We start from the raw sequence: 1,137,580 nt of genomic DNA on the forward strand, positions 1-1,137,580 counted from the left end.
ATATCCCGATTAATGAAAGTTCAAAGGTTAACATTTTACTCATAGTCCTGGATTCAGAAGTGGTCACAGATTTCTGGACTGTTTAGCAACATTTGAACTGGACCCCAAGTTCCAGAGTTCAATCTGTTTACATTCTCACACAGTATTTTACCAAGCCACATTCTTAACTGAGAGTCCAGAAGGAGCCTGCTTAGAGTTGAGGCAGTCAAGCTGGGACTTGCACTTGCAGTATAAGCTGTGCACTGCCATAGCAGCAACGCACACAGTGCTGAGTAGAGAGGACTTATCAATTACGATACATATAGGATCACTTTGGGCCTCCACTTAGCAAATGATTGTAATTACCTGGGTTCTGCCTAATAGTGCTTGTTAAAGGATTTATTTGAAAGATATTTGTGGCAGATAAACATTCTGCATAGTTTTCAAGAAAGAAATCAAATCATACAGATGCAAAGGCATGGCTGATATTAAAACATGCTGGGGCCCCCCCAATGTTGGGTCCCCTTACCTTGGGTTCTCTAGTTCCTGCGCCTTTTGTACCATGGCCACCTCTTGAGTCCTTTTGTTCTTCCTTCCCCCACTCCAGGTTTTGGAACTTTTCCCCCTACCTAGGTCTCTCTCACTGTTCCCATCCCTTTCCCTATATCATTTCTCCCTGTTCTTTTCTTCCTGTTCTGTTTTTAAATTCTCTAAGCCCCACTCATGGTCCATCCCCCATTTCTTCTTCATCCCATGGAATCTTCATTGGTTGCCTTCATCCCTCCTTACCCCTCTGCCCTAGTAAGACAGATTCTCAGGTCATACTCTTCCCTTCTAGTATTTCCTCCCCCCCCCCACCCCTGCCCACACACTCTATGGCCCTTTTCCATATCCTTTGTTATACCTTCATCACCTCCATGGCTCTTTCTTGGATCTCTTCCTTCCAATCGACTACTTTGTTTCCCCCCCACCCCCATAATGTCTTCCTAGGTCTTTCCCCTTCCTCTTCTCTCTTTCCAATGACCTAATCTCAGGTCATCTCTGTCATCCTCCTTCCCCCCCCCCCCCCCCCCCCCCCAACCAAGGCCCAATAGCACTGGCTGTATTGGAGAAAGTCAGCATGCAGCCTGTGAGCTGGTGCAAACTCCCAGGCCTCACTCCTCATACAGCTTCCTAGGTAACAGGAAAACTGCAAGGAGCAAGGTGAATGTATATCACAGATCATGCTTTGATATTCTTTCATTTTGCTGTTACCTGTCTCCCTTACCCCTGGGTTTTGCCTGCCTTGGCTTCAGGTAGGCATGAAAGCACAAGGATAATTGCCTTGGTTGCAATTCCCTAATGCTGGCTTTGTGTGATCATAGATTCTCCATTAATGCCCATGGTTCCCTACCCAAGCTGGCATTCCAAAGGTTAGCCACATGACTTTCATTCATGCGCCTTTTATTTACTTTCTAGAGCCCTCTAGCCAACGTACATTTATCCTAGCTCAGAGCAGAAGTAACTTTGTGATTTCTGTTTTAGCCGGGCAGCTTCTATTATATATTTCAGGGGTAAATTTTCAATTTTATTTCTTCTCATGAAAAGTTGTGAGTTGAGCTGTGCAGCCTCCTTTCCTTTAATTTTTTTTGTATTTGATTCAAATTGAATACAGGATTGGACAAGCATGCATTTGTGGGCCCTCCTTACCTCCATTTACTTGTTTTCTCAGCCACCTTCCCATGAGTCATATTCACGTTTCCAGGTTCAGGTTTATTAAGTTTGAATAACTGCCCAAAGAAAAAAAATCTATCAAGGTGAAGACCCATCTCTTTAACAAGGCATACTACAAAGATGATCTCCTCCACATATATCCAGAACTGTCTTATAATATTTGCTTGTTATACCACTATCATGCTTTATCATTGTCATGTTACCCAAGATCCTTCTGTAATACTAAATGTCTATTTTCTTAAATATTTCCACTGTCCATGATGTATTGTAAGCCACATTGAGCCTGCAAAGCGATGGGAAAATGTGGGATACAAATGCAATAAATAAATAAAAATAAATACATACAGATATATTAGGGACACACATCAGCAGAAAAGAACTCCAACATCATGACATGATAGAGAAGAAAGAGTACTGTCTACTTCCAATGCTGCCAGATCCCAGCCCATAGTACCACACCAGCTGACTCGACCGAGCATAAGAACCAAGCAGGTCAAGGATCAACATGAAAAACTTCTCAGAAAAAAAAAAATGTGTTTTAAGCAATTTCTTAAATGCGGGCAAAGAAGATTCAAACGAAAGGACATCAGAAGCTGGTTCCAGAGCTCAGGACTCATCACATTAAACATTGAATTCCTACAAGTCATCAAACAGACTTGGTGGAAGGACAGCAAGCTCTCCAACTCCAATCCCCACTCCCAGATCTTAATCATGATCTTTCTCTGACATTTTACCTCTCCCGAAGTAGCAAGGAAAAGGACAGAGCCTACCTATGGGCATGGCAGCAGCAATATCTGGGAATGAACATGGGGACTAGGCAACCTCATGCTCTGAATGGAGTGGCTTAATAGAGCTAGAGAGCTGCTTAACCAATTCCAGAAGGGAAATCTTAGGCCAGTCCTGATTTCTAAGAACCCTATCCTGGTTTATTATTAAACCTGTAGCACTGAGTCCAACCAATAGAGATCTTTCCATTGATCTCAGGAGGAAGGTGGAGATCCGGTTAGGTACCCCAGACACACTAACGGCATAGGGGTTACAGCGGTAGAAACACCCTCATGAGGTGCTTTGATCTCTGATCACTGGACGGGAATAGGAGATGATATCTTTCTGCCTATATTTACATGCTATTTATACTGTTCCTTTCTGCACTCGTTTTCCACGGTGAGGGCCTCTGACCATTCTGTGGTAGCAAATACAGGCACTAGTGTGGTGCTAATGGCCTCTGGTGCTCACATTTGCTTCTGAGCATTGAGGCCTTAGTATATGCACAGGTACATTTGTACCAGTGAACTTCTCCATTCCAGCATACATTTTCAAAGGGAAACTTTGAGGCTGTCCCCACTAGTCACAGAAACATACATACACACATGCACTCTTACTCTTTAGACAGGTACACACACACATGCTGTTATTCTTCAGACATAGATATATGCACATTCATGTACTTTCACACTTTAGACATTCATATGCATTCTCATATTCTTCAGGCATATACATACACACACACATTGATATTCTTGTTCTTCATATTATTACTGCTGCCAGAATTTTGTGAGATTGAGGAGCGCAGAATTTGCACAGAATTCCCCAGTCGTGCAGAATTCAGTATTTCTGGGCAGAATCTGCACTCTTCCCCGCCCGACGCTACTGCTCGACCCCCACACCTGTTGCCACCTGTTTTCTGCACTCTCTCTTGCTGCCCGCTTGCCTGACCCCCCCCCCCCCCACTTGCTGCCGCTCAATGATGATGCCCGAGCCCCCCTGCCCACTGCTGCCACTGCCTAACCCTCCGCCCAGCTACCTGATCACAAAATGCCCTGGTGGTCTAAGTGGCCTTTTCACTGCCCCACTGCTGCCACCACTCTTAATTTTGCTGCTGTGCTTTTTCAAAATGGCCACTGAGAGCAGTAATCTTGTGAAACTATTGCTTGAAATCTTGGCGGCCATTTGAAAAAAGCACAGCACCAGCGAGAGAGCAGTGGCAGTGGGGCAGGAAAGAATGGGGGGTTTTCCTGCCCCAAAGAGATTCTTCCAGTGCAGCTCCTCCTACATCACAGGTGAGTAAGGGGGTGACTACAGGAGGTGCTGTATAAAAAAAGGGAGGATGCTGTGGGTGACTGTAAACATAAGGGATGCTGTGGGTGGTAGGGGCTGCAAAAGAAAGAAGAATGCTAAGTGTGGGGGGAGGGATGGGCTGCAAAAAAGGGGAATGCTATGTGTGGGGGAGGAGGATAAAAAAGGGGGGATGCTGTGGGTGGAAGGGGGCTGCAAAAAGTATTGGTAATATTGATTAAATGATATCAAACTTGCAGAATTTGCAAATTTTGTATGCAGAATTTGGGGGTTTTTTGGCGCAGAATGGAAGGCCGCTTCCCCCGCTGTACCCCACAGCAGCAAATAACTTTGCTGGCGGGGGTTCCCAATCCCTGCAAGTCGAAGCCGCCTTCAGCGCCGGTCTCTGGCGCCACCGCGTTTGCTGCCCTGCTCTTTCTTCCTCCTGACGTCCTGAGCATGCTCAGTTTCACTTAAAGGAACGTGCAGGACATCAGGAGGAAGAAAGAGCACAGGGCAGGAAACACGGCGTGCCACAGACCAGCGCTGAAGAAGGCTTCGGCTGGCAGGAGTTGGGGACCCCCACCAGCAAAACCATGGGCCCGGACGAAATTTGGGAGAGCCCAGGCCCCTGTGGCCCCAGCTAGCTATGCCACTGGCCCCTCCCTGTGTCCAGCTTATTGCTTTCCTCCCATTCCTCACACCCCAGGGCCTGCATCTCTCTCTCTCTCTCTCTCTCTCTCCCCCTTACCCTCCCCCCCCCCAGCACTCTGTGGTTCTAGTGTTCCTCAGAGCTCCAAACTTGCTGTCTTCATTGGCCGTGATTAAACAGGGCTGCTTCCAGCTGGTCCAGGGGCTTTCTCTCTGCTGCATCCTGCCCACATAGAAACAGGAGGATGTGACATAGGGAAGGAACTTGAGGCCAGCCAGAAGCAGCCTAGTTTAATCATGCAAGTTTGCAGAACCGGGGGTGGGGGGATAGGGAGGTAGATGGGGAAAGATGCTAGCAGTGTAAAATGTTTTGTACATTTTGGGATCTTGCCAGGTATTTGTGACCTGGATTGGCCACTGTTGGAAACAGGATGCTGGGCTTGATGGACCTTTGGTCTTTCCCACTATGGCAATACTTATGTACCTGTGGGAGGGAGGGGAAAGGAGAGCAAAACTTGCCTGAGCCTCCACTGCTGCTCCTAATGCAGTGTTCTTCACTACAAGGTCTGCGCCAGTGTCAAAAAAACAAAACAATGACAGCGGGGACAGTCCCAGAGGTGTCCCTGAGGGCCATCATTCTCCCATTGAAGAACACTATCCTAGACATTTCCCATTTCAAATACTGAGGATTTTCTAGGTCCCTGATGGCGAACCTATGACACGCGTGTCAGTACTGACACGCGGCCGCATGTGGCCGCATACAGAGAAGCAGCGGCATTCTCCGGGGCGGATCGCCGATGCGCCCCCCCCCCAGGTGCAGCGCGACCTCCCCCCCCCCGGCGAAATCACCCCCCCCCCCGGTGCATGTTTACCCGCTGGGGGGGTGCCGTGTGCGCTCCTATTGGCTCCCTCCGAGTCCTCCGCTTGTTCCCTCCCTGCTGCTCCCTCTGCCCCGGCTCCTGCACGGCCGTTAGGGGATCTTTGACCTCACTTCCGGCCGGCGGAGCAGAGAGCAGCAGAATGCCGTGGGGGACGCATCTCTGGGGGCCCTGTGATCGCCATTACCACATAACCACAGCAACCATCATCCAATCTACTGTTCTGGGGTGTCGTGGATTTCTAATAGCTACGTCTTGCAAGGTTCCGCGTTAGGAGTTACGGATCAAGAAAGGGATCTGGGTGTCGTCGATGATACGCTGAAACCTTCTGCTCAGTGTGCTGCTGCGGCTAGGAAAGCGAATAGAATGTTGGGTGTTATTAGAAAGGGTATGGAGTCCAGGTGTGCGGATGTTATAATGCCGTTGTATCGCTCCATGGTGCGACCGCACCTGGAGTATTGTGTTCAGTACTGGTCTCCGTATCTCAAAAAAGATATAGTAGAATTGGAAAAGGTACAGCGAAGGGCGACGAAAATGATAGTGGGGATGGGACGACTTTCCTATGAAGAGAGGCTGAGAAGGCTAGGGCTTTTCAGCTTGGAGAAGAGACGGCTGAGGGGAGATATGATAGAAGTGTATAAAATAATGAGTGGAATGGATCGGGTGGATGTGAAGCGACTGTTCACGCTATCCAAAAATACTAGGACTAGAGGGCATGAGTTGAAGCTACAGTGTGGTAAATTTAAAACGAATAGGAGAAAATTTTTCTTCACCCAACGTGTAATTAGACTCTGGAATTCGTTGCCGGAGAACGTGGTACGGGCGGTTAGCTTGACGGAGTTTAAAAAGGGGTTAGATAGATTCCTAAAGGACAAGTCCATAGACCGCTATTAAATGGACTTGGAAAAATTCCGCATTTTTAGGTATAACTTGTCTGGAATGTTTTTACGTTTGGGGAGCGTGCCAGGTGCCCTTGACCTGGATTGGCCACTGTCGGTGACAGGATGCTGGGCTAGATGGACCTTTGGTCTTTCCCAGTATGGCACTACTTATGTACTTATGTACATCATTACTGAGATAGGTGAGGGGGAGGCTGGGAGAGGCGAGGGCATGTGCTATGGGTGCCGTTTCCCGCCATTAGAAATAGCGGCAGCCATCTTAATTTACATAAGGTGGTCAGTTAGGCTAGTTAACCCCTAATTGCCTGCAGGGCTAACAGGCTATCTATAATTCTATCTTCTGTCACTGCCCCCCTGATGGAGAGCCCAAAAAATAAAAAACCAAGGTTAAGTAAAGGAAGTGGTAGTAGCAGTAGCCGACCCTTTCAAGAGACATGGACCGAGATGTATGGCATTATAGAAAAAAATGGCAGATCATTTTGCGTTCTATGTACTGAAACGGTAGTAAGCAGAACGTGGAATATAAATAGACATTTTGAAACTAATCATTCCCAGCTCTTGAAAAAAAGTGAGGATGAAAGGAAAGAATACATTTCCAGGCAGCTACACTTTTATAAGAGCCAATCTAATTCCATCCTTAAATTTGTAAAAGGTTCTACAAATTTAACATCTGCAAGTTTGAGCATTGCTCACTCCATAGCTCAGCATGGAAAAGCACTCAGTGAGGGAGAATTTATTAAAGAAACTCCTAAGATGTGCACCAGTTCTATTTCACGATATGCAGAATAAAGATGCAATTATTAAGAGAATATCTGAGTTTACCACTCAGTAGAAATATCAATTGAAGATTTAGCCAATGAAATTCAGCAACAAAAAAGTCACTAATAGGCAGATTAGTTAAAGAATTCCCCCTCCCCCTCACTTATCTTAGTTCACGGCACCCCACACAAGTTAAATAATATCAAGACCAACAAAAGAAACCGACTGACAGATGAACAAAGAAGTCACTAAGCAGGTAAGTTAAATAATTAGTTTTTGGTTTATTAAATACAGTTATATATTACAATTATACATTTTTGTTATTTAAACTATAAATATCGCAAAATTATGTTTTTTTTTCTCGAAGTGACACACCACCCGAGTTATGCTCGGTTTTTTTGGCGAATTTTGACACACCAAGCTCAAAAGGTTGCCCATCACTGTTCTAGGTGCTATTATGTTCCTAACAATATAGTTTCTTTTGGTGTGGAGAAAGAAGAGCTGGCGCAGATTGTGTCACCAGATAGCCTTAATTTAACTGAGTTCTTGGAAACTTCACAATAGGAAGTGTCTATGAGGGCTACTTTAGTTGTTTCTTTTCAATCTGAGGAAGAAAACATACTGAAAAAAAAAAAACCTTCATATTCTATGGCCAGTGAATTCGGATATATCTAGAGTAACACATATCAAAGTCTCATGTCTTAGCTGCAGGTGTCTCCTTTTTTCCATGTTTACTACTACTACTACTTAACATTTCTAGAGCGCTACTAGGTGTTACGCCTCTGTGCTTTCCTCGCCCTCTGGTGGCCAGAACGGGTGGCTGCTATGGACCATCACCCGTTCCAGATTTCTGCTCGGTCCAGTCCGGATCTTCCAGGCTGCCAGGTTTGCTTGTGTGGTTTGAGCCTGCACAGCACCCGTAGTTGCCTAGTGATTGCTGCAGCTGAGTTCCAGGTGCTGCTGGGCTTATTAGTCTTTTGGAATCTCTCTGCAGTTGCCTTTGCATTGCGTCTTAGGCCCTGGTATGTGGGTGCTTGTGCACTTCTGCCTGAGAGACTTTGGACCTGTTTCCTGCCTTTTGAACCTTTGCCTGGACTTTGCTTTGCTTGCCACCTGCCTTTTGAACTTTTGCCTGGACCTGTCTTCTGCTTGCTGGCTGACCGCCTGGAGACCTTGCCTGGATTTGCCGGTATGTCTGTTCTGCCTTGCTTCTGGTGTGGGGTGGTTTTGCCTGCCGCTGCCGCTTCTCGGCGGTGGCCCAAGGGCTCACAAACCTAGGTTCCAGCCTATAAACGTGACACTAGGGTTATGCAGCGCTGTACAGTTTAACAAAAAACAAAAGTCTCTACTCAAAGGAGCTTACAATCTAATGGGTGAAATGTCAAATTGGGGCAGTCTAGATTTCCTGAATAGAGGTATGGTGGTTAGGTGCTGAAGGCGACATTGAAGAGGTGGGCTTTGAGCAAGGCTTTGAAGATGGGCACGGAGGGGGCCTGGCATATGTGCTCAGGGAGTTTATTCCAGGCATGGGGTGAGGCGAGGCAGAAAGGGCGGAGCCTGGAGTTGGCGGTGGTGGAGAAGGGTACTGAAAGGAGGGATTTGTCTTGAGAGCGGAGGTTACGGGTAGGAATGTAAGGGTAGATGAGGGTAGAGAGGTAAGGAGGGGCTGCAGATCGAGTGCATTTGTAGGTTAATAGGAGAAGCTTAAACTGTATGCGGTACCTGATCGGAAGCCAGTGAAGTGACTTGAGGAGAGGGGTGATTTGAGTGTATCGGTCCAGGCAGAAGATAAGATGTGCAGCAGAGTTCTGAACGGACTGAAGGGGGGATAGATGGCAAAGTGGGAGGCCAGTGAGGAGTAGGTTACAGTAGTCAAGGCGAGAGGTAGTGAGCCTCTGAAAGAATACAAAGTGAGAAGCAGTTTGGGTAATTTTTTTTAGCTGAAAATTATCTTCTGCTCAGTAGATAAAAGTATGTACATCAATTTCAGAGCACATGTGCTTGCAGAAAAGGGACAGGGCAAGGGGAAGCAGTAGGTAGGAAGGTATGCTCAGATTTCCTATTGGTTGGACCACTTGGTTTACTTCTCTAGGGCTTGCCTCTGATGAAAGCAATGATTAAAATCAGTGCACTCGTACTGAAACTCTGATGAGTGAGAAATATATATATACTAGTAAAAAGGCCCGTTTCTGACACAAATGAAACGGGCGCTAGCAAGGTTTTCCTCGGAGTGTGTATGTTTGGGAGAGTGTATGTGAGAGTGACTGTTTGAGAGTCAGAGTGAGTGTGTGAGAGAGAGAGTGAGTCTCTCCCTGAGCCCTGCCCTCCCAATCCATGGCCATCCATGTTTCTCTGTCACCTGCCCCCTCCATTCATCCCTATCCTGCATTTCCCCTCTCTGCCTGAGGCCTGCCCTGCAATCCATATCCATCCATGCCCATCTGTCCCCTCCATTCATCCCTATCCAGCAATTCCCCTCTCCCTGAGTCCTGGCCTTCCAATCCATGCCCATCCATGCTCCTCTGTCCCCTGCCCCCTCCATTCATCCATGTCCAGCAATTCCCCTCTCTCCATGGGCACTGCCCCCTCCATTCATCCCTATCCAGCATTTCCCCTCTCTGCCTGAGGCCTGCCCTGCAATCCATATCCATCCATGCCCATCTGTCCCCTCCATTCATCCCTATCCAGCAAGTCCCCTCTCCCTGAGTCCTGCCCTTCCAATCCATGCCCATCCATGCTCCTCTGTCACCTGGCCCCTCCATTCATCCCTATCCAGCAATTGCCCTCTCTGCCTGAGGCCTGCCCTGCAATCCATATCCATCCATGCCCATCTGTCCCCTCTATTCATCCCTATCCAGCAATTTCCCTCTCTCCCTGAGACCTGCCCTCCCAATCCATGCCCATCCATGCTCCTCTGTCCCTTGCCCCCTCCATTCATCCCTTTTCAGCAATTTCCCTCTTTCCCTGAGCCCTGCCCTCCCAATCCATGCTCCTCTGTCCCCTGCTGCCTCCATTCATCCTTTTCCAGCAAGTCCCCTCTCTCCCTTCCATGGCCCCCCCTCGCATCCATGCTCCTCTCTCTCCCATGTCCCAGCCTGGCCCGCCCTCTTCTCCCCCCCCCTTCGCATCCATGCCCCCCCCTTCGCATCCATGCCCCCCCCCTTCGCATCCATGCATCCCTTTTTTGTTTTTTTTTATTCTTTTTAACTTTATCTCCGTGGCGTTTCCAGCAGCGAAGCGTCAGGGAAGGAGGCGGCGCTCCCGACGTCTAGCTTTCCCTTCACTGTGTTCCGCCTTTTTTTGAAGGCGGAACACAGCGAAGGGAAGGCTAGACGTCGGGAGCGCCGCCTCCTTCCCTGACGCTTCGCTTCCGGATTTGTTTGTTTAGACGCGAGGGCGAGGCAGAGACGGCTGGGTGGCTTCACACCACGAACGCCAAGAACCCTACAGCCAGGGACTCAGGGAGTGACGTCAGATGGCTTCAGAACGTTGTCCTCATTAGAACGTTCACGGTGCGTTTTATTATATTAGATATATAATTCATGACATTTCTATCCCACATTTTCCCATACAATTTCAAGTTCAATGTGGCTAACAAACTAAAAAGAAATCATTACAAAATATGAAACAAAATACATAAACCCACACATATCAATAAGGAAAGAATCGTAAATACATAAAGAATTCAATAATAAAGCATAATGGGGAGATTAGGCACCAGGATCAATTGACAGACATTTTTTGAAAAGGAAAGATTTCAAAAACTTACGAAAAACAAAATAATCAGGTTGGGATCTTATATTTTTCGGCAAGGAATTCCACCATTTAGTACCTTGGTATGAAAAAGTAGCTGAATACATCTATCTATCAAGTAGATGCGTGTGTGTGTGTTTGTTTGTCTGTCTGTGTCTGAACTCCTCTGGCCCCCGAAGAGCTATGGCCACCAAACCTGGCATGCAGACTCTACCCACCGTTGCCAAGGTTATTGTTTAGTTTGAAGTGATTCGGTTCATGGAGGCACTCGGGAGGGGGAGCAATACCTTTATCCATTAAATGAATAGGCTGCAGGTCGGAAAGTTCTTTCTTGCTGTTGCTAAGCGACAAACTGCTTGGGACAGGGTGAGGGCTCAGAGAATGATGGGGAGAAACAAGGACAGCAGCTGTGTAGTTGTCCCTCTCTCATTCTTTAATACTCTCTTCTGTAACAATTTCAGTACAAGGGAGGTTCAGAGAGCCAAACGACAGTCACTTGCTACTAAAAGGAACAACTAATTAAGAAAATCAACCTAAAAAAATTGATCTGAAAAGAAAAGTTAGTGCTAGGTAGAGATTCATTCTCCATATTTTCTGACTTAAGGGAGTATTAAACTCACTGTCAATGGCACCCTTTCTGTAATAGTTTCTGAAGCCCCACATTATCGGGACCCGTACTCAGGATGAGACCATCCGCCCAGAGCCGATCCCAAGTATCAGATGCTACCAGATTGAGATCTCCTCCAGGGAGTATGGAAATCGTCATCTACCCAGACACCCTTTCTATCAGTGTACGTAAGAAATCCAACTGCTTATGATTGGGGACATAGGCATACACCAAACAACATGTACAAGTGCCCACTATTATCTCCACCGCCACCCCCCCCCCCCCCCCCTGCACAGAGTCATCCTTTCAGGAGCACAGGATTCTACCTTTAAACTTTTTATGTAGCAAAAGAGTACCCCAGCACTCTTAGTGGTCCCAAAGGAATTAAAAACTTTTCCCACCCAGGGCACACGAAAAAATCTACTATCTTGAACCACCAGGTGAGTCTCCTGTATGAAGAAAATATCTGCTGCCATGTTACTCAATTCCCTCAAAACTCTCTTCCTCTTGTGTGCCCCCTGCATGCCTCTAACATTGTAAGATGTCAAGGTAAACAGAACCTCCCTGTTATGATTCTGCCGGTTTGGCAGGGGAAGGGAGTGGACTTCATTCCTGATTGGCTGTCAGGGTTTGTACTTGTTATGTCTGTGCTCTCCTCGGCCCCTGGTGGCCAGAACCGGTGGCTGCTATGGACTATCACCCGTTCCAGACTTCAGGCCAGGCCAGTCCGGTCCGGATCTTCCAGGCTGGCAGACTTGTCTGTCTTGTTTGACCCTGCACAGCTCCCATAGTTGCCTGGTGATTGCTGCAACTGAGCCTCAGCTGCTGCTGGGCTTATTAGCCATTTGGAAACTCTCTGCCTCTGCCTTTGCATCGTCTAAGGTTCCTGGTATGTTGGTGCTTTGTGCTCTTCTGCCTAGTCTGGTTTTAGTTTCTTGCCTGATTCTGCTGTTAGCCCTGACCCGGCTTGTTTCCTGGTTTTCTGTACTGCCTGCTGCTTGCCCCGACCCGGCTTGTACCTTGGTTTATTCTACGGTTCAGTGTCTAGCTCTAGGTTGTCTGTGTTTCTGTTTCAGTGACTGCCTGGCAGCTTTTAGTCCTGTGTTTGTCTGTCAGTACTTGTTCCCTTTGTCAGTGGCTGCTTGCAGCTTTCAGTCCTGTCCTTTCACTTTCTTTTCCCTGCCTTGCTGCCCATGTTTATTCCTTTTCCCTCTGACCCTCAGTCCCTGTGCTGCCTGGCTGTTATCCAGTCCTGCCCTGTCCTATAAGTCCTGCCGGACGCCAGCAGCCAGAGGCTCAACTCCTGGTGAAAGGTGGCCATGTGTAGGTGAAGCCTAACTGGTTATCAGAGTTCTGCCTTGCCTCCAGTGTGGGGTGGTTTTGCCTGCCGCTCCTCGGCAGTGGCCCAAGGGCTCACAACCCAGTTTCCTGCTTTGAAAGCGTGACAGTACTGACGTCAGGGGGTAGTACTTTAGCCTGCATGCCTCTTCTTTCCCTGCTTTGGCGTTACATTTCTTTGTGACTAAAAGCCGGTGCAGGTCTCTGCCAGTACGTTGTAATGTGCTCTGGCTTTGATTTGTGTTTTCCTGTTCAGGGATTCTTTTCCTTCCCCTTTGTTTGCGTTAGCTGGTTACAGCGTGTGTGTGTGTGTGTGTGTGTGTGTGTGTGTGTGTGTGTAATCAGTTCTTGACTCCAGCTGGGCTTTCCCTCGCTGCTTGCAGTTCTCTGTGGGAAGCCAGCTGCTTGTTTGTTCAGTGGGGGGCTGGGCTCTTGTTCAGCAGGCTGCCGACTCAGCAGGCTGCTGGTCGGCAGCTTTCTCCCTGGTTGTTTGTTTACTTAAGGATCTGTCTCCCTCGTGTTCCTGCTTGCTGGCTTAGTAAGTGTAACCCCCTGTGTACTGTGGCTCTGCCTCTGTCTTCTGGGTATTCTGTCAGAGGTTTCCTTTCTCTTTTACTGTGTCTTTTCTCTGGTATTTGGTTGGGGCTTAGGTTACCCTTTTGTTTGCTGCTCCTGTCTCTGGCTTGTGGGGTTGGTGTGTTCATTCTCCCCTCTGCCCTGGGGTGGGGGTCCCGGGCTGCGGGGTCCCCGGGTCAGGGGGGTCTTTTGGGCTGTTGTCTCCACATCCACCTGTGGTTACAGGGGCTTTCCTGTATTAGTTACCCTGCCCTGCGCCAGTCCCCTGGGAGGGTGTGGCCCCGCTCTGGTTCTTTTCCCCTGCCCTGTGGCTGATGTACAGCGTGTGGCTGGCACCTCGGGGTACTGGGGGGACTTCTGGGTTCCTTTCTTCCCCTCCCTGGGTGTGTCTGGGTTCCAGTTCGGCTGTGAGGCCCATTTGTATGCCTATTTCCCTTTCTTCCTGAGGTGCTGGGGGAAGGGGCAGGCTAGGGGTTTGGGTAGTTGGGGCGTGCAGTGGGGGATCGGTCTCCCCCCGGCCTTGGTCTGCGATCTGCGGGCTTCGGCCGGGGCTCAAGGGCTCATGACCAACCCAACGGATTACACTCCCTCATGGTACCGGACAGCTGGCAAAGTATAGACCCGCGAGGGAGAACGAATGACCAACGAGAAGCAGGCAAGAGGGGACGGCGCACCCTAGCAGCCCAACCGTAAGACCAGAGACTCGGGCATCCATGCCTCACCTTAGTCAAGGTGGAGACCCGCGTGGCGGCGAGGAAAAGGCGAGCGACCAACGGGTAGAGGCAGGAGGAGACGGAGCATCCTTACAAATGACCACAAGACCAGAGGTGCACATGTTAGCATAACACTAAAATATATCATAAATAGCAGATCATAGACTCACATGCTTTGTTTGAATACACAGGATGGCGGCCGATTAGGGGTAATAGAAACAGAGACTACTACTACTTAACATTTATAAAGCGCTACTAGTGTCATGCAGCGCTGTACAATTTTTAAACAATATATTTTTTTTTTGCTTCCTTGCTCACAATGGTCTAGAAAGACTCACTCTCACTCCTGCCTATTAAACCTCCTGAAGCTGCTCATAGGTTGCATGCTTTGTTTTGAGTGTTCTGGATGATGGATGCACAAGGTGGGGGAAACAAAGATTAAGCAAATTGACTTCCTGCTCACGGTGGACTGGATAGGCTAACTTTCTCCCCAGTCTATCAAACCTCCATCGATGCTGAAACTGCTTAATATTGGCACCGCTTAATGTTGTTTTTGCTTATAATTGTTACTGCCTGATGCTGACACTGCTTAATACTGGCACCGCTCAATGTTGTTACTGCTTATTATTGTTACTGCCTAATGCTGACACTGCTTAATGCTGATACCTCTCGATGTTAAGACTGCCTAATGCAGACACTGCTTGAAACTACATTACTCACTAACTAATGTTCATACTACTGATGTTGACACTGTCTCATGCTGATATTGCTTGATGTTCATACAAAATCTCATTCACTAACACCCTCAGGCACAACCAAGTAACGTGAACCGTAGCCAACATGAATACCAACAAATTGCTCATGATAATTTACTTCCTCCCCCTAATCTACCACGCATGGACTACTCCCAACATAAACAACAATCTACCTACAGTACACAAACCCTATAGACAATCCATTCATAGCTCACATGACCAAAAGAATAACAATCAACTAAAAGGAAAAACACATACATATGGAAATAACCAACAGAAAGGGAAGAGAGGACCCAACAAAACCAGATACCAAGAAAACAGACAACTAATAAAAATCAACACATCTTGGTCCCAAACCGAACCTTACCATTTAATCCAAATGGGGTACGTAAACGCCAGATCAGTAGTAAATAAAACAGGATTATAACAGACTGGATCACTACAAACAATCTTGACCTCCTATTCATTACCGAAACCTGGATCCACAACCTTTAAAGACCCCATAGATTTATGCCCACCAGGATGCAAAATTACCCACTGGACAAGAAACGGAAAAAGAGGAGGAGGAATAGCCATAATATACAAATCCGAGTTCACCATCACAACCACAGCTGAAACCATTCTGCCACAACTTGAAATCGCATCGGTAAGAATTAATCACTAAAATCTTCAGGAACACCTTAACGTAATCCTACTCTACAGACCGCCAGGCAACTGGCAAGATTCCCAATCACACTTTACGGACTTTATCTCAAACACATGTCAATACCTCAAACCTTATCATAATAGGAGATATCAACCTGCACCTTGAAGATCTTACCTCAAACGCCCAAGAATGCAAAGAGTTCCTACAACTGTGGGATCTTCACGAACCAAACACACAACCAACTCACACTAAAGGACACACACTACTACTACTACTACTACTACTACTTACTACTACTTAACATTTCTAAAGCACTACCAGGGTCACGCAGCGCTGTACAATTTAACAAGAAAGGACAGTCCGTGCTCAAAGGAGCTTACAATCTAAAGGACAAAGTATGCAGTCAATCAAATTGGGGCAGTCTAGGTTTCCTGAATAGAGGTAAATGGTTATGTGCCGAAAGCTACATTGAAGAGGTGGGCTTTGAGCAAGGATTTGAAGATGGGCAGGGAGGGGGCTTGGCGTGTGGGCTCAGGAAGTTTATTCCAAGCATAGGGTGAGGTGAGGCAGAAAGGGGGAGCCTGGATTTGGCGGTGGTGGAGAAGGGTACTGATAGGAGGGATTTGTCCTGTGAGCGAAGCTTACGGGTAGGAGCATAAGGGGAGATGAGGGTAGAGAGGTAATGAGGGGCTGCAGATTGAGTGCATTTGTAGGTCAGTAGGAGAAGTTTGAACTGTATGCGGTATCTGATCGGGAGCCAGTGAAGTGACTTGAGGAGACATCATCACGCACAAATTCGATCCCGACTCAAACCTTATACTAACAGATACAAAATGGACACCTGTACCGTGGTCAGACCATTATAAAGTGTACATCTCCCTCCAATGGCGAACGAAAGACACAATCAACAAACTAGAACGAAATACCTACACCACAAGAGGAAAAATAGACCCGGTAATATTCTGGCAACAGATCTACCACAACGGATGGTCAATGAAGGCAGATACAAACCAATTCCTCCTAGAATGGGACGAAAGATGCAGATCAATATTAGACAATATTGCCCCAACTCAAACTAGAATTTCACACAGAAAGAACTCAATACCATGGTTCAATGAAGAACTGAAAAAAATTAAAACACAAGTGAGAAGGTTAGAACGTGCGTGGAAAAAAAGAAAGACGACCCCATACTCAATGCCTGGAAACAACTTCAAAGAAAATATAAATATACCATAAGACAAACAAAAAGACTATATTACAAAACTGAAATTGGACCAAATTACAAGGACACACATAAACTCTTCCAACTCGTGAATAAACTACTAGATACCACACCAGTCACAACCAACAGCAAAGATACACCAGGAACAGATAATCTCGCGAGATATTTCAATGAGAAAATCATACAACTACGACTTAAAATACCTGTCAGCACCATTGATTACGCCACACTCCTTGATTGTCTAGACCCAGACCCTGGTGTATACCCAGCAGACAGAACCTGGACCAACTTTGAGATATTATCGGAGGATCTCATCTCCCAAACGCTCAAAAGATTCGCCAAATCTCAGTGCAAGTAGACATATGTCCAAACAATCTTATGACATTTGCCCCTCAACAATTCACAACAGACCTAACGAATCATGTGAACTATATGCTACAAAATGGACTTTTCCCAAAGGAGAAAGGAAACATCCTACTCACCCCCATACCCAAAGACGCAAAAAAAATGCTAGTGAACTAACCAACTACAGGCCAGTAGCATCCATTTCCTTAATAACCAAACTAATGGAAGGGATGGTGACCAAACAACTCACAAACTACTTAAACACATTTTCAATACTACACGACTCCCAGTCAGGATTTCGGTCTAACCACAGTACCGAAACAGTACTAGTTACTCTCATTAATAAGTTCAAACAAACGATTGCAACTGGCAAGAACATACTACTTCTACAATTTGACATGTCTAGCGCCTTCGACATGGTTGATCATGGAATACTATTACATATCCTCGAGTACTTCGGAATTGGAGGCAGCGTTCTCAGTTGGTTCAAGGGGTTCCTAACCTCATGATCATACCAAGTGACATCTAGCTCGACTACATCAGCCACATGGATACCTGAATGCGGAGTTCCACAGGGATCCCCCCTCTCACCGACCTTATTCAACCTAATGATGATACCCTTGGCCAAATTACTATCAAACCAAAACCTCAACCCATATATATACGCAGACAATGTAACGATTTACATCCCATTTAAACAAGATTTAAAGGAAATTTCCAATGATATCAACCAAAGCCTACATATCATGCATTCATGGGCGGATGCATTTCAACTGAAACTCAATGCAGAAAAAACCCAATGCCTAATCCTCATCTCTCAACACAACACAAACAAATTCACCACCATTACCACATCAAAACTGAACCTTCCAATTTCGAATACCCTAAAAATTATTGGAGTTACCATTGATCGACAACTAACTCTTGAGAGTCATGCGAAAAACACAACTAAGAAGATGTTCCACTCAATGTGGAAACTAAAAAGAGTAAGACCTTTCTTCCCAAGGACCGACTTCCGCAATCTGGTACAATCAATGGTACTCAGTTATCTAGTCTACTGCAACGCACTCTACGCTGGCTGCAAAAAGCAAATAATCAAGAAACTTCAAACAGCTCAGAACACAGCAGCTAGACTCATATTCGGTAAAACAAAATATGAAAGTGCGAAACCCCTACGAGAAAAGCTACACTGGCTCCCACTTAAAGAACGCATTACATTCAAAATATGTACCCTAGCTCACAAAATCATTCACGGAGATGCCCCAGCCTACACGTCAGACCTGATAGACTTACCACCCAGGAATGCTAAAAAATCATCCCGCACATTCCTCAATCTTCACTTCCCCAACTGTAAAGGTCTAAAATACAAACTAACGCATGCCTCTACTTTTTCCTACTTGAGCACACAATTCTGGAACACGCTGCCGCACAGCCTGAATATGATCTATGAACTAACTAACTTCTGCAAACTACTGATGACCCATCTCTTTAACAAGGCATACCACAAAGATCAACAAATGTGAACTCCTACAAATATACCCAGAATTGTCTTACAGCATTGCTTGTCACACTACTATCTTATTTCATCATTATCATGTTAAACAAGATCCTTATGTAATACTAAATGTATATTCTCTTATATATTTCCAACATTCATGATGTATTGTTAGCCACATTGAGCCTGCAAAGAGGTGGGAAAATGTGGGATACAAATGCAATAAAAAATAATAATGTTAACCGAAATCAGCATATAAAAAAGTAGGGAGACAAAGGAAAACCAACTGAATTTTGTCACAGTAGAGAAGTCCTAAAGGGAAATTAGGGATACATGTCACAAATAGTGAAAAAAAACATGAGAGGATTGTGAGATAAACAACAAGCAACAACTTATATACATTAATGAAATGCACTAGCCGGGTCAATAGAGTCCAGGCGCAAATGAGGACAGCCAACGACTTGGGAGCCCTCATTGCTGGTAAAAACAATGTCCTCGACCTGCTTAAGATAGAACCACCTGGGCTAACCTGCCAGAGAAGCAATATCAAATCACTCTCCCTAGCTGGCGTGTTAGATCATGGATTACAACACTTGAGGCTACAGGAATGTCAGCACACTCCAAACCACAGGATGAAGGCACTAAAGTATCGTACACCGAAAAGACAAAAAGAGGGGTAAGTCTCAAGTCTGTCATAATGGAGGAGACTCCCAACCTATCGGGAGACAGAAAAATAAAATTTCTTTTAGTATTATTATTACTATTATTAACAGTCATCCCGTCCTCTACCATTGCCATGTAGAGAGAAAAAAAAAAAAAATCAGCATTTTACCCTGCCCCACTGCTAGCAAGAAATGACATTCTCATTCAAAGCCCCAAAGGCATTTAAGCTATGCGGAATAACACTCCTTTACAATTCCAAACAGCTTATTAACTTTTTAAACTCATTAATTTATTGAAATATACTTTTGTAATTTAATTATATTTTTCAAGATAAATTACCAGGTACATGAGTATCTTTATGAGATGGTGATTGTATATCGATGGATTGTACACATGGATTCTACTAGACAGATATATATTTCTATATATATATATTTTTTTTATTATTTATTTTATTATATATATATTTTTAATCCTTTAATAATATATATAAGAACTCATTTACCAAATTCTGAGTATTGTGCCATTTTCCATGTATTTATAACCATATTTATGATATTTATAAAATTAGATTTCAATCAAATATTGTTTTTCAATACATTCTCAAATGCCAGTTACATAATATAAATTTTATATTAGTACTTTACGTAAAATTTTTAGAAATATGAGTATAGTTATCAAGCCTGTATTTTAATGTACAAATTACTTTTATTTATGTATTAGATATGTTATATACCTGTTCGTCCTCAATTATATATATATATATATATATATATATTTAAAACATTTTTCAAAAATATTTATAGTTCTTGTAATCAAAGTTTATATATTTTTCTGTTTTTAATATAAAATTTTTAATGTTGTTTTAATAAAATCTTTTTAGACTCCTGAGGCAGGCCTGTGGCCGAAACATAGTACTGTGTCGAGTCTACAATAAAGTTTGCTTCGTGAATATCATCTCAGTCTCTAAGTCCTGAAGTCATTGGTCCGCTTCCCCACTTTGTTTTCTTACATCTTCGCTCGTGGGATTTAGCATTCATCCACTTCTGTGGAAAGTCTACCCCGGAAAGAAGAAGACAGCATGGAAGTTTAGGAAGAAAGGTGAAAATTTGGGTGGGAAAGGAGAGCAACCCCCAAATTCCATAAAGATGGGCACCCAACGTTATGCTTCATATACAATTTATAGAATAAGATCAGTTGCATGTGCAACTTAATTCAATAATTGGCAGTTAATTGGAGCCAACAGCCAATTATTAGCTATAATTGGCCATTTCTATTTAGGCAGTGAGACTTCTTGAAAATGGCTGCCGAGACTTCAGGCTGTCTCGACAGCCATTTTCAAGAAGCAGTGGCAGAGGGTAGGTGAGCAGTAGCGGGCAGGTAATTGTGGGGTTCTTTCCTGCCCTGAAGAGGCCGTTGAACCACCAGTGATGTTACGGTAGGTTTGGGGAATTTGGATGGAGTCATGTGTGGGTATGTAGAGCGAGGGGGCTGTACAAAAGGTGGATGGAGTATGGGTGTAGGGAGAGGGGGCTGGAAAAAAGATTGGTGATGGGGATATAGTGGGTGAACGACCAGGGGAAAATACAGCACATGGATAGAAGGGGATGGAGAGGAGAGGGGTGTCGTGGCCCTGAGGGCACTCGGGTGTAGGTGAGCTCTCGAGTTCTCCCGAGCTCTATGAGGCCCAGGAAATAACCGCGCACCCCGAATCTTCACCTGCGGCGACCGCCGTTCACCGAGGGTTGAGCCCTCAGCTGCGGGCGGCCAGCAGGACTGCTGGAACCACGGGGCGACGGCTGGCCTGGCTGGCTATGGATACAGAGTCTTGGGTAACGCGGCTTAACCGGACGGTTCGCTGACAACAGGAACAAACGCAGTCTTGGAACTAGCTAGCGGAGCGGCTAGCCGGCTTGAGAACAAAACACAGTCTTGGAAGGGGCTAGCAGGACGGCTAGCAGACTTGAACCAAACACAGTCTTGGAAATGGCTAGCAGGACGGCTAGCAGCCTTGAGAACCAAACACAGTCTTGGAAATGGCTAGCAGGACGGCTAGCAGACTTGAACCAAACACAGTCTTGGAAATGGCTAGCAGGACGGCTAGCAGACTTGAGAACCAAACACAGTCTTGGAAATGGCTAGCAGGACGGCTAGCAGACTTGAACCAAACACAGTCTTGGAAATGGCTAGCAGGACGGCTAGCAGACTTGAGAACCAAACACAGTCTTGGAAATGGCTAGCAGGACGGCTAGCAGACTTGAACCAAACACAGTCTTGGAAATGGCTAGCAGGACGGCTAGCAGACTTGAGAACCAAACACAGTCTTGGAAATGGCTAGCAGGACAGCTAGCAGACTGGAACCAAACACAGTCTTGGAAATGGCTAGCAGGACGGCTAGCAGACTTGAGAACCAAACACAATCTTGGAAGGAGCTAGCAGGACGGCTGGCAGTCACGAGGCACGAACACCGTCTTGGAAACCGCTAGCTCGAGGGCTCCGAACAAGGAAACGGAAGCATCGGTTCCCCTCCGTGCTTCCGTTTAAATCCCCCGCTTGTTCTGGCTGGGGAACCGCTGGGCCAATCCTCTCCGCCCCAGCCGGTAACGGGGACCGGATTGGTCTCTCCGTCCAATGGGCGGAGTTCCTCTGACGATGCGCCAATCCGGCGCAAGTGGGCGGAGCCTCCTCGCTGGTCCTGCCACAGCGAGGAGGACGCTGACGCCGGCGCCGCCATCTTGTCCGGCGGATCCCTTTCCCCGAGACCGGCGCTAGTTCCCCTGGGTCACCGGCCTCGGGGCAACCAGCCGTCGCGGCGATCCTCGGGGCAACCTTCCCCCGTCGGCCCGTGCTCCCCGGACGCCCCAGCCCCCCGCTCCGATTCGCGGGGCGCCAGGTAAGGGCCCGGAACGGGACAAGGGGGACATGCTACTAGTGAATGGGAGGAAAAGGAAAGGGGGACATGTTGCTCATGGATGTTTGTTTTTTTTGGAACTGTACATATTTTTAAATTTTATATTTAGACTAGTAAAAAAGACCCGTTTCTGACAAATGAAACGGGCGCTAGCAAGGTTTTCCTCGGAGTGTGTATGTTTGCGAGAGTGTATGTGCGAGTGTGTGTGTGAGAATGAGAGTGTGTGCAAGTGCGTATGTGGGAGAGAGTGTGTGTTTCACACAGATACAATGTGTGCGAGAGAGAGTGTGTGAGACACAGACTCTCTGTGAGACTGAGTGTATGAGACCAAGAGAGTGTGTGAGTGACTGTGTGACACATAGAGAGTGAATGTGATACAGTGTGAGACATAGAGTGTGAGAGAGCAGGGCCGCCGAGAGAATGGCCCGGGACAAGGCCGCCCCCGGACCCCTGCCCCCGCCCCCACTGCCACCCCCCAGATTGTTGCCACCCCCCTGAGGGGGCCCAGTGCCACAGTCCTACCCGCCTCCGCCACCAGGCCGGGCCCCTTCCACCCGAACCCCCGCCAGCAGAAGTGCTGTCTTCTGACTCCGGCGTGCGCGGCCCACACAGACGCGCTCCTCTCAGCAGGACGTCAAACGCACAGAAGCCCTGCAGCGTACAGCGAAGATCAGCTGAGAGGAACGAGTCTATGTGGGCCGCGCACGCCGGAGATGAGTCAGAAGATAGCACTTCTGCTGGCGGGGGTTCAGGTGGAAGGGGCCCGGTGGCGGGTGGGACTGCGGCGCCAGGCCCCCCTTGGAGGCCCGGGTCCCGGGAATTTTGTCCTCCCTGTCCCCCCCCCCCCCTCGGTGGCCCTGTGTGAGAGACAGTGTGTGAGAGAGAGATGTGTGTGTGTGGGTGTGACAGAGATACCTCCCCCCTCCACTCTCTGGTGTCAGGCCCCCCCCCCCCCTTCTCTCTCTGGTGTCTGAGCCTTACTGTGCAGGACACTGAGCTCTGGCTGTGCTTCAAGGAACTGACCAATCCTATTTAATAGAATGCACCTCCAACATTCTGAAGCCGAGAAACCTCATGTGGTTGGTCACTTCTGCTTGTGACAACCCGGAAGTACTCGAGGGCGGAGCTTACAGAGATGGAGCCTGAGCACGGTTGCCAGATGGGCGGTTTTCCTGCCCAATTGGGCGGTTTTTTGCCCGCGGCGGGTTGCGGTTTTTTGGGCTCGTTTTGTTTTTTCTGTGCGGGTTTTGGGGCGGTTTTTCGGCCGGCGGGGGGTGGGGCTAATGGCGACAGAGGCGGGTTTTGTGATGTTTTGGGCGGGGTTTGCTGACGTATTGGGCGGGGCAATGACGGCAGGGGCGGGGTGATGACAGAAGGGGTGGGGCTGATGACGGCGGGGGCGGGGGTGATGACGGAAGGGGCGGGGTTGATGACGGCGGAGGTGGGGTGTGTGCGGGTTTTGGGCGGTTTTGTGTGGGAATTTTTTTTTTTTTTTTTTAATTTGGCGAGCCTGAGCCTGAGCCTGAGCTTCAGAAGCTTCAAACCCTTCACTGAAGCCACAGAGTCAGCTTCAGAACGTTGAGGTTGGTTTTTATTATATAGGAAGAGCACAGAAGAAAATGAATTTCTGTTACTTTTACTAGTATTTTCATTGCTTATAGAATCTGGCTATAGTATTCTATAGCAGCAGTTTGGCCTAAATTTCAGCACCATTTTTTTTTAATTTCTATCTAAATACACAAGTGCATGAATGACAGTTAAAGGGGGAGGAATGAGTGTGTGTAGCTTCCTAATCCGTGCCCCTCTCCCTCCAAAAATGAGAAATAAACTTTCCTTAAATGAAAATACTGAATTGTGCTTTTTTTTTTTTAACCACTTGTATCAAACCTTGTTATTCCCACAGAGCTGGAATTGAGGGGAGGAGGTGTAAGGAGAAGAAACATTTATCACGGTGCATTAAAGAGGAGGAAGGAAGATAGTTACTCGGCTTCACATGTAAATACTGTCCATTAACTGCGGGCTCTGACTTTTCACTTCACAGCCTGGGAGAAAGACTCCTGCAGAAATGGGCGGGAGTGGAGGAGGAGGGAAGAAGGGCCGACACTAGTTACTTTCTTAATTCCCAAGGAAACGGGACGCCGCTGCACCTCAGAAAGGCAGTGCACTGTTGGTTCTGGGACTCTGGAGAGGAGTTAGTTTTAGAAACTTCAGGAGAGGGTAGACCACACACACTACCATTGTGAATAGTAAAAGGGCTAATTAATGCAGAAACATTCGCTTAGGGGTTTTGAAGCCTGGAAAGCGGTATAGTTGCAAAAAAAAAAAAAAAAAAACGTAGCGGGAGGAAGGAATCACGTAAACATAATAACCCTCTCCGAGTGGGTAAAGCTTGTATGTGGTGCAAAGTGCTTGCCGGGAGTAGGTGGGAATTAAAGTTAAGAAAAATATATGTTTTTTTTCTATGCTAAGTGAATCTTGCATCAACAACTTCCCTGCTTTTCTTTCCTATCCACCATTGAAAAATTGTGAGAATGGAGGAGGAAGAGGAGGCTGTGCGTGTTCCTAGTTTTTCAGAGGATGAAAGGGTGCAGTTCGTAGGAAATCGGTTGCAACACTTACTGAAACTCAAAGCAGATAAATGGAGTACATTTATTGAAACAGAGGAAAACCAGAAAAATGTAGCGGAGTTTTTTGAAAAGAGCGACCTGGCTTTCATGGCATTTTGTATCACATCCGCAGGACTTTTAATAGCAACGCGGGAGGTAAGTGATGACCCTTTAGTTGTTTTATGTGGCAAAAATTGTGGTGCAGATTTACAGAATGCTGTGGAAACGTAATGCTTTGGACTTTATCCTCTAATGTTTTCCCAAAAAGGGCACACTGACGCATTTCATATCTTTTTGGTGTATGCGCCTAATGAAACAGAGAATTATTTAGATACTCCGAGTCCTACTTGATTTATGTTAATTCAGTGACGGACCACGGTTTCCGGCTTGTCTTTAAGTTCCTCGCGTCCGCCTGTTTGTTTAATTCCCAATGAATCCTATTAAGTAGGCTACTACTATAGGCAAGGGTTTGCCTGTTTACTTTGGGGGTAGTGAGGAATATTAGACGGACAGCACTTTCAGACTTTTTCAAACCCCACCCCCAACTCAATTTGGCTGGATAGGGAGTGATGAAATTACTACTTTTTTTTTTAACTACCACTCGCCCACTCTTGCCCCATTTTCTCTCTGGTCTAGGGGTAGATGGTAGCTCAAAAAAAAAAAAAAGCTCTTGGGGAGGAAGTCTCTCGTCCTCCCCACCCACCACTGAGCCTGAGAAATAGGTAAAAGCCGGATCCACCACATTCCAACTTAAATTGGGTCCATGCATCTGTGGATCTGGAGGATGTGACCTTTGAGCTGCCAGACAGGGCCGTGCCTAGGGTCTCTGGCGCCCCCCCCCCCCTGTGTGGCGCAAGTTGGCAAGGCTTACAAGTCTTTCTTGCGAAATACTTGATCACAAATAATTTTTTGGATTTTTAACCGTGAAAATGATCGCTCACCACTTGTCACACTGACAGGAATTGTCAGCAATAGTCTTGGAAAACAAATTGCTATACATTGCAAAATAAGATAGCAGATGAAAATTCTCAAAGTGGACATATTCCAAACACTAAAATGAAAATAAAATGATTTTTCTACCTTTGTTGTCTGGTGACTTTGTTTTTCTATCCATATTGGTCCGAGTCTCTGATTCTGCTGCTCTCTATCTGTTCTCTTAACTCCATTTCCAGGGCTTCCTTTCCATGTATTTCTTTACTTTCCTCCTTTCTTCTTCATTTCTTGCCCTACATCCATAAGTAAAAGCTGTGTCCTCCTCTGTGGAATTGACTGGAGGAGGTATAAAGTGGATCCAGCTTTTGCCTATTTTCTCCATCCATGTGCAGTTTTTCTCCTCTCTCTTCCCTGTCCCTCATCTCCATCCATGTGCAGTTTTTCTCCTCTCTTCCATTTCCCTCATCTCCATCCATGTGCATCTTCTTTTTTCTTTCCTCACCTCCATCCATTCAAGACCAGCATTTCTCCTCTCTCCCCTGAACCACATAAAAGCCAGAAACTGTGCAATCTCTGCAGCACTGTTTCAGGCTTGGGCAGACCCAAGTGGGCCTTACAGTCATTCCCTTCTGTCATTCTCCATATCTTTCTCACCCAGACTAAGCAGTATATCATCTTTAACTACCAATAGGGTGAGCAGATGCCTTTTTGCCAGGTCATAAAGAACAGAAGCCAGCGCTGGATTCTTTTTTAAGTTGTTTCTCAAAGGCACTTTCTGCACAGACATAAAAAGGTTAATAAATAAAAACAAACAAACAAACAAACAAACAAAATCCATAACCTAAAAACAAACACAAAAAAAGCACTGACTCTAAAGTTTAGCAATTTAATTAAAGCAAAATGTATTTTCACATATCACAAACTCTTCCTATCCAAGCAGAATGTTTTATATTTATTTATTGCATTTGTATCCCACATTTTCCCACCTCTTTGCAGGCTCAATGTGGCTTACAATACATCATGAATGGTGGAGATATATAAGAAATAAACATTTAGTAATTACACACAAAACATTTAGTAATTACACACAAAAAAAGCAATCAGATTTTCACTTACCAGCTCTTCACAGCTAAACTTCCTCTTTGAACCTACTGTTTGAACCATCAGCTAATGAAATGGCTTTTAGCTGTAGATATCTCAGGTTACCTGATAAGATAATTATGCACACATCATTGCAGTCATGCCGTCCTTTCACTGTACATGCTAAAAAAAAACTTTGAACCACTTACAGATTTTAACAAACAATTACACTATTTATTTTTATTTCTCCCCAGTCTCACTTGCACACCTCCCTCCAAACCTGTTCTCTTTAATTTGAATGTTGTTCACTTCAAACTCACCCCGAATGAGAAGTTGTTCCCACACCAAAGACATATATAACACTGGTTGTAGTCTTTTAAGCAACTTCAGCAGAGGTGTCTGCCTCAATTAGCACTGCTGGGCTGCCTTCACTTTCTGACGCAGAGAGGGAAGGGCAGGGGAAAGAGGAGAATCACAACTTCAGGTAAAAGATTTTGCAAGTGAACGGAGCGACGTACTCCAGAGGTCGGTGCCCCTCTGCGGTGCTTACCCCGCTTACTATGTTGGCCCTGCTGCCAGAGCCTCCCAATGGAGAGAATAGGATTCAGAAGACCTGACTTCCTTTTCTTCTATTTTAAAAGCCACTAGGGAAGAAAAGGGAGCCAGATCCTCTGGATCACACTTGACAGATTGTGTGTAGCTCTGGTGACTTGATCCTCTGGATCCCGTACTTTGCAGCTGGATGATCTGAGGCATATCCAGCAGCTCAAAAGCCACAATCCAGAAATCCACCAAAGCACGGAACCAATCTAAGGTGGAATGTGGTGGATCCAGCTTTTATGCAGTCCCCTGTGCCTGTAATTTGGCATCAGATAGTTAGTTATAGAAGTTGTTTACATTACTACTATTAAACATTTCTATAGCGCTACTAGACTTACGCAGTGCTGTACAAATTAACATGAAAAGACAGTCCCTGCTCAACAGAGCTTACAATCTAAATTGGACAGACGAACAGACAGCTAGTGGTAGGGGTGTTGAGTAAGAGAGTCATGGTTAGGAGTCGAAAGCAGTAGCAAAGAGGATGTCTCTGGGCCATTGTAGACTTTATAAAAATATTTAAATGTTTTTGTTGGTAAGGTTTCTATGTAAAAATAGATGATTATTTTTTGTGTTAATTAGGGATCCTTTGAAGGTACAAAAATGTTGTGTTTATCATTGTGTCTTGGGTACTATTGCGGGGCACCTTTTCCAGTGGATTTGAATACATGTCAGGTAGTTCTGTACAGAATTGCACAAAAACATAGTGGAGGGACTAAGGCAGACCACAGGAAGTGAGAGTACTATGGAAGTACTGCTTTGCTATTTATCTTTTAGATTTAGATTTATTATTTATAACCCACCTTTACCCAAGGTGGGGTGCATCATGGGTGTCTTATAAGGCCCAGATGCACAAAACCTAACAAGCCAGCAGTGTGGTTTTTACACTGGTTCTAGCTAGTTTAGCTAGCAGAGTACAGCGAGACATGCACAAAAGGATTCTCCGAGGTCTTTTCCTTTCATGGTAGCAGCTAATGAAAATTGTAAGCAAAGTCATTATAATGAGCTAATTACTAAACAAATGTGCATGCAAAGCGATGCACACGAGCAGCCCCTACCTTTACTGTGGAAAATTTAGCAGGAGGTGTGGAACTTTCGGTCCTGTCAGTTCTTCACTGTCCCAGGTAGGAGAAAGGGAGAAACAAGTCATGCCAGAGCTTTTCTCAAATTTGTTTCTTTCCCCTGATGGCAGGTGCCAATTTTTCCCAGCAGTGGGGAAGCAGGGAGAACGCTGGAGCCCCAACACAAGTCGCTGCTCCAGTCCGTAAGGAAGACACCAGAGCCCCAACACTGGTCTGCAAATCAACTGCTGCTCCAGGCTGCTGGGAAGATGCCCTCTAGCATACACACACAAAAAAGACCGGCTTTCATACACACAGCTTCTTTGAGGTATGAAAGCCATATACCGCTCTGAGCATGTGCAGAGCAACCACGCTTAGCGATGGACTGTTCTGTGCATGCTCAGCTGGCTGACTAGCTTGCCCCCTATCACATGCAAATGAGCTGTTCACAAAAGCCGTGAGTAGCTGATTTCCATATGATTCACTTTGGGAATTACTCTGTATTTCCAAATCAGTAATTTTTACCGAGGTGGAAATAGAGTGATTCATTATGGGGACCTTTGTGCATCTGGGTATAAGTGATTATTGGTTAAAACATAAATTCTTAAGCCCTAATAATTTTATAGAGCTAGTGAGTATAGGAGCATTCTAGAGTTTACTTAAGGCAGCTGAATACTTATCACACTTCCCACAAGAGCTTATAATCTAAAGTCAGGGTTTTTCACTGAATTCAATGGGGATGTCCTGAAAACCTGGACTGGCTGGGTGTGCCCTGAGGACTGGGTTGAAAACCTCCTATTTAAGTGGATACCTTTTGTCAACAGAAGATAGTGACTTGCCCAAGGAGTGTCGGTGGCAAAAGGGAAACTTGAATCCTGACTTTCCTAGTTTTCAGCCCTTTCTTCAACTATTAAGCAACTTCCTTTCCTACTTTCTCTCCTGTTCTGACAATACACCTCATTTTTGTCCTGCAACATTCTCTACTTTTCCAATGTTCAGACCTTCCTTACACACCACACCCATGTCTCTAAATAACTGAGTCAATGAGAAATAGTGATTCACCAAAGGTTAAAATGACAACTAGTTTGAGATGTGGAATTTGACCTCTTGATTCCCTTGGTTCTCAGCCTATTGATCTAACCAGATGAAGCATTCTCTTACTAGTTTTCTTCTTTTACCAAAATGTTTTGTCAGCTGTGTATGGCTTCTTTATAACTTTTTAGTGTGTTCTAAGACGGTATTTGCTTCTCTTTTTATAAATGGGATTGGTGTTTACTCCATTTTGGAGGCCATAAGTACATAAATAATGCCAAACTGGGAAAAGACCAAGGGTCCATCGAGCCCAGCATCCTGTCCACGACAGCGGCCAATCCAGGCCAAGGACACCTGGCAAGCTTCCCACTGCGTGGCCTGATTACATTTCCAGTGTACAGTGGTTTGTATACAGTCAAAAACAGCAAACCCTTCCTATTGTCCCCAATCCCTCCCAGCCACCTCTTTAAAAATTCTTACCTATAGTTTTTAGGATCCTTCTTCTCACAGCATAGTAGGCTGGATCAATAACTTCCAGCGTGTAACAGAATTAGATTTAAAATTATTATTACCTATTGGGTGCTCTCTATTGATTAGTCAGATTACCTAGCTGATTGGCTCACTCCTTATGCTAGTTCACAGGTCATTGGTTCTTCCCTTGGTAACATTTTGTCTGTCCCTTTCCCATCTAGCACATGTCTTGAAGGTACTCTATTCTGCTTATTTTGGCCCTCTTTATGGTACTTGTTGCTGGCCCATCTAAGGACTGTCACAAACAGAAGGCAAGTTGCTCCACTGGAGGAAAAACGCCATCCATCTAAGGACTGAAACTTTGTCCCAAATTTAGTATTGCGATAAAAACTTGTCTATTCTGGTATGCTTTTGGTGGTTGATCACTGTGAGTGGTCCCAATTATGCTGTAATGTTTTTCTTGGTCCTTCTTCCAATTTATTCTTTTCCTCTATTCCATTTTCCTGATGTTTCATTTTTTTTCTACAATTGGATCTCAGTTTATACACCACTTTAGCAAACTATAGAAGCATATTTTCAAAGCACTTAGACTTACAAAATTCCATAGTAATCTATGGAACTTTGTAAGTCTAAGTGCTTTGAAAATGAGCCCCTATCTGAACTATAACCAGAGATGGGTAGTAACGAAGTACTTGTATTTTGTTACAGTACTTAAGTACAATTGGCAGTACTTTTTATGTGTAACGAGTTACATTTTTCTTGCCATACTTTTTACTTGTGACTCGTGTTACAAGTAAGCTGTACTTTTGTACTTAGTAGCGAAGTACAAGTTTAGAAAGTATAAAAAAAAAAGTGTTTTCCATACTTATGCTTCTCCCCCTCTACAGGAGATGTCAGATCCGGCTTCCAGCTGATTGGGTCAATCAGATGCAAGCCAGTGTCTGACATTACTTGGAAACCCTAGTCTACCCCCCCCCCCCCAGTATTATTGGCCATGGAAGTGTACCATTGACCTCTCACCAACCCAGAGACGCTGATTGAAACGAGGAGGAAGTGGTACTTATGCGCTAAGTCATCACATGTGCACACTGTGTTCATTGAAGTTCTGCTTCTGCAGCCTGACCAAGTTGCCCATAACGCCTCCTTTAGTGCTGCTAACTTATTTATTTATTTGGATTTTGCTCACACCTTTTTCATTAGTAGCTCAAGGTGAGTTACATTCAGGTACTCAGGATATTTCTGTGTGCCAGGTGGGCCCACAATCTAAGTTTGTACCTGAGGCAATGGAGGGTTAAGTGACTTGCCCAAGATTACAAGGATCAGCAGTGGGATTTGAACTGGCCACCTCCTGGATTTCAAGACCAGTGCTCTAACCACTAGGCCACTTCTCTCCAGCTACCAGGGCTGCAGGACTTGGTGTAGCTCCTTGGCAAAGATGGGCCGGCTCTGCAAGTCTACAATCAAGCTGCAGGGAAAGCCTCCCCGGAACTAAGCCCCCTCTGCCTGGGCTGATGTAGGCTTACATTGTCTGGCACACGTATGGGCCAGCAGCATCAGAGGTCACCTGATATGCTTGTGGGGACCTCCACATCCAGCTGATCAAATTTTCTAGGGACTTCCACATCCAGCCAGCAGGTAGTAGTACTGCTCGCTTGCTGCCTGTGACAGTAGCATTAGTCACTGCTAATAACTAGCAGTTAGCTAGCTCTGTCTCGGAGTCTTCACTGTGTCTGCTGTGCACTCTGTAGCAGTACATGGTCAGGTGTATTATTTTTTGCTACAGCAAGCTAAGCAATCAGCCCACCACTGAGCCAAGAGAGAGCTGACCAGATATTTGCAGGTACCATTCCCCAGCTTGTCTGACCACTTTAGAGTTGCAGAGAAGGTGAGGAGGAGAAGTGGAGAGGAAGCAGTGGGTACAGGTGGCTTGTCACTTTGTTCTCTTGGATAGGGTTTCCCTTTCCCATTCCCAGTCCAACCTTTTCTTGCTGGTTTCCCACACGGAAGACTATCATGAAGGTAATTAAGACAAAATGTACACTTGTACATGTACAATTGTAAAATTAATCTACTCTTAAAAATGTTATGTATATACTATTAAAAATGTTTACAGTGGCAGTCATTTGAAAATGTAAAACACAAAACTCCTTCCCCACCCTCTGACAAATTTAACAAGCTTGTTAAAAAGGTGTTAATTTAAATTTGTAATTTAATTTATTAAGTTTCTTTTCCATTGTACCCACAGAGATCTTGACAGATTACAAGTTGATAGGTACATAACAATACAGTATTGCCTGTATACTAGGTTATGTGGTTCAACTTATTAAGGATACTTTTTACTTTGTAGTAAAAAAGTAGTTTTAAGAGCTGTACTTTTTTTTTTTTAGTTTTACTTATATTCTTTTCAGATAAGACTTTTTTTTCTACTTTGACTTCACTACTTTAGAAGCCAGTACTTTTATTTTTTATTTAAATACTTTTAAAAAGTAACAACCCCATCTCTGACTATAGCAATTAGAGATCCCTGAATACAAAGGACAGAAGATCTTCACTGAATCACCTTTATCCCCTTTGTTCTGTGTAGTCATCATGCTTCAGTTTTATTTCGCTGTGAATTCGAAGGGCACATACATACACTCGCGATTACATAAACAGGCTTCTAACCAGCCAATGCATTCCTAAACTTTTAAGGGGCTGGGTGGAGGGGGTCTGCCAAGAGGTGACAGGAAGACTTGTATGGCCTAAAACTTTTAATATGCGCCATATATCCACTCCTAATCCAGTGTCATGTTTCTTCTAGTTTTATGCAGTGCACACTGGCATTTCTTTCTCTTGTGCAATTTAATGATCTGTTTCAGCCATGTGATGCTCTGTAGTTGTGAGCAAGCATGGTTTGAACAGATCCGTGAACTGCACTGAAAGAGGGTCTGCAAATGCATGCTACAAGGAGTTAGATGACCTAATTGTCACTGTTGCCTCCAGGAGTAAAGGAGACAAAAGGAACCAGGCCATAGGACAGTGTGTGCTTCAGGGATGGCAGAGACTATGGAATTAGGGGATGTGAGTGGTAGGAGAGGGAGGGACATATGCAGGAACTTGGTGATTAGGTGGGGTTTGTGGATGGGGTGAGGGCAAAGAAGATGTGAGGATTTAGAGGTTAAGTAGGAAAGTGAAAGAGCATAGACTTAAAGCAGTGTTTTCCAAACTGTGCGCTGCGGCATAGTCACAGAGGTGCCGTGCCGTGGGGAGAGATGGGAGTTCATCCTTAAGGTGCCACACATCATGCACAGGTTAGGTAGGAAAGTGAAGGAACATGGACTTAAAGCAGTGTTTCCCAAACTGTGCGCTGTAGGCATAGTCACAGGGGTGCCATGGGGAAAGATGGGAGTTCATCCTTACAGTGTCACACACCATGCATATGCTGCATTTAATCTTGGGCCCCGCCACTGCCAGAGTTTGGAGCTCTACAAAGTACTTTTTATTTTTGTGACTGCCTGCTTTATCTGCCATTCCTGCTTTAACAGATCTGAGGCAGCGATTTACACATTCTGTCTTCCACTACCCCAGGGGGGAGGGGGAGGGGTAGGAAGTGGCAGGCAGCATGTGTGAACTGCTTCCTTGGATTTGTTAAAGCAGGAGTGGTGTGGGAATCACTGCTGCTGTTGTGCTGCAGAATTCAAACCGCGAAAAAGTTCATGCAGGAAGGGGAAAAAAAACACTAGCAGTGTGAGACCCATTAATTTATTAATAACAGATAATAGTACAACCCTTGGAAGTGCTTCTAGTTTCTAATTTTAAAAATCAATTGGAGTGGAGGAGTGGCCTAGTGGTTAGGGTGGTGGACTTAGGAACTGAGTTCGATTCCCACTTCAGGCACAGGCAGCTCCTTGTGACTCTGGGCAAGTCACTTAATCCTTCATTGCCCCATGTAAGCCGCATTGAGCCTGCCATGAGTGGGAAAGCGCGGGGTACAAATGTAACAAAAAAAAATTCAGTCATTCCACTGGATGGAGCACATTAAGATTAGATAATTCTGCATTAGTGATGTGATCTTAACAAGTTGAACCAGTTTAATATCCAGTCTTCCACTATCTGTATCTTAAGGAGTCTTTTTATCATTTTGTGCTGCCGGCACTGAAAGTTTAATACAGTGTGCATTCTGGGACTGTAGTTTGCAAGACTACAAATTCATACATGCAGCAGGATAAAATTTGCAGCCGGTTGGCAACCCTAAATACAACAATTCCAAAGCAACAGGCAGGCTATTGAGAAGCTTGGTGATGTTTTATAGAATCTGCACACCCTCAGGTAGGGACTTTCTTTCATGGAGAGGAGTTGGAGATAATGGTAAGCCAGCAGAGCCCTCCTCTTCAGAAAACGGAATCTCAGTGAAAGCTTTGAATGAGAGGGCTCCTTTACATGCAGGGAACATGAGAATCCTGTAAAAGTGGTGTGATACCCATCCTCCACCAGTTGACCCAAGTGGGACTGCCCCTGAGCTGCCTACTTCCAGCATTGGGGCTCCTGGGCTTCCACAGGAAATCATGTTGCCTTTCTCCTGTGCTCAGCTCCAGGCTCTTTTTCATTCTCCTCTCTCTAGCTAAGCTCTGGTGGTAAGTGGACAAGATATAGCAAACAGTTGAGGGGAGGGGGAGATGTTGGACATAGGGGTGAAGGGAGAGAGGGAGAAATATTGTACATGTGTGACTGGGGGGAGTATGGAGAGCTGTGTGGGTGGGAGGTGGAGACCAGTGTGGCTAGGGGAGGGGGGGGGTGCCGCGAAAATTTGCTCAGACACTAAGGGGGCCATGAACTGAAAACATTTGGGAACCACTGTCTTAAAACAATGGGTGAGAGAGTGAGTGAGGACTTGGTGATTGGGTGAGAAGAGAAAATGGGGTTTATAGCAGGGACTAAATGGAGACTCAGGAATTTGATGACTGGATGAGAGGCAGGGCCAGTGTTTGGGGGGGGGGGGGTGGCAAACAGGGCAGTTGCCCTGAGCCCCCAAACCTGCCTCAAGCTGAAAAAGGCATGGGCTAAAGACCAGTTTTGAGGCCCCTTCCCCAGTTTCTGCCCTGGGTCTTTGAATGCAGTGGCATAGCTATGGGGAGCCTTGGGGGCCCAGGCCACCCCATTCCATCCTCAGGTCCCCCACAACCCTGGTGGCCAGTCAAGTGCCTGTGTTTTGGGCACTACTGGCTACCCTCCCACTCCCTGCACCGCTGTCCTTCAATTTTCCAGGCCGCTGGTATTGGGTTTTTCTGATGTTGAGCTAGCTTCGCTTGGTCGGATGCCTCTTTGGCAGTTTTGGGACTGCAGCGGGCTTTCTTATTCCCACTGTGCTGAAGAACTACTTTGCTACATTCCACAAGTATCTGGATTTATCTGATGCTCTAAGGAATGAAAAATTATATCTTACCTGATAATTTTCTTAAGAGGTCGTCGTCCCCCAAAATGAGACACCAGTTCCCTTCACTGGCATCACTCTATAAACAAAAATCAAATAGCAAGCTACCATATCGAGGGACCTTATCTATCTTCCCCTGCTCATTATATAATGTGCTGCCGATCATAAGACAAAAGAACAAATCAAAACAAAATGTTTGTTTACTCACAGCTTCCCGATTGCAGGCATATATTCTAAAGAGCTACTTGTCAATAACACCTATGTCCCGACAGAAAGAAAATGCAGCAGAATTGCCCAAAGCATCGTCTACAATATAAATTTCCAGGGCGTCATCTGCATCATTTTCATAGTTCAGGTCAGCAAGTCCATCCGATCTGTCTATAATTAATAGAACAAACTCTCGAACCACAATTCAGGTCTCAGCCTCTGATGTCATAGTTGCCTCCGGCAGCACATTGAGAAAATCCTGCACAGCGATTATGTTATCAAAAACTAATTCTTATTGTCATAGTTCAGTTAAGCTGTGCAGGGTACTGTTATGTAAACCGACTCTTCTGCCCCACCAGTTGGCCCCATACAGGTGCAAAACTACGTCTCTGTGCTGTGACCTTGGCGGAGTAGTCTTGGAAACACAATATTTTGCAGTTATTATATAGTAAAGTCTTACCCCCTCTTAACACTTGCATTATTGAAACTTTGTGTGCATAGTTGAGGATGCAACAAATAACGACCCTAGGTCGAGAGGACCCCGTCGAATGCTGACCCAATCTATGTGCCCTCTCAATGCGTAATGGTCCATACTGCATGGGTAGTTGTAGGCCACAAAACAACTTGGTCTCCAGGAACTCGATTAGCTCCCTCTCTGCTACAGATTCAGGAATACCAATTAACCGAAGGTTGTTTCTCCTGGACCTATTTTTCAGGTCCTCCATTTTGTCCTCATAGCTCGAAACCCGTTGTTGCAGTTTGGCACATGTATCCTCTAGAATTTTCACTTGATCTTCCACGTCACTCATGTGTTGCTGCTGACATTGCAAATCTCAGTGAATTTCAACAAACTGATCCTGAAGCCATTCCAATTTGGTATCAATCGGCTGCAGGCGTCTATCTAAAATAGGTTCCATAGCCGCCGTCACCTCTGCTGCCACTTCTGTTACCCAGGCTGAGCTCAGTCCCACGGCGGCGGGGCTTGCTGGTGCTGCCATTTTGTCTTCTCCACCTCGGTTGGCAGCGGGAAGGGAGGGGGGTGTCCGGCAATGGCGGGGGGGGGGGGACTAAAATGTGCCCTCTCCCTCTGGCTCTGGCCCCCCCTACCGCCGGAGTCCAGATACGCCCCTGGTGTGGATCCATAGGAGTTTGACTTGTCTGGCTTTTTCAATAGGAAGCATATTGTAGTTCTGTATATTCACTGCTGTCTTTCTGAAGGTACAGTTACTGATATTTTTTTGTTCAGAATTGGTGCTGTTAAGCTTGCTACATAGACTCTGAGAAGCTTCTTTGCAGGATTTAGTGTTTCTTCACAAAATAATTTGGTAGACGATCCTTTATTGTTTGCTCCTTGGTAAGGAGAAAGGGGATGGAAGGAACACTGTCAGGAACTCCAGGGACATGAAATGGTTAATGTTGGCTTCAAAAAGGAGAGAAAGCAGTAGAACCAGAGGAAGGGCAAAAAGACTTATAAAATGCCTTATTGTTTATTTATTTATTTGTTGCATTTGTATCCCACATTATCTCACCTCTTTGCAGGCTCAATGTGGCTTACAATACATCATGAATAGTAGGAATACATGAGGAAGTGTACATTTAGTAATGACAGAAGTGTTTTTGGTACATGATAATGATATATAGGAGAAGTATAAGAATTAAGGAGAATGTACATTTAGTAATAACAAAAGATTTTTTTGGGGATGACATGATACTGAGAAAAAAAAGATGATAGTAGTTTGACAAGCAAATATGATTGGGGCATTTCTGGATATATGTATAGAGTTCGTTTGTTGATCATTGTTGTATGCCTTGTTGAAGAGGTGGGTCTTCAGTAGACTTCGGAAGTTAACTTGTTCATAGGTCATTTTTAGGTTTCGCGGCAACGCATTCCAGAATTGTGTGCTCAGGTATGAAAAGGTTGACTCATGCATTAGTTTGAATTTAAGACCTTTACAATTTGGGAAGTGAAGATTAAGGAATGTACGGGATGATTTTTTAGCATTCCTGGGTGGTAAGTCTATCAGATCTGTCATGTAGGCTGGTGCTTCTCCGTGAATGATTTTGTGAACTAAGGTGCAAATTTTGAACGTGATACGTTCTTCGACTGGGAGCCAGTGCAGTTTTTCTCGTAGAGGTTTGGTGCTTTCGTATTTTGTTTTATCGAATATGAGTCTAGCTGCCGTATTCTGGGCTGTCTGAAGTTTCTTCGTTATTTGTTTTTTGCAGCCAGCGTAGAGTGCATTGCAGTAGTCTAGATGACTGAGTACCATTGATTGTACCAGGTTGCGGAAGACATCTTCTTGGTTATGTTTTTCGCGTGACTCTCAAGTGTGAGGTGTTGGTCAATGGTAACCCCAAGAATTTTTAGGGTGTCTGAAACTGGAAGATTCAGTTTTGGTGTATTAATGGTGGTGAATTTGTTCGTGTTGTATTGTGAGGTGAGTATTAGGCATTGGGTTTTTTCTGCATTGAGTTTCAACTTGAATGCATCCGCCCATGTGTGCATGATGTTGAGGCTTTGGTTGATGTCATTGGAACTTTCCTTTAGATCTTGTTTAAATGGAATGTAGATCATTACGTCGTCTGCATATATGTATAGGTTAAGGTTTTGATTTGATAGTAGTTTCGCCAATGGTATCATCATTAAGTTGAATAGGGTCGGTGAGAGGGGGGATCCTTGTGGAACACCACATTCAGGTATCCATGTAGCTGATGTAGTTGAATTAGATGTTACTTGGTATGATCGTGTGGTTAGGAAACCTTTGAACCAGTTGAGAACATTTCCTCCGATTCCAAAGTATTCGAGGATATGTAGTAGTATTCCATGATCAACCATATCGAAGGCGCTTGACATGTCGAATTGTAGCAGTAATATGTTCTTGCCAGTTGCAGTCATTTGTTTAAATTTATTCATGAGAGTAACTAATACTGTTTCCGTGCTGTGGTTAGACCGAAATCCTGACTGGGAGTCATGTAGTATCGAGAATTTGTCTAAATAATTTGTGAGTTGTTTGGTTACCATCCCTTCTGTCAGTTTGGTTATTAAGGGTATGGATGCTACTGGTCTGTAATTGGTTAGTTCACTGGCATTCTTCTTTGCGTCTTTGGGAATAGGAGTGAGCAGAATGTTTCCTTTTTCCTTCGGAAAGAGTCCATTTTGTAGCATATAGTTTAGGTGATTCGTGAGGTCTATTATGAATTGATGAGGGGCAGGTGTCATGAGATTGTTTGGGCATATATCTAATTTGCAATGAGATTTGGCAAATCTTTTGAGCGTTTGGGAGATAAGATCCTCCGATATTATCTCGAAGTTGGTCCAGGTTCTGTCTGCTGGATATACATCAGGGTCTGGATCTAGACAGTCAAGGAGTGCGGCATAATCGGTGGTGCTGGTTGGTATTTTAAGTTGCAGTTGTATAATTTTCTCGTTAAAGTATTTCACGAGATTGTCTGCTCCTGGTATGTCTTTATTGTTGGTTGTGATTGGTATGGTACCTAGTAATTTGTTCACGAGTTGGAAGAGTTTGTGTGTGTCTTTGTAGTTCGGTCCGATTTCGTTTTTATTTTATTTATTTTAAGTTGTATTATTAAAATATTTGTTGTAAAGTTGAGGGATATGTTTCACTGCAGTAATTATTTTCCAGGATACTGTGATGCGTGTTGAGTGGTTGACCAGAATCAAGTCTACTATAATGGAAAAGTTTGTTATGGGATAATGCAACTTCATTTAAAAATGTCAGTGTTTCCAAGACTTCCATAAGTGTGCATGTGGTTTATGTTGGTGCAGGACAGACTGTTTACTTAGAAATCCATTATTAAGTGCACTCTTAAGGCATTATTTAGGAGTATACCAAGCACTACTCACACCTATATGCCTAGTGCCCCCCCCCCCCATGTTAACTCTGGGCCCTCCCTGAATGTCAGGTCTGGCTACACCCCTGCTTGAATGTCTATCACCAGCTCTGATCAGAGGTATGAGAGGGAGTTTGCTAAATAGGTTAAACAGTGTGAGACTGAATGCAATAGGATGAACTATGATTCCATAGCATCTCTCCAGACTAGCATAGATAGGTTATGCACTCTGACCTGCAAGTGAAGACTAATGATTTTGGTTATAACCATGCTGTGCAGTCTCCAGAAGCCAGTTATCAGTCTTCAGGAGGTGGTGGACACCTGCACACTTGTGCAGTCCCTGTCAGCTATAGGGTGTTAGGTGTTTGAGGTTAGGTTTCCCAAAATTAAAAACAAAAAATATTTAGGAAGATGTTCTAATAAGGTTCCCTCTCAGGGCTGGTGTATTTTCTGAACACTGGACAGGAGTTGAGGGGTGTCACACCTGAGTGGTCAAGTCCCTTCCCCCATTCCCCCATGTTCTCTTTGGGGACTAGTTTCTGTCTGCCTTGTCTGAGCTCCTTTACCTGTTGGTAGGTAGACAGCCAGCCTGGAGCGTTAGTGGAGTGTGCTTCACAGTTTACAGTTCAGAGCTTGTGCTACTTGGGATCTACCTCTCCTCGCAGTTCCTTCTTCCCTGCATGGTTGCTGTCTGCTCTGGGCAGTTTCTCAAGTCAGTGGAGTGCTTGTGTTATGTGCTGAGTGGCCGTGATGAATCTTGAAAATTTTAAAAAGTGCTGTCTGTCTGGGGTGGATGTGGCGAGGACTTGCAGATTTGTGTCTCCTGCATGGCAGCTGTCTCGGGGGATTCTGAGAACGTGCTTGGGTCCTGCGGGGATGCTACTGAAGTGAGTGTTTGTAGCATGCAGGAGGTGGTGGGAACTGCCACCATCTTGTCTCCCACAGCTGCCTCAGAACAGCCGCCGCATCTAAAGCCCTTGTTGGGTCCAGCTGATAGTGGCCATGATAAGGGCCTCTTGCCATTGATTTATCATCTGAGTTCATTAGGTATTTTGCATGCAGCAGAAGGGGGTCCAGGTTGAATTTGTTCAGGGAGAGGGCTGCCTCACCTGGCTGAGCAGGTTCTGGGGGTCCTCGGGGGGGGGGGGGGGTCTTGTCCCTTTCCCCCTGCTCCAAGCGCCAGTATCTGGTGTTCTTGGGCATGGGTTCTTCCCTGTCAGAATGGGTGTTGGGAGAGGCAGAGGACGTTTCTCGGGACGATCTGGAGGTGGCTAAGGAGAATGCTTGGATGGAGGACTCGCCGCCGGGAGAGGGATATGTCTGTGGTTCATGTTTTCCACATAGATGAATTGCAGGATCTCATCAGCCAGGTATCTTTGGTTTTACATTTTGAGGAAGATGCCAAGTCTGCTCCGCTCACGTGGATCCTTTGCTGAAGGGGATTTGTTAGTCCTCATGATCCTTTCCTATGCATCAGGACATTTGTATGATGTTCAGGTGTAGTGGAATTCTCCTGATGCCCCATTTCGGGGTGCCGAGGTCTATGATCCTTTTGTATCCTCTCCCAGGATAGAGAGGTTCTCCGTCCACTGGTGTTGACGCGGTGGTGGAATACGGTACCAGTGGATGGCAGGATGGCATTATGGGACCCTCAGGACCACAAGCTGGAGGTCTTGCTCAAACAGAATTTTGATCTCACTTCTCTGGCGGCTCAGGTAGTTATCTGCGGTGGTTTAGTTGCTAGGGCTTGTTTTAGATGGTCAGAGTCTATGTTGGACAGGATTTCAGATGATTTACCTTTAGTGGATCAGGAGCTAGTGAAACTTGAAATGGTGTCTTCTTTTCTTTCTGATGCCCTGTATGATCTCCTTAGGGCATTGGCCAAATAAATGGCCCTGAGTGTGGCAGCTAGGAGATCCTTGTGGTTGTGAGGCTGGTAGGCAGCCTCTAAGTCAAAGCTGGGTAAGTTTCCATTCAGGGCTTTCCTGTTGTTTGGTAAAGAATTGGACAAACGTGACAAGAATCTAGGAGAGACTAAAGTACCTTGGCTCCCGGGGGACTGGCCAAAGACTGCTGGAAGGGGTTCTTTGGGTAAAGGCAAATTTTGGGATGATTGGTATGAAAAGTATTGTGCAGGCAGTGGCAGCCAGTGCAGTAAATATTTTCAGCGCATGCAGTCCTTTTGTGGGGGTCACAAAGGGGATTGGGACTCAGGTCCGGCCACTTCCCTCCTTGGATGCTCTTCCCAATGAAGGTGGTGGTGGTAGTGGGGGGGGGGGGGGGGTCCACACTCCAGTAGCTGTGGGACTACTAATAATACTATTATTTCTATAGCACTACTAGGTATACGCAGCGCTGTACACTGAACACATAAGAGACGGTCCCTGCTCAACAGAGCTTACAATCTAATCAAGACAGACAAACAGGACAAATAAGGGATAAGGGAATTACATAAAGTGGGAATGATAAAACATGGATACTGAACAAATTAATTGAAGTTAGGAGTTAAAAGCAGCCTCAAAAAGGTGGGCCTTTAGCCTAGATTTGAAGACGACTGGAGCTTGATGTACTGATTCAGGACGTATATTCCAGGCATATGGTGCAGCAAGATAAAAGGAATGGTGTCTGGAGTTGGCAGTGGAGGAGAAGGTTACAGATAAGAGAGATTTACCTAATGAACGGAGCTCTCGTTGAGGAATGTAGAGAGAGAGACTAGTGGAGAGGTACTGAGGAGCTTTAGAGTGAATGCACTTGTAAGTCAGTAAGAGGGGTTTGAATTGTATGTGGAAACGGATAAGGAGCCAGTGAAGTGACTTTGAGGAGAAGGAGCCAATGAAGTGACTTTGAGGAGAGGGATAATATGAGCATAGCGACACTGGCAGACGTTGTGCAGCAGAATTTTGAGCAGATTGAAGGGGAGAGAGATGGCATAGTGGGAGACCTGTGAGAAGCAAATTGCAGTAGTCCTAAGCGAGAGGTGATAAGAGTATGGATAAAGGTTTTGATAGTGTGCTCAGAAAGGAAGGGACAAATTTGGTGATATAGAAACTACAGGTTTTTCCAGTCTGTTGGATATGTGCAGAGACAGAGAGAGGAGTCAAAGGACCCCAAGCTTACAAACTGATGAGACAGGGAGGGTGAGAGTGTTATCCATAGAGATAGAGAATGGGGAAGAGGAGAGGGGGCTTAGAGGGAGAGATAAGAAGCTTAGTCTTGGCCATGTTTAGTTTCAGATGGCGGTGAGCTATCCAGGCAGCAATGTCAGACAGGCAGGCTGAGACTTGGGCCTGGATTTCTTCTGAAATTTGTGGTGTAGAGAGGTAGAACTAGGAGTCATCATCATAAAGGTGATACTGAAAACCATGGGATGAGATCAGAGCACCAATCGAAGAAGTATAGATAGAGGCAGGGCCGGTCTTAGGCCGAGGTGACCGAGACGGCCGCATAGGGCCTCGTGCTTAAGGGGGCCCCGCGTGGCACGCCTCAACTCTGCTTCCAGGCCCGCCCATCCAAGCCTGTCGCTGCCTTTTCTCCCGCAGCTCCGGCCGTCCGGGAGGCAGCAATCAACGTTGCTTGCCAGTGCCTCTGTGCCTGCCCTGAAATTGTGCTTCTCCCCAGGCTCCACCCTGCTCTTTTTTTCACTCGTCGCACAGCGCTGCCATTCACACAGGCAGCTCCCCTCCCCTCTGCCGCGTCCATCCGGCCCTACTAAACAGTGCATCAGAGAGGGACGCGGCAGAAGGGAGGAGAGCGGAGCTGCCTGTGTGAATGGCAGCGCTGTGCGACTACCTGCCCAACTCAATCTCGCAGGTGACTGAAGCGAAAATTAGGAAAGACACTTGATTGATTGCCGATCGCATTGTCAGGTCCGCGGAGATGGCCCCTGCCTTTTGCACTCCCTGCCTGGGATCCGACCTATTGGAGGCTGGGTTGTTGTCGGCTCGGCCCGGGAGGATACATTTGGGAGAGCTCCACGCTCTACGCCCAGGAGATTGCCTTCTGGAAGCTCTGCATTCCGCGCTCCACGCCTCGAGGCCAAGCCCGGCCTGAGAGGAGCTCACCAGGTTTGGAGAGTTGCGGTCGCGGAGGCTCGGTTCTGGGCGCGCAGGGCCTGCGGCGTGGTGGTCTTTCCTGCTTCCACGCCATAGCGCGCGATGAGTGGCTCCGATGGTGAGCCGGAATGTGATCTGCGACGGGTTCGGCGATAACATCCACCCTACTACTACTGATACTACTTTACATTTCTAGAGCGCTACTAGGGTTACGCAGCGCTGTACAATTTAACAAAGAGAGACAGTCCCTGCTCAAAGAGCTTACAATCTAATAGACAAGTGAACGGTCGGTCCGATAGGGGCAGTCAAATTGGGGCAGTCTGGATTCACTGAACGGTAAGGGTTAGGTGCCGAACGCAGCATTGAAGAGGTGGGCTTTAAGCAAAGACTTGAAGACGGGCAGGGAGGCGTAAGGGCTCAGGAACGTTGTTCCAAGCATAGGGTGAGGCGAGGCAGAATGAGCGGAGCCTGGAGTTGGCGGTGGTGGAGAAGGGTACTGAGAGGAGGGATTTATCCTGTGAACGGGAACGTAAGGGGAGATGAGGGTAGAAAGATAGTGAGGGGCAGCAGACTGAGTGCATTTGTAGGTAAGAAGGAGAAGCTTGAATTGAATGCGGTATCTGATCGGAAGCCAGTGAAGTGACCTGAGGAGAGGGGTGATATGAGTATATCGGTTCTGGCGGAATATGAGACGTGCAGCAGAGTTCTGAACAGATTGAAGGGGGGATAGATGGCTAAGTGGGAGGCCGGTGAGGAGTAAGTTGCAGTAGTCAAGGCGAGAGGTAATGAGAGCGTGGACGAGAGTTCAGGTGGTGTGTTCAGAGAGGAAAGGGCGAATTTTGCTGATGTTAAAGAGGAAGAAGTCTTGGCTATCTGCTGGATATGCGCAGAGAAGGAGAGAGAGGAGTCAAAACTGACTCCGAGGTTGCGGGCAGATGAGACAGGGAGGATGAGGGTGTTATCAACTGAGATAGAAAGTGGAGGAAGAGAAGTGGGTTTTGGTGGAAAGATGATAAGCTGTTACCCGCTGTTGACCATCTCCCACGTGCAAGTCACCCGCGCTTGCCCTCACCCCTCTACTAACGGCACCCGCAGTTTTCTTCTCTATAAGCAGCTGTTCGATCCATCACTGCTGCGCTTTAAAAATCTAATCTAACAAGCAATCAGATCGCTCTGATAACCTCGCTGAATTTTGCTCTCTCCCAAAATTCAACATCCAGTACTGTTTTTGTCCTATCAGAGAAATCTTTGTTCTTATACCTGTTTCTTCTGCACTCTGGTTCCTGCACTAGTACTACTAGAGGAATCTCTGCTTCCTGATTCGGAATATTACCTTCTCCTAACATCCAGCACTGTATTTGCCTGGCCAGACAAATCTTTGCTCCAGTACCTGTTTCTCCTGCACTCTGATTCCTGAACTACCATCAGAGGAATCTCTGTTTCCTGATTCTGAATATTACTTTCTCCTATCATCCAGCACTGTATTGTCTTGCCAAAGGAATCTCTGTCTTCTGCACTTGAATATTGCATTCTGTTCCTGTACTGTTACCTGCTGAAACTTTGTTCCCTGCACCTGAATACTGCCTTCTCCAATTGTTCAAAACTGTATTACCTTACCAGAGGAATTCACTTGAATTATTGCTGTTATTTACTTAACTACCATTTGCTTTATTTGCAGACAATTGTGCTTAGTAGTTGCTATTGAGATCCATTTGAAATCTCCATTTGATTATAACTGCATTAAAAATTATCTAATCATAACTAGGACCAACCACCATAACACACCTATCAATTAACCTCACATAAATCCTGACTGATACCAAAATTGAAATACTAAACTGCTTCTTATAATCTACTCCTTATCCATGATACATCTCATATTAACCACACCCCTTACTGTCTCCAAGAGCATACCTACATTACTCAATACTAATACCTCACCTACCAATATTTTATCTTACCAAAATAAATGTAACCAGATTAATGGAAGATCCACTACACGAAGACAAAATCAATATAAAGGAAAGAAAGGACCAAACATACCTAAAATACAAGATAATAATCAAATACAATTTTAATACCTTGGGGTGGAGCTAGGGTGGGGGGGGGGGGCTAGGGTAGGTGGAGCTAGGTGGGGTGGGGCTAGGATGGGGCCCCACCAAGTTGGTCTGCACAGGGCCCTGCATTTACTAAGACCGGCCCTGGATAGAGGTCCCAAGACAGATCCCTGAGGTACACCAACTGATGGTGGGATAGAAGTGGAGGAGGATCCACTAGAGCATACACTAAAAGTGCGATATGAGAGATCAGAAGAAAACCAGGAAAGAACAGAGCAGTGGCGTAGCAAGGGCGGGGTGGTGGGGGCGGTCCGCCCCGGGTGTCAGCAGGTGGGGGGGGGGGGGGGGTGCTCCGCTCCCGCTGCTCCCACCCTGCCTTAAAAAAAAAAAAATTTGTGAAGCGGAGTCGCAGGCAGGCAGCACCTCGTGTCTGCCCTGCTTGTAAAAGAAGTAAATCTTCTCGTTGTCCTCGGGCCTTTCTTCACTTTGTCCCGCCCTCATAGGAAGTTAACTCAGAAGAGGGCGGGACAGTGAAGAAAGGCCCGAAGAGGACAAGAAGATTTACTTCTTTTACAAGCAGGGCAGATGCGAGGTGCTGCCTGCCTGCAGAGATGCTGGTTGCCGACGTTTCAAAGACTGTAAGGAAACCTGGATTTCTTTCTGTCTAGATTTGTATTATGCACAAGTTTAATGGCTTTAGTGTTGTATGTGTTCGCTTGGAGACGAAAGAGCTAATGAGACAAGTGAACTTTCTGAGACCCATTGTTTTATAAGGATTGGAGGTGCTGATTGAATGCAGTAGAAAAGCCCCTTCCCCCTCCAAAAAGAGCTGCTCCTGGGCCATAAATAATTCCACCTTAAATGTAGAAGCCCAAAGCTGACAGACTGATTACAAGAAAACTTAACCCTTGTGACTAGTGGTTTTTTTTTTTAAGGCAGGGTGGGAGCAGGAGAAGAGAGCTGTCTCTGGATGGAGCTCACTGGTAGGCAGGTCAGGTCGGGGTGGGGGGTTCTCAGTTAGGAGAGGAGAGGGGTGTTGTGGGGGTTCCCAGATGGGGAGGGAAGGGGTGGGGTGGCTGGATCTGGGGGCTGAAAAAAGGAGCAGAGAGAGGGGCCAGATCCTGGATGGAAGGGGGAATGAAAGGGAGGGCAGACCCTGGATGGATGGGAGAGGGAGGGCAAATGGTGGATTGAAGGAGCAGAGAGAAAGGGCAGACAGTGAATGGAAGGGGGAGAGAGATAGGGCAGACAGGGGCAGAAGTAGATGGAAGGAGCAGGGAGAGAGGGCAGACACTGGATGGCAGAGAGAGAACTAAGACAGATGCTGGATGTAAGGAAGACAGTGAAAAGAAGATGAGGAAAGCAGAAACCAGAGACAACAAACTGTAAATAAAATATATTTTTATTTTTTTGCTGCTCACTGTAGTGTTTAAGATGCTTTCCTTTTCCTTGTGTGATTCGTAGAAATGACTGCTTATGGTATGGTAGAATTGCTCTATAGGTCCTGAGTGTTTTGTATTCTTGGCATGCCTAGTACTAGATTTTGGAGGGGGGTGTTAAAAAATGACCGGCCCCAGGTGTCAACTACCCTAGCTACGCTACTGGAACAGAGCACTGAAATTCAAGTGAGGACAGCGTATCAAGGAGTAGGTGGTGGTCAACAGTGTCAAAAGCAGCAGACAGATCGAGAAGGATGAGGCTAGAATAGAGTCCTTTGGATCTGGCCAGGACAGGTCATTGGAGACGTTTGTTTCATTTGAATGTAGAGGCTGAAAGCAGGTCTGAATTCTGACTGAGAAGACAAATTTCTGTGCACCAGGTCTTTGACTGCTAGCTGTGTTTTATCTATTTTCGTCTATTTTGGAGAATCAACTTACTATTAGGTATATGTGCCCAGTGGGACCCTAATAATCAGTGTTGTATAGTAACGAAATAAAAGTAATGCATTAGTACTTAAGTAAACATTTCATTACTTTTACTTGTTACAGAGTACAAGACGAGCATGAGCACTTTTACTTGTAACAAAGTATTATCTGAGCCAGTTTTAAGTACCTTTACCTCGGTACATGCTGCTTCGTTACGAGCATGGGTGGGACGCAGCAGAGAGAAGGCGCTATAACCCACTGGAGGTTTGTCTGTTCACTCTGGGACCTCACAGCCTGCCCGAGGTTGTTTGAGCCAACCGCTGTGGCTCTGTCCTTACTCTACTGGAGTGTGGAGACGGCCTATCTTGATCTTCAGTTGTTCACTACTGTGGCTTCGCATTGCCCCCCCCCCCCCCCACCAAAAAAAAGCTTTGAGCAGGCAGGTAACTACAGGTGGGCCCTTCTCCCCTGCCTTGTTTCCTGATGCTCAAGAGTCTGGAGCCTCCTCTACAGCTGCAGTGAAGAGGCACTGTGAAGAGCCAACTTGGGCCTCCTTTCCATTACTGCACCACAGATCAGGGCCTCATCGGGGACAGGAAAGCCCAAGTTAAAAAAAAAAAGTTTTATGTATAGTGCTGGTGGGCTTTACCAGCCAAGGTTAAAAAAAAAAAAGTTTTATTCCTTAGCGTCCCTCCGGACTGGTCCAGTAACTGACTCATGGGTTATGTACTCCTTCCTTCCAGCAGGTGGAGACTGAGAATTCTGAATCTCTAGAGCCTATAAGAGTCCTATATAACTAGCCTTAGATTCAGTAAACTCAGTCTCCAGCAAGTGGAAGGAGGTGAGCCTTTAGTCTCTCTCCCTCCTACCCTTCCTCTACAAAATACTTGAGCGTGCCGTTCACAGCCGCTGCCTTGATTTTCTCTCTTCTTATGCCATCCTCGATCCACTTCAATCCAGTTTTCGCCCTCTACACTCGACAGAAACAGCACTCTCTAAAGTCTGTAATGACCTGTTCCTTGCCAAATCGAGAGGCCACTACTCCATCCTCATCCTCCTCGATCTATCCGCCGCTTTTGACACTGTCAATCATGATTTACTCCTTGCCACACTGTCCTCATTTGGGTTCCAGGGCTCTGTCCTATCCTGGTTCTCCTCCTATCTCTTCCACCGCACCTTCAGAGTTCACTCTCATGGATCTTCCTCCACCCCCATCCCGCTATCTGTTGGTGTTCCCCAGGGATCTGTCCTTGGACCCCTTCTCTTCTCAATCTACACCTCTTCCCTGGGCTCCCTGATCACATCTCATGGCTTCCAGTATCATCTCTATGCTGATGACAGCCAGCTGTATCTCTCCACACCAGACATCACCGCGGAGACCCAGGCAAAGGTATCGGCCTGCTTATCCGACATTGCTGCCTGGATGTCCAACCGCCACTTGAAACTGAACATGTCCAAGTCCGAGCTCATCGTCTTTTCACCAAAACCCACTTCTCCTCTTCCTCCACTTTCTATCTCAGTTGATAACACCCTCTCATCTGCCCGCAACCTGGGAGTCATCTTCGACTCATCCCTCTCCTTCTCTGCGCATATCCAGCAGATAGCCAAGACCTGTCGCTTCTTCCTCTTCAACATCAGCAAAATTCGCCCTTTCCTCTCTGAGCACACTACCCGAACTCTCGTCCACGCTCTCATTACCTCTCGCCTTGACTACTGCAACTTACTCCTCACTGGCCTCCCACTTAGCCATCTATCCCCCCTTCAATCTGTTCAGAACTCTGCTGCACGTCTTATATTCCGCCAGAACCGATATACTCATATCACCCCTCTCCTCAGGTCACTTCACTGGCTTCCAATCAGATACTGCATTCAGTTCAAGCTTCTCCTTCTTATCTACAAACGCACTCAGTCTGCTGCCCCTCACTACCTCTCTACCCTCATCTCCCCTTACGTTCCCGCCTGAAACCTCCATTCACAGGACAAATCCCTCCTCTCAGTCCCCTTCTCCACCACCGCCAACTCCAGGCTCCGCTCATTCTGCCTCGCCTCACCCTATGCCTGGAACAACCTTCCGGAGCCCTTACGCCAAGCCCCCTCCCTGCCCATCTTCAAGTCTTTGCTTAAAGCCCACCTCTTCAATGCTGCTTTCGACACCTAACTCTTACCTTTCAGGAAATCCAGACTGCCCCAATTTGACTGCCCCTATCGGACTGACTGTTCACTTGTCCTTTAGATTGTAAGCTCTTTGAGCATGGACTGTCCTTTTATGTTAAATTGTACAGCGCTGCGTAACCCTAGTAGCGCTTTAGAAATGTTAAGTAGTAGTAGTAGTTTTTTCTATTTAAATCTTTTAAAGGGGATTTGGTTGAGGCTGTGTTTGTTCTTCTTTTTCCCTGTGCCCTGGGTAGACTTTGTTGTGACTGGGTGCAGTGCACACTGCAGTCAGCCTTGGGGTGTTACACGCGGGGGGTAACCGGGTCCCTCCCCCTCAATACCTCCTGGAGTCCCGATATTATTTTATTATTTTCTTGGGGGACTGCTCAGCCTCTTCGGAGGAAGAGCATTGCAGCATCCGGAGAGGCAGCCTGTTCTAATTTGAAAAAAAAAAAAAAAAAAAAGGAACGAATTTCAGCACTAGAATCAGCAGAGGGCCGGTTTCTAGTGGACAACAGCTCTAGGACTGGGTAGTTTTAGGCTGTTGCCAGTTGGAATGCGGTTTAGTTGCTGTGGGTACTTAAGGTCCGGACCTGCGGCATGGCTGAGAAGCTGTGCCGGTGTCAGGTGTGTCAGCGCCAGGGGGGTGGGCTCTTCCGGCGCTTGCAAGTACTGCACCGCCGTTCAAACAGCTGATTCGCCAGGTCCGGCGGTTCTTTCGGGTTCGGCAGGTTCGGGGGAGGCTTCGGGTGCGGCGGCGGTCCGGCCCCATTCCTCAGACTTGGCTCGCGCTCCCGTTTTGGCGGGAACGGCGGCCATTTTGAATGATTCAACTGCTGGGGAGGAACGGCCTGTAGTTATTTCTGAGGCAAACTCGGCTGCAGGTCTTCAGTGTTCTGGATTTCAGGAGGGAGGTTTTCCTCCAGAATTTGTTGTTCAAATGTACCAGGCCTTCCTTCTCAAGTAGTCTGGTGCTCATTTGCTTCCTTCTGCTTCTCCAGGGAATCCTCCACCTATCCGTATCCCTGTTAAGAGAGGTAGAGAGGCACTGTGGACTAGGTTTGGGGGTCTTGAGGAAGATCAGACCTCGGACCAGGATTTGGATATGCCTGCTTTGGAGGATATGGAGTTTTTAGAGGATTCGCAGTTGGAGGATTCTACTCCTGCAGAGGCAGATTCTTTTTTTCCACGAGAAGATCCTTCGGTGGTCCGTATTTTTCATAAAGATGACCTTCAGGAGTTAATTTCTTTGGTGGCGGGCACTCTACATTTTGAGGAAGATCTCCCCGCTGTTCCTTTGGTGTGCAAGGTTGATTTATTGGTTAAGGGCATTAGACGCTTGGGGAAGACTTTCCGTATGCATCAGGATATTAGGGATATTATTCAGGCTCAGTGAGATTTCCCGGATGCTCCGTTTCGCTTGGCTAGGTCAATGGTTTGGCTTTATCCAGTTCCTGAAGAGGATAGATCCCTTCTGAAGGTGCCTGTGGTAGATGCTGTAGTATCGGCGGTGACTAAGCGCAATACTGTTCCGGTTGATGGTGGTACTGCTCTTCGGGATGTGCAAGAGCGTAGGCTTGATGCGCTTTTGAAGATTTCTTTTGATGTCTCCTCTCTGTCGGTGTAGGTGGCCATTTGTGGTTTTTTGGTAGCTAGAGCCTGTTTTCGTTGGGCTGAGCGAGTTTTGGACAGATCTTCTGATGACATCTCGGCGATTGATTCGGAGGAAATGGCTAAGATTGAGACGGGTTCAGAATTTTTGGCGGATGCTTTGTATGATTTGTTGAGGGCGTCATCTAAGTCTGTGGCCCTTTCAGTGGCAGCTCGTAGGTCTTTGTGGCTGAGAGGCTGGTCTACGGATGCAGCATCTAAGTCTAAGTTAAGTTCCTGTTTCGGGGTTCTTTTCTGTTTGGCCCTGAGTTAGATAAGCTTGTCAATAGTTTGGGAGATACTAAGGCCCCTCGTCTGCCAGAGGATCGTCCTAGGGCTTCTCAGCGTTATTCTGGATTTAGTCGGGGTTGAGGATGGGATTTCCGTCACTTTAGGGCTGTCAGAGCTGTACAGCCGCAGCGATCTCGTTTCTTTCAGAGGAATCAGTCCTTTCTTGGGTTCCGTAGGGAAGGTAAAGATTCCTTCTCTTCCACTTAGTCCTCTTCCCGTCCAGCCCAATGAAGGTGCGAGGGCCTTGCCTCTGGTTCCAGTGGGAGCTCATTTAGCTCTCTTCTTTCAGAGGTGGGTCCAAATCACTTCAGATCAGTGGGTCTTAGAGGTTATTCGAGACGGGTATGCCTTAGAATTTGCTCGTCCTCTCTCCGATGCCTTTCTGGAGTCTCCCTGCCATTCTCAGCTAAAAGCAGGGGCGGTGCGGGACACTCTGTTAAGGCTTCTCCAGCTGCAGGCGGTTTGCCCAGTACCTCCATCCAAACTCAAGCAAGGTCGTTATTCGATTTATTTTGTAGTTCTAAAGAAAGAAGGTTCCTTCCGGCCAATTTTGGATCTCAAGGCGGTCAATCAATCGCTTCGGGTTCCCAGTTTTCGGATGGAAACTTTGCGCTCAGTGATAGTGGCAGTCAGGACGGGAGAGTTCCTTCCCGCTTTGAATCTGACGGAGGCTTATCTGCATATTCCCATTTGGGCAGCGCATCAGCGTTTTCTCCGATTTACAGTTCTGGGACAGCACTTTCAGTTCCGCGCCCTTCCCTTTGGTTTAGCCACGGCGCCGCGTACTTTCACCAAGGTCATGGCAGTCGTAGCGGCACTCAGACGGGGGAGGGCATTTTGGTTCATCCTTATCTGGACGACTGGTTGATTCGCGCAAAATCGTATCAAGAGAGCCTTCAAGTCACGAATCGAGTGGTCCAGCTTCTGCAGTCTCTTGATTGGGTGGTCAATTCTGTCAAGAGCCGGTTGGTGCTGTCACAAACCCTGGAATATTTGGGAGTCGTGTTTGATATGGCGCAGGGTCACTTTTTTCTTCCCCAGACAAGGATTCTAAAGATCCAATCTTAGATTTCAGCTTTGTTGCGCAGCCAGATTCCATGTGCTCGAGATTATTTGCAGGTGTTGGGCTCCATGGCAGCATCGATAGAGGCGGTTCCTTGGGCCAGGGCGCACATGCGCAGTCTTCAGTCATCTCTCCTCTCCCGGTGGTCTCCTCAGACGGAGTCAGTACACGTGAGGTTACCTTTGCGAATGCCAGAGCGCAGCAGCTTGTACTGGTGGTTGAGGACGTCCAGTTTGATCAAGGGCATGCCGTTAGATCAGCCCAGCTGGACAGTGCTAACTACGGATGCCAGTCTCAAAGGCTGGGGTGCCCATTGCCTGGGACAGTTTGTTCAAGGTCAATGGTCTCAGTCGGAGACATCCTTCTCGATCAATCTCCTGGAAACCAGGGCTATCAGGCTAGCTCTGGTGGCGTTCTCTTCCCTACTGAAGGGCAGGTCGGTTCACTTTCTTTTGGACACTGCGACCGCCGTAGCTGATGTCAATCGATAGGGAGAAACGAGGAGTTGCATTCTACATCTGGAATCATCGAGAATTGGCAACGGATAAGGACCTTACATGTAAAGCTGTCTTTTTGGTGGCGATTTCCTCAGCTCGGCTCATTTCTGAACTGCAGGCCTTGTCTTCTAGAGATCCCTTTTTGCAGTTTCCAGATTCAGGGGTCTCGATTCAGATGGTTCCTTCCTTTCTTCCAAAGGTTGTTTCCGAATTCCATCTCAATCAGACTCTGTTTCTCTTATCGTGTAGGAAAGAGGATTTTCCAGGGGAGTTTGTATCCCTTCGGCTGTTGGATGTCTGAAGGGTGCTTTTGCGTTACCTTCAGGTCACCAATGATTTTCGGGGATCAGACCACTTCTTTGTCCTTCTTTCGGGGCTGCGGAAAGGTGAGGCAGCCTCCAAAGCCTCTGTAGCGTGTTGGATTAAGGAGGCCATTGCATCAGCGTATTTGTCACAAGGTCGAGAGCCATCCTTGACTCTACGAGCTCATTCTACTCGAGCACAGGCGACGTCCTGGGCGGGGACCTCTACTCTTCATGTGGATGAAATTTGTCGAGCAGCTACTTGGGCATCTCGGCATACTTTTGTTAAACACTATCGCTTGGATGTTGCCTCTGCGGAAGATGCGAGTTTCGGGGCTCAGGTCTTTGCGTGGGGGATGTTGCCTTCCCGCCCTTCTTAGGGTAGACTTTGGTACATCCCACCAGTTCCTGGATTCATCTGCTGTTTGTGACAAGGAAGGTAAAATTAGGTCTTACCTGATAATTTTCTTTCCTTTAGCAACAGCAGATGAATCCAGGATCCTTCCCGTTAGCCGACTATTAGTTCCGCTGCTCTACTCTTTTTTTTTTTTTTTTTCTCTAATGCAGATTCAGTCAGATATGAGAAATAAATAAAAAGAAGAATCTCTGCTTCGTCAGATTTTGTTGCAGCTTCAGTTCCATAGTTGCAGTTTTTCTAGTTGGTTCTCTTTTATTATAGTGAGGATGGGTTTTACGTTAAAATTATTGAGTTGATTGGCCTACTTCTACTGTGTTTGAAAGACATATACTAACTGATAGAGGGGCTGGCAGTCTGCTTTACTCCCAAGAGTTGTGTTATCTCTATCTCCACCTGCTGGTAGATGGACACAACCCACCAGTTCCTGGATTCATCTGCTGTTGCTAAAGGAAAGAAAATTATCAGGTAAAACCTAATTTTACCTTCATCTGTTTAGTGATCTGTCTTTAACTTCATGGCCAATGAAGGGATACCCCTGTAAGGAGCTCCTGACGACTGGGTCGGATTCTGCCAAACAGGACCCGGCTTTTCTTTGCTGGAAGGGTGCTGATGCGGGAGAGGGGACCCTCATGAGGCTTACCGAGAGTCCGCTGAGTGGCACCGCATCCATTTCTAGCCTGAGCAGAGAGGTGAGTCACCTACCTGTTGTGCAATGGCGGCTGACTAGGAGTTCAGCACCCACCGCGCTCTATGAACCCAAGCCTCTGGGCTCCCGATGGAGGAGAGCCAGAGCTCTAAATCGTGAGAATTGGAGCAGCCTCGCCGCGCCCTGGAGTGCTCCAGCCCGGTGGCAGAATGGCAGAGGCATATCTCTACAGTGAACCTATCGAGCCAGCAGCGTGAACCAGGCCAACGACAGCATCACTGAGACTCGACATGGGTGGACCTTCCGACCGGGGAGAGGGAGTGCAGAGAGTGCTGCGAACATCAGCTGGCCATGGTACTGGGCTGAAACCCGACACCTAGCCCGGATCCTGGTGCTGGACCTGAGCCGGCGACCAGAACCCTAAGTAACCAGAACGTGCTGAACGGGTCCACAGGGCGTGACAGAACCAGATGCCTAGAGTAGGGAGACATGACCACAAGTCGGCCAATCCATGACGAACTACCTTCCTGGTTCGTTCTAGCCATTTTGAGAGAAAGCAGCTGTGCAGTCGTGGTCTGGATGGTCTGGCAGCCTGGAAGGGGAGTCTGTGACTGAGCAAGGAACTCACAACGAACCGCAGAATAGCCACGAGACAATCGCAGGTGGGCAGCAAGTCCACAGAGTCTGGCAGCGGGAGCCGGTCTGGACTGGTGGCAGAGCCTCTTCTGTGGACCACAGCGGACGTGGCTTGTGGGAGATCTAAATGTTGGGACTGATGTCAGGAGATCTCCAATGCCTCGGACAGGAGTGGCTCTAATCCCATAGCCAACACAGAACTACAGAAAAGCAGAAAATAAATGTTAAAGACGGGAAGGTAACTCCAGGCAAAGAATGAAACCAAGCACCTACACTCCAGTACTGAGGCAAGTCAACTTCAGTTAAAGAATGAATCCAAACACCACCTGATCTCACACTCGTACACTCTGTATGACTAATTTACTCTGCCTGGACAACACCAAATCGTCCCATGATGAAGTGGCCTCTAATATTCTACTTGGCCCTTTAGGGCTTCTTAATGAGCAACCTACCTGAAGGTGCTGGCACTAAACAGTAATCTATGATTTACCCAGAAAACCCAAGACCCACTAATAGACACCATTTAGAGAGCCCTGACACCTGGTTACAGAGCTCCATGCCCGCAACTGTCCATAGGCCACTCATCAAGCCCAACATTCGACCCAAAACATGATTTCTTCTGAACCTGACCAAACAACCCTCATGCTTAGATCACATGGCCCAAACCAATTCCTTCACCAGCAATCTACATCAATGCAAGATTTGTGGTGAACAAGACCTTATTAATAAGGGAATTATTAGAATCGTTCAATCTAGGCTTCTTGTTTATATCTGAACCATGACTCGCAGAAGTCAGTAGCACGATACTACCCCACCTATACCCAACTGGATATGACATTCTCCAAGACTAAACAAAAAAAGGAGGAGGTCTGGCACTCATTTATAAGAGCTTTCTACACATATCCTTAGTTAGTACAGGGGTGTTCCCAGAATTGGAATACATACTATGCAAATTCCATGACAACTTTATTGAAGATACCGTACATGAAACAAATGCCCGACACAGGCCGTGTTTCGCCCAACAATAGGGCTGCGTCAGGGGTATCAAATTCTCTGTTAGAACAAATATATATGAAGTCTTCTTCATAAAAAACCAGCTTGAGCAGCACAAAATAGCATATCCTGTACAACGCCAGAAAATCGGTGAATAGTCTGCTAACAAAAGCCGCAAAAACTAAGCTAATAACCACCAGAGGGAAAATCAATGAATCCAACTTCTAGAATGAGCTAAAAAAAAAAATCTCCCTTACCCTTGAAAGTCCCACACAAGAATCTGTAAAATCAGAATGGGACTCCAAAGTCAAAACGGTCTTGGGTAAAATAGCACCAATTACTACCAAAAAGGTTAAAGCAACTAAAAAATCACCCTAGTTCTCAGAAGAGCTGTCACAATGAAAACAAAAATGTTGAAACCTTGAAAATAAATGGAGAAAAAGCAAATCTAGAGATGACAGATCCAATTGGAAAATCTCCTTCTGTCACTACAAACAAAAAGTAACCAACTTCAAGCGAGAATACTACAGCACCCTAGTGGCCAGGATACCCTTGACATTAAAAAAAAAACTATTCATCCTAGTTAGGAGCTTCATCTCCATCCACTGTCCTGATAAAGAGCAACAAACATGTCCCTCCGCTCAAGATCTAGCTGACTACTTTGAAAGCAATGTCAACTTCAAAAGCAAGGTCAATTAAATTAGAGTTGACCTAGCCAAATATAATCCAAAAGAAAAAAAAACTTAAAAGACCATGAGGGGCATTTTCGAACTGGGACGCCCATCTTTAAGGGCGTCCATCTCTGAGTATGTCACTGCAAAGGGACGGGGCATCCCGTATTATCGAAACAAGATGGGCGTCCATCTTTTGTTTTGATAATACAGTCAGGGCCGCCCAAATCTCAACATTTAGGTCGACCTAAGAGATGGCCGACCTAAATGTTGAGATGGTCGACCTTAGAGAGAAGGATGCCCATCTCCCGATTTGTGTTGGAAGATGGGCGTCCCTCTCTTTCGATTATGCCGCTGCATGTTTTAGGAGTCAACTGTACCCTAGATTCAAGTCAGGGAATTAAAGTAAACCAACTATGAGATTCCTTCTGACCACTATCAACTGAAGTCGTAAAATCGCTACTACTAAAATGCTCATGCTCACATTGCTTCCTTGACCATTGTCCAGAATTCTTGTTCCAAACCACCCAACAGAGGTGGTTCAATGGTTAACAGACTGCCTCAGTGGGCTACTTAATTCTGGCTCTCTTCCTCCAGGTATGGGCAAGATCATTCTCACACCACTAATAAAGAGTTCAAGGTTAGACACAGCCTCTGCAGCAAATTATCGCCCAGTGGCGAGTATACCACTCTTTACAAAAATGCTTGAATCATATGTTAGTAAACAATTTTCCAAATATCTGGACACATTGTCTACACTACACTAGTACCAGTTCGGATTCAGATCCACATCCACACACAGCACTGAAACCCCTGCTCTTAATACTAACAATGTACGTCAAACAACACCTATGCAAAGGAGATCAGGTACTACTACTTCAGTTTGATATCTTAACAGTGTTCGACACAGTGGGTATTTCAGCAGTGTTCGACACAGTGGATCATGTACTACTACTACTACTTAACATTTCTAGAGCGCTACTAGGGTTACGCAGCGCTGTACAAATTAACACTAAGGACGGTCCCTGCTCAGAAGAGGCTACAATCTAAAGGACGAAATGTCAAATTGGGGTAGTCTAGATTTCCTGAGTAGAGGTGTTGTGATTAGGTGCTGAAAGCGACATTGAAGAGGTGGGCTTTGAGCAATGATTTGAAGATGGGTAGGGAGGGGGCCTGGCGTATGGGCTCAGGGAGTTTGTTCCAAGCATGGGGTGAGGCGAAGCAGAAAGGGCGGAGCCTAGAGTTGGCGGTGGTGGAGAAGGGTACTGAAAGGAGGGATTTGTCTTGAGAGCGGAGGTTATGGGTAGGTACGTAAGGGGAGATGAGTGTAGAGAGGTAAGGAGGGGCTGCAGATCGAGTGCATTTGTAGGTTAGTAGGAGAAGCTTGAACTGTATGCGGTATCTGATCGGAAGCCAGTGAAGTGACTTGAGGAGAGGGGTGATATGAGTATATCGGCCAAGGCGGAAGATAAGACGTGCGGCAGAGTTCTGGATGGACTGAAGGGGGGATAGGTGGCTAAGTGGGAGGCCGGTGAGGAGTAGGTTGCAGTAGTCAAGGCGAGAGGTAATGAGAGAGTGGATGAGAGTTCGGGTGGTGTGCTCAGAGAGGAAGGGGCGAATTTTGCTAATGTTATAGAGGAAGAAGCGACAGGTCTTGGCTATCTGCTGGATATGCGCAGAGAAGGAGAGGGAGGAGTCGAAGATGACACCGAGGTTACGGGCAGATGAGATGGGGATGATGAGGGTGTTATCAACTGAGGTAGAGAGTGAAGGGAGAGGAGAAGTGGGTTTGGGTGGGAAAACAATAAGTTCAGTCTTGGCCATGTTCAGTTTCAAGTGGCGGTTGGACATCCAGGCAGCAATGTTGGATAAGCAGGCCGATACTTTGGCCTGGGTTTCCGCAGTGATATCTGGTGTGGAGAGATACAGCTGGGTGTTGTCGGCATAAAGATGATAGTGGAAACCATGAGATGAGATCAGGGAGCCTAAGGAAGCGGTGTAGATTGAAAAAAGAAGGGGCCCAAGGACAGATCCCTGAGGAACTCCAACAGAGAGCGGGATAGGGGAGGAGGACGAACCATGAGAATGTACTCTGAAGGTACGATGGGAGAGATAAGAGGAGAACCAGGAGAGGACATAGCCCTGGAACCCAAAGGAGGACAGTGTGTCAAGAAGTAGGTTGTGATTGACAGTATCAAAAGCGGCGGATAGGTTGAGTAGGATGAGGATGGAGTAGTGACCGTTTGGATTTGGCGAGGAACAGGTCATTGCAGACTTTAGATAGTGCCATTTCTGTCGAGTGTAGGGGGCAAAAGCCGGATTGAAGCGGATCGAGGATGGCATGAGAGGAGAGAATGTCTGAATCAGATTGGAATAACTGGACCAGTCCTCAAATGGTTCAGCGAATTCCTCTCAAACCGAAGCTACTTAGTGAAACACAACAAAAACCTTTCCAAATACTGGATTCTGAAATGTGGAGTTCCTCAAGGGTCCCCGCTTTCCGCTGTCTTGTTTAACTTCTTCATGTCCTCCCTTAGCTATACACCTGGGTACAGGAGAACTATTACTATCATGTGCGGATAACATCATGCTCCTTCTACCTCTGACATCCTCACACCAAGATCCGACCCGATTGGCAACAATCAGATTGCACACTATTCAGACCTGGACCCTGGCAAACAAACTGAAATTGAACATCCAAAAGATGAAGATTGGTTCTGAAACCAAGGAGCTGAGGTCCCAACTTCAAGAACACTACCCAAAAACATCACCTTCCCAGTTGAATCAGAAGCCAGAGTCCTGGAGTCATCCTTGACTCCTCCTTATCATTCATACCCCATATTTTTTATTTATTTTATTGCATTTGTATCCCACATTATCCCACCTTTTTGCAGGCTCAATGTGGCTTACAATTCATCATGGATACTGAAAATAGAAGAGAATATACATTTGGTTTTACAGAGGGTTTTGGGTTACATGGTGGTGAAATACATGATAGTGTTAAAGCAAAAGATAGTATAGAACATTTCTGGATAAATTTAAAGATTGTACAGTTACAAGTGTTGATCTTTGTGATATATCTTGTTGAAGAGAGAGGTTTTCAATAGTTTGCGGAAATTGGTCAATTCATAGACAGTTTTCAGGTTACGTGGCAACGCGTTCCAGACCTGCGTGCTCATATAGAAAAAGGTAGATGCGTGCATTAATTTGTATTTCAGGCCTTTACACTTGGGAGGATGAAGATTGAGGAAAGTGCGAGAAGATTTTTTTGAGTTTCTGGGTGGAAGTTCTATTAGGTCTGACATGTAGGCTGGGGCTTCACCATGGATGATTTTATGGACTAAGGTACAAAGTTTGAACGTGATGCGTTCTTTGAGTGGGAGCCAGTGTAGTTTTTCTCGTAGGGGTTTTGCACTTTTGTATTTTGCTTTGCCGAATATTAGTCTGGCTGCCGTGTTCTGGGCTGTTAGGAGTTTTTTAAGAATTTGCTCTTTGCAGCCAGCGTAGACAATAGTTACAATAGTCCAGATGACTGAGTACCAATGATTGTACCAGGTTGCGGAAGACATTCCTTGGAAAAAATGGTCTAACTCTTTTTAGTTTCCACATTGAATGAAACATCTTTTTAGTTATGTTTTTCGCATGATTCTCAAGTGTTAGGTGTCGGTCAATGGTGACTTCAAGAATTATCAACCAACTATGGAAGAAAACAATAAGTACATAAGTATTGCCATACTGGGAAAGACCAGAGGTCCATCGAGCCCAGCATCCTGTTTCCAACAGTGGCCAATCCAGGTCACAATTACCCGGCAAGATCCCAAAAATGTACAAAACATTTTATACTGCTTATTCCATTAATAGTTTAAAATGTTTAAAATGAGGCAACTTCGTCTAATCAGGTCACTCTTTGATCAAAAAGCCTTTGCGATACTGGTACAAATGCTTATCCAATGCACCTGGACTACTGCAATGCCTATTTCTTGGCATTAAGAGCAAACACACACACACACACAAAATTACAGATCATACAGAACATAGTGGCAAAACTAATTTTCAAACTGAATAGGTACACTAGTGTCTCACCTAACCTTACAAAAGTGCACTGGCTACCAATAGCTGAAAGAACTAAGTTTAAAGTTGCCTACCTAATCTTTCAGATTCTTTAAGGTGCAACTTCTGCACTCCTCATCAACATCTCATCTATTTGAATTGCTCACTCCAGACTAAAAGAACAATTGATCCTAGCCCACTGATTCACAAGGGAGTCCTATCCCAGAAGATCTTTAACTAGCTCTTCTTGGTTGCAGGGATCCCATTATGGAATACACTCCCTCTATCGGAGCAGAGAATAACTACCTCAGCTTCTGGAAGAAGCAAAAAAACCTTCTTCTGCAATATAATCGCTGATCATTGATCCCCTAAGAGCTTTAGAAATATCTAATTTAGCACAGACTATAGTCTTACCATATAATGCTTTATAACACTCTAACCACTTAGAATGTATTCACCCAATGTTTTAATTATAAATCTGTGACTGTTGTCCCACTATTGTTGTAAACTGCACTGAACCCTAAATGGGATATTAGAGGTATAAAAGAGCTAAATTGAATTGAAATTTTCCTTGTCTTATCCTATAATTCTTATTCCTGGCTTTTCTCATTTGCCTTACGGATCCAGCCATCTGTGTGCAGTTACAATTTTGATAGGTGCATCCCATACCTCTAGTTTACTTTTGTGACCTAATGTTTGCACAGATATGTTACTGTTTATTAGTAGGGTGGATGTCCTTTGTCTTCAGCCTTGCCCTTATGTATTCCATGTACCAAGATAGAAGCCATAAAATAGTATGTGATACAGAAGGTACAGTTTGATTATTTAATCTTATGTCTAGGGTTTCTGATCCTAAGTGTCTGTAGTTTTAAGAGTTTATCTTTGAGGTGAATAGATACTTTCCCAAGGTCGCAAAAATTAGACTTTTTTTTTTTTTTTGGTGTATATGTGCTGTTCTGGCTGTCTACCTCTTTCTCCCACTCTAACCCTGGCATCAGCACCCTTCTACTTTTCACAGTGGTGGAAGCTTGTGCTTTTGCTCCTGTTGTGCTTGGCTTCCACTAAAGGATTCAAAATGCAAAAATACTACAAGGGCTGCTTCTTGTACCTTAAACAGTCTGTGAAGAAATAGAATTCAGTGGAAGTAAAGGTACAACTTCACAATGCTGCAGTGGTCCGCATTGATGATGCCTCTTGTTGTAATGGCAGCTGCTGAGTGATATCAGAGGAAGGGTGGTGGTGTTTTGTTTGTTTTTTTTGTTTTTGAGTGGGTTAGATTGTATCTGGAATCTCCAAATTAATCTTTGGGAGTGGTTTGTTGGGGTTTTCCCAGAATCTCTATTTATATCCCATGTTCTATTTGTATTTTGAAATTGGATATTAATTGGTATTTTATCATTTTGTTGTGCTAATATATATTCTTTTTCCATTTAGGTTCCTCGTGATATAAAAAATAAAGTCGTTTATGTTATGAAGAATAAGGCCGAATGTATTGGAAATGACAATTACAAAAGAAATCTTATATTTGGAGTATTGTCTGGTGCACCACTTGAGCATGTGACTGCTGTTATAGAGGAGGTAATGTACCATTTTGATGTAATGGATTCCTTTTGAACAACATGCATAAAGAACTTTCTGTCATTTGTGAGCAGAAGAAGACATTTTAAAGGTTTCTTGAACAACAATGTGCTACTTATAATTCATGGAAGTAAATAGTTGTTTTAAAAGGATGTGTGCTTGGTGTTATGCTTTTGCAGACACATGATACAGGGAATCTGTATCAGGTTCCTGCGCTTGATATTAAGTTCAGCTGCAGATTTTTATTTTATTCCATATTGATGTAAGCATTTTTGGCTCATAGCTTGTTTTATTTTCTGTTGCTTTTTAATTGGTACAGTTTGTTTATTTGTATGCAACTGGCCTTTCCTACACTTGCTACATATACACACTGCTGTGTGTCTTGATAGAGATTTACAAGTAAATAACACTCTGAAAATGACTGATTTAGCACAAGTTGGTAGCTTTTTTTTTATAACCCTTCAGAATTCAAGTACCTTGAAATGCATAAAATATGTCTTCCTCCTGCTTGGGTCAGTAAAAACTGGTTATATTGGCTAAAAGCTCTGATTTGGAAATTTTTAAATGCTTGTAGGGATAGGAGGTTTGCAAGGAAGTGCTATTTTTTTGTGTCTACTGGCAATGTTTCTCAATATTTTAAGCAGCAAATACACCTGAACTTGTGATAATTTTCCTTCAGGGAGCTCTCATTGAGTTTGAGTTATACAGCATACCAGAGGCATAGCCAAAACTGTCATTTTGGGAAGGCCCAGAGTTAAGATGGGTTGGCCTTCCAAAACTCCTCCCCCCCCCCCTTTGTCTTGCATCTCTGCCCCCAGATCAACCATTTGACCCCTGCCTTCAGCCTGGCAGCTCTCCTCCCCCCACTCCACCTCAGCACCTTCGCTGGCAGTAGCAGCAATGAACATCCACTACCTGTGCAGGCTCCACAGGCTTCCCTTTGTTGCTTCTCACCAGAAAGGAAACGGGAAGTGACATCAGCGAGGGTAATATGTGGTAGAAAGAAGCCTGCGGGGTGTGCACAGACAATGGATGTGCATCATTGCTGCTGCTGGCAAAGGTGCAGAAGTACAGCAGGGAGAAGGGGTTTGGGTGGGGGAGGGGTGGAGAAGTGTTGCTGGGCCATGGGTGGGGGGTGGGCTAATGCAGGATCCAGGAGTGGAGGGAGAGTGAGAGAGGTGGCTGCCGCTGAACTATTTTGGGAGGCACATAGTGTGGGCCTGTGCCCACCCAGGCCCACCTGTACCTATGCCACTGCAGCACACAAACATCCACCCTAGTCTTGTGAGATTGAGTGAACTGTGAAGAAGTTTGGGCACAATGCAGATCAGCTTACTGAGCCACATAATACTGGAAGAAAACAGAATAGCTGTCCAGAGGCAGTGCCTGCAGCAAGGCTCTGGAAAGGTCAGGGAGCATTAAAAAACCAGGAAGAGATGCAGCATGGAGGGATTGGGGACAGGATGATGGTGGTAGTCTGGAAGGGAGAGGCTGGTTGGATTTGAGACTGATTGGGATAGGGTTGGGGGAGAAAAGATGGAGCTGAGGGAGAAAATCTGATGAATCAAATAATGTTGTTTACACTTATTGCTCTGAATGCACCTGAGCAGCTGGACTGGCTCCAGCATTGAAGAGGACTTCACACCCCACCCCATCCATTACCTAGGGCTCTGGCTACAATTCATTTTTTCCTTAGCGTCCCTCTGGACCAGCCCACAATGTAACTGATGGTTTGTGCACGCCTTCCAGCAGGTGGAGACTGAGAAAAAAACTGTGACTCTAGAGAGAGCCAATAAGAGCCCTTGGCAACAAGAGAAAGATCCAGTAATCTCAGTCTCCAGCAGGTGGAAGGTGGTGAGCCCTTCAGTCTCATTCTGTATATTATATTTATGTTCTATTATATTCTTTATATTTTTTTCTATTTCTTGCTGTAATTCTTTTAGTTGGTTTTAATTTATTTCTTCTGTGCATCCGGATATATATATATATATATATTATATAAACCTGTTATTTAGAGGCAAAGGACTGTGGGGGTCTCTTAGCGCCTCGGGGGTGTCAAACTCGGGTGGCCGGGTCCCTCCCCCCATGTTCTCCCTGGTATTCTTTTAAGCTGTGCTTGAGTTAAAAAAAATAATAAGAGGAAATCTCAGCACAAAAAGGCAGTTTCCTCAAGCTCTTCAGGGGAAGAGCTTTTGAGGCAGGGAGAGGCAGCCACGAAAACAAAACCAAAAATTTAAGCTTTGATTTTGGTTCTCTGCCCTTTACTTTCTCTTTAAACGAGCAAGACAGCTTCTGTTTTCTCTCTGTGACGGTTTGCTGTTGTTTTTTCTGGCTCCTGTTTTGGTTCGCAGTTGGCTTAGGCAGATGTGATGGCAGAGAAGCTCCGCTGCTGTTCAGTCTGTCAGTGGCAGGGAGTTGGCTCGAGCGGTGCTTGTAAGTTTTGCACCGCGGTAGATGCTTCGTCTGACCAGGGAGCAGGGGCTGTAAAAATGTTGGTGCCGTTAGTGGGGGGGGGGGGGGGGGGGGGGGTCCGATTCAGCAGTTTTAAGTGTGGTCGGGTCAGCCTTGTTGGCAGCGCCAATTTCGGCGGGAAACGCCGCCATTTTGTCTTCCCCTCTAAATGCTGCATCCCTGCCTGCTTTACCGGCCTCTCTACTGGCTTTGCCTCAGACTCCTGTTTCTTCAGCAGGTGAAGGTGGCTTCCCGCCTGACTTTGTGGTACAAATGTACTAAACTTTTTTATTGCACAAAGCTGCTCCAGGAGAGGCTTCAGTGAAGAGGTCTCAGGAGGGCCAAGCAGCGGCTGCTAAGCGGCCCAGGCAGTTTTGGGATTTAGAAGAGGATTTTTCTTCTGATTTGGACCAGGAAATGCCATCCTTGGAGAAGATATAGGTGTTTCTGGAAGGTCATTTTCTTGAGGACCTCGGCCAGCTGGAAGAAGGTGTGGAGCCTCTCCCTTTGGGGGAGGATCCCTCAGTGGTGAGAAATTTTCATAAAGATGACCTGCAGGAGCTTATTTCTCAGGTTTCCACAACCTTACGATTTGAGGAGCAGGAGACTCCAGTGGCGGAGTCCAGAAAGTTATTCGTAGGCCAGGTAAGACTTTTCCAATGCATCAGGATATTAGGGACATCATTCAGGCACAGTAGGAGGTGCCGGATTCTGCCTTTCATCTTGCCACATCCATGCTTAGGCTTTATCCTGTTCTGGTTTTAGACAAGGATCTTTTATGCCCTCCAGTGGTGGATGCCGTAGTGTCTGCAGTCACTAAACGAAATACGGTTCCCGTGGATGGCGGGACGGCTTTGAGGGATGTCCAGGATTGCCGTATAGAATCCTGGCGTCGGCATTCAAAAAAGAGAGAGAGCAGGTGCCTTTAAATACAACTAAAGATCAGACAAAAGATGGCAAATCAATAGTGTCAAGCTCTAAGCATCATGCAAATAGGAACAACAAACATACTCTGAAATGTCTATATGCAAATGCTTGGAGTCTAAGAAATAAGATGGGAGAGTTGGAATATATTGCACTAAATGAAAAATTGGACATAATAGGCATTACTGAGACCTGGTGGAAGGAGGATAACCAGTGGGACATTGTCATACCGGGGTACAAAGTATATTGTAGTGATAGGCTGGACCGGACTGGTGGAGGGGTAGCATTGTATATTAATGAGAGTCTTGACTCAGATAGATTACAAATTCAGCAGGACACAAATCACACCTTTGAATCATTTTGGGTTGAAATTCCATCTATAAAAGGGAAAAGGACGGTGATAGGAGTGTACTACCATCCGCCTTGCCAGGATGAGCAGGTAGATGCAGAAATTATAAAAGAAATCAGAGACGCAAACAAAACGGGCAATGCGATAATAATGGGTGACTTCAATTACCCAAGTATAGACTGGGTAAATGTAACATCGGGACACACTAGAGAGATACAATTCCTTGATGAAATCATGGACAGCTTTATGGAGCAGCTGGTGCAGGAGCCGACGAGAGAAGGAAAAATTCTAGACTTGGTCCTTAGTGGAGCGCATGATCTGGTGAGGGACGTTATGGTACTGGGGCCGCTTGATAACAGTGATCATAATATGATCAGTTTTGATATCAACCTTGAAGTAACTATACATAGGAAGTCAAATACATTAGCGTTTAACTTTAAAAAAGGAGACTATGATAGAATGAGAAGAACGGTAAAAAAAAAAAAACTTAAAGAGGGGCAACTGAGAGAGTAAAAACTGTACAACAGGCGTGGATGCTGTTCAAAAGTACCATCCTGGAGGCCCAGGCCAAACATATTCCGCAAATTAGAAAAGAAAGACGGAAATCCAAGAGACAGCCGGCATGGTTGAAAAGTGAGGTGAAGGAAGCTATTAGGGCTAAAAGAAACACTTTCAGAAAATGGAAGAAGGAACCATCTGAAAATAAAAAGAAGCAAATGCAAGGCGCAGATAAAGAAGGCCAAGAGGGATTACAAAAAAAAGATAGCATTAGAGGCAAAAAACATTGTAATTAAACTCTGGAATTCTTTGCCAGAGAACGTAGTGAAGGTGGTAGCTTGGCAGAGTTTAAAAAGGGGTTGGACGGTTTCCTAAAGGACAAGTCCATAGACCGCTACTAAATGGACTTGGGGAAAAATCCACAATTTCGGGAATAACATGTATAAAATGTTTGTACGTTTGGGTAGCTTGCCAGGTGCCCTTGACCTGGATTGGCCGTTGTCGGGGACAGGATGCTGGGCTCGATGGACCTTTGTTCTTTTCCCAGTATGGCATTACTTATGTACTTGTGTACTAATAGTTTTGATGTTTCTGCTCTGGCAGTGCAGGCTGCTATCTGTGGTTCTTTAGTAGCGAGAGCCTGTTTTCATTGGTCTGAAAAGGGCTTGTACCATTCTTCTGATGATTTTTTCAGCGATAGATGCCAAAGTGGCGAAGTTGGAAATGGGTTTGACCTTTTTGGCAGATGCTCTCTACGACTTGCTTCGGGCCTCTTCTAAGTCTATGGCTCTTTGCGCTGCGGCCCGTCGCTCTCTTTGGCTTCATGGCTGGTCTGCGGATGCGGGCTCTTAAGTCCAAGCTTAGTAAATTTCCTTTTAAGGGTTCTTTTCTCTTGGGCAATGAGTTGGATTAGCTGCTGCGTAGCATAGGTGAGGCTAAAGTTCCGAGGCTTCCTCATTCTCCTCACCAGTTTGCCCTCGGGGATAGGCGGCACCTGATTTGTCTCCTAATCGCTGGGGATTGCCAACCTGCAGCTCACCCCAAGAGGCTCATCTCCCCAGACATAACTGCTGACACCTCAGAGACCCCCTCTGTAGTGAAGAAATTCTCTCTACACAGGTAGCAGTGTAACTGTAGTACCATTGGGTCTCTGCATGCACTGCAAGCCAAACCACCACAAGGGTGGAGGTACACAAATTCCTACGAAAAGTAGAATCTGAGGAAAGGGGGAGTAGGAGGAGTAGGCTCTTGAGCAACACCAGTAGGCGACATAGATAGGAACAATCTCTTTATTTAAATATACACTCGACTCAACACAGCCGTGTTTCGGCGCTACAGACGCCTTCTTCAGGAGTCTATGAAATAAAACCAAACAATGGTAATATAACAAACATGCAGAACAAAAAGTAAAATAAATGTAGAACGTTAAATGTGTGATAAACATAAATTCCATGTAGAATTAAAAATTAATAAAAACATTTTTTATAAAAAAAATTATTAGTATTGCAGAAATGCTATAATATATATACAAATATACATATATATACATACATACATATATATATACATATACACATATACATACACATACATATAAAATCCATACATGTAAAAATACATATACTCAAACATACATGCATATATAGTTTTCAAATGTATAATAAATACTTAAATTATTAAAAATATTAGATTATATATAACATACGATAAAGGTGTTGTATATTACCAATCAAAGAAGGATGACATCTAAAAATTAGCAGAAAAAAACATCAAAATGAAGTATAACGAAAAAACTCAAAATACAGTGAAATAAATAAATAAAACACACTTACAACCAATTATAAATAATATATGATATATATGATGTAACCATATAAGTTAAGTATCATAGATAAACTGACCTTGTGATATATAGACATACGAATATTAAGCTCAAAGAGAATGAAAGCAAGGCTTCTGCTACAATTGTAATCCTATAGATAAAGCAGAAAACGCTCCGTTATTTATGGCAACATGGCAGGCTTAAAGAATATGTTTTGAATATATATGTATAAAAAGGGTGTATATGCATATATCAGAAAATCAATGCATAAAGTTTAGTATCAAACAATACCTGCACACATCCTATCCACAAATACACCAATATTTCAAAAAAGTCTCGAGAAATTTTTTTTATATAATATGGCACAAATGTTGAAAAACACTAATTTATAAAAATAATTTAGTGAGCACACAGGACCTCCGTTATTCTGTGCTCAGAAAGGATATAAATATGATAAAAATAATTAAATAAAAGAGTCTGTGATGCGAATACCCAAAATAGATGGTGCAGATTTTATCCTGTGCTGTTTAAAACTAAACATCATAATAGAAATACAAAGACAAAGAATCCACTCTTTAGATGTATAGTCGCAGGATAAGTAAACTGTAATGAAGGACTTACCACTGCCGATGCAGGAAAAAAGCTCAGCGTATTCAATTGCACTTCTGTGAAGTCAAAAGGGGCGTGTTCACAGTAAGTCCGTTTTATAAAAGAAAAAGCCCGCCAAAAGGAGCAATCAGCTGTGCAGGCTCAAAGTATAATGAGTAGCACTCAGTATGACGTATCTAGTTTGAAAAAAACCCATCAAAGACAGTATAATTTTAAAATGTAAAACTGATGCACCAGTACTATGGATAAAGAGAGTGACAAACAAAATGGATATATCATTTCAAAATGCCAAAAGATAAAAATAAAAATGAAAAAATTAAAATAAAATAAATAACACTGACTTACTGTGAACACGCCCCTTTTGACTTCACAGAAGTGCAATTGAATACGCTGAGCTTTTTTCCTGCATCGGCAGTGGTAAGTCCTTCATTACAGTTTACTTATCCTGCGACTATACATCTAAAGAGTGGATTCTTTGTCTTTGTATTTCTATTATGATGTTTAGTTTTAAACAGCACAGGATAAAATCTGCACCATCTATTTTGGGTATTCGCATCACAGACTCTTTTATTTAATTATTTTTATCATATTTACAGTGGGGGAAATAAGTATTTGATCCCTTGCTGATTTTGTAAGTTTGCCCACTGACAAAGACATGAGCAGCCCATAATTGAAGGGTAGGTTATTGGTAACAGTGAGAGATAGCACATCACAAATTAAATCCGGAAAATCACATTGTGGAAAGTATATGAATTTATTTGCATTCTGCAGAGGGAAATAAGTATTTGATCCCCCACCAACCAGTAAGAGATCTGGCCCCTACAGACCAGGTAGATGCTCCAAATCAACTCGTTACCTGCATGACAGACAGCTGTCGGCAATGGTCACCTGTATGAAAGACACCTGTCCACAGACTCAGTGAATCAGTCAGACTCTAACCTCTACAAAATGGCCAAGAGCAAGGAGCTGTCTAAGGATGTCAGGGACAAGATCATACACCTGCACAAGGCTGGAATGGGCTACAAAACCATCAGTAAGACGCTGGGCGAGAAGGAGACAACTGTTGGTGCCATAGTAAGAAAATGGAAGAAGTACAAAATGACTGTCAATCGACAAAGATCTGGGGCTCCACGCAAAATCTCACCTCGTGGGTATCCTTGATCATGAGGAAGGTTAGAAATCAGCCTACAACTACAAGGGGGGAACTTGTCAATGATCTCAAGGCAGCTGGGACCACTGTCACCACGAAAACCATTGGTAACACATTACGACATAACGGATTGCAATCCTGCAGTGCCCGCAAGGTCCCCCTGCTCCGGAAGGCACATGTGACGGCCCGTCTGAAGTTTGCCAGTGAACACCTGGATGATGCCGAGAGTGATTGGGAGAAGGTGCTGTGGTCAGATGAGACAAAAATTGAGCTCTTTGGCATGAACTCAACTCGCCGTGTTTGGAGGAAGAGAAATGCTGCCTATGACCCAAAGAACACCGTCCCCACTGTCAAGCATGGAGGTGGAAATGTTATGTTTTGGGGGTGTTTCTCTGCTAAGGGCACAGGACTACTTCACCGCATCAATGGGAGAATGGATGGGGCCATGTACCGTACAATTCTGAGTGACAACCTCCTTCCCTCCGCCAGGGCCTTAAAAATGGGTCGTGGCTGGGTCTTCCAGCATGACAATGACCCAAAACATACAGCCAAGGCAACAAAGGAGTGGCTCAGGAAGAAGCACATTAGGGTCATGGAGTGGCCTAGCCAGTCACCAGACCTTAATCCCATTGAAAACTTATGGAGGGAGCTGAAGCTGCGAGTTGCCAAGCGACAGCCCAGAACTCTTAATGATTTAGAGATGATCTGCAAAGAGGAGTGGACCAAAATTCCTCCTGACATGTGTGCAAACCTCATCATCAACTACAGAAGACGTCTGACCGCTGTGCTTGCCAACAAGGGTTTTGCCACCAAGTATTAGGTCTTGTTTGCCAGAGGGATCAAATACTTATTTCCCTCTGCAGAATGCAAATAAATTCATATACTTTCCACAATGTGATTTTCCGGATTTAATTTGTGATGTGCTATCTCTCACTGTTACCAATAACCTACCCTTCAATTATGGGCTGCTCATGTCTTTGTCAGTGGGCAAACTTACAAAATCAGCAAGGGATCAAATACTTATTTCCCCCACTGTATATCCTTTCTGAGCACAGAATAACGGAGGTCCTGTGTGCTCACTAAATTATTTTTATAAATTAGTGTTTTTCAACATTTGTGCCATATTATATAAAAAAATTTTCTCGAGACTTTTTTGAAATATTGGTGTATTTGTGGATAGGATGTGTGCAGGTATTGTTTGATACTAAACTTTATGCATTGATTTTCTGATATATGCATATACACCCTTTTTATACATATATATTCAAAACATATTCTTTAAGCCTGCCATGTTGCCATAAATAACGGAGCGTTTTCTGCTTTATCTATAGGATTACAATTGTAGCAGAAGCCTTGCTTTCATTCTCTTTGAGCTTAATATTCGTATGTCTATATATCACAAGGTCAGTTTATCTATGATACTTAACTTATATGGTTACATCATATATATCATATATTATTTATAATTGGTTGTAAGTGTGTTTTATTTATTTATTTCACTGTATTTTGAGTTTTTTCGTTATACTTCATTTTGATGTTTTTTCTGCTAATTTTTAGATGTCATCCTTCTTTGATTGGTAATATACAACACCTTTATCGTATGTTATATATAATCTAATATTTTTAATAATTTAAGTATTTATTATACATTTGAAAACTATATATGCATGTATGTTTGAGTATATGTATTTTTACATGTATGGATTTTATATGTATGTGTATGTATATGTATATGTGTATATATATATATATGTATGTATATATGTATGTATGTATATATATGTATATTTGTATATATATTATAGCATTTCTGCAATACTAATAATAATTTTTTTTATAAAAAATGTTTTTATTTTTTAATTCTACATGGAATTTATGTTTATCACACATTTAACGTTCTACATTTATTTTACTTTTTGTTCTGCATGTTTGTTATATTACCATTGTTTGGTTTTATTTCATAGACTCCTGAAGAAGGCGTCTGTAGCGCCGAAACACGGCTGTGTTGAGTCGAGTGTATATTTAAATAAAGAGATTGTTCCTATCTACGTCGCCTACTGGTGTTGCTCAAGAGCCTACTCCTACTCCCCTTTTCCTCAGACCCCAAACAAATGAAACAGCCTTCAGTCCCTCCATCCTCCACAGATAATTCTACTCTTGATATCAGTCTTGGAGCCATGCTGTAGCACTTGCTCACTGTGGAAATTTGACTCTCTTGCGGCATATGCGGGGCACTAATGTGGTAATTCTCTCCACATGTGTCCCCCTGCTTTGGGTGTGGTCTCTATCCTCATATTCCCCCTCCTCACCGGAAGACCCCCCCCCCCTTTGGGATGTGGAGATGTGTAGATGCTCCCTGCTGACATAATGGGAGCTTAGCTTGAACTTCCTTCTCTTCTTGTGCCTTCTCCTGCCAGTGAGAATTGCTGCCATATTACTCGGACCCTGTTTTGCCCAGTTCAGTCCCAGAAAGTACTTGTAGTTCGATGCAGAACCCTCTGAGAGGATCTCCCAACCTGTCTCAGTTCTCTCTGGCATATCAGATGTCTCAGTTTGTAATCCACTGTGTATCAATATCTAAACTCTAAAACATTTGAAAAAAGTCTATTTCTCCCTAAAGCCACTGGATGGGAATTAAACCTTTTGCCCCACATTGGGTGCTGTTTATGTAACCCTGGTCTGCAGATAACAAGGCTCTGGGGACCAGCCTCACTCTGAGTCTTGGCTAGACATGAGCAGGGCTGGGGACATAAGTTCTGAGTTTGGTTAGGGCGCAGGCCAAGGCTGGAGATGTCTCTAGTAAGTTGGAGGGCTTCCCACCCACCTTCCAAGAATTCACTCCAACAAAATTAGTTCACACAGAGAGGTAAAGCAACAAAAGCTTTACTGATCCAACAATCTGATAATAATCCATATTGGAAAGATTTTAGCCAACTTATGTATACTGTTTATAGTTCTGTCAGTGTTTGCTATTACAGATGTCTTAATTCACTTTGTCTGCCCCATCCCAGACCCCTTGGAGTTGTCAGATGCCAGATACTATTTTGTGCAATAAATTACTTTAATTCAAAATTCTAGTGTGCAATATCATCATCACTCTTAAGACTTGAAACATCTGAGGAAACTATTAATCATCTTGCATTGCATATCATGTAACATTTATAATATATTTTCCTGAATTTTTTTCCTGTAAATTTCCTAAGTGGTGTGAGTTTAGCGTGGAAACCCATACACCGTGATTATACCATTTTACCACTCATTAAAAAACCTCACCACCAGGGAATCTACATTATGTTTCAGGGCCCTTATGCCCTGTTCTTGCTCTTACAATGACATTTGGGTTTTCATGTCTGAAGGAATTTTTGATATCAGGTCAGTCAATAGCTATTCTCATTGGTCTCCCTTCTTTATTCTCAATGAAGAGTGCTTCTTAATTTTCCTTGGTTGTCATAGATGTAGATAGGGAACACAGTGGGTATTTTTTAGCCCCTGATAGCTTTCATCCTATATTTCCTTCTCAGGATATTCAACTCCTCCAGGACTTCCATTGCAGGGGCGTAGTCAGACACCCAATTTTGGGTGGGCCTGGGCCCAAGATGGGTGGGCAGAAGAACTCCACCCTGTCCCACAAGTGATTTGGTCTCTCCCTCTCTCGTTTGCATGCCATATGGTCTCTCAACATCCCCCCTCCCACGTATACCTTTTAAATAGCAGATTTTCACCGGCAGCAAGCAGCAACTAATACACACTGCTCATGTTGACCCAACAGTCTTCCCTTTGATGCAACTTCCTGTTTCTGCATAGGCGGGAATACATCAGTGCGAATAGTATGTATCAGTCGCTGCTCGCTTAAGGCGAAGATCTGCTATTTACAAGGTATGCAGGAGGGACACTTGTTGGGAGTTTTTGGCTGATGGGGCTTGGGGATCCCTGCCAGCCACATCATAGGTGTGCTGCTACTAGGTGGGCCTAAGCCCAAAGTGGGTGGGCCCAGGCCCACCCTTGGCTATGCTACTGTTCCATTGTAGTTGCAATATTCCCTTCATAGATGTGCCTTAGTCTTAGGATAGTGCCTTAGCCTTAGGATAATGCCTTCAAAGACTCTTTCGAGGAAAATATCAGTTGGGTTTGTTTCTTGGTCTGTGTATCTCTTCCATGGTCTTATCAATGCTATTTTCTGTTATTCCTTCTTATCATGGGACTCACATCCTTCTCTTCCATCCATACCTTTTGTCTTTCCAGAGCCCTTCTGATTGCTCTTGGTTCTCTCTACTAGGTACCACTGAAAAGGACCTCGAAGGCTAATTCAGTTTGTCTCTCTCTGTGAGTTTACTAGACTGCAGAGATTAATGATGGATTTATTTGCAAAATTCTTTTTCTTTTTTGAGTGTTTAGATCTTAGTCCTGCCCTATGTTGGGAACACGGCTGTGCTACATCCCTTTGTCTGGACTGGTCTGTTAGGATTCTATGGAAGTTATGTCTTACCTGGTAATATGCTTTCCTTTAGTCCTATCAGACCAGTCCAGAATCTCTACAAGCAAGTTTGTCCTTCGACTACCTGAGACTGGAAAAGACTTACATTAAGAGCAGAGATTCCAGAATATTCCTTACTGAGTTAGGTAGAGGAAATATTTTAGTGATCCTGCTATGTAAGTAACATTTATTCCTTAGCTGCTAACTTTTTTTTTTCTACTTTCTATGTAGAAGAGCATTACAGCTGTGCCCATAGCCTCATCATGGCAATAGAGCAGAGTTTTGGGATGCTGAAAACACAGCTTCACTCGGAATCACAAAAGAAGCTTCCTTCCCTTAATGCAAGCTAAGCTGTGAGTCTCTGTGTTCTCACAACCCTGCTAACAGCCACCATTTTCCATTCCTAGTTGACCTATCTCTGGAGTAAGAAAATGGGATCTCAGAGCCAGCTGAGGATTTTTTTTCCCTTCAAATCCAGAAAGCTGTATTTGTGATAAAGCCCGATGAGAGCTCTAGGGGATATAGAGAAATGTGCAGTGTTACTAGAGCATATATTACTTGTACATCTGTTTTCACAGCCCATTAAGTTTGTGATGCCATGTGCTTTCTTTTCCACCCTTTCAGTTTACTGTTAAAGGTGCCACAAGCCATGGCAGCTACCTTTTATTTTTCTGTTGCTGCATTGCCTTACTTCAAGCCTTTCTGAAATGTCAGCGTATCTAATCATTGGATTGAGGGGGGGGGGGGGGGGGGTCTTGCTGTTTTGTTTTAAGAGAGGCGTGCTGTCATCTGACCTGCTGCTGTTACACCTTTATAGAGTGGAATGCTATTAAGCAATTTAATGGGAAAATAGCATGTAGACCTGCATAAAACAATGCATACCATAACTGAGCCTTCCAAGTCACTATGGTTATTGTTTGGCATAAATTGAAGCTTTCTGAAAGTGCATTCATGCTTCTTTGGTTCCTATGGCCGCACAACTATTTGAGAGGCCATTTAAATGAGATCAAATGGAAATAAAATGTGAGCAAGTGTTTTTTTTAGATTCTTTCCCTTTCGCTCTTCATGCCATAAGCATGCACCAAGTATTCTTGCACCGTATTTCTGATGTTACTGATATCAGCAACACAACTTTTTATCAGAAAAATTCTTGTATAGTGTAAAGAAGCTGATAATTGTCACATATTGGAAAGAGGGGGCTGGCCTTAAACCCAGAATGAAGGTGTGACTTTTCTGAGATGGATAGTTTTTCTGGATACAAAACTTCATTCACCCGAAGCCTGCAAATATCTTTGGCTTTACATATAAGAAGCTTAGGTGAAGCAAGTTTCGTATCCCTTTGTGTCTGTGCTATCCTGCCCTTAGCCGCCAGGGTGCACCATCTGGCATATAACGCATGCACTTAAAGGCATATATATACTTTGCATGTTTTATACTAATTTTGTGTATTCAGTCTCATGTCCTTTGTTAACTCTGCACTGCCAAGAACATCAGGGGAATGAACCATGAAATCAACAAAAGATTTCTGCAAGATGTTTTGCATAGTGTGTACTAGCAGCAAACACATTCCACTTCCTCACCACACTCCTGGAGCCCTGTGGACCTCTGTAGCAGCAAGAGCTATAGCCATGTGATTGCAAGCAGCCAGAACCAGAAGGAAGGATACCAATATGCTGTGTGATTTGGGCCTGCACTGGCCATAAAGGGAACTGGGAGCTGTCGGACTGGTAGAATGTAAGGGGGTGGGAGTGGAGATTGAAGACAGATGGTATTAGGGCTAGTCTGGGGAAAATAGGAGTGATAGAAAATTAAAAGGACAATAACTTGGCAAGGAGAATTTTAAATTGCAAGCTCACTAGGGACAGAGAAAGTACCTGTATGTAATATGTAAACCACTTTGGTTGCACCATAGGCAGTATATTAAGAATATAATAAATATAAACACAGTGTGGCGGAGAGAAATAATGATGAGTAGAGTAAAGGTATAGAGGGAGTTATACACATTCTGCTACAAATGTTTTACAGGTTGTAGCTAGTCCATATTTGCCAAATTTTCAGTGTTTCAGAATTGATATCCCCACTCAAAGTTATATAGTGCTGCTATGTGGCACTGATTTGTAGTGCCAGTAGTAATAATAGTTAATATATGGTTACTTCAAAAAAGAAACTGTCACGGAACTCACAAATCACTTCAAAACAAGATGCTGTACAAAAAAAATTCAAGTGCTTCCAAACTCTTTAAACCTATCCAGAAAAATATAGGTAAAAATAAGGAGGAAAAGACCTCAAAAGCCTTAAGTGCTTGGTGACAATGCACAGACCATTTAGCATAAACAGGCATATGTTTCATCATTGGTCAGAAAAACCTCCTTATCTATTCCAATTATTTGTTTATTTTCACTCATTTCCATTTATCTATTTTATTTTCTCTTTTCATATTATTCTTTACTGAATGCTCTGCTCAAAACAGATTGTTGTATAAACATTAACAGCAGATTTTCTCTGCTTCTGATGAGGACCCATTTCGTCCACTGACTTTCTCAAGGGAGGCTCAACATTAACGTGCCGACATACCATCTGTAAAAATAAGAAAAAGAAAAAAAAAACATACCGTATTTTTCGGACTATAAGACGCACCGGGCCATAAGACGCAGCTAGGTTTTAGAGGAGGGAAATAGGAAAATTTTTTTTTTCCTTTTTCCCAACTCTAAAACCTAGGTGCTCCGGTGCGTCTTGTCCGAATCCCGCCCTCCCTCCGGCCCTGTCACCACTTCTCCCTACTCACGCGATCTTCCCTGGTGGTCTAGTGACGTCGGGGCAGGAAAGAGTCCCCTCTTTCCTGCCCAGCGCGCTGCTCTCCATCCTCCTGTATGCAGCCTGACGGTCTCGGCGAGATTCAAAATGGCCGCCGAGAATTGAAGTCTCGGCGGCCATTTTGAATCTCGCCAAGACCGTCAGGCTGCATACAGGAGGTTGGAGAGCAGTGCGCTGGGCAGGAAAGAGGAGGCTTTTTCCTGCCCCGACGTCACTAGACCACCAGGGAAGATCGCGTGAGTAGGGAGAAGTCTACCTTCGGACTATAAGACACACCCCCCATTTTCCTCCCAAATTTTGGGGGAAAAAGTGCGTCTTATAGTCCGAAAAATACGGTAATTATAAAAACATAAAGCTACAAGAAGAAATCAGGCAGAACTAGGAAATGTTCTTACTCGCTACTGTTCTAAGAGATCTGCTCGGTATCCTTTTTCTAACATGGCACTGGACGCTTAATATAATGCTTGAAAAAGCCCCAACTGATCAGATCCCAACTACGGAAAGCCACAAAGGAAAAAAGAGCTCATAAAAACGCAGCCCACTCTGTAGATGTATTGAGACTATTGGCTTAGAACATCGCTGTATAAAGTTATAGCACTTTATTAGACTAGCAATACATTTCCCTTTTCTCTGATGAGAACAGGATAAGAAAAAGATGGCAATTCTTAATTTAACATTTTTGTTGTAACTTTTTAGTATTCTCTTCTGTGTTTCCTTTGTTGTTTTTTATCTATTTTGTTTTTGAGCCAAGAACAAATTTACTGTGGAGTGTTGGATTATACATGATTTTGAAATAAATAAGCTTTGTGTATTCAGATGGAATATACAACACCTACATCACTTTATCCAGTAGTGATATAGATATACATGTTTTTCCTGTGCATTTGCTTTCTGTTTCTGAATTGCAGGAAACCACTAGACCCCATGCTGTATGAGCTTCCATGGCTGTCTCTGTTTAGCTACCACCATTCCTTCTCACTAGCTTTTTCCACCCTGGAATGCTCAGTGCCTCATGCCCTTGCTTCTGCTGCTGACATGCAATTGATATCCCCATCCTCCTTCTCCACTGCTTACGTGATTTCAGGTAATTGTTACTACTACTACTACTACTCATTTCTATAGCGCCTACTCCTTCCTTCTCCTTTCCCACTACTGAATTAGAGTAAAAAAGTAATGTTTTCTTATCTTGCTGGACTAGTCTAGATGCAAGGTTATGCACCCTTGCCAGCAGTGACAACATAACAGCTATAATAATTATTTATTTTTAATTTCTTATAATTTTTATTTACTGAGATTTATTAATCGCTTTTATGAAGAGGCTCACCCAAGGTGGTGTACAACAGGTCCAGTTTAACATCAACCTTACAATTTTATAACAATAGTAAAATGACCAAACTTGTAAATGTGATGTCAGTATAATACAAATAATACTATAATAGACTGTATGATATATATATATATATATTATATATCACCTGAAAGCTATTAAAGTGGGATGCATTCAGTAGGTGTTTTTCTGTCCCTAGACGGCTCACAATCTAAGATTGTACTTGAGGCAATGGAAGATTAACTGACTTGTTTAGGCTTACAAGGAGTTGCGGTGGGATTTGGATCAGGCTTTCCTAGTTCTCAGTCTACTGCTCTACCCAGTGGTGTGCTGGTAAATTTTTAACAACAGGCTCTCTCCCCGGTCCACCTCGGCGCCCCCTCACAAAAAAAATTGCAGAGCTGGCTATACCCGGGGGGGGCAGCTGCCAACACATTACTCTCTCCAGGAAAAAAAATTAAATGATCCCAGGTTCCAATCTAATTCATATTTAATATGGGATAAAATGCCATAAATAAGTAAATAGACATAAACTTTTAACGTTCAGCACCTGATTCTCAAAGTGGATATATTCCAAACACTATAATGAAAATAAAATTATTTTTTTCTACCTTTGTTGTCTGGTGACTTTGTTTCTCTGATCATGCTGGTCCAGTATCTGATTCTGCTGCTCTCTATCTGTTCCCTTGATTCCATTTCCAGGGCTTCCTTTCCATTTATTTCTTTTCTTTCCTCCTTTCTTCTTCATTTCTGGTCCTCCGCATACTTGACTGTACAGTGGATCCAGCTTCTGCCTATTTTCTCCATCCATGTGCAGTTTCTCTCCTCACTTCCTTTTCCCTCATCTAATCTCCTTCCTCTATCTTCCCTCCATGTCCAGCATTTCTTCTCTCTCCCTTCCCTCCCTCCATCCATGTCCAGAATTTCTCTTGCTCTTCCCGCCATCCATGTCCTGAAACTCTCCTCTCTCCCCTGCCCCTCTCTATCCATCCATACCCAGCAATTCTCTTCTCTCCCCTGCCCCCTCTGCCCAGCAATTCTCTCCTCTGCCCATCCATGCCCAGCAATTCTCTCCCCTGCCTCCCTCTGCCCATCCATGCCCAGCAGTTCTCTCCCCTGCCTCCCTCTGCCCATCCATGCCCAGCAAATCTCTCCCCTGCCTCCCTCTGCCCATCCATGCCCAGCAATTCTCTCCCCTGTCCCCCTCTGCCCACCCATGCTCAGCAGGTCTCTTCCCTGCCCCCCTCTACCCACCCATGCTCAGCAAGTCTCTCCCCTGCCCCCCTCTACCCACCCATGCCCAGCAGGTCTCTCCCCTGCCCCCCTCTACCCATCCAGCGATTCTCCTCCCTCCCCTGCCGCTCTGAAGCATGTCCAAAGATGTCCTTCGCTCCCACCCTCCCCTCCTGCTCCCCTCCGTCTTTTTTGAATTACCTCCGTCGAAGCGCCGCCATTTAAAGCCCTGCTGCGTGCTGGCTGGCCGTCTCCAGGCTTCCCCTGCTTGATTCGGATGATGTTCGTGCCTTAGTCCCGCCTTCGCGAAAAAAGGAAATGACGTCAGAATGAAGGCGGGACTAAGGCACGAACATCATCCGAATCAAGCAAGGGAAGCCTGGAGACGGCCAGCCAGCACGCAGCAGGGCTTTAAATGGCGGCGCTTCGACGGAGGTAATTAAAAAAAGACGGAGGAGGCGAAGGACATGGTTGTACATGCTTCGGAGTGGCAGGGGAGGTAAGCATGGCCAGTGATGGCGCCCTCCTGCCATGCTTACCTCCCGCAATGGAGCCGGCTCGCCCCCAACAACAACCGGCTCGCAAGAGCTGTCAAAATTTAACAAGCGGCTCTTGCGAGCCGGCTCCAGCACACCACTGGCTCTACCCATTAGAGTACTCCATTCCATTAGTTGTTGCAGTCCTGGAACTTGCTGGTATTCTCTCTCTCCAGCAGATGATGGCATATGCTAGACAGATGCAGTCAGGGGTAAGGATAGGTTCTGGTGCCACCTTGCATTTCTCAGTCAAGCCCACTCGCTCCAGGAAGATGGTGGACCCTAATCCCTTGATTGAGCTGCAGGCTCCTGGTCCATTGAAGGAAGTTCAGTGGCCTAGCCCTGGCTGGTACTCTCTTCATCCTGGGTCCAAATTTGGATTTTATATGAGGTTGACCCTGGGACTTCTCCCCCTTTCTGGTTCCTCTTGGGCTAACCAGTGCATAAAGTTTGAGTATTAAAACAGAACAAAACTAACAACCAAGTAGTAGCAGTGAGAGGCCTAATGGTGCTTGGAGGGAGTCAGTACGAGTCTGCTGTGGCAGACAAGGTAAGGGGGAGTCCGCCTGAGGCCCCGATCATGCTGGGCAGCGGATGTAATGTGGGAGTGTGGGAGCTAGCATAAATTTATTTATTTTTATTATTTTTATTTGTTACATTTGTATCCCAAATTTTCCCACCTATTTGTAGGCTCAATGTGGCTTACATAGTACCGGAGAGGCATTTGCAGACTCCGGTGAGAGCAAATACAAAGTGATGTTATGGTAAGATTAAGTTTTTCCGTTTCGTACTTTAGTTTTGTTGTGTTGCAGGGGTCAGGCATTTACGTTGTATCGGTGGGGTATGCCTTTTTGAACAGGTTAGTTTTTAGTGATTGCCAGAAGTTTAGGTGGTCGTATGTTGTTTTCAAGGCTTTTGGTAGTGCGTTTCACAATTGTATGCTTATGTAGGAAAAGCTGGATGTGTAAGTTGATTTGTATTTAAGTCCTTTGCAGCTTGGGTAGTGCAGATTTGGATATGATCGTGTTGATTCTGATGTGTTTCTAGTTGGTAAGTCAATCAAGTGTGTCATGTTTCTCGGGGCTTCACCGAAGATAATTTTGTGGACCAGGGTGCAGATTTTGAAGGCAATGCGTTCTTTGATTGGGAGCCAGTGTAGTTTTTTGCGGAGGGGTTTTGCGCTTTCAAATCGTGTTTTTCTGAATATAAGCCTAGTTGCCATGTTTTGAGCGGTCTGGAGTTTCTTTAATGTTTGTTCTTTGCATGCTACATAAATTCCATTACAGTAGTCTACATGGCTTAACACCATTGATTGTATCAGGTTGCGGAATGTATCCCTCGGAAAGAATTGTTTCAGGCATTTGAGTTTCCACATTGAGTGGAACATTTTCTTTGTTGTGGATGCCGCTTAGCTCTCTAGTGTTAAGTTGCGGTCTATTGTGACTCCGAGGATTTTCAGGCTGTCTGATATAGGAAGGGTGTAGTCGGGGGTGTTGATGTTTGCAGGGTTGTTCGCGCTGTGTTGGGATGAGAGGATGAGACAGTGAGTTTTTTCTTTATTGAGTTTTAGTTGAAATGCATTTGCCCATGAGTCCATGATGTTCAAGCTGAGCTTGATTTCATTGGTGATTTCTGTCAGATTGGTATTGTACGGAATGTGTGTTATGACATCGTCTGCATATATTTTATTTATTTATAGCATTTATATCCCACATTTTTCCACCCATGAGCAGGCTCAATGTGGCTTACACCAGTCTGCAAAAACATACATCAACTCAGCAAACAATCAAAATCAATGAAGTAAAGAGATTAGCGAGTAACAGCAAAGGAGAGGAAAAGGAGAAAGAGTAATAGAGTTCAATATGTCATAGCGACTGCAGCAGTTCAGAAATTAGAGATGCTAGGTGGGTCTGTAGTGTAAGCTTTCCCAAATAATAGGGTCTTTAGAGATTTTTTGAAGGCCAAATGATCTTGAATAGATTTTACAGATTTTGGTAATCCATTCCACGAGTGAGCGCTAACATAAGGAAAGGTGGATGCATAGGCGGTGTTATACTTGATGCCACAGCAGGCTGGGTAGTGAAGGTTCAAGTACGTACGTGATGTTCTGTAAGAGTTCCTAGGTGGTAAGCTGATAAGGGCATCTATATATGCTGGAGCTTAACCGTAGAGAATTTTATGCACCAGGACGCAAACTTTAAAAGTTATCCGGTCCTTGATAGGAAGCCAATGCAGTTTCTCACGCAGTGGTCTTGAACTTTCAAACCTCGATTTACCATAAATCAGTCTAACAGTTGTGTTCTGGGTGGTTTGAAGTTTCTTATGAAGCAGAGCTTTGCACCTTGCGTATATACCATTGCAGTAATCAAGGTGACTTAAGACTAATGAGCGAACTAAATTGCGGAATACGGTTTAATACGTTTCCGTTTCCAAAGTGAGAAGAATACTTTCCTAGTGGTGGAGTTTGTTTGCTGCTCCAGCGTTAAGTTTCTATCGACCATTACACCTAATAGTTGTAGAGTCTCTGAGATTGGTAGGGAAAGTTCAGGAGTGACTAAGGTGGTTGACTTGAACTTATTATAAAGAGAGGCAGGGAAAGTTCAGGAGTGACTAAGGTGGTTGGCTTGAACTTATTATAAAGAGAGGAGAGTATAAGGCAATGAGTTTTCTCAGTGTTGAGTTTTAATTTAAATGAGTTAGCCCAAGCAAGCACGGTGTGTAGACCAAGTCTGATTTCCTTGTCTATTTCGCTTAGATATATGGAAGGATTAAGGTCTTGGTAGGATAAGGACTTGGCTAGTGGGGTCATCATTAGGTTGAAAAGTATCGGTGATAGCGGTGATCCTTGTGGTACTCCACAGTCTGCTTTCCATGGTGGTGATATTCTTGAGTTTGATTTTACTTGGTATGTTCTTGTGGTTAGGAAGCCCTTGATCCAGTTGAGTATGTTTCCACCAATCCCGAATTTATCTAGTAATCTTATTAATATGTTGTGGTTTACCATGTCGCATGCACTGGACATATTGAATTGGAGGAGAAGGATATTTTTGCCTTTTACTATTTCCTGTTTGAATTTGGCTAGGAGAGTGATTAGTACTGTTTCAGTACTGTGGAGGGGGCAAAACTCTGACTGTGATTCGTGCAGTATTGAGTGTTTGTTTATGTAATTTGTAAGTTGTTTGGTTACCATGCTTTCCATCAGTTTGCCAGCGGGATCGATGCTACTGGATGGTAGTTAGTGATTTCATTTGTTTTTTCTTGGTATCTTTTGGTATCGGTGTGAGTAGAATATTGCCATTTTCCTTAGGGAAGAGACCTTGCTGGAGCATGTAATTTAGGTGGGATGTGAGGTCTCCTATGAAGCGGTTAGGGGTGGATTTCATTAGGTAGCTGGGACAGATATCTAGTTTACAGTCCGCCTTATTTTCGAAAGTGATGGGCACCCAGATTTCGACCCAAATCGGGAGATGGGCGCCTCTCTCCCGTGGGCGCCCAAATCGGTATAATCGAAAGCCGATTTTGGGCGTCTTCAACTGCAATCTGTCACGGAAACGGGCAAAGTTGATGGGGGCGTGTCAGAGACGTAGTAAAGGCGGGACTGGGGCGTGGTTATCGGCCGAGGAGAGATGGGCACCCTCGGCCGATAATCGGAGAAAGAAAGGCGTTTTATCATGAATTTGGGTCATTTTTTTGGACCCTTTTTTTCACGAACAAGTACCCTAAATGACCACATGACCACCGGAGGGAATTGGGGATGATCACCCCTGACTCCCCCAGTGGTCACTAACCCCCTCCCACCATAAAATAACAAACTTTAAGAACTTTTTTCCCTAGCCTGTATGCCACCCTCAAATTCCATACCCAGCTCCATCACAGCAGTATGCAGGTCCCTGGAGCAGTTGTTAGTGGGTGCAGTGCACTTCAGGCAGGTGGACCCAGGCCCCCCCCCCCACCTGTTACACTTGTGCTGATAAATGGGAGCCCTCCAAACCGCCCAAAAACCCACTGTACCCACATGTAGGTGCCCCCCTTCAGCCATAAGGGCTGTGGTAATGGTGTAGAGTTGTGGGCAGTGGGTTTTAGGGGGGGATTTGAGGGGCTCAGCACCCAAGGGGTGGGAGCTATGGACTTGGGAGGTATTTAATTTTTTTTTTTACTTTTTACAAGTGCCCCTAGGGTGCCTGGTTGGTGTCCTGGCATGTGAGGGGGACCAGTGCACTACAAATCCTGGCCCCTCCCATGACCCAATGCCTTGGATTTGTTCATTTTTCTATTATCGCTAGAAAATGAAACCGCCCAGCTCAAATCCGCACAAATCCGATGCAGTTGCCCGGCACAAGCCATATTATCGAAAAAAAAAGATGGACGCCCATTTTTTAAAAAAAATACGGTCTGTCCCGCCCCTTCACTTAGCCGTTCGCGGACATAGACGCCCATGGAGATGGACGTTCGCGTTCAATTATGCCCCTCCACGTGTGTTGGAGAACCTGCTGATCGCCTGGGTGACTGTTTCGACAGTGAGGGGGGCGAAGTTTAACCAAGTCCGATCAGCCGGGTATTCTCCAGTGGTTGGATCCAGCTCATCAAAGAAGTCTTCGATGTCAGTGGTGATCTGAGGTAGCGTGTTGCGCAGGTTCACGATTTTTTTGTTGAAATACTTTGCAAGTTCATCTGCAGATGGGATGTCTGTGTTCACTGTAGTGACTTGGTTGGTGTCTAGGAGCTTGTTCACCAGTTGGTATAGTTTCTTTTTGTCTTTGTAATCTGTCCCTATTTTAGTTTTATAGAATGATCTTTTGGTCTGTCTTGTTGCGTATTTGTATTTTCTTTGTATTTGTTTCCATGTGTTAAGTGTATGCTCATCTTTTGTTTTCCTCCATGCCCGTTTGAGTTTCATGGTGTGTGTTTTTAGTTTTTTCAGTTCTTCGTTGAACCATGATATCAATTTGTGTTTGCGTGAGGTTCTAATTTGTAAGGGTGCTATTTCGTCTTGTATGCTTTTGCATCTTTTATCCCATTCTATGAGGTAGTTAATGGAGTCAGTTTGTGTTGACCATTCGTTATTGTATATCAGTTGCCAGAATGTTTTCATGTCTACTTGACCTCTTGTGCTGTAGGTTGTGTGTTCTTGTTTTCGTGTCTACTTGACCTCTTGTGCTGTTGGTTGTGAGCCCTTCTTCCACCAGTGTAGGGACAGATTTAGTTTATAATGGTCGGTCCAAGGTGTTTCTGTCCATTTGATATCAGTTATTGTTAAGTTTTTGTCTGTTGAACGTTTGTGTGAGATGAGATCAAGTGTGTGCCCTTTTTCGTGGGTTGCTTGCATTTATGGCCATTTGAGATCCCATAAGTGGAGGAATTCCTTACATTCTTGTGCGCTGACTGAGCCTAGGTCTTCCAAGTGAAGGTTGATGTTGGAGTTGGTTGCACATGTGCTTGAGATGAAGTCCGTGAAGTTAGTCTGGCCTTCGTTCCAGTTACCTGGAGGTTTGTAAAACAGGACACAGTTCAGGTGATCGTGTAGAGTTTTGTTGTGGATTCTAATTGAGGCAATTTCTAGTTGAGGTGTTATGGACTCGGCAGTGGTTTCGGTGGTGAAATAGGATCGATAGATTAGTGCTATGCCTCCATCTCTTTTTTTTTCTTTCCTGGTCCAGTGTGTGATTTTGTATCCTGGGGGGCAAAGGTCTAGAATTATAGTGTCCTTTTGGTCATGGATCCAGGTTTCGCTGATGAAGAGTAGGTCAAGGTTTTCTGACATGATCCAGTCTGTTAGTATTGCTGTTTTATTTACAGCGGATCTGGCGTTGATGTAGCCCACCAGGATTGTTTGGAATGGGTCTTCTGTGTTTGGTGATGTGTGGACTTTTAATAGTTGACGTTTCTTTGTTACAGTGGGTTTGTTTGGACCCTTCTTTCCCTTCTGTTGTGATTGTCTGAATGTTAGTGTTCTTCTTTTGTTCAAGTGGTTACCGGTTTGATGAGGTGTGGTGTGTCTGATTAATCTTTGATGATTGTGTAGTATGGGCATGATATTACTTTCTGCAAGTGGGGTGATCAGTGCTAGGTGGATCAGTGTTAAGGAGTAGATTATTAGGAGTAATTTGGGGGTATTCATTTTGGTTTCTATTCCCTGTGGCTACTACTAAGACAGTGTTCTAATGATTGGATGCGTGATAGGACTTTATTCTTGGTATGGAATCTGGTGGTGTAATCTTGTGTGTAAGTTTAGCTAGCCTTTCATCTGCAGAGATCAGTATTGGGTCTGGTTTTAGTGATAAGTTAAAGAGCAGGGGAGCTGGGGGGGGGGGGAGAGTAGCTCTGAATCAGGGTCCTCCTTTGCTTTATCTCACAGCAACTGATGTTTCACACCCTCCAAGTCCTAGCCCAGGGATGCTCCAGCCCCTGTTTCTAGTTTTGTCTGGAGACAGAGGGGAGGCAGAGAGAGGGGGGCATTACAGAGTACTTTCAAGGTTGTTAATAGGAAGGTGTCACAATATGTAGCTGGCTGTCTTTGATTGCTGGCTGGCTGGCTCAGAGGGAGAGGTTATTCATGGTCAGGGAAAGGTACTTGGAAGACAATGGTAGGGTACTTAGCTTAATTGCTCTTTGGAATGTGTTAGGCAAGGAATGCTAGCACTTGACTACTGGTTTTAGGCTTCACAGGATCTTTCACAGAGTCATGTACATTTTAGCAGTCTTGCTTCTCCAACTAAGAGCTCTCTTTTGTGCAGACCAGTTAACTTTAGGTTGATTTAATCAGAGTCGCAAGATCAATTTATCCTTTCAATTAGATCAACCAGCACAAATCCGCACTCCTCACAAGCCCAACATCCCCAGTATAATCATATGCAGTGCAGGAGGCTCCTTCAAAGGCACATTGAAAGTGTCCTTTGCTCCCCGAACAGTCACTTAGGGGTAGATGCACTAAAAAAATGAGCCATTAACATGGGTTTTAAACTGGTTCAAGCCAGTTCAAGGAGCAAGTAGTAAACCGTGCCATGCACAAAAGGGCATTGTCCTGTCACGGTAGCAGCTAACGAAAAAGGAATGCAAATGATCCAAAAGCTATTATAATGAGATGCACTAAGGTATTACGGTCCCCTTACCGTGGAAAACTTAATGAGAGGTCTGCACCTCTCGTTAGGCTAGGGCTGCTGTGAACAGGACCCATGGAGACCAGTGGGAAAGCGCCTAACACCCATCTAAAAAAAAAAAAAAAAAACAAGCTGCGTGTCCCAAGTGCTCGTGAGGGACTTTTACATTAAAAAAAAAAAGTTATGGCACCTTCGCTATGCCTGTGGCTGTCCCTGCGCCTCCCTGTGCTGCCCGGGAAAAGGAAGACGCCGTGCCGCTCATCTCCCTCCACAGCCTTCTACAGGAAGGCTCCGGGGGTTCCTCCCTTCTGTGATCCCGGCTCAGCCGCCACCCCTGAGAGCCCACCCCAGGCAAGAAAAGTGCAGGAGAGCACAGTTGAGGATGTCCACGTCTTCAACTCCCATCCATCTTCCGCCCCTAGGTCTCTCTCAGTCAATCACAGCGCGTTCTGTGATTGGCTGAGAGAGACCTAGGGGCAGAAGATGGACTGAGTTGAAGATGTGGACGATGGATGTCCTCAACTGTGCTCTCCTGCACTTTTCTTGCCTGGGGTGGGCTCTCAGGGGTGGCGGCTGAGCCGGGATCATGCAAGGGAGGAACATCAGAGCCTCTTCCTTTTCCCGGGTGGCGCAGGGACGGCCACAGGTATAGCGAAGGTGCCATAACTTAAAAAAAAAAAAAATTTTAAGTCCCTCACGAGCACTTGGGACACGCAGCTTGTTCTTTTTTTTTTTTTTAGATGGGTGTTAGGCGCTTTTTGGACGTATTAGGCATGTGCAGACCAGCCAGCTTAATGCTTGGCTGCTCTGCGCGTGCGCGACTGGCTGACTGGCTTCCGAGGGAATAGAGAATGCAAGTGAGCTACAACGAGCAGCTCATTTGCATTCCCTTTCCTTGATGCATTCCCGTTGCTTACCGATTCGCTAAGGAATCGGTAAGCAATGGACATTAACGATTGTTTTAGTGCATCTTCCCCTTAGTCTCTACTTTAGTTTTTTATTGCCAGGCTCTTCAGACCTTGTCAGCTGCGAAGTCTTGGCATCCCGAGACACAGTAGGCAGTCAACACTTACTCTGATTCCCCAAATTAAAGCAACCTTCAAAAGCTGCTTCTATAGTCTACTCACGGTCAGATGTTCAGAGTGCTGGTAACCCCATTTATTGCCATGCAATTTGGAGAAGAACCAGGTCATTTGGCAGTTTGGTTGGGGGGGGGGGGCAGTGTGATTCCTAATTGTTTTTCCCCAAGCCGCAGGGTGGTCTAAACAGTTCCCATGAGTGGGGATTGTTTTATGAGTGGAGAGTGTTTTGTACTGGCAGAAACATTAGCCATATTGAGGGACAGACTAGCAGCTGCAGCATGCCTCCTGTCAGTTGCTATTCTCTTCGAGTGAGGCAAGGGGTCGTCCGGCGGTGTGGTGCACCTGATCCATTGCTGGCATGACTTTCCCATAGTGGCCTTCTCTCCCAGGAGCTTATGTCTTTACTCCAAAATGCCTTTGCAATTTGTCATGATGCAGACTAGCAGCCTTCTGTTGTTCTGGGCCTTGGTGGTAGAAGCCCTTTCGATACCTTAGTAGGTGTGGTTAGCTAGTTCTAAGGAACAGGCTGGGTACCCTACAGTCCACTTGTATGGTAGTGAAAGCTCTGGATGAGGAATAGGATGAGGATATATCTGTGGGCAGCCCCCTCTGGTGACACTCACTGGAGGAGGGAAAGTTCTCCCCAACAGAGAGAGAGAGAGAGAGAGAATCTGTGGTCATTCATCTATTCCAGCAGGTCAGCCCCACTCTTCTCCATCAATGATCCTGATCTGCTCTACATGGAACCATAGGAGCCAACTTTTCAAAATGGGTCCTCTCTTGAGGCATTTTCATTTTCTTCCAGGATGCAGGTGATCCCTAAGCCTCCAAAAGCTTTAAGATTGTTGTTGCATGTTGGGATGATTGTTCCTGATAATGCAATGCTGGAGCCAGGATCCCAGATGGAGGGACCTGGTGTCTGCCTGAAAACAATGCCAAGGAATAGTCAGCTGGCTCACTTCGGTGTACAAGAAAGATTGGGGGGGGGGGGGGGGGGAATTCTTGCAGTTGGAAGCATCAAGTTTGTTTCACTGGTTCAGAATAATACTACATAAGTACATAAGTAATGCCACACTGGGAAAAGACCAAGGGTCCATCGAGCCCAGCATCCTGTCCACGACAGCAGCCAATCCAGGCCAAGGGCACCTGGCAAGCTTCCCAAACATACATACATTCTATACATGTTATTCCTGGAATTGTGGATTTTTCCCAAGTCCATTTAGTAGTGGTTTATGGATTTGTCCTTTAGGAAACCGTCTAACCCCTTTTTAAACTCTGCCAAGCTAACTGCCTTCACCACGTACTCCGGCAACGAATTCCAGAGTTTATTTATGTGTTGGGTGAAGAAACATTTTCTCAGATTTGTTTTAAATTTACTACACTGTAGTTTCATCGCATGCCCCCCCTAGTCCTAGTATTTTTGGAAAGCGTGAACACACGCTTCACATCCACCTATAATAAGTGCTATCCTGACTCTGTGATAGGTGCTACTGCCTAGGTAAAGCACCTTTTAGTGTTTTCATTTGGAGAGTATGTGGGACACAATTCAGTGTGGATAAGTGCAAAGTGATTCCCATAGGGAAATATTAATCCAGATTATAGGTATACCATGCTGGGTTACCACAATAGGGAATGAATATAAGCATTATTGAAATTCTCAATTCGATGTGCTGTGGTGATCAAAAAAGCAAATATCTAAGTATTAAGAAAGAAATGATCACACAATAAGTATTGTATTTGTTTCTGGTTGCCCCATCAGAAAAAAATATAGATCAATCTCTCTTCTGTAGACCTAGAAGATTCAGAGAAGAGCAACAAAATGATAAAGGGGATGGAAAATTACCCTTACGGAAAAAGACTAAAGAGGGAAGGGCTCTTCAGCTTGGATAAAACTGCTGAGAGGAGGTATAGGTCTATAAAATCATGAGGAGTAAAAGGAGTGATTGGTTATCCTTTCAAACAGTGTTATGACTGGGTGGGGGGGGGGGGGGGGGGGAAGGGAGGGAGAGGAAGGAGCATTCCATGGAGGCAATAGGTATCACTTTTAAGATTAGTTGGGAAAAAATATTTTGTTACAACACAGTCAAGCTGCACAAATTTATGCCAAAGAAGTAATGAAAGCAAGGTAACACAGCTGGGTTTTATGTTTAACACTTTTTTATTAAAGGTAACAAACAAGTACAGATTGACACATCAATGGCATACATATACCTCTGGTCATATTATTCAGTGCTTCTGAATGTTAAATATTGATCACAAACTTTTATAACAACCCCCTCCCCTTCCTTCCTTCCCATCTCTATATAACTGGTAAACATACATCTACCCTCCCCCCTCCCTCCACATTACCCACAAAGACAATATATATGTGCCCGCGACTGGCTAGTTCCTAAAGAAAAGTATTAGTTCTTCACCTTTCATCTACCTGTGTAAGCAACATCTTTAGAATGCAATCACATATCCAGTCGTTTAAAACCGTTAGTCTTACTCCCCTCCCCCCTATTATCCTGCCCACCCTCCCAATCCTGCATGCGTACTCCAATCACTAATGCTCTATACTCTCTGGGGTTTCCCATGGAAGACTTTTCAGGACTTGACTACGTGCTCTTGGGGACACTTTATTTAAGTATTGCTTTCCATATAGCCAAAAATCTCAACTGTCGTTTAGGCGAGAGTCTTGCCCTCCGAGATTCCCATAGCATGAGTTGGTGTAGCTTATTCCTCCAATACCAATATGAGGGAGGTCTGTCCGATAGCCAGTGGTTGAGAATACATTTTTTCCCTACTAAACATGACTTGCTTAGGAATCAGCTGGGTTTTAAAAGGGTTTATAAAAATAGATGGGAGTAAGGTTCATAAACCACTATTAGCCAGGTAGATGTAGGCAAGCTACTATCAGCATGACACAGTGCTGGTCAGTAAACCTACACACAATTCACTTAACCAAAGGTGGCCTGACCAAGGCTTCTAGGAAGTATTACAAAATCAGAAACACTTATTCTACTGATATCTGTCTCTGTGTATTATTTTGCTATACCCACTGCCTCTGGGAAGTGGACCTAGGACCAACTAAATTCGTCTGAGAATCTTCACATACTCTAGGCAATGAACCTAATCCAGAGGACTCGGACCTGACATCCTACTTAGAATATTTATTACACACTGCTTATCCATGGATATAAACAATAACAGAATGTACCCTTTGGGATCCTACTGGATGCTGGGCTCGAAGGATGCTTTAGTCTCCAGTATGACACTTAAAATGTTCTTCTTTTTCTGTTGAAAAGCAGGATTGAATCAGTCATGCAAGTGGGTGATGTCATTGCATGCCATCATGACAAAACAGCTGACCCAGAACTTAATATAAAGTTCTGAGCATGTGCAGCCCTTCTCCATGCAGTTGTCTCTTCTTCTTGGTTTTCTATTTTCTGCTCTGCTGAATAGATATGAAAAGAGCTCTCCTGAAATTTTTGTGAGGTTACCTCTACGTATTTCAACATTGTTCTGTGCCATCATTCTTCAAACATCTCCATTTCTTTTTTTACAAAGAGAGAGAGAAAAGAATTTACCATGTCACTTAAGTCAGGTTTTCAACTATGTGGCCAAAAGATCCAGAACTTTGCTGCTACACTTTTAAGTGTCTGATCTGCCTGAGTTCCCACATAATTAAGCAGACTGCAAACACTGTACTTCCATTTTTACCACAAACCAGGAAAAATTCCCTCAAACATCTTTGTACTACTAAGAAGCTGAAAGGAGGTTTCTTTAAGTGTGAAAAGAAGAGACAAAGGTCTGTACATAGATCAGCTTAATTTGCATACTTGAGATTCCTTGGTGAACTGCCTTTAACCTCCTGGTGCAGTGATTATAAGAGTCCAGCTGCAAGAGATGTCTGTGAGATACTAATTAAACTGGCATGCATGTGGATCCTCGGTTTTCAGGGCTAAAGTGCAGCCATCTTCTGAGTGTCCATGCAGGCCTGAGGGAAATGAATCATCTTCAACCCCTTCCAAATTGTGTCTAGTGGGAGTCCTGCCTATGACCCACCCATGTTCCGCCTATTTGTATATCTCCAATACATGCTATGCAAGATAAGTACGTATTTACAGAATAGTGCTTATGTGGAATATTAGCATATATGTGTGTATGTGCACACATATTCACCAATATCCTAGTATTTGAAACATGCACAAATGTTAGCACCTAGTTTATAAAACCTCCTTTTTAGTGTTTTCCTGCCTCAAAAACTGGCTTCTGCAGCATCCTCAGAAAGCCTAGCTCCATCCCTCAAAGATGAAACAATTCTTCAACAGAGTTTAGGCTTTACATAGTAATATAGTAAGTGACAGCAGATAAATACTTGAATGGTCCATCCAGTCTGCCAGCAGACACACTCATTATCAAATTGGTCTTATAGCCAATAGGATTTCATTCATAGGGGCAGTTGTGGACACAATACAAACCAAAGTTTCTCTGCTAGTGAGCAGTTTGCAGTCTCTAATGCTTCATATTCACAACCTTTAAACTTCCAAAGTGGTTTTGGTAGATGGGGGAAGCAAAATGCCCTAAGGCCTTTACTGGATGACTCTGCAACCCTCTTCAAATACTTAAAAGCCCTGAAAAAAGTCCACGCAAGGGATGTTATTATGTATATATTAGGCATACCCCTAAAAGTGAAGCATATATTGGACCAAAAGCAAAAAAAAAAAAAAAAACACCCCAAAAACAACAACAACAAAACAGGCAATTGGTAAAGGTCCAATAGTTTCTTAAAACTTGGTATTGATTAGGTTTATTTCCCCATATCCTTGTAATCCTTTTCTAGGGCCCTGGGAGAATCCCCTCCTTTATTTATTATTATTGTTATTATTATTATTATTATTAACTTCACTGTCTCCAAGCTGATTTCCTTAGACTCATCAATCTCCTCAATTTTTCTCTCTTCCTGTAAAATACTGTGACAGGTACATTGCTTCAAAAAAAAAAATCAGCTCTGTAGAACCTAGACCGAATTCATTCGGTATCTGTGCCATTGGATTTTCAGTAAGAAGAAAGTTATTCCTCAATAAATGCCTCTTTGGGGGAAGTAGAATGCAGGGGAACAGTTAACATCTCTTAATAGGAAAAAATCATTAAAAACACTTCATCAAAAAAATCTGTGCATGCTTGGGATGCATTACAGGTTCAAGTCCTTTAAAATCAGAAATGTCCAGCTTCTTCCATCCACCCTTTTGCAATGGCAAAATCAGATGCATGAATTTCTGAGGATGGAAAGACTTCCCATGGAAGAGAGGGGAGACAAGCTAAAAAGAAATTTCTCAGAGTATAGACACCTTATTTGGGTACATTGACAATGCCAATTTGATCTGATATATTGAACAATTTGGAAGCTTAATGATATTTCACATGGGAGTGATGAAGTTTGATTTGGGTACTGTGCAACAGAGATAACTTTGGGTGTTGATACTTTTTTTTTTTTGGGGGGGGGGCGAGGAAAGGAAGGGAATAACTGACTTGTTGAATGTTATATGTTTATAATACTGGAATATGTTTGAGTTCAATCATTTTAAGGCAGATTTGTATATGTATTCTCATTTAACCATAAAAACAAACTGGACTGCCCAGGTGTTGTTGAGATGAGATATACCTAGTTGGTATCACTTATCTCCTGAGGAATACTCAAAACGCCCCCAGAAGAACTCTCCAGACACTTGGTGACTTGGTACCTGCAGGCCTCTGATGCGTATTGAGCCAAAAATCTCCACTCTCTTTTCTTCACACCCTCTTCAGATCCTGTCCTCTTCTCCTTATCTTGGGCTATCCCTAGCAAGCCTAGTGAAAAAGCTCTTTTTTTTTTTCAAGTCTAGCCAGCTATCGGAGAAGTTTGTCCTTTTGCTTATCCTCAAGCCTTCTGAGCTCTCCTGGGCTCCCTTCACCAATTCAGGAAAGCATGGGACAGGCATGTGGAATCACTTAGGGAAAGGAGGAGATAGTGGATGTTGTGGATTGGCAGACTGGCTGGGCCATTTGGCCTTCTTCTGCTGTCATGTTTCTATCTCTCCACCAAGGAACTCTCCATGCCCCTAGATACTGGGCCTGGAGAGACTAGGGGGAAGAGTAACCTAATAGTTAGTGCAATGGGCTAAAAATCCAGGAAACTGGGTTCATTTCCCACTGTGACTCCTTGTGACCCTGGGCAAGTCATTTAATCCTCCATTGCCCCATGTATAGAAACTTAGATTGTGAGCTCACTAGGGACAGAGAAAATGCCTGCGTACAATAAATGTATACCACATTGATTGTACCACAGAAAGGAGGTATGTCAAATCCATAACCCTTTACATGCCCTTGTATCCTTTACTCCAATATCTGGCTCAAGAACCATCTTGAGGAGGAGAAAAGCAGGACTTCCTCTGTGCAACGATTGGCTGTCCTGCACTTTTACTGGCAGTTTTCTTGGAAACCATGGCATTGCAAGACGCGGTTTAATTGTGTTTGCTTCCCTGTATCTCATTGGATTGATTTCCCGCATCCGAGCTGACTAATGAAGTCTGTGTGCTGTGGCGCTTCTATATGATTTTCTTATGATTGTGTTTGCTTGGTGATTGAGGAACATTATCTTATATTTGTGTATCTTTCAAGAGTTCTCATTCAAATTGACCCCCGACACAGGTGTACATATGCTGAAACACGGCCCATGTCGGGTCTATTCATTCAAGGATTTTTGATTGTTCCACTCTTGAAGGCCCTTTTGGGTTTTTTTTTCTTCCTGTTTGTGTACTTCTGAACCCTCTCTTCTGCTACCTGACATAAGAAGAGGAGCATGCTTAGTGTGTTTTCTAAACTGAATTCCATATGCTAGTGATATAAATCGGGACAGTTAATTTCCATATTCCAAAGTGACAAAGCCATGAATGTTGTAATGAACCTGATTATATGAGGATTCTTTGTGTTTTTCTGAGAACTACAGGATCTGTGCAATGTGGTGCAGATGTCAATGAATAAACTGCTATATATATATATATATTTTTTTTTTTAATAAATCTCAGTTTGGGTGATTTGCACCCAAATTACCTGTCTTATAGTAATTTATGCTAAATTTAATGTTGAACCAATGTTAAACATACAGAACTCCATGGCTCCTTATGCCCAGTTAGCAGGCTTATAGAAGTTTACATGGATTCTTAGCCTTTGTTGTGCAGAACCAACAGGAACTGAATGCAGTGAAGTGTTTTCAAAGTTAATATTCCTTTTCAACCTTCCCACCCATTGTCTTTTCAGGTTTTAGTGCCAGTCCTTTCAAACAGAAATAATCACAAATCTTGGCCACATTTCATCTCACAAGATATGGTGCACCATGTGGAGAACATGAGGAGTAAGATGCATGTTTTGAAAGGCTTAATGTCTGGACAAACGCTTCTCCCTATTCCCACAGTTGCTGCAAAGATTGACTTGAATCAACATTACTCTGACAAGTAAGGAATGATGACAGTATACATATGTTTTGGCTGGCGTATTTGTTAAAAAAAAAAAGGGAATAGGGTGATATAATCTTACGGATAATTGCATTGTAACATTCATTATTGCTTGGTATGTTCTATTGTTTCACTTGTGTTTGAGTAATTATATTAATTTTTATTTTTCACATTTCTACACTATCTTTGCCATAGTAGTTGATAAACATTCTCATTTATCCTTTAATATTAAGTAAGTCTAAATGTTTAGTCCCCCAATAGAATAGATTGGACATCTTTATTTAAGTATTATGAAGTCAATATTTAAAGCAATTTGACAGGGCAGGAGAGGCTCTTTGAGGGTTAAATCACTTGTGCTGGGCTCTGCCACTGTTCCAACCCTTCCATTTTATCACCATCTGTGGTGTTAGGAAAGCTCCCACTGGCAGGTTTACCATATGGCTCCAGAAAAAGGAGGACAGATTGAGCCAGTCCAGGTTTTACTTCCACTTCTTTCAATGGAAGTAAAATCTGGACTGGCTCCATCTGTCCTCTTTTGTTCTGGAGCCATATGGTAACCCAGCTCCTTCCAATTCCATAGGCCTCCTCCTGACTCTTCTCAGTAGTACTCTATCCTCTGCAATTGCCAGTGGAAAACTCCATACCCTCTGGGCTGAGGCAATTTTGTATTTAAATATTTTTTTGTATGGCTCCAGGTGAACTGGAGCTTCTCCTCCTCCCCCAGGTTATTGATCTGTCTCAGAGAGGGGCCATATGGTACCTGGAAAAAAAATGGAACCCCCAGCATTTCCCCAAATAACCCAAAAATGTCCTACTGCAGCAGACGTTTCTGCCTAAAATTCAAGACATTGCCAAATCATTTATAATTCCTTGTCATCAGCAGCAGATGAATCCATTAACTGATGGGTTGTATCCGCCTACCAGCAGGTGGAGATAGAGAACACTGAAAAACCACAGTGACCCTTGGACGGCTAGCCCCCAACTGCCTTAAGTATTTCTCTATCTCCCAGCAGGTGTGGACGTAGCTTGATGAGCTCCTGGATTTCAGACTGCCTGGGGTGGATCCTGTGCTTTGCCAGTTGAGCAGGAGTGTTGTGACTGGTGGTGCCCACTTTAAAGGCATATAGGTTCGCCCTTTCCCTGCCTTACCCATTCCCCAGGCCTCCCGGAGTCCCTCTGTTGCTGCCTGCCTCCAACTTTCCTCACAGCGTTAAAAAAAAAAAAGAGCGCGCTTTTACTGCGTGGCTGTTCTGAGGCTTTTTCCAGAGATTCTGGTTCAGTGCAGCTTGACTGGAGCTCGTTGACTCGATCTTCTGAGGTGAGAGTGGTGCCCAGCTCCTCCGGGGATGTCCTGCGGACGCCGTTCTGAACGGGGTAAGTTTTGGTGCGAAGCCGCCATTTTATTGCCATATTTCCGTCCAGTCAGGTGATGGCTGCTGAGGGAGTTAAGCGCTGCTCCCGTTATGGTAAACGCAGATCAGCAGCGGGGCTGTGTAAAACGTGCTCCTTAGACGCTCATGCTAGTATGAGCATGGCGAGCCATGTTTCTTCCCGCTCGATGGAGCTGGCAGCGGGCACCATTTTGGAAGCACTGCATGTCTCGACCCTTGCGGTTGCGGAGGAGTCTGAGTGCAGGGGGACACCTCGTTTAGAGGCTGCCAGAGGAGCTCCTACATCTGTTTCTCCTAATTCGGAGGCGGAGGGTCAGGATGAGTTTTTCTCCCCTGAGTTTGTGCTTTTAATGCATAAGGCTTTCATGCTGAAAAGAACTCTGCCGCAGGTGTCGGACACTGCATTGCATCCTCGGTTCCCTCCGGGTGTTGAGGCCCCCGGGATGGCTTCAGATGCTATCTCCTCCCCCGAGCGTTGAAAACACGCTAAACATAGGTAAATTCCCTATCTGAAAGTGGCGCATATGCTTTTCCTCCCCCCGTGGTCGGGCTGTGTGGAGTCTGAGGGGTCTGGCAAGCCCTCAGGGATGGATGATTCAGAGGAAGGTGCCTGTTTGCCACTGGATTTGGATGATCCCAGTGCGGTCCGAATTTTCCACCGTGACGAGCTGCCAGCTCTCATTACTGACGTCTTGCAGGCCCTCTCGAATGATGATCCTGCTGAAGGCGAGGCCTCCTCTGTTAATCTTAGGATGGCGAGTACTAAGAAGCCTACTCGGGCCTTTCCGGTGCATGACTCCATCCAAGAGCTTATTTCTGCTCAATGGTCTGACCCCGATGGGCCTTTGAAAGTGGCCAGGGCTATGGGTCAGCTTTACGCTCTGAGTGAGGAGCACTTGGCCCCTTTGGGGATGCCTAAAGTGGATGCGTTGGTCACGGCGGTGTCAAAAAAGACCACTCTCCCAGTAGAGGAAGGGGTTGATTTGAAAGACATGCAGGACCGACGGCTGGAGTCCGCGCTGAAGCGGTCCTTTGAAATTGCGGGCCTTGCCTTGAGGGCATCTATTTGCAGTTCCTATGCAGCCCGGGCATGTCTTTCCTGGCTACAGCAGGCGATGGAACAGCCCGCCGATGGTGCAGGCACCCTTTCTGAAGTTGCCCCGTGGATGGAGTCGGCCCTGTCATTTTTGGCTGACGCCCTTTATGATCTGGTCAGAGCTTCGGCTAAACAGATGTCTGTGGCAGTGTCTGCCCACCGCCTTCTTTGGCTGCGGCATTGGGCGGCTGACATGGCTTCTAAGCAAAGGCTGGTGAGGTTACCTTTTCGGGGCCTCCTGTTATTTGGAGAGGAATTGGAGAAGATTGTGAAAGACCTGGGGGACTCTAAACCCCAGCAGTTACCTGAGGATAGGCCGAGGCCTTCTTCCAAGGTTTCTGTGTTTCCCTCTTCTTCCAGACCTCGCTTCCGTGAAGCTCGCAGGTATCACCCGGGGCACTCTGCTGGGTTTTCTCAACATGCCCATTTTCAGCAGAGGAACTCCTTTCGCTCGGACAAACGTTCCGCAGGGGCTGGTTCAAGGCCAGGAGTTCAGGGGCATCCTCCACAATGATGGGACACCGGTCCACGCCTCCATGCCTGCAATAGGAGGACGCCTTTCCCTCTTTCTAGAGGAGTGGACCAAGATTACCTCGGATCAGTGGGTCCTGGACCTGATCAGAGAAGGTTACCGACTGGAATTTGGTGCCCCGGTGAGAGACGTGTTTGTGGAGTCCTGATGCGGCACTGCTGTAAAACAGGCGGCGGTAGAGGAGATCTTACAAGTCTTGCTGCACCTCGGAGCGGTGATCCCGATGCCTCCCGCTGAACGCAGCTGTGGCCGCTATTCCATTAATTTTGTCGTGCCTAGAAAAGGCGGGTTTTTCAGACTGATCCTCAACTTACGAAGAGTCGACGAGGCCCTCAGAGTACAACATTTTCGCATGGAAACCCTGCGCTCCATCATTGCGGCGGCACAGCCAGGAGAGTTTCTCACGTCTCTGGACCTAAAAGAAGCATATTTGCACATTCCTATCTGGCCACCACACCAGCGGTTCCTCCGCTTTGGGGTGTTGGGAAAACATTTCCAGTTTTGGGCCTTGCCTTTCGGCCTAGCCACAGCTCCCCGTACCTTTTCCAAGGTAATGGTGGTCGTAGCTGCCTGTCTTAGGCGAAAGGGTATCCGAGTTTACCCTTATCTCGACGACTGGCTCATCAGAGCGGATTCGGCAACCAAGAGTCGTCTTGCCACATACAGAGTGGTTACAGTCCTGCAGGCGCTAGGTTGGGTGGTCAATATATCCAAAAGTCACCTGACCCCCCCCCCTCTCAGTCTCTCGAGTATTTGGGAGTCCGGTTCGACACGGCCTCAGGGTTTGTCTTTCTCCCCGACCAAAGGCGGTGCAAGCTTCAGAATCGGGTCCGTCGGCTCCTGCGGATGCCTCGCCCGCGAGCTTGGGACTTTGTCCAGCGGCTGGGGTCAATGACGGCCACCTTGGAGGTGGTTCCTTGGGCGAGAGTGCATATGAGGCCTCTGCAGATTGCCCTGCTTCAACAATGGTCTCCGATGTCCCAGGAATATCAACGCAGACTAACGTTGCTCCCTGCGGCCCGGCTCAGTATGGAGTGGTGGCTCTCCGACAGGATGCTGCGCCAAGGAATGCCTCTTGCGCTTCTTGGTGCCTGGTGATAACAGATGCCAGCCTTTTGGGCTGGGGAGCACATTGCCAAGGAAGCTATGCTCAGGGTCTGTGGACTCCTGTGGAAGCGGGGGTGGTCCATCAATCGCTTGGAACTGAAAAGACTCTGAAGGGGCTTGCTGTCCAGGTCTTGACAGACAACATGACAGCGGTGGCATACATAAATCGTCAGAGAGGCACTCAGTGCAGGACCCTGGCCGTGGAGGCTGCTCAGATTTGCCACTGGGCCGAACTACATCTGCAGCTTCTGTCGGCAGCTCACATAGCAGGTCAGAGGAACGTGCAAGCCGATTTTCTCAGCAGGCATCAAATCGACCTGGCGGAATGGGAACTGGCAGAAGAAGTTTTTCTTCAGATTTGTGCCAAATGGGGGACTCCCGGAATGGATCTTTTGGCGTCAAGTGCAAACGCCAAAGTCCCTCGCTTTTTCAGCAGAAGGAGAGATCCTCACTCCTTGGCCCTTGATAGGGCAAGTCCTACTGCGGATTCGACAGCACCGAGGTCTGGTGATTCTCATCGCTCCAGATTGGCCAAGGCGTCCGTGGTATGCAGATCTCCGCCGGATGCTGGTGGACGCTCCTGTTCATTTGCTCCTGGTGCCGAACCTGTTGGTTCAGGGTCCGGTGTCTATGGAGGATCTCTGCCGATTTGGTCTTACGACCTGGCTATTGAGAGGGTGCAATTGAGAGACAAGGGCTACTCTAACTAGGCCATCTCCACTCTCTCTTGCAGGCCCGCAAGCGGTCCACCTCCGCAGCTTATGCTCGGATCTGGCGCAAGTTTGAGGCGTGGGGTGTTTCAAAGGTGATCACACCCACGCGGGCTACAGTCTCGACAGTGCTGGACTTTTTGCAGGAGGGCTTATAAAAAGGCCTGGCTTACAATTCCCTGCGGGTGCAAGTGGCAGCATTATCATGCTATCGAGGGAAAGTCGCTGGCTTGTCCCTTGCTGCTCAACCGGACATTGCCCGATTTCTCAGAGGGGTGCTTAGGCTCCGTCCTCCCGTCCAGTTGCCCTGTCCGGCTTGGAACCTGGGGATGGTTTTGAAGGCTCTGCAGTGTTCGCCCTTCGAGCCGCTTAAGCGAGCTTCGGAGAAGGATATGACTCACAAGACTGTCTTTTTGGTGGCCATTACATCGTCTAGACGCATGTCTGAGTTGCAGGCGCTGTCCTGTCGGGACCCTTTTCTGCAATTCTCGGAGTCCGGAGTAACGGTACGTACAGTGCCTTCCTTCCTGCCTAAAGTGGTTTCAGCGTTTCACCTGAACCAGCCCATTTTTCTTCCTTCCTTTTCTAGGGAAGAGTTCCCGGACTCCTTTGGGCAGTTACATCTTTTGGATGTCCGCAGGACGCTATTGCAGTATCTACAGATGTCAAGTGACTTCAGGACTTCTGATCGCCTTTTTGTCTTGGTGTCAGGTCCTCGGCATGGAGGCCTGGCGTCTAAGGCCACTATAGTCTGTTGGCTCAAGGAAGTCATTTTTTCTGCGTATCTGCTTTCAGGTCGGTCTCTGCCTGAAGCGTTTAAGGCGCATTCCATGAGAGCGATTTCCTCCTCGTGGGCTGAAACGGGTGCACTCTCTCTTCAAGAGATCTGTAGTGCGGCTACTTGGGCTTCTCAGCTCTCATTTGTCCGGCATTACAGGCTGGATGTTGCAGCAAAGCAGGATGCTATTTTTGGAGCACAAGTGCTTGCTCGCGGTGTGGCCTGTTCCCACCCTATTTAGGGAGTGCTTTTGTACATCCCATCAGTTAATGGATTCATCTGCTGCTGATGATAAGGAAGGGAAAATTAGGTTCTTACCTTGGTAATTTTCTTTCCTTTAGTCACAGCAGATGAATCCATGATCCCTCCCTGCCTGACTTTGTTTTTTGTTCAGATCTTTTATGCAGATATAAATCTCATTGGGAGAAGTTGGAAACCAGTTCTCAGAATTTCTACATGATGTTCTACTACAGGAGGTTGAGATCGTCCCTCCTTTGTATGGTTATTGCTCCTGTTCTGGAGCGTTTGTTCGCTGTGAGGAAAGTTTATGTTGTTATACCTTTATGGTTAACTCTGCTTTGGAAATCTCAAATACTGAAGGCAGTTGGGGACTAGCTGTCCAAGGGTCACTGTGGTTTTTCAGTGTTCTCTATCTCCACCTGCTGGTAGGTGGATACAACCCATCAGTTAATGGATTCATCTGCTGTGACTAAAGGAAAGAAAATTACCAAGGTAAGAACCTAATTTTCCCATATATTAAATAGCACCGGTCCCAGTACAGATCCCTGTGGCACTCCATTTACCCTCTTCCATTGAGTGAAATGACCATTTAACCCTACCCTCTGTTTTCTGTCCAATAACTTTCTTAGATACATAAAGACCACTAGTAAGAGACGATCTTATTTTCTCTACCTTATCAATAAAGTAACTGGCTAATGTTTCTGCTGAAGGATGTTGTATTTCTGAAGCTTCAGTCTCTCAATCTCTGTTCTGACTTGCCATTGACGTTCTGTGTTATCTGACAATTTTAAAATAAATAGTTTCTTTTGTGTATTTTTCTTATTGTCAACCTGTTGCTTTTATATAAAATTGGCTCTGATTCTTCCAGGCAGGACTGTGATAGGATAGTTCTCCATGCATTTGAGTCTGTGATAATTCAGTGGGCTCAGCAGATAAGGGACGTTGTGAGAAAAGATTCTTCCCAGCTGCTGCACCAAGGACTCCATCTGGGTCCTGAAACTGAGCTCAATTTCTGGAAAACCAGAAAAGACAACCTCTTAAATATACATGAACAGGCGAGTTATTCCCAGGATTTTAACTGTACAATAATGTTGTCGTGGGTCTTTTTAAGGAAGTCCAAAAGGGTCCTTTTACTAAGCGGTGGTGAGCCCCAGTGCATGCTTACTGTAGCTTAGAATAGCTTACCATGGGAAGCGCTGAGGCATCCTGCTGTAAGTTCGAAATAGATGTGCACTACCTGTGCACAAAAAATATATTTAAAAATTTTTGTTGGACGTGGCATGTCAGGGGGACAGAGTGGGCGCTCCTGCGCTAATCAGCATGTCCACATTGCCACCTACAAAATACATGTAGGTAAGTGCTCACGTGGTAATCTTTATTAATGACTTTGTCCTAGTGACAACATACCGTGTGGGGAAAATTTGAAAATCGGCCATTTTTCTGCTGTGGTAAAAATGGCCTTAGCATGGGGAACAACCCACGTAAGGGCACAATAAGGCCACTTTCTACCGCAGCTTAGTAAAAGAACCCCTGAATGAAATACTAAATGAGATGTATTCCTATACTTAAATACACAAACAGTGGTTGCTTTATTTTCATCTGAATATTTACTCCATAATGAAAAAAATATTATATTTCATTGATGGAAATGCTGTTTTTGGATGTTCTGCAAATGACTTGCAGGAATGTCCAGTATTACATAGAATTTGTAGGCTTGCCGTTACCAAAATATTCCAACCTTTATTTGATTACAAAACATACACAGCTTAATAGAGTCTCTTAAAAATATTTTTTCTCTTATAAAACAAGAATATTATGCATATGTTTATTTGCTGTGCAGAGAAACATGTCATGCCTATCTCTTTCTATATATTCTGAGCAACCTTAACATGAGGAAATTTCCAGTGGCGTTCCTAGGGGGGCTGACACCCGGGGCGGATCGCCGATGCGCCCCGCCCCCCGGGTGCAGCACCCCCCCGGATGCAGCGCGATCCCCCCAGCGAAAGGACACCCCCCCCGCGAAAGACCCCCCGCTAGGGGGGGGTCCGTGCGCGCGCCTGTCCTTCATTTGTTCCATGCTCCCGCTCTGCCCCGGAACAGGTTCCTGTTCCAGGGCAGAGGGAGCATGGAACGAACGACGGACAGGTGCGCGCGGCACCCCCCCAGCGGCGTGCACCCGGGGCGGACCGCACCCACCGCCCCCCCTAGGAACGCCACTGGAAATTTCTATCTGGCTAATTGATAAAATATGTTTCATTATCAAAACAGTGATTGTGCCATTGTGAATAAAGACCTTGTTCAGGAAGACACTCATTGTGAGAGGACTTTTTGTTGGATCCACTGTTTGTTTTACCCTATTGGTTTTCCTGTGGAGAGCTCACCTTCTGTGGGTGTTTGCTTCGTTGAACAAATACATTGACATACAGTACTGATATGCAAGGCCCTCTTTCTGCTATAAGTTGATTGTAGTGGTTGGAATGGTAGATGAGTGATGGAAGTCGACAGGTCCACACCTTGCTTTCTACCCTACAAAAAAAGTTTTCATCCTTTCCTAAAATTCATTGTTTAGGTAGGAAAACAAAAAAAGCACACAAAGGGCCTCCAAGACAGGGACAATCAAAAGTTCTTTAATTCAAAGAAGACCCAACACAGGCCATGTGTCGGCGAAAATCCGCCTGTGTCAGGGGTCAATAGAATGTCCAGAGCTCCTTAATGAATGTTGAGTCAAATTCTTAAAAAGCAATACATAGAAGTATTTCTTCAAATAAATATCAGCGTGTATGCGGACAGCAATAGCAACTGCCCTAGCTGTGCCGAGTTGTATAAGAAATGCTGTCGCTTACTAAAAAACGACCAAACCGACGGCATTTCTTATACAGTTGGCACATCCTAGGGCATTCGCTATTGCTGTCCGCATACACACTGATATTTACTTGAAGAGATACTTCTATGTATTGCTTTTAAAGGATTTGACTGCAACGTTCATTAAGGAGCTCTGGACATTCTGTTGACCCCTGGCACAGGCGGATTTTCACCAAAACATGGCCTGTGTCTGGTCTTCTTTGAATAAAGAACTTTTGATTGTCCCAGTCTTGAAGGCCCTTGAGTGCTTTTCTTGTTTTGCTTTGGTCGGTGTACCCTTGATCCCTCTCTTTTTCTTTTTTATGTTGTTTGAATAGGAAAATAACCCAATGTTTCTTAAAATGCTTTATAGTTTTTTACTTGATACTTTTTTCTCTCTTTTTGCCATTCTAGCTCCAGGCTCCAGTTATTCAGGAAATGGCTATATCACTAAAGGATAAACAAAGTAGCTATTACCCCACATTCAAGAATATTTTCAAAGAAGTAGAAAATGGTAAAATGTTGTCGTCGTCCCCCCCCCCCTATTCTCTCTTGTGTTCGGTTATATATGTAATGAGGCATTTGTAATATACTAATTACTGCGGTGATTTGGAGAATTTAATATGTTCCATCTTACACTGCAGTGCACTATGCAGGGGCCTACTTAGGAGCGGGTACTCCAGAGTATTACTCAGTGTTATAGAGGATGCATTGCTGAGGCCTCTGTTATATATCTTTTTAAAATAACCTCACAAAATTGCTGAAATCATGGCTAAAATTGAGCACCTGCATAGTGCTGGCAGTTGTGCCTGAGGGACATTGACACTTATGGCTGAGCTTGGTAGGAGTTCTGGCCATTGGAGGAGGAGATCTTCAGCTGGTGGGACTCTGCGATCCCTGCCAGCTAAGGTATATATATTTTGAGTTGTCAAGGGGGAGGGTGGGGCAGGGGTGGAGGGAAAAATTTGTGCCCACCCACTTTGGGCTCATTCCTACCCAATATTGGTGGTCTGGCTATGCTACTGGTGCCGAGAGAAGTCAGAAGGAGAGTTCATACCTACAGAAGGGTGAGGATGCCCCTTCCCCCAGATAAAAGAGCAATGAGAATTTGCCTGGTCCTGGACTTCTGTTTTCCAGTAGGTATTTTGTGGATATTCCGATTATGAAAACAAAAAAGCTCTGGGAAAGTGGTGGTTCACATTTCTTCTATTGAATCTTCAATGGGCTGCAACTAGGATATATATGTGAGAGATTGTATATATGTATATAAAATTAGAACATTATCAAGTCTGGTCTATTCAATCTTATTTATTGTTTAGAAAACAACTGAAATCTATTCTCTGATACTCACCTTGTTTGATATTATATAATGTTGTTTTATAATTCCATCTAAATTAGATGTTTCTTATCTTCTAATCCCCGATGAATCCTATTGGAGATATGGTGGAATATAAGCTATAAATAGAACAGAGTGGGTAGAGGAAGACAGAGGCAGTTCATTAGAAACTAATGGAAATGGTGCAGGGTCTGTTCCCAAAGAAATATGAGAAAAGATCTGGCAACCTAAATATGTATATGGTACAGGAGAGGAGGAACAAGAGGAGATATCATATTAAAATTTATTTACTGCCTTTTTGAAGAAATTCATGGAAGGGAGTGTGCATACTACTTAACTGGATATAGATAATTTACAATTATAATGGTACAATCAATATTAAATGTTCCGATATCGGCAAGGTAAATGTTGTAATAGGCGCATTAAGGCCTTTATATTAGAAGCATTCCCATGTCTAAATGGCAGCATTTAAAAGTCTGGAGAGGCCTTAGGAGGCAGACTTGGGAGCAAGGTCAGGAAATACTGCACCATTGTGGAAAGTTGGTAGATGCCTAGAATGTGCTTCTGGAGGAGGTGTTGGGGAGAAAGAGTAAGGAGTTAAATTAAAAAAATGGAGTAGGGGTAACCTGCATTGAGGGGAAGTAGCAACCTTAATTAAAAGCAATGGGGGAGAAGTAAATCTGTAGAGAGTGGCAGTTAAAACCGTATCATCTACTACCTGTCATCTACTACCTAATGGACTGAGTAAAAAAAAGTTTTTCACATCCACTCCCTTTTGAAATCGTCCCTCAACACTACTTCTTAAACCACACTTTTGCTTGTAAGAAGAGGGAAAACAAAGTGGAATTTTGCTGTGTTCTCCATAAGCCTCCTACTTTTTTGTGTGTGTGTGTTGGAGGGGTGAGAGGGGCACGGAGACAGCAGGGTCATTAGTTGTATACTTGAGCATTTAAAAGCTCTTTACTTGGAACTGCCATTTTTAGAGTAGCACAGTTAGGGCTAGAATTGCTAAGGAATGTTTTCCACTGTGGATAATACATAAGAGAAATCCCCTGCAAAGAAAGCCTGTAATACAAAAAGCTGTCAAAATACAAAAATGTACATGCATTATTCCCATGTAACTGCCTTACTGACAGAGGGGCCGATGCAGAAAGCTTCCTGTGTGGTTACTGTGGGTTTAATACTGTTTTAACATAGGATAACAAATGCAGAAAAAGTTTTATTGCAAGTGTTAACTCATACGGAAATCCTGACTGCACACTGCATTTAAATAAATTCAAATGCAGATGCATTTTTCAAGATGGTGGTGGCAAAGGAAAGAGCCAAGTGGACATCGTTCTTAGCTTTTAAGGTATGATAGAAGGGGATACCTGGGGGAGGGGTCAGAGGGTGCCACTAGACACTAGGGATTATATTTTACAGTTGGGGAAATGGAGTTTGGTCAGAATAAATGCTGGTGGCTTCGCACTAGTTTGTTTTTAAAATGTTATCCTTCCTATCAATGTTTGAGCCAGTCACATGGCACTGATAGGAGGGGTGACATTTTGCAATGAGCTGTGGATTACTGCCCTGATTTTAATGCTGTAGTAATTTGCATGATCATTGCTTATAGTATGTCACCTTAGTTTTTGAGTGAAAATTTCGTGGTAGATCTGTGCGCTGAGTTGGCTCTACTGCAAAGTTTTTTGCGTCAACTCCTAAGAGTTGCTCCTGCCTCTGGTTTGCAAATTGTGTACCAGTGTTGTGTGTTTGAAAGTTGTTCTACATACCAAATAAACTTAAATATAAACCAAGATATTTTGACCCCTCAAAAAAAGGCCAAAAATTGCATCTCTGTTTATATTTGAAGCTTCCTGTGGTGTCTGGCATTTCGTCCCATCTCCCTTCCCCTATGGTGTCCAATATTCCTCCTCTCTCCTCTCCTCCCCTCTCTTTCCTTTCCCTTCCCATCCCCTTTGTGGTGTCCCTCCTCTACTGCCTCCTCAAACAAAAAGAGCACCTTCATCTGCTCTCTCTCATCCCCGTCCCCTGAACTGAGGAAGGAACCTCCCCCCCCCCACCAGCCTATAGTATAGTCCTGGTGGTCTAGTGGAGAGTTGAGGCAGGAGCGATCCTCTCTTACTCCTGCCCATGCTGTCTTTCTGACAAAATGGTTGCCATGACTTCAGTGGCAATCTTGTAGCAGCTGTTTTTGGGTTGGAGCCAGTGCGGGCAGGACTTCCTTTATTGGGGAGGAGGGGAAGGAGGAAGTGGGCGCTCTTTTGGTTTAGGGGAGGGAGTGAAGAGAATGGAAAGGAAGGGGAGAAATGTCTGAGACCATGGGGGAGGGGAGGAGAGAGAAGTGCTTGAATATATGTTTATATTTGAGTTAACATTTCCTCCTCCCCCATTTTGGGGGGGGGGGGGGGGAAATGTTATCTCAGTGTATATTTGGATGAGTTTATCTGAATATATACAGTAATCGAAAAGGAAAACCATTATGATTTTTATCCTTTCATAAAAATATTCTTATTTGTATTTGTGAATGAAGTTATTTTTTTACTTCATGTCCAATTTTCTCAGTTCTGTTTCTTCTTTTTCTCAAGCACTTATTGAAGCTGAAAATGTTGAGTTGTATCTGAGACCACTGAGACGTCATATTGAGTTTCTTCAGGAGTCTGCATTCCCACAGATAGACACTTTAATTCCACCTTTGTTTCACACCATATGCCTGATTTGGAGTCACTCCAAGTTTTACAGCATTCCTGCGCGGATTATAGTTCTTCTGCTCAAGTTTTGCAACCTGATGATTGACCAGGTAGCCATGAATAGGATTGGCAATGTTCAAATATCAGTAAATAAGGACAAGTTAGTATGTATTTATATTAGCAGTAAGAAATGAATTCCTTCAAGTTAGTTTTGTGTAACAAAATTGTTTTGATAGTGTTTGTATTTGTTTTACGGTCAGTTCTTGAGCATTGTTAAATGACTGTGATGGTCAAGATGCAATTTAAATTCTTGCAGGAGATCTTTGAAGGTGCTAGTTTTATTGCAAATGAAATAGGTGGTTCTTTGTCTAAAGATGAAATGGTACTCTTTAAAAATACAGTACAGCAGAGCTTTCTTTGCAAAGTGTTTTTTCTTGAAGAGAGATCGTTTTATTTTTTTTTTCTGATCAATTTAACAATAGCTATTCTCTTTATCAAGTCACAATTATGATGATAAAATATACTGTATCAAAAAGAAAGAGATGTATTCTCAGACTTCTAATCACCCTTTGTTCTTTTATTAATTTTTACTTTTTCAAATGCTATATATTGTACTAGATATGCAGTATTTTTTTTCATCATTAGTCTGAGCTGTCACTATCGGCAAAATAATTCAGAAGATGAGTGTATGCTGATGAAAATATTACACTGCATATAAACTGTATTTTACCTTCATACGTGGAATAAATATGCAAACTGATCTGCTACTGGCATTTGAGAATTACTTACTCAAATGTATTCATGACTTTGTCAACCAGCACTGTCTGACTGCCCTCTTCACAGTGTCTCAAATCAAAGTAATTGCTTGACAAATCAAAAAATTCAATAAATAGAAATAAAACAAAAGAGAGGAAAATAAGGTGATACCTTTTTTAGACTAAGTACATTTTTGACAAGCTTTTCAAGGCAGAATCACCTTCAGGTCAGTTATGAGCAAGAGATGACTATATTAAAATATGTATATATATCATGAAATGTGAAAAGCATTCTTGAGGGAGAGGTAGTGATTGTGGGGCAGGGGTTATGCAAACACATAGGTTATATATCAAGGGTTGCAGCTTCCTTAATAGTGATAAATATAGACAAACATAAGGCAATTTAATAAGATCTGAGCAAGCCAAATGGTATAAAAGACTGTTTCTTCCTTTAGTGATTGTGGGTAACTTTAATCAGATGATGGATTCCCAACTTGATTGACCACACGGGGGGGGGGGGGGGGGGGGGGGGCAGTAGATTTGGGGTCAGCTAAGGGTCTTCCCTTTTTATGCTCTTCCCTGATGCTACTGAACTCATGGTGTCTTTTTTTTTTTTTTGTTACTCTCCACCCGGGCGCACACGTGCTATTTGCGTATGCACCGCTCCCAGCTCACCTGCAACACCAGAAGTGCCACGGCTGTCCCTGCTGGTTTGCCTCCTGCTTTCTCCACAGTACTGGTGAATGGCATGTGTCACCCTGCTGCCCGCTGGCTTTCTATGTTATTTTAACTTTGTAGTTTGGGTTCTTTTAATCTGATGTGTTTGTATTTATTTTTTTTTATTTCCCATTCTTTTCATAATAATTAAAAATAAATACAAACACATCAGATTAAAAGAACCCAAACTACAAAGTTAAAATAACATAGTCTATGCATAAGGTAAGGGTAAGGCTTTTCTGATTTTGTTTTATTTTTAACAACCTACTCATTTTTTTTTCTGTCTCCAAGCTTTGTAGGGGCCTAGGTACTGAAGATACTGCATTGGGGTTTCTGCAGTTTTTGATACTGCAGTGGTAAGGAAGTAAATAACAAAGGAATTCAGGGATGAGCTCAGGGTTGCAAACTGAATTAGAAACCTATTATCCCATGTAAATATAGAGAAAAAAATGTGTTTAAATTACCTTTTTTCTGGCATTGAGAGGGTGCCAGAGGCTCCGGGAAGCAGGGGAAGGGGTGTGAGGGCCCAGTGGTGCAGGCTGCCTGTTCTGGGAGGGGCTGGAAGCCAAGAGGAGAGAGAACTTTTGCCCCTGCAAACCCGGAAGTTCCTTGGGCTGTGGGTCATGACTGTATTTGAGGTTATGGGGCAGTCCCAAAGCTGGAGGGAGGTGGGAAAGAAAGCCAGCGGGCAGCAGGGTGACACATGCCATTCACCAGTACTGTGGAGAAAGCAGGAGGCAAACCAGCAGGGACAGCCGTGGCACTTCTGGTGTTGCAGGTGAGCTGGGAGCGGTGCATACGCAAATAGCACGTGTGCGCCCGGGTGGAGAGTAACAAAAAAAAAAAAAAAGACACCATGAGTTCAGTAGCATCAGGGAAGAGCATAAAAAGGGAAGACCCTTAGCTGACCCCAAATCTACTGCCCCCCCCCCCCCCCCCCCCGTGTGGTCAATCAAGTTGGGAATCCATCATCTGATTAAAGTTACCCACAATCACTAAAGGAAGAAACATATCCTATAAGCCCAAGTTATACAAAATTTTAAAGAAAGCATGTTCGTAGGTGTTTGAAGCATACACCACTAACAAATGAAACTCCTGATCCTGCCATTTCACTTGAAGCAATAAATATCACCCCTATGAATTTCTTTTAACAAACTGAATACAGCTAAGCCATTTTTTTATAAACTAGGACTACCACTCGACCTTTCTTACAGTTAGTAGACGAGTAAAGAATATCATCCACCCACCCACCACTTAGGCAGTTTTTGGTGTTCATGATCAGTCAGTTTTGTCTCCTAGAGACAAGCAATATCAGCCCCGTGGTGTTTCAACTGCTCAAGGATTTTACTCTTTAATAGGAGAAGTAATTCCAGATACCAAGAAAGGAGCCAAAGACTTAGGTTAGGCATCAATACTCGGGCAACCAACAACTCTATACAAAACTATGCCATATCTTTTGCATAAAGCCATTGCACAACAGAAACACTACAGGGCCACAGACAGTCAGAACAAGCACTGTATAGCCCATAGATGATCAATACAGAGGCAGTCGATAATATATGCCCCCCTACCCTCCGCCTCCTCTTCACTCCCTTCCACCCATGTAACCCCCAGAACCCACATTGCAACACAGCAGCTATCCCAATGACACCTCAAGGGAAGGTGCTGATCTCATATCTTGCCCACTAGTACCCCCTTCCCCGGCCACCTCATAGCCATACAACCACCAACTAAACATACAAACTCAAGTAACTGTGCAAGTACATTAATCATATTACCAGTGAAAGAGAATATAACACAATTTACTACATCTGAGCACTAGGAATCAGAAGCTGCTAAAACAACTTCAAAAATATTAAACCCTAGATTAGGGCAAGGTCAGAATCCTTGTGCATATCCATTGTAATGCGAAAGATGTTTAAGGCTCTGGTGCAAGTTGGTTAATCTAGTCAGCAGCCGCCTTAGTCGAATCAGACAAGCCACCGGCTCTCATAGCAGACTTTTAAAATAGTAGGGTAAAGTAACATAAATCGCATATGCCACTCACTCAATTTCACACACAAGGGTGGGTCTTTGTATTTCTCAATAAACGTCACTAAGTAGTCCCGAAAAATTTGCACTGGCACATCTTCATATTTAATTTCATCCCACTTGCACTTATAACACTGCAACAATTCCACTTTCTGGGGACAGTGTTGAAACTGAGCAATAATCGGCCATGGACACTATTCCCCATTCCGTTTGCAGCCTAACTGGTGTGTTCTAGCAATACAAATGGCGCTCTCCACAGCAACTTGAAGAAGTGTTAGCCACTCGCTGAGAGGCTCCAAAATGTGCTGGTCCAAAATTGTTTCTGGAAATCCGAACCTCAAATTCTCTCACCTCGAACAGTTTTTGAGGATTTCTAGTTTCTTCATGCTGATGGAACAAGTTTCTTTGGAGCCATGAGCTCCTGCTCTTTCGAATGGGCGCCATCTTCGAGGTCTGAGACTTGAACCTCGAGTTCTGTAGCGTGGGTCGAGACATCTTGAATCAGCTGCTGCATTCTGGCCATTTGCTCTGACAGGTTGGTGAATCTCAGTTGAAGTGCCTGCATAACTGATGCAGTCAGCTGTGTGCTGTAAGTGCATCCACCAACAGCCATGGGGACACGGGGCTGGCTCCACCATCCTTTCTTCCATTTGGCTTCCCTCGATCTTTATCTTTCTGCTGAGATTTTGTTGCCATCGGATCCGCAGTTTTAACCAAATATCCATACAGTTCACAAAAGGCCACAATATGGTTGGTTTCTAGAATAATGCTGCCTTCAGATTTTATTTTATTTATTTATTGCATTTGTATCCCACATTTTCCCACCTTTTTGCGGGCTCGGTGTGGCTTGCAATAGGATATGAATAATAGAAATACATTTATTACAACTTGGTTATGGATTACATTGTGCAGAGTTGTGCGAGACATTCGAATATCAATTAGGAATATGACAATGGGACATCAACATAGAAATATTGGAAGGAGACAATGGGAAGCTAAAGGGCAGTGTTAGACAAAGACATATGGTGTACATAGTTCCGTGGAAAAGTGTATGATTGACTGGATTGCGGGATGAGGGATCAGAAGTGGATGTATGTTGCATTGATGAACAGTGAGTATGGACTCTATGTGTTTTGGCTCTTTCCGTAAGTTTGTTCAAACAGGTGAGTCTTCAGTAGTTTACGGAAGGAAGCTTGATCGTTAATCACTCTTAGGTTGCGCGGTAGTGTATTCCAAGCCTGCGTGCTCATGTGGGAAAAGGTTGACGCGTGTAGCGTCTTGTATTTCAGGCCCTTGCAAGTGGGGAAGTGGAGGTTGAGGTGTGTTCGGGATGATCTTTTAGCGTTTCTGGGTGGTAGGTCTATTAAATCAGACATGTACGCTGGGGCTTCGCCGTAAATGATCTTATGGACTAGTGTGCAAACTTTAAAAGTAACGCGTTCCTTAAGTGGATGCCAATGTAATTTCTCTCGTAGTGGTTTTGCCCTTTCATATCTTGGTTTTCCGAAGATGAGCCTGGCTGCTGTGTTTTGGGCTGTTTGGAGTTTCCTCAGTATTTGCTCTTTGCAGCCCGCATATAGTGAGTTGCAGTAATCCAGGTGGCTGAGGACGAGAATCTTGGGAAGAATGGTCTTATCCTTTTCAATTTCCACATGCAGTAGAACATCTTCTTGGTTGTGGTGTTTGCATGGGTTTCGAGTGTTAAGTGGCGGTCGATAGTGACTCCAAGGATTTTTAGCGTTTCTGAGACTGGGAGGTTTAGGGTTGGTGTGTTTATCGCGTTGAATTCATTTGTGTTGTATTGGGAGGTGAGTATCAGGCATTGGGTTTTTTCTGCGTTTAATTTCAGGCGGAATGCATCTGCCCATGTGTTCATGATGTGTAGACTTCGATTGATTTCGTTGGAGATTTCTTTGGTGTCTTGTTTGAATGGGATGTATATTGTCACATCGTCGGCGTATATATATGGGTTGAGGTTATGGTTTGATAGGAGATTTGCTAAAGGGATCATCATTAGGTTGAATATAGTTGGTGAGAGAGGTGATCCTTGTGGGACTCCACATTCAGGTGTCCATGCCTTGGACGTGGTTGAATTTGATGTGACTTGATACGAACGCAGGGTTAGGAACCCCTTGAACCAGTTCAGGACATTTCCTCCTATGCCAAAGTATTCAAGTATGTGTAGTAGGATTCCATGGTCAACCATGTCGAAGGCGCTTGACATGTCAAATTGTAGGAGGAGTATATTGTTGCCAGTTGCAATTATTTGTTTGAATTTGGTCATGAGGGTGACTAATACTGTTTCTGTGCTGTGATTCGAACGGAATTCTGATTGGGCATCATGGAGTATTGAATGTTTGTCTAGATAGTTTGTGAGTTGTTTAGTTACCATACCTTCAGTTATCTTGGTTATTAGTGGTATGGATGCTATTGGCCTGTAGTTGGTTATTTCGCTCGTGTTTTTCTTTGTATCTTTAGGAATTGGGGTGAGTAAGATTTTTCCTTTTTCTTTTGGGAAGAGTCCATTTTGTAGCATGTGGTTTATATGGTTTGTTAGGTCTATTATGAATTGTTGAGGAACAGATTTCATGAGGCTATTTGGGCATATGTCTAGTTTGCAGTTGGATTTGGCATATCTTTTGAGAGTTTTCAAGATGAGGTCTTCTGACAGTAGTTCAAATTCGGTCCAGGTTCTGTCTGCTGGGTGTGTTCCTTCTTCTGGATCTAGACAGTCTAGAAGAGTGGTGTATTCTGTAGGGCTGGCGGGTATTTTGTGTCGTAATAGTATAATTTTCTCCTTGAAGTATGTCGCAAGGTTGTCAACACTTGGTGTATCTTTGCCGTTGGTTGTAACTGGTGTGGTGTCTAACAGTTTGTTCACGAGGTTGAAGAGTTTATGTGTGTCTTTGTAGTTTGGTCCTATTAATGTTTTGTAGTGTAGTCTTTTTGTCTGTTTTATGGTATATTTGTATTTTCTCCGAAGTAGTTTCCAGTCGTTTCGTGTTTGTTCGTCTCTCTTTTTGTTCCAAGCTCGTTCTAGTCTCCTGACTTGTGTTTTTAGTTTTTTCAGCTCTTCGGTGAACCATGGATTTGCATTTTTCCTGTGTGATGTTCTAGTTTGGACTGGGGCGATTTTGTCTAATGTTCTTGTGCTTATATCGTCCCATTCTTGGAGGAATTGGATGGTGTCAGCATTTGTAGTCCATTCGTTCTGGTAGATCTGTTGCCAGAATGTTGTGGGGTCTATTTTTCCTCTCGTTGTGTAGGTTGTTCGCTCATGTTTATTGTTCGTGTTTAGTTGTGTTTTTCGCCAGCAAAGAGTGACATTTGCTTTATGGTGGTCTGACCATAATGTAGGTGTCCATGTTGTGTTAGCGAGTATGATAGTTGAGTCCGGTTCGAATCTATTCGTTATGGTATCTAGTGTGTGTCCTTTTTCGTGAGTTGGTTGTATGTTAGGTGTTTGCAGATCCCAGAGTTTTAGGAATTCTTTGAATTCTCGTGTACTTGGTAAGGTGTCATCTTCTAGGTGTAAGTTGATGTCGCCTAGTATGAGGATGTTTGAGGCTGATACGCAGGTATTCGAGATGAAATCCATGAGTTGTGTTTGGGCGTCTTGCCATTTTCCTGGTGGCCTGTAGAATAGGATTGTGTTGAGGTGTCCTATTAGGCTTGGATGGTTGATTCTAGTCGATGCAATTTCAAGTTGTGGTGAGGTGGATTCGCCCGTGATTGTGATGGTGAATTCAGGTTTGTATATAATAGCTATAGATAACATGGCGCCGTGCCCCGATGGGCATGCGTCCGGGGCCGGCAGGATGCTAGCGGGGCGGGCACGTTCCCGCCGTCCAAGGGCACCCCGCCGATAGGGGAGGAGAGTAGAAGGGGTTAAAAACCCCTGGGCGAAGCCCGGACGTCCTCTTCTGGCGTCCGGGCACCAGTCTGCACCCAGCCCCCCCTCCCCGGTTTTTTTTAATGCGAATTGTACCTGTATATTATTGTCGCAGCTTTGGCGGGGGAGGCCTCCGAACAACCCAGGCAGCACTCGACCTGCTTTGCTCACAGCATCACATGATCTCAGACTTTTTAACATATTTATGAATTTTCTAGAGATGGAATTAACTAGTGAGGTAATTAAATTTGCTGATGACATAAAGTTATTAAGTCGCAAGAGGATTGTGAAAAATTGCAAGAGGACCTTACGAGATTGGGCATCCAAATGGCAGATGACGTTTAATGTCAGCAAGGTCAAAGTGATGCACGTGGGAAAGAGGAACCCAAACTATAGCTACGTGTGAGGCAGGGTTCTACATTAGGAGCTGCTGCCCAGGAAAAGGATCTAGGTGTCATTGTTGATGATACGTTGAAAACCTCTGCTCATTGTGCAGCAGTGGCTAAGAAAGCAAATAGAATGTTAGGAATTAATATGAAAAGAATGGGAAAACAAAAATGGGAAATAAAAAAAAATAAATACAAACACATCAGATTAAAAGAACCCAAACTACAAAGTTAAAATAACATAGTCTATGCATAAGGTAAGGGTAAGGCTTTTCTGATTTTGTTTTATTTTTAACAACCTACTCATTTTTTTCTGTCTCCAAGCTTTGTAGGGGCTTAGGTACTGAAGATACTGCATTGGGGTTTCTGCAGTTTTTGATACTGCAGTGGTAAGGAAGTAAATAACAAAGGAATTCAGGGATGAGCTCAGGGTTGCAAACTGAATTAGAAACCTATTATCCCATGTAAATATAGAGAAAAAATGTGTTTAAATTACCTTTTTTCTGGCATTGAGAGGGTGCCAGAGGCTCCGGGAAGCAGGGGAAGGGGTGTGAGGGCCCAGTGGTGCAGGCTGCCTGTTCTGGGAGGGGCTGGAAGCCAAGAGGAGAGAGAACTTCAGCTTGAAAAAGAGATGGCTGAGTGGAGATATTATAGAGGTCTATATAATACTGAGTGGAATGGAATAGGTAGACGTGAATTGCTTGTTTACTCTTTCCAAAAATACTAGGACTAAGGGGCACGCTATGAAGCTACTAAGTGGTAATTTTGAAACCAGAGAAAATATTTTTTCATTCAATATATAATTAAACTCTGGACTTTGTTGCCAGAGAATGTGGTAAAAGCAGTTACCTTTGCAGTATTTAAAAAAGGTTTGGATAATTTCCTAAAAGAAAAGTCCATAAGCCATTATTAAGATAGACTTGGGAAAATTCATTGCTTATTTCTAGGATAAGCAGCATAAAATCTGTTTTACTGTTCTGGGATCTTGCCAGGTACTTGTAACCTGGATTGACTACTGTTGGAAATGGAATACTGGGCTTGATGGATCTTCCTTCTCTCCCAGTATTCTTATGTTCTTATGGTCATATGATCTAATAGGGAAGGAGAGGAGGTGGGAGCCCCCAGATTAGCATGAAAATAGTACCAATCACGGGTTAGGAGTGGGCAGGACCTGTGGAAAACACCGGGCAGTTCAAATATGCCTGTCTGGAGAGAGGGCTGTAGGCAGACCCCAGCGAGAAGGCTAATGGAGAGAAGAAGGCCTGGGCAAGAGTAGGGGGAGACTGCTGGTAGATAGGCCCAGGGGAGGAAGCAAGCAAGCCTTGGCAGACAGCAGGCATCAGCAAGAGGAGCTGCAAACAAGCCTTGGGGCAGAAGAAAGATTGCTGCAGGCTGGCCCCCTTGGGGGAGGGGGGGAGGGAGAGAGAGAGCTGACAAGCATGAGAGAGGAGCTGCAAGCAGGCCTGAAGAGCTGGTGAGTCCTAAGGCAGGTCTGGGAAGAGAAGAGTGCTGGTGTGTGGGCCCTGCAGGTCTGGGAATTACTGAATAGGGCTTGGAGGGGAGGCAGCGGGTGCAGAGAGGAGCGAGTCAGGCACAGAGAAGAGAGAGAGCTGGTCTGAGCTGTGCAGAGTGGAACAGGGTGTGCTGGACTGGAGAGAAGCCAGAGGGAAGCCATGCGGTTGGGGCCGCAAACCTGTGGAAGGAGCCTGAACCCCAAGAGTGAAGCTCAACCCTTAAGAGAGCAGGCCAACCGTTAATGCCTGTACCCAAGACTTCAACTGTGAGTGCCGACTCTGAAGAGAGAGAGAGAGCATCTGTGTCCGAGCCCTTGCCCTGAGGAAGGGAGAGACCACCCGAGAGTGCCTATCCTGAAGAGAAAGAGCCTTTCTTGAAAGAAGATCCTGTCTTAGTGCCTGTATGTAGGTGTCTGTCTCTGAGAAGCCAGCCTTAAGTACCTGCACCCTAGGAACCCAACCTAAATTCCTGCCAGTGTGAGCTGTGGGATTTAGAAGTATGTGCATAAAGGAACAAGAAGAAAGAAGCACGTGCATGGGGGGAGGGGTTAGATATGGATTCCCTTGCTTATCTTTTTATTTACATCTAGTTAGTTATACACGGCTTTCCTCACCAAAAGAAGACACTGACGAAAACTAGAGTGGACACTGTTTATATGGGACAGAAAGATAAACAAGAAATGAAATAAAAGTGGGAGGGCGACCAAGGATTCCAAAGACAGAAAGGATATATAATAATAAAGATGTTTATTGAGGTATAAAGACTCGACACAACGTCGTGTTTCGGCCGTTAGGCCTGCATCAGGAGTGTATAATCAAATTTTGAATACATAAATTATAAAAACAATATAAAAGTAGACAACATATATATACGTTTAAATATTTAAAATTAATTTTATAATTATAATTTTATAATTATTATATAAAAACGTATGTATAATAATAACAAATTAGATGCATTTAAGAATGATAAACACACATGAGAACAGGGAGCCAGGGTTTTCTTGTTTTTGAGTTTGTTGAGATAGTGTAGTAGGTTCCTTCACTGAAGAGCTGACCACCTTTGAGACGGGACAGAAACCAACCACCAAAGTTACCCAACGCAAGAGAACGGTGAGCTAGCAAAGATAAGTACTACGATTTCTATAGCGTCTGCACACACAGACTGAATAACAATAATAAAGCACTTCATCTGTCATTGAAGTATAAGTTTGAGCTGTATTGCACAAGTAGAGTTTAATTAAGAGTAATAGTGTGTGAAGATTTACTTTTACTTTAACTGTGAACATTGAGATTTATTACTGTGATATCCTTGAGTCTATTCAAACATAAATATCTTAGAATACTGACTGAAATTTTAACATCTATTATCCATTTAGGACACGTGTTACATATTTTTATGTATCAAACTTACTGTCCCATAATAAATAACATATTTTCTCCTTATCAAATCCTTTGGCTGAGTGCAGTTTATTTGGGGAACCCGTTTGGACTGTGACAGTTCTGTAAGTGCAAGTGTAATATACTACACCACCACTAGGAGGGTTTACACTTATATACAACAAAGGATAGTGGTAAATGGAATTTCCTCTATGGAAGGAAGAGTGATCAGTGAGGTCCATCAGGAATTTGTTGTGGGGTCCAAATATTTTCATTTCTTTATTATATTTCCCTTTGGTCTCTTTTGAAGGATGTATGTATTTTCTCTGTAAGTATCATCTCATATGGTTTATTTTATAGATATTTTGATTCCATTTCTCTCAACTGCCTTTAACCTATGTATATCCTATTGGGTATATGTCCTCCAGAACTAAACAAATTCTAGATGAGGTCTACACAGATCCAGTCACTTCCCCTTTTCTAGTGAGTATACCTTTCCCTATGGGCCATAACATTACTCTGGCTTGGGCCCCCACCTCATCACGCTGTAATTATCAGTCTTGTCAATCTCGCTGTGTGTCCCTATGATGCATACTGCTTTATCTTTCATTCTCACCTCCATTTTGGATTTTCTTTCATGGTTTTCTTTACCACAGATACATGGTATCTTATCTATCAAGCACTATGACCTCCTTTCAGCTTACATGGATCACTTTTTGTTCTCTTTGCTCCCTCATGTGTTTGTACTCTCTTGCAATCCGAATCATGTGTGAAAAAACAGGCTTTTCCTTCTAACTCCTTATTGTTCAGAACTGGCTCTGGGTCAAATCCTCCATGCACCTCCTCTAATCAGCATACTTTCCTCAGACACCATTTTATTTACCACTAGCCTTCATTGTGTATCAGGCAATAGGTTTCTAATCCAGTCCATAATTCTATAACCCATCCCTCAACTTATTTCTTTATCAAGAACTCTGATGAAACCCCAGGGCCTAGCACCTTCAAGCCCTGTAGAAATCAAAATAAGTAGATTCTGAAATGAAAGCTGTGGGACAACTGAGGGCACTCAGTTATATATATTTTTTGTTTTTGTTTGTTATGTTAAATCTCAGGCTATAAATTATCTCTCACCTGAAGATCTTCTTAAAGGAGAGCCTGAAGAAACTTTGGAGCATGTTCGAATATCAGTAGATGTCTTCAGGACCTTCAAACATTCATTTTTTAGCCATCGAGAAAACCTGCCAAAATATTTTACCAACAGCAAGGAATGTAAGCCTTGGGATTTCCACTCTCAAATGGTATTTGAGAGATTTGACAAATTTCTCAACCGCTTTATGAAGATCAAGGTATTTATTATTAACAGTTCTGTATGTTTATATACCTTGTTTACTGTAGAATATTCTAAAAATCTAACACTCTCATTTGCTTACATAGTAAATTTACAGTGTGTCACAGGTAGTTACAATGAATGCTAAATGTCAAATTGTTTAACTCCTTATTTTAATTATTGCCTAATAATTTAAATTATATTTCCAATATTTTAATTATATAACAGTTAGTTATTGTCAAATTGAATTTATTTCCTCAGGAAAGATCAAGAGTTCAGGCCTTTATCTTTTAAGTAATAGAAAACAGAACAGACCAGGAGTCCAGAAAATCCTTTATTAAGAGACCTAAAATGGCCATGTTTCACTGAAATGGCTGCATCAGGGGTTTGACATAACACTAATAAACATACAAATCAAAAAGAATATACAGAAATATGAATCATAAGTATGGTGAATGAATTCTAATTGCGTGCAAGCAAACATACAAAAAAACTCTTAAAATCTAACACATAAATGTAAGCTCACAAACAATACTTAAAAGCATATAGTCATGAAAATGCAATCCTAAAAGTATTTAAACTCTGTTAAAACTAATATCCTAAATCAAAGTGATTTAACAATATAGAAATGTGAAGCCAGTAAAGAGATATTATAAATGAATGGAAAAATATTCAACTCCAATGTGCAGACCTTATGTACATAATGAAACTATGTGGTGAGATGAGCAATGTTTGAATCATAATGACTGCATATAAAACCAAACATAATATAAATTCAAAGGGACACATACCTAACCAGGGGTAAAAGCAGTTCCTTAGCGCAGGCAGCAGATGAATCCATCAACTGGTGGGTTGTATCCATCTACCAGCAGGTGGAGGTAGAGATCACTGATTTAAGTGAGTGGTATTGGACGACCAGCCCCTCTGTAAGCTAGTATATCTCTATCTCCAGCAGGTAGTGGACGTCTCCTTGCCAGCTCCTGGATTCTTCTGCTTGAGACTTCTGGGCTAGTTTTGGCTAGCCAGTTGTGTGTAGAGGCGATTGGCTTCTATGCCATCCTTGGGGCATGCTTCTTTTGGGGTCTTCCTCACCCTGTGTCCCCCTTGTAATTCCCTGTCTGTTTGCTGTTTCCTTCCTTACCATTTAAAAAAAAAAAAAAAAAAGGTGAGAAACAGCTTCAGTACTTGTGCTGCAGCTTTTGCTGTTTAAAAAAAAAAAAAAAGACCTAAGGGAAGACTATTTTGATTTTGGCTGAAGGGAGCAGGAACACAGACGCTGTGTGTTGATCAGCTGTGCTCTCATGTTGTTCTATTCCAGCAGACGCTGGGTGAGTGCCTTTAAATTTATTTCTTGTGGAGAGTGCGTCAGGATGGCAGCTAAAGTAGCTAAGCACTGCTTCCGATGCGGCAAAAAGAGATCCGCATCGGGTTTGTGTGTGGCAGGCTGCTCGAAGTCGGGGCCGGCTGAGGCTGCCCCCGACACGGAGCCTTCGGTTTCCCGCGCTGCTACGTGTGCCATTTTGTCTTCTTCTGACACGGCTCCCGCCAGTCAGCTGATGGAGGTTCCAGAGCCTTTGTCGTCGGCGGATTCGTAGTGTGTTTCTCCTGCGTTGGTGCATCTGTCTGGGGAAACTCTTTTGGTGCCTGGGGGATCTGGGGATATGTTCTCCCCAGAATTTGTTCTTTTATTAGATCAGGCATATCTTTTAAAGAAGACTCCCTCACTGCCTTCTTCCCAGGGGCCTTTGCTGACATTAAATCCATCAGGAGCAGGGTTTGAGCCCATCCTCTCCTCGGTCCCTGATTCTCTCCCTCCTAAGAGAAGAAGAACGGCCTCTATGTCTGAGGGGGCATCTTTGGGCCCCGGTTCCCCGTTCCTTCTCTTGCTGTCTTGTCAGGGGACTCTCTTGCCCTTCTAGGACAGATGATTTTGCGGAGGGTGATTTGAAGCAGGATGAGCCTGATGACCCTACGGCTGTCTGGGTTTTCCATAAGGATGAGCTTACCTCTCTGATTGCTAATGTGTTGGCAGCTTTAGATATTGCAGATCCGGAACCTCAGGCTTCCTCGGTCAATCTTAAGATGCAAGCCTTCTAAGACATTTCCAGTTCATGAGGCTATTCAAGAGTTGATTTCAGCTCAGTGGTCCGATCCTGAGGGGACTTGTGGCCAAGGCAGTGTCTCGCCTTTTTCCGGTGGTTTCGAATCAGGCGGACAAGTATGTTCTCTATACTGTAGATGCTTTGGTAACGGCAGTTACCAAAAAGACGACCCTTCTGATAGAAGGGGGGGGGGGGGGGGTAACGCTGAGGGATATGCAGGACCGTCGTTTTGAGTCCTCTTTGAAACGTTCCTTTGAAATGTCGGCTTTGGCTCTTCAGACATCAATTTGTAGCTTGTATTCAGCCAGGGCATGTCTTAGTTGGCTTCATCAGGCACAGCAGCATGACCTGGATGAGGGTCCGAGTTTGCAGTCTGTTTCTGCACTTTTGGAATCAGGATTAGCTTATTTAGCTGATTCTCTTCATGACCTAGTTCGCTCGTCAGCTAAGCTTATGTCTCTTTCAATTTCTTCCCACCGTTTGTTGTGGTTACGCCATTGGGCGGCAGATTTGGCTTCTAAGCAAAGACTCTGCTTCCTTTCCGAGGCAAGCTTCTCTTTGGGGAAGATTTGGAAAAGATTAAGGATTTAGGTGACTCTAAGGGTCAACGTTTCCCAAAGGACAGCGCTCGGTCGACTCTGAGGACTTCTGCGTCTTCTGCTTCTCGGCCTTGGTTTAGAGAGGTTCGGCATTATCGGCCAGGTCAGCCTTCTGCTAACTTCCAGTGAAACCGCTTCCAGCAGCGTTCTTCCTTTTGGAATGATAAACGTACTGCAGCCTCCTCTAAACGCACAGGTGTTTCAGGGCGTCCTTCGCAATGATGGGGCGATGGTCCACTCTTCAGTTACAGAAATTGGCGGTCGGCTGACCCTTTTTTACAAAGAGTGGGCCAAAATTACTTCAGACCAATGGGTATTAGATATTATCAGAGAAGGTTACAAGCTAGAGTTTTCTTCTCCCGTTGGAGACGCTTTTGTGAAATCCCGTTATCTCTCCATGTCCAAATGGGTAGCAGTCGAAGCCACTATCTGTTCTCTCCTGGAGATTGGGGCAGTGGTTCCTATTCCGCTTTCCGAAATTCGCACGGGTCGTTATTCCATTTATTTCGTGGTTCCTCGAAAAGGAGGTTCTTTTCGGCCCATTCTCGATCTCCGCAGGATAAATCAGTTCTTGAGGGTTCAGCATTTTCACATGGAAACTTTGCGGTCAGTGATAGCTGCGGTTCAGCCAGGAGAGTTTCTCATGGCTCTGTATCTCAAGGAGGCATATCTTCATATCCCCATTTGGCAGCAACATCAGCGTTTTCTCCGCTTTGCCATTTTAGGACGTCATTTCCAATTCCGAGCACTTCCCTTTGGCCTGGCCACTGCTCCTTGGACGTTCTCCAAAGTCCATGGTGGTGGTAGCTGCGTTCTCGAGGAAAGAGGGGATCAGGTTTCATCCCTATCTCAATGACTGGTTGATTTGAGCGGATTCGGCTCTAGAGAGCCGCAAGGCGAGTCATTTGTCTGTTGCAGTCGTCGGGCTAGGTTATTAATTTTCCCAAGAGTTATCTGATTCCATCTCAGCAGTAAGCTACCTGAGTGTTCGCTTCAATACTGTGCTGGGTCGTGTCTTCCTCCCGGACGAGCGGGTGCTCAAGCTTCGTTCTCAGATTGCCAGTATCCTCAAGTTGACCTGTCCCCGGGCTTGGGATTGCGTTCAGGTTCTGGGTTCAATGGCAGCGACCTTGGAGGTTGTTCCTTGGGCCAGAGCTCACATGAGGCCACTTCAGTTGTCTCTGCGCAGGTGGTCTCCAGTCTCTCAGGATTATCAGTGCCGTCTCCCTTGGCTTTCCAGGGCGCGACGCAGTTTGACATGGTGGCTTCACAGTCTCCACTTGCGGAAGGGAATTTCTCTGGCAGTTCCGCAGTGGATTATAGTACTCTCAGATGCCAGCCTCTCGGGTTGGAGGGCTCTTTGTCTACAATGTTATGCCCAGGGGACTTGGTCAGCGACCGAGGTGGGCGGAGGCTCATCTGCAGTGCCTGTCGGCGGCTCACATTGCGGGTATCAGCAATGTACAAGCAGATTTCCTCAGTCGACACACCCTAGATCCAGCAGAGTGGGAGTTGTCGGTGGTGGTGTTTCAATAGATCTGTCGGAAGTAGGGAACTCCGACCATGGACCTCATGGCGACACAGAAAAACTCCAAGCTACCTCTTTTCTTCAGCAGAAGGAAAGAACCCAAGTCTGCAGGTCTCAACACTCTTCTTCAACCTTGGCCAGAGAACGCTCTTCTTTATGTGTTTCCTCCTTTTTTTTTGTTACATTTGTACCCCGCGCTTTCCCACTCATGGCAGGCTCAATGCGGCTTAAGAGGGTTAAGTGACTTGCCCAAAGACACAAGGAGCTGCCTGTGCCGGGAATCGAACTCAGTTCCTCAGTTCCCCAGGACCAAAGTCCACCACCCTAACCACTAGGCCACTCCTCCACTCCTTGGCTCTTGATCGGAAGGGTTCGTCTCAGGATTGCTCGACATCCCGGCCGGGTCATTCTGGTGGCTCCAGATTGGCCTTGGTGTCCCTGGTATGCAGATCTGGTACGGCTCCTAGTGGAGTCTCCTTTCCAACTGCCAGTCTTGTCAGATCTTCTTCATCAGGGGCCAGTAAACATGGAGGATCCTTACCACTTTGGTCTTATGGCCTGGCTATTGAACGGTCGCGGTTGAGAAAAAAGGGCTATTCTGATGTCATAGTTACTCTTTTGCATGCTTGTAAGCGGGCCACTTCTACAGCGTATGCCCGGGCTTGGCGCACTTTTGTGGCATGGTGTGAAGCCCGCACATGGTCTCCCTTTCAAGCGTCTGTGGCTCAGCTCTTAGCATTTTTGCAAGATGGTCTACAGAAAGGTTTGGCCTATGGTTCGCTTCAGGTTCAGGTGGCAGTCCTAGCGTGTTTTCGAGGGAGGGTGTCAGGTTCCTCCTTAGTGGTGCATCCAGACATGGTACGGTTTTTGTATGGGGCTCGTCATCTCCACCCCCCCCCCCCCCCCCTTTGCAGCAACCTTGTCCATCTTGGAACCTTAATTTGGTTCTTAGGGCGTTGCAAGGCTCTCCTTTTGAGCCGTTGCGTAGGGCTTCCGATAAAGATCTCACTGCTTCAGCGCATAGAATATCCGAGATTCAAGCCCTTTCATATCGGGATCCTTTTTTGCAGTTTTCAGAGACGGGTGTCACGTTGCGAACTGTGCCTTCTTTTTTGCCAAAGGTTGTTTTGGCTTTTCATCTCAATCAGCCTCTTTTCCTCCCTTCCTTTAGGGTAGTGGATTTTCCTGTGGCTTTTCGGAGTCTTCATCTTTTGGATGTGCGTCGCTTTCTTATTCGTTATTTGGCGATGTCTAATGATGTCTGGAAGACAGATCATTTGTTTGTGCTTCTTCAGGGTTCTCGTCGTGGCCAGGCAGCTTCAAAGCTGACTATTGCGAGATGGCTTAAGGAAGCTATTTCTTCAGCATATTTGTTGGCTGGGCGCAGCTTGCCGGAACCCTTACATGCTCATTCTACTAGAGTGCAGGCGACTTCATGGGCGGAGTCTTCGGTCTTGTCCTTACAAGAAATTTGTCGGGCGGCTACTTGGGCCTCCGTTCATTCCTTTAGTAAGCATTATAGAGTGGATGTAGCTGCCAGATCTGATGCTTCTTTTGGTACGGCGGTCTTGTCAAGGGGGACGAAGGTTTCCTGCCCTATCTAGAGACTGCTTTGGTACATCCCGCCAGTTGATGGATTCATCTGCTGCCTGTGCTAAGGAAGGTAAAATTATGTTCTTACCTGATAATTTTCTTTCCTTTAGCTGCAGCAGATGAATCCAGCATCCCTCCCTAACTTACTATCGCTTTGTTTCTCTAGGCACTCTGTGTGTTTTTGTTGTTCCTGTTTGTTCCAGTTCTTTTGTATTTTGCAGTTTCAAACACAAGTTTCAAAATGTAGAAACAGTTTCATCTTTACTCGAATATACTCTGGTTCTGTTGTTGTTGTTTCTCATCCTATTGTGAGGAAGGTTTTTTCTACTTCATGGACCTACCTTTGCTTTGTGATGAGACATATACTAGTCAGTGATCTCTATTGCCACCTGCTGGTAGATGGACACAACCCACTAGTTACCAAGGGGTGGGGGCGGTCCGCCTCGGGTGCTCGCCGCGGGGGGGGGGGGGGGGGGGGTGCCGGTCACCTGTCGGCTCTTCATTTTCATGCTCCCTCTGCCCCAGAACAGGTTACTTCCTGTTCCGGGGCAGAGGGAGCATGAAAACGAAGAGCCGGCAGGCGTGCGGCATCCCCCCCCCCCAGTGGCGTGCACCCGGGGGGGGGGGGGGTTCTTTCGCCGGGGGATCGGGGGTTCTTTCGCCCGGGGGGGGCGCTGCACCCGGGGGGCGGGGCGCATCGGCGATCCGCCCTGGGTGTCAGCCCCCCTAAGAACGCTACTGGGTAAGAACATAATTTTACCTTCTTCCCCTAGCCAGTAAATGTATATCCAAAATAGCCTAAAAATAGGAGGCAATAGAATAAAACGGAATCAATAAGCAGACATTTCAAGATATCTTAAAAAAAAAAAAAGGAGTGGAGGAATGAATCATACTCATATTCAGCAGTTATCTGAAAAAAAAATATGAGGCAGGGCAGCAGCTTGTCTCCTTTGTCCCACAATTGAATCTGTCATATTGGGTTCACAGACATAGTTTCATTATGTACATAAGGTGTGCACATTGGAGCCAAATATTTTTGCATTCATTTATAATATCTCTTTACTAGCTTCACATTTTTATGTTGTTAAATCACTTTGATATATGATATTGATTTTATCAAAGTTTAAATACTTTTAGGATTGTGTTTTCATGACCATATGATTTTTAAGTATTGTTTGTTTGCTTACACTTATGTTTGTTTGCATGCATGCAATTAGAATTCATTCACCATAATTATGATTACTATTTCTGTATATTCATTTTTTATTTTATTTATTTATTTTATTTTTGTTACATTTGTACTCCGCGCTTGCCCACTCATAGCAGGTTCAATGCGGCTTACATATTATATACAGGTACTTATTTGTACCTGGGGCAATGGAGGGTTAAGTGACTTGCCCAGAGTCACAAGGAGCTGCCTTTGCCTGCAGTGAGAATCGAACCCAGTTCCCCAGGACCAAAGTCCACCACGCTAACTACTGTATGTTTATTTATTAGTGTTATGTCAAATCCCTGACGCAGCTAATTCAGCGAAATGTGGCTATGTCAGGTGTCTGTTAAAGGATTTTCCTGACTCCTGGTCTGCTCTGCTTTCTGCTTCTTACTGTCTGCTGTGGACCTGCCAAGCCTCTTCTTTTTGGTACTCTTTTTATCTTTTAAGTTACAGTTTTCTAGATTTTCAATGCTATTGAGCTGGATTTACCAAGGCTTTTCTTTCATTTTTGGTTTTACTGTGAGGAAAGAAAAAATTGAATCAGGCCCTAAAAGTTTTAAAAAGAAAAACTCTTAGACAACCATTAATTTTACCCCCACCTCCTTCAATATACTTACCTTTGTTTGTATGCATAAATAAATAAATATATAAATTGCAGAATGTAAGGTGAGATTTGCTGTAATAGTATCTTCAATATGGGGCCCTTTTACTAAGCTGCTCTAGTAAATAGGTTTATCGTGTCCTAACACGGGTCTTTCCCACATGCTAAGCCCATGAACAGCATGGCCGTAAAGAGGCATTTTTTGGGGTTGTGCGCTAATGTTAGCATTAGTGCATGGCCATGTAACAACATTTGACATGGAAGTTCTTATCACATCTTATTTAGGAGGCACTAAGGGCTCCCACATTATGGAAATGCTAACCAGTTAGTGCATTAGTGATGTCGGCATGCTAGATTGGTCCTATTTTATATTATCTTCTCCAGGTCATTTAAGGGGGCCTTTTATTTATTTATTTATTTATTTATTTTATTTAGAAAGTCTTGATATTCCAGAGAGGACCTGCCAGTTTTCTTTTATGTGTGGTTTGCAGCATAACCAATATAAAAAAGGAGGAGGGAAAGATAGAAAGAAAGAAAGAAAGAAAGAAGGTGAGATGAGTCGGAAGAGGGGGAAAAGAGGACAGGGGAGAGAAAGTGAAAGTAGGGGAAAAGAGAAGGAGAGGGCTGAGAAAGTGAAGATAGTTAACCTGTAGTAGGTATTTTCTGAGGACAGCAGGCCAGTTGTTCTCTCATGTGGGTATCATCATCTGTGTTGCATGGTGCTGAACGCTTTCACAGCATATATAGCTTTAAGAGCACGGGCCAGTGTCCCCATTGCTCATGTGTGAGTACCTTCCCACCCATCGTGAGAGCGCAGGACCAGCTATACAAAAACAACTCGAAGGGGAGGTGGGAAGGTATGTAGAATGACTGGCTTAATGTCCTCGGAGAATACCTGCTACAGGTTAAGTATCTTTACTTTCTCCGAGGACAAACAGGCCATGCAATACTCACACATGGGAATTCCTAGCTGCCAGGCTCACTGAAAACAACAATAGTAGGACAATTGGAAGTTGCAACAGTGAGTTCAAAATACTAATCTTGAATATTTTTACTGCTATAATTGCCTATTGCTCATGTTTGATCTATTCTTACTGTACACCGCCTTGAGTGAATTCCTTGAAAAAGGCGGTAAATAAATCCTAATAAATAAATAAATAGATGAATAGGGCTTCCACATCCATGCTCCACCGCTGACACGCTCCTTCCCCCAAACCCCCAAAATCATAAATACCATGCACTTAGCAAAGCTAATGCAGAATGCTTTAGCACATCCTGTGTTAGGCCATTTTTCCAGCGTTAAGCTCGCATTAGCACTTAATGCAGCTTGGTATAATGCCCCATGTTAATTGATAGTATCATAATCTTTATATTGTATAACCAACTTGAGCTTGTGGTTTTTCTTTTTCTGTTATAAAGTGGAACGTCATATTTTTTTTCTCTATAACCCCTCCATCCGTTTTTTATTCACAAGATCTTTTTCTTCCTTATGTAGGGAGTTTTTTTGTTACTTGTGGATGTTTTTTCGGAAAGGAGGAGGAGCCCATGATACAGGCCAATTCAGTGGAGTCCTAATTAATGGTTCCCTGGGCTATTGAGGCTAGTTTATAAAGTATATGATATATATCAGTAGTGTGCAATTTCTCACAGAGTGTATAGCAAAAGAGCATTCATGAGTTTTTTGATATATGTTTAGTGCACTCTAGACAATTGAAGATATTTCCATTTTCTCTATAACTGCAAAATACTCAATACATTTATAAATATGTTGCTTTTCTTGCTTAAAAAGTCAGCTTTGCCGTTTACTTTAGGACATATTTGGAACAATTATGGAATTTCAAAGGTTAGAGAAACTGGAGTTTGGCGGTGACAGGGGCAAAGCACTGAATGAGAAGGTCTCTCATCTGAATGAGGAGTTCATAGGAAGCTGTAAAGTTTTCCAGGAGAGCACATACAACCCTTTGGATTTCAACAGTATGGTAATATTGCTCTGTTCTTATTTATATTTAACTATGTATCAGCAGTTGCCTTGAGATACAACATTTGTTTACTATTGTTTTATATACTAATTAGCAACTGTACTAGGAAAATTGTCTTGAAAATGTAGAATATGATTTTCTTGAGAGAGAAATGACCAGCGGATTGAATTTGGTATTCTTTAAGCTGAAATGCAGCCGAAATTAGAGCATGAAAACTTTCCCTCATCTGTTCTTATTGAAATTATCTTCTAAAGGGTCATGGATTTGATATGCTATCTTTCTGTAGATACAACCAAAGCAATTTACATATTTTTCTGTTCCTAGTGGACTCACAATCTAAGTTTTGTAACTGGGGCAATGGAGGGTTAAGTGACTTGCCCAGGGTCACAAGGAGCTTCAGTTGGAATTGAACCCAGTATTTTTTTGAGGGGTGGAGGGTAGTTTTAATAACTTGTGCATACTATTGCAAAGGAAAAATGGAACATTAAGGCAGGAAACAAATGCTGAAGTTTGAATACCTTTTTAATTTATAGACAATTTTGCTCTTACGGAGGGCCTGTCTGTACATCCTGCATGCATATGATTATTTGTTCATATAAACTATGCATAGATAAAGCTGAGAAGAGGGGTAGGAAATGGCAGAGAAGTCGGGCCCTCTTGCCTCAATATGATCAGGGCAATGATGGAACAAAAGTCAGTGCTATAGAGACTCCAACCCCTGTAACCAAATACAAAAGGAAGCCTGCAGTACAATAATCAGTATATCTTCATCAGGGATCCAACCCTCACCAACAAAAGAGGAGGCAGTTTGTTTCAGTAACATTCTTCAATGTGCTGTCGGTATGAAAGAGTTGACTAGCTGAAAAAGGTGATAGGAAGTTTGAAGAAAGGAGTAAATGCAAGGGGTTGTCCCCTTCTTTTGTGATGTATACCCCCTAGGTAGTTTATATGGTGACCTCTCCCCCCACTTTCATATTTGTCTAGTTGCACTATAATTAATGCCCCCACCTCCATTCAGTCACATACACACCCGCAGACTCTACCTCCTCTTTTTGAAATCTCTGAAATCGTATCTATTTAAAATATATTTACTGTAACTTTTGTATCTTTATGTTCCAGTGAAATCTCCTGAGTGTAATCTGCTTTGGTCCATAATAGGAGTTGACGGACTATAAATGACACATTACGTTACACCCATGCTCATGTACAAGCCATGCTGCTCCATGCTGCCACCCTGCACTTATGATACCCAACATTTCTCCCACTCCTACAGCCATGTGGCCACTCAATGCCATATTCACACACCCCACACCAATGCCTCTCATTCTGTCATTGAATTTTATCTTTAAAGAATGCTTAGAGCATATATGTTTCAACTTGCTGCACTCTAGTTGTATTTCTTGTTGTCTTAGATTTTTATTTTCATATATTATAGGACATCTCTACACAATACTTGCCATTGAATTAATATTTGTCATTTTTATTTCTGGAAAATTAATATTTTGTAATTAATATTTTGTTAAGCTTTCTTTGTGTTTATTTTTCATAATTTTATTTATTTATTTTTTTGTTACATTTGTATCCCACATTTTCCCACATATTTCTAGGCTCAATGTGGCTTACATAGTACCAGAGGGCGTTAACACTCATTACATGTACATATTAAAGGAGAGCTTTTCCTAGAAATTTAATTTTCCCAGTATTAACTACCATTTAAAAATGTTCTTAAAAAGTTAATTAAAATGCAGCCTTGGTCACTTCTGGCAAATTGTAGGTTGTTGTCACAACCTATCATTTACAATGCCTGGAAGAAAATAATTCAACTCTCGAGACCTTCTAGTTTTGTATTCTTGATTCTGTTCCCAATATGTTGGTAGAAAATTCTTTACACTTAATGAAATGCTATAGCTTGTCTTTTGCTTCAACATCAAGTTCGTTAGAGTCAACTGCAGCATCAACTCTGTTTGACATATGTTTATTATTTTTCAAAGCACATTTCCTAGCAAACACTCAATAGTTGCCTTTTTCACACCTTGTTGTTCAGTAAACAAAAATCTAGTAGTAAATTCCAGCAGTTTGTTCTTGCACCCTTGCTTATCTTTCATTTTATTTTTTTATCAGGATGAGGCAGTGCCCAGTCACGAGCAGGAGAAGGGGGGTCATAGCATCTCATGCAAAATATATCTGGATTCAGTATATTTAGAAGTAAAATACCATAACTTGGAGATCTCTGCATTCAGATGTTAAGATCCATGTTTGTTTGTTTGTTTTTTTAGTAATACATTTTTACGTTTTCTGAAGATCATAGAATACAGAAAGAAAAATAAAACAGAACCACACAAGTGCAAAAATGAGCAAACAATAAGGGAAATGCACATATAGGACATACTTGACTTCTACCTAATGTCAGACTAAGAACAGCAACAGCAGATAAATACCAAGTAGAACATTCAATCCCTGTGAGTATAAACCAAGACCATACTATCCATATCAGCAAACAGGCATTAAACACGTGGAGGTGCATAATCAACGGGGCGCCCAAGTTTTCCTGAGGGCGTCCCCACAAAGGAGTGGGGAAACCCGTATTATCGAAACAAGATGGGCATCCATCTTTTGTTTCGATAATACGGTTGGGGACGCCCAAATCTCAACATTTAGGTCGACCTTAGAGATGGTCGACATAAATGATGAGATGGTCGACCTTAGAGATGGTCATCCCCGGTTTTTGGCGATAATGGAAACCGAGGATGACCATCTCAAAAATGACCAAATCCAACTCATTTAGTCATGGGAGGAGCCAGCATTTGTAGTGCATTGGTCCCCCTGACATGCCAGGACACCAATCGGGCACCCTAGGGGGCACTGCAGTGGACTAACTGATGCACTAACTGAACGGAAAAAGCCCTTCCCTACCGATCCCTTAGGACATGTATGCATGAAGGAAATCGCATGCAAATGAGCTGCTCACTGTTAGCTCATTTGCATACGATTTCCTTCCTAAGGAGGGGAAGCCAGACAAGCTGCTTGTATAATAGCAGTCTACAAACTTTAAAAAAACACAAGTCCAGGTGAAAACGTCCAAGTGCTCGTCAGGGATATCTTTTTATTTTTTTAGTATTGGTGAAGGACGTCCAAGTGTTAGGCGCCTTCGCTATGCCTCCGTCCCTGCGACGGGCAGTTGAGGACATCCAAAATGTGGATGTTTCTGTGAGAAGGACATCCATGCCTTTGCTATGCCTCCGACACCCCCTTTATTTATTTATTTATTTGGAGTTAAAAGCAGCATAAAAAAGGTGGGCTTTTAGCTTAGATTTGAAGACGGCCAGAGATGGAGCTTGACATACCGACTCAGGAAGTCTATTCCAGGCATATGGTGCAGCAAGGTAAAAGGAACGAAGTCTGGAGTTAGCAGTGGAGGAGAAGGGTGCAGATAAGAGAGATTTACCCAGTGAACAGAGTTCCTGGGTAGGAATGTAGAGAGAGATGAGAGTGGAGAGGTACTGAGGAGCTGCAGAGTGAATGCACTTATAGGTCAATAAGAGGAGTTTGAACTGTATGTGGAAACGAATAGGAAGCCAGTGAAGTGACTTGAGGAGAGGGCTAATATGAGCATAATGACACTGGCAGAATATTAGTCGTGCAGCAGAATTTTGAACAGATTGAAGAGGAGCGAGAGATGGCTAAGTGGGAGACCTGTGAGAAGTAAGTTGCAATAGTCTAAGGGAGAGGTGATAAGAGTGTGGATGAGGGTTCTGGTAGTGTGCTCAGAAAGGAAAGGGTGAATTTTGGTGATATTATACAGAAAGAAACGACAGGTTTTAGCAGTCTGCTGAATATGTGCAGAGAAGGAGAAGGAGGAGTTGAAGATGATCCCAAGGTTACGAGTTGATGAGACAGGAAGGATGAGAGTGTTATCCACAGAAATAGAGAATGGGGGAGGAGGAGAGGTTGGTTTAGGGGAAAAGATAAGCTCAGTCTTGGTCATGTTTAGTTTCAGATGGCTGTGAGACATCCAGGCAGCAATGTCAGACAGGCAGGCAGATACTTTGGCCTGTATTTTGGCTGAGATTTCTGGTGTGGCGAGGTAGATCAGGGAGTCATCAGCGTAAAGATGATAGTGAAAACCATGGGATGAGATCAGAGTACCAAGGGAAGAAGTATAGATGGAGAAAAGAAGAGGTCCCAGGACAGATCCCTGAGGTACACCAACTGACAGTGGGATAGAAGTAGAGGAGGATCCACTAGAGTATACACTAAAGGTATGCTGGGAGAGATAAGAAAACCAGGAAAGAACAGAGCCCTGAAAGCCAAGTGAAGACAGCGTATCAAGGAGTAAGCTGTGATCAACAGTGTCAAAAGCAGCAGATAGATCAAGAAGGATGAGGATAGAATAGAGACCTTTGGATCTGGCCAAGAACAGATCATTGGAGACTTTAGCAAGCACTGTTTCGGTTGAATGAAGGGGGCAAAAGCAAGATTGAAGTGGATCAAGAATAGCTTGAGATGAAAGAAAGTCAAGGCAACGGCGGTGAATAGCACGTTCAAGTATCTTGGATAGGAAAGGGAGGAGGGAGATGGAGCGATAGTTGGAAGGACAGGTAGGGTCCAATGAAGGTTTTTTTAAGGAGTGGTGTGACTAAGGCATGTTTGAAGGCATCAGGAACAGTCGCAGTGGACAGTGAAAGATTGAGGATATGACAGATAAAAGGGATGACAGTAGGAGAGATAGTGTTAAGTAGATTGGTGGGAATAGGATCAGAAGAGCAGGTAGTTAGTTTCAAGGAGGAAATAAGATGTGTAGTTTCCTCTTCAGTGATTTCAGAAAAGGAAGAAAAGGAGGGGTTAGAGGGTTGAGACAATGGACTAAGGGAAGGAGAGGTGGAGGTGACCTGGTTGAGAATTCAAGTTTAATCTTGTGAACCTTATCATGAAAGTACTCAGCCAGAGTCTGGGGGGAAAGTGAAGGCGGTGGGGGGGGGGGGGGGGGGGGGGGTGGAGGTGAAGGCACTTTGAGGAGAGAGTTTGAGCCAAGAAAATTTGTCAACTGGATGTGATAGTCCTGTTTGGCAAGTAAAAGAGCAGACTGGAAGGAGGTCAGCAAGAATTTGAAATGTATGAAGTTCGCATGGGCACGGGATTTCAGCCAAAGGCATTCGGCAGAGCGGGCGCAGGAACGTAGGTAGCAGATTCTAGAGGTCAGCCAAGGCTGGGGTTTGGTACGTTTTACAGAACGGGGAATGGGAGCAGCAAGAGTATCCAGAGCAGAGGAGAGAATAGTATTATAGAAAGAGACAGCCACATTGACAGACTTGGATAACATAGTGGTAGAGAAGAGATTTGAAACACTGGAGGACAGAGTACAAGGGTCAATAGCCCGAAGATTCCTAAATGTATTGGTTAAGATTGGACAGGACTGGGGAGGAGGGTGTTTAAGTGTGAAAGTTATCAGATGATGGTCAGAGAGGGGAAGAGTTGAGGCACAGAAACTGGAGAGTGAGCAGTTTGAGAAGAGGATAAGATCAAGACAGTGGCCATTCTGGTGAGTGGGGGCAGTGGAGCACAGTTGAAGATTGAAAGAGGATGTTAAAGCAAGAAACTAAGAAGCATAAGAGTCAGAGGGATCATTAGCATGAATGTTAAAATCCTCAAGAATGAGGGAAGGAAATGAAGGTACAAGAAAGAAGGAAAGCCAGGCATCAAAGTCAGTGAGAAAGGAAGAAAGGGACTTATCAGGCGGTCGATAAATGAGGGCTACTCGGAGAGGCAGAGGAGCAAATAGATGGAGTGGACTTCGAAGGAAGAAAAACAGTGAGACTGAGGTGGAAGAGTGGAGGAGTGGTCTAGTGGTTAGGGTGGTGGACTTTGGTCCTGGGGAACTGAGGAACTAAGTTCAATTCCCACTTCAGGCACAGGCAGCTCCTTGTCACTCTGGGCAAGTTACTTAACCCTCCATTGCCCCATATAAGCCGCATTGAGCCTGTCATGAGTGGGAAAGCGCGGGGTACAAAAGTAACAACAAAAAAAAAGAAGAGGTTGAAATCTACAAGAGGGTGAAAAGAGTAGCCCGACACCACCTCTGCGGCCAACCGGGCAAGGAGTGTGGGAGAAAAGATAACCTCCATGGCATAGGGCCGTGACTGAAACAGAGTCTTCAGGGTAAAGCCAAGTTTCAGTTAGGGCAAGCAGATGGAGAGTACGAGAGATAAAGAGGTCATGGATGTAGGAAAGTTTGTTACGGACAGAGCAGGCATTCCACAGAGCGCAAGAGAAAGGCAGGGAAGAAGGGGGGAGGAAAGGAACAGAAATTAGATTGGAGATATCATGGTGTGACCTGCACAAATAGGATGAGAGCTGATGTGGAGGACCAGGATTGGGATTAATGTTCCCAGTGGAGAGCAGGAGAAGGCGCAAGAGAGTACGGAGAAGAGTAGGAGAGGTATGACGACAGCAACGAAGGTGAGATGTAGTCAGATAGAAAGGAGATGGAAGGAAGGAAATGTTGAAGGTTAAGAGCTGAGAAAAAGGAATAGGAAAAAAGAGATGGTGAGATGATGAATACAGAGGATGGACAATGTGTTCCTGCAGTGTACAGTGGTTTCAGATGGAGAAACAGATTAGGAAGGGACAGTACCAAGAAGAAAAAGTGTACTGGAGCCATAAGTAGTAACTGGGAGAAAAATAAATATAAAGAGAAAAATGCCCCGTGCGCCATCAGGCACGCGGCACCTAGAGCGGAGGCCCTGAGTGGATCGGAGTGGACCTGGGAGTCACCCCGGAGAAGGCTGTAAAGGATATGCAGATGAGCTGCAAGTCCTCCACAGCACCTGAAAGGCAGCCGGTGGTAGAGCTGGGCACCTCTCAGCCAAGGAAAGGCTTACCAGGGGTTAGGCCGAAGCCAGCATTCCTCCCCTGAGGTTCACCTGATCCTAGCCAAAAAGCACCTGGAAATCCTGGGCACCTGGAGCGAGGGCCCTGGGAAGATCGGGGTGGACCTGGGAGTCACCCCGGATACAGCTGTGAGGATATGCAGAAGGGCTGCAAGTCCTCCACAGCACTTGGTGGGAGCACTGGGCACCTAGAGTGGAGGCCCTGAGTGGGTCGGAGTGGACTTGGGAGTCACCCCGGAGAAGGCTGTAAAGGATATGCAGATGAGCTGCAAGTCCTCCACAGCACCTCTCAGCCGAGGAAAGGCTTCCACTCCCTTGAAATTTGGCCATCGCTGTGGGGGGGGGGGGGGGGGGGGGGGGAGTTCAGGACGTCCAAAATGTTTGAAAGAAGGATGTCCACGCCTTCACTATGTCTCCGCTGACACACACACCTTCCCCCCCCCCCCCCCCCCCCCCCCCCCCCCAGGGACCTGCATACTGCTGCGATGGACCTGAGTATGATATTTGAGGCTGGAAAAAAAGTTTTTAAAGTTTTTTTTTTTTTTTTTCACGGTGTGAGGGAGTTAGTTACCACTGGGGGAGTCAGGGGAGGTCATCCCCGATTCCCTGTGGTGGTCATCTGGTCAGTTTGGGCACCTTTATGAGGCTTGGTCGTAAGAAAAAATGGACAAAGTAAAGTGGGCCAAGTTGTTCATCAGGGACGCCCTTCTTTTTTCCATTATCGCTCGAGAATGCCCATCTGTTAGGCACGCCCCAGTCCCTCCTTCACTACACCTCCGACATGCCCCCAGGAACTTTGGTCATCCCCACGACGGGTAGCAGTTCGGGAAACGCCCAAAATCAGCTTTCAATTATCCCGATTTGGGCGACGCTGGGAGAAGGACGCCCATCTCCCAATTTGTGTCGAAAGATGGGCGCCCTTCTCTTTCGAAAATAAGCCTGATAATCACATAAACAAAGGGAAAAATGATTTAATCACAAGGGCTACCACAATATTGCAAATATGAAAAGGATAGTGAGCCTGATCATTCTGCCAGATGATATTCAAATTTGGTATCCATACTCACATAATTCTACCAAAGATGAGCAGCTATTTTTCCAATGCATCAGGATCACTTTAACATTAAGGCATCAAAAAGAGATTTAAACTCCTTTGAGAAATTTTTGAAAAATAGGCATTATTTTGTTGTTAAGGATGGTGTAGGTTCTTATACATGGAAATCTTGTGGGGTCCCACAGGGTTCTCCTATTTCCTCACATCTATATGTGCTCACTTGGATATATTATACTGGAGACTGGTGTGAAACTTCTGTTGTATGCTGAAGATACCTTTTGTGTTGATTCATGTGGATTTTTCTCGAGATGTTATTCCAAGATTAATAATTGCATAGAGAAAATTAGCTGTCAGGCCTGTTCTTTCAATCTCGAATAAGGTTAAGACAAAAGTTGTACATATGTTAATATTCTGTGTTTATTCCTTGTTCTGACAGCACTCAATTGACAATAAATAAAACCCCAAAAGTTCTTGGGGTTATTTTGGACAGCATCTTGACTATGAATGCGTAGATTAAACATTCATCTCAGAAAACATTTTTCAAGTTAAAACAACTTTGTTTAGTCCGTTCTTATTTTATTTCCAATCATTTCAAAGTATTGGTGCAACTGTTCGTTTTGTCAGTTAGATTACTGCAATTCTTTGTACATTGGTATCACTCAATGGCAGATGCAAAGATTACAGTTGATTCACCCTGGTCTTTTGTAATTGCTGTGGACATGAAAGTATCAGGATGCTGGGGAGCAGAATGGTGCAACTTTCATTTTAACCCTCTCCGATCCAACTCCTTTCCCTGGGACCATATTTAAAAGTGGCACCATGACCCTGCCCTTCACTTCTGGGTATTCACCCACTGTCATCTGCACCCCTCTCCTTTGCCCACTTGCCTTTCACAGTGTCTTGGGCCCCAACACATAGCAGCAAGGGCACAACCCAAGCGGATATACCTCTACTACCACTGCCATGGACCCCTGCTTTCCACCTCTGCCTGAAGCTTTTCTGCAGCAGGAGGAATTAAGGCGACGCTCCATGACTGCCAACTGACTCCACTTTTGCTTTTACCACCCCTCCAAGGACCCACACTGCTGCTGTCTCTTGCTTCTGTAGTCCTGCTTCCTGTTAGTCACAACAGGCCCCAAATCCTGCCTACAAAGTCATCCTCAATTTAAAGATGCACAAGGAACTCTTCCAGAACTGGACCCTGTTTATTGTATTTTATATGCACTGTGTTATCCCAATGTTGTATTGTTTTTGTTCTTTCTGTGTACTGCTCAGGAATAAGTGGTTTATAAAGTCCAGATTAGATTAGTCCCTACAGCCCTTAACAATTTGCTTGCTTTCATCTATAGCTGCTACTAGAATTTGAATCTGAAAAGCTTAGGAGCTAACAGATAGCAACAGGTCATCAGGGGCAATCTATACTAGTCCTGGTTGTACTTTCACTGTGTGACAATAAACCCGTCATTGGCAAAATTGGCAGTTGGAGCATATGGGATGAAGGGAGATGGAGTAAGTGAACTTTTATTTAAACAAAGAAAACAAAAATAATTTGTGAAAAAAATGCAACACATTTTAAAATTGTATATGCATTATTAGTTATCTGCAGTGGAACTTTTTTGTTGTTTTCATATTTGTTTTTCTTTTAAGAAGTGTTTTGTTTCAGGTATTCTCTTTGTCAGTGTATGCTATTGCTTTGCATGAACAAAGTAAGAATAATGTGCACTTTTGATAATAAACACAATTTTTTTTCTATTCCATTTTTGAAATCTATATGAAAAGACAAAGGATATGTCATTGATATTTCTTACATCACTTCAAAATTGTTTGCACATTCCTAGTGTGCATGTGTGAATATGAGTTTAAAACGTAATGTACATTTTATTTGATAAAAACCTGATCTTAAGGTACAAGAGTGAAAATCTAGCTGTTGAACAGAAGCATGGGAAACCAAAAAAAAAAATGAATGTGCAACAGTTAAAAACTGACAAAATTCCTGAGGCAAGACAAGTAAACTATAATGGACCACACTCACTCAGGCGATCTGACATGTGGAGGGGCATAATTGAACGGGGCGCCCAAGTTTTCCTGAGGGCGTCCTCACAGGACATCCCTGCGAAGGGGTGGGGAAACCTGTATTATCGAAACAAGATGGGCGTCCATCTTTCATTTCGATAATACGGTCGTGGACGCCCAAATCTCAACATTTAGGTTGCCCGTAGAGATGGTCGTCCCCGATTTTCGGCGATAATGGAAACCGAGGACGCCCATCTCAGAAAAGACCAAATCCAAGCCATTTGGCCGTGGGAGGAGCCAGCATTCGTAGTGCACTTGTCCCCCCTCACATGCCAGGACACCAACCGTGCACCCTAGGGGGCACTGCAGTGGGCTTCAGAAAAAGTTCCCAGGTGCATAGCTCCCTTACCCTGTGTGCTCAGTCCGCCAAAACCCACTCCCCATAACTGTACAACACTACCATAGCCCTAAGGGGTGAAGTGGGGTACCTAGATGTGGGTACAGTGGGTTTGTGGTGGGTTTTGAAGGGCTCACATTTACCTCCAGAAGTGTAACAGGTAGGGGGGATGGGCCTGGGTCTGCCTGCCTGAAGTGCATTGCAGTACCCACTAAAAACTGCTCCAGGGACCTGTAGGGAGCTGGATATGACATTTGTGGCTGGCATAGAGGCTGGCAAAAAATATTTTTAAAGTTTTTTTTTTTTAAGGGTGGGAGGGGGTTAGTGACCACTGGGGGAATAAGGGGAGGTCATCCCTGATTCCTTCTGGTGGTCATCTGGTCAGTTCGGGTACCTTTTTGTGGCTTGGTCGCAAGAAAAAATGGACCAAGTAAAGTTGGCCAAGTGTTCGTCAGGGACGCCCTTCTTTTTTCCATTATTGGCTGAGGACGCCCATGTGTTAAGCACGCCCCAGTCCAGCCTTTGCTACGCTTCCGACATGCCCCCGGGAACTTTGGTTGTCCCCGCAATGGAAAGCAGTTGGGGACGCCCAAAATCGGCTTTCGATTATGCCAACTTGGACGACCCTGGGAGAAGGACGCCCATCTTCCGATTTTTGTCAAAAGATGGGCGTCCTCTTTCGAAAATAAGCCTGATAGTATATATATTTGCATGCATCTATATATCAATCTGTATAATTTACAATGTGATGAAAATACCTGCTGGCCAGTTTTGAATTTTTAAAAGCACTGATCTGAGAAATGAGAGAATAATAAAATTTGAAATATATCAGTGGGTTAAAAAGTTAGGGGATGTGGATATGTCTCTCCCTTTGTGCTATCCACTTCCCTCTTTCACATACTCCATGTTCCTCACCATCCCTCCTGCACTATCCCCTTCCATGCCCATTCATCCTCCCTTTTGCACTATCTCCCATTTCCTCCCTTCTATCTCTCCCATTGCCTTCCCTTCCACCCTCTGCCACACCCTTGCATTCCCCTCCCATTCCCTTCTCCCTTTGCACTCTACCCCTCCACTGCTATTCCTCCCCCGCATTCCTTCCCTCCCTTCCTCCTTGTACTCTCCAAAATCTGTTCCCCCATTCCCACAGCTTCCTATCCTTTGATGCTCCTTGGTGATTATGGCTCTAATCCTTTTCCTCTGCTTGTGTGTGTGTGTGTGTGGGGGGGGGGGGGGGGGGGGGGGGGGTTGAGTCCCTGTCAGCATTCTGTGCTTTTCTTTGTGACTCTTCCAGTGTTATTTGGGTAGAGGGGCCTGCACTCTGATTCTGGCTTCATATTCATGCTGATTCTGTATGCATCTGTTTGTTTCTGCAAGCACAAACAAATGTGTACAAACGAATGGGTAGACAAATGGAAATGAAATACTTGAGAAATACCGCTTTTTAAATTTCCTGTTACTTTTGTTGAGAAGGGATTAGTATACAATATATAGAACATAATGTAGTACCCACTTGTGGGTGTCTCTGTGTATGAGCATGACCTGCCTGAAGTCCCTCCTTAGGAAGGCTGCTTTGGTCCCTGAATGCTTGGCTTCTGGTGCCTCTCTCTTCTCCCTCCAGGAAAACTCAGACAAATATGACTGTGAACAAGGCTGGCTGGGAGTATTTAAAAGTTTATTCAGCTTATACAGTTCTAGGTTTATGGTAAGTGCCAGTAGTGTGCAATTAATCAGTGGCAATAATAAACTCTATGTAACATAACCATTTAACGAACAGCAAGCATCTTTTATACAGTATGTTCCTATAAAAGATCAGTTAATCATTCCAATAATTGGTAGTACCTTTCCCAACATAACATTACCAGCTAAATAAGGAACCCTGGTATCACACCCCCATATCCCATTACCTATTTTCCGCACCATTCTCCTTCCCCACCATACTCCAAGTCTAGGCCAAAATGCAACTGGACTGATGACTGCTGCTGGAAGTTATGGGAGTATCTGTGGTGCCTGGTCTATTTCTGCAACTCTTTGGCTGGTCCCACACTGTTGCCAGGCTTCCATCCCCTCTTGGAGTGGTTGCTGCTCAACCACCTCTTAGCTGCTAAACTTTCCTCCTACCTGGAGGGGATGCTTCCTTATTGCTTCTCTACTGAAGTACCTTGCTACCTGGGGCCATCCGTTTGCCTCTCAGCTGTTGCAGCCTCTGTCCTTGGGTTGTGTTCTTAATCCCACCATTGCACCTGAGCTATATGGGGCTATCTGCCACTGTACCCCTCTTTTTGCCAGCTTTGCCACCACTACCACCCTACCTCCTAGGGTGTATACACCAGATGCTGCCTCTCTGTCCTTGAAGCCTATCCTAGAAACTGGCTCCACCAGGCATCTCTTTGCTGCTTCAGTGCCTCCTCCAGGCACCTCTCTGCTGCTGTTCCTCAGAATCTGGCAGGATCTTCCTTTTTGGGAGGAGTATCTCTGCTAGGTTTAAGACTGTTTCTCTAGTTCTTTGTAAACAAAGGTTTTATTGACTCTAGATCTTTATGATTCCTGCTCAGAGAGAGCATATGAACTGTAGTTCAGTTCACCAACCAGGAAGGCACCGTATTTATTTATTTAAAAGAAATTTGATATACTGCCTTAACTAACCACTAGATCTAGGTGGTGTACAATAAAAGCAATAACAGCAATCTCATGAAAAAGAAAGAAAAGAACTACAAAATGAGATGGGAAAGGATGCATTCATCACTATCCACCAAAAAGGCAAAAATCAGGCAGAGACTATGGATTTTCATGTATTCTCAAATTTTTTTTGTTACATTTGTACCCCGCACTTTCCCCACTCATAGCAGGTTCAATGCAGCTTACATATTATATACAGGTACTTATTTGTATCTGGGGCAATGGAGGGTTAAGTGACTTGCCCAGAGTCTTTCAGTGCAGTTTTAAAGTTTTTCAATGAATGTTCAACCCTGACAGCCAAAGGAAGAGAGTTCCAAAAGAAAGGGGTGGAAAAAAAAAGAAGGCATGGTGACAATTCTGAAGCCAGGTACTGGGGCAAAATCCTATTCTTTCTGGTTGTAGTTCTGCCTTCCCCATGAGTATAGTACACTCCTGTCACCTTCTCACAAAAATGCATTCAAGTATTTTATTTTATTTATTTGTTACATTTGTATCCCACATTTTCCCACCTATTTGTAGGCTCAATGTGGCTTACATAGTGCCAGAGATATATTTGCAGACTCCGGAGTAAACAAATACAAGGTGATGTTGTGGGAGGAATAGAGTTCATGTTGTAGGACCACATAAAGGAATCGTACAACGGAAGAGTTTTGTGATGGCCATTATGAACTTTGGTGGTGGTGTGTCGCTGAGTTCAGGCATTTATGTTGGGTCGGTAGGGTATGCCTTTTTAAACAGGTAGATCTTAAGTGATTTTCTGAAGTGTAAGTGGTCGTATGTGGTTTTTAAGCCTTTTGGTAGTGCGTTCCACAGTTGTGTGCTGATGTATGAAAAATTGGATGCATAAGTTGATTTGTATTTGAGTCCTTTGCAGCTTGGGTAGTGGAGATTTAGGTACATTCGTGTTGATTCGGATGTGTTTCTTGTTGGGAGGTCGATCAAATCTGTCATATATACCGGTGCTTCACTGTAGATAATTTTGTGGACCATAGTGCAGATTTTGAAGGTGATGCATTCTTTGGGAGCCAGTGTAGTTTTTTGCGGAGGGGTTTTGCGCTTTCAAATCTTGTTTTTCCAAAGATGAGTCTTGCTGCCGTGTTTTGAGCAGTCTGAAGTTTCTTTTAAGGTTTGCACTTTGCATCCCACATAAATTCCATTGCAATAGTCTGCATGGCTTAGTACCATTGATTGTATCAGGCTGCGAAATGTTTCCCTCGGGAAGAATTGTTTCACGCGTTTGAGTTTCCACATCGAGTAGAACATTTTCGTTGTTGTGAATTTTGCTTGGCTCTCTAGAGTTATGTTGCGTTCCAGTGTAACGCTGAGGATTTTCAGGCTGTCTGAGACCGGGAGGGTGTGGTCTGGGGTGTTGATAGTTGTGGGACTGGCCTTGGTGTGTTGGGATGAAAGGATGAGACAATGGGTTTTTTCTTTGTTGAGTTTTAGTTGAAATGCATTTGCCCAAGAGTCCATGGTATTCAAGCCGATCTTGAGTTCGTTAGCGATTTCTGTCGGTGTAGATCTGTAAGGAATGTATATAGTGACATTGTCTGCATAGATGATAGGGATAAGGTCTTGGCTAGTGGGGCCATCATTAGGTTGAAGAGGATCGGCGATAGTGGTGATCCTTCCACGGTGGTGATATGCTTGTTTTTGACTTTACTTGATATGTTCTTGTGCATAAAGAAGCTCTTGATCCAGCTGAGTATGTTGCCAGCAATCCCGAATTTGCCGAGTAATCTTATTAATATGTTATGGTTTACCATGTCGAATGCACTAGACATGTCAAATTGGAGGAGAAGGATGTTGTTGCCTATTGCAATTTCCTGCTTGAATTTGGCTAGGAAAGTGAGTAGTACTGTTTCTGTGCTGTGTAACAGGCGAAAACCAGATTGTGATTCATGTAGAATTGAGAATTTGTTTATATAGTCTGTTAGTTGTTTGGCTACCATGCTTTCCATCAGTTTGACTAACAACAGGATGGATGCTACTGGTCGGTAGTTGGTGATTTCATTTGCTTTTTTGTGGTGTCTTTTGGTATTGGGACTTTATAAGTATAAATATGCTCATCCTTCAACTTTGCGTGATGATATTCATGTGTAAATAATAATGGTGTGATTTCTTCCCATCAGTGAAAGACATTAATTTGCATGTTCCACCCCCGCAGTTCCCTTTAGTCTGGGCACATTAGTTGTCGATGTACCTACTGATGTATCATTACAGCTTGCACTGACAGTTAATTTCAGCTTTCATCAACATCCCTTTGTCTCTCCCAAGAGGTTATTCCAGCAGAATAATCCTTCATCTCCCCACAATTGCTAGGGGGAGTGGAAGGGGGAGAGGGTTTCAGTAGCAAATTTTCAATAGTAATATTTCAAACTTTTTCGAAAATGTCTAGCTTACCAGTTCATCTTTTATGAATAAAGCTTCATTTTAATGCATAGTTAGTTATTATTGAATTATTGAATTGGAAATTTCAGTTTGGGTTTTCTTTCTCTATATTTGGGGGGGGGGGGGGAATGCAAAACTCTATTTTCTCTACTTCTGCCTCTCACCCTACCTCCAGTGGTGGTAATATTTTGATACCTTCTCCATCAACTAGGAAGGATGCTGTTGGGAAGAACTATAATTAAATCAAATTTGAAAGTACACTGTGAGAATAAAAAGGGTAAACAGAAGTAAATGAAGAAGGTACCTTAAAACCATATGCATTATTCATAGTCAACAAACATGGGCCAGGTGTAAGCTGGAGCACATAGTTTTTTGACCCTGCAGTTTCCTCTTTGCTCTTTTGTTTTTTGAACTGAATTGGAACCACAGATGGGATACGGTACCAGAAACATCCATCCACAACTACCCAGGAATCTTTCCCCAAGTTTAATATCCTCTGCTCTTCCCCCAACATACCTAAAAGCTGACATATTAAAGTACAAATAGTTTTTACAAAAGAGCACAACATGTGAAAAAATTTTGGAAATTTTGATACTCTCTGCTTTTTAGTGCATTAGGTCTTGGTGCAAAAGATTCACAAAATTCTGCTAGTCTATAGGAAGCTATAATAATTTATATTCTGACCTCAGAAGTGACTGTTTCCACATGAGGTACTTTGCCCCGTGCTTCGATTTAATCGTCATTGGTCAGTTCTTGTTCTTCTTTAAAACATTCTTTTTTTATTCTAATTTTAGTAACTAGTAAGAGCTTATCTGAAAAGGACCCCGGCTGACCTGGGCCATGTTTCGCTCTGCTATAGCAGAATAGTAAGAACTAGCTCTGACGCAGCAGAGCGAAACATTGCCCATGTTGGCCGTGGTTCTTTTCAGAGAAGTTCTGACTAGTTACACATTGAAATGATTAGAACTAAATTGACTGAAATTAGAATAAAAAAGAATGTTTTAAAGAAACAAGAATAGACCAATGATGATTAAATCGAAGCACGGGACAAAGTTCCTCATGTGGAAAGAGCCGCTTCAGAGGTCAGAATATCAATAGAAATCAAACAAAATAAAACATGGAAAAGAAAATAAGATGATACCTTTTTTATTGGACATAACTTAATACATTTCTTGATTAGCTTTCAAAGGTTGCCCTTCTTCCTCAGATCGGAAATAAGCAAATGTGCTAGCTGACAGTGTATATAAGTGAAAACATTCAAGCATTACTATGACAGTCTGACAGGGTGGGAGGATGGGGGTGGGTAGGAGGTATGCATGGGGACATCAAAGCATATCATTGATATTCTAACAGGATGGGTGTGGATAGGGGAGGGTGATCAACAGAGACTTACAGCTTTATGGTCAGAATATAAATTATTATAGTGTTGTATGCTATAGTGCCTGCTTTATAATTTTGGAGCGTTGGGATATGTGATTTGTTGATAACCCCCCCCCCCCCCCCGCCTTTACATGAAGTTGTAGTGGCCTATACAAGTTATTTGATTAGTCTGTATAGGAGGTAATTTTAGAAGCAATCTATATGTAGAAATAGTGGCATCTACTTATGTTGATTGCTTACATATATATGGCAATTTTAGAACACTGATATTTTTGCAAGTTAGATGGCTGTGATGCAGTGATCAAGTAGGTGCTTTTCGAGTGTGCACTTTCCATTTCACAGGTATTTCTTAAGAAATTTCTGCATCAGCTTTTCCACCAGCTCCAAGGCATGTGCAAATGCTGCCTACCTGCTTGTTTAAACTGCAAAAATATGCAAAACAGATCATTATAAAAACTGGCAAACAAAAAGGTATTTGCAGACCAGGTATTTTTGTTTCAGCTGACACAGTAGCAAATATTTGTGTGAAAGCTTGCTACTTAGCTTATTTGCATGGGTGGCTAACATTCATGTGAGAAGCCCAAGAACTTGAGGGCAAAATGTAGATTAGTACATTGGCTCTTAGTCTTGTCATTTCACTAAGGGTCTCGAACTAGGGCCTATGCATTAGATTCCTTCTGAAACCCTATATTATGGGCCTGAATCTGACTAGTAAGCATCATCCTTAAGCAGTGAATATGACTTCCTCCCTCTGGGGGCTGTAACTGCTGCCTCCACAGCATCCTCAGGTGACCTGGGCAGTGAGGACTCAAGTTGGGGTTCGAAATAAGGATCTTCCACCTAATGCAGCTGGCTATTCCCAAGAGTATGCCTCAATCAACATTATTTTGAGGACATGGGATATGTTTCTTCTCAAGCCATACAGTATAGGGCTGGATATGACACTCAAAATTTGGCACTGAAGAAAACTAATGCTAAGTGGAATTCTATAAAGGACGTGCGCCCCTTATAGAATTGTACTTAGCACTGATTCCCGCACCTAACCTTAGGCACCAGACTTGCGCCTGCTGAAACCTGGTGTAAATGCTGGTGCCCAAGTTAGGTGTGCTGAGGCCGTATTCTGTAATTCCATGTGCAACCTTTCAGAATGCCCTGACAAGCCCGTGGTCACGTCCCCTTTTGAGTTATGCTCTACTAGAGTTAGGTACCAAGCCTTAAAGAATAGCATGTAGCCAGATGGAGGTGAAAATTTTAATGAATGCCAATTAATATCAATAATTGGTTGCTAGCACTCAATTATTGCTGTTAATTAGCTCATTACTCAATTTGTGTGGTTAATTCTGGGTGCCACATATAGAATCAGGGGGATAGTGTATTTAGTTTATATTATGGACTTTATTTATTGTCAGGGCTGGCTGTAAACGAACTAGTGCCCTGTGTGAAGACTGAAATTGGCATCCCAATTCTCCTTTTCAGTAGCAGCTCTAGCACAGTGACTTTCTCTTCCCATGCCCAGAATCTTCATCTCTATCTTTCCAGCATTCAGCCTAGCACTATTGTCTCCCCTTCTCCCATATAATGTGGAAAGGAGCAGTGGGAAGGGTGGCATGCATGGCGGTGCTGCTTTTTGGTGCAGTGTTGTAATAATCCGGTGCAGGACAGTTAAAACATTTTTAATCGAGTTATTCAATATCATCAGCTGTTCATGAAAAATGTCTTTTTTTTATTTTTATTTAACAGGAATTTGAAAAAGACTACATTGATTTTAAGGACAAAATATTGGATTTTGACCGACAGCTTGGTTCAATCCTTTGCTTAGCCTTCAATGACTGTTCTGGTTTGGAAGCTGTATTCAAGGTATGATGATTGTTGATAGTTTTTGTCTTTAGTAAGAATACAGTGTAACAAATTATGCTGCTTTCTATCCAGAGTTTAGTTTTGTGGCTGTTTTTATACTTAAAAAGTCTTTTTATTTTTGGTTTGTGGTGTCATAGTATTTCCTGTATTTTTGTGGTCACCTCTAATTTATTTGAGTTGCCAACCAAGTCATACGTGACTCCATTCTAGGTATACCTGTTCTTATGTCCCAGGGTAGTATAGTTCCTGGACCAAATCCTAGTGGTTAGTGCAGTGGACTTTGATCCTGGGAAACTGGGTTTGATTCCCACTGCAGCTCCTTGTGACTCTGGGAAAGTCACTTTACCCTCCATTGCCCCAGGTACAAATAAGTACCTGTATATACTATGTAAACCACTTTGAATGTAGTTGCAAAAACCACAGAAAGGCAGTATGTCAAGTCCCGTTCCCCTTCCCCACCAAGGCAACTACAGCCCCCAGAGGGAAGAAATCAGGTGCTTACCAATTACTCAAAAGAGCAGCCTGGCATGCCCTGTTGAGATTGGTGTCCACCTTTTGTTGTAGCCCTGGTCAGTGGAAAAATGACTTAAATCCTGAAAAGATATTGTGTTGGGGGCATAGGAGCCAACTTTTCAAAATTATTGGGGGTGCTAAGCCCAGTAGAAATAACCCCTCCCTGGATACATACAAGGAATTTTCTCAATATTGAGGGTGCTCAAGCACCCATAGAGCCGGCTCCTATGGTCGGGGGTTAAAAACGCAATCATCATCATCATCAGCAGTAGCCTAAAGGACTATTTCTTTTTTAATGGTAATATAAAGGGCAATTCTGTAACCTACACATCTACATTTATGTGTGCGTTATGCTTGTTTTGTGTTTAGAATACTAGCACTTATATGCATATGTGTATACATACCTGCATTAGTGGTAGCAGGGTACCTAAGAGCTATTCTGCAAATTCCCGCTTAACTTACAGAGCAGGTATTTGCATACACAGGAATGGGACAGAGATGGGGTTCCCACATGTGCATAACTTACAGAATACTATAAGTTACATATATCCTTGCTACATTTAGGCACTCACACTTAACACCAGTTCTATGGCTTATGATATTATAGTTTCCACTGTAGAATAGGCACCTAATATCCAGCTTATGAGCCCCTAAATGGAAGCTCTGAATTGTCCCCCCTAATGCTTCTCAGTAGTATAGAGAATTTTCTTTTACAGTAGGCAGAAATCAGTTGTATTGGGGTTTGATTTTTACCACATTATTGCAAATGTATTTTTATGTTCAGAGGGAACATGCAAGGAGAGGACTGGAGGCAGGTGGGCTCTAGCCAAAATTACGATATGCATTGCACATTTTTAAATTACAAGATATAACACTTGTTCTACATGGCTTTGAGTCTTACCTTGAAAGGCAGTATATTAAGTCCCTAATAAACATTAACAGTACAAAAAAATTATCATTCCACAATAAGTATGAAAGAAAAAGACTACTGTAAATGAAACCACTTAGCCTTCCTCACAAAAGAAGCCACCAGTAGCTTCTTCTCTGTACTCTACAGAGATATCTCAACTACGTATGCCTTCAATTGAATCTAATCCTGCTATCCCTGAAGTTGCTCAGGATGCAGCTCTCCTAGTGCAGCTTTTTCAAAAGATACTGCAACAACCTTTATTTTAACCTTCAATTTCTCAAGGCTTAACAAATCCTATGCCCTTCAAACTTCACCTATGCTCATTCCTCTACCACGTGATCGATCTTCAGTACCTTCTGTTAGCCCAAAGAGTCCAGTAGACAGCCCTCAGTGGCAGGATTTTTCTCTTCAAGGATCTCTTGACTTACTCCTTGGATAAAGAACAGGAACAACCTTCTGTATCACATGGAGATCATCCTACCCCTTGCACTAGCAAGGTATTACCTATAGATACTGATACCGCAAAAGAAGACATTCCCTTGGAGGATATTACTTCTGATTTAATCAAATGATATTAAAAGACCTAGCTGTGGAGGCAGAAACCAGTAATATATATACAGGAAATACTTAAGCAGTTATGAAGGCTATTAATACCCCCAAGGATCCAATTGCAGTATCAGTCCATACCATTTTTTACAGGGTTTGCAGTCAAACATATGGCAAAACCCCTTTTCTGCTCAACCAATCTCTAAGTGCCTTGACAATAAGCATAAGGTGCAGTCAGCGCCAGGGTTTGAGAAGCCTCAATTACCACACTATTTGGTAGTCATTGAGGCAGTTTCCAAATAAGGCTAAATATTCCAAATCTTCCTCATAGTTACCCTTCCAAGGACCACAAAGCCTTGGACACAGTGGAGTGCAAAGGTTTTTTCTGTAGCTATGTTAGTAGCTGCTCACCAGCTCCAGATTTTACATTTTCAGCATTCCCAACTTTATCAAGCACTAGATTCTGTAGCATCTAACTCGAATATTTACTTCCTTTTTTTGAATAAGATAGAAGAATCCCACATTTAATCTCATTCATAAAACTTATGATATTTATGATACTACCCCTTGAATTGCAGCAGTGGCTATTGCAGCCAGAAGGGTTGCTTGACATAGAGCCTCTGGACTCAAGATCTACACGATCATTTAGTGGACACACCTTGTCAAGGGGACAATTTATTGGGAGACACTGGGCCAAATGGTATACATCCCAAGGCACTGAGAGACCTCAAAAATGATCTACTATTAGTGAACCATAACCTGTCATTAAAATTGTCTGTGGCATCTAAAAATTAGAAAATGGCTGGTGCAATGCAAGTTTTTAAAAAGGGTTCCAGGGGTGATCTGGGAAATGACAAAATTATAGAAAACAATTAGAAGAATAAAATTATCAAACACATACACAAATGTGGTTTTTGAAGATGTGAATAAACCTGTGGATAAAAGTGAGTCAGTTGATGTGGTGTATCTAGTCTAGATTTTCATAAAGCTTTTGACAATGTCCTTCATCAAAGACTCCTGAAAAAATTAAAAAGCCATTCTATAGGAGACAATGCTCTGTTGAGAATTGGTTAAAAGAGAAAAAACAGGGTAGGGTTAAATGACCAATTCTGTCAATGGAGGAAGGTGAATAGTAGGGTGATCTATACTAGTACTAATGCTATTTAAGATATTTATAACTGATCTGGAAATGGGAATGACAAGAGAGGTGAAGGTGATTAAATTTGCAGAAGACACATAACTATTCAAAGTTAAATTACATTCAGACTGTGAGAAAATGCAGGGAGGACCTTAGAACGTTGGAAGACTGGGCATCCAAAAGGTGGATGAAATTTCATGTGGACACGTGCAAAGAGCTACACATTGGGAGAATATACTTGATGCTAGGTTCACATTGGGAGTCACCCTGCAAGAGAAAGATCTAGGTGTCATTCTGGGCAATAATTTGAAATCCTCCTCTTAGTATATAGCAGCAACCAAAAAAGCAAGCAGAATGTTAGGAATGATTAGGAATGGAATAGAGAATAAGACACAAAATATTATAATGCCTCTGTATTATTTTGTTGGGTGACCTCACATTGTGTGCAGTTTTGGTTGCCGCATCTCAAAACAGATACAGCAGAATCAGAAAAGTTGCAAAGAAAGGTGACAAAAATCATTCAAGGCATAGAGCTCCTCTCATATGAGGAAAGGCTTGAGAGGTTAGGGCTCTTCAGCTTGGAGAACAGATTGCTGCAGGGGGGTGGGGGGATATGGTACAGGTCTACAAAATCCTGAGTGGAGTAAAACAGGTAAATGTGTACCAATTGCTTATTCTTTCAAAAAGTACAAGGACTACGGGACACCCCATGAAATTCCATGGTAATACCTTTAAAAGAAATAGAAGAAAACATTTTTTTCACTTAACAAATAGTTAAGGTTTGGAACTCATTGCCAGAGGATGTGGTAAATGCAGTTAGCTTATCTGGGTTTAAAAAAGATTTGGACAAGTTCCTGGAGGAAAAGTTTGTAAATTGCTATTAAGGTAGGCTCAGGGAAAGCAACTTAATTCTCCATGAAGGTTGGTAGCATAGAACCTTGTTCCTCTTTGGGATTCTGCCAGGTAATTGTGATTTGGATTTGCCACTGTTGGAAGCAAGATATTTGGCTAGTTGGACCTTCGGTCTGACCCAGTAAGGCAATTCTTATTTTCTTATGTTCTCTGGCTATAATTCCTCTGCTGTCCTTCCTCCAAGCTGAAGAGTTCTATCCATTTTAGCCTTCCCCTTGTTCATTTTGTTGACCCTTCTCTGTACCTTATCTATTTTGAGATACAGAGGCCGGAATTGCACACAGTACTCGAGTGGTTGCACCGTGGAGTGATATGGAGGCATTATGAATCTTTTTGTTTTCACTATTCCTTTTTTAATAATTACAAATATCTGTTTGATTTTATGACTTCACCTCCACACACTCAACAGAAGCTTTCAACATATTGTCCACAATAACACTTAAGGAGTCCTATGGGCCCTGCTTCAGATAACTCGAGCTAAGCTTTATAAAAGACCCCCTTATTTTCCTGGATGGTGACTCATTATGTGGAACCTAGCATCATGTAACTATAATTTGGGTTATTCTTCACAATACACGTTACTTTGCACTTGTTGTCCACATTAAATTTCATTAGACATTTAGAAGAAGTTGACAGTTTTAAACCAGTATAATCATTGATGGCAATGGACCTGACAAATTTAAGAGAAAAGGTGGAAAAATTGGAGAATGTTGAGAGGAGTAGGAATTTATGTTTGTTGACTTTTCTCCGTTTGTCAACTATTTCACAATGTTTCGGCAATATATGGAAGACCCAGGAACCAATAAGGGATTAAAGGTCTTTATTGAGCCATAAATCTGATACCCAACATGGCCATATTTCGAATCGCCTTCATCTGGTGTAAAACAGTTCTATAATAGTAATGCTAAGTCAATACACTTACTGATAGTGGTTTTGCATTTTCTTCTAAGCAGTCAAGGTAAAACTCACCTGATACGTCATCATGGAAATAGTGATGTAGTCAGGGTGGATTCTTGGAAGCACCATGTAAGGAATAGGAGACAGACGTGAAACCGGTAGGAAGGTTTCAACTGCTATGATGAGGATAAGGCTGAAAAATCAGAAGAGGGAGAGCAAACCTGATGTGTCAAGGAGATTGAAAGAAGTAGGAGTATATTAGGGAGGTTCAGTAGGGATAAAGAGAAGACTCGAGGCTTGGAGGCAACAGAAGGGATGGAAAGGAGAGAACATGGCTAGATACAGCCACAGTGAGGCAGAATGGAGGAGGGAGGATAAGGATATGAAGAAAGGATGTAAGGGGCTACAAGGCATCATTGTTGAGAGGGAAAGGAGTGAGTTGCTGGCATCACTAAGATTCTCATGAAGGTTGAAGGAAGAGGACAGAAGTCTTCATTGTCATCGGACTTGGGAGGGTATTTATTTGCATTTAGCTGAAGATGTCTGTTTTACCCACTTTTTAATAGATGAAAAGTAACATTACCTTTTTTTCCCCAACAGTTATTGGCCATGTCTGGTTACTTTCTGGAAAGATCTGTTGTTATGGACAGTTTTAGTCCAAATTACATCATTTTATTACAGATGTTTGATGAAGAACTAGATAAATGCAAGCAATTGTATGATGAGCACCTTAAAATGGTATGTAGTGAAGAAGAAATTCAGTGGGTTTTTTTTTTACAACTATCCTCAGTTTGAAACTTTTAAAGAAGTCTTTTCTTCCTTGCTTATTATTTATGTATTGAGTTGGGATAAACTTTCTAAAAGATCTGTAATTCGGAGCATAAAGTGGATTGTTTCATCTCTCCATTCACCTTATGCGGGACAGCTTATATGGCTAGCATCAAGTGAAAATCCATCTAAAGGGCCTGATATTATCCATATAGTAAAAAGGTAGACAGAGAGCATGTGGCAAAAATGATCTGGATAGGGATGAAATTCAAGTGCTGTCTGGCTAAGTTATATGCTAAATGGATAGTGTCTATTGTGACTGTATTACATGTATATAAAGCTCCACTCAATGTACAAATTTAGCTTAAACACCAGAATTGAAAACTATCCCCAGATAAGCAACCGAAAATAAAATGTATGCGATATGAGGAGGATTGCTACAACATTAAAATTGCTTGCTGAGAGTTTGAAATTCTCTTGCATTTTCTTATAACTAACATGCAGGTGAAAACTGGGAGTGAAATAATAAACAAGAACATGCCATTAACCTCAGGAAATCTGAAGTGGGCAAAACAGCTTAAAGAACGCATACAGATATTTTGGTCAAATTTCTCATTTATTCACCATCCGTAAGTTTCCAATTCAGTTCTTTCATAACAGAAATGTTCACCCAACCTGATTTTTATTTTGCTATGGTCTTTCTGAAGCAATCATAGGAGCCAGCTTTGTGGGTGTTGTGGGTGCTCATGCAACCCTAATATTGAGCAAACTCCAGGGAGGAGTAATTTCTGTTGGGTTTAGCATCCCCAATGGTTTAGAAAAGTTAGCTCCTATGGAGCCAGTTGACACTCTGTCATGGGCCGTCATTTGTTTGCTTCTCTTGGTATGAAAAATAAAGACTCCTAAACTTTTTACATTCCTGTTTGTATGAATTAGCATTAGCAGTGCATATCTCACTATAACTAATGTTGACTGGTATAAGTTACAAAATGTATGCAGTGTACCAGATAGTTCCATGCCATTGGGCATGAGTGGGGAACTAGTCACTGCATCCAAGGTCTTGTAGTTTGTTTCTTTAAGAAAAGCAGAATTACAGGTTCATTAATCAAATGAGGAAACACAGGACACACTGTTGTACGTTTCTAGGATTGATCTCTTTAGATTTGGAGATGAATGCTAGACTTTTTTTATCTGTGATATGGCAAGTTTTTAACTTATGATTCTGCGAGGACAAGCAGGACATTAGTTCTTACAGTTGGGTGATGTCATCTGACGGAGCCCTGGTGTAGATGTTACCCAGCACTCTATAGCTTTAAGAGGCTTTTGGCAGTGTTCCACCACACATGCATGAGTGCCTTCTTGCTCTGTGTGTGCACACAGGACCATTAGTCTTTGTTTTTCTGCAGAGCAGAGTGGTCGCATTTCTGTGAGACCTCCTCAGTGCTTTTATTTTGATAACTTTTGAAGTGCCTTCATCATGAGCGGTACCCTTTGTTCTTCATAATTTTCTTTCTACCCCCCCTTTTTCCCTGCCCAATCTAGTTTTTGCTTAGTTTTACAATAGTTTTAAGATTTTATTTCTTCAGCTCGAGTATTTTCAGTGAGGTCTCCTGTTTTCCCTCACCACTGAGTCATTTGATTTAGCCTCAGCTGTTGTCTCCCCAATGACCCAGAAGACCCCAGTGGTTTCAAGAGATTTGCCAAATGTAACAGTCATTTCTAGTTCAGACCCCCACAATTGATGTTTAGGGTGTCTAGGCCCTGATCATGATGCCTCTGACACAGAAAAGGACACAGAAGGTGAGGCAGGTCCAGCAAGAGAGACATTTTGGGCCCTTCAAGTTTGGTCCATTGACTTTGACATCAGAAGCATCAGTTCCTATGGATGCTGGAGCTGCATTGAACATAGAGAGTGCACCGCCATCCAGGAAATTGTCACCTGCCTTGATATCAGGCACTGGTAAAAGGCCCCAGCATTGATTTGAATCAAACCCAACACCAAGGACATGTTCAGGTTTGACATTGTCCTCTTCAGCACTGAAGGATCGAGATGCTATGCACTGGGCGAAGGCCAAAAATAATCGGCATTGGTCCTCTCTGAGGCACGGTGCCAGGATCTCTGGGGCATCAGCATTGCCGGCACCTGAGAAGTGTCAATTCCAGGAAAAGCACACCCTATCTATGGTTGCAGTGCTGACGTACCAGACTCCTTGTGGCCAGGATTTCGCTTCTGATTCCATATGGGCAATTTCTCAAGTTGTCTTCAAACCAGCACAGTCCCAGCCTTTTTTGATGCCTATCCTTGAGGAATGGATCTGAACAATGCTCCAGGAAGAACTGGGGTACCTCCTGGGGCATGGTGCAGAGGCATCGAGAACTCTTGCACCAGCCATGGAGTCGCTCCAGCCCATGTTGGAAGCTCATGCCCTGCCTGTTAAGCAGTTGTTAACACTGGTGCCTCACCACCAACCAATACAGTGATTCTCTCTCTACATGAGAGGAGGACGTTGCCCTGGAGTATTGGGTACAATCTACACCTCACTTCCCATCATTGAGGCTTGGACCTGCTTCCATTAGACTGAGGCAGGTGGAGACTCAGATGTCCTGCAGTGAGTATTTTGCTGAGTCTGACAGACTGCTCCTGGGCTTCTGAGGAAGAGCCTGAGTATTTCTCAGTAGAGAGGTCCTTAGGTGTTCCCTCAGATCCCTCCCCTCCACAGGACAGAAGAAAGTCCCCACTACAAATCAAAGTAGGGTTTACACAAAAGTAGCACACATGAGTTGTCTTGTTGGGCAGACTGGATGGATCGTGCAGGTCTTTTTCTGCCGTCATCTACTATACTATAAGCGTTGCCATACTGGGACAGACTGAAGGTTCATCAAGCCCAGTATCCTGTTTCTAACAGTGGCCAATCCAGGTCACAAGTACCTGGTAAGATCCCAGAACAGTAAAACAGATTTTATGCTGCTTATCCTAGAAATAAGCAGTGGATTTTCCCAAGTCCATCTTAACAATGGCTTAAGGACTTTTCTTTTAGGAAATTAGCCAAACTTTTTTTAAAATCCTGCTAAGCTAAATGCTTTTACCACATTTTCTGATCACGAATTCCAGAGCTTAATTACACATTGAGTGAAGAAATATTTTCTCTGGTCAATGTGTGCCCCCTAGTTCTATTGTTTTTTGAAAAAGTAATCAAGCAACTTACTTCTACCCATTCCACTCCACTCAGTATTTTATAGACCTCTATCATACCTCCCCTCAGCCGTCTGTTCTCCAAGCTGAAGAGTCCTAACTGCTTTAGCCTTTCCTCATGGAGAAGTCATCCTTTCCCTTTATCATTTTTGTCACCCTTCTCTGTACCTTTTCTAATTCTGCTATATCTTTTTTGAGATGAAGTGACCAGAATTTTACACAGTATTCGAGGTGCAGTCGCACAATGGAATTACACAAAGGCATTATAACATTGTCATTTTTGTTTTCCATTCCTTTCCTAATAATTCCTAACATTGTATTTTCTTTCTTAGCCGCAACTGCACACCAAGCAGAAGGTTTCAATGTATGATCAACGATGACACCTACATCCTTTTCCTGGGCGGTGATTCCTAATGTGGAACCTTGCATCGCATAGCTATAGTTTGGGTTCCTCTTTCCCACATGCATCACTTTGCATTTGTTCACATTATACGGCAACTGCCATTTGGATGCCCAATCTCCCAGTCTTGTAAGGTCCTCTTGCAATTTTTCACAATCTTCTTGATTTAAGAACTCTGAATAACTTTGTGGTATCAGCAAATTTAGTTACCTCACTAGTTATATCTATCTCTTGATCATTTATAAATATGTTAAAAGCAGCAGTCCCAAAACACCTAAAAAGGTAGACTCTACATATAGAATCGAGAAGGCTCAATTGCCCCATCACTCCATGGTGGTGAAATCTGCTCTCAAAAGAACCAGGCACTCCAAGACTCATGCCTCGGTTCCCCCGGGCAGAGTCTAGGACTCTAGACCCTTTTGGGAGGAAGATTTTTCAGGCCTTGATGCTTGTTTCCTGCATCCGATTCCACTAGCTGTACACAAGCCTGTACTTGAAATCCTTGATGTCCAGTGTGCTCGACTTTGCGAATACCCTCCTACTGGAGCAGGCCACAGAGTTTCACCAGATGGCTAGTTAGCAGAAGGAGTGCAGAAAACATTTGGTTGGGGGTACTTTTGATTCTTTTGATGTGGCACCCTGTCTCTCTGCTTCAGGTGTGGGAATGCATAGATCTTCGTGCCTCCGTGTTTCTAACCTCGAACCTGTGGTTCAGGAAAGGCTGTAGTAAGTCCCCTGCTGAGGTGACAGTCTTTTTTGAGGACAAGGTGGAAGAGGTTGCTGACCTCATCAAAAAGCATATGGATACCATCAAATCCCTGACTTGGCTGGCGCTTCTTGCGTTCTCCACATCCCCGGGGTTTTCGGGAGAGTATTGAAGGAGATTCCCACTACTCTCAAAGGCATAGGCTTATCTCTTCTCATCCTCAGCAACAATCCTAGGCCCATTGCTCCCATCGGCAACAGCAGTGGGCTGTGAAACCTCAGCAAGCTCCCCAGTCAAAGCAAAGGGTGGGCTTTTGACTGGATCCAGAAGAGCATAGCCATAATAAGTGTCAGTCCTGGATGACCTATGAATGGGAGGGAGGCTGAATTTTTTTTACAAGAAAGGTGGTTCCTTGTAACCTCAGGTCAGTGGGTTCTTCAAATAGACTGGGTTGGTTACATACTCAATTGGAGGAGCAAACCTCCAAATTGCCCTTCTGAGAGCGACATTCTGCAGCTCTCAGCACAGGGAAGTGCTCACAGAAGCACTCTCCTCCATTCTCAAGGCCCATGAGGTCGAGCCTGAACCACTAGGGGATGAAAGAAAGGGATTCTATTCCAAGTCCTTCCTTGAGGCCAAGAAAACAGGAGTATTTCATCCCATCCTCAACCTAAGGGCTCTGAATAAATATTTGCTCAAAGAAGAGTTCAGGATGACTTCCCTGGACTCCCTTCTACCCATGATTCAGAAAAATGATTGGCAATGTTTTCTGGACTTAAAAGGATGCTTACACCCATATTCAGATACTTCCAAGCCATAGAAAGTATCACAGATTACAAGTAGAGAAACACCACTACCAGTGCTGCATCCTGCCATTTGGCCTTGTGTCTGGCTGCCCCCAGAGCTTTCACGAAATGCTTTGCCATAGTCACAGTGATGCTACGCAGATTACTTTGATGATTTACTGGTCAAGAGTACATCAAAGGAAGGAGCTCAAGAGTCCATAGAGAAGATTATTCTGGTGTTGGAAACTACCCCAATTCCCATCTGCTTTCAGTTCAATGTTTGGAGTACCTAGGAGCCCTGCCAGTCATGCTGGAAGCTTGAGCGTACTTGCCTCTGGCATGTACAGATATCCTCGTGGCCATCGCAGCTGAGGTTCAGAGCAGCTGGCAGGTCACAACTCGGCAAATGCTGATCATAATGGGCCACATGGCCTCCACTGTGCATGTCACTCCCATGACTCACCTCCATTTGAGGGGCACCCAATGGACCCTTGCTTCTCAGTGGTGTCAGGCCATGGAGAACCTTGCAGATGGCATCTTTGTTACCCCTGATTTGGCCCAGTCACTTCTCTGGTGACCACCTAAACTTCCGGAACATGCTAAAAACCACTCTGTTCAAAAAGGCATACTCCCTGATCCATCTTAAAAGACTGACCTTGGCTACACAAGAAAACCAAAGCACGTATGATCACAACATTACTCTTCCGCTTTACGACTCGTATTGTAGCTTTGCCATATAAATTTCATCCTACCAAAACAGCACAATATATTTGTTCACACCGTAAACGCCTTTCTGGCACTACGTAAGCCACATTGAGCCTGCAAATAGGTGGGAAAATGTGGGATACAAATGTAACAAATAAATAAATGATTCAGTCCAATTTGATTCTGAGACTCTCATTCCAAATTCTACCAACTCAAAAGGTGCTGACAATAGGGTACACCCAACCTGGGGTGGGGAGTCCATGTAGAGGGACTTCACACTCGGAGACTGTTAGGTTCTCAGGTTCAAAACACGCAGGCACGGACTCTGGAGTAATCGTGAGCCCTTGGGCTGCTGACGAGGAGAGGCAGCAGCAGGCAAAATCCACCAACCAACCCTGGGTTAGAATGCACCGGACTGGTACGCACTGAACTGGAACACACTGGACAGGAACACATGGAACTGGACCTAGGCTTCACCTACACTTAGCCGCCGTTCCCTGGGGGTTGAGTCCCCAGGGGTTGAGTCCCTGGGTGCAGGCTGCCGGCAGGGCTTGGAGGAAAACTGGTACTGGAACTAGCAGGCAGGAACACCAGAGAACTCACACTAGGAGGGACACTAAACAAGCCAGACCACAACAGGGTTCAGGATAGAAATCAGGATACAGGATTTCCAAACAGACCGGACTGGAAGGAAACTGAAAGCAAGCAGGGCAGACAGGGTTCAGAAGTGCCCACAGGCACCTAGACAAAAGCAAGGCAGACAGGGGTTCAGAATTGCCCACAGGCACCTAGACAAAAGCAAGGCAGACAGGAGTTCAGGGTACTCAGACAGGAGGGAAAGGAAGCCAAAATTAGGATTCAGAAGTGCAACCAGGCACCCAGAGAAGAGCAAAGCAGAAGTGCTAACTGCACCAGGAATACAGGGTTTTCAGACAGGAGGGAAAGGGAGCCAACAGGACTGGAATCAGGATAGGATTCAAGGCAGAAGTGCTAACACCACCAGACACTAACCTGGACCTTTGGTGTTTGCAAAGGCCCTGAATGGAAGAACACCACTTCCTTATCAAGGGACTGACTGATGATGTCACAGCTACAGGACTCAGGCAGCAAGCATACTGAAGCACAGAGAGGCTCAACACACACAAGTGCAGTATAGTGGAGTAATGAGAGCCACGCTGGAAGCAGCCGGCACACAGAGGCAGAGCTAACTCAGGCAACACACACAGGTGCAGTATAGTGAAGCAATTAGAACCATGCTGGGAGCAGCCAGCAAACAGAGACAGAGCTAACTCAAGAAGGACAGACAGAAGCCAGCTAAGAAGCTGACCACCAGAAATAAGGTAAGTTTGAGAGGGGTCACGACCACAATCGTAACAGAGACCTTGGTCTGCTCAGAAAACCGAGTGTGATATGGAACACTCTAAAGGCTTTCAGAGATTGGCTACTGAACCAAATTATTCTAATTCAGACAGACAGCTAGGTTGCAATGTTTCATGGCAACAAGCAGGGGGGGGGGGGGGGTACAGTATTCTAACCCTTGTGTCAGGAAGCGGTCGGGATGTGGCTGTTCCAAGCCACTTAGCTGGTGGGAAAACAGAACAGTCTGGCAGACAGACTGAGCAGGATGATGCAACCACACAAGTGGTCTCTCAACATGGGTGTTGCCCAAAACATCTTCTGAGGGTGGAGCACCCTCTCAGTGGATCTTTCTACTCATCTTATTAACAAGGTCCTTTGGTTCCACTCCAGACTTAGGTCATGTGACAGCCTAACTTCGGATGCCTTTCCTCCTACATGCATACCCTCCAATCCCTCTTATAGTGAAAACTCTGCTGAAATTCAAGCAGGACTGAGGTACCATGAACCTTGTAGCACCTTATTGGCTGAGGCAAATATGGTACTCTCTTCTAGAGTTTTCCTCCGAAGAACTGTGGAGACTGGACTGCTTTCCAACTTTCATCACTCAGAACGAGGGGTCTCTTCTGCATCCCATCCTGGTCCTCACAGCCTGGATGTTGAGAATGTAAAATTTGCACCTCTGCATCTGCCTGAGGGTGTCTCCAAAGTCCTTTTGCCTTTCAGGAAGATTCCACCAAGAGGTTTTATACTTTTACATGGAGGAGGTTTGCCATCTGGTATGAGAGCAGGGCCCTAGACCCTTTCACTTGCCCTACACAAAACCTGCTTGAATCCCTCCTGCACCTAAGGGTTCACCTCAGTGCAATCAATGCTTATCACCATGAGGTAAGCCCATCTCTGTACAGCCTCTAGTTGTTTGATTCATGAGAGGTTTGTTGTTGACAAAACTGCCTGTCAAACCTCCAGCAGTGTCATGGGACTTCAACGTTGTCCGTACCCAGTGATGAAAGCTCCTTATGAGTCACTTGACTCCTGTCATGGTGTTCACTTCAGCTCGCAGAGTCCGTGAGCTTCAGGTCTTAGTAGCTGATCCACATTACACAAGATTTCAGCATAACAGAGTAGTTCTTAGCAAAATTGGGAAGCAAAGCCAGTGCTGGGCAGACTTCTATATTCTGTGCCCTGAAAATGGCAAAGACAAATCAAGATAAGTGTACATATGTAGTGTTACATCAAACCTTATACTATGAGTTTATCTTGTTGAGCAGACTGGATGGGTCATACAGGTCCTTTATCTGTCGTCATCTACTATGTTACTTGAAGCTAGGGTCCACCTTATGAGTCAGCACCCAAGAAAATGAACTAGGTGTCATTGTAGACAATAGGATGAAATCTGCTTAGTGTGCGGAGGCGACAAAAAAGCAAACAGGATGCTAGGAATTATAATAATGAGATCATAAACAAGATCAAGAATATTATAATGCTTTTAATTCTGATCACCGTATCTCAAAAAAGATATAGCGGAATTAGAAAAGGTGCAAAGAAGAGCGACCAAAATTATAAAGGAGATAGAACTCCTTTCATATGAGGAAAAGCTAAAGAGGTTAGGGCTCTTCTGGAAAAGAGATGGCTGAGGTGGGGGGGGGGGGGGGGGGGTGATTGAGGTAAACAAGAATGGGTAAAAGTGAATCGATTTCTTTACTCTTTCAAATATTACAAAGACCAGGGGACACTCAAATAAATTACATGGAAATACCTTTAAAACAAATAGGAGGAATATTTTTCACTCAACAAATAGTTAAGCTCTGGAACTCTTTGCCAAAGGATGTGGTAACAGCGGTTAGCATATCTGGGTTTTAAAAAGGTTTGGATAAGTCCCTTGAGGGAAAGTCCATAGTCTGCTATTGAGATAGACATGGGGAGACCACTGCTTGCCCTGGGATTGGTAGTATGGAGGGTTTCTGCCAGGTACTTGTGACCTGGATTGTCCACTGTTGGAAGCAGTATACTGAGCTAAATGGACCATTGGTCTGACCCAGTTTGGCTATTCTTCTTATGTTACTATGGGGTTCATTTTCAAACCACTTAGACTTACAAAGTTTGGTAGGTTACACCAAGGCAGGCCAGCTCTGGAGGGTCTTGTTGCGGTTCATAATGTCAGAGCCATGGCTGCTTCAGTAGCCCACTTGAGATCAACCTCCTTTCAGGAGATTAATAGAGCTGCAACGTGATCTTCAGTCCATACATTAACATCTTATTACTGCCTGGAGCAGCATACCTGACACTACAGCTGGTTTGGTCAGACAATTGTGTAGAATTTGTTTGGTGTCTAGAATCCAACTCCATTCTCCTGGGCCTATTTTTTTCTGTTCCAGGCTGCACCTCCACAACAGTTTGTGTATAATTTCAGTTTGATTGGTTCTGGTTGACCTTGCCGTTGCCCTGTTATTCTTGCATTATTGTTTTTGGTGAGCCTGGTAGCTAGGGATTCCCAATTGTAAGAATTAATGTCCTACTTGTCCTTGGAGAAAGCGAAGTTACTCACATGTAGAAGGTACATGTACAAGTACAGCAGGACATGTATTCTTACATCCCTCCCTCATCCCCCTAGAGTTGAATTCTTTTTGATGTGGTATCTTGCGCACTCACAGTGGGTGGGAAGACACTCGTGCACGTGCAGTGGGATGCTGCCAAAAGCCTCTTAAATCTATAGAGTGCTGGGTAGCATCCGCACCAGGGCTCCATCAGATGATGTCACTCAATTGTAAGAATACACGTCTTGCTGTCCTCAGAGATCATCTTCTATAGGTAAGGAACTTCTCTTCTTGCTAGCTTTGCATTACTCAATGAGACTACTTTCATAAAATTTAACAAAGGGCTTCTAGGAGCCTTCTCCATTATCAAGCAGTTAGAGGGCAATTCTATAATGGTGCCTAGGATAAGAGGGCGAATGGGCATCTATTTCAAACCAATTATATAAAGAAAGTGACAGAAAACACTTACATTTAAGGCATGATCACTTACACCAGGCATAAAGTTGGTGTAAATGCTTGCACCAAGATGTTAGCCAGCATACACAGAAGTTATAGAATACTATAATTTATGCCTGTATTTGCATGCTTTTGCCAAACTATGCCCATGTGCATGGCCATCAAATCATGGCATACATTTCTGCTAGTTGGTGCCCTGAAAGAGATCACTTATGTGTGTAATTGAACAGGATACCTTGATTTATGTGTGTTCTTGTTGCCTGAAGCTAAGCAGCTTTTAAGTGGTGCCAAGATATCATTATAGAATTGGTGCTCAGTGCATGGCATCGAGTTGCCTAAGTTGAGGCACCAATTTATAGAATTGCCCCCACTGCATACAGCAAATAATGAGATCTATAAATATATGTTACAGCTTATTTCTTTTACTCATTCTCGAATGAGTGAATTCACTTGTATTACTGGTGTTACTGTAGATGTTGGATTTTTTTTTTCATTTTCAGACATATTTTTTCTCAAAGATTTGTATCTAGAAGAATCACTTATTTAGGTTTTATTTTAAAGTTTTTCATAAGTTTCTTTTCTAGAGGTCCTTGAGAAACTGAACCAATCTTACATGCTCACTGTGGTGATTGTAAAGGACTCAACTTTATTTATTCATTTGGATTTAATTTATGCCTTTTTATTGGAAGCTTAAGGCGTGTTGCATTTAATTTTAATCTTAATTTAAAATTTCTGGAAACAGATTGTGTTTTAGGAAACTTTGTGATGTCAACTATGTAATCCGCTTGATAGATATTTTTGTGAATTGGTCATCCCAGTTGAGGTATTAAAGGATTAAAAAGTGGAGTAGGCAGTGGCTGTTAATATTTTGTATTTATTTATTTGGGTTTTCTCGTACTTTTAATATTATTACTCTAGTATTGTAAGCTATTCTATGTAATATCTGAAAATTACCTTGAGGTTTTTTTTTGAGCAGGCAATTAAAAATGGAAATATGAGTAAATAAAAAAGGTACTTATATTCCACACCTCCAAAAAGAGTTTGATGGGTATTATAATAAAGCAAAGGAAAAAAATCTTCCCAGCATCTCGCATACAGTTTAAAACTACATGCATTTATTATTTTTGTTGTTGTTACATTTGTACCCCGCGCTGGTATAATAATTTTTAAATAAAGATAAATTAAGACACTGTCAACCCTTAATAACCCATTACCTCAACCATCTGACTCTATCAAGTAATAATTTGCTGAAAAAGCTATGTTTTCAGTTGTTTTGAAACATGAAATTAGATTCTGTTCACAAGGCATGTAGAAGACTCTGCCATCTCTTTGGTGCGAGTATAATTTTATAGTTAACTTAGGTCTACATTCACTGGCTGCTGGAATGTGCAAACGCCATTAATAGGTGAATGTAATGGACAGATTGGCCGGTAAAGAACAATATATTTGCTCAGGTAAGTTGGGCCCAGCCTCCAAAAGAGGCTTATAAACAGTAATCAGTAGTTAAACGCTTTTAAGTGAATTGAAAGCCACCACAATTGAACAAACAATGGGGTGGACTTCTCTGAACTTTTACCTCCAGTGAAAAGCTTTGCAGCAGTAGTTGAAGCCTTGTATTTAGTTTCTTTGGCAGGCCTAGGTACACCAGGCAACAGTAATTCGGGCAGACTAGAATGATCGCCTGCATTACCGAACAAGATGGAAGAAAAAAAGAGTGTGATCAAATACAGTAAGGTTAAGTAAATAAATGATCTTTGCGCAACCACCCCAATTTGTTTCTCCAGTGTGACATTTTTTTACCAGGAGATTTGTACATCTGTATCTCTGGGAGACTTAATTGGCATCTGCTCATCTACACCTCCCATCCACTGAGTGAAAGTTTTCCAAAACAAAAATACAGCCGACCATAAGTAAACTCTAAGAAGCTTGTTAATTGGGTCAACACCTGGATATCATAAGGATACAAAAAGTAGGGCAACCCCAAGTCATCCAAAAGTCTGTCTAACGAGATATGAAACCTGTGGGACCACAACACATTGGGGTCCTTTTACCAATCTGGGGGAAAAAGGGCCCTGTGCTAGCAACAGGGGCGGTTTTTCTCGCACGCCAGGGCTCTTTTTACCGCAGCAGGTAAAAAGACCCCAGGCACACATGGCCATGCGACAGGGAGCCCTTACTGCCATCTGTTGAGGTGGCGATAAGGGCTCCCGCGGTAACCAGGCAGCGTGCGGCGATGTCCGATTACCACCAGGTTACCGCCATGCAAGCCATTTCTGGGGGTTTTGTTTCTCCCCTGGAAATAGCATGCGCTCAGGGGTGGGACTACTGCTGGTGGCTACATTGGGCTGGCAGTAGTCCCGGAAGAGCGAGTGGCAAGCCCACGTTGGGCTTACCGCTGCTCGTAAAAGGGTCTCAATGTTCCTAGAGAAATTCTATTCCTAGAAAAATTCTGTGCTACTACACAATGCAGAATTCTACACTTGCACAAAATTTTGCACAGGGATTGACACAAGAGGAGGAAGAAGAGAGGAGCTATACAGGTTGTTCATTACTCAAGTCTGACTGGTGAAAGTAAACCTTGAAGATGTGGAGGGACATTTTTGAAAGGGATGCCCATGTTTTGATTTGGACGTCCTCGCAAAACATCCCAATCCAGGGGCGGGGAAACACGTATTTTCAAAACAAGATAGATGTCCAGCTTTTGTTTTGATAATACGGTCAGGGACGTCCAAATCCTGAAATTCGGTTGTCCCTAGATTTGGACGTCCCTAGACATGGATGTTTCTGAATTTCGGCGGTTCTCAAAACCAAGGATGTCCATCTCAGAAACAAAAAAATGTAAGCCATTTGGTTGTGAGAGGAGCCAGCATTTCTAGTGCACTGGTCCCCCTGACATGCCAGGACAGCAACCAGGCACCCTAGGGGGGCACTACACTAGACTTCATAAATTGCTCCCAGGTACATAGCTCCCTTACCTTGTGTGCTGAGCCCCCCAAACCACCCCTAAAACCCACTACCCTCAACTACACACCACTACAATAGCCCTTACGGGTGAGGGGGGGCACCTAGATGTGGGTACAGTGGTTTGTGGTGGGTTTTGGAGGGCTCGCTGTTTTCTCCACAAACGTAACAGGTAGGGGGGGGGGGGTATGGGCCTGGGTCTGCCTGTCTGAAGTGCACTGCACCTACTAAAACTGCTCCAGGGACCTGCATACTGCTGTGATAGACCTGAGTATGACCTCTGAGGCTGGAAGAGGCTGGCAATCAATATTTTAAAATATATATCTTTTCAGGGTGGGAGAGGTTAGTGACCACTAGGGGAGTAAAGGGAGGTCATCCCCGATTCCCTCTGGTGGTCATATGGTCATTTTGGGCACCTTTTTGTGCCTTGGTGGTAAGAAAAACAAGACCAGGTGAAAACGTCCAAGTGTTCGTCAGGGACGTCCTTGATTTTTTCGATTATGGGTGATGGACGTCCAAGTGTTAGGTGCGCCCAAGTCCCGCCTTTGCTACACTTCCGACACACCCCCTTGAACTCTGGCCGTCCCTGTGATGGAAAGCAGTTGGGGACGTCCAAAATCGGCTTTCGATTATACTGATTTGGACGTTTCTGTGAGGACGTCCATCTTCCGATTTGTGTCGAAAGATGGGCATCCTTCTCTTTTGGAAATGAGCCCAATAGTGTCCCAAAGTATTCAAAATCATCAGTCAGAACCACGGCAGCAGCCACTTTCCTCCTGTAGTCCTGATAAGTGCTAGAGGGAAGCCGGGGAAGAGGGCATGTTTGGGGTTTATTCTTTGGCAGCTGAGGTAGGGGGTGATATACAGATACTAGCCACCTGAAGCTGTACACCACAAAGTCAGAGGTTAGTAAGGGGCCATGCTGAATACCTATATTCTTTGGTCTTTTTGAACAATAAAAATACTGAAGCTTAGAGAGTGTGGCATTCTAATCTGGCAAACTTTTTCCACATTATTGTCCTTTTCAGTTGTGATTTCCCTCTTATTGATGCACTTTGCCATTGAGACTTCATTGTAAATTGTATCAGAGGTCGATCACATCTGTGATAAAGGGGATGGGACGAGTAGAGAAGATAAAGGAGTAGTATATGAAGCCTGGAGATAGACTGTGACTTAAGATGGTGCATCCTTTATTAAAAATAAAATAAAAAGCAAATCATAGATCCTTTTCTTTACCTCTTTTTTTTTTTCTTCCCCTCTTCTGTTCATAAAGATTGGCAATGTAAGGCAACAGCTGATATTTCTGAGATTCCTTCTGGCTTTTCAATTGGTAAAAGTTCTCTTGGCCCTTCACAAAACTTTGGCTCTACAAACAGGAAGGCAGTTAATCATCTCCATCCATCTCTTTCAATAATTTCTCATGGTTTTCTTCTTTCCATAGTGCTCCTTGAGAAATGGTTTTGATATGCAGGTATAAGCTCTTGACTGTGTTTTATTTAGCGGTGAACCCATAACTGCATGTTTATAAAAAGTGGGGCAATCCCAGTTCATCCAAAGCTCTGACTAACGATACCAGGAAAATATTAAACAAATTGGTGAGAGATATGAAACCTGTGGGACTACAACAGAATCAAATGTGTGTTTTTTTTTTTTAACTGTTTTCCTTTATATAATTAAAGAAACTAAGACTTGGTGTTTTTCTGTTTTTGTAGAAGCTTGGAAGGTGCAGAAGCTGCTATAGTTTATCAGAAATATGTGGAGATGTTGACCTTACTTGACCAGTATGAAGATGAGGTCTATGAAGAATGGATAGCTCAGGTTGATGAAGTTTGCCAATTTAATTTAGATCAATCGCTGATTAAATGTAATCCCCAAGATGGGCTATTGAGTATAAATTTTGACTCCAAGGTATGATTTGTTTCTTGCATTAAGCCTATATGTAATTTGGGTTTTTTCAGATTGCAGACAGGTAACAGATTATTGGTAATAGAAACCAATGTTCTCCATTTATCTGTAGGTAAAGTATAAGCCGAGTGTGTGTTTTGTCACCTTTGTATCTTTTCTCATGGTGTCATGCTACCCTAGAGTCTTTCTAGAGGAACTGCCTCTGAACATAGAGAGTTTCTATGCCATGTTTCAAGGGTAGTGCTTTTCCGTGTGTAAAGACTGTTTTACACGTAAAAAAGAGTTTTAATAGAATTGGGTGACCATATATGCATGTAAAAAAGTATTCCACAGAGCAGAAGGAAAGCCAGAAACCTCATGGGTAAATCCCCAATAGGAAGGAAGTACAGTGAGGACGGGAAAGACTAGAAACCAGAGTCCAGAGGATGTAAAAAAATCCTTTTAATTTTATTCAACAAATCATACGAAATGGAGGCAGTCCTTGTTGCTGTCAATCAACTGGAAAAATAAGACTCAACACAACCGTGTATGGACATGGAAAATATGAACTTACTTTTATGTGATCTATGTGTGTTTGTTCCCATGGTTATATTTATTTTATTTATTTAGATTTTGCTCACACCTTTTTCATTAGTAGCTCAAGGTGAGTTACATTCAGGTACACTGGATATTTCTCTGTTATAGTTCCATGCACAATATTATATTTTTTTTCAGAGCAGGTGTAAATTTTTGAATAGGCATTTACACACCATTGTGGCTGATTTTGAGAGCCTGTTTTTATAAAGGCAGATAGGTGTCTTTGTGGCCTTTATAAAATGAGTGCCTCTTGGACTTTTCACCTAAGCATCACCTAGCTCAAGAAGACTATATACTGTATATGTGTGAATGAAGACTCGATGTTAGAATAACTTGATGTCTATTTTGAGATGTCATCCGAGGTGATAGATAAAATTAGATGGTGTATTTTTATGGGGGTGTACTGCTCTCTTGGTGAGCAAGTGTGAGAAAGCAAATGTAGTTTTCTGTCACCAGTGCCAGTAAGATTTGAAATGGTAAGAAGAAATGAAAGATTTTATATCACTAGAAAGATTGAGGAAATATCTAGCATCATAGTTTTAAAATGTTTTGAATAAAGTAGGATGATTTTTGTTTTTATTTATTAATTTTTATTTTTCGAGGACAAGCAGGCCAGTTGTATTCTCACATTTGGATGATGTCATCCGACAGAGCCCGGTGCAGATACTGGCTAGCGAGATGAATGTAGAAATTTCTAGCAGCATCCCAACACACATGTGCTGGTGCCTTCCTGCCCGATGTGTGAGTGCAGGACCCTCAGTCTTCGTATTGCCACAGAGCAGGGAAGATGTGTTATTGTCTCTGTGTGTTTTTTTCTACTTTAGCAGTACCTTCCCATGTGGGTATTTTTGTTTCTTTTGCAATTATTTTATCTTTCCTCTTTATTTTAGTCTGTGACTTTTAATTTTTTTAGTATTATCAGCTCTTCGAGTTTCCATTCTTTTCTGTGAGTTGCTATGCCTATTTAGGCTGGATCGCCGACCTGAATTTGAACGCTGCCTTTTTTCATGGTTCACAGTTCAGGAGTTTAAGTTTTCCACAGTTCTTTTCTCAATGTCCAAGAAGACCTCCAGTGGCTTCAAAATCAGGTGATTTCTGTGAGAGCCTACACTCTTGGTGCATCAGGTGCCTTGGGCCTGACCATGAGCCTAACTCTTGTTCCTTTTTTTCAAATGCAGTTGACGACACAGAGGGCATGGAAGGTTCAGCAGGTGAGACTTTTTGGTTCCTCGAAGGCCAATCCAGCGACACTGGCACCGGAAGCATTGACTTTGATGGCTGCTAAGACTTTGACAACCACTGGGAGTGCACCAGCATCGAGAAGGTCTCCACCTCTCTTGACATTGGGCACTGAAAGTAGGCCTCTGGACCGGTCAGCATCGGACCTGACACTGAGGGAGCATACGGGTTCAATGTCATCTTCATTTACACCGAAGGACCGCGATGCTAAGTGCTGGGGGAAGCCCAAGAAGTATAAGCATCAGTCCTCTTCGATGCACAGAGCTCCGAGGCAGCGACATTACTGGTACCCGGGAGGAGCGTTCCCCCTCTTTGTTAGAGATGCTGGTGAGGAGGTCTCCAAGCAGCCAGGTTCCTTCTTCCAGCTCAGCATTGACATCTTCTCAGGCTGCCTCTGTCCCAGCTCCTCCGCCTTTGTCGATGCCTTCTTTTAATGAATGGTATTGAGCCATGCTCAGGGAGGAGCTGGCATAGACACTGCAGTTGCAATCCACTCAGGCATCGAGGGCGCTTGCTCCAACTGCGGATCAGCTCCAGATTTTTCCTGAGGCTCCATCCATGTTGTGGAGAGATCCTCGGTGCCCGTGCTTTGAAGAGTGTCAACATCGACCCATGCAATACTGCTCTCGACATTGGGGTAGGAAGCTTCCCTGAAGGTCTGTACCTCAGCACTCTTCGGATCGTGGACATGGTTCCATTGAGCTGGGGCAGGAACAGACTCACTCAGTCTGGTTTGAGTACAGTGAAGAGTCTGACTGGGATTGCTCAAGGGACTCAGAAGAGGACCCTCATTACTTCTCGGAGGAGGAGTTTTATGGGGTAACTTCTGATCCCTCCCCACTTCAAGAGAGATGTAAATCTCCACCTGAGGGTCTGTCTTTCACTGGTTTTGTCAGGACTTGGCTTTAGCTATTACATTTAAGTTGGAGATGGAGAAGGAACCCAGGGCAGAGATGTTGTCTGTTCTGGACTGAGTTGCCTCCTAAGGAAGGGGGTCACAGTATCATTGCACCCTATCTTTAAAGATGCACTGATGAAGAACTGGGAATCTCCCCTCTCAGTGCAGGTCACACCTAAGAAGGTGGATATACAGTATCATATCTAGAAGGCTCCTATATTCGAGAGGGCACAACTGCCTCATCACTCTCTGGTTGTCAAATCCCCCTCAAAAGAGTTAGGAACTCCAGGAGTCATGCCTCGGCTCCCCCAGGTAGAGGTGCTCAGACACTAGACTCGTTTGGGAGGAAGACGTTTTAGGCCTCAATGTTTATTGCCTGCATCTAGTCCTACCAGCTCTACATGAGCCGTTACTTGAAATCTTAGCTTCGCGGTACATTTAATCTTGCGGATTCTTTCCCTCAGGAGCAGGGCGCAGAGCTTCACCAGTTGGACAATAAGCAGCTGGAGTGAAGGAAATACCTGGCCAGGGACACTTATGATTTTTTGATATTGCATCCAGACATCCAGACTCTCCACCATGTGTGTGGGGATGCACAGACTCTCATGGCTGTGTGTCTCTTACCTAGAATCAGCAGTTAAGGAGATGTTTGTGGATGTACCTTGCCGAGGAGACAATCATTTTAGGGACAAGGTGGAGGAGGTCACTGACCTCATAAAAAAGCAGTCTGATACCATACAGTCCCTGTCTCAGCAGCCTCCAGCAGCAGCCTCTTCTAGGAGGTTTTCGAGTGGGCCTGGGCGGTGACCCTACTACTCTCAAAGGCATAGGTTTCCACCTCCTTCTCACTCTGCATTTAACCCCCAGGCACATCATTCTTGGCCTCGCCAGTCCCGACCTCAGAAGACCCAGCCAGCTCCCTGTTGAAGCAAGGGATGAGCTTTTGACTTGCTCTAGACAAATTTGACTGTGGGACTACCATTCCAAATTTCACCACCTCAGAAGGTGTTAACGGGTGTTAACAGATGACTCCAACTTGGGATGGGAATCTCATGTGGATGGGCTTCACATCCAGAGTATTTGTTTTGCTCAGGGAACAACTTACCATAGCAACTTCCTCAGGTTCAGGGCTATTTGGAATCCTCTAAAGGTTTTCGGAGGTCTGCTACAGAACCAAATTATTCTCATTCAAATGGACAACCAGGTTGCAATGTGAACAAGCAGGAGAGGTACAGGATCCTACCTTTGTTTCAGGAGGCAGTAGGAATGTGGCAGTGGGCTGTCCTTCATAGAATGGTCCTCTGAGCCACATACCTTGCAGGAAAGGACAACTAATATCTCAATATAGGCATAGCCCGCAAGATCTTCCCTTAGTGGATCTTTTTGCCACTCATCTCAACAACAAGATCCCACAGTTATGTTCCAGGCTTAGATCACATGGCAGACTAGCGTCGGATGCCTTTCTCCTACTTTGGGAGGGGAGGATCTTCTGTATGTGTATCCTCCAATACCTCTCATAGAGAAGACTTTCCTGAAACTGAAGCAAGACCAGAGCGCTATGATCCTAATTGGCCCTTACTGACCGAGATAGATCTGGTTTCCTTTTCTGGAGTTATCCTCTGAAAATCCATGGTGATTGGAATGTTTTCTGACCCTTATTATGCAGAATGAGGGTTTTCTTCTGCATCCCAGCCTCTAATCCCTGGCCCTCATGGCTTGGATGTTGAGAGCATAGAATTAGAATTCTTAGATTTCCCAGAGGGTGTCTCTCGCATCTTGCTGGCTTCCAGGAAATACTCCCCTAAGAGTTGTTACTCATTTAAGTGGAGAAGGTTTGCCGTTTGGTGTGAGAACAAGACTTTAGATCCCTTCACTTGTCCTACACATAAACTGCATGAATATCTCTATTCTATCCTCATCCTTCTCGATCTATCTGCTGCTTTTGACACTGCTGATCACAGCCTATTCCTTGATACGCTGTCCTCACTTGGATTTCAGGGCTCTGTTCTTTCCTGGTTTTCTTCTTATCTCTCCCAGCGTACCTTTAATGTATACTCTAGTGGATCCTCCTCTACTTCTACCCCACTGTCAGTTGGTGTACCTCAGGGACCTGTCCTGGGACCTCTTCCTTTCTCCATCTGTACTTCTTCCTTTGGTACTCTGATCTCTTCCCAAGGTTTTCAGTATCATCTTTACACTGATGACTCCCAGATCTACCTCTCCACACCAGAAATCTCAGCCAAAATACAGGCCAAAGTATCAGCCTGCCTGTCTGACATTGCTGCCTGGATGTCTCAGCGCCATTTGAAACTAAACATGACCAAGACTGAGCTTCTTATCTTTCCCCCTAAACCAGTCTCTCCTCCTCCCCCATTCTCTGTTTCTGTGGATAACACTCTCATCCTTCCTGTCTCATCAGCTCGTAACCTTGGGGTCATCTTCGACTCCTCCCTCTCCTTCTACACATATTCAGCAGACTGCTAAAACCTGTCGTTTCTTTCTCTATAATAGCAGCAAAATTCGCCCTTTCCTTTCTGAGTACACTACCAGAACCCTCATCCACACTCTTATCACCTCTCGCTTAGACTATTGCAACTTGCTTCTCACAGGTCTCCCACTTAGCCATCTCTCTCCCCTTCAATCTGTTCAAAATTCTGCTGCACGACTAATATTCTGCCAGGGTCATTATGCTCAAATTAGCCCTCTTCTCAAGTCACTTCACTGGCTTCCTATCCGTTTCTGCATACAGTTCAAACTCCTCTTATTGACCTATAAGTGCATTCACTCTGCAGCTCCTAAGTACCTCTCCACTCTCATCTCTCCCTTCATTCCTCCCCGGGAACTCCGTTCACTGGGTAAATCCTCTTATCTGCACCCTTCTCCTCCACTGCTAACTCCAGACTCCGTTCCTTTTATCTTGCTGCACCATATGCCTGGAATAGACTTCCTGAGTCGGTATGTCAAGCTCCATCTCTGGCCGTCTTCAAATCTAAGCTAAAAGCCCACCTTTTTGATGCTGCTTTTAACTCCTAACCCTTATTCACTTGTTCAGAACCGTTATTTTATCATCCTCACTTTAATATTCCCTTATCTCTTGTTTGCCCTGTTTGTCTGTCCTAATTAGATTATAAGCTTTATTGAGCAGGGACTCTCTTCATGTTCAAGTGTACAGCGCTGCGTACATCTAGTAGCGCTTTAGAAATGATTAGTAGTAGTAGTAGTGCTTTGAGCAGGATACCCGATGTGACAGCCGGTTCAGTCAGACAGTCCTGCAGAATTTGTTCAGTGTCTAGAATCCAACTCCACCCCCTAGGCCCAGTTTTCTTTGGTTCCAGGCTGCACCTTCACAATTAGTATATAAATGTTCAGGTTAATTGACTTTGAGGCCTCAACATTTTAAGTCCCTATTATCCTAGCATTATTATTTTCGATGAGCCTGGTAGCTTGGGATTCCCAGATGTGAGAATACAACTGGCCTGCTTGTCCTTGGAGAAAGTGAAGTTACTCACCTGCAGCAGGTATTTTCTAAGGACAGCAGGCCAAGTATCCTCACATACCCTCCCACCTCCCCTTGGAGTTGTATTCTTTAGCTATTTTACATGACCAGGCAGGAAGGCACCAGTGCATGCGCAGTGGGATGCTGCTATAAATTTTTACTTTCATCTCGCTACTCAGTGTCTGCACTGGGCTCCATCAGATGTCGTCATCCAGATGTGAGAATACTTGGCCTACTGGCCTCAGAGAGCATCTACTACAGGTGGTTAACGTTCCTTTTCTGTCATATGACAGTTTGTAAAGATGTTCTTAGTGTGAAGGGCAATCTATTTTGTACCTGTGAGTTGTGTTGAGTTGTTAGCTACTACCTAATTTTACCTGAAACATTGCTGGCTGCAACATAGCTGGGTAGATTTAAACAGTTGTCTTTGAACATAGGTATCTCCAGATAGCTCTAAAATTTAACATTAGCTCACAAAGTCCCTCCTTTGACCATGGTCAACTAAATCCATTAAATGAAAAAATTTCCCCACAGAGCTACTAAATAAAGCCACCTTAAAAATGATAATTCCATGAGGCCTGGTTAACAGCTTATTTGGCAGCTTTGATCCATTTGAAATTGTTCTGATAGTTTAAAACTTTCTGCATTTGATGAATAAATATTTGTGCTGGCAAATATTTCATGCCAAAGTACTGCAACATGTTAACTAAAATTGGAAATTAGAATTTGTGAGCGACAGACTGGCTATGCTTGCTGCAGAAGCTGTTGCAGCATTTTTATGAAAGTTTTACAATAACTACAAGACAAACATCTTAAACAGAAATTTTCCAATTCATGAAGTATCAAAATTATTATCATCTCTTATATACCGCATATAAGTAATCAAGGAAAAGACAAAAAGTCTAATCAGAAAGGAAATGTGGAAAACCTAGACCACTATAGAGAGAGTAAATCTGAAGAATTAACATACCCCAGAGAGGAAACTAGGAACATTTACAAGGGGAAAGCAAAACTGTTCCTATAGACATAGTATAGCTCTCAACACAATATAACTCAGGTCTTGCTAGATGTAACATGATTGGTTCCGTCCTATTTTGAATACAAATATGCAACTGAGATGGTAGATTATGCATTTACATGGAAAACAGAGAAAAAATTCATTTTCACCCAAGGAGAATGCTTTCAAGGCAGAAATTCTTCCTGGATTTTCTTACACACATCAGGATATATATGCATTTTAGAGCCAAGACATTCAGCATTCTGATAGTGGAAATAAAAATGCAAAATGGATTCCTTGTCCTGAGCAAAAGCAAAGCAAACTACTAGTAAATTCCAGAAGTCCAGTCATATCCAAAGATGTTCCAGATTCTCTCCAGATCTTGTATCGTCAAAACACAGTAAATATTTTTCAAAGGGGGCATAGAGGAATCAGGAAATGTCAATACTTCCCTCAAATACCTATAAAAAGACCTTTAGGAGATAAATCAAAGCATGAGGAAAATTTAATACCCCAATGTCTAGCAACATTTTCCCTTGTTCTGAATCTTCCTATGTATAACAGACTTATCCACTACTAGTGTGGATTGAACTCCTTTGATATTTTTAACCTCTTGCTCCAAAGCCTCAACCTTCTGGGAAGTAGCAGGGGTCAAGTACTCCTCAGCTTGAGATTTATCAATCAATCAATTGAGAAGAAAACTGAGCAAAAAATGAACAGACCTGATGAATAGAAGCCACCATGTTCCAAATCTCCTCAATTGTTATGTCACTTGGTCTTATCAGTCAAATTACCTTCAGTAGAGAAGGCATGGCAGCATGCACATCCATCTGCCCAACATCATTTTCTCCCTCTAACAAGCTCTGCTGTTCCAGGGCTTAAAACGTAGCCAGGTACACTGCTTCCTAAACTTGCAACACATCACTTCCTGCCATGGAATCATCATGGAGCCACATTCCTCCAGGAATAGCAAGAGATTCTTGCTCCACTTCTAGGTTGGGAACGTTCAGGCTCTGCAAAGCCTCACTGCCTAAAGGAGAACCTCTCTCTGGCTGGCTCCCCACATCGCAGGTACACCTGGAGTCTGATTGAAGCTGACAAAACCCCAAACCAAAAGCTGAAGTGGGTGTCAAGGTAGGAGGAGAATCCAGACCTTGCCTTTACTCTTCGGCATGGTATAAAGGTAAAAGTCGCTGAGTAAATTAACTTTTCAAAGCACTTTGGTGGAGCTGCTGCACAGTATGGCAGTCAGCCAAGCATCTTGGATCCCCTTTTTGCTGCAAAATTTTTAATGTGGATATTTTTCCTGTGATAAGTTGCAGGGCCTGTGTGTCCTCTGCAAAATGGTGTGATGTTTCAAAATACTACAGTTAAACTGGTTGTAGGATTTTAGACCTTTTCTATTAATATGACCAAATATCACCAGAGTAATGATATAAAAGCAATCATTATAATGACTGTTTTGTTTGATCTACTAAACTATTTTAAAAATCTTTATACATGTATTATGCTTGAATTGTTGTTCAAATATCCTCTATTTGGTAAATGTTAGCTTTATAGAAGTCTGAGTTATCCTGATTACCCAGATTGTAAGTGCTGTGCATTGCCTTGTGATAGACTCCTTGTTTGATTCCCAGGCTGGAAACTATGTAAAAGGATAATGTATAGAAAAAATACCCACAAATAGTGCAAATGAACTCGTAAAGGACAGTTCTATAAAGGGGCACCTAATTGGAGCCTATTCTATAAAGGAAAGTAGATGCCTACTTTACTTTGTAGAATACTAGCATAACTAGGTACATATGTGCATATGTGTTTAGGCACAAACACATCAGCCATTGAGATGGTGTGAATGCTCACACCTTGATTCTGGAAATGTGTATAACTTATGGTATTCTATAAGTTACATGCATGCATGCCTCATCCAGACTCCACTTATATGAATACTCACCTGCAAACTCTCAAAGATGTGTGTGTAGTTAGCGTGCTGTGTGGCTGGATTTTTGGTATAAGCAGAGAAAAGAGCAGATTCAAATGTAAGGTCCAAACAGCAAGATTATTAATACAAACACAACGGGTTCCATGGTTCAATACTCAGCAACCCTGCATGCTTCTCAGTCTACTTCCAAAGAACTTGATTACAGGGAGTTGTTTGGAAGTACACTGAGAAGCATGCAGCAAGGCTGAGTAAATTTACTAGTGAAGCTGGGAGTTCTAAGCTTTTTACTCCAGTTTTTTGGGGGGTATTTTACCCCCGAGAAAGTCCTTGAAAGGGCAAAACGTGGACACATTGGGTTTGTATTAATAAACTTGCTGTCTGGACTTTATATTTGGATCTGATATTTTCTCTACAGCGCCTCTCAAGTATTCTGTGGATTTTTTGCATATACATACATACTACTACTACTATTTATCATTTCTATAGTGCTACTAGACTTATGCAGTGCAGTACAGTACACTTGAGCATGAAGAGACAGTTTCTGCTCGACAGAGCTTACAATCTAATCAAGACAGACAAACAGGACAAATAAAGGATAAAGGAATTACTTAAGGTGGGAATGGTAAAACAGACATGGGTACTGAACAAGTGAACAGGAGTTAGGAGTTAAAAGCAGCCTAAAAAAGGTGGGGCTGTTAACCTAGATTTGAAGATGGGCAGAGCTGGAGCTTGACATACTGACTCAGGAAGTCTATTCCAGGCATATGGTGCAGCAAGATGGGAACGTAGTCTGGAGTTGGCAGTGGAGGAGAAGGATACAGATGAGAGATTTACCTGATGAATGGAGTTCCCGAAGAGGAGTGTAGGGAGAGATAAGAGTGGAGAGGTACTGCGAGGCTGCAGAGTAAATGCACTTGTAAGTTAATAAGAGGAGTTTGAACTGTATGCAGACATGGACAGGGGGCCAATGAAGTGACTTGAGGAGAGGGATAATATAAGCATAGGGACACTGGTGGAATTTAAGCAGAAGTTTGAACAGATTGAAGGGGAGAGAGATGGCTTAGCAGGAGACCTGTGAGAAGCAAGTTGCAGTAGTCTAAGTGAGACTTGATGAGAGTGTGGATAAGGGTTTTGATAGTATGCTCAGAAAGGAAGGGACAGTTTTTGGTGATGATATAGAGAAGGAAATGACAGGTTTTAGCAGTTTGTTGGATATTTTTAGAAAAAAAGAGAGTGGAGTCAAAGATGATCCCAAGGTGACAAGCTGATGAGACAAGGAGGATGAGAGTGTTATCCATAGAGATAGAGAATGGGGGAAGAGGAGAGGTGGGTTTAAGGGGAAAGATAAGAAACTCAGTCTTGGCCATGTTTAGTTTCAGATGGTGGTGAGATATCCAGGCAGCACCTTCTTTATAGAATTGCCCCATATTGGCAGATCCTTACCTGCTTCCAGTTAATCTGGAGAAAAAAAAAAGCTGTCAGATCAATAAAATAAAAGCCATTCTATTAACCTAACACTTGTGAGGTTCTTGATGCATAGCTCTTCCCTGAGTAATATATCACAAGTCAAAAACATTGCTTTTTATTGCAGCTTGTTGCTATATTAAGGGAGGTGAAATATCTTCAGATGTTGAATCAATCAAACATTCCAGAGGTGGCTATAAACATGTTTGAAAAGAAAGACACTTTTTTAAAGGTTTGTAAGCATGTTCCATGTTTTCTTTGGGCTTTGTTAACAAAAAGTGCAATGTATATTAAATCCAAATAATAATATTTTTGTTTAACAGCATTTATCAATGATTGGCTGATTTTTTTCCATAGCTGAGCTAGTATCTTACTTGTGGTATGACTTTGCTTCAAGTTGAAAACATGAGAGATGTGTATGATTTGCTTGCCTTAATAGGTATGTGTTAATGCAAGCTTATCCAAATTCAGTTCTCAAGGGCTGAAAACGGGCCATTTTTCAGGATATCCCTAATGAGCATGTATGAGGATTTTCATTCCCACTGCATCTATTGTATGCAGATCACTGTCATGCATATTGTAAATTCTATCTATTGGCCCGCTTTGCGCACCAGGAGTACCCTTTTCCAAGGACAAAGGGTCTGCGCTTCCATTATCTGTTGGGCTGCCTGCCTAAATTCTCTTGAAAGTCCATCCCAGTAATATTCCTGGTGTACAACTGACTCTAAGATAAGGCCCATGATCATGGTCTTATGTCTATCAGGATCTAAATGAATCATTAGTTATCTGTGTACCCAAATGTATTCTATTAAAATGTAACAGTATTTTGTACAGGCAATGAGTGTCAATTGTATTTTCTAATTTCGTTGGTAGAATAAAAAGGAAATAAGGAATAGACAGAAATTAAGACAAACATAGTTTTAGGAAGATAAGTATAATTTATTTCTTACCCAAACACAAGTCTTCAAGTTGGTACAAATTACAGATTCAGTCTGACAGCTCACCCCGAGTAGGGTCTTCAGTTCGGTACCGATTCTGGAAGTAACCGGACAGAACTTCGCTGCTTTCAAGGCGTTGGGGACGGACTCCGAAATTAAGCCCAAATCACCCTTCTTTTATACTCTCTTCTCTCAATAGAAGTCTATGGCTGGACCTATTTTGGGACCTGTTTTTTTTTCAACTATTTCTCAATTTCTGTGGTTAAACTGTCGTGTCCTGCCATCTGTTGTTCTGTACCCAACTCTTTCCGTTCCAGCTATTGCAAGTTATTTCGCAATTTCCTCTTTTGTCAACATGTTTTTCTCTTCTGCCAGAACATCTTATTCTTAGCATATCAGTTTCACTTCCCCTTTTTCTATTATCTTATGATCTAAGTTTCATCTTATAGAAAGACAAACTCCATTTTAATAAGTGCTACATTCAATTTGTACCTGATTTTGTTCTATAAGGCCATTAGTAGGTTATCAGGCCTAGGCAGTGCTTTTCAGCTGTACAAAGCTATGTAGTTTGGCCTGCCACTATTCCAGTGGATAGATCTTAGGGTATAACACATATTAACTTGCAGGAAAAGCAAGTCCATGCTCAGCCAGTCATAGATTTTTAAACCTAGCTGGTATGTTTACAGCCTGAGTCCTAAAATCTGGCCTTCCACCCTTTCGGTGGGCATCCAGTGAGGGCCTCTTGCTGTAGTATAATTATACATTCCCCACTTGTCACCCCCTCTGGAGAGGGGTGACACAAAGCTCGTCAAGCTTGTCATCATCCATTCCAGAAGGTGGTAAGCTATCAAACGAGAGGGGGAGTTTTGGTCTTACAAATTGTTAGAAGGTATGGTGCAAGATAGGAAACTTCATTCTCAGGTGATATATTATTTGGGCATATGGAATTCCCTTTATATTACTCAATCCCTTGGGCCTTAATCTTGATGTTACCCCTCTTGAGGCTAACTCAAACCTGTAGTGAGAGAGGTTTTATGAATGGGACAAATCCATGAGTTCATCTGCAAAATCTCATGAAGTATAGGTATGTGGGTAATAGCAATTTCAGGTGGATCATACTAATAAATACTTTCAGGTCTTGCTATGACTTCTATTGCATCTGTTGCATAGTACATGGGGAGATAATCTAATGTATCTATCTCAGTGGTCCTCGGAAGGAACAGTGGTTTTGATTAAGCATTGTTATGGTGGCTCAACAAATATATGGTTAGTACTCAGATTGCAGGCTGTTTTAGGTTGTAGGTATTCAGAATCCTTAAACAAGTATGAGGTTGTCATATCCAGCAAAAAGGGTCAATCCTAGGAAAATTTATATTAACAAAGGTCATGCATGGATATTGACATATGCATAATGACCTGGAAGTATGGGAAGCATTTTATATATCCGTTACCCCACTTGGAGCTTAGTCAAACCTACAGAAAGACATGCAGCTTAAGTAAGCCTATACCAAAGTTAAACAATTGCATAACAGGTTGATACAAGCAGGGTTTATACCTGCATTACATAAACAGAAATAACGGGGAAACTCTTAGAAAAACAATTAGAACAATAAAGGAAATAATAGGAAAATAAAAATAAAACCTTTTCAATATATATAGACAGGATTGCTGCTAAACTGGAAAATAAAACAAAATATGAATCTATAATGTCCATAAACAGCAACAGTTAATCTCAAATGAAGTATCAGTTCTGAACTCTCTTTCATCGATCATGGTTGAGGCGGTGGAAGCGCTGAAGAATCTGGACGGAGATCTGGAAGATCTAACAGGGCTGGATTTTCATGGTTGGCCTGCTGAAGGAAGTGGCTGGTCTTGAGATGGTTAGGCTGGTAACATCAGGTTCTGCGACTGAGTATATCTTTCACATGGACCCAAGACTTGTGGTCCAGTAGTTTGCAAGGTGTAAAGATCATTGCCACAACCTTAGGGGATCTAACATCATTTGGGCCTGGATAGATCTTGAAGACGTATTTATGGTGTACAAACTTGGATCTTTCCATGTCTTTATTCTAGGCATATACCATCAAGTCCATCAAGAGTCAGAGGCTGGCAAAGGAATAAGCAAAATAACTGTATGCCTGAATGATACATTGCTATATCTTGGTGGGCATAATCAGTGTGAATTGAATAAGCAAAAATAATATATAAATGTCAAGAGAAATGAAAGACAATGTAAACATGGAGAAATCAGTGCTAATTAAGTGCAAAAACAAAAGGGAAACCATAAGGGTTAAATAATGAAAAGCCAATTTTCATAAATAGCAATAGTATATATAAAATTATATCTCCTGTTTGGTAGGGGTCAATTGCAACCCTCTTAATACTAGAAATTGGGATGTGCATAATATATCCCCACTTCTGGCTTGCATAACGTGCGAGACAGATTGGTAATTTTAACGAACACATGATCAAAATAACAATGGTTAAGTATATGGAACAAAAAAAGTACAAAAACTAACAATAAAAATTTAGAGATGATGGTAAATGTTCAAGTTATTGATGTATGGAGGGCAATGTGTTGCCATCTATCGCCAATAGATATGGAATCTTCACCTGCGATGACTAACATTCACCAAGGGTTGAGCCCTCAGCTGCAGGAGGCCAGCAGGACTTACGAGCTAGACGATTCAGAAAGAAGGGTAGAGGCCAAAGCTTCTTGCAACTCCAGTAAGTGGAGAGCCTATCTCTTTCGCTCATGGACCAATCGATGTATCTGTTGAAACTCACACTCAATAATGTCTCGTATCTCACACCGGGTAATGTTGGGGTCTGTGCATCTGTCCTTTAATGTAGCGATTCTTTGCTGCAACATAGCCTTCAGATCAGACACATTATCGGGTAGCTCTTCTTTGCTAGCAGTCGTCTCCTCGGTGAGGGACGTCAACAGAATTCCTGTATCCATCTGGGGAAAGGAAAAACTTAAACAGTGCAATTTATGTGGTTAATTTATTGGAAGAAATCATAATGCTAGGAGGCGTCATGAAGAACCATTGCGTAAATACAAGAATTAGACAAGGGGTTAGGAGGCGGGTCGTGGGTATAAATGGGGGCCAGGGAGGAGGATATGAGGGAAAATCGGAAGGAGGAAAATAAAAAAAAATTATGTAAGAGGAGAGCATCAGAGAAGAGGGCAGGGAAAGAAAAAACAAAATAAAAAGGTGCAAGAGTCGGTAGAGCATCAGAGAGGAGGGCCGTGAGGTGTATCCCTACTATGGTGTGTCCCCAAAACAAAAAAGTATCGAAAATGAAAAATTAAAAAAAATTAAAAAATGGAAAAAAAAAACACTCTGAAGGGTGTAAGATAAAAATAGGCTTAATAAAAAAAAATAAAAATAAAACCAAATATGATACATCTGAATTGCAGCAAGGCATATTCAGAAGGCAATGCCAGAAAAAGGTTCCTTGAAAAAGACAAATGAAAAAAAACATTCAAAAGTTATTGACCTTCACATAGAGTTTAAGTAACCCTTTTTCAATCAGACAAAGAAGTAGGAAGAAGCATATCGCTTCAAGACAAAATCACCACGTGGCAAGAGTTAGTTGAAGCAAGGTGTTAGTTAAATACACAAAGCATACTGTTTTAAATAGAAAGGAATCAGAAAGTGGAGTGTATAATTTTCCCAATTTATGTCTGAAAGCTTCACCAATTCTCAGTCGAAGAATACTACAAAATCTATGATCAGCGCAAAATGTTCCCCCAAATGGCCAGTTCAAGGGAATATTTCTCGCATTTATTCCATATAACGAATAATGGTTATTAAATATTTCTTCTTTCTTAGACAAGGAAATAATGAAAAGCTTTCAGATATCACACATACCATAGAGAGATTTCAAAAATGAAGGCTTTATATTCATGAAAAAACTAAAGAAGTGAATGTAAACAGCGTAACAGTTAAAGCAGAAAACATTTTAACAATGAGCAATACACAGCTTTTATTTAAAAGGGATCCCGTATAAAGTAAAATGGCATAAATAAGTCAGTTCAGGTATATATAAAAAAACATAAAATGAATATCCTCTGGGGATCGCTCATCCCTGCAGTTGATAAGAACTCCCCAGGGAAGGTATGCATAGAAACAAATAAATAACTTGCTGACTTAGTTAGGTCATTTGTATGGTACCATAAATATACACTTGCTATTAAACCTAGAGGAATATAAAATAAAGACATGTTACCTGTAATGGAAACAGAAACATCAAACCAACACATATACAGAGAAATGGTTACCGGATACTAAATGAGGAGCCGAGTAGTTTTGAGTAACTGAGAGCAACAAAATCAAATCGTGTTCGGATTACGCCTAGTCATTATGGGGTGGGTAATATTGATCCCTAAATCTGTGGTCACTGCGGACGGTGTTGATCCGGGTTCCATAAAGGGAATGACTGCCGTTCAGGGGGATTTTGACGGATCTGCGATTTTCTAAATCTATATGGCTGTGTCTGAAGACATTCAGCAGCATAATGACCGTATTGTTGGCAGCGATAACAGAGCACATCAGGATAGCGATCAGGGCTAGGCCAGGAACGATAGTCTCGTTGTCGCCTAGTATCTCCAAGAGGGCCCCTTGGGGGACCTCGCTGGGGTTGAGAGCGACGACCTCTTTCTTCAGGGTAATCAATTCTACGGTCTGGGCGGTAGGGCCGTGGGCCCTGATTTCGGGTGTTATTGTCATAGCGTTGATCAGCATACATAACAATAACAGGGGGAGAAGTGTTAGGAGTATTGGTATTGGTGTCAGAGCTCTTAGAGGCTCTTTTCTCTTTGAGATCTTCAGTCTGTAGCACCTCCAAGTTAGTGTGTACTGTCTTACGATGTTGGGCTTCATTTTGCTTGCTTTTAATAAGTCGTCTGCAATGATGAAGGATGTGTTCACGAATTTTAGGCCATTTTTCTAATTGGAGACCCACGGTGTTCTCTAACTTAAGTTTAATTTCTGAAGGTAAGGTTCCCTTCAGTAAATGGTAGAATACTGGGAGGGCATTATCAGAGTCAAATTTTTCCTCTGTTTCTTCCTTATAGAGGTCTTGGAGTCTGAGTAAATAGGCCTCAATAGGCTCTGAATCCATTTCCCATCTTTGGGAAGTGATAACCGAAAAGTCTTTAAGGGTCGGATACATGGTCCGGATTTCCTGGAATACTTTGGTCTGAATTTCTGTCAAAGGGTTGCCATCATACTGAGTATCGGTGGCAAATTTTGCATAGCCCGATTGAGTGAATATGTCAGTGATACTAGCGTGTGGGGTTCTGCCCAGGAGCGCTTTCATATCACCTACTGATAGAGTAGTCCCCAGGGTTATGTCCTGTAATTTCTTTAACCAGCGGTTACCTCCCTGTGCAATATCCGGGAGCTGTAGTATGAGGCTATTCAATTCAACAGCTGAAAGTGGGGTGTATTCCGTATGAGGGACACCACCTGACATTTTATTCAGCAGGGGAAAAAGTTTCACTGATTTAAGGAGATCAATCGAGGTGGTTGGGGGAAACTGATTCTCATACTTTTTCCAAACCTGAAGACCTTGGATTAGATAGAGGGTTGTTTTCTGATCCCAATGGGGGTCGGGGTGGTCATAAATTAGATCTCTTACAAGTGAAAGCTTGTCAGAACGTAAGGATCCTTCACGTGGGAAGAGAGCGGACTGGGGCTGGAGCGCCTCAGACCATCCTGCGAGATTATCAACCCATGGGTGAACGTAATGCCATGAATTCTCATGCAAAGCCACATATTGGGCAGGTGTGCTAGGCGGACTAGATAAGATAGGGTCTGTACTGATATTCAAACTTGTAGGGTGTGGGGAATTGTCAATAACCGCAAGGCAGCGGCTAGATCCTTCATCAGTAAGATAACTGTGAGGATGGCGCTGTCTAGTATGATGAGAAATAACATCATGTTGTTGAGGAAACTCAGATTTTGGTGCAACAGATACCACGGTGTCCGGGGTATCAGGGTGCGGTTGCGTTGTCAGGGACTTGTGTAAGGAACGAAGTCCTTCTGAAACAAACGCGAGGCCATCTCCCATACTAGCCAATGTGTGATCGTATTGTTCTTCCGAGGGGACTGGGGTATTAGGTAACGTGAAACGAGGTGAATCGTCTGCAAGGGAAGGGATTACTTCACTATCTGAAAAAGAGGAGAAATGGAACATCGGAGGAGGCTCGTTTCGAATATCCTCTATGTCCGATTTTGTGGGGAGTTGTTGTTTTAAAACTTCCCATGCTTCGTCTAATGGGGAGAGTCTAACCTTCGGTCGCTCCTTATTAGCTGGTTTGGCTGGGAGTACCAAGGGACGCATTGGCCGTGCACCTAACGTGTCCCATCTAGGAGGAATAGAACACTGAGGTTCTAGAATGGGCATTGAAGGGTTCACTGGAGCAGGGGGTGGTTTAATGAAACCCCGATCATAGAGTTCCTGACAAATAGCCCGTGTCTGTGTAGCAGGACTACATGGAATGAAACCCATCTGTCGTAATTGAGACAGGATAGACTGTAGGGATTCAGCTGGCAAGGGACCAGTTTGGACAGAAGAGTCCAAAGGTAGTGGTGGAGGTGATGTCTGAGTTGTGTGTCCCATATGTGGGTAGGTAGTCGTTTGGGTGGTCATGTGTGAAGTCAACCCGGATCCTAGGCTAGGGTAGGTGGAGGTCTGGGCAGCTACGTCAATTTGACTGATAGCAGGGTACTGGACGGTGGCCGGAACTGATGGGTTCGGGACACAAGGATATTGCTCAATAATGGGAGGGGGTATCTCCATCTCATAGCCTCCAAGAGTACGATATACATGAGGCGGTGGTGGGGTTAGCGTCTGGGTTGTTGCTTGCATCGTTGGAGCAGAGGTAACAGTGGGTAATTGGGCCGAAATCAGGGCTACTGGTTGGGCCACTGGGATTGTTGAAGGGGTTAAAGGCGTCTGAGTTTGTACTGACCCCTGAGATATTGGAATTGAGTTTTTTTGTGATGAGGGAAGAGATAGATCAACAACACCGGCGATGTGCACGGTAGTAGGTGGGTCAAATATCATAGGAGCAGGAGATACTGCAGGCAGCGGGGGTGTCACTGTCTGAGATCCCTGAGAAATCTGTAGCTGAGGATTTGTGTCAGGTTTATCACAATATCCTGGGGGTATTGGGGTATATCCCACTGCACATGGTAACAACTTGGTAGTACTTGCAGCAGTAGCAGCATCATAAGGTGGTGGAGCTGTAGGTGCTACAGGATCTTGATAGGGGGCTTGATCGGTATCTGACTTACCCAGAGCTCTATCGTGCTGGTTTCGTGCAATAAGTATGAATTTGTTAATGGCAGCTAAATGTTTATCCCTAGATTTTCCCGTTTTGTTGGACTCATTGTAGCAGACCAAGGCTTGGAGTTTGCCCTGATCAAATGAGCCCCTTGATGGCCATTCCAGTCCTTGATCCTTAGCGGACCAAGCGGTATGCCAGGTTTGACATAACCGGGTAAGTTCTTTTCTATCAGCGGGAAAGAAATTAAGGACTCTTTCCAAGGGAGTAGGGGACGAGGAAGTGGGCATAGTGGGATCAGAAATAAGGGGAAGACAATTCACATAGGAACTCATAGAAGAGTGTATTCAATATAATGCAATATCTACAAGTGAGATGGTTCAAATCAAAATGCTGAGGTCTATAACAGGGGCAACTAAACTACAGCAAGAGGCCCTCACTGGATGCCCACCGAAAGGGTGGAAGGCCAGATTTTAGGACTCAGGCTGTAAAAATACCAGCTAGGTTTAAAAATCTATGACTGGCTGAGCATGGACTTGCTTTTCCTGCAAGTTAATATGTGTTATACCCTAAGATCTATCCACTGGAATAGTGGCAGGCCAAACTACATAGCTTTGTACAGCTGAAAAGCACTGCCTAGGCCTGATAACCTACTAATGGCCTTATAGAACAAAATCAGGTACAAATTGAATGTAGCACTTATTAAAATGGAGTTTGTCTTTCTATAAGATGAAACTTAGATCATAAGATAATAGAATAAGATGTTCTGGCAGAAGAGAAAAACATGTTGACAAAAGAGGAAATTGCGAAATAACTTGCAATAGCTGGAACGGAAAGAGTTGGGTACAGAACAACAGATGGCAGGACACGACAGTTTAACCACAGAAATTGAGAAATAGTTGAAAAAAAACAGGTCCCAAAATAGGTCCAGCCATAGACTTCTATTGAGAGAAGAGAGTATAAAAGAAGGGTGATTTGGGCTTAATTTCGGAGTCCGTCCCCAACGCCTTGAAAGCAGCGAAGTTCTGTCCGGTTACTTCCAGAATCGGTACCGAACTGAAGACCCTACTCGGGGTGAGCTGTCAGACTGAATCTGTAATTTGTACCAACTTGAAGACTTGTGTTTGGGTAAGAAATAAATTATACTTATCTTCCTAAAACTATGTTTGTCTTAATTTCTGTCTATTCCTTATTTCCTTTTTATTCTACCAACGAAATTAGAAATACAATTGACACTCATTGCCTGTACAAAATACTGTTACATTTTAATAGAATACATTTGGGTACACAGATAACTAATGATTCATTTAGATCCTGATAGACATAAGACCATGATCATGGGCCTTATCTTAGAGTCAGTTGTACACCAGGAATATTACTGGGATGGACTTTCAAGAGAATTTAGGCAGGCAGCCCAACAGATAATGGAAGCGCAGACCCTTTGTCCTTGGAAAAGGGTACTCCTGGTGCGCAAAGCGGGCCAATAGATAGAATTTACATTTGGTGACCCCCGATCGCTGATAACACTGACCTTTTGCCCGCCCGCGCTAATTTTTGCACACAGAGGGGATTAATCTATGTGTTCAAAAATTTCTTTCCTGTCTTTCCATTTTCTTCTCTGTTCTTTTTCTGCCCCTCTCTTCTGTCCTTCCTTTGATTTGTGAGGTGTGTGCACGTGAACGTTTGGTGTATGATTGGCGCATAATTACGCGGCCAGGAGACTGCGATCGTGTTTATGCTGTGAGTATTTTTCACGCTCAATTCTTTGGATCAGTCTTTATGCTGGCATTCTTGCCTAATGATCCTTTGATTTTGGCCGTTTTTCTGTTGCTTCCAATTCCTATTCCCATCCTCTCCATCCTTCTCCCTTTCCTACCTCTGTCCAAGCCCTCATTCACTGCTCATTGCAGTTCTTGGACAGTACACTCCATCTGCCCTCCTGTATGTCCTGCGCTCTCAACTAGGATATCTCTCTGTCCTGATTGCCCTCCCCTATTGCCCTGTTTTATTACCCCCCTCCTTTTCGTCTCACTTGCCTATTCTGGCTCTCTTCGTACTTACTCTGATCCCTGTTCTCTCTCACTGCAGTTCTCTGACATCATTCCGGTCTGCGTCTTTTCTGCACCTAATCGCTCTTTTTCTCAGCGCTGCACTTAAACCTCCGATTCTGCTTCTACCTTGTAAGAAATTGTCCCGCACTGTCTCTGTGAATTGCTGTATTATCTTTTCTTCTTCCCTTCCCCCGTTTTCTGACACTTTGAACAGTTGAACTTAGAGACGGGTTTCGTTTTCCCTCTATAATTTTTTATGCTGCAAAACACAGACTGGTAGATCTTATCGCAACCCACAATGTGGTTCTGCATTTTTAACCTTGACTTTTCTGTGTGACCACACATGGCTCGCTTAGCTTCCTTTCTCTCTCTATTTCCTCTCTGTTACAGAAACCCTTACATTTCAGATTCTGTCTTTTTACAGCTTTGCTCTAAAACCCTTTTGTTACTATTGCGGTACATCCTTTTGTAATATGATTTGGTTTCCTGCCATTACAGTTAAACTACATCTGTATAATGGTTTTTCTAATTACTTTTACTTATAGGATTAATTAAGGGAACATTTACCTAATAATCCGTACTTGCATGCGTGGCCCCCCCTTAGGTTTTTGTTCTGTTATGGTCCAGTCAAAAGAGGGTGGTTTTCACTCCGGTATTTGGTTTTTGCCATTGTCTTTATGTGACATGATTAATATGCATATATTTCCTATACTTGTAGCATTTCCGGATGCAAGCTACATATGAAACCACAAAATTTGTTTTGCCGTTAAGAAGCTGGTGTTTTTAACCTTATGCCAGTTTAACCTATATCCCACTAACCTTTCTCCCTACTATAGTTTTCTGCATGTGCTATGCTGCTCATTTTTTTATTCCTGCTTTCCTAGCCATCCCTGTGTTATCTCCATCTCTCCTTATTCTTTGTCCTCCTCTCAAGGCAACTGTCCCTGTGTTTTAGGGCCGTCCATTGTTTTTTTTTCCTGTTCTGCTTCATGTCTATCTGTCTGTAGATCTTGCACTCAGTAAGACCCAGGATTTCCTCTCTAGTGTCTCACGCCACTGCTTTCTCACTGCTTTTGGGATTTATTTCTGCCCGAATCACATTTTTCTATATCCTTAGCTTCTCCATTTATAAATGCGTGTAATGAATTCCTTCTTAGATTTTGATGGTCGCCAGACCTCTCTTAAGAGAAATGAAGCTGTCTCGAATGCCTTTCTTTCTCTCTACTTCCTCGCTTATATCTTTATGATTATGTCACAGTTTTCGTTCATCCCTTGACCTTTACTTTCTAACCCTTTGGATATAATGCTATAGTGTCTGCCCTTTTAATGCATTTTCCTTCTAAAAATGGGTTTTCAATTGTGCTAAGTTTGATTGTTCAGCTTCTATAACAGAGGAAGGCTCAAGAGAATGCCAAAACAAAATACTTCTTAGCACATAAATTCAGTTGTAATCGTCTAGGAAGCCTTAGTCCGGAAACTAAAAATTAACCCTTACTTTACAGAATCAAGTGATATACTGGTAGTAATGAAATTTAGATTGCCGTTATTTTAAAGACACAGTAGAAGACATTAAAAATTTTTTTGCTTTGAAGGAGTTGCCGTATCAAGTGTAGAATTGACAGCTTTTATATGAACACAGAATGATTACGGCGGTCTATCTGAGCAAGTAAAATAGCAACGTAGTTAGATTTGTCATACTTCCTCACACATTAACTCCCTGCTTCCTTACATAATAGTTTCTAAGAACTTCTATATGTTTGATTTGATAAAATCCTATCCTGATTAATTATACCAGCATAAAGTTTTTATGTGCTGTTTAGTCCTATTTTCAGTAGCCGTAATGTCCGATGCTTGCAGTGAGCACTAAACTCAAATTAAGCACAGGAAGCACACTTCCCTTCTGGTTTTTATTTTCCTTTTCCTTTAACATCTGCATCAACATTAAATCCTTTTAACAATCTTCTGTAAACCCGTATATATCTTAACCACAATGTTTCCTCAGACTGTGCTGACTTCCTAGCCATGCTGAAACGGAATCTTATTCACAGATATGTGTTTTCTGCCTATGGATAGAACGGTAACTTTTCACCCCCCCTTCCCTCAAATGCTAAGCCTGTTCTGTTCGTCATCATTAAGCATTGTATTTGGACTGCTTGATTCAATATGTTATAACACAGCCTTATTAAGGAACCATATTCAGAGCTGTAAAAGCATTTCAGTACAAGGGCCGTATAGCTGGAAACTGACAGAACAATAACTTATGTGCTTTTTCCAAATGATTGCTAGTCCTGATCTGACTCTAAATAATTCTATAGCTACCGGAAACTACAGGAAACCACAGATAATTTATCTGACTTTGAATATAAGTGCATAGTTTCCCCGTAGCCACTTTTAGCTACACTTCCGGGTTTACTTTTCTCTGCATTAATCCCGTCTCTGCCACTTTCGACACCTTTCTGTCATACTCACTATATATGCAACTATTACTACGCTCTAAGTCTTCTACCTTTGTATTTTGTCTTTGCTAAAAGTCCTAAAAGTCCTGCACCGATCCTGACAGTAAGCTGCCGTTGTTACCGCTTCTCAGAGTGAATTTGTCACTTTTTCTGTACCCCCTCACTCCTGTCACAGCTTTGGCTGTAAGACTGTTAAACTTATCTCACTTCCACCTATACTTTCTCCTTGCAAAAGGTCTCTTGTCCATTATACAGCATTCTCCTGTCCCCTGTCTCTGTGACTTGTTTTTCTAAGCTATCTGGACTTCAGAAGCATGCTCTTCTCCTTCATGTACTGTCAGTGCTTTATACTATAACTTATGGCTGGCTGTCAAACTATACGGCCATCTTCCGGTCTGATTAATGCTTTCTCTTCTCCTTTTACAGTTGTAATTTTGCATTTGTACTTGTCCTAGAAGCTTTTATCACACCTTTTCAATTTACAATTTGTTTTGGGACAATTTCATACTTTTAATTAATAATGCTTAAGGTTTGTCATTTATTTTCCTATTTGAAATTTGCTTTTGGTTATTTCTAGCTTATGTAATCGGTTCTGTATTCACTTTTGAATTAAGGGTTCCTGTTGTTGACAATGCCAGCCGATGTTTCTTTCTCCCTAGCTCTGCATAATTTCATATATAATTGCTGAGGTTTTCCTGAATTTGTAGTTTGAAATGGGTATTCATTGTGACATAATTAGGAAACATGCCTTTACAGTTTGCTGTTTAGACACTATATAGATTATTTCCTGCTCTTGTTATAAGCTAGGCGTTATGCTGTCCCCGCCCATCCTCTTCTATTGCTTGTACTATATATGGACATTTTACTGTTTGTGTTATACGGCACTAGATATGAGGAGATCTTATTCACTCTCTAGATAAGATTCTCATATACTTTGCATTTCCGATACTCATATAGTTCTGGTTTCTTGTGCTCTGTTTTAATGAAAGAAATATAAGTTACCGCCCCAGCACCCTACTATCGTGTTAGTTTTTTTCAGGATGCTTTTTAATACTTTTTAATCATCGGTGAGCCTGACTATATTATAACGTTATCTGCAGGAAATACTGCGCTTCCTCGCTTGCGTTGTGGTTTTCGTCCTCCGAGTGCATACAGCCTGCACTGGCTTATTTTAAACACTTGCAGTAATGACTTATGTTATAATGTTTCCGGATGAATATTTCCACGTCCTGAGAATGACAATCGCTTTTAAATAATATGGTTCTATAAAGAGTTAAATTGTGTAAGTCTTTATAACAAGTTTGATATGAACTAGGATGCAACACAGAAAGTCACATGAAATTACAATGGATTATTGTTACATTAACAGTTAGATAACCCCTTATATAACTTATATGATAGTGGAAGTATTCTGAACTATAGAGAAACATTTCTTTGCTTCTACATTAATAGATATGCATATAAAATAAGTTTTACCTTTCCGGTTGAGAAGATGATGGCTGCGTGCCATGAGAATACAGCGTTGTTTCACTTCAGTTATTTCCTGTTGGTCCTTTATAACCCAACCTTCTCTTTCCTTCTAATGCTGCAGCTGTTCTGTTTGTCATCATTTAGACATATCATTTCAGTCACTGACTAGTATGTATGTTTTATGCCGTATCATTGGAAGTTCTTGATGTAAGAATCACATGTTTTAATTTGTTCTTTTTCCCCTTTCACCTGTTTAGCCACAAAAGCTTCCTGCCATTGCATTCGGGTTTATTTTATTTACTATGTCCCTTTTCTGAGTGTATATTTATGGGTATGAGCTTGTCATCTTTACACCACGATTCTGGTGTCCTGTTTCAAAATTTATTGATTTATATGCTTCTCTTATATTTAATATGTCTTTGTTAATATACATTTTCTTGCCTTTTGTTGAAATCGGTGTTTCCTTTCACTGGCTTGTTGGATGGAAAATTCTATTTTCCATTGCTGCATGACAAGTGATGTCTTTGGCATTTTTAGTTCTGGCTAATGTGTTCCAACTAATGACTTTTTTGTGACTGTGCCTTCCCCGAAGAGCTTACATTTGTTTTGTTTTGCCTTGGAATATTTCGTCTTTCTCTCTATTTTTCTACCACTTCTATAGTAATTTTCAGGGGCTTTTCCCTGGAACATACTATACTTTCTTATATACCAGTGTCACGCTATAACTATTGGGTTTGATATCGATGCCTGGGGCTTACATCCATCGAAGGTGGATGACGGTATCGCAATTATTAGATTTTAAGCAGAACCCCATTCTATTTTTGGAATGGCCTGCATTCACTGAATTGGACTATTGCCCATATAGAAGTTACCGGTACAGATGCGCGCTGGGGATATACAGAGACGTCTAAAATCCTTTAGTTGCAAATTTAGACAGGTTGACTGGGGCCCTAAATTTTTGTTCTCTTCTAGACGAATATTTAAGCATCTATTGGGGGTTAGCGACAAAATGGCGAGTGTATTCCCATATATGGCGAGTGTATTCCCATATTTCTAACCGGCGAAAACCAATTAGATCGCTGCCCTTTAATTTTAGAGAACTTATTTTCGCTGTTCGCTAAAATCTTTTTTTTGGAGTTTTTGCTTCCCCCACTTTTGGGGTTTTCAATATGGCGAGTGTTATCCCATATCCAAATTCATGGCGAGTGTTATCCCATGTGCGATCCCAGGCGAGTGTAGTCCCATCACATGGCGAGTGTTATCCCATGTCAAAATTCATGGCGAGTGTTATCCCATGGTCAATTTCTATAGAAGCATACTCTGGAGGGCAGTATTTTTAGAGTAGGTTATATATAGTAAGTGACACAACTGACTCCTGCACTATTCTCATGTTCATGGCTATCATTTCTTTGTTAATATAACCTGCGGCAAAAGCATTGAGCTTTCCGCCAATTAGTAATTTATGTTTTAGGTTCCGCCAATGGGACGCTCTTGAAGACGCGTGAGTATAAGTGTTTTTGTTATACGCATGATGCATGTTCTTTTGTTTAGATAATTTTCCCGTGCATGGTTTATTATCATTAGGGATATTCTGTAAACCTGGTCTGCATGCAGCCCTCGAGGAGTGAACTTGGACATGCCTGTGTTAATGAGATGGTTATGATGTTTAGAAGTGCCCTGATGGTTAGATAATAACTTTAAATCCTCAGTTCCACTGTGAAAAATTCATCACTGTGGGCTATGGGACAAGAATTAAGTGAGAAGTTTGAGAGTGCAGTTAAAGTGAAAGCACAGAGAAAAGTCCAATTAGTAAAGGAAACACAGTATTAAAAAAAAAAAAAAACAAGATAGATGTTTTTCCTTTTTGAAAATGACCTTCTTTCCTATTCAGATTTTGGATTTTTTTTTTTTTTGCAAAACGTCCAAAGTTGGACTTAGATGTCATAAATACCCCTCATAGTAATCTATGGAACTTTGTAAGTCTAAGTGTTTTGAAAATAATCCCCTTAAATAAGCTTGTAGCACAGCTTAATTTGCTACACTATCATAAGCAATACCATTTGTCTAAGCACCCTTCTGTAGTTTTGAATACTTAATTTATAATTTTCCACATTTTATTCTTTTTTGTTGCCAAATTTTATTTTATGGGATCAGCTTCTGAGAGGCCTTGAACTCATGATTCAGTGGTACAACAAGATCAAGCGGACAGTTCTGGAAGTGGAATGCCCTTTGATTGAAGATGACATGAAGATTATTAGTGAGCAGCTGAAGGAGGCAGAGGAATCCCTTACGTGGAAGGAGGCAAACTGCTGGGATTATATTGTCAGAGTGAAAAACCTTGTGCATGACCTGGAGCAGCGATTTCAGCAGTCAAAAGATAATGTGTCTGTAGTGCAGCAAATAATGATGAGATGGACAGAGCAAAGCTTGTTCTCTAGAAAAGATAACCGAAAGGACGCCTTGTTGAATTTGGAGGATAAAGGGGATAGAGTTGCCAAGAAATACAAATTGATACAAGAGGATGGCTACAAGATTCAGAAACTTGTAGAGGTAATGTCATATTTTTCTTTCAGTTGTTCCTGAGCAGGTAATGAAGTGCACGTTTCTTTAAACTGAATTGCTGTTTAGCTGCTTTGTATCTAATAAGAGTGCTACTTTGCTGATAGTCTTCAGAAGTCCATTCATATATCATACTAATACGCATAAAGCATGAATATAGGGGAAACATCTGAAGAATGGACTTTGAGAATTTAAAGTGTAGCAGGTGTACAATAACAAAAGGTGCAAAGAGCTATGCCAAACAACCATAACATACCTAAAAAGAAAAACAAACTGAGAGAGCGCCTAAATGAGGAAAACTAACACAAAAATTGATAATTTATGTAATGGTTTATGGTTTTAGTCACTTACTATACCGCTTTCTATGAGTCACATCAAAGCAGTTTACAAAAAAAGAAAAATACAAAATAAAACATAAAGAAAAAAAGAAGACTGGGAATTTCCTGTTCTTAGGTCTCATATTCATACCTCTATTCACAAAGATGCATTTTCTTACAGAAAGTATTCATTATTTTGTCAAAGGGTACTATCAGGATGTGCCATCTGTCCAATATCAACAGCTGAATACAGCACCATTTCAGTCCATGAATGTTACTCCTGCAGGAAGACACTTGTTCAGCTCAAGATTCAGTAGGTCTTTATGTTCTTCAGCCTCTAAACCACTTAAAAGTATAAAGTTCAATGCTCTTATTCCTCAGTAGTAGTCAAGTTGGCAATGAAGTAGGTTGAATAATATAGAGAAGTTTCTAATAGGTCACTTGGTAAATATTCCTGCATTTTGGATCATTTATGCAAAAAGCATTCCCAGATGCACTGCAGCTCATGAACTCTAAATGATTCATAATACACGCACTGTTTTCCAAATAGTGCAAGAGTTTCATCCAGTCTGTCTTCCCATTTGCAGTGTAGATTGTCAGTAATCTGCATTCCTCCCAGGTCTATCTCGACTCACTTGGGCCTCAATCTCCTGTTACGCTTGCACTCAACAAGCCACTTGCCAGGTGCTGGAGAGGTTTGCAGTCCATCTATATATTCCTCCTAGCAAACTCCTAAGTGACTCCCAGGTTCACCTGACCCACTGAGAGTTCTGCTCCTGTTACCTGTATTCCATCCAGCCACTTGCCAGTAGTATTTTCTTTTCTCCAGCGCTTTCTCTTCCTGATACTGACTTTCACCAATCTCAAACCACTATGTTCCTCGACCACAATGCCCATTCTCTATTTTCATCCTCTCACCAGCTATTTTATCTTCTACCCTCTCTTCTGCTCTTAAGCTTTGATATGTTTCTTTTCATTCAGCATCTCCATTCTCTGAGCATATCTCCTCCTCATCATTGTTGTCGCACGTTTTCTACGCTTCTCTGTATTCTCCTGTCACCAATTCCAATCCTGGCCCTCCAAGGCTACTCTCACCCCTCCTATGCAGATCTAATTACAACCCCTCCAAACTTATTCCTATTACTCTCCTTTCTCCATAATTATAGTTTGCCTGCTTTGTTCGCAGAGATAAGTTCTCAGGTTAGTGGCAGAGGATGGAGAACTGAAGGAACTTCCCTCATCCTCTCAGATTTGCATTTATTAGCTTTCTGTCTCCCCCCCCCCCCCCCCCAAAAAAAAAAATGTAACCTATCTTTCATGCAAACTCGCGCTCACACACACTATCATTTTTGCCACCAGCCTCAACCTTCCTACCTGTTGAGTTGTAGATGCCACAGGATAATAACATAGTATATTTTCAAGCCTTTTTATTTCTTAATATATTCTTATCTTCCTTTATATTTATATTTTGTTTAAATTTATTTTCATTTTTCTGGCCTTTCCATATTAATTCATTTTTTATCCTCATTCCTCTCCCCTCTGATTTCTAAGTTTCTGTTATTCATTTTATTCTCTCAGCATTTCTTCTAGATTTTTCTATCTTGTCATCTTTCTTTTGCTTTTGGTCACACTTTCACCCTTCCCCACTTCCCCTTATCTTTCACATGTTTCTTGTATCTCCTGTTCCACCCGTCCCTCCTTGCTTCTGTTGTCAGTGACATCTTCTCCCTCCTTCCTTCTTTCTCTAGTTTTGCCCTTACCACTCATCTCTCTCCTTTTCCTCTCCCTCACCCTCCCTCTCCTGTCCTTACTCATCGCTCTTCCTTCCACCTTCTCTCCCTCCTTTATCTCCTCCTCCTCCACCTAAACCCTGCCCTCATTCTTCTCCCATCTGTCATTTTTCCTTTTCTTCCCCCTCCCCACACACTGTCTCTCTCTCTCTCTTGCAATTTTCTCCTGCTCCATCCCTCCCAGCACTCTTTCACCTTCCCTGACACATTATCTCTGTCCTCCCTATCTTTCCACATGCTGTCTGTCTCCCCTTCCCGCCAAGCACACTCTCCTTTTTCCTCAATCACCCAGTACTCTCTATCCCTCCTGGTACATTCTGCTTACTCACCAGTTTCCAATTTGTCAGACCATATATTTAATATGTGGGGACCCAAAGTCAACAAAGTATATATGTTGTCCCAAACAGTAGTCTTTTAAAATGAAATTTTCAACTTCTATATAATGACATTTCAAAACTTCTCCATATCAATATCAATGAGTGCAATCAATACATTCTTTTTATTTATGCAGTTTTTAAATACTTAGGTTTTTTTAAGGGGATCTTCAGAATCTACTGCAGCTCACACCATATGAACACATGTTCTTTTGACATAATGGTTGTGGCGCAAATCGTCGCTGATCCACTTGTTTTGTAATTTTTAAATGGCTTCTGCACACTTTTAGTTTCATTGTAAACATTATCACTTATCTTTTAGCTGGCAGCAAGATTTCAACTCAGGAGAACCTCCGCCGACTTGGCCAGGTTTCGAAAAACTTCCTCAGGGAAGAGGTTCTCTATAAACACAGAAATATCATAGCACTATTATAATTACACACTTGCTAACCACCCCTATCAAAATTTTCAAATATAATAGCTCTCACAGCTGCATAAGCGTCATGCTCCTGTATAAGAAGAAAAATGGCCGTGGCGTCTCAGCACGGGCTTGTGATTTAAATAGCTTACACCTGGTAATGAAACCACACAATACGATTGGACCATCAAGCTTATCCCATCAGCCAATCAGATCAGAGACCACCAGTCAATTTCAGAATTAAGTCCTGCAGGTTGAAGGGACTGTAGTTGAAAAATCCAGCGCTGCTCCTTATAGTTTAAGAGTTGCCTAGCATTCCCACCCTCCCACCCTAACTGGACACAGTCAAGAATTCTCCATTTAATCTCATTTAACTGATGATGAAAATCCAGCCAATGTTGGACTAATGGCACTGTGAGGACCTGATTCTTAATCCTAGATCTATGTTCATTGAGACGAGCCTTAACAGGACGACTTGATCGCCCTATATAAACGTTTTGACAAGGACATATAATCGCATAAACTACATTACTAGTTACACAGTTACTAGCATTTGAGACCCAAGATGGCTATGCGTTTTCAGGAAAGAGGCTACCCCAGACCGACTGTCAAAAAAGCCTACCTAAGAGCAAACTTTTCTCAGAGAGATTTGCTATTGCAGTACCAGTCCAAACCGGAAGAGGAAAAGTTAACACTCATAATTCCATATTCTCCTTTAAGCTCCAGAATCAATAGAAGTATTAATCTCCATTGGAGGATTCTACAAGTTTGATTGCTTTTTAGATCATCCTATCTGTGCTTTCAAACGTAATAAAACTATAGGAGAAATGCTTACCTATAAGCGTTTGGATTATAATAAAGACTCTTCAGATGTTTTGGGTCATTTCAAATGTGGATCCTGCCAATGGTGTGATCTGACCATTGAGGGGCCTATGTGGCAATATCCTGCTACCTTACGTCTTATCTACAATTCCCAGCAGCCCCTGAGGGAGAGACACAGTAGAGCCAGGGACTACAATTCCCGGCAGCCCCTGGGGGAGACACAGGGTAGAGCAGGTAAGAGCGGTTCACACTACCAGTCCCAGAAGACTAAGGGGAAAGAGGAGACTCTGAGCAAGTTCAATCAGGGGAATGAGGAGCAGCTGGGAGAGAGGAGTGTAGAAGAACCCATGGATTGGCAATCAGGGGGTAGTGGAGAGAGAGGGAGAAAGGAGAGCCTGGAAGGGGGAGCCCATGGATATCTCTGCTCTTGCTAAAGGTAGAGAATTAAGAGGGCAGATGGCAGCCTGGTTCTCTGGCTTAATGCAGGAAGGGAAAAGGTGGCTGCATCAGAGGAGGGATTGAGGAATGAATGTTTCAACCTGGGTCGTGTGGGTGGTTGTCAGCAGTTGGTGCGGACAGTGAAAGGGTGGTACCCTTATACTCCCTTGGCCTGTTAGTAGGTGGGTAGGGGAAAAGAAGGTTGAAGTGGAAGAGAGATTCTTAGGGTTTGTGCTGTGATAGAAGTGAACTGTTTGAATTGGGGGTTTGCAACAGGACTTTCTCCCTCATCAGGAAAACTGAGGAAGCGAGAGAGAAGGGGGAGACGGGAGAGTCCCACTGCTCCCCTCCCCTTTTGAGGGGGGAATGGGAAGGGAAATGGGGAGGGATTGTTTCAGAGGGAGTTTGAGGCTGAGGGGTGGTGGAATCCGGGAAACACTGAGGGACCACACCCACCTAGGAGCTGTAGTCCCAAGTCATGGGACAACTAAGAGGAATAATCCTCCAGCCTGTAAACGCTAAGAGGCTGAGCGAGATTACCCTGGCTGTGGATTTCAATATAGCCCTTCCTGTGGGCTGGTAGATTACAAAGGACCTTGTGAAATTCCGAGCCATTGAGCTCTGAGGGTAAAAGAGAAAAACTTCCAGACTGTGAAAGAGCAGAGATGTGACCGTATCATGTGGCCCCCATGGATGTGATGTTTACAATATTCTAATGCTTCTGTATTTTTTTTATGTTGTGACTACACCTTGCGTTTTGTGTGCAATTCTAGTCACTATCTCAAAAAGATACAGCAAATTAGATTGGTAGCATGGAATCTCGCCAGGTACTTGTTTTCTAGATTGACCACTAGAACATTTATGTTCATAAATGCTCTGGTTAGCTGCAGAATGAAGGACTGCTTATTTGTTAAAGCATATTTCACCTATTAAATTTCTTAGACTGTGCAATACAGCATAAAAGTCAGTCAAACCAATAACAAAACAGAACATATCCTAGGACACAACCAGTAGACCTACAATGTTTTAGATAAAGGCCAGTGTTTCCTAAAAGTCAAAAGATGGGTCTCAAGCTACAACTCAATGGGTAATGAATTCCACAGAGAGGGTGCAGCATTAAAGAGGGAAGGGAAAGGGAAGGGGAAATGGGACTTGATATACCACCTTTCTGAGGTTTTTTTGTAACTACAATCAAAGCGGTTTACATATGTTCAGGTACTTATTTTGTGCCAGGGGCAATGGAGGGTTAAGTGACTTGCCCAGAGTCACAAGGAGCTGTAGTGGGAATTGAACTCAGTTCCCCAGGATCAAAGTCCACTGCACTAACCACTAGTCTACTCCTCCAGCGTGCTACGCAGTGCATTCCAGTTGCAAATAAGCTTGCCTTTATCCTGAGCTTGCAGCAAACCAGTGCTCCCCAAAAGGCTTCTATTTTATTGTACCCATAAAATGAAACATATTATGGAACCAGTTCTCATTTTCAGTTTCTAGAAAACAGGTTTATTTATTTATGTATACATTTATTTATGTTGTGCTCAAATGCACAGTGGTGGTCAAGTAAGTTACACATTGAAGATATTTTATAAATCTATTGCTCCAGGTAAAATATTTCTTATAGAGGCTTTTTGAAAGTTGCCAACCCTCTATGCAAGTGGCAGTACAGTACACGTGGTTTTCCATGTTAAATGTACTTTTGCCTGCATACAATGAAGGTGTTCTTGGCTGAGGATTGGGGGTGGTGAATGGCTATGTTGGCAAAGCAATAATGCATGTAGTTTTTTTCTCTGAAAATAGTACCTGTAGAAAAGTAAATGCTGGTCCATTTTCTCTGCAAATTTTTGCTGGTACATGTGGTAATAATCAATAATTGACATAAAACTACATGCATTAGTACTGGTGTGGAAATTTTAACTATGGTCTTCAAAAGAACATCTTGTTTGAATTCCAAGGGCAAGAGTCAGACCTGTGGAGAATGTATGTCCTCAAGTGTTAGTTTCTTAGTAAATTTCTGTGTTCAGTCTCAGAAGTGAGAGTGCCTTACCTACAGTTGGTGGAGTAGGAACAACTTAATTGTTCACTCCTGCGTGCTTGTAGAAGGGAAGGCATATTATGTAGGATGAGAGATCTAACTTTCCTGCTAATATCTGTGAACAGTTTTCAAGATCTGTTAGAATGCAAGTGTCTGAAATACATTTCATTCAGTACTGTCAAGGAGTACTGAAGTATACTGAAATGTTTTCTATTAGGAACTCTTAGGTAAAGTACTGAATATGGCAACAGTTACTAATCAATACATTATGTTGCAGGTGAACATGAAGCTTCTGAAAGCTGATTCAACTTTTGATTCCTGGAAGAGTTATGCAGAGTACATGGATGACATTGTGGTTGATGGCTTCTTTAACACAATATTGTGCTCTTTAGACTTTTTCTTGGAAAACACAGAAAGGTCTTTGAAACCTGCTCCATTATTTGAGGCACAAATGATTCTCAGTGCTTCTGAGATTATTTTTAAACCATCACTAGACAAAGAAACTGGTGATGGTTTCTATGACCTTGTAGAGGAACTTTTAGGCAACATTTTTAAAATGTCTGCCCAGGTTAAACGAGTAGCAGTACATCTGGAAGCAGAAAACTACCAGGTATTTTACTATGATTCTTCGTAACTACTGTAGCTAGGTTAATACTGTGTGGTAAACATGTATTCTTTCTGCTACAATGACAGCAGGCCAAAAATGTCCCTTTTCTGCACTAGCTGGCTGTTGCCACGGAGTGATCAATTTTATGCTGTGTTAAATCTTATATCCTAGGGTGCACGGGTAGAGGAATAATAAGTAGAAAGGAGGTGACAATAATGTTATATGTTGGTGAGACCTTACCTGGAATGTTGTGAAATTTTGAAGGCTATGACCTCCAACAGGATATAGTACAGACTGGAGATGGTCCAGAAGAGGGCTATCAAAATAGTACATGGTTAGCACCAAAGTCTCTTTCTCTACGTTTTTCTCTCTATATATAGATAGATGATAGATATGTATATGTTTCACAATTGGGAGTAGAGGGGAAGGAGAACAAGATTAAAAAGTAGCAGTAATCTAAAGAAAGTATTTTGAATATTGGGAAGATTGATCTGTGGGAGGTGAATGAGACAGAATGGATCTTGAATTAATCTGTAGGATTTCTGGTGATGTATCATCTTCTGGGGAGGGATGAGGAGCAAATAGGTATGCTACTTTAGTAACATAGTAAACGACAGTAGATAAAGACCTTTCCTTGTCATCAGCAACAGATGAGTTTATCAATTATGAGTCTATCAATTATCAATTCTATCAACCTGGAAACCAATTACCATCTTAGCACATCCCAACTGACCTTGTCGTTAAGCTAGCAAACTGTTCCTAACTTCCCCTTTTCACCATTCAGGTACAATTTGGTTTCAAATGTATGAAGCACAGAAATTCTTGACCCAAGAATTAATACAAATTTAAATATCCATTAAAGTTATCCTAATTACACTGGACCATTCTGTATGCATGTACTTATCATCTAAAAGCTTGTAACAAAGTTCACAATATAATTCTTAAGCTGCCTTGTACAGCTATGTCTCTTGGCATAAAAAAACAGAATCATGCTCAATTGAATTTTCTGGAAATGGAGGTCTCCAAATTTGAAAACTCACATATCATTTCTGGGCACCACACTTTCCCATCATCAGAATTACTAAAGCTCAAGTATGAGTTCAACAATCTCAGTAGTCACTAAGCCCAAACGGATATGATGCAACAATGTTCAAGTCATTATATTTCAGCCAATAAATTGGGTGGTTTATTAGCCAGATATTTGGCTAATCATAAACAATGCACAAGAATTGCCTCTATCATTAACGGCTCTGGTCAAGCTCTCCAGAATGACTCTTCAAAGATTTATATACTTCATCTCTTCCTGGTCTTTTTAAAGAAGTAGACGATTTTTGTTTTGTTTTAATGTAATTGTTCATTTTGATATGTTTTTATGCATTTGTAAGTAACTTGTTCCTTGCCTAATTAATAGGTGGGTTATAAATGTTGAAATAAAATAAATGATTTATACGTCTACCACATCCTACTATGTCAGACTCTCTAAATGAAAGATGAAGAAGCAGACGTGGTGGAATATGAAGTTATAAGTCTGTATTGTAGAGAGCAGGTTAAAGGACGCTCGACATAGCCATGTTTCGCCCAGTTGGGCTGCTTCATGGGCGGAACGCTTTCTCATCTGCTTTTTATAACTCTCAAAATGTCTTGTTGGGTGTTCCTATGATAGAGGAAGAAATAAAACTTGACATTAAATCTCTTGCAACTCGTAAATCACCTGGGCCTGATGGTTGTCCTACTGAATTTTTAAAAAAGTTTTTAGTTCTGCTTTGTCTCCCATATTATGCAATGTATTTGCCTATCTTAGATCTCATTCATTTGACCAAGGCAGATTTACAGAAGCACAGATCTTTGCTCTTCCTAAGCCTGGAAGAGATCATTCCAAGGTTGCCAATTATAGACCAATCTCCCTTCTGAATCTGGACTGTAAAATTTTAGCTAAAGTTCTTTCCTCTCATCTTGAAAAGCAGTAGGTCACCTCAACCATCCAGATCAGGTAGGCTTCATGAAAAGACACTTCAAACTGTTACACATAAATAATATACACATAAGTAAAATTATCTTTCACTCATGTAGACTTTATGTGGGAACATAAATGGCCAAAGATTCACTTAGGTCCTAGAAGACAGAAAGTTGTGGTCATGGGAATTAGATTTGAACTGCGCCTTCTGTCACCCCCCCTACACCTCCGTGTCCGAAGGCACTCCTTTGGACCCCTTTTCACCTCACCGTGGAAAGGGGTTCCGCGGAGGTCTAGAGAGGGGTGGATAAACAGACTCCTCAAAAAACATTAATTATTATCTAAGTATTCTGCCAAAATTGGCTCCCTCTTCTTTTTATAAAAATCTTGAGAAAAAAAATTCTAAATATCTTTTGCACAACAAAACCCTTCGAATTGCTTTAAATATGTTAAAAGCTGCCAGAATTGATGGAGGGGTATGTTTCCCAGACTTTTTTTCTTGTTGCTGCTGCTATTCATTATGGGGCTATGTGGATGACCCATTCTGATATCAATCAGGATGATGCTGCTTGGCTCAAAATTGAAGCTGATATGCTACTGTTTCATGTCCTGTCTCATGTAGGAATTAAGGGATGTTTTTTTATGTTATACAAACCATATATATACCCAATCTTGGGCATCTTTGTTAATAAATGGATTTTGTATGGACTCCTTTTTGTATAGAATGGGGTACATATCAGGGTTGTTCTCTTTCACCCCTATTGTTTCTTTTGACATTGGAACCCCTGCTGTGAGCAAAGGTAAGCTCCTCGTTCCGTTAAGCAGCAGCCCCTGTTATTAATGCCAACAGGATACTCCCTTCACTCCACAAGTCCTGGCAGGGAGTATGGGCAACCAAAGACCTTGTGCGCTGCTGGTTCACTGGTTTTATTCCCATCCAACCCACCCTCCTATGTATAACCTAAACTTCATAACTTTACACAACTCCAACAGCATATTGTAACATAGAACGTTTTCCTAACTCCACCCCTTACAGTGGAGGGCTAATGACCCTGATTTTCACAGGGTCCTCAACCCCCAAGCACACTATCACACACCAAACTTCTCCCCGATGATAGGCAGGGCCATCGTCCTTTAGTAATCCCCTGGGGAACTTCAAGACCTTACTCCATTTCCCCAGGGAGTTACACATGTAAAATGAAACTCCACCTGTGCTCAACTCACACTCTGCCCCAAACATGCTCACATATGGGTTACATGAAAGCATGCATCTTCTTGTCTCTGCATGTACTTTTCGTATGTAAACCCTGAAGTTTTGTATGTGTGTAAAAAAAAAAAAAAAGCCTCTATGTGTGAAAAATTCTTTATAAAATCTGCTCCATACTATGTGTTTATATATATATGTAATAGAAACTTGCGTTAGGCATCTGTGTAGTTACAAAAAACAAAATTATTTTCTCTGTGTTTATCTAGGGTGATATGGATGGCATGATAGACCTTTCTGAGATTCGTCAGGAGATTATGGCCCGAGTGACAGAAGTCATCGATAAAGCTTTGGAGTATAGGAATTCCTTTGACCCTTATGCTTACCTCTGGGCTGATGACAGGGCAGAGTTCATGAAGCAGTTTCTGTTATATGGCCACATTTTCACTCCAGAAGAAGCAGAAACTCATTCTGACGCTGGAGTGCCTGAATTTCCCCCTACCATTGAACAGTTCAAAGAGCAGGCAAGAAAAAAAAAAACACTATGCATGAGTCATAATTAACTTAAACCAAAGTGAAATTTTGAGTAAATTGTCTTTTCTGTTCATTGTAGATTGATATTTATGAGAACCTTTACATTCAGATGAGCAAGTCTGAAGATTTCAAAGTCTTTGAAAGCTGGTTTAGGGTGGATCTGAAGCCTTTCAAAATGAGTTTGTTAAACATAATTAAGAAATGGAGTTGGATGTTTAAAGTGCACCTCATGAGATATGTTATTGACAGGTAATTTATCAATTAGATTTTAAAATATATCATCTTGACATGTTTTTCTTTCTAATGGCCAATGAAAGTAATCTTCTTTTGATTAGAGGAAAATGTTTAATAGGATTATGGAGGATCGTTTACCTTAACTTTCTATAACAATAGTGTTGCCTGTAACTGGATTCAAAATTTCTAGGTGAGGAATTTAGATTAAAGAATTCTCTCTCTGCAAGCACTTTTTTCCAAGGTCCAGATCTCTCCTATCCCCACCACCCAAATCCAGACGTACCCTATTCATATTTAGAGTGCGTTCTTGTTATTCATGCGATCAGTATTTGCTGTTTCATGCATCCTTGGGGATGTAAATAAAGACTGCAATTTGCTAGTTGCACCACTTTGTTCACATATTTGCGGACATGCAATTTCAAAACATGAACTCTACTCTGCCACAACATCACTCTGTATTTGTTCATACCGATATTGGCGATCGCCTGTACGGTAACATGTAAGCCACATTGAGCCTGCAAATAGGTGAGAAAATGTGGGATACAAATATAACAAATAAATAAAACAGCCTTCTTATGCTTTCACTTTCGTGTTTTTGGTGTTTGCTTCTGGAAATGTTCAGCAAGCATCCAGGAAGTGAGTTGCAAGCTTCCAATCATAAGAGAAAGAAACATGTTTGTTTTTGTTAAGTTTTGTCCCATGCAGGAACCTTAACCCTATATATCCCATAGGAATAATTATTCACTTTCTGTGATTTTGTGGAAACATAGGTATAGCTGGAACTAACCCCTATTTTCCCATAGGGACATTGTTTCAGTATTTGTGAATTCATGGTTTGCAATGTTTTCTATGAATCATATCATTGCCATTAGCGAGAATGCACGGTAAAAGAAAATGGTTGCAGGAGGTCCAGGAAGTGCTTAGAAGAGTTATTGAAACAAAATGAAAAGCACACCTTTTTTTTTTTTTAAAGTTTATGCTCTGTCTTTGTTTCTTTTTGTGGCTTCCTTATTAGGTGTGGTAGTGACAGTGGCAGTAATGATAGAACAGCCAACTCAGAAATACCAGTTTCTCCTTTGTCATCTGTGGGGAAAACTAGCGAAGTATATGCCTGGGCTGAGTATCACAGCTCTTCTTAGAGAATGTGGTATATTTTTAAAGAAAACTTAAGGAAGTCATTTGCTAACAGCATTTAGCGTACACTGCCACAGGGCCCATAAAAATAAAAGGGGTCCTGTAGTACATAATGTGCATTAACCTATAGTATATGATCCTTTAAGTCATTTTGGGGTGCTTCCTGGGCCCTCATAGGCTTTTCTTTTAAAGGCAAAAAGAGGGTAGAGAGATTTGTGGGGAAAGGGATTCTCTGAAGGCAAAAATGTTTCCCGCAACTAACTATTATTGAATAAAACTCATAGCATGTATAAGAGGAACTCTGAATTGTCAATTATGTTTTAAGTCAGTCTAATCACTAGTTTTGTTAATAACATAATCTAATATTGCATCACATTTGTTCAGTGTACTCTGCGTGCTATATTCCTGGATACATTTTTTTCTTTGCTATAATTAAATCTCTATAGATTGAACACATTCAAGTGTTTAGTAGTACAGACTGCATTTTAAAATACTCTCTCTGCGCAGGGGAATGTAATGGGAATGTAGTTGAGAATCAGCTACCAGCAGAGATTAAAAAAAAAAAAAAAAACGCTTCAGGCTTGCTACATTATATAATGTTGTGTATAATTAGTAGGCAAGCATAGTTTTAGGATGTTACAAAATTTTATGATTTAAGAAGCAAAATATAAAATACATTTTTGTGTAAATGTTTAGACACTCCTTGTAAAATTAATGTTTTCATAGTTCCTGCTTGGTCCATAGTTAAACAGGACATCTTTCTGCAAATTTTAATGCATCGTTATATTTGCTGTTTTATTTATTGATTAACAAATGCAGATCAAGAACATGGTTAAAAAGGCAGGTGCAAATATTTGGACACACTTTCAATGGAGGGGTAGCCTAATGGTTAGTACAGTGAGCTGAGATCCTGGGAAACTGGGCTCATTTTCCACTGCAGCTGCTTGTGACCCTGGGCAAGTCACTTAGTCCACAACAGAAATAGGTTGGAGAGGGCCCAATGTCAAGAGATCAGTTACCACACACAAGGGTAAGATGCTCCAAAAAACTTTAATCAGGACCCAACACGGTCCGTGTTTCGGCTATATCAGCCTTCCTCAGGGGTCAATCAATTGGGATTCAGCAATACATCAACTGAAGGAGCATTTAATAATCAATTAGTAATGATCACAAAAACCTTGACAAGCACTCCATATAACGCACACCGACAAAGTCATCAGCGTCTTGTTTTTCACCATGCTGTTTCTTGAATTTTATGTTGTTCCTCTCCTTCCATCTTTCCAACCACCCAACAGTGGCTTTGAATTCAGTTAGTCCAAGACTTTCAGCTAGCTGGTTAGCTTTCTCCATAAGCAGTGGACCACTGACAGGAAACTGTCTGCTCCTGACTCGAGAAACCCACCGAAGAAGAGCATCTTCTAACTCCTCAGCTTTTCTTGCCGGTTTTCGTTTCCGTTGTGGATTTGTATTGTTTTGCCAGTCTTCCAGAAGCCAGTCTTTCTGCTTCAAGACACGTGAAATTTGACTGGGATTGACACCATGTTCTTTAGCAATATATGTTTGACTTTGTTTGTTTTCTAATTTTTTAATAGCCTCTATTCGTTCAGCCAGTGTCTAAGTCTTACAGTTCTGCCGCGACGACGACGACCCCAGTGTACACTAACAACATTCTTTCGCTTATTCTGCCTGTGGCAGCTAAAGGGGTGGTAAATTTGAAATCTTGTTGGTTGTCATGTGCCAATCGACTTCCATATCCCATGCGCGTGCTTATGCAGAGTCTTTCCTGCAGAGGAGCGGTCTTAAACCATGCATATAAGCGAATCTTGCACTTATCAGTGGTTCGCTAAACTGAAGTTTGCCCGCATAGGAATAGATGGTGCCAGAAATGGGACCGAAGTACGACATGCAGTTAAACAGAGCATGCGCTTATCCGATGTGCACTTAAACGGAGTGCACTGTATATATATATATATATATATATATATATATATATATTTGAAGTAATACCATGCAGATGTCATTTTTCATTGAAATGTACTATTTGACTAAGAGTTCCTAAACTTTTTTGTACAACTGTATGTAGACTGATGTTAATTTTTTCTAATTGTTACAGTTTGACTGATCTAGAAGAGTTTATAAAAGTGACAGATGCAGGACTTCAAAAGAAGGTAAATGAAGGGGACTATAATGGACTTCTAGAGATAATGGGACACCTTCTGGCTGTGAGAGACAGACATCAAGCTACGGATGACCTGTTTGAACCATTGAAGGAGACGATTACTCTGCTAGAAAGCTATGGGCAAAAAATGCCTGAACATATTTACATACAGTTAGAGGTAAGATTAAAATATTAAATTACTATTGATGGTCCACTCTTAAAATTGAGATATTGTCTACACAACTCAAATTGATTACTGAATAAGGGATTGCTATGGATAGCCCTGAAAATGTTGCAGCATTTAGAAAATACACTTGCCAGATTGCTGGTTGATGCTTTAAGGAATGATCATGTCACTCCATTCTTATTTGAGTTACATTGACTATCTGTAACCATTGTTCATAAGTGCTTTTTACATAAGCAATCCTAAATACTCAACTGAATTCCTGTTTTGCTTTGATCCTGTTAGGGTCTTGAGGGCATCCCAACAAATGTTGCTGATTATCTTATCAGTTTCTTCAGTCAGATTATTGTATATATGGAATAAGGTATTCAGTTGTTTTACATGAAAACTATGGAACCCTGTCTCCTTGGAAGTACTGATCAGAGTGAACATTTAGGGACCCTTTTACTAAAGCATAGTGTGTGCACTAAGGGAGTCATTTACTAAGCGGTGGTAAGCCCAACACGGGTTTACTGCTCGCTAAACTGGAAGTACCACCACCGCTGGGTTAGTGCAGGAACCCTTACCGCCACCTGAATGGGTGGTGGTAAGTAATCCCTCCTGCCGTGACTGCGTGGCAAGTGCTTCACTTGCCACACATCCATTTTTTAAATAACCCCCCCCCCCCCCCCAGCCATTTACCAGCTGCAGTAAAAGGGGGCCTCACTGTGCGCCAAAAACACGTGTTGACACTGCAGGCTGTCTTTTGCTGCAGCTTAGTAAAAGGAACTCTAAATGCTAAGAAGTTAATAAATATAAAATGGTTTCTTAGCATTTAGCGTGTTTGAATTCCATTAGCGCACATTAAGCTTTAGTAAAAGGGCCCCTTAGTTATTTAGAAAAAAAAAAGGTTAAGATTTGGCTTTTTACACATCTAGTTGTCATTTTTGGATTTTTCAGACTATTAGAGTTTGTTTTCTATTATGTGTTTCATTTTTGTTTTTTTTATTATTTTACTTTGGTTATATTTATATTGTAATAACATAAAAACAGATTATTAAATCTTAATAAGCAAGTAATGAAGACTACTTACACCCAGGAGTTTTCTTTCTGAAATTAAAAAGTTTATTTTATTAAAATAGTTCAGAGTATAAGCATGCTGAAAGTATTATTAGTCAGTAAGTGGAATTAGGAATACAAGTGGTAACAATTCACCACTGCTGTAAGTTATGTGGGCCCAAAATTTTGGAACTCTATTCCTGCCGATATCAAATCTGAATCTTCTTTTGTTAAATTTAAAACCACCGTCTTTTCTAATTGTTATATCCTTCCTCTTCTTGATTGTTTGTGTGCCTATATGTGTGTGCCTTCCCTCCCCTGGCACAGTGTGACTATGATTAGTATTATGTAAACCACGTAAAGGCCAGTTCCTGTCATGGGCGGTATATTAAATGCTTGAAAATAAATAAATAAGGAATAAAACTTGTAATGAATCCAAATAATTGTTTAAGGTTAGAAAGCCATTCAAATCTACTAATATTTTCTTATAATTTACAATACCAGTGTGATTATAGTATACTAGTAAAAAAGGCCCGTTTCCGAAACCAATGAAACGGGCGCTAGCATGTGGCTTTTTTTTATGTGTGTGTATGTGTCACAGAGTTATTTTGTGTGTGTGAGTGTGTGTGTGTGTTAGGGTGGGGTGTGTGTGCAGGTTGTTGATGTGTCTTTTTTTTTTTTTTGGTTTGTTTTTTGCTTGGGGGGTTGGGGGATGTTCTGTGCTGGCAAAGTGGGATGGATTGGTGTGGCTTAGAGGGTGTGTTTCTGTTGTATTGTATGTGTGTGGTTTTGTCTGTCAAGGAGGTTTGTGGAGGGGGGTGTTTCTGTTGGTGAAATGGGGGGGGTCAGCCTTTGCTGAGTGGTGGATTGTTTTTTCCGGGGTTTTTTTTTTTTTGTGTTGTGCTGAGGCAGCAGTGTTGTTTTAGATGGGTGGAAGGTAGAGGAGCACGTTCTTGGTCTTTCGGGTTTTTTTAGCCGTTTCAGGGCTGCTGTAGGGGAACGCTGGAAGAGAAATGTGCTGTGGGAAGCAGCGCCATCTTTTTCCTTTGGGCTGGGGTTCTCTGCATCCTGGAGGAGGGAGATGGCTTGCCTGAGGACTGGGATGGTTGTTTTAAGTTGGCGGAAGGGAGAGTAGCACGGTCTCAGGCCGTCGAGGGGTGATCCGGTATGTTTGGTCCATTTCAGGCCGGCTGCAGGGGAATGCTGGAACATTTATGCGCTGCGGGAAGCAGCGCCGTCTTTTTCCGGGTGCTCGGGGAATCCCTGAGGTGGGAGACGGCTTGCCTGAGGCTGGGGATGGTTGGGCACGTCCTTGGCCGCTTTGGCAAAAGGGGAAGAGGAAGGGGGTGGGGAGTTACCTGCAGCCGCGTGTGAAAACGGGTATTCTTTGTTTGTTTTGTATTATTAGTTTGCCTTTCGAATGATGGAGGTGGTGCATCGGTGTGCGGTTGTTTCGTTAGTTTGGCAGCCAGTCTCCTGCGATTCCTAGGCAGGGAAGGAGTACTCCTCCCCCTTCCTTGGTTGCTGTTTGCTGCTGGCTGGGTCGCGGGTAATCCTTCCAGCTAGGCTGCAGCTTGTCCTGTTCGCCCACGTCCCAGATGGTGAGAGGCACGCTGTTCTCCGGCTCCACTGACTCCACGTCAAGCGAACCCAAATATAGTCTGTGCTATAGGCCCTCCGGCACTCTTCAGTACCGGCATTAGGCATTTAAAAATCCCCCCCCCCCCCCCCCCCGGTCTATTTTTGCACATACTCACAGCAGGAATATTCTTCTCTCGTTCAAGCGGTGGTTCTGTGCTCTCCGTGCTGCACAGATAATGAGCCGTTCTGCTGGTGAATGCTCCTCCCTTATTGCCACGTAGTTTCCTCTGTTAGGTCCGTCTTACTTCACCTAGCGTTGCCTGGGAACGGTTTTGTGATGGTCCTTTTTGTTTCAGAACGTTGAGGGTGTTTTTTCTGATTGGTCCGTCATGCGAGGGCGGGGCAGAGAGACATGGTCAGTGTTGTGGCTTCACCACCATGAACTGACGAACCCTTCAGGGAGTGACTGAGTGACTTCAGAATGTTGTCTTCAGAACGTTGAGGATGAGTTTTATTATAGTAGATATTTATATAGAAATTAAACTTTTTTCATTCAGTTGTCTCAGAATATATAACTAGAAATAAGATTTCATAATAGTGGTATATAAGTTATTAAAGTAACAAGGAGGGTCATTTTTGATATGACGTCTAAATCTGAATTTGGGCGTTTTACACAAAACGTCCAAATTCTGAACAGGAAAGAAGGTAATTTTCAAAAAAGAAAAACGTCTATTTTTTTTTCAAAAATACTATGGATGTTTTGTGATTTGGTTGTTTTCTTTGGTCCATTTTGGAAAAAAAATGTCCAAGTGCAAACCTTACAAAATCAAGCCATTGGGATGTAGGAGGAGCCAGCATTTTTAGTAGACTGGTCTCCCTGACATCCCAGGACAGCAGTAGAGCACTCTAGGGGGCACTGCACTGGACTTCATAAAATGCTCCAAGGTACATATCTGACCATTGCTCCCTTACTTTGTCTGCTGTCCCCCCAAAACCCACTACCCCCAACTGTACACCACTACCATAGCCCTTATGGGTGAAGGGGGCACCTATATGTGGGTACAGTGGGTTTCTGGTGAATTTTGGAGGGCTTGCAGTTTCCTCCACAGTTGTAGCAGGTAGGGAGAGGTAGGAGGCTGGGTCCACCTGTCTGCAGTGCACTGCACCCTCTACTAGACTACTCCAGGGACCTGCATGCTCTTCTGATTGGCCTGAGTATAACATCTGAGGGTGGCACAAAGGCTGGCAAGTAATGTTTTTCATCACATTTTGGGGGTGGGGGTGGGAGGGGTTAGTGACCACTGAGGGAATAAGGGAGGTCTGCATTTGGACGTGTTTTATCACAAGAATGTCCAAATCAGTATTTTCTGAACCTATTTTTAGACGTTTTTCTATAAAGTCCATCAGAGGTCCATCCAAATCTCAAGGGGGCGTGTTCAGTGCAGGACTTGGGCGTTCCTAAGACTTAGATGTTTTTCAGCCATAATGGAACAAAACAAAAACGTCCAGGACTAAAACTTAGATGTTTTGAGCTAGACCTGTTTTTATTACAAATAAGGCACAAAAAAGTGCCCTAAATGACCAGATAACGACTGGAGGGAATCAGCAATGACTTCCCCTTATACCCTTCCAATTTCCTAAGGTCTTCCTGCAATATTTCATAGTCCGCATGTGTTTTAACAACCTTCAATAGTTTTGTATCATCTGCAGATTTAATCACCTCACTCGTCGTCCCAATTTCCATATCATTTATAAATATGTTAAATAGTATTTGGTCCCAGTACAGATCCCTGTGTAACTCCACTCTCCTCCATTGAGAGAAATTACCATTTAACCCTACCCTCTGTTTTCTGTCCATTTACCAATTCCTAATCCACACCAGAACCTTTCCTTCTATCCCATGACTCTTTTTTTTTTTCCTCAGGAGTCTCTCATGACGAACTTTACCAAAAGCTTTCTGAAAATCTAGATACACTACATCACCCAGCTCACCTTTATCCACGTGTTTATTCAAGCCTTCAAAGAAATGAAGGAAGTTGGTGAGGCAAGACTTCCCTCGGCTGAACCCATGCTGACTCTGTCCCATTAAATCATGTTTGTCTACGTGTTGTGTAATTTTAATCTTTATAATAGTTTCCACTATTTTGCCCAGCACCGACATCAAGCTTACCAGTCTATAATTTCCCGGATCACCCCTAGAACCCTTTTTAAAAATCAGCATCACATTGGCAACCCTCCAATCTTCAGGTATTAAGGATGATTTTAACAGTTTACATGTTACTAACAGCAGATCAGCAATTTCAAGCTTGAGTTCTTTGAGTACCCTTGGATGTATGCCATCCAGTCCAGGTGATTTAGTACTCTTTAATTTGTCAATTTGGCTCAGTACATCTTCCAGGTTCACCGATATTTCTTTCAATTCCTCCGCATCATCACCCTTGAAAACTATTTCCAGTACAGGCAGATCTCTTACATCTTCTTCCGTAAAGTCAGAAGCGAAGAATTCATTCTGTTTCTTCGCTATGGCCTTGTCCTCTCTGAACATCCATTTTGCTCCTTCTTCATCTAACAGTCCCACGAATCTCATTGAATTCTTTGACTGGGTGACTGGAGAATTAAATCAGGGATGTGATATAGACGTAATCTACCTAGATTTCAGCAAGGCTTTTGACACGGTTCCCCACAGGAGGCTCTTGAACAAACTGGACAGGCTGAAGATAGGACCTGAAGTGGTGAACTGGATTAGGAACTGGTTGACGGACAGACACCAGAGGGTGGTGGTAAATGGAATTTGCTCGAAGGAGGGAAAGGTGAGTGTAGTGGAGTGCCTCAGGGATCAGTGCTGGGACTGATTCTGTTCAATATATTTGTGACTGACATTGCTGAAGGGTTAGAAGGTAAAGTTTGCCTTTTTGTGGATGATACTAAGATTTGTAACAGAGTGGACACCCGGGAGGGGGTGGAAAACATGAAAAAGGATCTGCGGAAGCTAGAAGAATGGTCTAAGGTTTGGCAATTAGAATTCAATGCGAAGAAATGCAAAGTGATGCACTTGGAGTAGAAATCCACGGGAGACGTATGTGTTAGGCGGGGAGAGTCTGATAGGTACCGACGTGGAGAGGGATCTTGGGGTGATAGTATCCGAGGATCTGAAGGCGACGAAACAGTGTGACAAGGCGGTGGCCATAAGTAGAAGGTTGCTAGGCTGTATAGAGAGGGGAGTGACCAGCAGAAGAAAAGAGGTTTTAATGCCCCTGTATAAGTCGTTGGTGAGGCCCCACTTGGAGTATTGTGTTCAGTTTTGGAGGCCGTATCTTGCTAAGGATGTAAAAAGAATTGAAGCGGTGCAAAGAAAAGCTACGAGAATGGTACAGGATTTGCGTTACAAGACGTATGAGGAGAGACTTGCTGACCTGAACATGTATACCCTGGAGGAAAGGAGAAACGGGTGATATGATACAGACGTTCAAATATCTGAAAGGTATTAATCCGCAAACTAACCTTTTCTGGCGATGGGAAGGCGGTAGAACTAGAGGGCACGATATGAGATTGAAGGGGGGCAGACTCAAGAAAAATGTCAGGAAGTATTTTTTCACGGAGAGAGTGGTGGATGCTTGGAATGCTCTCCCACGGGAGGTGGTGGAGAGGAAAACGGTAACGGAATTCAAGCATGTGTGGGATAAACATAAAGGAATCCTGTTCCGAGGGAATGGATCCTCAGAAGCTTAGCTGAGATTGGGTGGCAGAGCCGGTGGTGGGAGGCAGGGCTGGTGGTTGGGAGGCGAGGATATTGCTGGGCAGACTTATACGGTCTGTCCCAGAGCCGGTGGTTAGGAGGCAGGGATAGTGCTGGGCTTCTTTTCTTCGTTTGGGTAATTTTTCCATTTTTTTGAAGGACAATCTTTTGGTTGTAATGGTCTCTTACTTCACCTTTTAACTATGCTGGTAGACGTTTTCTCTTCTTTCCTCCTTTGCAAATACATGGAATGCATATGGACTATGCTTCCAAGATGGCATTTTTGAATAACGTCCATGCCTGATTGAGTATCCTAACCTTTGCAGCTGATCCTTTTAGTTTTTTTAACCATTTTCCTCATTTTATTATAGTCGCCCTTTTGAAAATTAAATGTAGATACAGTAGATTTATTTTGCGGGTTCATCCCAGATAGTGGCTCAAACTTAATCATGTTATGTTCACTGTTTCCCAGGGGACTCAACACTACCACTTTTCGCACTATGCCTTGCATGCCACCAAAGACCAGATCCAAAATGGCTTCCCCTGTCATCGGTTCCTGGACCAGCTGCTCCAAGAAGCAGTCATTTATTACATCTAGAAATTTTATCTCCCTAGCACTCCCTGATGTAACATTTATCTAGTCAATATCGGGGTAATTGAAATCACCCATTATTATAGCATTGCCCAATTTCCAGCTTTCCTAATTTCTGTAAACAATCGAACAGCACAACTGGCTTTTCTTTCTCCCGTTTAGTCCCTGCAGCAGGAATGCTCCCTGTATGCTGCGGTCTGATGCAATTTCAGTGGATCCAACCAAAGTAACTGCATTCTCCTCCCACAGCTGTATTCCAAACCACTCCAGTATTACACAATTTGGTGCAGGGCCACCTCTGGAGCTAGAGGGAACAACCCTGGTTCTGGCCCTCCTCTTTCCCATGTTGGAACACTGGTGATTCCCCACAAAATTCAAACACACAACAAGGGTGCAGGAGCTCACTGCTGTGCATCAGACTCAAATGCCATCTTGGCACCTAGCATGTTTTTCTTTCATTGCTGCAGTGTTTTGGAATGCTAAGCCCTTGAATTTATGCACCGAAGATTCTTATTTGAGATTTAAGTCAGCCCTAAAGATACCTGTTTTTGAATAGGCTTTCTACACTCCTTATTGTCTGGCCTCTCTCACATTGGGTGAAGGGATCTAGGAGTGGATGGCATAGGTTCCTTTACTAATCTAGCTTTTCCTTTTCTATGTGATTTGGCATTCCCTTCTTTCTGTGTATTTTGAATTGTCATAATGAATTTGTAAACCACTCTGCTGTCTTTTACAAAGGGTGGTATATTAAACCTAATAAACCATAAACCAATTGACAGTCTGCTTCTTATATGTCATAGGAGATAGGGAGTTTCTCAGATGTTCAATTTGCACTGCACTTTGCTTCTTGAAAAATTATGATAATGGCTCTGATGTTCATATATCTTGTTTCCAGAACAGGTATCTGTCAATCAGTTCTCACAAACTGAGCAGGTGGCACTTTAGCACTCTCCTTTCAGTCCAAACCATACACAGTTGACCAGTTATTCAAGAAAGAGTGGAATGTATTATGACCACAGCATTCTACAATTTATATCTATGGATACATTCACAATAGCAAGCAATTTGCATCATGTATACATTTTACAATAATAAACAAGTATATGACTCGGTTTCTATCTAGAGCATTTGGGGCAAGTGGCCTAGCCTTTTGAGCCATACAGCGCTCTCTCTCTTTCTGCCATAATCATGAGATATGCTACAGTGGTGGTAATATTAGCCCAAACTGACCACAATTGTAAATTTTGTTCAGCTGGAATATTAAGTCTGTCCTAATAGATGCTTTCTGCATTGGGTAAGGAATTCACTTAGACACCCCACCATACCCAGGGCACCTGGTCTAAGACCAAAAGACCACTATATATTAATCACTTTATAGTTGTGGGAAGAGGGATTTAGATTTGTTAGGAGCTGGACAATATTCTGGGGAAGGGGAAGTTCATTCTGAAGAAGATGGGCTCTACCTGAACTGGGATGGAACCAAGCTGTTTAAGAAGGAAGTAAGAGCAGTTTTTAAACTGTAACTTGGGGGAGTGCATAGTTCCAGATTAAGATATTTTTGAACAACATAATCAACCCATAATCAACCAGGGAAGTTAAGGCATCTTGATAGGTTGCAATAAAGGCAGAAGTGATCCAGGTGTGTTTAATCTCTATCTGGTCTTCCTTTAATGATTTCAGACTATTTTTGTCAGCTGATAAGCAGGTTGTTAATACAAACAAGAAACAGACTTTGAGATGTCTGTAATCAAATGGTAGAAGCCTAAAAAATAAGATGGGAGAGTTAAAAGTAAATAGTACTAAATGAAGATGTAGATATAATTGGCATCTCAGCAAAAGAAACTAACCAGTGGGACACAGGTACTGGGGTACAAATGATATCACAATAATAAGGTGGATCAAATTGGAGGAGGGGTGACATTATGTATATTAAAAGGAATTGAGTCCAACAGATTAAATATTCTGCAGGAAACAGATTGCAATGTGGAAACTTTATGGATAGAAATTCCATGTGTGAAGGGAAAGAGAATAGTGGTGGGGGTGCACTATAATCTCACACCTGTAATAAAGGTGCTCATTTTCAAAAGAGAAAAACATCTGGAAAAACCATGAAGTGGCAGAAGGCCTTTTTTTTGCCAAAACATCTAAGTTGCAGTTTTCAAAACTGATTTGAGATGTTTTCTCTGTGGTTCATCCAAATTTCAAGTGAGTGTGTTTGGAGTGTTTGGGTGAGGCTCATGCGTTCCCAAAAGTTAGACATTTTTCACCCATAATGGAACAAAACCAGAACCTCTGGGGCACATATTGAGACGGTTTAGTCTACACATAGTAACATAGTAGATGACGGCAGAAAACGACCTGTATGGTCCATCCAGTCTGCCCAACAAGATAAAGTCATATGTGCTACTTTTTGTGTATACCTTACCTTGATTTGTATCTGCCATTTTCTTGCCCAGCACTAGCCCCGCCTCCCAGTCTCGGCTAAGCTTCTGAGGATCCATTCCTTCTGAACAGGAAGTTACCAAAAGATGCCCTAAATGATCAGATGACCACTGTGGAAATTAAGATATGACCCCTCCCCTTAAATCCCCCAGTGGTCACTGACCCCTCTGACCTCGTAAAGACGTGACACTGACAGTACACACCAGGTTCTATGACACCTTCAGATATGATGGCCATTCTTATTAGAGCAGCATGCTGGTCCCAGGAGTAGGCTAGTGGTTGGTGCAGTGGAATGTAGAGAAGGGGACAGCTCTATCTCACTCTAACTGGTACACTTGTGGTGGAAAGTATGAACCTACCATACCTTACATATGTGACACCTGAAGGCTTGAGGACTATTATAGTGATACACAGAGAGGTACAGTTGTGTTTTTTCTGTTCCAGGAGGGCTCACAATACAATATAAGGGGGTTACAGTAAAAGTTGTACCTGGGACCTTTTATTTGAAGTGCACTGCAGTGCCCCCTAGGCTGCCCACTGCTTTGCTGGGAAGTCTGTTTGGCCAGTCTACTAAAAATACTGGCCCCCGGACATCCCAATGGCTTGTTTTTGTGCACTTTTCCCTAGGACTTTTTTTTCTCCAAAAATGGTATCTAAAGAAAGATGCACTGAACACAAAAACATCTAGAAAATGATGATTTTCAAAACAAAAATATAGACATTTTCTGGTTCAAAATTCTATTTGTCACTCAATTTTTGGGCATTTTTCACAAAACATCCCAAATCAGACTTAGACATCCTATCGAAGATTCCCCTTTATGTCAATAAACCAACAACATTAGGTCAAGGCGCACCCCTGCGGTGCTTACCCCACTTACCATATCGGCACGGCCCTGTCTGGGTTTTCATTTCCAGTATTTACTGCCAATACCTGCTGTTTACTGCTATCTAAATTAATTGAACAGTGGAGTGCCACAGGGATCAGTACTGGGACCAGTGGTATTTAACATATTTATAAATGATACTATATGATGGCTAGGAGAATTGGGGTTGATAACATAAAGTAATGTATCTCAGCACTGAGAATTTAGCCACCTTGAATATGAATCTTACCCTGATTAGTTCAAATGAAGATTGTGTGTTAGTTTGTATTTTTGTTTTTAGTTTATGTTAAAAATTGACAAAGATACACAAATTCTTATTTTCATTTGTTCTTTTAGGAATTACCAGGAAAATGGGAGAACACCAAGAAAATTGCTGTGTCCATTAAGCATGAAGTTGCTCCTCTTCAAACTGTGGAAGTTTCACTCATCAGAAAAAAATGTGTTGCATTTGATGTAAGAGGATAAAAGTTCTTAAAAAGAAATGAATGTGTATGTGTAAAAGATAAAGTATGAGTTTTGGAGCTTCAGATAAAGCAGCACTGGATACAGGAGTCATGAACACATGATTCTTGCACCACATTTTGTAAGGCTGTGACTGAGCGTGGGGCTGACTGTGCTGGTCTTTTTGTTTGTGTCTTTTAGTACAGTGTCATCTGAAGTAGAATTTATAACCAATATTTCTTTCAACAGCTAAAGCAGAGAAAATTCAGAGAAAGGTTTAGGATGAATGCTCCCTTTTGCTTTGAAGCAGAAAAGCCATATGCGCTCCTAGATAAGGTAAGGAAACATTCTTGGAAATACATTTACTAAGAGGTCATTCATATCTGATGTTGGCATATGCCGAGATTCTTTTATTTGGTATATTTAAAAATAAAAATGAAGGTAACTCCTATTAAATCTTCTGATGAAACACTGACATTTTTCATTTTCAAGCTAGTACTACGTTTCTACATTCGTTATCTGCTTAACAATATTGTTTCTGTCTCTGGGTTCTGTAAAGCATTGTTTCTTGACCTTTTAGGTAGCAAGTTCCCCCACACTTAAAATTTTCTTATACTCCCGGTAGGAGGGGTTAACTTAATGCTGTGCAAGGTGTAGAGTGCAAATTTTTAAAATCTCAGTTTTGAGAGAGGAAGAGGTAACCTGATCGAGAGAGAGCGAGAGAGAAGATGGATGAGAATACACAGGTGCTTCCCCCTCCTCAAACCTCACAACAACAATAGACTTGACAGCCTCAGCATAACATCTATCTACTTAAGTACTTAAGTGTTGCCATACTGGGACAGACCAAAGGTCCATCAAGTCCAGTATCCTGTTTCCAATAGTGACCAATCCAGGTCACAAGTACCTGGCAAGATCCCAAAACAGTGCATTACATTTTATGCTGTTTAATCCCAGTAGTGGATTTTCCCAAGTCCATTTTAATAATGCCTTATGGACTTTTCTTTTAGGAAGCTATCCAAACCTTTTTAAAACTCTGCTAAGCTAATTGCTTTTACCACATTCTTTGGCAACAAATTCCAGAGTTTAATTACACGTTGAGTGAAGAAATATTTTCTCCAATTCGTTTTAAGTTTACTACTTTGTAGTTTCATTGTATGCCCCCTAGTCCTAATATTTTTGGAACATAGTAGATGACGGCAGAAAAAGACCTGCACGGTCCATCCAGTCTGCCCAATAAGATAAACTCATATGTGCTACTTTTTGTGTATACCTTACCTTGATTTGTATCTGCCATTTTCAGGGCACAGACTGTAGAAGTCTTGCCCAGCACTAGCCCCGCCTCCCAAATACCAGCTCCACCTCCCAATCTCGGCTAAGCTTCTGAGGATCCGTTCCTTCTGAACAGGATTCCTTTATGTTTATCCCACGCATGTTTGAATTCCGTTACTGTTTTCATCTCCACCACCTCCCGCGGGAGGGCATCCCAAGTATCTACCACTCTCTCTGTGAAAAAATACTTCCTGACATTTTTCTTGAGTCTGCCTAGCGATTCACGTCTACCCGTTCCACTCTACTCTGTATTTTATGTACGTCTATCATATCTCCCCTCAGCCATCTTTTCTCCAAGCTGAAGAGCCCAAGCCATTTCAGCCTTTCCTCATGGGGAAGTTGTCCCATCCCCTTTATCATTTTCATCGCCCTTCTCTGTACCTTTTATTCCACTATATCTTTTTTTGAGATGCAGCGACCAGAATAGCACACAGTATTCAAGGTGCGATTGCATCATGGAGCAATACATAGGCATTATAACATCCTTGTTTTTATTTTCCATTCCTTTCCTATTAATGCCTAACATTCTATTTGCTTTCTTTTCTGCTGCAGCACACTGAGCAGAGGATTTCAAAGTATCATCAGCGATGACTCCTAGATCCTTTTTCTGGTCGGTGACTCCTAACGTGGAACCTTGCATCACATAGCAATAGTTTGGGTTCCTCTTTCCCACATGCATCACTTTGCACTTGCTCACATTAAACGTCATCTGCCATTTAGATGCCCAGTCTCATGAGGTCCTCTTGTAATTTTTCACAATCCTCTTGCGATTTAACAACTTTGAATAACTTTGTGTCATCAGTAAATTTAATTACCTCACTAGTTACTCCCATCTCTAGATCATTTATAAATGTATTAAAAAGCAGCGGTCCCAGCACAGACCCCTGGGGAACTCCACTATCTACCCTTCTCCATTAAGAATACTGACCATTTAACCCTACTCTCTGTTTTCTATCCTTTAACCAGTTCTTAATAGTCAATAGGACACTAACTCCTATCCCATGACTCTCCAGTTTCTTCTGGAGTCTTTCATGAGGTACTTTGTCAAACGTCTTTTGAAAATCCAGATACACAATATCAATTGGCTCGCCTTTACCCACATGTTTGTTCACCCCTTCAAAGAAATGTACTAGATTAGTGAGGCAAGATTTCCCTTCATTAAATCCATGTTGGCTTTGTCTCATTAATCTACGCTTTTGAATATGCTCTGTAATTTTGTTCTTTATAATAGTCTCTACCATTTTGCCTGCACCGACGTCAGCTCACCGGTCTGTAATTTCCCGGATCACCTATGGAACCCTTTTTAAAAAATCGGTGTTACAGTGGCCACCCTCCAATATTCCGGTACCATGCTTGATTTTAATGATAAATTACATATTACTAACAGTAGTTCAGATCATTTTTCAATTCTATCAACACCCTGGGATATATACCATTCGGTCTTGGCGATTTGGTACTCTTCAGCTTGTCAAATTGCCCCATTACATCTTCCAGGCTTACAGACTGATACAGTTTCTCTGACTCATCAGCATTGAATACCATTTCTGGCACCGGTATATCTCCCACATCTTCCTCGGCGAATCTCTCTGCTAAGGCCTTGTCTTCCCTGGTTGCCCCTTTTACCCCTTGGTTATCTAGCAGTCCGACCAATTCTTTTGCTGGCTTCTTGCTTTTAATATACCTATATGCACTTTTGCCTCCAATTCAGTCTTCTTTTCAAAGTCTCTCTTTGCCTTCCTTATCAGCGCTTATCTGTACAAAATATATCACGCAGCACCAGGAATTGGGATTACAGTTAGGGGCAACCATTTACACCAATGAAACCTTGGTATAAATCCCCGCGTCATCCCCTTTATTCAGTAACAATGCAGGTAAATTAAAGGAATGCCCCTGATCCATCCATGACCTTCCCATGGTGGCGGCATCCCCTTTTTGGATCCACTCATAAAATTTATGTGCACAAATTTGAATTAAATTCAATTAGCACCAGTAATTGCTTGTTAAAATATCAATTATCAGTGCTAATTGGCCTATTATTCAGTTCAATTGCATGCACAAATTGGGCACGTGCCCAAATTTGTGCATGCAATTTTTAGTGGCTTTTATAGAATTTGGGGGTTAGTGGCCAGCAGAGTGGACTTTGATCTTAGCTCATGAGTCACCAAGTATGTGTTCTCAGCTGGGCATTCAGTTTCTGGTGGGATAGTTCAGTAATATGAGATATATATCATTGACAGAAAAAGTGATTTTGCACCTGCTGCTTGTGCTCTACACTAGCATCCTCCTCATACTGACTAGGTCACAAACGCCTCTGGGTGAGTCTCCTGTTCACCAATTATCTCCAGTGTTTTCTAGGTTACTGGAGCCACACTCCCAGTGGTCCCACAGGTCCAAGAAAGCACTTACAGACCTAACACACAAACTACTAGGATTCTGTATCAGTCCAGACAAACAGGGTGAACAAACAATTATGTTTATTCTCTTAAAAAAATATTGAACAGTGGAACAAAATAGTGCAGTTGGCAAACAATAATAGGTAACTGAAATATGGATCAATTATAACACTAACTAAACACTTGCATACATCCTAAAAAGTACCATTGGAAGATCAGGGCATATATCTGTTCACAGAGGTTCAGCAAAAAAATATGTCTCTCTCCCTCTGCCAGTCTGAAACTGAAGCAACTGCCAGCATCTGCTGGGTAATTTCAAAACTCCAGGCCAATCAGAACCCAGAGCAGTCAAGTTTCAAATAAAAACTGGTTACATCACTGCAAGGCACTTCCTATTATCTGTGTGCCAAATAAAAGAAAGAAAAGTTAGTTCTTTGTAACATCTTTAAGCATAAACATGCACAATCTCTGTCCAAACAGGAGAAATATATTTCAGACGTATTTAAGACAGGAAAGTATCCAATACATTTTACAGGCTTAAAACACACTGTTTCTTCACAGTCTCCTTTTCCCAAGTCTCTTTTTCACTCAGGTTTCTCTTTATTGTGCTATCCCAAGTCTTTTTCCTCTCCTTTCCAAGTGTCCTACCTACCACCACACCACCACCATCACCACTTCATGCAGCATTCCTTTCAACTTCCTATTCCATCTTATTGTTCCCCTTCTTTTTCCGATAGCATCAGCCAGTCTTGCCATTAGCTGTTGTAGCAGTTGCTCTGAATTCTCCATTGGCCTGTATTTCTGTTCACTGAGATTTCAGTTCATCTCTTTTATTCATTAATCATTTCCTATTCTGAAGTCAGTTGCCGGCGAGTAAAATAAAATACATAATGTGAAAACATTACAGAGACTATGACTAATAATCTGAAGAAACATATCAGTCCAGGATTAATTCAAATCAGTGATCAAGAAGAACCTAAAACATATATCAGGCAGTCATATAGCCTTTGATGGGACTGAAACCAAAGCTTTTGAAGAGGACCTCAGTTGACTAGATGGAATATACTCATTAAGGGTTTTCAAATAAAGCATGTGGATCTTTCCTAGAGCTTTATAGATCAGAATGGCTGTGTTAAATTTAGCTCTCCATTTGCTAGGAAGCAAGTGGATACTGCACAACACTGGTGAAGTATAGGTCTGTAATAAAGGCTGCACAGAAGGTGACTGCAGCAAATGTATGAAGGATTTAGGGAGCCTGAGGTAAAGTGCATTGTAGGAACCAATGAAGTACTAATGCCTATGGTATAGGCCCAAGCCCACTTGCAATAGAGGACTCAAGCGTCACCCTGGCTTCTGTTTGTAGAATGTTGTTCTGACCAAAGCCTTGTTTTAAGCAGCCATTGACAGTTTTGAGTCAATGACAACTCTCAAGGACTTCAGGAGAAAAGTATAATTAAAACTATTCAGATGTGTGCAGGAATACCTGAAATAGTAGAATGTGTAAGAAGAACTTCAGTTTTTGTCAAGCTTAAGACAGTTTTATGTTTTTTTACTTGCCAGTCAGTTGTTGATCATGGTAGTATAATCAATCAGTGGAACTTGTACATCAGAACTGGATTGGAAAAGAAATAATAATTGAATATCATCAGCATATGGCTTATATTGAATTCTTATTGTCAATAGTTTTGCTAGAGTTTTCGGAATAAATGTTAGAGAACTCAGGAAAGCACAGCGCCCGGAGGAATATTATAGAACAGTGCTTCTTGCTGGGCACTCTTCACCATCCATAATGGTTGGAACAGAAAGGCCAAACTAGGTCTCTATATTAGTCCCTATGTCCAGATCAGTTAGACTAGTGTTTCCCAAGTCCAGCCCTGGAGTACCCCTTGCCAGTCAGGTTTTCAGGATATCCACAATAAATATGCATGAACTTGATTTGCATACAATGCCTCCATTATATGCAAATCTCTTTCATGCATATTCATTGTGGATATCCTGAAAACCTGACTGGCAAGGGGCACTCCAGGACTGGACTTGGGAAACACTGAGTTAGACAGTCCAATAAGGTGTGATGTTAATGGTATCTAAAACTGATGAGATCCTTAAGGCCACAAGCAGATGATGTTTGATTTATCAAATCTTTAAATGTCTGTAATGGAAAGCATTAAAGTCTCAGAATTATGGTTTTCTGAAAACCTTACCCATAGTGATCCAAGAGAGCAAATTCATCTAGCTAATCCTAGAGCTGAAAGAGAACAAATTGTTCAATTTGCTTTCCTAGAAAAAGAAAATTAGAAATAAGAAAATAGCTGCTATGATCAGTACAGTCAGTAAGGAATGTCTTATTTAGGATGGGTCAAATGGTAGCTTTCTTTAATAAAGAAGGGCAAACATTTTTTTTAAGGAAGTGTTGATTATGCATACTAAAGAGTCATCAACTATGTTTTTAGTTGTTTTGATATGCACTGTAGTTCAGACTCTCATGAGATCTGAGAAGCAGATCAGCACTGCACTGCAAAATAAATAGAACTGCGAAGAAGAGCAAAGTGATGCACTTAGGGTGTAGAAATCCAAAAGAGCAGTATGTGATAGGGGTTGAGAGACTAACGGGCTCATTTTCAAAGCACTTAGCCTCCCCAAAGTTCCATAGAAACCTATGGAACTTAGCCTCCCAAAGTGCTTTGAAAATATGCCTGTAAGTAAGCACTGGGCCTTCAGGAATGAGAAAAATGCAGTCCTTTATTTATGATGAAAACCCGACACGGGCCGATGTTTGAACAGCTCGTAAATAGAACGCCTTCAACCGCATAAACCGCCAAAAGGCGTTCTATTTACGAGCTGTTCAAACATCGGGAAATATAACCTGATTGTTTATCATCTTTATCAACTAGCTAATTAGCTGACCTAGAAGAGCTCTTTGACCCCTGATGCAGGCGTTTGTACGCCGAAATACGGCCCGTGTCGGGTTTTCATCATAAATAAAGGACTGCATTTTTCTCATTCCTGAAGGCCCAGTGTTTACTTTGTTTGTTTGTTTGGTTGCTTTTGTATGCTGTTTTCCCTCTTTTTTGTGACTGTAGGGGTTGAGAGACTGACATGCGCAGATCAGGAGATAGACCTTGTGATGATAGTGTCTGAGGACCTCAAGGCAGTGAAACAATGTGACAAGTTGGTGCCTCTTGCTTGAAGAATGATAGGCTGCATAGAGAGAGGCATAACTAGCAGAAGAAATGAGGTGTTGATGTCCCTGTACAAGTCATTGGTGAGGCCCCACTTGGAGTATTGTTTTCAGTCTTGGAGGCCATATCTCTTCAAGGACATAAAAAGACTTGAGGCGGTTCAGAGGAAGGCGACAAAAATTTCAGAGGGTGTATGCCATAAGATGTATGAGAAGAGACTGGAGGACTTGAATATGTATACGCTAGAGGAAAGGAGAGAGAGGTGATATATAGACATTTAAGTACTTGAAAGGTATTCATATACAAACAAAACTCTTCCAGAGACTTAGGGGCAGTAGAACTAGAGGACATGAATTGAGGTTGCATGGAACAAGATTTAGGAGTAATGTCAGGAAATACTTTTTCACAGTGAGGCTAGTTAATGCCTGGAATGCCCTTCCAGGAGAGGTGATGCATGGGATAGACACAGGGAATGCCTAAATAGAAAGAGGATGGAAACACAACATGGCTATTGAGTTATATTGAGGTAAATAATATTGTATAGGTCCTCCACAAAATGTGTGTAGCTATTTTAGTTCAAGTACTCCCTGTGACCGTTAAAGACTTTTAGAGGAAAAGGCCTCGAGAAACCCCATGACGCAAAGTAAAGGTCACTCGGTTGAACTTCCTCATTATCGGCCAGAAAAACCTTTAAATTCTGTTGTCTGAAAGCTAAATAGTAATGTTAAACAAACTTAGCTTGATTAGAAGTAGATCTCTGTGTTCTCTTTGAGCATTTATGACCGTGATCAACGACAGCCAGCATTTCGAATTCTGCTTCAGGATCACTGGACAAATTCGCACTCATTACTGATGGCGGATATCACAGAGACCGTCAGTGATATCCGCCGTCAGTAATGAGCGCGAATTTGTCCAGTGATCCTGAAGCAGAATTCGAAATGCTGGCTGTCGTTGATCAAGGTCATAAATGCTCAAAGAGCATGAAATAGATGTTTACAAAATCAAAAGTGGTGGGCATAGGATAGGGAATAGTCCAGTAGTAATAGGACTAGGGTACAGTCCATGAAACAAACTAGTATAGATTTAAAACTAATTCTAAAAAGTGGGGGTTTTTTCAGTCAAGGGTCCAAACTGGTAAAGGAGCTGGTTTATTTTTTTTTTTTAAACAGTTTGGATGTGTTTCTAGTGCAGGAGAACTTCATGTGTGCATGAAATTTTGTTTGCTTGTGGAGAAAAAACTAGAGTGTCAGCCTCTGCAACTTGCAGCAGTTTTCATCTCTATCTTTGCCCTGTGTCTCCTGTTCCATTCCCTCACTGGTAGAGATATCCAGGAAGCAATACATTTGACCTACTGCTGCTTCCTCTTCTACCATCTTCCCTATGAAGTCAGAATTGCATGGGGCATGTAACAGTTGTAGTTTCAGAGGAAAGCTGGCAGTTAAGGAGAACAGCTTGAATAATTTTTCTTCCTGGATAGAGAGGACCTCAAGGGGGAAAATTAATATGATGCCAGGGCAGGTAGGATAGGAAGGTAAAACCAGTTGGGTAAGTTTTCAACTCCTGACACTGTGATTTTGATGCAGAGATTTTTATATTTAGTACTTTTGCTTCTTTTTTTTTTTTTTTGTATCCTTTTCTTTCAATGCTATTCCACCGATATTTCTTTGAGTGGTTTGGTAGGAGCAGACTGTTTAATTTCCCCTTCAGTTATGGCACCAGACCTGCCGATCCCTGTCTGGTGGGGTCAGCGACCTCTGCCCAAAACTTATGAGTGCCCTAATAGGGTCAGATGTCTCACCTGTTGCAATAAAGTTCTTTCCACAGCACATAATTTTACTCAAGAATTATCTTTTGCAAGCCTCAACTGTCACGCATTAAAGCACAAAACTTCACTTATTCAGGAACTAGTTCTGAAGAGTCACCTTGATTTTCTTTGTCTTACCAAAACTTGGCTACTGCCTGGAGAGGAAGCATACCTATTTTCAAGTCTCTCTGTGAACTTTTCAACACATTATTTAACATGGGTGGACAAACGAGACGGAGGTATGGTAATTATGTTTACATCATCACTTCAGGTCAGAGAAATCTCCTCCCATGGTCTGTCTTTCCCTGAAATACTTTTGGTAGAAGTGGCAACTAATCCGCAGTTTTATATTCTTCTTTATTACTGCTCTCCTTCACTCAAAACTGAAGATTGGGGTAGGGCTTATCAATCTATAGCAGAAGCCTCAGTAAAGTAACCCAATCTTCTAGTTCTTAGAGATTTCGATATTCATGTAGACAATCTATCATATCCACGTACCAGGGGTTTTATTTCTCTAATAGAAGACCTAGGTCTTGTTTAACATGTGGTAGGATCAGCTCATTCTGATGATCATACATTAGATTTAGTAATGCCAGGCCCTAGTTCAAGGTTTAAGGTGTCATTGCCAAGAACTCTTCCACTTTCATGGACAGATCACTTTTGTGATTTCAAACTAGTAAATAAGGCCCGTTTCTGACACAAATGAAATGGGCGCTAGCAAGGTTTTCCTCTGAGTGTGTATGTTTGAGAGAGTGTGTGTGAGAGTGACTGGGTGTGTGAGAGAGAGAGAGAGAGAGTGAATGTGCGAGTGTGTGTGTGTGAAAGAGAGAGAGAATGAGTCTGGGTGCGAGTGTGTCTGTGAGAGAGAGAGAGTGTGTGTGTGAGAATGAGAGTGTGTGTGTTTCATGGGCGTAGACTGGGGGGGTGAGAGGGGGCAGTGCCCCCCCAAACGATGAAGACGACTTAATCTACTTTCCCGCAGTGGCGAACGGGCGGGCGACGCGTAAAAGCAGTAAGCAAGCAGCCAGGCTCGACTTCCTGAATCCTGCCCTCTCAGCGTCCCCGCCCGCCTGAAAGGAAATGACATCAGAGGAGGGCGGGATGCAGAGAGGGCAGGATTCAGGAAGTCGAGCCTGGCTGCTTGCTTGCTGCTTTTACGCGTCGCCCGCTGTGTCCTGGGACTCCCGCGCGTGTTGTTGACGGTTGGTGAGGGAGCGCGAGGTGGAGCAGGAATAGAGTTTTTTTGTACCGAGTGAGGCGATGGCGGTCAGTGGAGACAAGAGTCAGCGGTTTCTTCATTAGTGGAGAGTCTACAAACGTGGTGCTGAGATATCCATGGCAGTGCATCATAGGAGTACTGAAATCATTGCTGATGAGGTGGAAGTGGTGAAAAACGAAATGATCAGACAACAAAAGGTAGAAAAAAGTATTTTATTCAGAATTTAATTGGAATATGTCAGCTTTTGGAAATGTGCATCTGTGGTATGGGAAAGGGGGTGGGGAAATACTAGTGAAGAGGGAGTGCTGGGTAAGGAGGAAAGAAGGAAGGAAGGGAGAAAGAGCTGGCTTTTTTGGGAATAACCATAATGTATATGTATGAGATATTTCATACATATTCATTATGGTTATTCCCCAAAAAAAGCCAGCTCTTGCTCCCTTCCTTCCCTCCTCCATATTAGCATAATTTGCATATACAAATATGCAAATGAATATGCTAATATGCCCCGCCCCTTCCTTTGCCCCCCCCCAAATGAAACAGTCAAACTACGCCTATGGTGTGTTTGAATGAGAGTGTGTGCGTGTGCGTATGAGACACAGTGACTGTGTGAGAGAGAGTGTGTTTCACACAGATAGAGTGTGTGTGAGACAGTGTGAGAGAGTATATGTGCAATACACAGACTCTCTGTGAGACTGAGAGTGTGTGAGAGTGACTGTGTGACACATAGAGAGTGAATGTGATACAGTGTGAGACATAGTGTGAGAGACTGTGTGAGAGAGAGAAAGACACTGACTGTGAGAGAGTGTGTGTGTGACAGAGATACCTCCCCCTTCCCTCTGTGGTCTGAGGACCCCCCTCCCCCTCTGGACTGAGGACCTCCTCCCCCCTCTGGTCTCAGGATCCCCTCCCACTCTGCATTCCCCTCCCCTGTGGTCTCAGGACCCCTTGCCTCTCCACCCCTCTGCGTGGTTGGCAGCACCGTGCGAGTGTGTGTGTGTGTGTGTGACAGAGAGTGAGACTGGGTGTGAGTGTGTCTGTGAGAGAGAGAGAGAGTGTGTGTGATTGTCCTCTCTCCCCTGGCCCCCCCTCCAGCCACCCAGTGATTCTCGTCTCCCCTGCCCCCCCTCCAGCCACTCAGCTATTTTCCTGTCTCCCCTGCCACCCTCCAGCCACCCAGCGATTCTCCTGTATCCCCTGCCCCCCCTCGAGCCATGCAGCGATTCTCCTCTCTCCCCTGCCCCCCTCCAGCCACCCAGCCCCCATCCAGCGATTGTCCTGTGTCCCCTGTCCCCCCTCCAGCCACCCTGCAATTCTCCTCTGTCCCCTGCCCCCCCAGCCACCCAGCGTTTGTACTGTGTCCCCAGATTAGCTCCGTCGAAGCGGTGGCATTATTGAAAGCCCTGGCCATCCACGGAGTCAGCTTCAGAACGTTGGAGGTGAGTTCGTTCCCTCAGTCCTGCCTTCTGATTACCTGCCCTCGACGTCATCACGTTTTAACGTGAGGGCGGGGCAGAGAGAGATGTGACACTGTTACGAACCCTTCACTGAAGCCACAGAGTCAGCTTCAGAACGTTGGAGGCGCTTTTTATTATAGTAGATTACCCGCCCTCGACGTCATAACGTTTTGACGCGAGAGCAGGGCAGACAGAGATGGTGAATCGGTTACACACCTACGAACTTATGAACCCTTCACTGAAGCCACAGAGTCAGCTTCAGAACGTTGAGGGCACTTTTTATTATAGTAGATTTCTGTCATATCCTCTCCTTTGTCCTTATCTTCTGAAGGTTACTGGTCAAAATGTCTTAGATGCATTGACCCTCTGGTACTTCCCCTTTTACAGGAGTCCTTCCCAGATGATTTCTTTGAGCTAGAACTTGGAGAACAGGTCTGTACCTGGCACTCTTCAAAAAAAAAAAAAAAAATAAAAAAAACGAACATTTTTGGACAGGGTAGCTCCGTTCAAATGTATTAAAAAAACATACTAATAAACATCAGCTTGGTTCCACCCTGGCTTACATACTTGTAGACGACAGGTAAGAAGAGCATAACACCTTTGGCACAAACATAAATCAGATAATTATGTCACAGTGCCGAGAACTCCAGCAATTTTATTTAGCCCAGATCCGTCTAGCAAAGAAAAATTTCTACTGTAAATAAATTCAAAAGGCAGCGAATTCGACTAAATAGCTCTTTCGAATTTTCAATAATCTGACATCCACCCCAACAGAGAACAAATCTGCTGTGCCCATTCCCTCAGAAAATTTAGAATTGCACTTTATTTTGAAGATAGAGAAGCTTAGAGCTCCTTTTTTTCCTATATCAAAATCTACGGTTACTAACAGCCTGACTCTATACGTGCCCTTCTCAGCTCTGACTGCATTATGGATAGCTTCCCACTCAAACATCGATTTCCCAGCTTCTCAATAGACTTAATGCTGGGCAGACTTATACGGTCTGTGCCAGAGCCAGTGGTTGGGAGGTGGGGATAGTGCTGGGCAGACTTATACGGTCTGTGCCCTGAAGAGCATAGGTACAAATCAAAGTAGGGTATACACAAAAAGTAGCACACATGAGTTGTCTTGTTGGGCAGACTGGATGGACCGTGCAGGTCTTTTTCTGCCGTCATCTACTATGTTACTATCCTGCTTATAATCGAAATAGAAAAACGCCTATATTGTGACCCAAATCGGGAGATAGACGTTTATCTCACAAAAACGAATAAAGCGGTATAATCGAAAGCCGAATTTGGACGTTTTCAACTGCACTCCGTCGCGGATGCGGACAAAGTTGATGGGGGCGTGTCGAAGGCGTGGTGAAGGCGGAACTGGGGCATGGTTATCGGCCGATCAGAGATGGGCGCCTTTCGCCAATAATGGAAAAAAACTATGCGTTTTTAGCGAGAATTTAGGGCACTTTTCCTGGACCCAATTTTTCCACGAATAAGGCCCCAAAAAGTGCCCTAAATGACCAGATGACCACTGGAGGGAATCAGGGATGACCTCCCCTGACTCCCCCAGTGGTCACAAACCCCCTCCCACCACAAAATATGCCGTTTCACAACTTTTTATTTTCACCCTCAAACGTCATACCCACCTCCCTGGCAGCAGTATGTAGGTCACTGGAGCAGTTATTAGGGGATGCAGTGGACTTCAGGCAGGTGGACCCAGGCCCATCCCCCCCACCTGTTACACTTGTGCTGATAAATGGGAGCCCTCCAAACCCCCCCCCCAAACCCACTGTACCCACATGTAGGTGCCCCCCTTCACCCCTTAGGGCTATAGTAATGGTGTAGACTTTTGTGGGCAGTGGGTTTTGAGGGGGATTTGGGGGGCTCAACACCCAAAGGGAAGGGTGCTATGCACCTGGGAGCTGTTTTACCTTGTTTTTTTTTTTTTGTAAAAGTGCCCCCTAGGGTGCCCGGTTGGTGTCCTGGCATGTGAGGGGGACCAGTGCACTACGAATCCTGGCCCCTCCCACGAATAAATGTCTTGGAGTTTTTCGTTTTTGAGCTGGGCGCTTTCGGTTTCCATTATCGCTGAAAAACAAAAACGCCCAGCTCAACAAAAGATAAACGTCCATGTTTTTCGAAAATACGCTTCGGTCCGCCCCTTCACGGACCCGTTCTCGGAGATAAACGCCCATGGAGATAGACGTTTCCGTTCGATTATGCCCCTTTGTGTGACCTCTTGTTCTTTAGACCCAATTCCATCAGCTTGGCTAAGACAGCCTATTTTGGGTACATAAGTGTTGCCATACTAGGACAGACCAAAGGTCCATCAAGCTCAGTATCCTGTTTCCAACTGTGGCCAATCCAGGTCACAAGTACCTGGCAAGATCCCAAAACAGTACAATACATTTTATGCTGCTTATCCCAGAAATAAGCAGTGGATTTTCCCAAGTGCATTTTAATAATGGCTTATGGACTTTTCTTTTAGGAAGCCAAGCAAAACCTTTTAAAACCCCGCTAAGCTAACTGCTTTTACTACATTCTATGGCAACAAATTCCAGAGTTTAATTACACGTTGAGTGAAGAAATATTTTCTCCGATTTGTTTTAAATTTACTACTTTGTAGCTTCATTGCATGCCCCATAGTCCACTGATATGGTATTGGTGGGGCAGGAGCCACTGGAAATTGTTCTTGTTTCATTTGGAAGGAACCCTCAATGGATGGGATGATGTGAGCTGGGGTTGGGTGGGTAGAAGGATGCTGTCAAGACTAGAGTGCTTTTATGTTTTCAGTTTTGTGGGGTTGAGAACCTGACACTGGTAGAAAATGTAAATGTAAATTTGTTTTGTTTTTCTTTTGTTTCTATAAGGAAGCCAAAAAAAAAAAAGAAACGTTATTGACATTTTCTGTTTGCTTTGAAATGAAAGCTAATTTCTTAATCTTCAGAATTATATGGTTATTCTCAAGGAAAACAGATTTCCTGCAGTGTGGTGAAATACTTACTCAATAATAAGGTTTCTTAAAGGTGAAAAAGGTCAATCATAATATAAAAATATAAAAAAAACATAAGTGAAGAAGTTCTTGGTTGGAGGGGAAAAAGTATAAATACAAATAAATGTAAGGAAAAATCCAAAAACGGAATAATTTGGAATTATAATGTAACTGCACTTTATTAGAACCACATATTTTGATCTGAATATCAGCTGGTAATTGGTGTCTACACCTGCTGTTTTGAGAGGCAATCCAGAGAGGGTAATTGTGAGTTATATGTTAATAAAAGGCCACTCTGCTTTGAACTGAGTCACTATCCGCCTTATTTTCAAAAGAGAAAGACGCCCATATTTCGACCCAAATCGGGAGATGGGCGTCTTTCTCCTGTGGGCGCCCAAATTGGTATATTGAAAGCCAATTTTGGGCGTCTTCAACTGCAATCTGTCGAGGAAACGGCCAAAGTTGACGGGGGCGTGTCGGAGGCATGGTGAAGGCAGGACTGGGGCGTGTTTATCGGCCGAGGAGAGATGGGCGTCCTCGGCCGATAATCGAAAAAAGAAAGGCGTTTTTAGCGCGAATTTGGGTCATTTTTTGGACCCTTTTTTTTTCACGAACAAGTCCCAAAAAAGTGCCCTAAATGACCAGATGACCACCGGAGGAAATCAGGGATGACCACCCCTGACTCCCCCAGTGGTCACTAACCCCCTCCCACCCAAAAAAAAAACCAACTTTAAAAACTTTTTTTCCCAGCCTGTATGCCAGCCTCAAATGTCATACCCAGCTCCATCACAGCAGTATGCAGGTCCCTGGAGCAGTTGTTAGTGGGTGTAGTGGACTTCAGCCAGGTGGACCCAGGCCCATACCCCCCCTACCTGTTACACTTGTGGTGGTAAATGGGAGCCCTTCAAACCGCCCCCAAAACCCACTGTACCCACATCTAGGTGCCCCCCTTCAGCCATATGTGCTATGGTAATGGTGTAGAGTTGTGGGGAGTGGGTTTTGGGGGGATTTGGGGGGGCTCAGCATCCAAGGGAAGGGAGCTATGGACTTCAGAGGTAGTTAACTTTTTTGTTTTAATTGTTACAAGTGCCCCCTAGGGTGCCCGGTTGGTGTCCTGGCATGTGAGGGGGACCAGTGCACTACGAATCCTGGCCCCTCCCATGACCCAATGCCTTGGATTTAGTCGTTTTTGAGCTGGGCGCCTTCGGTTTCCATTATCGCTGAAAAAACGATATCGCCCAGCTCAAATCCGCACAAATCCGATGCATTTAGCTGGCACAAACTGTATTATCGGAAAAAAGATGGATGCCCATTTTTTTCAAAAATACGGTTTGTCCCACCCCTTCACGTACCCGTTCTCAGAGATAGACGCCCATGGAGATGGGCGTTCGTGTTTGATTATGCCCCTCCACGAGTTAAGCTCAAACACACCTCCAATGAACTGCCCTGCTTACTGGTAAACCAGTATCTCCTAATGAAAAATGACCACATTTCTAAGTTGGACGCATCCCATCTTCACTTGCTGCATTCTTGCCTTGTTTCGTGACTTTTTAGATATGCTGGTCTCTGTATAAAAACCCCAAAAAAGTGCTTAAATGTGAAAATGGCTGTTTCATCCACTAAAGGCAAACCAAGACCTGAAGACCTTGGAAGAAGAAATGCTACATATGCAGGAGTCTGCAAATCTCTTTGAAGTGGCAATTCCCGATTACAAGCAAATAAAACAGTGTCGCAGGGAAATAAAACTTCTCAAGGGATTATGGGATATGATTTCATTTGTTAAGGTAAGAGGCTTGTATATTTTAAGTAAAATATTATAAACCTGAAGAATGTGCTTAATTTTGTTGCGCTACTTTCAAAACATGATTTATATGTGTTATTCTATTGAGACAACTAAACAGCCACGATAGGGGTCCTTAACCTTTTTTGATTCACACCTCTTTAACTGATCAGTGAAACTGTTGCACCTTCTTCTGTAACCAAGCGTCCACTATTGAGTACTGACAGCTACATATGCCCCTTTTAGCCGCTAACAGTGCTAACTGCTAACATGTCGCTTAATTACAGTTGTACACAGTTATACTACCAATAACTGACCTAATAACTGCCTTCACTCTTTCTAGCTTCAATAAATTGCCTTAGATTTCAGGACTCTTCTCCACACCGCATTTGACCTCTTCTGCACCCCTTGGGAGTGTGGGTAACACTGCTTAAGAACCCTTGAGTTTCATTTCCCTTTATTAATATTTATATGCTGCCCTTATCCAGAGCGGTGCACAGATAAACATACATAAGAAAAGAAAACATTATAAAAACTCAACACTTCAAAATAGGCATGCTTGCATTATGCTGTGTCCTCCAGCTATCAAAGTTACTGTTTAACCTGCAACACCAGATGCTGTTTCAGTAATTTCTTAAACAATCCTAAATTCTTTTGAGCCCTAAGGGGTCCAGGAAGTTTATTCCATGCTGTCATTCCTGCTATAGAAAAAGCTCTTCTCCTCCTTAGCAAGATACTATAGCAACAGCCACTTAGATGGTTTGGGCTCCTACAAGGAGTGGATGTACAGTGCATACCAAGGCAAGCCAGGAACTGGAAACCAGAAGGGAAAGAAGAGGCCAAGGAAGGTCAAGACAGATTTAGCATCAAACAGTTGAAAAGGATCTCACTTTCAACTGGTCAGAAGCAGTTGATGAATCACAAAAACAACAAGTGTGGAAGATGCATCTGTATGTATGCCTTATGTACCAACTGGTTCAAGAGGGCATGATAAATAAATCTGTTGCACTTAATAGTTATATTTAAATACAAGAATAGTAACAACCATGGCTTTTGTTATGGCTAACCCTTGCACTGAAATGCCTCTGGTACACGTCTTTCAGCTAAAACACTCAGAGGCAGTTCTATAAATTGATGCCTCCAGTTAGGCATGCCAATGCTGTGCACTGAGCACCAGTTCTGTAACCGCATCTGTGCACCAAGATGATGTTAGAGAATACTAGTATAAACCTGAATTGGCATGCTTAAATTTAGATGTAACCACTTACACCAGTTAAATGGCAAGAGTAAATTGGTGTGCCTAAGTGCGCCATACAAAACATATAACTTACATTATTCTATAAGTTCTGAGAATATATTGGAAGCATACCCATGCCCCTCCCATGCTCTGCTCATGTGTGTGCTCCCTTGCAGTTACACACTATGGCACTTATGTGCTATGTTATAGAATAGCATGTAGTGCACAAATGCACATACAGTGGTGGAAATAAGTATTTGATCCCTTGCTGATTTTGTAAGTTTGCCCACTGACAAAGACATGAGCAGCCCATAATTGAAGGGTAGGTTATTGGTAACAGTGAGAGATAGCACATCACAAATTAAATCCGGAAAATCACATTGTGGAAAGTATATGAATTTATTTGCATTCTGCAGAGGGAAATAAGTATTTGATCCCCCACCAACCAGTAAGAGATCTGGCCCCTACAGACCAGGTAGATGCTCCAAATCAACTCGTTACCTGCATGACAGACAGCTGTCGGCAATGGTCACCTGTATGAAAGACACCTGTCCACAGACTCAGTGAATCAGTCAGACTCTAACCTCTACAAAATGGCCAAGAGCAAGGAGCTGTCTAAGGATGTCAGGGACAAGATCATACACCTGCACAAGGCTGGAATGGGCTACAAAACCATCAGTAAGACGCTGGGCGAGAAGGAGACAACTGTTGGTGCCATAGTAAGAAAATGGAAGAAGTACAAAATGACTGTCAATCGACAAAGATCTGGGGCTCCACGCAAAATCTCACCTCGTGGGGTATCCTTGATCATGAGGAAGGTTAGAAATCAGCCTACAACTACAAGGGGGGAACTTGTCAATGATCTCAAGGCAGCTGGGACCACTGTCACCACGAAAACCATTGGTAACACATTACGACATAACGGATTGCAATCCTGCAGTGCCCGCAAGGTCCCCCTGCTCCGGAAGGCACATGTGACGGCCCGTCTGAAGTTTGCCAGTGAACACCTGGATGATGCCGAGAGTGATTGGGAGAAGGTGCTGTGGTCAGATGAGACAAAAATTGAGCTCTTTGGCATGAACTCAACTCGCCGTGTTTGGAGGAAGAGAAATGCTGCCTATGACCCAAAGAACACCGTCCCCACTGTCAAGCATGGAGGTGGAAATGTTATGTTTTGGGGGTGTTTCTCTGCTAAGGGCACAGGACTACTTCACCGCATCAATGGGAGAATGGATGGGGCCATGTACCGTACAATTCTGAGTGACAACCTCCTTCCCTCCGCCAGGGCCTTAAAAATGGGTCGTGGCTGGGTCTTCCAGCACGACAATGACCCAAAACATACAGCCAAGGCAACAAAGGAGTGGCTCAGGAAGAAGCACATTAGGGTCATGGAGTGGCCTAGCCAGTCACCAGACCTTAATCCCATTGAAAACTTATGGAGGGAGCTGAAGCTGCGAGTTGCCAAGCGACAGCCCAGAACTCTTAATGATTTAGAGATGATCTGCAAAGAGGAGTGGACCAAAATTCCTCCTGACATGTGTGCAAACCTCATCATCAACTACAGAAGACGTCTGACCGCTGTGCTTGCCAACAAGGGTTTTGCCACCAAGTATTAGGTCTTGTTTGCCAGAGGGATTAAATACTTATTTCCCTCTGCAGAATGCAAATAAATTCATATACTTTCCACAATGTGATTTTCCGGATTTAATTTGTGATGTGCTATCTCTCACTGTTACCAATAACCTACCCTTCAATTATGGGCTGCTCATGTCTTTGTCAGTGGGCAAACTTACAAAATCAGCAAGGGATCAAATACTTATTTCCACCACTGTAAGTGGCACTTTTCTTTGCATTTACACGCTCAGTTATAAAATTGCCTTCAATCTTTAACTTGCTTGCATTAATCCTGCATTAAATGTTATTTTAAAAACATACAGGAGTGGTGAATATGGGATGAAAGTACAGTCATCTTTTAGACATTGAATTCATTTCTCCATAATGGGGAGTATATAGCACTACCTGCTGTTAGTCCTGATGAGATGTTAGAATTCTAGCAAATGTGGATTCAAATTAATACTTTCAAAGACTAATAACCAGTTAATTGTATCTATCTGATACTAGTGTAATTTCCTCTGAACATCTTGATCCCTGTTGTGGGAATTCCTAGATGTAACGGAAAGACAAAGAATGAAGGAAATAATAGCAGCTACACCTTACTGGAGAGGAGCATTCTCAAAATACTTAAATACATTTTTTATAAACCATAATAAACACACAAAGAAATATAAAAACACCAGTTAAAACTCAAAATACCTGACATGGCTATGTTTTTCCTCATGCCTGCCTCAGTAGTATAATAAAACTTGTATATACATGGTGTCTGGAAAAAATGGGACCCCTAACATAGTTTCAAAATACTTTACAATTGTTTAAACATTTAATATGACCTTAAAAACTTTAGCATAATGGGTTTTTTTCTTAGTTAATTCATAATTTGTGTTCAGAGTGTTTTCCTTCAGCCTTCACACATTTACAGAGTCTTTGACACCACTGATTGATAGCTTCATCAATTACTCGCTGGTCAAGTTTGTCCCAGGCAGCCAGTATTCATTGGTGTAGGTCTAAGACATCTGTTATTTTTGTTCTGTAAAATTTCTCTTCCATTGCTCACCAGATTTTGTAATCAAACAGATTTAGATCTAGACTGTTTAGAGGTGTCGGGTCGTTTTTATACAATAAAGCAATAAAGATTGAAATATCTTATATTTTCAAATGTTCAGTCAAATACATAACTTTCATGCATTAATGGTGAGAAATTGAAGACAGCCAATTTATGCCAGTGATATACCTTTTACCTGTGGAAATTATTGTCCTCTAAAAGCAATATTTGAGTGGTATTTTCAGTTTCTTCCAAATCTGGGGTCCCTTCATGATGCTAGTTTGCTTTCACATGAAGCAAGCAAGCTTCACTTTGACTAGTAATGAATGTTATAAATGCCAATTTTGATGGGCAACATCAAAGAACACTGGACTTATCTGGAAGTTTATCTAATTTGAGCTTTATAGCAGGGGCGTATCTGGAATCCGGCGGTAGGGGGGGCCACAGCCAGAGAGGGGGGGCACATTTTTGCCCCCCCCCCCCCCCCCCCCCCGCCGCCGCCGCCGCCTCTCTCCACCCCCTCCCCGCAGTCAACCCTCCCCCGCTGCTTACTTTTGCTGGCGCCCGAGGTCCGACCCGCAATCTCCGTTTTTCGTCTTCCTCCGTGGCCATGCTTCCGGGAAGTAACGCTGCAGTGCTGATTCGTTGAATCCAGTTCGACGTCTGACGTCAGACGCCGAACTGGATTCAACGAATCAGCACTGCAGCATTACTTCCCGGAAGCATGGCCACGGAGGAAGACGAAAAACGGAGATTGCGGGTCGGACCTCGGCGCCAGCAAAAGTAAGCAGCGGGGGAGGGTTGACGGCGGGGAGGGGGGCCAGGGCGAAATCTGCGGGGGCCCAGGCCCCTGTGGCCCCACGCAGATACGCCCCTGCTTTATAGTGAGATAGAGACTTGCAGGTCTCCTCATTGATCAAACAAGTCTCTTCTGTTATCCAGCAGAGTCCTTTCTGCAAATACTGGTCATAAGATTTGCTGTGCTTGCCATTACAGAGCAGCATTGATGAGTGGACTGAAACTCGGTGGAGACAGATCAATGTAGAACAAATGGATGTGGAGCTCAGAAGATTTGTCAAGGTAGGTTACACAATTATCTTCCTGAGGCACCTCTCCTGTCAGGTTGATCTGCATTTTGGTTGCTTTATACCTTTTGTCATTTCAAATTCAAATTAACTCTGTTTCCAAACAAGGCCTGTAAGTTAGACAGAGCCCATTTGTATACAGTCATTATAGTTGAACTGATTTGAATACTCCTGGTTAAAGAATCAAGCTGTTTCTATTGGGTAAAATGAATTTGAAGCAAAGGTCTAAACATTTCCAACATGAAGCTGACAAAAGATCTCTGGGATAAAGATATCTAAAGTGTAAAGTACATATATACACTGGAGGAAAACCTGTTTCAGTCTGTTACGTGACTGGGTGTGAGGAGAATATGATCCTTAGCACAAAACAAAAACAGTGGAGTGGCTCAGCAAGAACAAAGACCTGTCTTTGTGTAGCCCATTCAAAGTACTGACCTGAATCCAGTAGAAAATCTGTGGCAAATTTCGAAGGCTGCACTCCACAGATAATTAGTTTAAAAGATTTTGAGTGATTCTGCCAAGAAAAATGGGAAAGACTGCATCATGCCATTGTGTGAAGTTGGTAGATAACATAGGACTCAGTATGTGACGCAGTGGCGATCCTAGGTCGGCTGCCACCTGGGGTGGATCACCGCTGTGCCCCCCCCCCCCCCCCGGGTGCAGCAGCGTCCGTCCCCCCAGGGTGCAGCACGACACCCCCTCCCCCCGGCGCATCATCCCCCCCCCCCCCCCCCCCGGGTGCATTCTTGGCTGCTGGAGGGTGCAGAGAGCAGCCGCGCACCTGTCGGCTCCACTGACTCCCTGCTCCCTCTGCCCCAGAACAGGAAGTAACCTGTTCCGGGGCAGAGGGAGCAGGGAACCAGCGGAGCCGACAGGCGTGCAGCTGCACTCTGCACCCTCCAGCAGCGTGCACCCGGGGCGGACCGCCCCCACCGCCTCCGCCCTTGCCACTGCCATGATATGACATCTAAAAAAAATTGGCAAAATGTACCTAGGTGTATTCTATGTGGAGGGGCATAATCGAACGGGGCGTCCAAGTTATCATGAGGGTGTCCTCGCAGGATGGCCCCGTAAAGAGGCGGGGCAACCCGTATTATGGTCATCCTTAGGTTGTTTTTGAGATGGTCGTCCACGGTTTTCGGTGAAAATGGAAACCGAGGACGCCCATCTCAAAAACGATAAAATCCAAGCTATTTGGTCATGGGAGGAGCCACCATTCATAGTGCACTGGTCCCCCTGACATGCCAGGACACCAACCGGGCACCCTAGGGGGCACTGCAGTGGACTTCACAAATTGCTCCCAGTCCCTTACCTTCGATGCTGAGCCCTCCAAACCCTCCCCCAAAACCCACTCCCCACAACTGTACACAACTACCATAGCCCTAAGGGGTGAAGGGGGGCACCTACATGTGGGTACAGTGGGTTTTTGGGTTTGGAGGGCTCAACATTTACCACCACAAGTGTAACAGGTGGGGGGGGGATGGGCCTGGGTCCGTCTTCCTGAAGTGCACTGCACCCAGTGGTGTTCCGTGCTTGGCTGACACCCGGGGGCGGATCGCCGCTGCGCGCACCGGATGCAGTGCAACATGCCGCCCCCCCCTCCGGCGTGGAACGGCACCCCCCCTGGCGTCGGCATCCACCCCCCGGTGTGGACCCTAAACCCCCCCCCCCCCCCGGCGCAGCGCCTCTCACTTCCCCCGACAGTCCCCACCTTCTTACCAGCTGAGCTCCGGCCGGCACCTCCAATCTGCAGCGCTGCTGCTGACTTTAAATGAAGAAAACCGTCTCGTCGTTGGCCCTTCACTCACTGAGTCCCGCCCTTGAGGAAATAGGAAGTTATATCAGAGGGCGGGACTCAGTAGTGAAGGGCCAACGACGAGACGGTTTTCTTCATTTAAAGTCAGCAGCAGTGCTGCAGATTGGAGGTGCCGGCCGGAGCTCAGCTGGTAAGCAGGTGGGGACTGTCGGGGGGGAGTGAGAGGCGCTGCGCCGGGGGGGGGGGGACGGAGCACCCCCCCCACCCGTTGACACCCGGGGCGGACCGCCCCCACCGCCCCGCCCTTGCTACGCCACTGACTGCACCCACTAAAAACTTGCTCCAGGTACCTGCATACTGCTGTGATGGAGCTGGGTATAATATTTGAGGCTGGCATAGAGGCTGTAAAAAATGTTTTTTTTTTGGGTGGGAGGGGGTTGGTGACCACTGGGGGAGTAAGGGGTCATCTGGTCAGTTTGGGCACCTTTTCGAGGCTTGATAGTAAAAAAAAAATGGACCAAGTAAAGTCAGCCAAATGCTCGTCACAGACGCCCTTCTTTTTTCCACTGTCGGCCGAGGATGCCCATCTCTAAATCACGCCACAGTCCCGCCTTCAGTACGGTGCCGACGTCCCCGTGAATTTTGGTCATCCCCGTGACGGAAAGCAGTTGAGGACACCCAAAATCGGCTTTCGATTATGTCGATTTGGGCAGCCCTGAGAGAAGGACGGAAGATGGGCATCCTTCTCTTTCGAAAATTCACCTGAAAATGTGCCTAAATTTAGGCTTACTTTATAGAATAATCCTAAATTTCGGGGATTTATAGAATATACCAAGCGCCCATATGCACAACTAAATTTGGTCACGGGCAACTACTGGAAGAAGAGGAAAAGACTCGAGTATATTACCCAGTCAATAAAGGCAGGTTATAAAACTTTGTTTAGATAATCAAGTGGAACAAGGAATACTAGAAAGGAAATAACATTAGTGGAGAAGAGTATAAGAGGAAAGCCAATATATTAAACAGATATTTTGGAATAAATCAGGGGGATAAACAAGGGCCCATCCACTTTAGGCTCAGGCCCACCCAACAGTGGTGTACCCTTGCTGTAGCTGGTGGGGATCCCCAGGACCCACCAGCTGAAGGCATTTTCCGAAGATGCCCAGAACTCCCCTCACCCAAGTACGGTGTTCCTCAGCCTCGATACCAGAGCTTGCGCATGCTCAGTTCACGCTCAAGAACTGAGCATGCAGAAGGTGCTGGCTTCAGCAGGTCAGAGGTCTTGGTGACACTTCTCATTCCATGCTGCTTTTGTAATCTGTGAAGTTATCTTTGTGTTCGCTAATTTAGCAAGCACAGCTTCCCTTAAGGCTGTGTCTAGTTTTTCAGGGCATGTGGCTGGAGTGCTCTCCCTTACGGTATGGTCATGGCCAGGAGAGTAGAACCAACAGACAAAATTTAAACCTGCGCTCTCCAATTTATATGTTCTGAATCTTCCCTCTAGATTCGATTCTCCTATTTTTTTTTTTTTTTTTTTTAGAGTTTCCACCAGTTGACACTTCCATTTCCTCTTATCGTTGACAGGCTCTTTGAGCAACAGAATATACCTTCTTTTAGTTACCAATGATGTCTTCACACTTCCCAAGTATATTACCATTGGTGGACCCTGAGAGATTTTTCCTTTATGCTTTTGTGCTAAAAAAGGAATAGGAAAACATTTTCTGGTGATCAACTACATGCAGGTGTTCTGTAAGAAGTGTATTTCTGGAGAATGTTAATGAATTCTTGCGTTTCTCATAGAACAGCTGTAGCTGGGTCACCAGAAAAATAATGGGGACAGCAGTATCAGAACCAGGCCCGGCTCTAGGACAAATGGCAACTCCATGACCTGTATGTGTATGTCTGCAGTTGCTTGTGGGTGGTTGCCCAATACGTTGTCTTGTAACATTTTATACTAACATATTCTATGTTCCTGATTTATACCCATAGGTGCCAGCTCTGTGGTGGCTTCAGCACCCCCAATATTGAGCAAACTCCTTGACTGTGTCCAGGGAGAAGTAATTTCCATTGTGTTTAGCACCCCAATTATTTTGAGAAGTTGGTTCCTATGTTTATACCTTTAGGGTATATGAAGGTTTCTCTTATATCTTATGTACTCCATGAAACACAGAACAAAACAGGCACAATCCTCCCACACTTTCCCCCGATGATCAATGATAATAATGCACTTAAATTTGCATGTTGTTAGCGTTGATCATTGGGAATTTAATTCCCCACTCTGTTCCGGTGCTATTTTTAAGGCATTGTGTGCTTAAGTTATACAATACCGCTGAGTGCACAGCTAGCACTTTTGTGCATAACTATAACAGTCCTTTTAGGCTGTCTGGAACACGACACCTCTACCATTCTAGCTCTGGAGTCTGAAAAGAAGTGACAGAACTGCGTTCCAGGTTGTTCCCCCAGAAATTAATATTTGCCTCCAGCACACAGAGGAAATTCTGTATATAGCGTTTGGAAAATCCGCATGGGGCATTTTGGCTACCTTTTCTGATCTGTAGTGGAGTTTCCCTCCAGGACGATCCAAACATTGGAAACTATTCTTAAGCTGTTGAAATGACTGGTCAATGATGCTGCGAGTAGTCCAATGTCTATTGTTGTACTTCTTAGACATAAACTATAGTCAACATCAGGGAACCAGTTTCCAATAAAGGAGAATCCTATAAGTATAAACACTTGGAAACAGATGATAAAGTAAGCAAATACATCAGTGTGTAAGGAGGAAAAACCTCAAGAAGCACCTTTTCCCACTAACAAGGCGGGTAAAAGGGCTAGGGCTTCTTCATCATCGGAAAAACCTCCTGGGGTTCTTAGCTTCAAAACATCAAAAAATATAAACTCACTACTTAATTGAGCTTTTGCAGATGTTGAAAAAATAAAGGAGGTACTTAGCTTAACTGCAAAGACCTTAATCTTCTCTAGGACTCCTTCGTTACTCAGACCGTGGTCAACGTTGGCCTCCGTTTCGCCACTGCTGCATCAGAACCTCCGGTCTAGTATTACTCCGTTCAGACTGCTGACGGACACATGAAGTACTTCCTCAGGCGGCTGAGGGGTGATATGATAGAAGTCTACAAAATAATGAGCGGAGTAGAGCGGACAGATGTGAAGCATTTGTTTACACTTTCAAACAATAATAGAACCAGGGGACACGAGATGAAGCTAGAATATGGTAGATTAAAAAACAAATAAGAGAGAGTTTTTCTTTACTCAGCATGTAGTTGGACTCTGAAACTCGTTGCCGGAGAATGTGGTGGCAGCAGCTGGCCTTACGGAGTTTAAGGGAGGTTTGGACAGATTCCTGAAGGAAAAGTCCACTGAACATTATTAATTTTTTTTTGTGGTGGTGGTGGGGGGGTTTGCCAGGTTCTTGAAGCCTGGATTGGCTGCTATCAGAGACAGGATGCTGGGCTTGATGGACCCTTGGTCTTTTCCCAATATGGCAGTGCTTATGTACTGCAATTTGGGGTTAGACGGTGGGGTCATGAGCCAGGTTCATTGGGGATATCCACTGTCACCTGTAGGGGGAAGCAGAATGGGGAAAAAGGGTGTCTATAGGCTGGTCTGCTGACTTTTGTTTGGGGGGAGGTGGAATTGTGCAGGCACCTGGAGGGGGAGGGAGTGTATAGAGGGTTGGGGAGGGGGACCCTGTAGCACTTACCTAGGAGCCAGCTGCTAGTGATCTCCCCTCGGTCAAACCTCTACTAGATCCCAGAATGCTGGCGGATGTAGGAGTCATGAGTTGAGCCTGCGTACCATGCACAAACGTCCACAATATCTCCTGGGAGTCACACACAACCTGCATATTCATGGAATGGAAGGCTTTGCAATTTCATTAGGTTGCCTCGTGTGCCTGGGGTGGGGTCTGAATGCAACGTGTGTGCCGTCGATGATGCTTGTGACTGAGGGGAAGCAGTCTATGGCGTAATACTCTGCCATGTTGTTCTGGAGGGGCTTGGGGGGTAATGGAGAAGCTGATCTAGTCGGAGGTGTGGGTAAGGAGGGCGTTAAGGTGAGGCAGTTTGAGATGGTGGGTATAATGGGGGTTTTGTGGGCTTGGGGACAGTGAGTGGTGGGAGGGGGACAAGATACAGAGGGAAGAGGTAGTTGTGGCTAGAGAGAAGGTGAGACACAGAGGAGGCACATCAGGGAATGTAAGGGTGAAAAGGTTCAGACTAGGGCAAACAGACAAATGGTAACACAGCACTCAACAACTCTCAACTTTCTCTCAGACTAGCACTCTCTCCACTCTCCAACTCCACAAATTCAAAAATGGGTCTAAAGACAGCTTTCCTCTTAACCTAGACACTTTCAGGTATAATTCAGTACGTTTTTCTTCCTGCTATTGGGAAAGCGTTTGCTATCTGTTATGTGCTGGAGATGTTCGTTCTGCAAGACCGACCAAGTCATGCTTCCAAATCGCCCCCTCTGGAGACGTCCTGATATAAATGTATTAGAGATTTAGACTGTTCTTTTCTTTGATTATACACTTTGGACGTTTTACTGTGAGAAAAACATTCATCCACTTTGTGAGCCATTTTTTTTTAGATGTTTTTTCTCTTTCGAAAGTGAACCCCCATAGGCTCTGTTTAAGAACTTTAATTAATAGTATTCAATTGTTGCAAAATACAGCGGTTCAACTGACATTTTCAGTCTCTAGATATGAATCGGCTGTTCCACTTCTGAAGAAGCTGCATTGGCTTCCTGTGGAGGCCAGAGCCCAAGTCAAGCTTTGCTGTCTTATGTATAAGATTCTTAATGTCCTAGCGCCTTTCTGTCTTTGTGACTGGGCTAGTGTACTTCGTATTCATTCTCCTTACAGCACTCACAATTTGATGCATTTATATTTTCCATCTGTTAGACAATTGAAATTTAGGTCTATATTTAATTCTGTTCATTATCAGTCTGTGGTATTGTGGAATTCTCTACCATTGGGAATCCGAACAAATCCAGGTTATTTGATGTTCCAAAAAACTTTAAAAACATGGTTATTTGAAAAGTACTTTTGGTCCAATTAATACGTGCTATTTTGAAATATGTAATTCCTGGACTTTGTCCAGTCTCTTTTTACTGTAATCTGCGCTGAACTGATTAGGTATATGTAGACTAAAAAAAAAAAACACCCCAACAAATCACATCTCGAGTAGGATAAAGGTTTCAAAGATTTCACCTCTAATATATTACTCTTATAAGGCTTACAATGAAGCTGGCTAGTTCAAAAACACTACCTTTCTCATTCACAAATAACTGTAATCTTCTGCACAGCTCTTGTAAAGTTTATGGTAAAGCTGAAAGTAGGGGCATATTTGTGTTTTCTTAACTCTAGAAACAGACAACAAAAGGAAGAGCATTTATCTTATGGGAGGATTTATGCCATACAGAAGTGTAAATCACGGAAGAGATGACTCCTCCCTCACCATTACAGCAGCAGTGTGTATGTGTATATATGTCTAAAGAGCAAGAGTACATGCATGTGTGAGTGACTGAAGAGGGAGAGTGTGTAGGCATGTTTGTGTGACCTTGGGGCTCATTTTCAAAGTACTTAGACTTACAAAGTTCCATAAGTTACTATGGAGTTTGTAAGTCTAAGTTTAGAAGATAACAGGAAAGGGGAGCTATACATATCTGGCAGGCATCAATATAGTATCAGAAGCTCACATTTTCCATACAATGAGAAGGTCAAGCACTAAGTTCCATATGAAGTTGAAGAGCGTGCTTAAAAAGAATGTAGGTAAAACACATCTTCATTGAGATGATGGATACCTAGAACGAACTTTCACTAGAGGTTGTAGGAGCTGGGATAGTTACAAAGAGACCACTGACTGGGCAAGCGAGAGAGTATGCCATGCATTAAAGTATGATCTACAGCAACACATTAAGCAGGCACAAGGAGCATGCTAGATAAACCACATGGTGCTTATCTGTGGACATTGTATAGTTTCTAGTTCGAGTGTAATTTATTATTTTCAGACAACAGCCTCTGTCAGAATTAGGGCATCAGAAGAGAACTTTGTGAAGAATGAACACAGGCTTTCTGCTGGTAGCCTTCTGTACACACTGGGCATCATATCCAAGTTCATATAGGATAGATATTAGTTAGAAGTTGAGGCAAAATCGCAAATGGGGGGAGGGAATGCAACATGTAAAATGTCAGTTGAAGTCTTGTGGTGGTGTTGGTAGTTTTTGACTAAGAATAACTAGTGATAATTTGAAGTTGTGTTGGTGATACTAAGCATAATCTTTTTCATGTTTTGGCAGGAAATGTTGTCATTGGAGAAGGAAGTTCGTCCTTGGGATGCCTACAAAGGTTTGGATTCGACAGTGAAGAATTTGATGACATCATTGAGAGCAGTAACAGAATTACAGAATCCTGCAATCAGAGATCGGCACTGGCATCAACTAATGAAGGCAACAGGCGTCAGTATACAATGGCCTCTCTTTATATACAGTCCTTTTCAAATGAATTGCAGCAATATGATAAAATTAGGGTAGAAAATTAAAAATTCCTTGATCTAATCAGGGACTTTATTTTTACCCCAGCTTTATTGAACTGCAGAGATCCAGTAATTGCTACTGCTGCTGCTACTGCATTTAGTAATGGGGCAAACAGCAGAGGCAACCACCACAGGTAAAAGTGTACCCAACTGCAGAGGTCAAGATGAACAAAAATCAGCCTTGTCTTTCAAGTCCTTTAATACTGATGGCTAACAATCTTTAATGTAGAACATTTTCTGGTGGGACTTGTTAAGGTATAGATAAAATCTATAATCACTTTTTTTTTTTTTCAAATATTATACTTTGTTGTTTATAGATGCCCTGAGGTTTTATGAATTGTTGCCCCTGGCACAATAATAAAAGTCTTGAAAAACCCACAGGTGCTTTTAGTTCACTTTTAACTCTGCCGTTGTGCACACTACATTTACGGGCCCTTTTACAGAGCAGCGGTAAGCCCAACGTGGGCTTACTGCTTGCACTTTCGGGACTATCGCCTGCCCAATGCGGAAATAGCTTGCATGGCGATAACCCAGCGGTAATTGCCTGTATAAAGTAGGCTTGTAATAGGTGTCATTTTGGACTTTAACATTGGCATCCTGATATAAAATTAGCCCCAAACTGAACTTTAAAAAACTGTAATCTGGTTTAAAAATTGTTACAATGGTTTGTTGAAAAAAAAAGAAGCTAGCTCGAAGGTAAATCATTATGCATGAATAGTAATCATAACTTCTAATTATATTCTTTCAACATGCTTATTAACAGCCGTGTATTGAAATGAGAGATAATAGACCTGATCAGCTGTTGCACATATGCACATGCAGTTAAGACATTAACATGCTTTAAAAGTGCAAAGATAAAAGTCAACATTAGAGGATTTTGGAGGATGGAATAGATATGGTAAAGGGGGAGGAGTCTGGATATAAATAGAAGGGAAGACGAGAGGAGAAATAGATATTGAAACAAAAAATAAGCAGTAGAACATATTCCTGTAATCCAGAGGAATATAGATTCTGAGTTTCTTTTACTTAGATTTTTTAAGGAAATTGTAGGAGGGGAAACCTGTCATGACAGTAGACAATTAAAGAGACTGCATTTATGAATTTTTTAAAGACATTCCTTTACATATGGTGTGATGATCCCCTCAGTCTTCAGACCACTGTGCTCCTTAGGCAACCGAGCAGCTGCCTGTATTTCCAGTTTAGCAATTTCTATAACGCCAAGTCAAGGCACCCAACAGATCCAGTCCAGGTTTTCTCTTTTATTTGACCCAAAATATTTCCATGCTTTTAGGCAACAATGCAAGAAGTCAAAACCAAAAGCATAATCCAATAAACAAAAGGTTAACAGCTTCCATAGTTCCAAAACATTTCAAGGAAAACCTCCTTCAGCAATACCTTCTTGGGGTCCCAGGTCTTTCACCACATTTTCTATCAGTCGGGACTTAGACAGATTCCTCACTTCCAACCTACCTTTAGGGAATACTTGACTCTGGTCCAGCTTATACTTCAGGGTCCTCACTGCCCCTGGTTAGGTAGCCAATTTACTCTCTCCCAGCTGGTCAAGTCTTGGGGAGTTCCCTCCTCTCTTCCTTCTCATCTTACCTCCTCTTCCTTCCTCTCCTTCCTTCCTTCCTCTGTTTGTCTGCAAAACCTTTTTCTAGAGCAAAGGACTGTCAGGTGCTTCTAGAACTCTGCCCTTCTCCTCCCCCCCCAGGGTATGACATCACCAGCCCTCATTTCTATGGGGTATAGGGCTGGACTACAATTCCCAGAAGGCCTAGCACCATTCCCTAGGCTCTAGCTACTGTGCAGTCAGGAAGCCTATTTGCCCCTCTCCCACTGATTACAGACATATAGCTTTCTCCTATTACATGAGCATTCCCTTGCTTCTCTCAGGAAGGAATTCTTTACAAACCATTCTCTGAGGATTCCCTGATAGACGTGAAGATTAGCTTCTCTCCCTTCCTGTGGAGAACACGAAAATCCTACACTCTGCTTTGGGCAACAGACACACAGCCCCAGACCCTCCCACTCTTGGTCATTCTTTCCAGGTAAGAGCTTGTATTCTTATGGCTCACCTCCTACTTAGTCCTAAGGTTTCCCTTACAGATTCTGAGGGAAACCACCTGTTCCATTAAGGCAGCACCACTCCAGGTTTTGAGCTGGTGCTCCTAATGCCTTCTGGGACCTTTAGTAGGGCTTTTGCCCACTCTTGTGACAAGCCTTTGCTACTGCCTTGTCACAATGGCCACACACAGACATGTGTTCAAAATGCAAACAGTGTATCAAAGACATTCAAGACTTTTTTGTTCACCTGCTTTGGAAATACTAAAGAGATTATGTCTGATACTATTTTATCTTAAGGACTTCCCTGGCCATAGATTTTGGGTAACTTGAATTTGAATAAAAATGTAATTTTTACTTTCTAGTACAGTCAGTTATGAAATAAGTTAAATAGTCCAGGTAGATATTCTTTCTAGAATTTCCCTTTTATTAGCACTTGGATTGAGTAATACTACACAAGCAGTATGTTTAAACGGGGCATTACCTGCAGATATCATAAAAGCAACTTGGGAGTATACGCAGGTCCTGTCTGGTGTGTAGGATGAAAGTGAAGGCTGTGTGGGTGATTAACTGGCGCACAGAGGGTGGCCAGCAGGGCTTGTAGTAATACCAAATAACTATGGCTGGAGCCCAGATGCAGCTGTTTCCAGATTACTATTAGAAATCAAGCAACAAAGAGATATTCTTTCACTATTGGAAATACATTGTTTGCGGACTTAGAGGCACACTTACTATTGGAGAAAAAAGGGAAAAAAGAGTACCGGCCTGCCTTACAGAAAAACTGGATTTGGGACCCTCTGACTATAGGGAAAAGCTAGACACCAGAAGATGTAATAATTTTTATCATAGTGCTGATTAATATTTGGAACTCTTGGAAGAGCACACAGCTGTTACTGTTTTAATGCAGAAAGTATGTTCAAGTGGGCTTGCACAGCCTTTGAACCACAGTAGACTTGACCCCGATATAAGAACAAAAGGATTTTAAAGATCACTAATCCTTTGGCTGGCTGTCTTTGTGGACGCTGTCTCTCTTGCCCTCATACAATAACATTGAACTTTTTTATGATCTCTATAGAGGCTAAAATAAAATACTCAGAAACCTTAACAAAGTTTTGCATTCCTCCCTCAACTTCAGGGATTATTGTAGCCACCATGTCAGATTCTCTGGTCTGAAGGAGGCCTCTCCCAGTGTTCTGGCTCTGGAGGTTCTCATAACTAAAGTGGACATAATGGAGTTACTGAAACAGATGAAGCTGCTGATGTAAACAAGGAGATGGTGCAGAAAGAAAACAATGCTGTGTCTGAACTTATGTCACAACTGTGGCCATGCCCATGTTTCCAGACTGTCTTCTTCCTTTGGTGGTCAGTTTCTGCGGCTTCTTCAGACTTTTCCCTGTTTCTCATGCCATATTCCAGAGATTATTCTAGCCCTGCTTTGATGATCCAGCTTCCAAGCCTCACTTCCGAGTCATCCAAGCCAGACTGACCGCAGGAAAACCGCCCAACCCACAACTGTGATGGTAAAAACCACCCAATTAACCGCAACTTTTAAAAAAACGTGGTGGGTCGCGGGAAACCTCCCAATTCCACAGTTTTACTGCAGAATTAGCAACTTTGGTGCGTGCCGCAGGCATTTAAGTATTGCTGGATCCTGCCTCCCATGGCCTTCTATTGGTTCTATTGGACCAATAGAAGGGTGAGCAGAGTGACTGCGGGAATACTGCCCAACCTGTGACCGCGGCGGTAAAAACCGCCCAATTAACCATGACCCATGACTTTCAAAAAAAAAAAATCCATGGTGGGTTGCGGTGATTGGCAACTTTGATCCAAGCCTCACTCTTAACGCCCCAGTAGCCGAGCCTCAGTCTGGTATTTGTGTGCTTCAAGCCTCATTCTTGAGGGCATGACATCATCAGTGAGGGCTCTTAAGGAACAATGGGACATTCAAACTTTGCCTTTGCAACAGAGGTCTTCTAGAGTGTTCTAGTATTTGTGTGTGTATGTTGCACTTCTGATTTTCTGCCTTGCTTTGTGCCCTGTTTTTTTTTTGCCTTGCCTTGAGTCTTGCCTTGTTTACCTTGCCTTGTGCTCTGCCTTGCCAAGTTTGTACCTTGTTCCTTCACCCTGTTCCTGCCTATCTTTGCTTCTGATTCATACTGTTTAGTCCTGTTCCTGGGTTCCGCTCCAGTCCAGCTTCCAAGCTCCAGTTCTAACCTAGGTGATTCACCTGCTGCTATCCAGTCTTTGGGAGCAGCCCAAGGGATCACATTCCTTGAGTTCATAACAACTTAAATCTGAGATGAAACTGTGGGAAACAAATTGACGCCACTACTTTGCTGCAGTCAAAGATGCATCAGCTGGAGTTAATGAGTGAAACAGGATGATATGGAAAACTATAAGAGCAGATGTAGGGTCCAATATTCAGCTGGCGGTGGTCAGCGTTTTGCTGACTACTGCTGGCATTATGCCCAGATATTCCATATTAAGCTATGTCCGGGCTTTGACATTGAATTTCTGGGTTTGTGGAGCCAGCTAAAGCATAGCTGGTTAAGTGCAATATTCAGTATTTAACCGGCTATAGGGTACCACATAAAGATAGGACTGACTTTTATGCGGTTACCTTAGCCAGTTAAGTGCTGACTCCACTCCCAGAACACCCTCAAAATAGCCAGTTTTTAAATAGGTGCTAACTGGACATTTTCAGCGGCACTATCCATTTAAGTGCCACTGAAAATGTCTGTTAGCCTTGAGCAAGTAATTTAACAGGCAATTTCTGGCCAGTTAAATCACTTTAAATATCGACCCAACTATGTCAGAATTTTTGATGATATGGAGGAAAAAGAGGAGGATGTATTAAAAAATGTAGAAGGACTATGTCATCCGTGCATTCCAGAGGAGAAAGATATGAAGATTTATATACAGAGAGCAGACAGAATACAACTACAAACATGCAGCTCCTGGGCCAGGGATTAGTTGCCTAATCATAGCTTGCTTTCATTTTTTTTGAGGACAAGCAATGGCTCGTGTCTGCTATCGGAGACAAGGATATAGTGAAATATAAGGGAGAGTCTGTAAAAATGTATAGAAACTTGTCCTATTGAATATTACAATTAAGGAAAAGTTTCAGATCCCCGATATAAATTTTGAGATCTAAAGACATCAAATATGAATAGACATTCCCTTTTGCTATGCCTTTTTATTAGGTTAAGCAAGTGCATCTGCCAAATCTGTAAGAATTCACCAACGGGTTGAAGCCCTAGGGAATAAAAGGTTTCCATTCCCACTAAACATCAAAGTGAGAGAATTGGATTGGTTTCTGAACACCCCCAAACAACGGAAGGTTTCTAAGAGACATAGAGGTTCCTGGGACACAGCCAGGCTGGACTTTGATCCTGATGTAACAGAGCCAACTTGAAGATTCATTTTCCTCTTGCATTGGTTGGGCCAAGCTATGGATAATTTATTGTGGCGCATTGATTAATAGAAAAGTGTAGGGACAAAATAGGGGTAGGGGGTTACACTTTCTCTTTGCACTATCCCCTTGTGTCTTCAGAGACACACCTGTTGGTCAACCTTTTTTAACTATCTTGTTTTTCTTTTGGTTGTAGGAGAGTGCAGGGTTTTCTGAATGGGGAGGGAAGATAGGGAAGATATACCCCTGGATTCTATAAAGGGTGCCCAAATTTGACAGCAGTCCAGAGAAGTGCACACAACGTAATTGATTGATGAGCCAGTTAACATTAATAATTGGATGCTAGACATCAGTTATTGATGTTAATTGGCACAAATTAAGGGTTGCTTGTGCATCTGGATACATGCTATTCTATAAGCCTGGGCACTCAAATGCCATATTGCGCACAGCAAAAGGAGGCGTGGCCATGGGAGGGGCATGGGCATCTCAGGGACAGTCTCCAAAGATGTGCGCAATGTGTGAGAATTCTAAGGGAACCGTGCCCAACTTGTGTACCAGGATTTACGCCAGATTTAAACTATTGTAAATCCTGGTGCACAAAACTGGATATGGGAATCCCTGCTAGGTACTATTCTGTAAAGGGCACTCGTCCTGCCATTTACTGAGTCTGGCCCATAGTGAGTTTTATATGTGAGGATGAGTGGTTGGGATGGGTAAGGAGTATGTTGAGCATTTTATGGAAGGTTGATGGGTAATAAATATCTTGGAATGTCCATGAGCTTAATAGTTCCATTAAAAGGAAACTGGTTATGGAACACTTGAAGAGTATGAAAGCCTCTGTTGTATTTTTATTTTTTTTAATTAGAGACTCACCTGTTACTGAACACAACAAGTTTCAGAAAGGTTGCATTTCACAATATTTTACCTTTTTTCACCACAAATAGAAAAGAGTTGCAGTTCTGATAGCTAAGCATACATTTTATTTTTCCTCAAAAGATAAGGAGAGATGTTATATTATCTTAGTTGGCTATCTTAATGACATTAAAATCACTTTATTTAATGTGCATAGGCCCCCAGAGGACCTCACATGCTAAATAATTTTTTATGACTCTGAAAGTAAAGGCACAAGGTGCACTCTATTTAAAAGGAGACATGAATTGTAGTTTAACAGCTATGCATAGATCTAAGGAGAGAGTCCCTAGCCACTCTGTAATTAAGCTGTTAAAATTGTCTCTATAAGAGGTGCACTTGATGGATATCTGATGAGAGAATCATTAGTTGACTATCTCATGGGTCCTCTTCCAGAAGTGATGATTTGTTTATCCCAGAGGAAATATCCTACATGGTATGTGATACTAAAATTAAAAACATAATTTCAGATCATCCTCTGATAGTTTTAACAATACCAGGGACTGGAGTGAAACCAGGGTCATATAGGTGGTCTATGAACAGGCAACTATTAAGTAATCCAAAATTTGTGGAGACTTCTAGTAAGGGATGAGAAGAGTATCTTAGGTTTAAAACTAATGACAAGCATATTTTTAGAGTCTGAGATGCTGCTAAAACATCCCTTAGGGGACATATTACTTCTCTTTCTGTGACCATAACTAGATAAAGAAGAGCAGAAGTGAAAGATTGCTAGTCTGCTGATCCACCATTTAAAAAAAAATCTCACGATAATAAAAGCATCACAGAATTAATAAAACTCAGAAATTGAGTGAAATATAAATAGGGAAAGTGGCTTTTCCCCTCAAGGCTACTAGAAAATACTTTTATGAGCAAGCCAATAAAACAAACAAATTATTACTTTGGCAACTGCAGAGGAGGCACCGTGAGGGGAAAGTCAGTAAAAATGTTTTATTAATAATTATGTATTTCAACATTCAGAACACATAAACAAGTAGAAATTCACTCTGAAACAGAGTATATCCCCCCTCCAACGCAACATAACAAATAATCCCCCAGAAGCACTCTTCTTAACCCAACCTCCCCTCCCCCTTCTACAAAGCTCTTCCCCCCCCCCCCCCCCCCTCAATGAACCAATGATGAAAACCTATAAGATGCACCTTGGTTTCTTTAGTGCACTCCATCTTCCCGCCTCTTCCCCCCCTATCCCTCAAACTGTCCATTGCATTAGTTTCTCCCAATCCATCCAATGCTTTGTATAACATCCTTTACATTGGTTCAGTAAGATGCTCCATCTCAAGTAAAAGTTCCATTCAGAGTTGCCAATCCTGTAGGGCTGGTGTCTTTGACTGCTTCCATTTAGCTGCAATAACACACTTCACTGCAGCTAAGCCTAGACACATGATACGCCGTTGCCAGCTGTACCCTGTTTGATTGTTAAGTCCCAACAAACAAGCTTGAGGAGAGGCAGGGAAGGCTTCCCCCAGACCCTTCCTTAATATCAGAACCACCCCCTTCCAAAAAGGTTGTAGAGAGGTACAAGACCACCAAAAATATAAAAATGTTCATTTTACTACCCCCACTTCTCCAACAATGGTCTGATGCCCCAGGAAACATAGCCTTCAGTTTGACAGGGGTATAATACCATTGAATGAAAACCTTGTACACATTTTCCTAGACCAATACTCAAGAAGAGGCTTTTTTTTACCTCCAGGAAAATATCCTGCCATTGTCTCGCAGTGAAAAGAATGCCTAAGTCCCATTCTCCATGTCAACATGAAGGCATGCTTAAAAAATTTGAACCCCTGAAATATTTATACATAACTGAGAGGGGTCTTGGCACCCTTCCCAACATTAACTACAGGTTCTCAAGGTGTTTCCGGTCTTCTGGGTTCTTCCTCGTCCACCCTTGTTTGGATATAAAATGTCTCATTTGCATACTTGGGAAGAAATCTCTAGCTGGTAACTGGTACTGTTCAGGCAAACTCGGAAAATCAATTACCTCCCCATTAGCCAACTGCCTAAATCTAATCAGCCCTCACTATTCCAAACTAAGAAAGGCTTGTCTATTTGTCTATCTCTAACCCCCCCCATACACACTATGAACTATATAGAAGCCAATGTAGAGACCCGCCCAACTGATTTCGAGTATGTACTGCTGGAGACCCACAGCAAGTGCTTCAGGCAGAGAGAGGGAAATAATTGTTAGGTTCACAAGGCAGAAACTAGATTCGTGAGCCCTTGGACCACTGCCGAGGAGCGGCAGTGGCAGGCAAAACCACCCCCAAACCAGAGACAAGGTAGAACAGGACTGGAACCCTGGACTGGAGTTGCAGCTGAGGCAAACAAGCTGAAACAGGCAGAGCAGGAACAACTAGACTTCACCTGCGCTTGACCGCTCTTCCCCAGGAGTTGAGCCCCTGGGTGCAGGCAGCCGGCAGGACTTACAGGACAGGGCAGGGACTGGATACCAACAGGATACACACAGGGTCTAGAATATACAAGGGAGGCTAGGCAGAATACTAGACTAGGACTCTCAGACAAACAATACCACACTAGGTATGTCACTTACACCAATGGTAAAGTCATTAAAATTGTAGATGTGAAAGGAGATTCTTTCAGCTCTCTCAAACTGATAGCATATAAAATTGTCCAGTTTTATTCTCAACTTTACTTCACAGATATCTGCTTCACAAGAACACATTTCAAATTGGTTAAATAGAACCTGAGGTAGCATCCTTCCTTGGTCATCCTTTTAATCTGAATGAAGAAGAAGAGGCTATATTAAGTTTGAAGAATAAGGCCATTGGGCCAGGTGGCTTCCCTGCAGAGGTGGCAGCCCTGATTTTAGTAGATGTGTATAATGAGATTATATATTGTGAGACTTTGGCAGGAAAGTATATAGAGAAAAATTTCACTAACTACCTGATGTTGTCTTGTAATGTGCTAAAATGGTAGCAAAGAATCTGTTGGCACTCAATGTGTGGTGGCTAGATTTGGAAAAGTTTGCATATACCTACTAAACCAGAATGGTTTACTCTAAATTGTGGACATAGCTTCACTGGAAAAATGTACTGCAGAAATTAAGGATAAGGTCCCACAATTCAATAAAGCCAGGAAACCATTATATATATTTTTAAAAAATCTCAACTGGTTATAGGAAGGGGTCTATATTACTAGATGTAATTTAGAGGGTAGTTATGGAGTGTGTGGGTATTATATCCATTCTTCCCATTTCTTCACTACTTGTTTGCAACTGAGTTGGTGGGTGATTCTTCCTGTTTGTTTTTGTCTTGTTCCCCTTGCTCGACATCGATGTTGAGTGAGACAGTGTAAGGAAAACACTTGGCCATTTCAGAATTACAGTGATAAATGTTACCCTGTCGCCAAGACCCTGAAGCAGCCACAGCGCGAAACGCTGGCCATTGTTGGCTTGGGGACGCTTAATAGGGTGCAGACCATTCGATGCAGCACGATGAGATTTCATCGCTGTTAGCAGATATCACTGGGAAAATAATTGTGCACGATGAGATCCCATCGCCACTAGCGAATACCACGGAAAAGATAAGTGATGGTATTTCTCAGCTTTACAGCATATTATAGCATATTGTAGATAGCATATCGTAGCAGTCGGATTGATTGCATGTTTTTTTAATAGTAATATTCTTTGGTGCAATCATATATTTTTTTGGAGCAATTATTAAGAGAGATTACTTATGAACACACAATTTGGTGCAATCCTGGAAGGTTTTTTGGTGGCCAATGATGAAGAGTTGATCGTATTGATCTGTTTAGCTCTAGAGGATTGGACCTTGGCCTGGATTGGCCGCTGTCATGGACAGGATGCTGGGCTCGATGGACCTTTGGTCTTTTCCAAGTGTGGCATTACTTATGTACTTATATAATGTCCTGGAGCTCTTTGAGACCTTTTTACTTCCTAGTCTACAGTAATGACATGATGCCATAACTGCTACCTTATGTTAAGCATACATGGTATATATTTTTTGTCTGTGGAAAACTGGTTGCATATATTGTAAGAAATTAATTGTTTCCACACCCAATTTGTGAGCTGTTTTAAAAATACATTATTATTTCCTAACGTGCCTTTCACATGGGGCAAGCCATCAGGGACCAGGGATTCCCGTTTCCTGAGTAGTAGTTTTCTTTTTGATAGTAGTATGTGCTGCAGTAATTCGGCACACAAGGGAAACTGTCATATCTGTTTTTCTCTTTCTCTAATGCTACCTCTTTCTTTCATTGCTTGATATTAATCTTATGGACTTGTAGGGTAGCAACATATAGGTTGATGTTGATATTATTTTGGGGGTTTTGTTTTTTGCTTGCTGATGTAAATAGCACCTAGTTAAACTGTAGAAACGGCTAATAAAAATTGTTTGAAATAAAAATAATTACAGGATTCTGATGGTTATTCACCTGCACTACATTGTTGTTAAAGCAGCCCTTCTTTTCGGCACAAGATAAACATCTCTGGCGTGCTAAGATGTAAATATTTCCCGATTTTTCTGGAGCCAGCCAGGTGCCAGGATGTCCTTTGTAGCTACGCCTCGAAAGATGTTTGGTATGAGAGGAAAAGGTTTGGCTGTAATTTCTGGCTGTGTGTCAACAATTGGTGACTGAGTTTTTGCCAGGAAAACTCTATGGGAACAGGCTAGAAGCAGGTAGGATCCATGCTTGGTTATCTGAGGCTTGCTGTATATGAGAACAGCACTAGAGGAGTTCTCTGTGGTTTCCCTGTTAGAGTTATTGTGATACTTGGTGGAGCTGAGGAAGCCTGAAAGAGGATTCTGGGCAAAGCTAACATATTTTCTATAAAGAGCCTAGTGCTCGTAAGTGGGATGTATACTGCTGGGCTCTTGAGTGATTCTTGGATCTTCTACTTCCCCTTGAAGGCCTTTTGGCCATTGCAGAAAGGTGAGGGAACGCTTGTGGTTTTTTTTTCATCTGGGCTGGTGAATTATATAACCTCCATGCTTTTGGTTTTTTTTTCACCAATGGAACAAAAAGTAGCCTTGCGAGCCAGCCAGGAGTTGAACCTAGAATCTTCTGATCCGTAGTCAGATGCGTTATCCATTGCGCCACTGGCCCATTTGCTTTGGAGTTGCCAGCTGTTTTACAAGGCCAGAGAAGGGCACAACATGAAGCTGCCCTTCCCTCCAGTGATGTGTTTCTACAGGGAATTGTGAACAGCTTCCTTTTGCTTATCTCTGTTATGGATGGCTAGCATGCAACCCACTCATGGGATGCTGTTGACCAGGGGCTGGAAGCTGGCCTACTAGGCAATCCCTTTGAAAAGTGAAGTGTATGATTTTCTAGCACTGTGTGCTTCCTGGGTGGAGGATAATGCCTTAACACAAAATGCATCAGAAGGTTTTGAAAAGATGATCATTTCTTCCCCTAAATTGGAATGTTTTGCACGGAGTGATTCATTTCCTAGATACTTCTTGGTGGGATCCATATAAATCCATGCTGAAGAAGAGGTGTTGACCATGACATGGCCATTCTTCTATAAAGTCAATTATAATAATTTTCCGGGCTGCATCTTTGTAAAATGTGAGCAGAAGTCCTGCAGAAAGCTCACCTAAAATAAAGTCATGGATATTTACACCTGCTCAGGAACAGGTATAAATATACATGAAGTACACATGTAAACACCTTAATTCTGTATATAGCACTCAAAATTGCATACACAAATTTAGGTGCACATCTAAATTGTGCATGCAAGTAAATTGCTTGATGAGCCAATTAGCGCCGATAATTAGACACCCACTATTGCGTGCAGTGTTATAGAATTGGGGGGGATCTATGCCTAATTTAGCATGGAGATTTATACCAGGATACAGTTGGTATAAATCCGCACACCCAAAATCGGGCATAGATTCCTATGCTAAGCGCTAGTCCATAAATGGCGCCCAACTTGGAGTACTGTTTATAGAATAGCAGCACACATTATTTTGGCTCCAAATTATGGGTGCCATTTATAAATTTGAGTCCACTTTGTGACATTGCCCAAAATACCCATACGTGGGCCACATACAAGCAAACACATTCTGGTCATTGTATGCAATTTTATAAGAGCCATTCTGAAGGTAATTCTATAAAGGGTGCCAATTTTTAGGCACCAAGCTGGCACCTTTATGGAGCCTAATGTAAAAATAATAGTGGGTTCCTACTTTCCCTTACAGAGTACTAAAGTAGCAGGGTAAATAAATGCTTATTTATTAGGATTTATTTACTGCCTTTTTGAAGGAATTCATTCAAGGCGGTGTACAGTAAGAATAGATCAAACATGAGCAATAGACAATTACAGCAGTAAAAATATTCAAAAACAATACAAAGTATGGCATGATATACTATTTACAATGTCAACACAATACATAATAGAACATTATATTTTAGATGTGACACTTACAACATTAATAGAGCTGGTGTAAATGCTTATATCTAGATTGCTAAAAAAGCACGTGCAAATTGTGGCATTCTGTAACTTACGTGTATAATTGTGCACCCCCAACTGGACTCTGCCCATGTGCATGCCCACCTTCAAACTATGCACCAGTGCATTTAGTCACCATTTTATAGAACAACACATAGCCAGAATATCAGCATTTACACATGTTTGTGCCTGGCATTCTGGTCACTTTTGCCTGTTGTTGGCACCTTTCAATTATCCCCTTTATGTATACTGTCATATATGCGTGAAAGTGCCTTTATAAAAGTACACGCCATTTAATGGGTTCCATGTTGTATGAATGAAGGGATAGGAGGATGAAATCAGCTTCAGTTGGCTGTCAATTTAGAGTAAAAGAGAGGAAGTGGTAGTGATATGAAATTAGCAGCTCAGGTGAGTATTTGCTAGCAGGAGAAGACAGGTCAGCAGTCTTTGCCTGTGCTTAGGTAAGCGGAAACATTATCAACATCTTTGCTGGGAGGGGGAGAATAAGAACTTTTTTATTAGTGCTTAGAGAGAAGCATCACTTCAGTGTCGATGAGTGTTGGCCAGGAGAAGAGGGGTTTGTGGCACCGTGGCTGACAGTAAGGGCAGGAGATGTGAGAGAATAAGCATAGGTGAACTTACACAGGGCTTCTTCCTATTTTGTCAAAAAGATACCTACATGAATATATATTAAGCAACAAGAATGCACTTCTACTACAAAATAATGGTTAAATATAATTTTCCTGAATAGTGATTTAAATAATAATTTAAATGGATTTGTAGGCACAATACAGACAGCACTCTTTTTGGGGGTGTTATTGGGGTACCTGATACTTAGTATAAATTCTGAAAGAAATGGGTCCCAGGCAAGACTAATATTAGAGAATGAAGTGTCAGGTGCAAATGTATTCCCCTTATTCTTAGATCCAAGCCCACTGTGCCAAAATAATAGAAGGAACTAACTCCATACCCATGTATTATAAAAATAGGCAATTATTTTATTTACAATAGCAGCAAACATGATATAAGAAAGGCAGGAATTAAGACAGAAATAATTGAGTAAACGCACATAAATCCCTAACTAGACTCTGACATACAAAGAGTCACTCTAACTGACAGAGCACTAATACAAAGGTACATGGCTATACAATCTGATGCAGTCCTACAGATGTCAGCGTGTCCCTCAGATGGTCAGGCTGATCCTACGCAGATCTGCTCCTCAGGGTGGGATGTTTGACACAGCAGCCCCTAACTCTGATAAGAGCCCCTTTTTATAGAGAAATTCCAAGCTGTAGCTATACTGCTGACATACTTTCTGTTCTTGTTGTAACATAAACAGAGCATTGTGATACCCCATTCTTATGACTTAAGGGTCACGTGATTGTGTCACCCCATTCAGGGGCACCTTGACTATGAGCCATGGTTGCATAAACAATGTACAGCTTTGCCAACCACAGTGTGTCTCCAAGAGCCCATGTCTGTCCTACCCATGACATCAATTCTGATAACAACCTTGTTGTCTTGGAACATTGGAAACCTTATCAGCAGCTTCTCTTCATACTCAGAGTCCCAGCTTCAAGAAACAACAAGCTTTAACTCAGATGAGATGTCTGAGTTTGCAGACTTAATCAGGTTAACAATGCTGGATAGTGCCATTTATTTATAAATCCATATAGGTACACACAGGACTGTGCCTAGTGCTTCAGTAGTGCTTGCTGTGCCCCTACAGATTTAAAAGCAACATCAGGAAATACTTATTCACAGAAAGGGTGGTGGATGCCTGGAATGCCACCCTAATGGAAATTGTGGCAAAAAAAAAAAACAGTGACAGAATTCAAAAAGGCATGCAGTAAACACAGAGTATATCTGTATAGCAGGAGGATAGGATCAAATCATAACAAATGACTTTTATACTTCAAAAAAATATAGAGGGGTGTAACCTACATGGACTGGCAGGTATGATTATAAATAAAGGCAAAGAGGAGGTAGCCTGCATGTATGCAGAGAGCAGCAGGCATTACTAGCCACCTTGATGGGCAGACTGGATGGATCATGCTGGTCTTAGGGTTTCTTTCTTTCTTATGCAGCAATATTTTATTTTTGTTCAACAGGTCAGGTTTTCAGTGAGTGAAGAGACAACTTTGGCTGACCTACTGGGTTTACAGCTACATAAAGTGGAAGATGAAGTTCGAAATATTGTAGACAAAGCAGTAAAGGAGATGGGTACAGAAAAGGTGGGTGAATCTTTCTCACTGCAGTCCATTGCTGACTTGTATCTTTCTTTAGAATTGATACTTGAACAGGATTATTTTAGGTTCCATAAGTTGTTAAAAACCTGGTTATTTCATAAATGTGTAACTTAGGGGTCCTTTTAATAAGGCACACTAACAGATTTAGCACGCACTAATAATTAACGTACGCTAAATGATGATACGTCTTTAAGAATATAATGGGCATCTTAGCACTTTGCACAAGCTAAATGCGTTAGTGCACCTTAGTAAAAGGACCCCTTGGTGTCAGTTGGGCTATATTTGTTAGAGTGATGTAAGCATTTCTATGTTGCAAACCATCTGGAGCCATTGCCTGTGTATAAAATCTATGTAATGCTATTACTATTACTTAGGGTCATATATCTGTAATCCTAGAGTTCAAGTACTTGCAAATAAAAATAGTTCTAATTAGTATTCATTAGTTTCATTAACTGAAGCATGTTCTACTCATACATTTCATTGTGGGTGTGCATTTCTACCCGGATAAATATATATTATTTAAACATTATCTGTTTCCCAACAAATAGATGTGAATTGTTCAATTTTTTTTTCTGCTGATTTTAATTAGATTCTTGCAGAGATCAGTCAGATATGGCTTACCATGGAATTTTCTTATGAACTGCACCATAGGACAGGCACACCTTTGCTAAACTCTGATGAACAATTGTTTGAAACTTTGGATAACAATCAAGTAAGTTTTGCTCTTTAAACACCTGATAATGTTTTTGTACCATACTGAATCATCTTTTAACCTTCTGGCATTACATCTTCTATGTCCATGCTGCTAATTCTTTAACAGTGTATATACTGTGTGCCTGATATTCGGCAGGCAGCGTGTGTGCTGTCTACCGCCGGGATTAAATCCGGATATTCAATGACTGGCCATTTCTGGAGATTGGCAGTGAATATCCAGGTTTTATTTTGGCCGCTAAAAAATTAACCGGCTATGCCAATTTTCAGCATTAACCGGCTAACTTGTTAGCGGTCAAAAATAGGCCTGCTATTTAAGTGGCCTGTTTTGACTGCTCAACCTAGCTGATTTGGTGCTGAATATCCGTGCCTAACTGGATTTGTTGTGCAATATAGCTGGTTACCTAGCCACTAACCAGGTTATTCAACAGGCGAGAACCAACTATCTCCCACTGAATATCCGCGGTTAGGCACTCAAACACCATTTAACCGTCCAGGAGCCGTTCCTAGCTGGTTAAATAGTTTTGAATATCAGAGTATGTGTGAATAAACATGTCAATCATAAGAGCCTCTGCTCTATGAGTACCAGTGAATGCAGAGCACCCCCAATATTGAACAGGCTCCTTCATTGTGTCCAGGGAGGGGTAATTTATATTGTGTTGAGCACTTCCCATCATTTTGGAATATTGGTGCCTGTGATGTTGATCGTTTTTATGCATGACTATATAATTGCTTCATATGTTGGTTGAGAGGAAGTTCTGCCAGACTTCGTTACAAAATATTCTCATGCAAAAAGATTGCACAAGTAACCAGTGGCATTATATGATCCTGTTTGTGTTCACTGCTTTACTACAGTGAACCTCATTGCTATTTATAAAGCAGGTTATAAGTAAAACTTAGTAGTGCCTGGGCTGGCTCAAGGGATTGCCTTTTTAAAATTTATTTATTAGGCTTTTACCGCCTTTTTGAAGGAATTTACTCAAGGTGGTGTACAGCAAGAATAAGTCAAACATAAGCAGTAAACAATTACAGCAGTAAAAATATTCAAATAACAGTATAAAGTATGGCATAGTATGCTGCATTACAATGTCAATATAATATGCAATCAAACATTTTAATAGACAGCATGGAGTGTAAGCAAAGATAGAACGTATAGTTAAATAAGAGTAACAGGAGTAAGAAAATATGGGAACAGTGAAAGAAAGTGGGACATGAGGTGAGAATAGCGTTTGAATATTATCTTAGCTGGTGTCACTCCTTGTGTGTGTGACAAGCCAAGTTAGTTACTTCTTCTATTAAAGGCCTGGTTGAAGAGCCAAGCTTTTACCTACTTTTGGCTCAAAATGGAGTTTGTCAGCTGAATAATGTAGTATGGCTGCTTGCTCTGTTGGTTCACTTGGATACTTAAATTAAGGTCAACCAAAATGTTCTATGAAATACCTTTTCATTAGGCTTTTCCTTGTCGTCATATCAGACCAGTCTAGACTAATGGGTTATGTCCATCTACCAGTAGATGGAGACAAATAAAATACAGTAGAACCCTGTTATAACACACCCCGCAATAACACAAATCCATTTATTAAGCGATCGTGTCTTGGCTCCCTTTTGTTTAAAACTTACATTTCCTCTGTCAGCAATGCCCTTTCTCCACGCCTGCTTGAAAACTACTCCAACCCATATCTAGCTATGCTGGGGTGGAGCCCACCTCCTATCCTGCATGAAAACCATTCCAGCCAATGTCTAGCTACTCCGGGGTAGAGTCTACCCCTTTCCCTGCATGAAAACCATTCCAGCCAATGTTTAGCTGTGCCGAGGTAGAGCCAACCACCTTCCTTGCATGAAATCCATTCCAGCCAATGTCTAGCTACACCGAGGTGGGCCTAGGCCCATCCCTGGGATGAGCTCTGTCTGTGCCAGTATGAAAACAGGTTCAGGTGGACTCTGTATACATGGCTTAAGTTCCTCCCGGTGCTGGTGTCAAAACCACCTCGGGTGGACTCTTATTTGCGGCTTAGGCTGCACCCGGTGCCAGTGTGAAAACAACCTCAGGTTGGACTCTTTCAATGTGCTTTTGCTGCTGTTTATGCCAGTGTGAAAACAACCTTGTGTGGACTTTATATATGAGGCTTTGGCTGCACACGATGCCGGTGTGAAAACAACCTCGGCTGGACTCTGTATACACGGCTTAGGCCACACCCAGTGCCAGTGTGAAAACAACCTTGGGTGGATTCTTTCAATGTGGCTTTTGCTGCTTCCACTGCCGGTGTGAAAACAATCTCATGTGGACTCTGTATCCGCAGCTTTGGCTGCACCCAGCGCTGGTGTGAAAACAATCTCGGATGGATGCTGTCTACAACTTGTGGTGAGCTCTATCCATGGAGAAATCATCTCATAAGCAGAAGTCTTTTACTACTCAAGAAAAGTTATCTGAACTTAATCAACTGAATGATGATGATAATGTTTCTCCTGCTCCTGCACCAAAAGTGTCAGAGGCTTTAGAGCAACTTGAGGCAAGTTTGAGATGGCTAGAAATTCAGGATGTGGACAGCATCAAAATGTTTCAGCTACAAAACATTCTTGATTTTGCAAGAAGCTAACATTTTGCATTAAGAATACAGACCACACTAGATAAGTTCCTGTACAGTATTGTATGTTTCAATAATGTTGTGTATACAGTAGTTCAGCCATAATGCTCAATGCTGTGTGAATGCCTCGGTTTGTAGCAAATACATCTTTTTGCAACAGATCAATTTTTGCTTCATTTATGTTCATGTTCCATTGACCCTGATATGACATGACCCCACATTTAATGCAATGATATTTTGTGGATTCCAAACATCACGTTATAACAGGGTTCAACTGTTGTTCTCGTGATTCGCTCCTTAAGGGTATCTTGCAGCCTGGAATGTTCAGTATTTTTCTCTGTCTCCAAGCAGTTGGTTGATGGACCATGCAGCTCCTCTATGGTGGGAACAACCTTATGGGCATCACTTGTGAGTTCCGTTTGATCTGGTTACTTTGTTTGCATTTTAATTTCAACTTTCATAGCGGTGATTCCACAACAACCTGTTGGTTCTCGGGCCACACTTCCTGCTGGCAGTGTCTTGTGTTTTGTTTTCCAGAGTTATAATTACTTAAGCACTTACATACGCCATTCTGATTGGATGTGATTTTATGTTTGCTCTTCCATTTTGGCATAGCTAAGCTGTATTTGCTTACAAAATCACTGTGTTGCTCTGAGTGTCTCATCTGCATTTCTGGCTATGTTGCATGTCCCTCTGGCCACACAGTGTAGTCCCACCTATATCTGCTCAGCACTTCTCCACCTTGAGCTGCCCATCTCAGTTCTGTCCTTCAAGTAGTGTTCAGCTCCATCTTTAACTCTGGGGGTAGATCTCAAGTTCTTCTCGGCATAAACACTGTGGCTGCATATCAGCTGTAGTTCAAAGGTCCATCTCTAGGGAGAGCTTGCCCCATCTCTGAATATAGAGCTTGACATCATCTTGGAAAGTAGAATGAATGGGAGTAGAGGGCATCTCTGGAGCACACCTTCATTTTGGCTTCTGCTCCCCATTTCCTTTTCTGATTGTAGATTGTTTCCATTTCAGTCTGTGGGGTGCAGCTCCATTTCAGTCAGAAGAGCATTGCTCTGCCTTTGTCAGCTACATTTGACTTCAGATTATGGCCCACATTTAGATATAGTATTCTGCTCTGGATCTATGCATAGGGCATAGCTCTGTCCTAAGTTACTAGCTCAGCTGTGTCTTTCACTACAGAGCAAGGAGGTAGAGGAAAAAACTGGCCGAAGAACAAGCATCAGCATCTAGCCTTGCTGGAAAGGAGTACCAGATAAAGGCTGTTAAGTGGGACTTAGATAAGGTCAGGGGTGAGCTGCAACACTTACAAAAGGAACCTGTTTAATTTCAGCTTAGGAAACTTAAACAATACCCTGAACATAGCAATACACTGGGGAGAATGCTAGCCCAAAAACTTAAAAAGAAGCAAGATGACACGACTATCACTAAAGATAGTAATACAGGACAGCTCCTGTTTACAGAGGAGAGGATTCATAAGAGATTCTTGGAGTTTTATATACATCTATATTCCAAGGACTCTACAATCCATCTGGAGAGGATTTCTATATATCTAGAGGAGGTACAGCTTCCCCAACTCTCTAGGAGATTAGAGACCAACTAAATTCCCCAATCTCTATGACTGAAATATTTTCTGTTATTAAGATTCTGCCATTGGTGAAAGCCCACGGCTTAGATGGTTTTATCAATGGATTTTATAAGGCATTTGGGGAGCAGGTGGCGGGATTAATGACCAGGGTGTTTAACGCCCTATGGTCTGGGAAAATCGTGCCTCCAGCCATGAATACAGCAGGTATTACAATCCTGTGTAAGCCTGGAAGAGACGAGACTTGCTGCGGGTCATATCACCTGACTTCTTTAATGAATGTGGATCTTAAGATCATGGCCAAGATCCTTGCTAATAGATTGGTTCCTCAGATCCCCTTTTTGATAAACCAAGTTCAAGTTGGTTTTATACTGGGATGACAAATGATGGACAATATGAAATGAGTTATTAATTTGAATGGGCTGTCCTAAATGTGCCCTCCATTCTGATCGCAGTCAGTACTGAGAAAGCGTTTGACTGGGTTCATTGGGATTTTATGTTGGAGGTGCTTAAAAAGGTGGGAGTCGGTCAAGCTTTTATCACCTAGTTGGCCACTTTATACACAAACCCAGAAGCACACATTAAAATTAATGGGCCATATACTAGCAGTCAAATTGGAGACAGGGGGACAGGCACATGATGGGGTGTTCTTTGTCACCAGTGTTATTTGCCCAGATCATGGAACCCTTTGCTCAGCATATCAGAGATACTGCAGAGATAGGCAGATTTCCCATAGGCCCACAACACCACAAAATGTCTTTATTCGCGGATGATGTGATACTATCAGTGTCTAATCCACAGCGCTTCCTGCCTGAGATCCTCAGCGAGATTGTGCGGTTCAGTATTGGGGTTTAAAGCCAATATAAATAAAACTGAGGCACTTAATATAATATTAGAGGAGCAGATTTGGTCAGTAAAAGAGATTTGTCCTTTTAAATGGGTTAAATCGCACCTGACATACTTAGGAATAAAGATTTCAAACAACCTGACCTCCCTCTATAATCTTAATTACAAACTGCTGATTAAAAAGCTTCAGGAGGACATGAGGATTGGAGTAGGGGTACGTTCTCATGGATGGGTAGAACGGCAATTATAAAGATGAAACTTTTGCCCAGGTTGCTCTACCTTTTTCATGCTCTTCCTATACCCATTAGCAAGAAAACCCTCTCCCAGTGGCAAAAGATGATCAAGGTTTTAATTGAGGTGGGAGGGAGGGAAGGCTCCATATAATTAAAACAGCTTTGTATATGCATAAAAAGTTGGGGGGGATTCCAGATTTGGGGAGTTATCTGGTCACCCGAGTGAGACATGTTTGGGACTGGCGAGAGGGTTTGAGTCCCAAACCCTTTGCCCAGCTAGAACACTATTACACGCCTAGGGCTTAGTTATCTGATCTCCTCTGGGGTGTGGCTGTGGGGGGAAGTAAGACTCAAATAAAGTACTGCTTATGTTGCCCATATTATTCAGCAATGGAGAGGCCTCAGGTACTGTCTAGAAGGCTCCAACAGGGTGTCAGGGCTCACCTTTTTGGTCGCACTCTTTGATACTATCCAGCTTATTTTCGAAAGAGAAAAACGCCTATAGTGCGACCTAAATCGGGAGATAGACGTTTGTCTCGCAAAGGCGCCCAAATCGGTATAATCGAAAGCCGATTTTGGGCGTTTCCAACTGCACTCCGTCGCGGAAACGAATAAAGTTGACGGGGGCGTGTCGGAGGCATGGTGGAGGCGGAACTGGGGCGTGGTTATCAGCCGAGGAGAGATGGGTGTCTTTAGCTGATGATCGGAAAAAAAAAGGAGTTTTTACTGCGATTTTGGGTCACTTTTTTTTGGACCCTTTTTTTTCACGAACAAGTCCCAAAAAAGTGCTCTAACTGCCCAGATGACCACTGGAGGGAATCGGGGATGACCTCTCCGGACTCCCCCAGTGGTCACTAACCCCCTCCCACCAAAAAAAACCCCACTTTAAAAACTTTTTTTCCCAGCCTGTATGCCAGCCTCAAATGCCGTACCCACCTCCATGACAGCAGAATGTGTTCGATCCTGTCACAGCCTTTCCCTGGGTCAGATGTGGCTCTTGGGTGCAGTACAGGGTCACATCAGCATTGCATTGTGGTGGGTGTAGGGTATTGGGCTCCGTGATTTCATTAGCTTGTGTTACAGTCTCACGATGTTGGTAGTTGGTAGGCTCTTCTCCCATGGTGCTTTTCCCCCTGCCTACTGGGTCAGAGTGTGCCCTGTTGTGTTTCCTGTTGTAGTCCATGCGGTAGTGGCCATTTTTGTAAGCCAGTTTTAGTTCCCTTTCCTGTGTTAGCCATGTTAGACAACTTAGTTCTTCCCTTGAATGTGGCTGAAAAGAGGGCATTGTACAGCATTCTACCAGCTCTGACCTACTGCTCATCTCAGTACCAGGGAGACTCGTTGCCAGTGGGGCACAACCTCTGATCTGCAGTTAACTGTGAGTAAGCGTGCTTATTCCAATAAAGGACGTTTTCGGAGAGATTAGTCTTCAGGTGTCAACTGGTGTGCCAATGTTATATAGCAGCAACAAGTCCTAGAGGCCTGCGTGTATGCAGGTCCCTGGAGCACTTTTAGTGGGTACCGCAGTGCACTTCAGCCAGGTGGCCCCAGGCCCACCCCCCCCCCCACCTGTAACACTTGTGCTGGTAAATGGGAGGCCTCCAAAACCCACTGTACCCACATGTAGGTGCCCCCTTCACCCCTAAGAGCTATGATAGTGTTGTACATTTGTGGGTAGTGGGTTTTGGGGGAGGGGGTTGGGAGCTCAGCAACCGTGGTAAGGAAGCTATGCATGTGGGAGCTTTTTCTGAAGTCCACCGCACTGACCTAGGGTGCCCAGTTGGTGTCCTGGCATATCAGGGGGGCAAGTGCACTACGAATCGTGGCCCCTCCCACGACCAAATGGCTCGGATTAGGACGTTTTTGTGCTGGGCGTTTTTAGTTTCCATTATCGCTAAAAAAAACAAACGCCCAGCTCAAAAACGTCCATTTTTTCGAAAATACGGTTCGGCCCGCCCCTTCACGGGCCTGTTCTCGGAGATAAACGCCCATGGAGATAGGCGTTTCCGTTCGATTATGCCCCTCCACGGCACCTGAGCAAGCAATTGTTATGAGGCAGTGGAGGGCGCAAGGCATATCCACTATATCCCAACTCTTACACAGGGCCAGATGAAAGCTTTCGACCATTTACAGAGGGACTTTGACTTGCATAATCTGGATCTCAATAGCTCTCCAAATAAGGATATTAAAGCTAAAGAACCTGATGCCTTAGAAACCTTATGGGCAAAACTCTCCTCAGTGAAGGGCCTGATTTCAGCTTTGTATAAAATTATAAAGGGCAATAGATTCAATAAACTTTCATATATGCTTCAGTGGGAAAGTGATCTTCAGCAAACCTTTGAGATCAGTCAATGGCAGGCAGCTGTCATGATGGGTACAAAAACTAATATTTGTGCCCACCAGAGGGAAAATAACTTGAAAGTACTCATAAGATGGTACCTAAACTCTGAACAGATAAGCAGGTTCAGGTTGGGTGGAGACGGGTCTTGTTGGCGAGGATGTCAGGCAAGGGGCTCGTATTTCAATATGTGGTGGTCATGTGCCATTCTTCACCTCTTTTGGGAGCAAGTAATAATGATCACTAAAAAGGTAATAGATGCACCATTGTTTACCAGCACTATGCTTATTGTATATGTGATTGGGGAGTTATCCACCTTATGTGCAGAAGGTTATTGCTAACTGTTTTTAGCAGCTAAATGTTCCATAGCAAGAGAATGGAAATCTACTGTGCCCCCATCTGTAATAGACCGGTATTCAAGATTAAGATTTGTTCTCTCAATTGAACAGCTCACAGCATACAGGAAGAATACAATGGACAAATTTCGGAGAAGCAGTCCTTACTTCAACTACATTTGGACTCTAGATGATGGATGGTAGCTCTTCATGGTTTGTTTGAAACTTATTGTAGCTTCTGTATTGGTTCTTGTTGTACTAGCAACTCCTTGTGACTATGGGAAAGTCATTTAACCCTCCATTGCCCCAGGTACAAAAACTTAGATTGTGAGCCTTCTAGGGACAGAGAAAGTACCTGCATATTAATGTGTACAGTGCTGCATACATCTAGTAGTGCTATAGAAGTGATTAGTAGTAGCAAGATCAGGGTGACATAAAACATCTGGGAAAAAAATGGAAGCCACATAATTCTTACCCCCATTAAAAGTGACGTACTGGCCACCTGCAACAGGCAACCATTGTTTGGGGTCAGCCAACTTGATACTACAGTGAGGACATCAGGTCACTACTGTTTCTATAGAGGTGCTTTGCATACATTTGCACTTCATATTGTATACAATACATCAGAGACATGTAAGATTGCGTCACTCTCTGATAGACTTTGTACAACAGTTGGACTGACAGTCTTTGCTTATTACTAATCCATGTCTTTTAATGGACATTGTTATTACATTTGATTTTATTAAAGAATTATTGACCTATCACTATTAATCAGATGACATGAGATGGAGGGGGATTGGGGTTTTGTGGATACAATGCATGTTTACATTTAACTCATAAAAACTGCTATACTGTGTTAGACCAAATGTCTAGGATGGTCATGTATCATCTGTTAGGTGTGTTCCGACTGAAAAAAGGTTGAGAGCTACTGTTGTAGACATATTTCCCTTTATTGTTGTAGGAGGGAAAAGTTGATGTCTAGGAAAATCATTCTAAACTTTTGGACCACTTTTTGTCTACTTTGGGCATCCAACAAATAGGAATATCACTCCTTTATTATCTGCAGTAATTGAACAGCCTCAGTCATTCCTGACTGTGGCAAAGCCTGGAAACCCTTTCTTACAGTCAAAAACCTCTTTTAAAATTCTAAGGACTCAGCAATTTGACATTCTCTGCTTGCAAAAAACTCTCAGCCTTTTTCTTACCCTTTGAAATCTGGATCAAGATTCAAACTATGTCTTCTGAACCCAGAGAAAGCATGATTTTTTGCTGTCGACTGAGTAACAGAATGGTTATTAAATTTGGCCTTGGTCTTGACTTCCTGTGGGAACCAAAATAAGAAACAGAAGGAAAACAAAAATAATAGAGTGCTTGGATCAGCCTTCCTCTGAAGAGAGGATAAATGAGTTATGGCTTTCCAACTTGGAGAAGAGAAGGCTGATAGAAGATATGACAGAGATCTTTAAAATTGTGAGTGGGATAGAATGAGTAGATAGGGAATGGTCATCTACCCATTCAATTAGTACTAAGCCTAAAGGATTCTCCATGAAACTAATAGGCAGTACACTTAAAACAAATCCAAGAAATTGTTTTTCATTCAGCACTTAATCAAGAAGTGGAATTTGTGGCTGGAAGATGTGATCGAAGCAGTTGTTGTATCTGATTTAAAACAGATTGGGACGGGTTCCTGGAGGAAACATTTATGTAGATTACTATTAGCCATACAGATTTGGGAAAGCCATTGTTCATTTCTGAGTGTGAGCAATAAGAAATAAATCTACTCTTTGGTTCCTCCTCTTAATAGTGACCTGGATTGGCTGTTGTCAGAACAGGATACTGAGCTTGATGAACCTTTGATCTGATCCAAGTGTGGCATATCTTATGTTCTTATGTATTGTGATCTGAAAAAAAAAAGAATTGGTGAGACAGTTTTTTTTCTTTCTTGGAACTTCTCTGAGGACCCCCTCAATGAATGTGAATGGTTTAGAGTGTGAAGAAGAATTTTAAGGTGATTCAGCCGTCCTTGACCTTTGTCAGTATCTCGCCTATGAGGAGAGTCTCTTCTGTACATAGATGATTGCAGGGGTAGACTTGGACCTGGAGGCCTAAACCTTCAACCATCCATGCCTTCAGGCATAAGTCCTACCAATGAAACCTCTTCAACATTTTAACAAAATAATATTAAATATTAAAAAGTCAGTGGTGTACACAGATGAGTACCATACCTGGATGTTAATTAATGCAATATGAGATGTATACAACATCATTTGTTTTGATGTTGTATACATCTCATATTGCATGAATTGACTTTTTAATATTTAATGCTTTTTTGTTGTTGTTAAAATGTTGTTGAAGTATACTTTACAATTTGCATTTGGTTCTGTATGGTTTATCTTTTAGCTTATTTAATGTTAGTTAAACCATTTGTCTATCATGCTTTTAATGTATTAGTTTTGATGTATTTTTATATATTAATGTACTCTTTTATTTATATGTCTTAGATGTTTTTTAACCCCTGGTGCAGGCCTACGAGTCGAAAAACTGTCTGTGTCGAGTCATTTGTGCTGTGAATATGAAAGATTTCTGCCACCCATCGCTCACTTTCCTGTGTGTTGTTTGTGCTCCAGTATTTGTGAAGTGTGTTGTCCTTGGTTTTAGTACATAAGTACATAAGTACATAAGTAGTGCCATACTGGGAAAGACCAAAGGTCCATCTAGCCCAGCATCCTGTCACCGACAGTGGCCAATCCAGGTCAAGGGCACCTGGCACGCTCCCCAAACGTAAAAACATTCCAGGCAAGAGTTGAAAGAACACATTTATATTAGTTACAGACAGAAACTTCTTTTTTTCAGAGGTATTTGGGTATATGGGCTTTCATTTGGTTGGTCCATGTGCATGAAAAGGTACTGTTAATTTTTTTAATATTTAGTTTTTGTTTAATTGGTTATAGGTGTGTTAATATTATCTTCTGTCCATATTTTATGGTAGTTTCTGATAGGCTAATATTGTATGTGTTATCTTTTTTTTTTTTAATTATAATTTTTATTGGCAAGAGCAATGCACACATACATCAACTGTCAGAAGATACAATGGTATTATCACACAACATCAAATGTAAATTCCACCTAAAGGTTACACAACCCTTAAAACACATTCTTCTCGTTTGATATTGGACCGGAACATAGTCAAGTAGGAACTTGGGGGGCAAAAAGGGGGATGACATTGGTGAGCTTAGACGTGGAAAAAGCGTTTGTATGTGTTATCTTATGACTATTTGTAAGCTGCATAGAATGGTCTGGTACCAGTTTTGCAGAGTCATATGGAACAAATCAATGAATACATTCATGGTGTATCTAGGATTTTACACAACTTTTAGTGGTCAAGTATTCATTGTACTCAGAGGATGAATTTTTTTCTTTGTGATATATAGGCACTGTTCACCCATACTTCATTTTTTGATCCTTTAGGTGCAGTTACAGGCCATTTTACAGAGCAAATATGTGGAACATTTCATTGAACAAGTCACCTGCTGGCAAAAGATATTAAATATTACTGATGCAGTTATTTTTATTTGGATGGAAGTTCAGCGTACTTGGTCCCATCTAGAGAGCATCTTCATTGGCTCTGAAGATATCAGGAAACAACTTCCTGAAGATGCAAAAAGGTTTGATGGAATTAATGTAGATTTCAAGGTAAGAGCAGATTGGTTATGTTGACCATTATTTTAGGAACAAATCCACGTGCAAATAACAGCATTTACATATTTAAGCACTAAATTCAGAATGCTGCTATTTACACATGGAGATTTATACTATACAGAGATTTCAAGTAAATGTGGTTTGGGTCTGGCTTGGGTGGGAATAAAATCTATACCCATGTTTCCTATTTTACGAAGGGAATAATATGTGTGGAGAAAAATGTCTATATTGGGTTTTGTACCACCTCAAAGGTTTGTACAAGTTTTACAAAAGTGCTCATTTTGATCAGGGCTTTACATGAGGAAGTCTTCTTAATCTGATGTAGTTTTTGTCCACCTGCAGAATGAAACCAAGTTTAAAATGCTATGTCACTATTTAACTGGTGGCTCTTACACATATAGATTACTAAATGGACCAGCTACATGTGGAAATTATAAAACCCACACTTCCACGTGAAAGTACCAGCGCATGGGTCCATACTATTCATTTTTTTCAACACGTAGTTTTTAAAAAAATGGCTGCTTCCACTGCATGTGCTGGCACATACACAAGCAAGCCAGCAGGTATTGAGAAAAGGCTCTGTGCCACAAATCCTTTTCTAAAAAACAGTTGGAGATTGAGCACATCCTGACACAGACATCTCAATTCCAGTTTCTGCTTTCTATGTAAAATGGGGCTCTAAGGGGGTCATTCTTTGAAATACATGGTAACATGTACATGCTGGTTGCATGTGTAAATGATTAGAATAATGGCATGTACATGTGTATGGGTGTAAGTGCCAAAAAAAACCTATCTAAGCACTATTCTGTAAACACATATCTTACATATCTGTATTTTAGAGGTTGGTGTACACATAGGTGAGCCTCACTTGTGCTTATAATTTATAGAATACTTTGTTTGACATGCATCTGCAGCATTTAGGTGCACACACTTAAAAAGGAAAGTAGGCACCTACTTTCTTTTATAGAAAAGACACCTAGGGGGTCATTTACTTAGGCAAGCTGGCGTTTTTAGCGCGCGTTAAAAATAGGTGTGCGTTAAATGCTAAAGATGCCAACGTATTCCTGTGGGCATCTTTTGCGTTTAGCGCGCGTCTATTTTTAACACGCGCTATAAATGCCAGCGTGTCTAAGTAAAAGACCCTCCTAAATATAGATGACAGGTATTGAATTACCCCTAAATGTTTAAAGGGCCCTTTTACTAAGCTGTAGTAAACATTAACATATATTTACTGCAAGTTAAAAATAACTATTATGGGGCGCGCCTGGGCTTCCCTTGGTAGTTTTTCCATATGCGCGCACTACCCATGCGCTAAAAAAGTAAAACGTATTTTACAGAACTGGGGCTGTGTTTCAGGGCAGAGAGTAGGCGCAGCTGTGCTAATTGGTTAGCGCATGGGCATTGCTGCATACTAACTGATTAGCATGTGAGCCCTGGCTGCCTACAAAATAGTGTCAGTAAGTGCTCATGTGATAATGGCCACACACTAATGGGAAAATTAGTGTGTGGCCTTTATTGCAGAAATAGGAAATTTGGTCATTTACCAGCACTGAAAGTGTCCTTAGTGTTCGGGGAAAGACTCAGCTGGGGATAGCACAGGCTACTTTTTAGCGCTGCTTAGTAAAAGGGATCCTAAATGACTATTGTGTCCACGTCAATTGTGCTTTATAGTTTCAGTAAATCATGATGACAGTTTTTAATCTAAATTGTACAGGTGACAGACATTCAAGCAGTATGACCTAAACAGTATGACCAAAATTTCGTGTGTGTGTATATATATATATATATATATATATATATATATATATATATATATATATATATATAATTATATATTTTAAAAATACATTAAAATGAAGAGTGTAGTCACAGCTTGTGCTCAGTTACTCGATGAGTACTATGAGATTAATAATGTCTGCATATATTTATTATTTAGTTTCCTTTTATTTTTCATTTTGGTTGCCCTACTGAAGTTAGGAAACAAATTTAATTAAAATAGTTTTCTTTTTTCCTTTACCATTTTCCTATATCTTCCATTAATTCTTGGATCCTTTATTTATTTATTTGCTGCATTTGTATCCCACATTTTCCCACCTATTTGCAGGCTCAATGTGGCTTACAATGTTCCTTCATGGCAATTGCCACTCCAGAATAAAAGGTACAATTATCATTTCATAGTGTGCATGGATGACATGATAGATAATTCTGTGGACTTGAATTAGTCATCATAATTATTCCATTCTTTATATATATATATATATATATATTTATTTTTTTTCTGTACTGGGTTACTGCATACTTTACTGTAGAATTTATTATAGTGCTTGGTTTAGTACTGTTAAATTGTATAACTAAAATCATTCTTTTTATAATCTACAGGAGCTAATGTTTGAGACCGCTGAAACAAAAAATGTGTTAGAAGCCACAAACAGGCCTAACCTGTATGAAAAACTTGAAACTCTGCAGCAAAGGTAAACAGTAACCTATACAATTATTTTATCTGTCAAAAGTAATGTGTAAAAAGAATTAGGGCCCTGTTTGCTAACCTGCACTAGAGGCGTGTTAGTGTCTTTAGCTCACGCTAACTTTGTAGGCACCCACAATATTCCTATGGGTGCCTACACAGCGCGTGCGAATTTTGTGCACGTGCACGTGCTAAAAGCGCTAGCACACCTTAGTAAACAGGGCCCTTAATGTGATGCACACTGGAGTTAAGATCAATGTACACTCAAAATGTTTGATTCTCTTATATTTCTATAAGCATGAATTAAATAACAGCAAAAAATGATATTCCAGTCTACTTATGATGGGTCTCTGACCTATCGTTTGGATGAGGAGGGGACAGCATCAGGTGCTGGTACTGAATTTGGCCCCTTTTCTCCTACTACTAATGGGATCACCTCATCCCTTGCCCCTCAGAATAAGCAAACTAAGTATTTATTTATTGCATTTGTATCCCACATTTTCCCACCTTTCTGCGGGCTCAGTGTGGCTTACAATACGATATGAATGATGGAAATACAATTTGTTACAACTTGGTTATGGATTACATTGTGAAGAGTTATACAAGACAATCACAGTGTTGTTAAGGAATATAAACACTGGAACCAAACATTGGAAGGAGACAGTGGGAGGTTAAAAGGGCATTATGTATGGTATACATATTTCTGTGAGTAAAGGTATGAGTGAGGTGAGACTACGGGGGATGAGAGTTCAGAAGTGGATGTATTGATGCTTTAGTGAACAGTGAGTGTGGACTTTATGTGTTTTGCTTCTTTCCGTAAATTTTTTCAAAAAGATGGGTCTTCAATAATTTGCGGAAGGAGGTTTGCTCGTGGATCGTTCTCAGTGTGTTCCAGAACTGCGTGCCCACTTGAGAAAAGGTTGACGCGTGTAGCGTCTTGTATTTTACGCCCTTGCAATTAGGGAAGTGGAGGTTGAGGAAGGTTCGGGATGATCTTTTGACGTTTCTGGGTGGTAGGTCTATTAATTCAGACATGTAGGCTGGAGCTTCGCCGTGAATGATTTTGTGGATTAATGTGCATACTTTAAAAGTAATGCGTTCCTTGAGTGGAAGCCAGTGTAGCTTCTCTCGTAAGGGTTTTGCACTTTCATATTTTGGTTTTCCGAAGATGAGTCTGGCTGCTGTATTCTGGGCTGTTTGAAGTTTCCTCAGTATTTGCTCTTTGCAACCTGCGTATAGTGAGTTGCAGTAATCCAGATGGCTTAATACGAGGGATTTCACTAGGCAGCGAAAGACGGATCTTGGGAAGAATGGTCTTATTCTTTTCAGTTTCCACATGCAGTAGAACATTTTTTTGGTTGTATTGTTTGCATGAGTTTCGAGTGTTAAGTGGCGGTCGATAGTGACTCCAAGGATTTTTAGCGTTTCTGAGATTGGAAGGTTTAATTTTGGTGTGTTTATAGCGGTAAATTTGTTCGTGTTGTATTGGGAGGTGAGTATCAGGCATTGAGTTTTTTCTGCATTTAATTTCAGACGAAATGCATTTGCCCATGTGTTCATGATGTGTAGACTTTGATTGATTTCGTTATAGATTTCTTTGATGTCCTGTTTGAAAGGGATGTATATTGTTACATCATCGGCGTATATATATGGGTTGAGGTTATGGTTTGATAGGAGTTTTGCCAAAGGGATCATCATTAGGTTGAAAATAGTTGGTGAGAGGGGTGATCCTTGTGGTACTCCACATTCAGGTGTCCATGCATTAGATGTGGTTGAATTTGATGTAACTTGATACGAACGCTGTGTTAGGAACCCCTTGAACCAGTTCAGGACATTTCCTCCAATGCCAAAATATTCAAGTATGTGTAATAGGATTCCGTGGTCAACCATATCGAAGGCACTTGACATGTCAAATTGTGGGAGGAGTATATTGTTTCCAGTTGCTATTATTTGTTTAAATTTTGTCATAAGGGTGACTAAGACTGTTTCTGTGCTATGATTTGATCGGAATCCTGATTGGGCATCATGCAGTATTGAGTGTTTGTTTAGGTAGTTTGTGAGATGTTTTGTTACCATTCCTTCAGTTATTTTGGTTATTAGTGGTATGGATGCTACTGGTCTGTAGTTGGTTATTTCGCTCGTGCTTTTCTTTGTGTGTTTAGGAATTGGGGTGAGTAAGATTTTTCCTTTTTCTTTTGGGAAAAGTCCGTTTTGTAGCATGAAGTTTACGTGGCTCGTTAGGTCTATTATGAGTTGTTGAGGAGCAGATTTCATGAGGTTATTTGGGCACTGAGGGCTCAGTTAGCACTTATGCACATAATTGTACACTTACCCATCTAAGTTCTAGTATCCTGTAAATTTTCAAGTGTAATCTGCACATTACAGAATGAAGGGGCTAAAGGAGACACTAACTGTTGTTCTTATGATATCTACCCAATCTTTGTAGTACAATATTTCCTTCCTCCTGATTTGATACTGCTTTGTATACTGTCATATTTTTAGATAAGAATATAAGAATAGCCATACTGAGTCAGACAAGCGGTCCATCTAGCCCAGTATCCTGTTTCCAACAGTTGCCAATCCAGGTCACAAATACCTGGCAGAAACCCAAAGAGTAGCAGCATTTCATGCTACCAATCCCAGGGCAAGTTCCCCATATCTGTCTCAATAGCAGACCATGGACCTTTCGTCCAGGAACTTGCCCGAACCATTTTTAAGCCCAGATACGCTACATCCTCTGGAAAAGAGTTCCAGAGCTTAACTGTTAGTTGGGTGAAAAAAGATTTCCTACTATTTGTATTAAAAGTATTTCCATGTAAGTTATTGAGTGTCCCCTAGTCTTTGTACTTTTTGAAAGAAATTGCTTCTACCCGTTGTACACTACTCAGGATTTTGTAAACCTCAATCATATCTCCCCTCAGCCATCTCTTTTCCATGCTGAAGAACCCTAACCTCTTTAGCCTTTTCTTATATGGGAGGAGTTCCGTACCCTTTATCATTTTGGTCGTTTTTCTTTGAACCTTTTCTAATTCCGCTATATATATATATATATATATATAATTTTAGATACAGTGACCAGAACTGAAAGCAATACTCACGATGAGGTCACACCATGGAGTAATGCAAAGGCATTATAATATTCTCAGTCTTATTTTGAATCCCTTTCCTAATAATACCTAGCATCCTCTTTTGCTTTTTTGTCTGCTGCCACACACTGGGCAGAAGATTTCAGCCTATTGTCTACAACAACCCAGAGATCTTTTTTTTTTTTTGGGAGGGGGGTGCTGACCCCCTCAAGATGGACACTAGCATCAGGTAACTATGATTTGAATTATTCTTTTTCATGTGCATCACTTTGCATTTGTCCACATTAAATTTCATTTGCCATTTGGATGGCCAGTCTTCCAATTTCCTAAGGTCTTCCTGTTATTTTTCACAGTCCACACGTTTTAATAACCTTGAATAGTTTTATGTCTTCTGCAAATTTAATCACCTCACTTGTCGTTCTGATTTCCAGATCATTTATAAATATGTTAAATAGCACCGGTCCCAGTACAGATCCCTGTGGCACTCCACTATTCACCCCCCTCCATTGAGAGAAATGGCAACTCTACCCTCTGCTTTCTGTCCAATAACCAGTTCCTAATCCACAACAGAATATTGCCTCCTATCCCATGACTTTTTAATTTTCTCAGGAGTCTCATGAGGAACTTTATCAAACGCTTTCTGAAAATCTAGATACACTACATCAACCAGCTCACCTTTATCCACATGTTTATTCACGCCTTCAAAGAAATGAGGCATATTGGTGAGACAAGGCTTCCCATTGGCTGAAACTATGCTGACTCTGTCTCATTAAACCATGTATATTTATGGGTTCTGTAATTTTATTCTTCTTCATAATAGGTTCCACTATTTTACTCAGCACTAACGTCAAGCTTTCTGGGCTATAATTTGCAGGATCGCCCTTTGAACCCTTTTAAAAATTGGCGTCACATTGGCCACCTTCCAATCTTCATGTACTATGGACGACTTTAACGACAGATTAAAGATTACCAACAGCAAATCAGCAATTTCATGTTTGAGTTCTTTCAGTACCCTTGGATGCATGCCATCCAGTCCATGTGATTTACTACTCTTTAATTTGTGGATTTGGCTTAGTACGTCTTCCAAGTTCACCAAGATTTCTTTCAGTTCCTCCACATCATCACTCTTGAAAACCATTTCTGATACAAGTAGATCTCTTACATCTTCTTCCGTAAAGACTGAAGCAAAGAATTAATTCAGTTTCTCCGCTGTGGCCTTGTCCTCCCTGAGTGCCCCCTTTGCTCCTTCATGATCTAACAGTCCCATAGATTCCCTTGCAGGCTTTCTGCTTCTGATATACCTGAAAAAGTTGTTACTGCAAGTCTTTGCCTCTGCTGCAAGTTTCTCTTAATATTCTCTTTTAGCCTTCTTTATCAGTGCTTTTCACCTAGCTTGCCAGTGCTTATGTTGCTTCTTATTTTTTTCATTTGGGTCCTTTTTCCATTCTTTAAAGGACATTCTTTTGGCTCTAATAGTCTCTTCCGTGTCACCTTTTAACCATGCTGGCTGTCATTTTCTCTTCTTTCCACCTTTATAAATACATGGAATGCATCTGGTCTGGGCTTCCAAGCTGGTATTTTTAAACAATGTCCATGCCTGATTTAATGTCCTACCTTTTGCAGCTGATCTTTTAGCTTATTTTTAACCATTTTTCTCATTTTATCATAGTCACCCTTTTGAAAATTAAATCCTGCTACAGTAGATTTCCTTTGTGGCTTCATCTTGTACATGTTATGATCACTGTTTCCCAGTGGACCCCACACCGTTACCTCTCATACTATACCCTGCATGCCACCAAGGACTAGATCTAAAATGGCTCCTCTTTTCTGTTACTGGACCAGTTGCTCCAAGAAGGAGTCGTTTATTACATCTAGGAATTTTATCTCCCTGGCGCTCCCTGATGTAACATTATCCAGTCAATATTGAGGTTATTGAATTCACTGAACCACAAAAAGGAATAGTAGAATACTATCACCGTTTGCAACAAAATTCTACTTTGGTATAACCCAGTATTGGAGGTGCACACTCACTAGTATTCATGAAAATGTGGAGAAAAAAAAGACTTCAGAAACCATAAAGAGTACTCATTGTGCAAGGACAACCCTTCAGTTTTAGAGTACTCCTATTCTTCAATCACTAGTCTTCACACAAAAAACTCCATTCTTCTTATTCATGAATAAGAAGAGTGGAGTTTTTTTTTGTGAAGACTAGTGATTGAAGAATAGGAGTACTCTAAAACTGAAGGGTTGTCCTTGCACAATGAGTACTCTTTATGGTTTCTGAAGTCTTTTTTTTCTCCACATTTTCATGAATACTAGTGAGTGTGCACCTCCAATACTGGTTATACCAAAGTAGAATTTTGTTACAAACGGTTATTGAATTCACCCATTATTATAGCGTTGCTCAATTTGCCAGCTTTACTAATTTCTGTAAACATTTCTTCATCTGTTTGTTCATTCTGTCCTGGCAGACGGTAGTACAGCCCTACAAGAATACTCCTCTTCACACATGGAATTTCTATCCATAATGGTTCCACGCTGCTATCTGTTTTATGTAGAATGTTCAGCTTGTTTGACTCAATTCTCTTTTTAACATATAGCGCAACGCCCCTCCAATTTGATACCCTTTATCGTTGCGATATAATTTGTACCCTGTTAACACAGTGTCTCATTGATTGTCTTTCTTCCACCAAATCTCTGAGATGCCAGTTATATCTACCACACCATTTAGTGCTATTCACTCTTACCCTTCTATCTTATTTTTTAGGCTTCTGGAATTTGTCTACTGGCACTTCAAATTGTGTTTTCTCCTTGCATCTACAAGCTGCTTTGAACTTGATGGGGATAATTTGCATCCTTAGTCTGTTCTCCCATTAGACACTCCTGCTGTACTAGGTCTCGGGGCTTGTCTTCATAGGAAAGAAGAGGCCTTAACTTAAGGAAATTATTAGGGGGGGGTCATGCTAAGGGCAGTTTTGAAACTTCCAGGAAAGGAATGTTTGTCTATATGTGTTGAAAGTTAAGCTTTCTTACATTTTGAAAAAGTTGATGTTTTCATTTAAGAAAATAATTTGGAGACTGAACAATTTTTAAGACTATTGATAAGTTAAATATGTGGATATATAAATTATGTTTTGATTATTTTTCATTTTAGACTCTTTCTTTGTGAGAAAGCTTTGGCTGAATACCTAGAAACTAAGCGCTTGGCTTTTCCTCGATTCTATTTTATTTCTTCAGCAGACTTGCTTGATATTCTTTCCAAAGGAACTCATCCTGAAAAGGTTAGTTTTCTTTTGAGTTCTTATTGTGGTTGACCTGAATACAAGTCACATGGAATGGCATTTTAGAAAGGACATGCCATGAGAAATTTCAGTGTCCAAGCCTCTTATAAAATAGGAGCTGGCTGCACATCCAAACCCTTCCATGTCCAGAAGGAGCAGCAATTATAGAAAGCTGGACATGGGCTACAGAAAAAATACTTCCCACCCTTGCTTATGCATGGGAGCAGGTTTCTGAAATCACCACTCCCTTAACAAAGGCAGCCCCAATCCTGATGGAATATCCCAAACCATCTCTGATATCACCAACCCATCTCCTGACATAAGCAGACTCCTCTCCCGACAAGAACAGATCCCCTCCTTGGAGCCCCCACATGTGGGCACAGGCTCAACACGTTGCATCCTCCTCCATTCCCCTCATTGCCCAAGGCCCCAAAAATCAGCATGGAGCTCCAAGCCCCCTACCCCTACCCTCCTGGCACATTTCCTGGGCTTATTGGGAGTCCCTGGTGTCTAGTTGGGCAGGAACAATGCCCACCTACTCCTGCCTCTTGGTCTCTGGAATCCAAAATGGCAGCCAAGATCGCTAGTGGTAGCACCACATTATTACTGCTAGGGGTTAGACTTTTTACCCACATATGGAAGCCTGTCTTCTAGAGGTGGTATTGCAATATTACTGCTAGATTTTTCGATGGCCATTTTGGATCCTGGAGGCCATGATATGGAGGTGAGTGGGCATCGCTCCACCCCCACTAGACACCCTGGTAAGCCTGGATACTGTGTACGGCCCCCGGCTGATTTTTGTAGGCCTTGGGCCCTGACTGGAATGAGGGAGGTTGCCATGTATGAAGCTTGTGTCCACTTGTGGGGGTCTCCTGGGAGAGAGCTCTGTTCCTGCTAGGAGTGGGGGGTCTTTTGATGTCAGAGGGAGAGGTAGGGTGATGGCAGTTGTTTAAAGCGGGGAGAGCTCTGAAATTGTAGGCCCAAAATGTTGGGATTTAGTGCAGACCCTGAAAACAGAGACTTGGGGCTGGTGTAAATTTGACATCTAGGTTTTCCAGTGCAGGAGTGGATTCTGTATGTGAAATAGGGAATGCATATCTGTATTGTCATCCCTCCCAGACAATTTCCTTTCCTTGTCCTCCCCATACCCATTGCCATTTAGAAATAGTGAGCTTCCACACATCTGAAGAGCTCCTGTTTTGAAATGGCATTTAAACATCCCTGTGTCTTCTGATGTTTAAAGGCTGTCATTTAGATATGTGGATGTTTCCAAAATAACCATCTTCATCTCTTAGAAGATAAAATAGAAAGTTATTTTACCAGTGTTCTTTATGTAGTCAGCTGCTGTTGTCACACTGAGAAGCTTTATACATATTTGTTTCCTTTTAGAATTTTGTGTTGCTCCCTGCTAAAGAAGAATCTGTTTTGATTAAAGTAAAATGTCATATAGAAGAATGGTAGCAAAAACTTGACCCTAAGTATTGCAAGGTGATTTCTACAAAGCTAGCATAAAGGCCTGAAGAAAAAGATAGGTAAAATGGGAATCTGTACATATAGATTCAGTTCCATGACCTCTCCCAGTGCACTCCTGTCTTTGCCTCTGAGACAGGAGTAGCCTTCTGGAGGTCTCCTGAAGGGTGGACCCTTGAGAAAGCTTTTCCTCCCCTCCCCCCCCAGGCAGAACCCCAGTCAAGAAAAACTCTGGCTGCCAAATAAGTATTAGACTTAATAAATGTTTATTCAAATTGCCAAAAAAGCCAATCAGTAATCATTGAAATATTAAAAATTAAAATCCCAATAGAGTGTAATATGTAGCAAATAAAACAGAGTTTTCCCTGGGAGCTATCAATACATCCACCTGCTAGTGTAGACACACTGAGGCTCCCCATCCTTAGTTCTGTTTCCTCTTATATACCTTTTCTTCCTTTCTTTTTTATCTTAATTACCCTTCCTACGTAATGAATATGCATCTTTCCAGAGCATTCTATTTCCTTTTATGGTAAATCCTGTTCCAGCACTTTCTACTATCTTCCAACTCTTTTCATTGGTTCCCTTATTGCATGGACAGTTTAAGGCATGTCATGTACATAAGCATAAGTTTTTTTTATTAGATAATGGTTGACCTATGTCCCAGTTATGCTTAGTCACCATGATAGTTCCCACACCCTCTTGCTGAAGCTACAATTTCACCCAAACCCACTTACTTCTCCTTTTGATTGTTTATTTGGATATTGCAGGTGTCTTTAGTCTTAGGAGTCTCTGGCTCTTGGTTGCTTCACAAGTTAACATAGGTCAAATTTCAAACCACAAATTTCTACAGCCTTAGAAGGGTAGTGATCAGAAAAAACAGATTTATAGCTGTCTTGCAATTTCAGGTCTGCTCCCAGCTCAAGAAATACAAGATGGCTATACTAAAATAAAAACTAGAAATATGGAGGGTTTGCACCTTGCCATGGCATCTGGGATATACATCTGCCACTGAGAATCCATTATATCCAGGGCACAGATTAAATACGCCTGTACTTTTGGCATCAGGTAAAAGTATATTCACTATTATGTGTACTTTTACCTACATAGAGGACAGTTCTACAATGGGGCATCTTCATTAATGTGCTCTGGTAAAGCAGGATGTGGGCCTATTCTGTATGGACATTCTGGCACTCAAGTGTCCTTATAGAATACTAGCATAATATTCAGACATGTCTACATTTAGAGCACCCCTGCCCCCATTTACCACTAGCCATAGATCTGTCGTAAATGTGGACACCTAAATGTAACAGACATGGGGGTAACATACAGTATTCTGTAAATTGCCTGTTTAAATATTAGTCCCACTTATGGCCTACCCATGAGAAGAAAGAGATAGAAGGAGCCAAACCCACAAGTAAGGATGATGTAAAAATGGGCTCAATTTATTATCCAAATATAAAACAAAAAACAGTCTTCTAGGAACAAAATCCAATGTCATTGAACATAAAGATGAATCCATGAGAATGCCTCCCTTACAAATAAGTGCTATGCCATTTGAGTGATGCACTCAGCCAACTGGAACTCTGCTTGAGTGCTTATCCATCTCCAGGAAGTACCTACCAGCTATTTCCATCTATTGTGTCACAACTGCACCCAATCAACCCTGTTATTTCCATCTGTCCTGTCACAGCTGCTGGTAGTTCAGTGATTGGCCCCATCCCCTGGTGACATCACTGTATCTCCAGCATCTTCTCTGTAGCCCTATTTCAGCATGCCTTTTCTCAGTTGTGCCATCTAAGGGGTGTATATTGCCCCTTAGTGGGCAACTTTTGGGCAATTCTGAGGTAAGTTCTACCATCATCGCTGGCTTATGTTAAGATTAATATTTTACTTGGAAGTAGGGATAGATCATTTACTAGATATTACAGAGAAAGCCTATTCAATTCCAGTAAATAACACCATCATTCCATATTAAGAACTATCATTGATTAAGGCTACCTTTTTGTTGCCAACTCATCAATTGCCTTTCATGATCTCAACCCATAGAAACAATTATATGACATAGGAAAAAGAATGTTATTTCAAGAAAAAATGGTGAGGTACAACTTTCTTATATCAGCTGCTGAAAGATTTATACTATCAATGTTATAAAGGTTTATTACTAGTTCCATGTTTTTATGCAAATGCTAGATCTTTATGTAACCATTCTCACATAGTTAATGATTGGATCACAGAAAATCAACCAGGCTTATTTTTTTATTACCGAATCTTGGTTTTGTTTACAAGATGACCTGGTTTTACTGGGTCTTTTTCCTTCAAGTTATGACGTTGTACACCAACCATACCCACGTTGTTGAGGAGAGATTGCTATTTTTTACAAGGATTGTTTAAATGTTTCAAGTTTCTAGTGTGAAAAATTGACCAGTCAAAAACTGGCTGATCTTTTTCCAAACAAAGGTAATTAATTTGTGTGCCATAATCAAAACTAATACAACAGAATTTACAGATCTTAAATTACCTTTCAATTCTGATTCTTCTTCATCCCCTGCTGACTTGAGCTGAGTAGATTTTGTTGTATTCACTATTTTGGATATTCATACTTTAACTTGTTTCTCAAGCTTTCAATATTCCTTAGATATTTGCCCTTCCTATCTGTACAAATCAGCTCCTTCAGAATTCATAAATCAGTTACATGATTCTCTATAAGAATTGTTTCAACATGGCTTATTTCCAGTTTCCTTGGGTAATATTCTGACACCTATTTTAAAAGGTCCCACTAAGGATATTCTGGAACTTCTCTAATTATAGGCCAATAGCTGAAATTCCATTTACAAAAATAACTGAACTCATTATAGCCCATCAATTAACTGCTTATTTAGATGATGATAATATCCTTTCCTCTATACAATCTGCATTCCGTAGAGTTTTCAGTACTGAAACTCTATTAGGGACTTTTCTAGCAGAAATACAAATACAGATAGCCCAAGTTTATCAAATGCTGCTATTACAATTCGACCTATCTGTGGCATTTCATTTGATTGCTCATGACTTAATGCTGTATCTACTTGAATCTATTGGCATTTCAGGAAAAAATTCTAAATTGGTTCTCTGGTTTCCTTTGTGAGGGATTGTATTCTGTAACATGGGATAATGTCATTTCTGAAAGGGAGGATGATGTGTGGACTCCCCTCAGGGTTCCCTACTCTTCTCAATCCTTTTTAACTTGGCAATGGCTACTTTTGGAAGGACACTGTCAGAAAAAAAGAATATCGTATTTTATCTTTGCAGATGATATTACATTACTGATTCCTTTTAGCTCTTCTCTCCAAACTATTGGACTTCATATGCAAACCTGTTTTTCCTTGGTAGAGGAGTGGGCAACCATAGCCCGTTTTAAGTTAAATAACGATAAAAACAAATTGATCTTTTTTGGCCCTACTTCTATATCTATACCTTTAGCTAAAATGTATTTAAATGGGATGAAATTTGATCTTGAACCATCTTTATATCTACTGTGAGTTATTTTTGATTCTCATCTAACAATGAAAGCCCAACTAAATAAACTGATACAGTTTTTTTTTAATAAATTGAGAGTACTTAAGTGAGTAAAACATTGCTTTAAATCTGAACATATGATACTTTTGACTAATTATTCTTTCTATATTTGACTATTGTGGAGGAGTAGCCTAGTGGTTAGTGCAGTGGACTTTGATCGTGGGGAACTGAGTTTGATTCCCACTGCAGCTCCTTATGACTCTGGGCAAGTCACTTAACCCTCCTTTGCCCCGGTACAAAATAAGTACCTGAGTATATGTAAACCACTTTGGATGTAGTTGCAAAAACCTCAGAAAGGCAGTGTATCAAGTCCCATTTTCCTTTCCCCTTTTATGTGTTGGCTGTTCTGAAAACTTTTTAATCCATTTCAAATCTTGCAGAGTGCTGTTGCTACACTGATTTTTGGTGCAAGATGTTGTGAAAGGATTACTCCTCTCTTGGTTAAACTTCACTGGCTTCCAATTTGTGCATGTTGTTTATTCAAATTTTGCACTATAGTTTTCAGGTTAATTCAAGGTGAAGCTCCAGCCAATTTTTCGCACCTATATTTTCCTACAAGTGCACATGCTAGAAGACAATTCTTACTGCTTTATCCCCCTATAAATAAGATATGGTCTAAATGATATTTTACTGCTTCCCTCCTCCATTAGGCAGTTAAATCTTGGAACTATCTACCTTTGTTCATATGGCAAGAATACTGTTATTTAAGATTCCGGAAGTTGTTAAAGTCCCATTTATTTGCCTAGTCTATTTTAAAACTCTTTTTTTTTTCTATATATACCTGCTAATATCAGATATGAATGTTCTCTTTCTTGATGCTTATTGTTGATGCTAAAGACGAGGCTCAATTTACATAGACACAATATTAAACATTCCAATGTCAACTAGGATGCCACTTCTGTGGGACAGCACTTTACAAAACCAGAACACTGCATCAATGATCTTATGGTAAGAATACGAAAAGGAAATTTTAAGAAAATTCAGGAACGTAATACCTTTGAAGTCAAAATGATGAAATATTTTGACACCCACCAGAGAGGACTTAAAGGTCTGGTCTTTCTGTCCCACTATAAACCATAAAATTATACTGCTTTGTCACTCTCTTATCAGCCATTCATCTCTCCCTGTCTTTCACCCACCCGGCTCTCCCTGTTTCTCATCTAACCCACCCCACCCTCTTCCTGTGAGACTGTCATTGGAATGCTTTTGTGTTTTACTTATTTCGGATCTGAAGAAGAAGGGTTACCTTTAAAGCTAATCAAAAAATGTATTAGTCAAATAAAAAAAGGTATCATCTTATTTTCTTTTCTATATTTTGATATATTTTTATTTATTACCTCTAAAAGTGGACTAATATGGCTACGACACCACTTTACTCATTGATGCTTATTGTAATCCACACTAAACCATTTGGTAATATGCAGCATAGAAGTTCCAGATATTGTATTGAATACCAATTAGACACCCTACTGGCATTTGCACAGATAAATTTACACTTAGGCTTGTAAATATCTTAATTCTATACATTTCAGCATGCATTTGGCACATATATGTAAGTGACTTGTTATAGTGTTCAAAAGTACAGTACATCTGTACACAACTTTGCACCCATGAGAAATGCATAGAAGATGAAATACATCTTAATTACATTTCTTCTCTATAATTCCTAAGGGACAATTTTGAGTTATATATTGAGAGGAAACTGTAAATGAATTAAATAAATTCTCCCCAAAATGCATAAAAATATATCAGCTGATATTCAGTTCTACTTAACCAGCCACAAAGGCTCCCGGTCAGTTATCTAGCTAACTGCTAATATTCTGCAGGAGGTAGTCCGTTATCTATGCTGAATATTCACAGGTTAGTGTGATATAGCCAGCTATCCATGAATATTCAAGCAGTGGTTGGTTGTTTGTTGGCCAAATCGGACCACCTAAGAAGCAGTCTTATCTTTGGCTACTATAAACTTAACCAGTCAGCAGTGAATATTCACTTAGTTGGTTAAGTTTGAGCCAGCCAAATAAAACCCTGGATATTCAATGCCCGTCACAGTCCGGTATTGAATATCAGGGGTCAGCACCGATTGTGGCACTCATGCAGGCTGCCTCCCACGGTCTGAATATCGGGCCCACTGTCTTTTGAACATGGTACATGATGATTAACATACACATGTGGCAAATTAAATTATGTAGGGGTTGTTCTCCATAGTGGAGGAGTGGCCTAGTGGTTAGGGTGGTGGACTTTGGTCCTGAGGAACTGAGATCGATTCCCACTTCAGGCACAGGCAGCTCCTTGTGACTCTGGGCAAGTCACTTAACCCTCCATTGCCCCATGTAAGCTGCATTGAGCCTGCCATGAGTGGGAAAGCGCGGGTACAAATGTACCAAAAAAAAAAAAAATTATATACAGAAATTATTTTCATGGATGATGAACGAAGGACTGTATTTTCAGAACATGTGAATGGCAAAGATATAAAATGACAAATGATGTTTTGCTGAAAAAAATGAGATACAATTTTTTTTTTCTTATGACATGCTAGAGAAGTTAAATTTTGCTTACAAATAGAAAAAAATATTGTTTTTTGTGGGCTGGGGTTGTGTTGGGAAACATCTAGAGGGGCATAATCGAATGCGGACGCCCATCTCCATGGGCGACTATCTCCAAGGATGGGTACGTGAAGGGGTGGGACAGACTGTATTTTCGAAAAAGATGGGCGTCCATCTTTTGTTTCAATAATACGGTTGGGGCCAGGCAAATGCATCAGATTTGGGCGGATTTGAGCTGGGCAGTATTGGTTTTCAGAGATAATGGAAACCGAAGCCGCCCAGCTCAAAAACGAACACATCCAAGGCATTTGGTCATGGGAGGGGCCAGGATTCGTAGTGCACTGGTCCCCCTCACATGCCAGTACACCAACTGGGCACCCTAGGGGACACTTGTAAAAAGTAAAAAAAATACAGTAAAATACCTCCCCAAGTCCATAGCTCCCTTCCCTTGGGTGCTGAGCCCCCCAAATCCCCCAAAGCCTTGCAGGGCTTCGTTCTGTTTCTGTGAGTCTGACATCCTGCACGTTGTATGTGCAGGACGTCAGACTGAGAAACCAAACGAAGGAAGAAGACTTCGGCTGGCGGGGGGATGGGGTCCCCCGCCAGCAAAGGTAGGCGACGGTGGGCAGGGGGTCGAGAGGGTCATCGGCAGGGGGGGTCAAAGTTGTTGGAGGTGTCGGCAATGGCGGGGGAGGTGTCAGCAATGGCGGGGGGGGGGGGGCGGCGGTGGCGGGGGGGGGGCTAAAATGTGCCCCCTCACCTTGGCTCTGGACCCCCCTACCGCTGAAGTCTGGCTATGCCCCTGGGTTAAAGTGGGTAAAAGCGAGTCATAGGTGTAACATGAATGGAATGGAGGAGTGGCCGGGTGTAACAGCTAGCATGTGGGTTAGTACTGCACACTAGTTATCACAGCTGCTACTAGGGCAGCTGCTCTTAACACTATCTCAAGATTCTGGTAGCTTCATACAACAAAGCATGATTCTGCTAGCAAGGGACATGGCAGTCAGCTAGAGCCTGGTCCTGCTGTTTGTTGACTGCACGTGTGGTGGACAGTATGCTCTGTTTGATAGTAGTTTTGAACTTCCCTAGCTCTGTTGCCCAAATTGACTGGCATTGACAAGTTCACAGATATCACATGAGTAAAGCGGCATGATTCTCAAATGGTTTTTGAATTTGGTATATATATCTACACTTCTGATTGGTCACGAGACGTATGCTTTTATAAAATAAGCACTTCGGCAAAATCATAAATGCAGAATGGGGTCAAAACAGGGACTCTTATCAATATCTATACCCACAGTCCACTTCAGTCTAATAAAGTAGCATTTTAGAGCGTTCTCTGTGTTTGTATGTGTGCGTGTATATATATATATATATTTTTTTTTTTTCTTTTTTTTTTTTAAATTTTTAATAGGATCATCAGAGTTATGTAGCCTTTCAAAGCTTACTTCTTCTCAAAAGCAATAGGCTATAATATTCTTCCATTGATCCTTCTTTTTCATTTTAAACATCATTCATTGCTCCAAAAATAATTCAGTTTATCTTATGCAGAAAACAGGAACCCAATATGAATTCGTGTTTCACCAAACTGGCTTTTTCAAGGGAATTATTCCCTCCACTTCAATTCACAGTTTGATAATTGCACCAGTCATATCTCTTCTGTCCCATTTTAAAGGAATAACAGAGCATGCTTATCTGTGCCCTTTTCCTTCACTGCCAGCTCTAGACTATGTTCATCTACCTCATTGTTCCATACGCCTGGAAAAGGCTTTCTGACTTGGGCGTGTTCTGCTCCCTTCTCTGCTCTTATTCAAATCCAGGCTAAAAGACCTCCTTTAAAGGTTATTTTTATATCTTAACCCTTTATTCTCCAGTTAATACCCATGTTGTTTTAGTCAAATCCTATAATAAATATAGCTTATATACATATATCACCTGCATTTTTATGAACAACCATTTCTGTACATAAACCACTTTTTTTTTTCTCATAAGTTAATTTTATAAAGTCATTTTCATGCATCGTTCCAGCAGGTGTAAAAGTATGCATGTCAACATGACTGTGCATACTGTGACATTTGGTGTATACAGGAGTGAGGTTTGTGCAGAGTTCAGCCAGAGTTCACAAATTCATTTGTAGATTATAAAATATAATTTTTCTGCATACTGAAATAATCTATGTGAAGGCATTTACAAATTTCCATATAGGCATGATTTCTGACACTTACCCTAATAATTTATAAAGACAAATAGATCTTATAAAGTAGCTTGACCCCTAGAGGTAGTACTGCAATACTGTCACTATGGATTGCCAGCATCATTTTGAATGTAGCAGAGGCAGGAGTGACTGGAGATCAGTCTGACCTGTATTCACTATCATCAGGTAGGCCCCCGGGGGGGGGGGGGGGAGGGAGTGGAGCATATGGGAAGGTGGGAATTTTTGGGGAGATATGTGATGGGGAGCTTTGGGGTGGCATCAGTTGTAGAGGTGGAAAATTAATGCCTAGCCCCTTTAAGAAGCAACCCTAGAGAACTGGGACATGATTTATCAACCCAGTGCTCCTGGCTAGGAAAACTTATCCGGGAGTGACGCAGCTTGTGGTGTTCACTACAAGCTGTGTTATTCAATTTCAATAGTAATGAAGTATTTTTCATTTGCATGTTTTGCATCTCATTACTTTGTATCCCACAATAACTTAGCATGTGTTATGGTAATATAACATACATTGTTGCTGTTTAATGTGCGTTATGGAGCAAATAACACATATTTTATGGCTGTAGCATGCCTTAATGTTCTGTCGTTATCAAGACAATGTATTGGATTCCTGTAGTCGATTGTCTACAGGCAAGCAGACCCAAAGAGTAACTGAGATAGAAGGTACCTAAATGTAATGATGGTCTTCATTTACTGATTAAACTGTGTTTTGGTGGGTTTTTGAGATGCTTTCCTCCAGCTTCCTATTGGTAACACTGGTAACTGTACTTGGCCTTTATCTGCTGGGGGGGGGGGGGGGGGGGGGAATGAATCCTGGTAATATTGAGAAGGGGTATTTATTCTAGAGTTAATAATTCAAGCAGGAATAGGTACTATAAATTGTTTTTCATAAGGACAGATCAAGTGCTTTATTTATGTTTTGCAGTCAGACAGATAATTGTTTCTTTTTTCTCAAGAGACTGAACAACTAATCCCTGACAAACTGTTTTTTTAAAATGCTTTTTCATAACACATTGTATTTGTCGTGTTTCACTGAATGAAATGGCACTATAGAAGACAGTGCACTTTACAAAATTAAAACTGTAACTGAACAGCTTTTGGCTCCCAAGTCCATAGCTCCCTTCCCTTTTATTGTGTTGTCTAGTGTTTTGAGAAGCACTGTTTTTTTTTTATCATTCCTCCAGACAAGTCCAGATGCTTGAGTTTATGTTCTCACATCACTACTTAAGTTTCCTGTACAGCCAGTGGCCAGTCAATATTTCTCATTCTCCAGCAGGTGGTAGGAAGACCTATTCTGTACAGCCTGAGCTTGGTGTGGTAGGATTTGATTTTGTTTTTTATGTGAGAAATTTCATTAAAAAAAAAAAGTGTAGTTTAATTACTGTACTGTAGGATTAGTGGCTGAAGCTGGTTTTCTGTCCTGAGTGGAGCCATGGGGGTGTTATACTTTGAGAGTCCCAGGTCCTCATCTGCCCTCCCACCTCCCTCCCTTAGCCCAGTAAAATATTATTTGGGGGTTTTGAGACTGTTTTGTGCCTCAGTCATTTTCCCCACATGTAGGGAAGTGTCCGTGAGTGCCTGTATTGTGGCTGCAACAGACAACTTAAAAAAAAAAAAAATCAAAATTAGTTGAATATGCAGTTACTCTCAAATTACAGGAGTTTGTGGATGTCAACAATTTATTGTCTCTGTCTAAAAAGGAATATAGTTTAGAGACTGTGCTGGTTGCCCTTTTAATGGAATTAAAACTGACTGTAGATGGTAATAATAAAGGCAGTCATACTAATTAGCTGCTTTTGATCTAATACGTCATGTTGCTAGCGAGGTTAAGGTTTCTGGGCATTGAAGATATTGTTTTAAAATGATTTGAAACTTTGTGACCTTCATTTAAGAGTTACAAAGGGTTCTACCTCTTTAGATTTATGGTTAATGGATTTCAGTATTCTGCAAGGTTCCCCAGTCTCACCTATATTCATTAGGAGATAAAGATGGTAGGATTGACCCACTTTTCTTACACAGATAGTTTTCAGATTTATGTCTCATAAATTGATTCAATTAGGAACTCATATGCAATATTGAAGAATATCTCTGGATGATTGATAATCATCTTAAAACAAATACTGATAAAATAAAAAACTTTGTGAATGAGAGGTTCTGGGAAATGACCCCTGGAAAAAGGACGAACAGTGGGTCAAATTAGATTTTCAACCAAAATTCATAGCAGTCCTTTTACTAAGCTGCTCTAAAAAGTGGCCTTCGTGTGTCTTTAAATGGGTCTTTTCCACACACTAGGGCCACTTATAGTACAGCTGGAAAATGGCCAATTTTTCCATTTTCTGAATTAATATGCACTAATATTCACAATAATACACTTTTCTGTGAAATTGAATGACTGGCAAATTTAAACTACTTAGTTCACAATAATCTTGCACAGAGGATGACAGTAAAAAAGGTTAAAATGGGAAAAAAGCCTCAGAACCCCACCTATATTCCTTAAATAATAGGATTTAATGGGTATTGTTCTCATAGGCATAAAATACCTTCCATATCTAACCATTCAGGCTCTATGCAATGCTTCTAAGGATTGATAATCTTTAAAAAGTGTCTATTACCAACTACAAGGTGTTACCTTAGGATCTGACGGAGACTTTGAAAATCCAGATTAAAGCCATTACAAAACAAGTGCTTGAGTCCGGTTTCCTGACTAAGGGCCAGATGCACTAAACTTAACAAGCTATCAAAGTGGTTTTTAAACTAGTTCTACCCAGTTTAGCGCGCAAGTAGTAAACCGGGACATGCACAAAAGGGTTCACCGAGCCATTTTCCTGTCACGGTAGCAGCTAACGAAAACAGAATGCAGAGTTACTATAATGAGCTAATTACTATTATAATGTGAATGTGATCCAATGCACTACAGTTTCCGACCCCATGCACAAAAGCAGTCCCCACCTTTACAGTGGAAATTTTAACGGGAGGTCTGGACTTCATTATCGCAGGTAGGAGAAGGGGAGAAACAAGACAGGGTAGATGGAGCACAAAAAAAACAGTATACCAGCTTACACGCGGTTTCTTTGCATGTACGAAAGCCATGCCATATGTTTCTTTTTCAAATGACATTTTACTGGTAAGAAATTGGGGGGGGGGGGGCAGTACCGAAATGTAAAGCATAAAAGTAATGGTGACTTACTAAAAATGCAAGGAAGACATGGGTCCATCAAAGAAACAGCGTCTGTGGGAAACGGGCTTGGTTCCACCCCTAGCTGTTACTGCTGCTTCCTTCTATTGGCCAGATGACATCCTAGAACACCCATCTCCCTGAAGATGGACTCTCATTGGCTGGATGCTGTCCCAACTCCTCCTCCCTGCAGGGCTTCCCTGATGACATCACTTTAGAGCTGTGAACTGATTTGATCCGAACTTCCTGGTGTCCCCCTCCACAGAGAGGGGCTAAACCAATTGGACAGCATCAGCCTGGGATGTCCCACCCAATCACTACTGGAGGGGGACACCATGAATGGAGTGCTAAATTCTGTGCTGAGGGTTCAGAATTGAGAATCTGAAACGGACAGAAGTAACCACAATATATTGAACTAATAGAGTAAGAGTAAGAGCATAAAATTGTCAGCCCACGGACATACATACTTGAAGTGGAAGCGTCTGAAGATTCAAAATGGCGCCTGAGTGTCAACGTACTAACAACTGTTTTAAATACTGTGTGCGATTATGACGAAATGAATGATTGGTGGAAATTAATAAAAAAATGATGCCAATCAATGGAGTTATTGAGCCCATTTGGTTGTACCGTGTCGAGTTCAAAGATCCACTTGGCCTTCCTTCTGAATAATCTTAATTTTGTGGTTCCCACCTCTGTGAAAGGTTTCGATCCGATCAATAGCGAAGCACCGCAAGTCTTTGAACCTATGATTGTTTGCAATGCAGTGCTCCACTAAAGGTTCCTTGATTGCTGATCTTTGCTTTCCTGACTACAAGCGTTTCTTAGCTTTTCCAGATACTGTCATCTTTCTTCCTCTTTCTGCTATCTCTTGTAGTTTAAAGAGGAAGACAGGTGACAATATCTAGAAAAGCTAGTAGGTTAGCTATTGAGAATACCCTGGTTGTTTCTGCTTTGAATTAGGATTCAAACGTAAAATGTGAACCTCCCACTAATCTGAAAATCAGACACAATATTATGTTAAAGCATAAAATAGAAAAAGTATATTCCTCACTACCAATCAGCTCTACTCACCTAATTTGGGCCTCAACTTCAGTGTAAGACCTATGTTCCTATATGTATTCTGATCTGTCTGGATATACTCTGGATATCCTGGTTCCTCAGTTCTGTCTGACTTTGACTCTTAAACTGCCAGATGGACTTGTGGCTTGTCAAAACACTCTGTCTCTCCACCAGCAATAAAAAAGTATTACAGCCAGCTTCTGATTCTAGTGCCCGGTCCTTGCTAGAAGAGAATTTTAATAGGGTTGTAATCTCTAGTGCCTGTGCCCCAGTCAAAGAGCCTAAAATTAGGAAACCCCATAAAATACCTACAGTCATTATTAGCTGAGGATGAATCCTTGAAATAAATATTTTCTTCCCCACCAGTTCCAGCTTTTAAGCAATCATCAACACTGAAACAAAAACAAAAATTAAGTGTTGTGCTCTAAAGGATAAAAATGGCAGAAACCCTTACAAGAAAGGAGATAATTTTAGAAAGTTCTAATTTGATGTTACTTTCTTTTAGGTCACACGTCATCTTGTCAAACTCTTTGATAACATTGCTGATCTTAGGTTTCAAGAAAACAGCCAAGAGGAAACCACAAAGGTTGCACTGGGAATGTACAGCAAAGAAAAAGAATATGTACCATTCCAAGCAAACTTTAGATGCTTTGGACAGGTAATATCTTATGTGTTTACATTTTCCCTGAATGGAATTTTCCCCATCATTTATTTATTTATTTATTTATTTATTTGTTGCTTATATCCCACATTTTCCCACTCGTGCAGGCTCAATGTGGCTTACAGTAAGTTAAATAAAAGTACAAACTTAAAGGTTATGCAAGCATCTAACAGAGTGAACTAGATAGGGAAGGGGACAAAGGATACATTAATCAACATTGTAAGTTGAGGAGTAAGTCTTAGCAAAGAGGAATGTCTTTAACAACTTCTTAAAAAGGCCATGGTCTTCTTGAGTTTTAAGGTGATGAGGTAACAAATTCCAGTGTTTGGGACTCCAGTAACGGAAGGACGAGGCAAAGATTTTCTTGTACTTTACTCCCTTACAGGTCGGAAAATGGAGGTAGAGATAGGACAGAGCAGCAGGGTTGGCATGTTTTTAGTGGTACCATTATAAAGGATAACTGGCTTCTAAGCTTTTGAGTGGGCTGGTTAAGTGAAAAGAAAGTGATTTTATATCTAACATGATAAGAAAAGAGTGGCATATGGAAGGTATTTTTGAATTAAAGTGAAATTCAGTTCACCTATAAAATCAGTCTTGCAACTGTTGAACTTCATGTTTTGGTAGTGTTGGATCTTTTTTTTCCATGCTTAAATTGCATTCATTTTCTGCTGTTTTATATATTTTCCCAAAATAATTGTTGTTCTGAATTGTACTTCTTTGTTGTAAAGGATAAGAAGTTATATCTTGGTTTAACTCAAGTTACTTTCCAGATGTGCAGCTGAGGTATTTGCTTCCCACATGCAAAACTTTTGATTCTTAGGATTATTTCTCCAGCCATACTTGCTCAGGTTCAATGAGAATGAAATGTTTAAAGACAGGTAACACTAGTGCACACATGTTAATTCTGATTTAAGTTTTAATGTCAGCTAAATGGCATTTGAAAATTGCCCACCTTCCCTACTGATAGAAATACCTCTTGTTGTTTCTTTGAATTTGTGTAGTCATTAGGATATATTTTGACTTGATTGCAGCTGCTCTATGCCATTCTTTCCCCTCCTCCCCAAGAGGTGACTGCCTAGTCCTGCCTTGTCTCAGTCAGTTCATCCATATGCATAGGTTTGTTTGGGCATGTGTACCAATTGCTCTGTGAATTCCCATTTTTTACACTATGTAAACCACTTAGATGTCCTTTCATGACTTAGGTTGTATCAAGTAAACATGAAACACAGTTATGGTTAAAAGCTGGAAGAGAAGAGGAGGCAGGAGCATGAAAGTAATGGAATGGTGGAATGGTGCCTACAAGTGGTGCCTACTTGTCTTTATAAACTTGTTCTAAAATAGGCACCTGAAACGCATTTATACTAGATTCCTCCTTCTAAAATGACCCTCTAGGAGGAGCCTACAGGTTAGAGCACCAGTCTTGACATCCAGAGGTGGCCGGTACAAATCCTAGTGCTGCTGCTTGTGATTTTGGGCAAGTCACTTAACCCTCCATTTCCTCAGGTACAAAATTAGATTGTGAGTCATCTAGGAACTGAGAAATACCCAGTGTATTTGAATGGAACTCACCTTGAGCCACTACTGGAAAAGGTGTGAGCAAAATCCAAATAAATAAATACATTTTATAAATCTTTTTCAGTTGTAAAACACCTCTTATAAAATTAGGCCACCACTAAAAGTACACAAGGTGTAAGCAGGCGCATGCCTGGAGGGAGGAGTTTGGATAGAGCGCAGGTGGAGTTGTGATTCACACGTGTTTTTTATGCTCTAATATTTACTGCTGCTCCTAAGCAGGACTAAATATTTACACCTTCAATTAGGTGCAATTCCTGCAGGATGTTATGCTAGAATTTTATAAAGACACAAGGGTACATATGTGCATGTATAAAATTAAATGCCCTATTGTCCAGTTAATTTAGATGTCCTGTTACATGTTCTATGTTTAATATTTATTTGATATAAATCAAGCCATTAAAATACATCTGATCAGTTTACGTGGAAGGGCATAATTGAACGGGGCACCCAAGTTTTCACGAGGGCGTCCTCGCAGGACGGCCCCGCAAAGGGTCTGGGAAACCCATATTATCGAAACAAGATGGACGTCCATCTTTCATTTCGATAATACGGTTGGGGACGCCCAAATCTCAACATTTAGGTCGACCTTAGAGATGGTCATTCCCAGTTTTCAGCCATAATGGAAACCAAGGATGCCCATCTCAAAAATGACCAAATCCAAGCCCTTTGGTAGTCGGAAGAGCCAGAATTCATAGAGCACTGGTCCCCCTGACATGCCAGGACACTAATCGGGCACCCTAGGGGGGCACTGCAGTGGACTTCACAAATTGCTTCCAGGTGCTGAGCCCCCCAACACCCACTCCCCACAACTGTACACCACTACTATAGCCCTTAGGGATGAAGGGGAGCACCTACACGTGGGTACAGTGGGTTCCTGGTGGGTTTTGGAGGGCTCACATTTACCACCACAAGTGTAACAGGTAGGAGGGGAATGGGCCTGGTTCTGCCTGCCTGAAGTGCACTGCACCCACTAAAACTGCTCTAGGGAACTGCATACTGCTGTCATGGAGCTGGGTATGACATTTGAGGATGGCAAAAAATATTTAAAACGTTTTTTTAGGGTGGGAGGGGGTTGGTGACCACTGGGGGAGTAAGGGGATGTCATCCCTGATTCCCTCCGGTGGTCATCTGGTCAGTTCAGGCACCTTTTCAAGGCTTGGTCCCAAGAAAAAATGAACCAAGTAAAGTTGGCCAAGTGCTTGTCAGGGACGCCCTTCTTTTTTCCATTATCAGCTGAGGACGCCCATCTCTTAATCAAGCCCCAGTCCCGCCTTCGCTACGGTGCCGACATGCCCCCGTGAACTTTGGTCATCCCCGCGACGGAAAGCAGTTGAGGACGCCCAAAATCAGCTTTCGATTATGCCGATTTGGGCAACCCTGAAAGAAGGACGCCTATCTCCCGATTTGTGTTGGAAGATGGGCGCCCTTCTCTTTCGAAAATAAGCCTGATAGTGTAAAAAATAGAGAATCACAGAGTAATGAGTACATATAAACAAAGACAGGTGCAAAAGTTCATTGGACAGACGAGCCTGAGAAGGAGAAAATAAGCATAAGGCTTGTCATAAAATCTCCCTAAACTAGTTTACTAATATCCTGATTTTAATGGATGTTGTTGTCTTTGTCTGTGACATTATTGTAGGGGAATGAAAATCATCACCAATAACAGGTTTGTCTCATCCTCTGCAGAAATATTGTATTGATATGAGTAATCCACCTTGATGTTTATACCTTGTCATTCAGGGGAGACCCAGGCAGTTTGTCCTCTCTCAGTAGCACTTATATTCTCAAACTGACATTATGCTTTTTTCTAAATTCACTTGTAATTGCTTCTTATTACCTACACATACTTTATATATATTTCAGACAGCATTCTGCTCACCGATATTTCATGTAAGTTGGGTTTCTAGTAACCTTTATGAGCATAATATTTGTAAAGCCTGTAACTTCACTGCAAGAAAACTGATTGGTTAAATCCCCTTCCTTAGAAATGATGTGTACAGATTTGTAAGTACAGAAGTAGGTGGAAGTGAGAGAGGTGGGGGGCTATAAGGAGATGTTGGCTATCAGATATTAGAGGAAAAGAGAGTGAAGCCTCTTTTCATCAGATAGAAAAGACAAGAAGTTATTTCTCCCTTTCCCCGCCACCATCATCTTTGAGGAAAGAATCTTTGTAACTTTAAAATTGTAAGTATTAGAAACCTTGGATTGATCTGGTATACTGCTGTCTGGGAGCAGATGTCTGTAGTAAGCTATTCTGGGTGAGGGGACATAATCTGAGTGCTTCAGATACCCATGGCATAATCATCATGTTGACTTTGAGTGGACTGGAAAGTGGAAGGTACTTAGAAGATTGCTGTTTATTCAGCATATGAGAAAGTGTAAAGGACAGTGGCAAGGAGATATCAAGGGTTGTTCTGACAACTTTGCAGTAAAGATGAAGGGTATAAGGAATTGTCTATTCAGGAGCAACTTGGGTAGATTTTAAAACCACTGCAAGCATTTTCTCTTCCTCAGGAGTAATGTCTCCAAAAAGGTTAGTTTTTCATATATATAATAACCAAAGCAAACCCTATTCTTAAGCTAGGAAATGCTGGAGATGACCTCAGTCTCAAATTTACTAGTAATACTTATTTTAATACTTGTGCGAAAGAGAGCTGCCTTCTGGACTTTATAAGCTCTAATATGTATGTACAACTTTGCTGCAAATTAAGCTAAACAACAATTTTAGATTAGCCTTTGCTATAAATTATTTGATGAAGGACAAGCTTTTCTACTTTGAAAAATAACCCAGTATCTCCTCTCATGGCAAGTAGAGAGACTGGGCTATATGAACCAAACATGAATTCTATATTTTACATAATTGTAAGGGGATACCTCAGAAACCACTGAGTGGCCTAGTGGTTAGGGTGGTGGACTTTGGTCCTGGGGAACTGAGGAACTGAGTTCAATTCCCACTTCAGACACAGGCAGCTCCTTGTGACTCTGGGCAAGTCACTTAACCCTCCATTGCCCCATGTAAGCCGCATTGAGCCTGCCATGAGTGGGAAAGCGCGGGGTACAAATGTAACAAAATAATACATAAATATAGTTAAAGTGGAAAAGGGTTTTATATTCTTTAGCAGTCACACAGCTTAATTTTGTGAAATTTGTACATTTATCTTAGACTCTTAACATAGTTCTTATATAGTTTTTGATGATGCATCTTATTCTTTTATTCCCCTCCCCCAAAAGGTTGAGCGTTGGTTAAAAGGTTTAGAAGAAGCCATGTGTGAAACAGTACGTCACCACATCTCAGAAGCTGTGGCTACTTATGAGGAAAAAAACAGGGAACACTGGATTTTTGATTACCCAGCTCAGGTTGCACTTACAGGCTCGCAGATCTGGTGGACAACAGATGTAGGAATTGCTTTTGAGAGACTTGAAGAAGGTTTTGAATCTGCCCTGAAGGATTACAATAAGAAACAGGTACTTTGCCATGGACATGGAATGGGTTACTCTTTGAGAGCTATTTCAGTTCATTGAATCTTACTTATAGAATTGTCTAGAAGCACATTCTTACCTGGTCTTTCAAAGTACATAGTAACATAGTAGATGACGACAGAGAAAGACCTGTAAAGTCCATCCAGTCTGCCCAACAAGATAAACTCATATGTGCTACTTTATGTGTAAACATGACCTTGATTTGTAATCAGCCATTTTCAGGGCATAGACCATAGAAGTCTGGCCATCACTAGCCCCGCCTCCCAACCACTAGCCCTGCCTCTCAACCACTAGCCCCGCCTGCCACCACCGGTGCTGCCTCCCAATCTCCGCTAAGCTTCTGAGGATCCATTCCTGCTGAACAGGATTCCTTTATGTTTATCCCACTCATTTTTGAATTCCGTTACTGTTTTCATCTCCATCACCTCCCGCGGGAGGGCATTCCAAGTATAATCCACCATCTCTCTATTTAATGGTTCTTATTTTTTGTTGTTTTTGAACTTGTCAGTGTACTCTTATTCTTTTGAGTGTCTGCATAATTTGACCTTCCCTCTGTTGGTTACAGTGCAGTAAACCTTCGTTCTTAACTACCTAGGGATTTTCCTCCTTTTTATAATGTCCTCCATCTAGTTCAGCCATCACAGTGACTGCCGCCTTCTGGAACATCATCCGCCTCATTCTATAACCTTAGCACTTAAATGTAAGCATCATGTGTGCCCCAAGATTATAGAATACTAGCCATTCAAGTGCATGAGTGCCAGTTTGGTGCTAAACAGTATTCTGCAAACTTAGCACACAACCTGCATAGGGGGCAATTCTATAAAGAGCGCTAAATATTAGGTGCCCAAAATCTAGGTGTTAAGCTAGTATTCTATAATAGCAAATTTGTGTGCTTTTTCTTTCCTAGAATACTAGCGTAAATCAGCAAATTGGTGCCTAAATGCAGGTGCACGATGCACGCTTGCTTTATGGCAGGTGCAAATGGGCACGCCTAAATACAGAAGATACGGTAGCCAATAAAATGTGCACTAAACCATTTGGAACATCCATGATCTAACCATGCCCCTCCCATGTGAATGGCCCCTTTGCAGTTACATGCTAGAACCCATAGGTACCAAGTTATAGAAGGGAAAGGGAAATGGAACTTGATATACTGCCTTTATGAGGTTTTTGCAACTACATTCAAAGTGGTTTACATATATTCAGGTACTTATTTTGTACCAGGGGCAATGGAGGGGTAAGTGACTTGCCCAGAGTCACAAGGAGCTGCAGTGGGCATTGAACTCAGTTCCCCATGATCAAAGTCCACTGCACTAACCACTAGGCTACTCCTCCTAAGTGTACTTAGGTGCCTAATTGCCATTTCACCCTATTTTGGTTCATAATTTCTGTTTGAGTGCCAAATTAGGTCCCTAATTGGTGCCTAACTTTTGGCACATTATATAGAATAAGGGGGATAACATGCAAATGCAAGGGAACTTAAACATGGGTGGAACGTGTGAATCCTGTACCTATACACGTTTAGATTTGCACCTGCCTTTTATATGACGTTAGTGCCAATATGTTGGTGGGCAAATGTGGACTTATACTGTATTTCATGACAGAATCTGGGTGTCCAGATTGCATTTCAGAATTTGAGCTCAACACCCTGAATTTTGGCACCCAAATTTGGACAATCTGTGTTGAATTGCCCCCAATCTCCACCACTAGGAGTTGCTGTTATAGTGGGGTGTGATGGCAGAGGCTCACTTTTACCCAGGAACTGTAAGGACTGTCTCCATAGCATCCCTGAGCCATGCTTGGGAGTTGAACCCAAATCTTCAGCATGGAAGTGTACAGCATTGCCATTCCCAGTAAATCTTCTTTTAAGAATCTCCAAATGTTCATTTACAGCATCATTTCTTGCACTGTAATGCAATTTAATGACTTTGTAATTGCCATTCCAGTAACTGCTCATAGCATTACAATACATTTTTTAAAGCCATTTCTGTAGATTAAACAGAGATGTATTCACGGAAATGGCTATCTGAAAACTACCCATGCAGTATGTGAGTAAAAGTGCACGTGGATATTGGAACTTTCAAAGGTATGCATGTTTCAGCCAGAAAAAGTACTTGCCAGAGTAATGATGCACAAGTCCATAAGTGCTTTTTCCTGAGGCACTTTTCCCCCAGGAATAATTCCTGGAAGACTTTACATCAATGTGGGCAATTTGAAAATTGTTTTCATACAGGTCAGTTCTCAAACTAATACTGAGTGGATTAGATACCTGGTTAATTTTCAGCTAAACTTCTGTAGCTTTGTTTTCTGCCAAAGAATCAGCTGGTCAAAATTTGACTGGCGAGAATGAACATACTGCTGTAGTCCCATGAGATGAACACTAGCAGGGGCATAATCAAAAGAGAAGGGCGCCCATCTTTCGAGACAAATCGGGAGATGGGCGTCCTTCTCTCAGGGTCGCCCAGATCGGCATAATCAAAAGCCGATTTTGGGCATCCTCAACTGCTTTCCGTCGCGGAGACAACCAAAGTTCACGGGGCCATGTCGGCAGCGTAGCGAAGGCGGGACGGGGGCATGGTTAAGAGAATGGGCATCCTCGGCTGATAATGGAAAAAAAGAAGGGCATCCTTGACGAGCATTTGGCCGACTTTGCTTGGTCCCTTTTTTTTTTACGACCAAGGCTCAAAAAGGTGCCCGAACTGACCAGATGACCACTGGGGGGAATCGGGGATGACCTCACCTTACTCCCCCAGTGGTCACCAACCCCCTCCCACCCAAAAAAAAATTTTAAAAAAACATTTTTTGCCAGCCTCTATGCCAGCCTCAAATGTCACACCCAGCTCCATGACAGCAGTATGCAGGTCCCTAGAGCAGTTTTTAGTGGGTGCAGTGCACCTCAGACAGGCGGACCCAGGCCGATCCCCCCACCTCTTACACTTGTGGTGGTAAATATGAGCCCTCCAAAACCCACCCGAAACCCACTGTACCCACATGTAGGTGCCCCCCTTCATCCCTAAGGGCTATGGTAGTGGTGTACGGTTGTGGGGAGTGGGTTTTGGGGTGCTCAGCACCTATGCCAGCACCTATGCCACCTATGCCAGTTCCAAGGAAAGGGAGCTATGCACCTGGGAGCAATTTGTGAAGTCCACTGCAGAGCCCCCTAGGGTGCCCGGTTGGTGTCCTGGCATGTGAGGAGGACCAGTGCACTACAAATGCTGGCACCTCCCACTACCAAATGCCTTGGATCTGGTCGTTTTTGAGATGGGCGTCCTCGGTTTCCATTATCGGCGAAAACTGAGGACGCCCATCTCTAAGGATGGCCATCTATCTCAACATATAGGTCAACCATCTCTAAGGTCGACCTAAATGTTGACATTTGGGCATCCCCGACCGTATTATCAAAATGAAAGGTGGATGCCCATCTTGTTTCGATAATACGGGATGCCCTGCCCATTCGCCGGGACGTCCTTAGAGATAGGCACCCTTAGAGATGGTCGTCCCTGTTTGATTATGCCCGTCCACGGGTTATAGCGGCCATTTTGTATCCCAGTGCAGTACCAGGCGGCAACACTGGACCACGATGGAAATCCTACGTAGGTCCCAGGTATAGATTGGGGGAGTGAGGGTAATGCCTAGGAGAGGATAGGACTTGTTCACAGGGGCAGTGTTTGAACAGGCTGATTGCCTGCTGAGAGCACTGTCAGGTGGGGGGGGGGGGGGGGGCTGTAAGTTGTGGGCACTGATGGGGGTGTTAGAAATATGTGGCCATCGCCCAGGGGCTGTTAGAAATGTGTGGGCATTGTCGGGGGGGGGGGGGGGGTCATCAGATGCATTGGAGGACATGGATTCATAGGATGGAGGGTAGAGGAGCACCGCTGTGTCAATGGCATTTCAGCTATGGACATTTTTTTTGTCTGGGTCGGCACCACATTAGTTGCTGTGGCAGATAATGCAGGTGCTCCCACACTCTCTACCACTGCGTGTAGCTCTATGCTGTGTGGTAACTTTCTGCCTTGTACAGTAAATGCAAGGCAGATGGTGGCCATGCCCCCCTGCTTGTACCGCACAGCCTTTGCATTTACTACATGGTAACATAGTAGATGACGGCAGAAAAAGACCTGCACGGTCCATCCAGTCTGCCCAACAAGATAACTCATATGTGCTACTTTTTGTGTATATCTTACCTTGATTTGTATCTGTCTTTTTCAGGGCACAGACTGTATAAGTCTGCCCAGCACTAGCCCCGCCTCCCAACCACCAGCCCCTTGATTCATGTCTGTCTTTTTCAGGGCACAGACCGTATAAGTCTGCCCAGCACTAACCCCGCCTCCCAACCACCAGCCCCACCTCTGCCATCCAATCTCCGCTAAGCTCCTGAGGATCCCTTCCTTCCGAACAGGATTCCTTTATGTTTATCCCACGCAAGTTTGAATTCCGTTACCGTTTTCATCTCCACCACCTCCCGCGGGAGAGCATTCCAAACATCCACCACTCTTTCCGTGAAAAAATACTTCCTGACATTTTTCTTGAGTCTGCCCCCCTTCAATCTCATTTCATGTCCTCTAGTTCTACCTGTGCAATAAGTGCAAAAGCTGTTTGGTAGAAAAGCCCCTAAGTATGCAAAGTCATTTATTCCACAAGTTTGATTTAGCCTTGAAAATGAAGGGGCTGGTTAGTAACTTTTTTTTGCATTTTTTTTACTTTTATTTTTACATAGTGGTTTACCTTTCAGTTATGGGATTGGGGAAGGGTTAGTGGAGCTTGCAGTTTCTTAAAATGTTCATAGCTGAGAGAGGTTTCAGAAGTCCTGCCCAATTATTTTCACTTATAACTGTTTAGATGGAAAAAGAAAGGGGGTTGAGACTGGACCACTCTTTAGCACTTAGATTTGGCCAAATAGGTTAGGTTGAAAATTAACCCCAACTTAACTGTTTTCCCAGAACTTGAGAGATAAATGTAACAACCTGGTGAAATGTTGGTTGCTGAGTGTAGTAATGTTTCAAAGCTTTGATCTGACTGTTGCCTATTCTGTTTGAAAATTATTATTAAAATAACCACAATACAAAAACCAATTTTTGATATGACATCCAAATCTGATTTTTGGATGTTTTTGGGGGGGGGGGGAGTCCAAAAATCCAGTGCCAAACGTGGTCATTTTCAAACCAGAAAAACATTGGTCTTTTTGGTTCGAAAATCGCCCTATTTTAGACTTTTTTTGTGCTCAGTTTGACTTTCTTTAAGGGCCAATTTCAATTAAAAAACATTGAAGGGAAAAATGCACAAAAACAAGCCATTGGGATTTCTAGGGGCCAGCAGTCTTACTAGACTGACTGGCCACACAAACATCCCAGCAGAGCACTGGGGCAGCCTAGGAGGCACTGCATTGAACTTCACATAAAAGGTCCCAGGTGCATACAGATGTGATTATTAAAAGTTTTGGGGATGATTTTCAGCCAGTGATGACAGTGAGAACTCCTGTATTTGATAGGCACTTTTGCCAAGGAGGAATCTGTTGAGGTGTTTCCTCCCTTTTAAAAGAAATATTGGGAAAAAAAAATATATATATATATCAAATATAAGTGCTCACTGTAGAAAGGATTATTTTGATTGTTTTGGATATACAGTGGTGGAAATAAGTATTTGATCCCTTGCTGATTTTGTAAGTTTGCCCACTGACAAAGACATGAGCAGCCCATAATTGAAGGGTAGGTTATTGGTAACAGTGAGAGATAGCACATCACAAATTAAATCCGGAAAATCACATTGTGGAAAGTATATGAATTTATTTGCATTCTGCAGAGGGAAATAAGTATTTGATCCCCCACCAACCAGTAAGAGATCTGGCCCCTACAGACCAGGTAGATGCTCCAAATCAACTCGTTACCTGCATGACAGACAGCTGTCGGCAATGGTCACCTGTATGAAAGACACCTGTCCACAGACTCAGTGAATCAGTCAGACTCTAACCTCTACAAAATGGCCAAGAGCAAGGAGCTGTCTAAGGATGTCAGGGACAAGATCATACACCTGCACAAGGCTGGAATGGGCTACAAAACCATCAGTAAGACGCTGGGCGAGAAGGAGACAACTGTTGGTGCCATAGTAAGAAAATGGAAGAAGTACAAAATGACTGTCAATCGACAAAGATCTGGGGCTCCACGCAAAATCTCACCTCGTGGGGTATCCTTGATCATGAGGAAGGTTAGAAATCAGCCTACAACTACAAAGGGGGAACTTGTCAATGATCTCAAGGCAGCTGGGACCACTGTCACCACGAAAACCATTGGTAACACATTACGACATAACGGATTGCAATCCTGCAGTGCCCGCAAGGTCCCCCTGCTCCGGAAGGCACATGTGACGGCCCGTCTGAAGTTTGCCAGTGAACACCTGGATGATGCCAAGAGTGATTGGGAGAAGGTGCTGTGGTCAGATGAGACAAAAATTGAGCTCTTTGGCATGAACTCAACTCGCCGTGTTTGGAGGAAGAGAAATGCTGCCTATGACCCAAAGAACACCGCCCCCACTGTCAAGCATGGAGGTGGAAATGTTATGTTTTGGGGGTGTTTCTCTGCTAAGGGCACAGGACTACTTCACCGCATCAATGGGAGAATGGATGGGGCCATGTACCGTACAATTCTGAGTGACAACCTCCTTCCCTCCGCCAGGGCCTTAAAAATGGGTCGTGGCTGGGTCTTCCAGCACGACAATGACCCAAAACATACAGCCAAGGCAACAAAGGAGTGGCTCAGGAAGAAGCACATTAGGGTCATGGAGTGGCCTAGCCAGTCACCAGACCTTAATCCCATTGAAAACTTATGGAGGGAGCTGAAGCTGCGAGTTGCCAAGCGACAGCCCAGAACTCTTAATGATTTAGAGATGATCTGCAAAGAGGAGTGGACCAAAATTCCTCCTGACATGTGTGCAAACCTCATCATCAACTACAGAAGACGTCTGACCGCTGTGCTTGCCAACAAGGGTTTTGCCACCAAGTATTAGGTCTTGTTTGCCAGAGGGATTAAATACTTATTTCCCTCTGCAGAATGCAAATAAATTCATATACTTTCCACAATGTGATTTTCCGGATTTAATTTGTGATGTGCTATCTCTCACTGTTACCAATAACCTACCCTTCAATTATGGGCTGCTCATGTCTTTGTCAGTGGGCAAACTTACAAAATCAGCAAGGGATCAAATACTTATTTCCACCACTGTATGTTATCTTCTTTTTGTCCCTATTTTTTGTAGTTGACCCCACAGTGTGTTAACAGTCCATCCACCATCCTAAAATTAATATAGAAATACCATACAAAACCAGTAGAACAGTTTCATTGTGTTTACATCTTCACAGATGTGTTCTAGTATTACTAATGGGGTAACTTCTATAGCATCTCTACTCCGTTGTTCATAAGGTTAGAGAAGACTTCTCCTGAATATTCAGACCTTTCTGTTTTGTTTTTGTCTGGATCACTGCTCAAAGCAGACCCTCCGTTTCTTTTGTTTTCTAATCTGCACCTCCCAGTATGAGGTGTATTTGTTTCTTAGGGCCTGTTGGAATATTTGCAGTCTTGCCTTTTCATAAGTAGGACTTTTGTTGTTTGAATCTGGGAGTTAGGGCTGTTACGATATTTAATCTCTTTCATGTACAGTATGAGAAACTGATTGATGTACCATCTGGGATGTGGCTGATCCTGGATTCTGTTTTGCATAGGTGCAGTATCTGGCTGTAAAATCCTTCTTGAACAAATAAGGCACATTTATTATAGAGCTAGGGAGGTTTTTTCAGGAGGAAAGAAGTCTTCTTCTCTATGGAAGATTTTAGCTGCAGAGCATCAAATTTGGATAAACTAGAATGACTGAACATCTTCATTAGGATTCAAGTTTTTTTTCAGCAGATTAACCTGACAGATGTTTACCAGAAACACTTCCCATAGGAACCAGGTTTCTGTTTTGTCAGGGGATCAACCTGGAGTATAATTAATAAATTATATGTTAGAAAGCATGATACAAATAGGTTTGTCATCATTAGACTGCAGGCCCAAATTCAGGCAGTTCAGCAAGTCTAGGCAAAGAAGGCTGGAAATGCAAAATTCTACACCATAATCTGTAACTGTGAGGGGTCACTTTAGTCAGCCTTTAGCATCTGAAATAATTCTGTCCTTATGTGTCTGAAGGCCAAGTGTAATGGTCAGAAGTTATGTAAAGTAGTATAACAGTTAGAATGAAAGATGACAAAAAAAAAAAAAAAAACAAGGTAGGACTAAAACTGATATGATTTCAGTTGTTTTCAAAATTGAGAGTGTCAGATAAAAGGGGAAAATGTAAATGTGCAGTGAAGCAAATGTCTGACAGTATGTACACAGATAACAAATAACAAAAACTACAGTTTGATGTACAGGTTTTACAAAATTTATTTACGCAATCTTTCCATTAATACATTTGTAATAAATAGATATGTATTACCCAATATTTGCAAGAGGATTGTGAAAAATTGCAAGAGGACCTTACAAGGCTCGGAGACTGGGCATCCCAATAGCAGATGATGTTTAATGTGAGCAAATGCGAAATGAAGCATGTGGTAAAGAGGAACCCAAACTATAGTTACATGATGCAAGATTCTACATTGGGAGTCACTGCCCAGGAAAAGGATCTAGGTGCCATCATTGATGATGCATTGATACCCTCTTCTCAGTGTGCAGCAGCGGTTAAGAAAGCAAATAGAATATTAGAAATTAATAGGAAAGGAATGGAGAACAAAACTGAGAATATTATAATGCCTTTGTATTGCTCCATGGTGCGACCGTAGCTTGAATACTGTGTACAGTTCTGTTTACCGCATCTCAAAAAATTATAGCTGAAAAGTACAGAGAAGGCGTGACAAAAATGATAAATGGGATGGGGTGACTTTCCTAAGAGAAAAGGCTAAAGAGGCTAAGGCTTTTCAGCTTGAAGAAGAAACAGCTGAGGGGAGATATAACAGAGGTCTATAAAATACTGAGTGGAGTGGAATGGGTAGACATGCAATGAAGCTACCAAGTAGAGTGTGTGTGTGGGGAGGGAGGGAGGGAACGGAGCAAGATGGCTGACTTGAGAATCTGCTCTGTGTCCTACCTTATTTCCTGGTGCTATTATGCCTTCTAAATGTAAGGGGAAGGTGAGGTTTTATCCCCCCAAAGTCACCTCCACCATGTTGGCCAACAGAAACTGGATTCATTCATGCTGAAATGAGCGTGGAATCCCAGCTCAACATGGGACACAGGGAGAGTCCCAGCTTTCGGGAGAAACATCTTTGTCCTTCTCTAACCAGGTTCTCCCGCTATTTTGACAGTCGCAGATCGTGGAATTGGCAGTGGAGATCCCGAAGAAATCAGTGGTCTCTTCAGTAGCCATTGTGGGGGATTCTTCCGGTTCTGGTGCCGTCATTGGTCTATGGGTGGTGGTTGCAGGAGATGGAGAAAACCCACCTGGAGACATATCAACTACATTTCCATTTTTGCCGGTTAGTGGCATGGCCCTAGAGTAAGATTTTCACGTTTCTTCAGGGAAGGCTCCTCCTATTGTGGGTGCTTCCAATAGGTTTACATTGGAGACCTTGGATGAGGCTCTGGTGTGTTTAGAGTCTTCCATGCAGTGCTGTTCTCTGGAACTTTCTCTGGAACTTTCTTCTTTGGTACAATCAATACAGAAATTGGCTCAAGCACACGAAGGTAATGTTAGAGAATTTTAAGATCAAGTTAACTTATTAAAGGAAGTGTCTGGGAAAATTAAAGAAGGACAAGTTGCCATTATTAAAGATAAAGAAGTGTTAAATAGAAGAATGGAGAATTTGGAAGATTAAGTTTAACATCTTAATCTTCTGTGTTAAATTTTCTTATAATTGGTGAGGTTTCACCATTGGAAACTTTTAAAAGATAGCTTCTTCGTCATCAGCAGCAGATGAATCCATTAACTGATGGGTTATGTCCGCCTACCAGCAGGTGGAGATAGAGAACACTGAAAAACCATAGTGCTCTATGGACGGCTATCTCCATTTGCCTTCAGTATTGCTCTATCTCCCAGCAGGTGTGGACGTAGCTTGATCAGCTCCTGGAAAACTTCTGCCTGGAGTGGCTCCTGTGCTTTTGCCAGTTGAAGCAGGGGTGTTGTGGCTGGTGGTGTCCACTTTGAAGGCATATAGGTTCGCCCTTTCCCTGCCTTACCCGTCCCCCTGCCTACCGGAGTACCTCTGTTGCTGCCTGCCTCCAACTTTCCTCACAGCTTTAAAAAAAAAAAAAGGAATACGCATTGGTTCTGTGTGGCTATTCTGAGGCTATTTTCCACGTGCAGCTTGACTGGAGCTCGTTTGACTCGGTATTTTGAGGTGAGAGTGGTGCCCTGCTCCTCCAGGGAGGTCCCGCAGACGCCGTTCTGATCGGGGTAAGTTTTGGCGCAAAGCCGCCATTTTACTTATATAATTCCGTCCGATCGGATGATGGCTGCTGAAGCAGTTAAACGCTGCTCCCATTGTGGTAAACATAGATCAGCAGCGGGGCTCTGTGAGGCATGCTCTTTAGACGCTAGAGCTGGTACGAGCATGGCGAGCGATGATTCTTCCCACTCAATGGAGCTGGCAGCAGGCGCCATTTTGGAAGCGCCGCACGCCTCGACCCTCGCTGTTGCAGAGGAGTCTGTAGCTGTGGTTGTGGCTTCCCCAATACGTTCCATATTGGAGAGGGTCCGAACCAGAAGTCAGCACACAATGCTTAAAAACTGCACCAAACTGAAATTTCGTGAGTGGTAAGCCATCAGAGTGAGCCAACCAAAACAAAGCTGTCTCAGGCCAAAGGGGAAAGAGCCCTGCGCACATTGCCGTGGACGTGTGGTTAAATCCAAAACCCTCTGCAGTATATACTTCTGAACCCCTTCCTAATTGATCCATCTTTGAATGATGGATATATAAACATACTTTATCCTCTTCAACATAAACATCACTTTTCAGCAACTCCATCTCGCCATGATCTCTCTTATGAGCAGCCACCAGCCCACTCACTTAAAGGCCCCATGAAAGGCAAAGGGAAAAGCCACTTGAAATAAATGAGTTTTAAACTCAGAATTACAAACTGACTACAGCTGCGAATAGTTGCATCAAACCCTCATGCAAGATGGGAGCCCTAGCTTCCACATACAAATAACCCTGCACCAATTTGCGCACCATAGTCTGAAGTGAGGGCCCTCCAACCCTTCTATTTGCAAAAGAAATGTACACTAGTCAAAGCCTGGGCTACATCATGTCCAGACCACTGAGAATGAAAAGCATAAGCCATAAAATTTAGAAGCATAGACTGATGAATAGAAACCAATTCTCTTCACCCATACTCAGCCAAAAATTGCTTAAACTTCTTCCATCCCTCTTCATAATACTTCCATGTACTCTTTGTTAAGGAGGCTCAGAGTAACATCTTCAATGAAGAGGAATTGTATTCCAAATATCATCTGGCATCTTGGTCAGTCGCTCGTACTCTTCGGATGCCAAAACTTGAAATCGTGGTCACTGAAAACGAGACAGTCAGCAATTTCATTAACACCACACCCACCCCCCCCCCCCCCCCCCCCCGGGGTGTGTTTAGCAGACAAGGAGGCATATTTTCAAAGCACATAGACTTACAAAATTACATGGAGGAGCATTTTCGAAAGAAACGTCTAAGTTGGAATTTGGAAGTCTTTGTAAAACGTCCAAATTTGGAGGCGTGGAAAAGGTCATTTTCGAAAAAAGATGGACGTCCATCTTTCATTTCGAAAATACCAAGGACGCCCTTAGATTTGAACATCTTTGATTTCGGCGATTTTCTAAACCAAGGATGTCCGAGTCTAAAACGTCTAAATGCAAGCCATTTAGATGTGGGAGGAGCCAGCATTTGTAGTACACTGGTCCCCCTGACATTCCAGGACAGCATTGGGGCACCCTAGGGGGCACTCTAGTGGACTTCATAAAATGCTCCCAGGTACATAGCTCCCTTACCTTGTGTGCTGAGCCCCCCCCAAAACCCACTACCCCAACTGTACACCACTACCATAGCCCTTACGGGTGAAAGGGGGCACCTAAATGTGGGTACAGAGGGTTTCTGGTGGGTTTTGGAGGGCTTGCTGTTTCCTCCACAAATGTAACAGGTAAGGGGGGTATGGGCCTGGGCCCACCTGTCTGAAGTGCATTGCACCCACTAAAACTGCTCCAGGGACCTGCATGCGGTGCCGGCCAAAATGGTAGAGACTATTGTTAAGAACAAAATTACAGAGCATATTCAAAAGCATGGATTAATGAGACAAAGTCAACATGGATTTAGTGAAGGGAAACCTTGCCTCACCAATCTACTACATTTCTTTGAAGGGGTGAACAAACATGTGGATAAAGGTGAGCCGGTTGATATTGTGTATCTGGATTTTCAGAAGGCGTTTGGCTAAGTACCTCATGAAAGACTAAAGAGGAAATTGGAGATTCATGGGATAGGAGGTAGTGTTCTATTGTGGATTAAAAACTGGTTAAAAGATAGAAAACAGAGAGTAGGGTTAAATGGTCAGTATTCTCAATGGAGAAGGGTAGTTAGTGGGGTTCCCCAGGGCTCTGTGCTGGGACCGCTGCTTTTTAAGATATTTATAAATGACCTAGAGATGGGAGTAACTAGTGAGGTAATTAAATTTGCTGATGACACAAAGTTATTCAAAGTCGTTAAATCGCAGGAGGATTGTGAAAAATTACAAGCGGACCTTATGAGACTGGGAGACTGGGCGTCTAAATGGCAGATGACGTTTAATGTGAGCAAGTGCAAAGTGATGCATGTGGGAAACAGGAACCCGAATTATAGCTATGTCATGCAAGGTTCCATGTTAGGAATCACAGACCAAGAAAGGGATCTAGGTGTCGTCGTTGATGATACTTTGAAACCTTCTGCTCAGTGCGCTGCTGCGGCTAAGAAAGCAAATAGAATGTTAGGTATTATTAGGAAAGGAATGGAAAACAAAAATGAGGATATTATAATGCCTTTGTATCGCTCCATGGTGCGACCGCACCTTCAATATTGTGTTCAATTCTGGTCGCCGCATCTCAAAAAAGATATAGTGGAATAAGAAAAGGTGCAGAGAAGGGCGACGAAAATGATAAGGGGGATGGGTCGACTTCCCTATGAGGAAAGGCTAAAGTGGCTAGGGCTCTTCAGCTTGGAGAAAAGGCGGCTGAGGGGAGATATGATAGAGGTCTATAAAATAATGAGTGGAGTTGAATGGGTAGATGTGAAGCATCTGTTTACGCTTTCCAAAAATACTAGGACTAGGGGGCATGCGATGAAGTTACAATGTAGTAAATTTAAAACGAATCGGAGAAGATTTTTCTTCACTCAACGTGTAATTAAACTCTGGAATTCGTTGCCAGAGAATGTGGTAAAGGCGGGGTAGCATAGCGGAGTTTTAAAAAGGTTTGGACGGCTTCCTAAAGGAAAAATCCATAGACCGTTATTAAATGGACTTGGGGAAAATCCACTATTTCTGGGATAAGCAGTATAAAATGTTTTGTACATTTTTGGGATCTTGCCGGGTATTTGTCACCTGGATTGGCCACTGTTGGAAACAGGATGCTGGGCTCGGTGGACCTTTGGTCTTTCCCAGTGTGGTAATACTTATGTACTTATGTCATGGACCTGAGTATGACATCTGAGGCTGGCATAGAGCCTATCAATCAATATTTTTAATGATGTTTTTTGAAGATGGGAGGGGGTTAGTGACCACTGGGAGAGTAAGGGGAGGTCATCCCCAATTCCCTCAGGTGGTCATCTGGTCATTTCAGGCACCTTTTTGTGCCTTATTCACAATAACAAGTCCGAGTGAAAACGTCCGTCTTGGACATCTCTGCTTTTTTCCATTATGGCTCAAAGATGTCCAAGTCTTAGGAACGCCTTAGTCCCACCTTCACTATGCCTCTGATACACCCCCCTCAGATTTGGACATCCTTACAACAGACTTCCGCTAGAAATGTCCAAAATTGGGTTTCTATTATACCGATTTGGACGTTTCTGAGAGATGGATGTCCAAGTGCCGATTAATGTCGGAAGATAGACGTCCATCTCTTTCGAAAATGAGCCTGATGGTAACCTATGGAATTTTGTAAGTCTGAGTGCTTTGAAAATGAGCGCCAAGGTGACATTCAAGAACAAACAACGAATCTCAATCACCCTTAAGGCCTCTGAAAGTAAAGGACAGGCTGCTGATTGTTTATTCAGTGCATCCACAGCTGCTCTATTAGTCGATCTCCAGTGCTTTATAAGCTGACCATTCTCCCCAGATATCCAACACCACCAATTCCAAGAAAGCTATATTAGCGCACCATCCTCTCTCAACCCATTCTCGAGGCCAGTGCTTTGTATACCAAGCTCGCTGGTATACAAAAGAAGAGCTCTAAATCCCAAGATGATAGTTCCAGAACCTTCCACATCTGTACCCCATTAAACTCAAGCAAAAAGGAATGCCAAATGTGCAAATCTTCTTTAACCACCAAAGGAATACGAATATAATGATGCTTCCTGTGGATTCCCATTGTCAGATGCACTAATATCCTCGTAAACACTCTGACCATAGGAATAACTCTGTGGGCAATATTGAAAAGCCCAACCAGAGATTGCATTTGCCATAAAGTCAGTTTCTTAACTATGCACACATCAATCTCCTGAAGCAACTTTTCTACCTAAGGATGAGGCAAACGGGACTCCATCCAGATTGAGTTCAATTCGATACCTAGAAAGGTTAAATCAGAAGTGGGGCCTTCAGATTTTTTTTCACTGCTAATGGGACCCCCAAGGCCTTTTCCATACACTGAAAAGCCTCCATCAGACGTATACACTCTTGAGATCCTGCTGCCCCTACAAATAAAAAAAAAAATAATCTAAATAATGAACTACCTTTTTTATTTATTTGTTGCATTTGTATCCCATATTTTCCCACCTCTTTGCGGGCTCAATGTGGCTTACAATACATCATGAATAATGAGAATACATGAGAAAGTATACATTTAGTAATAACAGCAGAATTTTGGGGAATATGATAATGATAGAACATGGTATTAAATGTAACTTTATTACTTCCAGTCGCTGTCTGAACCCACCCAGTGTAGAAAAGAAGAGAATGCTTTAAAATAAGCACAAGTGAGAGAACAGCCCATCGGCAGACAGTAGTCAAAATAAAATTGTCTCTGAAATTGAAAACCCAGTAAATAGAAACTGTCAGTATGAATAGGCAACAGCCTTAAATGCTACTTCAATATCCCCTTTTCCCATGAGAAACCTAGTATCCGGATCCCAAATCAACTGGACTGCCTGATTGAATGAAGCATATTGTACTGAACAAAATTCAGGGTCAATAAATGCATTCACACCACAACTCAACGAAAATGTCAAGTTGTGAATAAGCCTAAATGCCTCTGGCTATTTTTTTGGAATTGGCCCCAAAGGGGACAGCTCTAAATTCGGAAAACGAGGAATACTGAACAGCCCTGCAACCTGCCCAAAAGCAGTTCCTCTGAATTTTATCTTTCACAGTATCTTGATGAACAAAAATGGAAGAGGCATTTCTACATTTATGAACTAAGGGAGGACCTGAGTATGGTATGAAAAATCCAACAGAAAAGCCTTCCCACAATTGAATTTATAGCCAGACAAGTGGGAGTATTGATCCACTAACTGCAATAAGTTGGGAGTAGAATTTGGCGTAAGAAAAACTATCACATTGTTGGCATATATAGCTTACATTCTGTGGTTTTATATCTAAATCCTCTAATGTTAAGGTCCTGTCAAATTGCAAGTACCAAAGGTTCCAACACAATGTTAAATAGTAATGGTGACAAGGGACATCTTGTCTAGTACCAAGTACTAGGTTAAAGGATTGTGTAAGCATCCCATTCACAAAGGGGTCCTTTTATTAAGTTGCGGTAAAAAATGGCTGTAGCTTACTTTTATGTGTGTTTTTCCCCAAGCTCTAAGGTAATTTTTACCATGGCTGTAAAAATGGGTTAAAAATTATTTTTTGCATTAAAGTTGCCATTAGCATGTGGCCAGTTTTTAAAATTACTGCGTGAGCACTTACTGCCACTCATTTTGTAGGTGGTAAGGGCTCCTGTGGTATCTGGTATCTACTTAGCACACAGTAATGTAGTTGTGCTAACTGGTTAGCACAGGAATGCCCACTTTCTGCCCCTGACATGCCCCCTCAAAAAAAATGTAGAAAAATTATTTAGTGCATGGTTAGAGTATGCAGAATTCAGAGTCACTGCAGGATGCCTGAGTGCGTTCCACTGTACTCCATTTTTTGTTGTGTTGGACGTGAGTACTATTTTGTTAAAACTTATTTGCATATTTTTGACAGGTGGTTATGCCCACTTTTGGTCCCAGCAGCCAATCAGAAGTCTCCCTAGCCCAACCATGACCTTCCCCTGGCTGCTTTCCCCACAAATGCAGGGCTGGCACAGCTTTCTGACAGTCCCTCCTTCCTTCTCGCTCTCAGCTCCCCGACCAGCAGCCCTCCTCTCTGTTTCTCCCTCCTCCTCCCCCCCCCCACACGTGCTTGTGTTTTAACCCTTTTACTTCCCATGGCAGCGACGTCAGTGACGAAGAAGGCACTTCGGGCTTGGCTCCAGCTTCTCCCTTCCCTCTTCACGCAGTGTCCCGCCTTCTGCGATGATGCATTTCCTGTTTCCGCAAGGGCAGGACACTGTGTGAAGAGGGAAGGGAGAAGCTGGAGGCGAGCCTGCAGTGCCTTCTTCTTCACTGACGTCGCTGCCACGGAGAGTAAAAGGGTTAAATGTGTGGGGGGGGGGGCAGGAAGGAACGGAGAGGAGGGCTGTCAGGGAGCTGAGGGAGGGCAGGGAGAATCGCTGAACATGGAGGGGAGGGCAGGGGGAGAGAAGAGATCACTGGAGAGGAGGGGAGGGCAGGGGGAGAGAAGATATCATATCACTGGAGAGGAGGGGAGGGCAGGGGGAGAGAAGAGGAGGGGAGGGCAGGGGAGAGAAGAGATCGCTGGACATGGATGGATGGATGGAGGGGAGGGCAGGGGGAGAAGAGATCGCTGGACAGGAGGGGAGGGCAGGGGGAGAGAGGAGAATTGCTGGAGATGGATGGAGGAGAGGGCAGGGGAGAATGGAGAGTTGCTGGACATGGATGGATGGAGGGGAGGGCAGATGAGAGGAGAATTGCTGGACATGGATGGATGGAGGAGAGGGCAGGGGAGAATGGAGAGGGCAGGGGAGAATGGAGAGTTCCTGGACATGGATGGAGGAGAGGGTAGGGGAGAGAGGAGAATTGCTGGACATGGATGGAGGGTAGGGCAGGGGAGAGAGGAGAATTGCTGGACATGGATGGATGGAGGGGACAGGGGAGAGAGGAAATTTGCTGGATATGGATGGATGGAGGAGAGGGCAGGGGAGAATGGAGAGTTGTTGGACATGGATGGATGGAGGGGAGGGAAGTCAGGAAGGAGATGCACATGGATGGAGGGGAGGGGAGGGAAGAGAGCAGAAATGCTGAACATGGATGGAGTAGAGGACAGGGAAGAGAGGAGAAATGTTGGACAAGGATGGAGGGAAAGAAAGTCAAAGGAAGGAGATGCACACGGATGGAGTGGAAGGGAGAGAGGAGAAATGCTTGACATGGATGGAGGGGAGGGAAGACAGAGGAAGTAGATGCACATGGATGGAGGGGAGGGGAGTGAGGAGAAATGCTGGATATGGATGGAGGGAGGATGGGAACACACACTATGGATGGAGGGGAAATTGCTGAATTTAAGGGCTGGATCGCAACACTTTGAGGGAAGATGTTGAAACTGGAGAAAGGATAGGGACAGGGCTACAGATGGTAGACAGGACGCATTTACAAAAGGATGGTGGACATGGTGAGAGAAAAAATATCAAATGGAAAGTCGACACTGCATAAAATAAAGACACTGGGACCAAAGCTAATAGAAAAACTAAATGCTCAGACAGCAAAGGTAAAAAAAAAAAAATTTTATTCAGAATTTATTAATTGGAATATGTCAGCTTTTGGAAATGTGCATCTGTGATATTTTTCATGCAAGTTTCAATTTTTCTAGTATTGCTGCACACTGAGTCAGACTTCTTGAGGTAACTTTCCAGTTCAGTATTTTGCCTTCATATCTGTTGTGTCATGTGGTTTTCATGTGTGATCAAGATGCAGTATTCTGCTAGCGTGTAGTATTTGCAGCCCTTTGTTTTTTTTTTTTTTTGTTTCACTAGGTTGTGTACTGGTGTTTTAGAGCCCGGTGTAATTATAACGCTGCCTTTCCACGCATAAGGTTGTAGCTCGTCCTGACCTTGAAATTAGTGCTGTTATGGTTTGGTAAGGTTATGAGTGTGTTTTTGCACAAGTTTGTGTATAGTGTTTTGCAGTGGAGAGATTGTGTGTTGGCCTTACTGAGGTGGCACCAAAACATCAGAAAGGGTGTAGAGCCTAAATCATGACACAGTACCTCTTGAAGGCTCTACATATGGTCGTTAATAAAAGGAACCCATTGTGAACACTATCCACCCTAAAAGGGTGTTTTGTGGCTCTGCATGAGAATTGTGATATTATGATCCCTTGTTTCATATTGTTGACGGTCTGCATTTTCCGTATGGGTGGTATATTGGTGTATTAGGGTCTGCCCAGTGTAATATTTATGGTACAGTAAGGTTCTGAGTGTGTTTTTGCACAAAGTTGTGCATAGTGTTTTGCTGTTGAGTGATTGTGGTTAGTATATGCTTTGAGCAATCACTTTATTCTTTGACATATGATACATATCTAATATCTAAATTTAATAAAAGGTACTGTGACTATTTTATTTTTACTTATTTTTTTTTCTGTGTGTTGTCAGACAATTATGGAGCAACTGGTGCAGGAGCCGACGAGAGAAGGAAAAATTCTAGACTTGGTCCTTAGTGGAGCGCATGATCTGGTGAGGGACGTTATAGTACTGGGGCCGCTTGATAACAGTGACCATAATATGATCAGTTTTGATATCGACCTTGAAGTAACTGTACACAGAAAGTCAAATACGTTAGTGTTTAACTTTAAAAAAGGAGACTATGATAAAATGAGAAGAACGGTAAAAAAAAAAACTTAGGGGGGCAACTGAGAGAGTAAAAAGTGTACAACAGGCGTGGACGTTGTTCAAAAATACCATCCTGGAGGCCCAGGCCATACATATTCCGCGAATTAGAAAAGAAAGACGGAACTCCAAAAGACAGCCGGCCTGGTTGAAAAGTGAGGTGAAGGAAGCTATTAGGGCTAAAAGAAACACCTTCAGAAAATGGAAGAAGGAACCGTCTGAAAATAACAAGAAGCAGCATAAGGAGTGTCAAATCAAATGCAAGGTGCAGATAAAGAAGGCCAAGAGGGTTTACGAAAAAAAGATAGCATTAGAGGCAAAAAAACATAGTAAAAAATTTTTTCGGTATATTAAAAGCAGGAAGCCGGCAAAAGAATTGGTTGGGCCGCTGGATGACCGAGGGGTAAAAGGGGCGATCAAGGAAGAAAAAGACGTAGCGGAGAGACTGAATGAATTCTTTGCTTCGGTCTTCACCGAGGAAGATTTGGGTGGGATACCGGTGTCGGAAATGGTATTTCAAGCGGACGAGTGAGAAACTTACTGACTTCACGGTAAACCTGGAGGACGTAATGGGGCAATTCGGCAAACTGAAGAGTAGCAAATCTCCTGGACTGGATGGTATTCATCCTAGAGTACTGATAGAACTGAAAAATGAGCTTGCGGAGCTACTGCTAGTGATATGCAACAACTTATCCTTAAAATCGAGCGTGGAACCGGAAGATTGGAGGGTGGCCAATGTAACGCCCATTTTTAAAAAAGGCTTCGGGAGATCCGGGAAATTATAGACCGGTGAGTCTGACGTCGGTGCTGGGGAAAATCGTAGAGGCTATTATTACAGAGCACATCCGAGGACATGGATTACTGAGACCGAGTCAGCACGGCTTTTGTGTGGGGAAATCTTGCCTGACCAATTTACTTCAATTCTTTGAAGGAGTAAACAAACATGTGGACAAAGGGGAGCCGGTTGATATTGTGTATCTGGATTTTCAAAAGGCGTTTGACAAGGTACCTCATGAAAGACTACAGAGGAAATTGGAGGGTCATGGGATAGGAGGAAATGTCCTATTGTGGATTAAAAACTGGTTGAAAGATAGGAAACAGAGAGTGGGGTTAAATGGGCAGTATTCACAATGGAGAAGGGTAGTTAGTGGGGTTCTTCAGGGGTCTGTGCTAGGACCGCTGCTTTTTAATATATTTATAAATGATTTAGAGATGGGAGTAACTAGCGAGGTAATTAAATTTGCTGATGACACAAAGTTATTCAAAGTCGTTAACTCGCGACAGGATTGTGAAAAATTACAAGAGGACCTTACGAGACTGGGAGACTGGGCGGCTAAATGGCAGATGACGTTTAATGTGAGCAAGTGCAAGGTGATGCATGTGGGGAAAAAAGAACCCGAATTATAGCTACGTCATGCAAGGTTCCACGTTAGGAGTTACGGACCAAGAAAGGGATCTGGGTCTCATCGTCGATAACACGCTGAAACCTTCTGCTCAGTGTGCTGCTGCAGCTAGGAAAGCGAATAGAATGTTGGGTATTATTAGGAAAGGTATGGAAAACAGGTGTGAGGATGTTATAATGCCGTTGTATCGCTCCATGGTGCGACCGCACCTTGAGTATTGTGTTCAATTCTGGTCGCCGCATCTCAAGAAAGATATAGTAGAATTGGAAAAGGTGCAGCGAAGGGCGACTAAAATGATAGCGGGGATGGGACGACTTCCCTATGAAGAAAGACTAAGGAGGCTAGGGCTATTCAGCTTGGAGAAGAGACGGCTGAGGGGAGACATGATAGAGGTATATAAAATAATGAGTGGAGTGGAACAGGTGGATGTGAAGCGTCTGTTCACGCTTTCCAAAAATACTAGGACTAGGGGGCATGCGATTAAACTACAGTGTAGTAAATTTAAAACAACGTGTAATTAAACTCTGGAATTCATTGCCGGAAAATGTGGTGAAGGCAGTTAGCTTAGCAGAGTTTAAAAAGGGGTTGGACGGTTTCCTAAAGGACAAGTCCATAAACCGCTACTAAACGGACTTGGAAAAATCCAAAATCCCAGGAATAACATGTATAGAATGTTTGTACGTTTGGGAAGCTTGCCAGGTGCCCTTGGCCTGGATTGGCCACTGTCGTGGACAAGATGCTGGGCTCGATGGACCCTTGGTCTTTTCCCAGTATGGCATTACTTATGTACTTATGTACTTTAGCCTCCCCAAACAGTTGGGCCACCGACCGCCTATGCCAAGGTCACATGCAGTATCAGTGGAAGAAATGGAATTTGAATCCTGGCTTCCCTGATTTTCAGTTTCCTGCTCTAACTACCAGGCTACTCCTTCTAGAGCGTACAACCTTTAAAACTGCATTCAGTACTACTGCTACTATTTATCATTTCTATAGCGCTACAAGGCATACACAGCGCTCCAGATGATCTTTCACCAATGATTTTTGCAGATTCTGTATTGCTTCCTTTTTTCCCTACTGGTAATACTTCTCCTTGTATACCCTGATATCCCTGTGTTTCATGCCATTGTTATGCAGCCTTGAAATTATCACATATGATAACTATATGATCCCTTTATAACCCTTATTAAATCAAACCTTTTGTCAATCAAAAGATGTTAACACATTTGTAACTGACTTAGAGCATTGAAAAGCAGGGTGCAGAGATTAAGTTCATACAGAAAATTACCTGTAAGTTCAGTGGATTGACTTGTTTGTAATTAGTCCTCCTGGCAAACAAAAAAAAAAAAAGATTGTTCTGAAGGGAAGAAACAATAGAGTTCAATATGTTGAACATAATTAGTATTTATGAAATAATGTAGGTGGGCCTTTTATGTTTCATTCATTTTTATTGAAGATGAGTCATGAATGATATCCATAAATGCCAATACAATTATACAAAATCCAAAGAGCAATATTGAGACAACAGTATTCATCTTCATTTGAACATATATACTTCTCCCCCTCAACTATCCCCCCCTTATCCCACTCACCCCTCAACATTATAACTATTTTCCTATAATAAACAGAACGTTTATCGTTAAGTCCTCATGCCTCCTTCATAGGTCTAAGAGCTTATGTTGTAGAGGACATCGAGCTAATAAACATCAAGCAGCCTGGTACCCCACTACTTAACTTTAATAATAAGTTAAGTGAGAGGTTTTGTCTCTTGTAACCCCTCAACTCTTCCCACTCTCGTACCAAACCAACCAATACTGAACTCCCCCCCCCCCCCACCCGCCCTCCTTCCCCCCAGCATGCGAGCTGTACTGTCAAGGGTTTGTATACCACTTCTGTCTATCTCATTTGGTGAATTAGCTGTGACCTCCATGATACCAAAGAAGGCCACAGGTTAGACAGCCAAGATCCCAAAATGGTGTTAAACCCAAAAAATATGGTCGTCTGTATGAATCCCCTAAACCCCAGAGGTGGAACCGCCGTGAAGCTGTATTTATTGAAAAGAAGCGGAGGATCATAAACTAATGTACAACCCCACTGTTTATCCACCGCACTCAAGATGCTTACCCAAAATTGCTTGACCTAAGGGCATAACCAAAACATATGCCCAAGGGTGGCAGAGCTCCCCCCCCCCCCCCCCCCCCACATTTTGGACAAGAGCCATCACTAGATATCGTTGCTCTAAATGCCCCAATTGGGGACACATACATCCTTAAAAGGAATTTGTTCAACTTCTCTCGCTGCGGGATTGACATTCTCTGCGAATACAGGTTCTTGATATACGCTTTGCATAAATCAACTGTCACTTCACAACCTAAATCACATGACCAGCAAAAGGCCAAGCGCACATAATCCAACTCTGTAGCTGTGTCTTTCAACTGCTGGTGGTGAAATGTTAACGGTACTGACTGTTGAGCCCCCCAAGGAATATGTCTCAGTAAGCACATCTAGGACATCCTCTGTCAAATCTGTCCACTGTAAGGTGGAGATGTAGTGATGTAATTGAAAATACGCAAACTGATGGCCTTCTGCAATACCATATTTGTCGCGCAATTCAGAATGAGATCTCATATGGCCCTTTTCATTTATCACCTGAGCTAAATAGACAATACCCTGCTCTGCCCAGCGACCAAATATGTTTCCCCCATGTCCCGGAGGAAATGCAGGATTATTACAAATCAATAGCAGGGGAGTGGTTTTTGCGGAAAAGTTATGCCTCCTACATACCCAACGCCAAGTAGCTTTAAGTGAGTGTAAAAGAGGATGTCGTCTAAAAACATGTGTAGGCAATCTACCTCCTGAATGTAGAAGATGACTAAAGTGAACATCTGGGAAAAGGGAAGTCTCAGTTGTCGTTAAAAAAAAAATTCTAATCTAGCCCTATACCAGTCATTAATGTGCCTCATCGCACATGCAATTGTAAGAAATCTGATGCTCAAAAGACCCATCCCCCCATGTTCCCTTGGAGTAGAAATCAATTTCAAAGGAAGTCTAGGGCGCTTACCCTGCCATAAATATCCCTGTATGTGTCTGTTCAATTCCCTCTCTTCCCTATCTCTAAGAAACAAGGGAAGCTGTTGAAATAAATACAACCACTTAGGAGCTAACATCATATTAAACAGTGCGATATGACCCCACAATGAAATTGGCAGTGTCTGCCACAAAGATAACTTATGCCTAGTCTGTTCTATAAGCGGGTTATGTTTACAGCGTATAAAGAAGTTAAATCTTTCAGGATAAGTACTCCCAAGTATTTCAAGGCTTTGTCTTCCCATCTAAGCGGAAACTCCCCCTTCCAGGAATGCCTCCAGCTTTCATCAAGAGCCAACACGCAGGATTTTTGTAAATTAAGAGAAAACCCTGACAGATTACCATACTGTCTCACAAGATCCAGAGCACGCTGTAGGGAAACTTATGGTTCAGACAGAACAAGTAAGATATCATTTGCATACGCTAGAGTCTTAACTTCCTCCATTCCTATGCTCACCCCACGAATCTCTCTCGAGTTATTCAACAGCCTAATTAAGGGCTCCAAGGAAAGGTCAAACAAAAGGGGAGACAAGGGACAGCCCTGCCGTGTTCCTCGTTGCACTTCAAAACACTCTGATCTACCTCCATTTGCCACTACTTGTGCCCCAAGACCTGTATATAACACTTTTATAGCCCGTAAGAACCAGTCAGGTAGGCCCAGCCATTCAAGTATATGAAACAAATATCCCCACCCTACATGATCAAAAGCATTGGCCGCGTCCAGGCTGACCAACATTACAGGATCTTTATTGTATATACTTTGTGCCATAGACCAAAGAATCCTCCAAACATGTATAACTGAATGGCGTTTCGGTACAAACCCGACCTGCGTGGCATTAATCAGCCCTTGGAGATGCACCATCAATGTACTAGCCAAAATCTTTGCCAGAAGCTTAATGTCTACATTGATCAGAGAAATGGGGCGATATGATTCAGGATCCTCGGGAAGTTTACCCGGTTTGAGGAGTAAGGATATCAACACGGTATTTTCATGCTCCGGGAACCCTCCTTCCTTGATAACTGATTGGTAATACTCAAGTAAGGGTCCCACCAAGGGTATCTGCATAATCTTATAAAATTCCCAGTGAACCCATCTATTCCCAGCACTGAGAATGGTTTTATTCCTCTAATTGCTCGCTGAAGTTCCTTAGGCTGCAAGGGAGTCTCTAGCAGCTCTGCCTCTTCAGCAGTTAAGGTGGACATCCCTGTCCTCGCTAAGAAATTGTCTATTTCACCCTTATCCGGTGACCTTCTGCTTTTGTATAATTTTTGGAAATGTTCATGCAATATCCGGAGCACCGCATCTGGGCGATTCACTACATTGCCCCTGGCATCTTTCAGGGCCGTTATTGTGCGGTTTCCGTCCCACGACTTGACCACCCTGGCCAAAAGGGCCCCCTGGTCTGTCCCCATACCTGTGTAGCCGATATTTTTGATACACCAAATGATGCTGTGTCTGCTCATGTAATAAAGAGTTGATTGTCACCTGTAATGTCACATAATTATCCCTATTAATCTGAGAGGGAGAATTTACATATGTGCGCTTGGCCCTATGCAATTGTCTAGTTAAATTAAGAATGCTAGCTGCAACCTTCTTGCACTTCGCAACATCATATGAGATAATCTCTCCTCGCAATACTGCCTTCGCCGCGCACCAAAATAATTGTGGGTTTGATCTATGCAGTTGGTTATGTAGCAAATAATTCATCCCACTTCCTTTGCAAGTAGTTCTTAAATTCCTTATCCTTAACCAGATACCTTGGGAACCTCCAACTCTTAACAGAGTGAAAACACCCTGGTGCTTCAAGATCTAACCAAACTGGGGCATGGTCTGAAATCACCTCCTGCTCTATGCGCACCTCAGTAACCCATGGGAAAAGAGGATCTGACATAAAAATGTGGTCTAACCTCGCCCACGTCCCATGTGCTCTCGATCTATGCGAATAATCTTTCTCCCCTGGATGTAGCATCCTCCATGCATCTACCACCGATAGTGACATTGCGAACGAGGGTAGCATCCCTTTACTTACCCCTCCCGGGATCCCGGTGCTCCTGATCCCCGTGCAGTCCACCTCTGTGTCCATCAGAGCATTCATATCACCTGCTACTATCAATAGCTTATTCTGATATGGTAGCAGGTCCTTAAGTAGCCACAGGAAAAAATTAGGGTCATAGGGAGTGGGAGCATAAACCGACAACAAATATACTTCCCGACCCTGTAACTACAGTTTAGTCAGCAAAAACCGCCCATGTGTGTCTTGCAGAATAATTTCTGAGTTATAGGCTAAGTTTTTACAAAAAAGGATCGCTACTCCCACTCTCCTTGCTCCCGAGGACACATAAATAACTTGACCCACCCATGCCTTCTTACTATGCTCTATATCCGAAAGTCTAGTCTCTTGAAGACATGCAATGTCTGTTTTGAGCCTGTTTAAGTGGGTCAGTATCTTCGGAGAGGTGATTCCTCCCACATTCCAAGTTGTTATTTTACATTGAGACATCCCACAGATTAATTTGGATCAACAAGATGTCCCCATATACCAAATCCAGGAGTCCCAGCCCAGCCCCAAGATTTTCGAACCATGTCTCTCATTTTTCCATGCTAATTCCCAAAATTGTGCTTCAGCAAAAATTAGAGATTGCCTTGCCCTCCCACCTCAAAAATGTACAACTCGCATACCTCCCCCCCCCCAATTTCCTCCTTTACAAAACCACCCTCGTCCTCACCCTCAACCCCCCACTCCCAACCAACACATTGAGATTGCCCTCTCTCCCCCCTCTCCCCCCCCAAGATGCTCACTCTCTATCCCTTCCCTCCCTCACCCAAGCATGACCCTATTTTACCTGATGAACAAACTGCCAATGTAAGATGTCACAAACATGCAGGGGTCCCCGCTCCTCTCCCGCAGCCACTCACCCCCCTCCTAGTAAATGGCTACTTATAATAACAAAGCCCATTGAGCCTTCACTCCCACCACAAACCATTGAAAGTCCATCTTATCCTTGTTATGACCCTTCACTCATTCACCACAATAAGTCATTGCAATTCAGGGTGGAGAGGTTAGAGGTAAGTGCTGTCATCTCACAATTAACAAAGTCCAAAGTCGCAGTTGCCGAGTCAAAGGAATTCCACTTTCCTTCAAGCTGTATCTTTAAAAGTGCTGGGTAAATCAGCATGAATCGGATCTTCTTCTCCGCGAGGGTTGAACATATTGGGTGAAATCTCTGTCGTTTCTCTTGTACGCTTGCTGAGTAATCCAGGAAAATCTTGATCGGAGCTCCCTCATAGTTAAGTGACTCCCTTTTCATTCTATATCCATGCATAATCTCTGCTTTGTGAATATAGTTGTGAATTTTTATAATCACCACTCTTGATTTATGCTTATCTGCTTGCAATCTACCAATCCGATGTGCCCTCTCGATGCAATAAGGCCCACTACTGTCTGAGAGTGTGAATTCCTTTGTCAGCCATTTTTCCAAGAGAAGGCCCAGATTTCTGTCCGGCATCGTTTCCGGAAGGCCAACAATCCTTAAATTGCTGTGCCTGCTATATTTTCTAGATCTTCAATTTTTTCATTTTTTCGCAATTTCTCTTTCAAACCCGTGAGTTCAGGCTCACATCGGGACTATGTGTCCTCAATCTCCGACATTCGTTTTTCCAGCTCTGATGTCCGTTTCACCGTCTTTGCCAGTGCAGACTAATTTCCCAAATTGTCCTGCCAACAAATCAAACCACGGTTCCAGTGCAGCTCCCACCGCTGCTGTGACTGGGCCAATTGCTTTTCGGTGAACTCCGAACCAACCCCCGACATTTTGTCCACCATCCGCGCTGATCGAAGGTGATTTTTCTTTTTCAGCTTTAACGCTCTTTTTTGATTTTACTGACAGCATTGGAACCAAATATTGGTCCATGCACTCTTTCCAAATCCACTTGTAATCTGGACTCTTTTTAGAAATAGTTGAGGTGGAGCAGCGACGCGAAAGACGGAGCGGGGACCCCGAAGCAAAGCTAAAACAGCCACTCCTCTCAGTGCATCACGTGACCTCCGTAGATGGGCCTTTTAATAGGTTTTTCTCCCTCCTTCCTTCTTTCCTTCCTTCCTTCTTTCCTTTTTTTAAAGATGGGAATGATCATGAACATGGTTTAAAACTTTTATCTCACCAACAACAAAGTGTGTTAAAGAAAGCGAATGAATGAATTTATTTATTTTAAAAATATATAATCCGCACTATCTAAACATTTTAGGCAAGTTACAGATAGTTGGTTAGAAAACACCTTTATTAGGCCAATTCTTATTTTAAGATGCAATCCTTTCACACTAAAAAGGACTTCAGGGGAAGAGTCCTAAGAGTTCCTGAAGGATTTGCTTGAGCTTGTCCTACAGGTTTCATACCAGTCAGTAACCTTAGCAATAAGGGAAGTAACTAAACATTTTGGCAAAAATTCTATGTATTAAAAGGCAGAATAAAATTGAGCCATAGGAAATATTATAAATCCTTTTTTATTGTTTCAGATCGCTCAGCTGAATACCCTCATTACCATGTTACTAGGAGAGCTTACAGCAGGTGACAGACAGAAGATTATGACCATTTGCACCATAGATGTCCATGCAAGAGATGTGGTGGCAAAGCTTGTTGCTCAGAAGGCAAGTTCGGGGCTTTGTATTTTGCATAATGGACTGTATTCATTATTTTTAAACTGTGTTTTTTAATATGTGAAGCCAATTCACTTGCACCAGAAAAGGTACTTTTAGGGGTATTTTCGTAAGCCATTTTTGCATGTAAAACAGTTTTTACACACAGAAAGAAGCACTTTTGCCTGGGCTGGGGGGGGGGGGGGGGGATATGCATGCATAGAAGGATGAGCTGCCATTGCATAGTATGTACTTTTATTTGGCCACTTAACCCTTCATTGCCCTGGTACAAAATGAGTACCTGTATATAGCATGTAAACCACCTGTATATAACATGTAAACCACTTTGTAACCACAGAAAGGTGGTATATCAAATTCCATCCCCATCCCATCTCATTCCCAACACTGAGGCAGCACTGGAACAGGAACCCAGAGGCAGTATGTAAACAGTAACAAATAAGTATACACAAAACTGTCACTTTTCAGAGCATGATAGAATCCTGGTGTCTGTCAGCAAGCTGCAAAATACTCCTTGAGTACAGAGTCGTCCTCATCGTTCACATGCACGTAAATATCTGCATTGAATTTACTCAGGATTTCAGCTATTGGATTAAACTCATTGCAGCATATGCTTTGGTGCCTCATGTAGTGTGAATGTTCAACAAGGCTTCCAGAGTGCCTTGTCATATCCTGTTTCTCAGTTTTGTCTTGATAAGGTTCACCTGAGAAAAAGTTATTTCAACAGCTGCATTGCTGAAAGATAAAGCCAACATACATAGTGCAAAATGCCCCAGCTGAAGGAAATCATGATCTCCTGAAGCATCCTTGTGATTTGCCACAGTCACCCAAAACTGCTTAACGTCGTTACTGAAGATTGGCTACAACAATGTGCTAATTTGCATCCACTGTTGCTCTAGATCTCCAAGATTCCCTTTATACAGAGTTAAAAATGTTAACTTTGACAGTTGAGGTTTCTGGGCTCCAAGGACAACAGATGGAGAAAGATCTGCCAGAGATTCTAGCTGCTGTACATTTCTTTCAGAAGTTCAAATTGGTAATCTCTACTGCGCTGTTTTATTTGTTCTGCAGACGTGCGTTCAATTTGAGCCTCATGCAACAACATCTGGAATTCGATCCCAAAGTTAATGGCCACCAATGGTAGATTGGTAGACCTGTCTTTCAGATTGTATGGCAAAGTTGCTCTCCATGATGTGAATGTGGTTGGCCTCACAATTCGCTGCAGCATGTTGTGATACTACTACTAATCATTTCTATAGCGCTACTAGATATACGCAGCACTGTAGACATACATAGGTACTTTCTCTGTCCCTAGAGGGCTCATAGTGTTGTTTTTGTACCTGGGGCAATGGAGGGTTAAATGACTTGGGTTAAGGAGCTGCAGTGGGAATCAAGCCCAGGTCGCCAGCATAGGAGCCAACTTTTCAAAATTATTGGGGGTGCTAAGCCCAATGGAAATAACCCCTCCCTAGACCCCTATAAGCAATTTTCTCAATATTGGGGGTGCTCAAGCACCCACAGCACCCACAGAGTCGGCTCCAATGGTCGCCAGGATCAAAACCTGCTCTACTAATCATTAGGCTACTCCTCCACTCCAATGATACCTGTTCAGTAACATGGCTGTGTTGAGTTCCTGTAGTATGGGCCTTAAAAATACCAAGTACAGCTTGTTTTCAGGTGTGCTAAATATCTGATACAGCAGCTCAGCAGTGTAGTTGTGATCCTCATCCTTGATTGTCTGGAAGTGAAGCTTTAGTTTGTATTATTGTTCAAGGAGCTATGGACAGTCAGCAAGTGTCTGATAACTTCAGGATCTTTAATGGTTTTTTGCCAATATTAACGTATTCATATAATTATTTGTATTTGTGCTGGCAAACAGTTCTATGGCAGAACCAGTTATAGGTCTCAGTAACCAAGAATTCAATGTTCCTTGGCATCACCAACATGTCAAGAACTTAGTTGAATTGAATGGCAAATATACTTTATGTGTACAACGTTAGGACACACTTCATGAAACCTGCATATAACTGAATTATTTTTGCCACACATGGTGCTACTAACAGATGCATAGAGAATACACCTAACCTCTGAAAAAAGTTTTTATTATATATATATATATAATACTTAATAGTGTAGAGGGAACTGAGAGCGTTCAGTATAGGCTGACCTTTCAGCCGAGCTAAAGTTAAGTGAGACTAGCCGAAAAGGCGGCTCACTTATGAAGCTCTATACATCATAATTACTCTCTATAGCTGTTCCCCCCCCCTTTTTAAATCCTATAAGTGCAATTGTGTATAAGTTCTTTATTAATTAAAGCTGTGTTTAAAACGCTTGTATAGAAATGAGGAAAGATTATTCAATAGGCATCTCAACTGTGAGGAATCACTACAACCAAAGCAACAGTCCCTAAATATCAAGAGCTGATGCCATAAAAAAAACCATGAAGTTCAAAGCATCAGGATATAGAGCAAGCAACGGTGGACTTATCTTATTTCAAGTTGATGATTCGATATGTCAGTGCATGCTCTCCACATCCAACAAGGATCCCTGTTTCAAAATCTTCCTCAGGGACGTCTGTGCCTATTTATGAACTGGTAAACTTGTTTCCAAGCAATTTTTAGGGATGCCAAGTTCAACATATAAGTAGATCCTCCATTTTGAAAATCTCTGGCGTGGCCCCACTCTATTTAAAGGTAACTATGTTTAAAAAACAGTTGACGTACCTCATTAGGAATAATTGAAGAAACTGAATTGATTGATTGATCAAATGGAAAACACTAAATAGTATCATTCCAATCTATGAACTCATTTAATCCATTAGGTATTACTGAATTTAACGCAAAGATCCAAAATTGTTCCTGCATAGCTAAAAAGGCTTCCCGATCACCTTGTATGTATAGAGAGACACTTTCAATTATGAGCCACTGCATTTCAAAAAAATCATGACTATACTCCATGCAGCGAATAGAATGTTGGGTATTATTAGGAAAGGTATGGAAAACAGGTGTGAGGATGTTATAATGCCGTTATATTGCTCCATGGTGCGACTGCACCTTGAGTATTGTGTTCAGTTCTGGTCGCCGCATCTCAAGAAAGATATAGTGGAACTGGAAAAGGTGCAGCGAAGGGCGACTAAAATGATAGCGGGGATGGGACGACTTCCCTATGAAGAAAGACTAAGGAGGGTAGGGCTTTTCAGCTTGGAGAAGAGATGGCTGAGGGGAGACATGATAGAGGTATATAAAATAATGAGTGGAGTGGAACAGGTGGATGTGAAGCGTCTGTTCACGCTTTCCAAAAATACTAGGACTAGGGGGCATGCGATGAAACTACAGTGTAGTAAATTTAAAACAAATCGGAGAAAACTTTTCTTCACCGAACGCTTAATTAAACTCTGGAATTCGTTGCCGGAGAACGTGGTGAAGGCGGTTAGCTTGGCAGAGTTTAAAAAGGGGTTAGACGGTTTCCTAAAGAACAAGTCCATAAACTGCTACTAAATGGACTTGGGAAAAATCCACAATTCCAGGAATAACATGTATAGAATGTTTGTATGTTTGGGAAGCTTGCCAGGCGCCCTTGGCCTGGATTGGCCGCTGTCATGGACAGGATGCTGGGCTCGATGGACCCTTGGTCTTTTCCCAGTGTGGCATTACTTATGTATTTATGTAGTGGCTCATGGAGCTGCTAATACTTTGTTTTTAAGTCCACTCCGATGTTCACTTAATCTTAATCTAACAGGTCTACTTGTACAACCCACATAGATTTTGAAGCAGGGGCATATGTTTTTAAAAAAATGGGGAACAGCAGTAGAGAGTAATTATGATGTATAGAGCTTCATAAGTGAGCTGCCTTTGTGGCTAGTCTCACTTAAAGTTAGCTCGGCTGAAAGGTCAGCCTATACTGACCCTTCAGCCGAGCTAACTTTAACTGAGACTAGCCAAAAAGCGGCTCGCTTATGAAGCTCTATACATCATAATAGTCTTATTTTTGCCTTTCCCATTTGGGATTCAGTGTTTTTGACACATGGTACTACAGCTATCAGTTACTAAGCCTAAGCAGTTGTGTATCGCAAGATTATTTGCAGCAAGAAACTTGGTAATGGTACTGAATATTTCATCTGTTGTACCAGACTCAAGCGATATTATTCCTAGAAATGTATTGGTAATATAGTTCAAGGAATGACTGTAGTAGCACACCATCACAGAACTGTTTTTCTAGGCTAATATCTGTGCTTTCATATAATCAATGACTACGACTTCTCCTTTTCGTCCAGGTCTGAGATTAATTCTTCATAAACTGCAGGGCCAAGGACGTGCTTAATCAGTGCAGAACATTTTGTTCGATGTACAACTATATCTTTGCCTGAAATGTCCCTGAAAACCTCGCTTAGGTGATCAATCATCACAGTATTGGAATGGCATGCAACGTGAGCCGCCAACTTCAGCTCTGCTGTCATGACATTGAGGTCGATGTTCTTTAAATGACAGTCGATATCAAATAAAGTCTATGCAGTGGAAAAAGGCGCTGCATTCCGCTTATGTTTAACTTTTGAGACTTGGTTATTCAAATCAGCATGATGTGCCTGGATATCACATTTGCAATACCGGCAAAAAGGTTTGCTGTTATCACCAGGCACACTGCATATCCAGTCCTTTAACACATCATCTTTGTCTCAGTTCTTACTGTAACATTTCCCATATTTGTGCCCACTTTTCCATGATGAATAATGGAATTTGGAAAATCGAGATGCTCTTGTTCACTGTGGGACTCGCATGGCAATTTTTTTTTTGTTACATTTGTACCCCGCACTTTCCCACTCATGGCAGGCTCAATGCGGCTTACATATTGTATACAGGTACTTATTTGTACCTGGGACAATGGAGGGTTAAGTGACTTGCCCAGAGTCACAAGGAGCTGCCTGTGCCTGAAGTGGGAATTGAACTCAGTTCCTCAGTTCCCCAGGACCAAAGTCCACCACCCTAACCACTAGGCCACTCCTCCACAATCAGTAAACAAGCTGTGGTAAACCTAAGGACAAAAAGATCATTAGCTAAGTGTGATCCACAAATACACACTTAAAATTGCCCTTGTCCAATTTGAATTTATAGTTCTTAATAAAACATAATGAGGCCGATATTCAGACCCAGGAGTTAGACCGGCTAACTCCTGCAGTCAGCGCTAAAACCGGATTTTCAATGCCGGGCAGTTTCCGGTGACTGGCATTAAACATCCAGATTATTTTTGGCCGGATTAAAGATAACTGGCTAAGTCGACATTCAGACTTAACCGGTTATCTTTAAACCAGCAAAAAATATCCCATGTTTTCACACAGCCAAATATGGCCGCTAAACTAGCTTTAAAAATCAGCAGATAGCTAGTTATGTCTGGCAATATAACTGGCTATTTTCTAGCCGCTAAACGGGGATATTCAGCAGAAGACAGCTGGTTATTCCCTTCTGAATTTCGGCAGATAGCCTGTTAAGTACTATTTAACTGGTCAGCAGCTGTTCTGTTCGGCTAAATAGTGCTGAATATCAGTGGAGGGACTATAGTTATGTTGCAATAAACCCCCCTTTTTAAAGACAGAACTTTGTTCCCTCCCTCCCACACAAAACTAGCTATTTTATTTGTTTTCTTCACTTTCCCTCCCTCCTATACAAAACTGGCCATTTGATTTGTACATTACGGTTTGTGGGTCCCTCAAATCAACACCCCACCGTAGTCTTCTCCAGTGGCATCTCTAGACATAAATATTTGGAGTGGCAACAGAGGGGAAAGTCCCTTCAGCCTGTTTAAACTACCCAGTATAACCATCATTATTGCTACTTATCATTTCATAATTTCATAATTGATAGCATCATTCAACAAATTCTTTTAACTGGGTGTGAAGTTTGGATATTCCACAGGATTGGTCAGAATCACAATATAAACCTTGAAACTCCAGTTCTGTATCACAAACTCATATTCCTCAACAATGAAGCTACCCCCTTACAACTGGACAAACAAAAAATATTCAAATTATGACAATCAACTCTGGAGCAATACGCGCTCCTTCCACTGCCAGATACGTTGATTAAAGTACATGGGTTTTTGTTTGTATGGTGACTCTGTGCTTGTCAACCCTGTCCTTGGGGCACACCCAGCCAGTTGGGTTTTCGGGATATCTGCAATGAAGATGTATGAGATAGGTCTGTATACCAAGGAGGCATTGTATGAAAATCTTTCTCATGTGTCTTTATTGTGGTTGTCCCAAAAACTCAACTGGCTGGGTGTTCCCAGCACTGCTCTACCAGAAGTGGAGACCCCACTAGTCCTGAGCATTTTTATTTTTTAATCAGTAGTACAGCAGAGAGAGGGAGCAAAGTACAAACAAAAGTACAAACAGCAAAAAAAAAACCACAAAACAACAGCACCAGGGGCCTTTAAAAATAGGGAACACAGTTCTTTAATCATACACCTTTGTGGAACAATCTTCGAAATGACCCGACACGAGCTGTGTCAGGGGTCACGATGTTAGCAGGAACAATGTGCACCTATGTAGATTAACTCAGCAGGAAAATTGGAAGCTATGTGTAGCGACAGTATATATTCCTCCGCACATATAGTAAAATAGAAACACTCTCCTTCAATATTGGACTCCAATATTTTTTGCTATTTTTTAATCAAGCCAGACACTTTGAAACATAACACAAAACCCTGCAAAAAGGCACTCAAAACCTATATAGAAAACTTACCAAATCATAACAAACTGTAATCCACCTATGAAGACGGGCCCTAGAGCACCAAAATAACCTGCAGCATGTCTCCCATCTTCACTTCCTATGCAGCCTTTCATCTTGTCCCTTCCATTCCACCCATGTGCATTTCCCGCTTTCCCTTCCCTCCTGTCCAAGTGCAGCATTTACCCCCTCTCCCTTCCCTTCCATGTGCAACATTTCCCTCTTCTCCCTTCCCTCCTATCCAAGTGGAGAAGTGGACTAGAGGTTAAGGGTGGTGGACTTTGGTCCTGGGGAACTGAGGAACTGAGTTCGATTCCCACTTCAGGCACAGGCAGCTCCTTGTGACTCTGAGCAAGTCACTTAACCCTCCATTGCCCCAGGTACAAATAAGTACCTGTATACAATATGTAAGCCGCATTGAGCCTGCCATGAGTGGGAAAGCGCGGGGCACAAATGTAACAAAAAAAAAAAGTGCAGCATTTTTCCTTTCCATTCCCTTCCACTCATGTGCATTTCACCCTCTCCCTTCCCTTCATTCATGTGCAGCATTTCCCTCTTCTCCCTTCGTTTCCCTCCTATCCAAGTGCAGCATTTTCCCCTCCCCCTTCCTTTCCATCCATGTGTATTTCTCCCCTCTCCCTTCCATTCCATTCATGTGCAACATTTCCCTCCTCCCCTTTTCCTTTCCTTCCCTTCCATCCATGTGCATATCCCCTCCCTTCCATTCAGTTCATGTGCAGCCTTTCCCCCTCCCTCCCCTTTCATCCCATCCTTGTGCAGCATTTCCCTCCTCTCCCTTCCCTCCTATTCAGATGCTGCATTTCCCCTCTCCCTTCCCTTCCATCCATGTGCATTATCCCCCTTCCCTTCCATCCCATCCATGTGCAGCCTTTTCCCTCCCTTCCCTTCCATCCCATCCATGTGCAGCATTTCCCTCTTCTCCCTTCCCTCCTATCCAAGTTCAGCATTTTTTCCATATCCCTTCTCTTCCATCCATGTGCATCCCCCCTTCCCTTCCATTCATGTGCAGTCTTCCCCCTCCCCTCCCTTTCCATTCATGTGCAGTCTTTTCCCCTTCCTTCCCATCCCATCCATGTGCATTTCCCTCCTCTTCATTCCCTCCTATCCAAGTACAGCATTTTTACCTCCCCCTCTCCCTTCCATTCATGTGCAGCCTTTCCCCTCCCTTCCATCCCATGCATGTGCAGCATTTCCCTTTGCTCCCTTCTCTCCTCCTATCCAAATTCAGAATTTTTCCCTATCCCTTCCTTTTCATCCATGTGCATTTACCCCCTCTCCCTTCCATTCATGTGCAGCCTTTCCCCCTTCCTCTTCCCACCCATCCATGTGCATTTCCCTCCTCTTCCTTCCCTTGTATCCAAGTGCAGTATTTTTCTCTTTCCCTTCCCTTCCATCCATATGCATTTCCCCCCTCGCCCTTCCATTCCATTCATGTGCAGCCTTTCACCCTCTTTTCCATTCCATTCTGTCCCTTCCATCCATATGTTGCCTTTCCCCTACCTGTGCGCTGTATGTGCGCTCTTTCTCCTCTCATTCTGCCTCATGCTCTAGTCCAGTCCCTCTCTACTCTGCCCTGCCTCCTCCACCTCCTCTGCTTGGTGTAGCACAAGCACAGCTGCTTGTTCGCTGCTACAGTACTTCACGGCAGCAATCCGAAATCCAGTCTCAATCTCTCTCTCTCTCTCTCTCTCTTACTCCGATGACTACCCACAAGGTGGCGCCACCCTCAAATGCATTCACTCTGATGACTACCCACAAGGTGGCGCCACCCTCAAATGCATTTATAAAAAGTCCAGACCAGCTGGGGGGACCTATCTGTGCTGCCGCTGACTTCATTACCTGCTTCGTCCTCCTATTTCTCAAAGTTTTCTTTATCAAAAGATTGATGTGAGATTCTAATGATAACTTGTAATCAAATAGAACACCTAAGATTCTAATTTCAGGTGATAAAGTGTAGTCAATGTGCCTTCTAGTCAAAGTTTGAACATAATCCATAGCGTCAGGTCCTCCCACAAATAAAAACTGGGTTTTTTTTAAATTTAATTTGAATTGATATTGGGTCGTCCAGTTTTCAATTAACCCAACTCATTTTGCAGTATCATCTTTTGATGATTCAAGGGAGATTGGAATAGGCATCAATACCATAATATCATCCACATAAATGAATCATTGAAAGCTAGCATTTGCTAAAGTATAGCCTAAAGGATGTAGAAAAATAGTAAATATCGGAGACAATGGGAATCACTGCGGCACACCACAGGATATATTCCAGCACTATCAAATCTACATTGCTAATGCAGTTACACCTGCTCTGGAGCAAGTGTAACTGTCTGCACCTAGATTATTCGTGTACTTGCATAGATTACCATACTTTGTAATGTATTCATGTCCTTATAAACTCTGCCCACATTCTGTCAAAACTCCTCCCCCCCCCCCCCCCCAGCACATGCCTGCTGGCAAAGGTCATGTAATCAGGTTATAGTGCATACTTTTACATTGGCTAGTGTTTAATAAGAGACCACTTACTTGTGTTTGTGGGCACCTGCACAAACATGGTTTCATAAAATCATCCCCTTAATGGAAATATAAAGTATTTGTGAATTCAATAAAACTAGAGGAACTTATACAAAATGTCAATAGTGTTTTACGCATCTTGTAGTTCTAATACTTCCTGTTAAAAAGCAACTTTATAAAAGTAAAGTTTATTAAGGGGCTAATTTTCTAAACAAAAAAACATCCAAAAAGTGTCACGCAGCGGCATTTGGATATTTTAGTTGCCAAAATATCAAAATCACTATTTTCAAAATACATTTAAAAAAAATTTTTCTATGCAATTCCTCTGCAGTGCTTCAAAATCGCAACGGGGCATGTTGGATGAGATTTGGACGATCCCACAACTTAAGACGTTTTTCTGTCATAATGGAACAAAACAAAAACGTCCAAGGCTACAATTTAGTTGTTTTGGTCAAGACTTATTTTTATCATGACTAAGTCAGGAAAAGATGCCCTAAATAACCTGATGACCACTGGAGGGATTAAGGCATGACCCCCCCCCCCCCCCCCTCTTACTTCCCCAGTGGTCACTGACCTCCACTTACACCCCAAAGATGTGAAAGAAACAGTATATACCAGGCTCTATGACAACATGAGATGTTATGGCCAGTCCTAGTAGAGCAGCAAGCAGATCCCTGGAGTAGCTTAGTGGTTGGTGTGCATGGTAGAAAAGGGGACCCAGGCCCATATCCCACTCTTACACTTGTATTGGAAAATTTGAGCCCTTCAAAAATCACCAAAAACTCATTGTAACCACATATATGTAACACCTGTGGCTATAAGGGCTATGGTAGTTAGGTACAGTAGGTTTTTGGTGGATTTTGGAGGGCTCCCTATACAATATACAGTGGGGGAAATAAGTATTTGATCCCTTGCTGATTTTGTAAGTTTGCCCACTGACAAAGACATGAGCAGCCCATAATTGAAGGGTAGGTTATTGGTAACAGTGAGAGATAGCACATCACAAATTAAATCCGGAAAATCACATTGTGGAAAGTATATGAATTTATTTGCATTCTGCAGAGGGAAATAAGTATTTAATCCCTCTGGCAAACAAGACCTAATACTTGGTGGCAAAACCCTTGTTGGCAAGCACAGCGGTCAGACGTCTTCTGTAGTTGATGATGAGGTTTGCACACATGTCAGGAGGAATTTTGGTCCACTCCTCTTTGCAGATCATCTCTAAATCATTAAGAGTTCTGGGCTGTCGCTTGGCAACTCGCAGCTTCAGCTCCCTCCATAAGTTTTCAATGGGATTAAGGTCTGGTGACTGGCTAGGCCACTCCATGACCCTAATGTGCTTCTTCCTGAGCCACTCCTTTGTTGCCTTGGCTGTATGTTTTGGGTCATTGTCGTGCTGGAAGACCCAGCCACGACCCATTTTTAAGGCCCTGGCGGAGGGAAGGAGGTTGTCACTCAGAATTGTACGGTACATGGCCCCATCCATTCTCCCATTGATGCGGTGAAGTAGTCCTGTGCCCTTAGCAGAGAAACACCCCCAAAACATAACATTTCCACCTCCATGCTTGACAGTGGGGACGGTGTTCTTTGGGTCATAGGCAGCATTACTCTTCCTCCAAACGCGGCGAGTTGAGTTCATGCCAAAGAGCTCAATTTTTGTCTCATCTGACCACAGCACCTTCTCCCAATCACTCTCGGCATCATCCAGGTGTTCACTGGCAAACTTCAGACGGGCCGTCACATGTGCCTTCCGGAGCAGGGGGACCTTGCGGGCACTGCAGGATTGCAATCCGTTATGTCGTAATGTGTTACCAATGGTTTTCGTGGTGACAGTGGTCCCAGCTGCCTTGAGATCATTGACAAGTTCCCCCCTTGTAGTTGTAGGCTGATTTCTAACCTTCCTCATGATCAAGGATACCCCACGAGGTGAGATTTTGCGTGGAGCCCCAGATCTTTGTCGATTGACAGTCATTTTGTACTTCTTCCATTTTCTTACTATGGCACCAACAGTTGTCTCCTTCTCGCCCAGCGTCTTACTGATGGTTTTGTAGCCCATTCCAGCCTTGTGCAGGTGTATGATCTTGTCCCTGACATCCTTAGACAGCTCCTTGCTCTTGGCCATTTTGTAGAGGTTAGAGTCTGACTGATTCACTGAGTCTGTGGACAGGTGTCTTTCATACAGGTGACCATTGCCGACAGTTGTCTGTCATGCAGGTAACGAGTTGATTTGGAGCATCTACCTGGTCTGTAGGGGCCAGATCTCTTACTGGTTGGTGGGGGATCAAATACTTATTTCCCTCTGCAGAATGCAAATAAATTCATATACTTTCCACAATGTGATTTTCTGGATTTAATTTGTGATGTGCTATCTCTCACTGTTACCAATAACCTACCCTTCAATTATGGGCTGCTCATGTCTTTGTCAGTGGGCAAACTTACAAAATCAGCAAGGGATCAAATACTTATTTCCCCCACTGTATAGTAAGATCTTTTATGTGATGTCCACTGCATTGCCCCTTAGAATGCTCCACTGCTCTGCTGGGATTTCTGTGTGGCCAGTCTACTAAGAATGCTAGCTCCTCCCAGTGGTTTGATTTTGTACGTTTTTCACTGGACATTTTTTGTTTAAAAATAGTCACAAAAGAAAAATGCACTGAGCACAAAATGTCTAAAAACGTTTAGGAAATGGCCATTTTCAAAACAAAAAGACACACATTTTTTCAGGTTCGAAAATGACCATGTTTGCCACTTGATTTTTGGACGTTTTCAGTAAAATGTCCAAAATCGGATTTAGACGTTATATCGACAATGCCCCTTAATTATCCCTCTTGAGACCTAGTTCAAAAATAGACTGTAGTGGCTACGTTGTTTTTGTTTTGATATACAAATTAGACTTTTTACACTACATTTTCTCTATTCAGATTTCCCATTATATACAGAAGCTGTGTTTTTATGCTCTGGTATTTATCTAGGCTGATTTGCAATTATGGCACGTAGTGGAAAGAAGATATGGCACGTATAGACAACAGTTAGAGTTAAATATTTATGTTCAGAGTTCTTTTCAAGTGTTTTTTGCTGTCATTTTAGGTCACTAATTCTCAAGCTTTTGCTTGGTTATCACAACTACGCCATCATTGGAATGACTCCTCAAAGCACTGCTTTGCCAACATTTGTGATGCTATATTTCAGTATTCTTATGAGTATTTGGGAAACACTCCTCGACTAGTTATTACACCTCTGACTGACCGGTAAGAACCATATGTAATCATGTAGTGTTTTAATGTGTCTAGTTCTGTTGAACACAATATTATTCCCTGATTCTGTAAAATTTCACGCACAAATTTAGGTGTGGTCCCGATTTATGCATGTAATTTAATTGAATAACAGGCCAGTTAGTGCCAATAATTGACTTTTTAACAAGCAATTATTGGCACTAATTAGATTTGGTTGGGTGTTACGTGTGTAAGTTTAAGCATGGGATCCATGCCTAAAATTTACACACGGCCCAAAAAAAGGGGGCATGGAAAGGGGACGGTCATAGGCATTTCAAGATGGAACAGAGGTGTGTTTTTCAGTTACGTACGTAATTACAGAATATAATGGTGCTCCATGAGTAAATTTAGGTGCAGGCATTTGTACCACATTGGTGCAAATGGTCGCACCTAAATTTATATATGACCATAACACTTAAGCATTTATTCTATAAACCGTGATGAACTTTAGGCACAGCTTATAGAGTAACACTTAAGCGGCTTTTTGTTGGCACTGATTTTTTTGAGTGCTATATATAGACTCTATCCCATATGAGGTCATGTTTAGTTTAGTAGTGATTGTGGCCAGATTGAGGAGGAACCAGTTTGTTGTAATAAGCAAGAAGACAAGGAATTTGCCCTGTGATCTCTTGGACCTGCCTTTAAATAGTAGTTGAGTTGCAGATAATTAGAATCTTTCAGTTTAACATTATGAGTAAAAGCCATTTATGTTGTTTGTTACTTGTACTATAATTACATTATGAAGGAAATGAAAAGTATCTAATAAAACTGCTTGAAATTGTTAAGGCAATATATATATATATACATGCAAAAGTTTAGGCATCTCTGGTCAAATTATAGTATATTATTATGTATATCTGACTGATTTTAACATATTGAAAATAATTTTAAAAACTGAATATGGCAGTTGAAAAGTTTGGACACCTTTTTGATTCATTATTGCGGGTTTGATTTTTTTTTTTTAATAAAGGTTGTTGTTAAGGCACAGAAAAATTAGTGTTTCATTAGGCCTTCATTTAGTCCCTTTTGCCCGCTGTTCCCTTGTCATCTCTACAATCGGCCTAGAGCCCCCCAGAGGTCAGGATCTGGTTTCCTTTGGCAGGACAAGTTCAGAATCCCACCACTGTCACCAGTTGTAAGACCCAGGCGGGGGTTAGGGCACAGCCGGAGAGAAGAACGCAGCCTTACAAAAAAGGTAGAATGCAAAACTAAATAATTATTTATATAAACGAGAACTCTCAGGCTTGTTTCTTCACAGGGCCCGAGGCATAGAATAGGGAAAACCCTGTTGAGTTCAGTAAACAGCAGTAAGCCATCTCTGGCGGCTGTCTCAAACAATGTCCTCAGCCATGGAGTTACCACACCCAAACACAGGCTTCAATCGGTACCTTACTTGTCAGCTTTGGCTCCAGCCAGACCTTCAGCAGCCCACAAAGTTTAAACAGTTAGCAGCAAGTGGAAACCTCAGCTCAACCCTAGTATTGGGATGGCCTTCCCCTCTTTCTCCCCTGAGCCTCTCTCCCTTTTCTGCTCTGTTACAGGACTTTTAGCTTCCAATCTACTAGGAAGCCACTCCCTGTTAGTCAGTCTCACTTTCCCATAATGCACTAATCCTGCCAGAGTAACTCTGTAGTTCAGCCTCTGACCAGCAGGTTTAGCACCCTCTGCTGTCAGGTGGCTGAGCTGCATTTCCCAGCCAGGGAACAACTAAGGACATCTGTGCTGTCCCTCACAGCCTCATACATGCAAAGACCTCATTATTATGCAAATTGAATATTGCAGCTTGTTTTGAACTTTGGGAGCCACATTTTTCCTTCGGCCATAGTTTAAAACATGCTACATTGATAGCCCCCAAGGCAAGTCCTCTACTACTGATGACCCCATAGGATTGTCCCTGGGTTTGCTCAGTGTCTAGCAGCTGGGGCAAAAGCAATACTCCGTCATGATGTCCCATCAGGCTCCAGGGACAAAATGGTGCTGGTTGACCCTAAGTGATAGTTTTGCAGCATTACCACTAGGGAACAAGCTGCCAAATAAGGGCCCTTTAAAGATGCTCTGGAGAACATTGGGCTGCATATTAGCAGCCTGATATTCCCAGGGAGCAGAATAATGCAGCGAGTTGTGTTATTCATATACTTCAAGAGTTACTAATATGCACTTCTTGCTTGCTCTAGGGCTTTTATCATTGCCTGCTTTTCAAAGGGGAAGACAAGCTAATTATACTGTTTAAAGTCACAGATAGACAAAGACATGGGGACAGGGACCCGCAGTAACTGCGGAGATGGGGACGGGGACAGAGCCCACAAGGACAGGGACAAACTTTGTCCCTGTGTCATTTTCTACGTTTAAGCCTTTTAATGAACTGGAATGTTTGTTTGAGTGAATCAGACAACGATATTTTGATTTTTTGGAAAAACAAGCAAACATGCTGGCCACAACTAGCAAAGGTTGCATGGGGGATCCTGTACATCCTGCTACCAACACATCTTCTAAGACATCTTCTGTTGCAGGAAGGACTTTGGAAGACAGGAGAGCTAGACTGAATCCTCAGATTGTTGATGACTTCTTATTCATCAACAGATTAAAAAATCACAACAGCTTCATAGGGCATATTTCTCCTCTCTAGGGTATACAGAATGGGTTGTATTTTGTACCCCTGGACATTTTAACAGGGTGGATTAGGATTCTTTGGGGTAGTAGAAATCAGCTACTGTTGGGGTTGGAATGGTTAGAGGGTGGTGGTGAGGAGGTTTATTATAGCTGCTCGCTGTTATTATTGTTTTCTATTTGTAATTTGTACTCAATAGTTGCACAACATATTATTCCTTTTTATACTTTAGTAAAAAGATTTAAATATAAAATCATAATTGTTCAAGGCTTCCGTAGATGAGGACAGAGCACATGGGGATGGAGTGGGGGCGGGGATGGGGACAGAACCTGCAGGAACGGGGTGGGGATGGAGACAGGGCCTGCAGGCATGGAGCAGGAATGGAGACAGGGTCGGCGGGGACGGGGCAGGGACGGAGACAGAACCCATGGGGACAGGGCAGGGATGGGGTCAAACTTTGTCCCCGTGTCATTCTCTAGTCACAGCACTTCTGAGGTGTACATTAGCTGAACTGCCCGGGAGTCAATATTTCCAAGCTTTGTAGAAGTCTATGGGGACAATTCATAACGGGGGGCCTCCAGATATGCAGAAGTTTATTTAAACTTGATACACTGCCCTTTAAAACGAGAATCAACGTGGTTTATAAAAGATAAAAACAAATGTGGAAAAGAAAGAAACTACAATTCCATCATAGGAAATCCAGTGATGCTGTGAGCTGAGCACCAATTCCATAACAGCGTCTGCCACTACAAAATTTTATCATACGTCGTCATTGGTGCGCATAAAGTTAGACATGATCATGCACGCCAGGTCAATGGCAGACGTAAATGAGTGTGCCTAAATGTTCCATGCTATGCACATAACTGATAGTATTCTGTAAGTTATGCACATAAATTGGAGACAAGCCCATGCCCCTCTCCTGGTTTGCCCCCCTTGCAATTACATGCAATCACAGGCTATCTTATAGAATAGCACATAGTGCACTTAATGCATGTAAGTGCCGCTATTCTGTGTAGTTATGCATACAAGGCATACATAACCACACATGCCCAGTTATAGAATTGCACGTCACAGACTTAAGAGACCTCTGCCTTTCTGAGAACTTGATGTACCCTCAGCTACCTCGCGCCATTTTCTTTTTTCTGTGCACGCTCCTCAACAGTGGAACCATTTTCCTGATGGCTTGAAGACCTCACCCTCCCTATCTCAATTTAAAACAGATTTAAAAACCTATTTTTTTCTGGAGGCTTATGGGCATTAACTGGATTTGCATGGAACACATATAGCACTAATAGTGTTTTCCTTTCCCCTTCTCCTTTTTTGTCAGCTATTGTAGTTCTTCCCTTGTCCCCGTTGTATCAGTCGTTCCTCTCGACATCGTAGTGTGTTTTTAGTTTATTGTTTTTCTATCCCCTCTAGATTGTAAGACACCTAGACACAAGTTTGATAGACAAGTTAGAAAGTCTTTAATAAACTTGAACTTGAAACTTAGAGGAAAACATTGCAAACTAGGGTAATTTTTATGGCTTTCTATTAAATCAAGTTCTCTGCCTGATATCTATAAAAAGGGAATTCTTTTGTAATTCTAATTTTATATTGTGGTGTTAGCTGTTGGGTTATTTTCTGTTGCTTTAGTAGAAGGGGGATTAGTTTTTTTTACAGCTTATTGTTTAGGGCTAATGGCACTCTTTGAAGTCACAATACTTTTGAGATGTTAGAATAAAAAAGAAAAATATGACCACTGTAAAGTTCAATTTTTAGAGCACAATGGTCAGCATCTACCATTTTAGACTTTAGCCCTCTGGTACAATGCATCTGTTCCTATCTGGACAATTACCTAGTGTACCTGAAAGTAAATCACCTTGAGCTACTAACAAAAAAGTTATGAGCTGAATCTGAGAACACTTAATACAGTAAGACTTCTGTTTGCCTGAAATTCCTGAAGACAAAAATAGTGACAGGATTCAAAAATGCATGGGATAAATGCAAAAGATCCCTATATGGAAAGACAATGTCCTCAGAACAAAACACAGCAGTGCCTAGACAGCAACTCTAGTAGTTTGGGAAGTAAGGCCAGTGCTGGGCAGACTTTTGTGGTCTGTATCCCAAATATGGAAAAGCAGGACAGAGCAGTCTGTGTCTTGAATATGAAAAGACAGACCTGAAAGAGCTGGATTGGGCTTCAATGGCAACTGCAGCAGTTGGGAAGTAAGGCTGGTGCTGGGCAACTTCTACAGTCTGTGATCTGAAAATGGCAAGGACAGATCAAGAACAAGTATGCATATTTTATATCACATTCATATCATATGCTATGAGTGTAACTCAGAGGGGGAGGGGAAGACACCTTAAGGTTCATAGGAAGTAAAATGTTTTCAGTTTCCAACATTGTTATGCATCTCTGGCCTTCTTGTTGGTCAGACTGGGTGGATTGTGAGGGTCTTTATCTATCGTCATTTACTATGTTACTATGCAAGACCATTATAGGTCTTATTAGATGAATCTTATTAATCTCTTTGACTGGATGACCAGAGTTTTGGATTGAGTCTGGATGTGGTGTTCTTAGACTTCAGCAAAGCCTTTGATACAGACCATATAAGTAACTTATAAATAAACTGAGCACCATCAATATGGGCCCCAAAGTGACTGGGTTAGGAACTGGCTGAGTGGAAGGCAACAAATGGTAGTGGTGTATGACATTCATTCTGAGAAAAGAGGCTTTACTGGTGGTGTGACACAGGGATTGATTCTTGGTCCAGTTCTTGTTACCATTTTTGTAAGATATTTGTTGGAAGGGCTTGTCTAGTAAGATTTTCCTCTTTGTGGATTATGGTGGAATATGCAATAGGATAGACACCCTGGATGTTGTGGATTACTATTACTACTTATCATTTCTAAAGCGCTACTAGACGTACGCAGCGCTGTACACTTGAACATGAAGAGACAGTCCCTGCTCGACAGAGCTTACAATCTAATTAGAAAAACAGGACAAACAAGAGATAAGGGAATATTAAAGTGAGGGTGATAATGTAAGGGTTAGGAGTTAAAAGCAGCATCAAAAAGGTGGGCTTTTAGCTTAGATTTGAAGACGGCCAGAGATGGAGCTTGACGTACCGGCTCAGGAAGTCTATTCCAGGCATATGGTGCAGCAAGATAAAAGGAACGGAGTCTGGAGTTAGCAGTGGAGGAGAAGGGTGCAGATAAGAGAGATTTACCCAGTGAACGGAGTTCCCGGGAAGGAATGTAGGGAAAGATGAGAGTGGAGAGGTACTGAGGAGCTGCAGAGTGAATGCACTTATAGGTCAATACGAGGAGTTTGAACTGTATGTGGAAACGAATAGGAAGCCAGTGAAGTGACTTGAGGAGAGGGCTAATATGAGCATAACGACACTGGCAGAATATTAGTCGTGCAGCAGAATTTTGAACAGATTGAAGAGGAGAGAGATGGCTAAGTGGGAGACCTGTGAGAAGCAAGTTGCAATAGTCTAAGCAAGAGGTGATAAGAGTATGAATGAGGGTTCTGGTAGTGTGCTCAGAAAGGAAAGGGCGAATTTTGCTGATATTATAGAGAAAGAAACGACAGGTTTTAGCAGTCTGTTGAATATGTGCAGAGAAGGAGAGGGAGGAGTCGAAGATGCCCCAAGGTTACGAGCTGATGAGACAGAAAGGATGAGAGTGCTATCCACAGAAATAGAGAATGGGGGAGGAGGAGAGGTTGGTTTAGGGGGAAAGATGAGAAGCTCAGTCTTGGTCATGTTTAGTTTCAGATGGCGCTGAGACATCCAGGCAGCAATGTCAGACAGGCAGGCTGATACTTTGGCCTGGATTTTGGCTGAGATTTCTGGTGTGGAGAGCTGGATCTGGGAGTCATTAGCGTAAAGATGATACTGAAAACCATGGGATGAAATCAGAGTACCAAGGGAAGAAGTATAGATGGAGAAAAGAAGAGGTCCCAGGACAGATCCCTGAGGTACACCAACTGACAATGGGATAGAAGTAGAGGAGGATCCACTAGAGTATACACTAAAGGTACGCTGGGAGAGAGAAGAAGAAAACCAGGAAAGAACAGAGCCCTGAAATCCAAGTGAGGACAGCTTATCAAGGAGTAGTAGGCTGTGATCAACAGTGTCAAAAGCAGCAGATAGATCGGGAAGGATGAGGATAGAATAGAAACCTTTGGATCTGGCCAGGAACAGATCATTGGAGACTTTAGCAAGCGCTGTTTCAGTTGAATGAAGGGGGCGAAAGCCAGATTGAAGTGGATCAAGAATAGCTTGAGATGAAAGAAAGTCAAGGCAACGGCAGTGAACAGCACGTTCAAGTATCTTGGATAAGAAAGAGAGGAGGGAGATGGGGCGATAGTTGGAAGGACAGGTAGGGTCCAATGAAGGTTGTCTATAAGGAGGCATCTAGTGAGACTTGAAGAATGGCCTAGAATTTGTCGGCTAAGATTTAATGCTAAAAAATACAGAGTCATTCATTTGGGCTGCAGAAACCTAAAAGGGCAGTACAATATAGGGGGTAAAATACTCTTTACATCAAAGAAGAGTAAGACATGGTGTCGCAAAACTCCTAGCCACCCACCTGGGGTTACCTCACGGCCACTCAGAGGGTCTATCCCCAGCACAGCTTAGGTCAGCCTGCACCTGCCGCTTGTGCTATGCACTAGCACCCTTCTTCCACCGACTAGGTCACAACCGCCTCTGGGCAAGTCTCCCGCTCCCAAATTATCCCCAGTGATTTCTAGAGGCCACACTCCCAGTGGTCCCTCAGTTCCCAGAAAAGCATTCACAGACCCAACACCAGTTTCAAAATCACAAAACGTCTATCTTTTTTTATCGAAAATACCATTCGTAACAAGGTTTTGTGCTCCATGTAGTTATTTTGTCAGGCCATTTTTGGAAAAAAAAAACCAAACCCTGTACAAGTGAAAAATGTAGAAAATCAAGCCATTGGGATATAGGAGGGGGCCAGCATTTTTAGCAGACTGGTCTCCCAGACATCCCAGGATAGTAGTGGGGTACCCTATGGGGCACTGCTATGGACTTCATATAAATGCTTCCAGGTGCACATCTCACCGTTGCTTCCTCATCCTGTCTGCTGAGCCCTCCAAAACCCACTACCCCCAACTTTACACTTCTACAGTAGCCCTTATGGGTGAAGGGGGCACCTACATGTGGGTACAGTGGGTTTCCAGTGAGTTTTGGAGGGCTCAGTTTCCACCATAACAGCTCCCCCTCTCTACAGTGCACTGCACCGACTGCAACACTACTCCAGGGGTCTGCATGCTGCTCTAATAGACCTGATTATAACATCTGAGGCTTTCATAGAGGTCCCACCCTAGTCCTACCCTAACCACATCTAGATCATGTCATCATGCCATATGCGCACATTTGCAATTTTTACATATAAATTGTAGCTTCCTTAAAATTAGGCTTGCTGTTTTTTCATTTTCATTTCATTTATTAAAATTTATAATCTGCTTTTTTCCAGGGCAGGTTACAAATAAACACACACAATCATAAAACATATAAAACAAATGACATTATGGGCAACTAAAATAACCAGCCAGAAAATCAATGATATCCCACAAATTCAATCATCATTCAATCAGTGCAGAGAGCGGTCATTTTTACTGTATCCAGGTGTTCTAGGCTGCTTGCTCCAAGAACGCTCTGTATACATGTGAAAATCCAATATTTACATGTGCAAATCAAAAATAGGGCTCCTAAAATAGTTACTTTAATGTTTTAAATTATAGGGTTTATTTTTAAGGCAATCAGGTTCTTTCCAGGGTCAGGAAAATAGGAGTTTCAGTGTAGTCGTGTTGTAAAAAAATTGATATGCACCTTTTCAGGTGGACTCCATTCAGTGACACACAGTACAGTTTTCCAGCTCAGATCTTTTCCCAGCCCCAATATCATCTGCTTCTTCTCCCAGCAACAGCATCAGCCTCCACTTCTACCTGCTTCCAGCATCAGCCTTCTTCTATCCTCCCACCTCTACCAGCATAGTGGCCTTCTCTCATCTAGAGTCTCATGTCAGTCTCCCATCCCCTTCTCCCATCCCCATTGCTTAGCATCAGACCCGTTCTTCCAGCCTTGGTGTCGGTCTCCATCTTCTTGCCCCAGCATCAGCCTCCTCCTTCCAACTGCTCAGTACTAGGATTCTCTGTAGAGAAACAGGAGCTTGTGGCTTCTCTCTTGCCGCTCAGCCTCCTTTAGCCGGCACTGTGTGGAAGTTAAAACAGGAGAGCAGGTACTTCCTGTATCTAGCAAGAAGGATCTGATCTTCTGATGCCAGTAGCCAGAGACTGAGAGGCAAGCTGAGCAGCAGTACTGAAGCAGCTGCTGGGTGACATCAACAAAGTACCATTGGTTTTATAGTTATAACCAGGAAACCTCAAAATTCCTATCTTGAATGTTTTCTTAGGGTTTTCTTGTTAAACCAAAAATCAGAAGCCCTAATCATAATGCTCTAGATCCAATTGGCTCTTGCAGTTTTTGTGATGATATTTTATAACCTCATGAAATTTTTATGATGTGGTGAATATTGCTGTTTATTGAGGGAGCATTTGAAATATTTCACAATATATTTAAGGTTTTCTTTTAGAAAAGCAACCACCTTATGTCTCTAGTGTTTGATGTGTTTATGCAAAGTTTATTGGAGAGGAATCTTCAACTGAATTTCAGTTTGATTTATGACTGAAAATAGTGCCTTTTGTGAAAAATGATTCAACAGAGAACTATATACTCTTTTTTTTTTTTTTTTTTTTTAGAGGTTTATTCATTGACTGTTTTTAGTTTTTTATTATATGTAATAGTATTTAAGGATCCTTTATATGAAGCACGATATCAAACATCTTGTTGATTATCATTGCTAATAAGAGGATGTTCTGTTATTTATAGGTGTTATATAACTCTAACCCAGTCTCTTCATCTAACCATGAGTGGGGCTCCTGCAGGCCCTGCTGGCACTGGTAAAACAGAGACAACTAAAGATTTGGGTCGTGCATTAGGCATTATGGTCTATGTTTTCAACTGCTCTGAGCAAATGGACTACAAGGTATGTGTTGATCTATTATCTTCAGAGCAGAGCATTTCTAGAAAGCTGCATTTTACAAGGGAAAAACTAAACCAGGCTTTAAAGGTAGACTAAAGGTACAAAAAACCCGTAACTCAGATTTCTTGTGCAGTTTTGAAATAGCACTTCCTTTGGTCCAAGAACTTGATTCTATGCAAATTTTGGGAAAGGAAGCAATTGCTTCTAGGGCTGCCGGTGAGCTAATGACAACATAGCGCATAGGGCTGCCGGTGAGCTAATGACAACATAGCGCATTTAAAGTGAATGGGGTGCATTGGCATAAGTGCACTGGCAGCTGCTAACGTGGTTTGGTAAACAGGAGGGTTTGTGTTGACTGATTTGTGTTCATTATTTATTCACATTTGTATTTCACTGCTACTAGTCATTGAAAGTGATTTACTTATTACAATTGATAAACTTTTAACATATATACGTCAGAATGTGGAAATAACTCCAACATAATAACTTGCCTGATCTGTCAATGAAAAGGTGGGAGCTAAATCTGAACACATATATATTTACTGAAGGAACATTAAAGCACTCTGTAACTGTTTCCTGAACTGATGCAGCAAAATGTCTATTTAAGAGCACTGTCCTGCATGCCTCAACCAGCAAACAGTTGTATGTAATCCAGAGTCCCACATCCTCGATTCAGTTTCAGTAGCTGGAGAACAAGGCCAGTGCCGGGCAGACGTCTGTGGTCTGTGCCTTGATCTTAGCTGGACAGATTCAGCTTCAGTAGATGAAGGACAAGGCCAATCCTGGACAGACTTCTACAGTTTGTGACTTGATCTTGGCTGGACAGATTTGGATGGGCTGGAGTGGGGCTTCCATGATAGTTTCAGTAGTTGGAGAAAAAGGCCATTGCCAGGCAGACTTCTATGGTTTGTGCCCTGAAAATGGCAAGGACAAATCAAGGTCAAGTATACATATGTAGTACCACATCATACCTTATGCTATGAGTTTATCTTGTTGGGCAGACTGGATGAACCGTACAGGTCTTTATTTGCCGTCATCTACTACGTCACTACCGGGATCATTTTCGAAACAGAAAAACATCTAAAAAGTGACTTAAAGCAGCATTTGTACGTTTTTCTCACAAATACGTCCAAATCAGTATCTTCAAATACTATTTTTTAGACGTTTTTCTATGAAGTCGGTCAGAAGTACGTCCAAATCTCAAGGGGGCGTATCAGGGGCATGTTCAGGCAGGGACATGGGCGTTCCTAACACTTAGACGTTTTTCAGCCATAATGGAACAAAACAAAAATGTCCAGGACTAAAACTAAGAAGTTTTGAGCTAGACCTGTTTTTAGAACGAATAATGCACAAAAAGGTGCCCTAAATAACCAGATGACCACTGGAGGGAATCAGGGATGACCTCCCTTTAGTCCCCCAGTGGTCTCTAACCCCCTCCCACCCCCCAAAAAAATGTGATGAAAAGCATTACTTGCCAGCCTCAGATGTTATACTCAGGTCCATTAGAACAACATGCAGGTCCCTGGAGTAGTTTAATGTTGGGTGCAGTGCACTACAGACAGGTGGACCCAGGCTCCTACCTCTCCCTACCTGTTACACTTGTGATGGAAACTGTGAGCCCTCCAAAACTCACCAGAAACCCACTGTACCCACATATAGGTGCCCCCTTCATCTGTAAGGGCTATGGTAGTGGTGTACAGTTGGGGATAGTGGGTTTTGGGTGGCTCAACAAACAAAGTAAGGGAGCAATGGTGAGATGTGTACCTGGGAGCATTTTATGAAGTCCACTTCAGTGCTCCCTAGGGTGCCCTATTACTGTTCTGGGATGTCAGGGGGGACCAGTCTACTAAAAATGCTGGCTCCTCCTACATCCCAATGGCTTGATTTTTGTGTTTTGCACTTGGACGTTTTTTTTTTTTTTTTGAAAATGGGCCAAAAAACAAAACGCCCAAATCACAAAATGTTGTTTGCGACAGTATTTTTTAAAACAAAAGATAGACTTTTTCTCTTTCGAAAATGACCCTCTTTCCTATTCGGATTTGGGAAGTTTTTCGCAAAACGTGCAAAGTTGAAATTAGATGTCATATTGAAGATGCCCCTCCACGTTTTTTGTAGTAAGTTATCATTGCGCAGTATTTTTGTGAACTTATTTTTCTTTCCAGATGAAAAGAGGAAAAAATACAGCCTTGGGCAAAAAAGTACATACACAAAATTATTTGTATGGTGATTGCATTTTTTTTTTTGTACAACCTTTCTCTGAAACTTAAATTTTGTCCATTGTCTTTCCAAAAAAAGTTAACCACCATTCATTTGAGCCTGTCTGCTAGTCCATAGGCAACATCTATAAAGGATTGGTCCAGACAGGAGCCTGGGGATGTTTTGATGAGTTTAACCGAATTTCAGTGGAAGTTCTCTCTGTTGTGGCTGTGCAAGTAAAAAGCATTCAAGATGCCATTAGGTCAAAGAAAACAAGGTAAATATGTGGCAGATGTGTTTCTGTAATATGAATGAAATCTTAGTACAAAGGTTTTATTGTTATCTTTCCCTTCCCATCCCCCATAGGTTTAAATTCCTTGGAGAAAATATAACTCTGAAACCGTCAGTGGGAATATTCATCACAATGAACCCCGGTTATGCTGGTCGAACAGAACTGCCAGAGAACCTTAAAGCTCTGTTTAGGCAAGTCATACTTAACATTCAAATGGCTATGTGCTTTAATTGATACTAGTAATGTGTGATAATTAGACAACAGTGTTCCGAATGATTTATCACCTATAGGTCACTTTCACCTATAGGTTGCAAGCCTACTTTTCCTCCTTGATTAGACTATTCATTTAATGACTCCCCTTCCCTACTCACCCACAGCATCTCCCCTTCTCCTTTGGTCCACATGCATTGCATCTCTCCTCCGTTCTCCATGCTGGCGCTTTGTCATACCTGTTCCAAAGCGCTGCCCCGCACTTTCATTGCTGCTCGAGCGTGGACCTGTAGAGGAAGACTCCACTACTGGGCAGCACCAGGGAACAGGAATGACTGAAAGCACTAGAATGAGGAAGAGAGGAGAGATCAAGAAGGATAAGGAGGGGAAGGGGAGATGATGGATGATGGAATAGGTGCATAAGTAGACAGGCAGACTCGCATACAAATCACCCCTCCCCTTCGACTTTTGACCTTAAAAAAGGTCACATTTTGCAACCTATATGCAAACATATACAGTATCCCCCCCCCCCCCCCCCTCGATATTCAGCTAGTGGCAGTCAACGTTTTTTTAAATGCTGATCGTCGCTGGCTAAATTAGTCCCTGATATTCAGTGCTGGGTCATGTCTGTGAACTGGCACTGAATATTGGGGGAAAAATGTTGGCAGGCAGGCTGCTGGATCTTATGTGGGCACTGATGATGATCATCCGGGCCCACATAAGAAAGTTATACAGGCCCTGGCTGAATATTGGACCGAGTCCTGCATTAAGAAAGGTTTCCCCCTTTCCTGCCCCCCTCCTGGCATCCCCCAACAACAGCCCCCTCCCTGGGGCGACCCCCCCTCCACAACAGCCTCCTCTCAAGTGGCACCCCCATACCCTAGTTAGCCCCACCCCAGGGGCCTACCTGATCTCCCTAGTGGTCCAGTGGGGCATCGGGGGCAGAACTGAAGCCCCCTTGCTCCTGCCTCTAGCGCAGCTTCTCAGAATGGCTGCTGTGACCTCATGGCATCCTTCTGATACTGGGGGGGGGGGGGGGGGGGGGGATGCCAGGAGGGGGGCAGGAAGGGTGAAAACATAAGAAGGTGAATTAAGCTGTCCTAAATTCATCTGCTTAACTTACACGGGCCTTGGCTGAATATTGACACCTTCACAGCTAACAATAACTTCTCAAGCAACTGAAGAAATTAGCTAATTATTTTGCATCAATTTGATAATACTTTCATTGTGACCTATTAAAATTGAATTTTAATGATATTCTAGTTGATAGAAACTGGTCTTCATTTGACCTTATTTCAGGTTCATAACTAGTCCCTTATATCAATAGAATATCTTAATCGAACTATCCAATAGACACTTTTCCTTTTTATTTACTGAAAGATATTCCTAAACAAGCTCTAGACTTGGATGGTCCTATTTGTAAATACCTCATTAAAAACTGGATGGTTTTCTGAATCTATGGGGAAAATATTAACTCCAATTCCAAAACAGATTAATGGAGATTTATAACAGACTTCTAATTATTGACTGATTGCAAGCATTCTATTTTTTACTAAATTAACAGAATTTATAGTTAGTTCTCAGTTAACATCTTTTTCATGATTACCAGTATTGGTTTAGAACTTTTCACTAAAACTTTGCTATTAACTTTAACATCAGAAATTAAACAATCTTTATATGCCAGAGAAAATATGACAATTCGATATTTCAGCTGCATTCAACACTGTGAATCATGTTTTATTGTAAAATTTACTTTCCTTCTTCTGATTATCAAATGCTGTTCTTAAATGATTTGAATTGTTTCTTACTCAAAGATCTTATTCAGTACTAAAAGATAATTAGTTATCAACTTTTTGTCATTCTCCTTGTGGAGTCCCTCAGGGCTCTCCCCTGTCTCCTGTTACGGGTGGTACAAAATTCAGCGGCTAGGTTGATATTCAGATGTTCAAAATATGACAAAGTTTCTCCACTGTTGACTAGGTTACACTGGCTTCCATTTTGAAAAGTTAAATTCAAGGTGTTATGTCTTGTATTTAAATGTCTCTACTGTTTTTGTTCGGCTGACCATGTGAACAGCTTTAAGCTACTAAAAAGCATAATATCATCAAGATCATGTAATTGGTTAATATTGGCATTTCTGTTTTAAGTCCCTATTCTCCAGATTTTATTTTTCTGCAGTTCGTCTGTGGAATGATTTACCTTCTGATTTGCATTCTCTACCAAATTTGTTTGCTTTTAGAAAGGTTTTAAAAACACATTTGTTTTCCAATTAATTAGTTTTGCATTTGTATTAGTTTTATTTTTAAAAATTTGATGTTATATCCTGATGAAATACATCAGTATCTTTTATTGTATTCACCAGGCATATAATAATATAATTAGTGAAGGGAGTACATCAATCAGATATTCAGTTATGCTCAGCTTCACTTTACTAGATTCTCCATTAATATATAGTATATGAAGATCTAATCAGGCGATTTTCTTATTATGGGATCATCAGATCATCGAGTGTGCTTCCGTTTTGGCTAGACTGAGCCATGCAGTTTTCTAGGGGCATCACCGCAATCCTCATTGATCCTCAATTAATCTTTTTTTACAAAAGTTTTTAAGCTCATATTTTTCTAAGTTTCAATTTCATAATAAATATCAATTGTTTTTCTTTAGAAATAGTAACATATACATAGTAACATAGTAGATGACGGCAGAAAAAGACCTGCACGGTCCATCCAGTCTGCCCAACAAGACAACTCATGTGTGCTACTTTTTGTGTATACCCTACTTTGATTTGTACCTGTGCTCTTCAGGGCTCAGACCGTATAAGTCTGCCCAGCACTAGCCCCGCCTCCCAACCACCGGCTCTGGCATAGACGTAAGCCTTCTCAGCTTTACTCTGCTTTAAGCTTTACTCAGCTTTAGTATAGTTCATCCTGGAGACCCGTTTCCACCGACATAGGTCTATGTTTCGCTGTACGCTGTGTCAAGGTAGTCTCCTATGAAATAAATCAGAGATACTGTCAGGATATATAAACTCATTCTCCATCCATACATCCTTAAGCATGAAAAAAGCCTAACAGATACTAAACCTTTTTCCTCATCGCGGCTTTCTAAAATGGCCGCTATTACATTAGACAGAAGTATTTGTAGAGTAAAACAGCCGTGGCGTCAATCCCATATCCGGTCTGAAACAGCTGATAGAACATAAGCACCCTTACGTAAACAGTCACTCAAATCAACGTAGTCCATTCAATTTCACGGTTTAAACCGTGAGGTTCAATACTCTTTAAGGTATAAATCCAAAACTGTTCTCTGTAGTTCAATAGCTTCTCCATACTACCACCCTCCCACCCCACTATGACCTGATCAATTATTCTCCATCGATTATCAGTTATACTATGATGACAATCTGTCCAGTGTTGGACCAAAGGTGCTTCAATCTTATTAGTAGATATCCTTGACTTATGCTCTGTTAATCGTGTTCTTATAGGTCTCATACTTCGTCCAACATATATTTTATCACAAGGCATTGACACTGGCCGCATTGAATATGATTAGAAAATTCTTGCGTATTGGTACAATAGCATCTTTTCCATGATAGCATTTCATCAATATTTCTGGAACGTGTAAAGGCAATCAGTGGTTTTTCCGAGAATATAGTGTCCAGCTGTAACACATGCCAATGCAACATAATACTTTGAGTTATATCTTTCACTAGTGAGGAGTAAGGCAACACACATACTACTCGACTCTGCTCTTCTGTACTATTATAACTCAATAATAGATCTCTTTGAGCATAACGTGCTCTCAGATAAGCCCTGCGTACCAACTTCACCTCACCTGTATAGGTGAGAGACAGGAAGAGTCGGGTGGATGAGGGGCAGGGTGATATGCATGGAGATAGGAGGGTGACAAAGCAGTACAATTTTATGGTTTATAATGGGCTAGAAAACCCAGATCTTTAAGTCCTGTCTGGTGGGTCATCCACCCGACTCTTCCTGTCTCTCACCTATCCACCCTCATCCTGTTAGACTGTCACTGAAATGCTTTGATGTTTCACTTATATATACTGTCATCTACCAACATTTGCTTATTTCCAATCTGACGAAGAAGGGCAACCTTCAAAAGCTAATCAAGAAATGTATCAAATTACGTCCAATAAAAAAAGGTATCATCTTATTTTCTTTTCCATGTTTTATTTCTATTGATTACCTTTAAAAGTGGACTAACACGGCTACCACACCTCCCTTCTCTGGACTATCTCTGCTTTGTTTTGCTGCGCATAAGTCGTTAATTAAACAGGTCTAGCTCAAAACATCTTAGTTTTAGTTCTGGATGTTTTGGTTTTGTTCCATTGTGGCAGAAAAACATCCAAGTGTTGGGAATGCCCTAATCCCACCCCCAACACGCCCCCTTGTGACTTGGACACAGTGCAGATGAACTGCGTAGATAAACGTTTGCAAAATAGGTTTTGAAAATAGTGATTTGAATATTTTGGCAAGCAAAACATCCAAATGCTGCTTTATGCCACATTTTATACGTTTTTCTCTTTTGGAAATGAGCCCATGATATCTTTGATTCTGGAGCAAGTGATTGAATAAAATGAGAAACTGAATTGTAATTGTATAAGATGAGAAACTGCACTAGGATTGGATGGATAGGAAAAAATAATTGTGACTAGATAATGAGAAACTGTGTTGCAATTGGATAAAATGAGAAACTATACTGTGATTGCATGGATAGGAAGGAAGGAAGCATTGTGATTGAATAAAATGAAAAACTGTACTGGGCTTTTCCTCCAGGAACATGTCCAAACCTTTTTTTAAACCCAGATATGTTAACCACTGTTACTATATCCTCTGGCAACAAGTTCCAAAGCTTAACTATTCATTGAGTGAAAAAATATTCATTGAGTGAAAAAATATTTCTGCCTACTTGTTTTAAAAGTATTTCCATGTAACTTCATTGAGTGTTCTCTATCTAGTCTTTGTACCTTTTTGAAAAAGTAAAAAATCTAGGAGGGATCTAGTGAAGCTTGAAGAATGGTTCAGAAATTGGCAACTAAAATTTAATCCTAGAAAATGCAGGGTCATGCACTTGGATTGCAAAAATCAAAGGGAAATGGTAGGGGTGAAGTACTTCTGTGTACAAAAGAAGAGTGGGACTTAGGGGGTGATCACTGATGATCTTAAGGTGGCCAAACAGGTAGAAAAGGTGACTGTCAAACCCAGAAGGATATTCAGGTGCATAGAGAAATGGCTAGCAGGAAAAAACAGGTGATAGTGCCCTTTTATAAGTATCTGATGAGGTCCCATTTAGAATACTGTGTGCAATTCTGGAGACCGCACCTTCAATAAGATATAAATAGGATGGAGTCGGTCCAGAGGGCAGCTACAAAATTAGTCTGTGGTCTCTCTCATAAAGCATATAGGGACAGACTTATAGACCTCAATATGTATACTTTGGAAGAAAGGCGGGAGAGAGGGGATATGATAGAGACATTTAAATACCTATGTGGCATTAATGTACAGAAGGTAAGCCTCTTTCAAATGAAGGACATAGGATAAAGTTAGGAAATTATAGGCTCAGGAATAATCTAAGAAAATACTTTCTTTCAAAGATAGCAACAAAGAAGGCATTAATATTTCTGTTGAAGCTCTGAGGCAGCAGGTTGCATGAGATAAAGTATTCTGGGCTATGCCGAGCCCAAGAAGGAATAACACTAAAGACTTCATGGCTCTTTAGATCATCCTGTACCACATGTTCATTCTCCTGCTGGTACAGCAAACACATGGAATAAAGTTGCATCACAGCGAAGCCAAGTACATGACCCAGCATTTTCCATTGAAAGGCTTTTAGTGCCTTTTCATATTACACTTGTCTGTAATAAAAGCCAGTCTTTGGCCAGTTCTGCTGTTCTTCATGGTAGAATTTTGTTGACTTAGTTTTTATCAAGTGAGCTTTTACTCATGATTGTATATAGTGTTGATAATTTACTAAATTTTATATGTGAAAGATATAGGAGTTTTGAATTGCTCTGTGCTTACTTACAGCATGTTCCCCTCTGCTGAACCACATACTGTGCTGAGAACAATTTTGCAGAACAAAATTGTTAATTCTTTTTAAATTCTGTATTTTTTTTTCAGACCCTGTGCTATGGTTGTCCCTGATATTGAACTGATCTGTGAGATAATGCTTGTTGCGGAGGGGTTCCTAGATGCACGACTATTAGCCCAGAAGTTCATTACTTTATATACTCTATGTAGTGAACTTCTTTCTAAACAGGTAAGCGTCAGCTAAACACATGGTCAAATTTTAGAGAGTTATAATAGGCACGGGTTCAGATTTTCATGTCATTTAATTAGAAATTAGAGATGGTGGGGAAGGGGTGCAGGGGAAGGGGAAGCATCATGAATTAATATTTTTGAACTGCTATGATTCTTCCTTTCACATCTTGGGCAATTATTACTGTACAACCTCTTTCCTATACTGACTTAAATTTGCAATAATTTCCACGTTAACTTGCTCTTTTCAAGTATTATGACCGCCTAACTTTTGTAACCTGGTTCAATAAATTATATGAATTTATCTTCAGATAATTGTACTGTAAACCTCTTTTTGATACCTAGTTTCATTACACACCGAGTTAGAAATTGTGTACTGCCTTTTTCTTCATATTTAAACCACATTGAACTGAATAATGAAATTCGGATAATGTGGGATACAAGTACCAATAAATAAACAAATGAAAGTTCTTAAGATTCTTCCAATAGTGCTTGATTGGTTGGTGTAGGGGTCTGCTGATGAAAGCATTCAAAAGCAAGGATGTCCAGATCTTATGGAAGCATGGATTTCTATTTGTTAGGACTTGAAATGAGTACAGACAACTCTGAAACTTTTATGTACAGAAAGGCAGATGCATATGAAGCTGATTTTGCATAGGATGCCTAGATTGCGGACATCTAGTGCTGGGACATCCAGATTGGGGCATTCAGAATTTCCTGAAAGCTCTATTAAGTGCAAACCCTCTTGTAAAATACACATAAGGACGCTGGCAAATATATTTGTTGGCATGGACAGCAGGACCATTGTGTAAAATCTGTAATAAAATATATAAAAAAATAATTGCCAATAAATTAATTTTATTTATTAGCATGCCAGCATAAAAGAGAGAAAATACAGAGCATGTAATAAGGGTTGTACCCAGTGGTGTGCTGGAGCCGGCTCGCACCGGCTCGCAAGAGCCGCTTGTTAAATTTTGACAGCTCTTGCGAGCCGGTTGTTGTTGGGGGCGAGCCGGCTCCATTAGGGGAGGTAAGCATGGCAGGAGGGCGCCATCACAGGCCATGCTTACCTCCCCTGCCGCTCCGAAGCATGTCCAACGATGTCCTTCGCCCCCACCCTCCCCTCTCGCTCCCCTCCGTCTTTTTTTTAATTACCTCCGTCGAAGCGCCGCCATTTAAAGCCCTCCTGCGTGCTGGCCGTCTCCAGGGCTTCCCCTGCTTCATTCGGATGATGTTCGTGCCTTAGTCCTGCCTTCGCGAAAAAAGGAAATGACGTCAGAATGAAGGCGGGACTAAGGCACGAACATCATCCGAATGAAGCAGGGGAAGCCCTGGAGACGGCCAGCACGCAGGAGGGCTTTAAATGGCGGCGCTTCGACGGAGGTAATTAAAAAAAAAAGACGGAGGGGAGCGAGAGGGGAGGGTGGGGGCGAAGGACATCGTTGGACATGCTTCGGAGCGGCAGGGGAGGGAGGAGAATCGCTGGATGGGTAGAGAGGGGCAGGGGAGAGACCTACTGGGCATGGGTGGGTAGAGGGAGGCAGGGGAGAGACCTGCTGAGCATGGGTGGGTAGAGGGGGGCAGGGAAGAGACCTGCTGGGCATGGGTGGGTAAAGGGGGGCAGGGGAGAGACTTGCTGGGCATGGATGAGCAGAGGGAGGCAGGGGAGAGACTTGCTGGGCATGGATGGGCAGAGGGGGCAGGGGAGAGAATTGCTGGGCATGGATGGGCAGAGGGGGGCAGGGGAGAAAACTGCTGGGCATGGATGGGCAGAGGGAGGCAAGGGAGGAGAACAGCTGGGCATGGATGGGCAGAGGGGGGCAGGGGAGAGAACTGCTGGGCATGGATGGGCAGAGGGAGGCAAGGGAGGAGAACAGCTGGGCATGGATGGGCAGAGGGGGGCAGGGGAGAGAACTGCTGGGCATGGATGGGCAGAGAGAGGCAGGGGAGAGAATTGCTGGCCATGGATGGGCAGAGGGAGGCAGGGGAGAGATTTGCTAGCCATGGATGGGCAGAGGGAAGCAGGGGAGAGAATTGCTGGGCATGGATGGGCAGAGGAGAGAATTGCTGGGCAGAGGGGGCAGGGGAGAGAAGAGAATTGCTGGGTATGGATGGATAGAGAGGGGCAGGGGAGAGAGGAGAGTTTCAGGACATGGATGGCGGGAAGAGCAAGAGAAATTCTGGACATGGATGGAGGGGAGGGAAGGGAAGGGAGAGAGAAGAAATGCTGGACATGGAGGGAAGATAGAGGAAGGAGATTAGATGAGGGAAAAGGAAGTGAGGAGAGAAACTGCACATGGATGGAGAAAATAGGCAGAAGCTGGATCCACTGTACAGTCAAGTATGCGGAGGACCAGAAATGAAGAAGAAAGGAGGAAAGAAAAGAAATAAATGGAAAGGAAGCCCTGGAAACGGAGTCAAGGGAACAGATAGAGAGCAGCAGAATCAGATACTGAACCAGCATGATCAGAGAAACAAAGTCACCAGACAACAAAGGTAGAAAAAAAAAATAATTTTATTTTCATTATAGTGTTTGGAATATGTCCACTTTGAGAATCAGGTGCTGAACATTAAAAGTTTATGTTTATTTACTTATTTATGGCATTTTATCCCATATTAAACATGAATTAGATTGGAACCTGGGATCATTTAATTTTTTTTCCTGGAGAGAGTAATGTGTTGGCTGCTGCCCCCCCCCCCCCCCCCCGGGTATAGCCAGCTGTGCAATTTCTTTTGGGGGGGGGGCGCAGAGGTGGGTGGGAGGCGCAGGGGTGGACGGGGGGCGCCGAGGTGGACCGGGGAGAGAGCCTGTTAAAAATTTACCAGCACACCACTGGTTGTACCACTGTAATTTTCTCTCGTTAAGACAAAGAACCAGAGATCAATTTTGTAGCATTTTTAGATAATAGTGCTTCTATTGGCTACTAATAATTACACTAAGACTAATTACAGAAAATTCCTAAGTTATCTGCCGTTTCTCTCTCATACTATGACAGAAACCAAATCATCTTACTTTCTCACATCATTTCTGTCTGCACCTGATTTCTCTTAATTGCTCTATCCTTGGATTGTATACAAAAACAAGTATAAGATAAGGGAAAAGTCTATTATCTTTTATTTTTCCTACATGACAGCTCAGATTAACCCTTCTGTTAATTTCCTCTGAAGTCAGCATTCACAATTAAGTTCACACATATGCACACCTTAACAAAACACATTCCAAAAATGAGCAGTATCAGTCAGGGCTTTGCAGATATAAGCACTGTGAAGTGCTAAACTAGCAACGTACACATGTCTTTGCCTTCATTTACATGTACGTGCTGAATTTCAAAAGACTTGCATATAGAAGAGGAGCCTGTTAAGCAGCTGAGTGAAATAACTATTTTATAGAAATTGTAGGTGGTGTTAGATACCACTGAGATCCATACAAGGAAGTAGCTGACACGCATGTATAAATGCTGATGGGGAACATTCTAAAAAAATATTTATGTATTGCCATTGTAAATGTATAGTTTTTGGCCCAAACCACATCTATAATACCGACCCCTAATATTTCTGCATCCCCCATCATCTACATGTGTAAATAGCTACACTGTCAGATCAATATTGGCATATGTAAATGTTGCACAACTTTCTAAAATGACCTCCTGTAACAGCGTGTTTTTGTATCCATTAAAAAATGCTTAGTCTATTTGCCCTTTACATAACAAAACTGTAGGAATTTTTTTTTCAGTTTGAAAGAATGCATACAGTAATCATGAGGAACGTGGCCTAATTTGTCATCTTCACTTTTCATGTATAAGTGGCCCCAGTTATTACTCACTGAGAAGAACAAAAGGTTTTACTAGTCATAATCTAGCCTACAGGACAAGAGCTAGTCTGGATGTCTTCAGCAGTACAACAGATTAGTTTCATTGCTACTGTAATTTATTTTAGTTTCAGAATTTATATTCTGCTAAATCCAAACAAGGCAGATAAAAAAGCAATAAGTCTGTACAGTTAACCCATTAGTGCCGAATATTCCCATAATAAGCCATATGGGAACAAACTGATTGGTTCCCATATGGGAACATTGGGCACTAATGGGTTAAAACAAACAAAAAAGCCAGTATATAAAGTAACAAAATAACCTCAAAATAAACAATTAAAAACAAATGAATTACAAGGCGCTACATAAATATTATATCACAAAAAACGTTCTTCCTTTAAAATATTTAATTTCTTTTATTACAATACATATATCACATAAAACCACTTATGCTGTGTAAGTTCCGGAACTTGCCCAGTCACACCCTTCACTTCACCACCCATTCACATAAACCTTGTGTGGGCACATTTCTATATATCCATAATCTGTGTACATGCTCCCCAATTGTTGTTTCCTCAATTTCAAATCTTCCACTTGTGTCTTAGATATCGTCCTTAAAGGTTCAAATTATAGTCCTTATAAATCATAAAAATCTTCTAAATCACATCAAGCAGGAGCACAAAGTCTCTCCAGCACTCTTCTTGGAGTAGTGTTAGTTCAGCAGAGTGAATCAGTGCAGTGTGTCAAGGGCTTCCTGGAATTTACATACTGTTTCCAGACTTTAAGCACCTTCTAACTCTTCACACCTTCTCTCTTTTGTTCCTCGATGCGAGACCGCATTTCGAACACTCCTTCTTCAGGAGGAACATTTCCCTTAGGAATCATGAGTCCAGCACAGGACCCTCTGTGAGCGTCTCAGCAACTTAAATGTCAATACATAACAAAAGAGAGAAGGTGTGAAGAGTTAGAAGGTGCTTAAAGTCTGGAAACAGTATGTAAATTCCAGGAAGCCCTTGACACACTGCACTGATTCACTCTGCTGAACTAACACTACTCCAAGAAGAGTGCTGGAGAGACTTTGTTGTGAACACTGTGCTCCTGCTTGATGTGATTTAGAAGATTTTTATGATTTATAAGGACTATAATTTGAACCTTTAAGGACGATATCTAAGACACAAGTGGAAGATTTGAAATTGAGGAAACAACAATTGGGGAGCATGTACACAGATTATGGATATATAGAAATGTGCCCACACAAGGTTTATGTGAATGGGTGGTGAAGTGAAGGGTGTGACTGGGCAAGTTCCGGAACTTACACAGCATAAGTGGTTTTATGTGATATATGTATTGTAATAAAAGAAATTAAATATTTTAAAGGAAGAACGTTTTTTGTGATATAGTTTTGGGATCTGTTCTTCTAGTTTAAATATTTATCCCCAGTAATATATATGCTACATAAATATTGCCATACTGGGACAGACCAAAGGTCCCTAAAGGCCAGCATTCTGTTTCCAACAGTGGCCTATCCAGGTCACAAATACCTGGCAAGATCCCAAAAAAGTACAAAACATTTTATACTGCTTATCCCAGAAATAGTGAATTTTCCCCAAGTCCAATTTAATAATAGTCTATAGACTTTTCCTTTAGGAAGCCGTCCAAACCTTTTTTAAACTCCGCTAAGCTAACTGCTTTTATTACATACTCTGGCAACGAATTCCAGAGTTTAATTACATGTTGAGTGAAGAAACATTTAAATTTACTACTTTGCAGCTTCATCGCATGCCCCCTAGTCCTAGTATTTTTAGAAAGAGTAAACAGATGCTTCACATCTACCCATTCCACTCCACTCATTATTTTATTGACCTCTATCATATCTCCCCTCAGCCGCCTTTTCTCTAAGCTGAAGAGCCCTAGCCACTTTAATTTTTCCTCATAGGGAAGTCGTCCCATCCCCTTTATCATTTTTGTCGCACTTCTCTGTACCTTTCCTAATTCCACTATAACTTTTTTGAGATGCAGCAACCAGAATTGAACTCAATATTCGAGGTGCAATCGCACCATGGAGCGATACAAAGGCATTATAACATCCTCATTTTTGTTTTCCATTCCTTTCCTTATAATACCTAACATTCTATTTGCTTTCTTAGCCGCAGCAGCACACTGAGCAGAAGGTTTCAACGTATCATCAATGACGACACCTAGATCCCTTTCTTGTTCTGTGACTCCTAACGTGGAACCTTGCATGACGTAGCTATAATTCAGATTCCTCTTTCCCACATGCATCACTTTGCACTTGCTCACATTAAACGTCATCTGCCATTTAGACATCCAGTCTCCCAGTCTCGTAAGGTCTTCTTGTAATTTTTCACAATCCTCCCGCGATTTAACAACTTTGAATAACTTTGTGTTGTCAGCAAATTTAATTACCTCACTAGTTACTCCCATCTCTAGGTCATTTATAAATGTTAAAAAGCAGCGGTCCCAGCACAGACCCCTGGGAAACCCCACTAACTACCCTTCTCCATTGAGAATACTGATTATTTAACCCTACTCTCTGTTTTCTATCTTTTAACCAGTTTTTAATCCAGAATAGGACAGTACGTCATATCCCATGACTCTCCAATTTCCTCTGGAGTCTTTCATGAGATACTTTGTCAAACGCCTTCTGAAAATCCAGATAAACAATATCAACCGACTCGCCTTTATCCACATGTTTGTTCACCCCTTCAAAGAAATGTAATAGATTGGTGAGGCAAGATTTCCCTTCACTAAATCCATGTTGGCTTTGTCTCATTAATCCATGCTTTTGAATATGATGTGTAATTTTGTTCTTTATAATAGTCTCTACCGTTTTACCCGACACCGAGGTCAGACTCACCGGTCTAAAATTTCCCGGATCTCCTCTGGAACCTTTTTTAGACATCGTTGTTACATTGGCCACCCTCCAATCTTCTGGTACCATGCCCTATTTAGAATATTGTGTGCAATTCTGGAGACTGTACCTACAAAAAGATATAAACAAGGTGGAGTCGGTCCAAAGGTCAGCGTCAAAATTGGTCAGTGGTCTCTGTCATAAAGCATAAAGGGACAGGCGTCTAGACCTCAACATGTATACTCTGGAAGAAAGGCGGGAGAGAGGGGATATGATAGAGACTTTTAAATACCTCCGTGGCATTAATATACAGGAGGTGAGCCTTTTTCAAATGAAGGAAATGAAGATATAACATAATTAGAAAAGGTACAGATAAGGGCGACAAAAATGAAAAAGGGGATGAGACGACTACCCTATGAGGAAAGACTAAAGAGGCTATGGCTCTTTAACTTGGAGAAAAGACAACTGAGGGGAGATATGATAAGAGGTCTATGGATAAAGTTAAGAGGAAATATGCTCAGGAGTAATCTAAGAAAACTCTTTCACAGAAAGGGTGATGGATGTGTGGAATGGCCTCCCGGTGGAGGTGGTGGAAACAAGGATTATACCTGAATTTAAGAAAGCAAGGGACATCACTAGGGATCTCTTAGGGAAAGGAGGAGTTATAGCGGTTACTGAGGATGGGCAGACTGGATGGGCCATTTGGCCCTTATCTGCCATCCTACAACTAGGTTAAGGTATGCATAAGGGGTCAAGGTGTATTCTAAAACTGCACCTAAAGTTAGGTGCGGTTTGTATAATATGCCTAAGCAGAAAATTTTTTCGGTGCCAATTTTTCAGGGGCAATATTTAGAATCTAGCCCAATATTTCTGAAATAACCAAGTCTTGGGATGCCTTTGAAACAACTGATATGAATCTAAGGTTCAAATTCTTTCAGCAAATTCAATCTATAGTCGAGGGCCTCTATATTTGACAACTTTCTCAAAGTTCAACTTGTAATACAAATTTTTTAACAGAAATAAAATGAAACTTCATAGAGGATACAGATGTGGTAAAACAAATGGTTGAATCCAGTAACAAGTTCAACAAATAGGCAAGAGTGGTACTATGAAGGATTAAAAAAATTAAGTAATTTAAACATAACATGGTCAGAAAAAGGAGCCAATAAAGACAAATTAAAAAAGGTATCGCATACTCCCATTTTTTCTTATCCAACATCATCTTTGCAGAAATATGCTAAATCACTTAGAGGCATATTTTCAAAGCACTTAGCCTCCCAAAGTTCCATAGAAACCTATGGAACTTAGCCTCCCAAAGTGCTTTGAAAATATGCCTCTTAGTAAACCTCAGATAAATGACATTGGAGTCATCTAGCTTCATCAGTATGGTAGTCTAGAAAAAAAATCTGAAGTAATCTTCTTTTTTTTTAATTATTTTATTTATTCATTTTATATTACATTTATGTCCAATACATAAATGGGAAAGAAAAGAGAAAATATCAATTAAAACAAACATTAAGGAAAAATATCATCTTTGTTAGTCCACAATTGGGGGATCCAAGATCAGGAAAACAATCTCAAAGAAAATAAGAAAAACACTGAATGGTTAATCTTACAATTCATATTTTCAGAGGGAGGAAGGTTAATCGGTAATTGCAGCCGGTACAGTGGTAACTTAAAGGAAGTTGCTGCAGAGGGTTCTTCATCTGTTCTTTTAACTCCACAAACTCTTGTAATTTCCTGGGTTCAACAAATAAGTAATCAGGAAATAAAACACTTACAAGGGAATCGCTCTAGGAAGGTCCCACCCAGGGCAATGATTCTTGGATTAAAAGCCAAGAGTTCACACCTCCTAGTCTGCAATTACCTTGATATGTCAGGAAATATATTTATCTTTGAACCCAAAAAAACTATCAGCCATATGTCGGAAATACAATTTCAAAACATTGTTCCTATCTAAATCAAAGGCAAAAGTCACTAATAATATAACTCTATATACAGGGTATTTTAGGAAAATTTATCTTTCTCAAGTTATTTTTCCTTAATTGGTTCTCCAGAAGTTCCAATTTTTTACCAGAAACATAACTTGTCCTTCATTACCAGATTAACTGATTTTCATAGAGAAACCATTTCCGAAATCAAAGTCTTTATTTTTTTATCTTGGACTTCCACTTTGTTAGATAAGTATTGCTATAATCACATATTTATTCCTAAAAAATTTTTGACATCTGAAGAAGAGAGTTATTCACACTCTGCAGCACTTCCCATAGTGCGTCCATTGTGACATTGTTTGGGTTCACCAGGTCCAATTTCTCCACAGAAACTGCTCCAGATATCTTCGGGGGGAAGAGCTCACTCTCCAATCCCCCAGTTGGTTTATTATCCGGAGTCAATGCTGCACCAGGACTTCCTCGGATCGCGTGAAAATCCTAACCCACTTCGGGCATTTCCACTGTCGACCTCCATAGCGAAGCGTTACTGTTTCCGGGTCTTGGAGAGGTCATGCCAACAGGGGGACTCAAAGTCACTCCCTCTCCACTGAGATTCGGCAATAAAGCCTTGCTGTTCTCCGAAGCAGGAACCGATATCCCCGACGTTATGACCCCGAATCTCTCCAAAGTAGACTGAGAAGTGGTGGGAACCCCAGCCGTGTTCGAGGAGGGCAACACCATGGCTTTGCCTTTCTTCTTCCCCATTCTCTGGGGAGCGCGCCTACTTCTTCAGGTATTCTGGTGTAAAACGGGAACTCAATTAACGTACATCCTCCCTCGACGCCATCTTGGATCCTCCAGTTTGGGACACTCTTTGTCTGGTTTCTCCTCAGAGGCCTGTCTGATATGGGTAACCCTTCAGCATAGCCCTCTGAGTCATTGAAACACGGAAGCCCCTCCACCACTTACAAGGTGGTGTCCCTTCGGAGGGGCTGAAGTAATCTTCTGATGTTACACTTGCCGTAACACACAAAACTGCTCAAAATGTTTTCTTCACCAACACCTCTACCTGTGCTTTAATGATAAATCATAATCCAGTGCTATATCCAGGACAAGCCAAAAGGTGGTCAATGAAATCGATGTCCCATATATTAGGATCCCTGAATCAGAGAGGTTGACAGAGGCAGGTGTCACCTGATAGACTAACCAATTAAGTCACCCTTTTACTAAGTCGCGCGCTAAAATTGGGCATACGCTATACATTAGAGATGCCAATGCATTTCCATGGGCGTCTCTAACATTTAGTGTGCACCCAATTTTAACGTGTGCTAAAAATGTGAGCGTACCTTAGTAAAAGACCCCCTTAATGAGCTTTTGCGTATTAGAGTCCACTTTGTTGGATGCATGAAATGAAATTTAGTACATGGGTACATATAGGAAAGATGCACTGGAGATGGAGACGAGCACAAGGTAAAATATTGGAAAGTGCTGGGTAAAATGTGGAAAGGAAGAGATAATGGCTGCCTACTTCAGTTAACTAACAGCTGTGATGGGTGACGGAGAACAAAGACAGGATATTCTCAGAGTAATTAAGTCAATTCACACCTCATTGAGCCCTGAACAGTGGACTCTACAACCTTTAGGCCCCAATAATCAGGGTTATTAGAATTCCTCCCCAATGCTAAGCGGGCAGCGTGCCAAACAAGATTGCTGCTCTGTGGCAAACCCTATGCCAGCTCGGAGCTGGTGTTAGGGTTTCCCAGGGCATTAGGGAGGAATGGGGAGACCCTGTTTAGCATGCATTTACATGCTTCCAGGCCCCCAACCCCTCCCCCAAACACAAGGTTTTGGAGGTCCGATGGAACCCAGGCCCCCACCCTGAGCACTTCCCCCCCCCCCCCCCAGGCACACAAACCGAATGCCCTGGGGGTCCAGTACGATGCACAACTGGGGGGTCCTGACATGACCTGACCCCCCGCCCCCCGGAAGGCTAGCCCTGGTGGTCTAGCGATAGGGAAGGTCCCACACAATCCAACCCTATCCCCTGGTACCTTTAAGTTGGAGGAGGAGGGACTACCAATCCCTCCTCCTCTGTGAGTGCCACTTCTAACTGGCAGCATCCTGGTATGTACTGGGTGAGACTTAACTTCCATATAAGGGTTGGGTTGGTGGGAGGGTGGGGTTATGTGCTTGGGACAGTGAGGGGTCTTGGGGGTTCACTAGGTCTCCAGGCCCTTTTGTTTGTTGGGATGGGGGACCTGGAAGTCCAGGTTTGACAGGCCTGGGAGAAAATCCTGGACCTATCAAACCTGTTCTGCAGAAGAATTATGCCTTGAGCACATGCCCAGGCACAAGTCCCCCTATGATCTACACTAATAACGTGCATAAATTTGCATCATTGCAACAAATGACAACACCCTGGCTCACACAAAAGAGTAGTGTGACCAGCGAGGCACTTCCAAAGACAACAGGAGGACGGAGATATGGAGGAAAAACTTATAATGTCCGACACGGCATCATGTTTCGGCAAAGTGCCTGCCTCAGGGGTCTACAATAAGCAAAACATCAAAATATAAAACAATAAAATTTTAAACAAGATGTTCTATATAATAAAACCATGCATACATATATAGAAATAGGTAAAAGTGCATAAGTGTTTAAATTTTCAATTCTATGAATAGTAATAGAAAGATATACATAAACATAAAAAATGTATAAATATGAAAATTCAAAAAGTAAACATGGTGATATAAAAAGATAAAAAATACATTTAAGTCAAGATGGAAAAGTAAAAAAAAAAAAAAAAAAAAAAATATATATATATATATATATATATATATATATATATATATATCCAGTGCAATCCACTTAAGTTCAAGGGTCTGGGACCAAAGAAATACATGCAGTTAACCGGAGCGTGCACTTAACCGTTGTGACCCAAAGAAGCTTGACATCTGATAAACAAATGTACAGTACTGTTTATTATACATACAGTATACAGTCTCCATTAACTGACGTTAGGCTTACTTGAAGTAATCAGTCATAGTCCTCCGTACACTATTGTGTCTGTGAGCTCCATAGACTACGTTTGCCAGCCGGTAAAAACTGTCATAGTACTGACATCCAGTGGCCTCCAGATAGGACCGCACGGTGTTGAGACTCTCCAGCACTCTTGCAAAAGTGACAGGAGGTTGTTGAATTTCATCAGCATGTGCCATGCTGCTCATTTCATCATCTGTTTCATCATCAGCCGTTGCCTGCGTGTTTCGATTATATGGGTTTCCCTGCCCCTTCACCAGGACGTCCTGCGAGGACGCCCTCAGGAAAACTTGGGTGCCCCGTTCGATTATGCCCCTCTTGCTCTCCTTAACCAGTTGTCAAGTCTGGGACCGGGACTGAGACCTGAACCATAGGGTGCCACAGTATAGAGCCTTTTCTAAAATACACGCAGGAAAGCACGTGTATGTACTGGCTGTGTGCAGTGGGAGTACTCATTTTGCATATGCAGCATTTAAAACATCAATGGAAACAACTCATCAAAATACATATCTAAGGGGAAGTTATTAACAAGGGCTACCATTTAGATGTGTTATTTTACTGTTAACCGTAGTCATTAGTTACTTGGTCTCATTGAATAAAATAGGACCTGTGCTAAATAGCACAAGTTAGTGGTAAAATGACACGTTTTAATGATAGCCCGATCCCCCCCCCCACCCACCACCAAGTGTACATATATAAGTGGACATTTTAGAACCTAGACACAATGTGTGCCATAAATCTACAGGTCTAAATTCTCCCAATTAAGTACAGCGCTCACATTTATTTAGCACTATCCATTTTGAAGTGAGAAGAAACACTGGGGGATTAAGGGCTCAAGCTCCCTTAATCCCTTCTGTAGAGTGTTGGCCAAACTGAGCTCTTTTACAAAACTTAAATGTCCTCAGAAGAATCTATAAATCCCCATGTTGATCTTATAGCTCATAGGGATGGATTCCCCTTCTGAAATAGGGGATACACATGTGATCTTTAGACCTCCCCACCCTACTTCCACCCAAAATATATCCTGTTGTCATATGCATATATTGCAGATTTACACGTGTAAATTGTGGCTTTCTAAAATCTGTTTTTTTATGTGCCTCTGAAATACTTGTGTAAATGCCAGTATTTTCAGATGCAAATCACTAATAGCGCTAAAATAACCACCCTAATGTACTTATAGATTAGTCAACATTAAGAAAAAAAATTAAAGAAACTTAATCTTGCAGATTTTCTACCAGTGTTCGTTTTTATTTTTAAGATCAGCACTATAAACCTTTATTTCTTATTTACATGCTATATAATTTACTATAGCATTCAATAAAATAATAATGAGGTTTGAGTTACCTCTTGTTGTAAATAATCAAATGATTTTTGCCTATTGATCTTAGAAGTTCTAAATTACTTGTCCACTTCTACGCCCCTCCCTTCTATGTTGAGAGAAATGAATGAGCCTCCGCTGACCATGAAATTTTCAGGTTAATGATTAAAGGTATTCAGGCTTACAATTATCTCCATCAAAAGTTAATTAACACTGACCACTAAAAAGCCTTCATGCCAAAATTAATATAGTACGTAAATTAATTTAGAAAAAAGAATCAATTATGTCCTTATACTATAAAATACGGTTTACTAGATTATGGCTAGGCTTTTGGGAAAGTACCTGAAATTATGTGATAACTGGATGAATGTGTTACAAGTACCAGTGCCTTATCTTTGCAGCCAATTAAAAGAAATTAAAAAAAATTTGTGGAACTAGATTTTCTAAGTGACATTCTTTAGGGGTCAAAGCTTATCTTTAGTGGAATTAACTGGGATTTGTATTATGCTCTCCATTTCCCTTCTCATTATGTTACAGATGCCAGCTAGGTCCCATATTTCCAAATAAGTGTAGCACCTGTGCTATATAGCATGTGTATTTTGAGCCTTAATGGTAGTGTCCTCTAGAGAGGATGTGAGTGTGCTTAAGAACTGTGTGTCAGTTTTGAGTTGTATTTCAGTGTGGGCAGTGTAACCACATCCTCCAGCAAACAGATTCCACAGCTTAGTTTCTCAAAAAGCACAATTTGTTTTCATTCTGTTACTGTTAGTTTCTTGGACTGTCCCCTTGTTTTAATATTATTTTAAAAGTTAAACAACTGTTCCCTTTTTATCTTTTTCACCCCACTCATGGTTTTATAAATTCTATCATATCTATTCCCAGTTTCTCTTTTCCAAACTGAAGAGCCTTGTCACTAAATGCCTAGCCACCCGCCTGGGGTTACACTGCGGCCACTTACTGTATAACCCTAGTAGCGCTCTAGAAATGTTTAGTAGTAGTAGGATCTATCCCCAGGACAGCTCAGGTTTGCCTGCACCTGCCACTTGTTCTGTACACTAGCACCCTCCTCCTACCGACTGGGTCACAGTCGCCTCTGGGCGAGTCTCTCATTCTCAGATTACCCCCAGTGATTTCTAGGTTACTGGGAGGCCACAATCCCAGTGGTCCCACAGTTTTTTTTTTTGTTACATTTGTACCCCGCGCTTTCCCACTCATGGCAGGCTCAATGCGGCTTACATGGGGGCAATGGAGGGTTAAGTGACTTGCCCAGAGTCACAAGGAGCTGCCTGTGCCTGAAGTAGGAATTGAACTCAGTTCCCCAGGACCAGAGTCCACCACCCTAATCACCAGGCCACTCCTCCAGTTCCCAGAAAGCACTCACAGACCCAACACACAAACCACTAGGATTCTTTATCAGTCCAGACAAAGAGGCATAAACTAAATTGTTTATTGTCTTTAAAAATTGAACAGTGTACAAAAAAAATGTGCAAATAGCAAACAACAAACAGGTCACTGAAATATGAATCAATTATAATCCTAACTAAACATTTGTTTACTTTCTAAAAAGTATCTTGGGAGATCAGGACATATAGCTGCTCACCAGTTATCAAATATAACTATTTTACAGGGCTTCAGCAAAGAACTTTCTATTTCTCTTCTCCCAAGCTAAAATCGGGGAAAAAGACAGTACAATCCAAAAAAAAATAAATACCCCCCCCCCCCGGCCAATCAGAGCCCAGTCAACAAGTTTTAAATGAAAGCTGGTTACATCACTATGACATTTCCTTTATCTTTATCTGTGTGCTAACTAAAAGAAAGAAAGGTCAGTACTTTGTAACTTCTTAACATTACATGCACCACCTGCTGGCCAAACTAGAGAAATGCACTTCAAGAATTAATAACGGCAGTTTTACAGGCTTAAAGCACACTGTTCTGTCACAAGCCTGTTTAGCCTTTCTTTATAAGGGAGGTGGGGAGGTGGTTTATCTCCAGTATCTGAACCTTTTCTGGCTCCACTGGCTCCTTTTGGAGATGGGGGTAACCAGAACTGCACACATTACAAAAGCATGGCCTAAGCATATCACACACCCTAGGCAAATCTTCAGCTGTGTTGCCCCCTCTCCCTCTTCTCCCCCTGCTCCATAGTCGAACATTTCTATTACAGCTGATGAGCATCTCCTCTTCTCCTCTAATTTCCCCTACTCAATTTGGCATACTTCTCATCTCACTTGCCCTAACTCCACCTCACATCCAGCATCTCCCCCCCCCCCCCCCTTCCCTTCTCACTGCTGGGCTTGCCACAGCCATCCCCCTACCTCCTCCTGGGTTGGCCCAAAGATTAAACAAGCAATTGCCCTGCACAGGCTCCGTAAATACATCTGTATGCTGAAGCACTGCTTTGTCTCACCCTCTTCCAAGGCTGACTTCCTATAGCAAGGGTGGGCAGGCAAGACAAAGCGGCACTTTAGTGCAGGCCTGTGCTTTTTTAATCTTCCACCTGGCCTGGGAGGAAGTAGAGGGGTGGCAGCAAGGGCAAGCCCGTCAGCAAGAAGAGAAATGGGGGAAGGCTCTGGTGTATACGGAGATACGCTGCTACTCCCTTAAATTCTGCAGTCCTGGCGTAAAGGGGGGGCTCTTCGGAGGGAGAGGGATATATAATGATTGACCTTTGGGAGGAGCATCTGCTGTGGGGGAATATGTCATGGGTAGGACTTTGGGAGGAGGATGTGTCTTTAAGGGGCATTGGGGAGTAGGGAGGTAACTCATGCCAGGACACTTTAAGAAGTGGCTGGAGAGCATCAGGGTCCAGCTTAGCAGTTTGGTGCTCCTGGGTAGTATGAATAGCGTAATTTGCAAGGTTGATCGCAAGCTGCATTATACATATACTGTGGGAGTGATTAACTTGTCGAATTCTGTTTGTGACTCCTGTGGTAAATTGAGGTACAGCATAAGCCCAAATTTTACCACACTTTAATAACTACTCTCCACCCCTAAGAACCTATCAGGTTCATTTTCGAAAGAGAAGGATGCCCATCTTTCGACACAAATCAGAAGATGGGCGTCCTTCTCACAGGGTCGCCCAAATCAGTATAATTGCAAGCCGATTTTGGACGTCCCCAACTGCTTTCCATCGCAGGGATGACCAAAGTTCCATAATGGGGAAAAAAAAGGTCATCCCTGACGAGCACTTGGACGACTTTACCTGGTCCTGTTTTTCTTATGACCAAGGCACAAAAAGGTGCCCGAACTGACCAGATGACCACCGGAGAGAATCGGGGATGACCTCCCCTTACTCCCCCAGTTGTCACTAACCCCACCCTCAAAAAAATCTTTAAAAATATTTTGTGCCAGCCTCTATGCCAGCCTCAAATGTCATATTCAGGTCCATCAGCAGTATGCAGGTCCCTGGAGCAGTTTTAGTGGGTGCAGTGCACTTCAGGCAGGCGGACCCAGGCCCTTCTACCCCCCTACCTGTTACACTTGTGATGGTAAATGTGAGCCCTCCAAAACCCACCACAAACCCACTTTACTCATATCTAGGTGCCCCCCTTCACCCGTAAGGGCTATGGTAATGGTGTACAGTTATGGGTAGTGGATTTTGGGGGGCTCAGCACACAAGGTAAGGGAGCTGTGTACCTGGGAGCAATTTCTGAAGTCCAGTGCAGTGCCCTCTAGGGTACCCGGTTGGTGTCTTGGCATGTCAGGGGGAGCAGTGCACTATGAATGCTGGCTCCTCCCACGACCGTATTATTGAAACAAAAGATGGATGTCCATCCTGTTTCGATAATACGGGTTTCCCCATCCCTCCATTGGGACGTTTTGCTAGGACATCTTCAGCAAAACTTGGGCATCCCTTTCGATTATGCCCCTCTATGTGTCTTTATTAAATAATCATGCAAATCCTGAAGAAATTGTGTCTACATTGAATTTGAGATGATATGCTGTCTTGGAAGTAGACATAAATGTTAACATGTAAATCATAACTTTCAACTGCCCACCACTCAAACCCCTCCCCTGAATACTCCTACTCCAATTGCACCCTTAAGTTATTTTATGAGCTAAAATTGTTTATAAAATTGCCTCCAATATGTTCTGGTAACACATGGCTGCAAAGATACATACAGTAAAGTCAGAATGATGCTTGTCTTCAGCTTCCATTGCATTTACCTTTTAGTATTGCAATTATTGTACATTTTTCTTACATTTGCAAAAACCCGAATCACTACTATCACTTTAAATCTTAGGATCATTATGATTGGGGACTTCGAGCAGTAAAATCTGTCCTAGTTGTAGCTGGATCTTTGAAACGGGGTGACAAGAACAGACCTGAAGATCAGGTACATCCAATGATATATATACTATAATTGAATAACAGAGAAACTAATGACTGTTACATATACTGTATTTATTCAGCTCTTCAAAAATCATTTTGCTTTGTGAACCTTGTGTCAGAAGGCATTCTACCAAGATATGTGAAATTTTGGAAGGATATCTCCAGTGTGAATTTGTAATTAGAAGCAGTGTCATGGCTGATTGATAAATGTTTTGGACCATAGCTGTGAGGGTCAGGCTTGATTAGTGATAACTGGTATGTAATGGTGTTATATAATGGAATAAGGAGGATTTCTGATATTACATACATGATAATGGGATGCATAGAGCACCCAAGTTAGAATGATGGAGGTTTTCATTTTACTTTTATTTGTCAGTTCAATTAGTCTTTGCTTGGAATGGTGTAATAGTCATTCCTGGGATGCTTTCAGTCTAAGGCCTAGGTTAATTGATGGCTATCACCTTTGCAAGGTGCTTGAACTCTTGTGACCCTGAGAGATGAACTTGTTGCAGGTAATGACATTTCTGCAAAGCCACTGGGTTACCTATTTTCTAGATGATATAAAAGATATTTGGATTGTAGTTCCGGTGTTTATAAATAAAATGTAAATATTGATACTATATCATAACCAATGCTTGTATAGTTTTTAACCAAAGCTCTCACTATTCTTTCTGGCTCTGCAGTTCTGTGGGAAATTGGTGAGGCTAGAGGATGGGCAAGAATTATATAGAACTGGGAAAATCCAGAGGGGTTTGTTATTGAATCCACTTTGGCTTTAATTGATAGTCTTTTCAGGCCTTAATACACCACCCTTCCCCAGGTATTGTTCATTGTTTGCACTTTAACATTGGGGTCCTTTTACTAAGTCATGCTAAAAAGTGGTCAGTGGTAGTTTTAGCGCATGGGTTTCTTATGTGCTCTGTCCATTTTTTAGCGCGACTCAATGGTCGAATTTCTATTTCTGCCATCAATGGCCACTTGCTAATTTCTGCGTTAGTGAGTGGCCATTACTGCCTGAACCACCTGTTTAGAAAGCAGTAAGGGATCGCACAATACTCATGTAGTAATAGGGCAGCACATGGCAATGTGCCCATACTGCCCGATTACCGCCGGGAACGCCTACTCCCCACCCTGCACTAGAAAATAAAAATTATTTTCTAGTGCGGGAAATGGCATGCTGCAAAACCAGAACTACCGCTGAGTGCCTCGGTGTGCCTGGCTGTAGTGCTGTTTTGCCGCATTCTTACCTAGGTGATAGCCTTACAGCACCTTCATAAAAGGAACCCATTTACCATTGTGGTGGTGCTCTCACAAGCACCTTTCCTGAGGTTTGTGTTTTCTTTTTTTTCTTTCATGAGTCTTTAACATTTTTACAATCATCCATCAACTCATTTCAGTCTAACAGCGAACATCTTACCTTGCCTTTGCTCCTTTTGCAATGTCCCCTCCTCTTTCCCTACCATTCCTCCCCGCCCTCCCCGCCCTCCCCCCCAACAACCCTGCAATTTTAAGATAATATTCTAATCATCTTAAAATAAAGATGTAATGCTGGACCAATCACACTCTAATGTTCAAATAATCTGATCATCTATTAGAAAATATGAAAAAAAAATAATAAGGAGAAATTCAGAGTACCATTTTGCCATGGCACCTAGAATACATTGAGAGAATGCATTAGACGGGCACCAGAAGTGCAATGGATAATAGAGCCAGCAGGAAGAGTGGGCAGTGGAGAAAGTGGGATTGACCTAATCACAGAAGGGTGTGGCTCTGAAAGCAGGAAGTGCAGAGACAGTGTAGCTGGGCAAACTGCCAAGTGGAGGCGTGATGGTTGAGAGAGAAGGCAGTGGAAATATGGATAGGAGAAAGAAAAGGCTGTAGAAGTATGGAACTAGAGAGAGAAGTCTGTGGATATAAGGATAGGTATAGGGAGAGATGCTGAAGAGAGTGTGGAGGAGAATGTTGGAGAGAGGAACTGGGATTAGGAAAAAAAAAAGAGAAAGGCGGAGGTTAATGGAAGATTTAGAAAATAGCCAAGGACAAAACCAAGAGTCAGACGAGAAAGAGACTGAAAAAGAATAAAGGTTAAAAGGGTAAAATAGATAAGGATGAGAGAGAATAGAGGAAAAGAGAAATAAAACTCCAAGAAATTAGAGAAAAGTTTATTTATGCTCTTACATTTAAAATATGCTGAACAATTTAATTCCCTGGTACACTAAAGTTTTGCTGTAAAATATAACTTGACTCCTACCTTTTATTTGACTTTTGTGTCTGTATTTAGTTTAAATATTATATCTTTTTAATCCCTCACAATATCACCATACCTGTGGTCTAAAATTCTACAGCTTCTAGCAGGCCTTCTATAGGTGAAGATCTGAGGCAAAGGAAGATGATCAGACATCACCTATGTTAGAGAGTGCACATTCATGGCCCTGGAAGAATATCAGCCGGGACCCGCATAAGTGAAAGAAAACGTTTGCTGGCCAACTCTGATTCCCTCCCATCACTCTCCCCGATCATGATCTCCACTACTGCTCCCCCCCCCCCCCAAAGAAAACAAAAATAAAGAGATAGTGATCAGCCCCCCACCCTTTCCCTTCTGTAGGCCCCCCCCCCCCCCCCGGCCTACCTTGTAATGATCTGGTGTCCTAGTGGAGTCCATCGGGCAGGAGCGATGCCCATTTGCTCCTGCTCGCTGGGACCCCTAGCGGCAGCCTTTGTGGTTACTAGCAAGTACTTTGAGACAGTGTCTAGGGTGGGTATGTGGTGGTTGCAAGCTGAGCACCAATTCTATAATGTCATTTGTGCACCAAGATGTTCTACAATACTAGCATAAACCTGAAGTGGTGCACCTAATTTAGATGTGACCAGTTTCTCCAGGCCAATGGCAGGCATAAATGGACTTACCTAAGTGCATCATATTTTGCCCACATATGTGGCCCCTTCAAATTACACGCTGTAACACTTAGGCGTTCGCTTATGTGCGTAACTGCGGTCTTTGCACCTCTGATGCGTGTAAGTGGTGGGACCTAGTTATACAATTGCCATTTTAGGGGCCCTTTTATTAAGCGCCGTAAGCTCAATGTGGGCTTACCACACGCCAATCCAGAACTACCGCCAGCCCAACGCAAGAACCGGTGGTTAATTCCACCCCCAGCATGTGGCATTTCTGGTGCTAGTAGAAATATTTGAAAAATATTTCCACAGAGGGTTACCCGGCAGTAATTGGGCAGCACCGCACACTGCCCAGTTACTGCTGGGTTAGCACGGGAGCCCTTACTGCCACCTCAGTGAATAGAGGTAAGTGCTCTCCCCCAGATGTCTATGTGGTAAGTTCAGTCTCTTACCACGCGGGCATTTCTTTTTTCAGCCTTTTTACCCGCTGCGGTAAAAAGGGCCTCGGCGAACGGCAAAAACTGCTACTGCCGCTAGTGCAGTGCTCCTTTTATCACAGCTTAATAAAAAGGCCCTTTAGTTTGTATCCGAGGCAATAGAGGGTAAAGTGAATTGGCCCAGATCACAAGAAGCAACAGTGGGATTTGAACCAGGTTTTCTTAGTTGTCAGCCTGGTGCTCTAACCACTAGACTACTCCTCCACTCCTTATTTTCCTTTTGAAAAGCTGGGTGTGGGCTGAACTATGTGTTTATCTGTATCTGTTTAATTGGAAACCAAATACACTGGTTGTAGGCTCATCATATAGGACCCATTATCGGTGACTGCTCCTAGAACCTTTTTTTTAAATCTGTGCCTTTAATCCATTTCAGTTTGGTTGCTTTTGGTTTGTAACTTATTGCTGTGCTTTGAAGTTTAGCAGTCATGCATCCTGACAAGATAACATTTGCTGCTTTTTCTTAATTAAAAAAAAATTAGTAGATAAAAGTTAGACAACAAGTCTGTCATCAACTGCTATGAACTGCTCCCCATTCATCTCTCTGATCCATATACTATAAGGGAATTAAAAAATGACTTTGGAAGTAAAACATTTAAAATTAAAATGTTCACACACTTTGAAATGAGCATGCAGGGGTTTAGTAAGAGACCTTGCTTTTATCACTTGTTTAGAAAACTCAAAGCACAGGAGAGTTAGACTAAAGAATGCTAATTTTTCCAAGGCTATTTGGAGCTCACCTGGTATGCGAGGTGCAAAATATCATTCCTTATTCAGCCTCAGAAACCCTAGGAATACTTCAAACACATTTTTCGTATAGCCCTGAGGTGTTAATTTATCATAAGCTAGAACTTCCACCATGGCATGCTAATTTGTGGTTCCAACTGATTGTTCAATGCTGCATTATTTTAATGCTGGATAATAAATTCATCCAGCACTGAAATAGCCAAGATGGCACACTGCAGCCCTAATTAGTGATGACACTGGTATGTGGTGCACCGCTTCATACATTTTATTTATGTAATCAAATGTATTTATAGCTTAACCCATAAACTCAAGGCAATTTGCAGCCAAAAATAGCAAGCATTTCAAGACCGCATAATCAAAACAATTTCACAAAGGTATCATAACAGTTTAAAACAAGAGAAAATGCTTAAGTTAAAACATAATTAAATAGTAAAAATGCAGTCAATCTTTCTACTTAGGCTACTGACAGTGAAATAATAGTATGAAGAACTATGGGGTTGCAAATTCATAAAATAACATTCATGAACCAGCTGCTCCAGTCATTTTAGTCTAGAGTGATAGAAAAATGAATAAATGCCATGCTGCAACTGCCAGTATTTTTAAAATGTCTAAAATCATGTGATTTGCGTACACAGTGGCATGGTTATGAGTCATAAAGTTACTGGGGGTAGGCTGCACTCAATTTAATATACTAAATCTGAACTAGTTAACCTATTGTACCAAATAAATATTATAAATGAACCAATGAGTGTAAATAGCAGAAATATAAAGTAGATAGTTTCAGAGAGACAGAGAAGTCAAAGTGTGCATTTAACCCACAAGAGGTCATTAGAGCTGTACCAAATAGCATATTTTACTATTCGGCCAAATACGACTAATGAAAAATATTATTCAGTTGAATACAAATAATGTACATTGAGCTTTAACAAAAACAAATAATAAAAGAAGCAACGTGAAATCAGAGATCAAGTGTTTATTTAGTAGGATTTAGCTCAGTAGAGACCCGAATTTTGCGTATTCGAATTTAAATCACTATTTGGCCAAATACGAAAAATGTATTCGGGGCCAAATCGAATCGAATACAAACATTCGGTACAGCCCAAGCAGTGGTGTGCTGGAGCAGGTTCGCACCAGTTCACAAGAGCCGGTTGTTAAAGTTTTTGGCATCTTGCGAGCTGGTTGTTCTGGGAGGGCGAGCTGGCTTGCCCCTCCTCCCCCTCACTTGAGCTGCAGAGACACAGACTCCCAGTGCATACCTGAAGGCAGCGTCCCTGGTGGTTTAAAGAAGATGTGGCTGCAGGAGGCAAGCGTTGGCAGCGGGCAGGAAAGACTGGGGATCTTTCCTGCCCCGAAGAATCCACTAGACCACCAGGGACGCTGCCTTCAGGAATGCGCTGGGAGTGGGACCCTTCGGCTCAGGGGCACGGGGAGGAAGTCTGTAATATGGTGGTGCGGTGGGGACTGTTAAAAAAACAAACATAAAAAAGTTAAATTTTTTAAAATGCCGCCGACTTGTGCTTAGGGATGTACACAGAGGAAGTATAATAAGGGTATAACTTTTTATAGGTAGGGTAGTAATTTGTTATAAATCATAATCAGTGTATCATTTGGAGGGGCTGGTTATAAGGACACCTAACCCTGTTATTGGTGCAGAGATTTATTTTTCTCCTGGTAAAGGGCTTCTAAAACAGACATCATGTTATGGGAATCAGGTGCTCAACGTTCAGAGTTTCTATTTATTTACTTATTTATGGCATTTTTGTATCCCACATTAAATATGAATTAGATTTGAACCTGGGAGCATTAAAAAAAAATTTCCCATAGAGGATAATGCATTGCCCCCCTCCCCCCCCCCCCCCCCAGGCTCTCTCCCCGGGTATTTTTTTTGTATTTTTGTTACATTTGTACCCCGTGCTTTCCCACTCATGGCAGGCTCAATGCGGCTTACATGGGGCAATGGAGGCTTAAGTGACTTGCCCAGAGTCACAAGGAGCTGCCTGTGCCTGAAGTGGGACTCGAACTCAGTTCCTCAGTTCCCCAGGACCAAAGTCCACCACCCTAACCACTAGGCCACTCCTCCACTCCAGCTCTGCAATTTTGGGGGGTGGGGTGCAGAGTTGGAGCGAGGAGAGAGTCTGTTGTTAAAAATTACCTGCACACCATTGAGCCTGAGTAAGTATTTTCAACCTAAATATACATCATTGTTCTTCTCTTAAAGGGGAGGAAGATATATCACCCCCTCTTTTGCTGTCCATTCAGTGTGGTTATACTTGGGTAATTGAAACTCAGGATTGAAACTCAGCAAAGGTATGACTGCAATAAACAGTGTTAATAGACATGTGCTTCAGTTCGTCTCTTTTAAGTTAGCTTTTACATTGAGATGGATGCATAATTCCCTATTGGATTTGCTAACGTCACGTGTAACAGATAGCAAGACCATTAGATCTCATAGACTGCCCCAGTAGATCTGCAGAGATGCCAGGTTACTCAGTTCCAGGCTGGTGACTTTGTATCCAGTCCTGATTTTGAACTTAACATCCCAAAGCAGTGTGGGATTTGTAGTGCCTGATATGCCCATTTAAATCAGTGGTTCAAGTCCCATAATGCACGAGTATGGGGAGGTCAGAAATTCAGGACTGTCCCAAAATATCCATCCCCAAACTGGGTAGCTTGGAGTCTCTGGGACCCACATGTGCCAAAGAATAGACCAAAGCTTTGCTCTCTTTTTCATGTTGATTTACGACATCTCTTTCAAGAGCTTGATCCAGCTGCATCCTTGCTCTGTGCAAGCTGACTTGTCTTTCCCCATGTTTGTCCTCTTTCTGGTTCTCCATACAGTTGAAAATATAGGTTTCTATACGAAGGCCAGTACAGAAGCACATAATCATTTCTTTTATCATTTAACACTCCCTTACCCGCTTTTACCATTGCAATCTGCAATGCTTCCAGTCACAGTTTTGTTACTGTTACCACAGCTAGTAGTCTAATCCAAGTGATCCACCATCTTAACAGCCTCCCTTTGGGGAATGTTAGTGTATAATGCAACAACATCCAAAGTTACTAATGTGACTTCCTGTGAATTATCAATCACTACTTGATCTAAAAGATGTAACAAGTGTCCAGAATCCTTCACATATGAAACGATGTGAGACAAACAAGGGTGCAAGTGAAAATCTAAGAACTTCTCAAAAAGTGAACCCTGACTGGAGACAATGGAGCGGCCAGGAGGCTTCCGATCAGTACTGCATACAGTTCAAGCTTCTCCTACCAACCTACAAATGCACTCAATCTGCAGCCCCTCATTACCTCTCTACCCTCATCTCGCCTTACGGTCCTACCCGTAACCTCCGCTCACAGGACAAATCCCTCCTCTCAGTACCCTTCTCCACCACCGCCAACTCCAGGCTCCGCCCTTTCTGCCTCGCCTCAACCTATGCTTGGAATAAACTCCCTGAGCCTATACGCCAAGCCCCCTCCCTGCCCATCTTCAAATCCTTGCTCAAAGCCCACCTCTTCAATGTCGCTTTCGGCACCTATCCATTGTACCTTTATCCAGGAAATCTAGACTGCCCCCAATTTGATTGACTGCACTTTTTTGTCCTTTAGATTGTAAGCTCCTTTGAGCAGTGACTGTCCTTCTTTGTTAGATTGTACAGCACTGTGTAACCCTGGTAGCGCTTTAGAAATATTAAATAGTAGTAGTAGTAGGTGGGATAGAGTCTTATGATCACAGGCACTTTAGGGAATAATTATGCATGAGATATATTTTGAATATGTATGATATATTTGCATACAAAGCCTCCATTGTATGGAAATATATCCATGCATATTAATTAGGGGTATCCTCAGAACTTGACTGGTTTGCAGCTCTCCTGGTTTGTATTTTGACACCCCTGTTCTAGAGTGTACACATCTAGCCTTATCTATTAGACCATATTTAATTAACAGTATAAATTTCACAGACATTGCAGTATAAAAATTTTAAGTTCATAGTTTAAACTATCTCAATATTACATTTCACAGAGATATCACTCAGAACAGCAAGCCCCAGTACTAACTTCCCTTGACATGTACTTATCTCTCCCTGTTATTTTGTCACTTCAGTCCAGTATCTGACATCAACTTTTGTGGCTCAGATGCTGCTCCTCTGTACCCCAGTCATCCTCAGCTTCAGAAAAGGGCTGCAGGTGTTATAAATCCACCAGAATATCCAGAGTCTGGAGCTTGCAAGGCATATGCACTTCATGCCAGCCTCCCATGCCTGTCTTTGTTTGCTTCCCTGCTAAGAGAAAGCATTAATTTACAAGGCTGGGAGTGGCTCCAATAGATCTAACCTCAGTAGCAGCAATGCAAGAAAAAGACCTTACCATCCTTCAGGTTGCATGCCCTTGTAGCAACAGTGTATCTACAAGTTCTCCTTGGCAGTCTGGTATCATTGTGATCAGCAGCTGTTTTTGTCAGCTTTGGTTATCAATAGAAATCAAACAAAATCAAACATGGAAAATGTTTATTTTGTTTGATTTCTATTGATAACCTTTAAGAGTGGACTAACACGGCGACCACACCTCTCTACTGTCAGCTTTGGGAAACTCCTTTATTACCAGTCCTAGGTGGAACAAGAAGGGTGAAGCCTCGTTAAACAACAACAGTAGTAAAGGTTGAGGACTCTGACGTGTGAACCCAAGTGGCAGGGGAAAGGATTGTTGGAATGAATAGGGGAAAGTGCTTATAAAGTGTGTGCATTGCTTGGTGGCCTCCCATACCTATCTTTACGTGTCTCTGTGACTATGACAGCTCTATGCCCAGATTTCACAGTGCAGACTGGATTTTACATTTCATATCATATTGTTACAGCCATGAAATTGATAAGGTTCTACTTATCTACTCATCTATGCAAGTACTTCAAGTAGGGTGTTCTTTGACAATGATTTTTTTCATTATTTCACAATCATTTATGCTTCTCTGTTCTCTAGTTCTGTCTTTTCTTACTGTTTTCTGATTCTTTTATTTATCTGAACAAATATATTTTAATGAACATAATAATTGGAAGGATACCCAGATATATCTAATCTGTATGCTTCTGCTCCATATCTTAAAATAGTTTTCAGAACAAACATTGATATTACAATGTACCCTACACTTTACTTGAATATTCAGACAGCACCCTTAGCTCATTATACAATGAACTGAATTTAAACCTAGTCACAGATCTATTGGATTCAATGTATCATTCTGCTGTTAATCTTTATTTTCAGGTATTGGTGAAACCAGAAAGTAAAACATCAACTGCCTTGAAGTCCTTGTAGACATGAATTTTTAAGATAAAGTTCTGTTTTAGGTACTGATGCGAGCCCTAAGAGACTTCAACCTACCTAAGGTAGTAACAGATGATCTCCCCATTTTCATGGGCCTGATCACTGACCTCTTTCCAGCTTTGGATGTTCCTAGGAAGAGAGACCTGCAGTTTGAACAGCTGGTCAGAGAGTCCACCCTGGAGCTGCAGTTGCAGCCTGAAGAGAGTTTTATCCTCAAAGTAAGAAAATAAAGAACATTTTCATTACCTACCCCCCCTCCCCTTGAAGAGTTTCATTCACTGCAGTTGTACTGAATTTACAGTAGGCTTGAAGGTTAAATTACATTATAGTGCTCATATGCTTTTAATCTGTCTATACTACAGTGGCTGCTGGCCACAGTAACAAACTGCATTTTAAAGTGACCACATTCATTGATCACCACAAGTGATATATGTCCAGGCAGAGACAAAGAAATGAGAAAAATAATTAATTTTTGTGTTCAAAAAGTTTCAGCTTCATTTTAAATATTTATGCAAAACAGAGCAACAGTTTTGTAATGCTAACAGTGATTGAATCTAATTAGGGCTTTAATTTTAGGTTTAACCGTGGAACACCTACAAAACACCCTGAATGCCAGAAAATGTAGGTGTTCTTTGGATAAACACCAGAAACCGGTTCCCCCAGTGACACAAACATTACATATTGGATGCACTGCTGAGTGGGAAGATTTACCACACTCCCTACATTTTGGTAGGAGGATAGTACTCACTGGATAATACTTAATGTAGCTTCCCCCTCCCCCCCCCCAGAAAAATCTTACTTACAGTTGCTATGGAATGCTTCTGCATTGGAAGAGCTAACCTGAACAATGGAATACAAATATGATAACCCAGCACTAATATGAAAAACATTTTTTTAGAAAGAGTCTGGCATTCCTTTTCTCCCTAACTGAGAATACCTTTCTTCTGGATAAAGTTTTCTGACTGAGTATAATAAGATTTATTTTGCATTATGTGAATTAATTGTATTATTTTTATTCTATTTATTATTTAATGTGAACTTCATCTCCAGTATGATGTTGGGAATGGTGGGAGGAAGTAGTAATGCTATGTTTTGATATATAGATTAATTGTTTTGCTGAAATATTTCATTGTTTTATTAATAAAACTTCAATAAGTATTCTTTAAAAATAATACATCAAATGCCAAAAATGTTCTACACTTAACAAGTAATTTTCCTGATTCTGTTATTTAAATACAGCTTCTGATTTTAGGTTTTAATCAATAACTCTGATAAAACACCACTGAGACAAAAATAATAAATAGGTATGGCCTTAGTAAACAGGGGGGACAATTTTTCCTCAATTTCTCTCTTAGCGCTCCCAGGCTTTGGGGTCCTTTTACAAAGGTGCACTAATGATTAGCGTGTGCTAAATGATAAGACATCCATTATATTCCTCTGGGCATCTTATCATTTAGCGTGTGCTAATGATTAGTGCACACTAAATCTGTTAGTGCACCCCTTTATCTTGTTATCTTGCACTCATTTTTTTTGCCTTTCCAGTGCTGACAATTCCTCAGTGACTCAAATGTACATATTTGATTCCACTGGAAAAGATAACAAGCAATAGTACCTGCAGCATAACACCAATATTTGCCCTGTCTAAGAACCCTAAATTAGCTAGAAAATAAACAGCACTTACAAACTTACAACTTGCAATCGGTTAAGAATGGAAGCTCTTCATATAAAATAGTATTGTTTGTTATTGAGCCTTATTGTTTAAGAGTGTGTTCTAGTAAAAGATTGTGCATGGATATTGAGGGTCAGATATGAATATTATACTCTAACTGGGCAGGTGGTTCAGCTGGACGAGCTTCTGGCAGTGCGACATTCTGTTTTTGTGGTTGGAAATGCAGGAACAGGAAAGAGTAAGGTATGTGGAGCAGGCTCTTCTAATTTTTTAAATGCTCTTTTCCCAGTGAAAAACCTTTTTCTTTTCCTTCATACTGGTACTTTTTTCTGTTCTTTTGGGTCTCCAGTTCAGATCTGAACCAGCACTGAGATGCTAATGCCTTGATCCCTCATTTGTAACTATTCATTAATTTTTCCCTTTTTAGAATCCCTCCCCATATTTAGTCCGGTCATAGCAGGGAACCATGCAGCATGGTGACTTCCAGAACCTTTGAATCATAGGTCCTGTACCCAGTCCCTAGGTGACTCTCTTCTTCACCAAGGGCTGTGAATGCTGCCATGGAGTAGAAGACTTAACTTTGAGATTGATGCAGGAACCTTCCACGTGGCAATGAATAGCACTGCCACTGAGCCATCAGGCCAGCTCTAAGATCTAATTTTCAAAGTGCATGTGCTCACACTTTCTATTTCTTTTTCTAAAATCAACTTTTCTACCTATGTAGTAGAAAGTGTATGTGGTCTTTTAAAAAAAAACAACATTATCTCAACTTTTATCTCTAAGCTTTCTAGATTAGCAGATCCTTATTTTCTTCTGTTTGTCCTTTACATAGATTGCATAGCAGATTCTCTTTCTCGATTTAAAAAAAAAATCTTTTTATTGGTTATTATTTTCTCTTCATGTCTCACAGGTTCTCAGGACTCTGAACAGAACTTATATAAACATGAAACAAAAACCTGTCTGGAATGATCTCAATCCAAAAGCAGTTACTACCAATGAACTGTTTGGCTTCATACACCATGCTACTAGGGAATGGAAAGATGGCAAGTACATTGTGTTAGTTTTCTCACAACTGTATATTTTCTCACATTAGTCTTTCATGCTGCCCTTCGTCATACAAACACGTACACAAATTTACTGTGTGAACAAAAAGCTTCCAGCAGTTGCTGTTCAATTCAGGATAATACCAGTCATATATTAAATTACATAGAGGTTGCTATTCAGAACGACTTAAATGGCCAGGGTGGCTGTTTAAATCATTTGTCTGGGGCTAATCACAGATATTCAGTGCCACTTAACACCAGTTACTGCCGCTGAAATATCCACAGTTAGTGCCTAAGCCGAAACCAGCTACAGAGATGCCAAGGGTGAACCATCCCAAAGAGTGATATTGTGAGTTTGAATGCCAAAGAGTGAGATTTTTCAGACAGTACATTACAGTGGCATAGCTATGGGTACAGGCCCACCTATTCTTGCCTCAGACCCATCCAGTCTAGTGGCGGTGCCTCACTCCCCTCTCTCTCTCCCCCTGCACGCAGCCCAGCATCTGCCCGTCTGTCTCTGAACCCCCTCCCTCCCACTCCCCGGTCTACCTCAGAGCCATTGCTGGTGGTAATTCCTATAGGCAACTTGCGGCAGCCTTGCATGCTTTGTTCTATTGCATCCCACCCTTGATGATGTCACTTCCTGTTTCTTCACTGTCAGGGACGAGGTAGAGGGAAGCCTGCAGGACCAGTCCAAGTTGCCTATAGAAATCACCACCAGCAATGACCCTGAGGTAGACCAGGGGGGCAGGTATGGGCAGATACCTGATGCAGGTGGAGTGAGGGAGTAGATGCTGGTCTGGTGTGGAGGAGAGGGAGAAAAATGAAGGCGTGAGTAGGGGCAGAGGAGATGGAAGGGAACATAGTAACATATAGTAACATAGTAGATGACAGCAGAAAAAGACCTGCACGGTCCATCCAGTCTGCCCAACAAGATAAACTCATCTGTGCTACTTTATACGTATACCTGACCTTGATTTGTATCTATACAGAAATTAACTGAGAAAAGGGGCAATTATTCTGTACGATTCCTCCAAAGCTATATAGAATAAAATCAAAATAGGAATAGGTATATAATTTTATCAGATATTACTTTTATTTACTATAACATTTCTAACTAGTTCATATGAGTTCTTTCCCCCACAGGTTTATCTGATTCACATATTAATTATTCTCCATAACACAATGATTAATACATCAATTAATATATAGTTATTTCAAATGTTCAACTGATTCATTCAGACATAATCTATGTCTTAGTCATAATAGTATTAACCAATGTCAGGTGTTCAAAAGTCCTTATGATCAAAGAGTAATATTATTAGTCCCGTAGTACCATATCAGTTTACTCCACAGTAGTTCTTGTTCAGCCAAATACACTGACTGGATAATCAAATTATAAGTGGTATCTACAATTTTCTTTTCATTTCAACAATCTGTGTATAAAAGAATTCTTGCAGCTCTAAACTGCTGTGTTTCGCCGTTGGCATCCTCAGGAGCTGTTCATAAATTGCTAAAAATAGTGACATACCCATACGATTCATCCACTGTATAATTTTTCCTCAATAACTGTAACTGAAAATACAGCATGGTATTAATCTCATATATGCTATCTTTCTATAATTTTATTAGTTACACACTCGTAACCAAGTCTACTTACAATTACATGATATTCATCCTATTTCTCACTGACACTTTCCTTCAGGCAGGAGACCCATCCAGTAGGTTCATCCTGTGTTCATCCAATCAGTGAGAGGCATGCGCACATGTGAGATTAAGTGCCAATATTCAGATCTTAATAATATAAGATGACTGCATAAAACACAGTCCCATGCGATTCACCTTATGTGATTAAGTGCTGAATAGTGCACTTAACTGTATAAGTATTAGGCAGCCGTCTGTGCTCAGATGTTCAGTACAGGTGCCCAAACATAGCCTAGTATTGAGTATCCATGGGCAATGCCAGTGGCAGTCAGAAAAACACTGACCACTACCACCTATAAGGGGAGATTATATATGTGACATCCTAAAAAAATCGGTGCTGAAATCAGTGCTGACTAAGTGTATTCTTTAATCAGTGCCTAGATGTAGGCAAGAATAATCTTAGTTGTTATCTCAGCGCCTAAAACTACACACATCCATTTACACCAGTGAAAACATGGCTTCAATCCTGGCACTTAGACTGACGTGCACTGGACCATATTCTATAACAACATGTTTAAATTTCAGAACACCCACAAAATGCCCATAGCCATGCACCTTTTTGCCTGCACGCATTAGAAGTTCAGCGAACTTCATTACAGAATATGCTTAGCGAGTTATGCACATAAATTCTAATCTGTGCCAATTAGTGCTCATTATTACTTAAGTGCTGTTATCAGCGCTCATTACCTTGTTAAGTTATGCTTATTAGTAAAGAATGCGCCAATTTTGGTGTAGATCTTTAGGTGTGCTATATAGAATCTGGGGGATACTCCATAAATTTTAACAGTATTTGAAAGTAAAAAATTGATGTAGGTTTCTGATGACTTCCAAAAACAACAGTATAATATGGATGGTAATGTAGCACTTGAACCTCCATCCTCCTGACTTGTGTTGTGTCTATCTGTGATATTATTTATTCAGATAATCTATTTCAGCCCATTTTACTGGTTAGAATTTTTCTTTTAAATCTTGTTCTCCAAAGAAAAGCAGGATATCGAAGTCCACACATATGTGTAATGTTACTGACAAAACCCTACATTGTATACTTCTTGGAAAACTTTTCAGAGTTTTCCATATACCCTGCTAAGAATATGTGGGTTGTCTGTGTGCTATCCACATTCCATAGGGGGCTGCACTTTGTCTACAGTTCCCAGTGGATAACTTTTGTTCTTCTTGTGCAGCAGCAGCCTGTGAAATTAATAAGTTTTGTCTGTGAAGGTGATTTTTCTTGTGGCTGCTTCCAGGTCAGCAGGCTTAGCTTCTCCAATCCTTGGTATCTTCTATAGTTAGGCATGTTTTTTTACCAGCTTTTTAAAGTGTTTTTTCTTTTTTCCATCACCTGCATCATTCAGGTGCTGCAGGTAGTAATTTTGAGGGTTTTTTTTATTATTAAATCATTTGATTACATTTTAGCTATTTTTTGAGGATGCCAAAAACTTCAAGACCTGTGCTTGATGCAGTTGAACAATGTTGGTAACTGACCCATAAAACTACAGTCTTTAATACCTAGTATTTAATCAAGATACCCAAGGTTGTGGCACTGTAAGAAGATACCTTCTATGAGTTTGAAGCTCCAGAAAGAATGCTTGGTGCAATTCTGTGACCAATATTGAAAGTCCAACCTGTTTGCATTGGCTTTAGAGGTTCAGTTTGAAAGGTCCTAGAACATGTGCCAGATGCCGGTGGTGTATCAATATCAGAGGAGCATCACTCATCTTAAGGGTGAAGCACCAGTAGAAAGCATAGGAGTGGAATCACACCTTGGTCTTGCCAGATGAAACTGAAGGATTCTATTGTATCTGCACTGACATTGGGTGAATAGTCAAGAAAAAACATCATTGGCCCCCATTAAGGCAGAAGACTGCGAACAGGAAGTTACTGATGAATGCTATTCACCCTCCTAAGCTTTTTTTAGGGAAGGATGCTCACTGTCCTAGAGGTTTGTACCACAGCAACCAATATATCTCAGAGCCAAAAAGATACTAGGGACTGTACCAGTACCTGAAAAATAAAATTGTAACGTGCTTAGGTCTAGGCAGTATATAAATGCATAAATAAATATCACCTCTCTTCCGAAGCCTGGGCAGTTTTTGCATCAGCAAGTTGTGAGGAGAAACTAAACAGAAGAATTCAGGAAGCAGTTGATGTCTGTCTTATTCTGAAGATCGGGTAGACTGAAAGTGATGCAACTGGAGATTCAACTAGTTCTTAGTCTTTCAGGGCACAAGGCAGCATTGCATCAGTATTGATGCCCCACAAGGGATTGGTAGTGATACAGACTGCACCAGCTGTATCAGGGAGGAAGATTCATTGTTTCATCACACTGCAGTGGAATCTAGTTCTCCCCCATTATTGGAGACCTTCTAGGAGTTCTGACTGGTAGACTTGTGTTTACTCAGTTTGCTCGACTGGTTTATACTCAGGTTTAAAGCAGTAGTCCTAAGGGTCTAAAGAGGTGCATGTAACAATATTTGGAGACCCCTGCTCTCACTGTAAATAAGAAAGCAGATATAATGTATTTTGTCCAGAAAGCTACATTATCAAAATGTCACAGGTTCCACATTAATTGGTTATTGTCAAATCCGCTTTCAAGAAGACAAAGAGATCAAAGAGAGTTACTCTGTAATACTCCTGGGGAAAAATCCTCAGACTTTGCCCTTTGTTTTGATCCAAACCACTCTTGGATTCCAAAGTCCATGTCCTATGATGGGTAAGGTCTATTTATCAGACACCTTGATTCAGGGATCCTGTCACAAAGATTTGCCAGATTACCATGTTTAGTCGACGTATGACTTCTTACCGATTTTTCATGGTGTGCTTTAATTAATGGAACTGAAATTTTCTAAAATAAGCATTCCATTCTGTAAGTGCAGAAAGCTTGTCACAGTTTCACCCTCAAGAGAAATGTGGAGGTCTGATTCAACTAGTAGATTTAGAAAAGCAATATGGAAAATATATGGTCAGGGTGACCCAAAAAGCCTTTGAGACAACACTGAGACCTTCTTATATAGGTAATGGAGTTTGGCTTTAGTGTTTAGATCTTAGGTATAAAGTGAAGACATAACATAGTTTTGAAAAGGTTCTATCATAGGGAAGATTTCAAGCATTTCTTGTTCTCCAAAAAACAGGAGTACTTGTGCCATGTTAGATTTTAGGGTCTTGAACATCTTCCGAAAAAGCAAAAATCTGTTTCTAAACTTGACAACTTTGGCCATTTGACTGCCTTCTTTGCACACAGAGGTGCACTTGGCTATTTAGTTGTGCTTTTCCTATGAATTGGAGCCAATTACTGTTTCAGATGAGATGTTTTTTAATTTAGGGTTTTTTTTTTAATATTTTTGTCTATATAGTATTTTGATTGTTTTACTTGCTTCTTCCCAGTTTTTTTTTAATATAGGATCCAGTGAGCTTGTTCTACCACCATATTCATGGAAGCGCAGGGTATATTGTGATGTATATTTGATATGAGTATTATTTGTATTTAATTGTATTGTTTGTGTAATAGATAGCACTGTATTAGGACTGCTTTTCCTATAGCTTGCAGTTTCTGTGATTGACTCCTTTTGAGCTTTCCCTATTGGCTGTTAGCTCTGGATAGGATATCTGCAAGTGTATAGTTTGCGTTCCTGTGTGGTGTTTGTAAATGATTGGTTATGTTTGTGTGTAAAGGACTTCATGTACACACAAAATCAGTCTGGTGCACCTCAGCACCAAGTGAAAGTATTCATTTTTATGTAACCAGTGTCTAATCAACCACCCTCTCTCCACTGCCACCATCTTATATGACTCCTTCTCACCTTCCACTATCCTGCTACCCTAAGAACTTTATCTGCTGCTGTCCCCTGAGGCTGCTCTCCTCAAGACACCCTTTTCAATCCTTCTCAGAAGTTCAATCAGAAACTCTCCCCAGTATGGTGCCCCTTTCTCATTTGGGGAGCCCACCTTCTTTCCATGCTCCCCTGCTCCAACAAATGTTTCAATTCAAGTGTACCTCTTCAATAAGGCCTACAAAGAGACCCCATAGCTTAACTATACCACCTCACCAATTCACTCTAATCCGAAAATCATCTTTCTATACTTATTTTATTAATACTTCTTTCCATCCTTAAATCTTTGCATCAACAATTGTATCTGACATCCTGTTATGGCAATACCATAACAGACCTCTCTCTGTAAGCCACATTGAGCCTGCAAATAGGTGGGAAAATGTGGGATACAAGTGCAATAAATAAATAAATTATGTCCCCCTTCCCCACAAGGCTCACTGCTCCCTTCCAGTTCAGGCACTCCTCTTCCCACCACTCTCCCTTCCCCACCCAATTCCTTTTTTCTCAACAAGGAATCCCTTCACTTTCATTAAGTACCCTTTTCCCATCAGACTCCCATTTTCTCCTAATACCCTCCCTCAACGTCAACCATCTTCACTCTTCTCCTACTCCATCTGGCACTCCCTTGCAGCACATACTGCACATATATTAGACCAGCTGATTTTCTTCTCTGCTCCACGGATCTTTACATGCAAGCAAGTACTGCTTCTCCTGATCCTGTTTCTTCTGACTATAATACTGTGCTCCATGGAACTTTCCAAACTTTGGCTCCCTAGCTGTACTCTGCATTATGCAGTTTTTCACAGTTAAGCATGGGTTCGTTAATTATGTGCAAAATTATGCATGTGTGTAATTGTGTAATTTCCTGGGGTGTAATTATTAATATTGCAAGTCTGTTTATTTTCATTGACTCCTTGTCTAAGCTCATTGTTTTCCATCGTATCCTGCATTCACAGGTCTTTTTTCAAGTCTTCTAAGAGAGCAAACTAATATAACTCACGATGGACCAAAATGGATTGTCCTCGATGGTGATATAGATCCTATGTGGATTGAGTCACTTAATACTGTAATGGATGACAACAAGGTGAGAAACCAAGAAGCACACCCTTCAATTGTATCTCTTTATCACTCTTTAAAACCCTTTTCCCAAGCTGTGGTATACACTAGCGCATACTTCCCACAGGACATGCTCAGGTATAAGGGTACACTAAGGCCACTTTTTACTGCAGCTTAGTAAAAGGACCCTTTTATTAGCCATAGTGTGACCTGGTTGGGGGAATTTCTCAAGGAACAGTTAGTGGGATGGGAACAGCTGAAGGATGTAGAATAGCAATGGACAAGACTGAAAGGAGTTATATTGAAGGCAACTAACCTTTATGTTAGAAAATTACATAAAAGTAAGAGGAAAAAAAGGCATCTCTGGTACTCGAATGTAGTAGCTGAAAAGATAAAGGTAAGGAGGTTAGCCTTCGCACGTTATAAGACGACTCAGAAAGATGAAGACAGGAGAGAATACCTGAATTATAAGCGAAGAGAAGCTGGAAAAGCTATCAGGAATGCAAAGCGTTAAATGGAGGAAAAGATAGCTAATACGGTAAAATTGGGGGATAAGACCTTTTTCAGATATGTGGCAAGAGGAAGTGCCATAATAGCATTGTGAGGCTCAAAGCTGAGGGAGAGAAATATGTGGAAGATAAGGATAAAGCTGAACTGCATAACAAATATTTTAGCTCTGTGTTCACGAATGAAAGACCGGAGGTAGGGCTGCAGAAAACAAACGCTAAAGGGGATGGATGTATGGTAGACCAAGACCCATTTACGAATGACTGTGTTCGTGAGGAGCTTGCCAAACTAAAAGTAGATTAAGCAATGAGGCCTGATGGGATACACCCGAGGGTGCTTAAGGAACTCGGAAAAGTTCTGTCGGCTCCGCTGATGCACCACTTCGATGCTTCCTTAGAAACTGGAGTGGTACCGGTGGACTGGAAAAGGGCGGATGTGGTTCCTTTGCACAAGAGTGACCTCGGTGGTGAGTAAGCTAATGGAAACGCTTCTAAAGAGGAGGATTGTGAGATTTCTTGAAGTAAATGGAATGTGGGACCCGAGGCAGCATGGCTTCACTAGTGGAAGGTCGTGTCAGACGAATCTGACTGTCTTCTTAGACTGGGTGACCAAACAGTTGGATGTGGGAGGGGCACTTGATGTGGTTTACTTGGATTTCAGCAAAGCCTTTTACACGGTTCCGCAAAGGCGACTGATAAATATATTGAGTGCCCTCGATATAGGAGCTAGAGTAACTGATTGGGTTGAAAATTGGTTGAATGGTAGTGGTAAATGTAGCTTGCTCTGAAGAAAAGGATGTCGTCAGTGGAATACCGCAGGGATCGGTCATACGACCGGCTCTTTTTAATGTCTTTGTGAACGATATTGCGGAATGGCTGTCTGGTAAGGTCTGTCTCTTCGCAGATGATACTAAACTCTGCAATAGAGTGGACACCCTTGAGGGTGTAAATGACATGAGGAAGGACCTAGCGAAGCTGGAGGAATGGACCGATATTTGGCAGCTAAGGTTTAATCCCAAAAAATGCAGGGTCATGCACTTGGGTCGCAAGAATCCAAGGGAACGGTACAGTATAGGGGGTGAAGTGCTTCAGTGTACGAAGGAAGAGCGGGACTTGTAGGTGATTGTGTCTGATGACCTTAAAGCTTCGAAACAGGTAGAAAAAGCGACGGTCAAAGCCAGAAGGATGCTAGTGTGCAAAAAGAGAGGCATGACCAGCAGGAAAAAGGAGGTGATAGTGCCTTTGTAGAAGTCTCTAGTGAGGCCCCATTTGGAGTACGGCGTGCAGTTCTGGAGACTGCACCTACGGAAAGATATAAACAGGATGGAGTCGGTCCAGAGGGCGGCTACGAAATTAGTAAGCGGTCTTGAACGCAAATATTATAGGGACAGGCTTATTAACCTCAACATGTATACGCTGGAAGAGAGGAGACATGATAGAAACATTTAAATATCGCAAGGGCATTTATGTACAGGAAGAGAGCCTTTTTCAAATGAAGGAGAGCTCTGAAATGAGGGGGCATATGACAAAGTTAAGAGGGAATAGGCTTAGGAGTAATCTAAGGAAGTACTATTTCACAGAAAGGGAGGTGAAGGCGTGGAATGGCCTCCCGGTGGAGGTTGTGGAGTCGAGGACTGTTCCAGAATTTTAAAAGGCATGGGATAAGCATGTGGGATCGCTTAGGAACAGGAAGAATTAGGGGTTACAGAGGATGGGCAGACTGGATGGGTCATATGGCCTTTTTCTGCCGTCATGTTTCTATGTATGTTTGGTTAGGAAACTTCATTTATTTCTTGTTTAAGGTTTATTTTTCTTATGAATTTATCAGTGTTTATAACAAGAAAATAATTAGGAGATAAATAATTCATCATTGTATCAGATTGTGAGAGAGTGTATAGGAAGTTGCCAGTCTCTCTTGATAACGCTCCCTTACAGGATCACCTTAAGAGGCTAGAGACTGGCCGTAGAAGGTCATTCCAAGGCTCATAATCAGGGGCAAATTGAAGGAAAGTGCCAGCATGGGGGATTTTATTTTTCATACCAGCCAATATGATATCAAATTACCCCAGGCTCCTACAATTACCCCAGGCTGTACTTAGTCCCACCCAGTCTACAACAATATAAATAATTTTCCTATCTCAGAATTGGATGAGATAGGCTGACTTCAACACCTCAGGATACAAAAAACACAATAAAGTAGCTCAGTTTATCACTGAAAAATAAACATTATAACATCACTGTATCAGAAATACACTTGCACTAGGAATCTGACAGAACTGCAGAACAGGAAGAACTAGAATGTTTTCCTCTTACAACTCACCATAAAATGTATATAAATTTTGGAGTCACCTCAGGAGCAGCAATATAAACATCCTTCACTGCCAGGTACATTTTGAAATATAAAGTCCTTTAAAAAAAAACCACTCTGCAGTAGCGTGTGGTGATATTTATAGCAGAGGATTCAGTAGATGTGTTAAACCAGGAGTGAAAAAACAGCAAGGCAGGTGGTCCGCCAAATCCAATATGGAAGATATAACAACAAGGCAGACCTTGTAAGAAAAACCACAGTTTTTATTACTAGATTAAAAGCTCCCAGAAATTTAACATAAAATGCCCGACATGGCCATGTTTAACCAGTATTAAATGACTGTGTCAGGGGCAGTGGGTCACTGTAAATGAAAACAAAATCCTATAAGAGCATAATTATAAATAAATAAATAAACTATAAAAACACAAGAGGAACCTAGGGCCCTGTTTACTAAGGTGTGTTAGCATTTTTAAAAATCTTACAATTCAAGCAGGAAATAGCAATGGGCAAAAACATCCTCCTACTCCAATTTGACCTGTCGAGTGCATTGGACATGGTTGACCACCACACACTGTACTTACCTGGATCAAGGGATTTCTAACCTCAAGTACATACCAAGTTATATCAAACTCAGATATATCCTCACCTTGGAAAGCGGAATGCGGGGTACCACAGGGTTCACCACGCTCACCTATATTATTCAACCTAATGATGACCCCACTTGCTAGATCACTTGCCAAACAAGGCCTTAACCCATAACTATATGTGGATGACATCACAGTCTACATACCCTTCAAACAGAATCCTTCAGAAATAACCAAGGAAATAATAAACAGCATGACCATCATGGAATCTTGGGCATTGGCATTCAAATTAAAACTCAGTAGAGAAAAAACTCAATGTCTCATTCTCTCTTCCCAATACAACACTGAATGCCCCACTACCATCAATGCCTTGGGAGTTCATCTCTCCCAATCTCAGACAACCTGAAAATCCTAGGCATAACAATAGACCGCAACCTGACACTCGAAATCTAAGCTAATATCACAGCAAAGAAAATGTTCTACACAATGTAGAAATTCAAACTCATAAAACCTTACTTCCCTAGGGACATATTCTGCAACATGATCCAAACAATGGTGCTAGCCCACACAGATTATTGCAATGGAATCTACGAAAGTTGCAAAGACCGAATCATAAATTACAGACAGCACAAAACACAGCAGCCAGACTCATCTATGGAAAAACACAGTTCGAAGGCGTGAAACCCCTCCTAAAAAGTCTACACTGGCTACCAGTTAATGTGCGCATAGCATTCAAGATATGCACGATCATACACAGAATTATCCACGGCCTTGCACCGGACTACATGACTGCACTAATTGACCTACCAATAAGAAACACAATGGAATCAGCAAGATCATACCTAACCCTCTGCTACCTCAGATGCAAGGGCCTGAAATACAAATTGTCATACATAGTAACATAGTAGATGACGGCAGAAAAAGACCTGCATGGTCCATCCAGTCTGCCCAACAAGATAAATTCATATGTGTATACCTTACCTTGATTTCTACCTGTCTTTTCAGGGCACAGACCGTATAAGTCTGCCCAGCAGGATTCCCCGCCTCCCAACCACCAGTCCCACCTCCCATCACCGGCTCTGGCACAGACCGTATAAGTCTGCCCTCCACTATCCTCGCCTCCAAACCACCAACCCCTCTTCCCCCCACCTGCTCCGCCACCCAATTTCAGCTAAGCTTCTGAGGATCCATTCCTTCTGCACAGGATTCCTTTATGTATATCCCACGCCTATAGGCTTCTCCTATATAGTTTTTATGTATATCCCACTTCCAGCTTCTCCTTTATAGGCACCCAACTCTGGAACTCACTGCCAAAAGACCTGAAACTCTAAAAAAAAACTACCTAAACCTCATTAAAACCTAAAAACACACTCAAAAAAACTACCTAAACCTCATTAAAACCTAAAAACACACCTTTTCAGGAAGTTCCTTCCATCTGCATCTCCCAAATCTCAAAAAAACATCGAAACATATCTGAAATAACCTCAGAAATGGACAACAACGATGCAAACCTTAATCTCGCAAATACAAACTGTAAACACACTGTACACTAGTACTGATCACTTGTATTAAGTGCTATACTTCAACTAAACTGAAATCCGTAACACTCTCTCTCGTAATATGTAAGCCACATTGAACCTACCAATGGGTGGGAAAATGTGGGATACAAATACAATAAGTAAATAAACAGTGCAGGCGCCTATAGGGTTACCGCGCATACATAGCTAATGCACGTAAAACAATGCACAAAGGTAAAACAATAAAACAACCAGAGAGATCTGTACATTTGTATGGTTGGAAGATCTGTACATTTGTATGGTGGAAGTACTTAAGTTATTTACTCTGCTTTGAATGTCATCAATAAAAAAGTTGAAACATAAAAAAACAACCAGAGAGGCTTACCCAGCTGATATAAAATTCCAAAAATAGCCTGGCTGGTGTAACTGTTAAAACATAGCAAGCTCTAAAAAAGGAACAAAAACACCACAGATGATAAAAACAGCCTAACTGGGCCAAAAAAGAAAATTAATTAATTAAAAGTGCACAATACACTTACAGATTCTGAGATCAGTCTCTCATAAAAATGTGATTGTAGTGAACATAGGAGCCAACTTTTCAAAATTATTGGGGGTGCTAAGCCCAATGGAAACGACCCCTCCCTGGACACATACAAGGAATTTTCTCAATATTGGGGTGCTCAAGCACCCACAGCACCCACAGAGTCGGCTCCAATGGTAGTGAAAGCAAACTTACTGTATCAGCCAAGCTTATATGTATGCTGAGGTCATGCATACATAATTAGTACAAAAATACAAACTTAAAGAACAGTTCAAAATAATCAATACTTGGTTAAAATCTAGTAAAAACATATGCCTGAAATGCAGAACCACTAAAAAAAGTTTTCCCTATATGCTGTATTTTATAGTATTTTGATGTTTTCAGGGCTTCAAGCCCTGCAGCGACTCAGAGACCTTATGCTTATTTTTGCTCATAATTGATTCCTCAACCATAGCGCAGGCTTAATGCACATACCACTGGTGCTCCCTAGTCCCAGCTCCCAGCAACAGCTCTGACACCGTGTCCTATGAGAGCATGCTCAAATGTCCAATAGGGCAATCCAAATTGAAAAGGCCTGTTGCCATCAAAGATACTTTGGGTGTCCATCTATTGGCAACATCACCTGTATGTGTTATTTTTTTTTCTTTTCCTTTTTCTATTGATGGCAGCTTGTAACTAGGGAATCCCATCTGCGGGGATGTATTATCCTGCTTGTTCTTAGAGAAAACTAATGGGCCAGTATTCAAGATACTTCTATCCAGGCAAATTGTGCTGGTTGGGACTGTGTGGATAGTTTTGCGGAATATCTTAAAGGTTGTGTCAGTGCTACCTGGATAGTGCCTGGGAGTTTGTAGGCTGAGAGAGGGCAGAGTATACAAATATAAACTCTATTTTTGAAAGCATCAGTGCTTTCTTTGGAGGTTCTTGTCCTCCTGGTCATTAATCCAATTTTCTCAGTTGATCCAATTTAATTCATTACATTTGTGTAATGGTTACAGTACTCAAGATTGTTTTATTACTTTTAGAATATAACACCAGTTGCATCGACATATTTATTAGATGTTAAGAATAGAGTAGTATGTCATTGAATTAATTTTGGAAGTTTGATATTTGGCAGCTCAGTGCATCATGTAGATTTTTTACAATAGTATAATCAGACCCATTGACAGGTTTAGTGGCATAACCTACAGTATTAGATGGGGGAAGCAATCATGTCTCCAAAATCAGTGCAGGCTGGTCCAATGGGAGGTGGAGTCTCCATCTGATCTGCTGTGCCATATAATGATACAGCCGCACATAAAGAGGTGTGATCCCTCACTGCCATTGTAGGCAGCAGTAGTGACATCACTGTAGTTTCTTAGGCAGTGGCCCATCTCTCCTGCCTCTTTCTATGACCCTGGTTTTATTAGAGGTGTGGTAGCTCAGCTTAATCATAATTTCAGTGCGCTTCCCCATGCTGTCCATATGCTTCAGCTCTGTCCCGGAGGGATCAAATTCCCAACATCTTTACCCTGTTGTATTGGTTTGGAGATTATTTTAATTAAATTCATCCCTAACTTAGAAGCTTGAAAATGTATAGAATTCTATTTTTGCCTTGAGAACAGTACAACTGAGAAGCTTATTAGATTGTGATGATGCTTGTGTTGTTTTGATGGCCTATACTTTACCAATGGCATTCACATGGGCAGAGTGCACAAATAACATATATAAATTATAGTATTTTATAATGCATTCTGACTAACATCTAGGCTATCAAACCTGGCCTGGGGGAGCACCAGCTAGTTAGGCTTTCCAGGTATCTGCAATGAACATGCATGAGATCAAGTTCACTTCAGTGGAAGAGGTGGATGCAAAATTATCTTGTGCAATTCATTGTAAAACATCCTGAAAACCTGACTGGATGGGGCAACCCCAGGACAAGTTTAAGAACCACTTCAAGACTGAGTTCATGAATGTGTTTTGCGCAGTGTGACTTTGTCCATAGATAAACCATGCCATATTTTGTTGTAGTATAAAACCTAACAAAATAAATAGAACTCTGTGTGGGAATTCATATAGCATGTATTTTTCAAGAAGTTGAAATCCAGGTGAACTGGTTTATCTTTTATGTTTCTGTATTGTTGTCATCTAGGTCCTGACTCTTGCCAGCAATGAACGTATTGCTCTTACTTCATCAATGCGTCTGCTGTTTGAAATACACCATTTGAAAACAGCTACTCCTGCTACTGTTTCCAGAGCAGGCATTCTTTATATGAATCCCCAAGATTTAGGTTGGAATCCGTAAGTAACATAATTTGTTCAAAGATGTTTAGAATTGAGATAGAGCAGTACTGAGAGGATTCAAAGTATAAAACAAAGTCCAGAATATAGCAAAAAAGCACCAAGAGCCTTCATAAATGGGACACAGTTCCTTTAATATTCAAAATCAATATTCAGTATAGACCCGACATGGGCTGTGTTTCGGTGCATAGTGCCAGCATCAGGGGTCACGTAAATCTATTATTAAATGAGTGTAGTGACCAAACCGCGTCTTCGATATGCTCAATTGAAAAGGGTCACTCCACGTATCAGGAACAGGGAGTCCCTTCTTTCCAACTCTCTCCTAAGACTCAGTACAGAACTCAGCTTCCCATACCACAACCACAGCTGATACGTGGAGTGACCTTTTTCAATTGAGCATATCAAGTTCTTTTTATCTCACTAAGAAGAGGTTTCGTCACTACACTCATTTAATAATAGATCATACGTGACCCCTGATGCAGGCACTGTGCGCCGAAACACTGCCCATGTCGGGTCTATACTGGAGTATTGATTTTGAATATTAAAGGATCTGTTTCTGAAGGCTCTTGGTGCCTTTTTTGCTGTATTCTAGAATTGAGATAACTCAATTGTACTGTGGAGAACTTGGATTTAGTTCCCAAGTCAGGTCTTCTCCTCTCCAGGCTAGCTGGGAATTGGGGGTGCTGCTGAAGCAGCATTCATAGCTCCTTAGGATAGGAAAGGAGAGAGTCTGTAACTTTTTAGTGGTGACTCCCAGTGACCAGACATCTGGTCCATGTTAGCTAAGTTCTGAAAAATCATAATTTGTGGCCTCCATTTGAGGACTGTCACTCTAAGGCAGGGGTTCTTAACCTGTTTGGATCCAGCACCCCTTTATCTGATCAATGAAACCCTCGCACCCCATCCTAAATCTTGTGTCCACTAACTACATATCTTGCTAACTGTTAGCCACTAAAAGTGCAACTGCTAATATGTTGCTAAAATAGTTCTAAAATAATTGTTCTAATAACTGCGTTCACTCTGTCTAGAAAGTTTCAGTAAATTACCTCAGATTTCAAGACCCTTCTTTACACTTTATTGACCTCTTCGGCACAAATGGTTAAGAACCTCTGCACTAAAGACTTGACTGAGTTCAGAGAGAGCAGGAAACTCATCGCTATATTATGCACGATCCCCCTCGTTCTATAACAGGTCGCCTAAACTTCGGTACCAATTTGCATTCTGAATACTACTACTACTACTTATCATTTCTATAGCGCTACAAGGCATACGCAGTGCTGTACACCATACACAAAAAAGACAGTCTCTGCTCAAAGAGCTTACAATCTAGATAAGACAGGCAGACAGACAGAACAATTAAGGGTAATGCTAGTTGGGTGCTTAATGGTATTCTATAACATTAATGCACACGCTTCTTAGTGTGTACACAGGGGGAGGCACATGGGTGAGGCATGGGCGTGTCCAACAATTACACATGTATCTTGTAGAATACTGTGAGTTACATGCTTAAGTATTGCATTTAGGCATGTGCATTTACGCCTGATATTGATATGGTGTAATTGATCATGCCTAAATGTTGGAGCATGAATGCCTACTAAATCAAGTATTCTATATCAGAATCTGGATGCTGTCTAGATGCCATTATTGAGTTCATGCTCAGCACACTGCATCTTGATGCCTGATTTTAGTGTAATTTATAGAATCGCCCTCTATTTGTTTAATGTTTAAGCTATTATGTATGCATAAAACTACCATATATACTGGAATATAAACCTATCTATATATTTTAAGTCTCCAATCAAATATGAACCAAGATAAGTTTTCTTAACTTGAATATAAACCACCCCCCCCCACCCACCTCCAATGACTGGCATTTCAATCTCCATACAACCCCCTCCCCTGCAGTTGCTGGAATTTCTTCCTGTACACTCACACCCCTCCCCCCTGCAGTTACTGCCACTTCTTCCTCCACAAACTTTCCTCCCCCATGGTTAGAGGCATTTTTCCTCCACTCCCTCCCCCCCACACCTCAACTGCAGTTACCGTCATTTCTTCCTCCAAGCACACCCTTCCCCAGCAGTTAGAGGCATTTTTTCACCCTCCACAATTACCTTTTAATTTCCAGTTCTTACCTTCCTCAGCTGTTTAGCGACCGGTAAGCCTGCGTTGGGCTTACCTCCATTTTGTAAAAGGGGCCCTAAGAGAGACATTTTAGAAAGGACGTGCAAATCGGAATTGAGATGTCCAGGTCCGGATGTCTCAGGTTCCACTAGTATTTTAGAATAGTATCTGCTGACATAGAGCTTGTTTTGAAATGCATTGAGGAATGGGCATTTATGCATCAGTTACATGCAGTAAGTGCATCCATTCCAGAAATAGAAACTGTTTAAATATCAATGGGCACAACATGTTAATATAAACCTGTATGAGCTGGTGTTTGAGAACATGAATGTTTAGTCACAGAGCCCACTATACTTGACCACTATGATTTGTAGGAGGGACCTACCTCCAAGAAATGCCTCAAAATCATCCCGCAAATTTCTTGACCTGCACTTCCCCAACTGCAAAGGACTAAAATACAAGATGATGCATGATACCACCTTCTCCTACATGAGCACAAAGTTATGGAATGCACTACTTAGAGACCTGAAGACAATCAACGAAACAACTATCTTTCGCAAATCCCTCAAGATGTATTTCTTCAACAAAGCTTACAGTGAAAACCCAGAACTGTACTAATCCACCTCTGAAAACCCATCATCTAAGAAAACCCATCGTTTAATATTCCTACTAAATTCCTTCCTTCTTCTCTCTACTTCTTCCCCTAATTAATCTCTGCACAACAATAATTGTACCTGACATCCAGGATTAACTGTGTATAACAAAACTATGTAAGCCACTTTGAGCCTGCAAATAGGTGGGATAAGGTGGGATACAAATGCAATAAATAAAATAAACACTGGCAGATTAAGGAGGTGACTTCTCCAATCCCTCCAGTAGTGCTACATGACACAAGCATAATAAACATGTATGAGGGAAGAGTGTGCATTGAAATGCACAGTGGAAGAACAGTAAAACAAGTATCCCAGTGCAAAGATAAATTAAGAAGTGGTCTATAAGAAAATTTTCCAATTATTTTATACAATATTATGGTTGCCATGTTAGTTCATGTGAATGCAGAGAAAAGAAACAATGGTGATACCTTTTAATTGGACTAATTAAAATACATCTTTCAATAGTTTATGGGAGCAAACACTCTATTAATCAGGTTAGAGCAGAATAAGCAGAAGGTGGCAATACTAGAAGCTATAAGTGATTCATAGAAAGCATTCCAATGATAGTCTGAAGGATGAAAGTTTGAGGCTGGAGGCTAATGGGTTAAGAAGGTGACAGGCAGTTTAATTGTATGATTTATAATACATTAGAAAGCCTAGATCTTTCTTATCCAGATTCAGTATATTCAATCATTTTAACTTCAAATCTCTTATGCACCTGGATTGTTTTAAAAAGTGTCTTCTGACTATCTTGATCATAAGGTCATTGATGCTGTGGTTTGATCCTGAAAATTCTCCCCCACAGAAATGTCACTTTGATCTGCTTTGTGATACCTGATCTTGTGTCTGTGTGAATTGATTCTTGACTTAATCATCTGGCCTGTCTCACCAGTGTAACGAACCAAAATGTAAGAAATGAGGGAAGGCTGGACAACCACAGGTATAACAGATACAATTTATTGCATAAAAACAAATGTCAAGATTCATAAAAATTACCTGCCTCAGGAGTCTACAAGTAAAAACAGAAATACAAATAACTATCACAAATGTAAAATATAAAAAAAACTTCTTGATTACTGTTTTAGAACACACGTTCATTTTTTCTTTCAGTAAGGTAATATTTATTATCTTCAGTTCACTAACCACTGATTATTTCCAATTTTAATTTCAAAATTTAATGTCACCACGTTTTATGATACTTTGATCATATATGTATTATTAATGTCTACAACATATATACAGGGCTTTTTTTGAGGGGTACTGAGTACTGGCACCTTTTCCATTGTCTGCTAAAATAGACCCATAGACCCCAAGTTTTAATGAAAGTGCTCAGGCTCTACACACCAATTCTGCCTTGTCATAGATTCTGTGACTGGTTGCAGGGGGCCTGGCTATTGTGGGGTGGGTCCCTCAGTGATCATCCCACCCTTTGAAGGTGGCCTAGCATTTGCGTACCGGCACCTTTTTTACTAGGAAAAATGCACTGCATATATATATTTTTTTATATGTGAATCATGTACGTTGTATCATTACCTTTATTCATAATTTTTTATATATATTTTTTACAGTTATTTGTGTTTCTCTTCTTGCTTGTAGACTCCTGAGGCAGGCACTTTTTATGAGTCTTGACATTTGTTTTTACACAATAAATGTTATCTGTTGTACCTGTGGTTTGTCCAGCCTTCCCTCATTTTCCACTTTTTGGCTCGTTGCAATTTTTCGTGAAAATTATTTGTGTTTGGTTACTGTTGGTTACTGTCTCACCAGTGTAGCACCCTTTGTCTGCATTGAATAATATATACTATATTAAAAGAGGAGCATGAGAAGGATCCCCTTATATTTTATTTATTTTTGTAGTTATGTGGCTGGTTGGATAGATACAAGGCATCATCAAACCGAAAAGGCCAATTTGACTATTCTTTTTGACAAGTATGTGCCTCCATGCTTAGAATATCTAAGAACAAGCTGCATTAAAACAATCACTCCAATTCCTGAGAACAGCATGGTTCAGGTAGGCACAATTATATTGGAGAAACAGCAGTTCATTTTACAGAATATATGGATTTCACAGAGTTTCAATTTTTTTTATCTGAAGTAAACAAGTCTTTGTACTATATTAAATTATCTGAATGTATCTAAGTACTGTGTATGGTGATGTTTTCACCAAAACGTATACTTGCAATGTGAGTTACAATTGATTAAAAGCTTGCTTCTAAATATTCTTGAGGCAATCTGATTAAAAATGTTAGCATATATTCTGATTAGTTATTGAATAATTACAGAATCTAAGTAGTAGCACTCAAGTTGTCTCTGACTAATCTGCAGCCTTTCAAACTCGCAGAAAGGAAGAGCTGAGCTCTGGTCTTCTAGATTGCAGCTGCTAACATTAAAATACAGTCCTTTAACGTTTATAACATGTGGTTTTGGAAAATGGTTTCAAGCTGGAAAATGATTTCAAGTTGTTTTTAAACTGCAAAACTCTATTTTCAACCAACACCAGATCACATAAAACTGGTTGCTGCTTTGCAGTTAACTCTCAACTGACCTGCTGCCAATCCATTAAACCAACCACTTTTATACTTTCCAATTCACATTCAGGGTCCCGTTTACTAAGCAGCATTATAGGCGCGTTAACATTTTTAACATGTTAACCGTGTATGCACGTTAACCATGTATGTGCCTACAATATTCCTAAAGGCGCCTACATGGTTAGCGCGCATGCTAAGTTTAGGCACGCTAAAAACACTAACGCACCTTAGTAAATAGGGCCCTTAATTTTTGAAATGGCCAGAATGAACACAATTTTGCATTTTTTAACAGTTAAAATCCAGCAAGAAACTGTTATTTTTACTTTGTTTTCATGAGTTCACATCTGTGAATAAGGAGGAATCGAGAATATATGCATAAATACATGACGAGTGTAGTGAACCATCACAATGCTGTAGTCTTGTCATGACATTTATACATTCAACATGTGACGCCTAGGGACCTCATCATGAGTGATAAAGAGGAACTAATTGTAGAGATGTATACAGACAGACATTAATAAATCTTTCTGTTAGAAACTTGAATTTGTGCGGTGTCTGTACCCCATATCTTCCTTAGTTATTTTTGTTTGCTTCATAATTCTTTCCTTTTTTAGACTCTCTGCTGTCTACTTGACTGTCTGCTGATTCCAGAGAACATAGCCCCTGACTCCTCAAGAGAAATTTATGAGCTATATTTTGTTTTTGTGTGCATATGGGCCTTTGGTGGAGCACTCTTTCAAGATCAGGTTTGTTTGGGGAAACAGTTTAAGTAAGAAACATTTTATCTTTAAAATACTGCTCCTGCATATCATAAGCATGTAAATAGAATAATCATGACCTTGTGGGTGTTACCGTGTTCTTTACTCAGCCTATTGTATCAAGAACTATATTTAGCTTGATCTCTTAATGTTCAGAATTTAGCTTCTGTCTGAAGCAGTAGCTAAATGTTAGCATGCTGAGCCAAAGGAGTAGAAGCAGTGATTGGACCCTCGGTATTATCCCAGATACAGTCATATCAGCTCCCCTCCCTGTAGCCCCAGATCAAAGCTTTTCTTCTTTACCCCCAGGGCCAGCATAACCATTAGGCAAACTAAGCAATTGCCTAGTGCGCCATCATGTGAGAGTAGCAGAAAGCAGCTGCGATCAAAGTGAAATAGTTCCTGACAGCCAGACAACTCAGAGAACCATCAACTTTGCTTTTAACTGTTCTTAATATTTAAAAGTGTGATTCCAAGTTATGTATTTTTATAGGACTAATCTAGGAGGGGTGAGATTTGGAGTAATCATGATTGCTGAGTTTTATTGCTACAATCTTGTTGGTAAGGTGTGAGGTGGAGGGGTGGTAGGATCCTGAAACAGTAATTGAGGGGCACAAGGCTAAAGATTTGTCTATGGTTCGTGGAGGGGCATAATCGAACGCGAACGCCCATCTCCATGGGCGTCTATCTCTGAGAACGGGTATGTGAAGGGGCGGGACAAACCGTATTTAAAAAAAAAATGGGCGTCCATCTTTTTTCCGTTAATACGGTTTGTGCCAGCCAAATGCATCGGATTTATGCGGATTTGAGCTGGGCGGTTTCGTTTTTCAGCGATAATGGAAACCGAAGGCGCCCAGCTCAAAAACGAACAAATCCAAGGCATTGGGTCGTGGGAGGGTCCAGGATTCGTAGTGCACTGGTCCCCCTCACATGCCACGACACCAAACGGGCACCCTAGATGGCACTTATAACAATTAAAAACAAAAGTTAACTACCTTTGAAGTCCATAGCTCCCTTCCCTTGGGTGCTGAGCCTCCCCAAAACCCACTGCCCACAACTCTACACCATTACCATAACACTTATGGCTGAAGGGGGGCACCTAGATGTGGGTACAGTGGGTTTTGGGGGCGGTTTGGAGTGCTCCCATTTACCACCACAAGTGTGACAAGTGGGGGGGAAGATGGGCCTGGGTCCACCTGCCTGAAGTGCACTGCACCCACTAACAACTGCTCCAGGGACCTGCATACTGCTGAGATGGAGCTGGGTATGACATTTGAGGCTGGCATACAGGCTGGAAAAAAAAGTTTTTAAAGTTGTTTTTTTTGGGTGGGAGGGGTTTAGAGACCACTGGGGAAGTCAGGGGTGGTCATCCCCGATTCCCTCCAGTGGTCATCTGGTCATTTAGGGCACTTTTTTGGGACTTGTTCGTGAAAAAAAAGGGTCCAAAAAAAGTGACCCAAATTCGCGCTAAAAACACCTTTCTTTTTTTGATTATCGGCCGAGGACGCCCAACTCTCCTCGGCCGATAAGCATGCCCAAGTCCCGCCTTCACCACGCCTCCGACATGCCCCCGTCAACTTTGGCCGTTTCCACGACAGATTGCAGTTGAAGACACCCAATCTCCCGATTTGCGTCAAAATATGGGCGTCTTTCTCTTTAGAAAATAAGCAGGTTAGTGTCCTTCCACTGGCCCTGCTTATCCCACCTGAGTGCTCCTTGATGTATAGTTCTGTCTATCTTCTGCTGACTCAACAGCACTGTTGAGTGGTAGAGCAGAGACCACTTCACTCACCAATGCATACATTGTGCAATGCATAGGTCAGAGTATGAACTGGCACTCGGTGCTCCTATGATTGTTATCCATTTGTTAAACGGTCGTAAGAAAATAGTGGGGTTGTGCATTTGTTTGAAAAGACGTGGCAAATGTCAACTACATTCCTCATGTCTTGTGTCATTTCAAATCCAAAACAACAAGAAAAAATCCAAAAGTTTGGACTTTTTTCCCTTGTCGTCAATAGTCTGACCTGTTGCTCAATAATGAACACTTACTTAAATAGTGCGCGCTATTAAAAATAATGTCCCTGAAATGAAGCAAAATGGGAGGGGGGGGGGGGGGGGGAAGAAACAAAAAATCTCTTAAAGGGTTGGAAAAGCTATACATTAAAATTTTGGGCCTAAACCCCCTAGAAATTAGGTGCAATAAACTAATGTATCATTTTAAATCTGTAATTTCTTAGAAGATCCGTATCTAGTATGCATTTGTTTACATTTTTTCTATTTTTCCCTTTAGCTTATGGACTATCGAGCTGAATTTAGTTGTTGGTGGATAAAGGAGATGAAGGCAGTAAAGTTCCCATCACAAGGCACTGTATTTGACTATTATCTCGATCATGAAACCAGGAAATTCTTGCCCTGGACTGATAAAGTTCCTAAATTTGAAATGAACTCAGATACTTCTTTAAATGTACGGTAAACAAATGTAACAACACTTGCACTCTGATTTATATTCTGCTTCTGCTTTTCATCACCCCTGCAGCCATTCTCTACCATTCCCAGTTGTGCTGCTTTCTGAAATCCTTTGCCTATGACACCATAACAACCCTTTTGTTCAGATGAAACCTTATAGAACTGATATTGCAATCCTCATTTATTTATTTATGGTTTCTTTATAGTTCATTTGTATCCCACATTTTCCCACTTATGCAGGCACAATGTGGCTTACAGAAAATTAGGAAAATTTATAATGTAAGAAAATATTGCAAAGAGGACAAAGAATAGACAGAGGGAGCAGTAGCTAACAATGGGAAACTAAGCAGGCTGGGGATCGTGAAGGGTAAATCAATCAGCAGAGTAACTAGGGGAGTAAGTTTTAACAAAGAAGTAAGTCTTTTAACTGGTTCAAGGGGTAGATATTCACATGTTAAAGAATAATGTGTGATCATTTGCTACTTGGAAATCAGTCTAGAAAGTGAAGTCCAAAGCTTCTAAAAATTCTTTATTCTCCAACAATTTTCCAAAATGCATACAATCTTGACCCATCAGAAGCATGTAAAGTCTTGACCCACCTTCTCCTGTTTCTCTTTGAGTATTGTGGGAGTTTGCTGTTATAATTACTTCTTAACATGCATTAAATGGCAAATCCTGCATTATTTTACCCTAACATATATAGATTTACTACAATGTGTGCTACATAATGAAATATAAATGCATACAAATCACCTCATTATTATGCAAATAGAATAACATGACTTGTGTTTAAATTTGTAATATTCAATAATTAAGTAAGTATGTCTTCCTCTCGTATATTGTATTATCAAATTGTCAAATATTGCAATTTTATATATTACTGGAGGAAAAGACTTCAGATGCTCGGCTTTCACAACCTGAATTTTTCAAGATGGATGCCGGGAGAGCTTCCTCATTATTTGAATAAACCTCCGGTTTGGATCTTTAACTATCAGTGCTTTTTTCCTTTAAAATGACTTTGAAGGAAGAAAGCACTGATCTCACAAAAAGGGCATTATTTTGATTTATTCTGATTGGTTTGGCTCCTGAAGAAGCTAATTGTGAAACGGAGGCTCTCTCTGTTGAGCGAACCAAGCTGTGAAAGCCATATTTGAGATAGCTGCCCTTGTATAAGTTTAAGTAAAAATTCAAGTAAAAAATCGTAATCTAACAAGAATCAAAATAGAATATAGTTAAAGATCCATACCGGAGGTTTTTTCCAACTAATGAGGAAGCTCGCCCGGCGTCCATCTTGAAAAATTCAGTTTGTGAAAGTCGAGCATGTGAAGTCTTTTCCTCCGGTAATATATAAAATTGCAAAATTTGACAATTTGATAATACAATATATGAGTTTAAATTTGTATGCAATATTGTACCTGGAAAAACAATGCTAGCTTTGCGCTATTGTTTTTTTTTTTCTCTGTTGGAGCATCAAACAGCTAATGCGTGGCTTGGTGCTTACGAGCAACTATTTAAAGGGATCAATTCATAACAGAAATTACCTCCAACCCATGATCCTCCCCACTTTGATACCGGCCACCCCAAGTACTTACTTTGCTATCCCTGGTGTTTTCTAGTAGGGAGAGGTACAAGAACAATCCCTAGTCATTCCTGCCTGAGGGTGGGACTGGGAGATATGGTTAATACAAAATTTGTTTTGTGTGCCATGATAACTGAATGAACTCAAATGGGCCAGAAAGTTAGAGGTTCAGATGGCACCTGTGGTGTAGCCATGGGAAAGGGTGTCTGGGTCCCCCTGTTTTGGTCCAGCCCCTTCCCTCCAATAGTGACAGCATCTGCTGTTAAGGCTAGCGAGGGTCCTCAAACCCTGCCATCTGAAGCTTCTTCGACTAAAGACTAGTAATCTGTGGCTTTTTCTTTGGACTGCCCCACCCACATATGGGGGGGGGGGGGCGGCGGCGCAGTGGCAGCCCGTGGAAAGCACTGTCAACTGCCAGCCCACAGGTAGAAGACTGGTTTTGCTTGAGGGACTTAGAGATTCCATCCAGTTCAGGTATTTGAGGGTTATGGGTAGGATGACACAGAGAATAGGGCAGGGTAAGACAGCAGAGTTGGGTGCTCCCCCCTCCCAAATTCAAGATCTGGCTACACAAACTACATGTTAAAAGAATCACCAGGCTTCTCTGTCTACATAGTTGCTAGGCGCCCTGTATAAGAGGCTTGGGGAAGGTAAGCCTCACCAGCCCCAATTGCAACCTTTCCTGCCCACTGGAAAACTGCCTTCCCATATTGCATTGCCCTCTATCCTGCCAACTCCTTACAGCATCTTTTGTTTCTCTTCCTTCTGTTTTCACCTCTGCTGGGTCCGTGCTAATTAACACAGAGTGAAGGAAGGGAGCCAAAAAGGTACTGCATTGTGGTGGTGGGTTAAGAGAGATAGAGAGGTGGGAAATGCTAGCTTATGGTTGAGGAAGAGAGGGGAGAAGAGAAATAGGGCAAGACTGAATGGGAGGGGGGAGAGAGAGTAAAACAAAGGCAGTGCTAGCTGTGGTGAGACAGAGATGGGGCAATACTGGATGGCAGGGGGTAGACAGAGACAGACGCAAAGCTTGATGGAATGAAGACAGAGACAACAGAAAGAGAAAATACTACATGGAAGGGAGTCATAGCTAGAGAGGGACAATTCTGGATGGGGAAAACTAGAAAGAGATTGGAACAGTGCTGCGTACCAAGGAGAGATAGATAGACAGGCAATAGTTGATTGTGGGAGAAGGGCGGGGAAGAAAGTGCACATCCAGGATGGTGGGGAGGGAAAGAGAGATGGAGGCAATACTGCATGGGAAGAGAGAAAGAAAGATAGGGGCAATACTGCATGGGAAGAGAGAGAGACAGGCAGCAGTGCTGAATTGTGCAGGGGAGATAGAGAGAGGGAGCAATGCTGGATGGTGGGGCAAGGGGGAAGGACAGAGAGGAGATTCTGGATGATAGAGGTGCAAGTGAGTGAGAGAAACGAGAGAAGATGCTGGATGACAAAGGGAGGAAGACAAGAGAGGAGATGCTGGATATGAGGGAGAGGTAGACCTGGAGGTGCTGGATAACAGGGAGAGAGAGAGAGAGACAGGAGAGATGCAGGATGATGGTGGAGAGAGTTAGAGAAGATACTGGATGGCAGGTGGTAGTGAGACGGAGAGAGAAAATACTGCATGGCAGGGGGAGAGAGAGAGGAAAGAGTTGATGAAAAACTGGGGAATAAGCGGAAGGAGAAAGAGGAAGGGTCAGAGTGAGGGAAAGAGATGGAAAGCAATAAATAGACGCATACAGAGGGCGATAAAGACTGGATAATATGAATGAAATCTGAATGGACAGACAAAAAAAATTGAATAAAGTTGAAAGAAACAGATCAGTGTTGGAGTTTGATGTAGTGGAGGAAGTGAGAAGATGAAGGAAGAAGACAGAAGGAGAATGGACAGGAGACCCTCGGAAAGTGGGAAGAGAAAAAAGCAGTAACCAGAGACTGGAACCAACACAAAAAAATTAAACGTCCAGACAGAAAAGGTAGAAAAAAGAGTTTTAATTTTAATTTAGGATGAAGTAATGTGGTAGCCATGTTAGTCCACTTTAAGGGTTAATAAATATAAAGAAAAAGAAAACAAAAACAGAAAATAAGGTGATACCTTTTTAAACTAGGTTTTGGGGGCCAAAACCACCACCTTCAGGTCAGAAAGGAGATTTTGACCTTCAAAGCTAGTCAAAAGTGTAATAAGTTAGTTTAATAAAGTTATCACCTTATTTTGTGATTTCATTTTATTTGTTAATTTCAATGTAACAATTGGAATATATCAGGGCCTGTTTTACAAAGTTTTGCTACTGATTCTCGGTGCGGCAAATGAGAGAAAGCTCATTCAATTCCTATGGGCTTCCTCTCATTTGCCTTGCAGGAATCGCTAGTGTGGCTTTGTAAAAGAAGCCCTCAGTTTTTAAAATTTACATCTGCTATATTTATATTTTGCACAGTACAGAGGAATATGTGCCACTGTTTCTATTTCTCTCATGTTGCTCTGTATGCAGAGTCTAGGTGGTTCAATTTAATTTTTGTCTACATATTTCTATTTTTAGTTTGTGGTTATTTATTTTATACTTGATGAGGATCTACCTGTGTTCATGTGTGAAAAAGAATGGGTTTTCTGATAGCATTGAATGTGCAAGATTGATCTGTTCTAACCCAGTTTGTTTAGTTTTCCCAATAGGCGCATTGATGTTGTAGTACCCACTGCAGTGTTGGCAGTGCTGCCTTCTCTGAAGAAGGCCATTATTGTGTGGCCACTTGTAGTTAATACTGTTATGATATGGTAGAATTGCTTTATAGGTCCTGAGTGATTTTGTAGGGTTTTGTAGTACTGCACACAGTAGGCATGGTACTGGATTTGGATTTAGCTCATGCCTCTTTCAGTTGTAGCTGAATGTGTATTATATTAAGGTACAATAGTAATTTTCCTATCTCTCAAGGGCTTACAGTCTGTTTGTACCTAAGACAATGGAAGGTTAAGTAACTTATCCAAGATCTCAAGGAGCAATAATGGGATTGAACCCTGGCTTCCCTGGCTCTCACACTACTGCTCTATGTATTAGGTACAGCTAATTCATATTAAACATTCTAAACATGTTTGATAACTCAACAATAAACAAAAGGCCAGCATATCTGAATCCCAGTGGCCATTTAGCAACCTACCAAACAGAAAATCCCTCCTGATAGGTAAATCATTTTATAGTTCCCATTAACTACAAGATTTCTCTTACAGTGTTGCTGAACATATTTGTTCACATGACCAACAACAGATGTTGGACTTGAGAGCTAGGGCTGACTGGGTGTTAAATACTTCCATATATTTCTAGAATAGTGCAAATATTCTATTTAATATGTTGCATTATGTTGGTGCATTATTTTGATTTTTTTTTGGAGGGGGGACACATAATTCCTGGAGTGTATTCAGTGTACATATTACCATCAGTAACAGAGGTACTGGGGAGCAGTGGCGTACCAAGGGCGGGGCGGTGGGGGTGGTCCGCCCCGGGTGTCAGCAGGTGGGGGGTACTCTGCTGGTGCTGCAGTCCCTACCTGCCTACCACCAGCTCCGTTGACAGACGACCCTCTTCTCCTGCCACCCAGCCGGCACCCAGCCTTAAAAAAAAATCTGTAAAGCATCTGCTCTGCTGTAAAAAAAGCAAATTGCTTCATCGCATCGGCCCTTCCCTCACTGTGTCCCGCCCTCTGATGTAACTTCCTATTTCCGCGAGGGCGGGACACAGTGAGGGAAGGGACGACGCAATGAGGCGATTTGCTTCTTTTACAGCAGAGCAGACACAAGGCGCTTCACGGATTTGTTTTTAAGGCTGGGTGCCGGCCGGGTGGCAGGAGAAGAGGGTCGTCTGTCGACGGAGCTGGTAGACAGGTGGGGACTGGGTCGGGGAGGGAGGAGGCTCAGATGGGTACTGGGTCGGGGGGGGGGCTCAGATGGGAGATGGGGACTGGGTCTGGGGGGGCTCAGATGGGAGAAGGGGACTGGGACTGGGTCTGGGGGGGCTCAGATGGGAGAAGGGGACTGGGTCCGGGGGGGGGGGGGGGCTCAGATGGGTGATGGGTACTGGGTTCCCATGAATGGGATGCAAACATACCAGGCTATAATCTATTTAGAAAGGATAGAGAGGGTCGTAAAGGTGGAGGAGTAGCTCTATAGGTGAGAAATTATATCACAGCGACCAAAATAACAGGGACCTGGGGAAAGGAAGAAGCGATATGGATCACCTTAAAAAGAGATGATAGAACCTCTGTCTACATGGGTGTTGTCTACAGACCTTCAACACAATTGGAAGAATTAGATAAAGACCTGATCGCAGATATTCAAAAGTTGGTAAACAAGAGAGTGGTGCTGTTGCTGGGAGATTTCAATCTGCCGGATGTAGATTGGAAGGTTCCATCTGCGGAATCGGAAAGAAGTAGAGAGATTGTGGATGCTTTCTGAAGTGCTCTGCTCAGACAAATGGTGACGGAACCCAAGAGGGAGGGAGCGACGCTGGATCTGGTGCTCACAAATGGGGATAGCGTGTCAAATGTCCGAATGGGTGCCCACCAAACGGTTTGGTTTGATATGACAGCTGGAGTGGAGGGAGGCCACTCAAAACTCAAAGTCCTAGATTTCAAGCATGCTGACTTTAGTAAAATGGGGGAATACCTAATGAAGGAGCTGATGGGCTGGGAGGACGTACAAGAAGTGGAAGGACAGTGGTCCAGGCTGAAAGAAGCTATAAATATGGCCACAAACTTTTATGTAAGGAAAGTAAATAAAAGCAAGAGAAAAAGGAAACCGATATGGTTCTCCAAGCAATTGGCTGAGAAAATAAAGGCTAAAGAGTTGGCGTTCCAGAAATACAGAAAAACTCAAGAAGAGGAACACAGGGAGGAATACCGGATGAAACTGAAAGAAGCCAAGAGAGAGATACGTCTGGCGAAAGCGCGTGCGGAAGAACAAATGGGTAGAAATGTTAAGGAGGGGTGACAAAATTTTCTTCAGGTACATTAGTGAAAGGAGATTGACTAAAAAGGGAATTGTGAGACTAAAAGATACTGCGAACTGCTATGTAGATAATGATGAAGAAAAAGCAAATTTGCTAAATAGATACTTTTGTTCTGTTTTCACAGAAGAAAATCCTGGAGAAGGACCGCGATTGACTGGCAAAAGTACAAATGAGAATGGAGTGGATATAGCACCGTTCACGGAAGAGAGTGTGTATGAACAACTTGAAAATCTAAAGGTGGACAAAGCCATGGGACCGGACGGGATCCACCCCAGGATATTGAGGGAGCTCAGAGAGGTTGTGGCGGGTCCTCTTAAAGATTTGTTTAATAAATCCTTTTAGACAGCAGAGGTTCCAAGGAATTGGAGAACGGCAGATGTGGTCACTCTTCACAAAAGTGGTGACAGGGAAGAAGCTGGAAACTACAGGCCGGTAAGCCTCACTTCAGTTATTGGAAAACTAATGGAAGCGATGCTGAAGGAAAGGATAGTGAATTTCCTGGAAGCCAATAAGTTGCAAGATCCGAGACAACAAGGTTTTACCAAAGGGAAATCGTGCCAAACGAATCTAATTGAGTTCTTTGGGTGACCGGAGAATTGAATCAGGGACGAGCTATAGACGTAATCTACCTAGATTTCAGCAAAGCTTTTGACACGGTTCCCCACAGGAGGCTCTTAAATAAACTGGACGGGCTGAAGATAGAACCCGAAGTGGTGAACTGGATTAGGAACTGGTTGACGGACAGACACCAGAAGGTGGTGGTTAATGGAATTCGCTCAGATGAGGGAAAGGTGAGTAGTGGAGTGCCTCAAGGATCTGTGCTGGGGCAGATTCTGTTCAATATATTTGTGAGTGACATTGCCGAGGGATTAGAAGGTAAAGTTTGTCTATTTGCGGATGATACTAAGATCTGTAACAGGGTGGACACCCGGGAGGGAGTGGAAAACATGAAAAAGGATCTGAGGAAGCTAGAAGAATGGTCTAAGGTTTGGCAATTAAAATTCAGTGCGAAGAAATGCAAAGTGATGCACTTAGGGAGTAGGAATCCACGGGAGACGTATGTGTTTGGCGGTGAGAGTCTGATAGGTACGGACGGGGAGAGGGATCTTGGGGTGATAGTATCTGAGAATCTGATGGTGACGAAACAGTGTGACAAGGTGGTGGCCGTAGCTAGAAGGTTGCTAGGCTGTATAGAGAGAGGTGTGGCCAGCAGAAGAAAGGGGGTGTTGATGCCCCTGTATAAGTCATTGGTGAGGCCCCACCTGGAGTATTGTGTTCAGTTTTGGAGGCCGTATCTTGCTAAAGATGTAAAAAGAATTGAAGCGGTGCAAAGAAAAGCTACAAAAATGGTATGGGATTTGCGTTACAAGACGTATGAGGAGAGACTTGCTGACCTGAACATGTATACCCTGGAGGAAAGGAGAAACAGGGGTGATATGATACAGACGTTCAAATATTTAAAAAGTATTAATCCGCAAACGAACCTTTTCTGGAGATGGGAAGGTGGTAGAACTAGAGGACATGAAATGAGATTGAAGGGGGGCAGACTCAGAAAAGATGTCAGGAAATATTTTTTCACGGAGAGAGTGGTGGATTCTTGGAATGCCCTCCCACGGGAGGTGGTGGAGATGAAAACGGTAACGGAGTTCAAACGTGCGTGGGATAAACATAAAGGAATCCTGTTCAGAAGGAATGGATCCTCAGGAGCTTAGCCGAGATTGGGTGGCGGGGCTGGTGGTTGGGAGGCGAGGCTAGTGCTGGGCAGACTTCTATAGTCTGTGCCCTGAAAAAGACAGATACAAATCAAGGTAAGGTATACACAAAAAGTAGCACATATGAGTTATCTTGTTTGGCAGACTGGATGGACTATGCAGGTCTTTTTCTGCCGTCATCTACTATGTTACTATCCAGCTTATTTTCGAAAGAGAAAGACACCCGTATTTCAACCCAAATCGGAAGACGGGCGTCTTTCTCCCGTGGGCGCCCAAATCGGTATAATCAAAAGCCCATTTTGGGCGTCTTCAACTGCACTCCATTGCAGAAACGGCCAAAGTTGACGGGGGCGTGTCAGAGGCATGGTGAAGGCGGGACTGGGGCGTGGTAATCGGCCGAACAGAAATTGGCGGCTTTCACCAATAATGGAAAAAAATAGCCGTTTTTAGCGAGAATTTAGGTCACTTTTTTTTGGACCCTTTTTTTTCACGAACAAGTCCCAAAAAAGTGCCCTAAATGACCAGATGACCACCGGAGGGAATCGGGGATGACCTCCCCTGACTCCCCCAGTGGTCACTAACCCCCCCCATCAAAAAAAAAAAAAACAACTTTAAAAACGTTTTTTCCCAGCCTGTATGCCAGCCTCAAATGTCATACCCAGCTCCATCACAGCAGTATGCAGGTCCCTGGAGCAGTTGTTAGTGGGTACAATTGACTTCAGGCAGGCGGACCCAGGCCCATCCCTCCCTACCTGTTACACTTGTGCTGGTTAATGCTGAGCCCTCCAAAACCCACTGTACCCACATGTAGGTGCCCCCCTTCACCCTTTAGGGCTATGGTAATGGTGTAGAGTTGTGGGCAGTGGATTTTGGGGGGATTTGGGGGGCTGAGCACACAAGGGAAGGGTGCTATGCACTTGGGAGCTCTTTTACTGTTTTTTGTTAATTTGTAAAAGTGCCCCCTAGGGTGCCCGGTTGGTGTTCTGGCATGTGAGGGGGACCAGTGCAGTACGAATCATGGCCCCTCCCATGACCCAATGCCTTGGAGTTGTTCGTTTTTGAGCTGGGCGCCTTCGTTTTCCACTATCGCTGAAAAACGAAACCGCCCAGCTCAAATCTGCACAAATCCGATGCATTTGGCTGGCACAAACTGTATTATCGGAAAAAAGATGGACACCCATTTTTTCGAAAATACGGTTTGTCCCGCCCCTTCTCCCCGTTCTTGGAGATAGACGCCCATGGAGATGGGCATTCGCGTTCGATTATGCCCCTCTATGGGTCGGGGGGGCTCAGATGGGTGATGGGGACTAGGTCTGGGGGGGTTCAGATGGGAGAAGGGGACTGAGACCGGAACTGGGTCTGGGGGGGAGGGCTCAGATGGGAGAAGGGGACTGGGTCTAGTTGTGGTGGGGCTCAGATGGGAGAAGGGGCCTGGAGCTGGAACTGGGGTCTGAGAATGGGGCCATGCCTGTGGCAGGTGGGAAAATGGGTCTGGGGCTGAAAAGGGGGGACTGCACAGAACAAATGCAGCGTGGCTGGGGTAAAATATGTAACCTAATACCAAATAAACAGCTCCAGCTAATGTTAACTGTTGGTCGCAATACTCATTGGGTAAGATGGAGAAAAAGCCCTCAGAAACCACTAGTATAATACTGGTGGTTTAGTGCGAGGTTATACAAAATTTTATAAAATAACTCACGCAGCGGTTCTATCATTGGGCAAAAAACTCCACTTCCCGGACTACTTTTTAAATCTCAAGGTTCTGCACACAATTTAAGCAGTATTTAAGCAATATTATTTGTGTGCTTTATGTTCAACAACACACAGAATAGTGAGTAGCACTTAGCTTATAATTTTAAATCGGCACTCTTCTATATCCGTTCGACGGGGACCACCGTTTCACCTAGAAACATGGCTTCATCAGGAACGAAGTGCTCTCTTGTAATGTTGAGAATCTAAAACAGACAAATTGTATATTAGGTGCCTGTCAATGTGCGAGAAATCTTTGGTAAACACACCTTCAGAAAGTCACCCCACGGACAGACGTACTTGAGCTGGAGGCATAAGTTTAAAAATGGCGCCTCAGCGTTCACGTATAAACAACTGTTAGATATACTTGCGTAAAAAATGACGTGATAAGCATCAATAGAAATTGAACCAATCAATGGAGCTATTCAGCCCATTGGGTGCTAGAGTATCCAATTCAAAGATCCACCTTGCTTCCCTCCTTGCTAGTTTGAGTTTTCGATCGCCGCCCCTGTTGGACGGCGCTATCCAATCAATGACAGAACATTGCAGGTCTTCGAATTTGTGCTTCTGAATAACACAGTGTTCCACAATAGGTTCTTTTATTGCAGACCTCCGAATGTTTGATCTATGCTCCAGGATCCTAACTTTCAAGGGTCTCGTTGTCATACCGATGTATGTTTTATTGCAGGGGCAGCATAGAGAATATATCACATGATCAGAAGAGCAGTTGGAAAAGTGTGCTAGCTTGTGTACTGTGTTGGTATGAGGATTTACAAACTGTTTGATTTGTTTGGTGATGCTGCAAATTTGACAATGGCCACATTTAAAGTGTCCTGATATTTTTGGTTTGTTGGTGTGAGATTGAATATCAGCTGGACTAATCGTTTCTTTGATGTTATTGGTCCTAGCGAACGCTATACGAAGATTAGTATTTTCAAATGTGTGTGTAGTTCTCATAATGTCCCATCTATTTTTGATCATGTTGGCAAGAAAAGGGCTGTGTTCATTGTATTGCATGACCATGGTAAACGTATTGTCTTCAGTTTTGTATTTCATGGGCTTGGACAGCAATAGCTGCCTGTCATTGTATTTTGCTCTCCGGTACGCATGCTTTAGGACAGACTTTGAATAACCTCCATCTTACCCAATGAGTATTGCGACCAACAGTTAACATTAGCTGAAAAGGGGGGCCCTAATGCAAGACATATGGTTGAAGGGGACTGAAACTGGGGGCTGAAAAGGAGGGTAGGTGGGCTGAGGGGGCTAGTACTGGAACTGGGGGCTGAAAAGAGGCAGGGGCTGAAACTGTTGGGACTGGGGGATGAAAAGGGGTCAGGGAAAGTGGCTGGGGCTGAAGCTCAGGACTGGTGGGAGAACAGGGTTGGGGCTGAAAAGGGGGGCAAGTGGGTGATGTGGACTGGGGCTGGAACTGGAACTAGGGGCAGGTGGGATAATGGGGCTGGAACTGGGGGACGAAATGAGGGGGCAGAGAGAGAGAGGGGACAGATCCTGGATGGAAGGGGGTGCAAGAGGGAGGGCAGACCGTGGATGGATGGGAGAGGGAGGGCAAATGGATTGAAGGGGCAGAGAGAAAGGACAGACAGTGTATGAAAGGGATAGAAAGGGCAGAAAGTGGATGGAAGGAGAGAGAGAGGGCAGATGGTGGATGGAAGAGGCAGAGATAGAGGGCAGATTTGGATGGAAGGGAGAGAGAGGGCAGACAGTGGATGGAGGGGATGGCAGAGAGAGAGCGCAAAGACAGATGCGGGATGGAAGGAAGACAGTGAAAAGAAGATGAAAGCAGAAACCAGAGACAACAAACTGTAAATAAAATATGTATTTTTATTTTTTTGCTTTAGGATAAAGTAGTATTGTAGATGTGTTAATAAATGTTTATAAGTAGAAGATGTAACATAGTAACATAGTAGATGACGGCAGAAAAAGACCTGCGTGGTCCATCCAGTCTGCCCAACAAGAGAAACTCATATGTGCTACTTTTTGTGTATACCTTACCTTGATTTGTACCTGTCCTTTTCAGGGCACAGACCGTGTAAGTCTGCCTAGCACTATCGCCGCCTCCCAACCACCAGCCCCTCCTCCCACCACCGGCTCTGGCACAGATGTAGATAAGGTGTAAATAAGGTAATCTTTTTATTGGACTAATTTTAATACATTTTGACTAACTTTCAGAGAACAAAACCCCCTTCCTCAGGTTAGGATATGATACTGTAACAGCACTATACTGTATTGACCTGAGGACGGAGATTTTGGCCTCTGAAAGCTAAATGTATTAGTCCATTAAAATGGTATTTTATTTGCTATATTTGTTTTATTTCTATTTGTTAATTTGTAAAGTGGTGATTGGTATTTGTTAGTTTTTTTCAAATGTATATCTGTTGTCTTTATGTTTTGCACAGTACTAGGGGACATTTTCTGTTTCTGTGGTGTTGCATTGTATGCAGAGTCTGGCATCTTGGGGGTTCAGTTTAGTTTTTGTCTAAATAGAAACTTTATGATTACTTATTCTAAAGTGGATTGGGTGTATCTGTGTTTGTGAAAAAGACATAGCTTTCAGTTGGCATTGACTGTGCAGGATTGACGATCTGTACTATTCTGTCTGGTTTCGTTTTGCAATAGGTGAATTGATGTTCTAGTGCTCACTGTAGTGTTTAAGATGCTTTCCTTTTCCTTGTGTGACTTGTAGAAATTACTGCTTATGGTATTGCTAGAATTGCTCTATAGGTCCTGAGTGTTTTGTATTCTCAGTTTGCCTAGTACTGGATTTTGGAGGGGGGTGTTAAAAAATGACCAGCCCCGGGTGTCAACTACCCTAGGTACGCTACTTCTGGGGAGACAGCTGATACAGCTGCAGCAGAGTCACAAAGTGAGGGACTCCTTCCTTACTGTGTTCAAAAGCGTCCCACTGTTCTTTTACTGCTGACATAGGCGTTGCCCCTCCCCCATTCCAAAAGTTTTAACTTGCTCTGTTCTGATGCACTCTGCCACGTACTAGCTCCATCCCATAGCCTCACTTTAGCCTCTCGAAATAGCTGAGTCACCGACCGCCTATGGTTGTTGGCAATCTATAAATCAGAATGGATATGGAGAGAGAGTGAACTCTTAATCTAGATGTAATGTTGGATGTAAGGACAATTGGGTTTTCTAAAAAATTATAATTATTCTAAAATTTGACATTCAAACATACTAACAATGTATACATATATTGCCCAAAATATCTGTCTTTGTTCTGTATTACATAACAATTGTATTAGATTTTAATTGTGATATGATGTACACTTTGGAGAAGGGATGGAAACATGTTCTCTATTTGCCTTTTATGAATCCAGTAAGACAAAGTAGTAAAATGAAGCCTTAGACATCATAGTTTGATGAAAAAAAAATAAGGTGCCTTAAGTCACTCATTGGTATATAGTTTTATTTACTTTTATTTCTCTTTTTGGAATGTTCACAGGACATACTTGTCTATACCTCTGAGACTACATGTCTTAGGTACTTCACTGATTTTCTCCTGGCAAAAGGCAAGCCAGTCATGCTGGTGGGCAATGCAGGAGTAGGGAAAACTGTATTTGTAGGAGATAGGCTGTCAGCCCTCTCTGAGAACTACATGGTGGCTAAAGTTCCATTCAATTATTATACTACATCTGCGGTACTGCAAAGTAAGTTAGTGGTTTATTTTATTCTGCTTAGTTTTAAATTATTTTATACTATTAATCATTTGTTTCTGTTTGTAGGATTGCTTGTTGTAGTATGTGTATGTTTTTATTATTTCATATTTTTATTGGTATCTGCTTAGAACAGTGATTGGTGGAATATATGTATTTTCAACCATATAAATAAAAGGCAACCACCAAAGTGGAGAAACTGGATCCACTATGAGGGCCAATGCAGAGACAGGGAAATAGTGTGATGAACAGGACACTTCCAAAAACCAAGGAGACGAGAAATAAAATAATGTAGATAAGACTCTACACAAAACCGTGTTTCAGCAAACAAGGCCTGCCTCAGGAGTCTACAGGTTAAAATGAAATACATAAATTTGAGTGCAGAGAAATACATAAAAACATAAATAGTATAAGGAATATGGCTGTGTGATGATAACACATAAAAATGTACATGTGTAGATAAATAACATTTTAAAGAACAAATTGACAATATGTTGAATAAAAATACAGATAGCCATCTGAAAAACATGTAAAGGACATATTATTGTGGGTGAGTGAACAAGTAGTGCTGACCTGTATGTGGTAAACGCCAGTTGATGTAACTGAAGATAGAGTGAATCAATTAAAGCCTAGAGTGGATGAGAAAAAGGATGTATATTTAAAAAGGACTGATGACTATGAGAGACACAAAAGGTTTACATTAGGATCTAATCATATTTTGAGTATAAACTTTGCTAAAATACAGACTACCTTACGATAATCACAAAAGTTTTTAAATCAGTGCTATACATAGATACTATTTATAGAATTGTTGCAATTTATTATAACCAGAAGTCTAATAACCTTTCAGGAATTCTTGAAAAACCTTTGGAGAAAAAAGCTGGCCGTAACTATGGTCCTTTAGGAAACAAGAAACTGGTTTATTTTCTTGATGATCTGAACATGCCTGAAGTAGATATGTATGGAACAGTTCAGCCCCACACTCTGATACGAGAGCACATAGATTATGGACATTGGTAAGAAATTCATTAAGTTTTATTCTTGACCACATTTTGATTATTTTAGATGTAATTATAAAGGTATGGTAAAATTAAATGAGATTGGAAAGGTATACTCTATAGAGTACATGAAATTTCTAAAGGCCTTCTTTACTTTGATTGCAAATTTCCACATAATGTTTGTATGTGTGAAGGAGACAGAAAAGGCTGTGTTCATCTACATGAGTAAGAGTCACCCTTTGTGTGTGTGTGTGTATACCTATTAGCTGTGCTTTATACTGATACTATAGTAACTGTACAATACTCTTTTAAATGCTAGCCTATGGAACTGTAACAGACTTTAAAGAGGCATATTTTCAAAGCACTTAGCCTTCCAAAGTTCCATAGAAACCTATAGAACTTTGGAAGGCTAAGTGCTTTGAAAATATATGCTAAGAAAAACTATTCCTTAAACTCCTTTGCTAAGTGAGCAGAGTAACTTAAAATAAAGTCCCTGCGATTACCTATTTAATTCTAAGTCTACCTTTTCCCAAGTTTAAAAACAACTTTTCCAGTAAATTCTTACCAGTGAAGATCTCTCCTTCTCTGGAAGTCTTCTCACAGCACCTCTTCTGGATTGAGGGGGAACCTAGCTGTACTTACTTATGTATTTGTGCTTCCTTGGTGCCAGTAGTGCCCTTTGAACTTTTTTCTTTAATCAGTCTTTGTGGTTTGATTGACAGATAACTGAACACAGTGTTTATCTGGCTGCCTAAAAGGAAAACTCTTGCAAAATGTTGTCTGTAAAGGTTTCTTTCGCTAGCAAATAATTTAGCACAGATATTCACAAGTATGAGCCTACCTTTCTTTCTGATTGCATAGTTGAAAAGGGGGCATGGCCATGGGTGTGGAAGGGGCGGGTCATGAGCATTTCTAAAATCTATATGCATTGTTATAGAATACACCCGCTCTGTGCTTAATTTAGGCTCTACATTTGCATCAAGTAAAACATGGTGTAAATGACCGCTACTAAATTTAGTGGTGTCAATGGGCACTCAGTGTGTTCTATAAACTGTGTGGAAATTTAGGCTTATTCTATAAAGTACATCTAAATTATGGAATATGCTTAGGCCTTTTTCATTTTGGTGCTGAATATTTGGACATGCTATATAGGTTCTAGCCCTGTGTATTAAGAAAAACTATTCCTTAACTCCTTTACTGAGTAGAGTAACTTAAAATAAAGTCTCCGAGGTTACCTATTTAATTCTAAGTCTACCTTTCTCCAAGTTTAAAAACAAATTCCCAGCAAATCCTTACCAGTGAAGATCTCTCCCTCTCTGGATGTTTTCTCACAGCACCTCTTCTGGTGACTATCATAGGCTACAGATGCGCTGATTGCTTCCTACTGTCTCATTTTCATATAATTTTCATTTATATGACACTGGTTTGGCAGGTTCAAATGTGCCCACTGCACATATTTCACCAACTGCTGCAATATGTTAAAACACTATTGTGATTTATAACTATCTAACAAATGATTTAAAAATCTAAGTCTAATCTTGTTGCAATTCAGTTGTTATTTAAAAATTAAAGTAAAAATGAAATTTTAAATCAATTACTCTCCTTTAATTGCATTCCTTCATTTATGCATTATATTCTCTTAAGTGAAACTAATGATATTTCCTTCCATAAATTAACATTGTATTAAAACAGGAACAACATCCTAGTCACCATGCAAGGTTCAAGGCCATGCAGTCAACAGCGGCAACAAGCGACAAGAAGCAGAGTGCTGAAAGAGGTGATGAAGTCAAGCAACCAGAGCCACCAGCGAAAAGATTTATCCCAAGTTCCACTCAACAGCCCACTGCCCAGACAAATAACTATTTCACAGTAACAGTTTGATTATGAAGTCTTGTTGAAGAATGCAGAAAATATGATGCCACTTGCAACAGTTGAACAAAGTGGCTTCAGAAAGTTTTGCCAGCGATATACACCTGCTGTCCAACTTCCAAGTAGTCGCAGTCTAACACAAAGCTTAAACAAACTGTATAACATTCAGAAGAACTTCTTTATTATAGAATTACAACAGGTGGAATATGTTTCTGTAAGCAGATCTTTGGAGCAGCCACAAGCCCAGTTTTCTTGGAATGACCGTTCATTACATAAACAAGGAGACCTATTGCACCATTCTCATGCTTTGGCTGTTCAAAGGTTTAAACATTCCCACACTGGGGAGCAGATTGCTCAAATGATAGCTGAACTGTTTGCAGAATTCCACATAACTAAGATCCTCTGCTGCATTACTGACAATGCAGCAAATATTACAAAAGCCTTGTGTCTTCTGAACATTTCCGCTTGTGGCAATGAAGACAATGGCAGTTCATGTTCAACAGAGTGCAACAGCCAGTCACTTTCTGAGCCAAAGGTAGTCAAAGCTGCTGATGTCAGATCTCTGATGCAGTCAAAGGTGAATCATACGCTGATGACATTGACTCCAACTGGTTTCACAAGCATAAGAGATGTGCCAATCACACACTCAATCTTGTAGCAGCTATAGACAGCCATGAAGCACAAGAAGATTTGCACTGTAAGAGAATCTTTGACAGGGCCATGGTTAAAGTACAGGTTCTTAGCAATGCAGTCAATTGGAGTACCAAACATGCAGCTGTTGTTGAAGGGGTAGCTGGTCTTACATTCTCAATCCAATCAGTACAAGGTCGATTTCAGATTATTTTGCTATCAGTTGACTGGGTGCAATTGGAGTGGAGAACACACAAGAATGTTAACACACACACACAAAAAGAACTAGCCCACACCCAAGGAATAAAATACCCACAACTTAATTGACTGAGATGGTGTTCCTGAGGAACTACATCAGCTTCATGAAGCCACAACTGCAAGCTGAAAATGACTGCTATATTGGCCATGTAATCCCCACGATAATGGGAGTTCAATCGAAATTACAGGGACTGGCTGTTGCTGTCAACTTGGATAAGACAATGCAGCCACTAATCACAGCTCTGACAAAAGGTTTGGTCCATTATTTGAAGGTGATGACTTACCATACTGCAATAATGCTTGTTCTGAAGCTCAAGTTGAGATATCTACCAGAACAAAAATGGTATAAGAAGATGCAGCTGCTCATTTGTGCTTTGGCTTCAACAATCTCTGAAGTCAGAGCTAGTCATTTCATTTGTGCAGGAGTTACAGTCAGGATCCATGGAAAAGACTACAATTTCTACTTTTTGAGATGGCAAAAGATGACTTGCTACATGAAGGATTCTGTGAGGAGCTTACATCCAAATTACTGGGTGTTTTTTTACCAGGTTTTCTTTCTTGAAAGGGGGAAATAGGATTCCTCCTGCTTGATCCCCGTTCGGATTCAAAAGCTAAAAGCCGATCCCTGAACTGCAGAGATCAGGGTGTGAGCCGGAGTGGACCGGAACAGAACTGTAAGAAATAGGATTTCTTCTACCTAATCCCTATTCAGATTTAAAAGCCTGTTCCCTAAGAGCTACAGAGAAGAGACTAGGGTCTGAACCAGTAGCTGTTGGGTACCAAGAACACAAGTTTGCAGAGATGGTGCTGTTCCCATGTGGTGGGCCCGAAGCAACGGCTGAGAGTATGAGGTGATCTGGATGAGGCTTGATACCTCATGGGCTGTTATCCCTCATCCTGCAGTGCTGAAGAGGCTCAGAGAACCCAATGTTCCAGAGGACGGGTAAACAGCACGAGCGTGGAGCCACGAGTGGGGAATCAAGTGTGCCAGGGGGAAGGGAGCTGTGTGAGCCGTGTGTGCCAGAGGAAATGTACCGAGAGCAGGGAACTGATTTGGGAGATGTGAGAGGGGAGCCCCAAGTGAAGGGCAACAGGTGGGGAGCCCCAAAGGGAGCAGAGGGAAGGGTGACCTCTGCTGTGAGTCGGGAGTTGCAAGTGAGGAGCCAGAAGTACCATGCAGGCTGTGACCTGAATTAAATTCGAGTGGGGAGCAGAGAGAGCTGAGCACTGCACCAGAACATAGGTACCAAACTGCCTAGGTAGAGATGGATTAACTCTTGGGAGAAGAGCAAACAAACAGGGCAGAGCTGGTGAGACCTGCGTGATGCCCTTTCAGAGAGTGTAGGATCCAAACTGACTGGGCAAAGCTGGAGTGGCCCACAGGAATCCCTTTGGAGAGAGAGCTAACAGACCGGGCAGAACTGGAGTTTCCCATGGGAAGCCCTTTAGAGGGAGATCTAACAGACCAGGCAGAGTAGGTGAGACCCGAAGGAAGCCCAAAGAATAAAAATTATGCCTAAGCATTGGGCCCCTATATTGCTTTGGCTTAGCCTAAACTTGGTAATAAGTGAAGATAGGGACATCCACTTAGAGAAGGAGACCACTCCCTCCATTCAGATATGAAAGGGTAGAAGATCCCCAAGAAACCTAAAACCAGCCCACACCCAGTGAATAATTACCCATAACTTAATTTTCTGCACCCAGGCAAACACTCCAGTCTGATAGTAATAATCAGCAGGTGATACAAAAGACAAGCCCAAATCAAACACAAGTATACATACAAATACACAAAACAAGTCACAGTAAAAACACTAAAAACAGAAAAAACATCTTCCAACAAGCATCATATTTCGCTGGGCTACTTCAACGCAAGATCTGTCAGAAACAAATACGTTACCATTAGAGACTTTATTCTAGAAAAGAACCTTGACTTGATTTGTATAGTAGAAACATGGCTGACTAAAGAGGAAACAGCAATACAACAAGTGATTTATCCCCATGACTGATACACTCAATACACAGGCCTGACAAAAGAAGAGGAGTGGTCTCGGTAATTTATCGCTCAGACCTGTGGGTAGAATTGGCTAGCACCTCAACCCACAAAGACCTAGAAGTACTACTTTATCAAACACTAGGTTCCTGTAGGGCAACATAGACGATTTTCAAACATTTATAATGCAATGCATATCATACAGTCCATCAACCATCATCATTGGTGACCTGAATATACATCTAGATGATTAGGAGTCACAAGAACTCCAATCCCTGTAGGCTTCCTGAACGACTTAGACCTAAAATTAATTGGTGAAGGACTGACACATGAGGATTGTCATTTAATAGATACTGTCATTGTCCCTAAGCCCCTTCAGAATCAGATCTGGAAAACATAAAAATCATCCACCCTCATCTGGTCCGACCACAAATTGCAAGAATTTAACCTTCCCATTACTCATATCAAACAGACCAAGGCACATAGACAAATGATAACATCTAGAGGCAAAATAGATGGAACAAGATTGTGGGAGGAGGTGACCCTGAGATTACACCAAGAATCAAACTAAACTGGAGGAGCTGGTGACCAGTTGGAACGTAGTTATCAAACTTGATGACATAGCACCATTGACAGAAAGTTATCTAGAGTGGCTATAAATCCCTGGTTCTCCCAGGAATAAAATCATTACAAACATTCTGTAGACAATTAGAGAAGGCTTGGATAAAAACACAGGAGCCTCTAGATAACGAAATCTGGAGATCTCAAATAAAGAGGAACAAAAATATGATAAAAATGGAGAAACAAAATTATTATACCCAGAGAATCACCAACAGCAATAATTCCTCATGTGCTCTCTTTCAACTAGTTAAATCCTTGAAAAATCCCTCGCAGATGACTGAAGAAACGAATCTTAACCTGAGATGCATTTGTGGTTTATTTCCAGTCTAAGGTAGAGAATCTGCTCGTCAATCCCAACACCACCGCAAAATGAGGAGAGAAGCAACCCTTGCCCAGAAGACAGCAGTCCAGCCAATCGACAGTGGGCCTCTTTTCTATGCACTAGATACACACAAATTCAGATTTATCCTGTTCAGACTCTCCAAGGGTTCTTACACATTAGATCCTTGCAAAGAAGAATTGTTCAAATTTGCTCCCTTGTCAATAATAGAGCATGTCAAAATGATAGTAGAAACCATGCTAAATGCAAGAACCTTTCCTAGGGAGATGGAGGCATTGTGTTATCCCCCCCTCCTTAATGGAGGGTCATCAACAAAACCACTCCAAAAAGAATATTACCCAGTGGCCAATATACCTACTCTAACAAAAACCATGGAGGCAGCAGTTGCACAACAACTACAGGACTTCATGGATCATCATCAACTACTAGATTCCACGCACTCAGAATTCCACCCATGTTTCAGTACAGAAACACTAATAGCAGGACTCTTCTCAGAATCACAGTTATTGCTTGAGAAGGACCAACAATTCTTCCTAATGCAGCTGGACCTGTCGGTTGCCTTCGACCTGGTGAACCACACCTTCGGAATGCTAGTGGAAGTGGGAATCATAGGGGAAGTACTAAGTTGACTTACAGGTTTCTTGCAACACAGATCAGTCCAGGTAAAATGGCAACAATCTTTATCTTGCCCCATAACCATAAAATGTGGGGTACCACAGGGCTCTTCCCATCCCCAATCCTTTTCAACTTGTATCGCAGAAGTATGGGAGAAGTGTGAAGCCCTTTGGGATTAAATACTTCTACGCAGATAATATCATTCTTCTCCCCATGGAGCGATTTGCTAACTGCATATTCACTAATGAACAAAGGGCCCTGTTTACTAAGGCACGCTAGCGTTTTTAGCATGCGCTAATGCTAGAGACACCCATATATTTCCTATGGGTGTCTCTAGCATAAGCATGCGCTAAAAATGATAGCACAGCTACAGCATGGCTTAGTAAACAGGGTTCAAAGTCTAAGCAAATAGGGAAGTCTTCAATTCCCTATTTGCCTAGTTTTGTGCTCTAGATCTGAAGATAAACCCAGACAAGACCAATATACTATGGATAGGGAATGAATCACTCAACCCACCCTGCCTGCAGCCCACACTAACTGGATCCAAAGTAACCATAAAAACAGAAATAAAACTGCTGGGTGTCTGGATAAACTCTCACCTAACCTTGGCAACACTAATTAATAATGTGATATGCAAATGTTTCTACAAACTGGAACTCCTCCATCATGTCAAGCATCTGCTAGATATAACACACTTTCAGATTTTCTTACCATCCTAGACTACTGTAATATAATTTACTTGGGCCTTCCAAATAAACTAATGAGAAAGCTTCAGATCGTAGAAAATGCGGTAGCCAAGCTAATTGGAGGAGGGAAATGGCGTGAAGACACAATCCCATTCCTGCCTAAACTACATTGGCTCCCATGCAATGTGAAAATGGAGTTCAAACTTCTCACTATGGTCTACAATTTGCCTCTATGGGATGGCCCCAGAATACCTAAAAATATTTGTGAAAGTCTATCAACTTAGAAGATCTCTCAGATTCCTATGAAGCTGGTCCCCCCCTAATAAACAAGTCTATCATCACAAAAGGACATTTAACTCAGCCCTGCTGGGTAAGGGGGCAGAACTGTGGAGCTCAGTACCTCTAAAGATCAGAACAACGTCAGGTTACATGAGCTCTTGTTGACCGCTGAAAACATGGCTTTTTCAAAAATACTATAGGATGCCAATACATACCACCCAAGTGACTCAATTACATGACATGATAAATAGGAGAGGCGAAAATGCTAAGCCTATAGGGTAGATAGAATGAGGGAATACCCTCACTGATCAGCAGGAAAAACACTACAATGACATTGTAATCTACAACTCACTCTGAGAAGAAGCTGATAGGCTTGAATAATGGTGTTTGCTGATCGGTTGGCTGTTCTTTTGTTCTCTCTGTGGATTAACTTGCATACATAAAGGAATTATTCAAGCCTATTAGCTTCTTCTCAGAGAAAGTTGATTGTGGCCCCTGAGGCAGGCACTTTGGCGCCGAAACACGGACCGTGTCGGGTCCTTGATATGAATATTCTGAATAAACTGGTTTTTTATATTATCTCCCTATTGGTTTGCGCATTTGTCAGCCTCTACTTTTGCTGTTTTGCTTTGACTTTCCGTGGAGGCTCCTCCTGTCTTCTTGGATTTAATCTACAACTCACAACATCAGACTCTAATTAATTGTTTGTTCTTATTGTCCTCATTAGTATTAATTATCTTCTCGATCACATTTACACTGTTTCATTGTATACACTTCTGTTCTAATGTAAGGTTATGTTACTATGTTATATTGTGCAATGTCATTTTAAACTGATCTGTCCTCCACAATTAATTTAAAGGTTAATCGGATTATAAATAACGAGATTAAATTAAATTACTGGCGGTAAAGACTTCTTTTATTTTCTGTCTACTGCAAAGACAACCTTCCATCAGCCAAATCTGGAACAAAGGAATAGGTTGAGTGTTTCCTGGAATGTTCAGACACTTCAACAAACAACTTGCTTGCATTTCCAAAATGGTAAAAGCTTTTATCAAGTTTAATGCTGCATTGCCTAGCAGTGCAGCAGTAGAATTATTATTTAGTTGCTCAGGACAAATTTTAATGCCACGATTATGTTTTCTTAGGGACGATAACTTTGAGACACTGTTTTTTATTCTGCGATATAAGCTGAAGTGGCATATTGAGAATTCTGAGAGTTTAAACATAAAGCAGAGTAATCATAAAGTATTTAACATTAGTTAATGATTTGTTGAGAATTTGTCAACTCTGTTTTTAAACATTAAACATATTTCTTCCTAAATGCAATGGTTGTGCAGTTGATTTTAAGGCTAATTAAAATGCCATTGAAGTAGGTACCTACTTTTGCAGTAATTGTCTCATGTAATTAAACTGCTACAAGAAAAATGTAGTTAGCCAGGTAGTTAAACTACTTTTTAAGGGGTCTTTTACTAAGCCGTGGTAGCGTTTTTAGCTCACGATAAACATCAGCGGTGGTAAACACGAGACGCCCATAGGAATATAATGGGCGTCTTGGCATTTGCTGCCAGCTGTTTTCTACCATGAGCTAAAAACACTACTTCAGCTTAGTAAAAGACCCCCTTAGTAAAATAAATAAAGTTAATCTACTTTTTAAGTAGTTGGCACCTAGCACTGCCTGTGTGCCAGTAGACCCTTCTCATACATCTTTTGGTGCAAATCTCATACCATTTTTGACACCTTCCTCTGAACCACTTCAAATCTTTTTATGTCCTTAGCAAGATACAGCTTCCAAAACTGAATATAATACTCCAAGTCGGGCCTCATCAATGACTTATATAGGAGCATCAATGCATCCTTTCTTCTGCTGGTTATGCCTCTCTCTATGCAGCCTAGAATACTTCTGGCTATGGCGACTGCCTTGTCACATTGTTTCATTGTTTCATCAGACACTGTCATGCCAAGGTCCCTTTCCCAGTTTGTGCATATCAGCCTCTTGCCCCCTATCTTATACGGCTCCTTTGAATTTCCATTTCCCTAGTATATCACGCTTCACTTATTTGTATTAATTTTTCACAGCCAAACATTAGACTATACTGATTTTTGTAGATCACCCTCTGGGGTGTCCACTGTTGCAGATCTTCATGTTTTCTGCAAAAAAGACAATCCCTTCCTTCTAACCCTTCAGCAATGTCACTTACAAATATATTGAATAGAATTGACCCCAGTACCAATTCCAGAGGCACTCCACTACTCGCTTTTCTGTCCTCTGAGTGAATCCTGTTCACCACCACACTCTGTCTTCTGTTAGTCAGCCAGTTTCTAATCCAGTTCACCCCTTTGGGTCCTAACTTCAGCCCGCTCAGTTTATTCATATGCCTCCAATGAGGAGTTGTGTCAAAAGCTTTGCTGAAATCCAAGTAGACTATATCCAGCGTGTGTCCCTCAATCCAAATCTCTGGTTACCTGCACCTAGACGTGCATTTGCTGGCACTAACATGCGGAAGGTACCGTGTAATACCGCTCTTTTATTGCTCTTGTATTTTTAAAATTGATGCTCTGGCTTGAGGTTCCGGCAATCACATGTGTATTTAATGATTCCATATGTGTATTTCAGCAGAGCTGTTTCTAAAATAATGGGGGAATTGAGCACATCGTGGCTTGGCTGTATCAATTAATTCAATGATGTTATAGAAAGGGGGATTTTCACATTTAGCATAGTAAATGACGGCCATCCAGTCTGCCCAACAGTCACACTCTTTATCAGTTCATGATTAAACCAACAATGAATGTGATATAAAATACTTGATCATTGTCTTTCTTTGACATTTGTGGGACATAGACTGTTGAAGTCTGCCCGACACTCTCCTCAATAAAATGGTTTCATCTGCAACTTATTTGGTGATATTTATTCTGTATGTTTTAGTTCTGTAAGAGAATGACCACACTACTTTAAATCAGTGGTTCTCATCCTGGTCCTCAGAACACCTCCAGCAGATTTAGTTTTTAAGATATTTGCCACAATAATTATGCATGAAATCCATGGCATGCAAGTTTATCTCTATTCATTGTGGTTATCCTGAAAACCTGATGACTGAGTTGAGACCCCTTACTTTAGACTGAAAAGCATGAAACTTGTAGTTTAATCAGCCATGAATAGGGGATGGGATCCTCTTCCCTCCATTGCTCCTGGTACAAAATAAGTACCTGAATGTATGTAAACTGCTTTGAATATAGTTGCAAAAACCTCAGAAAGGCAGTATATCAAGTCCCATTTCCATTTCTATACTGAGTTGGTGAAATAAAATTATTGTACCACTTGTAACAGAATAACATTCTGCTTTCATATTGATCAGAACACATTTTTGTTTCTCTTAGGTATGATAGGCAGAAGCTAACATTAAAAGAGATTCATAATTGTCAGTATATTGCCTGTATGAATCCAACTGCGGGAAGTTTCTCTATTAACCCTCGCCTGCAGGTAAAATATTGAGTGGTGTTTCTCTGTTATGCAGCAAACCAGTTTAAATATTCATTCATTTTAAATGAATGATAGTCTTGTACTGTTTACTAAAAACTGACTGATTGCAACAGTACTGTAGTTCATATCACCAATTTATATTTCTTTGTACATTTAATTCATGGAGGGGCATAATCAAACGGGGCGCCTAAGTTTTCCTGAGGACATCCTCGCAGGATGTCCCGGCGAAGGGGCGGGGAAACCCGTATTATCGAAACAAGATGGGCGTCCATCTTTCGTTTCGATAATACGGTCGAAGACTGCAATGGACTTCAGAAATTGCTCCCAGGTGCATAGCCCCCTTACTTTGGGTGCTGAGTCCCCCCCTCAAAAAAAACCAAAACCCACTCCCCACAACTGTACAACACTACCATAGCCCAAAGGGGTGAAGGAGCACCTACATGTGGGTACAGTGGGTTTGTGGTGGGTTTTGAAGGGCTCACATTTACCACCACAAGTGTAACAGGTGGGGGGGGGATGGGCCTGGGTCTGCCTGCCTGAAGTGCACTGCACCCACTAAAACTGTTCCAGGGACCTGCATACTGCTGTCAGGTAGCTGGGTATGACATTTGAGGCTGGCAAAAAATATTTTTAACGTTTTTTAAGGGTGGAAGGGGGGGTAGTGACCACTGGGGGAGTAAGGGGAGGTCATCCCCAATTCCCTCCGGTGGTTATCTGGTCAGTTCGGTCACATTTTTGAGGCTTGGTCGCAAGAAACAATGGACCAAGTAAAGTCGGCCAAGTGGTCATCAGGGATGCCCTATTTTTTCCCATTATCGGCTGAGGATGCCCATGTGTTAGGCACGCCCCAGTCCCGCCTTTGCTATGCTTCCGATGCCCCCAGGAACTTTGTTCGTCCACGCCACGGAAAGCAGTTGAGGGCGCCCAAAATCGGCTTTCGATTATGCCGATTTGGGCGACCCTGGGAGAAGGACGCCTATATCCTGATTTGTGTCGAAAGATGGGTGCTCTTCTCGTTCAAAAATGAGCCCAATAGTGACTTATTCTTGGAAGATAATAGTTCTTTTATTGTTTTTGTCCTCAGAGACATTTTACAGTGTTTGCAGTTAACTTCCCTTCATCTGATGCCCTTGAAACCATCTATAGCAAGATTCTTAGTTTCCACTTTCAACAGAATACATTCAGTTCATTAGTGGTAAAGAGTGGTCCAGCCATGATACAAGCAGCAGTATGGCTCCATAAGAAGATGGTTCAGAATTTTTTACCTACAGCCATTAAATTCCATTATATCTTCAATCTAAGGGACCTCTCCAGTATCTTCCAGGTACAGTCATTGTCATTTCCTATACAGTTGTACAAAAACAAATGTGTATCACATTTTTTAAAAGGAAATGTAATTTTTCATGTTGGCCCCAAGTGGAGGGCATCCTCTTATAGATAGCAACTGTTTTGTGATTTTGCTATGTTAGCCCAGTAAAACCTTTTTTTCCCTCTATAATGGCACTTGCCTTGTATTTGCTTGATTTTGATTACATTTAAAGAACCATAACTAACATAAAATGATATGGTCAGAAGCTGGGAATAGGCAATTTTTTACTCTGTATATTAATGTTCTATTCTGCTTTTAACTTCAGTTGAACAAGGGTATGATTTTTCATTGCAATAAATGAGAATACAAGGTGATAAACAGCAAGTATTCTTAGACGTTCTCTTGACATGAAAAGAATTTAAACTATAGATCCAGGGAAGTAGAACACTACAGCTTTTTTTTATAAACAAGACCACAGTTGCAATAAGTCAGAACATGAACAATGATTTTTCTAGCGTGGTAGTTGGCAAACAAATATGTCTTGTGATTGATCAGCTTACTGCTGGGCATGTTTATTAACATACACCGCAAACTATGTCTGACATCCCATACCTTTCTTCTCTCTCCCCCATCTCATGCCCAGGCTCATCCATTTTACAGTCTCCTACCTTGTACTTGCTTTTCCATCTCTCTCCTCATGCATTACATCTCTGCCCTCCTCCTCCCGTTTAGTACTATTAATCTGTGCTGTCCCTTCTCCTAATGGATCTCCAAATTCTTGTCCTTCTGGATCTTTTCTTTCCCATACTTTCTCTTCATACCCTAATCTTATACCCTATTGGACAACTGCTGCCTCCTTTCTCCAATGTACTCTGCTGCCGCCACCACCACCACTTACTCCTAATTCTCATTCCTGGATCTATGTGACCAATGATACAGGATACCTCTTCTCTCTTCATCCATTCAAGTTCCATGTGATGCTCTTCTCCACAGTTCCACACAGGCTGCCAATTCAAGCTGTATTCTTGACCTTCACAGATACCTGCTTGCTGCCTTTCTGGCCCCATATGATTCAAACTTCTTTCTCTCTTTGTCTTCTTTCTGATGAGTTGCAGCAGTCTTTGTTGACTATACCTTGAGAATCACTGTTCTAGAGAAAGCAAAACACTCATGTAAATGATATGGTAGGGTTTCCTTCAGAGAAACATACTTCAGAGTTCAATTTTTCTACATCCTGCTGCTTTATTTCCACAAAAGGGATTGGATAAAGCAGTGTAGTTTAGGGGCAGAAGCAGAAATTTAAAAATGTTTAGGGGTCTGTTTACTAATCCGCACCAGTGGCTTCCGCACAGCATTGCCGACACAACCCATTCAAAGTGAATGGGCTGTGTCGGCACTAGTGCACAGCCAGTCGCAGTAACGGCTTAGTAAACCCCAGCATTAGTTTGTAACATGGAAGGCTTGAGACTTTTTTTATTAGCAGTTAAGTGCATCTTATTTTGCAGAAGGAATGAATCCTAAGGAGCTTAGCCGAGATTGGGTGGCAGAGCCGGTGGCGGGAGGCAGGGATGGTGCTGGGCAAACTTATACGGTCTGTGCCAGAGCCGGTGGTGGGAGGCGGGACTGGTGGTTGGGAGGCGGGGATAGTGCTGGGCAGACATATACGGTCTGTGCCCTGAAAAGGACAGGTACAAATCAAGGTAAGGTATACACAAAAAGTAGCACATATGAGTTTATCTTGTTGGGCAGACTAGATGGACCGTGCAGGCCTTTTTCTGCCGTCATCTACTATGTTACTATGCTTAATGACAAATGGAAAAAATTCGTGTTTTTTTTAGGGCTTACTGTTTGCCACACCTGAGTGTGTGAAGCAACCCATTGACCTTATACGACTGTGGCTGCATGAATCTTCTCGTGTTTACGGAGACAAACTAGTGGAAATGAAAGACCTTGAATTCTTTGCGAGGATATTGTTGGACACTGCACGCAAGTATTTTGAAGTAATGATACTGCCTTGATTAGTCTATGGCCAGAATTATGAAAGAAAATATTTAGGTGTGCCTGAAGCATATAACTGTAACTGATCTGCCCTTAAGACTTGCCATGGGATACTGTGTGCTGAGCTGAAACTGAAGTGGTGACAATAATACTTCTTTTTTTTTCTCTCTCCAACACAGTCCTCTCTCTCTTATGCCACATTCCTCCAGTTGCTTTTTTCTTTGCTCACTCATTGCTGTAGCTGCTACCAAAATCCCTCCCTAGATAATTGGTGCTTTGAGGAGAATAGCAGCAGTGCAGTGCATTGGATCTTGTTTCATTGCCATGTCTTGTCTTCATCCTGTCACTTTATTGTACATGTGTTCAAACTGTGTACCTTGAGCCCCAGGCAAAAGAGGGTGTTAATGGGGCCTAAGGCATTGCAGCTATCTCCCACTGAGCACTGAAAGGGAAAATGGCAGGGGAAATGTGGAGGTGGGCATGGTGCAAGGGAATTTCTGGGGACACTGTGAGGGGATCATAGGGAGAAGGGTTAGCACAATGACCGAAGAATATTAAGGTGGTCACTGTGAGGATGGAAGAAGAGTGAGTGAGTGAGGGAATCAAATAAGTGAAAGTATACCTACAATGGGGGATGTGTGGAAATGCGTCTGGGGAAGAGTAAGGGAATTGGAGGAAGTCTGTCTACAGCAGAGATGAAGTGAGGGGAGAAAGTATCTGAAGGAATCTCTTGGATGGGGGATTCAGAGAGAAAGTGACTGAGGAAGAAGACCAAAAGATCTTCTGAGGGTTATAAAGAAAGAATAATGGGAAAAAGTAGTTGAGGGAATATCTAAGATGAAGGTAGCAGAGAGAGAGGCGGCCTGAAGGAGAGTGAGAAGATTAGATAGCAGGTTCTGGAGGGAGCAGAGAAACAAGTGAGGCGAGAAGGCAGCAGAGGGAGAGTAACAAGATAGAAGAAAGTATGGGGGTGGGGAGTGTGAGATTGAAAGCGATGTAAGGAATTGCAATCCATAAATTGGTCCTTGTTTTTCTAAATAATGTACTAAGGAGTAAGACCTGGATGCAGAGCTGGATTGATAGTAAAACAGTCTAATACTGTCACTGTACCTGCTGTAGTGACAATGTACCCTCTGCCAGCATTCCATCCACCCATCCCTCCCTCCCTTCTTTGGCACTGTAACAACCTATTTCACTGTGCATGCTCCTCCTCTTCCAGCAACAATGAGAGTGAAGGCAGCTAGGGCACAGTGGTCAAGGTCAGAAACACCTAAGGGAGAAGGAAGAGGGAACAGCCTTTGGGATGGAAAGTATTGATTCACTCTCTCAGCCTAGATTACTTCCTGGTGTGAAGTATAGGTGAGAAAAGGAATTGGAAATGTCTAGGAATTTTATAGAAGGGAGAAAGGGAGAACTCAGAAGCTGTGAGAGGGTTTCCTGAAGAAGGTGAGGGAAGAAAACCTGAAAAAGACAAGGAGAGGAGCCTGAAGGGAAGACAGGTAGGAAGAGCAGCTTGAAAATGATGGGGGAGGAAGGATGGAGAGAAGAATGTAGGAATAGCTATACTTGGTCAGACCAGTGGTCCATCTAGCCCAGTGTCCTATTTCAAACAGTGGCCAATCCAAGTCACAAGTACCTGGCAGAAACCCAAATAGTAGCATCACTAGTGTACCAAGGGCGGAGCGGCCGCCTTGGGTGCAGGCAGCAAGGGGGTGCACAGAGCAGTCGCATGGCTGTCGGCTTTTTCGGTTCCCTGCCCCCTCTGACATTACTTTCTGTTCTGGGGAGGGGACTGGCGGAGCCGACAGCCACACTACTGCTCTGTGCACCCCAAGGTGATGAGGATGATATGCTTCGGCACCGGGGGACGCAATGCGCCGGGAGGTTGTAGCAGTGACCCACCCCGGGTGGCAGCCAACCTAGGTACGCCACTGAGTAGCAACATTCCATGCTACCAGTCCCAGGGCAAGCAGTGGCTTCCCCATGTCTGTCTCAATAGTAGACTATGGACTTTTTCTCCATGAACTTGTCCAAACCATTTTTAAACCCAGGTACGTTAACCACAATGCTTAACTATTTGTTGAGTGAAAACATAATTCCTTCTGTTTTGTTTTAAAAGTATTTCCATGTAACTTCATTGAGTGTCCCCTAGTCTTTATACTTTTTGACAGAGTGGAAAATTGATTCACTTTTACCCGTTCTAGTCCACTAACAGGCTTATTTTCGAAAGAGAAAGACGCCCATATTTCGACCCAAATCGGGAGATAGACACCTTTCTCCCGTGGGCGCCCAAAAGCCGATTTTGGGCGCCTCCAACTGCAGTCTGTCGCGGGAACGAACAAAGTTGACAGGGGCGTGTCGGAGGCGTGGTGAAGGCGGGACTGGGGCGTGTTTATCGGCCGAGGAGAGATAGGCGCCCTTGGCCGATAATGGAAAAAAGAAGGGCAGCAGTAGCGAGAATTTGGGCTGCTTTTTTTGGACCCTTTTTTTCACGAACAAGTCCCCAAAAAGTGCCCCAACTGCCCAGATGACCACCTGAGGGAATCAGGGGTGACCTCCCCTGACTCCCCCAGTGGTCACTAATCCCCTCCCACCAAAAAAAAAAAAAAGAACTTTAAAAACTTTTTTTTGCCAGCCTGTATGCCAGCCTCAAATGTCATACCCAGCTCCATGACAGCAGTATGCAGGTCCCTGGAGCAGTTGTTAGTGGGTGCAGTGCACTTGAGGCAGGTGGACCCAGGACCATCCCCTCCTACCTGTTACACTTGTGGTGGTAAATGGGAGCGCTCCAAACCCCCCCCCCTCCAAAACCCACATGTAGGTGCCCCCCTTCACCCATAAGTGCTATGGTACTGGTGTAGAGTTGTGGGGAGTGGGTTTTGGGGGGGCTCAGCACCCAAGGGAAGGGAGCTATGGACTTGGGAGGTATTTTACTGGGGTTTTTTTTTTAGTTTTTACAAGTTCCCCCTAGGGTGCAGGCATTAAAGTATTCTTGTTTTATTTACTGTCCTCTTCGTAATAACTCCTAGCATCCTGTTTGCTTTTTTGGCCACCATTGCCACACACTGGGCAGAAGATTTCAACATATTGTCTGTAATGATACCTAGATCTTTCTCTTGGGTCCTAACTCCCAAAGTTGACCCTAGCATCAGGTAGTTATAATTTTGATTATTCTTCCCAATGTGCATCACTTTACATTTGTCCACATTAAACTTCATTTGCAAAGTAAAAGAAGAAAAATTGTTAAATAAATTACTGCAATATTATCTCTTGAGGGGGCGTTACCCTCGGCTCTCACTCCAAACAGCCATGTTGCTGTGAGAGAAAGGGGCCTGGGGCTATTAAGCTTACGTTACCTGACAATCACGTGTGGTATGAGACATATAAATGATTGATTCTGAAAAAATGAATATTTTACTTGCACAGCTTTGGAGTCCGAGATTTTGGGATCAGTTCATCACATCTTTTACCTACATGTGCCTCCGACAGCTTTGTCAGAGATCCCTAAAGTATATGTTCATTATATGTCATTGCGGGCAAGTGTGGCAAGGTTTTGTCGATTCCATCAAATAGATCCTACCACAATGTCATTACTGCCTTTGCAACATAAAGCATTTCTGCTGGTCAACATCTCTAAGCTGTTTGGAATTCCAGGGGTAGAAGCTTTAACTTTGGAATCCCAGCATAAGGTGCCCCTGACATTCTGTCGCCTCCATTTAAAGGACTCTGCTGCTCCACTTCACTTTGCTCAGTTGGAAAGGGCCTGGGCTGAAGACCTGGGCTCTCCTATTCCGGAGGGCAGCCTGCTGTCCAGACTCAAGGCGGTTCGGGGCCTTACGGACCATGTTCCTGATTGGAAATTACAATATAAAATCAACCTCAGATTCTATTGCTCTCCAAGTGTGCTTAAGCTTCTGCTTGTCTTAAGTGTGGTCAGTTGAATGCCTCCCTTGGTCATGTGCTGTGGCAGTGTTCATCTATACAATCTCTCTGACAACAGGTTCTGGCCTTTATCACCAAAATCTGGTCCTTGTCAGTCCCCCTACAGACAAGTCTTTTCGATGTTACTCCTACTACTACTACTACTACTACTACTTAACATTTCTAGAGCGCTACTAGGGTTACGCAGTGCTGTATAAATTAACAATTAAGGACGGTCCCTGCTCGGAAGAGCTTACAATCTAAAGGACGAAATGTCAAGTTGGGGTAGTTAAGATTTCCTGAGAAGAGGTGTAGTGATTAGGTGCCGAAGGCGACATTGAAGAGGTGGGCTTTGAGCATTGATTTGAAGATGGGTAGGGAGGGGGCACGGCGTATGGGCTCAGGGAATTTGTTCCAGGCATGGGGTGAGGCGAGACAGAAGGGGCGGAGCCTGGAGTTGGAGGTGGTGGAGAAGGGTACTGAAAGGAGGGATTTGTCTTGAGAGCGGAGGTTACGGGTAGGGACGTAAGGGGAGATGAGGGTAGAGAGGTAAGGAGGGGCCGCAGATCGAGTGCATTTGTAGGTGAGTAAGAGAAGCTTGAACTGTATGCGGTATCTGATTGGGAGCCAGTGGAGTGACTTGAGGGAGAGGGGTGATATGAGTATATTGGTTAAGGCGGAAGATAAGATGTGCGGCAGAGTTCTGGATGGACTGAAGGAGGGATAGATGGCTATGTGGGAGGCCAGTCAGGAGTAGGTTGCAGTAGTCAAGGCGAGAGGTAATGAGAGAGTGGATGAGAGTTCGGGTGGTGTGCTCGGAGAGGAAGGGGCGAATTTTGCTAATGTTATAGAGGAAGAAGCGACAGGTCTTGGCTATCTGCTGGATATGCGCAGAAAAGGAGAGGGAGGAGTCGAAGATGACACCGAGGTTGCGGGCAGATGAGACGGGGACGATGAGGGTGTTATCAACTGAGATAGAGAGTGAAGGGAGAGGGGAAGTGGGTTTGGGTGGGAAAACAATAAGTTCAGTCTTAGACATATTCAGTTTCAGGTGGCGGTTGGACATCCAGGCAGCAATGTCGGATAAGCAGGCCGAGACTTTGGCCTGGTTATCCGCAGTGATTTCTGGTGTGGAGAGATAAAGCTGGGTGTCGTCAGCATAAAGATGATAGTGGAAACCACGAGAAGAGATCAGGGAGCCTAAGGAAGAGGTGTAGATTGAAAAAAGAAGGGGCCCAAGGACAGATCTCTGAGGAACTCCAACAGAGAGCGGGATAGGGGAGGAGGACGAACCATGAGAGTGTACTCTGAAGGTACGATGGGAGAGATAAGAGGAGAACCGGGAGAGGACAGAGCCCTGGAACCCAAGGGAGGACAGTGTGTCAAGAAGTAGGTTGTGATTGACAGTGTCAAAAGCGGCGGAAAGGTCGAGGAGGATGTGGATGGAGTAGTGACCTTTGGATTTGGCGAGGAATAGGTCATTGCAGACTTTAGATAGTGCCGTTTCTGTTGAGTGTAGGGGGCGAAAGCCGGATTGAAGCGGATCGAGGATGGCATGAGAGGAGAGAAAATCAATGCAGCGGCTGTGAACGGCGCGTTCAAGTATCTTGGAGAGGAAGGGTAGGAGGGAAATGGGGCCAGTAGTTGGAGGGACAGGTAGGGTCAAGTGATGGTTTTTTGAGGAGTGGAGTGACCACAGCATGCTTGAAGGTGTCCGGGACAGTTGCAGTGGAGAGAGAGAGGTTGAGGATATGACAGATGGTGGGGGTGATGGTAGGAGTGATGGTGTTAAGTAGGTTAGTGGGGATGGGATCAGAGGAACAGGTGGTGGCTTTTGAAGAGGAGAGGAGATGGGCGGTTTCCTCTTCGGTGATAGCAGGAAAGGAGGAGAAGGAGGCCTGGGTAGGTTGGATCAGAGAGTGAGATATAGGCTGACGAGGAGGAGAAGGATTAGTGGTGAATTCGAGGTTGATCTTCTGGACCTTGTCACGGAAGTAGTGGGCCAGAGATTGAGGAGAGAGTGAAGGGGGGGTGGGAGCAGAGGGCACTTTGAGGAGGGAGTTGAGGGTGGCGAAGAGACGACGAGGGTTAGAGCTGAGGGAATTAGTCAATTGGATGTAATAGTCCTGCTTAACGAGGAATAGGGAGGATTGGAAGGAGGATAGCATGAATTTGAAGTGAATGAAGTCAGTAAGGGTGCGAGATTTCCTCCAGAGGCGTTCAGCCGAACGGGCGCAGGAGCGAAGGTATCGGGTGCAAGGGGTCAGCCAGGGCTGGGGATTGGTACGCCTTGTGGGCCGGGAGGTGGACAGTGCAAGGGTGTCTAGAGCAGAGGAGAGAGTGGCATTGTAAGTGGAGACAGCTTTGTCAACAGATTTGGAGGACAAGATGGAAGGGAGGAGAACAGAGATAGTAGAGGATAAGGTGGAGGGGTCAACAGCCTGGAGATTTCTGGACGTAGTAGTTAGTGTTGGGCGAGATTGAGGGGGAGGGTGCTGAAGTGTGAATGTGATAAGGTGGTGGTCGGAGAGAGGAAGAGGTGAAACGCAGAAAGTGGAGGGTGAGCAAGTAGAAGAGAGGACGAGATCAAGACAGTGGTCAAATTTGTGAGTAGGGGCGGTGGGGCTCAGTTGGAGGTTGAAGGAGGAGGTAAGAGTGAGGAACTGAGAAACATATGAATCGGAAGGGTTATCAGTGTGGATGTTGAAGTCACCGAGAATGAGGGATGGGGATGAGGGCTCAAGAAAGACGGAGAGCCAGGCATCGAAGTCGGTAAGGAAGGATGGGAGGGATTTATCAGGGGGGCGGTAAATGACTGCAACTCTGAGTGGCAGTGGGTGGAATAGACGGATGGAGTGAACTTCAAAGGATGAGAAGCTGTGAGACTGAGGTAGGTGGAGAGGTTGGAAGCTGCAGGAAGGCGAAAGTAGTAGTCCGATGCCGCCACCGCGGCCGACTGGGCGGGGCGAATGGGAGAAAAGATAACCTCCGTGGCATAGGGCTGCGATTGAGGCAGAGTTGTCCTGGGTGAGCCAGGTTTCAGTTAGGGCGAGCAGATGAAGGGAATGGGAGATGAAGAGATCGTGGGTGAAGGCAAGTTTGTTGCAGATTGAGTGGGCGTTCCACAGGGCGCACGAGGAGGGGGGAGGAGGGGAATAGGGATGAGATTGGAGATATCGCGGGAACGTTTGCATAGATGAGATGAGGACAAGGACAGGTGTGGGGGACCTGGGTTGGGATTGATGCCACCCGCGGATAGCAGGAGAAGGAGCAAGAGAGTGCGGAGAAGGGTGGGTGAGGAAGGGCGACGAAGGCGACGAAGACGGGATGCGCTTAGGAGGAAAGGGGAAGGGTTCATGGCAGGAAGGAGGTGTTGAAGGTTGAGAGCTAGGAAGGAGGAGGAAGACAGTAGGGATGGTGAGGTGGTGGGGGACAGGGGTAGGTAGGGTATTGCAGTAGTGGGGAGGGCGGAAGAGGACAGGGATGGGTAGTGAGATCGTGTGGAAGACAGCGGTGAGAGGGGGAAAAGATTAGGGAGGGACAGGACCAGGAATAGGATGTGAATGGGGGCCATGGGTAGTGACTGAGGTGTTCAAAGGGAAGGTAGGTGGGCTGGGAGACAGGCAGGTGAGGGTAAGCAGTCGGGCAGGAGAGTGATGAGCTGGTAGGAAGATGGGCTGGGAGGCAGGCAGGTTTCAGGGTGGGTGGTAGTCAGTCAGGTGATTGGTGGTCAGTCAGTGATTGGCTAGTAGGCAGGTTGAGTGGCAGGCTGGAGTGGTTTAAAGCAGGAGCTGGCGGACTAGGACAAGCTGATGCAGACAGACTGGAACAGGCTGGGACAAGCTGAAGCAGACGGACTGGAACAGGCTGTATCAGGCAGACTGGAGCAAGCTGGCTGGAGCAAAGGGCCTGGAGTAAGGGAGTAGCTGGAGCAGGCAGGCTGGAACACGCTGGATCAAGTAGACTGGAACAGGTTGAGGCAGATGGACTGGAGCAAGCAGGGAGAGCAGGATCGGGTGGACTGGAACAAGCTGGATCAGGTGAACTTGAACGAGCAAGCAGGAAGCTGGATCAGGTGGACTGGAGCAAGCAGGGAGAAGCCGGATCGGGCGGACTGGAACACGCAGGGAGAAGCCGGATCAGGTGGACTGGAGCAAGCAGGGAGAAGCCGGATCGGGCGGACTGGAACACGCAGGGAGAAGCCGGATCGGGCAGACTGGAGTACGCAGGGAGAAGCCGGATCGGGCGGACTGGAACACGCAGGGAGAAGCCGGATCGGGCGGACTGGAGTACGCAGGGAGAAGCCGGATCGGGCGGACTGGAACACGCAGGGAGAAGCCGGATCAGGTGGACTGGACTGGAACACGCAGGGTGAAGCCGGATCAGGCGGACTGGAACACGCAGGGTGAAGCCGGATCAGGCGGAGGCATGTTGCAGAATTGGCTGGGCTCGAGCATCCCGTGGAGTCCTCCACTGAGGCGCGATTCCCGGCCGATGGCTGTGCAGCAGCAGCTCAGGGGGAATCAGCCTCCCAGACAGATGCCGCCCTGTGGTTCCTGTCCTCACCGCTCTGTGCACCGGCCCTGCTGAATCCCAATTACGGGGATCGCCAGCAGTGTAGGTCCGCTGGGTACAGCGGTGGTCACCGATGGACGCTCCTCCGCTCTCCAGACAAGGGCCGCCCGAACTCGGCCGCCGTCCCCCGCGCCCCGGTCAGCCAGCAAGCGTCTCAGCCCATGCACTGTGTCCAGGCCCTGCGAACCGCAACGCGCACCCGGGCCGTTCTGGCCGGGGAGCACAGCGGCGGCACACAGGACCTCGGGCTCAGCGTGCACTGCAGACGCCGATGCGGGAATCTGAAGTCCAGGATCCCTTGGGTGTTTGGGCCCCGGCAGAGAGGCAGCGGGAGTCCTGGGACGGCCGGTCAACAAGGCGAGGGACAGGTCGCGACCATGCGGCCACGCGATCAGCCTCGGGTCGGTCACTCGCGCCGGAGGTCGGTGAGGCAGTCACGGTCCAGCGATCCACCACCTGGTTCCCGCACAGCTCCGGTGCGGTCCGGTACGGCAGAGGATGGCCCGGGATGGTCCAGGTGGGTCCAACTCCTCAGAACCTCAGGAGCCCGTTACGAGGCTCCTTACCTGTCGGCCATCTCATGAAATACTTCCATGGCTGTGGGGCACCCCTATGTTTCTTCGCTGGACAACCCTGATATTACTGAAAGGGATCCTTTCTTCCTGGTTGTCAGAGAAAGCCCCCCTGGAGCAATCATGGAGAGCAGCTGTGATTCCTGCTTTCACTATGGAGAGGCAATAGGTGCAGCACTTGGACTCACCAGAGGGCCTGAAGTTTCAGGCCATATGGGAACCCTTTTGGTCTACCTTGACTCATCATGCAAGAAGCAGGATTTTGAATTGTTGATTTTGTTTTCCTCTGTTCTTGGCCAGCTGTCAGAGGAGCATGAAAGAGGGTGGGAGGGGGTGGACTAACTGATGGGGGAAGAAATAACATAGAAAATGCTAAGTGTGTTATTTTTTGTCATTATCATCTCTTGTATGATTTTCTTGAAATCATTCCACTCAGTTGTACTTGTTCTGTTGGTTTTTCTTGTTAACGCACTTAGGGGCCCTTTTACTAGAGGGTTACCATACCCGGAACTATTGCCGTCCCAATGTGGCCACCTGTGGTAGTTCTGCCTTGATCATATGCTATTTCTGGCGCAATGGAAAATAATTTGGTAATTTCTAGCATTGCACTAACCTGGTGATAATCGGACAGCGTGCACAGGAGTCCTTACTGTCACCTCAATGGATGGCAGTAAGTGCTCTCTCCCTCATGGCCACAAGATACGTATAATCTTACCTTATGGCCATGTCTTTTTTAGGGGCTTTTTACCCGCTGTATGACAAAGGGCTCTGGCATGCTGCAAAAACGGCTCCCGCCGCTCCCACAGGGCCCTTTTTCCGAAGCTTGGGAAAAGGATTCCTTAATAAAAATAATTTTCAAATAAACTTCATCTGCTATTTGGATGCACAGTCTTCCTATTTCCTAATGTCTTCCTGCAATTTTTCAAAGTCCGCATTTGTTTTAACAATTTTGAATAGTTCTGTATCATATGCAAATGTAATCACCTCACTTTATTGTTCTGATTTCCAGATCTTTTATAAATATGTTAACAAATGCAAACACAGGGATAAATATTTTTCAAATAGCTGTAACTAGCAATGTACAAAACTACAAAATCTCTGACAACTATTGCTCAGTTTCTTATTTATTGTAAATTATACATTAACAATAATACTCTTACATCCATAAACCACTCAAACCTCATACATACCACTACCAGCACTCATACTCCCCCAACACAATACATGCATCCAATCAACAATTACCCACACAAATCTACATTTACCCCTTAATTTAAACTTTTAAAATACTGAATGGCACAGATTGCAAAAACAGAGCGATCACATATCTCCGATCAGCAAAATTACATAATTCTTTCACCATGTTGACACATCAGCAAGCTGAATAATTCTTTTGACAGAATTCACACATATATATAGACCAAGTCCTTGGATCAGATTATCCCATAGAATTTCTCACATATATATCAAATAATAACACAACTGTTGGACCTGTTGTTAAGCATTCCAATATGATGACACAATCCACCCCGGTTGTGTAAATCACTTCCAACAGTTCCAAGTCTCTGCTTGTCTCCCACTGTTGTCACCAACAAATGTGTTCAAATCAATGTAATTCTCCCACCGCAATTACTTGATACCATGTCTCAGTATTACTTTAGTTTCATCTTCCGCTATAATGATCACGATTAACTGCATGTGTTTGGCCCATCAGACCCTACACAGTTTGTGTTTCGCTACCAAAAGCGTCATCAGGAGGCACCACCTACAAGGTAACAAGTACATACATAAGTATTGCCATACTAAGAAAGACTAAAGGTCCATCAAGCCCAGCATCCTGTTTCCAACAGTGGCCAATCCAGGTCACAATATACCTGGCAAGATCCCAAAAAAGTACAAAAGATTTTATACTGCTTATCCCAGAAATAGTGGATTTTCCCCAAGTCCATTCAACAACGGTCTATGGACTTTTCCTTTAGGAAGCCGTCCAAACCTTTTTTAAACTCCGCTAAGTTAACTGCCTTTACCACATTCTCTGGCAATGAATTCCACAGTTTAATTACACGATGAGTGAAGAAATATTTTCTCCGATTCGTTTTAAATTTACTACATTGTAGCTTCATCGCATGCCCCCTAGTCCTAGTATTTTTGGAAAGCGTACACAGACGCTTCACATCTACCTGTTCAACTCCACTCATTATTTTATAGACCTCTATTTTCCCTCAGCCACCTTTTCTCCAAACTGAAGAGCCCTAGCCGCTTTAGCTTTTCCTCATAGGGAAGTCGTCCCATCCCTTTTATCATTTTTGTCGCCCTTCTCTGCACCTTTTCTAATTCCACTATATCTTTTTTGAGATGCGGCGACCAGAATTGAACAATGAAACATCACAATATCCTATTACCACTCATATTCTATAACATGACAAAACACAAATTACAAATTACTAAAAATACAAACAACCACACAACTAAACTTTACCAGCCAAACTGAGCAATAGTTGTCAGAGATTTTGTAGTTCTATAAATATGTTAAGTATAGGGGTGGAATCACACAGGAAACAGTGATGGCAACTCAAAAAAAAAAGGCTGAACAATGCTCTCGGCAATGTGTGTTAGATTGTTCAATAAAACTTGAGTTTGAGAGCATTGTCCAGCCTGTTTCCTGTGTGTTTGCAAGCCTGTGAGAGTTTTTGTTCTTCTGTGTGTACATCAAAATATAGGGGTGGGAAACAAATATTTTAATCGCAATTAATCGTGTGATTAAAAGTTTCAGTCACACAATTAATCACAATTCTGGGCTGGATGGCATGGTATTAGTAAATTCCCACTCATGGAAATTTTTTAAACCTGCTGAATATAATGAAAAGTTGCATACACACACTTCCTTCCCACAACACATTGCTCCCCCTCCCCTCCATACAGGTACCTCTACCTTTCTCCTCTCCTGCTGCATCCTTCCCCTGTACATACACCCAAGTGTCTCCCCCTCTGTTGCTAAACCTGCTACCCCTGACACACAGACACCCATTTCTCTTCTCTCCTCTCCTGCTGCTTTGTCCCCCCACCAGCACACAAGTTCAGCATCTCTTCCCCCCACCCCCACCTCCACATTTATCTTAACATTTATGTGGTTCTTTATAGGGTCTTCGGTAGTGATTCCCACATGCTACTTGCAACTGATGCCAATGCTTTCCCTCTGCTGTGTTATGCCAAGGTGAAATAGGATAGATGGGATAGTGAAAGCAATGTTGGACAAACAGAGGGGAGTTAAACATTTTGATCAGGCTTAAAAAAATCCTATTAAAAAAAAAATTTAAAATAATCAAACTAATAGTATACTAAATGCCCACTCCTAGTTAAATAACATCATTCCCAGTACAGATCCCTGTGGCAGTTCACTATTCATCCTCCTCCATTGACAAAAATGGCCATTTACCCCTATTCTCTGTTTTCTGTGTCCAGTAACCAATTTCTAATCCACAACAGAACATTGCTTCCTATCCAGTGACTCTTTAATTTTCTGAAAATCTGGGTACACTACATCAACCGGCTCACCTTTATCCACATGTTTATTCACACCTTCAAAGAAATGAAGCAAATTGGTATGTTAAGTTCAATGAAACAAGTAAGTCAAAAGTGGAACTCTTGGGATAACACCGGTTCTATTATGTCTGGTTTAAAGCAAATACAGCATTCCAAAATAAGATTATCATAGCAACAGACAAACATAGTGATGGTAGTGTGATGGGGGAGGGAGGCTGTGCTGCTTCAAAGCCTAGAAGACTTGCCATTATTGAAGGAACCATGAATTTTGCACTGTACCAGAAAATTCTTAAGGTGAATGTCTGGTCATCTCTCTGTGAGCTGAAGCATAAGACAAAGCATATTATTATGCCTCTCTGCCGTTCTGTAGTACAGCATCATCTTGAGTGTTGTGTGCAGTTCTGAATAGCTGAGGATAAACAAAATTAAAGGTTTGGATTGCCCTAGTTTAAGTCCAAAATAGAACCCAATAGAGATGCTGTGGCAGAACCTGAAATGAGCAGTTCATTCATGAAAACCTATGAATGTGTCTGAATTAACACAGTTTTGCAAAGAAAAGCGAGCTAAGTTTACTCATGAGTTCTGTGAAAAACTTAAATTACAGTAAAGGTGGTGCAATCAGTTATTAAGTTTGGGTACAGTTACTTTTTCACATGGGTGATATGGTGTTAGATAACTGTTCCTTAAATAAATGAAGTACTAACTTAAAAACTGTGTTATGTTTAAATCTGTTTATTGACAATAATATCAATGCAAGCATATACAAAGCTCAAAAGGGAACAAATACAAACAATCATCAAACAAGCCAAAAAGTCAAGAAATGTTCTTTTTATTCACCTTCCCCACTCACAACCCCGATGCATCCCATCCTTCTCCAACTAAATCCAAACCCCCATTGCATCCCCTATGTCCCACCCCTGCATTCCTTACCAAAAACCTATTCCCAACCCCCCTATATTCTAACAGCCCACCCTACTGGAGGCCATGACACGTGACATCCCCCACCTTACCAACCCGAAATACCTACAGTCAAAATTATAACCACATAAAAACATAATCCGCTAGAAACCAGGGTCATACTCCTTTCTTACTGTGATTCTCAAGCAACAGGGAAAGATTACAAAAATAAAAGAGACTACTAATAAAAAAAGGAAAAAAATAAAGTCCAATCTGACCACCCATGAGGCCAAAGTTTACAGAGGTAGCTTCCTAAGTTCCCACTGTGGCTGTGAGATGTTCCATAAAAGTTTGCACTGCCTCTACCGATGTAAAAAAGAGTGTTTGTCCCTCATAGGCAACCCGTAAGCGCACCAGATAAAGCAATGCATGTGGGATCTTTCATTGATGCAAATCGGTACATACAGGAATAAAAGTTTTCTGCTGTGAACACACTTTGATCATGTAGTCCTGAAAACAAAGAACTTTCCGAGAGTTATATTCCAAAGTCTGCCCTTGATGCAGAGCACGCAGAATGGCCTGTTTGTGATCTGTATGAAAAACACAGAACACAACCACACGAGGGCGAGCTGCCACATTCTTCTGGTAACCCATCTGATGAGCCCACTCAATTTTAAAAGAATTCTTCAATGAGTCCAAATTCAAAGATTGCAAAAGCCAAGATTCCGAAAAGACCATAAGTTCTTCTCCTGCAAAGGTTCAGGGAGTCCCACCAAACGTAAATTACTTGCATCTAAAGTGGCTCTGTTTCATCCAATTTACAGTCCAACTGTGTCACTGCACCTTGGGCCTGCTCCTCCATGGCCTGAACCCACTGTAGCTGCGTATCCATGTCCAAATTGTCCAAACGTTCATGGGCTGCTTCCATACGATCATGTAGTTTCTGCAATTTCAGGTCTAATGCAGCCTCCCCTGCCAGCCGCACTTCAGCTACAATCTCTTGAATTCAAACAGAACTAATTGAGGGACTCGCCGCCATCTTAGCTTAGCCATCTTAGCTTAGCCATCTTGCCCCACTGTACTAAACAGAATTATAGATCTACATGACCCGTGATCCTGAAGCAGAAGAGTGATTCCAAACGCTGGCCATCGTTGATCACGGTCAAGATCCTGTATCATCTTGCAGAGACCATCTGACTAAGTTAAGTTTTCAGCGTATTGAGCTGTTTATTAAGCCAACAGTTGAGCTGTTTATTAAGCTAATAGTCAACACACTACATGATGGAGGTTTTTGCCTATGATGAGGAAGTCCTGCTCCTTTAGGGTTATTTAGTAAAAAAAAAAAAAAAGACGTAGGAGCTTCTCGAGGCTTGATTTAAAGATTGATATGCTTCAAGAGGTTGAGGTTCTGAAATTGGCAGCTATGAGATATCTTTCTTGTGTGGGCAGGAGTATCTGGATGTGATAATCAGTCTTTTTCTGTCATCATCTACTATTTATATTGCTGCTGCTTTCTTTTCTTTATGCTTATTTTCACTTTTGCTATTTTTGCTCTCGATCCTTCATGGAAGTTTTCCCCTTTCTGTATTTAAATATTTTAGACTTTTAACTCTATTTGTCTCTGTTTCATTTTCCTCATTTTTCTAAATTAATTTATAATTTTCTCTTAAAGGAAAAGCAGAACACAGAGTAAATCCATTAACTATAGTTCTCCTTAATTTTGTGTCTCTGAATACTAGGGTACAGAGGATTGTGTTCTTCTCCAGCATCCCCTCATATATTGTCACTTTGCTAATGGTGTAGGAGACCCTTGCTATATGCCAGTCAAGGAATGGCAGACTCTGAAAAAAATACTTGTGGAGGCTCTGGAGAGTTACAATGAACTTAATGCTGCAATGAACCTTGTTCTGTTTGAGGATGCAATGCAACATGTGTAAGTAGACCTGCCAACCTTTTATATTGTCTTTGATATAGCCTCCCTGAAGAAGAGATAGCTTGTTCTAATTGGAAGCTTCAAAACAGGCAGATAAAGGGCTTAGAGAAATGATCGAGTCTTAATTGGGAAGGGTTTAAAACTAGAATATGACCTACTGTCTCAAAATTACAAACATGCCTGTTTCTGGACACTTATCTCAGTGTCCACATAAGTTTTATGCTTACATTTGAACAGTAAACAGGCACCTCTTTTTATGGTTTTCTCCAGTTTTTAAAAATGTATTCCCTGATTGACCATTTGTATTCTTCAGATATTTTCAGCAGTAGATGTGTTGCTGTGACACTTGCAGAGATTTTGGATGGTGATAAACTCAGGAAATGTTCAACAGCTTTCAACATTTAATTCTCTTCAGGAAAGAAACGAAAGTCTGAAATGTAAAAAAAAAACACGTTTTTTTAAAATTAATGTTTGTTTTATTAGCACTACTACTTATTTAGGTATATGCACTGCTGTACAGAGAAACAGAAGAGGCAAGCCTTGCTAATTGGACCTGTATTCATTGTCAACATGCAGGATGCAATTATTCACATGAAAGGGTAATACCATCTGATGATGCTGACTTGGATTCTTTAGGCTTTTTAAAACTGAAAAGATTTTTCTGGGCATATGCAGGCCTTCCTAATTGAGCCCCCTCTGTTTGGTTTTGTCCATGATATATCAGGATACATGGTTTTGTCCATGATATATCAGGATACTTCGGGTACTCTTGTCACTTGAAGTGTTTTGTTTTCCTTTCACTGCAACTTTATTTCCACAAGCTTTTTTTCATCCCGCCTTTCTCTGGCTATAAAAAATACAAATAAAAATATTTGAGTTCAGTGTTGCAGAGATTTTCTTCATTGCAGTGGATTTAAATAGTATGAAAAGCCAGAAAATATGTGTTTGTAAGATCCAGGACCCTCTCACTTCACCATCACCCTCACAAGGAAGAGCCACAGCATGGAAGGAGATACAAGCCTTACTAGTAGTTCATCAAAAGATTTAAATCACCATACCATGGAAAAACCCACTTCCCCCATCAAGAAAATGGAAAAAGGAACCCAACAAATCCTATAGTGTTGGTGCAAAACTCTTTAGGGCAGACTATATCACTAGAGCAGTAGATGCCAACATAACAGTCCTTAGGTTTGCTGGCAGCACCCAAAATGCTAATTCCTAAGAGTTCTGTACAAAGGTCTCTTTTATACAGAGAAAAATCACCTCCCAGATCTTATTTGGAGCAAAGGGAGTTTGCATGGCACAGAACAATTTTATGTAGATGTCTGCACAGAGAGGGGGAGGGTGCTGAGCCTATCTGCACACAAGAAGAAAACTCATTACAGTCAAAACTTCCTGCACCCCAGCTAAGGCGTCAGAGAGGACTAGCACTCCCTGAGTGCTCTTGGAGCAGAAAACAACCCCCAATTAGGTTGAAGAAGATGGTGATTCAGCTTCTGGTCTATCCTCTGTTTTAGTGTCACACTTTGAAAGTGAAACCTGGAAGAAAAACCTTTGAATCGCTTGGAGACTTATACAGAGGCTCTTTATCCTATGCATCCAAGCATCTGGCTTTTGCCATCACCTGTTCTACCTGTTTGGCTATTTTAAGATCATCAAAGATGATCACCCTTAAGTGCTGCTGTTCTTTCATCCACAGAAATACTTCACCCCCTTTACTGTACCACCGCTTTGGGTTCTTGCAGCCTAAATGCAAGATCCTGCATTTTTTTTTAGCATTAAATGTTAGCTGCCAAATTTTATACCATTCTTTAAGCTTTGTTAGATTGCTTCTCATGTTCTTCACACTGTACAGGCTATCTACAGTATTAAAGATTTTGGCATCATCCACAAAGAGGCAAACCTTATCCCTTCTATGACTTATTTATTCCTCTGTCTACAAAGAATCCCTATTAAAGTTAAGCAACTTTTTTTTAATGAGGAGATGAGAAGCTTGTTTCAGTATAATAATGTGCTCCATAGATTATTTATAGACAATAAAGCAGAGACTCTATGACAAATGAAATCTGTAGAAGCTTTGTGAGGAATGCAGATTACAAAGATGTGATGGAATAGGTGTATGTATAATGGTACAAAATCTAGAGAATAAACACACCTGATCTCTGGTCCCAATACTCAACCCCCCCTATTTGGTGATAAGAAATATGGACCAACACAAGTCTATAGAACATAAAGGTTTATTTAGCAGAACAATACAGATATTGCGTAAATAGCAGTAGTCAGCAGTACAGATTCTTATAATTCCTATTAATAATACTTATGGCTATGGAAAGCAAGCTCTGTGCCCTTGGTTTACTATACACTTCACATTCAGTTAATTGCCAACTAACTAAACCAAGATGCAAATGTGATCACAGAACTTAAAATCATATTACTTGCAAGTGGCAGTGCAGTCTTTTCCTTCAGTGGAGATTAGATGAGAACAGGAGCAGTAGGCCTGATTGTAGGAGGTGGTACTCTGAGGTGGTCCTGACTGGCTGATCCCTGCATAGTCATATATACTATTTTGTTATCAGTCATGTCCTTCAATTCATTATAGCACATTGAATGGTGAGTGGCTGTGGACATTTTTTTTTGTTACATTTGTATCCCGCACTTTCCCACTCATGGCAGGCTCAATGCGGCTTACATATTGTATACAGGTACCTATTTGTACCTGGGGCAATGGGTTAAGTGACTTGCCAGAGTCACAAGGAGCTGCCTGTGCCTGAAGTGGGAATCGAACTCAGTTCCTCAGTTCCCCAGGACCAAAGTCCACCACCCTAACCACTAGGCCACTCCTCCACTCCATTGTGGTTCTCAGCTCAATTGTACAGATGTTTTCCACGCCATCTTCAGATATCCCTAAAAGTAGGATGCAAGACTCCATGTGGTCTTGAAATGAATAAGCAATAGTCCTTCTGCAAGGTCTCCTTCATTCATCCAAGCTTGATATTCGCTTAGTCACTGAACATGCTGTTCCAGCAAGGCCACAGTCATTATCCATGTCTGATGCAAGGCAGGGTAACAGTCTTTGGCACAAGCTTGGTCAGATTAAGTTCTATGGTACACATACTACATTGTGACAGCCTGAAAAAAATTAAAATCAAAAAGAAATTGTGATCCCTTTTATTATATATTGTATTTTTTTTTCATCCTTAGGTGCCGTATTAGTCGCATCATGCAAGGCTCTCGGGGTTATGCACTTCTTGTTGGAGTAGGTGGTAGTGGCAAACAAAGCTTGTCTAGACTGGCAGCGTACATCAGCTCTCTTGAAGTGTACCAGATCACACTGAGGAATGGTTATGGTATCCAAGACCTGAGGGTAAGCAGCTATCTGAGTTCCTGAGAATAATTACAGGAATTTATGGTTTGCAGAATTTGCAAAGGCACTTAGAAATAAAGATATGACCTAGTTTACTATTATAATTTATAGAGATACTGCATGGTTCTTCTTCATAACAGTCTCTCATGAACCATGATTACATTTTTATTGTAAGGCATTTTTCTGTGACCTTTGGAAGGGAGAAATTTCACAAGAAAATAAAAATTGCAAGCAAAACCAAATTTGCATTATACAGCAATTGATTTATAAATCGCTCTTTGTCAAGTCACAAAACCAAATAAAACATAGAGCACAATAAATACAACTGTCTGAAATCTTGTTAGGCAAATTTATTCAAATAAACTAGTTGGCAACTAGAAACCTTATTTATCCTGTTAAACATTCACAGAATATCTGTCTGAAAAACATGCAAGCATTTGCCTACAAAGGAAAAGCAAAACATTTTTATCAGATAAAATCTAAACTTGCAGTCTATATTGGTATATATATATCATTTTATGAACCAATGAGAAAAACATGCAAAGAATCGTTTTGTTCCATTATGGCTGTAAAACATCCAGATGTTAGGAATGCCCTAACCCTGACCTCAACACGCCCCCTTGTGATTTGGATGCGCTGCAGACGAATTGCGTAGATAAGCGTCTGCAAAAGAGGTTTTGAAAATACCAGTTGGGATGTTTTGAGAAGAAATTCGTCCAAATGCTGCTTTATGACACTTTTTGGACGTTCTTCTTTTTCAAAAATGAGCCACATAGAGGGGCATTTTCGAAAGAAACGTCCAAATTTTGATTTGGACATCCTTGCAAAATGTCCAAATTCAGGGGCAGGGAAAACCGTATTTTCGAAAAAAGATGGACGTCCATCTTTCGTTTCAAAAATACCGTCAGAGTTGTCCAGATCCTTAAATTTGGACGTCCCTAGATTTGGACATCACTAGATATGGACGTACCTGACTTTCGGCGATTTTCGAAACCAAAGACGTCCATGTCACAAACGTTCAAATGCAAGCCATTTGGAGGTGGGAGGAGCCAGCATTTGTAGTGCACTGGTCTCCCTGACATGCCAGGACACCAGCTGGGCACCCTAGGGGTCATTGCAGTGGACTTCATAAAATGCTCCCAGGAACATAGCTCCCTTACCTAGTGTGCTGAGCCCCCCAAAACCCTCCCAAAACCCACTACCCACAACTGTACACCACTACGGTAGTCCTTGCGGGTGAAGGGGGCACCTATATATGGGTACAGTGGATTTCTGGTGGGGTTTGGAGAGCTCGCTGTTTCCTCCACAAATGTAACAGGTAGAGGGGGGTATGGACCTGGGTCCTCCTGTCTGAAGTGCACTGCAGTACCCACTAAAACTGCTCCTGGGACCTGCATGCGCTGTCATGGACCTGAGTATGACATCTGAGGCTGGCAGAACATAATTTTAGAGATGTTTTTTTAGGGTGGGAGGGATTTAGTGACCACTGGGGGAGTAACAGGAGCTCATCCCCAATTCTCTCCGGTGGTCATCTGGTCATTTCGGGCACCTTTTTGTGCCTTATTCGTAATAAAAACACGTCCGGGTGAAAATGTCCAAGTGTTCGTCAGGGACGTCCTTGTTTTTTCGATTATGGGTCAAGGACGTCTAAGTGTTAGGTATGCCCAAGACCCACCTTCGCTACGTCTCCGACACGCCCCCTTGAAATTTGGACATCCTTGTGACGGATTGCAGTTGGAGACGTCCAAAATCGGGTTTCAATTGTACCGATTTGGACATCTCTGGGAGAAGGACATCCATCTTCCGATTTATGTTGAAAGCAGTGGCATAGCTACGTGGGGCCACGGGGGCCTGGGCCCCCGTAGATTTGGCCCTGGACCCCTCTGCCGCCGACCCTCTTGACCCCCCTCCCGCCGCCGACCCTCTCAACCCCCCCCCCCCTTCCACTGCCAACCCTCCCCCGCCGTCGTCACCGCCGTGGGCTACCTTTGCTGGTGGGGGAACTCAATGCCCACCAGCCGAGGTTCTCTTCTTCCTGCAAAGGCTTCGTTCTGTTTCTGACATCTTGCACGTTGTACGTGCAGGACGTCAGACTCACAGAAACAGAACAAAGCCATCTGGGGAGGGTTGATGGCGGGAGGGGGGTCAAGAGGGTCGTCGGTGGGAGGGGGGTCGAGAGGGTTGTTGGCAGGGGGGTCGTCAAAGTTGGTGGCGGCGGGGGGGGGGGGGGCAGCCATGGCGGGGAGGTCAGCGGCGCCGGGTGGGGGGCTAAAATGTGCCCCCTCACCTCGGGATCTAGACCCCCCCCCCCCCCCGCCGAAGTCTAGCTACACCCCTAGTCGAACAATGGACGTCCTTTTCTTTCGAAAATGAGCCCGATAGTCTCACAGGGTATGAGACAAATTCAGAAAATAAGTTGACATTGGATCATCCATTATCTCATAAGTAGTTGGGTCTGATTTAGTGCAGCTTCAGAAGCTGAAATAGCTTCATAGGTTTTTTTTTTGTTTGTTTGATTTTTAGTTGTCTGAAGCTGTGATATGTTTAAATGTATTTGCTTACAAGTGCTATCCTCTATTCAAAGGTATGCAAAAGGCTGCAAGAACAAATCTCTAAATGGGAGGAGCCAGCATTCATAGTGTACTGGTACCCCTCACATGCCAGGACACCAAGCGTGCACTGCAGTGGACTTCAGAAATTGCTCCCAGATGCTCCCTTACCTTGGGTGCTGAGCCCCCCAACCCCCCCCCCCCCCCAAAAGCCCACTCCCCACAACTGTACAACACTACCATAGCCAGTGGTGTGCTGGTAAATTTTTAAGAACAGGCTCTATCCCGGGTCCACCACTGCGCCCCCCCGCCCCCTCCCCCATCCACCTCTGCACCCATCCACCTCTGCGCCCCCCAAAAATTGCAGAGCTGGCTATAACCGGGGGGGGGGGGGGGGGGGGGCAATGCATTACTCTCTCCAGGAAAAATAAATTAAATGATCCCAAGGTCCAATCTAATTCATGTTTAATATGGGATATAATGCCATAAATAAGTAAATAAATATAAACTTTTAACGTTCAGCACCTGATTCTCAAAGTGGACATATTCCAAACACTATAATGAAAATAGAAAATTTTTTTCTACCTTTGTTGTCTGGTGACTTTGTTTCTCTGATCATGCTGGCCCAGTATCTGATTCTGCTGCTCTCTATCTGTTCCCTTGACTCCGTTTCCAGGGCTTCCTTTCCATTTATTTCTTTTCTTACCTCCTTTCTTCTTCATTTCTGGTCCTCCGCAGACTTGACTGTACAGTGGATCCAGCTTCTGCCTATTTTCTCCATCCATGTGCAGTTTCTCTCCTCACTTCCTTTTCCCTCATCTAATCTCCTTCCTCTATCTTCCCTCCATGTCCAGCATTTCTTCTCTCTCCCTTGTCCCTTCCCTCCCCTCCATCCATATCCAGAATTTCTCTTGCCCTCCCCTCCATCCATGTCCTGAAACTCTCCTCTCTCCCCTGCCCCCCTCTATCCATCCATACTCAGCAATTGTCTTCTCTCCCCTGCCCCCTCTACCCATCCCTGCCCAGCAATTCTCTTCTCTCCCCTGCCCCCCTCAATCCATTCATGCCCAGCAATTCTCTTCTCTCCCCTGCCCTCCATGCCCAGCAATTGGCTTCTCTCTCCTGCCCCCTCTACCCATCCCTGCCCAGCAATTGGCTTCTCTCCCTTGCCCCCTCTACCCATCCCTACCCAGCAATTGGCTTCTCTCCCCTGCCCCCCTCTACCCATCCTTGCCCAGCAATTAGCTTCTCTCCCCTGCCCCCCTCTACCCATCCCTGCCCAGCAATTGGCTTCTCTCCCCTGCCCCCCTCTACCCATCCCTGCCCAGCAATTCTCCTCCCTCCTTCCCTCCCCTCCCGCTCCCAAACATGTGCAGTTTATTCGTCGTGCCCTTAGTCCCGCCTTCTGACGTATGACGTCAGAAGGCGGGACTAAGGGCACAAACGAACGCATCGAAGCAAACAGGGAGGGAAGGCTGGAGACGCAGCAGGGCTTAAATAAGGCGGCGCTTCAACGGAGAGGTACTAAACAAGATGGATAGGAGCGGGAGGGGACGGTGGGGGGCGAAGGAAAATCGCTGCACATGTTTGTGAGAGGGAGGGGAGGTAAGCACGGCGCCCTCCTGCCATGCTTACCTCTGTAATGGAGCCGGCTCGCCCCAAACAACAACCGACTTGCAAGAGCTGTCAAAAATTAACAAGCGGCTCTTGCGAGCCGAACAGAACCGGCTCCAGCACACCACTGACCATAGCCCTAAGGGGTGAAGGGGGCACCTACATGTGGGTACAGTGGGTTTCTGGTGGGTTTTGAAGGGCTCACATTTACCACCACAAGTGTAACGGGTAGGGGGGGGATGGGTTTGAGTCCGCCTGCTTCAAGTGGACTGCACCCACTAAAACTGCTCCAAGAACCTGCATACTGCTGTCAAGGAGCTGGGTATGACATTTGAGGCTGGCATAGAGGCTGGGAAAAAATACTTTTAAAGTTTTTTGGGGGGTGGGAGGGGGTTAGTGACCACTGGGGGAGTAAGGGGAGGTCATCCCTGATTCCCTCCTGTGGTCATCTGGTCAGTTCGGGCACCTTTTTGAGGCTTGGTCGCAAGAAAAAATGGACCAAGTAAAGTTGGCCAAGTGCTCGTCAGGGACGCCCTTCTTTTTTCCATTATCGGCCTAGGACACCCATGTGATAAGCACGCCCCACTCCCACCTTCGCTATGCTTCCGACACCCCCCCCCCCCCCCCGGGGACTTTGGTCGCCCCGCGATGGAAAGCAGTTGGGGACGCCCAAAATTGGCTTTCGATTATGCTGATTTGGGCGACCCTGGGAGAAGGACGCCCATCTCCCGATTTGTGTCGAAAGATGGGTGACTTTTTCTTTCGAAAATAAGCCTGAAAGTCAACATGGCTTTAGTGAAGGAAAATCTTGCCTCACCAATCTACTACATTTCTTTGAAGGGATGAACAAACATGTGGATAAAGGTGAGCCAGTTGATATTGTGTATCTGGATTTTCAGAAGGCGTTTGACAAAGTACCTCATGAAAGACTACAGAGGAATTTGGAAAGTCATGGGATAGGAGGTAGTGTTCTATTGTGGATTAAAAACTGGTTAAAAGATAGAAAACAGAGAGTAGGGTTAAATAGTATTCTCAACGGAGAAGGGTAGTTAGTGGGGTTCCCCAGGGGTCTGTGCTGGGACCGCTGCTTTTTAATATATTTATAAATGACCTAGAGATGGGAGTAACTAGTGAGGTATTTAAGTTTGCTGATAACACAAAGTTATTCAAAGTCATTAAATCGCGGGAGGATTATGAAAAATTACAAGAGGACCTTATGAGACTGGGAGACTGGCAGATGACGTTTAATGTGAGCAAGTGCAAAGTGATGCATGTGGGAAAGAGGAACCCGAATTATAGCTACGTCATGAAAGGTTCCACGTTAGGAGTCACAAACCAAGAAAGGGATCTAGGTGTCGTCGTCGATGATACGTTGAAACCTTCTGCTCAGTGTGCTGCTGCAGCTAGGAAAGCAAATAGAGTGTTAGGTATTATTAGGAAAGGAACGGAAAACAAAAATGAGGATGTTATAATGCCTTTGTATCGCTCCATGGTGCGACCGCACCTCGAATATTGTGTTCAATTCTGATCGCCGCATCTCAAAAAAGATATAGTGGAATTAGAAAAGGTGCAGAGAAGGGCGACGAAAATGATAAAGGGGATGGGACGACTTCCCTATGAGGAAAGGCTAAAGCGGCTAGGGCTCTTCAGCTTGGAGAGAAGGCGGCTGAGGGGAGATATGATAGAGGTCTATAAAATAATGAGTGGAGTTGAACAGGTAGATGTGAAGCGTCTGTTAACACTTTCCAAAAATACTAGGACTAGGGGGCATGCGATGAAGCTACAATGTAGTAAATTTAAAACGAATCGGACAAAATGTTTCTTCACTCAACGTGTAATTAAACTCTGGAATTCATTGCCAGAGAATGTGGTAAAGGCAGTTAGCTTAGCGGAGTTTTAATAAGGTTTTGACGGCTTCCTAAGGGAAAAAAGTCCATAGACCATTATTGAATGGACTTGGGGAAAATCTACTATTTCTGGGATAAGCAGTATAAAATGTTTTGTACTTTTTTGGGATCTTGCCAGGTGGTTGTGACCTGGATTAGCCACTGTTGGAAACAGGATGCTGGGCTTGATGGACCTTTGGTCTTTCCCAGTATGGCAATACTTATGTACTTATATGTACTTATGTAAGGTGCTTGGTCTGGGCATGTTTTAGGCAGCTCTAGGGTGTGCCTAGAAGATACACATTTATTTCCTATTTTAGAAGGGGGAATACATGTCATTGACCTCACAGATCGACCTCAGGATTTCCACCTATATCAAGCACTTTCAGGATTTGGCAAACAATACTGATTGAGCAGCACTCCATTGGAGGGATTAGAGGAAGTTGCCCCCTTAATATCCCAGAAGGCAAAAGTAGAGACTAATAGACGATTCACCACTGGAGACGTGAGTCCAACAGTCTTTATTATATCAGAGATAACGACCCGACACAGGCCGTGTTTCAACGCTAAAAAGCGTCTGCATCAGGGGTCAATAAATACACCAAGTAATGAATGCAAAACGAAGAGTCCTACTTGTATATGTGTTGTCAACTCACTGATCACGTAGCACCAAACAGAATATGCTGGATACAAACTGTTCTATATTTTGGATTTTGGTATCCACCCTTAATATCCCAGTTATTTTTCTCCCTCCCCCCCACAAAAAAAAGCCAAACTGGCAAGTGATACTGGTCTTTGTGGCACTGTTGGGAAACATTGGGTGGAAAGGAACCAGTATCAAGTAATCAGTCACCACATCAAGGTAAGATGCTCCAAAAGAAACCTTTATTATGACCCAACACGGTCCGTGTTTCAGCTAAAACGCCTTCCTCAGGGCTCTACAAAACTGTAAACATATAAAAACACTTTTAAAAACATATAACCAATCATGCAGTGGAGGAGTAGCCTAGTGGTTAGGGTGGTGGACTTTGGTTCTGAGGAACTGAGTTCGATTCCCACTTCAGGCACAGCAGCGCCTTGTGACTCTGGGCAAGTCACTTAACCCTCCATTGCCCCATGTAAACCGCATTGAACCTGCCATGAGTGGGAAAGCGCGGGGTACAAATGTAATAAATAAAAAAATAAAAATCTATATAATTTTTTAAAAACATACATTTATTCTAAAAATTAATATATTTAATAACTATACTAAAAACATCACAGATTAGATAACCGAAATCTCAATCATGCAAGTACCAGAGGGATAAAGAATATATATATAATACATGCACATACACATACATATACACACATCCATCAATATAATCATCACCAACTATAAAATTTCAAAATTTTATGTTCAGAACAATACTATGAAATATACCGTATTTTTCGGACTATAAGACGCACTTTTTCCCCCCAAAATTTGGGAGGAAAATGGGGGGTGCGTCTTATAGTCCGAAGGTAGCGAGGTCTGAGTTCGGGATCGCCCTCCCCCCGAGTTCGGGATCGCCCTCCCCTACTTACGTCACGCGATGTTCCCTGGTGGTCTAGTGACGTCGGGGCAGGAAAGAGCCCCCTCTTTCCTGCCCAGCGCGCTGCTCTCCGTCCTCCTGTATGCTGCCTGACGGCCTTGGCGAGATTCAAAATGGCCGCCGAGACTTCAATTCTCGGCGGCCATTTTGAATCTCGCCGAGACTGTCAGGCAGCATACAGGAGGACGGAGAGCAGCGCGCTGGGCAGGAAAGAGGGGGCTCTTTCCTGCCCCGACGTCACTAGACCACCAGGGAACATCGCGTGACGTGAGTAGGGGAGGGCGATCCCGAACTCGGACAAGATGCACCGGAGCACCTAGGTTTTAGAGGAGGGAAAAAGGAAAATTTTTTTTTTCCTATTTCCCTCCTCTAAAACCTAGGTGCGTCTTATGGTCCGGTGCGTCTTATAGTCCGAAAAATACGGTAAATAGCTTAACATGGAGAAATATAAAATCAAAATAAAAATAAAAAGGTCAAAAATAAAAATCATATACATTACAACAATTCTTTAAGAGTTTATATTCAAAACAATATGTTGAAAGGCTTGACACGGAACAAATAAAGAATATACATTGCAACAATGTTTAACCAATATGTACCCAATCATAAACCCGCATCCAAAGGACACCACTAATGCAATGTATTTCACCAAATGGGATTAAATAAATTATTTTATTTACAAAATTAGATGAATGTTATGATATCACATATATCTTTAATGGATGATAAAATATTAGAAAATAAAGAAAAAATGATAAAATGAAAAAAAACCTAACAATCGATGAGTGCTCAATTTCGTATCGATTGATGGAGCATTTAAAGTATCTGTTAAAAAAAATTAAAATGTGAATAAACTGTATATAAGAATTTTTTTTGTGATCTACAAGGAACAGAAATATATAAATCTATGTATATGAAATACCTTTTTTAAAAATTTTATTTTATTTTCTAATATTTTATCATCCATTAAAGATATATGTGATATCATAACATTCATCTAATTTTGTTTATTTGTTCCGTGTCAAGCCTTTCAACATATTGTTTTGAATATAAACTCTTAAAGAATTGTTGTAATGTATATGATTTTTATTTTTGACCTTTTTATTTTTATTTTATATTTCTCCATGTTAAGCTATTTATATTTCATTGTACTGTTTTGAACATTAAATTTTGAAATTTTATAGTTGGTGATGATTATATTGATGGATGTGTATGTATGTATATGTGTATGTGCATATATATACATGCATATATATATACATATATATATATTCTTTATCCCTCTGGTACTTGCATGATTGAGATTTCGGTTATCTAATCTGTGATGTTTTTAGTATAGTTATTAAATGTATTAATTTTTAGAATAAATGTATGCTTTTAAAAAATTATATAGATGATTGGTGATATGTTTTTAAAAGTGTTTTTATATGTTTACAGTTTTGTAGACCCCTGAGGAAGGCGTTTTAGCCGAAACACGGACCGTGTTGGGTCATAATAAAGGTTTCTTTTTGAGCATCTTACCTTGATGTGGTGACTGATTACTTGATACTGGTTCCTTTCCACCCAATTTTTGTTTGTGTTCCGTTTCTGTGGAAGGTGTGAACCCCATCTGGCTGTGTGACTGTTGAGAAATACACATTTATATTTCTAAAACAGCAAAGATAAACTTGTGTTTAGGATTCAATTTGCCACCTCCACATTTACTTCATTGATTATATTTATACTTACATTAGATCATATGTTATGCATTTATAACCCACCTTCTCCCTGGTAAGGTCCAAGGCAAAATGACAATTTAAAAATCCAGTGAATAGCACTAGGAATGATACACTACCTTACAAATACAGCAATCACAAAATAGAAAGGTCACTATCCAGCTTATTTTCGAAGGAGATCGCCGGCCATCTTCCGACACAAATCGGGAGATGGCCAGCGATCTCCTGAAGTCGGCCAAATCGGTATAATCGAAAGCCAATTTTGGCTGGCTTCAACTGCTTTCCATCGCGGAGCCAGCCAAACTTCAAGGGGGCGTGTCGTTAGGGTAGTGAAGGCGGGACGGGGGCATGCTCACGAGATGGCCGTCCTCGCCCGATAATGGAAAAAAGAAAGCCAGCCTTGATGAGCATTTCGCCGGCTTTACTTGGTCCCTTTTTTTCACGACCAAGCTTCAAAAAGGAGCCCCAACTGACGAAATGACCACCAGAGGGAATCGGGGATGACCTCCCCTTACTCCCCCAGTGGTCACCAACCCCCTCCCACACACAAAAAAAATATGCCAGCCTCAAATGTCATACCCAGCTCCCTGACAGCAGTATGCAGGTCCCTGGAGCAGTTTTAGTGGGTGCAGTGCACTTCAGGCAGGTGGACCTAGGACCATCCCCCCCACCCACCTGTTACACTTGCGGTGGTAAATATTTAACTCTCCAACCCCCCCTCAAAACCCACTGTACCCACATCTAGGTGCCCCCCTTCATCCCTAAGGGCTGTGGTAGTGGTGTACTATTGTGGGGAGTGGGTTTTGGGGGGATTTGGGGGGCTCAGCACACAAGGTAAGGGAGCTATGCACCTGGGAGCTATTTTTGAAGTCTATTGCAGTGCCCCCTAGGGTGCTCGGTTGGCGGCCTGGCATGTAGTGCACTACAAATGCTGGCCCCTCCCATGACCAAGTAGCTTGTAGATGGCCGGCTTCGGTTTCCATTATGGGCGAAAACTGAAGCCGGCCATCTCAAACCCAGCCATCTCAACATTTATGTCGAGATTTGGCCGGCGTCAACCGTATTATCGAAAATACGGCCATCTTTTTCGAAAATACAGTTGGCTCCACCTATTTATGGAGTCGGCCCCGGAGATGGCTGCCCATAGAGATGGCCAGCCCCGTTCGATTATGCCCCTCCACGGGGCTCTTTTTCGAAAGAGAAGAGCATCCAAAAAGTGGCATAAACTGGCAGATGGACATTTTTCTCATAAAAATGTCAAAATCGCTATTTTCAAACCTCATTTTTTAGACGTTTTTCTATGCTGTTTCTCTGCAGTGTATAAAAGAAATCTTGGTTAACTTGGTAGATGTAGCGAGTCAAATTGACAAGCTAAAAAGTGATAAAACACCTGTGCCAGATGGTAAACACCCCAGGTTATTGAAAGAACTCAGGGCCCCTTTTACAAAGCGGCAGTAAGCCCAACGTGGGCTTGCCACTCACTAAACAGGAAGTACTGCTGGTTACAGCCAGGTTAGCGCGGGAGCCCTTAACCGCCACCTCAATGAGTGGCGGTTAGGGCTCCCCCCTGAAATGGCCACACTGCAAGTGCTTTACTTGCCGCATGGCCATTTCCCGCCAAAAAGAAAGACCTACCCTTTTACCCATTGCGGTAAAAGAGGACCTCGGTGCACATGAAAAACACATGCAGCCAGCTCAAAACCCCCTTTTTTCTTTGGCTTGGTAAAAGGGGCCCTCAAACATGAAATTGCTGATCATCTGCTAGTGATGTGTAACCTGTCGTTGAAGTCGTCTGTAGTACCTGAAGGCTGGAGGGTAGCCAATGTGATCCAGGAAATTACAGATCGGTATGCCTGACTTCAGTGCCAGGCAAAATAGTGGAAACTATTATAAAGAATAAAATTACAGAACTCGTAGACAAATATGGTTTAATAGGACAGAGTCGGTATAGATTCAGACAACCGAGGTCTTGCTTCACCAATTTGTTTCATTTCTTTGAAGGCGTGAATAAACATGTTGATAAAGATGAGCTGGTTGAAGTAGTGTATCTAGATTTTCAGAAAGCTTTTGACAAAGTACCTCATGAGAGACTCCTGAGAAAATTAAGGAGTCAATGTCCTGTGCATTAAAAATTGGTTATTGGACAGAAAACAGAAGATAGGGTTAAATTGCCATTTTCTCAATGGAGGATGGAGAATAGTGGAGTGCCACAGAGTTTAGTACTGGGTCCGGTGCTATTTAACATATTTATAAATGATCTAGAAATCGGAACTACGAGTGAGGTGATTAAATTTGCAGATGACATGAAACTATTCAAAGTTGTTAAAACTCATGTGGATTGTGAAAAATTGTAGGAAGACCTTAGGAAACTGGAAGACTGGTCATCCAAATGGCAGATGAAATTTAATGCAAAATGGTGCACATTGGGAACAATGAACTTACTAGAGCTTCAGGAAATTTAGAATGCTGTAAAAGCCGTCAGAGATTGGTTGTCCAACATAATTATCCTAGTCCAAATGATTGATCAAATAGCTATGTTTTTACTGAATAAACAGAAAAGAACCATCAGGATGTGGAACTGGGCCATCTTATCTGAGATGATACTCAGGGCTACATATCTAGCAGAAAAGGGCAACATCTTTATGGACAAATTGAATCAAGTCCTCCAACAACATGAGTGGTCCTGAATAGAGGGATGACAAACATGATATTTAATGATTAAGGAATATCCATGGTATATCTGTTTGCATCTCCATTGACCTGGAAATTTTCCCAGTTCTGGTTGACAACAGGAGCATGATAACTAGCCTTAGATACCTTCCTCATAGACTTGGGGGCCTTTTGTATTCCTTTAATAGCTGATTTATCTAAAACTCAGAAAATAATGGGAAGCTGTAGTTCTCATAGCTTTATATTGTCCAAGACAGCTCTGGTTCCTGCTCCTGTGCAGGTTATCCATCAGGAAATCAGGGACTTCCCCAACCTTAACCACATAAAATAAAGGAAGTCTGTAGCATCCCAACATCAGTTCCTAGGACCTTAAAGCCAGGATATTTAGAGGGTAACATGTAGTTCACAGAATGCTTCACTATTGTCACCTTTTACTGTTATCTTGCAGAATTACGTATGAAGCTTGTATATTTAATCAGTACAAGAAAAGAATATTTATTTATTTAGATTTTGCTCACACCTTTTTCCAGTAGTAGCTCAAGGTGAGTTACATTCAGGTACACTGGCTATTTCTCTGTCCCAGGAGGGTTCACAATCTAAGTTTGTACCTGAGGCAGTGGAGGGTTAAGTGACTTGCCCAAGATCACAATGAGTAGCAGTGGGATTTGAACTGGCCACCTCTGGCTTGCAGGACCGGTGCTCTAACCACTAGGCAACTCCTCTACTCCATGATAGTATGATACTGTTGTATGTCTGCAATACCTGGTGCTTATAAAAGTGATAAAATAAGAGCTTCTGTAGGAGCCCCTTGGCACAGCTTTATTATATATCAGTTTTCAGTAGGTTAGGTAGAGATGATTTAGGAAGGTCATTGATTATATATGCCTGTTTGCCTTTCTGATACACTTCTATTCCAAATACTAGGTTTTCTTCATTGCAGCTAAAAATCAAAATGCAAAGATGCATTGAACAAAGTAGATATAAATAGAATGAGGCAGATAGAAACAGCTATATAAAGTTGCATATTGTTTTATTTTCTCTGCATAAACATTTTAACAAAATATGAATGATCACCTTCTTTTCTTACAGTCTGATCTTGCCAATCTGTACATCAAGACTGGAGCCAAGAACATGCCCACTGTGTTTTTGCTGACAGATGCCCAGGTTCCAGATGAGCGCTTTCTCGTGCTGATTAATGACTTGTTGGCATCAGGTGATTAGATCAACACATTTCTTGAAAGATCTTTCCCAGTGACAAATTATCTGTGGTTACAGTGAACTTTAAAAGGGATAATTTGTCTTTGAGATGTTTGCTTCGACAAATTGTTAAAAAAGGCCTGACTAACCTGAACCATATTTCACATATTCTCTGGGAAGAAGTGTTGACCTTTAAAGAGGCTGTTAAGCCTACACATGGCTCAGCCATAGAGTTGCAATGCTGCAAATGACAGACTCAAGTTTGAATTTGCTGTTTGATTGGTCTGTTAGGATCTGTTGATTGGGGAAGAAGAGTACCCCTACCAATCCTGTAGTGTCTCCTGTTAGTTATAGGATGATATGAGAACCGGTTTGCTTAGAAGAAAATGTACTTGAATCCTTGGAGCCAGCAAGGGTAACTTGAGACATCTGGAGTGTATGTAATAGAGTGAAAAAAAAGGGGGGTGCATTCAAAATCAAAGAATATTTAAGCAAGAGGAAATAAAATAATTTTTGTAGTTGTATAAGGGGCAAATTGTTTACATTTCCATTCCAATTGCATACCTAAATGTACAGAATACTGATGTTTCCTGCCTAAGTATACACTTACCTTTGAAAATGCCTATAGGGCACCTAATTGGTATTCTGCAAATGTGTGCACAAATGGCATAGTGCTTATTTGTAAGGAGCATTCACATGGGTGAGGCCATAGGTAGGGCTGACATTTAAGCTGACAACTTACAGAATACTGTTAGCTGCATTTGTGCCCGCTACATATAGATGCCCCCATTTACATCAGCTCTATGGCAGGTGTAAATGAGGGCACACAAATCTAGAAACGTAGATACCGGATTTATACTAGTGTTCTAAAAAGACATGTGGAGGGGCATAATCGAATGTGAACGCCCATCTCCATGGGCATCTGTGTCCGAGAACGGGTACGTGAAGGGACAGGACAGACCATATAATACGGTTTGTGCCGGGCAAATGCATCGGATGTGTGCGGATTTGAGCTGGGCGTTTTCGTTTTTCAGCGATATTGGAAACCGAAGGCGCCCAGCTCAAAAACGAACAAATACAAGGCGTTTTGTCGTGGGAGGGGCCCAGGATTCGTAGTGCACTGGTCCCCCTCACATGCCAGGACACCAACCGGGCACCCTAGGGGGCACTTGTAACAATTTTTTAAAAAGTAAAATACCTCCCAAGTCCATAGCTCCCTTCCTTTGGGTGCTGAGCCCCTCAAATCCTCCCCAAAACCCACTGCCCACAACTTTACACCATTACCATAGCCCTTATGGCCGAAGGGGGGCACCTAGATGTGGGTACAGTGGGTTTTGGGGGGGGGGGTTTGCAGCGCTCCCATTTACCACCTCAAGTGTAACAGGTAGAGGGGGATAGGCCTGGGCCCACCTGGGTGAAGTGCACTGCACCCACTAACAGCTGCTCCAGGGATTTGCATACTGCTGTGATGGAGCTGGGTATGACATTTGAGGCTGGCATACAGGCTGGCAAAAAAAAAAGTTTTTTAAGTTCTTTTTTTTTTGGTGGGAGGGGGTTAGTGACCACTGGGGGAGTCAGGGGAGGTCATCCCCGATTCCCTCCGGTGGTCATCTGGACATTTGGGGTACTTTTTGGGGACTTGTTCGTGAGAAAAAAGGGTCCAGAAAAAGTGACCAAACTTCTCACTAAAAACGCCTTTCTTTTTTCCATTATCGGCCGAGGGCGCTCATCTCTGCTCAGCCGATAAACACGCCCCAGTCCCGCCTTCACCACACCTCCAACATGCCCCCATCAACTTTGTTCGTTCCAGCGACAGATTGCAGTTGGAGGCGCCCAAAATCGGCTTTCAATTATACCGATTTGGGCACCCACCGAAGAAAGGCGCCCATCTCCCGATTTGGATTGAAATATGGGTGCCCATCACTTTCGAAAATAAGGCCGATGGGCACCCAAGTGTCCATAAGAATAGCCATACTGGTTCAGACCAGTGGTCCATCTAGCCCAGTATCCTGTTACCAACAGTGGCCAAACCCAGTCAGAAATATCTGGCAGAAACCCAAATAGTAGCAGCATTCCATATTATCAATCCAAGTGCAAGCAGTAGCATCCCCATGTCTGTCTCAATAGCAGACTATGGACTTTTCCTCCAGGAACCTGTCCAAACCTTTTTTAAAGCCAGATACACTAACTGCTCTTACAACATCCTCCAGCAATGAGTTCTAGAGCAGAAAAGAATATTACCCCGCATTACTGGAGCACCTAAATGGAGGTGCCCTGTTGAAGAATTGCCCCCATAATGTTTTGCAATATTCTGTTAATTCAGGGGCCCTTTTAGAAAGCTGCATTAGGTGCTAAAGTGTGCCTAATGCAGCAAAGATGGACCACTGTGGGATGTGCTACAGCGTCTCGTGGAAGTCTTTGAACGTGTGTCTGCTAGTCATGTGCTAAATAATTTTAGGTATTTTTTTTTTCAAGGGGGCCCGTCAGGGCTGGAGAGTGGACATTTCTGCACTAACTAGTTAGTGTATCTACATTACTGTGCACTAACTGGTTAGTATATGGATAACGCAGGAGCCCTTACCACCTACAAAACTGGAGGTGGTAAGTGTTCCTGTGGTAATTTATAAAAATGGCCGCACACTAATGGCAACAATAGTGTATGGCCATTAATAAAAATAATAGAAAATCAGGGTTTTTATGGCCACAGTAAAATGGTCCTACTGCATGTGGAAAAACTGCATAAGGACACACTAAGACCTATTTTTACCACAGTTTAGTGAAAGAACCCCCTAAGTTTGTTTGGATGATTGTTTTGTATAGCTTTTATAATCAGCCATTTGAATAAATGCAAAGGCCTCTGTTCCTCAGAATTTACAGGTGTGCAACATACATATCACTGGAGCTGGCCAGCATATCTTTTTTACACCATGAACAGAAATGCTAAATGCTGAGTATCTCTAGATGAGCATTTCTTTGTTTACTGTGTAAACTGTAAAAAGAGATCTCGTGACAAAATAAAGTGTAACCCTAAATGTACAACACAGTTCTCTATCAAAAAACACACTGCCGTACCTTCAGACATAACTTCACCCACAATGGACCACAAACTACTGCAGAACAGAGAGTGTATCAATACAACGTACTAGATACAATTCAGAATCACCAACAATATTACTTGGCATCCAAAAAGCTGCATAAATCAGAGATCTCATCCCATAGAATATGCTAGAAAATGTTAAAAATAAGATGGCAATGTACTGAATTTCTAATGGAGATTCAGGTACTTGAAATGTTCTTAGAAGAAGGTGCAATAAACAGTGCCCTAAAAGCAGATAGATAAAAATATCAGCTGCCATATTGTTTGGGCCTCTTTCCCACCCATTCCTTCTGATTTACAAAATTTATACAGGCAATATAATAGCAGATTGATCTTAAAATGCTAAATGTTCCATTCTCAGGTTATGGGAATTCACACTCAAACCCAGAAAATAAGAATATTATAAAAATGACAGTGGGACTGTTGCAGAAAACTACCACGAGCCAAACCATGCACTTACAATGGGGTTTACTTGCAAATTACTGGCAGAGCAATGCAAAAAGAGGTTGAGTGTGGTGGTTAACTTTCATGGTAAACATGGTCTCAGACTACAGTAAAATGAATGGCAAATGAGATTACCAATTCCCCAGCAATGCAGAGAGAAAAAAAGGCTCATGACATGCGCACAACACAAGAAATGTTTCACAAGGTCCAGGGCAGCGTAGAAAGGTTGGTTAAGAGGAATGGGTGTCTAGTGGCACCCCATCTCTTTCACTGGCCTGACTCCTCTGCCCCTAATAGCTTTCTGCATCCATTTCTGGTGTCTGATGGCCCTCCACCCTCCCTCTTTGACACAACCATCTTCCCTCAAAATTAAAATATAAAAATCCATATTAGTCTAGTGGTCCCTTCCCCCGCCTGACCCAACCCCCTTCCCCCAACTTAAAACAATTAAATCCCTGGTGTCTAGGTTTCCATCTTTCCACGTCTTGACCCCCCCCCCCCCCCCAAGACCTCTGAAGTTCCCTCTGCCTTAGCAGAGGCAGGAGTGGCAGCACCTGACCCATCACATTGTCCCTGTAATGCAGTGGGTGGGGTCAGTATGCCAAATAAGGGAATTGTTTTCCTTTATTTGATAATCTATTTCACTCTCTTTCTTCTTTCAATATAAGACTGAAAATTCCTCTTATTGTGTTGATGATGCACACAGTTTGTATTGGTTTCAGATACCTTGTATGAAATGCAATCAACTATAAAAAAAAATCTGCTTTAAAAAAAAACACATCATAGATTAAATTATACTTTTGGATTATATTTTGCAAACATAAAACAGAATGTTTTTGTTTCCTTTTTCTCATCTCTGTTATTATTCTAGGAGAAGTTGCGGATCTGTTCAATGATGACGATATAGACAATATAATTTCCACTATACGAAGTGAGGTGCGGGGTCTTGGCATGAATGACACTAAGGAAAACTGCTGGAAGTTCTTTTTGGATAGAGTGCGACTTCAGCTTAAAGTAAGACAAAAATCTCAGTGATTGCTTTGTAAACTATAAGCAGATATATAATATGAATAACTGTAAGAAGGGTGTTTTATTGGGTGTAGATTTTGTTGTTATGAAAAGGGAAATAAAACGATAATACATTTATAGTTTGTATTTGTATGCATTATGTATCAGACATGACAGTAGAAATGATATACCATAGCATATGGACTGAACCTATTTACCAATGCAGACTTTTAAGGCAAGTGAGAAGTATGGCCAATCTTTTTGCAAAAATATGAGATTACAGCACAAACAGCAATTTTTTTCATAAAATGTTCAGTTTTCAGAATTTGTTCACAGAGATGAGGTCAATTTTCAGAATTATTTGCTTGGGTAAATGGTGATTTATTTATTTATTGACTACCCAAAGTGGTGTACAAAAGCATGAAAGTGAAAATAGTTGTTGGCCTTCTCCCCCCAAGGGAATGGAAAGCATGAGAAGTTATCTACAAAAAATAAAAACTTGGATTAATACTTGGCAGTTAGGCTTTAATGTGAAGAAATGTGGAGTGATGTATTTGGGGTGCAGAAATCCAAAGGAGCTGTATACATTAAGAAGTGAGAGATGTTTGGGCAATATATTTGGATTCCTACTTTCCCCCCACATCAGCGTCACCAATGTTTTATTCTAGTCTTTTTACCACTACCCCAAATTATTATGTACCAGCCATCCATAATTTGGAGTGATGAAAGACCAAGGCCACGTATGACAAAAGCAAATTTTTTATTACTTACCAAAGTACAGATACAATCAATAGTTTCTCATGGGAGGACAGCACTGCTATACATAGGTGTTATCTGTAACCGTCTCTCCAAAGTATTGTTCTGATTCAACTGCTTATATACCTTTATTTTTAACAACGCTTCACATATTTCAAAGTGATGTACATTGGGAAGAATGAACCAAATTATAGCTACATGATGCTAAGATCCATATTAAGAGTCACCACCAAGGAAAAGGATTTAGGTGTCATCGTTAGCAATTTATTAAAATCTTCTGCCCAGTGTTCATGTCGCATTTCAAGATGCGTGAGCTGGACCACGGTGGAACAGTACTGCCTGCCTGCCCAAGGGACAGACAGGCTGTAACAAGCGGTGGGCAAGTACATGCAGAAGGGATTGCTCCAGTAGAGGCGTCAAGGGAAGCAGGAGGCTGTACCCAGAATTGGAAGCTGAAACTGTGCTTGAAGCAGAAGCTGTGCTGGAGCTTGAACCAGGAATGGAAGCAGGAGCTGTGCTGGAGCTTGAACCAGGACTGGAAGCAGGAGCTGTGCTGGAACTGGAACCAGGACTGGAAGCAGGAGCTGTGCTGGAACTGGAACCAGGACTGGAAGCAGGAGCTGTGCTGGAACTGGAACCAGGACTAGAAGCAGGAGGTGTGCTGGAACTGAAACCAGGACTAGAGGTAGGAGCTGTGCTGGAAGCTGAGGCTATGTGGGAGCTGAAACCAGAACTGGAAGCAGGAACTGTGCTGGAGGCTGAGACTGTGCAGGAGCTGGAACCAGGACTAGAAGCAGAATCTGTGTTGGAACTGGAACCAGGGCAGGAAGCTGAAGCTTGTGCTGGAAGCTGGAACCAGGGCTGGAAGCTGAAGCTTGTGCGGAAACAATGGGCTGGAAGAAGACACTGTGCAGGACACTGGAACCAGGATGACCTGTTGCAAGACAAAGAGGTAGAGAGCAGTGACAGCAGAAGGCAGCCCAGGGTGATGTCAGCGAGGGGCAGTCCTGAGCAGTGTTAACTTGAATCCAGCCTCCCCCATACGAGCACATACAGCTGTTGGCAGGCTGGAGCAGGGCGCAGTGTGTGAAGCAGCAGGGTGTGTCACACAGTACCCCAACGCGAAGGGGGTACTGTGTTGACCGTGACAGTAACCCCTTCCTAAAGGGCCCCTCCTACCTGCTGTTGGTTTGGGACTATGGGGAAAGAGGCGATTAAATCTTCTAACTAGCAAGGGAGCATGAACACTAGATGCTGGTTCCCAAGAATTCTCTTCAGGCCCATAGCCTTTCCATTCAGTGAGATATTGAAGTCTGCCGTGGACCTTCCTAGAGTCCAAAATGTCCCGAACCTCATACAGATACTACAGAAGAATAAGCAGCATAAAATGTATTGTACTGTTTTGGGATCTTGTCAGGTACTTGTGACATAAGTACATAAGTACATAAGTAGTGCCATACTGGGAAAGACCAAAGGTCCATCTAGCCCAGCATCCTGTCACCGACAGTGGCCAATCCAGGTCAAGGGCACCTGGCACGCTCCCCAAACGTAAAAACATTCCAGACAAGTTATACCTAAAAATGCGGAATTTTTCCAAGTCCATTTAATAGCGGTCTATGGACTTGTCCTTTAGGAATCTATCTAACCCCTTTTTAAACTCCGTCAAGCTAACCGCCCGTACCACGTTCTCCGGCAACGAATTCCAGAGTCTAATTACACGTTGGGTGAAGAAAAATTTTCTCCGATTCGTTTTAAATTTACCACACTGTAGCTTCAACTCATGCCCTCTAGTCCTAGTATTTTTGGATAGCGTGAACAGTCGCTTCACATCCACCCGATCCATTCCACTCATTATTTTATACACTTCTATCATATCTCCCCTCAGCCGTCTCTTCTCCAAGCTGAAAAGCCCTAGCCTTCTCAGCCTCTCTTCGTAGGAAAGTCGTCCCATCCCCACTATCATTTTCGTCGCCCTTCGCTGTACCTTTTCCAATTCTACTATATCTTTTTTGAGATACGGAGACCAGTACTGAACACAATACTCCAGGTGCGGTCGCACCATGGAGCGATACAACGGCATTATAACATCCGCACACCTGGACTCCATACCCTTCCTAATAACACCCAACATTCTATTCGCTTTCCTAGCCGCAGCAGCACACTGAGCAGAAGGTTTCAGCGTATCATCGACGACGACACCCAGATCCCTTTCTTGATCCGTAACTCCTAACGCGGAACCTTGCAAGACGTAGCTATAATTCGGGTTCCTCTTACCCACATGCATCACTTTGCACTTGTCAACATTGAACTTCATCTGCCACTTGCACGCCCATTCTCCCAGTCTCACAAGGTCCTCCTGTAATCATTCACATTCCTCCTGCGACTTGACGACCCTGAATAATTTTGTGTCATTGGCCACTGTTGGAAACAGGATACTGGGCTTGTGTCATTGGCCACTGTTGGAAACAGGATACTGGGCTTGAAGGACCTTCAGTCTGACCCACTATGGAAACACTTATGTACTTAATGTATTTATATAAGGAATAGATGGCTTTTTCCTCAGATTCAGTATCACAGGCTTGAGGAGAGATACATGGAAGATATTCTGCATCCGTAATGTAGGTGGCAATCTTACTTGATATGGTCCAATAAACCTGGATGCAAACTTAGTAGGGGGAATTTTCATTCATAAATTTCGAGTGGATAGCCAAAGCAGATCTCCAGGCTGAAATCGAGGCGCAAGGCATCTCTTCTTATCAGCCTGCCTTTTGTAACATTCCGTCACTTGTGTCAAAAGTCTCTCTGTCTTCTTCCACTGTTCATGTAAAGATATGGTGGCTGCTTTGGCGGGCAATACCGCAACTGTATTAGCTATAGGCAGAGGTATCTTAGGGTGTCATCTAAAAACAACCTGGAATGGAAACATTCCGGAGGACTTGCTCACGTTATTATTATAGCTGAACTCAGCCCAGGGTAATAATTGAGACCAGTCATTTTTGCTGAACCAATATGTAGCTACGCAGGAAGGTCTTTAGGATCTGGTTCACTCGGTTCGGTTAGGTCATTGGTTTGCGGATGGTAGCCAGATGTAAAGTTCTGGGTAATATGCAGGGATTTACATAAACTCTGCCAAAACTTGGATGTAAACTGAACTCTACAGTCAGACGCAATAGATGCAGGTAACCCATGGAGACGAAAGATTTCCTTGAGAAAATGGTGTGCCAAACCCAGGTAATGGAATGAAATGTGGCAGCTTCGAGAATCGGTCAATGACCACCCAAATAGTGGAAAACCCAGCAGAATCAGGGAGTTATGAAATCCATAGCTATGTGGGTACAAGGTTTTTCAGGGATTGGGAGGGGTTGAAGAAGGCCCCAAGGCTGAGAGTGAGAGGGCATGTGGTGGACACAGACAGGACAAGAACCCACAAAATTGGCCACATCCTTCTTTATGCTTGGCCACCAGTATGTCCAAGAAATGAATTCCAGTGTCTTCTAAATACCGGGATGTCCAACCACCTCGGACTCATGTCCCCATATCAGCACCGTGTCCCGGTGGCACATGGGAACAACCGTCTTGCCAGGTGGAATCGGTGTAAATGTTGCAACAAGAATTTTAGCACGATCTATGACATACTGGAACTCAGGAGTCTCTTTGGAATGTGGAAATGACCGAGAGAGAGCGTCGGCCTGGAGATTCTTCTCAGCTGGGCGAAAGACAACCAGGAAATCAAAACAAACAGAGAACAAGGACCATTGAACCTGCTGGGGATTAAGCTATTGAGCTTCCTGTAAATAAAGTAGGTTCTTATGATCAAGGGATGTCTGGCTCCTTCGAGAAGATGATGCCACTCCTCCAAAGCCATCTTGATGGCCAATAGTTCCCGGTCACCTGTGGCATAGTTCTCCGTTGGGAAAAATTTCCTAGATAAGAAGGCACAAGGTAACATCTTACCCACTTTGTCGGCCTGAGAGAGAATAGCCCGGGCCTCGATGGAGGAAGCATCTACCTCCACATAGAAAGTCTTTTCAGGATCAGGATGCTGGAGTATAGGTGCTGAGGTAAAGGCATTCTTCAAATGCTTGAAGCGCTTCCTGGGGCCACTCCTGGGTATTAGCCTCCCTTTGGGTAAAGGCAGTGAACAGAGCCACTACTGAGGAGTAATTCTGGATAAATTGGTGATAATAATTAGCAAAGCCTAGGAAACGTTGCAGTGCTTTACACCTTTGGGGGCAAAGCCATTCACGGATACCAGACAGCTTGGCAGGATCCATCTTGAGGCCCTGATACGAAATAATAGAATCTGAAAAGGGGAGCTCCGTCTGCTCAAACGTGCACTTTTCCAGTTTCGTGTAAAGTTGGTTCTCCTACAAATGTTGCAGGACTAATTTCACTTGTTCATGATGTTGGACCAATGTCCTGAAGAATATCAGGATATCATCTAGGTAGACTAGAACACAGCTCTGTAAGAGGTTTTGGAAGATGTCATTTACAAAGTTCTGGAAGACAGCTGGGGCATTAGCCAGGTCAAATAACATAACCAAATATTCATAGTGGCCATCTCTCATATTGAAGGCAGTTTTCCATTCATCTCCCTCTTTAATACATATCAAGTTATATGCCCCTCTCAAGTCCAACTTGATAAAGACCTGGGCCCCCTGAAGATGGTCAAAAAGCTCAGAGATTAGCGGGAGTAGGTATCTGTTCTTCACCATGATGGCATTAAGTCCCCGGTAGTCAATTCATGGGCAAATGATGCCATCTTTTTTCCCCACAAAGAAAAATCCTGCTCCAGCCGGTGAGGTAGAAGGGCGAATAAACCCTTTCTTTAAATTCTCTGCAATATAATCCAACATGACCTGAGTCTCTGGGACAGAAAGAGGATAAACCCTTCCTTGAGGTGGCATCTTGCCTGGGAGGAGATCAATAGGGCAATCATACTCCCAGTGAGGAGGGAGCTCTTCAGAGTGTTTCTTGGAAAATACATCAGCATAGGCTGTGTATGCTGATGGGAGCATACCTGAGCAACTTATGTCAGTCATGGCTAGAGTAACAGTGGGAGGTACAGTATCTAAGCAGCGTTGGTGACGGGTAGCACTCCATGCAGTCAGTTCCACATTCTCCCAGCCTATACTAGGACAGTGCTTCTTGACCTAAGACAATGGTATTGACAGAGGTCTGAAGGACATTGAAAATGATGGCCTCTTTGTGAAAAGCCCCGTTTCTCAGGTGTGGGGGGGGGGGGGGGCACAGTTTTGGATCTGAGATGCCCCTGGATGTTCCTGTAGATGGAGGAAACCGAAATGGCCTTAGTTTATTCTTGAGTGGGAATCTTGAAATGATGCACTAGAGCTTCATCAATAAGGTTCCCACTGGCTCCTGAGTCAGTAAAGGCCTCAGTGCTCTTGACCTCCTGACCCAGGTCCAATGATGCCAGGACCAGAAATTGAGTGCAGGGAAGCCTGGAGAGCGGATTTAGTGCTGTTTCCCCAGCTAGGGCTAGGCCTGAAAGTTTCCCAACTTCTTGGGGCATTTGAGGGCGTAGTGACCCTTCTCTCCACAATATAAACACAGATTCAAGGTTTGGTGTTGATGCCTCTCTTGCTCCGAAATAGGAGAGTGGCCCACTTGCATAGGTTCTTTGGGATCTGGTGATACAGAGTCTTTGGAAGAGTGTGAGGGCTGTTGGGAACCAGGCCCCACCAAACCATCTGGCTGTGCATTGGTAGAGCCTTTTCTAAAATACTGATGGAATACAGAGAATGGAGAGATTGGAATTGAGATGTCTCAACCTAGACATCTCAATTCCAATCTCTCCATTCTCTGTAAAAGGGCCTTATAGGCACCTATGTGCTTTTATGAAATAGGTGCTTATGAAGACCTTGGAGACAGTATCCCTTCTCTGCTGAGCACTTCCTAGTGGTGTGATTGTGCCCTTTTGATCTGTGACAAGTGTGGTTTGGATAAGGGCCCCATAGATAAGTGGGTTTTGTTAGAAGTTTATATGGCATTTTATATTTATGAGTGGTGAATTTGCTGCTTTTAATGATGTTTATGTATTTTGTAGATTGTTTTATATAAATATGTTTTATGTTACTTGCAATTTTTATTGAAGAGTCTTTAAGTAAATAATAGAAATAGAAATGAATCTTCAAATGAGAGGGGTGAAGCGTGATTTTAGAGGCAGAAGGCTCAGTGAAAGACTACTGATATATGAATCCTAAACGGTAAACGAATTATTTTGAAATGACTATTTCCCTACCTACAGTTGTTTAAAGAAGCCATTTAAGATGTACATTAGGGTATAACACTGGAAGTTTGCACTATAATTCAAATGCTTTTCATTTAGAATAATCTGGAAAACTGTTTTCCAAAAATGCTTTTTCAAAAAGGTTTGTGTGGCTTCCCAAAACATGACCACGTTTTCAGATTCAATGCACATAATTTTCTGATCCTACTTAAATGTAAATCAGAATTTTTTCCAACAGAGAAATTTTTTTCTGAAAAGTGTTTCATAAAATTTGGTTATCTGAAGATGCATTCTGGAAAATGTTTTTGTCTGACACTTTTGATTATTTTGAATTATTGGGGCGAAAAGTGGCTTTCCATTAGTGGTCTGCTCAACTGAAAATTTGGGCAGATAATTTGTAGGAGTTTCAAAATACTTCTTTGCTATGGGTTTTTTTTTTTAATGTGTGCCATAGATGATTCGTAGTAAGCCAGAAAAAAAATAAATTGTGAAACAAGATGTTGAGGGGCCATTTCTCTAATAGTCTACATACTTGTAAGATATGCAAGCACACTGAAAGGGGGATGATCAGAAGCAAACACCGGCGCTAGAGGCTGTTGACACCAAACTAGCACTGGCGCTTGTTACCGCCCCATGATCAGAGTTCCTGAGCGCGTGAAACAATGCACTCGAGGGCTCTGAACGCAACTAGCATGCAAATGCATGCAAAACAGGACTAAACATATTCATCCCCAATGATCAGCGACCAGTGCGCCAAAGATTGGGTCGCTGGCCACGGCAAAGCCTACACCAGCTCCGAGCTGGCATTAGGGTTTGCAGACCATTGGGAAGGAATGGTGAGCCCTGTCCAGCATGCATTTGCATGCTAGCAGGCCCCCATTCCCCCCAACAAAGCAAACCCAACTCCGCCCCCCCCCCCCAGCAACAGGGAGCTGGAGGTTTAGTGGACCTCCGGTACCCCCACCCCCAGGTTCAGGAAGGGCTGGATACCCCTAGCTCCCCTCATCATTTAAAAAAAAAAGTCCCTGGTTGGCCCAGTGGGCGACCAACCCCCCCCCCCCCCCCCCCCCGACACAGTTCAGGGAGGGCTGGATATCCGGTGGGTCTCCAGCCTCCCCCCAGCATTGGCAAGGGTCCCTGGTGGTCCAGTGTGAATCCCCACCCACCCCCCTCCTTTCACCCCCTACCTTGGGTTGGAGGAGGGAGGTAGCCTGCCTCCCTCCTCTTCCTTCGACGCCACAAAATGGCAGCACCCAGCACTGCCCAGTGTATCCTGGGATGCGCTGGGTAGGGCTTCACACCATATAAGGGAGAAACTCAGGCACAGTTCTCCCGCACTTTTACCCCATGATCAGAGAGAATTGCGTTCTTAAATTTACATGCAGTTATCTCTGATCATAGGTCTAATAATGCCCCGCACTGTTCCAGCGCTATTTTTAGAGCGCTGTTTGGAACAGTGCGGGCTTTTGATCATCTGTCTGTGAATGTGAATACTTCACACTGATTTTCAGAGAAGGAGAGAGACTGTGGGTGCTTTCTGTTTGAAAATTAGCAATTCATTGCTTTTCACCAGCTCTTTTATGTGGATAACTCAGGAGGGTAAAATAACAATAAACTGTCATGCACTGTCTGTTTCGTATACATCAAAGATATTTTCCTTTTCAAAGAAAGTCAATAGTCTAAATGTAAGATGTTTAAAATATATCAAATTTTGGAATGCACTGCAAAACCTCTCCCTCCCCCCCCCTCCCCTCACCAAAAAAATTACAGTTTAGATTTGAGCTCTATCAGTCTCCAAGTTTGATTTTACTTGTTCCTCTTTGTAAATCCACTTGGGATGGCTCATTGCCATGGTTGGCTGCATTTCTTTCTTTGATCCTCTGAACTTACTGTGTAATTCTTTGCCCTCTCTTTTCCCCCTCCTGTCTTTGTCTCTGCAGATCATTCTGTGTTTCTCTCCAGTTGGCTCCACACTGCGAGTGAGAGCTCGGAAGTTCCCAGCCATAGTTAACTGCACAGCTATTGACTGGTTTCAAGAGTGGCCACAGGAGGCCCTGCAGTCCGTCAGCAGGAGGTTCATTGAGGAGACTGAGGGGATTCAGGTACAGAATTTTTAGCTTGTCAATCATAACCCCCCCCCCCCCCCCCAAAAAAAAAAAAGACAAACCAGTTCCTGAAAGATCAATAATTCAAAAAGCTTATAACAATTCACGTTTCCCACACTTCCTCAAGAAAGATATTTAAGATCTGATTTAAGTTATAATCTCGTTGCATCCATTCCCAGATTCCCTTGAAATTCTTGTTGAGTACAGTAGCAGTAAATACTCAGAACAGCCAAACTGTGTGAATTTTTTTGGTACTTTATTGACTTATGAGGTCATGTAACTGCCTCTGGTTTTGTATGTTTGAAATGTTTTCAGCATGCTAGTCATCAAAAAGAGATGTTCAAGTCCTCACATTTGCCATGTGTTTATAAATGTGGATGTAGATCATGTAGGGTGTTGCAACAAAAAAGAAAAAAAAAAACACAAACAGAAGTGAACCTGGAAATGCCAGACTGAGGTCCCTCAAACTTTATTTGATTAAGGTGTAATCTTTCTGAACTCTTTCAACTCTGATTCCACTTTGAAGGTCAGGTGACTGAGAACAGCTAGCAATTTTAATAATAGGATGGTGAAGGGTGCTAATTTCACAGTCTGATGACCCTTGAGGTGAGCAAAAATCCTATAGGAAGAGTTGCTAAATAACTCAAGGGTCCTTTTACTAAGCTGTGGTAAAAAGTGACCTGTGGTAGTGTAGGTGCGTGTATTGGCCGCCCGCCGGGCCAGTTTTTACCCCATCTGTAAAAAAAAGGGCTTTTTTTTTAATGGGACGGGAAAAGGGCATGTGGTAAAACTGAAACCGGTGCACATCCAAAACTAGCCTGAGCCCTTAATGCTACCCATTGATCTAGCGGTAAGGGCTCACGTGCTACACGCGCAGTGACCGGTCGGTGCGCACCAACTGCCGATTACTGCTGGAAATGACATGCGTGGGAAGAAATAAATAAATCATCCAGGCAGGTGCATGCCAAATTACCACCAGGGGGCGCGGTAGCCTGTGGGTAGTCTTGTTTAGGTGCATGCTGCACATGCCTTTGTAAAAGGGCCCCTCGGTTTAGCAGAATTTTCAGAGTTTCTATAAGAATGATTGTAGCAGGGAAACTTTCTTACAAAAATGCCAGATTTTTTTTTTTTTTTGCTGGGGAGGGCAGGGGAGGAGTGATATATGCATTTATTAAACTAAATTGTTAATAGCTTCTAAAACTTGTCATGAATAATGTCAAATTTTATATTTTAAAGGGAAGATATCTAAAGGGCATCCTTCCTCTGAGTGCCAAAAATGCCTTTCTATAGCCCTGATCACTATGAATGATCACAAATAAATTATAAAGTTCTAGAAATAACACTTCCTTCCCCTCCTCAAATACAGACTTATCTAGGCAGGAGATAAACATAATGTGCTGGGTCTTGCCATCATATATAGATAGGCACATTAACTTTCTCAATCTTTCTCAAAAACCTTCAGCTTAGTATTTATAATGTAAAATAAGAGCATAAGAACATCAGCATTGCCATACTGGGACAGGCCAAATGTCCATCAACCCCAATATCATGTTTCCAACAGTGGCCTATCCAGGTCACAAGCACCTGGCAAAATCCCAAAACGGAAATAGATTTTTTGCTGCTCATCCTAGAAATAAGCAGTGGATTTTCCCCAAGTCCATCTTAATAATGGCTTATGGACTTTTCTTTTAGGAAGTTATCCAAAACGTCTTTAAACCCTGCTAAGCTAACTGCTTTTACCACATTCTCTGGCAATGAATTCCAGAGTTTAACTACACGTTAGGTGAATAAATATTTTCTCTGATTGTTTTAAATTTACTAAGTGCGTTTTTTCTAGCAAAAAAGGTGCCGGTACTCAAATGCCAGGCCACCCTTCAGGGGTGGGGTGATCACTGAGGGACCCACCCCCACAATAGCCAGGCCCCCCTGCAACCAGTCACAGAATCTATGACAAGACAGAATTGGTGTGTAGAGCCTGCGCTCTTTCATTAAAACTTGTGGACCCTGCATCAATTTTAGCAGACAATGGAAAAGGTGCCAGTACTCAGTACCCCCAAGTACCCCCTCAAAAAAAGCCCTGAATTTACTACTTACTAGCTTCATTGAGTGCCTCCTAGTCCTAGTATTTTTGGAAAAAGTGAACAAGCAATTCACGTCCATCCATTCTATTCCACTCATTATTTTATAGACCTCTATCATTTTCTCCAAGCTGAAGAGCCATAGGCACATTAGCCTTTCCTCATAGGGAAGCTGTCCCATCCCCTTTATCATTTTCATCACCCTTCTCTGTACTTTTTCTAATTCCACTATATCTTTTTTGAGATGTGGTGACCAGAACCGCACACAGTAATCGAGGTGCGGTCGCACCATGGAGCGATACAAAGGCATTATAACATTCTCATTTTTGTTTTACATTCCTTTCCTAATAATACCTATCATTCTATTTGCTTTCTTAGCTGCCGCTGCACACTGAGCTGATGGTTTCAAAATCATTGATGACACCTAGATCTTTTTCCTGGTCGGTGACTCCTGGAGTGGAGCCTAGTGGTTAGTGCAGCGGACTTTGATCCTGGAGAACTTGGTTCAATTCCCACTGCAGCTCCTTGTGACCATGGGCAAGTCACTTAACCCTCCATTGCCCCAGATACAAAATAAGTACCTGTATATATGTAAACCGCTTTGAATGTAGTTGCAAAATACCACAGAAAGGCGATATATCAAGTCCCATTTCCCTTTCCCTAATGTGGAACCTTGCATCACGTAGCTATAGTTTGGGTTCCTCTTTCCCACAGGCATCACTTTGCACTTGCGCATATTAAATGTTATCTGCCATTTGGATGCCCAGTCTCATAAGATCCTCTTGCAATCTTTCACAGCAATCTTACAATTTAACAACTTTGAATAATTTTGTATCATCGCAAATGTAGGGGTCCTTTTACCAAGCTGTGGGAAAAAGGGCCCTGCGCTAGCAGCGGAGGCTGTTTTTACCTTGTGCCAACCGATAAAAGCCAAAAAAAATGGCCATGCGGTGAGATAACTCTTACTGCGTAGCCATGTGGCAGGGCGCCCTTACTGCCATCCTGGAAATGGCACATGCTCGGGACAGGACTACTACCGGTTGTAGTCCTGGAAGAGTGACTGGTAAGCCTTACTGCCACTCTGTAAAAGTGCCCCATAATTACTTCTCTAGTTATTCCCATCTCTAGTTCATTTATAAATATGTTTAAAAGCTGCGGTCCCAGCACAGACCCCTTTAATGCTAACAAGCACAATTAAATTTTTTCTGTACCGAAAACTATCACGGTAATTAGCACTTAACAGTCTTTAGGAGCAGAGGGTTGAATTACCCTGAAGTAGGCTGCTGTGAAGAGGGGACAAGTTGTTTGATGGGTAGGGGTGTGGAGGTATTATTTGAGGGTTTGTTGTTTTTGCTGTAGTGATTTCTTTCTTTCTATAATTTATTTGGGTTTGTCCTGCTTTGATCAGGCAGAGTATCTTCTTGAAAGCCAGTCTTGGCACTAATGTTTATTCAGTGAAAGAGTAGTTTTGCCTTGATTTTTTTCTTTATTTCTTGTAGAACTCAAAGATTAAATGGTACTTAACATTTGCTAAAGGTGAGCCAGTAGACATGTGCCTGGCAAAAAAAATGTTGTTGTTTTTTTTCTCAAAGAAATTTCAGAAATGTTGCCAATTTTCCTGCTTTTGTAATTTGTTTGGGAAACTAATTGTGTAAAATTTGGCTTACGTACACAAAGTCAATTTAAGGCTCATTCGTTATACAGTAAAATTTCTGAACCAAATGCAAGTTAATGAAAGCACATCCCTAGCTAGTAATTTGTTCTTATTTAACCTGTGTCATAGTTGCCATATCTGGTTATTCTGTTCCTCACTTTTCTATTGTGCTTTGTGGTGACCGATGAGCTTTGATCTAAAGAGTGGCCATTGACATCTGCTGGTCATGAGAAGACCTGCAGCTGCTCTCCTCAATCCCTTTCAGAAGAACTTACTGTGTACAGTTATACAACAATGCCTCCTTTAGGATTCTGAGAGTATTTGGTAGAAAGAAAAATACCAAACACTGATTTTTGAGAAAAAATGTATTCTATAAAACCAATATTGCACTTCCATGAATCAATAATTTTAATTGGGGAAAATACAAATGCTTTCATACAATTCAAAGAAGAAAATTGTATATAATTTTTAAGATAATTAAGAGTCTCCTTGACACTTTACTAGGGATGTGCTTTTATTAGCACACATTCCATTAATTAGCATGCCTTAAAATTTTTGTACTTGCAAAATCAATTTGACGCACATTAACCTATGAATTAATGCACATAACAATTTTTTTGAGCATTAAACAGAATGTGTGAAATGAATTTTAAAAAACGTCCAAAAACTGAGCAAATTTCCAATCATTTAATGCTAGGGGCCCTGTTTACTCAAGCGTGCTAGCATTTTTAGCATGCAGTAAAATTTAGCACACGCTAATGCTAGAGACACCCCTACATTCCTAGGGGTGTCTCTAATGTTAGCGTATGCTAATTTTTAGCGCACACTAAAAACGTTAGCGCGCCTACAGCATGGCTTAGTAAACAGGACCCTAGATTTTATGTATGATGCCTAAAAAATTGTCATGGAAGAAAAGAGTTGTTCTATAAGCTGTGCTTAAAGTTAGGCATGGTTTATAGAGTCACGCTTATACCCTGGAGTTGTGCCTAACTTTAGGTGCAGCCATTTGCACCAGCTGAAATGCGGTGCAAATGTACACACTTAAATTAGGTGCATATCCCCCATTTTTTTATAACAGTGCATGTAAATGCTAGGAATGCCCCTGTTCTGCCCATGCCCCTCCCATTTATGCACTCCCTTTTTCAGATTGCTTATAAAGTGCAGTTAAATTTAATTAGTTCCAATAATTGTTAAAAAGCCAATGATTGGCACTAATTAGCTTATTCAATGAAATTGCACATGCAACTTTTGGTGACTTTTATAGAATTAGAGGGTTAGCGGCCCTTTTATTAAAGTACACCAAGTTTTTGCACTTAATGGACTAGATTGTATATATCACATCTAAAAAATCGACGCTGAAACGAAATACACCTAGGCATATTCTATAAAGTATGCCTAAATTTAAGTGTACTTTATAGAATAAACCTAAATTTCCATGCAGTTTGTAGAAAAGTTTAGTCATGGGCAGTTACACCAAATAAAACAGAATATGACTGGATTTGCGCACGCAACTTAAGTCGTGCTATGTAGAATGAGGGGGAATGTGCCTTAACACCAAAAACTAATATGCCTTAAGTGCCAAGGCTGCACATGAATGGTTGGGGGAAGTCCAACATGTCAGTGGCGTAGCTAGGGTAGTTGACATCCGGGGCCGGTCATTTTTTAACACCCCCCCCCCCCCCCCAAAATCCAGTACTAGGCATACCGAGAATACAAAACACTCAGGACCTATAGAGCAATTCTACCATACCATAAGCAGTAATTTGTACGAGTCACACAAGGAAAAGGAAAGCATCTTAAACACTACAGTGAGCACTAGAACATCAATTCACCTATTGTAAAACGAAAACAGACAGATTAGTACAGATCATCGATCCTGCACAGTCAATGCCAACCGAAAGCCATGTCTTTTTCACAAATAGATACACCCTAATCCACTATAGAATAAGTAATCATAAACTTTCTATTTTGACAAAAATTAAACTGAACCCCCGATGCCAGACTCTGCATACAATGCAACACCACAGAAACAGAAAATGTCCTCTAGTACTGTGCAAAATATAAAGACAACAGATGTAAATTTGAAAAAACTAACAAATACCAATCGCCACTTTACAAATTAACAAATAGAAATAAAACAAATAATATCATTTTATTGGACTAATACATTTAGCTTTCAGAGGCCAAAACCTCCTTCCTCAGATCAATTCAGTATAGTACTGTTACAGTGTCCTATCCTGACCTGAGGAAGGGGGTTTTGTTCTCCGAAAGTAAAATGTATTAAAATTAGTCCAATAAAAAGATTACCTTATTTACATGTTCTATTATAAACATTTATTAACACAGCTACAATACTACTTTATCCTAAAGCAAAAATATAAAAATATATATGTACAGTTCGTTGTCTCTGGTTTCTGCTTTCCTCATCTTTTCACTGTCTTCCTTCTATCCAGCATCTGTCTTCGCTCTCTCTCTGCCTCTTCCATCCACTGTCTGCCCTCTCTCCCTTCCATCCACTTCTGCCCCTTCCGTGCACCATCTGCCCCAGTCTGCCATCTCTCTCTCCCCCTTCCATCAACATCTGCCCTCTATCTCTGCCCCTTCCATCCACCATTTGCCCCAGTCTGCCCTCTTTCTCTTTCCCCTTCCACCCACCATCTGCCCTTTCTCTCTGCCCCTTCAATCCGTCTGCCCTCCCTCTCCCATCCGTCCAGGGTCTGCCCTCCCTCACATCCAGGATCTGTCCCCTCTCTCTCTGCCCCCTCTTTTCAGCCCCCAGTTCCAGTCCCCTTCATCCACCACATGCCTTGCATCCCCCCCTTTCAGCCCCAGATCTATTCTCCCACCTGCCCCAGGCATGGCCCCATTTTCCCTCCTGCCACCTTGTCAGACCCCAGTTCTAGCTTCAGACCCCTTCTCCCATCTGAGCACCCCCACCCTCCCCAATCCCCTTCTCCCCTCCCTGAGCACCCATCGCTCCCCCACCCTCCCTAATCATCTTTAAGAACCCCTCTGAGCTCCCCCACCCCTCCCCAATTCCCTTCTCCCCTCCTTGATGCTCTCCCACCCTTCCTAATCCCCTTTAAGCACCCCTCTGAGCTCCCCCACCCCTCCCCAATCCCCTTCTCCCCTCTCTGAGCTCCCCACCCTCCCTAATCCCCTTTAAGCACCCCTCTGAGCTCCCCCACCCTTCCCCAATCCCCTTCTCCCCTCTCTGAGCTCCCCCACCCTCCCTAATCCCCTTTAAGCATCCCTCTGAGGTCCCCCACCCCTCCCCAATCCCCTTCTCCCCTCCTTGATGCTCTCCCACCCTCCCTAATCCCCTTTAAGCACCCCTCTGAGCACCCCCACCCTCCCCAATCCCCTTCTCCCCTCCTTGATGCTCTCCCACCCTCCCTAATCCCCTTTAAGCACCCCTCTGAGCGCCCCACCCCTCCCCAATCCCCTTCTCCCTTCTGAGTCCCCTCCCCCCACAGCTGTTTTTTTCGAAGCACCGGAGAGTGGCAGGCAGCGCGCCTCGCGTCTGCCCTGCTAGTAAAGAAGATCTCGCTGACGTCATCGCCCTTCCCACACTGAGTCCCGCCCGCCTTCGCGGTAATAGGAAGTTGCCTCAGAGGGGGGCAGGACTCAATGTGGGAAGGGCGACGACGTCAGCGAGATCTTCTTTACTAGCAGGGCAGACGCGAGGCGCGCTGCCTGCCACTCTCCGGCACTTCGAAAAAAAAAGTTTTAAAGGCGGAGCAGCGGGAGCGGAGCACCCCCCCACCCAATGACACCTGGGGCGGACCGCCTCCACCGCCCTGCCCTTGCTACGCCACTGCAACATGTCCTCTGAATTATTGTGTTGATATGTTCATTACTACATGGTAATACTGCTTGCAGTTAGCAAGGATACTTGCACCTATTGAGGATTTGCACTAACAGCAAAATCAACAGTGTGCGAGATGTTTTCTATGCCAAGTGCAGTATGCTTTCCATGTCCATTCTCTGCCCACTTCCTGCTCCAACACAAAAAGCATTAACAAGTGAATTAGCTTGTGCCAACTGCTAAACCACTGCACCGACAGTTGGTACACTTGTGCGCTAGCAATTAACACGCACTAAATCACGTGTTAAGTGCTTAACCCACCTTAGTAAAAGAACCTCACAAAAAATGAACCACATTTTTCTGGCCATGCATATCCCTAAACTTTAGAGATTCATGCAGTTTATTTCACCAAACTTTCTCCCCATTCCCCTAGCCCAGCACTTATCCTTAACCCCTTGCAGCCCCCTAAAACTGATCATTTAGGTATCTGTGGCTCATATTCTCAGAGAAATCTATTACTTCATAGCCGTAATCTATTCTAGGGCAAACAATTCGTTTAGTCTTCATTTGCATGTCCGTATTATATCTCTGTGATTTTCATACCAATGTTGATGCATTTTACAGTTTAGGTGCTGGTACTGTTTTTAGTCAGCAGTGTTTGCAAGTGTTATTTACCATTTAAAAGGAGATATAGTCCATAACTGAATACATTGTTCCCAAGTTTGCTGTATTTTTCTAGCACTTTTGTCAACGAAGATATCATTTTTGTGAATTTTTCAATGAAGTTATATTGGTGATTTCAAATTAAAGAAAAAAAAAATTCATTTGCACTGAATTATGCCATATACTTATGGTTTCAATAGGTTTACAGAAATTGCTACCCCTACTTAACATTTCTGTAGCACTACTAAATGTGTATAATGCTGTACATCATATACACATACATATGCAAAAGTTGCAGAAACTCATCCTATATAATAATTCTCACCTCCAACGTTCTGTGCTTGGGACCGTGGCTCCCTGGAGGTGGTGGTCTGTTAGGCAGACACGCACTGACGTCAGAACAGCTGATTCGAAGGCAATCATCTGTCACCCCCACGCTACGGCCCCCTCAACCCCCCCCCCCCCTGGCCCGCCGAAAACCGCCCCCCCCCCCCCCGCTGCCGTTGTGGACTACCTGTGCTGACGGGGGACCCAGACTTCCGACAGCCGAAGTGCTGTTGTGCCCTTCGCATTGTTCATCTTCTCTGCAGGTTTCTCAGACGCACGCAGAGGAACTTCCAGAGAAGATGAACAACGCGAAGGGCGCACAACAGCACTTCGGCTGTCGGGGGTTTGGGTCCCCCGTCAGCACAGGTAGTCCAGAATGGCGGCGAGGGGCGGTTTTCGCCGGCATGGCGGGGGGGGGGGGGGGGTCGAAGGGGCCTTAGCGTGGGGGGGGGGAGAAATTGCCTGCCTAGGGCCCGTTTCCTTGCCTTGCCTTTTTTACTAGTTGTTATATAATGTATGAGTGTATAAATAAGTTCTAGACCAGGTATAAAGCTAGAACTTAACACACTAAAGGGGTCATTTTAGAAAGCTTTTCCACGTGCTAAGGAAAGAAGTTTTATATAACTGTGTGACTATAGGCATGTGTAAAAAATGCATGTGACTGGAAAGCATGCACCTACCTTATATGACCTGTGCATAGGCATTGCTATGGGCATAGTTTGGGTGGAGCAGAGGTGGGGTTAATGTGTACACACATTTTATAAAATATGCATGTAGGGGTAGATTCAAGAAAGAGCCCCTATACTACCCCCCCCCCCCCCCCCACACACACACACACATACTTGTATTCCCCACATTCACACATATTACATACACAAAATCCTACCCACGGGCACACGAAGAGTTTATTAGCATCATGGAATAAAATGCAGGCTATTAGTCAACAGGCACTTCCTTCACTCTCGTATAGCTTTGGTATTGTAGACTGGCCTCTTAAAGACCTTGAAAAACTAGATATGTGAGCAAAAAAACTCCTCCATGCCCACGAGGTCATCTATAAGAATCAGTGTTTGCCTAGGATGTACATTTCTAGATCTGAAGACGGGATGGATCTCATAGAAGTAGATTACACCTATCGAGCTACTATCATACCTCCATCAGATCCCACTGCACAAAAAGTGTTGAAATATGAAAGAAAAGTTCTAGAATCCAGTTCTGTTATTAAACTTGGAGAAGTATTCCAACAAGTAGAAGGAATGGGTGAAAATCCATCAATACTAAAAGGGAATGAAGCAACAGAATTTGCAAAGGAAGAGAAAAATGTCTTCAAGGAATTGGATCAGCAGGGGAGAAACAACAAGTTGCAAATGCATAAGTACAGCATGAAATAGAAATTGTTACTCCAAGAACCATTCATGGATCAACATCAGACACATACCTCAAACTAACACTATTTGCTTTTGCCTCACCTATAATGTAAACCGCACTGAATCCTGGAAAAAGGGATATTAGCGGTATAAAAGAACTGATGTGAATAGTTAAGGAGCCCAGGTCAGTAGGTTATGGACAAGATGATTTACAGCAAGCATTGAAAAACTGGTGCAACAGATATCTATAGATTCTGTAAGAAAGAGCTAGAAACAGTTACTTATCTTGTGGCTGGCTGCGAAGTGCTGATGGTGGAAAACGTTTATCCAGAAAGATACAACAAGGTGTCACATCTCATTCATTTGAAACTCTGTAAACATTACAACATCATTGGATCAGAAAAGCATTGGGATCATGACCCTAAGAGAATTGTGGAAAATGAAGAGGTTATAATCATCTGGGAAATCCCCATCCCAACTGATAAAAAGCTGTATGCCAGTAGTAAAAGAGAAAAACACCAGAACGGCATTGATTATAGAGGTGTCGTTCCCAAGTGATTACTTGGTGAATTGTGCGGAGAGAGGGAAGAGCCTCAAGTACCAAGAAATGCAGTCTGAGACCAAGAAAATGTGATAGAAAGATACAGAACTATTTCTCATTGCTTTGGATGCCACAGGCTTGATTAAAAAGAACTTCCAAGCATACCTGAATAAGTTGCCTATACATGTTACATTATGAACTCCAGAAAGAAGCTCACTTTGGCACAATGCAAGTACTACAGCGAGCATTAGCAGCAGGGGCGTAGCCAGACACCCAATTTTGGGTGGGCCTGGGCCCAAGATGGGTGGGCAGAAGAACCTTGCTCCATCCCATAGGTGATTTGGTCTCTCCTTCTCTCGCCTGCATGCCATATGGTCTCTCAAACATCCCCCCTCTCCCGCATACCTTTTAAATAGCATATTTTCACCAGCAGTGAGCAGCAACTAATACACACTGCTCATGTTGGCCCCATACCCTTCCCTCTGATGCAACTTCCTGTTTCCACCTAGGCAGAAATACATCAGAGGGAAGGAAGGCTGTGGGGCCGGTGCGAGCAGTATGTATGTCACTGAGGCGAAGATCTGCTACTTACAAGGTATGCAGGAGGGACACTTGTTGGGAGTTTTCGGTTGGTGAGGCTTGGGGATCCCTGCCAGCCACATCATAGGTATGCTGCTACTGGGTGGGCCTGAACCCAAAGTGGGTGGGCCTAGGCCCACCCAAGCCCCCCTTGGCTACGCCACTGATTAGCAGTAAATTTGAGAGACTGAGATCATACTCCACATACCCTGGCTTAGGAGTGCGGTTCATTTTAGTCATGGTATGCACAAAACTAACCCATTTGGAGAAATTGGCTCCCGGCACAAACATGCACACTTCATATATAACTTCCCCCATGACACACACACACACCATATACAAACTCTTTCTACACTGTGACATACTAGTGCAGGGGTGAGAATCCTGTAGCCCGCGGGCTGAATGCTTCCTGCAAGACCATGGAAACTATATACAGAAAATGTCATTAACCCCATAATCACGGCAATTTTAAATACTATGTTTCACAAATATTTTCAGAATAGCCAATCTTGCAGTTTGCTTCCCTCTTTTTTTAGTTAAATTTTTACTTATTTATTGATCACAGACGGTCTGTGGATCTCTGCATTTTGGATTTTATTATTACTTTAACATTGTGACCTGCTAGGGATCATAATATTGACAGTCATGCGACCCTATGTTTATAGAGATTGCCCACCCCTGCACTAGAGAAAAACTTCATCATAAGCCTTCCCACAGAATCCCTCACACAGATCAGTATGCCAGCAGAGGAAGGGGGAAGCACATTACTGTGTTATATTATAGTGCATGCTTTCCAACTTGTTTGATTAAAATTAAATAAAGCACACTAGAAATTTTTTAGTAGCCTTTATGCTGTGAGCACAATGATAGAATATTGCTATAAACATAAGTGCCATGCTGGGTCAGAACAGTCCATCAAGCTTACTATTCTGTCAGCAGTGGCCAGTCTGGATGACTAGAAAATGTTAATAGTAACAGAACATGCCAGAGCATTGACTAACACTTGCTTTTCTGGCTGGAAAAAGGCTGTAAGCTTTACCTTCATTTTTCAGGGATTTTTGCCATCATGACCATCGTTAAACTGAACCATAAAGAGCTCTTTTTTTCATTAAAGTTTATCAGGCCACTATTTGCATCTAAAAAAACATGGGGATATTCAATGTCGCCTTGAGCTTGTTGGAAGCAAGCATCTATAGAAATACTCCAACAAGCAGTCCTGATGGAACATATCCACTCATACAGCAGGGTCTATGCAGGGTGCCTAAGAGGCTCACTAGTAATTGCAACTATTTAAATGAGGCGGTCATGATAAAATCAGTCTACTGAAAGTTTGCAGTAATGGTAAAAACTGGGAATAATAATTAGAAGATCTATCTATATATCTGTTTATTGAGGTTTATTAGCCGCCTTTATGAAGAGATTCATGTGAGGCATTGTAGTGAAAAAGCAGGCACTCCTATAGGCAGGTGTGTTTTACAGAATATGGAGTCCTTTTACTCGGCTGCAGTAATCACTAGCACGTGCTGACTTCACATTAAAATGTCTTACCCACGGGACATGCTCAGGCACCCTGCGGTAAGTTTCTGGATCTGTGTGCGCAAACCACATGCAAAAAAATATTTTATAATTTTTCTGGGAGGGGCATCTGGAGGGCAGAGAGTGGGCATTTCTGCGCTAATCAGTTGTTGCATCTACTTTACCACGTGTTAACTCATCAGCGCACAATAAGCACGTGGCCTACAAAATAGGTATCGGTAAGTGCTCATGTGCTAATTGTTTAAGTGGCTGCGCACTAATGGCAAAATTAGCACATGGCCGTTAATTCAGAAAATAGGAAAATCAGTGAAAGAACACCTGTGTAGGGTATCGAAGAGGTTGTCTTATGGGTAGAGGCCATGCTAATAGCTAATATGTAAACTCTTTAGATTATTGATATGGGAAGGATTAGTGCTGAAGGAAACTAACTGGGGCTCTTCTGTTCTGTTCTGACCAAGATGGTGGAGCACAGAAGAAGAAGACAAAATGAATGTAATTCCATAAAGGAGGCACCAGTTTGGAGCCTATTCTATAAAGTAAAGTAGGTACCTACTTTTCCATATAGAATACCAGAATAAGTGGCTAAAAACACACTTATATGAAAGATGCAAAGTACACATCAGTCTTAGAGCTGGTGTAAATGCTTATGCCTGGATTGCATGTCGATTATAAAAGTTTATAATCTACAGGGTGAGGCAAAAAAAAAGTAAGCCCCTAGAGTTTTTTGCTGTTTTCTTAGCAACTGCTTGGGAAGGGCATGGGTGGTTCAGGGGCGTATACAAGCAGTATTATAGAATACCAGGAACCTGTGCCTAACTTACATGCCAGGTTTCAGTAGGTGTAAATCCTTACGTCCAAAGCTTGGTGTGGAAATCAGCTCTGGGCGCTATTCTTTAACCGGCTCTCAACTCGGAGCATCATTTATAGAATAACGCTCCATGCAAAAACATTTTTGGTGCTCATTTTTAGGCGCCATTTACTGAATCCAGAATATTTTTCTGTCTTGGAAGGGACAGAAAAATATCTACTGTTCCTGAATGTACATAACTGATAGCTTTTGGGTTTGCAGGCAGCATATAAGAAAGTAAATAAGTACATAGCATTTTTAACGCACCTACAATTAGCGTATGCACTAACCGTTTAGGTGCCTATAGGGATATTGGCATGTACACGGTTAACGCACATACATAGTTAACACGCCTTTAAAACGCTAACGCGCCTATAACGTGGCTTAGTAAACAGGGCCTTTAGTATTGAGGTCACTTTAGAAACATCTACACATCTAAAGAGCAGCTATTACATGGGCAGTTTGGCTACACGTGTAAAGGGTTATCTCAGAAAGCTGCTATTTACATGTGTAGATACCTGTCACAGAGATTTCAAGGAGGCATGGTTTAGGCAGGTCAAAACTTTGTACATTTCCTATTTTACAGTGGGAATGCACATATATTTAAAAATGTTCCACATTGGCTTTTGCACCGGCTTCAAGGCATGCATAGGATTCATAAAAGTGTTTATTTTAGCTGGAACTTTAAATGAGAAATCAAGGGAATAATTTTCATTACTCTACTATTATTGCCTCAAAAATTTTAAATACTTTTATGGCTTCTCAGTTTAATTGGTGCCAACTTACACATATCAGTTTTGGAACTGGCCACTATGGTGGCAATTCTGTAACTGGATGTATCTGTTTAGGTGCTCTGAAGCTATATAGTAGGATCACATTCAATTACGGAATCTAGGTGCCTAGGTTTCATTATAGAACACCAGCATAACCCAGTATTGGCATGCATAAATTTTAGGTGTTCAAACTTGCATCCACCATAGATGTAGTGTAAATGTGGCAGGGATGCATATAACTTACAGTACATGCATAAGTAGGAGCTTGCCTATAATCTGCCTGTATGTGCTCCCTTCCCCGCCCCCCTTGCAAATACTTGCTATGTAAATTAAGTGGGTATGGTAATGGTAATGGATACTGTAGTACAACAAAGTGGAAGGCTAAATGACTTGCCCACGATCAAAAAGAGCCGCAGCGGGAATTTAACTCAGTTCCCTTGGTCCCTAGCCCATTTCACCAACCACCAGGCCACTCCTCCATTCATCGTATTTGCAGAATAGCACTTAGGTGCCCTGCTACCAGTTAACATGAGTATATGTGCACATACATGTTCAAGTGCTAATATTCCAAATATGTACAGTGGGGGAAATAAGTATTTGATCCCTTGCTGATTTTGTAAGTGTGCCCACTGACAAAGACATGAGCAGCCCATAATTGAAGGGTAGGTTATTGGTAACAGTGAGAGATAGCACATCACAAATTAAATCCGGAAAATCACATTGTGGAAAGTATATGAATTTATTTGCATTCTGCAGAGGGAAATAAGTATTTGATCCCTCTGGCAAACAAGACCTAATACTTGGTGGCAAAACCCTTGTTGGCAAGCACAGCGGTCAGACGTCTTCTGTAGTTGATGATGAGGTTTGCACACATGTCAGGAGGAATTTTGGTCCACTCCTCTTTGCAGATCATCTCTAAATCATTAAGAGTTCTGGGCTGTCGCTTGGCAACTCGCAGCTTCAGCTCCCTCCATAAGTTTTCAATGGGATTAAGGTCTGGTGACTGGCTAGGCCACTCCATGACCCTAATGTGCTTCTTCCTGAGCCACTCCTTTGTTGCCTTGGCTGTATGTTTTGGGTCATTGTCGTGCTGGAAGACCCAGCCACGACCCATTTTTAAGGCCCTGGCGGAGGGAAGGAGGTTGTCACTCAGAATTGTACGGTACATGGCCCCATCCATTCTCCCATTGATGCGGTGAAGTAGTCCTGTGCCCTTAGCAGAGAAACACCCCCAAAACATAACATTTCCACCTCCATGCTTGACAGTGGGGACGGTGTTCTTTGGGTCATAGGCAGCATTTCTCTTCCTCCAAACACGGCGAGTTGAGTTCATGCCAAAGAGCTCAATTTTTGTCTCATCTGACCACAGCACCTTCTCCCAATCACTCTCGGCATCATCCAGGTGTTCACTGGCAAACTTCAGGCGGGCCGTCACATGTGCCTTCCGGAGCAGGGGGACCTTGCGGGCACTGCAGGATTGCAATCCGTTATGTCGTAATGTGTTACCAATGGTTTTCGTGGTGACAGTGGTCCCAGCTGCCTTGAGATCATTGACAAGTTCCCCCCTTGTAGTTGTAGGCTGATTTCTAACCTTCCTCATGATCAAGGATACCCCACGAGGTGAGATTTTGCGTGGAGCCCCAGATCTTTGTCGATTGACAGTCATTTTGTACTTCTTCCATTTTCTTACTATGGCACCAACAGTTGTCTCCTTCTCGCCCAGCGTCTTACTGATGGTTTTGTAGCCCATTCCAGCCTTGTGCAGGTGTATGATCTTGTCCCTGACATCCTTAGACAGCTCCTTGCTCTTGGCCATTTTGTAGAGGTTAGAGTCTGACTGATTCACTGAGTCTGTGGACAGGTGTCTTTCATACAGGTGACCATTGCCGACAGCTGTCTGTCATGCAGGTAACGAGTTGATTTGGAGCATCTACCTGGTCTGTAGGGGCCAGATCTCTTACTGGTTGGTGGGGGATCAAATACTTATTTCCCTCTGCAGAATGCAAATAAATTCATATACTTTCCACAATGTGATTTTCCGGATTTAATTTGTGATGTGCTATCTCTCACTGTTACCAATAACCTACCCTTCAATTATGGGCTGCTCATGTCTTTGTCAGTGGGCACACTTACAAAATCAGCAAGGGATCAAATACTTATTTCCCCCACTGTATATGCGTAGATGTATGCAATTAGGTTATACAATTTCCCTTCACATGCATAAGTGTCAGCACTTACATGTGGAGGTTGTGAAATCACTATGCCCATGTATTATTGCTGGCACTTACACATTAACCCCTTGGATTCTGTATATGACAATGATCCAAGATATGGGCTTAATTAAATTGGCCAAGGGAGCCATTTAGAGCCAATAATTGGGTGCACAGTTTGCTACAGTTTTTTTCAGTGCTGATTTTTGAGTGCCATTTACTGAACATAAGAGTAGCCATACTGGGTCAGACCAATGGTCCATCTAGCCCAGTATCCTGTTTCCCAAACAGTGGCTGAGCCAGGTCACAAGCACCTGGCAGAAACCCAAATCGTGGCAACACTCCACACTACAAATCCGAGGGCAACCAGTTGCTTCCCATGTCTGTCTCAATAGCAGATTATGGACTTTTTCTCCAGGAATTTGTCCAAACCTTTTTTAAACCCAGATACACTAACCTCTATTACCACATACTCCAGCAAAGAATTCCAGTGCTTAACTATTCGCTGAGTGAAAAAAATATTTCCTCATATTTGTTTTAAAAGTATTTCCATGTAACTTCCTCGAGTGTCCCCTACTCTTTGTACTTTTGGAATTAGTAAAAATCGATTTACTTCTACTCATTCTAAACCACTCAGGATTTTGTAGACCTCAATATCATCTCCCCTCATCTGTCTCTCTTCCAAGCTGAAGAGCCCTAACCTCTTTAGCCTTTCCTCATATAAGGAGTTCCCATCCCCTTTCTCGTTTTGGTTGCTCTTCTTTCAACCTTTTCTAATTCCACTATATCTTTTTTGAGATACGGTGACCAGAACTGAACGCAATACTCAAGGTGTGGACGCACCATGGAGCGATACAAAGGCATTATAGTATTTTCGGTCTTCTTCACCATCCCTTTCCTAATAATTCCTAGCATTCTGTTTCCTTTTTTGGCCGCCGCCACCACACACTAAGCAGAAGATTTCAGCGTATTATCTACAACGACACCCAGATCTTTTTCTTGAGTGCTGACTCCCAAGGTGGACCCTAGCATCAGGTAACTCTGAGTCGGATTATTTTTTCCAATGTGTATCACCTTGCATTTGTCCACATTAAATTTCATCTGCCACTTGGATGCCCAGCCTTCCAATTTCTTAAGATCTTCCTGTAATATTTCACAGTCTGCATGTGTTTTACAACCTTGAATAGTTTTGTATCATCTGCAAATTTGATCACCTCACTCATCGTTCTGATTTCCATATAATTTGTTAAATAGCACTGGTCTCAGTACAGATCCCTGTGGTGCGCCACTGTTCACCCTCCTCCATTGAGAGAAATGACCGTTTAACCCTACCCTCTGTTTTCTGTCCAATAACCAATTCCTAATCCACACCAGAACCTTGACACCTGTCCCATTACTATTTAATTTTCTCAGAAGTTCATCATGAGGAACTTCATCAAAAGCTTTCTGAAAATCTAGATACACTACGTCAACCAGCTCACCTTTATCTACCTGTTCATTCATGCCTTCAAAGAAATGAAGCAAATTGGTGAGGCAAGACTTCCCTCGGCTGAACCCATGCTGACTTTATCCCATTAAACCATGTTTGTTTATCTGTGCTGTAATTTTATTCTTTATAATAGTTTCCGTTATTTTGCCCACCACTGACATCATGCTTACCAGTCTATAATTTCCCGGATCACCCCTAGAGCCCTTTTTAAAAATTGGTGTCATATTGGCCACCCTCCAATCTTCAGGTACTATAGACAATTTTAACGACAGGTAACATATTACTAACAGCAGATCAGTAATTTCATGCTTGAGTTCTTTCAGTACCCTTGGAGGTATGCCATCCGGTCCAAGTGATTTACTACTCTTTAATTTGTCAATTTGGCTCAATATATCTTCCATGTTCACTGAGATTTCTTTCAATTTCTCTGCATCATCACCCTTGAAAACTATTTCTGGTACAGGCAGATCCCTTACATCTTCTTCCGTAAAGACAGAAGCAAAGAATGCATTCATTTTCTTCTCTATGGCCTTGTCCTCCCTGAGCACCCCTTTTGCTCCATCAGTGGATGGTAGTACAGCCCTACAAGAATACTCCTTCCCTTCACACCTGGAATTTCTATCCATAATGATTCCACGCAGCTATCTGTGTCATGTGGAATGTTTATTTTATTTGACTCCATTCCCTCTTTAACATACAGCGCAACCCCCCCCCCCCCCCAATTTGATCCTTTCTTTCATTGCAGTATAATTTGTACCCTGTTAACACAGAGTCCCATTGATTGTCCTCTTTCCACCAAGTCTCTGAGATGCCTATTATATGTACTAGGTGGAAACCAGACATAGAATCCCAAAAAGACTAGGGGCCCTGTTTACTAAGACACACTAGCGTTTTTAGCGCAAGCTAATGCTAGAGACACCCATATATTCCTATGGGTGTCTCTAGTGTTAGCGCGCACTAAACATGTAAGCGCACCTACAGCACAGTTTTATAAACAGGGCCCTAGGAATGCTGATTCAAAATCCAAATAATTTTATTTGGATAAACAAAAGAGGTATCACTTTGCAGTCAAAACACATATATAAATAACAGTGAAATAAATTCAGAAATACAACCAACTAATAAAAACAATACTCCATACTAAACAAAATGTGCTGTAAAATAATCATTAACACTCCATACTAAACAAAATGTGCTATAGAATGAATAAAACCTACATAGATACATGATATTTACATATAAGTAGGAAAATATAAAAAATATGAACATAGCAACTAAATTAACTACAAAATATATTTTAAGCATAGGCATCAATCAGTATCGCATCGCTCATATAAAACAACAATATATTTGAGTTGTGTAGCAGTTTGATCAATAAAATTATTTGGACTTTGAACGAGCATTCCTGGTCTTTTTGAGATCCTCTGGTTTTCCAGCTAGACACATGTGCAGCTTCATTTCAGTCACAGAAACTGGAATTGAGATGTCCGGGTCAGGGTGTATCACATTCTGGTAGTGTTTTAGAAAAGGATCTGCTGTCATAAAGCTTTTCTAAAATGCATGCAGGAATACACATGTATGCACCGATTATGGGTCCCTTTTACCAAACTGCGGGAGAAAGGGCCCTGTGCTGGTGGCAGGGGACGTTTTTTCCCGCATGCCAAGGCCCTTTTTACTGCAGTGGGTAAAAAGACCCCAGGCACACATGACCATGCGGTAAAAGAAGTCTTACAACATGACTATTGAGGTGGCAATAAGGGCTCCCATGCTAACCCAGCAGTAACAAGGCAGAGCGCAGCGATGCCCAATTACCGCCGGGTTACCCCCGTGCAAGCCATTTCCAGGGGTTTTCTTTTTCCATTGGAAATGGTGCATGCTTGGGGTTGGACTACCACCAGTGGCTGCGTTGGGCCGGATGGTAGTCCTGGAAGAGCGAGCGGTATGCCCGCATTGGGCTTACCGCCGCTCTGTAAAAGGGCCCCTTCATGCATTGAAGCAAATTATAATTCAGTAGGTCTCAAAACAATCACATGGCTTCCTTCACAGAACAGCCTTAAGAAGATGGTCCAATATACTGTGGAAAAACTTACTCTTGGCCTTGCTGAGTGGCTGATTGCCCTATAAAGAAACTAAAGTCTACTGTCCAGCCAGTTCTACCATTTAAAAAGCAAATTTTCATTAAAAAATATATGTTTGGTAAGCAGAAATATATCATATGCTGATCTGCCCTTGGAACATTCACAAGTAATATAAAGAGAGGGTATTTGGGAGGAGGAGATGGTGGAAATATGGGGCATATTGTATCTAGTAATGGCTTGGTTTTCACTTGCAGTCCTTGAAGGCTGCCAGTGGGTCAGGTTTTCAGGATTTCCCTACTGAATATGCATGATAGAGATTTACATACATTGGAAACAGTATGCATCTACAGTAAATGTACACTACTTTGGTAGCTTTCGGGCATGCAGACAGTATATAAAATATTTTTTTTTAAAAGGAAAAAAGTAAGCAGGCAAATCTTTCTCATGCATATTCATTAGGAATATCCTGAAAGGTAGAAATGAATACCAGTTGAGCAGTAACAGTTTTAAATCCATGAGATCCTGTGGCGATTCTTTCTATGAAACATAAGGGGTCTTTTACTAAGGATAGTACATGCTATCTGCCACAGGACCTGTTTTATTCCTCTGGGACCTGCTGCAGATAACATGCACTAATCTTTAGTTAAAGATCCTCCAGATAGACAGCCAGATGCACTAACTCCACGGAAAGGGTCCTTCCCTTACCGATCCCTTAGCAAATCGGTAGAAAACGGGCATACATGAAGGAAATCGCATGCAAATGAGCTGCTTGCTGTTAGCTCATTTGCACGCGATTTCCTTCCTAAGGAGGGGAAGCCAGTCGGCCACCTGAGCATGCGCAGAGCAGCCAAGTGTTATGCTGGCTGCTCTGCGCATGCCAAAGATGGCTTCATACACGCAGACAAGCTGCGTGTATAATAGCCATCAGTAAATTGCCGGGCATTCTGTGCAGCAGAGGGAGAGAGAATCAGGGATCGGGATGTGCGAGGACGCCCAAATCAAAACTATTTGGATATCCCTTTCGATTATGCCCCTCCAGGTCTCTCTCAGCCAATCACAGCACGTTTAGCTGACACCAGTGACAGCTAAACGCGCTGTGATTGACTGAGAGAGACCCGGAGGGGCATAATCAAAAGGGATGTCCTCGCACGTCCCGATCCCCAATTCTCTCTGGCAGGGGTCATTTCGGTTCGGGTACCTTAGTCGTAAGAAAAACGTGTCCAAGAGAAGGAAGCCCATCACAAAATCTGAAGAAAAAAATGTCCAAGTGTTCGTCAGGGACATCCTTTTTTTTTTTTTTTTTTTTGAGTGAAGGATGTCCAAGTGTTAGGCACTTGAAAGGACATCCGTGACGAGCACTTGGATTTTTTTTTTCTTCCGATTTTTGTGATATGCGTCCTCCTCTGCATGGGTCCCGCTCACAGCAGCCCCAACGAGAGGTGCAGAACTCCTGTTAGGTTTTCCACGGTGCAAGGGGTCGGAAAACGGCTGTGCATGTGCCTTGCATGCGCATTATAATACTAATTAGCTCATTTGTATTCCGTTTTCGTTAACTGTTACCGTGACTGGAAAATGGCTCGGAAAACCCTTTTGTGCATGTCTTGTTTTACTATTTGCTCGCTAGACTGGCTAGAACTGGTTTAAAAACCACGTTGCTGGCTCGTTAAGTTTAGTGCATCTGGCCTAGAGTCTGTATTTTACTTAAGTTGCAAAATTAGCCAGATTAATTTTCTCAATTGTATTGAATTTATTTCGGCATTTATAGAGCAGTTGGTACCAGTGATTTATATACATATAGAAGAGTCCTTGTCTCAAAGACTCATGAGACAATAGGAGATTGACCAGCCCAAGACTAGAAGGAATGTCTGTCTGGGAAACAGAATTTTAACTCTGATCTGCTTCCAGCCCATTATACAAGCACTAATTTATTGCTTCTTAAAAAAAAAATCGGTTTGCCACTGCTCATGTAGAAATACCTGTGATTCATTTTGACTACTTTCTTCTATTTTTATGGTTTGTTTTTTTATAATTAGGTACTGTACAGGAATATATCTACTGGTTATATATACAAAAGCTCAAATTAACAGTAATAACTTTCAGTGCTGTGTACTCAACTGAAGGGCTATTACAGGAAAATACAGCACAGTATTACAAAAAAAAAACCCTGAAGATAACTGGCAGAATAAATAATTTATGCAAATGAAATTACTGCAATTAGTAGTTTTACAATGACCTTTTAAAAGCCACAGCTGTTAAAGTCAGGAAGTGCTGTCACTGCTGACCTTATCCTAAAAGAAAGTGACAAATTGAGAATGCAGGGAAGGCCAGTCATCAAAGAGGTCTGTTCGGCAACGATTAGGTTTTACTGAAAACCAGCATGAATTACAACCAGCTGCTCTCAGGCTCGGCATGTCTCCCATGCTGTGCCATTTTGTTAAGCCTGATAACAATAGTTATTTTGCCCCATAGAGACAAGTTGTCTAGGGCCACTTCCAGCTCAACCAGAAACCATTGCTTCATTCTCTGGTTTACAAATGAAACTCTTATTAAGAGTGCTTTTCAGAGCAGCTAAGCAGAAATCCCTCATAAGGATCATGGTTGGTGAGAGGCCAGTTACCCATTGAGAAGGTTATATTTGAGAGAGGCAGTGTTTCTGTACAGAGTAAGGATGTAGATTTTTATGTGAAATAAAAGATATATAGAATTTCTTTAGATACAATTAGAGGAGAGAAGAGGCAAAAAAAACTTTCAATTTATTTAGAGTAGTGTGTTAACTTTCACACTAACTCTATCCTGACCTCTGTTTTTACCTTTATTTTTAAAAAATTCAGAAATCAGATTTCAAAGCCTGAATGACCAGCTTTCAAAACCCTGGGATGCACAATTATATTTAATTTTTTTTTTTTTTTTTTTTTTTTTTAAGATATGGGTAGGAGAGCACTTCTCTCTCTCCCCACCTCCTGAAATATTTATTTGGATTTATTTGCCTTTCAGTAGCTGCTCAAGGCAAGTTACATGCAGGTACACTAGATATTTCTCTGACCCCAGAGGGCTTAGGGGGGGTCTTTTACTAAGGCACGCGCTAAACGCTAGAGACACCCATATGAATATATTGACGTAGTGGATGCGTGTAAAAAAATTAAATTACCGCCCGGGCCACGCGGTAGTTCCGAATTGGCATGTGTTGGACGCACGTAGGCACCTACGCAGCTTAGTAAAAGGAGCTTAAACTGCTGAAATCTTACAGAATGCTAGTGGCAGACTATGTGTATATTTGTATATGTATATTCTGTAAAGTAAGAAGTAGCTATTTGTTCTCGCTCTAGATATATAGGGTTTTACTAGTTATTTAGTTGTCTCCTACATAAGCACACAACTATGGAATGGGCTCCCCAAAGCTGTGAAAACAATCCATGACCACTTGAACTTCAGGAAATCACTAAAAACCTACCTCTTCAAAAAAGCCTACCCCAACGACCCCACGTAACCCTCTTCACCTACCAACACAGCATGACTATGATCGAACAGGACATCACGCAATCTTCATCCATTCCGACCCTCCAGTTATACCTCATACGATCACTATACAACTTTGTATTTGTTATCCACTGACTGGGCAAAGCTTTGACGGTACTATGTAAACCACATTCAGCCTGCAAATAGTTGGGAAAATGTGGGGTACAAATGCAACAAATAAATAATGATTTTGCTGTAGGTCAAGGGTACCCTACTCTAGTCCTTGAGGGCCATAAAGTTGTCTAGTTTTCAGGACCCTAAATGAATAAGCACAAGACATATACATATACACTGTCCCAAATGTGTTCAACTACACCTCATGCATATTCATTATAGATATCCTGTAACCGGACCAGTTTGTGGCCCAGAAGGACTGGTGCTGGATACCTTTGCTACACCTGTTCTTTTTTTTTTTTTTTTAATGCCAGCTGAAAGGATTCTTTCCTGCATACATTCACGGTGTCATTTTTCCCATTCTCCCATACTCCCTCCCTTTCTCTGCATGGTCATAGTCAATGGTGCACCGCCTCAGGCTATTAGAGGCCATCAGTGCCTGTAATAGAATATTAGCACATGCTGCCAGCATTTCATGCATGTTACTGGCCTATACCACATACCAGGGGCGTAGCTACATGGGGCCACGGGGGCATAGGCCCCTGTAGATTTGGCCCTGGCCCCCCGCCACAACCCCTTTGAACCCCCCCCCCCTGACGCCAACCCTCCCCCACTGCCATCGGGAACCTTTGCTGGCGGGGGTCCCCAACCCCCGCCAGCCGAGGTCCTCTTCAGCTTCTGCTTCTGTGAGTCTGAGGGACCCCCGCCAGCAAAGGTACCCATTGGCGGAGGGTTGGCGGCGGCGGGAAGAGGGGGTCGAAAGGGTTGGTGCTGGGGGGGGGTCAAAGGTGGTGGTGGCGGTGGGGAGGTAAAAATGGGGTGGGGGGTTGGCGGCGCCAGGGGGGGCTAAAATGTGCCCCCTTACCTCGGGCTTTGGACCCCCCTCCCGCCGAAGTCTGGCTACGCCCCTGCCACATACAACACTGAAAGTTATTACTGCTTGATATAACTGATAGATATATTTTTCTGTGGCAGCTAATTGTCAAAAAAAAAATCTAAAAACAGGTAGAAGAAAGTTTCTTGCACATACCCTAATTATTTCCCTGTCCCCAGAGGGCTTACACTCTGAGGGGCCCTTTTACTATGCAGCATAGGTACCTACGCGCACCCAATGCACGTTAATTTGCATTTGCCGCCCGGCTACCGTATGACCGTCAGTAATTCCATTTTTAATGCGCATCCGCTACGCGTGCCAGAAAATATATTTTATTTTCCGACGCACGGCGAAAATCGAGCGATAACTCCGACTTAACGTGCATAGGCAATTACCGCATGGTTAACACAAGAGACCTTACCACTAAGTCAATGGCTGGTGGTAAGGTCTCAGACCCAAAAGGGACACGCACCAATTTTTATTTTGCCACATGTCCATATTCGGCAAAAATTAAAAAACCTTTTTATAGGCACGCTGAAAAATGGATCTGTGTTCGCCCAAAACACACGCCTACACTAGCGTAGCCCATTTTTCAGTGCACCTTAGTAAAAGGAACCCTGAGCCAACCAAACCCATAAAAATCAAGCTAATGAGGCAAAGCTTCACATTTAAAATATCTAATAGCATATACACTTCTTCGTTCCTGTTGCTGCACAAGGTGAGGGCACCCAAAGAACACACAATGCATCATCAGTTACCTTGAAACGCCCCACAATGTGGCCCCATGACCCATGTTTTATTTTAATCTATCTTTCCTGATCAAACAAGTATATCTTAATCTTTGTTTAGTTACCACATATATATAAGTTAAAGAATATATATATATATATATATATATATATATATATATATATATATATATATATTCTTTAACTTATGGTTTAACGTCGTTGGTTCTTGTTTGTTCTGTGTCTTGGTAGTGGAGTATCTTGTGAAGAAAGTCACTAAGAAGCCTAGGTATAAAACCTAATATGAGTGTCTTAATACTGCTATATCAACAGGCTTATTTTCGAAGGAGAAGGACGCCCATCTTTCGACACAAATCGTAAGATGGACGTCCTTCTCACAGGGTCGCCAAATTGGCATAATCGAAAGCCGATTTTAGGTGTCCCCAACTGCTTTCCATCATGGGGACGACTAAAGTTCCCAGGGGTGTGTCGGAGGTATAGCAAAGGCGGGACTTGGGCATGCCTTATGCATGGGCGTCCTCAACCCATAATGGAAAAAAAAGGGCGTCCATGACAAGCATTTGGGCGACTTTACCTGGTACAGTTTTTCTTATGACCAAGGCACAAAAAGGTACCCAAACTGACCAGATAACCACCAGAGGGAATCGGGGATGACCTCCCCTTACTCCCCCAGTGGTCACTAAACCCCTGCCCCCCACCCTCAAAAAAGAACTTTAAAAATATTTTATGCCAGCCTCAAATGTCATACTCAGGTCCATCGCAGCAGTATGCAGATCCCTGGAGCAGTTTTAGTGGGTGCAGTGCACTTCAGGCAGGCGGACCCAGGCCCATCCCCCCCCACCTGTTTACACTTGTGGTGGTAAATGCGAGCCCTCCAAAACCCACCAGAAACCCACTGTACCCACATCTAGGTGCCCCCCTTCACCCATAAGGGCTATGGTAGTGGTGTACAGTTGTGGGTAGTGGGTTTTAGGGGGCTCAGCACACAAGGTAAGGGAGCTATGTACCTGGGAGCTTTTTCTGAAGTCCACTGCAGTGCCCCCTAGGGTGCCCGCTTGGTGTCCTGGCATGTCAGGGGGACCAGTGCACCATTAATGCTGGCTCCTCCCATGACCAAAGGGCTTGCATTTGGTCATTTCTGAGATTAGCATCCTTAGTTTCCATTATCACCAAAAATCAGAAACGACCAAGTCTAAGGACGACCATCTCTAGGGACAACCTAAATGTCAAGATTTGGGCGTCCCCGACCGTATTATCAAAACGAAAGATGGATGCCATCTTGTTTCGATAATACAGGTTTCCCCGCCCCTTCGCCGGGAAGTCCTCAGGAAAACTTGGGTGCCCCTTTCGATTATGCCCCTCCAAGGGACCCTGGACAAGTCACTTGACCCTTCATTGCCCCAGTGTTAGCAAATGTTTGGAAAGAGAGAACAATATGTCAACAGATCACTCTGGTAATAATTTATGTTCATTTGGTCATTGCATTTAGTTTTGTTGGCATTGAATTATATGACGAACTTGTTAAATTTCTGTGTGTGACCCACTAGAGATAGTACTGACATTCATGCAACCCTCTATGTATAAAGGTTGCCCCCCCTGGATTAGATGTTACTATATAATAGTTTTTTTTTTTTTGGGGGGGGGGAGGTTTAAAGTTCTTTCTGTTTATAAAGTCCCTCCTTTTTAAATGCAGGTAAATCAGGGCACTGTTGTGCCAGTCACCATCAAAACTTTATGTCGGTATCATACTGATACATACCAAACATAGGGGCTCTTTTACAGAGTGGCGGTAAGCCCAACGCAGGCTTACCGCTCGCTCTCCCGGGACTACTGCCAGCCCAATGCAGCTGCCAGCAGTAGTCACCACCACGAGCATGCACCATTTCCGGGGGTAAAAGAAAACCCCCGGAAATGGCTTGTGCGACAATAACCCAGCGGTCATCAGGCATCACTGCACTGCTCTTATAGAACAGGGTCACAGCCCATATAATTTGGGTGCGTAACTTGTGGCACACAGTTATAGAATTGCCCCAAGTCCTAAATGCAGTGAAACAGTAAAATAAAATGTGGTACTCTTATTACTATCACTGTTTTCATTCCCAGAAACAGCTATATTTTAAGTTGCAGAAATGACCCAGTGTGTCTCATTTAAAAAAAAACCTGAAACCATAATCAGCTGTACAGGTGTGATTATAATACTAATGGTAAAAGTCTGAGGCATTTTCCTACCTCATTGGCTACCCATGGTCCATTTTTCAGCGATCCCATCCCTTATTGATAGCATTAGTAAATTGTGTGTGACTTTCCTATGAGTTGGTGTAGCTCATTTAATTCGTATTAATTGATTTTTAGGCACACCTTGATTAATTGAACTTGGTTCCTCTTGTACAGAATGCAATAAATAACCATTAAAATGAGCAAGATGTGACACTACAAATTATAATGTTAACTACTCTAGGTGTCATAGAGGACAAACCGGTGGCTTCTCAGTTTTGTTTCACCTATGTTTATCACATACGCACCCAAGCTAGAATTTTCATTTTAAATAAAATAAATTTTGTTAAATGCCATTTATTTTAGGATCCAAGTGATTTCAATGGACGCAGGGCAAGGACCTTTGCATGTACAAAGCTAGAATCCTTGAAATGGTTTTATAGTTAACTTCAAGTGGTAGAAGCACATAATCAATTGAAAAAGTTTAATTGAATCTCCCTTTTTATTATGTTAAAACTGTCCTGTAAATAGTGATCTGTATACCAAACAGTTGTGTAAATTTTTGCAACTTTAAGAAAGAAGCAATTTTTCTAATAAACAGATTTAACATAATAAGAAGAGATTTTCCATTAAACCTTTTGAATTGTATCCCACTCTTGGTGTTGTTTTTTCTCTTCACATTTGGTGCCAGCACTGAAATCAGGAAACAGCTGCTAGATGATCTACTTTTAGAGAGAGAGGGTTTTTTTTTTTTTTCGTTTTTGCCTTATCTGCTTAGCTCCTATTCCACTACACAAAAGTCCTGCATACATTGTTGCTACACCCATGGAAATTTGTGCCTGCTTAGGAGCAAGTCTAAATATTCACACATAAATATGAATCTAAATCACAACTCCAACCCAAAATCCAACCCTGAGCATGCCTGTACTTTTGTGCATGGGATAATTCTATAAGCAGCAGACGAGAGTGGGAAGTGGACCAATGACTTCAGAGACTGGGACAGCTGGGTCAAAATGAGAGATTTTATTACAGACTCAACAAAGATTTGTGTTTCGGCCACAGGCCTGCCTCAGGAGTCTTTTTTCCACTCAGCGTTTCTCCAAGTCGCACAGTCACCTGTTTCACCATTCAAACTTGGTTGTAGGTCTGGGCTCCTTGGGGCCAATCACCAAGCGACTGTCCTCCTTTCGCAGTACGGAAAAGCTCCAATGAGAGGGACGCCGGTAGAATGCGGAAGAGACGTAACGAACTCCAGAGTTTGTTTCAACGGTTTTTATTGAAAACAATGCATAAATACTGAATGCATCAACGCTTCCATACAAAGACAAACCAAAACCTTGTACTCAATGCCTAATTGTAGTAATCTGCTTTCAAGTTTTGACATCTTATATCCCTTATCCCAGCCCCCTCCCCCTGTTCATATTAAACATTTAGACATAAAGCCTACAAAAACAGTCCAACCATATTTACTTTAATAATTAAACTACGATTTAGAATGAGTCTCTCTCTCTCTATTTGATGCTCCCTTATTTAATTGGTACTAATTTCGTTAGTAATGGTTCAACGAATCTGACCAGTAACATTTCCAACTGTCAGCATTTTGTAAGCAGGCACAGCTTACTATCTATAAAGTCGTATTCTCATCATCAACTTTTTGAACTTCTCCTCGTACAATTCTTCCCTCCCCCTTCCACCCACAACGCCCATCCCCTCTTCCCTACCACCCACCCTTCCCTATCTGTTTTCTGAAACTCCCACCTCCCCTACCCTCCCCCCGAGTTTATGTGTACATCCACCAATCACCGTCCTTCCATACCCTACTTAACTCCCCAAGGAAGACTATTCAGAATTTGACTGCATGCCATTGGAGAGATGGGTCAAGCATTAGAACAAAGAGGAGCGGCGATAGAGGACAGCCCTGTCTAGTCCCCTATTAATAGGAAAACATTCTGAGAGCAGACCATTAGCATACACTTGCGCTTTGGGCTCAGCATATAAGGTATTTATCACCTGAGCAAAGAATCCTGTAATACCATATGCCTTCAACACTCCAAAGAGAAAATCCCACTCCACCCTATCAAACGCCTTTTCGGCATCAAAGCTGATTAAAAGGGCTGGTGTCTGCTCTAAGTGAACCATCTCCAATGCCGCCAGTATTCATCTCATATTCTTCACAATCACTCTGCCACAAATGAATCCCACCTGTGATTCCACCACCATGGAGGGGAGAAATCTCGCCAGTCTGTTAGCCAAAATCTTGGCCAAGAATTTGGCCTCTGCATTCAACAAAGAGATGGGGTGATACGAATCTGGGCGGTTCACGGGCCTACCCGGTTTCGGTAGAACACTAATCTGGGCCGAATTAAGATAAAATGGCAAGTGCCCCTGTTGGATAGCTGCATTAAACACTTCTGTCAATATGGGACTGAGCTCAGATTGCAAAACCTTATAAAATTCATTCTGCAGTCCATCTGGCCCAGGGGCCTTGCCCAAATGACTTTGCTTGAGCACCCATTCCACCTCCTCTACAATAATAGGCTCGTTCAACACTCCCAACTCCAAGTCACACACCTTAGGCAAATCAATACTTGAAAGATAGGCTTCACTAGGCATCGTTGACTCAGTTTGTGGCACATACAGTTGCTTAAAAAAGTTTTTCAAAACTGTGTTGATCTTAGCATCATTATGTACCAGGGCTCCTCTATCATCTGTCAATGAGAGTATTTTGCGAGTGCCCACACTCCTAGTTACCAGTCTAGCCAAGAGCCTCCCACTTTTATTTGCAAATCCCTAAAGTTGATACTTGTAATACGCAAAGGATTTCTTGGCTCTCTCATGTAAAAGTTTATTCAAGGCTTGCTGTGCCTCTAATAACTGTGTCCTAACCCGTAACTTATGCCCCTCCCCATACTGCCTCCGAAAAGATGTCACCCGCCTCTCTAGACAAAGCACCTCCCTATGCCTAACTTTCCTTTTAAAATTAACATAAGAAATGATCTCTCCCCGAAGAATGGCCTTCGCCAACTCCCAAAAAAGAATTGGGTCATCCTTATGAGCTTCGTTATTGTCCCTATAATCTTGACACTTAGAAAGCAAGAACGGTAAGAATTGACTGTCCCGATGAAGAAAAGTAGGAAATCACCATGTACCAGTCGGGGATGAAGACCCGCCTATTCACATTCTAATTTCTACCCAAGCATAATCAGAAATCTTTATGGGTCCTATCCGAGCATCCTCCACCAACGACAAGAGTTCCTGCGAAAGTAGTACATAATTATCGACATCGTAGAGTGAGCTTGAGAAACGTGTATAGTCTTTCTCCAAAGGATGTAGTGTTCTCCACACATCAACCATCTCCAGTGCAGCACATAACATAGGAAAACCTCTCTGAACTCTCTCCCCGTCGGTTGAGATCTATCCATAATGGGATCCACCACATCATTTAAATCCCCCCCCCCCCCCAACCATATTGGCACCTTCCCAAAGTCATGAATCCTGCGGATAATCTGGACAAAAAAAATGCCTTCTCACAATTATTTTGGACATATATGTTGCATAATAAAATAGGCTGTCGGTCCAGTACTACTGAGGCTAGGACAAACCTCCCCTCCGAGTCCACTACTACCTGTTTGGTTTCTACATTTAGGCCTTTTCGGATTAGCGTCACCACTCCTCCTTTTCTACCCACTGCTGGGGAATCAAAAATCTCTCCCACCCACCAACGCTTCAACTTAGCATGCTCCACCTTCGAGAGGTGTGTCTCTTGCAAGAGTGCTATGGAAGCGTTTCGGTCATTAAGGGCCTTCAATAACTTTTGCCTTTTAATCAAGGAGTGGATTCCCCCGACATTCCAGCTAACAACCTGTAACACTGTCATATTTCACTAGTCTATTACACAAGGAAAAATGTTCGCTCAAACATTTGCTATTTTGAGACAAGCACCTGCACCAAAAGAGTGTCCCAGCCTCCACTCCCCCAGCAAGAGACAGTGTGAAAAATATCTCCCAGGGCTTATATCCAAACGGTGACCCACACAGTGTTCAGATAACATACACACAGGAAACCCCCCCTAACCCCCCTCCTCCTTCTGTTGAATCCCCCTTCCTATCTCCTTCCCTCTCTGTTCCCACCCCAACCCTTCCTTCCCCTTATATTCCCCCCCTAAACATTACCCAGATCGTGCTTCGCAGCATAACTCCCCCAGTATCAGAGTTCAGAGCACCCCCCCCCCCCCAAATGATGCTGGAGAGGTCATTCCCCTGTCCTCCCCTCCGGTGCAACATCTCTCAACCCTATCAACCTGTACACATTACCATCATGCAGATACCTCTAAGCATACACCAACAACAAAACAACAAAAAAAAAGGCATTCATACTGTTAACTAGGACTGTCAACTAGAACTTGGCTATGAAGTCCTGGATCACTTTAAAGTCTGGGCGGTACTTTTTATCGCCCTCTTGCAAGTTTATACGGTAATCCGTTGGAAATAAAATAATCCTCAGGATATCATCCGATCACACCTACGCATCTTCTTAACAACAGCCTACAATCTGTAGCCTTATTCGCTGATGGAACAGTTCACAGTCCCCTGCATCCCAAAAGACTCCATTCCTCTGCATTCATTCAAAGTATCTTTATCCATTTTGTTGCCCTGCGGTAAACCTGTCCACGTACGCCCTTGCCTCCTCCACCTGTTCAAAAAATATCACTTGTCCGTTATTGATCAATTTGAGGTTCGACGGATACAGGAGGCTAAATTTATATTTCAATCCATAAAGCTTGGTACATGAAGGAGCAAATTCCTTACGTGATGCTGAAACTTTAGTCGAATAGTCCTGGAAACACAAAACACGTGAATTCTGGTTCTCAAGAGATTTTCCCACCCTCAAGGCCTGCAGAATCGCCATTTTGTGGGCATAGTTACAGATTCGAAAGATTACCACTTTGGGCCGATCCGTTCCCTCTCTGCGCTGGCCCAATCTGTGTGCTCTCTCCACCTTTAGTGACCCCATGAGTTCCATCTTTGATAATGCTGTGGGAAGCCATGTCTCTAAAAACTTACACAAGTCCCGCTCTGGTAACACCTCTGAGAGTCCTACCAGCCGAAGATTATTCCGGCGGGAGCAATTCTCCAAATCTTCCAATTTAGCTTCCACTTCAGCCAAGCGGGCACACAGCCGTGGCTGTTCCTCTGATACTTGTTGTATCTCGTCTTCAGCTCTCCCCACTCTCTGCTGCACCACGTTCAACTCTGTCACCAGCATTGCATGCCTCTCCTCAAACCCCTCCAATTTATCCAAAATGAGTTGTAATTTTTCCCCACTGCCCGCTCGACCACCAGCTTTACCTCCTCTGTTATCTCCACTGCCCAGAGGGAGCTGGGGGTCGGAGAGGACGACGCGGCCCTGTCTGCCATCTTTGCCTCATTTGTCTGGGCTTTCTCCTTGAGGTCTTTCCGGGCTGATTTTGAAGCCATCCGCTTTGCTGATTTCAATCCCTGCCCTAACTAGGGCTTTCCGCTTTCTCAGGTTTAGTTGCCTCTCTCCACACCAGAGAGAGAGGATTTTTCAGACTGCAGATACTGTTTTAAATTTACTATTTTGTAGCTTCATTGCATGCCCCCTAGTCCTAGTATTTTTGGAAAAAGTAAACAGATGTTCAATGCCGGTCACTGGAAATGGTCTGACATTGAATATCTGGCATTATTGACAACCACAGGAGTTAGCCGGGCTAACTCCTGCAGTCTGAATATCAGTCCCATAGTCAGTTTTTTAGACTTATGCTACCTTTGTCTTTGGCATATACACAAACACATTTCCTTTCTAGAAGACAAATGCATCCTATATTGCTAGACAGACACCCAAACAAAGAACACTTTTGTTGCCACAACACTTAAACACACTAGGGATGTGCATTTATTAGCACAAATTCAGGTTGGTATTGCTCCTTAAAAGATTTAGTGCACAGTAAATCAGTTTAGCACAACTTTACCTATCAATTAGTATGCATTAGATTAGTCAGGGGGTAATTTTGAAGAATGGGTGCCAAAATTTAGGCACCAAATACACATATAAATGCCAGTATTCCAACTACATGCTATTCTTTAACCACACACATATCTTCATAAGTATATAAGTAATGCCACACTGGGAAAAGACCAAGGGTCCATCGAGCCCAGCATCCTGTCCATGACAGCGGCCAATCCAGGCCAAGGGCACCTGGCAAGCTTCCCAAACGTACAAACATTCTATACATGTTATTCCTGGAATTGTGGATTTTTCCCAAGTCCATTTAGTAGCAGTTTATGGACTTCTCTAACCCCTTTTTAAACTCTGCCAAGCTAACCGCCTTCACCACGTTCTCCGGCAACGAATTCCAGAGTTTAATTACACGTTGGGTGAAGAAATATTTTCTCCGATTTGTTTTAAATTTACTACACTGTAGTTTCATCGCATGTCCCCTAGTCCTAGTATTTTTGGAAAGCGTGAACAGACGCTTCACATCCACCTGTTCCACTCCACTCAATATTTTATATACCTCTATCATGTCTCCCCTCAGCCGTCTCTTCTCCAAGCTGAAAAGCCCTAGCCTCCTTAGTTTTTCTTCATAGAGAAGTCGTCCCATCCCTGCTATCATTTTAGTCGCCCTTCACTATCATTTTGTCTTCAATAATGTACAGTTTACAAGTGGGCGGGCACATGGGTGGAACCTTGGTGAGGAAGAGTTTAGTGGAGAATGGGTGGGGTGCGTGTCTCCAGAACATATATACTAGCTCTATGGCTGGCCTAAGTGCTTGTGTCTAAATATATATGTGTGTGTGTGTGTATGTATGTGCCTGGTCACACTAGTATTTCCTTTACAGAATAGGCTCCAATTAGGTGCTTCTTTATAGAATTATGCTTTTAAAGTGCCTTCAAAAAGTTATCATGTGTGTTTTAAAAACTTATTAAAACAAGCGTGAATCAACCCTCTTCCCCCCAAAAGAAAATCCAAAAATAGGATAAAAGAAGCCCAAATGAATCAAATGTTTTTTCCTTGTGCACATTCCTAACACATTCATGCAAACCTAAGACATTTTCATACAATTCTATTTCTCTATTTTCTTTTTCTTTATTAATTGAAAAAATATTTCTACCAATAAATTATGGGGCCCTTTTACTAAAGCTTTAGCGCATGCAAAACTTGTGCTAAGCTTTAGTAAAAACACCCTTATGAGCGTTAAGTATGACAGGTTGCCTAGCTAAATACTCTAAATAGGGGATATGTTCTAGAATCAAAATAAGTGCTTATGTTATCTTTATGAAATAGCTTCACAAGCCCTGCAGTAATCATGGGTAAATGTACTTGCATAAATTTACATGTGTGTGCCTATTTTACAAAATACGTGCACACATTGTGACTTTCGCCATGCCCTACCCCAACTTCTCCACAGAAGATGCCTACACTCAGATCACACAAAATTTGACAGGAACAATTTCAGCACCCATTTTATGTGTACTTACAGAAAAAAGTTTATAAAATTATCTTTCCTTCCCCTACCATGGCATTTTATACAGTTAGGGCTAGATTCAGTAAATGCCGCTCAAAAATCAGTGCCGAAAAAAATTAGCACTCAAAGCTGTTCTCTAATTGGCAGTCAAAGATGAGCGTGTATTACAGAATAGGACTGAGTGCCAATTTCGGAGTCCAAATTTGGGTGCCAGGACTGACTCCTGCTGAAATCAGCTGTAATTCCTGGAGCCCAATGTGGACGCACATCCCTGGTATTCTATAACACTCTGTGCAAATTTTATGAATGCCCCTGACCCGTCTATGCACCTCCCATGGCCAAGCCCCCTTCTGGGTTGTGCACTATGGGATTTTGGTGCACATTGTTATAGAATAGTATGTAGCAAGCTGTGCACGCAAATTCAAACTGGTGCCAATTAATTCCCCATTAACATCCAGTTACTGGCACTATTTGACTCGTTAGCCAATTTAGTGTACTTCTTGGATCGGCTTCCAATTTTGGGTGCCATATATAGAATCTGGGGGTTAGTAAACTTTAATTTTAGAAGCTGCAATGCTTTATGCCTGTTGAACTTTTTATGTTTCCAGTCAGATGTTCAGGAGTCTATCAGCGTCTTCATGGCCTACGCACACACCAGTGTTAATCAGTTGAGTGCCAAATACCTCCAGGATGAGAGAAGATACAACTATACCACACCAAAAAGCTTTCTGGAACAAATATCATTATATAAGAACTTGCTGGCTATGAAATGCAGGGAGTTGTCACAGCGAATGGTGCATCTTATGAATGGCACTCAGAAACTGCAAACTACCACTGCGCAGGTAATGATGGCATTATTTACAGCTGAGGGATTGTGTGACTGCTACAATTGTTTTTTGTTGCTGTTTGTCTGCTGAACCATGCATAGAATGTATTTATTTGTTATTTGTGTATGCAGTCCAGCAGAATATTTTAGGGTAAATCTAGAAAGATGTACAAGTTACAACCAAGGTGAAGAATATAATACTTAAGTTTTTTTATGCTTTTTCTGAACTTAGTTTTATAGTATGTATCACTTTTTGCGTTGGTATTCATCATGAAATCTTTCCTTTAGAGTAGGAGTTTTTAGTTCCACGAAGTTGGTTTTGACTGTTTGTACATGCAGTGTTAAAAATTTAGGGGGTATTTTGCAAAAGATTTCCCTCATGTAAAGTCTGTTTTACTCATGGAAGAAATGTTTTATAAAATTGAGCAACAGTATGCAGGCATGAAACCTGCATTCTCAGAAAGATCATATATACTTTTATGCAGACCACACGTAGGTATTTCTAGAGGCACAGTTTGAGCAGGGGAGTTGTAATGTAAATACGTATGTTCTAAATTCTGTGGGTACATGCAAGAGAGTATGCGCACACATTATACCATCTTTGGAGCAGGTGTAAATTTGTGCTATTGGGGTGGCACTGGGTACCTCTTTTATAAAGGCACAAAAATACTTATGTTGATTTTATAAAGTAGGTACCTTCCTGGACTTTCGGAATAGTCTTCCGGTTATAAAATGTAGTCCTTAATTTACAAAACTAGAATTGTGTGCATAGCGCATACTTTCAGCAACTCAGTTCTGATTCTTTGACTTAGTAATATTCACAGAAAAGGTTTGTGGCTACTTACCCAACATTTCTTTCTTCTTTGACATCTTGAACTTTGTGCAGCAGACCTAGTTGATAAATTTTTCATCTTACAAAGTTAACACCCTTTGCATTGGTATCCACTGTATGATTTCCACCACAATGGAAACATGAGGCTGTGGAGTTTTACAATCTCTTCTCAAGACTGGCAGTCATTTGTTATGTTTCTGTTGACGCATATAAACAGGTTTTGTTTGTTTGGTGCAATGTGGCCTCAGTTGTTATGATTCTTATAAAGCAGTTGCAAATTTTAGGTTTCTTTCTGCAAGGAGAAAGCATTAAATCACTTTAGCATAGACTCCATGTATAAAAATGATCTTACAACTTAATTCTAACTGTTCAGCAAAGCCGTCATGTTTCTGCTAATTGGTGTTCATAATTGGAACGTATTTGTGATGACATCATATCTTTTATACAGTTAAAATCTGTGGATGCTTCAAATATCTCAAATGGATGGGGAATGGGTAAGCATGAATCAATTGTTTACTCTTTCAGAAAATACAAAGACTAGGGGGACACTAGGTACATAGCAGCTCCTTTAAAACAAATAGGAGAAATATTTTTCACTCAACATAGGGTTCAGCTCTGAATCCCATTGCCGGAGCAAGTGACAAAAATAATTACTGTAGCTGCATTTAAAAAAAAATCATTTGGACAAATTCCTGGAGGAAAAGTTCATAAACTGTTATTAAAGTAGAAAGCCACTACTTATTCCTGAGGTTAAGTATCATAGAATCTTGCTACTTTGTGGGACTCTGCCAGGAATTTGTGACTAGGACTCGTTACTGTTGGAAACAGGATCCATGGTTTGACCCATAGGGCAACTCTTACATTCTTAAGTAGTTGAGAAATGTGCTTTTAGTATAGCCACAACATCATCATAAGATTTAATCAAGGGTGAGACTCGATATACTAGTAGGTGAACAATTGTTCATTTGCTACTTAGCTGAAACAACAACACTCAGCAGAACGGCTTTCTTTTTCATTTCACTGTAATGCTATTCATTTGGCCTTTAAAAGAACTATGTTCAACAGTAGATAGTGGGAAGTGGGTTGGAGGCAAGTGGGAGAGGAGAGATACTAATATTTAGCAACAAACATGAGAGATATCTGGAGATGGTTATATATGATGATATCAAGGTTGCAAAACTGTGAGAAGCATAGAGAGAAATACGACTGACAAAAATGTAAGCAGAGAAAAAGATGGCTAGACTGTTCTACATTCTTTTTCTTGGCCTTAACCCTTTGGAATAATTTGCCATCTAGTATTAGAATAGAAAGGAGGAGTAGCCTAGTGGTTAGTGCAGTGGACTGAGTTCCATTCCCACTGCAGCTCCTTGTGACTCTGGGCAAGTCACTTAACCCTCCATTGCCCCTGGTACAAAATAAGTACCTGAATATATGTAAACCGCTTTGAATGTAGTCGGAAAAACCTCAGAAAGGCGATATATTAAGTCCCATTTCCCTTTCCACCTTTATTAAATTTAAGGCCCTTCTTAAGGCACATTTTTTCAGTTGGCTTTTGATATGTCTGTGTCCTGAAGGTGCATCCCTGAAACACCATTATTTTTATTGTTTATATTGCTTGTGCTGTCTATTTTATTCTGCTTTCTTTTTCTGTGGGCATGATTGTTTGCTTTCCTATCAGTTGATGGATTTCTTTTCTTGATTTTAATGATTGTTAATTGATTATTTGTAAACTGCCTTGACATCATTTTTTAAAGAAAAGGCACTATATCAAGTTCTAAAATATAAATGTAGAGATGTCAAAGCGAGATGGCAAAACTATTTTCAGTTATATTGGTGAAAGGAAGAAGGCTAGAAATGAAATTGTAATACTGAAAGATGCTGCAAACTGCTATATGAAGAGATGAGGAAAAAAGCAGTCATTCTAAACTACTACTACTACTTCTATCTATCATTTCTATAGCGCTACAAGGCATACGCAGCGCTGTACACCATACACAAAAAAGACAGTCCCTGCTCAAAGCGCTTACAATCTATATAAGACAGGTAAACAGAGAACAATTAAGGGTAAGGGAATAATAGGTGAGGTTGAAGGACAGGGCAAGTTGAGTAGTGGTTAGGAGTCAAAAGCAGTGGTAAAGAGGTGGGCTTTAAGTTTGGACTTGAAAATGGCCAAAGACGGGGCTAGACGCACAGGCTGAGGAAGTCTATTCCAGGCGTGGGGTGCAGCAAGACAAAAGGAACGGAGTCTAGAATTAACAGTAGAGGAGAAGGGGACAGATAAGAGAGATTTATCTACAGAACAGAGTACTCGAGGGGGGGCGTAGGGAGAGACGAGAGTGGAGAGGTACTGGGGAGCAGCAGAGTGAATACACTTATAGGTCAATAAGAGAAGCTTGAACTGAGTACGGAAACGGATAGGGAGCCAGTGAAGTGATTTAAGGAGGGGGCTAATGTGAGCATAGCGACTTTGGCGGAAAATGAGTCGCGCAGCAGAGTTTTGGACTGATTGAAGAGGAGAGAGATGGCTAAGAGGGAGGCCGGTGAGTAACAGGTTACAATAATCAAGACGAGAGGTGATAAGAGTGTGCATAAGGGTTCTGGTAGAGTGCTCAGAGATGAAGGGATGGATCTGTTCAATGTACATGGAAGAAAATGTTGGAGAAGATCCTCACTCAGCTGACAAAGCTATATATGGAAATGGAGTTGATTTTGCACCATTCACAGAATTCAATTCAATTTAGGTCTTGTATACCGCTAATATCCCCTGTGTAGGGTTCAGTGCGGTTTACAGTATTTGAAGGTTGTGTTAATTAAATTAGATGATTCGAAAGTTGGTAGGGGTTCGTTGATCGGTGAGTATTATTTTCCACTCTCTGGGAAGAAGTAAGTTTTTAGCTTCTTCCAGAAGCTGAGGTAGTTGTTCTCTGCTCTGATTGTTAGAGGGAGTGAGTTCCATAATGGGATCCCTGCCACTGAGAAGAGTGATTTAAAGATCTTCTGAGATCAGATTCCCTTATGAGATGGTGGGGCTAGGATCAGTTGTTCTTTTAGTCTGTTGAAGTGTACTAGACATATAGATGAGATGTTGATCAGAATTTCAGAGGTACCACCTTGAAGGATCTGGAATAATAGGCAGGCTGCTTTGAACTTAGTTCTTTCAGCTATTGGTAGCCAGTGTAATGTTGTTAGGTAGGGCTGTTTCATTGTTGGTTGATATGGCATGTGAGTGATAGGAGTTAAAGATGACTCCCAGCACTCTGGCTTCTGATTCAATTGGTAAGGTGGTGTTGTTGGGTAATGCTAATGAATTTGGGACCTCACCACCTTGATTCTTGGAGAATTGTTTGCTAACATAAGAGTCAAGAATTTTTGTAAAGAGTGGAATACTCACCACTGGGTGGCAGTTTGCTGCAGAAGCTGTGTCTAACCCTGAGCCCTTTAATATTGGTTTTACCCATGTCTGATGGGAGAGAACAATAATTCAGTAGTCGTTGAGGCAGTCTGTTAGCCATTGGACCACCTCTGTTGGGGTGGTTTGGAAAGAATTCTGGACAGTGGTCTAGGAAGCAGTGTGAGCTTGAGCATTTAAGCAGTAGTGATTTTGCATCTTCAGTTGATAGTGGTTGAAAGGATTCCCATAGTTGGTTTGTTTTGATTCCCTGGCTAGAGTCTAGGATGGGATAGGCTCCTAGGTCATTTGTTTTTTTTTCTTTTGGATTATATTTGGTCAGTTCATCCCTAATTTGATTGCCCTTGTTTTTGAAGTGGTCAGCTAGATCTTGAGCAGAGGGGCATGTCTGTAGCTCTGTTTGTAGCTCTTTATCAGGTGAGTGGATGGAGGTCAGATTTCTAACTAGGGTGAATAGTTTTTTATTGTCAAGGATATCATGGCCCACTAGGGTGCTGTAGTATTTTCGCTTGAAGTAGTTTACTTTATGTTTGTAGTGACAAAAGGAGAGTTTCCATATGGATCTGTCATCCATGGCTTTGCTTTTTCTCCATTTCTTTTTGATGTTTCTACAGTTTTAGTTGTGACAGTTCTTCTGAGAACAAGGGTGATTTTCAAGTTGCCTTGACCTCTTTGGTATTGATTGGTTCTATTTTGTCCAAGACTGTTTTGACTTTGGTGTCCCATTCTGATTTTACAGATTCTTACAGGGGGCTTTTCAAGGTAAGAGAGTTCCTTAGCTCAGTCCAGAATCTGGATTCATCAATTTTTCCTCTGCTGGTTATTAGTTTAACAGGGTGGTGATTGGGGTGGTTTGTTAGGCAGATATTGATGGTAAAGTGCAGTTGGAAGTGATCAGACCATGGTATAGGCTTCCAAGAGGGAGATCCAATCAGGTTGGAGGGATAGGAGATAAGGAAATCTAAAGTATGGCCTTGTTCATGGTTTGGACCTCTGCCATGTGTAGTGAGTTCAGTTGTTCTCAAGAATGATTTAAAGTTATGAACATTGGTATCCGCTTCATTCTGTAAGTGTAGGTTTAGGTCTCCCAGGACAACTATTCTGGGAAATTGGGACATGGCGGACGAGATGACCTCTAGTATGATGGGTTCAGCCTTAGTCCAAGCTCCTAGTGGGTAGTGGAAAAGGAGAAGCGTGATCTGTTTGGCTCCTTTGGAGTTGTTGTGTAGTTTGCATAGTATGTATTCCAGTTCAGGTAGTGTCCCTGTGCAAAGAATATGTGTAGAAAGCTCTTGTCAATAAGTGCCAGACCTTCTCCTTTTTTGTTTAGTCTTGGGGAATGGAGGATGTCGTATCCGGTTGGGTATAGGTGGGGTAGCGTTGGGCTGTTGACTTCTGTGAGCCATGTTTCAGAGATAAATAAAAAAACCTAGATCAGACAATTCTAGTAGATCCCTTACTAATAAGGTCTTGTTCACCATGGATCTTGCATTGATATAGATTGCTGGTGCAGGAGTAGTGTGGGGCAAGTGGTCTGAGCATGAGGGTTGTTTAGTCAGGGTTAGAAGAGATCATTTTTTGGGTCATGTGTTGGGTTTGGTGTGCTGCCTATGGATAGTTGAGGGCATGGAATTTTGTGTACAGGTGTCAGAGCTCTCTAAAAGGTGTTTGTTAGTGGGCCTGGGTTGTTTGCGGATATTCAGTTTTCTGAGTGAGTCATAGATTACTGGGATTTGTTTATTGCCGGTGCCTTCAGGTAGGTTGCCCATCAAGAAACCCATGAGGGCTAGGCAGAGTATTAGAGGCCACTTCATTGTTGGATGCAAGGGGTATGATGAATAGGAAAGGTCATGCACAAGTGTGATTTGGTTAGCCTCTCTCTAATTATGTTGTGTCCAGGCAGTGAGAGTCAGTTTTATCAAAGGCATTTGTTCTTTTATGTATGTGTGTGTTTATATGAGGTCAGGTGAAATTTGATATCATTCTATACCTGTAATTTCTCCTGTCTGTGGTCTCCATCTCGGCTATGTAGTCCTGTCGTGATTAACTTCTCCTGCTGGACCATTCGTTCCCTTCGGCTGTGATCGGTGCTTTCTTCTGAGACTCTGATGGAGTCTGAACCTCTTGCTTGTGACTTTGCTGCGCTTCTGGGAGACGTCTTCCTCAACTGTGTGTAGATTGTGGGTGCAGTCCTCAGTAGCGAGAGTCCAGGAGATTGACCTCGGGTAGCGTTCAACAGCTTTGTGGCCGTTCTGCTGCCTGGTGCACTCCGTTGTCTGGTGCCAGTACCAGTGTGAGAGATCCTTCCGAGTAACTCTGTAGAATCGGATGGGCTGGGTTCCTGCATGGCAGTCGATGTGTATTGCACGCTCCCTCATGGATTGCTTGTAGGTCCCTGGCTGCAGTGTGGGCTCCAGGTTGCGGTCAGAACTCTACTGTGGTTGCCAGGGGCAGCCGTTTCGTGGTGGATGGGGTACTCTGCCCGTTTGTCTCCCTGGAACCACTCAGGGCTCTGAGCAAACACTGCTCAGAAAGAATATGATACAGGTATTCAAATACCTCAAAGGTGTAAAGCAAAAAAAAAAAATGTTTTTCCTTTCTTAATTTCTATTTATTTTTCAAATATTCACATATACAATATGATTATCTTGAAGCGGAGTCAACTACAAACCATAAAAGAAAAATCTCACAAGATACTTATACAAAATTAAATTACATAGCTGAAATCCAAGTTTAAGTCCCTTATATGCAGTGCGTTTTTTCTGGCGAAAAAGGTGCCGGTACTCAAATGCCAGGCCACCCTTCAGGGGTGGGGTGATCACTGACCCCCTGCAACCAGTCACAGAATCTATGACAAGGCAGAATTGGTGTGTAGAGCCTGAGCCTCAGACCTGATGGTAGGTTTTTGACATTGAGCTCCTATGGTAGATGGTAGACTACAGCAGACAGGCCTGTACTGCTGCATGCTACCTAATAGGCTCTTTAGCATGCATTTTAAATGCTGTTTGCTGATGTCTACTACAGGAGTAAACCTCAGTGCTGAAACTATTTTAACATTCAGCAGTCATTAACAAGTAAGTAAACGTCTCATTAACTGTGCGCTGCTATCCATGGTAGCTTTCTGTATCTGCCCTTGAGAATTTAAGCTTGCAGTCCAGTGCACAGTATGCAGTTCTGCTGACCAAGTCAATGGTATGTGGTTCAGTCCTTTAGACTACTATTCATTTTTTGAACTTGCAGATAGTATGTTTAAGAGTTTGCTTGTATATCACTGAGTGCACATTCAGTGCAATAGAACAACAGAGCATGAAATAGCTGCTATTACTTTTCTATGTTCCCAGCATACAGTATGTTTTATTTTCATTTGCAAGCTGAAATCAGCTTAGCATTGTATACTGCCATTTTAAAATCTAAACATACTATGCAATTCCTGGAAAAAAAACTTGCAGAGTAATGTTTCCAAAGTAATTTCTTATTTTTCTTTTTTTTCACATTAGGTAGAAGACCTAAAAGCCAAGCTTGCATCTCAAGAGGCAGAATTACAACTGAGAAATCAAGATGCTGAAGCTTTGATTACCAAGATAGGGCTTCAGACTGAGAAAGTGAGCCAAGAAAAAGCCATTGCCGATGCAGAGGAGCAAAAGGTCAATCTAATTCCACCATTTAGAGTTGTTGAGCTATGTTTAGCACAAAATAAACCTTTGTAGGTGAACAATTTTGAACAACTTTCTCTCCAGGAAGCATAAAACCTGAAGTATTATTATAGTTACACATGTAGCAGTATTTCACACTGTGATTACCACTTGGCCTTTCTTTACATTATGCATTTTTCCCACCTTTTAACTCTTTTAATGATAGGAAAGAACAATAAATACTGAGCTTATTCAATCCTAGGGTGGTTGTAGATCTTAAGCATCGGGCCTGTTTGTAATACAGGAAAGGTCATGGAATCATCTCCAAGCACTTCAGGTTTCTAAAGGCTTTTGAATTCTAGGCAAATTGAACAACTTGATTGTTAACAAGGTCTCTTCTCAGTCCTGCTATGCTGTTTGCAAGTTTTATGTTCTATTTCCTGTCTGGAAAGTCTAAATGGGCTCTCTGGGTCAGGTTTGCACTGCCATTTCTTCTTGGTTTCACATAGCCTTGTTAGCAATCCTGTGCTCTTCTATTGTCTACAAGCACAGCATGAGCAAATTAAAAAAAAAAAAAAAAAAGAGGTAAATACTGTATATCATGACTAGAGAGAAAAGCTTTGGGGTCAGTTTTCTGCCAGCCATAGATTTTTTGTAATTGCTGATACTTAAATGTGGCTGGAATCTGCATAACTTACAGTATTCTGTAGGTTAATTGCATAACTAAACGTCTGGTCTGTATTCTGCCTATGTGTACGTTCAAGGTGCAATTTATTTGATTTAGTGCAAATTTTCAAAAGAAAATCTAACAGTTTACAAGCTCAAAGCTTTTAGGGGAAAGGGGAACAGCAAACAACTCAACAGGACATATCTACACAAAATAACAGCACAAAGTGAGATACACAGGGGTGATAGGGGCAGGAAAGGTTGCAATTTGAACAGTAAGGAAGAGGGATGGAGAAGTAAGTGGGATGCTTAATTAACTGTCTCCATAGTTTCACAGACCTCAAAAATGTGGCAAAATGTAGAACTAGAATAATATGCAGATCAATTAATTCAAGGAGATGGGAATGCCAGAGAAAAGTAGTAAATCAATTTAAATGATCCAAAACATCAGCAAGGGTAATAAAATAGTGATACCATAAACCCAGCTGTTCTGTACAGGGGCCCACCCAATTTGGGGTCAGGCCCGCCCAGCAGCAGTGTTCCTTCCTGCACAGCGATTCCGGTCGCAGGCTCGGCTCGCAGCGATTCCCACATGCGTGCGGGAATCGCTGCAAGCCGAGCCTGTGACCAGAATCTCTGCTGGGCGGGCCTACAAGAAGGGTGAGGAAAGATGGTGTGAAAGTTGCTGTACGGGGGAAGAGATGATGGGGAAAAGATGTTGCACGGGGGAGGGAAGATGGGGACAGCAGCTGCACAGGGGGGAGGGAAGATGGAAGGAAAGATGCTGCACAGGGAGAAGGGAAGATGGAAAGATGAGACATGGTGGGTGGGGGGAGATGCTGCACGGGGAAGAAGGGAGAGATGCAGCAAAGGGGTGGAAGGGTGAGGAAGGGAGAAGTCTTAGCTGCATATGAGGTGGAGGGGAGGGAGACATGCTGTATAGAGAGGGGATAGGTGGTGAGAGGGAAGAAATTTTGAACATGTGGGTGGAGAGGAGGGAGAAATGGTGGGCATAGGGGTGGAAGGAAGGGAGAAATGTTAGAAATGATGGTAGAGGGGAGGAAGGGAGAGATGCTGCATGGGAAGGGGAAAGAGATGTTGGACCAGAACACAAGGGAGAGGGAGAGAGAAATGATAGACATGATGGTAGAGGGGAGAAAGGTAGAGATGCTGTATGGGAAGGAGAGAGAGATGTTGGAACCAGAACACAAAGGAGAGGGAGAGAGAGATGGTGGACAGTGGGAATGAGAGGGGGAGATAGACATGGGGCTGGATGAGAGGGGGAGGGAGAGGTACACAGTAGGTGGTGAGGGGGGGGGAAATGCTGGGCCATGGGGGAGAGGATAGGAATGAAAAGAGAAGGGGCAGGAAAATATAAGGCTACCAGGGTGGGGTGGGGAGGGGATCAGATGCTGGTTAGAAGGGTGGAGGGAGGAAGACGATGGGAATGGTGGAACCCTGTGGGAGAGGCCAAGACTGGGAAGAGGGGGTGGCAAGTAAATGAATGGGAGATACTGATTACAGAGGGTAGAAATATGGTAATGGGAAGTAGATTAAAGATAAAAGAGAAAGTAGAGATGGGGAGGAGTAAGATGGGGAATGGGAGAGCTAGTGGGTGAAAGAAGAAGATGGAAATTTGATAGGTAGTTGAAAAGTAAAAAGGAGACGAAGAAGGGTGAGAGAGAAGCAGAAAAGAAAGAAATGATCAATATGTCAGAGGCAGGAATAGTGAGGGAACAGACAGGAGAGTGGATAAAAGACAAATGGACTGCAGTCGCTTGAAGAAGAATTAGCAGACGACAGAGAGGAAAGCAGAAAAGAGAAATTGGAACCAGCAAGATGGAAAAATAAAATGTCCAGACAACGAAGGTAAAAACAAAGCATTTTATTTTGAATGTTTTAAATGGAATATGTTAGCTTTTGGAAATAAGCATAGCAAATGTCTTTGTATTGTGTTCTGTAGAAAAGGAAATGCATCTCTGTTTTATGTCTCCAGTGTTGCAGTAATGCTATGTTTTAACTTCTTGGGGTTCCTTTTCAATTTTTGTCTAAATATTTTTATTTCTAATTTGTGATCCCTTCTTCTGTATTTGGTGAGGGTCTGTTGGGCAATTAAACATAGTAATGGCAGGTGGGAAATTGGAGGGGAGGCAAAGAGGAGAGGGAATCGGGGAGGGGAGCCCTCCTTTATTTTCTGACCTGGGCCCAAGCAGGTCTAACACCAGTCCTAACCCTTGCTGTATAGCTGGTGAGGATTCCCAGACATCCCCAGCTAAGGACCTCCTCCAAAGGTGGCCAGAATTCCCTTCTACCAAGCTCTGGCAACAGCATCCTTGAGCCATCAACAGCTAAGCATGTATGGGGTGCTGGCATCAGTGGCTTAGGGTCATTGCTGCTGCCTGCCAAGCTTGGTAAAAGAGAGTTCTGGCCACCTTCAGAGAAAGTCTTCAGCTGACTGAGCTTGAGGATCCTCATTAGCTAAAGTATTTATATTTTGAGGTGGAGGTAGGGCGGAGCAGAGAAAATTTTGTGCCCACCCAATTTGGGCTCAGGCCCACCCAAAACTGGCTGTCTGGCTACGCCACTGGTTCTGTATAATCGCTTGCTTTTTGTTACTCCTTGTTACTGTTTAAGTTCCAAAACTAGTTTCAATTCAATTCCAACCAGCATGATGATTTCAGTAGGAAATTCAATTGTTTATTATTGCAAATTCCAATATGTATTGTCAACTTGTGCAAACATTCTTAAATATTTAAAGATGTTTTAAAATCTTTCAATCATAGTCCTTTAACAACATCTTTATCACGTTTTGCAGTGGATGGATGCCTCCACCAACATGCAGCATGATTTTCAAATTGGTGCCTCAAGGTGTGGTCCCCCAAAAATGAAAATTAAAACCGTCAGTCAGAATGATGAATGTACAGTCATAAGTTTAAAATGTATAATAAATTTTACATACCTTATACTCAAAAGCTCGCACATACTTCATCGGTGCCTGCCATGTTCTATTCCTGTCATATCAATGCTCAACTATAGTTAAATAAATCACATGACACTACACCAATGAGAGTGCTGCAACCTGATGATGTCACCCAGTGAGTTTACATAGCTGCAGTCCAATCTATTTCTAAGTTCAAACCTCCTGGAAATACAGTCCCCAATGTAAATATCCACCATTTCTCCTTATAAATGAGTAACCTATCTACATCACCTCCCTCTTTACCCAATTGTATCTGATCAATAACTCATAAGTACATAAGTATTGCCATACTGGGAAAGACCAAAGGTCCATCAAGCCCAGCATCCTGTTTCAAACAGTGGCCAATCCAGGTCACAAATACTGTATCTGGCAAGATCCCCAAAAAGTGCAAAACATTTTATACTGCTTATCCCAGAAATAGTGGATTTTCCCCAAGTCCATTTAATAATGGTCTATGGACTTTTCCTTTAGGAAGCCGTCCAAACCTTTTTTAACTCTGCTAAGCTAACTCGCCATTTTATGTCTGTCCATTCATGATGTTTTTGTCACCAATGGTTAACAATGGGAGCTGTCAAAGTAGCAGTATTAATTATGGACTTAGCTCATTCAGTCTCTGCTTTATCGGTCTTAATTGTGAAGCGCTGCGTATGACTGGTAGCGCTATAGAAATGATTTGTAGTAGTTCTGGACTTGCCTATATAATATAACTGACAAGGACACTGTAGCGCATACACTACATTGCTGCTATTACAATTTGTTCTTGCAGCAGTGTTGCGTGTGCTACCTGTCATTTGCCAATGAGTTCTCTCTATGGTTAATGCACACCATTGGCAATTACCACATTGAACATGGCCAATTAAATTCTCATCACACTGTAAATATTCCAAACATTTATATGAAAGCATTTCTCCAATGGTTCTGCCCCTCTGATAAGCTATTATGGGGCCTTTTTGCAAAACAGGATGAACCCAATATTTATGAATCAAAGCTGTAACTTTAGAACTACCCATCATATAGGGCAGTACTGCTACAACCCTATTTTCAGAGTCTCTATTAGAATATTGTAATAAAAGATCTCTCTGTGTAAATTTAGCTCTAAAATACACTTTCTTAATGACTTTAAGGGGATAAGCCCTGCCCAGAAATCTTTGTGCAATTCACTTGCTTGATAATTCTCTCTAGAGCAGATACGCCGTACTCTAAGATATATACTTATAGGAAGACTAGCTCTTAATTTGTAAGGGTGAGAACTCTGAAAATGTAACAGAATATTCCTTGCCACCTCTTTGCAAAACATGGTAGTGTGTAATTGGCCATGGTCAATCATTTTCATATCCAAAAACTCAATTGTTTCTTTGTGCCAAATCATAGTAAATTGTAAAGCCGTAGACTTGGTGTTGAGCCATGCAAAAAAAAGCTTTTATTTGTTCCAATGCCCCCTCCCACCAGAAATAAAATATTGTCTAAAAATCTCTTCCAAAAGGTGACATAGGCAAACCAAGGAGATAGATAAATCACTTTCTGCGCAAAATGTGCTACAAATAGAGTTGCTACCAAAGGGGCTAATGAAGCCCCCATAGCGATACCTTGTGTCTGCAAATAATAATGACCATCATAGAAAAAATTTGTTTTGGAACAATGTGTAACTAATAGCAAGCAATTATACAGAACAGCTGGGTTTATGGTATCAGAGAAAAGTAGTAAGCATTAAGCTGACACTTGAGCTTGCTAAAAGATGCTTCAAGTCTCAAGTAGAGGGGAAGGGCATTCCAAAGAGTTGGACCAACCACACTAAAACATGAACTTCTAATGGTATCCAGGAAAACCTGGCAGGATGGGACTATTAGGAGGCCTTGCTTTGAGGACCGGAGTGTCCTTGCAGAGGAGTAAGGAACCAAGACTGGCCAGAAAGGAGGGTAGACCAGAGGATTAAATCTGATGACACAAGATGTTAAGTTTATAAGGAATCCCATAGGCTACTGGGAGCATATGTTCAGAGGTGGAGTGATGTGATCGAATTTCTTGCAACTGTGAAGAAGTTTTACCATGGTGTTTTGTATTAGTTTTACATACTTTGTATTGTTATTTGAATATTTTGACTGCTGTAATTTTCTATTGCTTATGTTTGTTTGATTTATTCTTAGTTGTAATCTGTGGGTCTGATAAGCAGGCAGACCTATAAGAACGAGATAATACCAAAGAATGTAAGAGGATATGAAGAAAACAATGCTCCAAAAGGGATCAAATGGAACGGATGAGTCTGAGAATAAGGAAAGAAGAGGATACTATCTTTCAAATATGGGAGTGGAAGGAGTGTATTATCCAAGATAGGGGTGTAGCCAGAAGTCCATTTGTGGGGGTTCCCAAAAGTAGATTGAGGGGGCCAGATATTCTCTCCCCCTTTCCTCTCCCCCACCCCCTGCAGCTATAAAATATTACCATTGATGGCGAGGATGCTATGCCCCACCAGCTAAAGATGTCTCCTGCCTGAGTTGCACCTGTGCTGAACGAGCAGCACTTAATTTTGCAGGTGCACTTTGGCCACTAATGCCGGGTCTCCCGCACATGCTGAGCCCCTCCCCCCAAAATCCAAGGTAACACCCAAGATTTTTCTTAATGTGGAGTAAGGAAGAGGATTACCTTTAATGGTGAAATTTGGAATACTTGTACTGGGGGGTTGGGAAATAAATAAATATCATATCTATAGTTTTACTTGGGTCGTGCTTCAGGCTGTTTTCAGCTAGCCAGTCTGCAAGTGCATCTAACTCATTAGAAATTGTGGCATAGCTAGAAGAGGATCAGGAATCAAATGGAAGGAAGAGTTGAATATTGTCGGCATAGATAAAGAAGTTAAAACCCAGGGATTAAAGCAAAAGAGTTAAAGAAGCCAAGAAAATATTAGGGGCCCTTTTACTAAGGTGCTTAGGTGACTACGCACATCCAATGCATGCCAATTTGGAACTACCACCTGGTTACCACAAGTCCCAGGCAGTAATTACATTTTTTACGCGCGCCTGATAACGTGCAGCAGAAAATATTTTTTATTTTCTACCATGTGGCGCTATTAGGCGGTAATTGGCAGTGTATGCACATTGACGATTACCGCCCAGTTAATGCATGAGACCTTACCGCTAAGTCAGTGGGTGGCGGTAAGGTCTCAGGCCCAAAATGGACGCACGCCAATTTTTATTTTGCTGCACATCCATTTTCGGCAAAAAAGACCTTTTTTGCAGGTGCACTGAAAAATGGACTTGCGCGCGTCCAATACACGCATCTATACCAGCGCAGGCCACTTTATGGCGCACCTTAGTAATAGGACCACTTACAGTATTAGCCTCAGAATTGAACCCTGAGGAACTCCAGAGAGTAGTGGCTAAGAGGAGGATGAATCAGAGCAACAAACTATGTAAGAACGTAGAGATGATATCATTTTTTTTTAGAAGAGCCAGGGATGGGAGACTAAAGGGAGAGAGAGGCTCTAAGAACAAGGGGTGCAGGGATGGAGGAGCCTGGTATTGGGGTTGTAGGAGTAACAAGATAGGCAGTTTGGGACTGCCTAAAAGTGCAGTTATATCATAAAAACCTACAGCAAAATCATTAGCTGTTAACACAGAGGAAGTCATTGCAACTGATGAGTTTGTGAGCTGATTCAGTAAACGGTATAGATGGGAGATGTTCTGGTCCTGGCTATGCAGACCTTTCAAGTATGTGCACTTTGCCTTTCTTAGATTGGCAGAGTGATAGTGGGAGGTTTCTCTAAACATTTCAAGAGTGCTAGCAGATAAAGTCTTTTGCCAAATATACTCAGTACGTATATTTGACAGCAAAGGTGGAACCATGGTTCTGAAGTGCTACATTTAGAAGAAGAAAGATGCAGTGGAGCTGATATGTCAAGAGCAGTATGAAGAGTATACTCACTTCCAAAGTGAGACGTGGAGGGGCATAATCGAACGGGGCGCCCAAGTTTACCTGAGGGTGTCCTCGCAGGACGTCCTGTCGAAGGGGCGGGGAAACCCATATTATCGAAACAAGATGGGCAGCCATCTTTCGTTTCGATAATGCGGTCGTGGATGCCCAAATCTCCACATTTAGATCAACTTTAGAGATGGTCATCCCTAGAGATGGTTGTCCCCGATTTTCAGAAACAACCAAATCCAAGCCCTTTGGTTGTGGGAGGAGCCAGCATTTGTAGTGCACTGGTCCCCCTGACATTCCACGACACCAACCGGGCACCCTAGGGTACAGTGGGTTTGGGAGGGCTCACATTTACCACCACAAATTTAACAAGGTGGGGGGGGGGGGGTGAGCTTGTGTCCGCCTGCCTAAAATGCACTGCAGTACTCACTAAAACTGCTCCAGGGACCTGCATACTGCTGTCATGGAGCTGGCTATGATGTTTGAGGCTGGCATAGAGGCTGGAAAAAATATTTTAAAATTTTTTTTAGGGTGGGAGGGGGTTGGTGACCACTGAGAGAGTAGGGGGAGGTCATCCCCGATTCCCTCTGGTGGTCATCTGTTCATTTAGGGCACATTTTTGTGGCTTGGTTGTAAAAAAAAATAGGACCAAGTAAAGTTGGCCAAGTGTTCATCAGGGACGCCCTTCTTTTTTCCTTTATCGGCCGAGGATGCCCATGTGTTAAGCACGCCCCAGTCCCGCCTTCACTATGCTTCCGACATGCCCACAGGTTTGGTCACTCCCATGATGGAAAGCAGTTGAGGGTGCCCAAAATCGGCTTTCAATTATGCCGATTTGGGCGACCCTGGGAGAGGGACGCCCATCTCCCGATTTGTGTTGAAAGATGGGCGCCCTTCTCTTTCGAAAATGAGCCCATTGGTCATCCATTGGTAAAAAGGAGAAATCTGAAGGGAAATCTTTGCAATTTTTGAAGAAAATCTCTGGAGTTAAGGACTGAAGTTTTCTGTTTGAGGTGGGGCAAGTAGAAAGGTAAGAAGAGAAATCTGCGGGAAGGAGCGAGTAGAAAGGGATGACAAGAAAGCTGGAGGAAGGGTGAAGGAAAAAGATACCTAGGTATGTTCAGACCCGGGGACATGAAGAGTAGAAAGACGGGGACTACTGGAGGCAGGGAGATCGGATAATATCTACATCAAGGGTGGAGACTAACTGGATGAGGTCTATATCAATGTTAAATGTTAAAAAATCATAGGCAAGTGGATCAGAAAGTTATTCGAATGAAGATTAGGGTCACCTAGGAGGACAAATGGATGAGGAGATAAATAATGAGAAGAAATTAGATTATAAAGAGCCTATAAGTCTGTGTAACGGGTGGTGGCTGTGCGGCACGTTTTTCACTACAGATTCTGATAACATGATTTGATTGTTTTTAAACTTAAGACGTTTTAAACAACAGGTGGATACATATGTTCACATTCTCAAGAGACTCCTAATGCAGGCCTAATAGGCCAAAACACGGTTCATGTTGAGTCTTGGATGTCAATAAACTGTTGAACTTTTTCACATCATCTGGCTACTTTTTTTAGTCACCTCTGCTGTGTTTGTGTCTGTTTGATTGACTGCGAGGGTTTGGCTCTTCTGTTTTTACGTCAGTAACTAATGAGGTACAGTAATTAAATTTGCTGATGACATTGTTATTGAAAGTTGTTAAATTACAAGAGGATTGTGAAAAATTGCAAAAAGGAGCTTACAAGACTGGGACATCCAAATGGCAGATGGCATTTAATGTAAGCAAGTGCAAAGTGACGCATGTAGGAAAGAGGAACCCAAATTATAGCTATATGATGCAAGGTTCCACATTAGGAATCACCACCTAGGAAAAGGATCTAGGTGTCATTGCTGATGATACATTGAAACCTTCTGCTCAGTATGCAGCGGCATCTAAGAAAGTAATTAGAATGTTAGGAATTCTTTGGAAAGGAACGGAAAACAAAAATGAGAATGTTATAATGCCTTTGTATAGCTCCATGGTGCGACTGCATCCCAAATATTATGTGCAATTCTGGTCACAGCATCATAAAAAAAAGATATAGCAAAATTGGAAAAGGTGCAGAAAAGGGTGACTCAAATGATAAAGGGGATGAGACAACCTCCCTATATCGAAAGGCTAAAGAGATGAGGGCTCTTCAACTTGGAAAAGAGACGGCTGAGGGGAGATATGATAGAGGTCTGTAAAATACTGAGTGGAATGGAATGGGTAGACGTGGATTGCTTGTTTACTGTTTCCAAAATTACTAGGACTAGGGGGCATGCAATGAAGCTACTAAGTAGTAAATTTAAATCAAATCAGAAAAAATATTTCATCACTCAACATGTAATTAAACTCTAGAATTTGTTGCGAGAAGATGTGGTAAAAGCAGTTAGCTTACCAGGATTTAAAAAAGGTTTGGATAATTTCATTAAAGAAAAGTCCATAAGCCATTATTAAGATGGACTTGGGAAAATCCACTGCTTGTTTCTAGAATAAGCACCATGAAATCTGTTTTACTCTTTTGATATCTCACCAGGTACTTGTGACCTGGATTGGCCGCTATTGGAAACAGGATACTGAACTTGATGGGCCATTTGTTCTGTCCCAGTATAGCAATGCTTATGTCATGTTCTAACTCTGGGCTCCATCATATGATATCACCCATGTTTTTAAGACTTGGTATCCTGCTGTTCTTAGAGAATACCTATTACTGGTTAGCAAAGTCATTTTATTCAAACATAGCCTCATGGGGGAAGGTACTGCTTGCCCTGGGATCAGTACAATGGAATCTTGCTACTATTTGGGATTTTGCCAGGTAATTGTGACCTGAATTAGCCCCTGATGGAAGCAGGATACTGGGCTGGATGGATTGTTGGTCTCACCCAGTATGGCTATTCTAATGTCATTATGTACTTATGCTGATAGTTTTATCTATTCTGAATATTTCCTAGGCAAGTTTTTATCCTTATATGTCACAAGCCTTTTGGTCAAGTGTTAATGAGGTAATTAAAGAAGGTACTTATTTGTGCATGCATGTGTGCAATATACGCGTGAATGACAAAAATCCCTCTGAAAGTTGTTCTGTAGATGCACACATACCTTACATAGCACTTATTTGATAGATGGGCCTACGCATGGGCAGAGTTTGAGCAGAGCGTGGATGGGACTCATATGATCATAAATTATGGAAAACTGTAAGTTATGTACATATCTCGAGCATTTAGATGCAAGTAGTTAACATCACTTCTAAAGCTGGCATAAATTCTCATGACTAAATTATAGGTATTTCACCTGTTACACTACTGTTCTATAAAGGACAGTAGGTGCCTACTTTCCTTTATAGAATAAGCACCAAGTGGATGGGCATAATCGAACGGGGCGCCCAAGTTTTCCTGAGGACGTCCTCGCAGGACGTCCCCACGAAGGGGCGGGGAAACCCGTATTATCGAAACAAGATGGGCGTCCATCTTTCGTTTTGATAATACAGTCGGGGACGCCCAAATCTCAACATTTAGGTCGACCTTAGAGATGGTCGTCCCCGGTTTTCGGCAATAATGGAAACCGAGGACGCCCATCTCAGAAACAACCAAATCCAAGCCCTTTGGTCGTGGGAGGAGCCAGCATTCGTAGTGAACTGGCCCCCTCACATGCCAGGACACCAACCAGGCACCCTAGGGGGCACTGCAGTGGACTTCAGAAATTGCTCCCAGGTGCATAGCTCCCTTACCTTGAGTGCTGAGCCCCCCAACCCCCACTCCCCACAACTGTACAACACTGCCATAGCCCTAAGGGGTGAAGGGGGGCACCTACATGTGGGTACAGTGGGTTTCTGGTGGGCTTTGAAGGGCTCTCATTTACCACCACAAGTGTAACAGGTAGGGGGGATGGGTTTGGGTCCGCCTGCCTGAAGTGCACTGCATCCACTAAAACTGTTCCAGGGACCTGCATACTGCTGTCATGGAGCTGGGTATGACATCTGAGGCTGTTAAAAAATATTTTTAAAGGTTTTTTTGAGGGTGGGAGGGGATTGGTGACCACTAGGGGAGTAAGGGGAGGTGATTCCCGATTCCCTCTGGTGGTCATCTGGTCATTTCGGGCACCTTTTTGAGGCTTGGTCACAAGAAAAAATGGACCAAGTAAAGTCGGCCAAGTGCTCGTCAGGGACGCCCTTCTTTTTTCTATTATCGACCAAGGACGCCTATGTGTTAAGCACTCCCCAGTCCTGCCTTTGCTATGCTTCCGACGCGCCCTCATGAACTTTGGTCGTCCCCGCGATGGAAAGCGATTCACTTTTACCCGTTCTGCACCACTCAGGATTTTATAGACCTCAGTCATATCCCCCTCAGCCAAGCTGAAGAGCCCTAACCTCTTTAGCCTTTCCTCATATGGAAGGAATTCCATCCCCTTTATCATTTTGGTTGTTCTTTTTTGAGCCTTTTCTAATTCTGCTATATCTTATTTGAGATATGGCGACCAGAATTGAGTACAGTACTTGAAGTCTTCCATAAATCAGGCTCAGTGAGCATACTTGGTTTTATGTTTTGTTCTTTTCACCTCATTTTTGTCATTCTAGTCTTTGAACTTTAGTAACATAGATTTAAAAAAATAATTTTCTTCAAAGGTGTGATATTAGAGTAAATATGTTTTACTTTAGGGTCAGAACATGGGCCACAACAGTTTTTCCAACTATGAGTATTATGCAATGTAATCAAGTGCTGTGTAGAGAGAAATTATTCTCATCACTGTAATTATTCAATTCATTGGCTCTCCAGCTATTGTTTGAATAGTGCCAATACCAAAAACTTAAATAAAATAATTACTGAATTGTTAGTTCTCCAAATCAGAATATGACAAGCTCAGAAAGCTAAAGGTCCCTGTACAAAAGGACTGCAGTCTACTCAAAAAAAAAAAATGTGTGAGTGTGACAGCTATGATAAATATGATAGGAAGGAATTTTATACTAGTAGATTAATTGTGACAGGCACAGTAGTGACAAACAAGCAGATGTATTTGAAAATAACTAATATGCATGAAATACTGTATTTTATGAGCCTCTAAGGCACTTTTTTAAAGTGGGCTGAAATTGCTCTGCCTCTCACTTCTCTTGATGTCCTACAAGGCCAAAGATGTGCCAGTTTCTGGCTCTCTGGCAGTCCAAAGACTAAAGAGAAGGCCCCTGGGACTGATGGAACCCATCCTGCCGACTGCTGAAGAGTGAGGAAGGCAGCAATGGACTATGTAGATCCAGCCATGTAATTTTTTTTTCCTAATTTTTTTCATCTAAATAAAACTTGGTGTGTCTAATAATGCGGAGAATTCTCCATATTTAAGCCTAACAATCAATTAGTTTGTGCATTTGGTTGCTCTGAAAACCAAATCTGTTTGAGATCCACAGGAACAGAAGGAAAAGGGCTGAAAGGGTCTAGTGCAGGCATAGGCAGCCATGGTCCTCAAGAGCCAAACCCAGTCGGGTTTTCAAGATTTCCACAATGAATATGCATGAGTTTGATTGATTACCCAATAGCCCATGCGCTTGTGATTAAATGCTGGATTTCATACAATTGCAATTGGAGGTCTCTACTATACTTCATAGGCCTCTGTATACTCCAGTGTGAATAAACAGTGTTATGGTGTGGGCCGATAAACCTCAGTAACAATACACTGTGTTAAAACGTCCTACACACAGTGACTTATTTGTCGCAGTCTTCACCGGTTTCTGGCCGCCACCACCCTGTATTGATTGTTATCTTACAAAATCTCATTTTTCAAGTTAACCTTTTTTTTTAACTTTTCATAACTGTATACTCATCTTTGAAGTGCGATAGCTCGGCCGACAACATAACACTGTTTATTCATACTGGAATATACAGAGGCCTATGAAGTATAGTAGTGACCTATGATTGCAATTGAGTTTGATTGATTTGCATGTATTGCTTTCATTGTATGCAAATACATCAATCTCATGCATATTGGATGTGAAAATCTTGAAAACCTGACTGGGTGTGGGCCCGAAGACCATGGTTGTGCACCCTGCTCTAGAAGAAGCTTTTGAGAAATAGTTTTTTTTTCTGTCAGATTTGAAGATGGGGAGATAGAGCAGGGAAAAAGTTAACAGACTGGATGCTATCATGGAGAGAACATGTGGATTAAAAGCCCAAAACAAAGGAAATGTTTTACAAAATTTAAAAGGCATACATGACACATGTAATTTCAATTTTATTAAGAAACAGGAAGGCAGTGGATTAACAAAAGAAGGGAGCACCATTTTATACTGGTTTATGAACCTTTCTGTCATTAGGTTGCAGCAATCCAAGAAGAGGTATCTCTACAACAGAAAGACTGTGAAGCTGACCTAGTTAAAGCTGAGCCTGCTTTGGTGGCAGCCACAGCAGCCCTTAATACACTCAACAAGGTAAATAAAACATAGTTCCAAGAATGGTGAAAATAAGAAAAAAACGAGGGGAGTGGAATTTGTTTTCATTTTGCTTTTAGGGAAAAATTATTGTAAGAGCAAAAGGTGGCAGAAGGGCACGTAAATGGTGGTATTCTAGTAATTTATAGATGTTAGTGGCCTCATAGATAATACTGCTATGCAGAAAAGTATGCAGCATGATTTGATGGCATGTACTTTGCTAGTGGATGTGCGCATGGGCGGAATTTGGGCCGATCGCAAAGGTATGAACATAAATTATAGAATTCTTATCATTTACATGCATATGTGCTAAACCTAGGTATAGGCATTTGTACCAGCTATAGGGCTGGTGTAAGTAATCACTCCTTAGTGAATGCATGTTTTCGGCCATTTGTGCTAGTACTCTATAAAGAAAAGTAGACCCTACTTTTATTTATAGAATAGACTTAACATAATAGTGGGTACCCTGTTATAGAATTACTGTCCACAGTGTGTGCACTGTTGAAGATTTTTCTGTTCTGTTACTACTACTACTTCTATAGCGCTACTAGACGTACACAGTGCTGTACACTTGAACATGAAGAGTCCCTGCTCAACAGAGCTTACAATCTAATTAGGACAGACAAACAAGAAATAAGGGAATATTAAAGTGAGGATGATAAAATAAGGGTTCTGAACAAGTGAATAAGGGTTAGGAGTTAAAAGCAGCATCAAAAAGGTGGGCTTTTAGCTTAGATTTGAAGATGGCCAGAGATGGAGCTTGACGGACTGGCTCAGGAAGTCTATTCCAGGCATATGGTGCAGCAGGATAAAAGGAACAGAGTCTGGAGTTAGCAGTGGAGGAGAAGGGTGCAGATAAGAGAGATTTACCCAGTGAACGGAGTTCCCGGGGAGGAATGTAGGGAGAGATGAGAGTGGAGAGGTACTGAGGAGCTGCATATGATGCATGCTTTTAAAAACTTGAAAGGTATAAGCCTTTTTCAAATGAGGGGACATTCTAGAACTAGAGTGCATGAAATAAGGCTTCTAGAAGGTAGAATTAAAAGTAACATAGTAAATAATGGCAAATAAAGACCTACACTGTCCATCCAGTCTGACCAACAAGGCAGCCCAAGCCACATAACAATATTGCAAATAGACAAAATTTTATTTGCTGTCAACCTTAAGGTGTCTTTCATTCCCTCTCTTGAGTTATTCTCATAGCATATGACATGAATATGATAGAAAATATGAATACTTGTTCTTCATCTGTTCTTGCTATAACATGAAGAATTATAAACTAGTACTATGCAGCAGTTTTATAGTCAGACTTTTAAGAGTCTTGGCTTTCTTGACCTTCCTGTAATTTCTATTTCTGAAATTTTCATTTGAATTACTACATCAATCAGAGATAACAATTGCAAAACTGGCTATCTCTGAGTTTGTATATGCATCCTTCTACAATAATTTATTTCCAAGGTAGAAATTCAAGAAAATCAAAAGCAAGTTATATGGCCATGTTAAACTTTACTGCCATAGGTATAGTTTGCCTTGGGGGCGGGGAGGGTGCAAAAGGTAAAAACACTCATTGGATGTAGGGGGGAAAGGATGTACCACAACCCCATGTCCACCCCAAATGATGCCTATCTTTACTGCTGAGAGTAAACTGTGTTACACTTTAGTGTTGTGCAAATTTTAAGGAAATGCAATATGAAAAAAAGCATTCATAGTTTTAGTGTTCTCTGAGCTCAGCTGCCCTGTGTACTCTCCATCTCTGTTCCCTTTATGTATCAGTTCATTCATATGCCATATGTGGCTTCAGATTATTTTACAAATTCATCCATATATTATCCACAGCATGGAATGGTATTAACATCATCACACTGTGCCTTTGCTGCAAATTTTCTTGTGGCAACAGTTAATAGGGCATTGACAATAATGCCTCCTTGGAGAGCGCATCAACAAAAGCAAAGATACTGAGCAAACGGAAGATTGGTAGCAGCCTATCTAATGTGTGTGACTGTAAATGTTTAATTGGTGTGAACAGAATACTCTTCTCATTTTCCTGTTGTCTAAAATTGTGCTTTCCAATGGATTTCTTTCACCATTCCTGTTTTGACTATTTCAGGACAATATTTTTGCGGTCATTGCTCTTCTGTTTTTTTAAGTGTTTGTTTGCTTTGTTCTTAGGCAAATCTTTCTGAGCTGAAGGCCTTTCCAAACCCACCTGTTGCTGTCACCAATATTACTGCTGCAGTTATGGTTCTGCTGGCTTCTAAGGGAAAAGTGCCTAAAGACAGAAGCTGGAAAGCGTCGAAAGTATTCATGGGAAAGGTACAGTATGGTTGGTTCTTTCCATGGTCATAGCTCAATTCACTTTTCAGTCTTATGTGCAGTTCAACAGCAGTAAACAGGAATCCTTGTACATGCAAAGGGTAAAAGATCATGGATTTTATATATTTCCTTTCTATGGTAAAACCAAATCCATTTACATATATTTATGTGTGCTCTTGTAATTTATCTGTGTTAAATTGAGGCACCATCCACCAGATTCTGTATATCGTGCTGAGATTTCGTGTGGAAATCGAAGTGTATTTCTTAATGTGCATACCCTAATTGGTTAACAAGCCAATCAGTGCTGATAATTGCAACTTAAGCAATTATTGACACTAATTGGCAATTAGAATTTACTTGCAGAACTGTCTAAGCGTATTCTATAATATGCTACACATAAATTGTAAGTCGCATAGTTGAAAAGAGGGCATGGCCATGGGTGTGGAATTTGTGGGTCATGGGATTTTCTAAAATCTATGTGCGTTGTAGAGTACACCCAGTCCACGACTAATTTAAGAGTTGACATTTACACCAGGTTTTACTTGGCGTAACTGCCTGCGACTAAATATAGTCACGTAGACCGGTGCTCGGTGGAAATTTAGGCTTATTCTATAAAATATGCCTAAATTGAGAGGTATGTTATAGAATGCACTTAGGCGAATTTCATTTTGGTGCTGAATTTTTAAACATTACGGCAGATATGAGCTGTATGGTCCATCCAGTCTTCCCATCCTCAGTAACCACTAACTCCTCCTTTTCCTAAGAGATTTCACGTGTCCGTCCCGTGCCTTCTTAAACTCTGACACAGTCTTTGTCTCCATGACCTCCACCGAGAGGCCATTCCATGCATCCACCACCCTTTCCATGAAAGAGTATTTCCTCAGATTCGTCCTAATCCCGTTTCCTCTTAACTTCATCTTATGCGCTCTCTTTCCAGAAGTTTCTTTCATTTGAAAAAGGCTCACCTTCTGTACATTAACGCCACCAAGGTATTTAAACTTCTGTATCATATCCCCTCCCTCCTGCCTCTCTTCCAGCGTATACATGTTGAGGTTCATGAGTCTGTCCCTATATGTTTTATGACTGAGACCGCTGACCAGTTTTGTAGCCATCCTCTGGACTGACTCCGTCCTGTAAGTGCAGTCTCCAAAATTGCATACAGTATTCTAAATGGGGCCTCACCAGACACTTGTACAAGAGCACGATCACCTCTTTTTTCCTGCTGGTCATCCCTCTCCTTATGCACCCAAGCATCCTTCTGGCTTTGAGAGTCACCTTTTCTACCTGTTTGGCCTCCTTAAGGTCATCAGATACAATCACCCCCAAGTCCCTCTCTTCTTTCATACACAGAAGCTTTTCACCCCCTATGCTGTACCTTTCCCTTGGGATTTTGTGACCCAAATGCATGACCTTGCAATTCTTAGCATTAAATCTTAGTTGCCAATTTTCAGGCCATTCTTCAACTTCTCCAGATCCTTCCTCATGCTATCCACACTCTCCGGGGTGTCCACCTTATTACAGAGTTTGATATCATCCGCAAAGAGACAAACCTTACCAGCCAGCCCAAGGACCGACCCCTGCGGTACACCACTTGTAACATCCTTTTCTTCAGACTTAATAGTGACTAACTTCACAGATAGGTGCTTGGTTTTGGACACAAGTTATCCATCATGCTCACCAAGGTATTAACATGAGGCAGCAAAAGTTTACTCAGAACTGCAATAGCTTCCCATATCAAATGCAAAGTAATGGGGGACAGTCTTACCATGAGGGAGCTTGGCAAAGTCACAAAAGAAACAGAAGCTGCAGTACCTTCCATACTGACCTCACCACTGGGCCCCATCCACTGCTGCATTAGAATTCTGCTCTCTCTGTCGATTCATTTCTCCAACACTGAAGGCTCCACTCATCTACAGGCATTCATAATTGCTCCCCACATTTACTGGTTCAATAGATTCCATCTGCCCTCTCACCTCAGTGTTCATTGTGATCATGTGCACTGGTACTTGTGGTTCAGCAGAAGGTGCTGTATGATCCAGACTTATAGTAGCATGTGGTTCAACATCCTTTTTATGCCCTTCCTTGGACAGGACAGACTGAAGCAGGTTACCAACAGATCCAGCCTCTTCAGCTCCAGCTCAATAAACAAGGGGTCCATCAGTCCAGGAAGGGAAGTGACAGCAGGATGAGAGGGCTGTGCTTGGCTTCTACACTTAGAAACAGAGAAATTGTAAGCAGATAAAAACCATATGGCCTATCCAGTCTGCCCATCCATGCCATCTACTCCCTATCCTATATACTTGTCCCAAGCTGTCTTGAATTCAGAAACTGTTTTTGTCTCCACCACTTCCACTGGGAGGCCGTTCCATAAATTCACCACCCTTTCCATGAAGAAGTATTTCCTCAGGTTACTTCTGAGTCTATCCCTTTCACCTTCATCCTAAGCCCCCTCATTCGAGAGCTTCCATTTAATTGAAAGAGACTTGCTTCCTGTGCATTTATGCTGCGTAGGTATTTAAACACTTCATCGTACTTCCCCTCTCCCGCCTTTCTTCCAAAGTGTACGTATTGATATTTTAAAGTCTGTCCTCATATGCTTTATGATGAAGACCACTGACTATTTTAGTAGCCGCTCTCTGGACCAACTCCATCCTCTTTATATCTTTTTGGTGCGGTCTCCAGAATTGTATACAATATTCTAAATGAGGTCTCATCAGAGTCTTACACAGCAGTGTTTCCCAAGTCCGATTCAGGAGTACCCCTTGCCAGTCAGGTTTTTCAGGATATCCACAATGAATATGCATGAAAGAGATTTGCATATAATGGAGGCAGTGTATGCATATCAAGTTCATGCATAGTCTTTATGGATATCCTAAAAACCTGACTGGCAAGGGGTACTCCAGGACCAGACTTGGTAAACACTATTATACAGGGTCATCATCATCTGAGGTGGAGGAGTGGCCTAGTGGTTAGGGTGGTGGACTTTGGTCCTGGGGAACTGAGGAACTGAGTTCGATTCCCACTTCAGGCACAGGCAGCTCCTTGTGACTCTGGGCAAGGCACTTAACCCTCCATTGCCTGCCGCATTGAGCCTGCCATGAGTGGGAAAGCGCGGGGTACAAATGTAACAAAAATTAAATTAAATTAAATCTCTTTTTTCCTACTGGATATTTCCTCTCCCTATGCACAAAAGCATCCTTCTAGCTTTCACTGTCACCTTTTCTACCTGTTTAGCCACCTTAAGATCATCACATACAATCACACCCAAGTCTTGTTCCTCTTTCATGCACAGAAGTTCTTCATCCCCTAAACAGTACTGCTCCCTTGGGTTTTTGCAGCCCAAATGCATGACTGTATTTTTTCGCATTAAATTTTAGCTGCCAAATTCCAGACCATTTCTCTAGCTTCCCTAAGTCTCTCCTCATGTTGTTCACAACAGCACGGGTGTCTACCCTATTGCAGATTTTGGTATAATCTGCAAAGACGCAAACCTTACCAGATAGCCCTTCAGCAATATCACTTACGACTACTACTACTACTTAACGTTTCTAGAGCGCTACTAGGGTTACGCAGCGCTGTACAATTTAACAGAGAGAGACAGTCCCTGCTCAAAGAGCTTACAATCTCGGTCCGATAGGGGCAGTCAAATTGGGGCAGTCTGGATTCACTGAACGTTAATAAAAATGTTAATAAGAACCAGCCCAAGAACCGAACTATGGGGCACACCACTGGTAACATCCTTTTCCTCAGAATGAGCTCCATTAACCACTACCCTCTGTTGCCTTCCACTCAACCAGTTCTCAACCCGGTCAGTCACTTTAGGGCCAATACCGAGGGCACTCAGTTTACATAATAGTCATCTATGTGGAACCGAGTGAAAGGCTTTGCTAAAATCTAAATATACCACATCTAGCGCTTTCCCTTAATCCAGCTCTCAAAGAAATTGATCAGATTTGTCTGACAAGACCTGTTTCTAGTGAAACCATGTTGCCACAGGTCCTGTAATCCATTGGATTCCAAAAACTTTACTATTCTGTGTTTTAAAAGTGTTTCCAGTAATTCACTTACCACAGAAACCAAACTTACCATCCTGTAGTTCCCAATCTCTTCCTTACTTCTGCTTTTGTGGAGAGAGACCACATCTGCTCTTCTTCAGTCCTCCAGGACCACTCCCAACTCTAGAGAAGCATTGAGAAGGTCAACCAGCAGAGCCATTAGAACTTCCCTAAGTTCCTTCAGTACCCTCTGATGTATGCCATCTGGCCCCATTGCTTTGTCCACCTTTACTTTATTCAGCTCCTCATGAACACATTCTTCTGAAAATCGTTCAAGGACTACCACACCTCCATTCATATTTGTGTTTGTTTTCTACAGTCCTGCTCCAGGCCCTTCAGCTGTGAACACACAACAGAAATATTTGTTAAGCAATTCCACCTTATCTTTATCAGCTTCTACATATTCATCCTTTCACCTTTGAGTCTCACAATCAAACATATAAATGGCGAGTGACCGTACTCACCGCAAATGCGCAGTACACACCGAACGTTCAAGGAGCAACACTCCAAGCCCCGCCTCCACTAGCAGCTCCTGTTCTGGACATAATGCAGCCAATAGGGAGGGAAGGAGGGGGCGTGGACATCGGAGGGGGCGGGAGGGAGGATGGACAAGCACTAGGATAGGAGCAGAGGGAGGAGCTGTGGAAATCGCTGTCAAATGGCATGGAGGGGGCGTGGAAATCCGAAGGGGGAGGAGCTATGTACATCGGAGGTGCAGCACAAATAAATCTCCAACTACGGAGGAGGGCATGGAACTCGGCAACGGGAGGGACGGTGGAGGCGTGGAAAACAGCAGAGGAGACAGGGAAACAAGGGATGCAGTAAACACACACACACACTGAACAAGTCAGGAACACAGGAGAGAGGACACTTGGTGGAAACCGAGGGAGAGGGAGTGAAGGAGGGGGCGTGCACATCGGTGGGGAAGGGAGGGAGGATGGACAACCACTAGGATAGGAGCAGAGGGAGGAGCTGTGGAAATGGCAGGGGAGCAGTACTGTAAATCGCTGTCAAATGGCAGGCTCTCTGTTGTTGGACATGGGCATGGAGGGGGCGTGGAAATCCGAAGGGGGAGGAGCTATGTACATCGGAGGTGCAGCACAAATAAATCTCCAACTACGGAGGAGGGCATGGAACTCGGCAACGGGAGGGACGGTGGAGGCGTGGAAAACAGCAGAGGAGACAGGGAAACAAGGGATGCAGTAAACACACACACACACTGAACAAGTCAGGAACACAGGAGAGAGGACACTTGGTGGAAACCGAGGGAGAGGGAGTGAAGGAGGGGGCGTGCACATCGGTGGGGAAGGGAGGGAGGATGGACAACCACTAGGATAGGAGCAGAGGGAGGAGCTGTGGAAATGGCAGGGGAGCAGCACTGTAAATCGCTGTCAAATGGCAGGCTCTCTGTTGTTGGATATGGACATGGAAAACGGAGGAGGAGGGAGGAAAGGAGGGGGCGTGGACATCAGAGGGGGTAGGGAGGGGGGAGTCTGGACAAGAACTAGGATAGCAGGAGAGGGAGGAGCCCTGGAAAAAAAAACCAATGGCCAGAAGCACTACCATCCGGGGAGGAGCCAATGCGGAGACCTGGCCGAGGAGAAACTAATGCAGGAGAGAAGAGAACCACCAGAAACCAAGCAGGGATCCAAAACCGTTCAGGAAGCCAACAGCAAAAGGTAAACAGGTGCATTCACTCGCTGCACACACACACACGTCCTGCTTTGCTGGGTGAAGCAAAGGCATAGCTGTCCCGCCCCTTTGGCTCACTGAACAGCACGAGTCAGCAGAAGGGGCGGAACAACAACATGTGGGGGGGGGGGGAGGGGAAGAAACCAGCACGCGACTGCAAAACGAGCCTGCCTTTCAAACTGCTCTAACAACTGCCTACAAGGAGACACTGAATCTCCACTGAGACAGAAAGTACTAACAGCTCCCTAGCACTCTCTCTCACTCACTCACACACTCTCACTCACACTGAGACGCACACACACACTAGCTGCTCACTCTCACACTCACTGTCTCTTTTCCACACAAACACACTTCATCTCTCACTCACTCTCACACACAGACCCACACACAATATTCTAAGAAGGGGAGGGGGAGAACAAATTTTAAAAAACCCTAATTTGCAACTTATAACAAATGCATATAAGGAGCCACCTACCACCATCACTGTGAGCTCACTCTCACGCTGTCCGTCTCTTTATAAGACAGAAACACTTTGTCTCTCACTCACTCTCTGACCCTAACACACACCCACCCAATATTAGAAGAAAGGGTGGGGGCAGAGAAATTACAAACAAACCCTGATTTGCTACTTAGAAAACCAAAACAAACAAAAAAAAAAACTGACCCACTCCACTGTGACAGGGAGAACTAGCACTCACTGTCAATTTCCAACATAAAAACACTTTCTCTTTCACTCTCACACACCGACACACACACAATATTAAACGAAGGGGTGGGGGAAGGCAAATAAAAACAAAACCCTGATTTGCACCTTGCAACACATGGATATAAGGAGCCACTAAACACCACCACTGTGACAGCTCATTCTCATGCTCTGTCTCTTTCCCAGAGAGACACACTTTCTCTCTCACTCACTCACTCTCTCACCCAAGCACAAACACACACACATACACACACAATATTAGAAGAAAGGGTGGGGCAGGCGAAAGAACAACCAGCACTGATTTTAACCTAAAAAAAAACCCCATAAGGACCACCTGACCCAATCCACTGTGACACCTCACTCTCATGCTCTCTCTGTTTCCCAGAGAGACACACTTTATCTATCACTCGCTGACTCACACACACACACACAATATTAGAAAAAGGGGTGGGGGCAGGCCAATGAAAAAAGAGCACTAATTTATACCATAGAACAACTGGCTATAAGGAGCCAATGACCCCCTCCACTGTGACAGGGAGTCCTAGCAGCTCACTGACACATAAACTCACATTTCAAAGCCCACAAACAACGGCTACAAGGAGCAACTAACACTCACTCTCTAATACACATACACGCTCTGTCTCTCACTCACACAGACGCGCACACACACACTTTCACGCAGCACACTTTGTCTATCACACACACAAAATAATACAAGAAGGAGGGGGGGCCAGACAACAGAAAAAAACACCAAACCACTGACCCTCCACTGTGACAAGGAGTACTACCACCTCACTCTCACACAGACACACACTTTCTCTAACGCTCTCTCTCTCTCTCACACACACTCAACTACAACAACATTACAACTGATTTGAACTACACAGACAAATCAGAACAAGAAAAGGACTGTAACAAAACAGAAACACTACTATTAAAAAAACAACCTAAAACAACTAATATGCCACGACGAAAAATAAACACCACAGGAACTGAGCAGGCAGCTCATGATTTAGAATTGAAGAAGAGGAAAGCTCAAACAGAATTAGACATGAAAATAAAACAGAAAAACAAAAACATGCAGAAAAGGAAAGAGTACGCAATTACAGAAAACATCGCAGTGAACTACAAAAACATGAAGAAAGACACAGACGTCAACAATCAAGAATCAACAAACACTTAATGGACCTTCAAATGACACGACACAAAGCTTTAAGAACATTAAAAGAGTTTCAGGAAAAAAATATAAACAGTAGCAGCCTTGGCAACTTTTGCGAAATCTGTGAACATTGTAATGCAAAACACTTTAAAAATGAGAGACCAACAGATAAGAAGTTTAATGTTTGCTGCAATAAAGGGTCTATACATTTACCACCTATAACTACAAATGAATACATTAAGAACTTGATGACTGCACGAGATCCAGATTCAAAAACATTTATGAAAAATATACGATCATATAATAGTGCATTAGCATTTGTATCAGTGGGAGCAAAAATTAATGTTCCTAGAGGTTTTGGACCCTACTGTTTCAAAATACACGGACAAATGTATCATCTTGCAGGAACACTTCATCCACCTCAAGATAAGGACCCAAAATATGCACAGTTATATATTTTAGATGAGACACTGGCAAATGAAGAAAGGATGAACAATCCAGCAAATCAAGCTTGCAAACCACACATAATGAAAAGGCTAGCTGCTATTATTGGTTCAAACCCATTAGCTAAAGCATACAAAAATGATGCATGAGGTAGAAAAAGAACTACATGGAAATAAATTTACCACAACAACTGTACATATGGCAATTATGAACAACAGGAACACGGATCCAAGAACATACAATCCACAACGTTGCAATGAGGTTGCCATGGTGTTTGTGAGTTCTGATGGAGAACCTCCAATCAACAGAGATTTATTGGTACATCTGAGACCTAACAAAACTGTACAAGCAACCTGTCGCGTTGACTATAGAGACAGAAATGTCGATGCACTTTGTTATCCCATATTATTCCCAAATGCAGAACAAACATGGGGCATTGGATTAGCTTTACACAATGTAAAACAAACCAGCTCCAGGCAAATATCTTTAAAACAATATTACTCATACTACTTCCAAATAAGAGAAAATTATAACCCATTATTAAGAGCGGGTCGCTTGACACAACAATACATTGTTGATGCTTATGTAAAAGCTGAAAGCAATGACCTTAACTTCATACGAACAAAGCAAAAAGAACTACGAGTTGAAAAACGTTATGACTTAACCTATGTTGAAGACGATGAAGATGCACAAAATGCGGGGAAAAAAATCATTCTACCATCTACTTTCACTGGAAGCCCAAGAAATATGCAACAGTGTTACCAAGATGCTATGGCAATCACAATGAGATATGGTAAACCAGACCTTTTCATTACAATGACATGTAATCCAAAGTGGAAAGAAATTACTGATAATCTTGCACCTGGAGAAAGAACTGAAAATAGACCAGACTTGGTAGATAGGGTCTTCAGACTGAAACTTAAAGAACTTATGGAAGAAATTGTAAAGGATGAAATCTTAGGAAAAATAAACGCATATGTGCAGGTAATTGAATTTCAAAAAAGAGGACTACCACATGCACATATGATATTTACTTTGGCTTCAAGAGACAAACCAAATGATATACTCACAATTGAAAGAATAGTATCAGCAGAAATACCAGATGCAAAAACACAACCTCTTTTGTATGACATTATAACAACAACCATGATACATGGACCATGTGATGAGAGAAATCCACATTCTCCATGCTTAGTAGATGGAAAGTGCTGCAAAGGCTTTCCAAAAAAGTTTCAGAATGAAACAGCAGCAAATGAAGATGGATATCCGACTTATCGTAGAAGAAAATTAGATCCTGTAATAGTTGGTAAATATAACATTGACAATCGTTGGGTTGTTCCTTACAATCCTTACTTATCTCTCCGTTACAAATGTCACATTAATGTAGAAATTTGTGCTTCATTTAAATCAGTGAAATACTTATTCAAATATGCTTTTAAAGGCATTGATTGCGCAAATCTACATTTCACAATTGATGAAGTACAAACTTACATTGATTCTCGCTATGTGGAGAATATTTCGATTTGAAATGCATCAGCAAAGCCACTCCATAATGAGACTATCCATTCATCTAGAAGGACAACAAACTGTTGTATATCAACCTAATTTTCAAAGTGTATCAACAGCTCTGCAACAAGATAAGGACACCACTTTAACTGCATGGTTCAAACTTAATCAAGAAAATCATGCCGCACGAGTGTACAAATACACTGAAATACCAGAACACTTTGTATTTAATCCAACAAATCACAAATGGCAACCTCGAAAAGCAGGATTTGGGAAAACAATTGGAAGGATGTATCCCGTTAACATCTGTGATACTGAGCGATATTTCTTAAGATTGCTACTACTGCATATCCCAGGAGCAACTTCTTTTCAATCTCTAAAAACCATTGATGCAGTTCACTACAACACATACTTTGAAGTCGCAAAAGCAAAAGGTTTAACAACCGATGACAATGTGTGGAATGCTACATTAGCTGATGCTGCATCTACTGGTATGCCCACAACTTTAAGGCATTTACCTTTGTATCTATAGTGGCCTGACTGACATGTCCACTTTATGGGATAACCATCAAGACTCTTTAATTGAAGACTACTGCAGAGAGCATGGCCATTCAGTTTCACAACATTGCAAAATGTGTACATCATATGCATTAACAGATATACAAGAGGTTTTGATGGCACATGGGAAAACATGCAAAGACTTCTCAATACAAATACCTTTGCAAAACCTGCCAAACAACTTCACCGATGCAATCGATGACGAACTTGAGAGACAAATATCGCATGAATTGGAAGCAACATTAAACCAAGAACAAAGAGAAGCCTATGAGACTATAAAAAATGCAATCTATTCAAAGACAACACAAAATACATGTTTTTTCCTAGATGGCCCAGGTGGAACAGGAAAAACACATTTATATAGAACATTACTAAGTTACTTTAGAGGTAATGGACAAGTTCCAGTGGTCGTTGCATCTACAGGAATTGCCGCTAATCTTTTCAAATCTGGAAGAACCTACCACTCACAGTTTAAAATTCCTTTGAAACTTAATGAAACATCCGTCTCAGGTATCAAAATTACATCAAAAGAAGCAAAAGCAATTAATGATGCCATATTAATCATTTGGGATGAAGCAACCATGACACCTGGGTTAGCACTGGATTGTGTGGAACGTTTACTGAAGGAAATAACACATGAACAAAGTATTCCCTTTGGGGGAAAACTACTATTATTGGGTGGTGACTTCAGACAATGTTTACCTGTAATTCCTGGTGCCAATTCATCAGAAGTTGTTCAGTCTTCAATAAAGTATAATACAAATTGGAATCAATTCAAACAATTGAAACTCACAACTAATATGAGGTCGACAGACCACAAGTATAGTGAGTGGCTAATTAAACTAGGCAATGGTGAATTAACAAATAATGTGGGTCTACATGAAGACATCATTGAAATACCATCCTCCATGCTAACTGAGGATATTATTACGGATATATTTGGAACAACATTGTTATCAAAAGATATTGAAACATACTCAAGAAGAGCTATTTTATCCCCCAAAAATGAACATGTCAATGAAATCAATCTACAAGTTCTGAGTAAGCTGAAAGAGGAAGAAAAAGTTTACCTCAGTTCAGACAAACTCATCAGTGAGCATGGTGATGATGTCAGCGAATACCCAATAGAATTCCTTCACACATTACATCCTTCAGGCACTGCCCCTCATACATTGAAAATAAAAAAGGCAGCAATTATTATGCTATTGAGGAATCTAAATACTAAAAGAGGTCTATGCAATGGAACAAGACTGATTGTTACCGACTTAAAACCAAACATAATAATGGCTAAAGTCATAACTGGCAGTGCACAAGGTGAAACAGTATTCATTCCACGAATAGATCTTATTACTGATTCTGGACTGCCATTCCAACTACAAAGGCGTCAATTCCCTGTAAACCTTGCATTTGCAATAACTATTAATAAATCACAAGGGCAGACTTTAGACAAGGTAGGAATATACCTACCCAACCCAGTATTTAGCCATGGACAACTATATGTTGCCTTTTCAAGAGTCAGAAAGGCTTCCGACGTTAAAGTGTTAGTTAATCAGACATCAGAACAAGGAAAATTGATCCAAGGATCAAATTCTGTGTACACAAAAAACATTGTATATAAAAGTGTACTGTAAAAATCAATTATTAAATGTTTTTTCCCGTTATTTCATTTCTTTTTTTCATTAATCAATGGAGGGGAGGGCAGGGGACAGAGGAGGGTGGCTGCACATGGGGTGAGGGAAGAGGACAGAGGAGGGTTGCTGGACATGTGGGGAGGGCAGGGGACAGAGCAGAGTTGTTGCACATGGAGGTGAAATTAAAAAAACTCGCCCGTTTTAACGGGCTTAATGGCTAGTATAACATATCTAAAAAATGTCTTGTTCCCCCCATTTTACCGTATTGGCTATTTTTTCTTCCATTTACATCTTTGCTTTCCTGACTGCGCTACCAGCTTCTTTTAGCTTTTCCAGATATTGTCACCTCTCTCTCTTCTCTGTTAAGGTAATTCAGTAAGAATGCCAAATGAGCCACCCAGATTTAAGATGCAGCCACCATCTTCTTTCTTTAAACTCTTCCTGGATTCTGCCAGCCTCTTCCACTCTCCTCCTCCCTGGGTTTGGCCTAGCTGACTTAGTGTGAAAAACTCTCTCCTTTTAGGCTTAGAGGTACCTCTCCTTGCAGCCTCCTGAGTCCTTCCTCTCCCCTCTCAGACTAATTCCAGGACACCACAGTGCTATGGAGGTAGTGTTGCTACATCTCCACAATAGAACTCTTCTAAGTCTCTAGATTCAGGGCCTTTTATATCTCCCTCCAAAGCACTAGAAGCATATAGCAACTGCCCAGTGATAGCAACCAGGCCCATTGCACAAGTCACAGGAGCAGAGACTCCAGACATTTTCTCATTGTAACACACAAGGAAGATTTGGGTGTCCTGCTGCACTTGCCTCCTTTTGTGGCCTGTATGACAATCTGAACTTAGCATCTGCACAGATAACATACATCCCAGGGTACTGAAAGAACACAAAAATTAAAATGCATTTCTACTTTTAGTAATTTGTAATCAATCATTAAAATTATCTATAGTGTCTGAAGATTGGCAGGTACCCAATATAATACCAAAAGGTTTTGGGGTGATCCAGGAACCTACAGACTGGTGAGCCTGACATTATTTCCAGGCAAAATGATTGAAAATATTCTAAAGAATAAAATTACTGAACACATAGTCTTGATTTAATGGGACAAAGCCAACCTGGATTTAGCCAAGGGACGTCATGCCTCACCAGTCTAATCTTTTTCATGGCATGTATAAAAGCTAGCTGGCTCAGTGGTATAGTGTATTTGGCAAAGTGATCATGAGAGACTCCTGAAGTTATCCAAAGGATTTTGTAATGCCTCTGTATTGCACCATGGTGCAATCACACCTTGAGTACTGTGAGCAAATCTGATTGCCACATTTCAAAGAAGATAAAGAGGCTCATTTTCAAAGCACTTAGACTTACAAAGTTCCATAGGTTACTATGAAACTTTGTAAGTCTAAGTGCTTTGAAAATACGCCCCATAGTGGAATTAGAAAAGGTACAGAGAAGTGTGATCAAAATGATTTAAGGGGATGGAATGACTCAAATATGTGGAAGGGCTAAAGAGGTTAGAGACATGAGGGGAGACATGATAGAGATCTATAAAATCCTAAGTGGGTAGAATGGGTAAACTCAAATCAATTGTTTACTCTTTCAAAAAGTACACGGACAAGAGGATATGCCATGAAGTTACTAAGTAGTATATTTCAACTAAATAGTAGAAAATATTTTTTTACTCAGTGCACAGTTAAGCTTTGGAACTGATTGTCAGAGGATGTGTTAAAAGCGTTTAGCATAGCTAATTTTAAAAAAGTATGGACAAGTTCCTGGAGGAAAAATCTGTAACCATTATTAAGATAAACTTGGGGAAAAGCACTGCCTATCAGTATGGACTTTATCTATTTTATGGCATTCTGCCATGTGCTTGTGATCTGGCAATTGGCCACTGTTGGAGACTGGACCCTTGGTCTGACTCAGTTTGGCAGTTCTTATGTTGAGATGAGATAAATAAGTGTAAAATCATATGGGTGTAAGTGTGGAAGAGGAGACACATTGCATAGACTTGTTGCCTTACCTAATTTCTCTGTTTATATCAAGGAAATTACTCAAAAATATTCCAGAAGTTTAATTTTAGTTATTTTTGGCCTGGTAGTTTTGTCCTACTCCTTTGGGCTTCACATTCAGACACAATGCCTTGAGTTTTCATTCATAGACACTCAGGGACATTTGGCCCTATTTTATATTATCTTCTCCAGGCCATTTAGGGGGTCTTTTTTTTTGTTACTTTTTTTTATTTATTTATTTTATTTGGAAAGTCTTGATATACCAGAGAGTGCCTGCAAGTTTTCTTTTATGTGGTTTGCAGCATAACCAATATAAAAAAAGGAGGAGGGGAAGAAATAAAGAAAGAAGGTGAGATGAGTCGGAAGAGGGGGAAAAGAGAAGGACAGGGGAGAGAAAGTGAAAGTAGGGGAAAAGAGAAGGAGAGGGCTGAGAAAGTGAAGGTAGTTACCTGTAGCAGGTATTTTCTGAGGACAGCAGGCCAGTCATTCTCTCATGTGGGTGACATCATCTGTGTTGCCTGGTGCTGAACGCTTTCACAGCATATATAGCTTTAAGAGCACGGGCCAGTTTCCCCACTTCTCATGTGTGAGTACCTTCCCACCCGTCGTGAGAGCGCAGGACCAGCTATACAAAAACAACTCGAAGGGGAGGTGGGAGGGTATGTAGAATGACTTGGCTTAATGTCCTCGGAGAATACCCTGCTACAGGTTAAGTATCTTTACTTTCTCCGAGGACAAACAGACCAGATCTGATAGTGGGAATCCCTAGCTACCAGGCTCACCGAAAACAACAATAGTAGGACAATTGGACGTTGCAACAGTGAGTTCAAAATACTAATCAACCTGAAACTGTATACATGCTGTGTGAGAGTGCAGCCTGGAACAGAACAAAATGGGCCTAGGAGGGTAGAGTTGGATTATAGACCATGAACAAATTCTTCAGAATTCTCTGTCCCAACCGACCATTACATCGGGTATTCTGCTCAATAGCAATAGCAAGATGTGAATGTGTGGACTGAAGACCACAGTGCAGCCTTGCAAATTTATTGTATAGAGGCTGATCTCAAGTGAGCTACCGATGCAGCCATGGATCTGATAGTATAAGCCTTAACAGAACCCTCAAGGGTCAGACCAGCTTGGGCATAAGTGAAAGAAATGCAATCTGCCAGCCAGTTAGAAATTGTGCATTTCCCGATGGTGACCCCCTTCCTGTTGGGATCAAAAAGAAACAATAAGGTGAGTGGACTGTCTGTAGAGCCTAGTCTGCTCCAAGTTATAGGCCAATGTTTGCTTGCAGTCCAAAGTATGCAGTGCACTTTCACTTGGATGGGCATGAGGTTTGGGAAAGAATGTTGGAAGAAAGATTGTTTCAGATGGAACTCTGACATAATCTTAGGCAGGAACTTAGGGTGCATGCGGAGAACTATTCTGTTATCATGAAATTTAATGTAAGGTTGATCCGCTACTAGGACCTGAAGCTCACTGATCCTGCAATCTGAAGTAACACCCACCAAAGCAAGACCTTCCAGGTCAAGTACTTCAGATGACAGGAATCAAGCGGTTCAAAAGGAACTTTCATCAACCTGGTGAGGACAACGTTGAGGTCCCATGACACAGGCAGAGGTTTGATGGGGGGGGGGGGGGCTTTGTCAACAACAAACCTCTCATGAAGCAAACAACTAGAGGCTCTCCAGAGATGGACTCACCTTCCACATGGTGATGATAAGCACTAATTGCACTAAGGTAAACCTTTATAGAGTTGGTCTTGATACCAGACTCAGAAAGGTGTAGAAGGTATTCAAGCAGGGTCTGTGTAGGTCAAGAAAGATGATCTAGGGCCCTGCCCTCGCACCAGATGGCAAATCTCCTCCATTTGAAAGAATAACACCTCTTAGTGGAATCTTTCCTGGAAGCCAAGAAGACTCTGGAGACACCCTGAGGATCATATAAGGAAGCAAATTCTAAGCTCTCAACATCCAGGCTATGAGGGCCAGGGACTGGAGGTCAGGATGCAGAACAGATCCCTTGTGCTGCCTGCTGAGAGTCAGAAAACACTCCAAGGTTTTTCAGAAGATAACTCCAGAAGAAGAGGCAACCAGGTCTGCCTATGCCAATAAGGGGCAATCAGAATCATGGTTCTTGCTTGAGTTTCAGTAATGTCTTCCCCATGAGAGGGATGGGTGGATACACCTACAGAAGACCATTCCCCCAAAGATGGAGGAAGGCATCTGACGCTAGTTTGTTGTGTGTCCTGAACCTGGAACAGTATTGAGGAATTTTATAATTGAATGGAGTGGGAAAGAGATCCACCGAGATGGTGCCCCACACTCGGAAGATCTGGCGGGCAACTCGTGTGGTTGCATTTCCCTGCTCAGTCTGTCGGCCAGGGTGTTGGATTTGCCTGTCAGGTATGTGGCCTTGAGAACTATCCTGTTCTGGATAGGCCAGTGCCACATCCAGATGGCCTCCTGATACAGAGAGGGTATGATCCAGTACCCCCCTGCTTGTTGGTGTAATACATTGTAACCTGATTGTCTGTTTGAATTACTACAATTTGGTTGAAAACCTTTAGAGCATTTCAGCTTGCCCATAGCTCCAGAAGGTTGATCTGAAGATCTGTCTCCTGAGCTGACCAAACACCCTGAGATGAAGCGCATCCAATTGAGCTTCCCACCCCAGGTGGGCTGAGGGATTTGGACTGAAAATCCCATGGTCAGATTGGAGAGGAGGGACTGAACCAACTCCAGCATTACCCGGATCACATGTGCTAGGTTCCCGGAGGCCTGACACCACTGGGAAGCTAGGGTCAGTTCAGCAGTTCTCATGTGAAGATGTGTTAAGGGAGTGACATGCACCATGGAGGCCATGTGACCTAGTACCCTCAACATCTGCCAAGCTGTGACCTGCTGGCTGGCTCAATCCCGAGTGCTGAACATGACTAAAGTATCCGCCCTAAGCACAGAAAGGCTCATGCCTGCTGCATGTCTAACAGGGCTCAAATGAACTCCAGTTGCTGAACCGGGAGCAGATGGGACTTGGGGTGGTTTAAAATGAACCCTAGCAGCTCTAGCACCCAAACAGTTTTCCGCATGGACTCCCGAGCACTGTCCTTCAATGTGCTCTTCACCAGCCAATCGTCCAGGTAGGAAAACACACAGACTTCCAGTCTGCTTAGCGATGCTTCAACTACCACTAACTGAAAACCCTGGGAGCTGACGCGAGGCCAAACGGTAACACGCGGTACTGGAAATGACGTGTTCTCAATGAAAATCTATGAGATATTTCCTGTGGCCTTGATGCTTCTCTAGGACCGGAACCCTTGGTGCCCTGGTGCTCCCAGCACCATGCGTCGAGGGGGATCCGATGCCTGTGCTTCTCGGCCTTCACCAGATGCCGAGCATCGACACTCCTTAGTGCCGACGAAGGTGACGGGAGTCCTGGGTGTCAGGTGCAATGCTGACCGGTCTCAGGGATCTGGCATAGTGGCCGGTGCTGAGGCAGGTGGAGACTCCCAGTGTCTGACATGGGTCTAGTAGCCATGTGGACCAATGCGCCGACATCGATGCTGATATCAACGATTCGGACCGAGCTCTCTCTGAGCCTCTCTGAACAACTGGGTTCTTTTCTGCATATGCAGGCAAAGAAGACAGCTGGAAGGGCTATGTTCTGGCCCCAAACATTTGATACACCAAGAATGGGTATCGGTTCCAGAGATGGTCCAATTGCAGCAACCACAGCACTTGAAGCCACTGGGAACCTTTGATGACATGGAAGGAAAAACTGTCATAGCCAAATCAAACAACTCGGTGGTGATATCAAAAAGGGGCAAATCACCAAGAATAAAGGAGGAGGAGAAAATATCCCGACTGGAGCTCAGACCTAAGTAGACATCGTGAGCACGGAAAAAAGTCTAAAACTATAAGGGAAGGGAAGCTCTTGAAGAAGAAAAATAATAAACTGGGCAAAAAATACCCAAAGGAAGGCACAAAAAAAACTTGCTTGAAAAACAGCAACACACCAGACATTGTGAGGAGCCACACACAGCACAATCTCTCCTCGTTGTGGATGAAGAGAGACTGCTGATCCCACGTTATCACAGCGGGCAGAAAAGCACTCACGCATTCACAGTGGGGACGCTGGCGCATGCTCTTAATGCTATATATGATGTGAAAGCGTTCTGCACTGGGCGGCATGGGTCACGTCACCCACATGCAAGTATGACATGGCCTGCTTGTCCTCGGAGAACAGAGAAATGAGCCAAAGGTCTCTTGGAAGAGGGGGGAGTCTTAAGTAAAGTTTTAAGCTTTGCAAAAGATATCTTAAGTCTAATATTGGAGTGAAGGGCTTTCCAAAGTTTAGGTCCAAGATACCAGAAGGCAGTTAGCATGCAGTATTGACATTCACACATTATATACTGCACAGCCTATTTTATTCCTATGGGCACATAGTGGCAGAGAGTGTACAATAGTAGTGATATTGCACACTAACAGTAAAAGACCCACTTATTCTAGTTATGCAGCAAGAGTCCTCAGCTGGGGGCAGTGCACTGCATCTCCTTTCAGAACCTTGCAATCATGAGCTCTAAATTTGACCCACAAATGGTGCTGGTTGTATGATAATGAGTCATAGAGTGCAAGGGTATCGGATACCTTCATCCGCGCCCCCCACCCCCAGTAGTCAAATCTCCCTTTCCACTCTACCCTCCCACTCAAGTTGGCTAGATTCTCATCTTGCCTTAGATAGCAGCAGGGGAGGTTCTCCTGTAACTCTCTTTTCAATAATAAAAAGGACCTCTCTGTAGTATTCACTCATTCCACATCCAGCGTCTACCCTCTTCCCTTCTCATCCTGCCACTGCTGTCCCCCTCCTCCTCCTGGACTGGCCTGAAGATTAAAAAAGCATCAGCACTTCATGGGCCCTGTAAGTGCAGGTCCACACTAAAGCACTGCTTGGCCCCCCTCTCCCCTGACAGGAGGTCTGCCTCATGTGGAGTGGGACATTGTAGAGCTTCTGCATGGGTTTGTGCTTACAGGGCCCAGCAACACCAGTGCTTCTATATTCTTCTGGATGGCCCAGGAGGAGGCAGTTGCAGGCTCAGCAGGTAGAAGAGAAGTAGGGGAAGGCTCTTTCATATGCCAGAGCAGCGCTGCTGCCCCTCAAATAATGCTCTAGGTGAATTCCTAGTTCACGTATGCGGCATAACAAAAGCAAAGGGGTAGTTAGAGCCAGTCCCTTGCAGGTTAAACCTCTTTGCCGCTTCAGCTGAGTTTGGGCTGCTGTGCCACCAGGATCCCCCATAGGACTGGAGTTGAAGGTCCCACAGAGCCTGCAGTTGGAGGAGTGGCTGTGGCCTTGGGCTCTGAGACATCTCTATCTCCTCCATCGCCAGTAACACCTCCGTGCCCAGCAACCTGTTTGGCAAGAGCACTGGACTCCCCTGGTACCAAAGGGGTTACAGGAGGAGCCTTTCTTCAGGGGCCCGACCCAGAGAAGTTTGCTGCAGATAGAGAAGGTAACATCGGATCGGGAGAAGGTGGAGTCAGTGGCGTAGCTAGGGAGGGTGCCAAGGGAGTGGCTGCTCCCCCAAACGGACTTCCAACGGCGCCAGCGCCTATTTTTTACACAATCCATCGCATTTAAAACATGCGCTGTCACCATCTGAAGTCCGATGTCTACTCCCCGGTGCCTTCAACCTGGCTACGCTTCTGGGTGGAGTGACTCCTGCAGTGGTGATTCAATCTGGAAAATTCTTCAGAGGTTGGAGGGTACTGTTTCCAAATCAACTACTGAGATGTCAGCATTAGTGAGTAAAATGGATGTGTTGGCAAAAACAATCTCTGATATAAAGCAAGAAAATTCAACTCAATTACTGGAAGTTCAGGAAAAATTAATGCTTTGAAATCTGTGACTGCTTCATTAGTAAAAGATAAGAACTTGATCCATAGGAAATTGGAATTTGTCAAGAATTATAAGACTGAACTTGCGATTTTTGAATTTTCCTAGACCGTCTGGTATGATCCTTGATGATGTTTTCTGCAACTATGTTACAGAAAATTTTCCTCAGAAGCTGTTCCTAAGGCTCACTTTTTATTTTCCTCTAAGTCATTCTAAGGGTCTACTTGAAGGCCAGATATGAGAAGAAAGGATAGATGCTAATAATATATATGCAATATTGGAAGATTCTGTTTCACAAGTAATGGAAAGAGCTACCCTGATAGCATCATTTGTCTTTGAGCAAGACTTGAATGCCTGTTCTTAGATTGTACTTCTGGAATGCCCAGACATTGTTTTATGGTCATCGTATATGGATATATCCTGATGTGAATAAAAACACTCAGGAGAGAAGAAAGGCTTTTCTTACATTGAGACAGGATACGAGGAATATTGGAGCTACTTTTTGCTAGCCTATCCTTGTAAATGTTTAGTCTGTTTAGGCGGTGTTAAATATGTTTGTTTTTGTTTTCTTTTTTGCTAGAGCAGCTGAAGGCCTTCATAGATCTGAAGAACATAGTAACATAGTAGATGATGACAGAGAAAGACCTGTATGGTCCATCCAGTCTGCCCACAAGATAAACTCATATATGCTACTTTATGTGTATACCTGACCTTGATTTGTATCTGCCATTTTCAGGGCACAGATCATAGAATTCTGCCCAGCACTAGCCCTGCCTCCCAACCACTAGCCCCGCCTCCAACCACCGGCTCTACTACCCAATCTCCGCTAAGCTTCTGTGGATCCATTCCTTCTGAACAGGATTCCTTTAAGTTTATCCCACGCATTTTTTAATTCTGTTACCGTTTTCATCTCCACCACCTCCCGCGGGAGGACATTCCAAGTATCCACCACTCTCTCCGTGAAAAAATACTTCCTGACATTTTTCTTGAGTCTGTCCCCCTTCAATCTCATTGCATGTCCTCTAGTTCTACTGCCTTCCCATCTACGGAAAAGGTTCATTTGCAGATTAATACCTTTCAAATATTTGAATGTCTGTATCATATCACCCCTGTTTCTCCTTTCCTCCAGGGTATACATGTTCAGGTCAGCAAGTCTCTCCTCATACGTCTTGTAACGCAAATCCCATACCATTTTTGTAGCTTTTCTTTGCACCGCTTCAATTCTTTTTACATCCTTAGCAAGATATGGCCTCCAAAACTGAACACAATGCTCCAGGTGGGGCCTCACCAACGACTTATACAGGGGCACAACACCTCCTTTCTTCTGCTGGTCGCACCTCTCTCTATACACCATAGCAACCTTCTAGTTATGGCCACCGCCTTGTCACACTGTTTCGTCGCCTTCAGATCCTCAGATACTATCACCCCAAGATCCCTCTTCGAGGACAAGCAGGCTGCTTGTTCTCACGACTGGGGGTTGACGTCCACGGCAGCCCCCACCAACCGGAAGAAAAACTTTGCTGGCAGTCCCGCATGCAGGGCACGCCCACCGTGCATGCGCGGCCGTCTTCCCGCCCGTGCGCAACCATTCCCACTCAGTTTTTTTCCGTTCCGCACTGGAGAGAGACGTGTTCACGTCTCTCTCTTAGTCAGCCCCGGAAACTGGATTGCGGCCTAGCCTACGTTTTTTTCTTTGTTGTGTACGCGTTCGCATTTATTTTTCTTTAAAAAAAAAACGAAAAAGAGTTTTCCTCGTCGTTCTTAGTCGGGAGGGCGCGGCGTTGTGGCCGCGCAGTCGTTTCTTTCTTTTTCAGGTGTGCTTTTCACTGCCACCATCGACGATTTTGACTTCGCCGACGCGATTTTTCCGTCGATGTCCTCGAAGGTCCCGAGCGGATTCAAGAAGTGTGGTCGGTGCGGCCGCCAGATCTCGCAGACCGATACTCACGCTTGGTGCCTCCAGTACCTCGACCCGGAGCATAATTCCAAGACGTGCACCTTGTGTCTCGGCTTAAGGAAGCGGACGCAGGTGGTGAGGCAAGTTCTGCGGGACCGTCTTTTTGGAACTTGTGCCGGCCCTTCGACGTCGACCTCAACGGCATCGGTGTCGACGGCCGGGTCTTCGGTGCCGGTACCGATGTCGACGGCGTCGGCGCCAACTATGGCATCGACCTCATGAGCACAGATACCTGTGGCCTGCCGGTGACGGCGGTGGTGAGCGGCCGCGCGGGCAGTCTGCCCCGGACACTCCCGCTGCTCAGGGCCATCGGGACCGAACCCTGTCGGATCCGATACCTCGAGGCCGGGGGGGGGGCTCCACCTCCTCCTCGTCTCTTCCGCGGAGCGCCGATGACGGACATCGCAAGAAAGCCAAGAAGCACCGTCATCGGTCGCCCACGGCGTACGGGACTGGCAGCTTCGGGACATCAAGGGACGACGCGACACCCAGGAAGCAGCAGTGCTGGGAGGAGCACTCCCCTTCGGTCGAAGAGGTGTCGCTGCGTGGGTCCGCGGGTATCTCGGTACCATCTCCTGGACCCGAGCAGCTTCCGGCACCGGCACCCACACCGGCCCCCCTGCCTTTCCCAACAGCGGGCCTTGACGAGTTCCTCCAAGCCATCCTTCCCAGGATCCTGGAAGGGCTGATGCGCCAGGCTCTGCTGGCACCGGGGGTGCTTGCGCCCCCGGCGCCATTGATGGAGGCGCCAGTGGGCTCTGGCCCGATGCTGAGGCCTCCGACGCCGCTTGCGGCACCGGTGTCGACCGCCACGCAGGTGGAGTCGACGTCGATGGAGGGAGCTTCGTCCCCGCCGGCGCGGGAGTCCACCGCTCGACGCCATCATCGAGGATGTGGTTCCTCGCTGTCGAGACGGGCCCGGTTGAGGTCTGAGCTGAGAGAGCTCATGTCCGACACCTAGGAGGAGGCCTCGTGGGGGGAGGAGGAGGACCCCAGATATTTCTCCTCAGAGGAGTCTGTGGGCCTTCCCTCCGACCCCACTCCTTCACCGGAGAGGAAGCTCTCGCCTCCTGAGAGCCTCTCCTTTGCCTCTTTTGTCAGGGATATGTCCATCAGCATTCCCTTCCCCGTGGTTACTGTGGATAAGCCGAGGGCGGAGATGCTCGAAGTCCTCAACTATCCATCACCACCTAGAGAGTCTTCCACGGTGCCGTTGCACAATGTCCTTAAGGAGACACTGCTTCGGAACTGGTTGAAGCCACTATCTAATCCCACCATCCCCAAGAAAGCGGAGTCCCAATACAGAATCCACTCACCCAGAGTTGATGCGGCCTCGATTGCCTTATGACTCGGCGGTCGTGGACTCTGCTCTCAAGAGAGCACGGAGTTCGAGGGATACCGCCTCGGCGCCCCCTGGGCGGGAGTCTCGCACTCTGGACTCGTTTGGGAGGAAGGCCTACCAATCTTCCATGCTCATGACCCGCATCCAATCATACCAGCTCTACACGAGCATCCATATGCAGAATAATGTGCGGCAACTGGCGGACCTGGTCGACAAGCTCCCTCCGGAGCAGTCCAGGCCTTTTCAGGAGGTGGTCAGGCAGCTGAAGGCATGCAGAAAGTTCCTGTCCAGGGGTATATATGACACCTGTGATGTGGCATCTCGAGCTGCGGCCCAAGGTATAGTAATGCGCAGACTCTCCTGGCTGCGTGCCTCTGACCTGGACAACCGCACCCAGCAGGTGCTGGCGGATGTCCCTTGCCGGGGGGATAACATTTTCGGCGAGAAGGTCGAGCAGTTGGTGGACCAACTACACCAGCGGGAAACCGCTCTCGACAAGCTCTCCCACCGGGCGCCTTCAGCATCTATCTCTGCAGGTGGACGTTTTTCCCGGGCCCGGCAGGCTGCACCCTACGCCTACAACAAGCGTAGGTACACCCAGCCGGCCCGAAGGCCGCCTCAGGCACAGGGACAGTCCCAGCGCGCTCGTTCCCTTCAACAGCGTGCGCCTAAGCAGCCCCCTGCGCCTCCACAGCAAAAACAGGGGACGGGCTTTTGACTGGATCTTGGGAACATAGCCACCATCACAGTATCCGTGCCGGACGACCTGCCGGTCTGGGGGAGGTTGAAAGTTTTTCACCAAAGGTGGCCTCTTATAACTTCCGACCAGTGGGTTCTCCAAATAGTGCGGTGCGGATACACCCTGAATTTGGTCTCCACTCCACCAAATTGCCCACCGGGAGCCCAATCCTTCAGCTCCCATCACAAGCAGGTACTTACAGAGGAACTCTCCGCCCTTCTCAGCGCCAATGCGGTTGAGCCCGTGCCACCCGGGCAGGAAGGGCAGGGATTCTATTCCAGGTACTTCCTTGTGGAAAAGAAAACAGGGGGGATGCGCGCCCCATCCTAGACCTGAGAGACCTGAACAGGTATCTGGTGTAAGAAAAGTTCAGGATGCTTTCCTTGGGCACCCTTCTCCCCATGATTCAGAAAGACGATTGGCTTTATTCCCTGGATTTAAAGGATGCTTATACTCGCATCCCGATACTGCCAGCCCACAGACAGTATCTCCGATTCCATCTGGGGACACGTCACTTTCAGTATTGTGTGCTGCCCTTTGGGCTCGCCTCTGCACCACGGGTGTTCACGAAGTGTCTCGTGGTGGTTGCGGCGTACCTACGCAAGCTGGGGGTGCACGTGTTCCCGTATCTCGACAATTGGCTGGTGAAGAGCACCTCAGAGGCAGGAGCTCTTCGGTCCATGCAGTGCACTATTCAACTTCTGGAGCTGCTAGGGTTTGTGATAAATTACCCGAAGTCCCATCTCCAGCCAGTCCAATCTCTGGAATTCTTAGGAGCTCTGCTGAATTCTCAGATGGCTCAGGCCTTTCTTCCCGCGGCGAGGGCTCAGAATCTCCTGTCCCTCGCTTCCCAGACCAGAGCGTCTCAGCAGATCACAGCTCGGCAGATGTTGAGACTCTTGGGCCATATGGCCTCTACTGTCCATGTGACTCCCATGGCTCGTCTTCACATGAGATCTGCTCAATGGACCCTAGCTTCCCAGTGGTGCCAAGCCACAGGGAACCTAGAAGATGTCATCTGCCTGTCCGTCATTTGCCGCAATTCGCTGCACTGGTGGACAATTCGGACCAATTTGACCCTGGGACGTCCATTCCAAATTCCGCAGCCCACGAAGGTGCTGATGACGGATGCATCTCGCCTGGGGTGGGGAGCTCATGTCGATGGGCTCCACACCCAGGGGGTGTGGTCCCCCCAGGAACAAGATCTTCAGATCAACCTCCTGGAGCTCCGAGCGGTCTGGAACGCACTGAAGGCCTTCAGGGATCAGCTGTCCTACCAAATCATCCAAATTCGGACAGACAATCAGGTTGCAATGTATTAAATCAACAAGCAGGGGGGCACCGGATCTCGCCCCCTGTGTCAGGAAGCCGTCAGGATGTGGCGTTGGGCCTGCCAGTTTGGCATGCTTCTCCAAGCCACATACCTGGCAGGCGTAAACAACAGTCTGGCCGACAGGCTGAGCAGAGTCATGCAACTGCACGAGTGGTCGCTCCATTCCAGAGTGGTACGCAAGATCTTCCGAGAGTGGGGCACCCCCTCGGTGGACCTTTTCGCCTCTCAGACCAACCACAAGCTGCCTCTGTTCTGTTCCAGACTACAGGCACACGGCAGACTGGCGTCGGATTCCTTTCTCCTCCATTGGGGGAACGGCCTCCTGTATGCTTATCCTCCCATACCTTTGGTGGGGAAGACCTTGCTGAAGCTCAAGCAAGACCACGGCACCATGATTCTGATAGGGCCTTTTTGGCCCCGTCACATCTGGTTCCCTCTACTTCTGGAGTTGTCCTCCGAAGAACCGTGGAAATTGGAGTGTTTTCCGACTCTCATTTCGCAGAACGACGGAGCGCTTCTGCACCCCAACCTTCAGTCTCTGGCTCTCACGGCCTGGATGTTGAGGGCGTAGATTTTGCTTCGTTGGGTCTGTCTGAGGGTGTCTCCCGTGTCTTGCTTGCCTCTAGAAAGGATTCCACTAAGAAGAGTTACTTTTTCAAGTGGAGGAGGTTTGTCGTTTGGTGTGAGAGCAAGGCCCTAGAACCTCGTTCTTGTCCTGTACAGAACCTGCTTGAATACCTTCTGCACTTATCAGAGTCTGGTCTCAAGACCAGCTCAGTAAGGAATCACCTTAGTGCGATTAGTGCTTACCATTATCGTGTAGAGGGTAAAGCCATCTCTGGAGAGCCTTTAGTCGTTTGATTCATGAGAGGCTTGCTTTTGTCAAGGCCCCCTGTCAAGCCTCCTGCAGTGTCATGGGATCTCAACGTCATCCTCACCCAGCTGATGAAGCCTCCTTTTGAGCCACTGAATTCTTGCCATCTGAAGTACTTGACCTGGACGGTCATTTTCTTGGTGGCAGTTACTTCAGCTCGTAGAGTCAGTGAGCTTCAAGCCCTGGTAGCTCATGCTCCTTATACCAAATTTCATCATAACAGAGTAGTACTCCGCACTCACCCTAAGTTCCTGCCAAAGGTGGTGTCGGAGTTCCATCTTAACCAGTCAATTGTCTTGCCAACGTTCTTTCCCAGACCGCATACCCGCCCTGCTGAACGTCAGTTGCACACATTGGACTGCAAGCGAGCGTTGGCCTTCTATCTGGAGCGGACACAGCCCCACAGACAGTCCGCCCAATTGTTTATTTCTTTTGACCCCAATAGGAAGGGGGTCGCTGTCGGGAAACGCACCATCTCCAATTGGCTAGCAGATTGCATTTCCTTCACTTATGCCCAGGCTGGGCTGGCTCTTGAGGGTCATGTCACGGCTCATAGTGTTAGAGCCATGGCAGCGTCGGTGGCCCACTTGAAGTCAGCCACTATTGAAGAGATTTGCAAGGCTGCGACGTGGTCATCGATCCACACATTCACATCACATTACTGCCTCCAGCAGGATACCCGACGCGACAGTCAGTTTGGGCAGTCGGTACTGCAGAATCTGTTTGGAGTTTGAATCCAACTCCACCCTCCAGGACCCGATTTATTCTGTTCAGGCTGCACTCTCAGTTAGTTGTTCTTCGTAGGTCAATTTCTGTTATGTCCTCGCCGTTGCGAGGTTGAATTGACCTGGGTTCTTGTTTTAAGTGAGCCTGAGAGCTAGGGATACCCCAGTCGTGAGAACAAGCAGCCTGCTTGTCCTCGGAGAAAGCGAATGATACATACCTGTAGCAGGTGTTCTCTGAGGACAGCAGGCTGATTGTTCTCACCTACCCTCCCTCCTCCCCTTTGGAGTTGCGTTTTTCCTCATTCCTTTGCTTGTCATTCAACTGAGCGGGAACGGTCGCGCACGGGTGGGAAGACGGCCGATCATGCGCGGTGGGCGTGCCCTGCGTGCGGGACCACCCACGAAGTTTTTCTTCCGGTTGGTGGGGGCTGCCGTGGACGTCAACCCCCAGTCGTGAGAACAATCAGCCTGCTGTCCTCGGAGAACACCTGCTACAGGTATGTATCTTTCACTCCCCGTCTGTACATATCAGACTCTCACCACCTAACACATACGTCTCTCGTGGATTTCTACTCCCTAAGTGCATCACTTTGCATTTCTTTGCATTGAATTTTAATTGTCAAACCTTAGACCATTCTTCTAGCTTTTGCAGATCCTTTCTCATGTTTTCTACTCCTTCCTGGGTGTCTACTCTGTTACAAATTTTAGTATCATCCGCAAAAAGGCAAACTTTACCTTCTAACCCTTCGGCAATGTCACTCACAAATATATTGAACAGAATAGTCCCCAGCACCGATCCCTGAGGCACTCCACTACTCACCTTTCCCTCATCCCAGCGAATTCCATTAACCACCACCCTCTGACGTCTGTCCGTCAACCAGTTCTTAATCCAGTTCACCACATCGGGTCCTATCTTCAGCCTGTCAAGTTTATTCAAGAGCATCCTGTGGGGAACCATGTCAAAAGCTTTGCTGAAATCTAAGTAGATTACGTCTATAGCATGTCCATGATTCAATTCACCGGTTACCCAGTCAAAGAATTCGTTTGGCATGATTTCCCTTTGGTAAAACCATGTTGTCTCGGATCTTGCAACTTATTGGCTTCCAGGAAATTCACTATCCTTTACTTCAGCATCGCTTCCATTACTTTTCCAATAACCGAAGTGTGGCTTACTGGCCTGTAGTTTCCAGCTTCTTCCCTATTACCACTTTTGTGAAGAGGGACCACATCCGCTGTTCTCCAATCCCACGGAACCTCTCCCGTCTCCAAGGATTTATTAAACAAATCTTTAAGAGGACCCGCCAGAACCTCTCTGAGCTCCCTTAGTATTCTGGGGTGGATCCCGACCGGTCCCATGGCTTTGTCCACCTTTAGATTTTCAAGTTGTTCATACACACTCTCTCTTCCGTGAACGGTGCTATATCCACTCCATTCTCATTTGCACTTTTGCCAGTCAGTCGTGGTCCTTCTCCAGGATTTTCTTCTGTGAAAACGGAACAAAAGTATCTATTTAGCAAATTTGCTTTTTCATCATCATTATCTACATAGCGGTTCGCAGCATCATTCAGTCTCACAATTCCCTTTTTAGTCTTCCTCCTTTCACTAATATACCTGAAGAAATTTTTGTCACCCCTCCTTACATTTCTAGCCATTTGTTCTTCCACTTGCGCTTTCGCCAGACGTGTCTCTCTCTTGGCTTCTTTCAGTTTCATCCGGTATTCCTCTCCGTGTTCCTCTTCTTGAGTTTTTCTGTATTTCAGGAACACCAACTCTTTAGCCTTTATTTTCTCAGCCACTTGCTTGGAGAACCATATCGGTTTCCTTTTTCTCTTGCTTTTATTTACTCTCCTTTCATAAAGGTTTGTGGCCATATTTATAGCTTCTTTCAGCCTGGACCACTGTCCTTCCACTTCTCGTACAGCCTCCCAGCCCATCAGCTCCTTCCTCGGGTATTCCCCCATTTTACTAATGTCAGCATTTTTGAAATCCAGGACTTTGAGTTTTGAGTGGCCGCCCTCCACTTCAGCTGTCATATCAAATCAAACTGTTTGATGGTCACTGCTGCCCAGGTGGGCACCCACTCGGACATTTGGAATGGAATGGAAATGGGACTTGATATACCGTCTTTCTGTGGTTTTTGCAACTACATTCAAAGCGGTTTACATGGTATATTCAGGTACTTATTTGTACCAGGGGCAATGGAGGGTTAAGCGACTTGCCCAGAGTCACAAGGAGCTGCAGTGGGAATTGAACTCAGTTCCCCAGGATCAAAGTCTACTGCACTAACCACTAGGCTACTCCTCCCCATTTGTGAGCACCAGATCCAGCGTTGCTCCCTCCCTCGTGGGTTCCGTCACCATTTGTCTGAGCAGAGCACTTTGAAAAGCATCCATGATCTCTCTACTTCTTTCCGATTCCGCAGATGGAACCTTCCAATATACATCCGGCAGATTGAAATCTCCAAGCAACAGCACCTCTCTTTTCTTTCCCAACTTTTGAATATCTGTGATCAGATCTTTATCTAGTTCCTCCAATTGTGTCGGAGGTCTGTAGACAACACTCACGTGGACAGAGGTTCTATCATCTCTTTTTAAGGTGATCTATATCTCTTCTTCCTTTCCCCAGATCCCTGTCATTTCAGTCGCTGCGATATCATTTCTCACGTACAGAGCTACTCCTCCACCTTTATGACCATCTCTACCCTTCCTAAATAGATTATGGCCTGGTATGTTTGCGTCCCATTCATGGGAACCATTGAGCCATGTCTCCGCAATTGCAACAACGTCTAAGTCTGCCTCCAACATCAGGGCTTGAAGGTCATGAACTTTATTGCTTAGACTGCGAGCATTTGTGGTCATCGCTTTCCATCTTCTGTTTAGTTTCTTGTTTAGTGTCACTTCCTGCTCTGTTGGTAAGAAGTGATTTGCTAAGATTGTTGTTTTCATTGCTTTCTTTTCTACTGACACATCTTGTCTTTAGCTTTAGCTGGGGGTGACCACTTGAAGTGAATTGCCTCCATATGCCACCCCCGCCTTCTAGTTTAAATGCCTAGAAATATATTGTCTGAATTTCTCCCCAAGGATTTTTTTTCCTGCCGCAGTGAGATGCAGCTCATCATTACAGTATAGTCTTTTGTCATATGACCTCTGATAGGGAGACTTGTGCAGCGGCGCAATAGATGTGATACCTTTCTAGACAATTTGACTGTGAGTCATTTGTTTTACCATTGTTTTACACCAAAGGTCTATAGACACCTGAGGCAGGCCTTTGTGGCCGAAACACGATTCGTGTCAGGTCATTTTATTTATTTAAATAAAGACCTTGTTTGGGAAACACCATTTGTGAGAGGACTTCTTCTTTGGATCCACTGTTTGTACATTTGATACTAGTTTTTTGTTTTTCCATGTATTGCCCCATCCTCCTATGTACCTAAATCCTTCTTGGTGACACCAGGCTTTGAGCCAGCTATTGAAATTCTCTGTACTTTGCAATCTTTTCTTTCCCTTTCCAAAGGTAGGTAGTACTTCAGAGAAAGCTATTGTTCGTATCAAAGGTTTTAACCCCTCTCCCAGCTCCTGAAAACAAGATCTCTATTAAAAAAAACTGGCGATATAGGATAATATGGGGGATTTTGTCTCATGTTAAAGCCTATTTGTAATTTCTTTACTATGGTCTCCTATCTATTCTAGATCTCACTCCTTTTTTTCTTTTATTAGTGGTCTAAGAAAAATGATAATTGTTTCCTTATTGTGATTTATATTTTTAGATTTGTGTTTCTATAAAAAGTGGATACATGTTTGTAATATTTAAATTGATAAAATATTTAAAAATCTTCAATTTACAGCTGAAAGCACTTCATTATTTTTTTGTCAATAGTTTAAAAAATTATATGTAGGCATGTTGTATAACAAAAACGTTCTTTATCTGGTTTAATGTAAGTTGGGGCATTAGTTACAATACAATGTCTACTAAACAAAGCCGTGACCTAACAGTAAATTCAATGTTGTCGTTCTCTGGACCAAATATCAAAATAAGATTAGGTTCAGGTTTCCAGGGCTGAAGTTTTAAGTAAACTACTATATTTGTAATAGTGGTTAGATTACATTAGAATTTGATGCAGATAATCTACTGATCTACAAGACTTGGCAGATACATAGTTTTTTTTAGCTCTACCTTTATAGCTGAAGGCATAAGCAGTGTTGTCAATTTTTTGTGGCTACAACTCCATAATAGCAGCCAAATAAAACTGTGACCCCCCCCCCCCCCCTCCAGGAGTTGCAGAATAATCATGTATTTATATGGGTTTTGTGCCCCTATTTATGGTCCCGATTCACAGTTTGAGAAATTCTGGCACAAAAGTTCAAAGACTACTTTAATGTTGACAGTTTGAACTGCTTCCCTATGACTCATCTAGGCACTAAAGTATAGTACTAATCCATATACTTGTCAGAAGTTATTTGGGCCATAAATTGTGCAGTGATCTGATCTGCAAAATTCTTTCTGTCCCTTGTCCCATCTGCACCTGTGAGATGCTGGATAAAGGTCTGATAGGCCCTGGGAGGAAGTTAGATAGCAGCTGGGGAGGTTCTCCTGTAACTGTCTTTTCAATAATAAAAAAACCACCTCTCTGTAATATTCACTATACATTCATAGTAAAGTAGTTAGGTTAAAATTATGTTTTAATCCCCCTGGAGTTAGTAGATTCTGATTCATTAGTTCTCATGTATGTTGATTGTTCAAAACACTTACTCTAAGAGCACAAATATAAACATTTTTTCTTTTTGTAATGAATGAAATGCACATTTTTCTCTTTGCAGATTGATGACTTTTTGCAAGCACTAATTAATTATGACAAGGAGCATATTCATGAGAATTGCCTGAAAGTGATCAAGGATCTGTACTTGAAAGACCCAGAGTTCAACCCAGATCTTGTTCGAACTAAGTCTTTGGCAGCAGCTGGTCTCTGTTCATGGGTCATCAACATAGTAAAATTCTATGAGGTATTAGTACTTTGTTTCTGCAACAAGGATCAGTATTTAGATTTTCTTTGCTTCCTGGACAGTTCTGCATCTGATTCAGGGTCCGATGCTCAAATCCAGGTGCAAAAGAGCATAATGCATAATGTAAAAAGGAACTAAACAAAGATAGTGAAGCAATGCTCGTAAGAAAACTTATGTAAATGATATGCATGGTTAATTGGCACTCGCAAATCAAAAGCGAGAGGAGGACCATTCCTGGCGCATGCACACAAATGGTTTGGTTGGTAAGCACAGTTCTTATGCGCATACCCAAACAAACCTGGAAGTGTAAGCATATATAAACGCTGTTCTTCTGCACTTTTATATATGAACCTTTGAAAAATTATTTCTACTTTAATTTTTGAAAGGCTCATATTTAAGCACAGAAAAACAGGCACCGATGTTTGCTTCCACGTTTGGTTTTGCTCAGACTCACGCAAATGCTTGGTTCTCATTAACAAAATCAATTTTCCCAGCAAACATTCTTAAAAGTATCAATTTTTAAACACCATCGTACTTGCAAGTGTATTAATGTTCACACTAAAGCTTTTTTTTTAAATTAAGGGCATCCTCAGGTATCACAATGCAAGTGCTATTACCGATCACTTTCTTGAAGTAGCATTGCATACTCCTCATTGGTCCTTCATTTTATCTTTAATTTTTTATATCAAAAATTCAAAAGCTACTTAGCTTAGAAAAGGAATGGAGCCTCTGCCAATATAGGCAGGTTTCACAATCTTCTTCAGGGTAGAGCGCCACTAAAACAAGACAGGACTGAATTACTCAGACTAAATATGAAAAAACTTGCAAGTTATAAAAAAAAAAACCAACTCACAAATAGCATCTGCAGTCTTCTCATATATCTTCAAAGAGTATAGCGACGGCGTCTGACATCACAATATATATAACAGCAAGTGATAAGTAAACTAACATGCTGATTGGATGCAGCAGACCACCAATACAATGCTGATTGGAGAGAACAAATGTCACTCGGCAGGATCATACCAATGACCACCAGTCTAGTTCTACATTAAGACCAGCAGGGAAAAGTGTTTTCAATTGAAAAATCCATCTTTGCTCCTTATAATTTAACAATTGTTCAACATTCCCACCCGAGTTGAACACTGTCTAAGATGCGCCACCGTAATTCTTCAGACGAACTGTGATAGGACAACATGATCGTCCATTATATAATTGTTGGCAAGGGCATATAATCATGTAAATGGCATTAGCCACCTTACATGTGGTATGAGTTCTAGATGATTTGAGTAGTAACATCTTTTTTAAACAGCCCTGTGCATCCAAAAATACATTAAATTTATAATGTATATTACAGGAAATTAACCTTTAAACTTAGACCACATTTATTTTCCTTGTTATTTATTTCTGTTATTTCCATTAACATTCATAAGTTTATTCTTTGAATGTAAAGTGTAAAATGTTGCATAAATAAAATAAATAAAAAACAAAAATACATTATAAAATCTTTGTTGAGAAAATGCCTTGTCTCCCTAACCAGATTTTAAATTGAACTGGAATTGGGATGTGCTTTAACCTTCATGTGCTGAATAACTACTACTCAAATTGCTGAAACCTTATCCAAAAACTTTCAAAATACATTAGAATGCAAAAATAGCAACTGAGATCTATTAAGAATTGGGGGGGGGGGGGGGCAATATTCAGCTGGTGATGATCTGTGGTTTTTTTTTTTTTTTTTTTTAAACATGGCACCACCAGCTGAATTAGACCTGCATATTCAGTGTCATGCCCTATCCAGATCTGGGGCACTGCCAGAAGTTACCCCATGAGTTATCTTGTTGGGCAGACTGCATGGACCATACAGGTCTTTATCTGCCCTCTCCCCCCCCCCCCCCCCCCCATGGGTCCAGCACTGCTCCTTCACATCTTGTACTCCCCCGCGGTCTTGTAAAGTTTATTTTGGTTGCCGATGGCATCAGCAGCATGATAAGCTGCATTTGGCCAGCCTGGGTCTTTCCTCTACAGAGTCCTGCCTCCTCTGCTGCAATTTCCTGTGTGTGAGATGCAGCAGAGGGAGGACTCAGGGGTTGGTCAGAGTCAGCCTGCCATACTGCTGCTGCTGCCACATCGACCAGTGTAAACTTTACAAGACCATGGGGGAGTGAGAGAGGTGATGGAGTAGTCCTAGACCCAGAGGAGACCAAAAGAGAGACAGGACTGGGGCGGGAGAGAGATGTTGGCCCAAGGGAGAGAGAGGTAGTGAACCCATGGGGGGAAGGGGTACTGGAAGCGATGAGATGGGGGGGAGCTGGAAGTGGTGCAATGGGGGGGGGGGGGCACCAACAAAGCAAGTTGGCTCAGAGTGCAACTACCCCTTGAGCCGGCCCTCCTGGTTAAACCATGCTGAATATCAACCCCATGGTGTCTTAATTCATTGCCAGATTGTTTAATCCCTTTAAATTGAATTAATTATTTTTCTTTACAGTTTAAACTCCCCCTTCATTATCTCCTCAGACCCTTGCTGAATTCTTTCACAACAAGGTTCAAAAGATAAACCTTGCATTCTCTACCTCACCACCTCTCCCTCCACTAGTCCGTTCCCCTCTCTCTCCTTCCCCTCATTCCCTTTCCTCCTTTCCTGAAGTTACTATTGAGGAAACTACACTTCTCCTTTCTTCCTCAAAATGTACCACCTGTTCCTCTGATCCCATTCCCACCCACCTTCTTAATGCCATCTCTCCTGCTCTTATTCCTTTTATCTGTCACATTCTCAACCTCTCACTTTCCACTGCGACTGTCCCTGCTGCCTTTAAACATGCTGTGGTCACACCTCTCCTTAAGAAGCCTTCACTCGACCCTACTTGTCCCTCTAATTACCGACCCATCTCCCTCCTTCCTTTTCTCTCCAAATTACTTGAGCGTGCTGTTCACCGCCGCTGCCTTGATTTTCTCTCCTCACATGCTATTCTTGACCCACTACAATCTGGTTTTCGCCCTCTCCACTCAACCGAAACTGCGCTTACTAAAGTCTCCAATGACCTATTACTGGCTAAATCCAGAGGTCAATATTCCATCCTCATTCTTCTTGATCTTTCCGCTGCTTTTGACACTGTCGATCACAGCATACTTCTCGATACCCTGTCCTCACTTGGATTCCAGGGCTCTGTCCTTTCCTGGTTCTCTTCCTACCTCTCCCTCCGCACCTTTAGTGTTCACTCTGGTGGATCCTCTTCTACTTCTATCCCTCTGCCTGTCTGCGTACCTCAGGGTTCTGTTCTTGGTCCCCTCCTCTTTTCTATCTACACTTCTTCCCTTGGTTCATTAATCTCATCCCATGGCTTTTCCTACCATCTCTATGGTGATAACTCCCAAATCTACCTTTCTACCCCTGATATCTCACCTTGCATCCAAACCAAAGTTTCAGTGTGCTTGTCTGACATTGCTGTCTGGATGTCTCAACGCCACCTGAAATTAAATATGACCAAAACCGAGCTTCTCATTTTTCCCCCCCAAACCCACCTCCCCGCTCCCCCCGTTTTCTATTTCTGTTGATGGTTCTCTCATTCTCCCTGTCTCCTCAGCTCGAAACCTTGGGGTCATCTTTGACTCTTCTCTCTCCTTCTCTGCTCATATCCAGCAGATTGCCAAGACCTGTCGTTTCTTTCTTTACAACATCCGTAAAATCCGCCCCTTTCTTTCCGAGCACTCTACCAAAACCCTCATCCACATCCTTGTCACCTCTCGTTTAGACTACTGCAATCTGCTTCTTGCTGGCCTCCCACTTAGTCACCTCTCCCCTCTCCAGTCGGTTCAAAACTCTGCTGCCCGTCTCATCTTCCGCCAGGGTCGCTTTACTCATATTACCCCTCTCCTCAAGACCCTTCACTGGCTCCCTATCCATTTTCGCATCCTGTTCAAACTTCTTCTACTAACCTATAAATGTACTCACTCTGCTGCTCCCCAGTATCTCTCCACACTCGTCCATCCCTACACCCCTTCCCGTGCACTCCGCTCCATGGATAAATCCTTCTTATCTGTTCCCTTCTCCACTACTGCCAACTCCAGACTTTGCGCCTTCTGTCTCGCTGCACCCTACGCCTGGAATAAACTTCCTGAGCCCCTACGTCTTGCACCATCCTTGGCCACCTTTAAATCTAGACTGAAAGCCCACCTCTTTAACATTGCTTTTGACTCGTAACCACTTGTAACCACTCGCCTCCACCTACCCTCCTCTCTTCCTTCCCGTTCACATTAATTGATTTGATTTGCTTACTTTATTTATTTTTTGTCTATTAGATTGTAAGCTCTTTGAGCAGGGACTGTCTTTCTTTTATGTTTGTGCAGCGCTGTGTATGCCTTGTAGCACTATAGAAATGCTAAATAGTAGTAGTAGTAGTAATTCCAGGTTTAATTAGATCTATCACCAGGAATACTACATAGCACTGTTTCAAGCCAAGTCTTGTGCAGAACAAGAAATCATCAGTTGAACTACAGTTTTCCCTGTTTCTCTTTAAACTTTGCATTTGCTTAACAGTACACTCTTTTCACTGTATAAAATAAAATAGGACATAATTTAGCCATGCCATGTCTGTAGTTGGTAGTGTATTTTGCAAACTGCTAAAATGTTTATAAATAGAACAAAGCTACCAACATGTATTGCTTTTCAGATTTACTAAAGCTTTGCAAAATACTTTTTTTTATCTTCTCTTAGTTTTCTTTGTACTTCTAGCTTAATTAGAACAGACTTCTATTGAGCATACAGCATCATAAGACTTCATCCATACCTACAGGGGTGTTTCCTCCCTGATTTTTTTCCCTCCTCCAAACTCAGCCCACTCCTCATTTAGGGCCCACCAGGGCAGCATTAACCGTTTGGTAGGCTGTCGGCACTTAGGAGTCCTTTTACTAAGCTGCGGGAAATTGATTTTTTTAATTGGTGGATGAATACTAAGTTATCAACAATCTGAGGATTCAGTCTAGCTCTCCTGTCTTCCACAGCCCTTCCTGCAATAGAAAATGTATTCTTAGAAGATGTGCTAGTAGCAGGAATGTACAGCATCCCCCATGCAAATTTTGCCAGTTGTGGCCAGCACTTTTGCATCACTCAAACATAAATAACTGTCCAATTCATTAACAGCCTTCAAAGTAGAGAATAGCATGGGGTCAAAGGTTAGCCCTGTCCCCGTGGGCTCTGTCCTCGCCCTCACCCCATCCCCATGGGCTCTGTCACTGTCCCCATTTCATTCTCTAGTAAGCATCATCATATGAAATTAGTCCCCATTCTAAAGTGGTTTTTATAGATGTATACCAATCTACACTTGTAGAAGCTGCTATTTACATATGGGGTTGCTTCTAAAATAAATAAAATAAATGTTTGATCAATCCATTATTGCTTTGTCTATTTAATTTATAGATCGGGGCTTCCCAAACATGTTCTGGGGCTCCCACAGCCATTAAGGTCTTAAGATAATCATAATGAATATGCATGAGATAATTTGCTCATATTTAATCTCCAATGCATGTATCCTGAAAACCTGACTGGCTGTGGGATCCCCAGGGCAGGTTTGCGAAATCCTGTTATATAGATAAAGGAAAGAAAATGTCAGAGTCATCTGTATATAGCAGGTTGATAAAATGTTTCAGTTAATGTCATCCAAACGTTGTGACTGTAGTCAAAAGTTTTATCATGTTTGTCTAAAATGTGTTTATAGAAACCCAAACAACTAGGTGAGTTAATAGTTTTACTAGATTAACACATTAATAGTCCCCAAAACGTCCATTGTCTTCCATTTTATTTTGAGTGCTCAAACAGAATACTTGATATTTTCTAGGTGTATTGTGATGTGGAGCCAAAGCGGCGTGCTCTTGCCCAGGCAAACTCTGAGCTGGCAGTTGCGACTGAAAAGCTTGAATCAATCAGGAAAAAGCTTGCTGTAAGTGTATTCTCTAGACTAATATCCAAGTATTCCTTGAACTGGTTTTGTAATGTAATGACTCTCTTCTTATTAAGACTTTCATGTATTAAAAGTACAACATCATCTTGCAAAAAACTAGACCTGTACCGAATATTTGTACCCTGAGAGGTTCTTTTCTGTTTCTGGAGGCCCTTTTTGTGCCTCTGCCCCTAGTTCTATCTAGGGGCCTTGAGTGCCTGGGAGGTGAGCCTCATCTTTTGCTCTGAGTAAACAACAACAAAAAGAGCAGTCTCTGGTTTGGCAGTGCTCTGCAGTCTCTTTTTGGTTTGTATTCAGTTTGGCAGCACCCAGGCTTGGCCTTGCTGGCGGGCGTATTTCAGTGATATTCTCGGACCCCCTTCCTCCCTTGACGTTATTTCTAGCTAGTTTTCATTGAGCTATAATTCTTTATATGGAGGCTTTCTCTTCTGAGCCAGTTTTATTCTGAGCTCCCTTGTCCTTGGAGGGGCCGTTTTGGGGTGGTTGTTTTTTTTTTTCCGACCAGTATTTCTGTTGTGTTTGTCAAGTTGGGGATGCCTTGGGGCTTTTTCTCCTGACCCAGTTTATATCTGGGTTTTCAATTAGTTTAGGTGTGCCTTGTTTGGCTGTAGCTCCCGTTAAGAATACAATTTTTAGAAAAAAGTGGAGCAGAGGTACATCTCAGAGGTCTCTGAGTTCCCTATCCCACCTGGATCATTGAAGCTTCCTTAGAAGACAGCATGGTGAGTTTGTGCTATGTTATTTTCTGGCATTTTTGCTTCCCCCAACGTCAGTATCCGCCATTGTGAGAGTGTGTGCCTCTGTCCTTTTTCGAGCACGAGAACAGTTTTCATTTTTGGGGGGCAGACTTGATTATTTAATACACAAATTATCCAGGAATGCAAACTTGAAATAATAATAAAAAAATATAGATAAATGTAAAGTAGATACATATAATAATGCTCAGAAATAATCAGGCATAATCAAAAAGGGCGCCCATGTTTTCCTGAGGACATCCTCACAGGACGTCCCAGCGAGGGGGTGGGGAAACCCATATTATCAAAACAAGATGGGCGTCCATCTTTCGTTTCGATAATATGGTCGGGAACGCCCAAATTGCGAAATTTAGGTCGTCCTTAGAGATGGGCGTCCCCAATTTTTGCCAATAATGGAAACCGAGGACGCCCATCTCAGAAACAACCAAATTCAATGCCTTGGGTCATGGGAGGAGCCAGCATTCATAGTGCAGTGGTCTCTCTCACATGCCAGGACACCAACTGGGCACCCTAGGGGGGGCACTGCAGTGGACTTCATAAATTGCTCCCAGGTGCATAGCTCCTTTACCTTGTGTGCTGAGCCCCCCAAACCCCCCACAACTGTACACCGCTACCATAGCCCTTATGGGTGAAGGGGGGGCACCTACATGTGGGTACAGTGGGTTTTGGCGGGCTCACATTTACCACAAGTGTAACAGGTAGGGGGGGATGGGCCTAGGTCTGCCTGGCTGAAGTGCACTGCACCCACTAAAACTGCTCCAGGGACCTGCATACTGCTGTCATGGAGCTGGGTATGACCTTTGAGGCTGGCATAGAGGCTAGAAAAAATATTTAAAAATTTCTTTTAGGGTGGGAGGGGGTTAGTGACCACTGGGGGAGTAAGGGGAGGTCATCCCCGATTCCCTCCGGTGGTCATCTGGTCATTTAGGGCACGTTTTTGTGGCTTGGTCGTAAGAGAAAAAGGACCAAGTAAAGTCGTCCAAGTGTTCGTCAGGGAAACCCTTCTTTTTTCCATTATCGGTCGAAGACGTCCATGTGTTAGGCACGCTCCAGTCCCGCCTTCGCTATGCTTACGACACACCCCCGTGAACTTTGGTTGTCCCCGCAACGGAAAGCAGTTGAGGATGCCCAAAATCGGCTTTCGATTATGCCACTTTGGGCGACCCTGGGAGAAGGATGCCCATCTCCCGATTTGTGTCGAAAGATGGGCTCTCTGGACTTTAAAGGATGCTTACACCCACATTCAGATACTTACCAATCAATCCAATTTCTAGTAGAGAAACACCAGTTTTGCATCCTGCCTTTTAGCCTTTCATCATTTTCATCCGCTCCCTGAATATTTACAAAGTGTCTTTCCATAGTCGCAGTGTGTCTACACAGACTGTGAGTGCATGTGTTTTCCTACTTGAACAATTATCTGGTCAAGAGCACATCCAATGAAAGAGCTCAGGGTTCTCTGTGGAAAACCATTCAGGTATTGGAGCTACTAGGTATCACCATAAACTACCCAAAGTCCCATCTTCCCTCTCAACAAGTGAAGTTCATAGGAGCTAGACACAGTTCAAGCCAAGGCCTTCCTCCCAGAACCCAGGGCTGAGACCTTAGAGTCCATTGCCCTACAGGACTGGCACAGCCGCAGGTTTCAGCTTAGCAGATGTTGCAGTTGTTAGGCCACATGGTCTCCACAGTGCCTGTGCATCTATAGCACATCTCCACCTGAGAGAGGCTCAGTGGACTGTAGCTTCCCAGTAGTGTCAAACTTCTGAGAATCTAGTGAATCTCGTTTCAGTCACTCTTGCTCTAATGTAAGCCGCATTGAGCCTCTTAACAAGTGGGAAAGCGCGGGTTATAAATGTTACAATACAAGAGTCACTTTTGTGGATGATTCGGTCCAATCTGACCTTGGGACTTCCATTCCAAATTCTTCCTCCACACAAGACGTTGACAACAGATGCATCCAACCTGGGCTGAATAGACGGGCTCTACACTCAGAAGACCTCCCGTCACATAATTCTGGCATTATGAGCCATTTGGAATGCTCTAAAGGTTTTCAGAGATCAACTGTCCAATCAGATAATTCTTGTTCAAACAGACAAATCAGGTCGTGATGTATTACCTCAACAAGCAGGCAGGCACAGGTTCATACCTCTTGTGTCAGGAGGCAGTCAGGTTGTTGCGATGGGCTACTACTCAGGGCATGGTACTAAGAGCCACATACCTGTCATGGAAAGGCAACAGCCTGTCAGACAGACTGAGCAGAGTAATGCAACCTCACAAGTAGTCTGTAAACATGGGCATTGCCTGGAAGATCCTCTGAGTGTGGGGCACCCCCTCAGTGGATCTTTTTGCCACACACCTCAACAACAAAGTCCCACAGTTTTGCTCCAGGCTCAGGTCACATGGCAGACTAGCATCAGATGCCTTCCTCCTTCATTGGGGGAAGGGTCTTCTGTATGCATATCCTCCAGTACTGCTTATGGGGAAGACTTTGCTGAAACCCAAGCAGGACTGGGAAACCATGATCCATATTGCTCCATATTGACTGAGACTGATTTGGTTCCCTCTATTTCTGCAGTTAGCCTCCAAAGATCCATGAAGGCTGGACTGCTTTCTGACCCTCATCACTCAGAATGAGAGATCTCTCTTGCATCCCAGCCTCCAAACCATGGCCTTCGTGGCTTGGCTTCTGAGAGCGTACAGTTGACATCACGGAGAGAGTGGTGGATGCTTGGAATGCCCTCCCGCGGGAGGTGGTGGAGATGAAAACGGTAACGGAATTCAAACATGCATGGGATAAACATAAAGGAATCCTGTTCAGAAGAAATGGATCCTCAGGAGCTTAGCCGAGATTGGATAACAGAGCCGGTAGTGGGAGGCGGGGCTGGTGGTTGGGAGGCGGGGAGAGTGCTGGGCAGACTTATACGGTCTGTGCCAGAGCCAATGGTGGGAGGCGGGGATAGTGCTGGGCAGACTTGTACGGTCTGTGCCCTGAAAAAGACAGGTACAAATCAAGGTAAGGTATACACAAAAAAGTGGCACATTTCTTGGGCAGACTGGATGGACCGTGCAGGTCTTTTTCTGCCGTCATCTACTATGTTACTATGTTACTATCTCTTCACTTACATGAGGGAGTCTCCAGAGTTCTGCTTGCTTCCAGAAAAGATTCCACTAAGGTCATATAATTTTAAGTGGAAGAGGCTTGCTGTCTGGTGTGAGGGCGGGGCCCTAGTTCCTTTTTTCTGCCATACACAAAATCTACTTGAATACCTTCTACACGTTTATGAGTCTGGTCTCACCAACTCTGTAAGGGTTCACCTCAGTGTTGCTTATCACCATTTGGAAGGTAAACTCATCTCTGTACAGTCTCTAGTTTGATTCATGAGAGGTTTCCTTCTAAATAAAAACACACAATCAAATCTCCCACAGTGTCACAGAACCTCAACGTTGTCCTCACTCAGCTGATGAAACCTCCTTTTGAGCCGCTTGACACTTACCACCTGAAGTTTTTGACCTGGAAGATTCTGTTTATGGTGGTGTGCAGAGTCAGCAAGCTTCAGGCCCTAGTAGCAGATTCATGTTACACAAAATTCTATCATAATAGAGTGGTTCTCCGCATGCAACCTAAGCTCCTTCCTAATGTGGTGTCAGATTTCCAACTTAATCAGTCAGTTGTTCTACCAACATTGTTTCCAAAACCTCATTCTCATCCTGGTGAAAATGCACCATACACCTTGGACTACAAGAGAGCCTCAGCCTTCTACCTGGAGCAGACTAAAGCCCATAGACAGTCCACCCAGCTTTTTGTTTCTTTTGACCCAAACAGGATGGGGGTAGCCATCGGTAAATGCACTTTACCTATTTGGCTAGTAGATTGCATATCCATTGCCTCAGGTACACACATAGATTGTAAGCCCTTCAGGGACAGAAAAATACGTACTGTACCTGAATGTAACTCACTTTGAGCTGCTACTGAAAAAGCATGAGACAAAGCCAACATGGATTTAGTCAAGGGAAATCTTGCATCACCAATCTACTACATTTGTTTGAAGGGGTGAATAAATATATGGATAAGGGTGAGCCGATCAATATTGTGCATCTGGATTTCCAAAAGGCATTTGATAAAGTACCTTATGAATGACTTCTGAGGAAATTAGAAAGTCATGTGAAGTAATGTTTTATTGTGGATTATCCTATTATAATGTCCTGTTGTACCTGAAGAAAGAGCTGGTAGGCTGGGAGGATATATGAGAAGTGGAAAGACAGTGGTCCAGTCTGAAAGGAGCTATAAATAAGGATACTGACTTTAATATGAGGAGAGTAAATAAAAAAGCAAGAGTAAAAGGAAATAGATATGGTTCTTCAAGCAAGTGGCTGAGAAAAAAAGTTGGCATTCATGAAATACAGAAAAACTCAAGAAGAGAAACACAGAGAGGAATACCGGATGAAACTGAAAGCCAAGAGAGATGTACATTTGGCAGAAGAACAAATGGCTAAAAATGTAAGGAGGGGAGACAATAATTTTTTCAGGTATATTAATGAAAGGAGGAAGGCTAAAAATGGAATTCTGAGACTGAAGATGCTGTGAACCACTGTGTGGAGAATGATGAGGAAAAAGCCAATGTGCTAAACAAACACTTCTGTTCTGTGTTCACAGAAGACAATCCTGGAGAAGGACCATGATTGGCTGGCAAAGGTACATATGAGCATGGATTGGATATAGCACCATTATCGGAAGAAGGTATGAAGAACTTGAAAATTTGAAGGTGGACAAAGCCATGGGACTGGACAAGATCCATCCCAGGATATTGAGGGTGCTCAGAGATGTTCTGGCTGGTCCTCTTAAACATTTGTTTAATAAATGTAATAAATTGAGCAAATAGGTGGGATAATGTGGGATACAAATGCAATAAATAAATAAATAGTGGAGGAGTGGCCTAGTGGTTAGGGTGGTGGACTTTGGTCCTGGGGAACTGAGGAACTGAGTTCAATTCCCGCCACAGGCAGCTCCTTGTGACTCTGGGCAAGTCACTTAACCCTCCATTGCCCCATGTAAGCCGCATTGAGCCTGCCATGAGTGGGAAAGCGCGGGGTACAAATGTAATATAAATAAATAAATCTTTGCAGACAGGAGAGGTCCCAAGAGATTGGAGAAGAGCAGATGTGGACCCTCTTCACAAAAGTGGTGACAGAGAAGAAACTGGAAACTACAGGCCAGTAAGCCTCACTTATTTGAAAAGTAAGGAAGCGATGCTGAAGGAAAGGATAGTGAATTTCCTGGAATTTAGTAGGTTACAAGATCCGAACAACATGGTTTTACCAAAGGTAAATCATGCCAAATGAATCTGATTGAATTCTTTCACTGGGTGACTAGAGAACTGGATTGAGGACATGCACTTAGATTTCAGCAAAGCCCTTGACACGGTTCCTTATAGGAGGCGCTTGAATAAACTTGACAGGCTGAAGTTAGGACCCAAAGTGAAAATATTGGCCCCACCAATATTTTGCCTAACATGACATCAGCATCTAGAGAGCTTAGAGCGGGGCTAGAGATTAGTTTCTTTGGCCCCTCCAACCAAAAAGATGATCCTGTATATGGCAGAACCTTAGAGGTCTCTATATATAAAAGCATCCAGATTCCATAGGAGTAGTGGGAGGGGTTCAGCCTTCAGGGTGGAGAATTGAGCATAATGATGGGATGGTGGATCTTGATCCTGTGATGTTAAGACATAGATCAGGAAGGTTGGGCTGTTCATATTGGTTAGTGGAGTAAGGATGAAACCCTCTGCATGAGCTGATCATATCACTTTGGGCCATTTAGCATGGGGGATTTTGCAATCCATTGCTCACTAAATCTTTTCTCATTTAGAGTACACCCTAATAGTGTGTGGATCACTCTGAGCCGTCCAAAAACGTTTGGACAGCTTCCTAAAGGAAAAGTCCTTAGACCATTATTAAAATGACTTGGGGAAAATCCATTGCTTATTTCTGGAATAAGCAGCATAAAATGTATCGATCTTTTTGGGGATCTAGCCAGGTATTTGTTACCTGGATTGGCCACTGTTGGAAACAGGACGCTGGGCTTGATGGACCTTTGGTCTGTCCCAGTGTGGCAATACTTATATAGTTATGTACATATGTAATTGTTTGCATATGTAAGCTAAGATGGAGAAGGAGTATGTAAAGTCAATTCTGCGAGCAATACGTTTTACTCAAGAAAATGAAAGGTTTGAATATTTTCCTTTACTGTGGGTCAGGGGAAGAAACATACATGCAGAGTTTACATTTTCAAACCACACACATACTTTCTGCAGTTACTTTTGCACTTCTTCAAGGAAACTGGAAATGTACACACTGAGGTTTGAACCCCATTCCTTCTGTTATGGAAGAGGCAACGACACTTCCGTCTACACTGGTGTGCTCTGTAGATCTCTGACTCAGATACAGGAGCTGGACAGAGATTTGGTCAAAGACATCCAAAAGGTGGGAATGTAGGGGAAAGCATTTTTAGTGGGAGACTTTAACCTACCAGATATGAATAAGAGTACCCCGTCTAGAATTTGTGAGAAGCAAAGAGATGGGACTTTGCTTGGACAGATAATGATAGAACTCACTTGGGAAGTGGTAATACTAGAGCTAATACTTACAGATGGAAAATGTATAAATGGTCTAGAGGTGGAAATAACTAGCGAGTTAATTAAATTTGCTGATGACACAAAGTTATTCAAAGTTGTTAAATTGCAAGAGGATTGTGAAAAATTGCAAGAGGACCTTATGAGACTGGGAATCCAAATGGCAGATGACATTTAATGTGATCAAGTACAAAATGATGCATGTGAGAAAGGGGAACACAAACTATAGCTACATGACGCAAGCTTCCATATTAGGAATCACCGCCCAGGAAAAGGATCTAGATGTCATTGATGTTAATACGTTGAAACCCTCTGTTAAGTATGCAGTGGCTGCTAAGAAAGCAAATAGAATGTTAGGAATTGTTAGGAAAAGAATAGAAAATAAAAATGAGAATGTTATAATGCCTTTGTATCTCTCCATGGTATGACTGCAGCTCTAATACTATGGGCAATTCTGGTCACCGCATCTTAAAAAAGATATAGCAGAATTAGAAAAGGTAAGAGAAGGGTGACAAAAATGCTAAAGGGGATGGGATTACTTCCCTATGAGGAAAGGCTAAAGCATCTAGGGCTCTTCAGCAAGGAGAAGAGATGGCTAAGGACAGATATGATAGAGGTCTAAAAAATACTGAGTGGAGTAGAACAGGTAGATGTGAATCACTTGTTTACTTGTTCCAAAAATACTAGTACTAGGGGGCATGCAATGAAGCTATTAAGAAGTAAATTTAAAACAAACTGGAGAAAATATTTCTTCACTCAATGTGTAATTAAACTCTGGAATTCATTTCCAGAGAATGTGGTAAAAACAATTAGCTTAGCAGGGTTTAAAAAAGATTTAGATAATTTCCTAAAAGAAAGTTGATAAGCCATTATTAAGATGGACTTGGGAAACTCCACTGCTTATTTCTAGGATAAGCAGCATAAAATCTCTTTTCTGTTCTGGGATCTTGCCATGTACTTGTGACTTGGATTGGCCACTGTTGGAAACAGGGTACTAGGCTTGATGGACCTTCGGTCTGTACCAATATTGCAACGCTTATATTCGTATGAGAAAGAGCTTCTAATATCCAGGTGGCTGTCTAAGTCCCACTATGATCAGATAATATAGCTGACAAAGAGAAGAGTCAGCTACAATGATGTGAAAAGTTTTCCCCCTTCATGATTTCCCCTATTATTGCATACATGTCACACTGAATAATTTCTGATCTTTAAGCAAAATGTAATACTGTATTAGACCAAGGGAACCTAAATAAATGCACAACATGGTTTTAACATTATCGCTTCATTTATTTAAGGAACAGAATTAGTCACCACAATTACCAGCAATAATTGTAACCAAATGCTTCCTCGGATTTGATATTAGTCTTTCACATCACTAGTGAGGGATCTTAGCCTACTCTTCTTTGCAGAGACATTTATAGATTTCTGTGTATGAACTGCTCATTTCAGGTCCTTCCATAGCATCTCTATTGGGTTCAAGTCAGAACAAGTGTAAATGTGTGCATTGACATTTAGATACTGTCAAGGCAGGTTCTGAGTGCCTGTTAAAAGCATGTATGCATTCTGTTGTAAAACCACCTGTTCTTGTTACATGGTGACTCTGTGGATAATTGTTCTAAGCTATGTTTAGTCTTCATTCAGGTGGCTTATTGTTGATAGAGGAGTGTCCATAGCTGCTGTTATTGTATCAGTCCATCCCATTGCCAGTCTTCCTCTTTTGTGTTGACCTTCAACCTTGCCAAACTTGGTATCTTTCTCTAAAGATCTTTCTCTTTGCATGATGTGTCTGAAGTATGAAAATCAGTCATTTGAGCCTCCAAAGAAAGCTTAGCTTTGATCCTCTCCAATACAGATTGATGTGTTCTTTGAGCAGTCCATGTCCACACACTTTTATTTCCACAGACATTATACCTGCAAAAAAATGTAGGTATAAATATTTGTACGTGCATTATATCCACAGTTTCAAAAGGAAAGCAGGCATGTATTTCCGTTTGATACTATGTGCCGGTGGACTTTGTCACAGCAGTGGCTTAGCCAGACAGCCAATTTTGGGTGGGCCAGAGCCCTAAGTGGGTGGGTACAAAATTTTCTCTGCCCCGCCCCCTTCCTCCCCCTATTCTCCACCTCTCCCCCAGCACCTCCCAACTCAAAATAGAAACAGAAACACTTTAGCTCATGAGGAAAGTGACATCCACTGTGCACATTTCTCAAGCTATCATATTTCATTTAAGATTCAAAATAAAATGCCTTTTCTACCTTTGTTGTCTGGTCATTTTCTTTTTCCATCATGTTGATCCAGTTTCTCTTTTGAACTTTCCAATCTTTCTGCTATTTCTCCTTCAAGCAGCTGCTGTCCATTTGTCTTTTTCTCCTCTCTTGTTCCATTCCCTCACTTCACTTGCCTCTGACATATTGACCTTTCCATTTTAGCTCTTTCCTCTCTTTTTTTTTCTTTTCTGCTCTGTCCACCCAAATTTTATCCTGTCTAACCCCTTTTCCTTTGTTTTACTTTTCAGTTACCTCTCAGATTCCTTTTCACCCACTAGTTCTCCTATTCCCCATCTCTCTACTTCCCCAGCCATCCATTCCCTTCCATCTTCAATCTATTCCCCCTTACCATATTTCTTTCCCCTGTAATCACCATCCTCCACGCGTTCATTTCCTTGCCACCCCCTTGGCCTCTCCCACATGGTTCCACATTTCCCAATGTCTCTCTCCCTCCACCCTTCTAGCCCAGCATCTGCTCCCTCTCTTCTCCCCACCCTTCACCCTCTTCCAACATCTTCCTGTCACTTCTCTCTTTTGTCTTGCCCCCCTCTCCTGTGGCCAGAATTTTCCCCATCCATCCTGTTTCTTTCCACCCCCCTCTCTCCCCCTTCGCAGCATCTCTCATCTCTTGGCAAAGAATAACAATGTGGATGCAGCAGCTCACAGGTTTGCTTGCTGTGTTTTGAATGAACGGCGACGCGATGGCTGCGCGGGGGAGTGGAAACAGAAATTTACCAAATGGCTTCCGTGGGCTGGCTCACTTGCACTCCACTCCTGAGGTTGCAGCGGTGAACTGGCGGGCAGGCGCTATGCTCAAGTAGTAAAAGCAGCAAGCCGGCAGGTTTGAGTTCGTCCTTCGCTTCCCTGCCTTCTCTGCATCCCGCCTTCCTGTGATGTCATTTCCTTTCAGGCGGGCGGGACACAGAGAAGGCAGGGAAGCGAAGGACGAACTCAAACCTGCCGGCTTGCTGCTTTTACTACTTGAGCATAGCGCCTGCCCGCCAGTTCACCGCTGCGGGCGAGGATTCGAAGATACGGACGGACGGGGATGGACTCCAGGCCCACCCGTAGCTACGCCCCTGTGTCACAGTTCAAATAGTTTGCTCCCTTTGTATCGAGGGATGCAGGTAAGATTGGGGGGGGGGGGGAGTTGTTTGCTTTCTACAAATGCATTGCTGTAAGTTCCAAATTTGTAATAAAATACATGATAGATTTAGTTTCTGTGCTAAACTTTGATCTTGTGTAGGATCTGGATAAAAATCTGAGCAGGCTCACAGTTTCATTTGAGAAAGCAACAGCAGAGAAGCTCCGTTGCCAAGAAGAAGTAAACCGAACTAACAGAACCATTGAACTGGCTAATAGACTTGTTCAAGGACTTGAGGTAAGTTACTGATAACTTCCGAGCCAGCATTTCCAGGTTTCGCCCACAATGAAATTTAAATAAGGACTCCACGTTGAAAATAGGGCCTATTATGTGAAAAGGACATCCAGCAAACTGACACACGAAACTGAGTCTAGAATTAATAAACTGCAAAGGGCCCTATTTTCATTTTCTGTCTTCAGTAAACACTTTCAAAACATAATACAACAGTGAGGTTGAATTAGCGTAAGTTTGACACTAGTGAGTTATAATTATAATCAGTTTAGCTACTGTTATTTACATCTCATAAACAATGTGGACCCAGTATTCAACATGATTTAACCGGGCAAGAGAGGTTCCTGACGGAATAAATCATGCAGATTGGGTTAGGAGAGGATGTTCAGCAGCACTTAACTGGGTATCACCACTGAATGTTCTCTGTTACTGTCACAGGACTGTCCAAGCAGTTTCATGGTACTCCGGGAAAGGAATCTGAGTGGAGCCGGAAGTTATGCGAGTATTGGCGATACTCGTTGGTGCCGCCATAGCTAACCATGCAAGTAGTACCGCTTAAATAGCAGCTCTATCTTTGCCCAGTTAGCTATGTATGTACAGCAGTGAATATTAGCCATACCTGCAGAACTTTGAGGTACCACAGTTGACCTGAATGTTCAGTGCCAGTGCCTGGATATGGCCTGGAACTGAATATCCAGGTCTGAGTTGGCTGGCAGTGGTCATTGTTTGTAAAAACACTGACCACCACTGACTCGTATTGATCCATTCAACTACCATAAACAACTCTGGATTTCAGAAGAGAAGTGTAGCAATTTTTTAAACCTATTTGAGTGCTTTGGGTTTTTTTTAATTACCAGGAAAAGAAACATCCCTATAAGTAAGTCATCCCTTCCAAACACAATAAAAATACACTGTGACAGCATGAGCAGCCAGCAGTTAATGAGCAGAAAGACTGAATAATCCCTCAGGTCAGGATTCAGGAACATTTTGTCCGCCCACCTTGTACATAGCCCATTCATAAATTGCATAGTGTAGTTTCCCATGCTTTGCATTGTGGAGGAGTAGCCTAATGGTTAGTATAGTGGGCTGAGAACCTGGGTAACTGGGTTCAATTCCCACTGCAGCTCCTTGTGACTCTGGGCAAATCACTTACGGATCCTTTTCCAAAGACGCACTGAAAGATGGCCTGTGCTAGTGTAGACGCGTGTTTTGGACGCGCACAGATCCATTTTTCAGCTCGCCTGTAAAAAAAGGCTTTTTTTTAGGGACCGAAGATGGGCGTGCCGCAAAATAAAAATTGGTGCGCGTCCATTTTTGGTCCGAGACCTTACCGTCACCCATTCACTTAGCGGTAAGGTGTCACGCATTAACTGGGCAGTAATCGTCAACGCAAGTACACTGCCGATTACCACCTGGTTAGCTCAGCGCATTCGAAAATAAAAAAAAGATTTTTGAACTCACGTAAAAATTGGAATTACTGCCCGGGCCATGCCATAGCCGGGCGGTAGTTCCACATTCACACACGTGCACGCATAGGTGCCTACGCAGCGTAGTAAAAGGGCCTCTTAATCCTCCATTGCCCCAGGCACAATATTTGTGAGCCCACTAGGGCTAAAAAAAGTACCTACCTGCATATAATAAATGTAAGCCACTTTGATTGTCCCACAGAAAGGCGGTATATCAGATCCCATTACCCTTACACTAAGTACAACATTCAGCTTGACCATAACTTAAACTATCTTAACTGCCATCATAGTTGGGAGGGGGAGAATATAGGGGTAGATATTCAATGCCGTAGTAAGCAGCTAGGGCTCTTCAGCAACCTGGAAGCTATCCGTGTATTGGCCGGTATTCAGACCAGTGTGTGGTTAGCTTGGCAAAAAATGTTAGGACAGTCTTTCAGCTTTTCTAATTTTAATCCTCTCATGTAACCAGTTAGCGGACTGAATATCACTGTTAACCAGTTAAGTGCTGTCTCTGCCCATACTCTGTTCTCGGACTGCTCTTAACCTAGCTGGTTAGTGCTTTGGCAGTCAGAGGGGATATGCAGTGGCACCATCCGATTAAGTGCAGCCAGTTCAGAGGAGTTTAACTGGGCAGGAGACAGTGGGCATCGTGGGAGATGCAGATAGAGCAGGGGGCTAGGGCATGTCAGCCAAAGTACAAATAAAGATATAATTTGAAATTCCTACAAATACTCCCTTCTTGTTTCCTTCACATACTTTGTTTGGGAAAATGCCCTCTGCAGCACCAAAAACCAGGTGATTCTTGAAAAGAACAAACTGCAGTGGATTTTTCCTTTCAAAATTTACTTGCAGGCTGCAAGCTAAGCTAGAGGACTGAAAATTTCACCCCCCCCCCCTTTTTTTTTAAGCAGGTACCACATACACTGATATATATCATTAAGGTAATTCTCTCAATAAAATGAGGTTAGGCCTCTTTAAATGGCCATTCTGACCTTTTGCCATATTGCGCAGACTGACCTTCATTTCTATTAATGTAAGGACCATCTACAATGTAGAAGCCCTTTTACTAAAGTCCATTAGGCACTTAACATGGGAATTGGTGCCCAGTAACAGCTTTTGTGTTATTTTCGCAATTAGTCATGCTGATTTGTATGTTAAAGGCATTTTGTGTTGGGGCAGTAACTAGGTGGGGCATGAGTGGAAAATTGGCCTGGAGAGCATACTGCAGTTAGTGCATCGCACATACCACGCATTAACTGACAATTGTGCAGTTAGCACAAGTCTGTTTAGCGCTTCCTGTATAGGAGGCTCTGTTAATTGAGACCAGGGTACTATGCACAGGACATTTTGCACTTACCACATGTTAAGTACTTGCATTAAGACACGGTAACTGCAAAATCTAACGCACTTCAGCAAAATGTAATAGTTTACTAATTTTGTGAATAAACTATTCTGGGATAGCTCCTTTGCCTCAAGACAAGACCTGGGAGATCTAGAAATCAAAGTGAGAATACTTAACCTTGTCTCTTCCTGAAAACATGTGGATTAACAACACACAAAATTGCAGTTTATGTGAGGGTTTTTTTTAGTGGTGGTAAGCTGTTGAGTAGTAAGAAAAAATATTTAAGAGAATTAATTGAGCGTCAATCCTTTTCCTTGGTGAATAAATATTTTTTAACTTGAAGAGGAGACAGTTAACTTCTGAGAAGCTTCAAGACTGATGATTTTGCCTATAAAGCATTGACCTGAAAGCTCATGCGTTAAGTTTAATAAATCAGGCAGTTTATATTTAATCATTAAATAACTCCGAGCCGAACAGCTGTTCAAAATTAGAAACTGGTCACCCCAGCTAGGATGATATTACAGGCAATCTATAATGCATTAGAATAAAATTATAGTGATTTTTAACTGTCTGAAAATTTATTACACTTCATGTTCCAAATCTTAAACCCTTGTTAGCCAATGTCACTGGTGATATATGGTGCTTGAGTGGTATGGTGAAATTATTGAATATTTAAATTGATGATTATTTCATGATTAGTAAATCTTCAAATTTCAAAGCTATTTTAGAGAGTGAGAGGGTGCATTTTGTTGTTTATGACTTACCATCCCAAGACAAGAAGGATAAAGAATGAATAAATCAAATGAAACTTATGTACAAGTTAATGGATTTGTTGTTCATTTGTTCCAGTTAATGATTTAAGAGATAATCTAGTGGGTTTCATGTGAGCTACTAGATATTTCCAGTATCATGTATCTGCTTATTTTTGTTATTAAAAAAACTGTTGTTTTTCTTCATGACCCTTTCAAAGATAGTATGTTTACAGTAAATCAAGCCAAGTTTAATTAGACCTTGATGATGGAGGTAACTCAGAGGCCTTGTGCACGGATCATCACAGCACCATCCGTTTCTCTGAGCCTTGCTCACCACTTTTAATGAGGGTTTTGCAGCTTGGCACTTCAGCATACATAATGGTATTGATACTACAATCTTCATGCTGAAAGAATCTTTGCTTATATCAAACTTTACTGGGACATTTTTGGGTCTTTCCTACTGGTGGAAGTTTAGCTGCTTTCTCATACCCTGTCACGTTTCAGAACCTTGTCCTCCCTGTTTCTGTTTTACTTCTTAAAAGTATTTGTCTTTCTAACATTACTGTAAGCAGGTTTCTGTACATTAAATTTTCTTTGCTGTATATTTCCTGGCATTTTAGAGTACATTTTTTGTCTCCTAACATTTTGCGGGAGGGTTGTCCCTTTAACATTGTCCTTTTTCAAGGTTTCCATGCCAAGATAATTCAAAGTTCAATTCAAAATGTGAATCTCGTCATAAAGGTGGTTAATAAATTCCAATATTCGAAAGGGTTTGACCAGACAGGAGAGTGCCACTGAATATCTCTGCTAACTGGTCATGCCCTAACTGGCTAGATTAGTGGTATTCCAGGTGCAGGGCTTGGGTGGATCAGCACTTAGGGGCCCTGAAACTGAACATTGCCAAGACTGAGCTCATTGTCTTTCCACCCAAACCCACTTCTCCTCTCCCTCCACTCTCTATTTCAGTCGATAACACCCTCATCCTCCCCGTCTCATCAGCCCGCAACCTCAGAGTCATCTTCGACTCCCCCCTCTCCTTTTCTGCGCATATCCAGCAGACAGCCAAGACCTGTCGCTTCTTTCTCTATAACATCAGCAAAATTCGCCCTTTCCTCTCTGAGCACACCACCCGAACTCTCATCCACTCTCTTATTACCTCTCGCCTTGACTACTGCAACCTACTCCTCACTGGCCTTCCACTTAACCATCTATCCCCCCTTCAATCCGTTCAGAACTCTGCTGCGCGTCTTATCTTCCACCTAGACCGATATATTCACATCACCCCTCTCCTCAAGCCACTTTACTGGCTCTCGATCAGATACCACATACAGTTCAAGCTTCTCCTACTAACCTACAAATGCACTCAATCTGCAGCCCCTCATTACCTCTTTACCCTCATCTCCCCTTACGCTCCTACCCGTAACCTCCGCTCACAGGACAAATCCCTCCTATCAGTACCCTTCCCCACCACCGCCAACTCCAGGCTCCGCCCTTTCTGCCTTGCCTCACCCTATGCTTGGAATAAACTTCCCGAGCCCATACGCCAAGCCCCCTCCCTGCCCATCTTCAAATCCTTGCTCAAAGCCCACCTCTTCAATGTAGCTTTAGGCACATAACCATTTACCTCTATTCAAGAAACCTAGACTGCCCCAATTTGATTGACTGCATACTTTGTCCTTTAGATTGTAAGCTCCTTTGAGCAGGGACTGTCCTTCCTTGTTAAATTGTACAACGCTGCGTGACCCTGGTAGCGCTTTAGAAATGTTAAGTAGTAGTACGCGCATGCAGCGCGTGTCAAATCAGCATTACCGCCCAGCTAGCGAGTGCGCCTGGTGGTAATTCAGAATTTGGTGCACAGTGAAAACCCGCAGTAGAAAATAATTTTCTATTTTCTACCGTGGGGGTGTTCTACAGTAATTGGCAGTTGGTGCGTGCTGGACGGTTACCGCGTGCCCGAGCCCTTACTGCTAAGTCAGTGGGTGGCGGTAAGGGCTCGGGTCAATAACAGTCGCGCTCTTGTTTTCATTTTGCCACACATCCATTTCCGGGCCCAAAAATGTGGTGGTCCAGGGTTCATCCAGTACACAAGCCCACGCTATCGCAGGCCACTTTTTGGGCATGCCTTTGTAAAAAGGCCCCTTAGACAGTTAGCGGCAATATTCAGTTCGCTTACCGGCTAAGCAAACACAAAGTTAGATCAGAAAAGAGGCTGCAATAGCTTTATATGCCAAGTTAACCGGGCACTGGTATGAATATCGGCTAGTACCCGGTTAACTTCCAGGTCAGTGCACATATCTGGATAGTCAATGTCAGGACCAGCATTAAATATCCAGAGTTAGTTCAGCCCATAGCTGGGAGAGACTTGCAAGCTTCTTACTGCTGCAGGTTGAATATTACCCCCAAATATTTAGGAGCCTGAGTTCTTTCCCTGTCCATTCTTCCACCCCCTACCTTTCATCTTTCAGTTTTCTCATATTGTCTTAAGGATTATTATGCTAGACAAGATTCTCTATGCACTTCTGTGTCTCATTCAGTCTGGTTTGGTTTTCTTTTTTTTTTTTTTTTTAGCAAAAGAAAAGCATGCGGGCCTCCAGAATTGGTATGAATAACAGTCTTTATTCAAAGACCTGACACAGGCCATGTTTCAGTAAATGCCTGCTTCATGGGTCGGCTGTGATAATTATTCAGAAGATTTCAATGTATTATGATCCAACATGTGGCCAATTCTTGGAAAGTTGGACTCTGTAGAAAAACAGCATCTATATAGCATTTCAGCTCTGAATGGCAATCTGCGTAGTTCACTTCATACACAAAATTTGGCACAGATATACAGAAATCACTCAAGCTTAAACTGTGCACTGTTTTGCTTGAATAGTTGTGATTCCCTCACCACAAATATATTAAACCTTTTCCCACTGTTAGGGGCTAGAGGGTTTTTCTGGATATTTTTAGGAGGAAAGACCTCAGAAGCCTAACCTGCTCAGTGCCTCAGCACAGATGATTTCAAGCACTCTATAGGCGGCCTGCTTAATCATTAGTCAAAAACCTCCGTTTTCTACTTTTTTTGTATTTACGTTTGCAAGTAAAACATTTTTAAGCACTTAACTTTATGCAGTGTGCCCAATGGGGACCCGTTTCGCCCACCGGCTTTTTCAAGGGACCAAACTGCTTACTGCTCGTGCTCATTCTCCATCTGGAAAACAGAAACATCATGAGACCACAAGAATTCTTGAAGTGCAAAAATATACAGCTGCTCACTGGAGAAAATACACCTGCCCTTTTTCCAACAGCTTTTCTTCAGTGTGAAAATTTCCAATATGGCGCCTTTTAGATATTAAAACGCTAATAGGCTGCAGCCAATAGGAACTCAGATGCTTCGTTGGTAACATTCAACCAACTTTATTCAAAATCTGCATAGTTCAGTCATAAGCAGGAAAACCAGTGCTGGGTTTTTGAATAAAGATTATGCTTCATACTGATTCTTGAGACCCACATGCTTTCTTTTCCTACACGGATTCCGCTGTACCATTGAACCCCTTTCCTCTGCCTTTTTTTTTTTTTTTTTGTAATACTGATGCTTTTCTTTCTGTTTCCTCTCTAGTGTTATGTAAACTGCCAATTTGATACAATAAATAAATAGAAGTACTGTGAACTTTTTTTTCCCCTTTTCCCTTCAGCAGCACTTGTTGGCTGATAAGGAACATTACATCAGCAACAGCAGCATCCTTTTTTTTCCCTTGTCCTGAGGGTACAGACTCCTTGCTGAATCCAGGACTAGGTGGCCCCAAACATATGGGGGATCATTTATCAAATTTAATATACTGCTTCTTTTGTCAAACAAATTGAAATGGTTAGCCATCAAACATATAAATTGCGAGTGACCGTACTCACCCGCAAATGCGCAGTAGAGACTTCCCTCTCTGTCCCGCCCCCATGTCAATACGTGATGACGGGGGCGGGACAGAGGGAAACTGCGCGAAGGGGAGGGAGGGAACTGCCGAGGTCGCTACCGCTCCCCCCCCCCCCCAGGTCGCCGCTGCCCCCCCCCCCCCCTGCACCCGGCCCGGGTCCTCTCTTCACTATTGAACTTACACCGCTGAAAATGCAGCAGACAGATCAGCTGAGCTCCCATCGGCCTTCCTTCCCTGCCTGTGTCCCACTCTCACTGACGTTTCATCACACGAGGGCGGGACACTGGCAGAGAAGGAAGGCCGACGGGAGCTCAGCTGATCTGCCTGCTGCGTTTTTGGCGCTGTAAGTTCAGTGGCAAACAGAGGGCTCGGGTGGAGGGGTGGCGGCGGTGACTCCGGGGGGGGGGGGGGGGACCGGGAGCAGTGACCTTGGGGGGGGAGGGGAGGGCAGGAGAAATGCTGGACATGTGAGGTATCAGAAGGAGGGGGGCCTTGGAGCTGGGAGGGATGGGGGCCTTGGAGCTGGGAGGGAGGGACGGAGGGGGCCTTGGAGCTGGGAGGGGGAGGGACAGGGGGGGCCTTGGAGCTGGGAGGGGGAGGGACAGAGGGCCCTTGGAGCTGGGAGGGAGGGAGGGAGGATGCTGGACATGGGAGGTCAGAAGGAGGGGGGCCTTGGAGCTGGGAGGGCGGGACAGAAGGGGGCCTTCGAGCTGGCTGGGAGGGAGGGACAGAGGGGAGCCCTTGGAGCTGGGAGGGAATGGGGCCTTGGAACTGGGAGGGCAGGCAGGGGCCCTTGGAGCTGGGAGGGAATGGGGCCTTGGAACTGGGAGGGAGGGCAGGGGGCCCTGGAGCTGGCAGGGAAGGAGGGAGGGCAGGGGGCCTTGCAGCAGCAAGGGGAGGGGGGAAGGGGCCTTGGAAAACCCCCATACCAATACTCGCCTGTTTTAACGGGCTTAACGGCTAGTAAAATTAATAAAAAGCAAAAGGAGAATGCCATAAAATAATAGGTCAGGATCACTCTTGCTAAAAAAAAAAAAAAAGAGGAGAGAATCATTCACACTGATTGAGCTCAATATACTTCTAAGCCGGGCCCCTTTAATTTAATAATTACAAAATGCAATTCATATAAATGTGTCTTTAATAAACAGCAAAAAGTATTATAAGACTTTTCAAGTCTAATATAATCTCGCAGAGAATTCCAAATGCAATGTGAATGGGCTGTGTCGGCATTGCTGCGTGACAGCAGCTAGCGTGGCTTTATAAAAAGGAAAGTTTATGTATTAAGGTCAAAATGTAATTTTGATCCTAATTCTGTGGCAGCCAGTGTAGTTGCTTACGCAAGGGTGTTACATGACCATGACATTTTGCCCTTCAAAGGATCCTGGCTGCATTGTTTGGGAGTGTTAGTAAGCATTTCAGATTTGATTTTGTAATGCCAGCATACACAATGTTACAGTAGTCATAATGCAAATGCATATATGCATAGAAATGTAACCGTAACGAGTCAACGTCGAGTTACAAATTGCTCTCAGTTTACTCAAAAAATAGAAGCCTGTTCTTAGTACATTTGAGATCTGAGGTGAAAAACAAAGTGATGAATCCAGGACAACTTCCAGTTATTTAAAAGAAGTCATAGGAGGCACTGGCCAACAAAAGAGGGAAGGCATAACAGCAGGGAGTGGATGGCCCTGAAATCCAGCAAGCCATGGTTTTATCTGGCTTTAACACCAGTTGATGGTCTTGTAACCAGGTTGCTATTCCCCCCCCCCCCCCCCCCCCCCCGCAGAAAAATCTGCAGTGGTTGAATATCTCTGGATTCAGAATTAGTATAATGCACAAGAAGAATATTATCTGCATAAAAATAAGAAAAAATACCGTGGGTCTGAATTAGTAAGGCCAAAGAACTTAGGGAAAAGACCAGGAAAGATTAAAAGGAAGTGAGAGAGAAGAGGACTGCATGTCCTGAAAAATATGATGCTCCAAGAAAAGGGATGCAAACCAAGATCCAGAGTGCTGCAATGCAGTAGCACTGAAGCCTTAGCCACAGAGGCAAACCTCATTTCATATAAACTTAATTCTTCTGTTTCCAATTCCAAAATTCTGATTTTTATAAGGGCTCTTTTACTAAGCCATATAGAGGGGCATAATCGAACAGCGCCGGCCAAATAGGTGGCCGGCCATCTTCGGGGCTGGATCCGCAAAGGGGCGGAGCCAACCGTATTTTTGAAAAAGATGGCCAGCCATCTTTTCTTTCGATATTACGGTTGGGGCCGGCTAAATCTCAACATTTAGGTCAAATGTTGAGATCGCCGGGTTTAGAGATGGCCGGCTTCGGTTTTTGGCCATAATGGAAACCGGGCCCAGCCATCTCAAACCAGGCAAAATGCAAGGTATTTAGTCGTGGGAGGAGCCAGCATTTGTAGTACACTGGTCCCCCTCACATGCCAGGACACCAACCGGGCACCCTAGGGGGTACTGCAGTGGACTTCAAAAATTGGTCCCAGGTGCATAGCTCCCTTACCTTGGGTGCTGAGACCCCAAATCCCCCCCAAATCCCACTCACCACAACTCTAGACCACTACCATAGCCCTAAGGGGTGAAGGAACTGACAGTATAGGAGATTGTGTTTAAGATGTCTGTTATAGTAACTTATAAAGTGTAAATAATTATTTTTATCAGTGGACTTGAGATATACTGTTGTAACAAAATGATACTGACCCTTCTTAATAAGTATATCCAAAAACAGAATTTCATTTGAATTAAACTCCATTTTAAATTTCAAATTTGGATTCCTACTGTTAAGCCAATCAAGGAAGCTGAGCAGATCTTGAGTGTTCCCTTCCCACATGATGAAAATGTCATCAATGCACCCTTTTACATGCATATTGACACTTGAAAGGGATGTTGATTTTGATGTAATTTTTCGAACTCTGCAACATACAGATTTCCTGTGTTGGGGGCCATAGAGGCCCCCAGAGTGGTCCCTTTAATTTGCTGATATTAATTACCATCAAAGTAGAAATAGTTCTGAGTTAAAGCAACAGTTGCTAGAGTCACTATTAATCTGTTGCATATAAGTTGATGGGTAGATCTATTTGCTTGTATTTTCTCAATAATCATTAATGCCTCCAGTTGAGGTGTATTTGTATATAGTGAGTAGACCGATACACATATATAAAAACAAAGAAATAATTTATTCAAACCAAGATAAAAGCAGTACCCGACGTGGCCACGTTTCGCCCTCAGGCTGTGTCAGGGGTAAAACTAAAAATCAGGGGTGATCAACATACCCTTTCAAAAAAAGCTGTGCTTGTTAACAGACACTGCTCTGGATCAAAGTGCAACAGCTTTTTTTGAAGGGGTATGTTGATCACCCCTGATTTTTAGTTTTACCCCTGACGCAGCCTGAGGGCGAAACGTGGCCACGTTGGGTACTGCTTTTATCTTGGTTTGAATAAATTATTTCTTTGTTTTTATATATGTGTATCGGTCTACTTTTTATAACAGACTTTTATGTAGCAAGTAGACTGTTGCCTTTTTTGTTTTTCTTTTTGTATATAGTGATTCAATACCAAGCATCACTAAGTACAACTCTGTTAAAATCACCATCAAACTTCTCCAAAAAGATATGAAATTGGAGGAATCTCCTATATATGAATCAATCATGGGCACATAGGGTCTCAGAAAAAGAGTCCACAAAGTCTGAAAGAGGCTCTGACACAGATCCAATGGCTGAAATAATTGGTCTGCCTGGAGGGTCAGTAATCGATGTATATATTTTTGGCAGTAAATAAATAGTCGAGGTCACAGGATGTTCCACTATTAAATATGCCTTTTCCATTTGATGTAAGATACCCCATTTGACTTGCCATATTAATAGCTTCCATAACATTTTTTTTATTGGTAGAATCCTCATTTAGAAGTGCATAAAACTCTTTTTCTGTAGCCTGCCTCATGAATTCTTGTATGTTTTTGATGATCAAGTATCACAATCCCCCCTCCCTTATCTGCAGGTGTTATAACTATTTCTAAATTGCTTGATAATGATTTTAATGCCTAGAGTTCCACTCTACTACTCTGTCCAACCGACGTCACTTCCTTTTGCATCTCTTCTCTCCAAAGCTGTCGCTACTTGCCTTTTCAATGACCAACTGGTCCTGAAAGCCAACATGATCATAGCTTGTTGGATTTCCAGCTCAATAACTCCTCTCTCCACTCATATTTCCTTTCTTGGAACAGCGGTCACACTGGTCTCACATTTTTGTTATATGGGGATAATTCTCAATTCCTTTTTCTCTTTTTCACAGCCTATCTCACATTTGTCCAAACTCTGCTTCTTTCCAGTCTATCTGCCATCTCTTCAATCACACCAACTTCCACACACTCATTCTTGTATTATTTACCCCATGTCTGGATTACAGCAGTATTATCTATTCAGGTTTGCTGCGTATTACTCTTAAGAAACTTCAGACTTTACAAAACACAGCTATCAGATTGCTCTATCACACTTGTCGTTTCATCACACATCCCCCTTACTCAAACAGCCAATAGAAGAATGGTAACTGAAATTCCTATTTTTAATTTATCAAGTACAACATTAACAGAATCTGAAGAAGCATTGTTGAAGAAAGGGTTGCCTTTCGTACTAACCACCCCTTATGACTCCTTTCAAAGAAGTATTGATCTTTCCAAATTCAGTCGGAAACTTCAGTTGAGACATTTCTTTTACCAACAAAATAATAGCACAACAGATATGTCAGCCATTAAAAAGGACTCTAAATGGATCCCACTGGGACCCCCTGATCCCATTATTATAGCTTTTAATGAAGTGGTCTTACGTAATAGTGAAACACCAGGCATTACAATCATTATCAAGCAATTTAGAAATAGTTATAAAACCTGCGGATAAGGGAGGGGGATTGTGATTCTTGATTGTCAAAAATACATGCAAGTCATGAGGCAGGATACAGATAGAGAATTTTATGCACTTCTAAACGAGGATTCTACCAAACAGATTTTTTTTTAAAGATGTTACGGCAGCTATTGAGATAACACCCCTATCATAAATAAACCATTTTCTAATTAAGTTTTCACTATGTGACCACCTGAAACAAATGGCACCTCCCAGAGTTTGGAAGCAGATCAGAGACAATAAAAAGCTGACTGCTGAGAATTTCCTAGAGGCCTTGGACTATCCACATGAAGATAAAGACAGTTATAGTGTTAGAACAGGTTGATATTTGGAATACACACTTAGCTAAGACCTCAGAGAAAACAGCACCACTAAAAATGGGCTTATGCCCCACTCTCAAACTTGGGTGCCCTTTTATTAAGCCGCGTAGTTGCCTACGTGCACCCAATGAGCGTCAGTTTGGAGTTACCATCTGGGTACTGCGTGACCTGGTTGGTAATTTTTTTTTTTTTACGCACGTCCGCTACGCGCACTTGAAAGTAATTTTTATTTTCTGGTGCACGGTGGAAACTGGGTAGTAATCGTCATTCTATGCATGTGTATTGCTTTGGTATTGCAGCCTGCTCACTTGATCACCACAGACTGTTCACAGAATAAAATACTACAGATGCTTTTGGATTCGTATTGGGTAAATGAAACTCTATTAATACTTCAAGTGGAGAGTGTATAGGTCATTATTGCATCAATCTACACAATGATTAAGAAATATACACACTTTGTATCGGTCCATGGTGCAACAGCACCTCGAATATTATGCTCAATTCTGGTCACTGCATCTCAAAAAAGATATAGTGGAATTAGAAAAGGTACAGAGAAGGGTGGTGAAAATGATAAAGGGGATGGGACGACTTCCCTATGAGGAAAGGCTGAAGCGTCTAGGGCTCTTCAGCTTGCAGAAAAGTTGGCTGAGGGGAGATATTATAGAGGTCTATAAAGTAATGAGTGGAAAGGAACGGGTAGACATGAATCATTTGTTTACTCTTTCCAAAAATATAGGACTAGGGGGCATGCGAAGAAGCTACAAAGTAGTAAATTTAATATGAATTGGAGAAATTTTTTCTTCACTCAACATGTAATTAAACTCTGGAATTCGTTGCCAGAGAATGTGGTAAAGGTGATTAGCTTAGCGGGGTTTTAAAAAGGTCTGGACGGCTTCCTAAATGAAAAGTCTATAGACCATTATTAAATTGACTTGGGGTAAATCCACTGCTTATTTCTGGGATAAGCAGCATAAGATGTATCAAACTTTTTTGGGATCTTGCCAGGCATTTGTGACCTGGATTGGCCACTGTTGGAAACAGGATGCTGGGCTTGATGGACCTTTGGTCTGTCCCAGTGTGACAATACTTATGTACTTATTAACCATATTATCTGATGCTAGGGTCCACCTTAGGAGTCAGCACTCAAGAAAAAGATCTAGGTCTCATTGTAGACAAACACTGAAATCTTCTGCCCAGTGTGCAGCGGCAGCCAATGCAAACAGAACGCTAGGAATGATTAGGAAAGGGATTCAAAATAAGACCAAAAATATTATAATGCCTCTGTAAAGCTGTATGTTGCGATCTCACCTTGAGTACTGTGTTCAATCCTGGTTGCTGTATGTCAGAGAAGATATACAGGCTCATTTTCAAAACAGAAAAACATCTAAAAAGTGGCATAAAGCAGCATTTGGACATTTTTCTCACAAAAATGTCCAAATCAGTATTTTCGAAACCTGTTTTTAAATGTTTTTCTATGAAGTCCGTCAAAAGTACATCCATATCTCAAGGGCGCGTGTCAGGGGTGTGTTCAGGACGGGACTTTGGTGTTCCTAAGACTTAGACGTTTTTCAGCCATAATGGAACAAAACAAAAACATCCAGGACTAAAACGTTTTGAGGTAGACCTGTTTTTATAACAAATAAGGCACAAAAAGGTGACCTAAATAACCAGATGACCACTGGAGGGAATCAGGGATGACCTCCCCTTATTCCCCCAGTGGTCTCTAACCTCTTCCCAACCCCCAAAAATGTGATGAAAAGCATTACTTGCCAGCCTCAGATGTTATACTCAGACAGATGGACCCAGGCTCCTACCTCCCCCTATCTGTTACACTTGTGGATGAAACTGTGAGCGTGCCAAAACTCACCAGAAACCCACTTTACCCACATATAGGTGCCCCCTTCCCCCTGTAAGGGCTATGGTAGTGGTGTACAGTTGGGGGTAGTGGGTTTTGGGGGGCTCAGCAGACAAGGTAAGAGAGCAATGGTGAGATGTGTACCTGGGAGCTTTTTATGAAGTCCACTGCAGTGCCCTCTAGGGTGCCCTATTGCTGTCTTGGGATGTCAGGGGTACCAGTCTGCTAAAAATGCTGGCTCCTTCTACATCCCAATGGCTTGATTTTGTGTGTTTTGCACGTGGAATTTTTTTTTTTGTCAAAAATAGACCCAAAAAAAAAGGTCCAAATTACAAAACGTCCAAAAAACAAAATGTCCAAATCACAAAACAGTATTTTCGGGAAAAGAAGACATTTTTCTTTTTCTAAAATGACCTGTCCTATTCAGCTTTTGGATGTTTTTTGCAAAACATCCAAAGTCGGACTTAGACATTATATCGGAAATGCCCCTCATACAGAATTAGAAAAGGTTCAAAGAAGAGCAAACAAAAGGACAGAGGAGATGTAACTGTTCCCATATGAGGAAAGGCTAAAGAGGTTAGGGCTCTTCAGCTTGGAAAAGAGACGGCTGAGGGGGGGGTATGATTGAGGTATACAAAATCCTGATTGGTGTAGAGCAGGTGGAGGTGAATCGATTTTTCCCACATTCAAAATGTACGAAGACCAAGGGACACTTGATGAAATTGCATGGAAATACTTTTGAAACAAATAGGAGGAAATACTTTTGTGCTCATTTTCGAAAGAGAAAGGTGCCCATCTTTCAACATAAATCGGGAGATGGGCTTCCTTCTCCCAGGGTCGCCCAAATCAGCATAATCGAAAGCTGATTTTGGGCACCCTCAACTGCTTTCCATCGCGGGGACGACCAAAGTTCCCGGGGGCGTGTCGGAAGCATAGCGAAGGCGGTACTGGGGTGTGCTTAACACATGGGCGCCCTCGGCCGATAATGGAAAAAAGAAGGGTGTCCCTGATGAACATTTGGCCGATTTTATTTGGTCCTTTTTATTTTTACGACCAAGCCTCAAAAAGGTGCCCTAAATGACCAGATCACCACTGGAGGGAATCAGGGATGACCTCCCCTTACTCCCCCAGTGATCACTAACCCCCTCCCACCCTAAAAAAATGTTAAAATATTTTTCCAGCTTCTATGCCAGCCTCAAATATGCCCAGCTCCATGACAGCAGTATGCAGGTCCCTAGAGCAGTTTTAGTGGGTACTGCTGTGCACTTCAGGCATGCGGACCCAGGCCCATCCCCCCCTACCTGTTAAACTTGTGGTGGTAAATGTGAGCCCTCCAAAACCCACCAGAAACCCATTGAACCCACATCTAGGTGCCCCCCTTCATCCCTAAGGGCTATGGTAATGGTGTACAGTTGTGAGGAGTGGGTTTGGGGGGCTCAGCACACATCTCCCCTTACGTTCCTACCTGCAACCTCTGCTCACAGGTCAAATCCCTCCTCTCAGTACCCTTCTCCACCACCGCCAACTCCAGGCTCCGCCCTTTCTGCCTCGCCGCACCCTATGCTTGGAATAAACTTCCTGAGCCCATACGTCAAGCCCCCTCCCTGCCCATCTTCAAATCCTTACTCAAAGCCCACCTCTTCGATGTCGCCTTCGGCACATAACCATTACACCTCCATTGAGGAAATCTAGACTACCCCAACTTGACATTTCGTCCTTTAGATTGTAAGCTCCTTTGAGCAGGGACTGTCCTTCTTTGTTTAAACTGTACTGCGCTGCGTAACCCTAGTAGCGCTATAGAAATGTTAAGTAGTAGTAGGTAAGAGAGCTATGCATCTGGGAGCTTTTTCTGAAGTCCACTGCAGTGCCCCCTAGGGTGCCTGGTTGGTGTCCTGGCATGTCAGGGGGACCAGTGCACTACGAATGCTGGCTCCTCCCATGACCAAAGGGCTTGGATTTGGTCGTTTCTGAGATGGGTGTCCTCGGGCTCCATTATCACCGAAAATCGGGGACAACCATCTCTAAGGTCGATCTAAATGTGAAGATTTGGGCGTCCATGACCGTATTATCGAAACGAAAGATGGCCGCCCATCTTGTTTCAATAAGGGTTTCCCTCCCCTTTGCGGGGACGTCCTGCGAGGATGCCCTCAGGAAAACTTGGGCGCTCTATTATTCAATTATGCCCCTCTTTGTCACTCAAAGAATAGTTAAACTCTGGAACTCGTGGCTGGAGTATGTGGTAACAGCGGTTAGCATATCTGTGTTTACAAAAGGTTTGGATAAGTTGCTGTAAGAAAAGTCCATAGTCTGTTATTGAGATGAACATGAGGGAAACCACTGGGTTACCCTGGGATTGGTAGCATGGAACGGTCCTACTAATTGGGTTTCTACCAGGTACTCGTGACCTGGGTTGGCCACTGCTGGAAGCAGGAAACTGTTCCTATTACTCACTTGTATATTATTTATTTATTTTCTTTATATCGTTGAGGGCCCCTGTTACCAAGCTGTGGCAAAAGGGGGCTGACACTGGTGTCGGTGCATATTTTACATGCGCGCCGAGGCCCCTTTTACCACAGCTGGTAAAAGGGAAGTCTCACTTTCTGACAGGAAATGGCCGGGTGGCAAGTAAAACACTTGCTGCACTGCCATTTTGGGGGGGGGGGGGAGCCCAGCGGTAACCGGGCAGCACCTGGTATTGTCCGATTACCGCCAGGTACACTCTGGCGCTACAAGAACAAATACACTTTTGTAGCACCAGAAATGACAGCACACTAGGGGTGGGAAGTACCACCAGGCTGCTGCAGTAGTCTGGCGGTACTTTCTGTATAGCGAGCGGTAAGCCTGCGTTGGACTTACTGCCGCTTAGTAAAAGGAGCCCTAATATTTTAGATACTTATTGCAGTCCGCATGTATTTGTTCATTTATCATTTCATTCATTCTACTGACAAGGTACTTTTTATAAATGTTTAGTTTTTACACAGTATAATTGACACACGATTCATAAGCAAGGTGTTGGCGTTATACTGACATTGTTTGGCTATTATGCATTCATTAGCTTATACGTTATGTAAAGGGGTCCGCTTCCTCCACTCTGGGTTGGGGCCGGCAGCCCTGTTAGGCTCCCAGGTTTCCAGCAAAGAACCAGACTGCCATATGGACTTAAGACCAAAGTGCTTTATTCTCAATTCAGTTCCACTCTCAAAATTGAAATGCAGTTCACAAACAGGGTTCAGGCCGGGTTCCAAACTCCAGCCAACATTCAGTTCCTTAACAGTTCAGGCCCACTTCCTTTGCACTACCTTCCCCTCTCCCTCAGAAGGGCTCAGTCAAAGTTCAACCTGCTGTTCTATACATCCCAATAATTCAACCCTTTCACAAACAGTCTCTTCAAAGGAAACCACTACTTAATGCCCCTGTCCTCTTCACAGCACCCAGAAGGACCCTGTACCAAACAGGGCTAGCAGCTTTCCTCCTACCTCGCAGCACCACACCCCTGTGGCCTCTCACACTGCCTTCATGTGCTGGACAGGACTACATTTACATTCTCACACTCCATGGCAGCTGACTCTCCCCCCCCCCAAGGGAAGCTCCAGTGGCAGGCCCTTTCTGTCCTCCACCTACTCCATGGCAGCTTCTCTCTCACTCAGTTTCCTCTCCCTCCTGTTTGCTGGGAGCCACCCAGAAATCTCTCCCCCTCTCCCAGCTGGAGGGAATTATATACCTGCGATGCAGCTAAGGTACTGAGCTTCACCTCCCCTTCTCCCTCTAGTGGGGAAGGGAGTAACTGGCTCCCCAAGCACTGAGCCACTGCTCCCCATGCTGGGGTTGGAAATCCGTTCCACCCTTTTGGGGCTACCCTCCTCTCTCCTGCTTGCAAGGGCTTCTGGGAACTGTAGTTTAGGGATTCGCTGCTTCTGTGTGGGGCCCCAAGTGCTAGTTTTGTCACAGTTGGTATTATAGGTATGTATGAGATAACATATGTTTTTAACGTTTTTTTTCAATGCTGCGGGATATCTTTAGCATTTGAACTTTGGATGTCAGATGCAACACTAGTATTGAGCTTGGAAAATTTTGCATTTAAGGTAAAACCCCTCTTTTCTATGTCACAAAATGTGATGTTTTTTGGGGGGGGCTTCTATGCCTTTTAGAATATCAGGCCAGATATATTATTGGGCAATATGTTTAGAGACATCGTCTGCGATAGTTGTCTAAGAATTGCACAACACTATTTGCTGCACTACATTTTAAATATATTTTATAACATAAGTTTTTGTTTTAATAATTGTAAGACGCTTCTATATATATACACCACTAAGAACGTAGATTGCTCACTACTAATGTTATGTCCACAAGTATAATCAGTCCCACAGAAAATTATAATTGTAAATCACTTGACAGCAATCATGGGACTAGTTTACACACACTTAACTATGTTTTGGTGTAAAATATGATAAGCTTTCAGTATAGGCTGTCGTCTACAGTCGAGCCAAAGTTTTAGTGAGAAAACGCTGAACTTTGGCACACTTAAATGCTCTATAAAACATGACACTTCTCATTTTTCCAACGCCATTTGTTTCAATACGTAACTCCATAAAATACAATTATTTATATTAGTGAAAATTTCTTAAGTAAATCAATTCCCAAAACGCTGAACGAGTGCAGTCAATTGGGAAGCGTCATGATGTATAGAGCATTTAAGTGTGCCGAAGTTCTGCATTTTCTCACTAAAAATTTGGTTTAGCTGTAGAAGACAGCCTATACTGAAAGCTTTTCATATTTTACACCTAAACATAGTATAAGCGTGTGTAAACTATTCCCGTGATTGCTGTCAAGTGATTTATAATTATAACCTTCTGCGGGATTGATTCTACTTGTGGACATTGATTGACATATCTCTCCCTTGGGGTTTGAATTTAAACGATTTGTCACTACTAATGTTATGGCATATTGGGTTACCTCTATTAGCAGCATGAATAATCATGCACAGTTTTTTGTGATACAATTAGGAACATGCATCGTTTTTTGATTATTGGTATACTGGACCATTACTAATGTTTGAATACCTTTTGGTTTTCATATGTGTTAGGTGTTAGCATATCTATCTATCTATCTATCTATCTAAAGAGAGAGAGAGAGAGCACTAAGGGCCCTGTTTACTAAGCTTTGCTGTAGGTGCGCAAACATTTTAGCGTGTGCTAATGATAGACACCTATTATATTCCTATGGGTGCCTCTAGCATTAGCGTGCGCTAAAAGGTTTGTGCCCCTACAACGCAGCTTAGTAAACAGGGCCCTAAGTTTCCGGAACACAAATTGTTAACTATTAATGTTACAGCACACTGAGTTATTTTTATTAGCAACATGATATTCACGCATCGTCCTTTTACGATGCAGTAAGCTACAGTGGTATCTAAAGTCTTTTTTTTTTTGCAGAATTCAGATCCCTTTTTTATATTCCAGTGTGTGTAATGTTTGCCTGTTCCAACCCTGTTGAAATCTTGTGAAAAGTGACAAAAGTTCACAGTTGAATATTTATCGGTACATTACAGGTATCTTTTTGACCCTTTATTTCTATTTATAACATCTCTTATTTGGGCTTTACCACTGTTTTTTGAATATATAGTCATATTATTTCATTAATGTTATTTACTTTTTTATTTATGTTGCACTATGAGTCACTTTTACATTATTAATGAAAAACACCCTTTCTGATAAGGTGTAACTTGTGAGAAAATGACACATTTTTTTAGTCACATGATCAGAGGCTTTCCATTTATTTCTTAATTTGTGTTGCACTATATGTCACTTTCATATTTATCTATGGGTAAGTACTACTACTGAAAAGATGCACTTTGCATTACATTTTTTTTGGTTATAAATGTCATTTAAATTGTCTATGCTTAGTACCCCTTGTATGGATAGTTAAGTATTGTTATTCCTATTTTTAATTGTTTTTATATATGCTTTTGTATGGATAATTGCTTACACTCTAATGTATGGTTATTTTATGTTTATGCTTTTCCATGATGACCCCTGACAAAGGCTAGCATGCCTAAGCACGGCCTGTGTCAGGTTCTGCCTGTATTTACTATCAGAAAATAAACAGTTTGTTACATTTTTATTGTTTGTCTTTGGGACTTATGTTCTTTGAACTTGTGGCATTGGTGCCTTCCACCTTTTTTGGTTTATGACAAATACTTTTTTCAAAAATTATTCCTCAATGCTGGTTTACAGTAAAAATGCTTTACAGTAGTTACAGATCCAGTACTATACTTTAGTGCTACTTTGCATCATTGTTTTTTTTATGATTATCAATAGAAATGTGTAGCTGAAGGAAGGAATGAATGTGTGAATTGTAATATATTGCATATTAGTGCAATAATTTGATGCAGTTTATATTAAGATCACAGGGTGATATAAAACATTTTCTGTTTTCCTTATTTTATAATTGCACCAATCAATGATTTAATAAACTGTGAGGTGGGGGTTTAGGCACAGCTGGAACTGCATAAGAACATACCTATGCACTGATAATTTACGCAAGCACGATTTTTATCTTTTAGTCTGAAAAAATACGTTGGGGTGAATCCATTAAGTATCTTGAAGCACAAGAAAAGAAGTTATGTGGGAATGTCCTCTTGACTGCTGCCTTTGTGTCTTATGTTGGATCTTTTACAAAACCATATCGCCAGGAACTGGTAGAATGCTTGTGGATTCCTTTCTTAAAATCTCAAAAGGTAAAGCATCGAACTACTGAGAAATAACACAGAAATGGAAACTTTTATATCTGTTTTTGTCACCATGAACAAAGAATGCATAATGACCCTGTAGTATGCAGAGACCTTCTCCAAGAACAAGCAGGATACTAAGGGCCCCTTTTACTAAATCGCTGTAGTGATTCCTGGTGCTGCAAATGTGATGCAGCCCGTGGCTTTGTCACATTTGCCGCATAGTAATCACTACCTCAGTTTAGTAAAAGAGGCCCTAAATCCTCACAGATGAGTGATGTCATCTGATGGAAGCTGCATGGGAGGAAAAGATCCCTTCAGCTAGAAGAGTTCAGGAAACCTTTGAGAGACCAACCACACATGCGTACCAGTTCCCACCTTGCATTGATGTGTTGGACCTCCTCATTTTTCCATTGAGCCAGTATGATATGCCATTGCTTTCTCCCCTTTGTATTTTTTTCCTTAAGTTGAATTTTCGTCATGCATTTTGTCATGAATGAACCACCTTCTTTCCCCTCTTACCATCCTGAGTTGTATTTTTTGGACACTTTCAAATTTTCTTTCTTTATCATACATTTGTCCTCTGCCTCTCACTTCTATAACCTGGGCATCCCAGCTGGGGCCTTTTCCACAATCAAGTATTTTGATTTTGCTGCAGCTATATTTTTGAGCAATATGTCTGAAAAGAAAACACCTAGTAGTTTTAGAAAATGCCGGCAGCTTGACAAGACTGTGTTCATTGCAGATACCCAAAACTATTGTTTGCAGTGCATGCATGAACCCACTCAGTGCAGTCCAAAGAAGCAGAATACATGTCTGGTATTAAAACACTTTAATTCAACAATAATATTCTTATACAAGCCTGACATGAGTCATGTGTCACCCTATCAGTGGGCTGTGTCAGGGGCAGAGTGATTGCGCCAGTAACATACAAATGTGTTCTAAATAGAGCATCAAAACATAAGTGTAGCAGAGTCACTCCTAAGCAACTCATTAAGTAGGAGGGCGTGGAGGGGTGGCAGAAAGGTCAAGTCTCTGCAGTCTGTGGTTCAGCATGAACCCACTCAGTGTCATCGCTGTCTACAGATGAAAAGAAGAAAGATTCCTAGTAATGAAGAGGAGTGTGGAAAGCTCTTTAGTACTTCAAAGCCTGGTCCATCCACATCTGCACCAGAGGCATTGATTTCAAAGTGTTCAGTAGGTAGACCAAATGTTAGAGATGTGTCAATGTTCAGAATGCATTCAATATGCTCCCAGAGGGAAGTCTACTCAAACTTTATAATGCTGAGGAGACACACCAAGTATCTAGGCCGTTGATATCCCTTAGGTGACCCAGGAGGGCATGGTCCCCTACTACTCTCCCTTCAACCTTATCAGCAGGTTGAAGAGGATCTCAATCATAAGATTAGTAAGAGGCTAGAGTAGATGCTTTCTTGATGTGATTCCTTTCCTTTGACCATAGCAGTGGTGGCACAGAGACATGTGGAGCTGATGATAGAAGTCTATGCCTTTTCTGGAGGTGGTTCATCTATAACAAGATTTTGGAGATTGTGCCAGCCATGCCAGTTCTATCTCCAGCGCATCAGGTGATGAAGTTTTGCCAAGACATAGGAGTGCATCAGTGTCTTGATGTCTTTGGTTGAGGGATGTTTTCATTAAGATAAGAGGCTCTAGCCATCACTTTTAGACTATTTCACTAGGTCTCAATCAAAATATTCATGGGGTTTATACTATAGACCTGCAGAATTTTATAAAAGAAGTAGGATTCCACTGACCTACCGTTGGATCCCACGCTTCTAGATGAAAGGAGAAAGTCTCGACTGGAAGATCTCTTATTCACTGATGTATTGGGAAGTGGTGAATGCCATTCCATTTATGTTCTCAGAGTGAGAAGCGTTTTCTTTTACCTCCTACAGGATCCTACCAGTTAGTATGTTTGCTCTCGAGCTTAGTTTATGACCTGGTTGTGGACCATGATCCCTCCCTTTGTGAAATGTATTGCTGATCATTTGGAATTTTGTAAGGCTGTTAAAACTTACTTGTTTTAATCTAGCAATTGGATGAACTGAAGTGGAAATTGTCAGGCTGGAACTGTTATTTAATTTAATTTTGTTATATGTTGTACTGTTTTATTATATTATGAGTATAATTCTTGCCAGCCTCAGGTGTAATACTCAGGTCCCTGGAGTAGTGTAGTGGTGTGTGCAGTGCACTGCAGACAATTGGACCCAGGCCCATACCTCCCCCTACCTGTTACACTTGCAGATGAAACTGTGAACCCTCCAAAACTCACCAGAAACCCACTGTACCTACATATAGGTGCCCCCTTCACCCGTAAGGGCTGTGGTAGTGGTGTACAGTTGGGGGTAGTGGGTTGGGGGGGGGCTCAGCAGACAAGGGAGCAATGGTGAGATTTGTGCTTGGCAGCATTTTATGAAGTCCACAGCAGTGCCCCCTAGGATGCCCTATTGCTTTCCTGGAATGTCTGGGGGACTATTCTGCTAAAAATGCTGGCTCCTCCTACATCCCAATGGCTTGATTTTGTGCGTTTTGCACTTGGACTTTTTTTTTTTTAATATGGATCAAAAAACAGAATATCCAAATCACAAAACCTTGTCCTAAACAATATTTTTTGAAAAAAAAAAGTCATTTTTCTTTTTTGAAAATGACCGTCTTCCCTATTCAGATTTTGGACATTTTTTTGCAAAACGTCCAAAGTCGGACTTAGACGTCATATCAAAAATGCCCCTCCAAGTCTCTCTCCTTAGTCTGTGGGGACAGATGCTAGGACATTAGATTCTCTTGGGAGGAAAGGATTCTAAAATGCAGTGTTCTTTCTGCATAACCTACCAGTTCTTCATGGGTAAAAACATGTGAAACATTTTGCATAAGATCAAGGAGTTTGCAGGATCACTTCCTCAGGACAGATCGGCTCAACTTCTGTCACTAGTGGGCAGGACTCAAGAATGTGAAAAGCACATGGTCAGATCAACCTTCGATGCCTTCAAGACAGCATCAAAAGCTTGTGCAGTAGGTATTGATGTTCACAGTCTGTTTTGGCAGTGAGCCTTAGATCTTCACTATAGTGTGTAGGAAAAATGTGTTGACATGCTTTGTTGTAGAGAGAATGCCTTCATAGATAAGGTCAAGGAGGTATCTTTTTCCTGGTCCACTTCTGATTCAGCCCCTTCTTCTACCAGGAGGTATGCTTCTTGAGGGGGAGGAGCTATGGAGGACCTATTACTACGCAAAGGTATAGATATATTCCTCCTCCTTATTCCAGACAATCATAGCAGGGATATTTATTTTATCCTAGACAACAGAGAGCCCACATGCCACAACCCATTCCACAGCCAAGGCCCAGAATAGGGTTTTGATTGGATACAAGAGAAAATAACTAAGATTCCAGTATCAATTCCAGATGATCTTCCAGTAGGAGAGAAGCTAAGGTTTTATGCAAACCAATCATTGGCTTCTGAAGGATACAGACTTTGCCTATTTGAAATTCCTCCAAATTGTCCAACGAGAATGTCTTGGTTAAACTCCCAGCATCAGGGAATACTTACCAAGGAACTGTCTTCCTTCTTAGAGATCTATGCAGTCAAATACATTCCACCAGGAAAGAGAGGGCAAGGATTTTATTTCATCTTTTTGTTGCTCAATATTCTGTTATCATCCCAAACCTAAGTGCCATGAACAGATTTGTGATTTGGGAAAAGATTGGGAGATGGTTTTTCTGAGTGCTTTGATTGCCTTCCTTTAAATATGAATTGGCTATATTCTCTGGATCAAAAGGAAGCATACATGTACATAGAGCTACACTCCCAGTCATCAAAGTTATCTTAGATTTGTAGTAGAGAAACAGGTTAACTTTGTTCTACATGTGTTCACAAAATGGTAACCACACATTTACATATCCTAGGAGTACATGTAAAGGGGTGTGGATTTGATATACTGCCTTTCTGTGATACAAGCAATGTAGTTTACATTTATGGCCTAGCTTCCATTTGGCATTTGGTGGTATATGAAGTGTAATAAAATAAATAAATATATATATAGGTATTGTTTTGTACCATGGACATATATATATATATATACAGGTATTGTTTTGTACCATGGACAATATTGGAACCCAAAGAGCCATAGGAATCACCTACTAGGGCTTGTTATTAACTACAGAAGGTTAAATTTGTAACCTTATAAAATATCTCCTAGACATGACAAGTGAAAGTTTCCCTTCCACTCGACAGGGTGATTACCCCCGGTGTCTTTTGTTCAACTGATCTTCATAAGAACTGGGTCAGACCAAAAGTCCATCCAGCCCAATATTTTCTTTCCAACAGTGGGCAATCTAAATTAAAAGTATGTGGCAGGATCCCAATAGTTAACTAGATTCCATGCTGATCCCCGCCCCCCCCCCCCCCCCCCCCCCCCCCGGGATAAGCAGTGGCATTCCTTAATTCTTTCCCGATAACAGTTTATGGACGTTCCTCAAGGAACTTGTCTGCATCTTTTTTTTTCTAGCAATGAATTCTTGAGCTTAAATATGCATTCAGTGAAAAGATTTTTCTCTAAAGAGAGTCAGTGCCTGATAGTGTCTGGATGCTGTATTGTTTTCTATCTATCATGCATCCTACAGGAATTGAGTAGTTGAGAAAACATTACAGTGGAATACCTACAGTGACAGTATTTTATTTGGCTTTGAGAAATCTGGGACTTAACATTAGAGCAAACGTTGACATACTGGGACAAACAGAGGGTCCATCAAGCCCAGTATCCTGTTTCCAACAGTAGCCAATCCAGGTCAAAAGTACCTGGCAAGATCCCAAAAGAGTAAAACAGATATTTTATGCTGCTTATCCTAGAAATACCCAAGTCCATCTTAATAATGGCTTATGGACTTTTCTGAAATTATCCAAGCCTTTTTTAAACCCTGTTAGGCTACCTGCTTTTACCACGTTATCTGGCAACACTACTACTACTACTATTTTGTATTTCTATAGCGCTACAAAGCATACGCAGCGCTGCACAAACATAGAAGAAAGACAGTCCCTGCTCAAAGAGCTTACAATCTAATAGACAAAAAATAAATAAAGTAAGCAAATCAAATCAATTAATGTGAACGGGAAGGAAGAGAGGAGGGTAGGTGGAGGCGAGTGGTTACAAGTGGTTATGAGTCAAAAGCAATGTTAAAGAGGTGGGTTTTCAGTCTAGATTTAAAGGTGGCCAAGGATGGGGCAAGACGTAGGGGCTCAGGAAGTTTATTCCAGGCGTAGGGTGCAGCGAGACAAAAGGCGCGAAGTCTGGAGTTGGCAGTAGTAGAGAAGGGAACAGATAAGAAGGATTTACATGTTGAATGAAGAAATATTTCTTCGATTTGTTTTAAATTTACTACTACTTAGCTTCATTATGTGCCCCCTAGTCCTTTTATTTTTGGAAAGACTAAACAAGCAATTTGTGTCTACACGTGCCATTCTATCCACTCAGTATTTTATAGACCTCTATCATGTCTCCCCTCAGCCGTCTTTTCTCCAAGCTGAAGAGCCCCAGTCTCTTTAGCCTTTCCTCATAGGGAAGTCGTCCCATCCCCTTTATCATTTTCATCACCTTTCTCTGTACCTTTTTTAATTCCACTATATCTTTTTTGAGATGCATTGACCAGAATTGCACACAATATTTGAGGTGCAGTTGCACCATGGGGTTAAATTCTCCATAGCAGGACTGTTAGCAAGTGGGAGCTCCAGAAGAGAGTTGACATGTAGAAATGAAGGGGTCGATATTCAAAGTGATTTAACTGACCAGAAGCAGCTCCTGGCCAGTTAACTTGTCTGTTTGGGGCTAACCGCTAATTTTTAGTGGCAATTAACCGGTTAGTGCAGCTGAAAATAACCAGTTATTGCTGAACTGAAATCTGTTGATTTTAGGGGTGTTCCAGTGGCGGAGTCAGCACTTGGCCGGTTAAGTGCCGATATTCAGGACTTAACCAGCCAGGTTAACTACATAAATAGAACCGCATAAAAGTCAGTCCTATCTTTATGCAGTAACCCATAACTGGTTAAGTGCTGAATATTGCCTTAACCAGCTGTGCGTTAGCCAGCTTCAGAAACCCAGAAATTAAATGCTGGTGCCTGGATATGGCCCGGCAATGAATTTCCTGGTTTAATACTGGCGGCGGTCAGCAAAATGCTGATCTCTGCTGACTGAGTATTGGACCCAGAATGTCCATTTCGTAGACCAGAGAATGTTGGGTGGAGCACATAACCCTACAGAGGAAAAAGAGAATCTTGGCTTTCTCAGGCACAGGAGAAGGGACAGTGAAAAGCTGTATGAAGAGTTTGTTTACCTGACTGAAATCTGCTGCAGCTGTTCCAGGCATAAGGGGGGCCTGCACAGCTGAGAGGGAGAGTCCTTCCCCCTATCCATTTTCAATGGCTCCACTCTCTAAGGTAATCTATAATCTTACTAATGACTGCAAGATGAGAACTGAGAAAGGATTTTATTTTCTTTCCCTGGCGCTATTGACTGAAAGATTGTACTCTAACATTCAGCTCTGATACAAGCTGAACAAACAAAAAAACCAAAGACCGTCATTGTGGATTTGAATACAGTTGTGGAGGCAGAGACAATTGTATTGCCCATAAGACATTCACAGTCAGAGCTCTGTGAGCCACTGTGCTGAGCATACAAATGAGTGTCATTCAGTTTACCCAGTATAGATATGGGATTTATCTGTTATATATGTATGCACACCACTGGATTTGAGGGTAAGCTTGGCTACCCTGAATTTGCCTGTCAATGTATTTCAGGTCTTCCTAGCCTATAGGAAGGACTCCATTTAGCAGCCTTATGGTTTAAGTGCCATCTGGTGTGACAGAAAGACCATGGACCCTTTTTCTGATCCCATCGAAAAACTACTTGAATAAATTGTACATTTCTCTGAGTCAGGTTTACTCCATTAGGTTATACTGAAGGGCAATTGGTGCTTTCCACCACCTTTAGATTGTAAGCTCCTTTGAGCAGGGACTGTCCTTCTTTGTTAAACTGTACAGCGCTGCGTAATCCTAGTAGCACTTTAGAAATGTTAAGTACCATGTACTGTTGAAGGGAAACAATCTAATTGTTTGGTTTAGGTAGAGTTTGCTTCTGTTGATGCCTCCTGTCACGTCACCCGCTGTGTTCTTATCTGCTGATGAAAGCTCACTTTAAGACACAAGATTCCAATAACCTGAAGCACCTGACCTAACCTAGAAAGTCGTATTTGTAGTGGCAGTCACATCAGGCACAGAGATAGTGAATTTTAGGATCTAGCGACTGATCTGCCATCCATCAAGTTTTCTAGTAATAGGGTAGTTCTGTGCGCTCATTGAAAGTTCCTTCCTGAGGTAATGTCAGAATTCCACCTTAACTAATCAATTGGCCTTCCAGCATTTTTCCTTTGGCTGCATGCCCACAGTAATGAAGGTGCCTTTCCTAAGTTGAGTAGAAGATGACCTTTTGCCTTCTGCTTGGAGCAGACTATAGCCTTTAGGAAATCCACTTAGCTTTTTGTTTCTTGTTTTGACGCCAATAAACTAGTGACTACCATTGCCAAACATACAGTAACTGGTTCACAAACTGCATCTCTTTGGCTTATGCCCAAGTATGCCTGACTCTAGAGAACCGCAACCAGGCTGATGTTGTCTGGGCCATGGCAATGTCAGTAACCCACTTGACATTGGCTTCTGTGCAGGAGATTTATAGAACTGTGAGGTGGACTTCAGCCCATAAAGTTGCATCATTTTATTGTTTTAAGAAGGATTCCTGATGTGGCAGTAGGTATGGATAGTCAGTCCTCCTGTCTGATGTAGTCTGTGTATCAAATTATCCACCAAAACAGAGACTTTCTGAGAAAGGGAGTAACAGATGACATCCACTAAACCTTTGATTTTTAGAATCCAACTCAGTCCTCCAGGTCCCATTTTGTAAAAACATTTACAGGCTTCCTTTTCCTTTTTCTGTTGAAAGCAGTCTGTATCTAAGGAGTCCCATCTATAACGACTTAGTATCTTGCTTGTCCTCAGAGAATTCTAATCTGTTACTATCCACATCCCCTTGGAGTTGTCTCCTAAATTAGCTTTTTAATGACTATCAGGCTTATTTTCGAAAGAGAAGGGTGCCCATCTTTTGACACAAATCGGGAGATGGGTGTCCTTCTCCCAGGGTCGCCCAAATCAGCATAATCGAAAGCTGATTTTGGGCACCCTCAACTGCTTTCTGTCACGGGGACGACCAAAGTTCACGGGGGCATGTCAGAAACATAGCGAAGGTGGGACTGGGGCGTGCCTCACACACGGGTGTCCTCGACCCATAATGGAAAAAAGAAGGGTGTCCCTGACGAGCACTTGGCCGACTTTACTTGGTCCATTTTTTTCTTACGACCAAGCCTCAAAATGTTGCCTGAACTGACCAGATGACCACTGAAGGAAATTGGGGATGACCTCCCCTTACTCCCCCAGTGGTCACTAATCCCCTCCCACCCTAAAATAAACTTTAAAAATATTTTTTGCCAGCCTCAAATGTCATACCCAGCTCCCTGACAGCAGTATTCAGGTCCCTGGAGCAGTTTTAGTGGGTGCAGTGCACTTCAGGCAGGTGGACCCAGGCCCATCCCCCCCTACCTGTTACACTTGTGGTGGTAAATGTGAGCCCTTCAAAACCCACCAGAAACCCACTGTACCCACATGTAGGTGCCCCCTTCACCCCTTAGGGCTATGGCAGTGTTGTCCAGTTGTGGGGAGTGGGTTTTGGGGGGAGGGGGGGTTGGGGGGCTCAGCACCCAAGGTAAGAGAGTTATGCACCTGGGAGCAATTTGTGAAGTCCACTGCAGTGCCCCCTAGGGTGCCCGGTTGGTGTCTTGGCATGTCAGGGGGACTAGTGCACTACAAATACTGGCTTCTCCTATGACCAAATGGCTTGCATTTGGTCATTTCTGAGATGAACGTCATCAGTTTCCATTATTGCCGAAAATCGGGGATGACCATCTCTAAGGTCGACCTAAATTTCACGATTTGGGTGTCCCCGACCGTATTATCGAAACAAAAGATGGACGCCCATCTTGTTTCGATAATACAGGTTTCCCCACCCCTTTGCCGGGACATCCTGCGAGGATATCCTCAGGAAAACTTGGGCGCCCCTTTCGATTATGCCCCTCCACGTGACAATCAAGGCGATAACTGGCATGTATGCACAATTGGTCTCTCAAAGGCTTCCAGAACTTTTCTAGCCGGAGAACTTTTTTTTTTCACAGGCTCCATCTGTGAGGACTCGTAATCCGATATTCAGCATTTAACCGGCTAAGATGACCACATAAAAATCAGTCCTGTCTGTATATGGTTCTTCATAGCTAGTTATGTGCTGAATATCACACGTAACTTGTTTTTGCCGGCTTCATATACCTAGAAATTGCTGCCACTATATTGTGTTCATAGATGTAGGCTTAGAATTTTTTATTTATAGGGAAAGGGAAGAGCTAAACACATCAAGCTTTGCTATCACAGCAGTATTTAGGTGTAATTTTTTGATGGTGATAGAGATCAGGCATATCGCCACTATAACAGAGCCTGCTGTAAATACTCTCTTGACATGCAGCATAAATTAGTGTAGAAAAGAATACTACAGCATATTAAAATCCTTTGGGTTAAAATATGTTTAAATGTATATTTTTGTAAAAGTGCATACATGTACATATGTACATAAGTATTGCCATACTGGGACAGACTGAAGGTCTTCAAGCCCAGCATCCTGTTTCCAACAGTGGCCAATCCAGGTTACAAGTACCTGGCAAGATCCTGAAACAGTACAATACATTTTATGCTGCTTATTCTAGAAATAAGCAGTGGATTTCCCCCAAGTCTACTACTACTACTACTACTATTAAACATTTCTATAGCGCTACTAGACTTACGCAGCACTGTACAAATGAACATGAAAAGACAGTCCCTGCTCAACAGAGCTTGCAATCTAAATTGGACAGACGAACAGACAGCTAGGGGTGGGGAAGTTGCAGTGGTAGGGGTGATAAGTGAGGGTGTTAAGTAAGAGAGTCATGGTTAGGAGTCAAAAGCAGTAGCAAAGAGGTGGGCTTTAAGCCTAGACTTGAAGACAGCCAGAGACTGAGCCTGACGTACTGGCTCACGGAGTCTATTCCAGGCATAGGGAGCAGCGAGATAGAAGGAACGGAGCCGGGAGTTAGCAGTGGGGGAGAAGGGGGACGACAGGAAACAGTTACCCAGCGAACGGAGTTCACGGGAAAGAGTGTAGGGAGAGATGAGAGCGGAAAGGTACTGAGGAGCTGCGGAGTGGATGCACTTGTAGGTCTAAAGGAGTCCATTTTAATAATGGTCTATGGACTTTTCCTTTAGGAAGCCATCCAAACCTGCATATGATCTAGCTGATGATCACGCCTACAATACTTAAGACATAGCATAGTACTTATATGTTATAGAAATCCCTACAAAATTACATTTTTAAAAGTAAAATATAGCAATAAAAGACTTATTGAAAGTGGTAATTCTCATCGCTAGGACCAAGTTAACTAGCAAGGTTAGTTATTTGCAAGTAATTGCTTTTCACAGGCTTGTTGTATTGGAGATTTAAGAGACCAGAGGGAACATGGAATATACTGCATGTATGAGTTCCTATTACCTTGTATATAAACTGCTGATTCATGTCCTGCTCCTTTCTAAGTTTCCTGGGTTATTGTATTCCTCCCTGACACACAGGTTCCCATTCCAATCAGCGAGGACCTGGACTTGATTGCTATGTTGACAGATGATGCCACAGTAGCAGCGTGGAATAACGAAGGACTGCCCAGTGATAGAATGTCAACGGAAAATGCCACTATCCTCACAACCTGTGAGCGCTGGCCACTTATGATAGATCCACAGCAGCAGGGCATTAAATGGATAAAGAATAAATATGGAGCTGACCTGAAAGTCATTCATCTAGGACAGAAGGGGTATGTGCATTTTGGGATCATTCTTTGCATTTGCAGTTCTAAACTTGCCCTGGATTTGTTGAAAATGAAATCTATTTGATGTGTGTGCTTTGTGAACTGAAATATCATAATACTGTTAGCTATTCATTTATATCATTTTGTGATAAAATAGCAGGAGCTCAGATAAGGTTTTTTTTATAGTGCTGACTGTACTGAGATGCGATTACTTTCAGAGTGTAATAGAATGACTTTGGTTACCTTTAGGTCACTATTTATAGGTACAAAGTAATTTTCCACAGTCACCAGCATGGTTCTGTAATATTGTTTTGCACTGTGCTCTATGCTTTGTGACTGCTTCCAGGAGATTTTTCACATCTCTGCATCCTCCTTTTAAATATCAGCCTGCTACCGAGAGATGGACTCCTTATGAATTTTGGTCCTCATATCATAGTGCACAGCATTCATCATGCAGTTGTATGTAGTAGCAAATCACTTTTCCAGAAGATGTTCAAACAGCAAGAGCTGAATTTGTATCCCATCCTAAAACTGAGATTGTCCTCCTGATCACTTGATCTCCACACAAATAAGAAGCACCATCATTACTGATCTGTCCACAATAGGGAATTTGTGGAAACAGATTGGGTTTAAGTGAAGCATTACTTTTTGACTGATAACTGCGACATAAAGGAACTTGAACAGATAGGAGTAGAAGAAGGCGCAACAGTCCAGTATAAATTACTGAGAGTAAAAGATCAGTAAAGAAGATTATGGGATATTAAAACTGGTATTGAAAAGTACTTTAACATCACAGAATAAGATACAAGTCATCAATCAGCTTGTAGTTCCGTACTTTCATATGGCTTTGGAATTGTAGAGTGACTTCTTAAATATCTTGAAAAATTGGATGCATGAACAGAAAACTCCACAACAAGGTAATTTATAAAATCAGAGTGTGCTGAGACTAATACATTCATAGAACCAAAGGAGCAATGGCACTTATAAAATAGATTATATATATTGTGCTATTATCATAGGCCTCCAGGCCTACGGTACTTAGCAGTATCAAGAGATCCAAACATTTAAAAAGTGTTGAAGATTAACATCCAAATCCACCAGTACTCAGAGGGAAGGAAGAAACAGAACTTGAAGAGCAAGAGAAATATCTTTTTATAGAATTAGATTAGCTAATGAGGGAAAACTACTACTACTTATCTTTCCTATAATGCTGCTAGACATATGCAGTACTGGGCACATATAAATAAGAGAGTCCCTGTTCCTAAAAATTTACAGTCCATTAAAGACAGACAGACAAACAGAACAAATAAGAGATTTCCATTAGATGAAATGACCTAAAACAACATGAATATGAACAGGAGAATAAGGGGTTAATATTTAAAAGCAGGCTCAAAAATGTGGACTTTTAGCCTGGATTTGCAAAAGACTAAAGAGGGATCTTGATGTACTGACTCAGGAAGTTTATGCTAGATGTACAGTGCAGCAAGGTGGAAGGAACCAAGTCTGCAGTTGGTGGTAGAGGAGAAGGGCTCAAATAAGAGGAGTGTGGAAACAGATAAGAGAGAAGAAGTAATAAGAAGCTACAGGATGAATGTACTTGTATGTCATTAAGAGAAATTTGAACTATATGCAGAAATTCAAGCAGGAAATAGCAACAGGCAAAAGCATACTTCTCCTCCAATTCGACATGTCCAGTGCGTTCAACATGGTAAACCATAAAATACTACTAAGACTCCTAGATTACTTCGGGATTGGCGGACACATACTTAGTTGGATCAAGGGTTTCCTAACCACTAGAACATATCAAGTGATATCAAGCTCAAACATACCACCACCGTGGAAAGCAGAATGCGGAGTACCTGAAAGATCACAACTATCACCGATCCTTTTCAACCTAATGATTATCCCACTAGCCAAATCCTTATCCAACCAAGGCCTTAACCCTTTCATCTATGCAGGCGATGTCACAATATACATTCCTTACAAACATGATCTGACAGAAATCACCAACGAAATCAAGCTCAGCTTGAATATCATGGACTCATGGGCAAATGCATTTCAACTAAAACTCAACACAGAAAAAACACACTGTCTCATCCTCTCATCCCAATACAATACGAACAAACCCACAAACATAAACACCCCAGATTATAATCTCCCTATCTCAGACAGCCTAAAAATTTTCGGTGTTACAATCGACTGTAACCTCACACTAGAGAGCCAAGTGAAATCTACAACAAAGAAAATGTTCCACTCAATGTGGAAACTCAAACGCGTGAAACCATTTTTCCCAAGAGAAACATTTCGCAACTTGATACAATCAATGGTACTAAGCCATGTAGACTACTGCAACGGAATTTATGCGGAATGCAAAGAACAAATTATAAAGAAACTTCAGACCGCTCAAAACACAGCAGCCAGGCTTATATTTGGAAAAGCGTGATTCGAAAGCGCCAAATCCCTCTGAGAAAAACTGCACTGGCTCCTAATCAAAGAATGTATTGCTTTCAAAATCTGAACCCTGGTTCATAAAATTATCTACGGCGAAGCCCCGGGATACATGACAGACCTCATAGACCCACCAACTAGAAACACAACAGGATCAACACGAACATACCTAAATCTCCACTACCCAAGTTGCAAAGGACTCAAATACAAATCAACCTATGCATCCAGCTTTTCCTACATAAGCACACAACTATGGAATGCATTACCAAAAGCTGTGAAAAGAACTTATGATCACCTAAGCTTCCGGAAATCATTAAAAACTAACCTGTTCAAAAAGGCATACCCTACCGACCCAACTTAAATGCCTGTACCCTGCAACACAATGAAACCAAAGCTCGTAATGGACATATAATAACTCTTCCTCTCTACGATTCTCTTCCTCTCTATGATTCCCTAATGTGTCTACCTTATCCTACCACAACATTACTATATTTGTTCATACCGGAATTGACGAACGCCTTTACGGTACTATGTAAGCCACATTAAGCCTGCAAATATGTGTGAAAATGTGGGATAGAAATGTAACAAATAAATGAATATAGCCAATGAAGTGACTTTATAAGAGGGTTTATGTGGATGATGGTAAGTCATGCATCAGAATTTTGAACAGAGGTGGTTAATTGAGAGGCCTGTGAGGAGCAGGTTATAATAGTTTAAGTGTGAGGTGATAGTGCTGGTAAGGGTTTTGGTAGCATGTTCAGAAATGAAGGGACAACTTTTGGTGGTGATATAGAAAAACAAATGGCAAGTTTTAGCAAGGAGTTGGATTCAAAGTTGACCCCAAAGTTACAGGCTAAGGGAACTGAGAATGACGATGATGTCCAAATAAGAGAGAAATGGTGGACTGCGGGGGCAGGGGAGAGAGAGAGAGGGAGAAATGCTGACCCTGGGATGGTGCAGGAGAAAGGAAAGAGAGAGGGAGAAGCTGGATATGAGGAGAGACAGAGATGCAGGGGTGATGGGAACAAACAGTGCAGATGCTGAACATGGGGGAGGGATAGGGACAGGGACACTGAATGATGGTGGACATGGAGGGAGAAGAAATGTCAAGTGGAGTGGAAACCCTGGAAAGAGCAGAAGATGGATGGGGTTCAGAGTGGGGTATAGAGGAACAGAGCAGAAGATAGATGGTACTCAGAGGTAAGTGGTAAAGGAACAGAGCAGGAAATGACTGGGACTTGGTGACTGAGTGAGAGAATGTATGTGGGGGGAGGGGCAGAGCAGGGAATAATGGATGGAAGAGATAAAGAGGGAATTTTGAGAAAATAATGAGGACCCAGCAATTGGTAGGTATGAATGGGGGTGTGTAGGTGGGTTGGGAGAATGAGTGAGAGTACGAAATGGGGAGTAAAGAAAAATGGGATGAAGTCTGGAGAAAGGAAACATAACGCAGATTACCTAGAAGACTGGAAAGGGGATGAAAGGGATGGGGGTACTGGGGAGCGGTACGAGAGGAAGGGGTTGGATCTCCGAAGGGACTAAGTGTGGGTAGAAATGGCAATAGGAGATGGGGTAGAGATAGAAGAATGGCCTAGAGGCAAGGGGAGGAAAGAGAGATAGTAATAGAGCTGGGGATGAGAGGGTGAGTACAGAGGATGGAAATAGAGGACTAGGGAGTGGGTGAAAAATGGGGGGGATAGGAGACTGGCGAAGGACAGAGACAGAGGGGGCAATGAGAGTGCTAGAGATGAGAGGGAGATGGGAAAAGCTGGTAGCTAGATAAGAGGTGAAAATGAGGAGACTAAGAAGAGGGTGAGAGAAAGTGAGAATTAGGGTAAAATCAAATGGGTGGAATAAACCACAGAGAAGAGAAAATGGGGAAAATATAAAAGAAATATTAGTTTCAGACAGATGTAGAGAAGGAAAAGATAAAGGCAAGAGGAGAGAGAAAAAAATGGAAAGTCAAATCTGGAGAATAATTTAGGAGAAGACTAACAAAAGGAAACTGGAAAAGAACCTGGGACCAACAGAATTAGAGAAATAAATTCCCAAACAACAAAGGTAGAAAAGAAAATATTATTAAATGCTTTAAGGATTGGAACCTGTCTTGGGAAATGAACACCTTTTCTGTTTTTGTAGAGTACAGAAGAAAATGTATTTCTGTTTCTCTTTTACCAGTATTGCTCTTTTTATAGAATCTGGCTTTCTTGGGAAGAAGAGAATGGGGTTTCTATTTTGTTTTTTGTCTGCAGTTTTTTTTTTTGTGGGCCCCTATTTTGTATCAGGTGAGGGTCTGTCAATGTTCTATATGTGTAGCTGAGGTGAAGGCTTCTGCTAACATGTACTCTTTATTTAGGAAATTGTAACAGTCCTGTTGTTCCAGTTTCCCAGTAGTAGGTATATTGGTGCTCTAGGACATAGTGTAATATTTATAGCACTGTCTTTTTATAGGTGGGTTAAGGCTGTGATAATGTGATAAGCTTCCTATATAGGTTTTGAGTGTCTTTTTGCAGGGTTTTGTGTTATTCTGGAAAGTGTCTGGCTCTATTTGAAAGCAGTCCCTTGTCACCCAAAATAAAAATTCTGAAGACTAGTGGCCTCCACATCTGGTAGATTCACCTCACAAACAAAAACTGGTCTGATTTTTAATCAAAATGTCTGGCAGTGGAAGGAGCAAGTGCTGCTCCTGAGGTGATAATCACGAGTTGAATATTTCTTTGTATGATGTGTTGTAAGAGGGATAGCTCCGTTGTTGGGGAATATAGAGTTTGTGATACAGAACTGGAGGTGCAGGGTTTATATTGAGATTCTGTCCAATCCTGTAGAGAATCCAGACTTCACTCCACAAAGAAGAATTTATTGAATGATGCTATCAATTATAATGTTGGTTTTAACTAGTAGCAGAATCTAGCTGGAGGAGGAGGGTTTCTTAATGCATAAAAGTTTGCGATATCTTATATTGCTTATTTTTTAAAAAGGAGTTGGGGAGGGGTGTATGATTTGGGCATGATATGTGTGGAAATGTTGCTTTGACTTGCCCCCCTCCATATCTAGCTTGCCTCCCTGTTGCCACCCCAAATATTTCTGGCTAGAGATGCCACTGAGCAGCAGTGAGCAGGATGGGCACTGCCACTCCACTCTTTGTTTCAGCACTATTCAGGGGACTTTACTAGTTGTTTTTCCTTTAGTGGGTTCTTCTCCAGCTCTAGTAATCTGGTGAAAACTGGTTATGATAACCTGTTCATTTGGTCATTCTAATCAATTTGAGCAATTTGTTTTAGTAATGATATAGGACAGGAATATAGCTGTAATCAACTCCATTTCAGATGTCCAGGGTCTGTAGAACTTGTCAGTACACATACTAATTAAATAACAAATTTAGCATTCTCAAAGTTTTAAAACTGCAACTATTTGTATAGTTTGTAAGTTTTGTGCCTCTGAGAAATCTGTGATTTGTTTCTTGCATTCCAGTCTATTTTAAACATATCTGGGGTTACTTGAGAACATAGGAGCCAACTTTTGAAAATGATTGGGGGCGCTGAAATTTTTGGGTTTTTTTTACAGGTGGTGCATTCCCCCTCCCTCCCCCTCTTCCTCCCTCCCCCTCCCTCCGAGTTCCAGGCTCCCCCTCCCTATGAGTTCCAGGCTCCCCCTCCCTATGAGTTCCAGGCCCCCCCGCTCCCTCCCTCCCTCCGAGTTCCAGGCCCTCCCTCCCTCCGTCCAAGTTCCAGGCCCTTCTCCCTGTTCCAAGCCCCCCCCCCCTCCCTGTTCCAGGCCTCCCCTCCCTTCCTCTCTCCCTCCTCTCCCTCCTTTCGAGTTCCAGGCCCACCCATCCCCTCCCTCCGAGTTCCAGGGCCCCCCTTCCTCCCTCCCTCCGAATTTTAAAAGTCATCTTACCTCGTCTGGGTTACGGTGGCAGCAGCAGTGAAAAGCATGCAGGCTCGGCGCTTCAGCCTTCCCTTTTCTCAGCTCTGGTCCCGCCCTCATTTCCTGTTTCCGCAAGGGCGGGAGCAGAGCTGAGAGAAGGGAAGGCTGAAGCGCCGAGCCTGCATGCTTTTCATTGCTGCTGCCGCCGTAACCCTGACGAGGTGAGATTACTTTTAACATTTAGAGGGAGGGGGACCCTGGAACTCGGAGGGAGGGAGGGAGGGGCGGGCCTGGAACTCGGAGGGAGGGACTTTTAAAATTCTGGGCTGCCGAAGGGAACTTACGGTGGGTGAAATATTGGGGTTGCTCGAGCACCCACAGCACCCACGGAGTCGGTGCCTATGCTTGAGAATAGCCAAAACATAATTTATATTTAATCCATAGTTAACAAAATGAATCCAAATATTAACAGCATTTTTAGTTTTATTGTAGGTGGTTAGTCATTTATTTTTTTTACAGTTTTAAAAGTGCTGATTTATTATACACACAGGATGCAATAAATATTGTGTTTTGTTCCTTTTTGAAGGTTTCTAAGAACCATTGAAAGTGCTTTGGCCTGTGGAGATACCATCCTAATTGAAAATTTGGATGAAATGGTGGATCCAGTTCTTGATCCTTTGCTTGGAAGAAATACAATTAAAAGAGGAAAGTATGTATTTTCTGGAGAAAAAAATCAGATTTCATGGTAAACTGACACTGGTAGCAAAGGCAATGTGTGGATATGAGGCTTTCTGGTTGTCTGGGAGTGGCTAGTTGAACAAATTCCAGCTCATTTCTCAGTTTATACTTCAGCTCTCTATATTTTATCTTATTTTCTAAACTTGTTTTTTAAATATACTGCGGGGGCCCTTTTTGCTACATGCTATGGCCTTTTTTTACCGCAGCGAGTAAGAAGTCCAAGAAAATGTCATAGCCATGCGATAAGATTTCTCTCACTGGGTGACCATGGGGGGGGGGGGGGGGAGCCCTAACACCAACCATTCAGGTGGCATTAAGGGCTCCTGCGGTAACCGGGTAGTACGCAGCGGTGCCGGATTGCTGCTGGGTTAGCGCCACACTGGAAAATAGCTATTTTCCATAGCACGGCAAATGGCACTCACCGGAGCTGGATCTACCACTGGCGCACGTGTTTCGCTGGCAGTAGTTCCAGATTATTTATTTATTTGTTTGTTGCATTTGTATCCCACATTTTCCCACCTATTTGCAGGCTCAATGTGGCTTACATTATGCCGTAATGGTGATTGCCATTTCTGGAATGAGAAATACAAAGTGGTATTGCATTAGAGTTCATAAGTGACAGAGTAAATTAAGCAGTCAAGTATAGAGAGTTCATTTCCGGAATGAGAAATAAAGTGGTATTGCGTTGAAGTTCATTAGTGAAAAAGTAAATGAAGCAGTCAAGTATAGAGAGTTCGGTTTTGTCCAGTTCTGGTATAAGTTTTGTTGTCTGGTATTTAGGATGGATCATTGTGGTATGCCTTTTTGAACAGGTTGGTCTTTAGTGATTTTCGGAAGTTTGTTAGGTCGTGCATTGTTTTTCTGACGTTTGGTAGTGCATTCCATAGTTGCGTGCTTATTTAGGAGAAGCTGGATGCATATGTTGATTTGTATTTCAGTCCTTTGCAGCTGGGGTAGTGGGTATTCAGGAATGTGCTTGCTGACCTTTTTGTGTTCCTGGCTCGTAAGTCTGTGAGATCTGACATTAGACCGGGGCCTCGCCGTGAATGATTTTATGAACCAGGGTGCAAATTTTGAACGCAATACTTTCTTTAAGTGGGAGCCAGTGTATTTTTTCTCTAAGGGGTTTGGCGCTTTCATATTTTGTTTTTCCAAATATGAGTCTGGCTGCTGTGTTTTGGGTAGTTTGGAGTTTCTTAATGATTTGTTCTTTGCATCCAGCATAGATGGCATTGCAGTAATGTAGGTGGCTTAGCACCATTGATTGTACCAGGCTACTGAATATTTCCCTTGGGAAGAAAGGTTTTACTCTCTTGAGTTCCACATTGAATGGAACATTTTCTTTTTTGTATTTTTCACATGGCTTTCTAGTGTGAGACTTCGGTCAATTGTAACTCAGAGAATTTTCAGGCTATCTGAAACAGGAAGGGTGTAGTCTGGGGTGTTTATAGTGGTGGGTTTGTTCGTGTTGTATTGTGATGAAAGGATGAGACATTGTGTTTTTTCTGCATTGTTTTAGTTGAAATGCATCCGCCCATGAATTCATGATTTGGAGGCTGTGTTTGATTTCATTTGTGATTTCTGTTAGATCATGTTTGAACGGGATGTAGATCGTGACATCATCTGCGTAGATGTAAGGATTAAGGCCTTGGAGGGATAGCAATTTGGCTAGAGGTGTCATCATTAGGTTGAAAAGGGTCAGTGAAAGCGGTGATCCTTGGGGTACTCCACATTCTGGTTTCCATGGTCATGATGTATTCGAATTTGATATCACTTGGTATGTTCTTGCGGTTAGGAAGCCTTTGATCCAGCTAAGTACACTTCCTCCAATCCCGAAGTATTCTAGGATGTTTAATAATATTTTATGGTTTACCATGTCAAACGCGCTGGACATGTCAAATTGTAGGAGAAGTACACTATTGCCAGTTGCAATTGCTTGTGTGAATTTGGTTAGGAGAGTGATAATTATTGTTTCGGTGCTGTGGTTGGATCGAAATCCTGATTGTGATTCATGTAGTTTTGAGAATTTGTTTAAGTAGTCGGTAAGCTGCTTGGTTACCATACTTTCCATTAGTTTGACTACCAGAGGAATGGATGCTACCGGGCGGTAGTTGGTTATGTCATTTGCTTTTTTCTTTGAATCTTTAGGTATTGGGGTGACTAGTATGTTTCCTTTATCCTTAGGGAAGAGTGCATGTTGTAACATGTAGTTTAGGTGTGACGTGAGGTCTGCTATGAAGTGTTGAGGGGCGGATTTTATTAGGTTGTTGGGACATATGTCCAGTTTGCAGTGGGATTTGGCGAACCTGTTGATTGCTTGGGTGATGGTTTCTTCGGTAAGTAGAGCAAAGTTTGTCCAGATTCGGTCTGCTGGATATTCATCGGGAATTGGGTCCAGACAGTCAATGAATTTTTCATGGTCGGTGGTATTAAGTGGTAACGTTATTTGTAGCTTACCGCTACTCTGTAAAAGAGCCCCTAAGTGAATAGGGTCATTAGAAGATATACTGATTCCCAGAATAGCTAACCAAGCATTTACAGGAAAACTGAAGAAAGTTGCACCCAATGCTAAAACCAGAGGTTTAAACAATAGGAAAGCTATTCCATGAAGATGTGCAGCTTTTGCCATATCAGGAATTTATGTTTATTGTGAATTATTTATACTGCCCATTCCATGAAGCAGGTCATGGCAGTTTACAGTAGCTAAAAAATATAATCAATATATTAAGAAAAGAATGCCATTAATTGATAGGAAAGAAAATATCCTTTCATATCAATAAACACAGACAGCATACTGGATGCCTGCAGGCAGATCAGTCGGGCAAGTTAGCAACAACCCTACCTAATACCAAAAGCCAGTTTTTAAAAATGAGCTTTGAGACTTTTTTTTTAAACTTTGCTAGAGAGTGTTCTGAATGGATATAAAGAGGCAGATCATTCCATAACTTTGGGACCAAATAATAAAATGCAGACTGTCTTGTGCTCTCGTAGTGTACTATTTTTGGCCCTGGTAAAACTAGGCAGTGAGCATCTACTGATCACAAAGTTCTAGCAGGGGTATAAAGAATATTTAAAGAAGCTTAATAGGAGGGCGGGACCACAAAGGCCTTGTTAGTTAAACAGAGAACCTTGAAAAAATGGTAATATACCGGTAGCCTATGTACTCAAATAATGGTGTAAGATCATATTTTTTGGCCAGACCAGAGTAGTCTGAGCACCATATTTTGAAGAGTTTGTAAACATTTCTCCTGTGAAAATGGTCTGCAAGCGTTTATGATGTTGCAGTAGTTGAGGCGTGATATTAAAATGTCTTCAAGTGGGAACCCAAAAGAAACAAGTCAAACAATCAAAAAGAAAAATCCTCCCATAATCAGGTCAAACAGGAAGAAAGGGAACAGATTCTGACTTGTGGCTTTTGGCTCATTCCATCTGGGCATTTGGTACGGAAGCTCCATAAAACAAACACTACAATTAAACATTGATTACGCTATGAAAATAGTCACGGAAACATTCGCCTTAATATTGAATGATTGAATAAGTAAAGCAAAGGGACTAAAGAATATATTAAATAATAGGGAGGGGGAGAAAGAATAGAGGCCTGTGACACACCACAAACAAAGTGATGAGGATTAGAGAGCGGAGACTGAATGATCTTTTAAGAATGAGATGAACCAATTGAGGACTGTACCTGTGAGTCCAAATTGGGATAGTCGAGAAAAAAAGGAGAGAATGATCAACTAAACAACCAGCACAATATCACTGGCATCAAGGATCCTATGTAGTTCACTAAGGAGACCTGTGATCACACTCGGTGCTTTGAAATGGGCAAAAGCCACCCTGGCTATGATGAAGAATAGATGAATTCACATGTGAAGAGAGCTGCTCAAAAACAAGCTTTTCCAGAAGTTTAGAAATAAAACACAAATTGGAAATAAGGCAATAGTTGGAGGGGGCACTTGCATCCAAAGAGGAATTTTTCAAGAGTGCTTTTGGTACCAGCTTTCTTCCATAAGATTGGAAATTGACCTAACCTTAGATTTGGTTGAATCATGGTGTTGACAAATGGCAGTAGCCCCTGAGATGTAGGTTTTAATCAGGGTGAAGGGATAGCATCAAGGGCATTAGTGGCTGGCCTCATAGCAAATCATTCATTCATTCAAGTATTTATCTACCGCTTAGACCTAAGCGGTTTACAGTTTTCATTTGACAGGTACTGGGTCTGTCCCTAGTGGGCTCACAGTCTAAGTAGTGCATTGTTCTACTGTTCTAGTCAGTGACGAATAGAAGGGTATGTTTATCCATTAGTGCCCAATGTTCCCATATTTATTTATTTTATTTATTAGGATTTATTTACAATGGGAGCTTATTATAGGAACATTGGGCACTAATGGGTTAAAGGAAGACCAGTAGGCACAATTAACTGAAGTGGAGGTGCTTGGTGCTAAAGTGACTAATGGATCTATGCTATCATTTGGGTGGGCTCTGATGTTCATGTAAAATGGCTACACATGCGCATATTGCTATGTGCTGTTCTACAAAATCAGTTAACCAAGCATAAGGGTACCTGAACAAAACTGTTCCAGGAATGTCATCATCTATTTGCATCATAATGAAGTCCATTTCCAAACATTTACGATATTTCCTAACAAAGGTTGTCTAACTTTTTCAATTTTAAATTGAAATAATTTTGCAAGATCATCTGCATTGGGTTGCAGATTCTTCACAATGGAGATTAAGGAATCTGAGGAAACTAAAGCATTAAATACTTTAAAAAGTATTTTGGAGGAAAAATTAGATGAACTAATCTTCTGGTTATAATATGTTTTCCTTGCCTCAATTACCGCTAATTTGTATTTCTTAATCTGATTTTTGTAGTTTAAAAGCACCTGGGGATCCTTAGATTTCTTCCAGATGTTTTCTAATTGTCTACAACCTCTTTTTAATTCACCTAGCGCTACAGAAAACCATGGGGCAGGAGTAATTCTAGCATGTTTTTTGATTGAAAAAGGAGCAATAATATCTAGTACAGTAATATGGTGACAGTTCACTGAGCTTCAAATGCAACTGACGATGGTCAGTTGGAGCCATAATGAAGCTCCAGAATAAATTCAAAGGCTGGAAGGCCTGGTTGCCACACTCCATATTCAAGTATAAGAGAAGTCTCCAGGAGAGGGAAGCCTGCAAGATGGCCACAGTAATCCAGCAGGAATGTACCTGACTGACAGAGGCAAAGGGCAGTTGACACAGCAACTAGCTGAGTTACAATTTCAGACCAGTATAGAGTATATCAGCATACATGAACACCAGAAGGATGTGGCAGTGCTGGACCATAGTATTTGGATGCTACAAGACCAAATGGCACAAAGCCAAACTCAGCTGGACCAGATGGAAGGGTATGAGAAGGAGACTTTAGAGGTGCTGGAGGATTTGCTTACTCAGCTCAAAAAGGCTTCTCAAGTAACAGTCCTCACAGGAGAACGAATGAGAACGAATCTGGATGTTGGAAGGCTAACTTAACGGAGCCTTAAAGACTCTGAAGGAAAAGGAACTGTTAACTGCTAAGCTCACAATTTGTTAGGCTCAGAATCAGGCAGACAGGAGAGAACTGTCTCACCAGGTGGTTAGTTTAAAGAAACACCTCAAAGAAGAGCTTGCTCTATAGAGGAGCCTGGCAAAGCCCTTACAGAATGCCAGCCAGGTGTGTGAGCAGATTCAGGAGTGACATGAACCTGAGACCAGGACTGGACTGCAGAATGCCCTGGTCAGAGAATTTACTAAAGTTGTTCAATGGAGAACCTGTAGGAAGATGTGTATGGGACAGAAATGAGAAATGCCTGATCCTGAGGAGTAAGGCCAGTCCGGTGGTCCAGAGTTCTAGTGAATAGTCTCCATTTTGCTTCTGGAGTATGATAAAGCCACTGCGAAAGAGCTAAAAAATATCAAGGTGAAGTTATCAGAAAAATGGACAACCATGAGCTTTATATTAGAATTTCACTCTTAATTTCATGACGAAGACATAGCCCTAGGGGACAAAAATATATTTTAAAAGAACAACAAAAAACCCCTCCTAACTGTAATCTGTGACAGTAGTACTTTGCCAACAACCCATAAAGTCTTCCCACTGAGGTGGCATAGCCCTGAAGAGGAGGTCAGAGGAAATAAAGGCTGTGAGGAGGAACCTGAACAAGCCGAAATGGTTTACTCAAGATCTTTCAAAATTAAAATCCAGTTGTTGTAGGTTAGAACATCATTGGCGTCACTCTTACGTTGATGCCTTAACATTGGAATGGAAATCAGCCATGAAAGTTTATAAATCTGCAATACATAAAGCTAAAAAATCTTACTTTGCTTCATTGATAGATAATCATTCTTGTTCCTCTAAGTAGCTTTTTACGATTTTTAGGGATCTTTTACCCAATTCTTGTATTGAGGCTGATGCTGGTCGGTATCCCTCAGCCTTATTGTTGGCAACATACTTCTCAGATAAGATTCATAAGATCAGGGAATTGGTTCCCCCTATGTTTCAGGCTGTTATTGATCTATCTGTTTCAGTATGTTTTGATAATCAAGATTTCCCTGCTGATAGATTGTGGGATTCTTTTGATACCATTACTAAAGATCAGGTGTCTTCTTTGCTGCGTAAGCTGACTTCTTCTTCTTCTTCTATATTAGACAGCTGTCCATCTTATATATTAAAATCACCACCTGTGATAATCAATTGGCAAACTTATTTTTTAAATTCCTTGTTAAGGGCTGTTCAATACCCTCAAAGATTTAGAGCTGTAGTCCTTACACCTATGATTAAAAAAAGCTAATTCTGACCCTAGTTTACCTTCCAATTTTAGTCCAGTGGCCAGTATTCCTTTACTCACTAAATTGTCAGCTTCTATTGTAGCAACTCATTTATCATCTTATTTGGACAAATATGGTTGTCTTAGTCCACTCTAGTTTGGTTTTAGAGCATTCCATAATACCAAATTCGTTTTACTAGCATTGGTATCAAATGCAAAATCCTTTATGTCAAGAGGTAGAGTTAGTATTGTTGCAATTCAATTTGACCACTGCATTTGATACAGTGGATTATGAGATTTTGTTATTTAAGTTGAGTTCAGTAGGTATCCCTGGTAGAGTCCTTGCATTGTTTAGAGAAGTTTTGTCTAATAGGCATTCTGTTAAAATGAAGGGCAATCTTTCAGCCCCATGGGTACTGCCCTGCAGGGTTCCGCCGGGTTCTCCACTGTTGCCTATTTTGTTTAATGTTTATATGACTAAAATGGAACATAGTTTTTCTTCAGTGGGTGTGAATTTTTATTCCTATGCGGATAATATGTTATTGCTTCTTCTAGTTTGTAAGAATTTATCAGATACTTCTTTGAAAGTAGCTAATTGTACTAATATGATTAAATAGTATAGTTCTAGTCATGGTTTCAAATTAAATGCTAATAAAACTAAGTTACTTTGGGTAGCACATAAGAGTACTATCATTCCTGATTCTCTTCTTGTTTCTCCAGACTTATCACATAAAATGTATTTGTCCTCTAAAATTCTAGGTGTTATTTCTGATTCTTCTCTTTCTTTAGAGCTTCGGGTTAATTATTTATCACAAACTGTCTTCTTCAAATTACGACAGTTGCACCATATGAGATGGTATTTTGATAAATCCCATTTTACCATTTTGGTACAAGCATGTATTTTGAGTCATTTAGGGCCCCTTTTACAAAGCAGCAGTAAGCCCAACGTGGGCTTACTGCTCACTAAACCGGAAGTACTGCCGGGTTACCGCAGCAGCCCAGCGGTACTTCCCATCCCCAGCGCGCCATCATATCCGGCACTACAAAAATATATTTATTTTTGTAGTGCCGGGGTGTACCTGTTGGTAATCAGTCAATGCCATGCATTGCCCAGTTACCACCGGGTTAGCACGGGAGCTCTTACCGCCACCTCAATGGGTGGCAGTAAGGGCTCCCCCCTGAAATGACCGCACGGCAAGTGCTTTACTTGCCACATGGCCATTTCCTGCAGAAAAGAAAGACTAACCTTTTACCAGCTGTGTAAAAGGGGGGTCTCAGTGCATGTCAAAAATACACACCAATGCCAGCGCAGGCCCTGTTTTGACGCAGCCTGGTAAAAGGTGCCCTCAGATTACTGTAATGTTCTTTATATCTCTACTTCAAAATTTAGACATAAATTACAACTATTACAGAATACAGCAGCTAAACTTATTTTGGGTCTTAGAAAATTTGATAGTTCAACTGCTGCTCTTGTTACTCTACATTGGCTCCCTATTTACTCCAGAGTGTTGTTTAAAGTAGCTTGTGTAATTGTTAAAATGTTTGACAGTACTGAACCAGTATATCTCTTCAACTTAATTTCTTTTCCTATGGTATGTGAATCCTCAAAGTAAAGGATTCATTTCATCTGTTATTGCCTTCTTTTCTCAGTGTCAGTTACCTGGTGCAACAGAATATATTGGGAAGAAGCTGTTCCTGCAATGGATACTACATAATCACAGGGTTATTGAGCCTCAGCATAGCCATTCAAGCCACTGATAGAGAGGTGGAAGACCACGTTACACCTTCTGGGAAAACTAAAGTGAGGATTGCCTTAAAAGGGGGCTGGATTAAGGGCTGAACTAAATGTTCTACTTACCATTATAGCTCAAGCCTACCCCCATTTTGTTAGAGTGCCAGACATGTTCATTGAAGACAAGGATGCTATAGACTCTGGTGGCCCGGTCAAATCTCCCAGACACTTTCAGGTGCAGAAGTGCCTACGTAACAGCAACTGGGAGTAGAAACTGAGTTGGACAACTTAAAAAAAGTCATCAGCAGGTGCAGCAGGGGCCAGAACCACAGTGAGGCCACAGTCACTGCCAGAAAGCCTAGCCAGCCTGTTTGTGGTTCATTCATGCTTGAAATTGATTACCCAAGATTTCCCTGAGTGCAATAAGCCCGTAAGACTCAGATGACAAGGCTGGGGAGCAATCTGAGTACCCGGAGGCAGAGGAGAGTAAGCTAGAGCAGTTCCACACCAAACATTTATGTAATAAGAGGATGTTCTTAAAACATCTTGCAAAATTACAACATGGCAGAGGTTGTGTACAGCTTCTACACAGCCAATACGCTTTATTAGAATATTGCAATGCACATACCATCCACTGCTCAATTAATCATAGTTTGTAATTTAATAACAGATATTGGCCCTTCTGTGTGCTGTATTAAAGCATTTGAGATGGGGATCACGTGATATCACGCTGGTGAGCGGACATAGGTGAGGTGAGCTCCCAGGCCTCACGCCCTGAATTCCCCACAAGCCAGATAGACTGAGATGGTTGGTTTTTGCAGCCGGAGGCTAGACTTACTAGGAGCTCTGGACTATCCGAAGAGAGAGCTGAAATATCATATGGCGTCCAAATCTCAAAGAAAGCTGCAAGAAAAACAGCGTCCGTCAGAGGGAGCCAAGATGGCAGCAGCAGACTGTGGCGAGACCGTCTCGGTGAGCTCGGCTTGGGTGGCAGAAATAGACTCTGAGGTGACCCAAGCTATAGAGTCATCATTGGACAGAAAATTCCAGAATGTTACAGACAAAGTAGAAGTGTTGGATGGTCGGATGGAAGCGATAGGAGGAGAATTTTCAGTTTATTGTCAGCGGGTATCTGATCTGGAAGACCGCGAGCAACAAATGCAGACTACAAACACTACTCTGCAATCAAAGCTAGAGGACCTAGAGAACAAACTTGACGACATCGAGAACAGATCTTGGAGGGGTAATCTAAGACTAGTGGGCTTCCCTGAATCTATTTCAGAGACAGAGCTGCATAGTTTCTTGGAAACTTGGCTGGTCAACTCCCTGCAGCTTCAGTCTGATGCTGGGCCCCTGCGGATTGAAAGAGCACATTGGTTGGGCCCCAAGAGGCAACCAGAGGCAAGACCCCGATAGTAATTTTAAATTTGCTTAATTACATACATAAGACTGAAGTACTGCGCGCAATAAGATCCAGGGGCCCACTTACATATGAAAATAAGACTGTGTTATGCTTTCAGGATTTTTTCTCGAGGGTGTCATTCTTTAGAAAGGCCTATGTGCCCATATGTACGGAACTACATCAGCGGCAGATTCAACTTGCCCTCTTGTACCCAGCATGCCTAAAAGTATTTATCTAAGGCAAATCTAGTCTCTTTGACACACCAAACACGGCAAAGGACTTCTGAAAACAACTACTGCCTCCGGTGCGGAACCCCTCTGGGTGATGGAGATTGGAGTGGGTAAAGGCATATAATTCACAGAGCATATCTTCTTGTTGTTTGGATGTCAAGATATACTGTTAAAGACATGGAATACTAAATCCTTATATTGTTACATCTCCGTGGACCAGTTGATTATGGTTCCTTTCCTCTCCTCCCCTTGGTGGGTTTTTTTTCTTCTCAAAACTCAGAGGTATATAATTATGATGTCTCCTTTATGCCCATACTTTTAAATCACTTCAGTATTACAAATATAATTTTTTCTTACATGGAAATAAAAAAGGGAAACTGCTGGCTAATTTGGTGAGGCGAAAATTGGGTCACCAAATGGTTATGCAATTATATAGAGGTGATGGCACCAAAGCACATACAGATGGAGAGATTGCAGAAGTGTTTAGAGCATACTACCAGCAACTTTATGCCCGTTCGCAGGGGGGAAGATCTGGAGCGTAGGACTTATTTGGAGGGCCGGTTGTTACTAAATTTAAATATACAATCCCATTCAAAACTTAATGTGCTGATCACTGAGGAGGAAGTGGGCCGAGTCATTCAGGAGGGATCTCTTTTCAAAGCCCCAGGCCCAGATGGCTTTTGTTACAAATTTTATAAGATTTTGAACCCAGCGATAGTTCCAACCCTACAAGGGTTGTTCACTCACTTTGTGGAACATGGGAGTCATTAAGGTCTGTGCAGATGGTGGTTTTGTTGAAACCAGGTCGGGACCCAGAACAACCGGCTTCGTATAGACCTCTTTCTTCATTAAATATGGAGTCCAAACTCCTGGCAAATAGGTTAGCATTGATCTTACCCTCTCTGATTGATGATAGCCAAGTTGGATTTGCACAAGGGCATACAAACTACTAAAAATATCCGTATAGTACTGGCTTCGATGGACTGCATCGAAAAGCTGAGGACATCTTCTCTGCTAGTTAGTTTTGACATGGAGAAGGCGTTCGATGGAGTCAGGTGGGAATTTTTATTTCCAACACTGGAGGCTTATGGATTCAATGGATTTTTCATGGAGGTGATACGAGCACTATATAATTCACGTAGGGCTGCTCTGTGGGTTAATGGCATATTTTCGGAATTTTCCCCAATCCAAAAAGGGGACTCGACAGGGCTGCCCACTGTCGCCATTACTTTTCACCTTATCTCTTGATCTACTTATTTGTGAAATCTTATCTAATCCAGATATACAGGGGGTCTGATCAGGTATGTAAGAATTCAAAGTATTTGCATTCGCAGATGATATTTTGGTACATTTGGTCAACCCAGCTGAGTCCTTGACAGCTTTAATGAATAGTTTTGCAGAATATGGTAATTTCGTAACCACTTGTAACCACTCGCCTCCACCTACCCTCCTCTCTTCCTTCCCGTTCACATTAATTGATTTGATTTGCTTACTTTATTTCTTGTCTATTAGATTGTAAGCTCTTTGAGCAGGGACTGTCTTTCTTCTATGTTTGTGCAGCGCTGCGTATGCCTTGTAGCGCTATAGAAATGCTAAATAGTAGTAGTAGTAGTAGTAGTAATTTGGATAAATCTTTGGCCTTGCCCACACAGCAGTGAGGCATTTGTGTGTGGGTCAGTGTCTTTTGAAATGGGCCTCCCGGTATTTTCCTTATTTAGGCATAAAACTCCCATATCGGACATTTTTGATTCATGACCTCAATATCTCTTACCTTTTAGACTATACTAAACAATGTTTTGTACAATGGGCTTCACTACCGTTATCAGTGTATGGCAGAATTCAGCTGTTTCATATGATCCTTTTTCCCAAGTGGCTTTATGTTTTACAATTATTACCTATTAGGCTGGTAAATCAAGATTTGTTGTCCTTGCGTAAATTGGTATCTAACTTTTGCTGGCAGGGGAAAAAGCCTTGTTTACCATTCAAATATATGCAGGGTTCCTGGCAGCAGGGGCGTCTCAGGCTTCCAGTTATGCGGAAATATAATATGGCGTGCCTGCTCAGGTATGTGGGAGATTGGATTCTTGAAGATCAAATTTACACACCCCAGACATATGAAATGGCCTTATACTATCCCTGGAATTTTTTTTCTTTGATGCATTGCTCAACATGTCTAGTTCCTACTACTACTACTACTTATCATTTCTATAGAGCTACTAGACGTACGTAGTGCTGTACTCTATTGTATTTAAATGACCTTATGGACATGGGCGTAGTTTGACTGTTTCATTTGGGGGGGCAAAGGATGGGGCGGAGCATATTAGCATATTCATTTGCATATATATATATATTTGCAAATGAATATGCTAATATGGAGGAAAGATACACAATTTCTCTTTGTGGATTAACTTTTCACCTCATCTTAAATGGATATGTGTTAACGTGTATGCAGTGATTTCTGAGAAATAGCAGGCACCATACAGGACATTCATCTTCTGATTTTGGACACCACATGTTCTCAACCCACAGTAAATTATTAAATTCAAACATCTCAAAACACTCCCCTTTCTGCATGCACACATGATTAGCAGCACAAGCTTAATTTCACCCATTTCAGTTTTGGTTTTATGTGTTTCTAGTGAACTCTAAAGCAGGGATGGACACCCTCGGTTCTCAACCCAGTCAGGTTTTCAGGAGGACCCCAATGAATATGTACGAGACTATTTGCATGCACTGTCATACATTTTCACAGAGGAAATACTGAAAACCTGACTGAGTTGCAGTCCTCTACAAGGCTGAGATTGCCCACCATTTCTTTAAAGTGACCCTGCTTTTATCTAGCTTCTAGAAAGCGAGAATTCAGTGTCCATACCCATTCGATCTTCAGTTTCTCCCATAACTGCTAATAAAGGGGGTTACTTATGATAGCAGTTTTGTGGTGAGCTGGTTCTGCCCACTGAGAACTTAGACTAGCAGATTAATTCACACATAGCTTTTGGCCATTGATAGTCCAATTTGAACCCGTAGTCTGAAGATGAAGGCTCCATATACTAGCATGCCTCTAAGTCATCCAGTCCTATTCACTCTTGAACAGCAGTGGTTAGACTAGAGAGATCTCAATGTAAATCCATTGAGTAGAAGGTGCCAAATCTGGGACAGATACCTTTTTGGGAGAAGTTACAATTATGCTGAATACATCTATGGAGCTAGCTGTCTGTTTCTCTGCTTCTACCCCACAAGCTGCATGAAGCAAGGCTGAGTCTTACTGTGAAGTTTCCATCTTTTACCCATCTTTTACTGCTCTTTCACGTGCCAAACAGGATTATTATATCCAACTGACCAACTCTCTTGGCTCTAATCCTCGACTTCTCTTCACCACATTGAACTCTCTCCTCAAGGTGCCCCCTCCCCCAACTCCCCCTTCATTATCTCCTCAGACCCTTGCTGAATTCTTTCACAACAAGGTTCAAAAGATAAACCTTGCTTTCTCTACCTCACCACCTCTCCCTCCACTAGTCCGTTCCCCTCTCTCTCCTTCCCCTCATTCCCTTTCCTCCTTTCCTGAAGTTACTATTGAGGAAACTACACTTCTCCTTTCTTCCTCAAAATGTACCACCTGTTCCTCTGATCCCATTCCCACCCACCTTCTTAATGCCATCTCTCCTGCTCTTATTCCTTTTATCTGTCACATTCTCAACCTCTCACTTTCCACTGCGACTGTCCCTGCTGCCTTTAAACATGCTGTGGTCACACCTCTCCTTAAGAACTCTTCACTCGACCCTACTTGTCCCTCTAATTACCGACCCATCTCCCTCCTTCCTTTTCTCTCCAAATTACTTGAGCGTGCTGTTCACCGCCGCTGCCTTGATTTTCTCTCCTCACATGCTATTCTTGACCCACTACAATCTGGTTTTCGCCCTCTCCACTCAACCGAAACTGCGCTTACTAAAGTCTCCAATGACCTATTACTGGCTAAATCCAGAGGTCAATATTCCATCCTCATTCTTCTTGATCTTTCCGCTGCTTTTGACACTGTCGATCACAGCATACTTCTCGATACCCTGTCCTCACTTGGATTCCAGGGCTCTGTCCTTTCCTGGTTCTCTTCCTACCTCTCCCTCCGCACCTTTAGTGTTCACTCTGGTGGATCCTCTTCTACTTCTATCCCTCTGCCTGTCGGCGTACCTCAGGGTTCTGTTCTTGGTCCCCTCCTCTTTTCTATCTACACTTCTTCCCTTGGTTCATTAATCTCATCCCATGGCTTTTCCTACCATCTCTATGCTGATGACTCCCAAATCTACCTTTCTACCCCTGATATCTCACCTTGCATCCAAACCAAAGTTTCAGCGTGCTTGTCTGACGTTGCTGTCTGGATGTCTCAATGCCACCTGAAATTAAATATGACCAAAACAGAGCTTCTCATTTTCCCCCCCAAACCCACCTCCCCGCTCCCCCCGTTTTCTATTTCTGTTGATGGCTCTTCCATTCTCCCTGTCTCCTCAGCTCGAAACCTTGGGGTCATCTTTAACTCTTCTCTCTCCTTCTCTGCTCATATCCAGCAGATTGCCAAGACCTGTCGTTTCTTTCTTTACAACATCCATAAAATCCGCCCCTTTCTTTCCGAGCACTCTACCAAAACCCTCATCCACACCCTTGTCACCTCTCGTTTAGACTACTGCATTCTGCTTTTTGCTGGCCTCCCACTTAGTCACCTCTCCCCTCTCCAGTCGGTTCAAAACTCTGCTGCCCATCTCATCTTCCGCCAGGGTCGCTTTACTCATACTACCCCTCTCCTCAAGACCCTTCACTGGCTCCCTATCCGTTTTCGCATCCTGTTCAAACTTCTTCTACTAACCTATAAATGTACTCACTCTGCTGCTCCCCAGTATCTCTCCACACTCGTCCTTCCCTACACCCCTTCCCGTGCACTCCGCTCCATGGATAAATCCTTCTTATCTGTTCCCTTCTCCACTACTGCCAACTCCAGACTTCGCGCCTTCTGTCTCGCTGCACCCTACGCCTGGAATAAACTTCCTGAGCCCCTACGTCTTGCCCCATCCTTGGCCACCTTTAAGTCTAGACTGAAAGCCCACCTCTTTAACATTGCTTTTGACACGTAACCACTTGTAACCACTCGCCTCCACCTACCCTCCTCTCTTCCTTCCCGTTCACATTAATTGATTTGATTTGTTTACTTTATTTATTTTTTGTCTATTAGATTGTAAGCTCTTTGAGCAGGGACTGTCTTTCTTCTATGTTTGTGCAGCGCTGCGTATGCCTTGTAGCGCTATAGAAATGCTAAATAGTGGTAGTAGTAGTACCCAATGCTATTCTTGTTAAGCATTTTTCTTCTTTAATAAGCTATTTTTGTTAAAGATAGTAAAACTATATACAGTAGGCGCAAACACCCAACCAGATCAGTTTGTCCATCTGCCAGTTCAAGCCAAGAGTAAAAACACAGCAAGAAAGATCTAATATACCTGGCATTCTGCTCCTCCCTCCTATATAGGAAGGCCTTCTTTCGTTTTTTTTCTCTAGCCACCAAAAACTCCTGTATCCTCCGTTATTCACCTGCCTCCTCCGCTCGCTAACGTGCAAGACGCTACTTAAACCAGGGATCCGCTCGCATCACACTTACCGAAGCAGTCCTCTAGGCGACAGCGCCCCGCCAGCCTCCTGACCACAAGCCATACCCCGATCAGCTCACAGCCCAGCAACACCATAAGCAGCTCCCGCAGCGACGAACGGGCAGGCAGCGCTGCGGTAGTAAAAGTAACAAGGAGGCAGGTTCGACTCCGTCCGTCACTTCCCTGCCCTCTCAGCGTCCCGCCCGAAAGGAAATGACATCAGAGGAAGGCTTTTACTATCGCAGCGCTACCTGCCCGTTCGTCGCTGTGACTTCGGGTAAAAGTCGCCGTTCCAGTCGTCATTTGGGGGGCAATGCCCCCCTCGCCCTCCCAGTCTACGCCCATGCTTATGGAGTCTGAAGGAAAGTTATCGACGTGGTACACTTTAAGAGATAGTGGAAGGGTGGAGCCTTGAGATATTTTTGGATATAGACAGGCAAACCACTACTTAGTAAGCTTGAATCCCTCGGGCCCGCAGTTCTTGTTGTGGCATCAATTATTGGAATTTTTTGAGCCATTGCAGGATAGGGGCATTTCAGTGTCATGTTTGCAGGTAGCTCCAGATAGGAAAGAAATTCAGAACCGATGGAGTCGGGATCTGGGGTCCTCACTCTGTGTTTTAGTAGTAGCGTCTTCCTGGTGGCCTGCTGCCTCCTTCAGTTTGGTCCAAGCCTCATTCCTGGGTACCAGAGACTGTGACATCATCACTGAAGGCTCTTGTAAGAAACCATGGGACATTGCCTTTGCAATATTTGCTCTTCTGCTGTGAGTTGCTTGGCCCCAGCACTGTTCCTGAGTTCCAGTCTTCAGCTGTTCCTGAGTTCCAGTGCACAGCTCTGTTCCTGAGTTACAGTCTTCAGCTGTTCCTGAGTCCTTGTCTGCAGCTCTGTTCCTGTGTTCCAGTTTTTGGCTGTTCCTGAGTTCCAGTCTCCTGATTTCCTGCCTTCTTCTGTCAAATATCCAATCCAATCTGGAGGTGACTCTGCCTGACGTCCTTGAAGTTCCCCTACCTCCAAGGTTTGGAGCCAACAAGGGCTCAATATTGGGACAGACACTCTAACAGCTGGACAAGGCAAGAACTAGGACTAGGCCAGACAGAGCCCAACAAGGCAAACAGGACATGACTAGAACTAGGCCGGACAAGCTGTACAAGGAAGGCGGGGCTAGAACTGGAACCAGACGGGGAAAGCCGAGGCAGGAACTCAGAATGGATAAGACAAGGCAGGACTGGAGCTTGGCAGGAACTAGGTAAGGTTGGGTCCAGGGCTAGGCAGGGCTGGGTCCAAGGCAAGAACCGGAACATGGCAGGACCACAAAGGCTGAAGACCTCTTGCAAAGGCCATGGGATGAAGACAAGTGCTCCCTTAAATACCATGGAGCAGGAAATGACACCCCATGGTGTTTCCCAGTGCTGCTGCTCTGGAAATATACCAGATCTTTTTTTGCGCACACACACCCTAGGAGAACCAGCATCTGCATCTGCCAGCACACAGCAGGAGCTGGATGTTGTAGGACCCGCTCAAGGAAAAGGTGAGATGGAGCGCATTGGGATGGGAGTCACAGCAGGACCCTGACATTTGGATGTATGGACACATCTGCTTTAATGCTGTTCTATAATGCTAGGTGCCCAAAGTGTCTCAAATGCCCTCTGAAAGTACATATGTATTGCTATACTGGGACAGACCAACGGTCCATCAAGCCCATCATCCTGTTTCCAACAGTGGCCAATCCAGGTCACAAATATCTGGCAAGATCCCAAAAAAGTACAAAACATTTTATGCTGCTTATCCCAGAAATAGTGGATTTTCCCCAAGTCCAATTCAATTATGGTCTATGGACTTTTTCTTTAGGAAGCCGTCCAAACCTTTTTTAAACTCTGCTAAGCTACCCACCTTTACCACATTCTCTGGCAATTAATTCCAGAGTGCGTGGCCATGGGAGGGGCATTCCAAATATTTAGGTGCAGTGTTATAAAATACTGAAGTAATGACACCCAACTTGCACACCAGGATTTATGCCAGTGTAATGTTAAAGTCCCTCATGAGAGATTCCTGAAGAAATTTTAAAAAGACAACGTTAAAGGATAGAAAATAGAGTACTTTTTCCAATGAAAAAGGATGAAAAGTATAGTGGGACCACTTCTATTTAAAATACTTATGGATGATTTGAAAAGGAAGCATAGAATGAGGTGATCATATTTGCAGAAGAGATAAAATTATTTAAAGTAGTTAAAACATAAGCAGACTATGGGGAATTACAAAAAGACCATGCAAGACTGACAGGTGAAATTTAGAATTAGAATTCTAATGTGGGCCATTATATAAGCGCACATTAACACCCTTTTTTTATAGTCCAAGTATTTTTTTATTGATATAAAATAACATTAAATAAAGACAGTAATATTAATTGTAAAAAAAAAAAGTACAGCGAAACAAATCTCGTATACAAAGCATTCTCAGCAATGTGAGTTGATAAATAATTATACATATCTTTACAAATATAACATATGTATAGTGCATAACATGAAGTACCTAACTGGCATGTACAACACGAGTAGTTAGGTCTAATTACATAATATGGGACCTGCAATAAAATAGCATGCATGAATAGCATTAACATGGGCTAATGTGATAGCATACATTAGTAACTCAAGAGGTGGGGGCAATGTCTCCAAATGGGTTTGTGCATACCATGATATTAATGAACCTCATTCCTAAACCACGGTATGTGGCATCCTTAGTATGAACACTTGATACGATAGGAGGACATTATATGAAAATAGCTGTTTGCAGATTTAAAACAGTTTGAAGGAAACATTTTTTTCAGTCAATGCCCAATTAAGCTGTGGAATTTCTAGCTGTAATCAAGGCTGGCAATATATCTAAATTTATGAGAGGTTTGAACAAGTCCATTAAAATTGTTAGCCAAGTGAACTTGTGATTTGCTACTTCTTGCTTGAGACTGAACATTAGTAGAATGGATTATCCTTTTTGGATCTGCTAGGTACTTCCAAGTGACCTGGATTTGCCATTGTCAGAGACAGGATACTGAGCTCGACAGACAATTTATGTGAACCAATTTGGTACATATGGAACATCTCATTCTCAAGAAGAAGAAAGTCCAAAACAGGTTTAAGTTTCTCTGTTAAGAATGAAATCATGTGATCCAGTTCCAAATAAAGAGCCAGAGAAGAAGCTTGAATGGTTTCAATAATTATATCATTCAGTGTGCAACAAATTTTGCATCTTTGACATACCAATGAGGTGCTTTCCAAATAAGCAAATCTTGAGGAATATGCTCTAAGTCTCAGAGTAAAATTTAGTTCAAACTAGCCTTTTATAGAATAAATAAGACACAGACTGATCTAGTCCTAGTTTTGCCTACTGCATGGATTGAGTTGCTGTTCTCATTTCTCTGTGGAAGTTAGACTAAACCTCCAAGCCAGTTGCTTTTTGGGGTTGACGTGTGTGAGGCAAAAACCTTACTTATGTTCCCACCCAAAACCTCCGTTCACAGGACAAATCCCTCCTCTCAGTACCCTTCTCCACCACTGCCAACTCCAGGCTCCGCCCATTCTGCCTCACCTCACCCTACGCCTGGAACAACCTTCCTGAGCCCCTACGTCAAGCCCCCTCCCTGCCCATCTTCAAGTCTCTGCTTAAAACCCACCTCTTCAATGCTGCCTTCGACACCTAACTCTTACCTTCAGGATATCTGGACTGCCCCAAATTGACTGCCCCCATCGTATCGTCTACTCACTTGTCCTTTAGATTGTAAGCTCTTTGAGCAGGGCCTGTCCTTTTATGTTAAATTGTACAGCGCTGCGTAACCCTAGCAGCGCTATAGAAATGTTAAGTAGTAGTAAGATTGAAGGAATGATGACTAGAAGCAAGGATCTTGACAACACAAGACTTCCTTTTGAAGGCTAGACCGCTTCATGTCTGAGTCAAGGGATACAGTTCAATCGATGGCATAGGGAGTTGCAAGGAAAGAAATATAGTTAAATAAAATAAAGAATATATGGAAAACAAAAGTGAATTAATCAAAAAGGTGATTATTAATATATTTCGTCACTACTCTATCTTTTCTTTTGCAGTTGTTTTTTGAAATATGTCGTATTATATGTTCTGGTAATGAATTTTATAACCACAGTTGACAACATCAAAGTAAAGATTCTGTATAGTACTGCTGGGACAGTTAGTCTGAGATTGCAGTTCCACACACTTAAAAGAATCCAACATGTTCTTTGACACATTCTGTAGTAAATGAGGCAGGTATTTATTTTTCTTCACATAATAAAGAAAGACTGCAGAGATACTACAGATAGATATAGTGCAGTCCAACAGTTGAAGTTCATTAATAATTGGAATGTTGTGGAGTATGAAGTAATGAATACTAATTACTCCTTTCATGTTTGACAGCACCCTGTGGACCAATCCATCAGCCTAGACTTTAATTTGGTTCTAGTAATGGTTCTATCAATAGTACATTAATTCTGTGTTGAAAAGATATACAGTTGAACCTGACCCACACAGTAGACACCACTGTCATAAAATGGCCACATACTGACAACAACTAGGTAATTACAAATAATTAAATCCACTGAGTTTTAGACAATCCTAATTTTAAATAAAATATATCTTATGATATCAGTCGATGGAAGCAAGCATAACTGTGAAAGACTCAGTGACTTGCACCCCTTTGAAAGCAAATTTACTGGCTTATTTATTAGAACTTGCTGATCTGTGAAGCATCTTCATAAAATTGTATCACCCTGTGGTTTGAGTTTATTGTTCATCTTAAATCTGCTATTAGATGACAAATTTCCTGAAAGCTTGCATGTATATTGCAGAAGGTCTCAATGTAAGGCCACACTTTTATCTTGATCCATGTTGTCCTTTTAAAAACACATTTTAGACCATAATTCCTTTATACCATAAGATCTTACCAACCACCATTCAGAAAAACAGCAAGTCAAAGTTGCATCCAAATTACTAGCAAAAATGATTCAAACTATTGAATAAGCCACCATCGCAAACTAAAATAAAATGGCACCATTCTAGTCAGTTTTGTAGTTGGGTTGTTAATATTGTAAGCTAATAGCTGACTTTTCTGCCTCTTTTGTTTGATTGTTTTGCTAGATATTAGGTCAAATAATCTGAGATTTGGAGCGTGTTCTATATAATACAAGCCAGGGTCTGTTCTTCCATTACTAATCAGCTGCATGGGTTGACTGTCATATTCCTAGTCTTGTAAAGAATATGAAGGTAATTTTATAACAGAAGCACCTGGGTTAAGAAAGCAAGAAGACACCTATTGTGGCACTATTGTATAAAAACATATAAGCACCTGTGTGACTGTAAAATACTGTACTAGCACAAATCCAGCAGCAATAGCACCTACATTCAAGGTGCAGTCATTACACTTGAGAGCAGGTGCAAATGTTAGTGTATGCTTTATGGGCTAGATTCTATAAATGGCATTCAAAATTCTACACCCCCAAAAAATCAGTGCTGAACTGCATTCTATATAGAGTAGACTGAGTTGTGCATCCTTTATAGAATATGCTCAGAAAGTCGCATAGCACACTGTTTATAGAATAAGGTTCAGCACCGATATTTTTGTGCACATATACCAGAGGTTGTGTAAAAACCACACACAATTTCCAAGCTGAACTCGGTGCATTTACGTCATTGCACCAATGCATGATGATATTGCCAATACATTTATGTTTGTAGATATAAATGTAAAATTTAATAAATAAAAATTGGAAAAAAGAAAAAAAGATTGTGAGCCCTTCCAGGACAGAGAAATATCCAGAGTACATGAATGTAACTCACCTTGTGCTACTACTGAAAAAGGTGTGAGCAAAATCTAAATAAATAAATAATAAATTAAATACATATTGTATGTACCTGCACATACCCACTTATATTCTGGCTTTGAATACATTGTTATTTTCAATGTTTATTTTGCTAAAATGGATGTTTACATATATAAACTTCCATTTTAGAACGGGCTCTAGATCATAAGAATAGCCATACTGGGTCAGACCAATGGTCTATCTAGCCCAGTATCCTGCTTCTAACAGTAGCCAATCCAGGTCAGAAATACCTGTTGAAACCCAATTAATAGCACCATTGCATGCTACCAATCCCAGGGCTAGCAGTGGCTTCCTCCATTGTCCATCTCAATAACAGACAATGCACCTTTCCTCCAGGAACTTGTCCAAACCTTTTTTTTTTAACCCAGATATGCTAACCACTGTTACCACATCCTCCAGAGCTTAAATATTTGTTGAGTGAAAAAATATTTCTTCCTATTTGTTTTAAAGAAAAGTATTTCCATATAATTTTATTGAATGTCCCCTGGTCTTTGTACTTTTTGAAAGAATGAAAAGTCGATTCACTTTTACCCATTCTGCACCACTCAGCATTTTGTAGACCTCAATCATATCCTTCATCTCTTTTTTCCAAGCTGAGGAGCCCTGACTTCTTCAGCCTTTCCTCATATGGTAGCAGTTCCATCACCTTTATCATTTTGGTCGCACTTTTTTGAACCTTTTCTAATTCCGCTATATCATTTTTAAGATACAGTGACTAGAATTGAATACCATACTCAAGTTGAGGTCACACTATGGAGCAGATTCTCTTCTAAAATACTCATGGAGCTTGAGATGTACTGACCTGCATGACTTAATTCCGACTTCTACAACCTGTCTAAAATGGGGATGTTAATGTCTGATAAAGTTCTGAATGCCATTGAGGAGCATTTTTGATATAATGTCTAAATCTGACTTTGGACATTTTGTTGAAAACATCCAAAAATCAAGTAGTGAAAATGGCCTATCTTTTTTCTTTGCAATAAACCAAAAGGATGTGAAGTCAATAAGATCAAGATCTCTAAATAAAAAAAACAAAAAAATGACCCATTATAATTTCAAAAATATGTGTAAACAACAAAAATATAACTTAACAGAAGGAAAAAGCCTCAAAGAGCTCCAGATCTCACAATCTATAGATAGAGCTAAAGACGATCAAGTTGATCTGTTCTTCATCATTGGCTTAAAAAAACCTTCCTGATGTACAGAAAATTGTTGTGTGAAAGGCATCAAACTATCCATGTGCATCACATCAACCAAGGGCATACACTGCTTCATGAATGTCAAAATCCAACACAGCACAAAATGCAAAAACTCCAGAAATAGTACTTAGTTCAAAATTACTTTAAATGTCATCTCTCCAGAAGCTCTTGTTCCTGCATCAGCCAGTCCCCCAGACCAATGTTGGCCAGTGTTTCGCTTATCTTTTTTCTTTGAAAATGACCATTTCCTAGATGTTATTGTGCTTAGTTTGTCTATCTTTTTGGACCATTTTCAAAATAAATAAATAAAAAGTCCAAGTAGAAATTCAAGCCATTGGGACATAGGAGGAGCCAGCTTTCCTAGTAGACTGGCCACACAGGCATCCCAGCAGAGCAGTGGGGCACTCTAGGGGGCATTGCAATGGACTTCACATAAAATATCCTAGGTACACATCTCACCATTACCCCCTTATATTGTATGGTGAGCCCTTCAAAAGCCATGAAAATCCTACTGTACCCAACTACACACCACTACAATAGTCCTTGTGGTTGGAGGTGTCACCTATATGTGGGTACGGTAGGTTTTTTTTGGGGGGGGGGGGGGGCGGCACTTCCCACCTCGTGTAATAGAGTGGATTATTGGTCTTGGTCACCTTCTCTACAATGCACTGCATCAGTCCTAGTACAGATCCCTGCGGCACTCCAGTGTTCACCCTCCTCCATTGAGAGAAATGACCATTTAATTCTACCCTCTGTTTTCTGCCTAATAACCAGTTCCTAATCCACTCCAGAACCTTGCCTTCTAGCCATGACTTTAATTTTCTCAGGAGTGTCATGAGGAACTTTATCAAAAGCGTTACAAAAATCTAGATAAACTACATCAACCGGCTCACATTTATCCACATGTTTATAAATGAAGAATGAAACAAATTGGTGAGGCAAGACTTCCCTTGGCTGAACCCATTCTGACTCTGGCCCATTAAACCGTATTTGTCTACGTGTTCCGTAATTTTATTCTTTATAATAATTTCCACTGTTTTACCCGGCACTAATATCAGGCTTACTGGTCTGTGATTTCCTGGATCATCTCTGGAACCCTTTGTCAAAAACAGCTTTATATTGGCCACCCTCCAATCTTCAGGTACTATGAACGATTTTAATAATAAGTTACATATTACTAACAGAAGATCAGCAATTTCATGCTTGAGTTCTTTGAGTACTCTGGGATGTATGCCATCAAGTTCAGGTGATTTACTACTCTTTAATTTGTCAATTTGGCTCAGTACATCTTCCAGGTTCACTGAGATTTCTTTCAGTTCCTCCGCATCATCACCTTTGAAAACCATTTCAGGTACAGGCAGATCTCTTACATCTTCTTCCGTAAAGACTGAAGTAAAGAATTCATTCAGTTTCTCCGCTTTGGCCTTTTCCTCCCTGAGTGCCCCTTTTGCTCCTTCGTGATCTAACGGTTCCATGGATTCCCTCACAAGCTTTTTGCTTCTGATCTACCTGAAAAAGTTATTACTGTGAGTTTTAACCTCTGTGGCAAGTTTCTCTTCATATTCTCTTTTAGCCTTCTTTATTAATGCTTTGCATTTGACTTGCCAGTGCTTATGTTGCTTCTTATTTTCTTTATTCTTTGAAGGACAAACCTTTGGCTGTAATAGCCTCTTTTACTTCACCTTTTAACCATTCTGGCTGTCATGTCTGGGTTTCCAAGATGGTAATTTTGAATAATGTTCACACCTGATTTAGTGTCCTAATCATAGCACCCAATCCTTTTAGCTTCTTTTTAACCATTTTCCTCATTTTATTATAGTCGCCATTTTGAAAATTAAATGCAACTACAGTAGATTTCTTTTGCAGGTTCATCCCAGATAGTAGCTCAAACTTGATCATGTTATGATCACTGTTTCCCAAGGGAACGGGCAGGTCTGCGGGGTGGGGGCCTTGTGTTTGAGGGTGTGAGCTTTAGGTTTGACAGGTCCGGGAGTAAATCTTGGACCTGTTACACCCAATTCTCCCCCATTCCTCCAAACCCTAACGCCAGCTCAGAGCTGGCATAGGGATTGGTGCGCTGCCCGCTGATCCTGAGGGAGGAATAAGGGGATTCTCATTTGCATGCAATCCCACTCGCCGGCTTTGATTATCATGCAGGAGCAAACACGGGCACCAGTACAGGGTTATTGGCCTCTGGCGCCTGCATTTGCTTTTGATCATCTGGTCATTAGATGGCCTATAAGCAAGTTGAACATGTTCTTATTTCACTTTCACTTTGTCCCATCCATAAAACTGCTGTGAAAATTGTATCTTGAATCTTTTTAACGTTGTTAGGAAACTTAGCTAAATTCTCCAGTGTTAAAATGCAGATAGAGACACTGCCTGCACAAACTTACATAAGGTGTGAGACCCCATATAGTTCATTGGTACTGAGGTTGGTAAGCACTTGAGAGGATGAAGGGGTCTGCATGAGCTGTTCAACACAGCTTTTAACCTGAATAGATGGTATAGCATGTTTTACTCTTAGCCTACACTGTCTACTGAATTAAAAAGCCAATGTGGAAAAAGTTATTTCAGGGTGAAGACTGCACGCACCTTTATCGTTAACACAGTACATGACTCGAGGTGTAGCTAACTGCATTGCAGTTGTGGCCATGCCTTTAACACTCAGTAGCGGCATTTTCTCTGCATTCACTGCACAGTAGCCATCCCAAAAATGTTGAAAATACCTCCAACAGTGTAATGCATAGGTTTTGTAGTTATCATAGATTAATTTTGCCCAGGTTGGACCAGGCAAAGGTATTGTGGTGGTAGCAACAGAAGAGGAGAGGAAAAAGCTGACCCTGTCCCTGTCAGTGCTGCCCCATGAAGTCTGCTGCCCTAGGCAGATATGTAGTCAGCCTAGTGTTAGGGCAAGCACTACAGAACCTTTAGTTCATTTTAGTATATAGGGGGCAAAGATCATTTTGCTTAGTTCTTAGACTCTAGCATGTACGTGGCATATTCTAGGATAAGGAGCATATAATCTGTTTTTCTGTTCTGGGATCTTGCCCCAGGTACTTGTGACCTGGATTGGCCACTGTTGGAAACAGGATACTGGGCTTGATGGACTTTCAGTCTTTCCCAGTATGGCAATACTTATGTTCTTATGACCCAACACTGCACTGTGCCCTGTACGCCAGCAAGGACCAGATCCAAAATTGTTTCCCTTCTTGTCAGTTCCTGGACCAGTTTTCCAAGAAGCAGTCATTTATTACATCTAGAAATTTTATTTCCCTGACACTCCCTGATGTAACATTTATCCAGTCAATACTGGGGTAATTGGAATCACCCATTATTATATTGTTGCCCAATTTGCCAGCTTTCCTAATCTCTGTAAACATTTCTTCATCTGTTTGTTCATTCTACAAGGATACTCCTTCTCTTCACACATGGAATTTCTATCCATAGTGATTACACGCTGCTATCTGTTTCATGTGGAATGTTTATTTTATTTGACTCAATTCTCTCTTTGGCATATAGTGCAACCTCCCCCCTCCAATTTGATCGACTCTATCACTGCAATACAATTTGTACCCTGTTAACACAGTGTCCCATTGATTGTCCCCTTTCCACCAAGTTTCTGAGATGCCTATTAAATCTTACCTCATCATTTAGTGCTATATTATCTAACTCTCCCATCTTATTTTTAGGCTTCTAGCATTTGTTTACCGGCACTTCATATTGTGTTTTTTCCTTAGATGTACAAACTGCTTAGAAGTTAAAGGGGATAATGTGCATCCTTTATCCTGCTCTCTCATTAAGCACACCTGGCTTACTTTCAGCATTGTTGAAACCTCTCTACTGGAATTCCCTAAAGGTCCTGTTTCCATAGTATTCTTCAAGGATACTCCACACCGAACCATGAGCTCCTGGGCGACTGTTGGCTCCCCACCCCCCCCCCCCCCCCTCCTAGTTCTAGTTCAAAAGCTGCTCTATCTCCTTTTTAAAAGTTAGCGCCAACAGCCTGGTTCCATCCTGGTTAAGGTGGAGCCCATCCTTTCGGAACAGTCTCCCCATTTCTCAGAATGTTGCCCAGTTCCTAACAAACCTAAATCCCTCATCCCTGCCTGTCTTTAGGGTCCTGCGTGTGGAATGGAAAGCATTTCTGAAAATGCTACCCTGGAGGATCTGGATTTCAGCTTTCTACCTAAGAGCCTAAATTTGACCTCCCACATTATGTCATTGGTACCCTCATGTACTAAAACAGCCAGCTCCTCCCCAGCACTATCTAAGATTCTGTCTAGGTGACGCGTAAGGTCCGCCACCTTCGCACCAGGCAGGCAAGTGACTAGGTGATCCTCATGTCCACCAGCCACCCAGCTATCTACATGCCTAATGATCGAATCACCAACTACAACAGCTGCCCTAACCCTTCCCGCCTGAGCAGAAGTTCTTGGAGGCATATCCTCAGTGGGAGAGGATAGCGCATTCCCTGGTGGGCAGGTCCTGGCTACACCAGGGTGATGTTCTCCTTCTAGAAGACCTCCCTTCTCCAAAGCAGTACAGGGGCTGCCAGACTGGTGTTCTGTTTCATTTTCATCTTTGCAAGGTGGGAGGGGGTCAGTGACCACTGAAGGAGCAAGGGGGTGTTATTCCTTTATTCCTGCAGTAGACGTCTGGTAATTTAGGGCACTTTTCTGTGGCTTATTCATTAAGAAAACAGGTCTAGACCAACATGTCCAACTTATAGCCATGGATGTTTTTGTTTTGTTCCATTATGGCAGAAAAACGTCCAAGTGTAAAGAATGCCCAAATCACACTCCTGACACCCCCTTATGATTTGAACGCACTTCTGACAGACTTCATGGAAAAAATGTCTAAAAATTGGTTTTGAAAATACCAGTGTGAACGTTTTTGTGAGAAAAATGTCCAAATGCAGATTAATGCCACTTTGTGGACATTTTTCTCTTTTGAAAATGAGCCCCATTGTCATTGAAATAAAAAGAAGCGCAAGTAATAAGATAGATATTCAGCCCACAGTGGCCAGAGTGTTGTGGGGTTTTTTTTAACTTCAGCTCTTTATAAGATATTAACAAATCAGGTCTCCAAGAAATTTCTTGATAAAGCGTGAAATCAAGCAAAAATCCCACCTGAAACTGAATGATGAATCAAGGTTACAGTATACTTATGGAAAGGGTTCTGGCTCCTGGGCAGATAGGGGAGTGAAGGGCGGGGAATTTTTCAGAGATGTTTGTTGTTGCCTTACTGATGCATGGATGGAAAAACTGTACACTGACTCTGGTATGTTGATCTTTGCTGTTCATGCTCTGACTTTAAAATAAAGAGAAGAAAAAAAAAGAAATCAATCAAAAATAAGTAAATAAGGGGTTGTTTTACTAAGCCACAGCAAAAAAAAATGGCCTGACGTAGTGTGTGCACATGTTTTTGGTGCGTGCCGCGCCAGTTTTTATCGCATCTGGGAAAAAGAGCTTTTTTTTCAATGGGTCAGGAAAAGTAAAATTGAAAGCAGAGCATGCCTATTTATGGCCTGAGCACTTAATGCCACCCACTGATCTAGCGGTAAGGGCTCACACGCTACATGCATGGTGATTAGTCGGCGTATTCCAACTGCCTATTAATTCCAGAAACGCCACACATGGTAGGAAATTTAAAAAATTGTCACAGTGGTATGGACACGCAATAAATCCAAAATTAACGCCAGGGGGCGTGCTAGCCTGGCAGTACTCTCATTTTCGCGTACGCTGCATGCATATAGAGCCTATTGCGCCTTTGTAAAAGGGTCCCTAAGTAAGCAATCAAGCAAATAAATGAGGATGGAGTGGAGGGCTAGGTGGGTTTCAAGGATGGAGGTGGGGGCCCAGTGTGCTTGTTTGCCTAGGGCCCAACAAAGGGTTAATCCAACCTTGGCTATGACATCATTTATTTTGATCCAGTAAATTCGAACAACCTTTAGAAACTGCTTTTATCAACTGCAGCAACTTCAAAATCACTCTTGTATATCAAAAAGACCTTCTAAGGTTGTCAGCTGGATCCAGATTTGACTAACAGGATTGATCCAGTCTTGGGTTTACCTCACTTCATGCAGGGACTTGTAGTCTTGCTTTTCTTAGGGAATGCAATAGGGAAATCAGAACTATGTCCCTGCATGCAATATTCCTGAGGCTTGCAGGTGTCATAAATATTTAGGTGCAGCAGATATATAGTTGTTTCTGGAGGGCTCACAATTTAAATGAAATAAGAGAGAGCTGAAGTGGGATTGAATCTGGGTTCCCAGGTTTATAGTCCACTGCACTGACCACTAGGCTACTCTTCAGATCACCTTTCTGTTTTGCTCAAAATGTTCATAATAACTGTTGCTGTCCACAGAGCCTGCTATTCCTTTCTAGTTCACCTTCTGGGGGGGGGGAGATTTTTGAGGGGGGTCATGCCTTAATCCCTCCAATGGTAAACTGCTCAGTCACAGCAACTTTTTGTACCCTGGACATGATCTAAATAAAAGTGTTTTTTCTTTTTAGACTTGGACGTTTCTTCCAGTTCCATTATTGCTGTTGGACATCCTAATTTTAGGCTCTCTAGTCCCACCCAAAGCACTCCCCCTTACTATTTTGATGAACTGCAGTGTAGGATATCCAAATTCTGCCGTTCCAAAATTGCAATATGGACATTTTGGGCAGATGGACTTTTTTAAATTTTTTTGACAATGTGCCTTGAAAATGAGCACCATAATCTGCCTTCAATTTAACCACCCTATTATTGCAAGAAATTTATTCTACCATTCTGGTTTGCCTGTGTGTCTATTTCTTTCTCAACTGCACTTGCCCTCTCAGCTGCCTATTACAATGTTTCATTGCATCATACTGACATTATGAGCATCTTACATGCCTATGTTATTTGAATTCTCTAATAAGTACATAAATACCACCATACTCGGAAAAGATCAAGGGTCCATCAAGCCCAGCATCCTGTGTCTGACAGCACCCAATCCAGGCTTCAAGAACCCAGCAAACTCCTCCCCCCCCCCCCCCCCAAAAAAAAAAAAATGTAATAATGTTCAATGGACTTTTCCCTCAGGAATCTGTCCAAAACCCCTTTAAATTCCGTAAGGCCAGCTGCTGTCACTGCATTCTCCGGCAACGAGTTCCAGAGTCTAACTACACGCTGAGTAAAGAAAAACTTTCTCCTATTTGTTTTAAATCTACCATATTCTAGCTTCATCTTGTTTTGTTGTTTTGTTTTGTTGTTGTTTGAAAGTGTAAACAATCGCTTCACATCTGTCCGCTCTAATCCGCTCATTATCTTGTACACTTCTATCATATCACCCCTCAGCCGCCTTTTCTCCAAGCTGAAGCTGTGCCATTTGTATTGTATTGACCTCATTTTTATCATATCTTATATGAATGTTCTAATACATTTAGGGGCCCTTTTACTAAGCTGCGTAGGTGTCTACGTGCAAATTCGGAACTACCGCTTGGCCCGGGCAATAATTTCAATTCTTTACATGTGCCCACTACTCGCAACGGAAAATTTCCGGCGTGCGGTGCTAACCGGGCAGAAATCGACATTATACGCGTGCTGACAATTACCACCCGGTTAACGCATGAGACCACTAAGTCAATTGGTGACGGTAAGGTCTCAGGGCCAAAATGGATGCGTGCCAATTTGCATTTTGCCGCACATCCATTTCCGGCCCAAAAAAGGCCTTTTTTGCAGATGCACTGAAAAATGAACCTGCACGCATCCATTACACACGTCTACATCAGCACAGGCCACTTTTTGGCGCACCTTAGTAAAAGGACCCTTTATTTATTATTTATCAGAATTTATTAACTGCCTTTATTGCCTATTAAAGGATTTCATTTGTATTGTGCTGACATAATAAGTATCATCCCCCGGATTCTATGTAGTACACCTAGAGGTCTGCACTGAAATCCAGGCATATTCTATAACAGTGTGTGTAACTTAATTGGCTTAAGCTAATCAGCATTGATAACAGCACTTAACATGCAAAAATGAGCACCAGTTGGTAATAATTAGAATTTACAAGCACAACTCGCTAAGTGTATTCTGTAATGAACACAATGGACACCTAAATTCTAACGCATGCAGTCCAAACAGGGCATAGCTATGGGTGGGGAAATGGGCATTTTGTGAGCGTTCCAAAATTTATGCTCATATTTATAGAATATTGCCCAATGCATGTAAATCTACACACAGGGATTTATGCCACGTTTTCGTTGATATAAATGGAGGCACGTAGTTTTAGGCACTGGGATATCAATTAAGCATCTCTATATATAAAAGGCAACCCCAACGTTCTGAAGCCTCCACGGAAGTTGAGGCGCCCGAGATATCCGGTGTGCCCTGGAGTGTCTGCACCGCCCTCGCGTCAAAACGTCATGACATCGAGGGCGGAGCTATGACACTCGAGGGCCGAAACGGAAACGCCACAGCGAACAAGGCAAGTAGCTCGGAGGGACGGAGGGAGGGGGCCCCTTGCTAGCGCCCGTTTCATTCCGCTCAGAAACGGGCATTTTTTCCTAGTATTCTATATATCGTGCCTAAATCTAGGCGCCACTTATAGAATATGCTTAGGCAAAAAGGTTTACCGTATTGATTTTTTAGGTGCCTTATATAGGATCTGGCCCCATTTCTGTATTATATGAATGCTCTGTGCTGCCTATTATGGTGTATTATTTGTGTTCTGTTGACATCTGTCATATTTCTATTATATGATTGTTCTACTATGCTGTTTTAATGTATATAGTTCTAACATGCTTATGTTATTCCTATTAATACGATTCAATTTGCCTGTCTCCAAGTTTACATCATTGATTGTATTTATGCTGATATTTCAACATTTTACTATTGTTATGCTGTTTTCAAAAATTGTAAGTTTTATGTCAAGCTATACCTACTGTACACCACCTTTTGTGAATCTCTTCATAAAAGCGATTAATAAATCCCAACAAATAAATAAATTTATACCATTTTGGCAGCAAATATTTTTTCCTCAGATCAGTACTGACCGCAGTGTGAATACTAACATGAAAAATGTCATACTCTAAAAGCACTTGCATTAATATTCATTAGAAAAGATCTACAAGGTGGGCCCTACACTGCTGGCACAGTTCCTTTTCCAAAGGAATGTATCATTAATTTTTTTTCACTTATTTTCAGGTTTATTAAGATTGGTGACAAAGAATGTGAATTTAACAAGAATTTCCGTCTCATTCTTCATACAAAGCTGGCTAATCCTCACTACAAACCAGAATTGCAAGCCCAAACTACCATCATTAATTTTACTGTCACCACAGATGGGCTAGAAGACCAGCTGCTGGCTGAGGTGGTCAGCATTGAGAGACCAGATTTAGAAAATTTGAAGGTAAAAGCATTATGTAAAAACATATTTTTTCCCTTAAGGATTTAGACGTAGATGAGAGAGGATTCTTCTACCTACAACATTCTAAAGGTTTTCTAATACCATTGCAATTTTCTGTTAAGAAAACTCAGATAGACCCCCCCCCACACACACACACACACTTTAATCAATAAGTTATTTTAGAAGCCCTGTTCACAATTTGAATATACATAAACCAGCATTCAGATGTGTATATTGCATCAGGGGCGTAGCCAGCCTTCCGTGGGGGAGGGGTCCAGAGCCCGGGGGGAGGGGGCACATTTTAGCCCTCCCCCTGCGCCGCCCCCCCACTGCCGACATTGCCGCCCCCCCTCCCGCCACGAACCCGCCGCCGCTGCAGTCTACCTTTACTTTTGCTGGCGGGGGATCCCACTCCCCGCCAGCCGACGTGTTCTTCTCAGTCGCTTCCTGCTCTTCAATTTGTTTGCTGTGCAGGACGTCAGCAAACAAATTGAAGAGCAGGAAGGACTGAGAAGACGTCGGCTGGCGGGGAGTGCGATCCCCCGCCAAGAAAAGTAAAGGTAGGCGGGGGCAGGTTCGCCGGGAGGGGGGTCCTGGGGTGAATCTGCGGGGGCCCCGGCCCCCTCAGGCCCCACGTAGCTACGCCACTGTATTGCATACACATCTAAATCCCAATTTTAGAAAGTTAGAATATACCTGTCCAATACATATTGCAAGGGATGGGGTCTGGGTGTGTTTTGGATGGGCTAGAACAGAGGTAAAATATAAACATGCATTCCCCTGAGATCAACTTCAGGATTAACACCTGTTCCCAGAGATATCTAGGGTATATAAAGGTGCTTGTGTTATACAGCATTCTACTAGAGGAATTAGAGGAAGTTTCTCCCTTAATCTCCCAATGTTTTTTGTTCCCCCCTCCCTGAAAGCAATACTAGCAAATGATATGAGGCACTGTGACAGCTTGGACAAATATAAACATGTACAGTAGGTTTCTAAAAGGGCAGACATACATACATGCATATGTTGCTCTTTGTACATTACTAATTGTGTCTGATATCATGGAATGATTATGTCATAACCAAACTCTGTAAGCCACATTGAGCCTGCAAATAGGTGAGAAAATGTGGGGTACAAGTGCAATAAATAAATAAATAAATGACCTTGTTGATATTTTGGACATTTGACAATGCAAAATGAGGGCTGCTATCACATGTAGCTAACACATAAATGTCCATTCTGGCATGTATTTTAGAAAAGGCTCTGTTTTTGCAGATCTGTTTCTAAAATACCAGTAGAAATTGATATGTCTCAATCTGGATATCTCAATTCCAATTTTTAAATTCTTTCTAAAATCTGCTTTCACATGAGTGATGATGACACTTGCATAAACTGTGCTTTACAGATAACATTGTTTTGCAGTTAAGTATTAGCAAATAGGGGCTGTGCTGTCGAATAAACTGGTTATGGTTTAAGTGCATCTCCATGGGCTATCCAGTCTGCTCATCTGTGCCATCTACTATCCCTTCCTCTCCCATTTTGATCGTATGTATGTGTTCCAAGTTTGATTGAATTCAGACACGTTATTTGCCTCCACCAGGAGCCCATTTTATGAATTCACCTCCCTTTCAGTAAAGAGGTATTTCCTTTGCAAATCTGTCCATATAGAGAGAGCTGCAACTACTTGGAAAAACCCTACAAAAGGTGATATTCCTAGGAATACCCAGCTATGCCCTTTCTATAGGCCATGATATGGGGGGGAGGGATGAGGGTGTGATCTCAAGTAGTTGGGATGTAACACTAGCACCAGGCAGACTTTTACATGTATTTCCTGAAAACAAAGAAATATCAGGATCAACCATGTATATTTTATGTCACATTTATATCGATGCTATGAATGTAGATGATGTGTGTATTAATAGGGGAGGAAAAGATATCTTAAGATTGAACCTAGCAAATAAAATGTTTTTAGTAAGCATTATTGTTGCTTTGTTGGTATAATCATGACTGATAATGAATGTGACTATGTTGTAGCCATAATAATAAAACCACTCTTCAGATTATTATTATTTGTTACATTTGTACCCCACATTTTCCCACCTATTTGCAGGCTCAATGTGGCTTACATAGTTCCGTGAGGCGTTAGTCGCCTCCGGTGATGAAATACAAAGTGGTGTTATTATCAAAGAGGTTCATGTGTTACAAACACATTAGGAGAATCGTAGAGAAGAAGAGTTATAAAGTGTTCAATATGGCTTTGGTTTCGTTGTGTTGCTGGGTTCAGGCACCTAAGTTGGGTCAGTAGGGTATGCCTTTTCGAACAGGTTGAGGTATGAAATGCTGTTAATGCATAAGTAATGCCACACTGGGAAAAGACCAAAGGTCCATTGAGCCCAGCATCCTGTCCACGACAGCGGCCAATCCAGGCCAAGGGCACCTGGCGAGCTTCCCAAACGTACAAACATTCTATACATGTTATTCCTAGAATTGTGGATTTTTCCAAGTCCATTTAGTAGTGGTTTATGGACTTGTCCTTTAGGAAACCGTCTAACCCCTTTTTAAACTCTGCAACCGCCTTCACCACGTTCTCCGGCAACGAATTCCAGAGTTTAATTATGCGTTGGGTGAAGAAACATTTTCTCCGACTTGTTTTAAATTTACTACACTGTAGTTTCATCTCATGCCCCCTAGTCCTAGTATTTTTGGAAAGCGTGAACAGATGCTTCACATCCACCTGTTCCACTCCACTCAATATTTTATATACCTCTATCATGTCTCCCCTCAGCCGTCTCTTCTCCAAGCTGAAAATCCCTAGCCTCCTTAGTCTTTCTTAATAGGGAAGTCGTCCCATCCCCACTATCATTTTAGTCGCCCTTTGCTGCACCTTTTCCAATTGTACTATATGTTTCTTGAGATGTGGCGACCAGAACTGAACACAGTACTCAAGGTGCGGTCGCCCCATGGAGCGATACAACGGCATTATAACATCCTCACACCTGTTTTCCATACCTTTCCTAATAATACCAAACATACTATTAGCTTTCCTAGCCGCAGCAAGCAGCACACTGAGCAGAAGGTTTCAGTGTATTATTGACGACGACACCCAGATCCCTTTTTTGGTCCGTAACTCCTAATGTGGAACCTTGCATGATGTAGCTATAATTCGCGTTCTTTTTTCCCCCACATGCATCACCTTGCACTTGCTCACATTAAACGTCATCTGCCATTTAGCCGCCTAGTCTCCCAGTCTTGTAAGGTCCTTCTGTAATTTTTCACAATCCTGTTGCAAGTTAACGACTTTGAATAACTTTGTGTCATCAGCAAATTTAATTACCTCGTTGAGGTATTATGTTCCAAGACTGCACCATATACAACTGCCTATATGGAGTTGACATGGTAGCAAATCGCGGACTGCCCTGTTTGCCATACCAGTGTTTAATCATGCAGGAGTGCACTCTGCACAGAATGGTGGATGTGGCTCTGGTCAACCAGGGCCACTGAGGGGGGGGGGCAGGGGGGCAAGATTACCCTAGCCTGGCCTCCAAGAGGGGCCCGGTGCCGGGGTCTGTTTCTCTCCTCCTCCTGTGTGTCAGGACCCAGTTGATTGCATTAACGCAATCAACCCGGGTCCCAGCACACAGGAGCAGGAGAGTGACAGACCAAGGGAGCAGCAGACACAAGAAGGAAAAGGGGGCGTGGGGCGGCGGCAGCTCGAGGGGGAGGGGTGGCAGCGGCCCTGCCTCAGTCTAGGCTCTGTCTTTCCGTGGCTCTGGTTCTGGCCGCCTTGTTGGGCAGACTGGATGGACCCTGAAGGTTTTTATTTGCCATCATTTTCTACGTTACTATATTACATCAAGAGCCTTTAAAGTACAACCTGAAACAAAGGCCTCCAAAGTGCAGCTCCAAATCTATACTGAATATTGGAGGGAGGGAGAACACACCATTAAATTCCTTCAGGAATGTTTTCCATTTTGCTAAATCTTCTTGCACATTTCAGAGTTAACCCTGATGTTGATCTTGCATGATACCTTTTATTGCAAGTGTGAGGCAGCAGAAAACTCATCCCATAGGAACATAGGATGAAAATGCTAAATTTCCTATCAAGGACCTTCTATGCTGGGGGTTACTTTCTTAGTCTTAAGTGCCTTCTGATTCAAGGATGAAAGTTTGTCTGTGAGCAGCCTAGAGACCACAGAGAAGGAGTTGCATTCTGTTCCAAAAAATGTTATGTTGCTGGAGGAAGGTTGTAATTTATCCAAGACCAGAGAAACTCCAGAATCACAAGACAGTTCCTGAAAAGACTAAAACAAGTATGTCCACTCATTTGATCTGCTTTGACCAACAGGGCATCATCCAAATAGTGGACAATTCAGTCACTGTTTGTCCATTGTACCAATACCCAGTGAACAAATGAACTGAACATCTTGAAAGTCATGAGACATGCTTTATCATAGTAGTAGCCCCCCCCCCCCCCCAAATTTGATACCCAAGATATGAAAGGTCCTCCGTGTGCACAGGAAGCAGACAAAAGGTTGATTCAATGTCAGCCTTTGTCTTAAGAGCCCTATAACTGTCCTCTGACAGCCTCGCACTAGTTTATAATGTGATCCTAAAATGTGTTTAATGCTTTTACTGTTATTCTCACTTCAAAGGATTTTCATTGCTGCAGTTCTCACTGCAAAGATACGTGAGCAATGCATTGTGTGTAATGTAGTTCACAGGCAATGTAGCCACACTTGCTTGCCTGTACAAGAACTCTTATCATTGGTTTGTGCGGCGGCCCAGACCTCCTCTCTTTCTCATGCCTGTTTTTTTCAAAATCGCTAAGCAGCAACTGGGATCGATAAGGGAAGGGCTTTTATCTTGGAGTTAGTGTAGCTGGGCCTAAGACAGGATGCACAATAGGGTATCTGGAACAGGTGTATATGGGTCTGGTTGTTATAGGAAGTTTATTAAGATGTTAGGAGGGGTCTCATGATGCTCACTGGCTGAACAGATGCCCTGCTAACCAACTCTGGAGTACTCACCCACTATTAAATCTGTCCAAACTCCACTCAACTTACAGCAGCATATAGAGGAAACATCCCAGTATTGATCAGTGAGTATTCTGTGGTGCAATCTTCAAGAAATGACCCCCCCCCCCCCCCCCAAAAAAAAAAAAAAGAAAATTGTTATCAGGGGGCAAAATTTTTTTTGTAAAAACACATATAATGCACGTGTTGTGGGCTAGATTCTATATATGGCACCTGAAACTTCCACACGGAAAAAAAATATGCCTAGGCATATTCTGTAAAGTATGCCTAAATTTTATAGAATATGCTTAAATTTCCATGCGGTATATAGAATACGCCGAGCGCCTGTGCGTATGACCAAATTTAGTTGTGGCCATTTATGCCATGTTTTACTTGGCGTAAATCTTGACACCTAAATTAAGCGCAGAGCAGATGTATTCTATAACAACGCACATAGATTTCCGAAATGCTCTTGTCGTACCCATGACCATGCCCACTTTTCAACTATGCATCTTAGAATTTAACTGCACCACACTACAGAATACACTTAGTGAGTTTTGCACATAAATCTAAATGCAAATTAATGCTGAGAATTGCTTGTTAACATCCAATTGACAGCTCTGATTAGCTAGTTAACCAATTAAGTTACGAGCATTGTTATAGAATACACTTCGATATCCACATGGAAATTTAAGATGCGATTTATAGAATCTGGCAGTATATGCGTAAGAATATGATACACAAATGGACTCAAATAAATGCATAAAAGAAAACTCACACATTTTCCTTCTAGCATATTTCTAATTACTGACCACTTGTTATGGTTATAAAATCATAAATTAATTTGGAAATTAATAAATTCAAGTCCTGTCGCTGTATTCCCCCATAAAAGAAAACTAAATTATCATCTTTTGGGGACATCTTTGAATGCATAACAACTGCAAACTAGTACAAAAGCCAACTGTATCTTCATCAGCTACACAAGTGTCTGTTCCATTATGATAGTGCAAGAGTTCTGCTTTAATTCCATTTATATTTGATCATAATGTATGATTTATTTCCATACTTCACTCTAATTCATCCGCAGCAGACCACATCTTGTAGTAGGGTAGGGCAGTGTACCGAGGGCAATTAGCATTTGAATTGGAAAAAATGATGATTTTGCTTTTTGAATGCTATTGATAAGCATTCATTGTCTGCTGCAGAATACAACTGAGCACATTTTATGTATTCTTCCTGATTAACAAAATCAAAATCTGTCAACTAAACATGGCAATCTTGCATGGGATTGAGAAAATTATGAGTAAAATCATTATTTAATTTTCAAGAGAGAGTGCCATGAAACTATGAGGTTCTGGATCAGTTTTGATTATTCCAGAACACTTCAGTAACATCTAAGTTTCTTATAGCCTCTGGCGTTCAAATAATGTGGATAAATACTGTTTGCAAACCAGACTGTGTAGGTTTTCAGATGCGATTAGGAAACTTAATTTAGGGTGAACAGTTTAACAGCCCTCTGCAAGCAACGTGCTGGTTACCTGTCTGGCTAAATGTTCTCTTTTCTTTGACTAGGTTGGGTTTAATAATATGATTTTGTGCAGTTCAAGTTGTTGATGAAGTCACATGTAACAAAGCTGAGAATGATCGGGGAAATTGTTGGAAAACCAGGGAAGGAGTGTGCATATCAATCAGGGGTATATACATGTGCCTATTGCATGAGAGCCTGCTCTTGAAGGCTATACAAAAGTGAATGTGTTAGAGCATATACATCTCTTCAAGAAGATGATTTTTCATGGAATGACTATAGTTGTTTTAGGGGCTGTATCTTTATATAAACAGATGTCCTGGGAACCTGTCATGCTCTGCCAGATATACCACATACTACACAACAGTATAAAATATGTAAAAAGAAGCAAACAGAATGATCTACTGTATGGGGTTGCATTCTACCTACAAAACAGAACATAAATTTAAATAGTTTGCCAGGCTTGATTCACAGGGATGTTTGGCCTTGACAAGGATATAAGGAAGAGTCAAGTAAAGAGGTGATTGTTAAGTATGGCACCAATGCAGTTAAAATTTGCCTTATTTATTGACACCTCCTTGTATATTGTAATATATTTTGTGTCACAGACTTTAATTTTAAATAGAATGTAAATCAAAACTGTCATGCAGATTATGCTGTCCTTGTAAAGGTGTGCGGCTGGAGTGCAGTTTTATGTCATCCTTCAAGCAAGTCCACCCCCTTATTTTTTTTGCAGTAGCAAATTGCAGTGCAATAATGTAATACACTTGAACAGAGGAGCCTTAGCTGCTCTAGCTTTAATTTCCAGGTGAGAAGATGAGCAAAAACCAGGAACCCTCTTTTTCAAATCCTATTTCTAACACTCATTGTGATTACCCTAGGCAAGTCACACACTCATTGTTTCAGATACCCAGATTTGAACCTCTTAGACACCAGGCTGCATTGTAGTAAATATGGCCACAAAGACTGGCAAAGAGAATGACTGCCCTGGGTAACAGGCTGCCTTTTGAGTCAGGCTGTGAGCACAGAAACCTCAAAGGAATAGTTGGCACCATTTTGTCCAACAATTGCCCAGATTTCAGTAATGAGTAATGTACTGGTTCCCAGACTGAGTCATGACTCTAAATACTACTACTACTACTAATCATTTCTATAGCGCTACTAGACGTACGCAGTGCTGTACACATTATATGCAGGTACGTTCTCTGTCGCTAGAGGGCTCACAATCTAATTTTTTGTACCTGGGGCAATGGAGGGTTAAGTGACTTGCCCAAGCTCACAAAGAGCTGCAATGGGAATCAAACCCAAGTTGCCAGGATCAAAACCCACTACACTAACCGTCAGGCTACTCTTCCATTCACATTATCAGTGTATAGGGCCTGAGAAACAGAATCACTGCCCCTCCCTCTGGACTTCCATTGGAACCTATTGCCAGTCAGTACTGATTCTGTCAGTCGGTGAGAATTCACAAGCACCCCCTCCTGAGTCAGCTTTCTGTTAAGACTGGAAACCCATGCAGAATACTGGGGTCTGTGAATGCACGCTGACTGACAAGCCCTCTGCAAACTTCTGTCAATGTTGCTACACTTGTGCTTCCATTGTGCTGCTTTGGACGAGTAAGAGGAGGAGGAGAAAGTAAACCGAGAAGGAGACCTGCTACTTTGTTTTCATCTTAAGACCCCGATGCTCAAAAGTAAATGCGGGTTCAAGAAGTTATTAGCGCCGTACTAGTGCCCGCATTTACCTGTGCAGAATGTTTAGAGGGGTCTGGGCCCGGAGGCTCAAAATTCCAGCACTGTTCTAAATAGTGTCAGAAAAATACCGCTGGAACAGCGCAGAAAAACAACGCCCTAATGCTCAACTCTAATGAGATGCAAATCAAGGCGTGCTTATAGCGTTGAACATTACAGAGTTTGGCAGGAGGACTGTGTTTGGCACAAGCGCAGAAGAGTTCCGCACTAAGCTCAGCTCCTGTACACATGCACCTGGTAAAACCCAAATGTGAAGCATACATTTGACGTCTGTTTTCTGTGGCCTAAATATAAGTTTTTTTAATTTCTTCAGCTTGGACACTTATGATTTAGATGCAGGAAACAGACGCCAGCCAATGTGTGCTTTCACTAGGAGTTTTTAATTTTTATTTATTTTTTTTTGTTGTTGTTAGTATGGACACTTTATATTTAAAGCAGGAAAGAGATGCCAATGTGTGGGGTCTGCTATTTCTCACAACCAGCACTTAAGGGCTTCCTTGGGCTTCCCTCTGCTTCCAAGAGCAATCAAAACCAGCAGATTTTGCAGAAAGAAGTATGAGAGAATCATGGGAAATCCTCTCTTGCAACACCCTAATGTCTCCTCCGACCTGGCGTTATATTTTGTAGTGGTAAGGCAGTTTTATTTTGGGTGCTGTTTTCTGAGCATTGGGGAAGAATACAAAATGACCTCATTAGCATGTGCTTGACTACATTTGTATGCTGTGTTAAGGCCTGGTATGCTTGTTGTTTGCAGCGCTAGACCTCTCTGAACATTCTGCACAGGTAAATTTAGGGTGCTAGTATGGTGCTAATGGCGTCTAACACCCGCGTTTACTTTTGAGCATCTGATCCCTAGCACGGCAAACAATGAGCGCACCAGGCCTTAGCGCAGGTAGCATGCAAACGTAATCAAGCTCATGAAAATGAGATAATTTTGTATTCCTCTTCAATGCTCAGAAAAGATCGCCCAAAACAAAACTGCCTTATCGCTGCAATAAATAACGCCAGGTTGGAGCAGGTGTAAAGGTGTTGAAAGAGAGGATTTCCCATGATTCTCTTGCTTCTCTCATGATTCTTTCTGCAAACTCTGTTGGTTGTGATTGCTCTTGGACGCAGAAGGAAGCCCGTGCAAGCCCTTAAGCACTGGTTGTGAGAAACAGCAGACCCCACACATTGGCATCTCTTTAAACGTCCATGCTAACAAAAAAATAAATAATAATAATGCCCAGTGAAAGCACACATCGGCATCTGTTTCCTGCATCTAAATATAAGCGTCAAAGCTGAAAAAATTGAAAATGCTTATATTTAGGCCACAGAAAACAGACGCCAATGTGTGCTTCACGTTCGGGTTTTAGCAGGCACATGTACACAGGAGCTGAGCTTAACGCAGAATTCTTCTGTGCATGAACCAAGCACAATCCTCCCACCGAACTCCCTAATGCTTAATGCAATAAGCACACCTATATTTGCATCTCATTAGCATTGAAGGTGTTGTTTTTATGCGCTGTTCCGGCAGTATTTTTACGGTGCTTTTCAGAACAGTACTGGAGTTTAGAGCATCGGGGCCTGAATGTGTATCATGTGAATTTTCAGTTGTTAAAATGGGGTCAAATAGGATAAAAGTTTCAGAAGCATCAGTGTAATGTGTTGCATAGTGCCCTGATTTAGGATCATGCAAAAGTAACATAAATATTAGAGGTTCAGGGTTCTCTTTAGGGACTCTCATATGAATTGGAACAGATATTTAATTACCTTCTTGCATAAAATTACTGTTTCTTTTCCAGTCTGTACTGACCAAACAACAGAACACTTTTAAGATTGAGCTGAAGCATCTGGAGGAGGAGCTCCTGAGTCGCCTGTCAGCTGCAGAGGGCAATTTCTTGGGTGACACAGAACTAGTGGAGAAACTTGAAACAACTAAGTCCACAGCAGCAGAAATAGAGCACAAGGTAAAACTGCAGTGTTTCAGAACAAAGTGAAATGAAATTTTAAACAATGTAAATCGCTCAAAGCTGTTATTAATGTTATTTTTGTGTGAATCTCATGGGGTCAGAATTGACCATAAAGCTTTTTATAACCACCAGCATAGAAATATAGAAAACAATGACAAATAAAGACCACACAGCTTATCCAATCTGCCCATTCATCCCAACTAATAATCTGTATAATCCTTTCCTCGCCCTTAGAAATCCTCTGTGCTTGTCCCATGGTTTCTTGAATTCAGTACAGGGACCGACACTCAAAACTTACCAGGCTTGCAACGTTTTGTTTAGACTCGTTTTAGCCAATTTAGTGTGCATATTATTATACAACTATTGCACAAAGGGTTTCATCATTGCTTTTACCGTTCATGAAAGCAGCAACTGAAAATGCAATTCAAATGTATTAAACTGCACTCCGTGTGTTGCACCGACATTTCCAACAAATGCATAGAAAGGAGTGCCTACCTGTAACATTCAAAATTTTCCGACAGGTCTGAAGGTGTTGTTGCATGAGGGTGACTTCTCGATGGAGCAGTCTGCTAACATTTTTTAAGCATGGGTGTGGGAATTATGCCATGTGCATGTATTTATTTGTGTATGTTCTGCCTGTAGAAAAAGGAAAGCAGCAGTATGCTTGCATTTTTTAATACTATCTGCATGTTTGTGGGGAATGTGCCATGTCCATGTATTGTATGTGGGGAAATGTGCCATGTACGTTTAGTATATGTGTGTGTTCTGCACATAACAGTAGTATAAAAATGTGTTGTGGAACAATAAACAATGAAGCGCACACCTGTGATGCAGTTGTTGCAATTCTGCTTTTTTTCTTGGGCATGCGCAGAACGTTAACATTTACCGCGAGACCTTTATTTGCATGTGCTAGGCGCTTTCTCTAGCGAGCTGCATGTAAACTTTCCATATATCACATAAGTACATAAGTACATAAGTAGTGCCATACTGGGAAAGACCAAAGGTCCATCTAGCCCAGCATCCTGTCACCGACAGTGGCCAATCCAGGTCAAGGGCACCTGGCACGCTCCCCAAACGATTTGTTCGGTAAGTTCAGCGATGGTATACATGTACTTGGATATTAATGACGGCTTTTGTGCATCAGCCCCACAGTTATCATCTCCAGTACCTTCACTTTGGGGGGGGGGGGGGGGAATGGGAGAGTCATTGCACACATCCATCACTTTTTCTGTAAAGCAATGTTTTCTTAAATTAGTCCCAATACACCTTCATCCAATACCCCCTGATTCCAGAGTTTCCTTTTAATTGAAAGAGTTGTGCCTCATGTAAATTGTGCCATGGAGGTATTGAAATTTCTCTCTCTGTCAGGACCTTTCCTGGGCAGCAGCATAGATAGAGCAGCTGAGCCCAAGGCAGGGTGGAGCTGTATAGGAATGGAGTAACAAGCAGGTACTAAATGCAAAGCACGGTAGGGGAGAACTCTATTAGGCAGTAGAGTAGCTGTCAGAGGTAAATACTGGACAGGCTCACTGAGAACTGTTGTAAGATTGTGTCTGTCTGGCTCTTGCTCTGGCTCTCCTTATATATGATCACTGAAGAGGTACACCTCAAGCTGGTCCAGTGGGCTCCTCCGGGGGAGGGGGATGAGCATTTCTTTCTATCACCGGAACTTGAGTTACAGCTAAGTGGTCTCTGTGGCTCTGTTGCAAGTCTCAAGTTTGTGGTACACAAGGTCACAAATTTGAATCCTGAAAAACTGCATAGAATTCCACCCCTCCCCCCCCCCCCTCAGAGTGCTGACCTTTCCTGAGGCTTTAGGGAATTGTTTTTTCTTAAGATGATCTTTAGGGAACCAGGCCACTAGTATCTTTACATGGATGTTTTGACAAGTTCCCAACTACGTCTTGAAGGCCATATCCATTCCAGTCTACCAAGTAATAGAGCTGGTTAAGGATATAATTTAAACCAAAGACAGTCTGTATAACATATTCAGGGTGATCCTGGATAGTCAATAGCCAGGAAGTCGTGGACTGCTGACCCAGAAAAGGATTTTGTTCATAGGATTTCAATAAAGCAGCATGGAACACCAGATGGATACAGAAGTTAGTTGAGCGTTGTAATCGGTATGCCACAGGATTTACTTGCTTCTGGATCAAATAAAATCCCATGAATCTTTAATCCAGCTTACAGAGAGTTGATTACTCTTTAAATGTCTGGTGGAGACCCAAATCTCATCTCCCATGGTGAACTGGGGACTTTCTCAGCGTTGTTTGCCTGTGAGTTCTAATCTGCTGCTGCTGGGAATCTGAAATCTTGGGATTTACCCAAATAAAAGCTATGGTGAATGTCATTGTCTATAAAGAATTTTGAGGATTTGGATGATGAATGCTTAGAATTATTGTGTAAGTAGTTGAGTACAATTGTTTTGGTGATAATTATAAAAGCGTTATAGATATTGTTCCAAAGTCTGGTTCATGTGCTATGTTTGTCCTCTAGATTGTGGGTGGCAAGCTGAAGGTAAATGGACCTGGATATTCAGAAGCTTCATCACTTTCCTCTAGAAATTCAAGGTGAACTTGATACCTCTGTGAGAAATTATATGGGAAGGCAGACCATATAGGCAGAATACCTCCCAGACCAGCATGTCCATTATTCTATGTGTGTTTGAGAGGCCAGCTGCAGCAGCAACGAAATGGGCCATCTTTGAGAACTATTCAACAACTACCAGGATGATGCAGTTTCCTTGTGGCATGGGTAAATCTATGATAAAACCCATAAAGATCAATTCCCAGGGTTTAGAAGGTATAGGTAATGACATCAAATATCCTTGGGGGCTGTGCCGTGGCTCCTTATTGCAGGTGCAGATTTCACACAAGAGCTCATATACTCTCTCTTATATCATGGCTCCTCCCTAGCCACCAGAAGTTTTAGTCCACTGGCATTCTGATCTTCCGAATAATAGGAGAATCTACCAATAAAGCATCATGGCCGGCCAGCACCCTATCATGTGTTCCCCTACTACTGTATTACAGTATATATACCATTTATATCGTCTTAGCCTTCAAACTTCTTCTATTAAGAGTACAGTTCACTATATAGTCTAGTTATCAAGCTCTGTTGGATAGCCATCCAGTATCACATTCTCATATGGTTACTCATTTTCATTTAAGGGCTGCTTCATGTAAAACTTTAAGAAGCTCTCTGTTCTATGGGACTTAATGTTTGATGCTCGCTTCACATACAAGTATCCCTTTGAACCTTTGGATGTTGGACTTTAAGTTTCTAACTTTGAATGTACACTTCCTAGTTGCAATTACTTCACCTAGGAGAGTAAGTGAATTTCAGGTACTGATAACATACGAAACCTACATGCAATTTCATCCTTACAAGGTTGTTCTTCTTATACATCCCAAGTTCTTGCTGAAAGTGGTGACACTTTTCTCCTAAATGAAGAGAGAACACGTCCTATCTTCTGTTGTTCAAATGCTTGTGAGAATTCCCTCCATACAGTGCTCTACCTCTGTAAATGGTCTCTTGCCTACTACTTAAAAAGAACTGAATCATTTAGAGAATCTCAACTTTTCATCTCGTCAGTCCTAATAGACATGGTACACCAGTTGCAAGAAGGACTTTAGCAAACTGACTTGCTTCATGTATATAATTCTTCTATGAAAAAGCAGGTGCTCCTCTCAACTCTAAAGTCAAATCTCATAAGATTAGAGCTACCTCAGTGACAGTAACTCTCTTAAAGTCTGCCTCACTAGATACCACCTGCAAAGCAGCTTCATGTTCCTACCTTCATATTATTTACTGCACATTATTGTTTTAACCAAGCCTCAGCAAGGGATGGTGCCTTTGATCAAGCAGTGCTGGCCATGTCTCCCTATGAACTATCAACTGAGAGGCTGCTTTTAGACTAAGACAATATAAAACTGATAAGCCCTAGTGTAACCTGGTGGGTTTGTTTTTTTTTGTTTTGTTTTGTTTTTTGTTGTTGTTGTTATCTGGTGTCCGGGGGGGGGGGCTCCTGGCCCAGGCAGAGTCATTGGTGGCCATTGAGGGGTCCTGTCTGGATTTGGAGGTAGTTCGGAGCTTCTGCAGGGGAGTCGCGCTGTTTGCAACCTCCCTCAATGCTGCCCGGTCAGGCACGAGTTACTGAAAGGCCAGATTCGGCCCGTGCAGGAGAGGCTCCAAGCATGTGCACCTTTTTGTGCATGTGCGATAGCACTCCCAGGCCGGCACTAGGCCAAAATTGAAGCCAGAACCTAGATTTTTTAGGTGCCCGGCTGGAGTACAGTGGTTACCATGGTAAATTGCAGTGGTTTAGTGCAGCCATGGAGGGACGTCCTGGACCTGGACTGGAAGTGGAGGTCTAGTGAAGACCCTTCTGGGGACAACGTAAAGATTCTGGTGGCCAAAGAAATTGTTTACTTTATTTTTTTAATGTATTTTTTGGTCCTGTTGGGCTAGCACTTAAAGGGTTAATTTTGGGGGAATTCTAGTAGTAGTTTTGGGTTCCTGAGAACCTCTTTAGGTGGCCTTGTACTTTGAAGTATTTTGAAAAAAAAAATCATTTTGTGGTCAAATGAGAAAGTTTTAGTTTGAGCCAGTTATGAGCTTTACATTTGGTTTTCTTGATCGGGTGTCGGGTATGTGTGTAGGGCGATGAAGAATTTTATTAGAGTGAATGTCTCTGGTTTTATGGGGGTTTTGATAGTGATTTATGACAAAAATATGTGAACGTCTTTAAATCTGTATTTAAATGTGTGAAAAATGTATGTGTAGTTCGGCACTAATGTTTATAGGTTACTTTGACCAAATTACATATTCATTTTTATGGTATATTTACTAAAAATGTAACATCTACTATTTTTTATGGAGCAATTCTTTTTCAAAATGGAGATTGTGAAAAAGTCTAATTAGGGTCCATGCCTCACAACATCCTGTGATCTGAGACCTGATTGGCTAGCAGAGGTCAGCTGGTGACTCAGGGTCACCGTCTACTTTAGCAACAACTTGCATGGGAGTGGGTAGAGGGGCTGAAGACACCAAAGAGTGAAGACCAGTATGAGAGAGCTCTGACTATGCGGTAGGATTTCTGAGCAGGAAAGTGGTTGTAAGTGAATTTTTCTCCAAGCGCTTTAATGCTGAGCGAAGGTGAAGTCAGCCGGAAGTGAAAGGTCTGGGATTTGTTCTGGAAAAATCTGAAATTGATTTTTTTTTTGTTTTTGCTACTTGTGTGCAGTTTGAAAGTTTTACAGTTAAGATTGAGGAAGAGAAACCAATTGTACAACTGAATGAGACAGGTTTGTTTAACGTGGATTAATCCCAGTTAAGCCACTAGGAAAATTGGTTTCCAAGGCTTAAGGTTTGGCCTGGAGTATTGCAGCTTGTGTGTTCTGCATGATTTTCTAGTGTGACCATGTGGGAGTTTGCACCTTTTTGGAGAGACCAAATAGCTGTGGGCAGTGTGACTGCAGTGTATAAAGAAGAGTGCCCTTCTTTAGTCAGGGTATATAATAAAGAATAGGACAATTATTTAGGGTTGCAGACTTAATACATACGGATGAGCACTGGAAGGCACGTTTTGTGCATTGGGGTCCGGACTCCGAACTCTTTGTAACCATTACTAGGCACTAAACCTGCAGTCTAGTAACCTGCATTGGCAGGACAGAGAGATGATTGACAAAATCCTGAGCCATTTCTGGGGATTCATAAACCTGACACTTTCCTTGGCCGGATAGAGAAGCACAAATTTATAGCGTTTCTCGTAGAGTGATGAATATATTGAGGCGAACCTCTGACATTGAGCTTGATAGATTTGTATGGGCTCTCCCCTATATTGTAGCTTGTCCCGCTTTTGGCAATATCCTCTCAAGATCTCTGTCTTATATAGTTATGTACCTTTACAATCACTGCTTGTGGCTTCCCGCAGCCATCATAAGGGTGGCTCACGCGGTGCGCCTACTCTAGGCACAGCAGGCCCGTGCTGTAAATTTAAAGCAAATTGTAGAAAATATTTCTTCACTCAACAAGTAATTAAACTCTAAAATTTGTTGCCAGAGAATGTGGTAAAAGCAGTTAGCATAGCGGGGTTTAAAAAAGGTTTGGCTAACTTCCTAAAAGAAAAGTCTGTAAGCCATCATTAAGACGGACTTGGGAAAATCCACTGCATATTCTGGGATAATCAGCATAAAATCCGTTTTGCTGTTCTTGAATCTTGCCAGGTACTTGTGACCTGGATTGGCCACTGTTGGAAACAGGATACTGGGCTTGATGGACCTTCAGTCTGTCCCAGTATGGCAATGCTTGTATTCTTATGTTCTTATCATTTACTTTGTCAGCTAGAAAGCCCCAGTAATCCCTATACATAGCTAGAGCTGTTCCTGTTGTTAGACACAAAGAAAGTATTTTTTTATTGATTTATTTTAAAGTATGAGGCTGTAGGTTCCAAAGCTGGAAGAAAAGAACCTGAGCTCCAATGTTCAAGCAAAGTGAAGAAAAGAAGCACAAAGTAATGATAAGTCTGCACCTCCATGTACAGCAAAATAAAGGACATTGAGAAATCATTTAATTCAGTAAACTTACCTTTTCTAGAGACTGGTTCTAGGTGTCTGCACCTGAAAGACATAAAATAGATCACAAAGAATCAATTTTTAAGACATACACTACAAAGGAAAGTTGTAGCTATAGAGTAAGAGATAGAAAATAAGATAATTTTGTCAACACTTATCTCTGATGGTTTCACTATTGTTCCAAAGCAATACCACTGTACTTGTTAAAGAAATTTAAGTTGTTTGTTAAGTGTTCTACCAGAATAATGGTTTGAACATATGTTTATGCAACAAAAGAACCAATTTTGTTAACTTGAACATTTTTTCTATACCCCTAATTGAATTTTAAATAAAACCAACAGGCTTATTTTCGAACGAGAAGGGCACCCATCTTTCGACACAAATCGGGAGATAGGCGTCCTTCTCCCAGGGTCGCCCAAATCGGCATAATCGAAAGCCGATTTTGGGCGTCCTCAACTGTTTTTGTCGCAGGGATGACCAAAGTTCACGGAGGCGTGTCGGAAGCGCAGCAAAGGTGGGACTGGGGCGTGCCTAACACATGGGTGTCCTCGACCCATAATGGAAAAAAGAAGGGCGTCCCTGATGAGCACTTGGGTGACTTTACTTGGTCCTTTTTTTCTCACGACCAAGCCTCAAAAAGGTGCCCGAACTGACCAGATGACCACCAGAGGGAATCGGGGATGACCTCCCCTTACTTCCCCAGTGGTCACTAACCCCCTCCCACCCTAAAAAAAAAAACTTTTAAAAATATTTTTTGCCAGCCTCTATGCCAGCCTCAAATGTCATACCCAGCTCCATGACAGCAGTGTGCAGGTCCTTGGAGTAGTTTTAGTGGGCGCAGTGCACTTCAGCCAGGCAGACCCAGGCCCATCCCCCCCTACCTGTTACACTTGTGCTGGTAAGTGTTGAGCCCTTCAAAACACGCCAGAAACCCACTATACCCACATGTAGATGCCCCCCTTCACCCCTTAGGGCTATGTTAGTGGTGTACAGTTGTGTGGAGTGGGGTTTTTTTTTGGGGGGGTGGGGGGCTCAGCACACAAGGTAAGGGAGCTATACACCTGGGAGCAAGGCTCCTCCCATGACCAAATGGTTTGGATTTGGTTGTTTCTGAGATGGGCGTCCTCGGTTTCCATTATCGCCGAAAATCGGGGACGACCATCTCTAAGGTTGCCCTAAATTTCGCGATTTGGGCGTCCATGACCATATTGTTGAAATGAAAGATGGCCGTCCATCTTGTTTCGACAATATGGATTTCCCCGCCCCTTCACCAGGACGTCCTGCGAGGACGTCCTCAGGAAAATTTGGGCGTCCTTTTCCCTCCAAGTAACTTACACTTACCATCTGTTTGGTTACTGGGTCTTAAAATCCTTTTAGTTTCTGTTCCCCTCCATAGTTCAGGACTTTGGAGACAAGGTTATTTTAATTGTCTCTGAGCTCAGGGGTGAGCTGTGAGCTACACTAGGTTTAGGAGTTACTCACATGTACCTGTCTTAATCCTACCTGTCAATGGAAGAATCAATGTTGCTTACCTGTAATAAGTATTTTCTATAGACAGCAGGATTGATACGGCACACAGTCCCTCACATGTGGAGGAGTGGCCTAGTGGTTAGGGTGGTGGACTTTGGTCCTGGGGAATTGAGGAACTGAGTTCGATTCCCGGCACAGGCAGCTCCTTGTGACTCTGGGCAAGTCACTTAACCCTCCATTGCCTGCTGCATTGAGCCTGCCATGAGTGGGAAAGCGCGGGGTACAAATGTAACAAAAAAAAAAAAAGTTGCACGTATTGAACTTTGAAACCAATTAAGGAGCTGAGGAGACCACTGAATACAGAAAGTTCTGCATATGCTCAGATCTTTACACCAAGTTCTGAGCTCTGGGAGCATCGTTCCAACCCTGAGCTGGTGGATGATGTCACTGACTTGGGTGCCTTAATCGCCCTGTCCACAGGTGAAGAATATCGTTTTATTGTTCATATAATAATTTCAATAATATTTTGTTCCTAATTTTATTTCTGTTACTATCATTCAGGTGATGGAAACAAACGAGAATGAAATACAAATTAATGAGGCCAGAGAACATTATAGACCAGCTGCTTCAAGAGCCTCTCTTCTTTATTTTGTTATTAATGATCTTAGCAAAATCAACCCCATCTATCAGTTCTCACTAAAGGTAATGTACATTTGGTAATCTATTGTTCAGTCTAAGAGCCACTTGACTTAATTTTAGCAAATAAAACTGAATGACTGAATTCAGCTGCATTGAAACACCAGATGTGAAAATATATATGCAGATGTAGATCTCTTCTTTAAATGCCAGAGTGAATGGGCTGAGTTGTGTTCACCAGTGGTAATGGGGCTCTAGATAATGTCATTGGGTACTGCCATCTGTCGCCTCAGTTTGGGATGGAAGGAGCAGTGGTGCCATTCAGGGAGAGTGTAAAGTGGAGCAGGGAAGAGTAGGGGTGGAGGTCAATGGATTTTCAGGATGGGCATTGATTTTTGAATTTTAAAAAGCTGTGTGTCTGCAGTTAATTGGCCACCTACTCTGAAGGGGACTAGAAAGAGAAAGTATTGGAGACAAATGGAATGAGGTTTCTTATACTCTTCTTTTGCTTATCCCAATGTTTAGAGCACAGTAGTAATGGGGAGTAGAACCACATTTGGTTGATCAATGCAATTTTGATTGGTTTGCCTATGGTTTGTATATGCCAATACTTTGCCTTAATTAAGCTGTGGCTTAAGCGTTCCACTAAGCAACAGCATTTGTGTTATTATTTATTTAATACATTTATATCCTGCTCAATCCACAATGTTCTTAGTGGGTTATGAAAAACATAAACATTTACTTGATAGCATACAGAACCTTTATAACATATAACAAAAAATATTACAAGTTATATACCTACAGAAGGTAACAAAATCTGATATATCCTGTAATTCCGTGGTTAGGGCATTCCAAAGAGGGGTGCAACCAAAAATTCTTACATGAGATCCATTCTCTGAACGTCTTTAACTGAAGTTTCAATGTAGGAGTTACATAAATGCAACTCAACTGGATGAACAGAAATATAAGGCTTCAACACCAATGAAAGACTAGGAGCGTAAATCCCATAAACTGCTTTAGATACCATCATTATTCTAAAATTAATTGGTTGCCAATGTAATTCAATAAAACCTGTCATTATATTATCAGACAATTGCTTTTCTAATGTTACCCTGAGAGCAGAATTTTGTATGAGTCTAAGGGCAGACATTGATAGCCACACAAAATAAAGCATGTTGAATAGTAGTAGTAGTAAAGCCTGAAACACTATAAGGAAAATTGCTCATAGTGAAGGCAGTGGGGTAGATGGGGACAGAAGGCTGCTGTTCCAGCTAGCCATGTTTTTCTTTGTCTATCTAGATATGTATATATACAGAGAGCGGTGCATCTGTAGATAGATAAATATGGAATACAGATTACACCCTATACATATAAAGAATGTAACAGTTTGCATAAATTGATAGCTTTAATTAAAATGATACATGGTCCAGGCCAGTACAATTCTCTTATGTGGGTCTGGGTCATGCATTAGATATACCACATTTCTGTTGTAAGTAAGGGTTCCCCCCCTCAAAATGACTGTGTGGCAAGTGCTTTACTTGCCGCACTGCCGCCATCTGCAGGTAAAAGGTGGCCTCGGCACACGTGAAAAACGCGCTGATGCCAGTGTAGGCCCCCTTTTGCCGTAGCTTGGTAAAAGGGACCCTAAGTGCTTTAAAAATACACCTCCACATAACTTTGTAAGTCTGTGTGCTTTGAGAATGAGCACTCGTATATCTTTTTATTGGATTAGCTTAATACAGCTGTGACTAGCTTTTCAGAGTTGTCTGTGATTATATGATCAGTGAGGAAACAGTGCAGTTACACTGGGTTTAAGTAGTACAGAATCAGTCAGGTCTTCTACTACTACTTATCATTTCTATAGCACTAGACGTACGCAGCGCTGTACACTTGAACATGAAGAGACAATCCCTGCTCGACAGAGCTTACAATCCATTCACGAATGTAGTTCAGTAAAGGGAAAGGGGAGGAAAGTTGGCAGGGATGGTGGAGAAAGCTAATATTTTGTATTCTGTGTACTCCTAAAATTTCCTTTAAGAAACCTGATTGTAAATTCATTAATGGACTGATCTTCTTTTGAGAGATGTTCATTTACTGAACTGATGGGCTGATGATCAGAAGCAAACACAGGCGCTAGAGGCTGTTAGCACCATACTAGCGCCTGCATTTGCTACCTCGAGTGCGTGAAACAACTCGCTCACAGGCTCTGAACACAACTAGCATGCAAATGCATGCAAAATAGGGCTTGTAGTGCAAGTAGCATTAAAATGCATGCTAAATGTATTCCTCCCCAATGATCAGCGAGCAGCGCACCAAGCAGTGGTGCGCTGTCCACGGCAAATCCTAAGCCAGCTTGGAGCTGTTGTTAGGTTTTGCAGACCATTGGGGAGGAATGGTGAGCCATGTCCAGCATGCATTTGCTTGCTAGCAGGCCCCCCATTCCCCCCAATGCAGCAGCCCCCCCCCCCCCACACACAAGAGCAGGAACCCCGATCTGACCCCTCCCTGATATAGGTTCAGGAGAGCTGTAGATCTGGTGGGTCTCCAGCCCCCCCAACCCCTCCCCTAGCATCCTCTCAAATGGAGCCCTGGTGGCCCAGTGGGCCCTGAGTCAATCCCCCCCCACCTGGTGGTCTAGCAGCCCTTCCCCACCCCCTACCTTCATTGGAGGAGGGATGTGCTTGCCCTCCTCTTCCATCGGTGCTGCCTCAAAAATGGCATCGCCCAGCCCTGCAGATGCATTAGGCAGGTGCCTCCATTTTCGAGGCCATCTCCCTCCTCCAGAAAAGGTAGGGGGTGGGGAAGGGCTGCTAGACCACCAGGTCAGGGGGGGGATTGACTAGGGCCCACTGAGCTACCAGGGCTCTATTTGAGGGGATGCTAGGGGGGGCTAGAGACCCACCAGATCGCCAGCCTCACCCCAATCTTGTGTCGGGGTGGACAGGGGGACTGGAGGTCCACCAGACCTTCAGCTCCTGTGTAACTTTGCTTGGGGTGGGCGTACTATACCACCAGGGCCATGCTGTTTGGAGTCTGGTGGTCCCATGGCCCTCCAGCCCCTGGGTTTGACAGGTCTGGGCTTTTGATAGCCCAGACCTGTCAAACAAGTGCGGGAGCACTTTACCCTATGATCAGAGATAATAGCGTTCTTAAATATGCATGCTATTATCTCTGATCATAGGGGCGGTAAAGCCCCACGCTGTTCCAGCGCTATTTTTAGAGTGCTGTTTGGAACAGCGCAGGGCTTTCAATCATCTGCCCATGAATATTTAACTTATTCATTAATAATTGGGAAAAGGGAGCAATCAGGGGAAGTAATCAGCTTTTTATTATGACCCAAAATTCATTAGCATTCTTAAAAGCACAAACAAGCTGAACTTTCAGATATTTGCAGGAGGACTTTGACACTGAGAACCTGGGCATCTAGATAGTAGACGAAGCTGAATGTGGGCAAATGAAAAATGATGTACATGTGGGAAAATAATCCGAAGTATATCTGCACATTAGGATTTATCACATAGGAAAAAGATCTTGGAGTCCCAGTTTTCCTTTTTTTTTTAACAGTATGCCTGTTAACCTGTTCTGCAATACTTTCTCATTTGACCCTGCTGCTCTGATTTACATCTGCACACTTCTACTGGGTTTAGTTAAAGTTTTGGGTACGAGGTTCCAGAATACAGGGAACATCATTTTGCTTTGAACAGAAAATGGTCCAGTGGTGTCTGGCCAAGGGCTAGCTTAAAGGGATATACAGCTTGTGCAGTTTCACAAGATACCTTCACTTCAAAGGCACTGTTGTAGCTTTTAAGGGGCGCTGCCATCCATAGCACTCTGGGAGAACTAAACCCAGGCCTAGTTTGGTTCATCTCATAGATCCAAAATTGTACTACTGTCTGACTACTATGCCAAAAAACAGGGCTTTTTATGTCCCTCCCATTGGAACGTGATTAAAGGCTAATTGGGAAAGCCAAGGTCCATATGGCATCTGCTGAAAAGCTCCATGAAAATGTGATCCAAAGTACTAGTAGTATTTGATCCACCATATTGCAGGCAGTCTCTCCAGTACCAGTCCTGTTACTCAGGGCTGCAAAAGGCCAAATGGGTCTTGGGCAAAAGAAGGGATCATGGGGTTTTACTGAATCTTCACAGAGCCTCTAGATTCCTTGGGAATGTTTGCACTCAGAAAACATAGTAGCTGTCTCCTGTGGAAGTCTCTGGAATTCATTCAGTAGCTATTACCCATCGGAATGGAACAGGAATACTTTTTGAGCCAGTATAGAGATAACTGGATCATATTGTTTATTAAGGCAATAACAACATAGCAGTTTACAAAAACTGGAAATATATAACAAACCAAATTAAAAACAACATTTGAGTGGATTGTAGGGAAACTGGAAGCAAGAGGGTGATGAAATGAATATAGGATTGGACTGGGTTCAGAGACAATTGACAGCAGTAAATAGTTGCAGAGGGTACATGTTTTACAAAAATGAGTTTATACTGGAAACAAATTACTTTTATAAATAGCCAAAGGTGTGTGGAATAGGCACTAAAAAGCCTTTATTCATAAGGTATATGATATTCAGTGAAAAAAAATGTGTTTATATTGACTAGAATTCTTGAAAAGAAACACAATAATTTATTCAGAAAACAGCTTCAAGAATGCATTTGTTTATATAAGGAGATCTAGACCATTGTATGAAGAATTTAGATGCCTGCAGTGATCTACTATGCAGGAAATCAGACTGAGATTCTCTCTTCTCCATGCATGAGGGCCTTAAGAAAAGGCACGTGCTAAGGGTAGTTAAAAGAATGATGTGCCGTTTGTTCCTTCAGTGGCACAAAGCATCAAGTATAGCGATAAAGCAGGAGTTAAATGCAGAGACTTTATAATCCAATGAAAAAAACAGAAAATACTAACAGGACAGAGTGACATTAAAATGAGAGAAGTCTCTTAAGAACATAAGAATAGCCATACTGTGTCAGAACAATGGTCCATCTAGCCCAGTCTCCTATTTCCAACAGTGGCCAATCCAGGTCACAAGCACCTGGCAGAAACCCAATTAGTAGCAACTTTCCGTGTTACCAATCCCAGGGCAAGCAGTGCCTTCCCCATATCTGTCTCAATAGCAGACTATGAACTTTTCCTCCAGGAACTTGTCCAAACATTTTTTTAAACCCAGATACACTAACCTCTGTTACCACATCATCCAGCATAGAGTTCCAGAGCTTAACTATTTGCAGAATGAAAAAATACTTCCTCATATTTGTTTTTAAAGTATTTCCATGTAACTTCATTGAGTGTCCCCTGGTCTTTGTACTTTTTGAAAGAGTGAAAAAAATTAATTCACTTTTACCTATTCTACACCACTCAGGATTTGTAGACCTCGATCATATCCCCCCACAGGTGTATCTTTTCCATGCTGAAGAGCCCTAACCTCTTTAGCCTTTCCTCATATGTAACATAGTAACATAGTAGATGACGGCAGAAAAAGACCTGCACGGTCCATCCAGTCTACCCAACAAGATAACTCATATTTGCTGCTTTTTGTGTATACCCTACTTTGATTTGTACCTGTGCTCTTCAGGGCACAGACCGTATAAGTCTGCCCCGCACTATCCCCGCCTCCCAATCACCAGCCCCACCTCCCAACCACCGGCTCTGGCACAGGCACAGACCGTATAAGTCTGCCCAGCACTATCCTCACCTCCCCACCACCAGCCCTGCCTCCCAACCACCGGCTCTGGCACAGACCGTACAAGTCTGTCCAGCACTATCCCCGCCTCCCAACCACCAGTCCCGCTTCCCACCACCGGCTCTGGCACAGACCGTATAAGTCTGCCCGGCCCTATCCCCGCCTCCCAACCACCAGCCCCGCCTCGCGATCTTGACTAAGCTCCTGAGGATCCATTCCTTCGGCACAGGATTCCTTTATGCTTATCCCACGCATGTTTGAATTCCGTTACCGTTTTCATTTCCACCACCTCCCGCGGGAGGGCATTCCAAGCATCCACTACTCTCTCCGTGAAAAAATACTTCCTGACATTTTCCTTGAGTCTGCCCCCCTTCAATCTCATTTCATGTCCTCTCATTCTACCACCTTCCCATCTCCGGAAAAGGTTCGTTTGCGGATTAATACCTTTCAAATATTTGAACGTCTGTATCATATCACCCCTGTTTCTCCTTTCCTCCAGAGTATACATGTTTAGTTCAGCAAGTCTCTCCTCATACGTCTTGTAACGCAAATCCCATACCATTCTCGTAGCTTTTCTTTGCACCGCTTCAATTCTTTTTACATCCTTAACAAGATACGGCCTCCAAAACTGAACACAATACTCCAGGTGGGGCCTCACCATCGACTTATACAGGGGCATCAACAATCCCTTTCTTCTGCTGGTCACACCTCTCTTTATACAGCCTAACAACCTTCTAGCTACTGCCACCGCCTTGTCACACTGTTTCGTCGCCTTCAAATCCTCAGATACTATCACCCCAAGATCCCTCTCTCCCTTTTATCATTTTGGTTGCTTTCTTTGAACCTTTTCTAATTCTGCTGTATCTTTTTTTAAATACGGCAACCAGAACTAACTGCATTACTCTAAGTGAGGTTGCACCTTGGAGTGATAGAGGCATTATAGTATTGTTGGTCTTATTTACCATCCCTTTCCTAATAATTTGTAGCATCCTGTTTGCTTTTTTTGGCTGCCGCTGCACACTGAACAAAAGATTTCAGCGAATTATCTGCAGCAACACTTAGACCTTTTTCTTGGGTGCTGACCCCCATGGTGGACCCCAGCGTCAGGTAACTATGATTTGGATTATTCTTCTCAAATGTACATCACTTTGTGTTTGTCCATATTAAATTTCATCTGTCATTTGGATGCCCAGTCTTCCAATTTCCTAAGGAATTCCTGCAATTTTTCACAGTCCACATGTGGTTTCACAGCCTTGAATAGTTTTGTGTCATCTGCAAATTTAGTCACCTCACTTGTCATTCCAATTTCCACATCATTTATAAATATGTTAAATAGCACTAGTCCCAGTACAGGTCCCTGAAGCACTCCACTATTCACCCCCTCCATTGAGAGGAGGTTGCATTCAGAAAGTCACCCCCAGAATAAACATGGCAGAGGGAAAGGTCATCTAAATATAGAAAACCACTTAAACTCACTAGGCACATGAAAAGTAATGAGCACAAATGCTCGTATTCTAAGTAAAAAGGGTCAAGACTTGCAAGCCCTGATATTTGAAGAAAACTTGGATATTGTTGCTATTACAGAGATGTGCTTCAATGATTCCCATGAATGGGATGTGACCATACCGGCTATAATCTTTTTGGGAAGCATAGAGAGGACCGAAGAGGTGGAGGAGTGGCGCGCTGTATGTGAGAGACAGTATCAGAGCGACTGAAATGCGGGGAATCTGGGGGAAGGAAGAAGCTTTATGGATTGTCCTGGAAAGAGAAGATGGAACCTGTATCCACACGGGGGTTATCTACAGACCTCTAGCACAAACGGAGAAGCTAGACAAGAATCTGATAGAAGATATTCAAAAGATTGGTTTGAAAGGGAAGGTGCTACTGTTGGGAGATTTCAACTTGTCTGATGTGGATTGGAACGTCCTGTCTGTAGAATTGGAAAGAAGTAGGGAGAGCATAGATGCCTGTCAAAGTGCCTTGCTCAGAGAAATGGAAATGGGACTTGATATACCGCCTTTCTGAGGTTTTTGCAACTACATTCAAAGCGGTTTACATATATTCCCACGAGGGAAGGGTCGATGCTGAATCTAGTGCTCACAAATGGAGGAAGTGTTTCCAATATCCGGGTGGATGCCCACCTATGGTTTGATATAAGGGCAAAGGTTTAGTGCGCACGCACAAAACTCAAAGTACTGGATTTCAGACGTACTGATTTTGATAAAATGGGGGAATATCTGAAGAAGGAGCTGTTGGCATGGGAAGGTATAGGAGAAGTGGAAAATCAATGGTCCAAGCTAAAGGCTGCTATAAATATGGCAACTGATCTTTATGCGAGGAAAGTAAACAAAAAACAAGACAAATAGGAAGCCTATATGGTTCTCCAAACAAGGAGCTGAAAAAAATTATTTATTTATGGCACTTATATCCCACATTATTCCCATCCATGGGCAGGCTCAATGTGAACAGAAAAAATAAGAGCAAAAGAGGCTTTGTTCAAAAAATACAAGAGAACGCAATGAGAGGATCATGGAAAAGATTATCGGATGAAACTCAAAGAAGCGACGAGGGAAATATGGCTAGTAAAAGCACAAGCAGAAGAAAAAATGGCTAAAGATGTAAAGAGAGGTGACAAGACCTTTTTCAGATATATTGGAGAAAGGAGAAAAGATAGGAATGGAATTGCAAGACTGAAAGATAATGAGAATGACTATTTGGAGAGTGATGAGGATAAAACAAACATGCTAAACAACTACTTCTCTTCGGAGTTCACGGAGGAAAGTCCTGGAGAAGGACCATGGGTGGCTGCAAAAGGAATATCTGGGAATAGAGTGGATATTGTGCCATGACAGCAGATAAAATCCGGATCGGTCCATCCAGCCTGCCCAATAGTCACAATCATTATCAATTCATGATTAAATCAACAATGAATGTGATATTATATACTTGATTATGGTCTTTCTTTGGCATTTCTGGGACATAGACCATGGAAGTCCGCCTGGCCCTATTCTTATGTTCCAACTTCTGGAGTTGCTGTCGAAGCCCACTCCAACCTATTCATCTTCTCATTTGTGGGACACAGACTGTAAAAGTCTGTCCAGCACTGTCCTCATGTTCCAGTCACTAAAATTGCTGTCTAAACCCTTTCCAGACCATCCTAAACCAGATTGCCATATATGAGACACAGACCGTACAGGTCTCCCGGTATCGGCCCTAGTTCATCCCACCACAGTCACCATCTAAGTGTCACGCGACACATCCACACACATGCAGCCATTTAAGTTTAGGTTTTTTATAACTTCAATTTTCTAATTAGAGATCCTCTGTGTTCATCCTATTTCTTTGTGAATTTCATCACCATTTGTGTCTCTACCACTTCCTTAATGGAGACTTCCACATCTGTGCTGTTATAGCAAGGAGGAGGAGAATGCACTCAAAGAACTTGGTACTCGGTCTGTGAGAGGCTGGTGCAAGTGCAGCATACACTTCCACGAGAACCCACAGGAATTGCTTCTGTCCCCACAGGAACCCCACAGGAACTGCTTCCGTCCCCACGGGAACCCCGCAAGAACTGCTTCCGTCCCCATGGGATCCCCGCAGAACTGCTTCCCGCGAAACCCGTTCCCGTGCAGGTCTCTAATCTGAAGTCTTTCTCCACTTTTAAAGAGATGACCCTTTCAGAGATACAGAATACTAAGTGGAGAATTATTGGTGAATTATGATCGTGGTCTCCACGGATTCTTTGAAAGTGATGTAATTGAAATCACCCATTATTATACTGTTGCCCAGTTTGCCAGCTTTCCTAATTTCTGTAAACATTTCTTCATTGGTCTGTTCATTCTGTCCTGGCAGACAGTAGTACAGCCCTACAAGAATACTCCTTCCCTTCATACATGGAATTTCTATCCATAATGATTACACGCTGCTGTCTGTTTTTTGGGATCTTGCCAGGTATTTGTGATCTGGCTTGATGGACCTTTGGTCTTTCCCAGTATGGCAATACTTATGTACTTATGTAGAATGTTTATTTGATTTGATTCTATTCCCCTCCCCCTCTAACTTGATTCCCTCAATCATTGCAGTATAATTTGTACCCTGTTAATACAGTGTCCCATTGATTGTCCTCTTTCCACCAAGTCTCTGAGATGCCTTTTATTTCTACCTCATCATTTAATGCTATATGACTTTTCCATCTTATTTTTTAGGGTTCTAGCATTTGTATAGAAGCATTTCAAATTGTGTTTTTTCCTTGCATCTGCAAGCCGCTTAGAAGTTGACAGGGATAGTGTGCATCCTTTACCCTGCTCTCTCCTTAAATAACCCTGGCTTTCTTTCGCCATTGTTGAAACCTCTCTATCGGGATTCCCTAAATGTCCTGTTTCAAGGATACTCCACACAGAACCATGCACTCCTGGGTGACTGTCGGCTCCCCCCCCCCCCCCCCCTATTTTAGTTTAAAAGCTGATCTATCTCTTTTTTTAAAAGTTAGCACCAGGAGCCTGTGTCCATACTTTCGAAATAAGCTCCCCCCTTTCCCAGAATTTGTAATGCATGAAAACTATGAGTGGGGTGGGTAGAAGTGAAAGCAGAAGGATGACAGCAAGGGAGGAGTTAAGAGAAACCAAATAGTGATCAGTCTTGGACAGGGGTTCTCAACCTAGTCCTCAGGACACACCTAGCCAATCAGGTTTCCAGGATATCCACAATGAATATTCCAATGCGTATTCATTGTGGGTATTCTGAAAACCTGACTTGCTAGATGTGTCTCGAGGACTGGATTGAGAACACCTGGTCAGTGGTATCATAAAAAAGAAGCCAGGGAATGGAGGAATGCCTCTGGTTGTAACTAGATCTAAACAATGACCTGTGCAGTATGTTGGAGTGATAGAAAAGAGTGCAAAACCCAAGTCATATAAAAGTTTGAAATCGGACTGTAAGCGAGAAGTCATGGCATCCTCCTGAATGTTAACATATCCTAATAGCAAAAGAGAACTTGGGCACAGAGCAAATTTGGCCGATGATGAACTAAGATTGTTCGGTGAGTTCGAAGACAAGGTGGGTCAGGTGACAGGGCATTTGACCACTCCCATACTGAACAGGTTCTCAGCAAAATGACCAAGAAGATACCATCCCCAGCTCATAGCTCAGACCTTATCAGGCACGTAGCCAGACCTCACTTTTGGGGGGGGGGGACTGATCCCAAAGTGGGGGGGCACATTTTGCCCCTCCTCCCTTTTGCTCTCTTCCTCTTGCCTCAACCCCACATACCTGAGCTGGCAGGGGTCCCCAAGCCCCACCACCAGAAGCCTTCCTCCAGTGCTGTTTGCTGCTATGTCACCTGTCCTGCTCCCCCCCCCCTTCAGTACACATGCTCAGTTTTAATGAAAATGAGCATGCGCGAAGCCTCATGCATGCTCAATTTCACCAAAGCCAAGCATGCGTGCGGGGGGGGGGGGGGTGGGTGGGTGGGAAGCAGGTAAGGCAGGTCAATAGTGAACAGCGCTGGAGAAAGGCTCCTGCTGGCGGGGCTTGGGGACCCCCGTCAGCCAAACCAGCAGACCTTGGAAGGCCCGAATCCAATTTGGGGGGGCTCAGGCCCTGGACCTTACATTTAGTTTTAGCCAAAATGAGGCTGAGAGGTAGTCTGTGTGTTACTTTGAAATTATGAAAAGAATTTGAGACCACTGAAAGAAAAACCAAACACTTCCCAGGAGTGATTGATCTCAGGTTGGTTTATTTATATATACATCAGTAACTCACCAACATATTTCTTCAAAATTTGTGAATGTTTGACCTGTCTGATCCATAGGAACAGCTCCCAGCTTCAATGATACAGATATCAAATATCCTTCTTAGAATTTTGAAATATTATATTCCAGTGGTTCCAAGTGCATGTTCATAAGCGTGACAAATCGAAACAGTGATGGATCTATAGAATCAGTATTGCAAGTACATTTTAAGCAAGGTTGCAGACTAGCTATGAAACTCTTCCAAATACTTTCCATGAATTTTAAAAGACACATATTCTGAATTTTTCCAAGGCCTTCAATTCAGTTTTCCATACAGCTATGAAGCGGGCTGAGCAGTCTGAAGATGTCAATGAGCGAGTCTTCAATCTGACAGAATGTATTACTTATTCTGCTTTCCTATACACCAGTCGAGGACTTTTTGAAAAAGATAAGCTCACCTTCTTGTCTCAAACAGCCTTTCAGGTAAAGAAAATTATATGGTTTATTAATATTTAAAAAAAAAAAGCCTTGACATGTATTTGTAAACTAGGTGCCTATTTACTAAGCTGCACAGTTATTAATGTGGCATTAATGTAGAGTGGGGCAAAGAATGGGTGAGGAATGGGCAGGGAATATATGTGACTGAATAAGCCTGGTGGTATAGCAAATTTTAAAGCATATCCTGAAAACTTTAACTGGCTGGTGGTTCCCCAGGATAGGTTTGAGAACTACACTTCTCTAAGGATAGGGAGATGCCTACTGTACTTGAATATAACACACCTTAAACTACTACTGACAAGAGGTGAGCAAAATCCAAAATAAATAAATGCAGTAGAGTCAAAACAATGCAAATTTATTCCACAAAACAAACAAAAAGAGTATATTGCCACTGGATTTAAATAAATATGGGTGTGGCATTCTTGTATACAAATTTGTTTGCAGCCAGCTGAAAGTATAGGCGTTCTCTTGCACCACCATTTTCTACTTTGCTTTATCAGGGGTCTTTTTACCATACTGCAGTAAAAAGGGCCCTACGGTAGCGTCAGTGGCTGTTTTTACCGCAGCAGGTAAAAACCCCAAAAAACACATGTCCATGCGGCAAGCTTGCACTTACCACGTGGCCATGCCAGGGGAGAGCACTTGCCGCCACCTGCGATATATTTTTTTAAAAATCTACAGCGCCAGAAATGGCGTTTGCTGGAGGAGGAACTACTTCTGGCGGCCGGTGGTAGTTCCTGGTTGCCACGTGGCAACCCTTTAGTAAAAGGGACCCTCAGAAGAAGGCTAAAGTCACCTGGAGACAACAACAAGGTGGAACAGTGAGGCAATTAGTCAAATGAAGCCAATCCAATTAAAAACACCAAGAAGTCTTTAATGCTGTATTCATCAACTAGACTTCATTTGATCAATTGCCTCACTGTTTCACCTTGTAGTGTGCATACAAACATGTTGGGGCACACTATTGCAACCAGAATGCTGATATGTAGAGCTGTGAAGAAAGATGAAGAAACGAAGAGTAGTAGGAGGAAAAGAAGTGAGCAAAGCAGGGAGGAGCCAAATGGGGGCGTGACAAGATGGCGGCATAGAAGGATCGTGGGAGAAATGCTCTGCTGAAGTTGGAATCTAAACATAGATTTTCCTAGAGATATGCCACATACTAAACGTAAGGGGACTGTGAGAGTGGTGCCCCCACCCACCTCAACCTCCTCGCTGATCCAGTCACGCATGGAGCGCTTTCTCACCTTGGCACCCCAAAAAGTAGGGGAAACGGATCCTGTAGTGAGGATATCCAGAGAAGGGGATTCCACACAAGGAGAGGAAGTTTCCCTTTCACCACCAACGCTGTTTCCTCCATGTCCAGCGGCGACGGCGGCGGCCCTAGAGGAATCCCAGCAAGCCGACGGAAGTAAGGCATGTGGGATACCAAGCGAGGGCCTAGCGGCGCAAAAGTCACCGACGTCTGAGTTTAAAACCTCGGAAAGAAAACCGGAGGTAAACTTAGAATCGATATGGCTGAAACTGAGTAAAATGGATCTAACCCTGCAAAAAGCATCAGGTGAAATCGCAGCTTTTAACCTTAAATTTGAAGAATTAAAATTTACTGTAGATTCAGTTAAGACTTAGCAGCAAAAATTATAGGTCTACAACATGATGTTGAACAGTTGCAACAATTTAAACATTATACCGCAAAAGATAATTTAGATCTTCGTCGTGAAATAGAACAGATTGAGAATTTTAACCAATGATTAAATTTGCGACTTCTGAACTTCCCTAAACTCCCTGGAACTACCCCTATTCAATTACTTAAAAGATATTTGAATGAAAATTTGAAGATTCCTCTTGAAGCAATTCCCCCTTTAAATAAAGCTTACTATATTTCAAATTCCAGAAGAGATGAAGGAAAGACGGGAGAAGCAATAAAAACAAATATTGATTTAAACAATATCTCAGCAATATTGGAACAATCTTTGGATCATACCGTAGAAAGATCAACACTTATTGTATCATTTGTTTTTGAACAGGATTTAAACTCGGTAATGTTACTTTAAGAACTCAAATGTCCTTTTTGGAGCTGAAAAAGTTTGGATATATCCTGATGTCATGAAACAAACCCAACAAAAGAGGAAATTATTTCTAGCTATGAAGAAAAGGACATTAGAAGTGGGGGGATCCTTTTTTCTAGCATATCCATGTAAGTGCATTGTAAAATTGGGAAAGACGAAGTATGTTTTTTACTCACCAGATCAGATAAAATCCTTTCTAGATGTTAAACAGCTGAAATAATAATATCTTTATTAATAATAATTTGGAGGTAAATACGCCGCTAAGTTTGGATAACTTAAGTTGTGATTTAAAATCTTCTCTGTTCATTTCACCCCCTACCATTAAAATTGTGGTCTGAGGAGGCGCAAAATTATTGTTTGGACTTAGATAAGATATGGCTTATTTTTTTATGATTAGATAAGGATGCTTCTATTATTGATATAATTTACCTAGAAGAAAATGTCTCATATATTTTTACATATTTCTTCTTAATTATGTTATCTCTTCTCTTAATTTTGTAAGTTTTTGATTTGGCTGTATTGCACAACAAGTGTGTATTCTTGTTAATAATATGAATAAATAATTATATTTTTAAAAAAGTGAGCAAAGCAGCAAAAGGGAAAACACAATGTCATTAGCAACTGGGGAGAAATGGACCCACACCAGCAGTCCTACACCATCTTTGGAACCCAAGAATGAATCCAATTGCTCTGGACTTAAGAAAGAGGAGAGCGATCTATCATCTTTTGAAGAAGATTTAGGGAGTGAAAAGAAATGGGCAGGGCTGAATTTGAAGGCATTGAATTTCTGGGTTAGCCACTGACTGTGAGAGTTAGCCGGGCTCCCTCCTGCGGTCTGAATATCGGGCCCTAGTTGTACAAATTCATAATTCCTAGAGCCAATGACTAATCCAGTGGAGAGACTGAGAAGGAACCAACTTCATCTCCTATGTACAAATTCATAAGTCATGAGGCTAACATCTAAATCCTGTGAACAGACAGAGATTTAGGGTGTCATGCCATGATTGTAGAAGTCATGGTCAGTTTTGGTCATTTTGATGTGGCAGACCTGAGGAGGAAGTCTGGCTGGTGTTGCAACTTGGAGACTTGTTGAAATTGTCTGGTTCTGAAGACTGCTAGTGGGATGGAACTGTTCTTGCCCACCCCCCCCCATTGGGAGGGATTTTGCCCACAATGAGGATAGTCTGGGCTTTTGTATTACGGTGTAGCATGAGCTAGGGACTGAAAGTTTATGGAAGAGAAGGTAGTAACCTTACTGATATAAGTAGGGATGCTGGCTCAAGCTATTTACAGAACATGGGCCAGGTACTTCCTTAGATTGTGAAGCTCCCAGAAGCAGGAATTTACAGCTTGTGAGACGGGACCATCTAGCTATGAGAGTTTCCAAGTTTATTGATAGCTTCTACCCCTTTCCTCCCCCCACAGCAAATTAATGTCTGGGCAGCTTACATTCTAAATGTAAAACAGGAAGGTGTTGAGAGAGCAGAATGATAGGGGAAGAGGGGATGAAGTACAGTATTCGATAGGAAATCTGGGTGGGAAAGCACAAAAGGATGGGGTTGTGCGATTCAGACTGGCAACCTGTGCTCTCATAAGTGCAATACTAGGCAGTGTTAATTGTAGGCATCAGTGAAAAGGAAAGTCTTGAGGTCAGTTTTGAACTTCTGAAGGGAAGATGAGAGTTGAAGATGAGGTAGCAATTTGTTCCTGAGCTCAGGACCTTAGTCTAAGAAAATGGATTGTTGTCTGATATCATAAATAATTTCCCAAAAAGTAGGAACAATGAGCTGGTTCTGGTGAGATGACCTAAATGTAAGAGAGGGGCAGTAAAGGGTCAAAAGGCGGGATAGGTATGCAAGTTCACCAGAAACATGGACTTTGAATACAAGGAGCAATTTGATGGGTCAGTGGTAGCCAGTGTGCTGCTTTTAGCAGTGAAGTAACATGATTATGTCCAATAATTAGTTTGATGGCTGTGTTTTGCACCAACTGTAAACATCTTGAGATCTTTCACATGAGGCCGTTTGTGTATTGTATTGCAGTAATCAAGCTGGCTAATTATTAGAGAATGTATGAGGATATTAATAATGAGGGATATAAGAGGATTTTCACAGAGCAAATAATACAAAGTTTGTAGAATGAACGTTTAACTACAGCAGAAATCTGTGGGGTAAATGAGAGTGTAGAGTCAAAAGTGACCCCTAGAATTCTTGTGTTATGTACTAAAGGGACTCAAACCGAACAGAGTTGGATAGGTGTTGTAAACGTTGCATCAGGTTGACCTGTAAAGAGAAGGAACCTAGATTTGTTAGGGTTTAACACAAGCTTATTTTCTATTAACCAGTCATTTACCTTGGCTAGTCTGCTGTTGATGTTTTATATCTGTAAGGAGTCTCACGGGTCCAGTATGCATAGTACCTGGATGTCATCTGCGTAAGCTTATGGTGCAAAATCAAGGGATTGTTTTAGTGTTAGAAGGAGTTCAAGAAAAATATTGAAGGGTTTGCAGGTGAGAACTGATCCCTGTGGGATCCTGGATGGGGGTGAGAAAGGTTGTGACGTAGAACTATTGGTTTGAACTGTGTAGGAACAATCAGACAAATAGGAGGAGAACCACTGGAGAGCAGTGTTTCATAGTCCAAGCTGATGAAGCCTGTCAAGAAGGATGACATAATTGATGAGGTTGAATGCTGCTGATAAATCAAAGGAGAGCAGAAGTACTGATTTGGATTGATCCAGATAGGGGAAAAGGACTTGATATACCATTTTTCTGTGAGTCACAAGGAGCTGCAGTGGGAATTGAACTCTGTTCCACTGGTTCTCAGGCCACTGCACTAGCCATTAGACTACTCCTCTACTCCAGATGATAGTAAATAAAAGTGGAAAGACCAAGCAGAGATGTTTTGGTACATAGGTGCCAGCTCTGTGTGTGTTTGAGCTCCCCAGTATTGGGCAAACTCCTTTATTGTGACCAGAGAACTTTCCCTTGTTTTTAACTTAGTCCCCCCCCCCCCCCCCCCCCCCCATTGCTATTGCTTTTCAGTAGGGAGAGTGGAGCAGTGTTTGGGTGCCTCCAGTGTGGAGGGAAACCTCGAAAACAAAGCAGACCTTCTGCACTGGTAGAGGAAGGCCTGCATCGCTCACCAATTGCCATGTCAGAGCAGGTCCACATGAGTGGGAGGCACAAAGTATTCAGCCATTCTCAGTGCTGTCCCACCTGAAGGTGCTGTCAAAAACACTACACAGTGCCCAGGGCCAATGCAGCCCTTCTTTCTGTGCATATTGGAGTACACAAATTCTGTGCATATTGGAGGGCCACAGCAGCTCCACACTACTCCGAGATGCTGTGGCCCTGCCCATGGTGCAGACACCTGGTGCTCGCTGAGTTGTTGACGGGGCTATCCTTGGACCCCTTCTTTTTTCAATCTACACCTCTTCCCTGGGCTCGCTGAACTCATCTCATGGTTTCCAATATCATCTTTATGCTGACGACACCCAGCTTTATCTCTCCACACCAGACATCACTGCGGAAACCCAGGCCAAAGTATCGGCCTGCTTATCTGACATTGCTGCCTGGATGTCCAACCGCCACCTGAAACTGAACATGGCCAAGACCGAGCTTATCGTCTTCCCACCAAAACCCACTTCTCCTCTTCCTCCACTCTCTATCTCAGTCGATAACACCCTCATCCTCCCCGTCTCATCTGCCCGCAACCTCGGAGTCATCTTCGACTCCTCCCTCTCCTCTGCGCATATCCAGCAGACAGCCAAGACCTGTCGCTTCTTTCTCTTTAACATCAGCAAAATTCGCCCTTTCCTCTCTGAGCACACCACCCAAACTCTCATCCACTCTCTCATTACCTCTCGCCTCGACTACTGCAACCTACTGCTCACTGGCCTCCCACTTAACCATCTATCCCCCCTTCAATCCGTTCAGAACTCTGTGGCACGTCTTATATTCCGCCTGGACCAATATGCTCATATCACCCCTCTCCTCAAGTCACTTCACTGGCTCCCAATCAGGTACCGCATACAGTTCAAGCTTCTCCTTCTAACCTACAAATGCACTCAGTCTGCAGCCCCTCATTACCTCCCTACCCTCACCTCCCCTTACGTTCCCACCCAAAACCTGCGCTCACAGCACAAATCCCTCCTCTCAGTACCCTTCTCCACCACCGCCAACTCCAGGCTCCACCCTTTCTGCCTCGCCTCACCCTATGCCTGGAATAAACTTCCTGAGCCCTTACACCAAGCCCCCTCCCTGCACATCTTCAAATCCTGGCTCAAAGCCCACCTCTTCAATGTCGCTTTTGGCACCTAACCTTTATACCTATTCAGGAAATCTAGACTGCCCCAACTTGATTGCCCCTATTTGACTGACTGTACATTTGTCCTTTAGATTGTAAGCTCCTTGAACAGGGACTGTCCTTCTATGTTAAACTGTACAGTGCTGCGTAACCCTAGTAGCGCTTTAGAAATATTAAGTAGTAGTAGTAGTAGTACCCTGCAGCAGCACAGATCTTTGGCGCCAGCAGTCACAGCGCACTGAATTTGTGCCACCCTTCTAGCAGCGCAAACCTTTATATCGTATTACATACATAATACTGCTTTTGGTGTTCAAAATTTTTCATACAGGGCTACCTGTGTTTTTGTCACCTTGTCTACAGTCTTACATTCCTGGATGAGCCCTCCGATCTAACCAACAGCCATTGTTATCTGTTCCTTCGCTGCGCACCATCTTCCACATTTCGGAAAGTAACATTTAGCGTAGTGGCAACTATACTGTGGAATAACTTGCCCATACTTTTACATTTGGAGACTTCTCATCCTTCATTTAAGACCTTATTAAAAACACATATCTTCCAGTCATCTTTCACCAGTTAAACTTGTTTTCCCTAACTGTGGATCTGCATTAGCCTTTGGGGCCTTGTGAGATACAGCAGGTTTGCTTATTTGTTTGGTCTTGCTCTCTATTCCTTTTATTGTTTTATTGTTTTTTGCTTATTTTGCTTTTACTATAAAATTGTAAGACATAATTTATTGTACTGTGTGTTACATTGATTGCATTGCCTTAGGCGATTCATCAAATAAACATTACCTTGAACCTTCACCTTCATCGGAGGCTGTGGTGAGTAAAATCCCCAGGGAGCCAGAGACTTTTATCTCTCCAATCACGCAGTCTTCAGCAGTGGGTGGGTTTCTCTGGTTAGAGTGTAGCCCCACTGCTGTCAAGAGGGAGGGCAGCTCAAGCAGTGCCCATTTAAATGTGGGGTGGGTTCTCTTTGGAGCTTGAGCCAGCATTGTTCAGCTGATTCAAAAAAGAGCCCATTTCTTCTGCCTCCAGTCCCCACTAAAAGAACCCAATGGTGTTCCAGGTGGGATGCACCTAGGGAGGCTCGCTGTTCGAGGCAGGGGGACTACCTGCACCATGAGAGTTTTGCCTGCTTGTTCCTTAAGAACTGGCTGCATCTTAGGTCTATAGGCCAAGCAGAAGGTCAGCAATTCAAGCAGCCTTAGTGTGGGCTTGCGGGAGAGAGATCCCTAGAGATTAAAAGCATGTCTCCACCTTCACCAGAGGACGAGGGATGATCCCAGGAGGATCGTGTTCCATTCTTGTAGTTCATCCTGCTGATTGTCTTGCATTGGAGGGGAGAGAGAAAGAAAGGAAAATTTACTTTAAAAGAGAGAGGAAAACTAAATATAAGAGAACAGGAAAATCCGTTTTCATGGCCGGGCAGATAGAATAGACTGAGGAGGAAATGGGTGGGTATGGGGGGGGGGGGGTCTGCACATGCTCAGAATGGCCTGAAAAAGGGCTCTTCTGAGCTTTAGGAGAGCTAATCAGTCCATGGTGACATCAGATGATGTTACCCATGTGTGGCTGTCTCATCCTGCTTGTCCATGGAGAAAAGTTAAAATTTAATGCCAAGAAGTGCAGAGTGAAGCATTTGGGGTGCAGAAACCCAAAAGAGAAATACTGGATAGGAGGGGAGAGTTTAATAAGCTTCACTCAGGAGAGAGACCTTGGGGTGTTGGTGTCCGAGGATCGGAAGGTGAAGAAACAATGTGACAAGGCGACGGCCGTGGTCAGAAGGATGCTAAGCAGCATAGAGAGGGGTATAACCAGGAGGTGTTGATGCCCCTCTACAAGTTGTTGGTGAGGCCCCACTGGGAGTATTGTGTTCAGTTTTGGAGGCCGTATCTTGCTAAAGATGTAAAAGACTGGAAGCGGTGCAAAGAAAAGCTACAAAAATGGTTTGGGATTTGTGTTGCAAACTGTACAAGGAGAGACTTGCCGATCTGAACAAGTATACCTTGGAGGAAAGGAAAAAAGGGGTGACATGATACAGACGTTCAAATATTTGAATGGTATTTATCCGCAAATGAACCTTTTCTGGAGATGGGAAGGTGGTAGAACTAGAGGGCATGAATTGAGGTTGGAGGGGGGCAGATTCAGGAGTAATGTCAGGAAGTAATTTTTCACGGAAAGGATGGTAGATACGTGGAATGCCCTCCCACGGGAGGTGGTGAAGATGAAAGCGGTAATGGAATTCAAACATACGTGGGATAAACACAAAGAAATCCTGTGTAGAAGGAATGGATCTACGGAATCTTAGCGGAGATTGGGTGGCGAAGCTGGTAATTGGAGAGTAAAACCAATGCTGGGTGGACTTCTACGGTCTGCACCCTGATCGTGGCTGAATAGATATGGATGGGCTGGAGTGTAAATTTTAAGGGGCTTCGACGTTAGCTTCAGAACTTTTAGTACAGAAATAGTGCTGGGTGGACTTTTACGGTCTGCACCCTGAGAAAGGAAGGGACAAATCAAACTCGGGTATACATTTAAAGTAGCACATACCATGTAAAATGAGTTTATCTTATTGGGTAGACTGGATAGACTGTTCAGGTCTTTATCTGCCGTCATTTACTATGTTACTATGTAACTATGTAAGAGTAAACAAGTTAAGGGACGTGGATGCCTGGAATGTTTTTACACAAAAATAATCCTTGCATTCTAGATGCCCTACCCATCTAAAATAAAGAAAAAGCATTCCCTCTCACTATATGTTTGTTGATTTTCCTTTCACACTAACTCAACCATGCCTGTTACACAGCAAGTCCCATATGTAAATAGTGAACATGTATACTGCTAACCTTAATGACCTTTCCTTAATCTTGTGCCCTGTCAAGATTCTTCTGAGGAATAAAGACATTGAGCTGCAAGAACTGGATTTCTTACTGCGGTTCCCAGTTGAACATGCTTACAAGAGCCCTGTTGACTTTTTGACTGCTCAGTCATGGAGTGCTGTTAAGGTAATTTTGAAGACTGTTTCTGCAATTGCTTTGCCATTTGAAAATCAAGCTTGGCTGACTGTGTGGTTTTAAGGCATGTGCAGCAAGTCTTTTAGGCAATTTAACTGTAGTGGTAATAAAATGCAATATACCATTGTGTTATAGTATAATCAGCTAACTAGTCCCTTTTCATAGATTTATTTTGCAGTGTGTGAAAGCTGCTAATTTTGGAATTGCCACAATTTGAATCTTAATATATTAAAGCAGTAACAACAGCGAACCCTTAGAGAGCTTTACAATCCCTCATTAATTTAGAGGCAGATTGAAAAAATAATAAAATACATTGTACTGCAGTTCAACACTGTTTCTCTGGCCAGTTTGGTAAATTAGAGAATATAGTATTTAATAGTTTGATAGCTTTACATTAAATTTCCTGTTCATCAAAATTACTTCTCCATTCCACTGTATTATTATTTCTATTGCCACTATGTAACATATAAGTTGCCTTGATTTTGTTTAGAAAGGCAACAGATACATCTTTTAAAATTGTTTAAGTAAATAAACCTGTGGCATGGTATCTTTCTTTTACACCAAATGAGCTGGAGTTACCATCTGTTATTTCTTTAGACAAAATAGCTGCTCTATGCACTTCACTACGTGCCTCTTGGACCCTACCCCTTCCTATTAGTTTAAGATTTCTCATCATAGACTACTTTCATTGGTTCTTCTCATGGTTCAAAATAGCCTTCAGACAGATCTCTTCCCTTCCATTTGGAAACTGGCCATTGTGTGTCTGATTAAAAAAGTTTCCAGTCTCGACCCATCCATATTTTGAATTGTCGACCAGTGTCCAACCTCTGCTTTGTCTCTGAGATCATTGAGAAAGTGGTCTTTAAGCAACTATCACAACACATTGATCAGTCTAATAATTTGCACCGCAGCACAGAAACATTTCTCACAGCATTGGTCAGTGATATACGCTCTGCACTTGACTACGGTAAGACAGCCCTTCTTATATCCCTTGACTTATCTGCAGCCTTCAGCTTGGTAGACCACACTATGGGCTAGATTCTATATATGGCACCTTCAAAATCGGTGCCAGTATGCCTAGATGTAGTATATCAATTACGCCTAAAGTTAGGCATCTATGCAACTAAATTTAGTTGTGGGCATTTTTACACTAAGTAAAACTTGGTATAAATGTCTACACCTAAGTTAGGCACAGAGCGAATGTATTCTGTAACATGTAATTTTTAGAAACACCCACAACCTGCCCATTCCACACCCATGGCCATACCCCAATATATGTCTAGAATTTATGTATATCACTTTACAGAATACATTTAAAAAGTTGTGCTTGTAAATTTTAATTAATGCCAATTAGTGTCAATTGCTTGTTAAGTGGCAATTATTGGCACTGATTCGCATTTTAAGATAACCAACATATGCATCCAGCTTCTCCTACATAAGCGCGCAACTATGGAACGCACTACCAATTGTTATAAAAACAATGCACAACCTAACAATCTTCCAAAAATTACTGAAAACCAACCTGTTCAAAAAAGCATACCACAATGATCTATCCTAAATACTAAACAACGAAACTCCACCAAAATTAGACAAAACCGAACTCTCTACACTTGACTGCTTCATTTACTCTGTCACTAATGAACGTTATGCATTACTCACTACCACTTTACTTCTCATGCAGGAAATGAACTTTCTATATTTGATTGTCTAACTTACTCTATAATGTACTCTATCATTTATGAACTTTAATGCAACACTACTTTGTAATCTACCTTATCATTTATGAACTCTAATGCAATATCACTTTGTATTTCTCAGTCCGGAAATGGCGATCGCCACTCCGGCACAATGTAAACCACATTGAGCCTGCAAATAGGTGGGAAAATGTGGGATACAAATGCAACAAATAAATATGACCTGATTTGTGCGCGTAACTCAAGTCGCACAACATAGAATCTGGGGGTATACTTCTTTCCCGTCTATCAGATATCAGTCTAACTGGAACCATTCATCAACGGCTTTCATCTTTTTTTAAGCCAACAGGCACTTTAAAGTTTCATTTGCAAATACACTTTCAACCCCGCAGTCTCTACATTGTGGCGTACCCTTACTTTTTAACCTTTAATTGAATCCTTTTGCATCAAGGCATATTATTGTACAGATGTTATTTTGTTTGTTCATTATACTGACTCTCTACGTCCTAACACAACTCATCTTCAGTCAGCCCTTATTAGAATATCTACTTGGTTAAATGACAATAGGCTAGTACTGAACTCGTCCAAGACCGCCACCTGTTGGATTACAGGTAACACAATTTTCCATTACTTACACTATCATTACAAGGTTCTGTACTTCCTACACAGTTTAAATACTTAAGTTTCCTTGTAGACCACTTAAGTTTCCTCGTAGTCCGTGAACTATCCTTTTTACTACAATCTGCTCTAACTCATTTTTGTTTCATGGCCCTTAGACAATTTCATGCTGTCTGTACATATTTAGATAAAAATTCTCAAACGGCACTCTTATTTGCTACTTTGATATCATATCTAGACTATTGTAATGCTATCTGTGCTGAACTTAACCAAGCTCTTTTGTTTCACTCGCAATCAGTACAGAATACTGCTTTATGGATATATGCCCAAGCTAAGAAATACAATTACTCACATCTGTTTAAATGCAAAACCATTGGTTGTCCATAACTTACTGCATTCAAAATAAATCTTAAGTTTAACATGTAAAACTTTGGCCACTGAAATCCCTCTTTATTTATCATCAGTGATAACCCAGTATGCTCCTCCTAGACTATTATGCTCATTAAATGATCAATGACTTTATGTTTTTTCAGTATCTCTGCTAGACTTGATGTTACAAGACTTTCAGCATTCTGTTTTATTGCCCCATCTCTTTGGAATTCTCTTCCATCTAATCTCTGCCTCGAACTATATTTACAGAAATTCAGGACCACCCTTAAAACTCATTAGTTCAGATTAGCTTTTGGAGATGGAGGGGGATAATGTGAACATTGGATGGTATCTTCTGTACTGGATGATTTGAGTAAAATTTTAACCTTTTACCTGTTTTAGCATATCTTTTATGGTGTGAATGCTCTGTTCTTTATTTCACTGTCCTGTCGATATTGGAATTCCTCTCCATTTGTTTAATTTTATTTTTGACTTCTAAACTGCTGTGTTATACAGTAGGAACAGTGGTATGTCTAATTTAAAAAAATGTAAACCTAAACATGCCATTGCACATGTAAATGTTTAGAATACTAGCATATACATGCATACAGTGGTGGAAATAAGTATTTGATCCCTTGCTGATTTTGTAAGTTTGCCCACTGACAAAGACATGAGCAGCCCATAATTGAAGGGTAGGTTATTGGTAACAGTGAGAGATAGCACATCACAAATTAAATCCGGAAAATCACATTGTGGAAAGTATATGAATTTATTTGCATTCTGCAGAGGGAAATAAGTATTTGATCCCCCACCAACCAGTAAGAGATCTGGCCCCTACAGACCAGGTAGATGCTCCAAATCAACTCGTTACCTGCATGACAGACAGCTGTCGGCAATGGTCACCTGTATGAAAGACACCTGTCCACAGACTCAGTGAATCAGTCAGACTCTAACCTCTACAAAATGGCCAAGAGCAAGGAGCTGTCTAAGGATGTCAGGGACAAGATCATACACCTGCACAAGGCTGGAATGGGCTACAAAACCATCAGTAAGACGCTGGGCGAGAAGGAGACAACTGTTGGTGCCATAGTAAGAAAATGGAAGAAGTACAAAATGACTGTCAATCGACAAAGATCTGGGGCTCCACACAAAATCTCACCTCGTGGGGTATCCTTGATCATGAGGAAGGTTAGAAATCAGCCTACAACTACAAGGGGGGAACTTGTCAATGATCTCAAGGCAGCTGGGACCACTGTCACCACGAAAACCATTGGTAACACATTACGACATAACGGATTGCAATCCTGCAGTGCCCGCAAGGTCCCCCTGCTCCGCAAGGCACATGTGACGGCCCGTCTGAAGTTTGCCAGTGAACACCTGGATGATGCCGAGAGTGATTGGGAGAAGGTGCTGTGGTCAGATGAGACAAAAATTGAGCTCTTTGGCATGAACTCAACTCGCCGTGTTTGGAGGAAGAGAAATGCTGCCTATGACCCAAAGAACACCGTCCCCACTGTCAAGCATGGAGGTGGAAATGTTATGTTTTGGGGGTGTTTCTCTGCTAAGGGCACAGGACTACTTCACCGCATCAATGGGAGAATGGATGGGGCCATGTACCGTACAATTCTGAGTGACAACCTCCTTCCCTCCGCCAGGGCCTTAAAAATGGGTCGTGGCTGGGTCTTCCAGCACGACAATGACCCAAAACATACAGCCAAGGCAACAAAGGAGTGGCTCAGGAAGAAGCACATTAGGGTCATGGAGTGGCCTAGCCAGTCACCAGACCTTAATCCCATTGAAAACTTATGGAGGGAGCTGAAGCTGCGAGTTGCCAAGCGACAGCCCAGAACTCTTAATGATTTAGAGATGATCTGCAAAGAGGAGTGGACCAAAATTCCTCCTGACATGTGTGCAAACCTCATCATCAACTACAGAAGACGTCTGACCGCTGTGCTTGCCAACAAGGGTTTTGCCACCAAGTATTAGGTCTTGTTTGCCAGAGGGATTAAATACTTATTTCCCTCTGCAGAATGCAAATAAATTCATATACTTTCCACAATGTGATTTTCCGGATTTAATTTGTGATGTGCTATCTCTCACTGTTACCAATAACCTACCCTTCAATTATGGGCTGCTCATGTCTTTGTCAGTGGGCAAACTTACAAAATCAGCAAGGGATCAAATACTTATTTCCACCACTGTAGGTATACATTTACACATATTTTCTATCATGCTACCTAAGTGCTATGTTATAAATAACATGATTATCTTCCATGGCACATATATATAATATGGGTGTTTAAATGGTCATAGCAAAGGCAGGGCTTCTACTTATGCCCATAATTTACAGAAAAACAAAAAAGAGGCCAAAAGTACTACAAAAATTGAGAACAAACATATAGGAGCAGCACCAAAACTATCACTTTTATATTTTAATGAAATTTCAAAATAAACAATGTTTTTCACAATCCTGCTAGTTTTGGTGCTGCTCCTATATTTTGTTTTGTAACTAGTTTGGGTTAGACTAGTATTCCAAAACAGAACCTAGTGTGAACTTAAGGCACCTAAATGGAGGCACCTAGTTATAGAATTGCCCCCAGAGTTTGGTACAGTGTCTGTGATTCCTTTCACTAGTGGCAGACTGACCATTTGGGAACTGGGCAGTGCCCAGGAGCCTAGAGCAGCAGGAGGCCCAGTGCCTTCCCCTACATGATCCAGCATTTCTCCTTGTCTCTTCCACTCTCCCCTGGTGTATCTTAAATCACGTCTTCTCAGAGTTCCCCTGGTAGTGGCACCATTCACAGATGCCTGGAGCCTTTCTTCTGCTGCGACCCACCCCTTTCTGCTGCAACTTCATGTTTATGTGGGTCACAGCAGCTAGCCACAGCAGCAGGTGTGAATGGTTACCATTGCTGGGGACCTCCAAGAAAACACAGTTTAAGGTAGACGGGGGGGGGGGGGGATGGAAAGAGAGTGAGGGGAGAGATGGTGGATCCAGAAATGAAGGGAGGAGGGAAGAAAGAAAGAAAGAAATGATTGACAGAGGAAGAAGAAAGAGAAATGTGATAAAAGCAGTTAGCTTAGCAGAGTTTCAAAAAGGTTTGGATAGCTTCCTAAAAGAAATGTCCATATGCTCTTATTAAAATGGACTTGGGAAAATCCATTGCTTATTTCTGGGATAAGCAGCATAAAATATGTTGTACTGTTTTGGGACCTTGCCAGGTACTTGTGACCTGGATTGGCCACTGTTGTAAACAGGATACTGGGCTTGATGGGCCTTCAGTCTGTCACAGTATGGCAACACTTATGTACTTATTATGTACTTATGGGGAGGGGGTAGTAAGGGAAGAAAAAGAGAGAAGTGATGGACTCGAGGAGAAGAGGGTGGAGCAAAGGCAGGAAGAAATGATGAACCTGAGGAGTGAAGGGGAAGTAGGGAAGAAAGAGAGAAAGGGTCGACTTGGAAGAGGAAAGAAAGAGAGAAATGATGGGCCCTAGAGTGTAAGGGCATGAGGAAACGATTTTGGATCACAGGTGCAGGGAGGGTGGGAAGAGAAAAAAAGAGATGTTGGACCACCAGGGGTGGGGGGAGAAAGAGATATTGGCCTCTAGGGTCAGGGAGGGAGAGAAGAGAAAGGAAGAGAGGTTGGCTGCCCAGAGGTAGGGAGGGAGAGAGAGATATTGGCCTCCCAAGGTAGGGAAGAGAGATGGTACAGGGAGATTCTGGGGATGGAGGAAAGTAACAGGCAGATGTCAGGCTACAAGGGTGGGAGGGAGAAAGAAGAAGGAGATGCGGGTCTACAAGGGTGGATGGAGAGAGGGGAGAAACTGGGAAAGGGGAAGCCACATGGGAGAGGTCATGTGAGGCTATCAAGGTGATGAGTGAGAGGAGGGATAAGTACAGAGGATAAAAATGCAGTAATGGGAAGAAGAGGAAGGGCACAAGGGATTAGCAGGCCAGGGAAGGAGTGAGACAAGAACTGGGCTAGGGAGTGAGTGAAGGAGAATGGGTAGTTGAAAAGTAAAAAGAAGACGATGGGGAACTAGAGAGTGAGAATTCAGGTGAAATTTGAGTTGACAGAGCGCAGAAAAGAAAGGGAGGAAACAGCTAAAAGGGAAAGATCAATGTGTCAAAGACAGATGTAATTTATTTATTTAGTTAGTTAGTTAGTTATTAGATTTATATCTCGCACCATCCAAAGTTCCGGGTGGGTTACAAATAATAAGGGAATGGAACAAGACAAGAGGAGAAACAAGAAATGGACAGCAGTCGCTGGAAAGAGAGTTAGCAGAAGAGAGATATGAAAGCAGAAAAGAAAGACTAAGACCAACAGGATGGAAACATAAAAGTCCAGACAACAAAGATAGAAAAAACGTATTTTATTTTGAATTTATTAATTAGATTATGTTAGTTTGGGAAATGTACATCGTGGATGTCCTTGTATTATGCTCACTATAAGAGGAAATACATTTCTGGTTTTCTTTGTCCCATGTTGTGGTACATGCCTAGTTTGACGACTTGGAGTTCCCAGTTCAATTTTTGTTTCATCTCTCTATTTCTAATTTGTGATCACTTGTTCTATATGTGGTGATGATCTGTCTTTGTTTTGTGTGTGCAGGGCCACCAAGAGACTGAACCGTGGCAGGGCCGCTGCCACCCCCCCAATTGTCATCTGCTGCCGCTTCCCCCGATCGCAGCCACTGCCACCCCCTGATCACTGCCGCTGCAGAAGATGTCTTCCTCCAGTGCTGACTGCCTATCCCTGTAGCTGCTTTTCCTCTCAGGGCATGCTTCATTTCAAAACAGAGCATATGCGCCTGAGAGGAAGAACAGCCGCTCAGCAATGGGCAGAAGAGCAGCGCTGGAGGAAACTCCGGGTCCTCCCCAGCCTCCAAGGAAGGCCCGGCACCGGAGTTTTCTCTCTCTTGCTCTTGTTGGGATTCAGTCACTCGGGTTCTGTCAGGAGCAGGAGAGAGAGAGAGACCCTGGCGACGAGCCCCACTTAGAGGCCTGGACCCGGGGAATTTTGCCTCCCCTACCCCCCCTCTTGGCAGCCCTGTGCGTGTGATTGAGGTACGGTATTCTGTGGGCATGTAGCTTCTGTGTAGAGATCTGTAGCTGTCCCACTTGTTCTGTTTTGCTAGTAGTAGGAGGTGTATTAGTGTTCTAGGACTGAGTGTAATATTTATAGTGCTGCCTATTCATTAATAGAGTTCTCGCTGTTTGATTCATGAGAATTAGTGCTACTGTTATATGACATGTTTGTACATGCTTGTTAGGATTTTTTTTTCAGATCTGATATTATTTTAGCAATGTGCTTGGTAATGGAGTGATTTATTTTGCTACTACTCAGATGATATGAAACTAAGAATATTTTTTTGTGTGGCACCTTCGATGGAGAAATGCCCTACATCTGATCTGCACCTGTTGTTGGGGAGGGGGGAGATGGATTTTTGTGGATGCAGAACATGTTTACCTTTTCCTTATAAGAACTGGTCTATAAAATAATGACTGGAATGGAACGGGTAGACTTGAATCATTTGTTTACTCTTTCCAAAAGTACTAAGACTAGGGGGCATGCGATGTAATTAAACTCTGGAATTTGTTGCCAGAGAATGTGGTAAAGGTGGTTAGCTTAGGGGGTTTTAAAAAGGTCTGGATGGTGGAGGAGTAGCCTAGTGGTTAGTGCAGCAGCCTCTGATCCTGTGGAACTGGGTTCAATTCCCACTGCAGCTCCTTGTGACTCTGGACAAGTCATTTAACCCTCCATTGTCCCAGGTACAAATAAGTACCTGTATATAATATGTAAACCGCTCTGAATGTAGTTGGAAAAACCACAGAAAAGGAAGTATATAAGTCCCTTTCCCTTTCCTAAAGGAAAAGTCCATAGACCATTATTAAATTGACTTGGGGAAATCCACTGCTTATTTTTGGGATAAGCAGCATGAAATGTATTGAACTTTTTTGGGATCTTGCCAGGTATTTGTGACCTTGATTGGCCACTGTTGGAAACAGAATGCTGGGCTTGATGGACCTTTTGTCTGTCCCAGTGTGGCAATACTTATGTACTTATGAACTGCTATATACTCTGTCAGACCAAAGATCTGCGAGGATCATATATGCAGTGTGTCGTACGCAAGCATCATTTGTTTGATGTTTCCCAACTGAAACAAGGTTGAGAACCTACTCATAGGCGGTCGTTGGCCCAACTGTTTGGGGAGGCTAAAGGGGGCGGGGTTAGGGGTGGAGCCAGGGGTGGAGCTTAAATCCATAATTGTCTGATAACACACAGAAAAAATAAAAATAAAAGTCACAATTAATACCTTTTATTAAATTTAGATATTAGATATGTATCATATGTCAAAGAATAAAGTGGTTGCTCAAAGCATATTCTAAGCACAATCGCTCAACTGCAAAACACTATGCACAACTTTGTGCAAAAACACACTCAGAACCTTACTGTACCATAAATATTACACTGGGCAGAACCTAATACACCAATATACCACCCATACGGAAAATGCAGACCGTCAACATTATGAAACAAGGGATCATATCACAATTCTCATGTAGAGCCACAAAACACCCTAATTCTTGTTTAATGTGGGATAAAATGCCAAAAATAAGTAAATAAATATAAACTTTTAATGTTGAGCACCTGATTCTCAAAGTGGACATATTCCAAACACTATAATGAAAATAAAATGATCTTTTCTACCTTTGTCTGGTGACTTTTTCTGATCTCAGATATTATTGACATTTTTGGGTCACAGACCATAGAACTCTGCCTGACACTGGCCTTACTTCCCAACTGCTGGAGTTGCCATTGAATCCCACTGCGGCCTATCCAGATATAATCAAGACACAGACAGTAGAAGTCTGCCCTGTTTTACCATATTTGGGACATAGACTGGAGAAGTCTGCCCAGCACTGGCCTTATTTTCTAATTACTGACTTGAGGCTCAAGCTCCTGAGTTTACTGCTCTCTTTCTGCAGTCAGTCAGAGGGGTGAGTTAAGGGTCCCTGGCTTTTCTTTGGATGAGGGCTTTAGCGCCTCGACATCTTCTTCATGGCTCGTTATTGTTTAAAGTTCATGAGACTAGTTTGTAAAATGGATAGCTTTGTTTATATTCTCCAGATCTTTATATTGGTCTTCATTTAAACAATTTTGGTTACCAGCTTTTTTTCTGGTTTTTTTTTACACAAAATATTGCACTGCATAGCTCACACTAATAATCCTAAAATAAGCTTAAATTTGATAATTAAAAAAAACTTATTAAAGGATCCAGAGATATGTGTGGCTGCTAATCATAGTGGTAGTAGAATCTTGTGTCTGCCTTATTTCCTGTCTTATAAGCACTGGTGTAAAACAGGATTTGCAGGCTAGCAGTCAAGGCTGACTGCAGTGGTGACTGATAGCTACCTAAACACTGTAGGCCCTTTATTATTGTACAGCATGAAAAATAGCCAGTTTAACTTAATTGAATAATTGTTGTGCAGCATTTGACTATCGATCAGTAGTTTTGGGGGTGCTTAGAGTTTTAAGCTTGGTTGAATAAAGTCATGTACATCAGTCTCTAAAATGCTTTAAACACAATCATTTTGTGCACCCCTGATATCTTAAAGGCCATTACTATGATGGATAAATTTCGTGGGTTGGATAGAGACATAGAAGGATCTTCCAAGCGCTGGAAAACACTGGTCGAATCTGAGTGCCCGGAAAAGGAAACATTTCCACAGGAATGGAAAAACAAAACTTCTTTTGAGAAGCTTATCATACTAAGAGCCCTCCGTCCAGACAGAATGACATACGCTGTCAGGTATTGTTCTCTAGATTTGTTAAATTAGTTATAGGGAAGGCAGTGTACAGGTAGGGAATATATCAGTATAGGCCTATCTGAAACAAACTGGAGTAAATTGTGAAATGGATCATCTATATAGTGTGAATGCCACCATTTTAAATCTTAGGTTGTATCTGCAGTGAGTTTGGTTGTATTAACTTCATCTCTATTTTGCAAACATATTAAAATTCCCCTGTGTTATAATATGATATATGTTTTTCTGCCCAATAAATGTGCCTAACTTTGAGTTTGCTACAGTAGGTTATTGTGCTTTTAGTTCTAACGAGAGTCCTTCTACACATTTAGGAGATTGTAAAAAAGAGAAAATCATTTTAATGTGTATTGGGGAAAATAATAAAACTAACTTTCTCCGAGGACAAGCAGGCTGCTTGTTCTCACTGATGGGTGACGTCCACGGCAGCCCCTCCAATCGGAAACTTCACTAGCAAAGTCCTTTGCTAGCCCTCGCGCGCCCGCGCGCACCGCGCATGCGCGGCCGTCTTCCCGCCCGAAACCGGCTCGAGCCGGCCAGTCTTCTTTTGTCCGCACTCGGTACGGTCGTGTTTTCGCCGTGTCGAGCCCCGGAAAGTCGACCTCGCGCGTCCAATTTGTTTTGAACGTGTTTTTTTCCTTCGGGAAAGCTTTGTCCTAGTCGGGAAGTGCTCCGGAAACCCCCCGCCGGGTTTCGTGTAAATCCTCCCCGTACTTCCAGCTTTTTTTGCCCCGGTAAGTTTTCTTTCGTCGTCGGGGTAGGCCTCTTTTCGGCCTCGGTCGAGATTTTTTTCTCCCTCTAAATTTGGTGCTTCAAATTTCGCCATTTCGGCTTTTGATTTCGCCGGCGTGATTTTTCCGCCCATGACATCGAAGCCTTCCAGCGGCTTCAAGAAGTGCACCCAGTGCGCCCGGGTTATCTCGCTCACTGATCGACACTCGTCGTGTCTTCAGTGTCTGGGGGCCGAGCACCGCCCTCAGAACTGCAGTCTGTGTTCCCTGCTTCAAAGGCGGACTCAGGTAGCGAGACTAGCCCAGTGGAACGTGTTGTTCTCGGGCTCTTCGTCGGCATCGGCACCGGGATCTTCGAGTGCATCGACGTCGTCAGCGTCCAGACCATCTTCCTCGGCCGCCCCTGCATCGAGTGCATCGAGGCATCGGGCCTCTGCATCGGCGCCGAGACATCGGATAGCTGCATCGACGTCGGTGGTACCAGGACCTCGTCTGCTGATGTCGTCGGACGGTGGTGCATCGGGTGGAGTGCAGGTGAGGGCTGTCCATTCCCCTGCTGGTGGCGGTGAGCCCTCGGGTGGGTCTCCGCCTACCCTGAGGGCTCCTGCGGTACAGCCCCCCCGAGATCGACCTTCTTCAGTCTCGGCCCCGAGGAAGCGACGGATGGATTCGACGTCCTCCTCGTCGGTGCCGGGGAGCTCCGGTGACATGCTTCGGAAGAAATCGAAGAAGCATCGACACCGGTCTCCTCCCCGTGTCGGCACCGAGAGCTCTGGGTCGCCGAAGGATTCGGCACCCAGCAGGCATCGGCACCGAGAGGACCGCTCACCCTCTGTTCAGGAGGTGTCGATGCGCTCCGCTCTGGACAGCCCGGAACAGCCTCCACGCCCGGAACAGGTACTGACGTCGACGCCTGCATCGACCTCTCAGCCTTTCTCTGCAGCCGCTCTAAACGAGAGCCTCCGGGCCGTTCTCCCAGAGATTCTGGGAGAGCTGTTGCGCCCTACCCCTCCGGTACCGGCGGTGCTTGCGCCACCGGTACCGTCGAGCGTGGCGCCGGCTGGCCCATCGCCCAGGTTGAGGTCCCCGACGTCGGTACCGCGTGCGGTACCGACCGCGGCCACCTCCCAGGAAGGCTCCCCGACTACGTCGGCGGAGGGAGCTTCGCCGATGCGGGCGAGGGAGTCTACCTCTCGACGCCCCCATCGTGGACGGGGTTCCACGGAGTCGAGTAGGGCGAGGTTGCAGACACAGGTCCGTGAACTTGTGTCTGACACCGAGGGTGAGGCCTCGTGGGAGGAAGAGGAAGATCCCAGATATTTCTCTGACGAGGAGTCTGAGGGTCTTCCGTCTGATCCCACTCCCTCTCCTGAGAGACAGCTTTCTCCTCCCGAGAGTCTGTCTTTTGCCTCCTTTGTCCGGGAGATGTCTACGGCCATCCCCTTCCCGGTGGTTGTGGAGGACGAGCCCAGGGCTGAAATGTTTGAGCTCCTGGACTATCCTTCTCCACCTAAGGAAGCGTCCACTGTTCCCTTGCACCATGTCCTGAAGAAGACATTGCTTGCGAACTGGACCAAGCCATTAACTAATCCCCACATTCCCAAGAAGATCGAGTCCCAGTACCGGATCCATGGGGACCCAGAGCTGATGCGCACTCAGTTGCCTCATGACTCTGGAGTTGTGGATTTGGCCCTAAAGAAGGCTAAGAGTTCTAGGGAACATGCTTCGGCGCCCCCGGGCAAGGACGCTAGAACCTTAGACTCCTTTGGGAGGAAGGCCTACCATTCCTCTATGCTCGTGTCCAAGATCCAGTCTTACCAGCTCTACACGAGCATACACATGCGGAATAATGTGCGGCAGTTGGCGGGCTTGGTTGATGCTCTTCCCCCTGAGCAAGCCAAGCCTTTTCAGGAGGTGGTCAGGCAGCTGAAGGCGTGCAGAAAATTCCTGGCCAGAGGAGTTTATGACACTTTTGATGTTGCGTCCAGGGCCGCTGCTCAAGGTGTGGTGATGCGCAGGCTCTCATGGCTGCGTGCCGCCGACCTGGAGAATAGAATCCAGCAGCGGATTACGGACTTGCCTTGCCGTGCGGATAACATTTTTGGCGAAAAAGTCGAGCAGGTGGTAGAGTCTCTCCACCAGCGGGACACCGCATTCGACAAGTTCGCCCGCCGGCAGCCTTCAGCTTCTACCTCTACAGGTAGACGATTTTTCGGGGGAAGGAAGACTGTTCCCTATACTTCTGGCAAGCGTAGGTACAATCCTCCTTCCCGACAGCCTGCGGCCCAGGCTAAGTCCCAGCGCGCTCGCTCTCGTCAGCAGCGTGCGAATCAGCAAGGCCCCGCGGCTCCCCAGCAAAAGCAAGGGGCGAGCTTTTGACTGGCTCCAGCAGAGCATAGCCGACATCCAAGTGTCAGTGCCGGGCGACCTGCCTGTCGGAGGGAGGTTGAAAGCTTTTCACCAAAGGTGGCCTCTCATAACCTCCGATCAGTGGGTTCTCCAAATAGTCCGGCAAGGATACACCCTCAATTTGGCCTCTCAACCTCCAAATTGTCCACCGGGAGCTCAGTCCTACAGCTTCCAGCACAAGCAGGTACTTGCAGAGGAACTCTCCGCCCTTCTCAGCGCCAATGCGGTCGAGCCCGTGCCATCCGGGCAAGAAGGGCTGGGGTTCTATTCCAGGTACTTCCTTGTGGAAAAGAAAACAGGGGGGATGCGTCCCATCCTAGACCTAAGGGCCCTGAACAAATATCTCGTAAAAGAAAAGTTCAGGATGCTTTCCCTGGGCACCCTTCTCCCCATGATTCAGCAAAACGATTGGCTATGCTCTCTGGACTTGAAGGATGCCTACACACACATCCCGATACTGCCAGCTCACAGACAGTATCTGCGATTTCAGCTGGGCGCACGCCACTTCCAGTACTGTGTGCTACCCTTTGGGCTCGCCTCTGCGCCCAGGGTGTTCACAAAGTGCCTAGCTGTGGTAGCAGCGGCGCTTCGCAGGCTGGGAGTGCACGTGTTCCCATATCTCGACGATTGGCTGGTGAAGAACACATCCGAGGCAGGAGCCCTGCAGTCCATGCAGATGACTATTCGCCTCCTGGAGCTACTGGGGTTTGTGATAAATTACCCAAAGTCCCATCTTCTCCCAGTGCAGAAACTCGAATTCATCGGAGCCCTGCTGGATTCTCGGACGGCTCGCGCCTATCTCCCAGAGGCGAGGGCCAACAACTTGTTGTCCCTCGTCTCGCGGGTGCGAGCGTCCCAGCAGATCACAGCTCGGCAGATGTTGAGATTGCTGGGCCACATGGCCTCCACAGTTCATGTGACTCCCATGGCCCGCCTTCACATGAGATCTGCTCAATGGACCCTAGCCTCCCAGTGGTATCAGGCCGCCGGGGGTCTAGAGGACGTGATCCACCTGTCCACGAGTTTTCTCGAATCCCTGTATTGGTGGACGATTTGCTCCAATTTGACTCTGGGACGTCCCTTCCAAATTCCTCAGCCTCAAAAAGTGCTGACCACGGATGCGTCTCTCCTGGGATGGGGAGCTCATGTCGATGGGCTTCACACCCAAGGAAGGTGGTCCCTCCAAGAAAGCGATCTACAGATCAATCTTCTGGAGTTGCGAGCGATCTGGAACGCTCTGAAGGCTTTCAGAGATCGGCTGTCCCATCAAATTATCCAAATTCAGACAGACAATCAGGTTGCCATGTACTATGTCAACAAGCAGGGGGGCACCGGATCTCGCCCCCTGTGTCAGGAAGCCGTCAGCATGTGGCTCTGGGCTCGCCGTCAAGGCATGGTGCTCCAAGCCACATATCTGGCAGGCGTAAACAACAGTCTGGCCGACAGGTTGAGCAGGATTATGCAACCTCACGAGTGGTCGCTCAATTCCCGTGTGGTGCGACAGATCTTCCAGGCGTGGGGCACCCCCCTGGTGGATCTCTTCGCATCTCAAGTGAACCACAAGGTCCCTCAGTTCTGTTCCAGGCTTCAGGCCCACGGCAGACTGGCGTCGGATGCCTTCCTCCTGGATTGGGGGGAAGGTCTGCTGTATGCTTATCCTCCCATTCCTCTGGTGGGGAAGACTTTGTTGAAACTCAAGCAAGACCGAGGCACCATGATTCTGATTGCTCCCTTTTGGCCGCGTCAGATCTGGTTCCCTCTTCTTCTGGAGTTATCCTCCGAAGAACCGTGGAGATTGGAGTGTTTTCCGACCCTCATCACGCAGGACGAAGGGGCTCTTCTGCATCCCAACCTCCAGTCCCTGGCTCTCACGGCCTGGATGTTGAGGGCGTAGACTTTGCCTCTTTGGGTCTGCCAGAGGGTGTCTCCCGCATCTTGCTTGCTTCCAGGAAAGACTCCACTAAGAGAAGTTACTTCTTTCATTGGAGGAGGTTTGCCGTCTGGTGTGACAGCAAGGCCCTAGATCCTCGCTCTTGTCCTACACAGACCCTGCTTGAATACCTTCTCCACTTGTCTGAGTCTGGTCTGAAGACCAACTCCGTAAGGGTTCACCTTAGTGCAATCAGTGCATACCATTACCAAGTGGAAGGTAAGCCGATCTCAGGACAGCCTTTAGTTGTTCGCTTCATGAGAGGTTTGCTTTTGTCAAAGCCCCCTGTCAAGCCTCCTACAGTGTCATGGGATCTCAATGTCGTTCTCACCCAGCTGATGAAACCTCCTTTCGAGCCACTGAATTCCTGCCATCCGAAGTACTTGACCTGGAAGGTCATTTTCTTGGTGGCAGTTACCTCGGCTCGTAGAGTCAGTGAGCTTCAGGCCCTGGTAGCCCAGGCCCCTTACACCAAATTTCATCACAACAGAGTAGTCCTCCGCACTCACCCTAAGTTTCTGCCAAAGGTTGTGTCGGAGTTCCATCTGAACCAGTCAATTGTCTTGCCAACATTCTTTCCCCGTCCTCATTCCTGCCCTGCTGAACGTCAGCTGCACACATTGGACTGCAAGAGAGCATTGGCCTTCTATCTGGAGCGGACACAGCCCCACAGACAGTCCGCCCAATTGTTTGTTTCTTTTGATCCCAACAAGAGGGGAGTGGCTGTAGGGAAACGCACCATATCCAATTGGCTAGCAGATTGCATTTCCTTCACTTACGCCCAGGCTGGGCTGGCTCTTGAGGGTCATGTCACGGCTCATAATGTTAGAGCCATGGCAGCGTCGGTAGCCCACTTGAAGTCAGCCACCATGGAGGAAATTTGCAAAGCTGCGACGTGGTCATCTGTCCACACATTCACATCTCATTACTGCCTGCAGCAGGATACCCGACGTGACAGTCGGTTCGGGCAGTCAGTTCTTCAGAACCTGTTTGGGCTTTAGGATCCAACTCCACCCCCCGAGGGCCCTGTTTGTTCTGTTCCAGGCTACACTCTCAGTTAGTTGGTAAATTTTTTAGGTCAATCTCAGTTATGTCCTCGCCGTTGCGAGGCCCAATTGACCAATGTTGTTGTTTTGAGTGAGCCTGGGGGCTAGGGATACCCCATCAGTGAGAACAAGCAGCCTGCTTGTCCTCGGAGAAAGCGAATGCTACATACCTGTAGAAGGTATTCTCCGAGGACAGCAGGCTGATTGTTCTCACAAACCCGCCCGCCTCCCCTTTGGAGTTGTGTCTTCCCTTGAAGTGTATTGTCTTGCTACATACTGGACTGGCCGGCTCGAGCCGGTTTCGGGCGGGAAGACGGCCGCGCATGCGCGGTGCGCGCGGGCGCGCGAGGGCTAGCAAAGGACTTTGCTAGTGAAGTTTCCGATTGGAGGGGCTGCCGTGGACGTCACCCATCAGTGAGAACAATCAGCCTGCTGTCCTCGGAGAATACCTTCTACAGGTATGTAGCATTCGCTTTCTTATACTATTCAGAAATGTACCATAACATGGGAATCTGACTTGCAGTCTATGAGCAGCAGTCGACCATTTTTGGGTTATGTAGATTTAGGGGCCCCTTTACTAAAGTTCATTAAGATTTGTAGTTAACGCAGCTTAACACAGGATTTTACTACATATTAGCTGCAAATCTAACCCAGCAATTAATGGAGACATTTATAATGTTTTTTATTCAGGTTGCACGTTAATGTTCCCATTAGTGCATGATACCTTCTCGCAATTGACACAGGAACACTTACTGCCTCACTGTGCATTAGCCAGATATTGCTTAAAGGATGAGAGATAAAACCATAAACACACTAACGGGTTAACGTTTCCAGACACGTTCTCTGCCCATGCCATGCCTCCCAAGAAAGAAATTCTGAGAAATTAATTAATTCCAATTTTACATTACTGACACAGGTGAATATATTAATCCAATGAGCTTTTTTTTTTTTATCATGCACAAACTTCATAGAGTATGTAAATACTTAGAACAAGATCAATTTCACTTAATTGTACAAGCTTTGGTACCAAGCTTGTTGGATTACTGTAATGTTCTTTATCTTGGCTGTTCCAAGCAGTTGTTAACAAAATTACAGACAATTCAAAAGATGGCCTTATGATTGATTTACTCCTTTAATAATATATGTTTTCAAGCAGCAAGACTAGATAAAACTATTTTGAATTTTATGCTTTCTGCTTTAGAATACAGGCATTTAAGCCTATGGTTAAGACATACCTGTTTAGGAAATTTGTGTTAAATTATGTAGATTAACAACTATCAGTCGTTTATTACCTTGTCATTGCCTTTATTGTAAATTTTTAAGAGAATTTTATGTTTTGTTATAATGTAATGTTGTTAATCTCTGCTAATTTCCAGATTTATCTTTTGCAATCCACATAGACCAAAAGGTAGATAGCAGACTATAAGATATTGTGTTATGTTAATGTATGGTTTAACATGTAAAAAAGGCAAACTACAGCAAAATGCCTTAACCCTGTTGCACATTAGCCTTTTTTCACATTTCAGACGCGCAATAAGTGCTACATTCTATATATAGCACCTGAAAAACCTGTGTGGAAAAAAATATGCCTAGGTATATTCTGTAAAGTAGGCCTAAATGTTATAGAATAGGCTTAAATTTGATGAGCATCTCTCCATGTGACCAAATGTAGTCATGGCCATTTACACCATGTTTTACTTGATGTAAATCCCAACGCCTAAATTAGGCACAGAGCAGGTGTATTCTATAACAACGTGCATAGATTTTAGAAACACCTACAACCCACCCCCTTTTCAACTATTCCACTTAGAATTTAGGTACACCACATTATAGAATACACTTAGGGCCCTGTTTACTAAGCAGCATTATAGGTGTGTTAATTTTTTAAACGCGTGTTAACCATGTACGCACCTACAATATCCCTACTACATGGTTAGCATGCGCGCGCTAAAAACACACGCACCTTAGTAAACGGAGCCCATAGTGAGTTGTGCGAGTAAATGTTAATTCCAATTGTGCTGATAATTGCTTGTTAATATCCAAATAACAGCACTGATAAGCTAGATAACCAATTAAGTTACACGCATTGTTATAGAATACACTTAGATTTCGGCGCAGAAATTAAGGCGCCATATATAGAATCCCAGGATAAGTGCCTAATACACTTTAGTAAAAGGACCCCTTAGTCTCTTTAATGTTTATTACTTCTAATACTTTTTAGTCTGCTGAGAACCCACTTCTTTCAGCAAGCATTTGACCTACCTGCTGCCTAATTCTCTCGTACATAGCCTGCACAGATAATTGACCCATTAGATTTTTAAGGGAGCACTTTTAACCCCCCCCCCCCACTTCCCCTCCCCTTCTATCCTCTCTTCTTTGTCCTGCTCCTCCCAACTTATCTGACCAGCTTTATATAAGATTGTGTGATCTGTCCTATTTTTGATTTTATAGTTCTTTTCCATGCTATTTTTTAACATGTACTTGTAAACCACCTTGACATTTTCCTAGTAAAGGCAGTATATCAAAATCCTACAGTAAACATAAACATCTGAATTAGAATACCAAGAGCTTTGGGGTTTTTTGCTGAAAGTCAAGCAAGTGGATACCACAGGCATAAATTTATCTTTAACATTTTTGTTTACAATTATTGTTCTAAACAAATAAAATATGACCTTTGAATTTCTACAGAAATTTTGTTGAGGAAAAGTTAGGTTCAAAGTATGTTAATGGCAACCGGATGGACTTTGCTAAATCCTATGAAGAGAGCAGCCCTGCCACACCAGTGTTTTTCATCCTTTCCCCTGGAGTAGACCCTCTGAAAGAGATGGAATCACTTGGTAAGTCTCTAAACTGCGAGTCAGTATGTAGCACCATACAAATATTTTGTAATAAATAAAATCAAACAAAACATGATTGACTTAAATTTTTCATATAGTTTTAGTTTTAGCCCTACATTTTGTATCAAACAAGATTATAGAAAAGTACATAAGTGTTAAATTTGGATTCTTTATGAGTGCAATTTAGTGAAGGCTTTTTTTGCACATGCATGCTAGTATATGTGCAGAAAATGCCTTTTATAAAATTACCCCTGTGTAAAAATGTGTGTCATACCAAGAACATGCATACTTTTATGTGACTCAGGTGTAGGCATGTTTGGGAGTGGAGTGTGGGTGAAGTCATGATTTATGTGTTGTTTGTTGATAAAATATACACAAGAACCTGTTCCTGAGCTGGTGTAAATGTATACTGGTTCATTTTACTGCAGGTAATTTTATAAAAGACATTTAACACACATATACTGGCTTATGTGCACACAAAAAAGTCTTTATAAAATTACCTCCATAAAGAATGCTAGTTTAACAGTCTTGTACACTTTACTATAATCGTTAAGGTTTTGAAAGACACGTAGAGTGGCTTTTTAGAAAGGATGTCCAAATCAGAATTTAGATGTCCAAGTTGGGACATCTAAAGTTCTGCTAGTGTCTTAGTGTAGGGTCTGCCGACCAATGGCATACTTAGCTTGCTTGCCACCCAGGGCAGGTCACCTCTGCGGTGCCTACCCCCCACCGAAGTGCATCACACCCCGCCCCACCCCCTCAGCGCATCAACCCCACCACCCTTCCTTCTAACAAAGGGGTGCACAGAGCAGTCGTCCGGCTAACGGCTCTGCCGATCCCCTGCCCCAGAAAAGAAAGTAACGTCAGAGGAGGCAGGGGATTGATAGAGCCGACAACCACGTGACTGTTCCGTGCACCCCCTTGTTGCCTGCACCCAGGGTGGACTGCCCCCATCGGTCCGCGCTTGGTACGCTACTGATTCCGATGTGGAGCTGCTTGTAAAATTCATGGTGAAATGGGAATTCATGTGCTGTTAAGTGCAGCATGAACATCAGTTTTAGAAAAATAGATGTCTAAAATATCAACAGGTAAACACAGGAACATAAATGTCTCTGTGGCAGCATATGAACATTTATGTTATAAAATGGCAACATAAACTTTTTTGTGCTGGAACATAAACTGTTTTTTCAGACATTTTAGAAACATAGACATATGGGAAAAAAGAACCCGAATTATAGCTACATCATGCAAGGTTCCACGTTAGGAGTTACGGACCAAGAAAGGCATCTGGGTGTCGTCGTCAAAAATACACTGAAACCTTCTGCTCAGTGTGCTGCTGCGGCTCGGAAAGCGAATAGAATGTTGGGTATTATTAGGAAAGGTATGGAAAACAGGTGTGAGGATGTTATAATGCCGTTATATCACTCCATGGTGCGACCACACCTTGAGTATTGTGTTCAATTCTGGTCGCCACATCTCAAGAAAGATATAGTGGAATTGGAAAAGGTGCAGCAAAGGGCGACTAAAATGATAGCGGGGTGGGACGACTTCCCTATGAAGAAAGACTAAGGAGGCTAGGACTTTTCAACATGGAGAAGAGGCGGCTGAGGGGAGACATGATAGAGGTATATAAAATAATGAGTGGAGTGGAACAGGTGGATGTGAAGCGTCTGTTCACGCTTTCCAAAAATACTAGGACTAGGGGGCGTGCGATGAAACTACAGTGTAGTAAATTTAAAACAAAACGGAGAAAATTTTTCTTCACCCAACGCGTAATTAAACTCTGGAATTCGTTGCCGGAGAACATGGTGAAGGCGGTTAGCTTGGCAGAGTTTAAAAAGGGGTTAGACGGTTTCCTAAAGGACAAGTCCATAAACTGCTACTAAATGGACTTGGGAAAAATCCACAATTCCAGGAATAACATGTATAGAATGCCAGGTGCCCTTTACCTGGATTGGCCGCTGTCGTGGACAGGATGCTGGGCTCGATGGACATAGGAGGCATATCAGGAGTTACACACATATGTGAACACATACATACATAATGCCATTATTCTAAACATTTATGTGCATAATCAGCAAGTAAAGGTTAGTGCCTGTGTTATAGAACAACATGCTATAGTAAATGTCTAATATGTTCTAAATTATGGTACTATCCAGCTTATTTTTGAAAGAGAAAGACGCCCATATTTCGACCCAAATCGGGAGATGGGCGTCTTTCTCCCATGGGCGTCCAAATCGGTATAATCGAAAGCCGATTTTGGGCGTCTTCAACTGCAATCTGTCGTGGAAACGGCCAAAGTTGACAGGGGCGTGTCGGAGGCGTGGTGAAGGCAGGACTGGGGCGTCTTTATTGGCCGAGAAGAAATGGGTGTCCTCTGCCGATAATCGAAAAAAGAAAGGCGTTTTTAGCGCAAATTTGGGTCACTTTTTTTGGACCCTTTTTTTCACGAAAAAGTCCCAAAAAAGTGCCCTAAATGACCAGATGACCACCCCTGACTTCCCCAGTGGTCACTAACCCCCTCCCACCCAAAAAAAATAACTTTAACAACTTTTTTTTCCAGCCTGTATGCCAGCCTCAAATGTCATACCTAGCTCCATCACAACAGTATGCAGGTCCCTGGAGCAGTTGTTAGTGGGTGCAGTGGACTTCAGCCAGGTGGACCCAGGCCCATTCCCCCCCACCTGTCACACTTGTGGTGGTAAATGGGAGCGCTCCAAACCGCCCCCAAAACCCACTGTACCCACATCTTCGTGCCCCCCCTGCAGCCATAAGGGCTATGGTAATGGTGTAGAGTTGTGGGCAGTGGGGGGATTTGGGGGGCTCAGCACCCAAAGGAAGGGAGCTATGGACTTCAGAGGTAGTTAACTGTTTATTTTAAATTGTTACAAGTGCCCCCTAGGGTGCCCACTTGGTGTCCTGGCATGTGAGGGGGACCAGTGCACTACAAATCCTGGCCCCTCCCACGAACCAATGCCTTGGATTTGGTCGTTTTTTAACTGGGCGCCTTCGGTTTCCATTATCGCTGAAAAACGAAACCGCCCAGCTCACATCAGCACAAATCCGATGCAATTGCCGGGCACAAACCGTATTATCGGAAAAAAGATGGACGCCCATTTTTTTTAAATATGGTTTGTCCTGCCCCTTCATGTACCCGTTCTTGAAGATAGACGCCCATGGAGATGGGCGTTCGCGTTCGATTATGCCCCTCCACGTATATGAAGTCATCTTCACATTATGTGTGCCCATAACAAACTTTTATGTCAGGCTGATTTATCAAAAATATCTATATAAATATTGCTATATATATTCCTACATTTATATATTAGGGAAGTGTTTTGCACTCTGGAAAAATTTCAGATGTAGGATTATAGTAGTTGGCAAAAAAAGACCTTTTGGCCCATCCAGTCTCCCATACTGATGCCCTATTCAATCTCTAGTCAGAAAGTTCTTTAAATCACACTACAGGTCCACATTTCATGTAAGCTTAACATACTAATATATTTTCTATAAAATCCATCAATAGATTTCTGTGTGCTTTTTAGTACTCACTAAGAGATAATTTTTAAAAGCCACGGTAAAATGTGGTCTACGGTAGTGTTAGTGTGTGGAATTGCCACGCACTGAGACCAGTTTTTACCATGGCTGTAAAAATCCTTTATTTCAGTTGGCGTCCTTAATGGCCATGCACTAATTTCATAATTAGTGTGTGGCCATTACTGCTTGAGCCCTTACCGGCAACTATTTATTTGGTGGTAAGGGCTCAAGTGCTAATCTTGTGGTAATCGTACATCAAGCGACGATTACTGCTGGGCACACCTACTCCCCACCCCGTGCTAGAAAATAATTTTTATTTTCTAGGACGGGAAACAGTGCACGGCAAGAGCAGAGATACCACAGGGCACCTGGGCGTGCCTGGCAGTAGTGCTGTATTGCCGCACATCACCTGCACGGTAGCCCTACTGCCCTTTAGTAAAAGGGCCCCTAAGGCTGCTGTGTGATCATATTGGAGAGAAAAATCTTAACATGTGGTGCAATAACATTGTATAATTACAGAGGTTTAACATAACTTTTGTCATCTTCCTAGGCAAAAAACTTGGCTTTACTATTGATTCTGGAAAATTCCATAATATATCTCTAGGACAGGGCCAAGAGATGGTAGCTAAAGAAGCACTGGACAAAGCTTCAAGACAGGGTCATTGGGTCATTCTCCAAGTAAGTATGAAGCCAGTTGAGTATGTATTTATTCAAAAGCCATCTTTATTATCATATAAGATTACAATGGAAATTGCAAATGAAAGCAACATATAACAGCAGTAACAACAATCCCTCAAAAACTCCCCCCACCCCCCCTTTCTCTCCCTATTGAAAAAGGCCTCCTCCCATCATAAAAGCAAGAAAAACTGTTGAGACAGCTGTACTCCTGTCTTTGCCTCCGAGACAGGAGTAGCCTTCTGGAAGTCTCCTGGGGGGTGGATCCTCGTGTAAATCTTTTTTCCCCCCAGGCAGAACCCCAGGCAAGAAAAACTCTAGCTACTAAATAAGTATTAGACATAATAAATGTTTATTCAAATAGTCAAAGAAGCCAATCAGTAATTGTTGAAATTTCAACAAATAAAATCCCAATGGAATGTAATATGTAGCAAATAAAAACAGTTTTCCCTGGGAGCTGTCAATATGTCCACCTGCTAATTTAGACACATTGAGGCTCCCCATCCTCGGTTCTTTTTCCTCTTAAATACCTTCCTTTTTTTAGTATCTTAATTACCCTTCCTACCTAATGAATATGCATCTTTCCAAAATATTCTATTTCCTTTTATGGTGAATCCTATTCCAGCACTTTCTTTCATCTCATTAGTTCCCTTATTGCATAGACAGTATGAGGTCTGTCATATACATAAGCATAAGATTTTATTAGATAATGGTTAAAGTCACCATAATAGTGTCCACACCCTCTTGCTGGAGCTACAATTTTACCCAACCCCACTTACTTCTCCTTTTGATTGTTTATCTGGATACTGCAGGTGTCCTTAGTTATAGGAGTCTCTGGCTCTTAGTTGCTGCCAAGCAACTTATCATAAGTTAGCATAGGCCAAATGTTAAACCACAGTCTTAGAACGGTAGTTTTCAGAAAAAAACACATTTACAGCTGTCTTGCAACTTTTAAGTCTGTTCCCAGCTCAAAAAAAATGCAAGATGGCTATACTGAAATAAAAAAAACTAGAAATATGGCAAAGCTAGAAATATGGAGGGTTTGCATCTTTCCATGGCCTCTGTGATATACACAGCACACGAGAAAACCTAATAAAAGGGGCAGGTACTGAAACAGTCAAGGTATTTAAATACATTGATCGTACATGCATATTCATAGTATTCAAATATGGAAGCCAATATGTGCAAGAAGCATTTTTGTTTTTGCTTAGAACCCTGGAGATCAAGTGATATATGCTCTATAGTAAGTAAGGTGTGAATCTGATTACGCCATTGAATAAGGATAGGTGGATCCAAGCATATCCATTGTATAAGATGCAACCTTTTGCTATCAATGTGGCCTTGTGAAGAAAAAGACTGGAAATGTGTGTGCTGTCCACGATTGTAGAAGTATCATCCAAAAGGCAAAGCTGAGGAGTAGGTACCCATGGATACTATGAGCCAAACGAGGGCCATCCTTGAAGCTATTTAGGCAATCCTCCACCATATAAGGACTAAAATCATGTGACCATTGATCTACTATATGCTGTAGAGACAACACTGTAAGGGATTTCTGTAACCCATCATAATAGCGACCAGTGAAGCCTTTTCGAACAGTGGATTGAGGCCACTTTTCATCAAACAAAGATTCTGAAAAATCCTCCGGGTGGGAACAGAGTAGTAATCTAATGTTGCATCTGGAGATAGGCATACCAGTCTATAGGCTGTAGTAAATATGTGTCTTTGAGAGTGTCATAAGGTAGCATTTGTGGCTCATCCTCTTCAAGAGCATGCTGTAGCAGGTCCAGGCCTCAAGATGCCCAGTGGGAAAATCAAGCATCCTGTAATCCTTGTGGAAAGTCCGTATTGCCCACCAAGAGCAAATATTTAGAGACATGAGGATGGTTGAATGGGGAGAGGGAAGTCCATTCTCCAAAACGTGAGCCCAGGGATCAGAATATAAACTAGTAATCATCTGTAACATGGGCCCCTGGAAGCCAAAAAGATGCAATACATCCCATAGACATGGCCAAGCGACCTTATCAAAGGCTTTTTCCATATCAAAGCTTACAATGAGGGATTCCATCTTATGAGATCACACTTTTGCCATTGCTCAAAGTAGATGACAGATATTAGCCAGGGCATTATGCCCTTGCACAAAGCCAACCTGATAGGAGCCAATCAACTTAGGAATGATCCCCATCAAATGATTTGCCAAAAGTTTGGCATACAGCTTCATATCAACAAAGATGAACCAATATAACACCATGTGCAAAAATAAATTTGTTGGCAAAAATAAATTTGTTGGCTTGTAGGAAGAAAGAGGAAAAAAAGGTCTCATCAATAACCGGGTCAAAGCTCCATTTATGTAATTATCAAGAAGTCATATTCACAACCATCGGTGTTAATGTAATCATTGACCAAAAAAACCCTTTCCAACCAAAACAAGCATAGTGCACAAATTGTCAGTAAATAAATTGTAAATCATAAATAGCGTGCTGAGTGATGGGCGGTATATTTGTGAAAATTAATAAAGTAAGGCAGTACTTATCTTCGGCTCCACTGATCCCGACAGACATCCGTTTCGCCGTCGCTTTGTCAAAGGATTGGAGCTTAGAACTGTTTATCTTTCTGCCTTCTCCCAGGTATAAAGGTACTAGTTACCTGTAACCTGGAATGTCCAGCACTCCAGGGATGACCCGAAGATGACCCCAAGGTTACGAGCAGATGAGACAGGAAGAATGAGCGTATTGTCGACAGAAATAGAGAGTGGGGGAAGGAGATACTGAATAATGCCTCCAATAATTCCTCCTTGACATCTTTCCTACCTTAATTAGATAGGTTTGTTTGGGCTATGGATTGGCCAGTGCCAAAATGCAAAGCAGAGTTTTCTACCCTGGCCCTTTGTCTGATGGTATGCAGCACATCTGTATCCAGAGCCTTTATCACCTGTTCCCATACTAGATTATGTCTCCTCCTCAGAAACTAATGTTAAATATGGGCCCCATAAGTAGCTCACCAAGCAACAAATCACTTGCCCCAACCGATGACTGCCCGCATTGAAAACCTGCAGCTGCCATTACCGAAGCGGTATGCTGAGCATATTGCCTATGGGGGGGGTCTGGATTCTACTGACCAACACATTGCTTACGTCTCCCATTTCTGGAACAAGGCCCCCATAAAGCACCCCCAAGCTCATGACGTCCGAGCCTCACCCTGTACATTGTAAAAGTGCCGGGTCCTATCAAGCCAACATGCATGGACTGGAAAAAGCTGACGTGCAAGGCCTCTAGGCCAGCAGCCAAACGCCAGCATGTGAGTCCCTCTCCATGCATCTTCCTTAACCTCAGAGCTACACCCTTCTCCCAGGTGCACTCAGGCCTAGTCCAGTTAATTTTGGCTTTACATCACCATGGCCCCCGCTTCAGATGGTGACTTTTTCAGGTGTGAACACCTCCCCGGATTCTCCAGCATTGCCATCCATAATCCCAGTTCTATGACGTCCCCATAACACATGCCTTGGTGCTGCACTGGCTCAAATATGGAATTCCCCAGGACAGCCCCAACACGATCTCCATAACGGACCACGTTTTCCACACTTATGGGGCTGCTTCAGTGGTACAATACTAAAAACAATAATCAAAACAACAATATAAATCATAAATAGACAAAATATATAAACACAAACATTAAAACAATATGTTTTCTACTTATTCTCATTTGCTTAATCTTCGATGATACTACTTTCCATTTAACACTAACAGTTTTCCTCCTATTCTACTATCTACTAACAATAACACATTGTAAGCCACATTGAGCCTGCAAAGAGGTGGGAAAATGTGGGATACAAATGCAGTAAATAAATAAAAGTATGTGGTGTCCAGGAAAAACATCATGTACACAATTAACAATGAGGATAAGACCACCAACTAAAATTGCAAACATATAGTCAGGCAATCAGAATCATAAATAATCATAAGTAATAGCAAACCATAAGGAAAAGTCTACACAGTGCATTATTCCATTAAAAGCTTTATGGGTGTTTTATGTGAACAGAATCATTAATTGTAAAACCAGGCATCAATAGTGCATAAAGGGGCATGCATATGTGTATGTCAAACATACCCAGGAAGTGGGGAGGTTAAAGGATTTGCAGTCCCAACTAAAATATGCAAAATATGTAAGCCGCATTGAGCCTGCCATGAGTGGGAAAGCGCGGGGTACAAATGTAACTAAAAAAAAAAAAAAAATGCTCAGCAACACTATTAAAAAGGAAACACAAAATTACGTAGAGCCATAGCCATAGCAGACACTTACAAAAACAGTTAGTGTTTGCAGCAACATAAACACAATTCATGTTCAGTGTTTTGGGACATATTTTTCACGATTCTATTGTTTTTGAGGACCTTGGGCTACACAATACTTTTCCATCATGCATGGCCCCTATTTGCTGTTCATATTAAGAACAGTCTCTATCTATGCTGTAGTGAGACTGTTGATATTGAACATGGTCTATGTTGGAAGTTACTACAAGTACTAGTAGTTTGTGTAACTGTTTCTTTGGACTTTACATTTAATGGTTCTAAAGGGATTCAGTGAGCCCTGCCTGTCTTTTTTAAAGATATACTATTAACTTTTATATGTTGAGAATATTCTAAATAGTAGAGTATGGTATGAATCATATTTTTAAAGGGCTGTTTGCACTAAACATGGTCTGTGTTTAAGCTGCTGCTGCTAACACTAGAAGTTTTTGTAGGTGCTACATGTTTGTAAGTTTATTTGGTGGACTTATTGTTAGTGTACATGATGTTATTCCTGGATCTCACATACTTTTAACGTTTGTGTTTATATATTTTGTCTAGTTATGATTTATATTGTTGTTTTGATTATTGTTTTTATTATTGTACCCCTGAAGCAGCCCATGAGTGGGTGAGATGTGGATCACGTCGGGTGATTGTTTAGGAGCAGTTCATCTGGGATCGGTTTTCTTTTAGATCACATCTGGTGCAGATCTGAAGAGCCTCTCTGTTTACTCTTTCAAAAGTACTATTGAAAAGGTGTGAGCTAAATTTAAATCTTTCCCCACCCATCCACTTCTCAGCCTGTTGCTCTAATCTAACTAATTGGCTATTCCTCCCTTTGGTCTACTAAAGGGCGTAAAGATTTGGAGTTAACACAGATGTTAGCACATGCTACCTGCAAATCTAACATTTTTCTTTTTGAGGGTTTGTTTTATGTAGGTCATCTGCAAATGTCATTAGCACGTGGTAAGTCCTAGAATTTAATGCCGAATCACTTAGCGATGCCTATGCTAAGTGATCCAACATTAACTCAGCTGTTCTCCAGTTAGCACATGTTACCTGGAACGTGCTAGCAGGATAATGTTTACACGCACATGTCATGCCCATGCCACTTCCAGAAAAATTCCCTAACTTGTGGGCTAATAGGTATATTTATTATATTGTACAATCAGGGACTCAAATATACTACCGGAGCCTTCGTGTTATAAATTACAAATTTGCTCCAGACTGTTGAAATACAAAACTCTTTATTGAACACATGCGCTTCAAAACCTGCTCATGTGCATTTTAAAATCTGTAAATACACACACAACTCTCTTCTGTCTTTCATACCCATTCACTCCTGTAGCGTGTCTGCTTAGTGACTCTATAAGCGTTTAAAGTTTTATACAACTTGCTGTTTTGAATATTATTGCACTGCACATTATATTTCACATTTTACATTCCTCAAATAAATATCACAGTGTTACACAAAATTAAAGGCAAACATTCTTTGTAATTCTGCTGTCTTTGATCTTCCAGTTTCCCTTTCTTACAATGTCTATTTTGAGGGTTTGCAAAAAGTCTCCAGTGCTTTCCTCAATAAGTAAATGAGTCTGCTTTCAATACTCCTCAGGCACTACGTTGGAGGAATGAGTTACTCATGGTAAAATTTGCTGTGGTCCTTAACCAAACGTCGGTTTATTACCATAAAATGCCTTAACGCTGTCATGTGGTACCCCTGTTAGCACACCCTTTAGTAAACAAACCCTTTAAATTAGATATTGTACAATACTTTTTTGAAGGTATGGAAACACAAGTTTAATAGTACTAAAATAAACTGAGTAATGTAACAAAACTTTCCACACTGAAAATTTGCATGTCCTAAGTTGAACTTATACTTAGCTGAATCCTGTATAAAATACATGGAAAATATCCAAATGCCAAATGTTTCTTTTGTGATTGTTACTTCCATAGAATATACATCTAGTAGCCAAGTGGCTTGGAACCTTGGAGAAATTGCTTGAAGAATACAGTAAAGAGAGTCATCCAGACTACAGGGTTTTCATTAGTGCTGAACCAGCTCTCTGTCCTGATGAACACATTATTCCTCAAGGAATACTAGAAAATTCTATTAAAATTACTAATGAACCTCCTACTGGCATGTTGGCTAATTTGCATGCTGCTCTCTATAATTTTGACCAGGTGAGAAAAAAGATACTGTATTCTTATCTTGGAAACATGGAGTTGAGATTTAGAGGAAACCCAATTTAATTTACCAGTGGCTGTTTAAAGAACTCGCATAAGCCCATATTCATCAGCTGACCGACTAAGTTATAACAGCCAAAAATAGACCTACTATTTTCTTGTACACCACCTAGTTATAGCTGGTATAGACATTTTTTTAATAAATAAATATGCGGGTCTATCTGGCAGCTAAACTTAGCCAGTCAGCCAATGAATATTGGCGCTAACAGGCTATGTCGCGTGACATAGCTGGTGACCAGGCTAGCCGCTAAGGGGGAGATCCTATAAAAAATCAGCGCAGAAAACAGTGCCAACTAAGCATATTCTATAAGTGGCACATAGATTTAGGCACGGTATATAGAATACGCTTAGAGGATATTACAGTGCATAAAACTACATGCCTCCACTTAGTGGCTTAAATCCCGGCGTGTAGATTTACACACACTGAGCCATATTCTATACGTTCGTAAATTTTGGAATGCCCATAGAACGCCCATTTCCCCACCTATAACCACACCCCTTTTGCATGCATTAGAATGTAAGCGCAGTGCAATATAGAATATGCTTAGGGAGTTGTGCGTGTAAATTCTAATTATTGCACATTAGTGCTCATTATTGCTTGCTAAGTGCTGTAAAACAATGCTGATTGGCTTGTTAAGCCAATTAATTTATGCGCACTGTTACAGAATATGCTTGGATTTTGGAGCGGATCTTTAGGCACACTATATAGAATCCAGAGGTAAGCACTAATATTCAGCCAACAGTATTTATTTAGGGTGTCTTTTACTAAAGAGTTAGCTCGAATTTTCTGCAGCAGGGCCCATAGGATTAAAATGGGACCTGCTGCAGATAACTCGAGCTAATCTTTAGTAAAAGAGACCCCCTTTCTCTTCTCACACATCTGCTTCCCCACAAATTAAAAATGCATTTTATAAGGTACAAATGAGCCTTTTTGACTTTTTAATAAATGTATTCACATTCTTCGCAAGGTTAACTTTCTGTAACCAGACAATTGTTTCAAGAAATCAAAATCCAGTCCACATTGGAATCAAGTTAAATATTTGAGAATCAGTTTTTCTTTTGAAACATCCTTACAACTGACTGGAAATAGATGTTAAATTGAAATTTAAATAATAAAGTCAGAGTGGGTCAGAGCACTCAAGGATTCTAGTTCTAATTTCATTTATTGTACAGACTAAATTGGTTAATGCATGGATGGACAATGAACAATGGATTTATCTGAACTGCCTTCATTACTGCATTGATAGTGAATATTAATGTGAGTAAATGAAGTTGAAAACATGCCCCATGATACCTTACACCATTTTTAAGTCATCCTGATTCTTGCCTTGCTGAATCTGATCAGTATGTTCCTGTGTGAATATTGCTATATGAACTGTATTTGTGTACTTTAATGTAAATTGTTCTCTCTTCCGCTACTTAGGATACACTTGAGATGTGTGCCAGAGAACAAGAGTTCAAGAGTATTCTCTTTTCTCTATGCTATTTTCATGCTTGTGTTGCTGGGAGATTGAAATTTGGACCTCAAGGTTGGAATCGAAGATACCCATTTAACACAGGAGATCTCACTATCTGCGTCAGTGTTCTCTATAACTATTTGGAGGCCAACACTAAAGTAAGAGTTTTTGCTCAACTAACTTTGTGCTGCCCTTACTCTGGCATGCTTTTATCCTTAGGGGCTAAGGAAGTCATACAGAAACCTAGGATATGGAGGAGCGCATGGTTCGGTGCGGAGTAGGGTTAACATATGGCTCCAGAAAAAGGAGGACAGATTGAGCCAGCCTGGGTTTTACTTTTATTGCATTCACTGGAAGCAAAACCCGGACTGGATCAATGTGTCCTCCTTTTTCTGGAGCCATATGGTAACCCTATTGTGGAGTATCCTTGAAGGATACTATTGAAACAGGACATTTAGGGAATCCCAGTAGAGAGGTTTCATCAATGCTGAAAGAAAGTCAGGTGTGCTTAATGAGAGAGCAGGATAAAGGATGCACGTTATCCCTTCAATTTCTAATTAGCTTGTAGATCAAAGGAAAAAACACAATTTGAAGTGCCTGTATACAAATGCTAGAAGCCTAAAAAATAAGATGGGAGAGTTAGAATATATAGCACGAAATGATGAGGTAGATAATAGGCATCTCAGAGACTTGGTGGAAAGAGGGCAATCAATGAGACACTGTGTTAACAGGGTACAAAGTGTATCACATTGATAGAGAGGATCAAATTGGAGGGGGGTTGCACTATATGTTAAAGAGGGAATTGAGACAAATAAAATAAACATGCCACATGGCACAGCAGCGTGGAATCATTATGGATAGAAATTCCATGTGTGAAGGGAAGGAGTATTCTTGAGGTGCTGTACTTCCGTCTTCCAGGACAGAATGAACCGACTGATGAAGAAATGTTTACAGAGATTAGGAAAGCTGGCAAACTGGGCAACACCATAATAATGGGTGATTTCAATTACCCTGATATTGACTGGATAAATGTTACATCAGGGAGTGCCAGGGAGATAAAATTTCTAGATGTAATAAATGATTGCTTCTTGGAGCAAATGGTCCAGAAACCGACAAGAGGGGGAGCCATTTTGGACCTGGTCATTGGTGACGTGCAGGGCATAGTGCAAGAGGTGGTGGTATTGGGTCCTCCAGAAAACATTGATCATAGCATAATCAAATTTGAGCTACTATCTGGGATGAAACTGCAAAAGAAATCTACTGTAGTTGCATTTAATTTTTGAAAGGGCAACTATGATAAAATGAGGAAAATAGTTAAAAATAAACTAAAAGGATCAGCTGCTAAAGTTAGGACACTAAATTGGGCGTGGGCGTTATTCAAAAATACCATCTTGGAAGCCCAGTCCAGATGCATTCCACATATTTACAAAGGTGTAAAGAAGAGAAAATGACAGCGTGGTTAAAAGGTGAAGTAAAAAAAAGGCCAGTACAGCCAAAAGATTGTCCTTCAAAGAATAGAAAAAGGACCCAAATGAAGAAAATAAGAAGCAACATAAGCACTGGCAAGTCAGATGCAAAGCATTAATAAAGAAGGCTAAAAGAAAATATGAACAGAATCTTGCCACAGAGGCTAAAACTCACAGTAACAACTTTTCAGATACATCAGAAGCAGAAAGCCTGCAAGGGGATTTGTGAGACCATTAGATCATGAATGAGCAGAAGGGGTGCTCAGGGAGGACAAGGCCATAGCAGAGAAACTGAATGAATTCTTTGCTTCTGTCTTTACGGAAGAAGATGTAAGAGATCTGCCTGTACTGGAAATGGTTTTCAAGAGTGATGATGCGGAGGAACTAAAAGAATTCTTGGTGAACCTGGAAGATGTACTGAGCCAAACTGACAAATTAAAGAGTAGTAAATCACCTGGACTGAATGGCATACATCCAAGGGTACTCAAAGAACTCAACCATGAAATTGCTGATCTGCTGTTAGTAATATGTAACCTGTCATTAAAATCATCCGTAGTACCTGAAGATTAGCCAATCTGATGACGATTTTTAAAAAGGGTTCTAGGAGAGATTTGGGAAATTATAGACTGGTAAGCCTGACGTCAGTGTCGGGCAAAATAGTGGAAACTATTATAAAGAATAAAATTACAGAACATGTAGACAAACATGGTTTAATGGGACAGAGACAGCATGGGTTCAGCCAAGGGAAGTCTTGCCTCACCAATTTGCGTCATTTCTTTGCGTGAATAAACATGGATAAAGGTGAGCCAGTTGATATCTAGATTTTCAGAAAGCTTTTGATAAACTTCCTCATGAGAAACTCCTGAGAAAATTAAAGAGTCATGGGATAGGAGGCAAAGTTCTGGTGTGGATTAGGAATTGGTTGTTGGACAGAAAACAGAGGGTAGGGTTAAATGTCCATTTTTCTCAAAGGAGGAGGGTTAACATTAGAGTGCCACAGGGATCAATACCGGGGCCGGTGCTATTTAACATATTTATAAATGATATGGAAATCGGAATGACGAGTGAGGTGATTAAATTTGCAGATTTTACTAAGCTATTCAAGGTGGTTAAAACACGTGAAGACTGTGAAATATTGCAAGAAGATCTTAGGAAATTGGAAGACTGGGCCTCCAAATGGCAGATGAAATTTAATGCGGACAAATGCAAGGTGATGCACATTGGAAAGAATAATCTGAATCATAGTTACCTGATGCTAAGGTCCACCTTGGAGGTTAGCACTCAAGAAAAACATCTAGGTGTCGTTGTAGTTAATACACTGAAATCTTCTGTTCAGTGTGTGGCGGCAACCAAAAAAGCAAACAGGATGCTAGGAATTATTAGGAAAGATATGGTGAATAAGAACATAATATTCTTCTGTATTGCTCCATGGTGCATCTGCACCTTGAGTATTGCATTCAGTTCTGGTCGCCATATCTCAAAAAAGATATAGCAGGATTAGAAAAGGTTCAAAGAAGAGTGACCAAAATGTTAAAGGGGATGGAACTCCTCTCGTATGAGGAAAGGCTAAAGAGGTTAGGGCTCTTCAGCTTGGAAAAGAGACGGATGAGGAAATATATGATTGAGGTGTATAAAATCCTGAGTGGTGTAGAAAGAGTAGAATTGATTTTAAACTTGTTCCAAAAGTACAAAGACTAGGAGACACTCAAGGAAGTTACATGGAAATACTTTTAATACAAATAGGAGGAAATATTTTTTCCCTCAGTGAATAGATAAGCTCTGGAACTCATTGTGGGAGGATTTGGTAACAGCAGTTAGCAAATCTGGGTTTTAAAAAGTTTGAACAAATTTCTGGAGGAAAAGTCCATAGTCTGCTATTGAGACAGACATGGGGAAGCAACTGCTTGCCCGGGGATTTGTATTATGGAATGTTGCCAAGATTTGGGTTTCTGCCAGGTACTTGTGACATGGCTTGACCACTGTTTGGAAAACAGGATGCTGGGCTAGATGGACCATTGGTCTGACCCAGTATGTATACTCTTATGTTCTTATGCTCATTTTCAAAACAAACAAAAAAAAAAATAAAAAAAAATCATAAGTTGGCAGAAGGATGTTGTTCTCTCAAAAATATCCAAGTTGCAATTTTCAACACCCTGATTTTAGACATTTGCTCCACAGTTCACCCAAATTTCAAGGGGATGTGTGTGTTATGGGAGAGACATCAGCAGGACATAAGTGGCACCAGAAGTTAGATATTTTTTCTGCAATAGTGGAACAAAACGAAAATGTCTTGGACCCAAATTAAGATGTTTTTGTCTAGATCTGTTTCATCACAACTAAGTGACCAAAAGGTGGCCTAAATGACCAATGTAGCGATTAAGGAAAACCCCTTTATTCCCCCAGTGGTTACCGACTGTCACGAAACGACTAGCCATCTGCCTGGGGTTACCCTGAGGCAACTTGGTCTATCTCCAGCACAGCTCAGGTCTGCCTGCATCTGCCGCTTGTGCTCTACACTAGCACCATCCTCCTACCAACTGGGTCACAACCGCCTCTGGACAAGTCTCCACTCTCAAATTATCCCTAGTGATTTCTAGGTTACCGGGGCCACACTCCCAGGGTTCCCACAGTTCCTAGAAAGCACTCCCAGACCCAACACACAAACCACCAGGATTCTTTATCAGTCCAGACAGGCAGAGGCAATAAACAATTGTTTGTGTTAAAAATATATGGAACAATGAACAAAAAATGTGCAATAAGCAACAATAACAGGTAGCTGAAATGTGGATCAATTATAACACTAACTAAACATCTGTTTACTTCCTAGAAAGTACCTGGGGAGATCAGGACATATAGCTGCTCACCAGTTATCAAATATAACTGTTTTACAGGGCTTCAGCAAAGAGCTTTCTCTCTCTTTTCTGCTGGGTTGAAACGGGGGAAAAAACCGGCACAGTTCCGATGAAAAAAAGCTTCTGGGCCAATCAGAGCCCAGTCAACAACAACATTTTTAAAAAGCTGTTTACATCACTACAGGCATTTCCTTTATCTGTGTTAACTAAAGAAGGGAAAGGTCAATTTCTTGTAACAGCTTAAAGCATAGCATACACCACCTGCTGGCCAAACTACAGAAATGCACTTCAAGGCATAATTAAGGCAGGAAAGTATCCAGTACATTTTACTGGCTTAAAACACACTGTTTCTTCACCCTGACCCCATCCCACACACCCCAAAACTGTGAAAGAAACAGTATATACCTAACCTTTATACCTTTCAGGAAATCTAGACTGCCCCTATTTGACTGACTGTACATTTGTCCTTTAGATTGTAAGCTCCTTTGAGCAGGGACTGTCCTTCTATGTTAAATTGTACAGCGCTGCGTAACCCTAGTAGCGCTTTAGAAATGTCTAGTAGTAGTAGTATATACCAGCTTCTGAAACCTTCAAATGTCATGGCCAGTCCTATTAAAGCAGCAAGCAGGTCCCTGGAGTAGCCTATTGGTCAGTGCAGTGGACTGTAGAAAAGGGGACCTAGACCCATATCCCGCTCTAACTGTTACACTTGTTCTAGAACATGTGAGTGTTTCAAAACCCACCGAAAACTGACTATACCCACCTGTAGGCATAAGGGGTATTGTATTGTAGTGTTGTTTAGTTGGATACAGTAGGTTTTTGGAGGATTCACCATACAACATAAGGAGGTAATGTTGAGATGTGTATCTGGGATCTTTTATGAGTAGTCCATTGCAGTGCCCCCTAGGCTGCCCCACTGCTCTGCTGGGATTCTGTTTGGCCAATCTACTAAGAACACTGCCCCCCCCCCCCCCCCCCCCCCCATACATCCCAAGGGCTTGTTTTTGTGCATTTTCTCCTTGGACCTTTTTTTTTTATGGTCCTAAAAGTTAGACACACCGAGCATATAAATTTCTAGCAAATAGGCATTTTCAAACAAAAACATCCAAAATCAGATTCAGACGTCATATCGAAAATGCCCCTCGGAAGCAGATAAAAGCCATGTGCCTCTCCTGGTCTGCACAATTTCCTTTCCTTCTGTAATAGAGCAGACTTTGATATTCTCTTGTTCCCTTCTTCCCAAGGATTATTTGTGCTTGTTTCATGCATTCTAGAATTCTGATATTGTTTTTATCGCCATATAAATTTGCTCTGAAACTGCTGTTCTATTAAGTAATGGAATAAGCATTTAACTAGTAAGTGAAACATGAACCAAATTGAAGCTTTTATTGATAACATAAACTCTTAACTTCACGTTTAGCATCATTCAAACTAGTTCCTCATTAGCAACTTAACAAAAAAAATGTCCTTCATTATGTTAACAAAAACAGTGGTTTACATGTGTATATATGGCAAATTCATTAGGCAGGTAATGAAGCATTTGCACAAATGTAATTACATATAGCAATTCTGACAGTTCATAACACTGCATTAATAATCACTACAATTAGTTTTGATGATGGAAGCAATTTACAGCACGTCACACATATAAATAATGGTGCTTTTCCTGCATGTGTCATTATTATATATTAAGGATGCCACCTTCTTGTGACTTTCCTTGCAATATTCCCCTTGAATTGAAATTAAGGTTGGAGGAGTGATAGTTTTAAAGGTGCAATGCATGTAGTTTAAATGCACTGAAGGTTATTTCTCCAATGAATGAACATTAAACCTAGATATCAGAAATGTAAATGCAGTATTTAATGGTCCATATAATATACCGTAATAATCAAAAATTATCAAACCACCATATCATATACTAGTTTTCTTGACATCGGTGGCAACATTTTTCACATTGACCACTCAGTCCGCAGTTTGCCTGCCTCCTCATTGTTCAGTAACCCCTTCATTATCAATATCAAATCCTCTTTTTCTTTTTATTTCTTATACATTTCATATATTTTATTTATTTATTTGTTGCATTTATATCCCACATTTTCCCACCTATTTGCAGGCTGAGGCTCAATGTGGTTTACATTATTCCATAATGGCAATCGCCATTTCCGGAATGACAAATACAAGGAGGTATTGCATTAAAGTTATAAGCTCGACGCTACTTATCTTAATCTTATAATGGACCCACTGCCAACATGGACCATGTTTTGCCTTTGACTGCGTCAGGGTGTGGTCCTCCACTTCTAATTCGGGCTGTTCAGCATTATATATATTATAGATTTGCATGAACTCCTTCCTTGGTATGTAAATCTATCTCATTCATATTCATTTTGGATATCCTGAAAACCTGATGGAACTAGGTGAATCTCAAGGACTGGGTTGAGATGCACTGGCATGGAGTAACTGTTGTACTAACATCAAACCTGTTTCTCTCATGACTAGTTTATAGAATTCAAGAGTTTAGATTGAGCACTGTGTTTATTCAGTTGTGTTAGGAATTTAGCGCAGCTTTTGTAGAGCACAATTTTCTCTTTCAGATGATACTGTTCACAAGCTGATTCAGGCAGACTTTTTTAATAATTGGCTTTGAACTTTGGTATATTTTACCATTTGTGCTGACAGTGCCAACTTTGAAGAGATCCTGCAGGGCGGTTATAGATGCTGGTTAGTTGCAAATCTGGCAGTATTATGTCCAGCACAAGCGTAATGCTTGTTCAAAATTTGAAGTCTGTATCTTTGTTTGCATGGAAGTTGTTGCGGTCCAGTGGCGTTCCTAGGGGGGCTGACACCCGGGGCGGATCGCCGATGCGCCCTGCCCCCCGGGTGCAGCGCCCCCCCCCCCCCCTCCGGGGAAAGGACACCCCCCCAGGTGCACGCCATTGGGGGGGTGCCACACACCAGTCAGCTTGCTTCGTTTCCATACTCCCTGTACCCCGGAACAGGTTACTTCCTGTTCCGGGACAGAGGGAGCATGGAAACGAAGGAAGCTGACTGGCGCGCGGCACCCCCCACCCCAGTGGTGTGCACCCGGGGTGGACCGCCCACATCGCCACCCCCCCCTTGGTACGCCACTGTTGCGGTCTGAATATTGGTCAAATATGTTCCGATGAGTCACGACCAATTTTGATGCACACTTTGAGTCAACTTGTTTGACTGGATTTTGCATCCATAATGTTAAAATGTATTTCATCGGAATTAGCATCAAAAACTGTACAGGATTTGAATTTTTTAGCCATTCTTATAAATGTGTTTGGATTTTATTAGACCCCAAAAATGTCATTTTGGTAAATGTCACGCGCTCATGGACTGACAACCTTTCAGAAAAGGGGGTCTAGATCTGCAACTATTGCAGTTAAAGACCTCAAATTTTGGGAAACTTCATTTAACACCTGACTCACGCAACAGATAAAATTTGAACAAAATTGGAGACATGATGGTGGGAAGGTTTAGACCACTTGGCATGGAATGACCCAAAAGGCATTTGACAAAGTACCTTGTGAAAGACTCCAAAGGAAATTGGAGAGTCATAGGATAGGAGATAGTGTTCTGTTCTGGATAACTGGTTAAAAGATAGAAAACAGGGAGTAGGGTTAAATGGTCAGTATTCTCAATGGAGAAGGGTAGATAGTGGGGTTCCCCAAGGGTCTTTGCTGGGACTGCTGCTTTTTAGCATATTTATAAATGATCCAGAGATGGGAGTAACTAGCGAGGTAATTAAATTTGCTGACAACAAAAAGTTGTTCAAAGTTGTTAAATCATAAGAGGATTGTGAAAAATTAAAAGAGGACCTTACGAGACTGGGAGACTGGGCATCCAAATGGCGGATGACATTTAATGTGAGCAAGTGCAAAGTGGTGCATGTGGGAAAGAGGAATCCGAACTATAACTACATGATGCGTGGTTCCATATTAGGAGTCATCAACCAGGAAAGGGATCTAGGCGTCATCGTTGCTCAGTGTGCAGAGACGGCTACGAAAGCAAATAGAATGTTAGGTATTATTAGAAAGAAATGGAAAATAAAAATGAGGATGTTATTGTGTGCAATTCTAGTCACCACATCTCAAAAAAGATGTGGAGGGGCATAATCGAACGCGAACGCCCATCTCCATGGGCGTCTATGTCCGAGAACGGCTACATGAAGGGGTGGGACAGACCGTATTTTTGAAAAAAAATGGGCGTCCATCTTCCGCTTCGAAAATACGGTTTGTACGGACCAAAATGCCATGGATTTAGTCGTTTCCGAGCTGGGTGTTTGTTTGTTTGTTTTTGTTTTGGTTTTTTTTTTGCGATAATGGAAACTAAAAATGACCAGCTGAAAAACGTCCCAATCCAAGCCATTTGGTCATGGGAGGGGCCAGGATTCGTAGTACACTCGCCCCCCTGACATGCCAGGACACCGACTGGACACCCTAGAGGTCAGTGCGGTGGATTTCAGACAATGGTCCCACATGCATCTCCCTTACCATGGGTGCTGAGCCCCCAACCCCCTCCCTCAAAACCCACTACCCACAAATGTACAACACTACCATAGCTCTTAGGGGTGAAGGGGGCACCTACATGTGGGTACAGTGGGTTTTGGAGGCCTCCCATTTACCAGCACAAGTGTTACAGGTAGGGAGGATGGGCCTGGGTCCGCCTGCCTGAAGTGCACTGCGGTACCCACTGAAAGTGCTCCAGGGACCTGCATACACGCAGGCCTCTAGGACTTGTTACTGCTGTATAATCTTCGCACACCAGTTGACACCTGAAGACTAATGTCTCCGAAAACGTCCTTTATTGGAATAAGCACATTTACTCACAGTTAACTGCAGATCAGAGGTTGTGCCCCACTGGCAAAGAGTCTCCCTGGTACTGAGATTAGCAGTAGGTCAGAGCTGGCAGAATGGTGTACAATGCCCTCTTTCAGCAACATTCAAGGTAAGAACTAAGTTCTGTAACGTGGCTAACACATGAAAGGGATCTAAAACTGTCTTACAAAAATGGCCACTACCTCATGGACTACCGGAAACAAAACAGGGCACACTCTGACACAGTAAGCAGAGGGAAAAGCTCCTTGGGAGTAGAGCCTACCAACTATCAACATCATGAGCATTTAACACAAGCTAGTGGAATCACGGAGCCCGATACCCTACACCCACCACAATGCATTGCTGATGTGACTCTGCAGTGCCCTTAACAGAAAAGTGTCATACTTACCCGAGACCCGCATCAGAACCAGAGAAAGGCTGTCAGAGGATAGAACACATTCTGCTGTCATGGAGGTGGGTACGGCATTTGAGGCTGGCATACAAGCTGGGAAAAAAAGTTTGTAAAGTGGGGTTTTTTTTGGTGGGAGGGGGTTAGTGACCACTGGGGGAGTCAGGGGAGGTGATCCCCGATTCCCTCCGGTGGTCATCTGGTCAGTTGGGGCACTTTTTTGGGACTTGGACCTGAAAAAAGGGTCCAAATAAAGCGGACCAAATTCTCGTTAAAAACGCCCTTCTTGTTTCAATTATCAGCTAAAGACGCCCATCTCTCCTCGGCCGATAACCACACCCCAGTCCTGCCTTCGCCACACCTCCGACACGCCCCCATCAACTTTGTTCATTCCTGCAACGGAGTGCAGTTGAAGACAACCAAAATCGGCTTTCGATTATACAGATTTGTTCGCCCACAGGAGAAAGACGCCCATCTCCCGATTTGGGTTGAAATATGGGCGTCTTTCTCTTTCGAAAATAAGCTGGATAGTGGAATTAGAAAAGGTACAGAGAAGGGTGCCGAAAATTATAAAGGGGATGAGACGACTTCCCTATGAGGAAAGGCTAAAGTGGCTAGGGCTCTTTAGCTCGGAGAAAAGAAGGCTGAGGGGGAAATATGATAGTGGTCTATAAAATAATGAGTGGAGTGGAATGGGTAGACGTGAATCGCTTGTTTAGTCTTCCAAAAATACTAGGACTAGGGGGACACACAATGAAGCTACAAACTAGTAAATTTAAAATGAATCGGAGACAATTTTCTTCAGTGTTTAATTAAACTCTGGAATTTGTTTGCAGAGAATGTAGTAAAAGCAGTTAGCTTAGTGGAGTTTTAAAAAAGGTTTGAATAGCTTCATAAAAGAAAAGTCCATAAGTCATTGTTAAAATGAACTTGGGGAAAATTCACTTCTTATTTCTGGGATAAGCAGCATAAAATGTATTGTACTATTTTGGGATCTTCCTGTGAAGTTTTTAGCAAAAACAGAAATGAGATAAGGGTTTTTTATGCCGATGAAGAGAGTGACCCATGCTATTTCCTCCTTACCCTATAAAGAATATAGATTGGGTGGAGGTCGGGGTACAGAGGCTTTTTCCCTTTCTCTTGAATGGATTCTTTTGCATTTCACAGGAACATAGTATATGATTAAGTAAACTTGCAGTTTATACAAGAGAGTTTGTTGATTTTGTGTTTCTATAACTAGATACTTTCTTTCCCCCTTTTTGGATTAATTGTTGTTATTACCTATTTTGGGATCTTGCCAGGTACTTGTAATCTGGATTGGCCACTGTTGTAAACAGGATGCTGAGCTTGATGGACCTTTGGTCTGTCCCAGTCTGGCAATACTTATGTTCTTAGTTTTGTTTTTGTGATTTTTTTTTTGTTTTTTATATCCAGTCAAATGAAATAGAAAAGGGCTATTGCCACCCAAAAGCAAGTTTCAATGCCTGCCAGCTGGTGGTATCTCTCATATGATTTTTCCATTTTTTTTCTGTTGAAGGCAGCTTGTATCTAGGGAGTCCCATTTGTGAGGACATGATATCTTGCTTGTACTCAGAGGAAACCTGATTATTTACTTGTAACAGGTGTTCTCCATGATCAACATGATACATGTCCTCACATATATCCCTACTCGCCTCCCCTTCGAGTTATCCTCTAATTAAGATTTTACAAAGATTGATGAGCTTCCATGAAAGAACACAAAGCAGGAAGTTGCACGCACCAATGGTAGGCCTTTCAATGGCTTCTGGAACTTTTCTAGCTGCAAAAGGTGTTTCCCATGGAAGCCGTGTCAGATATAACATCACTCATTTATGAGGACTTGTATCCTGTTGTCCTAGAAAACACCTGCTACAAGTAACTTATTTATCTGCTGTGCTCTTAGCAAACAATAACAATCATTGCTATGCATTAACTGCATGGCTGCCTTATCCAGGGGGCAGGGAATGCCTCCAACATTTAATACAGAAGTTTTGCACCCAGCAAGCTTTGGGTTTAGCTGTTATGTTAGGTGCAAAACCTTAGCTCATCTTAGTAAATAGACCCTTCTGTGCACACGTTTGTTTATCTATATGTAGGTAGGGGAGGAGAACTAATCATGAGCTTATATTACTTATGCACATTGGATGCTATCACTAACACCCTTTATAAAATGTTGTATGCGCCTTAATTCAATGAAAGTAGCATTAATGCTTAATTTAAATACTGTATTAAAGCATAGGCTGGATAAAGATGCATTAAGAGTAAACAATCTTCATCCTGACATATTCATTTAATGTTAAGGCAGGAGTGGAACTATTCTATTCTATTCTATTCTATTCTATATTCATGCTTATGCTGGGTTGCTTAATACTGGCCTTTCTTCACTGAACTCATATTACATAGTGATTTATGTTTAATCTTATTCTTTTTCATTTAATTATCTAACTGTGCTTTCTGTAAAACATTTTTTACAAAGGCAGTATACAAGTACCTTCATAATATTAAGAACAATGACAGTGGTAAAATATTAATGACATCCCAATAACAAAACTTGTGAAATCACCAGCCTATACTGATTAATACCCAGGTTTTCAATATACTATCTTTCTAATTTGGCTTGACACAGTTGACTTTAAACCCAGAAGTGGAACATATTTCTTTTTTCAAAACAGGCAGTTTGCAGACCCCAAAGAGCTATAATATTATGCAAGCAATAAAACCCAACAGAGCAGGCATGAGCTTGAGGGGAAATGGTCGCTGTTGAGGGCATGTAATGTCACTGAGATTATTAGCTTAGCTGCCCTGCTCAAGGATCTAATATGTAAAGATCATAACATGTAAATAAATTATTTAAAATTAAATTGCAGCCAAATAATTCTAAACAAGTAGCATATCCAAAATATGAACTTCAGTTGTGGCTAAGAAGCCACTTACTTTTTCTTGAAAACGTTATCTGATGAATATCAGTGCAAAGAAGATTTATTGCTTGTGAGAGTTGCTCTTAAAACCCTACCCCCATTCACACACTACAAAGAACATTTTTTTTCTTCTTGAAATGCAAATTATTTGTAGATACTCAGTTCAACTTTATGGACCTTTATATGGAACATTACAATCTGAAGACTGTCCTTATTGCTCAGTTGAAACCAGTTTACGAGGAAATGCATTAGAGGTTTAGATATTCAAATTCAAGTAAACTTGTAAGGAGTTAGCTAAGCTCTTTGTCTTGTTCTGTTCTGTCACATGCAACATAGGAAGACTATAATTAAGTTTTTACAGAGCTGTTGGGAGACCCAAGCTGCCTCTGAGGGCACAAAGGTTCCTGTCTTGAAAGGCATTATCGTAAACTGGCATGTTTTGTAACCCAGAAGAAGCAAAAGGGGTAGCAAAGAGAGGTTTCAGATATTTCAAAGCCAAATAGAAAGGGGATACAGGGGATCCTGGGATTAAACATGTTGTAAGTCATTAACCCCAACTTTCAACAAATGCCATTCTGACCTTAGCAGCAAAATGAACACAAAGGGACTAATATTCATAGTTTTTCATCTCTGAATCTTAATTTAATCTCAAATACAAATCATCAAGTATTGCTTCTCTTACATGCCTTCAAGAAAGCAAATAATCCATGTATGATTATACTTTACTATCAAAGAAAGGGCCAGCTCTTCATATGCCATGTGTGAAACATACTGCTGGGTCTTTAACTAATATGTGTTATCCAACATTTATTTTTTTAGATTTCAGTGAGTAAAAATGCTACAGCCTGAAATAAAATGTAAAGCCCTTGTTTTAGAAGCCCTATTTGCATTTGATACATGCATAAACTGGCACTTAAAGGTTTATCTTGCATAAACGTCTAAGTTCCTATTTTAGAAAACCAGGATATGCACGTATCAAGCACAAGTGGGTGCAAATCAGGGGTGTGCTGGTAAATTTTTAACAACAGGCTCTTTCTCTGGACGTAGCCAGCTCTGCAGTTGGAAGGGCCAGGGGTGGCTGGGGGGGGGGGGGGGGGGAGCAACACTTGCCTCTCTCTCTCCTCCCTCCCTTTGTGTGGGCACGCTAGGCATACCTTTGCTGGCAACCAATATATGGACTGCCACCACTCCCAATGTCTTGCTCTGAGCAGCATGCTGAAACTTCTCACACATGCTGGAGAAGTCCCAGCCTGCTGCTCAGAGCTGGAAACAAGGAGCTGGGAGCAGCAGCAGTCTATTTACTTGGCTGGCACTGGGCTCAGCATCCCCACCAGCAAAGTAAAAGAGAATTCAGCAGGGGGCCCAAGCCCACATTTTGGGAGCCAGTTGTTAAAGTAGCCATGGAGGGCCCAACTTTAACAACCGGCTCCCAAAATTCTTAAAAACTTAACAACCAGCTCTTGCGAGCCTGTGAGAGCCTGCTCCAGCACACCACTGGTGCAAATGGTAAGGGGGAGGGGGGTGACCTGGGCATGAAGAACATGGCAAATTAACAGACATTTAATCCCCTTTTGAAATGAGGAATCTGTGTCCTAAAAGATCATCATCGGGATTTAAACCTGCTACTAAGTACATTTAGGATTTGGTAAACAGCTTCTAATAAGCAGCATTTCACTGGAGGGATTAGAGGAGATTGCCTCCTTAATCCCCCGGTGTTTTTTGTCTCCTCACCCCCTCCCCAAAATATCAAACTGGCAAAGAAAACCAATTACTGTGACAGCATCTGGATAATATATGGTTACTAGTAAAAAAGGCCCGTTTCTGTGAGAAATGAAACGGGCGCTAGCAAGGTTTTCCTGGGAGTGTATGTTTGAGAAAGAGTGTGTGCGAGAGATGGAGTGTGTGTGTCAGAGAGAGAGAATGAGAGAGAGAGAAAAAGTGTGTCAGTGTTTATGTGAGAGAGTGTGTGTGATGAAACAGGTGGTAGCAAGTGTGTGTGTTTGTGAGAGAGAGAGAGTGTGTGTGTGGGAATGAGAGTGTGTGCCAGGGTGCCCCCCTCCCCTAAGGTGGCCCCCTTCCCTCCCTCTTCCCTGCCTGCCAGATGCAAGTGTGTGTTTGTGACAGACAGAGAGAGTGAGTGTGTGGAGCGTGTTTGTGAGAGACAGTGTGTTTGTGAGAGAGAGAGTGGGTGTGTGTGTGTGGGAATGAGAGTGCGTGTGGGAATGAGAGTGTGTGCCGGTGCCTGCGTGTCTGGCAGCCTGCCTGCCAAGGGGCTTCCATCCCTCTGCCTCTCTCCCCACCTCGTACTCCTCCTGCAGCCTTCCCTGCCACTTGATCGGCGTTATTCAATACTCCTCCTGCTAGCACTGAGATGTTGTCCTGCGTGCCTGCCTGCCTGGCTGCCAAGGGGCCTCCCCCCCTCTGCCTGTCTCCCCAGCTCGTAGTGGTCCTGCACCCCTCCGTGCCACTTCATCAGCGTTATTCACGACTTCTCCCCTTGCCTGCTAGCAGTGACCTGTTTTACCTCCTGCTCGTCCGGCCTTCCGTTGGTTGTTTTTTGGAGGGAGTGAGCATGGGAATCGCGGCAATGTCGTCAGCTGTTTTGTTTGGACGGCAGGGTCGGGAGGGCGCAGGACCGCAGCGTGGGTCGTCAGCTGTTTTCACGGCAGGGTCAGGAGGGCGCAGGACGGCAGCGTCAGGAGGGCGCAGGTGGTGCGTAAATTTTTGGAGGGCAGCAGCGTGGGGATCGCAGCGGATCAGCTGGTCGGACGGCACTCCTCCCCCTGCGTAGGTCGGTGTTTGCCGCTGTGCGTCGGGGGGGTGGAGGGTCTGCATAGGTCGCTGTTTGTCGGTGTGCGTTGGGCACGGGGGGTGAAGCGTTGGACGGCGGTGGAACTGGGGATTCGTTGAGTGTCATAGCCCCGCCCTCGATGACATCACGTTCAGACGCGAGGGCGGGGCAGAGAGTCATGGGGAAAATTTTTGGTCTCTGCCACCTCAAAAACGGAAGTGGCAGCTTCATTTAGAACGTTGGGGTTGCGAATTATGTGCGGAAGGGGCGTGGCTGAGGGCAGGTCTATGAGTGACAGTGAGTGGTGCATGAGTGACAGTGAGTGTCCCTGCCACAGAGAGAGCTTCAGAGCTTCAGAATGTTTCAGGTGAGATTTATTTATATAGATGTTTCTAAGGTCACAAAGATAACCAGGTATGTGTTGGCTTTGAACCCATTAATATTATCTATGTTTATTTGGAAAAAATGGATGTTTATGCTGCACAAACATGGCGCATAAATGTCCATTTCTCCTGAATTTTAGAATAGGCTCTATGTTGGCAGATTCAGTTCAAAAATACACATAAATCTTGAGACACACTGGCCTGCATGTCTCAATTCCAACTTCTATGACCTGTCTAAAATGTTTTCACAGTCACTGGGTTCTATTTTTTTGCTTATGCTGATGATATTTGGTTACTCTCCACTGTTGGTTCTGTTTCTTTAAAGCTTAATTCTGATAAAACTGATGCAATCTTTTTTTTTAGCAAGAAATCTCCCTCTTTGCCATGTCTGTCTGTTATTCTGGATTCCCCAGTTCCTTTGAAGGATTCTATTCAGATTCTGGGTGTTACTGTGGATAGCCATCTCACTTTTAACTGAAATAATTCTACTGTGGTTTAAAAAAAAAAAAAAGCTTTATTTCTCTTTCCACTAGATGAATTTCACTTTCCATCAAATATATTCTCTTTGATCCCTCCTGGACCCCAAATCTGTGTGGCAGTTATTTCATTCCCTTGTATTTTCTCGCTTAGACTGTTGTAGCTTCCTTTATGCTGCCCTCCTAGCTGTACAAATGCATAGAGTGCAGCTTGTTCAAAACACCATAGTAAAGCTTGTTCTGGGTCAAAAGAAGTTTGATAGTGTCACTCCTCTTCTTAAGCAAGAACACTAGCTTCATTTGACATCCCCTATAGGATTCTCAAGATAGTGCATAAGATTATCCACACTGGCACACCCTCATTTCCCACACCCATGCATGCTCACTTCGCTCCTCACAGCGTAGTCTCTTTGTTCCTTCTTATTCTTATATCAGACATGATTATGCACACCATTCTTGCTTTATGGTATGGCACTTACTCTCTGGAATAAACTGCCTTTTTATATATCTAGAGGAGTGTGAAGTGGCCTGAGGACTAGGGGAACCAAGTTTGATTCCCAATGCAGCTCCTTGTGATTCTGGGCAAGCCACTTAACCCTCCATTGCCCCAGGTACAAAATAAGTACCTGTATATAATATATAAACCACTTTGATCAGGGATGGACTGACAGTGATCTGGGTCCCTGGGCAGAAGGGGTCACTGGGATGCCCCCCCAGGTCCCTGCTGCCATCACCTCCACCTTGGTTTCCAGCACTCCTCCTGCACACTATAGCCCCACAGGCCTACCTTGAGGGGCCATTGTGGTCTAGTGGGCTCTTAAGGGGCAGGAAAGAGCTCCACTCTTTCCTGTCCACCGCCGCCGCTGCTCTACCTGGCATGACAGGAAGTCTCAGTAGCCATTTTGATGGTGCAGGAGTGCTGGACAGAGCAGTGGCAGCAGGCAAGAAAGAGTGAGCTTCTTCCCTGCTCCTGGAGAGGCCACTGGACCATCTGGGCCCTTCAAAGTAGGCCTAAGGGGCTCTAGTATGCAAGGAGGGGTTGAAAGAGGCACTGGGCCCCCCCAAGAGCCTCTGGGCCCTCAGGCACTGCCCGATTGCCCATATGGTCAGTCGGCCTCCAGCTTTGATTGTAACAACAGAAAGGTATTATATCAAATCCCATCCCCTTTCCCTGCAAGCCTGAAGGCTATTGAAGTGGTGTATATTCGTGTACAGTAGGTATTTTTCTGTTCCTAGAGGGTTCACAATTACAAAATAAATGAGCTAAAGGTTGAGTGATCCTTATTATTTGAAGTATTGAACCCAACCAGGTTTGGGGGTGGAGGGAGAGAGAGAATTTTAGCACCTGGGTGCAAGCTTTGTATCATTTATTTATTTATTTGTAACATTTGTATCCCACATTTTCCCACCTATTTGCAGGCTCAATGTGGCTTACATTTTCCATAATGGTGATCACCAATTCCGGAAGAGAAATACATATTTAAGGTGAATGAGACAGAGAGGATTAGGAATACAGTTACAGAAAGTGCATTTTCATAATCAGAAAGAAGAGATGTTGGATTAACTTCAATCATGATAGATTAATTTGGACAATCAGAAATATTAAACTTCAATCTTGCTGATTAGTATGGACAATCGAGAAGTACAGAATTATGTTTAGTGAAGATTCGGTGTAAAATATTGATTAACTGGTATTTAGGATGAATTATTGTAGTATGCTGTGTTGAATAGGTTAGTTTTCAATAATTTACGGAAATTATTTATGCCATGTGTCTGTACAAACTGATTTATATGCTGTTTTTTATGACTCATTATGATACCATCTGTAAAGGTTAGTGTTTTGTTGGTACCTTATGTCCATGCAATGGTTTCTATTCGCAATGCGTTTCATTTTTCATGATCCCCAAAGTGCTATTTCAGTAAAAGGTATAACATCACAAGAATTTTCACTGAGTCATGGCACCTGGTAGGGGTATCCTTGTCACCTCTCTTGTTTACCTTGGCTGTAGAATCATTTGCCACCCATATAAGGGCTGCATCAGATATCTCTATTATTGTTGATGAGGAGGACCATACAATTTTGCTATATGCAGACAAGACACTACTGTTCATGATGGACACCCAAAAGTCATTGCTGCATCTTCTGCAGATTCTGAATGAATTTGGTAATGTTTCAGATTTTAAGGTCTGCATGATTGCTAAGCTTTCCTCTAATGCGCTTTGCAGACATATTGGGCGTCTTTTTCAAGGTATGTGTTTCCAAATACTATATCTTCATCATGTACAATTTATACACTGTTTTTGCCAACATTAATCAGTCAGCTTTTCTTTTCTTGTTGTCCGTGTCTTTACAGTCCGCACAGCTACAGCGTTTGTTATTAGCGACTTCATGATTCGCACTTAAACTGCACTTTTAGGGACCGACAGTGTTTGATCCGCTCATGGTCAGTCATAGCACTTGTTAGTGGATCATGGTCCACACATAAATATCTTCCTATGTACTTTTTAAGCATCTGATAGATTTTGATTACTTACTTATTTGTATTCCCTTGTTATCCTTCGTTTTTGCAGTGTATACATGATGCTTTTCAACAGCGTATTTACTAGCACCTAGTTAACCCTCCCTTTCCACTTTTCCTGCAGTCCAGTATATCTTCATTACACTACTACTCTGGCTAACTCTCTTTCTTCCATATTGGGTACCTCTTTAGCGCTGTTTACTTAGAAAATGGTGTTCTAATATTTTAGCTATTTCCCAATGCATGTTGTTCACACGCAGCCCGTTTCTCCTTTCAGGTGGTAATCTATTTATTCATAGAGCTGTGGTTTATTTTTTCCCCTTCACGCAAGTTTTCCCTTTAATGCAGTTTGTTAAATTGACAATAGTACATTGATTTTGACTATTTCTTTTCATATAGACTTCTATTAAATGCTGTCTTTTGCATTGTGACAAGACTTATTCTGATACCATCTGTACAAACTGATTTATGTGCTGTTTTTTTATGACTCATTATGATACCATCTGTAAAGGTTAGTGATTTGTTACCTTATGTCCATGCAATGGTTTCTATTCACAATGCGTTTCATTTTACATATTGCATGTTATTTTTTTTTCTCTTTATATGTTCAGTTTTTTTTGCTCTCTGCAGGTTTTCCGGTGGTGGTGGTGGTGGTTGGCCTATGATGATAGCCTAATCAGGTGTGTCCACTTAGTTGGTACCCTTGGCTTGTGAGGCCTAATTTGATATTCATTATAACTGACTCTTGATGATTACACAGACAGCAGTCTATGTTTTTACAGCAAACATACACCTACAGTTTCTAATTTTATTGCTCTAAGCAGATTTTTGCATTTTTGATAATGTTATTTATTTACCATCTCTTATTTGTATTTGTTATAAGTTTTACCCGATTTCTGTTTTTATCTAATTCTTTGCACCTTAAGTTTTTATAATTCTCCACTGTTTATGCCTATTTGGTGCATTCTGTTCAATCCCTGGTGTCTTAATTTGCTTTTAAGTCTATGTGTTTTATGTTTTTAATAATAGTTATGTTAATAGTTGTTCATTTTATTCATTCATTTATGTATTTTTTTATTCACTCATTTATTTGTAGACTCCTGAGGCAGGCACACAGCCGAAACATGGTGTCATGTCAAGTCCGAATCCCTGATTAAATAAAGCTTTTTTCGTTGAGATTGTCTCCTTGGTCCTTGGAAGAGTTGTATTGGTTACACTACTTTTTTCCTTCTTGACTGTTTGACTGTAGTGCTTCACTTCCCTCCACTTTTGTGATTTCTTCTTCAGATTTTAAGGTCAACATTGACAAGACTGAAGCTCTCAATACCCACATTATATTGGAGAAGTTTTTTGAATTTCCATTTTAGAATAGTTTCCACCATTATTAGATATTTAAGTATTTACTTCTCTAATAATTTAGATGACCCATTTTGCCTTTATTAAAGCAGGTTTAACACATTCCTTAAAAGCAGATCTGATGGATTGGAAATCCTTGTCAATCTTGTGGTGGGGAAGAGAAGCGCCATTTGAAAGGATGGTCCTTTCAAAGTTTAGATTTTTGTTCTCCCATAAAAATTACAAAGAGGCAATTCAAGACATGGGTAGAGTCATCCAATAATTTTTTGAAGAAAGGGAAAAAAACCCTAAAATTAGTCTGACCAGACTGACATAGGTGAAGGAGGAGGGTGACCTGGGTTTCCCTGGCCTTCATAGACATTACAAAGCAGCTTATGCTAAAAGCTTTACAAACTCACTATAGAGAAGACCTGAATAAGCATTGGGTACAGCTGGAAAAATCAATTTTATCACCTTGGTCGGTATTTGAATATGGGAAGACATAGGGGGGGGGGGGGAAGAGGACCAACTAGGATATATGAGACTGGGACATATCTTTCTACAGCCATTGATTCAGGAATGGAGTGAAGTAAAATCTCTGATTTCTGTTTCCTCTAGCCAACATCAGGGATTACCATCGAGGCTTTACTCAGTATTTAAGAATCTTTGTACAGCTTTGGAAGCTCTAGAGTTTTGAAGGTGTGATAACATGTTCTACCGAGAATCATTATTATTGGGTCAATTACAAGAGCCTTTTGATTGTAAAGTCAAATCTCCTTTTATCAGTACTTACAATTGAAGGGTTTATTTCCAAAACCTGCTAAGTCCATTGGACTTAGAGGGTTTTGGAAATAAGTGCTTCAATTCTAGGATTTCCTAATGGGTGCAGATGCTAGACAAAACCTATACAGAGATTCCACAAAGTTGGAAGTGGTGTTATTCAAATGTGGCTTGGACAGACAGTTGCTGTCCAAGATTTTTAGGGAGTTGGCAGATCTAGAAAGTCTGGAGCAGCAAAATTATGTAGACGCATGGGGAAAATGGCTTTATTGCAAAACAGGATTATTATGCCAACACACTACAGAGATAAGCTCTTCAGTGCTGAGGGTTGTATAATAAAGTACAAGAAACCTCTGATGTTGAATCTTGTACACAGGATGTAGGTGATATTGATCTCTTTATTGTATTCAGTTTACAATTATACAGTTTAAGTAGCAATTTTAATTATTTTATTAAAGATAGATCATTACAATTCCTTTACTCAGTAAGATGTTATCCTAGAATGCTTCCAAATTGGATCAATAAACTATATTTACTTAACTTATCCAAACTGTTTACTCTCTCTAGTTTTTTTTTTCTTTGTATTTGCTTTGCTTTCTGAACTGCCAGGCACAGTTCTGTTTAAAGTATCTGATAAAACAAAGTTACAGTATGTCATACACTTGCTGTATCTCTGACTCTCCAAATGAAAGTGTCTCTTCATGGCCCCACTACTTTTTCATCCTTCCATGAAACCTCTTTCTAGTCCCTCTACTGGGCTACAGACATTCTTCTTCCACCGGTTTGTTCCAGTAAACCTCCATGTTAGGATCTATCTAACTGTTGGTGAAATGTAAATGTGGTTGTAGGGGGTGTCAGCCTTTGTTGAGTGTTGTTTTTTTTTTCCATGTTTTTTTTTTTTGTTGTGCTGAGGCAGCAGTGTTGCTTTAGATGGGCGGAAGGTTGAGGAGCACGTTCTTTGTCTTTCGGTATTTTTTGGCCGTTTCAGGGCTGCTGTAGGGGAATGCTGGAAGAGAAATGTGCTGTTGGAAGCAGCGCCATCTTTTTCCATTGGGCTGGGGTTCTGGGCATCCTGGAGGTGGGTGACGGCTTGCCTGAGGACGGGGATGGTTGTTTTAAGTTGGCGGAAGGGAGAAGAGCACGGTCTCGGGCCGTCGTGGGGTGATCCGGTATGTTTGGTCCATTTCAGGCCGGCTGCAGGGGAATGCTGGAACATTTATGCGCTGCAGGAATCTGCGCCGTCTTTTTCCGGGTGCTCGGGGAATCCCCGAGGTGGGAGACAGTTTGCCTGAGGCTGGGGATGGTTGGGCACGTCCTTGGCCGCTTCGGCGAAAGGGGAAGAGGAAGGGGGTGGGGAGTTACCTGCAGCTGCCTGAGAAACCATGTATTCTTTGTTTGTTTTGTATTATTAGTTTGCATTTCTGTTGAAGAAAGAGTGGATGCCTTTCTAATGATGGAGGTGGTGCGTCGGTGTGCGGTTGTTTCGTTAGTTTGGCAGCCAGTCTCCAGTGATTCCTAGGCAGGGAAGGAGTAGGGAAACACGCTCCTACTCCTCCCCCTTCCTTGGTCGCTGTTTGCTGCTGGCTGGGTTGCGGGTAATCCTTCCAGCTGGGCCGCAGCTTGTCCTGTTCGCCCACGTCCCAGATGGTGACGGGCACGTTGTTTTCCGGCTCCTCTGACTCCATGTCAAGCAATCCCAAATATAGTCTGTGCTATAGGCCCTCTGGCACTCTTCAGTACTGGCATTAGGCATTTAAAAATCCCCCCCCCCTCCCCTGGTCTATTTTTGCACATACCCACAGCAGGAATATTCTTCTCTCGTTCCAGCGGTGGTTCTGTGCTCTCCGTGCTGCACAGATAATGAGCCATTCTGCTGGGGAATGCTCCTCCCTTATTGTCACGTAGTTTCCTCTGATTGGTCCGTCTTACGTTGCCTAGTGTTGCCTGGGAACGGTGTTGTGATGGTCCTTTGTGTTTCAGAATGTTGAGGGTGTTTTTTCTGATTGGTCCATCATGCGAGGGCGGGGCAGAGAGACATGGTCAGTGTTCTGGCTTCACCACCATGAATCCATGAACCCTTCAGTGAGTGACTGAGTGACTTCAGAACTTTGTCTTCAGAGGGTGAGTTTTATTATAGTAGATCTTGTGATACTATGGGGTTCATTTTCAAAAGAGAAAAATATCCAAAAAGTGGCATAAACTGCAGATGGAAATTTTTTTCTCAAAAATATCCAAATTGCTATTTTTGAAACCTATTTTGTTAAATGTTTTTTTTTTTTTTACTGTTCGTCTACAGTGTGTCCAAATCACAAGGGGCATGTCAGGAACCTGTTAAAGGTAGAATTTGGTTGTTCCTATCACTTAGATGTTTTTCTGCCATAATGGAACAACACAAAAATGTCCAGGGCTAAGTTGGACATTTTGGTCAAGATCTGTTTTAATAATGTCCAAAGTCGGATTTAGACGTCATGCTGCAAATGCCCCTCCACATCAATAAGTTATTGTCACTCAGTATCAAATGCTGCAAAAACATCTCTCAAGTAACTGGAAGACTCAAAATTACACTTATCTTAGAGATGACCCAACGGGGCCCATTTCACCCAAAATACATCGGGTTTCCTCAAGAGTTGAAATATAAATCACTTGTGCTCATGCTTTGCACACACAAATAGCATTCACTGGAACCACCTCTTTTTTTGTGTGCTCCAGTGAATGTTATTTTTTAGTGGGGGGGGGGGGGGGGGGAGGGTTAACCAATGAAAGATAATTGGAGCCTTGCATAGCAGTTTGAATAACAAGATCTGTGGCTGTGGCATTTGAGGTCTTTTCCCCTAAATATAAAGACAAGTATAAGTATAAAGTGTGGTACATGGACATTATTAAGAATATAAAATTTGTATGTTAAGTCTTTGAATTAATACAATATTTAGATAGATCCTATTGTGAACATCTGAATACTCGATCTATCTGCATCCAATTTGTTGGTGGTTCCAGTGAACCCCTAGTTATATATGATTTGTATCAATAGACTGTAATGACATTTTGCCTGTCATTAGCTGTACACAGGTTAAAATGGGTGTAATGCCACCCTGGCACTTTATGATTGGTCCAGCTGGGGGTTTAGGGGTTTGGTCCTATGTTGCTAAGGCCCATTGAGTTTAAGCATGAACAGCCCATTCTCATGATAGGCCCATTAAAGGGAAGACTCAACAGACCTTTTTTTTCTCTCCCAATTGGTTGGGCATATTTGCTAGGTTAAGCTGAACTTACACCGTAGATCTTGCATATCCCATGACTTCAGGGTAAACATTCAAACTTCTACATCAGCATTTTCTCTGGTTCACCCGCTTGGATTAATAATGCTGGCAGCTCAGTTCTCATAATATTGCAGTTCAGGCCTGGATTGCAACAGCTCAGCAGCAAAGCTTAAATTGACCTAACATTTGACCTATTGGATCAGAGGGATGGTGACAGGTTCATAATTATGCATACCAAAGGAGAAGAACAAAACACCCACAAACCATAAGAGTCAACAAACACAGTAGGGATGACCAAAACAAAGGAAAGAGAAACCTGGATTCTGCCCTTTATTATAAGTTGAAGCAGAGAAATTTGTGCAGGCAGTAAGCCTACGTAAATCTTAGAATGTAACAGTCTAGAGGGGCTTACACTTATAAATGCTATTTACATATATAAAAGCTAATTACGTAAGGGGGTGTGGGTGGGGTGGGAAGAGGGAGTATCCTGGGAAACCTACAATACAGATGTGGATTCCTCATTTCACATAAAAGAATCCATGTCTATACTGAAAAATATGAAAGTTGGTATTTACAGCTGCATTGAGACACATATAACTGCCTGCTGTAAAGGGCAAAATTAAATCCTGACATCTGGGTTCCCACGATCACCTCTTCTGACAACCAGTCCTCCCATACCCCCTCGCCAAGGCCACAAGCACCCACCCCATGTGTGTACAACCACCACCATATGTCATCCTCCTCTCATAGCCCAACTCCCCCCCCCCAGGTCAAAATGCCAAGGAAATTCCTCCTCCCCCCCCCCCAATACACATAGAGGGGCATAATTGAACGAAAACGTCTATCTCCGTGGGCGTTTATCTCCGAGAATGGGTCCGTGAAGGGGCGGACCGAACCGTATTTTCGAAAAAAATAGACGTCCATGTTTTATTCGACAATTTGTGAGCTGGGCGTTTTTGTTTTTCAGTGATAATGGAAAATGAAAGCGCCCAGCTCAAAAATGAATAAATGCAAGGCATTTGTTCGTGGGAGGGGCCAGGAGTCGTAGTGCACTGGTCCCCCTCACATGCCAGGACATCAACCGGGCACCCTAGGGGGCACTTTTACAAAAACAAAAAAAAAGGTAAAAGAGCTCCCAGGTGCATAGCACCCTTCCCTTGTGTGTTGAGCCCCCCAAACCCCCTCAAAACCCACTGCCCACAAGTCTACACCATTACTATAGCCCTAAGGGGTGAAGGGGGGCACCTACATGTGGGTACAGTGGGTTTGGGGGGTTGAACGACTAAGCATTAAGCAGCACAATTGTAACAGGTAGGGGGGGATGGGCCTGGGTCCACCTGCCTGAAGTCCACTGCACCCCCTAATAACTGCTCCAGGGACCTGCATACTGCTGCCAGGGAGGTGGGTATGACATTTGAGGGTGAAAATAAAAAGTTGTGAAACATCATTTTTTGTGGTGGGAGGGGGTTAGTGACCACTGGGGGAGTCAGGGGAGGTCATCCCCGATTCCCTCTGGTGGTATTCTGGTCATTTAGGGCACTTTTTGGGGCCTTATTCGTGAAAAAACAGGGTCCAGGAAAAGTGCCCTAAATTCTAGCTACAAACGCATACTTTTTTTCCATTATCGGCGAAATGCGCCCATCTCTGTTTGGGTGATAACCACGCCCCAGTCCCCACGCCTCCGACACGCCCCTGTCAACTTTGTACGCTTCCGCGATGGAGTGCAGTTGAAAACGTCCAAGTTTGGCTTTCAATTATACCGCGTTATTCATTTTTGGGAGATAAACGCCTATCTCCCAATTTAGGTCGCAATATAGGCGTTTTTGTCTTTCGATTATAAGCTGGATTGTAAGCTTACTGGGGATCCTTTGAGGCGGATCAGTGTTCACTTGCTCCCAACCTCAATGATTAGGTCTCAAAGTGGTCACTGAGACTTCTAGCAGGTCTGATTCTCATACCAGAACTGCTTCATTTTAAAGTGTCTAATTCTTAATAGCTCTAACATCTCTGAACACTAATTTTGTAAAATTGTGGGTGTGCTAACATTTCACCTTACTTTTGTTGTTTCTTCAGTGGAAATAAAATTCTTTTAATCATTTCATCTCTAGGTTCCTTGGGAAGACTTGCGCTATTTGTTTGGTGATATTATGTATGGTGGGCACATCACAAATGACTGGGACAGAAAACTGTGCCACGCATATTTAGAAGAGTTTATGAGTCCAGCAATGGTAAATATTCTCAAGAAATATATAAAAACAACTGTATTGCTTTTATTTCAGTGCAAATGATCATGAGAGGGTGGTGGAATTTGAAAACTAATTGCAAGTTTTCTGACAGCTGCACACACTCGGAACAAATCATACATTGGCTATATACTGTACATTTGTGTACATGCAATTTAAAGTATAAGGTGCTTTTAATCATACTGGGTAAGAATAAGTTATAACAATGATTATCAAAGCTTTTTCATATCCTTGTTGTCAACGTTTTATCAGTTCTGTTTTCTCCACCAGCAAGCAAGAATCAGGCACATGAATAGATAGCATCATCTGATCATACTGGGACTGAACTGCTCTTCCATTTTAAAGTTCTGGGGGTATGTGGCCCTTCCAATGCCCAGCAAACCCCTTCACTGTCTTCAGTTGTCTTTTTTTCTGGTCTGCAGAAACAAAGCTTTCCAAACATATTCTTTGAAGAATCTTCTCTTCTTGTTTTTCTGATGCCATTTTCTTTTGTTTTTGTTTTCACATATACAAGTATTACATTTATTATCCACCTGGAACAATGATGAGGAAATTATTTAAAAAAAAAAAAAACCTAAAAGAAGCAGTTCCACGGTCAAAAGCTTGCATGAGACAAAGGCCATTTTGGATGCCCAAATAAAATATATTCCATACATTTAAAAAGTGTGTGTGGGGGGGGGGGGGGGGGGGGGGGGGCAAATTCCAACCAGCATGTTTTAATGAGGATGTGGAAGAAGCATCTTTCATAAAATGGAAAGGAGCCTCTAATAGAGAAAATAGGGATGAGCACAAGTACCTGCAAGTTAGATGTGGAAGAGTAATAAGATAGACCAAGAGAAACTGATAAAAAAGCTTGCTATAGAAGCAAAAAACTAATACTAAAAACATTTTTGAATGCATGTGAAGCAAAAAGCCCACGAGAGAGTCAGTTGAACCACTAGATGACCAAGGAGTAAAAGAGATGAAAAGATAACAGCAGAAAAATGAAATGAGTTTTTTGCTTTGGTCTTTCTTGAGGAGGATGTTGAGGTCATACTCTCACTGGCAAACATCGTTGATGCTGATTAACTCAGAGCAACTAAAGCAAGTTTAAAAGATGTAATAATTCAAATTGACAAACTAAGGAGCAACAAATCATCAGGACCAGGTGGCATTCACCTCAAAATCTGAAAGAATTCAAACATAAAATTGCTAACCAATTATTAGTAAACTCTGGCCTATCATCTGACATGGCCACAATACCTGAGGACTGGAGGGTGGTCAATGTAACACCATTTTTTGAAAAGTGCTCCAGCTTCATCTGAGAAACTTTAGATTGATGAGCCCGATATTGGTGCCAGGCAAAATGATTGAAGCTATATTAAAAAGTAAAATTACTAACCATATAGATGGTCATAACTTAAAGGGTGTGAGTAAGCACGTGTTTATCAAAGGCAAAAGACACACAGGCTGATATTCAAAGCAATTTAAGTGGGCAGGAGCCTCTTCTGCCTACTTAAATCACCTATCACTGCCCAACTGTGGATATTCAGCAGCACTCCCTGGTCTAGTGCCGTTGAATATCACCTCTAACCAGCCCCGAAAATGTGGGCTGGTAAGGGACGGTGCTGAGGAGTGGGTGGTGACAATATTCAGCCGAGGCCTGTATAAGTTAAAGCGGGTGAAGTTAGGACAGCTCAAAAGCTGTCCAAAATTCACCCGCTTCTCTTTATGTAGGCCCTGGCTGAATATTGGACTGGGACCCGCATTAAAAATGTTTTTCCACTCCTCCCACAGCCCCCAACAACAGCCCCCCCCCCCCCCAAGTCAGCAGCCCAATGCCACCCCCACTTCCTGGTCAGGATAGGACACTCTCCCCCCTCGAGGCCTACCTGACCTCCATGGTCGTCTAGCAGGGCATCAGGGGCAGAAGCGAACCCCCCCCCCCCCCCTTGCTTCTGCCCATAGCAGCAACTTCTTGAAAATGGCTGCTTCAACCCGTCAGAGCAGCCTCATGGTACTAAAAGCACTGCAAGAGGTCACAGCAGCCATTTTCAAGAAGCTTCTGCCAGGGCAAGAACCGAGGGGGCTTCACTCCTGCCCCAGTGCTCCTTTGGACTACCAGGGAGGTCAGGCAGGCCCCAGAGGGGAGGTGGGGGTGGGATGGGGCTGCTGACCAGAGGGGGGAACCTTTTTTTTTTTTATGTTGGTCCCGGCCCGATATTCAGCTGAGGCCTGCATAACATTCTTACATGGGCTCAGCTGAATATCGGCTGGGTCTGCATAAGCTCCAGCAGCCTGCCCACCCAACATTATTCCCCGATATTCAGTGCCATCACTGAATACTGGGGTATAATTTAGCCAGCGATCAGCATTTACAAAAACGCTGACTACCGCCGGCTGAATATTAGGGGGACAGTCCTGCTAGTGGGGCATGATGTTCTAGCATTATATTTTCAATAGTGAGGGACAGGCAAGTTCTATAAGACTCTAGGGAATCTACCTGTCCCTAGTGATTGAAAACATAATATTAAAGCACTACTTCACACTGGCAGGAATGTAGTTTGAGGACTCCCACACAGCTTAGAGAGAACATTGCCAAGGGTTCAGTATGGGACCTGCACTTGTATGTAGAGAGAAGTGAATAAACGTGGATAAAGGTGAACCAGTTGATGTAGTGTATCTGGATTTTCAGCATGCATTTGACAAAATCCCTCATGAGAAACTCCTGAGAAAATTAAAGAGCCATGGGATAAGAGGCAATGATCTGTTGTGTATCGAGAACTGGTTGATAGAAAACAGAGTAAGATTAAATGGAGGGAGGTGAATTTTAGAGTACCACAAGCATCTTTACTGGGACTGGTGTTTTTTAACTATTCAACATTGCAAAATTGCATGTGGACTGTGAGAAACTGCAGGAGGACCTTACAAAACTGGAGAACTAGACATCCAAATGACAGATGATTTTTATTGTGGACCAGAGCAAAGTAATGTATATTTATAATGTATGGAAAGTTGCATTGGCTCCCAATCAAAGAACAGATCATCTTCAAAATCTGCACCTTTGTCCACAAAATCACTTACGGCATAGTCCCAGGATAGGATACATGACAGACCTAATAGACCTACCAACCAGAAACAGAATCGGATCCTCACGATCATACCTAAACTTACACTACCCAAATTGCAAAGGACTTAAATACAAAACAACTTATGCATCCAGCTTCTCCTACGTAAGTGCACAACTATGGAATGGACTCCCAAAAGCTGTAAGAGCGCTATAGAAATGCTAAATAGTAGTAGTAATATTGTGAAGGTTAACCCAAATTATAACTACATGGCCCAACGATAGTTCTGAATTGGCATACGGCAAGCCATTTGTAAAAGGGCCCCAAAATGATGTGGTAAAGCACCTTTATGTGCATCAATCCCAATCCTGGCCCCCCTCACCAACTATTATCCCAACTCTACAGATCTCACCGCGACCTCTCTAACCTCATCTCTATTTCTCTACTCCCCTCCTCTTCTCTGCCCTTCTCTTGCGCCCTATGGAATGCCCGCTCTATCTGTAACAAACTCGCCTATATCCAGGACCTCTTTATCTCGCGTCACCTCCATCTGCTCGCCATAACAGAAACCTGGCTCTGCCCTGATGACTCTGCTTCAGTCGCAGTCCTCTGCCATGGCGGTTATCTATTTTCACATACTCCTCGCCCTGCTGGCCGTGGGGGCGGTGTTGGACTACTTCTCTCTCCCTCCTCCAGATTTCAACCCCTTCTTCCACCTCAGTCTCACTGTTTTTCCTCCTTTGAAGTCCACTCTATCTGCCTTTTCTCTCCTCTGCCTCTTTGAATAGCGGTCATTTATCATCCCCCTGATAAGTCCCTTTCATCCTTTCTCAGTGACTTTGACGCCTGGCTTGCCTTCTTCCATGATCCTTCCTCCCCCTTGGTGACTTTAATATTCCTGCTAATGATCCTTCCAACTCTTATATTTCCAAGTTACTCGCTTTAACGTCCTCCTTTAATCTCCAACTATTCTCCACCTCCTCCACTCATCAAAATGGTCACTGTCTTGATCTCATCTTCTCCTCCAACTGTTCACCCTCTAGTTTCCTTGCCTCTGATCTTCCCTCCTCTGATCACCATCTTATAACTTTCACACTTAAATCTCCTCCCTCCCAGTCCCGTCCTATCTTATCTAATTTATCTAGGAATCTTCACGATATTGACCCTTCATCTCTATCCTCCCATGTTTCAAACCTCCTCTCTACTGTGGCACCATCCACGTCTGTCAACGAGGCTGTTTCATCTTACAACAATACTCTATCCTCTGCCTTAGACACTCTTGTACCTTTGATGACCCGCCCTGTAAGGCGTGCAAAACCCCAACCTTGGCTGACTTCTAATATCCGCTACCTACGTTCCTGTACCCGCTCCGCCGAACGCCTCTGGCGGAAATCTCTGGCCCTTGCTGATTTCTTACACTTTAAGTTCATGCTGACCTCCTTCCAATCTGCTCTTTTACGTGCCAAACAGGATTATTATATCCAACTGACCAACTCTCTTGGCTCTAATCCTCGACTTCTCTTCACCACATTGAACTCTCTCCTCAAGGTGCCCCCTCCCCCAACTCCCCCTTCATTATCTCCTCAGACCCTTGCAGAATTCTTTCACAACAAGGTTCAAAAGATAAACCTTGCTTTCTCTACTTCATCACCTCTCCCTCCACTAGTCCGTTCCCCTCTCTCTCCTTCCTCTCATTCCCTTTCCTCCTTTCCTGAAGTTACTATTGAGGAAACTACACTTCTCCTTTCTTCCTCAAAATGTACCACCTGTTCCTCTGATCCCATTTCCACCCACCTTCTTAATGCCATCTCTCCTGCTCTTATTCCTTTTATATGTCACATTCTCAACCTCTCACTTTCCACTGCGACTGTCCCTGCTGCCTTTAAACATGCTGTGGTCACACCTCTCCTTAAGAACTCTTCACTCGACCCTACTTGTCCCTCTAATTACCGACCCATCTCCCTCCTTCCTTTTCTCTCCAAATTACTTGAGCGTGCTGTTCACCGCCGCTGCCTTGATTTTCTCTCCTCACATGCTATTCTTGACCCACTACAATCTGGTTTTCGCCCTCTCCACTCAACCGAAACTGCGCTTACTAAAGTCTCCAATGACCTATTACTGGCTAAATCCAGAGGTCAATATTCCATCCTCATTCTTCTTGATCTTTCCGCTGCTTTTGACACTGTCGATCACAGCATACTTCTCAATACCCTGTCCTCACTTGGATTCCAGGGCTCTGTCCTTTCCTGGTTCTCTTCCTACCTCTCCCTCCGCACCTTTAGTGTTCACTCTGGTGGATCCTCTTCTACTTCTATCCCTCTGCCTGTCGGCGTACCTCAGGGTTCTGTTCTTGGTCCCCTCCTCTTTTCTATCTACACTTCTTCCCTTGGTTCATTAATCTCATCCCATGGCTTTTCCTACCATCTCTATGCTGATGACTCCCAAATCTACCTTTCTACCCCTGATATCTCACCTTGCATCCAAACCAAAGTTTCAGCGTGCTTGTCTGATGTTGCTGTCTGGATGTCTCAATGCCACCTGAAATTAAATATGACCAAAACCGAGCTTCTCATTTCCCCCCCCCCCCCCCAAACCCACCTCCCCGCTCCCCCCATTTTCGATTTCTGTTGATGGCTCTCTCATTCTCCCTGTCTCCTCAGCTCTAAACCTTGGGGTCATCTTCGACTCTTCTCTCTCCTTCTCTGCTCATATCCAGCAGATTGCCAAGACCTGTCGTTTCTTTCTTTACAACATCCGTAAAATCCGCCCCTTTCTTTCCGAGCACTCTACCAAAACCCTCATCCACACCCTTGTCACCTCTCGTTTAGACTACTGCAATCTGCTTCTTGCTGGCCTCCCACTTAGTCACCTCTCCCCTCTCCAGTCGGTTCAAAACTCTGCTGCCCGTCTCGTCTTCCGCCAGAGTCGCTTTACTCATACTACCCCTCTCCTCAAGACCCTTCACTGGCTCCCTATCCGTTTTCGCATCCTGTTCAAACTTCTTCTACTAACCTATAAATGTACTCACTCTGCTGCTCCCCAGTATCTCTCCACACTCGTCCTTCCCTACACTCCTTCCCATGCACTCCGCTCCATGGATAAATCCTTCTTATCTGTTCTCTTCTCCACTACTGCCAACTCCAGACTTCGCGCCTTCTGTCTCGCTGCACCCTACGCCTGGAATAAACTTCCTGAGCCCCTACGTCTTGCCCCATCCTTGGCCACCTTTAAATCTAGACTGAAAGCCCACCTCTTTAGCATTGCTTTTGACTCGTAACCACTTGTAACCACTCGCCTCCACCTACCCTCCTCTCTTCCTTCCCGTTCACATTAATTGATTTGATTACTTTATTTTTTGTCTATTAGATTGTAAGCTCTTTGAGCAGGGACTGTCTTTCTTCTATGTTTGTGCAGCGCTGTGTACGCCTTGTAGCGCTATAGAAATGCTAAATAGTAGTAGTAGTAGTTATGTACATTAACAAATCCAATTGCCTAGTGTGTCATACTTGACATGGCCGTGTTTCCTTGTGTGTGCCTGTGTCAGGAGTCAAAAAAAAAACTTACAAAAAATAAATAGAGGTAAATATGAATATACATAAAAACTAAATTATGTAAATATGTTAAAAAGATTACAAATGATAAGATTAATGAACAATGACCAGTATAAATACATTAATAAATGTAAATATAATAAAATACAGACATCTATAAATAGGTGTGTGTGTGTATATATTTATTTATTTAGATTTTACTCACACCTTTTTTTCAGTAGTAGCTCAAGGTGAGTTACATTCAGGTACACTGGATATTTCTCTGTCCCAGGAGGGCTCACAATTTAAGTTTGTGCCTGAGGCAATGGAGGGTTAAGTGACTTGCCCAAGATCACAAGGAGCAGCAGCGGGATTTGAACCGGCCACCTCTAGGTTGCAAGACTGGTGTGTTGTAACCAGGGACCTCTAGGTGCAGCCAAGGATAGAACAATCTCCTCCAGCCACAGGCTCCCGGTACAGTCAAGAAATAAATGTCCACCAGCAACTTCAATCTTAAGAACTTTATTCCAAGCAGGTTTATAGTAGACCTGATACACAGTTCCAACAGCTGCATTCACCTTCAATCTTAAGCACATATAAGCCACCTGAAAGTGTGTGGCAAATCGTCCCCTTTAAGCAGTAGGCTATCAGCACATACCAGGATTTAATACAGGCTCACAGTCAGCTCCAGTCTGGGCTCTTTATCCAGTGCACAATAAACAGTTGTTCAATTCCAAATAGAAGCAGTTTATTCAGTTCATCATCACAGTTAAATCACAAAGCAGCAGTTTCTACCTTCTACTCTCTTTACCTTCAGGAGGGGTTCCATACTTTAGGGATTTCTCCTACCCCAAGGGATTCCCCTTTACATCGGCATCACTGGTAGATTCAATACTTTAGGGACCTCTATTACCCAAGGGTTTTCAGCCTGCAAATACTTTTGGGACTTTCTCACACCCAAGGGATTTCACCCTGCATCTGCTTCACTCTACTCTCTTCTCACCTTCTGCTTCTCTCTTCCCTGGGACTCCTTCCCACCTGCCTAATCAATCCCTGGCTTCTGCTACCACAACCAATCATTCTCCTTCCATTAGCTTCCCCCACACCCATACCAGCTGAGTTGAGCATTAGACTAATGATGAGCTCACACAGGGTTTCCTATCTCTCTTTCCCCCTAGTGGCAGCCAATCTACATGTCCCGCCAGCTTACACACATATCTTCCCCTATTGCAGCTAGGAGTCCAGTCCGGGTTCTTCATCTCACCCTCTGGCTCCTTGCCTTCAATGCCTTCTGGGACTTGTATTTCAGACTGAAACTGCCTTAACCCAACTATCCTGGATGTGACTCTATCACAGTGTGTGTGTGTGTGTATATATATATATATATATATATACACACAAACACACACACGAAGTGCTGAGAAACAATAAATACTAAATGGTTAAATAGGAAACCAACTCAATTATAACATCAAAAGATAAAAGGGTCAATGTGTCTATGAACATATATTTCAAACACGCATGTCCTAAGATGTTTAATAATTGATGAAGGCCAAAGGATTACATAAAATGAGAAGTTAGCCGTATGCAGCCTCTACATCTCATGCCCAAAGGCCAGTCCCTCCTCCGTATGCCCACAATACAGAAGAAAGCAGCAAGAAAAGAGCGTAGAATGAATCAGCTGAATTGCTCACTCCATCCCCCCCCCCCCCCAATAGTCTTGCCCCTGTACCTATTAACAAACCTCGACTGTTAGTTTTGCTATCTACATGCAGTAAGTGTGTGGCATTTATTTTTTTGTATTTTTGAGGGGAGGGGCTGTGTCAGGGTAGAGAATGGTCATGATGCGCTAATTAAGTAACGCACTGACATTACCACTGCACTAATTGGTTAGCACATCCTTTACATTGAAGGCCTTAGTACCTCCTAGCCAAGTACCAGTAGTTTCCATGTTTTGATTTAGTAACAAAACTGACAGATTTCTTTGCCCAGACATTTAGGGTCAGATTCTATATATGGCACCTGAAAAATCCGCACGAAGCAAATTTCCGCCTAAGTGTATTCTATAAGCAGCACCTAGATTTAGGAGCGGTGTATAGAATACACTTAGCTGATTTCCCAGCACCTAGAACTACGTGCATCCAAGGAAAATGTAGTGTAAATACTGGCGTGTAGATTTAGGCACGGGGGGGACCATATTCTGTAACAGTTGTGTAAAGTTTGGAATGCCCATGAAATGCCCATTATCCCGCCCATAACCACACCCCTTTTTGGCTGCATTACAGAATACATTTAGGACTCCTTTTACTAAACAGTGGTGGGCTTACCACTTGCTATACAGGAAGAACCACTGGGCTACCGTAGCAGCCCAGTAGTACTTCCTACCCCTAGCGTGCCGTCATTTCCGGCGCTACAAAAATGTATTTATTTTTGTAGCACTACAGTGTACCCGGCAGTAATCGGGCAGTGCTGCACGCTGTCCAGTTACCGCCAGGTTAGCGTGGGAGCCCTTACCGCCACCTCAATGGGTGGCAGTAAGGGCTCCCCCCCCCCCCCCCCCCCAAATGACTGCATGGCAAGTGCTTTACTTGCTGCATGGCCATTTCCTGTAGGAAAGCGAGACTTCCCTTTTACCAGCTGCAGTAAAAGGGGGCCTCAGTGCTCATGAAAAACACACACCAACGCCCCCTTTTGCCACAGCTTGGTAAAAGGGGCCCTTACTGAGTTGTGCACGTAAATTGTAATTATTTCCAGTTAGTGCTCGTTATTACTTGTTAAGTGCTGTTATCAATGCTGATTAGTTTAAGACAATTAAGTTGGATTTTGGCATGGAACACTAGGTGCGATATATAGAATCCCAGAGTTAGTGTTAAACATAGAGTAGCTATATCCATTAAAGAAAATTCATAATGGACAGGTCATTGTATTTTCAATATATGGAGGAGATAATTTTATAAAGCATTTTTGATGCATGCAAGCAGAAATGTGATGTGCACCTTTGCAGCTGCTGTAAATCTGAGCCCTGCTAGAGCTGGTTCTGGGAACTTATTTTGTAAAGGCAAATAGATGCCTTTTTCCAACTTCGAAATAGACATCTTTATTATAAAACTACCTCTGAACTGTTCACAATGTTGGCTCTTTTATTAATTTTTATATTATACATGTGTAAATATGTGAGTAATTTTCAGTGCACAGCACAAAACCAAGAAGGTCATTCATCTAGGAAAACTACACTGGTATAATATTAAAGTTCTTCCAAACTGTTGACATTCGGAAATTCAAATGAAACTGGAGTGTTTAGGCACAGTTGGGTTCTCCCTTAACATTACCCTCCATGATACACTTTTGTGCTTCTCACTGCTGCACTCTCTTGAACCTGTTGACATTTTACAATTTGAAAGACTGTTCTTTTTGGTGGTGAATTGCTCCTGATTGATTAGAGCTCTTTCCTTCTATTGTGATGTTCAACTTTATTGTTTGGCTTTGTAAATGTGTAATACTGAAATACAACACAGCAACCAGCTAAAGCTTAGATTAATGCATTTTTAATTTGTGAAAGCTTGAAGGAGAACTCACACTGGCTCCAGGATTTGTTGCACCACCTAATTTGGATTATGTTGGTTACCACAAGTACATTGATGATATGCTGCCGCCTGAAAACCCAGTGTTATATGGACTCCATCCCAATGCAGAGATAGAATTCTTAACGGTGTCTTCTGAGAACCTTTTTGAAGCCATTTTGGAAATGCAACCCAGAAATTCATTAATTAGAGAAGGATCAGCACAGTCCACAGAGGAAAAGGTAAGATTTCTCTACGGGTGCTGCTTTCACATTTACAGTGAAATCTTACTCTAAATATCACTTTTATGCTACTTTATGATCAAAATCAATAGACATTTTCATTGAGGCTCATTGGTGTTTTCCATCATTCATGGCATACACTAAAATTTAGAGACTTTTATAGTAGCTTTCCATAAATATATAACATTATCCAGAGAAATACTAAATTTGATTAAGTATGCTGTACTACAAAGAGTGAAACCAAATGGTGGGTTCCAGAAGAAAGGATCCAGCGGTACAATCACAGAAACATGTTACATCCAGTTCTTGATGAAGTGCTTTGTGTATGAAGCTTTGGATGGCATGCTGGGCTCGCTATGTGTGTTTTATTTTTGTTGTTTTGTATTCTTTAGGGAGATTTATACTGTATGTCCAATTTGTCATGTTTTTTTCTCATGTTCCGATTAAAGTTCGGATGGGAGATTAACACCTCTCATTTCTATGTTAAAGATCTTTAATTTTGGCAAAAGAACAAGAGACTCTCCTTTGTTTGTTATGCAGATGTTATACTTGATCTTAACCAGATGCAAGCCAAGTATTTCCTGCTTTGGCCAGGGCCCAGAAGGTTTCTTATTCCCTGTGAGGTCACATCCTGGGCCTTGTTCTTCTCTTCCAGTCCTCAAGAGCCACCAAGTCAGGTCTGCAGAATATCCATAATGAATATCCATAAGAGAGATTTGCATACAATCGAGGAAATAGGCATGCAGATCTCTCTCGTGGATATTCATTATCGAGTACTTTTATTTATAATACATTAAAAGAAATTTTGAAAAGTGCTGCATTCCAACTACTAATATATCCCTCCTCTGTAAAAAGATTTTTTATAAATTTAAATTTCTTTCTAATTAATTAAGGGGTATGTTTACTAAGGTATGTTAGCATTTTTAATGCACCTTTAACGTGAAGGCACGTTAAACGCTAACATGCTAGTACATTCATATGGGCGCATTAGCGTTTAATGTGTGTCAACCATTAATGTGCATTAAAAACACTAAGACGCCTATAGCACGCCTTAATACAGACAAGGCGATGGCCGTGGCCAGAAGGATGCTAGGCTGCATAGAGAAGGGTATAACCAACAGAAGAAAGGAGGTGTTGATGCCCCTCTACAAGTTGCTGGTGAGGCCCCACTTGGAGTATTGTGTTCAGTTTTGGAGGCCATAACTTGTTAAAGATGTAAAAAGACTGGAAGCGGTGCAAAGAAAAGCTACAAAAATGGTATGGGAGTTGCAATGCAAACCGTACGAGGAGAGACTTGCCGACCTGAACATGTATACCTTAGAGGAAAGGAGAAACAGGGGTGACATGATACAGACGTTCAAATATTTAAAAGGTATTAATCCGCAAATGAACCTTTTCTAGAGACGGGAAGGCGGTAGAACTAGAGGACATGAATTGAGGTTGAAGGGGGGGGCAGACTCAGGACTAATGACAGGAAGTATTTTTTCACAGAGAGGGTAGTGGATATGTGGAATGCCCTCCCGCGGGAGGTGGTGGAAATGAAAAGGTGTGTGGGATAAACACAAAGAAATCCTGTTTAGAAGGAATGAATCCATGGAATCTTAGCGGAGATTAGGTGGCGATGCCGGTAATTGGGAAGCAAAACCAGGGCTGGGCAGACTTCTACGGTCTATGTCCTGATCGTGGCTTGAGTATAAATTATAAGGGGTTTCGACGTTAGTTTCAGATCTTAGTAAAAGAACAGTGCTGGGCAGACTTCTACTGTCTGTGCCCTGAGAATGGCAAGGACAAATCAAACTCGGGTTTCCATATAAAGTATTACATACCATGTAAAATGAATTTATCTTGTTGGGCAGACTGGATGGACAGTACAGGTCTTTATCTGCTGTCATTTACTATGTTACTATATAATAAACATACCCTTAAATATGATATGCGGTGCTCAGTACATCCCCGTAACCCCTCTGGGATGTCATGGTAACCTGATGAAAATCATTGCACCAGAAGTCCTATATTCATCCAATTATAAATAATTCTGTAGTACTTATCTTCAAAAGCAGCACTTCTAGTGTCTTTTTTCTGTGTGTTCCCAAGGGTGTTTTTCCAGTCATGCTCACCAATGTGCAGCTGTTGAAAATATGACCCAAATTGAGATGAAGACTAAAACACTTGGTTGTTTCTTCATCACCAGATATCCCTGGTATTCATAATCCTCACACGCTGGACACTCTTTACTGTTCTCTCTGCATCAAATTTGCTAATCAAGTCTGTTGTGAAATTCCATTGTGCATCTTATTCCTTCAGTCCATCTGGATACTAATCAAATCTCATTGCTCCACTTTGTAATCAGTCCCAACATGGACCATATTTCACATTATGCTTCTTCAGGAGACTAAACTGCAAGGAGATAAATATTAACATGCTATCCACTTACAATATTACTAAAACAAAAGCCTACCTAATAGCACTGTATTCAAACTTTCTTAGTGGCTGCTTTTTCTGAAGGAAACTCTGGCTTCTCTCAGCATGGCGTTCTGTTTTAGCAATATCTGAATATGTGAAATAAAAGTATTAAAAGTATGTCACACATTTAGATCCAAGAGATTGTCCCTCTCCTTTCTCAGGTTCTGTTGCTGCAGTCATCTTCTTCCTTCTTATCTGTCTTCATTCAGACTCCGCACCTTCCGTCCCAGGCTCCCCATACTGCTCCAATGAGGAAATCTAGTAGCAGTATCCAGTGAGCTCCAACCACAGCCAGCAGGAAGAGAGCAAGCAGTGCATGGCATCATCCACTTCCTGAAACAGAAATGCAAACCCAGTTCCAACTGGCCACTGAGCTCTCTCTTTTGATTAGCCAGTTTTTGATTATTTTCCAGCCTAAGTCAGTTTCAGCATAATAATGCAACATGCCATTTTTAATGTAAACCACATAGAATATAATTATTCATTCACCTGGAACATTCCCAGACCAACCAATAAAACTCCCCCCCCCCCCCCCCCACACACCTGCAGTAGCTCCATACTGCATCCCTTAAAATGTGGCAAGTGTGTTGTTTTTTTTTCATCGCTCTGCTTTCTTTCTGCGCTGTCCCGACATTGCCACAGGTTTACACATAAGAACAGGTACTTCTGTTTATCGCTAGAACAGGAAGTACCTGTTCTTGCATTTAAGTACATAAGTATTGTCATACTGGGACAGACCATCAAGCCCAGCATCCTGTTTCCAACAGTGGCCAATCCAGATTACAAGTACCTGACAAGATCCTAAAACAGTACAATACATTTTATGCTGCTTATCCTAGAAATAAGCATCGGATTTTCCCCATGTCCATTTTAATAATGTCTTATGAACTGTTCTTTTAGGAAGCTATCCAAACTTTTTTTAAACCTCGCTAAGCTATCTGCTTTTACTACACTCTCTGACAACGAATTCCAGAGTTTAATTACACTTTGAGTGAAGAAATATTTTCTCTGACTTGTTTTAAATTTACTACTTTGTAACTTCGTTGCATGCCCCCTACTCCTAGTATTGTTGGACAGAGTAAACAAGTGATTCACGTCTACCCATTCCAATCCATTCATTATTTTATAGACCTCTATCATATCTCCCTTCAGCCATCTTTTCTCTAACCTGAATAGCCCTAGCCACTTTAGCCTTTCCTCATAGGGAAGTCGTCCCAACCCCTTTATCATTTTCGTCGCCCTTCTCTGTACCTTTTCTAATACCACTATACCTTTTTTGAGATGTGGTGACCAGAATTGCACACAATATTCAAGGTGCAGTCGCACCAATACAAAGGCATTATAATGTTCTCATTTTTGTTTTGTTTTTGCCTTTCCTAATAATACCTAACATTCTATTTGCTTTCTTAGCCGCTGCCGCATACCAAGCAGAGGGTTTCAACGTATCATAAACGATGACACCTAGATCCCTTTCCTGGTCGGTGACTCCTAATGTGGAACCTTCCATTATGTAGCTATAGTTTGGGTTCCAATTTCCCACATGCATCACTTTGCACTTGCTCACATTAAACGTCATCTGACATTTGGATGCCTAGTTTCCCAGTCTCATAAGATCCTCTTGTAAGTTTTCACAATCCTCTTGCAAGTTTTCACAATCCTCTTGCGATTTAACAACTTTGAATAACTTTGTTTCGTCAGCAAATTTAATTACCTCACTAGTTACTCCCATCTCTAGATTATTTATGTTTAACTCATTTTTATTAAGTTTCCAAAACCAACAGTGCATGACATAGTATGAACAATTCACAGAGCAATGCCTTCATGCACAAATACAATGAAGTACCAAAATTACTACCCTCCTAACCCAATCCCAACTCCCCCCCATTCTCCCCCTAAACCCCCCTCCCCCCTTATGATCTTTGTTATTGCAAGGAGTCCAGGTCACACAGCATAAGTCCATCCATGTGTTTAATTGAGGATTCTGCTTCTTGCCATTGGCTGCAACGTGTCCCAAAAATTCGCCCACGTTCTTTCTAGTTTCCTACCCTCTTTGGAGGAGAAGTCCATAATCCCACATCTTTCTAATTTCAATAGCTCGATCATATGCGTTCTCCAAACACCTGTTGATGGGGCTGTAGGTTCTCGCCAGCTCAGTAATATGGTCTTCTTTCCTACTAACACAGCTCGCCTGGTAAAGGAGATGAATCCCGGGGGAGTAGGCTTCTTGTTTTTGTAAATCCCAAATAGCAGCAATGGATGGTTCTGTATAGTGCGCCCCCAATATCTCTGTATCTCACCCAGCACCCGAGACCAGAAGTTCGCTACCTGGGTGCAGAGCCAGAACATATGTCCAAGGGTCGCCAAATGCTGACCGCACCTAGGGCATGCTCCTGAGTCTCCAAACCCTGCTTTGAGCGCCCTTGCTGGGGAAATATAGTCTAGATTATTTATAAACATGTTAAAAAGCAGCAGTCCCAGCACAGACCCCTGGGGAACCCCACTATCTACCTTTCTCTATTGAGAATCCTGACCATTTAACCCTACTCTGTTTTCTATCTTTTAACCAGTGTTTAATCCACAATAGAACACTACCTCCTATCCCATGACTCTCCAATTTCATCTGGAGCCTTTCATGACCAGCTCACCTTTATCCACATGTTCAAAGAAATGTAATAGATTAGTGAGGCAAGATTTCCCTTCTCTAAATCCATGCTGGCTTTGTCTCATTAATCCAGGCTTTTGAATATGCTCAGTAATTTTGTTCTTTATAATAGTCTCTACCATTTTGCCCGGCACCGACGTCAGGCTCATCGGTCTATAATTTCCCAGGTCATCTCTGGAACCTTTTTTAAAAATTGGCGTTGCATTGGCCACCCTCCATTTTCCGGTACCATGCTTGATTTTAAAGATAATTCCATATTACTAACAATAGTTCTGCAAGTTCATTTTTCAATTCTGTCAGTACTCTGGGATGAATACCATCTGGTCCAGGCAATTTGCTAGTCTTCAATTTGCCAAATTGCACCATTGCATCCTCCAGGTTTATAGAGATTTCATTCAGTTTCTCTGACTCATCAGTAATTGTGCTGACAATTTTGCAGAGAAGAGAGCATAGCTGCAAGAGCAAAGCAACATTTTCCCACTCGGAAGGATGAGCTGGTGCCCAGAGCCAGTGCCTCAACTCACTTGTTCTTAAGCCGCCCCTGTGAAAACCTGATGTGTTGTCAGCCTTCAACAGCTGGGGGTGAAAACCAAGCTGCTAGGGTGTTATCTCCCATACCATACAGTTTCTCAATCTCAGCTAAAAGGCCAAAAACAGATCATCATCAGCTCACAGTTTACACTTTACATTTGAAACCCAGGAGCCAAGTATAGGAGGTCTCATTTTATGAATTTTAGTTTATAGGTTAACTTAATAAAGGAAGGTGCAACACCTATGTGGTTCAGATTGTACTGAAAGGCTCTTTTTTTTGTTTCTTTAAAAAAAGGCATAAAGAGATCTCATTATTAATCTGAATGCACACCTTTAAGGTGGTATTTATTTGGCAATGGAAAACACAATAGCAACAAACCTAAGAAAGAGAAAAAGTTATGCTATAACTCATGATAAATGCATGGTGGGATGTTAATAGAGGTGCCTTGTTTCCATAGAAACCAACTAAAACTAAATAGAAAGTAATCATTTTTCTGGTTTCTGACAGCAAACACATGCTTGAAATGGGCTTACTTGTTTGTATAATTAGGTGCTCCGTGAAAGAGAGTGTGGTTAACACCAATTATCTAAACCTAATTTTCATGTAAACGAGCACTGGACTTTGGGGAAGAAGGGAACAAATAATTTTTATTTTTTTATTTATGTTAATTTATATACCGTATCTTATTGCAACTGCAAAACAGAACGGTTTACATATGTATAAAAACAATTAGTGTATACAAATAAACAAACATAGGAATTCCATTCACGACAGGAAAGCACAGCAAACCAGAATAAACTACTTAATAAAATCAGTACAAATTAAAAATCTAATATACAGTTAAGCTACCCCTTTTTTTTTCCTGCATTCCTTAACGTGCCATAATAATGTTATAATAATTTGGCAGTTTGGGATTCTAAACCCATACTAGGAAAGATCAAGAAAGACGGCCAGCAGGGAAGAATGTTATCACACACCTACTGATGCTTGAACGCTGATACCTAGGGACAGTGGCATGGGGGAGGTATTTTTCATCCAAGGCAATCTGAGTAAATACATATTTATTGGCTAGATCATCAAACCTGTTCTTGACTCTTGTAGTGTTATAGACATGATAAGTAGTACTACTACTACTACTACTACTCATCATTTCTATAGCGCTACTAGACGTATGCAGCGCTGTACACCTGAACATGAAGAGGCAGTCCCTGCTCTACAGAGCTTACAATCTAATTAGTAGTATTACTAGTAAATGACAAGTGTGCAGGGTAACCTGAGTTCAGGACTTTCACGTGCAGCTCATTGGAAACAAGTGGCACTACATAATTTGCTCCAGCTTAAAATATGCTTAAAAGGCTGACCTCATAGATAAATATCTCTATTTTACAAACTTTGGGTAGCGTCTGTAATTTTCATTTCTTGCTGGTCCACATTTGGTATGCTATTTTGTGTATCCTTTTCCAAGTTAATATTAATGGTAATTTAGGACCTCTTTTATCAAGCCGCACTAGCAGTTCCTGAATGACAGTGCCGACAGAGCCCGTTCAAAGTGAATGGGCTTTGTCGGCATTACGGCACCGGGAGCCACTAGCGTGGCTTTATAAAAGAGGCCCTCAGTCCCTTAGATGTTTCCATTGTGCAGGAATAGTTTGTAATAGTTCAGAGCAGGGGTATACAGTAGCTACATGGGGCCACGTGGGCATGGGCCCCCATAGATTTGGCCCTGGCCCCCCGCCGCCAACCCCTTCGACCCCCCTCCTGCCGCCAACCCTCCCCCACCACCGTCGGGTACCTTTGCTGGCAGGGCTCCCCAACCCCCTCCAGCCGAAGTCCTCTTCTCCGGCGCAGCTGCGTTGCTGATCTGCAAGGGCATGCTTCTGTTTCTGTGAGTCTGACGTCCTGCACTTATGTGTGCAAATGAGCTAACAGCGAGCAGCTCATTTGCATGCAATTTCCTTCATGCATGCCCATTCCTTTCCGGATCAGTAAGGGAAGGACTTTTTCCATTCAGTTAGTGGGACCAGTGCAGTACAAATGCTGGCTCCTCCCATGACCAACTGGCTTGGATTTGGTCGTTTCTGAGATGGGCATCCTCGCTTTCCATTATCACCAAAAACCGGGGACGACCATCTCTAAGGTCGACCTAAATTTCATGATTTGGGCGTCCCCGACCATATTATCGAAACGAAAGATGGACGTCCATCTTGTTTCGATAATACGGGTTGCCCCGCCCTTTTACAGGGCCGCCCTTAGAGAGGGGCACCCCCGTTCGATTATCCCCCTCTTAGCGTGCAAAACTGTACTGCAAGTTATAGAATAGTATGAGGCATGTAACTTAATTGTTAAATTAACTGCTAATTGGCATTAATAACCAATACTTGGCTATAATTAGTGTTAAGTGGCACTAATTTGTAATAATACAAATTCAGCTCACAAAATCCATAGTGTGCAACTGCAAGGGGGGTATGGACCTGGGAGGGGCATGGGCAGGTCAGGAGTGTGCCTTCCACTTATGCACACAGGTTATAGAATACTTATTAACTACACGCCTGACTGCCAGTGGTTAGGTGCGAGCACTTGTATATATATCACACGCAGGTTGGAGGGAAGTATATAAGTCATGATTATACACGTTATGACTTGTTCTAGTCTCTTGTGTTCTCATGTAGAGTTATCTTTTCTCAGTCCTAAAGCTGTCCCTCAGACAGAACATAAAAGCAAAGACAACCAGGGAAAAGGACACTGACTCCACAAGTGTTCAAACAAGATGGCTTTATTTAAATATAAACGTTGAACAAATGTGGTTGTGTATGAACAGAAGTGATCCAACGTGGCCACATTTTAGCTAAACAGCCTGGCACAGGAGTCAAATATACAGCATTGATTGATATCGGCACCTGGATGTGTGGCTATCAGCTGTTTTTTTAATCTAGCGTTTGAAAGGATATTTATTTATTTATTGCATTTGTATCCCACATTTTCCCACCTATTTGCAGGCTCAATGTGGCTTACAGAGTTTGTTATGACATTGTCATTCCATGATATCACATACACTTAGTATTGTATGGAGATTAAGTAAGGGAAGAGAGAAGGAAGGTGTTAGGCAGGATAGTATGGAAGGTGGACTTTAAAGATTGGAAGGATTGGTGAGGTAGTTTTGTGAGGCTATGGGTTCTCTTTGTAGGCTTTGTTGAAGAGATGTGTCTTCAAAGATTTGCGGAAGTTAGTTATTTCGTCAATAGCTTTCAGGGCTGTAGGTAATGCATTCCACAGCTGCATGCTCATGTAAGAGAAGGTGGTAGCATGTATCAGCTTGTATTTTAGTCCTTTACAGCTGGGGAAGTGCAGATTTAGAAATTTGTGGGATGATCTTATGGCATTTCTGGGAGGCAAGTCCACAAGGTTTAGCATGTAGATTGGGGCGTCTGAATGATTTTGTGTACAATCATGCAGATCTTGAACGCAGTGCATTCCTTGAGTGGGAGCCAGTGAAGTTTCTCTCTTAGGGGTTTTGCACTTTCATATTTGGTTTTTCCAAATATGAGTCTGGCGGCGGTATTCTGGACTGTTTGGAGTTTTTTGATAGTCTGTTCTTTGCAGCCAGCGTACAGTGCGTTGCAGTAGTCCAAATGACTTATTACCATTGACTGTACTAGGGTACGGAATATGTATCTCGGGAAGAAAGGTTTTACTCTTTTGAGTTTCCACATGGAGTGGAACATCTTTTTCGTTATGATCTTCACGTGAGCATCAAGTGTGAAGTTTCAGTCAATGGTAACTCCAAGAATGTTCAGATTTTGTGCAACGGGGAGAGAGCAGTATGGTGTGGTTATGGTGGAGTAGTTGTTTTTGTTGTGTTGTGAGGTGAGTACAAGACATTGTGTTTTTTTCTGCGTTGAGTTTTAGCTGGAATGCATCCGCCTAGGAGTGCATGATTTGGAGGCTTTGGTTGAACTCGTTGGTGATTTCATTTAGATCATGTTTGAACAGGATGTAAAATCATGACATCGTCTGCGTATATGTAGGAATTCAGGTTTTGATTGGTTAGAAGTTTGGCTAAAGGTATCATCATTAGGTTGAAGAGAGTTGGTGATAGGGGGGATCCTTGGGGAACTCCACATTCAGGTATCCATGGGGAGTGATATGTCCGCGTTCGTTGTTACTTGGTATGTTCTTGTGGTCAGGAATCCTTTTAACCATTTGAGAACTGTACCTCCTACTCCGAAGTATTCTAGTATGTGTAGTAGTATTCCATGATTAACCATGTCGAAGGCGCTGGACATGTCGAATTGTAGGAGGAGTATGTTGCTACCAGTTGCAATTGCTTGTTTGAATGAGTACAGTTTCGGTGCTGTGATTTGACCGAAATCCTGATTGAGATTCATGTAAAATTGAGTGTTTTATTTAGGTATTCCGAGAGTTGTTTCGTCACTATGCCCTCCATGAGTTTGGTTATGAGTGGGATAGATGCTACTGGGCGATAATTGGTTAGGTCCATTGTGCTTTTCTTAGCATCTTTTGGCAGCGGAGTAAGATGTTTCCTTTCTCCGTGGGAAAGAAACCATTTTGAAGCCTGTGGTTTACATGATTCATGAGGTCTTTTTTGAATTGTTTGGGGGCGGATCTTATTAGGCTATTGGGGCAAATATCTAGTTTGCATTGTGATTTGGTGTATTTTCCAAGCCATTGTGAGATTTCATCTGGCGATATCATGTCAGATTTGGTCCATGATCGATCTCCTGGGCTTTCCTCAGGTTTTGGATCTAGACATTCAAGGATGCTTGTGTACTCAATTGTGTTGGTGGGTATCATGAGTCGGAGCTTTATAATTTTTTCATTGAGGTAGTTTGCAAGATTGGTTGTGGATGGGGTGTCTGTGTTGTTAGAGGTAACCGGTGTAGTATTTAGGAGTTTGTTTACGAGTGAGAAATGTTTGTGTGTATCCTTGTAGTTTGGTCTTATTTTGGTTTTGTAGTACGTTCTTTTAGTTTGTCTGATAGTGTATTTGTATTTTCTTTGTAGCTGTTTCCAGTCTTTGAGTGTATGTTCATCTTTTTTCTTGCTCCATGCTCGTTCTAATCTTCTGACCTGTGTTTTTAGTTCTTTCAATTCTTCATTAAACCATGGTATTGAGTTTTTTCAAGACTTGTGGTCCCCTATATATTTATGACAACATATTGATACATATTTAAGTATAGACAATACGGATCTTTGAATAGCCCCTGATGCAGCCCTATTGGGCGAAACACGGCCTGTGTCGGGCTTTTTTATGATCTCATTAATAAAATTCATGTTGACTTTCCACTGATCTGCTCTGTTGCTTTCCATCTTGGAGTTTGCAGATCCATCTGCCTTGTTGTTTTCTTATACAGCCCAGGCCAGCATATCCCCACTGCCTCCTCCCTTCTCTCCATCCCTAGTCTAGCAGCGTCCTGGTCCCACCCCTTGGTAGCCCAGCATCTCCACATTCTCTCAACTCCTTATAGCCCAGAATTTCCACATTCTCTCCCCTTCCATAGCCTAGCATTTACACACACACATTCATTCATTCTTTCTTTCCCTTTATCCACATTCTCTCTCACATCCCCCCCCCCCCCCAAAAAAAAGTAGCCCATCAACAGGAAGTTGCATCAGAGGGTCGAAGATGGATCAGACATGCAGAGTACGCACATGGATCCCAAGGCCCCATGCTGCTTTCTGCTTTCTGGGAAAAACTTCAGGAGCACATCTATTGCTGGTACCACCCTTGGCTGAGTACAGGGAGCTTCTGCTTGCTATATCATTAGGATTGTGGCTGAAGAGTGGAACACTTGTGCTGCAGGAGTACTCCTGTACTTAGCCAAGGTGCAGAGAACAAGGTATGCTGCTGGCCTGTTTGTCAAAACACATGGGTTGAGAACTGCTGATCTATATGAAGGAGGCTACATTAAAGTTTAATTGTATTCTTTTTGTATTTCCTATCTAAGATTAAAAATACACTAGATGGCATTTTGGAGAAGCTCCCAGAAGAATTCAGCATGACAGAGATAATGCAGAAGACAACAGATCGAAGTCCTTATATTCTTGTTTGTTTCCAAGAATGCAAGAGAATGAATATTCTGATAAGAGAGATAAGCAGATCACTTAAAGAACTAGATCTTGGCTTGAAAGTAAGATGTTTATTATTATTATGTCTAAGCTTTCCAAGCTAAAGACCACTGAAATGTACTTACATAAAAATCTGTTGCTGTGATCCAGGGAGAGTTGACTATGTCCTCCGATATGGAAGCACAGCAGTCTGCTCTGTACTATGATCATGTTCCAGATACATGGACCAAGCTTGCTTATCCATCCACTTATGGACTAGCACAGTGGTAAGCTATATTAACAAAAAGTAGATATTTTATATTTCTCACTCGATATTGAAAGCAAAAGCTCAAAAGATACGCTTCGGTCAATATAGTTCAGATAAGTAAACCATCAGGTTTTCTTTCACACAGGATAAATGACCTCCTTTTAAGATGTCGGGAGCTTGACACATGGACACAAGATCTGGTGCTTCCAGCAGTAGTCTGGCTTCCTGGCTTCTTTAATCCTCAGTCCTTCTTGACAGGTGGGTACTATCACTGAAAGTTCTACTTGGTTGCCATATATAAATAAGAAATATATTTCTTCAGGAATGAACTCCTTAAGAGGAAAATGAGCAGTGTGCTTCATTTAAGAGTGCAGTTGTGTGCAGAAGATTTATGTACCACTGGTCCAACTGTATGTTTCAGTGAATCTGTAACTGAATAAAAGCTGAACAACCTCTACTTGGTACAAAGTTAAACACAATGAGATCAACACTGAGTGGCATTCAGCCATTAAACTACTATGTAATAAGAAGAAGTATGATCGTGTCAGCCCCTTCCTTATTTTAGAACACTGGCTACCTATTGTCTTTCGCGTATTGTATAAATACGTGACCATCACTTACTGGTTTTGCACTTGGGAACTCCTTCCTTCCTTTTTGATCTTCTTATCCTATATAAACCACAATGTACCCTTTGATCTCTAACAACTATCTCACAGTCCCATCCCACTGTCATGTTTGGTGTGACTCAATTCGTAGTAGTAGGTGTTTTAGCCCCATGGCTCTAGAATGGCCCACCTCTCTCCGTTTAAATCAAACCCTAATTCCCAGGTTGTAAAACTGCACTTAAGACCCAGGCATTTCCACAAGTCTGACTCTATGAGCCTGCAGACCATACTTACCTTTGGTCTCTGTGCAAACCTTTTGTCTCTTCCTATCTCTCTCCCTATATTGAAAGAAAATTGTAATATATGGTCTATCCTTATACGCTACCCTTCTGTATTTCTGTTATTGTTTGCCCTATTGACCCTTTTTTCCCATTACTCTTTTTTGATCATATAAACTGCCTTGCTATCCTTTTATGATTCGTGGTATATCAAGAATAAACTGAACCACCATATATTTGAAATGTCAGAAGATGTTCAAGTTATACTTGAACATTCTCTCCTGTCCCATGGCTTTTTAATTTTCTCAGGAGCCTCTCATAATGGACTGTCAAAAACTTTCTGAAAATCTGGATACCTTTTTGGGCAGACTCTACAGTCTTTATCTGCTGACATTTACTACATCAACTGACTCACTTTTATTCATGTCTTTAAAAAAAATAGCAAATTACTGAGGCAAGATTTCCCTTGGCTGAATCCATTTGACTTGATCCCGATAAACCATGTTTGTCTATGTGTTCAATAATTTTATTCTTTAAATTTGTTTCTACCATTTTGCCCAGCACTGATGTCAGACTTACAGGTCTGTAGTTTCCCGGATTTTCCCTCAAATTCTTTTTAAAAGTTGGTGTTATGGGAGTCACGTGATTCAGTGAACGGTGGTAGACGTGTGGTTTACAGGCTGCCCAGGGCTCCATCTTTAATTATCTTTTATTAAAGGTTCCCATCGTTTTAGATGACCAAATTTCAGCATAGGAGCACCTCAGAGGCATATGGACAAATATCTTACTTGCTCCTTGATGGCGACGTTATCTAAACCGCTTCGGAGAAAAGAGGATTGGAATTGGGCACTGGAGACTAATATGGCAACCTCCCCTCCTTCGGAATCCAGTCACAGGCTACTCTGACGCTATGATAAAGGAGCTGAGTCAGTGGTGCCTGCACTGGACCCCAGGTTCAACCAACTGTGCGAACAACTAACAGGTCTGAGTGCTCTAACATTAGAGCTTACTTGCCATACCGGAGAATTGGAGGTGCGAGTGTCAGAGGTAGAAGATACTCAACAGGCAGGCCCAAGTGGAGGGCCTGGTTAAATTAGAGTGGCTAGCCTAGGAACATCAACAGAAACTAAACGATTTGGAAAATCGCTCCTGCCGTGACAACCTACAGTTTGTGTGTTTTCCAGAATCAATAGCAGAAACGAAATTAAAACAAACACTAGAAACTTGGCTTTTGGTGATGTTCCCCAATGCAGGAGAGGGAGGCATGATTCATTTAAACCAGAACCACAGCATGGGTCAGCGCCAAAGAAGGGAACTGCCACTTTCTTGTATTTTCACCACTGTTCACAAAAACCATCGGTTCTCCGGCTTTACAAAGGCTGCAGGGATGAAATAAAATTTGATGGTGAGCAGATCAAAATATTTCAAAACTGTTCAGTGGTGGGCTTTTTCCCCCGCATGTGGTACATTGGTAGAGAAACAACAGAGATTTATCCTATAATACCATGCCATTTTAAAAGTGTTCACAAACGGCAAATGGATATCCTACCCATTGCCAGAGGCTGTTATGGACTGGATCAATCATCCTACATGATCAGCCACTCTTTTTTCGTTTTTCACTAATTTGTTATTTACTGCTTGCAGTTTGGACTGTGAATGTTTCAACAGACACCACTGAACTACTGGAGATATGAACAATTGTACTGTGGCTTTCATATTATATTAAATTAGTATAGTATTGATTGGAGATGGGTGCCTGTAAACATTATAGTGTCTCACTGTCCTGCCTATCGGTGATGGGCATGACACTGTTGAGAGATGTTGGGGGGGGGGGGGGGAGAGTAGAATGGGGGTTATCCACTAGCTTAATTGTGCTAAAGTTGAGATGTTGGGTATGTATGTGCTTTAATTTTACCATGGGGGTTGGCAGAAACATAGGATCCCCTCTGTCAAGCCTCCAGCCAGAATTTTCCTGTCCTCTCCTTCTGGTGTCTCCTTTTCTCACCCATGGCTGGGAAAGCATGAACAGATGCTTCACATCTACCCATTCAACTCCACTCATTATTTTATAGACCTCTATCATATCTCCCCTCAGCCGCCTTTTCTCCAAGGTGAAGAGCCCTAGTCGCTTTAGCCTTTCCTCATAGGGAAGTCATCCCATCCTCTTTATCATTTTCGTCACCATTCTCTGCACCTTTTCTAATTCCACTATATCTTTTTTGAGATGCGGCGACCAGAATTGAACACAATATTCGAGGTGCAGTCGCACCATGGGGCGATACAAAGGCATTATAACATCCTCATTTTTGTTTTCCATTCCTAATAATACCTAACATTGTTTGCTTTCTTAGCCGCAGCAGCACACTGAGCAGGTTTCAACGTATCATCAACGACGACACCTTTCTTGGTCCGTGACTCCTAACGAGGAACCTTGCATAACATAGCTATACTTCGGGTTCCTCTTTCCCACATGCATCACTTTGCACTTGCTCACATTAAATGTCATCTGCCATTTAGACGCCCAGTCTCCCAGTCTCATAAGGTCCTCTTGTAATTTTTCACAATCCTCCCGAGATTTAACGACTTTGAATAACTTTGTGTCATCAGCAAATTTAATTACCTCACTAGTTACTCCCATTTCTAGGTCATTTATAAATATGTTATAAAGCAGCGGTCCCAGCACAGAGCCCTGGGGAACTAACTACCCTTCTCCATTAAGAATACTGACCATTTAGGTGGTCTAAGGAAGCAGGCCAGTCAGTGGTTAGTCCAAAGGGAACTTTTGTCAGGCTTCTTCCCTAGAAGCACTGGGTTTGTGAGCCCTTGGACCAGTACCGTGGAGCTGCACTGGCAGGCAAGGTCACCTTCGAAGCAGAGACGAGGCAAGGCTGGACTAGAACCCCGGACTGGAGTTCTGCACTGGAATATACAGGACTGGAACGCACCGGACGGGTGCGCACTGGACTGGAACCCACTGGATTGGTACACACTGGAGTGGAGCCCACTGGACTGGAACACACGGGACCGGAACCCACTGGATCTAGGCTTCACCTACGCTTAGCCACCGTTCCCTGAGGGTTGAGCCCTCAGGTTTGGGCAGCCGGCAGGGCTTACTGGAACTAGCAAGCAGGAACAACAGGAATCAGGATACAGAAGTGCCCCCAGGCACCTAGGCGAAAGCAAGGCAGACAGGCAGGGAATGTCCGGGTTCCGGCAATAGTCAGGTCTGGCCACAGGCAGAGAATATCTGGGTTCAGGCAGTAGTCGGGTCAGGCAGCAAGTATCGGGGTTCAGGCAGCAGTCGGATCAGGCAGCAGGCAGCAAGGCTATGGCTGGAGCTCCAGTAGCAAGGAGTACTGGCAGCGGACAGGACTAGGGCTGAAGCTCCAGAAGCAAAGGGAAAAACCCACGGGAAAACCAGAAAGCTAAACACAAGAAAACTAGTAAAGCTGTACACAAGCTAACTAGTCACAAGCTAGAAACTCACACTAAGCAAAACACAGGAGAACTAGTAAAGCTGTACACAAGCTAATAAGCAAAGCTATGCCCAAGCTAACTAGTCACATGCTAGGAACTTACACAACACACAGGAGAACTAGTAAAGCTGTACACAAGCCAACAAGAAAAGCTATGCCCAAGCTAACTAGTCACATGCTAGGAACTTACACAACACACAGGAGAACTAGTAAAGCTGTACACAAGCCAACAAGAAAAGCTATGCCCAAGCTACTAGTAACAAGCTAGAAACTCACACTGAACTGGACAAGGTAGCAGTGCACAGAGCACTCTTAACATACCAGGGACCTTAGACGATGCAAAGGCCAAGGTTGCAGTCTCTAAGTGATTAATAAAGCCCTTCAACACCTGAGGAGCAGCTGCAGCCATCAGTAAGCAACTACGGAGGCTGTCCAGGCACAAACAAGAGAGACAAGTCCGGCAGCCTGGAAGAACCGGACCGGACTGCGCTAAAGACAAACTATGGCAGCCACTGGCTCTGGCCACCAGCGGGTGAGAGAAGCACAAACCAAGGAGCAGGCAGAGCGCACACAGAACATAGAGAGACTTAGAATACCTAGGTGCAGCACAGAGGAGCAAACAGAGCCAGGCTGGAGACAGAGGTACAGCTAACTCAGGCAGCACCCCCAGGTGCAGTAGAGTGGAGTAATTAGAGCCAAGCTGGAAGCAGCCAGCACACAGAAGGAAAACTACTCCAGAAAGGATAGGCAGAAGCCAGCTTAGAAGCTGACCCCCAGAAATAAGGTAAGTCTGAGGGTGGTCACGGCCACAGACGTGACAACTTTATTGAAGATAAACCCAGACCCAACTCAGCTGAGTGTCGGCCCTTGCCTCATCAGGGGTCATCAACTTCTTCACTTAACAAAAAAAACAATGATATCAACACAAAGGCTCCTAATAGCTTTGCAGGTTATATGAATAAATTCAGATGCTGAGCCAGGAAACAAGGACCTACCGTATTTTTCAGACCATAAGATGCACCTAGGTTTTAGAGGAGGAAAATAGGGAAAAAAAATTTTGAAGCAAAAAGTGTTGCGGAGATCTGCTGGAGGACCACAGGTTGTGCAAAACTCTTGCATGGGGACAGCAGTTTTGCACAACCTGTGTGGCTCTGCAGTGGAATTTGTCCTCCCCTGCCACCCATGCTCAATGATTCTCCTCTCTCCCCTGCCCTCCCCTCCATGTCCAGCAGTTCTCCTCCCCTCCCATCCAGCGATTCATTCAAACCCCTGCCCGCCTGACTGTCCACTCTCAGCTCCCCGACTTTCTGATCGTGCAACCATGCTCCCTGCCTTAAAATCTTACATACCTGAAGTCGCAGCGAACCAGCAGTAAGTAAAAGCAGCAGGCAGGCTCGCCTCCTCGTCGCTTCCCTTCCCTTTGGGTAAATTAAAGATTTCAAAATAGGGAGCACGGGTATACGAACGGAAGGGAGCTGGCAGGTGAGCCGGACCTCACAAAAAAAGCACTAGGCGGAGTTGAGGCGTGCTGCGCAGGGCCCCTTTGAGTGCGAGGCCTTATGCGGTCGCAACGCTCTTCTCAGCCTAAGACCGGCCCTGGCTGCCCCCCCCCCCCCCCCCAGCAAGCAGGTACGCTACATTCAGACTATGACACACCCACATTTTCCTCCCAAAATGGGGGGGGGGGGGGGAGTGTGTCTTATAGTCCGAAAAATATGGTATATTGAACTTTTATAGAATTTCATTCTGAGGCAACAAAGGGTAAAGTCACACACCCAAAGTCACAAGAAGCATCAGTGGACAAGCAAGATTTTAATCCTGGTTTCCCTGTTTTTGACCTGTTGCTCCAACTAGGATTTTTTGATCATACCAGCTGAGCACCTGAATTTATTCACATAACCTGCAAAGTTATCAGGAGCCTTTGCGTGTTGGTGTTATTGTCCTTATTTTCTTCCAAAGCCATGCCAGTTAAAAGGTGGTTTCTGAAAAATAAAGGTACTAGACCAGTGCCACTCCAGCTCCAGTGGGGAAAAGGAAGCAATTTTAGAAAGATTCCAGGTTAGTAAAAAAAGAAAGAATTGCACAGCGACGGCATTTCTGGAGAGACAACTGTGGAGAAGGAGTTGAAACCCTCTGGAGATTCTCTGCCTGAATTAACATCATTGAGTAAGTCTTTTCTTCCAAACAAACCCTCAACCATAACTTTAGACGTTATGTGGGAAGCTCTTCTGGGCTTTGAGACATCATTTTCCCAAAAATTAATATCTGTTTTACAACAAGCTCAATTTCCCCTTGAAAGGGTATCTATAATGGAAAAGAAAGTCACAATGTGTGAAGGGAAAATTGAAACTAATAGTAAAGATATAAAACAATGTCAACAAATTCAGACAAATATCATTAAAGAAAATATGTGGCTGCAAAATAAAATTGAAAGCCTAGAGAATCAACAGAGATCAAAAACACTACTATTAATAAACTTTCCAAAGCAGATGTCGGTTGCACCTTTAAAAGGTATATCATTGAAATATTGAAAATTCTGGAACAAGCTTGTCCCCCTGTATCAAAAATATATTATTTGCAACCCTATAAGAAAAAAATGACTGACCAACCTATCTCTGAAGGAGCTGATGCTGTTTTTGAGACTTTAAACCTCACTCAAACTATTGAAGATGATAATCTGGGCTTACAACCAGCAACATTAATTGTGACTTTTGTATAACAGCCAGATAGAGACTGGATATTAAAACAGTTCTTCTGTCATAGGGAGGAAACTTTTCTGAACCATAAGAATTTTTCCTGATGTATCCCCGTGTAACCCAGAAGAAGCGCCAAAGTTTACTTAAACTTTGCTCTCCTGTTCTTCAGTTGGGTGGCCTTTCTTGGTTGAATTTTCCATGCAAATGTATAGTGAAGTTAAATTCAGTGAAATATGTTTTCTGTGATCCATTACATTTAAGTTCCTTTCTTGAATCTAGGTCAGTAACAACTCCATCTCCAATTGTAATGTCATCTACACCATAGTCTGTTTTGATTTCTCTCAAGGGAACCTCTCTTCAAGTCTCTAATAGTAGATTAGTTAATGAAAATTATCCTGAGTATTGTGCCTTGTTCTCTTCTCCTATTTGTGGACTAAATTGGATAATGTGTATTTTCTTTTTCCTTTTGAAAAAATGTAATAGATTTGCTTATTATTCCTTTTTTTCTGTAACAAGATTTGTTCTTGGAGCCGTAGTAATAATCCTTAAAAATAAAATTAAAAAGAAAACAACAACAAAACAACCATGGTCATTTCACCAAATCTAAGTTAAAAAATTACCATTTCTTGAAAACTACAGAACTGAATGTGTGCAAACAAACCTGTTCAGCTAAAAAAAAAAAAGTCTGACACTTGTGCTCATCTGTCTTGAGCACCTTCAATTATAGCTCAACTTTAGACATATCTGTGTGGTCATTGTAGATTTTAGGGTTTTTGAGAAAATCTAGCTTCAAGAATCAATCCATGTATACAAAGAAGGTAATGTGTTTGCAATGCTACTGCTTATTACATTGGAAACAAGTGACCCAAAAATGGTTGGGTTTTTTTTTTTTTTTAGTATCAATGCCATATCTCACATCACTCAGACTGTGTCTTCAAGTTATTTAATTATTTACTAATTTTTGGTGTTGTGATGGGAATGTTGTAAATTGAGTTTTGGTCTTTTTTTATTAGCAATAATGCAGAGCATAGCACGTAAGAATGAGTGGCCTTTGGATAAGATGTGTTTGACTGTGGATGTTACCAAAAAGACAAAAGAAGATTATGGCCACCCTCCAAGGGAAGGTGCATACATCCATGGACTATTTATGGAAGGTAAATGTCTTGTCCTCATAAAACAAATAATTGATACTATCCAAGCAGGTGCCAGGACACCAACTGCCTAATCTTTATATTGTTTCTTACTCACTTTTTCTGACCCAAAGAAATATCATACAAGAAATAACTGCTTTATGTGGATTATCGAGAGACGCAAAAAAAAAAAAAACCATCATGGAAGTAGAAAGAACAACAATGTAACAATGTTCCATGAGAAGTCATAGGAAAAGTGGAAACAGAATCAGACTCTTCAAATACACACCAAAGACGCTCAACGCAGATATTAAAATTTAATAAAGGATTTCTACGGTCTGTTTTTGAAGAGCCTGCTTCTGTTCCCACTCATCTCCTTTTCTTCCGATTACCAAGAGAGAAGCATATAATGTAAACATCTTAGCTATGTTTTCATTATTTAGTTGTGTTGTATCAGTTATCTTTGCTTATGTTGGGAGGTTGCCACACACTTACAGGGCTAATGTTGGGGGTGAGGGAGGGCTCCCATTGATTAAGGGTTCCAAAGCCTAATTGAATCTGAAAGAGGCAAGTAGGCTTGTGCCCCTGTCTGGTTGCTGTCGCTTGATACTCTCCATGGCGACAGCGTTCTGTGGCCTTATCTACATAAAATATACAGCAGTGACACCTATAGGGAGATCACCTGTCTTTTTTTTGCATCTGGTAAGCGTCATCTCTCACATTACCTTTCAATTAAAATATGCTTTTGTTGCCAGGCTATTTGCCTCAGATTATCAAAATCTTGGGGGGAAGATGGAAGTTGCCAGTGTTCTTATCTTGCCTTTCAATGACAAAGGGAGAATGCAAACATTTGTCTTATCCCCTGGCTTGCCTTACCTTCAATGTGTATCACTTTTCTGTGCATTTCCAGACATGACCATTCCTGCCCTTTATGTAGACATCTTTTGCTCCTGCCCCCCCCCCCCCCCCAAAAAAAAAAGTGAAGGTGAGGGACAGCAGTTAAAAATGGCTGTGTGACCCAGCCTCCCTCCTCTCACTTGTATCTTCAACCCAACAGCAGGAGAATCCTGCTGCTGCAAGAGGCTGCAGTCTTGTGCCACCCCAGCAACCAATCATATTATGCCAGGCTCTCCCTCTCCACCTACACTTGATGAAGTTGAACACCTGTGAACTGCCTATATTATGGCCCACAACTTTAAGAATAAGTAAAATCAATATTTCACAATTTCTCTCATATATATATATATATATTAGTGATGTTAGCTCTTACGGCTACAGCATAGGCTTTTTGAGATGTGTGTCAGGTCAAACCTTATTATCAAAATCAATTGTTACAGTTGCCCTCAGGCTACTTGTGAGGTTTTAGGGTGAGAGAAATTTTGGTGGTGGTACTACTCCTAGAGAATAAACTTTCCAGAGGCAATACTCGACCTGTAGCTGCCAGCATTTATATGGGTACGGGTGATATTCAGACCACTACCCAGTAAATTACCCTGATCTCTGGATAATTACCCAGTTAGCGGGATGAATATTGACTGAACCAGGTAACTCCAGACTCTGCATCAGCACTATCCGGTTATGACCCAATCACTGCTCTTTAACCGGGTTCTTAGCCAGTTAAGTAGCGCTGGATATTTTGCCCCAGTTTCTATATATATTTGAAAGAAAATTATTTACATTACAGGAAGAGAGAGCTGTTCTGTGATGAATACCACCCACGTTTATGTCTGTTTATCAATGAAAAGCTTTCCTTTATCCTGAACTCTGCAAAAGTCATACTTCTAATACCTGACATCATAGCCTTGCTGCATGCTTAAGATTAGCCAGTCTCTGGCTTTTGGCAACATACACTATCAGTGAGAAATGTACTAAAAAGCTGTAAAAACTTACTGGCATCTTAATTTAAATACATCATCTTATTTTTATATGCATGTTTTTGTGTTATAGGAGCAAGATGGGATATCCAGTCAGGAGTTATCATTGAAGCACGCCTGAAGGATCTGGCTCCAGCAATGCCTGTCATTTTTGTGCGAGCTAGCCCAGTGGACAAGCAGGAACCAAAAAACATATATGCTTGCCCTGTTTATAAAACCAAAAGCAGAGGGTTCACATATGTCTGGACATTTAACCTGAAAAGCAGACATAAGCCAGCTAAGTGGATACTAGCAGGAGTAGCTCTTTTATTCACAGTTTAGCAACAAAGATGATAGTACAGTTTTTTTTTTTTTTTACACTACCTCAGACAGACAGATTGCCCCAGTTCAGATCATTGTGAGAAAATACATACTTTACAACTCTACCACAGGAAATATTTCTCTTCCATCTCAAACTGGCTGCTGCCTGGTCTGTGCTCTCTTTGTATGTAATTATCAATTTCCTCACATACATCACGAACAGAAAATAGCAAAGTAAAATGTGCCAAAACACACACACCACAAAAGGAAGCTAAAATCACTAAGCAAAATCAGGTGTGAACAAGAAGCAACAAGTGAAGATTGCACAAACAGCCTTTGTCCAAACTTATGGTTCTCAATCTTATAAAATACAACAAAATAAAATTGCCACTTTCATTTTCAAGAAAATTTAACTAAAAACAGCTATAGCTAACACTCAAAAGTGCTCGTCTGTTGATCTTAACTAAAACTTGATTTCCTTAATGATTGTGTTATTTATATAAAGGAATTATTCCATGATGCAGCAAAAGATAATAAATCCCACATTCCCTTTTAGGTTTATTGCACTCTGTGATATAAAATATTAGTATGTTTACAATGCCTGATGCAGTTCAGCTCTATACTTTACCCTGATTCTGAAAGAGGTTGGCATTTCTTTTTTTTACCCACTGTCACCCCCCCCCCCCCCCCCCCTAACAAAGTGGCAGGTTCTGACCTGTACATGTGGAAGAACCAGCAACGGAAAGGTCTGAAGGTAGAGTGTAAGGAATTTTCCTGGAAGCATAAAACCCAGTATACTGAACAAAGCCCCATACATAACCTATAGATCATGTGATGACAAGTAGAGGAGGAATAATCAGGACTTAATGTTCACTTAAGGGTATTTCACATTTTTCTTTGTCCAGTGGAAACCTGCTTTTCTTATACTCTGTCAATGGCATAAATTCCATCCAAGCAACCCCATTTCTATATCCCTCCCTGCCCGAATGCCCTTTCAGATAATTTGCATGGGGGCCCTAACTTCTACTACTGCGTTTACTATTTTAAAGAAACTACAGTACAATGTCAAACTATATACAATAGATGCATCAGAAAGCCAACCCACCAAAGCAATTCTTCAATTCATTTCCAGTTCTACAGTGCTGTTTAGTAATTGTCAAAGTTAGTACTAAAGTCACGCTTTTTAACTTTCTAATATTTTTAAATGGTTTTAACAAGTATTTGGGTGGCTCTTTCACACTAAAGGTAAAAGGCAGCAAACACCCTTCATACAAAAAAAACTGAGAAAGAACTGCTCCACAAATTGTTTACAGTATTGATACCAGTAGACCTACCTATCAATACTACAGGAAGAATTTCTTGTTACGGATAATAGATCACGGTAGATCACTTTAGTTTCACAATTCTATAAAAACATCTGATTTTCAATAAATGTTCACAAAATACTGCTGCTATTCTTTTGCCAGGCACTATACACCCCTGGTTTTGCAAATAAAGTATGCTCAAATGACATATGACGCATAACTGCAGAATGCCTTTACAATTATTTTGTACAGGAAGGGACTTGCAGCATACATATGGTAGGCTCCTCCTTAATTCTTCTTCCCAAGGAATTAACTGTATAAAGATCAGAAAACTCTTAGCCACAGCATTACAGATATAACAATGTAATAATCTCCTTTATCAATTACTTTACAAAATATTAAAACATTTTTTTTTAAATTTAACTTGTCTTTGCTATCCATGTGTGTGGGAACTAAACGGCTTCAGTCTTCTACCAGCTGCTTCTGTAAGCTAAAAAAAAAAAAAAGGAGACGTGTTAGGAACATAGTTAAGACAAAGTCTTCTGGGAGCAGGATCGGTTGCAAAAGTAGCTACAGGCACAAATCACTGGCTTAGTTTTCTATATAAAGAAAAACTGATAACTAACTTCCGCAAACTACTGAAGACCCATCTCTTTAACAAGGCATACCACAAAGATCAACAAATGCGAACTCCTCCACATATATCCAGAATTGTCTTATAATATTTGCTTGTTATACTAATATCATGCTACCCAAAATCCTTCTGTATTTCCACTATATCCTTATATATTTCCACTATTCATGATGTATCGTAAGCCACATTGAGCCTGCAAAGAGGTGGGAAAATGTGGGATACAAATGCAACAAATAAATAAGTGCACTGACTGGGGCTATATCTGGATTTTCAGCAGCATTGTCTATAGATAATAGTGCTGAAAATCATTGTAGAAAAGCCTGGTGCTATCCAGACAGCAGGAGGGTTTGTCCTTGTGCAGTCCTGTCAGTTATTCAGTTGGTGGCAATATTTAGTTGCTAGCTAGATAATTATCCACATAAAATTCAGGAAAGCAAAAATCTGGTTAGCTAGCCACATGTTGTGCAGAATATCACCAACATCCAGTTAGTTTTGTGGTCAACACTGAATCTCGATATTCAGCACTGGCTACTATCCCGATACCTGTGCTGAATATCTGAATTTAATTCAGCCACAACTGGCTGGCACTTAAATAAACCCACAAAAAAAAACCCCCACTGACTGCCCTGAATGATATCAGCCAGCAAGAGTTTAGAACTGTACATTCAAAGTTTACTTTGCTCCAATTTATTTTTGAGCAGACTGATGCTTAAAGTCTAATGTTTTAGTTCAAATCAAGCTGAACAGGTCTTACAGTGCATTCTGCAAAGATAAGCACTAGGGATGTGTATCTGTTAGCGCCCATTCGATTCATTTAGGTGCCTTAAACATTTCAGTGTGTTCAAAGTTGATGGTACACATGTAAATTTACAAGTTAATATGCATACAATTGATTTTTGCACTTTAAAAAGTTCTAATGCATACACAATGTGTACATTAAAAATGAATTTGTGAAACAAATTGCAAAACATACCCAAAAATGAAAAACAAATTCAGAAAAATCTGAAAATGAACTGATAGTTTTTGGGCTCTGAACATCCTTAATATATACATCTAAACATCAAACAGTCTTTCACTCTTTCAAGCTATTTGCTTGCTCCAGTAAACAAGCCCAAGTAAACTAGATTTTCTTGTAAAATGCAAGAGCCATTGAAAAAGTTTTTCAGCAGGTGTCTAAACAATAACCTCCAAAGAACTGTCTAACCTAACTATTCCACCTTCATGTTTAACACTGAATTCACATCATTTTAATATTAATAGGAATACTCCAGGGCAAAGGTTCCCTCTCCTTAGCCCTTCAAATTCATCTGCTAAAGTACCATTCATAGGTAGTCCATATAGCTTATATGTCTGGGCTGGGTGCAACAACCATGATATCTCTGACAACTGGTGTCTTTTATGCTGATATCTCAGATGCAGCTTTGATGGCTCAGAGCAGTAGCAGCCCATCTGCAAAGCCCTGAGTGTTTTTCCTTCAAGCTTAAGCAGCGCTGCTGTGTAAACTAGCCACTCCTCCTGAGGGCTCAGCCCTTTCAACTACTTTGTCCCAAAGCTACATTTTCAGGTGGGGAGGAAAAAGCAGCAACAAATGTATACAAATTCAACTCTGCACATACTACCCATCCCTCTTCTCAATTCTATTCTAATCAGGAAACAATCATTTTAGAGACGGGATGAACAGCTAGACAGAATACACACATCCAAGTTATGTGGGTTTAAAGGTTTGGACAAATTCCTGGAGAAAAAGTCCATAATCTGCTATTAAGATAAACATGGGAAAAGCCACTACTTATCCCTAGGATCAGTAGAATGCATTCTTGCTACTCTTTGGGATTCTGCCATGTACTTGTGACCTGAACTGGCCACTGTTGGAAGGATACTGGGTTAGATGGACCATTAGTCTGACACAGTATGGCAGTTCTTAGGTTCACCGATGCTCCTACTCCAACCCTAATAGTGGAGGGAAGGGGGAGGAGATTGAATTTACAGCGACATGATGGGAGGGAAAAGAAATGGCAAATATGGGCGGTAGGAGCAGGGGAGGGAGAGGGATGAGAGAAAGACGAGACAAGCAAGAACTCATCTGTATCCATAACTAAGGGGCCCTTTTACTAAGTGGTGGTAGCGCACCGCGGGCTTATGAGCCAATCAGGAACTACTACCGGGCTACCAGAGCGACCCGGCAGTAGTTCCCACCCCCAGTGCATACCATTTCCAGTGCTGCAAAAATATTTTCTATTCTTGTAGTGCAGGTGTTTACCTGGCAGTAATCAGGCAGTGCCGCACGCTGCCCGGTTAGCGCAGGAGCCTTATCACCACCTCAGTGAGTGGCAGTAAGGGTTCCCCCCTGAAATGACCATGCAGTTAACTGGTTCACTTACCACACAGCCATTTTTTTTTAAAGAAGAGAGACAGCCTTTTACCTACTGCAGTAAAAGGGGGCCTCAGTGAGCGTCAAAGACATGTGCTGATGCTAGCACAGCCCCTTTACCGCTGCTTAGTAAAAGGACCCCTAAATTCACAAAACCTGGCACCAACTAGAAATTCCTTTTAGATTGGTGTGTCCCAGGTAGTGGCTATGAAACTCTAAAAAAAAACAATAAAGTATCCTATGGCTATCTGTTCATCCGTGAGAATTTGAAGCTTTTTTTTAAAGCAGCTGTCACTCCAATATCCTATTTTACTGTAGTAAATGGTCTGCAAGAAGGCTATGGCCAAGGCAAAAGTTAGTGTCAAACTTGAAATCTGAAAGGGAGATGCATTCTCTTAAAGTATGCCGTACTGACTCCAGTCCAGAGCTGGTACTACCTCAGTACTTCCTATACTATTGGACCACTTCTGCCCCTCTTTGAAATGATTCCCACTTGCATTAAGGTAGATAGAAAATAAATTACTTTATCTAAACAAACATTCTCAAACATATCCACTGATGTACAGCTTCAGAAGCAGAAGTTAAGGTTCCATAAGCAATCTGTCAATTATAACGTCAGTACAGAGACACCTGAAAAGCTGTAATTAAGTAGACATTTGTCCACTGGAACTGGGCTGAAACCAAGTCACAACCATAGTGATAAATCTACGTTCAGCCACTCCTTTCAAAGTCAGGCGAGGTGAAAAAACTTCATGCAACTACTGCTCCATCTATATACTACTATATATCATTTCTACAGCACAACTACACATATGCAACGCTGGGTACAAACACACAACAGACAGTCTCTGTAGTTGGAAACTGCCGCCTCTCTGTTCCTTGTGGTGGTGGGGGTGTCAGCATGAAGCCATCTGAGACAGTAGCTTGAGAGGCATGTGTGGCCATGCTGTAGCCAAACCTGGAGTGGGGTCTGGGGGAAAGAAAACCCCATCTTTCATGGGCTGCTGGAAACCCTCAGGGGGAAGCTTCAGTGCACCAGAAGAGTGACTGCAGGAGCAGGAAAGGGGCTGCTATGGGTGTTATGTAGAGAGAAAATGACTGCTGGACCCTGAGTACAGGGGTAATAATTTAATATTTATTTATTGGTTGCATTTGTATCCCACATTTTCCCACCTATTTGCAGGCTCAATGTGGCTTACAATGTTCCGTCATGGCAATCACCATTCCAGAGTAAACGAAACAATTGGTATTTCATAAAGAACATGGATGATATAGTAAAATTAAACTATCAGATATAGAGAGATAACATTCAGAACATCAGGTAAGTGGTGATGCGTTACAGTTCCTATAATGGATCATTGTGGTATGCCTTATTAAAGAGATAAGTCTTCAGTGATTTACGAAAGTTGATTAGGTCGTAGATTGTTTTCAGGTCAAGTGGCAATGCATTCCATAGCTGCGTGCTCATGTAAGAAAAGCTGGACACGTGTTAATCTGTATTTTAATCCTTTACAGCTGGGGAAGTGAAGATTCAGGAATGTGCGAGCTGATCTTTTCATTTTTATTGAAAAATGAAGTTGAACACACTGATTTTCATCTAGCTCAGGTGAAGAGGGGCAAACAATTCAGAAACCAAAAAACTCTGAATAAGCAATGATTTCTGTTTAGTTTGATAGGGGCCTTACCTTTCAAGATATTCTTTAACATTGTCATAACCATAAAACTTTGCCAAATGAATAAGCATTCCTGTGGCACAACGGCCATCCCGCTTACGGCAATAACTACAGTTGCAGATGCCACGGCAAGGAGGACATATCCAATCCTGAAAAATAAATGAGTGTTCAAAATTCCAGCTTTAATATTGCTTCTCAGTCTTATTGCCAACCTCTATGAATATAAGCTATACGCCTCTGTATAAACACAGCAGTAAAAGGTGGCTACCTTTTATATACTTCTGTTCTGAAGTATCTCCTCCTGTGGAAACACCATTCTACTGTCCACAAAATGTTCATATTTGTGACCGTCTCTGGGAAGAGGTAACTAAAGTAGCGGATTCAAAAGGTTAAAAATGGCCAATTTTTCACATCACGGGTCCATAGGCAGTCTGAAAAAGCTGTACATTTGAATTTCTGTAGCTATTTTTTCACATAAAAAGCATGGGGTTTGGAGTACTAGAGAAGTGTGGTAGCCGTGTTAGTTCACTTTTAAAGGTAATCAATAGAAATAAAATAAAACATGGAAAAGAAAATAAGATGATACCTTTTTTATTGGACATAACTGAATACGTTTCTTGATTAGCTTTCGAAGGTTGCCCTTCTTCGTCAGATCGGAAATAAGCAAATGTTGGTAGATGACAGTATATATAAGTGACTTGGATGTAACAAAAGAGAGGGAACAAAGTACAAACTAAAGTCCAAACAAAAAAAACAGCACCACGGGCCTTTAAAAATGGAACACAGTTCTTTAATGAATGAGCCTTGACAAAAAGACCCGACACGGGCCGTGTTTCGGTAACTAGCACCTGCGTCAGGGGTCACAGTGATGACGTGGAAAACTTGGGGAATAACTCGAATATATTCCTCTACAATATATTATTCCTTACCCCACGTCTCATGTAGTAAAAGCTACAAAGCACCAAGGCACTTTCACTTTCTGTATCATTTTGGCAATAAGACTGTGACCCCTGACGCAGGTGCTAGTCACCGAAACACGGCCCGTGTCGGGTCTTTTTGTCAAGGCTCATTCATTAAAGAACTGTGTTCCATTTTTAAAGGCCCGTGGTGCTGTTTTTTTTGTTTAGTATATATAAGTGAAACATCAAAGAATTTCAGTGACAGTCTAACAGGATGGGGATGGATAGGTGAGAGACAGGAAGAGTCGGGTGGATGAGGGACAGGGAGATATGCATGGAGACAGGAGGGTGACAAAGCAGTACAATTTTATGGTTTATAATGGACTAGAAAATCCAGATCTTTGTTAAGTCCTCTCTGGTGGGTGTCAAAATATTTAATCATTCTGACTTCAAAGGTCTTACATTCCTATATTGCTTTAAAGTTCCCTTTCAGGATTCTTACCATGAAATCACTGGTACAGTGTTCTGGTTTTGTAAAGTGCTGCCCCACAGGCGTGACATCCTTATTGGTACTAACATTTTTCATATGATGTCTATGTAAATTAAATCTCTTCTTTAGCATTTGACTTGTTTCTCCAATGTAGCAGCCTTCGTTGCATTTTTTACACTGAATGATATATACCACATTGGAAGATGAGCATGTGAAAGATTCCTTAATGTTGAATATTTTTCCTTTGTGAATGACCATGGGGTCCTGTTAAATGTTTTGGCATAGTTTGCAGCTGGATATATTGCAAGGATGTGTGCCATTCTCTTCTTTTTGAGTTTGTGTTGGGAGCTTACTTCTAATTAGCTTGTGTTTTAAGTTGGGTGGCTGTCGGAAGGCCACCACTGGTGGGGATGGGAATATCTCTTTCAGTAATTCATCCTCCTGGAGTAGAGGCTGTAAATCTTTTATGATTTTTCTTAATTTTTCCAGCTCTGGGTTGTATGTCACTATAAGGAGGATTCTGTCTGTGGCTTTTTTTTCTTTGTACTGTAGAAGATTTTCCCTGGGTGTTTTGAGGGAGGAGGCAATATTCTTGGAGATTATTTTGGGGTTGTAGCCTTTCTGTTTGAAGGATGCAATCAGGATTTCAAGATGTTTGTCTCTGTCCCCTGGGTCAGAGCAGATACAGTGGTATCTTGTGGCTTGGCTGTAAATAATGGATCTTTTTGTATGTGAAGGGTGGAAACTGGAGTTGTGGAAGTAGCTGCATTTGTCTGTGGGTTTCTTGTATATGGATGTTTGTATATAGCCATCGCTGATTGAGACTGTGGTGTCCAAAAAATTGACTTTTTCTGGGGAGTAGTCAATTTTGAATCTGATTATTGGATGGTATGTATTGAAGGAATTGTAAAATTGTTTCATAGTTTCTTCCCCCTCAGTCAAAATCATAAAAATGTCATCAATGTACCGGTATTATTTTAGGGGTTTGGTCTGGTATGTATTCAAAAATGTCTCTTCCAGCTCAGCCATAAAGAGGTTGGCATAGTGGGGTGCTGTCCTGGTGCCCATCGCAGTGCCCATTATTTGTAGACAGACATCATTGTTTAAGTGGAAATAGTTGTGAGTTAAAATAAATTTGATTAATTTTGTAATAGTTTCTGGTGAGTATTGATGGTCCAGTGTGGATATTTTTGTTGTTGTACTACAAATTGTTTGCTCTAACAGAATTTATTAAAACATCATTTTTTGTTTTCGATGACTTTAATCACCTTTCCCAGAGATGGTGACATTTAGAGCTCCTTTTACAAAGCCATTCTAGCAATTGTGATGCGGCAAATGCAACGAAGCCCAGTGGAATTGCTAGCTTGGCTTTGTAAAAGGAGTTATTAGAATGCATCGCAGCAAATCTCCAGTGTATATCCATAATTTATAAAAGTTGTTAAAGTAGAAGAGATGATGACATTCTGTAAATGCTTATTTCACTCTGATTGAAGTACATATCAAAGAAAATTGGTAAATGGAGTGAATTATCAAAACAATTATATTAACAGTGAGACAAGCCTTACCTTTTACAACTCTTAAATAACTAGAGGCCAGGTGTGCTGAACATTTTTCCCAGAAACACAAATCTCCATTTTCTATAAGCAGCGGTATCTTATAACTGATGAGCACAACTTGCTTAGCGTGTAAACAAGAGGGGGCATATATGTGGGCAAAGCATGGACAGGGGTTCGCATTTGCAGAATACTGTAAGTTACGTGCTAAAGTGCCACATTTATTTATTTTATTTATTTAGATTTTGCTCACACCTTTTACAGTAGTAGCTCAAGGTGAGTTACATTCAGGTACACTGGATATTTCTCTGTCTCAGGAGGGCTCACAATCTAAGTTTATACCTGAGGCAATGGAGGGTTAAGTAACTTGCCCAAAATCACAAGGAGCAGCAGTGGGATTTGAACTGGCCACCGCTGGATTGCAAGACCAGTGTTCTAACCACTAGGCCACTCCTCCAGGACAGTATACTTAAATTTAACAGAATCTGGGTGTCCAGATATCATTACAGAATTAGTGCTCAGCATGTTTCACCTAGGTACCTAAATTTGTGGCACCCAGTTAAAGAAACGCCCCCAAAATGGAACAAATTCTTCAGAGTGCCTGGCTCTTAGAGCGAGTTCCAAGATCATGTCTAAATGAAAGATGGAAGAAATCTGGATACCTACAGCATCTAAAAGTGCTGCTTTCACATCTTCACCATAACGATTGCGAAGGCAGGGTCCACAAAACTGTCCCCTCACCCCCCCGCAGCCTGCATTGCGACACATCGTCTTTGTATCGATAGTCTTCTGCCGACACTGGTGACATGTACTACCCTGAAAACAAAAGGGAACAGGAAAATGTCTAGTTATAGCACTACACAGAATATATCTAAAAACTAAAATGTGTCATTTCTCAAGGGATTAAATTCCAAAAGGTAGATATGTTTTTTTCCCATCACCATGGTAATGTACAGTATGTAATAGTCACCCAGCACAAAGTGTTATTAAGAAAACACAAGGCTGAAATGGCTCAAATTAGTACTGTTCTTATTTCAAGCACTCAAGATTACCATCTGAATATCACAGTACTCCAGTAGGAAAAAAGACCAGTCCAGGGTCTTTCACTACTGAACAGAATACCATCATAGTCATAGCATCACACTTGCATAAACAGGCTGAGAAAAGGAGGACTGATTTGAGTCTCACACCCTTAATTGATCAACAGCTATTTCTCTCCTTACAGTGAAATGAAAACCAAACATTATGCGTCTGTGTGTTCAATTCTGTATAACAGTGAAAAAATAGTCCTTCCCACCACAAACATGATGGTCAATTAAAGATCCTGGATCTACATGTTTCTTTACAGTTCAGCCCCCATCATACCCACCCCCACCATGACTTTCACTTCTATTTCTGAGCTTTGCACACTCATTCACAGCTTACTGCCATCTCAAAAGCCAAAACTTTCCTCCTGCTTAGTATTAAAGAGAAATTAGGTCTTACCTGATCATTTTCTTTCCATTAGTCCTTCCCACTATTCCAGCATCTGTGGGATAGTTGTGTCCATCCACCAGAAGGTGGAGATAGAGTACTGAAAACTGAGCTGAGAGACATCTCACTTGGCATCCAGTCCAGCTCTTCAGAATTTATGTAGACAAGCAGTAAGGAGAAACTTGAAATAAACACAACAACCTTAAACAACTTGGTAACTTAACACTAACCAGACAAGCAAATGTGTGGACCTTTCTCATCTCTGGAAAAGTTATAGAGATCAAACAGGAAGCACCATGCAAGGTGACCGACATTATTTGACTCATTACTTCGATTTCACACTGACTAAACATCTCAGAAACCTCAAGCATGCATCTGGAATAGTGGGAAGGACTAATGGAAAGAAAATTATCAGGTAAGACCTAATTTCTCCTCCCATTACATAGTTCTCACTATTACAGAATCTGTTTGATGTTCAAAAGTAATCTCTACAGTGGGTGGGATCCTGGTGCCTTCCCCCTGAAGACCAAAGCCCCAAAACTGGCTTCCAAGCGTGCCGCAATGTCCACCCTGTAATGCTTGGCAAAAGGTATGCAGCGTCGACCACACCACTGCTTTGCAAATATCTGCCGAAGACAGTAAGGTAGTCTCCGCCCAGGATGTCACTGCAGGTCTCGTACAATGAGCCTGCAAGGCATGAGGAGCACGCTTCCCCGCAGCAAATAAGCTGACACAATAGTCTCCTTCAGCCATCTAGCAACTGTGGGATTGGAAGCCATGAGGCCAAGCCTCTTTACCAAAAAGCACAGTCTGATTTGCAAAACTCATTCATGACTTTCAGATATCTAATGAGGACTTTACACACATCGAGAAGTTTCAAGGAAGAATACTGAGCCTTTTCGTCCTCTCTGCAAAAGGACTGAACTTCCACAGTTGGTTAAGATGAAATGCTGATACCACTTTCGGAAGAAAAGAAGAAACCAACTGCAGGGAGACCCTCATCTCCAAACAGCGATGAAGAAAGGGATCACAACAAGAGAGCTTGAAGCTCCAAAACCCTATATGCTGATGTAACAGCCACCAAAAACGCTGTCTTTAGTGTAAGATGTTTCAAGGAGGTCTTCTGGAGTTGCTCAAAAGGAGGCTTCTGAAGAACCAGAAGGACTAAATTAAGGTTCTACTCTGGACATGGCATACGAAAGGGAGGCCTGCAAGTGACCCACTCCCCACAAGATCGAACAATATCTGGATAAGCTCAAGAGACTTCTTCTGTAGTTGGCCCCTGAAACAGGCCAAAGACGCAACCTGGACTTTTAGAGAACCCTATGCTAATCCTTTCTGAAGGCCTGCCTGGAGAAACACTAGGATGTGTGTGATCCGAGTAGAGAAGGGAGATGTTCCACCAGCCTTCAAACATCCTCCACACCCTCGCATATGCCATGGATGCTTCAGGCTCAGAAACACTCTACAAGGTAAGAATAACTTTTTCGTCTCAACTGAGCCCTTTCAATGACGAAGCCATAAGACCAAAAGGGGCACAGATCCTCCATGCACAATGGACCTTGCTTCAGTAGGCTGTGTACCTGTGGAAGATGGAGAGGACCCTCGTCCCAAACCAAAACCAGCCAAAGGGATGAAGTAAGAGTCCTTTATTCAAAGCACCAGTGATTGGATCCAATCACTGTTGCTTTGAATAAATGACTCTTACTTCATCCCTTTGGCTGGTTTTGGTTTCTGGCGTCCTCTACTACTGTTTTGCGTTTTGGGACTTTAAATAGAGGTTTCTACCCATTTGTGTGGTTGGCTTCCCACGGACCCTCGTCCAACGGTCGAATCCAGTCCATGTACTAGGGCCTTTCCTGCCACTCCGGGGCTACTAAAATTATTTGACCCCAGTTCAATGCGATCCTTTTCAACATTCAATCTACCATGGGCCAAGGAGGGAAGACAAACAGTAGATGTGTCTCTGGCCAGGGCTGCAGTAGGGCACTAATCCAAATCGAGCCTGATTCTTTTCAACAGCTAAAAAAACTTGGGCATTTTCGCATTCCCTTTCATCGCCATCCAGAAGCGGAGATCCTCATCGGTCTACAATCAGCTGAAACCCCTGGCTGGATAGTTCTCATTCTCCCGGGTCCTTTTGCCTCCACATTCAAGGATCACACAATAATGAGCTGCTCACGTGCACAGAGTATTTTTCTCCACCCAACTCATGAGGGAGGCTGCCTGTCGCCATACCTTGCTTGTTGATATAAGCCACTGTTATCACATTGTCAGAGAAAAATCGCACCGGGGACACAACCAGAAAGGGAGTGAAGTCACACAAGGCATTCCACATTGCCCTGAGCTTCAAGCGATTTATTGACCACTGAGACTCCTGTTCTGTCCAGGTGCCTTATGCCAGATGGAACTTGTAATGAGGTCTGTAACCAGACTTGCTGGCTTCCGTTGCCACCATCTCCCATTGTGTTATTGGAAAGGGAGATCTGAAAGTCAAATTCCTGAGCGACAACCACCACTGCATACTTCGTCTGGCAACCTGTGTCCAAGGAACATGAAGGTCATACTTTTGACACACCGGAGACCAGCAAATGAGCATCAGTACGCCCGCCACTGAGGCCATGCCAGTACCAGAGCCCAAAATAACAGCAAGGACTGCATCCACTCTGCTCCACCTCAACAACGGGGTTTCCATTCAGTTCCACTTCAACATCGGCTTACAGTTCCACCTCAGCTGTTACCTAACCGCACCAAAGAAACCACGTGAGATGACATCTGCATTGGGTGTCCACTTCAGTCCACCTACCCGCCACTGAGGCAAAACAGCACCGGAGCACAAAACAATGAGAACTGCATCCACTCTGCTCTACCTCAACAATGGGGCTTCCATTCAGCTCCACTTCACCATCAGAGCACAGTTCCACCTTGGCTATTATCACCTGCCCACACCGTCAAAGAAATCGCATGAGCGGTTACTGCCGTCAGTGTCGGGTGTCTGCTTCAGTCTGCTCGCTGAAGGGCGCATGCCAGGAACACTTCAGAAGATGCTTCAGGTGATGCTCTGGAATCCTTATTCTACTGATATTGTACGATCAAAGACTTGTCTATTCATTTCAGGCCTATCATAGTTATTTATCCTATGCTTTTACCTGGTTTCTCAATTATTAGCTTGTAATTTATTACTCTACACTGCAGGTTTGATTTCAAATTAATAATTTCCAACTAATACCTCATAAGACATCTTTATTGCAAATAATCTCTTTAATTATTAAAATGTTAATAATACTATTTACCTACCACTGTTATATCTGGTCATTTTTCATGCTAGTTTACCAACTCATCCATTAGTTTCTCAGTCTAAAAGCTTTGATTGTCACTACTCTATACTGTTTGTTTTCCTACTTGCATGTTTTCAATCTGTAATACTTACAGAATGTTCCTCACATGACCATGCTATCCTATATAATAATCTGCACCTCCAACATTCCATGTCTGGCTGTCTGGGTTCGTAACATCTCCTGACATCAGCCAGCCTCCAGTGTTACATTCCCCCTCACTGGCCCGCCCTCGCATCAAGATGTAATGACGTCAGAGGGCGGAACAGTGAGAGGGAAGGGAACGCTGGAGGCGAGCTGACGTCAGGAGGGATGTTACGAACGGAACGGAAGCCAGCCAGCCAGAGAACGTTCAAGTACAAATCCGTAAAATCCGCCCCTTTCTTTCCAAGCACTCTACCAAAACCCTCATCCACACTCTTGTCACCTCTCGTTTAGACTACTGCAATCTGCTTCTTGCTGGTCTCCCACTTAGTCACCGCTCCCCTCTCCAGTCGGTTCAAAACTCTGCTGCCCGTCTCGTCTTCCGCCAGGGTCGCTTTACTCATACTACCCCTCTCCTCAAGACCCTTCACTGGCTCCCTATCCGTTTTCGCATCCTGTTCAAACTTCTTCTACTAACCTATAAATGTACTCACTCTGCTGCTCCCCAGTATCTCTCCACACTCGTCCTTCCCTACACCCCTTCCCGTGCACTCCGCTCCATGGATAAATCCTTCTTATCTGTTCCCTTCTCCACTACTGCCAACTCCAGACTTCGCGCCTTCTGTCTCGCTGCACCCTATGCCTGGAATAAACTTCCTGAGCCCCTCCGTCTTGCCCCATCCTTGGCCACCTTTAAATCTAGACTGAAAGCCCACCTCTTTAACATTGCTTTTGACTCGTAACCACTTGTAACCACTCGCCTCCACCTACCCTCCTCTCTTCCTTCCCGTTTACATTAATTGATTTGATTTGCTTACTTTATTTATTTTTTGTCTATTAGATTGTAAGCTCTTTGAGCAGGGACTGTCTTTCTTCTATGTTTGTGCAGCGCTGCGTACGCCTTGAAGCGCTATAGAAATGCTAAATAGTAGTAGTACAAATCGAGGGGAGGAAGGGAGGGCAGGGCAGAGGAGAATTGATGGACATGGATGGGATGAAAGGACAGTAGAGGAGAGAATCACGGGACACGGATGGGAGGGCAGGGAAGAGGAGAATCGCTGGACATGGAGGGGAGGGAAGAATTGCTGGAAATGAAGTGGAGGGCAGGGGAGAGAGAAAAAAAAAAGCTTACATGACAGCCTTCCTATGGCCCATTTCATTGTTGAGGAAAAGGGCATGGTTCCACTAGTATTGTTAATAATCTGTAATTTCTAATTACCTGATTTTGACAATTGCCTTTCAGCGCTGCGTAACCCTAGCAGCGCTATAGAAATGCTAAGTATTAGTAGTAGTAGTATGGACCATGCTAAACCGCTAAATAACCTGTTATTTGAACACTGCTCATAATACCACCCAACTTATTGTCAACCTCAGTTCATTTCTTAAGATAATTGAATTTATTGAACTGACCAGACAACCTGCTTTAGGTCAAACTACTTAATCACTGCTTACACATAGTTCTGAGTTCAAAACATTTTAAAACAGATGGATTTCACACACAAGATAGTAAGATGGTTAACTCACATACTTTTATTAACATGGATATTAAGTCACCAAATCATTGCCCTATGAAGAATTTCACAATATCCCAATTATTCAAAACCTAAGATGGCAAATAAGCTGGTTTCCCAATAGCGGTAATGCTAATCTTTTCACTTCAAATACCATTAATCCACTACACTCTGAGTACTACTCTTATAACTACAGAAAAAAACTTCCAAGCACAAATGTCAATTAGTTAATATCACACCTGTGACGTTCACCGCTGTCTCCCATCTACTGATACCAATTGGTTATACTAATGCCAGGTCAGTTGTTAATAAGCCTGAAACTATCAGACACCCATGACATCTAGTTTCAAAACAAGTATCTCCTCACCTTGACATTTTTGACGAATCCCTATCAAAACAACATCTTATATTACTTTATCTTCCTCCTGGAAAATGGAATCAAGCAAAGGAGTTAAGTGATTTCATTTCCAATATCTGTGCCAACTCTAGCAACATTTTACTGGTTAGTGATAAATCTTCATCTAGACAAGATCCTTGATCCTAATACCAAAGTTTTCATAGACGTTCTCAGGTCATGGCAGTTCACCCAATTTAACGACTCATCCACCCATATTAAAGGTCATCAGCTGGAAATACTAGCATACAAATTCTCAAACCCAGACAACTTCCTCATCTCAGATCCAAAATGGTCACCTAGTCCCTGGTCGGATCATTGTAGACTCACTTTCACATTAAACTGGAAAGAAGCTTCCAATGCCTCCAACTCAGTAATCAATACATCTACCATTAAACCCAGAGGTAAAATTAACATTCTTGATTTTTGGTCAAATTTACCTTTAAATCATTTAACTTCCTCATCTCAATCACCAAACATTGGGATGATATATCCAGCGTAATATTAAATATGATAGCACCAGAAAAAAGCAGCACATAGACTCTAATAAAAAACTATCCCCATGGTTTATTTCAGACATTCTGGATGCAAAAAGATGTTGTAGACACCTAGAGAAAATTTGGTCCAAGCTAAAAACCACTGACAACTGGAATAATTGAAAGAAATCCCTAAATGAATACAAATACAAACTTAAAAAATGTATTGGTGGACACTCATTAAACACAAGAAAACTTCATCTCTAGTAGATAAACTTACTAGACACAAAATCTCTAACCGTCACCAATGAACCTATGACAACTTCAGATCAGTAGGCTAAATAATTTGAACAGAAAATAATAAATATTAGGACAGATACCAAACATCTACATAAGACATCCCACACCTCACACAGACATACCAGTCCACAGAATCTGGTCTTCTTTTTCCCAACCCACATCAGAATTAGTTAAGTACTTTCTTCTTAAATATGCATCCTCCCAATGCTCTTAGACTCATGCCCTAGCTACCTTTTGAAGACTGCTCCCAATCACTTTATTGAATGTCTAAGCTCTCACATTTCTTTCATGTTATCACATGGATTATTCTCCACCGAGAAAGATAACATCATTCTAACTCCTATCCCAAAAAATCTTCAGATTAGAAGTAGTGAAATCTCCAATTACAGACCAGTCGCTTCAATACCCCTACTTGTCAAAGTGATGGAAGGAATAACAGCACAACTTATGGAATACCTTCATACCTTCTGCATTTTACACAGTTCTCAATCTAGATTCAGACCATCTTATAGCACTGAAACTGTATTGACCACCCTTATGGCTAACTTCAGGAAAGAACTGAGCAAGAAAATTATTATTATTCAATTTGATAATTCGAGTGCATTTGATATAGTTGGGCATATATACTGCTAAACCTGCTAGATCAGTTCTGGATTTGTGGCAATGTATTAAAATGGCTTAATGGTTTCTTAAAATCTAGGCGCTATCAAGTAAAACAATCCAGACACATCTCCCCGCCATGGTTGCCCAGCTGTGGAGTACCCCACGGCTCCCATTTTTCTCCAGTTTTGTTCAATGTGATGATGATTCCTCTGGGTAGAACACTGGAAGCTAAGGAACTTAACATCTTCATTCTGATGACGTAACCCCATACATTCCTTTTTTGAATGATATACAAGAGATCATACCTACAATTAAATCTGCTCTCGAGCTGATGGAAACATGGGCCGCTAACTTTAAACTGAAACTTAATAAAGATAAAACCAAACTCCTCATTCTAACTAATCACTTCCACCCCTCACCTTATAACTATTTCAGCATTAATAACACAATATACCCCTTTGATATCCTCAAATGAAAATTCTGTGCATATACACTGTGATATACAAATCTCCAAAGTAGTTTCTTCAATCTTTAATTCATTATGGAAGCTACAAAGAATTAGGCCATATTTCCCCAGCTCAATTTTCCACAATTTAACCCAATCATTAATACTTTCAAAGTTTGACTACTGCAATGCCATCTATGCCAGCTACAACAAACAAATCAGAAAACTTCAAACAGCACAAAACACTGCTGCTTGACTCGTCTGCAGAGTTCCAAGATATTTGAAGGCCTCTCTGTTACTTCTAAAACTGCACTGGTTTACCAATTGAAGACAGAGTTACATTTAAAATATGTGTATTTATATTCCAAATACTATAAGGCATGTTCCCTTCTTACATGCAAAATATTATCGGAATTGCCTAAAAGAAATACTTTCATCCATTCAAGAGACTACTTCTCTCTTCACTTTCCTTGGTGTAAAAAAAGTTATCTACAAGACGATTTATGATGCAAGTACTAAGAGATGGAACTCACTGCCAAAATAGATCTCAGTCTTATTGTAGACTGCATGTCATTTCATAAAATGCTGAAAACATTTCTAATGAATGCCACTTTTAATAATAAGACTTCAGATTGTACGTGCCTATTTAAGGTTCACCTAACATTCTGTACAATTTTACTATCTAACTCTTTTGATACTATTCATAGCCATGTTTCAGTTTTCATACAATTCTGTTTTGCCTCACTTGTCACTACTCCACAGTTTGTAAGCCACACTGAACCCAAGCCTGTTTGGAATAATGTGGGGTATAAATATCCATAATAAATATTCAATATCATGCTGTTTCCCCTTGCCACCACACTAGCAAACCTGGGCCTGAAACCATTTATCTATGCAGATGACATAACCATCTCCATCCCCTTCCATTCCTCATTAGATGAAATCACAGATTTGATCGAAGCGAGTTTTTCCATCTTGGAACGTTGGGCTGAGGTATTCCGGTTTAAGATCAACAAAGACAAAACTCAGTGTCTTGTGCTCTCGTCCGTCCATGCCAGATTTTCCACCAACTCCCTTGTCATTAAAGACCAGACCCTCCCCTATTTCACAGAGCCTTAGACTTCTGGGTGTTGAGCTGGACCCTCACCTGCACATGGATCCGCAAGTGTGAGCGGTCACCAAGCGGATGTTCTATGCAATGTGGAGGCTGCGGCGTGTTAGGTTTTGTCTCACCAGAGAACTCTTCCGCACTCTCGTTCACTGGCTAGTTCTGTCTCATCTGGACTACTGCAGTGGGATTTAGGCAGGCTGCCAGGAGCATCTCCTGAGGAAATTCCAGACTGCCCAGAATACTGCTGCGAGACTCATCTTGGGCAAATCGCGCATGGTTCCTGCGCAGCCCCTACGTTTCAATCTACACTGGCTACCTGTGAGAGAACGAATCGCATTCAAGATCTGCACTCTGACACATAAAATAATCTACGGCTTAGCTCCGGAATACATGACTCCTCTAATAGATCTCCCACCTAGAAATGCCATCACAACAGCAAGCACCTTTTTACAACTACATTACCCATCTTGCAGGGGTGTTAAATGCAAGCTTCTTTTTGCCTCTACTTTCCACTACTCCAGCCCGAAGACTTGGAACGCTCTTCCTCTGTACCTAAAGTCGCAAGCTGACCACCTTCTTTTCAAGAAGCTGCTGAAAACGTACCTTTTTGAACAAGTGTATTCCATTAGTAATTCTGCTGTTTAACCATCCTAATTGCTGCTAATGTTTTATCCTTATTCTACTGCTAAATTCATGTGTTGTATCTTTTAACTTTTGTAATTCATGGAAGCCACATTGTGCCTGCAGTTGTGGGAAAATGTGGGGTAGAAATGAACTGTAAATAAATAAATAAAATAAAAAGATTCTGTAGTGGCTGCATATGAGCCCTTGCCCACTGTAACAATTCCATCACCACCATCATTGACCCCAGAACCTAGACATAGTGCAGGACCATGGGCCTGCCTTGACTTAGGAGAAGCCAAATCTGTTGAACCAGCTTCAATCTCCTACTCTCCATGAGGGAGATCCCCTCCTGTGCTGTTATCGAATAGAACAACAGGGTCAGAACAGACTTAAGCCAGAGGGAAACAGCTAAAATAATCAGATTTCAGTATGTGAGGATTATATAATCTATCACTCACTGATAAATCTCTCACTCTAAACTTTGGCAAGTTCACTAAAGCAAAACGTATTTTCACAAATACCCTTCCTATCCAAGGAGAATGTTTTATTCAGGAATCAGTATTTCTCAGCAAAGCAAAAAAGCAACTCACCAACTCTTTCCACACATCTCGGCTAAACTTCCTTTTTGAACTATTGCTTGAGTCATCAGCCAATCAAATGGATTTTAGCTGCCACCTGATAACTGTCATGCACACTTCCTTGCAGGCATGCCCTCTTCTCAATATGCACGCTCAGCACAAACTTTCAACCAGCTAGAACATTTACAGATTTTAAACATTCACTGCTATTTATTTTTATCACTCCCCAGTCTCACTTGCACATCATCTCCAAACATCTTGTCTGTATTTATTTATTTAGATTTTGCTCACACCTTTTTCAGTAGTAGCTCAAGGTGAGTTACATTCAGGTACTCTGGATATTGCTCTGTCCCCGGAGGGCTCACAATCTAAGTTTGTACCTGAGGCAATGGAAGGTTAAGAGACTTGCCCAAGATCCCAAGGAGCAGCAGTGAGATTTGAACTGGCCACCTCTGGATTGCAAGACCGGTGCTCTAAACACTAGGCCACTCCTCCACTTCTGTAGTTTGAACACTGTACATACAAGCTCACCCTAAATTAAGAGTCCTTTCCACACCATGGGCATGTATAGCATTGGCTGTACCCTCAAGTAACTTCAGCATAGCCAGAGTCTGTCTATCGTACTTCCATAAAGCTAGCAATAGCAAGAGTGCTATGCCAATGATGAGAATGACCTATAGATAAGACGACTGTTTTACCGATGGGATTTTAAAGTCAAAATTTCTAGGCTCATAGATAAGTATATATAGTAATCTAATATCTTGCCACATTCCTAAGGAGACCTCAATTTTCTTTTTAATCAAAACTTATACCCCAGCCAAACCTGAAGCCAACCCAGGGAAACAAAGTCACCTTTATTCTCCGAGGTACTCTCTCCTTTCCACAGCCTTTGTTGCATAATATAATTTCATACTTTTTTAAATATCCATGCAATATTTAAAAAAATATACTTGCCAAAATTTTATCATATATTTTATCTTTAACTGTAATTGCAATGTTTTCCAACTCTTCGTCAGTAATATCTTCTACAGGCCGGACATGGGAATATTTGGATGACCTCCTTCTTCTGTGTTCCTCACGTTCATCCTATCAAAACAAAATGAAAGTATGTATCACAGCAGGTTAAATATGGCACACACAATTTACCACAGTTCATATACAGCAGAACACAAAACATTTTCTAGAACTATTTTTTTTTTTACTACATTAATTTAATTGTTTTCTCTAATTTATGTCCGATAAAAAACTAAGGGCCCTGTTCACTAAGCTGCACTGTAGGCATGCAAACATTTTAGCATGCGCTAAAATTTAGCATATGCTAACGCCAGACACACTCAGGAATATAATGGGTGTCTCTATCATTAGCGCACACTAAAAAATGCACCTACAGCGCAGCTTAGTAAACAGGGCCCTACGATCGTTATTTTGCTGAAACCAATACTATCTAAAAAGTACAGGAGTGCTCAAGCAACAATTGGTGGCACTAAGTAGAGCAGATTTTCCAGTGCTTTCTAATAAAAAGAATGAAACTCTTCACTTCAAATGGGTAGGACTTCCTGCAGTGCCACAGCTACATACCTCCTGTTAGTTTCCATCTAACCAAGATTATAAAGAGAGGCTCTCTCTGTCTGGAAAACTGCTGTTTTCAAAGAACACCTACAATGTTGTTTCCCCTGAAAACAAGCAGGTTCACCACTCACGAGAACGCAACTTCCTAGTTAAGGGTTGTTATGGTTTATTCAGATTTCTTGATTTGCCTTTTTACAAAATATTTCAAGTCAATGTACAATAAAATCAAATCTTAGAAAGGAACTCCATTAAATCATATACAAGAAAACATTCATATGTCTTGGTAGTGAACAGTAGCACTGCACATTTATGTCCTAAACATTTGTGGGTGGGGGGGGGGGGGGGGGGAGAACAAGAGAATCATGTATTTAGTTGTATAATCATAATTCTTTAAAGAGAATAGAGAAAAAAAGCTAACCATAAAAAGGTCACTTCACTGGCTTCCAATCAGATACCGCATTCAGTTCAAGCTTCTCCTTCTTACCTACAAATGCACTCAGTCTGCTGCCCCTCACTACCTCTCTACCCTCATCTCCCCTTACGTTCCCGCCCGAAACCTCCGTTCACAGGACAAATCCCTCCTCTCATTACCCTTCTCCACCACCGCCAACTCCAGGCTCCGCTCATTCTGCCTCGCCTCACCCTATGCTTGGAATAACCTTCCCGAGCCCTTACGCCAAGCCCCCTCCCTGCCCATCTTCAAGTCTTTACTTAAAGCCCACCTCTTTAATGCTGCATTCGGCACCTAACTCTTTCAGGAAATCCAGACTGCCCCAATTTGACTGCCCCTATCAGACTGACTGTTCACGTATCCTTTAGATTGTAAGCTCTTTGAGCAGGGACTGTCCTTCTATGTTAAATTGTACAGCGCTGCGTAACCCTAGTAGCGCTTTAGAAATGTTAAGTAGTAGTAGAAGGAACTGTGGTCTCTTTCAAAAAGGCCATGGGGAATGGACTGTCAACAAAAACATTAACATGAATGTGTGGACTGAGCTTCAAGTTGCAGCCTTGTAAATCTCTTATGTTGTGTACATCTTAAGGTGTTTTAACATTGCTTTATCTTGCAGATAGCCAACTCTTTGGAAAGCACTGCCTTATACCTGCATTTAAAAAAAAGGATATTCTGAGGCTCCGTAAGCAGATTAAGGCCGTTCTATTTCCATCAGGCTTTAGTCATGCTTAAATCTGTACTGTTGGTTGACCATATGTATGTTGGTTTATCGGTCACTAAAAGTTTTGGCAATAACTATAGGGTTTTGTGTTTAAATTAAGTCTCATCCATAAAAGAAGACCACTGGAGGGTAATTTTTTTTAACAGGATGCCTAGACAGGGAAATTTTTTTAACAGGATACCTGAACAGGGAAAGCACATAGGCATGTATGTTGGACATACTTTATAAAGATACGTATGCACCTGTCCATAAGCTGCCATACAGCTTCAACAATTCTAAGGCATAAGTAATTTTGGGCATGAAGAAATAAATGTATTTAATTCAAGACATTCACAATATTGCAATGAAAGGAGAAGGGCTGTTGATAGGTGATGTTGATAGAGACATCCTCACTGCTGTCTCATGTAAATCTGGGGAGATCTTGGTGCTTACAAATGGGGAGAGAGTTTCCAGTATTAGGAATCTGGTGGCCATCAATGGCATGGTTCAGTATTAGAACTAAAACGCTACTTGCTGACTTACAAGTACATTCATTCTGCAGCACCTCAGTATCTCTCTCCTCCCCAAGAACTCTGTTCATTGGGTAAGTCATTCTTATCTCTTCCCTTCTCCCCTGCCAACTCCAGACTCTGTTCCTTTTATTTTGCTGTGCCATATGCCTGTAAAAGACTGCCCGAGTCACTGTATTGTGCTCTGTGTCTGCCCCTATTCAAATCAATCTATATAAATGACAAGTGAAAGACTCACCCACAAATGCGCAGTAGAGCCCGAACGTTCAGAGCAAAAGTCCAAGCCCCACCTCCAGCAGCTCCAGAAAGGAGGAGGAGTCAGAGGCGGGGCGAGGGGCAGAGAGAGTACAGAAAACAGCCCAAATGTACGGTACGTGGAGAGGACTGGGCGTAGGAATCAGAGGGGGAAGGAGAAACGATTGAAGACCCCCCTCCCCAACGTTGCCGCCACCCTCCCCCCCCCCCCCCTCCATCCTGCCCGCCCAACCGGAGCCTCAGATCATGGGGAAGCAGACAGAGGACGGCGCTTCCACCAGTGTTGGGGCCCGGAGAAGAGGTGAGCGGTTCCGACACTGTCCCGAACCGAGCGAACACGTGAGGGCTGCCTGGGGGAGATCGTGCGCCTGGTCTCTCGCCAACCACCGAGTCGAAGGTGATACCCAATGGAACAACTGCCGCAGCAACTGGAGAGCACAAGGACCCAGCAGACGGCATCACATCACCAAGGCAGCACTGCTGACGAACAGCACCAGAACGGCGGGGTATCCCGGAAATGAGTTCGTAAGACTGCACAGCTGATGGGCGACCAGGCTGAAACTGACCTCCGACCCTGCTGTCATGTCAGTACAGGGGGCCCGGCACGGAGGGGGGAGGGAGTGGCGGCGAGGAGGGTAGCTGAACATGGGGGGAGGGCAGGGGAGAGAGGAGGTTTGCTGGATATGGGGGGAGGCCAGGGGAGAGAGGAGGGCTGGTGGACAAGGGGGGGGGGGGGGAGGCCATAGGAAAGAGGAAGGATCCTGGACATGGGGGGAGGGCAGGGGACAGAGGAGGGTTGATGGATATGGGGGGAGGGCAGGGGAGAGACCAGGGTTGGTGGACGGGGGGAGGCCATCGGAAAACAAAATACTCGCCCGTTTTAAAGGGCTTAAAGGCTAGTCTAAGCTAAAAGGATTGCTTTTAATTCTTAACCCCAAAATTCACCAGTACCCATGTTTGTTTAATCATTCCCACAATAAATAACTCCCTAATCCCTTATTTTTCCTGTTTGTCTGTCTTGAATAGATTGTAAGCACAGTCAAGCAGGGACGGTCTTTTACATGTTTTGTGTACAGTGCTGCTTACATCTAATAGTGCTATAGAAATTACAAGTGGTAGTAGTATTAGGACACAGGTGGAAATGGTTCATTCAAAAGAAGGGTCCTAGATCTTGTCAAAACTAATTTTGTCAAGACAGGTTGCGGGAGGGGGAATACCTCTGTAGTAAGTAAATTAATGTAAACCCTACTAAAATAGAGGATAGTGGGCTTTCTAAATCCAATACGTTACAGGATCCAAAGCAACATGGTTTTACTAATACGTAGGTCTTGTCAGACAAATTAGATCAAATTATTTGACCGAGTTGGATTTGGGAAGAACACCAGACGTGATATTCTTAGATTTCAGCAAGGTTCTACACAGGCAATCAAACATATAAAAGGCAAGTGACCGACTCACTTGCAAATGCGCAGTAGAGACGTCCCTCTCTGTCCCGCCCCCGCGTTAAGACGTGATAACAGAACAGAGAGGGAAACTGCGCTGAGGAGGGAACCGCCGAGGTTGCTACCGCTCCCCCCCACCCCGAGGTCGCTGCTACCCTGGGGTCGCTGCTGCACCCCCACCCCCCCCCCGGGGTCACCGCCGGACCCCCTCCACCCGGGCCAGGCCCTCTCTTCTCCATTGAACTTACAGCGCCGAAACCGAAGCAGGCAGATCAGCTCCCGTCGGCCTTCCTTCCCTGCCTGTGTCCCGCCCTTACCGACGTTACATCACACGAGGGCGGGACACAGGCAGGGAAGGAAGGCCGACAGGAGCTGATCTGCCTGCTTCGGTTTCGGCGCTGTAAGTTCAATGGAGAAGAGAGGGCCCGGCCCGGGTGAAAGGGAATGGCGGCGACCCCGGGGGGGGGGGGGGGGGGGGGAGGGCAGGAGAAATGCTGGATATACAGTGGTGGAAATAAGTATTTGATCCCTTGCTGATTTTGTAAGTTTGCCCACTGACAAAGACATGAGCAGCCCATAATTGAAGGGTAGGTTATTGGTAACAGTGAGAGATAGCACATCACAAATTAAATCCGGAAAATCACATTGTGGAAAGTATATGAATTTATTTGCATTCTGCAGAGGGAAATAAGTATTTGATCCCCCACCAACCAGTAAGAGATCTGGCCCCTACAGACCAGGTAGATGCTCCAAATCAACTCGTTACCTGCATGACAGACAGCTGTCGGCAATGGTCACCTGTATGAAAGACACCTGTCCACAGACTCAGTGAATCAGTCAGACTCTAACCTCTACAAAATGGCCAAGAGCAAGGAGCTGTCTAAGGATGTCAGGGACAAGATCATACACCTGCACAAGGCTGGAATGGGCTACAAAACCATCAGTAAGACGCTGGGCGAGAAGGAGACAACTGTTGGTGCCATAGTAAGAAAATGGAAGAAGTACAAAATGACTGTCAATCGACAAAGATCTGGGGCTCCACGCAAAATCTCACCTCGTGGGGTATCCTTGATCATGAGGAAGGTTAGAAATCAGCCTACAACTACAAGGGGGGAACTTGTCAATGATCTCAAGGCAGCTGGGACCACTGTCACCACGAAAACCATTGGTAACACATTACGACATAACGGATTGCAATCCTGCAGTGCCCGCAAGGTCCCCCTGCTCCGGAAGGCACATGTGACGGCCCGTCTGAAGTTTGCCAGTGAACACCTGGATGATGCCGAGAGTGATTGGGAGAAGGTGCTGTGGTCAGATGAGACAAAAATTGAGCTCTTTGGCATGAACTCAACTCGCCGTGTTTGGAGGAAGAGAAATGCTGCCTATGACCCAAAGAACACCGTCCCCACTGTCAAGCATGGAGGTGGAAATGTTATGTTTTGGGGGTGTTTCTCTGCTAAGGGCACAGGACTACTTCACCGCATCAATGGGAGAATGGATGGGGCCATGTACCGTACAATTCTGAGTGACAACCTCCTTCCCTCCGCCAGGGCCTTAAAAATGGGTCGTGGCTGGGTCTTCCAGCACGACAATGACCCAAAACATACAGCCAAGGCAACAAAGGAGTGGCTCAGGAAGAAGCACATTAGGGTCATGGAGTGGCCTAGCCAGTCACCAGACCTTAATCCCATTGAAACTTATGGAGGGAGCTGAAGCTGCGAGTTGCCAAGCGACAGCCCAGAACTCTTAATGATTTAGAGATGATCTGCAAAGAGGAGTGGACCAAAATTCCTCCTGACATGTGTGCAAACCTCATCATCAACTACAGAAGACGTCTGACCGCTGTGCTTGCCAACAAGGGTTTTGCCACCAAGTATTAGGTCTTGTTTGCCAGAGGGATTAAATACTTATTTCCCTCTGCAGAATGCAAATAAATTCATATACTTTCCACAATGTGATTTTCCGGATTTAATTTGTGATGTGCTATCTCTCACTGTTACCAATAACCTACCCTTCAATTATGGGCTGCTCATGTCTTTGTCAGTGGGCAAACTTACAAAATCAGCAAGGGATCAAATACTTATTTCCACCACTGTAGGTCTCAGAAGGAGGGGGGCCTTGGAGCTGGGAGGGATGGACGGAGGGCGGCCTTGGAGCTGGCTGGGAGGAGGGTGGGCCTTGGAGCTGGGAGGGGAGGGGGGAGGGAATGGGGCCCTGGAGCTGGGAGGGAGGGAGTTACACATCAAAATAAAACATACCAATACTCGCCCATTTTAACAGGCTTAACGGCTAGTTTATAAATAAACTGAGTGCCCATGAAATGGACCTTGTAGAGATCGAGCAGGAAGCGACAAAGAGTAGTAGTAAATGGAGTTCAATCTGAGGATAGGGGCACACTAACTGCAGGAACTGGTCCTTGCTCCTGTTCTTTTCAACATTGCTGAAAGTCCTGCAATACTGCTAACAAAAATGTAAGATTTGCCTCTTTGGAGACAATATCAAAATCTGCAACAGGATACCATGAGGAATGATTTAGTGAAGCTTGATGAATAGTCTACAGTACAGCTGCTAAGATTTAATGCTAAAAAACGCAGCATCGTGGATTTGGGTTGCAAAAGCTCAAGGGAACAGTACAGTATAGTGGGGCAAAGTGCATCTGTGCCTGAAAGAGACACTGGTCATACTCGATGAACTTAAATTGGCCAAACAAGTAGAAAAAAAATTGACAAGGATAGTTTGAGTACATGGAGATAAATGGTCCAGCAGAAAAAAATAAAAAGAGCTGACAGCGTCTCTGTATAAGTCTGGTGAGCCTAGTTTGGAGTACAGTGTGTAATTCTGGAAACCATACCTTCAAAAAGATATGAACAGAATGGAGTCAGTCCAGAGGGTGGCTACTAAAACAGTCAGTGGTTTTTCTCACAAAACATATAGGGGCAGATTTAAAGATCTAAATATGTATACCTGGGGAAAAAGGAAAGAGAGAAAATGGCAGACATATCTCCAAAGTGAGCTTCTTTCAACTGACATGAAGGGTCATAGGATGAGGGTGAAAAGGGGCAAACGCAGGAAAATTAATATAATATTTCTTCATGGAAAGGGCGGTGGTGGAAGCACTTAATTGGTGAGGATAAGGATCGTTTCTGAATTCAAGAAAGCAAAGGGCTACTTCACTCCTATGAATGCATTGCCTAGCAGTAGGTAGAACAATTAAGGTGAAAGGTCAACATTACCTCGGGCAAAAATATGGAACCTGCTCCTGCTGTAATAAGCCTCACTCAACAGTTGCATTTTCAAAGAACACACACAGGCTTAACGTATAACTTATATTACTCAGAGGTTTAGAGCGAGGCTGTAACCACTCCATTAACTGAACAGGAAATCTTTATGAATGTTGCCAGGTCTGCAGAATTTGCCTCCAAACCTTCAAACTGCTAGAACACCGATGAATTCTTAGAATTCCTTCTCAAGGCCTTGAGGAAAAAAAATCAGGTACCTCAGGCAAAGCCAACATAAAGGTCTATGTTTACCTATGATAATCTGTAGCTTTACAGGCATCTACTAGCAAGTCACTTGAACCTCGGCACTGAAAGCACACCAAATGTCAGTGAAATTCTTCTCTCTGTCTCCAGGTTGAACAATGCAGATAAAAACAACAGTTAAGTCCTCATGAAACTTACATCCCAGATGAATCTTTCAAAGGCTTTAGGCTGGCACAATAGAGAATGGCATGGAGCCATTCTCTAGACATGCCTGCTTCAGAAGATTCAGAACATCCTTTGTGTCCAAGCTCTTGGAGCTCAGTCAATGTCTCAGAGCTTCCCTCTGTGCTTGTAGCCTTTAGCGCTTGGTACGAATGTTTAGAGGCCTTGCTTAACTTGACTCTTGGAACCATCCCTGAAATGAGGTGTCAAAGAGGAGACTCCTTTGGTGAAATCTGGACACAAAAGTAATAATGGTCTAATTCATGTGAAGTCACTGAATCAGCTTTTTGAAGCCAGGCTTAAGTTCCATAGCAAGGTAAGCATAGAAACTATCATAGTGGGACAAAATGACTCTGGGTGGCAACCTGGAGCAGATTATACAGCCAACAGGGTTGTGATCCTCCTTAAGGCACATTCAGCACACTTTGTGATGGTCGATGGAGGACATTCATATACACTTGGGAGAACATTTTAAATTTCTGGCCCATTTCTCTGACATGCGGGGAAAAAAACAATGGGGAAAGCCAGTTGCACTGGATTGTAATTGACTGGGTAAAAAAAAATCTTGATAAGAAGATGTGAAACAACCGATTCATATGGACTAAGTGGATTTTTGTTGAATATCTCACAACTAGTGGATTTGAACATGAGCTTTGTATAGGAAACACTGATTTAGAAGTATACTTGGGTTGAGTCAGCAATTTGTGAAGGTGCTCTCAGAAGAAACAGTGTTTTGATGTACCAACTGAACCTGACGCAATGTGAAACAATGTTGTGTGTTAAGTTAGTTTGAATTATTCAAGCTGATTAGCTGGTTCACACTCATGTGGTTTGTTATTAAAGAGGAGTTCCTGTGAGCATTTTTCCCACAGTCATTTACAGAAGAAAATTTAGAGAAAACACAATGGAATATATTATATATTGTCCATCTAAGTAAAAATACCAAAAGAGGCACGACAAAACCAAACAGCTATACTAGGTGCATGAATGGACAGTAAAACAACAGTATATCGTGTTCATGAATAAAAAACGGGTGAAGTCCCAACCAAATGTCATGTCTTCAAGAAGAGGAATTTGTTTTGTAAAAGAAGAGCTGGATACAAGACAAGTATTTTTAACAGGACTTTTAACTGGTTATAAAGTCCACAGGAAAACCTTTAAAAAAAAAAAGAAAGAGAGAGACTAGCAGGCTCATTCTCGAAAGAGAAAAACATCCAGAAGTATCATAGAGCAGCATTTGAACAAATTTCTTCTCAAAATGTCTAAATCGGTATTTTCAAAACCTATTTTGCAGATGTTTATCTATGCAATTTGTGTGCAGTGTATCCATATCACAAGGGGGCGTGTCAGGGGCGAGCTTAGAGCGTTCCTGACGTTTTATAGCCATAATGGAACAAAATGAAAATGTCTAGGGCTAAAACATCAACGTTTTGATCTAGACCTAGTCCTGTTTTTAGAATGAATAAGGCACAAGAAGGTGCCCTAAATAACCAGATGACCACCCTTTACTCCCCCAGTGCTCACTGACCCCATTCCACCCCCCCACCCCTAAAGATGTGATTAAAAATAGTCTTTTACCAGCCTCTATGACAACTTCAGGTGTTATAAGCCAGTTCCATTAGAGCAGAAAGCAGGTCCCTGGAGTAGTGTTGCGATCAGTGCAGTAGGACCCAGGCCCATATTCCACTCTACCTGTTACACCTGTAGTGGAAACTGCGAGCCCTCCCACACTAACCAAAAACCTACTGTACCCACATATAGGTGACCCCTTCACCCAAAAGGGCTATTATAGTAGTGTACAGTTGGGAACAGTAGGTTGTTGGTGACTTTTGGAGGGCTCACCATACAATATAAGAAAGCAATGGTGAAATATGTACCTGGGAGCTTTTGAATGAAGTCCACAGCCCCCTAATACCCCCCTGCTCTGCTGGAATGTCTGTGTGGCCAGTGTACTAAGAATGCTGGCTCCTCCTATATCCCAATGGCTTTGATTTTCTAGATTTTTCATTTGGACATTTCTTCCCGAAAATGGACCAAAAAGATAAACGTACTAATCACAAAAACATCTAGCAAATTGCCATTTTCAAAAAATAATAAAAGAGAAATGTTTTACCGTTTTGAAAATGGCCATATTTCCTATTCAGATTTAGGACATTTAGCGCAAAACATCATATCAAAAACGCTCCTCCCAGTATTAGGGCTACGATTATAACAACAACATAGGTAAGAAATATTTATATGCCAGAGTGATGTGGACCTGAACATAGATTCAGCAAGCCCACAGCAAGGGTGTTTAAGGGGAAATAAAAATGGTGCAAAATCAAGAGGGAAAAATTATGTGCAAGGAGAAGCTGCACTAAACTAAAAACAACTGAAGCCCTGACTGATGATGCATTTTCCGCTAGGGGAGAAAAAATAAAGTTTGCAAGCAGAAAGGGTTAAATAAAACAAGCCAAAGTACTTGCTCAAGATAAATCTGACTGGGTTGAAGGAAACAAGAAAACAAGAGAAACTTCATCTCGTACACCATACAGGTGGTTAGTCTCTTAAAAATTCATTCCACTAGGTGCCAGGTGCAGTCACATAATCCACTTGTATAACTGAAAAACCTTGTTGTCTTCAAAGAATATTAAGTTCTTAGATATCATGTTATCCAAATGATGTGTCACACTGATACATGCTGCAGAGCAAAGGCACTATTCATTTCATTTATAAAAATACAAACTTACTTTGCTAGTACACCATTTGAGAAAAAGATGAAAGCAAAGGACGCTAAGACTATTACAGTGTTTAAAGAATGAAGCCTCAACTGTCCTTGGAAAGTTGTAGACTTAACGAACCCTTAAATGGGCTACATGTTAATGTTTGAAGGTCTGAGAGTGGTTTTTTTCTCCTACAAGAGTTTTTTCACTGCTGTTTTTCCATTCTGAGCAGAAGCCAGTGATAGCAGTCCATTTAAGGGTTTGTTAAAATTCTACAACTTTCCCTTGACAGTTGAGGCTTCATTTCTTTAAATACATTAACCCTAGAACGCATGACGTTAAAAATATACATATTAACGTCATGGGGGCCTTTTAGGCCCCCATGCACGTAATGTAGAAAAACACACTTAAATAACTTTCACAAGTTTATTTCAAAATTGCTCAATAAAATATGAATAGTGGACAACATTTTAATTATAATTTTTCACAGAAAACACCAAAAAATCTTTTTTTTCCCAAATTTCACGCAAAGACATGAAAACACACAAAAATGCATAGAAATCTATAGCAAACTAGCTGCAGCTACATTTTTATTCTAACTTTCTTTTCTATTATATTAGTCTTCCAAACAATTCTGACATGTTATTTTTTCAGAAGAGTGTTCTTTGCAAACAGTTTCCTTACAAGTGGAACAATATCGCTCAGTTTTCCTCTCTATGTTTCTTGGACACATGAAACAACGCTTTCGTTTTCTTTCTCCTGGCTCTGGAGTAATCTGAAACTGTACGCCACACCGTTTCATTGCTTCTTTAGTTTTCTTTGGCAAGCATTTCAAGTCGCTTCGCTCTATCATGTGAGGTATTACAAGTTCATGACAAAGGTCCTTCAAGAATAAGCGTCTCCTGTCCTTCCTCTGTGCATGAAATTCAGGATGAGTTTCTGTATAAATAATGAATGAATTTAGGGCTGCTACATCAAGCATATTTGAAAATAGTACTACAGGCCATCGTTTTGTTTGCCTCTTACATGAATATTCTCCCACCATCTCATCCATTTTATCTACACCTCCTTTTGTTGCATTGTAATGCAGGATGATTTCTGGTTTCAATTTTTGGTTATTGCTGTCAACACTGCAATCGTGATGCATGGTACTGAGTAAAATTACAGATTTCTCCTTCTTTGCCTTGTAAGATACCAAAGTCGCTTTGTTATTGAATCCAAAGACACTCTCATAAAGTGCTCGCTGACGATTGTGTTTGAGTGCTGCTGGAATTTCTCGTCTGTTTTGCTTTTTTAGTACCAACAAGTGTAATAGCTTTTGCAAGCAGAAAATTGCCTAGTTCAACATTGGTGAAATAATTGTCCATGGTGATGTTTCTACCTGAATTGAATATTTGAACAGCAAGAGTTTTGACTATTTCAGACCCCAGATCCTTCTGTACTGGTGCACCAACCTCTTTGCCACAGTAGATTACGCCATTTATGCCATAATAATTTGCAGAATCACACATAAGTACATAAGTAGTGCCATACTGGGAAAGACCAAAGGTCCATCTAGCCCAGCATCCTGTCACCGACAGTGGCCAATCCAGGTCAAGGGCACCTGGCACGCTCCCCAAACGTAAAAACATTCCAGACAAGTTATACCTAAAAATGCGGAATTTTTCCAAGTCCATTTAATAGCGGTCTATGGACTTGTCCTTTAGGAATCTATCTAACCCCTTTTTAAACTCCGTCAAGCTAACCGCCCATACCACGTTCTCCGGCAACGAATTCCAGAGTCTAATTTCACGTTGGGTGAAGAAAAATTTTCTCCGATTCGTTTTAAATTTACCACACTGTAGCTTCAACTCATGCCCTCTAGTCCTAGTATTTTTGGATAGCGTGAACAGTCGCTTCACATCCACCCGATCCATTCCACTCATTATTTTATACACTTCTATCATATCTCCCCTCAGAAGATTTTTATACCGTACTTGGCTGGCTTGCTGGGCATGTATTGTATGAATTTGCAGCGTCCTCTGAACGGTACAAGTTGCTCATCTACAGTAACATTAGTACTAGGATTGTAAAGTTTTGTGCAATTTTTGATAAATATGTTCCAGATATAACTGATAGGGGCTAATTTGTCTGTTTCAAACCTCGCTGCACGAGTTCGCTTATCATCAAAGCGAATGATCCTTCTAATTTCCTCATATCTGCCCACTGACATTGTCGCCTTATAGTGTGGATCAGAAAGTGGGTCCAGAAATAATTCTCGTATTGGGACATCATACGATTTTTGACTCCCTGCCAGCAGGAAAAGTCCAATATATGCATAAAGTTCCTCTTTTGAGATATTTTTCCAGGACTTATTTTTTGCTGAAGCGATACGTCTTCCTTCTAGGTTTGAACATAAAAGGACCTCTTCTGCAATATTGTCAGAAAAATAAGTACAGAATACATCTTTAGGGGTAAAGTAACTGGGACTTCCCACAGCTCCTTGAGCCTGTCTCACAATATTGTGTATTGGAGTACGTCCGACTAATGTAGGATTACTGTCCCAAAAAACATTCGTTTTGGATGTTCTACTTATCACTTCTTGAGGATCCACTAGATTCACTTCTTCATCATCAGAAGAATCACTGGATGAGGATGTTTGATTAGCTGGTGGCAGATATTCTTCATCAGACAAAGATAGTTCACTTTCATCATCGCTTTGAAACATAATCGCTTCAATCTCTTGGTCAGTCAGACACTTGGAGGAAGACTGTGCCATTGCTGACTAGATGTTAGAAAATGAAACAGATTTCCTCTCAACAGCTTAACTTATCACAGGTCCTTCAGCAATTAGCTCACAGTGTATACTGTCCTCAGTGTTCAGAGGACCTGAGGTGATGTCATGGCCTTATCACTCCCTCCAAAAATCACATGACATCCTCACATGTTATTATCCACACCCTGGCCCCTCCACCAGCATTACTGAGTACAAATAAAGTAACTTGAGACACAAACACTTCTGAGAACATGATAAAAACAGCGGGGGCCTAAAAGGCCCCCAATTCGTACAGATGTAGTTTTCACCAAACAAGCATTGTTACACCATAATGCCTATGAAAAAAAATTATATGAACAACTGGATATTATCAACAATGACATACTTGAGTAATACCTTGAGTTTCAAAATTCTAACTAAAGTAATTTTGCAGATAATAGCAAAAATGTAAGCATGGGGGCCTAAAAGGCCCCCAATATGCGTTCTAGGGTTAATAGTCTAGGGCCCATGCTTTCAACTTTTTCCCAATTGGTGTGCTAGCAAAATAAGTTTATAGAAACATGACGGCATATAAAGGCCATATAGCCCATCCAGTCTGCCTATCCTCAGTAACCCCTAACTCATCCTTTTCCTAAGCGATCCCACATGCTTATCCCATGCCTTTTTAAATTCTGACACCGTTCTCGGCTCCACAACCTCCACCAGGAGGCCATGCCACGCCTCCACTACTCTTTCAGTGAAATAATATTTTCTTAGATTACTCCTGAGCCTATTCCCTCTTAACATCATCGTATGCCAATTCGTTCCAGAGCATTTTACTATTCATTTCATTACATTTACCAATCTATATTTAATTTGATTATAATTTCTCTCTATGGCACTTATTTGCAATTGCCAAAATTAAAGGCATGGTAACTGCAACACCTCCATATTAGGTGTTGAGGGCATTCAGAGTATTGTTGGAAGGGTCATCATGCAGTTAACACAGAGCAAAAGTCATTCTACTGTGACAATAAACTGATTGAAGTAGGTAAATTCACACTTACCCGCATAAAAATTGTGAGCTGATCATGGTCCTTTCCACTTTTTGCAAGTAAAAGTACTCATGTATACTTTTACCCACATAAAGAGCTGGGAGCCATGATAGGGCATGAAACTACAATCGGTACTGTCTTTTTCAATCCTTTAAATCAAATCTATTTCCAGAATGCATATATACAAATTATTTACAGGCAACTTTACAGTGTTTGTCTCCTGTTCGGATGTAAGGGAAAAAATGGCAAGCTAAATTCTTTAGAAGTACAAATTTAACATGTAATGTTTCTTCAGAGTGGCTTCTCGTACGGACAGGCAAGATGTAAACAGCAGTGTACAGATGAAGCAAATTCAAGCAATGCATGCTACAGTATAGGGTGTGACTGATTTTCAGTTTCAGTACTGAAACCAGCCTGAAATTCTTATTGAGCCATGTTTTGGTTTCAGCTGAAAACACCGGTGAAAACAAAACTCCCACACCCCTCCCAGATCAAAATCACCACCCACTCTCTGCCTCCCCTCCCCCCCAACCAAAATTGCTGATGCCCTCCCACCATCCCTAGGCCCCAGACCTACCCTTAGGCACCCTAGTGGTCTAATTGGGGCAGGAGCAATTCACAGTCCCTCCTGCCTTTGCAAGCTCCAATCTCAAAATGGCTACTACAAGACAGCCACCGAAGGTCTTGGCAGCCATTTTGGTGGCAGAGATGGCTAGTTAGGCCAGTAGACCACCAGGACACCTAAAGTAGGCTCAGGAGGGAGCTGTTGGGTGGGTCCAAGAGGGGGAAGGGAGGCTGTGTGCAGTGGTGGGAGTGGGTGATACTCAGAGGAGGCAGGGCCTGGCTGGTTTTGGTTTCAGTTGAAACAGAGTGGCAGATTTCGGCTGCAGATTCAGATTTGGCCAAAACTATTTACACCTTGCACCTTTGGTCAACTGCAGTACATTGCCTTTTGGCTTTTGAAGGGAAATGGGCTGGCTGGCTTTATCTAAGACCCTAAATCAATATGTGGCTGGGGAAGAGTCATCTTAGGATACATTCCTAAGAGTATTCTCTAAACTAGGTGCATAACTGAGGAGACAGATTGGCAATTTACACTTTGAGGCTAGGGCATTTAGGATTATGATGCGTACTCTTTACAATGCCCTCCTTATAGGTAGTTAGTAGTGTTATATTCTGTTAATTTTAGGGAAAATGTGGGGTATAAGTAACCCATAAATATTACAACTGACTTAAGTTGAATGCAGATAGGTGTATGGATCTGTGTTTGCTATTAACAATATGGGTTTGGGTCGCCTTGTTATTATGTTCTCTTGATTTATTGTATTAATATGTTTCCTATTGATTTACTATTGTATAGTACTTTTACTGGTTATTTTTAATCATATTTTAGTATTGTGAACTGTTTTAGGGTGTTATGTTGGTTTTATTGACTTCTCATTTTATTTTTGTATTAGGGCAATTGTTTGTTCTGAAAGGTGGTTTAGTAATATATTAAACTAAACTACATGGTGAGGTTTTTTTAGGGGGGAAAAAAAAAATCAAACTACCCATCAAATGAAAGATCAACTATTTAACAAATTGATTTTAGCCATACTGAAAATAAAAATGCTCTTCAGGCCTCTCTCCTCTTCTTACTTTTAAGATCAAAAGGGACGCTTGCATCTCTAGACTTCATTTAAACTGGATAAATACCTCATTTAGGGTCCTCTTTAGGAGGTTCCTTCTCCTGCACCTGCCCAGATGTTCAGCAAATCTGACAGCAGACATAGTAAAATTCTCCAGGGCAAAGTTCTCTGGCGGCCGGGCGCTCCTCGTAGGATTAGTGCGACGCTCAATCTGGCCCCCTTCAGAGAACACCTTCCTAGGTGTCTTCTTCTGTTTCTAGAAAAGCATCAAATAAAAGTCTACACTGTGAGCCTTCTTTTTCAGAGGTTGTGACCAACAGAGGGAGTTTGTTTCAATCAACATTACTTACGGAAGGGGTGGTGTTGCGCATTTTCATTGGAAACAGTTCAGGCATGGAGTTCAGTTCTGCAAATAACTGGGCAAGCTGAGAAAGAGAAATTAAGCACTGTATTCAAGAGACCTCCAATACTGAGAGTAAAAGAAACTAGGCACATTTCTAATGTAAAATATCAGTTCCTCCATGAATGGCCATCATTTTCCATATCACTCTGGTGAAAACGTATAAAAAAAATATCAAAACTTTTTGGATAAGACATAATCTGAAGCAAAGGGGTCATATTGCCATGGATTTTATTATGTTATTTATGATTACACTGTATCAAAAAGATAGAAGCTGGCTTGGAGGAATATAACCATATGAAAAAAATGTATACCCTATCTTAGAGGATGGCAGAAAAAAAAGTAAAGTGTCTGCAGTGAACTTCCTTGACCAACTCCCTCTCTTGCCTCTATCTTATGACACTTAGAAAGACAAAGTTTAAGTGAGCAGGGGAGGCTCCTGATACCATAAACCACGCTGAGCAGGATGTCCATGGCTTTTCCTCAGCACTTAATCACAAAGTGCCATTGAAATTCCAGTGTGACCAGTCAGTGCTGGGGCAGAGCCAGAAGATATTCATAAAAAGTGGTCCTATCTTTATCTGGTTAGGTATGAATGTGTTGGCACTGATTATCGAACGAATAAAGCCAAACCCATAGCAGTATGCTCTTTGTCTTGTGTATTCAAAACATGTATGTCAGTCCTTCAAACTAATATTTTCATGGGCTGATGATCAGAAGCAAATGCAGGCACTAGAGGCTATTAGCACCAAACTAGAGCCTCATGACCAGAGCCCACGAGCGCGTGAAACAACGCATTCGTGGGCTCTGAACGTAGCTAGAATGCAAATGCACACTAGATGTATACCTCCCCAATGATCAGTGTGCAGCGTCCGCAGCAAACCCTATGCAGCTCTGAGCTGGCATTAGGGTTTGCAGACTACTGGGGAGGAATGGTGAGCCCTTTCAGCATGTATTTGCATGCTAGCAGGCCCCCCATTCCCCCCAATGCAGTAGCCCCCCCCCCCCCCCCGCAGGAGCAAGAACCCCCAACCCCCCCTGACACAAGGTCAAGGGGGGGCTGAAGATCCAGATCTGCCTTGCCCTCCCCCCCCTAGCATTGAGCCCTGGTGGCCCAGTGGGTCGCAAATCAACCCCCACTCCCAACCTGGTGGTCTAGCAGCCCTCTTCCCCACCCCCTACTTTCGATGGAGGTGGACTCCCTCCACTTCCATCGGCGCTGTCTCGAAAATGGCACTATTTTTAGAGCGCTGTGTGGAACAGCGAAGGGCTTTCAATCATCTGCCCATCAGTGCGCTCATAGTGAAGCACCCGCCCGAAAGACCTCATCTATTTTAAATGGACAATTAGAGGCGACAGTATTTCGGGTTCCCTGAAGCAGTAATAAGCAAAACATGGTCATGTCTCTCAGAAGCTCGACTTAGGATCCGTAGATCCATGCTGGTCTCTTCATTTGTCTGAGCGCACTGAAAATATTACTTTGAAGAACTGACATACATGTTTTGAATACACATGAAGCAATGTTTGTTTGAATCATCACATCATAGCACTTACCATAGCTTTGTTTTCCTTAATATTCATTGCCCTTTTCAGCAAAGCGCTGGAGGTCTCTTCTTCCATCTCACTGCCCTCTTCCTCAGAGTCAGATGTCTTCTTCCTCTTTTTGCTACTTTTCCTGTTTCCAAAGGTTTGGGGCTTACTAGTTTTCTGCCCTGGCTTGGAGTATGATGGTTCATCCCTCTTCATCGTCCCCACTGCTGTCTTGTTTACGGTTTTAATAGGAAACCGAAAAGCCACCTGCAGACCAAAGCTGCTTCTCTTCGGTGGAATCTCACTTTCCTCTTCTTTGTCACTCAGTAATATATCCTGTCTGCTCTCTTCATCGCTAACTTCTGACTCTGTAAGCTAAATGAATGACAAATATATATATATATATATATATTCACCGAAGCTGCCTGAAATAATTTTAACTATATTTTAGTATACATGTTAAACAACAGTTGTGGAGGATCTGTCCATACATACGAGTTTTTACTTTCAAAGGTTTATGTGCAGTACGAACCTGAAAGCATCAGGTCCATGGATTCCTCAGTCCCCGCCTACATAAAAGGCAGCATCCAGGTAGGTAGCAGGGATAGTGAACGCCCCAGATGCTGAGCTGCCTATGAAGGGAGTTACTGGGGAGGTGGGAAGGCAGTGCTTCACCCCTGAGAGTGAGCAGGCAGTGGACAAGGTGTCAGCATTGCTTCCTACCTGCAGCTGCCACCAGACAGCCTTCAGCACATCCTGTACTCGATGTGCTCCTGGCACTTGTCCAATTATGCTTAAACCTGCATAAGCTGCATCCGCTGGGCAAAATAATGGATCTGTTGCCCGCCGAGCTGTTAGAGACCTGCCGTATTGCAGTTTCAACTGCTGGTGCTGTATAGGGTTTCCACCCTTTTATCACGTGAGAAAGTGCCCCCAATCAGTACCAAGACTAGTTACAGCATGCAGGACTTCATATCCCTTGGGCAGGAGTCCTGGAGAAACAAGAGCATATGTGTGGCTACTAGAGGCTACCAGGAATGACAGGTCCATGCTCTTCAAGAGCTTCCTGCAAGTGCAAGGCCTGTAAGGACACAATTGCCCCCCTGCCCACGTGAGTGCAGTTATTGGATGGAAGCAAAACAAAGTTTAGCTTTAAAAAGGCGTAACACGTTTCTAAAACACTTACCCCCAAAATACTTTGTGTGTATCTCTAAAGCTAAACTTTGTTTTCCCTCCATTCAATAACTGCACTCACATGGGCAGAGGGCGATTTGCAGGAAGCTCTTAAAGAGCATGGACTTGCTGCTCCTGCTGGCTTCTAGTAGCTGCATGTTGCTAGCTAGTCTTGGTACTTGATCGGGGCACTTTCTTAATACATTCAAAAGGAAAAGGAAAAGTATACATAGTAATTAAGGTAATACGGTCACAGTAAACAGAAAGAAACAAACAACAGTCAAATTAAATTACTATGTTCTAGCCCACATCAAATGCGAAGAGAGACTAGAACAATGAAAAAAAACAACTGATCAAAATGTTACAGGAGCAATCAAACTCCTTATATCTATCTATAAAGAAAACAATAAGTTAAACCTATTAGCTAGACATATTTTCCAACTGACTAGGATCAGAAATAAATTTAATTTACACTCTCATATCTAACTAAACATTTACAAGGAAATTTCAAAGAAAGTTGCACCTAGGGAAAGTATACTGTTTAACAGAAGAAACATTTTACAATGCAATTGCTTGGCTCTAGTCAAATCTGGAAACACCAACACATAGTGATTAAAAAAAAATAGAGGCAAATTTCTATCCTTAAAATAAGATTTCATATTAAAGCTTGACCTGTTGTACAGCCATCTGAAGATCCTAGAAACTTAGAAAAATCAAAGCAAGATCCTATTACATGAAGGGCACCCCCTTCATTTTTTTTCTTATCTTCCTAAGAGATATTAGTGTTGGCTGTAGACAGTGATAACATTTCCTTGAAATACTAAGTAGAATTTCAGGACACAATAGGACATTTAGGAATCTCAGATTCTTTATTCAAAGCTACTTTTTCTAAGGTCCCTAATTCAGAATATAAGGGCAGCTTTTTATTCTGGACACTCCTGTAGCTCAGGAGTAGAAATACAATCAGGGATAGCCTTGTTTCACGACTGGAAACACAACAGGGGTGTAAGCAGATGTCCATTTTTTGGAGGGGAAGGGAGCATGCATTTCCTCTCATTTCTTCTCCCCCAGCGGCGTTAAATCTTACCTTTCCTGGCAGGGATGCCCAAGCCCTGCTAGCCAAATTGATCCGTGACCGAGCCCCCTCCTGTACTTCCTAAGCAGCAAAGTTGTCGATAGCCTGCTTCAGCCACTGGCACTCCCGCACATGTTCAGTTTATGCTGCTAAACTGAGCATGTGTGCAAGTGTGGGCATTAGCAGCTGAAGGAAACTGACAACTTCTTTGCTGCTCAGGCAGCATGGGCAGGGCTCGGGCATCCCCGCCAGCCACTCTTACAGGTGCTACAATTTTGGAGGTGTCCTGAGTCCAAAGTGAGAAGGCCCAGGCCCCAGAGCTCCTCCTCCCCCAATGGCTATGGCTCTTGTCACAATCTACAGGAATTCTCTCTGACCTTTGTACTCCAGCACTGAAGAATGAGTCTACCTGTGAAAGAACTTCATATTTAACCATTTGAAAATGTTTGGCTAAGTTCCTTTTTCTGCTTTTTTGCCTCCTCAAAAAGGCATTGACAAATTTCCTTTTGAGTTAAGAAATCAGCCCAAAGCTTAGGGGCCAACAGCTGATGTCCACCTCTTGCTGTCACAACTGAAGAGGAGGAGGGAGGGGGGCAGAATACAGAAATCTCATCTAAGGTCTACTGCAATTCATTTAAGGCCTAATTTACTGAGGCTGTTTATCCATTCCATGGTCAAGGCATTTCTTTTCAAAAGTCTACTCTATAGCTAATCAACATTTTTCCTTTATAGGAATGCTGTTGACACCATACAATCCAAAGCCTTCTTCCAATGACAGGATTCAGACACACAGCCATAGTATATTTACAGGTACCATTTAAAAATGTGATGTCCTCAATGGGATCTAAAATTCCAACGGGACCAGTGCTCCCAACGTCTCTGATATTTTACCCATCTTCTCAGCTCAGCAGTAGTGGACTCATAACCTAACCTAGCCGTGGGCATTCCCTTTGCACCATGCCACACTGTCACAGAGGGTGGGAAGCTCATCTTGACCATCAACATTCTCTGCTTTGTCCACTGCGCGTTCAATCTCAGGGTAAGCAGATTCAACACTTCTGCCTCTGCTCCCTGCCAAGAGCTAAGAAGCCAGAAATGATCGATGCCCCCCAGCTGTTCTGCTCTATTGCCACAAGATAGCTGAAACCGGCTCTCACTACCAAACCTGCACTGTTCTGATAGGGGAGCCGGAACCTATTTACCCAGCCAATTCTATTCTGCTTCCTCAGGGTTTGGAAGAAAAGGGTGATATAGAATGCAGTTTTCAGGCTTAAGCCCTGGGTATCGGACACAAAAAGGGGTTGAAATGGCGCAAGTTTGGCATTTCTGCTCAGGCATCTCCATTAAGGCTACGGCTGAAGCCTTGAAGATGGGAATCATGTCAAACTTGTTCTGACTCTCCCTCTTTTTTGTGTCTGTTCTCTGCACTGTTCTACCTGCTTCAGTATCACCCTCCTAGTCTCTGCAGCAGGGGCGTAGCAAGACCTTGCGGTGGGAGGGGCCCAGAGCCCGAGACAGGGGGGCACATTTTGGTCTGCTGTTCCCCCCCCCCCCCCGCCACCAACCCCCACCAGCTGAACCATTGTCTAGCGCGCCGTTGCGTTGCCTGCCCTGTCTTCCCCTTATGTCCTGCACGCTCCTTTTAGTGAAATTGAGTGTGCACAGTTTCACTAAAAGGAGTGTACCGGATGTGAAGGGAAGACAGAGCAGGGCAGGCAACGCTGGAGACCAGCGCTGGACAACGCTTCAGCTGGCAGGGATTGGGGACCCCTGCCAGCAAAACCAGGGGCCCACAGGAAATTTGGCACCATGTGGCTACACCTCTGCTCTGCAGAACAGGAGGGATGGAGGGAGCAAGAGGAGCTGGATTGGGAGCAAAATGGCTGTTGATTTCTTTGCTCCAGTTCACCCCTCTTCCCTCCCTCCCTCCCTCCCTCGCTGCAGGTTGCTGGGAACGAAAGGCCTGGAGCAGAACCCCCCTGCAGTTTCGGAGTTTGAGAAGTCACATCACCTATGTATTTGTTTCTGGCCTGTCAGCACAGTTAACAAGTTCCGGTTAGATACTGTATAGCACTTTTGAATGCTCACCAAGAAGTACTCTTATAAACAGGTAATATCCCTGGTCCTGTTCTTTATAAAACAAAGAATTACAGAAAGTCCTTACTACAAAGCAGCAGAAGAACAATGTGATAGAAACCTTGCATTAATCAGATCAAGACAAAGCTTCAGCTTTAAAAACCCAGCTAGTTCACACTACCATTTACCTCTGTTTCACTTGGCATAAATCCTTCAAAATCCTCACTGTCAGATTCTGTCTCTTCTGTAAATATCTTCCGCAGCTCTTCAGTGATGTACCTGGACTGTAATCGACAAGTCTGCTGATCAAGCACACAAAGAAAAAAAATCACATTAAATGAACAATCAAGATAAATTCAGAACAACAAAATGAAAAGAAACTGGGCATGTTACTAGTGGCTATGGTAACACACAAGTAGAACTCTGTGTCAATGACAATACAACAGATGCATCTTCCCCTCCTCAAGCATATAAAACTTGCATGATATATGATGAGTTATACGCTCTTATAGCTTAATAAAGAGAAGGGCTGTTATTCTAAGGCACTTATCCAGTCAGCAGCTGCTGTTAACTGGTAAGTACTGGTGAGAGGGATATTCAGCGGCACTAGTCAGCACTTATGAATATATTTCTTCTGATCACCTCAGAACTATCCAGACAGGTGGACCCTAGGTGGAGCCGGAGGTTATCTGGTTAGCAATCATATTAAGACTATTAAACTGATAGCTAACCAGATAAAGTCAGGACAGCAAAAAAGGTGTCACATAGCAGCCCGAATAGGGCCACTAACTGGATAACACTTCTGGGTCAGCGCCAATATTCTCTCTAAGCTGCACACTAGAGAATGACATGGGGACAAAGTTTGTCTCCGTCCCCACCCCATCCCCGCAGGTTCTGTCTCCGTTCCCGCAGGTTCTGTCCCCATCCCCGCCCCCAAGGGCTTTGTCCTCCTCTGCAGAAGCCTCAAACAATTATGATTTTATATTTAAATCTTTTTATTAAAGTATAAAAAGGAACAATATGCTGTGCAACTGTTGTGTATAAGTTACAAATAGAAAACAATAATTACAGCGAGCAGCTATAATAACCTTCCTCACTACCACCCTCTACCCTTTCAACCCCAACAATAGCTAATTTCTACTACCCCAAGGAATCCTAATCCACCTTGTTAAAATGTTCAGGGATACAAAATACAACCCATTCTATATGCACTAGAGGGGAGAAATATGCCCTATGAAGCACTGTTATGATTTTTTAATCTGTGGATGAATAAGTTATCAACAATCTCAGGATTCAGTCTAACTCTCCTGTTTTCCACAGTCCCTCCTGCAATAGAAGATGTCTTCTTAGAAGATGTGCTGGTGGCAGGATGTACAGGATCCCCCCCGCAAATTTTGCTAGTTGTGGCCAGAATGTTTGCTTGCTTTTCAAAAAACCCCAAAATATCGTTGTCTGCATCACTCAAACATAAACAACAGTCCAGGTCATTAACAGACTTCAAAGTAGAAAATGACATGGGGACAAAGTTTGTCCCCATGAGATCTGTCCCCGTCCCATTCTCTAGATGAGACCACCCTTCAGCACGCTGGCATGGAGCCCTACAACCAACATCCAAAGGCAACGGAAGGGTTCAGTTCAATATTTGCCTTCCCCTGTGAGTTCTGACTGGAGATGAAGGACCTTAAAGATCCTAATCCAGGGGAGGAAATGAATTTAACTGCTGGACCTGAAAAGTCCCACAAGGAGGAGATGTTTTAAGACCACTCCGTTAAGATTCTTCACACTGCAGTCTGACACAAATTAATGTGCTTACAGCCATTTTTAGAAAAGAAAAGTTTCTTCTTTCAAACAAAATCCACATTTTTCCAGCACTACTCAAAAAAAGGAGGAGGAAATGTCTGTCTTTGCATTCCAAGGCCGTCTAACTAAATGCTGATTTCTTCATCAAATTTCCTGTAAAATGTATTATTAAGTTTTCAAGTTAACAAAGGTGCCCTTTTACTAAAGTGCGGTAAATTTTGCACTTACCATAAGATTTAACACAAAAATTACTATGTGGTTAAGTGCAAAGGCTGTGCAGTATATGCAGGGGGTGTGGCCACCATCTGCCCAGCATTTACCGCACAGGGCAGGTTACCTAAGAGGCACCATGTTGCAAATGGTGCCTGATAGCATGGGAGCTCCCACATTATCAGGCACCACTTGTAATGCTGTGTGGGCCCAGACTAAAAATAACTAACTCAGAAGGCACCAGGCCGCAGCAGCACATACCACCCTCCCAACCCAGTCCCCCTTATGTCAGCATCCTCTTCCCACCCCAACCCCCAATACAAGTAACAATCCTTCCCCTGTCAACAACCCTGATCCCCTTAATGCTGGCAGCAGCTCTCCACCAATCATCGCAATGGTACCAGTAGATACCCCAAGTGCAAATGCTGCCTGTCTCCATAAAGTGCTTGCCCTGCCACTAAACCCCGCCTCCCAGTGGTAGTACCACAAGACTACCACTAGGAATCTGGTGCCATTTTGGAGGAGGCACTGACCCGGGCGGTTGAAGACAGGGACTGCTGCCCCCAGCAAGTACATGCTCGGATTGCCAGACCCCCAAGTACTATGTTCAGTACTTCTGAGATATCACTAATAAAAAGAACATAGACTGTAATGTCATCTGCATAAATAAAAGGGTTGAAACCCATTTTAGTTAGCTTCTTTCCTAAAGGAGCTAGCATGACATGGAACAAGATTGGAGATATAGGAGAGCCCTGAGGCACTCCACATTCTGAAATCCATGGAGTCAATATGATTTCATTCATTTGACTAGGTATGATCTATTTTTTTAAGAAACCCCTAAACCATTTATACATTGCACCACTAATTCCAATATTGTCCAACAACTTCAGTAATACTGTGTGATCCACAACATCAAAAGCACTGGACATGTCAAATTGCAATAAGAGGACTGTCTGTTCTTTGCAAATTAAATTCCTAAATCTAGTTGTCAGTGTGGCTAGTAGTGTTTCTGTGCTATACTGTGGCCTGAAGCCAGACTGGGATTTGTGCAAGATTGAGTGGTGGGTTAAATAATCCATTAATTGTCAGGCTACCAGTCTCTCCATAGTTTTAGTGGCCCTTTTACTAAGCCACGTAGGCGCCAACGCACGCCCAACGCGCATCAATTTGGAGTTACCCTCAGCTACCATATGGCCGAGGCAGTAATTTAGTTTTTTGGCGTTAAATAATTATTTTCCTGCAAGCAGCGGAAACCAGGCAATAATCATCATTCTATGTGTGTATACTGCACAGTTACCGCATGAAACCTTACCACTAAGGTGGGTGGCGGTAAGGTCTCAGACCCCAAATGGACGTGCGCCAATTGTTATTTTGCCGCACGTCCATTTTCAGTAAAAATTTTAAAAAGGCCATTTTTTACAGACACGCTGAAAAATGGATCTGCGCACGCCCAAAACACACGCCTACACTAGGGCAGCCCATTCTTCAGCACACCTTAGTAAAAGGACCCCTTAGTTATTAAAGGGATTGATGCGACTGGATGTAATTGAAATCTAACTTCTCTTGGCCATGAGATTCTTAGGAATAGGCATTAAGTATAATATTTCTTTTCTTTGTAGAGATATGGCCACTGGAGAACATGAAAATCAGGTGTCGAGTGAGACAATCAATGAATCAATCTGGTTATTCCTTCATAATATAGTTTCTACATTCATCTAACAGACAATTTGCACGAGCATATTTTAACAAAGATGACTTAACTATTGTGGGTGAAGGTAACCTGAAAGAGGATGAACTTCTGTTAACTTTAATTGGTTCCTCTAAGTTCTCAGTTAGCTTAAAAAATCAGCTATGGTCAATTGTGAATTAATAAGGTCTTTCCTGATTTTTAAAATCTTATGTTCAAAGTATTGAGTGAGCTCATTCGCTGAAGGTGAAGTATTAAAGAGCCTTGCACCTCGCACGTATTCAATGTAACTATTTTCAGTGCAGCATTTTGAGAATAACATTGTGTTCAACAGATATAAAGAGATATTAAGATATTTTTTCTTTTTTCTTATCACAGACCTCAGTGGCACAAAACGTGCGGCGGTGGTTCATTTGTTAAGAGACAGACACACTCTCAACTCTCTTAACTCGCCATTGCCTCTTCATACGTCCAAATAATATATTTCTATTTTATTCAAACCCTAGAAACTTATTGCTTTAAAATTGCACACTTCTGTACTTAGAATTTTTTGTTATTTAGAACTTAGCTTTAAGGCTAGCTGCAAACAGATATTGAGATATCTGTTGAACACAATGTTATTCTGAAATTCTGCACTGAAAACAGTTGCGTTGAATACGTGTGAGGCGCAAGGCTCTTTTGTTCTGTTAGATGGTTTAAAATTGCCTCCGCCTGGTGAAGTATAACCTAGTTTACATAGTTGGCCCTTCTGTATTTGAAGGTGAAGTATTAGACAACAAAGTTATGTTTTGGGTATTAAATAGGTTATTCATCAGCCCAGTCTTATAACATTAATGCTTTCTTTACCTTAAATTATAGTATTCTGCTTTAACCCTTATTAATTTGCACTTGTAATCTCTTAAAACTGTTTTCCATAGCGCTTTGTTCGATTCCGATTTATTTTTTTCACCAATTTCTTTCAAGGTTCCTACATAATTTTTTCATTGTGCTAAGCTCCTGATTATACCAGGGTTGGACTTTTTTCTTTGGTTTATTTTTAATTTTTAAAGGGGCTATAATATCCAGATTTTGCTTGCTTACACTGTCCCAATTCCTCATAAAATTTGCAGGATTAGGTGTTAATGAATTTTGAGTACTTAACATTGTAGACCAGAATAATTGAGGGTCTAACTTTCCTCTAGTCAGAAAAATGTTCCCAAGTCCTAAATTTTCCATTTTCTTTCCATTGCAATATAAAAGTGAACTTATCATATCATATTTTCTATAATAAGATCATTATTTGATATAAACCTGTAAACTGACAGATCTAAAAGATGTCCTTTTATATGTGGCATGGAAGATTGAGGTATGATAAAGTCCCATAAATTTAAGAAGTTCAGTAGTTCTGATGTTTTACGATCCAAAGCATTTTCTAGATTTAAGTTACTGTTGCCTAAGAAAAGCACATTAAAGAAATTTGTGTTCTTCCATGTTGAAAGTGTACAGTATGTTGTGTAGATTATAAACTCTGTCAAGCAGGGATTGTCTTTTTACACATCTGTGTATGGTGCTCCGTATGTCTAGAAGTGCTATAGAAATAAGTAGAAGTAGTACTAGATCAGGGAATCAAATTCTACTTTAATACATTTTGAATTGTCTGTTTTAAACAGAAAATGTAAAAAAAAAAAAAATAATTTTTAAACCCACCATACAAGCAAGAGGAAGGCACCTTGTGTACATGGTGGGGGTAAAGCTGAATTTTCTTCTGACAGGAGATAAAGCACTACTACTACTACTACTAGTCATTTCTAAAGTGCTACTAGACATACGCAGCGCTGTACACTTGAACATGAAGAGACAGTCCCTGCTCAACAGGGCTTACAATCTAAAGCAAACTAAGCTTAGGCAAAAGCTGCAAGAGCTTGTGCAAACTTTTTCAAAACTCATCTTGTATCAGCTGGAATTTCAAATTCTAGTGATTATGTTTTTACGTGCAAATTCTGTACAATGTCTTATGCAGTTCTGGATATAAATCTTAATCTACACGAAATCACTCGCTGTGGTCCAATCCTCAACACAGTTGTCAAGAAATTCTAAACAGAGAGATACAAAATGAAATATCCTTACCTTTTCCCCTGAGTCCATGGAATCAAAACTATCACAGCTGCCTTCCAATGACTCAGTCTCGATGGGAACAGGGTCATGAAATCCAAAAAACTCTTCATCATCACTGGGGGCATTAAAAATGTCAGCCACTTCCTGAGGGATCTGTCTCAGAAGAACAAATGCAGAGAAAGTCAAAATGCAACTGAACCCAAATAAACATTTTTGCAGGTGGTTTCCTTGGAAAAGGGCAAGGGAACTAATAAGGAGTTAAATGTTGGCCTGGTGAAGGATAAAATTCAATGTAATACAAGACTGGAACATCTGAAACATGTTTACAAGCAACTCAATCTATTTTCCTAAGATTTTCAGTCATACACAATTGGTCCTTTTTAAAAAGTATCTCCAAGAAAATTTGAAAAATACCAATGACAACAATGCCTCCTACTGCTTAGGCATATTATTTGTCCGAAGGAAAATCTAATGAGGAAATCATTGAGCCTCCTATGGGAGTCAAGTGTCACCAAAAGGTCTGATGGATCTTAATTTAACAGAAATCATCTGTTCTGGTTCCCCATGCTAAAGCTATCTTGTTGATTTCCAAACAAGATAGTAATATGGTTATGTGTCATTATATCCAGAACTCACAGATTTTACTTCTAGGACAGAGGACATGGATCTATCCAGATACTTCCAGGAACACTGTGAACCTTTTTTTTTTTTTTTTGGTATACATCAAGACCTCTTTTCTCCTCAGATATCCCTGTAAATGTCTGGTGACATATATGGATGTGAACAATTTACTTCTTTTCAATTAGAAAGAAACTCACTATTTCCACTCTGTCTGAGCCAGTTTGCTGTTCTTATAAATATTGCCTTTTGCATATGGATTACTTCTATTTTGGGTAACTGTCCCTTAATGACTAGGGTCTAATGTGGTCTTTTCCTATTAGAATAAGGTTGTAATAATGTATTTTGAGTTAATTTCTTTTGATGACCAATGCTTCTGTAACAGATGTAGTTTGGAAATCTTATAAATTAATTTTTTTTAACATTAAATGCATCAATGTGGATACTTAGAATTGTGATTTGTGATTATATATATATATATATATATATATATATATACAGATATAGATATATAGTGCACTCCATTTAAGTGCACGTCGGATAAGCGCATGCTCTGTTTACTGCATGCCGTACTTCAGTCCCGTTTTTGGTGCCATCAATTTTATGGGGACAAACTTCGTTTTAGCGCTCCACTGATAAGTGCAAGATTCGCTTATATGCATGGTTTAAGACCGCTCCTCTGCAGGGAAGACTCCGCATAAGCGCACACACAGAATATGGAAGCCGATTGGCGCGTGACAACCAACGAGATTTCAAATTTACCACCCCTTTAACTGCCACAGGCAGAATAAGTGAAAGAATGTTGTTAGAGTGTACACTGGAGTTGTTGTTGTTGTCGTCGTCGCGCAACTTTAAGACTTTAACACTGGCTGAACAAATAGAAGTTCTTAAAAAATTACAAAACACTAGAATGCGGGCACAAAAGCGTCAGATTTTGTTGCTTTGAGATAATTGTGCTGCACACAGTGTTGATGTCAGGTTGTCTAACATCAAGGTGGTCTTTCTGCCACCAAACACTAGTTCTCTGATCCAACCTACGGATCAGGGCATAATAGCCAATTTCAAACAACATTATCGGGCTCTTCTGCTACGTCGTCTGATGAGCATTATGGATGACCAGACTGGCAAGGATAAACGTGCTGTTGAACTGGCTCGTAATCTATCACTGTTGGATTCCCTACATATGCAGAAAGAAGCCTGGAATCATGTTACACAGGCAACCATTGTGAACTGCTACAAGCGGGCAAGCTTTGTTAGGGATGTGGAGAGGGACGGAACAGATGCAGCTGTTGCAAACGCGTCAGATGAACAGGCTATTGACATCCCAGCCGGTGTTACTGAAGAGGAGTTTCATCACTACGTAGCTGTTGGTTACGATCTACAAACTGCTGACGACAGAACTGATGTCCAGATATGTGCCTAAACGCAGGCAATGGCTGATGATGAAACAGATGATGAAATGAGCAGCTAGGCACATGCTGACGAAATTCAACAACCTCCTCTCACTTTTTCAAGAGCGCTGGAGAGTCTCAACACCTTGCGGGCCTATCTGGAGGCCACTGGATGTCAGTGCTATGACAGTTTTTACTGTCTGGCAGACGTAGTCTATGGAACTCACAGACACAAGAGTGTACAGAGAACTATGACTGATTACTTCAAGTAAGCGTAACGTCAGTTAACGGAGACTGTATACTGTACGTACAATAAACAGTACTGTACATATGTTTATCAGATGTCAAGCTTCTTTGGGTCACAACGGTTAAGTGCACACTCCAGTTAACTGCATGTATTTCTTTGATCCCAGACCCTTTAACTTAAGTGGATTGCACTGTGTGTATGTATATATATATATATATATATATATATATATATATATATATATATATATATATATATCACACACATTAAATTTATATAAATTGAAGTCTAATACCCTGTTTTTTTTGATCAGAGGTGGTGATGTGTCAAAAGGTGAAGAACTTCTACTCATCATTTTTTCACTTAACCGATGAAATATAAGGGGGGGGGGGGTGGAGTCCAGAGGGGCTCTTGTTTCTGTCTCCAAGAAGCTATCACAAGCCAGGCACAACCCGCTCTGGGAACAGCAACAGGTAGGGAGTTTGAGTGGGATGGTACACCTGTCAAACCGTTAATGCAGGTGTCCTGAAGCGAGTTCTCCCCAAATAGACACAGCTGCAAGGCTGAAGTTGCATGGCATTTTCACATCTTCAGAACATCAGTGGAAGTTATCTCATTCCTGAAAAGCAAAAGGCCTGGGGAGAGAGGGGACATCAACTCAAAGCCTTCTGTTAACTGTCACTCTGGGGGCAGCTGCTATAAAAAAAAATAAATAAATAAAAGAGAAATTTCTTTCACCGTTTGCATGTGTTCAGAAGGGTTAAACCTGGTGCACCACAGTGTAACATTTTAATGACTTAATGGATGAACCTGTGCAAGAAGCTGTTAGACTTGTTACAATGAATAAAAATTGCTTTCAAAAGCAACTGCATTAGCTCTTTATTTTTTGTCATTGTACCGCTGGGCCACATAACCACTGAGTGCTTGAGGCCGAATGCCTTCCCTCTGTTGAGTCTACTGCTTCTGATTCTCTACCGAGGAGCTAGCTTTATGGGGGTGTAATTACCGATTAGGAACAAAGGGACAAAAAAAACCCCACATTCCTGTGTACTGATGGGCAGCGATTAAAGTAGCATGCAGCAGGATTTCAAATGACTTTGTATTTTTCTTATCCTTCAAAAGAGTTTTGGGACTCCCCTGCACGATTTTCGAGAGTCTCATTAAATTGTTCACAAGTCCCCTCTGGTTAAATTGCTCACATTTTAATAAGAACAGAGAGGGGGGGGATTCAGATTAAGTGAAGGGGATGTGGAAACTTAGAATGTAAAAGCCACTTTCTGAAGGGCACTCTGACTGATGGAAAAGTCTCAAAACTGTGGTGTGCTGTTTGAAGCTGTGCGTTGCACTTCATTCAAGTAATTCTGAATTTATGCATTCAAGCATGATCTCAAAGTACTCTATTATTAAACATAATGAAAAAAAACACACACAAAAAACCCTTCTGTTATGTTTATTACTAATGAATTATATCTGGACAAACTGCAGCTAAAAACAAGGAGGTCATTAGCTGAACAATCAGTGGCAGTGCAGAAACTGGAACTCGCATCTTCCAGCGTCTTTGATCCAAGAGCTAAAGACTAAACTGCAAATCTAGATGCAATTCAGGAGGAGATGATTAACTCTTCCAAGTCTCTCTTCTAAAAAGAAGTAATATACTTTTTTTTTTTTTTGCACAGTATAAGATAAACAGGTTTTCTGATTCCTACACATTTCTGGAGGGGGAAAGACCGAGCTTAAAAACTGCATACTAGTCCCAATCAAACACAATCTAAGACCATCCCATTTCCCTCCCTCTCCCTACCCCACCCCAGTGGCCCATTTACAAGAAAGTACTTTCCTTGCCTTCTGCCACGGTGATGTTCCATTAGCTAAGAGTGAAAACGGGATCAGTTATCCATTTTAACAGTACGGTTAACAGCTTGTGGAGAGAAGCGTAGAAAGAAGTGGAAATTACACTGGGAATGGGATCAGATTAAATGTGGCTAACAATGCCCAAATTTTGTATTTCCAGTTTTTTAATTTTATAAAAAGAAATGTTAACCAAAAATGTATATTCTGCAATACCCAAGAGACTGAGAACATCAGAAGACAGCTGAAGCAAAATGAAAAAAAGAGAGAAGATTGGTTTATCTAATAGCATTAAAACAAAGCATCTACAAAAATATGAGAAACTTTTCTTCTCACTCAGTAACTAGGTTGCTAAGAGCTCCACCTTTACCACGCCAAGTATTGACGATAAGATGTACTCCACACCACCTACCTCTGAAACTAAATATGCTGTAACTTCCATAGAACATGGACAATGGAACCAAAGATATTTGACTGTTTCGGTCCTGTTTCTCCTGTCCTGAGGTAAATAAAATCTGAATTGCTTCTCTTTTTTTTTTTTTTCTAGCTCTTCTTAAAAAAAAAAAAAAAAAAACCAGAATATCTTAGAAGGAAGGGCCAATTAAGAGAGATTGTCAGCAGAAGTTTATTGAAAATCTCTTCACCCAAAGTGTCCTCTGCTAGCTTCTGTCACTGCCATATGCTCTCGTTACTAACATCATCAGTTTGTGGAATGAGTACATGTGAATTGGCAGTTTACGCTTTCAAAAACTATAAAGATAGGCATGCCATGAAGTTACTGTCCAGTCAATATTCAGCCAATGGCAGTCAAGGTTCCTGTTAATGCTGACCACTAGTGGCCAACTTAAGTCCCTGTTACTCATTGCTGAGCCATACCCAGGCACTGGCATTGAATATTTGGGTCACTAACTGCACCTGAAAATTGGGGGGGGGGGGGGTACAGCCGATATTCAGTGCCATACCCTTATAGCTAATCAGGCAACCTCACAGCTAATAAGGCATGTTAAGAGTGCCTTTTGTGCAGATCTACATGCCTGGCTAGTTATGTGACCACCTATATTGAATATTACCAGTGCCTGCATACCTCCAGTCTCTGCCCCAGACCAATCTGGACCTAACTAGAGAGAGTGCCACAGCATTCACATTGGATTTTCAGTGGCACTCTACAGTTAAATGTCACTTAAAATCTGGGGATGGCCTGCTTACCTGCCCGGTTAAATTATTTTGAATATTGGCCCCTATAAGTAGTACATTTAAAACAAAACATAGAAAATATTTTTCCACTCAAAACATAATTAAGCTCTGGGAATCAGTGCCAGAGGACGTGGTAATAGCAGTTAATGTAAAGGCTTGGAGAAGTTCCTGGAGGAAAAGTCCATAAACTGTTTCTAATGCAGACATTTGTGAAATCCACTTTTTTCCCTGGGAATAACTAGCATAGAATCTTGCTATATTTTAAGATTCTGCCCGGCACTTATCGATCAGCTCCTGTTGGAAACAAGGACACTGAGATACCTTTGGTCTGACCCAGCATGAGAATTCTTATGTTTTGGGTCACATATAGATGCCCTCAGAGTTGAAAGTGACCTAGAGTTGAAAGTGACTTTTTGAACAGATCCATCTGTAAGGTCTGATGCCCAGTTTCTTGCTTGGATTCGTAAAATATTAATCTCTGCTAAACAGGCAGAGCAGTCACTCACTTGAACAAGGATCTTGATATGCATCTGCCAAAATCGCCATTATGCAGAAGCACCTGTTACCAGTTTCCTTCCTATCGCACATATCTAAACAGCTTAATACAGGTAACGTTCCAAGAATTTGAATGGTATTGCTTAACTGAACATGATAATTGTTCAAAGAATTTTCACTATTATATGTTGTCAAACAATATAACACGAGGTGCAGAGGACTCAATCAAAAAAACAGGATACATCATATCAAACCTGTATTTAAAAAAAAACCCACTCAAATAGTTCCTTTACATGACAAAGTTTATGGAAGGAAAAAGCCTCAGAACTTTAGAGTGCACACTCTACTATGCCTCATTCATTCGTTCTTCAGCAAGTCACTTAACCCTCCACTGACTCAGGTACAAAACAGACTAAGTCCTTCAGGGTCAGGAAAATACCAACTATACTTGAATGTAACTCACCTTGAATTACAACTGATAAACATGTGAGCTAAATCCAAAATCTCTTCCCTTATCCACAGACCAAGAATATTCAGCGTCGGTATTTGAATAACTTAGGAGAGCAAACAAAGCTGTCCTAAAGTTATCCAGATAGTTATTTGATAATGGCACAGAATACAGTCATTTGTCTTGATATTAGCTAGTGTGGGGATATTGGGGAATATGTTTAAATCCTGCAGATAGTGTTTAAAAGAACCAACTAACACTGTGGTGTTTAAATACTAACCAGATCATTTTTAGAATAGCAAGCAAAGATGCACTATGCACTTGCAGACCACATCACATAACTATTAAGATACCTCAGGGGAAACCTGTCTCTTCTTCGTTATCACTGCCCCCAATGCTTTGTTGCACTCTTTCGACCAGGTCTTCATTGCTGGGTCAATTGCAGTCTCTGCAAAATTTCCTCAACATTTATTTATTGCATTTGTATCCCACCTTTTCCTACCTATTTGTAGGCTCAAAGTGGCTTACAGAGTGTGGTTATGACATAATCAATTCGTATTAACAGGTACATTTCTTACAGTTTGAATGTTGTTAAGAGAAGATAAGCATAGTCGTTTCCTGATGACGAGTACAATTATTGATGTTTAAAGATTGGGTAATGGAGGATAGACAGGTCAGTTAGAGGTGAGCTGTGGTAATTGTGTGAGCTGTTGAAGTGGTTGTAGGCTATGTATTTTCCTTGTATGCCTTTTGGAAGAGATGAGTTTTCAGAGATTTGCGGAAGTTAATTACTTCATCAATAGATTTCAGGTCTGTAGGAAGATCATGCCACAGCTGCGTGCTCAAGTAGGAAAAGGTGGTGGCGTGTGTCAGTTTGTATTTCAGTCCTTTGCAACTGGGGAAGTGCAGGTTGAGATATTTGCGGGAGGATCTTACCGCGTTTCTGGGAGGCAGGTCCACAAGGTTTAGCATGTAGATTGGGGCGTCTGCGTGTATAATTTTGTGTACTATCGTGCAAATCTTGAACTCGACACGTTCTTTGAGTGGGAGCCAATGGAGTTTCTTTCTTAAGGGTTTAGCACTTTCATATTTATTTTTTCCAAATATGAGTCTGGCTGCTGTATTCTGAGCTGTTTGTAGTTTTTTGATAGTTTGTTCTTTGCAGCCGGCGTATAATGCATTACAGTAGTCCAGGTGACTTATTACCATTGACTGTACCAGGGTGCGGAAGATATGTCTCGGGAAGAAAGGTTTTACTCTTTTGAGTTTCCACATTGAGTGGAACATTCTCTTCGTTGTATTCTTCACGAGTGTCGAGTGTGAGGTTTCGGTCGACAGTCACTCCAAGAATTTTTAGGCTTTGCGCGACGGGGAGAGAACAGTATGGTGTGGTTATTTTGGAGTAGGTGTTTTTGTTATGTTGTGAGGTTAGTAGAAGGCATTGTGTTTTCTCTGCATTGAGTTTCAGTTTGAACGCATTAGCCCAGGAGTACATGGTTTGGAGGCTTTGATTGATTTCGTTGGTGATTTCGTTTAGATCCTGCTTGAATGGGATGGAGATTGTGACATCGTCTGTACATATATATATAGGGACTGAAGTTTTGATTGGCTAGGAGTTAGGCTAGTGGTATCATCATTAGGTTGAAGAGAGTTGGTGATAGTGGGGAACTCTGCATTCAGATGTCCATGGGGAAGATATGTCCGCGTTGATTGTGACTTGGTTTGATCTTGTGGTCAGGAATCCTTTAAACCATTTGAGAACTGTGCCTCCTACTCCGAAGTATTCTAGTATGTGTAACAGTATTTCATGGTTGACCATGTCGAAGGCGCTGGACATGTCGAATTGTAGGAGGAGTATGTTGCTGCCGGTGGCAATTGCTTGTTTGAAGGCGTTCATTGCTGACACTAGTACCGTTTCTGTACTGTGATTTGTCCAGAATCCTGATTGTGATTCGTGCAGAATTGAATGTTCGGTTAGGTACTCAGAGAGTTGTTTCGTCACTATGCCTTCCATGAGTTTAGTTATGAGTGGGATAGATGCTACTGGGCGATAGTTAGTTAGGTCCGTTATGCTTTTCTTCGCATCTTTTGGTAGTGGGGTGAGTAGGATGTTTCCTTTCTCCATGGGAAAGAGGCCGTTTTGAAGCCTGAAGTTTATGTGCTTCATAAGGTCTTTTTTGAATTGTTTGGGGCCTGATTTTATTAGGCTATTGGGGCATACGTCCAATTTGCATTGTGACTTAGCGTATTTTCCGATCCATTTTGCCAAACTTGGTCCATGATCGATCTGCTGGGCATTCCCCTGGTTTTGGGTCTAGGCATTCAAGGATGCTTGTGTACTCAGTTTTATTAGTAGGTATCATGAGTTGTAGCTTTGTGATTTTTTCGTTGAAGTACTTTGCAAGATTGGTTGCAGATGGGGTGTCTGTGCTGTTAGAGGTGACCGGTGTGGTGTTTAGGAGTTTGTTTACAAGTGTGAAGAGTTTGTGTGTGTCCTTGTAATTTGGTCCTATTGTGGTTTTGTAGTATGTTCTTTTAGTTTGTCTGATAGTGTATTTGTATTTCCTTTGTAGTTGTTTCCAGTCATTGAGTGTATGTTCATCTTTTTTCTTGACACATGCTCATTCTAATCTTCTGACTTGTGTTTTTAGTTCTTTCAGTTCTTCATTGTACCATGGTATGGAATTTATCCTGTGTGAGGTCCTGGTTTGCACTGGTGCTATGCTATCTAGTACTGTTTTGCATCTGTTGTCCCATTCTTGGAGAAATTGGGGGGGAGTCTGTGGGAGTTGTCCATTCGTCTGTAAAGAACTGTTGCCAAAATGTTTGTGGGTCAATTTTACCTCTCGTATTGTATGTTTTAATCACTTGTTTTGTTGTATCTTTTTTGTTTTCCAACGTAAGGAGAGGTTTGCTTTGTAGTGATCGGTCCATGTCGTGGCTGTCCATTTTGTATTTGGAAGTGTGATGTTGGATTCTGATGGGAATTTGTAGGTGATAATATCTAAGGTGTGTCCTTTTTTGTGAGTGGGTTGCATGTTTGGTCAGTGGAGTTCCCATAGTTGGAGGAATTCCTTGCATTCCATTACATTGTTAGAGTTGGTATCTTCCAGATGGAGATTGATGTCTCCTGCTATAAGAAGGTTCTGGGTGGAAATGCAAGTGTTCGAAATGAAGTCCATAAAGTGTGTTTGTGAATCGTGCCATTTGCCCGGGGGTCTGTAAAATAGGATTAGGTTTACGTGATCACGTAGTTTGGGATGATTAATTCTAATTGAGGCTATTTCAAGGTGGGGTAGCATGGATTCTGCTGTTGTTGTAATTATGAATTGAGATTTATAGATTATTGCTATGCCTCCCCCTCTTTTTCCTTCTCTTGTCCAATGGGTTATTTTGTAGCCTGGAGGACAGAGCTCTAGGATTATTGGATCTTTAGTCGTGGATCCACGTTTCAGTAAATAAGTAGGAAATTGAGGTGTTCATCCGTTATCCAGTCAGTTATGGTTTTATTTACTACTGATCTTGCATTGATGTAGCCTATTTGTATTAGTTGGTGGTGTTCGTGTGGGTTCGGGTTGATGGGAATTTCTATCAGTTGTCTATCTTTTTGGTATTTGATTTTGTTGAATTCTTTTTGTCCTTTCTGTTGGTGGTCTTCATGGATGGCAGGTTTCTCCTGGTTTTTTTCATTTTTTTTGGATAGGCATATTATGCGTGGGTTGTGTGGGTGGTGTGTGAGGTGCGGGTCTGTTATTGTCTATGTTCGTGATTATGAGTGTGTGTTGGATTAGGGTGAAGTAGTAGATAATTAGGAATAGTTCATTGGATTTCATGTCAGCAATGCAAGGCAAAGTAAAACAGGCAAAGCAGATAGAGCGCTTAAGGCAGGCAAAACAATACCAAGGTTATACTGGGAGTGAGTCTGCCCAGCTCACCTCAGATCGAGAGAAGAAGAAAAAAAAAACCCAAGCAAGGAGTTTATGCCTTCCAGAGCATTTAAATCGAGGCATTAAGATCGCGGGCATCCTAGCTCAAGCAAAGGAAAGTAGAGCAGAGCAAGCAGTTCCCTCCTTCCACGGTTCGATACTGCTTTCCAGGCTTCTGCAGCACACGTGGGCGACTCCTCTCTTTGTTCTACACCCAGCGTCTCTCCCTCGTTCTCGGTTCCTGGACTCCGGACGGCCTTATGCAATGTTCTCCTCTCTCGCCGCTGGACTCATCTTTCATCTCGGATCCCCAGCCCACTAACCTGGTTGGCAGTGTTGGTGTCGTGATGTTGGTGGCCGGCAGAAAGCCCGGGCGAGGCCGCTCGATCTCGCGCTCCTACGCGCAGTAGGCCCAGCAATTCAGCCAACCACTCGCCCGTTGCTGTGCGGTCCCTTCTGCCCGCCTCGTGGTTGAGTGGCTGGGTCCACCACAGATCCCACAGTCAGGCTAGGCAGTTGGCTCGTTCGCCGGGGTGGCCGCTCGAATCTGCGAACTGCAGTTATAGCTCACCTCCACTATCCTCGTGCCTCTAAACGTCTGGATCGCGCTCCGATTAACGGCCCAGGGGGTCTGGATTGGTATGGGGCTCCTGAGGGTCGGAGGGTTGCAGTTGGCCTTTAAAGGGCAGTGGTTTCCAGGGGGAAGGTCAGCGGGCCGTCTCGGTTGTTTTCCTGTCCTCCCTCACGTGGGCCTGTACTCACATGGAGTTTATCCGTGGTGAGGAGCGGCTCGCAATCTCCCGGTGATTTTGTTCAATGTCTCAGCAGTGCGGCGTCAGGTTTTCTGTGCTAAGGGAGATTCGCTATTTGCTTTCGGCAGCTCACCACTTCTCTACCGGGATCCGAGCTGCGTGACCGTGTGGTCAGGTAAGGTCGCCGCTAGCAGTGCCCAGGTGTTGGTTTTGTCCCTGGGGTGGCCGCCCGAAGCCGCTGGAGTGCAGCTACGGCTCGCCCCCGTTGTTTTACCGTCACTGGATGCTCAGGTCGCTCACCGAGCGGCAGTTCAGAGGGCCAGATCAGCCCGGGAGCACTTTGGCTTGGAAGCTTCTTACTTGAGCTCCTGTCCGTCGGCCATCTTAACCTAGGGTTCTTGTGTCATGTCCTCAAAGCCTTCTTCAGAGATTTTTTCACGCAAATCGTGTGATATTTCCCACATTTCTACTCATGTCTTCTTCTACACCTTCAAATCCCTTGAAGTTCATTACGCAGTTTGGCCAAGTTTTTTTCCAACAATTGTTTACAGTAGCCTGCGCGATGCCATCCCAGTCTATACCAACATAGTCGATTACATTGTATATTGTCACTGCCTGTCCAGCATGATGGTTTCCTCGTCAGCATCTAGAGATTCACAGGCCTTGCTGTAAAGCTCCCTCATGTAGTGGCAGTTGAAAAGTCTATTATTCCCTGATCGAGGGGCTGGATGATGTGTTTGGGAATGAACAGAACCTCAATATCAGGGTGTGCATTTTCTAGATCTGCACGACAGTGTACTAGTGCATTATCCAAAATCAGCAAGGTTCTTACAGCGGAGGTCCCACTCAACTTCTGGAACAAAACTGTTGCTGAACTAATCCCAGAATAATTGCGGTTTCATCTCCAATGGACTGGCATGCAGTTCAGGTTCTTTCCTTTAAGAGCATGAGGATTTTGGGCCTGTACACCATAAGAGGCTTGGATTTGAAATCACCCTTGGCACTGGTGTACAACAGTAGGGTGGCACGATCTTTAAATGCCTTAAAACCAGGAACATTGCCTGCCATTTTTGTTGTATATGTCCATTTGCCAGCCTGTTTGGAAAACAAACCCGTCTCATCAACACTGAAGCCTTGCTCTAGTACAATCCTTTTCTTCCATCACACTTAGTAGGGATGTTTTAAATTCTTCTGCAGCTTTGTGGTCAGCTGAACCTGCCTTGCCCCAAAGGCTTACATTTTTAAGCGTATATCACCTTTTAACACATGCAAGCCAGCCAGAACCAGTAGAAAAGGGTTTCACGTTTTCCTGACCCTGGGTGATGGGTTTATAAATCTGTCTGGCTTTCATCCTCACAGCAATGCTGTCCACAACGCTTTTTTTTTCACCCACCATTTGCATTACCCTCAAACTTGACCACTTTTCCATCTTTTCCACTGACTCATCACGAACCACAGATGTTGTTTTAGAACTTTCTGGTGCTGCTTCACTGATACCAGAACACAAAATCATTTTGCTGGATGTATTGGATTGTTGATTCATTAACCTTTAACTTGCAGCCAACAGCAGAAACAGATACGCCAGAAATTAAGTTTATCTAACACACCTATTTTCTCACTAAGACAAATCACGTTTCTTTCTTTTATGATTGGTACATGTAGCTTGTAACTCACCCCCTGGACGCTTGGTGGCCATTTCCAGAAGCAAACTGTACTGTATCATTCAGATGGAAGTAGTTCTTGTCTTAATCTGGTCATCAGATTTATTACATTTTGCAAGTACCTGTAGTCTCTGGAGGCAAAGATTTAAAACCATCTGCATCCCTCTTGGCTGCTCTAGGATGCCTGGTGGCAGTTTCCAATAGCAAACAAGCAAATGCCATAAATGCAAAAGTGAAATGTCCGCGAATACATGCACATATTACCGCAAATAGCTGCTGCCATTTGCACCTCTACAAATAAGCAAAATAGCGATTGTCGAATGCGCAAATAACGAGAACAGACTGTATACCACTCAGAAAAACACAAGCGAGACACCCAAAAAAAAGATACTGCGAATAAACAAGTTATTGAGTATTAATTTCTAGTTTTCACAGGGCAACAAAAGATAACAACGATTACCAATATCACATCTATTAGAAATAACTTCATGCTAGATTTCCAGTCTTTCCTTTTAATAACATACCACTTTACTTCTGCAGTTATATGAAAATCTCCTTCACAATTTTCATTTCCAGAGCAAGGTCCAGTAGTTAGGATAAACGGATGTCTCTGTTTATACTCTCCACAAAATCACATCTACCTAGTTTTACTGGGGCAATAGAACCTTTTCACAACCAGAGACCAAGTAATTAGAAATCCTAATCTGTCCATGCCCCAGTCGGGCTCTGTAGACACGCAAGGTCTTCAAAGACCAGATGCTCTCAGCAACAAATTAAACAGCAAATGATTTTAGAAAAATAGAAAATAACAGTAGATAAAGACCACATGACACATTCGGTCTAAGAACATAATTATTGCCATACTGGGACAGACCAAAGGTCCATCAAGCCCAGCATCCTGATTCCAACAGTGGTCAATCCAGGTTACAAGTACTTGGCAAGATCCCAAAACAATGCAACACATTTTATACTGCTTATCCTAGAAATACCAAAAAATAAAACAAAAAATGGCTTTGCTTTGTCAAATTGTACCTTTGTAGAAATACACAACCTAGAGCAGACAAAGCACATTTACTACAACAGGAATATGTTGATTATTGAAGGTGTCTCATAACGTCACAGAGACATATTAATGTCAAATTGCTTTTAAGCTCGCAAGCTTGTGACTTTGTATAATCATAGACCACCTCCTACCAACCAATAGTGCACGTTAACTGCGTCTTGTGAAAACCTCAATATCTAAGTGTCCATCTGTTTACTCAACTACATATTTTTTCAAAAAAGATTTTTAGTGCGCACTACTGTCAAAAAGTCAAATACTGTTGCAATAAATTTACTGATAATGCAAAAATCAACTTAACTTGATAGCTCTGGGCATTGCTCGCCGTCTTCTTGGGCTAGAGCTTATCACATAGGGGCTAGAGCCTGTCGCATTTCCAGAATCCAATGTGTCCCACGTACGTAAAGTCTCCGGTATCACTGTGAGCCCTAGAAATAGGCAGTGGATTTTCCCCAAGTCCATTTTAATAATGGACTATGGACTTTTCTTTTAGAAAGCTATCCAAAACTTTTTAAAACCTCGCTAAGCTAACTGCATTTACCACATTCTCTGGCAAAAAAGTTTAATTACACATTGACTGAAATATTTTCTTCAATTTGTTTTAAATTTACTACTTTGTAGCTTCATTGCACGCCCCCTAGTCCTAGTATTTTTGGAAAGAGGAAACAAGTGATTCACGTCTACCCGTTTCACTCCACTCGTTATTTTACAGAACTCTATCATAATCTCCCCTCAGCCATTTCTTCTCCAAGCTAAAGAGCCCTAGCCGCTTCAGCCTTTCCTCATAGGGAGTTGCCCCCTAGCTGCTTCAGCCTTTCCTCGTAGGGAGTCGTCCCATCCCCTTTATCATTTTCGTCACCCTTCTCTGCACCTTTTCTAATTCTATCCATACCATCTCTCAGAGATCGTCTGTGTATGTCCCATACTCTCTCATTCAGTTATTTTCTCTACCACCTCCATTGCCTAGCCGTTCCACATATCCACCACCCTCTCCATAAAGGATCATTTCCTTAAGTTACTCCTGTGTCTATTCCCTTTCATCTTCACCTCCTCATTCCAGAGCATCCTTTCAACTGAAAGAGGCTCACCTCCTGTGCATTTATGCCACAGAAGTGTTAAAATATCTTTATCATATCGCCTGCCTTTCTTCCAAAGGATACACATTGAGATCTTTAAGTCTGTTCCCACATGCTGACTATTTTAACAGCTGACCTCTAGACTAGACTGTCTCCATCCTGTTTATATATTTTTGAAGATGTGGTCGCCTTCAGAAAGTAAATGTAGAAGTAAACCGAGTTCCTATGGGTCCCCAATACAAGAGAGCACATACCAGATATTAAAATGTATTTTGAGAACTATGAACTCCCCCCTTAAATAACAAATCAGAACGTTGGGAATACAACTAGACTTGGGGCTTACACTGATCCCCCGAATCCAAACAACCTTCAAGAGCTGCTTCTATCATCTGCAATAACTACACTGCTACAGTGGTTTATGCCATAACATCAAGACTGGATTACAGTAATGCACTCTACATTGGTCTGACCACAAAGGGTTTGTTCCAGCTCCAACTGAATCAGAATGCAGAAGATTGTAAGCAATGTGACAACACAATCAATGCTGGCATTGTAAGAAGAACACATATACTCTATTCCACCTGTTATACTATTATCTGATGATACAAAGATTTTGGATAGACATTTGGCACAAGATATCTACTATTCTGGCAATTAATGTCCACCTCTCTTTTACTTGGAAATGGTTGGACCTAGTGGGAGTCATTCCCCCAGGGATGTATAATTGTTTGAACTTTTCATTTCTTCAGCTTTCAAACATATTGTAAAATATTGGAAAGAGTATTCCAAGTCATATGTAACAGAATGGTGCAACTAGATTTCCCTCATTAAAAAATATGAAGAATTTAAAGTTCTTAAGTCCCACACTAAAGATAAATGTGTGTGTGTCAAATGGGAAAAGCTGAACATTACCACATAAGTTACTTTACAAAATGTCCACTCAACCACTGTGGACCTTGTTCATTGTAAGAAGTTGTTTTATATACTAAAAAGAACTAATAAAGACATTTCAAATTAAAAAAAGGCATATCTTGCTACTTATGTGCTTTCACCAGAACCAAAACCACTAGAAATGGTGCTCATTTTATCACCCTTAAAAGAATAAATAACTTTATTAAGCAAACTGGAATCTGGATCCCACATTTACACAATTGTCTGGAACAGCTGAGTTCTCATTAAATGAGCTCAAACGTTTTATTTTCTCCTCTTCAGCATGAATGATGCTATATTTTAGCCATTGCCAGTAAATACAGTATTTTAAAAATTTATTCAATGCATTCAATATACAGTCATGCAAATAGTATTAAATGTCTTTGAAAATGTTGTACACAGTGCCACTGAACACTGAAACCTCCAGCTTGCCGCTAGGTTTCTCATCTTTCTAGCCAGGAAGTTTACTAGGAAAATTTCACACACTCAATTCCCACAGCTATCATATTTATGCATACAAAGAGTGACTTGCAAATCCAGATAGAATGAGCTCAACAAAAATGTACCAAGAACCAGGCAACATGGCACCTGCTACACTCCAGTGTAACACTGATACCAGAATAGAAAATCTATAATCATGTTTACCAATTACAACCCAGAGGTGTATGCACTAGAAAATTAAAATTTAAAAAAACAACAACTTTTGCACACGTTAAGTAAATGCAAAATTAGAAACTCAGCAGAGAAACAGTTCCTGAAGCAGGCACACGTGCCCTTACCGAAGACACCATTTCCAGGGTATCCGTCATGAAGCCCAACTGCTGGAGATATCCAAGGCTCAAGGGGTCTCATGAGCACAGAACCACTGGGTCAGCTGCTTGAGAATGCATTCATCTATCAGGAAGACCAAGCGAACCCCCAGATATCCAGTTTTTGCAAGGGCTTTTAGAATAATTGACCATCCATCCTAGGCACTCAAGTAGCCGAATCTCATGTGCCACAGCCGATCTGAAAGCCCTCTCTAAGTCTGCCCTGAACAGCCAGTTGTCCAGGTATGGGTAAACCTAGATCTCTTGTCTGCGGAAGTCAGGTCGCCGCCACCACCACCAGGACCTTGGAGAAGGTCTGCAGGGTCCTGAACAGAAAGTGTCAGAACAAGACAAAAGTGCAGAAAGCGCTTGTAATGCTCTGGAATGCCAATATGAAGATAAGCCTTGGCAAGAAACAGGGAGATGAGAAACTTGTCCAGCTTGACCAAAGCATCACCAAGCAAAGAGTCTCCATCCAGAAGTGTGGAACCTGAAGCAAAGCATTTACCCCCTTGAGATCCAGGATGGGTCTGCAAGAGCTGTCTTTCTTGGGGACCACAAATTAAATGAAATACCATCTCTGGCTTACTTCCTGAGTACATGCTTCATCACTCTGAGGTCCAGCAGCTACTGGAAGGTTACCTGATCGGTGCCTTCTCTTGAAGGCTGATCCAGAGGCAACAAAGGTGAGGAAAATATGTTCTGCAAATTCCAGGAACACCCTCACTGCATCACTTCCAGAACCCAATGGTCAGAGGTACCATGGGCCCACTGGTGGTGAAATTGAGAAAGTCCACCTTCCCTTGTCACCTGAGGGGGCCCTAAACAACCTCACTGGGGGCCTTTACATGAAAGGGAGAGAGGGAGCAGGCTGCCTTCCACAAAAAGCTGCCACACTGGTTCCTCAACTGACCTACAGAGTACCTTCCAAAACAGGAATGCATGCATCCATCGACTATGGATGGTTCTCCAGAAGCCGCTGAGTGAGCATCTCCCCCAAGTCCTTCACCAGCTTATCTAGGTCCTCTCTAAAGAGCAAGTATCCCCTAAACAGCAGCTTCCTGGGCCGTGCTTTGCAGACCACATCAGCTCCCCAGTGCCGGAGCCAAAACCATCTGTGGGCCACTACCATGGAGGCCAGGGACTGCAAGGTAATACAGACCAGACTGTAGAAGGAATCTGAAATAAAAAACTGTCCCAGCTCCAAGTGAACCACCTTTGGCGACTCAGAAAGACATTGCACCCAGCGAAGCAGGACCCAGGAGATACAACCATTGCAAACAGAAGACTGGATGCTCAGTGCCAAGGAGAAGGACTGCATGAGAGGCAGCTCTACTTTCCTGTTGTGTGCATTCCTTGAGCGCTAAACCACTAAACACCAGGATGGTGGTCTTCTTGGCACCACCATGACCAAAGCGTCCACCCTCAGAAGGCAGAAAAGCTTATCCAGGTCCTCTTGAAGCAGAGAGTAAATCCTGCCCAACAAGTGCCAAGAAGGATGCCATCTGGGGCCTTCCATTCAGCCAGGACCATCTGAAAAAGCATCCTGTGCAAGGGAAAGGCCTCAGCTGGCTTCCATAGCTCTTCAAGGATAAGATCTTCATCAAAAGGTTCCACCAGGGCCAGCAGAGATATATACAGTGCTTCTATGAAAACATCAATGAGCTGGCCCAGCAACCACTGGGTGAGGAGCTGGCCCCGCAACCACTGGGTGAGGCAAATGGCTCAACCCTTCAGGACCCTGCTGGAAGGGTGTGAGCCCCCACCCCCCACCCTGTATAGCCCAGTACACCCTATTTGGGTGTTTACCCCCAGGCTTCACTGCAGCTCCCAGGCAACGAGAAAAAAAAATTCCAATTTGGTCTGCCTGGCTTAGCTTTATATTATACAGTACCAATATAATGGACTTCTAGTCGTAATATTACCAATAGGTTTACTGCAGATTATAAAAGAATTAAATCAGGGAAAACAAATAAAATCCCTGGATGTTACAAATAAAAATTACTACCACAAGCTATAAGAAACCAAGCTCTCTATGCTGTTTGAGGTTTTTTTTCCCCCCTTCTTTTGGTTCTCTCTTGTTCTCAAACAGATTTGAAATATAAAAAGGCAAAAAACAAAGTCATACTACAAAGAAACAAATCAGGATAACAACATTTTTCTTTAATAAAAAGGTTTTTAACAACCTTCTCGCCAGGATGAGCAGGTAGACGCAGAAATGATAAAAGAAATCAGAGACGCGAACAAAATGGGCAATGTGATAATAATGGGTGACTTCAATTATCCAAATATAGACTGGGTGAATGTAACATCGGGACACGCTACAGAGGTACAATTCCTTGATGAAATCAAGGACAGCTTTATGGAGCAGCTGGTGCAGGAGCCGACGAGAGAAGGAAAAATTCTAGACTTGGTCCTTAGTGGAGCGCATGATCTGGTGAGGAACGTTATGGTACTGGGGCCATTTGATAACAGTGATCATAATATGATCAGTTTTGATATCGACCTTAAAGTAACTGTACACAGAAAGTCAAATACATTAGCGTTTAACTTTAAAAAACGAGACTATGATTAAATGAGAAGAACGGTAAAAAAAAAACTTATGGGGGCAACTGAGAGAGTAAAAACTGTACAACAGGCGTGGACGTTGTTCAAAAATACCATCCTGGAGGCCCAGGCCATACATATTCCGCAAATTAGAAAAGAAAGACAGAAGTCCAAAAGACAGCCGGCCTGGTTGAAAAGTGAGGTGAAGGAAGCTATTAGGGCTAAAAGAAACGCCTTCAGAAAATGGAAGAAGGAACCGTCTGAAAATACCAAGAAGCAGCATAAGGAGTGTCAAAGCAAATGCAAGGCGCAGATAAAGAAGGCCAAGAGGGATTACGAAAAAAAGATAGCATTAGAGGCAAAAAAACATAGTAAAAATGTTTTCGGTATATTAAAAGCAGGAAGCCGGCAAAAGAATCGGTTGGGCCGCTGGATGACCGAGGGGTAAAAGGGGCGATCAAGGAAGACAAAGACGTAGCGGAAAGACTGAATGAATTCTTTGCTTCGGTCTTCACCGAGGAAGATTTGGGTGGGATACCGGTGTCGGAAATGGTATTTCAAGCGGACGAGTCGGAGAAACTTACTGACTTCAAGGTTAACCTGGAGGATGTAATGGGGCAGTTCAGCAAACTGAAGAGTAGCAAATCTCCTGGACCGGATGGTATTCATCCTAGAGTACTGATAGAGCTGAAAAATGAGCTTGCGGAGCTACTGCTAGTGATATGCAACTTATCCTTAAAATCGAGCGTGGAACCGGAAGATTGGAGGGTGGCCAACGTAACGCAGATTTTTTTTTTTTAAGGCTCCAGGGGAGATCCGGGAAATTATAGACCGGTGAGTCTGACGTCAGTGCCAGGGAACATGGTAGAGGCTATTATTAAAAACAAAATTACAGAGCACATCCGAGGATATGGATTACTGAGACCGAGTCAGCACGGCTTTTGTGTGGGGAAATCTTGCCTGACCAATTTACTTCAATTCTTTGAAGGAGTAAACAAACATGTGGACAAAGGGGAACCGGTTGATATTGTGTATCTGGACTTTCAACAGGCGTTTGACAAGGTACCACATGAAAGGCTACAGAGGAAATTGGAGGGTCATGGGATAGGAGGAAATGTCCTATTGTGGATTAAAAACTGGTTGAAGGATAGGAAACAGAGAGTGGGGTTAAATGGTCAGTATTCACAATTGAGAAGGGTAGTTAGTGGGATTCCTCAGGGGTCTGTGCTAGGACCGCTGCTTTTTAATATATTTATAAATGATTTAGAGATGGGAGTAACTAGCGAGGTAATTAAATTTGCTGATGACACAAAGTTATTCAAAGTTGTTAAATCGCGACAGGATTGTGAAAAATTACAAGAGGACCTTACGAGACTGGGAGACTGGGCCGCTAAATGGCAGATGACGTTTAATGTGAGCAAGTGCAAGGTGATGCATGTGGGAAAAAAGAACCCGAATTATAGCTACGTCATGCAAGGTTCCACGTTAGGAGTTACGGACCAAGAAAGGGATCTGGGTGTCGTCGTCGATAACACACTGAAACCTTCTGCTCAGTGTGCTGCTGCGACTAGGAAAGCGAATAGAATGTTGGGTATTATTAGGAAAGGTATGGAAAACAGGTGTGAGGATGTTATAATGCCGTTGTATCGCTCCATGGTGCGACCGCACCTTGAGTATTGTGTTCAATTCTGGTCGCCGCATCTCAAGAAAGATATTAGTAGAATTGGAAAAGGTGCAGCGAAGGGCGACTAAAATGATAGCGGGGATGGGACGACTTCCCTATGAAGAAAGATTAAGGAGGCTAGGGCTATTCAGCTTGGAGAAGAGACGGCTGAGGGGAGACATGATAGAGGTATATAAAATAATGAGTGGAGTGGAACAGGTGGATGTGAAGCATCTGTTCATGCTTTCCAAAAATACTAGGACTAGGGGGCATGCGACGAAACTACAGTGTAGTAAATTTAAAACAAATCGGAGAAAATGTTTCTTCACTCAACGTATAATTAAACTCTGGAATTCGTTGCCGGAGAAAGTGGTGAAGGCGGTTAGATTAGCAGAGTTTAAAAAGGGGTTGGACGGTTTCCTAAAGGACAAGTCCATAAACCGCTACTAAATGGACTGGGGAAAAATCCACAATTCCAGGAATAACATGTATAGAATGTTTGTACATTTGGGAAGCTTGCCAGGTGCCCTTGGCCTGGATTGGCCGCTGTCGTGGACAGGATGCTGGGCTCGATGGACCCTTGGTCTTTTCCCAGTGTGGCATTACTTATGTACTTATGTAAATGTAAGAAAATTCAGTTCTAATACAGAGAGGTAATGAATTCCAGTACTTCACTGCTTGAAATGAAAACGAATCACTAAAATATCTTTGATATCAAACATAATTTTTTGATAGAAAAAACTTAACTTTAAAGCTTGCTTCATACTATAACTTTTTTTAGGAAAAAAGGGAAGAGGTTTAGACAATTAGGGCATTTCCATGGATAGCTTTAAAAAACACAGTGCACATTTTTTGTTTCAGCACAGTGTGCCCACAGAGGCAACCAGTGAAGATTAATAAGATATGGAGTTGCCATTTCAGCATGAAAAATTAGTTCTGTCGCTGAATTTTGAAGAACTTTCTGAGAAGTTCCGAGAGAAGAGGACATTTCTCTGGTAAGTGAACACTATTTTGCTTTGTGCTTTGGGAACTTAAAGATTGGGGTTTAAAGTACGCATTGTAGGTTAGTAATAGGCAAAATAAAATATAAAAAGCAAATTTTTTCAACTAATCTCCATAGTCTTTTCCACTTAGTTTTAAAAACTTTGTACCACAGCATTAACAGATATAATCTAGCAGGCACTGCAGGATCTAGTTTAGTATTAAGGGGGAATAAAAAGAGAGAGAAAAGCAAGCATTATTAACTAGCTGCCTTAGTGTACAACCCTTTTCCCCTAGTTTTAAACCGAAATTTTCTCTAGAAATAGGCATTTTTCCCATAGTTTTAAACTGAAACCTTTTCTAGAGGTAGAAACTAAACAGCCAAAAACTCTTGTTCTAAAAGGCTGTTATTTTCTGTTCCTTGGCTGCTGGAGAGGTAGCACATCCAGCGACCTCAATTAAGTGTTAACTAAGGTGTGGAGAAGTAGAATACAGTCAGCTTCAAACAGCCTGTTTTAAAAAGGCCCCTTCGATTCAAAAGTATATAAAGAGGAAAGATCCTAATTCACTTTCTTTCTGAGAAGTTCTGAGAGAAGAGGACATTTCTCTGGTAAGTGAACACTATTTTGCTTTGTGCTTTGGGAACTTAAAGATTGGGGTTTAAAGAAGGAATTGTAGGTTAGTGATAAGCAAAATAAAAATATAAAAAGCAAATTTTTTTCAACTAATCTCCATAGTCTTTTCCACTTAGTTTTAAAAACCTTTGTACCACAGCATTAACAGGTAGAATTTAGCAGGCAGGCAGGCACTGCAGGATCTGGTTTAGTCTTCCCACCCGCCCACCCCTAGGACAACTCTTCATGTATAGTCAATTATTGTAATTAGGGTAACAAGCAAGGAGTGCTCTTACAGAGTTTTAAATATATTTCATTATCATCTAAGAAGGAAACACTAGATAAATCATACAATATACTATATAAACTAAAAGACATTTTTATATTAGGCTAATATCCTTAATACTGTAGCAAGTTTTAAATTATTGAAAAACTCAAAAACACTAAGATGGAGTCAGCAGTCCAGCAGCGAGAGGGGTGCTATCCAATCTTTTGCATTGAGTGTCACATGTATGATTATCTCTCAGTTGGTGAGATGTCAAATGTGTGTGCCCGATGCAAAGAGCTCCTAGCTCTCAGAGAACGTGTCCATTCTCTTGAGGCTAGAGTAGCAGACTTGGTGGAGCTGAGGGAGACAGAGAGGTACATAGAGGAGACCTACAGGGATGTTGTAGAGAAGTCCCAGTCTGGTAGACCCTGTGCTACCTTGGAGGAGGGAGGTCTCCTAGAAGGACAGAATCACCCTGGTGAAATAGGAAGTACTCCTGTAGCCAGGATCTGCCCACCAGGGGATGTATTATCCTCTCGCACCGAGGATATGTCTCCAAGTGCTGCCCAGGAGGGAAAGGTTAGGATAGCTATTGTAGTTGGTGATTCGATCATTAGGCATATAGATAGCTGGGTGGCTGGTGGATGTGATGATCACCTGGTGACTTGCCTGCCTGGTGCGAAGGTGGCGGACCTCAAGCGTCACCTAGATAGGATTTTAGATAGTGCTGGGGAGGAGCCGGCTGCCTTGGTACATGTGGGTACCAATGACATAGAAAAATGTCGGAGAGAGGTTTTGGAAGCCAAATTTAGGCTCTTAGGTAGAAAGCTCAAATCCAGCACCTCTAGAGTAGCATTTTCTGAAATGCTACCCGTTCCACGCACAGGGCCCAAGAGACAGGCAGAGCTCTGGAGTCTCAATGCGTGGATGAGACGATGGTGCAGGGAGGAGGGTTTTAGATTTGTTAGGGCAACATTCTGGGGAAGGGGGAGCCTATTCCGAAAGCTTTAGTGTTACATTGTATGCAGAGTCTGGCTTCCGGGTCAGTTTAAGTTCAGAAGTTCTTAAAACCATAATAGTGTATCTAAGAATACGAGTTGAAGAAATCTGATTTTAATACTATATATTGGGCTGTACATTCTAGGTATACCTAGCTATCACTGTAGGCTGCCTAGAAAGATGTAGAAAAATACATTTATATTTTTAGTTTGTTGAGTTCTTATTCTATACTTGGTGAGGGTCAGAGAGCAGGTATTCTGTTAGAACTGCATGTCTGTAGGATTGATCTGTACTAATCCAGCTTGTTAGTTTTTCCATTAGGTGTACTCATGTTCTAGTGCCCACTACCATGTTTACGCTGCTGCCGTTTCCTTGGTAGACCCTTGTTGTGCGACTCATATAAGTATTGCCACACTGGGTCAGATCAAAGGTTCATCAAGCCCAGCATCCTGTTTCCAACAGTGGCCAATCCAGGTCACAAATACCTGGCAAGATCCCGCAAAAGTTCAATACATTTTATGCTGCTTATCCCAGAAATATAATCTACTGGTAGTAATGGCACTGTTCCACTGTATTTCGGTAACACTACCTTACACACTTATCAGTTGAACATACAGAGTCATGCAGTTAGTGAAAATATCTGTTTTTTTTTAAAGTAGGGAAGTCTCATAGGTCGCTAGGGTTGCCATTGTTGTAAAACCCTAATTTTGCGACAGTTGTAATCATCAACGTGCCAAAAACTGATCAGCAAATCATTTTATTATTGTCGGTAACCTCAGAATTTCTGATACAGTACTGATAAACATTATGTTCACATGGCTGACAAAAAGATGCTGGGCTGGGTTAGGCTGTGTTAAAATACCTGCAGATATTTCTAGAACACTAAAACACACTCTGTTTTAATATCTTATACTATTTTGGTGAAAAAGAAAGGAAAGAGAGGGGATTTGATATACCGTCTTTCTGTGGCTACAATAAAAGTAGTTTACATATTATATACAAGTTTTTGTAAGTGCGGCAATGGAGGGATAAGTGATTTGCCCAGAGTCACAAGCAGCTGCAGTGGGAATTGAATCCCTCAGGCCACTGCACTAACCATTAGGCTACTTTAAGTATTTGGCACATAATTTCCCTGGAGTGTATTCAGTATGCATACTACCACCAGAAACAGTGGTACTAGGTGAAGAAAGCTTGTACTGAAAAATTACCCCACCGTCCCTTTACTGCTGAGATATTATCTCCCCCCACCCTAAGGCTTTTAACTTGCACACCATTCCACTCCACCCTAACCCCACTTTAGTCTCCCAGAACACTTGCCCATGGGCGGTTGGTAACTTAAACCTGTGTTCTTTGCCCTTAATGCATGTTTTGGCAATGCAGCATGAGCAACATAATGAGATGCAAAGCACTTCATTATGCAAATTTAATATGTATTTAACTGTGCAAGCTGCGTTATTTACAGAAAAACAATGCCAGCTTTCAGCTTGTCAAAAGTTAGTCAGTCAACATTGTTGACATTTAATTCTACATATCCAGATGGACTAACGATCAGAATTCTCTACCGAAGTAATCTTGAAACTATAGTGTTCCTTTTCCCCCAGTCTCACCTAAAGATCCCTATAATTCTTCTAAAGTATCTTAGACCTCACAGCGACTTTTCACAGCCATTTACTCAGTTCACAACTCCTGAGGCAGTGTATTGGCAATGCCAAAATGTTCCCATTCTATAAATGACAGCCCAGATAGTACCCCAAGCACCTTGAAATTTTCATATAGCCTTCCTCCAACCTGTACCTTTGAATAACTACACCACAAACCGATCAATTCTTCATCCAGGATTATTCACCTCAAGTGTAGTCCCTTAAGCAGATCAGTGGAAAAAACCTCCTACATTCATTCATTAGGATTTATTTACCACCTTTTTGAAGAAATTCACCCAAGGCAGCATACAGCAAGTAGCACCTGGACATAGCCAAACAATTACAGAAGTAAAAAATATTCAAACATGTACATACAATAGCGTAGTATGCTACCTTCATCAACACAATACACATTAAAACATAAGCAGACAGTATAGGCGGTAAGTGGAGGGCGACAGGCATTAGAAGATAAGTATGACTAAGTTAGGGAAAAGTTGCATGAAAAATGATCTCATCTAGATTAAGTGTAGATAAAGCAAGTCCTGCTACACCATGGAGCAGCTGGTGTTAGTCTTTCACTGTGTGACTAGCTAGGCTAGTTAGCTGCTTCTTCCTTTAAAGGCCTGGAAAACAGCCAAGCTTTCACCTGCTTCCTGAAGTAGTAGAGGTAGTTTTGTGTTTATTTTATTTTTGTTACATTTGTACCCTGCGCTTTCCCACTCATAGCAGGTTCAATGTGGCTTACATATTATATACAGGTACTTATTTGTACCTGGGGCAATGGAGGGTTTAAGTGACTTGCCCAGAGTCACAAGGAGCTGCATTACACGTTTTGTGGCCTGCCTGTTTGGGGGCATACTGGCACCTACAGAAGCACATACTTCACCAGCGATATTGGAAGCCTTGGAGAGGGGGACACACAGGCATGATTCTGAATTGTAATTTTTAAGCCCAAAGAAGGGTGTACAGATTTTTTTTTTGAGAGGCACTGTGAAGTAAGTATTCTTTTGTGCTCTCCATCTCATTCCCTCACTCTTGCCTAGCACTATCCCTCGTTCCTCCTGTGGCCCGGTTAGGGCCAATGCAAGGCTACTAGGGGGCTCATTTTCAAAGCACTTAGACTTACGAAGTTGCATAGCAAGCTATGGAACATTTTATGTCTAAGTGCATTGAAAATGACCCCATAGTAGCCTAAATAACTTTGTAAGTCTATGTAATTTGAAAATGAGACTCTAGGTGTTCTAGCAAATCTTCATTATTGCACCTGCCTCCCCACCCCGTGCTTTCAATAATTAAAAAATCAGTCCAACACCATCCCTCCCAAAAGAATCCTATATAAATGCAAATAAAATGGACATCTACTCACAAGGTCAATTTCCAGAAGACATTTACCAAAGTTACTGAGCTCCTTGAAAGCATTTCACTCTTCTTGTGGGTAAAATTAAGCATTGAGGGAGGGGGAATGCTCAAACGTCGCCGTTAGCATCCACATACGCAAACAGCTACTGCTGAACTTACCAAAAGTAGAACAGCAATCAATGCTCAAAGGTAACCACATGAACATGATGCGCAAAAAGTCTACGTGCAGCCCGGTAAAGACAGCACCTAGCATATACGCAACACAGTCTCGCAGTAAGCGTCGATGTTCAGCACAGGCTCATGAAAAGAAAAACTGCTCATAAATAGCAATTCTGGTTAAATAGAAGTCATACTCCACTTTTTGGTCTGAGATTCCTTCCAAGGCCACCTGTGTGCAATACACACACCGCCAGGGTCGGGAATGCAAAGGTCTAACTAGCGGCTGCTGTACCTCCCTCCTTTCCTGGTTGTCCTCTCCCCACCTTCATACTCCTGTAGAAAGTGTCTGTTTCCCAGTCCTGGCCATCTTCAAATCTAGGCTAAAAGCCTACCTCCTGCTTTTAAACTCCTGTTCACTTGTTCAGTACACACCAGGGGCGTATCTGGCCTCCGGCGGTAGGGGGGGCCAGAGCGAGGGGGCACATTTTACCCCCCCTGCCGCCACCGCCCCCCTCCGCCATTACTGGCCCCCCCCCCCCCCACCGCCACCAACGACTCTCTCCACCCCCCCTCCCGCTGCCAGCCCTCCCCCGCTGCCGTTTCTTACTTTTGCGTCCGCTTCCTCCTGCGCCTTTAAAAATATTTCTTCAGCTGGCGGGGGACCCCAACCCCCGCCAGCCAACCCGAGATGACAACTTGCAGGTTCATAGTAACATAGTAGATGACGGCAGAAAAAGACCTGCACGGTCCATCCAGTCTGCCCAAGATAAACTCATGTGTATACCTTACCTTGATTTGTACCTGTCTTTCTCAGGGCACAGACCGTATAAGTCTGCCCAGCAGTTTTTCCTTCCTCCCAACCACCTGTCCCGTCTTCCATCACCGGCTGTGGCACAGACCGTATAAAAGTCTGCCCTCCCCTATCCTCGCCTCCCAACCACCAACCCCTCTTCCCCCCACCTGCTCTGCCACCCAATTGTAGCTAAGCTTCTGAGGATCCATTCCTTCTGCATAGGATTCCTTTATGCACATCCCATGCATGTTTGAATTCCGTTACTGTTTTCATCGCCACCACCTCCCGCGGGAGGGCATTCCAAGCATCCACCACCCTCTTCGTGAAAAAATACTTCCTGACATCTTTTCTGAGTCTGCCCCCCTTCAATCTCATTTCATGTCCTCTCGTTCTACCGCCTTCCCATCTCCGGAAAAGATTCGTTTGCGGATTAATACCTTTCAAATATTTGAACGTCTGTATCATATCACCCCTGTTCCTCCTTTCCTCCAGGGTATACATGTTCAGGTCAGCAAGTCTCTCTTCATACGTTTTGGAACGCAAATCCCATACCATCCTCGTAGCTTTTCTTTGCACCGCTTCCATTTTTTTGACATCCTTCGCAAGGTACGGCCTCCAAAACTGAACACAGTACTCCAGGTGGGGCCTCACCAACGTCTTATACAGGGGCATTAAAACCTCCCTTCTTCTGCTGGTCACACCTCTCCCTATACAGCCTAGCAATCTTCTAGCTACGGCCACCGCCTTGTCACACTGTTTCGTCGCCTTCAGGTCCTCTTCCTCCGCCGTGGCCAACATGCAGGAGTCGAGCGTCTGAATCCAGTTCGGAGTGCTGCGACGTCAGACTCCGAACTGGATTCAGACGCTCAACTCCTGCATGTTGGCCATGGCGGAGGAAGAACTTGCAAGTTGTCATCTTGGGTTGGCTGGCGGGGGTTGGGGTCCCCCGCCAGCTGAAGAAATATTTTTAAAGGCGCAGGAGAAAGCGGACGCAAAAGTAAGAAACAGCAGCAGGGGAGGGCTGGCGGCGGGAGGGGGGCCAGGGTGAAATCTGCGGGGGCCCAGGCCCCTGTGGCCCCACGCAGATACGCCCCTGGTACACACGTCTGTTTTATCATTCCCACCTTAAATAATTCCCTTATTCATCCTGTTTGCCATCTTGATTAGACTTTGTCGAGCAGGGACTCTCTCTTACATGTTCAGTATACAGTGCTGCGTAAGTCTAGTAACAATATATAAATTAGTAGTAGTAGTACTAGTAATGTGCTTCTAATGCAGCGAAGTTTGCCATAAAGCAAACCTCTTGCAAGCACCATAGATTGACATTTATTTATTTAGATTTTGCTCACACCTTTTTCAGTAGTAGCTCAAGGTGAGTTACATTCGGGTACTCTGGATATTTCTCTGTCCCAGGAGGGCTCACAATCTAAGTTTGCGCCTGGGGCAATGGAGGGCTAAGTAACTTGCCCAAGATCACAAGGAGCAGCAGTGGGATTTGAACCGGCCACCTCTGGATTGCAAGACCGGTGCTCTAACCACTAGGCTACTCCTCCACTCATGTGTTCAGGGGGATTGATTAGTTGTTTACTATTCCACAACACTGCTACACGTGGAACACACACATAATACAGACGTAAGAACATAAGATTAGCCATATTGGATCAGACCAATGGCCCATCTAGCCCAGTATCCCGTTTCCAAACAGTGGCCAAGCCAGGTCACAAGTACCTGGCAGAAACCCATTACCAACATTACATGCTACCAATCCTGGGGCAAGCAGCTGCCTCCCCATGTCTGTCTCAATCGCAAAACTATGCACTTTTCCTCCAGAAACTTGTCCAAACCTTTTTTAAACCCAGATACACTAACTGCTGTTACCACATCGTTGGCAAAGAGTTCCAAAGCTTAATTACTCATTGAGTGAAAAAATATTTCCTCCTATTTGTTTTTAAAGTATTTCCATGTAACTTCATTGACTGTCCCCTAGTCTTTGTACTTTTGGAACAAGTTTTACAAAAAAAATCAATTTACTTCTACTCGTTCTACACCACTCAGGATTTTGTAGACCTCAATCATATCTCCCCTCATCTGTCTCTTTTCCAAGCTGAAAAGCCCCAACCTCTTTAGCCTTTCCTCATACAAGAGGAGTTCCATCCCCTTTATCATTTTGATCACTCTTCTTTGAACCTTTTCTAATTCTGCTATATCTTTCTGAATGCAATATTCAAGGTGCAGTCGCACCATGGAGCGATAGAGGCATTATAGTATTTTCAGTTTCATTCACCATCCCTTTCTTAATAATTCCTACCATCCTGTTTGCTTTTTTTTTTTTTGCCACCACCGCACACTGAGCAGAAAACTTCAGCATATTATCTACAATTATACCTAGATCTTTTTCTTGAGTGCTGACCCCCAAGGTGGACAATACCATCAGGTAACTATGATTCAGATTATGCTTTCCAATGTACATCATCTTGCATTTGTACACAATAAATTTTATCTGAAATTTGGTTGCCCAATCTTCCAAATTTCCTAAGGTCTTCCTGCAATATTTCACAGTCTGCACGTGTTTTAACAACCTTATTTTATTTGTTACATTTGTATCCCACATTTTCCCACCTATTTGCAGACTCAATGTGGCTTACATAGTACCATAGCGGTGTTCGCCGGTTCCAGTCTGAACAAATACAAAGTGTGCACAAGTACAAGGTGTGATTGTGGTAGAATATGGTAGATACATTGGGGAAACCTTAGGTAGGAAGAGGGAGAGTTGAGGTGAGTCCATTACATTCTTGGTGATGTTGTGTAACAGGTATTCTGGTTCTTATGTTGGGTCGGTGGGGTATGCCTTTTGGAACAGGTTCGTCTTTAGTTTTTTCTGGAACTTTAGGTGGTCGTACGTTGTTTTTACTGTTTTTAGCATTGCGTTCCATAGTTCTGCACTTAAATAAGAGAAGATGGATGCATATGTTTTTTTTTTTTTTAATTTGTACCCCGCGCTTTCCCACTCATGGCAGGCTCAATGCGGCTTAGGTACTTATTTGTACCTGGGGCAATGGAGGGTTAAGTGACTTGCCCAGAGTCACAGGGAGCTGCCTGTGCCTGCAGTGGGAATCGAAACCAGTCCCCCAGGACCAAAGTCCACCACTCTAACCACTAGGCCACTCCTCCACTTGTCCTTTGTTGTTTGGGTAGTGGAGATTAAGATAGTTTTGTGTCATCTGCAGATTTAATCACCTCACTTGTCATTCCGATTCCCATATCATTTATAAATACGTTAAATAGCACCAGTCCAAGTACTGATCCCTGTAACACTCCACTGTTCACCCTCCTCCATTGAGAGAAATAACCATTTAACCCTACCCTCTGTTTTCTGTCCAATAACCAATTCCTAATCCACACCAGAACCTTACCTCCTATCCTATTACTCTAATTTTTTCAGGAGTCTCTCCTGAGGAACGTTATCAAAAAGCTTTCTGAAAATCTAGATACACTACATCAACCACCTCACCTTTATGCACATGTTTATTCACGCCCTCAAAAAAAAATGAAGCAAATTGGCAAGGCAAGACTTCCCTTGACTGAACCCATGTTGATTCTGTCCCACTATGTGAGCAGTAATTCTTTATAATAGTTTCCACTATTTCACCCTGCACTGATGTCAGGTTTACCGGTTTGTAATTTCCCGGATCACCCCTGGAACACTTTTTAAAAATTGGCATCACACTGGCCACCCTCCAATCTTCAAGTGCTATGGACGATTTTAACAACAGGTTAAGTAATACTAACAGCAAATCAGCAATTTAATGCTTGACCTCTTTGAGTTCCCTTGGATGTATGCCATCTGGTCCAGGTGATTTACTACTCCTTAATTTGTCAATTTGGCTCAGTATATCTTCCAGGGTTCACCGAGATTTCTTTCAGTTCCTCCGCATGGTACATTTCCATTTCCCACACACATGCAGATACTATTAAAAAATAGTGCCAGAATTACCCTCAAGCACCAACAGCTCAGACCTGCCAGAAAATTTGGAATGTTATGGGTACACGTTCTTTTCTGTGCATTGCTCGAAAACATCTGTGCTCACACAGAATACTCAAGTTAATATTAAATGAGCTCGTTTTCATAGATTTGCATAGAGTTTTCATTCACTGTTTACATAAAAAGCAGTTCCGAGACCCTCTGTGAATTACCCACACAATAACGTGCATGCTAAACTGGCTAAAAGCAGTCTAACTGAAATGTTGCAAGCCTGGTTTGCTTTGTGCATCCCCTCGTTAGAGTGGCTTTGACTGCAACTACAACCATAGGAGACAAATTTTCAAAATTATTGGGGATGCTAAGCCCAATGGAAATAACCCCTCCCTGGACACATACAAGGAATTCTCTCAGTATTGGCGGTGCTCAAGCACTCAGAGTCTGTTCCTATGACTACAACTGTTCTTTGCTGACCCTCAGAAGCTACCACCCTAGGTGATCACCTATGCTATGGCTAATGCTTAGGCCAGCCCTGGCAGGGCAATTCACCCATGACAGTGTCTTCCTCCATCCTCTTACCCATACTTCTATTTCTTCAATCATAGCACCTTCTAGTTCACAGGCTTACTGTACTCATATAAGTACTTACAACCAAGCACACATTATTAGCAAAGTATGAGCAGTTTCAACCAAGGCCATAAAAGAAACGGGCCCTTAGTGTATAGCATGGGTTCTCATCCTTTTATTTTGGTTCCCATGCCCTTTTAACTGATCAATGAAACCCTTTTTAAAATCACATGTCCACTACTGACTACACATAATGTTGCTGTTAGCCACCAGCACCAACAGTGTTAGCATGTTGCTAAAATTACATTCGTACACAGTTGTACTACCAATATTACTACTACTTATCACTTCTATAGCACTACAAGGCATAAGCAGCACTGTACATCATACACAAAAAGACAGTCCCTGCTCAAAGAGCTCAGAATCTAAATAGGACAAACACACAGATATAACAACTAAGAGGTAAGGGAATTAAAGAGAGGTGGGGATAAAAGGGTACATGCCAAGTGAGTAGTGGTTAGGAGTCAAAAGCAGTGTTAAAGAGGTGGGCTTTAGCCTGGATTTGTAAATGACTAAAGACGGGGCTAGACGTACAGGCTCAGGAAGTCTATTCCAAGCGTGAGGTGCAGCGAGATAAAAGGAACGGAGTCTGGAATTAGCAGTAGAGGAGAAGGGGACAGACAAGAGAGATTTATCCATAGAACAGAGTACCCGAGAGGGGGCGTAGGGAGAAACAAGAGTGGAGAGGTATTGGGGAGCGGCAGAGTGAATGAACTTATAGGTCAGTAAGAGAAGTTTGCATTGAATGCGGAAATGGATAGGGAGCCAGTGAAGTGACTTGAGGAGAGGGCTGATGTGAGCATAGCGACTCTGGCGGAAAATGAGTCGTGCAGCAGAGTTTTGGACTGATTGAAGAGGAGAGAGATGACTAAGTGGGAGGCCAGTGAGAAGCAGGTTGCAATAATCTAGACGAGACATGATAAGAGTGTGGATAAGGGTTCTAACAGAGTGTTCAGAGAGTAAGGGACGGATTTTGTTCATGTTATAGAGCAAGAATCAACAGGTTTTGGCAATCTGCTGAATGTGAGCAGAGAAGGAGAGAGAGGAGTCGAAGATGACCCCAAGGTTACGAGCTGATGAGACAGGGAGAATGAGAGTGCCATCCACAGAAATAGAGAAAGGGAGAAGAGGAGAGGTGGGTTTAGGGGGAAAGATGAGGAGCTCGGTTTTGACCATGTTAAGTTTCAGATGATATTGAGACATCCAGGCAGCGATATCAGATAGGCAGGCTGATATATTGGTCTGGATGCTGGTTGAGATTTCAGGGGTAGAGAGGTAGATCTGGGAGTCGTCTGCGTAGAGATGGTATTGAAAGCCATGGGATGATATCAGAGAGCCATGGGAAGAAGTGTAGATGGAGAACAGGAGAGGACCGAGAACATAGTAACATAGTAGATGACGGCAGAAAAAGACCTGCACGTTCCATCTAGTCTGCCCAAGATAAACTCATATGTGTATACCTTACCTTGATTTGTACCTGTCTTTTCCAGGGCACAGACCGTATAAGTCTGTCCAGCAGCATTTCCCGCCTCCCATCACCAGCTCTGGCACAGACCCCGTATAAGTCTGCCCTCCCCTATCCTAGCCTCTCAACCACCAACCCCTCTTCCCCCCGCCACCCAATTTCAGCTAAGCTTCTGTGGATCCATCTGAGGTACACCAATTAGTAGAGGGATAGAAGTGGAAGAGGATCCACTAGAGTGTACACTAAAGGTGCGAAGCGAGAGGTAGGAGGAGAACCAGGAAAGAACAGAGCCCTGGAATCCAAGTGAAGACAATGTATCAAGGAGTAAGCTGTGATCAACAGTATCAAAAGCGGCGGATAGATCGAGAAGGATAAGGATAGAATAGAGACCTTTGGATTTGGCCAGTAACAGGTCGTTGGAAACTTTTGTACGTGCAGTTTCAGTTGAATGAAGAGGGCAAAAGCCAGATAGGAGTGGGTCAAGAACAGCTTGAGATGAAAAAGTCAAAGACAGCGGCGGTGAACGGCACAGCACGTTCAAGTATCTTGGAGAGGAAGTGGGGGGGGGAGGTAGATGGGTCGATAGTTGGAAGGACAGGTAGAGTCAAGAGAAGGCTTCTTAAGGAGTGGTGAGGCCACAATACGTTTGAAGGCATCAGGAACGGTCGCAGTGGAAATTGATAGATTGAGGATATGACAGATAAAGGGGGTGAGAGTAGAAGAGATGGTGTTAAGAAGGTGAGCAGGAATGGGATCAGAGGAACAAGTAGTTCGTTTTGAGGAGGAGAGAAGATGTGTCGTTTCCTCATCAGTGATTTCAGGAGAGGAGGAAAAGGACAGAGGGGTTGGGGAGTTTGGGGAATGGACAAGGGGAGGGAGAGGTGGGGGTAGCTTGGTAGAGAATTTGAGGTTTATCTTCTAAACCTTGCCGTGGAAGAACTCAGCTAGGGTTTGAAGAGATAGTGAGGGGGGGAGATGGAGACACCTTGAGGAGAGAGTTCAGTGTGGCGAAGAGAAGTCGAGGGTTTGATCCAAGAGAATTAGTCTGCTGGATGTAATAGTCCTATTTGGCAAGCAAAAGAGCAGATTGGAAGGCGGTCAGCATGGACTTGAAGTGTATGAAGTCAGCAAGGGCACGAGGTTTCAACCAGAGGCGTTCGGCTGAGTGGGCACAGGAACGTAGGTAGCGGATTTTAGAGGTCAGCCAAGGCTCAGGTTTGGTACACCTTATAGGACGGGGCATGAGAGGTGCAAGAGTGTCTAAAGCAGAGGATAGAATAGTATTGAAGGAAGAGATGGCTTCATTAATAGATTTGGATGGTGCAATGGTACAGAAGAGGTTCTAGACACTGGAGGATAGGGTAGTAGGGTCAATAGCCTGAAGATTCCTAGATAAATTGGTTAAGATTGGACGGGATTGGGCAGGAGGACGTTTAAAGTGTGAAGGTTATTAGATGATGGTCAGAGAGGGGAAGATCTGAGGCAAAGAAATTGGAGGGAGAGCAGTTATAGGAGAAAATAAGATCAAGACAGTGACCATTTTGGTGAGTGGGGGAAATGGAGCATAGTTGGAGATTGAAGGAGGATGCTAAGGCGAGGAACTGGGAAACGTAAGAGTTGGAGGGATCATTAGCATGAATATCCATCCTAATAACTGCCTTCACTGTCTAGAAAGTTCCAGTAATACTGCCTGAGATTAAGACCCTTTTCTGCACCCTGTTTGACCTCTTCCTGCATCCCTAGCCAGTACAATCATTATTAAAGCCCCAGTATACACTATTTTGTTAAACATTTATTATGTTTACAATATACATCAAGAAAAACAAATAGAAATGTTACAGTATAAGAAAAATCAAATAGAAGTAAATACATAGCAACGAACATTCACAGTGGCCCCCCTGACAATGCTTACGCTTCTGTGTAGTGTTCTGAGGCCATCTATACAGAAGATGGTTAATGCATAATTCAAAGTTTAGTGAGAAACACCTCTTTTGTTTTTAACTTTCTAAATCTTTGGTTTCTAAAGCTGCATCTTTAATGCAATGCTTAACTTTGCAACAGAGGCTGAACATACAGAAAACTGAGCAAGAAAAGCTTATAGTAAAAGTATGGCGGGCACCCCAGAACAAGCCACAGAGGCATCATACCAGTTATGCAATCACTTTCTGACTCTTACTAGGGCCCTTCTATGGAATTCAACAGGAGTCAACGTTTAGAAACGAATGTGGATGTTAAAATCAAAGTAAAGCACCCCTGTTTCTCTGGAAGCACTACACTGGAAATGACCACGTTTTAGCTGGTGTATTTAGCTGTGTGAAGAACCAACCTATAAAGAGCTGTGTTGTTTTCTTCTTACCCATATCTTGCAGGGGGAGGAGGAGGGATTTATACAGTAAAGATACAATGGCAATTTTACCGGGCAATACCAAGCAGCTGATTTATGGGATAAAAAGACTACATCTTCATCTGACGTCTCATTACAAAGTTAGCAAATAACTTTCTAGGAGATGTACAGGCTCTGAATTCATATTACAGTGCTATACTTTTAAAGGGGCGAGTAAGACGAACAAGCCGTGCTTATAGTAAATACGATTCTGAAACGATCAACAACAACAAAAAAAAGAATGTCGCAGAGCACAAACTTCCTTGCCCCAACCCCCAACTCTTACTCATTATGGATTACTTCTCGACACGAACTCCGATTTAAAACAAAATCTAAGATCTGGGGGGGGGGGGGGGGGGGAGAGCTTCTTAATTTATTGTTGTATTTCGAACGTTCTGATTTTCTACCCGGGATTTTCTCCAGCTCAAACTACAGCTTAACTATACTTTCCCTCGCAACCCCCTCAGGCTATGAAAAATCTGCCAGGTTTTGTTCAGAAGTATCTGCAGCGTGAAGACCTCAGAAAAAAAGGCGGTGCACAGAGAACTGTTCAACTTGTCCCTACAGAACAAGTCCCAAGAACTCGTGCAAACAGAGCCAGGTCATACTACTCAAAAGAACAATCAGTATCGACAAGAACTGATAAAAACTGTTCTCTGAACACTATGCACGGCCAAATATCTACACGCACAGGAAAGAGGCGAAATAAAATGCCTTCAATTACTAACACTAAATACGTGCTCCTCTGTTTCCGATCGTGCCCTGGCCAGAAAGCACAGCGCAACCGATAACACAGAAGCACAGTTTGGAGCCCGAAGCACTATAACTACCTGACCCTCACCTCTACGGTCCCCGATAGCTCCATATTCACATTCCGGAGTCCAGCCACGCGCTTCAGAGAATGAATGATCAAGGGGGCGGGGCGAGCCAGCGCAGGAACGCACACACCCGCCGCTCCCACCCACACGGGGGAGCATCGGCCGACCCAGGATAACTACTGCACCAGTTCTGCCGGCCCAAATACCAGCTATAAAGTACGGGCTCGGAGTTTAGGGCCAGATTATAACATAACTTGTACTAAGAAGACACCCCGGCTGAAGTGAGCATGTAATGATTAGGTTAAAGGTTTCAAACCCCCCCCCCCCCCTTCTTCTTCTTTCCACCCCAGTCTTTCAGGATTGGTGGAACAAAGTTTGGCGCGCTGGAGAAGTTACAGCGGCTAAGGCTAAGCAAGAAGAGCTGGAAACGGAAATGCTCTAGATCGTGTGCTTGTTACTGCTCTTTTGAGCCTTGTAATGTTAAAGTCTCATGAACAGATACGAACATTTACAGGGAGATAAAGTTATCGGGTTAGGATTAACGTCTGCCTCTGTTCTTGGCGGCCACGATTAAAAGCACTGACATTCATGTCATGTCAAGAGCCAAGAAACATATGGCTCGCTTACGTCGAGAGCCCTGAAAATGAAAGTAATGTGGTTCTGGAAAGATGGAGGTGGGAGGCACATAGCTGATGGTGAGGTTGAGGTCTAAATTCATTTTCTTAGTGTGTAAAGTCTGCAAATTCTAGCCAAATGAAGAAGGATCTAAATTTTTATCTGCGGGGTAACACTGCTGCATTGGACATCTCTAGTTTTTCAATAATAAACATCCTGAGTCAAAGGGACAGTTACCACGGTGAACTGTTCACCAAAAGTAAAGTTAGGCTACCAGGTTCAGAACCTCAAAACACCCCTCCTTCTCAATACCCAGCATGTTTATAGCCATAGTCTACTGCCTGCCCCCTTCACATTCTCCCTCCTACCAAAATCTATGAACTCTCTAGAGACAATATTTCCAGAGCGCCCCCCCCCACCCCCAATTATCCAGACCAGCAAGAAGCAGCCAGTTTCCTTTCACTGAATTCAAGACTGCCACTGACCCACATGCTAGGCACATACTTAATATTAGCATATAAGCCCTGTAGGGGCTTATGCAACAAAGTTTAACATGCATATTAAAGACCTTTTTGCATGCATTAAAATAGTATGATATACACTGCAGTACTGTCCATATTGATCATCCCTAATCACATTAAAATGGAACATTTGATTCATATGCTAATAAGGGATTACTTACCTCATGGGAGATAGCCTCTTCCCACTATTTCCTATGGGAATAGTAAAAGCAAAAATTTAACAGCTACTTCAGACCATGTGTTAAAATTTTACCATATACTCTGTAGTGAAAGGGCTTGTTTGCCTGTCCCTACACACTTCCTCTCTGACATATGGTAGGCACCTTGCAACCACTCCCTCCCCTAGAGGAATTGTCTTCAGGCCAGAGGCATTTTCCCAAAGGCCTTCCTTTGCTCCCTGTATAACAAGATCTCACTCGGTCTCTAACCAGCATGCAGGCCCAGACTCCAAAGGCAAGAGGGCTGTCAGAGACTTCCTGCCTGGGCTGTAGCTGATGAATAATTTACTATATAGCTTAATTACTTGCTTTCCTGAGGGTATCAAAGCGAGGCAAAGCAAAATAACACATTAGAATCCTACAATCATCGCTCACCCACCAACCAAATCCACGCAGTGTCAAACCTCTCAACAGGAGTCTAGGTGATTGGGAAAGCCTGGGGAAATATATGTTTTTGCTAGTTTGCTGAACCTCATGTAATTTAATTCAGTCTTTCAGTTATCACACATACAATTCCCAAAGTGCAGATGCAAAACATCTAAATGCTCTGGGTCACATCACTGACACTTTGCTAATCACCAACTGGGGGATTGTCAATAAAGACAGCAATGTCAAAAGATACACCAAGTGTGTGCAGGAGTAGCCTAATGGTTAGTGCAGTGGGCTTTGATCCTGGCAACCCTGGGTTTGATTCCTACTACAGCTCCTTGTGACCTTGAGCAAGTCACCTAACCCTCCATTGCCCCCGGTACAAAAACTGAGATTGTGAGCCCACTAGTGACAGAGAAAGTACCTGCACATCATGTGTACATCCAGTAGCAATCTAGAAATGAGTAGTAGTAGTAATCTTGATGGCCAATGTGCAAATATTTAAAAAAACAAGGACAGCACCAACATTTTTCTATCGATAGCTAGTACAATTGTTGTAGTATAGGCAAGATATGCCAAAAAATCCTCTGTACCCGGACAACTGTCTTGCTACCACATTTAATATGCATGAAGGATATTTGCATACAATGGAGGCAGTGCATGTTAATACAGTGATGTGAAAAAGGTTTTACTCCCCTCCTGATTCCCCCAATTATTTCATATATGTCACACTGAATGGTTTCTGATCATTAAACAAAATGTAATATTACAGAAAGGTACTTGAAAAAAAAACCACATAGCACAATTTTTACATTCTTGCATCATTTATTTAGGAACAAATTTATCCAATATCCATATCACCCATGTGAAAAAGTAACTGCTCCCTTAATTAGTTAGTTACTCAATCAACCAATTGACTAAATGTAATTGAAAATTAGATTCAGCTGAATGAACACTGCCAGGCTTAATTGCAGCCAGCCCTGTTGAACCTAAACCCCACTATGTATTGAACCTTATGAACGTAAAGTAACTACCACAAAGTTTTGATAAGAATGCTATGCTACGATCAAAGAAAAGTCTAAATGAGATTAAGGAAAAAGTTGTTGAAATATATTAGTCTGGAAAGTATTGTAAAGCTATTTTTTAAAGCTCTAGAGCTCCGCCAATCCATAGTAAGAGTTATTCTCTCCAAATAGAAAAGACTTGGAATAGTGGTGAACTTTTCCAGGAGTGGCCAGTCTACGAAAAGTACTCCCAAGGGTAAAATGACAACTAATGAGAAAAGTCACAAAACATCTCAGAAGAACATCCAAGAAGAGCAAATCTTTCTAGCCTCAGCTAAGATCAGTGCTTATGACTTCAATATAAGAAAAAGACTGCTGCTATCCAAGAGTAACATCAATGTTTATCTTACATTTGCAAAAGCATCTCTGAATGAATGGAGGAGTGGCCTAGTGGTTAGGGTGGTGGACTCTGGTCCTGGGGAACTGAGTTCGATTCCCACTGCAGCTCCTTGTGACTCTGGGCAAGTCACTTAACCCTCCATTGCCCCAGGTGCAAATAAGTACCTGTATATGTAAGCCGCATTGAGCCTGCCATGAGTGGGAAAGCACAGGGTACAAATGTAACAAAAAAGAACCCCATGAGTTTTGGGATAATATACTATGGATAGATGAGTAAAAAATAGAGCTTTTTGGATAACGTGCATCAATGGGATGACTCTTCTAATGTTGGTTTATTCTTTCCAGGGGCTTTTTCCTGTATTTGGATTAATTGTCTTTTTATTTTTCCTCTTAGGCACCATGTTCATATCAACAGAATTATTTATTCCTGTTCACCAGGGGGGTTATCCAATGCCCAGAACAGTTGCTGACCAGTTGCCAAAGGTTAGAGCTCTTGTTATTCCCTTCCCATCTCTTCTATTACTTGTCCCTCACCAATTAATAATTAATTGCTGTTGGACTTTTCTTTCTCCCTTAAACTGTTGGTCACTCTGCTTCTTAAACTATGGTCCTTTTCTGATCAGCATTGTAACTTACTGTGCTTATCAGAAACTTGGTTTCACCCTGGTGGGAACGTACTTTAGTGTTTAGTCCTCGTCCTGGCTTCTCTGTGCTTTCAGTCCCACAGAATTGCAGGTGTGTGGGACAGTCGCTCTTCTCTATTTCTAGCTTCTTATCTGTGACCCGGTTGGCCTTTGGACTCTCTAACCTACTCAGAAGCATTATTTGTCCATTTAAACACACGGCTCTTCATTAATTAATTTATTCATTCTTTATTGTCCTCCAACCTCTGAAAAGTTGACTTCTAAATTTCTGAAATAGATAAGCAAAGCACATCCCGTTAGATAATCTAATCTTTTGATTCTGGGTGATTTTAATACTCAGTTTGATGAGGCTGTGAGATCTATTTCTGTCCCTTCTTTCAGATCTGCACCTTTATCCAGATGCAGGATTTCCTACTTATGCTGCTAGCCATACATTAGATCTTGTTCTCACAGGAAATGACCTTAGTTCCCACATCTCGGATGTTTCCTTTGTCTGTTCCTTAGTCGGACTATTTTTTATTTTTTTTTTCCAGGTTACTATTCTGATGACCTCCCCCTTCCCCAGTATGGGTTTTTCTGTCTAGTTGGGCAGGTGCTTTGGTAGCATTGATCCATCTGTGGTCTAAGCATCTTTGTTTTCACGGTGGTCTAAGGTTCCTTAAATGGCAAAGTAGAAGGGCTGAAAGAATTTGCCATCAATGGAAATGTCGTGCTTCTAGTTTATCAAATGCACTTTGCTTACTATTGCACTCAAGTTTGTTCAGCTAAGCATTCTTATTATATTATCTTGGTCAACTCTGCCGCCAGTCATCCTAAGAAGCTTTTTTTCCTGTGGTCTCTGATTTATCATCTACTTATACTCTACAGCTTGTTTCAGACTGGTAACTGCTTTCTATAAAAAGGTTGACAATCTTTGCAGTACTTTCTGATTCAATATTTTCTGTTACTACAGGTTGTCTTGTATCTACATGGCCTGCCTTTTAATTAAAAAAATAAAATAAAGAAAGACCTTGGGCCACATTGGGCTTAATTTGCCAATTGTCAGACATTAGCCACAAAAACCTCCAAATCTAAATTAATTAACTTTATTTAGAGGGGCATTTTTGATATGAAAAAAAAATGTTAAGAAGATAAGCACTGCCATACTGGGACAGACCGAAGGTCCATCAAGCCCAGTATCCAGTTTCCAGCAGTGGCCAATCCAGATCACCAGTACCTGGCAAGATCCCCCTATTTCCAGCAGTGACCAATCCAGGTCACAAGTACTTGGCAAGATCCCGGAACAGTAAAACAGATTTTATACTGCTTATCCTAGAATATGCAGTGGATTTTCCCAAGTCCCTCTTAATAATGGCTTATGGACTTTTCTTTTAGGAAATTATCCAAATCTTTTTTAAACCCTGCTAAGCTAACTGTTTTTACCACATTCTCTGCCAATGAATTCGAGTTTAATTACATGTTGAGTGAAGAAATATTTTCTCTGATTCATTTAAAATTTACTACTTAGTAGCTTCTTTGCTTGCCCTCTAGTCCTAGTATTTTTTAATAAACAAGCCATTTACATATACCTGTTCCACTCCACTCAGTATTTTATAGACCTCTATCATATCTGCCCTCAGCCATCTCTTCTCCAAGCTGAACAGACTTAGCTGCTTTAGCCTTTCCTCATAGGAAAGTCGTTCCCAGGGCCGGTCTTAGCAAGTGCGGGGCCCTATGCAGACCAATTTGGTGGGGCCCCATCCTAGCCCCGCCCACCCTAGCTCCACCCCCACCCTAGCTCCGCCCCACCCTAGCTCCACCCCACCCTAGCTCCACCCCATTGATAAGATTATTCCATTTTTAGAACATTTTTTTATTTATGAAATTTCAAATAAAGACAAATGAAGGTAAACTTGTACTAAAAAACTGATTGAAATAATAAGCACAATGCTATCATGAAACCTCCCCTCCCCAGAAATTATTCAGTTCAAGTCCACTACAATTAGTAGTTCCAATTCTCATAACAAAGGAGAATAAAGGAAAAATATTAAGAAAAGATCCAGTACTTTCAAATTCCCCTATTACTCTGTAACCCATCAAACCAGAGAGGCAAGTAGCCACATCAGTTACTAAATAGTTTGAACTGATTGTACCTACTTTATATCAGATTTTGCTACTTCATGATTTCCATTCTCAGATTTTAACTTAGTAATCTTTTCTTCCTGTGATTGCAGTCTAGCTTCCAAATGATTAATTCGAGGTGTCATATCATTAATTACTGAAAGCAGTGTTTTAGCTAAATCTGCTATTGCCATCCAAATTTTTATCAGGAGAAATATCTGCAGATCTATGTGAAAATAACCCAGATATGTTAGAAACAGCCTCTTCCAAGCCAGAAGATCTTACTTGCTCAGCTTCTCCAGCAACTAATGTTGTTAGGCCAAATTCCTCTCAGGGAGGCAGACATTTCCAACCCTTGCACCGTCCGCAAGCGTTGTTAGATGAGAGAGAGACACTTCTCCTGATCGCCTGCCTGCATGGAATCCGATTTTGATTTGGCATAAGTGCACAACTGTTGGCATCAGCAACGATGGCTCACCTCACGTCCTCACCACCTCCGACCAGGCTCCAGCTTTTCCCGCTCAGTGACTCCCGCCCTCGCGTCCGGAAACAGGAAATACATCAGAAGGTGGGACATTGAGCGGGAAGCTGGAGCCTAGAGGTGAGCCGTTGCGCTGCAACTGTCTGTCGTCGCCATCGGGGGCGGGGCCATCGCTGCCTGGGCTGGCTTGCTGGCATCGCTCAGTTAGTCGCCGGGGTCCGGGGACTTGGGAGCTGACGGCGGGCTCAGTGGGCCCAAGCCGGGGGTGGGCGCCGCGCCAGTGGTTGCGGGAGCGGAGTGGCCGAGCTGCAGGAATGGGGATCATCTCAGGCGACTAAGGCGAGCAGTGGCGGAGGTTGGAGCGGAGGCACAAGCAAGGCAGAGTTGAGGTGCACTGCGGGGGGCCCCCTTAGGCGCGCCGTGCGGGGCCCCCTTAGGCGCGGGGCCCTATGCGGTTGCCTTGGTTGCCTCTGCCTAAGACCGGCCCTGCTCGTTCCATCGCCTTTATCGTTTTAGTTTCCCTTCTCTGTACCTTTCCTAATTCTACTATATCTTTTCTGAGATGCAGTGACCAGAACTACTACTACTACTACTTAACATTTCTAAAGCGCTACTAGGGTTACGCAGCGCTGTACAATTTAACATAGAGGGACAGTCCCTGCTCAAGGAGCTTACAATCTAAGAGACAAGTGAACGGACAGTCCGATAGGGGCGGTCAAATTGGGGCAGTCTGGTTTTTCTGGAGCCCATAATGGAATAAAAAAGAAAACAAAACTGTTTCCAATATTTGAAAATACCCTCCCCCCCAAAAATAAAAAAATTTTGAAAGACAAACTTCCTAGCAGGCCTGAAATAAATGTTTCTGTAGCCTGATATAAGTTTAATTGTCAGAGTTATTGATTTTGCTGGATCAGATCCAAATCATATAAAATATACAGCTGCAAAGACTTATTGGGACAGAATCAGATAAACTGGTCTGGCTTTCATCTCCCCCCCCCCCTTCCCTCTGGAAAACTACTGAGAACATGAACTAGCTGGGTGGATACCTAAGGCCATCAACACCTCTCCTAAGACAGCAATCCTCACAGAGACTACAGTAACAAAAGACAGTGAAACTCCACCTATTACTCAGACTCAGAAGCCCATCTATCAGACAAAAGAAGCCCAATCACTCTCAGACAATGGACCAGCAGATGTTCCTCTCCAAAGACAGGAATCCCAGAGACTACAGTAACAAAAGACTATACCTCCACCTATTCTCAGACAAAGACTAAGCCCATTTAAGCTCAATCACTCTCAGACAATGGACCAGCAGATGTCCAGATGATGTCATTGACCAGGTGACCCGTTACTAAAAATAGATGAGACCATTTTCTAGAAAAGGAACTGGAATTCAGTGTTGCCAGGTGGGTGGTTTTCCCGCCCCATTGGGCAGGTTTTCGCCTTTGTCCACTTTTTTTTTTTAAGGGTGCGGGTTGCGTAAATTGGGCGGTTTTCCGTGGCCACGCTGCGTGATTGGGCTGTTTTCACGTGGCCGCGGACCAATTAGAAGCCTAGCGTGAGGGGCGAGAGGCGGGCTGCAGGCTTCATTTAAAAATGCCTGCAGCAATTTCGCTTGCCCTTTCTGTTGCCCGAGCGAAGCCTGCCCGACCCGACTGACCGCGAGGCGTGCGAGTCTGCTGCTTGCGAGAGCGAGCAAGACACAGAGAGACACAGAGTCGACGAAGAAAAACTTCAGAGAGAGAAGAAAAAAAGTAAGGCCACCGGGCCCCGCTGCCGGACCAACCCCCAGCCTCCCCCCTCCGGTTACTCAGAATCCGACTCTGAATCAGTCAGTCACGATGGCGCTCCCGATTCCTGTCCTGGACCCCCCACCCCCCTTCTCTCCCGGGCCATGCCCGTGACCGTCTGTGACTCTTCTCCCTGCTCCTGCGCCGCTCTCTACCCCTTCCTTCCCCCCTCCCCCCTGGATATATTTATATGCAGGTGGATCATGCTTGTTTGGGTAATAGTGTGTTGGACCAACTATTTCTCCCCCAGGATATTCTGCTTAGGTTATTTTTTAAATGGCACTTTTTTTTGTTGTTTAAAACAAGAGTACTTAAGGCCTTCCCTATGACAGAAATCTCCAGCATTTAAAGAAACGACTGAGTTCAACATTTAATTAACATAAAAATAAGGTCTAGCAACTTTAAACAAAACTGATTGTAAGAGCAATTTGTGATAAAATATGTTATATTTTTTTCACCAGGTAGTTTTGTGGATGTAAAACTGAAAAAAAAAAATCCCTCAGCTGTTACCAGTTCAGCTAGATTTTGATTTAAAAAAGGTAAAAATATAAATGGGTTTGAAAAGGTGAATCTAACGAGATTAAAATTTAAAAAAGCATTTTATTCCGTACCAAAAACAGATTTTAGGGGAAAAAAGTACCAAAAAAATGTGAATAGGTCTAATTTAACATTAGCCCATTTATATTTTTACCTTTTTTTAAATCAAAATCTAGCCTTTTCATCACAATTCTTTTATTTTCTACCATCGAATTTGGTCAACAGAGCTATATGAGTAAAATAATTAAAATTACATTTGATGACAAATTTACAAGGTAGATGTTTATTATGTAGTCTCCTTATATCCCAGGATCCTTCTGATACCCTTAATATCGAAATAAATATTAAGTTGTCCCCAGTTTGTAGCATTTAGTATAATTTTTTTTTTTTTTAAGGACCTGCATCCTCTAGGTTCAACTGTTGCCTTTTATATAACCAGTTCTCACCTGTGATACTGTAGCAAATATGAAGAAGTAGTATCTCCTATGCTCATTTTTTTCTATATATGTTCTTTTACAGAGGCATTTGTTTCATGTGCTCCATCGTCAATCATCACATAATTGTGCATTCACTGATTGGAGGTAGGTTGTTCTTTTTTCCTTTTTTCTCCTTTTTTCTTTTATGCTTGTGATTTTATATTATGGATCTATGAGATGTATATCTCTCTATACAAAACGCACCTCCAACGTTCTAATGCAGCCTCACTTTCCCAGTGTTCTAAAAGTGAGGCAGCAGAGATCGCTTTTCATCCATGAGTGTCAGCCCCACCCATGCGTCAAATGTGATGACGTCCAGGGCAAAGCAACACTGAACGAATGCATCGCCACCCGTTGCTATGCGACTAAACGGGACGCACCAAAGACCTATGACAACGAACTACACGAATCAGGGAATGAGCCAGACAAATAAGGGATCGTCGACCCATTGCCACGCGACAAAAAGCATCGCAAAAAGAACCAATCACAAACAAATGCATCAGAATAAGGGAGGAGAAACAGCAGCACAACCGAGCACTTAACATCACTGACGGTGACGGGAGATTACTATTCAGATGCCCGTGCTCCTGCTCAAGGTATGTGCTGCCGGCATAATCAACGTTTAGACCCCTCCGAGCCACAACCCCGCCCCCCTTGCAAACGGAGACCGGCATGAAATCCTCCTCCGCGACAACAATCCCACTCCTCCCCGAACGAAACCCTCCTGCATCGATTCTCCTCAGCATTTACATGTCTGACACATAAGGGGAAAAAAAATGAAGCAGACCCCTACGAGCCACAACCCCGCCCCCCTTGCAAACTGAAACCGGCATTAAAGCCTCCTCAGCTAAAACAACCCCTCCTTCCACAACGAATCCCTCCCAAATCTCCGTTAAACCACCCAGCCCCCCATACTCTCCTTAATTCCTCAGCACTTACATGTCTGCACTGTGATTAGCAGCAACCCCCGTCCTGTACAGGGCCGTGCTAACCCGGTAAGCGAGGTAAGCATGGCAGGGGGGCGCTTCCCTCTGGGGGGCGCCGCCGCACCATGCTCACCTCGCTCGCCCTCCCGCAACATCCCTTTTCTTTTTTTTTCTTTTTAAATTTACCTCCGTGGTGGCGGTTCCTGCAGCGCAGCGTCAGGGATGGAGGCGGCGCTCCCTCTCTAGCCTTCCCTTCGCTGTCTTCCGCCTTCTTCTGACGTCAAGGAGAAGGCGGAACACAGCGAAGGGAAGGCTAGACGTCGGGAGCGCCGCCTCCTTCCCTGACGCTGCGCTGCCGGAACCGCCACGGAGGTAAATTTAAAAAGAAAAAAAAAAGAAAAGGGATGTTGGGGGGAGAGAAGAGGGTGGGCAATTGAACAATGGGAGCGGGAGGGCAGGGGAGAAACGACAGCATGGATGCGAAGGGGGGGCATGGATGCGAAGGGGGGGGGAGAAGAGGGCGGGCCAGGCTGGGACATGGGAGAGAGAGGAGCATGGATGCGAGGGGGGTCATGGAAGGGAGAGAGGGGAATTGCTGAAAAAGGATGACTGGAGGGGGCAGGGGACAGAGGAGCATGGATGGGCATGGATTGGGAGGGCAGGGCTCAGGGAGAGAGGGGAATTGCTGGAAAGGGATGAATGGAGGGGGCAGGGACAGAGGAGCATGGATGGGCATGGATTGGGAGGGCAGGGCTCAGGGAGAGAGGGGAATTGCTGGGAAAGGATGAATGGAGGGGGCAGGGGACAGAGGAGCATGGATGGGCATGGATTGGGAGGGCAGGGCTCAGGGAGAGAGGGGAATTGCTGGATAGGGATGAATGGAGGGGACAGATGGGCATGGATGGATATGGATTGCAGGGCAGGGCTCAGGGAGAGAGGGGAATTGCTGGATAGGGATGAATGGAGGGGGCAGGTGACAGAGGAGCATGGATGGGCATGGTTTGGGAGGGCAGGGCTCAGGGAGAGAGGGGAATTGCTGGAAAGGGATGAATGGAGGGGGCAGGGGACAGAGGAGCATGGATGGGCATGGATTGGGAGGGCAGGGCTCAGAGGGAGAGGAGAAATTGCTGGACATAGAGGGGAGGGAAGAGAGATGAAGGAGATGAAATGAGGGAAAAGGAAGAGAGGAGAAAAACTGCACATGGATGAAGAAAATAGGCAGAAGCTGAGGACCAGAAATGAAGAAGAAAGGAGGAAAGGAAAGAAATAAATGGAAAAGAAGCCCTGGATACGGAGTTAAGAGGACAGATAGCAGCAGAATCAGATACTGGGCCAGCATGATCAGAAAAAGAAAGTCACCAGACAACAAAGGTAGAAAAAAAAATCATTTTATTTTCATTTTAGTGTTTGGAATATGTCCACTTTGAGAATTTACATCTGCTATCTTATTTTGCAATGTATAGCAATTTCTTTCTAAGAATATTGCTGACAATTCCTGTCAGTGTGGCAAGTGGTGAGCGATCATTTTCACGGGGGGGGGGGGGGGGGGCCGCCACCGCCGCCACCGTCAACTGATAGTCTGCAGGGGGGGCGCCAACTGATAGGCTGCAGGGGGGCGCCAGAGACCCTAGGCACGGCCTGGTCCTGTTCTTCCTCAGCACTTACATGTCTCACACATAAGCAAAAAAAAAAAAAACTGAAGCAGACCCCTCCGAGCCACAGCCCCGCCCCCCTTGCAAACTGAAACCGGCATTAAAGTCTCCTCACCTAAAACAACCTCTACTCTTCCTTCCAGAGCAAATCCCTCACGAATCTCCATTAAACCACCCAGCCCCCCATACTCTCCTTAATTTCTCAGCACTTACATGTCTGCACTGGGATTCACAGCAACCACCGTCCTGTATTTCCTCAGCTCTTACAAGTCTGACACATAAGCAAATCAATCAATGAAGCAGACTCCTCCGAGCCACAACCCCGCCCCCCTTGCAAACTGAAACCGGCATTAAAGCCTCCTCAGCAAAAAAAAAACCCTCTACCCCTCCTTCCAGAACGAATCCCTCCCGAATCTCCGTAAAACCACCCAGCCCCCCATACTCTCCTTACTTCCTCAGCACTTACACTGGGATTTGAACTGCGGCCGGCGTTGCTGCACCTTCTGCTTTATTTTCCATTAACTCTTCTGCAGTACTGCAGCTCCGGCCGGGGTGCGCGCTCCCTGACACCCGTGACGTCAACAAACAGACGCACTCGCGCACGATCTCAGACAGACACATAAGCAAAGAACTAACTGAAGCAGAGCCCTCAGAGCCACAACACCGCCCCCCTTGCAATCGCCGTTAAACCACCCAGCCCCCCCCCCCATACTCTCCTTCCTCCCGTTACTGCAGCCCTCCCAATAGGGATTGTAAATCTAGAAGATGGCAGAAGGGCTTTCCCTGTAGTCCGGATGAACTCAATAGCTGGGTCTAAAAATCTGAAAGCCAACCAACACTTCCTCAAACTTTGCCAGCACCGAACATCCTCCAACCCCCCCTCAAAATCCAAAACACTTACAAAAACAAAACAAAAGAACCCACACTAATATGACCCAACAACAACACAGGCTAAACCCACTCCACACATCAACAAATGCTGACCCCTTAATATCAAACAGAGAAAAAAAAAAAACACATGCTAGTGCCCGTTTCATTTGTTTCAGAAACGGGCCTTTTTCACTAGTATGTTTATAAATGCAATAATCTGAGCCTGATGAAATATGATGTACCTTTATCTTTATAACCAAAATTGAAAGATTTTTCTTCCATATTTGGTAAGTTACATTAGCTTAAAATATATTGATTTTTTATTTATATTTCTGTTCAGTAATATTATTGTCTGCCGTGTTTTCAATAGGTTATTATTTTATGTAAACAAACAATCAAGCTGATTAATATAATTTATGTTATGTATGGATTGAGTTATGCTTTGGTGTTTAGTCTGTTTAATTTAATCATTTATTATCTTTGGTGTTTATATGTTGTTGTACAAACATAATTGGTGCTATAATAGCTTTTTTACTAAATGCAGCAGTGCATGTTTGAGAAAATATAAGCTGGGGAAGAAATAAAAATGCTACCAAAAAGAGGACAAGGCATGCATGAGCCACTGCATGCCTTTGCCTTGTCCTCCTTTGTTGGTAGCATTTTTATTTCTTCCCCAGCTAATATTTTCTCAAACATGCACTTCTGGCTTGTGCTGCATATGGATGCAGACAGAGAAGTATTGGTATCATGGGAGTACTACTAATTTGTTCTACACATTAAAGGGCAGACTTTTAAATGCCCATCTGGGCATATGTGGTAATAATAATCTCATCTTTGTTAAATTTTTGATATATCCACCATGTACTTGCTCCCATTATATAATAACTGAATTCTGTTATTCTGTCTTACTGTATTTTCAAATGTAAGCCACATTGAACCTTTGCTTGAGATAATGTGGGACAAAAAAATGTACAACAAATATATCATTTATCCTCCACCTTTTAAGACACTGCCTAATCCTATCCAGCTGGTGATGACACACAGCAAATTTGGTCCATTGAAGACAGTATAATTAATCAAAAGAACAAAATACAACTACAAGAACAGTGTGAAGTGCATTGTTTAAACAAAAGAAATCTTCATGAAACAAAATCTTTATATTTATTTTGACTTATGTATTTTAATTGTTACATTTGTATCCCACGTTTTCCCACCTATTTGTAGGCTCAATGTGGCTTACATAGTTCTGGCCTTCTGTTCTGGGGTAGGGTTTGCAGACTCTGGTGTAAACAAATAAACAGTGATGTGATGTGGTAGTGTAACATAGGGTTAGGAAAATAATAAAGAATATATATATATTTTTTAGTTTACCTGGGATCCGAGGGAGGAGAGAGTTTAATTATTAGGTAAATTTTGGGGTAATCTGGTTGATATTTGGATGTTTTTTTAAATTTAATTTTATAATCTCTCCATTGATTCCTATGGGGATTGAGTATTTAAAATGGGGATTTAGCAGTGCTGGCCAACATCCCGTTGGTCAGCAGAAAAGATTGGAATGCTGAAAAGGACTTTGGAATAGCTAGCCAAAGCTCCGTAATCTGGGCAACGGCGTAGCTGGCAGTTAAGTGACAGTGAGTTTGATCCCTAGAGAGAGTGGAAGTGCTGCAGTGTCTGAGAATGAAAGAGAGATGATTTTAGAAGGAAAAGGAGGAAAAGAATATTTGTAGGGAAATTTGATAATTAAGGATGATTAAGGAACATCTTAGTGGAAGTAATAGCTTAAAGTGAAGAGTGCTTCCATTAGTATTTTTGAGTTTGGATGTTTTGGGAGTGAAAGAGGTGGGTGAGAGAGGAAGTAAGGTTAATTAAGGTAGGAGGGAGGCTATGTGACGGTGTTGAGTGTGATTAAAGTTGGGTTTTGGGAATCATATGTGGGAAAAGAGAAAAGAATTTTTAAAGGCTGTATGTGTGCAGGGAGAGTAATGAAGTGGAATGTTGGGGAATAAGCCTGTCAGCAGAATGTTGAGAGCTGTGCTGCACTGCTGAATGAGATCAAACACTCTGATTGAGTTTAGGGAATAAAAAAACATAGCTCAGGTCTGAAAAAGAAAGGGAATTTAAATTAATTTTATTTTACTTGAGATAGTGGCCCCCAGTTAATTGTTAAAGTCACTTATTAATAGGAATTTCTTAAGAAGAAAAGTAGGAAGACAGGGTTTTGCTTCCACTTATTTTTGTTAAGAGTGAGGTGTAGCCAGAAGATTGCACGGCTGAAAGGAACAACCATTTTGAAGGGCCCCACCGCAAGAAAGACTTTGTGGACAGATGCTATACTACAGCTAAGTACTATTGTGGAAAAAGGGGTAGTAAAAGAATACAATAAAAAATAAAACTGTCTAAAACTATACTTAGCTAGAGTCTCCCGGGAGTGAAGATCTTAGAAATACCTGAAAAGAGAAAGAGAAACAAAGTATCAAATTCTCAATAGCAATATTGAAACAGATACAAAGAAACAAATTGAAGAATGAGAGAGGACTAAAAAATAACACTTATCTGATCGCTGTTGGTTTTGCTGATTGTAGAGGGGTGTCCTGTAAGGGAAAAGAATGATAACATGTTAAAAGGTTATTCTTTGGGTTGAGATGTTTGAAAAGTGAAGGGAACTGGTACAAGAGACAAAAGTATACTCATAATTTTTTATTAATGATATTTTAATTCAGAATTATATTTTCTTAACACAAATTCAAATGTTATAAAATTGTTAGTTGTGCTTTCTAAATAGGATACCAACATAAAGGTTATTTACACCACAACTAAAGAAACGTTTTAAATAAATGTTTTTTTTTAAATCGTACATAGACTCTAAGTAATTCTTGCAGTCGTGTTTGTTGTCTTAAACAGGGTAAAATCCTAAAAATTAGTTTACATTTCCTCACCTATCCTTCGAGGGTAGGTAACGTGGTTAGTTTCTGTAGCTTGCCCCTCATTCCTGTGTGCTGGTTTTCGAGAAGTTGCCACGACTGCCAACATCTGGCTTCCCGGAATCTTGCTCTATCTTACATCATACACAGGCGTGCGTGGGTACCTGCTTACATTTGGCGTAGTCGGCAGGATTTTGCCTGGTTTTGGGGAACAAAAAGGGGTGAATTGTGACAGATATGCAGCTAACCTTTGATTTAGGAGGTTTATGACAGGTTCCTGAATTCCCTTTGAAGGAGATCGACTGATAAAGTTGGCTGATTAAATAAAGAAAATTCACTGCTGTAGGGTTGTGATTTATTTTGAGGGTTCCGGGTCTGATATTTGTGTTTTCCGGAGAATTTTTTGTTTCTGGGGTGCATCCGGTTTCCCAGAAGAACAAGAATATGGAAGGAGAAGCAGCAATGGGAAACCGAGTACCTCAAATTGTGACACACATGGTGGTAATCCCACAGGGTAGAACCATGCCGGATTTTCACAGGTTCTCGAGAGGACCTGAAGACCTGAGAGTGGAAGGCTGGATAGAGAAGATGAAATCGTGATTGAGGATTTTAAGGGTTCCAGTGGAGGACCAGGTTGAAGTTGTAAGAGACCATCTGAGAGGTATAGCCCTGGACACTCAAGTATTCTCTGCCAAGAGACTGTTCTGTTGATGAGATATACGACTTACTGAGGCAGGTGTATGGTGACAAGGTTGCTCTGGGATTAAGAATCCAGGAGTTTTACAACTATCATCATGGGGAGAAAGAAACGATTAGAATTTTCGCCTACAAGCTACAGGAAAAGCTGGAGTCAATCATGAAGAGGGATCGGAGACGAATGGGGAACCCGGACGAGACTCTAAAAGAACAATTTGTCATCGGGTTACGGGACGAGAGCCTGAAGCGTGAAGTGATGAAAAGAAGTGAAGATAACCCGATGATGCCCTTCGCTGAATTGATGCAGGCAGCGATCCGGTGGGCCGGAGAGGAAAGGGGGTTAGCTCCCTGGGAAGCACCTCCCAGAAGGATCCTGCAAAGAAACAGAGAGGATGCCGGTGATCATAGTAGAGCTGAGGAGCCCGTCACCGTGGCAATGTTACATCAAATAACTAGCATGTTCACTCGAATGTGCGAGAGGCAAGAAGCGGAATGGGAGAGACAGAGAAGAGAAAGAAACAGCATCAGATATCCCGGCTCTCGAGGAGGGTATGCTAGTTATAACCAGAACCGGAATGTTGCCAGAACCCCTACGGGAGAGGTTATTTGCTTCAGATGCCAGGAGCCAGGTCATATAGCCCAGAACTGCCAAAGCGAGCGAGTGTCTCGTGCTTATGCTGGAGGTGATAAAAGGGAACCAGAAGACCTAAGGGCTAGTGGAAACGGTCCGAAGAATGGTGATCCAAGAGCGGAGGTGGCGGGATCTTCTAGAGGGAATGATAAACCAGTAATTCATCTGCAGAAACCCTTGAGTCAGGAAGAATCTCAGGAGAAGAAACTGCTGAGGGAAAATGCAATCGGGGCAAGCACATTGTTAAAAGTGAAGATTGAAGGGATTGAAACCCTCTGCACGGTTGATACAGGCTCTAATGTATCAACTCTGTTGGCCAGTTTGTTTTACAAAAACTTTGAAACCACTGATTGTTTAAAGGATGCCAGCTGACTGACGTTAGTAGCGGTAAATTTATTTTTTGTTACATTTGTACCCCGTGCTTTCCCACTCATGGCAGGCTCATTGCAGCTTACATGGGGCAATGGAGGGTTAAGTGACTTGCCCAGAGTCACAAGGAGCTGCCTGTGCCTGAAGTGGGAATTGAACTCAGTTCCTCAGGACCAAAGTCCACCACCCTAAACACTAGGCCACTCCACTGCATGGAGCTCCCAGTGTTGGGGTACGTCGAAGTGGATGTGAAGTGTCTGGGACAGGTGATTCCCAAGCGCTGCTTCTTTATAGTGAAGGATAATTTCCGTGAGGGACAGGTGGAGAATGTCTCTACACCGGGAATCATAGGAATGAATGTTCTACAACACATAAAAGGCCTATTTAAAGATTCTTCGTGCTTCACGTTTGAACCTGAAGACTGCTGGGGTGCTAACAAAGATTTCTCCAAGGCATGTGGACAGTCTCAGAGAACACGAAGTTTTGGTGAAGCGGCAGGGAAGCGTGAACCGAATTATACCGGTCATGTTGAAGAGGGGTGAGAAGCAAAACAAAGCAGAGAGTGGTAAATCCTCAGATGCTAGCGTTAACGAGATGAGGGAAGAAGAGGTGATTGGAGCTGTGCTGGAAATGATCAAGAAGGAAATGCTGCCGGCTGGAAGACATAAGAAGGCAGAAAAGTCAATAAGTATCTCAGATACGGAATATGGAAAGGAAGAGATGCAGAAAATGATGGGTAATTCTGCGTCGATGAAAATAGAGAAACCGGTTGCCTCTTCTGAGCAAGTTCCTTCTACATTTGGTGGCATGACCAAGGGGTTGGATGAGAACAAAGAAAACAACACCCCTGAGGGTTCCCAGAGTGCTAGGGACTGGGTGGACTCTCCACATGATCCCTTAATGTGGTGGCTGTACCACATGAACTTTACCCTACTGTCCCCAATATTCCCTAACATTCCAACATTCACATCCACTTCTAACACATTCCCACTACCCACATTCACACTCCGACCATCTTGGAGGAAACAGATTACAGGTTTTACCACTTCAACTTCTGCCTCGCATCACCTTATGCCTGGAACAGACTTCCCAAGCCCATACGCCATGCGCCCTCCCTGCCCATTTTCAAGTCCTTACTCAAAGCCCATCTCTTCTCCCTTGCTTTTGGCGCCTAACCACCTTCCCCATTCATGATACCTACACTGACTACATAGTTTGTAACCTTTAGATTGTAAGCTCTCTTGAGCAGGGACTGTCCTTCCCCATGTTTAAACTTGTACAGCGCTGCGTAACCCTGGCAGCGCTATAGAAATGCTAAGTAGTAGTAGTAGTATGGCACTTTATTGCATATATTTGTGGTTCACATGGCTAGCAAATCTGTCTTTCTTTACTACAGCTTGTTTTCTACTAATACTACTACTACTACTACTACTTACCATTTCTATAGCGCTACAAGACATACGCAGCGCTGTACACCATAGACAAAAAGACTGTCCCTGCTGATAGTTTGCTGCTTCCCGACCGTTCCTATTCATATCATCATGGGAAAGTGGGCATCGTATACAAAGAAGTACTGCAAGAGCTGGGAGAAAGAGGCACTCTTAAAAGACTGGATAAGGAGTGTGCCAGGAGACGACCACAAAGCATATTGTCGTTTTTGTAAAGCTGAGATACGTGCACATCATGCTGACTTAGTTAACCATGCCAGTACAGCCAAACATAAGAGGAATGCAGCGCCGTTTTCAAGTGCTAGGACTTTATTTGATATGGGCTGCCAGTCTACCACTATCAACAAATCAACCAAGATAGCGGAGCTGAAGTTGGCGGCACACGTTGCGTGCCATTCCATTATTGCATCGATTGATCACCTAGGCGAGGTTGTCAAGGACATTTCGGCAAAGACATAGCTATACACCACACGAAATGTTCTGCACTGATCAGGAATGTCCTTGGCCCTGCAGTCCATCAAGAATTAATTTCGGACCCCTGTTTCTGTTCCTATTCCTGGGCAGCAGCAGGAACACCAGGGCAGTTCCAGGAACAGGAACATTGGGGCAGGCCTCAGTGTGTACCCTGTTCCTGGGCCTGCCTCAGTGTTCTGTTCCTGGCCTGGGCCTACCTCAGTCAGCATTGCTACTTGTGTTTCCAGGTGCTCTGCTTGTGTTTCTTTTTTTAAATTCTTTATTTATCATTTTAAAATAATACAAAGAAACATTCTTTGAACAGATACATCCATTTTAGATACATGAGAATTAAGGAAATATTCTACAAAGAAAGTCTTTTCCAAATTGGATTTATAGTCCTCTAGAAGAATGGATTCAAGATGGTTATAACCAAAGGAAGTTGGTATAATAAGAAATAATATATAACAAAAATCAAACAGTGGTTCCCTTTAATACATTGCGGGACTCTTATTGGATTTAGGTCTAGTCACTCTTCTTATCAAGGAATGATCTCAATTGTTCAGGTTCAAAAAATATATATTTCTTCTCCTTGAATATCAAAATACATTTACAAGGAAAACGTAGTTGGAAAACAGCCCCTAAGCTAACAGATTCCTGTTTCATATCCAGGAATTTCTTCCGCCTCTGTTGGGTCCAACGGGCAATATCTGGAAACACTGAGACTTTGCTTCCTTTAAATACCGGGTGAACATTTTTAAAGTAAAGTCTCATCAAAGATTCTTTATCTTGTAAAAAGACAAAAGTTACAATTAAGGTTGCCTTAGTCTCGGTGTTATCTATAGACTGTTCTAAAAGGTTTGTTAGATCCAATGATTAATTTAAAGTAGCCTGTTTAGGAATTTCTTGTTGCAAAGGAGCTTTTGTTTCCAAGTAATACATTTTTTGTAATGGGGGCAGTGATTGTTCAGGATAATTATATACCTCCTTTAGAAATTTGGCAAACATATCCTTGGGGGCTACAAATTTGGATTTTGGAAAGTTTAATAACCTTAAATTCAGGTTCCTTGTTTGATTTTCCATGTTTTCTAATTTCCTGTGGATTAATATTCGATCACCTGAAATTTGAGCTTGTTGTTGAAATACTTTTCCAATTTGTACTTCCAAGTCTGCTTGCCTTGTCTTTAATCCCTCAGTCTGATTTTTCAAAAAGTTTATCTGTGAGGCATTATTCAAGGAGACAGTAACAAACGAAGTACAGACCTTGTGAAGAGATTCTAACGCCATCCAAATCGACTCCAGAGATACTTCTTGGGGTTTCACCAGTGGTTGGATCGCTAAAACGCAGGAAATAGCTTCCTGCTCAGCTGTTATCGGCGATTCCACACTGGTTTCCCCAGTTGCTGTTCCTGGTAATCTCTGGGTCCCCAGCGCCAGCCCCTGGTTCACATCGGGCGTCGTTGCTACCTCCGGAGCACGCCACTCCTTCAAAACCACCTCACTATCGGGTTTCGGTACTGCAGTTCCGGGTGCACGTGGCGGCGTCAGGGTCAAGGGTCCCAGCGGACTGAGCGATAATTCGCTCTCCTGAGCGGGGCTCTTCCTTTCCCCGCTAGCGGAAACGTCCGCATTTGGAGTCGAAACCAGAAATGTAGCCATAGACTGCTGTCCCGGTAAGGAAGGAATCGGCTTCGGGAGGGGTAGTCCCCTTGGCTTTCCTTTCCTTTTCGGCATTGATTCAACGAAGATAGACTTAAGGTAAAAAAGTTTTCAGGAGCGTCTATGTCACACATCCTGCTTGGACGCCATCTTGATCGCTCTGCTTGTGTTTCCAGGTGCTCTGCTTGTGTTTTCAGTTGCTCTGCTTCTGTTTTTTTTTTCAGGTGTTCGATTCCTGCCTCAGTCAGCATCCTGTTCCTTTTGCCTCAGCATTTCCTCTCAGGATCTTGATACTTAAGCTAAGTTCTTGTTTAAATTAATCTACTCAAAAATGTAATTTTAAAAGTGTATATATATTCTCGATTTACTCATGAATATTCACGATTCCTCATGAATATTAACTTTGGGCTACTTTTGGCCACAAATTGGGCTGGAAAGTTTTTTGCCATCTGGCAACCCGCCTGGGGCTCTTTCTTCCTCTGGACACTGGGCTCATGGATTCCTGACCGGTCGCTCTCTTTTGACCTGCTTCCTGACTCTGCTGGACTTCATGGACACCCTGACAAGAATTCTCCAGGCTACCCCACAACTCTGCATCAAAGACTTCTGTTCCAGCAAGATTCCTTCTTCACTCCAACCAACTTTGCAGCAAAAGACTTCTTCAGCAGAGAGGATTTCCCTTTCATCACTTTAACCAGCTACCAGCAACTTCTATCCAAGTGAGTTACTATATCCAGCATAATTTATAATTCAGACTTGATATCTTGAAGCACATTTCCGCTTGTGATAAGATTCTTAAAAACTACCTCTCTCTTGTAACATTATTACATTACCTGTATTGGAAATAAACTTTTTAAAGTTAAATATATGGTCTTTTATGTTCTGAGCACATGTTCTTAAACCTTACAGTGCAGGTTAATGTAATTTCACAAATATAATATTTAATTCCCCCTTTTTCTTACATATCCTTATCTTATTACCTTATAGGTAATTGGTGGAGATTAGAATCAAAATATATATATTATTATCCTTACATTTCCACCTATAGAAAGTACCTTATACAAAATGTCCAATGCTGGTATTGGTCCCCACATCCCAAAACGGTCCATAGCAAGGGCAGGACATTCCTTCGTGTGCAAAAAATGGAGGAACGTTCCTCAGTGGCCACAGACGTGTATCTGAGAAGAGAACCAAATTATACTGTTCATAAAACAGACCTCCTGGTGCTCCTGTGCCTCAGGCTCAGGAGACACATCCTTAATCGCAGCACCCCTTGCCCCCACATAATGTCTTTATGAGGGCATGACGAACAATTAGAGCCACCCTGGGAAGGTGTGTGTGCAGCGCTGTCCCCCAGGATCACTGTACCACTCATGTGCAAGCACCATACATAGGCAGGGTCACATGTACTGAGGTCCCTTTGTTGTTGCAATACATGTTATTGCTTTTTCATAAAGAAAACAAAAATGCTGAATTCAGAATGTACACAATATCCAATGACAACCAATTATGGGGCCCCCCTCCATTAACCATGCAATGCTAAAATGAGGAGCTGCACATGTCTGGACCCCTAATCCCCCTCCCCAATCCTGGCCCACACCTACATACTGATGGGAACATAAGCAGCAGCTCACTAAAGTACATTGAGACACCCAAAGGCACACTTGCCATTGCCCCTCCCCATCTTCTAGCAACAATGCACATTCTCCACAGAAAGGCCACCATGCCACTCTCTGTCCTCATGGCCACCTCAGCTCATAGCACAGCATTGCACAACATATTTAAAAAATAACAATGTATGTGATGCCCAGAAAGACCATCACCTGAATCCTGTCTCCACCATCTTGTGTTTTGCAGACACCTTGGAGTACACTGGGACCTTCAGTACCGATGGGTCAAGCACGAAGACCCCACCCTAAGCTAGCGCATATGTGAGCGCCTCAGGGCACAATCTAAGTACCACAGACATAGCACCCCATAACACCTCTGTTGCTGATCAAGGCCTGAGTATGCAGCTATCCTCCTTAGTGTACCCATAACCCCCATATCTACTAGAATTTGTTACAGCCAACCCCCAACCTATGAGATGATAGGGAACGGAATGGAGGAGGGGGGAGCCACCAGTGTCTTACATCTACCTAGCACATTAGAGCCACCATGGCAGGGAAATAAAACAGTAACCCCAAACACCCATATTGGGAATTGAACCTACATTTCCTACATTCAGGGAACACAAACCTAACCCCTACACCAAACAAGCATCTAACAAAGGAGCATTCAAGGAGGACAGTACACTAACCACACCATCAGTTTCCCCCACCCTCCAAATGGCTAGTCTCTCATACCCCATAACTTACACTCATTAGATATAGTAGTCTGCTCCAAAGTTCATTATGCTGCCCTGTGAGAGATCCCTCACCTCAATGCCCAAGCTGGGAGTCCCTGAAATCTTCACAATAAAGCGGGCCTGCAACCATCCTTTATAGAAATTCCCACCTATGTATACACTTCCTCTCCTCCTTCCCCCAGATACCCTCAAATTATGGCCATGATTCATGTGGGTGATGTGCACCCACTGCCATCAGTCAGGGACCTAAAATAAAATATCTAGTCTGAGTACTCCACAGATAGGTGCCCCCAAACCTAGGTTTCCAACCTATATGTCTGGGACCTGCCTTTATCCTAGGAATGCCAGCAGATATGACCAGAAGAATGGGCACCTCCCACATAGTCGCCAGCCATCTCCCACCCAGCTGTTGGACACATAGGCATGGGATGCACACCCACCCACCCACATACATCCCTGACAAAAACAGTTACAATGGCCCCATCCATCCAGCAGCGCAGTGCTATACTACCTCCTAGCCAGTGTCTGCTCACTCAGGGCCCTCAAGCAGGGCCAGAACACATCCTGCTTGTCCATAGCCAGACAACTCTCTTAGGGGGAAAAACAGCTCAGATGTCATTGCCTCTGTGGTTCCCTGCTATGACTTCTCATTGGTGCCACACCTCAGACATGTTCCCCAGGTTACAGCAACTGCCCACAGTTGTCCCGGTCTCTTCCTCTAGACAACCTGCTGCACCACTATGCAAGCCATGTAGGATATCTTGATCTAATTTCTACACCATTTACACATACAAGGCACCCTACACCTGCCCAGGCCTGATGTGGTCATCTTTGGGCCAGGAGGCTGTGTGGGAGGAAGTCATCCTGAACCTAGAGCCCGGAGAGGGAGAATATTTGGAGTGTCATGCCCTCATTGCATGGGGATGAAGAGCGAGACCAACAGCCCCCCCACCCAACGCTGGAAGACGCAGAGGGTAGTGCTCCACCAAATGCCACACCTCCTGGTGGGCCCACCCAGGCAGACCCCCAACTCCAGCTTCTGTAGTAAGTCTCAGCAATACATAGACACTTGCTGCAGGAGCTGGTGACTCAAAGAACTATAGTGGTGCAGGAGATAGAGGCCCAAAGGCAGATTTTACTACAGATATTTGCCCTTCTCCAGAAGCTCCATGAGTAGTGGTGCGACCTTCACTGAGGGCAATGGACTGTCCTTCCTGTTTCTCCCCCAGTGTTTTAATGTTTTGAGTTACAAGATTGAAATAGTTTTGTATACAAAGGACTGTGCCTCCACTTTGGTCAAAATGTGTTGACATCCTGATAAGTAAGGCTGACAGATGCTGTGTTTCCAACACTACTCAAGCCCTGGGAAAGGGAGACTTCAGAACCCAGAGGGAGGGGTTCCAGATGGGGAGAGAAATGTCCAAAGGGCTCTCGGTATCCACAACAGGAGCAGCTGCCTCTGAATGTCAAGTGCAGCACCACAGAGCTTGCCTAAGGGAGAGGGATCTAATGGGCCCTGCAGCAGAAGGCGGCCCTCTGGGACTCGCACCTGCTCCCTCCATGATCCCAGCCCCAATCCCAAACCATCATGCTGTGCCTCTAGTAGCCAACATTTAGGTGACAGCAAATGTCTTAGGGCCTGCCCCAGCCTGTGATACCAGTTGAACTAAGGTTGTCCACTATAGCACTCGACACAGGTGTCAGGTCTATGGAAGATGCTACCTAGTTCGCCAAGGTGGGAGAGGGAAAAACCGGCCTGCAGTCTCCCTTACCACTCCCTTCTCCCATCTCAAGGCTGTAGGGCAGCTGAAAGGGGGCCCTTTCCCATTCTGAGTCAAGAGGCCAGATATTGGCCTGCCAGGTCCTGGGGGCAGGCCGGCCCCTCAGTTGGTGAGGAGATGGGCAAGACAACTACTGTCTGAGAGACACATACATGCATGCAGTAGCAATACTCCCTGCACATGTCTCCACAGATTCCCAGCCCAGCTGCTCACCAACTGGGGGGCCAGCTAGCTACCAGGACCTGGCAGGCCAAGATCTGGCCTCTTGACTGTGCTTGGGAAGGGTTCCACCTCCAGATAACGTACAACCATGAGCTCAGCCAGTGTCTTCTGGGGATTAGGGCAACATTTTGAAGGTACAAGCACTAAATGGAATGATCCCCTAATGTAGCTATAGTTTCTTTAGAAATAAGAATACAAAGCTGATCACAGTATGGGGCAGACTGCTCACCTACATCACCATTGAACGCTGCAGCCCTGGGGGTGAAATATCTGGCCATGCTGACACCTGATATTAGGTCTGAGGGAAATCTGAGATTGATGTGGCTGCATGGTCTGTGACATAAGCATTGGTGAACACCTGGCATGTTGGTCCCCCATTCCTGCTCCATGCTGGAGACTAGAACCTGGGTCCAATCACAGGTGTCCCTTGCCAAAGATCCTAGGTATCTAGTAGCACTGTTGGGCCCAAGTACAGGGCCATATGTACTGATGTGGGCCACAATTTGTCTACTCTAAGCTTTTCCCTGTCTGTTGCTGACAGCTTGATTCAGGAGACCAGCACCATAACCCCCCCCCCCCCTCACCCTGCAGCCCCACACCCATTTGGCATGCTATATAGAGCTGCTAAAAGTGAAGGTATTTGTCTCGCACTAGCTACCCGTCTGCAACTGATCAGCAGATGTACATAGGCAGTGCCTAGACTCTAGTTTATGCTCTGTTCTGCATGCTTCCTCACCCACAACCAACATGGTTGAGTGCTTGGGAAGACGTGCAATCAGCTGTTTCCTATATACACATTTACAAATTTTCAGCAACGGAAGGGAGGAAAGGAAAATAAGCTATAAGTATGGGGGGGTATATGTATTAGGAGGGAAAGGAACCATTATACAGGTGTCTGTTTCTCACAATAGCAACTAGCAGGTGAGTTTGTCCATAGGAGAGGCTAGACTTTAATCTCTGTTCAGCAGGCTAGAGAGCAGGGGACTAGTGTAGCCACCAGTCAGGTGTTGCCTGCAGAGGAGTCCCCACCCTCACCCAGTGGAATATGCAGATGGCCTGTAGAGGTGAAGGGGCCTCACCTCTGGGACAATTGAACATGATGGACAGGGATACATTTAAAAGATGCAGGAATTAAGAGGATTGTGGGAGTGAGTCCACCTTTTAGGAAATGACAAACACTATATCAAATGGTCCTCCCTCAAGCCTGAGAATGGTTGGGAACATGGGCTAAGTTGAATGGGGTTTATCACACAAATGGAGATGTGGAGGACTGCCACTAAACAATAGGAGCCGGCTGAGGAGAGACGTGAAGCACAACGTTGGAGAAAAGGCACCAGATGTGGACCCTGTGAACATAGGCATTGCTGCAGGGTGGCACGAGGTGGCAGGTGCCATTCCAACCAAATCCAGATGATCCTAAGCTGGGCTGGCTAAGGCTGCGCTAAACCAGCGCTAGGTGCGTGGCAGCTCCATATTCTCATGAGAGCCAGGCTGCGTGATTTCTCTGCTGCTCTTTAACCCGCAGGGTTCTGTGTCTATGGAGCCCTGTGCAGGTCAAACATCATCTGTTTCAACTGCATAGTGCACTGTTGACACAGAGCCCTGCAGTTCAAAGTGTAGTACAAAACCTCCGTGGGGCAGCAGAGAAATCACATGACTGGCCCCAGTGAGGAGATGGAGTTTGCCATCAATGATTGCTGGCACAAACACAGCAGGTTAGGGTGGATGGGCCCTGGGGAAAGAAGGAAGGAGAGCAATGTAGAAGCTGGATGGTATTATGGGGGGGAGTGGGCATGAGGAAGGAGAATAGAGCAGTAGTTGGATGTGGATGTGGATGTGGGGAGGAGGGGAACACAGCAGAAGGTGGATGTGATTAAGAGGGGGAGGGAAACAAGGCAGAATCTGGATGTGACTAGGATGGGGAAGGGAACAGGACAGGACTAGGCAGGGAGAAAGGGACCAAAGCAGAAGAAAAATTAGACTTGGAAGAACTGAGACTTGGTGGTTGAATGGGAGTGTATTGGGGGACAGAACAGGAAATTGTGGATGGGAGAGACTAATTGGGAATTTGGAGGGGATAGTAATATGAGTGTGTATGCTAGGGAATGGTGAGATTGATATGAATTTTGAGAGGGTAGGTATGAATGAATGGAGGTGGGCTAAATGGGTCAGGAGTATGAGTGAGCATGTGAAATGGGGGTAAGAAAAAGGAGGTGAAGTATAGGGAGAGGATGAGACGTGGTGTGAATACCCTGGAGGACTGGAGTGAAGATCAGACATTTTGAAAAGGAATGGGGGTACTGTGGAGGAATATTAAAGAGGAAGGCGGTGAGTCTTGAAGGGGTTAAATGAGGATGGAAATGAGATAAAAAGATGGTGAAAGAGAGGCAATAGGAGATAGAAGAATGGCCTGGAGGCTAGGAAAGACACAGATGGAGCTGGGGCTGGTGAGGAGATTAGAGGCAGTGTAGGGTACATGAGGGCTGTGATGATGAGTACAAATGATGGTAATAGGGTTCTAGGGAGTGGATGAAAGAGAGTTAATAGGAAACTAGCGAAGGAGAAAGGGGACAATGGGAGGGAGATGAGGGGTGAAAAGAATGAGGCTAAGGACTAGAAGGTGAGAGAAAGGGAGAAGGAGGGGTAAAATCAGAATGGAGTGGATATAAAGGCAATGAAGAGAAAATGGGGAGGGGGAGAACATAAAGATCAGTGCCAGATAGATCTAGACATAGAAGGGAAGACAATAGGAGAGAGAAGAAATAGAATAGGCCAATGTTAAAAAGAATGTAGGAAAAACCTGACACGTGGTAAGTGGAAGAGATACTAGGACCAGCCCAATTTGTAAAATGAAATGCTCAGACAACAAAAGTAGAAAAAAAGAAAATTTTATTTTATTTAATACTTTTTAAGGATTGAAATATGTCCACTTTAGGAAATGTACATATTTTCTATTTTTGTATTTAGCAGAGTACAGGAGGAAAGTATTTGTTTCCCTTTTACCTGTATTTTCATTGCTTATAGAGTCTAGCTTTCTTGGGGGTTCCCTTGCCATTTTGATTTTTGTTTTCACTTTTTTTTGTGGTTCCTTTATTTTGTATCAGGTGAGGGTCTGTGCATGTTCTGCATGTGTGACTGAGGTGAAGGGTCCTGCTAGCATGTAGTGTCTATGTAGGAATCCAAATTGTTCTAGTTTTCCAGTAGTAGATATATTGGTGCTCCAGGGCCCAGTGTAATATTTATAGCACTTTATTTTCATAAGTGGATTAGGACTGCTTTGGTGTGATAAGTTTCCTATATAGATTTTTAATGTCTTTTTGCAGGATCTTTTGTTATCTTCCAAAGTGACTGGCCCTTTTTCAAAGCAGGCTCTTGAGCAAGGGCCACCAAAGGCGTCCCTTGTCACCCAAAATAAAAATGCTCAGGACTAGTGGTCTCCATATCTTGAAGAGTCTCCACACAAACAACCTGTCTGCTGTTAGCAAAGTGTCTGCCAGTGAAAGGAGCATGTGATGTTCCTGAGGAGATGATCACAGTTTGAAGATGTTTTGTTTGGTATGTTATAGGGGGTGTAGCTCCATTGTTGGGAAATATTGTATTGTGATATAAAAATGGAGGTGCAGGGTTTATACTGAGATTCTCTCCAATCCTGACTTCACTTCCACAAAAAATAATTTGTTGAATGAATGGGGGGGGGGGGGGGGGATATCAGTTATAATTGTGTTTTTACAAGGTAGCTAAAACAGGCTAGGTGGTGGAGAGGGTTTCTTTATGTATAGAAGACTGTGGTGTCTTATATTGCTAATTTAAAAGTAGAACAAATTTTACTTTTCTTTTGGAATGGAGGAAAAGGCTTCAGAAAATCGGTTAATCGTTGTGAATTTTCCAACTAGGACTGCTGTGCAAACTTCCTCATAAGCCCAAAAACCTCCATTCAGTAAAAATGTTCTTATTTTTTTTTATCTTTTCTTATTATTTACTTTCTGCAGCTACTTTATAACTTAATATTGCTAAATGTTACTTCATATCTTCCATACCTGTAATTTTTTCTAAAAAAACAAGGACACTTATCTCTATTTAGATTTGCTTGTCATCAGTTTGCTCAACAGAGCACCTCCATTTCACAGCTTCCTTCTTCAGGAGACAAACCGCCTGGCGTACACTTTTTGTGTCCTAGTAATGTTCTTTCGGGTCTATCTCGGTTTTTGGACCAAAATTCAGCTACTAGCCCTGCCCATGCCCCATCTGACAACACCACCTTCCTGTTCCAGGGCAGAGCTGGCAGCCACAGTTTCTCTACCTATGGCCCTGTGAGTAAGGTCTGTTTTACTACTCCAGCTGCTGATCAGGAAAAGTAGTAGCAGGGATGGCTTCTGCTGGGGTGTTTGGGGGGGGCAGTAAGGACACAAAGAGGAGGGAGACACTTGATGTAAGGGGGAAAGAGAGGGCAAATATTGGATGGATTGGGGAGAATAAGAATAGGAGAGCTGAGCTGAGGGAAATAGATGGAAAGCTGTAGGTAGACCCAGTAAAAAGAGGGAAATTGAAGACTGTATAGTAAAACTGAACTAAATTTGGATGGAATGACAGAAAAATAATTTGAAGAAAGCTGAATGAAAAAGGAGAAGAGAAAAATTACAAATGAACAGGAAATCCTAGCAAGAAGAAGCAAAAAGAAGATAGAGGAAAGTAGAAACCAAAAACTGGGACCAATACAATTAGAAAAAGAAAATGGCCAGACAAAGGTAGAAATAATTTACGGGTCAATATTCATCCAGGGGCATAGCCAGAACCTTTACTGGCAGGGAGGCTCAAGACCTGCCAACTGAAGAGATTTACCACTGCAGCCCCTGTTCATGCTGCCTCAGCAGTGAGGAAGCCGGAAGGTGCTCTAGCCTCCACCACTGACACTTCTGTGCATGCTCAGTTTAATGCAGGAACTGAACATGCATGGAAGTTTCTGTGTCGGTGGCTGAAGCACCCCGCCGATTTCCTGCTGCTCAGGCATTGTGGGCGAGGGCTCCAATGGTGAATCTCTTTGGTGGAGCTTGAAGAACCAGATTTATGGCTGGCAGAGATGCTCAAGTTTGAAAGGGGCCTGAGCTCAAAGCAGGCCTCCCCCCCCCCCCCCCCCGCCCGTGGCTATACCATCACCAGCTAGATTAGCCCCAGATATTCAGTGCCAGGCCTTGTCTGGCCACCAGTACTGAATATCTGGGCTAATAGTCTCTGTGATCATTGGCGCTAACTTTTCAAAATTATTGAGGGTGCTAAGCTTAATGGAAATAACCCCTTCCTGGACACATACAAGGAATTTTCTCAATATTGGGAGTGCTCAAGCACCCACAGCACCCACAGAGTCGGCTCCTATGCCTGTGGTTGCTGCTGGTGTTTGTGGGTCGTGGCTGATATTCAACCAAGGCCTGCAAAAGACAGCTATGCATGCCCCAGCTGAATATTGTCCAGGACTCTCATAAATATAAACAAATAAAACAGAGATAGGTCTGGTGGCCCTCTCATTTCAAATTCACCTTACCTCACCTCCCCTTCTTAGGCCGTCCAGGCCCACTTGGAGATGTCCCTGGTGGTCTAGGGGAAATTGATAAGCCATTTTCAAGAGGAGGCAGTTCCGGGCAGGAGCAAGTGGGCATTGCTCCTGCCCAATTTCCCCCTAGACCACCAGGGACATCTCTAGGTAGGTCAATGGGCAAGTCTCTATTTTCTTCAGGGGAATGGGAAAGGGGATCAGGGGCCTGCCAGATCTGATGTGATTTTAACCAGGCTCCAGCCACTATTTAAATAGGTGCCCAGTTAAACTTGACACACAAAGTAAGGACAGACTTATCTCTGTCCTAACCTTATGTGCTTACCTAGTCAGTGGTCTGAATATTGCTGCTAGAGAAATGCTCTGCCCAATCTCTGCCCCTGACCCACCCTAATCTTACAGGTTAGGGATTGGTCATTTAGTGGCAATACTCAGCAGCACTGTCCTGTTAAGTGTTGTTGAATATTGCCAATTAGCCTCGACCAAGCAATTCGACCACTGCATTTCACATTACAAGCTAAGTGCTGGACTTTTTTGAACGTTACAGTTTTGAAAGATATAGAATATATGAGATTTCTGCATATTTGAACACAGATTAAGGGGTGGTTAGTAGGAACAAGAGACAGGGCTGACCTATTAGGTTCTTGATGAGTGACAATCAAGCAATTGTTAATTCATATTTAGGATTTGACACATTGTGTGAAATTTTTTTTTGTGCAAATAGTATTAAAGTAGTTGAGAGAAGTTCCATGATAGAGAAAATTTATCCACCCGTAGATACGGTACTGTTGGTATCGTTTCGATATTGGGTGAGTTTACTACTCTGAGAATTTCTCTTTCAATTTTTATTATTATTGAATTGTCACATGCTGATTAGCGATCTGGAACCATTCTAGGACAACCCTCTCCCTTGCGGTTTTCCTAGATTGTCTCTGGTATTATATTGTTTGGTTTTGTAATGAATAAGACAGAAATGACCAGATGACCACCAGAGGGAATCAGGGATGACCTCCTCTTACTCCCCCAGTGGTCATTAACCCCCTCCCATCACCAAAAAATGTGATTAAAAACATTACTTGCCAGCCTCTATACCAGCCTCAAGTCTTATACTCAGGGCCATTAGAACAGCATGCAGGTCCCTGGTGTAGTCTAGTGGTGGGTGCAGTGCACTGCAGACAGGTGGACCCAGGCCCATATCTCCCCTTACCTGTTACACTTATGGTGCCCACATATAGGTACCCCCTTCACCCATAAGGGCTATAGTAGTGGTGTACAGTTAGGGGTAGTGTGTTTTGGGGGGGCTCAGCAGACAAGATAAGGGAGCAATGGTGAGATGTATACCTGAGGGCATTTTATGAAGTCCACTGCATTTCCTAGGATGTCTGGGGGACCAGTCTACTAAAAATGCTGTCTCCTTCTACATCCCAATGGCTTGATTTTGTGCGTTTTGCACTTGGACTTTTTTTTTTTAATGGACCAAAAAACAAAACATTCAAAACAGTATTTTCGGAAAAAACAAGATAGACGTTTTTCTTTTTTTGAAAATGACCTTCTTTCCTATTTAGATTTTGGATGTTTCTTGCAAAACGTTGGACTTAGACATCATATTGAAAATGCCCCTCCACATAATATTGGAAATAAAAATTTGACTTGTCTAAGATATTGTGAGACACGTCTTTGTACTTGATTTTTTCTATGTCCTTCATAGTTGTTCTTTCAGGAGTGATATACCTTTGGATTTCTCGACAGCTTGTTTCATTGATTATTGATACAAGCAGGTTGAAGTTGTATATTTTCTATTGCTTCTTCACCAAGGAGGTTGATTTTACCAATTGTTAGTTGATTATAGTTAGTCTATAACGTACTATTGACTTGTTGGGTTCCCCCCAACATCTGGACAATAAAAAGTTAATATATCCAATTGATGCTTAGAGTGTCTGAGTTCAGAAGCTTTGAAAACATTTTTTGCCAAAAAATACACTTTGAGCTAATAGAGGTAGATGCAGTGTGGATGCATAATTATGTGATACCTACCTTCCTATTTTTCTTATTTTATTCATAAAATATTTTATTCATCCAGGATATTGCAAATGATGGTCAGATATTTCTTAAGCTTGTTTGCTAACCCAATTTCTTTTTGACCATAAAAAGAGGTTCTGCCACAAGTTGTTGTCTGAAGTTAGATACATACTACATCTCTCCTGTACCCAATTTACCAATAATTTTTTTTTTTGTTATATTTGTACCCCGCGCTTTCCCACTCATGGCAGGCTCAATGCGGCTTACATGGGGCAATGGAGGGTTAAGTGACTTGCCCAGAGTCACAAGGAGCTGCCTGTGCCGGGAATCGAACTCAGTTCCTCAGGACCAAAGTCCACCACCCTAACCACTCCTCCACTTGATCAGGAACATTATTATGGCAAGGTAGTAAATTATGGAAAGTTTGCTCTAGATTAAGCAGATGTCAGTGTAAAAAGCCTTTGTGTGGAAAAATGTGTGATATACCTTAGTAGGGGCCTGATTTATTAAGCTTGTTTCCCATAGACAGAATGGAAGGAAAGCATTAGTAACAGGCCCTAAATATGTTATGTAATTTAAAAAACAAACAAACAAATAGCAGCAGTTGTTCAGATGATAACATAACAGGAGAATAGGTGGTGGGCCCCAAGCAGTGAATAATAAATTACAAACTGACAGGAAACAGCCTGGGCCCCATTTCCTCTGTGGGAATGCTTACTGAACAGAAACAAAACTTCCCACCAGTTATAGGACATGCAAAACAATGTATAGAGGAATGTCTGGCAGAATTTGTCACACAAAAATTTGCTATCGTAGTCAGCCTTGAACTCAACTAGTGCAAAGGCATTGTGAGTGAATTCCTACCAATTTGTAGAGGAGTAGGAGAAAATTAGTCAAGCAATCTTCACATTGCATGCCACAACTTCATCACTGGACTCTGCCTCACTAGCTGGATAAAAGCTATTAAAGGTGACATCACAATTTTTGACTGGCTTATCATTGACCTCAGGGATATTGCTGAAACTACTGAGCAGGGCAAGTGTGTGCTTGGTGTTCAAGGGCCCTAATCTTGATGTCTGAAACCCTTGTTCCTATCAACCAATTTCCATATTTCCTTTTGTAGCAAAGTTTATTGGAGAACTGTCATACAGCAATTATAGTGTGACTCCCACCATCTTTGAAATAGGCAGCAACACATCTTCCATAAACGCTATGCTGTAGAAACACTATTAACCCCCATGTCTAATATCTTGATGAGGAATAGGAAGGAGTAGTACATAATTTCTCATGATTTTCCTGAATGTGGCCATGGCATTATGAGGGAGTGAGTGATATAGTGGCAGGTATCCATGGGAACACTCCCTCACTGAGGTTGCAGTTTAAGCCACCTTACGGCACCATCTGCTGCCATGTCAGAGGCAGAAGCAGAGCCAATGTAAGCTTAGGAATGTTAGGCTTGTTGACCAGGAGGGCGGGGCTGAACAGTGAGCAGGAAGTAGAAGTCCTATGGCAGAACAGAACAGGGAGGCCTTGGGAGGTGAGAGAGCCACCCTAGAGTGTAGGTCTCTACTGCTTGTGTATAAGCTGTCAGAACATGGGTTAAGGTAGGCTAAGCTTTAACTTTTAGGTTTACAAGAATGCTGTCCTTGGGGTCTGGCTGGAGGTAGACCTGTGTTGTGAAACCCTGCAAATAGCTGTGTGTGTTTACTGTTGACTGAAGACCTGTCAACAACAGGCCTGTGGAAAGTTTGCCTCTGAACCTAAAAAGACCTTATTCTTTATTTACCTGTGAGATAACATAATTCAGTGTTTGGTTAATAGAGGGGTTTTGTTCATTTTTTCGTCTGGCTGTATTTACTGAAGGCCTCCCACCCTAGCTGGGCTCACACAATCACAGGCATCTAAGTCTGTAAATCAAAGGCTGTTACTGCAGAATGCAGCTGCAAGACTTGTCCTAGGTGTGTCTAGGTTTGATTGTATTACTACATTTTTGTTACAGCTCCTCTGGATGCTTATCAAATATAAAACTCTGATGATAGGATTTGATATTCTGCCTTTCTGTGGTTTTTGCAACTACATTCAAAGTGGTTTATATATTATATACAGGTACTTATTTGTACCTGGGGCAATGGAAGGTTAAGTGACTTGTCCAAAGTCACAAGGAGTTGTAGTAGGAATTGAACCCAGTTCCCCATGATCAAAATCCACTGCACTAACTACTAGGCAACTCCTCCACTCTTTAAGCTATTGCATAACCTGATGGTACAGTGTTTAATTACCTCCTAAATGTGAACATGGCTCATCATCCCCTTCATGCAGGTTCACAAACTTCTTATGTTCATTATCTGAGTAGAAACCAAGTCACAAGCAGACAAGTATTATTGTATTATGCACCACAATTTAATATGCTCATTGCTCTATTAACAACATTGATACAGACAGAGTTAACTCCTTATATTTATGCAGATGATATACAGATCTTGGCATCTCTCAGTGGTTGAAGGAAAATCACATGCAGCTGAACCTGACCAAGACAAAGGCACTTCTGTTTACTAAGGGCCTCTTTTGTCAAGTCGCACGGCCGGCAATAATGACGGAGCCCATTCGCTAGCATGGTTTGATAAGAGGCCTTAATAGCAGTAAACACACACCATTTGAATCTCTTTTGCTAATACAGTGATCCCTATTATTGTGAACTTGAAGATATTAGGAGCTCTTATTGACTCAGACTTAAATTTTTGCCCACATCTTTCACCAGTGGTCGCAAAATGTATTTTTAAAAACTATGCTAAATCCGCTCCGTATGCAAGACACCAACACATTCCAAATTCTTGTTCATTCCTTGGTCATTGCACACCTCAATTATTGTAATGTGCTGATCATGGCTCTACATTCAGGAGAAACTGGATGCTTGCAATTGATGCAAAATGTTGCTGTTAAAATTATTAAGGGCGCAAAGAAGTTTGACCATGTGACATCCCTCTTGAAGGCAGAACACTGATTGCTCATTGAATCACATATCATCTACAAAATATTAATAATTGTATCTAAAATCTTACACTCTGACCTGCCCGTATTTCTTTTCCGTTACCTTATCTCATATTCCCCTTCACATAGCCTTCAGTCATCTCAACATCTTTTGATTGTCGCTTCATTTCATCATGTCTTTTTTGATACCTATCAAAGCTCAATGTTTAATGTCATGTGCCCAACTTTATGGAATCCTCTTCCACAAAACTTATGTCAGGAACAGTTCTTTCAGAAATATAAGGCTCTTTTGAAGACTTACCTACTACTACTACTACTACTTAACATTTCTAAAGCGCTACTAGGGTTACGCAGCGCTGTATTTGAATGAAGATTTCCTTCATGTTGATGGGTCTCTCTTTGGCAGAATTCAGAAGAGGATGTTTTTGAGCAGGGAACACAGCAGTGCTATAGTCTATCTTTATTGCTTTATCTTTTTGCTATTATTGTAATTTCTTTCTGTGCTACACTACAACACTTTGAGATGGTATTAAACTTTTCCAGGTTCTCAAAAAAACTTGGAGTGGAGGAGAAGCCTAATGATTAGTGCAGTGGACTTTGATCCGGGGGAAGTGGGTTCAATTCCTACTGTAGCTCCTTGTGACTCTGGGCAAGTCACTTAACCCTCCATTGCTCTAGGTACAAATAAGTACCTGTATATACTACTGGGCTGATTTTCGAAAGAGAAGGACGCCCATCTTTCAACATAAATCGGAAGATGGACATCCTTCTCCCAGGGTTGTCCAAATCGGTATAATCGAAAGCTGATTTTGGATGTCCCTAACTGCACTCTCTCGCAAGGACAGCCAAAGTTCAAAGGGGCGTGTCGGAGGCATAGCAAAGGCGGGACTTGGGCGTGCCTAACACTTGGATGTCCTTGACCCATAATGGAAAAAAAGAAGGACATCTCTGACGAGCACTTGGACATTTTCACCCGGACCTATTTTTATTATGACTAAGGCACAAAAAGGTGCCAGAACTGAGCAGATGACCACTGCAGAGAATCGGGGATGACCTCCCGTTACTCCCCCAGTGGTCACTAACCCCCTCCCACCCTCAAAAAACATCTTTAAAAATATTTCGTGCCAGCCTCTATGCCAGCCTCAGATGTCATACTCAGGTCCATGACAGCAGTATGCAGGTCCCTGGAGCAGTTTTAGTGGGTGAGTTCACTTCAGACAGGCGGACCCAGCTCCATCTCCCCTACCTGTTACATTTGTGGAGGAAACAGCGAGCCCTCCAAAACCCACCACAAACCCACTGTACCCACATTTAGGTGCCCCCCTTCACCCGTAAGGACTATGGTAGTGGTGTACAGTTGTGGGTAGTGGGGTTTGGGGGGCTCAGCACACAAGGTAAGGGACCTGTGTACCTGGGAGCAATTAAATGAAGTCCACTGCAGAGCCCCCTAGGGTGCCCAGTTGGTGTCCTGGCATGTCAGGGGGACCAGTGCACTAGAAATGCTGGCTCCTCCTACGACCAAATGGCTTGCATTTGGCCGTTTCTGAGATGGACGTCCTTGGTTTCAAAAATCACTGAAAATCGGAGACGACCATGTCTAGGGACGTCCATTTCTAAGGACGACCAAATTTAAGGATTTGGACGTCCCTGACGGTATTTTCAAAATGAAAGATGGACGTCCATCTTGTTTCAAAAATACGGGTTTCCCTGCCCCTGGATCAGGACATTTTGCAAGGACATCCAAATCGAAACATGGACGTCCCTTTCGAAAATGGCCCTCTATGTAAACTGCCTTGAATGTAGTTGCAAAAATCACAGAATGGTAGTATATCAAGTCCCATTCCCTTTTCTTTTGATCTAAACAAATGCTGATAATTGTCTTTTCCTTATCAGTCAGCGTTATGCTGGCATTCATTAACAAATCATTTAAGATTTGTTAGATAATTAACTAATTAGACCCTGAAAACCCTGCTGTTCTCTGAATGTGTTATGAACTACTGAATGTTTAGTTTTAATTGTATTTCCTAGGGTCTTCGTAGTCTCTTGTGCTGTAATCCGCATTGCACTGAAAAGAAATTAGCGGAATATAAGAAACAAAATGTAATATCAAAATACTGTAGATTGAATAAGGTAATCAAGTTTCAATCGGCAAAGGGAGGGGTTCTCAACCCACTCTTGGGGCACATCTAGCCAGTCAAGTTTTCAGGATATCCACAATGAATATGCATGAAATATTTGCATGCACTGCCTCATGCATATTCCAAGTGACTATCCTGAAAACCTGAATGGCTGAGTGTGCCCAGAAGACTGGGTTTAAAACTACTGAGCTAAGGGGAATGCAAGGCTTATTAGAATATCAAAAGCCCAGAAACCTCTTCAGGCATGCTTCATTGTTTCATGAAGTGGTGTACCTCTTTGGTCAAGTATAACTTTACTTGTTAGGATTCTATATGGAATGAGTATGATGCTCTTTTGATTAGTTGTGCATATAAACAGTGGGATAATGTTGACATGGATGATATGTCTGTTCTTGTGCTTTGTGTGTCATTTTATGTTAATTACTAGCCATTAAGCCCGTTAAAACGGGCGAGTTTTTTTAATTTCACCTCCATGTGTAGCAAGTCTGCTCTGTCCCCTGTCCTCCCCCCATGTCCAGCAACCCTCCTCTGTCCTCTTCCCTCACCCCATGTCAAGCCACAGTCCTCTGTTCCCTGCCCTCCCAAAGAGACAGTGAGTGTGAGAGTGAGCAGCTAGTGTGTGTGTGCTTGGGTGTCTCTGTGTGTGTGTGTGAGTGAGTGAATGAGAGAGAGTGTGTGAGTGAGTGAGAGAGAGTGCTTGTGAGCTGTTAGTACTCCCTGTCTCAGTGGAGGTTCAGTGTCTCCTTGTAGTCAGCTGTTGGAGCTGTGTGGCAGTGGAGGTTCAGTGTCTCCTTGTAGTCAGTTGTTGGAGCTGTGTGGCAGTGGAGGTTCAGTGTCTCCTTGTAGTCAGTTGTTGGAGCTGTGTGGCAGTGGAGGTTCAGTGTCTCCTTGTAGTCAGTTGTTGGAGCTGTGTGGCAGTGGAGGTTCAGTGTCTCCTTGTAGTCAGTTGTTGGAGCTGTATGGCAGTGGAGGTTCAGTGTCTCCTTGTAGTCAGTTGTTGGAGCTGTGTGGCAGTGGAGGTTCAGTGTCTCCTTGTAGTCAGTTGTTGGAGCTGTGTGGCAGTGGAGGTTCAGTGTCTCCTTGTAGTCAGTTGTTGGAGCTGTGTGGCAGTGGAGGTTCAGTGTCTCCTTGTAGTCAGTTGTTGGAGCTGTGTGTCAGTGGAGGTTCAGTGTCTCCTTGTAGTCAGTTGTTGGAGCTGTGTGGCAGTGGAGGTTCAGTGTCTCCTTGTAGTCAGTTGTTGGAGCTTTGTGGCAGTGGAGGTTCAGTGTCTCCTTGTAGTCAGTTGTTGGAGCTTTGTGGCAGTGGAGGTTCAGTGTCTCCTTGTAGTCAGTTGTTGGAGCTGTGTGGCAGTGGAGGTTCAGTGTCTCCTTGTAGTCAGTTGTTGGAGCTGTGTGGCAGTGGAGGTTCAGTGTCTCCTTGTAGTCAGTTGTTGGAGCTGTGTGGCAGTGGAGGTTCAGTGTCTCCTTGTAGTCAGTTGTTGGAGCTGTGTGGCAGTGGAGGTTCAGTGTCTCCTTGTAGTCAGTTGTTGCAGCTGTGTGTCAGTGGAGGTTCAGTGTCTCCTTGTAGTCAGTTGTTGGAGCTGTGTGGCAGTGGAGGTTCAGTGTCTCCTTGTAGTCAGTTGTTGCAGCTGTGTGTCAGTGGAGGTTCAGTGTCTCCTTGTAGTCAGTTGTTGCAGCTGTGTGTCAGTGGAGGTTCAGTGTCTCCTTGTAGTCAGTTGTTGGAGCTGTGTGGCAGTGGAGGTTCAGTGTCTCCTTGTAGTCAGTTGTTGGAGCTGTGTGGCAGTGGAGGTTCAGTGTCTCCTTGTAGTCAGTTGTTGGAGCTGTGTGTCAGTGGAGGTTCAGTGTCTCCTTGTAGTCAGTTGTTAGAGCTGTGTGGCAGTGGAGGTTCAGTGTCTCCTTGTAGTCAGTTGTTGGAGCTGTGTGGCAATGGTGGTTCAGTGTCTCCTTGTAGTCAGTTGTTGGAGCTGTGTGTCAGTGGAGGTTCAGTGTCTCCTTGTAGTCAGTTGTTGGAGCTTTGTGGCAGTGGAGGTTCAGTGTCTCCTTGTAGTCAGTTGTTGGAGCTGTGTGGCAGTGGAGGTTCAGTGTCTCCTTGTAGTCAGTTGTTGGAGCTGTGTGGCAGTGGAGGTTCAGTGTCTCCTTTTAGGCAGTTGTTAGAGCAGTTTGAAACGCAGGCTCATTTTTCAGTCGTGTGCCGGTCTCCCTCCCCCCTTCCCCCCTCCCCGCATACATGTTGTTGTTCCGCCCCTTCTGCTGACTCCTGCTGTTCAGTGAGCCAAAGGGGCGGGACAGCTATGGCTTTGCTTCATGCTGCAAAGCAGGACTTGTGTGTGTGTGTGTGCTGTGAGTGAATACACCTGTTTACCTTTTTCTGTTGGCCCCAGAACGTTTTTTGATCCCTGCTTGGTTTCTGCTGTGGTTTTTTTTAGTTGCCTTGGCCACTTCGTCGTTCCTGCTGTGCCCTTGTACATGGTGGTTCTCTTCTCCATCCTCCCTCCCTCCCCCATTGATGTCCACGCCCCCTCCTTCCCTCCCTATTGGCTGCATTACGTCCTCCTTCAATTTCCACGCCCCCTCCCCTCCATATTGGCTGCATTACGTCCTCCTCCGATTTCCACGCCCCCTCCCCTCCCTATTGGCTGCATTACGTTCTCCTCCGATTTCCACGCCCCCTCCCTATTGGCTGCATTACATCTTCCTCCGTTTTCCACGCCCCCTCCCCTCCCTATTGGCTGCATTACGTCCTCCTCCAATTTCCACGCCCCCTCCTTCCCTCCTTATTGGCTGCATTACGTCCTCCTTCGTTTTCCACGCCCCCTCCCCTCCCTATTGGCTGCATTACGTCCTCTTCCGTTTTCCACACCCCCTCCCCTCCCTATTGGCTGCATTATGTTCTCCTCCGATTTCCATGCCCCCTCCTCCCCTCCCTATTGGCTGCATTACGTCCTCCTCCAATTTCCACGCCCCCTCCTTCCCTCCCTATTGGCTGCATTACATCCTCCTTCATTTTCCACGCCCCCTCCCCTCCCTATTGGCTGCATTATGTCCTCCTCCGATTTCCACGCCCCCTCCTTCCCTCCCTATTGGCTGCATTACGTCCTCTTCCGTTTTCCACGCCCCTCCCCTCCCTATTGGCTGCATTACGTCCTCCTCCAATTTCCACGCCCCCTCCTTCCCTCCCTATTGGCTGCATTACGTTCGGTACAGGAGCTGCTGGTGGAGGCGGGGTTTGGAGTGTTGCTCCTTGAATGTTCGGTCTCTACTGCGCATTTGCGGTGAGTACGGTCACTCGCAATTTATATGTTTGATATTTGGATTTAGCTCACACCTTTTTTTATTAGTAGCTCAAGATCATTTATTAGACTTGCTATACTGCCCCTTTTTGGGCTCAAATCAGAGCAGTTTACAAAAAATACAAACTAATAATAAAAGAATTAAAAAACTGCATTGAATAATAGAAAAGTAACATTCATACAACCATTTCAACAGGATTCAGTTAATTTCTGGGCTCTGGTTTCCCTAAGTTGCACTCAGAGCCTTTATCCTCCACCTTATAAAAGAAAAAAAAAGAATGTGTCAGGTACATCAGGTAATATTAAATGAAATATGCTAAAGATAAGTTTTTAAGGCCAACTGGAAATTGGAATAAGAACTTTTGGATCTCAAAGAATGGGGCAAAAAGTTCAGACAAAAGGAGCCAGAAAAAAAAGCACTATTATGGGTGGATTCCCATTTTGCCCAAGAATGAGAGGAAAGGACAAGCCTATGGCCCTTCAATGTATGGAGACAACAGGACAGGGTGTAGGGAACAGGAAGGGATGCCAAGTAGTCAGGCTCGCCTTTATAAGTGTCTTTTTGTGAGTTAAAGTGAGAACTTTGAATTTAATTTGATACGTTACTTGGAGCCAATGGAGTTGATTTAACAACAGGGTTACAGGATCTCTGTATTTAGCATAGCAAAGAATACAGGCTGAAGTTTTTTGAAGAGTTTGTATCCATTTAACTTGAATTTGGATAAGTCAGCAAACATAACATTACAGTAGTTGTATTGAGAATTGATAAAGGTGTAAGACAGACTACGTAATGAGTCTGAATCAAGATGGTTATTGATTGCTCTGAGTTGGTGGAGGGTGAAAAAGCTGGACTTCAGCATGGTGGAAATCTGTTAGGGAAAAAGTGCAGCATCCAGAATTACTCCCAAGTATTTGAAAAATGGAACTATAGGGACAGGATGGCGGAAAAGAGTCAGTACAAGAGTTGGTGGGGATAATGAGCCAGAAACTCAGCAGACTACAGTTTTTTTTCAGGGTTCAGTATAAGGCGTTGAGACTGGAGGCAGTCTACTACCTCATGTAGAGAATGTTGAAGTAGTTGGAGGTTCGGAGTCACAGGATCTGTGTAATATACAAATAAAATATCATCATCAAGGTTAGGTTTATTTGATATCCTGCTTAGGGTCAGACCATCAAAGTGGTGTAAAGAATCAAAAAACATAATAGTACAATAAAACATAAATCAAAGACAATACAATTCAAAAAATATAAGTGCAAGGCAAAGGCAGAGAAACAGAAAATTATACTGTAGTTTGACAGGCTCTGCCTAGATTAGCCGATTGCACTCAATTGATCAAAATCAGCAGTTGAAAGCTGTATGGAACAGGTGGGCTTTAAGCATAGCTTTAAACTCAGGGATGGAGTCCACTGTTCACAGAGTTTGCAGCAAGGCATTCCACAGAGTGGGGCCCATTGCACTAAACATTGAAGTGTGATGGGTACGCAAAGACACAGTCCAATGGGTGGGAATAGTCAATAGTTAATGTTGACTGGAATGCAGGTTCCTAGAGAGCACATAGGGAATCAGGCGAGAGAACAAAAAGCATAGTAATTGAAGCTAATATCATGGGACTGAATCAAGAGAGCAAAAGGAATTATGAAAAGGTTGAAAAGAGAAGGAAAAAGAATGCAACCTTGGGGTACATGGAAGCTGGACTGACATGGGTGAATTACATTTGTGGATTCCATGTGAGATTGTAGTTGAAAGACAACATTCTCTAAAAGTTTAAAAAGGAAGGAGAGATTAGAAATAGAGCAATAGATATTAGGAACTGTGGGATCAAGATTTGACTTCTTGAGTATTGGATGAATAAGAGCAGACTTGAAGGAAGAGGGAACAGTTCCTAGTGAGAGGCTTTGAGAAATTATGTGGTGAATGAGTTAAATTAGACCAAGGGAAGGGAATTTTAACCATTTTGAAGGAAGGGGGTCAAGAAGACAGGTGGTAATGTGGGATATACGTATGAGTCACCAGATGATGGAATATTAAGAGGTCTAGAGGAATTTAGAGACTGGGAAGGAGAGAGTGGTGGGGAACTAGTGGGAAGAAAAGGTAGATTCTGGAGATTCAACCTTCAATCAAAAATATTGTGGTAGGGTTTCAGGGGATGGGCGAGAGGTACTATCATCTAAAGGAGAGAAAAAAGAGTGAGCTTTGTGAAGTTAGAAGAACATCTGCTTATTGGAATTTGAATAAATAAGATTAGCAAAGTATTGTTTTTTAATGTACAGAGCTGAGTAACATAGCAAGAACGGTAGAATGACACTGCCTGAGTGAATCTTCAGATCTTCACTTACACCATAAGCGTTCTGCTCAATGGACCTGACAGAGTACTTTTAAGCTTTTGTCGAACCAGGGCTTATGGGAATGTACAGATTTGTGGACAAACCATAGAGGGGCAATGGAATCCAGTGCATGTTGTATAGTATTCTGACAGTGGGTTTGTTCTTCTGGTAAAAGGGATTGAAGAAAGGATGGGAATAAATGAGGCAAGGAGGACTCACAATAAGGTGAAAACATCTGGTCTAGTTGCAAGATGAGGTCAGAATAAGAGAAAGAGTAGGAAGGAGAACTGGAAAAAAAGAGACTGAAATTGTCAGACCAAAATATGGGAGTAGAACAGATGTTGGAAATGGAAGTAGATGATGTAGAATGTGTAATAACAAGGTCTACATGCTGATATAGGTTAAGATCTGTTAAGAAGAGAATTAGGTAGACTGGGGGAGGGGGGATTGATTATCAAAGTGTATATTAAAGTCACCTAGAAGAATGAATTCATGGAATTTTATTGAAGTGTCAGCAATAGCTTGGTACATTAGGTTCCACTCCTCTGGTTTCAGGGATCGTGGATAATAAAAACAAAATAATGAACTTTAATATCATAATAGATTGCACCTCAAGTAACAGAAATTTTCCAGGTAAGGTTATTTGTAAATGGACAGTTCTTTGATTAAAACAGAAGAAGAGAAAATACATGCTAGTACCCTTCTCCCCATGCTTGCTTTGGAAGGAGTAAATGGCTGAGTAATGTGGAGGGAGGCATTTAAAAAATAAGATTCTTCTCCTTGGAGGAGCCAATTATCAATGAAACAGAGAATATCAAGGTTGTTATTCACTATAGTGTTGTGGATAAGTACTGTATTTTGTCTAAGGAAATGACTATTAAGGAGGATGAAGGAGAAGTGGGACTTCTTTTGGGTAGAAGGAGTGGAAAAAAAAGTACCACAAGACCTATGGTTGCTTACCTCTCAAGTTCATTGAGATTGTGGCCATAGTAGTGAGATAAGTAGATTCTACATAGGGGTGACAGAAAGGGAGTAAACAAAAATGAAACTAGAAAGAAATAGGACATCATCATAGAAAAAGTGGGCTTCGGACATATGGAAGACTCATGTTGGCTCACCTAAGGAGCACAACCTGCTCCTTCTATGCACTCCTACGATGCGTGCCTGTGGTGCAAAACGCCACAGGTAGCTGGAACAAATATTCACTTGGATGGGTCTGGAGCAAACATCATGGTCACGTGACCTAGAAGCAGGAAACTATTGGGCAGCAGCAGGAGACATAGTACTGGCCTTCAGAACAATAGAAATTGGTTAAGAAAAAGTAAGTGCAGTATCTTGAGTTACAGTACATTCAGGTACATTAGGTTTTCCACTCTCTGCAGAGCTTATCTAATCTACATTTGAACCTGAGGCAACAAAGGGTTAAGTTACTTGATCAAGATCACAAGGAGTAGCAGCAGGTTGTCTGTCAGTGCTCTAACCATTAGGTTACTCCTCCATGCAGTGTTCTACTTGAGAACATTTAACTGTAATTTGTCATGAACCATGGTGACTTGGTGAGAAAGAAAGAAATAAAAACTGGGGGTTGCTGGGGACAAATTTTCATTGACTTTTGGTTCATTTCTTATACTTTTCATTTTGTAAAGTTTCATTTTAGTACATGTTAACAAGAAATAATGTGCTAAAATGAAATAATGCATATTTTGTTCTAGTCTGCATTGTCATTTTTGTGCTAATATGGGAGTGGAGGAGTAGCCTAATGGTTAGCACATTGGAAGGCCCAGGTTCAAATCCCATAGCAGCTACTTGTGGCATTGGGCAAATCGCTTAACCTTCCATTGTCTTTGTCTCAGGGGTAATTTTTCTACATGGGGTTATTTTTGAACATACAATGAGAGTAATGAACCTCACTTCCTAAGCTAGGATATGTGGTGTAGGATTTTAGTCTCTCAAATTTATTGCTAACACTCACTGTTGTAATTGCATTGTGCTAAAAAGAGTTTCCTTCTGGAGTTCATAAGATGCAACATGTATAGGCAATCCAGGTGTGCATAGAAATTCTTTTTGATCAAGCCTATGGTACCCAAAACAATGAGGAAATATTTCTATAGCTTTCTGCCACATTTTCTTTGTCTCCAACTGTATTTCTTGGTGCATGAGGATATTCTCTCTCTCCATGAACTTTACTAAGTAATCGCTTGGAACTGACACCTCTATAACAAGAAGAAGTAAGGCGGGGAGAGTGGGAATTGAAAGGGGCAGAAGCTTGGAGCACAGAAACAGCTAGACTAAATCAAGGACCTCTTTGGATTAAAGGCAGGGAGCATGGGAATAGAGAGGGGCAAGTTCAGAATGAGGCTAAGTTGGAAGGCAGAATGAACCAGAAAAAGAAGTAAGGTAGGGAGAGAGAGAACTGAAAGGGGCAGAGTTTGAGTTCAGAACAAGACTTGGAACAAAAACAGGAAGAAGTAAGGCAGGGAGAGTTTGAATTCAGAACAAGGCTTGGAATACAGACACAGGAGGAAGTAAGGCAGAGAGAGTGGAATTCGAAAGGGGCAGAGTTTGAGTTTAAAGTGAAGTTTGGAACACAGAAACAGGATGAAGTAAGGCTGGGAAAAGTGGAAATAGAAAGGGGCAGAGTTTGAGTTCAGAGCAAGTTGGATCACACAGTGAGCTGATGGAGAAGGGCCGCCTCAGGCACTCGGGTCCTGGGAAGTGCGTTAATAGGAAGCGGCGGCGGGTTCATCGTTTTGCCATGGGCCTTGGGTACTGGGTGCAGGAGATGGAAGGGGATATGCTGCTGGTGGTGCGGAGCGGGAGCCCAGAGCGTGAGAGTCGGCCCTGGAGCAGCAGGTTGCGAGGAGAGGCCAGGAAGTGTCCAGTGGTGCCTCGTGGGGACCCTGGACACTGGGGAGAAAAGCTGCCAGTGGAGCTGCTACATCGTATCCTTCGGCTGCTTGTCGCCTCTGAGGGGGCCGTTCCCGCTTTGTGCAGGGTGTCTCAGGTGTGCCGGATGTGGCATATTGCTGCTGTCGACCCGTTGCTGTGGCAGGATGTGTCCCTCGGCGTTTGTTGACTGGAACCTGGGACAAAGCAGCAGCCACAGGTTGAGAAGAAAGTCCGCAGCAGAGCACAGTGGGTCATTGAGAATCGGTTGTCTCTTCTCCAGAACTTTACACTTCATCACTGGAAGAATAACGTTTCCTTCATAGTGAAGACCCTCGGTGTGAACTGTCATCACCTCAGCTCACTCAAACTGTTGCATTGCTCTGTTGTTACTACGGATTGTCTGCTTGCAGTTGCTTTGCATTGTCCGCAGCTGGAGAGCCTGAATCTGCAGAACTCCCAGGCTGATTCCTCAGCAGTGGGTGTCTTGGCTCAGACATTTGTGGTTGACCTACGGCAGTCGTATGGATTTAATTCTCAGCATGATCACAAGTGGCAGTTGCTCAATGCTGCAGCTGCTGGAAGTGACAACTGATATTAGCCAAGATGTACCATCTATGCAGTTATGTATTGAAGCTCTGCAGGCAGGCTGTCCCCAATTACAGGTGCTTCGGCTACTGAATGTGATCTGGTCTCCTAAGGGCAGTGCAAAGGCCCTACAAAGCTCCCTTGGCTTCCCAGACCTTCTGGAGCTCAGCTTGGCTACCTCTTCTTATTCTTTTGTTGATGATGATATATGTTTGTAGATCCTCCGGACTTCCTCCAAGCTCTGTGTCCTGGACTTGCGTGGGTGTTATCGTGTCACACCAGCTGGGCTTCTGCGACTCCCCTGCACTGACTTGCACCAGATTTACTTGGGTTTGTACTGCAGCACTCAGAACCTAACTCTTTGCAAAGTGGGAAGTCACCTGCTCACAGAGACATGGCGCCATAGCCTGCAGGAACTGGACCTAACAGGTCAGTGCTATGGCGAAGTGAACCTAGAGGAAATAAGCTTCTGAGTTCCATCAACCTGGCAGGAACTAAAGTCACCTTAAGCTGAGTCAGAGATCTAATCAGAAACTGCACTGCCCTGACCCACCTCAGCCTGGTTTCTTGCCGTAACCTTCCTCGGGGGATGAAGAGAGTATATCGGGGGCAGGATGACATCCAGCAATGTCTGCAGCGGCACTACAGAACTGTTCATAGGGCTGATCCTGCAGCCAAACTCTCCGATCTTGGATTGGGTGGTAGCCCTGTTTCTCATGATCCTTCAGATGGATCATAGTGCTGACCTTCCCTTTAGGTCTGCAACAATAGTGGAAACAGTTCATAGTGGTGTCTGTCATATTAAATTCCACAGATACATGTCTCCAAATCTGGTTCAGAAAAGGTTTTACATGTTAGAGAAGGGGGCTGTGTATAGAGCAATAAAAGGCTTTACTGTAGTGATGGTCTTATCTCTTTGTGAGAAGAAAAGGATCCTTCTACAGTAGGACACTGCCTCCTATCTTATGACTTTTTGATTTCCTCGGGAGTCTCTTATGGGATACTTTGGGGCACATTTTCAGGGCACTTAGACTTACAGAGTTCCATAGGTTACTAATGTAACTTTGTAAGTCTAAGTGCTTTGGAAATATGCCTCAAGTCAAATGCTTTCTGAAAATTCAGATACACTATCTCAACTGGCTCACCTTTATCCGCATGTTTATTCACATTTTCAAAAAAGTGTAACAGGCTAGTATTGGATATTATCAAATCCTCCTACCTTTAACCCCACATGACTGAATCTTATCTTCCCTATCCCACTATAATATCTTTTGTACTTGTCTCCTATCGGACTTGGCGAATGCCTTTACGCTATTATGTAAGCCGCATTGAGCCTGCAAATATGTGGGAAAATGTGGGCTACAAATGTAACAAATAAATAAATAATTGTCGTTCTAGTGTTTTCTGTTTTACCACTATTTTCGTTTTTCTTGGATCTAGCTTATCAGTCAGAAGTGGATGTCCCAGGTGATCATTACCTCTTTATTTTTCCCACAGTTCTTGGGGTCATGGGGCAAATATTGGGCAGGTCATGACTCCTTATGATGGGCAACTATACTAAATATATTCCCCAAATATTGAACAACATTTAAAAATGTGGAATACGAGCTCACTCTGATGAGCCATTCAAAAAACAAAATGTGTGTGAAAATACTGTAGGTACCCTTAGATATGCTTTTCAGCCAGACTGTGACTCTATATGAAAAGGATCCTTCTAGGGTGACTGACAAATTTCTTTCATAGGGTCCTTTTTATTGAAAAGGCACTAAATCTTTTAAAGTGTTTCTCAAATGCCAAGTTAAAGTGAACACCAATAGTGGGTAATGCCAAATGAATCAATCTCAAAGTGAAATCACTTATCTGAACTTGTGCCCACTATTTTGACATAATAGCAGGCAACTTTAATCCTACAGATGGACGCTGGCGCCTTTACAAGTTCAGATAAGTGATTTCACTTTATGTTTAAATCATTTTTATTGAAAGGCCACCAACAAGTACATCAAGAAACTAAAACCAGGTGATAAACACTCACAGTAGGCAACAAACTCCAGGTAGATGGAAACAAGTGGAACACTCACTTAGAATTTTGTCTTTAACCCCCCCCCCCCAAAACCCTTGATTCACCCACCCTCCTCCCTGCTCACCCTTTCCACTCCCCCACCCCAATGAAAGGGGGGGGGGGTAGGACAGGGGAAGATAGGCTGGACTAAACAAACTATTGGCAATCGTGACCTAGAATAAGCAAACCATCAATTCAAGATTTTGCTACAAGTAGTAGGGGTCAAAGTTGTTCAAAATGGCTCCCATGTGGCTTGGAAGAGGTGACGCCAAATACAGTACTCTTCTGCGTTCCATAGTAAGAATATGTATCATTGCTCTTCTCCATTGCAGAACTGTAGGGGGTTCCCTGTCTGGCCAAGACTGTAATATCACTTTAGATGCTATCAGAACAGCATAGCAGAAGAAAACAGATGCCCCCTGCATATGAGGTGATGGCTCAGGAAGAAGTCCCAAAAGGAGATGTGGTTGAGGCTGCAGTGGAAAGGCCCACCAATGAGACACCAAGTGGAGTACAGATTGCTACAAAATCTGAATCCTGGGGCAACTCCACAGTATGTGGCCCAGACAGGGCTCTTTCTTTCCACATTCTAGACAATTTGTTGAGGGGGCTAATGCACATTAAAAAGGCTCGCCAGGGTGAATCGTACAAGTACATGTTCAATTTATATTAGACCTCCCAGAAAGGGACATGAGTGGTTAAGTGCTGCACACTGCTTATCCCCGTCAACAGACAGCCTTCTGTCAGTATTGTGCCTAATTCAATTTCCCAAGCTCTCTCCAGTACTGCAAAGTTCAGTAGGGCAGCACTGTCTTTAAGATGACGATGGTGAAACGTCAAAGGGACCTTCCTTTGAGACTTCAGTGTCAGAGTGGTATCCAAGGTCTCATACACAGCCTTTTTCAGACATGATTTGTCCAAAGAGGCAACATAATGTTGCAGCTGTAAATAAGGAAAGGTGTCCTTTCTAGATAGGTATAATTCTGTCTGCGAAGACTCAAAGGGTTTCAAAGACCCTTTATCCTGTAAGCTCATGAAGAAAGAAGATACCCTTACAGGCTCATTTTCGAAAGAGAAGGACGTCCATCTTTCGACATAAATCGGAAGATGGGCATCCTTCTCACAGGGTCATCCAAATCGGTATAATCGAAAGCCGATTTTGGACATCCCCAACTGCTTTCCATCGCAGGGATGGCCAAAGTTCAAGGGGGCGTATCGGAGGCGTAGCAAAGGTGGGACTTGGGCGTGACTAACACATGGACGTCCTTGACCCATAATGGAAAAAAAGGGTGTCCCTGACGAGCACTTGGACTACTTTACCTGGTTGTGTTTTTCTTACGACCAAGGCACAAAAACGTGGCCGAAATGACCAGATGACCACCAGAGAGAATCGGGGATAACCTCCCGTTACTCCCCCAGTGGTCACTAACCCCCTCCCACCTTCAAAAAACATCTTTAAAAATATGTTGTGCCAGCCTCTATGCTAGCCTCAGATGTCATACTCAGGTCCATGACAGCGTGTGCAGGTCCCTGGAGCAGTTTTAGTGGGTACTTCAGTGCACTTCAGACAGGCAGATCCAGGCCCATACCTCCCCTACCTGTTACATTTGTGGAGGAAACAGCGAGCTCTGCAAAACCCACCACCAACCCTCTGTACCCATATATAGGTGCCCCCCTTCACCCGTAAGGCTATGGTAGTGGTGTACAGTTGTAGGTAGTGGGTTTTGGGGGGCTCAGCACACAAGGTAAGGGAGCTATGTTCCTGGGAGCATTTTATGAAGTCCACTGCAGTGCTCCCTAGGGTGCCCAGTTGGTGTCCTGGCATGTCAGAGGAACCAGTGCACTAGAAATGCAGGCTCCTCCCACAACCAAATGGCTTGCATTTGACCATTTTTGACATGGACGTCTTTGGTTTTGAAAATCGCCCGAAGTCAGAAACGTAAATGTCTAGGGATGACCAAATCTAGGGATGTCCAAATTGTTTCAAAAATACGGATTTCCCCGGCCCTGGATTTCGCCATTTTGCAAGGACGTCCAAATCGCAACTTGAACATCCCTTTTGAAAATGCCCTTGTAGGTGAACTAGTGTCTGCTTAGGGCAGCACAATTTGGATGGTGGTGCTGATGTGGCAATCAGTGATTCTACAAAAGGCTCATTTCAGCCGTGATGTGGACGAGCATCCACATGTGCTCAATGCCTGCTGGGTTTTGCTTCCTCTGACCTTCCTGTTTCAGAGGGAGTGAGATACAGCAGGCCATGAGCATGCCGGTTGTGATAAGTCTTTTATAGATATCCTGACTACCACGCCAGTACTGCCTTAGAGGTAGTAGGAAAGGGAAAAGGGAAGCCACTAAACACCTGTGTGTGTGTGTGGAAGGAGAGATGCTGGACACCTCAGGGGAGGAGAAACAGGGAAGGAGAAATATGTTGGATAACTTGGGAGAGGGGAGGTACGACGGGGAGATGCTGGACTATGGAGGAATAGGGAAGCTGTCACTTGGTGTGGGTGCACATGCCTGAATGTTCATCTATGATGTCAGATACGCTTGGACAGGCCTTGGTTCTAATCAATAATACTGGAAATGAGTCACACACAGGATCTCTCTCTCTCTCTATCTGTCTGTCTATCTATCTATCTATCTATCTATCTATCTATCTATTTCCAGATTTCTATTCTGCCAATCCAAACAAAGTTATCTTTGGCAGATAAGTGGCTTCCAAGAGGGGATACTTGTTGAGGCTTATGTATGTAAGTCTTAAATTTATCAGATACAGGGAAGCATTGGAAGGCCTGTTAATGCTAATTGGTGTGTACTACTTATTTGTGTTTCTATTTTCTACTAACTATGCTTATCCTTTCAGCCTTTAAAAGCAGCAGCTGTAAAATTCTCATTGAACACTTATGTATTTTGTGTGCCCTGTTTTATTCAAAGACACAAAGGCGATTATTTTTTACAATGACAAAAAGATGAGAACTTGCCAAGTGGAATACATTTGTTACCACAGATAATGCTGAAAGATGGCACAATCTCATTTTTGACCGAATGTTGCATCCTATTACCACAGCAGAGCCCATCTTCAAAGCCCAGTTTTTATAGTGATCATGGGTGTTTTTGTAATATAAAAAGCTTTGACTCTATCTACAGAAAGGCGGTATATCAAGTGTGGAAAAAAAATAAACAAAAGGAGAGGAAATGGCATTGAGATTATTTATGACCAGACTGAAAGAAGAAAAAAAAAAAGCATATGTAGATTTAGGAGGGATGGCCCATTTAAGGAACAGGAAACTGTTTCCTTGCTGTGGAACCCAGATGACCAAGACTTTTTAAAATGCTCCATATCTTGTGTTTGGCCACATTCTTTTTGTTATTAATAAATTAGCACAAAGATTGTAAACTTATGGGTTCCACTTTCATAACGTGACAAAAAGAGAGACAATCACCAGGCCATTGTGTTCAATCAGCCAGACTCATTTTCTAACATTTATCTTTGGGCTATGCCTCCCTTCTGTCTGCTGCTGTGCTCTGACCTGCCACTTTGGACTCGAGTGCCACAGATTGACTAGCAGTGAGTCTAAGCACACACTAATAAAAGACATCAGAAAGAAAAGCACATGACTTTGGCAAGCCTACGGTTTGATCACACAAAAGCAAACATGTCAACCTATTTGAAACCTGTTTATTCAGCACTGAATAGATAAGACAGAAAGGATGTAAATGTTCAGCCAGTCATCAAGACAACGTTCTAGTTGCCTGCATTCCTTACTGCTAATCTAACCTGCCAAGCTTGTGCTGTGTAATTGCAGTATAGTGAAAAAAAAAACATTCCTACTTGGCATGTGTTCAGTTTGGAAATCTACCTAATTGCCAAAGCTGTTCATAGGCATGTGTGCAAATCCTAGTGTGGATCTGGAAAAATTAGAGTTAACATGATACTAGCGGCTCACATGGCAACTTTATACAGTAACGGTAGGGCAGTAATGCAATTAGTGATCTAAAAAATATCAATAATGGGTTTTAGGTCAGTTCCTACCTGGACAGTTCCCACCTACCAATTCCCTTCTGGACAATTCCTACCTAGGACAATTCCCCCTGAACCAATTCCCACCAATAACCCAAAAAATACAAAACACACTAGGACAAGTAATCTCCCTGCCTTTTCTCTTCCCGCCAGTACTTATGGGACCTGATACAAGAAAAAAGCTATGGTTGGTAAAAATAAAAAGGCTAGGGAGGGTGGGAAATGACTGGGGGGGTTCTTGATGGGAATTGTCCCCCTTAAGTGGGAATTGTCCTTTTAATGGCACTCCTGTGTTCTAGTAATCTCTTATTTAGCGGCCTCTTAGTTTTACCAACATACATCAGATTACAGGGATATACTGCTAGGTAAACTATTTTTTTTCTGTCATAGAATTTGAAAAGTGCTTCAATTCATACTTTTCATTCGTAATCGGATGGTACAAGCATTTAGTTCTAAGATTCACATTGCAGACTGAGCAACTTCCACATGGAAAATGTCCCAAAATGTTCTTCTGACAACCTCTCTTAACGGAAGTGCCAATGGCACTAATATGTCTTTCAAATTATGATTCTTATTATATGTGACCAAAAACTCAGAATCAGGAAAAATGTCAATGTTCTGAATTATGTGCCAGTTGCTTCTTAATATCTTCACTATATCCTTGGACAGATGATTAAAATCCAATGTGCTAATTATTCTATCTTCCTTACTCTTATTTCTAGGTGCTAGTAATCCTTGTCTATCTAACTGGAGTGTCCTCTGAAAACACTTCTTAACAGTTTCTATGCTGAACCCTTTTGTTCCAAGCCAGCTACTCTTAACCATTAGGCTACTCCTTTGCACCAAGAATGTATTTTTACAAAACGATTCTGCATATCTAATGCTGCTTCAAAAAACCTGTCTCAGTTGGGCACAGCCGTTTTAACCGCAAAAACTGACTATATGATAAGTTTGCTTTTAGTGATGCGCTATATCAGCACTATAGTGTAATACTTTATTCACATCTGTTGGCTTCCTAGTTTAAATTTTCCCTTTACTATAACGGTTATGAATAGGACTGATTATGGGGCTCATTTTCAAAACAGAAAAACATCCTAAAAGTGGCACAAAACGGCAAATGGATTCAAGGCAGTTTATATCAAGTTCTTCGTTCCAATGAAGAGAAGATACAATAAAAGTTTCAACCTCAGTTAATTTTATAGCCACAGGGAAAATGAGTTTTTAAACCTTTCCAAAAGTAAAGGTAGGAAGAAATACATCTGACCTGAAAAGGAATATCATTTCTTACCTTAACTCCTTGGTAAGAAGAAAAGTCCGAGCTATACTATTTGAGTGTACAGTAACTTTAAGGAAAACAGCTGAGCCAGTGAGGCAGACCAGAAATTGTGTTCTTGGGGGGATCCTGAAGAGGGAGAGAGGAGAGGAAACCTGCCTGAACTGTGCCTTGCAATGCTCTGCATCAGAATGGGGAGGCAGATGTCTTCCTTGTTAGTCATTTATTTTTATTTATTTGTTACATTTGTATCCCACATTTTCCCACCTTTTGCAGGCTCAATGTGGCTTACATATAACCGTTAACGGTGTTATCTGATTACGGTCTGAACAAATACATGGTATGAATGAATACAAAGTGATATTAGATGCACAAGTGGCAGGGGACCCATAAGGAGGGGAACAATGTGTTCCACAACCTTGATTAAACCTCTGTGGCAATCAATAGTGATCCTGATTTCTCTCCTTGCAGTGACTGTGTATATTTCATATATTCCTGCTGTTGTGTCAACTAATTCTTCTATTTTAGAAGCTTTTACATGTGATACAATAATTAGAATCAGTTCAGAGGAGGAAGTTACTTTGGTTACCGTTATAGTAGATATGATATAATGCAGCCTGTTTATAGCACTGACCCTCTAAAGTGCTCAAATGAGACACATTAAAACTGATGCGCCCTAACATCTTTCCCATTTGCATCCTAAAAGCAGGGCTGCTTGCAGGGTGCTCGCCCAGCTTTGTGGCTCTTAGCCTGTAGCACTGACTGTAAAGAGAAAATACATGGTCTGGACGTTAGAGCACTGAATTATGATTCAAGAGTCCTAGGACATAACAAGAACTTTGAGAAATCGGCTATAATCCTCTATGTGACTTTGGCAAGATACTGTGAAGGAGGAGGTGGTGGGCACAATTAAAGTTTTTAGATATAGGCAGGCTTCAGTTGAACTAATTCTAGTGATCATGCAATGAGACCCCAGGGGCAGGGGGGGAAGGGAGGGGGCTGGCTTGATAAAGGAGTGGTTTGCACAGGGTGAGGCATTGCTTTGACACTTCTGCCAGAACCTGCCCAGTACAGAGCCCAGGGCCACAAGGAGCTGCTGTGGGATTTGAACCTGACTCATCCTGTTCCAAGCCAGTTACTCTTAACCATTAGGCTACTTCTCTGCACCAAGAATGTGTTTACTCACCTTCACAAAAAAAAAAAAAAACAACCAAATTTGAAAATGTCCCCAGTTGGCTAAAACTGAGAGGAGTTAGTTCAGGGAAGGGAACATTTCAGTTTAACATCCTCATGCATTACTCAGCACCTGGATCACACAGCTTCTCTAGGAGTTTCCCTTTGAAAATCAGTTTGCAGACCCATAGGCCCATGATGCACAAGCACTGTGGGAAATGTGTAAATAGCTTTCCCTGTCAACCAGTTTAAAAAACTCATCAAGATCTAGATAAAGTAACATAGTAGATGACAGCAGATAAAGACCTCTGTGGTCCATTTAGTCTTCCCAACAAGATAAACTCATTGTATGAGCTACTTTATACGTATACCTGACCTTGATTTGTCCTTGCCATTTTCAGGGCCCAGACTGGAGAAGTCTGCCCAGCAGTAGCTTTGCTTCCCAATTTCTGGTGTTGCACCCAATCTCTGCTAAGCTTTTGTGGATCCATTCCTTCTTTAGACTGTGTAAATTTTAGTGCCAATAACTGCTTGTTAAAAAGTCAATTAGCGCTAATTAGCTCATTATTCAATTAAATTGTGTGTGCAAATTGGGTGTGTACCCAAATTTGCACATGCAATTTTTGGTGACTATTATAGAATTAGAGGGTTAATGTGCACAGAGCACTTATGCATGTAACTGCTAATATTCTGTAATGATATCGCATAAAGGGGATAAAAGGAACCACTATAGAGGCATTTAATCTTTATAATAAAAAAAAAAAATAAGGGGAAATAGAAAGGTCACTATCGGGCTTATTTTTGAAAGGGAAGGACGCCCATCTTTCGACATAAATCGGAAGATGAATGTCCTTCTCCCAGGATCGTCCAAATTGGCATAATCAAAAGCCAATTTTGGACGACACCAACTGCTTTCCATCGCAGGGACAGCCAAAGTTCAAGAGGGCGTATCGGAGGCGTAGCGAAGGCGGGACTTGGGCATGCCTAACACTTGGACGTCCTTGACCCATAATCGAAAGAAACAAGGACGTCCCTGACGAACACATGGACGACTTTACCTGGTCATGCTTTTCTTACGACCAAGGCACAAAAAGGTGCCTGAAATGACCAGATGACAACCGGAGAGAATCGGGGATGACCTCCCCTTACTCTCCCTGTGGTCACTAACCCCCTCCCACACTTAAAAAATATCTTTAAAAATATTGATTGTCAGCCTCAGATGTCATACTCAGGTTCATGACAGAAATATTCAGGTCCCTGGAGCAGTTTTAGTGGGTACTGCAGTGCACTTCAGGCAGGCGGACCCAGGCCCATCCCCCCCACACCTGTTACGTTTGTGGAGGAAACAGCGAGTCCTCCAAAACTCACCACAAACCCACTGTACCCACATCTAGGTGGGCTCAGCACACAAGGTAAAGGAGCTATGTACCTGGGAGCAATTTATGAAATCCACTGCAGTGCCCCCTTGGGTGCCCGGTTGGTGTCCTGTTATTTCAGGGGGACCAGTGCACTACAAATGCTGGCTCCTCCCATGACCAAATGGCTTGTATTTGGTCATTTCTGAGATGGACGTCCTTGGTTTCCATTATTGCCGAAAATTAGAAACGACCAAGTCTAGGGACGACCAAATCTAGGATTTAAGGATTTGGACATCCCTGACGATATTTTCAAAATGAAAGATGGATGTCCATCTTGTTTCAAAAATATGGGATTTCCCCGTCCCTGGGTCGGGACGTTTTGCGAGGACGTCCATATCAAAACATGGACGTCTCTTTCGAAAATGCCCCTCCACGACAGCTTAAAAGGTAAAGAGAAAAATGAAAAGGAGTAAGAAATCTCAACATGTAATTAAACTCTGGAATTTGTTGCCAGAGAATGTGGTAAAAGCAGTTAGCTTAGCAGGGTTTAAAAAAGGTTTGGATCGCGTCCTAAAAGAAAAGTCCATAAGCCATTATTAAAATGGACTTGGGAAAATCCACTGCTTATTTCTGGGATAAAATAACAAAAAATATACACAGAGTGTATGGATGCAAATATAATAATCCTAAGGGCTATTTAACTAAGGTGAGGAAGAGTCTCATATGTAATACATGATAATATTTCTTTCACTCAAAAGGTGAATCAATTGTACGTGTTCATATCTTAATCATTGACTCAGCCTCCACCATCCTAATTGTACTAACAAAGAAGTGACTTGCACAAAATTCTCAATATATTGATTAATGCACACTGCACTTATCTTAGGCAGGTTGGTGCGCTCTTAAACCCCGACAGGTCCCCGTTTCGTATTCACGTTATCAAGGGGGAGTGCCACCAATTCCGATTACTGCCCCAGGCATCTATGTGTGCTGGCTTATTTCTGGGATAAGCATAAAATGTATTGTACTGTTTTGGGATCTTGCCAGGTACTTGTGACCTGGATTGGCCACTGCTGGAAACAGGATACTGGGCTTGATGGACTTTCAATCTGTCCCAATATGGCAACACTATGTACTTGTACTTATGAGGAGGAGAGGAAAAATATCTGGACAGGCAGAGGAGGAAAATAGTCAGGACAGCAAAGAGATGTGCAAGTGAAGGAAACTGCTATGACAGTAATGCAAGATACAGCTTTAATATATATTAGTGAAAGTGAAAGGAGGCCATACAAACAGGATGGTAAGACTGAAGAGTGAAATGGAGTAATTTGTGGAGGGTGATGAGGAAAGGTAGAAATACTGAGCAAGCCTACTGTGTTCTTTACCTCAGAAGAGATTTCTGAAGTTCCACAGATGGTTGGTAAAACTGAATTAAGTAGAAGGATACATGAAGTGGTAGCTATTTAAAAAAAGGGTTCATACAGAATTATCAAAATAAAGTGAACAAGATAACAAAGATGAATGAGAAACAGTGTAGGATATTAAGGCAACTCAGAGATTTTCTGGAAGCTCTGCTCACATAGTTCCAGAGATCTAGGAAAGGAATAAGAGGCTGGTAAACACAGGCTAACCAGGCTAACTTCAGTGGTGGGCAAATGAATGCAGTTTATAGAGTATCTGGAATCTTGCAGGTTATAGACCAGGGTAACATGATTGCTTACAAAAAAACAGTGAATAAAGACCAAGAACTGATTAACAGTTACAGATCACTGCAAGTCTTGTACTTGTGGTTCTAAAGTATCCTTGAGTATATTTTTTTCTGTTTCTTGAACCATCCAGTGAATCTACCCACAGAGTTAAGAGGAACAACTCTTCAGGGGACAGAAAAATATCTATTGTACCTGAATGTACACTATTTCAGTAGCCTTCAGGCTTCTTATACATCCGGTTATAGTAAGTAACATCTCCCTGGAGAGTTTACAATAAAAAGAAACAAAAAACACAATGGGCCGGTGAGATTTGCACTTCAGTCTCTCGGGTCTTTGCCTGCTATACTAACCATTAGGCTACTCCTCAAGTCTATACGGAGGTCTAATAAGAAATTAATTTAAAAAAAAGATTTTAGTACCATGAACGTCTGTAGTTCCTACCTGATGCTGTCATGAAGCCTGCTATCCCTTGCTAGTTTCAAATTTGGAGGAGGGAGGGAGGGAGGGGGATGCAACCTCTGGGGGGAATAAGGAGGTGACTTACCTTAGTCCCTCTTCAATAGGCAGCTGCTTAATCAGAGCACTTTTCTGTAACCTAGATGTGCTAAGTATCAGGTCTAAATAACTATATCCTCCTTTTTAGGCATAGACCCTTCTTCCCCCTTCTGAAATCAGAGTTGGAGGTCTATATTTTGGCCCCTCCCTATTCCCACCTAAAACACGTCCAAACTTCCCCCTTTCATAAGGACATACTGCAGTTTTAGACATCCGTCCATGCACTATGGACATCTAAATGACGGTTTTCAGATGTCCAAAATATGAGGAGAGCTTATAAGTAAGGACATAGATGAGGTCTCCCACTTACACATGTACCTTAAGGAATACTGAAAGCCAAGTGCATAACCTGCTGTATTAAGATGCTTAAAATACCAGTTCTGTGGCTAGTAAGTGCAAGTGCCTTAAGCACCATAAAAACCTGATTACACCACTATTTTATGATGGAAAGTAGGTGCTACTTTCTTCAATAGAATAAGTTCCTACTGCAAATGCTCCAGGTGCTTCATTGGAGAAACCCTGTTATAGAATTGCCCCCTTACAGGGGATTTCCTGTCATCCTATATAGAAAGTCCAGTTTAGAAATATAAGAAATGTTTCTTAGACTCTCAGGCTCACGTTTCCCTTACTCTACAGAGTGACTGATATATATCTTTGTTTCCCATGTAAAGGGGCTGCTTCTATGTACTTTGACAAGTTACTCAAAGATCTATTAATTACTCCATACAGAAAAATGTTGCATATACCTCCAGGAGGGCATGGTTCTCTTATCGTCTGTATATAGGGGTGAATTCTATATATGGTGCCAAAAAAGTGCTATTCTATAAACCGTGTTAAAAGTTAGGTGCAGTTTACAGAGTAGCGCTTACACCCAGGAGTCGCTCCTAAATTTATGGGCCGCCATTTGCACCAATTAAAAATGTGGTGCAAATGATTGCACCTAAATTTATGCATGGAGCCCCTATATTCTATAATTATGTGTACACCTCAAAACCACGCCCATGACTTCCCCTTTTTTGGGCCACGTGTAAAATTGAGGTGCAGATGTTCTAATTAAATCTAATTAGTGCCAATAATTGCTTGTTAAAAAGCCAATTACTAGCACTAATTGGCTCGTTATATAATTAAATTGCACATGGAAATTCGGCATGTGCCCAAATTTGCTCACATAATTTTTATAGAATTCAGGGGCTAACGTCTCTCCTTGCACACTACACAAACAGACAATCATCAAAAGACACCATGATAGTCCCCATCAGTAGTGGAACCAATGAACTAAACACACGTCTCTTTTGGTACATATATACATAGTAACATAGTAGATGACAGCAGAAAAAAGACCTGCATGGTTCATCCAGTCTGCCCAACAAGATAAACTCATATGTGCTACTTTTTGTGTATACCTTACCTTGATTTGTATCTGTCATTTTGAGGGCACAGACCGTATAAGTCTGCCCAGCACTATCCTCGCCTCCCAACCACTAGCCCCGCCTCCCACCACCGGCTCTGCCACCTAATCTCAGCTAAGCTTCTGAGGATCCATTCCCTCAGAACAGGATTCCTTTATGTTTATCCCACGCATGTTTGAATTACGTTACCGTTTTCCTCTCCACCTGATTATATCTGTACCTTAAATTTCTAATGGCTGTCTGGATCTTGCATTTCCAAAGGATTGTAATAAAACAAACGTTTTTCTTGTCAAACACTTTTATCCTCCTGAACTTCCATCTTAAGGTACAGTGCATCACCACCAAAAGCATGGATTAATGAGACATATAAGCCAACATGGATCTAGTGAAGGGAACTCTTGCCTCACCAATCTATTACATTTCTTTGAAGGGGTGAATACATGTGGATAAAAGTGAGCCGGTCGATATTGAGGCGTATTTTCGAAGCACGTAGACTTACAAAGTTACAATAGTAACCTGTGGAACTTTGTAAGTCTAAGTGCTTTGAAAATGAGTCCCATTGTGTATCTGTATTTTCAAAAGGCATTTGACAACGTACCTCATGAAAGACTCCAGAGGAAATTGGAGAATCATGGGACGGCAGGTAGTGTTCTATTGTGGATTAAAACTGGTTAGAAGATAGAAAACAGAGAGTAGGGTTAAATGGTCAGTATTCTCAATGGAGAGGCGTAGATAGTGGGGTTTCCCAGGGTCTGTGCTGAGACCGCTGCTTTTTAACATGTTTATAAATGATCTAGAGTTATAACTAGTCCCCCAGATTGTATAGATTGTTTTGATGGACTCCACATCCTTTTGGATTATTTTGTAGTGGAGTCTGTTTCTTTTGGAAACCACTTTGGGAACCTTTTTAAGGGTAGATGTGGTATTTAAGACTAATGAATAGAGTAGACTAGTTTATTTTTATTGTGAAGAATTCCTCCAGGAATACAAAAGCAACATTTGCCTGAGGCTTCATTTGTCCAAATGAATCTTCTATGGGGCATGAGCCTGATTTGCCAGTGCCTAGTGATAGTTCTGTTTGCACTGTGAAGTTTCCCAGGACATAGCCAGAAGCATGTACATGTGCTCACCACAGGAAGCCACTCCATCCTAGCACTTTAGGTATGCTGTTATTGCTTAGCCTAAGGAAAGAGCAGCAGCACTGCAAATTGCCAGCTTGTCTGTTGCTTGCAGGGTTTGGATGCAGCGTGGCTGCCATCTACTGGAATCACAAGAATACCACTCCACAGACCAACAGTATAAAAAGATGTAGACGCTCCTTGCCTTGCATCACCATAATATGTTATGGACAGAGGGTTTCTTTCCACCCCCATTCTAATTATGTTTTGTAATTATTTGGCTATTGTAACATTTCGTAGTCATTCCTTTCCAAATGTACTGCAACTTTCCCCCATTACAAAGCCAGAGGTCCAAAAAGGAGGAGCACTTTGGGGTTTTTTTGCAACAGACTGCTGATGAGCTTTTCTGACCACAGCAGGCATGTTCTTTCTTCAGATATGTGGGGTCAAGTAGAGTAAATCTGTTTCATTGCTATGTTCAGATGTTGCCGTGCTAATAAAGTCTGTGGCTTGATTTAATTTTGCACTATGTTAAAAGTTCAATGTTGGTAAAATACATCATCAGTGTACCAATGAGGCAAACTTATAGAGCATGCGTTCAGGAATTGCACTCTTAAGTCATTTTATTTTCAAACTTTAATGCTTTTAACCAATATTAGGTAGAAACATGGGTGAATATTCACACCCTGTAGTAAGGGTGTTTTAAAAATGCTGGTCGCTGTATCTAAATCTATTCTGTACATTCAATTTCACTATCTGGATAGTGAGTGGTACTGAAAAAAATATAGAGAGAGGTGACTGTTGCTAGAACTACTGACAATGGGGATATTCAGTTGCTTTGTGCTATGTGGTTTAAGTTTTGACAGCCTTTCTTTCTAGCCTAAGTTCATCCACATACCGGTATGAACAGTGGATCAATATTGCCAACTATCCATAGGGTTAAGTGGAATACTAACACTTCACCCTCACTCTGCCCCAGTGCTATCTGTTAAGGTAGTCACTTGAGAAGGGCAATTTGCTTTTGAGACATGCATAAACTGTGGGCTACCTTTAAGACATGTTATTTTACCATTAACTTATACTATTTTAGCACAGGTCCCATTTTATGCAATGAAACCTACTTTATTTATTTATTAGGCTTTATTTACTGGCTTTTTGAAGGAATTCATTCAAGGCAGTGTACAGTAAGAATAGATCAAACATGAACAATAGACAATTACAGCAGTAAAAATATTCAATTAACAATACAAAGTATGGCATAGTATACTACTTACAACAGTAGGTACTAATAACTAGAGTTAACAGTAAAATAATTCCCCTTGTTTACTAAGCCACATGGCAAATGTTGACATAGCCCATCTATTTCAGGAAAATGTTCTGACGGAGAAGTCCAACAATTCATTGGTAAGGCTAGCAGGATTCTTCTAGTCTGTGAAGACCTAGATTCCAATGCACACCATTGTCTTTCTGGTTTCCTCCTCCAATGCACTAGAGACAGAGCAGTCGAGAGGGGGGGGGGGGCATGGGGGGACACAATTCCCCGGGCCCGGGCCTCCAAGGGGGGCCCGGTGCCACAGTCCCCTCCACCAACCCCCCTACGTCCACCACCGGGCCGGGCCCCCCTGAATTCGAATCATAGTGCCTCACCTCGACCTCGCTCCGTGTGAAAGAAGTGCAGCAGTGCCAATCTGCAGATCGCCTCCCTTCGGGCCTTCCCTCCATGTGTCCCGCCCTCACGCAAGTTACATCAGATGAGGGCGGGACACAGGGAGGGAAGGCCCAAAGGGAAGCGATCTGCAGACTGCCGCTACTACGCTTCTTTCACACAGAGCGAGGTCGAGATGAGGCGCTATGATTTGAATTCAGGGGGACCCGGCCTGGTGGTGGACAGAGGGGGGCGGGTGGAGGGGGGTAGCGATGATGACAACCTCTGGGAGGGGGTGGCGGGGCCCTGGGGGCAGCCTTGCCCTGGGCCCGGCCCAGTCTCTCGGCAGCCCTGACTAGAGATGGACATTGAAGCAACCAGTGCTGATGCCATGCAGTGGGACCAGATAGGATACACCCAAAGCTACTGAAGAAACAGGGAAATTCTGGTACTCCATTGTTTGACCTTTTCAATGCTTTTTTAGAGTCAGGAGTGTGTCCCAAAGGACTAAAGAAGGGCAGGTTTGGCCTCTCTCCTCTCTACTCGGTTATTATGTTCTGAAAAGTCTTGACAGTTGTGTTTGCCATCAGTAGTGGCATACCATTATACTGAAACTAGGTTACATGGTTTTTCTGTTGCTGGTCCTGATTTGTGGAACAGCCTTCCTGGCTATATAAGATTATGTTCTAATGTGCAACTATTCAAACATTTATTGAAAACTCATCTGTTTATAAAAAGCTTTCTTAGAAGTATGATAAATATGTCTTGTAAGGGAGTCTCTCTCTGTTCTAATAATTAATTTTGTGTAATGCCAAGTGATACTTTATTGATGCTAGTAGTTTGGTGTTGAATAACTTCATTCATTATGTTTGTTTGTAATGTTATTTTATTATGACTGTTTGCCTTGTAACCCACCTTGGTTGAAGGTGGGATTATAAATATAAAAAAAATAAAAATAAGTAAATAAAGTGGAAGTAAGGAGGTGGTTGGGGACTACAGGCCAGTTAATCTGACCTGTGTAGCAGAGCCACCGAGAGACTGAGCTGGGCCCAGGACCGGGCCGCCACTCCCCCAGGATCATCGCCGCTGCTGCTGCGTCCCCCCCCCCCCCCCAGGATCACCGCTGTTGCCACTTTCCACAACTACAACTACCTTGGCTGGTGGGGACCCAAGGCACCACCAGTAGAAGAGGTCTTCCTCCAGCGCTGCTGTTCTTCACTCTACCTGTGGCTGCTTTTTGTCTCACATCGCCCCCCCCCCCCCCCACTCTCGGCGGCCCTGCTCTGTAGTGTGTAAACTAATGGAAACACTGCTAAAACAGATGCTGGTACAGTTTCTGGAATCCAATGGATTACAGGATCCAAAGTAGCATAGCGTGACATCTTGACAGACAAACCTAATTTCATTCTTTGACTGGATGACTAGAGAGTTGGATCGATGGAGAGTGCTAGGTGTGGTGTATTTAAATTTTACCAAAGCCTATGACACAGTTCCCCATAGGCAACATAAGTAAACTGAGTGCCTTTGGTGTAGCCCTATAGTGGCTAACTAGGTTAGAAACTATCTGAGTGGGAAGTAACAGAGTAGTGGTAAATGGAGGTCAGGGTTATTTTAATGAACCTTCTCATTCTGCATTTCTATTTCTAGCTGTCATTTAATTTTTAGGCTGAAAGCAGTATGGGTGAATCTCTTCATAAAGGTGGTTAATAAATCCCAATAATAAAAATGTTTTGGATTCTTTATATACATTTTAGAGTTTAGATTTATACAGTATGTATATCAGTTTTCATTATGTGCATATTTCTTAGCTGATTGTGATTCTCTGAGCTTAACATTGATCTCTTTCTTATATATGGATGTTATATTTTAGTGTTGAATTTGCAGGTATGATGTTTTCTTTCAATATTACTATTATCATTTTTGCTCTAAGTATCATGATGTACATTTATTCATTTGATCATTATTAAGTCCATTTGTTTTGATAAACTTTTATCATCTGTTTTTATATTTATTTATTTACATGCTGTTTTTATGAAATTAGAATGTATGTTTTTATATGTCCTAAGACCCCTGACGCAGGCCTCAGGGCTGAAACAGGGTCTGTGTCAAATCATTTTCATTGATTAAAGATCTTCTGCCAACCATTATTTGCTTTACTGTTCTTTGTGCACTCTTTGTGTTCTGCAGAGGGAGCTCTCTTTGGTTTTGTTGCTTGTGAAGAAGAGCATTACCAAGAGTGTGCTGTTGTGAGCATTATTGCGGAAGGGCTGTCTGGAAAGGTTACTCTTTGTGAATGATAAAATCTGCAAAAGGGTAAGCACTACTGATGGTATGGATAACATAAGGAGGGTATAGTGAAGCTTGAAAAGTGGTCTTGAAAAATTTGGAAGATAAGATTTACTAGGAAAAAATATAGGGTCTTGTGTTTGGGCTGGAAAACCCCAAGGGAAAAGGGAAATGGGGCTTGATATACTACCTTTTTGAGGTTTTTGCAACTACATTCAAAGCGGTTTACATATATTCAGGTACTTATTTATTTTGTACCAGGGGCAATGGAGGGTTAAGTGACTTGCCCAGAGTCACAAGGAGTTGCAGTGGGAATTGAACTCAGTTCCCCAGGATCAAAGTCCACTGTACTAACCACTAGGCTACTCCTCCACACAGTTTAGGGGGTTTAACCCTCCTCCCCAATTTTCTGAGAAGGATAATCAGTGAACGGCTGCATGGACTAAACCTTTGGGGGTTCTTCTCCCTGGATTCACCCTTTTATACTTTAGATCTTACCTTTTCTATCATCACAGGAAGAGATACACTCTGAACTAACTTGTAAAAGAATTTCTTTTAAAAACAACTTTTATTTTAGACACCAATCAAATAAAGCCAATTATATTGCAGTTTCATAAAAAATATATTCTGTAACAAGGAATTGGGTCTCTTTCCTCCTGTGAGGGGAACTAAAGCAAGAGCTACAGCAAGATGCTGGCCAGTTCTACTAAAGTTTCAGCTTTCTCTTTCTTCAACCCTGTTGTTATACGTTTCTTCTTTTCACTTCCTAACTGTATACGTGCAAAGCTCAGCATCTGTTGACTCCCCCACCTTCCTAGTTTCTGCTGAAACTGTAGTTAATTTCTTCTACACCCTATCCCCCTTTTTATAAAATTCCTCAGTTTCATCCCTCCAAAAATGCTCTCATCACTGGTTTCACATTCCACTTTTATTTTAGACACCAATCAAATAAAGCCAATTATATTGCAGTTTCATAAAAAATATATTCTGTAACAAGGAATTGGGTCTCTTTCCTCCTGTGAGGGGAACTAAAGCAAGAGCTACAGCAAGATGCTGGCCAGTTCTACTAAAGTTTCAGCTTTCTCTTTCTTCAACCCTGTTGTTATACGTTTCTTCTTTTCACTTCCTAACTGTATACGTGCAAAGCTCAGCATCTGTTGACTCCCCCACCTTCCTAGTTTCTGCTGAAACTGTAGTTAATTTCTTCTACACCCTATCCCCCTTTTTATAAAATTCCTCAGTTTCATCCCTCCAAAAATGCTCTCATCACTGGTTTCACATTCCACTCTTATCTCTAAGCTGCACTTATTCTACCCTAGAGTTCGTCACGTCCATCTTTACCCTTCTGATATTTTGCTGATTTCTTCACTTGTTATCAGTTTCCACTGACAGGCTGCCATTGTTGTTACACAACCTCCTATGAAACTGTGCTGGCCAGGCTCTGCTTCAGTTAGGGGTTAAAGAGTACACAGACACTTTTTTCATAACAAGCAGCCATTATATGCACAGAGGTTTCCACAAGGGAAGGGGGGTGAAGTATTTCTGTGCATGAAAGAAGAGTGGAACCTGGGTGAACATATCTTTATGATCATCTGATGATCATAAAGATGTCCAAGCAGGTGGAAAAGGCAACAGCAAGAGACAGAAGGTTGAGTGAAAAAACAGAGAAATGCCTAACAGGAAAAAGCCTCTGGTGAGGCCCCATTTAGAATATTGTGTACAATTCTGGAGCCCATGCTTTAAAAAAGATATATACTGATTACTAAAATGGTCAGTGATTTTTGTCACAAAGCATAGGGAAACAGAGTTAAAAATCTCAATATGTATATGTAGCCCTGGTCTCACCACACACAGTCTGGACATCAGCTAGCTCTTCGCAGGCCAGCACTAAGCTGGGCACAGTCTGGGGCTGGTCTTACTCCAGTAATCTGTAGGGTGTTATGTTAAGCCAGTCTTTTACTGTTTATTCACTTTTCTTTGTTAGTCTGGAAGTAAATAAACTTTGGTGTCATGCAAAGAAATACTCCAGCCCAGGTTTTTTAAATCAGACACAAACTTAACTGAACATTTTGCATCCAGACTTCAAGTATTCTGGAGGCAAACAATCCTTTCAGAGTGGAACAAATCAATTTAATCCAACGGGGTATCTTATACCAATAAGTCAGAGCCAAACTCAGGGATATGATGTAAATCCTCTAAACCAGTTTTGTAAATCCTACAGTACATACATATTTACAATTCTTCCTGTCCAGTACCCATCATTTTGGGTGAACAACCTAAGGCTGGTGCAGCAAGTGATCTTCACTGTGGATCCCTGTCTGTCCACTCTCTCTCACAAAGGGTGTACCTCTCAGGGCTACTACCCATGGCTCCAAATAGGCTCTTTCCTGTTCTTGGTCCCAGGCTGGGTTCCCTTGCTTCCCACCCGGAACACTCCTTCACATCACAGTTAATGCTTGTACTATCAGAAACCTCTACTTAATTCAGCCTTAGTTTCTTGAACCCATTCAGGACACCTCCTCTCTACAAAGGGCCCAGTGGGGGTAAAGGCAACCAAAGACCTCATGCTATCCCCAACAATAATATTTATTAACTCCCAAATTCCACCCCTACTGTCATTCAATAACCAGAAACATTTAAGAACATAACAAAGGAACATAAGAGTAGCTATACTGGGTCAGACCAATGGTCCATCTAGCCCAGTATTCTGTTTTCCAAACAGTGGCCAAGCCAGTTCACAAGTACCTAGCAGACCCAAATCATGGCAACACTCCATACTACAAATCCCTCAGCACTTTCCCATAAATAGTCCCCTTAGGGCTGTGCTTCTCTCTCTCCCTTTCCAACCCACTTCCCTCCCCCCAGTAGCTGTAGGAAGGGGTTCCTCATCAGCCTAGTAATCCCCAACATAATGGGGGATTACATATACCTTGGAAGAAAGGTGAGAGAGGGGAGATATGATAGAGATATTTAGATACTTCCATGGCATAAATGCACAGGAGGTGGGTCTCTTTCAATTGAAAGGAAGCTCTGAAATGAGGAAGCATCGAATAAAAGTGAAAGGGGACAGACTCAAGTAACCTAAGGAAATATTTTTTTTAATGGAAAGTTGGATGCATGGAGCACCCTTCCAGTGGAAGTGCTGATGAGGACTGTATTTGAATTTAAGAAAGCATGGGATAAGTACAAAGGATCTCTAAGGGATAGGAGGGGATTGTGGAGCTTAGAAGATGATATGGATGGGCAGACTTGATAGGCTATCCAGCTTATAATCGAACGAGAAAAACGCCCAAGTTCCGACCTAAATCGGGAGATGGGCGTTTATCTCACAAAAACGAATAACGCGGTATAATCAAAAGCCGAATTTGGGACGCTTTCAACTGCACTCCGTCGCGGATGCGGACAAAGTGGACGGGGGCGTGTCGAAGGCGTGTCAAAGGCGGAACTGGGGCGTGGTTATCACCCGAACAGAGATGGGCGCCCTTCGCCGATAATGGATGCGTTTGTAGCTAGAATTTAGGGCACTTTTCCTGGACCCTGTTTTTTCACGAATAAGGCCCCAAAAAGTGCCCTAAATGACCAGATTACCCCCAGAGGGAATCGGGGATGACCTCCCCTGACTCCCCCAGTGGTCACTAACCCCCTCCCACCACAAAAAAATGATGTTTCACAACTTTTTATTTTCACCCTCAAATGTCATACCCTCCTCCCAGGCAGCAGTATGCAGGTCCCTGGAGCAGTTGTTAGGGGGTGCAGTGGACGTCAGGCAGGTGGACCCAGGCCCATCCCCCCTACCTGTTACAATTGTGCTGCTTAATGCTTATTAGTCGTCCAACCCCCCCAAACCCACTGTACCCACATGTAGGTGCCCCTCTTCACCCCTTAGGGCTATAGTAATGGTGTAGACTTGTGGGCAGTGGGTTTTGAGGGGGATTTGGGGGGCTCAACACACAATGGAAGGGTGCTATGCACCTGGGAGCTCTTTTACCTGTTTTTTTGTTTTTGTAAAAGTGCCCCCTAGGGTGCCCGGTTGGTGTCCTGGCATGTGAGGGGGACCAGTGCACTACGAATCCTGGCCCCTCCCACGAACAAATGCCTTGGGTTTATTCGTTTTTGAGCTGGGCACTTTCCTTTTCCACTATCGCTGAAAAGCAAAAACGCCCAGCTCACACATTGGCGAATAAAACATGGGCGTCTATTTTTTATCGATAATACGGTTCGGTCCGCCCCTTCACGGACCCGTTCTCGGAGATTAACGCCCATGGAGATAGGCGTTTCTGTTCCATTATGCCCCTCTATATGGTCTTTATCTGTCATGATTTTGCATGTTTCTAATTTTTGTCTGCAAATTTTGATTTCAAATTTATGGTCCCTTGTTCTATTGTGATGGTCAGCTTGCTTTATTAATACTTGAAATTATTCAGGTCCCAGGTACATGCAGGCCAAACTCAAGCTAACCTTTGCTAATAAAGATGGAAGCTGAAAAAAGCTGCTGAATTTGCAGACCCTTCAGAGAGAGTGAATATCATCAATATGAGGATAAATATTCAAAATAATTTCACTGTGGTAACCAAGGTAATTCCCACAGGGATGACTCCTGCCCAGGTAAATCATTCTGACAAGGCCAAACCCAAGTGCAGCAAAAAACCTGGAAAGTGCTGGGGCAGTCTAGGGGTGGACTCAGGTTGGAGCTAGGATTTATCCGGATACTGGCAATATTCAGTGGCAATGCCTGGATAACTATCCAATTCATTAAGGACAGCAAAAAGTCTGTCCTAAGTTGACAGACTCTTAATATCAGCCATACCAGGGTAACTCTCAGCAAGGGCCAAATACCTAGATAGTCAGCACTGGTACCTGAATAAGGGTCGGCATTGAATAGATGGACAAATTTAAGCTGGCAGCAATCACTGTTTAAAGAAAGGCTAAAGGCCACCGGCTGAATATTGACCAGATAATTACTACCCAGGGCAAAGGAACTGACCTGATCTGACTTTCCTCTGCCTGCCTTATCATGCCCATCCTCCCCAAACCTGCAAGGTGGGAGCTACATTCAATGCATTATTTGTAGGATAATCTATATAATCTTGCTTTCAGCTTGCATGTAAACTCTGGTAATCCCCAGCATAGCACAGAGCGATTGTATATACTCATTTTTCCATACCAAATAATTGTAATTGTAGTTTATAGTAACACAATAAATATTAGTGTGAAATGACTCCTTTCACTTCCAGATTGGTATTGTTATTTTTATAATTGCTCTTTTCCAACAATAATAGTCTTTATAATAAACTGCAAGCTTATTTATTCTGTCTTGTAAGAATTATTTAGTTTTACTTGTGAGTCTTATTGTTTGTTTTAGCATTGTTACCATTCATATGGCTAATCTGGTACCATTATATTTAACTGGGAGTCTGACTGTTTTATGTATGATAGAAGTGAGATTTTCTGCAGCTAATGTGTAATTTCTGTGTAGGGATCTGTGGTACTTGGGAATGTCCTGCTTTCCCTAAAGGAGTATTACTGTTCTTATTGTAGGATCTGTTGTAATATTTGCAGTGCTGCCTTTTCTTAGAGAAGGCTATTGGCTTTGGAGTCCTAGGGGTTAATACTGTTGTGATATGGTAGACATTTTACATAGGGAACTCATAGCTTATTCTGTGCCCCAGAATCCCTGACCACATACAAGGTGCAGAAACATCAGTGTCACATGCAGAAAAGGCAACTGTTCATTCTGTGGAACAAGATCAGTCCTCAAGGGCTGCAAACTGGGCAAGTTTTCAGGATATCTCTAATGAATATGCATGAGAAAGATTTGCTACCATGGAAGTACTGGGTATGCAATTCTTTCTCATGCATTTTCAGTAGGGATACACTGGAAACCTGGCCAGTTTATAGCCCTCAAGGACTGAACTTAGACAAGCCTGATATAAATAAATGCTACATCAGCTTGCCAACTTCATATCCAATTTGCCTTAAATTTGCACCCACAATGCATCGAGCCACCATGCTAAGGATCATACAGGAGAGTGTGTGAAATGGGCGATATGGCAGGGACAGGTGAGAGGTGAAGAAATTCTGCAACTAAAAATTAAAGAGACGTATATGAGGGTTCACAAAAACCTTTGGAGGTTTAAAAGGGATCTGCACTCCCATAAAAACTGAGAACTTCCTTTTTAGACACTAACTCAATTTGGATTTATTGCTGTACATACTTATATGGATTTAAACTTTTTTTTTTTTTCCCAAAATGTATATTTCCATGCAAAGGTAGATAAGGTCTGCACATTTAGCATCTCAACATCTTAAGAAACTTTATAAATCTTATACCCAATAGCCCACATTGAGCGGAGGTACAGAGGATTTAGGGGTCCTTTTACAAAAGTATGGTAGGGTTACTGCATGGGTTAGCACATGAGCCCTTTCTGCCAAGTAAATAGGAGGTGGTAAGGGCTCCCACGGTAAATGGCCAGGTGCTACTTTTGGACTTAGCACCTGGCCATTATTGCCAAAAATAGAAATTCGAGTTTTTGGCAGATGCGCTAAAAGGTGGCCTGAGCTTGCGGGAAAAATCACCCGCTAAAAGTAGCACAGGCCACTTTTTAGTACGTATTTGTAAAATGGCCCCCTTAGTGAAGAAAAATTTGAAATAATGAAATAATTTACTGGTTCACATTTTAACAGTGTTTAAACAATCACAAACACCAAACTTTCAACTCCTCTCCCATTAAAAAAAAAAAAAAAAATCATTCTTTCTCCTGAAGAAACCTTTCTAAATGTGAAGGTTCCAGGAAAATGTACAAGTTATCCTGACAGCAAATGCAACATTTACAGGGAAACTTTTTAAAAAGTTTAAAAAATAAACTGTAGGCATCAGGGTAGCTCTGAACATGTCTGAAAACACTGAAATCTGTCCACAAACTACCACATTTTTCTTCTGAAAAAACAATTTCAGGACTTTGTGTTTATCTGCATCTGAGAAAAAAAAAAGAGACCAGGAGTATGAAGTGGGTAGAGATAACATCCTGAGAATCTTCAAGGAACTTAGACAAGTCCATCCCTCCTTCAACCTCAGATTCCACCAGTCTTTGACCAAGGATATAATAATTACTTGTCTTTTCCAAATTATGAGTTGACAATAATTTAGGCAAGTATTTTTGTCATAAAATAACTGGGGACCAAAATCAAGTATGGGGAAAATGAAAAAAATGCGCAAATTTTTACTCCTCCAGAGATTATCCAAATTTTCCAGTTTCAATTGTAAGTTTAAGCTATCCTTGATAACCTAGACTCTCACAGAATAAACTGATTGGACCTGAGTTTCAAACACTGCTATTTTATTAGTCAAGGGATCAATCTTAAGTTGTAATTCTTGAAATTTAACAGCTGATTCAACTGTAAAAGTACACACCTGAGAAACAGTAGTTTGAAGAAACTGTTCAGTCCTAGTCACAATCTGGCAAATTTCCACTAAAGACACTCCTGAAGAAATATCTGATGTACCAGGAGAAACCTGGAGGATCTGGATTTCAGCTTTCTACCTAAGAGCCTAAATTTGGCTTCCAGAACTTCCCTCCTACATTTTCCTATGTCATTGGTACCCACATGTACCAAAACAGCTGGCTGCTCCCCAACGCTTTCTAAAATCCTATCTAGGTAATGTGTGAGGTCCACCACCTTCACACCAGCCAGAAAAGTGACCAAACGATCCTCACATCCACCAGCTACCCAGCTATCTACATGTGTAATGATTGAATCACCAACTATAACAGCTGTCCTAACCCTTCTGTCCTGGGCAGAAGCTCTTAGAGGCACATTCTCGGTGCGAGAGGATATTGCATCCCATGGTGGGCAGGTCCTGGCTACAGGATTACTTCCTACTTCACCAGGGTGATGCTCTCCTTTCAGGAGACCTCCCTCCTCCAAGGGGGCTGCCAGACTAGAGGTGAGACTTCTCTACAACATTGCTGTAAGTCTTTTCTATGTACCTCTCTGTCTCCCTCAGCTTCTCCAAGTCTGCTATTCTAGCCTCAAAAGAATGGACTCATTCTCTGAGAGCTAGGAGCTCTTTGCATTCAGCATATACATATAACCTCTCGCCAACTGGGCAGACTGGATGGACTGTACTGTCTTTAGCTGCTGTCATCTACAGGAGTGGCCTAGTGGTTAGAACACTGGTCTTGCAAACCAGAGATGGCCAGTTCAAATCCCACTGCTGCTCCTTGTGATCTTGGGCAAGCCACTTAACACTCTATTGCCTCAGGTACAAACTTAGATTGTGAGCGCTCCTGGGACAGAGAAATATCCAGTGTACCTGAATGTAACTCACCTTGAGCTACTACTGAAAAAGGTGTGAGTAAAATCTAAATAAATAATAATATTACTACATTACATTATACTATTAATAACATTGTAAGCTTTTTGTCAAGCTGTACACCGCCTTGGGGAGTCTTTTTATAAAGATGGTTTAGGACAACACAGATGATAAAGGGAATGGAACAGCTTCCTTATAAAGAAAGGTCAAACAGGTTAAAGTTCTTCAGCTGGAGAAAACATTGCTGACAGGATTAGGGTATATGATATAAGCTTATAAAATCATGAGTGGGGTGAAATGGCTATAAGAAACAGTTGTTTAACCTTTCAAACACTATGAAACTACCAACCAGCAGACGGAAAATAAACACTGGTATTTTTTCATGCAGCTCACTATTAAGTGATAAAGTCTTGTTGCTGAAGGAGGGTGGTAAGGAGACTAATAGTGGGGTTTAAAAGAGGTTTGGATAAGTTCCAGGAAATGAGCTATGAGAAATTGATCTTGTTGAGATCTGCCTGAAACTTGTGATCCAGTCTGGTCACTGTTATGCTGGGCTCATAAGAACATAAAAATAGCCATACTGGGGCAGGCCGATGGTCTATCTAGCCCAGTATTCTGCTTCCAACAGTGGCCAATCCAGGTACCGAGTACCTGACAGAATCCCAAATAGTAGCAACATTCCATGCTACTGATCCCAGGGACAGCAGTGGCTTTCTCCATTTCTATCTCAACAGCAGACTATGGACTTTTCCTCCTGGAACTTGTCCAAACCTTTTTTAAACCTAGATACACTAACCGCTGTTACCACATCCTCTGGTAATGAGTTCTAGAGCTTAACTATTTGTTGCATATGTTTAAAGACAATCGATTCACTTTTACCTGTTCTACACCACTAAGGATTTTGTAGACCTCTTATCATATTCCCCCTCAGCCATCTCTTTTCCAAGCTGAAGAACCCTAATCTCTTTGAGAGGAGTTCCATCCCCTTTATCATTTTAGTTGTCCTTCTTTGAACCTTTTCTAATTCCACTATATCTTTGAGATAGGGTGACCAGAATTGCACACAATACTCAAGGTGAGGTCACACCATGGAGCTCAGTGTTCCTTGCTCTGGCTAATCACGGCTTTTGTTATGTTCTTATGTAGAACAGAAAGCTCTATTATTTCAGTTTTTATCAACTGCCAACTCCAAAATTGTATGCAGGGATGAACTTCAAAAATATAGTATTCAAAAATCCATATTTAAAGCATGAGAAATATTTCGAGAACCGAAGAAAGAAAACTACTACACCATTAACTTGTTTTCCAAGCGTTAAATTATATAGTCTGTATGTGCTTCCATTACAATCTGCTTATAGTTTTGTTAACAGAAGATATTTTCTTTTTTGTATCTTTGCTAAATGTTCTTTCTTCAATATAATTAACCAAATCACTAATGAAATATATTTGGAGATGAGGCTAAAACTTGCCATTACTAAATGTATTTTAATAGGACATTTGAGTATGCCAACAGCTATAATGTGGCCCTCTTGTTTTATGACAAGTTACCATTTTCTTGTAATGAGAGATACAGTTCATCTTACTTATTAAGCTTAATTACACAGTCCTCCACATTCCACAATAAACAGCTCTTTCTCTGATGGCATACAGGAGGTTTCCTTAGAAACCAGTTGCTGATAAATAAAGTCACTGTTCTTAAGATGACTTGGTTGGTGAATGTTGTTGAAAAATGCCTTAATAGGCATCAAAGCTATAATAATAAGCTTTGTTCCTTTTCAAGGGCATAGCAGGGAAAAAATGAGGTGGGGAAAGGGAACGAGCATAAGGGGAAGACACAAGTTTCTGTGGTTTATCTCAGGAAGATTAGAATTATATGGCATATGAACCAAGGGGGCAATACCAGTAATCATATGTGCTTGTGGATGATCTTGTATGATATTTGATACCTATGCAGGAAAAGTTAGCTTGAAGGCTAAGGCCGTTTCGCATGTACCCAGAATAGCAGGTTATTCTACAACTGAGTGCTTCTCGTTAGGCACCCCGATGTTGCACAGGGAGGCCCTATTCTATAACAGAATTGGAGGAGGAGCCCTTCTGCTGCCTTTCTTAACTGCATGTCCTTTTGCTCCAAAACCTCTGCTGTCCGTGACCAGCTAAGCACCAAGCATTGCCAAATTCTATGCTTGACTGAGACTTGGCTTCATCCTAGTGATGAACTCCTCCTTCTCCAATGTCTTCCTTCTAATTATTCAGCCTTTTCTTTGTGTCGCCAATCTTGCAGGTGAGGTGGTCTGGCCATTCTTGCTGACAGCTCCCTTTGCCTGACCAAGGTCCCCTGCCCTCTCCTATTCTGAAATGCTTCTTCTCTGTCTTCAGCTTTTGGAGCAGTTTTAGATTCTTCTTGTTTACTTTCCTCCCACCTACAATACTTACCTTTGGGACTCTTTTGCACTGCAGTCTCTACTTACAGAAATTTACTGATCCTTGATGACATTAATTTTCATTTAGATAACCCGGCATGCTCGCAGGACAAATGCTTTCTCACCCTCCTCTCTGACCTTGGTCTCCAGCAACATGTCCCTTTCTCCACTCATAGTGCTGGCCATACCTTTGATCTCCTGTCTTTGTGATGGTGCTCCTCTTCTCATATTTCTAATCTCTCAGCGTCCCCTACTCCCTGCTCTTATCACTTCTTTATTTCATTTCTTTATCATCTTTTCTTCTCCCCTGTGGTGACTTTGACTTTACCTTCTAAATCTAGGAACCTTCATCTGCTAGATCTTTCTTCACTCCCCCTCTTTTTACCAATTTTCCCCGTACTTTATGTCCCTCTCCCTTGAGGAGCAGGTTGCAACCTGGAATACTGTCCTTCAGTCATACTTGGACCAGCATGCTCCAAAACAGACTTTGCTCAGGAAGTGAGCTCCATATCAGCCCTGGATCCATGCTGGTCTGCGACTCTTGCACCACATCACTGGAATAAATCACATACTCCCCTTTACCTCTTGCAATACAAATAAAACTATTCCTTTTACCACTCTGCCCTAAAGCAGAAGAAACATTCTTACTTTACTGCCTTGATTAGCAATACTGCCAATAAGCTCAAAAAGTTCATCTCTGTAGTTTCCCAATTCACATTACCTCAGGTATTTATTTTATTTTTGTTACATTTGTACCCCGTGCTTTCCCACTCATGGCAGGTTCAATGTGGCAGGCAATGGAGGGTTAAGTGACTTGCCCAGAGTCACAAGGAGCTGCCTGTGCTGGGAATCGAACTCAGTTCCTCAGGACCAAAGTCCACCACCCTAACCACTAGGCCACTCCTCCACGGGCATAAGGGTACCCTTACCTCCCAACCACTGCCATTTCTGCATCTGAGTTTGCAAATTATTTCTCTCAAAAGGTTACCTCTCTCCATCTAGCTCTCCCAGTTTCTGTGGCCCTACCACTATCTTCTCACCCCACCCCTCCTCAGGAATCCAATGCTCTCACTGCTTCTCTTTCAGTGCCCCTCTTTCCCTTACTCAGATAACAAAACTAAACTGCTTCAGCCTGTTTGCTTGACTACCTGTTCCCTGGACTTGATTCCCTGATCTTGGTCAAAGATTCCCCATCATGGTCTTTCCCTATTAGTACTTTCAACGATTAATGTCAGTTTGAGCACAGGGGTTTGCCCAGAATACTGGAAGCATGACAAGAAACCTACCCTTGACCCTTCACTGTTGTTGAATTTCCAACCCATTTCCAATCTCCCATTCATTGCTACGTTGTCTTTAATCAGCTCTTTCAATTTGTTAATGGTATTCGCACCCTTCATCCCTGGCAATCTGGATTTAGGACCAGTCACAGTACTGAGACTGTTGTAGCAAGTCTTCTTAGTGCTCTTCATTCTACCCTCAACAGAAGTAACATTGCACTACTAGTTTCCTTGGATCTTGCCACGGCATTCGACCTAGTCAATCACACTCTCCTTCTGCATCAACTTCAAGATATTTCTGTCACAGGTGCCACTCTTAACTGGTTTGCTTCTTTTCTAATAGATCATTTACGATATCCACTATGGCATCTTCTTCATGTCCTCTTCCTCCTCCGTGTGGAGTTCCCCAGAGTTCTGTCCTTGCACCTTTGCTTTTTAACATCTTCCTGTTAGTGCTGCTTCTTCAGGATCTGGGCATATCAACCTATGGCTACATTGATGATGTTCTTATAGTTCATTATACATATCCATCTGCCACTGATACCTCTCTCCTGCAGTTGGCATTATCCAGAGTCTCTATTTGGCTTTAGAGAATCTTGTTCTTAATACTGAGAAAACCATGGGCTGTTGGATTACTGGCCAACATCCCAACTCATCTTTTGCACCACTTCTGAATGGTACATTCTCAAATATCTCAGCATCCTTATTGACAGTAGCCTTTTGTCTGAACTGCATGTTAATGCATTGGTTAAATCACTCAGATAATTTCGCTCTATCTGTTCCTTCCTTGACCATGCCTCACAAGTTACAGTCTTGCTTGACCTTGTTATTTCCAAGCTTAATTATTGTACACAGTCTCCCCCAGTCACTACTCCGAAGACTTCAATCTGTTCAGAGCTTAGCAATTAGGATCTTGTGTCAGGCAAGTTGTTTTGATCATGTTTCACCACTCCATAAGCAGCATTACTGGATCCCAGTCAAATACCGTATCCAATTCAAGATACTTATCCTGACACACATGATCTTTTACTGTGGTATTCTGTCTTATCTCTTGTCTCATATCATCCCCTATACCCCTGCTCATGTTCTTTGCTCTCTGGACAATTACCAGCTTTGCCTTCCCTCTTTATCCTTGGCACATCTTGATGCTACCTGAGAGTCTACTTTCTTCTATCTGGCTCTATCCCTCTGGAACTTGCTATCAAACCCCCTCCATCTCGAGCTGTCATTTTCAAGATTTAAGGCTGGTTTAAAAACACATCTGTTCATGCTTGCATTTGGGTCTTGAATACACTTTCCACTTTCCCACAGTTACCTGACTTTGCTAGAGTAGTGTGTGTGTGTGCTTTTTTTAATGTTATCTCCTTTTTCCTATCTCTGCTCTTTGCTTTCCTGTTTGGATTGTGTAGTTCCTTTCCTTTTTCTGTACTTTTGATATTGTACACTGCCTTGACGTTTGCTCGAAAGGTGGTATATTAAAATAAAGCATAAACTATCATGGTTAGTGCAGTGGGCTGAGATCCTGGGGAACTGGGTTTGATTCCCACTGCAGCTCTTTGTGACCCTGGGCAAGTCACTTAACCCTCCATTACACCAGGTAGAACCCCCCCCCCTTTAGATTGTGAGCGTAACAGGAACAGAGAAATTACCTGCATATGATATGTACAGCACATCTAGTAGCTCAATATAATAGTAGTAGTAGTAGTTTAACAGCATCTGGATGCCCAGATTTCATTATAGAACACTAGTGTAACCTGGCATTAGCATGCCAGCAATAGAGCTGGTGTAACTGTGGGTGCTTATAAGCTATGAATGCAACTTGGAGCCCCACTCATGCCCCTCCCATGCTCTGCCCACATGTATGCCCCCTTGCATTTGTATGCTATAACATGTATGCAAGCCCTTATGTAGGGGTGCTCAATGTCGGTCCTCGAGATCCAAAAACCAATCAGGTTTTCAGGATTTCCCCCAGTATTTGTGAGATGTATTTGCATGCACTGTCTCCATTGTATGCAAATAGATCTCATGCATATTCATTGGGGAAATCCTGAAAACTTGACTGGGTTGCGGACCTTGATGACTGACATTGAGCACTCCTGCAAATAGGGCTTAGGGCGTTTATGTGCATAAGTACTAATTGTCTCAGCATTTTACATGGCACACATAACACATATGGCAGGTTCCTAGGTATACACTTGCCCTTCTGACCCTGGGTTAGCATGTATGCCAGAAATCATGAGCTTGAACATGTTATGGAGCTGCAGAACTTAGTGTGTTCCTGCATGTAAATGAGGTAATGTGGTATGCAAATTAGGCTTTAGTGGGCTCCCAATAAAAAAGCACATTTTCTTCTCCATACCTTCTATTTAGCATTAGCCTGATTAAAGGCTAAAATGTACCACTTCAGACTTGGATATAAGATTTTTAGTGCACCCTTTATTGAAAGATCTCAGTTAACTGAAAAACATTGTGGTGTTAATATGGAGCAGACATGCAAGAGACGACTGTAAAAGTCCTATTGGTTTTATTAATTCTATGTATGTTCTTTTGTTACCCGCTTTGGGTAAAGGTGGGATATAAATGAAAATAAATAAATACATACCTGTATGACTTTCATCTGTAACATACCTTCTTGCATTTTCTTTTCTTTTCTTTCTTTCTTTTTTTTTTGGGGGGGGAAGAAACCAGCACATTCCACATTTTTGTTAACTATAATGTTGAAGCCCCCCCCCCCTTATTATCCATAACAAATAATCATTTGGAATTGGACGGTCTGGGTAACTGATTATGCTGTATATAGAAGATTTTTGTTAATACGATCTTGCCTGACTGTTGCGTACTTTCCTATCCTGATTATGGAGCTCCTTTCATGTATTGTATCTCTCTGATTTTAGATTGTACACCATGTAGACCTGCTTGCCAGTATATGTGGTACAAAAAATTTTAATAAACAGAAAGTTATGTGGTCAGGTACACAGAGGATTTGGGCCTGTCAGAACTTGTTACAGGGGAAAACAGGTGGGGATGGTTGACCCCTTAGAAGCATCTGAAGCAGGATAATGACACAGCTAGTAGTATGGCTGGGCATAACCTAATTATATGCACCCAGTTTTGCGTATTTGCTCCTTTCTGGATCACCCAGGTTGACACTAAAAGAATGAATTACATTCAAAGTTTGCACCCTGGTCCACAAGATCATCTACGGGGAAGCCCCGACCTACATGTCAGACCTTATAGACTTGCCTACTAGGAATGCAAAAAGATCATCATGCACATTCCTCAATCTCCACTATCCTAACTGTAAAGGGCTAAAACATAAAACCACATATGCAACCAGTTTCTCATACATCTGCACGCAGTTATGGAACGCACTACCAAAGGCCATAAAAACAACGCAAGACCTAACCAACTTCCGAAAGCTACTGAAAATAGATCTTTTCAAGATGGCATACCATAAACATCCATCTTAAATACTAAATAATAACATTAGACACGATTTATACAAAACTGACCTTTTATCGCATGACTGCTTAAACCCTTCCTATTATTGATCAAGCACTACCACTTTAAACCTTACGTCGAACAGGGTCTCTATAGAGCCGATAACCTAATGTATGTTACAATCCAATTTATTACTCAGGAACCTTCATGCAATACCAAAATGTATTCTTCCTTACCATGTTTGTATACACATGGTATATATATATTCCGTGATTTGTTCCATATATATCATGTTCCATGTTTGTTACCAAGTATGTATGCACCTAAACGCATTACCATTTGTAATTCTGTTACCTGGTAATGGCAACCACCATTACGGCAAATGTAAGCCACAATGAGCCTGCAAATTGGTGGGAAAATGTGGGATACAAATGCTACAAATAAATAAATAAAAATACCAGGCATTTGTCTCCAGTGGACACACAGCTATACTTACCCTTCCAGCTACCCCAACCCAAAACCCACAGCAATGCTGCCTTTAGCAAGCAAAGATCATCAGTCATGTCACATTAAGATCAATGCATTGCATCTCTCCTTAGCCACCTCCCACTAGAGTTGTTCATACAGGCCAGGGTTGTTTTGGTGTAAGCGGCCGACCTAGATTTCAGGCCCTCGAATTTGTTTCTGTACACCAAATTGTGGGGGCAAAGCAGCAGCACAGATTTCACCTTGTGTTCAGAATCCTGGGACGCCTGTCTGCCTCCGTGACCTCTATTCTCAGAATCTCTCATCCATAATGAGAGGAATTTGAGGATGTTATAATTTCCAGCAAATTGTTCTGTCCTCCTGTAGAGACTTAATCAGTTTTCAATATTTATTATTGGGAGAGTCCAGATAAAAAGGGAGGGGGGGGGGTTAGTCATGTTGTAAAAGAGAACAGTTTGGAATTGTCAGCTTTTCTAGAGTCACATTTCATTCTGAGATGGAAAATATGTTAGTTTTTTGTGGGCAGAAAATTAATAATTTCCTTAATGTGACCAGGTCTTCCCAATTCTGTAGAAAAGTTCATATTTGGCTTTGGGTGCTTTAGTTTTCCTTAAGTATTATTGTAAATGACTGGTTAATTCTTATGTTTTCCAATGAAGATGGGAGTTTGTATAGGTGACTCATAATATTTGGTTATTAATCACCTCTTGTTAATCTCTAGTTTCTTCTTGTTGTTATTGTTTTGCTTCTTGTTTCTTTATATGCTCATAATATGGGACTTGATGCTAATTAATGTGGATATATCTTTTGTTGTGTTTACTATTTAAATTTTTTTCCTGACATTTGATTGAATTTGCACAGTAGTGTAAAAATTACAGTAAAAGTATGATGCCCAGTTATAAAATTACCTCCTCAAAGTTTAATATTAAGATTACAATGTCACTTTTATGTTTTATCTTGATTGATCATGTGGTGGGTTGGGGATTTTTATAGGATAATAGTATGGAGTATAAAGGAAGTTAGTGGTTTTCCTTAACAACATTCCCTCACAGAGCCACTTTAAGTCCCGCACAACAAAGCAGAAAAAATGTGGCTTAGTCAAGGCAGAGCAGAGAGGGTGTGGTTCAGGCAGATAGATAGATAAACCTTTGAAGACAGACAGGACAGATAGACCCAGCGGAAGACAAGAGCAGCCCTTCAGCAGATGCCTTCACTACATAACTACATAAGTAATGCCACACTGGAATTGTGGATTTTTCCCAAGTCCATTTAGTAGTTGTTTATGGACTTGTCCTTTAGGAAACCATCTAACCCCTTTTTAAATTCTGTCAAGCAAACCACCTTCACCACGTTCTCCAGCAACGAATTCCAGAGTTTAATTATGCGTTGGGTGAAGAAATGTTTTCTCCGATTTGTTTTAAATTTACTACACTGTAGTTTCATCGCATGTCCCCTAGTCCTAGTATTTTTGGAAAATGTGAACAGACGCTTCACATCCACCTGTTCCACTCCACTCATTATTTTATATACCTCTATCATGTCTCCCCTCAGCCGTCTCTTCTCCAAGCTGAAAAGCCCTAGCCTCCTTAGTCTTTCTTCATAGGGAAGTCGTCCCATCCCCGCTATATATCTGTTTGCTTAACTTTATTATGTTACCCTATTGTTTAACTTTATTATGTTATATTATTCTCTATTTAACACCAATTGTAATTTCTACTCTAGAATGGCGAATGCCATAATGGAGCGTTGTAAGCCACATTGAGCCTGCAAATAGGTGTGAAAATGTGGGATACAAATGCAATAAATAAATAAAATAAATATCATTTTAGTTGCCCTTCGCTGCACCTTTTCCAATTCTGCTATATCTTTCTGTAAGCAGCAGATGCTTAATTAAGTTGCCTCTTTCGACAGCCCATCATAACCGCTCTCTTTAAATCTTTATTCCTTTCCTCTTTGTGCTCTCAATAAAAATATGCTTCATGTGTCAGTTTCCTGTGTCAAGTCTCACAGCAATTAAGGCACCAATCAATGTTGGGGAGACCATGACACATCATTTAGGGGCCCTTTTACTAAGGTGCGCCGAAAAATGTCCTGCGCTGGTGTAGGCACGTGTTTTGGACCCGCGCAGGTCCATTTTTCAGCGTGCCTGCAAAAAAGGCCCTTTTTTGTGGCCGAAAATGGACGTGCGGCAAAATTAAAACCAGTGTGCGTCCATTTTCGGTCTGAGACCTTACCACCACCCACTGACTTAGCGGTAAGGTCTCATGTGTTAACTGGGCAGTAATCGTCATCAGTGCGCATACACTGCCAATTACCACCGGGTAAGCACCATGCCCGGGGGACATGCAGTAGCCGGTTGGTAGTTCCAATTTGACAGGTTGTACATGTTTAGACACCTACGTACCTTAGTAAAAGGGCCCCTTAATATCTATGTATAGTGGGAATTGAACTGGGCACCTCTGGATATCAAGTCTGCTACTCTAACCAATAAGCTACTTCTCCATTTTATTTTGTATTGCAAAATATTTTGCCGTGCTCTGCTGTACCACCCAAATCTTCTATAAACAACTCTTGCTCACATTTCTATACTGAGCCAGGGAAGCTGCCAGCTTAGCAGGCATAGACATTTTGAAGCCCTAAATATTTAGAGCTGTTGGCAAATTCAGAAACTTGGACGTACCAAATAGCAATTTTTACAGCCCTCCTACCTAACCCTTTTTTTTTTTAAGGCATATGTAAATGTCATTCTTGCCATTGTACAATCTCTGGCTAAGGCTCCATGGGAAGATTTGTACTGGTTCCAAAGCAGCAGTTTTTGTCCCAAAGGGAATCCTCACCTCAGACTGTACAAGGGGATAGAATGATGAATGTGCTAAGAACCAGACAAGATCGCAGAAGGGACGCTGCACCCCAGAGAGGGAAGGGGACAGGTGAGGAGCAAGAGGCATTTGGCATGGTATTGGAAGGTGAGGGAGGTAGGAGCTGTGGAGACAGAGAGGTTTCAGATGACAGACCTGGGTGGACAGAAATGGCAATCAGGCTCACAGACTCTCAGCTAGCACCAATGCAAGCAGTCAAAGGACATGCTGTAGCAACACTTATTCATGATTTAAAGGTGGTGTAAGTCTCGATGTTCATCTGGTATTAGATATACATCCTCTCTTCAATAGTCCCTTTTCCTATGTGTCCTATCTGTCTGTCCTACCCTTATCCCTTTTGTCCTGTCTGTCTGTCCTGATTTAGATTGTAAGCTCTTTTGAGCAGGGACTGTCCTCATGTTCAACTGTGAAGCGCTGCGTACGACTGGTAGCGCTATAGAAATGATTTGTAGTAGTAGTAGTAATAGTAGCATGCTATACAGAACTGGGATAGACATTGCTGACACAGTGTCACCCTTGACATGCCCCCAACATGCCTTCTCTGGCTTTATATGTGTTAGTGGCTTAAATATTTTGTCCTGTCCTTTCGTAAAATACTGGTTTATATGTTTTGGCCACAAAAACTTATAAGTGCCAGAATTGAGATGTTTAAAATGTGAATAGTGTTTGTAGAATGACCGCCAAAATGTCACCTCTGAGGGACTGTTTATATTGGGCTTCGTGCCACACTCTCACCCATAGTGCTGCTGTTGAGATGATCATGATTACTGAATTGAAGGGGAAGGCACAAGATTGAAATTTCACCTAAGGTGCCCAATTCCCTTGCACTGACCCTATGTGTTGGGGGTTTATCTCACAAATAGAACCATTGGCCCATGGGAGCAGGAGATCCACAGTATGCTACTGCAGAGAGGTCCCTTCTCTGAGTGTCTCCCAGTATTGCTGGGTGTTTCAACTTCTTCATTTTCCCATTTACAGAAAAAAAGAAAATAAACTTGAAAGTAAGAGACGGGAGGGAATTATACCTCTCCCTCCAAGGGTGAACATTAGCTTCTGTTTTCTTAATGGATGCAGCCTATTCATTCAGAAAGTTTCCTTGAGTTCTTTAAAACAGACTCCAGTTTACAAATGATAACAACTGTACAAGCAAAAACCTAGCATTCCAGCTGTTGGACAAAATGCCATATTTTTCAGGCAGACAGTGAGGAATACATTGTTGGTGAGCTTTTGTACTCATCTCAAAGAAAAAATAGGAAATGCAGAATCTGCTTATTCACATATAAATACAAATATTCAGAAAACAATGGCACTGTACCAATTATTTTGTTGACTGACTGTAGTTGTCTTAGGGTTAATGTGATAGCAGATAGCTACAGTTTGTTACAGGGTCCTCATGAAGGTATAGTCTTAATGTTGGATAAAAATACAGAAGACTTTTTACTCGTAAGATTTTGAAAGAGGCACAGGATTGGCTAGTTTGTATTCACACTTGTATGCATCCTTAGAGGGAAGCTGCTGAATAAGGGCTTTGATGAGAGAGTTAAATTAGGCAGTTCTGAATACTGAACAGCAGTCAAGAAGCATAATGGTTACTTAACTAACCATTTTCTACAAAGCTCAGTCTCCTGCTGGCTAACTCTGTACAGCATAAATCCCCAGTAGGACATCCAAACTTCAAACAATTACATCAAATCATGTGACTAACCCCTAAGCAATTTACCTTGTGGGAAAATCAGTACTGCTCTTTTAATGGGTCTGGGATTTTGTCTTTGTCACAGTAGGGGAGGAAATGGATGTTATCGCTGTTAGGTATGAACAGAAAATGCCGTACAGCATGTTCTACTTAAATGATTGGAAAAGAGACAAAATTTTGAGAGCATGTATTGTAAACAAAAGTTAGTGTGGATTATGGGATAAAATCTGTGTAAAGAAATGATACTTAGATGAATGAACTCCTAACAGAACTATAATGAAGACTGGAAGCAAAGGCCTTGCTTAGGAAGAGGATGGCAGAGGAGACCAGTGATGAAATAAGATATGTTATGCACCTAAGTACAAGATCAATTTTACCAGACCTGTACTCAAGTATTTACTTTGTGTCATAATAATTACTTGATAAAGGAGATAGTTATACATCAGGCACATTTTCAAAGACACTGTTAAAAAAAACCTTTACAGACATCAGCAAAAAAATTTAGCGATCAAAAAAATACATTCAGAGTGCTCAGAGCCATGGGTTATTCAATTTCTTTACAGAATAGGTAGTTGGTAGTCAATTTTTAAAGAAATGGCATGAGCTGATCATTCATCCTTGGAAACCTATATACTGACTGGCCAAATGTAATCAGTTTTATAGTTTTTGTTGATAGTGTCAGTGGTAGCTCTTTGTGTGTGTGTGTGTGTGTGTGTGTGTGTGTGTGTGTAGGGGGGTGTCTATTACTAAAGCTTAGCTCGCGTTATCTGCAGCAGGGCCATATTTTATTCCCAGGGCTTTTTTTGCGGGGGTACTTGGGGGTACTGAGTACTGGCACCTTTTCCATTGTCTCCTAAAATTGACCTATGGATCCCAAATTTTAATGAAAGAGCTCAGAATCTACACACTAATTCTGCCTTGTTATAGATTCTGTGACTGGTTGCAGGGGGCCTGGCTAATATGGGGTGGGTCCCTCAGTGATCTTCCAACCCCTGAAGGGTAGCCTAGCGTTTAAGTACTGTCACCTTTTTTGCTAGAAAAAACACACTGTTTATTCCTATGGGCCCTGCTGCAGATAACTCGAGCTAAGCTTTGGTAAAAGTCCCCCTATATGTCCATAAAGTTAAGGAACAAACTGAGCAAGTAACAATTTTAATCTAGCACCCACAGTAAAAACGGGTTTACCACTATGTAAAAAAATGTATATTAATTAGGTCTATAGTAATTTTCCATGGCAACATACAATGTTCACAGTCACACTCTCATTACCTCTCGCCTTGAGTACTGCAACTTACTCCTCACCGGCCTCCCACTTAGCCATCTATCCCCCCTTCAATCCGTTCAGAACGCTGCCGCACATCTTATATTCCGCCAGAACCGATATACTCACATCACCCCTCTCCTCAAGTCACTTCACTGGCTTCCGATCACATACCGCATACAATTCAAGATTCTCCTCCTTACCTACAAATGCACCTGGTCTGCGGCTCCTCACTACCTCTCTACCCTCATCTCCCCCTATGTTCCCGCCCGTAACCTCCGCTCACAGTTCCCTTTTCCACCACTGCCAACTCCAGGCTCCGCTCATTCTGCCTTGCCTCACCCTACGCTTGGAACAATCTTCCTCAACCCCTACGCCAAGCCCCCTCCCTACCCATCTTCAAATCTCTGCTTAAAACTCACCTCTTCAATGCTGCTTTCGGCACCTAACCTTTCGTGAAATATAGTATGCCCTATCAGACGGACTCTACACTTGTCTTTAGATTGTTTAGATTGTCTTTAGATTGTACACCTGTCTCTTAGATTGTAAGCTCCTTGAGCAGGGACTGTCCTTCCATGTTAAATTGTACAGCGCTGCGTAACCCTAGTAGCGCTTTAGAAATGTTAAGTAGTAGTAGTAGTAGTACCACAAAAATCAGTTCTGCAGTTATGACAGTAATATCTTCTAAGAACGTACAGACATATTTTGCATAAAGGATGTGTATTTATTTTGAAACTAATGGTAAAACATGATGAATGATTCCATTTTTGTCTCACTTCATTACAAACAAAATTAATGGACACAGAGTCTCAATGAACTGAAAACCATTCATTTCTGGGGGCAGTTGAGGAAGATCCAGGAGGTATATGGGTGCCAGCAATATTTAGTGCCAGTGCCCACATAATTAAGCAACCAAACAGGACTGCACAAAAGGTTGTCCTAAGTTCAGTCGCTTAGCTATGCAGGTGCCAACCCTGAATATTGGCCAACACAGGCCTAATCTCTGGATAGCAGTCTGCCTCTTTCAGTCCTGTTCCCCTCCCCTCCTGACCCCCCCAATATGTTCTGATCCCTTAATCAGCCCCCAAAAGATCAAAACCCACCCCCCTGTTCTATTCCCCCATCCAGTCCCGCACAATAGAACAAGACCCACCCACCCCACTTCCTAGTGAACCCCTGGGCCTACCTGTCCATCTCTGGTGGTCCAGTGGTCCTCAAGGCAGGACCATGGGAGGCCTACTGGGAAGTGGGGGAAGGGTGGGGGATCAGAATTGGAGGTTGGGTCTTGATCTGTTGTTGGGGGCCATGTGAAGGATTTAGACCAGGGGGGTCATGATCTGTTGTGGGAGCTGGATAGGAGATCAGAACAGGGGAGCATGTCTTAATCTGTTGGGGGGATGAGTTGGGATCGAAGCTTGTGAGGCATGGGTGTAAGGATCAGAACATGGTACGGGTGGGTGCGTGGACTCAACACCTCTTTATGTGGATCCTAGATGGTATTTAGCTGGGCCTGCTTAAGATCCTGGATGAATATCGGTCGGGACCTGCATTAAGAGCTGGCGGCTTATGCGTGCCCGGAGTGCCCCAGATATTCAGTGCAGGTATCTGCATAGATATCAGCACTGAATATCAGCACCTAATTTAGCCTGTGGTGGTCAGCGTTTAAAAAAACAGTGACCATCGCTGCTGAATATTGACCTGCTTGAACATTAATTGGCTCATTTTCTGTCCATGAATGAGCTAATCCCCTGCTGATAGGGGAAGAGAGAGGCAGCAATCATTGGGCAGCCCCTGCAGACTCACTTGGTCATGGACATACCTCACAGACTGAAGCACAGATACAATGCCCCCACCTTCCCTTGCAATGCCACTGGGGGGATCCCTGACCTTGGCACCTTCATCCAAGGTGCCTCTGATCTAGGTCTTTAGTACAGAGTTCCTCAACCAGAGTGCCAACATGTCTGGCACTTCCTGTAGACTAATAATATTTCCCTGATCTTGGAGATGGGCCCTCCATTATCTTCTTCATCAGCAGGGAAGAAGCACCCATAGGGCATTCCCCCATAGACAGGCATAGCCACATTCCTGTGCAACCAACAGGTGCTTCACCACCTACCGGCATGGCCATCAACCCCCCCCCCCCCCTGCAAACTAGCACCATGGGACCATAGCCCCCCACCTCCTCACTATGACACTGCAGGCTCACTGTTAGAGTCCATTCCCCCAACATTCAAAACCATTTAACTGGCCAGGAACGGCACCTGGCTGGTTGAATGGCACTTAACCGTCTATCTGGCGATATTCAGCAGGGGATAACCAGCTATTCCCGCTGAATATTCCCGATTAGCAGCTAGGAGATAACTAGCTCTATCGTGTGATATTGCCAGCTATCCCCAACTATTCAGTGCATAGCTGGCTATTGTATGTGGCCTCATCAGGCCGCATAAATAGCTTGAATATCTTTTCCCAGTTTAAACATAATCGGTTATCTCTATTAACTTAGCCAGTTAAGTTTAAATTGGCCAAATTCAAACTGAATATTCAATGCCGTTCACTGGAAACGGCCCAGCATTTAATATCCGGGCTGACCGCCGACCATGGGAGTTAGCTGGGCTCCCTCCCAGAATCTGAATACTGGCTCCCATAACTGCATACGCCTTTGACTTTAATGGATCCAAATAAAATAAATGAATTAAGATCTGCATTAACAAATTAACCAAATGAAAATATTAACTAATCTGAAAATGAACCCAACATCTTTCCATTGTTTTATTACATTTAATATGAGTATTGACGCATATCTGTCTTCCAACCTATTATTGTTCAAGTGTTGATTTAGGTCTCCTTTTGTTATTTATATCCAAATATTGTTTTTGAGATACAGATGCTGTTATGTTACATCAACTCCCCCCCCCCCCCCCACCCCCACACACACTTACATGTTTTAAGTATCAACCACATATTAATAAACAGAGTGGTAGAATTCTAGTTATTCTTAAGCAGTCTGTCTCTTTTTCTGTTGTTGAAATCAAGTCTATCCAGGGCTGAGTTCTCCTTATTTGCTAATTCTCGGGGGCTACTTAGTTTATCAACCACCCCCCCCCCCCCCAGTCCCACCCCATCATATTAGTACAAAATTCTATTTTTGCTAAGATTCTGATTACATTTAAGATTGATATCACAGAGTTCCTTGCTGGTTTGACTTCATGTGAAGAAAACCACAAAAGTGGAAAGAACACGAAAGTCCCACATGAAAGACGCAGTCAGACAGAAAGTGGGAACAGGATCAGGCTCTTCAAAACAGACCAAAGACTCTCGATACATAGTTAAAAACTTTTATTTGGTGATGAATCGACACTGTACCATGTTTTGGTGCCTGCCTCAGGAGTCTGTACAAATATGAATAAATCACAGATATAAACATATAACAATCACAAAATAAAAACATTATAGAGAAATATATAAATAAGGACATACAATGGTGATATGAAGACGACATAAGATACTAGTATCTAAAACATAAACTGGAAATTAAAAAGTTGAAAAAAATGGGGAAATGATCCAAATTATTGTGAAGGAAAAAAGAAATTTTATATACATATATTGGAAACAAATATTTTCTAAAGTGGATGGTGTATTAAAAGCAAATGAATGTGAAATATTATGATTTTGAAAGTCAAAATGAAATGATGTACGGGTTTGAAAATTGACAAGAGAACTATCCTTAATGCAAATGTTCAAATTAAAAATTGACAAGAGAACTGACCTTAGTTAAAATGTTCAACAATCGCAGATGTTTCTATTGATGTATCTTTAAAAGGTAAGCAAAGGTGGTCTGAAAACCCAAAATTTGGAAAATATGTACCTAACTTATGAACAATCTCTTCTGAAGTAATTTTTGTAAAAACAATTTTGTGAAGCAATGTGATTTTGAGAGATAAAATAAAGTGGTACACAGGTTAAGAATTGACAAGAGAAATGGCCTTAATGAAAATATTGAACAATCACAGCTGTTTCTGTTGACTTCTTGTGAACCCAGTCTCTTTTTCAGCTATGACTGAAGATTTTTGTTGGTTTTTACAGATAATGCAGACTGCTACATTTTAGATCTGATGCGTGTGCATGAGACTGTTGCTAAGCAGATATCTATTTATGATTTGACTGTCTGCCAAGTCCTCCAGTCAGATAAAAAAAAAGTGTAGATGTTTTCTTTTTTGTGATGCTTCAGCCTCCAAACGGATGATGATGAGATCTTCCATAGATATAAATTGATTTCCATCCTGTTGACTGAGAAAGTGATTGTTGGGTTGTGCTTTTGTTAGTGCCTGGTTGGTTTCTTAGTACACTTTAAAAAAAGAAAATAGTGAGTGCTAAATTGATTTAAGGCATTTTGACTTATCTTGTCTTTATTCATTTAGTATGTGTTAAATTGTGAAATTCCCTATTAAAACAAAAGTGTGAAATTAATGGAAAAAATTGGAAAACTGTCACTACACTGCCAACACACCCCCATGAACTTTGGTTGTCCCCACGATGGAAAGCAGTTGAGGGTGCCCAAAATCGGCTTTCGATTATGCCGATTTGGGTGACCCTGAGAGAAGGATGCCCATCTCTTGATTTGTGTCAGAAGATGGGCGCCCTTCCCTTTCGAAAATAAGCCTGCTAGTCTTTGTACTTTTTGAAAGAGTAAAAAAATCAATTTATGTTTACCCGTTCTACACTAAGTATTTTGTAGACCTCTATCATTTCCACTCCCCCTCACCTGTCTCTTTTGCAAGCTGAAGAGTCCTAGCCTCTTAAGCCTTTCCTCATATGAGAGGAGTTCCATCCTCTTAATCATTTTGGTTGCCCTTCTTTGAACCTTTTCTAATTCTGCTATATCTTTTTTAAGATACAACAACCAGAATTGCACACAATACTCAAGATGTGGTCACACCACGGAGCAATACAGAGGCATTATAATATTCTTTGTCTTATTATTTACTAGTAAAAAAGGCCCGTTTCTGACACAAATGAAACGGGCGCTAGCAAGGTTTTCCTCGGAGTGTGTATGTTTGGGAGAGTGTATGTGAGAGTGACTGTTTGAGAGTCAGAGTGAAAGTGTGATTGTGTGAGAGAGTGAGTCTGGGTGTCAGTGTGTTTGTGAGAGAGTGTGTGTGTGAGAATGAGAGTGTGTGCAAGTGTGTATGTGAGAGACAGTGTGAGTGAGAGTGTGTGTGTGTGGGCGAGAGAGAGTCAGAAAGACATTGTATATGAGAGAGAGAGTGTGACCCGTGCCCTCCCAATCCATGGCCATCCATGTTACTCTGTAACCTGCCCCCTCCATTCATCCCTATCCAGCATTTCCCCTCTGTGCCTGAGGCCTGCCCTGCAATCCATATCCATCCATGCCCATCTGTCCCCTCCATTCATCCCTATCCAGCAATTCCCCTGTCCCTGAGTCCTGCCCTTCCAATCCATGGCCATCCATGCTCCTCTGTCACCTGGCCCCTCCATTTTTCCCTATCCAGCATTTCCCCTCTGTGCCTGAGGCCTGCCCTGCAATCCATATCCATCCATGCCCATCTGTCCCCTCCATTCATCCCTATCCAGCAATTCCCCTGTCCCTGAGTCCTGCCCTTCCAATCCATGCCCATCCATGCTCCTCTGTCACCTGGCCCCTCCATTTTTCCCTATCCAGCATTTCCCCTCTCTGCCTGAGGCCTGCCCTGCAATCCATATCCATCCATGCCCATCTGTCCCCTCCATTCATCCCTATCCAGCAATTCCCCTCTCCCTGAGTCCTGCCCTTCCAATCCATGCCCATCCATGGTCCTCTGTCACCTGGCTCCTCCTTTTTTCCCTATCCAGCATTTCCCCTCTCTGCCTGAGGCCTGTCCTGCAATCCATATCCATCCATGCCCATCTGTGCCCTGTATTCATCCCTATCCAGCAATTTCCCTGTGTCCCTGAGTCCTGCCCTCCCAATCCATGGCCATCCATGCTCCTCTGTCCCCTGCCCCCTCCATTCATCCCTTTGCAGCAATTCCCCTCTCTCCCTGAGCCCTGCCCTTCCAATCCATGGCCATCCATGCTCCTCTGTCCCCTGCCCCCTCCATTCATCCTTTTCCAGCAATTTCCCTCTCTCCCTGAGCCCTGCCCTCCCAATCCATGGCCATCCATGCTCCTGTGTCCCCTGCCGCCTCCATTCATCCTTTTCCAGCAAGTCCCCTCTCTCCCTTCCATGCCCCCCCTCGCATCCATGCCCCCCCCTTCGCATCCATGTTCCCCCCCTCTTCGCATCCATGGCCCCCCCCTTCGCATCCATGTTCCCCCCCCTTCGCATCCATGGCCCCCCCCTTCGCATCCGTTTTTTTTGTTTTTCTTCTTTTAAAATGTACCTCCGTGGCGGTTCCGGCAGCGAAGCGTCAGGGAAGTAGGCGGCGCTCCCGACGTGTAGCCGTGCCGTCCCTTCGCTGTGTTCCGCCTTCTTTTGACGTCATCCTTGACGTCAGAAGAAGGCGGAACACAGCGAAGGGAAGGCTAGACGTCGAGAGCGCCGCCTCCTTCCCTGACGCTTCGCTGCCGAGCGATGCGATTGGTTGAGTGTCATTGCTCCGCCCTCGACGTCATCACGTTTGACGCGTGGGCGGGGCAGACACAATGGGATCTCACCCCCTTCACTTAGAATGTTGGCTAACAGAGGCTTCATTAGAACGTTGGAGGTGCGTTTTATATAGAGAGATGTTCATTAAAATTTTATACATCACCTTTTTTAATGCGTAAATCAAAGTGATGTACATTAAAAATAAAACAATCATAAAAGAATGTCATTAATTGATAGGAAAGGTCACACTCATCAAATAGCATATACCTGTTAGCTAACCAGTGCCCTACTTTCAGGGTACCCTACCTGGGTTAGGCATTAGTACAGAAACTTAACTGAATTACTCTTAAATTTCTTCAAGGATTGTTCAGATCTGATGTCGAGGAGCAGGCTGTTCCATAGAAATGGGGCCATAAAATATAAATGCTTTAGTTAATGGGGATCCTCAATCTCTGTCAGCTGAAAACTTCCTCTGAAATTGGCCAGAACACCCATTTACCAAGGTTGGCAGGTAGCAGCAACGTCTTTAAGCCACTGATGCTGGCACCCCATGCATGCCTAGTTGTTAGTGGCTCAAGGATGCTGTCGCCAACAGGAGAACTTGGTAGAAAGGAGTTCTGACTGCTTTTGGAGGAGGTCAAAAGCTGGGGATGCTTGGGGATCCCCACCAGCTATAAAGCAAGGGTCAGAGCCAGTGTTATTTCTTTTTTTTTTATTTGTTACATCCACATTTTCCCACATATTTGCAGGCTCAATGTGGCTTACATAGGACCGTTATGGCATTCGTCAGTTCCGATATGAACAAATACAAGGTGTTATTATGATAGAATAAGGTTCAAGTATGGTAGATACATTGGGGAAATTTAGGGAGGAAGTGGGAGGTTGGGGTGTGTCCATTGCGATCTTTGGTTTTGTTGTGTTGCATGTGTTCAGGCTTTTATGTTGGATCAGTGAGGTATGCTTTCCTGAACAGGATTGTTTTTAGTTCTTTCCGGAAATTCAGGTGGTTGTACGTTGTTTTTACTGTTTTTGGCAGAGCGTTCCATAGTTGTGTGCTTAAGTAGGAAAAGCTGGATGCATATGTTGATTTGGCCCAGGTCAGAAAATTAAGGAGGGAACCCTCTCCGATACTCTCTCCTCCATGCCTTCCCTTCTATTTCCACACCTGCCCCATTACTTTCACACTGACAGACCCTCACCAAATACAGAACAAGGGATCACAAATTAGAAATAAAAATATTTACACAAAAATTGAATTGAGAACCTCAAGAAGTTAAACTTAACATGTACTACAACACTGGAGAAATAAAAACAGAAATGCATTTCCTTTTCTACTGAACATAGTGCAAAGACATTTGCTATGCACATTTCCCAAAGCTAACATATTACAATTAAAACATTCAAAATAAAATGCTTTTTTCTACCTTTGTTGTCTGGATGTTTTACTTTTCCATTATGTTTGTCCCAATTTCCTGTCTGTCATCTACTAATTCTCCTTCAAACGGCTGCTGTCCATGTTTTTTCTCCTCTCTACTGTCTATTCCCTCATTACACCTACCTCTGACATATTGATCATTCCCTTTCAGATCTTTCCTTTCTTTTTTTTTTTGTTTTCCACCTCTCTGTCAACTCAAATTACACCCTCTTTCTCACCCTTCAGCTACCTGTCAGATTTCCATCTTCTCACTCACTAGCTCTCCCATTCCCCAACTTACTCCTTCCCCAGCCATTCCCTTTCATATTTAATTTATGCCCCATTACCATATTTCTATCTTTTGTAATCACTATCCTCTCATCCATTTCCTTGCCATTCTCCTCCTCCCTCTCCTGGCCTCTCTCACATGGTTCCACCATTCCCAGCGTCTTCCTTCCACCACCCTTCTAGCCCAGTATCTGCTCCCTTTTTCTTCTCTCCCCGCCTTCATAGCTTGACATCTCTCTGTCCCTTCTCTCTTTCCTTCTGCCCTGTCCCACATGGTCCAGCATTTCTCTCTCTCTCTCTCTCTTCCCTCACTCACATTATCCGGCATCTCTCCATCACTCCTATCTGCTCCTGGATCCAGTATCTCCCTCTCTCCCCTCTTCACCTCCTGTGCATCTTTCCCTGCCTCTCATTCAACTCCATGCCCTACATCTCCCCCTTTCTCCCATTGCTCACCATCTGTCTCCCCCCCTCCCTTGTACCCCAGATCCAACACCTCACTTCCCTCTCCCTCCCATGCAGCATTCTCTTCCTTCCTCCACCATGTCCAACATTTCTTCCAATATTCACCATTTCTCTCCCCCTCCTCTGTGCCCCAAGTGTAACATTTCTCTCCCCCTAGACTGCATCCCTCCCTTCCTCCCCTCCACTGTCATGTCCAACATTTCACCCTCTCTCTACCATGCATCATCTCTCTCTCCCCTTCACACCTATGTCCAACATGTTTCCCTCTCTCACCCCTCTTCCCCTCCATGCAGCATTGCTCCCTCCCCTCCACCTCCATGTACAAGATTTCTCCCTTTCTTGCCCCTCTTTACCCATTTGCTTCATCTCTCCCTTCCTCCCATGCACCATCTATCCCTCCCCTTCACCTGTATGTCCATTTCTCCCTCTCGCCCCTCCCCATCTATGCATTATTTCTCCTCCCCATCCACCCCCATATATCTTGTCCCTATCCCTCTCCTCCTCCATGCAGTATTTCTCCCTCCCCTCCACCCCATATACAAGATTTCTCCCTCTCATCCCTCTCCCCCGTGAAGCATCTTGCCCCTCTCTCCCCACTGTGCAGCATCTCTCATTCCTCTCTCCCCTGTGCAGCATCTCTTGCCTCTCTCTCCCCCCTCATGCAACATCTCTTGCCCCTCTCTCCCCCATGCAACATCTCTCACACCTCTCCCCCCTGTGCAGCATCTCTTGCCCCTCTCTTCCCCATGCAGCATCTCTCACCTGTCTCTCTCCCCCCATTCAGCAACCCTTGCCCTTCTCTCTCCCCCTGTGCAGCATCTCTTGCTCCTCTCTCCCCCATGCAGCATCTCTTGCCCCTCTCTCCCCCCATGCAGCATCTCTTGCCCCTGTCCACCCTGTGCAGCATCTCTCACCCCTGTCCGCCCTGTACAGCATCTCTCACCCCTCTCCCCAACGCAGTATCTCTTGCTCCTCTCCCCCCGTGCAGCATCTTTCTCCTCTCTTCTATGGGTCCGCAGCAGCTATTCCCACATGATGCCTGATGCTAACCCAGAAGTCTCCCCTCTGCTGCATCCTGCCCAGGCACAAACAGGAAATTGCAACAGAGGGGGGTGGGACAAAGCAGAGGGGAGGCTTATGGGTTAGTGGTAAGTAGCATGTGGGAATTGCTGCTGCTGCCGCTGACCCATAGAAGAGAGCTCGCAATGGAGCCCAGTCTGCTCCCCTCTATGCCGGCACTGTCAGGGCCCACCCATGGCTACACCCCTGAATCACCCACTAGTTGCACCCAACAAAAGTGGGACCTTATCCTGTGATCACCTACCTGGGCATTAAGATTGATGCCATCTCCATGATCACTCGCCTGCTGCCAGACAAGTTAGTGGACCTGAGGGCTAAGATAGGAGAGTGAACTATCTTATTTATTTGTTACATTTGTACCCCACATTTTCCCACCTATTTGCGGGCTCATTGTGACTTACATAGTATCGTACAGGCATTTGCCAGTTGGTTGTTAACAAATACAGGTTATATTGTGGTGGAATTGAGGTAGGTGTGTATCAGGCACCATGAGGATGGGAGGGATGAAGATTGTATATTGTCCAGTACAATCATTGGTTGTGTTGTGTTGCTGGGTGTGGGGATTTATGAGTGACTGCACCAGATGCAGTCACTCATAGGCTCCGTGAACTTCGTTTTCCATGTAATCCCCATGGGGTGGATCTTCACATAAAAGGCTAGCTGCCACCTCCATGGGTGTCAAGTGCGAGCACTATCATATCCGCAGCACTATCAAAGAGGACTTGAGAATATGGGCTCCATTTTCTGCAAGAATTCAACAGGCTGGCCCTCATACAGTCTGCTCCCATATCTCACATGGACCTGCAACTATTCACAGATGCAGCAGGCACAGTGGGTCCTGAAGCATATTGTTGTGGAGACTGGTTTGCAGCCCACTGGTCTGACTCCTGGTTGGTATGTGGCTGGATCAAGAGTATCACTTTCCTTGAGATGTTCCCCATCATGGTAGCACTGCACGTCTGGAGGAACAGACTGCGTAACAGGAGGTCACAGTCTGGTCCGACAATGAGGCAGTTGTTGAAGGGGTTACATTATGTTACATTACATGAAGTGATGTGCTGGAGCCGACTCGCACCGGCTCGCAAGAGCCGGTTGTTAACTTTGCTTCCGACTTGCGAGCCGGTTGTTGAAACGCGCGAGCCGGCTCTCCTCCCTCCCTCCAGATCCGGTCCCTCATGTCACCGACCTGGCTCTTTGAATTCTTCGGGGCAGGCAGTCTTGCCTGCCCGCTGCCAGCGCTGACTCTCCCCCGCTGGCACTGCCGGTTCGCGCTTTAAAAATGGCCACCAAGACTTCCAGAGGCGGCCTTGCGAGACTTCTGCTGAAGTCTCGGTGGCCATTTTGAAGCGTGAACCAGCAGCACCAGCGGGGGAGAGTCAGCGCTGGCAGCGGGCAGGCAAGACTGCCTGCCCCGAAGAATTCGAAGAGTCGGGTCGGTGACATGAGGGACCGGATCTGGAGGGAGGGAGGAGGGAGGGAGGGAGGAGAATTCGCCAAACAACTCGGGAGGGGGTGGCAGGGGAGAGAAGGGAGTCGCTGGGCATTTGTGGATGGAGGGGAGAGAAGGATCGCTGGGTATGGGTGCATGCAGGGCAGGGGAGAGGAGGGTCACTGCTGGACATGGCTGGATGGAGGGCACAGGAAAGGAGGGTCACTGGGTATGGGTGCATGCAGGGCAGGGGAGAGGAGGGTCACTGGACATGGGTGGATGGAGGGCAAGGGAGAGGAGGGGAGAGAGAAGAAATGCTGGACATGGATGGAGGGGAGGGAAGAGTGAGGAAGGAGATGAGATGAGGGAAAAGGAAGAGAGGAGAAAAACTGCACATGGATGAAAAAAATAGGCAGAAGCTGAGGACCAGAAATGAAGAAGAAAGGAGGAAAGGAAAGAAATAAGTGGAAAGGAAGCCCTGGAAACGGAATTAAGAGGACAGATAGCAGCAGAATCGGATACTGGGCCAGCATGATCAGAAAAACAGTCACCAGACAACAAAGGTAGAAAAAAATAATTTTATTTTCATTATAGTGTTTGGAATATGTTCACTTTGAGAATCAGGTGCTCAACATTAAAAGTTTATATTTATTTACTTATTTATGGCATTTTATCGCATATTAAACATGAATTAGATTGGAACCTGGGATCATTTAATTTTTTTTTTCCTGGAGTAATGCATTGCCGCCACCCTATAGCCAGCTCTGCAATTTGGGGGGGGGGGGCAGAGGGGGACTGGGGAGAGATCCTGTTGTTAAACATTTACCAGCACACCACTGATTACATGACACTTATATCCTACACATATCTTTAAAGTTCAGTGTGGCTCACAAAAAAAGTAAAGAATTGAAACAACTTCAGGAATTATATGACTTCAAGAAAAAAAACATAAGAAAGGCATATATATTTATACAACCTAACCTCTTAAAAATGTTCTAAATAAAAACGTTTTTAGCAATCTCCAGAAAGTCATATAATTAGATTGTCCTCTAATATCAATTGGTAAGTTGTTCCAATGTGTAGCTGCCAAATATGCAAATGTACTAGAGAAAACCTTTTTATAGATCACCTTTCTGGGATTTGGAAGTTGTAAAATTAAAAAAACATCTAGATTCAGGGGAAATATGGCTAAAAGACAATCTTATTATACTAGACATATAAATGAGTAACTCTATCAAATTTAGACGATCTAAAAATCAATCGAGCAGTAGTGTTAAAAAGTGTTTGAAGTTTCTTAATCACTACATCCTTACCTCCACTGTAAATGATATTACAATAGACAATATGTGACTATACCATAGCTTGCACAACCGATCTAAACACTTCAGGACTAAAACTTGATAAATGTTATTAGTAGTAATAGTAGTAGTACATGACGAAGTTTCCACAATAAAATACATTGGCGTCCTTTTACAAAGGCACACTGAAAAATGGCTTGCGGTAGTGTGGGCGTGGGTTTCCGGCATGTGCCAATCCATTTTTCAGCACGCCTGTGAAAAATTCCTTTTTAAAAATTTTTGTCGAAAATGGACGTGCAGCAAAATGAAAATTGCCACACGTCCATTTTGGGTCTCAGACCTTAACCCCAGACATTGACCTAGCGGTAAAGACTCATGCAGTAACTGGGCGGTAATGACCTACACGCACCAAATGCCATTTGGCGTGCATCCGTTATGCACGCCCGAAAATAAAAACTATTTTTCAGACATGCGTATCGGACACACACCAAAAATGAAATTACCGCAAGAGCCACGCAGTAGTTGGGCGGTAACTCCATTTTGGCGCATGTTGGGTGCACGTAGACGCTTAGGCAGCTTAGTAAAAGGACCCCATTATTAGCTAGTGCCTGTACTTGCTCTTCAAATGAAAGATATTTATCAAAAACCACTCCCAGGATTTTAAAAGAGGACTCCAATTGGAAGTTAACTTTATCAGTACATAAGCTGACCTCATTTCCCTTATTAATTTATTCCCAAACAAAATAAACTTCGTTTTAGCCCTATTCATTTAAACCTGAAGGTAGTTATCCATCCTTCTGTTATATCAGTCACCTGAGATGCAATAGGAAGCACATTCAATAATTGTCCTTCAAAAGGAAGAAAAACTGAAATATCATCAACATATGTTAAAATATTAAAACCCAAATTGGCCAGCTTCTTACCCAAAGGTGCCATAATTAAATTAAAGAGAATAAGAGATAAGGGCAAACCTTGGGGAACTCCAGAATCAGAATTCCATTTCATAGAAACAGACACCATCATCCTCACCCTGTAGCTTCTATTAGTCAAAAAACCCTAAACCATTGAAGAACAGGATCTCCTATCCCATAATAATCCAAACTAGCAAAACAGAGTGATCTACCACATCAAAGCACTTGAGAGATCATATTGCATCAAAAGAACCTTCTTGCCCATACTGATAAATTGCCTAATCACAGATGTCAACGTGGCTAAAACTGTCTCTGTACTATCTCTTCCTAAAACCCGATTGAGAATCATGCAAAATATCATGAAGAGCAAGATAATCAATTGTTATACCACCAATCCCTCCATAACCTTCACCAGAAGTGGTATGGAAGCCACCGGTCTATAATTTGAAATGGCATTAGATTGCAAAGAAGAATTTTTCGGAGTAGGAGTAAGTGATATCAATCCCTTGTCCAATGGAAATTGACCTTTATCAAACATCTCCATTAATCTTTCATATAAAAACAACAAAAACTGAGGAGGAACCATAGAAATCAAGGGCCCCTTTTACCAAGCTGCGGCAAAAGGGGGCCTGTGCTAGCATCAGTGTGTGTTTTTGATGCGCATCGAGGCCCCCTTTTACCGCAGCAGATGACAGATAGGTCTTGCTTTTCTGCAGGAAATGGCAGTTCAGCAAGTAAAGCACTTGCCGTGTGACCATTTCAAGGAAGAGCCCTTACTGCCACCCATTGAGGTGGCAGTAAGGGCTCCTGCGCTAACCTTGTGGTAACCGGGTAGTGCGTGGCACTGCCCAATTACTCATGTAAACTTTATACCAGTACTGGTGTAAAATGTATATGAATTCTACATTGAACAATACCAGATTGAAAGATTAGAACCCTAAGTAGTTGTATTGTACTGCCCAATTACTGTCAGGTATGTACTGATGCTATAAAAATAAGTATATTTTTGTAGCGCTAGATATGATGGTCCACAGGGGGTAGGAAGTACCGCTGGGCTGCTGTGGTGGACTGGCGGTACTTCCTTTTTAGCAAGCGTAAGTACATAAGTGCATAAGCATCGCCATGCTGGGACAGACCAAGGGTCCATCGAGCCCAGCACCCTGTCACTGACAGCGGCCAAAAGAACAAGCAATTTGTCCCACCCATCCCAGAAATAGTGGATTATTCCACATCCATTCAATAACATTCTATGGCCTTTTCCTCCAGGAAGCTGTCCAACCCTTCTTTGATGTCCGCTAAGTTAATTGCCTTAACCACTTTTTCCGGCAACAAATTCCAGAGTCCAACTACGCGTTGCGTGAAGAAAAATTTCCTCCGAGTAGAAGATTTCAACGTATCATCAATGATGACACCTAGATCCCTTTCTTGGTTCATGACTCCTAACGTGGAACCTTGCATGACGTAGCTATAATTCGGGTTCCTCTTTCTCACATGCATCACTCTGCACTTGTTCACATTCAACGTATCTGCCATTTAGACTCCCAGTCTCCTAGTCTCGTAAGGTCCTCTTGTAGTTTTTCACAATCTTCCCACGATTTAACGACTTTGAATAACTTTGTGTCATCAGGTAATTTAATTACCTCACTAGTTACTCCCATCTCTAGGTCATTTATAAATATATTAAAAAACAGCGGTCCCAGCACAGACCCCTGGGGAACCCCACTAACTACCCTTCTCCATTGAGAATACTGACCATTTAACCCTACTCTTGTTTTCTATCTTTTAACCAGTTTTTAATCCACAATAGGACACTACCTCCTATCCTCCTCTGGAGTCTTTCATGAGGTACTTTGTCAAACGCCTTCTGAAAATCCAGATACACAATATCAACCGGCTCACCTTTATCTACATGTTTGTTCACCTCTTCAAAGAAATATAGTAGATTGAAGAGGTGAGATTTCCCTTCACTAAATCCATGTCAACTTTGTCTCATTAATTCATGCTTTTGAATATGCTCTGTAATTTTGTTCTTTATAATAGTCTCTACCATTTTACCCGGCACCAAGGCCAGACTCACCGGCCTATAATTTCCCGTATCTCCTCTGGAACCTTTTCTAAAAATCAGCATTACATTGGCCACCCTCCAATCTTCTGGTGCCATGCTTGATTTTAAGGATAAATTACATATTGCTAACAATAACACCGCAAGTTCATTTTTCAGTTCTATCAGTACTCTGGGATGAATACCATCCGGTCCAATAGATTTGTTACTATTCAGTTTGTAGAACTGCCCCATTAGATCCTCCAGGTTTACAGAGAATCTTAATTCATTAAGGTTCTCTGACTCGTCAGCTTCAAAAACCATTTCTGGCACCGGTATCCCACCCAAATCTTCCTCGGTGAAGACAGAAACAAAGAATTCGTTTAATCTCTCCGCTACGGCTTTGTCTTCCCTGATCACCCCTTTTACTACATGGTCATCTAGCAGTCCAACCGATTCTTTTGCAGGCTTCCTGCTTTTAATATACCTAAAAAAATTTTACTATGTGTTTTGGCCTCCAACGCAATCTTTTTTTTTTTTTAAGTCCCTCTTAGCCTTCCTTATCAGCGCTTTGCATTTGACTTGACATTCCTTATGCTGTTTCTTATTATTTTCAGTTGGTTCCTTCTTCCATTTTCTGAAGGATTTTCTTTTAGTTCTAATAGCTTCCTTCGCCTCACTTTTTAACCATGCCGGCTGTCATCTTGTCTTCCGTGCTCCTTTTTTAATACGCGGAATATATTTGGCCTGGGCTTCCAGGATGGTGTTTTTGAACAGCATCCACGCCTGATGTAAATTTTTGACCCTAGCAGCCGCTCCTCTAAGTTTTTTTTCACCGTTCTTCTCATTTTATCATAGTCTCCTTTTTTAAAGTTAAACATTAATGTATTTGATTTCCTATGTATACTTGCTTCAAAGCTAATATCAAATCCAATCATATTATGATCACTGTTATCAAGCGGCCCCAGCACCATTACCTCCCGTACCAGATCATGTGCTCCACACTAAGGACTAGGTCTAGAATTTTTCCTTCTCTCGTCGGCTCCTGTACCAGCTGCTCCATAAAGCAGTCCTTGATTTCATCAAGGAATTTTACCTCCCTAGCATGTCCCGATGTTACATTTACCCAGTCAATATCGGGGTAATTGAAATCACCCATTATTATTGTGTTGCCCAGTTTGTTTGCGTCCCTAATTTCCTTTAACATTTCTGCATCCTTCTGTTTATCCTGGCCAGGCAGACGTTAGTATACTCCCATCACTATCCTTTTCCCCTTTACACATGGAATTTCAATCCATAGTGATTCCAAGAAGTGGTTTCCTGCAGAATTTTCAATCTATTTGATCAAGGCTCTCGTTAATATACAATGCTACCGCTCCACCAATTCGATCCACCCTATCACTATGATATAATTTGTACCCCAGTATGACAGTGTCCCACTGGTTATCCTCCTTCTACCAGGTCTCAGAGATGCCTATTATATCTAATTTTTCATTTTGTGCAATATATTCCAACTCTCCCATCTTATTTCTTAGGCTCCTGGCATTCGCATGTAGACATTTCAAACTGTGTTTGTTGTTCCTATTTACATCATGCTCAGTACTTGACAGTATTAATTTGCAATCTTTTGTCTGTTTTTTATTTTTATTTAAGGACACCTGATCTACTATGGTCTCTTTTGCTAGCTCACTATCAGGATACCCTATCTTCCTTGTTTTGGTGAAATCTTTGAAAGATACCTTGGAAAGAAGTAGAGAGATCGTGGATGCTTTTCAAAGTGCTCTGCGCAGACAAATGGTGATGGAACCCACGAAGGAGGGAGCAACGCTGGATCTGGTGCTCACAAATGGGGATAGTGTGTCAACTATCAGAATGGGTGCTCACCTGGGCAGCAGTGACCATCAAACAGTTTGGTTTGATATGACAGCTGAAGTGGAGGGCGGCCACTCAAAACTCAAAGTCCTGGATTTCAAGCATGCAGACTTTAGTAAAATGGGGGAATACCTGAAGAAGGAGCTGATGGGCTGGGAGGGCGAATGAGAAGTGGAAGGACAGTGGTCCAGGTTGAAAGAAGCTATAAATATGGCCACAAACCTTTTTGTAAGGAGAGTAAATAAAAGTAAGAGAAAAAGGAAACCAATATGGTTCTCCAAGCAAGTAGCTGAGAAAATAAAGGCTAAAGAGTTGGTGTTCCTGAAATACAGAAAAACTCAAGAAGAGGAACACGGAGAGGAATACCGGATGAAACTGAAAGACGCCAAGAGAGAGATATATCTGGCGAAAGCGGAAGAACAAATGGCTAGAAAGGTAAGGAGGGGTGACAAAAATTTCTTCAGGTATATTAGTGAAAGAAGGAAGACTAAAAAGGGAATTGTGAGACTGAAAGATGCTGCGAACCACTATGTAGAAAATGATGAAGAAAAAGCAAATTTGCTAAACAGATACTTTTGTTCTGTTTTCACAGAAGAAAATCCTGGAGAAGGACCGCAATTGACTGACAAAAGTACATATGAGAATGGAGTGGATATAGCATCATTCACGGAAGAGAGTGTGTATGAACAACTTAAAAATCTAAAGGTGGACAAAGCAATGGGACCGGACGGGATCCACCCCAGGATATTGAGAGGTTCTGGTGGGTCCTCTTAAAGATTTGTTTAATAAATCCTTAGAGATGGGAGAGGTTCCGTGGGAGTGGAGAATGGCGGATGTGGTCCCTCTTCACAAAAGTGGTGATAGGGAAGAAGCTGGAAACTACAGGCCGGTAAGCCTCACTTCGGTTACTGGAAACATAATGGAAGCAATGCTGAAAGAAAGGATAGTGCATTTCCTGGAAGCCAATAAGTTGCAAGATCCGAGACAACATGGTTTTACCAAAGGTAAATCGTACCAAACGAATCTCATTGAATTCTTTGACTGGGTGACCGGAGAATTGAATCATGGACATGCTATAGACGTAATCTACTTAGATTTCAGCAAAGCTTTGACACGGTTCCCTGCAGGAGGCTCTTGAATAAACTAGACAGGCTGAAGATAGGACCCGAAGTGGTGAACTGGATTAGGAACTAGTTGATGGACAGACGCCAGAGGGTGGTGGTAAATGGAATTCGATCGGACAAGGGAAAGGTGAGCAGTGGAGTGCCTCAGGGATCGGTGCTGGGGCCGATTCTGTTCAATATATTTGTGAGCTACATTGCCGAAGGATTAGAAGGTAAAGTTTGCCTTTTTGTGGATGATACTAAGATTTGTAACAGAGTGGACACCCGGGAGGGAGTGGAAAACATGAAAAAGGATCTGCAGAAGCTAGAAGAATGGTCTAAGGTTTGGCAATTAAAATTCAATGCGAAGAAATGCAAAGTGATGCACTTAGGGAGTTGAAATCCAAGGGAGACATATGTGTTAGTCGGTGAGAGTCTGATATGTATGGACTGGGAGAGGGATCTTGGGGTGATAGTATCTGAGGATCTGAAGGTGACGAAACAGTGTGACAAGGCGGTGGCCATAGCTAGAAGGTTGCTAGGCTGTATAGAGAGAGGTGTGACCAGCAGAAGAAAGGAGGTGTTGATGCCCCTGTATAAGTCGTTGGTGAGGCCCCACCTGGAGTACTGTGTTCCCTTTTGGAGGCCGTATCTTGCTAAGGATGTAAAAAGAATTAAAGCGGTGCAAAGAAAAGCTATGAGAATGGTATGGGATTTGCGTTACAAGATGTATGAGGAGAGACTTGCTGACCTGAACATGTATACCCTGGAGGAAAGGAGAAACAGTGGTGATATGATACAGACGTTCAAATATTTGAAAGGTATTAATCCGCAAACGAACCTTTTCTGGAGATGGGAAGGCGGTAGAACTAGAGGACATGAAATGAGATTGAAGGGGGGCAGACTCAAGAAAAATGTCAGGAAGACGGACAGAGTGGTGGATACTTGGAATGCCCTCCCACGGGAGGTGGTGGAGATGAAAACGGTAACGGAATTCAAAAATGTGTGGGATAAACATAAAAGAATCCTGTTCGGAAGGAATGGATCCTAAGAAGGTTAGCGGAGATTAGGTGGCAGAGCCGGTGGGGGGAGGCGGGGCTAGTGGTTGGGAGGTGGAGCTAGTGCTGGGCAGACTTCTAAGGTCTGTGCCTTGAAAATGGCAGATCCAAATCAAAGTCAGGTATACACATAAAGCAGCACATATATGAGTTTATCTTGTTGGGCAGACTGGATGGACTGTACAGGTCTTTCTCTGCCGTCATGTACTATGTTACTATCTAGCTTATTTTCGAAAGGGAAAGACGCCCATCTTCCAACAAACAAATTGGGAGATGGGCATCCTTCTCCCAAGGTCGCCCAAATCGTCATAATCGAAAGCCGATTTTTTGCATCCTCAACTGCTTTCCATCGCGGGCATGACCAAATTTTACAGGGGCATGTCGGCAGTGTTCCGAAGGCAGGACAGGGGCGTGGTTAACAGATGGGCGTCCTTGGCCGATAATGGAAAAAAGAAGGGCGTCCCTCACGAGCATTTGGCCAACTTTACTTGGTCCCTTTTTTTTCAGGACCAAGTCTCAAAAAGGTGCCCGAACTGACTAGATGACCACCAGAGGGAATTGGGGATGACCTCCCCTTACTCCCCCAGTGGTCACCAACCCCCTCCCACCCAAACAACAAAATTTTAAAAACATTTTTTGCCAGCCTCAAATGTCATACCCAGCTCCATCACAGCAGTATGCAGGTCCCTGGAGCAGTTTTTAGTGGGTGCAGTGCACTTCAGGCAGGTGGACCAAGGCCCATACTCCCCCTACCTGTTACACTTGTGCTGGTAAATGTGAGCCCTCCAAAACCCACCACAAACCCACTGTACCCACATGTAGGTGCTCCCCTTCATCCCTATGGGCTATGGTAGTGGTGTACAGTTGTGGGGAGTGGGTTTTGGGGGGGGTTGGGGGGCTCAGCACCCAAGGTAAGGGAGCTATGCACCTGGGAGCAATTTCTGAAGTCCACTGCAGTGCCCCCTAGGGTGCCTGGTTGGTTTCCTGACATGTGAGGAGCACCAGTGCACTACGAATGCTGGCTCCTCCCACGACCAAATGGCTTAGATTTGGGCATTTCTGAGATGGGCGTCCTCGGTTCCCATTATGGCCGAAACCCGGGAATAACCATCTCTAAGGTTGACCTAAATGTTGAGATTTGGGCGTCCCCGACCGTATTATCGAAACGAAAGATGGACGTCCATCTTGTTTCGATAATATGGGTTGCCCCGCCCCTTTACGGGGCCGTCCTTAGAGATTTGCACCCACGTTCGATTATTCCCCTCTATGTTACTATGCCAGAGATTAACTTAATACAGTGACAGTAGCAACTCAGGCCCTGTGTTACTAACACCCAACTCTATCTTGTTCTAATCTGAGCAAATTTGAAAATATGTGGATGTGTGAAAGAGGGGCAGAGGGGAAGGGGTAGAACAAGTACAGTTCCCATGAATCTAATATAAATAATGGAAATTGAATATTGTTACTATGAGTATGATCAGTGTCACTACTTGCCTGTCTGAGAGAAAAATCTGATAAGTTGTTGAACTTCACAGCTCTGATAACACTTATTTAAGTCATATGTCTGGTCCTCAGGAGCAAGACTTAACGCACAAGGAGTGACTTGGAAATCTAGAAACACTGCATTTTGCTAAGATGTTGTAAAAACAGTGTGATTTTTCTCATTGAGCAGCTCACGTGTAAGTGTGTGGCTTATCCTCCGATTATGTGAAGAGTGCTGACAGCATAAGTTGGGTCATTTAAAATGGCTGGGTGAAAGAGTATAGACCATTTGAGGGTTATTGCGTTTGCGTACTTGGTAGGATGTGCATCATGTCTCTTGATATCTTGCCTAAAATTGATGGGTCTAAATTTAGCGGTGCCCTGGCTTTTTAAAACAATAGATATCTTGTCAGTGGAGAGCATCCGTCCTCTTCACTTTGACACAAGCACAGAGCGAGTAAGACAGCTGAAAGCAAGGTCCAGATAAAGAAAAATACATTTTTAGATAAGCTACAGATTTAAAAAAATTGGGACAGAGTGCATACCTTTTCCCCAAACTTAACAAGCATGATCTTTTTATGCCTGTCTGCTTACCAAATAGTAGTATCATCATTACCAGATTATTAATGTTAAATACGTACTCTGTTTAAAGCACATGATAGTATAGATCATGCTGCATTCAATTATTGCTACAACTGAAAAGAGAAATGGAATTTTATAACACAGAAGGAAAGAGAGCAGCCCCTGGCAGCCTTGACTGCCTACAATCACATATATTGCCAAATATTCTTTTTGCCTCTGGCGCTGGGCATTGAGATGAAGTTAGGTGGCTATTTCTGTTACGGATGCTCTACCCCTGCCCTTGCCTCAACATTTTATCTGAAACTGAGCTCTTTTATCCCAGGGACATTGTAATAAAAAGAATAATGAGTTGCTAGCAGATTGTGGTTGGGAAACAGTAAATGACAATTAGCTAATATAATTGTATATATTTAGCCACGTGATGCTGCAATATGGGCTAATTTTTATAAATAAGTCAAAATTAGTGAGATTCTGCATGCTGTACACTCTGTTTCTTCATCTGGAGGGTAATTTGCCTATTCTGCTGCAATAGAAGGAGTTAACTAGACACCTGCTGAGACAGGTGTCCCTTTTCAGAGCCTAATGTAAGCAAGAGGCCCATGTGATCTTGAAGAAGGCTGCTATCAGCTGACATGTTGATTGCTCTGTAAATACCCCTTTGGATTGAAACTCTTATTTAAGACACTCAAGTAAAACATGTGTCTCAAAGAAAAACAAAGATGCTCATACAAAATGAAGGCATGTCTGCTTGTCTACGTCTTCCTTTTTCAATACAATCAAGCTGCCAAAAATTGCACCGAAACAGAGCCAAAGCTGGCTGTCCATGTAGGAAGAAATAAAGGACACCAGAGCATTGCACAGTAAAGAGAATGCTATTGCATAGCTTTAAACTTGTAACAATTCAAGTATATTATAATCTTTGATTCTTTTGATTCAAAATAAGTACCTGAATATATGTAAACCGCTTTGAATGTAGCTGCAAAAAACCTCAGAAAGGCGGTATATCAAGTCCCATTTCCCTTTCACTCTATAGTTACTTAAAGATAAAGGAGATCAAATAACATATAATGAATGTATGTCAAGGATGTTGCTTTATTAAGGACGCAATTTCTGTCTTATCAGTTTGTCTGTTGTGTTTATTTATTTTATGTATTTGCTCAAAGACGGTCGGTGATTCAACTGTTTGGGAGGCTAAGGTGGGTGGGGCTAAAATGGACAGTGTTAAGGTGGGCAGAGCTAGGTTACAACTAGGAAAGGATGGAACGGGATATGGTGGAGCAAGTCAAAATCCTTAGGATTAGAGGGGGCTACATATACATCAGCAATAAAGGGACACTAGTGGCATTTCTGAACACAGCAGGGAAGGATCCCTTCAGTGTCTTTGGTACAGGTGCACCAGCTGCCGCCCCCTAGTACATTTTGCATATTTTATACACTCCAGCGAATAATGTTCCGAACAAATCAAAATAATGCACAACAAAATAATACAAAAAATTAAACAGAACAGCATTTGCTCGTCTATACAGGTACTTTAACTCTTGGCTTCCAGTAAGCAATAGCTCTCCACTTCAGCATCTTCATGTTGGTTAAGTTAGCACTTTAAGAGAAATCCTGTGGTTACTGGCAATCATAAAATTATTTGCCTATCGGTCTTTTTTTTTTTTTTGGTAGATTGCCGAATGACCACTAGGCTTCAGATCTGCTCGCCTTTAAATTACTGTTGAATTCAAACAGATTTGGAATATGTATTGTATTAGCTGTACCTAATAGAGCAGCAGTTTGAAAACTAAAAGAGAAACCAGTATTCAAATCCCACATTGGCTCCTTGAGATCTTAGACAAGTCATTTAGGAGTAGCCTAGTGGTTAGGGTGGTGGACTTTGGTCCTGAGGAACTGAGTTTGATTCCCACTTTAGGCACAGGCAGCTCCTTGTGACTCTGGGCAAGTCACTTAACCCTCCATTGCCCCATGTAAGCCGCATTGAGGCTGCCATGAGTGGGAAAGCGCAGGGTACAAATGTAACAAAAAATAAATAAATTTAGGTCTCCAATACCTTAGAAACAAACTTTGATTATAAGTTCCCCAGGGACAATAATAACTACTGTACCCAAATGTAACATGCCTTGAGCTACTGCTGAGAAAGGTACAAGCTAAATTAAAATCCAACACCTAGTACCAGGCATCTTGTGAAATACTATACAATCCTACAAAAGCCACTTAGGGTCTATAAAGCAATTTTATCATGCCACAATAACACTAACTTCAAGGCTATGACAGGATCTATATCCCATTACAGGTAGAGATAATCCATCCAAGGAAAAACAACAGAGCTAAACATTATAGAACAACAACCTGGGTTTGAAGTTAGTCCCATGGCCCTCCCTTGCAGTTAGGGCGAAGACCTAGGACCCTTGTGTGGGAGGTAGTAGCTAGTCAGGGTAAGTTAGGTGGGAGATGACAGGGGGACTAACCCGTCTGGGACTGGTTTGAATAATTACATGAACACTGGAAATGAGTGGCAAGCATCCAATAACTGATTTAGGATCTTCATTTGCATTAGATTTGAATAAGCAAGTTCAACTATAGACAATCCTTGCTAACAAGATTGTGGAAGGCAGGAAAGGCCCATGTTAGGAAAAAGGAGGGCATTCTTTCCCACAGGTCTTTAGGGGATCTATAGGGGATGGGTTGATAGGTAGCCCCAACTCACCCTGACCAGATAGGGGGACCCATTGCAAGACCCAAAGACTGCGGAACCTAGTGAGAGATTGTTCTGGTCCTTTCTGAAGATGAGAGACTTTTCTGGTAGAGGAATGTGGATTAACCTTTGATTTGGGCTTTTGCTAAGGAGTCATGAATTCATCTTGGCTTCAGATTATTGCTTTTGTTTTGAATTCACAGATATTGAGCACACACCTTTGCGTAGGCAGTGATATGGATGCTCAGCTCATGCTTTTGGGTGGTTGTTGATATGGATATTTGGCCCACACCATCAGGTGGGCAGTGATATGTTAACTCAATCCGCAATTTCAGGTGGGTGGTGGTATGATAAGGGCATACCTCGGAAAAAACAGCATTGTAAACATTGCAGTGGGTACTAGAACATCAGTACACCTATTGGTCTCTTTCAAAGATGCAGAACATTCATGCTGATAGAGTTTGGAACAGTTTTTCTATTCCGGATGGAACTATAATTCAAAAGTATTCAAAATCTCACTGATTGGAAGAAATCTGTCCAGCAAAGTTGGGGCCCCTTTTACAAAGCAGTGGTAAGCCCAACATGAGCTTACCACTCGCTAAAAAGGATGTACCGCCAGTGGTTGCATGGTGAGATAGGCACTAAGATTAAAGACAGGGCAGGTAGGTGGTCTCTGGCCATATGATCTGCCTTTGACTTAAGAATGTTGATTTGGATGGTGTCTTGCTTAAGCAGGACATCTGTGAGATGGAGCCCTCTCCCTGGATTGGCCTTCGTTGGACAACCAATTCATCAATGCGTAGCAGTGCAAAGAAGGCTAAAGTGAAAGCCACTCTGAACAAGGCTGTTTTGACTGCAGATAAAGAAATACACCAGAGTGATTCCCATAGCCCGAGGGTTGCCTCTTGTCTGGTGTCATTGGTTTCTTCCTTGCCCAGCCTTTCATCAAAGTCAATGAGAAAACTGTCATGTGGATTACCCCAGCCGAGCAGCTTGGCAAAGAAAGTAAACCCAACTATCCTTGAATTGATGAGTGCTCAAAAAAGTCTCATGTTGTATGCCTCTGTGATGAATCCAGCAAGCAGGCCATCTGGGATGGGGCTATGTTACTGACCATTTCAACGGAGGAAAAGCAGATATCATCAAAGACCTTTCTATAGGCTCTCCATGTAGATGGTGCCAGGGCTCTGAAAATCAGCAATTCACAGTGTTTCTCCTAGGTCCCACAGCTCCTTTGGGATTAGCATTGGTACCTCACTTTTGAGGGGCATGAACTGTCAAAAGAGGAGAGAATGTTAATAAGAAAGGGCATCAGCAATGCTATTGTCCACACCAGGTACATGCTTGAAGTGGGAGGTCACATTTAACTGTAAGCAGTAGAGTACAAAGATCCTAATGAGCCCAACTATCACTGGGGATCGGGCTCATTAGGGCTCTGCCCACTTTCCTTTTCAACTAGATGCTGAGGGCTATTTAGCCACAGTGCCTAGTGGTACAGCGTCACTCAGCGCATTGCTTAAAGTGCAAGCCAAAGGTGTGCACCTTGGCATGGTATAACTTTTAAAAAGATCTAAGTTCTTATTCACCTTGTTGATATTTGGTTCCATTATATTAGATATAATGGAGGGATCTAAGTTATTTTATGTGTTGTTAGCATTATTGCTATTAGATTATAGTGTATTTTGTAGTAGGGGTTGTTTGCAAATTCCAGTTGTTATTAGTAGTTTCAGATATTCTAGACTACAGCATTCTTATCGCTCATCAGTATTGATTGATACACATTCATTACCAGTCCATTCTCATGATAATTACTAGACCTTCTACATGAAATGAGAAAGTTAAATTTAAACAAATGAGGAGTTCTACTTGTAGGGGTTAACCAAACTTTATAAGTCTTTTTTAAATATCCAACTGGAGTCAAGTTACATCTCCTCTAATTTGGAGGTATTGGCATGCTCTATTCATGATGATTCACTGCAGGGTAAATTAGGATGTGTGTTGTTTTATTGTCCTCTGGGAAATGGAATTTAGCACAAGATGATTTTAGAGATTTTATCTTTGGGATTAATTTGATAGCATCAGATTTGCTGTTATTGGGTGATATTAATGTCCATTTAGTTTGTTTGGAAGATTCTGGGACTAGACCTGTGGTAGATATGTAGCAGTATTTGGGATTTCATAGAGTAGTGGGAGGTTCCACTTATGAAAAGGTTCATCAGATTGAATTATTGTCATATAGATTTCAGTCTCAAGGTAATTTTCAAGTTGTAGATTCAGTTTGTACACCAATGTCAGATCATTATAAATTACAATTTGTTTTAAAAAGTAAAGAGACTAAATAAGTTTTTTTTAGACCAGGTATTAGAAAGCAATATACTTTCAGAGGCAAGATTGATAAAGTAATATTTTGGAATATTATTTTAGATAAATTTACAAATCAGAATAAGGCTAATGATAGTTTTATAGTTTATTGAGACAGGATTTCAGGGGAAATTTTAGATATTTATTTGTTGCATTTGTATCCCACATTTTCCCACCTATTTGCAGGCTCAATGTGGCTTACAATGTTCCATCATGGCAATCGGCATTCCAGAGTAAAAGATACAATTGGTATTACATAAAGAACATGGATAACATAATAGAATTAAGCAATCAGGTATAGAGAGATCACATTCGGAATATCAGGTAAGCGGTGATGCATTACATTTCCTATGATGGTTCATGCGTCCAGCTTTTCCTACACGAGCACACAGCTGTGGAATGCTTTGCCATTTGATGTGAAAACAATGTGCTACCTAATCAACTTTCGGAAGTCTTGTTGAAGAGGTAAGTCTTCAGTGATTTCCGAAAGTTGATTAGGTAGCACATTGTTTTCACATCAAATGGCAAAGCATTCCACAGCTGTGTGCTCGTGTAGGAAAAGCTGGACGCATGTGTTAATCTGTATTTTAGTCCTTTACAGTTGGGGAAGTGAAGTTGGGGAGGAGGAGTGGCCTAGTGGTTAGGGTGGTGGACTTTGGTCCTGAGGAACTGAGTTCAATTTCCACTTCAGGCACAGGCAGCTCCTTGTGACTCTGGGCAAGTCACTTAACCCTCCATTGCCCCATGTAAGCCACATTGAGCCTGTTGATGTTAAGAAACTTTATTCTTTGTTGGATACTCTAACAGATACTAAGGATTGACTGGAAGATAATAGGGAACTGCCTTCTGCAGAGGAACTTGCAGTATTTATTTAGATTTAAACTAGATAAAGTTAGGAAAGAATACCCCCTCCCCAAAATATTTTCTCCATTAGCTTTTATTCAGGAACTTGATATATTTGATATATTTGATAAAGCCATTCACGCTGATAGAGTTTGGAACAGTTTCTCTATTCCGGATGGAACTATTATTCAACAATTTTTGCGTAAGTATTCAAAATCTCACTGTTTGGAAGAAGTCTGCCCAGCAATCTTGGGGCCCCTTTTACAAAGCAGTGGTAAGTCCAACGTGAGCTTACCACTCACTAAAAAGGAAGTACCGCCAGTGGTGCATGGTGAGGTACGCACTAAGATTAGAGACAGGGCAGGTAGGCAAATTCGGCACCTGATGACGATTCAGTAGGTGGTCTCTGGCCGTATGATCTGCCTTTGACTTAAGAATGTTGATTTGGATGGTGTCTTGCTTAAGCAGGACATCTGTGAAATGGAGCCCTCTCCCTGGATTGACCTTCGTTGGACAACCAATTCATCAACGCATAGCACTGCAAAGAAGGCTTACCTCAAGAAAGACTACAGAGGAAACTAGAGGGACATGGGATCGGAGGTAGATATTTGTGACGTGGATTGGCCACTGTTGGAAACAAGATGCTGAGCTTGATGAACCTTTGGTATTTCCCAGTATGGCAATACTTATGTACTTATGAAGAGGAGCATGAGAGAGAGTGATGGGGTAATGGAGGCCTATAAGCAGGAAAAATAGGAAAAACAATCTTTTGCACAAAGCAAAAGCAACATACAAACAGCAAAGGTGACAAAAAAAAAAAAGTCCCAAAACAATGGTGCAGTGCAGAATCAGAGATGAGGAGACTAATGGGCTCATTTTCGAAAGAGAAGGACGCCTATCTTTTGACATAAATCGGAAGATGGACTTCCCTAACTGCTTTCCGTTGCAGAGACGGCCAAAGTTCAAGGGGGTGTGTTGGAGGTGTAGCTAAGGTGGGACTTGGGCGTGCCTAACACTAGGACGTCCTCGACCCATAATCGAAAGAAACAAGGACATCCCCGACGAACACTTGGATGACTTTACCTGGTCGTGTTTTTCTTATGAACAAGGCACAAAAAGGTGCCCGAAATGACCAGATGACCACCAGAGAGAATCGGGGATGACCTCTCCTTACTCCCCCATTGTCACTAACCCCCTCCCACCCTCAAAAAACATCTTTCAAAATATTGATTTTCAGCCTCTATGCCAGCCTCAGATGTCATACTCAGGTCCATCACAGCAGTATGCAGGTCCCTGGAGCAGTTTGTGGGTGCAGTGCACTTCAGTCAGGCAGACCCAGCCCTATCCCCCCTCCCCACCTGTTACATTTGTGGAGGAAACAACGAGCCCTCCAAAACCCACCACAAACCCATGTTACCCACATCTAGGTGCCCCCTTCACCCGTAAGGGCTATGTTAATGGTGTATGTTAATGTGGGGGGGGGGGGGGGGCTCAGCACACACAGTAAGGGAGCTATGTACCTGGGAGCAATTTATGAAGTCCACTGCAGTGCCCCCTATGGTGCCCAGTTGGTGTCCTGGCATGCCAGGGGGACCAGTGCACTAGAAATTCTGGCTCCTCCCACGACCAAATGGCTTGCATTTGGTCATTTCTGAGATGGATGTCCTTGGTTTCGATTATCGCAGAAAATCAGAAACAACCAAGTCTAGGGACGACCAAATCTAGGGACGACCATATTTAAGGGTTTGGACGTCCCTGACTGTATTATCAAAACGAAAAATGGACGTCCATCTTGTTTCAAAAATACAGGTTACCCCACCCCTGGATCGGGACGTTCTGTGAGGACAACCAGATCGAAACGAGGACGTCCCTTTTGATTATGCCCCTCTAAGACTCAGTAACCTGAAAAAGGGATATGGTGTGGGAAAGAGAAAGACAGAAGGTACTGTAAGAGAGCGGGAAATACTGGAATGAGGGGAAGTAAAAAGATGATGAAAAAAGGAGAGAGAATTGTTGAAGAAGAAGAGCATGAGATTAAAGAAGATCAGTCTTTTGCATTGAGTGTCACACATATGCAGTGGTGTGCTGGTAAATTTTTAACAACAGGCTCTCTCTCCGGGCATAGCCAGCCCTGCAATTTGGGTGTGTGGAGGGGCCAACACACTTCTCCCCCCTCCTCCCCTGTGCAGGCACGCTAGGCATTCCTTTGCTGGCAGGGATGCTGAGCCCTGCAGCATAATAAATGGATTGCCGCTGCTCCCCACTGCTTGTTTCTGGCTCTGTGCAGCATGCCAGGACTTTTTGCGCATTCTCAGAGCATGCACAAGAAGTCCCGACATGCTGCTCTGAGCAGGAAACAAGCGGCGGGTAGTGGCAGAAGTCTATTTATTTGGGTGGTGGGACTTGGCAAAAACAAAAAACTGTATATTATGTAAAAAATAATTCTTCAAACCCAGCTTTTTTGCTTTAGTTTTTCTGGGTTTGATCCCTAAGGTTTAGAATGATATTTATTATATCTACATATGGGAACTTTCAAATAAAATTAAAAAGCTATTCAATAAGTTAAAAAAACATCTTTTGTCCTCCACTTTTTAAGGCACTGCTTATCCAACTAAAACAGCTTTAGACTTGTTACAGATGGACCAACAATAAAAAAACGACAACAGATTTGCTTGGTTTGTTTTGAGTGTACTAGATGACGGCTACATGGGGGAGTGGAAACAGATATTAAGCAAATTGGCTTCCTTGCTTACAGTGGACTAGAGGGGCTCACTCCTCTCCTGTCTATTAAACCTCCTTGCAGCAGCTCATAGGTTTGATTGAAGAAGGGCAACCTTTGAAAGCTAATCAAGAAATGTATTAAGTTATGTCCAATAAAAAAGGTATCATCTTATTTTCTTTTCCATGTTTTATTTTGTTTGATTTCTATTGATAACCTTAGTTTTGAGTGAATGGCAATGACGGCTGCGTGGGGAAGTGGAAACAGAGATTAAGAAAATTGGCTTCCTTGCTTACAGTGGACAACATAGGCTCACTTCCACTCCTGTCTATTAAACCTCCTCACAGCAGGTCATAGGGTTGCTTGCCTTGTTTTGAGTATACTGGATGATGGCTGCGCGGAGTAGAAACAGAGATTAACCTAACTGGCTTCCTTGCTTACAGTGTGTGTGGACTAGATAGGCTCACTTCCATTCCTGTCTATTAAAAATTTCTTCTGTGTTTGTACAGCGCTGCGTACACTTTGTAGCGCTCTAGAAATGTTAAATAGTAGTAGTAGTAGTAAACCTCCTTGCCCTGACACCGGCATCCTGTCCTAATCACTGCCTGTGAAGTCTGGAAGACTTTGGGAGGGAGAGAGGTTTAAGGGAGGGAGCAGATGCAGGGAGGACAAGAAACGACAAAGTTGAACAGGGAAGAAGGAGGAGAGAGACAGAGAGATCAGAATAATACTGGAACACGCAGGGGAGAGAGAATCAGGCACTCCATGTAGCAGTGTTTGGGGAGGCAACTCCTTCACCCTCCAAACCATTCACTCATTCTCCCCCTTGGGCCCAGCACCAAAGTCTTTCATTATCTGACAAACTGCTTCTTATAGTCTTACCGGTAAGACGTAGTGCATGTCTTCTTCAGCAAGGTCTCTGGCTGTGCCAGCCCAGGGCTCTCCTCTCAACCTCTCAGATCGCGGGGAGGGTTGCAGGCGGTTGAAATCTATCAGCAGTATCAGGACAGCAGCTGGGCAGCTAAGCTGAGGTTGTCGGTTGGAGTGGACCATGGGCTGCGATCAGGAATGCTGCAGATTGAGGTGAGCACACTGAACCTCCTGCCTGCAGTGCACATGCAGCCCAAAGAACACATCAGGTGACTTCTGATGTTCGTGCATGCATGCCTCCCAGCTGCAATTTATAAAAAAAAAAAGTCCCAGCTGACAGCACAACAACCAGCTCGCAAAATTGTTCTACATTTAACAACCGGCTCTGCAGAGCCGGTGCGAGCCGGCTCCAGCACACCACTGCACGTATGATTATCTCCCAGTTGGTGACAGATTATATGTGTGTGCCTGATGCTAAGAGTTCATACCTCTCAGAGAATGAGTTCATTCTCTTGAAGCTAGAATAGAAGACTTGGAGGGGCTGAGAGAGACAGAGAGGTACATAGAGAAGACCTATTGGGATATTGTAGAGAAGTCCCACCTCCAGTCAGGCAGCCCCTGTGCTGCCTTGGAGGAAAGAGGCCTCCTAAAAGGGGAGCATCACCCTGGTAAAGTAGAAAGTAATCCTGTAGCCAGGACCTGCCCACCATGGGATGCAATATCCTCTCGCACCGAGGATGTGTCTCCAGGAACTTCTGCCCAGGAGGGAAGGGTTAGGACAGCTGTTGTAGTTGGCGATTTGATCATTAGGCATGTAGATAGCTGGGTGACTGGTGGACGTAAGGATTGCCTAGTCAGTTGTCTGCCTGGTGCAAAGGTGGTGGACCTCACATGCCACCTTGATAGGATTTTAGATAGTGCTGGGGAGAAGCCGACTATCTTGATACATGTGGGTATCAATGACATAGGAAAATGTCGGAGAGAGGTTCTGGGAGCAAAAGTTAGGCTTTTAGGTAGAAAGCTGAAGTACAGCTCCTCCAGGGTAGCGTTTTCATAAATGCTCCCCGTTTTACGCACAGGACCCAAGATACAAACAGAGCTCCGAAGTCTCAATGCGTGGTTGAGATGATGGTGCAGGGACAAGGGATTTAGATTTATTAGGAACTGGGCAACATTCTGTGAAAGGGGGAGCCTATTCCAAAAGGATAGACTCCACCTTAACTGGAATGGAACCAGGCTGCTGGTTCTTACTCTTTAAAAGGAGACAGAGCAGCTTTTAAACTAAAATGGGGGGGGGGGGGGGGGGGGGGGAACTGAGAGTTGCCCAGGAGTGCATGGATTGGTGTGGAGTATCCTTGAAGGATACTATTGAAACAGGAAATTTAAGGAATCCCAATAGAGAGGTTTCAACAATGGTGAAAGAAGGCTAGGAGTGTTTAAGGAAAGAGCAGGGTAAAGGAGGCGCATTATCCCTGTCAACTTCTAAGCAGTTTGTAGACGCAAGGGAAAAACACAATTTGAAGTGTCTGTATACAAATGCTAGGAGCCTAAAAATAAGATGGGATAATTAGAGTATATAACACTAAATGATGAGGTAGATTTAATAAGCATTTCAGAGACCTGGTGGAAGGAGACAATCAATGGGACACTGTGTTAACAGGGTACAAACTATATTGCAATGATAGAGTGGATCAGATTGGAGGGGGGTTTGCACTTTATGTTAAAGAGGGAATTGAGTCAAACAAAACAAACTTTCTACTTGAAACAGCACGTGGAATCATAATGGATATAAATTCTATGCGTGAAGGGAAGGAGTATTTTTGTAGGGCTGTACTACCATCTGCTAGGACAGAACGAACAGACAGATGAAGAAAAATTTACAGAACTTAGGAAAGGTGGCAAATTGGGCAGCAGTATAATAATGGATGATTTCAATTGCCCCAATATTTTTTTTTGTTACATTTGTACCCTGTGCTTTCCCATTCATGGCAGGCTCAATGTGGCTTACATGGGGCAATGGAGGGTTAAGTGACTTGCCCAGAGTCACAAGAAGCTGCCTGTGCCTGAAGTGGGAATCGAACTCAGTTCCTCAGTTCCCCAGGACCAGAGTCCACCACCCTAACCACTAGGCCACTCCTCCACTGGATAAATGTTACATCAGGGTATAAATAGAGGTGACTTGCCAGATGAACAGTGTTCACAAGGAAGAATGTAGGGAGAAATAAGATATTATTTATGTTTGAATTATCAACTGCACAGATAGTTCCTGATTTGCAGTATATTAAGAAGAAATGTACTTGAAACTTGAAGATAATGGAGAGCAGCAGAATGAATACATTTGTAGATGAGCAATAGAAGTTTGAAATGGATGGGGAAGTGAATGGGAAGCCAACTTGATATGTTAACATGGTCATAGCAACAGTGCAAAAGAGAGATTTACCCAGTGAACAGAGTTCCCGGGAAGGAGTGTAGGGACTACTACTACTATTTAGCATTTCTATAGCACTACAAGGCGTACGCAGCGCTGCACAAACATAGAAGAAAGACAGTCCCTGCTCAAAGAGCTTACAATCTAATAGACAAAAATAAAGTAAGCAAATCAAATCAATTAATGTGTACAGGAAGGAGGAGAGGAGGGTAGGTGGAGGTGAGTGGTTACAAGTGGTTACGAGTCAAAAGCAATGTTAATGAGGTGGGCTTTCAGTCTAGATTTAAAGGTGGCCAAGGATGGGGCAAGACGTAGGGGCTCAGGAAGTTTATTCCAGGTGTAGGGTGCAGCAAGACAGAAGGCGCGAAGTCTGGAGTTGGCAGTAGTGGAGAAGGGAACAGATAAGAAGGATTTATCCATGGAGTGGAGTGCACGGGAAGGGGTGTAGGGAAGGACAAGTGTGGAGAGATACTGGGGAGCAGCAGAGTGAGTACATTTATATGTTAGTAGAAGAAGTTTGAACAGGATGCGAAAACGGATAGGGAGCCAGTGAAGCGACTTGAGGAGAGGGGTAGTATGAGAAAAGCGACCCTGGTGGAAGACGAGACAGGCAGCAGAGTTTTGAACCGATTGGAGAGGGGAGAGGTGACTAAGTGGGAGGCCAGCAACAAGCAGATTGCAGTAGTCTAAGTGAGAGGTGACAAGGGTGTGGATGAGGGTTTTGGTAGAGTGCTCGGAAAGAAAGGGGCGGATTTTACGGATGTTGTAAAGAAAGAAACGACAGGTCTTGGCGATCTGCTGGATATGAGCAGAGAAGGAGAGAGAAGAGTCAAAGATGACCCCAAGGTTTCGAGCTGAGGAGACAGGGAGAATGAGAGAGCCATCAACAGAAATACAAAACGGGGGGAGTGGGGAGGTGGGTTTGGGGGGAAAAATGAGAAGCTCGGTTTTGGTCATGTTTAATTTCAGGTGGCAATGTCAGACAAGCACGCTGAAACTTTGGTTTGGATGCAAGGTGAGATATCAGGGGTAGAAAGGTAGATTTGGGAGTCATCAGCATAGAGATGGTAGGAAAAGCCAAGGGATGAGATTAATGAACCAAGGGAAGAAGTGTAGATAGAAAAGAGGAGGGGACCAAGAACAGAACCCTGAGGTACACCAACAGGCAGAGGGATAGAAGTAGAAGAGGATCCACCAGAGTGAACACTAAAGGTGCGGAGGGAGAGGTAGGAAGAGAACCAGGAAAGAACAGAGCCCTGGAATCCAAGTGAGGACAGGGTATCGAGAAGTATGTGTGATCGACAGTGTCAAAAGCAGCGGAAAGATCAAGAAGAATGAGGATGGAATATTGACCTCTGGATTTAGCCAGTAATAGGTCATTGGAGACTTTAGTAAGCGCAGTTTCGGTTGAGTGGAGAGGGCGAAAACCAGATTGTAGTGGGTCAAGAATAGCATGTGAGGAGAGAAAATCAAGGCAGCGGCGCTGAACAGCACTCTCAAGTAATTTGGAGAGAAATGGAAGGAGGGAGATGGGTCGGTAATTAGAGGGACAAGTAGGGTCGAGTGAAGGCTTCTTAAGGAGAGGTGTGACCACAGCATGTTTAAAGGCAGCAGGGACAGTCGCAGTGGAAAGTGAGAGGTTGAGAATGTGACAGATAAAAGGAATAAGAGCAGGAGAGATGGCATTAAGAAGGTGGGTGGGAATGGGATCAGAGGAACAAGGTGGTACATTTTGAGGAAGAAAGGAGAAGTGTAGTTTCCTCAATAGTAACTTCAGGAAAGGAGGAAAGGGAATGAGGAGAAGGAGAGAGAGGGGAACAGACTAGTGGAGGGAGAGGTGGCGAGGTAGAGAATGCAAGGTTTATCTTTTGAACCTGGTCGTGAAAGAATTCAGCAAGGAGATAATGAGGGGGGAGTTGGAGAGGTACTGAAAAGCATATGCTTTCTGAGTGTCCAGAAACCATGACCAACTAGGTACACAAGGGAAAGTTGAATTCCATGTTCTAGTAGAGCAGGGGAGGCAACCTTTATACACAGAGGACTGCATGAATGTCAGTACTACCCCTAGCGGGCCGCAACATTACATAATGTCAAAACAAGAAATGCACAGAGCTCTGAAGACCTTCTGTAACAAATAAATAATAAGTAAAAAGTTAACTAAAAACAATGGGAACAAACTGCTAGAGTGGCTGTTCTGGAAATATTTACAATATAGAATGCTTAAAATTGCCTAAACTCTGGTTAAAAATGCTTTCTGCATAATATTGAGTGGCGGGCCACAAGTTGTCCACCCCTGTAATAAAGTGCAACAGGAGAAGAGAGTTTCTGTGAAAAGAAGGAGAAGATTTCTTCCAGTCTTCCCCTGCAGTGTGTTGTGAGTAAATCTATCTGCACAAATGAGAATCATCCTACCCTCCCAGACTACTGCCAGGCCAGTGCACCCTCCTGGCAGTATTTTCAGATTTGGCATGTGCCTGTAACACGTGGATGAATTATTTATTTCCTCTTATGCACCAACCAGTCACCACGCATGTAGCGTGTGAGCCTTTACCACTAGATCATGGGTGCTGTTAAGGGCTCAGGCCAGTTTAGGGCACGTACTGGTTTAATTTTTACCACAGGCCCTTTCCCCATCCCATTAAAAAAAAGCCATTTTTTGTAGATGCGGTAAAATCTGGCCTGGTGCGTGCCAAATACACGCGCCGACACTACCGCAGGCCACTTTTTACCATGGCTTAGTAAAAGGACCATTAAATTTGTGCTGCTATGCTAGCAATCTTTAAAGAAAAGTAGGCAACTATTTTCCTTCATAGAACAGACTCCCAGTAGGCAGTGTTTCACCATTCTAGTGCTCTTCCCCAGTTCCCTGCAGAACAGTTTTAGGTTCTCTCTAAATAGTTTATTTTGATATCTCTCTTGTCTGTTTTCTTCGTATCTCTGTCATTTTTGTGCTTCAGCCGTTACTCTCAGTTTATATTTGGATCATATGAATTTAAAGTCTGTCTCCATTACTGCAGCATGCTTCAGTTTGATGTTTTGGATCTTTCTCACTATGGGTTCCTTTTACAAAGCCACGCTAGCGATTCTGGTGTGGTAAATGAAGCAAAGCCCATAGGAACTGAATGGACTTTGTCGCACTTGCAGCACCAAAATCTCTAGCATGGCCTTGACCTTTTGAGGTACCCATCTATCAAGGCCACTTCAGCTTGCAATGATTTTTATTTTTGCTTCAATGCAGTTTTTTCAAAGGAGGAGTTTTACCTTTCTCTTTTCCTTCTGGACCTGTGTCCTTGTCAGTAAATTTCTCTCAGTAAAAATGAGAACACGGTGATGCAACAACACATATAAAGCTAAAACAAAATAAAACAAGAAAAGAGCAAATTAAAATCTTCAGGCACATCAAAACAGATCAGAAGACTATTTTTGTGAGACCTCTCCCTACTTCAGCCATGCAAAATACTCGGTTGGGTCTTCTTTTCTTTACAAAACACACTCCTGATCACAAACTTGTGGTTTCCAAAAAATAAAATAAAATAGAATATTTATTTCTAATTCTCCAAACTAACAAATATCCCATACATCATGGAATTACTAAAACAAACAAACAACCCCCCCCCCCCCCCCCAAAAAAAAAAAAAAAAAAAAAACTAAACTCAGAACAGCACAGTGCCTACTTGGCATAAGTATATTGTTCAAGTTTGGGATGTGTGTAGGGAAAACATTTTTAGTTTGGTTCTGGACTGGTTGATGTGATCTTTTTTCTAATTTTTGTATCTTTTTTTTTGTTTCAAACATTGGTTTTAATTTAAAAAAACTAATATGTATTAGATCTTTTATGCGTGTTAATTAGGGGGGAAATTATCAACATGGGCTACCTCTAAAACATGTTATTTTACTGTTAATCTACTAAGTGGTATAGATACCAATTCGAGTTACCATTGAAACAGGTTATTCTCCGAGGACAAGCAGGCTGCTTGTTCTCACTGATGGGTGACGTCCACAGCAGCCCCTCCAATCCAGAATCTTCACTAGCAAAGCCTTTGCTAACCCTCACGCGCCGATGCGCACCGCGCATGCGCGGCCGTCTTCCCGCCCGAAACCAGCTCGTGCCGGACAGTCTTCTTTTGTCTGCGCTCGGTACGGTCGTGTTTCGCCGTTCGCGCCCCTTAAGTTGACCTCGCGCGTCTCCTTTTTGGTTTCGCTACTAAAAAAAAAAAAAAAAAAAAAGAGGATTTGGAAAAGGACCTTTTCGGTCTTTTTCCTTTTTTCCACTACTTCCAGTTTTTGCCCCGGTAAGTTTTCTTTCGTTTTCGGGGTAAGCCCTTTTCAGGCCTCGGGTCGATTTTTTCTTCCCCTCGTTTTTTGGTGCCTACCGCAATTACGAGTTTCGATTTCGCCGGCGAGATTTTTCCGCCCATGTCATCGAAGTCTCCCAGCGGCTTCAAGAAGTGCACCCAGTGCGCCCGAGTAATCTCGCTCACTGACAGGCACGCGTCGTGTCTTCAGTGTCTGGGGGCTGGGCACCGCCCGCAGGCCTGTAGTCTGTGCTCCCTTTTACAAAAGCGGACTCAGGTAGCGAGATTGGCCCAGTGGAACGTTTTGTTCTCGGGCTCTTCGTCGGCATCGGCACCGGGGGTATCGAGTGCATCGACGTCGCCAGCGTCCATACCTTCATCCTCGGCCGCGATTGCATCGAGTGCATCGAGGCATCGACCCTCTGCATCGGGGCTGAGACATCGGAAGGCTGCGTCGGCGTCGGTGGTACCGGGACCTCGTCTGCTGATGTCGTCGGACGGTGGTGCTTCGTCTGGAGTGCAGGTGAGGGCTGTCCATTCCCCTGCTGGTGGCGGTGAGCCTTCGGGTGGGTCTCCCCCTACCCTGAGGGCTCCTGCGGTACAGCCCCCCCGAGACCGACCTTCTTCGGCCCCGGCCCCGAGGAAGCGACGGCTGGATTCTACGTCCTCCTCGTCGGTGCCGGGAAGCTCCGGTGACGTGCTTCGTCTCAAGAAGTCGAAGAAGCATCGACACTGGTCCCCTTCCCGTGTCGGCACCGAGAGCTCTGGGTCGCCGAGGGAGTCGGCACCCAGCAGGCATCGGCACCGAGAGGACCACTCACCCTCTGTTCAGGAGGTGTCGATGCGCTCCACTCTGGACAGCCCGGAACAGCCTCCACGCCCAGAACAGATTCTGACATCGACACCTGCATCGGCTTCCACGTCTTTCTCCACAGCCACTCTGCACGAGAGTCTCCGGGCCGTTCTCCCAGAGATTCTGGGAGAGCTGTTGCGCCCTTCCCCTCCGGTACCGGGGGTGCTTGCGCCACCGGTACCGTCGAGTGAGGCGCCGGCTGGCCCCTTGCCCGGGGTGAGGCCTCCCAGGAAGGCTCCCCGACGACGTCGGCGGAGGGAGCTTCGCCGGTGCGGGCGAGGGAGTCTACCTCTCGACGCTCCCACCGTGGCCGTGGTTCCACGGAGTCGAGCCGGGCACGGCTTCAGACACAGGTCCGCGAACTTGTGTCTGATACCGATGGTGAGGCCTCGTGGGAGGAAGAGGAGGACATTAGATATTTCTCTGACGAGGAGTCTGATGGTCTTCCTTCTGATCCCACTCCCTCTCCTGAGAGGCAGCTTTCTCCTCCCGAGAGTCTGTCTTTCGCTTCCTTTGTCCAGGAGATGTCTACGGCCATCCCCTTCCCGGTGGTTGTGGAGGACGAGCCCAGGGCTGAAATGTTTGAGCTCCTGGACTATCCTTCTCCACCTAAGGAAGCGTCCACAGTACCCATGCATCATGTCCTCAAAAAGACATTGCTGGCGAACTGGACCAAGCCATTAACTAACCCCCACATTCCCAAGAAGATCGAGTCCCAGTACCGGATCCATGGGGACCCAGAGCTGATGCGCACTCAGTTGCCTCACGACTCTGGAGTTGTGGATTTGGCCCTAAAGAAGGCTAAGAGTTCTAGGGAGCATGCTTCGGCGCCCCCGGGCAAGGACTCTAGAACCTTAGACTCCTTTGGGAGGAAGGCCTACCATTCCTCTATGCTCGTGGCCAAAATTCAGTCTTACCAGCTCTACACGAGCATACACATGCGGAATAATGTGCGGCAGTTGGCGGGCTTGGTGGATAAGCTCCCCCCTGAGCAAGCCAAGCCTTTTCAGGAGGTGGTCAGGCAGCTGAAGGCGTGCAGAAAATTCCTGGCCAGAGGGGTGTATGACACCTTTGATGTTGCGTCCAGGGCCGCTGCTCAAGGTGTGGTGATGCGCAGACTCTCATGGCTGCGTGCCTCCAACCTACAGAATAGACTCCAGCAGCGGATTGCGGACTCGCCTTGCCGTGCGGAGAAAAAGTCGAGCAGGTGGTAGAGCAGCTCCACCAGTGGGATACCGCTTTCGACAAGTTCTCCCGCCGGCAGCCTCCAGCTTCTACCTCTACAGGTAGACGATTTTTTGGGGGAAGGAGGACTGTTCCCTACTCTTCTGGTAAGCGTAGGTACAATCCTCCTTCTCGACAGCCTGCGGCCCAGGCTAAGCCCCAGCGCGCTCGCTCTCGTCAGCAGCGTGCGCCTCAGCAAGGCCCCTCGGCTCCCCAGCAAAAGCAAGGGACGAGCTTTTGACTGGCTCCAGCAGAGCATAACCGACATCCAAGTGTCAGTGCCGTGCGACCTGTCGGTCAGAGGGAGGTTGAAAGCTTTTCACCAAAGGTGGCCTCTCATAACCTCCGATCAGTGGGTTCTCCAAATAGTCCGGCAAGGATACACCCTCAATTTGGCCTCAAAACCTCCAAATTGTCCACCGGGAGCTCAGTCGTACAGCTTCCAGCACAAGCAGGTAGTTGCAGAAGAACTCTCCGCCCTTCTCAGCGCCAATGCGGTCGAGCCCGTGCCATCCGGGCAAGAAGGGCTGGGATTCTATTCCAGGTACTTCCTTGTGGAAAAGAAAACAGGGGGGATGCGTCCCATCCTAGACCTAAGGACCCTGAACAAATATCTGGTCAAAGAAAAGTTCAGGATGCTTTCCCTGGGCACCCTTCTCCCCATGATTCAGGAAAACGATTGGCTATGCTCTCTGGACTTGAAGGACGCCTACACACACATCCCGATACTGCCAGCTCACAGACAGTATCTGCGATTTCAGCTGGGCACACGTCACTTCCAGTACTGTGTGCTACCCTTTGGGCTCGCCTCTTTGCCCAGAGTGTTCACGAAGTGCTTGGCTGTAGTAGCAGCGGCACTTCGCAGACTGGGGGTACACGTGTTCCCATATCTCAACGATTGGCTGGTGAAGAACACATCCGAGGCAGGAGCGCTACAGTCCATGCAGATGACTATTCGCCTCCTGGAGCTACTGGGGTTTGTGATAAATTATCCAAAGTCCCATCTTCTCCCAGTGCAGAAACTCGAATTCATAGGAGCTCTGCTGGATTCTCGAACGGCTCACGCCTATCTCCCAGAGACGAGAGCCAACAACTTGTTGTCCCTCGTCTCGCGGGTGCGAGCGTCCCAGCAGATCACAGCTCGGCAGATGTTGAGATTGCTGGGCCACATGGCCTCCACAGTTCATGTGACTCCCATGGCCCGCCTTCACATGAGATCTGCCCAATGGACCCTAGCTTCCCAGTGGTTTCAGGCTGCTGGGGATCTAGAAGACGTGATCCACCTGTCCACGAGTTTTCTCAACTCCCTGTATTGGTGGACGATTTGGTCCAATTTGACTCTGGGACGTCCTTTCCAAATTCCTCAGCCACAAAAAGTGCTGACCACGGATGCGTCTCTCCTGGGGTGGGGAGCTCATGTCGATGGGCTTCACACCCAAGGAAGCTGGTCCCTCCAGCTTCCGCGATCTGCAGATCAATCTTCTGGAGTTACGAGCGGTCTGGAACGCTCTGAAGGCTTTCAGAGATCGGCTGTCCCACCAAATTATCCAAATTCAGACAGACAACCAGGTTGCCATGTATTACATCAACAAGAAGGGGGGCACCAGATCTCGCCCCCTGTGTCAGGAAGCCGTCAGCATGTGGCTCTGGGCTCGCCGTCACGGCATGGTGCTCCAAGCCACATACCTGGCAGGCGTAAACAACAGTCTGGCAGACAGGTTGAGCAGGATCATGCAACCTCACGATTGGTCGCTCAACTCCCGAGTGGTGCGACAGATCTTCCAAGCGTGGGGCACCCCCTTGGTAGATCTCTTCGCATCTCGAGCCAACCACAAGGTCCCTCAGTTCTGTTCCAGGCTTCAGGCCCACGGCAGACTGGCATCGGATGCCTTCCTCCTGGACTGGGGGGAAGGTCTACTGTATGCTTATCCTCCCATACCTCTGGTGGGGAAGACTTTGTTGAAACTCAAGCAAGACCGAGGCACCATGATTCTGATTGCTCCCTTTTGGCCACGGCAGATCTGGTTCCCTCTTCTTCTGGAGTTATCCTCCGAAGAACCGTGGAGATTGGAGTGTTTTCCGACCCTCATCACACAGAACAAAGGGGCGCTTCTGCATCCCAGCCTCCGGTCCCTGGCTCTCACGGCCTGGATGTTGAGAGCGTAGACTTTGCCTCTTTGGGTCTGTCGGAGGGTGTCTCCCGCATCTTGCTTGCTTCCAGGAAAGATTCCACTAAGAGGAGTTACTTCTTTCTATGGAGGAGGTTTGCCGTCTGGTGTGACAGCAAGGCCCTAGATCCTCGCTCTTGTCCTACACAGACCCTGCTTGAATACCTTCTGCACTTGTCTGAGTCTGGTCTCAAGACCAACTCTGTAAGGATTCACCTTAGTGCGATCAGTGCATACCATTACCGTGTGGAAGGTAAGCCGATCTCAGGACAGCCTTTAGTTGTTCGCTTCATGAGAGGTTTGCTTTTGTCAAAGCCCCCTGTCAAGCCTCCTACAGTGTCATGGGATCTCAATGTTGTTCTCACCCAGCTGATGAAACCTCCTTTTGAGCCACTGAATTCCTGCCATCTGAAGTACTTGACCTGGAAGGTCATTTTCTTGGTGGCAGTTACTTCAGCTCGTAGAGTCAGTGAGCTTCAGGCCCTGGTAGCCCAGGCCCCTTACACCAAATTTCATCATAACAGAGTAGTCCTCCGCACTCACCCTAAGTTCTTGCCAAAGGTTGTGTCGGAGTTCCATCTGAACCAGTCAATTGTCTTGCCAACATTCTTTCCCCGTCCTCATTCCTGCCCTGCTGAACGTCAGCTGCACACATTGGACTGCAAGAGAGCATTGGCCTTCTATCTGGAGCGGACACAGCCCAACAGACAGTCCGCCCAATTGTTTGTTTCTTTTGATCCCAACAGGAGGGGAGTGGCTGTGGGGAAACGCACCATATCCAATTGGCTAGCAGATTGCATTTCCTTCACTTACGCCCAGGCTGGGCTGGCTCTTGAGGGTCATGTCACGGCTCATAATGTTAGAGCCATGGCAGCTTCGGTAGCCCACTTGAAGTCAGCCACTATTGAAGAGATTTGTAAAGCTGCGACATGGTCATCTGTCCACACATTCACATCTCATTACTGCCTGCAGCAGGATACCCGACGCGATAGTCGGTTCGGGCAGTCAGTGCTTCAGAATCTGTTCAGGGTTTAGAATCCAACTCCACCCCCCTAGGCCCATGTTTTTTCTGTTCCAGGCTGCACTCTCAGTTAGTTGGATAAATTGTTAGGTCAATCTCAGTTATGTCCTCGCCGTTGCGAGGCCCAATTGACCATGGTTGTTGTTTTGAGTGAGCCTGGGGGCTAGGGATACCCCATCAGTGAGAACAAGCAGCCTGCTTGTCCTCGGAGAAAGCGAATGCTACATACCTGTAGAAGGTATTCTCCGAGGACAGCAGGCTGATTGTTCTCACAAACCCGCCCGCCTCCCCTTTGGAGTTGTGTCTTCCCTTGTCTTTGTCTTGCTACATATGAGACTGGCCGGCACGAGCCGGTTTCGGGCGGGAAGACGGCCGCGCATGCGCAGTGCGCATCGGCGCGCGAGGGCTAGCAAAGGCTTTGCTAGTGAAGATTCCGGATTGGAGGGGCTGCCGTGGACGTCACCCATCAGTGAGAACAATCAGCCTGCTGTCCTCGGAGAATACCTTCTACAGGTATGTAGCATTCGCTTTGTACCTCAAACTTGTGCTATTTTAGCACAGGCTCCATTTTATGCAATGAGAAATTTTACTAATAACTGGGTTTAACACAGGTTAAATTGATTTTACATGCACAGAAACTTCTTAAAGGCATATTAACAACTCAAATACACATTTCTAATACAAGTGACCATGAAATGGGCAGCAATCTTCTTCCCTCTTTCAAGGCTTCACTCCCTTCTTCTGGGACAAAGTCTTCTTTTGTGCTCACAATTGTTGAAGGCAACAGAATGTGTTGGTCCCTCCACCCCTCCCAAATTTGACTTGCTTCAAACCCTCTACTTCTGTTTGACATGGCAGAAGGAATATTCAGGCAGTGGCATCCCTAGACATAAATATTTGGGATTGACAGCAATAGGGCTGGTGTTAGACATTCAGGGGCCCAGGGCAGAAAGTAGAAGGGGCCCCAAAGCTGGTCTTAAGCTCATGCCTTTTTCAGCTTGAAGCAGGTTTGGGGGCTCCCTGTAGTATGGGGGCCCAGGGCAATTGCCCAGTTTGCCACCCCTTAATGCCAGCTATGGGCAGCAAGTGGGCAACCTTGGTATAGGGTGGGGTGGTAAGCCAATTTGACATTTCTGCACATCATGCCCACCACCACCATTGCATTACACACTCCTTCCCCACTTTAAATTTGCAATATAAGACACCATGGCCTTCTATGCATAAAGAAACTCTCCCCCCTCTTGCCAGTTCCAGCTACCCAGTAAAACCACCGTTATAATTGACTACATCAGTCAACAAATTCTTCAGTGTGGGAATGAAGTCTGGATTCTCTACAGAACTGGACAAAATCTCAGTACAAACCCAGAAGCTCCAGTTCTGTATTGCAAACTCCATATTCACCAACGATGGCACTACCCCCCTTAAAATTAATCACTCAAATGATCTCAAATTGTAATTATCATTTCAGGAACAGCAAGTGCTACTTCCACTGGCAGACACTTTATTTAAAGCACATGAGTGTTTATTTGTGTGGTGACTCTATAGGATATGAAGACCGCTGATCTTGAGCCTTTTTTTCCTTTTGGAAGATAAGAGACAAAGGTGGTACTTGCCCCAGAACTTGCTTTCATAGGACCAAACACTATGTGAAATAATACAAAACCCTGCAAAAAGACACTCAGGGCCCGTTGTAACCAGTCTAAAGAAAACTTTATTTAGCATCTAATGCACAAAGGGGTTCTGCGTGGCTTTAACCATTTGCCATAGCAGCTACAGATAATCCATTGCAAATGTATTACAACGAGCTCATTAGTATTAAAATGTGCATTCCGTGTGATGCACAGAAATGAACACTTACCTTTAATGTGCAACTTTTTCCGGCAGGTCTGGAGCTGTCTTTGCATAAGGATGACTTCTTAGAGCAGCAGTCTGCTTTCAAATGCTCGAAATGTATCCATAAAATCCAGAAAATACCTTATATTTCATTACCCTAATTATAAAAACATCAATTTCAAGTCTATATTATGCAAAGACTTCTCTCATGTAGGCACTAAATGGTGGAATGATTTACCAGTTGAAATTAAATGAATTTCTAACCATTTAATATTCTGAAAATTTCTGAAAACTTTTCTCTTTAAAAAATTCCTGAAATAAGTATGTTATCCATTGAATTCTAGTAGTTCTGTAAAAGCCTATGAACTTTAGTTAAGGTGCTTTAATGGATCGATCTTTACATGAATATTTGTATCTGCTTTTATTTAACTGTTGTAAGTCAAATAGAGTTGAATAACTGGTATTCAGATTATGTGGGACATAATAAACAAAATAAATAATTTTAATTGTATCTGCAGGTGTGTAGCATTAGAGTTGAGAGAGCAGCAAAACAGCTGATCAGCCAGTGTCAGAAAACAGAGAACAGCTTCTGAAGGTTGTCAAATCCTGAACTGGGGAAACTCTCATGCCTGGATCCCCTGAAGACTAGTGTCTTCATTACCCAAACAAGAGCACCAATCTCTCCAGACTAGTAAATAGATTTGTATCCTGAGGTCTTTTCCCCAGGATCCATTCAAATGCTGGTGGAACTGGTAGATGCAGTGAATCCTACAAGCAGTCCAATGAGAAGCAAAAGCAAACAGCCAATTGGCTGGGGAAAGCCCCTATGATGTCAGCTCACTTCAAGAGTAACATCAGCGAAGAGGCGTAGTTTAGCCTCAAAGTGGCAGTAAAAAAGAGAGATTCCCAAGCAGAGGGCAAAATCAATGGGGTGGGGGGGGGCAGCCTGAGGGAAAGCAAGTACAAGCCCAGAGTAGCTAAGCCATGTTGGGGGAGTTCCTCGAGGTAATCAGCAGCAAGAGGGAGCCGCTGTGTGTGAGCACCAGTGCATTGCAGGATGAGAGGAGAGACTACAGAAGAGAGGAGTCCTGTGAGCGGGCATGTGAAGAACATGGACACTAACCGAGAGATATTCTGCACATGTGCTAGGTGTTTTCCCTATTGAGATGCTTGCAGAATTTCCGTACATCTCATTTGCATGCGATTTCTTTTGAGCATTGGTAGCTGCTTGGAAATTGGTAAGTTCAACCTTGGCTATAAACACACATGGTATTTAACAGTGTCTTTTGAGCATCTGCCCCTCAGTACCTATACAGCAAACTTATCACATCATAACAGCCCTAACTCCCAGAACTCAAATGTAGCAATACTACCTAGGGAAACACAGGGCTATATATATCACACTAGACCAGTGATGGCGAACCTTTTAGAGACCGAGTGCCCAAACAGCAACCCAAAATCGAATTATTTATCGCAAAGTGCCGGTACTCATTATGGGCAGGGTCACCACATATGACTCCACCCCTATGATAGCCACACCCCTTACACCAGCCATGGCGCATATAAACAGACATCATTGAAAATATTATACTAGTATAGGAGAAAAAATAACATGATTTTCTTCCATTATAAATCATTTCTGTAAGCTGTTACAGCTCCAGTATACCCAGTGCAAAATAAGACAGCAGATGTAAATTCTCCAATTCGACATATTCCAAACACTAAAATGAAAATAAAATGATTTTTCCTACCTTTGTTTTCTGGTGATTTTGTTTTTCTATCCATATTGGTTCTAGTCGCTGATTCTGCTGCTCTCTATCTGTTCTCTTAACTCCGTTTCCAGGGCTTCCTTTCCATTGATTTCTTTACTTTTCTCCGTTCTTCTTCATTTCTTGCCCTCCATCCATGTCCAGCAACCATCCTCTCCCCTCCAGCCACAAATGTCCAGCAACCCTCCTCTCCCCTCCAGCCACAAATGTCCAGCCACCCTCCTCTCCCCCCTGCCCTCCCTCCCAGCACCTGGCAGCACCCAGCACCAGGCCTCCCTCCCACCCAGCACCAACACCAGGCCTCCCTCCCACCCAGCACCCACCATCAGGCAGGCCTCCCTCCCACCCAGCACCCACCATCAGGCCTCCCTCCCACCCAGCACCCACCATCAGGCTTCCCTCCCACCCAGCACCTACCATCAGGCAGGCCTCCCTCCCTCCCAGCACCAGGAACCCCCTCCTCCTAAAATTTAAAAAGCGTACCCGCGGGACCAGAGCTTGAGAGACAGGGAAGGCCGAAGGTGCGTCGAGCGAAGCACACGCGCTTCGCTGCCGCTACCGACGCACGCCGCCTTAACCCCGACTCCGAGGAGGTACGCTTTTTAAATTTTAGGAGGAGGGGGGTTCCTGGTGCTGGGAGGGAGGGAGGGAGGGAGGACGGGCGGGTGGCCTGTTGCTCGTTGGGTTGGAGGGAGGGCGGGAGGAAGGCCGAACTGGGAGGGAGAGTGGGCGGACCAGTGATGGCGACGGCGCACGTGCCAAGGGAGAGGGCTCTGCGTGACCTCTCTGGCACGCATGCCATAGGTTTGCCATCACTGCACTAGACCCTAGAGCACCAATGTGCTGGACAAGCTGGACTGACACAGATTTCTACACAGACCAGTGATTCCCAAACCTGGTCCTGGAGTCACCCCAGCCAGTCAGATTTTCAGGATACCCACAATGAATAATCATGAGAGATATTTGCATGCACTTCCTCCACTGCATGCAAATCTTTCACATGAATATCCTGAAAACCTGACTGGCTGGGGTGACTCCAGTACCAGATTTGGGAGCCACTGACACAGACACTACATGCTAGCAAAATTCTTCATCAGACATTCACAGTTCCTCACCTGATACAGAATAGAGGACCATAAAAACATGCAAACAAAAACTTAAATGGAGACTCCCAAGAAAGCCACACTTTATAAGCAGTGCAATAGTGGTTAAAAAAAAAACAGAATTGCAAAACACAAAAAGAGAAAAGATGTACATTTCATTTTTCTACATGATCTGGTCCCAGTCTCTCTTACACTTTCTTTATGTCAGCCTTCTCCTAAATTCTTTTTCAGTGTCTCCATTTCTTCTCTCTCTCTCTCTCTCTTTCATTTTTTTCTCTTCCTTCTCTACACCTGACACTGATCATTTCTTTCTTCTCTACTTCTCCATTCAGGTTTTATCCTTCATTTTCCCTTTCCCTCACTCTTTAGTCCTCAGTCTCCATCTTTTCACTTCTCACTTTCCATTTCCTAATCTCACTCCCTTCCAAACACTCCCATTCTCTCCTCTCTCTCTTCCTTTTCCTAGCCTATTCTCTTTGTCTTTCACTCATCACCCTCCATTTCCATCCTCTGTACTTACCAACTCTCAAGTCCTTGTCTACCTTCCTCTGACTCATTCCTTCAACAGCCCCAGTTCCTACCCTGTTACTCAACCCTTCTGACATCTAGACCCATTCTTATTCATTTTTCCTACCTCCTATCCAGCTTCCAATTGTCATCTTTCAACTTCTCAGTCCCATATCTACATTCTTTCTGCATTTCCACTGTCCCACCTCTTTATCCTGCTGTCATCCTCTTCCTAGGCCCTTCAGGTACTTGTTCCTCTTTCTTGCTCCCCAGAGCTAGCCCATGAGTATCTGACATCCTAGGCAACCCTTCAGTCTTGTGCCACTCTCACCAACTACTACATATGCATAGTTAAAATTGGAAAATTAATATTGAACATGTCTAAGTACATATTCTGCATTTATACTAATGAATCTAGTTCATATGAAAGAGTAACACTGGATATTTAAAAATAGCACACAAAGAGACAAAGCACAATATTCTGAGATAAAGTGTTCACTTACAGTGTAATGTATATTATATTTACATGCACTACTGTGGTGTGATAACCGAAACAGTTATGGAAAATCCTGCAAAAACATTCAACACCTTTATAGAAAATGTGCCATACCAGAACAACACTAACTTCCAGGATTTATAAAGTATTGCAAAGGTAGTAGTGCAAATATACTGGGCCCCAGTCCACAGGTACATCTCCTACTGGGAAAGCAAAACAAGTCAGACGGTGATAGAACCCTACACAGAAACTAAATACAAGCTTAATCCTTCTCTGCAGACACACTTGCTGAAAACCGACCTTTATTAAATACGAAGTAAGGGACCACACATCAGAAATAGAAGTGTGCAGCAAAATCTGAACTTAAAACCCTAAGAAACCAGACTGTGACAGATTCTACACAGGGAGTACATGCCATGCAACACTGTAGAAATAACAAACAGAAAGAGAACACCTCCTGTACTAAGCAAAACACAAATATATAACAAATGTACGTCAGCAAAGCTAACACATTCCAGTCACAAAATAAAATGTTTTTCTTGTACCTTATTGTCTGATGATTATATTTTTTTTCCAATCAGGCTAGTTCTGGACTCTTCTTTTTTATTTCCCCTTGTCAGTAATCTCTTAAATCCTTTTCTAGGATCTTTTCCATTTTGTTTCTTCTCTTTCCTTGCCTTCTTCCCTTCCTCCTCTATAAATGATCCTTTCTTTTACAACTTTTCCCCATTTCTCTCACCTACCTCTGTACCCACTGTTAAGTAGATTTTACTCCTCCCCTTCTCTCACACTCCAATTTTCAGTTCAGCTTTCCAAATCCCATTCTCACCTTTCCAGTTCTTAATATCCCTCTGTCATTCACTCCTCCCCCAGTCTTCTATTCCTCTCTTTCACCTAGTCTCAAGCTCCCCTGCCACTTCTCTTCCACCAGCCCTCATCTTCCATATCCTGCCTCCCTTCCCCCTATCTGCTCTGGTTAGTTCCCTGTCTTTCATTCTCTCTCATGCCTTCTGCCTCTTTTTCTCTCTCTTATCCCCTACCATCCCATTCATTCCCTTTTTCGCATTCTCCATTTTCACCCTCTTTTACTCCCTTCAAAGGCCCATCCTCATTTGTCTCTCACTCCTCTCCACAGTCCCCTGCCACTTTCTACTGTGGGACAGGGTAATGGGGTAGGGCAGAAGATTAGGCCCACTTATTACCCACGCAGGAACTCGGAGCACCCCTGCAGGCTGGCAGAGTCAACATCCTCTGCAGAGAAACCCTCCACAGCCAGCAGAGCAAAGACTTCTGGCAGAACTTGGAGCACCCCTGCAGTCAAGGCAACGTTGGACCAGGGCCGCCGAGAGGGGGGGCAGGGGTTCATTCTGCCCAGTGAAAGCAGAATGAACCGGGGTAGCCCCAGCACCAACTGAATGATATGCAGCCCTGCTTTGTCCTCAAATCCTGCTGACGTGTCCCGTAGTTTAGAAAAAAGCTTCACTTAGTTTTCACACATGCACAATAAACCTGTGTATGAAAGCCATGTGTAGCAATGGCTTTGCTGTCCTGAAAAGTCACCATGGAGCATTTGGGGCATGCGCATAGCAGCCACGCTTAGAGATTGACTGCTACGCACATGCCCTAGCCCGAGCTACAGGGTAAAAGTCCATGTTGCTTATTTGCATGTGATCTTTTGAGCATCACTTGCGATTTCCACCTGAGTCATTTTTACTGAGGTGAAAACAGCGAGCGGTGCTTTACGGAGACTTTTGTGCATTGGCCCCTTAGTCATGATTGAAACAGGTCTAGACTAAAACGTCTTTTAGCCCTGGACGTTTTTGCTTTGTTCCATTATGGTAGAAAAACATTCTAGTTTTTGGGCATGCCCAAATCCTGCCCCCAACACGCCCCCTTATGATTTGCATGCACTACAGAGAAAAATGTCTGAAATCTGAGTTTCGAAAATCGTGATTTGAACATTTTTCTGAGAAAAACATCCAAATGCCACTTTATGCTTTTTGAGACATTTTTCTGTTTTGAAAATGAGCTCCTTTATGTTAATTCTGATTTAAAAAGTAGTGTTTGAAGAAAACAGAGAGAAAGAAAGTGCAAACAAAAAGTATTTAATTTGAAGAAGAAAGATTTTCTGTTTGGAAAAAGAGGACATTTGAGTGTGCTGGTTTTTTGTTTTTTTAATCTAAGGGCAATTTAAATCAAAGCTGTTTTAGAAGCCTGAAGACTAATATATCCTGTCACTACTAATAGCACTGAACAGTTTAAAAGGAGGTTAATGTATTGATTCAGCTGGGGTAACATTAATATTTACTTGATTAAAAAAAATTGCTCAGGCAGGTAGCAGTTTAGATGGAACATTTGGATTTATATGAAAGAGTGATTGAGACCAATGTAGTCTTGATACCGGCTGTGCAGTTGACACTTTAATTGGGGAAAAAATGGTTTTTCAAGTAACATAGTAACATAGTAAATGACGGCAGAAAAAGACCTGCATGGTCCATCCAGTCTGCCCAACAAGACAAACTCATATGTGCTACTTTTTGTGTATACCCTACTTTGATTTGTACCTGTCCTCTTCAGGGCACAGACCGTATAAGTCTGTCCAGCACTATCCCTGCCTCCCAACCACCAGCCCCGCCTCCCACCACTGGCTCTGGCACAGACCGTATAAGTCTGCCCAGCACTATTCTCGCCTCCCACCACCGGCTGGCTCTGCCACCCAATCTCGGCTAAGCTCCTTAGGATCCATTCCTTCTGAATAGGATTCCTTTATGTTTATCCCATGCGTGTTTGAATTCTGTTACCGTTTTCATTTCCACCACCTCCCGCGGGAGGGCATTCCAAGTATCCACTACTCTCTCCGTGAAAAAATACTTCCTGACATTTTTCTTGAGTCTGCCCCCCTTCAATCTCATTTCATGTCCTCTCGTTCTACTGCCTTCGCACCTCCGGAAAAGGTTTGTTTGCGGATTAATACTTTTCAAATATTTGAACGTCTGTATCATATCACTCCTGTTTCTCCTTTCTTCCATAGTATACATGTTCAGGTCATCAAGTCTCTCCTCATACGTCTTGTAACACAAATCCCTTACCATTCTCGTAGCTTTTCTTTGCACCGCTTCAATTCTTTTTACATCCTTCGCAAGGTACGGCCTCCAAAACTGAACACAATACTCTAGGTGGGGCCTCACCAACGACTTATACAGGGGCATCAACACCTTCTTTCTTCTTCTGGTCACACCTCTCTCTATACAGCCTTACAACCTTCTAGCTACGGCCACCGCCTTGTCACACTGTTTCGTCGCCTTCAGATCCTCAGATACTATCACCCCAAGATCCCTCTCCCCGTCCGTACCTATCAGATTCTGTGAGTACTAGTGCCTGAAGATTGTTTGCTTAACGAAAACTGAGTTTCTGGATTGAGTGGTGCTCTTCCAAAAAGTGAGATTCTTTAAGGAATATACTAGGAAATTGTGAATTAGGAGAAATGATCCCAGCTGATATTCAGCTGGCAGTACTGAGCGTGTTTTAAAATGTTCACTTCCACTGGCCAAATTGGAGCCCGATATTCAATGCAGAGCCATGTCCAGGCATCAGCATTGAATATCCGGGGTCAGTCGCAGACTCGGAAATTATGCGGATTTCAGCGAATATTCAATGCTAGCACACACATACCTAATTGAGAAAAGATGGGACTGCTTTTCGTGTATTTGGGCATCAGCACTGGCTATCAGCTCCACCCAGACTCCGCCCCCAGTTCACCCTGGCATTAACCATACAGTTAACACTAGACAAAATTTCAGCGAACCAAAGAAGAGTTATAATACTAACAATGAGCTGAAATGTGCTTAACTGCCACAGTCTACAGTGCCATGGAAGTCAGAGAAGATATTCTGCAGCATTGCCCAGTTAATTGCTAAAGGATATCCCTTCCTAGTCTATTTACACCCCTTTGAATATCTACTCATATGTTTTTCCCCTTGCAGAGATACATTTCTCACATTTTTTTACATTTAAAAAACCCCCCACTCCTGGGGAGTTTCTAATGAAGGGGTCCTTTTCCTAAGTTGTGGGAAAAAGTGACCTTAGTGTGCGCCCTTGTGTGGGGTTTTCCTGTGCACAAAGGTCATTTTTACTGCAGCAGTACAATGGTTGATTTTCCATTTTTTTGTATTAATGGCCATGCATTCAGCCATTACAAAAAATGATCGCATAAGCATTTCCCACCGCCCATTCTGCAGGTTGTAAGGGCTCACATGGTAATCCTGTGCTAACTAGTTAGCATACAGTAATGTAGCTGCATTAAGGGCCTCTTTTACAAAGCCACGCTACCGATTCCCCGTGCAGCAAATGAGAGGAAGCCCATTCAATTCCTAACTGATTAGCACAAGAACGTCTACTCTCCGCCCCCTTGTCACACCCCTCCAAAAATGTTTAAAATATCTTTTATCACTCAGTTAACGAATGCTGATTTGGCACTTGCTGCAATATGCCATTTCAGTGGCGTAGCCAGAAGGCAATTTTTGGGTGGGCCAACAGGTTGGATGGGTGGGCACTACAACTTTTTTGAAAGAGAAAAAACAGAAACCTGATGCACCCATGCTCTGTCCCTACCATGCTCCCCATAACTTCAATGAGGGTAGCAGTGCAGGCTTCAGCGGATACAGGCCAATTGAGAGCTAAGGGCAGTACAATAGACTACACTTTAGCCCCATTGAGTCATGGTCCTCCAACACAGGGTATTGAAGCCAAACACATTCTGCATCCAGAGGACCTCCTGGCCCTCCACCAACAATGGATACAGAGCACAGCAAGGACATTTCCCCATAAAACTCATCATACAAAGACATTTTGGTTTCTAGTGTAATCTCAATAACAGACATATTATAATTTTTTAAAAAATCTATAAAACAAAAGCCACTGAGAACCCACAGCAAATCTACAATGCCAACACTAACTTCCAAAAACAAGGATCCTACCTATGAAAAGGAAGTGCATTAAATATTATAGTGGGGCCCTAAAATACAAATACATTTATCAGGAAAGCTGAACAAGCCAAATTACTACAGAATGCTACATAGAAACGTCATGCTAACAGAATACTTCACTCACACACAGAGAACACAAATGTCAAATACAGAATAAGTGACCACAAACTCTAGAAATATAAATTAAACAGAAACCCCAAGAAACCAGACCTTGCATGTAGTACAACACCAGAGAAACATGAAAGAAACGCATTTCCTCCTGGGCAAAATATAAAGACAGACAGCACATGCCAGGGATAGCGTTAGGGGTTGCAACTAGGGCAATTGTGCCTGGTTCCCTGGTCAGAGAAAGCCCACCTGCTGGAAGCTGAAGACGCAGCCTGGTAATGGACTTTGGGGTCCTTTCCTAGATTTCTGTCCTGGACCCCAGCCATGTTTAAAATCAACTCTGGCAAGATGTACATTCCAAATTCAACATATTATATTCACAACATTGAAAATAAAATAATTTTTTGTACCTTTTTGTTGTCTGGTCATTTTATTTTTCAAATCATATTGGTCTCAGTCTCTGGTTTCTGCTTCCCTCTGTCTTCTCTGCAGGGGCGTAGCTACGGGTGGGCCCATCCAGAGTCCCTCGCTGTGTCTCCTCGCCGGCTCACCCTCTCCCACCCCCGCTGTAGTGCCTGCATTTAATGCTATTGGCGCTGCCTCCTCCTGTACTTCAGTCTCCGCCTCCCACCCCTGCAGCAGCGCTTGTAATTTGCTCGGTGCTGCTTGACAACTGACAGACGCGGCATGACGTCCTGCTCTGGGGCCTTCCCTCTGCCGCGCTGATTCAACTTCCTGTTTACGCAGGGCGGAACGCACACGGCAGAGGGAAGGTCCCAGAGCAGGTCGTCAGTGCCTCGTCTGTGAGTTGATCAGGCAGCACCGGTAGCAAATTGCAAGTGCTGCCGCGGGGATGGGAGACTGTGAGGTGCAGGGGGGAGGCAGCACCGATAGCGTTGAATACAAGCGCTGTGGCGGGGGTGGGGTGGGAGAGAGTGAGGAAGACAGTGGTCTCTGCTGGCTCTGCAAGGGGAGGGGCTGAAGGGAAGGGAGAGGTTCTGGATGTGTGTTGGGGGGGCGAGGAAGACAGTGGGGTGCTGGCCCTGCAAGGGGAGTGGGCTGAAGGGAAGGGAGAGGTGCTAGATTTGTGAGGGGCAGGGGGTTGGAGAGAACGGAAGGGAGAGAGGTACTGGATTTGCAGGGGGAAGGTTGGAGGGAAGGGGTGGAACTGGATATGCGGAAGGGGGGGGAGTTGAGGGAAAGGGAGATGTGCTGGATATGCAGAGAGTTCAAATGAAGGGGAGATGAGCTGGACATGTAGGGGGGCTGGATGAAAGAGAGAGGTGCTGAACATGTAGTGGGGGGCTGAATGAAAGGGAGAGAGATGCTGGGTATGTGGGGGGGGGGGGCTGGAAGAGAGGTGCTGCATATGCAGGGGATGGCTGAAGGGAAAGGAGAGAGATGTGGACCTGCAAGGAGGGCTGGAGCAAAGAGAGAAAGGTGCTAGACCTATGGAAGGGGTTAGACGGAAGGGAGAGAGATGCTGGACAAGGGGATAAAGGAAGAGGGAGTCAAATGCTGAACCCACAGTGAGAGAAAGAGCCAGATGCATAAGGGGAAGGAAAGAGAGAGGAAGAGAAGCTGGTTAGGGTGAGATCAGAGAGGAGAGGGACACATTGGTGTGGAGGAGGGAGAAAGGGGACATAGGGAGGTGTAGATACAGAAGGGAGATGATGGGCATTAGGTAGGAGTATGGGAAAAGGCACACAAATGTGAGATACTGTATGGGGATGGCCATGGCATATGGGCACAGAGTGGCAATGCCTGGCAAATGAGCCTGGAATTTGTTCTGAATGGGTGCTGAGAAGAGGAAAATTAGCAGAAAACAACACAGATAAAGAATCCAGTCTGTAGAAAATGAGAATAAGGAAAATGAATGGGAACTATAGAGAGAGAAGCAATAGGACGAAGCCCTGTAGTGACTGTACTAATTGGAGGAGTGGAAACTACAGGATCAAATTTATTTCAGCAAATCATTTTTACAAAACATTTTGACTATCTGGAAAAACTGAAAGATGTAATTTGGCAAAAACTAATTGCACCAAATGGTACATATTTACCTGTACTGAGTTGCATCAAAGCAAATGTGCAATGTTTAGGTCAGCTTGTTCCTCCCTGGTATATTTTCATTGTAAAGGACAGTCTTAAATAGGAAGGTACATCTGAAGAAAAAATAACTGGGAGACATCCAAGATGAACCACATGCTAGAGAAGTGCAGTGGTGTCTCTTACCTTTGTAGCTTTTCCTTTTTATAATGAGGAAACAAAATGGCCAAGAGTCGGGGGGGGGGGGGGGGGGGGGGGGGAGGAACTTGCACAACCAGCTGCTGTGCCTGTATCAGGACTCACTTGTGACCTGAGGTGGATGAAAGGCTAAATGATCCCCTGAGCCAGAGGTCATGCTGAGCCCAGACATGAGGGCCCTGCCTTTGCAGCAAGTTTGCCTTGCCCTGTTGTGCAGTGTGAAGAGCGGAAGATGAGGTGCCACAGGACAGCTGCAGGGATAAGAGGGAGTGACAATGCCCAGTGGGGAGCACCTGTTCCAGAGAGCTCTGGGTGCCGCCAGAGGATTGAAGCTCGGAGCTTCTGATGGTGCTGCTGTATTGATACCCACGACTCTTGTGAATAACCCACTAATAATGTTATTAGATTCTGTTTGGATAGCTATCTCAGATTTAGCAAAAATTATGCTCCCTGTGGTATATTCTTTGATTTCTCAAGTTAAGGATTTGGAGGAAAAAAAATCTCTCTTCATGAGAATGAGTTGAAGGTGGGGGACTTTGGAACATTCAGTTACTGAAGCTCAAGAAGTTCAATGACGCGACTTAAAGATACGTATGGTGTTAATTGGAAACAGTGGAAAATGTAATTAGGAGTGTTAACCTGAAATATATATATTTTCCCCAGAAATTGACACTTTCCCCCAAGGACATGGCTATGATATTTTATTTTTTTATTTGGATCTATTTACTACCTTTTTCAAGAAATTCACTCAAGGTGGTATTGAGCATGAGTAAGTCGAACATAAGTAACAGACAATTATAGCAGTAAAAATATTTAAATAAGAATACAAGATATGGCATAGTATGCTACATTACAATGTCAACACAATACGCAATAAAACATTTTAATAGACATCATAGGGCCTAAGCAAAGATGAAACGTATAGATAGAAAAGAGAGTAACTGGAGTTAGAAAATAAGGGGACTAATTTAAAGAACGTTGCACATGAGACCAGAAAGTTCTCCTGCTTTAGACTTAGCCTGGCCTCAGAATGACATCCTATAGTATATCTCCTATCAAACTGAGCTCTCTTTTTCATCAAGCACTGCCATTTCCTCCCCTCACCCTCCCCACTGACAGTTTGAACTTCGTGGGTGTGGCTTGGATCTCTTTCAGGGAGAGAAAACTAACAACTTATAGCAGCAGCTTCAGAGAGCATTTTCCATCTCACAGATAGGCTGCAGAGAATACCTTCTCCTGCTTTAGACTTAGCCTGGCCTCAGAATGACATCCTATAGTATATCTCCTATCAAACTGAGCTCTCTTTTTCATCAAGCACTGCCATTTCCTCCCCTCACCCTCCCCACTGACAGTTTGAACTTCGTGGGTGTGGCTTGGATCTCTTTCAGGGAGAGAAAACTAACAACTTATAGCAGCAGCTTCAGAGAGCATTTTCCATCTCACAGATAGGCTGCAGAGAATACCTTCTCCTGCTTTAGACTTAGTCCCTCCCACCCCTAGAGTGACATGTCTTATATAACCTCCCTATCAACCCACTCATTACTTTACCTCACCCATTTCTATTCTTCTATCACCTTCTCCCACTACTCCAACCAGAGTTACACCTAATCACACTGACCACCCTTCAACATCTTCAGTCCTTCTGTGACTGTTCTCTTGTTCTTGACTGCTTAAATATTTTAAATTTAAATGCTTTACTTTTTGTCTATTAGATTGTAAGCTCTTTGAGCAGGGACTGTCTTTCTTCTGTGTTTGTACAGCGCTGCGTACACTTTGTAGCGCTCTAGAAATGTTAAATAGTAGTAGTAGTAGAAAGGTGCTTGAATATTATCTTAACTAGAGTATGAGTGGATAAACTTGTCCTGCTATAGTATGTGCAACTGGTGTCACTTCTTGTGTATGTGAATGTGAATAGCATACTTCTTCCATTAAAGGCCTGGTTGAAAAGCCAAACATCTGCTTTCTGAAGTAGTGATTGCCTTGTGTTAAGTAAAGCCTTTCAGGGAGTGCATTCCAGAGTCTGGGGGCTACTCCAGAAAAGGCTCACTTGGGGGTATCACATCATGTGATGTCTTTTGGAGAGGATGTGGTTGGGGATAGTCCTTGGGAAGACCTTAACAGCCTTGGAGGTGTGTAAAGGAAGATCCTGTTCTTCAAGTACTCTGGGCCATTTCCTTTAAGGGTCCTTTAACGGTCTTGAAGATCAGACACAGAGTTTTAAATTTAGCCCTGTATTGTACTGGTAGATGGTGAAGTTTTTGCAAATGGTGTGATGTGGCCACATCGCTTACAACCTACTCTTAGTCTTGCTACATCATTCTGAATCAATTGGAGCTAGTGCAGACCCTTTATAGTCAGACCAGTGTAGAGTCCATTACAGTAATCAATGCACAACTGTGACAAGACTTGCTTTCTCAATGAAAGGAGAGAGGTGGCGTAGTTGCCACAAATGATACAAGCAGCTTTTGAAGGTTGCTTGGATTTGGGGGATCAGAGTAAGTGTTGAGTCTAGCTTTATTCCAAAGTTCTTGACATGATTTGAGGGGGAGTACATATTTCCCAAAAGGTATTTTGATGTCAGGTATGTGCTCACTTGTGTTAGGGACCAATAGAAGCTCAATTTTACTTGGGTTCAGGAAAAGTTTTTTATTTTTAGCCCATTCTTGAATTGATGTTAAATAGATAGTCAATTTATTCAGGGCTGTAGGTCAGGTTCAATGGGTATGAGTAGCTGCCAATCATCCACATTGTAGAACTGAGTGTACATCGACTGACCATATATTTCTCTGAAAATGTACATATTTGCAGAAAATGAGATTCCACCTATCTTGCGAGCTTATTATTTGCCAGTGAAACATTGAGGGACCTCAAGAATGGAGAGAGATGTTACAGTGGAGTCCCTGGAATTAATTTTGGACAATGTGGCAAGCTCAGAACTATCTCTGGTGATATTATTAGTGACTTTTAGCAATAGTTTTGACAGAGATGTTTCCTTGTATGCAGAAGCGTAGCGAGGGCAGCTGACACCCGGGGCGGTTCGCCGCTGCGCCCCCCTTCGGAACGTGAATGCACCCCCCCCCCCCCCCGGAGCACACAACCCCACCCCCCGGAGCGCAGTCTTACCAAGGGGGGCGGGTGAGAGGACCGCTCTGCCCCGAGTGCAGTCGCTGGGAGCTGCGTCGGCTCCGTTGGTTCCCTGCTTTCTCTGCCCCGGAACAGGAAGTAACCTGTTCCGGGGCACAGAGAGCAGTGAACAAGCGGAGCCGACACCCCCCAGCGGCGTGCATCCAGGATGGACCGCCCCCCCCCCCTTCCTACACCACTGCTTGTATGGTATTGGACTGGGCAAGAGCAACTGGGCATCACTTCTGCACGAAGAGCCCTTGTTTAAGATGATAGGCCCTTTAGGGGGGTCTAGGGTCATGTGAGGGGGACTGGGGAGGCTTAGACTTTGTGGAGGGTGAGGAGTCTGGAGATAAGGGACAATGAGAAAGGCCTTTGAGGGACGGGCAGTAAGTTGGGGGGGGGGGGGGAACAGCATTATTTTTTACCATAGGATTCAGCAACCTGTGGGACTGAGATACTGCAGGTTGCTGAATCCTGTAGCAAGGTGCGGTAGGAGGCAAGCTTTTTTTTTATTGTTTAAATTATTAATAACTCCAAACAATAGATTCACCTCACTATGAATGTAGCTGATTTAACTAAAGAAACATACAAATAAGAAAAAAATTCAAGAAAATTATTCTAATACATATGTCCACTATTATAGGCAAATTTAGACCAAGATATAGCAATAAAGTTAAAGAAAAAAAAAGACAATCTTTTACCATATCTTGATAACTTCCCCCTTAATGTCTTGTTGATATGGCCCTTTGAAGTGTTGAAGACAGCTTTCCTAAAGGGACTCACACTAAAGACGACCTTTCTGGTGGCTACTGTATTGGCACACAGGATCTTAGAGTTGCAGGCCCTGTCTTGCTATGACCGGTACCTGTGCTTCTCAGAGGATTCTGTCATTATTCATGTGGTGTCCACCTTCCTGCCAAAGGTAATTTCCCCATTTTTCATGTAAACCAGGAGGCTTCCTTTTCTGTCTTCTTAGATTGGGGCTCAAACGTGCTCTCCAAGAAGCTGCTCAAGATGGATGTGCAGAGAGAGGTACCGTGGGGCCTCGGGACCCACTGCAATGCTGATGTTTTGTCTAGACTTCCTGAATTGAATGATGTGGAAGAAGATCATGACCACCAAGAAAAATACTTTCTAACTCTGCCAAATATTGAAATAAAAAATTGTTTTGCAAAAAGAACGCATTAAAAGAACTATAAAATTAGGGCTCAAGTCACTCATTTGACCCATAAAGAATTATTTGGAAACCTTGTAGTCAGATGTTGAATTAAGATGGATGCAATAGCTAAAGAAACATGTCATCAACCTATCAAAAGTTGTCCCCTATGGCTCAGTGACATAGCCGGGGGGGAGGGGGGAGGAGACTGGGCATCCAAATGGCAGATGATGTTTAATGTGAGCAACTACAAAGTGATGCATGTGGGAAAGAGGAACCCGAACTACAGCTACGAAATGCAAAGCTCCACATTAGGAGTCACCGACCAGGAAAGGAATCTAGGTGTCACGACATCGTTGATGATATGTTGAAACCCTCTGTTCAGTGTGCGCAGCGGCGGCTAAGAAAGCAAATAGAACGTTAGAAATTATTAGGAAAGGAATGGGAAACAAAAATGAGGACAGTATAATAACTTTGTATCGCTCCATGGTGCAACCGCACCTCGAATGCTATGTGCAATTCTGGTTACCGTATCTAAAAATATATATATAATGGAATTAGAAAAGGTACAGAGAAGGGTGTTGAAAATGATAAAGGGGATGGGGCGACTTCCCTATCAGGAAAGGCTAGAGGATAGGGCTCTTCAGCTTGGAGAATAGACAGCTGAGGGGAGATATGATAGAGGTCTACAAAATAATGAGTGGAGTGAAATGGGTAGATATGAATCACTTGTTTATTCTTTCCCAAAATACTAGGACTAGGGGGCACGCAATGAAGCTACAAAGTAGTAAATATAAAACAAGTCAGAGAAAATATTACTTCACTCAACATGTAACTAAACTCTGGAATTCATTGCCAGAGAATGTGGTAAATGCAGTTAGCTTAACGGGGTTTAAAAAAGGTTTGCATAGCTTCCTAAAGGAAAAGTCCATAAGCCATTATTAAGATGGACTTGGGGAAAATCCATTGCTTGCTTCTAGGATAAGAAGCATAAAATATATTGTTCTGGGATCTTGCCAGGTACTTGTAACCTGGATTGACGACTGTTGGAAAAAGGATGCTGGGCTTGATGGACCTTTAGTCTGTCCCAGTATGGCAACGCTTATGTTCTTATGACCCCTCTGCTCTTTTGGCTGGCAGGGATGCCAAGTTCTGCCCGACGAAGACCTCTCCTGCTTGAGTCGCGCCTGTAGCAGCACTTATTCATCAGGTGTGCTTTGCTGCTAATGCCAGCTCTTGCGCACATGCTCGGGTTCAGGTCTAACTAAGCATGCGCAGGAGAGCCAGCATTAGTGGTGAAGCATGCCTGCTGAATAAGTGCAGGAGAGCTTGACATCCCCGCCAGCTCAGGTATTTATAGTTTGAGGAGCCAAGGGTGGAGACTGGAGTCGTTGGGGTGGGGGTGGGGAGAGACAATTGCATGCCCACTCAACTTGGGCTTAGACCCACCCAGAATTGGCCATCATTTGCTGCTCACAGATTGATTATTATTTAAAATGAAATTTTGCTTAAAGGAGAAAAGTCACAGCATTACAAGAAAAGTAACAAAGCATGCTTCCCCCTGAAGAAATTTCCAGTATTGTCCCACAACAAAGTAATATCACTGGACTTACCAGTATTCCAACAGGGGTTACAGGTCTAAAGTTGTTCTTGCATCTCGTGGTAGAGAATGTCTGCAGCATTCTGTATAATAACAAGAGATAAAGCCTTGGCAATAGAATTACTGATCACACCTTTGAAACTAGCACTAATTCAACTATTTTTCAGTGTGCTGCCATCTGTCCAATATGTGCTGTGCATTTTTCTCGCTGACAGACAGTGGAATAGTTGGAGAATTAACAGAGGGCTCTGTCCTTTACAGACACAGACAATGAGTAAGAATCACTATGCAATCTGCACAGGTTGTGTGCATGAGCCATCAGAGTCCATCAGAGTGTACTCAGGAAACAGAATGAATGCGATGCTGAGATCCTTCATTACCAATCAACTAGACAAGGTGCTTAATGGAGCAGATACTGATAGCTAACAAGAGAATTGAAAATGAATTTAGACAAAATGAAGTTATTACATACAGAACTGGCATAAGCAATGATGGCAGATATTAGCACAGAGCATTACAAGTGGTTGCTTAGGCCAGCTGGTGGCAGTAGAAAAGGGCCGAATGGACAGAGCAAACAAATGAAAAACAATGAAAAAGTGACAAGTTCTAGGGAAAATCACCAAGACTCATGACATGGAAACACATAGCAGGCCTGTTTCAAAAGAAATGTAGTTTATATTTTGTGCCCAAGAGTGGCACAGTACTGTTCAGATACCTAGAACAGACCCTTCCTGTTCCATGAAGTTTACTATGGGCCCTGTTTACAAAGGCACACTCCCTATATTTGTCAAGGCACACAAATAAGAAAAACAGGAGGTTTCAAGATATCTATCACAGTAAAATAGTTAAAATTGATAGGACAAGGCATGAAAAGGGCCAGAGCTGAACAGTGAAATATCAAGATGGATATTTTTGTCAATGGAGTGCGGATGGTTTAGGTTCTGTGACTTATATTTTGTAAATATTTTTAATTTGATTGTTTAATGTTATATTAGTATTAACTGAGCTGTTTGTATTGTTTTATAATATTATGTAACTTTGCTTTAGATATTGTATTTTTATGATATTGTATTTATTGTGCTTTCACATATTATTTTGTTCCACTTTATGTTCGTCAAGAAGAACATTTTAATAAGTTTTAAGCTTTATTGAAAACATTCCTTTTTAAAGAGGCTTTTAACCAGGACTATGATACTAATGAACCTAAACATTATGCACCTAATGTTTCAGTGTGAATGATTCCTGTGTGAATGTAAATAGGTCTTTCCTATCATACTATGGAGCTCTTTTTATATATATTTTTCACCCATTTTTGTGTTTTATGGATTTTTATATTTTTTGTATAGTATTTGGGAACCATAAGTATATAAATACGTAAGTGTTGCCATACTGGGACAGACTGAAGGTCCATCAAGCCCAATATCTTATTTCCAACAGTGACCAATCCAGGTCACAAGTACCTGGCAAGATCCCAAAACAGTACAATGCATTTTATGCTGCTTATCCTAGAAATACTGTCAAAATACTAATGGCGCTCTACCTTCAACATGTATAGGAACACAACCAAAACAAAGTGGTAGAGGTACAATTACTTGATCACTAAATCGATATGCTGCGGGGAAGTCTCATACAGTTACTTTAGGCAAAAGGCTTGTACCCATCTGGTGTGCCTACATTATGTGACAACTCTAATCATTGACAACCCCCTGCCATCCTTGCCTATTTTTATATTTTTTTTTTGCGTCTGCTGATAATATCCAAACTGAAAAACTTCTTGTGCAATTGAGTGACCAAGGTGGATTCAGTGAATTCAGTGGATGCTTTTCTTATTTGCTATAAACTAAACATCAGACACTTATCCTAGAAATAAGCAGTGGATTTTCCCAAGTCCATTTTAATAATAGCTTATGGATTTTCTTTTAGGAAGCTAGCCAAACCTTTTTTAAACCCCACTAAGCTAACTGCTTTTACCACATTCTCTGGCAATGAATTCCAGAGTTTAATTACACATTGAGTGAAGAAATATTTTCTCTGATTCATTTTAAATTTACTACTTTGTAGCTTCATTTCATGCCCTTTAGTCCTAGTATTTTTAGAAAGCGTAAACAAGCGATTTATGTCTACCCATTCCACTCCACTCATTATTTTATAGACCTCTACCATATCTCCCCTCAGCCGTCTTTACTCCAAGTAGAAGAGCACTAGCCATTTCAGCCTTTCCTCATAGGGAAGTCATCCCATCCCCTTTATCATTTTCGTCGCCCTTCTCTGTACACAGTATTCAAGAGGTGTAGTCGCACCATGGAGCGATACAAAGGCATTATAACATCTTTGTTTTTATTTTCCATTCCTTTCCTAATAATACCTAACATTCTATTTGCTTTCTTTGGCGCTGCAGCACACAGACTTCTAACGCAGAACCTTGCTTCACGTAGCTATAGTTCAGATTTCTCTTTCCCACATGCATCACTTTGCACTTGTTCACATTAAGTATCATCTGCCATTTTGATGCCCAGTCTTCCAGTCCCATAAGGTCGTCTTGCAATTTTTCACAATCCTCTTGCGATTTAACAACTTTGTGTCATCAGCAAATTTAATTACCTCACTAGTTACTCCCATCTCTAGATCATTTAAGTGTTAAAAAGCAGCAGTCCCTACACAGACCCTTGCGGAACTCCACTATCTACCCTTCTCCATTGAGAATACTGACCATTTAACCCTACTCTGTTTTCTCTCCTTTAATTAGTTTTTAATCCACAATAGAACATTACCTCCTATCCCATGACTTTCCAATTTCCTCTGGAGTCTTTCATGAGGTACTTTGTCAAATGCCTTTTAAAAATCCAGATACACAATATCGACCGGCTCACCTTTATCCATGTTTGTTCACTCCTTCAAAGAAATGTAGTAGAGTGGTGAGGCAAGATTTCCCTTCCCTAAATCCATGTTGGTTTAGTCTCATTAATCCATGCTTATGAATATGCTCAGTAATTGTGTTCTTTATAATAGTCTCTACCATTTTGCCTGGCACTGACGTCAGGCTCACCAGTCTGTAATTTCCCGGATCACCTCTGGAACCCTTTTAAAAAATTGGCATTACAGTGGCCACCCTCCAATCTTCTGGTACCATGTTTGATTTTAAAGATCACATACTACTAACAATAGTTCTGCAAGCTCATTTTTCAATTCTATCAATACTCTGGGATGTATACCATCCGGTCCTGGCGATTTGCTACTCTTTGATTTTCAAATTGCCCCATTACATCTTCCACGATTAGATTCCGTTTCTCAGACTCGTCAGCATTGAATACCATTTTGGCACTGGTATGTCTCCCACATCTTCCTCAGTGAAGAACGAAGCAAAGAATTAATTTAATCTCTCTGCTATGACTTTGTCTTTCCTGAGTCCCCCTTGTACCCCTTGGTCATTTAGCGGTCTAACCGATTCTTTTGTCAGCTTCTTGCTTTTAATATACCTAAAAACGTTTTTAATAAGCGTTTTTGCCTCCAACGCAATCTTCTTTTCAAAGTCTCTCCTTGTCTTATCAATGCTCTGCATTTGACTTGCCATTCCTTATGCTGCTTATTATTATTTTCAGTTGGATCCTTCTTCCATGTTCTGAAGGATTTTCTTTTAGCTCTAATAGCTTCCTTCACCTCACTTTTTAACCATGCCGGCTGTCATTTGGTCTTCCTTCCTCCTTTTTAAATACACGGAATATATTTGGCCTGGGCTTCCAGGATAGTATTTTTGAACAGCATCCATGCCTGATGTAAAGTTTTGTCTTTCATAGCTGCTCCTCTAAGTTTTTTTTTTCACCATGCTTGTCATTTTACCATAGTCTCCTTTTTGAAAGTTAAATGCTAACGTATTGGATTTCCTGTGTGTAGTTTGGTCTGTTCGAGGTAAGCGGTATATTAAGTTTTAAATAAACATAAACATTAACATTTTTGAATGGTTGCACGGCGTCCTCTTGTGTAAATAGCATTTATCCATGTAAATGACATACATGTGTACATACTGATTTTACAATGCTGCTATTTTCATGCTGTTTGATGTTAAGAGAGCTGTTGGTGCATGGTTTGGTGATCCAGAAAACTATCCATGCGTTTTGCATTTTGGAATGGCAGTACTATGCAGGATGAAGTATGCTTGGGGATTTCAAAATTAAATTCTGATGAGTATTTAAGGACAGCCCAAACTCCACCTCCACCACAATTTTTCCTTTTAGGAAAATCCATATACTATAGAGATAATTTTTTAAGAGACCTGAGCTTGTAGAAAAGCATGCTTAAGTAAGCTCTTAGAAAATTGTCCAGGAGTATGCAAGTGGTGCACTGAAACATAGCACCTACTTTTACATAATATACGTATAGACATTCCTAAGGGTGAAGAATATGCAGAGCAGGGCTGGATTGTCACTTATGCATATATTTTACATAATTTCCTCATGTGCATCAATTTATTTGTTTAAACATTTCTATTCTGCCTACAACAAAGTGGATCACGGCAGAACGTACACAACAAAACCATTAACAGATCACAGATTAAAACTCTTCTCACATCAGTCAAAACAGGAATATTAGCCCCATGCTTTCACAAACAATTATGCAAATTATATGCGCGCTGTTAGTTTTGAGCATTGATTGGTAAAGGGGTCCGAATGTTCCTGGCAAATGCCCACAAGAGCTCTTGTGTGTATGTCCAGTAACGTTTGGTCCCCTTGACTCCCCCCAAACTTGAAAGCATCCCTGGTGGTCCAGTGGACTCCCTGACCCCACCAAATACCCTGGTGGTCCAGCAGGCCCACTGACCCCCATAATTAAACACTTGCTCTAGTGGTCTAGTGTAATCTCACCTCCGACCCCCTCCCCATACCTTGTGGAAACCATACTCCATCCTGCCTTTGTGCCCGCCCAGTTCAAAATGGTGGTGCCCTGCCCCTACCTGGTGATGCACTGGGAGGGGGGAAGTACCAGGATACACTGGGCAAGGGCGGGGTGCCACCATTTTGAAGTAGGCAGGCCCAGAGGCAGGAGGGAGAAGGTATGCGGAGGGGGTCAGGGGTGGGATTACACTAGACCACCTGGGCCAGTATTTAATTAAGGGTGTGTCGGATGGGCCCACTGGACCACCAGGGTATTTGGGGGGGTCTGGAGTCCTCTGGATACACCCTGGGATGCTTTCAAGTTTGGGGGTTGGGGGTCCACTGAACCTCTGGGGATTTTGTTAAGGTTAGAGGGGGAAGGCTTGGGCTCAGGAGGAACTTGGGGGATAGGGGCTGCGGCATGCTGCCAACTTTCCTGTCAAATGCCTGAACCAATCAGTGCTCAGGCACTGACAGGAAAGTTAGCTCAGGACCCCAATGACAGCTCTGGGCAGGGGTTTTCCATGCACTGGTTTTCTGTGCATTGCACAGAATTGCTAATGAGCTCATTTTAATACTACTGAGTTTATTAGCATGGAACTTTCGGTCACTGCTCCTGTGCATTGGTCGCACAATAACATTTCATTTAGACTGGCTTAAACCAGGGGCGTAGCCAGACTTCAGCGAGAGGGGGGTCCAGAGCCCAAGGGGAGGGGGATGACTCCCTCCCACCATTTTGACCCCCCGCCGCCACCAACAACAACTTTGACCCCCCCTGCTGATGACCCTCTCGACCCCCTTCCCGCCGCCAACCCTCCCCCGCCACTGGCTACCTTTGCTGGCGGGGGACCCCAACCCCTGCCAGCCAAGGTCCTCTTCTTCCAGCGCAAGGCTTACAAAAACAGAACGAAGCTTTGCAGCGGAAGAAGAGGACCTCGGCTGGTGGGGGCTGGGGTCCCCCGCCAGCAAAGGTAGCCAACGGCGGCGGTGGGGGAGGGCTGGCAGCAGGAGGAGGGGTCGAGAAGGTCATTGGCAAGGGGGTCCAGGGCCAAATCTACAGGGGTCCAGGCCCCCGTGGCCCCACGTAGGTACGCTACTGGCTTAAACCAGTCTAAATGCATCTGCCCCTAAATGTCATAAGCACCCACCAACCAACCAACCTCATTTCATAGCAGTATGCCTCAGACTTACTGTGTTACTATGAATTAGTGTCTGCTTTGATAGTGAAGTGTCAGTATACTTGGCTTAAAATTTTGAGTAGTATTTCTGTTTCTTACTTTCCTGGTGCATAGTGCTGAGCCTACCAGATCTCAAGCTTCCAGTCTCACTTTTCCTGCTGGAATAGTTTTATAACTGGCCTCAAGAGTAGAAAGTATGTACACACATCTCCCTGTCTGGGCTGGGCTGGGCTGTGCTGTACTTGCAAAGTGAAAGTTGGCAAATTAATGTTCATGCAAATTGTGAAGTTTCAACAGTATGCTCATCAGTGACCCTGGCCCAAGAATGCCTCTTTTTGTGACTAGTGCACATTCAAGTGGGAGTTTTCAAAGCCATTTCCAAGGGTAAAACAGGGCTTTTTGAAAATTACCCAGGCTGCTTTCACAGTTTTACAACCTTGCTCTGGAAAAGCTCTGCTCCCCACCCCCCAGTTTTTTGTTTCAAGTTGCAAGACACTCCTGTTATATGACTGAAGGTATTTAGTGCTGTTTTTGATAGAAGGGCCTAGCAAGCCAGATGAATTATGAAGCTGAGAGCTGTCAATTAGGCTACGTAGTACAGCTCAGAACCTTGGCACAAAAAACCAAGCCATATTCCAGATTTTTGAGCATAAATGACTTTACATTCAAGCAAGCAAATTAGCCATAAAAATAAGAGCCGGGATGGCAGGGTTAAAAACAAAACATCCCAAGAAAGAATAAACCAAGGATAATAAGCGCCAATCTGCCATTTGTTTTAAGTCACGACAAAAGACAGCTGAGCGCTCATCTTCTGGATCCACCGCACGGATGATTGCTTGCGATGAGTATCTTCTCTCAGAAAATAACAGTTTTTTTCGGTCTTAATTTTCTGCTAAATTGGAAGCTAACTGCTTCCCACATTGTCAGCGGAACACCTGCAGCTGGGCTGGATTTCTGCGCACCATTTCTTTGAGGTAAAACAGCACTCCGCTTCCTTCGGCGCTTCATTATGCTCCTGTCTTTTCCTTTCACTGCGCCGCGGCACTAATGAGTCAGGCAGGCTGGTCAGTCATTAAGTGACAAGCAAATGATACTGTAGGCAACGTGTGACTAATCGGTCTGAACAAATGAAATCACAGACTTGCCTTTGCCATCATTCATCTCCCAAACAATAGCAATGTGGTGCACAGCAGGTAGCTCAGTTAAAACCAGCCTTGTAAAACAAATTTCCTGCAGCTGTTTAAGCGCACTGCCACCGATTTAACGGCTGAGCTGCTGTACTGCGCCCAGAGGAATGAATGGAGGGGGGGGGTGGGGGGGGGACTTAGCCTTCGCACATACATTACAATAATTAAGGGTTTGGGATTTTTATTGATATGTTTTTCATCTTTCTGGATCCCGGGGACGACTATTGCATTAGGAAGCCTACCACTTCCCCTCCCCCCCCCCAAACGTGCATAATTGTCCCTAATAATGAAACGATTGAATGTTGCAAAATGGAAGCGTTTCGCTCTTCGAGGGTCCGCGTTGTTCCTAATAATTATTTTGATTGGGATGCCAGAAATTAGGCCTTTCTAGAACGCATTTCTTTTGCTCTGCACAATTCCTTCCTGTTGCTATTGTCACGTTTTACAAAGAGGAGACCAGAGGATTGTTAGCTTCCAAATTAGTGGAGGAAAGTGAGAAGTTTTACATGGATAGAGAATCGGGTCTCTTCTTTTTTTTTTCACATGTAATTAAGATTTGCATCATTTTCCAACTCCTTGTAACTGTGCTTCCTCTTGTGTCTGCACAGGCTCACTTGTTTAGAGAGGGGTGCGGATCAGGGGCACAGTGTGATGTGACTAAGGTGGACAGTTTTAAAAGAAACACGCTCTCTCACCACAGTCCTAGAAAACTTTATGTAAAGTTATGTAAACACCTACTTGGAAGTAACACAAAAATCCTGCAAAAAAAAAAAAAATCATTCCAAACATATAAATTTGAGCAGCAATAACATCCACCCTGCCTATGAAATGCAGCATCCTAGAATGCCAATACTTCCTACTGGAAAAACAGAAACTAAACACTAGCAAAATACCTCACTTCTATCATTCCTGCAGAATACACACAGAGCCTGATCACTGATTAGAAACAGGCATCCCAAGAAGTCTACATGCAGTGCAACACTGGAGAAACAGAACCACATTTCCGTTTGTACCATGTGAAATACAATGTTGTTAGGGATGCACATTTTGAAAACTGTTATATTCTAATCAGTAAACTGAAAAGAAAGCATGTTGCCGTCTGGACGTTTTATTTTTCTAATTGGATTAGTCCCAGTTCTGCTTTCCTTGGTTTGATCTTCATCTAAACTCTTTTCCAAAATCTTGTTTTTTTTTTAACTATCTCACAGGTAGTCTTTGCTGAGCCAAGATTCCCTGGATGTTTCTTAGAATCTACAAAATTAACATATGCAAATAATAAAGTGGACTCTGGTTCTCAAAAGTTGGTGCCTTACTAAATTGGTTAGTGCCACCTGCCTCTGTCAATTTTGTTACACCAGTCTTACTTGGCTACCCATTTTGAATTCAGAATCTACATAATATTGCCCTCTTCAGAGAAATATTAATGAGTATGTGGTATAAGCATTTAGAGACCAACAAACTGCTTTTTTCAGTGTTGGCAGAAACCAAAACTGTCTGAAAACAAAACATATAACATAGTAACATAGTAGATGACGGCAGAAAAAGACCTGCACGGTCCATCCAGTATGCCCAACAAGATAAACTCATATGTGCTACTTTTTGTGCATACCTTACCTTGATTTGTGTCTGCCATTTTCAGGGCATAGACCGTAGAAGTCTTGCCCAGCACTAGCCCCGCCTCCCCCCACCGGCTCTGCCACCCAATCTCGGCTAAGCTTCTGAGGATCCATTCCTTCTGAACAGGATTCCTTTATGTTTATCCCACGCATTTTTGAATTCCGTTATCTCCACCACCTCCCGCAGGAGGGCATTCCAACTATCCAAAACCGCAACTGAAAGTCATCACCTGGTTTCGGTCAAAGACAAAACCGAAAACAAGTTTTGTTGTGAGAATGTGAACCAGTGAGGGCTGTTGGGGATTGTCAGAGCTTGCATTCTGTATCCTTCTGCTAAACCCACAGTATCCAAGCCAGAATATAATAATTTAAATAATGAAAAACCATGTTTTACCTCCAAGCAAAATAACCTCCACACACATGAACCTCAGCTAATTAAAACTGAAACTAAAAGCCATGATGCTGTTACAATGGTTGACTTTGTGCCATACTTAGAGTGACAGAATGTTATAACTCCTCAGAGAGGTTAATTCCAAATGAGCTTAACACCCCAAATTTACAAACTTAAATTCATGCTAAATTTTGTATCAAAAGCATTGATTTGGTGCACTCTGTTTACCATATAAACTATTGTGCAAGATTATAACTGCATTACTTGCAATTGCAGTACAAACAAAATAATAATTAAAAGAGTAGCCTCCTCCCCTCCCTCCTCTCAGGATTACCTTACAATCTCTGGTGATCTTAGTAGTATAGTCAGGGCTGGAACAATACCCCAGTCATAACAGCCATTTTGAAAGCAGAGCCAGGAGTAACTGGGGATCATTCTTACCCCAAGTACATCCCTAGAACACTAGGGATTGTAAAATAGGCCCAGGGGAGCCTATGGGTGGGAAGGAGGTACTCAGTGGGGGGAGGAAGTACTCGGGGGGGGGGGCGTTCAGAAGGAGGGGCATCTCCTGTTCATGGGGATAGGGAGAAACGGAACAAAGTACAAATTTTGGCTTCTACTGAAAACACATGTTCATCTCAGCTGAAACAAAAAACGTGGCTGAAAAATAACCTTTTAGCCAAAACCGAAACTGGGCAGAAAAAAGGATTTGAGGCCGGTTTTGGCACCATAACCAAAACTGTAATCAAAATTCAGTTGGCCTTTAAAGCAGTTAGGGTAGCTGAATTTTAAGATGTTTGGACAAAGTCTTGGAGGAAAAGTCCACAGTTATTAAGGTAGACCTTGGGACTGCCACTGCTTATCCTAGAGTTAAGTAGCACAGGATCGTGCTACTTCTTGCATTTCTGCAATGAGGGGGCATAGGATGAAGTTGAAAGGGGATAGACTCAGAAGTAACCTGAGGAAATATTTCTTCATGGAAAGGATGGTGAATTCGTGGAACAACCTCTCAGTGGAAGCAGGGCCGCTGAGAGGGGGGGACAAAATTCCCTGGGCTCGGGCCTCCGTGGGGGGGGCCTGGCGCCGCCGCCACAGTCCAGCCGGCCTGCCCTCCGTCGCTCCCTGGCATTGAATTTAAGCGCCTCACCTTTGAAAGCGCAGCAAGCAGCGGCAGACCACTCCTTCCTTCCGTGTCCCGCCCTCGCCTGACGTAACTTCCATGAGGGCGGGACACAGAAGGAAGGAATGGTCTGCAGCTGCTTGCTGCGCTTTCGAAGGTGAGGTGCTTAAGGTCAGTGCAGAGGGCCCGGGGGTGGAGAGAGGGCCCGGTGGCGGGTGGAGGGGGGGCCCGGGTGGGGGGGGGCCCGGGGGCGGCCTTGTCCCGAGCCTGGCCCAGTCTCTCGGCGGCCCTGAATGGAAATGGTGATGAAAACAGTATCTGAATTCAAGAGAGCTTAGGTCAAGTACATATGATCTCTAAGGGAGTGATAGGGAGAGTAGATGGCATGAATGGGCAGATGGATAGGTCATATGGTTTTTAACTGCCTACATTTTTCTCTGTTTCTATGTAACAGCAATAACTCACATTAAGCACTTCAATACCTTTAACAACTTGTCATCTCTCTTGTATGTTTTCTTGAGAATGTGGCTCTTTTCTAAATCTTCTTTTCCAGGGCTTTTCATGAGGGACTGAAGAACTTCAGATAAGTATACTAACTGAAGTATTTCTGCTTCTTTAGAAATTTTCATTTCAAAATTTGGTGTTTTCCATTAAGTTTCAAATATTTCTTTCTTCCTCATAGATTTGTTACAGCTTTTAAGTAGAACAATCAAATCTCTTACTTTTGAATTTAAAGAATTTAAGACTTCAAGAACTCTCAATTCAATTAAAATTATTTCTGATGGAGTTTTTATTTATTTTTTATTTAAACACTGTCCTTACAGAACAACTACTGGCTGGTGTGTGAGTGTGGTGCAAGTGCGCAGTAGCGAAGCCAGACATTTTCTACAGGGGTTGCATCTCCATTTCTCTCGCTCCAGCCACATCTCTGCCTTCCCTTCCTGGCCCCGGTGCTGCAAAGATTTGGCAATTCCTTCCCTCCCCCCACACCTTAAAATCACTTCCAGTCTTCACCCAGGCAGTGCCAGTGGCACTCATAAGCTGCCTGTGGCCTGCACCTTGGCTTTCTCTCTGAAACATTCCACCCTTCAGAAAACAGGAACTTGCATCAGAAGGGGCAGGACGGTTTAGAGAGAAAGTCCCATGCAGGCCATAGGCAGCTGCCCAGATGAAGACTGGTAGTGATTTTAAGGCACAGGCTGGGGAATAAATTGTCTTCCCTGTTTGCAGGAGATCATGTTCAAACTTTAGGTTACAAACGTCATGCCATTGTATCTTTAGGGTTTGTATTATTAACCTTTATCTGTCAGCATTCCAATTAAAATATCTGAGGCTTTGGCTTCAAGGAAAATCAAATTTTCTTCTGAAATTATTTAAATAATTTATTACAAATAAAGTCTGTATTACTTTAAATAAAGCAAAGTTACTTACCTGTAATGGGAGTTCTCTGTGAACAGCAGGATAAGTCAGCCACATGTAGGTCACATGATCTGATGACTCCCATTGGATGGAGAGACTCTCCAATAGCTCAGAGATTTTTTTTTTCCAAATATTACTCTGTCAAAGGCACTGGACAAATCAAATTGGAGTATTAAGATTTTATTACCAATGCTAAGTTCTCATCTAAATTTAGCTAGGAGACATACAGGCTCATTTTCGAAAGAGATGGATGTCCATCTTTGACATAAATCGACTCTTGGACGTTCATCTCTCAGAGACGTCCAAATCGGTATAATCGAAACCCAATTTTGGATGTCTCTAGCGGAAATCTGTCGCAAGGACGTCCAAATCTGAGTGGGGCGTATCGAAGGCATGGTGGAGGCGGGACTTGAGCATTCCTAAGACTTGGACGTTTTTGAACCATAATGGAAAAAAGCAAAGATGTCCATGACTAAAACTTGGACGTTTTCACCTGGACCTGTTCTTATAACAAATAAGGCAAAAGGTGCCCGAAATGACCATATGACCACTGGAGGAAATCGGGGATGACCTCCCGTTATTCCCCCAGTGGTCACTAACCCCTCCCACCCTCAAAAAAGATCATTAAAGATATTACTTGCCAGCCTCAGATGTTATACTCAAGTCCATGACAGTGCATGCAGGTCCCTGGAGTAGTTTAGTGGTAGGTGCAGTGCACTACAGACAGGTGGACCCAGGCCCATACCTCCCCCCACCTGTTACATTTGTGGAGGAAACAGCGAGCCCTCCAAAACCCAATTGAAACCCTCTGTACCCACATATAGGTGCCCCCCTTCACTCGTAAGGGCTATGGTAGTGGTGTACAGTTGGGGGTAGTGGGTTTTGGGGGTGTTGGGGGGGCTCAGAACACAAGGGAGCTGTGTACCTGGGAGCATTTTATGAAGTCCACTGCAGTGTCCCCTAGGGTGCCCGATTGTCATCCTGGCATGTCAGGGGGACCAGTGTACTACAAATGCTGGCTCCTCCAACTTCGAAATGACTAGCATTTGGACGTTTTAGACTTGGACGTCTTTAGTTTCGAAAATCGCCAAAAATCAAAGGCGTCCAAATCTAAGGACAGCCATGGTATTTTCGAAACCAAAGATGGACATCCATCTTTTTTCGAAAATGACCTTCTCTCTGCCTCCGGATTTGGACATTTTACAAAGACGTCCAAATTCCAACTTAGACATTTCTTTCAAAAATGCCCCTCATAGTGGTCTGGTTTACAATGTTTGTTAATTCTATTCTGAGTACTGGGAGTTACCCCCTTGATTTGGAATATATTGTGCTGACTCCTATTCCCAAATCAGTGGGAGCTGATTTGTCTAAGCCTGAAAGTTATAGACCAGTGGCAAACACAACATGGCTTGCTAAACTTATTGAATCTGTAGTGAATACTCAATTATGTGACTACTTGAGCAAATTTGACAATGTTCATATTTCACAACACGTTTTCAGACCACTACATAGTACTGAAACTTTGTTGCTAGAAATGGTAACTGAAAGCAGACTGGCTCTTTGTAAGGGAAAGCAAATGATTTTGCTACAATTGGATATATCAGCCACCTTTGATGCCGTGAACCATGATCGTATTTCCTGTTTGTGCGAGGGCGGAGCCATGATGCGAGGGAAGGGAACGGAAGGCTGGAACTGAGCTGAGCCTGCTGCCTTCGCTTCAAAGCCGGCGCGCCTCGATGGAAAATAAAATTTTTAAAGGCAAGCAGCGGCACCGGAAGGAAACCAGGTCGGGGAGCAGAGGGCAGATGGATGATGGATGACCGGGGCAGCTGGACATGGGTGGGTGGATGGAGGGCAGGGGAGGGGAGGGTTGCTGGACATGGGTGGATGGAGGGGAGAGGAGGGTCGCTGGACATGGGTGGATGGAGCATGGAGGGCAGGGGAGAGAGGAGGGTTGCTGGACATGGTGGATGGAGGGAAGGGGAGAGGAGGGTTGCTGGGCATGGGTGGATGGAGGGCAGGGGAGAGGAGAGGAGGGTTGCTGGACATGGGTAGATGCAGGGCAGGGGGGAAGAGGAGGGTCGCTGGACATGGGTGGATGGAGGGCAGGGGGAGAGGAGGGTTGCTGGACATGGGTGGATGGAGGGGAGAGGAGGGTTGCTGGACATGGGTGGATGCAGGGCAGGTGGGGAGAGGAAGGTCCCTGGACATGGGTGGATGGAGGGGAGAGGAGGGTTGCTGGACATGGGTGCATGGAGATCAGGGGAGAGGAGGGTTGCTGCTGGACATGGGTGCGTGGAGGGCAGGGCAGGGGGGAGAGGAGGGTTGCTGGACATGGATGGAGGAGAGGGAAGGGAGAGAGAAGAAATGCTGAACATGGATGGAGGGGAGGCAAGAGTGAGGAATGAGATGAGAAGAGGGAAAAGGAAGAGAGGAGAATAACTGCACATGGATGGAGAAAATAGGCTGAAGCTGGATCCACTGGACAGTCAAGTCTGCGGAGGACCCAGATTTTACTTACAGATGTAGGGCAAGAAATGAATAAGAAAGGCGGAAAGTAAAGAAATAAATGGAAAGGAAGCCCTGGAAATGGAGTTAAGAGGACAGATAGCAGCAGAATCGGATACTGGGCCGGCATGATCAGAAAAACAACGTCACCAGACAACAAAGGTAGAAAAAATCATTTTATTTTCATTATAGTGTTTGGAATATGTCCACTTTGAGAATCAGGTGCTCAACATTAAAAGTTTATTTTTATTTACTTATTTATGGCATTTTATCCCACATTAAACATGAATTAGATTGCCCCCCCAGGCTCTCTCCCCGGCTATAACCAGCTCTGCAAATTGGGGGGGGGGCACAGAGGTGGACGAGGGGCGCAGAGGTGGATGGGGAGGGGCGCAGAGGTGGACGGGGGGGGGGGGGGGGCGCAGAAGTGGACCGGAGAGAGAGCCTGTTGTTAAACATTTACCAGCACACCACTGAGCTTGGGAGTATTGGTCTACTCATATGCACAGGATATTTTTCTTCCATGTGAAGCTTGAGAAAAGGGTGAAGACACTATGATTTTCTCAGTGGCGCTCCTTGGTCGACTGCCACCTGGGGTGGTCGCCGCTGCGCACCCCACTGGGTGCAGTGTCATCAGTCCTCCCCTGGGTGCAGTGTCATCAGTCCCCCCCCCCCCAGCGTATCACCTCCAAGCCCCCCCCCCCGGGTGCATTCTTCTTGCCTGCTGGAGTGCAGGGAGCAACCACACGGCTGTCGGCTCCACCAGATCCCTGCTCCCTCTGCTGTTACTTCCTGTTCCAGGGCAGAGGGAGAGGGAACCAGTGGAGCCGACAGCCGTGCAGCTGCTCCCTGTACCCCTCCTGCAGTGTGTACCCGGGGGGACCGCCCCCCACTGCTCCTCCTCAGTATACCACTGGACTCTCTTGAGGGAGATTGTCATCAAAACTGACTGATAACTAGGCTAAAGTTAATTTTCTGAAATTTAATAGACTAAAGACTAAGGTTGCTTGGTTTGGAGATTATGAGAAGCTGACAGCTAAGTGTTTGGAATTGGGTAGAGGTGAGAAGCTAATGACTGAGCACCACTCAAAAGTGTTGGAAGTCATAACTGATTCAGGCTGTCAGACTTGTGAGTTTTTGTACCAAGCAGAGCGCTGCAGAGCCTGGTACTCGGACCAGGTTCTGCTTGGCGGCTGGACAACCCTGGGTTTCAGATGCGCTGACCACCGTTCCCTAGAGGTTGAGCCCCTAGGTGCGGGTGGCCTGCAGGACTTACAAGACGGAGCTAGAAACGGGGTGGTGAACGTATCGGCCAGGCAGGCAGCAGGTCGAGAGAGTAATCCAGGTACAGGCAAAGTCAGTAGGCAGGCAGCAGGCAAGAGAGTAATCCAGGCACAGGTAAAGTCAATAGGCAGGCGGCAGGTCAAGAGAATAATCCAGGTACAGGCAAAGTCAGTAGGCAGGCAGCAGGCAAGAGAGTAATCCAGGCACAGGTAAAGTCAATAGGCAGGCAGCAGGCAAGAGAGTAATCTAGGTACAGGCAAAGTCAGCAACGAGGGACAAAGTAGAGAAGAAGCAAACTACTGAGCAAGTAACACCTACCAAAGTAGAAGCCAAAGCACAGAGTCAGGAAGAGCTCAGCTGATAAAGTGCTGGTGTCTGACATCAGCAGGGACAGGCAGGGAGAAGGAGCACAGCCATAGGACAAGAGCAGGGGAAGGAGGAACCAGAAGACCAATAAGAGAGAAGCAAGGGAAGCCAGGCAGAGAGAGAGAGCAGACCCAGGTGCATGGAAGCAAAGCAATCAAGGAACCTGCAGCCAGAGAAGAACTACACACACATGGCTCAGAGCTGTGCCAGTCAAGTGTGCGTGTCGACGGGACCCCGTGCAGTTGAGGATGCCACTTGCGTTGAGGTAGGGTACATGACATAGGCTTAACTTTTGAAATACATGTGAAGGCTTTATCTAAAAAAAAATTTCTGATTACTGCAGCTGAGAGCAATTCGATCTAAATTATACCTGAATAACTTTAGAACAGTGGCACAGACAATCGTGATTCCATGCTTAGATTATTGTAACTCACTATTTAGGGGTCTTACTAAAAACTGTTACTAAAACTTCAATTTCTGCAGAATACAGCAGCAAGATTGATTTATAGCCTGGGAAAGTATAAAAGAGCATCCCCACTGTTGAAGGAGCTACACTGGCTTCCTGTATCTTCAGGATTGAAGTTTAAGCAAACATGTATGATGTACAAAATGTTGTATGGTGATGGATCTGGTAGACTGATTATTTGGATTTCCCATCATCTTTTTCCTCTGGTAGATCAGAACACTGTTTGAAATTAAATTATCCTTCCTTTAAGGGTGTTCGGAAGAAATCCATGCTAGAGCGTTCCTTTTTACGTCAGGAAGTTGGACTTTGGAACAGACTGCCTTAGAAATTCGGACAATAACACAATATTATTCCTTCAGGAAAGCGTTAAAGCCTTTTTTTTGTTTGATGAGAAAGATTTTTTTTTTTAGTTTCAATGTATTAGATATGCAATTATAAATTCTCCTGAAGAAGGACTTGCTTGTAATTCGATCAGAATCTCTTTTGAACTAAGCGGAATATAAGAATCATATAGTATAGCATAGCAGGAAGGTGGTGAGAACAGTTTTAGTACTGTGAGAAGGTCTAAAACCAGATTGTGAGCTATGTAAAACGGAGTGGAGTTGGAGATAGTTCTTTAGTTGGTGCATGACTAACCTCTCCATTTCTTTTACCAATAATGGGACTGAAGCAACTGGTCTGTAGTTAGAGACTACACTTAGGCTGGTTTGGGTATTCTTTGGCATGAGAGTCAAAATAATGTTGCCATTTTGAGGGGGGAATAGGCCTTGAGATAGCAATTAAGTTATGTTTGAGTGTAAAATAGTTTATGAGTAAATTTGTGGCTGATTTGAGAAGGTAACTAGGGCAGTTATCAAGTAGGCATTGTGATTTAGCGTATTTGTAAAGAGTGCATTTGACTTGATCAGTTGTAAGTGAGTGAAAGGCCAACCAGATTCTGGCCCAGATGCATCAACCAAACGTAAAAAAATCTAAAACGTAAAAGTGCTTACCGAATTTGAAAAAACGAAGAATGCACCAAAAAAACAAGTCGCACATGTTCAGTGCGGTATTGTAAAGTACAATGCATTACAGATTCGTAATCCCCGTTGGTAATCGGCTCCTAAAACATGCGCAGAGCCACAAATGTCAACACAAACGTATTAAACCTACGTAGGTTGCTTACGTCAGATGGGGGCGTGCGAGGGGGGGATCGGGACGTGTGAGCATTTAGCTCTGTGATCCTAGCAGGAGAGTGCAGTTGAAGACGTCCTCCTCAAGACTCCAAAAGGACGTCCTTCATAAATCCCCCTTTCTAACAAAAGACCTCTTTCACTGTGATCCCCTTTAGCTCAGCAAAGAGACCTGGGCCCACCCCCGGCTGGGGGAACAGAGGAAGGGAGGGGGACCTGGGCTGCTTAAAGTTGTTTTCAGACCAGGAAATTGGCTTCAGAGGAGAGCAGAGAAGCAGGGGAGGAGCGGCGATCTCGGGCGGGGGGGGGGGGGGGCAAGGCCATCCATACAGGACGCTCATGATGAGCGCCTTGCCCCCTCCTGATCCTTTTTGATTTTGTTTAGGTTTTAGATTTTATGCAGGGGAAAGCAGGGAGGTGTTGTTTATCTCACTTTTGTTTTTAAACATGCCAGCTTGTGTTTTTATGGTGCAGGGGGAAGCGGGGAGATGACAGCTCTGGCCTTTACGACTGCTCTGACCATACGTTAAATATGTTGCGGTAAATGATTCAATGTAATCGTCGGTATTGTTAGTGCATCCCGAATCCTCCACATTACAATGGTAGTTGCTCGTTTGTATTCTGTTTTCGTTAGCTGCTTGCTTCGTTGGAAAAAGGCCTTTAATGCTTGCAACGGTTAGGAATTTCTTCGTTAAAGGGTTGTTAGAGGGTTGTTAAGGTTTAGTGCATCTGGGCCTCTGTCTGCTTGGGAGCATAGTGGTGAAGTATCATACAGATTAAGAAAATGATCTATTGATGTTAGGAAATTGTCTGATTTTAGTTATTTTCTGCTTGAAATATGACACCTATTGATCAGCTTTTGGAGTGGGTTTATTTGTAATAGTTACAGGTATTCAATAGCTTATTTACTAGTGTGTAAAGTTTTCATGGATTAACTGTTTTTTTGCCTATACGTTTTCATTAGTAAGTGGTTTTTGCTTTGATAATCATGCTCTTGTATGATTTTAGGAGTTTTTTTCCAGTTAGTCCATTGGATTTATTTTTGATCCAAATTCTTTCTTGTCTTCTACATTTATGTTTCATTAGTAGGAGGTCTTTGTTAAACCATGGAGATAACTTTGGGATTTGTTTATAATTGGTGCAAGTTCGTCTAGAACAGTTTTGCAAGTATCATTCCATTGTTGAATGAAATTAGTAGTTAGATTAGAGGAAAGTAAGTTACCAAATTGTTTGTTTGACCAAAATTTTAAGGGGTCAATTTTACCTCTGGTTTTGAAGGCATGTGATGTGTTAGTAGGCTTAGATGAATGAGTGGATTCTTTCCAGTTTAGCTTGAAAGAAAGGCTGCTATGATCTGACCAAGGTATCGGGGACCATTGTGGTTCAGATATGCAGTGGTGTTCCTAGGGCGGCTGACACCTGGGGCGGATCACCGATGCGCCCCCCCCTGGGTGCAGCGCCCCCCCCCCAGCAAAACGACACGTTCTCCCCCCCAGCGAAATGACACCCCCCCGGGTGCATTTTTACCTGCTGGGGGGGGTGCCGCGCGCCTGTCGGCGTCGCTCGTTCCATGCTCCCTGTGCCCCGGAACAGGAAGTAACCTGTTCTGGGGCAGAGGGAGCACAGAATGAACGACACCAACAGGCGTGTGGCACCCCCCCGCGGCATGCACCCGGGGCGGACCGCACCCACCGCCCCCCCCTAGGAACGCCACTGCAGATATGTGAAAGTTAATAGGGTTTGTAAATTTGATTGCTAAAAAATCTAGCTGATATCCTTTGATGTGGGAGGACATTCCACTGATGAGTGAGAATTGCCAGACATTAAGGAAATCAAAGAATTGTTTAGTATGTAGATTAATAGCATTTTCAAGATATAAATTGATATCTCCAATCATAATAATATTGTCATTATTGACACATATGTTGAATATAAATTCAGTAAGTTCGGCCTCGGCCAGGTTCCAGCTATTGGGAGAACATATAACGATAGGAACAGGGAATCATCTTTTATAGAGAAGCAGCAATTTCTAGATTAGGTGATTGAAATTCAGTAATAGATTTTACCATGCATGGTAGGCATCCCTAGAGGGCAACCTGCTTTAGTCAGTCCTTAGCCAAGGATGGTAATGGATTTGTAGATAGGCGGAATATAAGAATTTAATAAATAAATTAATAAAAGTTGTACAGTTTGTGTGACTGCCTTATTTTGCTGTCCATGGAGAACTTCCATTACAGGTTAGTAACTTCACTTTCTCCTTGGACAAGCAGGATGCGGCAGCCATATGTAGGTGACTCCCTAGCCTTATGTCTCTTGCAGGGCTGCAGTAGGATGAGCTGGCCTATACCAGTGATGAAGGAAGTATGAAAGAAGGCAACGCAAAAGGTCATATGAATTAGAACCGGTTTTACTGAAATCCATAATTGGAGCCAAAAATGGGATAGAAAGACATCAACATGCACAATGCACAAATTGCATCAGAGAAACAATATTTGAAAACATCAAAAAAGAAATTATTTGAACATCAAATAATAGGAGTCCTAGTTTGCAGAGAGAGAGAGAGAGAGAGAGAGAGAGAGAGAGAGAGAGAGAGTTATCCCATACTGCTCTGCTCGTTTAGTTAGTCTCAGAACATTTACATAATGAAATGTTGTAGAGTTTGAGTGGTGCCTCCCTACTATGCATGAATTGGTAGTCTATCTAGGGTCTTTGCAAGGTCCCTTCAGTCTGGGGACAGGTCCACTGTGGTGTGAATGCTGCCTGGAGGACCTTCATGTGTCTGAATGAGTTGGACACTTGGAATACCTAGTCAAGGCATCTTTAAAAATAGCAGCACCTGACCCTGTGCAGCACTGAGCAGAGTCAATCTGCCAAATAAAGGAATTTTTCCCTTATTTGGTAGCTTCTGCCCAGATTACCAAATACAGGGGAAAATCCCTTATTTGGCAGGCTGATCCTGTTTAGTGCATCCCAGGATGCAGTGGGCAGGATCAGGTGCTACCATTTTCAAAGATGGAAGTGTGGAGGCTTGAGCAAGTGGGCATTGCTCCTGCATCTTTCAAGGTACAGGGGTCGTGGGGGGGTGCTGTGGGAGGGGTTGGGTGTGGCACTAGACACCAGAAAAAGGTTTTATTTTACATTGGGTGGTTTGGGGGGGGGGGGCGGTGGAAGGGGTTTCATGAGCCACCAGGACTTTTTTAAAGTCAGGGGTGAGAAGGAAGGGGAAAGTCATATCAGGGGGGTTGGATGCCCCTAGATACCAGAGATTATTTTATTGTCAGGGGCATGGGGATCAAGTCAGGGGAAGGGAGAGGGTGTTACTAGACACCGGGGACTAATATAGAAAGCTATCAGGTGCAGGGAGGCAGGTTGGACTGGGAGAGGAAGGAGGTGATATTAGACACTCACTCTTCTCAAACAACCCTTTTACACTGGCCTGAACCTGGCAAAAGAGTTTGCACATAATGGCTAGATTCTATAATAACTAACTTTCGCAAATCTCTGAAGACATACTTCTTCAACAAGGCCTACAAAGAGAACCTATAGCCCCAACAATCCACCTCACCAACCCATCCAGTTATGAAAGTCCACCTTCTATACTTACCCGCCCAATCACTTCCTTCTTCTTCCCCTTACTTAATCTCTACACATTACTAACTGTATCTGATATCCTGGAATGACAATGTCATAACAAAACTATGTAAGCCACATTGAGCCTGCAAATAGGTGGGAAAATGTGGGATACAAATGCAATAAATAAATAAATAAAATATATATGGTGCTTAAAAAATCCACGTGGAAAACATTTCCACCTAAGTGTATTCTATAAGCTGCACCCAGATTTAAGCGCGGTATATAGAATATGCTTAGTCAATATCCTAGCACCTAAAGCTATGCACATCCATTTACAACAATGAAAACATGGTGTAAATCCCAGCGTATTCATTTAGGCGCAGAGGGCCATATTCTATAACAATATGCATAAATTTTGGAACGCCCACAAAATGCCAATTTCCCTGCTTATAACCATGCCCCTTTTTGCCTGCGCATGTTAAAATGTAGGCACAGTGCATTACAGAATACGCTAAGGGAGTTGTGCATGTAAATTCTAACTATTGCCAATTAGTGCTCATTATTGCTTGTTAAGTTCTGTTAACAATGCTGATTGGCTTGTTAAGCCAAGTTACACACGTTGTTATAGAATAAGCTTGGATTTCTGTGCGGCATGCTAAGTGCGCTATATAGAATCCGGGGGCATGCATGTGTCACAATCCATCTTTATTTCCTTTGCATTGAAGGGGGAATAGGTAATGACCACGTTAACATTCATTTTAATGTAGTGTGTGTCCATGTTTATCATAGGAGTTAACAGCTCAACTCCTTTCTGCATTGCTCGGCTAGTAGCATACACATTAACCACATGGTAACTGCGCAGTTTGACTCGCAATAGTTTTCTGCATCAGCCCCTCAAAGGACAATCTATACATGCTTTCACCTACAGGAAGGGTAGTCACCTTTCAAACAACCTATCTCACTTTATCTTATCAACCCATTCCCTTCCAGTCTGACTCAATACACTGCTCAGCCTACACACTTAACCGGACATTTTTTAGATTTGATTATTATTTCTTCTCTTTCTTTTACTCGTCTTATCCCTTATCCCATGAACAGATCATCAACCTCTTACTTTTACTTATCCACTTAATAACCTGACCGGAAACTGTTCTACTCTCATTGTCAAACACTTTAGGAAAGTAGGCTCTCTCAATCCTGCACAATTTGTTGAAAATTGTAATCCTTTTCCATCTGATTAAGAATCGCTCTCATTGGATGCATGGCACTATGAGTTCCATATTGGATAAAGTAGCTCCTATATAGACTACTTCTCACCACCAGTATTCCCATCCCTAGTTTCATTATAGCCTTTGTCTTTAAAAACAGCAACTCGTCCTTCTGGAACTAATGTCCAGCCCAATGATTTTGCTACAGCCTTAAAAAAAAAAAAAAGATTTCCGACACTTTCATTTTCTACATTACCTGACTCTGTATCATCCGTTTCTGATAGAACTTATAAGCTTTCTTCTTTTTCCAGTTTCCAATTACCCAGTCAAGCTGAAATCACTAGAATAATTATTTCCTCTAATTTTTCTACAGCTCCCTCTAATCCACTACCCACATGCTTTCTGAAGCAGATACATTCTTCTTTCCTACCTATCTATCTACATTCTGTGATCTTTCCTCTGGATGCTTTTCTCCACATTATTATTTTACCTCATTCAAACTGCCATTTCCTCTTCCAAAATAACAGAGAAAACTGTCACTAACAAACTGACCTCTTTCCTTGATTAGTGTATGTTTTGCATCCAAATCAGACAGGATTTAGACCTTATTTCTGCGCTGAGCACTCTTTATTATCTATTTCGCAAGATCAAGGGAGAGAGATGCTGCTTATCTTTTTACACCTTACATCCACATTTGACATAATCATTCTACATTGCTTACCATCTATCTGATTTGGGATCTTCAGAACTGTATTAACTTGGTTTTCTTCCTAATGGAAGGACTTTTGAAGTCTCCTGATCTGGTGCATTTCTGATGTAGTTAATCTTCCCTGTGGAGTCCTACAAGGATCAGTGCTCAGACCAAATTTTCCTTGCTGCACTGACCCTCCTACTTCAGACTTTGGGTATAACCTTCTTCATGTATGCCAATGATATACAATTATTATTTACATTTGATTCCTGTACATTGTCTGCCATTTCTGAAGTATCTGATAAACCTGACACTATTGCTAAATGGTTTGTGAATAATGGCTTAAAGTCAAACACTTTCAAGACAATTCACCCTCACTTTCCTATCTTCCAGGTATACAGGGCAAACTAATTCAGCCTCAGCATTCTGTTAAAATCCTTGCAGACATGTTAGATGATAAATTGTCCTTCACTGATCACATTGCCTCTGTTGTCAAGAAATCTTTGTCTTGCATCAGATTTGCACTGCCAGATCCTGCCCTCCCGCGGGAGGTGGTGGAGATGAAAACGGTAACTGAATTAAAAAATGCGTGGGATAAACATAAAGGAATCCTGTGCAGAAGGAAGGGATCCTCAGGAGCTTAGCCTAGAATGGGTGGCAGAGCTGGTGGTTGGGAGGCGGGGCTAGGGCTGGGCAGACTTATACGGTCTGTGCTGGGGCTGGTGGTTGGGAGGCGGGACTAGTGCTGGGCAGACTTATACGGTCTGTGCCAGAGCTGGTGGTGGGGATAGTGCTGGGCAGACTTATACTGTCTGTGCTGGGGCTGGTGGTTGGGAGGCGGGACTAGTGCTGGGCAGACTTATACGGTCTGTGCTGGGGCTGGTGGTTTGGAGGCGGGACTAGTGCTGGGCAGACTTGTACGGTCTGTGCCAGAGCTGGTGGTTGGGAGGCGGGACTAGTGCTGGGCAGACTTATACGGTCTGTGCTGGGGCTGGTGGTTGGGAGGCGGGACTAGTGCTGGGCAGACTTATACGGTCTGTGCCAGAGCTGGTGGTGGGAGGCGGGACTGGTAGTTGGGAGGCGGGGATAGTGCTGGGCAGACTTATACGGTCTGTGCCAGAGCTGGTGGTGGGAGGCGGGACTGGTAGTTGGGAGGCGGGGATAGGGCTGGCCAGACTTATACGGTCTGTGCACTGAAGAGGACAGTAGAAATAAAAAAGTAGCACATATGAATTTATCTTCTTGGGCAGACTGGATGGACCGTGCAGGTCTTTTTCTGCCGTCATCTACTATGTTATTATGTTCATCTCTTTGTTTACTGATTCATTACTATAACTCACTTATGCATGGAATTCCTCAATATCAACTAAGAAGACTTCATTTAATACAGAAAACAGCTGTTAAACTAATTCAAAATGTTTGATAGTTTCACCCCCTTTTTAATTTCAGAACACTGGCTCCCCATACATTATCAATTAATTTTCAAAACTTTGATATTAGTATATCAAACTATTCACCATGGGCAACCCCTAGTCCTCTATACATCTCTTATTCCATATTCACCTTCACAAACTCTCCAATCATCACAACAAAGCCTTATGCTAATCCCAAGTCACTTTAAAATTTGTTCCCGTTGAGCCAGAGCATCGTGCTTTGAAGTGGTTGTACCACTGCTGTGGAATTCAATTCCAATAGAACTTCATCTTGAACTATCGGTTATAAAAGCTATCCTGAAAGCACATCTTTTTGTAAGGGTCTTTCTTTGTACTTCCTAATTTATCTTTAACCTGAAAGTATACTATGCCATACTTTGTATTGTTTGAATATTTGTACTGCTGTAATTGCCTATTGCTCATGTTTGATTTACTGTACACCGCCTTGAGTGAATTCCTTCAAAAAGGCGGTAAATAAATCCTAATAAATAAATAAAGTCTCTACAATTCCCCATTCAGCAGCTATCATTTGTCTTTTTCTATTTCCTTTACATCCTCCCTTTCTTTTATGTCTGAGAATAATTTTAAATAGTTCTTATTTGATAGATTTTATTGCTATTGTATCCTAGGCCTCCCTTTTGTGTCCTGCCTCTCACTCCATTATAATTTTAAACCAAAAATGTGAACCACTTGGATAATAGGTGGTATATTAAATAAACTTGAAATGTGAAATATTTATTTGATTTCATTTCACATATGACAACAACAGGACACCTCCTTCCAGGATCCATAAAGTTATTCCGACCAGTGTCATAATGTATCAAACAGAAGCACATTATACTTCTCAGATGGCCATGAGAATCTGTATTACAACTGTTGGCCAATATTATTTATTTTATTCCCCCTCCCCCAAATCTATATAATTGTCCCTCAATTCCATTCATACCTTCCATCCTCTTAACTTCAAAACCATTTGCAAAACACAGGTGTACTCTCTCTCACCCCCCCCCCCCCCCCCCATGACTGGCAATCAACATCAATTACCTACCCCCCTCTTCTGCTCAAACTTCTCCACCCCCCCTCCTCCTGGGCACTCCCATCCAGCTACTTTTCATGTAACCATTTAAAAGCAAACTTCGTACTCTGTGAGAGCACATCCAACACCAAAGCCCAAATCTGCTGAAATCTTTTTCAATGAGTTCCCTCCCCTAATTCCTATCTACTCATACTTAAGCAGATGCATAAGCTCATTGCCTCTGCATACTGTAGGAGGTTCAGCACTCATCCACTTTGATAAAATACATTTCTGCCCCCCCCTAAAAGGCTTTACTCAGTAACATTTGCCCTCCACTCTTACCCAAAGGAGAGACACACCCTCTCAAGAATGAATTTATTTATTTTGTTGCATTTGTATCCCACATTTTCCCACCTATTTGCGGGCTCAGTGTGGCTTACAATACATTGTAAATGATGGAAATACGATTTGTTACAACTCAGTTATGGATTACATTATGAGAAGTTATGCGGAGACAAAGTCAAAGTATCATTAAGGGAATAGGACCGAGGAAAAGAACAATGGAACAGTGGAAAGAGACAGCGGGAAACTGATAGGGTAATAGAACGTTAGCAAAAGAACATTTGGTATAACATTTTCTGTGAGTAACGGTATAAATGTGATAAAATTATGGGGGATGAAAATTCAGAAGAGAATGTATTGGTGTATTTCTGAAACATTGAGTGTGGACTTCATGTGTTTTAATCCTTACAATAAATTTTGTCAAAGAGATGGGTCTTCAATAGTTTGCGGAAGTTGGTTAGTTCGTGGATCGTTTTCAAGTTGCGTGGTAGTATATTCCAGAATTGCGTGCTCATGTAGGAAAAGGTTGATGCTTGCAGCACCTTGTACTTTATGCCTTTGCAATTAGGGAAGTGGAGGTTGAGGAAAGTTCGAGATGATCTTTTAGCGTTTCTGGGTGGTAGGTCTATTAAGTCAGACATGTAGGCTGGGGCTTCACCATGAATAATTTTGTGGACTAGTGTGCATACTTTAAAAGTGATGCGTTCCTTAAGTGGGAGCCAGTGTAGCTTCTCTCGTAAGGGTTTTGCACTTTTGTATTTTGGTTTTCCGAAGATGAGTCTGGCTGCTGTGTTTTGGGCTGTTTGAAGTTTCCTCAGTATTTGCTCTTTACAACCTGCGTATAGTGAATTGCAGTAATCCAGATGGCTGAGTACGAGGAGTCGCACTAGGTTGCGAAAGACGGATCTTGGGAAGAATGGTCTTATTCTTTTCAGTTTCCACATGGAGTAGAACATCTTTTTGGTTGTGTTGTTTGCATGGGTTTCGAGTGTTAGATGGCGATCAATAGTGACTCCAAGGATTTTTAAAGTTTGTGTCTAGAAGTGTCCCAAGGTAACCCAGTACAGCTTCCCATAATCACTGAAGTAGAGTACAGTGCCAGGACATGTGACCTAGTTGAATTCCACCCCCCCCCCCCCCCACACACACACACACACACACTTGGGACAAGTTCCCCTCTCTGAGAATTTTGCATAGTAAGTCTGTCTAGGGGAGATATGCAATTGCAGTAAAAAATTTATATTGTTATTGCTGAACATGGAGTGGAGGAGTGGCCTAGTGGTTAGGGTGGTGGACTTTGGTCCTGGGGAACTGAGTTCGATTCCCACTTCAGACACAGGCAGCTCCTTGTGACTCTAGGCAAGTCACTTAACCCTCCATTGCCCTATGTAAGCCGCATTGAGCCTGCCATGAGTGGGAAAGCACGAGGTACAAATGTAACAAAAAAAAAAGAAGCACCAAGTAAGAAGTTGTCTTCCCATCCTTCATTAGCTTAGTCAAACGTTCCCCAGGTAACCTCTGGTAAAAGTTTTTTTGTTTGTTTGTTTTTAGAAAATTACCCTTCTTATGTATGTATGTGTGTATATATCTATGTATCTATATATCTATATCTATAGAGAGAGAGAGAGATAAAATATTTCTGTTGTATGATTGTTCTATAATTTTGTTAAATATATATATATTTCTGACACCATTTCATATTTATTTATTTATTTATTTATTGGGTATTTGTTAACCGCCTTTATAAAGAGATTCACCCAAGGCGATGTATAGCAGGTACAGTTTAACATAAAAATTATAATTTTGTTATCAGCATAACAATAGTAAAATAACCAAGAATAAACAAAATACAATAAATGAGGTAAACTTGAAAACAGAAAACTGAAACCTAATAATAGAACTACTTTGAAACAGTATCAAAAATATACACATTTAACAGCACTGGAATTCAAATACCAGAGATATAACACAATGTTAGCATAATACTAAAGATACACCTAATTAGCATGCATTAGAACATTCAATTAACATAGATAAGATGCTAAAGATTTTCTACAATACGGCTTACCACATAGCTGAGCAACCAAGAGCAGATATATGATGGGAACAAGATGCACGGTTCAGAGTCAGTTGGGATAATTTGATTGTTAGTTAAACTCAAGTCAGGTTTGTTGTATAGTTAAGCAGGAGATAAGGAACTAATCTAAGTCACAGTGTGTGTAGCAAGCTAGTCCAGGTTCACAATGAGTGTACAGTCAGACACCCTATGTATTAAAGGCTTGGGAGAAGAGCCAGGATTTCACTTGACCAGGTGACCAGCGGAGGGAATTGGGGATGACCTCCCCTTACTCCTCCACTGGTCACTAACCCCCTCCCACCCTCAAAAAAAAAATATATATATTTTTTCCAGCCTCAAATATCATACCCAGCTCCATGACAGCAGTATGCAGGTCCCTGGAGCAGTTTTAGTAGGTGCAAGATTACAAGATCGCAGCTCTAACCAGTCAGCCACAACTGTACTTACTTGGATGTCCCTCCCTTATTTCCAGGTCTCTGAGCTGAGTGAAGCACGGCCAAAAAGGACGTTTTTATTATTGTGGGGTTTTTATTATTGGCCGTGCTTCACTCAGCTCAGAGACCTGGCAGTAAGGGCGGGACATCCAAGTAAGTACAGTTGTGGCCGACTGGTTAGAGCAGCAGCGGTCTTGTAATCCAGAGGTGGTGGGTTCAAATCCTAATAGTTTTGTTAAAAAAAAAAAAAGGACAAGCACTGGGATTTTTTTCCACTTTTTTAAGTTGTATGAAGTCTTTATTGAACATTTATCAATAAAGTGATGAGCACTTGGGCGGTTTTTCGGGTGTAGAACGGCCATAATGGCCGTCCATGATGAGCACTTGGCCGTTTTAGCCCCCCCAATTTTTTTTTTACATTTTAATAATTTTTCCAATCCCACGCAGCCCCAACGAGAGGTACAGACCTCTCATTAGATTTTCCACCGTTTTCCAGCGTTAAGGCAATCAGAAAAGGTTAGTGCATCTCATTACAATAGGGTTTCTACACGATTTGCTCATCTGCATTCCGTTTTCGTTAGCTGCTACCATCGTCGGAGGGGGGGGGGAAGTGTTTAGTGCATGCCAAGGTTTACTACTTGCTCGTTAATGGCTTGTTAAGGGCTCATTAAGTTAATGCATCTGGCCCAGAGACTCTACCCTCATAGTTAAACACTTACCTGGAGGTGTGGGTGTATGTTCAGATCTAGGTGGAGAAGGTCTGATTCCTGAAAGAAAACAATTAACACAAAGAATCAATTTTCTTGTTAAAATTTTATAGTTAAAGTACATTCTGAGTAACAGAGAAAGTGATTATTTGTACTACTTATCTGATTTGTTGTGTTCAGGATATCAGTTAGATGAAAATTCATTGATTGAAAGTTGATACATTTTCTAAAAGTTAGAAAGAAACATTGTTACCGGTCTTGAATGCATATTTTTGCCATGGAATGAAAAATCTATTTGCACTTTAAAAATTGGTATTTTAATATGATTGAACAACATCTTGTGCAATAAATTATTATAATCTAAAAGTTAGTGTGCAATATTGTCATCATTAAAATGTTGTAACATCTAGGGAAATTTGTTTAACATCTTGAATTGCACACTGTATAATATACAGAATTTCCCCATCTTTCTTTGTACCTTCCCTAAGTGGTGAGTGTTTAGCGTGGGACCCTTACACCGTGATTATATTATTGTACCACCCTCTTTAAAAACCTCACCCATAGGGGATCTACAGTATATTGGAGGTGGGATTTGGGCGTTCCTAATACTTGGATGTTTTTCTGCCATAATGGAACAAAGCAAAAACATCCAAGGCTAAACCCTAGATATTTTGGGCTAGACCTGTTTTAAATAATGACTAAGGGGGTCTATTACTAAGGTGCGCTGGCATTTTTAGTGCACGTTAAAAATAGGCATGCGCTAAATGCTAAAGCCACCCACAGGAATACATTGGCGTCCTTAGCGTTTAGTGCGCACCTATTTTTAGCATGCACAAAAAACGCTAGCATGCCTTACTAAAAGACCCCCTTAAGTCACAAAAAGGTCACCCAAATGACCATTGGAGGGATTGAGGCATGACCACCCCTTACTCCCCCAGTGGTTACTGACCACCTCCCACCCCCTAAAGATGTAAAGCAAACAGCACATACCAGTCTCTATGACAGCTTCAAATGTTATGGCCAGTCCTCTTCGAGCAGAAAGCAGGTCCCTGGAGTAGCCTAGTGGTTGGTGCAGTGCACTGAAGAGAAGAGGAGCCAGGCCCATAATCCACTCTAATTGTTACACTTGTGGTGGAAAGTGTGAGCCAAACAAAGCCCACCAAAACCTACTGAACTCAGTAGGAGGAGTGGCCTAGTGGTTAGGATGGTGGACTTTGGTCCTGAGGAACTGAGTTCAATTCCTGGCACAGGCAGCTCCTTGTGACTCTGGGCAAGTCACTTAACCCTCCATTGCCCACCGAATTGAGCCTGCCATGAGTGGGAAAGTGCGGGGTACAAATGTAACAAAAATTTAAAAAAATTAGGTGACACCTACAGATATTAAAGGCTATTATAGTGGTGTACAGTTGGTTTTTGGTGGCTTTTGGAGGGCTCACTGCACAATATAAGGGAGCAATGGTGAAATGTGTACCTGGGACGTTTTATATGAAGTCCACTCCAGTGCCCCCTATGGTGCCCCACTGCTTTGCTGGGATGTCTGTGTCAGTAGCTTACCAAGAGCGGAGGCGGTGGGAGTGGATTGCCCCAGGTGCAGGCAGCAAAAGCTGTTAGCTCTGCCGGTCCCCTGCCCTCTCTAACATTACTTCCTGTTCTAGGGCAGGGAACCGACAGAGCCGACTGCCACGCATCTGCTCCGCGAACTCCGTTGCTGGGAGGAAAGGTCAGGTGATGCACTTCAGGTGGGTGTGGCGTGCCTTGGGTGGGGTAACATGCCGTGGGAGTGCAGCGGTGACCCACCCTGGGTGGCAAACAAGGTAGGAACGCCACAGCTCTGTGTGGCCAGTCTACTAAGAATGCTGGCTTCTCCTACATCCTAATGGCTTGGGTTTGTGCATTTTTCACTTAGGGCCCTGTTTACTAAGCCACGTTAACATTTTTAACATGTGTTAATCATGTATGCGGGTTAAGTGTGCAAATGCCTGCAATATCCCTATAGGCGCCTACAGTTAGCTCGCGTGCTAATTGTAGATGCGTTAAAAATGCTAAAGCACCTTAGTAAACAGGTCCCTTAATGTTTTATTTTCAAAAATGGTCCAAAAAGATAGACACACAGAGCACAACATCTAGCAAATGGCCATTAAAAAAAAAAAAAGATAAGATGTTTTTCAGGTTCGAAAATGCCCATGTTCACTACCAGATTTTTGGACGTTTTCCATAAAACATTCATAGTTAGATTTAGACTTCATACTGAAAATGTCCCCCTAAATCTGTGTTATCCGGTTAACGAATGCTATTCATAACAAGCTAGCCAGATAGTGCAAGAATGCTCACTTTCAGCCCATGACATGCCTCTCTCCAAAAATATTTTTTTAAAAATAATTAACGTCTGGTTAGTGTACAACAGGGAAATAACCACAAAATGCTTTAATGTGTTTTATGACAAGCCTTCTCTCACATGCTAACCCTGCATTAGGGCTTAATTTAGTGAAAGGGCCCCTAAGTCAGGATTTTTAATCACATATGAGAATCAGTGATTTTAGAGAATTTACTTCATTTTAGAATTTGGTGATTTATTGTATGATGATAAATAATTATTTTAAATGAACAAATGATACAATCCAAGACTTAAATAAATAAATAACTAGTTTAAATTTTTTTACATTCAGCTGAATATGTACAAATTTGAAATATTTCTAAATATTGATTTCTTGTTTCAACCACAAAGTGTCAGTTTAACATCAGAAAAGTAAATTTCTTTTCTTTAAATATTGTTTGCACTCTATGAAATTTTATAGGTGTCATGGTCCTACCGTGACCCAGGAGCCAGGTGCATGGTGGGAGATGCCTTCCATTCTGCATTGTGGACCTGCATCGCATCAGTGCACCTGGATGACATCAGACATCAACAGAGCAGGGCATTTAACTCCGTTGGGCACTAACCTAGACACTCTTGCATTGTTAACCGCCATGTAGCTCCTGCCCTGTGGGTCCTGAGACGTCCATGTGTGTGTGACTGGGTTCCAGCCGTCCTTCCAATCTGTGCGTGAGTGGGTTCCAGCAGTGCTTCCTGCCTCTGTAAGTGTGACTGGGTTCCTGCCATTCTTACAGTCTATGCTTGTGTGGGTTCCAGCAGTGCTTCCTGTGTGCGTGGGTTCTAGCAGTGCTTCCAGTCTTCGTCTGTGTGTGTGGGGTCCAGCAGTACTTTCAGTCTCTGTCTGTGTTTGTGAGTTCTAGCAGTACTTCCAGTTTTCATCGGTATATGTGGGTTCCAGCAATACTTCAAGCCAGCTTCTGTGTGTGGGGGCATAGGCGCTGACTCCGTGGGTGCTCGAGCACCCCCAATATTTTCACCTGCCGGAAGTCGGAAGTTGCCAGCCTGACCTGCCCGGTGCTCACCCTCTTCTCCCTGAACAGTCCTCCGCTGGTCCGCCCTCACCTTCCTGAGTGCCACCCAGAATTTTAAAAGTCATCTTACCTCAGGGTCTCGGCGGCAGCAGTGAAAGGCGAGCAGGCTCGGCGCTTCAGCCTTCCCTTCTCTCTCAGCTCTGGTCCCGCCCTCATTTCCTGTTTCCGCAAGGGCAGGACCAGAGCTGAGAGAGAAGGGAAGGCTGAAGCGCCGAGCCTGCTCGCCTTTCACAGCTGCCGCCGGGACACCGAGATAAGATGACTTTCAAAGTTCTGGGCAGCATGCAGGAAGGCGAGGGCGGACCGGCGGAGGACTGTTGTGGGAAAAGAGGTTGGGCTGGGGTCGGACTGGCACTCGGAGGAGAGGGGGGGCCTGGAACTTGGAAGAGAGGAAGGGGGGCCTGGAACTTGGAGGAGAGGAAGGGGGAGGAGGGGGAGGGGAGGGAGAATGCACCACCTGTAAAAAAAAAAATTTCAGCACCCCCAATCATTTTGAAAAGTTGGCTCCTATGTGTGAGGGTTCCAACAGTACATCCAGCCAGCTTCTGTGTGTGAGTGGGTTCCTGATCCTCTGTGGCTTTACTTGTATCGGCCTACACAGGCTTTTTTCTTGTTCCAGACGTTGACCCTATTTTAGGCCTGTTATGTATTCTGCTTACCAGGATTCAGTCTATAGTAGACTTCCACTACGAACCAAGGGCACACTACCCTGGAACACAACAATAGATTATTCTGTGTTTGATATTGTTGTATTTAAGAGGAGTACACTGGCAACTGCTCCTAATGTTTTCAATTCCTTGGACTTTTTACACAGGTGTTGAAGTTGAGTATTTCACATAGACAAGAAAATTCATGAAGATAAGTGGAGGAACCTATTCTTGTGATGCTTCTCTACTCTGGACCAACAAGAGTTTGATATCACTAGTATTGATATGATGGGAGAGCACCATTTTAACATGTGGAAAACAAACAGAAGCATCTGCTATTATTGCACTATCACCTGTTGCTGATATTGAAAATGAATATTTTCCTAAAGGAAGAACTTTATTGTACCTGAAGGTATATTGGTGGCTAGCAGCTATGGATAATGTGCACCACAGTTTTGCTGTGAGTTGAATCACCGATCTGGCAGCATACAGTACTCTGATCTAAATTGGCACTAGGGTATCTGAGAGTTCAATTGGTTGCTTCCATGAATGCCAGATATGTAAGCATGTATAAACAGAAGGACCAATAGATGAAGAAACAGATGTCAGTGATTAAGATGTCAATCAAGTGGAAATTCCCAGTGGGAGCAGAAAAGCCTGGAAGTGCCCAGCTACATGGAACAGTTGAAAGTGACATAGAACACAACAGCAGAACAAAAAAAATTAAGACTCATCCAATCTGACCATCCAGGCCACCTGCTCAGTTCTACAATCCCTTCTTCTCCCTCAGAAATCCTTTGTGCTTGCCCCATGCTATCCTGATTTCAGCAGCCTGCCATTATCAAAAGAATCATTTTCAGAAGGGGATGAGGATGCCACTCAAGACATATCCTGTTCTTACTATTGTATTTGAGCGGGTTGATAAAGGTGCGTATTGATGTTAGAGATACAAGGCCCAGAGTGGGATAAGATCATTAAAGGAGATACCCCTGAGTGACATCAATGCTGAGTGAGTATGGCAAGTGAAATGGTGCCAAAAATTGCCAATGCCATGGAGAATGAAGAGTCTGGCATATTTCCTCTTATGGAAGGACAGAACAATGTGTTATGTGGAAAGTCTCTTGCAGAGATGACCATTATGCCCTAACCATTTGAAAGATCCCCCTACTTTTACAAGTGGATAACTGCTGTGAGAATTATACTGATTGCACACATATTACCATACTATCTCTTACACTTCAAAAACAAAAATGGCAAAAGTATGCCATTATTCAAACGCACACTTCGGAACTTAACTGTCTGTTGCAGATAACTGAGAGACAAAGGTAGAGCCCTTTTAATGGTGTAAACATCCACAGGTCAAGAGGAAGGAAAAGGTGGGGCTGTGAATGAACTGGTATATCAGGAACAAGATTATACTGGGATCAACCTAGTATGACCTTTATACAGACAGTGTAACAAGCTGGCATTAGTACTGAAAATTCCTTGAATATTTTTGTTAGTACATGCTTCATCTTATTATAGGTTAATGTCTCGTCACCACTACAGAAAGTATCGGAGGGAGAGAAATGTAACAAAAAAAACAACAAAAAAAAACCTATTCCAAACTTAGAAAGAAACCTTCAAACTCTAAGACAAACAAAACATTGTAACTTCTTATTTTTTGTGTTCTTTGTAAAAATTGGGCTTTTTTTTGGCATTTTTGCCCCTTTTTCTTTCAAGCCATGACATGCTCTAATTAAGAATCTTTGTCTCTGATCGGTATTGTCTGCTGTGTAGTTGGCTTGCATCACACTGAATTATCTCACTCTGTAGTCTTAGTTGGCTCCCTGTGGAGCACAACAAAAAGCCCCAGAAACACTTTCCTCTTCCATTTTCTCATCAAGAGAAAACCCTCTCTTTACCAAGTAAAAAGGTGTGCTTATGTGTGCAATAGATATGAACAGTACAAAGTCAAGATGTCACTTTAGTAGATTGAGAGTACATCTCCATTTCATCTTGTTTTGCAGCTTTTACGTCATCTGTGGAAAAGTTTTCAAATGGGTCAGATCTGCAAAATGGGTTAGAAGATTCTATGATGATATGCATTGGAGTCATATTAACTCTTTACTTTAAACTGAAGCTTGCAATGCTAGATCATGTAATACATATATAATCTTACATATCTCATATGATATAGAGAAAATTTAAATTCTTGAGGCAAGCATGGGTCTTCTGTACAGAAAGGAGATACCATTTATAAAAATCCTGACCTTAATTAGCTGTACAGACTTATATCTAGTGTGTCACTCCTCTCCTCCTCCTCTCTCTGGGAGATATGTACCAGCTCTAGGAGTCAGAAACAGCGGCTATAGGATTATACCAAGTAGAACTGAGATCCATAAAGTGTTTGGGGAGATGGGTCAGATACACCACTTATATTTGGAAAGTTAGTTGTCATCTTCTAATAACTTCTTTTTTTTTTTTAATGTTGATACCCTAGGGAGGTCTAGACAAAGAGCATCATATTAGAGTTGGTCTTTTGGGTTTCTGAAGGTTACTTTTATTGTTGCTTAATGGCTTCTTCTGAAGTAACCCAGAAGAGGTGGTAGAGAAATGCCCAGTAATATATTCATACTACACCTGAGCTATATTTAAATATTTTTCAAATAACTCATAACTGTGGAGATTTCTGATCTGAAGAAGGTGTAACCTTCAAACGCTAATCAAAAATGTATTGTTAGTCCAATAAAAAAGATGTCATCTTATTTTCTTACCTTATTATTATTATTATTATTTCTATTGATTAACTGTGGAGACATAAAACTAAGGAATGGCCTGTAATTTAGCAGCTTAAATTTAATGCTAAAAATTGCAGGGTCATGCATTTGGGTTGCAGAAACCCAAGGTGACAGTACAATTTAGAAGATGATGAACTTCTATGCATGAAAGAGGAGTAGGACTTGATCTTCAGGTGGCCAAACAGGTAAAAAAGAAGCGACAGTGAAAGCTAGAATGATGCTTGGGTGAATAAGGGGAGGAATGGCCGGTTGGAAAAAGGAGGAGATGATGCCCTTGTATAAGACTCTGGTGAGACCTCCTTTAGAATATTGTGTACAATTTTGGAGACTGCACCTTCATAAAGATATAAACAGCATGGAGTCGGTCCAGAGGGTGGTCAGTGGTCTTCATCATAAAGCGTATGAGTACAGACTTAAGGATCTCAATATGCACACTTTGGAAGAAAGGCGGGAGAGAGGAGATATGATAAAGACATTTAAATACCTATGAGGCATAAATGCACAAGAGGCAAGTCTCTTTCAACTGAAAGAAAGCTCTGGGACAAGGGAACATAGGATGAAGATGAAAGGGGATAGACTCAGAAGTAACCTGGGAAAATACTTCTTCATGGAAAGGGTGGTGAATTCATGGAACGGCCTCCCAGTGGAAGTGGTGGAGATGAAAACAGTATCTGAATTCAAGAGAGCTTGGGACAAGTTCATAGGATCTCTAAGGGAGTGATAGAAAATGTAGCAGATAAAGACCATATGGCCTATCCATTCTGCCCATCCAAGCCATCTACTCTCCCTATGTTTCTATAAAGTGGTGCCTAAAGATAGGTGCAAAATAGAAGAGCACTTGGCATCAATTCTGTAATGGCATTAAGTCTCACGTAACTCGCTATAGAATAGTAGTGCAAAGCTGCTTTGGCATGCCAAAACATGGGCACCACACCTTACATCAGGTCAATGGTCAGCATAAGCTGACGCTCCTAAGTGCACCTTGCAGTGTGCTCATCTGATACTATTCTATAAGGACAGTGTGTTGCAAAGTGGAACGCCCATGCTCAGCTCACTGGAACAGCTCATTTGCTATTACTCAACTTGCTACTAGAATGCTAATTTTATAGAACTGCATCCAGCACAATTTGGGATATCATTCACATACGTATGTGCCCCTATTCTAGAAATTAGTATGTGCAACTAACACCTACATTTAGGTGCTCTTTATACAATTCCTTTCACATCTGGTCAGCATACATATCATCTATTCTCATTTTTACTTTAGAGATTGCTTGCTGGGTATTAAATCCTCACCTCTTTTGCAGTTTTTTTAGGCATTTCAATCATCGTGTACATTTTAATATTAGGAATTCATTGATTACATCATTACTATCATTTTTTAAAATATAGAATATAACAGTTACTACTACTACTTAACATTTCTAGAGCGCTACTGGGGTTACGCAGCGCTGTACAGATTAACAAAAAAAGACAGTCCCTGCTCCAAGGAGCTTACAATCTAATGGGCAAAATGTCAAGTAGGGGCAGTCCAGATTTCCTGAATAGAGGTATGATGGTTAGGTGCCGAAGGCAACATTGAAGAGGTGGGCTTTTAGCAAGGCTTTGAAGATGGGCAGGGAGGGGGCCTGGCGAGGCAGCAAGGGCGGAGCCTGGAGTTGGCGGTGGTGGAGAAGGGTACCGACAGGAGGGATTTGTCTTGAGAACGGAGATTACGGGTAGGAATTAAGGCGAGATGAGGGTAGAGAGGTAGGGAGGGGCTGTAGATCGAGTGCATTTGTAGGTTAAAAGGAGAAGCTTAAACTGTATGCGGTAGCTGACCGGAAGCCAGTGAAGTGACTTGAGGAGAGGGGTGATATGAGTGTACCGGTTCTGGCGGAAGATAAGACGTGCAGCAGAGTTTTGAACGGACTAAAGGGGGGATACATGGCAAAGTGGGAGGCCAGTGAGGAGTAGGTTGCAGTAGTCAAGGCGAGAGGTAATGAGAGAATGGATGAGAGTTCGGGTGGTGTGCTCAGAAAGAAGGAGTGAATTTTGCTGATGTTGTAGAGGAAGAAGCGGCTATCTGCTGGATATGTGCAGAGAAGGAGAGGGAGGAGTCAAAGATGACCCCGAGGTTGCGGGCAGATGAGACGGGAACAATGGAGGTGTTATCAACAGAGATAGAGAGTGGAGGGAGAGGAGAAGTGGGTTTGGGAGGGAAGACAATAAGCTCGGTCTTGGCCATGTTCAGTTTCAAGTGGCGGTTGAACATCCAGGTCGCAATGTCGGCTAAGCAGGCCGATACTTTAGTCTGGGTTTCTGCGGTGATGTCTGGTGTGGAGAGATAAAGCTGGGTGTCATCAGCATAAAGATGATATTGGAACCCATGGGAGGAGATTAGGGAACCCAGGGAGGAGGTGTAGATTGAGAAAAGAAGGGGTCCAAGGACAGATCCCTAGGGAACTCCCACAGAGAGCGGAATGGGGGTGGAGGAAGAACCCTGAGAATGTACTCTGAAGGTACGGTGAGAGAGATAAGAGGAGAACCAGGAGAGGACAGAGTCCTGGAACCCAAGTGAGGACAGAGTGGTGAGAAGTAAGTTATGATTGACAGTGTCAAAAGCGGCGGATAGGTCGAGGAGGATAAGGATGGAGTAGTGACCTTTTGGATTTGGCAAGGAACAGGTCATTGCAGACTTTAGATAGTGCCGTTTCCATCGAGTGTAGGGGGCGAAAGCCAGATTGAAGTGGATCGAGGATGGCGTGAGAGGAGAGAAAATCAAGGCAACGGCTGTGAACGGCGCGTTCAAGTATCTTGGAGAGGAAGGGTAGGAGGGAAATGGGGCGATAGTTTGGAGGGACAGGTAGGGTCAAGTGATGGTTTTTTGAGGAGTGGTGTGACTACAGCATGCTTGAAGGTGTCAGGGACAGTTGCAGTGGAGGGAGAGAGGTTGAGGATATGACAGATAGGGGGGGTGACAGTAGGAGTGATGGTGTTAAGTAAGTTGGTGGGGATGGGGTCAGAGGAACAGGTGGTGCATTTCGAAGAGGAGAGAAGATAGGCGGTTTCCTCTTCGGTGATATCGGGAAAAGAGGAGAAGGAGGCCTGGGTTGGTTGGTTGAGGGAGTGTGTTATAGGGTGAGGAGGAGGAGAAGATGGTTTGGTGGTGAATTCGAGGTTGATTTTCAGCACCTTGTCACGAAAGTAGTCCGCCAGTGATTGAGGAGAGAGTGAGGGGGGTGTGGGAGCGGAGGGGACTTTGAGGAGGGAGTTCAGGGTGGCAAAGAGACGACGGGGGTTAGAACTGAGGGAGTTAGTCAATTGGGTGTAATAGTCCTGTGTGGCGAGGAATAGGGAGGACTGGAAGGAGGATAACATGAATTTATAATGAATGAAATCGGTGTGGGTGCGAGATTTCCTCCAGAGGCGTTCAGCCGAACGGGTGCAGGAGCGAAGGTATCGGGTGCAAGGGTGTTGAGAGCAGAGGAGAGGATGGCATTGTATGTGGAGACAGCCTTATCGACAGTCTCGGAGGACATGATGGAAGGGAGGAGATCAGAGATACTAGAGGATAAGGTGGGAGGGTCGACCGCCTGGAGATTCCTAGAAGTAGTGGTTAGTATTGGACGGGACTGAGGGGGAGGGTGATGAAGTGTGAAGGTGATCAGGTGATGGTCAGAGAGAGGAAGAGCTGAGGTGCAGAAATGAGCAGGTAGAAGAGAGGACGAGGTCAAGACAGTGGCCAGATTGGTGAGTAGGGGTGGTGAAGCTCAGTTGGAGGTTGAAGGAGGAGGTTAGAGTGAGGAATTGAGAAGTGTACGAGTTGGAAGGGTTATCAGTGTGTATGTTAAAATCGCCAAGAACGAGGAATGGGGATGAGGGCTAAAGAAAAACGGAGAGCCAGGCATCAAAGTCGGGAAGGAAGGAAGGGAGGGACTTATTAGGGGGGCGGTAAATGACTGCAACTCTGAGTGGCAGCGGGTAGAATAGACGGATGGAGTGAACTTCAAAGGAGGAGAAACAGTGAGACTGTGGTAGAAGGAGAGGTTGAAAACTGCAGGAGGGCGAAAGTAGTAGCCCGACGCCGCCACCGTGGCCAGCTGGGCGGGGAGAATGGGAGAAAAGATAACCACCGTGGCATAGGGCCGCAACTGAGGCAGAGTCGTCAGGGGTTGAGCCAGGTTTCAGTTAGGGCGAGCAGTTGAAGGGAATGGGAGATGAAGAGATCGTGGGTGAAGGGAAGTTTGTTGCGGACTGAGCATGCATTCCACAGGGCACACTAGAAGGGGAGGGAGGAGGGGGGGAGGAGGGGAATAGAGATGACATTGGAGATATCACGGAAACGTTTGCATGGATGAAGCGAGGACGAGGACAGTGTGGGGGACCTGGGTTGGGATTGATGTCTCCCGCGGATAGCAGGAGAAGGAGCAAGACAGTGCGGAGGAGGGTGGGGGAGGTAGGGCGACGAAGGCGGCGAAGACGGGGTGCGCTTAGGAGGAATGGGGAGGGGTTCATGGCAGGAAGGAGGTGTTGAAGGTTGAGAGCTAGGAAGGAGGAGGAGGACAGTAGGGATAGTGAGGTGGGAGATGGGGTGGGTAGGATATTGGAGTAGTGAGCAGGACGGGAGGGGACATGGATGGGCAGTGAGTTTGTGCAGTATGCGGCGCTGGGAGGGGGAAAAGGTTGGTGAGGGATAGGGCAAGGAAGAAAATGTGTATGGGGGCCATATGTAGTGACTGGGTGATTACGGGGGCAGATGTAATGACAGAGGTAGGTAGTTATGCAGGCTGGGAGGCAGGCGGTTGTTGATGGGCCAGCGAGCGGTTGAGAGGCAGACAAGTAGGCAGGTTGGTTGAGCAAGCAGGCTGGAGCAGATGGACTGGAACAAGCAGGGAGAAGCTGGTTCAGGCGGACTGGAACACGCTGGAGCAGATGTACTGGAGCAAGCAAGGGGAAGCTGGAACAGGCGGACTGGAACACTGGAGCAGATGGACTGGAACAAGCAAGGGGAAGCTGGGATCGGGCGGACTGGAACAAGCTGGGATCAGGCAGACTGGAACGAGCTCGGATCAGGCGGATCAGGCGGACTGGAACACACTAGAGCAATTGGACTGGAACAAGCAGGCTGGAGCAGATGGACTGGAACAAGCAAGGGGGAAGCTGGATTGGCGGACTGGAACAAGCTGGGATCGGGCTGACTGGAACGAGCTCGGATCAGGCGGATCGGAACACTCTAGAGCAATTGGACTGGAACAAGCAGGGGGGAAGCTGGATCGGCGGACTGGAACAAGCTGGGATTAGGCGGACTGGAACAAGCTGAAGCAGATGGACTGGAACAAGCAGGGGGAAGGTGGATCGGTGGACTGAAACAAGCTGGAACCGTTGGACTGGTGCAAGCAAGCAGGGAGAAGCTGGCTCGGGTGGACTGGGGCAAGCTGGAGCAGCTCGGCTGCTTTCAGAGCAACAGTGCTGGGCTGCTTTCAAAGCAACAGAGCAGCCAAGGCGTTTGTGGAAGACTGCCCCGTTGCAGATCCATTGTGCTTTACCTTAATTGCCTTAGTCTTGAGGACTCGGGGCTAGATGCACTAAACCTTAACGACCCTCTAACAACCCTTTAACGGACGAAATTCCCAACCGTTGCATGCATTAAAGGTCTTTTACCAACGAAGCAAGCAGCTAACGAAAACGGAGTAACTACCATTGTAATGTGGGCGATTCGGGATGCACTAACAATACTGACGATTACACCGAATCATTTTCCGCAACATATTTAACGTGTGGTCAGACCAGTCGTAAAGGCCTGAGCTGTCATCTCCCCACTGCCCCCTGTACCAGAAAAATCAAAGCTGGCATGTTTAAACATGAAAAGTGAGAAAAAAAAAATAAAACCACCACAAACACTGGCTCCCCGCTTTCCCCTGTATTACTAAAAAAATTAACATACCTTAAAAAAGGATCGGGAGGGGGCAAAGGCGCTCTTCAGAAGCGTCCTGTATGGACGGCCTTGCCCCCCCCCCCCCCCAGATCGCCGCTGTTCCACGCTTCCGCCCTTCACTAAATTAAAAACTGAAAATAAAAAGTTAAACTTTAGCAGCGCCGGGCCCCCCTCCCTTCCTGTGTTCATCTTCTTTTCCCAACACTGCTCCGCCTCCCGCCATCCTCCACCCCTTGCTCCGCCCCCCCCGAGTTCGTCGCCGCCGTTCCCCCCCTCCAAAGGACCCCCTCCGCCTTACCGGCCGTGCAGCACCTCTCACCTTTGTGTGAAGGCACTGCACGAGATGAAACAACGGATCGTCGCTCCCTTCTGCCTCCACCGACGTCTCTCTCCTTCTTCCTGTGCACGCCCTCCTCTGACGTAGGAAACTTACGTCAGAGGAGGGCGTGCACATGAGGAAGAAGGAGAGAGACGTCGGTGGAGGCAGAAGGGAGCAACGAACTCGGGGGGGGGCATAACGCTTGGCTGCTCTGCGCATGATTTAAGGGCCGATTACCGAACAGCATTGATACATTGTACTTTTTAAATCCGCACCAAACTTGTGCAAATTGTTTTTTTTTTTGAGCATTGTTCGTTTTTTTAAATTCGGTTCGGACTTTAACGTTTGTAATTTTTTTACGTATGGTTGATGCATCTGGGCCTGGGTCACTGCGGTGCAGATAGGCCGCGCCACGCGGCAGGAAGGGCAGTGTGGGCGTCAGGCTGCTGGGCCTGGAATTGCCGTGGTGGGTCTCTTGGACCGCTAGGCCGGGACCGCGCAGGTCTACGAGCACCTATCCAAGAGGTGAGGCTGTCCACCGCTCGTGCACCGCGTCGCTCGAATCGGGTTTGCGCCACGAGGTCGGGCTCGCGCCACAGGCCGCAGGTGAGCTCCCTTTGACTCCACCTGGGTCACCCGGAGCTCTCAGCCGATACGGTCCCGGGCAGTTCCTGCCAGGGAGCACCATGGCTGTGGGCAAGCTCTCAGACTTGGCGAACTCGGCACCTGGGCGGCTGACAGTGCGAGCGACCGTCTCGCAACCTGGGCCCTCGCACTGCTCTGGGAGCGATGGAGTCGATTCAGTTTCACTATTATAGTAGAGATCAGTGACTGTATTTCTCCCTTCTAGCTTTAATGAATGTATCTCTTCAGTGAAAGCTGGTGGCATTTTGTGGTCCCCTCTGTGTACTCAGTTTCTTATAAATGGACAAGATCCCATATAGCCTGTGCTGTTGTTATCTATAGAAAATAAGCTGTTTTTCAGAACCCCTCATATCTTGTCATCTGGATACTTTGTTTCTTAGCCACTTTTACTTATCAGACCATGCAGGAAGGCTTCTGCCACATCAAAAGCGGGATATTTTACTCATGTTTAACAGAAAACAAAATCAAGAAAGTGAATAAATCTGGCTCCAGCAGTGCTCTCCTTATTCTTGGGCTTCTTTTCCTAGAGAATCTCCAGCATGAGTTCTGCAATTGCATGCCTTTCAGAAGGAGGCACAGGGCACACACCACTCAATCATTTAATTAACTTATAGTAAGTATGTAAAAAAACATCCAATTTTATTGGAGTTAATTCATAAAGGAGCTTTCTAGTAAAGTGTGGTATGTTTTTGCATTTTCTACACCTTAACTACAAAAGCTAAGGTGTAGTACAGTTTATTCTCGCTATTCGCTGGGGTTAGGTTCCTAGAAAAACCGATGAATACTGAAAACGCGAATACAGAACCATTGATCCTATGGGGAAAAGGGGGGCTAGGTTCCTGTGTGACTCTGATAGGTAGCAAACGTTTCTAGTGAAATCCATTTGCTTATTTCCGATCTGACGAAGAAGGGCAATCTTCGAAAGCTAATCAAGAAATGTATTAAGTTATGTCCAATAAAAAAGGTATCATCTTATTTTCTTTTCCATGTTTTATTTTGTTTGATTTCTATTGATAATGAAATCCATAAACTCATCATTTAATGTAGCCTTCTTGTATGAAGAGCTTACTTAATATATTGTGTATTTTTTTAAATAAAAGTACAGTAAATACAGGTTTTTGGTGTAACAATACACATACACAGTTCTATGAATTTCTTCTTTTTTTTTTTTTGTTACATTTGTACCCTGCACTTTCCCACTCATGGCAGGCTCAATGTGGCTTACATATTGTATACAGGTACTTATTTGTACCTGGGGCAATGGAGGGTTAAGTGACTTGCCCAGAGTCACAAGGAGCTGCCAGTGCCTGAAGTGGGAATTGAACTCAGTTCCTCAGTTCCCCAGGACCAAAGTCCACCACCCTAACCACTAGGCCACTCCTCCACTCCACTTCCTTATGGGAACACACTTTCATGTGCACTTGCACTATACTATGCAGGCCGCAAATAAGTGAAAATACCCATTAACCTTGAGGGGCGGATAAAGTCCTTCCAGGAGTTACAGACGGAGTTTGCATTGCTCCCCTCGGACAAGTTTCATTATCTACAATTAAAGCATTATATACAGTCCTTACCTTGGGAAGAATTAGCTGAGGATGTTCAGGAAGAATTAGCTTTGGCATTTTCCTTGGCGGCATAGCAAAGGGTGCCACTCAAATTCCACCACAGACACATTAGAGATACTGCCGAGGAATTAGACTATGCTAAGTTACTGGCCATGTGGCAGCAAGACATACCTATGGACCTTACGTTGCCCCAGTTCAAAACGCATGTCCTCACAATGCGCAAACAGACAGCTATGGTTTCGCACTGGGAGACCTAGTATAAAATTGCGCTACGTCTTTATATCTCTCCCAGGAGAGCCTTCCATATGGGGCTCTCACCATGGGGGGAGTGCCCTAAGTGTGGGGAACCTGGGGCTACTCTGGGTCACATGCTTTGGGCGTGTAGGGGCATAGTTCGATATTGGAGAGCATTAATACAATATGTTTCCAGCATTTGGAAGACGAGGTGGAAATATGAGCCAGGACTGTTGTTGGGACACCCGGTATTTATTCATCCAATACCGACTGGATTTACAGCCTTTGTGCATAAGTCTATAATAGTTGCTAAACAAGTGATATTGTCTGAGTGGTTGTCTCATCATTACCCATCACACTCCCAGTGGCGGGCCCGTATGATAGCGCTTTTGCGGGTTGAAATGATGGGAGTGAAAGATTTCCAATCCAGGGCTGGGCTAAGATTTCAGAACACTTGGAGCCCGCTCCTTAACACACTGACCCCAGCGGCCAGGAGCAGACTGTTGAACTTCTAATGGTATCCCTGTACTAGGCTAGTAAGAAAAGGGGGTGGGGGAAGAGGGGGGATAAGGGGGGTATTAATGAAAATATGTTGTGGTTTTCATGCTTATATGTTGGAACTTTTTCAGCAACCAATAAAAATGATTGAACATAAGTGAAAATACCCACGAATAGTGAGAATAGGTTACTCTTTATTTTCTGTGAATAAGTGAATCCATGAATACCATACGCACTGTAAGTGCAAAGCATCTATGATAAATGCAGGGGATACCCAGCCTGCATTTACCACACAGAGCAGACACTTACATTGCATGTGCAAATCTGGTCATATTCTGGATTTGACCATGCAAATCCAGTCGTATTCTCAATTTCCACACACAATTAGTTAACAAGCCAATCAGTGCCGATAATTGCTAATTTAACAAGCGATTTATCAACACTAACTGGCATTAATTAGAATTTAAGCGCACAACAAGTGTATTCTGTAACGTGATGGTAAATTCTAAGTCACATAGTTGTAAAGCAGGCATGGCCATGGGCATAGGTAGGTCGTGGGCATTTCTAAAAATTATGTACGTTGTTATAGAATTCATTTGTTCTATGCCTAAGTTAGACACCGGCATTTATACCAAGTATCTGCCCATGACTAAATTTAGTTGCGTGAATGGGCATTTGGTGTATTCTATAATCCGCATGGAAATTTATGTGTATTCTATAAAGTACACCTAAATTTAGGTGTAATTTATAGAATATGCCTAGGTGTATTTTTTTCATTGCCTGTTTTTCAGGCGCCATATATAGAATCTAGTCCTGTATGGTCAAATGCCCCAGCATTGCCCTAACTGAAAAAAAAAAGATCTAGCTGTGACAATTCACCCCCTTCTGATCCCCCCGACACATAAGTACCCTCTTCCAAACCCCACCCCGTAACCAAATCTACCTCCCCCTATGAGCAAAACGCTTACTGCCGAGGGCTGAATATTGACTTCTTAGGCACCTACTTATAGAATAGCTTCCTGTCCCAATAGACTACCAGGTAACACTCCTCCCCCCCCCCACCCCCACATACATACAGGACTCACTCAGGGGTTCCCTGGTAGTCTATTGGGACAGGATGCTCCCACCCCATCTGATATCAAGTGTCAAAATGGTGGCACTAACCCCTAGTGGTAATCTGATGGTACTACTACTGGGGGGGGGGGGGGGGCGGGGAGCAGCTTTCCATTTAAGGAACAATTGCCCCTAAATGGAAGCAAGATCCCTTGCAGTGGTACTGCATGACAAGAGTTAGAGGTCATCAGAACTATTTTGACATCCAGAGCCAGATGATATAGAGAGGAAAGGAACCGCTCATGTTCCATCTCATAAGACTACCAAGGAACTCCTGAGTGCATCCCAGGGGGTAGGGTCAAGGGGGGATCAAAAGGGGTATTTGATCGGGTAGAAGATTGGAAGAGGAGATGTGCCTAGGGGAGGAATCAGAAGGAGGTGAAGTGCCACCATTACAGCTTCATTTTTTTTACAGTTGGGGCAATGTCCAGGGTCACAAGCAGCATAACTGGGAGAAGCGAGATTTAAACCCTGGTTTCACTGGTTTCCAGCCTGCTGCTCTAATCACTAGACTACTCCTCCACCTCGTAATGAATTCTTGGTTACCTCTGATGAGCTGTAGAAACAAACTCCCAGTCCTCAATCAAAGAGATTTTGTATCTCATGGTTAGATTATATATTTAATTTATTTTAATCGAATATGGGGACCTATCCCCTAATTCTATAGAGTGTGGCACAAATTAGGCACCTAACTTTAGGTGACCAAATTGAAGTTAGGTAAACGGCATTAGGCACCTGACTGCACTTCGGCACTAAGCTATAAGTTAGCACCTAAGGAGTCAATATTCAGCCCTCGGCAGTGAGCGTTTTACTCTCTGCTGATGGTGTTATTCCTGGATATTTGAATCTGGGACCTATGCAGGCTTTGTCTTTGAATATCCGGTTATTTTTAAGCTGGCTGAACATAGCTTCTTAAGTCAATATTCAGCACTTAAGTGGCCATGAGTTACCACATAATAATAGAACAGACATTTATGCAGTCTCATTTATACACTAAACCTGGCTACTTAAGTGGTGAATAGCAGCACTTAAGTGGCCAAGTGGTGACTCCACCCCAGAACCCCCCCCCCCCCCCCTCCTCCAAGATAGCCAGCTTTGTGTTCGGCACTAACAGCTGAATATTAGTGGCGAGCCCTGACCAAGCAATTTAACCGGTCAGCTGCCAGCTAAATCATTTTGCATATCAGGCCCTGAGGAGTGTGCTTATAGGTGGGACATGGATGGGGCATAGGCGGGTCACATACTTAGGTGCCAAATTTATAAAATACTGCAGGTTTGTGCATCCAGATGCCATTATACAATATTGTCGTAGTGCACAGATTTGGGGTATCTAATTTATAGTGCTGTTTATAGAATTGCCTTCTTATTGTCAGCAGGGGTGTAGCCAGACCTCACGGTGGGAGGGGGCCAGAGCCCAAGGTGGGGGGGGGCACATTTTGGTCTGCTGCCCCGCCACCGTCCCCCTGCCGCTTCGCTGCCCTGCTGCTCCCCACCCACTTCCGCAGCAAATACCTTAGCTGGTGGGGGTCCTCGACCCCCGCCAGCAAAACCAGGGGCCCAGAGGAAATTTGGGGGGACCCAGGCCCCTGTGGCCCCACGTAGCTATGCCTCTAATTGTCAGACCAAGGCAAATTAAAAATAAAGCAAACACATACAACAAATAAATACAATGCATAAAAATTGCAATACAACACCCTATAAGCAGGTCACTGGAAGGAGATGGCTGTGCAATGAATGTCCAAGAAATTACAGAGAGTGAAGGGGAAGATCTGTGTGCTGATGGGCAGGAGCAGATGCTTTTCTCTGCAGTAGTGGGACTCACCTTTTCACTCAAGGCTCTCGGTTGTTTCCAAATAGTCTAGTACCCACTCCAGAACTTTGCAGAGTTAGTGAATGTGTCTGCAACAACGGTTCTCAACCTTTTTTAGTCGGGACCTATCTGCTCGCATATGTGACACACTGCATACATAATGCATGTGGACTTTTCTTCTGATACAGGATGGCACTTCTTAGGAATTAAATGTAAACAAGATCTGCATCCACAAAAATCCTATCTCCTCCCAACAACAGGTGCAGATCAGAACTAGCACATTTCTCCATGAAAGTCATCATACAAATAAATAAATAAATATTCTGATTTTCATGTCATCTGATTAATAGTAACATAAGTCTGTGTACTACCAGGCACACTGTAAAATAATACAAAACCTGAAAAAAACAGCATACATGTAACAAACATGTCATGTAACTATCACTAATTCCTATGATTCAAACAACATGTACCCTACCTATGAACAGGCAGCATCACAAATATTACACAATGCCCTAGAATACCAATACACCTACTATAGGTAAAACACAAAAAGTGGGACTGCTACAGAGTTCAACATAGAAAGTGCATGCAAAGAGAACACCACACCTTGGTCACATACAAAACAGGCAGATAGTCCCTTTCCAAGTACAGAACAAGAGATCACTAATTAGAAATACAAATATGAAGAGAAAAATAGAACTGGAAATCCCAAGAAGTCAAAGTAGGCTTGTAGCACAACATGGAAGAAATTAAAAATAGAAATATGCATCATGGATGTCTTTGTATTTTGTTCAGTACAAGAAGAAACATTTCCCAAAGACAACATATTCCAACTATTAAATTCAAAGTAAAACACTTTTTTCTATCTTTTTTATTCCTGGGCATTTTATTTTTCCAAGTATGTCAATCCCATTTTCTCTTTTCTGCTTTCCTGTCTTCTGCTCTCTTTTCTAGTAGATGCTGTCAATTTTTCCTTTCTCCATGGTCCTCCTTCTTCCATTCCCTCGCTACCTCTGTCTTAACCTATTTCCTCTTTCTTTTTCTGTCTGCCCACTCAAATTCCATCCTCTCTTCAGTCCTCCATCTATATTTCACCTAACTATTAACCTTCCAGATTCTCCTCTCACGTCCTAGCTCTCCCATTTCTCCTCTCTCATGCCTTCCCTGGCCTCCTAAGTCCTTTCTTTCACCCACTCCCAATTATTACACTTCTGCCCTCATTACTCACCCTCTTCTTCTCTCTCATTTCCTTAACACCACGTATGGCCTCTCCCACATTATTCTACCATGTCTGGTATCTCCCTGCCCTCTCTCTCCTTATACCATTGTAGCCCAACATCTCCTCTCTCTCCACTCACACTTGAAGCCCAGCATCTTCCTGTCTCCCCTCCCCCCACTTGTAGCCCAGCATCTTCCAGTCCACACTTTCTCCTCTACTCCTATGGTCCAGAATTTTCCTTTCCCCCTCTCCTCCACCCCTATGGTTTAGCATCACCTAGTCCCCCCTCTATCTTCCACTCCTATGGTTCAACATTTCCCTGTCTCCTCTCCTTCACTCCTATGGTTCAGCATTTCCTTGTTCTCTCTCTCTCTCTCTTTTCCACCACCCATATAGTCCAACACTTCCTTGTGCCCTCTCTTTTACCCGCTGCCCAAATGGTCCAACATTTCCCTGCCCCTCTCCCTTCCCCGCTCCCTTCCCCTCCACTCTTATGGTCCAGCAGCTCTATGTCACCTCTCCCTTCCCCTGTACCCCCTATGGTCTAGCCATAGAAGCCAACTTTTCAAAATTATTGGGAGTGCTAAGCCCATTGAAAATAACCCCTCACTGGACACATACAAAGAATTTTCTCAATATTGGGGGTGCTCAAGCACCCACAGCACCCATAGAGCTGGCTCCTATGGGTCTAGCAGTTTTGTGTCCCTCACCCTCACATGCATAAAAAGAAGATCAACAAGAAACGTAGTCCGGTGGCAGGAGACATGGCTACAAGAACTCTGACATCATGTTCCTTCTCAGTTAGCAGGCTAATTTTCTCATGTTCTGGAAGAACCCTGATTGCTTTCCTCAAGCCACTGTCTCAGTGTCTCACTCTTTCTCAATACTCTCTCACTCTGACTGTTCTCTGACTCCCTGATTTCCTTCATTTTACTAAATGCATCTCATGTTAAATAGAAGTTATATGAGCTATCTCTGCCTCACCCCCAAGAAAAACAAGTTGAAAGGTCCGTGCTCGAACATGACACAAGGGCACTCTTCCATTCCTTACAGCAAAAACTGTCAGGAAGTTGCAACTTTGCACCGATTCAAACAAAAATCCAACAATTTTTTACAGTACTCTTGTAGTGGATATCAGGCAGATTCATGCAGAAGTTGCCTATTTGAAACATGCTTACAGATGGACAGAAAAACACCCTCCCTTTTCCTCCATTCCCTGGTTTCTACATTCTAGTATTACCTTTCCATGCTGCCCCATTACCTCCTCTGGCACCCCTCATCCTGGAATTATACCTATCTTTTCACATTCCATTTCTGGATTCTCCCTTCAGACTCCCTATCCTGCCAGTACTCTTATTCCCCCAAGTTTTGCCAACTTGGCATCAAGCCCAGGACCCTGTTTCCAACAGTGGCCAATCCAGGTCCCAAGTACCTGGCAGATTCCCAAAAGTAGCAAGCTACCATGCTATTTACCTTTAGGGACAAGCAGTGGCTCTTCCCAGATCTACCTTAACAGTCTATTGACCTTCCCACAAGCTACCCATTCTTGCCCTCCTAGCATAATCCAGACTAGTCTGTGCCATCCTAGCATTTCCCCCTTCCTCCTGTCTACCCTACCCATGGCTCCATCCTGGCATTACCTCCCCCCATGCTGTTCTATCTTTAGCTCAGTACTCACTCGTGCCCAGCAACATCCCCATGTGCAGTGCAGAGCAACTCTCTGCACTATACATTATCTCTGAAGAAAGCCATCTGCAGGCCTATCTTTATGTGGATAGGCTGTACAACTTTAATCATTTATTTTTACCTGGTCAGGCACTGTGAGGTGCAGTGGCAGACAGCAGACAATAAAATTTAAGCTGGTGACCCCGGCATGATTTGGGTGAAAATACTGGATTGTGGAGTCCCACCGGGCTCAATACTTTCCCTTATTCTTTTCAACTTATTCCTTAGTCCTCTGGCTTCGGCTGTTCAATCAACGAGAATATCGGCATATTTTTATGCAGACGATATTTTCTTGATTTATCCCATGAATCCTTTCTCCCCATCTATAGGTCCAATTCAGACATGTTTGAATTCCATAGCAGATTGGCTGTTTGAACACAGATTGGTTCTCAATAAAGAAAAACCTGTTACATGCTGGCTTTCAGGTGGCCTGTCTTTTCCTACTACTTCCATTAATCATTTTAATAATTTTATTTCTCCAGTAGAAACCTTTCCCTATTTAGGTCATATCAGATCTAAACTTTCTTTTATTCCTCAAGTGACTAATTTAAGTACAACTATTTTTTTTAAATGTTCTGTCAATTATGCTGTGTTACATATTTCTTTGATCATAGCAATTTCATACACTTATTCTTGCTCTATTTGTAACTAGATTAGATTACTGCAATATCATATACTGTATGCCGGATTCCCACGTTCTACATTTTTAAAAAACCTTCAGATGCTTCAAAATATGGCCATTAGATTACTATAACTAAAACATAAATCTAACAAAATATTTATCTCGAAAAACACTTCTCTAAATATCACAATGTCACTATCAGCGGCTTTCACTTTCCTGCCTATTCTTTGAGTGGCAGTTTTCATTGGTACAATATGCTTTGTAGTGGCGGCTACTGAGGAAGCTTTGTAAGTGAAACATAGTAACGTGGAGGGGCATAATTGAACGAAAACGTCTATCTCCATGGGCGTTTATCTCCAAGAACGGGTCCGTGAAGGGGCGGACCGAACCGTATTTTCGAAAAAAATAGACGTCCATGTTTTATTCAACAATTTGTGAGCTGGGCGTTTTTGTTTTTCAGTGATAATGGAAAATGAAAGCGCCCAGCTCAAAAACAAATAAATCCAAGGCATTTGTTCGTGGGAGGGGCCAGGATTCGTGGCGCACTGGTCCCCCTCACATGCCAGGACACCAACCAGGCACCCTAGGGGGCACTTTTACAAAAACAAAAAAAAAGGTAAAAGAGCTCCCAGGTGCATAGCACCCTTCCCTTGTGTGTTGAGCCCCCCAAATCCCCCTCAAAACCCACTGCCCACAAGTCTACACCATTACTATAGCCCTAAGGGGTGAAGGGGGCCACCTACATGTGGGTACAGTGGGTTTGGGGGGGTTGGACGACTAAGCATTAAGCAGCACAATTGTAACAGGTAGGGGGGGATGGGCCTGGGTCCACCTGCCTGAAGTCCACTGCACCCCCTAACAACTGCTCCAGGGACCTGCATACTGCTGCCAGGGAGGTGGGTATGACATTTGAGGGTGAAAATAAAAAGTTGTGAAACATCATTTTTTGTGGTGGGAGGGGGTTAGTGACCACTGGGGGAGTCAGGGGAGGTCATCCCCGATTCCCTCTGGGGGTAATCTGGTCATTTAGGGTACTTTTTGGGGCCTTATTCGTGGAAAAAACAGGGTCCAGGAAAAGTGCCCTAAATTCTAGCTACAAACGCATACTTTTTTTCCATTATCGGCGAAAGGCGTCCATCTCTCCTCGGCCGATAACCACGCCCCAGTTCCACCTTCGCCACGCCTCCGACACGCCCCCGTCAACTTTGTACGCTTCCGTGATGGAGTGCAGTTGAAAACGTCCAAAATCGGCTTTCCATTATACCGATTTATTTGTTTTTGTGAGATAAACGTCTATCTCCCGATTTGGGTCGAAATCTAGGCGTTTTTCTCTTTCAATTATAAGGTGGATAGTAACATAGTAGATGACGGCAGAAAAAGACCTGCATGGTCCATCCAGTCTGCCCAACAAGACAAACTCACACGTGCCATTCCTTGTGTGTATACCTTACCTTGATTTGTACCTGTCTTTTTCAGGGCACAGACCGTATAAGTCTGCCCAGCACTATCCCCGCCTCCCAATCATCTGCCCCGCCTCCCACCACCGGCTCTGGCACAGACCGTATAAGTCTGCCCAGCACTATCCCACCTCCCAACCACCAGCCCTGCCTCCCACCACCGGCTAAGCTTCTGGGGATTCCTTCCTTCTGAGCAGGATTCCTTTATGTTTATCCCATGCATGTTTGAATTCCGTTACTGTTTTCCTCTCCACCACCTCCTGTGGGAGGGCATTCCAAGCATCCACCACATTCTCCGTGAAAAAATACTTCCTGACATTTTTCTTGAGTCTGCCCCTCGTCAATCTCATTTCATGTCCTCTAGTTCTACCGCCTTCCCATCTCCGGAAAAGGTTCGTTTGCGGATTAATACCTTTCAAATATTTGAATGTCTGTATCATATCACCCCTGTTTCTCCTTTCCTCCAGGGTATACATGTTCAAGTCAACAAGTCTCTCCTCATACGTCTTGCAACGAAGGGCAATGTTGAGCATTTTGTCCTTTCGGCTAAGTGCTGCTGTTTTTTTTTAATTTTATTTATTTATCAATTTCAATTTTACAAGCATGCAAACTTGTTTTAAGTAAAATTGGAAATTAGAGGTTACAAAAATTCAGGAAAATCTATTATCATCATAAGCATTCTTCAAACCAATATAAGTCCACCTTGAGGGAGTTCAAAAATACAACAAAGTTGAAGCAACTAAAGAGGTAATTAACATATTAAAAAAAGAGTGGATGGACGCACCTTGGCCGTCATAATATATTATTGAACATTGTTACTAGTTGGAGAACCCGTTCCAACTGTCCTTTCAGATGTTATAAAAGTCTCAAGTTGGGCAGGATCAAAAAACGCAAACTTTTCAGATTGGTAGGTGACTAAACACTTGCAGGGAAATTTGAGGAAAAAAGTTGCCCCCAAAGTAAGCACTTCTTGCTTCTTCTGTAGGAATTTTTTTCGGCGCAGCTGTGTTTCCCTAGATATATCTGGAAAGATGTTGATCTTTAAACCCTTAAAAAGTTTTGCAGAATTTTTATAGAATAGTCTTAGTATCCAAGTTTTATCTGGTGACTAAACCAGCGTAGCTACCAAAGTAGCAGGTACTACTTGTTCAGTATCCGATAACTCTATCAAAGCAGATACATCCAAAGGTTGAGTCTCTAGTTGTTGAAGATTCCTAAGTGGAATATAAAATACTTGTGCCAGAAGATGGCGCCGTGAGCGGTGGTGTAGCAAGTGAGTTCCAGCTTCTTTTTGCCGAATACAAACGCAAATTTTAAAATATGCCTCATACAAAGCGCAAAGCGACGATTCTGGGGGTTCCCCTACCTACCGAGACGTCCACTCCGGCGAAACGAGGCTTAGAACACTTCTTCCCCGCAATTTCTCGCACAAGCGGGTTGGATTCCTTAGCGTGTGATCCCGGTGAAGCGGTTTCCACGCTGGAAGTTGAAACATCTCTTTCTCCTCCGCCGAGCTCTAAGATCCCTCCCAACCCAGCAACTACAGCGAGTCGGGCGGGGTTTCCAGTGGAACCCGGAAGGGGTGAATCTGCTGAGCCCCGTAGGGAACCTGAATTTGCAGCGATAACATGAGTTGCGGATGAAACGGAGGTGAATCTGGGTAAGATCTGGCTGAAATTGCTTGAAATGGAGAAAACCTTATGGCAGTCATCTGAAGAGGTAAAAACTTTGAACTTGAACATGCAGGAAGTGAAGAGCTCTATTGCTATGGTTAAACAAGATGTTTCTTTGGAATTAGAGGCCTTGCAGAGAGAGACTAAACAAACAGATGAATTTAAGGTGGCTGTAATAAAAGAAAACTCAGAAATAAGAAGGAAAATTGAACGAATGGAAAATTTTAATAGGAGATTGAACCTTCGGGTGCTTAATTTTCCCAGACTATTAGGAATTTCTCCACAGGACATGTTTACCAGATTTTTGAAAGAAAATCTTAATTTTCCTCAAGAAGTTATTCACCCATTGAACAAAATTTATTATGTTCCGACTACTATGAAAAAAACAGAGGGAGAAAAATCCATTGACTTGCAAAATGTTACAGCCATATTGGAACAATCACTTGAAGATGTGTCAGAAAGGGGGACGCTGATAGTTTCTTTTGTTTTCCAACAAGACTTGAATTTAATAATGAAACTTTATTTTAGATCAGCTAACCATATGTTTGGGGGCCAAAAAATTTGGCTATACCCTGATGTGACCAAGACTACTCAAGAAAAGAGGAAAAAGTTTCTTTCTATGAGGTCTAAAATTTTGGATTTAGGAGGCTCTTTTCTTCTTGTATATCCGTGTAAATGTGTCATAAGGTTAAATCAGATAAAATATGTTTACTATACACCGGATCAGCTTAAGACCTTCCTAGAAGCTAGACAACATTAGAGACAAAAATATGAGAAAACGACGCCATAGTTTCTTTATTATTGTTTGCATTAAAAAATCTTCACTTAATTCCTGCCCCCCTTCGTTCTCCTTAATAATTGAGGTCTAATGAAGCCAATGTTTAAATTACGTTATGAAAAGATAATTCTTCTGTAATAACTTTATTGTTATGCCTGGCTGTATTTCACTTGAACAGTTTATGTCTGTATTAAGTTTATAAAACTAATAAAAATTATAAATGATAAAAAAAATACTTGTGCCAGAAGAGGTATATCCTCCTCCTTTATTTGAAGAATTTCCTTAAAGTATAACTTTAACATCTCTTTAGGAGCCATAATATTCAAGTAAGGAAAATTAACAAACTGAAGATTATTACTTCTAGAAAAATTTCCATTATCTCTGCTTTTTGTCTTAAATTACTTAAATCTTTTACAACTACATTTTGAGCTTCAAGTAGTTGTTGAATATCTTTGGCTTGTTCCACCTGCAAATTTAATTGTTTTACTTTATCTTCCACCTTTTCAACATCTTGTTTAACCTTCTGCATTTGGGGTACTAAAGCTTTGCCAAGGTCCATAATAAGAGTCCAAAGGGATTCAAGGGTTACTTCGGGAGGTTTAGTTCATGATAAAGCAAATGAGAAGGCTCCTACCTCCGTCAGTTGTTGTTGCAAAGCGTTTACTGCTCTGCTTGAGTTAATTCTCTCCTCTATCGATGTTCCGTTCAGCGTGGTCAACCCAGTTTTCTCATGTTCTTCACTCGCCCCCGGCGTCCCTACTGCTACTTTCCCTTCCGGGGTTCGACACGGAGACGCCGCTCCTAAAGGTGGGAGCCCGCGAAACATAGGAGGGTGAGGAGGTGTTCGAGTGTCAGGGCTCAGTGAGACTTCCAGCTTAAGTGTCTCTCGAATGCCTTCAACTGCTACGGGAGACAACAGTGAGCCGCCCATCGGCGTACTGGCGGCCGCTGTTTTTTGTTTTTGACTGCTACAACCTATATGAATGTGAATTTAAGCACAAAATTAGATGAAAAAGAAAAATATTGTGGCGGTTTTTCTGACTACTGATGACAGATTAAGCAGGTCACTTTCTTGTCATTATTTGGGTTGTTAACGCTGCTCTGAAGTCTTTTCCTACCACATATTTATGACTGTACAATTGAACGGTTATAGTGATATTGTGATATTCACAGAAGTGTTTTTGTTGGAGTTACATTTTAATTGTGGTTATATTCAGTTTTGTATATCCTTGCCATCTTTTGGACCTTGTCATTAGATTAATATGTAATATTGAAAGATTTGAACATGTAACCTATTATCTTAAGCAGCACCATTGGCTCCCGGTCAAACAAAGGGTTATGTATAAAATTTTGGTTCTTACTTTTAAGGTGTTTAAGATGGAGACCCCTGCTTATTTTGCAACAGTTACAATCCCATACTCACCAACACGTGTTTTGTGATCCATTAATGATTATCGACTAGTACTGCCAGGCCCTACATTTGCCCAACTTGAAACAACGAGGCCCAGTGCCTTTTATTTTTTAGCACCTTTTACCTGTAACAATCTCTCATTAGGCATTCGTAGGGAGCCCTCCTCGAAGAACTTTAAAACAGCCATAAAGACCTGGTTATTCCATCAGGCTTTTAATAATGGTTAGGTCTGTAGTTTTCACTGTAGACATACATCACACTATTTTTTTTTACCCTAAATGATCGGTCTGTGAATATATGAAGATACTGTCCTGTCTTTATTTTGTGGAGTTTTTTTCATATTCTTTTAAGTAGATTGTACCATGCGCAGTTATAATAGGGCAATTCTATAACTGGGCATGTATAGTTATGCATGCCTTGCATGTGTCAGTGCACGGAATAGTGTCACTTAATGCACGTATGTTCTTTAGTGCATAACTGCAAGGGGGAGTACACATGAGCAGAGCACGGACGTGTCTCCAATTTACATGTGGAACTTGTAGAATATCATCAGTTATGCCCCAGATTCTATAAACAGTGACTAAAGTTGTGCATGTAAATCAGTGTGCGTAGCCAATTTGCATGCGCAACTTAATTGCTCAACAAACCAATCGGCACTGATAACTGGTCATTAACAATGAATTATTGGCACTAATTAGAATTTACATGTGCAACTTTCTAAGCATATTCTGTAAAGTGGTGCACGTAAATTCTAATGTGTGGCTCACACAAGTGGGTGTAGCCATGGGAGGGACATGGGCAGGTCATGGGCATTCTTAAAAATTACATGTAGTGTTATATCATACGCCAGTGGTGTAGGAAGGGGGGGCAGAGGGGCGGTCTGCCCCGGGTGCACGCACTGGGGGGGTGTCGGCTCGCTGGTTCTCTGCTCTTTCTGCCCCGGAACAGGTTACTTCCTGTTCCGGGGCAGAGAAAGCAGGGAAGCAGCAGAGCTGACGCAGCTCCCAGTGACGTCCACTGGGGGCGGATCGGCCCTCCTGCTGCAAGGTAGGGTGCGTTTCGGGGGGGTGCACTCAAGAGGGGGGGCGCCGTGCCCTGCACCCGGGGGGGGGGGGTGCAGTGGCGACCTGCCCCGGGTGTCAGGCACCCTCGTTATGGTACTGCCATACGCCCAATCTGGGCCTAAGTTAGGCACAGGCATTTACACCAGGTTTTGGTGTAAATGGTCATGCCTACATTTTAGTCGTAGGGATAGACAAAACGCGTATTCTATAAACTGTGTCTAATTTTAGGTGAGGGTTATAGAATAGAACTAAGAAAGTTTTTTTTCTTCAGTGCAGATTTTTTAGGTGCCATTTATAGAATTTGGTCATTGGCCTAAAATGGCGCCTCGCTTTAGGCATCCCAGTGCCAATTTAATCCAGTATTCTATACCAGCAGCCTGGCACACAGATGCCATTATAGAACTGGGATGCCTAACCGGAAGTCCCAAGTTTTAGAATTGCCCCTAGATGTTCCCATAAGAAAAGGTTGGAAAACTCTTATTCATAAATTCTGCCAGATATATGGATATTTGCTTTACCACCTATGGTTTGGAAATCTTTATCATAAATTATAAACATCTAATCTGGAGAAACTGCAGAAAAAATAAACTTCTGATATGATTGGGGGAATGTTACTCTTTTATCAGGAGCCTGTCTGGATTATGCTTTGGGTAATGGCATGCATGATAATCTGCACCAGTGTGACACCCTAATAGCTGTACCCTGGAACGTAAAATCCATGAAGAAAGCTCAGGTGCAAAGAGCATTCACATTATTTTTCTTGGAGGTTTCATATCTTCTATTTGTAGGAGGATGAGGACAGTTTTTGGTGGCTGGAAAAAAAAAGCAGTGTGAGTCAATCCCTTGAAGATATTTGTTGCATAAATGTTAAGAATGAAACATCTTCTGCAGACTTGGAACACAAATTACATTCATTTTGCTATGTGATGGAAGGCTCAAATTAAAAGACATCACAACACAGCCCTGAACACTGGAATAAAAGACTTGAAAGCTGCTCTGCTGCAGTCAGTGTACAACAAACATAGGTCTGAAGCGCCCACTAGTGGTCAGTGTTGAACTAAATCATCCCAGAAGTTTTCATTTCCAACTTACTGTTGAGCTCTACTCATACACTTTAGCACTAAACACTTTATCTACACTGGATAAAGAGAAGCAGAAAAGAGGGGGCTCACTCTCTACAAAGTATAAACTAAAGTGTCTAACATTTTACTAGTTTTCTTCACATATTTGGGAAAACTAAATATGAAAGTGCAAAACCCCTAAGAGAGAAGCTTCACTGGCTCCCACTCAAGGAATGCATTGCGTTCAAGATCTGCATGATTGTACACAAAATCATTCATGCAGACGCCCCAATCTACATGCTAAACCTCGTGGACCTGCCTCCCAGAAACGCCATAAGATCAGCTCGCAAATTTCTCAATCTGCACTTTCCCAGCTGTAAAGGACTAAAATACAAGCTGATACACGCCACCACCTTCTCTTACATGAGCACGCAGTTGTGGAATGCACTATCTACAGCCCTGAAAGCTATTGACGAAATAACTAACTTTCGCAAATCTTTGAAGACACATCTCTTCAACAAGGCCTACAAAGAAGACCCATAACCTTACAAAACTTAAAACTACCTACCAGCTCACCCAGCTATTAAAGTCCACCTTCTATACTATCCTGCCTAAGACCCTCCTTCTCACTACCCTTTCTTAATCTTTGTACATTACGAATTGTATCTGACATCCTAGAATGACTATGTCATAACAAAACTCTGTAAGCCACATTGAGCCTGCAAATGAGTGGGAAAATGTGGGATACAAATGCAATAAATAAATAAAAATAAATAAATAAAGGTCCAGCCAGGATTTTTTTTTCAGTATCCTGTACCTAATGCAAAAATATTTAACCCAGCCTGTGGCACATTCCATTGGCACAAAGTAAGGAGAAAGCAGTTTTGTGGCTAAACCTTAGAGAAGGGAGTCAAAGGGCATGTTCTTCTACTATCTCCATAGTTAATCCAATTTATTCTAGTTGTCTAATTCAGAAGTTTATTTTTAACATAAAAATAAACACTAAAAGGTAATAATTATTAAAGGAAGTACTATCACTATGGTTCAGTGGCACTGCTTAGTGGTTTACCAGAAGTTTTTCTTCACCATTAAAATTTGGGTGCTACACAAGTTCTAGAATAACCTACACATCAGCCCGAGATTAAAAGTAAGCGCTTTGCTATTTTCTGTTTTAACTAATGTAATCCCTTCCTGCTTGTGTCAGTTTTAGAGATATCTCTAAAACTGCTTACAGGTTGGGGCCAGTAATCATTGGAGGGGCCTTGGCATAACAATCTTCACTCTCCACTGGCACATAACAACTAAGTCCAGGCCAGAACTGGGGTCATGAATGAAAAAAAAAGTTTACTTCAACTAGTCTTCAAGCAAAAGGGACAAAAACACAATAACAAAACTACAGGCAGGAGTAGAAAGCTCCCATGAGACTCTTTTTTATTTGTAGAGCTGTATCAAATAGCTTATTTTACTATTTGGCCGAATATGAATAATGGGCATTGAGCTTTAGATCAAAGGGTCTGTTTACTAAGCCACACTAGCAGCTACCGTGAGGCCGACACAGCCCATTGAAAGTGAATGGGCTACATCGGCACAAGCGCACAGCCAGCTGCGCTAGCGGCATAGTAAACTCCAGCGTGTTTATTTCAGTAGGATTTAGCCCACTAGAGCCCCAGATTATTCGTATTTGAATTTAAATCACTATTCGGCCTAATACGATTAGTGTATTCAGGGAACTATGCAGGGCCGAATTGAATACGAATATTCAGTACAGCCCTAATTTATTATCTTGTTCTCTATGCCATACATTCTCTGAATTGGTTTACCCCAGACAGGAACACTGTGGTCAGTCTCTTTCTCTTTGAAGATCCCAGGGACATCTTTTGTGTCCCTTCCTGCTTTTCAGGACCAGGATCCTCTGTTTCTTCTACTGCTTCACTCCTTTATCCTCCTTCTTAGAAGTTGCAGTGGACTGATTCCCCATTCCAACTTTACATCAAGCAAGTGCAGAAACCTCAGGAACACTGTCACCTTCATTACTCTTTTTCCCCTGATTCAATGGCTGAACTAGCCAAAGACCTTTTTCATCTTAGTCAAGGTACAACGGCCAAGGAAGCAATAGCCCAAAAAACATAATTCAGACTGGGCTGGGGTTTTATACCAGCTACAGTTGCTCTCCAGAAGAGATCTCCTCCCACCATTGTTTAATTGGTCAGGAAAGCCCCTCCCCTTGTTCTGGAAGCTCTATGGGTATTTACCAGTCAAAGTCCAGTATTTAGTAGAACCACTAGAAGTCTCTGCTATCCATGTGGAGTAGAACCCTAGAGGTCTCTACCAAGTTCCAGTGGCGTCCACCCAAAATTGTGACACTCTTGCTGTGGCTGGTGGGGATCCCCATTCCTTGCCAGCTGAAGATTTTCTCTCCTTGGGCAGCCAGCGCTCTTCCAAATGTCAGCCAGCAGCACTTGCCTTGAGCTGACGCTGAGACTGGCCTTTCTGCACATGCTCAGTTTTCACACATGCAAAAGCACCGAGCATGCACAGCCTGCTAGCAACAGCATTAGTTTGAGGCAAGAGCTGCCGGTTGCTGTTTGGAAGAGTGCTGGCTGCTTAAGGAGGAAATCTTCAGCTGGCAGGGTTTTGGAATCCCTCAAGTATTTATTAATTTGGGGTTTGTGGGCAGGGAGGGGTGGAGAGAGGAGCAAACCAGAGGGGTGGGGGGGGGGCAAATTCCTTGCCTGCCCACCCACTTTGGGCTCAGGCCCACCCAAAATAGGCCATCTGGCTATGTCCCTGCCAAGTTGTTCCCCCCCCCCCCCCCCCCCCCCCCACCAACAGCCCTTAACACTTTGCTTTCCATTGACAATACTTTGGAACAAGAAGCAGAAGGTACTGGAAACAGGAGGCTGAAGTTTTATTCCTTATGCACGAAGGGGGGGGGGGGTGCTCCTTCCAGTGGAAAGTATAAGATGTTTGCCACTGTAGTGAGTACACTGAATCATTTGCTCACCCTCTAGGAGGGGTCACAATTGTACAGTCTAGGATGTTGCCCAGCAGCTCTCTAAAAAGCCAGAATTCCACCAAAAAGGAAGGAGAGAATGAGAGTGTCACTGGAAAGTGGGCAAGCAAAAATCACAAATTCCTCTTCTGTTTTAAACTTGTATCCTATGAAGCTGTAACAACCATTATAACTGAACTGTTTGCTTTGATGACATTTTCCCAGTAAAGACTAATTTTGGAACCCCAAAACTGTGTCTACAGTGTATCCTTGGACAAGTTTTCATCTAATGCTTTGGCCCATGGAGTTATTCCTCTCCCTCCCTCCACTGGAGAATCCATGCCAGAATTTGAAAGAAATCAGTGGGGTTAGCTGTGGTAATGGGTGAGGCCCCTGTCTCTGTGGAGTACCCAGCAACAACAACTACAAACTATGTGATTCAGATCTAGCAAAACAGGAAACATCAACTCTGTCATTACGTAAGATCAAACCCTGGCTTCCCTGGAATTGTTGTCATTCTGTTTTTACTACCACTATTTCACAGCTTGCTGGACAATCTACCTGCCTAACAGGCCCACCTGAATTGTAGTACTTGATAGCCTGCTGGACAAACCGGCTATGCTATGGCCTGCAGTACTGCTAGGGCTGGTTGTTTGTGCTTTCTACACTTGGCCTTTACTAGTTGTACATCATTGCCATGGGCAATACCATGTCAGGTAGAGAGGGTACTTCAGTTGCTGATCTAGACACTCCTGTAACATTAGTCCTTAGGCTGAGCCCAGGCTCCCACTATCTGTCATGACAATGTCCTGCTCCCTTCTTATCCCTTTTGAATATGATGTATCCATCTTGGCAAGGGAGATGGAGAACAGTTAGAACTTCAACATTGCCATGTAGAAAAAGAAGCAAAGAGCTGAAGCAAGCAACTTATTCACCACACTAGGTTTGGTTCACCCTCACATGTTATTGGCCAACAGCCCAATGGTACGGTAATATGCAGTTTGCATGTCTCATCTGCTTCTCTCCTCTTCCTCAACCAATTCCCAGCACAGGGCCTGCGTTAGGGGTAGACAAACAGGGCAATTGCCCTGGGCCACCATGTTAAAGGGGGCCCCAAACCTGCCTGAAGTTAAAAGAGAGATAGCCTGCAAGAAAACTTTGGGGTCCCCTCCCTAGTGTCTGCCTGGGCCCCATCATGTCTAGCACCAGCCCTATCCCAGCAGATGCTGCTATGTACTGGCAGCCTTCTGAGCACTGGATCTCATTTAGCTTCTGGGATTTTATATGGTGATATATCAAAAATATACACTATGCGAAAACAAACTGGTCTATCATCAATGCTACAAATCTCCACCAGTCTGTGTAATAAGCTTATAGTCTCTCACTGTTACATCAAGAGCTTTTTGATAAATAAACAAAAGAAACCTCAAAGCTTCCCAGTGAGGTCATTCAGTTTTGAAGAACTGTCCCATTACTGGGTACACTTGAACTGCATATGGAGCATGGTTATATCATTGGTTTCTATAATAATCAGAGGGATTAAAAAAAAAAAAACGGAACCAATGCAAAACAGCTCCTGCGAAGTAGAAAAAGTTTTGGTTCCAAAAAAATCCCTCTATATCTCTTTAAAATACTGTATCGGTGAGAGAGAATGCTTTAATCATCAATTCAGATGGCGTTTATGGTAACTTTAAGTATGCATAGAAAACGTTTAATAGGGAATGGTGCACCAATAAGTATTTATGTAGCAGCAGAATGAAATAGACTTCAAACTTCCATATCTTCTTCTAATGCCTTCCAATAACTGCACCACCCTGTCTCTTCTTCTGTGCTTTGCTTCAGGAAGCAGCGAGCACCAGCGAAACAAGGCGCTGTTGTTGAAGATTTTTTCATTCGGTAGAAGTTTAAAAACCGGTAAAGCAAAGCTTTTTCTCTTTCACATGAGGTTTTGGCGTTGGTTCTTTTTTTTTTTTTTTTCATTTTTTTTGAATATTATAGAAACCAATGATATGACCGTGCTCCGTATGCAGTTGAGGTGTACCCAGTAATGGTACAGTACTTCAAAATTGAATGATCTCACTTGGAAGCATTGAGGTTTCTTTTGATTTTTTTTTATCAAAAAGCTCTTGATATAAGGGTGAGAGACTATAAGCTTATTACACAGACTGGTGCTAATATAGTGATATATAAAATAGGAACTGCCATTCATAAGAGTGCAAAAACTAGGGCAATCACTTCACAGTAGACATAAAGAATCAAGATGATTTTAAAATCAATGTTGGATTCCAATTTTCACAAGCCCTATAAAAAGGTTAAGCTTCAGAAACAATATCACTGCCTTGATCCAATGGCTCTGATTTGGAATTGAATGCAGTTAGCACTAGGTGGTGCCACAGGACTCAGATTTGATGTTGGAAAATGCAGTCATTAATAAAGAAACTTAAAGTCCTGCACATGCAAAATGTTTGATCTGGTTTTGAAAGACTACTACTACTATTTATTATTTCTATAGTGCTACTAGATATATGCAGTGCTGCATTCAAAATACATAAGAGACAGTCCCTACGCGACAGAGCTTACAATCTATTCAAGAAAGACAAACAGGACAAATAAAGGATTAGGGAAATATTTATAGTGGGAATGATTAAAACAAACATGGGTACTGAGCAGGTGAATAAAGAAGAGTTAAAAGCAGCATCGAATAGGACCAGAGACAGAGCAAGAGGTAGCAACCCAGGAAGTCTATTCCGGGCAAGATAAAAGGAACTGAATGTGAAGTTAACAGTGGAGAAGATAACCAGTGGGACACTGTCATACCGGGGTACAAATTATATCGTAGTGATAGGGTGGATCGAATTGGTGGAGGGGTAGCATTGTATATTAACGAGAGCTTTGAATCAAATAGATTGAAAATTCTGCAGGAAACAAAACACATCTTGGAATCACTGTGGATTGAAATTCCATGTGTAAAGGGGAAAAGGATAGTGATGGGAGTGTACTACCGTCCGCCTGGCCAGGATGAACAGATGGGTACAGAAATGTTAAAGGAAATTAGGGACGCAAACAAACTGGGCAACACAATAATAATGGGTGATTTCAATTACCCCGATATTGACTGGGTAACATCGAAGCAGCTGCGAGGGTCAAAAACTTACATCGGGCGTGGATGCTGTTCAAACACACCATCCTGGAAGCCCAGGCCAAATATATTCCACATATTAAAAAAGGAGGACGGAAGACCAAACGACAGCCGGCGTGGTTAAAAAGTGAGGTGAAGGAAGCTATTAGAGCTAAAAGAAAATCCTTCAGAAAATGGAAGAAGGAACCAACTAAAAATAATAAGAAACAGCATAAGGAATGTCAAGTCAAATGCAAAGCGCTGATAAGGAAGGCTAAGAGGGACTTTGAAAAAAAAGATCGCGTTGGAGGCCAAAACACATAGTAAAAATTTTTTTAGGTATGTTAAAAGCAGGAAGCCGGCAAAAGAATCGGTTGGATGGCTAGGTGACCGAGGAGTAAAAGGGGAGATCAGGGAAGACAAAGCCGTAGCAAAGAGATTAAATGAATTCTTTAATTCGGTCTTCACCGAGGAAGACTTGGGCGGGATACCGGTGCCAGAAATGGTATTTGAAGCTGACGAGTTGGAGAAACTTAATGAATTCTCTGTAAATCTGGAGGATGTAATGGGGCAGTTCTACAAACTGAAGAGTAGCAAATCTCCTGGACCGAATGGTATTCATCCCAGAGTACTGATAGAACTGAAAAATGAGCTTGCGGAGCTATTGTTAGTAATATGTCATTTATTTTTAAAATCGAGCATGGTACCAGAAGATTGGAGGGTGGCCAATGTAATGCCAAGTTTTAAAAAAGGTTCCAGAGGAGATGCAGGAAATTACAGACCGGTAAGTCTGATGTCAGTGCCGGGGAAAATGGCAGAGGCTATTATTCAAAACAAAATTACAGAGCACATCCGAGGACATGGATTACTGAGACCGAGTCAGCACGGCTTTTGTGTGGGGAAATCTTGCCTGACCAATTTACTTCAATTCTTTGAAGGAGTAAACAAACATGTGGACAAAGGGGAGCCGGTTGATATTGTATATCTGGATTTTTTAAAGGCGTTTGACAAGGTACCTCATGAAAGGCTACAGAGGAAATTGGGGCCTTCCCTCGCTGTGTCCCACCCTCGAGGAAATAGGAAGTTACCTCAGAAGAGGGCGGGACACAGCGAGGGAAGGCCCGACGCCAGCGAGGCGATTTTCCCTTTCACAGCACATGCAGGGCAGACGCGAGGCGCTGCCTGCATCGCTGCATGGATTTTTTTTAAAAAAGGCAAGGTGGTGGCAGGAGAAGAGGGCTCTGTCGGCTCTCATCAGGGGGGGGGGCCCTCAGATGGGAGAGGGGGAGCTCAGAGGGGAGAAGGGGATTGGGGAGGGGAGGGGAAGCTCAGAGGGGTGCTCAGAAGGGAGAAGGGGATTGGGGAGGGGAGAAGGGGATTGGGGAGGGTGGGGGAGCTCAGATGGGTGCTCAGAGGGGAGAAGGTGATTGGGGAGGGATGGGTGAGCTCAGAAGGGTGCTCAGAGGGGAGATGGGTATTGGGGAGGGGAGAAGGGGTCCATGCCTGGGGCAGGTGGGAGAATGGGTCTGGGGCTGAAAAAGGGGGATGCAAGGCATGTGGTGGACGAAGGGGGCTGGAACTGGGGGCTGAAAAGGAGGGTAGTTGGGATAAGGGGGCTAGTACTGGAACTGGGGGCTGAAAAGAGGGGCAGAGAGAGGGGACAGACCCTGGATGGAAGGGGGGAGCGTGAGGGAGGGCAGACCTTGGATGGATGGGAGAGGGAGGGCAGATGGATTGAAGGGGCAGAGAGAAAGGGCAGATGGTGGGTGGAAGGGGGAGAGAGAAAGAGGGCAGACTGGGGCAATGTACATAAGTACATAAGTACATAAGTAGTGCCATACTGGGAAAGACCAAAGGTCCATCTAGCCCAGCATCCTGTCACCGACAGTGGCCAATCCAGGTCAAGGGCACCTGGCACGCTCCCCAAACGTAAAAACATTCCAGACAAGTTGTACCTAAAAATGAGGAATTTTTCCAGTCCATTTAATAGCGGTCTATGGACTTGTCCTTTAGGAATCTATCTAACCCCTTTTTAAACTCCGTCAAGCTAACCGCCCGTACCACGTTCTCCGGCAATGAATTCCAGAGTCTAATTACACGTTGGGTGAAGAAAAATTTTCTCCGATTCGTTTTAAATTTACCACACTGTAGCTTCAACTCATGCCCTCTAGTCCTAGTATTTTTGGATAGCGTGAACAGTCGCTTCACATCCACCCGATCCATTCCACTCATTATTTTATACACTTCTATCATATCTCCCCTCAGCCGTCTCTTCTCCAAGCTGAAAAGCCCTAGCCTTCTCAGCCTCTCTTCATAGGAAAGTCGTCCCATCCCCACTATCATTTTCGTCGCCCTTCGCTGTACCTTTTCCAATTCTACTATATCTTTTTTGAGATACGGAGACCAGTACTGAACACAATACTCCAGGTGCGGTCGCACCATGGAGCGATACAACGGCATTATAACATCCGCACACCTGGACTCCATACCCTTCTTAATAACACCCAACATTCTATTCGCTTTCCTAGCCGCAGCAGCACACTGAGCAGAAGGTTTCAGCGTATCATCGACGACGACACCCAGATCCCTTTCTTGATCCGTAACTCCTAACGCGGAACCTTGCAAGACGTAGCTATAATTCGGGTTCCTCTTACCCACATGCATCACTTTGCACTTGTCAACATTGAACTTCATCTGCCACTTGCACGCCCATTCTCCCAGTCTCGCAAGGTCCTCCTGTAATCGTTCACATTCCTCCTGCGACTTGACGACCCTGAATAATTTTGTGTCATCGGCGAATTTAATTACCTCACTAGTTATTCCCATCTCTAGGTCATTTATAAATACATTAAAAGCAACGGACCCAGCACAGACCCCTGCGGGACCCCACTAACTACCCTCCTCCACTGAGAATACTGGCCACGCAATCCTACTCTCTGCTTCCTATCTTTCAACCAGTTCTTAATCCATAATAATACCCTACCTCCGATTCCATGACTCTGCAATTTCTTCAGGAGTCTTTCGTGCGGCACTTTGTCAAACGCCTTCTGAAAATCCAGATATACAATATCAACCGGCTCCCCATTGTCCACATGTTTGCTTACCCCCTCAAAAAAATGCATTAGATTGGTGAGGCAAGACTTCCCTTCACTAAATCCGTGCTGACTTTGTCTCATCAGTCCATGTTTTTGTATATGCTCTGCAATTTTATTCTTAATAATAGCCTCCACCATCTTGCCCGGCACCGACGTCAGACTCACCGGTCTATAATTTCCCGGATCTCCTCTGGAACCCTTCTTAAAAATCGGAGTAACATTGGCTACCCTCCAGTCTTCCGGTATTACACTCGATTTTAGGGACAGATTGCATATTTCTAACAGTAGCTCCGCAAGTTCATTTTTTAGTTCTATTAATACTCTGGGATGAATACCATCAGGTCCCGGTGATTTACTACTCTTCAGCTTGCTGAACTGACCCATTACATCCTCCAAGGTTACAGAGAATTTGTTTAGTTTCTCCGACTCCCCCGCTTCAAATATTCTTTCCGGCACCGGTGTCCCCCCCAAATCCTCCTCGGTGAAGACCGAAGCAAAGAATTCGTTTAATTTCTCCGCTACGGCTTTGTCCTCCTTGATCGCCCCTTTAACACCATTTTCGTCCAGCGGCCCAACCGACTCTTTGGCCGGTTTCCTGCTTTTAATGTATCTAAAAAAGTTTATACTATGTATTTTTGCTTCCAACGCTAATTTCTTCTCAAAGTCCTTTTTTGCCCTCCTTATCTCCGCTTTGCATTTGGCTTGGCATTCCTTATGATCTATCCTGTTACTTTCAGTTGGTTCTCTTCTCCACTTTCTGAAGGATTGTTTTTTGGCTCTAATGATTTCCTTTATCTTACTGTTTAGCCACGCCGGCTGACGTTTAGTCTTTTTTCCCTTTTTTCTAATACGTGGAATATATTTGTCCTGAACCTCCAGGATGGTGTTTTTAAACAGCATCCACGCCTGATGCAAGTTTTTTACTCTGCGAGCTGCTCCTTTCAGTCTTTTTTTCACCATTTTTCTCATTTTGTCGTAATCACCTTTTCTATAGTTAAACGCTAGCGTACTTGATTTCCTAGTTTCACTTCCTTCAATGCCAATATCAAAACCGATCATATTATGATCACTGTTATCAAGCGGCCCTCGTATCGTTACCCCCTGCACTAGATCATGAGCACCACTAAGGACTAAGTCTAGTATTTTTCCTTCTCTTGTCGGCTCCTGAACTAGCTGTTCCATGAAGCTGTCCTTGATTTCATCAAGAAATCTTATGTCCCTTGCGTGTACAGATGTTACATTACCCCAGTCTATATGCGGGTAATTGAAATCCCCCATTATTATTGTGTTGCCCAGTTTGTTTGCGTCCCTGATTTCCTTTAACATTTCCGCATCCGTCTGTTCGTCCTGGCCAGGCGGACGGTAGTACACTCCTATCACTATCCTTTTCCCCTTTGCACATGGAATTTCAATCCACAGTGATTCCAAGGAGTGTTTTGCTTCCTGCAGAATTTTCAATCTATTTGATTCAAGGCTCTCGTTAATATACAATGCTACCCCTCCACCAATCCGATTCACCCTATCACTACGATATAATTTGTACCCCGGTATGACAGTGTCCCACTGGTTATCCTCCTTCCACCAGGTCTCAGAGATGCCTATTATATCTAATTTTTCATTTAGTGCAATATATTCTAACTCCCCCATCTTATTTCTTAGGCTCCTGGCATTCGCATATAGACATTTCAAACTATGTTTGTTGTTCCTAAGTACATCATGCTTAGTACTTGACAGTATTAATTGGCAATCTTTTGTCTGATTTTTATTGTTATTTAAAGATACCCGATCTACTACAATCTCTTTTGCAACCTCACTATCAGGATACTCTATCTTCCCTGTTATGGTGATATCTTTGAAAGATACCTTATCCCGAACCATGCTCTTTTGAGCGACTGTCGGCCTTCCCCCCATTTCTAGTTTAAAAGCTGCTCTATCTCCTTCTTAAACGCCGATGCCAGCAGCCTGGTCCCACTCTGGTTAAGATGGAGCCCATCCTTTCGGAATAGGCTCCCCCTTCCCCAGAATGTTGCCCAGTTCCTAACAAATCTAAAGCCCTCCTCCCTGCACCATCGTCTCATCCACGCATTGAGACTCTGGAGCTCTGCCTGTCTCTTGGGCCCTGCGCGTGGCACAGGTAGCATTTCAGAAAATGCTACCCTGGAGGATCTGGATTTCAGCTTTCTACCTAAGAGCCTAAATTTTGCTTCCAGAACCTCTCTCCCACATTTTCCTATGTCATTGGTACCCACATGTACCAAGACAGCGGACTCCTCCCCAGCACTATCTAGAATCCTATCTAGGTGACACGTGAGGTCCGCCACCTTCGCACCAGGCAGGCAAGTCACCAGGCGATCCTCACGTCCACCAGCCACCCAGCTATCTATATGCCTAATGATCGAATCACCAAGTACAACAGCTGTCCTAACCTTTCCCTCCCGGGCAACATTTGGAGATATATCCTCGGTGCGAAAGGATAATACATCCCCTGGTGGGCAGGTCCTGGCTACAGGAGTACTTCCTACTTCACCAGGGTGATGCTCTCCTTCTAGGAGACCTCCCTCCTCCAAGGTAGCACAGGGGCTACCTGACTGGAGGTGGGACTTCTCTACAACATCCCTGTAGGTCTCCTCTATGTACCTCTCTGTCTCCCTCAGCTCCATCAAGTCTGCTACTCTAGCCTCAAGGGAACGGACACGTTCTCTGAGAGCTAGGAGCTCTTTGCATCGGGCACACACATATGACACCTCACCAATTGGGAGATAATCATACATGTGACACTCAATGCAAAAGACTGGATAGCACCCCTCTCGCTGCTGGACTGCTGACTCCATCTTAGTGTTTTTTGAGTTTTTCCGTAATTTAAAACTTGCTAAAGTATTAAGGATATCAGCCTATCACTAACTTACAGTTCCTCCTTTAAACCCCAATCTTCAAATTCCGAAAGCACAAGCAAAATTTGTTCACTTACCAGAGAAATATCCTCTTCTCCCAGAACTTATTAGAAGGAAAGCTTTCGCGCGCCGGCACCTTGAGCAGAGGCCCCGAGTGGATCGGAACGGACCTGGGAGTCACTCTGGCGAAGGCTCCGAGGATATGCAGATGAGCTGCAAGTCCTCCACGGCACCTGAGAAGGCAACCGGTGGGAGAGCTGGGCACCTCTCAACCAAGAAAAGGCTTACCAGGGGTTAGGCCGAAGCCAGCATTCCTCCCCCTGAGGGTCACCTGATCCTGGCTAAGAAGTACCTGGTAGCTCTGGGTAGGTGGAGCGAAAGCCCTGGGTAACTGTGGCGAAGGCCCTGGGAAGGTCGGGGTGGATTTGGGAGTCACCCCGGATGCAGCTGTGAGGATATGCAGAACGCTGCAAGTCCTCCACAGCACCTGGTAGGAGCACTGTGCACCTTGAGCAGAGGCCCCGAGTGGATCGGAACTGGGAGTCACTCTGGCGAAGGCTCCGAGGATATGCAGATGAGCTGCAAGTCCTCCACGGCACCTGAGAAGGCAACCGGTGGGAGAGCTGGGCACCTCTCAACCAAGAAAAGGCTTACCAGGGGTTAGGCCGAAGCCAGCATTCCTCCCCCTGAGGGTCACCTGATCCTGGCTAAGAAGTACCTGGTAGCTCTGGGTAGGTGGAGCGAAAGCCCTGGGTAACTGTGGCGAAGGCCCTGGGAAGGTCGGGGTGGATTTGGGAGTCACCCCGGATGCAGCTGTGAGGATATGCAGAACGCTGCAAGTCCTCCACAGCACCTGGTAGGAGCACTGTGCACCTTGAGCAGAGGCCCCGAGTGGATCGGAACGGACCTGGGAGTCACTCTGGCGAAGGCTCCGAGGATATGCAGATGAGCTGCAAGTCCTCCACGGCACCTGAGAAGGCAACCGGTGGGAGAGCTGGGCACCTCTCAACCAAGAAAAGGCTTACCAGGGGTTTAGGCCGAAGCCAGCATTCCTCCCCCTGAGGGTCACCTGATCCTGGCTAAGAAGTACCTGGTAGCTCTGGGTAGGTGGAGCGAAAGCCCTGGGTAACTGTGGCGAAGGCCCTGGGAAGGTCGGGGTGGATTTGGGAGTCACCCCGGATGCAGCTGTGAGGATATGCAGAACGCTGCAAGTCCTCCACAGCACCTGGTAGGAGCACTGTGCACCTTGAGCAGAGGCCCCGAGTGGATCGGAACGGACCTGGGAGTCACTCTGGCGAAGGCTCCGAGGATATGCAGATGAGCTGCAAGTCCTCCACGGCACCTGAGAAGGCAACCGGTGGGAGAGCTGGGCACCTCTCAACCAAGAAAAGGCTTACCAGGGGTTAGGCCGAAGCCAGCATTCCTCCCCCTGAGGGTCACCTGATCCTGGCTAAGAAGTACCTGGTGGATGGAAGGGGCAGAGATAGAGGGCAGATGTGGATGGAAGGAAGAGAGAGAGGGCAGATGTTGATGGAAGGGGGGAGAGAGATGGCAGACTGGGGCAGGTGGTGGATGGAAGGAGCAAAAATAGAGGGCAGATGTGGATGGAAGGGAGAGAGAGGGCAGACAGTGGATGGAAGGGACATCAGAGAGGGCAGACACTGGATGACAGAGAGAGAGCGAAGACAGATGCTGGATGGAAGGAAGACAGTGAAAAGAAGATGAGGAAAGCAGAAACCAGAGACAACAAACTGTAAATAAAATATATATTTTTATTTTTTTGCTTTAGGATATAGTATTGTAGCTGTGTTAATAAATGTTTATAAACAGAACATGTAAATAAGGTAATCTTTTTATTGGACTAATTTTAATACATTTTGACTTAACTTTCAGAGAACAAAACCCCCTTCCTCAGGTCAGGATAGGATACTGTAACAACACTGTACTGTATTGACCTGAGGAAGGAGATTTTGGCCTCTGGAAGCTAAATGTATTAGTCCAATAAAATGGTATTATTTTATTTTCTGTATTTGTTTTATTTCTATTTGTTAATTTGTAAAGTGGTGATTGGTATTTGTTAGTTTTTTCAAGTTTACATCTGCTGTCTTTATATTTTGCACAGTACTAGGGGACATTTTCTGTTTCTGTGGTGTTGCATTGTATGCAGAGTCTGGCATCTTGGGGGTTCAGTTTAATTTTTGTCTAAATAGAAAGTTTAAATATTACTATATTCTATAGTGGATTAGGGTGTATCTGTGTTTGTGAAAAAGACATGGCTTTCGGTTAGCATTGACTGTGCAGGATCGATGATCTGTACTAATCTGTCTGTTTTCGTTTTACAATAGGTGAATTGATGTTCTAGTGCTCACTGTAGTGTTTAAGATGCTTTCCTTTTCCTTGTGTGACTCGTACAAATTACTGCCTATGGTATGGTAGAATTGCTCTATAGGTCCTGAGTGTTTTGTATTCTCGGTATGCCTAGTACTGGATTTGGGGGGGGGGGGGGGGTTAAAAATGACCGGCCCCAGGTGTCAACTACCCTAGCTACGCCACTGCCTATGGATCCTCAAACTCTCTTCCTTAAGAAATTAGAGTCTATATCCCTTCCTCTATGATCAGCATCCCCCTCCTCCCCAGTGTCTAATATTGTCCCTGTGTGTCCCTATTTCCTCTTTGTCCTGCTTTGCTCTTATGTAACTGTCCCTATGCTCCCTCTTTGCCCAGTATCTTTTCTCTGCCTTTCTGTCCCTCCTCTCTCTTTTCCCTTCCTCTCATACCTCACACCCCCTACTGGGGTCAATATCTCTCTCCTTCACTGTCTCTATTCCTCCCCCACCCACTCCATTATATCTTCCTCTCCTCCAGTTTCACTCTCTTCTTACCTTCAGTGGAGGCACTGCTGGTTATGAAATGCATTGAGTTCTACTATTCTGTACATCTTTTGTCTTATTTTGGCGGATGGAAATAGTCAGGTGGGCTTATAGGGAGGGAGGGGAGTATGGGAGGGGAAGGGTTCTTGGGGTATGTTCTCTGTAAAAGTTTTTATTGTGCCATGTTGGATGGTTTACTGTTTTTTTCTTGTTCTGTATGAAGCTTATCAACCAACATGTTTTGCTTTTAATAAAGATGATTAAAACATAAAAAATAAGTTTTGGATGTTACTGAATTCTATTATTCTGTCTCACTGTATTTCCAGTTTTAGCACAGTATAAGGCACCATCACAAGAACAAAATATAAGAAAACCAATGGACTGCATTAGGGGCTTATAGCCCATTTAGTTATGTTTCAACAAATGAGAGATCTGTTTGACAGAAAATACTTTTATTATTTTGACTTATAAACCAGTTATCTTTGAAACATGCTCAAACAACAGAATAATCCATTTGTGTATCTAAAAGGTAAACTTCTACAAAACAGATGAATAAACAAATACTGGGCAAAGAATACCCACTGACAGTGGACCACTGCATACTACACTTTCGACCCACAGGACTTTCGAAACCTCTACATCGATTGGCCTCCATGTTTTTGGCGGCGAGCAAAATTGCAGTGGCATCAGCATGGAAGCAACAATTGACTCCCCCAGCAGTGAAAGTGATACATAAAATGGACTACGTCTACCAAATGTCTAAGTTGACGGCGTAAAAAAATGGACAATTAGCCCAGTTCTCAAAAAATTTGGGATAACTACAAGGAATGGAGACACCAGGCTGGGATTGACCTTGATGCGCCCCAGTTGATGATACCTCAACTCTGAACACTGCTAAAAGCAAATGGACTGAAATACACCATTTACTCAGCCACTGGGGCAGCAGTATCGGGACTATCATAGGATGAAAACAGAAGAGACACAAGGGCCGGGAGTTGGGGAGGAGAGGGAAGGGGGAGGGGGTATGGGAGTTTCATATGTAGATCACAGCAATATACTTTGATTTGTATGTTAAACTATATAAATTTAAAAAAAAAAAAAACAGATGAAGATGTGATTCCATGTGCCCCAATGAAAGGAGAGTTTAATTGTACTTCCATTTAGTGGTGTAGCTACATGGGGCCATGGGGGCCTGGGCCCCTGTAGATTTGGCCCTGGACCCCCCTGCCGATGACCCTCTCAACCCCCCCCTCCTGCCGCCAACTCTCCCCCACCACTGCCGTCGCCTATCTTTGCTGGCGGGGGACCCCAACCCCCACCAGCTGAGGTCCTCTTCTTCCGGCGCAAGGCTTTGTTCTGTTTCTGTGAGTCTGATGTCCTGCATATACAACGTGCAGGACATCAGACTCACAGAAACAGAATGAAGCCTTGCGCCAGAAGAAGAGGACCTCGGCTGGTGGGGGTTGGAGTCCCCCGCCAGCAAAGGTAGGCAACTGTGGGGGAGGGTTGGTGGCGGGAGGGGGGGAGTCAAGAGTGTCGGTGGCGGGGGGGGGGGGGGTCAAAGCTGGTGGTGGTGGTGGTGGCAGCGGGGGTCGGCAATGGCGGGGGGGGGGGGGGGGGGGTCAGCAGCACCAGGGAGGCTAAAATGTGCCCCCTCACCTCGGGCTCTGGACCCCCCTCCTGCCGAAGTCTGGCTACGCCTCTGCTTCCATTTAATTTCAATATATTCCATCATCTTTATAACACCAGGCTTCCCAAGGCAGATTACAACAATATTTAAGATGAACCCATCAGGAAACAGGATATCCTCACTGAAATTTGGCCTCCTGTGTTATATACAATGTATTTATTTGGTTTTTAGTGTAGAAAAATGAGAAAAAACTACAGAGCTTAAAATTGCTGTCTCTACCAACTATAATAATTTCTTAAGCTGTTTTAGTGATATTCAATTGCTATTTCATGATATTTATATCTACATATGGGAAGCTTTCAAATAAATTAAAAAGCTGTCCAATAAGTAAACAGCTACTGCTGAGTAGCAGGCTGTGGCCTTCCTTCAGTAACGGTGGGACACAGATATAGGAAGGTCCTGGGGGATTGGCTGAAGCAACCTGCTATTGCTAAGAGTGTCAGCACTGCGCAGATTGTAGCAAAAAGAACTTTAAAAAGAAGAAAAGAGGTACTGGGGTGGTGGGGGAGGACGCCAGTGATTGAGATCAGGCCCCTTAAGTATGTGAGCTGGAAAAGGGGCCTGATTGCATGTCTCACACACTAAACATGTGTGACTTGGTATATCTGAGTCAGTAAGAGGAGTTTGAACTGTATATGGAAATGGATAGGGAGCCAATGAAGTAACCTGAAGAGAGCGGTTGTGTGAGTGTAGCGACACTGGTAGAAGATAAGTCGTGCAGCAGAATTTTAAACAGATTGAAGGGGAGAAAGATGGTTTAGTGGGAGACATGCGAGAAGGGTTTTGGTAGTGTGCTCAGAAAGGAAGGGATACATTTTGGTGATGTTATAGAGAAAGAAACAAAGGGGTCAATATTCAGCCAGCAGCACTCACCATTTTGCTGACCACCACTGGCGTTATGCCTGGAAATTCAATGCCAGGCTACGTCCAGGCTCCAGCATTATTATTTATTGCATTTGTATCCCACATTTTCAAACCTATTTGCAGGCTCAGTGTGGCTTACAGAGTTTTGTTATGACATAGTCATTCCAGGTTATCAGATACAATTGGTAATGTACAAGGTTTAAGTAAAGGCAGAAAGAAGGAGGATGTTATGTAGGATAGTATAGAAGGTGGACTATAATACTGGCTGGGTTGGTGAGGTAGTTTTGTAAGGCTATGGGTTATCTTTGTAGGCCTTGTTGAAGAGATATGTCTTCAGAGATTTGCAAAAGTTCGTTATTTCATCCTGTTTTTATTTACCTCTTCTTATAGACCTCTTTCTGACTCCGTCACATGGGGGACTAAAGGTACTTAGTTCATATATCAGGTTCTGTATAGTTTCTCTAACCTCCATTGTCACCCAATCATAAGGGGGTCTGTTCTGGGGTGGCATTAGGAGCCGTAATTGAAAACTAATTCCCATAACTACTGCTTTCTGTCCAAAACTGAGTGTCACTTGTATGTGATCTACCTTAGGCTAAATGTTAGGTAAAGAGAAGATAGAATCAATAAAAATAGAGACAGAGATAGGTTTAGATAGATAGGTACATTTTATTTCTTACCCAAACACAGGTCTTCAAGTTGATACAAATACAGACATCAGATTCTGGTTTCAGCCGCACAGGGCTTCGCCGTCTGACAGAAGCTTTGGAGAGGACTCTCAAACTGAGCCAAAATCTCTCCTCTTTTATACCCTATCTTCTCCATAGAAGTGAATGGTGAGATACCTTGCTCCTAATCTTTCTCACTTTCTGAGATCATACTTTCCCATGCGATCTGCTATCTGATGTACCCAACTCCTTCCGTTCTCAGCTACTGCTAATTATCAACATGTTTTGGGAAGCGTTGAGATAACAGTTTCACATCTTCCGGCTGCAATACTTTTCATACCTTTCTCATGAACTCTGTATTACCTCTGTATCATTGTATACCAAAACTAATAAGCTCCATTTTATTCATCTGATCTTTCATTACAGGTGCTATATTTGATTTAAAAATTGTACCAATTTGTGTCAGAAGTCATTATTCAGACCTGCTTTTTGCAGATTCTCAAATATTAAATCATTTACTTGTTGTTTGGCCTAGTCAGTACTTTTTCAGTTGTTTTTAGGCTGCATAGCTTTGGCCATCACTATTCCAGTGGTAGCCTTAAAGCTAGGCCATATATTAACATTCCCCTCTTCACCCTATCCCATAGGGTGACACCAGGGTTAACGTACCTTGGTACCATCCGTTCCAGAAGGTATTCTATGAGGCCATCAAATTATCTGAGTCTTAAGATCAACTGGTACAATTTGTTTAGTTTTCGGTTGAGACTTACTCAAACCTGTAGCGAGAAATGTTTTTATGAATGGGACTAATCCATGAGCTCATTTACAAAATCCCATGAAATATAGGTATGCGGGTAATAGCAATTTCAGGTGGATCATACTAATAAACACTTTCAGGTCTTTCTATGGCTTCTATTGTATCTGTAGCATAGTGCATGGGGAGATAATCCAATGTATCTGTCTCAGTGGTCCTTGGAAGGAATAATGGTTTTGATTAAGCATTGTTATGGGCTCAACAAATAGTACTCTGATTGCAGGCTGTTTAAGGTTGTAGGTATTCAGAATCCTTAAACAGGTCGGGATTCCTGGACCTTACTAGTACTCATCATTGGTATCCAATCATGAGCACTAATAAGTGGATAGCAAGTATGAGGTTGCCTCATACAGCAAAAATGGTCAATCCTAGGAAAATTTATATTAACCAAGGTCATGCATGGATCTTGACATATGCATAATGACCTGGAAGTATGGGAAGCATTGTATATATCCGTTACCCCTCTTGGAGCTTAGTCAGACCTACAGAAAGACATGCAGCTCAAGTAAGCCTACACCAAAGTTAAACAATTGCATAACAGGTTGATACTAACAGAGTTTACATCTACATTATGATATCAGAGCCAGTATTAGGGTTTGATGTTACCCTTGTATCTGAGCAATATCAACTTCAATTTAAATTACATAAACAGAAATGACGGGGAAACTCGTGGAAAAACAATTAGAACAATTAAAGGAAAGAATAGGAAAATAAAAATAAAACCTTTTCAATATCTAGACAGGATTGCTGCTAAACTGAAAATAAAACATAATATGAATCTATAATGTCCATAAACAGCAACAGTAGTTCTCAAATTAAGTATCAGTTCAAAAGTTTCTTTCATCGAACATGGTCGAGGCGGTGGAAGCGTTGAAGAATCTGGACGGAGTTCTGGAAGATCCAACAGGGCTGGGAAGTGGCCGGTCTTGAGATGGTTAGGCTGGTAACATCTGGTTCTGCGGCTGAGTAAACACGTATATCTTTCACATGTGGTCCAGTAGTTTGCAAGGTGTAAAGATTATTGCCACAACCTTGGGGGATCTAACATCATTTGGACCTTAAAGACGTACTTATGGTGTACAAATTGGGATCTTTCCATGTCTTTATTCTACCATCAACTTAAAATTAAATAAAAAAAAATTGGAATTGGGATTTGGAATTGGGATTTGGAATTGGGATTTGGAATTGGGATTTGCATAATATATCCCCACTTCTGGCTTGCATAATGTGCGAGACAGATTGGTAATTTTTAGAAAGACATGATCAAATAACAATGGTAAAGTATATGGAACAAAAGAGAAAAACAATTAAAATTTAGAGATGATGGTAAATGTTCAATTATTGATGTATGGAGGGCAATGCGTCGCCATTTATCGCCAATAGATATGGAATCTTCACCTACGATGACTACCATTCACCAAGGGTTGAGCCCTCAGCTGCAGGAGGCCAGCAGGACTTACGAGTTAGATGATTCAGAAAGAAGGGTAGAGGCCAAAGCTTTATGTAACTCCAGCAAGTGGAGAGCCTATCTCTTTTGCTCATGGACCAATTGATGCATCTGTCGAAACTCACGCTGAATAATGTCTCGTTTCTCACACCAGGTAATGTTGGGGTCTGTGCATCTGTCTTTTAATTTAGCGATTCTTTGCTGCAACATAACCTTCAGATCGGATACATTATCGGGTAGCTGTTCTTTGCTAGCAGTCGTCTCCTCCATCTGGGGAAAGGCAAAACTTAAACAGACCAGTAGTGCAATTTATGTGGTTAAGTTATTGAAAGAAGTCAGAATGCTAGGAGGCGGGTCGTGGGTATAAATGGGGTCCAGGAAGGAGGCATGGTAAAAAAACAAAACATCGAGAATGGAAAAAATTAAAAAAATTAAAATATTTAAAAAAAAAGCACCTTGAAGGGTGTAAGACAAAAATAGGCTTAAAAAAAAATAAAACAAAATATGATACATCTGAATTGCAACAAGGCATATTCAAATAGCAATGCAAGAAAAAGGTTCCTCAAAAAAGACAAATGGAAGAAAAAACATTAAAAAGTGCAGCTACTTGATTAGTGATTGACCTTCACATAGAGTTTAAGTAACCCTTTTCAATCAGACAAAAAAGTAGGAAGAAGCATATCGCTTCATGACAAATCCACCACGCGGCAAGAGTTAGTTGAAGCAAGGTGTTAGTTAAATACACAAAGCATGAATTCCAGGACCGTTGCACCCAAATAATCTACACCAGTTTGTCTCACAATCACTCGCAGTGAAAGACAGACAGATAAAAAAAGCAATAGTTGGGGTTATTGTGATTACCTGTTGTAAATAGAAAGGAATTAAAAAGTGGAGTGCATAATTTTCCTTATTCATGTCCGAAAACTTCACCAATTCTCTGTTCAAGAATACTACAAATTGTATGATCAGCGCAAAATGCTCCCCCAAATGGCCAGTTCAAGGGAACATTTCTCGCATTCATTCCATATAACAGATAATGGTTATTAAATATTTCTTCTTTCTTAGACAAGGAAATAATGAAAAGCTTTCAGATGTCACACATATCATAGAGAGATTTCAAAAATGAAGGCTTTATATTCATAAAAAACTAAAGAAGTAAATGTCACATCAATTTAAACAGCTTAATAGTTAAAGCAGAAAACATTTTAACAATGAGCAATATACAGCTTTTATTTAAAAGGGATCTCGTATAAAGTAAAATGGCATAAATAAGTCAGTTCAGGTATGTATATAAAAAAACATAAAATGAATATCCTCTGGGGATCGCTCATCCCTGCAGTTGATAAGAACTCCCCAGGGAAGGTATGCATAGAAACAACTAAATAACTTGCTGACTCAGTTAGGTCATTTGTATGGTACCATAAATATACACTTGAAATTAAACCAGGAGAAATATAAAATAAAAACATGTCACCTGTAATAGAAACAGAAACATCACACCAACACATATACAGAGAAATGGTTTCTGGATACTAAATGAGGAGCCATAGTTTTCATGGCTGTAGGTAGTGCATTCCACAACTGCGTGCTCCTGTAAGAGAAGGTGGTGGCGTGTATCAGCTTGTACTTCAGTCCTTTACAGCTGGGGTAGTGCAGATTGTGAAATTTGCGGGCTGATCTTATGGCGCTTCTGGGAGGCAGGTCCACAAGGTTTAGCATGTAGATTGGGGTGTCTGCGTGAATGATTTTGTGTACAATCATGCAGATCTTGAACGCAATGCGTGCCTTGAGTGGGAGCCAGTGAAGTTTCTCTCTTAGGGGTTTTGCACTTTCATATTTCATTGAATTTCCAGGTTTACTGAGCCAGCTAAACCACAGCTGGTTAAGTGCAATGTTCAGCACTTAACCAGCTATGACAAACCGCATGAAGATAGGACTGACTTTAATGTGGTCCTATTTATGCAGTTACCTTGACAGGTTAATTGGAATTTTGGCACTTAACTGACCAAGTGATAACTCTACCCACGGAGCACCCCCCCCCCCCCCCTAAATAGCCAGTTTTGCGTTAGGTGCTAACCGGACATTTTCAGCAATACTAACCAGTTAAGTGTAGCTGAAAATAAGCAATTAGCCCCCACAAGTGATTTAACCAGCCAGGAGCCATTTCTTACAAGCTAATCTGCTTTGAATATCAACCCCAAAATGTTTTAGCAGTCTATTGGATATATGCAGAGAAAGAAGAGCCAAAAATGATCCCAAGGTTATGAGCTGAGGGACAGGGAAGATAAGAGTGTTATCCACAGGTATAGATAATGAGGGAAGAGGCAGAGCTGCTAAGGTGGTCAGTCTCCCAAGCGGGTGATTTAGGGCCGGCCCATATCTCCGCCCCAGCACACCTGTAGCTCTGCCCAACCCACCCATAGCTCTGCCCAACCTACCTATAGCTCCGTCCAGAACTGCCCACAGCTCCACCCAGAACCGCCCACAGCTCTGTCCCAGCACAGTCTCCCTTTCCAGCGACAGCAGAAGACACCTTGCAAAACATCATTTCCTGCTGTCGTGAGACCAGCAGCAGGAGATGACGTTTAATGAAGACATTTCCTGCTGTCCCTGGAAATGAAGCTGTTCAGCGGGAGATCCCAGCACTCCAGCGGGAATGCGGGAGATGACTCGCAAAAGCGGGAGACTTGGCAGGTCTGAAGAGGAGAGGTGGGTTTAGGGGAGAAAAAAAAGACAGTCAGTCTTGCCAATGTTCAGTTTCAGATGGCGGTGACACATCCAGGCTGCAATGTCAGACAAGCAGGCTGAGACTTGGGCCTAGATTTCTGCTGAAATTTCTAATACGGAGAGGTAGACCTGGGAGTCATCAGCATAAAGCTGATTCTGAAAACAACGAGAGGAGATCAGAGCACCAAGGGAATAAGTATAGAGAGTGAAGAGGAGAGGTTTCAAGACAGAGCCCTGAGGTACACCAACTGACAGTGGGATAGAAGTGGAGGAGGATCCAACTGAGCATGTGCTAAAAGTGTGATTGGAGAGATAAGAGAAAAGCAAAGATACAGCAGAGCCAGTGGCGTAGCAAGGGTGGAGCGGTGGGGGCGGTCAGCCCCAGGTGTCATCGGGTGAGGGGGTGCTCCGCTCCCGCTGCTCCGCCTTTAAATTTTTTTTCGAAGCGCCGGAGAGTGGCAGGCAGCGCGCCTCGCGTCTGCTCTGCTAGTAAAGAAGATCTCGCTGACGTCGTCGTCCTTCCCACACTGAGTCCCGCCTGCCCTCGCGGTAATAGGAAGTTGCCTCAGAGGGGGCGGGACTCAATGTGGGAAGGGCGACGACGTCAGCGAGATCTTCTTTACTAGCAGGGCAGACGCGAGGTGCACTGCCTGCCACTCTCCGGCGCTTCGAAAAAAAATGTTAAAGGCAGGACAGGGTAGGAGCAGCAGGAGAACGGATCTCGGGGGTGAGGGGGGACTTAGAGGGGAGAAGGGGATTGGGGAGGGGTGGGAACCTCAGAGGGGTGCTTAAAGGGGATTAGGGAGGGTGGGGAGCTCAGAGAGGGGAGAAGGGGATTGGGGAAGGGTGGGGGAGCGCAGAGGGGTGCTTAAAGGGGATTAGGGAGGGTGGGGGAGCTCAGAGAGGGGAGAAGGGGATTGGGGAAGGGTGGGGGAGCTCAGAGGGGTGCTTAAAGGGGATTAAAGAGGGGAGAAGGGGATTGGGGAAGGGTGGGGGAGCTCAGAGGGGTGCTTAAAGGGGATTAGAGAGGGGAGAAGGGGATTGGGGAAGGGTGGGGGAGCTCAGAGGGGTGCTTAAAGGGGATTAGGGAGGGTGGGGAGCTCAGAGAGGGGAGAAGGGGATTGGGGAGGGGTGGGGGAGCTCAGAGGGGTGCTTAAAGGGGATTAGGGAGGGTGGGGGAGGTCAGATGGGTGCTCAGAGAGGGGAGAAGGGGATTGGGGGGGAGGGGAGTGTTCAGATGGGAGAAGGGGTCTGAAGCTGGAACTGGGGTCTGACAAGGGGGCAGGAGGGAAAATGGGTCCATGCCTGGGGCAGGTGGGAGAATGGGTCTGGGGCTGAAAGGGGGGGATGCAAGGCATGTGGTGGATACTGGGGGCTGAAAAGAGGAGGCAGAGAGAGAGGGGACAGATCCTGGATGGAAGAGGGGCACGTGAGGGAGGGCAGACCCTGGACGGATGGGAGAGGGAGGGCAGACGGATTGAAGGGGCAGAGAGAACGGGCAGATGGTGGGTGGAAGGGGAGAGAGAAAGAGGGCAGACTGGGGCAAATGGTGGATGGAAGGGGCAGAGATAGAGGCCAGATGTTGATGGAAGGGGGAGAGAGAGATGGCAGACTGGGGCAGATGGTGCATGGAAGGGGCAGAAGTGGATGGAAGGGAGAGAGGGCAGACAGTGGATGGAAGGGGCAGAGAGAGAGGGCAGACACTGGATGGCAGAGAGAGAGAGAGCGAAGACAGATGCTGGATAGAAGGAAGACAGTGAAAAGATGAGGAAAGCAGAAACCAGAGACAACGAACTGTAAATATATATTTTTATTTTTTTGCTTTAGGATAAAGTAGTATTGTAGCTGTGTTAATAAATGTTTATAATAGAACATGTAAATAAGGTAATCTTTTTATTGGACTAATTTTAATACATTTTACTTTCAGAGAACAAAACCCCCTTCCTCAGGTCAGGATAGGACACTGTAACAGTACTATACTGAATTGACCTGAGGAAGGAGGTTTTGGCCTCTGAAAGCTAAATGTATTAGTCCAATAAAATGATATTATTTGTTTTATTTCTATTTGTTAATTTGTAAAGTGGTGATTGGTATTTGTTAGTTTTTTCAAATTTACATCTGCTGTCTTTATATTTTGCACAGTACTAGAGGACATTTTCTGTTTCTGTGGTGTTGCATTGTATGCAGAGTCTGGCATTGGGGGGTTCAGTTTAATTTTTGTCTAAATAGAAAGTTTGTGATTACTTATTCTATAGTGGATTAGGGTGTATCTATTTGTGAAAAAGACATGGCTTTCGGTTGGCATTGACTGTGCAGGATCGACAATCTGTACTAATCTGTCTGTTTTCGTTTTACAATAGGTGAATTGATGTTCTAGTGCTCACTGTAGTGTTTAAGATGCATTCCTTTTCCTTGTGTGACTCATACAAATTACTGCTTATGGTATGGTAGAATTGCTCTATAGGTCCTGAGTGGTTTGTATTCTCGGTATGCCTAGTACTGGATTTCGGGGGGGGGGGGGGGGGGTTAAAAAATGACCGGCCCCGGGTGTCAACTACCCTAGCTACGCCACTGAGCAGAGCCATGAAATCCAAGTGAGGACAGTGTATCAAGGAGCAGGTTGTGGTCAACAGTGTTAAAAGTAGCAGATAGGTCAAGAAGAATGAAGATTGAGTAAAGGCCTTAGGATCTGGCCAGAAATAGGTCACTTGAGACTATAACAAGGGTTGTTTATGTTTAATACAGAGAGTGAAAGCCAGACTGTAGTGGATCAAGAATAGCTTGAGAGAAAAAAGTCAAAACAGCAGTAGCATGGATAAGAAGGGAAGAAGGGCGATGGGATAATAGAAGCATTCAGTGAAGGGCTGTTTTTTTTAGGAGTAATGTAACCACAACATGTTTGAAGGCATCAGAAACAGTTGCGATAGAAAGTGAAATATTGAAGATATGAAAGAAGGGATGACAGTAAGAAAGACAGAGCTGAGTAGAAGGGTGGGAATGGGATCCGAGGAACAGGTAGTGAATTTGAAGGAGGAAAGAATATGTGCAATTTTCTCTTCAGTAGAGATGAAAAATGGGTGGTAGGGATTGAAGAATGGTTGTGAGAATGAAGTGATTGGAGTTAGTTACACATGTATTTGATATAAAGTCCATGTGTTGTGGTTGGCATTCATGCCAGTTACCTGGTGGTCTATAAAGCAGTACAACGTTCAGGTGGTCGAGCAAGGATGTATGGTTGATTCTAACTGAGGCGATTTCGAGTTGGGGTGTTATAGACTCGGCTGTTGTTGTTATGATGAAGTGGGATCTATGGATTAGTGCTATGCCTCCTCCTCTTTTTCTTTTCTTGTCCAATGAGTAATTTTGTAGCCTGGGGGGCATAAGTCTAAAATTATGGGGTCACTTTGATCATGGATCCAGGTTTCGCTGATGAATAGTAGGTCGAGGTTGTCTGTCGTGATCCAGTCTGTTATTCTTGTTGTTTTATTAACTACTGATCTGTCGTTTATGTATCCCACTTGAATTACTTGGTAGGGGTCGGTTAGATTCGAAGTAGTGTTGATTTTTATTAGTTGTTTGTTCTCTTGCAGTCTGGGTTTGTTAGGTCCTTTCTTTCCTTTATATTGATTTTGTCCGCGTGTGGTAGTACTTCTATTGTTTTGGTTGTTGTTATTTTGGTAGGATATATAGTTCCTGGGTAGCCTATTTAGATTGTGTATTGTGAGTATGTTATTGGTGTCTGTGAGAGGGGTAGTTAGTGTGTGGTGAATTAGGGATAGGGAGTAAATTATTAGGAGCAATTTGGTGGTTTTCATTTTGGTGTTGATCAGGTATGATGATGGTGGTGGTGTAGGTCTTTGGCAGCTGTCGTGCTGTTTATGTGTTATATGTCATTTTCAGAGACCTCGGGCCAATCTCCTGAGCTGGTGTGTGGCACGTGGGCTGGTGTTTGGCGCATGGGCTGGTCTCGGACCGATCAGTTCCAGTGGGCATTAATTATGGATTTGATATATTACTTAGTGCAAGGTTTTAGCAGATTACAATCATAAAAATGATTCAAAGAGAAGCACATGTCCTTACGGATAGTAAACAAATGTGGACATTGCAGCAAAACAACAAATACAGAGGGGATTTACACAGAGAGGTTCGTATATCAGAAAACACCTTTCCCTGTTGGAGTAATTTAGATCGAACTGAGTGAGGAACCTAGGCAGTCAGTGTTAGAAGGGTGCAATGAGCATTGACTCACTTGTTTATATAACTCATTGGCAAGATAATTCTTACCAATTAAAGATAATTCTTTTCCAAATAAGCAAGGTATTCTAGTTTATATAAGTAGTCTTTGCAGGAATTAGTCAGGATCAGTTCCACGTGTTGGGCAACGGGAGTCTTTATCGGTCCGCCTTTCTCTCCCGTTGTCGCTAACCCTTTTGGACGCGTGCACTAGTTGGGCTCAGGGACCTCGGCCACTCACCTGAGCTGTCGTGTGGAGCTGATGGTCAATTGGGTCAGGAACCTCGGGCCGCTCTTCAGGAACACCCCGGGCTGGAGTGTGGAGCGTGGGTTGGTCTTGAATCGATCAGTACCACGTGTTGGGCATCGGGAGTTGCTGTCGGCTGCACTTTTTGTCCGTTGTCTCTGCCTCCGTGGATGCATGTGTGCCGCTTGTCTTTTTCTCTCCTTGCCATCTTAGCAGGTGTTCGGTCATCCTGTGTTTCCCCTGTGTATGGCGGGTCCGGGGCATCGTTATCCAGTTGGGAGCCTTGGCAGTAGGGACAGAGAAGACTGCGGCAAACTCTTGTCAGCTCTGGTTTTCTTGCGATGGATCCACGTGGGCAGGCACTACCGTTCGCCCGGCAGCCTCGGGTTGGGATTCGGCACCGAGGCCCAGATGGGTGTTGTTATGCTCTTGGGACAGGGGGAGGTCGCGGCGAGCTCTCTGCGGCCCTGGGCGGCTCATTCTCCAAGGATGTACGTGGACAACTCGGTTCAATACGGGCGATAGTCGTTCGCTATCCTTTGGTTGTTTTTCTCCGCTGCTGCAGAGGGATGGAGTGAGGATGGGTTGGCTGGCTGGCTGGATCTGATCATAACCTAAAGGCTATTAACACAGAAAATAGAAAATGCAAAACAAATGGCCTTAGTGCAGGAAAGGTCGAGCTAAGACCACTTTTTGCCACAGCTTAATAAAAGGACCTTTTAATGATTTAATTAAAAATACACTGGCAGAGTAGTTTAAATTTCCGAAGTAATTTTAGCCTATATTTCAATAGAATTACAGGGTTTCATGGGCCCTTCAGGTACTGCGTGCAAGCACTCAGTCGTACAGCAGTAGTATTTAATATGGTTGTCACTCGCACAACACCTCAGAATTCAATCATAGAGCTTTGAAGGAATGATGACAAATTTATAGAAGATATACAGTGACTACCACAGAACTAATGCTGCCAGCTCACCTCCATACTGATTATTGTCTACTATCCAATTTCTCTCTCTAGAATCCTTAGGTGACCTTCAGGAGTGGTGGATAAGGCTGAAAGAACTAAACCAGGTTTGTCCAAATTCAGGGCTCCTTTTACTAAGTAGTGGTAAGCCCAATGCGGGCTTACCGCTCACTATAATGGAAGTACGGCCAGGCTACGGCAGCAGCCTGGTGGTACTATCCAACTCTACCATGCCATCATTTCCAGCACTACAAAACTTTATTTTTGTAATGCTGGACTGTACCCAGCGGTAATTGGGCAGTCCCGTGCGCTGCCCGGTTACTGCTGAGTTAACGCGGGAGCCCTCATCAACTCAATTGGTGGCGGTAAGGGCTCCACCCCCCCCCCCCCCCCACGAAATGGCCACGCAGCAAGTGCTTTACTTGCCGCCCGGCCATTTACTGCAGGAAAGCAAGACCTTCCCTTTTACCAGCTGCGGTAAAAGGGGGCCTCGGTGCGCATGTAATACACGCACCAACACCAGCACCCTTTGCCGCACCTTGGTAAAAGGGGCCCTCAGTCCTTGAGGGCTGTAAGCAGACCAGGTTCAAGATATCCCTAATGAATATGCATGAGAGGGATCTGCATATAATGCAAATCTTTCTCGTACATATTATTAGGGGTATCCTGAAAACCTGGTGTGCCTGCAGCCCTTGAGGACGGAACTTGAATAAGCCTGAACTCTCTCCTCCACCAACATGGTGCTGGTGAGATTACAGTCTATGTCCACTGAGCTGTACAACAGCTGGGTAAACTGTACATCGAGCTACAAGAGCTGGATAAATTGTCCCTTAGGTCCAAGAGATTGAAAATAAATATATCATGGCTTTCTGTTAATGATGAATCTACATTTCCTTTTCTCCTGAAGTAACAAATTTCTGGGACACACCTGTACTCATAAGGCATTCTTTATGAAAAAGAAACTTGAGAAACAAAATACATGTATGTTAACATCAGATCTTTAACTATGAAGAATATAAGATCCATGGGCTTGATATTAAAAAAAAAATGCTTCTAACGGAGTTATTCTTTTAAATTGGCCTTTTTGAAAAATTACTAGCACCGAGTCTAAATTTATGATCAAAACTTCACTAAACTCCTAAATTTAGGAGCATAAAACTGGGCTACAACAGGGACAGGTATAGGAGTTCAGCAAATGAATGGCAGCCCTACATTTATAAGCTTAATCTGTAAGCTCCTAAATTAAGATGAATTTATTTATTTATTGCATTTGTATCCCACATTTTCCCTATTTGCAGGCCCAATGTGGCTTACAGAGTTTTGTTATGACATGTTCATTCCAGGATATCAGATATAAAAAGTATCTTTACAATTAGTAGTGTTAAGCGATAAAGTAAGGGAAAAGAGAAGAAAGGTGTTAAGCAGGATAGTGTAGAAGGTGGCCTTTAATAACTGGGTGGGTTGGTGAGGTAGTTTTGTAGAGTTATAGGTTCTCTTTGTAGGCCTCGTTGAAGAGGTGTGTCTTCAGAGATTTGCGAAAGTTAGTTATTTCGTCAATGGATTTCAGGGCTGTAGGTAATGCATTCCACAGCTGCGTACTCATGTAGGAGAAGGTGGTAGCGTGTGTCAGCTTGTATTTTAGTCCTTTACAACTGGGGAAGTGTAGATTGAGAAATTTGCGGGCTGATCTTATGATGTTTCTGGGAGGCAGGTCCACAAGGTTTAACATGTAGATTGGGGCGTCTGCGTGGATGATTTTGTGAACAATCGTGCAGATCTTTAACGCAATGCGTTCCTTGAGTGGGAGCCAGTGAAGTTTCTCTCTTAGGGGTTTTGCACTTTCGTATTTAGTTTTTCCAAATATGAGTCTGGCTGCGGTATTCTGGGCTGTTTGGAGTTTTTTTGATAGTCTGTTCTTTGCATTTTGGGCCCCTTTTACCAAACCGTGCTAGTGATTCCTGCGTGGCAATGCCAATGAAGCCCATTCCAAGTGAATTGCCACGCTGGGAATCGCTAGCGAGGTTTAGTAAAAGGGGACCTAAGTGAGACTACTGCTAGAAGGCAGACACACCATCCTGGAGGCTGGCCGCTGCTGCCAGGACCCCCTGAACTAACACTGCAGAACTTTGGGAGGTTGGGAGATCCAAATTTGGGGGAGATTGGTAAGAGGGATCAGATCTATGAAGGGGGTCAGATAGGAGTACTGGATTGTGACAGCTTGTGGGATCAGATAGGGGTAGATGTTTAGGGAAGGGGGTATTCCACCACCACCACCAGTTTCTCTTTTAATCTATTTTTCAGCTAAGAGCTCAGCTTTTTTTTTTAAAGACCCTATGTTCTTTCAGTAGAATAGGATTGCATTCTGATTTAAGTAAAATACCACCACTAGCATGCAAAAAAATAAAAATAAAACCTAGATGTACAAAGCACTGGCAAGACAGGTGGGGAAATACCTGTGTCTCCCCAGCTGGACCACAATATAGCTCCGGTGATTGCTAACCATAGATGTAATGGAAGCAAAAGGCTTTTGGGTCAAAAACAGTTTTATATTCTCAGCCCAGGAAGAAGCTCAACCATAAATATAGCGTGTGATAGTGATCACACAAAACATTTTGCTAAGAACTAATGACTGCAGAGACAAATAAAGACAGACACGCTCCTCTTTCTTAACCCATTATCTTTTATAAAGCAATATAAAAAAAAATGTGAAAATGCAAGATAACAGTTAACTTGTTTTAACCTTGTATTGCTTGGCATTTTTACAGATAAATTATTGCTTCCCAGCTCTGATAATTACATAAACCAATAAAATGTACAGGGGAAGACAAGCAGGATATATGAAATGGCATATATTGTGATGAGCAGTTCTGGTATATCAACAGACAAGCTGTTTCACACTTACCAGGCCCAGCTGACAAAGCAAAATGACAGGAAAATACTAGCTGTGGTCCCTGAGAAGTTAGGCAAAGACAACACTTGCGAGGTTCATCTTTATTGTTAATACAAGCTAACAGTGTCATAAAACCCACAATTAGATGTAAGACGGCAGACAACTGTTCTTGCTTCACTACAGAACATTGGCCCTTTCCTGACAATCCTTGACAAAGTTAATAAATAAGCTAGACAAATAAATATTATCCTATTTGGTATTTACAGCAAGTTTTTTTTCTTTTGTACAGCAGTAAACTTTCATTTTCATCTGCCATTGTATTTTTGGTAGTACAAAGTGGCATGTCGCATGGCTGTTACAACAACCTGTTCACTATTTACAAATGTGGCTGAAATCCAAAGGACCTGGCCTAAAAAGCACTGAGAGTTTGTTACAGCAACACAATAAATTAACAGCTCAAACTCCTCCCTCCACACAGGCATACAGGTTGATTAGTGTTCTTACATTCCATGGGTGCACACACACACTCACACTTTTTTTTAGCTTTGCTGTTTCCAAGTAAAACTATAAAGTAGTAAGGAGACCTGCATGAGGTGAAGTTGCTGTGTGAACATTCTTTTTTTTTGGTTGGGGGCAGGGGACAGACCTTAAAATAAAAGCATATCTCTCAGTGTCATGAGCTCATATATGCAACAAAAGAGTGAGACAGACTCAAAGAGGAAATTAAAAAAAAAAGATGATAAGAGTCTTTATTATAAAAAGGTATAAAAACGACCTGTAAAATATGATAAAACAAGGCATAAAACCGACCCGACACGGTCGTGTTTCGGCACAAAGGCCTGCCTCAGGGGTCAAACCAATCTGTCGTATGGTGGTAACCAAACTTGACTTAGAGAGGAAGTCAGAATTCTGGCTGCTAAAATGCCGTGTGGTCACAAATGAGGAGATCGCGCTGAAAAGCTAACACTCTTTTGTTGCTGTTTTGCTCAAGTTTGCGTGAGAGACTTTTCTTCCTTTTCATTTTTTTTACATAAGCTCATATAACCCAGTTTGCTTTTGCACAAACCTGTCATCATCTGGCATTTTTTAGCATGATTTCAGGAGTCGAAATATTTTTGAATTCAAAACCAGGAGGCAAGTTTATTCTAATTTCGACACAACCCATTCACTTTGAATGGGCTTTGTTCGCAATGCCGTGTGGCTTTGTTCGCGGGGGGGGGGGGGGGGAAGGTAGGCCTAGTTTCTCTGAGGATTTTCTTCAGCCCACTAACCTGGAATGACAAACATTTCTGGCACAAAATATTCTGAAATATCAGGAAGGCTGACAAAATAAATTGCCATTTCCAGCTGAAGCCAACCACAGGTAATAAAAAGCTGCTCCTGTTAGAAGCCATTACATGTTGGAACTCTGTGAAGGCCCAGAGTGGGACTGGCATCTCTGTCTCAGAGTCTGAATGCGTGACTTGTGTGTTTGTCTGCTTTCCTATTATCATTATGGCATTCTTTTCCTTTCTTTATATTAATTTTGTAAACTGCTTTGACTTGTATCAGAAATAAGGTGGTCTAGCGAGACTGAAATGAAAGACAAACTATATAAACGATGCACACAATCTGCAAGGACCAGTATTCAGGGAGTTTATCCAATAATGCCTGGGATGCCCCAGTGATAAACTGTATGGTCCTTTGCAATGAGCTGGAAGTTTATTGCTTACACGGCTCTATTATCTTGTCTTGTCTGGGGAGAGGAGAACTCAGTTTTGCTGCCACCCTAGAACAAGGCTGCGTGCAATAGAAAACTGCTGCTGAACTCAAGTGCTTTCTAACAGTTGTGGGTTACCAAAAATACAAATTCACTCAGCTACTGAATTGAACGCAAGTATAAATCCTGAAAACCGGCTCCTCTTTGTGGCATTTGAGTTCATCATCACTGCCTAGGGCATGAAGAGTACAAAAAAATACACGGAGGGGAAAAACAAAGCTTAAAAACATCGAGGCTTATTTCAAAGTACTTAGACTTACAAAAGTATGTGGAGGGGCATTTTCAATATGACATCTAAGTCGGACTTTGGATGTTTAGTGCTAAACGTCCCAAATCGAAATACCAAATGCAACCATTTTCAAAAAAGCAAACTATTTTTATTCACATTTTTGGGGGAGGGAGTCAGTGACCACCGGGGGAGTAAGGGGTGTCATTCCTGAATCCTTCCAATGGTCATCTGGTCATTTAGAGCACCATTGTGTGTCTTATTCGTTAGAAAAATAGGTCTAGACGAAAAACACTGAAGTTTTCACCCTACATGTTTTCATTTTGTTCCATTATGGCTGTAAAATGTCCAAGTGTTAGGCATGCCCTAATCCCACCTTTGAAATGCCCCCTTGTGATTTAGATGCACTGCAGATGAAATGCATAGACAGACGTCTGCAAAACAGGTTTTGAAAATACCAATTTGGACATTTTGAGAAGAAATCCATCCAAATGGTGCTTTGACACTTTTTGGGCATTTTTCTCTTTGAAAATGAGCCCCACAGTAACCTATGGAACTTTGTAAGTCTAAGTGCTTTGAAAATGAGCCCCAAAGAGATTTGCCCAAGGACTGGCAGACGTTGTTTACAATTATCTGCTAGCAAGGGATCATGTGAAGATCTTTCAGTTACCTCTAAAATAAAATCATTAACACTCTTTATCTGTCAGTTAGGAAAAATCATTTCAAAAATATTCATTCCTTTGGCAATTATGTTTAAGAAGCTCCACCTGAATACACTATTCTATATTATTGTGATTTATGAGGCGTGGAGGCCTATTTTCAACTCATTTAGACTTAGAAAGTTGCATAGTAACCTATGGAATTTTATAAGTCTAAGTGCTTTGAAAACGAGCCCTTCAGTATGATAGCTCCCAAACACTACTCAAGAAATATATTGATTAGGTTCAATAAAAAGTTATCACCATATATTTTTCTGTTTCTAGGCATTTAAAAATGTTTCATATTAATTAAAATAAAAAACCTAAACCCAATGAAATGTTTATCTTGCGTATATAATTTACCAGTGTTCAAGATATTCTTGACTGGAGCTGTAAAATGTGATTTATCTATATTCTGTATCAAAAAGCACAAGGGGGCGCTCAAGATTTGTTTGATAAGGTAATAAAGAAGGCCGAGTTGAAAAGAGAATGCCATGGTAGAAATAGCATCCAAAATGATTAAAAGAAAATGCTATGGTAAAAATGATAGCATCCAAAATGAGTTGACCAAGACTACTGCTGCAGTTTTAAAACAGTCATAGTTATTTACACAGTCTGTTACTTCGTGGCCAGCAAATTCACATTAAAAAAAAAAAAAAAAAAAAGCAAACCCAGAAGTCAACTAAAAAGATTCTTCAAAATATCGAATCCAAGTACACCCATTTCTGAAACATTTGTGCCACTTTATGTTCCATGTTTACAATATTATCAAATGGCCCCAAACCTAAATTTTTACAGTTGCATTTCTGCTCCTGATTGCATATCCTCTATTACTGTATATGACATGATTTTTTGGCATGTCACCTTTCTCTTTAAGCACCTCAGGAGATCCAAGAATACACTGACCTATGAGGTATGTTAAACTCTGCTTATGTGATAAGCATACATTTCCTTTAAAATGCCACTGCACCTTGGGCTTCTAGGTACATGTGAAGTGACCCTCAATGCATACACACACTGCCAAATTCATTTTCCATACCACATGTCCAAATAATAATGAGTATGCAGGAAAGGATGAGGAATATAATTTTAACAGCAATTAATAATAAAATGCCTGAAAAGGAGGGGGACTCCTGCACAGCCGTCAGCTGGCTACTTACTATACTTTTTGCATAGGGGTGATTTCCCTAAGATTCAGCCTCTAGTCCTTGCTGACGGTGCACTTATTCCTCTGCTGTTTCAAATCTTTGGGCAGTTTGTCTTAACGTTATTTCCTCGTTATCTGCAGTGCTGGAGGTCCCTGATTCTTTCTGGTGTCTGCTGCCACGAGCGTTCTTTGCATGTCCATCTTGGGACAGCTCATGAAAAAAAAAAACACCCATTCCTTTGGAAATATAACCCTGGAACGTTAAGCATATGGGACTGTGTGAAAAAGCATGCTTCTCTGCTCTTTGCACACTACATGCACTATGACAGCAAGAATACCATGTTATCTTATTGAAAACATGAAACAGAACATTTTCTGATAGGCATGAAGGGGAAATTCAACCTGCATTCCAGTAATTGTAATAAATTGCCAGAGACTCTATGTCAAAGGAAGGCTGAGGAAGTACAAGTGGCAGGAGATATGGCCCCCAGAACTGGGACTAGACTGGTGGAGAATGAGAGGAGTATACCACTATCATTGGGCTAGCCAGACAGGGACATATTTATGCAGATTGTGGCTCCTAGACTAATATTTAAGAGGCCCCCTCAATAAAGTAGGAAGTACATTTTAGGTTTAGTAGTGTTCCATGTTAGTGAAGCATGAAGCCCCTTGTAATGTGAGGTCCTAAACTTCAGCTTGTCTCTGTTATGTGTGAATCCAATCTTGTAGCCAGAGATTTTGAAAAAGGAAACGTGTAATTAAACTCTGCAATTCGTTGCCAGAGAATGTGGTAAAAGCGATTAGCTTAGCAGGGTTTAAAAAAAGCTTGGCTAATTTCCCAAAAGAAAAATCCATAAGCTATTATTAACATGGACTTGGAAAAATTCACTGTTTATTTCTACAATAAGCCACTGAAAATCTGTTTTACTGTTCTAGAATCTTGCCAGGTAGTCAGGGCCCGTCGCAAAGGGCCTTGAGCTCCCAGGGGCCCCACGGCGGCGGCCTCTGTATGTCCCTCTCTCTCCTTCTCCCCATATCGAATTCAGAGTCTCTCCCTCCCTCCCAGATCCTATAGAGTTTCTTCATCCCTGGTGCAGGCTGCGATTAAGGCACACTACTGTGGCTGGTGTCAGGCTTCTGCTGGTCCTGCCTTTGCAGAAGCAGAAAGTTACCTCATGGAATGTGGGACCGGCAGAGGGAAGGCCTCAATGTCAGCCACAGTAGTGTGCCTTAATTGCTGCTAGTGCCAGAGTTGAAGCAAGTTGAGAGGATTCAGGAGGGAGGGAAAGATGCTGAATTTGAGTTGGAGAGAAGGGAGAAATATGTTAGACCCATTGGGGGGGGGGGGGGTGGAGGAAGATGGACATGTACTGGGCTGGTGGGGGGTGGGCTGGAGACAGATAGAAATGTGCTGACTGGGAGGGGGGACTGGAGGGAGATGGAGCTTTGCTGGACTAGAAAGGGGGCTGGAGGGAGATGGAGATGTGCTGGACAGGGAGGGATGGCACTGGACGGAGATGAGGATGTGCTGAACCAGGAATGGGGGCGTTGGAGGGAGATGGAGATGTGCTGGGCCAGGAGGGGGGCGTTGGAGGGAGATGGAGATGTGCTGGGCCAGGAGGGGGGCGTTGGACAGAGATGGAGATGTGCTGGACCGTGGGGGGGGGGGGGGGGGGGGTTGAAGGGAAGACGGACAGGGAGATAGATATGTTCTAGACCTGCTGGGAAGGGGAGCACAACAAGGGAGCGAGAAAGAGACCAGACTGGGAGAGGGAAGAGATAGAGTCTGAATCAGGGGGTGGGGAGTGGAACAGAGGAGGAGAGACACTGGACCTACAGATGAAGAGAAGGAGTTATGCCAGATCACGAGGGGGCAGGGGAAAGAGAGGAAGATATGCTGGACCTGTGGGGTACAGAAGGAAAGAGAGAGGGGACGGGCAGAGCACAGACAAGAGCTGCTGGGATGGAGCAAGAACTGAGACAGGGACACAGGGCAATGCTGGAAAAAGGGTACTAAGAGAGCAGCTGTTGAACAGGGACAGAGATGCTGGACAGGACAGATAGGGACGTAGAGAGATGGATGACAAATGAAAAGGAGATCCAGGAAGCAGAAGAGACATGGACCAAATCAAATGGAAAAATAAAATGCTCAGACTATAAAGGTAGAAAAAAAAGTTATTTTGAATTTATCAATTGGAACATATCAGCTTTGGGAAATATGCATCTCTGATATCATGCATTTCCATTTCTGTTTCTTTAGTATTGCTGTATATAAAGAGTGACTACTTGAGTTTTCCAGTTCAGATTTTTGCCTTCATATCTCTATTACTGGTCTGGGATTCCTTGTTTCATATTTATTGATGGTCTGTCTGTGTTTTGCATGTGTGAGCAAGGTATGTTATTCTGCTAGAATGTACTTTCTGTGTAGCAATTTGTAGCAGTCTCAGTTGTTCTGTTTTCTCACTAAATAGTGTATTGGGGTTTTAGGGTCTGGTATAATATTTAACAGTTCTGCCTTTTCATGGATAAGGTTGTTTCTCTTTGCATCTGGGAGTTAGTGCTGTTATGATACAGTAAGGTTCTAAGTGTGTTTTTGCACGAGTTTGTGTTTAGTGTTTTGCAGTGGAGGAATTGTGTGTTGGCCTTTACTGAGGTGACTTAAAAACTTTAATTTAATTTTAGTTTGTCATAACATCAGACAATAATGTGAAATAATCATCAAATGCACACACATGCCATTTTTTTCTTCTGAGATGGCAACCCTAGTGTGGACATTTGGTTGCAGAAGGGCAGGGTGAGGGAAGGGTTGTAATAGTAGGTGTGGCAAGGGACTTGGAGTGGGGCATGGAGCAGGGCAGTGACAGGTTTTTTTTCTGTCAAAAAACCCTACCTGCTGAGGTTGCCCTAGATACTCTTTGGCTTGCTATAGCTGATTAGGAAAACTTTTGCTACCTGTAAATGTGATTTTGTGCCTAGTGAAATATATCTTTTTGGGAACCTGTACCCATGGCATCTTTTTTGGCTACTAGGGGATCTCCAGTGTTGCCTTCCTGTATTGGTGGATTACAGTAATGAGAGAATTTTAAAGCACTTTGCCCAACATACCTGGATCTTTTCTTAATTAATATTTTCCCTTTATTCTCTTCCATGTTATGAGAACTGGAACTCCTAATTGTACTGGACTTGAACTGAACAATTTCTGGTTATGTTCATTGCTTAATACTAGGTTTCCTATGATAGCATTGCGCTTATTTGAATTAGTTTTTCTGTATGAGTTTTGCTTGTTTTGTCTTTATTTGAAATTTCATAAATTAAAAAAATTTCACACACATCTTGTCAACAAGGGGTGGGGCTAGGCAGGGGGGCCCACCAAACTGGTCTGCATAGGACCCTGAAATAGCTAAGACTGGCCCTGCAGGTATTTGTGACCTGGATTGGCTACTGTTGGAAACAGGATACTGGCCTTATGGACTTTCGGTCTGTCCCAGAATGGCAACACTTATGTTCTAAACACTGACAGGGGAGTAGCCAAGGGTGGGCCTGGGTGGGCCCAGGCCCTTCCACTTTTGCCCAAGGCCCACTCAGGAATGGTGCATTCGATGTCCCCAACCAATACCGCATCCCTAGCTGGCTCGCTCCCTTCCCTCTGCTCCTACTCCCGTCAGGCGAGCCTTCAATTCTGTTTTTTTTTTGTCCTTCTGCCGCGGTGCTTCCAAGTTCCAATTTAAGATTATTAGTGTACACTTGCACTACCTGTCAGCGATTCACACACACACAGGCCGGCTTCAGTGTTCGCTCTTCTGCATCCCGCCCTCTCCGATGCAACTTCCTGTTAGGGCAGGAAGCACGCGGCATAGGGAAGCCCGTGTCTGTGAGTCGCTGGTAG

General features: G+C 42.9%; 2 protein-coding genes, 1 non-coding gene and 1 pseudogene across 4 annotated transcripts; 2 read left to right on the forward strand and 2 right to left on the reverse strand.

The window, feature by feature from the left end:
• Window positions 1–95,808: 95,808 nt before the first annotated feature.
• Window positions 95,809–804,605, forward strand: DNAH11 (dynein axonemal heavy chain 11). Its single transcript, XM_030201723.1, has 80 exons — window positions 95,809–95,971; window positions 102,694–102,880; window positions 105,081–105,180; window positions 108,588–108,799; window positions 120,477–120,710; window positions 130,139–130,306; window positions 148,848–148,964; window positions 154,481–154,618; window positions 155,153–155,277; window positions 169,460–169,655; window positions 180,389–180,493; window positions 196,631–197,026; window positions 203,501–203,833; window positions 207,258–207,512; window positions 207,602–207,771; window positions 211,004–211,226; window positions 221,842–221,958; window positions 222,196–222,282; window positions 237,939–238,097; window positions 242,986–243,069; window positions 251,146–251,304; window positions 266,329–266,451; window positions 267,056–267,178; window positions 278,577–278,801; window positions 281,187–281,278; window positions 287,512–287,638; window positions 302,161–302,313; window positions 307,123–307,356; window positions 335,489–335,620; window positions 347,968–348,128; window positions 357,666–357,822; window positions 360,147–360,292; window positions 360,382–360,498; window positions 366,658–366,796; window positions 384,008–384,100; window positions 393,571–393,765; window positions 395,382–395,459; window positions 396,127–396,259; window positions 402,747–402,874; window positions 410,434–410,582; window positions 415,214–415,367; window positions 416,499–416,630; window positions 418,933–419,106; window positions 432,615–432,819; window positions 433,676–433,841; window positions 444,487–444,589; window positions 445,674–445,913; window positions 447,737–447,898; window positions 463,153–463,337; window positions 466,539–466,701; window positions 479,799–479,922; window positions 484,319–484,461; window positions 493,402–493,563; window positions 529,082–529,315; window positions 537,038–537,184; window positions 551,061–551,174; window positions 553,344–553,487; window positions 584,924–585,106; window positions 590,935–591,036; window positions 601,956–602,090; window positions 623,205–623,368; window positions 634,126–634,365; window positions 641,261–641,383; window positions 673,458–673,662; window positions 683,729–683,893; window positions 692,503–692,643; window positions 704,315–704,485; window positions 713,758–713,880; window positions 724,198–724,391; window positions 733,209–733,357; window positions 737,445–737,572; window positions 743,806–744,033; window positions 745,520–745,711; window positions 771,707–771,826; window positions 781,978–782,220; window positions 793,844–794,026; window positions 794,115–794,230; window positions 794,357–794,469; window positions 802,280–802,420; window positions 804,344–804,605. Exons 1-80 carry the CDS (start codon window positions 95,844–95,846, stop codon window positions 804,589–804,591), a joined length of 12,957 nt encoding a protein of 4,318 aa, XP_030057583.1. The 5' UTR covers window positions 95,809–95,843; the 3' UTR covers window positions 804,592–804,605.
• TRNAR-ACG lies at window positions 262,797–262,869 on the reverse strand. Its single transcript has one exon. It is a non-coding gene; the product is annotated as a tRNA-Arg (tRNA).
• Window positions 804,606–804,622: 17 nt separating the features above from the next.
• On the reverse strand, window positions 804,623–890,121 carry CDCA7L (cell division cycle associated 7 like). 2 transcript variants are annotated; one of them, XM_030201746.1, is made up of 10 exons: window positions 890,077–890,121; window positions 853,316–853,456; window positions 847,701–847,811; window positions 843,213–843,563; window positions 841,609–841,683; window positions 841,326–841,514; window positions 825,443–825,574; window positions 814,161–814,310; window positions 810,565–810,701; window positions 804,623–806,364 (listed from the first exon to the last, which is right to left on the reverse strand). In XM_030201746.1, the coding sequence occupies exons 1-10, from the start codon at window positions 890,098–890,100 to the stop codon at window positions 806,337–806,339; spliced, it is 1,338 nt and encodes a 445-aa protein (XP_030057606.1). In that variant the 5' UTR covers window positions 890,101–890,121; the 3' UTR covers window positions 804,623–806,336. The 2 variants fall into 2 exon arrangements, with proteins under 2 accessions (XP_030057606.1, XP_030057598.1); XM_030201738.1 differs by having other exon boundaries at window positions 847,701–847,814.
• A 46,042-nt stretch (window positions 890,122–936,163) lies between these two features.
• Window positions 936,164–937,699, forward strand: LOC115470942 (annotated as a pseudogene).
• The last annotated feature ends 199,881 nt before the right edge of the window (window positions 937,700–1,137,580 follow it).

Source organism: Microcaecilia unicolor, chromosome 1 (assembly GCF_901765095.1).
Source record: "Microcaecilia unicolor chromosome 1, aMicUni1.1, whole genome shotgun sequence".
Classification (NCBI taxonomy): domain Eukaryota; kingdom Metazoa; phylum Chordata; class Amphibia; order Gymnophiona; family Siphonopidae; genus Microcaecilia; species Microcaecilia unicolor.

Excerpts from the sequence above, each read along its gene's own strand:
- DNAH11 (XM_030201723.1), top strand. The coding sequence starts at position 95,844 with ATGGTGCACCATGTGGAGAACATGAGGAGTAAGATGCATGTTTTGAAA. Across the intron at positions 384,101-393,570 it reads AGAACAGACCTGAAGATCAG|GTACTGATGCGAGCCCTAAG; the intron begins GTACATCCAATG and ends GTTCTGTTTTAG. Across the intron at positions 396,260-402,746 it reads TACTAGGGAATGGAAAGATG|GTCTTTTTTCAAGTCTTCTA; the intron begins GCAAGTACATTG and ends CTGCATTCACAG.
- CDCA7L (XM_030201738.1), bottom strand. The coding sequence starts at position 890,100 with ATGGAGCTATCGGGGACCGTAGAG. Across the intron at positions 853,457-890,076 it reads AGCTATCGGGGACCGTAGAG|ATCCCTCAGGAAGTGGCTGA; the intron begins GTGAGGGTCAGG and ends CTTCTGAGACAG. Across the intron at positions 847,815-853,315 it reads CCATGGACTCAGGGGAAAAG|CAGACTTGTCGATTACAGTC; the intron begins GTAAGGATATTT and ends GTGCTTGATCAG.